At 43.7% G+C, this 1153433-nt stretch overlaps 3 protein-coding genes and 2 long non-coding RNA genes across 26 annotated transcripts in view; 3 read left to right on the plus strand and 2 right to left on the minus strand.

Moving 5' to 3' along the window:
* Positions 1-213629: 213629 nt before the first annotated feature.
* On the plus strand, positions 213630-240658 carry LOC135449571 (uncharacterized). The gene is made up of 3 exons (XR_010440767.1): positions 213630-213709; positions 237314-237405; positions 240556-240658. It is a non-coding gene; the product is annotated as an uncharacterized LOC135449571 (long non-coding RNA).
* A 7327-nt stretch (positions 240659-247985) lies between these two features.
* On the plus strand, positions 247986-250798 carry LOC135449570 (uncharacterized). Its single transcript, XR_010440766.1, has 3 exons — positions 247986-249205; positions 249357-249537; positions 249669-250798. It is a non-coding gene; the product is annotated as an uncharacterized LOC135449570 (long non-coding RNA).
* A 9582-nt stretch (positions 250799-260380) lies between these two features.
* On the plus strand, positions 260381-894965 carry PCDH15 (protocadherin related 15). 10 transcript variants are annotated; one of them, XM_064716157.1, is made up of 41 exons: positions 261684-261804; positions 372329-372571; positions 420495-420572; positions 520212-520259; positions 536257-536317; positions 627219-627337; positions 650027-650041; positions 650874-650939; positions 692333-692493; positions 695688-695843; positions 704067-704186; positions 705648-705758; positions 708110-708280; positions 726929-727037; positions 731836-731948; positions 745904-746110; positions 752181-752315; positions 754420-754569; positions 763918-764111; positions 768941-769073; positions 775764-775843; positions 776714-776807; positions 786976-787104; positions 799054-799359; positions 801193-801417; positions 809210-809326; positions 816166-816306; positions 818490-818602; positions 829653-829762; positions 830957-831100; positions 839107-839234; positions 849548-849763; positions 853436-853524; positions 863824-864000; positions 869915-870133; positions 873941-874051; positions 884720-884741; positions 886093-886131; positions 886831-886904; positions 888090-888222; positions 892461-894965. In XM_064716157.1, exons 6-41 carry the CDS (start codon positions 627247-627249, stop codon positions 893010-893012), a joined length of 5151 nt encoding a protein of 1716 aa, XP_064572227.1. In that variant the 5' UTR covers positions 261684-261804; positions 372329-372571; positions 420495-420572; positions 520212-520259; positions 536257-536317; positions 627219-627246; the 3' UTR covers positions 893013-894965. The 10 variants fall into 10 exon arrangements, 3 of the variants coding, with proteins under 3 accessions (XP_064572227.1, XP_064572229.1, XP_064572228.1); XM_064716159.1 differs by lacking the exon at positions 650027-650041 and adding an exon at positions 889268-890671; XR_010440719.1 differs by lacking the exons at positions 886831-886904; positions 888090-888222; positions 892461-894965 and adding exons at positions 605257-605457; positions 878532-880434 and having other exon boundaries at positions 886093-886114.
* Positions 894966-1008027: 113062 nt separating this feature from the next.
* On the minus strand, positions 1008028-1012284 carry DKK1 (dickkopf WNT signaling pathway inhibitor 1). 2 transcript variants are annotated; one of them, XR_010440747.1, is made up of 5 exons: positions 1012032-1012284; positions 1010618-1010774; positions 1010421-1010531; positions 1008772-1009468; positions 1008028-1008633 (listed from the first exon to the last, which is right to left on the minus strand). XR_010440747.1 is itself a non-coding variant. In XM_064716525.1 (4 exons), the coding sequence occupies exons 1-4, from the start codon at positions 1012236-1012238 to the stop codon at positions 1009218-1009220; spliced, it is 726 nt and encodes a 241-aa protein (XP_064572595.1). In that variant the 5' UTR covers positions 1012239-1012284; the 3' UTR covers positions 1008028-1009217. The 2 variants fall into 2 exon arrangements, 1 of the variants encoding a protein (XP_064572595.1); XM_064716525.1 differs by having other exon boundaries at positions 1008028-1009468.
* Positions 1012285-1014083: 1799 nt separating this feature from the next.
* PRKG1 (protein kinase cGMP-dependent 1) overlaps positions 1014084-1153433 on the minus strand; it is a 372326-nt gene continuing 232976 nt past the window's right edge. For 9 of the 12 annotated variants that reach the window (XM_064716167.1, XM_064716161.1, XM_064716163.1 and 6 more), the window contains 15 exons: positions 1149034-1149139; positions 1121199-1121262; positions 1102248-1102325; positions 1098293-1098387; positions 1078139-1078204; positions 1070840-1070914; positions 1040470-1040566; positions 1031501-1031640; positions 1027507-1027596; positions 1025229-1025370; positions 1023270-1023433; positions 1021702-1021824; positions 1021543-1021605; positions 1020862-1020928; positions 1014084-1017916 (listed from right to left, as the gene is read on the minus strand). In XM_064716167.1, coding sequence (XP_064572237.1) covers positions 1017818-1017916; positions 1020862-1020928; positions 1021543-1021605; positions 1021702-1021824; positions 1023270-1023433; positions 1025229-1025370; positions 1027507-1027596; positions 1031501-1031640; positions 1040470-1040566; positions 1070840-1070914; positions 1078139-1078204; positions 1098293-1098387; positions 1102248-1102325; positions 1121199-1121262; positions 1149034-1149139 — 1469 coding nt within the window. In that variant the 3' untranslated portion in view covers positions 1014084-1017817. Of the gene's footprint in view, positions 1017917-1020861; positions 1020929-1021542; positions 1021606-1021701; positions 1021825-1023269; positions 1023434-1025228; positions 1025371-1027506; positions 1027597-1031500; positions 1031641-1034322; positions 1034428-1037283; positions 1037338-1040469; positions 1040567-1070839; positions 1070915-1078138; positions 1078205-1098292; positions 1098388-1102247; positions 1102326-1121198; positions 1121263-1124072; positions 1124210-1149033; positions 1149140-1153433 lie in introns of those variants that run through there. The other 3 variants (XM_064716170.1, XM_064716171.1, XM_064716172.1) reach the window with 3 other exon arrangements.

Consider the following 1153433-nt stretch of genomic DNA (forward strand, 5'->3'; position numbering starts at 1 on the left):
TGGTTTGGGATGGATTTTCCAGCCCTGAAATAATGAAATCAGGACATTCCCTTGAATAAGGATCACTTTAGTATCTAATGGCATTTAACCCAGTTTCTGTGGATTACGTTGCTGTTCCTTGTTCTGTTCTTGAGTGTGAGAGGGCTGTTTATGTCCTCTGGAGCACTGCAAGCACTCGATGTCCTGCTTTCAAAGTTTTAATTTTCAAGATTAATTGAAAAAGTTCTTGGAATCTCTAATTATCTTGTCCGCTTTTCCCCTTCTTTTTCTTTGTAGGGTGAGGGAGAGGCCAGCAGTGTTACTGGAGATTAAGGACAGGGATGGGCTGGCTTTGTTTGAAGCAGAGGACTGCACATGATTGCTGCCATTGATGCAAAGGCATAAAGTCTGAGATCTTTGTCACAGTGTGGCTGCTTAATAGGTCTGACTCATACCCCTACTGAAGCAAAACCTTATTTTCAGGTCTTCTTTTTGCTGTGGCAGCTGGGTTCTGGTGGTGTGTTGAAGGAACCCAAACTCTTTTGTTATCGAGCTTAATCAGTGACATTCAATTTGTTGTCAGAATTGCCAGGATCAATTTTGAAGTGTTAAATCATAGGGCTAATGTTAGCATTGGAGACCCAGAGCTGTGATGTATTATATTGTAATACATGAAAGAATCTAGAGAATGCAAGTACAAGTGTTAACTCCTATTTCTTGTTTTAAATACCTAATTAACCTATAGTGCCTTCTTCTTTGTTCTTTTTTTCCTGCACTTCTTCAGGGAATTAAGTTGGAGAGTATCTATAAGTATTTTATTGATGATAAATGTTTAGCTTCTAATTTAACTTCTAAAATTATTATTGTCAACTGTCAGTACTGAACATTCATGCCATAGCTATGGAATTTTCATTTTATTTTTGTTTTCTGATTTTTTGAGCCTTCCAATTATCTTCTTGAACTTAAGAGAGTGCTAGAGTGAATATTCTTTACACAGAGCTTCCTGATTTCCCTTCCCTTAAAATGATGGAAACACTGATGGTTTTTAGAGGGATAGGTCACTCTGTGATGGCAGCAGTGCTTGCCTTAACTTGGCTCAGTGAATGCCTATATTGGCTTTTTCACCACTGTGTTTTCCAGTTGAACTGCTCAACTCAATTTGAACAGATAAATTGTGCATTTTAAAGTAAAATCATGGCATGGAACTTAGTGCCTTCCACTGGGGAGTACTTGCTCCCACATGGGAAAATCTGTGAAAATAAGCTGCCATGCTTCACAAAATCATTTTCAACCTTGCATACTGCGCAGAATTGTTTTCCTCAAGAATTTGCATTTTTAAATCTTTGGTTTAATCATAAATACTTTCTGAAAATATTATGAAAACCTTCTAGGTGGTTTGAAGCTACTTTGGTGTAGTAATTCCCCAGAGTACTTTCAGGATCTGTATCAGGGGAGATGGTTTTCAAGAATTAATATAAGCTGTATTGAGCTTATGTGATAAAAAAAGCCCCACTCAGAAGGGGCATTTTAGGCCAAAGGTAACCTCAGTGTGAGAAAAAATCCTCCTTTGGGTTGTGGAGAAGCAGAACATGCAGTAAATTGCTGTGGTACTCATCTCCTTGTAAGAAATAAATGCTACAAAATCTTACAGTAGCATCAGACTAAAATGCAGCTGGAGCAGGGGGCACATGTTCACAATTCAGTTAAACCAAAAAAAAGCTGAATCATTCTAAGGAACCTTTTCATGAGTTGTTCTTCTCTGTGTCTAAATATTTATGCATGAACTGGTAATATGCTGTTCCCTGGTACTTGGTGATTAGCAAGAGCTCCTTCAGGAACCTGATGTACTACTTGTGCACTTCTGCCAGGCACAGGCTACAGGTTTTAGCTTTCATATTTTTCATAGTTTTTCAGCTTCTGTGCTACTTTGGTGTGCATTTCTGAGATTCATATGAGGGCATGGTGAGCTCTTCACAGAGTAGGGAGACAAAACAATTCTTTCTCTAGCTGGGGACCAAGGACAACCAATCCAAATTTCAGTCTCAAGAGCATAAATAAAGTGGACTGCAGAGAGAAAAACAAGCAGGATGGGACTTCATAACTTAAAGCTGTAATTGGACAATTAACTCCAATATTCAAATGGAGCAGAACTGATCAAAGTGACAGACCCCATGACCGGGTGTCCATTTTGTGCCCATTTTGGTTCACCTTGGGTGCAGCCCTGGCTGGGCTCTTGTGCTGCCCAAGGTGGATCCATGGAGGAGATCCTGTTAATAAATCCCTGCTTTATTCTTTAACTGTCTAGCCTCTGTTCTAGGGCAGCCTTCTCAAAGTATCAGCAGCAGTCCCACAAAATGCTGTTCTCATTAGCTCTGCTGAACTCTTCTGTTGTATGCCACAGCTTTTATTTATCCTTAGTGAGTAGGTGATGGGCATTTAGTTTGTCCAACTGGATGAATAATTCTTTCTTAATAAGCAAATATTTCTGCTTGTTACCTTAAAGCATCATTTTTAGCAGAGCCATGAGGACTAGATCTGTAGTTTGATGTGATATTTTATACAATTATTTTATTAGCTCAAGAAGACAGAAGTTCATGCTTCTGTTTATGCATTTTCAAGTCTCTCATTAATTAAAAATACTAATTACTTTTTCCATTACAGTAATGGATTGCACAGTAGTTGAATCAAAGGGCATTTTATGTAACATAATTATGACTATGTGAGTCAAGGCTAGAGAGGTTAAAGATTAGCTTATAATGCACTAAAAATTTCTGTTGGTTTGGGAATTTTTTGTTAATGTTAAGGGGGTAAATACTAAAAGCAGTATGTTTAACATGATGGATTTTATTAGTTCTGTCATTTTAGACTTTGCCAAGTTCTTACTCAGCTGACACTATGAAATTGGAGTCTTGGTCCTTGGTTGCAGCTGGGCTGGCTGACAGTTGTAGAGGTCCACTGTTATTAATTATTTTAGTCAGGGGAAGACAGCCTCATTTCTTGCCCAAAAGCCCTGCAGAAGTGTGTTCCTGGTGAGGAAAATAATGAAGGCTAATGTTTCATAGCCTGTAATGTAGTACAGATGCCATATCACCTTTTTCCAGGGGAAAGAGGACAGCATTTGAATGGCCTCCTTCCTGTCAAGGTGGGAAAAACTTGGGAGGAGGAGGACTCCCAGGCCAGGAACACAGATAGGACTGACTGTGTCCATCCTGGCATGTGGGAAGGTGCCATAGGATTAGATCTGTTTTTGCAGAGGTTATTTTGGTCTACCACTGCTCTGGAATCTTGAACTGAATTGGCATCAGCAGCAGATGAAGCACCCCTGGTTTAAGTTTCTCCAAAATGTCCGTTCATGTGTTCTGAGACCTCTCCCTTGGGTGATCTAAGGGTAGTGAGGGGGGACTGAGGGGATTCTCCTCAAACCACAGTCCTGTATGAACTGAAATGGTCATACAGGATTGTACTCTAGATGTACTGTAATTATATATATATGGAGTGTGCATATATAGAGATAGATACATATATGTATGTTTATAAAAATGTATGTATATATGGGTATACATGTATGTGTGTATATATGTGTGTGTATTTAGCTCTCCAGGCAAGGAAGAACTTTTAAAATTCTCAGTTGCTAGCAGAAATTTTATGGCATAAAGATTGCTTCTGAACTGCTTCCAGTTCTCCCTTTAAAGTTGTCTGCATTGAAGCAGTTGTGCTTTTAGCTGAGCTGGATGGAAGCAAGTTAAGTGACCTAGTGGGAAAAGCAGAGCAGCACTGCAGCCTGGAACAGGGAGCAGAGGAAAACCTGCGTCAAGTGAGATGACAGAGTTACAGCTTCATTGCAACCTGGGTTTGGTGTACAACAGAGCTCAGAAACTGGACAAGAGAGAGATAAGAACAGATGAGTGTATCAACTGTAGATTCTGAAAACAGTGCTCTGTGCTTAATCAGAGCTTAAAGTCTCCCTTGAACCAAAGCCCAGTCAGGACATGGGTGGTGTCTAATGACTGCTGATTTCTTAAGAGTTGTCCTTTGCTATTGTCCCTTTAGTGTTTCTGTGGACATGGAATGTGGAAACTGAAAAGCAACGCTGCTTCCTGGTTTCCTGCCTTTCTGTGAACCCAAATACAGTAACATCAGAATGCAGGTTGCTGTAATTCCTCTGGGAAATACTGGAAAAGGGCTTTATTGTCTTCTGGCCCACAGCTTATTATTGAGACCAGTTACTACAACATTATAATTTATTTGGTGTGAGAAGGATGCCTTGGTATTCCTGCACTAAGCAGCAAAGCAGTTGCAGTAAGAGCCTTTGCTGTGTGAGTTTGGGTGTGTGACCTGCCCAGGTGCCACACCTGCCTCCTGCTCTGGTGCCTTGTTTACAAATTGTGTTTCACTCCACGTGATACAAATGGAGATTAATTAGAAGAGACATGTAGGAGATGTCAGTGGCTCTAGAAGAAGAAATGGAGTCAACCTGTGTATTAACTGGCCTTCCTAAAAATGAATTGACATGCTTGGTGTTGGCTCTTCCCTGGACTGGCACGCTGCTTTAGGGCTCCATAAAGTGAAAGCTTGTCTTTAGTGCCAGTCTTTAGTGACTGATGGGTGGGACTGGAGATGCAGAAACCATAGCCCTTCTTGGCCACAGACTCCTGCCTGGCTTGACTTGGTGTTGGAATGCATTCCATCCCAGTCAATGGTGATGGATCTCACTTAACCACAGCGGTGTTAAAAGTTGGCTCCCTGACCTGAACTGCCCATCTGGGTCCTCTTTGCAGTCGACAGGGAGAGATTGGTGCATGCACAGAGTGATGAATTGTACTTGAAGACAGAATTGTTTGGGATTGCGGAGGTCCCTGCAACCAACTTAGAGCAGACAAGTTTTAAATCACTGCAGTTAGGAGAGATGAATGTTTCCCATGGTCTTTCTGTGGACTTCAAAGTGGTTTAGAGCAGGGGCCTGCTCTCTTTTCTCTGTTTTGCCAAGTTTCTGTATCTGGGGAGATAAGGTTCCTCTTACCAGAGAAATATACTGATAATAAACTAAAAAAGCCACAAATTGTTCAGTTAGGCTTGTTTTGGTTTATAAAACAAATAGTAAATCAGGAAACATGGGAGACAGCCAGCTTTGCTGAAGTGATACAATGTATGTGAGAGCACAAGGAAGAGAGAAAACACAGCTGGTGAAGACTAAGAAATACAAGAACTTATAACAGACCTTACCAGGTTTCTTTTTGTACACAGCTTGCCCAAGACAGTCACGACACCTCAGAATCTATCCAATCTTTTTTTTTTTTTTTTTTTTTTCTCAGTTCAGTATCAGTTTTCAGCACCAGGCTAGGTTCCCCTGAGCTTGCATTTGAAACTGTAATAATTTCACTCCCAGGCCCCTTTTCGGGTGCAAAATGGATTAAAGTCTCTGTAGAGCTTAGCACTAGAACAGCAGCTCTGCTAGGAAATCTGCAGAGGATTCAAAAGCTGGTTTTCAGCTTAGTGGTTAATGGTTGCTCACTTTGGGATCATTTCTCACAAATTCACCCTCATTAAATAAAGCCTTGTTCTTGCTGCTGGCTTTTCCAACTTTTCCTCAAGTCAGTCATTCTATTATAAAGAACAAATGCTACCCAACTGTCAGTTCTGAAAATAATGGCTAAATTTGAAAGGAGAGACCATAATGAAACTTTTCCTTAACCTGCTTAGTGATGGTTGTATTCCACAGAGCACTGAGTTTAAGGGGTTTTTCTCTGAGTTTTAAAGAACTTGGTCCTGTTTCTTATTCTTGTCCTACTCTTATGCAGAACTGGCCTAGCTCAGAAGAGAATAATTCAAGTTTTTAATTATATTTTTAGACAAAAAGAGAGAATTTAATTAGATTAACATTCCAATGATACTTCTGTGATGGAGCACATCAAAATACAGAATTTTGCTGGCCCTACCTGGAAGGAAAGCAACATCTCTATCAAAGCACATATTAAACTGTAGTGCACAGAGAAAAGGCTGTGCTGAAATACTTCTACATGGATAAGACATAAATAAATAAGATATAAGACATAAATACTCCAAATTTTAATTTTTTTTTCCTGCAAATCCATAGTTGTATTTTATGTCAAATCTGTAGTCAGTAATGATTGAAATAGGAATGGTGGGGAGGGAAAGAAGTATTTTTGCTTATTAGCAATGGGGAAGAAGGGTGAAATAGATTGATTTGATCTTGGAATTGCTGTCCTGTCTGGGGTGTGCTGGAAATCCAGAGGGCTTTTTAAATGGAACAGTTTTGCAGTGGAGAAAACAAGAGCAGGAGGCAGATTGGACAATAAGGCATCACTCAAAGAAAACTCTGGGAAAACAGGGAGTTTGAAAACTCTAGTGGATTTCTTCATTTTTTTCCCCAAGTGAGATAGGAAATAAAGTAGATAGATTACTGGCTTACAGGCTGATAATAAAACAGCCAAAGCAGATGGTACGAATGATAAAGAAAAAGAGAAGTTTTATGCATAGCTCATTAACCACAGTTTGTAATTCGTTTGCAGATTTTTATGAGAAACTCTGCAACAAATAAAAGTTCAAGTTAAAAAATTAGGCAGAATTTAAGGAGGCTAAAATCAGCCCAATTAAGACAAATATATAATACACTGTTGACTCAGAAACTTAATTTTTTACAGTAAATGTAAATGTTTATCAGTTTCTTGCAAGTCTCAAAGGTAATAAAAAAATGTCAGTTGCTTACTCTTTGATAAATAAAATAAAACCTAGTGGTTTTTTTAGAAACTTTTAATGATTAAACTAAATGTGTGAACTTAAGGGAAAGTAATTTTATTTTACAGAATTTCCAAGCAGATTTATTTCCTTTGTTGTCATTTATTCTTACATCAGTGTAATTCCCTAACACTCACAAATACTTGAACATGTGTCCCCAAAGGTTTATCTGGGACTGTTTGTGAAATAGAGAGGAAGGGATGCTGGAGCAGTTCCTTCTTGTGTCTCTGGGGTTCTTCTGGACCGGGAAAAATGGTGTTTTATGTTTCTTTTGAGTCAGTAATTGATAGGGATTGGTGCTTTGCTTCAGGGATTGCTTCTGCAGAAATTCTGCAGTTGTCCCGCCTGAAGGAGCTGACACGAAAGATAGAGTGTTGGAGGTTAGGATTTTTCCTTTTTTAAAAAAATATTTCGCTCAGGGAATTTTCTCCCATCTGTTGCCTAAAAGATGGGAAGGACCATAATCAAGAGCAAAGATGTGGCTGAGAGGAAGAGGGGGCAGCGTGCAGCTGCTGCAGTCTCCCAGCTCGGGGGCCTTCTCTTGGGCAGTGTGGAGATAGCGCAGGATTTTGGCTGGGGCCGAGGGACTGGGCTCTCCTTCTTGCTCACTCTTGGATTGGAGGGAACATGGCCAGGCTGTGGTTGCTGCGGGAAGGATTTGCTGTTACTGTGGAGCTGTCTTTTACTGCTTCTCCTACTGTGGGTAAGAGCGGCTGTCGGACATTTTCAACACCCGATCTCTCTGAAAAGGACCCTCCCCGTCCACTCAGGTGCCTTCAGAGGAAAACCTTGGGACCCTTTCCCCTACTCCCTTCAAAGGGGAATCTGCCAGCTGGTTTTGTGAGCCTGGCTGCTGCTTTTTAGTGAAAAAATGCAAAACCAGCTCCTGTTCTTTTTGGGCTTTTTACTACAATTTAGCCCAACATCCTCTGTCCGCCAGGATCCCCCCAGTGCTTCTGCCGCTGCTTAGGGCTCAGTGCTACACTTAGCTTCACCGCCCCAAGGTGTGCTCCCAGGTCCCTGCTACAGCTCATTTCTCCATCCAGAGGGGCACCGGGACTGACGGACCCCAGTGAGTTCCCAAAGGAAGCCCCTCCTCCATCCCTCCCGCCCGGCCGCCATCCCCGCGTGAGGGGAGCGCGGCTGAGCTCGCGCCACAGCGCCCCCTGCAGGCGCGGGGGCCGTGCCCGGCCGGGAGCCAGCAGCGCCCCTGCTGGCCGTGCCCGGAACTGCAGCGCAGGGAAAGCGCCGCAGCCCAGAGAGGCCGGGGCTGGGTTTGTGCTCCGGCTGCTGCTGCTGCTGGGCTTTGTTTGCCTGGTTATACACACACACCAGCGAAGAACTGTCATTCCTTCTCCCACAGCTTTGCCTGACAGTCCTTTCAATTCAAAGTTACATTAATTCAAAGCTAAGGGGCGCATACTTCCCATTCCAAGGGAGGTTCCAGGCTTCCTTGGCACATACCTGTCCTTTAAACTAGGATGTGAAGATGTTTTGGAAGGGTCTGGTTTGCCAGGGCAAGAGGAATGGTTTCCTAGTGCCAGAGGGCAGGGTTAGATGGGATATTTGGAAGCAATGTGAGGGTGGGCAGGCCCTGCCATAGAGTGCCCAGAGCAGCTGTGGCTGCCCTTGGATCCCTGGCAGTGCCCAAGGCCAGGTTGGATGGGACTTGGAGCAGCCTGGGATGGTGGAAGGTGTCCGTGCCCATGGCAGGGGGTGGCACTGGATAGGCTGTAAGGTCCCTTCCAACCCAAACCATTCCACGATTCTGTGAATTTGTAGAGATGTACCAAAGAGGGTAAAATACTGAGATTCTTCCCTAAGGAGATGGTTTTCATCATGTATTATCTTCATCAAAACAATCCCCTTTCTATATCGTAAAATAATTCTCATTTCTTTGCCAGAGGACTCTGCCCAGGCTTCCCTGTTACAATGATCAGGTCTTCTGTTGAACAGTGAATTTTTGTCTGGATTCTGTTTGTCAGCTGCCTCACTTTGGAATTACTTCCCAGAGGTTACTGCAGCCTCTGTTATTGTTGGGTGTGTGTCTAAAGGCCAAGTCAAACACCGTGTGGTTTTCCTACATGCAGCTCACTCTGAAGCTGTGCAAACACCTGCCTTGGCAGCTCCCCTGCTGCAGAGAGCAGCCTGATAGAAGTGAACTGCTCTGTGCTCAGCTTGGCAGCTTTCCAGAGACACGGCTGGGTATTAATTAAACTTAAGTAAGAGGTGCTGGGAGCTGCTGATGTGTGGTGCTGGTTTGGAGCCCAGCGCTCCTTTCTGGTGTCTCTGCCTCCCACACAGCCCTGCAGCAGCTCCACAGTGGCCTGCACTGCCTCCACTGTTTATGTTTCTCTAAGGCCTCAAACAACTCACTCAAAAAGGTTTTTGAATGGGCTTGTGTTTGTTCATACACCCTGGGTTAGAACTCAGGAGAAATACCCAGAAGATATTCTCAAGAGGTCAAAACAACAGAAAGAACTTTACTGGCAACTTCAGAAAAATCAGAGAACTTTTCCGAAAAGTTTAGTACAGTATTTAACCAACATCAAATAGTTGTCAAAGCGTTAACTTGCCCCATCCAACTTAGCAAACTCTAAGCTCCCTCAGTCTTAACTTACTAAAATAATTCCGAGAAGATGGAATTAGAATAAAGAGGAAAAGACAGAAATGGATAAGAAAGGTTTCGATCTCAATTTAATGGCAGAATTCTACTTTTTTTCTTGTCTGATTAATACTGAGCTTAGAGCTACCTCCATGCAAATGTGTAAAGATATTAAAGTATTTATAGTGGTGCAAAAAAAAAAAGAAGAGCTTGTGATAAACTATCCAGACTTAATTTAGAAGAAAACATTGGGACAGAATGTGCAACATATGCAGGTTTTGTGGAGAAGGGTTAATTTATGTGTCAGTAAGGAACAAGAAGGTGATGGGGATATTTCTGGCTTGTATTTCCAGTGCTTCTAATTGCTCTCAGAGTACAGACTAAGGACTTATAAAAACTAATTTGAATCAAGTACTTGATTGAGATGGGGAAAAAAAAAGAGACATTTGGTTAAATAGCAATGTGTAGGAATTTGTGTCCAAATTGGTTGGTTTGAAGCTCTCAAACTCATAAGCAATGACACAAAAGTATTGTAAAAATTATGTAACTACCATACAGAACTCTGGGAGTAATAATTAAAATCTTCAACCCCCCAAAAGCCAAGAACATTTGTAGGTAGAATTAAAAAGACAAATTAAGCACTGCTTTTTTTTTTTTCCTTTTGGTGGAGACAAAGTTGTAATTCTCTTGTTATTTTCCTGTTGGTAACATCTCCCTTAGTAACGTTGGTTTTGGACAGGAGTGTATAAATTCCCAGTTTTCTGTGCCAAGGAATATCACAGGAGCTTGGAAATGGGGCAGTGCAGGGGAAACCATCTTTCAGCTGTCACCTGATAAACCTTTTTATATTTGCCATCAAAACTATAGACGATTTACTGCCCTAAGTATACACTGTTGGCAGTTTTAGCTGCTTTCATTGCTTCTTGAAAGCAGATCAGTGTAAAAGAGCTGCAGTATTTTGCATGAGAGGCTTTCTGATAAAGAAATCAAATATTGATATAATCCTTGATAAAATCAGTGAGGACTGATAATTCCCTCTAATGCTCTCTTAATTTTTCAGGAGAGAAAATATAATTTGCTCTTAATGAAAATTGTCAACAGCCTGTAAAATAGTTGTTTAATCAAGATGACACAAAATCACATTCACAATTACCTTGATTAGAAGAGGTATCATTGTTCTCCAGTAATTTATTTTTTCCTCAAAACTGCTTTTAAATATTGAGTACCTACAGGATTTGTATCATATAGCTTAAGTTCAGTGACATGTAGAGAGTCTGATCAGATCACTGGCTCTGTATTTCTTAAATAAGTACATCATTCTGCAGAGATTAAAATAAACCTGCTCTTATGAAATGATCCTTTCTAGGCTGCTGTAATGGCTTCTTTTGTTCTTGATCACACCTATGAATATCTTACCCTTTCTAATTGCCAGGAGGTTTAGGTTCTGTGAAGAGTCATTCTCTCTCACTTTTTTTTTTGTCTTCTTTTTTCCCCTGAAGATATATTAAGCCTCCAGCTCTTGAAGTTGACTTCAGTTTATACTTTGGTTCCTATAACAGTGTTTGATAAATCATTGTCCACAGATGTTGTCTGCATTAATTGCTTAATTTTCCAGCTAGTGGATTGAAATTTGAATAGCTGTACTGGTTTTTAACCAAAGTGGAAAAGGAGAAAAAGTAGGCAGGACTGAGAGCACTCACCTTTCCTTTCTAATCAGTCTCTGCAGGTCCCTGGGGACTGAGGCCTTGGGAAGTGTTTACAAAGGCAAAATGTGAGCAGCAAAACCTGAGGGATGGGAAAGGATGGAGCAGAAGATGCTTGGATCTAGAATAGGTGGAAGTTGTGTAATTGGAACTGATCAAACACCTGGAATCCTCGGTGAGCATGGCTGAAGCCCTCCTGCAGTGCCCTGGGTCACTAAAGGGGATCCAGGAGCCCCTCTCAAGACCCACAATGTTCGCACCTTTCTTTTCTGACTTTATTTGTTGTTTTGGTGAAGTACAAGGCTATATGGCCTGGTAGCTATATTTCCAGGCAGGAAATGCTCATTCAACTCCAAGTTATCTTAAAACTCATTGTCTCATATTACCTTGTCTTTCTGGGTATTCTTTATCACTTTTTTAGCTTTGTCTTCCTTTTCCCCCACATTTTATGAGGTTAGATCCACATGAAAAATTGATGCTTTAGCGAGTGCTTGTCTCTGTCCTCGCTCACCCTTGTGGTAATCCTTGCTCAGGTGATTGCCAATATTTTCTGAGCTTGCCAAAGCTGAAACATGAACCTCTGAGAGCTTTCATAGCTCATGGCTCCAGGAGAACTGAAGTCTATCACGTTGCCATCTGCTTTCCACTCGTCAATTCTCGTTGGAAGCCGTCGAGGCACATGTGTTTGCTTGCAGCTATTTTGAAGAGATTTGCATTTATCAGTGTAATCTAATTAGATCCTTTTATTAGGGTTGAACATTTAAATGCTTGCAGAAATGGGATTAACAGTTATCTTTTTTTTTTTTTTTGTTCTAATGCATTGTAATAGGTGTAATCTATTAGCAAAAACATTCCAGGTCATGTGTGTACTTCATCTCCTAAAGCAGCAAATGATGAAATTGCTGTTCTTTAATTTTTGTGATGAATGCAACTGATGGAGTTATTTGCTAGTAGCTTCTTTTTGCCTGTGTATTTTTCTTTTCTGGTCAGAATTTTTCCATGAACAATTCCATTTTATTGACTTTATCCATTACATAAAGTATTTCCCCAGTGATTTCTGCAAACAATGTTTAGCTTCTAATTATTTCCTACACAGCTGAGTGATTTCAGTAGCATGTTTTCCATGTGCTGCCAGAGTGTGCCAGCATGCCAAAGGGCTCAGGGTGCTCATCCTCTGCTCCAGCTAAAGTTAGCAGAGTCCAATTTCTATTGTGGTGTTACAGTCTCTGCAGTAAGACTGGAGAAAGGAGCCTTATTGCTCCTAAAATGAATTAATTTCTCAAAATCTTGGGATTTGGAAGTTTTTCCTGTCTAAATGGAAAAAGAAAAAAAAAGATATTATTATTTAAAACAAACACTCTTTAAAGCTTGCATTCCATAGCCAGGATGTGATCCTGGTTAAAAAGGCAAATTTTAAAAATTATTTTAGAAAACAGAAGAAACTGAGGAGATAAAGAACAACTGCTGCACTGGGTTAACTCTACTGTCCTCTTACTCCTAAATTATATTGAACTTCTGCATAATTTCAGTTCAGTGTGGCCATTTTTAACAAGGAAAAAATACCTTCAAATTAATTTTAACAGATTAGAGGAAAACCGTGTTTTTTCCTAATTACCCAAACTTTGTTCATATCCATAACCCATTGAGAGAACAACAGTACTTCTGATATTTCTGTGACAAAAGCTGCATTGAACAATACAAAAAAGATGTAAGTACTTCAGAATTACAGAATATTGTTCACCTGCTGAATATATTTGCAGTTACATTGCATCAGTCACAGAATAACACAACAGTTTTAAAATCATATTTGAAGCAAAAGAATTGGGTAATCAAAGTATCAAGAACACTGCAAGAGATCATTCCATTCAGTTTGTTTTTCAAAAAAGCCCTGTTGAGCATTTAGCTTACTTATAAAGGTTTGCATTATTTTCCAAGTATATCTGTACAATTTTATTTTCTGCATGAAGAATATTGCAGTGCCTGTGTGACCAGAGAGTTAAAATTAAAAGAATATCATAAAGTAGATTACTAGGAAGGCAGGGGAGCACTGGTGAGATTGGGTTCAACAGGGTGTGCTCTTTGTCCATAGGTAATGCTGTCAAACAGACCAAAATGACTGTTATCTTTGGGAGGAAATTAAATTATTCAAGGGCTGGATGAACAGTGGCTGAGATATAATATTACAATATTTCTGAAAGGATATGCCCTTAGCAATTTTGTTACTTTTTAAAATATGCATTATACTTAAACTGAGTGTTATGCAGAGCTCTGAGAAGGTTCAGTTCCCCATTACTTACTTTTTTTTTTTTGGTGCACATCTTTGAGAATATTTAACAGTGAATTTTCATTAACTGGAGGCAGTTGAAAATAAAGAAATATTTACAATAATTTTTTTAAAAACATCTTATTCCACTTCAGTGTTTGCAATTGATGAACTCTTATTTTTTCAAAATAATTTTCCTTTCTATGAAATTCTATAGTCCTAAGGAGCTGATTTTTTTCTAGGAGATGTCATCCTGTTTCCTTGTAACAGCAAAGATTTCCAGTACCTCCAAAATATTCCTTAGAATATTTTCTAAGGATGACCTCTGAGTTTGTGCCATATAGATTTAAGTAGCCTGCCTCTTACGCCATGAAAATAATTATGAGGAGAAATTTGAGGATTCAGTTCAAGGACTCAATTCAGCCTCTGGTTAGTTTCTATGCACATTTGTATGTACAGTTCCTAATTAAGGAGGAATTTTTTCTCTATAATTTTACCATGTTTTTATGTTCTTGTGTTACATCTGATCTTTTTATTTATAACAAAAATTCTGCAAGGCTCTGGGTAAGAAAATCTGTTTGGTTTTTAGTGAAATGCAACTGAATAGATGCTACTTAAAGTAATTTTGCATGTGTCTCTCTGACTATAAATATTTCCTTAAAAATTTCATCTTCCCTTCCTCACTCTGAGGGAATTGAAAGCCCCATGTCCTGCTTGATGGAAGTCCAAGGTGGTGAAGGCTTCCTGTGGGGCAGAGGCACTCAACATGGACTTCCAAAGCTGGAGTCCTGTCCCAGAGACAGGAGCAGATTCTGGGTGGGTTTACCTGCAAAGCTGGGATGACAGAGCAGGAGAAGCAGGCTTGTCCTCCAGAGAGCACTCCTGGTACACCCACCTGGGAAACTCATAGTTGTTGGAATCCAGTGCTCTGTCCTGATAATTTCTGTAGCTTCTCCAGGTGAGAACCCAGATCACAGCCAGTTATTTTGGAACAGAAGCTTTTCAGAGAGACTTCTGGGCTCTGGATCAGAACACATGGAGGTTCTTGTGCTGGGGCAGTGCCTGACATGGTGTTGGTGCCTTCTGTCTAGTGCTCAGGGGTTTTGGATCCTCCTTGTGAGAAAATGTTGCAGTCTGGCTCTTAGAGTCTGTTCTAAAAATGGGGCATCTCATTTTCGTTGGGTTTCACTCCTTTGATACAGTATGTGTTAAATCACTGAGCTCCTTTGCAGGTTGTTCAAAAGCTAAAGTGATTTCTTGGCCAGATATCCAAGGTAAGAAAAAAAAAATTTTTTTTTGTTTTTTTGTTTTTTGTTTTTTTTTTTTTTTTCCTTCAAAATGGGGACTGTTTTGAAAATAATCTTAGTTAAACATCAGTGTTCAGTTACAATACCTGACTGTCAACATGAGATCCTTGAACACTGGAAATAGCTTGCAGAAAGAGCAAGGGGGTATTGTTTTTGAGCCAGTGTTGGTGATGCTGTTGCTGAAATATCTTGTTTTATTTTAAAATACATAGTTTGAAAAGGCCTGTCTTTTTTTAAACATTTATTGCTCAGCTTCATCCCCAAATTTCCTGCCACAAGTCTTTCTCTTAGCAGTTCTTGGAAAGCTGGGTTTATTATGAATTGTTCTCTTCCCTCTCTGTGTATTGAGATAACACATATTTAACAGCTGGAGTTTTTATGAGAAATCATTTTTGAATCTCACTTCCTGAGAATCTGAATATAATTTTTCTTTTGTCAGCCTCTGGGTGATTAGAAGCCATTTTGCCAATGACTTTAACAGTAGGAAGGAGTAGGCTGAAATCACAAGGTATTCCTCCTTGCAGTCAGTGGTGCTTCACACAGCATTTGGTTGAGCAGCCATGTGGACTTTAGGGTATAATAAACTACTAACAATCACTATGTCACTGGAACAATCACTATGTTACTGGAGAAATCAAAGCAACTCAATTAAGAGAAAAATTAATGTCATATATGTATTTGGTGGAAAGATTATATATTTTTAGCAGATTTTTTTTTTGTGGGTTGTATTTTTTTCAGTTTTAAGTGAGCTCTGTGCCACTTCTACGCTGTAGGCTGGTGCAATATCTAACTAAGCCCATGATATCCTTAAACACTGGCAAATGCAAGGCAATACTTTACTTGCTCAAACAAACTACTCATTGTCAAATGTATCTTCTCTTGGTTTTGTTTTCATTTACTAGTTTTTGCTTCATTAAGCAGCATTATGCCTTGCTGACTTGCACTTCAGCATAGGAACCACTGTGTTAGATGTTATTATTTCCATGAATTGTCTCAACATCTGTAGCTTCAGAAACTTGTTCTAACAGGGCAGCAGCCCTTGCTACAACAGCATGGTTGTGTGTAAATGAAGAGTGTATCTTCTCAGAAGGTGGGAAGCTTTCCCTTTTCCCTCCAACCACCCTGCTGCAGTCCTGCTGAAAGGGAATTCTCTGTATTTAGTTAGGGAAGCTCCTCAAGTATTTCTGGGCAAACTACAGAGCAGATCAAATCTCCCAACAGGTGTATTTCTGTGTCAGCATTAACAAGTGGTACAGAGAAGCCTTTGTCCACAGCCAGTGTTAAAAGCAAAGCTGTTTCCTGGCTCAGGGAAGTATCCCCAGAGACTGGGATTCCTTATTTCTGGGTTCTCACCTCATGGAGGCTGCTGGGGGTGCTGCACAGGGCCTTTGTGAGCAGGTGGCAGCCACCCACCTGTCCTGTGGTGTGACACATACCTGTTACTGGTCCCTTGTCATGGACTCTGGGTGTGATCTTGTGAGGGATTGATGTCCAAATGCGCCCTGGGTGTGGGTGGGTGGCTCTGGAGGACCCTTCAGAGGTCAGCTGAGTACACACAACCATTTGTGTTGTGCTTCTGGGTACCAGCCTCCTTTGCATACTAAAGAAAGCAGCCAGATATAATTGCATAAATGACAGCAGCTTCCTGGAGTGCTTGAGGAAGTTGCTGCATCTGGCTGTGCCTGCTGAGAGGGAAGGCTGAATGGTAATGAAGGAAATGGATTTGAAATGCTTCCTGATAGGGAAGGTCTGTGAGCGAAATGCTGACAGCAGCCACGTGCATGGAGTCACTGCTGACACTAAGGAGAGCTGCAGGCAGCTGAGGCCAGAGTTGAGTCAATATTTCTCCTCGTGGTGTCTGTGTGAGCTTGTCACTGTTTATCCCCTTAACCCTTTGGCCAGATGATTGCAGAAATGCTGTGTCCTGTCACTACCTGACAGCAGGCAGGCTTTGAATCATGTATACACAGTCAGCTCCTGAACTGGTAGCCTCTCTGATTTATTTGCTGCCACCTCAAGAGTTTCTGTCTGTTTTAAAATCATGCCTGAGTTATATTGCTGTTGGGAGATATATCATGGCTTACCTGTTCTGTGGCTCCATGTTTTCTTTCACTTATCACTTACCTTAATCATTCAGCTTCACTAACATGCAAATCACCATTTTGGCTTCATTTTCATTAAACTTGTGCCCATGTTATAAAATAAGGTAGGAATTTTCTGCTAAGCCAGATGCTAGGCAGAGTCAGCTGTACTTGTTTAGAATGAAACTGCACCCTCATTAAATCACAGCATTCATTTTCTTGCTGCCAGCTATGACATGCAATGAGGAATCCATCATCTGCTTTTCAGCCACAGCCCTTGTATGGCTGATTTGTAAATGCTCAGATGAAGTTCCAGAGCAGATGAACATTGGTGAGCTCTTGCCAGAAATGTGAAATATATCTGTTCACTACTCAGGCTCCATGATGGGACCACAAGTCAAACACCTCCTGGTTTTCTTTTGCTGTGGGATAGACTGGGCACTGGAAGTATTTCAAACCTAATATATAAATAGATATAAATAGTCAAATAAAGGTAAATGAGGGAAGTAGTTTAGACAGAACCAGAAGTACCCAATCTCCTAACTGGAGCTGATATTTTTAGTGCAGAAAAGCACACAGTTAAGGAGCAGTGTCCATGAAATGCTTTCTGTGGAATGGTGCTGAAGTTCAGGACCTGATAATTGAGACATTCTGGTTTCATCCCACATCTTGAATGCTGGAAACATTGAGCCCTTTTTGTGATGCTTCTCTGTACTTTCCAAAGGAGAAGAGCCTTGGCTGACTGATTTCCTGGGCTTTGAGACATAGAAAACAACGACTGTCAGAATGGTTTATTTTAGCAGGAATAGATGAGGTCTAAGTAAGTATTTTTGTTTTTAACTGAGATCATGAGTGAGATCACAAATAGGTTTCTGTGGTGCTGAGATCCTTTGGGGACAGAATACACGAGGGACTTGTGCCTCCTCTGTACTGTGTTCCATAGGCACCTGAAAGCCCAAACTCTATTTCAAATGTTGGTTGTTCCCACATCTCTCGTGGCACAGCTTTACTGAATAGCTGCTGATTGTGTATGTGTGTATCAGTGATTGGAACTGATGTTTCACCTGTGGCAGTTTGATAGAAGGAGTCAATATCAGGCAAGTGTCACTCTACATTTCCCTGGGGTACTTGCAGTATTCTGGTCACTCAGGTCACCTGCTGCAGGCAGAAACAGGAAAAATGTAGTGAAGGTTAAGAAAAATATAACAGCTTCTGCAGAGGGGAAAAGCTAATGTGGATTGTCACCCTGGAAGAAACAGTGAGTAAGAGCAGAGAGGAAAATGGTCTAGAAACTCATGCGAGAGGAGTAGAAACTTAGGCGAGGGAGGAGATTATTTATTTGAAGATGGTTTCTCACTGTTGCTTGGAGTTAACATATGTGGGCAACCTGGTAAAATTATCAAGCATGAGGCTTAAAGCAAATGAAACTCCATCTTATTTTGATATGTCTTAGTTACATCCCATAATTCATGTCCATGGGATACTTTGAGGTCTAAATATAAACATAAAAGGAGGCCAAACATGCTCATGAGGTGCAGGTGAAAGAGATGTTTGTAGGGAACATGTGCAGTGGAATATTAAGCACGGTGTTCTGTCCTTTTTATGTTTTCAGCTTCAGAAACCCTGAGGCTGCAGATCTCAGGGAACAGTAATTCTGTCCCTGTAGTTGTGTTTGCCTTCCCAGGGTGGGCACTGCTGGCTGGTGGCACCATGGCTGGTGGGCACTGCAGAGGTGGCACCATGGCTTTACTGGGGGTGACAGGTCTCACTGCACCCATGTGGAAATGTCCTGCTGCTGTAGGATCTCCCACCCAAACAGACAAACCCCAAGGTGAGGGAATGGAGGGGGAAATTGTAACGGCTCTACAAGAAACAAGCTCCGTGTCTGTGGGTCTGTGAGACTGGTTTTGGCTTTGGGCACAGGAATCTGGTCTAACAGAAAGCAGGAATATCTTACAAACCCATGAGGTTTTATGTCTGCAGATGAAATGAGAATAATTTGGGGGAGTTTTGTTTTTCTTGTGAGAAATGACTTGATAAAGCCACTTTTTCTTTCAGTGATTAGTTTTCAGTTTAGATACATCCAAACAGTCATTTTGGCATTACAACTGATGCTCTTTAATAAAAGCAAGCCCCACTTCTCAAGCTGATTATTCTGCTTGGCTTTAGGATATGTCCCCTTTGAGTGGGTTAATTTTAATGTCATGCACCTCTCTGGGCTTGGGCCACTAAATCACAGTAATTTTGAATGGGGGTCTGGAGGGCTCTGCTGTGCTGTTTAATTTAAATTAAATGCAGTAAAAGAATTTTTCTTTCTTTTTAAAACGAGTAAAGTCTTGATTTCAATGAATTGAGAAAGTGAATTGCCCACAGCTGGTGATGAATTGTCATTGTAGAGATGATAGAAACATAATCATGGGAAGCACTGCAGACACCTCTCATCCTGCTGCAGTTTTCCCTTCAGTTTGATTACTTCTTAATCTTTGGTATGAAAAATTGTAATGACAATGGCAGTGAGACATAATTATGAGTAAGTAGGATTATTCATAACACTTCTGCTGCAGTTTTCTGCCTACCAAAGGCAGTGGATTATTCCTCAGGTATCACCAAACATAACTGAGCTACACTGGCCAGTGAGTGAATGTCCTCAGGTACAAAGCTGGACAAGTGTCTGTTGCATGTAGGAGCTTGCTGTAAGGTCTGCATTAGATGTTTTTATATGGCAAACTCTCTCCTTCCAGTAAATTCCCAGTAATCTTTTGATATAAGCAAGTACTGGAGCATGTAAAGGATAAAATAATGTTCTGTTGCACAAGCTGTTGGCTGTTTGTTAATTGCCTTGTCCTCTAAAATATTCAAGACTATGTCAGATGAAGTTTCTCAGAATAAAATCTAATTTTAGACCCAAGAATGAGTGCTAATGTTGTAATGGAAATGGCTTAATGACAAGTTCCTTGATTTTGTGTCTGGTTTCATTTGCTTGTTGTGTCCTGCCCTGCACATTTCCAGGGCAGGAAGGAGAAAACATCTGCTTCCAGGAAAAAGCACATTGTGCGTTCTTTTTTCTGTCCTTTTGGGGAAGGCAGGAATCTCATCTCTTCTGTTGTGAACTCTTTGAAATTAACTATTGAGTATAAGTTCTCCAAAGTATTACCAAATCAGTTTGGTGAGCTGAGGCACAAGCTTTGTGAGAGAGCATTTCAAATTTCTCATTTTCCATTTTTATTTTATATAAAGAATATGAAATATTTCTATTTGAATTTCCGTTTTGTTCAAATCAAAGGAAAAAAGAAAAATGTGCAATCCCTCAGCTTCTTATACAGCATGGAGGATTTACATGAAAGATACAAATGCTGTAAATAAAACTAAATATTCCACAGCAATCAATTTCTTAGTCAGAATTGAGAACATTTCACTATTTTTGGTTGAATGAAGGTGCAATTTAGTTAAAAAGTTCTGTGGAACTGTTTCTAGTGGTGACATCGTTTTCTCTTTTCAGCTAACTCTAGAGATAGTATAGATTCCTTTTTTCCTCCTTTTTCTTAGGAAATGGAAATGATTACTGTCCAGCCCCACTTTGACATCTCCAGTATAGGGAGGGTATTTAATATACTCTGGTTTTTAGTAACTTTTTACCTTGATGCTTAAGGGCAGGCAGGTTTGAAATCTCAAATGTGCCAAAGAGAAGTGCAGATTAAAACCCCACACTGCATCTTTGATGTCACAGGTTGGCATGAAATGCCTATTTTATGCATCAGGCTTTTGCGTTGTTTTAGAGGCTTTTTTGCATTGTTTAAGAGGATTTTGCCTCTTTAAAAGCAGGAATGTCCTTTCACCAATTCAGCTTTTATAAGGGGTGTGTGTGTGTATGGAATTTCAGCCATTTGGTTTATCAGTGTGGGTCTGGTCTGTCTTATACAGTGTTAAATAATGCTTTATTTCCCTTCTGTGGCAAGAGCACCACCCACTGCTCTGAAGGACCAGCAAGGCGAGTTTTTAAAGATGTGGATCTGGGCTCATTTTGTGCCAGGCATGCCAGGGTTTCCTTCCAGGAATTCTCAATAAAGAGCAAATTCACTGACATACAACTGAAGCATTTGCACAGTCCTCATAATGCTGTCAAGTACATTTGCCCGGTTGGGAAATCCTGTCTGGGAGAGACTGCAGGTCTTGATGGTGATTTTCATTCTGTTGTTGATTCATCCCTTTCCAAACTGTTCATCATCCTCAGTTATTTAATAGATCATCCTAAGTGTAGTTTAAATAATTGCCTTGTGGCTGTTGAAAGCTCACACTGAGACAACAACCACAGTGTGAGATTTTTATTGATCAGAGAGCATTGTTTGAAGCAGAAGGGCTTGAATTAAGAGGGTTCTTTGTAGTAGAACAAATTCTCAAGAGTTATCTCTCATATAAAGGGAGTACTTATTTTGGAATGTGGTTCAAAGCATTTTTCATGTTTTCAAGTGAAGAGTCTGTTGTGTGAATTAATGATTTTGATGATTTTAGCTTTCAGAAGACATCAGAAACCAAAATATTGGATTTGGGAGCTCTATGCTTGAAAGAAATAAGATATTTTGCTTTCATTTCCAGATCAATTGTATATTTCTCGGTTGTATCAGCTCTGGTACATGGTTATACTTAATATTTCTGAAAACTCCAGATTAAACTGGGATTCTGTATGTGAAATTGTGCCAGGTTATATCAGGTTTTTTGCTCTCCTTCCTCACACTAGGGCAGATTTAATTTGATGGTACTCTTCACATTTCTCATTTTTCATCCTGCTCTTTTAAGTACAACTGTTCTCACCTGCCTCCTTCAGTCCCATAAATGTCTTGTACTCCAGCCAGGACTTGTCTTGCCTTTTCCTTTAGAGGAAGCTCACACAAATCTGTAGCAAAGTTTTACTAGTGACAGATTTCAGAAACAGATAGCAGAGCTTCTTCAGGATGCTCTGGGGTGTCCTGTGTCCCAGGATTTTAATATGAAAGTCAGTGCAGAGCATCTTGGCCTTTGCCATTTCAGACAAGCAAGCAGGTGAACAGCTCTAGGAGAGAGGAGCTGTGCAATAGCATTGGCTGCCTGTCCTGTGTCAGCCCTGGCTGGTTAGGAAAAAAACCCCTGTACACTGCAGGCCTCTGCTTCTGTAGTTCTGAGTATTTTGCAGTGAGGTGGCCATTCCAGCAAAAATAACCCTGGAATGATTTGATTTCTTCCATTGCTGCTGTTTTCTGGAAGCAAAGGTCTGTTTCCCAGGGGTTTAGAGAGCCAGTGCCTTGTCTTGGATGAGTTAACCTAACTACTTGCATGAACCAACCACTAAAATACTACAACAATCCCTTTGAACTTGCCGTGTGTTTGTGGAGGGGCTGTATCTGCTGTCCTTTGTCCCATCCTGCCTGCTGTCCTCTTTACAGCCCCAGTGCTCAGCAGGCAGGCATGGCAACGCCTCTCCCATCACCAGGCTGTTGATGAGCCTGTTCTCAGTGTGCTCTTAGCTGTAGGCAGGGAGAAAGAACACCATAACAGCATCCTTGGCTTCCAGTTTAAAGCTGGAAAAATTGAGTTTCAGCTGCTCCTCACAAGCCTCATAACAAGCTGAACAGGGGACATGAGGGCTGCTTTGTATGCATAAGCCTAGAGGGTCTTGTTCACTGCAGCTGAAATTTGTGGTGAACAGATCTCTACAACACGAATTCTAATGTCAGAGCAGCTTTACGCTGAGTGGTTTAATTTCATGCCAGCTTTAGATAAGACATTTTTTTGTTTCGTTCCTGTGGTTATTCAATAGCCTGTTGTTAAAAGTCAGCACTCAGGTTTATGCCCATTGCAAGCCAGAAGCAGAAAACAATCTAGTAGTGCTACAGCAATGAGAAAGTTATCTTAATCTAAATTATACAAGAAATAAGCAAAATATTTGATGGGGACTCTGGTTATCTTTTCATGTCCTCTTAGCTTGTGCTCTTTGCTGTGACAGGAATTTATATATGAGGTTTAGAACTAAGAAATAAAGTTTAACTCTTCATGGTAATCCTTTCTAGAATCACACTTAGTAGAAAACATTGTTACTGTTTCCCTTTCCTTCATCCATGTTAATATCTCAAAATAGGAATTACCACGGAAGTTTCCATCCAGCTGTGGTAATACCTTTCTAGAACTTACACCTTTCTTTTTAATCACTCAGCCTTTATAAACTTAAGGAGTCCTGTAGTTGTAAATAAAGACTGTTTTGGAACCAGTCTACACATTATCAAACACAAATTTTGCTACCAAGGATACAAGCAGGTGAATATTTACATACATAATTTTCCATGCAAGGGTCTTGCATATCTTTCTTATGCATGCAAAGTTCATCCTTGTTCATTTTCTGAGGATTCCCACTGCAGCTTTTTCCTCCCTGTGCTTAGTGCACCTGCCTGGTGCCCCACAAAGTCTGGAATTACTCAGTATGCAGAGCAAGGAGGACATGTGGAGCTGTTTATCCACCAGCTGTTTGCATATCTATCAGCAAAGCAACAGGACTTGCTCTGAGCCACCTTTTGAGGCATGGTAGGGAATTAAGAAGTTTTTCCTCAGGATCTCTCCTTCCACTGTAAGAACCTGAGTTTATCTTAAGATTGGAGAGAGAGTCCTGGTGCAGGAGCAGGGAATTTGGAGGGGATCAGGCCCAGCTGACTGTGCTCAGCTCTCTGAGGGAGCAGTGGCTGACTCCTGCACTCCCCAGGGAGCTGGAGCACACCTTGTAGGGATGGAGGACTGGCTGCTGAGGAGGGACAGAGGGAAAGAGCTGGGAGTCCCTAGGCCATGGTCTAATATCCTTCTTCTATTTCCATCCCTGGTCACTGACGCCCTCCTGGAGCTCCTGGTGAACATCAGCACTCACTGTGTGTTTGTTGCTGCTCCAATAGGAGCTATCCTAAAACACAATCCTGTAGTTACCTGCCCATTGCACAGATGTTTCAAGACATTTCAGGGAGTGGGCTTGAAGGGTTTTTTCCACCTTGACTGGAAGTTCAGGGGCCAGAACCCTCAAAGGTGTGATTCATGTCTTGGATACCAAATCCCATTTGTAAGGCTTTGCTGCATGCTCCTGTTGAAAGGCTTGGGCCAGGAGCTTTGTCTAGCCTTAGTGACCATTTGGGAAATAGGTGCTTCAGGATTTAGCTGGCATTTAATCCCAGGAACCTTTGCCATGTAAGAAATAGCACGTTGGATTTATGGAGGGCCTTTTGGTTCCCAACAGTGTATTAGTATTTCCACTTAAGTAAGGTTTAATTGTGAATGTGAAGTTGCTCATTAACAGTAGACAGGATAAGTTCTCCAGCTGCATGAAATTGTCCTCCATTACTTGCTTTACTCTCTATTACTCCATTACTCCCTTAAAGGTTTTGGTTTATCTCTATAACCTTAATTATAACTTTTATGTCTTTGGAAGCAGTCCCTTCAAACAACAGTTACCTTTCCTTACATCATGATTTGGAGGTTAAAATCCAGTTCCTGCTGTAAGATGCTAAGTACAGAAAATGGGGATCACCAATCACTGCTCCTTGTTTCCTAATATGCCCCTACCCATTCATTTGATTTTTGCCCTTCTGAATTTTCCCAAGGTGTAAATCAAGTCAGCTTGCAACTGCTGCTGTTGATGCTGTCCATTTGATCTGATAATAAGGCACTTTAAGTGTTAAGAAATGGAAATGATGTTCCTTCACCCAGCTCAAAGCCAAGCTAAAACTCTCCAAGCCTTAAGCTGAGGTGCTGTGAAAAGTTGACCTTTAAAGCTTAAGCTGCAGCAAAACTCTGTTTCTAAGCAGGTCTTAAAGCAGATGGTGGGAGACCAGAGACTTGCAGTTAAGAATATTAATTTTCCTTCTGCCCCACAGAGAATTTTTTCCATGGTCGTGGGCCTCTGGAAGTGACATAACCCATAACACAGTTCTCTTTTCTCACTGTGTCCAGGGTAGAACAATTCCTGAAGAAGTTTGGGAATGAGGGCATTTTTGTGGCAGCTATTGTGGCATTTCCAGAAATTTTCTGTAGCTTTCTCTCTTTTGGAGCAAGCTGTATATCCCAAATCCTGCTGGAAGCTTAAGTTTCAGCAGATTTAGTAGTTTGATGAAAAACTATTTAACCATTTTTTTCCTGACCCTTAGGTGTTAGCTGCATCTTGGTGGGTGAGATGAACATGGAAAATGAGGAAGTCCTTTGGAGGCTGAGCTGCTGGGAATAGCCTGACTTCTGGGAGGAAATCTGATGCCAAAGGCTGGCTGTACCAGGTGGATGAAGGTAATTCCTGAGCATCCAGAATTGCTGGAGCTGCCACTTTTCCACTCTTGCCACTGACAGGACTTTGGGTGCTTAGATCTGAAAATCATTTGAGAGCTGAGCTTTGGGACAATTTTGATTACCATGCTGGAGGTAGGTAATCTACCACCAAACTGGTCAGATTTAAGAATTCAAAATTTTACATTACAGTCTGAAAAAGAAAGGTAAATTCCCAGGAATTTAGTTTATTTGCACACTCTGCTTGTTTTCTTTCTCCTTGGGTTAAATTCTTGTTAGAAGCAGGTGCCATTGCTTGGTTGCTGACAGATGACACCAGAGGTAAGGAATGACTGTTCTTAAGGACTGCTCAGTTCTGCAGGGCAATTTGCATTAAAGGAATTCAGGGATTTAAGCTGTGGATCTCACTGATTTAAATTTGGAGGTTAAATGGACACCTGCCATTCACTAACTCCTCCTGCTGGAGTTTTCACACAGCGTAGGCAGGAATGACAGCGACCCTTTTCCTCCAAAAGCCTCTGAATCACAAGAAAGAAGAGACAGTGAGAGCATTATTTGCTCTGCCCAACATGATTTTAGAGGCCTCTAACCTCTCCCACCTCGGTTTCTGTTTCCTGGCAGAAAGATGCTAATTCAGTCATCCCATGGCCTGACACAGTTTCTTATCTCTGATCATTCTGTCCCTTTCCATGCTTTTCCATTCTGCTCTACTCCCTCAAGGGAAGAGGGTCAGAACCAAAAGTATTGACTTATGGAAAATTTGTTCTTTTCTGAGTTTTAAAAACATTAGTTCATTTTGCATTTTTGACTCTTGAGGCTTGACTCATATTGAACAGGCAGTTTCCAACACATCTTAGTTATAATCTTAAGATCTTATTCTCTTTGTTTTAAAGAACACATTTTCAAAATAAATTCACCAGTTTTCTTGAAGAGTGGTTTGCTTTTAAGTTTTACTTTTTGGACTGTTCAATAGGATGCTAGTGCATTTCCTCCAGGTAGATGTTACCTGTGGCATCTTTAAAGCAATCTTAGGAGAGAACATTTACAGGAATTTCTCAAATAGGGATTTTTGATCTTTTGAATAATGTACCACAAAAGGACACAGAAGCCTGTTAGAGTTGTATGTGAAATTTGATGTGCTGTCATTCTGAAATAAATAATTGATGTTGGCTGAAGAAAACAACCCACACCTACAGGTTTCTTTTCCAGCTCCATTGCTATCTGTCTATGTTTTTGTCATGCCAGAAATATGATTACTTTTCTGCTTAGATTCCATTGAACACTTCTGCCCATACTCTTTTTCTCTGTGGATACCATTCTTTATTTCTCTGTACATTTCAACAAAAGCATGGGCTTCATAATTGACATTGTTGACTCAGGGAGCAGGTCCATTGCTGACAGGTGAGGTCTCATCTGAAGCACTTCTGTGGGGAGGGAAGAGGAGGAACAGAGAAGAAAGAGGTTGGATCTGATGCCTTAGGTTTTAGCTTTCCTGTTTTTCATATTCTGAGCTTCATATTAGGGATGGTGAGCTCTCTGCACAGAGCAGGGAGACAAAACAATTCCTTCTCTAGCTGGGGACCAAGGACAACCAATCCAAATTTTAGTCTCAAGAGCATAAATAAAGTGGACTGAAGAGAGAAAAACAAGCAGGATGGGACTTTAAAAACTAAAGCTGTAATTGGACAATTAACTCCAATATGCAGAACTGATCAAAGTGAGAGACCCTGTGACCACTTGTCCATTTTGTGCCCATTTTGGTTCACCTTGGGTGCAGCCCTGGCTGGGCTCTTGTGCTGCCCAAGGTGGATCCATGGAGGAGATCCTTTTAATAAATCCCTTTTAATAAATAAATGTAATAAATTAATTCTTTAGCTCTGTCTGGCCTCTCTTCTAGGTCAGCCTTCATAGGGCATCAGATCAGGTAAAAAATGAGCAGCAATGTTTTGTTGGCCATGTTCAGATGCTGTGAAGGTTCTGCAGTGCTGGTCCCAGGAGGGGAGGTGGTCCCAGAGCTGCTTTTGTGCTCTGTGTGCAGCCACCTGAACAGAGCCTGGCCATCCTGTTCTCTGTTCCTAGATTTGTAACAGGAACTCTGTGCCATCCCATTAAAGCCAGGGTGTTGAGAGAAACAAAAGAAGCACAAAACAAAGGCCAGGTGCAGTCAGATGAACTATTAGGATATGCTGGAGGAAATCAAAGCTGATGCCAGGCAATAAAATCTCAGTGAACAGCTCTCTGTCCATTATTCCCAAAAAGCGACTGGGGCAGAATTTGGAAGGGTTTGGTTGCAGACAGTGGTACAGACAACCTCGAGGTAATTGGATACTCTGCCTGTTAGGAAATGCAGATTGTGTTTTGCTCAGTGAAATGGTCCAGCCTGTGACCCTCGTGGGTTTGCTTTGCTTTTCCAACAGCAGAACTGGACCAGTGGGAGCTCAGCAGAAGGATACAGCCACAGAGAACAGTATTGCCCACGGCTTAAAATCTGTTCAAGGGAAATAATTTCCAAAGAAAACCAATCAAAGAACTTTATATTGCTTAGGTCCATTAGGGCTAATTAGCAGCACTGGATGATAAAGTTTTGAAAGCCATGTTAGCCCATAGCTAATACTTGACAGCTGGCACAGGGAATATGGCAGGAGCTGTTCTCCCTTTCTGTAAGGGGAGGGAGTCCATAAAGTTGAAGTGTTTAGTAAGCAGCTACATTAATTATTTGCTGCCTACTCTTGTAAGTAGAAAAATCTTGGGATTATCTGGTCTCTGAGGGAGAAGAGCATTGACAAATGAAGATTGTCTGGACAGTTGCAATTTTGTTTAAAGCTCCCTGCAATGAGCAGGTGTTTGGACAGCTGAGAAGTTTCATCTGAGCTTTCCTGAGGGGACTTTGTAGCCCAGTGTGTGCAGCAAGTCTGTGGGGACGTATTTGCAGCAGGGCTTGAGGTTTTTCACCTTCCTCTGTACATACCAAAAGGAAAACTAAGCTTGTGTTTAGTAACTAACTTGTGTTTTGTACCTAAACGAAGCTTGTGTTTAGTTTAAAACTAAAACTTCCCCTTTTCCATATTGTACGTTTGTTTTCTAGAAACAATATCACTGACTAGAATGACATTGTCTCTTCCTCTTCTCAAAAGAAAGGAGGGAAATGCTGAATTAGTTTAAACTTGCTATGAGCAACAAAAATTAGGGCAAGAAGGGCACATGAGTGGGGATTCTGTATGCTCCTTTGCATTCTGCACAGCCAGTGCCCAGAGAGAGTCAAGCCTTAGGGTGCTTACAAGGAAGGGCAGTGCTTCCACAGGAGGGAAAGAGCTTGAACTGCTGCTTGAAGGGGGACTGGGACTCCAAAATCTGTATTTAGTTGACCTTCCAGATACAGGTCTTCAGTCCCATGTGAGGCAGGAAAGACTTGTGTCTGTCATCCCTTCAGCTCCTCTGATACCAACACCAGCCAGGTTTCTTCATCTACTTGAAGCTCTCTTTGTGGGTAAAAATGAGATGAGCAGAAAGGGATGTTTTCTTAATGGTCAGACTAAAAGGGCAAATTATCTGCAGGAATTACTCCTGTCACACTCTGGAAGGACAGGTATTTTATGGGGTGGAGGCAGTGCTTAAGGGTGCGCTATTAATGCTCTGTGGATTAGACAGCAAGTGGAAGGGAAGTGCTCTGTCCTTGTAGATAAAACAAATAATTGGAAATATAAATAATACACAGAGAGAGAGGTATTTTTAAAGTCAGGTCCATCATGAACCACAAGAAGCACCTCTTTTTGTATATGACTGTGCTTCTTTTCACATGGTCACCCATTTACCTTTCACATCTTGTTCTAGATTTGTTTTCTGTATAATACTCTGTTTTCCCCAGCATATTTTGAAAGCCCAGCCTCTTAATTTAATGGACTTTAAAAGCTGCTTCCCTGAAGCAGCCTTTTTAGTTCCTGTTTACTGCAGGTTTTTTATGCCTCAGTTTACTTTAGCTCTTCCTGTTCCATCCCCCATACTCCCTATCTTTTTCTTTCCCAGCTTGCCATGTTTTATTTCATGGGAAATAAAGTATGTATCTGTTGTGATTGGTTCCATTCACGTGTTTCTAGACCATCTTAAGATAAATTTTAAGTTGTACTAAATAGAAAGTTCATGCAAAAATGTTCAGTTTGGGTGAATTTTGCCAGCACCTTTTCTTTCCTTCCTAAATTGTTTAAATCCATTAAATGTTCTAGAGGTTTAAAGATTAAAATATCTTAATATGGGCTAGAGATGTAAAAGCTTAAAGCAAATCCTCTCCAAGTTTATGAGCATAGCGAGAAGTTAATTAAAGTCAACCAAGAAAATACAAATGCTAGGGGAAAAAAAAAATCCACATTATGAAGCAATGCAAATTCAGGATTTGTAACTGTGAGTTTCCATGAGTGAGGCTGGGGCAGGTCCAAGGTAAAGCTTTTACCTTACCCTTCAAGGTGGGCATTTTGTGGTCACAGAAATGATGTGACATTGCAACCACCACAACCCCTCCTTGCCTGAGAGTCCTTTGAGTCTGAGCCCTTCAGAAGGTTTTACTGCCTCTCCAGTCCATGGTGCTGCAAAGGGCAGTTTGTGCCAGTTCAAGGCTTTTGTTCAAGCACAAGTGTTCTGGCACACCTATTTTGATGTTGCTTTATTTCTGTCTATTATGTCCGTTTTATGTGCTCTGCCCATCCAAGCAGTTTTATTTCACTCCTGATGCCTGCAGAAAGAGGGGTACTCTGAATTCCCAGAAAGATGGCTGAGAATGTGTAAAGCTGCTGTGATACATCCCCAGTGTGACATATACAGCTCTCTGTTTAATGAGGTTATGTACTGTAAATGCAGTTTTTAAGAGGAAAAAAACCTGGAAATTCTAACGGTAAATGTAAATATTCATTTTAATGTCCCTGTTTAATCATTCAGTGAAGTTATTAGTGCTAATTAACCATACCCACATAAGTAGGGAGTCATTTGAGGCCTCTTGGCAATCTCAAACTGAAGTCTGAGCAATTTGCAGAGTCAAAGCCTGGATGTTCAGCTGTGCAGAATGCAAGGTTTTCAGAGTTTGCTGTGAGCTGTGTGTGGATCCCAGGTGCTGGAACACTGCTGACTCTTTATATGCACCACAGGGAATCAAAATGGGAATAACTGCAAATGCACTGATGTCAGAATTTAGTACCTGGGAACTTGTGTGTGGTGATCTAGGAGCTGCTAATCTTCATGGTGAAACTCTTTCAGAGAGGTCTTTCATCACCAGTGCACAGAACCCCCATCCTAAATCGTGGAATCATGCAAATTTTTACTTGATAATTGGTTGGGATGAAATTGCTCTAGGGACAAGAATGTAATGTTCAGTTCTGAAACCTTCTCCCAAAGCTTACAATAGATCTCAAAGTACTGTTTCTCTGTTTTTATCATTTTTAGGAAAAGCACTTAGATATGTATCAAAAATAGGCTCACTCTGAAAAAGGCATTAAGTCCAGAAATACATGCAATGCAACTTCAAACCCATTGCAGCTTGTATTGAGAAACACTTGAGTGTGTGTGGGCTGGCCCAGCAGCTGGATTGCAGTGAATTGTCATCCCTGATGTTAAACAGGTTTGAAAGGGGGACAGGTCATATTTGCAATCTTCCCAAGCACAGGAAACTAAACTCTAACCTGTTTCTGAGCAGTTCCAGCCTGTATGAAAACTATTACACCACTTAAAGGCAAAGTCAGACTGGTGAATTCCAAATCCAGATCCCAGGTTTATGTTTGACTCTGCAGTGCAGCTGCCTTCAAACACAGCTGAGCAGTTGGAATCAGGAGGCTTTTAGGAAATTGCTCAATCACCTCTGACCTTGTGAATGACTCAAACCAAAATGGGCCAATGGCAAATAGGTGAGCTTGACATTGCTACTCTTTTTTTCCTCTTGTTTTACCCTGAAAGATCAGCAGGTCTGAAGTACCCAGGAGCTGCCAGAGGGAGGCTGGGACAGCACAGTCCCTTTGCTGCTAATTCCATCTCCCAGCTGAGACACCATGAAGGTGTTTGAGCATCCTCCTGCAAAATCTCAGACAGAAGAGTGTGAGTCACTCACACTGACCCTCCCAGGGCTGCAGCAGGCTCAGTTAGATCAGTTTGTCATGGGTTACATTATCTTCTGCACAATTGCTGCCTGCCCACTTGTTCTTGTCCCTGTATTTGCATTGTCCCGTATTCCTGTCCCAGGAGTAACCCTAACCCTTATCCTTACTGGAGTGATTTTCAGGATCTTTGAGTGATTCCTGGTTCAGATCATGTCAGGAACAGCAGTGGTCTGCTGAGCCACTGCCAGCATTGAATTAGATTTAATATGCAAATGCACATTATAATATACACTGATGCAGTGATACACAGATACTCGCCTCAGAATTTCTTCTTTTGGATAAAGTTGTAGAGGTTGTCCTCTAAATACTGTTTCAAAATCTTGGAGCTGTGCTAGACCAGCAACAATTAGGAGCTGTTGCATTATCCAGAAAGGCCTTTTCTCTGTTGCCAGGGTTTATCAGCTTACTGGGATTTTGTACAGAGCAGTGGGGAAAGAGGGAAGCTGCTGTGCCCATAATAACTGATAATAGAGAGCACCAATGCAGTGTTTTGGTTCTTTGAGGCTGACTGGCTTGGAAAGCACTAGACAATTCTCTTTTACCTCATGAAAGTTCTTCTCAATTAACTTTTAAAATAAGCAGTGGTTTATAAATGTCAATTGCCCATCTTTAGTTTGCTGTTAATAGTGGAAAGTTATTGCCTCTGATTAGGACTGGTTGTAATGAAAACAAGCCTGTGCTTAACTTCCTACCAAGTGACCAGTTTTACTGTCTTGAATGTTGTCATTTTACAGACCTCTAAAGATTCAGGTTCTGCACATGTGATTTTATAGGCCACAAAATCATCTTGCAATTGAGTTTAAAATTGATTGAAACAGAATTAGAAGAGCAGAAGGGAAAATAATGTCCAGAGTCTGTGTAAAAAGACAGGAAACTTTTGCTTTAGGAAGTATCAAATTGAAAATGATTTGGTATTTAAATAGAAAAAGATGGGAGGGTGTGTTTGTGTGTAAAAGAACTTAAAATCCTGGTACATGTTCTGTCTCAGAGAAGCATAGTTCAGGATGCAGAAACGTGAAAAACTTAGCAGGATATTTCTAATCCTAAATAAGAATGCAATCCTTCTCATTGTCCTTCTTAATAAAGAAAATGCTGAAACCTTCCAATAAAATCCCAAATTTTTTAATTGAACAGAATATAGGAGTAGATGACATGATTAGTCTTTCTCTCCTTTTCCAGTAAGATGTTGATTTTGAATATTTGAATCTATCTTTAAAGACAGGCTTCCTGGGACCCTAGAAAATGCCAGTCAGGGATGCCCTGTGTATATAAACCATAGATTATTGGGAAGGGATTAAATAACTTCCAGTGCAAAACATGAATCACTTGGCAGAAAGAAGCAGCTCTCAAGAAAAACCTTGAGACATATTAGAGACTAAATCCCTGGCATTTCAATCAAGTATGGCTGTAGTTTGGAATTTGATCTAAGGGGAGATTGATACCTGAGATGGTTCCAGTGCTGAGCCCAGCTTCAGGCAGCCCAGGACAAATACCTTCCCAAGGAGGAACACATTGTGCCAGGATTGCCAGGGGTTGGTGTGCTTGGTGTCAGATGTTGAGAGAGAACCTGTGCTAGAATTACTGGGGGGAGCAGGTACTCAGCTGAGCATTTATTTATTCCTGTAGAGCACCAAAGGCAGTGAGGGTTACCCTGTGGCTGATCCTGAGATTCCAGGCTGCATCCTGAGCCTCATGGCCCAGGCAAGCTGAGATTCTCAGATTCTCTCAGATTTCTGTGCAGTGTAAATGGATTTGATGGGCTGATCTCAGGTTGTTTCCTCTACCTCTGGTTCTATATAACTATAGGCTACTTTTTCAGGTTCTCTGATTGCTTGCAACAGCCTCAGGATTTCTCACCCTTGCCAGTGCTCTATTCCTGCCTCTCAAATTGTCAAACTGACTACACAGGCAGTCAAACCCCATCCATTCTTGACAAAGTTTTAAATTATTTATTGCTAACCTCTCTCTGCAAATTAGGCTCCTTGTGTCTGTGTGGAGGAGAATGAAAATTGACACTTTACTGATGGCTAAAGAAGGCTTTACATACAAACAGGAGTTGCTGTTATGGACATGATGCAATACAGACTTAATATTCCCTTTTCCCCTCCTAACCAGTGCCATTTCCCTGGCTACCATCCTCTTCTCCCCACTTTTCCATGGTCTCTGGTCTCTCTCAATCCTGCTTCACTGCTGCTACCAGTGTGCTGCTTTTAGGTGTTTCTATGTGAGAAATAGAATTAATTATACACAACATAAACATACTCCTCACGTACAGTCATGGTAATGGAAATTCTCTGCACAGAGGAGGTGGCAGTATGGGAAAAGGACTGTCCTGCATTTTAAAAGCCACAGAAGAAATTAGAAAGGAAAATTTTCCTGTAGTACTTCAGAAGGTATTTAAGAGTAAGGAAATTACTAAAAAAATATAATTTTAAATGATAGTATCTGTTCAATTGTTGGTATGAAGCAGATATGAAATAATAAATCCCAATTATAAATGTGTCAATTTTTTTAGCTGTAATAGCAGTCCACAGGTATGAAATGGTGGCCACACATGCCACAGGATGCTGAGGAAATTTGGGAAATTACTTTCTGTCTCAGTCCTGCTGTGAACAGATACTGTTTTATTCCTCTTTAGTCATGCAGGCACATATAGAAATGAAATGGCTGATTTGTGTAAGGGCTACACTACTAAGTATGTAAATTCACGTGCTTACCTGAGTGTAACTTCCTTAAAATCCCTAAGTCACACAATTTGTACATGATTGTACAGAAACTGTTAAATCAATAGGCAGAAAAATGTAGTCATAAAGGATGAATGGTTAATCTCTTAAAATTCTTCCATGTTATGGCTGTACCATAACATGTGGGTGGTGCACTGTGGGTAGTGCAGAGGCTGAGGGCTTTAATTAATGTTTATTCTGAAAGACAGACCCTGGGCTGATTCACTCTGGGATGGGACTGTTACCTGCATCCTGTTTGTGGCCCATCCACTACTCCTTTATTTCCAGGAATAAAGGAATTCAAGGAATTCCTTGGAATCAAAGAATTTACAACTGGAAGAAAATACTACAGGGTTCGGAATACTCCAAGGGTATCCCTAGAAGGTTGATTTTTTAATTTTTTGATGTTCATTAGTATTTTTAATTAAACAGTGGAATGTAAGAAAATACAGTCTGAAAACTGCACACCAGGACTTTGACAAGTCACATGAACTTTTTCTGTCTGTTGAGATTTCCTGGGAGCTGAGCCTGATCTCTCTCTGGCTTCTGCTGAGTGGAATCCTCCTGGTGCTCCCTGAGGCAGGAGGCCTTTGTGGGCAGCAGCTGAGGTGACAGAAATCCTTCTTCCAAGAGGTCACTGTGTCCCATGTGAGGTGTTCTTTTGAGAGAAATTCTGTCAGAAGTTCCTGTCAGATGGTCCTGCCTTGAGGCTGCCATGTCATCTGTCTTCCTTCAGGTTTCTGTCACAATCCCTATCCCTTGGAAGAGAGGGGCAGGGCACTGCCTGTGAGTTAAGGTTGTCCCCATGCACATCCTGGCTGCTGGTGTCAAGCAGAGCCATCTTGCAGGGTCAGCTCATTCCAGCTGATTCCTTCAGTGCTGATGAAGTACAGGGAGCCCTAAAGCCTCACTGTGGTGTTTCAGAGCCTGGATGCAAAGGCTGCATCACAGAACTGCATAATTTAACTTAATTGGGCCAATTTTCCTGGCCTCACCCTTGAGCTATTCCAATTTCCGAGAAGGAAATGCTGTCTCAGGTTTTAGCTTTCATTTTTTTTTCAGATTCTGTGCTGCTTTGGTGTGTAGTTCTGAGCTTCATGTTAGGGGATGGTGAGCTCTCTTCCCAGAGCAGGGAGAGAACAATTCCTTCCCTAGATGGGCACCAAGGACAAATGATCCAAATCTCAGGCCCAAGAGCACAAACAACGTGGGCTGAAGAGAGAAAAACAAGCAGGATGGGACTGCATGGGCTAAAGCTGTAACTGGACAATGAACTCCAATATGCAAATGGAGCAGAACTGATCACAGTGACAGACCCCATGCCCAGGTGTCCATTTTGTGCCCATTTTGGTTCACCTTGGGTGCAGCCCTGGCTGGGCTCTTGTGCTGCCCAAGGTGGATCCATGGAGGAGATCCTGTTAATAAATACCTACTTTGTTCTTTAGCTCTGTCCTGCCTCTGTTCTGGGTCAGCCTTCCCAAGGCATCAGTTCCAGAGGACCTAGGGGTGAGCTCAGAGTGGGGAGGGTTTTGTCCCAGGGCTGCCAGTGCAGGATTCACTGTGTGTGAAGGCTGCAAACCCCATAAAGGTGACATCTGCCAGGAATTCAGAATGTCAGATGGGGGATTGAGAGAAGTGGAGAGGCAGACTGCTGATTTTCTTCCCAAGATGTTAACTCTAGGGTATAGCTAGTTTTATATTTTCTACAAATGAATATTTCAGCCTCTTTTAAACTTCCTATTACAATAAATTATATAGACTTCCTTATTCTTTTCTTTATGGAATTCAAGATATTCTGACCTTGTCATAAGATCATTTCTTCTTTTAGAAGTCTCTCTGACAGAGAGAAAGTCATCTTCTAAATGACAAGGTCAATGAAAGTCCTGTTTAAGACATGTGGGAGAATGAATATTTCTCAAAGGGATGGCTTACAAAGAGATGTTTTAAATAAGTACAGTCAAAGGGCTGAAAAAAGCAGAGAAAGAAGAAAAATAATTGCAAATTATATTCTGTGTTAAGTATTTTTAAATTCATGTAATAAGTAGAAAGGAAAAGCACATTAATTAATCTCCTAATAGGTATTGTGTATCTTTTGTTGGAAGGTTAAAGTGATCTTCACCTGCAGCCTTGGGTCTGGGTCTGTAAGGGACAGACTGGCTTAACCCAGATTAGATTGGTGGCCTTTATGTGCTAGCCTGTCTGGAGGGTCATGGTTTATTCTTGTGCAAGAGCCTCCCTGTGAAGGGGCTCAAAGTGATTCCTCAGCAGCTCCTGGGGTCAGGAGCAGAGCAATGTACAGAAATCTCCAAAGGAAAGTATGGCAACCACAAACCTTCTCCAAAAATTCTCTTGTGACTGTGGGAGAATGAGAAGTGTGCAAACAGCTCTCGATTCTGCCTTAAAATGTAATAGCTTTAACAAAAACATTGGGAGTTGGTTTATTTTTCCTTCTTGAGTTAGTTTTTCTTATCTTTTAATAGTTTTCAGCTGACTGGGGGGGCAGCTCTGAAATGGTGTTGTAGTCTGGATCTAAGAAATACAGTATTCAAACTAGAAATGAAGCTGATCTTATTGGAAAGTACAATTAAAAAGATGAAAATATAGATATTGTCTGATCTAAGGCTGAGCAGACATTATTGCAATTTGTAATTGCTTGTGGAGGAGGACTTGGGAGCTTGCAGTTGACGTCAACAGCGAAACCCCAGAGAGTTTGGAAAGAATCACAATTAACCTTTTTCAAAGTAATTTGAATTTTGAAGGCAGAGGAAGTTATCTGGCCCAAACTGAAGTTAGAAGAATTTCAGAAGCTTTTTTTTGCCTCAGGTTCCTTTTCCTACAGGTCTTTGTTTTCTCTGTAGTATAGAGAACTATGTTTATTTTTTCCTTTCAATAAAAATGCCTGTTCCGGGAGCCAAGAAGAGCTAAATTATACTCAGACAATGTCACAAATATGTAGTTCATCAGATCCTTTTGCTCCCCTATGTTTGTGTGGGAGTGAACAGAGCTCAGCAATATTACCTGTAACCTCCTGCAATTCCTCAGAGAGATGATGGATCTGCAGTAGGTGATGGGACACAGTTGGAGGGCACACCTTTAATTCATCTGTGTTCCTGAGCACACTGAGACAAGGCTGTATTCCCTGGGTTTTAGCAGCAGGTGTCTGGAAGCTGCTTGATTTTTCTTTTCCTGAGCCACTTCATCCTGATTTGTGCTCCCAGGACAGGCTGCTGTAGTCCTGCACCCTGGAATTTACAGATGCTGTGGCCCAAAACCAGCTTTCCTGTGCAAACCTTCACTTTCTGTAGACTGATCTCTTCAATTAGTGTCATCTATGGGAATTTTAGAAGCTTCAGGATATTCACCCTCTGCCTTTACCCCTAAGGGAGAGCTGATTTTGTGTCTGAGCTGTAACAGGGACACAGGGTCACCAGTATTCCCACAGAAGTGGGATGGAACACAGCCTCTAAGAGGATTGGAAGTCCCAGGCAAAGAGCTTTACCACTGCCTCATTGTTTTATCTTCCAACTCTCCAGCAATTCTCAAAATCAGAGAATTTTGCTGTTGTTTAATGTGAAGTGTTAAATATCAAAAAGGATTTTTTTCTTCTAATTTTTCAAGATTTTTTTTTAAATCAAAAAATAATCAGGGGTCATCCAGGTCTATTGTAAATCCATACCAATACATTCAGTAGATTTTAAACAAGCTGTGCAGCATTTTTACAGGTCGTGACTTTGAGACAGTGTAATTCCCTTTCTATCTGAGCACAGTAATGCTGAAGCCAGACTTGCTTAATGACATGATTATATCACCAGCTCCATTAGCTTAAGTGAAAGGGGATCTACCATTATTCTTGCTATGCCTGGTATGTGTAATTACAAATATCGAATTGCATTTTCCAGAACCATTATAAAACTGGAGGGAGATTTGCAGGAATTTTATATTGCTTCATGGAGTGGCTTCAAGCCTGTGCTTTTTTAAAAAGCAAAGCCACATATGAAGTGCACAGGAACTTACCTGAGAGAGCATCATAAGCAGGCAAAATAAGGGTTTTTTTTTGGCTGCAGTTTGCCAAATACAGCATTTTGGAGACTCTTTGTCTATCTCCCTCCCCAGCTCCCCCATTCAGCAAGGCAAACTGAGATGAGGGAGTGTTCCCTGCTCCCATCCTTTAGATGGAGAGCACACTGCAGGGAGGCCAAGGAGTGATCCTCCTTTATCCCTCAAAGGGGCTGTGCATGTGTCTGGAGGAGTGAGGAAGAACTGCTGAGATTTACTGGGAAAGGAAAAGGCCATGGAGTAATGCTGTCCATTTTCTTCATGGTGGAAAAATCCCATTCTTTATTCACATAACTCCTTTTTATACAGTTTTGCAGACCTTGTGTATGACTCCAATTGGTCAGGAGCTTTCTTGCCAATTAGTTTATTGGTTATTAACAAGCTGTTATTCTGCATTGATTGGTCAATCAAACTCTCAGTGGGTATGTGCAGGAAAAGTTGCTTGTGAGAAATAGTTTAAATTTTTCTATCTAACTGTGTAAGAACAGTGAATACAGGTGCTGGTTGTTTTTTACCTAGGAATAGATTGGTATGTTAATGAACTCCTCACACCAGGATTGCTTTCACATGGGAACTTTGCAGAGTGCTGGCTTGACGAGGCCAGCCACTGATTTTAGGGGAGCAGGCTGATTTTATCAAGTGTTTCTCTGTGATTTTTCTACCTTACTGAAAAGTCCAGCATGAGATGTGAGCAGGGGGATGGTGCCATGCAGCAGTTGATCTCCAAGACCTGCTTTCCTGGGGAATAATCAAATTCTCCAGCCCTTTGACAAAGGTGGATGTGAGTGGAAAGAAAATTCCTGTATTTCAGTTTGTCTCTCTGTGCCAGAGCTATAAATGACAAACCAGTTCAGCTTTAGTGCTCTTAGTTTGGTTTGTTAAGATATCAAGTTATATTATAATTCTGTGCTCTTATTGCTGTGTATGCTCAGTAGTTATTTTCACAGATCATTTTGCCATAGAATTATTATATAAATATTTTTACTGGATTTAACCTTTTCTAGTCTTTTTGGGCAGATGGGAATCAGTTTCTATCTTATTGTTTATTATTGTATGTTATTAGAATACTGTCACTCACTGTTGAAAGCTATTTTCCAGCTATTCAAAATTAGGAACTAAAAAGAAAATTAATGAAGATAATAGGATATTTTAGCAGACTTCTGATTTTGTTTTAACTGTTTGTCTCTACTCCCCATTTGTCTAAACTCATATTTCCTATGCTTACTATTATCTCATTAAAATGAAAAGGAAAATGATGAGATTTTAGAGAAAGAAAATCTGTTTGTAATTCTGCTACACTGAATAATCTGTAATTTTCCTGCTGTGACTTTTTTCCTTCCTTGCCAGTCTATCACCTCTATGATTTAATGTTTTGAAAATGAAGGTTTAGCTCTGCTAAGCTATATCAAAAGACACTTCTTCCAGAATAGGTATGATGAAGAAATTTCAGCAATTATGTATTGTTGCTGGAATTTTGGATTTGGTTCTTATTTTTTCTTTCACTATAGGTCTGAAAAGCTGGCTTTGTTAGCAAAATGCAAATTCCTCTCATAAAACAGAAGCTTTTTCTGTGTTGTACTTTAATGTATTTAATAAATAGTCAAAAGTTAAGCAAATCCAGATGCTTACTGGGATTTTATGTGACAGTATAGCAGCAATTGATAGATACGTTCTGTTTTGTGAGAGCAGCCTTCTGCTTTCATGTACCATCCTCCTTGGTGATTTTTAGTTGAGTCTCAGCTGCATTTCACTGTAGGTGGAGCTGTATCACACATAAAACCAAACAAGGAGCCCTATTACATTTGTTGTTGGTAGTTAAGGGATCTAAATTGCAATGAAGAAAATTCTTTGATATTTGTCACCTTCCAGACAGAGCAGTGACAAAGGCAAGGCCAGGAACTGCTGTGAATGGCTCTTCTCTGGAGAATCTGCTCGTGTTGGGGAGCAGATATTGCAGTGCCAATGCCACTGAGTCTGCCTTCCCTGCTAGGGAACAAAGGGAATGGTGAAGTGTCCTCTCTCAGAAAAGAGGCTGTGTTACTGGGAGAGGTGCAAGTCACTGCAAATTGCAGGCTGCCATACCCTGTGTCATTGTAAAACCACTGCTAGATTTCCCTCTTTACCTTTTGGATAATGGGAGAGCTTGGGAGGCTGTAAGAGGACTGCATTTTCCTGTGCTTTATTCCTGTCAAGTTGGCCACTTACACTGGCACAAAGTAAGCACTGAGTTAAGCACTGACTCTTCTGATAATTTTATGTTGCATTTACACTCCCTTTGCAGCAGTGAAACACCCATTGGAGTTGGTGACACCAGAAAAGCTGGTTATGCCTCTAAGCAGTGAGGAGTGAGGTGCAAGCCCTGCATGGCTGGTTAGGTGTTCTCTGATGCCAACAGTGTGGAGTGATCCTCTCCCATTTATCACAAGAATGGAGGTGATTTCCTGCTTCTATGGTGTTTCTCATTCTGTCCCCTCTGAAACTCTGGGGATTTAAAAAACACACCCAACCCCTCCACAGAGATTTAGAGGAAGCAATTGTAACAAGAAATTCTGGCACTTGGCTTGGGCATTGAGGAGAGAAGGTCCAATACAGAGGAGATGCAGTGGGCTAAGAAACTCAGATTTAATGCTGCTGTGTCAATAGTGTTAGAGAGTTGAAAAGAAATATTTTGTGGGTGTAGATTGAAAACAGTAGAGAAACCCTCCTGCCCTGGGCTGAGCCTGTGCCCCTGGGCTCAGGTGAGACCCCACCTGCAGAGCTGCCCCAGCCCTGGGCCCAGCACAGGAGGGACCTGGAGCTGCTGCAGAGAGCCCAGGGGAGGCACCAGCATGGGCAGAGGGATGGAGCAGCTCTGCTGGGAGGAAAGGCTGGCACAGCTGGGGGGGCTCACCTGGACAGGAGAAGCTCTGGGGTGACCAAACTGTGGCCTTGCAGGGCCTGAAGGAGCTACAGGAAACATGGAGAGAGATTGTTTGGAAGGGTCTGGTGTGCTAGGATAAGGAGCATTGGCTTCCCACTGCCAGAATTAGATGAGATATTGGGCCGGAATTCCTCCCTGGCAGGGTGGGCAGGCCCTGGCACAGGGTGCCCAGAGCAGCTGTGGCTGCCCCTGGATCCCTGGCAGTGCCCAAGGCCAGGCTGGACACTGGGGCTTGGAGCAGCCTGGGACAGTGGAAGGTGTCCCTGCCATGGCAGAACAGAGGGACTGGATGGATTTGATGTCCCTTCCAACCCAAACCAATCTGTTATTTTATGATTACACACTGAGAGGTCAAATCACCAGGCTGTCATCCCAGCCCCTTGATCTATCTGTGTCTGTTTGCCCATTTTGGAGTCAGACAAGATTGATCAGCTTGATCCTCATTCTCCCATCTTATGCTTGGATTATATGATCATAAAAGATGTGTTCACTTTAAGTGAAGTTTAACATTATAAAAATTTCCTAGTTCACATTCACTTTTCAAAATCTTGTAGCTTAAATGGCTTAACTATCAGATGCTGAAAATTCCTCAGGTAGAAGAGTTGAGCTTTTGTTTGCAATTCTGGCAGAATGGGCCATCTGTCTCTCTCAACCATTTCCCTCTAAGAAAGTATGATATTAAAGCTCCTGCATCTACACTGGCACAGAAGGCGAAGAAGATTTTTTTCTGAGACTTAGGTTTTCTAAAAATACTGAAGGGGAGGGATAAAAGTAGAGAGTAGAAATGGCTTGAGAAGAAACATGTTCTAAATAGTTAAGCCTTGTGTTATTCAGAGTAGAAGCAGGGACTTTAATCCCCTCTTATGTTCAAACCATACGAAGGTCTCTGCTTGCTTAACACAATCCTGATACACAGTTGTTTAATAGCTGTAAAAAGGAAAATTCTCCTGGGTCTCTTAAGAACCAGGAGTGTTCACTGGCCCAAAAATCTTTGAGCTTCTTAATTTATATCTGGTCTTTTAAAAAAATTTTTTTGTTAATAAAAGGAAGTACAAGCCCAGGAAATGAACTACCCCATGGGTTTCCAGGTGTCCTTCTGCTATCAGCCACTTTCTTATTACAGAGGGTGTTCCACTGTAGTCAATTTATTCCTTGAAGGCTCAAATCTCTGGATTACTCCTTAAAAGTTTGTGTCAATGCCACAACCCTGTGAACTGGTGGCTAAGAAACTGTGTCCTAGGTTTTTTTCTGTTTATTTTACCTTGGAATCCTAGACCAGGCTGTTCCAAGCCCCACTGTCCAACCTGGCCTTGGGCACTTCCAGGATCCAGGGGCAGCCACAGCTGCTCTGGGCACCCTGTGCCAGGACCTGCCCACTTTCACAGCAAAGAATTTCTTCTAATAAAGGTGTTTGTCAAATCTGGTTTTAGAATCCTGCAGCAAAGGAAGTCTCACCACCTTTCTGGATTGAGAGATTCACCATTTGGGTTTAACAAGGTTTTCTTTCCTCATATTTAAGTTTTTCTCTGTCCTTAGCAGAGTCATCACAGAGGGCTGCTGATTGTCAGCATCCTTGTGATCTTCTAAGCATTTGAAGAATGTGGTAGTCATATAAATTTTCTTTCATTAGGCCTTTTTTAAATCATGCATCATGCTTCCTAATAATTTTGTTATTATAGATGGTTCCTTTGGAGCAGTTGGATTACAATTTTATGGCAGTGTAGTGCTTCAAAATGGCTTTTTCAAACCCTAATTGAGCAGGGGAAAGAGAATCCAGCTTTTCAGTGAGTGCATCATAGCCTGAGGATCGTCTTTATCAACATCATGCTGCCTTAATTTGCTTAGTGGTATAATTATTGTACCATGTTTTGAGATTCACCATCTAGTCCCTAGTTTATTTGAGCATCCCCCAAATGGGTTATTCTCATGAGAAAATTGGGAATTTGATTGTTTTGTTTTGTTTCACATTGAGTTTAGGTTCTTTTTCAGAGTGCTTCCCTCACCTGTGATTTTGAACTCTGTTCTTGTACCCCAGAGTGTTCACAGCCCATCCTAGGTTTAGGAATATATTCTGTATTCCAAAATTGAAGCCTTTGGCAAAGCTAAGAACTGAAATAGGGCCCTGTTTGAAATGGCTTTCCTCATTGAGGCAGCTTAGGTGGCATGGCATGGCATGGCTTGGAACAGAGGGAATTCCAGTGCAAGGCTGGAAAACCCTGATCTGTCCCTGAAGAAAATTGGACCAATGATGAACTTGACTGGTGATATTAGCTCTCTCTTATCCCTTTTTGCCCTTGTAAATGGAGAATAATTTGTTGTTTGCTGGTATTTGGCATTTTGGAGAGCAGTGAAAGTGGTCAGCACCAGCTGCACCAGAGGGATTTTCTCCAAGCTGAGTGAGCAGCCTTGCTGCCAGAGCAGTGCCAGCGCCAAACAGCCCTTGCCAGGCAGGACCTGACCCCTGAAGTCCCTTTGTCTGACATCTGCTGATGCTGCTGTTGAATCACACTGGTAGGAAGGGACATTTTCTTTTTAAAACATATCAGACTATAGCTAAGCTGTGACAAAGGGCACTGAGGTAATTTAAGTCAGCCCAAGTTCACTGTTAACATTTTTCCTTCTGCAGTGGTTCACAGAGTGGATTTCCCTCCACCAGATCAAGATTTCAACTTTTAATTCATGCACATGTAAGTTATGCTTGCAGGTTTTTTTGTAGCCTGGCTTTATTTGTGCCTTTGGATTTTGCTCTTTCCCACTCAAGCAGGCACTGGAATTATTTGGATGGCACAAATTTAGCACTGGAATGATTTAACAATTTAACAGCACAAACTCGGTGCTGCTGTGGTTGAGTGTGCAGGTGCTGCCTGCTGGTGCCTGAGCACGGGGAGGGATGTGTCCACTCCATGTCCTGCACAGGACACATCCATCCTGTGTGTCCTGCTCACTGAGGCTGAGGCACAGCAAGGAACTTGTTTTTGGCAAGTCAGAAGGTGGCTTTCTCCTGAAGTGCTATGAAATGACCAAATAGATTGTATTTGTGGGAGAAAAAATTACTTGAGAATATTGGACTTGTTCTTGCAGCTGCATATTTATGAAATTGCTGAATTAGTTTAAAACCTTATATAATGGTATAGTCCAAGATTTCCTGCAAACTTATATATTTACTTCTATTTCTTTTAGTCCTAATACCCTTAGGACACTGTTTCCTTCAACTGTCTCTTCACATAGATAGATTTTGGTCTTTAATTAAAATACCATCATATTTTGACAACAGTTCCAAGTAAGAACCCATCATTTTATTTTTACTTTTGTTTATACTGAGCAGTTGTGAAATACTTAATTATACATTTTGTATGGCTTCCCCAGCTCTAACAGAAAATCTCTTTTGTCCTGTCTCTTTCAATACACAAATGCAACTAAGATTATTCAAATAACCCTATTCAGTGGAATGACTATGATTAGCAATGTGATGAGAATCTAATTGTAAGAAATATGCTAATGTTTAATTTATTTTTTACTGAGCTACTTTGAGGGTTTAAAAGGCAATTTATATGCGTTAGTAATAGTAATGATGAATTATTAGATAAATTAATGATGAATTTGTGGATAGATAATATAGATAGATATATTAGAGATGTTTCCAGAAGTCCTCTTTGGCAGTGGAGGTGGATTGTGCTTTGAGCTGTGTCATAAGAAAACACAGACCATAAAGCTGGAGCCCAATTTAGGGTGCACAGTGGAAAGAAAGGCTGTGATGCTGGGGTTTGGGAAGGGAATGATGAAATACTCATCTTTGTAACCCCACTAACTCAGAAGGCACTTTAAACACTTGATCTTCATTATAAAATGTTACCAATATGAATTTGTTCTGTTGCTTAATTCATTCACAGACACCTCCTATGATAACTGGCAGAGGAGACAGAAATTTCTAATTTATCCAAACAAACAGCCACAGCATTTCAGGTGGTGTCAGCCATGTGCTTGGAAGGTCTGAACTTTTTGTCAGAAATAAACTCTGAGCTATAGGAGCCTCAGAGGGAGTTTGGGAGAAGCTGTTACCATCTTTGCTGATCTTGCTCAGGATGTGCACACACACAGACATACAGAAACACCTGTGCACACACCCCCGCTGCTGAAGCTGTTTGCATTCTGTTCCTAAAACTGTCCAGAAGTTCTGCTTGATGAAGTGCTCAATCTCTCCAGATTAACTCTTCAGAAAAGCTGTGCTGAGAGAGTCATTACATATGTGGATAGGAATTGTAAAATAGTTCAGAACAATTCCTAATTCCCAATATTCCATCCAGCCCTGCCCTCTGGCAGTGGGAGCCATTCCCTGTGTGCTGTCCCTCCATCCCTTGTCCCCAGTCCCTCTCCAGCTCTCCTGGGGCCCCTTTAGGCTCTGGAAGGGGCTCTGAGCTCTCCCTGAGCCTTCTCCAGGTGAACACCCCCAGCTCTCTCTGCCAATTTCTGTGTTCTTGGGACATTTGGATGCCTGTTGGTCTGGCCTGAGTCGAGTCTTTATTTTGTGTTTTGCTCTATGCTCCACCAGCATTAATCCTTGGAGAAAACCCAGCTTGTTTGTAAGAACTGAGGTTTCAATATATATCCAGGTAGAAATTTCTGTTAGCTCTGGGAGCAGGTCAGGTGTTACAGGCCTTGAGCAGAAGGAACAGAACAAGTATTTCACTGCTGGGATCATTCTCAGGATGGCTCAGGAGAAAAACAGCCATAAGCCTTCACACTGGGATTGTTGGCTCAATACCAGAAAGGAAGAGGCCAGAAGCAGACATAGGTATTCATCAGCATTTCAGTCATATTTCATTTGCCAAATTATTAAGTCTCATGAAATTCATCCTCATTTCCCCCATGTTTGCTGATTGATGATGGTGTAGCAGATTGGTAGCATTTTTCAGATATTTGTGTTAGCCAGCCTGAGTCCTGTCTGAAAACTTTGTGGGTTTTGTTATTTTGTTTTGTTTTATTGATAGTCAGAATCTCTTGAGAATTTTCTGGGATTTCTAATGCTTTCAGAACTGCTTCTGTCTCCTTGCTCTGGTTGCTGAGCCTGCCTTGCCTCTCAATTGCCTGACATGAGAGGCAGCTCAGGATTTTAATACCAGCTGTCAGCGAGAGGCTGGAGAGCAGCATGCTGGAGCACTGAGAAATGTGCATTCTTCAAATATCTTTTCATTACAGGTCCTTCAAATAGAGTCTCTGACCTTCAGGGAGAAAAGGGGAGAAAGAGTCACCTGCCAGCACAGGTATGGAAACTTTCGCAAGAACCAGTCAGAAATGACACTTGGGGAAAAGTGAATATGTAACTGGCAGAGATAATTATGGGCAGGACATGTCTGTGCACTGAAGGAGTAGGTTTAGAGTCAATCACATTTCCCAGTGCTTTCCTGTCTTTAAAGTCATGTTGAGACAGAAACACACAGAACAGAAAAATACAGATTTTTAAAATATGTCTAGAAGTGATATGTAAGCTGAGTTTTATCTGACTTAGTGCTCTCTTAGAGTTACTGAAGTGGCTGAATTTCAGCTTTTAAGATGCCTACATGTTGTGCTATCCCCAAATGGCAAAAAGCTGCTGTTTTCATTTATTTCTCTGACTAGTGCAGCTCTGGTGGCTGAACTTGACCATGGTTTGAGTCTTGTCTCTGAGGTGCTCCATTCCTGGCTTAGCGTCATACTTTTATTTTAAATTAAGGAAGCTTTACTTGATGAGGGATTGTAAAGTATTCAGTGTTCTTCAGCAAATTGGTACTAAATGAGTTCAATTACAACCTCTTCTAGAAGAAATTGCAGAGTTATGTGGTCTCACATACAAAGAGACAAAGCCCTTCTGCTGGTGTATTTAGAAAAACAGTCTGGAGGGAAGAGGGAAAGTTTAGGCTTTTAAAAGATAACACCAGACATTTGCATGATTGAAAATTACAAATCCTACATTCATCCAGAAAAATATAATTCTGTTTCAAGGGAAAAAACCTGTGAGTTTTAAAGTTCTACCCTACAGTTCTGTGGGTAAACTCTTCCTCTGTAGAACCCAATGCAGGGCTGCCACAGAGACAGTTTTTCAGTATGCTTTGCTGCTATGAATAATTTCATGGCTGATGTGCCCATGAATTCCTGAGAGCTGGGCTGGAGGCACTGGGATGGCTCTCTTCGAATGCTGGGTCTACTCTGGCAAAGCCCAAAATGGACAACTGAGAGTGAGATTGTCCAAAAGTTGCACAGGGGCTGTGAGAAGTGACTGAGAGCCACAGAAGTTGATTCAATATATTCTGGTTTTAGAACCACAACAGAAAAACCCAGCCTCTAATTTGTGATGCTGATTATCATGTGAGTATTCACATGTTTGTGGATGTTCCTCCTGCTGCTGAGGCTGGGAGAGCCCAGCACCAGGCAGGAAAGTCCCATCAGCTGGAGTTCCACAGGAATTCATCAGCAGAGTTCTGGAATTCTGCTGTCACACATGGCCCTAACACTCCCCGAGTGCTGCTGAGTAGAGGTTTGGGATTTAGTAGCCCTGGATATCATCACAACCAAGGCTTGGTAGCATGACTTCTGGCAGGAAAGGACAGAAGGGGTCTTTAAAGCAAGATGAGGTGAAAATGAGATTAAATGTCCTATAGATCTTCGCTTCAGTGAGTTATTCCTGGATAATGTGCATGGACATAGGATAAATTTTCCATAAACAAATTCTTCTGTTCTTGTGTGTGGCTTAAACTTCTTTTGTGCTTGGGTAGGAAATAAGGTGGTAACAAGCATGGTTTCTGTTACCATGAAAAGGGCCAAAAGAACATTTTTGGATGCCAGGAGAGCATGTTCGGTGGCTTAATTAGGGTTTCAGCCCAGGTCTTGGAGTGTCTCTGCAGAGGCCTCCCAGCACAGGGTAATACATCACTAACATAAAATCCTAAAAATAAAAGAAAGGAACAAAATCCCAATAACACCACCAACCTCTGAAATAATGAGGCTCAATTTTAGTGTCTCCAGAAGGTGTTTTGTTCTCCCTGTGTGCTGCTGCCCCTGATCCTCTCCCACAGTGCCACACATTGTCTCTGTGTCCCGGTTTCCAGCACACAAATGTGTGTTCCTGGAAGTCCCTGCATGGCATCCTCATCCAGCCTGGGAGCATGCTTGTACTTGGCATTCCCCTTCCCTGGCCCAACAGGGACAAGGTGGAATTTTGCCCCTCTCCCACAGAATGCTGCAGCAGAACACAGGAATGGGGCAGGAGATGGATGTGTAATCCTTGGAGGGGCACTGGGAGGGTTTGTGTGAGAGGAAGAGGATGAGGAGGACATATTTATCTGAACTGTTCTAAGTGGAGAGGCAGCTCCAGCACAGAAAGATCTTCATCTCTTTTGTGGAGCAGGAGATCAGTGAGGCACAGAGACCCCATTGAAAGTCAAGGAAAAGGTTTGACTCTCCCCAGAAGATCTTTTCCCTGTCATCCATGGTGATTTCAGCACCCTTTTGGGGCTGGCTCTGGGTATCATGAAGACTCTAAGACACATGTCACTGGAGTAGTACGTGCAGCTAGAGGAGCTTGATCCCATGCCTGCTGTTCATTTCATTTCCAAGTAAGAGCTGTGCCTGCTAGCAGCAAGGCTGTGCTGTGACAGGTCCTTTCCCCACCGCCTCACTCTTACCTCACCCACATAAAAAAGCAGGATTTGGGTCAAGTGTTCATGGAGTCAGTCATCCATATGGATTGGATGTCTGGGGGAACATGAATGTTTAATCAGACATTTGTTAGCAAGCTAAAGAGGTGTCGTGGTGCCAAGCACGGAGTGTTGGAACATTCCCTGCCTGCTGTCACTATGGCAACAGCCAACAAATGCCTGCTTGGGTTATGTCAGCACTGGAGATGAAGAAAAACCTCCAAATCATAAATTCTGCTCACCAGTGGCTGGCCTGGAACCAAAGAAGGTACTGCCATTTTCCAAACTTATTTGTCTGCCTGACTGATAGGTTTTTTAGAGGTGCTCTGTCAGTCATCAAGGAGCAGAAATGGATAGCACGTCCATCAACCACATGGACTGAATTTTAATTGCAGTTACTGGGCAAAAATATTCAGCTTTTCTCGAGTTGGCCCAAATATGTTCATTAAAAACTTAGTGAAGCATATATATATATATAATTCAAATAGCAAAATACTCTGAGCCAAGTTCTTCTTGTGAGAAATACATGGCTTGCAATGTTAATTTGGCTGGCTTTGCTGCTAGAGTGAATAACAGCCAGGCTAGCCTCTGTAAAATGTGTGTTTCTGCTGGGCTCCTTGAGAATTCCCTTAGGGAACAGGGACAGGCTTGTCTTAGGGATTCCTCTGGCACAGACCTAATGTTCCTTTCTCTAAGGGAGCCTTATTTCCCCATAACCCAGCTCCCAGTTTAAAATGACACAGGGGATCTTGCTCTGGTGCCTTTCCTGTCAATGTCTTTTTCTTTTCTCCCTCATCCTCTGAGTAATTGTTTAGAAGCAGCTCAGGCAGAGCCTTTCAGAGGAGGCATTAAACAAGGAAGATAATTCCCAGTGGCCTCCCTGCCCTCCTTCCTCACCAAATATCTGTGCTGGGTGAGAAGCTGAGGCTTGATGAATGTTCCCACCTCCCCCCAGATCTGCAATCTGCCTTCCCGCTTTGTTCTTGGGAACAATCTGGGAAAACACACAGCCTTTGGGAGCATTATCTCCCTGAGGTGAGGGGCAATGGAAGTATCAGAGCAGCTGGGTAAGCCCTGCTGGGTCTGGTGTGGCACTGGCAGGTGAAGCAGAGTCACCTGGGCCACCAGCAGATGTTGGGCTTTTGGACTCTGTCTCTGTCTCTCACTGTGACTTGTGAGATTCACATAATCTGCAGCACACACAGCTGCAAAAATTATCAGAGGAATCTTATTTTCAGATTTATATTGCCTATGGATTAATGAGACTGAGGAATCTGCCAGAGATACCCAAAGACTTTTAAATATTTTATCTTAACTCTGAAGGTTTATTCCTCTGCTCGTATCTTAGCACACAGAATTCTGTCTCTGGAAGGAAATTAATGGGAAGTGTTTTATTGCTAGATTATAGTGTTTCAGAAAATTCTCTGTCATAACCTGTCCTGGTAGGATTCTGAGGCTAAGTGGCTACTTTCTGCATTATGAGTAGGATATGTAGGCATGCATATCTTACTCTTGTAAGATCTTGGAGCCCTGCAGTGTCAGAGAACGACTGGTGCACTGGCAGGAAAGGTATTCAAGTGCCATACATATTTTATATCCTCTGTCTTGTGCAATTTGGGTTAATTGAATATTAGTTACATTCTTGGACAGTATGCAACCCTCATTCATTCAACAAAACCCCTGATTAGATTTGGACAGTGTCAAACTGTTGATAATCTGTTTGGAAAAGCAGAAGATGAGATTGGATGGATGTGGGGTTGTGCAGATAATTTATCAGCCTGGTTTGAATACTCCCTGCATGGTCTCTTACCAGGGTCCTGTGTGCCCCAGGTGACTGCAGGTTACATGCACTGCTGTAATCTTGTGGCTTTTAAATGGTCAAGAGGCAGCTGTGGTCCCTGCTTTATATTAGGCTGTTGAGTAGCACTTAACAATGGGCTTTTTAATTTTAATTTACTTAAAAGGGCAGTTTAGCCATTGAAAGTAAATTAAAATTAAAAAGCCCGCTGTTGAGTACTACTGATTGCATTGTTGACACGCTTTAAAATGACTGCATCCTCTTTAAAATGCCTGTTAAAAAAGAAAAACTTCTGGAAAATAAATTCAATAGTGCTTTAAGTACTATTTTTTTGCTGGGGGATAGCAATATTCAGCCACAGATAGCAATGCTAAAATGCAGGTAGTTAAATAAAGACCTGGTCTGTTTCCCATGGAACAGTAAACTGACTTTTTTTTTTTCATTGCAATGACTTTAAATTGCCACATTTTTGAGAAGTAACTTGAAAATGAGCTGTTGGTACATAGCCTTTTGAAAAATAAAGCTGATTACTTGATTGCCTACATTTTGGCACCCATATTGAACACCCCTGCTATATTATTCTAACCACTAAAGACAATCATTCCCAGAGGATGTGATTGAGACAGTACAAAGCAATTCAAAGCTGCATCTCAGGGGAAAACAATTTATTGTTATTTTCATGAAAACTTGATGATGAGAGTGAGTGGCTTGTGAAAAGTGGCTGTGGATAACACTCCACAGTGCTCTCATCAAAAATTTGAAACTTTCTGATCTATGGCCAGTGTAGCAAGTTCCAACCTCCTTTTGATATGGCAGTTTGAATGCTGAGGTGAGCAAAGAGGGCTTCTTTTTTTTGTGTGTACTTACTGTAACCTCTTCAGGAAAGGTGGGAAATAAAAGGGCTGTATTGTTAGTTTTGGAAGATATGACTGAAAATAATTTTGTGCTTTTCAGGGGGATAAGGCTCAAACCCTTGTGTTGTGTTGTTTAAATCAATATTGGTCTGTCTGTCTTGAGAGATTGGGAAATCCTTAGATTAACTTTTTCCATGCTGGTCAGACCAGTGCTGTGCTGGAGTTGCCCATCTGGGGTGCAGCCACTGTACTGTCCCTCTGAATTTGGGGTTAAAGGAACAAGGAACCCCCTCAACCATCACCTGATTTTTGAGGAAGTGCCTCTAGCTGTGGTTTGGCCATGCTGGCACCCAGAGGGTATTTCAGGAGGGAAGCAGAGTCCTGCCAAATCCGACTGAAGGTGTTCCATAGACCTGGTGGCCTTTAAACCCCTTGCAGAAGTTCAGGCAAGTTTGTTGTTGGCGCCACACAGGAGAGTGGTGATGACCATGTGCAAAACCCCTTGGTGCTGCATAACATCCTCATGAGAATTCCTGCACACAGAGGGAACACAGGGAGAAGAGAATAACTGTATGATTTGTGGACTTATATTTTTGAGAGACATGTAAGAGTTATATGGAAAATGCATTTGGATGTTGGTCTGGGAACACGAGATGTGTCTGTTCTACTTCACACAGCTCTTACATGATGGCTGTGTACTCTGATGGCCATGACAGCATTAAAATTGAAAGGTGAAGAAGGATCAGACGCATCTGTTTTTCACCCCAGTCCAAGCACTGAATAAACCAGAAATTGATGCACTACTGGGAAGTTCTGTTGTATTTCTCTTGGTTACTGTGCTGGTGCTGAGGTCCAGCCTGGCTTCCCTGCTGGCCATGATCCAGGGCTGAATTGGGGTTTTCTGACACTTGAGGACCCTCTGCCTTATCCCTAACCCTAGAAAATTGTGGTCACTGTGTCCTGGTCTGATGCTCAGTCTGAGACACAAAACTTGAGGTGTCAGAGAGAAAAGGGAGAGTAGACGAAGAGCAGAGGCAAGAGATGGAGAGGAAGCAAAGGGTTTTATTTTAGCACAATTACCAGGGAACTGGAAAGCTCTTGTCAAGAAATTCACCATCAAGAATGGTGAATTTCACCATTTTACCATCAATTCACCATCAAGAATGGTGAATTTCACCATTTCACCATCAATTCACCATCAAAGCATTGCCTCCACCTCCACAGACGGAGGCAACAGCTTAACAAACAACTTTGTTCAGGAATAAAACTTCCAAGAGCATGTGTCTTACATCCCTCAGATGTAAGAGATTTTGTCCTTTGTTCTGAGACAAATTGTAGCTGTAAATGGAAAAGAGGTTAATCAAGTAACTTTAATTGCTTTTTAGTTTTGGGGCCCTTTCCATGTCTAGTGAAAATTTTCACAGAATCCTGGTGTGATATCACTACTGTATTAGTTATTAGGCCTACTTCACACTGAAGTCACACATCACCAAAGGAGGGGGTTGAAGTGGACATTGAACATGTTTCTGACACTCTGTGTTTGTCATACTTCACAATTCTGGATTATTCATTGTAATATCTAGCGCAGAGTTTGTATTTTCATTAAGCTCCTGTTCCTGCCAGGGTGTTAGAGCTGCTTTTACATCTTGCAGCACAGTTCAGAGTGATGGCTGGGGAACACTTGCAGCCTTTTGCATTTCATCAAACTGTTAATGGATTCTGCTCAGATGGCTGTCCACTCCATCACAGGCAAATGATAGCATTCTCCAAAGCCTTTTTAAGTTAAATAGGATTGATTAGTGACAGGGCAAAATGTAAATGCCTGTTAGGATTTTTTTAATGTAGTACACTTAAACTTAGTGTCTGACTGGAATAAGAGCAAAAATTATAGATGTGACTTGAGCCACCATTAACTATTTCTATTAGTTATTAGATTAATTATTAAGCAGTACTCTATCATTTTGTGTAATAGACACCTCAGTCATTTGTTATGGTGCATCTTCTGTATTTTATGAAACCATTTCCCTACATTTACACGTCACTCACCAGTAAATGAGGCTTGTCCCTGGGAAACCTAAGGAGGAGGCTGAGAGATCATGGCTTGTTATTCCATTTTAAGGAGACAGTTGTGCTGGGGTGAATCAGCCTGGGGCAGGGGGAAGGTGTGTGAGAAACCCTGCTGGGTGGGGGTGAGGTGTTCCAGGTCCTCCCTCTTGGTTGCAGGTGTTTCATTGAGGGTGTTTGCAGGGCTGATTCCTTCAGGTGGAAACAGTAAAGTGCTTTTCTGCTGTGGCTTTTTTGTAGACACTGAATATTCTACTCATTCACTTCCCTAGTACTTTATACCCGTGTGAATCTGTTTTTATTAAGGTTCTTCTTTTCCTTTATACACCTGAACATTGTTTCATGTGCTCTGGCATTTCCTATCACTTCAGTTAAGCACTCTTTATTCAAGGAGCTTCCTTTGCAGTCCTCAAGCCTCCCTCTCCACGTGGGTACCTGTGGGTTTGGGGATTGCTCTGCATTTACACCACATAAAGAAAGGTACCCAGCTGATGATGTTTGGTTTGTTTTACTCTCCCTTTTGTACCACTTCCCAGGAAACCTCTCAAACCTGTACTTTTATCTGCTGTTGCCCTTGTATTCTGTGCTCAGATAGATTTGGATGCCTTCAGCTGAGAGGCAGAAAACCCCACCATGTGTGCCAGACACTGAGAGTGGGGCTTAGGAATCCTTTTGAAGCTGTTTCACTGACACTTTTTGTAGTGCTCAAAACAGACACATGGCCAGTGCTGCACAGACTTCCCAGGTCAGTCTTACTGGTGCCAGGTCTAGGGAGCTGAGAACAAAATTGTCTCCTTCATAGGATGCTGTTAAATGTCACTTTGTTTGCATGTTCTCTAAGTGCCTAAAAGACAGTGGAACAAAATGAAATGATCAAAAGATGTTTTTATTCCTGTAGTATCATGCACAGGGACACTGGGAAATGACCTGACTCAGAAATCCTAGGAAAGCTGCTTCTTTGGAGAGTTTTCTAATAACAAGGATGATTATTAGGTGTGATGCTGTAATCACATTTCCTGCTAGAAGCTGAAGTTCCCCTGCTTTTATTCTTCATCTAATATAAGGTCTGTTGGGAAAACCAGGCTGATCTTTCTCCTTCCCCCTCTTTCCTGTGACCACACACACCTCCATGTGTGCAGTATTGCCATACAGTCTATGGCACATCATAAATTTAAAAAGATGCTTTCAACTATTGAACCACACCAAAGTTTCTCTTAGCAGACTCTGCCTCTTGTCATACAGTGAAAACTGAGCTGAAGAGTTGCACAGCTGGGCAGAGAATGGGAAATGAATGTTGTGAGGGGACTCCAAGAACCCTAAACAAACTCAGTGTCACCTTGGGGACAGGCAGGAGCACCTTCTTTGGTGGAGGATCTATGTGGATTTATCCTGCCAGATCTGACTGCAAATAACACTGAACAGTGGTTTTAGGATCAGATTACTTTATTCCCTAATACATTTTAAAATGCTTAGACAGATTGAGCCCATTCTAAGTATCAGGATATAAGAATGGATCCCTGGGGCACAAGGAGATTAAGGGTTTCTTTTCCTGCCTAAGAGTCAAAATATGAATGCAACACAATGAAAACTTGTTTAGCTCACAAAAGGATTACAGGGTGTTCCAGAGATTTTAATCCATAGAGAATTCCTAATTACTATAATAATGATTTTTCTTGCAGTAGTTCATAAGTCTTTGCTGAACAAAAAGGGAAATTGTCTTGTATGCAAAGAAATTCAAAGGATTTAGTTTCAGGTTATTTCATAATTACCCTCTAAGTGATCACACAGTTGATAAAAGGCCTGCTCCATCTTGCAGATAAGTCAGCAACTGTAGGGAAGGAAATCTGTGGAACAGCCTTTCTGGAAGGTTTTGTTTTAGTGCAGACTCAGTGACTGAGGGTAAATTGTGACTTGTGTACAATGTGAGGTGGTGCAGGGGCTGCATCCTATAGACCAGCCCTTTCTTTTGTCCTATTAGTACAATTAAAAGGTTCAGTTTTTCGGTGAGTTTAAGTGGTAATGCTGCCAGGTTCTGCAGTTCCTGTCAATTAATGCAAAAACCCCAGAGAAGAGTTGGAATCAGCTTACAAGGGTGATATGCTCTATGTTGTTTTGTTTGGTTTTTAAAACAAACCAAACCAAACCACCTATAGCACTGACTGTACAGTGTCTCCAAAACACTGGTAGAGATGTAGACCCCCACACTGAGCTAATCTAACATCAGAAGAGGTGCAGACCACCATAAATTGCCTCTTTTGCCACTTTCCAGATTGAATCTCCCTTTTATTGCTTACAGCCTCTTCAGGTGTATCTTGTATTATAGTACAGATCTTCCCATATGCTTTTTGATACTACCTACTGAATGATGAAATCCTTTTGTTCTGAGAAAAAACAACTAAAGGAATAGAAATAAATACATAACATGATCAATTTTTACCCAGACTAAGTAGTGGGATGTAAGATGAGAAGTATTTCTTGTTTCTGCAGATTAGCCAGCCTCTAATTATCTGATTTGAAGAAGAAAGATCTTTAGGAAGTAGGCAATTTTAAAACTGCATGATATCCTGTGTCTTCAATACTGCCTGCATTTGGAGACAAGATATGTGAACTGCATTGAAAATTCCTATGTAACTTCTTTTTAAACAGTTTGTAACTTCAGGACATAATTTCAATTCAAGATTTAATCCATGCAGTTATTTGCATGAAGTATCTGTCCTATAATGGGTGAATTATTTTAATATTTAATTTTTTAGATAGAAATGGTTTTGATATGGGTTTAATATACACACCAGTATTTTTATTTATATTTTTGTGAACAAACTTAGAGGTAAGAGATTGTTGTAGGTCTGGGAATCAATGATAAAATTCAGTTTTGCACTTATTCCAGTAGATTTCCATATTTTTTGAGTGTTCAGGTATAAATAATAATCACATTTCTTAGGGGAGCCTGCAAGAAATATGGGGAGGGACTTGGGATAAAGGATGGAGGGACAGGACACAGGGAATGGCTTCCCAGAGCCAGAGGGCAGGGCTGGATGGGATATTGGGAATTGGGAATTGTTCCCTGGCAGGGTGGGCAGGCCCTGGCACAGGGTGCCCAGAGCAGCTGTGGCTGCCCCTGGATCCCTGGCAGTGCCCAAGGCCAGGCTGGAGCAGCCTGGGACAGTGGAAGGTGTCCCTGCCCATGGCAGGGGTGGAATGGGATGGTTTTTAACAGCCCTTCCAACCCAAACCCTCTGGGATTGTAGGACCATGATTCTATCATTTGATTTCTTATAGGGTTTTATTTATATTTTTATTTATATTTTATATATTTTTAGGTTCAAATGGAGTAGTGGAATATAATTTCAGAGTCATCGATTTTCTTCCTACCTCCATTTTTTTAACCTACCCAGCCCTGGTAACCTACCCAATCCTTTTGCCTGGTTTGTGCCCTTTCCCTCTGTTTTAGGGAGTTCCTGGAATTTGGATTCAGCAGCAGCTGTGGGAGAGCCTCAGGCAGCGGCTGTGACAAACAGAAAGTGAATTATAGCACACTGCTAAAAGAATTTATCGGGTACTTTGTAAACTTCTTTGTAAATGGCCACAAACAGTGAGTTTGCTCTCCCTCCCCTGTCTCAGGCAGGATCTGCACAGAGGGAGCTGCTCTGTCTGTCCGAAGGGAAGGGCTGGCAGACTCACCGGGATCTCAGGCCAGGCCACAAACACCATATAATCGTGCAGTAAGGAGATTTTTCATGGTGATTTTCTGTGTTTTGGCTGCCTTAGTAACAGATGCCATTATTTGTTGGCAGACCCTGATGTTTACATCAGTAATGAGATGTGTAGATTGACAGACTGACTCCTGCCTTGAATTCTTCTGCTTTCCAATGTGTATCTGGAGTTGGTGTTGCTGGTGCTCATCTTTAGTTTGTTTGTTCATGCTGGCTATTTCTTGCTAAGCTGGATGCCATTTCTTCTTTCATGTTTTAAGCTGTAACTTGGGAATCAACTCAAAGTGATGGAATATTTCTTATTTAATTTCCTCCCCAGCCAGGACCAAGGGCTTCCTGGCCCTTCTTGTGGTGGTCTCAGCAGCAGGACCCCCCCAAAATTGCTATTTTTTAAAAGTGAGGTCAGATCCAAGGATGGCATTGGTACATGTCACACTGAACAGTGTGTGAGCCTTTCTCTCCAGGCCCAACCATTTCAGGTGATTTTATTTGAGAAGCAGTGTCTCCTCAATGAGGAGATTTCATGTCACTGCTCTGACTTAAGAAACAAGATTTGTTTTGCCATGCTTCTTTTTTTTTTTTTTGGCAGTTGTTTTTCTTTTAGTAAGTGTGATCAGCCTTTGTGCTGAAGTCTCCCCACTGTCAGGCAGATGGAGGTGTAGGGAATTTTGTAAGTGGTCTTGGATGTTAGAAGAATGAGGTTTATTTGGTTTATTCTCTTTTTTGTACCATTTAGGATGGAAGTTATCTCTTTTGTGCTCTATGAATGCCAGTGTGGTAGCACTCACTGCTAATTGTGGAAAATGTATTTTCTACTTTTCCTTCTGACTCAAAAGACATCACATTATTGTTCTATATGAGTGGTAAATGCTTGTCTCCTTGTGTTACAGCTCAATTTTGATTTTCAATTTTTGCCACCTCCTAGATGCCTTTAATGTATTCCAAGGATTTTGAAGATTATGTTAATTCAGTTCACCCACGGGGTGTCTGTTGTTGGTTTATTCTGGAAAGCCTCTTACTCTGTCTCTTGGTGTGAGCAACAGCCTGGTCCTCTGGTGTCCTTGCTAAGGAGGTTTCCAAGTCACTTTTGTAACTTGCCTTTTTGAAAACAAGTTAGAAAGACACTGTCAGTGATAATTTACTGTCACCTTCCTCTGTCTGACTGCACACCATCATTTGGGTGATCTGCACGTGCCTTTTCCCCTTTGCTGTTGGTATTTTGCCTACACTCCCAAGCCCTCTTACAGCTCATCAAGGCCAACTCCTGCAGAAACAAACTTCAGTGAGGGCAGAAAGGTTCTGCCTTGTTCTGGTGCTGGAATGAAGAGAAAAAGTTGGGCTATGGGTTCAGTATCTCTGGTGCTCAGGGCTGGCAAGCTCCTCCTCAACCCTTGGCAGTGAAAGGCTGTGTCACACCAGAAATACAAGGATTAATGTAGCTTATAAATGTTAATGTTAATATAATGATGTCAGAAGAACCATGGAGGTTCTTAGTGCCTGGATGAATGGCTAATTCTCCTTTCAGGTCTGGCAAAGCTGCTGACCTCACTGATCCTTTAAGTCAGTGAGCAGCTCGGGCTAATTACAAGTAGTGTTAAAAACTCGCTTCCCTGAAGTTTCAATTTTCAGCTTTTGTCATTACTATCATGTACCTCTTCCTGTGTAAAATGTCTAGGAGGAGATAAACTGACCACAAGCACATTTGGTTTATAGACTGGAAAGTCCTTTATGTTTTTTTTGTTGGACTAAGAGCATTTATAGATTTTTGTACAAAAAAATCCCTTCAACTAGAAGTGAGAAAGTGAGGGAGTAAGGAAGATGCCACTAAACTAGTAAAATTGCCTTATTTGTCCTTTAGGATATCATTCAGGATTTTCCTGATAAAATAGATACAAAGCATTTTATTTCAGTGTCAACTTTGTATTTCTGGAAAATCTGGGGATTTCCAGAATTGCTGCTACATTGGTGGGCATTAAAAGTTCTGGGGTTCCACAGAAATTGCTGCAGCACATTTAGCAGGAGCTGAAGATGTGGCAGCCAGTCTGCAGCAACACAAGGGTGAGACCTGGGCCCCTCTTGGCTGATTGAAGACATTGAGTCTAGCTTGCAGCTCATTTAGTAGTTAAAATGTCCTTTTAACTGAGATTTGGATCAGTTGTGTTCTCAGGATCTCTCTTATCCTTTATTAGTGTTAGTGTTTCATTTTCTTCTGTGCAATCTTTACTGCCTGTTAGGAGATTGTCATTGATTTCACATAAAAACAATTGGTCATCTTTGCTGAGTCATTTGCAAGCAAGGAAAGAGCAGCAGCAGAATGCAGAGTGTTTGTCCCTCAGTCACTGGTTTACTTCATTCAGTGACCTTGTGTGTCTTGGCTAATGGGCACATGAGCAGGCCTTTATTGCAGTAACATTTCTTTCTGCTAGAGTGAGACAAAGAATTGGAGTAATCCACTGGAATTACATCAGCCCCAGAGCACAAAAACCAGCCAGATATTGAGAGACAAACTCATTTCCTAACCGTGGGCACTAGAGAGGAGGAGGAAACAGAGACAGGAGAAGATGTACAGACCTGATGGTGATTCAGGAAGGACCATTTTATTTGTCCTGAAAAATTAAGTTTGTTCCCTCCAACTCCACTTGCACTTGCAGCGCATAGAAAACACTGGGGACAGCCCTCCATCAGGAGCCCAAAGAATCTCAGGTCACAAAATCTGAGTGATCTCTGAAGATAATCAAGTTCAGTCCCTTTCTCAGAGCACAGCTAATTTCAAATGTAGATTGGCTTGCTGTGGGCTTTGTCCAGCTGAGTTTTGAGTATTTCCAGAGTTGGATACTCCTCTATGACCCTGTGCCTTTACTGGAGGGTTTTTTCCCCCTTATGCTCAAATCACAAATTCTTTTTCTACAATTAATCCCCTGCCCCACCCTGAGGGAAATCTTTCTCCATCTGCTCAACTGGGAGCTGAAAACAGCATTTAGAGCTCCTGTAGTTTTCTCCTCATAGTCCTTGACTTACTCCAGGCAGTTCAAGTCTCTATTAATCCCTCCCTGTCACCCAGCAGTTTTTGCTGTGTTGCTTTGGAAGGGCACTGAGTCCTCTGTGCTTGCCAGTGTGGGCTGCCCCCTTGGTGTGCTTGCACAAATGAACCCCAGAAAATATTCATGGGAGAGAGAGATTGAGCAGAGTATCAGGAGGGAGCTCCTGTCCCGTCAGAGCATGCAGCTTGGAACTGGCATGTATTTGTGCTTTTTTTTTTTTCCTTTCAATTCAGTGATATTGCTTTTATCACTTTATTTCTATATCATTCCCTGTTTTTGGGGGTTTTTTTTGTTCTGTTTTTTTGTTTAGTTGGTTGAATTTTTGTTTTTTTTTTAAGGTGTTTGGAAGGAGTGGGAGCTCACTAAGTGAAAGGGTGCCTGGATTTGATTTGGGAATAGTCAATCACCTCTATCTTCATGGAGTGTGATTTGATTAGGATAATGCAGAAATCATCACAGACATGTCTGGGTGGGGTTGAAAGGTAAATTTAGCTGGCATTTGAGGCCTATGGACAGGCTATGAGATGAACTTTCCCTGCAGAGGCTTTATGCAGTTGGGACCCATTCCTTCTGACCAGCAAAGAGGTGACAGTGATTCCATAACGTCAAGGAAGCTTCACAGTGAAGGTTTAAGTGTTTTTTCTTGGCAACTGTAAATAATAATGACATCAAGGCTTATTATATTGATGGAAGGGACAAAATGCATGTTCACTTAGGAAGCTCAGCTGCTCTGCCTGGAAAATCCTTTGTAGCTTTGGGAAATGTTCCTCCAGGCTCTTGGAGTATCAGAAGCTACCTGCAGTGGAGGAAATGGATTTTACAGGGATATTCTCCATGTGAAGCACCACTTGGAGCCTGGCTGGGGTGCTCTGTGTTTGGGACAGCCCACAACTCCAGATCCATTCTGTAGCTTGCTGCATGCATTTCTTGTGCTGAGATTTATTAGCCTGGGAAATCAACTCCTGTGACTCTTTAGCAATGGCAAAAGCAGAATATTTTTATAATTGTGAGTTCATGCTTTATGTGGGACCACTGCCTGTGCTTCAGCTTGCTTTCAGATATGGAAAAGCAACCCTGAAGCTTTACTGTGTTAAAAATTGGTGTCTGAAGAAGGCTGTTCAAATGTTCCTTTTTAAATACACACGTGTTAAGATAAACATTTCCATAACAGTGCTTTTCAAAAATATGTTTTCTTGGTGTCTTGAGTAATTACACCAAATGTCATGCAGTTTATTTCTGTTTATCTTCGAGTAAATTCACCAGATACTTCCAGCACCATCCCATGTCAGTATTTTGGGTCTAATGTTCTGTGGCTTCAGAATTATCACCCACATGCATATTCCAAAATTGCAATTCTACTATAAAGTCATCCTGCAGGGAGCTCTTGGGGCTTTCACAACCTCATTTACACAGCAATAAATTCCCAAATCTCATTCAGCCAGTGTTTTCTCTGTGACTAAGTATTTCAGTCACCCATCATAGAGGATAATTTTCTGAAGTTGAAGCAGTATGGGAATAACTGTTACAATTAAAGGTATAATCAGCTGTTAAAGTTGAACAAATGAACTGGTGCTTTGGTGAAAAAAGGCAGTAAGTTGTAAAACCCATTGTTCCTAATTACAGTAATGGGTGTTTCTCCTGCTTGGTCCATGACTGCTCTGTACCATCCTCAGTGCTGGGGCTAAGCTTGGCATGGCAGCTTCCTTTTAATTTATGGATTCCATTAAAGGCACCAAACCTTCAATTAAAAGGGGAATTCCATTGAAAACTCCTATTTCCAAAATAAGAGTCCTTGAATTATTTTATTCTATTTCCCCTGAATTACACTGAACACACATCACTGCATGTCTTTTAAAATGTGCATTGTGTGCAGGGGCAAGGTAATTTCTGAGAACTATCATGGCAGATTTTGGTTCTTTCATGAAAGAACCAGAAAATTCCCTGTTTGAAGAGGAAATGGCATTTGTGTGGTCACTGCTAACAGAAGCTCCTTGTTGGAATTGCTGCCAATGCAGACACTTGAATGTTAATTGATCAAAATTAAATAAAACACCCGTGAAAAAGTGATGAGGCTTTTTCTCTTGCTAAAATACATTAAGCCAATGTCATGGGAATGTCAGCTTCTAGAATAAACTCACCAAAACTAATGGAAACATAGCTCAGAGAGATGTGGTTGCTTCAATTGCAGAACCTGTCTCAATTGTTAGGTAGTAAGTTTTTTATTCAAGGCAGATAATTTATCATTGTCATGTTTGATCCCATCTTTCTTGGGTAATGGTTCAATGTGTCCTTGGACCCAAAGCTCTCTGAAATGTTCATACAGGAAGGAAATACCTGGATTGGAAAATGAAAAGGGTTTACTTCATTTTTGGGAATGGGACTTTGCTTTATCTTCACACAAACCTGAAGGAGCTGTGTGAGTTTGTGATTTTTAAAATTGAAGAGTATTTCACAAAATAAGTCTTAAATTCTTCCAGAAAATATGCCAAATATCTCAAATCCTTTATCATATATATTACTTTTTCTGTTGGTTGTTATTTTAATTATTTTCTTGTCCTCCTCAATACTGTTCTCTTGAGCTGGTTAACACCAAGACTGATGAGTATCATAGAATTGTTGAGGTTGGAAAAGACCTGTAAGATCACAGTGTGAACACTGAAAAAGGAGGAGGAGAGAATAATGATTAGTGCAAAATACAGTCTTCATGATGTATACATGAAATTTTGGTTAGATAATTAAGCTGAAGGTTAAAATTTAGTAAGTGTTCCTATTTCCACAGTTGCTGCACTGTGCCAACACAAGCTTTGACACAGAATTCATCTATTTTTAGAGCCAAGTCAACAGATCTTGGGCATGCTTTGCTCATCACAGTATTTTAGCAGTAGCTTTTTATAAAAAATTATTTAAGCACTTAGTAAAGTGCATTGTGTGAAAATTGTTCAGGCTTTGTTTGGTTTTTTTGGTAATGTAGGATGTTTGCAACCTGCCATGGTGGTTGAAGAGGTGAGGTAGCTGAGCAGGAAAACGACATCCTCTAGATTTAGCATTTGACTGGGAAATGACATAATAACCCATCAGCTCTTCAGGCATCAAAAATGGGCTGATGATTCCAGCACCCAAGTGTCTCTGAGGAGCTCCAGTTAACTGACAAGTTTTGGTTCTTTTATGTGAACAATTAAATATTAACTGAGTATTTTAAGAAACCCTGGCAACATGGTCTGCTTGAAAACAATTGGAATAACTATCACACTTATTAATAAATTCTGATTGTTTTATAATACACCTGTAATCTTGTATTCTTTAGAAAATAATGGTGTGTTTTATAGACCTGCAGGGTGCTGTTAATGCTTTGTGTTTGGTACAATCTGAAAAAGGTAAGATTTTTACAAAATGAATCCAGGAGGGGAGCAGAGCTGTCAGTATCTGATAAATGTGGTGTGCTTTGCTAAAGAAAAGAATGATGTCTGTGTTTTGTTCCTGACTAGTCAGGTTTGGTGTCAGGGCTGTGAGGGGCCTGGAAAAGAGGTTGGCTGGGATTTTTGTTGCAATGTCTCTAAGTGGAAAAGCTTCCCATGGCAGCAGATGTTCTCCAGTAAAATGTCAAAGCTCTGCTGTGGATATCCCCTTGGCACTGATCCCTGCACTGCCTGTCATTGCTTCAGTTCAAGGTTTGGAAAGGTGTTTTCTGTAGAGTTCACAAAAGCTGTGTTTATTATCAGCACCCAGCTTAAGATTTTTCCTGGAACTTGTTCTTTATCTTTTAAGAGAGTATTTAGCCAGGTTACTCTCTTCCATCTCCAGCATTGTCTCGGGCAGGGAATATGGAAACACTGAACCTCTGGGCTGAGCCTGGGGTCAATACCTGGGAGATGTCTCAGAGATGCCTTGAACAGGGGTTTAAGGCCATGAGTGCCCCATGGAGCCCTGTGAGGGACCTTTTCCCCAGCACTGACCAGTGAATGGTCACAGGGCACAGCCATGTCTCTGCCCTTCCATTTTCCAAGTGCTGGACCCAGCAGGTGAATTCAGGATTTGAGAATACAGAACTGATGGGGCCTGGGTTTGCTGCTCTTCATTCAAGGAGAGACCTTCAGAATTTGGATATTTCTGTGAGCAGGTTTTCCTTTTCCTCTCATTGCTAGAAGTGGGGAAAACCAATGCCTGGATCAGAACACTGATCCAGGAACCATGGTAGATCAGAATTCCTTTGGTCACCAGTAAAGCATTTTGCTGATCCAAGTGTTCTCAAGACCTTCAGCATCCACTAACCCTTCAGATCTCTTCAGTAGTGTTTTGCTCAATGATTTTTTCCAGGCTGTGCCAGTTTCTATGGTGTTTGGGATATTTTTTCCTGCCATCTCAAGCTGTAGTTTTATTGCTCACCAGCACTCAGCAATGAGTTGAATCTCCTGACTGTCACTGAGATGTTGTCACTTGGGTTTTGACTGGCATTGTACTAAGCCCCTAATAAATTTCCATGCTTGATTCTGTCAAAGCAGCATTGCCTGTGCACAGTGAGGCACAGTTTAAAATGTTATTAATACAACAGCACAAAGAAACTTAGCTTTCACTACAACACTTCACTTTGTTCCCTGTGCTTTAATCAAGACCTTCACACTGCTGTAAAACTTGTTTTGGTTTACAGAGAAAATGAGAAGATGACTTGCCTCTCTCATTCTCTCATATTATATTGGCTTTAATTTTTTAAATTTTTTTTTTTTTTTTTTTTTTTAGTGAGAGTTTAGGTTTCCATTTTCTCAAGTTATGTTAGTCCTTAAACTCATTTAATATTATATTTTACATTGCTGTATGTCTTGGAATGACTTCTTTCATTTTAAAAAGTCTTTGAGGCATGAGGTTATTTTGACATCTTTTCTCCCAAAGCTTTTCCCTGAGCAGTTTAGTCACCTGCAGGAGAGGGACAGGATGCTTGAAGACAGGGAACACAGTATTCCCTTTATCCTTGTTGCTAACTCCCTTCTCACAGTGCTGCCATTCCCACACTCTAGGAGTTTAAATAGCTTTCTGAGAGTTGGATAGGTTTGTCTCTCTGTCTTTTCTGGGAAAGAAATGGTAAAAAGAACCCCAACACCCCAAAACCACCACATTTTTCTTGTTTCCTTTACAAGTTATTTTTAAGCATTGTGATTTAAACCTGTTGCATTTAGTGATGCACATGCATCAGTGGGAATAATATTAATTGGTTTATAAATGTAAAATGTTCTAGTGGAAAGCAGTAATATCATAATTATATCATTTATAATAATATAATTTCTATAATATCATAATAATGTAATTTATAACAACAGCACCTTGCTCTGCTCTCCCTCTCTCTGGTATTCCTGAAGTCACCATAATGGAACAATGTAGGAAGAAATTGAGTTGATTTTTATGGATTATTTGTGGGAAGTTTGGCTTTTCCTGTGCTTAATGACTCTCCAGTCTTCTTTCAGAAGATGATATAAAGAAATATTTGGGCAGCTTCATCACAATCCTATGGCAAAGTTGGGATGCTCTCACACTCTGCTGCACTCTCTGGTTTGTAAGCAAACTCTGCATTTGGGAAAACAAATCTTCCTGGCAGAGAAGACACTGTTATCAGTGTGAGGTAATCCTAAATTTGGGGTTGACAAAGGTTTGGCTGTCAGGTTCTTTGGAACTTCACTTTCCTGAATAGTTCTCTGTGAACTCTCTGGCTGTGTTTGATTGCTGGGGGAAAGTTTTGAGGAAAAAGGGGAAAATTTTGATCAAAGCCACTTTTTCCCTGGAGCAATTCCTGCTGGGTTGGTGTGGCCCAGCTCAGCCCTTTGTGAATGCAGTGAGGGAATGGCTCCTGCCTGTGTGCCTGTGTTCTGTGGTGTTGTTAGTGGTCAGGAACACATAATCATGGAATAATTATATGCAGGGGCTTTTATTGAAGAGCTCTGGGTGCCAGGGGTACAGACCCAAATCTGACTCCAACATGGATTCAGGATGAACACGTTTTTATACCCTTATTGTTATATAACTACATATTAATTATTAAGCTTATACTGTTCTATTGTATACAATGATCTCATCCAAGCATGGATTCTTGTAATCTCCATCAAACTCCCCAAACATTGTTTCTCATGATTCCTGTTACAATTAAACAGTAATTATATTGTTAAATGTTAAATCATCACATTTAACAATCATATAATTTATCATAGTCATTAAATTATTTTACAGGTTCGGTTTCCCATGATCCAGTAAAGCCCAACATTTTCCCAGGGTCTACCAGGCCCAACCTTTCTTTCCAACTCCCCTGAATATCCCATGATTTTAGAAACATTTTATTCCTGTACTCTCAGTGTCACCTGGATGATCTGACAGGTAACCTGAGGCAGCACAGAGCAGTGGAATGCTCCAGTTGCGCGCTTAATATTAAACAGCAGCTGTGGGGGCTGCCAAAGGCACAGCAGGAACAGCTCTGCTCTGGGATGGGATTTTCTAGTGCTGCACGTGGCCCAAGAACTAGAGCTGATTAACAGCCCTGCTCTAACTGGGACTTGCCTGTGGTTTTGCTATGCTTGGGTCATGTTTAGTTCTTTGATAAAGCAAATTGTTAAATGTTTTATTACCAGTTGCATCACACTGAGAATTTGCTGATGACAGGTGGTGATCAGAAATCTTGGTGTTCTCTCATCCTTCCTCTGATACAGTGACACAGAACTCAAAATAATAAAGAATGTTCCCAATTGTATAAAGTGGCAGGGGTATCCTGCCTTTAAGTGTCAATACCAAAGAAACAAGAATTTTCCCCCCCTCTGTCATTCTCAAAGTTATCTTAAAATCTTGCATTGATTCATTTCATATTTGTGTGGTACTTGTTCTACTATCCCTCCACTGCTTTATTTTTATCAATCTCAGAAGAGCTCTTGTACAGATAACGCTGCGCACAGTTTCCCTAACAAGCTATGCAAGCCACCATGAAAGGATTTTGCAGAATCATGCTATAAATCCCTTGAATAGGTGCTATTGATTTCTGAAGAGGTCTTGCTGCAAAAGGAATGTGCTGCTCAGGTCTCCAGAGGTGTTACTAAAAGGACAATAGCACTGGAGAAGCAACAGCAGGAGAAAATCGATTCCCTGGCTATTTTTTGTTTGTTTGTTCTCAGTGAGATTATACAGAGGGAGAGGAGATGGATTGAGCTATATTCTTTCAGCTCGGCTGAAAGTTGCTTTCTTTTTTTGTGTTGAGCCATTTGATGTGCCTGAAATGTGTGAGAGCTGAGGTCTATTGCTGGGTATAAGTGGCAAACAGACTCAGCTTGTCAGGTTGTTTACCTGCAGTGTGTGAGCAGTGCTTCTTACACAGTGAGCGCACACTGCCTTCTCCAAAGGAGCTATCCAGCCATGTGCCAGACTTACTCCAGGGAGGAGGGAGTTTGTCTTATTCTGCCACTGCCTCTGTTTTAAGACCAGGCTTGTGTATTCTTTTGCAGTCAGACAGTGATTTTTTTTTTCTTTTAATGAAAACATAGGAAAGGAATTTTGTTCGTAAAAAGTAGCTGTACTATTCAGAGTTATCTTTTCATCAGGCCAGCCAAGTGGCTTGTATTCACACTTGAATGCTGACAAATGACAGGAGGAGAGGAAAAAGAAGAAATTGCTGGAAGAAGAACCCATGAAAACTAGGTTAGACACCATTACTTTGTTTAAAAACATCTCTGATGTTGACTGGAGCAGGTTTCCATTCTGTTGTTTTGAGAAGCAGTAAGTCCTCATTCCTCCATGCCAGAAACTGCAGTGGTTTTGGAATTATTTTAAAATGAAGCTGAAGCTTCCTGCTCTTTTCATTTACCTTTTTCCCAGTTGTCCTCGAGCTCAGTAGTTGTTGCACTTCATCTTTGGGAAGACAGTGTTATCCTCAAGGAATATGTTTTATCAAAGAGATGTGTTATAGCTATTTCCTTTGTATTGTGTTCTTTACATCATATATTTGGGCTTGTGTCTATAAAAGCAGATTTTTGAGTATATTTTAATTTATGGTGTTTAGGACTAGCAAGAAAATAGCACCTTTAAAGTACTTCCAGAAGATTGACAGGGTTTTGGAGCCCATTTTCCAACAATGGGGTGTTTAAAGTCTTGAGAACCCTTTTCTGCACTCAAAGGCACCTGATGATGTTTCTAGGCTGGTCCTTAGGCAGGCTACACTAAAAGAGCAATGTACCAATTCACACTGAGAATCCAGTTTAAGATGCTGGTGTTTCACGGATGATTTTGTCCATCTCTAATCCCTGGCTGTAGTACTCTAAGAGGAGGAATCATTTTTTTCTTGTACAAAAACTATCCAGAAAGCTTTTCTCTTTTGTTAACAGCTGTCCTCTAACAGCTTTCTTGAAAATATCAATCTGCTCTCAGATTTCTACCAGGTTTTCCCCCCAAGATATTTTCTTTCCTTTTCTGTCCTCTGAATTTAAGCAGTATTACTTCAATGCTAGCAACATACAGACTTTTTTCTGTTCCCTTTCTTCCCCTTCCATCCTCACAGTATTTTGAGTGGAAAGTAGTTTTTCAAATGATGCCATTTTGATTTTCTTCTTTTTCTTTTAGGTATTCTCTGTATTCTTTACACATTCTTTGTAGGTTTGTAGTTTTTTAACTTGTAACTTAGTCTCAGTATTTTCCAAGGCAGAAAGACAAAACAAGTACTAGGACCCCTACACTTGGCTGGTTCCTGTCTTGGTTCTCTCCTAGTTTTGGTTCTCTTTAAAAACCAAGGTTGAAACCAGCCCTTTGAGACATATTTTTTACAAACAGATCTTAGTCCTCTTCTGAGGGAGGAGGATTTAGAAGATGTTAGAGCTGGGGAGATTACTTCACTGGACATGCTTCTAATTGGGGACTCTGGCCAGATGTGCTAATTTGAGAAATTGATGAAAATCACACACATGTGTTTGGCACATCTTTGGCTTTTTCTGCCTGATGAATTGCTCACCTAAGGATCCTTATATAAAGGTAAAAACCCCTTCTTATCACCCTACATGTGTCTGGCTAGTGATTCTAGGGCCAGAGAAAAAGACATTCCAACTTGACTCAAACCTGTTCTGGAAGGAAGCAGTCCATTTCCATTGCCTAGCTTCAGGTGCATCTTGGGAATGGGGAGTCAAGGGCTCAATATGTTCTCTCTTACTAATTTTTCCCCCAACCCTATTAAAATTGTAGAACTGAAGAATAATTGAGGAGGGAAGAGACTTCTGGGGGCTCCTTGTCCAACTCCTTGCTTAGAGCATCCTCATACATCAGCTTGCTCAAGACCTTGTCCAGGTGAACTCGGAATGTCCAAGGATGGAGATTCCTCTGCTTCTCTGGAGCCCTGCTCCAATGTATGATGACTCTGAGGTGAAAAAAAGATTTTCTTGTTCTCCCTCATGTCTCTGAATCCCTGTCCTTTACCTGCACACTGAGAGGTGGCTCTGGCTCTTCCTTCTTCACCCTGTCCCAGAAGGCAGCTGGTTCAAACACAGAGACACAAGTTGTGTTATGCAAACAGTCATTTTGCTAAGTTTGGCTTCTTTAGAACTCAGTGCAGATTTTTCTTAAATTCCCCAGCATTTTTTATTTGTACATTTGTTTCCAATACTGTTATAAGCAGCAAACACCTCCTTGGTAATGAAAGGTGAGTCTCTTTAGAGGTAATGAAAATGCAGAGAAGCCCCTGCTGACACAGGGCACCTCCAGGCAAGCTGCTAAAGAGGATTCATCTTGAGGCACACATTTAATATTGCTCTGGAAAGCAGAGTCAGACTCCACCTACTTTTTAATGAACTTTCATATCTGCAAAGAAATACAAATAGAATTGTGTGGAAAACCTATTTTTTAATGTGTAAACATATACATGTGATAGAGATTTGGACTGAAACAGGTTTTAGTTTTATGGGCCGTGTAGCTTCAGAGAAACTAATGCTGTTAGTGAAAGTCCTTATATTACAACTTTTCTTTAAAGGATGGGCTTTAGTCCACTCAGAAATCTGACACAGCAGCTTAATTACAGAGGGTAAAAGAATAGATTTAGTTGTTTAAAAAAATCTGATTTCCATCTGTGGTGGAAGGTTTACATGTAACTCTTGAGAAACATTTATTAAAACCACCCTTACAGCACGCACAGAGCCAGACCAAAGCAACACCACTTTGGTGGACTGATTTTATGCTTTATATTCAGTTTTGAATTTATTCTTTCTTTTCTGGTTATTCCTCTACATGCAGCTTCCAGCATATGACACAGCCACACAGAAGCTGCTCCTGATGGCCTCTGATCTGCAAACACTGCAGCAGGAAATCTCCTCTGGAGACTTGTTTGACAGAACAAGGTGAGAAAGGATATCTCTTCTTCTGTGTTGGCCCCTGGCAGTAAATTTGTTACCCACGTTGTGCCTAAACTCTGAACTGGGTGAGGTCTGAAGGGTCAGTGTTGATCCCTGACCTGGCAATGTGAATGTGGAGGAAAGTCCTGTGGAATCACTGGAGTCGGAGAGAATGGCATCTTGGGGAATAGGCTTTGGCAGTCACTCCACATTATATCTCCTGCTTGCACTCAACATTTTTTCCCAGGCTAGGGATTAATTTAACTCTGCATGGCTTTATGCTATCCAGCTGCTGCAGTGCTTGTGGCTATGTGCTGTAATCATCCTGACTGGATCTCGCTCTGGATGAGTGCCACACTGCTGCCCCGTGGGTTTGCTTCCCAAAGCAAAAAACAGTAGCACAATAAACAGACATAAATAATGCAAATATTTAGAAATACGTTATTTATATTTATATAGGTGTTGCTTATAGCTGCTACCTTTACAGAAATTGTGGGAAAAAAAGGAGGTAATGGAATTAATAAGTAATTGTTGAACTGTTTTGGTTTGTACATACCCCTGATTTGATTTGTCCATACCTTTAATTTGATTTGTACATATTCTTCCAAACCTTCTCTCCAAACACTGCTTGCTTTCCTCAGCTATTTTTTTAAGTTTTAATGAATCTTTTGAAAACAGGTAAACCCCAGTGATCTGCAAACAGAGAGTTGAAATCCACATCTGTGAGTGTCAGAGCACAGTTGACTTTTTGTATGCCATAACCCCTTTCAGGGCTGCATTTGAACCAGAACTTTTCTTTAGACACTCCAAATCCTCCATCTGGTACCTTGTATTCAGAAGGGACAGAGGAAAGACTGAGTTTGATTTTCTGTATTTAATGGGCTTGATTGGGATTGTACATCTCTGTTGCTTCACTCACTTCAGTAAAAAGCAGCTCTCTGTATCTCTCTGATTTCAGAATTTGGATGGAAATTGATAGTGGTATCACAAAAAGGAAAATACTATTAGGAACTAACACTCAAGACAAATGACACAGCCTGGCTTTGAAAATGGAACTAATTTATTCACCCTCTCCCTCAGCAGCAGAGCAGAAATGAGTGGAAAGGATGAGAAGTGATAACAGTGATGGAAGCTGGGGCAGCCTCCTGTGGGCAGGCACTGAGGCTGTTCTAAAAATGTGCAGTCAGTTTTCTGACACACAGTCACCACCTTCTGAGAAAGGTCTGCATTTCTAACGTTAGGCTTAAGGCTCAAGGAAAAAAAAAAGTAAAATTACATCTCTTCTGCCCACTCCTCACTTGTGTTTTGTATTCTGCTGCTTGCCTGTGGCTGTCTGCATCAGAGTCACATTGGATGTGTGGGGATCCCTGTAAAATCCCTCATTCCAGCTCTCCAGCTGGAAAACAGCAAAACCCCAGTGGTGAGGGTGCTCTGGGAGCACTTGCACAGGTGGGCTTGGTGCTGGTGTGAGCTCAGCTTGTGCCTGGAAATCCAAGGAAAATGAGCCCCTCTGTCCCTGGCATGAGCTCATCTGCTGTGCTTGCATGCTCAAATGAGCTTGGCAAGAGGATTTACCCTGGAGGGCAGCAGTAGATTGTGCCGTGGCAGAGAGAGTGGCAGGCATTGCTGATCCCTTGCTACACACAGCACTTCCAGGCCACCTTCATCTGCTGAAGCCACTGTCAGAGCAGCTGCTTTCCTCCCTGACTCCAGCCTGGAATTGCTCAGGCTTGCCTGATTTAAGCTGGTTTTGTGAGGTTTTTTGTTTCATGACACCCACTGCTCCAGCTGACTGTCCCAGCCTGGCCAGCAGCTTTTCTGATTTTGGCTCTCAGCAAGAGGGCAGGTAACTCTGAGAGCTCACAGCATCTCCTGGCTCATCAGGGCCCTGGGAACAACTTCTGCCAGCTCACACCTGGGAACAGGTAAAGCTTCCCCTCAGGTTTCTGGGTTCTTGGCTTTTGGCCCTGATGCTGGAAGCTGTTGGCTGTGATTAGGAGGAGACTGCAGTCAGACATGTGCCTGATTTATGGTAAGTTTACACCTTATCAAGTTCTTTTCTACTATATGATATATTTGTGATTTTATCTGTAAAAAGTACATCTAGTTTAGAAGACTGATGAAAACAAGTGTGTTAGTGTCCATCAGCTTGTCCTTTCCCTTTATCATTCCTCCTGTTCACTAGATTTCAGCAGACCACTCCTCTATTTCTTGGCTCCTTTTGCCTCCTAAACTCTTCAGAATGAGAGGTGCTGAATGGATTTTGCCTTATGCACACAATAAATGTATTTAAATAAGCAAAACTTCAGCACAATGGGGAGGGACAGAGAAGCACAGATTATGTCAGATATGGAAACCTGAGTAATCTGCATCCGGAAGTCCTGGTAAGACTCTGGGCAGATCCTGTTTGTGCTGGGTGTGACTGCAGCAGCAGCAGCAGCTCCGTTGTCCTTGGTTGTATGTGCTCTGTAACATGTCAGTCTGGCTCAGAGCAGCGCCCTCTAGACCCTGATCTCCTGCTTCAAGAAGGGTATGGGGCTTTTTAGGGTGAGGATTTTTCTATGACTGGATAAAATCTGAACCCTTGGGAAACCAGTGAAGCTGCTACTGCAAACTGCAGCCAGGCCATGGTGACCCGTGCAAGCTTTAAAACAAATGTTGGGTTATCCTCAATCTTTGCAGTCATGTCCCCAGAAATCTGTGCTTTAGCTTCTCCCAGGAACATTGGGAAGAGAAAGCTTCTTTGCTTAGAAGCAAAGTTGGCAGAATGATGGAGCCTGTGTATGATGGTTTCAGTAGGGAGATCCACCTTCCCTCAGTTCCTCTGCTGGCATTGCTCCAGGTTAGTGGTGCAATTCTTTCCATCCTGTTCCTGTTTCTGTTCCATTTTGATGTCTTGCTGCATCTCCTTCCTGCTCCATTCAGCTTTGGGGATTTTCATCTTGTTCAGTGAATCCAGCAGCTCAGAACCATTGAACTCCTTCAATTTGAGTTGTAGCTTTTCCCATCTGTGCTGATGGGTCTCACTTTACCATTCCTCTACTTGTGTGCTCACTGTTTGTGCAGTGACTGTTGTCATTTTCTGTTTGTGCTGCTCTAACATCCAAAACCACTGTGTAGATAAAAGCCAAGTCAAGCCAGCACTTGCAAAACCTAAGGAAATGAGAAAATGTGGTTTGTATCCCAAAGAGCTTTAATTCCTATGCCATGGTTAGACTTTTTAAAGGACTTTTTTGAGGCCAGCAGAATGTGAGAATTGTCGAGTTTGACTGAAGAAAAGATGACAGTCTCCCCAGCTGTGGTTTGGGTCATGGCTGGAGTGAGCAGCCTCCTGCCTCTCTCCTCCTCTCGCAGTCAGCTTTAGCATCTGGAGCAAGCAAGGAGAAAGTTTCCTGTGACCTCAGAGCACCACCTATAAATCCAGACACTGTTACCTAAGAGTAGAGACAACTCCTGCATATAATTTAGAGGATCAGTGCACTGCAGGACTCCTCAGTAACAGTAGCCACAGATGTTTGTCACTGCTATTCTTTTTTTCTGTAATAGCTGTAGCATCTTGTTGAGTGCATAGCACAGGAGAAGAGACCAGCATGGGTCTAAACTGCCTGGTTTTAGCTCAAAGTGGGCCTTTATTAAAATACTCAAACCCCATTTGTATATTTAGAGATGATAGTACCATTTCTAGATGTTTGCAGATTGCTAAATCAGGATACCAAGCAATTATGAAATGGAAGTGCTTTATGAATTTCATTTTCTGATATGAAAAGCACAAGGGAAAATACCAATATTAATACTGTAGAGTCTGCAGGATAATTCTGCAGGAGAAAGTTGCTGGTAAATATTCTAAGTAAGTTCTGCAGGGACAGACTGGTTGTGCAGCAGCCCCCTTGCCCCATCAGGACCCACTGAGAGCTCTGTGGCCCTCTGTGAAAAATTTCATTTGTAAAAGGATCTCTGAGTTGTTCCTCCCTGTGCTCTTTTCATCATTCCACAGCTGCCTTCCCAGCAAGGCACCATTTCCTTCTTGGCCTCATCTCTCTCATGCAATACCCACCTGGAAGGAGCAGACAGGGTTTATACAGACAAACTCCAGGGCCATGTGGAGTAGACTTCTTTCAAAGCAGGATCTCTTTTGTGCCTTTGTAGAGGGCCTCAGAAAGACAAATAATAATTTTTAAAAATTAAAAATAGTTGCCTTAAGACCTTCCCGTTGCTCTGAGTCTAGTGTGTTATTGTGATATTTTATGAAAAATCCTTTTGCTAGGATTTCTTCAGCTGGGAAGCTTCAGCTTCTTCTTGTTTTGCTGCTTTGGAATGTGATTTGGAGAATTGTTTACCTAGCATGTGAACTGTTTTAATTTAATGACTATTCACAGCTAGCTGTGTCGAACTTTGAGTCTGTTATGGGTTTTTTTATTATCATTTTTGTTTTTGCCTTCTGATGTATTCTTTCTCTTTCTTTAGTATAGTTTTAGTATAGCATTTTTAATATAAAATAATATAATAATAAATCAGCCTTCTAAAAACTTAGAGTCAGATTCTCATCTCTCACCTCATCCTGGGGACCCAACACCACAACTCTAGTGCTCAGATTCCAGGATATTGCTAATGGCAGTTGAAGCTGTAACATTTTTCTCACCTATTTTGTTTCCTTCCCTCAAGGTTTACATTTTCATTTGCTTTCATGCAGCAAATAAATTCCATGAAAGGGAAATGCTTAATAAACAGCCTCTGGTAAAGAGTATGGCATAACTGGCATAACTCCTTTGCTTTTTAGAAGCATGAAGATTGCATCACTGAATATTGTGCCTGTCAGTAAATTAAATAAAAAACCCAAACCAAGTCCAGGAAATTAAATTCATTATAAAGATAATGGAAAATTCTCATTTTCCTTGCTGCTGTCGTCATGCACACTTTAATTGTTTCCTTGAAGAGTCAACACCTTGTAAAGAAAATAAACATCATCTTCTCTTAAGGCACAGCTCCGTTTCCTAGGGATGTGTGGTAGACTGTTTTAGTGCCAGCCTAGAGATGGAATCACTTAATGCCTAAGCTCTGGGGTTCAGGGGATGTCTCCCCCACGGGTGCCACTGGCCTGTTCTGCTGTGCTGCAGGTGTCCATAACCCTGCTGAGGCACAGGGAGGGTCCCTGTGCCATAGCCCCCTGAACTGGAGTGTTCCAGCTGTGTTTCAGCCTGGCCTGTCCCACAGTGCTGTCTCGGGGCTTTAGCTGGTCACAATGAACCCAAGATGAGTTAGAAAATCTCTTTTCCCAGCCTGGCGGTTGAAGAAGGAGTCAGAGCTCTTCAGTTCTTGGTCTCAAGGTTGTTTATTGTTTCTTATCTATAAAATTCTTTCTCTGGCCTGCTTAGGTCTGTTCAGCAGGTCAGACAGAGGCACACTGATGTTATCTTTTTATACTAAAAACTACATGTACATTATTTACCATAACTCCCCAATACCTATCACCTATGTTAGACAGTGAGCTTCTACTCTAAACCAATCTAAAAGTGTCAACGCCACAGCAGAAGATGGAGGCCAAGAGGAAGAAGGAGAAAGGCTGGACATGCCCGGATTCCTCCATCTTGCCTCCTGAACCCCCATTCTAAAAACCCTAAAAAATCTGTTTTTCACCCCGTTACAAACTAATTATTATTCTACTTAAACTTTTGTAGCTTGCAGATCCTCATATAAGGTTGGTAACTTGCTCCAGGGGTCATAAACAAAGTCAGAGGTGTCTTGGGGTCTCTGAGCCCCCTGGCAGGGGTCCTGGCAATCCAGGACAGCCAGAGGGATGTCCTGAATTCCTACAGTGCTGCATTCTGTCCATCTTTGCTGAGCAGGGGTGAGCACAGCTGGAATGTCTGCACTGGAGGGGGATTGGCTGTGCACCTCAGTGCTGGGGATGCCAGGCCTTGGTGGAACTGAGCAGGGAGCTAAGAACAGATTGCTTTGCCCCACTTCATGTATTAATCAGTTTGATTATTTTACTCTCTCCAGTTTTGCAAATCAGACATAATCAGGTTCCCTTAATAGCATGATAGGTCTGTGTGTTCAATTATACAGGGCAACATTATTCATAGATCCTTCTAATTTCCCCATATAGACTAATCTTATTAATATTTATCTTCTAATATATTTACAAATTCAGAGAGGGTAATCTCTGTCTAAATGAAGCTACTGCTCATGCAGAGTTCTCTTCTTTAAAGGAGTCATGGTAGAATTTGACATTATAAAAAGCTTAAAGCAGAAAAAATGCAATTAACCATGAAGCATCATTAACAATGATGGTGTCCAAAATGTTTGTGTGGCTGATTTTTAAAGTCCCTTCCAGCCCAAACCATCCTCTGTTGTCAAAACAAAAGGCAGGAGGGGTAACAGCAAACAGCAGGTGAAACTTCAAGTTCAGAAACCCAACCACATTAGTTCTTGACCTCAGTGTTTATGTTTGGCTACAGAAACTGCCTTGTTCAATGGTCAGGAAGCAAAGCTTGGATCCCCTGCCCTGTGTCTGCCTCCTTCCACCCATTTGTTTTAATCAATGTGGGATGAGGAGTGGGGGAGAAAAACAAGAAGGAATTTTGAAAAATGCAGGTTATGACCTAAGTATGACTGCAGCTTCTTCCAGTTCTGGGCCCTGGGTTTGGCTCCTGAAGCATAAGGAGCTGTGTCTGGAGAGCTGATCTGGAATACGTTGACTGTGTACTAGTTGGAAATGTCTAAGTGGGTATTTAAGGGACTTTGGACTCTTCAGTCCCTGTCAATGACAACAAGGGTTGTGTGAAGCATTTAGGCACACACAAACCTGTCCCTGCTCAGTAAAGCACTTCAGGGTGCTTTTAAGGCCCTTGATTTCTGCTCCAGGTTTTATCAGCAGGAGGCTTTTCAAAGGCAAGAGGCTGCCCTTATCTCACAAACAGGCTAAGCTGCCTTATGGCAAAATAGTGCTCAAAAACTCTTCATTCCTCAAAATGTTAATGTTGTTCTCCCTCCTCTGCTGCAGTACTCAGTGCAGGGGAGGGAGAACAACAATTCCTTTCTTACCTGTGCATTTGGGAAACAGTGTTTCTAATGATGTCATTCTGCTCTTTTTTCCCTCAAACAGTCATTGAAAATGCTCTGGATTTTCCTCAGAATGCTGCATTGCCAGGTTGATGCATCTCTGTCAGGCATTACCTCTCTCAGTGTTCATGTTTCTGTATCAGCTTGTTCAGGGCAGTTCTTCCAGGTGTGCACCAGTGCAGCAAAGAAAAATCAAACAGGTGTGAAAGCAGGAAAAAATGGTCACATTGCTTCATAAGATTCTGTACAGGAAGACACGACATTAAGATTGAAAAAGTCACTGGGTTTCTGGCAGCCAGGCAGAAAATTTTCTGCTTCTCTCCCCCTTTTCCTCTGAACAGCCAGGCAGATTTTGGGGTGCAGGAGAAGGATGCCATGTGCAGGTTTTCCTGCTGACTGCCTTAGATTTAGGATATGGCATAGATTTTTGACATTCAGGCATCATTAGAGCCATCTTTTCTGATGTTCTTTATAGCTCTGGCTAAAGGGTTTTTTCTGGTAATGCAGAACTAAATTATCTCTAAAAGTACCCATTTGTGAGGTGGAAACCAGAAAGCAAGAACACCCCTCTGTGTGCAGGGCAGGTGTCTGCTCTCAGAGTGTAAAATGGGCACCTCAAGTCATTGCACTTGGCTTTGGAGCTTATCATGGACCTTGTTCTGCCAGGTTAAAGCATGCTGAGCAGGGAGGGATAACAGGAAAGATGAGGGATGTGGGAAAACTTTTTGATGAAAGAGCAAGAGGATTGATGCTGTTCACTGTGGAGAAGCAACAAATAAGAACAGATCTGAAAATGTCTCTTACCGTTTGTGACTGTGAAGCCCAGGTAACAGGAGGTAGAGATATTCATTTTAAATGAGACACTTAACACCTGTTTAAAAGGAAATTGCTTATTCTTTCCATATTTTGGCCATATTTTAGCTGTTTCAAGTCTTCATGGAGACTAAGAGATTAGTATGGTTTTTCTTTTCATAGGAGTTTTTTTGAAAGACTCCTTATTTATAGGCAGAAAATCCTATTATATGTCAAATGTGACAAAACTACAAATTAATCAAAGCCAAAAACTTTGAAAGCCGAAAATGCTCCCCACATTTGACAGAATCTTAGTGCTTCAGTGCCATGGTTTGTAAGCAACATTGCTGTACTATCAGAGGTTTTCTTCACTTAGTATAAAACATGATCAGAGGGATCAAATGCACTTAATGGAAACACCATCTCTGAAAAAAAAATTATATATATACTTTATATATATATGCATAAAAATATATAAAATATATACATATAATATATAAAAATATATTTATATGCATATAATATATATAAACAGTTTATATATTTGCATAAACTGGATATAACATCCTGCAATCCCACACATGTCAGTTCAGCCTGGAAAAAAGTGACAATTGAGGCCATTTTCCCTTATCCTGTTATTTTGGTAATATCCAAGTTACAATTATTAAGCTGAGTCTAAGCAATCTATAATTTAGTTTAGTTTAACAGGTTGCCTACAAATATCTACAAAATGAAAAGTATTTGGACAAATATTTTTCACAAAAGATATTTATTAGGCAGAAGAGTGCTAGAATTGCAGGTTTGTTTTCATACATTTTGGTTTCATGAATCTGCTACAGACAAAGCATCCTATTTTTTTATTGCATAACTATACTAAAACCCACCAAAAATCATAAAGCTGGTGTATATAAAAAAATATCCTGTTCATTTCCTTATAAAATATCTCTGGGCAGTGTTTTATGTATATTTTAATACCATTGATAAGTTCCTGGTTTGTCTCTTGGATTAATTTGTAGCAAAATTTTATAGACATTGGCATCTTTCAGTTCCAAAGGCAGCTGATATTTTGAAGGATGTTCCCCTGGGAATGAGGCTGGTGTTTTAATCTGCCCACTTGCAGTTATTTTCACTTTTAATAACCTGCTACCTTGGAACCTTGACAACATTTAAACTGAGAGTTCCATGCCTTATGTTGATGATTAATTCTTGGTTCAGGTAAGCACACAATGAAACTAAAATGTCACTTGTGGTTTAAGATACACAAGACATAATAAATTAAGTGAACATCAGTCTCCTTTTCCTTTTGGAAGATACTGGTGAGAATATTGCTCTGGCTTTGATTTTACTTAGTGATTTTTTTACCTGCTTGTGGGATGAATACAAATATGGGGCATTCACAGATGTGTTTGATGTTTGTCATTGCTTCAGTAATTTCCTTCTGGGATAACTGAGAGCAATTTCTGCACCCAAAATCTGTTTCAAATGTGGAATTTCTTCTAAAAATTCCAGAGCAGTTGTCATTCAGGAGAAGAAAAGAGAGAACATGAGATAGAAGTCAGTGAAAATAGAAGAGAGCTGATCATGTGGGAGGGACCTGCAATGAGTCCCCAGTTCAACTGGGGGAAAATAAAATAAAAACCAAGTTCTAAACCCCATCCAGGTATTGACAGAAGAATGGAGGCTGTGTAAATTGGGCAGTGATGTTTGCTTACACTTCTCTAAGTGCTTGCAGAGCTGTTTGATTACACTTCTCCTTTCTTAAGCTTACTGAGACAGAACATTTTGTGCTCTGTACAATGAAAATGTCTGCATATTTCTGCACACAGAATGCTGGCATTATTAGGAAATTTCAAGGTACTATAACCAAAATTTTGCTGACAAAATTTCAAATTTGGTCCATCATTTGACTGTTTGATTTATTTCTTGAATTCTCATTTTGAGCAGGCTAAATATTTTTATTTCTGGAAAGAAAATTGCCAATCCTTTGAAATGCTGGAAATGCAGTCCAGAGGTTTTTTCCTAATCCTTGTGATACCCCATTGCTGTGAGGTTTCAAATGGGCCATGGAGAGTGACCAGGGCACTTGGGGCTGCCCCTGGGTCCCTTCTCTAATCCTGAGAGTCCAGCACATGTTGTTTTGTATCTGTTTAATGTCACCACTCCACCAAAACCAAGGAGAAAGCTGGTGATTAATGTAGGATTTGAAAGAAGGATTTACCATAATTTCCATTTAACCTGTCTAGCCTTAATCAGGTTATTTCTGTTTGTGGAAGGGAAACTGGGGAGAGGAATACTGAAGCTTGTCTGCCGTCACTCTTTGGACAAAGCACATAAACCTTGCCCACTGGATTGAGTTTTGGATCCTTGATTACAGGAGTATTTTTGGGATTCTTTCCACCTTGAAGGGCTTGGAAGGCTCTGATGGCAGAGCAATGTATCCTTCAATAACACAGATCAGTATTCAAAGATTTTTTTTTTAGGCTGCTGGTTGAAGGATTTTCTCATGGCCCTGCAAAACTGCAGCCTCTATCAGGAAAACAGATTTCTCCATGATGGACTCTTTTATCAGATAAATGTAAGAGTGTTTTGGCCTGGCTCTTTTAAAACATAATTCCAATCTTTCACTTCTGAGTCTGCAAAAGCCACAAACATTTCCTGTAATATTAATTTAGCAGCTTTTGTCTATCAGTGCTTTGTTACCAATGCTGAGCTCTCTGCAAAACCCCTCTCTCCTAATGCAGGGTGATTCCTACCTGGATCTGAGCTCCAGGGGTCCTGGAAAGAGGAGAACGGAGTCATCCCCTCGTGTGGAGCTGCAGTTCTGCCTCAGTGGCCTAAGGGAAAGTGGGATGGAGAAATGGAGCCATGCTTTGAGGGGAAAATGTCACAAATGAGCATTTTTCATAATGAAAGTGCAAACAGCTGCTCGTCACAGCAGGTTAAAAATCCCTAAATGGGATTAAAGTTTTGTGTTTTACTGAGCTCTGCTGGCCTGGTTTAGAGACAAATTTTAGGAGGAAAACACTCTGGAATGAGTGCTTTCTCTAAGGAGAAGGGCTTCAGCAGTCCCTTTGTTTTGCCAATGAGAAGTGAATCCAAATGGGTGAAAGTAAAAAAATCTCTGTTTATTAACAAAGCATGGTGCCTAAAAGGCACAGAAAAAAGGTTGAATAAATGCTAGATATTGAAATTTTGGAACTTTACCCCCCATAGCCCCACCTGGGTGCTTGGCCAGGAAGGCAAAAATGACACTGAAATTTTGTCTCGGGGAAGGGAAAAGTTCACACAGGAGCTCAGGCAAAACAGATGGGAACCTGGTGAACTTCTGGCATCAGTCTCCTCCTTACAGCAGATGAAACTGGTGGATTCTGGTGCCCTTTCCTGGTTAGGTCAGCTTTGGTTTTTTTTCCCCAAGGTCTTGGGCTTGAAGCAGTCCCCTGCAGGCTCCTGGTCCACAGTCCTGGTGATTTGGATCTCTGAGTGAAACCCAAGCTGAAACTGTTCCAGAAAAAACCCAAAATGCTGCTGAAAGGATTCCTGGTACAACCTCCAGGCCAGGGGAAGGAAAAAAGAAAACTTCTTGCTTAAGGTAGAAAAAACTAATCCACAGAAAAGAACAAAGTTACATTCAATCCCTACGCCTGACTGGCGAGTCTTAGGATAAATCCTGCCCCTACTCCAGACCCACCTCAAAGCTCCAGCAGCCATTTCTGGGCATAAAGCAGATGATGAGGGAATGGAATATCATCAGAAAATCACCCCAAGACAGCATTGAATACCAAAGCTGGACCACACCACTGTAGTGAAGATGCAGCTTTGTGGGACATGCACTGAAGTCCCATTGATTTGTAGATTGAATCAGGCAATCCCAGAATGGTTTGGGTTGGAATGGCCTTAAAGCCCATCCATTAAAACCCAGGGACACCTTCCACTGTCCCAGGCTGCTCCAAGCCACAGTGTCCAACATTGGGCACTGCCAGCGATGCAGGGGCAGCCACAGCTGCTCTGGGCACCCTGTGCCAGGGCCTGCCCACCCTGCCAGGGAACAATTCCTAATTCCCAATATCCCATCCAGCTCTGCCCTCTGGCACTGGGAACCCATTCCCTGTGCCTGTAACTCCATTCCCTGTCCCCAGTCCCTCTCCAGCTCTCCTGGAGCCCCTTTCAGCACTGGAAGTGGCTCTCAGGTCTCCCTGGACTCTTCTCCTGTCCAGGCTGAACAAGCCCTGCCCTCCCAGAACTCGTGTGAGGGTCCTGTTAGGCTCATGTCTGTAATATTCAATATCTGAACACCTGAGGAGCTCCTGACTCAAATCCTTCCTTTCACAGAACCTTTCTCTGTGTAAAGGAGGAGGAAAGGCCATGGCAGGGGATCCTGTGGCTGGGTCCTGCCTGCAGGAGTTGGGGATGAGTGCCCAGTGAGCAGCCCTGATGCTGGGAGCACACAGCCCAATTGTTGAGGAAAATTACTGGTAGATATTGTCTCTTCTGTAAAGGACATAGTTAATGTGTAAGTAAGTGATTTTTTAATGCATTATTTACATTCCTGAGGCAAGATGAAAAAACCCACAATGTATTTTGTACCTGCCTAGTTGGCTTCATGTCCCTGCAGCAAAACCCAGCACTGTTAGCTATGAAATATATTCAAAAGGAACTTTTCTTTGCTGATGATTCTTTCTTTGTAACTTTCCCAGTCTTTTCACTTCTTCAAGGCTGAACTGTTTTGGCCCCAGATCCCCTCTTTTTGCTGATGTTAATAGGTAATTACCTGTTCCACTTTATCACTTACATCAGACACGGGTAAAACTTTCAGGGTTTGCCCTTTTAGAATTTTTTCTTTGTCCCCTTTTCTTTTCAGCTGTAGCTGAGACTTAGATTTGCATTAACAGCAGGTATTTGAGACCATCCTTTATTGCCAGCCAGTTAAATGGAATTGTTGCATCCTCCTGCTCTTTGTTCCTGTTAAGAAAACCCTGCTTTCCCCAATGTGTCAGCCTTGTCCTTGGCATGGAAAGGATTGTGCCATCTGGGAGCAGAGCAGTGCTACAAGCCAGAACTGGAGGAGTAAAATAGCTAATAAAAAAGAAATTCAAGTCAAAATGGTGAAATTGCTCTCAAGGTTTCCTTTGAAAGTGTGCTGAGTGGCTGATAGAAAAATGGCATTTCTGCAGTGCTCAGCTGAGCCTGGGAGTGAGGGATCACCGAGGCTCTCTGCAGTGAGGAATGGTTATTAGGAGGGGAATTAAGGAATGCCTGTTATTCACAGGCTGGGAGATGTGATGAAGATATCACCTGTGTTTAAATCAATCTTCTGCAGCAATTTACCTCAATTCTTCCAACTTCAGTAGCAGTTGCCCCAAGAGGCTGTTCAGGAGGATAATGGAGATGAGAGAAGGGTGGATGGAGGAAGTTGCAATTAGGAACAGCAGAGGCTGTCAGGGTACAAAAAGCTGGGAGTGTCTGAGGCTACTTAAAGCTGATGGCCTGTAGAAAATGATAATCAGAGTTGTTCTTGGCTGGGGACAAGGTGGTGGAAGGTCAGAGGTGGCAGGGAGGCTCTGGGCCCTTTACAGCACAGGCCAGGCTAGAAAAGGGGACATCTGAGGAGCCCTGGGATGGAACCCACCAACCTCACTGGGCCTGAAGTCTTTAAGAAAGGAGATTGAAGGGGCACAGCAAAACCTTGTAAATTGTTTTTATTTTCTGCTGGAATTGGTTTCATGTGGAATTTTAGGCTGAATGCAATGATCTATTAAAACAAAACAGAAGGAAAGGAAATGTTGAAAAATGTAGGGTTTGTTACCTTTTTTCCCCCCTTTCTCTTTTCTTTTGGTGTTAAACTACTTGCAAAAGAGACAATCTGGGAGCTGTCAATTTAGCTGTGTTCTCATTATCCTGGCAGAAGCACAGAAAGAATGCAAAATCAGGCAGTGTCTATATTCTTCTAAGGCAGAACTCTTATTAAATGAGAGGTAGAGCATTTTAGCAACAAAGTAATTTCTTGAACATGATTAACAATTGGAATTTCTGTCCTAAGAGATTACAGCTGGAAGGCAGCACCTGGATGGGCTGCCCAGACCCCTGGTGAGATGCTGCAGGGAGCACTGGGACATTGTCACTCTGTCCTGTGCTGTGCCAGCTCCCTGCCAGGGTTTCATGGGTTTTCCTGCCCATCTCACCTGACCCTGGGCTAATGAGGTTCCTGCCAGAAGAAATCACACAAAACTTAAGGCCTTTAAAATCAACCACTATACAAAGAGCAGTTAAAGATATAAAAAGTTAAAAATCTTTACCAGTCTCTGTTTGATAAGGTACCTGCTCCAATGGATAGTGAGAACATTTCTGTGCAGCAGTGTTAGGGTTGTCTGCTTGTGTGTTAATACATGTAAAAAGAAAGGTGGTACTTAGGATTTTGAGGCACTGTGCTGTTTTACATGGTGTCTTGGAGGAGCTTGAGCTGTGTTTTTCCAGACTTATTTATTTGCCTTAACAGTTTCTATAAAAAGAATGTTTTGCAATGAACAGAGGAAACTCTACCAAGCAGTCCCAATACAATTCAGGCAAATGACAGAAGGCAGAGCTTTCTTCTGTGAAGATGTTATGAGTGCCTATATTTTTTTCTTATCTCTGGCATCCACTTTGCATTAGCTTTGGAGAGTGATTTTATCTTTAAATATGAATCAGACAATGTTGCCAAGACAACCTCTCCTCAAGCTTTTCATTTCACCCCCATTGTGTGCTGAACCTCTCCTCAGTCTCCCAGAGCAACTGGTCACTTGTTTGTCAAGTGGGGCTTGATTTGATGCAGCAGAGCATTCCAGGGGCAGGATTGTCTTGGCTGCTTTGCAGGTAACTCCAGCCAGTGGTCCTGGCTCTGTCTCCAGAGCTGGAGGAGGCCAACCACCCTGGCAGCTGGGAATGAAATGTTTGGATGAGGTGCTTGATTCCTGTTGATTCCTGTGCTTGATTTCTGTGCCTGATTCCTGTTGATTCCTGTGATGGATCCCTGTTTTCCCAGCCAAGGCATGGATATCCATGTGGGAATGCAGAGGCAGTGGCAGCCCCCTCCTCCCCAGGCTGTAGCCCAGGATTTCTGCTGGACTATTGACTGTCAGTGCAGCAGTGCTGTGTTTGAGGCTAGCAGAGCTGTGCTCACTTTTGCATTCCCCACAAATATCTCATTGCTTTTGTTGGAGCAGGATGATTTCTGTGGCTTGGCAGGTGCTCAGCTGGTCTGTCCTGCTGCTGGCAGGGTGGGGAGGAGGGTGTGGGGGTCAGTTACCTGTCATTGCTCCCTACCATGAGAACTTTGGATAGATCACAGAATGTCCTGAGCCAAAGGGACCCACTGGGATCATCCTGGAACTAACAATCCCACCCTGTTTATCCCTGAGAGCATTGTCCAAATACTCCTGGAGCTCTGGCAGCCTCAGGGCTGTGCCCATTCCCTGAGGAGCCTGTTCAGTGCCCAGCACCCTCTGGGGGAAGAACTTTTCCCTGATTCCAAACCTAAAACTTCCCAGGAAAGGCAGTGAGTTACTCAACTGTACATTTCTGAGCTTTGCTTCAGTGTAACAGAGTGGGAGATGACACAGGCTCTACAAAGCTGAAATTAAATATAACTCTGTCTTGTCAAAGGGGGAGTGACCAACTCAAATCAGATTTGAATAAATATAGGTTCAGTTTGTCATATGGTAATATTAAATTCCCTTTTCATTTCTTATCACCTCAGTGTATTTTATGCCCCTTTTGCTCCTGCTTCTCATGCCTTTGCCAGCAGACCCTCTTTTCCCAGACACCTCTCTGTGCTGTCACTCTTCCAGCTTTATTAAATAGTGGTTGTATTGTTCTGTCTTAAAGTTGCAAAGGAAGCTGTGGCAAAGGGATGTTTTAATTAAATATAACAGTGGAGATGGCTCTGCCTCTGTTAATAAAAAATGAAAGAGTTTGCTGGAAAGGTTTCTTTGCTCCTTTAGTGCCACAATAAATGTATTACCTCAGGGAACATGAGGGCTGTGTTGGTGACAAGGGGATGGCAGTGACAGCAAGGGGTGCCTTGACTTTGGTGGGGACACACCCTGGGCACAGTCCAGAGGGATGAGGGCTCTGCAGGGATCTGAGAGATGCCCTGATGCCTCCTGTTTGGGCCTGCAGGAGGTGGAATCTCAGATGGTTTCCCAAGAAGCAGCTGAAAGATGGACGAGACAGGAATTCATCATCCTGCCAGAGATGAGAGTTTATCCAGTGACAGGCTTATATGATCACTGGTGTCCTGAACAGTTTGTGTTTTTCACAGAGAGAAAAACAATTTCCCCTTGAAGGATTTATATTTATTTTTGTCAAATATTTCCAAAGTTTCAATTATTTTTTTTAGCTATTGCATCCATTCCTTCCAGCAGAGAGACACAGAGGTCAAAGTCTCTGCTGCATCTGTCTCCTAAAAGTCCTTCCCATTTCTGAAAGGCTGGCTGCAGCTGAGGGACTGCTTTTCCAGTTTGCAAGTTTAATGTGGCTTTTCTGTTACATTTATGAATGTGGAATCCATTGGTATTTAATATGATCTGTACTGAATCCACAGCAGAAGTATAAATATTTATTGCTAATTTTTTTCTTTGCAGCTGATGAACATTTTGCACGTGGGCTCTGCATCTCAGGGTTTTTTTGTGTCTGTTTGAGAGAGGGTTGTGGAAAATGCATCAAAGTTTACTGAATAAAGAAAATTCAGATGATATTGTGAGCTGCAGTGTAGTACAGAAAAGGGATTATTCTAAATGCAATACATTAAAAGTTATTTCATCCAGGACATAAACGACATTTCAGATTTTGAAAAGAATAATTATCTGAGCTGGCACATGAAAGAGCTCTTTATCTATTGGAGCTTTTTGTGTGTGTGTTTTAACCTGTTAAAGATAACTATGGGATTTATTTAGTGTGTGAATAAAATGGAGCGAGTGATAACCTTGGTCTGTCACACACAGCCACCAGGGTGTCTGTCCCAGGGGTGCTCTGCCCATACTTTTCCTGACATGCTAAATTCACCTCTTGCATTTCTGTGTTTTTTTGATTTGAGGCATCTCTGTGAGTTGCAAAATAGAGCCTAAGCAGCCCCCCTGATGCTGCTGCTGCTGGAGCCCCCTCCCAGGAGGGAGGCAGTGCTGTGACTCGCTGTCACATTGTCCCTGCTGTGGCACAGGACAGTGTTTGTGGCTGTGGCTGCCCAGGGGTGGCACAGGGCAGGGAATGCACAGCTGTGCAGCTGGGCTGTGGCTGAGGATGGAGTTGTCCAGTCTGGGTTTGAAATGCAGCACAACTGCTGGCTTGGGTCACACCTGAGGTGCTGACAGCTCTGGCCTCAGCCTGGCTGCTCTGTCCAAGCTTTGTCTGTCTGTACAAACCAGCTTCCATTCCCAGGGTAAGGGAGTTTTCTTCATTTTCCTTGAGAGCCACAAATCTCTGAGACTGACAAACAGAAATCAGCTTCCCCTTGGAGAATATGGAGAACAAAACCTGCACTGTGGGGAACTCGATTTTGCAGTGCTGCTGAGCTCTAAAGTCTTTACCTGCTCTCTCACTTTCTCTCCTCCACTTGTATTTTTTTTCTTTTAGTAGAAAAGTGGATTTGGAAACTCTTGGAAATGCAAACACTTGGAAACCAATTCTCTTGGTAAGCTGTTACTAGAAAGGGTTTAAACAATTCATTTTTTCACATACAATAGAGCTATTAAGTTCTTACCAAGAACTGCTACTAAGAATATTAACCTTTTAGTGAATTGATTTAGAGTAGAAGAGAAAAATACATCTAACTTGCATATCTTTTGACAGGCAATATAAAATATTTTGTTACACTATTTTAAGAGTAAATACATTTAAAAAAAATTAATGGCTATCTAAATCATAGAATCTAAAGGTTTGGATCTGGGGATGGTACAGAAAGAACTGAAGCTGTGTCTGAAACAGATAGAAGGTGTAAGAAAAACAAAAGTTTATTGCAATGGTCTATGACCACAAGAGATAAGATTTAGAGCTTTATATTTTATATTCTTTACTAACCAAACCACAAGGAAAAATTTACCACAGCTGTGACAGTGTTCACAGGGGTCTTAGGATGAGGGAAGAGATGAGGATCTGACTCCATGTTTCAGAAGGCTGATTTATTATTTTATGATATATATTATATTAAAACTACACTAAAAGAACAGAAGAAAGGATTTCATCAGAAGGCTAGCTAAGAATAGAATAGAAAGAATGAATAACAAAGGCTTGTGGCTCAGAGAGTCCCAGCCAGCTGACTGTGATTGGCCATTAATTAGAAACAACCACATGAGACCAATCACAGATGCACCTGTTGCATTCCACAGCAGCAGATAATCATTGTTTGCATTTTGTTCCTGAGGCCTCTCAGCTTCTCAGGAGAAAAAATCCTAAGGAAAGGATTTTTCATAAATGTGTCTGTGACACCACAGCCTCGTGCCTTTTCTGATTGCTTTCCAAAACTATGCCAACTGATTGCTTCAATTTTTTTTTCATATTTATAAAATACTTAGAGGATTAGTTTAGAAGCATAGTAGACAAATACAGTTTAGCTCAGGAATTCTCTCTAATCAGTGACTGTCTGGGCAAGTAGAAGACATAAGGTCATCTGAAATACTCCCCTAAATATTCTAAAGAGGAATGGCAACTAAGTTTATAAGAGTTTCTATAGGATTATGAGAGTTTTGTAGTTGGATTATACACAAAATAATGATCTTCAGTGATAATAATTGTTGCTTTATTCAGAGTTCCACTGCCTGGTTCCTGACATCCTGAAGATGTCCCAGCTCCAAGGATTGCCCCTCCCAGCAGAAAGCCCTTGAGGAGTGCTCCTTGCTCTTGAGGTGAGCCCTGGGAACTCCATGGCTTCCAGATTTGTTCTGATCACATAGTAATCATTGTTTAAATAAGCTTGTGCAGTGTGTGAGCTGGTTTGGAACCTTATTGGGCAGCAGAGACCGACGTGTCGGTCCTGCCATGCTCTTTATGCACATTTGAAAGTTTATTTTGTGTCAGTAGTTCCAGCCAGTGGAAGAAAGTGATGTTAGCTATCAGAAATCGTCAGAGCTCTTTTCCTCTGTGTTATCCAGGCACTGGAAATCCATGGCTCATATTTCTGTGAGCTTTACAACTCTCTGTGATCACAGAAGTAAGATCCCCTTGAAAGGTGAGAAAGGATGTTCTTCCTGGGGTTCCCTGGTTTGCAGAGGGGAAAGGAGATCTCACAGCTCATCACCAAAGGGATGTTGGGGACAGACAAAGGTGATACAGACACTCCATCCTCAGAAGGCACGAAAAGCCACTGTATTATTAGAAATCCACAGTTCTTATAGAAACAATGGTGGAACTAAGAAGTGATTGGCCTTTAAGAACCTTCTCTCACACTCTTGGTGAACTATGAATAGCACACTCTGGAGAACCATATCTATAAACAGTGGTTATAGAAAGAGAGAGAAGAATTGTTTGAATTCTTTCCTCTAAGTTTCCCACAGCTTCCCAGGATTTTCCTGGGAGAACCATGTGTCTCTCTGTTCCGAGGATATGAAATTACTACAATTGCTGAAGACAGCCATGTCACACTCAGTGTTCCCATTGGAAGGAGAATAAATCCAGAAGAAGCTGCTTGTTTTTGAGCTGTCTCCTGCGCTGGTTTTGGCTGGAGTAGGGCTCTTTATCTTCCCTGTGGCTGGTGTGGGCTGAGTTTGGGTTTGTGCTGAGCTCAGGGCTGACAGCACAGAGGTGTTTCTGCTCTTGCTGAGCTTGCACAGAGCCAAAGCCCTTCCTGCCCCTCATCCAGCCATGCAGGACAGGGGCTGGGAGGGGACGTGGCCAGGACAGGGGGCCCCTTCCCTTCCTAACCAACCATATAAATCAAATTAATTTTAGTCATCCTTTTGAAGGGAATCAAGAGAATTCTGTAGTATGGGGCCACAGGTCTGCATTGGTTATTGCAGTTGCATTTGGAACCTGCATTTAGTTTAACCTTCGGTTTGCTTTCCAGCCTTTCAGTTGTCCTTCCTCCTGCTCAGATGTTGGGCAGGGCAGGGAGTGAGCACTGTGGGTTTGTCCAGTACAAGGTGCCTTGTGACCCAGCAGCCCTGAAGCTACAGAAAACATTTTTTTTAAGTCTAGGAAAGAAACCTCATATTCTGTTGAGTCTCAATATTTACTGCCCACAGCAAAAATGTACTCTTAAAAAAAAAAAAAAAAACACTCTTGATATTTTGCTGTATTTTTACAGGGTTACTTCAGACTAAGTGAGTGAAGAGATAAATTCATGTGGTTTGCACAATAAAGTGCTTTATCCATTTTCACTTGCTAAAGCACACAGAAAGTTCATCTGTCAATATGAAATCCAAATGAAAATAGAGAAATTGGGTGTTATTGCTTGTTTTCTGCAAAAAAATCAATAAATTTTCAAGGCATTTTACAGCATTGATATTTTGTTAAGCAAACACATCTGTTTCCAGATGTGGGTTGCTCTGTTTGTCCAGGATGTCTCAGCATTTATTTAAGGCATGAACTCCCACACACAACCCTGTATTTATCCAATTTAGCAGGTTCTCTTCCTTTAGTGATCCTTTTTGCTTTTGTACTTGTCACCTACAGCTTCATCCACAAACTAAATTAAATTTATTTTCCTGGACCCCACACCACAGGCATAGCAAGTGTCTCTGAGCTGTCACGGGTCACAAGTAAAACAGCCTTTGAAAGATGTGTTTATGGCTGTTGTAAATCTCTCCATTCCCTCTCCAGCTGCAGAACAGAGTGTTTCAGAACAAGTCTTGTTTGGGGAACTCTTTGCAGGATGTTTGCAGCACTCAGGAGGATGCTGGGGTATGGTCCCTCTAATGAAGGCAAACTTGACAACTCACAGTTTTCTAGAATTTAATATAAATTGAATGTGTTTGGAAGCTGATGTGCTGCCCAGAGGTTGTGGTGGTGGTTGGTGTTCTGACTGGGTTGTGTAGAAGTTGATGAAGGGAAGTGAGGCACAAGAGAGAAACTAAAGGGCAACAGAAAAGCAGGAGAAAGGACAGTAAGGCAGAGGCAAAGAAACTGAGGAGTGGAAAACTCAGCTGCTGTGGGTTTACCTTGCTGGAGTTATTGAAAATTATCCTAATTTAAATAATTATTAGGAGCTAAAAATGACATCATTTACCCAGGCAAAATCTTCCTGAAATGCTGCTGCTTTCATCTCCCAGTAGCTGTCACTGCATGTGGCACTCACCAGCCTGTCCAGTCATTCTTACCTCTGTCCCAGTCATTATTTTATCACCTTTTTTTCTCTTCCACATGAGAGAATGCAGCAGCACAGTTGTTCTGGAATTGTCCTTGCTTCTTTCATCCAAACTCAGCTGGCTTCTCAGCTTCAACTTGTGCAGGACTCCTCTCTATGAACTTCATCATCTTGATGAAGTTGCTGCTCTATGAACTTCATCATCTTGACTCCAAACCCTGTACAGAATCCCAGAATGGTCTGGGTTGGGAGAGACATAAAAGAATATCTGTTTATGGTCCCTAAAAATGAACCATAGTAGAATATCCCTCTGCTATGAGCAGGGACACCTTCTCCTTCTACCCTTCTACATTGCTCCAGGCCCTGTCCCACCTGGCTTTTGTCTTGAGCTCTTCTTTCATTCCCCAGAGATAGATGTGAAGCTTTAGCAGTCATTTCCCCTTATACAAAGTTCTCTGTAGAGCCCACTTGCACTTGAGTTTTCCCCTTGTTGGCAGGATTTGATGCTCCTCAGCCACTTCACCCATACTTTTTTTTTTTTTTTTACTTTTTTCCTCATGAATCCTTGTGTATGAGGAAAAAATGATTCTAATAGAGCTGTCCACCTATTTCAGTGTCCCTTATGATTCCTTGTGACTCTCTGCCTGTGAGTCCCTGTTATGCCTGAGTGGAGATATCACATGCATTGCACTTCCCGGCTTTGCTGCTCCAACTATTCCTTTTCTCTTAACTTCCCATATTTCCACTATTTCTGATGGAAACTCACCCAGGTAGCTGAGCACTCAACATGTCCAACAGCATTACCTGTGCTTTTTGCCTTTCATCTCATGAATGGCCAAGAAATTTAGGGCTGGAACCTGTATTGAATGTGTTGCTGGAATAGTAGAAAATGTCCATAGCTCTGTGACTGTGATCACTGAAAGGGTATTTTCTCTCAATGTGATGAACTCCTAATCCTCTGGGAGGGATAGTGATCCAGGCTGGCTAACTGGGAATGCTTTTGTATTGGTTCTTTTGAAGAATAAAAGTGTTGACAGGAGTAGGATAATACTGTTTAAGTCTTTTATATTTGAGTAGCATAGAAACTAAATTCCATTACAATATTTGCATAAGTTATTCAGTACACAGAATTTTGTTTCAAACTTTTAAAGACATTACAATTACCTTAAGCTGCAAAGACCAATAAATCAGTAATGTATATTAATCCCAATTCCTAAGCAAATATGCACACTTAATTTAACTTTTTTCTCTTCAGGAACACTGGCATATTAAAGAGAGCTGTGCAGGCCCTCCCTGTCCAGCTCTGGTAGACTGGAACATGGTCAGGAGGCTGCCTTGAAAATAATTTTTATTCCAAAGACTTTGCTGCCAGTCCCTTCACTTCTCTGTAAAGAAACTAAACCTCCCTGTAAAGCTTGGCTGTGCCCATGGCCTAGCCTCTGGCCTCTCCTGGCTGCAGAAGGATTCACTTGGATTTTCATTGCTGTTCCTGCCTCTGTCTGGACATTAATTCTACTTCAGATCACTGTTTCTTTGGTGGTCATTCTGAATTATCCACCCACTACAGCATTCCAGTTGCAACTCCATATCCACCAAATTTTGATTACAACAGTACCACAGTCACTACTGTAAAGGTTTTTGGGTCTTCTGATGTACTGTTTTGTCTTCTTGTTTATTATCATGTTGTTTTCATGCTTGCATTTGTCAGGTGTGTGATTCTACTGTCACTCCAGAGAACTCACACAAAGAACCCTTGAGGTTATCCCTAATTAGGCATCACAAATCCTCTGCACTGTGTTTCACATCTTGATATTTCAGCAGTGATTTTCCATTATTATTTAAGTCTGAATGGGAATGAGAGAAAAGTCCCTTACTTGCAATTCAAAATTCTGGTGTTGGACACCACATCATGATATTTGGGACAAGTGGGATCAAGTGCTCTCAAGTCAAGTGAGCTGTTTTTCTGGTGTACAGAAAAATACAGTTCAGAAAAAAACCCTCAGTGTGTGAAATGTGCTTCATCAACATCCTTTTCTTTTTTCTAACAATTCTAGGAACTGTGCCTACTCCTGAAATAAAGATCCTGAAAGATTTTAAATTGGCAGCTGAGGTTCTTCTTGAATGCAGCAGTCCACCCACCACAGCTACCCATAGACCCTGTGAGGTACCTTGGAAATTCAATAGCAAACAACTAAACACCCAAGGCTTCAATTTGTGTTTTGAAATCTTAAGGTTGTCCCCTTAATTAATCTGGGTAGCTCTGGAAGGTGGAGACTGAGAAGCTGTGTTGCAGAAAATGGTGGACCACATGAAGCCAAGCTGGATATTGAATGTTCAGATGAGGGGTTGAAGGAACATTATTTGCCCACTGGAGGAGGTGGTAGCAAACTTGGAAAAACAAAAACAAAAAAAAAAAGGAAGGAATTTGATTTCTATCAGTCTGTGCTCTTCTCCTGATGCTTAATAATTTCCCAGGGCTTTCCAACCATGCACATGAGACCTGTAGAGAGTCAGTGGATTGTAATAACATTGCCTGGGAACTGGGGGGAAATCCATGGTTTTCCTTCTTCCTCAGATATTCCTGGCTGAGAGATGGGTGGGTGGCTCATGCAGACTGAAAGGTGTCTCAGTCTAACTCCTGTTGTTCCAAAGTAAATCTGTTTTCCATTCCTGTCTCTTTGTGTAGACTGCAGAAATCCATTCACATTTAGCAGTGAAATTTTCACTCAGGAGCATTTCACTGTCTCAGGCTGATAAGTGAGAAAGCTTTGCATCTTTCCTGCTGGAGTTGGACTTTCCAGGATGGTGCTGCTGAGGGATGGACCTGCCCAGATGGCCACCACTGGGAACTGGGAGCCTCTCAGGTGACTCTTCACTGCTGGCTGTGGCATTCACATTCTCTGATAAAATCCCTTCACCCAGGATTTTTCTCCTGGGAAGCTGAGAAGCCTCAGAGAAAAGGAAAACAAGTCTTGTCTCATTTGCTTCTCCTCTGTTTTGCTCATGTGGAATGTGTTTGGAGATTGTTTTCCCACAGGTGATTGTTCCATTGGATTCTGCTGTGAGTTGTTTTCCCTCTTTAATCAATCAGGGCCAAGCTGTGTTGGGACTCTGGAAAGAGTCACGAGTTTTCATTATTATCTTTTTAGCATTCAGGAAATATCCTTTCTGTATTCTTTAGTATAGTTTAGTTTAGCATAGTTTAGTATACTGTTCTTTAATATAATATAGTATTAAAAAGTAATAAATTAGCCTTCTGAGAACATGGAGTCAGATGCATCATTCCTGCCTTTGTTGGGGCATTCCCAGCAACTACAGTCGCTGGGAACTGTGCTCTGTGTGCCCACATTTGAGATTTGGTCCCTGGAGTTTTCACTGTCACAGTGGGAAGGAAGCAGGACATAAAACTGATCTCACTGAGGGACAGTGTACATGGTACTTTATTCTGGTGGTATTCTCTTCCTGTGAGATTCTGTAGACCTGCCTACATTTGGGGAAAGTCCCTGATTGATTCACTTTGATCTCAAAGGTGTAATTCAAACCTGGTTACTTATTTTATGTTTAATTCAGTTCATTTAGGATTCTGTACGTGGGTGTGTGGGTGTGCACAGCCATGCAGAAGCACATGAGTGATTGCACCTCTGGCCTTTTCTGGGCTTTTGATGGCAGCAGTGAAGAAAGAAATAAAATAATTTCTTCCCTCTGTAGTTTGTGTGTATCTTTAGGTGATGTGGCTTGGACTGATTGCTCTGTCCTTGAGGAAAAGCACTGCTGTCACCCTCTGGCCCTCTTCTCCTTTTGAAACCTTCATTTCTGCGCAATATAATTTGTCTAAATAGGAAAAGCTTTTACATTAGCAGCAGGAAATGTGAACCAGCATGTTTACCACCTGGGGTTATACATGTGTGTATAAAACATTCCTAAATGGAATGCATAATATACAAAATCTTTTTATTTGTCACCTGCCAGAATGTCCACGTGCCCTGTGATCAGTCCATTAGCATTGAAAGGGACAATCCTTTCCCTGGGCACCCTGCTCTGAAATAATTGATTGGAGTCACCACTTTGCTTAATTTCATTGCTGTTGGTTTGGCTTACAAAAATGTGGATGCATTTTCTTTTTAACAATACGCTTCAAGCAATGCTGTTTTTCTTGAAGCTAAAAATATTTCTGTATAAAATGTCACATCTAGAATATCACATTTGTTATTAACCTGCAAGGAAGCCTGAACTTTTGTACTAGAAGTGAACAGGGTCACCAGAACAATTTGTTCTTTGTCTAGCCTGTTACACATCAACTCTAAAGATTTCCAAAGACCCTGTGGACTGCTGTAGGTTAGAAACTCATTTCCAAAAGAACCAAGGCACTTTACCTCTCACTGGCTGCAGTCAGCCACTACCCAGATTCCATCCCAGTGGTTCTCCCATTGAGAAATTTGATTTTTCTGTGTGACTCATTTTCTGTAGACTCTGGGGTTTTTTTTCATTTTTGGTTTTTTGTTTTGTTTGTTTTGGTTGGTTGGTTGTATTTTTTTTTAATGGCTTGCTGTTTGATTGGCATTTCTCCATTAATTTTCATTTCTGTCCCTTGAGGTGAGGCTGACTGCTCTGTGGGTTTTTGTCCTCTTCTGGCTCCTCTGACAAGGCTATTTTTTTTCCCCTTGGTTTTGATAAGAGGAAGTAACAGTGGAAGAGCTAAAAATTGGTTTGGTTTAAAATAAGGCTGGAATTTCTTTCAAATTGAGCTTGACAGTAAGAGAATACATTCTCCTCATTAACATCACCTGGAGACCAAGAGGAGATTTGATGCTGCAGTATAAGCAGCAGAACACTTTGCATTTTATAACTTCATGATCATTAAAAGCAGGATTTTACTGCAGAAGAATATTTGTAGTCTCTTTAGTTGCTGGCTATTGTGTCATATTAGATTTTAGGACACTCTTTAATTAATTCTAATGTGGCAAATTGAAAACCTACCCTTCTTTCATGAGTTTGTGCTTCTGACTCAGAAACTTGGGTGCCTTATTTCATCAGTGGAAAATAATTTAATAATTTGTATTGTCCTTTGGTTTGCACATTGTTAGTTTAGGGTGCAGTTTTAGTTCATACTTTCCAGTTTGAATTTGGGCTCACTGGTTTTCATGGACCACTAGGCTCTGTAGATCTAACAAACTACAATTTCTGCAATCATGCATTGAAATTAGTTTGTAAGGCTTTCATGGGGATTCAGTCAAAAGGTGTGAGAGACTTTGCTGTGGTAGTGTGGTAACTAAGTGAAACAATTTTGAGTAGTTTTTGGTGTGTACAATGCACAGAACTGTGTTATTTCCAAATGCAGCAACTCAATATGAAACAAGACAAAAGTTTTCCCCTGCCCATTCTCAAAAGACAGATTGCTGTACTTTTTTTTTAATGTCATCTTTCTCCATGTAAAGCTTCATGGAGAAAGTCTGAGAGAACAAGGTCTAAAATACTCCCTGAGACTTGAGGTGTCACAGGGTTGTCCCCTGCAGAATAAAAATGCCTTTGCCTTGATTGCCATTGCTGTGGATTCAGTGGAGACTGTGGTTGTGCTTGAGCCCAGCTCAGGGTCTCATGGCAAGGTGAGTCTATTCTGAAGGCCATCCACTCTATTAATAAATAATTGTTCTGTGTACATTATCCACTGGCTCAGGAGGAAGCAAAAGTGGTGCCTTATCCCAGCTGTGTTTGGTCCTAAGGCAGGAAAACACAATTGGATGGATGAGGCTCTCTGGGAAGTCACAGGGCTGGATGTGAAAGCAAAAATAGCTGGGGTGAGAGAATGAGAGATACACAGAGTGGGAAACTTGTTTTCTTGTATTTCTTCCTTTCTGCCTTTCTCATGGGGGTTTGTGTTCAGAGCCTTGTGTTGTCTGGTTTTTTTCTTTCTCCTGAGGAGATCAGCAAGGATCTCCTGGCAATCAGATGAGAAAGACAGAGACTGAAAACTTCCTGATTGCACCCAGACCAAGTGGAGAAGCACAGGCAGAGTGATTATCCAGGGATTCCAGTATTTATGGTACTGATTTAGCTTTATTTTTAAAATAAATCATCTTTTCACTCCTTATTAAAAAAACCAAAAAGCCTAAGTTTCAATTAGGCAGATTTCTTTCACTATTAAAGCCAGTAAAGAGAAATATTTTATTTAACTCAGATGCATTCAAGTATTTTTGCCAGGTACTTATTCTTTGTGTTTTACAAATGTTCATATACTACAAGTAAGAGCAGATATTGCTGCTCCCCTCTACTCCTTCCTGCTATTAAGGAAGGGAAGATTTGTAGTTGTGCATGATTAATGTGTTTCTCTTTGTCCTGTGGGGTTTTTTTTCTATTTTACATTAGGTTTGAGAGGCATGTATTAACAAGATAATACAAACTGATCGATATGGTTTGACTACATATATATATATACTATTCCAATAATGAAAGAAGCCAATGATAACCTTGACATAAAAACATCTGTTGACAATATTTGAAGTTAAATTTAAAGTAGCTACTGCAAAAAAAATATTGCTGATTCTTTGTAATGATATCTTTAAGGTCCAGTCCTGTACAGGTTTCTTTGAATTGATCAGATTTATTTCTTTATTATGAAATAAAAATCTTACTTTCCCTCATACCCTGCCATACTTGGTAGTGTTTGTATGGACTTGCAGTAGTTCTCTTTTCCTTGGTTAGCCACCTGATTCTTCAGTTAGATATTTAAGCACAGAAGCCAAAGAATCAGTCATCCTTGTAATTAGCTTTCTTTGGTTTTTAAGAGCCAGCAAAGAAAGGTTTGTCATTATTTCAGGCAGATCACCAACTCTGCTGTGTTAAGGTTCTGAACTGTTCTCCCTTTAAAGGTTGACTGTGTTCTGCATGCTTTAATGTGCATGTTTTTATAAAGATGATCTCACAAATGAATGTGTCTCAGCTATGTTGAGAGTCATTAGAAACAGAGAATTTTTCTCATTCTTATTTTATTCTGGTTGAAAAGAATACTAAGGAAGTTGTTTCTGTTACAGAAGTAACATCCTATCATTTTCTCCCTGAAAGCCTCCAGTGCTTCACCACCTTTGGTCTCATTTCTGTCTGCAGAACTGGGCTGTTGGCACAGCTGGCATTGGGTGGATGTGTGTTTTTACTGGCAGGGAATACACATGAAAGGGCTTTGCTGCAGACAACATCCCAAAGGTCTTCTAAGTCTTCTTCTCAACTAGCTTGGAAATTGTGCATATTTTCCTTGGGGAGTCCAACTCTCTTCTCTGCCTGAGCAGAGTTGACCTAAAGAGCTTTTCTGGTGGGAATCCAGCATTGCTGCTTCTCCCTTGGAGGGGGAGGTTGTCCTGGGCTTCATTCACATACAGGCATTGGCTACTGGCATGAGGAAAAGGTAACAGGTTTATCTGAAATGCTGGAAAAGGAGCTGTACAGTTCAACTTCTGCTGGAAAAGCTGGGGCAGTTTCTTTCTTGCTGGAACTTGTTGTTAAGCAGTCACCTGCATTTAAGAATTTCATAAATTCTGGAGAAATGATTACTGAACTTAATCAAATCTTGGTGAATTGCCTGTCAAAAAAAATACAGTGAGAATTATCTCAGCCCTGTGAGAGCTGCCCCTGAACACAGACAAGCACTTCTGTTCTAAGCAGAACACTTTTCCTTTTGTGTGCAAGAGTTTTCTGTGGCAGAACACTTTTCCTTTTGTGTGCAAGAGGTTTCTGTGGCCTTTCTCCATAAAGCTGTTCCCATCCTTCTGTGACAGAAAAGCCCTGATTTCGTTCTCATGGTGTTCTTTATCCACAGATTAGTGTGTCTGAGGTCACTGGATTAATGCTTCACATCCACTGCTGTCCTCAGGGAATAGAAGTTGCATCCTCAAATCCGATTATTTACTGAACTGGCTGGGCTGGAGCCAGTGCTTTGGGAAAGGTACTTTCAGACCTCTTTGGTTTTTAAAATGGTTTGTTGATATGTGGGTTATTATCCCTTTTGACAACAAAACATGAAGTGCTCCAAGGTGATCAACTTTTTCCCAGTAACCAGTTTGTTTTTCCAAGTATCAGAATTCTGCAGGTACCTTTGCAGAATGTATTTACCTATATTTTTCTCCTTTTGACAGCTGAGTTTTGGTTACCCTGTGTCCTCTGCACCTGCATCAGCCAGCCCAGACAGCACATCCTGCAGCCCAGGAGGGCACTGGGGTTCCAGGGGCCTTATAAATCAGTCTGGTGTATTTCTAATGATGCTGATGAGATCACGGAGAAAATAATTTGGATTGGAGGGTAGGTATTTGCTAAAGAAACAGTTCATAACACACACAGTCTTCAAGTGTAATATTACTTCATGAAAAAAAGGCAGGAGAAGCCAAATCCTCTGAAGCAACTCAGTGGTAATAGAAGTAAAAACCCATGTGCACCTGTGGCTGTTGGAAACCTGTAGGTGATGCCTTGAGAAGGCTGAGCTAGAACAGAGGCCAGACAGAGCTAAAGAATAAAGCAGGGATTTATTAACAGGATCTCCTCCATGGATCCACCTTGGGCAGCACAAGAGCCCAGCCAGGGCTGCACCCAAGGTGAACCAAAATGGGCACAAAATGGACACCTGGTCATGGGGTCTGTCACTGTGATCAGTTCTGCTCCATTTGCATATTGGAGTGAATTACAGCTTCAGATTATTAAGTCCCATCCTTCTTGTTTTTCTCTCTTCAGCCCATGTTGTTTGTGCTCTTGGGCCTGAGATTTGGATCATTTGTCCTTGGTCCCCAGCTAGAGCAGGAATTGTTTTGTCTCCCTACCCTGAAGAGAGCTCCCCAATACTTAGCTCAGAACTACACACCCAGGCAGCACAGAATGTGAAAAATATGAAAGCTAAAACTTAAGGTATCATAGGAACCCCTGGAACGAGGACCATGCCACAGGGGTTTGGTGCCTTGTGGGCTGGGCGGGCTGGCACTGAGCTCTCAGCACTGAGCTCTCAAGGTGGAGCATTTTCCAACAAATTCAAAACCCACATCATTGCACATTGGCAACATGCTGGAAAGCAGATGTTCAGATATTCAGAAGATATTCAGAACTGTCTGCCAGCCCACCAGAATGACTTTATTTGAGGATTTATTCAGAAAAGTGATTAAAAAAGTAAGCTCTGCTGTTGCAGACAGGTAGAAAAAGATGTATTATATATATATTGAAATATATATATATATATATATAAAATAAAGAAAGGCCTCATACATCAGGCCTGCTCTGCTAAATTAATAGCTGGCCTGTCACTTCTAAATGCAGCTAAGTGGTTTGCAAGTTCCTATGTGGAAACAATCTTGGGAATGAGAGCTTGTTAACACAACAATCTATTCCTAGGGTGAAAGATAAGTGCATCTGTATAAACAATAAGCTCTGTCTCATGAGAATCAGTTCAAAAATTAAGTAAATTAAATTCAGAAATTTGATAGATATGCAAAATACCATGTACTGACCAATGAACTAAGTGTGAATGTATTGTCCACCAATAAGGTCTGACACAGTGCCTCCTGATAATCCTATAAAATATCACCTGTACAATAAAGAATTGGTTTTTTCTGCTTAAAGAAACTGATTCCCACCTGCTTTATTGCATATTAAATATGCAATATTCTGCCAGCCATGTAGGGCACATAGAGTCAGTTTGGGGTGATGAAGAAAACAAAAGCAAGCAACACAGAGATGTAATTTTCCCTCATTTGTACTAAGCCCTCACAGTTAGATCTGATTTCTCCTAAAAGAGACAAAAAAAAAGAATGCCCCTTGTACCCATCCTGCCTTTGTCTGTAATTGAATTATGATCACCCCCATTGCTCTTGTGGAGAAAGCTGGTGCTAAAATATTACTGCAGAGTGGTTTTGGCAACACAGAACTTTGCTTAAAGGTTATTAATGCTCCTACTGAAGTGTTCTAGAGGTGACTTTAGAAGTATTTTTGGGATATTCTAATATAACATACAAATAACAGTGAAAGGATGTTATTTATGCGTTTGGATTGCAAATTGATGGGGAGTTAAGTCCCTCCCAGCTATCACAGAAATGTTCTTTGGTTCAACTTTTCAGGGCAATGTAGGGCAAAGTGGACTGTTCCTAGCTCAGTTAAGCCTTGTCAAAATAAAAAATGGTCTTATTTTTGGCAGATTTGATAAAAAATTAATAGTTTTGCTGCTTCTTGTAATTAAAACAGAATCTATTGCTAATTTTCAACTTTTTAAAAAGACGTTTTTGCAGGTGCACCAGGGGATAAATGTGTGCTGAATAGAAATTTTAACTGTTGGTACTTGTTAGAGAAATGTATTCACAATAAAAACAGAGTTCACCAAAGAGCAGCTTGAGAGGTGATTTTCCATTTTTTGCAGCTAATTAAGCACAGAAATGAAGCAGTGGTGCTGGGTTTTCTACATGGCTGACAAACAGAGAAAAACTCAGCTGCTGAAATTAGAAATAAAGACAAATTCAATAATTAGCAAAGTGTGTTGGGCATAGGGAGATGTTTGGTTGGGGTTTTTTTAACTGTCAGGTTTTGCATATTTAGATTTTGCTGAAGCATTGATAATTTCCATTGAGCTGTTGGAAAACCCAGGATTTGGTGGACTGAAAAAATGAAGTGTTACAAAAGAATCTTCAGTAGTGGATAGAGAGCTGCAGGAATGTTTGGGAAGTGTAGGAACAGTGTGGAAAGACAGGAAATCCTCTGATGAACTCACTTGTTAACAAAGCTCTTGGTAATGACCAAAAAATGGAAGGGGTGAGAAATAAAACTCATATTCTCACCCCTCAGTCATAGAATTTGGATTTAATCTTATTAACTGAGTTTTCCACAAGCTAAGCATTAAAATGTAATAAGACATTAATTTTTTTCTTGATTTTCCATCAGAACAGAAAAAAAAAATCTTATTTTTTATAGTTTTATCCCATGTAAATTAGAGCATTTGCACAGAGATGGAATCTGGTATAAAATACTCCTAAGGAACCTTGTTTGTTCCCAAGGTGGACAGGCAGCACTGCCAATGTTATTTCACAGAATTCCATGGCTTTTCCAATAACATTTGAAGAATTTTCTCTGTGATTGGTAGAAGATGGGGTTTTTCCTCCCTCCTCATTAAGTTTATGAAATAATTCAATAGAATATACTGACTATATCTTCTATACGTGTGTATACATATATATATAACCAAGACTAATTACCCTCTCTATGTAGGCAGGTTCTGGTTAATAAATTTGAAGTGATCATATTAATTAGCTCATTGACACTTGAATTGTGGTCTGTTTTAAAATGATTCTACAATACTAGAAAGAAAAATCTTTTTTAGGAACTAATCATTCATAAATTTTGTTTCTGCAGAAGAGAGAATTGGAAGAACGTTCATCAGCTGTGAGTCATGGCATAATAGAATCATACCAGAGTCTGTGGAATCCTTCAGAAATTATTGAAAAATTGGTAAAGTGACTAATCTGCAGTTGTGGATTTGAGGTAAGTGTCAGCTACTATTGAATCTATTTTCATAAATTAGATACCACTTCTTTGAACTTGTCCTATTCAAATTATTTAACTAAAATTATGGTTCTATACCCAATAATATTTATTATTATATTTCAATTATTTGTATTTTAATATTTGCAAAATTTCTCTGTGTAATTTACATAAACAAATGGATTTTCCTTATTTTCTCTGTGCTTTGTGTAAAATACATTAGAGAAAGAATTTTCTTGTTAAACACTATACTTGAGCAAGTAAGTAAATGTTACACTTTAAATTCATGTATCCTGTGAAAAGAAAGGGAAGATATGTTTTTCTTACATGTCAAAAACCCCCAAATACAAAAGAATAGTCCTGCTTTAATTTGATCTAAATGAAATGGCAGCAAAAGAAGGAACAGTGGGGAGAAAAGATAAATTGTGCTACTAATGGATTGTGATGTGTGAAATGGAATTGGAGGTGACAGGGGAATATCAGAGACCAGACAAAGCTCTTAAAGACACATCAGGAATGGCTGGCAAATGATCACCTCACCCAAGATGGGAAGTTCTGGAGCCAGCTTGTTCCAGAACAATCTGTGGGATGGGGATGTGTTTTCATGGTGTCCTTGAGGCTCCAGACAACTGGAATAGAAACTGAAATGATATTTGTAATCCAGGTGAAATAAGCAGGGGAAAAGAAAGAATTGTAAAAGATTTTTCTCTGGAGTGAGACATGTTTGTAGAAGCAATTATTTGTAGAGGCAGGGATCACACTGGAATTTTTCCCTCCAGGAATGAAGGCCTTCAAGGCCTGTTCTGATGCCCATGGCAGCCAGCAGAAGGATGCTTGCCATGAAGCAGCAGAAGCAATCTCTGGAGGAGATTCCCACAACACCCAGCCTCACTTGAGTTGTCCTGCTTGCGCCAGGTTGAGCTCATTTTGCTTGAAACAGAGGATGAGGAGTGATGGACACTGGAGATGAGGAGTGGTGGACAATGGGGATGAGGAGTGGTGGACATTGAGGATTAAGAATGATGAATATTGAGGATGAGTAGTGATGGACACTGGGGATGAGGAATGATGGACACTGAGGATGAGGGGTGGTGGACACTGGGGATGAGGAGTGGTGGACACTGGAGATGAGGAGTGGTGGACAATGGGGATGAGGAGTGGTGGACATTGAGGATTAAGAATGATGAATATTGAGGATGAGGAGTGATGGACACTGGGGATGAGGAATGATGGACACTGAGGATGAGGAATGATGAATATTGAGGATGAGGAGTAGTGAACACTGAGGATGGGCAGTGGTGGACACTGAGGATGAGGAGTGATGGACATTGGGAACAAGCCAGTCAGCACTCAGCATGGAGCTCAGGCTCTTGGGATGGCTGTGAAAGCCATTGGCAGGAATGGAAAATGGGATTTATTTTTCTGGCATACATCAAACATGTGCCAAAATGAGTGATTCACTGGCTTACATTTGAAGTGAACATTGACAGATACATTTGAAGCATCTGAGCATTTTGGGAAGCAGCTTTCCCATCCTGTAGTTTTGTGACTCAGGGTTCTACAGTGTCCTCCAAGCTTTTGTGGTCCTGGGAAGTCCTGATGACAACACTAGAGAATGATAGAATTTATACACTAGAGTAGGCTGCCCTGTCCAGGCAGGGATAAAATCCTGATTTTTACAAGATATTCTTTGCCTAAATGATGTATTTTGTACAGTGAATCCTTTCCTTATTCTGCCTTTAGAAATTTACACTTGGGAATCAGGAAAAAGTCCAGCTCCATCTTTCTTTTTCAAGTGGTTGTTGATGAGAGTGTGGCAAGCTCCTCTTTCAGAGCATCACATGCACATTTCCTCTGTAACGTGGGAATGGCCTCATTTCCAGTTTGACTGAAAGAAATTTTGTCCATCCTCCAAGAAAATGGTCAAATACATTCCTTCCTTAAACAGGTGAACAATTCATCTTCGCACCTTGGGTGTTTGCAAAGTCCAGCCTGAAAACTCCAAACACTTTTATTCCGTGTACTTTCTCCTCATGTCCACTAGAATATGGAGTTTTGAACTCTTAATGTTGACTTATTTTCATACACTGCTTGGCTTTTGAAGGGTGTCTGTAGCAGATCACAGCTTTCTTTGCAAAGAGTGTTTGGTGCAATGTCTGGCTTTGAAGAATTAATATACCAACATGATTTCAAAGCATAACTGTTGATTGATGTGAAAGGATTGTTGCTCATTGTTGAACTGTTGTATTTTTCTCTGTGTACACAGCAGGGGAGAAGGCAAAAAAAAAAAGGCATGGCAGGTGGGGCTGGAGGACTGCTGTGTTTTGGGTTTACATTTGTTCAACTTTCTCAGCAACTTCAAAGACTTTCTGTTTCTTCTGAAGCACTGTTGCACTCTTATCTGTAACCAGTGCTTAATGTTCATCTTTTTTATCATTTCAGTCCACAACCAAGCTTTTGTACAAACAAAGCAGCACTGGCTGCAGTGATAGAGATGATGTATCACTGGCTGTGCTGAGATTTGTACATACATCATATAACAAGTGACACAGAAGGGATTTTGCAAAACAGTCTGTCAAAAAGTGATGAGGTTTCTAGATGCTCTTTGCTCTGAAAAGGGGTTATAAAAGTGTTTGTTTTCAAAGAAGGGTTCTTTAATCTATGCTAGAACTATCAGTAATGCCAGCTGCTGTTGTCCTCAGTTTCTCTGGAAGCCTGCTGAGCTGCTCTGAAGGTGTGCATTACCCTTCCTAATTAAATTGGGGTGATCAGCTTGATGGATGCCCAGCTAAAATGTGCTTTCTGTAAACACTGAGAGTTTTTATAGCTGTAAGAAAAAAAGTAAGGAGTTAAATTATGCACAGAAACAAAATGTTTCCCTGACTTCTTCCCATCCTTCATAATTGACTTTCTTTAATCTTCTGTGGTCATTTTACAAGCTTCATGACCTCTGTTATTCTGAGTGCTATCAAAGTACTGTGGTCTTAGTTTAGGGGTCAAAGTGTCTCTCACCTGCCTGTGATTGACCTGAATCCTGCAGGAATGTAACTGCTTTAAAGGTGTCGGTCTCTCTGGCATGTCTAGTGGAAAATCACCAGTGTGGTAGGAAGTTAGTGTGGGAAAAACAGGCTAAGGAGCTCTTCCTCCTCTCCCAGAAGTTGTGTGTCTGTAGGGAGCCAGCTGGGAGCTGGAGGGCACCAGGGCAGTTGATGCTTTTCCCCTGAGGGTCTGTGCACTGCAGTGACACCAACATTGATTCAGCTGCACTGAGGGACATCCCAGCCCCACTGGAACCCGTGTCTGTCCCAGCTGGGCATCTCTGGGATGGGGAATTCTGCCCTGTGCTCAGGTGAGACCCCACCTGCAGCACAGGAGGGACCTGGAGCTGCTGCAGAGAGCCCAGGGGAGGCACCAGCATGGGCAGAGGGATGGAGCAGCTCTGCTGGGAGGAAAGGCTGGCACAGCTGGGGGGGCTCACCTGGACAGGAGAAGCTCTGGGGTGACCAACTGTGCCTGAAGGAGCTACAGGAACATGGACAGAGATCCTTTAGAAGTGATGGAGTGACAAGGGGGATGGCATCCCAGTGCCAGAGGGCAGGGCGGGATGGGATATTGGGCATTAGGAATTGTTCCCTGGCAGGGTGGGCAGGCCCTGGCACAGGGTGCCCAGAGCAGCTGTGGCTGCCCCTGGATCCCTGGCAGTGCCCAAGGCCAGGCTGGAGCAGCCTGGGACAGTGGAAGGTGTCCCTGCCCATGGCAGAGGTGGCACTGGATGGCTTTAAGGTCCCTTGAACCCAAACCATTCCATGTTTGTGTGATTGCTCTTTCAGTTGCAGATGACAAGGAGCTCATGGCTATTTTCTCTCTCTCTATCTTTGTAATATTGTTGTGCCAGGAAATTGAGACTGCCTGAGGCTGCGGACATCAACGTGATCTGATTGTACTTGCAGCAGAAGCCACATTAAAATGAGCAGTTACATAAAATCAAAACAAACTTGGAAGAGCTAAAGGGTTTCTCTTTTCAGACAACTTTGTGAGGAAGGTAAGGCAGAGCTGTGAGCAGCAGTCAGCAATGTTTCCAATCTGGGCCTCAGTTCTTGGTAAACTCTTTCTGAGTGCTCCAGAAAGTGAACTAAAGCCCAGAGAACATTAATTTCCTTACAGGCTCTAATTAAACGTTTATTGTAGCTGCTATTTATTTCAAAATTCAAAAATTATCCCTGGGTATCTTTAGAGAATTAGAGCTGCTAGAGATCTTCTCTGGTACTACGCCTGAATTGGAGAAAGGCTTGCCAGTTACTGTAAAAATCAGCCAATTTCTAAATGAGAATACTTTAATTAAATTAATTTCCTTCACTTCTCAAGGCTGATTTTGACAAAGCATTGCTAAGAAAACAAATAGTGTAGAAAATGGTTTGGGGTTAGTTACTTAGGGGCTCCTAAAACCCCAGGTATCTTAGTGTATTAGAAAAGCACCAGATAACCTGAATGCCTTGGTGTGAACTTTGCAATATTTTGTACTCAAATCTGACTTTTGCTTAAGTACAAAATAGGTGAAATGTTGACTGTATTGTTCTTCCATGTGTAACCAAAATATTTTTTCTCCTGGTGGTGGCAGTGCTGGGTGAAAAATTCAGACTGAAAAGCAAGATCAGGAAAAACTTCCTAATTTATTTTCTAATTTAACTGACCCCCTCCATTAAATGGACACATTTTGGGTCCAAAATGGGGATCAGTTTTTCATAGCACACATTGGGGAGATGCTTTAAAATAAGAAATCAAATCAAGAATAAGTTTAGGACAAATGCATTTCTTCTGAGAACTCTGTTCTTTAGGCCTTTTGCCTGTAATAGAATTCATATTCTGCTTGATTTTCACCATATTGTGTAAAGGAAGCTAAGTAACATGTTTTTGTCAATGTCATTTGCACAGTTTTAAGCTTTTTGAAGTGTTGAGAAATAGGTCACTTCCCCTGAATTCAGCAGTCAGTTTTCATGTTTAGTGGAGCTGAAGGTTAGGAAAAGTTTCAAAGCCTCTTTTGTTTTTCTTTTTTAAGCCATTATTCAACCTTGAAATGAAAACTCACTCACTAAACTATGCTAAATAGCTCATTTCCCTCGTTTGCTGATGGGGCTAAATGGCCTTTTGGAGATATTTATGAAGATGACTTACCTTTTTCTTATGCACAACAGTCACACTTTCTCATCCGTGTAATGGAAACAAGAGAGACTGAGGACTTTGCCTCTCTGAAATGGTTTAGCTGTTTTCCCAATAAATTTACTCTTTCAATACAAGACTTCTACATTTTAGAAGGAATCAGAAGATAAACTTCAGAAGATAAACTTTTTTTTTTTTTTCCTAAGGATTTGGCTATGAAAATATTGAACTTCCTTGGAAAAGTTTGGATTCCTGAGAGCAGGAGGGTGTCAGCTGTGGTGGATGTGTGTCCCCTCTGTCAGGGTGCAGGTGAGGAAAGGGAGGAGAGGCTCAGATTCCATGGGATTCCACTGGGCTGGAGGGCAGGGAGTGGAGAGGAGCCTGCTGAGCGTGCTGCTTCTGAATGCTCTGGGAACAGGAACTGGCTGAGATGGACAGATAGGGGGGATTCTGCATTTAGAGAATTCAGTGATGTGCACCTTCCTCAGCTTTTCCCAGCTCCTGAAGGAGCAGGGAAGGGACACAAGTGGCATTGTGGCTGAATTCCTGCCATGCACAGGGACAGGGAACACCTACCAGTGCATCCTGCACACCTGGGGTTCCCCTGGTGCAGCCTTTGTGCACACGTTGTGACTCCTGGTGCTCCCCTGGTTGTCTCCTCCTGTTCCCCCGGTGCTCCCCTGATGTTCCCCTGGTTGTTCCCCTGATGCTCTCCTTGCTGTTCTCCTGATGCTCTCCCTGGTGCTCCCCTGGTTGTCTCCTGATGCTCCCTTGGTTGTCTACTGGTGCTCCTCTGATGTCCCCCTGGTTGTCCCCTGCTGTTTCCCGGTGCTCCCCTCTTTGTCCCCTGTTGTTCCCCTGGTTGTCCCCGGCTGTTCCCCTGATGATCTCCTGGTTGTCCCCCTGGTTGTCCCCGGCTGTTCCCCGGTGCTCTCCCAGCGCGGCCGCGGGCGCACCTGGACTGCGGCCGCGGGGCACCAGGGGGCGCTCCCGCACCGCCTCCGCACCGGCGGGGACGGGAATGCGAACCGGGAATGGGAACAAGGGATGGGAATGGGAGTGGGGAGAGGGAATGAGGATGAGGATGGGAATGGGGAGAGGAAACGGGAATGAGAACAGGGAATGGGAATGGGGAGAGGAAAAGGGACAGGGATGGTAGGGGAATGGGGACAGGCAAAGAGATGGGGATGGGAGGGGAACGGGGATGAGGGAAGGAGTGGGAATTGGAATGGGAATGGGGAGGGGAATGAGAGTGGGAAGATGGAAAGGAATATAGATAGGAATGGAGAAGGGTACAGGGATGGGGATGGGAATGGGAATGAGGATAGAAATAGGGAGGGCAATGGACATGGGAATGGAAAGGTGGACAGGGATGAGGACAGGCATGGAAATAGGGATGGAGCCAGGATGCACCCTCAGCAGGGCTTCCCCCACGGGGCACCCACAAAGGGCCTTTCCAGCCCCTGCCTTTGATCCCACTAAAGCACCTGCAAAGGAGCCAGGTGTTGGGAAGCAAACCCGGCAAGCCCTGCACAATCAGGGCTGTGTGCTCCTGGTGTTCCCATCTGTATGATGTTTATCCAAGGCCACAGCTTGGGCATCTCCCTCACTCACAGAGATAAGCTAAATGCATCACGTACCTAAAGTTTAACATCTAGGTAAGATTCCTATAGAAAATGTGTGGGGAAAAATGGCTTTTTCTAATTTTTTTTTCTTCCTGCAGAAAAAGACTATCTAATTTCTGCCCCGTGCTCAAACATTATTTTAGTCATGAAGAAAGCATTTGGAAAGCTTCCTTTAGTTTTGAGACAATGCCTTAACCCATTTAACATAATAATTTCTCCAAATCTGGAAACATTTCCCATCTCATGCAAAACTTTGGCTTATTCTATTCAAAGGTGGTATTCAGCAATAAAGCTTTAATTAAACTTTTTTTACTATTTCAAGTGTAGAGTGAGTGAACAAAACAAAGTCCACTTGGACTTTGAATGGTGAAGGGTGAAATTGAAGGGTTGTTTTAAGGCATTGCAAAATATGTGTTTATCTTTTATGTACAAAGGCAAAAAAAGTGATTTGCTGTTTCCAGAAGTCCTTTGGAAAATGGTTTGTAGGCACTTAGACCGAAAAGGAAGTTTATATCTGACATGTATATAATGTGTTTAAATGATGATGTTTCTTCAGCTCTGGGAGGATAGAAAATTCTTTTACTGAAATCTTTGTGATTTTGCTGGCTTTAGCAGCACTTGTAAATACTAAGGTGGCAAAGAATGTGGCTGTCTTTTGGGAATGTGCATGTTTTCCTTACTCCTAAACCTGCCTCTTTCCATTTTCATAGCTGTGTTAACAAGGGAAAACAAATACAAAAGAAGATTTCTTGAAGAAAACTAATAAAAAGTAGCCTTGAGCAAAAATCTGGAGGAGGAAATCTTCCTTGGAGGCTTGGGGTGGATTTGGCAGAAGCGGCTCGGAGTCACAGATGGGAATTATCCAGCAGAACCTGCCTTGCAGTCCTCAGGAAATCAAAGCAGCCTGACAAATGTCTGGCTGCACACCCCAGAACAACACTCAGGAATGTTCTACCAACATCTGCTCCTGCTTCTGCGGCTGCGGCAGGAGACAGGCAAACAGAACCTGTGCCAGGCAGCCAGCGAATCCCACTCGGAGCTCCCTCGTGTACGCAGGACAAGAGGAGGGAAGGGAGCCTGAGATGGAAACCAATTTCTAAAATCCTTCTTGGAAATGGAAATGATTACTGAAAATGCCCAAAGTGTCCTTCCTCAGCTCATGGTGTGGCTGGGCAGGAGGTCACTTTGTCCAGGAACCTTTTTCAGACCCTTTGGCCACTCAGAGAGAAGCAGAGGCTGAGTTTCCAAGCTGACATTGCCATTGGTGACAAGAGTGAGCTCCAGGTATCAGAGACCTCACAGCCATCTGAATCAACCAGAGAGAGACAAATCCTAACTAAAACATAGCCACGAAATCTACTTCTGAGCAAAAATAATTAATAATAAATGTTGTTCTAGGACACAAAATTAGATGACACTCACACTGGAACTTCCAAGGTAAAAAGAATGGAAGTGGAAGTTTATTTCCTGACTCCAACATTTATAGACTTTCAAAAGTGACAGTGGATTGGAAGATGAAAGTGCCACCTCTCCAATGGCACTGGACAAACCAACAGTTCAACAAATTTCTCCTCTTCCAGAAAAGAATGTGAAACAATAATTATTTACATAAAAGTGCATAAGAAAGTTCATTACAAAAATGTAAACATCAAAAGGCTTTGAAGAACTTAAAAGAACAGAGTGACAATTAAAGGCATATTTTCATTATTTGAAGGAAAAACCACACATAATATAAATTCTTCCTGATGAGTAAATGAGTAATTTTGATCAAGGAAGTGCAGACTGCATCTTTTAAAGGTAAGAAAAATGCTTTGAAGACATAATGTCAGTAAAAGAATATCTTTGGCAATCTTTTCAGGCTGCCATCATGTTTACACACCACTTGGCAGATTGTCACTTCCTTCTCTTTATTTTCAGCTCCATCCTCTGCCATGTGTGGAATAATTGTTGACTCCAGTTTGAAGAAGACGCCTGTGCTGTACTCTCAGCTCAGCCATGGAGATGCCATCCCTTGCATACCAAGCTCAGCATTGTTTATGCTCTGGCTTTTTTCTGTTGTAATGAGAACAATTATGGGTGACAGCATTTTGCTGCTGATGAAGTGGTAAGAGTGAGCATTTGGAATATTTGGTTCCAGCTCTGCCTCTTTTTAATTTAGGTTTCACGCCTGTCACAGAGGAGCTGAAGGAACAGCCTGGGTGTGAGCTGGGCTGGTACATGAGGCACGAAGCAGTTCCCACGTGTGTGTGCCAAACAAGGTGCTCAGAGCTCCCAGTTCTGACATTTGGGTGCAGAACCCAGTGCCCAGGGTGTCCCAGGCAGCCCAGAAAGGGCTTTGCAAAGCAGACAACTGGTTTGTAGAGGGGGATACAGTATGGGTAAATGAAGGTGGTATAGAATGTAATCTTATCCCCTAAAGAGTTGCAGCTGAACCAATTACTAAAGATTAGGAGCAGGCCTGATGTTAACAGGCCACAGCTGTAGCCAATAAGAAGAGTGTTATAAAAGAGTGGATTGGTGGGAACTGGAGTCAGTTGGCTGCTGTGAGGACAAGGAAGAGTCAGTGCCTAGAGGAGCTGCCCATGAGAAACATCCAGGAGGTGTGAAACTCTGGCAATATGGAACCCTTGCAATGTAATGACAACCGGTTAGAAATACTGAGACCAAATACTGAGAGCAAACTTGTCACTGTAGGACACAAAACCGCTGCTGCGCACACAGCCCTGCTCTCAAGGTGAGGAAAAAAGGGAAGTTTTTTTCTGACTCTAATATTTATAGTTTTCTAAAAGTGACAGTGGATTGGAGGGTGAAAGTAGCACCTCTCCAATCGCACTGAGCAAACTAACAGTCTATCAAATTTCTCTTCTTCCATAAAAGAATGCAAAACAATAAGTTATTTACAGAAAGTGTGTGTGAAAGTTTTCTACAAGAATGTAAACATTAGAAGGCTTAGAAAATCTTAAAAATTCAGGGTGACACAAACTCAGTGTTCTGTGCTCCAGGTATGAGCCTGCAGTGCTCCAAAGGACTGACAAAGGTCAGGTCTCATCTCACTGAGTTTTCCCTGTTCCCTGCAATCACCCCGTGGAGCTTCTCAGACCTTCAGGGCTTTGGAGGAGAGAAGGAGCAGTGTGTGTGCAGCTCCCAAACCCATGCAGCTGGGAAGAAATTCCCTGTTCCTGTGCAACAGGGAACTTTGATGTTAAGTTCACGAATGAAATCTCTTTCTCTCGTATGCCAATAATGGCAGTGTTGGAACACAGAGCAGGTCAGAAAAGTCTTTTGTAGCTTCAGCTGTTCACGTTCAGTTCTCTTACATTCTGGTTTGAGTTTGCTAAAGCCTGGGCCAGGGTTTGGGTTGAAAATCAAACTTCTTTATTCCCTTTATTACCAGAATCGTGGAATTCTGGTAATTAATTAATTAATGGAATTCTGGAATTGTGGTGGCTTTCTCTGAAGAAAGTTTTGGATGGCATAATAAGCCCAGGATGAAGAGGTTTGTGTGAAACACCTGGCAATGTATCATTTCTAATAATAACAGGAGGTGGACAAACCCTGGACAAACAGGGTGCCCAGAGCAGCTGTGGCTGCCTCTGGATCCCTGGCAGTGCCCAAGGCCAGGCTGGACTTTGGGGCTTGGAGCAGCCTGGGATGGTGGGAGGTGTCCCTGCCCATGGCAGGGGGTGGGATGAGATGATCTTCAAGGTCCCTTCCAACCCAAACCATTCTGTCATGCTATGATGATTCTTTTCTCTTTTTTTCTTATCTATTGTGATAACATCACCAGAAAACCTTCAACTTCTTCTAATTTTCCAAGGCTTTTGCAAGGCAGTTTGCCAGTTAGTATTTAGGAAAATTTGTCTTGTAAGCAGAATATTTTTGTGTAGTGTCTAAACTCTGGGCTGCAATAGGATGGGACAGAGCCTCAGAGGCAACTGTTCCAGTGCTGAGTGGTGTCTGGCTCTGCTGCTAAAATTGCCAAAAAGTTCATCGTGGATCCCTCCCAACTTGAGATAGCCTATGATTATATGAAAACATTCTGCTTTGTCAGCATGTTTTTTCACCTAAATTAGCCAAAAAGAAGTATTAAGAAAAAAGTAAATACTAAGAACAATTAAAGGAAATGAGAAGAGTCGATGGGTTGAGAGAAGAGTTGATGGGTTGAAAGGTTGGTAGATAAAAGATCAGATGCTGACTGATAAAAGCTTGTGTTTTTGGGAGGGAAAAATCAACTGAGGTGACACTTTTTTTTTAGCATATTGACTGTGAGTTTATGCTGTGTTCTGGATTTAAGCTCTGCTTAAGAGTCAGTCAGGCACAGAAGACTCTGAAGATTTGAGAGGTTCTTCCTTCAGAGAAGTGACGTGGTTTGTAGCAGAATGAATTTCCTGGTTTTACTCTGGCCCTGACCAGAAAGGCTTTTCATTTCCTGAGGATGATGAGTTCTATTGATTGGCAGGTGGGTAAGAACTTGTTATCTTCTTAATTGATATCTATAATGCTTAATTCATATCTATAATGTTAATGTAGCGCTGGTCTGTTTGAACATGCAGTATGAACTCCCAAGCCACACATGGGTTTTGAGCACTGATCTCAAACCCCACTCCCCTCCAGAATATTATTTTTAAGAAAGAAGTGTGTGAAAATGTGAGTAAATAAAAGATTTTCTGGAACATATGAAAAAAAAGAGGGAACAGAAATCTAAATGACAGGCCTGCTATGTGCCTTTCTCAAATATCTTTATCTGGGTAAATCCAGGGTTGTTTGTATTTTATGGCTGCCATTGAGGCTGTCTGCTTGGCTTTTTTTATTCCAGCCAGCAGTGCTGTTCCTCAGAATTTGTTGCTGTTGTCTTCTTGGACTCTTTAAGCCTCCTCAACTTAGAAATGCATTATTTAGTCTGGTGTTTTGCAGAGTGACAGTGTTCTCAGGAGGAGAGAGCATTAAGAGAAAGCAGGTATTCATCTTGATATTGCCAGCTGAGTAAAAATGCTTAAGAGAACAAATTGCTGAATCTGAAGGTACATCCTTGGCTGGAATTCATTCTTTTCTTGTGGCTTTCTCAATGTCTTGCTTGTGGCCTTTTTTTTTTTTTAATCTGAGATTTACTGTGTTTCTGAGAAGTGTGCAGACAGGATACACAGTTAGCCTGAAATGCCTTGGAACTTAGAAACAGAAGCATCTGGTTCCAGACTGCTTGGTAGAGGAAGAATTATCAGCAAAATAACAAATACAGTCAGGAAAAATCAAGACAGATAAGAATTACTTTGTTGAATGGATGATCTGTGATGGAGTGAAATCAGATTTCTCTGTATTAAATAAAAGTAATGCTCTCCAAAAGTACTTCAGAGACAGCTCTGTCTCAAGAATTTCCTCCACTTATGTTTTTCACTGTCCCCTTTTTTTTTTGTTCTTTTGCATTCACTTTCCCCCTGTGAGTGATTTCAGTCAACAAGTAAGAAAAAAGTTTATCAAACAGGAGAAAAGCAGTTTTTGCTTGATGTAGTATCACTAGTTCTTGTTTATTTCTAAGACAAAAGTATGAAGTACTTTGCCCTCTGGTAAAATTTCAATCTCAGTTTCTGGAGCTCTTTGAAGGCACCAAATCCTTATGGTTTTGATGGGGCAGAAGTTGAATTTCTTCATGACAGTCAATGCCTTTCTCATCTTCCATTTCTTCAGCTCCTATCCTTTCTCATGCCTTAGCAACAATTTTCCTTGCAGAACTGGGACAAGGTTGTAATGTACACGAGCAGACCTGAGTCACAGACAGTCTCTGGTGACCTTAATGTATCAAAATAAACAGATGTGGGGAGGGAAAAGGCAGCTCAGTGACAGCAACACCAATGCAAGACATAATGGGAAAATATTTCATTGTAGTCAAATTGTGCTGGGCACTGTGGAGGTGAAAGGAAAAACTGGATTCAGGGCAGACAGAGAAACCAGAGAGGAGAACACATCCAGGTGATTGCCAGAACATTTTATCTTTGGAGAATCCCCCTACGTAGTATCCTTGGGAGAAATATTGGTTTTGAGGAGAAATAATGCAGATTTATGGCATGTCAGCATTTAATAATTGTTATTTTGTTGTATTTGCTGAATTGTTCATACCAGAAGAATAAGAAACCTGGAAACAGTGATGCTACATTTGAATATTGTGAATTGAGCTACCTTTTGAGCTCATTTTTCACTTTACAAAACCATGAACAAGAAGATTAAAAGCTCATTATTCAGGTAGTTCTTCAAGTTTTCACTGCTGCCAGGAACTTCCAACCTGAGCAGCTCACACAGCCCCTCACCAAGCTCACACCTTTTCCTTGCTGGGAATTCTTTACACAGCAATCTCAGATTGGCAAGTCCTTCCCAATCAAGGAGCTTTAGAAAAAGAAAAAGAAGATAAAGAAGCAAAAGAAAAAGGAACTAACATTATGATTATTATGACCTCTGCAAATATTTTCCACTGGCTTTGGGGATTTGTGTTATTTCCCCCACCTGGCCCATGGCTCCTGTTGAAAGATCATCTGGAGAATCCAGGCTAGCCAGGGTGGAACTTGAGGTGCTGAGATTCTTTATGGCTTCAGCCACTGCTGTACAAACATCAAAACAAATAATCAAATCCATCCCATCTTTCAAAGCAGTGGTGGAACTTCCACTAAATCCCTGAGACAAGGATTTGGGTCAGGGCAGAGCTAAAGCTGGAGGCAATTTTTTCTTGTGTGAGAGCAGAGAAAAATCCATGGGATGGGCTACCCTGAAGGTAAAAGCTTGAAGAATTCCCTGAGCTTTTCAAGCTGTGCTGTTGGCAGGGATTCTGGGGGTGGGCCCTTTTAGCTGATGACAGCCTTTGCCAGCCCCCAGCCCTGAGGAGAGAACAGGGGCAGGAACAAAGCCCAGCAGCAGAATGGCACCAGGGCACATTGCCTTGGCATGCTGAGAGTGCCAGGGGTGCTGTGGGGAGCAGCTCAGTCCTGTTTGTGCCCCTGGGACATTGCCCACTCCACTTGTCCATTATTTTGTCCAGTCCCCCTTTTACTGCCCACTTCTGTGGCTCAGAAGTACCCACCCAGATTTGATTTTTCTGAGCCTGAGTTATTTGCAGCTGTGCTGAATGCCACGTGCTTCTAGCATTGGAAGGCGCAGTAAAAATCCTAAAGCAAAATGAAAAATCTCCACCCCATTCCCCCTTTCCATTCCCATTCCTTTCATAAAAGTATATAACAGGTCTTGGTTGTCTCTCCCTCAAACATCTCTCTCATCTTTGCCATCCCTCTCTCACCTTTCTGATTTTTAGCCATTGTTTGCACAGAAGCTGTTGCAGAATGTGATGATCTTTTCAGTCTCCAGGTAAAAAAACTTGAAAGTTTTTGTTCCCAGTCAGTTTATCTGTCTCTCCTTATCCATGAAGGACTTCTGTGTAAATTCCAGAGATTCCAGCTAGGAATTCTGCATGTCCTGTCCATTATTTCTTTGGGAATTAAGTTCCCATATTTTTTTTAACCACATTATTTTAAGCTTCACTGGATAGTATATTGAGCATATATCAAATATGCCCAGCATCTTCATTTTCTTTTAATGTTTGAGACAGGAATTTACTGAGACTATTCCGTGGATTCATGACACTGGAAATAGAGTTAAGGCATGTCTCCCTTGCTGTCTCCTTTACACTGCTTTAGAATGAATCACCCTGTGCCACAATAGCACATGACAGCTGTAAAGAATCACAGATCTTGCTCTGAGCCAGAATTTTTGGGGGAAGAAAAAAACAAACCCAAGCCAACACAACGTTATTTCAACAGCTTCCTTTGCTGGGCTTTCTTTTCTATCCCCCTATAGACTTAGAAATGCCCACACTGATTTATGATTTATCTGTATGTCTGCCATGGATGTGCGCATTTTATCCTGGGCAAGGCTTATTTAAAATTGAGGTATTTGGGGCTATAAAGCAAACAATTAATCTTAGGTGTGTGTTTGTCACTTAATGTCAGTGGAAGTTGTTTCTGAAGCCAAAGGTGGAACACCAGACAGCCTCGTTTCTCCTGCACTCAGCCCAGCAGAGGGAATGGGGAGCCCAAAAAAGAACAAAAAGTGGCAGAGAGAGGTCTGGAAGCACTGGGTGACCAAGATCACAAGGCAGTGAAATTTCTGCTGCTTTTTAAAGGGTCTCAGGTATAAACTGTGAACTGTGTTGCTGTTACACACTAAACAATGAGATAGAAGGTACATAAATAGCACAGACTCATTCTAAGGGTTAATTCTCTTGGCTTTTTGCCTTCCATGCCTGAAAGCCTCTCTTGACATTTGGAAATGGTTGTAAATTCCCCAAATGTGATTCTGGTCCCAAAGAGCCAATTCTTCAGCCTCTGTTTACTGTGTTTTACAAGTTTCAGAAATGTAATCCCTCTTGAGGGATGGGATGGAAATAGGAAATAATTAGAGATTCTTATGGGTTTGAGAGTTGGAGAGTTTTAAGGTCTTCAAGAGTTACTGGCTGGAAACAAGTATTGCCCAGCATTTGCAACTCTGTTAGATCCACTTAGTATAAATTAGTAATTTGGTCAGAGAATATGTAAAAACACAGAGGAAATTGCTGCTGAATTATGAAAGGGAGGAAATTGCTGGTGCCCTCCAACAGCACACATTCATTTTGGGGTTGTGGTGGACACTTTTGGTCAGCCCTGCACAAGTCACCAGCAGTTAAATTTTCATGCACAATTTTTTTGAGAAAGAAAAAGTGCTATTGCAAAACTTGTGCTTTCAGGTTGCAGCTTTAGAAAGCACCAAGACCCTCAGGAAATAGTCACCATCGCTGGAAGGTGTTCAGTCTTTGAAGATAACATTCCTCCAGAGCATCAACCCAAACCAAAATCCCCATCTGTTCAAACTGATTGTGTTCAGTACCTGAAAATATCCAAAATCACCCAGAGTAAAAGTGTGTGCAGCTTCTGGGCACCAGGATGGGAAACTCCTCTTGTTTGTGTCTGTGTTTGTTGGAGTGTTTGCTCTTAATCAGCACTTGAAAAAAGAGATTGATTTACAAAACAGAATCTCAGATGTGGTAATTAACCAAACAAAAAGCTGAAATAAGGGTAAACAAAAGCAGTGGCTCCTTTGAGGTACCAGTGGGATGATCAGGAAAATGAAAGAATACAATTATGAGTAACTAAAGTACTCGTCAGAGAAGGGTTTTTAGGATCAGCAAATATCGAAGAGGCACTTCATTAAAGCTAAAATCTGTTGATCTGTTTCTCTGGGATCACTGTACAAAGAATGAACAGCAGTGCTCATGAGTTAAACTTGATTTCATTACCTTGAAGCATTTCTTGCCATAATGTAAGATATATGCCCTAAATAGAAGTTATCTTCAGATGGGAAGAGGTCTACTTCCTTTCTTGGAAATTAAGTGATCCTCTCTCTTTTCAGGAGACACTTGAAACACTGGGAAATAGTTTAGGAATTTCCTGGAAAGGAAAAAGAGAGTCTTCAATGGAATTTAAATTTCTTCATGACAGCAGTCAGCCAAGAGATATCTGGGAAATACTCATCAGTATTTTTTTTAAAAACGAAAATCTGGAAAGATCACAAGGATGTTTTAGAACTTTTTATCAGTGATTTGTTCATGGAAATTGAGGAAGATGTTTGAACTAGCAACAAATACTGAAATATATATATATAACATTATATAACAATATACTGAAATATATATATAACAAATACTGAAATATCTATATATAATATATAATAGAAACAAATACTGAAATATCTAGATATAATATATAATAGAAACAAATACTGAAATAAATATTGAGTAATACTGATAAAGTATATTTTCTCTTGGAAGTATAATCCTGTTTACTCACTCCTTTGCTGAGCCTACTGCCTGTACCAAGTGGCACTGGATGGTTTCTCTTTCAATATACATTTTCAGGCCAAGATTAGAAAAATCTTTGCCGTCCTCTGTTTGTATAAATCTGTAGTTCTTTTAAAGTATCCCTTGCTGGGTCAGAGTAAATTGGTTTTTCAGGGGAGGAAGGTGATGTCAGCTCATCCTCTGCACCGCCCTGCCAGCTCCTGAGCAGGATGTGACTCCTGGAAGGTCCCTGCAAGGACTGAGCACACTGATGTCCATCTCAGAGACCCATTTCTGTCACCCTGCCCCCAGTGAGCTGCAGCAGCTCACACCCTGCTCCTGCTCTCCTTCCCCTCTCCCATATCTCATTCCCTGCTGCTTTCACATTTTGGAGCATCTTGAAATGGGGACTGTCCTTGAGGCTCCTGGAAGGAAAGTGGGACAGAGAGTGTGCATGGGAATTAAAGGAAAGGATTTGGGTTTGACCTGTTCCCAAAGAGGTGCCAAAGATTCAGTAATGGCAGGAGCCTCCTCAGTGCAGTAAATTGGCTTCAGCTGAACTCTTCTACTCAGCAGGTTTAAGAATATTCTGTAGTGAAATCAATAGTTCATAAAAGAGACAAGTCTGAGCTGAGGCAACTATTAAATTATTACTTACAGTCTTTTTCTGCTAAATTCCCTTGCATAGTTTGGTTGTGTTTTGTAAGGTCTGGGAGTGCATTGGGGTTTTTTCCATCTGGACAGAAGGAAAAGCTTTTTCCCAATCAGATCTTTATCAGTGGGACAGGTTGCTAAGAAAGGCAGTGTGAACTGAGCCCATGCAGCTGAGCCTGCCATGAGCAGGAGGCTGGAGCTGAAACCTTCTGAAGTCCTTTCTGAGCTCAATAATCCTGTGCTCCTATGGCTCCTACTGAGCTTATCCACTGAGAGGGTTTTTTCCTCTCTCTGATTATACAGAGATAAAATACACAACCTTCACTCCCCCCCCCCAGGTTTGTCAAAATGTGTTATTGCAGTTCTGTGTGCTCTGCTTACCAAACTGACACACAGCAACACGCATTTCAGCGTGCTCCACATCAGGAGAGGCATTTAGGATTAAATCATTGCTGAGAAGTGTTTGAGAGCAGAAAGAACGGGGCTGGAGGGCTTCACCTGTCCCTGCAAGGTTCCTCTCATGCCAGTTTACCCATCTGTCCTTTGCCAGCACAGTGCTTGGACTTCCTTCACCTCCCCTCTGCGTGCACTGAGCACAGCTGCAGCTGTTAGCAGCTGGCATTTTGCTGGGCTAAACAATAAATTCTTTTAGCCTGTTTTTATCTCTTCTTAGGGGAGAGCCTCTAATCACCCTCCTGCCTGCTCTGCTTCTGGTGCTCACTGAGATCTTTGCAGCTGTGGCACTTCCAGGTGCCCCCTCCCAGCACTTCACACCAGTTCCTGTAGTTAGGCAATGAATGCCTGACTTTTTTACATCATTCTCTCACTTTTCTCTCTCTTTTCTCTTGCCTATTTTACAGGTTTGCCTCATGCCCATATTACTAGGTGTTGTGGCACCAGGCACTCACCAAAGTCTGTCTCTCACTGCCCTCCACAGCAGCACATGGGAGAGAAAATGCCAGGAAGGGTTTATGGGTTGAGATCACCCATCAAATATCATCATGGCCAAAACAGGCTGGAATTAGGGATATTAATTGAATTTATTACTTGCAAAATCAGAGCAGGATCATGAGAAGTAAAATAAACCCTTAAAGACACCTGGGCTCTGGGGGATCTCTGCATCCTCATGGATCCCCAGGGGCTGTGGGGGATGGATCTCTGCATCCTCATGGATCTCTGCATCCTTTATGGATCTCCAGGGGCTCTGGGTGAGTCTCTACATCCCCAGGGATCCCCAGGGGCTATGGGGAATCTCTGCGTCCTTTATGGATGACGAGGAGCTGTGCGTGAATCTCTGCATCCTTTATGGATCTCCAGGGGTTGTAGGGGATCCCTGTGGATCTCCAGATGTTGTAGGAGGATCTCTGCATCACTCATGGATCTCCATGGGCTGTGTTGGATCTCTGCATCCTCATGGATCTCCAGGGGCTGTGGTGGATCTTTGCATCCCTGTGGATCTCCAGGGGCTGTGTTGGATCTCTGCATCCTCATGGATCTCCAGGGGCTGTGGTGGATCTTTGCATCCCTGTGGATCTCCAGGGGCTCTGGTTGGATCTCTGCATCCCCAGGGATCCCCATGGGCTGCAGGGACCCAGCTGCCTCCCCATGGTCTCACCACAGGCTGCAGAGGAATGTTGGTTCCAGTGCCTGGAGCACCTCCTGCTCCTCCTGCCCTGCCCTGGGTGTCAGCAGAGCTGTTCCTCTCAACCCACTCTCTTCTGGCTGCAATTATGACTGTGCAACAACATTTTTATTTCCTTTTTCCTTCGGTCTGTCATCCCAGAGGCAGCACCACCATTTCTTAGTGCCTATCCTTGGCCAGGCACACATCCGCCTTTGGAGCTCCAGGCATTGGCTCTGCTGGACATGGGAGAAGCTTCTGGCAGCCCCCCGGTACCAAAGCATGCAGACCCACACCCCAGGTCATGTTTTGCCCCTGGGCTGGGGGCTGTGCCAGGATTCCTCTGCTACCCCAGCCCTGTGTCCTTGCTCTGTTGGCTCCAGGGTTTCCACTGTGCTTTTCCCACTAAAGGTTTTCAAGAGCCTGGAGTGTCATTGGGATAAAACTCATGGAGCTGCTGCTGTTTTGGGTCCCCTCTTGCTCTGTCTCTGAAGTCTGAGTGTGGTTTCAGCTCCTCTGGTCAGGCAGTGCCTCACCCCCAGCTGGCAGAGGCCTCTCCTGTTTCACTGCTCTTCATCCCTCAGTGCTCTCACACCTTCCAGGATGGGCTCTCAGGTCCTTGCAGGGTAAGCACACTAAATCCTTTGATTTCTGGGGTTTTTGGCAGTGGCAGCCTTTTCAGTTCTTTGGTCCTTATAGACAGTGTGGTTTTGCCTTAGAATATTCACTTTTCCCCCTAGCCAAAGGAAAATGTTAATTCAAAATCAAATTTAAAAAAAATTAAATCCATTCCTGTAGCATCTTCATGTCTTGTCCTTTTAATATTCTATTTATAGGAATGAAGGCACTTGTCACTGTGTAGAAAACATTTGATTTAGGGTCATTCTCAAATTATTCTCACAGTTTTATCTCTAAAATGTTGCTTTCTTGTGCTGCTTATTTTCCCTCTAGAGTGTAGCTATTATCTCTTTAGGGCTGATTATCACCCACTTAGGGCTAGAAGCCTCCTAAAGAAGTTCTTTCTGCTTCTTTATAGAAAGATTTTAGAGGATTTTGAATTTCTGAGTTCATTTATATCCCGAGGTTTTAAGTTCATTTTGGATATTAGTGCTCCTAATTTTTCAGGAGTTTTGTTGTTTTGGGATTTGTTTGTTTGTGGTTGTTTTGCTATTTTGGTTTTTGTTTGTTTTGTTTTGATTAAAAAATCTTTATTTATAGCCTGGTTTTATTTCTTTTTTAAGCTGGAAGTGGAACTGCCTCATGAAATTATTAGTTATTCTCCATGTTGCGTGATAATAATAAAAAATTTAAGATTAATAAATTTAGATGTAATAATAATCTTAATAAAGATTATATACTATAATATCTTAATAATAATCTTAATAAATTAATGTTAATGATATATTAAGCCAATAATAGTAAATTAAAATTTATGTATTTCACTGTGTGTATGTACTGAGCATAATGTTTTGGTGAGTATATACATATATATATTCACATGTATAAATACATATATATACATATATATATAAAAATACATAAAAATATATGTACTAATATATACATGTATATACACATATAAATATATAAAATATATATACTAACATTACATGTGTATATATATACACATACATATATTTGCATATATATCTATATATAAATATATCTAAATATTTTTTTTTTAAATTTTTTTTTTTCTGTGAAATGCCTATTTTGTTGTCAAAACCTGGGGCCTTTACTAGCAACCCAGGAATAACCAGACCCTGCTGCTGTCACAGACTTATTTTTCCAGAATAAACCAGGGAAGCTCCTGCCTTGTCCTGCAGTGCCTGATCCTGGTGCCAGCATGATTCTGTCCTCACATTTCTGATTTCACAGGTAATTAGTTATAGAAGAGAAGGGCTGGGGAAGGGGCTGGAGCCCCAGGAGGGGCTGAGGGAGCTGTCAAGGGGCTCAGCCTGGAGCAAAGGAGGCTCAGGGGGCCCTTGTGGCTCTGCACAACTCCCTGCCAGGAGGGGACAGCCAGGGGGGGTCGGGCTGTGCTGCCAGGGAACAGGGACAGGACAAGGGGAAAGGGCCTCAGGCTGGGCCAGGGGAGGCTCAGCTGGGACAGCAGCAGCAATTCCTGCATGCAAAGGGTGCTCAGGCCTTGCCAGGGGCTGCCCAGGGAGCTTTGCAGTGCCCAGCCCTGCAGGTGTCCCAGGAAGGGCTGGAGGTGGCACTCAGTGCTCTGGGCTGGGCACAACGTAGGCACTGGGCACAGCTGGGACTTGGTGATCCTGGAGGGATTTTCCAGCCTCAGGGATTGTGGGATTCTGAAATGTTACAGCTCAGCACCTTCTGAATTTCTGCTCTTTCCCCCTGTCCTTGCATCCCCACCATGATTGCCATTATTTTCCTACTATCACTTTCCACAGCCTATCCATTGTTTGTAGCTCTCTGTTCTGTTCTTGCAGTGCACTGTGTTGCTTCACAAAAATTATGTATTCCTCCAGCCTTTTCCAATGCATTAAAGAAATCAAATCTAGACCCCAGAGTAATCTCATTGTCCATTCTCCTTTTACTTTGGTGTCTATTAATGCTTTCTCTCTCTTTTCCCTTGTCCTTTGGTGTTCATATTCTGCATATTCTTACATTATGCGAGTTTTTCTTCCTTTAAAAAGAATTTTTAAAAAATCACCCACATAATTTATAGATTATTGCCATGCTTTTCCACTCTGCCTGAGGGATGAGAGACAGGCTGCTGTTCAGAGCCTGCTAGCCAGGGTCCCTTCCCTTCCTGGACATCTGGGAAGGTTCCAGCAGGAACATCTCAGAGCTGTCTGTTGATCTGTGATAGCTTGAAACCAGCTTGTCCCTCTCAAGGGACTGCAGCAGTTCCACTGAAAGTCATCTGGATCCTTTTTCAGCCCATAAGATCATGTTTGCCCTTCAGTTTTCCTTGGTCAAAAGGTGTTTTTAATTCCTCAAGTGCTTGCTGTCTTCAAGACTCTTTTATAGCCGGTGTGTTTTGCCTTGAGCTGCATGTGAACTCCTCTGATCCTTTCTTCTGAGAGCCCTGTCAGGCAGCATCTCACACAGGGATCTGTGTGCACCTGCCTTCCCTCTCACAAAAACACTGCTAGGTGGGACAGCATTCAGAAAGCTACTCAGTATTAGTCTGTGTGGTTATGTGAAGGAGTTTTATCTACATTTCTCTGTGTTGCCCAGTAAATGTGAGGCCATCAAAGCAATAAAAGGGCATCAAACACTCAAAAAAGTAACCACCCCCTCCAGTAGCTGTTTTTCAGCTGTTGGGAAGCGTTGATGTTTTTTACAGCTATGTCCTAAAGCAGGATTTCACACAAGAGGTGTTTCTGTCCACTCTGCCTTAGTTTGCTTGGTGTTAGCTTATGCCACTTCAGATATTATTTAGCAAAATGTTGAATATTCTGCTCTTAAATGTTCTGCATGTGCTCAAATTCTTTGTGGCACTGAGTCCCTGAGGGACAGCTGCTTCTCTGAGCCCAGGCCCAAAGCTTATTCTTGTGGAGAATATTTTCACTCTGCAGGACATTGTGGCTTCCCAAGGAGGAGCAGGAATAAGGCTGGGAGATGCTAAACCCCTTTGATGGTTCCGCTTTACCTCAGGTTCAGCATCAAGTACCAGAAACCTGCCATCTTGGCACACACTGAATTTTGCAGGACCTGAACAACTACAGAAATTATCAGAATGAATCACACAAGACTCCATTTTCTTCATGCAGGAAAAAAGCCCATTCTTTATTTGCATAAATAATTTTTAGACAATTTTACAGACCTTGGGTGTGACTCCAGTTGGTCAGTAGCTTTCCTGTCAATTTATTGGTTAGTAAAAGGTATTTTACTTGTCCATCAAATCTCTCTGCTCTTAAATTGTTTACTTATTTTGTTCACTGATTCTCATGGGATGGATTTAATTTTTGTACCGGTGCTAGTTGATTTGCACCCAGGAATAGATTGTTATGTTGACAAACTGTTCATACCAGGATTAGTTTCACATGGGATCTTGCAAAGAGCTAGCTTGACAGGCTAGCCACTGATCTAACAGAGCAGGCCTGATTTTATAAGGCCTTTCTTTAAAATTTTTCTACCTTAATGCAACAAGAAATGTCTCTCTGGCACTTTGTAAGAAATTGCTCCCATCGGATGAATAAGAAGAGGGAGGACCTGATCCCCCAGGTTCCAGTGGGATTGCTGTGCACCCAGAAGGTTTGGGAGGAGGTGAAGGTGATCAGAGGTCAGGGAAGCTTCCAGACAAGGACCCAGCCACAGCAGGACTCTGCAGTGCTGGAAGGTGACTCTCCCTATTCACATCTTCTCCACTCCTTCCCAGGTTTGCATCTTCAGGTGTTCAAAGTGAGACTGGAATTCGAGTCTGTGGAGCTGTGTCCAGCACAGAATACCCAAAATATTCACATTTAGGGGAAAAGAATTCAAGTGAAGATGGACTTAAATAACTACTTGGGTACCAGGAAAGCTTCAGTGATGTGATTGCCTCGTTGCCCCCTGTGTCTGCAGGCACCCAGCACCAGGCAGGAATGCAGCTGAGTGCAGTGCTCACAGTGCAGGGGATGTTCTCTCTGCTCTGTCCCATTCTCTGTCTGCACTGCATCCATGCCACACTGACTCTGTCCTTGTGGGAGCACAGAGGAGCCCACAAATCAGCTGCAGAGCCTGGACAAGGATTTGGCACATAAGGAGCAATAAGTGTGCTGTATCTTCCCTTCCCCACTGAGACCTCACTGTGTTATTTCATCTTCAGTTCATTTCAGAGCACCACCAGTGCTCTGCAGAGTGGTTCCTTACACTCTCCCCATTACCACAGGCTCACATCCCTTCCAGGGGGGTGTTAGCATGACAAATTTGTCACATGTTGGCTCTTTGATCTCCTCTGCATGAGGAGGAGTGTCTGCAAGCGAGCAGCTCATTTGGGGTTTGTCTGGAGCCATAGCTACACTTTTTTCACTTGTTGAGCATTTGCTAAAGGAATGGAATCAGCTCTAACTCACCTATTATTTAGGTTGGGAACTGGTGATTCTTTGTATGATCTGCAGTTTCTGTGTGAGCTTGTTGTATATGTGGTGTTACTTCACAAGAAAGTTATGACAAAAACGATCAAAAATGAAACAAAAGTCTTTATGCCCTGCGTGCCCCATGGGGGACAGTAGCCAGGCTCACTGCTTTAACCTCTTCACAATTCTCTATTTTATTTTGTTGGCCATTTCATCACTTTTTCATCAGTTTTGAGAATATAGAAGGGAGAATAAGAAGGACCATTCAGTAAAATTATAGAACATTGAAAACATCAAAGGAATATTGTTTACTGTTATCTTTGAGAGAAAATACAGGGCTGTAAAACTGAAATGCCTCTTTGTTGTGACAAAGGCTGTTAGAAGGACAGGAAGGCTGGCATTAATCCAGCCTTTTGACAAGGACTACAAGAGTGGCAAACAGAACAATTGAATCCACTCTTGTACCAGCTTTTTGATTGTAATCAGCTGTTAACCCCCATAAACTTTTAGATTACTTTTAGTTTCCTTCAAGTGGCAAAACAGTTGTTTTGTGACTGTTTTGAGGCAAGCCACAAGTGAGAAAATGCAATGTTTTATTTATTTCACTCCAGCCAAGGGTCCAATGAATTCATCAAGTTGAGACTGCGGGATGCCTGAACTTGTCCAGGTCAGTTATTTGCTCCTAGCTCACAGGAGGAACATTTCCCATCCCTCATTTCCTCCAGCAGCTGAAGCTGTGTGATTATTTCAAGAGCCATCAAGCTCAGGCTATCCATTTTTATGGCCTCACCAGAAGCCATTCCTGGATTCCTCCCAGGCCATGCCAGCAGAGCCTTTGGTTATTGCTAGGGATGAGCATTAGCCTGCAGAATTCAAAATGAAAGCCCAGCTGGGAGGGTGTTTGTGCAAGTGCTGCCCAAGGAAACTGATGTTGATGAGTGTGGGGAATATGGGCACATTTGCTCTGACTTAGTGAGGCTGCTCTCAAGTGTGGATATTATCCTCCCTTCTCCATCTGACTGAGCTGTTTTAAATGTGTTCTCTTCAGGAGCTGTTTGGATTTCTGCTGTTTGTGCTGAATGCAAACAGGCACCTCAGCAAGGCCATGGCAGGTGTCTGGCAATCAGTCCCTGGGATTACACAGGAATCCTAACAAGGAGGTGCTTACCCTTCAGTTGCTAAATTTAGATGAGATGAGCACTGATACAAAAGCAGTGATTCATGTCCTGCTTCTTGTCTTTGTAAGGATTTCAGCAGCCCAGGTGGTGGAAGGTGTCCCTTGGCAGCGGCTGGGGTGAGATGGGTGTTAAGGTCCCTTCCAGCCCAAACCAGGCTGGGATTCTGGGATGAGTCCTGCTTGCTGTAAATTCCAAATTCACTTTGGACTAAATCAATTTTGTCTGATACTTAAATGAATGAATTTGAGGGCCCCCCTCTTTGTAAATCATAGAATCACAGAAAGATTTGGGTTGGAAGGGACCCTAAAGCTCATCCCATTCCTCCCCCTGCCATGGGCAAGAACATCTTCCACCATCCCAGGCTGCTCCAAGCCCTGCTCCAGCCTGGCCTTGGGCACTGCCAGGGATCCAGGGGCAGCCACAGCTGCTCTGGGCACCCTGTGCTGTAGGGGAATAGAGTATGGGTAAATGAAGGTGGTATAGAATGTAATCTTATCCCCTAAAGAGTTGCAGCTGAACCAATTACTAAAGATTGGGAGCAGGCCTGATGTTAACAGGCCACACCTGTAGCCAATAAGGAGAGTGTTATAAAAGAGTGGATTGGTGGGAACTGGAGTCAGCTGGCTGTTGTGAGGATGAGGAAGAGTCAGTGCCTAGAGGAGCTGGCCACGAGAAACATCAAGGAGGTGTGAAACTCTGACAATATGGAACCTTTGTAGTGTAATGACAATAGAACTCTTGCAATACAATGAAAACACTGTGCCAGGGCCTGCCCACCCTGCCAGGGAACAATTCCTTATTCCCAATATCCCATCCATCCCTGCCCTCTGGCACTGGGAAACCATTCCCCCTTATCCCTTCACTGCAGTTCCTGACAAAAAGTCCCTCTCTGGCTTCCCTGGAGGTGCCCTCAGATACTGAAGTCTCACTGACTGTAATGAGGAATACAACATAATTATTGTAATGCTTCATCTCTGAATCCTCAACTCTAAAATTTTAGGTTGATATGTAACAAGTCTGTAGAATTTCTTATTCAGTGGTGTAAGTAGCACAACAGGAGCCAGAACTCTGAATCTTATATGGAGATTTGTTTTAAAAATACCAATGTAAGTAATGACTTTTATTTCAGGGATTTTCAGAACCCAGATAAAGCTCTCAAATACAGACTGCAGGGTTTAGGAATGAGGTAATCACCTCTCTCCTGATCTTTCTGAATTGGTGTATCTCATACATTATTGTGCATATTAAATTTAATTTTTCACTGGCTTTTTTCAATGAGAATTTTTGAATTAAGTGTAGTTTTTTCCCCTGCTGCTTTGTTTTCCTAATCTTCTTCTAATTCTTGTTTGGCCTGAAAAGATATTTACATATCTAAAGTTATGTTATTCATAAAGCAAATCAAGTTTTAATTAAGATCTAATATAAAGTTGTTTTAGAAGGGGGGGTGAAATATTCTGAATTCTTATCTAAATCTTGTCTTTCAGATTTTTATAAATAGTAAATATTATGCATTTGATCAGTACATCCACATATTAGAAAAGTGAAAAAAAGCTTTTAAAATAACCATAAATATCTTTAGTATAATTCAGTTATTTGCCTAAGAAGTGAAAATCCAATAGCTGACAATATAATAAAAAGACTATACCATCTGTTAGCTGTATATAATTATATTAAAAACATCAGTCTGTACTTGATTCAACAATTTTCAAGAGCTTGTTAACCTTTCAAATTAGATTTGTACTATCAATTATACTTAACCAGGAACTTTTTATCCATGCTTTTATATTTCCTTAATTAGTTCCATAACTCATTTCAGGCATTTTTCTAATAATGTCACACAGTTATAGAGCCACAGCAGGACTTTCAGGGATGTCTGCTTCCATCTTTTCCTTTTTCTTTCCCCACTACCACACTGTAACTGTGTGGTGATGAATGTTCCCACCTCCAGTTCCACTCTCCCTTGAAATATTGCTATGGAATTCATCAAGGGCCAGACTTTGTGTCTGAGAGCAGTGGTGTGAATGGGCTCTGCAGGTCCCAGCCTCAGCCTGCCATCCTGAGAGAATGGACTGCAGGTATTCCATAATTATCCCTTGGATTATCCCTGCTGCTTTTCGGAGAGGTGTGAGAAAGTCTTTTTTGCCTCTGAAACTTTGAGAGGATTCTCTGCAGCCAGTTTGTGCTGGCCCTGACCCTTCTGAGGGCAGAGTTAAGCTCACACTGTGTTAAGGACAGCCCTGGCAAGGGGGTGATGCTCCAGCCTGCTCAGCAGCACAGCAGGATTCACTTTCACCCCAAGGAAAGCATTGTTCTTAAGGACACATCTCCATAAAATTGCTGCTTTAGCAGTGAGGTAAAAGCTCCTCTCAAGACACTCTTGTGGTTTGGAAAAAGAGGAAGATGGAACAGCAGCAGAAAATATTTTAAAAATCAACATGTCTGTCTAATAGAATAGAGAATGAAATTCAGACATAGTTCATCTGCATCCATATACTTAGGTAATAAAATTATTTTTCATGTTAGGAACATTCTTATCACTTTCCAGCCTCCTGGTTTCTTACACTTTATTATCTTATATTGATAGTTTTCATTATTATTTCCAAAATATGTGCTGGAATATACACAGTCTGTGTTAGAGTACTGCACTGCAACCCCAGAGCACCATTTTCACAGCCACACCCATGAAATTCATATCACCAGCCCTCAGTTAGGGGTGCCATTTATCACAGCCTACCTCTCTCTGTGGTTCAGAGCTGTAGGGTGGGCAAGGACAAAGAAGACAAGTTCCTAAAATAGTCCTGACAGCTGTTCCTCCAGCCTGTCATTAGAGCCTTCCCCATGGAGCACATGCTCAAGTCCAGCCTGAACCCAATTCCAGTCCATGAGCTCTTGTTTTATCAGCTATGAACAGGGAGAACAGATGATTTCTGTCTCCTTTATGGTCACCTGTAGGGGGATACAGTATGGGTAAATGAAGGTGGTATAGAATGTAATCTTATCCCCTAAAGAGTTGCAGCTGAACCAATTACTAAAGATTGGGAGCAGGCCTGATGTTAACAGGCCACAGCTGTAGCCAATAAGGAGAGTGTTATAAAAGAGTGGATTGGTGGGAACTGGAGTCAGCTGGCTGCTGTGAGGATGAGGAAGAGTCAGTGCCTAGAGGAGATGCCCATGAAAAACATCAAAGAGGTATAAAACTCTAGCAATATGGAATCCTTGCAATTTAAAGACAATGGAACTCTTGCACTATATATGACAACAGTTACCTCCCATATATTTGGAAATTGTGGTGCTGCTCTGTAGGCTTGCACTCCCCTTCCTTGCCACATTTTTGATCTGTCACGTTTTCTGTGCTTTGGTTCATCTCTCTATCAGACTGGATGTGTTCAGCCCACACTCTTGTTCCAGGTCTCTTCTGCATTTCCTGGGATTTTCTCATTTTGTGCCCCACAGGAATTCCCCACAGCCCACACCCTGACTGGTTATTCCTCAGGTAAAGCCAGGAGCCTGCTGCCTGCCCACAAAGCTTCAGAATTCTGATTTCTTGCTGCCTCTTTGCTCAAACCTGTTGTGCAAGGAATTAATCCAAGTATGGATTAGTGCTGGATCCTACAGAGCTCTGCCACAGTCCTCTCCACTTTGGTATGGATCTGTTGATAATGAACCCCTGTCTGCAGGGGTTTTGTGCAGGTTTCCCTTTTTAAGGAGGTTTTGGTTCTGTGTGTGCTCTTTTCATTCTCCTGGGAGCTCTCTAGGAAGACTGGGTTAGTCCAGCCAGCCTGGCAAGTGTGTAAGAAAAAGCTTCTCAACCTAGGGATGCTCTAGCCCATTTTTTCTTCACAGAGCCTCTAAGCTTCTCCTCATCTTCTTGGCTATCATTGTGTCCAGCTATCTCTACTGCTTCACAATTTTAAGAAAATAATAATAATAAAAAAATTTAAAAATGTTTTAAACACTCAAAATTATGGAGAGAGGTGATCCTTTGGCAATTCTGTGCAGTGGCCAGAGATTCCATTTCAGCATGTCAGGCTAGCTGGGGCAAGGCATGGAGAGCTGGTCCTGCCATTCCTGGTATTTTCCATTCTCCTCTTGCATACCTGTTCATGCAGGGAGATATTGGGGAAGCAGTCCCTGCTGCATCCTTCTGCATCACTGCCTGAACAGCTCTTACCTGGTGGCTGCACACTGAAATGAAATTTAGGAGAATATGCTCAGAGGAAGAGACACATGAAATATTAAATATTCCCAAGGACCCTTGAAAGGTCTACAGTGAAGTGGGGCAAAAATCCCCAAGAAATTCCCCTTTTCAATGGATCATGCCTCTCCCTCTAGTTGGTATTTCTCACACTATATTGCTTTTTTCCTTTTTTTTTTTTTTCCAGAAATGAATTAAGAGCTTGAAGATTGAATTTGTGGATGTGAAAAATCAGAAAAAGATGTAAATGCTGTTTTCCTGAGGCCAAGGGAGCTCTGCATCAAAGTGAAAAGCTACGGTACGAAAACCATGGATTTTACAAATGTATTGTTTCAGTGCAAATGGATTACATTTTAAATATAAAATAATGCTCTGAATTTTAGCAGCCCTAGAAATTGCACCATATTTTAACATTACAGAAATGGCACCATATTTTAATATTACAGAAATTCCTTGTTTTCTGATGCATATTTAATGAAGTATTTTAGAGCACTTAGTGAACAGAAACAGTCCTTGAAATTTGTCTGTCTTAACTCTTCATTTTTTTCAATGACTTATTCCTGTCATTGATTTTACACCAGTGCTACTTCCACAGGTATTAAACATAACTGTTCTTAAATTAACTTAAATATGACTTGTACTGAGCATGAAGATATTTAAGCACAATGGGAATATATAACAAAAACAATTAATAATTTTTATTAGTTTAATATTTGTTGCTCTGTAAGAAAGCTGAGGCTTCTGATCTAGATCTCTGTTTCTGAAACAAAGACCTAAGGCACAGGTTTTGGAAGTTGATATATTCACCCATGCCAAGTTCAAAAAGGAAGTGAGCATCCAGATTTATTTCCTATACTTAATTTTGTTAGCAAATGAGATGTACACCTTATAGGAGTGAAATCCGGAGCTGGATTATTCATAGAGACATTTAAAAGGCATCAAAATACAAATGGATTTTGATTTTTGGCAATTAAATTATTAGATAACTTTTATTCTATTAAGAACGTCATCAAGAGTAGGCAAAACACATGTGTGGGTGAATTGGTTGTAAATTACATGGAGTTTACTAGTTGTAAATGGAATTTTTCAGCTTGGATGTTTGTAGAGCAGTGTAAGTTCTACCAGAACTTGAGTAACAGTCTGTGATCCCTGCATCTCACCACCTGGCCAGTGTTACGTCTGAAATACAGGAAAAAATTCAGTAAAATTTCAACTGAAATGCATGAAATAAAAATTACAAACAGCTGCAGAGTGTTCTGGGCTGCCTGTGACCTCATGGCTGGGATTGCCCTTTGGATCTGATAGGTTTCCTTCTGAAACTGCTTAGTGCCAGATCTTAACTGAATTTACAGAGTGGAAGTTGTGAGCTCTCAGAACCTCAGTTGGAGTCTCCAGCTGGAGGGTTGGGATGAATAATCCCATTCCAGGACATTTGGAGAGCAATGTGAGTTCTGCCAGAACTTGAGTAATGTGGAGGGATAGAATGTAAGAAAATAAAGATAGTGTAGAAGGCAGTCTCACACCTGAGGAGTTGCAGCTGCACTCATCACCAGAGATTAGGAACAGACCTGCCCTTAACAGGCCACAGCTGTGTCCAATAAGAAGATAAGTGCTAAAAAAAAGAGTGGGTTAGCTGGGTGAGGAGAGAGGTGGGATTTGTTGGCTGTGCTGAGAAGGAGTCAGTGCTGTGAGGAGCTGACCGTGAGAAGTCACTGAGAAGGAATGGGGACCTTTGCAATAAGATGACAACAGAGTAACAACCTGTGATCCCTGCATCTCACCTTCTGGCCAGTGTTATATCTGAAATACAGGAAAAAATTCAGTAAAATTTTCACAGTACCTTCTTTCAGGGTGTGACCTTCAAGGACACTCCCTGGAGCACCTGGGGTCCCTCCTGGAGGCTCTGGATGAGCAAGGGGAGGTTGGGAGCTTAGCAAGCCCTTCCCTGATGGTCCTTGTGGAGCTCCTCATCTGCAGAGGGAGATCTGAGCTCGTGTTTGCTCCATGCCCTTCAGGTGCTGCCTCTGGACACAAAGAGGGACAAATTAAATGAGTAATAAACCCAGCTAATAATAAATAGAAGAAGTGGGGTGTAAAGGACAGGGTAGAATATTATTCAAAGTAGGTATCTCAACCTGTTTCCCTGAGTAACTGCGCAAATAAACTGTTATTCATTTTGAAGGTTAAGCTCTAATAATACCTTTAAAACACTCAAGTAAAGTTCAAATGCAATCTACTATTTATGATAAAGCGTTCCCAGTGTTGGAGGCAACTCTTTCCCAAATTGATTATATTCCCTTTTGAGCAGAAGTAGGTTTCAAGCATCTAATTCAGGAGGAGTCATCCATCTTCCTTTCTGTTAGTCAGACAGCTCGATATTCCAGTTCCTCCACAAAGTCTGACTTGCCAATAGAAAGGATATTTCTTTTTCTTCAGCAAAACAGCCTCTTTTGAGTCCTTCCAAGCCTGCTTAGCATTTGTGTTCTTTTTGACAGGCATTCATTTTTGGAACAAACTCGTATGTGCAGCAGAAAGAGAAAAGAAAATTGCCCAAAAGGGGCATTTTAAAGAGTTGTAAGGATTACTAAATAATTTCTTTTTAAGAGTCATGGATATTTCACAGGCAGACTACAGCTAAAAAGCAATTACTGTAACCTGGGAGCATACAGTATTAGTTTGTATAATTTTAATTTGTTGTTTGTGAGTTCTTTTCTTTATCAGTGATAAACAGATACAAATCCCAGTAAGGAATCTTGTTGGGAACACATCCAGCTATTTTTGTTATAATTGTTTAAAAAATGCTTTTATCTGGAGTTTTAAGAAATGTTCTTCTTTTTACATGACTCTGGGATAATGACACTTCATGCTCCAGAGCAAATCCAAGAGAAAAGTGAATAGGAGTTAACTAAGGAATTTCAAATCACAAAATTATTTGTCTTTCTGACTGAATCTATCCCTGATGTCAGTCCTAACCCTGTCAGGACTTGGGGTTTGTCATGAAGTTGTCAAGGGTTCATCTTTTTTTCTCCAAACCCAATGGCCAAACAAGAATTGTTGTTTTCAGATTCCAAAGTGATGTAGCTTTATTTTTCACAGCTAAAATTGTACATTTAAATTCTATGGCATTTAAATTCTTTGCTGTCACTGGGTATGAACAAAACACATTCTGGCTGAAAAACAAAACATGAAGCCTTTCTTTAAATGAACAATCCCCTTTATTGGTACATTTTTGTTGGTAGAATTTGCCAAAAGATAAATGAACTTGTCAACATCAAGTTGCTTCTATTTGTTCCAGGATGCCCTGAGTTGTGCTGTGATCAGTCTTTCCCCAGAGAAGCTGAAGAGATGACCTTTTAATTTTTGTTCAAGTACAGAATGCTTGAAGGAAAGTCCCAGCATTCTGTACTCACCGAGTCTGCTGCTCCCAAGGCTTGAAACATGGCTTGGTGACACGACCCAGCCAAGTGTGGCATCCAAGTAATGATGTTGTAATTAAGGCAGGGGTGGATCTTCCACTTTGGACATGAATTTTGGATTGACGATACCGTTCTTCCAAAATCTCCCTTCAGGCTGCAAATATCTCATGGTGTTCTGCCATTTCTAAGCCTGAGTAAAGCAAGAATTTCTGGCCCATCAGGGATTTGTAATTGCATTTGATTGCAACCTCAATCATCATCCAAGCCCTGCTGAGGAGGAGACTAAAAAACCTGAGATAAACAGAAACTGAGACAGAATTCAGCCTGGTGGAGAGAAGGGTGTGTGGAGACCTCACAGCACCTCCCTGATCTGAAGGGGTACAGGGAAGCTGGAGAAGGACTGTTCATTAGGAACTGGAATGGCAGGACACAGGGAATGGCTTCCCACTGTCAGATGGGATATTGGGAATTAGGAATTGTTCCCTGGCAGGGTGGGCAGGCCCTGGCACAGGGTGCCCAGAGCAGCTGTGGCTGCCCCTGGATCCCTGGCAGTGCCCAAGGCCAGGCTGGAGCAGCCTGGGACAGTGGAAGGTGTCCCTGCCCATGGCAGGGGTGGCACTGGGTGGGATTTAAGGCCATTCCAACTCAAATCATTCCGTGATCCTAAAATTCAGCACAGACTTCATTTCTGGCTGACCAACCTTGCATCACAATATTATGAACGACTGTAAAGGGCAGTCAGGGATTTCCTTTCATGTATTTCTATGCTTTTCTGAGAAGAAAATTGTTGAAATGGAATGAATTACTGGAATAATTGAAATAGGATGTAGTTCAGTAGTACACAATTCAAGGGTGCTCATTTAGGAAATAAAAACAATTTCAGGTGGAATCATGAGTGTTGGAAGGAGGAGGAGCAGAATTCAAATGAAGGAGTTGTATTGCATGATGACTGTGAATCACTCCTGATATCTAAACCTAAAAAATGCAAATGAATCCCAGGAGCTCTGTCAAACAGGACCAAAGATGTGAAGATGTGTGGTCAGACCTCATCAGCTTAATTGGTGATGTGATTGTAGGGTGAGAAAAGAGCCTTTTAAACAGAAAGATGGTGAAAATACCCAAATTTTCCAACTGGTATTGACTCCATTAGGGCTGGATGTCCTAGTAAACCTTGTGACCATTTCTCTACCTTGGGGCTCTGGGATTCCAGAACAGCCTTCTGAGGGATGTTTTAAAGGATTCCAACACTTCAGAGTTCCTGTCTTGCAAAACTTTTTTCCTAACCTTGGTTTTACAAATATCAGCTTAAATAAAATAGACCTAAAAAGTGTTGGTGTTTCTTGCTACACTTGCTAAGAGCAGATGTGCCTTTTCAGTTGTGCCACCTCCATTTGCTTGTGGCTGACAAATACCAGCACTCCACAACTGAAAAAAAAGTAATTAGAAGAACATGAAGTCCTTGTATCTGGCAGTGAAATAATTATGTGCAGCATGTTCAAAAAGATCTTTTTTTTTCCTAGCCAAGACTTGTTGCTCGATGATGGAAAGTGCTTCATGGTGCTTGAACCAGCAGAATTATCCCACCCTGCTCCCCTGCAGTCAGAAAAACAAAACAGACCTAAAATTAAGATGTCACCAACAGAATTGTCTCATTTGCTTTAGCAAACAACTTTTCATTTAATAGAGGAATAATGGTGCTGAAAACAAAATGAACTCTAAAGCTGCAGCCAGTTTAATGTTGCACTGAGCACAGGGATCCACTCAGTGACCCCATAGAGAAGGTTTAGATTTTCAGAAGCAAAAAATTACACTTCTTGTTGATGCAAGTGAATGCAGGAGGGCTTTGGGTACTCCAGAAGGTCAAGCTGACCTTGTTGGCTGATTAAAAAGTAGAGATTAAAGATGAGGTAGTTTTACTGTATTGGAACATTTAATGTTAATGATGTGGCAGCATAATTTGTGATCATAAGATATCCATGGTGATACAGAATGGAAAGTAGATCATAATAGCCTGTGAGACTGAGAAATGGCTGCAAACTGAATATGCAAAGGATATAGAACAAATGGTGAAAAGCACATTGGGGAAGTTGTTATTTGCAACTTCAATTGTGATAATTTGGGAGATTGTGGCACTTTGGGGGTTTTGTTGTTCTTGTTAAGGACGAAACTCTGCTCTTTGTTTTCTTTCTCTGTTTGTATAACCTAAAAATGTAATAACTATGGAATGATTGATTAGAGTAAATGGGATGAAAGAATGGGAAGGGCTATATCTAATTTCACATATACTGACTCATAGGTCATTAAATGAAATTTCTCCTGCCTCTTTCTATCTGAGGCCTTTGGAGGAAGTGATCTCTATTTAAAGGTAATTAAACCCAAACTTATTATTCTTTTTTCTGGTGGATCTTAATCCCAGTGACTTTTTGTATTTGCAAAATTCATCTGGAAGGATCTGTTTAGAAAATATCCGAGACCTTCCCAGAACTGACCACAAACCCTAATTTTGTTTAAGCTGAGCTAACAAAATATTAAGCTGAATATCAGCTGTCAATATCACAAATACTGTTAGTGGAATTTTCCTAATAAGCCCTGAAATGAGTATTATAATCCTGTTAAATTTGAATTAACTTTTGAAGGGATTTTGTGAAGTTAATGGGAGAGTTGACATTTCACTTCAAATAGAAGGTGCTGTAGGTTCTTGGAGTTATCCCTTCTTTCATTTTAGGAACAGAGCAGATATGTTTCCATTGATGTCTGCAGAGCAAAACTGGTCTATAAAAGCTGGTGATGTTGCCTGGTTCAATCAGCCTTTAAAAAAGAAATTCCAGACTATTATTCCTCTACTCTTTTCTGTAAAACCCTTCATGAGGCTACAAGAGCCATAGGATGGTACTAATTATGTCAGACCATAATTATGTTCTTTTGAAATATTTTTCTCTTTAGATTTGCATTTCACCTCTAAGCAAACACAGAAGACTGTTACATATAATGCATGGTCATTTAAGCAGAAAATTGTCTTAGAATGGTTAATTATTTAATTATTGCATATACTATATCCTTGAGGAAACACTGCTGAGGAGAAAAATCAGTGAAGCAAGCAGGAGCTTTTTTATTGAACTCCGTTCCTAAATAACACTGCTGACTGTTTTCCTTGAATTGAGAAATGGAAATGCTAGATGAAAAAAGCTTCAATTGAAGATAAGATTCACATTTTAGAAGTTGATACTTGCTTAGCTTGGTAACACAGGTAAATGAAACTATTTAGAACTGTAGAAAGAGGCTCCTCAAGATCTGCTGCTCTGTGCAGCAACCCAAAATCAAAGAGAGATGTTTGACTTTATTGACCTGTTCCTCCTGTGGAAGGGGACTCCAGAACCTCCCTTAGAACCTCTTCCAGGAAATTGTGGCTCTGATATTATTTGATTTATTTCCCTTCCAGTGGAGCTAATGCCCTGATCCCTGACAGCCAGCAGAACCAGCTCTGGGGTTTGACACCCTGGGCACTCCCTGCCATCTCCTTTTCTCCTTCCTTCCAGGTAAAACCCTCTGCAAGCTCCTCTGGACAGCAGCAGCACCCTCAGCACTGCTCAGCACCAGCTGAAAATGCTTAAATGTGGATTTTCATCTTGGTTGTGCACGCTGAAACCTGAGATGGTCATGGAGAATCCTGCCACGTGATTAATCAATTCAGAGAGAGAAAATTTGTGAAATAAACCCCAACAGTGCCATGTTCCTGTACTGGGTACCCTACAGGTTGGGAATCAAAAGATTTGACAGATTATGGGCTGGGATAATTGAGACAAGATCTCAAAACTGGGGACAGCCAGCGTGGCTTGGGAATTAAATCTGAAAGCAAACATGTATGACAATGAATTAATGCCTAATAAAATTATTTCTTCAATTACAGTGGGAGTGGATGATGGAGCCAAGGTAGATGCAACACCAGAGGAAGAGAGAAAAAACCCAACTCATCTGCCAAATATAGGCAAGACATCCCACAAAATGCATAGAAATGAGGATGATTTTCCTGTGCTTGATCAAAGGTAAAAAACACGTGTTAAAAAAGCCTGATGTAATTTAGAAATCTTTTTGATGTGAATTTGAAGCTGTGATTTGATAGCTTTTCCTCCACTCACCTGACACAGATGGCTATTTCATAGTAAATGGGGTGCAATTAGTGACTATCTACAGCTGAAGGTAGCAGTAAGCAGGAATCTGAGGCTTTTTGGATCTTAAATACATCTGGACCAATATTCTGCTGTTTGTTTTATTTTATATTATTTTAATCCTGTTTTCTTTTTTTTTTGCTGGTACCCAATTCTCCACAAATGAGGCAGGTCTTGCACTTGCTGTTGTGTTTTTTTATTTTATGTTATTTTATTCCTGTTTTATGTGATGTTATTATATATATTATATTTCTATTTTTATATGTTATATATAAATAGAAAATATATAAAAATATATGCTTATATTTATATATTATGTATATATATTTTTAATGTATTTATATATTTAATGTTTTTTTATTCCTGTTTTTTTTTTTAATTGCTCATACCCAACTCCCCTCAAAGGAAGCAGGTCCTGCACTTGCTATTGTGTTTTTTTATTTTATGTTATTTTATTCCTGTTTTTTTTTTTTTATTTGCTGATACCTAACTCCCCACAAACAAAGCAGGTCTTGCATTTGCTGTTGGTTTTTATATGTTATTTTATTCCTGATTTATGTCATGCTATTATATATATATAATATATAAAAAATCAAATATAGAAAAGATATGTTTATAATTTTATATGTTATATATATTTTACATATATAATTTTATATGTTATATGTATTTTAATATATATTTTATATTATATACATATATATTTTAATGTTATTTTATTCCTGTTTTTTTTTATTGCTGATACCAAACTTCCCCCAAAGGAAGCAGCTCTTGCACTTCCTCTTTTGTTTTTTTATTTTATATTATTTTATTCCTGGTTTTTTATAATTGCTGACACCCAGCTCCCTACAAAGGAAGCAGGTCTTGCAGTTGCTGTTGTTTTTTTTAATGTTATTTTATTCCTGTTTTATGTTATGTTATTTTATGTATATTTTATATATTTATATATATATATATTTATTTTATATGATTATATATTTTTATATTTTATATATATATAATATAATACATTTATTTAATATATTTTACTCCTGTTTTTTGAGTTGCTGACACCCAGCTCCCTACAAAGGAAGCAGGTCTATCACTGCCTGTTCTGTTTCTCTCACATTTCTTTGGCAATGACCACATGGGGTTTTCCCTTGACCTGTAGCTTGGGAAATGTTCTGTTTCCTAGGCCTATCAGGAAATTTCACCTGAAAATCTTTTCTTATGTCAGGGCCTTGGGACCTGCTGATGTCTGTGATCTTTTCTGGTTTCCCAAAGGAGACTTGGAGAACATTTTTCTCCCCATTGTAGGGATGTTTGAGGCCCATTCTGCAGATCTTTCTGCACTGAATGTCTGCTACATGGCTTTAATGGCTCTTACAACCATTTGCAGTCATAACCATTCAGTTTATCGTCAGCTGTGCTAATACTCACCATGATTTAATCTATATAAATCAAGTAAATATCGATTTATTAAATTTTCAGGGTTGTTCCTTGTATGGAAAAGCCATTATGCAGTTAATATGTTCTAAGACTGGCAATTTGGCTTTTATAAATTGCAGATTGTTTTTTGCCTCAGCTCAGAGCCATGTGAGACTCTACCACCCATCCCTGTATTGTTTTTTGCACACCTCACCAGCATGATTCATGGTTTGGGGCTCAGAGGTGCTGCTGGTTTGTCTGATAGCCACATTTTCTATGTTGTGGGGCTGATTCACAGCCTTGCACAATGCAGGACGCAGTGGTTTGTGCTGACTGACTCTCAGATAGCTGCCCTAACATATTTAGTTTGGACTTATCCATCTACCAGTCTGTGCAGGGTATGGCATCTGCTCCCTTGAATTTAGTTATTCTTTGTCTGATTTATAGCACAGGCCTGTAATAAATTATCTCAGCACAGTTGGAGTGCACTGAACTACAGATTAAGAGCTGGAATGAGTGGGGAAGGCAGGGACTTCATAAACCAGATTTATGGAATCAAAACTTTTTTGTTGTTGTTGTTTTGGTACTATAATAGAAGCTAAAAACTTAAGTGTTAACTTTATAACGTATTTCAGTAAACTCCTAACTCTGCTAATCTCATATAACTAATCTGTGGTTTTTAAAATAAACATACTGGAACTCCAACAACTGCTGCAGAAAGCAAAGACTGTTTCATTGTGTTGAAGTCCAGTGCATTAAATCTGTTCGTGTTTTCTTCACTGAGACTTTTGAAAAATGCTTTTTCCATGTTGATGTAAGTCACTCTCAGCACAGCTGGAGTGCACTGACCTACAGATTAAGAGCTGGAATGAGTGGGGAAGGCAGGGACTTCATAAACCAGATTTTTTTTTTTTTTGGTTTTGATACTACAACAGAAACTAACAAAAAGTTATCTTAAGTGTTAACTTTAACATATTTCAGCAGACTCTTTCCTAACTCTGCTGATCTCTCTGTAATTAATCTAATCTGTATTTTTTTAATAATCCTGCATCTCCAGCAACTGCTGCAAAAAGCAAAGATTGTTTCATTGTGTTGAAGTCCAGTGCATTGTTGTGTTTATTAAATCTGTTGGTGTTTTCTTCACTGAGACCTTTGTAAAATGCTTTGTTGTGTTGCTGTAAGTCACTCTCTAGGCACTGGTCAAGTATTGCTCTGCAGTGTCTGTTCAGCTCTTAATCTGCACTCGCAAACCAGGCACTGAGCTTCATCCTCTCCCTCAGTGAGCACAGTTACAGGCTTTGCATAGCCCTGGGGGCACAGAAAAAAGGAAAAAAAAATTTAAAAAAATCTATGGAGCTAAATGGGCTGTGATGGGAGGAGGTGTGCACCCATGCCACCCCTTGGAACCCCAAAACTGGGGACAAGGGTTCCCAGGTTACAAACCCAGGGGAAGCTGAAGAACAAAGAGCACTTAGAGACAAAACCAGATAAATTAAAAACAACCTCTTGTAAGCAAGACTCCTTTGCAACAAAAAAGAGTAGACTTAGATGAACAAGATTGATGGGACAAGAGATTCTTCATATTCCATTTCATCTCACAGGTTCCAGTGCAGTAATTTGGCAGTTTGTTATGGTGATGCATCTCTCTTGCTAATTATTAAAATTATTGTCAGAAGTAATTTCAAAATCTAGGTTTATAAAGAGGCTGTGGTGAGTTCAGGATGCTCAAGCTCTCAGAGTTGAATTAATTTGTTTTTATTTAACTTTCAGAGTTGAATTAATTTGTGTCAGAAGTTGGATTCCAGAAAGCACTTATTAAAAGTGAGTCAGAAATCAATTCTGTTTGTTTTCCTCAAATATACTTTACATAAAAGAAATTTAATTTTAGTGAATTTATTAGTGTCTCTTTGCAGAAAAGAAATGGATTGACAGTTGATCTAAATTGCTACAATTGTTTAAAAGGTCAAAAACTACAGCACTTAGAGACAAACCATTCTATTGCTCTAGAAAAGTTTTATTGACATGCCCACACATATTGTGTATAACCAGGGGAACTAAAAGCCTGGATTTCCCAAGTTTGAGAAGCTGCTCTGTGATTTTGACTGAGTTTTCTGTCAGCACTTCCAGGAGCTGCTGCTTAAGAGAAGCTGTTGCAATGGCCCTTGGCAGGGTGGTTTTTTCTCTGTCATATTTAACCCAGCCACGTCTAAGAGAGCCAAGAAAATAAAGTCCAGACAGTTCTGTGCAACACCTCAGTGCAGGCAGTGATCTTATTTAATGCAGGTCACAGCACCCATCCTCATGGTCACTGAAGGGCCAGAATAAATGTTGTTTCTCTGCCTGAAATTCTCTTTTTCTAGTGACTTGCCATTGTAGCACTTAGAGAAATAGACCTGAAGGTTAAAAAACAGAGTGAGAGGATGAGTTTTGGTGGTGCCTCACCCTAAAGCTGGCCTTGGATAGGCCCCATGAGGTGATGGAGTGTGGCCTGAGATAAAGCCCTAAATCCTGTGTTGGTATGCCCAGCACACAACAACCCCCCAGGAAATGCTGTTATGAGGTCTGAAACTGGCCAGGTGCTTTTCCCTTCCTTAAAAACTGGTAAATGCTCATTTTCCTGTTATCAGGTCCATTTGTGGTAGTGCTGGACCATGAGAGCTGTTTCAGTTGTGTTCCTGGGTTTGCATCTCCCTTGTTTGTAGTCCAGCAAAATTCCAAAATGGTGATGAATTAAAGGGCATTTCCTCCCAGCTCCTGCCTGCTTCATATTTAAATGTTACTGCTTCCTTGGCATCTACTTTGACATGAAATGCTATAGATTAATAAGTAATTATGGGGTTTTTTAAAATAGCTTAGGAAGAAAAATAACTTTTGAAGGTATTTTATTTAATCCACAAAAAAAAAAACCCTTTTGGTTTGAAATAAAAAATGTCTTGTTTACAGCCCATGTTCCAGATGTCTTCATCTGCTGTTCTTTGAAATGTTTACCAAAAAGCTTTGTTGGATAAAGAAAAGGCTGTGGGGATTTCAGTGACAAAAGGGGCACTGCAGTCTGTTCTGGGGTGGTACATTGAGGGACTGAGAGCCTGCAGAGGAATTGCTGGTGTAATGCAAGGAAAAAAGGAGGTGGTTTCAACAAATTAAAAATAAAGAGCAGAGTGGTGCAATAAAAAGGACAACAGCACCCGGAGCATGTCAGATTTTGTGGTTTGGACCTAGAGGCTCAAAGGGAAAAGAAAACACATAAAAGAGGCACCACTGGTTAGCAGTGCCCAAGTAAAGATTGGTGATTTGGGCAATTATATTTGACGTTATAGTCATTACAGCCTTTTTTTTACAACTGGCAAAACCCAGTTCAAATCCTCCAGAGTGTGTATGAGTTGATGCATTACTCTATGCTTTATTTTATTTTAAAACAGAAAAAAGCTTTACTTGACTTAAATGACTAATTTGTCCTGCACAAGTTGTTTTTTTCTAATTAAAACCTTTTCTTGGAGGGGAAAAAAGCACCACAAAATTTTTGAACCAGCACTATGACTTTAATATGAAAGAACTAAGTGGAAACTATAAACATAAAGATGAACAGTTTCTACCCAGCAGGATATCTAATGTGAGAAATGAAAACAGAGCTGCCAAGAAGTAATTGGTATTATGAGAAGTATAGAATTTCAGTCATATAAAGTTACAGAATCACAGAATCATGGAATGGTTTGGTTTGAAAGGACTTAAAAGGTCATCTCATCATGGCGGGGATGCCTTCCACCATCCCAGGCTGCTCCAGCCTGGCCTTGGGCACTGCCAGGGATCCAGGGGCAGCCACAGCTGTGCCAGGGCCTGCCCAACCTGCCAGGGAGCAATTCCCAATTCCCAATATCCCATCCAGCCCTGCCCTCTGGCAGGGTGAAAATCTGGATGAATTCTTTATGCCTTTTTTTGAGCCCTGTGGTGCTGCTGGAGGTGAACTCCCTCAGAACAGGTGCCTGGAATAACATAATTGGGTGTGTTCAGAGTAACTTTATTGTGTGCACAGCCCCATAAATCATGCTGAACTGGCTCTGAGCTGCCTTTTACCTGCCTTTCCTGGGATGAGCTGATGGAGATCTGTAGGAGCAGAGCACAGGTTTGGAATGGGATGGCAGGGAATAGGTGATTGGTAGAAAATGCTGTGGATGTTTGGATCTGTCACACATGGTTTTGGCAAAGTGCCCTGGTTTTTCTGCAGAGCTCTATGATCTCTTCAGGAATCGAGTTTCCCTTCGTTTCTGGATGTGGCTTTCTAGAGAGCACTGAAGTGCTTTTTTCAGTGAAAATACTCCAAGTGCTACTCTATGGTCTGAGTCATGGCATAGAGTTGTAGTTAATTCCATTTTTCCAGCTTGCATAACTTGCTTTCATGCAACTTTATTGCTTATAATGAATGTTCTGTAATTATAAATGGTGTTTAAGCAATGCTTCCAACAATATCCACTTTCCCTGCTTTGTATCAAACTTACATAGTCCCCTCTGGCCATTGGATTAACCACAGAATTCTGTGAGAATTCTCAGAAATATTTTCCAAGTTCTCATAGAAAGATTGACATGTTTTGCATATTTTAATTTAAACAGTTTTTAAACCCAGCATCATTTAATTGTTTTCCCTTTGCAGTTCCAATTAAAAAAGAGAACGGGGATTCCTAAAGTAAAGAAGCTAATTTCTTTTTGCCTTCTAAGCATTTAGCTATGAGGAATGAAAGAAACACAGATTTGAAGGGTTTTCTGTAAGAAAAAAAAAGAGCAGTGAAATGCAGCAGCAAGGCAATGATGCTAATTACAGAGGCAGTAGAGAAAGGAAATGTGTCAAATTAGTCTCAATTGCATGGATTTGATTTTGCTGTTTATGTGAAAGAGTGCAATGGTGGAAGAAGTATCCTGCAACAATATTCCCTTCAGCTGCCACTGGGGAACAAAGCTGGAGCTGTCCAGGAGTCCTGGGTCAGGACTTCCCTCTCAGACACCCCTGGGTGGGTTTTGTGTGTGACTGAAGGAGGACAGTGACACAGAAATGCCTCCCACCAGCCCTTGTGCCCTCTGCACTTTGCTGCAGTGCTCTGTGTGTGCACACCTGGGCAACCTGCAGGTACCACAGTCAGGTCCTGCCAGAGTGTGGGAACCCACAAAATCAGAGGGATTTGGGAAAGCTGCGAAAGGCAGGCCTCAGAGACAGCAGAACTGTGATTATAACTAAGCAGCAGCCATGAGATTGGTCAGCAGAAAAATTATTTAAAAAGTAAAAAAGAACAGACAAACAGAGCAATGGTCTGTGTATTAATGCTTGTATAGAATAACTCTGTAAGCTACAGAAAAGTTTATCTAGCAAGATATGAGGAAGTTTGAAGCTTAATAATGGAGTTCTGTGCATTGTGTTTTAAGGCTTACAAGCAGGTATTGCATTTGAGATAAACAAGCATTGTTTAACCAAAATAGGGTTGAGCTCCCACCGAAATATGGCCATGATGGATCAGGTCCAAAAGGCTCAAAATTAGCAGTTGTGTGGAAAAAAAATAAGTGTGGGCCATGTGTTTCAATGGACGACTGAATGATTCATGGTCCAGTAATGCTGGCAGCAAAATATGATTATTGAGGGGACATTGTGGGTTTAATTCTATGCTTATTAAGGTAGCAGCAACATGGCATTCGGTGCTTTATATGCCTGTAATTAACTTTTGGCTTGGTTTGGGTTAGTCATGTTGTAGCTTTCTGTAATTTGTGTGGGATGTGGATGGTTCTGTTCCTCTGGAGATGCTCTGATCAATGCAGGTAAAGCTGGTGGTGACTGAGGAGGTCAGGTAGCTCAGCCCCCTTCCCCAGCAGAAGCAATTAGACCTCAGCCATGCCTGACAGTTAATTAGCTTGCCTGTTCTTCAAACCCTCCTGTGGCAGAGATTCCACTCTTCCTTGGCAATTGATTTCTGTGCTGAGCCACCTTGACAGACAGAAAGATTTCACTAACATCTGAGCAAAATTTTCCTTGCTGCAGTTTAACCCTTCTTGTCCTATCTTGAGATGAATAGCTTTGTCTCCTTCCCCTGACAGCAATTTTCTGTAATGGAAAATTGTTGTCATGGAGGCTTCACAGCATTTTGAATTTAAAAAATCACAGAACCTTCAGTCTCCTCTCATGGGTCAAGTTTTTCAGCTCACTGAGTCATTCTGTTGCTTTTCTCTTGGTGTTTTACAATGACTGGAGTTCCTGGCCTGTGGGGAAGCCTTAGTGAAGCCACAGCAATTCACAGCTAATGGAATCCTGGACTGATGGAACAAATTGTTCTGGGCAGGACCTTAAAGCTCATCCAAATCCACCCCCTGCCATGGGCAGGGACACCTTCCACTGTCCCAGGCTGCTCCAAGCCCCAAAGTCCAGCCTGGCCTTGGGCACTGCCAGGGATCCAGGGGCAGCCACAGCTGCTCTGGGCACCCTGGGCCAGGGCCTGCCCACCCTCACAGGGAGGAGTTTCTCCCTGATACCGCACCTAAACCTGCCCAGCTCCAGGGTTTTCCCACTTGTCACTACTTGATCTTGTGAAAAGCTCCTCTCCAGCTCTCTCCAGCTTGGATGGAAGTCCAGGGGCTGGCAGGAGCAGGGACAGGCACCTGCCAGGTGGGTGCTGGCTCAGGGGGCTCTTGGCTGGCAGGGCAAGGCAGGGTGGGGAGGATAACAGAGGGTTATAAAAGGATCCAGATCCACTGGAGAGGGTCTGGAGGAGGGACACAGGGATGGGGAAGGGTCTGGAAGGGCCATACAAGGAGTGGCTGAGGGTGATGCCTCAGGTTTAGCTTTCATATTTTTCATATTCTGTGCTGCTTTAGTGTGTGAGTCTGATCTTCACATTAAGGGATGGTGAACTCTGTGCACAGAGCAGGGAGACAAAACAATTCCTTCTCTAGCTGGGGACCAAGGAGAGCCAATCCAAATCAAATCTCAGGCCCAAGAGCACAAACAATGTGAGTTGAAGAGAGAAAAACAAGCAGGATGGGACTGTATAAGCTGGAGCTGTACTTGGACAATTAACTCCAATATGCAAATGGAGTAGAACTGAGAGACCCCATGATCAGTTGTCCATTTTGTGCCCATTTTGGTTCACCTTGGGTGTAGCTGTCCAGCCATGGACAGCAGCCTCCCTTTGTGGGAAGGCCCCCCTACCCCCTCAGCCAAACCACTCTGCAGCCCAAGGATGAGATGTGATCTGAGAGGGGGGTAATTGTCTCTTAAAAAACCATGGCTCTGTCATTCCCATCAGTTCATGTGACAAGTATAAATCAATCACATACTCTATATTTTTAAAATGTTTCTGGTTTGTTATTTTCTGGAATTAAGGCGTATTTTAAAAGCATTAGTTAGGACTAAATATTGGCAGTTGGAAAATGCCTGTCCCAGACTTTTTCATGCACATGAAAAGCAGTAATAGGTCAGGATTATATCAGCAGAACCTTGATGCAGAGAGGCCCCTTAGTTCTGTAGCACTGGTTGGGTTGGTGCCTGCTCCTCCTGAGCTCCTGTGTTGAGAAGCCAGGACCTTTGTTCCTTTGCTTGCTGAGGTTTTCCAGTGTCCTGCAGGTCAGTGGTGATGAGTTCCAGTGGTTCTCTGTGCCCCATCCATTGCTCCTGCAGTGAGCCAGCTTCAGGCCATTGGTTTCATTTGCAGCTGAACAATCTCTGCACACAGCAGGAACAAATGAGTAGCCTTGACAATCCCTTTCTGATGCCTTTAGTGATTTCTTAACATTAAAAAGTAGATTAAAACAAATTCAGTGGCTGAAGGGAGGACTATCTTCTTTGCAGGGTTTATTTACAAAATGTATTTTTCTGACTTTGCTAACTGAAAGCAGGAGAAATTCAGATTGGGACCATTAGAGGCCACGTTACTGCTCAGCTGTTCTCAGAAATTTGCTGCAAACACAGCCACAGGCTGCTTGGCTCAGCAAGGGAAGGCCAGGGAAGGCAGAATTTTGATGAAAGATGTTGGGTTTTGTGTTTTGCAGAGCAATGCAGTTTTTCAAACAGGTCAGTCAGCATCTGAAGAGTCAATGTGCAGTCAAGTTCCTCTCAGCTTCCCCAAAACTTGTGCTGGCAGCTGTGGGCTTTGTTGTAGATATATTCTTCCTAGGGAAATTAATAAAAGGTGACCAGGACAGTGGTGGAAAGGGGAAAATCAGAGCCAAAATCCTAATCCTCAGTGAAATAATAGGGCTAAGTATAGTCTCACCATAGAAATAATTTAGATTTGCCCAAAGACAAGGTTTATATTTTTCATTTGAAATAGATCCCAGATTATCCTGCTTTATTCATCCATCTGACACTTAATAGTAGCAAATACATGAACAATCCATCTCTTCAATCCATCCTCACCTACCCACATTTTCCAGCCCCTCAGGATATTCCAGCACCCCAAATCTGTTTTTCTGGGTAAGTGCAGGAGCCCATGTGGCCCATTTCTGCAGGAACTGAGCTCTCCCCTGCTTTTATTGTTCTGTGTAGCAGCTTTAATGCTTTTTTAATGGAGTTTTCAGAGGGTGAGCACTGTCAGCCCTCGTCTGCTGGAATGGGAAGTGTCTGCTCTGTGGAAGCAGGGTAGAAAATTAAATGGGGACATTAATGTAGGGGAGGAAGCTTGTTGATGACACAATAATGGTTTCTGTTCTCAGGCATGACTGCTGCCAGTTTAGCAGTGATTGAAGCTGGAATTATTTTTTGTGGGGTGGTCTGCAGGAAGGACTTGGAGCAAAGTCATTGCAGGAAAGAAAACAAACTGTGAAGCAGTTTATAAATAACCAAAATCACTGCATAACTCATGAATCATTTGAATGATCCCTTTCATCTCACTGCATGTTTTCCCACTTGGTTTTCATTGATAAGAAAATCAATGTTTTTTCTGTGGACTTCTGATCTAGAATATTTCGCAGGAAGACCTTAGAGAACAAATCTGTTTTTAAATGAAATAATGCACGTGTTTTATTTGGCTCCCTGTCCAGAAAATCACTTAATGTCTTAACTTCATTTTGATGACTCAAATATTTAAAGTTCTGTGTGTTGCTGCTGTTGTATCTGGTTGTATAGATCTTTAATATGTAATCAGTTCCTTTGGTTTGCCTTTTTCCTTGCTTTTCTTTCCTCTCTCGGGCAGAAAGTCTTCTTCTTATTTTGGTTGTCTTGGTTTCCTGGCTGCAATACCTGAGCCCTTATGTTTGTAACAGAGTCCCAAAAACCCTAAAACTGCTTTACATTGGTTATATTTTGCACAGAGACAGGTGGAAGATGAATTTTCAGCAGCAGGTAAGGTTAGGATTTCAGGGCACAGCTGTCTGACAGAAGCAGAAAGTGTTACCTGTGCTACAAAGTGAGCATGAGGTGAGAGAGCAAACCAGACTGTTTGGAATGGTTCCATGTGGCAGTTCTGGATTACACCTTAGGAAAAGTCACTGCTCAAGCTGCCCTTCAAATCTGAAATCCTGGGTTAAGTCATCAAGGCCAACACACAGAGGTACAGATGTGTCCATAATTCTGATATGAGCCTGGACTGGCTTTGGTGAGTCTGACATGCCACTGAGGTGTGGGCAGCTGTTTGTAATGAGAGATCACGTCCCCTGAATCCAAAACTGACCTTCTCTCACTGTAAATAACTGAGAAAGACCTAGGGAGATTCAACACAATTATCTAAAATCTGCAGTAAAATTTAAGCAACCTTAAAAAGCTACACAGGCCTTCATTTATGTTGTTAACACTTATTAATTACACAGACAAAACAGGGCTAATCAATACTAATTTCTACTGCTGTTACTTAAATGTTAATTAGGTACCCTAGACCTGGTACTGTTATTTAATTAATGAGGAGAGAGAAGTTCTTTGATGAGGCACTTCTTTGTCTCCCAGAAGGAATCCTGAGAGAGGGGGACAATAAGTGAAGCAGCCCTGCAAGAGGAGAGGGGATCAAATGTTCTGCATGTGGTTTGTGGCCAGGACACAGTGTTTGGATGGACGGGACACTAATGAGAGTGGGATGTGACCCACAGGAAGGACCTGGCTGGAGAAGGCAGAGAGCAGGGAGAACACCTCCAGGCAGGGATGTTGACAAGGTCCACCACAAAAGGTGGCATCACTTTTCTGGCTTTTAGTGGCAATTCTGTGACTGAAGTGTTTCTGTTGTGACTGCTGTAGGACCTTTGCAGAGAATGAGCAGGTGTGTGTGTGCCCTTGTGTGGGAATGAAAATACAGGTGGGACAGACTTGGTGTTTAGAAATGAAATTCCAAATTGTGATTTGTTTCATTGTTCTAAGCCCACGGATATGGCAATTTTATATTCCTGTTCTTCTCTTGTGTTGGTGGTTACTGCAAAGAGACAAGTTCATCCTTCTCCCCCAGGATATTCTGTCATGAATGAAAAGTTCCTACTGTAACTTAATTATAGAATCATAGAAACCATGGAATCCCAAACTGGTTGGTGTCATTAAGCCCATCCAACCCACGCCTGCCCTGGGCAGAGACACCTTCCACTGCCCCAGGCTGCTCCAAGCACTGTCCAGCCTGGCCTTGGGCACTGCCAGGGATCCAGGGGCAGCCACAGCTGCTCTGGGCACCCTGTGCCAGGGCCTGCCCACCCTGCCAGGGAACAATTCTTAATTCCCAACATCTGATCTCAAGCTGCCCTCTGGCAGTGGGGAACCATTGACCCCTGTCCTGTTACTCTCTGCCCCTGTAAATAATCCCCCTGCCTCCTTTTTATCAGCCTTCAGCCCTCAGAGAATCTCCTCTGTAACAGGTCCTGTCTTGTGCAGGGACCCCAGAGCTGGAGGCAGCACTCAGGGTGAGATCTCAGCAGGGCAGGGATAAAGGGCAGAGTAGACCTTTATTTTGCAAGGCAAACAAAGTTCCACAAGTTGTGGTGGGACTTCATCTCCCAGCTGTTTCTCTGCTGCTTCTGGGGATCTGCTTTGCTCGTGTCTTCCTCCTCTTGATTCCCTGTCTGTAATGTTTTCATAGATTGTGTCTGCAAGCTGCTCATGCAGCTGAGTGTGGTGGTGTTCACAGGGGTCCCAGGATGAGGGAAGAGACGAGGATCTGACTCCATGTTTTAGAAGACTTGATTTATTATTTTATTATATATATTATATTAAAACCAAATGAATAGAAGAAAGGATTTCATCAGAAGGCTGGCTAAGAACAGAAAAGAAAGAATGATAACAAAGGCTTGTGGCTCGGACAGAGAGTCTAAGCCAGCTGACTGTGATTGGCCATTAATTAGAAACAACCACATGAGACCAATCACAGATGCACCTGTTGCATTCCACAGCAGCAGATAATCAATGTTTACATTTTGTTCCTGTGGCCTCTCAGCTTCTCAGGAGGAAAAATCCTAAGGAAAAGATTTTCCATAAATTATCATGGCTACAGCTGAGTACCAAAGTGACCTTTTTCCCTACCTCTGCAGGTGAATTGATCCCACTTTGCTGCAGGCAGGGAACAGCCAGGTGCTTGCTGTGCCCCAGCAGTCTGCATTCCCTGAACTCCAGCAGCAGAGCCACCACAGTGTCTGACCTCTGCTTTGAGCTGGAGAGCAAATGGTGCCACATTGATCTATGGTACCACATTGATCTCTGCTCTGACCTGGGGCTGTCTGCAAGCCTGCAGAGGAGAAGCTGGAGGCTGACCTAGCTGAGACCTTCCAGCACCTGAAGGAGCTACAAGACAAATGGAGAGAGATTCTCCACAAGGGATGGAGCAACAGGACACAGGGGAATGGCTGCCCACTGCCAGAGGGTGGCAATAAATGAGATATTAGGAAGAAGCATGGCCTAGTGGAACGAGATGGTCTTTAAGGTCCCTTCCAACCCAAACCACTCTGTGGCTCTGACACAGCCAGGGGGTTGAGGGTTGTGCCCTGTGTGTTCATCCTCCAGGAAGGGACCCTATGAAGCCTCTCCTCTCATGAGGAGAGCAGTGCAGAGCAGCAGCTGAGGAAAAAACTCCGTCTCTTCTCCTGTTCTCATCCCAGAGAACCCCAGGCTCCTGCCATGGACCTGCAGCCAGTGATGCTCAGGAGCTGCCAGCCTCAGGGGGGCTGCAGGAAAGGGGCACCAAACCAGCTTTGTTCCCTCTCCCTTACATTTCCTGATCTCCTCTTTGACGCAGCTCCCAGAACATTTGGGAAGGGACCTGCTCTCAGGGCTTCCTGTTGGAAAAGCTTCCTTGGTGCCCACAGGAGCTTGTCCAGCAGAACAGTGTCAATTGTTTCCAGTGACACCTTTGTGCTTTCAGTTGTGTTTTCGGCTGGACCACACTCCAAAGCCTGCTCAGATAATTTGCTTTCAACTCATATGATGGATAAAATATTGCTAGATGAGTTTTTCCTCACTCTGGGTTTTACAAACTGGGCATGCGCATGAAAGTCAGCCAAAAGAAGTGACATGGTCCCTGTGGTAGATTTTTATCATCAAATATTGCCAGGTCCCACAGCAATCAGCTCCTTCTGGTGTGTCTTGATGTATTGAAATTTGCCTGGGCCGAAATCATAACATCAGATTTCTAAATGCACATTGTTTCTATGTGCATTACCTTATAAATCAGTTTTATTTTGTTCTTGATGTCTTCCTGCTGAAAAAGACAAAGAAAGCACTCAATAAATGAAATTGCATCTGTCTGATTCCAAAAATCTGAGTAATACTAGAGATCTTCAGCTTGAATATATCTACTTCTGGTAGAAAGGTTTGTCAGGCTTCTTTCCCCAATAAATTCTGACTGTTATTTTAGCACAGATAATACTCTCAAAATAGGATTGCTAGAAAAATCCAGTAGATCAGGATGACAAACCCAATGTACTTCAAGAAATCATTTTTTTTACCTAGCAAAAACAAATATCCAGTGCAGTGCATGTCATCCAAAAGGCAAGAGGAAGGAATTGTGTCTCATGAAGGAAAAAAATCTACTCTCAGCAAGCCCATACATTCCTTACTGGCATCACTTGCCTTTGTAAATTTGGACTTGGAGGATCATAAAACCCTGATCTGTGTAGAGTGAATTTTGTAATGAGAACAGCATTCAAATTCTGAATATCTTCACCAGTGTGTGTAATAATATATCAGCTTGTAATGTTTAAATGTCTTAGTAAGAAATAAGAGAAGGAGGATTAGCTACTAAATTTGCCAGAAATGTATTCCAAGTAAATACCAGGAGAGAAAGGGGGAAAAAAATATTGAATTTGGTGTTTTCCCACAGCAAATGTGCAGTGAGCTCTATCAGATTTACAAGTTACTCTTCTGTTCTGGGAGCAGAACTGTTAATCTCATGAAGGCAGGAGATTAGGTGGCACAGAAGCGTTTTCTGAGCAACTTCAGGCACACATTTGGGGACATTCTGCAGTGCTGTGTTTCTTTTTTTCAGTAAATTTTTGTTCTGAAGTCACTTTATTTCATACTTCTCATCGTGTGAGTATATTAAGATCATAGTAAGCTGGGAATTCTTCCATCATAAAAGTTACAACTCCCTTTATTAGCATATTTTTCAGTCTGTTAGTTATTTGAAACTGTTTTTTGAAGGAAGAAAAATTCTGTGGCATCTCAAAATTTGTCCAAAATCCAGATTTTACAACCTTAATTTTCTTACAACATTTTTTTCTTAGTTTAGGAAGAAAATGGTCAGTGTCATATAAGTTCTGAGGTGTCATTAGACTAAATGACCTTCAAACTGAAGGCTAAATGTGAAAGAGGCAAACCAGAGTGCAGAATCCTAGTGTGCATGTTTCCCATTTCGAGATAAAGACGTTTTCTGGTGAAAATACACTCACTTCAGCTGGAATGGAAGGGCTCTGTTGTTCTGTTTTCCACTTATCTGCTCTCAGAGCACAATGAGGCTGTGCAAGGATGAGTGATTTAGCCTCAGTTGGAGATGATAAAGGCAAAAAGGGCTCTTGTTATTATCCTTTTAAATCATTTCTGTAACTGGGCTGGAGAGCTAATGCAGGACAGAAATTGATGGTAGGCAAAATTCATTACTTGCTGAGTGTGTTTTCTGAGAACTCTGTGGTCAGAGAGGGTAAACTGGGCCTGGGTTCCTCTTGAAGAATATAATGCACCTTCTGATCTCAGTGCTGATCATGGAATATAAGAGCAGTTTAATTTATAAAATTCTAACCCAGCAATTTTTGAGTCCAAATGTGAAATTTTGAGGAGCACCGAGAGAAGACCTATCTGTAAAAATATGTTAGTACTAAGTAGAGAAAAAAGGGGCAAAAAGAGGAACATGAGGCAATACTCAAGCCACTCTGCTTGAAGTTTACTGATTAAACATGTGATAAACCTAGAAATAATTATGTAGAATAATAATAAATAACCTAGAAAAAATTATCTCAAAAACTCCTCTTGCATCTCTTACACGGCTGGACCACAGATATTTGCTCATGGTTTTTCTCCCTGGGCAGTGGATTTCCTGTTTAGCTACAGCTTTGAATACAATCTTGAGATTGGTAAATCCTTTCTAAAATGTTGTATTTTCCAGAGTGGTCATTTTTCCTACCTTTTTTTCCTTTGCTACCTTTCCTTCATTTATACACTCCATGGACTGACAGACTCTTGGACAGCTCATGTGCTTTCAATGATTTTGGTACAACACCTCCTGTGTTTGGGGTTAAGATTTCAATATGCAGAGCAAGTAACCCACAAAAAATATTAATGTGTGTAATAAAAATGTAAAGAAAATACTTCAAATGCCTTGACATTTGTGGAGGTACAGAAAGACTCCATCATGGCTCTGATTCATTCTAGCAAAATTACCCCTTGTGCCAATTTCTGCCAGTCTAATAATTATTCTCTCCTGTGATGTTTTTTATTGGGTATTTTGCTAGTTTGAGGAACTGGGAAAGCCATTGGGTAAATTAGATTTGGACATGTGCTTCTAAAATCAAATTTTTGCTTTAAGGGGGGAAAAAACCCCAAACTGATACGTGCTCTGTTTCCCTGATTTCTGGCTGTTCCAAGACAAATCATGTGCTTGGAATATATTATTTCTTTATTTTTTTATACTTAAGATTGTAGTCAGACCAGCCTGTAAATTGCACTTGCTAGCTCTTCTTTACATACCTTGGTTTATACAAACTGCTCATTTCTGAGGAAGTTGCTGAAGTAGCTTTTCCAGAAGTGCTATACTGACAGAAAAGAGCAGATCTCACATGGACAATGGGCAGAGAGCATCTTGAAAAAAAAATAAATACCTTATTGAAATATTTTAAGAATGTTGTGCTTGCACAAGTGAAGCATGGGAAAATGTGGCTTTTAGCTTTTGAAAACATCCTCAGATTTTACTGCAAGTGCCATTTTTCAATTTAATAGCTATGTGACATGCATTTGACACATCTCTCCTGCAATATAGAATGTCTTCCCATCTTTATTTTCTGGGAAATGTGTCTCTGCACTGGAGTCATATTTAAGACAGATGCGACAGAACCTGTATTTTTGTATAGTTTTGCACAAATAAGGATTAAAAAAAAACTTCCTTAAATTCCTTCTGTTGAGCATCACTTGGTGTGAGCTATTCTCCTTAAGAATGAAAGAAGTTTCTTTTCCACAGGTGGAATTGAAAGCAGTTTCTCCTGCAGAGAGGGATTTGCACCCTTTGGAGGAAGCTCAGCAGCAGTGTCTGGGCTCAGTTTGGAGGAGAGCCTTGAATCCACAGCAGTGGGTTTGAATTTGGCTGTTCCTGTGTCTGTTTCTAGATGCCAGTGTTATATTTGGCTAAGTTGCCTGCAGGTCTGAGGGCTTCCACTGCAGTGAATTGGCTTGTTCACCCTGAAATTCCCCGTTTCCACTGCAGTGAATTGGCACAGCACAGGGATAAATCTGTCACTGTACCTAAAGAAACAACAAGTGGCTGTTGGCTGCATGATCATTTCCAGTGCTGTAATCTTAATATTGTCCACACAGTAATGGTTTTTTCACAGTAGAAAATGAGAGGATCACAGAATGGTTTGGGATGGGGGGGATCTTAAACCCATCCCGCCCCCAGCCATGGGTGGGGACACCTTCCCCTGTCCCAGGTTGCCCCAATATCCAACCTGGACACTTCCAGGGATCCAGGGGCAGCCCCAGCTGCTCTGGGGAATCTGTGCCAGGGTGTCACTATTCCAGAGTAATGGATGTACTCTCACTGAGTAGTGGGAACAGCAGCTGTAGCTGTGGGGAATCCAACCAAAAGCAGGAGCAGTTGTGCAGCAGCAGGACTCATCTGGGATGAGACCACCCCTGTTCTTTGAGGAAAATTCTGTATTTGTGTCTTAAGCTCAGCAAATTGTCATCTCATTAAATCTGTCTTCTTCTTTAGGCTCTGTAGTCTCTATTTCAGATGTTGCTTTGCAATATCTGCTGGATTAGACCAGAATCACAGAAATGTTAAGGCTGGAAAAGACCTTTATTGTCATCCAGTCCAGAACCACCCTGTTTACCACTAAACCATGTCCTCAGGTGACACATCCACTTGTTTTTTGAACAATTCCAACATCCTAGTGGTGAGATGGTTGAACACTCCTACCACTGCCCTGGGCATCCTGTTCCATTGCTTTACAACCATTTCCATTAAGAGAGATTTTTCTTAATATCTAATCTAAACCTCAGAACTCCCAATTTCCTTACAGCCAAGGCAGCCAATGTAAAATATCTCCTCACACATCACTGGGTGGGATGAGACCAGACAGGTTTTAACAGGAGTTGGGGTAACACCATCTGTTAGAGAAGCTCCTGTATGGCATTGTTTATAGAAAGTGTTCATTGGGTATGTGCAGGATCTACTGAGTCTGTTCACTAATATTTTTTTGTGTGTTTGAAGTTCTTGAGATCTTTTATTTTTAGCGAGGAATGAATGTGATTGCAATTTTTTTTAATGGCCTTTAAAAAAGTTGAGTAAACAACATATGTAATTACTCTGTAGGGAAATATGGCTTAATTAAATCATGAAGTCATTCTATTAGCATATGCACCTGCTGCTTATGTGGTTCATTTCTTCCAGAAATAACCAAATTAATGAATAGAAATTGTTCTGTAGTTCAGCTACCTGCAATGTGTGCTTCAGTGGTTTGTCTTGTCCTCCTGCAGGTGATTCATTGTTGGCCACTCACATGCAGGATGGAGCTCTGGGAAAGGACACAGGTTTGTCTTGGCTCTGTAAAATCCCCCAAAGCCAGCACAATTTTCACAGCCATTATCTGTGGGGGGAACCTTCTCACCAGGTGGGACACAAAGAATTTGCAGTTTGCTCATGCACTGTGCCATCACCAAAAAGAGCTTATGGGAAGAGCTTGCAAATGCTTGGAAAAGTTGTGGCTGTGTGTAGGATTAAGTTTTCTTATTATCTAGGGTATGCCATGTATTCTGATTAGCTTAATTATAATGTCTCAGGCAAAACACTCCTGGGAAAAAATTGGAATGTGATGGAATCACAGAATATTCTGAGTTGGAAGGACCTGCAAGGAAAATCAAGTCCAGCTCTTAAATGAATTATCCTTCCAGGGACTGAACCCACAGCCTTGGTGTAACCAATCTTGCTCTAAAATATCCCAGAATGAGCCCGAATTTATCTGAAAAAGAATTAGACATTGTAACATGATGGGATTTAATTCACATCACCTACTCTTGGATGTTTATTTTTTCCTTTGTAATTTTGAAGTGAATGTAAAATACACAGAAGGGAGGAGACAAGAGCAAATGGAGTTTTCCTTTCTTCCAAGCCATGCAGGGCTGGGCGTATTTGCTTTAACTGTGGCTCTGTATCCTCAGAAGAGCCTTAAATAAAGTGTAAGAGGTAGGGTCAGTATGAAGTGATCCCTCTGCAGTGCTTATTTCCAGTTTCTGGCCAGCAGAGCTGTGGAGGTTCTGGTGCATTTAGAGCCCTGGATTTAATAGCTGTCAGTATTTCATCCTTCTCCAGTTAAGTGCACAAACTTTTCACAGAAGGTCCTGCTCTTTATTTATTGCTTTATCTTTGTTTTTTATACCAAGGTGCTTGGAGGATTGTAGAGAGTTTGACTCAGTTGTTTCCTACAGATTTCTACAAGAAAACAGAGACAAAGCCTAGCATGTGTGAGGTCCTGGTTCTGGTAAATACTGTTCATATAGTGTTTATCAGGTTTGTGCATTTTCTAGGGATTTTATTTTGTATTTTCTAGGTTTGCCAAGCCACCAGTATTCCAAAGTCACCCTCAAAATTTACATTATCAATTTGCATTATTGCATTCCTTGTGTCACCTCTTCCATTTGGGAAATGGAGCTCTATGCTGTTGTGATTGCAGCAGTGACAGCCAGCAGTGAAGAATAAATTGTTTACCTTCTGTGGGGGGTGCAGTGTAGGTGTGTTGCAGACATCATTGGGGAATCTATCTAATGTAAAAGTGACTCATATCCCAGCAGCCACCCCAGAAGGAGATTAATTCTTTATTCCTGGCCTGCAGTAAAGGCCACAGAACATATTAGCTCCCTAATCATTTCAGGCTGTCTTTAACACGTCCTTGGTTTGTAAAACCCTACACAGCTTTGCTGTGGATTCTTCAAATATTGGCTCTTTCCAAGTGTTTTGTTAAAACAACTGAAATTTTCTGATACACTGAGGATTTCCTTTTGATACTGGTCATAGGGACTGAGGCATTTCTGTGGATTCTCCTCTAGAATTTGGCTTTCAGCACAGCTCAGGCAAAGCCACAGACCTGACCTTTTAATGAGTGTTCTGAATCCTGATTTTTTTTCCTCTGTTTCCTGGTGTTCCAAAGTATGTGGAGTAAAAGTTGGAATGCTGGCATGGATTATTTCTTTGCAGAGCATGCACTTTGCTGTTGGGGTTTGAGAAAATTCCAGAGTGTCTGGAGATGTTTGTAGCTTGTGCAGGGTCGGTGGGAGATATTAAAAAGGCAATCTATGGGTTTGTGAATTGTGTATTCAAATCAATCAATTCCAAGATACTGCTTAAGCTCTCTGAAAAGCTATTTCAGGTTAGATTTTCTTCATGAGCAGCACACCAATTCCGCTCAAATACATGTTAGCTGATAAAAAATTCAATCTGCAAGGGAGGAGAGAACATTGAAAATGCCCTTCCATTAAAAATGGAAGACTTAAGTTTTGAGAAAGTTAAGAAATATATGCACTTTAGAAAACGAAGGTCCTAATTTTCCAGTGCATGTATTTAACACAACCTCATCTATTTACCAGTCAATTTATTGTTGAGTGTTACAAAAGCCATATTAAATGACTTTAGTCACCCTTTACATGGCTCCATACTGCAAAATGTGTGAGCACAATCTTCCTTTAGAGTTGTCATTGGACATTGCATAACCCTCCTCATCTGTTTTTCAGAGCCCTTTCTTTTCTGCTCCACATTTCTGTATGAGAGGAAGAAATCTGGAAGAGCTGCTGAAATTACTGGAATTGGTTGCTGCCTGCAGTGAAACCCTCACATTCCAGGTAACCTCTAAAGTCCAGAAGGAAATAGGACATTACCCTGTGTCCGATCCTTCTTCCCCTGTCCCTCTTCAGCGCCTGAGTTATGTGGGAGGGAGGAAGCCATAACTTTCAGGAGAGGTGTTCTGGAGAGCAGGAGATGGCATTCCCTGGGGACTCCAACAAAACTGTCACATGTGCTGCCAAAATGGGTTAGAGCCTCTGAAAATGTGTCTGAAACTTGTGTCAGCTCAGGCTGCAGCCTGGACAAGAGGAAAAAGCAATGGGAAGGTGTGTAAATGAGATGATTGGGGGGAAACTTTTTCTTCTTCAGAATAGTTGCTGCTAGCACATGATTCAGATCTCCCCCATTACCTTGAGATGGACAAATAAATAGAGGAATACCTTACTCCAAAAATGCTGTCCAAACTGAACTTTTTCTAGTTAGGTGGCCTCACAGTGACTCAGCCTATAGTTTAGGAAAACAATGGATTCCCAGTGCCAGAGGGCAGGGCTGGATGGGATATTGGGAATCAGGAATTGTTCCCTGGCAGGGTGGGCAGGCCCTGGCACAGGGTGCCCAGAGCAGCTGTGGCTGCTCCTGGATCCCTGGCAGTGCCCAAGGCCAGGCTGGAGCAGCCTGGGACAGTGGAAGGTGTCCCTGCCATGGCAGGGGTGGCACTGGATGGGATTTAAGATCTCTTCCAACCCAAACCATTGCAGAATTCTGTGGTATTTAACAACTGTGTTTGCTTTACACTGAGGACCCTCTAAGTCCAAACTTAAGATGCACAAGTGAGTTAAATTATTCCCTTTTGAAAGGCTGAGGCATGTCATTGTTTCATTGTTGTGTGGCCTTAAGAAGGGCAATAAAGTTTCTAGAAAAAGGAGTGAAATAAAATTTATTATACAAATTTGTAGTATCCCAACACTGAAGAGGTGTCATGAACAAAAATAATTGAGGCAGCAAAGAGGGACAAGGAGGAATCTGTTTAGTGGGAAGAAAATAACTACTAAACTTTTTAATAGTACACTTTACTCATCAGCAAAGTGCAGCTGGAGATGATGCTTTGCTGCTGAAGTGGAATATGTCAGAAAAAGCTCTAACTTGATTTGAAACACCAATGCAGGAGCTTTCCTGTGCTTTGTGCTACTTTGTACGGGCCCTGGTGCCCAGTCTGGTGTGTCTGATGGGACCTGGGTGATCCCAAACAGGTTTGTGCTGTGCTCTCTGCTTTTCCATGAGCTCCATCCCCATTTCCAGGGCTTCCCATTGTTGGGCAGCATGGATGAGCAGGTGTGTGTGGGGTCTCCTTCCCCAGCTGACATCTCAGTGCTGGAATTGCCACAGGTAGGGAATGTCAGCATTCAGCATCCTGCCTGCTGCTGATGGCCAGGCTGACATTTACATGTTTGCTCACTGGCCAGGTCACTCATTTATCCAGAGGAAAAAGGGGAATTCTTTAAAGCTGCAAGTCATGCTGCAGCTTACCATTTTCTTTCTTATCTACAATTTTCTTTCTCGTCTACAATTTTCTTTCTTGTCTACAATTTTTCACCAAAAGGGCTGTAATGGAAAGTTTCACAAACTGGGTCCCTCTTTTTGCTGTACCCTCCATACATGCTGAACCCTTTCCTGGAGGATTTTATTCAGTCACAAGATTTTATTATCATTCCTTTCCTTTCCTTTCTAGCCTTCTGATGAAATCCTTTCTTCTATTCTTTAGTATAGTTTTAATATAGCATTTTCTTTTAATATAATATATATAATAAAATAATAAATCTGAAACGTGGAGTCAAGATTCTCATCTCTTCCCTCATCCTGAGACCCATGCGAACACAATCACAAATGTTCATTAATTTTTTCTGAGGTTCTCAGGTGTTATGACCATGGCAGCTTATAGAAATATTTTCTTTCAGCTCAGGTAACTTGATGAATGCCCTGTGATGGATACTCCCAAAAGAAAACACAGGGACAAGTATGGGTGTTCTGAAAGAACATGGCAACAGAAATGAGGTAAGAGATCATCACTTGTGATATGTGGTTATCATAAATGACTAAACAGCTCTGCACATGTTAAATTCTGTTAAATTTTTCCTGATGTTGTTACTGTGACCACACTGAAATAGCTGTGTGTCAAAGGAAGGAATGTTCAAGCAGACACTCAAATGGCAGAGATTGCTGTCCAGAGGGAGGAAGGAGGCATCCACTATGCAAACACTGGGCATCCACACAGGGAAAAGTCTCTCCCCCTACCCTTGGCTTTGGCAGCTGGGATGCTCTGAGACAGTGCAAGGTGCCTGTGCCAAGGTGCTGAACCTACTGAGTCAAGAAATGTATTCTGGTTTGTGTGATCTTATGTCCTCTAAATGCATCTTCTCCTCCACCAGGAGGAGGCTGAATCATCAGCCTGGAGCCAAGAATTCACCCCAAACACAGGGGATTTTGGTTATATTTGACATTTACTGCCTATTGTGAGGTCTATCTGGGTAGTCCTTGCCTTCAGCCTTTCAGCAGATTTGCCTAAGGGTCCTTGGCTGCATTAGATTTTATTCTTTGTCATTATGAAATTGTGGGTTCAATCTGAAATATTTTGGGTGGCACATTTATTCTTGTGTTACAGACCAGTTTTAATGTATTTTCTGCCTCATTGTATGGCTAGTCCTCACCTGTGACTTTAGACATCTGGGGGCATAGAGCAATTCTGCACAGCCCCTTTCATCTGCAGCATACCTGAACAATGTGAAAATGTGTTCTTTTTCTCCAGCCCCTGCTTCTTGTTTCATTTCACTTTGTAAAAAACAGGGGAAGAGCAGCTTTTCCCTCTCTTTGCTTAAGAAAGCTGCCCTAGGCAAGGCTTTAGTGCTGAAACTGACTGATACACAGGTTCAATGCTTTATAATTTTTGCAAGAATAAATTGTTACCATGCTCCAAATGGCATTAATTAGAGCTGTGCAATGCTGAAATGATTCTTTCTTCTTCCTCTCTGTGCTCTGGAAGTTACAGTAGAAGGAAAGTTAGCCTTAGCTCCTGTTTGGTGATGATGGTGCTTTCTCTCCAAAGCAGAGATTGGATGGTTTGTCCTGGTATTTTCATCCCCTTGTGTGCCTGTCTCAGGTTTGGTATGTGCTGAACTAAAAGCTGGGAGCCAGGCAGTTTCTGTCAGTGCTGTGACAGGTTTCATAACACTGGGGACAAACTTGGCTGTGAGTTTTTCTTTTCAAACCACACATCTCTATTAATTTGCCATGCAGGAAGCAGGGGGTATTTTATAGTCATTTATAGACTGAATTTCCCCATGCTGGAGACTGCTTTGTGGAATTTGCTGTTAAACTGCCTGCAATAGAAGGCCACTGCTGCTATTTGGGAAAGCTTTAAACTCCAGCCCACAGAGTTACAAAAGTGCAGGTTTCCCTGTGGCTCTGTCAGCCTCTCATCCAAAGAGGGAGCCCAGCACATCTTGCCCCAGTGCCACTGGAAGTGAAAAGCAATGTACAAGCAGTAAAAGCAGCAGGATGTTACTCCTGGAGCAGAGATCCAAGCTCACCTCTGGTAATTGGTTTAAGTTCCTTCCAGTTATTTCAGCTGAGCAAGAGGCTGCAGGGAAGTGTGTTCTCTGCATGCAGAGAACTTCAAAACCTGCAATGAGGCTGAGCATTCCATCTTAGTTGAGATCATTCACACAACCTGCTCACCTTTTTTACTCTAACATAAGTATTTCAAGCCTTCTGTCAATATTAGGTGACTCTGTACAGAATATGCTGTCAGATTTTCCCTCACTGTAGATATTCAAGGATCCCAGACATAGCTGGAATTATTTGAAGTTAACAGATAATGATGATTCACCCATTAAGCCTGCATTCCTCTGAAGTTAATTCACAGAAAAAATATTCTTTCTCTTTGAAAAGGGAGAGCTGTGGTAGTGATTTATGGCACATTGACTTTGCAGGTGTGTAGAGGCAGTGTTATCCTTTATTGAGGTAAATGTTGGATTAGGGATACGTTTCTTCTCGGTGCTGGGAATCCCTGATTTGTTTTATGGGCTGGGATGTCCTTGCATACCAAGTGCTCTCCAGAGGTGATGTGCTCTGTGTGACAATGCTGTGAAACTGCTTCCCACTCCTGGTCTTGGCTCTGCTTGCTCTCTCTCTTTCTCTCTTTCTCTCTTTCTCTCTTTTTCTCTTTTTCTCTCTCTCTTTCTCTCTTTCTCTCTTTCTTTCTCTCTTTTTCTCTCTCTCTCTTTCTCTCTCTCTTTTTCCCTTTCTCTCTTTCTCTCTTTCTCTCTCTCTTTTTCTCTCTCTTCTCTCTCCTTTCTCTCTTTCTCTCCTTCTTCCTCTTCTTCTTCTTGTCTGTCTGTCTTTCCTGGGTTTTCTGGCCATAAGAGTTTTTTGGAAGCAATCAATTATTTGATTCTTTGCATTTCTGAAAGCATCTGCTGGACAGGTTTTCTTCCATCCCCAGTTCTGGTATCTCAGCTGAATGTTGCTGTGTAAACAGGCCTGTTTTGAAGGCAAATACAGAAACTGATTTGGTTCCAGTTGGAAAAAATCCTCAGTGATGCCTTGGCTGGAGCACGTGGAGCCCTCTGATTACATTGGAGGGGTGTTTAGGATGATGCTGATTTTCCTGCTCTCTGCTGGGTGGGTTCTTTGGGGGCTGTGATCTAGAGGGTTCCATGGGGGAAAAGAGAAAGGCAGGACTGCCTTTCCTTCTTTGCATGGAGATCTTTGCTTCAGAGAGACACAAACACCTATGGGGCCACCTGCCCACTGTCCCTGGGGGAGAAAACTTGAAGCTCTTCAATCATCTGAAAATAATTGGACCCAATGGCTTTAATCACAGAGGAGCTCTTCAAGAGGTGAAGCAATCTCAGATCCATTAGGAAGTGTATCTGAAATCTGGGCTGAGGGGGAGCCAGTAAACATTGCTAATCTAGTGATTGACAAAAGAGGAGGGAATGGCTGAGCAGGAGAAAAATTCCTGGCCTAAATAAACTATTTTTTGAGCAGCTCCAAGATAATTAACCTCTGACAGGTGGTCAATAAGAGGCAGCATAGTTTTGTCAGAATTAAATTCAGATTAAATCACAGCAATCAGATTTCTGCAGTGCTAATGCCAAAAGTCTTCTTAGAGGGAAAGCAAAGAGCGTTCTAAGCTTGGGTTCCAGCAGAGAGGAAGCTTTTGGCAGCTCTGCTTTTGGCATTCCCATAAGGAGAATAGATAAATTAATATGAGCTGTCTGTGGCTGTCGTCTAAAATGCAAGGCCTCTCTATAATCCTGATTCCTCCAAGGCCTGGTCTAGGGACATTTTTTTGAATGCTAAAATAGCTAACAAGGTACACACTTGCAGATAATACTGGTTTAAAAGGGATACAAGATTAAAATTCTTGATTTTAGCAGAAAATACAGGTTTCAAAAGGAAGGTGGCAAGTTTGAAAAGCCATCTGGCCTTAAAGGAGAGCAGGATTCAGGGTGAAGTTAAGCTCTTACCCCTGGGTGGGAGCAATCTGCTCAGAGCCAGGCCAGGGGAAACCCAAGTGCTTCCCATTCTCAGTGCCCACAGCACATCAGATTCCTGCTCTAGGGTTTCAAACACACCAAATGGGATGCAGCCTGGACATGGGGAAGAATCTGTGAGTGGCAAGGAGGGGTGTCACACTGGAGCTTGCAAGGTAATTGGGGAGGTCTTAATTATTCACTGAGAAGAAAAGTTTCCAGCAGAATTTTTAGCAAGAGGAGAGACAACATCCCTCAGGAGTCGTTTTGATTGAGGTCAGCCAGGTTTCAGAGCAGGGAAAGAGGTCAAGGGGCTCTCCAGCTCCAAGGTTCCATCCCTTTCACATGCAGGGACACTAATTTCCAGCTGCATTATGTGTACGGGGAAAGAACTTTTTCCAAACTCCATGTGATTGTGCCCTTTTGCCTCTCTTTTGTAAAAGGATAAATGTGGCTGTTAGAGTGAACATTTTTGTTTCATTTTTTATGATACTGCCAGATGCATTATTCTTTTTTTTCTCTTTTACGCTCTTTGAGAAGTATTTTGCCAGTTTTTTGATGGTCTATTAAAATTTCTTAGTGTTCCTAAAAGCTGTGGGTTGTTTTAATCATTTTTCTTGGTTGCTTTATCTGTGAAAGTTTTCTTCTTCTCTGTTTACCTTATTTTTTTTTCCCTGTATCAACTTCTCTGTTCTTTTAGTGGCTGTGCATAGTGTTTTCACCTCCATGGGATTTCAGGAGAAGGAGGCAATACATGATATAGCTGAGCCATTTTCCTCCATCTTAACTTTTCAGAGAGGAAAGCCAGTACATGATGTAGCTAAGCCAGTTCCTCCATCTCTTTGTGACATGATGATTTCTCTTTCTTCATCTCCTTTTCCCTCATGAACTACTTTTTAAAGGTACCTTCTTTGATATATCTTAAAATTATTTTTAAATGAGTGATGACCATCATTAACTAAAGATCTTGCCCTCTTGGCTTGCCCAAGCTTTTCCTACACTTGAGTTGCAGTGGGGTTTCTGTCCTAAAGAACAAACACTGTGGAAATTTCTGGTGTGCTGATCAGGAAATGTGACAGATCCTTCCCACCAAGAGTGTTATTGTTCAAACCAGACCAGAATGGCAAGAACCAGGCCTTGGTGAGCACCAACCATGAAAGCAGATGTTCAGACAAGCTGCCAAGTGGGTACAAAATGCTGCTCACACACACATGCACTCTGAAATACTGTAAATATTATCCCAGAGAAAATGATGACAGATTTACATCTGCACAGCCTCACACTGCTACTGTAATGCTTTAATAACAAAAGACTGCAGTGCCCACGGTTTCCTTCCCACTGGAAATGGAGCAGACTGCAGCATATGCTGGCACTGAGAGGAATTAAAAGTGGGCTGACATTCATTATTAACATTTCATTCACAGTTTAAGTATTAAACACAAGAAATTTCCTATTGTTTCTCTGAGAAAGCTAACTGCTTTCTGAGGCTAATGGCAGGAAAATCAGCTTTTTGTGCTGCTGGGCCCTCCCAGGACCTCCAGGCCCTTTGTGGCTTCTGGGCTACCCTGCTGTGGGTTTCAGAGCAACTCAAACATCCTTATTTCACCAAAAAAAAAATGCTAACAGTGGTGGCTAGGCCAAGGATACAAAATGTCCTGCTTTTTGGACAAGTTTCAGATAGTCCTGGGGAATTTGGCAGATTTTGTTGCTGGGGTTTGAGCTGTGTGTGGGTTCTGTGTTTCACCTCTGTGGGTCTCATCACACGAGTGAGGAGGCTGCAGGGACAGACAGGATTTGGGTTATTTGGCTTGGAGTCCACAGACCATTGGTGTGCTGGGCTGAAACTGGGGGGTTTGGTAGTGAAACAACAGCACAGTCTGAAGGCACACTATTTCTGTGTAGATAAATAGAGATTCTGTGAAGGGAAGCCTCCTGATTCCGTACGTGGCTCAGACATCACACCAAAGATTTAGCATTTCAGAGCTCTGAAATCAGAGAATTTGGACAAGCAGGATTCTGCTGATAGCCAGTGACAGTGGGATAGCTAGTGCATCAGCATCCCAAAAATCAGTGTAGGATCATTAGCAAAATGCTCATTCACAATCAGTCAAAAAAGGAAAAGAAAACACAGCCTGGTTTTGCATTGCCACAAGAACGTACTCTGAGGGTCTGTAAAGAGTGGTTTCAGTTTCCAGCACTGCTTGCCTCCTTTGGAGATCAGGGTGAGCTGTAGCAGGGAAGTAAATGTTTGTGTTGGGATTGCTTTCAGGGCAAGCCTTCAGTGCTCAAATACTTTGTTTAGCACACCAAGTCATTCACTTACCCCTGCATTCATTCAGTCATTCATTCATGCTTTTCTGAAAGGGCTTTGCTGTTCTCTATGTACTGTGAGATCCCTTGGCTCACTTTCCAATTTAGGAAGGGCTCTCACAGAGATTTCAATGACAGCAAACACCACAAACTGCTCCTGCTGCTGCCCTACCTGCAGATTTTGGGAGAGTCAAGGACAGAAGCTGCTGAAGTATTATTCACAATGCACAAAACCCTAAAAAATGTTTTCCACATCCTCAGCAAATGACAGCTGTGTTGTGTTTTAGATGCCATTTTGTGTTCTAATCAAAGAAAGGAGGGTATTTCTGGAATTTTCAGTATCAGCACCTCATTTGGCTTGTTTTTTTTTCCCTCTATACTCAGCTAAAATCTGTTGAGCTTTATTATTCTTAAAGAATATTAGGTCTTGCAGCCCAGACTTACATGGGATATTTATATGTGTGGCTTGGATGGCTGCCTATAATCCATACACTTCAAAGTGAATTTCCCAGAACTGGAGACAGTCTATGGCCTGCAGCATTATGGAAATTTCCTTTTTTTTCTTTGCATATGAAGGGAGATTTTAGAGCCAGCATTCCTCCCATGGGCTCTTTGCCTGTGCCTCTATAAAGAGGATGTTTCCTTGGACAGTTCTGGAGGTCTCTTCTCACCTCTCTTGGACTGAAAAGTGTTACCTCTGGTAGTTTGTGTCAGAAGAACCCAAGAGATTGTCTGGGTTGGAGCTGGGAGAGCTTCTGTGGCCTGTCAGGTCAGGGGAGCTCACACAGATTTTTCTGCACTTCATGGCTCTGCTGTCTGAGTGTTCAGAGACACAGGAGAAGTGCAGAAGTGCATTTCCAACCCCCTGATAGCCACCTAAATGTATATCACATGTACTACTGTATGTATAAACATACCCTAGTATAATATACACTATTAAAATATACACTAGTAAAATATGCTCTATGTATAAAACATACACTCTACAAACAGCTGCTGCAGCAAGAGACAAAGAGCTTTAGAAAATCGCCATTAATGAGTTCCTGGTGCCTGGTTTTGTGTTTGGTGTGTGGAATAGAGCCCTGAATGAATCAGGGATCGATTCCATTTGCTCTGATTTAGTTAAATATATCAGGCTGAGCTATAAATACTGCCTGTGAATTCCCCCAGTAGCATTATTTCTCTCTTTGTTTACCATTGCTTTAACTATCCTGTTAAAGATTAGTCACTGCAATGGGGGCTCTAATCAAGGTACCAGGCTCCTAATTGGGTGTGCTGGCTGTCACACAGTGCACTCATTAGCACTCCTGTGCATCCCTGGGCTTCATCTTGGAGCACTTTAACAGGACAAATGGAGAGTCCTTCTCCAGATAAACCCCAGCCAGGGACATGGGACACTTGTCTGAGAGCAGAAATCCAATGTTGAAATCCTTGCTGCACAGCCTTGAGAGGGCCTTTGGAACAGGGCTTTCTTCATCACCCAGATGTCATTAGTCCTGTGGAGTTCCCATGTTCATCTGGCCTTTCCAAATTTTATTGCTGTTATTAAAATTCAAAGAATGGAAATAAATCAAGGCTTGGGGAGGATTGACTAATCTGCTCTTTTTAATGTGGGTTTTTTTATGTTAACCTGGAATTCTTAACTACAGGTGGACTTTAAAAATTATTCATACACATGGCAGGAGTTTGAAGGGATTCAAAGCACCTGCTTTCACATCACTTAAGGGGGGAATATTCTATCAGCCCAAGTTCATTGAAAACTTGCTGGAGGTTCATCTGGAACTGCTGGCTCCTTCACCTGGCTGCTCTGCCTTGGTTTTCAGTCTCAGCAGATTCTGGAATGCACTTGCAGCAGGTAAAAGAATGCCCTGGTGTATTATCAGTATTAATAAACTTCCTCTATAAATAAAAATGCTTGTAGGTGATCTCTAAATAGTCCAGCAGAGAATATTCATTAGGTGAAAAAATAGGAACCTAAAACCTGTGAGTGTTTGGAAGGCTTAAACACTTAGAGATATTTGCATAAAGCCCCTACACAAATCCTACCCTGCAGAGCATTATTCTGACACTATTCCAGTTGCAAATTCCATGTTGGATTTATTTAAGGCATTATCTGCACCATCAGAGGGAATGGAGGAGACAGCAGATACACAGGGGAAGCAAAGTGTGGCAGTGAGGGGGGCCAAGGTTGGGGACAGGGAACAGGTGAGAGGGAACAGGGACAGGGCTTGGGGAACAGGTGAGAGGGAACAGGGACTGGGGACAGGGCTGAGGAAACAGGGAACAGGAACAGGGCTCAAGGAACAGGAACCAGGAATGGGGAAAGGGAAGAGGGACAGGGCTCAGGGGACAGAAGCAGGGAACAGGGACAAGAGACAGGGGACAGGGACAGGGCTCAGGCAACAAGGACAGGGCTCAGCAAACAGGGACAGGGCTCAGGGAACAGGGACTAGGCTCAGGGAATAGGGACAGGGCTCAGGGGACAGGGACAGGACTTAGGTAACAGAAACAGGGAACAAGGACAGGGACAAGGCTCAGGGAACAGGGAAGAAGAACAGGGGACAGGGAACAGGGACAGGGCTGAGGGGACAGGGAACAGGAATAGGGACTGGGCTCAGGATCAAGGGACAGGGCTCAGGGGACAGGGATCGGGAACAGGGATAGGGCTTGGGACAGAACAGGACAGGGGAAAGAGAACAGAGACAAGGAACAGGGACAGGGCTCAGAGAACAGAACAGGGACAAGGGACAGGGCTCAGGGGACAGGGACTGGGCTCAGAGAACAGGGCTCAGGGAACAGCCCTGCAGGGGCTCACCCCCTGCCATCCTCTCTGTGCCCAACTTCAGAACCCAAACTGGGCAGAAATTTGGGCACACAGAGTAAAAGGCCAGTCAGGCCATGAACAGCACCCCAGTGTTCTGGTGTGAGCTGAAAGCAGTATCAGCAGAAGGCAGTGGAAGAAAAGGAGTCAGAAAGCCATAATGTGTGACAGAAACCATAGCCATGACTGTCTTTTATTCAGGTGTTATATCTGCCTGTAAACAATGGATTGCAGGCTTCTTTGTACAGAAAATTACCTTTTCTGCCTGAATAACTTGGGAAAAGATAACGCTCTCTCTGCTGCCCTTGATCTGTCCTTGTATCTTGTAGGTCTCACTTGCTGGAGGAGCTGGACCAGACTTGGAGCATTTTCTCAAAAAGCTATCAGGAGGCTGAAGCTGGGCTTATTCAGGGAAAGGGAGCACTGTAATTTACATTCTTTGATGAAGGTATTGCACAAAATAATATTCACCCTGATTCTTCATGTAAATTTGTCAAAGCTGCTTGATTTTGGTGTTTTGAATCTCTGAAATGGTTTTATTCTTCTAATCCAGAAATGGTAACACTGCAATTTAAAGGAGGACTGCAACTTTCCTGTACAAAAAAAGACAAACCTTTGTTTCAAAGAAGGCTTGTATCTCTAATGTGTATCAAGAGATAAATGCTGATCACTTTTATAAATGTCAAAATACACTCATTCAAGTCATTGTCAAATTCTAGTTTCACTCCTAAAAGAATTTCTGAAGGAATTATTTGGATTATTTCTTCATCACAGCAAAATGATATTTTTTTAAAGAGGTTTTGTCAAATAGCAGTCTTTTTAAATTTTTTAAATAAAGGTTTCTTTGCAGATGCTGAGTGCAGCAAATTCCAATGGGATGAGGGATTGGTTCCTGAGTCAGGAGCTGGTTTAGCTCTGTGCTGTGGAGGGGAAGAAGCCTCTGGAGCAAACTGTCCCTGTCCAGGCTGCACTGAATTCCACCCTGGCTCTCCCCTGCTGGTTCCAAGGTAATAATAATTATTATTTCAAGAGTTTCAGCTCAGTGTCTGTCACACTGCAAGGTACATGTTGAAGTTTTCACTGTTCTTACAGCAAAGTGCCAAGAGCCCTCTCTGCCTGCACAACTGGAGAACTGTGCAGGGCAGGAGGAGTTCAACCTCCCTCATTCCTGCCCATACCATCCTCTGGGAGTGATCTGTAGGTTTTATTTCACTTACTTTTATTTTACCCTGATTTGCCCAGGGGCTGTGGAAGGGTTACAGAATCAGCTGGGGTTGGAAGGGACCTCTGGAGATCATCCAGTTCAAACCCTCTTTGAGGGCAGAGTCACCTGGAGCAGGTGGCACAGGAATGTGTCCAGGAGGGATTGGGTTGTCCCCACAGAGGGACACTCCAGGACCTCCCTGGGCAGCTGTTACAGGGCTCTGCCACCCTCAACATAAAGAAGTTTTTCCTCATGAGGAAAACTTGGAAAAGTTGAGGTGGAACTTTTTGGTTTTAGTTTATGGACATTGCTCCTTGTCCAGTCTCTGGGGACCATTGAGCAGAGTCTGGAATCATCCTCTTAGGACCCAAAGGACAGATTGTTAAAATTGGCAGGGACAGGGACACTGAACTGCTGGCTCTGGACAGGACCCAATGGGCCCTGGCTGTGCCAGCCATGGGGTGGCCACAGGCCAGGGCAGGGCCTGTCCCCTGGGCTGGCCCTGCTGAGGAACCCCAGGGCTGTGTCCAGTTCTGGGCCCTCCTGGCCAGAGAGCCCTGGAGGGGCTGGAGCGTGTCCAGGGCAGGGAATGGAGCCCCAGGAGGGGCTGAGGGAGCTGGCAAGGGGCTCAGCCTGGAGCAAAGGAGGCTCAGGGGGCCCTTGTGGCTCTGCACAACTCCCTGCCAGGAGGGGACAGCCAGGGGGGGTCGGGCTGTGCTGCCAGGGAACAGGGACAGGACAAGGGGAAAGGGCCTCAGGCTGGGCCAGGGGAGGCTCAGCTTGGATATTAGGAAATATTTCCTCAGCAAATGAGTAACCAGGTGAGAGTCCCCACCTCTGGAAGTACTCAAAATATGTGTGGATGTGGCATTTGGGGACATTTTTAATAGTGAACATGACAGTGGTACTTGGTTGATGGTTGCAGTGTAGGATCTTAGAGGTGTTTTCCAGCCCCTGTAATTCCATAAATCAGTGAAGGGTGGAGGGCTGTGGTGTGCTGACATTTTCAGTGGCAGGGACACATCCACTACCACTGAGAAACAAAAGCTCTCCAGAAAGAGTTCTTTCAGACAGAATCATGACAACCTGCTAATGGCACTACACAAGTTGCTTTAATGTCATTGTCGCTTCCTGAACTTGGTGGGACATTTGGTTTTGGAGAGTGCTGGAGGTTTGAGGGAAGCTCAGCCCTGTCAGGGTGAAGCTCTGGCTCCTCACAGCTCTCACACACAAAGCCAAGTGGGCACACTGACTCTGAAACAAAAGCATTGGTGTCTGCACATCCCTTTTTGCATGTGCCAGCGCTGGAAACAAATCCAGAGGCATTTTTCAACAGTTTGGCCCATAAACCTCTCAGTTTGTGCAAACCACAGGGGATGGTGAGAGAGTCTAGATTAATTTTGAAGACTTGGCATATGAGATTCAGCTTGCATAAATTTGAAGGTAATATGTGCTTGCAACAACAATACAAACCTCTCATGCTGCTGAGCTTTAAACTTTCCCCTTCCTCTGAGAAAAAGAAATTCTCGTTGTTGCTGGTAAAGCCAGCAAAGTGAAAATCTCTCCAGATCACATCAACAGTAGGAAAAAAGCAAAAATTACATCTTCAACTCATTAGGGAATGGAAAGCAATGCAGAGAAAGTTAAGATTTTATTGTCAGTGACAGTCATGAGCCTTTGTTTGGAACGTGAATTATTTCACACAAAAAAAAAAAAAAACCAGAAATAATTCTGCAAAGATGCAGAGGACAGCAAGGCTAATGCCATGGTTTTGGATCACTCCTTTGCAAGATCTATCTTAAATGAGAAGAAACAAAGAAAAAAGTCCAGCCTGGATTCCAGGAATCTGTCATAATTCAGTGGAATTGATGGCAGGCAAAGAAAGTAAAATGGAAGGAATATTTCATTAGGGCACACACAGCCAACCTGTGAAGCTGGAAGCCAGTCAGGGGGAGAGCTGAACATCACAGCTGACTGTGGCTGCTGGTTGTTGGCTAAGGCTGGTGGGATTTTTGTGCCCAGCACTGATAGGCACAGTCATGTCTGTGTAGAGGGGATCAAATTGAGCATAGCTGGATGCAGGATGGAGTAGAATGAATTGAAGATAAGGTGCTTGCCAGAAGTATCAACAAATAAGTTTTCTCTACAGAAAGAAGGAAAAAAACCCCCACAAATTGTTGTTACCCCTGAATTATTGCAACAGCTCCCCACTTTTATCCTGTTGTCACTTTTTTTACATCTCCATCCCCCAAAAAGGAGTTTGTTTCTAAGAGAACCTCCAGATGAGTCATGTGGTTCCAAGTGTTTTGTCCTGTCCAAAATGCAGTTATTCCTTGAGCTGTGAGGAAACAATGACTGAGACAGTGTCATATTCATGGGGCTGCTGTATTTTGTTTAACTTTACAAATATCTAAGGGCAAAAAACAAAAACCATCTTTGTGAATGAATCTATGGAGGATGGGCTTTTGCTCCTGTAGGATTTATGTGCTAGTTGGACTTTGCTGTTACTGTTTTCCTAATTGGAGCAGATTGGCTTTTATACCAATCTTGGTACAAAAGTACAAATTGGTTTTTGAGGAGCATTTCTTTCAGTTCATTTGGGGAGATGATTTTTCCCTACTTCGCCTTACTTAATATTTCCATAGGAGCTGGGAATAAACAGCAGTGAATTCATTAGAAAACTTCACACTGACTCTGGATCACACATCAAGAGTAAACCCAAAAGAAAAAGGTGAACCCAACCTCTCTCCCCAAAATCCCAGGTGCTAACAGAGTAAAATATTCCACTGAACCAAGGTTGGTGAACCACCACTGACACTTATGGGTGATCAAGGGAAAAAATAAGTGTTTGTACAGGGGAAAACTGGACACTGCAGCTTGATTAAGCCAGAATTAGAGTTCTTGTTTTTTAGTAATCAATTGTCATAAAAATACTGAAAGTCATCTCCTTATGTTGTGATTTCTCCTAAATTTCTCCCACTGAAGCCATGGCAGAAGGAAACATTTCCACAAAAACTTGCTGTTTGACCCCTAGGTCTCTGTATGCTGCCCTGAGCAACTTTAATTCACTAAAAAAATTCAAACATAGCAAAATGTGTAAATAAATAATACTGCTGTATTTGCATGATAGCATTGAGTGGGAATAGTTGGGGAATATTCCCAATAAGCAGGGAATTACAGAGTCCATGAGGTTGGGAAGGACAAATCCAGTTCTTCCTGCACTGCCAAAGCCCCCACAAAATCAGGTACCCAAGTGCCACCTGTACAAGTCTTTAAAATCTCCACTGCAGCCTGTTCCAGTGATGGACAAACCTCTGGAGAAGGAGTTTTTCCTGACAGCCAAGAGGAATAATCATAGGATATAATAGAAACATGTGGGGGAAAAAAGGCAAAGGATTCTGTCGACCTTTATTCTAGATAACATTGTGGATTAATAGCTATCCTAAATTGTCCTTTAATTTTGGACTACAAAACTGAACATACAGAGAATAAATATTTCAAGGAGAGCAATGGGAAATAGAACTCAACTGATCTTGTGGCTGCACATGGAAACATGGAAAATAACATGAAACAAAATGAAGCGGTTTAGTTTTCAATACAACCCATTAAAATATTTCTGTATTTCCTTGGAGTTTAAATTTTACTTGTGGGATCCCAGGATTTGAGTCCTGGGATGCAGGGCCCCCGGGACCACCCTTGGGGGGCCCGGGAGTCCTGGAATGTTGCCAGAAGTGTCTGGTGGCAGGACTTTGACCCTACACGGGAGACGACACCTTTATGAAGATAAGAGGGCCTCACCGGGGTGAAGGGTGGAAAGATTAGCTAATTAGAGGGTGAGAAACAGGGTTTAGGATTTATGTACAGGGGGGTTTAGAGGAGTAAGATGGAGGAATTGGGGTGTGTCCTGTCCTCCTCCTTCTTCCTCCTCTCCTCCATCTTCTTTGGCCACGGTGGCACCTTTCTATTGGTTATTACTAAGAGTACACCGAGTTATAAGAATAGATGGTATTGGGGAAAAATGATAAATATTGTATACGTAGCAAAGGGTATAAAGATAGGTGCCTGCCCCGGAGGGAGACGGAGTGTGCCCATGGCTGACTGCTGTGCGGATCTTTGTTCGGCTGAGAGAACATCTTTTAGATAAACAATTAATAAACATAAAACCAGAAAGAAGAACTGAAGCCTCTTCTCGTCTTTCGATACCCGGGCTGTCCCAAGGCCACCCAGAGCCTTTCCAGGCCCCTCAAACAGCCGAGATAAAACGGACAAGTCTTTAAAATCTCCACTGCAGCCTGTTCCAGTGATGGACAAACCTCTGGAGAAGGAGTTTTTCCTGACAGCCAAGAGGAATAATCATAGGATATAATAGAAACATGTGGGGAAAAAAAGGCAAAGGATTTATTCTAGATAACATTGTGGATTAATAGCTATCCTAAATTGTCCTTTAATTTTGGACTACAAAACTGAACATACAGAGAATAAATATTTCAAGGAGAGCAATGGGAAATAGAACTCAACTGATCTTGTGGCTGCACATGGAAACATGGAAAATAACATGAAACAAAATGAAGCGGTTTAGTTTTCAGTAGAACCCATTAAAATATTTCTGTATTTCCTTGGAGTTTAAATTTTACTGAGCCATAATTACTGAGTAAATGCATATTTCAAATTAATTCAGTTCAGGGCAAGCTTTGGCTAACTTTTTAAGCTTGAGATAAAGTGAGCATCTGAGCGCTTACAGCAGTGCAAAGAAATTCATCATTTTGTTTGACTAAATGTCAATTCTTTTTATAGGATTGTAATGGTTTTAAATTGAAGTCACAAAATTACAAGAGAGTGATTAAAAGATTTGCTGTCATCAGACCAAAATTTAGAGAAATACTTTAAACTGAGGGATATATTTTCAGGTCAATGAACAGGGTAATGGTTGAACACTTTTCCATTCAAGTACAATTAGCATTTATGAATTATTAATTCAATCAATCCATTTGTTGCACATTCATTTGAAGAACTATGTGGAAACACATGTAATTCCTACTTCACATGATGTGAGGTCCACTGAGAAGTGGGCACTTGTCTAGGAAGATACTTCAGAAAGGAATGAAGCCCATGGAAAATGCTCTAGTTCAACCCCAAAATCAGAGAAACGGGGGAGCTGCAGGAGGAGCCTGGTGAATGCATGTCCCATCAAATAACACTAAATCTTTCTTTATCCCATTTTTCCCCTCCAGCAGAGCAATTCTGGCCTCAGGCCTCGTAGCTTGTGGGATTTCTCTGTTTGTACTGGGGAAAACTGGACACTGTGCAGCTTAATTAAGCCAGAATTAGAGTTCTTGTTTTGTAGTAATCAATTGTCATAAAAACACTGAAAGTCATCTCCTTATGTTCTGATTTCTCCTAAATTTCTCCCACTAAAGCCGTGGCAGAAGGAAACATTCTCACGGCCAAGGTCATTGAAGGAGGAATGAGGCAGCACCAAAAGTGGGGTGATGGCAGCAACCACTGCACATTCACATGCTCTGGGTGTCCTTCAGAGAGTTGGAGCACAGCTTTTTCAGACAGAAATATCCAGGTAGCTATTTCCATTTTTTTTGGTCTTTTACTTGGAATAGAGCATCGATGTCTCATTTGCTTTGGTAGAAAATGGTTTGGTGTCTTCTGTGTCACTCCAGGGAGTGGCAAACCCTCCCTGCACTCCTGTGGCCAAAAGGGGAGAGGGAATGGGCCCCAGGAGTCCAGGAAGAGAGGGAGGGAGGGATCTCTGTGTGTTGGGGCAGGCACATCAGCATCTTCTCCAGGCTGACATCAGGGATTCTTGCTCCTGCACCGAGCTGCCAGCCTGTTTCTATGGTGATCTCCAAGACACTGATGGATTTGCTGTGCTTATGTAACACACTCCAAAAATCCTCAACATAACCACTGGGCTCTTTGTCAGTGGTTTGGGGTGTAGCCTGGACGTGAGGACGGACCATGGGTGGGTGTTTGAAAACAGAAGCAGAGGAGGGCCATGGGTCTGAGGTCAGCTTCCCGCTCATCTGGGCACTGCTGACCAGCTGTGATGTGTCCTGCTGAAGGCTTTGCTGCTGGAGATCTTTGGGAGAGCACCAGCCACGCACATGTGCTCTCAGGGATGTGAGGCACCAAGTGCATGATCCCTGGGCACTCCACTTCCCCTGGCTGATTCCCTTTTTGCTTTCTGGATGCAGAGAGCTGCACCCTAATCAAACTGATTACTCTTAGTGTTCTCCCCATGCCTTTGTCAAAGTTTGCCTTTTTTCCCCGTTCCCTTTCCCCATTTCATTGTAGTTCAGGCTGTATTTGGGGCAGGTCCTTTTTTTAACCCACGCTCTCCTTTCCCCGCCTCCCTCCCTGCACACACACACACCATCTGCCATTCCTGGGTTTATTTGGTTCCATGGAAATGTCATCTCTCTCTCAGAGCAGATGGATTCAGGTGGCTCCTGCTGGAGTTAAATGCCAGAGAGGGGGGTGTGGCAGTGTCCTGACACGTGGCAATCCGTGCCACACACACCAGGGCTACCAAAGGGGACACTTTGCGATGTCCCCTTGTCTCCTGTTGGTAACAATCAATGACAGAGGAAAACCTCAGAGGATCCAAACCACCAGTAGCTGGGTTTGTGATCTGGCTCAATGCTTGGATGCTTGGCTGTCTTGAAGGTCCTTTGCCTCCAAAATGCTTGCTTGCTCTGCATGTTGCCCATGATAGAGAATCTCTATCAGAAATATTTCTAATATGTATTACACATACTTTAAAATAGATATTATTAAATTATGAATGAATCAGTGTTTTCATGGCACATGCTTGCCACACTAAATGAGCAGTGTGGCACATTACTGTGTTTAGCTCTGGTTAGAATATTCCACCATAGATCCACTGCTATCAAGCGACTGTTAAACACAGCAAAGTCCCACTGGCACCGCTGGGTTGTGGAAGGAGGTTGGGAATATGTCATGTCCTCTGGGCTGAGGAAAGCCAGTGCCAGACAGGGTGGGAATGCAGAAGAGCAGGGAGCTGTGAGAGGGTTCCCTCCCCTCATCTGCCAGGCAGGGATGGCTGCACCAAACGTGCTTTTCCCTGGACTCACTGCTGGATTTGCTGCTGCCTTTTCCCCCATACCCCACACCCTCTGCTTCTTGTGCATGGAAAAAAAAATCGGTTATCTCCATTTTCTTGGTTTTCTCTCAGCTTGTTTGTCTAACCAAAATGAGCACTGTTAGCAGAGGAAGATGATCATTTTCCATGGAAACCAATGGAAAAGGAAGCAGGTTCCAAAATAACCTCCCCACATAGACCTGAGGTGCCTTGGTGGCTGTTGTGTTCATTTTAGAGATGGGGACCCAGACACAGCATGACAAATGACACGCTTGGTGCCATCAGGCATTGAGAGCAGGAAGCTGAATCTCTGCCTGTTGTCTCAGTCACACCTCCTTCTTGGTGTTTTTTGTAGGTTTTGATTGAATTTTTGAAACATTTGGCTTTGTTCCTTGCAGTATATGCTCCAGTCTGTTTTTCTATATGAGTGATAAGCATTCACCCATGAAAAATAAAATTACTCATTGTTTCACAAGTAACTAATTCATGGATTGAAATGGAGGGATGGAGTAGGATTTAGAGACATCAGGAATTGTCTTGTTTTACCATAAAGCCAAGAATGAGATTTGTCAAACAGAGGCCCTGTCTGGACTGGAAAATACAACTGTGGGTGTCCCCAAAGTGGATGAGATTGTCCAGGGTGGCAACACCTCCAGGTATGAGCATCTCACCTGTGATCATAGAGCACAGCTTGATAGGTTCTTCATGTGAGTGCTGCTGTGTTGGTGCCAAAAGAGCTGTGCTCGTGTTCAGGCAGCCAAGAAATCCCCATGGAATCACGGAATGGTTTAGGTTGGAGAGGATTGTCTGATTCCATCCACTGCCATGGGCAGGCACAACCTCCCCTAGCCCAGGTTGATCAGGATCCCATCCAGCCTGGCCTTGGATGCTTCTAAGGAAGTCATCCCTCTTAACTCTCATGCTGTGCTGGAAAATGAACCCACTCCATGCAGACCAGGCCTTATTTTTACTCAGAGACTGTTTTGGAACAGCTTTCCCTAAATCCTACTCACTGCAGTGCTGCAGTCACTCATCTGGATGTTTTCAGCTTTTCTACTAATGCTAACCAGCAAATAAGCAGCCATTTTTCCTACAAACCAATGCTGAACTTTACATTGTCCAAGGTAATTATTATTAGAATGAATTTTTTTCACATGCCATACTTTTAACAGTGATGTAGGGGAAAAGAAAATGGGATTTAATTCATGTGGAATCTTTGTTGCTACTCTGGAGGATAAAAGCAATGATGCCATACAACCAACACTGTAAACAATGTTCAAAGCTTGTTAATTGCTAGAAAGAAGCTCAAGAGTTTAATCATTTAGAGAAGCTGTTGTTTTTATAGCAGATACAATATTTTCTGCTACAGAACGCACTGAAAATGCTCATTTTCACAACAGGCTTGTTCAGACACTGCTCTATCTTTCAGTGTTGTTACAACAGTGCTGAAATGTCACTGCTGACACAACCCTGTGTCACTAACCCAGTTCCTGACCACTGTTCCTGCCTTTTGTGGGATGTGGCGTTGCCTACCCTGTCATGGGGATAAGGTCTGAGTGTGTGCAAGGACTGCTGGGGGAAGAGGCAGGCTTTGACCCATGATTTTTTCTCAAACAGGAAAAGAAATATAAATAAAATAAATGAATGCTTGGTTTCAGCAGTGCAGATGACATAAACCCAAAGGGAGCTGTATTTAAACACTTTAAAATAAGTTCCATGATGTTTTTGCTGGGGCTCTTAACTCTGAGGTCTGAGGTAACAGTTGCAGTCACTGGAGGAGAAATCCATGAAAATGTGTGTGGGGAAATCTCCACTGACCAGACCCTGAGGTGGCAGGTGCTTTCATTCTTATTGGTAAAAATCCCACTAATTATCTTATAATTAGGAGGGGTCCAAGCTCATGCCACTGAAGCCTTCTGGCACTGCTGGGTTTCTAAGTGCTGTTGAACCTGGCAGAGTCTCTCTGTTTGAGCTGTTCCCTCTGATTCTGGCTGCTCAGATTTTGGGGCTGGGTTACTCTTCAGCCACGTTCTCTTTTTCCTCCAATTACATTGATTCCTTTATTTTCTTCCTCCCTTAGGGCTGATTACTTTGTCTCCTGCCCTTGTCACTGAACAGCTTTTCCAGTGTGTGATTGAATCTTGTTATTGATCCAACTCAAAGGAATATTTTTGATAGTCTCATCTGAATCTTTTGTTCAGTCTTGCCTTTGTTGAAGTTACTGAGTGCCAGTTCTGGGAGCTGTGCAGAGCTGCTTCCTGCAGATTCCTGTTTCCTGGCTGAGCTCCTCTCTCACTGATGAGCACTGATGACAGCTTCTCCTTCTACTTGACTCTCTCTCTTTGCAAAAAACTGATGCAAACCTGAATGCTCTTGAATCTCAACTTCTCTTTCAGCTTGCTTGGAATCAGAGGATAGATTGTGAGGTAATCAGGTAGGAAATGCCATGATAACAGCAGCCTTTTTAGCTGAGCTGAAACTGGGGGGTAACAAGACACAATTCCAGGTGTGAGGGTGTTGTTCCACTGGGAATGTGGCTCCTGCTGAAGCATGGCTGGCTGCAGTGTGGATGCTGTTCCCAGGAATTCCCAGCTAACTACAGCTCAGTTATGTGCTCACTGAGAGTTGGGATGAGGGGGGGGTTTATTGTTCAATATAATCCACCATCAGTGTAATTTGGCTTTTTTCTGCAAGTCATTAGCACAATAAATTGCCTAATATTCCATTTTATGGTGGACTAGTTCATCCTTTGAGGGGAAAAAAAAGGCAATCGCTGGTGTCAAATCCTAAATTAAAGTAAGCTTGGGAATGTGTTTGGCAAGATAATGCTGATGAAAGTGAGAATCTGAACTCCAACTAAACCAAAAATCATTAGCTGAGCTGCAGCACTTACAATAAATAAGCAAAGTGCTTACAAAGGGCCTGGTTTCACTACCCAAGAAACAAACAGGTTTGGTTTTCAGGTTCAATACCATGGCCCCTTGGCACTTGTTGGACTGTTTTTCTCATGAACCTTTGTCTTGTCAGCCTGCACAGACCTGATCTGAGAGGAGCTTTGCATGCAGACTCTGCTTTGCTGGGCACCCCTGTCATCTTTAGCAAATGTCCTCACACCTGGTAAAAAGTGAACCAATATTTGATCACCCTTACAATTAGCAGTTCATGCTTTTAATTAATAAGAAGTCTTTCGTTATCTGTTTATCTTGCCCCTTAAAAGCTCAGCTGAGCAGCACAGTCTAATGGAATACAAAATGACTCCATCACAGGGAGAGCTGCTTTGCAGCATTTTCCCCTACATTTGCTTCCTATTTGAAAATGTAAGAATACATTAGAAGTGGTTGAGACGTCTCATGAAAGAAATCATTGTGTGTAGTGCCATTAGAACTCGTAAATAGAAGTTTCTTCTAGAGTGCTCTTGTCCTGCAGGCCCTCTCAAAAAAGGGAATTAATGTGTCTGGAAAGGCCATTTTAGCTCTTCAGCTGAATACTTCTTCCTGAGAGGTTGTTCAGGAGTCCACAGCTACAAACACTCTCTCCCAGAAGAGGAAAAAAATAATATTGATCATAGAATGGTGTGGGTTGGAAGGGATCAGGAAGCTCATCCCATTCCACCCCTGCCATGGGCAGGGACACCTTCCACTGTCCTGTCCAGCCTGGCTTTGGGTGCTCCCAGGGATGTGGAGCCCACTAGAGAAAACTGAGAATTGCTCTTCATCCATTTTTATTTTGAAAATATTCTGCTCCAAATCTTGCTTTTCCCCTTAACTCCCAAGCAATAACCCTGGTCAGGACTCTCTTGTTGCTGCATCAGCACCCCAAACTCCCAGGAACCCCACGAGCTTTAGGCAGAAAGAGGCATGCCCTTCCTGCTGTGACTCCTTTTGGAAAGACACCCAGAGACCAGGAAAATCACCTGGAAATTTGGTTCTATCCAAAGACCTCTGCCCAGGAAAATCACTTGTGTCTCACCTGCTGGAGAAAGAATTTCTACACACAGACCTGCCTCAGGTACTTTTAGCACTGTGTGCATCCCAAATTCATCCTTCTCCAGATGTCCATGAGCCCTAAAATAATCAACCTTTTGTTTTTCTTGTCCTCCTAGAGGAAGAAAAGGGTTTTTGATTGATAACTTGTTTTTGAGTGACGCATCCTGTAAATCTGTTCCCTGCATAGACAACAATCTCTTGTTTGAAATACAAAACAAAAAGGTCTGCTTTCATTGTAATACTCCCTTCCAATTTTCCACAAAAGCAGCAGAAAGGGTTTCCAGGAGAATATAAACTTTTTTTTCCTGTGTTCCATCCAATATTTGGGGATTTGGGTGTGCAGAGGGTGCTGTTTGCTTCAATTCCAACCTGATTGTTTAGTGGTTAAGTAAATGTAAGCACTTTTTAGGAACTCCCAGCTGAGGGCCAGTCTGCAACATCACTCCTCACTTCAGTGCACTTAATGTCTCCTCCAGTTTTGCATTTTGGAGGAGAAAAGATCACTCTCCTCATCCATTTCCACTTAGTGACTCACCCAACTGTTACACTGCTCTGCACGGGATGAGGAGATGGGAAAGAAAAGCAAAGGCAAAATGCACCTGCAAGAGCTGTTTGCAAATGACACTGCTCAAAATGACCTTCACACAGAGAGAGAAGAAAAACAGTGTGCAAATGGTCATTAAAAGGCTTAATTAACAGGACTTTCCTTGCCTGCAATCCTCTTATCCCACTGCCCCACTGCCTTTTGCCCTCTCTTACTGTTTCCTGGGGGCAATTTTTCAAGGCATCTGCTCACCCAGCATGTCTGGCTCTGGCTCCTCCAGGTCCTCTCAGATTACTATTCCAGATGGGTGGGCTTTGATTTTTCTGTGTTTTTGTCAATGAAGCTGAAAGCTTCCAGGACAGGATTTTGTTTAACAGGACAATTTAACTCTGGTGTTTTGTTATATCTGCCCTGATGGCTTTATTTTTGTTCCTATATATCCTACAGTCACTTGAGCATTGTTATGCAAATAATTTCTTCAGCTGCTTTTGCAAATGCTTTACAATTACAAAATTTCATTTTTGTTGTATTTTGTTTTCCTCAGGTTTTTCCCTGAGAGACTATTCTTCAGCTCTTGTCCCATGCAAGATTTACATATATATATTTATATAAATATAGATCTATATTTACATATGTTTATATATTTATACATATATTTATAAATATAATTTTTATATAAAAATATATTGTAAACCACTTTTATAAATATATTTTTATATAAATATATATTTAGAAATATATAAATATGTAAATCTGTATACATACTGTACTATACCTACACATTTGTTAGCAACCTGCCAGACTAAGAGGACTAGAGATAATATAAGTACTTACTATAAGCCATAGAGATAATATAAGTGCTCTGGTCCCTGAATTTACAAAAAATACAAGCAAATTCAACTAACCTCAAAGTGAAAATAAGATTTGAAAAAAGGAAAAAGCTCCTGTAATACTCTAAATTATTTCCTTTATTCCCTTTCCATTGCCTGCAATGAAATTCATGTTGAGAGATTATCCTGTACATAAAGAAGTAATGTCAATTAAGTAGTGGTCACTCACCCATGAACTGTGTTTGGTTTTCTCTGTGTGAGAAAATTGGTTATATCAGCTTTTGTCCAACTAGAGAAAGGCAGGTATTGCAGCACTGACATGAGTGCACTCTTATCAAAAAATCTGCTCCTTTCTATACAGCATATGAGACCTTTTAATTAGTTATGCTCTCCTCAGACTCAATAGGTGTTTCTCACATTTCAGTGGAGAGCAGTGTGAACGTGTGCTGGGACTGGCTCTGTTACCCAGTTATTCACACTCTCTGCTGTGCTAGCACCTGGGAGATCCCAAAAGCTGTGGATTATTGACATCAAAATGCTCTGTCCAGGATGGGAAGTTTGGTTCTGCAGCAGTGTCTGAAATATTCATGGAATACCAGAAAGGTTTGGGTTGGAAGGCACCTTAAATCCCATCCAGTTCCACCCCTGCCATGGCAGGGACACCTTCCACTGCCCCAGGCTGCTCCAGCCTGGCCTTGGGCACTGCCAGGGATCCAGGGGCAGCCACAGCTGTGCCAGGGCCTGCCCACCCTGCCAGGGAACAATTCCTAATTCCCAATATCCCATCCATCCCCACCCTCTGGCACTGGGAAGCCATTCCCTGTGTCCTGTCCCTCCATCCCTTGTACAGAGTCTCTCTCCATCTTTCTTGGCAGCTCCTTCAAGTATTAGTTCTTTTCTCCAGGCTGAACAATCCCTTTATTTATTTGCAACAGGGGCTTTTGTAACGAGTCTGTGATTCCAGCAGGTTCCCAGAGAACCCGGAGGGGATTTTGTAGTTTGTGTCTCAACAAGGGAATGGATCTTCCATCTGTGTGGGGTGCTGAAGGTGGCTGTGGTACTACTGGTCTACAGCTTAGTTGATTTTAATATGTCAGCATAATTGCTGAAACAATGTTAAAATTATGTTTTAAATAAGAGTTGAAGTAAACTAAGGTATTTATCCCTGTCCTGTGGAAAATGATGGCAGTGAGATCAGATTTTGTTAAAAAAATTAATTGTTAGGAAAGGTTTTCATTGACAGGACATGGGAAGGAAAAGTCTCCATCCAGTATTTTGACTTAATTGAAAGGAAAGGTAATTCAGGGTTAGTTTTGCTGTCCAAGATAGCATTTAATCTGTTGTAGGCCAAACTGCCTGGGTGACAATAGCCAGTGTCACATTCCAGATCCTGGTTGCCTCCTGTGTGGCTGATTTCCAGCACTGATTTCCTGCTGGGGGACCTGCTGGGGGACTGGCTCATTTTCAGGACCATTGGATGCTTTCATTGGAGTGGGTTTCCAGCCTTTGAAAAATCTGAGGGTCACTTGTCACTGTCCATGATCACCTGATGCCTGCCTCAAACCCAAGGCCTGATTGACAACCCTCACATTGTAAAATGTGCTATTTAGACATCACAATTTGAATATTATAATGTTTATGGAGCAGCAGGTGTCCTTCAAAACCAAGGCCCAGGCTCCCAGTCAGGCACACTACACCAGTGGCTGTTTTCTGTCCTTGTTTCAGCGTGTTTCAGTTTGCACATGTTGAGAATGTGGTGACAATGCTCTGTAACAACTTGTCCACCTGCTTGCAAAGCAAGCTGCAAGCTTCCCAGCTCACTGCAGGGTTCATGCTCTGCTTTCTTTTGGCTGAGTGTTAACATTTCACAAAAGCTGAGCAAGTCTCAAGCAAAGCAGCTGTTTTATCCCAGCCCCATGCCCTAAGTACAGACACTTGTTCCTGCACTCTCCCAGCTGGAGGCTCTGCTCCTGTGTACCTGTCACACTCCCAGCCCTTTACAGAGACACATGATGGTGTCCTGGCTGGAGCTGGTGAGCTTGTTAGAGGGCTCAGTGCCACCCAGCCAAAACATGTGTCCTCCTGACACATCCTGTCACCTCCCAGGCACACTGTGCTGGCAGATGTCATTAATCTTTGAGAAGCCCTCACACAGTGAGTGCCAGAGAAAATCCTTTGAAAAAAAATGAATTATTCTGTCTTCAAAGCAGCACGCAGTAAATAAGTCATAGAGCAGCATTCTGGGGCTCTAGGAGGAGGAGAAAATAGGGAATGGCTGCTTGTTCAGGGAGCACTGACTGTTTGGAGAGGGAGAAGAATCACAGAATCATTGGTTTGGGTTGGAAGGGACTTTAAAGCTCACCCTGTTCCACCCCATCCCATGGACAGGGACACCTCCCACTGTCCCAGATTGCTCCAAGCCCCATCCAGCCTGGCCTTGGGCACTTCCAGGGATGAGGCTTCTCTGGGCACCCTGTGCCAGGGCCTCACCACACTCTGAATAAAGAATTTCTTCTTAACTTGTAATATAAAGCACCCCTCTCTCATTTTAAAACTGCTCCCCCTTGTCAATAGTCACTATCTGCCCATGTAGATGGTCCCTCTCCCTCCTTCTCATAAGCCTCTCTACGTATGGCAAGGATCCTGTAGGACAAAATAAATATTCCTGTCATGAAGACTCTTCTGGACAGCAGACTTGCAGATGGCAATGGCAAAGTCTCATCACAAAAACAAGCTGAATCCTGGGATTTCCTAACTTCTGCAGGGTTTGGATTCACAGCCTTAATAATGCTCTTTTGCCTGTGGGTTGTGTGCATTTGCTCCCCTTTGTGCTCTTCTGTTTCCATTATGGTGTAACCACCCAAGAGAGCCTTTCTCTCTCCTGTGAGCCCTGGCAGAGCCCCACCTATCATAAATGGATGTGGGTAATGAATTAAGTTCCTTTGGTTTGGATTTAAAATGTTTTCTTTGTTCTCAGATCAACTCCTGGCAGGGCTGAGGAGCAGTTTGGTGGGACAAAGCACCATTGCCATGCAAAGCTGTACCTGGGGCTGTCTGTCAGTCCACACACACACCTGGGATGGTACTGTCACTGTCATATTTTCTGAAAAATCCTCTTTGCCCAGGGTTTTCTCCTGGGAAGGTGAGAACCCTCAGCTTCTCCTGTGTTTGCCGTTCTGGAATGTGGTCTGGAGATTGTTTATCCAACATGTGAATTGTTTTAATTTAATGGTAAGTCACAGCCAGCTGTGTCGAGGCTCTGAGGAGTCACAAATTTTTATTATTCATTCTTGTTCAACCTTCTGTCTGTATCCTTTCTCTTTCTATAGTATAGTTTTAGTATTTAGTATTCTTTAATATAATGGAATATCAAAAAATAACAAATCAGCCCTCTGAGAACATGGAGTCAGATTCTCATCTCTCACCCCATCCTGGGCACCCCACAAACCCAACAAATGGTGACCTCAAGTGTGGCATTGATCAGCAGCACTTGGTACTTCAAGCCTTTATAACTGTGGCAGTTCTTTACATCCACTGGCTCAGATCCCCGTGGTTCAGGGACAAATGGGGAGATGCAGGGATGCAGAGTGCTGGCCAGCTGTGGGAAGAGCCAGGCCAGTGCAGAGCTCTGCTGCCTGCTGCCTCCTCTGGGAATCTGTAGCCACACATTTCTCTGCACAGAGAAAAGCAAGGCATCATTCTTCCCAAAAATATTCCTGGGTTTCTCATTCTCTGAACCTCAGAGAAAGGAAAAACGATTCTTATCATTTGCTGTACCTGCATTTGTGCAAAAGTAGAATGCAATATGGAGATTGTTTACCCAAAGTGATGGTGTTTTGTTTCCTTGGCCTGTCAGGTGTGTGTGTGAGATTGTTGGGTGACAGTCATGACGTTCAGAATGTTGTGTGCAGGGTTGAGTGCTTTGCAGGTTCAGTGTTAGATGTATAGAATAATGTAGTATAATAAAGTAATTAATTAGCCTTCTGATAAGATGGAGTCCTCCTCATCATTCCTCCTTTGTCGGGGCCTTCCCAACTCAGCCGTAGGAATCCTGCTCCTGCTGGAAGCAGCCTAAGAGGCTGGTGAGCAAAACATTGCCCTTGCAGTGCCCCCAAAGCTTGGGAGGTTGATTAGTACCCTGCAGCTGCAGCTCTGCCCTGTGCCAGAAGCACTCTGGAGATGGAGTTGCTGAGTACAAAGTGAACACACTCTGCACTCTGTGGTATTTTCAGGGTCCCCAGACGAGGGAAGGAATGATGAATTTGATTCTATGTTCTTAGAAGGTTAATTTATTATTTTATCATATTATATTCTATTAAAGAGTATTATGCTAAAACTATATTAAAGAATAGAGAAAGGATACAGATGGAAGGTTACTAAGAATGATAATGAAAAACTCGTGACTCTTTCCAGAGTCCTGACACAGTTTGACAGTGATTGGTCATTAAGTCAAAACAATTCACATGGTGGATGAACAATTTCTAACCACATTTTAAAGCAGCAAAACAAAGGAGAAGGAAATGAGATAATAAAAAAATGTTGTTTTGTTTTTTTCTCTGAAGCTTCTCAGCTTCCCAGGAGAAGAGTCCTGGGCAAAGAGAATTTTTCAGAAGATATGACAGTGACATAGCTCCCTCCCTGCATTGCAGGCGTGCTGCCGCTGCTGCACCCCAAGTTCAGGGATGGCTTCATCTTTCCCAGAGCCTCTCGATATCCCTGCCCTGGCTATGTGTCTTACATTTTGAATCCCATCATTAATTGCTCTTTCCTTGCCAGTGTAACAAATGAATGCTGATCTTCCCTGTCAGAAGCCATTTGTACCTGCTCTGGAACATTTCAGGCTGAAGAGTTTCTGCCCGCTGAGACCAGCCCAGGCTAATCACATTCCACGCAGAGGAATTTGGATTTGCATCAGAAAGCAGCACTCCTCCACCTGTTTCAAACACTAAGCCCCAAAGAAGAGGTTGAGATGTCTCTTCCAGAGAAGCAGATTCTGAAATATCTCCCGTGTAAATTTTGGCTTCGCTGAGCAGGCGCACAGGTAAAAGAGAGGTGAGTGAAATGTCAGGCGTGGCGCAGGTTTGTAAGTACTGACTCTTACACTGAGTGTACTTACTCAGTGCTGTTACACAGACCTGATGGTTCACTGGCATCACTCACTTGCAGCTGCACAACTCTCCAGTGCTTCAGGCATGTTTTAATAATTTAGAAACCATGGGGGTTTACTATGTTAAGGTAAATTTTAAGATTGATTGTCCTTCCCAGTGAGCAGCAGGCTAAAGTTTGCTCTAGTAACTCTTTGGCTTACACATATATTGATGTCCACCAAACTGAGAAATCAGTACATACATTTATTAATACTCTCACTGTGTGAAGTCACAAGCTTGGAGCTCTTCTGCTATGGGATTTTAGTAGTAAAATGGACTTTACCTAGTCTGAGATTCAGAAGAAAGTTACTCTTTGCCTTCTGAGATGCAATCAATATGTTTCCCTTGCTTTATCTGCAGGATCATTATGCATTTTTCCTTTTCAGTGACCTGACTAATTACAGCTCTGTTTCACCCTCTTGCATTGCTAATCTCTTTGGAACTGAAAGGAGGGCTGAAAAATATCTTGATTGTTTTTGGCCACCAGTGTGGCAGGACTTTGCTGCAGACAGAAACTCCTCCCATTTGCTCCCAGTTATATTTATTGACTGGAGAAGGAAAGCCAGAGCAGTAGGGTCACATCTCCTTTAAGCCAGGCATGCTCATCATGCAAAGAGAGAAAAAGTGACATTAATGTCATTTGGTTTGTCTCTGAAATGACTTGAACAATATTCACTGCTGTCTGCAGTCATTTAGACTGGCAGCACTACAAGGGTGATGTAATTTTTAGTATCTCTGAGACCCCTCTCTGGTGCCTGAAAATGCTGCAGAAAAACTGGACTTTAACACTTTAACACTCCTATTAACTTAAATTTTTAGTATCCTGTAAGCAAGACTTGAAAAGAGTGATCAGGAAAGGCCCCTCAGAAGGGGAGTGCAGAAAGTGGGAGCACTTGTTGCTGCTCTTAGGATTAAAGAACTCATTAAAAGCTGGCAGGGAAAAAGCAGATAGCTTTCCCAGTTTAAAAAGAAAAAAATCAAAAATCAAAATAACCAAAGAGGATTAGGAAATAAAGCTGGAGTGGTGTAATAAACAGATTTAAAAAGCATAAACGTTAATAAGATTATTTTAAGTGCTCTGTGTGAAAACACAAGGGTGGCCAGCAGAGGAGTGTTTATGTGTTGGGGAGGGAGTGGAGAGAGAGAGAAAGGAGAAATTAGGATCATCTTCTGTGTGCAGCTCTCTTTGCCTTTCATCTTTAACATCCAGCTTTTCCATAATGTATGACTAGCCACTGGATACTTTTAAAATAGACTGTATTATGTCCCTATTAGAAAAAGGATAAACTTGTACTATAAATCCACTGAAATAAAGGTAAAAACCCAAAACCACCACCACCAACCACAAAAACCATAGAAAAAGAGGGAGCTGCAGCCTTCTGTCTCACTGCAGTGACCAGCACTGGGCAGCACAAATGCAGTGATTCTGAATCCTCCTAGCTTGAAAATAACTCAATTCCATGTTAATGAAGGACATTTTCTGTGCTAGACAGTTATTATTTTCCTAAATTAGTAATCTTATAACAAAAGAGAATTAATAGAAGCATATCTTGTGTATCTCAGTGAGGTTGGGATGGGGCACCTGCCCCTGGCAGAGCACTCAGAGGTGATAGCTCTCAATGGGGAAGTGTCATTTCATGCTCCCTTTCTCCTCAAGCAGCCCCAGAGCAAAGGGAGAGCATCTCAAAGCCCTGGTGATTGCTCAGCTCCTAGGGAAGGTCACTGAGCCCTGTGCTCACTTTAATTGAGCTTTAATGCCGTGGTGGCTGAGCAAAGCTCAGCTGGTGTGCCAGGGCGCAGGGACAAATACAAGGAGATGCAGCTCAAGCTTTGGGGGTTCCTCCTTGGGGTAATTTGTCCTCACAATGGGCTGGGATAGCACAGGTTTCATTTTTGCCACCAATGCCATTCCTCTGCATTCACAGTTTCCTTCTGACTCTTGGTGTCTTCTTTAACTGAGTGGGGAAAAAATAGAGGAAAGGGGCTGGTAGGGTTCTGTGTGGAGATTTGGTGGTTTGTGTGCACTTTTATCTGTTCTTTAAGCATTAGGGACTCCAGTGAGTTAAAGCAGGAGAAGTGTGAAAATGTGCAGGGTTTCACAGGCATGTCCCTCTCTGGCCGTAAGGTCAGAGTTTGGTGAAATAGTTCTCCTCAGTTTTTTTAGAGCTGGATGGCAGAAAGGAGAATTGTGCAGAATGCAGTTTTTGGCCAAAGCCATATTGCCTGTAAGAGGGCAGCTGTCACCAAGACACTGCTTGTTCTTTTTCCTCGGTGTCTTCGCTTTGCTGGTAAAGGGCTGCTTCAGAGCAGCCAATTCCTGAACCTTTACTGTCAATAGAATTCTCCTTGTAGGAATTTAAGAAGAAATTGTGGCTGCCCTATCCCTGGAAGTGTCCCAGGCCAGACTGGATGGGGTTTGGAGCAACTTGGGATAGTGGAAGGTGTCCCTGCCCATGCCAGGGGCTGGAATTAGATGGTCCTTAATGTCCCTTCCTACCCAAACCCGTGATTCAATGATTCCATGAACTACAGTGATAACAGTAACATCCCAGTTTTTCTTCTCCTTCTTTCCCTTTGCACCTTTCTGCTGAGATATTTCACATTAAAAACCATTTAGCCATGCAAGAGGCTCTGCTGCCTTTCCAGCTTGACACCAGCCGTGCCTGGGCATCATTTAGCCTGTGCTCAGTGCTGCTGAAGCTACAGCTGGAATGAAATCTTTCACAAATTTCTTTAGTAACCCTTACAGAATGTTGGGGAAAGTGGCAGAGGGAAATTGGACAGGTTCAGAAGAGCTCCTTCAGCCCATATTATGTCTTTGTCCTTATGAAATAGCTATTAGAGCTGATGTGTTGACAGCTGTTGAGCTGAACTTGCTGGTAATTAGACATCTCTGCTCTAGTGGTGCCCCAAAACACACAAGGAGCTTCATTCCTTTTAGCAAATTATAGGAAAGGCAGCTTTTGGTGATTGCCAATTACCCTGGGCTCTTTGAGGTGTAATTATGTGACATTTCTGACTCATTGTCACATTTCATAGTACAGATCATGGATAAAAAGTGGAAGGAGAGAAAGTGCTTACTACAGACTGGTGGTAGCACAAGATCACCTGCAATTTTCACCTCTCAGGCTGCTGTCTGGGGCTGTAATACAGCTTTTCTTTCCCCCTTGAATCTGGGACTGCCTTTCCTATCTGCAGTGCCTTGCTCATTGATTTGAAAGCTGTCCTGAGTAACACCTGTGTGACCCTACTGAATTCAGTCCTCCACCACCAGAACCATCTGCACCCACTTTCTAGAGGCTCCCAAAAGTGCCTTTTACTGCTTTAAGCACCAGGTAAAGAGATTTTGTTAGATGTTACAGCATCTTACACAGCCAGCTAGTCCCACCCCTAGCTAACTCCCAGCCATTCTCATGCTTGGGGTTGCTCAGGAAAAAGCCAGCAGGATTTTCTCTCTCACCCATCCACCTTTCCAATGTGAGGGGTGTTCTTTCTCATGGCTCTGCTCCTGTGTTTTATACCTGAGAGGAGGTATATTGCTTTATTTCTACTCAAATTTGGTGGCTGGCAGTTAACTGCAGAGATTTTTACCAGATTAAAAACAGATTACAGCCAAGATCACTCAGCTAAATAGTCCTCAAATCAGTGTCAAGAAAGTGGCAAACTCACTCCAGCCCTCCCTGAGTGAATTCTTTGGAATCAAGTGTTGGTCCAGGCCTGGTAGACTGGTACCCAAATAATAAAGCAGAGCAAGAGATGTTACATATTTGGAGAGAAATAAAACTCAGGCTCCTGGACAGCAGTGGATTACCAGGACAGCAGAGTTTCTCTAGTGCAGCCCCTTGCAGCCTTAGCCATTAACTGAGGGGTGGTGGAGATGTCACAGACGTATTTTATGAAAAATCCTTTTGCCAGGATCTTTTCTCCTGAGAAGCTTCAGCTTCTCCATGTTTTGCTGCTTTGGAATGTGATTTAGAGAATTGTTCACCCAGCATGTGAAATTGTTTTTGCTTGATGACCAATGACAGCCACCTGTGTCGAGGCTGTGAGCAGTCACAAGATTTTATTATTCATTCCTTTTCTAGTCTTCTGTTGAAATCCTTTCTTCTATTCTTTTAGTGTAGTTTTAGTATATAATTTTCTTTTAATATAGTATATATCATAAAATCAGCCTTCTGAAACATGGAGTCAAGATTCTCATCTCTTCCCTCGTCCTGGGGACCTCAAACACCACCACAGTGGAGGCATGAGGGATTTTAGAACCACAGCAGGAAATCTTCTTTTTTGTCTCACTGAAATCATGTTGATACCAAATTGTTTTCTTCCACTTTGACACAGCGCAGTCTAAAAGAAGATTTTTGGAATGCTCTTACATGGGCAAACAGGCAGAAAATTTCTGAGGAAACAACCCATAGAGAAAGTAATTTCTGCTCAGGCAGTGTCTATAAAGTCATTGCATAATTAGCTGGATTACTCTCCCAGGTTTGTTTTATTTCCTTACAGGAAGATAAATTGTCTAGTTATGCCACAAGGAGCCCCTCATAACTCACATTAGCTGGGAAAGGCTTTAATTTCCCTCCTGGCTCCCTTAATGTTCTCTGTCCTGCTTCCTTCCCACGTTCCAGCGCCGTCATTAGTTCCCATAACTCTGCTCAGACTGGTGTCCTCACTCATTTGCTTGGCTCTTGGCTTCTTTTCTGTGGCAGCAGCCCCTGCAAAGGCTCAGCAATGCTCCAGCAGCCACCAGGGCTGGTGCATTCCCACCCTGGCAGGTGCCAGGGCTCGTCCATCAGAGGCAGCAATGAGAGCAGGGGGAAGTGTGCTGTGCAAATGCCTGGGCTGGGCTCCCCCCAGCTCTGCCCTGCTCATTAAATATCACAGTAAACAGATGGTGCTCATTTCATCAGCAGTGACAAAGGAGAGAGCTGTAATAGTCCAATATTTCCAAATCATTTGTGCCTTACATTCATTCTTCTTTTTAGCTTTTGTTAGTATTAGTGTCTAATTTCAACCAATTTGGTAGCTCCTCTCTTATGTTCCTTTTCCTGGCACTTTCTAACCCCTTCATTGTTTAGAAATTAAATATTAGTTCTCTTGGGGAGGTTATGAACTTTGGAACAGTGTCAAAAATCAATTATAATTTTTCATCCTTAGCATGACTTAAACACTGAAGATCAACCACAGCCTGTAGAGGTTTATCAGCCCCCTACATTCAAGGTGGCACCTGAGACACTGACTTCTACATTCAAATTAGAGGAGCCAGCACTTAAAGTTTGCTTCTTTAGATCCTTTTGAGGTTTAGAACTAGATAATCTTTTAAATCCCTCCCAACCCAAACAATTCTATGATTCTAAATCCCTCCCAGCCAATTCTAAACAATTCTATGACTCCATGGGTCTGTGTTAGGGTAAATAACTGAGAGAGGACCTGAGTTACTTGGTGTCCAGCCAGCATAAAATCTGGATTTCCAAAGTGCCAGCTCTAGGATGGGAAGGGTAAATGATATTTACCATTTTCCTAATAGCTGCCTTTTAGTGTTTCCCCACACTCATTCACAGCTCAGCATGCTCCAGTTAGTGCTGAGGGGAGTGTAATGACAAACTGGTTGTTATTAGATTCCTCCTTGATGATGCTTCCTTGGTATCAGTGCAGTAGCAACAGGGACAAATATGGCTCAGTGGGAGAGAGGAGGAAAATTGCCTTAGCCAGAGCATGTCTGTGGTGATGCACAATTCAAAGGTCTGGGGAAGTGTTTCTCTTCCTCCTTTTATTAAGGTAAAAATGTTTCTTTTTATTTGTGATGCTTCAGTTAAATCATGTGTGCATTAACATTTATCTCCTCCATTTATTCACACAAAACAGACTGCAGCTCTCGTTTAATACATTCAGGGTTTCTGTGTCACAACCTGAGCTCTTGCTGGGCTTTTGTCAGGGAGACATTTTACAGCATGTGGCAAAAACACAGATCCCACACAGCCAGAGCTTTTGTATCTCCTAAATTGCCCAGATTGTTTTGTGTCATTTCTTTGTCTGATGTGTTTGCCTTTAAGCAGCTAAAGACAGAACTTCTGTTCACTCTTCCCTCTAAAACCAGAGTCCAGGGGCAATAACACTCCCAAACCTGGGACCAAGCCTTCTTAGAAGGCTATTTCAGAACTTGTTTTGACACCTCACTATTGCATAAGGATACCAGGAAAACCTCTTCTCACTTTTCCAACATGAGGACTGGTTTTTTTAATCCATCAGAGGAAAAGTATGATTGACATCATAGAAGAGAAAGCCTTGTGTGTGCATCTCCAATGTGTGACAGCTCATCTATCTGACTTCAATTTGAATTGCTGTTCAGATTGCTCTGTGTTTTGTCTTCATTGAAAACAATCTTGCTGGTTAGAATAAAGCACATTTCTTTAAAACACCATTTAACTTTATTTTAGCAGAGGGAATAGCTGAAAATACATTCACTTTTTACCACGTTCAGGGTTTATTTCATGTCTTTTTTCTTGTGTAGGTGGTTAAGGGTGGGTTATATTCCTTTAATGGGGATATAATTATATAATTACATTCTGAAATTATGCACTTGCAGTCATTTCTGCTCCTTCACGTTCAGCAAAGAGCAGGGTCTGAGCTGAGCCACAGGGAGTCAAAAAAGGGACTTCTTTAGGGATTTAGGTTCTACAGAAAGAGACAACTGCTGGTGTATTTTAGCTGCTGCAGAAAGGTTTCCCTCCTTGTGAAAGGAAATGCTTTTTGTTGGTGTGAACTCTGGGGAGAACAGTTAAGGGAAAAGCTTGGTAACTGAGGAGAGGGAAGAAACAGTGAATAGAAATGAGGGGGGAAAATTGAGATAATAAGGGAAGGCACAGTCCCAAAGAGCATGGGTTGAGCAGGATCAGAGGCTGGGCTGCAGTGCAGCTGGGCCAGGCTTTGGGGACTGCCTGCTCAGTGCCCCAGCTCCCCTTGCCTGTGCTGAGCCAAGGATTTCACACAGACACCTCCAAGGAGCAGCAGCACAGCTACAGACCCAGCCCAAGGGGAGCAGGGGAGGCAATGAACCTCACCTTCCAAGCAGATCATGCACTGCAGGTATGGTTCACCCTGCTCCTGAGGGCTTGGCCTCTTTGAGCAGCCATCAAATGCACAAGATTTATTCTCTTTGTCATTTTCTGTGAGCAGCAAGATATTTTTGTGAAGGAAATGGAAAAGACCTCTCCACAAGCAAATTTGTTTTTTTAAATGTTGTGACATCACTTAAAAAAAAAAAACCGTTGTGTTCTCATGGTTTGTTTTCTACAAAAAACAAAAAATAGCAAGTCACAGCACTTGGCAACTCCTGGCTGTCAGGGTTTGGTGACGCCAGCAGGAGCTGCAGCAGATGGAGAGTTGCAAACATTCTGGAAGCTGGGACGGATGGATCTGCTGGAGCTTGAGAAAGCAGAGCTGCAAAAATGCTCCTACGTCCTCAAGTGTGAGCTTTCTTAATAAATAACACTTTCAGGGGAAAAGAAGTTGGGATGTGACAGGGCTTTTGGGAGCAAGCCAGCTCCCTCCCTAGCCAGCAAGCTGCTCTGTGGAATGGGGCTCTCTGTGAAGCAGATGCAGAGGCAGCAGAAAAAGTCAGCTTGTTCTCTTGCTTTGGGAATCATAATCATCACAGAAACGTGGAGTCTGGAGCTGGATAAGCATCAGGAAGGACAGACCTGAGGATATACCAGCAGAGGCACCAGCATAGTAAAGAAATGTGCGTTTTTTTCCCCTTTAATACCCCAGCCATGTGCTGGTGAATTCAGGGGTACCACAGAGGCCTCACTGCACCAACGCTTGTCAAGGTGTAACCACAGATGGATGGCACTGAAAGGTGACATGAATCTTGGTGAATTTCCATGTAAAAGCCTCAGAAGTCTGTAGAAACCTGCTTAAGGTGTTCCTCTAGTGCCATCCTGACTTGCTGGGAAGGTGGCTGTGAGATCTGAAGTACCATGAATGTGTCACGGAAAGCAGAATGAGGAGGTTGCTCTTACTTGACCAAAAGCACCCAAAATATTCAGGATTTACAAAGAGTTCTCTCTGGGAGAGCCTTGTCTGAGCACAGAATATGACCCTGCTCTGTAGACCCACAAAGAGCAAAACTCAAAATCCCGAATCAAGGTGGTTTTTGGAGCTGCTGAGGGTGACTTGCTGGTCTGGAATGGGACAAGATGCAGAACTAAGGGAGATGGAAAGGTCAGACCTGGATCTGCAGCATTCCATGGAGAGTCCTCCATCCCAAGGAAGCACAGAGGTCCCCCAGTCCTGGAGCTTGGTCATATAAACAATGAGCAGAAAGTGCTGAGATTCAACCAAGCTTCACCATGGGATCATCATGGGATTCACCATGGGATCCACACTGGACTCATCGTCAGTGACTGATGGCAAGAGAAATTCTCTCATATATGCATGGGTACTAGACTGGTTGTCTCCTGTGCTATGCAGCCTCCTGGTTCATCGTTTTCGGAACATAAATCAGTGAAAAGACAGAGTAAATATAGTAAATAAAAATAATTAGCTGAGAAATACTTAATTTTTCAGTAATGCCCTGATGGATGTGATGGAAGCCCTTAAAACTCCATCAATAATGAAGCTTTTCTCCTACATGCAGGCTCTTTGTTTCTCGGTGGCTGGAACAGGTGGTTTTCAAATGCAGCAAAATTTGTCTCCTCCTTTCCTCCATATCCTAATTTCCTCACCCAGCAGGGTTCTGCCTCCATGAGGAAAATGGAATTTCTTGTGCTGCTCACCCAGCCAGCAGCCACAGAGGCTGTGTGAGGATACACAGACTTAGCCAGTCAGTGCTTTCTCTTTCAGGGTCCAGTCATAGTAATTAATTTCTTTTTATGTGTAATTTTGCTGTTATTGCCTAAAACTTGGAGTGGAAATTCAGCTGTATAAAAGAAATATTTGCATCATCATTATTAATGGCAATTATTGCTGCTTATGCAAAGGTGTTGTTTGTTTTCTGATAGAAAATTTCTGCACAGTGTTGTCATAAAATAAGCCATGACCCCACGTGTGTTTGAGTGGAACCAGTGACAACAGGCAAAGCTCTGCTGCTTTGGTGCTCCTGGAGCCTCTCTGGAACTGAGAAGTTGCAGAGAGCCAAGGAGCCAGCCCCAGGACCTGTGGAGAGCCAGGAATAATCCTCTTTTTGTAAGGTTAGTTTTACCATGGGGCAGGGAAGGCCAGCCCTGCTGAGTCCATCCAGGGGGAATACGGACATTTGAGTGAGCACAGTGCTCATTTATTTTAATTTTCCCCAGGTGTATTGATGGGAGTCCTGTTACTGACCTGTTCCATCAATCTGTATTGCAGAAAAGCAGCAATAATTACATGCTTTAAAGCAGCCTGCATGTAGAACCAATGTCTATGTATATAATGTCCACATGCTGCCTTTTCATCCACTTGGAAAGATTAGTCCCTTTTTACTGGAGGAAATAGAGGGTTAGGCAGGATCTGTCAGGAGCTGCTGTGGGTGAACAGGATTGTGGTCCTCCTGTGGAGGAGCAGTGAAAGCCTTGACAGCTCATTATTACAGATTTGTGCTGAGCACTGGCCGGGCTGGGGAGGGCTTGATTGGATCTCGGAGCAGAAACGCTGCAGGTGAGCTGGCTGGATGTGTCAGAGCACAGTGAACGATGCTGCCATGACCTGGGGCTCTTCTGGGCCTTTCTCTGCTGCTCTGAGCTCATTAAAGGTGCCAGTGAAAGGCAGAGGGCTGGGGAGGCTGTGCTGGGGTTCACCATGAGAAACGCTGGGATCAGTGACCTGGGGGGCAGGAAGGGAATGTTGGGGGTGACACAAACTGGAGGGGTTTGCATTTGAAGGTGCTCAGGAGCTGAGTGCTAAAGCCCTGAGCAGCCTGGCCTTGCCTCAGAGGTGGCCTGTGGGAACCCAGCACATCCCTTTGGCTGTCCAGGACTGCCAGGACCCCTGCCAGGGGGCTCAGAGACCCTGGCACAGAGCCCAGAACACCTGTGGGTTTGATTATGACCTGTGGAGCAAATTACCAACCTCAGATGAAGATCTGCAAGCCATGACAAATTAAGTAGAATGATAGTGAATTTATCACAAGGTAAAAAATTAGATTTTGGGGTTTCTAGAATGGGGGTTCAGGGGACAAGATGGAGGGATCTGGGCATGTCCAGCCTTTCTTCTTCCTCTTGGCCTCCATCTTCTGCTGTGATGTTGGCATTTTTAGATTGGTTTAGAGTAGAAGCTCACTGTCTAACACAGGTGATAGGTATTGGGAAGTAATTGTAAATTGTGACAGTGTTCACAGGAGTCTTGGGTTGAGGGAAGAGATGAGGATCTGACTCCATGTTTCAGAAGGCTGATTTATTATTTTATAATAATATTGCATTAAAACTATACTAAAAGAATAGAAGAAAGGATTTCATCAGAAGGCTAGCTAAGAATAGAATAAGAAAGAATGAATAACAAAGGTTTGTGGCTCAGCTCTCTGTCCAAGCCAGCTGACTGTGATTGGCCATTAATTACAAACATCCAACATGGGCCAATCACAGATGCACCTGTTGCATTCCACAGTAGCAGATAATCAATGTTTACATTCTGTTCCTGAGGCTTCTCAGTTTGTCAGGAGGAAAAATCCTAAGGAAAGGATTTTTCATAAAAGATGTCTGTGACAGTAAATAATGCACAGGTAGTTTTTAGTATAAAGACATAACACCACCCCAGGGGCAGGCAGAGTGCCTGGAACTGTCCTGCTGAACAGACCTCAGCAGGGCAGGAGAAAGAATTTTATAGATAAGAAACAAAAAACAACCTTGAGACTGAGAAAGGAAGAGCCCTGACTCCTTCTTCAAGCTCTGGGCTGGGAAAAGAGACTCTTTAACATTTCTAAGGGTCACTGTGACCAGCAGAGATCCCAACAGTGGCCTTGCCTTGAGCAGAAGTTGGAGTGGCTCCAGTCCTCCTGTGACCTGTGTCTCCAGTGCAGAGCTCCTGCCTTCTTCAAAAGCCACCACAAATTTCAGCTGTTCTCCCAGGGGTTGGTGCTCTTGTAAGAAGAGCAGCAGAGTGGCCTTTGGTGCTGAAATCAGGAGTGAGTTGTAAAAAAGGAATACTGAAGGCTTTGCTTATCTGACATGGGGAGCCAAGGCACAGCATTTGGAAAGGAAGGGTTCCCAGGAGACTGGCTGAACACAAAATATGCCTGGGTCCTTGACAGGCACCTTTCACACTCTCATCCAAAGCTGACATAGCTAAGATGGCATTTTTTATTCTAGCCAGATTTATGTTGCCACAGTCAGAGGCTTTTCTTAGAGAAGTTTCTGCTTCCTGCCCTCTGGGGTCTGTAGCTGCATTTCTGATGTCCCCAAACCCTCTCATGGTGCAAGATTGTGAAGAGCTTTAGAGAAAGTTATTGCAGCCTTGCTCTTGAGGGTTTCAAAGACAGGGCTTGAGAAGCAGCAGGACCAAGGCAGCAGGAATCTGACAGAGAGTCAGATTCAGCACATCAATATTTGATAGAGAAAAATATGTTTGTTGTCCAGGGCAGGGAACGGAGCTGGGAAGGGGCTGAGGGAGCTGTCAAGGGGCTCAGCCTGGAGCAAAGGAGGCTCAGGGGGCCCTTGTGGCTCTGCACAACTCCCTGCCAGGAGGGGACAGCCAGGGGGGGTCGGGCTGTGCTGCCAGGGAACAGGGACAGGACAAGGGGAAAGGGCCTCAGGCTGGGCCAGGGGAGGCTCAGCTGGGACAGCAGCAGCAATTTCCTGCATGCAAAGGGTGCTCAGGCCTTGGCAGGGGCTGCCCAGGGAGCTTTGCAGTGCCCAGCCCTGCAGGTGTCCCAGGAAGGGCTGGAGGTGGCACTCAGGGCTCTGGGCTGGGCACAAGGTGGGCACTGGGCACAGCTGGGACTTGGTGATCCTGGAGGGCTTTGTCCAACCTCAGTGATCCTGGGATTCAACCTAAGACTTGGAAATCCATGGAGTATGAACCTTGCAAGTTGCTCAAAATTCTGTTCTTTAGTTTCTCTGGCTTTTTCTAAGGAGTTTTTCTAATTAAGATCCAGCCTGTGGCTGCTTTAACTTCTCTTCTAGTTTCTTGTTCAATTAGGTATTCTTGTTTTATTGGACGTTTTCTAAATGTGCAGGTGGTGTCTAGTGGTAGCAATGGGTTAGAGCAGCAGCAAGATCTCAATTGCTGGTTTAGGTCTAAAATACTCAGTTTATAGACATTCTTCTAGGACAGAGAAGAGCTGCACTGCCTTGGTTCTGACTAACAATCATCATCCACTCTGTCCTCAGAACTTCAGCTGATGTGAATCCCTGATATTTATCAGGTGTTTATGTTGCTCTCAAATGGATCTTTCCAAGACAAAGGAGTTGCAACCTGGACAAGGCCAGAGCTCCCCTGCCCTGCCCCAAATGGCAGCTGATGGTGGGGTCTGCAGGGGGCAATGGGGAAATCTCTGATCTGGGAAAATCTGCCTGGGGGCTGCTCACTTCTGCTCTGAAAGGGAGTGAATTATTGCCCTGCAGCAAAGAGAGCTTGTGAAAGATGGAATTGCAGAGTCATTAATCTGTAAAAGATCTCCAGGATCATAAATTCCAAGCAGCACCATCACCCTGTTCACCACTCACCCACGTCCCCAGGTGCCACATCACAAGGTTTTTGAACACTTCCAGAGATGGTGACACCACCACTGCCTTGGGCAGCCTGTGGCAAGGATTTACAACCCTTTCCAGGGAGAAATCCATCCTGATGTCCAACCTCACCCTCCTCTGGCATGGCTTGAGGCCATTTCCTTTTGTTAAACAGGTCTGGCCTGGGACTGAGCCTGGGGTCACCACTGCTGACCAGCTGGGAAATAGAACACAAAAAACCTCTCAAGGCTCAGGTATGTGTTCAGCTTTGTCTTCAGTCACTATAAAAGCTTTGAGTCCACTGATAGGAAGTTTAAAAATATTTTTCCTTTTTATTTTTATGTTTTATTCCTGGTAAATTTGCACTGAATGGACTCCATTGACAAAAGTGTGCTCCCTTTGCTGTTGCATTGCTTTTGGTGGATACAAACAAGTTGTCCCCTATGACTGGGTAGATTTTTATGTCACCTGAAGGATTTGCTCTCCATGACTTTTCTGTGCTGTTAAGGTGTCTGCACTGCCCTTGGGATGAGGGCACAGAGCATATATTCCAGAGAAACACTGAATCCTAGAGTGTTTTGGGTTTTCAGGACCTTAAGCTCATCTCCTTCCAATCCCCTTGCTCAGGACACCTTCCACTATCCCAGGTAACTTCAAACTGGCCTTGGCTTAATGGAGTTTTAAAGACTTTGAGTTCCTCGTTTATATGGAAATTTCATTTACATCTTAAAGAGCATCAGCACTGTGTGTTCTTGCATGGATGGAACTGACCAAGAGAACTTTTGGAAGATGCCCTCTTTATTTGTTTTGTATTCAACTTTAATGAGCAATTATCTGATTTTTCTCTTATTCAGTACTTTATCTGTCTCATATAGAGGATGGTGGCTGCTTTTAAAATGTAACAAATTCACAAGCAATTAGGGCAAAGACATATCAATCAAAACAATATTTTCCTGGAGTAAAAATGAGTTACAGTGCAACCCAAAAGCCACCAGAGAGTGGAAAGTGTTGAGAGCATGATTTTTGAATGCTCTTCTCCAAACTATTATAAAATCTGATTTATTTCTACTGCTGAGTGTGGCAGGACTGTCTGCAAGTAGCAGAACTGCAAGCAAAAGGAGCTTCTAAAAATGCTGATTTTAGTTGCAGGCAGTAATTAGGAGAACAGTGAACTCTTGGGCAGAAAACAAAGCCTGGCACATCCATCATTTCACACCTCTTTGGTGAGGTGCTAATGAGATTTGAACACTACACAGGTCTGGATGTGGCCTGTGCACTCAGTCAGACAAACACTTCAGGAGTGTTTATACAGTGGCTACTTTGATTGTCTGCAATATCAGTTACTCCTTTAATAATGCATTTTTATGTTTATTGTGCTGGAGAGCAGAGCTGCTTCTGCATGCAGAATCTTCCCTCTCCTGTCAGCAGGCCCAGCTTACCTGGAGCTGCTGCAGCACCACCCACCTGCTGCGGGCTCTGGAGCTGTTTCCTTAATTGCAACAAAATCATTTACGCCAAATAATGCCACGTTACAACAGCATAATTCAATTTGCTGCTGCTCATTCTATTTGCATTGCCCTTCAGCTCTGGCACCCTCCCAGGGAAGGACCCAGGAGGAGCAGGTGAGACATTTTCCTGGAGGGATAAAATTGCATTCCACAAAGCCCAGTGCCAGGTCTTTTCCTGTGGCAGAATTCTGGCATTATTACATTCTCTGCATTTCACTTGTATCACACTGAAAAATAATAATAGTGAGGGTTTTCTTCCTAGGCTTTCAAATCAAGATTACAGTCTCTTGCTATTTTAACTTAATCACGTCCTATTATCAAAAATAAGGGGGTTTTAAGAAGCATTATACATGTTGTTTATGTTTGAGCATTGGAGCTTTTATCTTAAAACCTGTACTGAATTGTGCACTGCATTAATAGATGCCAAGGCTAGGGGAAATTCAGGCTGCCTCACAATTATTGCCTAATGAACACAGTAATGAAACTTGTGAGCATTTGGCTTTTTGTAGTACTTTGAATTTAATGTATATGGTTTAAGGCATTTACTCCATTATGACCTAAGGTATTAGCAAGAAGAATGCAATTTATTAACCATTCTGCTGTTTGTCTGGAAGTATTTATAGTAAACTTTTACAATTAATCAAAAGCAGACATTGTAAAAACAAAAATCTGATTTATTGCCAAGCTCATAAATGTCAAGTGTACTGTTATGCAGGCTTTGTATTACTTCAGTTGCAACTTTAAAGAAGGTTTTAAGTGATTGGAAAAAAGGAAGTTTATTAAAGGCTCAGCAGGTCTTCCCTGCTCTCTGCTGTTATTAATGTAAATCATTGCATCGTGTGATAGAGGAACAACATGGCAGGAGAAGTTTTTAATCAGGTTTTCTCTGTGACTACCCAGCACCTCCAGGAAGAACTTAAAACACAGACCACTGTGTTTCCTCTGGCAAACAAAAGCAAGGAAGTCTCAGAAGAGAGAAAGGAGAGGGCAAACCAGCCAGGGTGGATTTAATTGCTGAAGTTTTCTCTGGGTCACAGCTTAGCAGCCTGTGATGTTTGTCAGGAAATTCAACTCTCTCACCTCTTTGCCAGTGTCTGTAGTTGGCTTTGTCTTCAGTGCTAGATGCTGTGCTTGAGGCAAAGCTGATTTGTGGGGCAGCACTGTTTAATCTCTGCTGGGAAAGTGGGATCATTTTGGGCAGGATCTGAACTCGGGTTCTGTTGGTACCCACTGCCATGGTGGGGGCACACCCGGGGGGACACAGCCACAGCAGGGAAGCCCCTGGTTCTGCCTCAGCTCCTCCCTGGCTCATTTTCATGTCTGAGCCATGTGGGTGAGGAGAGTGAACCTTGTTTTTCATATACAGCAGCTCCATGGCCTCACCTGGACGATGTGTGTGTGACAGAGCAAGCCTTGCCTCAACCAAGAGGCTCTCACCTTTCTGCTTACAAAGCAGCACTGCCTGAGACTCAAATCCAACCAGTCCTGTGGATCAGATCCATTCCTGGGACACCACTTGGTTGTTTCTGTAATTGGTGAATGCCCTTTGCAGAGTCGGACTTGCCTTGGAGTGATGTTAATCAACAGGCAGGGATTTGATTGTGGCTTTCAGCAGTGCCAGCCCACATCCACCTCACTGACCTGCACAGACTGGGGTTTGGTCTCAGAAATGGAGAGGTATGAACAGGTTTCTGGTTTCAGCCTGAAAAAAATAATGTCCTCAAAATTCTGCCTTTTAAAGGTGGTATTTGGAAGATTGAATTGCTTCTGTGAAATGAAATCATGGAATGGTTGAGGTTGGAAGGGACCTAGTTCCAAATTCCCCTGGCAAGGTCAGAGCTCCAGCCCTTCCCTCTCTGATTTCTGCTCCTAAAGGGACACACACCTCAGCTGAATTGTCCTTGTGGTGAGAGGGCTTGAAGTGGCTGACTGGACCCAAGTTGGGACAAAATTCGGCTTTCAGTCCCTCAGAAAGTCTGCAAGATTTCATTCAGCATCTGCTTTCATGAGAATTGACCTCAGCCTCTGCGTGGGTTGGACAGGGGATGTCACACCCAACCCAAGCTGGCTGCCAGGTCCCTCCTGCCTCTTCCCCACAGAGCTGCTCAGCACAGCCAAATTACCCCAAAACAGGGACACACAACGGAGAAAATGGCCCTGCTTGTCTGAGGTGCTCTGCAATATTTGTCATCTGTGCACAAGCAGCAATCAACAAAACTCACAATAAGCTGTAAGTGCTCTAAATGTCATAATGAGCTCAGGCACTGAAATCTGAATGCCATTTGTGTTGCCCTTTGATAATAATTTGTGATTGCCACTCAAGGAGGCAATCATGTATCCAGCACAGCTAAAAATGAGATGCATAACCCTGGCTTTGCATTCCAGCCTGAAGTGCACTAAAAGCATCTTTGACTGCATTTGTGTTCACATGTTTCACACCCATGGCATGCACTGCAAGAGAAAGGAACCTTAAACAACAATTTATTTGGGGGAAAGGGGTGTAGATTACAGGTATTCTTTGCAGAACAATGCACATGCTGTTCTAGCTCATAAAATACATGCTAGGATGCTCACAACATCTGGTCCCTTTCCTGCCCCTCCTAAAATCTTTGGAAAATCCTGCTAATCCAGCTTTTTTATGTTAAATACCTCTCTGGGAGTTGTTTTGTTCTTTTTTTATTTTTTTTCTTCTTCCTTTTTTACTTAGTTAATGCTGACTGTTGAAGTGTTTTGGCTTCATTTTCAGATTGTACCACCTTTTGTATACCTTCTGTCTCTAGACAGAAAATTTTTTAATATTTTCTTATCGTGAGAATTTTATGAAAGGATGCCCAGCTGTGAGACTCCTTCTCGTTGCTTTTTCTCCCTGTGTTTAAATGCCAGTTTAATCACAAATGTATTGTAAAAATGTGTTTAATGTATTGCAAGCCCCTTTTTGCCAGTTTCTCATTTTTAGCAGGACTGGGTTTGGGTATTTTAATGGCAGATTTTTTTTTTTTTTTTGCCTAAAAAGCAGTGACTGCACCACATGTTCAGCAAAAAAAGCAATTCTCTGTGAAAATAAGACACTAATCTTTGAGGCAGAAATTTCCACCCAGTTCCTGCACACAGCAAACATCACTTAACACTTCGTGGATTTTGCAAACAGCCTTAGAAAAACACCTGTGTTCAGCAAGGGTGTATAAAACATGCATCAAATCTTGTAATTATAAGTCATATACATCTGAATATTTGCTGTGGTTGCTCTTAAATATGTTGTATAAATTTCCTGAAATTTGAGACGTGGCTCAGCAAACCAGATAAATATAGAAAATACAGCTTGGGTGCTAAATATGATGATTTGCTAATGAACTTTGTGGGTTTTCAACCAGCAAATCTACAGAGAGAATCAGATTTTCAAATAATGTAGTTTTTATGGGAAAAAAAATTTAAAAAACCCCCAAACTTTGAAAGAGTTTCTAGGAATGAGGAATCACAGTATGAGAGATGTAGCCCCTAGCACACTTAGCACATCCCTGGGAATGGAAATACTGAAGGAGTTTTAGAGCAGAAACTCAAATATTTGCCTTTCATATGGCATACAAATGCACCTTTTATGTATTTTAAAGGGGTTATTAATATATTGTTTTAAAGAAAACGTGCTGTGAAGATTCAGGATTACAGGGAGCATCCATTGCAGAAGAAAACATTACTGAGGGAAAAAAATTAATATATTTTTAATAACAACAAGAAATACAGATTGCTAGAGCTCGTAGTTTGGAGGTTTTTACCCCAAAAGATTTAATTTATTCACCAAGCAAGTAATGCATGGCTAAGTAAAAAAGTAAAAACTTATGATTTTACAGTGCACTGTCCAATAGTCTCAATGATCTCAAGCTGCACCAGGAAAGGGTCAGTTTGGATATCAGGCAAAATTTCTTCACTGGAAAAATGAAAGAAAGAGTGAAACCCGCCCATCTAAAAGATAAAAGGCCAACAAACCAATAATCTCTCTTAATTTTCTATCAACCATCCTGTCATCAGCATTTAGTTTTTCACTGTGGAATCTTTTCCTTCTTCCCTGTTAGAATTTAAATTGATTTGTCTCTACACAGAGCAGCCCTATTTCACCTTCTTTTTTTCCTGTTAACATAAATACAGCAGTCATAGGAATTGTGTTTTATTTGGTTTGATGTCATTGTGCTGGAGGCTGGAGTTCTGAATTATCAAATACTTAGTCTGGATCAACAGAAGACTGAGATACATTAGGAAGGGTTAAATGTGTTTTCACTGTTGGACTCAAATCCAGGCCTCTGTCTGGGACACCCTGGGAATTGGTGCTCTAAAATATCTGGATGTCACAGAGATCCTTAATGTTTTACTTTCTTTTCCAGTTTTCTTGTTCTTTCCATTCTGAATTTGAATCTACAGCAAACACTGCAATGGGGTAATTGCAACAAACTATTGAAATGTCACTGTGTCTTCTCTTTATGGAAACTTTTACGTTTCTGTCCTTCTAAAAATGGTGAATGATGCTTTGGTACTGAGTTTTAAGATACAGAGCTCATTTTAGTGTGTCCTCCTCATCCTAGAAATCCATGTAAATCATTACAATCTTGGCATTTGTGTGTAAGGTCTGTGTCCTATAAACTATTAATGAAACATCTGAGGTCTGGAATATATAAACTGGAGATTTAACTGGACTTTAAGATCTTTTGATTAAAAATACATGTCAGGATGAAATATTAATAGATCTGTGTATGTCCTGGTGATCAGATTGCCTGAGTGTCCAGAGAAACTTTTGGGTTATGTTTGTGTGGTAGATGCTCAACACATCTGAAAATTAATCTGAAAATTAAAGCCCAGCATCAGCAAAATACACAAGAGCAATAACAGTGAAGTGCTAATGCAGGAGAATGGGGCAGTTTGCAGTATTATGGGATGTATTTCCACAAAATAATAACTAAACTTATTCTCTGGCTGTTCTTTCCAGGTTATCCCCCAAATGTTCTCCTTACTTGAATTTGTTATTTAATTCTTGCTCTGGTGGTGAAGGAACACCTGACAGTGCTACTGAGTGCACTGACCTGGGTGGTCCCTCATGCTGAGAACCCCTGGCTCAGTTTGAGTTTTATTTCTGTTTTCCCACAGCTCAAATTATGGTAGGAAGCTCAAAAATAGTGTAAAAGCAAAACCCCTGTGCTGGAAGACTCACAGATGAAACAGAAAAACCTCTGAGTCTGCTGTGGATATTTGAGAATAATTAAGCCTGACAGAGGAGGAAAAAGGGATGAGGGGAGAAAGTAACAGGGTGCAAGAGATCCAAATATTTTGGTCCATTTTATAAATATCTGTGTCTATAACATGCTTTTTTTTTTTGATAGTTTTTCTCCTCTATGTAGAATGTATTTTCCAGTGTAGAATGGGTTGTGTTTAAAACTGGGAAGGTGTGAAAATCTTTAGGACCTGAGGGAATGGCTGGAGCTGTATCAGATGAGGTTTAGGTTGGATTTTAGGGAAAGGCTCTTCCTCAGAGGATGCTGGCACTGCCCAGGCTCCCCAGGGAATGAGCCCTGAGGCTGCCAGAGCTCCAGAAGGGTTTGGACACTCCAGGAATGTCCAGGGTGGGGTTGTTGGGTTTTTGGGCAGGGACAAGAGCTGGATCCATGATCCTTGTGGGTCCCTCTCAGTTCAGGATATTCCATCATTCCCTAATTCCATGGGATTCATAACAAAGCACCCAACTCCCCCTTTTTCCTCTCCAAGTCATTTCCTTGGTACGAGTCTGCAGGGACTGTGGACCCTCCTTCATTCCTTCTTTCAGGATGCACCAGGAGGCAGAGCCAAGCTCACACCCACCCTTCCAAGCCTTCTCTGCACAACCAGCCTGGGGATGCTTTCCATCATTTCTTCTCTTCTCTCTCCCAGCATTTCCTGACAGAAAGTCCTGATGGTGAAACAAAAGTGAGAAATGCCCAGAGCTGGCAGGATGTGGAAGCTTGCAGGTACATGAGCACCTGGGATTTGTGAAGGACAGACCAACCACCTCCCCAATAACACAGGTACTGCCCTTTTCCCAAAGCTAGATTACAGCTTTTACACTGATTCAGCTATTACACTGGATATTTAATATATAAATTAAGGTTTTCTGTTCTTATGAGTCTTTTGAAAGCTCTGCTAACTTGCTGAGTTGAGGGTACAAAGGAATATTTCATTCTTGAATGAAATTTGGTCTTACTTACAGTAAGAAAAACATGGGAGTCAATGAAAAGAACTTAAAAGGATCTTAAAAAGTTCCTAAATAAAGAACTTAAAAAGTGTTCAACTGGAAGTTTAAGAACAGACAACCTTCCTTATATATTATATATTCAGTGTAACCTCACTGTATTTGTTTTATTGGGAAGATGGTGGGGGTCTGTCTGTAAAAATTTTTTAGAAGCAATTTAATCTTAGAGAAAATCTTCCTTCAGAAACAGCTGAAGCCATTAGATGTTTAAAGTGTAAATGATTCCATGGACTGAGGACTGGACAGTATGGCAGTGTGGAACTAACAGCCCAGAAAATGCTGAGCACTTTCTCTCTTTCCTTTTGCTCTGTGCAGGAAACAAAAAGATAGAATTGTTCTTATCTGTTAGAAGTGGAGGCAAATCCCTCTGCTTTTACTCCTGAATATCACATTGGCTGTGCTGTATATGTTTACAATAAATATTGCAGTTATCCTTTAAAAAAAAAAGATGAACCCCCCCCTATTTAATTTCTGTTTGTTTATAAGAGGACTGGCTTTGTGATCTCATTCTCCATAGGCATTAAGCAGAAATAAGTCCAGATAATGAGCAGCCATAAAATAATGCATAACTGGATGAAGACTGTGTCTGCCTGTCCTTAATCCAATCCAAATTTGCCTGCAGTGCTTTGCATTTGCAGTCAGAGGTTTGCTGGCATAGTCTGGGTAAGTAGCTATCTGTGGCCATCATTTATCTGTTCAGCACAAGCAGAACACTCCTGGAGAAGCAATGAGATGAAACTTCAGCTCAAAAGGCAGGCTCAGATTAGAGAACCTATAGAGAAATGCAAAAATAGCCCTGGTAAGGAAGAGTGAAAGAATTGAAGCCAGACAATGGCCTTGTAAGAGGATTTCCAAGATTGAGATAAGGACTCTGCTGAAGCAGTGGCAGGAGGGGAGGATTTTTACAGTCACCCCCAGAGTTGGGTGCAGGTTTTTGTCTACAGCCAAAAGGGCATCATGATACCGCAGAGCTAAATAATGGAGAAATTTCTTTTAGGGATGCCACTGTGGCTGCCCCTGGATCCCTGGAAGTGTCCACAGTCAGGTTGGATGGGGTTTGGAGGAGCCTGGGACAGTGGAAGTGTCCCTGCTCTGCAGGGGTGGCTCTGGATGGGCTTTAATGTCCCTCCCCACCCAAACCATCCTGGAATTCTGTCATTCCGAGAAAACCAGAGCTTAGTCTCTGTTCTTTATAAAACACAGAATTCAGAATGTGGTTACAGTGGCAGTACCTCTCTCTGAGGAAACTTGTTGAAACTTGTTTTTCTTCTGTATTTGCCTTTGTAAATCTTTAAAATACCCCAAGTTAACTGAATGCAAATGCATGACAAAAACTTTCCTCCATGGAAAGCTGGCTAAATAATTATATACAACAAATAGATTTTTTTTTTTTTTTTTTTTACTTTGGCTGCATTTACCTCTGTTCTGAGAACATTGAACCCTTCTGCTTGATACTCTGACAGGGTCAGACTGACAGAGTGCTTCTTTTCATCTTTGCAGCTCTTTGCAAAACATTCCAGAATGTACACAAACTTTCTTTTACTCCTGGCTGTTTATTTAAGTGTCAGAACTTGAAAAAGCAAAGGTTAATATTTGCAGGCACTCTGAGAAGTCCTAGCCTGGATTTCCATGTGAATCCCTGTCCCAGCAGCTCCCACAGGCTGGAGAGCAGCTTTTCCACCCTGTGTTTGCCCTGGGCTCTAGTGCTGAGCCCAGCACTAAGGAAGCTCCTTTAACTGCAGGTGTTCTTTCTTTTCTCCACTGTTTTAGCTCCCTGTGTAGCTGGTTTTGTCCACTGAGCCACATGTGTTCTTTGAAAAGCCTGATTTCCCAGCTGTTCTGCCAGTTTTAATGGCTCTGTTTTTGTTAAACGTGGCCCTGTTGCTCCAAATTTTGTCCTGAAACACAAATTTACCAAAGAACCTGGGGCTGCTGCAGGGCAGAGAATGTTCTTCTTCCAAAAACAAAAATATGTAAAAAAAAAGGAAGATCATATTCCTCGGTAAAATGGATATTTTGTTCCTCTTCTTTCTTTCTCAGCTATTTTTTCCATTCTCAGCTTTAGCTGTTTGTTCACAATTCCCAGTGCAAGGAAGGGTGGTTATTTCTGTGCACAGGCAGGTTCAGGTGCATGTTCTTGGTAAGCTGCTGTGGCAGCTCAGTAATGTATCCTAGCATCACTCTTTTCTTTAGGATACAACATTCCTGGCTTGCACTGTAGGCTAGGGAAAAGCAAGAAAAAACACTCAGATGTTTTGAATTATTGTGTGGGAAAATGAAATGTTGCCAGAGTGCTGCCCAAAAAATCAGTGTGAGAATTAAAAATTGTTACCTTTCCCTGGAGCTTGAGTGATGTTTAAATTCTTCTCCAGACTTATGTGCACTGCTGGTTCCTTTTGCTGGAGAAAGTGAGCAGAGATGGATTTTAATGAGATATTTCTCTTGGTATGAGTTTGGCAATTCCAGTCCTGGAAGAGGAGTCAAACATGTGTGTACAAATACATGTTCAAAAAGCGAATGCAAACCTAAATCTGTTGGGAAAAGGCTGCTGTGACATAAAAGATACATTGGTTAGTAGGATTTAAGTGAAATGGGCTCTTCCCAACTCACTGGAACCTAAGGGAGGGCTGGAAATGAAGCTGGGAGGGCAGTGTGAGGAGACAGAAGGAGGAATTTGTACCTGAGAGTGCAGGTGATGCCTCAGGTTGTAGCTTTTATATTTTTCAGATTCTGTGCTGCTTTGGTGTGTGGGTCTGAGCTTCACATTAAGGGATGGTGAGCTCTGTGCACAGAGCAGGGAGACAAAACAATTCCTGCTCCAGCTGGGGACCAAGGACAAATGATCCAAATCTCAGGCCCAAGAGCACAAACAACGTGGGCTGGAGAGAGAAAAACAAGCAGGATGGGAATTTGTAACCTAAACTGGAATTGGACAATGAACTCCAATATGCAAATGGAGCAGAACTGATCACAGTGACAGACCCCATGACCAGGTGTCCATTTTGTGCCCATTTTGGTTCACCTTGGGTGCAGCCCTGGCTGGGCTCTTGTGCTGCCCAAGGTGGATCCATGAAGGAGATGCTGTTAATAAATCCCTGCTTCTTTCTTTAACTCTGTCCAGCCTCTGTTCTAGGGCAGCCTTCCAAGGCATCACTGGGATATCTCTGAGAGGAGAGCTGAGGCAGCCTGACCTGTGTCCTGCTGGAGAAAGGTACTGACAACACAAACAGCCTTGGATGAGAGCACAGAGCTGAGGATGGGCTCTTGGTTTGGCCACTAAAATTGGCAAGGGGGTGTTGCCTTAGGAATGTGGCACAGAAGGTTTTTCTGTGTTTCCCTCATGCCCAGCAGAGGAATGGGAATTCTCAGGGGATGGAGGAGCTCACTGAAGGCTTTTGGGGTTTGCTTGGGTTGGGTGGCACCCTGGTCACTGTCCTGATTGTCCCTCAGGGATGGCGTGGGGCTGAAGGCTGGCCACTGGCTGAGTACCATGAGCACAGGAGAGCTGCCCAGAGGCAACCAGTGACACAGGATTTTGGAACCCTGGTTAATGAGAATTTCAGACTTTCTGTGCTGCCAGGCACTGACCCCCAAGAGAACACTGCATTTGACCTGAGGCTGTGGAGAAGGCCTCCAAAATGGAATAATAGAATTCAATTCTATCTGAATGAATGGTAGAATTCAATTCTTGCCATAATCTGGGATTGTGGGTGTGGAGTTTAAATAGAAATGTGTAATATCACATGGTGGAAAACTTAAAGGTTTTAGAATATAGCAATATATATAAACAAGATGGAGGTTTCAGGGCAGAGGCTGGTCCGTCTTCACCTTCTTCTTCACCTTCTTCCCCATGGGATTGGGTGATTTTGTGTAATTGGATTAAAAAGTCCACATTGCAGGCCATGGGTGGTTGGATATTGGGTTAAAAGTAAAAATAATTTAGGTGTCATTTCTTCATTGGACAGTTTATCCTTAAGAGACTTTGTAGAGACAGAGATGGAGCTGCATTTTTAGTTTGTTAGAGGGAAGTGCTGTAGAAGTGCTACAGTTTGTGAGACTGTAACATAGATAAGAGCTAACAAACATCTGAGTCCCAGCAAGAAATACCATCTCATGATTTTATCCTGACTTTAGCAGAAAAGAAGCAATGGAATCCACAACAGAAAATCTCCTCAGCAAGGAGAGGTAGCAGTGAAATCTTTTAAATACAAAGGCACTGATACCCAGCCCAAACAGTGAGTGCAGGGAAAACTGGTACTGAAAAAGTTAAATTTCGTAGACTGAAAGTTCACATGGAGTTACTTCCATTTTTTCAACAATATCCATTCTCACCACCTGCACATTCAGCAGAACATTGTCTCTAACAGAAAGAACTTTTCACACAGGGAAAAAAGAGTCTTTGAGAAAGCAAAAAGGTAGGGGCTGCTCTGGGTAAGGAGAAAAGCATGTTTCAGCATATTGGGAATCACTTAAAAAAGTGTCCCCTGGAGCAGAACTCCTCCTCCTCGCATGAGGGAGAGGCTGATTTCCTTTGGAGCATTGCCTTGTTGTTGCAGATTCATTGATTCCTGTCTGATGGATCCTGGGTTGGTTAGGTTTTGTTTGGTTTCCTTAATTTCTCCACAGCACAGTTTTTCAACTCAGGTTTTCTTTTAACCTGGCAAATGTGGCCAGTATTTTCAAGTGATTCTGCATCTCAGAGTTCACTTTGCAAAACTTTGAGGAGAAAATTTTGTGGGGTTTTTGTGCTTGTTTGCAAAGCTTTGAGGAGAAAATTTGGTGCTTTTTTTGTGCTTGTCAGAGCAGCTATGCCCTCTCTGCTCTTCCTGGGCACTGAGAGCAGAGCTTGAAACTCTTGCTAATATAATTCTCAGTAGATTATGGCCATCTATCATTATTCCATCTAGCAAACACTCTTCTCTGATAAAAGGGGATGTAGTAACATTTGTATTTATGGTCTTGTTCAAAGGAGTGATGTGAGGTTAATTGGAAGGTTAATTAGGAGAGGTTTAATCTAAAGGCAACAAGTCTAATCTCCACTCTCAGATTCATGAGAGCTCCTTTCACTCAGCTTTTCCAATAAATGCAACATTCCTTAGAGATAAGCATCTCTGACACAGCAGGAAACTCCATTTATTTCAAGGTGGTACCCAGGAATACTCACCTGGAAATAGAGTAAGGGGCTGTAGCTGCTCTGGCTGTGCTGTGCTGTGTCAGCCACACAAATTCTTCTTCCAAATCCAAAAATTGAGGCATGGCAGTCAAGTGAGGCTTCCTGGCAGGACAGCTGTGGGGATTGGGGCTTACCTTGCCCTTTTTGGCAAGCACAAAGCAATTCCCAAGGTCAGCATCAATGTCTCTGTCAGGGACTCTATATTTTGTTAATCAATAAGCATGAGAAAGATGAATTGCTTTTAAGATTAACAGCCAATCAGTGCTGTAAGTGGAACAGTCAATGCCTGAAAGAACTGTGTGCCCTTCTCCTGAGCTGAGCTTCACAGAGCCCAGCGCTGCCCTCAGCACCTGTGGCCATTTTTGCAGCCAGGGATTGGGTAATGGAATGGTTCCTTTTAGGCCAAATTCATAAATATCATATAAACAGACAGGGGAAATATAGAACCTCCTGAAAAGCTGCTCCCTTCTGCAGGGCTGAGTCCTGAAGCAGTAGGGATGGCCCAGGAGCAATAGGGATGCTGCAGGAGCAGCAGGGATGGTCCAGGGAGCAAGAAGGGATGAGTCCAGGAGCTCTTTCCTAAACTTCCTTATGGCCCTGTCACTTCACCAATGTAGAATGAACCTGGTGCTTTTCCCCCAGTCATCCTGTCCCTGCCTTACCTCCCCATCTCAGTATTTCCCTTCCCTGCTCTTTGTGAGCACAACAGTGGGGAGGGAAAGAGGTGGCTGGAAGGAGTGAGAAGGTCTTGGTTGATTTGTTTGTTGTGTAGAATTTGTAGAATTAAAAAGAATCAAACCCTCTGCCCCTTTGGGTGGTGAATCCCAGCAGTCCAATGCTGTGCCAGGAGGAGCCAGGAGTGCAGAGGAGGAGGAGGAGCAGGGAGATGACAGAAATGACATTTTAGTTCCAGCATGTGACTGCTGCAGATGCCTAAAGCCGGCAGAAGGGTAAGAAGATGAGAAAGTGCTACTGAGGGCTCTTAAGTCTTCAATAGGATTCTCTAAGAGTCCACTTAAAGGCAAATGGAGCACTCCAGGAAGGCAGCTGATGGAGGCAAGGAGAAGAGGTTGTTTTTGAAGTGTACCTTCTGTCTTCCACAATAGAGTATTAATTATCTTTTGATCTTTTAGTTTCAGAAAAAAAAAAGATTCTCAAAGTATCTGACTGTAGACACACGGTTCTACAGGCAAGAGCTTCCACTTCAATCTGGAAAATTTTCTTTATATTAAGTTTGTTTGAAAAATCCTTATCATGTTTTATGCTTCAGGATTCAACAGTTGCCCTTTCCACCCTTCTCTGTTTTTAAATATTTCCTTTCTTCATTTTTGCCTTAGCTTATATCAGCATTAAGGTTTTTCACACTTTTCCTTTTTGTGTTTGTACTTAGCAGCTGTATTTATAGCTTTAATTTCTATCTCCTCTTAAATTTCACCAAGATAAGATGTTTTAGAAGCTTGTTTCTCACAGAGGTCAGGAGGGAGGACACTGTATCTGGTATTGGTGCCTGACAGCTTTGGGAGGTGTTAATCTGTATTGATGTTTGCTCTGCAAAGGGAGAGAGCCTGTGGCCTGTCAGGTGAAGAACCATGGGAAGTGTCAAGTGTGTGAGCAAAGTGCTCCAAGATGCCTCTCCTCATTACAGCAGCAGGGCTGGCACTTGTCTCCTCTAATTAACCAGCAGCTGACTCCTGAAGGAGTGTCCTTCCTCCTCCTCTTCCTCCAGGTGAGACTGGAACCCCTCCAAAGTCCCAGCTCCTGCTCTGTGTTTGAGCCCAGGTGAGCTCCTGCCTGCTCCCACTGCCCGTGGCAGGCTTGGCTGCAGCCTCTGCCTCTGCCCAGCCTCTCCTGCAGCCCTGCTGGGGTGTGCTGGGGTTATCCCACACCTCTCCCTGCCCAGGGCAGAAACACAGTCTGCTTTCTGTCAAGGTAAAACTGGTGCCTTCCTCTTTCCTCACACTCTGCCTGGGATATCAGCAGCCTGCAGGAGCTGGAAGGTGAGTGGCACACTCCTGCCGTGCCATAAGGGCCATCTGGATGCTGTGGCAAGACTGAAATAGCACTTCAAGGCAGAGGCAACACCTCTAGGGGCTCTGGAGTAGCAGCCAGCTTGTTTGCATCAGTGAGAACAGTCCCGTGGCCTTTCTCAGACATGTGTGAGACCAGGAGCCCAGAAACCAGCGTGAAATCTCATCATGAATGCTTAGGTGGAAGAGTGTGGTCCTTCCCAGTAAGACTCTGCTGGTCTCAGCATGCCCATTGTTTCCCCTTGCCCTGGAGATGAGATTCTGGCCCAGCACCAGCACTGCCCGCAGAGTCAAACCCAGGGATGGTCCAGCCCTTTTAGCCATGAAAAATCTCCTGTTCTGGCTAGGGTTGGTCATCTAATTACTTGTTGCATCCCCACCCCTGCTTAGAGGAGTTGTCTCCATATTAAGTTAATAAGTAATGGCCTAAGACAACGTTTCTGGATGAAGCAGAAAATGTGATTTCCCCCCACACCCTTCTTTCCCAACTGCTCAGATATCCAGACAAAACCACAAAAAGCTGCTTGGTCAGCCCCAGGTTAAATGCAGGTGGAGATCCAATTAGGAATCCCTGGCTCTTTAGCTGGAACTGGTTTTGTCCTTTTCTGGTGGCTTCTTTTTCTTATTTGTGCAGGCCCAGAAGTTTCTCAGAGAGCAGGGCCCTCCCTCCTTTCATCTGACCTGTCAAATCCATGGGATGTGACATCCCCTGGGGCAGGGAGCTGCACAGCAGACTCAGAGGGAATGTTCAGCTGGGCCAAAATGCTTGAGCAGGGGTCAGCTCCAGGCGCTGGGATCACCACAGCTTTGGTGACGTGTGGCAATGGGAATTCCCACCTGGGACCTCTCCTTGGGCTGGGCCACAAACACCATCTGCGTCCAGCAGTAAAAACAAAAGGTCTGAGTATGAGAGGAATTGTTTCCAGCATGAGATGGCCACAGCAAAGAGCATTTGGGAATGTCCAGGCAGTGCCAGCAGCAGTGGCAGGGTGCAGCAAGGCTTGGAACGTGCTGATGTGCAGCTTGGAGCATCAGTGCTCCAGCACAGAGGGATGGGGAGCAGAGCACAGCCTGGAGGGGAGGAAGAAGAGTTCTGGAGAGAGCAGAAGCCCTGTCCCACAGGCTGGAGGTGTAAACAAGCTGTTTGTTATTCCTTTGTGACAAGGCACAGCACTCCACGTTTTTGCTTTTAATTTAGCTCCAATACTTGAAGTCTTAGGCAGAAGTTTGAGGTTGTTTTGGTTTTGAAGGTGAGGGTTTTGAGAAGCACTTGATCCTGAATATCCACATCTCTCTGTGCCCTCTCAGACATCATGGCATACTGAGGTTCCTAACTGCCTTTTTTTCTTGTACATTTAACTCAGCCATGAGTTTTGTTTCTGAGTAACAGTGAAAAATGACCCCACACCCAGAAATCTTTGTGGTGCCTCCGATGACAGTGAAAGAACAAATTTCAAGGATCAACAGCCTCTCCAAATTCTCCTTTTGTAACAGGCATAACAGCAAAGTAATCATCATTAGAACAGTAATTTTGTTCCAGCAACCCTTAAACTCCTGCTGTGCCACTGTATTGCACTGTACTCTGTGCTGGGCTGATGGAAGGAGGGGCTGATTCTCTTAACTAAGTTTCAGAATAATTGGAGGTCTTTTAAGAGAAAAACTTTGTTTTGATATAGGAATTTCAAAGGTGAATGGAAGCTTCAAAAGAGGCACAGGGAATGCAAAGATAATAGGATTGAATTCTTAGTGGTGGGTAGCTCTTGACTTTAGATTGTTTCCTGTGAAGATACCAGTTCCTTCTTTCCACACCAAAAATATGTCAAAACAAGAAATTTAATTTGTTCAGTTCTCTTGAATGCCATATGTAGCTGTCGTTTTCTTGATTTAATGTATAAACATGAGAAGGCATCTTTGCCGTGAAATTATATTAACAAAAACTGCCTTTCTTCCAAGTACTCCTCTGAAAACTGGCTGTATCTTTGGAAAACAGCACGACAGAGGCCGTGTCACAAACACACAGAGCCTCGTGAAACGCCTTTGGTCTTGTATAATTTTTATACTGAGCTGTGAGACGCTGTCCTGTAGAGGTGGAAAACTCTGAGGAATGAAAAGGAAGGGGTAGAAATGAAAAAAAAAAAAAAAACCTTCTGTGTTGCTATGGATCCTAGAAGCTTCGATCCCTGGCAGGCTGCTTGTCTTGCAAGCACTGCTCCTTCACACCCCTTTTGATGAAGACATTTGTGCAGTTGTAGAAGAGCAGAAAACCACCAAGAGGTTTTCTGAGTCATCTCCATGCCAGATCTGCTCAGCTGATTTTATTCCTGAGAGGAAGGCAGAAATCCCAAAGTCTCCCCAGCATACCTGGTTTAGGACTTTCTGGCTTTGTGGTTAAAAGTTTAATTCCAGGATGTGGGGGGATAGAATGTAAGAAAATAGTGCAGAAGTAATCTCATCTCAGAGGAGTTGCAGCTGCACTAATCACCAAAGATTAGGAACAGGCCTACTCTTAATAGGCCACAGCTGTGTCCTATAAGAAGTAGAGTGCTACAAAGGAGTAGGTGAGGAGAGAGATTGAGTTTGTTGGCTGTGCTAGGAAGAAAGAGTCAGTGCTGTGAGGAGCTGGCCATGAGAAATCATCAAGGAGGTATGGAACTTTTACAATAAGATGGCAACACCAGGTTTTTCTTTCTGTCTTTGTCGTTAAAGGTATGATTCCAGGATCTTTCTTTCTGTCTTTGTGGTTTAAAGTTTAATTCCAGGATCCTTCTTTCTGTCTTTGATGCTCTGTGCCCATTCCTGTTCTGTGCTCCTGTGAAGAATGTCACTGGAGATGTTTTTCTTAATTTTGATCTGCTGAATCTAACTCAACCCAAACACACCTACACTCAAGACAAGCTTTTGGAATGACATGTGTGTGCTTGGCTATTTGCATAAACCATGAGATAAATGTTTAAAAAAATGCTATAACAAGGACTCTGACAAAGATCCCACTGTCTGCTATTTAACATCTGCATTTTAATGATGTAGAAGTAGAAATCTTTTGCTTGATGAAAAATCAGCTGCCTGGTCACACATGAATATGGGGCACAGCCAACTATTTTGGCTCTAATTTGTACAGGTACATCAAAAAATATTGGCATACCTTGATATTTTTAGTATTCTACACAAAGCTTTTCACCATTGGTATTGATTTCAGATTTTTTGCTTGTCTAGGGAATGGGAAGATTAATGAATAAACTCTGTTCTTTCATATTACAGTTGAGTCTAATTAGGTGATGGGATTAACTAATGTCATGCAGCCACTGGAATTGTGTTGCTCTGTCTTTGACAAGGGTATTAAAAAAAATCCAACCAAAAGAAAGCCAATTTTCCTTCATGTCAAGGGAGAGTGTGTAGCAATGTGTTTTGCTGAGGACAAGAGGAAGATGGTGGTGGTGGGAAGAAGAGGAGGGGTGTGGGCAGTGAGAGGGGATGTGAGTGAAGGAAGAGGCGTTTGGCCATGAGCCACTGTAAACCAGCTGACTTTTCCTTCAACAATCCATGGGTGAGAGACTGGGAGGTTTTAGAAGCTCAGTAACAATCACACAAGTTGTTCAGTCAAGAGAATAATTATGCTTTTAGGGCTCAGGACTTCAAGATGCTTCTCTGTATACTTAAATACTGCAAACTTTAAAATTCATAAACATAGGAAAATGCATTTCTTAAAAGCCCAAGCAGACAATGGTATCAGAAATAACACAGACTGAGTATTTTCCCCTGGAGAGACAGACTTTTCTTCACTTTCAGCATGTTTCTTTCCTGAAATGTCAGCCTTTATGCAATACTCTGCTACTAGCCCACATATGATCTTTTTTCTCTTATGTTCTTGCAGTTTCAATAAAATGCCACAATGGATTACTCGTGCATTCAACCCAAATGTTTACTTTTTATTACTCTCTTTATTTTTCCTCAGAGTTCATTTTGGTGTATTTAACAAGCAACACAACAAGGGGAAGCAGCCTCAGGTTGTGCCAGGGGAAATTTAGATTGGATATTAGGAAAATTCCTTCATGGAAGGGGTTGCAAAGCACTGGAACTGAGTGCCTGAGGCAGTGGTGGAGTCACACTGGAAGTGTTCAAAAATATCATGATATGGGGACGTGGTTTGATGGTGAACAGGATGGTGCTGCTGAGTTTATGGTTGGTCGTGATGGTTTTAAAGGTACTGAACAGTCCTGTGAGTCTGTGGTTTGATGCCTGATCCAAATCCCCTGTGGGCAGCCTCAGGGGCCTTTGCTCTGCAGTGTGAGGAGCAGTTTGCTGGGATGTGTGCTCTGGTCCTGGGCCCTTGGGCATCCAGGGCTGGGGCTGCTCCAGCAGCTGCTCCTGCTCCAGCTCTGGCCACCGAGGAGCTGCTGCTCCTGGTCCTGTCATTCCTGCCCTGATCCTGCTGCCCTGACCCCAGCAAATCCACCCCTGGCTTTGTGTCAAGCTTGAGTAGTTTGAAACAATTGCTCTTCTCTTCTTCCAGTTAAAAATCAATGTTGGAGAACTTGAACTGTTTTCAAAAGGCCTTCAGGTTGTCTTGACCAACAACCCTGCTGTCATCAGGTGTGCTCCTGGCCAGTGTCAGACAGATGAAAGCCAAACCAGTGCCTTGCAGCATTCCCAAGTGTCTGCTGTTCCTGTGTCAGAAAGGAAATGGCCTTGAAAGAATTAAAGGCAAAATGTTGAGCTGGAGAGATGTTACAGCAGCAATGTCTGTCAGAGACTGCTCTGGCCATGGCAACTCATCACATGGGGGAACAAAAGCAGCACATTCCTTTGGATCTGCCTGCAGAGGTGTGGGTGTGGCAGGGAATTTAACTTCATCTTTTGTCAAATAGGTATTTTTTGAAAATATTTAATGCATTGATGGGGAAACCTGCATGAGTGACTCTACAACCTGTGTTCAGATAAGGTGTCATTATGATGGTTCTGCCCCTGCTGCTGAACCTCATGGATATTCCTGTTTCCACACAGGGAGCTCTGTCCCTGCTGCTGAACCTCACGGATATTCCTGTTTCCACACAGGGAACTCTGTCCCTGCTGCTGAACCTCGTGGATATTCCTGTTTCCACACAGGGAACTCTGTCCTGCTGCTGAACCTCGTGGATATTCTGTTTCACATAGGGAACTCTGTCCCTGCTGCTGAACCTCACGGATATTCCTGTTTCCACACAGGGAACTCTGTCCCTGCTGCTGAACCTCGTGGATATTCCTGTTTCCACACAGGGAACTCTGTCCCTTGTGCTCAGCCTCATGGATATTCCTGTTTCCACACAGGGAACTCTGTCCCTGGTGCTCAGCCTCATGGATATTCCTGTTTCCACACAGGGAACTCTGTCCCTGGTGCTGAACCTCGTGGATATTCCTGTTTCCACACAGGGAGCTCTGGTTTGGCATGCAGAACTCCACTGCTATAGCAGGGCTTCAGCTCACTGCTGGGACAGACAGCCAGGGTAGGAAGTACCAGCACTTTAATGCTGGAATTCTCCATTGAAACAGCAGGATAAATGATTAATACCAATCAAAAGCTTTGTGGGAAAAAACACTGTCAGAATTGGGGGTAAGTTTTCAGGTGATTACAGCACAGATGATAAAAGTGCTGTGTGTTTAAAAGCCTCTGTGTTCAGACTGCTCCAACACCTGTGGCTGAAGCACACATGACATCCCTTTAGGAGATCTGTTCCCTGGGCTGTGCTCTGTCTGTATTAATCCTTTTGCATAAAGCATGATGGCATTGCTAATAAATATGCAGATGGCAAAAGTGGAGTGCCTTTGAGAGCAGTTTATGCAGCCAGCTGCAGCTCCTGGAGTTTGATCCAGGTGATATTAAATCTGTATTCCTCTGAGGTGGAGCTCTTTGAGGAGAGCACACCCAGATTTTGTACCTGAGGCTGCACCTCCTGCATGAACAGGACAAAAATTGTAACTCTGCCAAGCAGTTAAAAAGTAGGAATTGTGCTTTGCGCCTGAAAATAACAAATAACGAGTTTTGGTAAGACACTGGCCATATGAAAGAAATTTCATGGTAGCTGGTTCTCTCTTTCAGATGGAAAAAACCCACAAAGCAGCAAACCTTTCAGTCTAGAAATGGAAGTCCTGAGACAAGTGCAGTATTGTAATGGTGAAGAAAATTAACTACTGCACTATTTTTCATTTTTGTCTGGGGTTAGATTCTCCAGAATTGCTGCTGTTCCTTCAGAATCAGTCAGAAAAATGCAGGATAGCTTATCCTGGCTGGAAAAATGAGTTAGATGTTGTTGCAAAGTCTCTCCCAACCCTACAGTTCTGTGATGCCACAGATCCTCCAACACTCAAGTGATACTGATGGCATTTTTAAACAGCAAATGCAGCTAATTTGATAAGCTAAAACCAGAAGAGAGCACTTAAAAAGTGGTGTTCAATAAGCCAAACCTTCAAGGCAGCATTTCAAAGACATTTATGATGCGCAGAAAATGCCTGAAACTCTTGCAGGATTTCTATTGACTGGCTATCATTGGACTTCTTGTGCTATTGACAGGATTTCCAGATGACAAACCTGAGTGTTTGTCCTGGAGCTGTGTGTCAGCAGTGGGCAAATCACAACAGTTTGAGGAGTTTAGAGACAAACTACCAAAAGAAATGAAAAATGGATACTTTCTGGCTGTGAATTCTTATTACCTTCAGATCTGACTTCTCCATATTTCTTGTAATTAAAAATTTAAAGCCTAATATTAAATTCCTAAAAAAATCATTAATAAAGCCTATTAAGCTGAGCTACAGTTTCCCATGAGATGTTGAGGCTGCCTTTAGTTGATTTTTCCAATTTCATCATTTTGTATCCTTTCCAGATTTGATGCTTTTTGAACTGAGGGGTTTTGGTTTAGTTTGGTTTGTTTGTGTCTGTCTGTGTAGGAGGGGGGATTAATACCACAGCTGAACTTGAGATTTCCAAATATGCCCAAAGAGTTGAAAGTAGCCCAGAGGGTTTCTTGGTATGGACCTTGTAACACCTCACAAAACAGATTTTGTTTTTTCCAACTCTTTGCAAAAAAACACTATGGTGAAAAGCAACCACTGAAAGCACCCCAGACTCATTTTGTCCTTGTTTCCAGCCAAGGGGTTATTTCAGCTCCTGGGCTTAGACGTTCTCTGGGTGTTTGTGCAGCCACATTCCAACTCCATTCAAGTCTCTGGATGCTTAAACAGAGTGGCCAACAGAATCACCAGGAAGCAATGAGTTTAATTGTTGATTTTGATTCAGATTGTGGTGATTCAGGCTTGTGACAGCTATGATTTGTTTGCTGTTGGTGAGACAAAATAACGGCTCTGAAGTTTTTTTTCTGCAGCAGAGCTGGAGAGAGTAAGAAAAAGAAAGGGTTTTCCTACCCCACATTCTGCTTCCAAGTTGCTACACATACCCTGAATTTCAAAATTTAGCTTTTTTCTCTTATTTTTCTGTAATTATGTGTGGGCAGCAATTTGAGGGAGGGGATTCTGCTCCTGTGCTCAGGTGAGACCCCACCTGCAGAGCTGCCCCAGCACAGGAGGGACCTGGAGCTGCTGCAGAGAGCCCAGGGGAGGCACCAGCATGGGCAGAGGGATGGAGCAGCTCTGCTGGGAGGAAAGGCTGGCACAGCTGGGGGGGCTCACCTGGACAGGAGAAGCTCTGGGGTGACCAAACTGTGCCCTGAAGGAGCTGCAGGAAACATGGAGAGAGATTTTGGACAAGGGATGGAGTGGCAGGACAAGGGGGAATGGCTCCTACTGACAAAGAGTGGGTTTGGATGGGACATTGGGAATTAGGAATTGTTCCCTGGCAGGGTGGGCAGGCCCTGGCACAGGGTGCCCAGAGCAGCTGTCCCTGGATCCCTGGCAGTGCCCAAGGCCAGGTTGGACTTTGGGGCTTGGAGCAGCCTGGGACAGTGGAAGGTGTCCCTGCCCATGAGCCTTAAAAAGTTCCTTCTAACTCTATGATTCTATGAATGCAACTTCATTAAATTATTTGGGTTCTACCAAGATTTGCTTCAGTCTGTCACCTCTGCTCTACCAGGCCCTCTCAGGCAGACTTGCTGCTCAAAATGCACCTTGCTTTTACTTCATCCTTGGCAACCTCCAGCCCAGGGACAGCAATCCTCAAGGAAGGATCTGAGGGGAGCTGGAGGAGGCTTTTGTGCAAACCTGTTATGTCTGCTGTTCCAGGTGAAGTGGCTCTGAGGAAGGAAGCAGCTTCCTTCTCTGCTCTCAAAGATTTTATCCTTTGTTCCTCTTTTCCTGGCAAAGCTGGGACTGATGCTTTCAATGCCTCATCTTCCTGCCTGCAGATTGTATTTCTCTTGCCATGAACCAGTGCCAGTTCATAAATGGATGAGAAAGAAACTTATTACTTCATGTGCCAGTAGTTGTGTTTCACTCATGAAAATCATCATTTTCTTCCCCTTTTCTCTTTGTGTATGATCCAGAAATGATGTGCTGGCTTAGAGGAATGAAAGGGCTGTCAGCATGCCTGAAATGTGAATCTCAGCTGTATCAAAACACCCTCTTGGTTATGAAGGCATCCAGAAGTCAAAAGATTGCTTGGCAGTTTTGCACTTTTGCCCTCTGGAGAGCACCAGTGAAGGTGGAGCCTGGCAGGAGAGCCAGAAGGGACATCCTGGTTCTGTCTGGGCTCTTTGATCCATCCTCCCTGTCAAGTGCAGGAGCCCTTAGGAAGGAAGGGGAGGTGAGTGAGGAAGAGGCAAATGAAGTGATTTGAGAGGGAAAAGAGCTTTGCAAGAAAGGAGGAGCAGTGTGACTGTTCACAGGGGTTCTTGAATGAGGGAAGAGACAAGAATGTTGACTCCATGTTTCAGAAGGCTGATTTATTATTTTATGGTATGTATTACATTGAAAATATACTAAAAGAGTAGAGGAAAGGATTTCCTCAGAAGCTAGCTAAGCTAAGAATAGAAAGCAATGATAACAAAGGTTTGTCTCTTGGACAGAGAGCCTGAGCCAGCTGGGCTGTGATTGGCCATTAATTAGAAACAACCACATGGGACCAATCACAGATGCACCTGTTGCATTCCACAGCAGCAGATAATCAATGTTTACCTTTTGTTCCTGAGGCTTCTCAGCTTCTCAGGAGGAAAAATCCTAAGGAAAGGATTTTTTGTAAAAAGGTGTCTGCAACAGAGCAGTGTGGAGCATCCTAAGGGAAGAACTGCATTGAAGAACAAGGAACAGCTCCATGGGGAAGAGAAAATACAATAATCCAGTAACAGAGCAGGTTCTGTGTGAAAGCAATGTGGGATGAGAGGAAAAAATGGTTCTGCTCATCTGGGAAATGGGACATGGAGAGATGGGAGAGCACAGCCAAGACCAAACCAAAGGAACAAGCAGAAGGAGACCTCAAGCCACCCTCAGCTCCTGTGTGATGAATTCAAGTGCAAGGGCAGAGATTGCTGTGTGTTCTTGAGCAGATGTGTGCTGGGGAGGGAGAAGAGCCCTCCTTAGCAGTTCTGGTACATTAATGCTGCTGTCTGCTCTTCGGAGACGTTTTATGAGGCTGCATCAGCTGCTCCTCCAGGATGAAGAGTCAATTCTGAAGGCTCTTTTCTACATCCTTGGCCTGTGTTTTGGTCCCCATATGCTCCCCTTCTTACTGATGAGCTAAGGGAATGAATAGCAGACAGTATTCTCCATCTGAGGACATTATTAATGGAATGGAGAGAGTTTAGGGCACTAAAACTCTGCAAACACAGGGTAAGTTTAGTGAATAGTGCAGGTGAAAAAGAGGTGACAGGACCAGGCTTAAGGCGGGGATTTCTTTTAAAAGGTAATTTGCATTTTGAGATCAACTTAATATTAAAAAAAAAAAATCAAGCAACCACAAAAACTGAAGAATCCAAAGGTAGATTGTGTTTAAATTAGTATTGAGTCCAGCTGAGCAAAGTTGCCTTTTCTTTTGGACTACCTATCTGAAAATAAATACACAAATCTTACACCCTTGCAATGATCTTCTCAGGGTGTTATCAAAGCTTCTTCAGATAAAATCCTCCTTTCTGGATGTCAGACCTTCTTTTTTGATCTTTGTTTGACTTAATATTTGCCTGCATCATTCTACTGCTGTTTCCTGTCCTCGGCTCACCAGGCCATGCAGGGCACCCTCTCCCAGCCACTGGTATTTGCTGTTCCGCCCCTGTGGGTGCCCTCCTCAAACTTTATCACTGTCCATTTGGTTTTCCAGCCCCAAGTCCCCGATGATAACACAGAAATGACAGCTGTGTGAAGTCAGACAGCAGCTCCAGCTCTGTGGAGTCTTGTGGTGCTTCCTCCTGATGGTCATCCAAACCATCTGCCTGATGGCCATGGGGATAATTTGTTGTTTAATGAGTCCAGTGACTGACTCTGAAAGAGTGTCCTTGTCTGTTTGTGATGGCACAAGAATGTTCTGTAAACATTCTTTATACTCTTCAGAGCTCACTTCAAAAAAAATGAACCCTGAGTGTCTAAAATTTGGAGAGGGCCTGTTTTCCATTTCCTGTCTCCATGCCAATCCAAAAACTTCTAAAATAAGTGCTTGTTGAATACCCCTAATCATTTTCTTTACTCAGCACTCTCATAATAGTGTAAAATATCAAATGTGAAGCTTCTTTCTCCCTTTTCTCTTTGTCTTTTTTTCTCCCCCATTTTGTACATGCTGTGTTCCTGCCACATGGATCATTCATGGAAAGAAGAACATGGAAATAACAATGAAAGGTGTTTATGGGCTTTGTTCCCATTTCCTGACAGGTTGTTCTGAATCAGGATGATAATGTATGAGTGATGCTCTGGATTAATGATGTAGGAAGAGGTTTTGCTACTCCTGAAGCCAAGGGAAGTGATTCCATTGACCTTTCAGTGCCAGGATTTCACTCTAAGGATTGCATTGAAACTGAGTCTGGGTGTAGACACTTGGGAATGGCTTTTAGGATAATGTCTGAGTGCCTGGAGTCTCTCCTCAATGCTGATAGTCAGGGGAAAGGTGTCCTTGGTGCCAGCAGCATTTTCCAGTGCACTGCCTCCAGTTTCCAGTGCTTTGTCCTCTAGAATCCATGTGGGTGTGTGTCCTATCACTCATTAAATAATTATATATATTTATGTCTCCTACAGAAGTGTTCTTCACGTGTATGCACATCCACCTTAGCAAATGCTGGAGCTTTTCAGCTCTCAAAGGTATTTTTCTGCCTGGTGAGCCGAGTTGTTGGAAGTAGGAGTTGCTGATGCGCCACTTAAAATATATTTAAACTTGTACAAAGAAGATTATATAAAAGATACTGCTGGAGATGAGAAGAAATTCTTTCTGAAGTAATTTTGAGCTAGTAATTGATGGAGAGCTGGCTTCAATAGCTCTCTTTTTGTGTTTTAGAGTTCAAAAGGAGATTGTGTCATCTCTTTAGAAGGTGTTGCAAGCAACTAAATACTTTGTTTAAATATTTTGTGTAGTTAAGCAAATAAATTTTGAACAGATAGCTTCCATTAACCAACTGATTAGAATATCAAACATGCACCCTGTTTCCAAGAGTCCTAAAATATCCCTAACCTAAATTTTGAAGATGTGAGTTTATGTAACTGAGATGAACCTGGAAGATTTGGCGCTGAGCTGGTGATCTGACCCTGAAAAAGGTGGAATTTCTCTGTGCTAATGCTAAAATTAGAATTAGAAGATTCCCTTCTCTTTTACTTTGTTACATTTGGTAATTTCTGCTTTATTGCATCTGTGCACATGGCAGTTGTGGTACTCCAGGACATCCCCAGGCATGTTTTATGCTGGGAAGATAAAAATGAAGCTTTTGGCCATTGCCTGAGACTTTAGAGTTGAGGTGTCTCAGTCTTGGCATTAGCAGGTTGAAGAGATTTGGAAAGAAAAGAGTGGGGGAGGATGCTCAACAATGAATATAAAGTATAAGGAAAATGTATTGACAACATTAGCAAATAAATCAAGCACTGATGTAGGAGTTTCTAAGTCTGCTCATTAAATATTTACATTTTACACTCTCGAAAATGGAAAATATGTTGACATCTCAATTTATCTTTTTTGAACAAACTGTCATACCTGGCATGGTATAAAATTGATAGCAAAGAATAAACTGGTCTGGGAAAGTCAATTAAGTTTCTTGAAAGAGTGAAAATGACACTGAAAAAAAAGTGTCTTTGGAGGCTGGTTTGGCTGGGCTTTATACCTTAACTGTTATGTTTATATAGGATGATGACAGTTTGTGGTAGAGCACAAAAAGCTTCCTGAACCTGTCTTCTGGAAAGTTCTTAGTTGGTATTTTCTGCCCTAACTCCAGTGGGCCAAAGGATGGGTGTGATGAACATCAGCCAGGAAAGCATGAAAGCCTGTGTTGTTTTCCTGTGCATATGGAGGTGAGCTGCAGGAGGTCTTGGTTTGGAATTAGAAAATGATATTTTCTTTTTTTTCCAACTGTTTATATCCTTAAATGCACATAAGGTCACATTAATAAATTGTTCTATATTTGAGAAGGGGAAAAAAAAAGAGAATTATTTAAACTGTTTTCATATTTTTAGAATCATTCCTCTTCGATGCTCGCAGTAACCAGACCTCTTCTTCAGGTGGGATCTCTGTGTCTGCCGTGGGATTTCTTTTCCATATGGGTTGGAGAAGAAAAAAAATAGTCATTGTGGAAAAAAATTTAGTCAGTATCACTGGAACTTTTGGTCTTGGGTGAAATTTGAGGGAATGTCGTCTCTGAAGGCAGCTCCTGTGTGTTGTTACTCCTCCCTTACCTGAGGCTGGAAGAGGGCTCTGGTTTTATTGCAGGGATTTTGGCACATGGCAAGTGCATCTATTCCAGCAGGATGGTGTTTCTAATCAGGTTGGTTCTGTATGTACAGTTTCTAAATGGCATTTCCTCTATTTCCCAGGCACAGTTTGTGTGAGCTGCCTTGAGGATGAGGAGGCAGCAGAGCACTTTTCCCCCTGTGAGTCTGTGCTGTTCCATCCCTCACAGGCTTTACAAAGCCCTGCATTCAGGAAGGAGACCAATCTGATCTTCATTCCATTTCCACGTGCCACTTGGCTCTTCCTGCCACAGTGTCACATTTGTATTGATTCCAGTATTGACTGACTGAACACCAGCACAGCCAGAGCTGCATCAGGCTCATGCAGGAGAACACAGAAACATATTCCCAAAAAATCGAAATTCTCACAGGGAAAATGTGTGCTGTGCTGTAGAGAAAATTTCTGGACACTTATGACCTAGTGATGGTCACAGGCTCTGCAAATCAGTGAGAAGAGGCAGATAATTAAAATTACTGCCTCTGCAGGGAAAAGCCACAGGCTCAGCTGTAAAAAACTTCATCCACAGACAGGGGCTCAGCTTGGTATTTTGAAGTGAAAGGGGTGGAAAAGGCATGGAAAAACAAGGAGAGAGGTGGAAAGCAACTGGAGCTCTCAGAAAACAGGAAGAGCAATGAGGATCCTGTGGTGAGGGCTGTGTGCTTGCTTTTTTCCCCTTTCCAGTCTGATTTGCTGTAATTAGGATGGCCTTTCATTAGGATGGTCTTTTTTTAGGATGGCCTTTCCTTAGGACACTCAGCTCTTGCTATTGCAAATGGAAATGGCTGGGTGGACACAGACTGAAGCACCTGAGATTTTTGAAACTCCAAGTCTTGCTTGTTGAGCTATGGAGGGTAAGAGTTTGAAAGAAAAGTGAGATGGACACCACAGGAAGGTTGGATAATATAAGGGCTGCAATGGAGGCTTTTTAAAACCTCCTGTAACAGAAAATTGGCTGCAAACAAGATGTAAATAGATAGTAATGTTGTTAACAAAAAGGGAAAATGCCTCTGGATGAGATTTTGAAGGGGAGGGTGAGAATTCACTAGAAATGTGTAAATGAAGAGCTGAGAACATTTCTCAAGCAAAAGGAAGTGTATTTTTGGGTCAATTTAGGATAGAGATGGTCTAGCTGGACATGCTACTCCAGCTAAAGATCAAAACCTGTGTTTAAAGCACTAAAAATACTCATAAAGCTGTGTAACAGAATTGTGGGTGGGATCCACTGGGCTGGGCTGCATCCTTTGGCCCTTGTGCTGAGTTAGACCAGTGTGAAGCATAGTATTAATGATTTCAGAAGATGCATGAATGATCAGAATCACTGCTTTTCCTCATGCCAGGCCTGGATGTGTAAGGGGAGAAGCAGAGTGGGCAGGTCCAGAGGGGTCAGCTCATTTTCTGAGCAGGCTTGAGGGGAAGGAGCCCATTGATGTCAGATTCTTGGCTTGTCCTGGGAGGGGAGAAGGATGTGGATTAACAGAGAATAGAATTAACACAGAATTAGCAAAATGGAGAATACTCCCCCCAGGTATTGATGTCCCTCAGCTCCTTACCCTGGGGCACAGAGCAGGGGGGGATGTGGGCAGTGAGCATGGATGTGTTTTGTGGAGATGGGATGAGCAAGGGGATAAACACTGCCTGCTGTGAGTGTTCTGAGGAAACCATGGCTTCCCACACGGGGCTCAGCACAGGCAGGAACGGGTGAGTCAGATTCCAAGTGTGCCTGCAGCAAATGCAAAGCCTAAGGATTCATGATCTGTCCTGCTGGTTCTGGCACAGATTTGGCTGGCTCGTTCAGCCCCTCTAATACAGACTTCACCTGTCCTCCCACACACCTGGGCAGGGTGTTTTGCTCGCTGAGTGCTGTCACTTGCTGGCCCAAAGCCCTGCTCTGGGGAGACAGGCCGTGTGTCACCTCTGAGAGGAACATCTTCAGTCAGTGACAGCTCTGGGTCACCTGGTTCTAAAGCTGTAATAACCACACAACTTCAGCTTGTGCAGGTCTGGAATGGCTCAGCCTGGCATCTGGCTGCTTTGTGTCTGCACAGAAATTACTGCTCAGAAGGAAAATATTAATTTATCAAGCACTGAAGAGTGTGCAAAAAGAATGAAATAAGCTCACCTCTCCTTGTTTTCAGGCTTAGACTTAATAATGACACTGAGATTCTTGACCTTCTAACTGTAAGCAGTTATAATAGGTACAGCAAATTAAAAATGGTAATGTTTAGATGAGTGAAAATGGGTATTTTCTTCATTAATTTGGGAGCTGCTCTAAGCAAATCTGTACTTTGTTGGCACTTTAGTGCTTGGGCTCACTTTCATTAATGAAAAAATATTTCCATCATGGTTTTAAAAAGGGTTTTGCCAGGTTTTAAAAAAGAAAATGGGATCTCAAGCCAGGATTACATGTTGCATCCTTACAGGAATTGATCACCCCCACAGCACCCATCCTTCTCTAATCCCAGGAAAGAGAAAAGCAGTGTAAAGAAGTGATTTGGAAATGCAAAATTCTTGCACCTTTTGGATAGATTAATTCCCATTTCAGCACAAGGGGGATTCTGCCTTGGTTCTGCTCATGATGAGAGTGGTTGGAATGGGGACCCTTGCATCTGAAACTGTGCCAAGGCAAAGAGGAGAACCTGAAATTCACAGATATCCATAAAACAGAGAGAAAATGGTGCCCCAGGGAGCAGGGCCTGGATTAGGACATTATTCCCCAAACTCTTTGTCCTAAGGAATATTTTGTTCTGTGTCATTGAGGAAGGGTATGGTGGAGGGAAAAATGCATTTCTTGGGGATTCTTTGTTTTTCTTTGCTTTGTTTTTCTTTAGTAGTAACTTAAAATCCTTGAAATTCATCCTAAGCCTGGCTGATTTACAAGCAGACTTTTCCAAAGGCTGTAAATTCTGCTGGTTTCATTGGAGCATCCAATCCAGGTCTTTGTTACAAGCAGAAGAATCTAACTAGACACAATTTTTTTTCCTCAGGAGAAGGAATTAGTTTAGTGACATTTTCCAGTCTTCATCTTTATCAGAGGGATGGATTGGATATTCCTCCTTCAGTAGATTTTCCTGGAGTGCATTTCCAGTCCTTGCTGTCCATTCCCTTGCCTCACCTGTGGCTGGTGGGTTCTAATGGGGGAGCTGAAAGGGTGAATGCAGAATTTTGAAAAGGTCACAACAACCCTACAGAGCCCTGTGGTTCAGGCACAAAGTGGGGATTAACATTCAGATCCCTTCCACTGCAGCAAAAACTGAAATATGGGATGAAAACAACCCTTCCACGTGACAAGGATTGCAAGTGGGGAAGGGGAATAAACTCTTGGCCTCTTCCTGTAGCTGTTTTCACATTTTAATAACTTTGTGCTTGTCTTATACGACAAGGTCCTGTGTAGTGGTAGTTAGCAACTTTTATTTTGCTACTTAATATCTGAATTCTACTCTCAGAGCCTGTGATCAAAAATCAAACTGCAAATTGAGATAATTGATTTGGGGTTTTTGTTGGCTATTTTTATTCAAATTGCTGACTGCACCAGAAAAATAAACTCTGAATTTTATATTCCTAACAACTTCCCAGCCTTTGTTTCTCTTCTCCTCCCCTTCTCCTACAGAAAAAACATGAAGAATTATTTTTGTGGGGTTGCTTTTGATATGACTAGACTTCAAAAATGAAATAAGTTTCCATTTCAAAATTTCTAACTGAAACTATTTTTTGGGGACATGCTTGAAATTGGAAAGCTAAAGTAGTTTGCTTATTTCAGTTTTCTGTTTTTTTGCAAAATATAAAATATTCCCAGATACTTTTGATCCATCTGAAACTGATTTTTTTGGGGCCTGAGAGGTTTGTTCTGGGCTATGTCTTTGTTTTTTGGGCCTGGGCTTTGTGATGTCCACAATGCTTAGGCAGGTGCTGTGCTTGTGTGCATCAGGTGTTTATTGTGTCCAGGTAGCCTTGGGAACATGGATTCCCTAGATGGCAAAACCCCCTCAGTGAAATGTTGAGTAGAATTAGAATAATTCCTCCATAGAATAATTCCTCTATTCCAGCTCATCCAAGTCATCCTTATCTCCTTAAGTCTGTAACAGTCACTGCTGTGGTTGATCCCGTATTTAATTTTAAAACCCCAAACTGTTTTACCAGGTCTGATTTAATCAGTGCAAGTTTAATTAAAACCTTCCACCAGGTGGAATCTTGTTCAGCCACGTGCCCCTCTTCCATTCATTGGCATTTCTCAGTTCAATCCCAGCAAGTGGGATGGAATTCCACAAGGTTTTGCTCTGTGGCAGGGTTTTCCACCAAGCTTTCCCTGCAAGTGAAGTGTTAATTTTCCCTGGAGGGTTCTGCAGAGCCTTGGGAGGTGCATCTTGGCTCATCTGCAGCTCTCTCAGATCCTTATTTTAAACCTCTCTGAGGCTGGGCTTTGTGCTAGTGACAGCTTGCAAAGCTGGAGAGCAGAATGAGCTGTTGTTTAGGATAAATAGGAAACATTATTTATATATAGGAAGGAATCAAGTTGACAACTAGAACAGCATGAAGAAACCCAAGAAAGGCACTTTTTATTAAAAAGCATTGGATTAAAACCTGTTCTAACTGAAAGAAGTAAAGCAGGAAACACCTTAGTGCTGCTTTTCTGTGGGAGCAAAAATTCTTCCCTTCCTCCTATGCCTGAACTCTTAAAACACAGCCAGGGTAGGTCACAAATCCCTGGATTTAGGCATTCTACACTGAGCAAATATGGCAGCCTGAGGCTTTCTGTGCATGCCAGGTCACTTTGCAGAGTACTTGTGCCTTGAGAATCAGCAGAATCCCAGGAGAGTTTAGGTTGGATGAGATCTTAAAAGCTCATTCCACTCCAACCCCCTGCCATGGGCAGGGACACAACTTTTCATTATTATCTTTTTAAGATTTAGTAAGTGTCTTTTTTCTATTCTTTAGTATAGTATAGTATTCTTTACTATAATATAGTATTATAAAGTAATAAATTAGCCTTCTGAGAACATGGAGTCAGAGTCATCATTCCTGCCTTTGTTTGGGGCATTTCCCAGCAAATACAATAGGAGGCTGACAGGGCAGTGCTTCCCTTTCTATCCTTTTTAGAGATATGGACGTTGTTTCCCTTTTTCCAGCTTCTGGGAAAATCCCAAGCAGAGGGGGACAAGGCTGACTTGGGTAAACATAAAAAGAGATTGTTTTCACCCAACCAGCCAGTCAGCAAAAGAGAAATAATCTGAACTGGGGCAATGGACAGTTTGAATGGATTTTTGCTTCTGCCCATGTAAGAAAATGCTCTTGTCTCACAGGAAAGTCTGCAAAGATAGCTGAAATAAAAGTGTCAATCTGAGGCTCATTACAAAGCCCCTTATCCCTGCAGCATCTTTTCAGTTAACAGTGTTTAGTGGTTTAAGGTCACCAAATTTAAATTACATCAGATATTCAGTTTGCATCTCTTAATTGGCTATCTTGATTGATGATCTTGGTGGAGAACCCTGACCTCCTTTTCACAGTATAATAATGAGACCTGTCCTAAAATATTGCCATTAAATTACCTTTTAGGTACTTACTGAAACCTGTCCAACTCAGGCATTACCCTTATAACAAAGCTTTAAATTGTTTTAAATACTGTAACAGTGAAAATTCTGAAGTAGCTGTAACAGCAATTTTTTCTTTCTTTATTGGAAAGTTCTCTGTTCTGTGCTATTATTAACTTATTTCTATGACGAAAATTATGCAAATTGGCTCTTTTAGTCAAGTTCTTCAATATGTTTGTGTCAAGGTTAAGATTTTATAAGCATTTAATTGATTTTGATTGATTTGCCAGTATAAAGAGGAGCAGAACTAAGAGGAGCTGGTGAGTGTGCCTGAGAGTGCAGAAAGGAAAAGGATTTTATGTGAAACTGTTTAATCTGAGACATCATTCACCTGTTCCTTGAAACCAATCCCAGGAAGGAGCACATGTGAATAGTTTTAGAGGATATGTGTTAATTAGAGATAAGACATCTGTTTGAGTTTGTGTCACTAATGAGTGGCTCACAATATTTATTCTGCTTCTGGAACATTTTGTTCTCTTTGAAAGAAATTACCTCAGAAATGTAAATTGCAGCTAATAGATCATCAGTTATCTCCCAATAAGAGTTATCAGCACCACCTGTCATTGGCTTCACCACCTCACCTGGTTTAAATCTCTCCTCTGACTTCATTCCCATAGAAAAACACAAGGGGGTTTTGGGGGCTTTTTTTGGTGTTTGTTTGGTTTTTAATTTTTTGTTTTTGTTTGGCTTTTCATGGTTTTTGGGGTTTTTTGGGGGTATTTTTCTTTTGTTTTTTTGGGTGGTTGTTGTTGTTGTTTGCCTGAGCCACTGGCATGAGGAATTCTGTAGTGTCCCACCCTGAGATCACTGTTGAGTTTTTACTGTGCCCATACTGTTTGCCTTAATCATCTGATCCCACCCCACACATTTCACACCATCACTTCCATGTCTTTTTTTGTAAGTAGCTGCTTTGGGAGTGTGAATTTCTGTGCTACAACATCCTTGTTCCATGTCATCCACTCTCTAGTTCATAGTCCCCCTTTAAAAGCTGTCTCTGATGTCTGCAATCCATTGTAATCCAGCCTTGACATTGGAAAAGATGGGGCCAATTTGAACATGGGGAGCACTAAAAATATTCATACTTATTGTCTCTTTGCTACATACCTCTCTTTCCTCCTTTAATTTGTTTACAGACTTGTCAGAACTATGGATTTTGTTTTCAAAATCCCCCCAGCCCGATTCTTTTTATTTGTTTTTACAGCACCTTCTGTTGCATTTTTTTGTGGCTATTAACTGGAACTCTGAATGGGATTCCATAACTGTTGGGATGACAAGTGTTGAATTTTGAGCCAGGTAAGCCAAATCTGCTGGGAGGAAGAGTGGAAAGGAAAACAAAGGTGCTGGGGGCTCAGACATGGTGTGGAATTGGATTTTCCCTTCACCCAACCAGTCCTTTCCAGGATGCTTGGGGGACTGTATCATTTACTGCTGTTTAATTCATCTCCACTGATTGGCTTCACCACCTCACCTGGTTTAAATCTCTCCTCTGACTCCCTTCCCATAGGAAAACACAAGGGAGGGTTTTAGTGGTTTTTTTTTTTTTTGTTTTTTTTTTTTTTTTTTTGTTTTGTTTTGTTTGTTTTTATCTTTCTGAATCATTGGCATGAGGAATTCTGTAGTGTCCCACCCTGTTGATGTGCTGGTACTGCTTCTGCTGAGTAAATGTAAGGAGTTCACAGTGCTCCCTGAGCACACCTGGAATCCTTCTTAAAAGGGAAAATGAAAAGAGAAAAGTGACATTTTGGAAGGAGCAGAAACAATGGCACACTGTCATTTGTCAGGCATCAATGTGAAAATGTGCTCTGGGACAGGAAGGCAGAGGTTGCTAAGCTGAAATAGTTGCAGTGAAGGGAGAAAAACTGGGATGCTGTAGGTGAAATGGAGAAAATGCTACAAACTGAGAGGAAAAACTAAAACCCAAGCAGACTGGAAAGCAGAGGAATGGCTGTCCCATTTTTCATTCACTTCTTCAGTGTTTAATCACTGCCTCTCATATTCTCAAACACTAATTTGTTACATTCACCTTCAAAATTCCCAACTCTTCCTTATGTTGTTATTGATAACACTCACATGCACTATGCTCTGTAGTAAAATGTAGTGTAAAAAAAAGCTAAAAAATGCAAAAGTACCATTTTTAACACCTTCTAAAAACACCTTTGAACACAGAATTTCTGCTTGCAAAAGCAGAGTTGACCTCTAGCAAAAACATGTAGGTATAGGAGTTTTTTTGTTTTTTACTATGAGCTCAAATTCTCAGGTTTCAATTCTCTTTTTCACTCTGAGAACAAAACAAGAGAAGAGTTTATGTTGATTGAATGAATTTCATTTATACTGGTTGAATAGTTTCCTTTATATTGATTGAATGGTTAAAAAAACCCCAAAACCACATTTACAGAAGTCATCCAGTGGTGGGTGAGGAAATAAAATGAAACAGTAGAGATATAAAATAGACTGGATAGGTGTGAAAAGCCAGGTTATGCATGATGCTGAGATGAAGGAATGATGTTTCATCCCAGAATGTGGCACAGCCAGGGCTCTGTTGGGATTTTCAGGATCTCCACCTGGGATGTTTTTAGGAGTGAGAGGGCTTTTAATGCCCAAACTGCATCACATTAGCAGGATCTGCTCCTAAATGGGCAGTGAAGACAAATTCTACCTGGATTAAGTAGCAGGAGCAGGAACAAGAAAGGAAAGAAAAGCAAGAAAGTCCAAGAAAGAGCAAGAAGGAGCTTTTTGGACTCAAGTCTTAACACCTGCATCAAGAGTGTCAGCCCTGAGGGAGCACAGCAGGAGCTGCTCAGCTACAGGAGGCCCTACATTTCCACACCCTCCTCAATCCCAAACGCATTTCTGCCTTAAATTTAATTAAGCAGAGTGGGTTTGGTTTCACTTACACCATTTAGGGCTCTGCCCATGCAATACATTCTGAGCAGCAGGAGTGATATAGATTTATTTCTGTGCTGTCACACCTTTTGGGCACTGTCTGGTGAGAACTGGGCTTTCTGACACATGTCACTGACAAACTAATTTGTCACATGTGCTGGGAGACAGCCAGCAAGGTAGGAATATCTTCCTGTAAAACTGGAATAATGCAGCAGTACAAAGCTGTGACACTTGATCAGTGCATAAATTCAGTATTCACGGGGCCTTCATTAATTAGCCAGAGACTTGATTATGGGCAACTGTTTATTTAGAGTAATGGTATTTAGACTTGGGTAACAGTTTTGCTTATATAATCAAGAAAAGTTTCTAGGTTTCTTTTGCTGAAAACACATTCCTTGTGGTTAACACAGAGGGAGGGAGTGTGGAACTCGCCAGCAAAACTTGTCTGCATTGAATCCACTGTGAGTGCCAAGGCTTCTGCTCTGTTGTTTTTCTTTTGGGAAGGTTGAGAAGTGTAAATACCTTTGCTGGGGCTCACTGAGGGTTTAGCTGTGCCTTGGACAGGTGGTGAATGTCCATCCCTTTTCCTGGCTGGAGCTCTGTGCAGCCCATCCTGTGTGTTCTGCCCTGGTTTCCTGTGAGTCACAGCATTTGGCTGAGATCAAAACTAGATCAAGGCAAACACAAGATGATCAAGTCTAAGTGTTGTGTCATGGCAACAGTTGAGAAGCTGTATTTAAACTGTGAGGCAGAAGGATATTTTAAGGTTTGAAGGTGACCAAGGAGTGTCAACCTGCTTGTTTATAAAGAAAAAAGCTCTGTGTCATCCACCCATCTTCTGATCAATGTAAGTTTAACACACTTCTCCCCAGCAGGGCTTGAGCAATGGCAAGGGGCTTCTTCCACCTTCCCCTGATTGAGAATTTCTTGCTTTCATCAGAACTTTTTTCCCATCCTGTGAGATGGGTGTGTGTGAAATGGCAGCTCCTGTGCTCTCAGCCATAACTCTACCCTGTGGCTGCTGCTACACTCAAAATGAAAGGCTTTTAAAATTGACTCTGGCTTATTATTTGCAGCTGCTAATGCAGTTGTCCTTAAATTTTATGTGTGACCTTAATCTCCAGGAGGAGATTCACAGACAATTTTCAAGGTTGCTCACGTGTTTCTTCTCTGTTCGCTGCATCCAGCTCAGTGAAACACCAATAAACTCCAGAGGAGTTCCACACTGATTACTCAAAGTTCTGCAGTACAGGTTTTCTCTTCTCAAAATTGCCTCTGTTCAGGTTTTAAGAAAAAATATAAAATCACTTTGAGCTGTTGCATATAATAAGATTAATAGTTGATGTATTTTATCTATCACCTAGTGAATTACAAAGTTTTAATTTTGCCACATGGGGATGCAGCTGATGCTTTTCCCAGGCTGTAGTACAGGAGTCCTGAATTCCTGACATTTACAAGCTGGAAAGGATTTACAGATTTAACAAAAGTTTTAGCAGTGTAAAAAGTGTTTGGCAGCACTGTACAAGTTAACCTGTGCCCTTTAACATTACTGCCTTGCAGGAATGCCAGTGCTGAGTGATTAAACAATAAATCATAACACACAGAGACAACAGCAATCCCTGGGACCAGCTGTAAGTGACAGACTTATGGAATGCTCTTTTATTCCCTAAAATTTGTTCTTTGGAATGGTTCATCAGCAAGGGCAGTGGACTTGGAGGCTTTCTGCCATTCCTAGTAAAATATCTTACCTCTAGTGAGGGAGGGTTTGTTTTGGGGAGGAAGGTTGGAATTTGGAAATTCATATTCCCACATGAACAGAAGAGCTGTAACTTCAATTTCCTTGAGGTTGATAGCACAGTTAAGGACAGAGATCCAACAAAAAGGAAGAAGCTGTCATGAATTCTGGAATGTGCTTCTCATTGACAGAAATTAACTTCCCACCTGGAAATGTCAGTTTTTAATATTTCTGTGTGATACAAGCATGTGCTGTTTACCTCTGGAGGAAATCTGTGTAAATTCCTTCTCTTTTGTGATTTTCTGGATTTTCAGCCAGAAATATAGAACTCTGTGAAATTAAAATTTGCAAGTTCTTTTAGGCATGAGGGTGTAAGGGTTATTGCAGGTTTTCAGAGGAAGTTATTTATTTGCACTAAGGGATTTAGAAAAACAAAATAAAAAGACCCCGGATGCCCTTAGCCAGGTTAGTGGGGGCACAGGGTTCCTTTGGAGTTAGTCCTGAAAGGCAAAGGAGTCCAGGAAGGCTGGATGTGCTTTAGAAAGGAATTGTTAAATATTCAGGAGCAGGCTGTCCCCATGTGTAGAACAAATTATCAGGGGGAAAATCCAGCCTGGTTAAACTTGGGCTGGAACTTAAGGAAAAAAGAGAATCTATTGACCCTGGAATGAGGGTCAGGCAACTTGGGAGGATCATAAGGATGTTGGAAGGTCATGTAGGGAGAAGATTAGAAGGGTCAAAACCCAACTAGAACTTGATTTGCAGTTAAAAACAACAAAAAAAGCTTCTATAAGAGCCTGGACAGCAAAAGCAGGGTCAGGGAGAGTCTGGCTCATTTGATGAATGCAGAGGGGAGTGCAGTGACAGGAGATGAGCAAAAGGCAGAGGGATTTAAAGCCTTATTTACCTCGGTCTCCAATATCAGGACCAGTTGTCCTCAGGTGTTACCAGTGAGTCAGAGATGACACAGAGACCTATCAGAAGGTACAAACACCATGGTGGTGTTTATTGAGAGTCTGCTTTTAGATCCTTGTTCGACACACATGAACCTGATTGGTCATTTAATCAACACATTTCACATGATTGGCTAATTAAGGAACCACCCTTTGGTAATCATATTTCCATAACGCATTCCACATGCTCACAAACACTAAGTGCAGCAACTTAAGACAAGAATTGTTTATAATTCTTTTCTCTGAGCTTCTCACAGCTTTTCCCAGAATGATGCCTGGGAAACTATCTGTTTATCTCTCTCAGCATCCACACTCAGGAACCCCAGCCTCTAGAGCTGGAGGTAAGTGATGGGGAGCTGAGTGTGTCCCAAAATCCAGGAGATGGTGGGTGACCTGCTCTGCCAACCACTCACAAATCTATGGGCCCTGATGGCCAACATCAGCTGGACATGAGCCAAGTGTGCCCAGGGGGCCAAGAAGGCCAAGAGCATCTTGAATATCAGGAGCAGTGTGGCCAGCAGGAGCAGGGCAGTGACTGTCCCCTGTACTGGGCACTGCTGAGGCCACACCTGGGATGCTGCATCCAGTTCTGGGCCCTTCACTTTAAAAAGGACATTGGGGGTCTGGAGTGTGTCCAGTGAAGCACAACAAAGCTCATGGAGGGTCTGGAAAACAGGTCTGGTGGATGGCTGAGGGAGCTGTGTGTCTGGAGGAGAGGAGGCTCAGGGGGCCCCTCATCACTCTCCAAACTCCCTGACAGGAGGGTGCACTGAGGTGGGGCTGTCTCTCCTCCAGTAGAGAATCAGCAGAGGAAATGGCCTCAGATGAGAGAGGACTGATTCAGATTAGATATAAAAAAACCCAATTTTGTCTGTTTGGGCTGTCAGGCATTGGAAGGGGCTGCCCAGGGAAGTGGTGGAGTCACCATTCCTGGAGGTGTCCAAGAGGTGTCTCCATCTGTCACTGGGTGAGGTGGTTTAGGGGCCCACTGGCAGTGCTGGGCTGAGAGTTGTACTGCATGATCTTCCAACCTTGATCATTGTATGATTCTGTGGCTGTAATGGCAATTAAAAACGTTTCTAGGATTTCTTTCTGGACAATAAACTGGGCTCTGGAGCATTCTCTTGTCTCTCTGAGCCTGCCCAGCATCCCCTCCTTGCAGTGTTCCACAGGACCCCTCCTGCGCCACAGTGTCCCCTGTTATCTCTCTGCCCACCAAACTCTTTCAGGAAAGGTTTTCTGGAAGATTTCCTGGATCCTTTTGCTGGAAATGTGTTTAGAAATTGCATGTGGCTATCTCTGCTCCACCACCACCACCCCTGCATGCTTCTGCTGTTTATAGTGAGGGATGTGGGTGGGTGGCAGGCAAAAGGAACACACAGGAAAATAATTTACTCTTGTTTGAAACACTGAATGTTTAACCTCACAAAAAGTGCCCAAATTCTGCCCGTGGGAGATGTTGTAGTCCCATCTGCCAAAATATGTTTGTTCTTTATCATTTCTCAAAGGAGGGTTTTGACTGCCAAAAACCCATCTGATCTAAGTTTTCTGATACTGGTTGACATTACTGTAATAAAAATTAACTTTGTCTAATTTTGCAGCTTGGGAAGCAAATTGCCAAACAAGCCTCAAATAAGGAAGTATAAATTTAGTAAATTATCCTTAAAATAATGAATTTTTATTGGAAGCGCCTTATTACTGATGCTGAAGAATACTTTATTGAACTGTTTCTATTCTCTGAGAATCAATATATGCTTGTTCATGATAATGCTACATGTGTACAGTCATTTAGAATTGTAGTCATTAGCTAGGTACTCCAGTGTTTCCATTACAGCAAATTGAAAAATTTTGCCTTTTAAAGGAAAAAATATAAGTATTATATGTTATGATAATGATTAGAATAAAAGATGTTTATCAGAATAATTCACTGCACAGTACAGGAACTATAACCATCAGCATAGTGCACTATTGTTAAGGCAACATTGACAAAATGATATTAAAGCCAACAGAAACAATTATTAGGTAGAGATTGATGTCACTCACCCAGACCTAGGAGTGTGGACACATCTCTTTGGTTCAGCCTGCAGGAGTAACCTTGAGGCATATCCTCACTCCAGGGAGGAATTCCACACGCATCCCAGGAAGGAGTTTATTAGAAGATCCTCCCAGGAAGGGGTTTATTAGAAGATTAAAAAATGGGTCTGGGTTTCTGCAGTCCAAAGAAACCTTCTGTCAGTCAGGGGTCTTCAGGCCAGCTGTGTCAGTGAGCAGATTTAGATAAGTTATCAGTGGGATCACTGCTTTGTTCCTTTATCAGCTCTGCCCCATCTTCTGCTCACTGTCAGGATGTGAATATTGTGGGGTGCCTTGATGAAGGGAGGAATGATGAATCTGACTCCATCTTCTCAGAAGGCTAATTTATTATTTTAAGATACTGTATTATATAAAGAATACTAAACTGTACTTAAGAATACAGAAAAGATACTTACAGAGGCTAAAAAGATAATAATGAAAAGTTGTGACTCTCTCCAGAGTCTTGACACAGCTTGATGCTGATTGGCCAAAGAGTCAAAACAACTCACAGCAGAATCCAATGAAACAATCTCCAAACATTCCAAAGGAGCAAAACACAGGGGAAGCAAATGAGATAAAATTGTTTTCATTTTTCTCTGAGACTTCTCAGCTTCCCAGCAGAAAAATCCTGGGCAGAGGGATTTTTCAGAAAATGTGAATGTGACAATTGAACGTGTGTTGTTTTTAGGCAGATTTCCTGTATTCTATGGGTGGCCAAGCCTTGCTCCTCCCAGGATAGCAATTCCTAGGCTGGGCATTGCAGGGGCTCTTGGCTGAGCCACTTCCACCAGCTGAGCTGGAGTTGTGGCACTGCTGGATAAGGGCACCAGTTTTGTAGAGGCAGAGGGAACTTCTGTGGCCAAAACTTGAGAAGGTGAATTGCAGAATGAGCAGATGTGCACTCCTTTTCCAGGTGTGCATTTGGCATCTCCAGTCTGACTGACCAGATCAAACCTGTGACAGCCCAGGTCTGCACCCAAGGCAGCTGTGCCTCTCAAGTTTCTTTTCTTTTTTTTTAATTCCAAAGTTAAAACAGAGTTGTTAGGAAGGAAACAAAGGAGATGCAGAAATGTTTAAAATGCAGTATATATCTGACAGACATTTTACTGTATTATTTGTTATTATTTCCCTGTTACTGAAAAAAAGGCTTCCTGATAGATGTTTCAGTAAGATCTATTGCAATAAGGAGAACAAAGATCATTTTTCAGGCAAATATCAGTAAAATATCTAGTGAGTATCAGCAGAGCTTGAATCAGGTTAATGGCACATTTGAATTTTGTGTATTTTTTCATATTTCATATCAAATTGCAAAATGAGCTTAAGATATTACAGCAATATCAGCTGGTTTACATTAGCCAAACTCACTGGGGGAAAAAAATTGAAGTTTGATTTGCTAAATTTAAAATGAGACTTCTAAAAACCGTGAAAGAACATATTAACAAATTCTGGAGGCGGAAAAAATCTAAAGTAATGCTTAGATTTTGTATATTTAAATCAAAATAAAGATTCCCAAGAGATTATGTGGACAGAAGAAATACAGCTCATGCTACATTTGAAAAAAAAATATTTTTGTGAGACTGATTTTTTAAAATTAACTTAAAATACTACATTATCTGACAAACCTGTCTTCATTTCAAGTGTACAGCAAATACAAATACACCTTAAAATCTTTGGTATTTTCCTATTCAGCTGTGTTTTTTCTGCTGGAATTGATCAGATTTGGGTACTTGGTACCCAGTGTGGGTCTCCACAGAGCTGGGGCAGCAAAATTGGGAGGAGCAGCTGCTCTGGGCACCCTGTGCCAGGGCCTGCCCACCCTCCCAGGGAACAATTCCTAATTCCCAATATCCCATCCATCCCCATGGCAGGGGTGGAACAGGATCAGCTTTAAGGTCCCTTCCTACCCAAATTATTCTGGGATTCTCCTTTTTTTTTGGAGGGAAATAACTCTGCACTAAACACAAACAGAATTCCCAGTCCCACGTGTCCCTGAAGTGTGTCCCAGTGGATGGTGTGACCTGCTGGTCCATAACCTGCTGGGAAGGGGGTGTTTTTCCTTCTCACAGTGTGCAGTTCAAACCAATGAACTGCCAGCAGTGTGCCTGAAAGCTCTCAGACAGAAATGGTCCCCAGGCACTGGAGGTCCTGCCTTGGAGGGACACCTTGGGGCTTCAGAGTCACTGGGTGTTCTTCTTGGGAGGCAAAACTTCACAGGGAAATGAGTCTGAAGGGAGCATTCTACTCCAAGTATTATTTGGAAGCTGAGGTCTGTTACTTGGTTAAATACCTAGTTCTAATTGCTCGTTAAGAACAGAGATTCATTTCTTAAGCACTGGAGGGTCCATGAGCATATTTCCCTGCAGCTGATCTGAAGCCAAAGTGGAGGCACTTCTTAGTGCTCCAGCCTCAAAAACGTTGATAACATTTTATATTTTGTAATATGTTGACTCACATGATTCACATCTTACCTTTTTTATTATATGGAATTGTAAATGTCAGATTTCTTGCTGTTTTTTTCTGGAAAACAGGATGGAAAGAGTAGGAGAGCTCTGTTGCCAAACCCAAAGCTCCACTTTAGTCCAGATTATCTCACCAAATGCTTTTCAGTGAAAGCAAAGTCTCCCTGTGCCCAACAGTGAAGCCTTATTGCTCTAGAAATCCTTACCAAAGGAAGAAGAGGGGTTCCACCAAGCACTTCAACACCCTCTGAGTGAGGGATGGTTTGGAATTTTGGGGAAGCACCTTGAAGGCCATTTCTGTCTTGTTTTCCAGGCATTGCTTCACATGCTCCCTGTTTCTCAGGTTTGCATAATCCCATAAAAGATGAGGAAATGATATATTTGTGTTTTCTGTGTTGCTGTTACCCAGGCTAAGTAATTGAGGAATATTAACCTCCTGATTTGGGTCTGATTCCACTTTTGGTAGCCACGCTGTACACTTCAATCTCCCTTGGCAATTCCAAAGGATCCTTCTTTCCCTCACTCCTTGTGGTATTTTCTGGCAGGAAGGAATGAATCTGACTCCATGTTCTTAGAGGGCTAATTTATTATTTTGTGATATTATATTAAAGAATGCTATACTAAAGAATAGAGAAAGGATACTTAGAGAAGGTTTAACAAGATAATAATGAAAAACTCATGACTTTCTCCAGAGCCTCAGCAAAACAATCCACATGAAACCAATAAAACATTGACCAGTTGATAAACAATGTCCAAACCCCATTCCAAAAGAGGCAAAACACAGGAGAAGCAAATCAGATAATTATTGTTTTCATTTTTCTCTGAGGCTTCTCAGCTTCCCAAGAGAAGAAATCCTGGCAAAGGGATTTTTCCAGAAAATATGACTGTGACAACTCCTCACTAACTCCTGCTTGTTGCTGTTGTGTGTAGTAAAGTTTCACTGTCTCTCTCCCCTGAGGAGCTGGAAATTATTCCTGTAAGGCAAGTACTTAGCAAATCCATTTGTAAAATACGTTTGGAAAACTTGGGAATGTGTCCTGGGGTTCCACATCAATGGAGGATTATTCATTCAGTGTGAATTTAGTTGCACATTTTTAAGGCAGTATAGATTCTCCTCCTGAAAATAACCCATCAGATTTTCTAGGCAGGGGGGAGGGAACCCAAAATTGGTGCCATTCTTTTTTTCATGCATTCATAGGAATATAGATTACAGAATGAATTAGCATAATTTTCCCACAGCATGCCATTTTTTGAGTGATGTTAATACCTTGATGATTGATAGTCAATGTAGAGGGAAGAACATTAATAGTAAATACAAGAGTTTTATTTCGCTGTCTATACATTTTTATTGTATTTTGCCAGAAACACACGTTGCTATAGCCTTGCTGCTTTTGAATGATATCACACTATACTGCATGTCCTGAATAATTTTTTTCTGAAAAAATGAGCTAAGTAATTTATAAACATAATTATACCTATATTTATGGCCTAATAAAATATGATAAATTTGGTTTAGGTTAGAATACAGCATTTTATGAGTAATCATATAGGTAGGTGCATACATTGTATTTGGAAATGGCAGTAATTTACTGCAATACCCATTGGAGTAGACAGCTTTAAAGTGTGCTAAGTTACTGCCTTGGACCTTCAGTCTTAAAAGCCTATGTGAATAAAAGATGGCTCTTAATAATTCCTGGGTTTCATGTTCACAGGCTTAGTCCTTTTTTTTTGTTACTCTCTCTTTTTCTGTTACAGACTTCACTTCTTCAGTCCATTTTCTGCTGCTTACAGGTCTTCCCTGTGAGCGTGATGTGTTAAAAATAAACCAACAGTGGCAGGTTTCCATTTCAAACCGATATTGCTCCTTTAGCACTGAAGTTCCCAGCACAGGAAGGACATGGACGGACCCCTTGGAGCAAGTCCAGATTATCAGAGGGATGGAGCAGCTCTGCTGGGAGGAAATGCTGGGAAAATTTGGATTGTTCAACCTGGAGAAGAGAAGCTTTGGGGTGACTTAATTGTGACCTTCCAGTGCCTGAAGGAATTGGGAAAGGTTTGGAGGGTTATCTCAGGGAATGCAGGGGAAAAGGCCTCAGGCTGGGCCAGGGGAGGCTCAGCTGGGACAGCAGCAGCAATTCCTGCATGCAAAGGGTGCTCAGGCCTTGGCAGGGGCTGCCCAGGGAGCTTTGCAGTGCCCAGCCCTGCAGGTGTCCCAGGAAGGGCTGGAGGTGGCACTCAGTGCTCTGGGCTGGGCACAAGGTGGGCACTGGGCACAGCTGGGACTCCAGCCAGTCCATGGGCTGGCAGGGATTTTCCAGCCTCAATATTTCTGTGGAAAGAAAGATGGAGAGGAACCTTGGACAGGGCATGGAGTGACAGCACAGGGAGAAGTGGATTCAAGCAGAGAGTAGGTTTAGATTGCACATTAGGAATAATTTATTCCCTGTGAGGGAAGGTGGGCAGGCCCTGGCACAGGGTGCCCAGAGCAGCTGTGACTTCACTTCCCTGAATCCCTGGAAGTGTTCAAGGGGACAGGCTGGACAGGGCTTGGAGCAGCCTGGGACAGTGGAAGGTGTCCCTGCCCATGACAGAGATGGCACTGCATGAGCTTTGAGGTAACCCAAACCATTCTGTGATTCTGTGACTCTTCATTAGCCAGTGTGAAATGAGATCTGCAAGAGCTGATCTAAAACTTGCACACCTTGACGTAACCCATGAACTTATTGTACAGACATTAACTTGATTTTTCAAGTGGGCATTTGCTGTTTCAGTGCTTTCCCAGGAAGAGATGGAAGTTACACTCCAGGACTGGGGCTGGAACCTGTGTTGTTTAAGAAAACTGTGCTGCTGTCTGTAGTTGTCTCTCCAGGTGTCCAGCTGCAGAGCAGAGATGTGACTGCACAGCTCAGCATGGACCCCAATTCTCTTCTAAATTAAACTATTCATATTTCTAGGCCAGAGAGTTTCCCTCACTACCTTTCCCTGCCTAGGTAAGTACAGCTGGCAGAGTGTCTGAACGTCCAAAATCATGTTCTGAATTAACTTCTTTAATGCCATTGATCAATATGAGGTTGATTATTGTAAGGGCTAATTAGAAAATACAGACTTTATTCAGAATATGTTATAACTTTGTTTATTTAGGGAAAAAGGAAAATTTCCCCAAATTTTCCCCATAATGGAAATTTCCACACTAAAGGTATACTGCCAAAGCCCAAATTGCTGGAAGACTTTGAAACTGCAAGGAAAAGGAGATCACAGGATGCCCTGGATGAATGGAAGCAGAAGAGCTGAGGGAATCCTGTCTGGAATAAGCCAAAGCAGTGTAAGATGAAGTCAGAGCTGTTAGGTGCTGATGTTGTGATGATGACAGCATTCTCCAAAATCAGGATATTTTGCCTCTTAGGGCAGCTGTGAGGCCATCAGAATTCAGGGGCTGTTTTTATTTTTTAACAGGATTTTCTGTTTCTGACTGCTCCTTCGTCCCTTCTGCAGCGAGTATAATCTGCAGCTGACAGACCATAGAGAACCCAGGGCACGAAGACACACATGGAAGGATCTGATCACTGAAAAGCTCAGCATGAGCAGGAAAATGCCTTCCTCAGGGGTTCCTCGTGTGCCTGGATCAGCCCTGGCCGTGCCCTGGGCTCTGCTGACCCCCAGCAGCCCAGCCAAGGCCTCCAGTGTCATTTTTGGATGGAATGCTGTGAAGCTCTGAGGGTGTGAGGGTTAATTCCAGCTTCTCACAGCCCAGTGGCAGCCTGGAGGAGGCCAAGCAGTGTTTGAGATTATGAAGGCTAAAATTAACCTCTCCCCCTGCAGAACAAGGGCAGAGCTTGCTCCCCTACCAGTCAGAAAAGTGAGAACAATTTGGAGAACAGCTGCAAGGAAGAAAACCAACAGCTCTAGTGGAAGGGATTTCTGTTCATGCAATGCAGAAAAAGAAATTATTAAGTAGCTGAATTTCTTACAGATTAGGTTGAGCTGGTACATTCTTTTGCTGATTTTCAGCCCTGCTTTACCCACTGGGGTTCAGAGGTAGTTGATAAAGGTGTTTGGCTTCAGACACTCACTCAATCCAAGGAGTTGCACTTCATGCCTTTGCATCTCATCACTCAGTTGCCATTCTTCATTAGACGAGAAAAATTTTATTTTGCCCTACACAAAGAGGCCCCAGTAAAAAAATTCCTTGAGGTGTGTCAACTTTCAGTCTGAGAAGAATGTAAATGGGTATTAGGAGCTTTATTTGGTCAAATGGGAGAGTTAATCAGAGCAGAAGGAGGTGGCCTGGAATCCTGGGAAGTACTGACTCCTGACCAGGATTTATTTTATAAAATATTCCAAAAGGTCTCATACTCAAACAATTGTTGATGGTCCCTGTGCCAGGGAGCAGCTCAGGTGTGCCAGAAACTGTTGGATCCATTGATACCTGATCATCATCAACTTCTCTGGGGATGTGAGAGAGATTTAAATGCTCACTGGGCCAAATGGGGATGAACAGCCTTAAAATGGGATAAAAATGACTTGACAATTGGAACATATATCCTGCCCAAGTCTGTTTCTTTTCTGTCTCCATGGACTTCAGAATGCTGCTGATTATTTTACTTAGTAATATTATTATTACTATTATTATTATTATTACATTTTATTATTATATTAATTTTATTTGTTATTATTATATAACTATATTCTATTATATATCTATTCTATATATTATTATAATATTCTATTATTTTACTTCTTCTTATATATTATCTTTTATTTAGATTTTTCTATATATGCTTTTAGTGGATAATAAATGCTTCTATTGATTTACCACACTCAATAAAGTAGATTTTGATAAATATTTATACATTATACTTTGTAAAGCATAATACTACCTTCATTTTCTGTGGGGGATTATTAATAATTGTTTAATGCTTACCCATAGTTATGGGAAGATTACATACCATACTTACCATATTTATGTGCCTAGTGCCACTGAAATTTATGAGTAGGTTGCTAAAAGTTGACAGGTTTTGCTCCTCCTAATAAAAGATCCCATTTCTGAATAGAAAAGTACTTCACACAGAGTGAAACAGTGAGCCCTACAAAATATCTGATGTTCTGGAGACAGAGCTGCCAAGCTGGGCTGAGAGCAGGAAATAAAGCAGTGTTAAATGACTGTAAGGTGAGTTAAATGCTCCAAACACAGAAGCTGTGGCTGTGATCTCTGTGGCCCCAGCAGGTTACAGGGATGTTGTACAGATATTTCCAGGGTGTAGAGCACGACTACAGTTTGTAGTGATTACAATAACTGAAATAATAAATCCAAAAATAGATGGTGACTGAAAGCAGTAAACACAATTCCAGCACCACAGACTGAAAAAAAATCTGTTCTGAGCTGAAATTTCCAACTCTTGAGAAACAGAACAGAATTTTAGCTGTGCAACCAGATTTATTGGCTACAACACCAGCCTTTAATGAACCTTAACAAAACAGTCAATTAACAAAGCGCTTACCAGGGCAGTAGAGCACTTTTGATGATAACATGTTTCTCTAAATTTTGAATCCCCATTGTGTTTTGGGTTTTTCAAATTGACTTTTCAGTTTGTTTTTTTGATTTTGACTGGTTCTTCCCAATTATCACTTAGTTTTGGGCCACGCTCATCCTTTAGCATTGCAGTGGAGGATATTTCATTGTAGTGTAAATGTTTTGATGATTTCAAAAAGAAATAGAATTTACCCATGAAGTATAATAACATGCATTGAGTTTAATAACATGCTTTACCCATGAAGTATAACAACATGGGAAGGGGAAGTTTCAAATTTCATCAAACACTTTGTGAATATACCTGCCTTTATATCATACTTCTCATTTTGGGTTTAACTTATCAAAAGTTTGGGAATTGTGATTACACCAAACTCCCACTTTTCCAGCAGCCTGTATCAGGCAGTTTGCTGGCTCAGATGCCTTTAAGAGTGATGCACAAAACCCTGCTCTGGGTGATTTGTCCATTTTCCACCAGGGTTATTCCATCCTGGAGCCTGCAGGAGTGTGTCCTCATGTTTGCAGTTTTATTATGAGCTTATGTGACTCCATTCCATGGAAAGGTAACCTGAGCAAAAGAACTGGCCAGCTTTTTATCAGGAATGTCTTTCAGCCGTGAGATCTTCATGTAGGGGGATAGAATATAAGAAAATAAAGACAGTGTAGAAAGTAATCACACCTTTAAGGAGTTGCAGCTGGGCCAATTATCAAAGATTAGGAGCAGGCCTGACTTTAACAGGCCACAGCTGTAACCAATGAGAAGAAGATGCTATAAAAGAGTGATGTGGCTGGGTGAGAAGGGAGCTGGAATCAGTTGGTTGCTTTGTGAAGAGGAAAGAGTCAGTGCTCTGAGGAGCTGCCCACAAGAAACACCAAGCAGGTATGGAACTTTTGTGATAAGGAGACAACAAGTATGGAACCCCTGCAATAAGATGACAGGGTTTTCAGGCTAATTTTGTTGTATAAAATGTTGTTTTCTCATCCCACTTTCGCATGAATTGCTTCCAGCCATCCCTTGCTACAAGAATGATGTCTTGTAATGACTCATTCTGTTTTCATGTCACTCATTATCTTGTGTGTCTTTGTTTTCCCTGTATCTGCCTCTTCTTTCAGCTAAATATTTCCCGCCTGCCATTCTTCCTTCATTATAGCTGTGATTAGTTTCACTTCTCCATCATTGCCTGCTCTTTCTATAATGGGGAGTGACCAGAAATCATGACAATAATTACAACACTGTGCTGAGTTTAATCAGTCATGTAATGCCTTACTAATGTAAAAATTCAAGGTATTCAGTCTGATTTCATTGCAAACACATTAAAAAAGAGCTCCCCTCCCCACCAACACATCTGGATGCAGATGATGCATGTAGGTGGATAAAGAGAGGACAGCTTGCACTGCACTTTTAGGCTCCCAAGCCCTGTGAGGCACAGAAGGCCCCGTGGTCTGTGTAAATATTTTTCTCTCTGTGCTAAACAGAGGCAGATTTTCCAGCTAATTTGTCCATAAAAGAAATGCATGGGAACAGCTGTTCCCTAACAGTTTCTGCCAGTCCAAGCTTACCTGAGACAGGATGAGCTGATGATTCAAATTGGGCTTGTCCAAACACTTCACTGGATTGGCAAGACACTAACACTTGAGTTAGTCAGGATTTGCTCAGTTCTTCTGGTCAGTGCAGCTTTGTAACCCATCAATACCTCATCTAAGTCTGCAAAGGTCAATCTCAGCATTGAAAATCCATCTTCTCCTGCTGCAAATACCCAAGTGACACAAATACACCTGCTAGGCCTTAAGGACAATGACAATGAGTTTAGTTTAAGAAGATTCCTGAGTAAAGGTCCTTCAGGGACACAGTCAGTTGTCAGTGGTGGTGATAAAAGTTTCTTCTGGCACTAAAAACTAGTTTCAAAAATTAAATCATTGTTTTAAATTGTTGTATCCACCTAAAATCCCATCTGTGTTCCTGTGATTAAGAAAAATAAATGGCCTGGTTAGGTTTTTGGTTTGGGCTCTTATCTCTGTGGTGCCCACATAAATCAAGTGTAACTTCAGTGAGACCATTGCTTGTTCAACACTGATGCAAAGACAGATTAGCACCAAACTGACCATCAGCCTCTAATGGGAAAATGCCATGGGTTGTGTTTCCAGTGTCAGGGGTGGTCAGCAGTTAATAACTGAGATGGAATTATGGAAATGGGTAAAGAATGGCTGGAGTGGGCTGGAGGAGCTGGCACATTTGGGAGGGATGTGATGAGCACCAGTGGCTGCTCTTCTCCCTCAGGCTGTGGGAAGGAGCCCCCAGAGGAGCAGCACTCACCATTTGGACCATTTAATGTTACACTTTGCTCAGAGTAAAGGTTATTAAGTGTACAGGGCTGGCAGGAGTCCATTTGCAATAATTGTATTGTGGTTCCTCTGCTGCTTCTGCCAGTGACTCAGGCAGTGTCCCTTCCTGTCCTAGAAGTTGTTGTGTGACATTTACAGCTACTGAAAAAGTGGCTTTGATGAGGTCTTTACTGGGATAGTTTTGGAAACCATTTCCACTTTAATGGGATGCCTATTTGTCCATCTCCAAGACTTGTCCTGTATCTGTTAGAACTTTTACAAGTCTTTGTCACCATTGAGTCAGAGATGACACAGAGCCATGTCAGAAGGCAAAAGCCTCATTTATTTGATCCTCTCCCCTTTTATATCTTAGTTTTGGTCATTTAATCAATAAATTTCACATGATTGGCTAATTAACAAGACACCCATTTGTAAACAACATTTGTTTTATTTGCAAGCAGATAATTTGAAAAGTTATTCAAAGGTGTTTGTAAAGCACAGATTCAGAAGAGTTCCTAACTGGGTGAAACATGCAGGGACACAACTTTTATTGGCTTTGGAGAATTCAGAGGAATTTGAATTGTTGCTGTGCTCCCCCTCCATTTGTGTTTTAGGTTTGTAATTTAGTTACTGCTGAGGTGTAATCACTCCTGATGGATGTGTTCACAACCAAGTTGTAACAAAAGCTGCTGAGTGTGTTCTGGGAGCTGCTAATCATCCTTAGCTCTTATTAGCTGTAGTGCCAGTCAGAAACATTCAGCTCCAGGATTTTCTGTGTATGAACAGAACCCTTATTAGTGTCAACTCTCCAAAAACCCACCTGAGTCTGAGAGCTGTCCCCAGGCTTACAGAAAAGCAGTGGCCAGTGGTTAAATGAGCCGTTTTCTGGGACAGGGATCAGAAGCTCTGAGTGAGGTACATCCCATGTGAGATGAGCTTTTCAAATCCTTCATCTTTCCAAACCCTCCATTGGAAAAGCTGAACTGTGTGCTGTGCTTGTTAAGAGTCATAAATATGTTCTTCTGGTACAAAAGGCTTTATGTTTGCTATTATCCAGTCTCATTTTCTGCTTCAAGCAGTGATGCTTTCTGAGCAGTGTGTTTATTTCAGATTATTAGGATTTACCCTGGGAAGAGACTCATAGCATGTTTTTCAGAGGCTGAAGCACCTACGTTGTTTTCCCTGAGTCTTTGGAACTTGGCAGGGAAAAACACCTCCAGAACCAGAGAAAAGCACTTCTTACTCTATGAAATTCTGTTCAGTTTTGGCTGAGATGTAAACTTGCTAATTTCCCTTTTTAGCACTCGATTTCTTAGTGAAATGCTGGCAGTTTGTCAAAACAGAAATGGTGTAGCCTGGCACACTGTGCCTCTGTGGGCCATGGCAGGTGGCACTGCCAGGGACATGAGCTCCTCAGGGAACATTCAGAAAGGATTTGGGCTGCACTGGGCTTGTAATGCAATGTTGTTTCATCAATTCTTGCAAGTGAACAAAAAATAACCTCAATACTCCACTTTCCAGTCAAGAGAAAAGTCTTCTCTCTTTGGCAGGGGGTGCAGTTTCTTGTGTGGCCTGAACACAGCTGGTGGAAGGTGACTGGGAGCTCCTGGGATTTCTCTTTCCCCTTGCTCTCACATGAGGAAAAGACTGGAATACAGCAGCCCTCTCCTCTTCATGGTGTTTTTCTTGTATTATGAGTTGCTTCAGTTGCAGTCAGGCACTCAGAAGTTGTGAAGAGCCAGCCATGGTGTCACCTTTTAATTCAGCATCTCTGGGCATGGGCGAGAGACCTCAAATCGTGTGTCAGTTCTGGGCCCTCCCAGCCAGAGAGCCCAGGAGGGGCTGAGGGAGCTGGCAAGGGGCTCAGCCTGGAGCAAAGGAGGCTCAGGGGGCCCTTGTGGCTCTGCACAACTCCCTGCCAGGAGGGGACAGCCAGGGGGGGTCGGGCTGTGCTGCCAGGGAACAGGGACAGGACAAGGGGAAAGGGCCTCAGGCTGGGCCAGGGGAGGCTCAGGGTGGGTATTTGAGAAAATTCCTTCACTAAAAGGATGGTGAGGCACTGGAAAGGCTGCTCAGGGAAGTGGTGGAGCCCCCACACCTGGATTGTTCAGAAAACATGTGGAAGTGGATTTGGTTTGGTGTTCTTGGCAGGCTTTTCACGATTCTGAGATTGGGGCATCACCTTTAACTCTCTGCCAGCTCTCTCACCTGCCTGGGCTGAGTGCACCTGAGAGTGGGTCAGGAGGATTCCCAGCTCCTGTGTGGAGTTCCCAAGGTGCCTGGAGAAGAGAACAGCACAGAGGATTGCTGAAGGAGAGAGGCTCACCTGTGCTGGGGGCAGGTGAACAGAAGGATTCTCCTCTCTCCCGGTTTTTGCTGTGTTGCTGAGCAAGCCCAGAACAGCTTTTGTGGCCATTCCCTGCCTCATCTCCTGCACCCTCAGGCTTAATGTGGAGAAGTGCTGAGCACTCAGAGCTGCAAATGAAATCCATGGGCAGTGTGGCCACTCAGCATTCCCCAAATTAATGAGGAGTGGGATGGATAGCTGGACATGGGGACAGCAGCAGGATCTGGCTTCTGCAAACGATCTGCAGCTTGGGTTGTTTGTGTCTCTGTTGTGAGCACAACTTGCAGTAAATGTAAATGAATTGAGACACTCCTGGCTATAATTTCCCCAATAACATGTGCAATTATAATATTTTCCATGTGCAGCAGGTTGTGAGTGGTATTGAGGTACAGATCTGGACTGCACACAGTGTACATTTTGTGGTGTTGTGAGGTCCACAGGACGAGGTGAGAGATGAGATTCTGACTCCATGTTCTCAGAAGGCTGATTTATTATTACATTATTTACCATGTTGTATTTACCATGTTGTATTTACCATGTTGTATTTACCATGTTATATTTTTATTTACTCTATTATATTTATTTACCATCTTATATTTACCATAAAGAAATTATATGCTAAAACTTTGCTAAAGAAAAGAAAAAGGATACCTCAGAAGGTTTCACAAGAATGATAATGAAAGCTCATGACTGACTCAGAGTCTGACACAGTTGGCTGTGATTGGTCATTAATTAAAAACCATTCACATGGAATGAGTCAAAGATGCACCTGTTGGTAAATGATCTCCAGACCACATTCCAAAGCAATCAGATTATTATTGTTTTCATTCTTTTCTGAGGCTTTTCAGCTTCCCAGGAGAAGAAATCCTGGCAAAGGGATATTTCAGGAAATATCATGGTGACAACACAACACACTTATAAAGGTACAGACAGCCTGAGATGGACCAGCACATGAAGGAGCTGCACTTGCTTCCCCCTGAAATCAATAAAATTTCCATCCATTTCAATACTCACAAGAGATGATGGATTAGGAGAACTTAATTTGGGGCTTTGGGGAATGGTATTCACAACTTTAATTGTATTCAGGTAAAATGCACATTGATCCTTGAACAAATTCTCAGTACAGCTGGCCATTGAGAAAGAAAAATCAGAACTTTGCAAATGCCTCTGCACATTCTTGCTGTGATTAACTGTTCTTTAAAAGAGAAGAGAAGGTAGGGATGTAATAGAAGTTATTACCCTGCTTGCAATTATTCTGAGTAGTAAAACAGATTAAGTAGAGGCTTAAGGCATGAGCTTAGTGAATGTAGCCATACCTAAACAAACAGTGGCAATTCTGCTCTTTCACTCTGAATTTTAAGATTAAGTAAATGGCAGAGTCATTTAAATTATATGTAAATATTTGATTAATGGAGTCTTGACACTTTGGCTTGTAATTCCTACTCTCTTATTAAAATCATCCACCAAATTTTGAAGTAGAAATTAATTTTTTCTCTAATTAAAAGCATTACTTTTCAAATACGATTGTGCACTGTGACAAACCCTAGTGAATTCTGCATTAGCGCAGGAGCTCCTGAGCTCTCAGATCTCCTGTCCAAGCAAGCAGGATTCTCTGCTGGGCTCTCTGTGCCTCATCCAGTGGTGGTGGGCAGGAATTCCTGGCCACTGAGGCACCTGGGATGCTGAGCAGCATTGCCCTCGTGCTTAACCTCCTTCTCCTTCCTCTAGGAGATAATTCTGTGATTATAATGAGCTAAAATCTCTCTTTGCAGTTTGTATGGGACTCTCCTCATGATGAGAAGCAATGATATTTTGGTTACCCTGAGGTAAATGCTCACTGGGTGGGTGAAAATACACATTTTAAGTTTGCATTTTTTATTGTTCACATGTCACAACTCAGAGAATTTGTGCTGCATTTAAAGGTGGGGGAGACATGAATGTGGGTTCCTTCCCCAACATCAACCTCCCTCCTCTTGGGTTTGCTAACAGAGAAATCAAAATAAATTTAAAATGACAGAAACACTGAATGGTTTTGGTTGAAAGGGACCTTAAAAATAATTTAATTTTAACCCTCTGCCATGAAAAATTTGGATTAAAGAAGCATGAGGGAAGGGAAGCAAAGGAAGAGGGGTTTTCACTCACCTGTGTGCTTACAGATGATGCTGAGGCATGAGCTGTGAGCTGATTTGCACAGTGCACATTGCCATTCAAATATTTACAGTGTACCTGTAAAGCATCTGGGTACCACAGGGGTTGAAATCCCTGCTCTCATCACTTTTGTATGGGAGAGGAGCACAAGGAGGCTCCGTCTGAATCAAAATGACTTTTGTTTTTTACCTTCAGAGAAGGTGAAGGAAGAAATTCCAGCCTCAGGTTCAGCTGGGGGATTTAATCTGGATTTACAGGGGTGAAATTGAGCAGAAGGGGTCACGATGTGGCTGAGCAAGTGTAAGAACAGTTGGCAGCTGAAGGGGATGGTCCTGCATCACCTGCAAGGTCTGCTCATCCCAGACCTGCTCAGCTTGGCTTTGCTGCTTATCTGACTCCTCAGTGATCCCCCTTGGCTTGTTAAAGATGAAGGAAATGCTGTCTTTGGCTGGAAGTCGAGTTTTCTGCTGATTTAGTGAGGTGAACTTGGTCAAGCAAAGTTGCTGCAAGGCCAAGAGGAACTTGGGGAACTTTTCTTGTGGTGGCAGGGCAGAAAATAAGCCCTGCTCCTGTCTTCATGTGAGCTGCTGTGGTGGGAACAGCAGCAGCAACAACGGGGCTGGGATTTGGGATCTCCAGCCAACCTCAGTCTTCTGGGGGTTTTATTGCTGAATAATTGCTCTTGCATCCTCTTCTGAGTGGAGGAATCTGGCCTGGGCTACTCCATTGATCTGGGCTTAAGTTTGTAAGCTTTGGGAGCGGAGGTAGGGGAAGTTTCAGCGTATGTGCAGTGCTGTTCATAAATATTGAAGTAAAACATGAATAATGGCTAAATCCCTGATCCCACAGGCTGCTGACCCTGCCTGTTTGAGATTTTTATTCAGGTAATTCACCAAAAATCTCCCATTAAGCCTGCAAAGCTCACATATTCAGGAAATGCCTGTATTTAAAGCAAATTAACAAGGAAGCTTGTGGGCCTTTATTGAAGTGCAGGAGGATCTTTACAAGTATCTCTTGTTTGTAAAGACAAATGTGCAAGGACAACTGCTGCAAGCCTCAACTCCACTTCTGCTAACGAGCTGACTCAATGCCAGCCCCGGGACACACCACATTCCCCTCCAGCCGCTGTAATTAACATTCATTTTTTACTTCACGGAGATCATCCCCGAGCTAATCCCGCTCTCGGAATCGGGTGCAGTTCCTCGCTGTTCCGGCCAAGTTTGCGGCTTTTTCCCTTCCCTAGCGAGTCAAAGCAGGGCGCGGAGGTGAGGAAGAGGAGGCGCTGATGGACGAGCCGGGGGTGCCGGGGCGGGAAAGAGGAGAGGGAAGGGAAAGGAAAAGGGGAAGGGAAGGGGTGCCGGTGCCTGCGGCTGCAGTTCGCCGTCCCTCCGAGCCGCGGCGGGGGCACACTCCGCCCGCGTTTGGCGAGCGCGGCTCCGAGCGGGGCAAGGCGGAGGCAGCCGCGGGCGGAGGTGAGGACCGGGAATACCGGGGGGTGGGATGGGATGGGGTGAGATATGGAATGGGATGGGGGACCCTCACCAGAACAGCGACTGAGCGAAGCCCCTCGCTCTAAACCCCTCGCCCGCAGCCCCTCGCCCCGGTGGCTCCTGGGGCCGCTGCTTGTGGCCACCAGCGCGGTGAGGGTGTCCGAGGGGTGGGAGATACGTGGGAGATGCTCTCGGATGCTAGTCGGCAGCATCCCGCTTGCCTCGGATGGAACTCTGCGCTCCTTGTCGGATTTCCGGAGTGTTAGAGCTCCTCGGGACTCCTGGAACCCAGTGCGAGTCCTGCAGAAGGCTGGGATTGGTTACTGGGATTCCAAAGGGATTAGCAGGGTCCTCTGAAAATATCTGGGGGAAGAACAGATTTTACTCAGCTTCCGTCCAGAAAATTTGTGGTTCCTGAGTCTGCGTTGACGTTTGGATTTGAGAGGATATTGAGACATTCGGGATTTACGTGGTCGTCTTCACGTGAAAGGTCAGGAGTGGTTATTTTCCTTTTTAAAAGGTTTTACAGACAGGTGCTGGTGGTTTTGCTGATGGAGTTGTCCTCAGAAGTGTGATGGAGGAGCACAGGTGAACCCAATAAAGGGGTTTGAAGGCAAGAGAGGAGAGAGGGGAGTTTGGTGTAATTAAACGGGCAAACTCGCGTTTTGTGTTCACTTAGCTAAGGAAGAACTCTCTTCCAAGAGAGAGAGAGCCTGTCCTGAATGGTCCGAGCTGAGTGGAGGGGGCAGGGTGAGGCGGCGAACATTTGCGTTTGAAACCAGCAGCGCTTTAGCTTGCCACTTCCCTTGTAAAGACCATAAATATCTGAATTGACGCGGAGTTTGTTCATTAGGAAGCGAAGGTTTGTGCTGCTTTAGGGGGTACCACGGGCGGGTTTCCCCCTCGGGGTCCAGCAGTGAGCGCGGGTTAGAGCGGGATGCTCCCGGGGAGCCGGCGCTGGGGCTGACCCGCCGCGCACCCAACAGGTCCCCGCGGTGTTGATTCGGTGCCTGAAACTTGGCACGCCGGGTTCGGGCGGGTGGCAGCAGCCGAGCCTCGGAGGAAGCAGGCCTGCCTACAGGTGGCATTTGGGGACCAGGCACCGGCGGGAGCCCAGCTCGCTCGGCGGTGGGTGCGCGCCGCTCCGGAGTTGGGCTCGGGGAGCGCCGAGCGCGGCTCTGCCGGGGGCTCCATCCCCGGGGCTGCTCCCGCTCGGGCAGCGCGGGGGGCGCGCTGGGAGCGCAGCGCAGCCGCGGAGGGATGGATGGATGGAGAGGGGAAGGAGCACGCCCGGAGCCCCCGGCCCCTCTGCCGTGCGCCGTGCCCGCGGGCGGCGGGGCTGCCCGCGAGTTGCTGCGCTATCCCGGAGGAGCGGCTGCCGCGGCGGCGATGCCCGGAGCCCTGGCGAACGCTTCCTGCCTTCTTTCTTTCTCCCCCCCCTCCCCGCTCCTCCCTCCCTCCTTCCCTTCCTTTTTTTCCCTCTCGCCGATGCGGGAGGCGGGCACGAGCGGCGGCTCCGCAGCTCCGCAGCGCTTTCCCGGGAGCCGGGGGGGCAGCGGCGGCCCCGCTCCCGCTCCCCCGCCCTGCGCAGGCAGCGCCGCAGCCGCGCTGGCCCCGGCGGGCGGAGCGGCGCCGCCGCTGCCCCCGAGCCCGCACGGAGCCCGCTCGGAGCCCGCGGGCCTCGCTGCCACAGGGCGGCGGCCCCCGGCCCGTCCCGCTGCCCGGCGCGGCCCAAAGTTTCCCGGCGGAACGGGGGTAAGTCGGGGGCGGCGGGGGATGCGCGGGCGCGGGGATGCTGGAGCTGCCCTGGCGCGGCTCCTCGGGCTGCCTCGGCTCCCACCCTGCCGCCACCCTCCCGGAGCCGGGAGAGCTCCTCCGGCGAGGACGGACACCCATCTCTTCCTCCCCTTCCCCATCGGTCCCTGTCGCGGAGCGGAGGAGAGACGGTGACCTCAACTAGTGTGGTGCCGCTTTGAGATGCGGGGTTAATTTGCGAGGGCCGGCATTGGCAGAAATGCAGCGCTCAGACTTTAATATCTGCATATGGTAATGGTAAAAGAAAGGAACCCGTTAGTATTCCGCTCCTGTGGTACTTGGCGCGGGAGAGCGGCTGCTCCATCTCATTTCCGAGCCTATCTGGGGGAGCGGAGCGGTGCTGGGTGCTTTCCCCGCTGCCTTCTCCTCCAGGCACCGGGGAGTCCTGCGGAGCGGAGACGGGAAGCTCCTCGCCTCGCAGCCGCAAAGCTGCGCAGAGACTCCTTCCCGGGCTCGGGGAGCTTTGGGAGCGGGATTACGGCAGGAAGCAGCAGGGTAACCCCGGTGCCCCGCTCCTGGTGGGTGATGTGGCTCTGCTGCCAACCTTTTACACAGCCCAGCGGTTTTACCAGCCCAGTGGCTGATGCGAGCCCTGTGTCGGAAATGTTGTGCGAACTTGAGGGATGCACGGTGAGGTCAGCCGTGGGGGCTGGAGCCCTGAGCGCTGGGATTACCTTGGGAAGAGCAGCACCGAGGTGTGGGTGGTGTCACGCCGGGAGAGGCAGGTGCCGCCTTCCCTTCCCATCCCCTCTGCGTGTTTCGGCAGTGGCCATTAATGACGATTGGATGCTAATTCGGAGGGAGGGGTGTGGTAGCCGGAGGGGTTTTTGGTAGCAAATCAATCCCCGTTGACTCATTGGGGCCCGCCGAGGTGCGGGGGGAAGCCCCTGTGCTCGCAAGGCGCTGCTCCCACTGCCAGCATCAAAAGTTGAGGTGGAAACATTTCCGTGTCTGTTGCCACCCACCCTCCGACGGGAGGAGGTTCGTGACATATAAATTTCTCAGACTGCTCTTTGGGCTGTCTGCGTGTTAAGCAAATACGTTTCTCACTTCGACTGAGAACAGTTTTGCTCTCTGATGAGTGGAAACTGGGGGAAAAAAAGGAGACATTTAAAAATAAAATCAGACCGTATAGCTGGAGTGGTAAAGCAAATGTTCTCGAGATCCCACGTAGCAAGCTGGGGATGAATGCAAACTGTTCCTGCCGTGTAACTTTTCCAAATGCAGCTCTCCCTGAGAGATGCGATCTCCTCCAGCCTGGCAGCAGAGCCGGGTGTGCATGGAGCACGGAATGGGTGCCAGGATGCTTTTCCTGTGCCCTGAAGGGACAGCGGGAGCGTGCTGGCAGGAGTGACAGCCTTGTCACCCACAGCAGCGGCACGGGAGCCCGCCCTGCTCACAACTTTCTGCCGTGTCAAAGCTTTGGGGAGTGGGAGGCTGATTTCTCCCAAACTGGGGACTGCTGGCTCTCCCCTCTTGCTTCAGCTGGACCCCCTATGTCACCCTCAGTGTCTGCAGGTGACACGGGCTTAATCTGCAAGGGAATGACCCTGGACAGGTAAAGGGACACTTTAATTAGTCTTGCTTTTGTTTTTATTCAAAGTTTCACGTGCAGCCTTTCCTGTCCTGCTTTTTCTGTAACTTTCCAATGACAACGTGTGCTAATATCTGGAAAAGTGTTAGAATATCTAATTCCTCTGGCAAAATGGGAAAGGTTGGTAGAGCAACCTGCTAAACACCTTCAAGAGTGAGTGCTGGCTTGGTGAGCATTTTATAGATGAAGAGGTTCAGTCAGCTTTGTGAGACCATGGTTATCACTCATTCCTCCACCAATGAAGCATCACATCAGCTGTGCAAATGAGCTTCTCAGATCTGGGCTCTGGTTTTCTGTGCAGAGATGGAAGCCTGAAGCACAAAGTGTCCATGGGGTACAAGTGTGGGATGGCTTGGGCTTGGTGGCTGTTTGGGCCAGCTCCGCTGCATTTGCTGTAGGCTGAAGCTTTGTGCTTCAGAAGCTGCCACAGGACTGATTCGGGGATACAGAGCTTTGCCAGGACATCAGACATGAGTTAGAAGTTGGCTTGAGTTATTTTCCCTCAATTTACAAACTAAACTTCCATAAGTTCCTTATTATTACTCCTGGATGCTTCAGGAACCACATTTTTACTTGGTGGGACACATCCTTAAAAAGTGGTCTCCCTCCTTTCCTTCTTCCCATGCCTTAGCAGTCTGAAATCCATGGAGATTTACCCCTGAACCCTGGGATTTAAGTGCTTTAACAGCTTCCAATGAGGGCCGTAAGTTGTTAAAACTTTGTTCCTGGTTAGCAAGCAGCTGAAGGCGATGAAACCAGTGGCTTTGTACTTTTTCTTTTCATGGCTCTGGTAAATTTCTGGTAGCAATTCAGCCTTAGTCCAAATGCTCTCAAACAGGAAGATAACCTGAACAGTAGCATTCCTTTTGTTGTTTTGTTTTGTTTTGTTTTTTCTTTATATTTGTGTCTGCATATGGGCCTCTTTCCAGCCAAGCAACATAATCTGAAAATAGGAGAGTAAAATCTGGTCTTAGTTCAGTTTTAGCAGCAAGTCTGATATAAAACCTTTGGTTTGGCAAAAAAAAAAAACAAAACAACCTTTTACCCATGAAGGTTCTTTTTGGATCTTCTTCATCCAGGCTTCAAGTAGATTTAACAGACTTCTGGCAAAATGAAGCACTGGGGTTTTTTGTGTGTGAACCAGCTGTTTTTGTCTTAAACTCAGAGTGCACAGATGAAAACTGATCTGTTAAGCCAATTATTATTTACTTCTTGGTACTTGAAATGTGCTGAGGGAAAACTGAATAGTGGAAGCTTGAAATCTGGATCAAGCCAAAACACTGCTTGAGAATTAAACCCAAGTTTGCTTGTGCTGTCCTATTAATAGTTTATAAATTCAGTGTCTGAACCACAGAAAACAGTAGTTAAAGTGGCAAGGATTATTGCTCAAAATCCTGCAATCAGAGCTTGCTGTTTTAATTAAAAATAACTAATCAACTGATTGATGAAGGGGAAAAAAATGCCTTGCAGGTATATATTAATTTTGCTGCTACCAGAGGATTCCATGTGATGCATTTGTTGACGTGAAGTCTTTTGGGGGAAGAGACACTGAGTGCCTAAAAACCTTGTGCAAGCACAGCAGAGCAGGAGAGGAGATGCTCCTGCAGCTTTTCATGCTTAGGTGATTTATTACAAGAGACTTGACAATCAGGACTAGCTCAGCAGTAGAGGGAAGTGGTTTGTTTCTGGCACTTGAGGCAGTGACTGTGATGCCCTGGCACTGGCATGGGGTGTTTCTGAGCTGGTAGGATGACAGGATGATGTTCTTGGGCTACTCATGTCTGGCTGGACTTTTATCAAGCTGTGGGTCCAAAGGAGGTGGAACAAGCAATTCTGATGGCTAGTGACTAACCTCTGAAGGAAGAGCTAAAATCACTTAAAAGATGTATGTTCTGTACATATAAATCTACCAATTTGGAGTCCTTATGTTCCCTCTATGCACCCAAAACACAGAGCTCTGTGTGGGACAGGGACAAGGGTGTTCTCCCTGGATTCACTTGGAAAAGGACAGCCAGTAGGGAGAGGGACAGAATTCCTCTGTTGGCAGGAATTCCACCTTGTCAGTGTGATTGCCCTCAATCCTTGTGTGATAGATGGGTAATGCCCTGATTGACTCTCACAATTAATGGAGAAATATCATGTATACAGGTTAAGAAAAGTTTTATAGATTTATAGTTATGTTGTGTCCCCTCACGTGGTTATCAAGGGACAGCTGGGGTTGGGACATCTGGGAGGGCTGGCTTGTCAGTATGGAACACTGACCTCCAATCAGGATTTGAGGAAGAGATCTCCATCACTGGACAGCAAAGAAGGTGTTGATGGACAGAGGGGTTAAAGGGTTAAAAAGGAAAAAACCTCCATTGTGAGGGGGCTGAGCACATGGCATGGAACATCTTTTGCTCCCAGTGCCGTAACCTTTTTTCTTTATTCAGCCTTCTATTGTATTTTTGATAAGGTTTAATAAACCTTCCTGAACTATGAAAAGTGAGTAGCCATTTCTCACACTTGGTTAATCCCAGAATCCCAAAATGGTCTGGAAGGGACCTTAAAGCCCATCCAGACCCACCCTGTGCTGTGGGCAGGGATATCTTCCACTATCCCAGGCTGCTCCAAGCTCCATCCAACCTGCCCTTGGACACTTCCAGGGATCATGGGACAGCCACAAAATGTTAAGGAGCTGCCTTGGAGATTCCAGGGTGCAGCAAACCCCAGCACTGCTGAACTGGGATGAGCAAGGGAACTGTGAGAAAGGCAGGGAAGGTGTTAATTGTTGTTTGTTTTTTTGTTTGTTTGTTGGGGCTGCATCAGAGGAACTTTGTCTCTGCTGGAAACCTCTTGCAGGGGCTTTGGGGAGCAATTAGGGGCCCAAACAGAGGAATGGCAAACCTCAATTAGGAAGCTGCAGGGACAGCAGGGCTGGGATGAGCCAGCCAGGATGAAAGCCTTGCCCAAGCTGTGCTGGCTCGTCCTGGGGATAACCTCTGGGAAATAATGCTCCAGTGGGAGTTTGTGCCAGTGGCACCAAGAGTGCAATCTCAGCCTAAAGGTGAACAGAGGAACGCTGGGCTTTCTCCCTATTTTCCTTGGAACTTCAAACAATCCAAGCTTGCCTGGATGATTGCCTGAGGAAGCGCCATGGAGTGCTGTCCTTGTCCAGCCTGTTTTGTCTGTCATCAAACAATGCCCTGCAACACAGAAAAAATCCAGTTCTGGTTCAAATAAATCCCCTGGAATAGTGCAGTCTGAAGGGCAAGGAAAAAAGAGCAACAGAGGGAGGTTCAAAGGGAAGAGCCACAAAGGCTGCAGCTGTTTTCTGCCACTGAAGTGCTCCCTTATTTTTTTTAATTTAGTTCATACGCTTCATTTTCTAACCCGAACAAACATTTGAGGTATTGGGAGAAGAAAGTGAGGTAAAAAGGCAAAGCTGACTGATTAAAGCTGGTGGAAAGATTTCTGGGAGCAGTTTGGGAAAGATGCAAGGAGAAAAATACTCCTGGTAAAGCATTTTGAGGAGCCATCTCAGTAAGAGTAGTGAGCCCTTTTTAAAGTAAAGATTACGCTTAAGAACTGAAATGCTGCTCTGCTTGAACTGATTTAATTAGTGGGAGACAAACATACAGCCAGTGCTTGTTATTAATTTGGTGGTTGGGCAATCAGATCTGGATGGGAATTTGTGCCTAAAATAGCCTTGTTTTTCCAGAAATACACATTAGCACACGTTTCTTCTTAAAACCAACCCAAATAATTCTGTGTTTAAAGGCTTAGGACCCAGGTTGTGAGAAAGAAGGTGTAAACAGCAGTGCCTGAGGATCTGGGAGGGCTGTGTGATAAGGGTTGGTGTTGTGATTTGTCCATTTTCCAGACTTCTTATTGTAACTGGGGAACTTTACTGCACAGCCAGGTTGTTGCAATCACTTCACCCATGTGCTGATTGCTGTATTTACCTCATTCACTTGGCTCCTTCTTGCATATTGTAAACAGATAAAAATACTCCTGTGTTTTTCATTCAAATTCTGGTTGTGTGCAGCCATTGGAAGGTTTTGGTGATTTTCTTTTTCCTTTTGGGTGAGAGATACAACTGCAATCTGTTCATTGCGTTTTGGGCTTTTGACAAAAACATGGATACTAATACCACTGAGAAGAGAAATTTGAATGGGTGGTTGCAATGTTTTAAATTCCCCCTCTGTTTCTGGAGAAGCAGGGCTGTCTCAGCAGGTGCTGTCCTCCACTGGGCATTCCATGGTTGATTTTGGCAAGAGGGAGGGAATCCCTGGGCTCTGATGGTCTGGGTGTGCTGGGAGCTCTCCCATGGCCGTGCTCCACCTGGATATTGTGAGCTGGGTGCCCTCTCCTAGCCCATGGGAGTGTGAAACTCCACATTTCTCTGATATCCATCATCCAGAGCCAGCAGTTCCACTGAGACATCAGGATGTTCCTTGGACTGGCAGCTCCAAACGTTGCTGGGATGACTTTGGGCAGCTTTGTGCTCCCTCCTTGCAGATCTTGTGTTCCCCCAGTCAAGCAAACACCCTGCACCCATCACAGGAGCTGGGCAAACCTCAGGGATGGATTTTCCAGCACTGGGCAGGTGGCACTTGGATTATGGGTTGGATTTGCAGCTGGATTCTGATCTTGGAGGTCTTTCCAACCAAGATTCTATGCTGATGATTATTATCATGATTGTGGAGAAAAGGAATCTTTTTCTTAAAAGAGAAATCCATGATGGCCTCTTGGGAGTAGGAGAAGAGGCAAATGTTGTTGATGTGGTTTTAATTGAGCTTTCATGAAACTGTTTTTTGAGTGTTTCCTCTAAACAACAAATATTTGAGTGTGGCTGCACTCCAAGGTTTTACCTTCTTGAGCCCCATGGCTGATCCTTATTCCCAAGATTCTCCCCTGAACAGAACTGTGCTTCACCAAGCAAACTCAATTTATGGATTATGAAGTTATTGGGTTTTTCCTTCCAGTTTTTACACTTGGGTAATATCCAAGCTTGAAATAACTTGGGAACCTTTGGTTTCTGGTGGTGTGTTCAACAACACAAAATAACTCTGGGCTTTCTTCTCTGCCCTTGTCTGCAAACAGAGATTGCAAGTTTGAGGAAACTGTTGGTGAGGCAGCACAGTGGAAGTAATTAGAGTATGGTGTGTTTAATGTTACTTGTTGCATCTAGAATTGAGTGCAAACTAGAAATGGAACCCACACTCTGATGGAATTAGGTTGTGACACTTCAGTGCCATGTGTATGACAGGGAAAAATGAACAACTTGATGCAGAAGTAGATTGTCATTGAATTTTTTTTTTTTTTTTTTTGGTTCCTGTCAAAGAAAGGGAGGGGAGATAGATGTGTGAGCACAAGTTAAATTCAAAGAAGCACTGACTGGTTTCTGAATCCATTTAGCTTATGGAGCTTCAAGTTATTTAACATTCACAAATAGGATCTTTAAATCTCTCAAGAGCAGTCTGAACTCTGTTACTCAGATGTCCACTAGAATGAATTTCTTCATAATAATGAAATTGCTGCAGTTTTGATAGTCAGGGAGCTTTCCGGGACTCTCATTTTACTTAAGTTGCTGGACTTTTTCCTTTTTAGGTGCCCAAATCAATCATAGAGCAGATAATAATCTTCTTCAGCAGCCTTCCTTTACTGCTTTTTCACTTTTTTTAAAAACTTTCTGAGAGCAATACCTTTCATTGGAATAAAACTTTCAGTTTAGAGAAAGATAAATGTTGTAACACTTAATGTGAAACAAGTTTATTTGCATAAATCCTTATACCTGAGGAAGATCTGGATAAATGCCCCCAGTGAGTTTCAGATGGGTTTGGTTTTTAAGGATATACAGCCTTGAATAAAATAGGATTCATGACTGGTGAACCCCTGGGCTTGTAAAATCCACTCTGTATTTTGAAAAGCTCCAGGGAATGAGATCCTGTGAGAACCCAGTGGAGTGGGAGAGGAGTGAATTCCCCAGGAATTCCCCAGCAGCCTCTGTGCTGTCCCTGTGCCTGGCAGCCCCCTCGGGGAACAGAGCAGAGAGGGGAAAGGCTCCTGCTGGAGGTGTTTGTCCTCTCTGCTGCTGCTCTGGATTTATCCAGAGGTTTCTGTGGATGAGGGAAGTGCAGCAATATGGCAGCTACAGCAGGAGAGGGAATCTGGCCACCAGTGTGGCCTTTTTTCATCTGGGAAGGAAGATCAGGGGCTGAAGCTACTGAGGATGAATTGAGCTGCTCATGAAATTCATAGTAGATGGAGGCTTTGTCCACTGGCACTGCAACTTTCAGCTTGATTCCTTCCTGATTATGGCTTCAAACAGCAGTGAGGCAGTAGAAGACAGTGCCTGCATTGCCTCATTGAAGGGAAAGGACAGAGGATTATTGAATTCCCTTAAAAACTCTGTTTTTATGAGGGGGTTACAATATCTCCCTTGGAGTCTTTGACAATGTTCTTATTCTAATATCTTTGAAGGCAGATTACCAAAAAAGAAAAAAATCCAGCTATGAAGGGAGTCTCAAACCAAAGGGATTCATCCATCAGAAATATGGATGTTATGTCCTCTTGCCCTCCCACAATTTTCAGGGTAGTGACAAGTTTATGGCTTGGGCTGCCAGCCACAGAGGATGTCATTGAGGGCATGAAATTCCAAGTTCTTTCCAAGGATATCCTTGTGTAACTCCTGTGGAAGAAGTGAGCAGGTTGCTTTGGCGGCACAACAGGTATCTGCGATGCCAAGGCTACTGCAAAATGAACTGAGTGTTTTGAACCATGCACATCTGATAAAAGTGGGGACTTTTTGGGTAGAAAGGGATCAGTTGAGTGCAGTTGTTGGACTGGTTTGAAAGTAATTCTGAACTGGAATAAGGCTGGCATTGGTTGTGCCACAGATAGCCCCTCAGTGCTGAGAGGAGGTGGTGGTTTGGTGGGGACATGTAAAGCTGGAGAGAAAGTCTCATGTAGCTGGATAATTTTTCTAATCCTAAATTTGCATTGAGCAACCTGAATGCTTTTATAGAATTGTTCAGTCTGTGTGGTTTAGAGCGAAGCAAGTTTTTAACTTGGTGTTAAAACCAGCAGCTACAGGAATCCCAGACTGGTTTGGGTTGGAAGAGATCTTAAATCCCATCCATTCCCACCCCCTGCCATGGCAGGGACACCTTCCACCATCCCAGGCTGATCCAAGCCCCAAAGTCCAGCCTGGCCTTGGGCACTGCCAGGGATCCAGGGGCAGCCCCAGCTGCTCTGGGCACCCTGTGCCAGGGCCTCATCACCAACAATTCCTTCTTAAAATCCAATCTAATGCTCTGTCTTTGTAGACAAATCTCTCTTTCCCTTGGCAGTAACGTTTTCACCTCTCTGCTGGAACGCTTGGAATGGTCTGGGAGGTGTCCAGGGTCCTGAATCGGCAGAACTGAGACAGGCACGTCTCCTTCCTGAGGTTCCCCAAGAAATGTGTCCAGTGGGACTGTGAAATCATGGAAAAAAACACTTCCTTTCCAAAACAAAAACTTTGGAGATAATTGCAATTAACCAATCTGTGTCCCTATAGTGTCTACTGGAATTCTGCTTTTTGGGATTTCGTGGGAAACCACCTTCTGTCTTCTGGTACAGGTGAATGAATGCACATTGCATTTGCACATGCTCCAGGTCTTTCTAAGTAGAGGGGGATTTATTTGTAATACAAAATAAATGATTTTTTTTTCCTGAATTGCAGTTGCAGAAAAGGCACACAAAAATTTTAATTTTAAGATGAATGTAGATGCATCTTGTCAGCCAACATTTGTTTGCAGTTCTTATATTGCTTTATATGATCTTTTAGTGAAATCAATTGCAGCTTAATGTTACATAGGAAATTAAGACTAATGAAATCCATCACTGAGGTCCCGTTGTGAGCAGACAGGCTGAAACTCTTGTTAATGTGCTGGTTTACTCACAGAAACTCTCTCTCCCTTTCACTCAGCCTCCTGATCAAATTTTAACAGGAGCTTTGACATTTACATGACATTCACATCTGTAGCAACAGTGTTTCCTTTTCCCCACTGCTCGGTTTTCTCGGAGTTAACATTCTGCTGGAAGCGGTGAGAGGCATTGCAGGAGGAAGCCAGCGAGAAACGAGCGCTGTAATAAATTGGTTGTGTTCTCCAGGCTGGTTACAACTATTTCAGCCTTCTGGAGGGGTTTAACCCACGATTTGGTGGCAGTTTCTGCGGCTTTATCCAACAGATCGCCTGGTCATGGGCTCCTTGTTGCTTTTAGAAGAAGGAATTGTGCAGGGTTAGGAATAATGTGCTGCTTGCTGGTGGTATGGATGTGGATGAGGTTTGGGGCTCAAGAATTTGAGAAGGAGCTGGAAATTTGGGATTAGGCTATAAACCCCTCTGGGAAGGATGAGGGGGATGATGCTCTGCCTTGCTGAGCTGTCTGGAGACCTTGGAAAAGGGGCAGGGATGAGCCAGGGGCAGTGTCCTGCTCACAGTGTGGAGGACCAACGGGATCTCCAACAGTACTTCCCATTTTACCTGTTTTTACAGCTATATCCACTTGTGAGTGCCTAAATTCTCTCCAGAGCCTCCTCAAAGCCATTGAGCCACTTTTAGCTTTGGCTCTGCTCAAATCAGGCCTGACAGAGGGCTGTGTGTTCCACAGGCATGCAAGAGTGGATTGGAAAATGGGGAAATCCTGCGCTGAAGATGTTTTGTTGCATGCAAAGGAGGAAGGACATGGAAACATGGAAGCTTGGATGTGAAATCTGAGGCAGGAAGGGCATGGAAACATGGAAGCTTGGATGTGAAATCTGAAGGAAGAAGAGCATGGAAACATGGAAGCTTGGATGTGAAATCTGAAGCAGGCACTGAAGGACTGCAGCTGCCCTGAGCATGATCACCACCAGGCTCAGAAGGATTAATACTCATTGCCATATAAAATAAAACTTATTTTTCAGGTGTTTCTATTTCCCCAGTCTGATGGCTACAGCCTTTCTGGGGAGCTGAATGCCAGCCCTGCCCTGCTCTATGTTTTTTAGTAACTGTGTGTACGATTAAATCTTGTTTTCAATTCCATCGTAACAATATCATGTGTGTCAGGTGGATTTAGAGGTTGAATTAGGAGCATCCCTACTTTAAAAAAATGCATCCAAGTGGAGCTACTTAAACCAAAAATCCATGTTTTCCAGATCACAGGGTCTAGAGTTGTTGGCAGTGGCTTTTCTCCTGTGGTTAGCATGGAACCATTTACACATTTTAGTTGACCCATCCTTATATAATTTCAGGCAGGCCATGGACTTGAAATTTTGTTAAGAACACAAAGTGAGCTTTGCTGGTCTCAAGATACACAATCAGTTCTTCCTTTCTTCTCCCTTTTTCAATCCCATTGCAGCACATAACAAGTGTGTTGCTCCATTGCTGCTATGTTTCCTTCCACAGAAAGTAAAAAAATAAAAATCACCTTTGTGTACTTGGGAGAAGCGTCAGAGCTCCAAGGAATTGGCTGGACTGTACAATGGTGCCAGCTGGGAGGTGGTGAAGCACAACTAATGAATTTTGGACTCTGAAATCAGCTATAATGAGGAGCTCAGAACCTGGAAAATTATTTTTGAGAGCTGTTAGAAACAACCCCAGCGCTTCTCACCTGCAAGGCTGGTGTTGGCTCCAAGGTAGGCAGGCATGTCTAATGGCAAAAGATTGGTCATTAGATTTTAATCTGCTGGGATGAATGGGCATCCTGGCTCCTTTGGAAATGAGTGGAATTAGGGAGCAGGAGGTAAAAACTGCATCTTCTCTCTTCAAATATGGTCCAAAATCTTGTTCCCCATTTTCTGTGCCATCCCTGCTTTTCCGTGTTGTTGTATCAGCTTTTTCAAAGAGTTGCATCGCTCTTTCAAATAACGCAGGCTTCAGCTTCTTGTTTTGTTTTAGTATAAAAACCTGATTTTTTTTTTCCTTGGGCTTAAAAAATGAAAAGAAATTAAAGAAAACCAAGACCTTCTGCTGTTTTTGCAACCAGATTATGAAAAAGAAAAATGTGGCACACTGGCCCAAGATAAAACAGAAGCCTTGGCAGGGTCTTTCAGGGAGATCCCTTGTGAGATGCCAGGAGCCAGCCTCCTGCCCTGGGTTCCCCAAAGCCATTTCTGGTGGCTCTGCTCACCTGTGCCCTGCTCCTTGGTGAGCTCTCTTTGCTTTCTGCCTCTCTCCAGTGGTCATTTAGAAAATCGTTTCCTTCAAGTGCTCAAGTAAACAAGTGGCTTTGTTAAAATTCTCATGGGAGTTCAGTGCTTGAGGGGACCATTGAGCCTGCCTGGCTGCACATTCCCTCTCACAAAACAAAGCATGTCATGGGTAATATTCCCTCTTCTCAGCCAAAGGCTGATTGCTCAAATTACTCTGCCCATCTCTTACAATTTGTGTTTATTTAAGACCCATATTTTTGTATTTGTTATTGTGCCAGCGTTGTCCTTTTGCTGAAGTAGTTTCCGGCCCTTTTTGGTGTCCCCTGCCTCCACAGCCTGTTCTGGAGAGAGGAATTATATTCCTTTTTTTTTGCCTGTAGTTTCCCAGAGGGAGCAACATTGTCAGGTTTATCTCGGCTGTTTGAGGGCCTGGAAAGCCCGGAGGTGGCCCGGAGATGGCCTTGGGGCACCCGCGTATCAAAAGACGAGAAGAGGCTTCAGTTCTTCTTTCTGGTTTTATGTTTATTAATTGTTTATCTAAAAGATGTTCTTTCAGCTCAACAGAGATCCGCACAGCAGTCAGCCATGGGCACACTGTGTCTCCCTCCGGGGCGGTCACCTATCTTTATACCCTTTGCTACGTATACAATATTTATCATTTTTCCCCAATACCATCTATTGTTATAACTCGGTGTACTCTTAGTAATAACCAATAGAAAGGTGCCACCGTGGCCAAAGAAGATGGAGGAGAGGAGGAAGAAGGAGGAGGACAGGACACACCCCAATTCCTCCATCTTACTCCTCTAAACCCCCCTGTACATAAATCCTAACCCTGTTTCTCACCCTCTAATTAGCTAATCCCTTCACCATTCACCCCGGTGAAGCCCTCATCCTTGTCGTCTCCTGTGCAGGGTTAAAGTCCAGTTACCAGACACTTCTGGCAACATTCCAGGACTCCCGAGACCCCTAAGCTGGTCTCAGAGGCTCAGAATCTCAGGGCTGAGATTTTGAGATCCGACACAACCTCTCTCTTGTTAGACCTGCTTTGCTCCCAGCATCATCAAGAGGTGTGAGCTGAGGTTTCATCTAGGATTTTCTGCACTTAAGGACTTGTTAAATCAAAAACCCCTTGGTGTTTTGGAGCAGTGTGGGCAGTATGCAAATGTACACTTCCCAAGGATAGACTCAAAACTATTTCCCTTTACATTTGTAGTGAGGAAAGTGTGGCTTCCAAGGGTTGGGGGAGAATTGCCAGAGGAGAGTTCAGCAGGAACTGCAGAGATGGGGCAGGGGAGAATGGGTTCCAAGTGAAAGAGAGTAGATCTAGATCAAATATCAGTAGGAAGTTCTTCCAGTTCCTCAGTACCCACACTGGGCACAGGTGCCCAGAGCAGCTGTGGCTGCCCCTGGATCCCTGGCAGTGCCCAAGGATCACTTGGAGCAGCCTGGGACAGTGGAAGGTGTCCCTGCACATGGCAGGGGTGATGCTGGATGGGATTTAAGGTCCCTTCCAACCCAAGCCATTCCATGACTCCAAAGTGCTGCTCAGGGAAATGCTGAGAAGAGCTGATATCCTCCTTTCCCTCTCTCTCCACACAGCCTGCACAGTGTAGGCACTTTAGGGAGAATGTGAGCAGCCCTTCTGTCCCCAGCCGCCCCAATCTGTGTGTCCCTCCTTGGATGAAAGAGGCAGGAGCAGTTTTGCTGCAGCCTTGCCTGGTTCAGGCAGCTCAGACGCTTTGGTGTGGAGCAGAGCCTGGGCTGGTGCTGTGACCTGTGCACCCAGCCCAGCTGTGCAAGTGTGTGAGCATCATCTTCTGGGATCTGTGGATGTGGGCATAGATCCATCCCTGCTGGGAGAGATTCCAGGGCACATCTGCCTCTGGGCAGGCTTGGTTGGGTGGTGCCACCCCATGGGCCAGCACTGGGGGTGTCTGACCTGCCAGGAAACCTTCACCTCCTTTGTGCTCACGTGCAGCATTATTTAGAAATGTTCTGAGCTCTCAGCTGGGTCCCTGCTGGTCAGGGCTAGAGCTCTGCTCCCATCAGAATCAGCCTTTATGGAGGCAGCGCCAGGCATGGTGCTTTTTTCCTGGTGCTCTCCTGCAGGATCCTGCTGGCTTCACCTGAGCACACAGAGCCAGCTGGGGTGGTGTGTGGGTCAGGAAATCTTCCAGAGGTTCCAACACCTGGAGGCAGGCACAGCTTGGAAGCTCCAGAGGAACAGGCTGGGGTAGAACATTTTATTTGGGTACCACACTGCCTGGGTGTTTCTGCAGGTTGGGAGAGCTGTGCTGGAGCACTCCCCCAGCCTTTTTCCTTTGCATTTCCATTCCCTTTCCCCTCACACCAGTCCTTCAAGGTCTGTTTTCTCAGGAATATGTCCCCCTTAGGATACTGTACCAAATAACATCGCTACAGTTCCAATGAGGGGACAAACATCACATCAGCTTGGTTTATTGCTGCCTCAGTAGGAATATTTTGAGAAGCTGTTCTATTTACTGGATGCCTGTGGGTCTTAGGCAGTGAACTCCTCTCATGTTTGACCTCTGCATCTTTTAGAGTGCTCTTTCTTTCCAAAACTGTGTGCACAGGGTTCAGATACACAAACGTAGCTGCTCTGAGTTTTTTTTCACCTTTTTTTTCCAAAAAAAAAATATATATATATATCATTATTGTGACTAATATATCCTTCATGTCTTAAATCATGTCCAATATAATTGTGACCAGTTATATCATTCATGTCTTGAAACACAAATGTCCTGCAGCAGCAGGATGTGCAATGGGAATGGTGGAGCCTTCTGAAAGCACAGCCAGTCTGGCTCTTCCACTTTCAGCACCTTGGAATTGTTCAGTTTTTCTGCCCGAGTGGTTGCCCTCTTTACCACCAGTGTACCCTGAATTTCTGGCCAAAATGTGCATCCTTCATAAGCTCCCCCAAATTTTTTTGGGAAATCTCTGTTTTTAAGTCTCTGCTTTTCCCTCATCTGCTACATGGCTCCTTTCCTCCTCTGGTTGGAATAAATGACAGAGTAAGGAGATGATCCCTCAGCTCTGTGCCTGCTGCTCCTCTGGCCCCAGGTTTAACAGCTCATTTTGCTCCAATTTCAGCCTTTTGCTGCAGGCCATGATGACATCTTTCCTTCCATACCAAGAGGAGGGGATGGAAGCAAATACCTCCAAGTGGTAACACCACAGAAGTGCAGGAGTGTTTTGGTACATGTTCCTCCCCCTAGACTATTGTATGGCTGTCATCACTAATTTTAATTTTGCTCCAGAGGATTGCATCCAATGACAGAGAAGTAATTGAAATTCTAAAAGCAGAGTACATGAAAATAACTTTCCCTTCCCCCATTGTACTGGGAGCTATCTATGGAGAACAATGCTGGTGGCTCAACAATTTTGGGGAAAATCTGAATTTACAAAGCTCTTCCCTGACAGCTGTGCTCAAATGCAGGCTTTCCTCTGCCCCATTACTGCTCCAGGATGGCAATTCCAGCCTGCAAACAGGACAGATTGAGGAATACAGGAACCAGAGTTCCTACATAACCAGTTAGCATCAGCGTTAGCTGCACCCTTCTCAGCTTTCCCTCACTTATTGCTTCCACGAGCTGAGCATTTTTACAGCCTTTTAATTTTCTCCATATTTTTAAAACCCTCCAGAAGGCCTGATCAGAAGGGCCATTTACATCAGCTCTGGACTAATGAGGAGCACAGCTCATGTGCTGCAGGTATCGATTTGCTGAGCTCCAGTTGTGTTTCTCCCTGGAATTCTTTGTGCTCTCCCTTCAGCTCTGCTGGCTGTTTACTCACACAGCAGCCCAGTGAGGAGAAGATGAACTGCTGGGATTCTGCTGCTCAGGCATTGATGCATTGCCTCTCCCTTTGTGTTCTTTAAATGCCAGAAATCCCCTGCTTTTATTTGGAACATCTTTTTAATCTCTTCTTTCAGCCATGAAGAAAATCAAGGACTGAGATCAACAGTTCTCCTTTTTTATTTTTTTCCCCCTCAGAAGGTGTTTCTTTCCCTTCAGGGGCACCTTTCTGGTATGTTCCATCTCTGAGAAGAGAAAACAGGCAGAATTTATCCCATATTTGTGTATGAGGATAAATTCCCTTCTTTTAGTTTCATGTGGGTACTTCATCAGGATTTTGAAACAGTCATGAATTTGTCCTGACCTTCATTTTATCTGTGTGTGACATTAGGAAAACAAAAGGATCTAAATTAACAGTAACAGTGAATAATGCTGTTTAAATTGAAGAATAAAATGGAAGAGGATAAACCATCAGTAAATGCACTGGTAAAATGCCCTGAAATAGGCTGCTTACCTTCTTTTTTTGATGTATTGCCTTTTCTGAGCTCAGACAAATACTTATTCCTTAAAAGCAATTTCAGATTCATTTATCCTTGCAGGATATAACTTTACCCTGTAACATCTCTTGTGACTAAACTATTGTTTTGGAGGAAAATATATATAAAAAAATAACCTTAAATTTCAACTTTTTGCTGCCGCATTGTAAGGAGTTTTTTTTGAGGTAGGAGTTGGAGCAAAATGATTTTATGATGTCTGTGCTAAAGCAGAACCAGCTGCTCCCCCTGACTCTGCTCCCAGTTTCAGCACTGGGTGGTTTTGATGCCTTTCTTACATTTTATGTGAAATCCAAATGGTGTTAAAGCCTCTCTTTCCACAAGCAAATTCTTGTCTTAATGCTGGGTTAGAGGGCAGATTCTGGAGAAACTCTGTAGAAAATAGTGTAAATCCTTTGTCAGTCATGTTTTCTACATCATTTGTTTAAAGGTGTGGTTTAAATACAGGCTTAATTTATTTTTTTTTTTAAATAAACTAGTTCTTAGGATTGCTTTTACTTTTTTCCCAAGTTGTGTTGGTGTAGTTTATATCAAACTGTGGGTCCTGGCAGAGTGCAGTGTTTTGCACTTCTCATCTTGGAACTTTAAACAAAAAAATTAAAAATCCTGATCTTTGCCTATGAAATAATTAGAAATGATCCAAAGTTGCTCAGGTTGGAGCAACCTGGTCTATAGAAGGTGTCCCTGGCCATGGTGAGGAGTGGGACTGGATGAGCTGCAAAGTTTTTTCCAACCCAAACCTTTTGAGGGTTCTAGGAAAAATAGGCTTTTAAAAGAAATGGCTTATTATTGAAGAGTTCTCCCCTTACTTACATCTCTATTTCAGGATGTTCCTTTGCCATATTTCTCCATGCTAGATGTGGAAAACTTCCACCTTCTTATGTGATTCAGAGAAAGAGAGAAAAATGCTGCTGCTAAGTGTTAGGAGGGACCACAGCTCAGGGAAAGGCAATGTAGCGACAAAGAAATTAAGTACAACTTCAGAAAGTCAAATGTCTTGTTAAGTCTGGGCAGAAATCAATAAGAGCTTTTGAGAATGGTGGTATTGAGCATTCTATTTTGAGAAATACTTGTGTCTCTTGGAAAACCAGAGCAAACGGCTACAGCAGTGATGCAGATGAATTTTGCAGTGATTTTTTCTGGCTGTGCACATTGGGAATTTAGGGATGTCTGTCCTGCTGTGCTGTGCTGGGCTTTCCAGGCACCTCCTGGCACCTTGGCTGGGTGGTTTTGGGGGGATGTGCTCCTGGTGATCTCTGCAACCCTGGATGGAGGTTGCGGTGAGGTGGAGTCAGGCTCTTCTGCCATGTTTGGTGAGAGGATGAGAGGAAATGGCTTCAGGTTGTACCAAGGATGTTCAGATCAGATACTAGGAAAAAAAATCCCTAAAGGAGTGGTCAGGCAGTGGAATGAGTTGCTCAGGGTGTTGAGATATGTGGATGTGGCCCTTGGGGATGATGATGGTGCTGCTGGGCAGAGGGTCTGTGACCTTACATGTCTCTTCCCCCCTTGGTGACTCTGCCCAGAGCCCTGTCAGTGAGCTGTGCTCACCCTGAGCCTCATGGGGACTTGTCCCCAGCTCCCAGGATGCTGGCTGCCCTCCCCCAGCCATTAGCAGTGCTCTCCTGTTTCAGAGAAGTAAATGATCCTGGTTTTTCCATTTTCATTAAGGCTCGGCTGTGACGTCGGCTTTGACGTGGCCCTGGTTGAGGAATGTTGGGTTTGAACCTCTGAAAGGGCTGATCCTGAGCTGCTCTCCAGCTCTCTCCTCTTCTGTCCCTGCTCACCCTGGAGCTGCTCTGTCTGGGGATTTGGCCAGTGCTGCTCTAAGTGGGGAACAGGAGAAAATCCTGGAAAGCAGCTGCGTTTTCCTGGTGCTGTGGTTCCCCACGGATGCTGGGTTTGCTGTTGGATGCAGTGGCAGCTCCTCTCTCTGTGGAGGCCCCATCTTCCTGCAAAGAAGTGCTCCAGGCTGCAGGAGGGCAAGTAGGTGAATTTTGAATTTTTGGGTCTGAGTGATGCTCTGTGCCCTTTGTGGGAGGAATATCTACATGTCTGCAGCAAGGGAACTTGGACTGGGAAATGAGAGCAAATTGTGCTGAAGTCAACTGAAACAGGAGCTGGACTTGGTGCCAAATTGCAAACTGTGGGTCTCTCAATCATTCCTGTGCAGAGAGCAGCCTCTAACAAAGATTGCTTTGCTGTGAGACCCACAGAAAAATATCTGTTCCCTTGCATTTCTATCAGTTAATGATACAAATCTGCTGATGGCTGGGAGCATTTATTTGCTGTGAAAAGAACCTGCTTATGTTGCACTGAGCGTCACGGTTGACTAGCAGGTACCAGGCTTGTGTGCTGGGGGTGGAAATGATCCTGGGCCATGCATTATTGACATGTCCCACTTCCAGGAGCACAGCAGCATTTCCTGAGGGCTTCCAGGTGAGCTGGGAGGAGTTTGAGCCTGAAGCTGGGGGTTTACATTGCCAGGCCAGGTCAGTGGAGGATCAGGATGCTGGAGAGCACTGGAGGAGCCTGGGGGCTCTGGCAGGATGACCAGCTTTACTCCAGGGCAAACCTCAGGGCTCAGGGGCGTTTGAAGATGAGGTTTCACTCAGCTTTCCCAGCTGTGGCAGCAGACCCTGTACCTGGCTGCCTTTTCAGTGTGGAGGGCAGAGCTGTTGCATTAGTTTTGCTTTTCTTGTTGTTTCCTCCCACTGGGGGGAAAGACATGTTTTCAAATGAGCAGGTGTATATTTTCATAAGCCCCAAGCACTCCTTTGTGGATGAAAGAGTTGTAAAACATCTGAAAGCTATTTTCTTTGACATGAGCTTCTCTGTTTAAAGAATGTGGGGAATAATTTCTTATTCAGGCTGAAGCAGATGAAATTGTTACAATGTTCTGATGTAATGGACTGTATGAAATGGATATTTGGGCCTTTCTAAATAAAATGCTTTTGGAACATGTTTGGAGCTGTGAACTGACTCAGATTGAGCTATAGGGAGACAAAACCACAGAAATACCTATGAGAAAGAAAGGAGAATTTCCTACAATATGCTGGCAAATGCTAGTGTTGAGCAGAGTGTGTTTAAAGGGAGCTGCCCTTTGATTTTGGGGTGAGGAATATGTTGTTTGGTGGTGGGATGTGAGAAGTGGCATTGAGTCCTCATCCCTGGAAGTGTTTAAAAAAATATGGAGGTGGCACTTGAGAACAGGGTTGATCTGAAAGGTTGGGCTTGATCATCCTAAAGGTCTTTTTAAACCTTAATGATTCAATGGCTGTGCAGTGTTGCTATTAAGAATTATGTAAATCAATAATGCTGATAAAAGGTTGAGCTGTTTGCAGGGAGAATTGCACTTCCCTTCACAGGGGAATGTTCTTAAAATTGGATTGATTGGAATCTGTGCAGAGTTTTGGTGGAGTGAGGCAGAACACATAACGTGTGATGTATTCTCGGCTGATTCAGTGTTTCAGATAAATCCTGGCTGTGATTTTTGTTAAATGATTGATCCACCAGGTGTAATGGTTGCCATGCCAGAAGCTGATACCATATTTAATTTTTTTCTCCTTGCTGTTGCTCCCTGCTGCCCCTGAAGTTTTCATCCCTGAGGGGATGCTGCTGCTAGGGTATGAATGTGAGAGAACTCAGGCATTCCGTGAAAAATTTGGGAAGCCTGAGAGCCTTAATTAGCACAGACACCATATGCTTCCAGTCTGGGGGTCCTGTCCAGAGAATGGGAAATGGCTGATTTGGAGCAGAAGAGGGGATCAGTGTGAGGAGCTGCCAGGGGGGTTGGATTTCACAGTTCCCAGGGTGTCACAGGCTCCTTTCCCCCACGGAAGGGGCATTTTTACTGGTGGTTTTGGTCCAAGGCATTGGTGCTTTTTGTCTGCCACGAAGAAGAGAGAGCAAAGGCGTGGTCAAGCAATTCTGTGTGATGCCATAAGTTCTAGCTTTCATATTTTTCAGATTCTGTGCTGCCTTGGTGTGTAACTCTGAGCTTCATAGTGTTAGCAAGTTCTCTTTACAGGGCAATTAAACAAAAAAATCCTTTTCCAGCTTGAGACCAAGGGCAGCCATTACAGCCTCAGGCCTAACACCATAAACAATGGTGAACTAAGAGAGCAAACAAGCAGGATGGGACCTCATAACCTGAAGCTGTAATTGGACAATTAACCCCAATATGTAAATGGAACAAAATTTATAAAAATGTGAGACCTTGTGACTGGTCATCCATTTTGTGGCCATTTTGGGTTCACCTGGCTGGGCTCTTGTGCAGCCCAAGGTGGATCCATGGAGGAGATCCTTTTAATAAATCCCTGCTTTATTCTTTAACTCTGTCTGGCCTCTGCTCTAGGTCAGCCTCTCTAGGCATGGTGTGTGTTCCCCAAGGTCAAGCCCTGGATTCTGGGGTCAGGCCAAATCACAGCTCTGCTGCTTGAGAGGCCAGAGGCCAGTGCTGTCCAGAAGGATGATTGCTGGGCTGTGCCAAAAGAAGAGTGAGCAGCAGCTCAAGGGAGTGAATTCTGCCCCTCTACTCTGCTCTTGATACCATACATGGAGTTCTGCATCCAGTTCTGGGGTTCCCAGCACAGAAAGGACATGGAACTACTGCAATATGTACTGAGGAGGCCACGGAGAGGCTCTGGGGCTAGAGACCCTCTGGAGCCAGGCTGGGAGAGCTGGGGGTGCTCACCTGGAGAGCAGAAGGCTCCAGAGAGAGCTCAGAGCCCTTTCAGGGCCTAAAGGGGCTCCAGGAGAGCTGGAGAGGGACTGGGGACAAGGGATGGAGGGACAGGACACAGGGAATGGCTTCCAGTGCCACAGGGCAGGGATGGATGGGGTATTGGGAATGAGGAATTGTTCCCTGGCAGGGTGGGCAGGCCCTGGAATGAATTTCCACCTGGCTGCCCCTGGATCCCTGGCAGTGCCCAAGGCCAGGCTGGACTTTGGGGCTTGGAGCAGCCTGGGACAGTGGAAGGTGTCCTTGCCATGGCAGGGGTGGCACTGGATGGGCTTTAAGGTCCCTTCCAACACAATCTGCCAGTCTGGGATTCTGTTCCTTTCTCCTGGCACAGAGTATTCCCATAGTGCTGGTGGCCTGACACTTGTGAGACACAGAATCAAGCCTCTGTGTGCACAGGAGGTTTGTCCTGCTGCACTGGCTGTTGCCCAGGGACAAGGAATAAATGAGTGAACTCCTCTGTGCAGGGCTGGCCCTTCAGCATTTGGAGGGAAGAGCTGCTCAAGGCCTTGCTGGGCCTCTGTTGTTCAGTATGGTTGTTGCAGAGCTTCATTGAAGGCAACTTTCCTTTCTGTAAAGGAAAAAGCCTGTATGGAAAGCAGTTCTGGTTGTGGTTTGGAACACCAGGCTTCTGTTGTTTCACTGTGTGCCCAATTTACATTTCTGTTTGAATTAGGGCAGGGAAGCAGTGCAGTACAGCTGTAGGTGAAGCCACTGTGCAGCACCAGGTGTTCTTCATACCTTGTTACTCCTTGACATGGGAGGGGCAGGCTCTGTTCTGATGGCTGAGCCTGCTAACAACCCCAAGTGCATCACTTCACTTCAATCCCTTACTAAAATCAGGCCAAAGGCAAGAGAACAGCAGTTAAATTTGCCTTCCAAGACAATGTGTGCCACAGCTCACCTGAGCAGTCACAGCTGTGCTCTGGTGCCTTGTTTGAGTAACCACAGGGATGGTCCTGCATGTGCAGCTTTGCTGTGGCAGTGCAAGGTGCAGCACTGCCCCATTTTATATCTTTTCCTTTTGCAACACCACTGAAACACAAGCTGGGACGACTAAAGAAGTAAATTAAGGTGTTTGTAACTGAGCTGGGGTTCATCAATGTCCTGGGAATGATGGGGGGCTGCCCTAAAGGAGGAGAGGTTTGGCTCAAGTGTTCAATCACTGTTGGAACAACTAAATGACAATTTAAGAAGGGAGCTGTGATGGTACCTCCCTCACTCAGGGTGGATGTAAGGAATCAGAGGGGCTGGCTGGGCTCCCACCAGCAGTTTCAAGCTGAGTGCAAAGTTTATCCAAATTCTTGCTTGACTCTTGTTCCAGATGTGATGTCATCTTATGTATGGCACAGATCCCTCCCTGCAAGATTGGAGCTGTAGGTTGCACTTCTTTCTGTGACGGCTCAGCACTTATTTTCTTTGTTTACTCCTATGTTGTGTCAGGGGCACTGATTTCATTGAATGGACTGACTGGGGTTGGAAGAGACCTTAAAAATCTCATTGCAACCTCTCTGCTGTGGGCAAGAACCAGGCTGCTCAGAGCCCCATCCAGCTTGGCAAATGTAATCCTGGAGGTCTGAAGGGTTGCAGTGTCTTCTTAGAGCATAGCTGGGTGTTTAAATCCTGGATGGTTTGGCTGCCTGCAAGACAAGAAATGTTGCAGTACCCTGGGTGCTCTGTGGCAGGGCAGGCAGTTGCAGCAGCAATGACCTGTCATTGGTTTGTATTTACCCCGTATCAGTATCATCCTGGAGGTCTGAAGGGTTGCACATTCTTCTTAGAGCATAAAAGGAGTTTAAAGCCTGGATGGTTTGGCTGCCTGGAAGTGCTGATGTGAGGAAGACAAGGAGTGGGGCAGTGCCCTGGGTGCTTTGTGGGAGGCCAGGTAGCTGCAGCAGCAATGACCTGTCAGTGGTTTATATCTACCCCATTTCAGTTGGGAATTGTGTTCCAAGACAGCATTACTCAGAATCCTCTCTAGAGGAGGCACAAAGTTCAGCCAACCAACAAAACCCCACCACAAAGCAGCACCCTTGAGCCCATGGGTGTTGGACACTTGGAGAACCCTGCACTGCTCAGGTTTGCCTGGCTGAGAGCTCTGCTGCTCTGTTTGTGTGTGTGTGTGAGGGGATGAGTTGGCAGAGACAATAAAATGAACTCTGCCAGGCTGGCAGATCTGGGGACATCCCATTCCATAATTCTGTCCAGCAGTTTGATTGTTCTGCCCACCACCTGCTTTCCTCCAAGGACAAGCATCTCTTCTGTTCTTGCTTGGTTTTATTCCCTTTGTCCCAAGTTTTATTCATCAGAAAGCTCTTTTGAAAGAGCTTTCTGCTCTCACCCCTGCAATGATTATGTAAATATCTGTATTTTATATCTCTATACAGATACATGCACTGTAATGCTGCATTTGGATGATACATGACTTTGCAACTTCATTTGGATATACGTGACCTTGCAACTTGAAAACTTGTTCACTTTCTTGTGAAGATTGTTTCAATTATGCAGTGATCTTAATTGTCTTAATTTGAAAGGAGATTTTTCTTCAACAGCGTAATATTTCACATACATGTTTATGTTCATGAGGGAAATATTTCTTACATTTGTACAGGTAATTTTTCTTTCTGTCTACAAATAATAGTGAGAACTACACTTTAAACCCTATTTTCTTTGTGTTTCTTATTGTTCTTGCAACTGCTTCTTTGCTTCAGTGTCTTTATGAATAAAGGTAACAATAATGTCAAAATATTGTTGGAAAACTCTCTGTTGTACCTTCTGTGATTCAAGATCTTTGTTGTGCTACAAGACAATCCCTTCCTCGCTATGGGAAACAGTTTTATGAGATTATGCAGTGTGGGGAATTTGATTTATCTGCTTTAGAATGTGCAGATAGAAGTAAAACCTGAGCTTAGAGCTCTTAAGAGTGAGAAAACTGAGATGTGTGTGCTGAGCTCAGCTCATGGTTTGCTGGTTTGAGCATCTTGGGGGGTGATCGCTCTCTCCATCTCTGTTCTCTCCTTGATAAACGATGGCTGCAGAGGTATCTTTGTGACACAGGTGCTGGTTTTAAATTATGGCTTGAAAGACACAGAAATTAACAGCATAAAGGTCTTAAGTCTGTTCTCTTGATGTCTTTCTGGTGTTGATTTGGTAATTGCAAACTGCAGATAAAATAACTGACCAACCTGACATGGAGGAAATCGATTCAGAACTTCAATCTTGTGCCTCCATGCACTGTTAACTTTGCTCTGCAGCTCCTGGGTGAGACAATCTCATCTCCAGGCTCCCAGCCAGACCTGCCCAGGAGGGGAAATGCACTGCACAGGAGATCCTCAGTGCAGCCAGAGCAGGAATGATCCTGCCAAAAGGCCACACTACAGGTGTGTATTGGCATCCAAATGATCCCTTCAGCCACGGGCATCTGGGTCTCTTCCCAAGAGAATTCCCATCTGTGTGAATACTTCATTTTTGGGAATCATAACCTGACTGGCAAGTGGCAAAAATTTTAGATTTCATGGGCTTTCTGGGGCTGGGGATGAACCAGTGGTTGTGGTTCATGTTTATGTTGGTGGTTTAGGGCCTGGGCTGTGGAGGAGGGGTCTCAACAAAGTGGGATTGGAGCCTCAGCAGTGGTGCCCACTGAAACACTTGTCTGTTCCACAGGACCAGAAAAGAGAAGAGCAGTGGCTGAAAAATTATATAAGGTGATGAGGAATGGGGAAAATATCTGAAACAGAGAGCACCTGCACAGCAGGTTTAGATGATTTTGTCAAAAGAGCAGTGGAACTGTGGCTGCCTTAGAAGAGATGAGAGTAAAGGGTAATTAAAAAGGAGAAATAGTGCAAAAGTGTCTGAAACTGTGTAACCCAAAGTCACAGAATCAGCAGGTTTGGAAAAACCCCTAAACCAAAATCCCAAAAGCCACATCCAGACACTTCTCACACACTCCCAGATATGGAGGTGAGAATGAGGTGGTTTAGCGACACACTAGGACATGAAATGAACAACACACACATGCTGAAATGTCCAAGGTAAAAAAGTGTTGTTTATTTCTGATTCTAATATTTATAGACTTTGAAAAGTGACCATGCATTGGAGGATGAAATTGCCACCTCTTCAGCTACACTGGTCAAACCAACAGTCCATCAAATTTCTCTTCCTCCAGAAAGGAATGCAAACCAATTATTATTTACATGAAAAATGTGTGAGAAACTCTAATACAAAAATGTAAACATCAGAAGGCTTAGAAGAACTTGGAAGAACAGGGTGACAGTTTAGAACTTTGTTCGGCCAAAGAAAATCTGGCAGATGTTGTGAAACTCAGAGGAAACACTGAGATTTGAACAGAATACTTGCTTGGTTGAAGAGGGTGTGATGGAATAGGGACAGGTGAGATTTGGTCTGAGAAATGAGTGAGGAAGCCTAAATTCTCCAGGAGTAGCTCTCTGGGGAGCATCCCAGCAGTCACAGCTCTGAGAAGGGCAGGAGTGTGATTCCTGCAGTTCCAGAGCCCTTGCATTGACAATCCTCTGCTTATTTGTAGGAATTAGAGCCAAGAATCCATGGCAGCTGGGCTTGGCATCCAAAAGGGGAGCAGGAAGAGACAATTGAGGAATGAAAAATGGCTCTTGGAGTAGTTCAGGGCTGTTGGATGAAAGCACAGAGCCAAAGGCCTCATGTCAATAGCAGACCAGCTGGGTAAAGCTAATAAGGCCTAGAGGTAGCTGATTGCATGGAAAAAGCAAAATAGGGAAGAGTCAATGTGACTTTTGCAGTGGGAAGCTGATGCTAATGCAATTATTGGAGCCTTTGAAAGGATCAGCTCAGAGGGTATGAAGGAACACAGGGGAATAGGAACAAAGGTGCTTGCAGTGACAAAAGGTGACTGTGAAAAGTAGGAAATGAGAGTCAGCTCTCACAGTGCAGGGGAGTTGGGAGCAGACCTGTGTTGTTCTGCTACTCCTTGTGCATTGGAATAAAGGAGTATTGGTGTGTTGATGATCACCAGTCAAGAAAGGGAGATGAGGGGAGCTGCAAAAGGGCCTTGGAGTATTGAGTGGTTGGATAATAAAAAGGCAGATGAGATTCACTCCAGATAAATGTGGAGTGATGTATATAGAGATTCTAATTTTCATATGAAGCCTGAGTTCTGAGCTGACTGTTATGAATCAGGAGTGAGATCTTTGTGTTAAAATTTTAGGGAATTGCTATGAAATGTCAGCTGGGTGCTTGGCAGCTGCCAAAAAGCTGGCTGAAGGGGTAGCAATGATTAGGAAAGGAATAGAAAACAGAAGGGAGCATTGTATGACCACATAAATCCATGTGTTGCCTGGATCTCTGCACAGCCATCATCCTCCCAGCCTGGAGAGCAGCAATGGAAGCGGCTCAGGGGCTGCTGAAAGGCAGCATCTGGACACAGAATGGAGGCAGTGGGAATATGTCCTTGTCAGTCTGGAAGGGAGCGGGAGGGGAAGGGCTCTGTGCTGGTTTCAGTGCTGTGGACAAGGGGAGTAGAGAATTGGGCTCTTTTCAGTGAGGGTCTGGGGGAGTGCAGAGGTTCCAGGAGCAGCACTTGGTTGTGCACACTCCCTGAGGGCTAGGAGAGAACAAAGGAGTGGAAACTTTTCCACTTTCCAAAAATTCCTTCTGAAAGTGGTCCAGAGCAGACATTCCCTGTGGTCAGAGCACTTCAGCTGCAGGGTTTGAAGCCTTGGGAGCCCTGGGAAGTCAGGAACACAGGCTCAGTCTGACCGAGGGACTTGTCCATCTGTTCTTGGGCACTGCTGCAGGCTGGAAGAAAAGGCTGCAGAGATCTCTGGTGTGACCTGATACCATTGCAAATATCCAGATTTAAATCAGTTTTAGCCGTGTTCAACCCCATGGAGTACCTGGGGTTTAGTGTTAGGTATAATTTCTGAAAGTAAGAGTAACTCACATAGGAGTTATTTAATTTCAACTCTTAACTCTGGTGCAACTGTGTCCAACTTGGCTTGTTTCTAGGCTGGAGCTTAAATCACCTAGAAATAATGGCAAAGGGCATCCATTTTTGCTGAGAACAAGTAATCCTGGACTGGAAGTTATTTGGAATCTTCAAAAGAAGAAAATAGATTTCAAAACAGTGTAATCCCCACTCTCCCCTTCTCCCAGCTGCACAGCATTATTTCATTTAGAAACAAACAAAGAAATAATAATAATGGTAAAAACTTGCTCTGCTTTGCCCACTTGCTTTTCACAGCTTTCCTGACTTGCTTTTTCCTTCTTACACTTGCTCTTAAACATGCTCCTTATTTTACTTTAAGATTTATCTATTGGCAAGAAGAACCTACAGCAGGAGGGAAGGACCCAACCTGTGAGTCCTTACTCTGGAATTGTGTGGAGACAAAGAATGCTTGATGTCTGTAGAGAACAGAAATTTATTCATGATTTGTGAAGAATAAAAAGAAAAAAAATTACCTTTTGAGCATGGGAGAACACTGTGCTGGAGCCATGTAAGTTAATAAAATAATCATGGGGATGAATTATGTATTTCCACTTGGAAGATGTCTTACAGGTTTTAGCAAGGCAGGACACAGCAGAGGTGAATGAGAACCTCTCCTGGGGAGTGAGAAGTTGCTCATATTGCTTCAGGCCAGGCAGGGGGAGATGACGAGATGACTTTTCACTGCACTGTGCTCCAGCACCAGAAGCAGGCAGCTTCCACTGCGAGTGTGCTGTGATGGCTTCAGCAGACACTGCAGGGAGCCTCTTCCTGCACCACAATTTATAGAATGGCCCTCTTGATTAGGAAAACAAACCAAAAAACACCAGCAAAAGACACAAAAAGATGGAAATGTGTATTCGTGGTGAGAAAAGTTGACCATGAAGCACCATCTCCTAAATTTTTCTTGTATGTTGCAGCTGTTATGTGACCACAGTAGAATTGTGTTATTTGAGATTCTCAGCTTGGCTGCAGGTTAAGAGTGGCTTTGCATTGATGGAAATAAAAGCTTGGCAGTATCTAAGGTTTCTACTGGAGATTCTGGCTTTAGATTCTAATGTTGTTAAAGGATTTTTATGGGTTTAACTATTTTAAAATATATTTGGTATTTTATATTATTTTATAAGTTTCATTTCTATGGGTCACATTAACCATGGCTTTTGTTTGACTCACAAGTGCCCTGGTATGGAAATGTGACTTGGCAGGTCTAAAATGTCAGAGATTTATTAAAAATAAGTTTTGCCTGGTTAGTTGTTAAATACACACGCTGCTTGAGTGCAAATGACAATAAGGTCTGAAAACCTGAGAAGAATTGAGAATGTAACTCAAATAACTAGCAGTAATATTTAGAATATCCTGCTAAGGAATGCCTTGCCTTTGGGGAGTTTTGCTGGGCTTCCTTTTTGGCATAGTTAATGTCCATGAACTGATGGCTGGAACAGGCAGCAAACAGTGGCTTTGCTTCCCAAAATCCCTTGGAATGTTGCAGAGCTGCTGCCTTGGCTAATTAATGAACTGTCCGTGGGATGTCCTCCAGGGATCCTTCACTCCACACCAACACTATCAAGTTATGTAGTTTTTTTATTTCAGACTCTCCTAATAAAAACATCAGGGATCTCATGAAAAACTCCTTTAAAATTTGTTCTTGTACATAACCTTCTATATTTGGATATTGTAAAAAAAACCAAAAAAAGAGGGCAAGATGCTTAAATGAATATTTTATTTCTGTTGCAAAGGAAGAACATGATTCTGCCATGGTTTCTGTGCCCAAATCATCATCAGCAGCTCTGCAGTGCTGCTCCCTTTCTCTGCAGCAAGGCACATTGCTGGGGGATTAAAAAATTTAATATAAAAATCCCAGTGTGCTGCTGGTGGAACATCACCTGCATGATAACAGCTGGCATCAGAGGACACCAAAGGCCATCTCCAGCCCTTTTTTCTTCCAGCCAAATCAGGGCTGGGCTGCCCAGCTGTGTGGGAAGAGCTCTGATTCCCTCAGTAAAGTGAAGTTTCTGCTATGAGTCTTTTAATGATAAAATACAAGGGGGAAATAAAAATTTTGGGTATGGCCACAAGGGTCAAGATGTGGCCAGGAATCACAGAGGGTTCTTACAGAAAAAGGTGGAGCAGTTCAGAAGGGGCTTTGTACCAGTGCACTCACCTGGACAACGGAGCTTCAAAGGGTTTGGAAATAAAAGATGAGGTGGGAGCCAGGGCAGATTACAGCATGAATAAGATTCTCCACTCTCTTTAGTGCTGACAGTGAAATCCCAATATGAGCTTCAGAACAGAAGGAAAGAATTTTCTAAAATTTTTTTCCTGCCCTTCTTCATTTTACTTTGCCTATCGTGGAAAATGAAAGTTGGACTGCAAGCTGCTGAGTGGTGCCCCTGAAAAGTGAAAGATTTAATTCTTGAGATGTCAAGTAAAATCTTCTGCATTCTTCAATTAAAACTGTTTATCTTATATGACCTAGCTTTGGAGCTGCCTACAGCCTGGGTGAATGAAATAAATAAACTGCTAAAAACAAACCAAAACCATCTCCTGTTACAACTTTTTTATTCAGTGGTTCCAGGCTGAATCAACAAGCTGTAATAAATATCTGTAACCAATTTCCCAGCGTGTGTTGGGCACAGACTATATCTTATCTTTATAGAATCACTGCACAAATGTCTTCTCTAGAAGCAAGTAACAATTAACTTGTCAGAAAACAAGATAGATGAAGCTGATTAGGAAGGCTGCTTTTATTGTGACACCATATAATTATGGAATTCCTCCAGCCCCTTCAAATTGAGATATAGATACATATCTGTGTGTTTGGAGTTAGCTTGGTGCTTAAAATTAGGGTGGCACTGACCAAAATAGGGCTTAGGGTTCCTGTTTTCTCTGGAACTTGCTCCCACTGAGAGTTATCTGCCTTTTTATCCCAAACTGGGACATTGTCCCAAACATTCCTGTTGTGTAGAACAGGGCTTGAGCCACTAGAGAGATATTTAGGTGACATTAAGTGACAGATACCTGGAATGAGAGACTTCTGTGGGCTACAGCTGGATGGAGAACAAGCAAATCAACAGTTCCTAACAAAACCCCTTCAGAATGGAAGGGTTTTGTCCTATTTTCAGGTTATCAGTTTAATTTCTTTCTTTTGTGTATGTGGAGCAGACATCAGTAAAAACCCATGTTTGGGTAGAAAGTTTAAATATTTTATAGCAACATGGTAACAATCTTGGGCTCTGGGCTGCACTCTGACTGGCTGGGTGATGGAAATTTAACCCCAGCCTTGAGCAGGTGTGGAAGATCAGCATAGCATCAAATTCATTTTACCTGGGGTCAAGGAAAGGGAAATGACAGCTCTTGCCATCAATGCAGATTTTGGCAGACAATAACAAAACTTTTGGTTCCAGTCTCAACACACTGAATTTGAGTTGTCAATTTGGACTTCAGGCTTTGGTTTTTACTCCTTAAATAGTAAAGGAGTAAAAAGTGAGTTTGGATAGTCAAAGCAAAACCAATTTTTTGTCCTTTTGGCTTTTTGTTTTGTTTTGTTTTGTTTTTCCTTCACTCAAGGTAGCAGTGCTCCTGCAGTCCAGTTCCTTTCTGTTTTAGGTAGGAACTGCTGCTCATTAAACTTTTGGTGGGAATGCAGTTTTGGCTTTGCGGCCCTGTGATATATGTTAATAAGAAATCTATATAATTTAATAAATGTATATATGGAATGAAGATTTTATTTTAGTCCCTCCCTCAGCTGCTTTGCAGGTCTTGGCAGAGCAGCACTTGCACATATTTAAGCTCAGTGGAAATGAATTTTTTCTCAAGTCCATGCTCCAGAAAATGCTTGTCTTCACCAAACTCTTGTGAAGATATTTAAATTTCTTAAAAAAAACCAAAAAGTACTGTTTGCAAGAATTAAATCAGATACTCATGGAGATCTTCCATTTGTACTCATTGTCTAGAGGTGAAAGCAAAGGCCAGTGATCTGGGGTCTTGTGACAACTGAAGTAATTCTTAAAATAAATTATTTTTTATTGAACTCACATATCTATTGAAGAGGCCCAAATCAATTTCCATAGATTTAGAAACTTGTATTTTCTATCACCTCTCTGTTCTCTCAGAAAACTGCTGTGCAGGAGAACCAAATTGGATAAGGCAGGTAAAATAATGCAGAACAGAACAGATAAAGGACCTTGAGCTTTGCCTCTGGCTGGCTATGAAGAGACAGAATGAATTAACCTTTCTCTTTTGTGCACTTTTGGGGTGCTTTAGGAGGATTGTTCAGGTTGGTTTTCCCCAGTTTCTGTACAATCCTTTATTTCTTTAAGAGGAGATTTCTGAAGGCTCCTTGCTCAGGCAGTGCCTGTGCTCTGCCCTGCTGCTCTTGGTGCTGGGGGCATCGTGGCCCTGGAGAACCTGAACACCCTAAAATCACACAATTGCATTTTCTTGAGGTGCTCCCTCCTCTAAAAATGATTGCTGAGGTTTGGTGGGATGAAGTTGCCCCAAATCAATGAGATCTGTTGGGAAATTGCTCTGGTGGTGTGGATAGCTCAGTATTGTCCCCTTCCTGGTAAAAGCATGTTCTGATGAGGTGGAGAAGTAATTTAGACATTTGCTGGCTCAATATAATGGATTTTTTTATCTTTGCATGGAGGAAATGTACAATGGAACATTTCTTTTTTTTTTTCCTTTGGAATAAAATTCTAGTTTGCATTTAAGTGGTCTGCTGTGTCCAACAAATCTGTTGGACTAATCTGGATTAAAGTAGCTGGCAATTCTGCTACAGGGACCTCCAAAGAACTGAGAGTTTGTAGAGGAAGGCATTTGCTAACTCCCCTGAGATGTTTCCACTGGATATTGTGTTCCTTGTGCTGAAGGGAGGGTAGGCACTCAGAGAACAAATCCATGTGGTCATTTTTGGTTTGATTTGGGGTCTGGCTGAGCAGCTTGGGGTGGGGATTTGGGCACAGCAAAGCTCTGCTGTGATCCAAAGCCTTCTGAAGTCATCATATACCAGCTGGTAGGGCCTTATTTCCCTTTAATGCCTCTACAAAATGATATGAAGCCTTGAAAACATCAACCCAGAATTAAAAATTAATCTGTTGGACTGATGAAAACCACTAGCTGGGTACTTCAGGACCCATTTCTGTGGTGTCAGTTCTTCTCATTGATCTCATTTCTTCTGTAAATGTATTTCAAGCCATGAGTTTATTTATTTTCTTCTCTCTAATCCCTTGAGCAGAATTTCTAAAGCTGAGTGGGTGCATGTTTCTGTATCCCGATCCTCCTGCATCCCAGGGCAGCTCTGCAGGGAGCTTTGGTGTGACCTCTCAGACAAGAGCAGACATTTCAAAGGACACCACTTGGAGCAGAAGCATAGGGCAGTGATGGTGTCTGAACAGCTTCTCTCGAGGTGCTGCAGCATTGCTACACCTTTAAAAAACCATCTACTAACTAGAAAAATATTGCCTTTGATAGCTGTCTTGTTGATTCTTTTCTAAATGCCTGTGAGGAAATTTTAATTGCATGAACTGCCAGTGTTCCCTTCTTACCTTCCATCTTACCTGATGGTGGATAAATCTTTATTATTTTAATGCCTGCTCTAAGGGCTTCAGTTGTGAAGAACTTCAGTTCTCGCTGTGGTAGTTTGATACCTGCTGAAGAGTCTGGCTGAAGTCACTGATTTGAATGTTGCTTTTGCTCCAATAATATCTTAGAAGAAATATCTGTTTCCTTGAGTGAAATGGCACACATTGCCTCTATAATGTGATTCATATAAAATGAACCAAAAACTGAATAAAACTCCAGTGATTGCAGTGACTGGGGCCATGTTCTAATCAAACACTGAAAGAACTCAAAACAGGAAAATGAAGTGTTGCTATTCTTCAGCTATCTGTGCAGAAAAGATTCACTTTCTGGTGTTAATCTTCCTTAGACTTTGGAGCTACAGTTCACACATACAATGGAAATAGAGATTGGGATATTATATGAATGGTTAGGATGAAAAGTGGTAGAAATTGAGGATTAATGATTTTTTAAATGACTTTAAAAATACTTGTGTTACTATTTGGGGTGTATTTGACAGCACTGAAGGGCTTAGATTTCAAATGCTGAAATTACTTGGAAAAGAATTAAAATCTCCCATAGAAATAAATGTAAGTACTTCCAGTTTGAAGTCCAAGCAAATCTGTAATTTTCACAGCCAAGAGCCAGACCAAAGCTGTGTATATGAAAAGAGAAACATAATTAAGAGATGTAAGCTCAATAGTAATCTTCTTGTCCAAAATGCATTTATAATCATACTGTACTTGGAATAAGGATGAAGTTATGGAAAGTTAAGCAATTAAACCAGAATTGTTCACTTTTGTCCTCAGATCAGAATTGTCTGCTTTAGCAGACAGTATCATGCTTGGGGTTTTTTAATGCATATTTAAAAAAAAAAACTCAAAGTGATCAGCATTTGTAAAAGAGGATCTGTGCTTGAGAAGCAGCTCCTTGAAAGTGCTGGTTGAGGTGAAGCCTGGCAGGGCCAGGGCTGTGGCACAGCCATGAAATGATGCCCAGGGAAAGATGTGACGCAGTGATCAGAATACTGCCCAGAGGATGTAGGGCTGCTCAGCTCTTCTGTGCTCTGATGGGGCTCTGAAAGGAAAATCCTTGTGTGAGAAGTGAACAGGGCTGGTAAAACAGATTAGTGTAAGACTTCCTTTGAGCCCAAATGCAAATGAAGGGGAGTAATGGTGGAGATAGAAAGGAAACAGGGATGTGCTGAAAAAACAGCCTGGGTGTGTGTGAATGCTGCTGGAATCAGTGCAGGGCAGACTTGAGCTGCTTGTGCATCACCTGCCCCGAGGTGACTGTTCTGATGTGTGACCTGGCTTGAGGCCATCCAGCAGCGACAGTGACTTAAGTTTGCTTCTCAAGCTTTAGAAAAGGAGGAGGTTTGGGATTGAATAAATTCCAGGGTGTGTGAGGCTGCAGGAGCTGAGTGGGCACCCGGTGTCCCCTCCCTGCCCCAGCAGGGCCATCCCAGAGCCCAGGGCACAGCATTGTGTGCAGCCAGCTGTGCCCCAGCCCCAGGGAGGAGAGCCCCCAGGCTGTGTGGGCAATGTGCTCAGGGCTGGGCACTGCCCAGGGCAGAAGTTGTGCCTCCTGTGCAGGGCAATTGCTGGGCTCAGGCCCTGCCCGTGGCTCTGGTGCCATTGCTGGGCCCCGGAGCAGAGCCTGGGCCCTGCTCTGCCCCTCCCTGCAGCCAGGCCTGAGGGCCCCTCTCAGCTGGGGCTCCTCTCCAGGCTGAGCAGCCCCAGCTCCCTCAGCCTGGCCTGGAAGGGCACCCACATGCTCCAGGCCCTTGCTCAGCTCCAGCAGCTCCTGGCCCTGCTGTGCTCAGCACCCAGAGCTGGACACAGCACTGCAGAGGCGCCTCCAGGGCTGCCCCAGGGCCGGCATCCCTCCCTGCCCTGCTGCCAATGCTCTGCTGCTGCCCCCGGCTCCATTGGCCTCCCTGGGCCAGGACACTCTGCAGCTTCAGGGACAGCTCAGTGCCCCAGGATACTGCTGGCTCAGGGACAGCTCGGTGTCCCCAGGACACTCTGCTGGTTCGGGGACAGCTCGGTGTCCCCAGGACACTCTGCTGGCTCAGGGACAGCTTGGTGTCCCCAGGACACTCTGCTGGCTCAGGGACAGCTCGGTGTCCCCCAGGTCCTTCCCCACAAAGCTGCTCCAGCAGGGACCCCCAGCCTGTGCTGGTGCCTGGTGTTGTTCCTGCCCAGGTGCAGAATCTGAAGATGAAAGTGGTAATGAGGGGATGCACAATGGCTGCTGCTGTTTGTCTGCATCCTGACTTGATCCTGCTGGCTGGTGGCATTGGAATTCAGCAGAAAATAAGCCTGGTTTTGTTCCAGCTGCTGCTCAGAGATCAGCAGGGCTGGGAGTGGCTGAATTTACGATGGAAGCTAATTCAGCACCATAATTCTGGCGGAGTTCAGAAGATGTTGCCTGAGCACAGATGTGCAAATTGTGCAGGTACCAGTGCACTCCTCTGGGTCTGCTGCCAGTCTATAATGGCCTTTCATGACCCAGATCCAGGTTTTTTGGAGTTCCAGGAAAGCAAGTTTGGATTGAACTAACCAACCTACAGAATGTGAATATGTGTCATGACAGAATTTGTAGTAAAAGAGATCTAAGAGCATTGCCTGTGTAAAGGGATATTCTGGTGTGCTCCAGGTCCAAACCTCCTCTTCAGGAGAGGACCAGAAGCACCATCCATTGAACAGTGCTGGGTGGGCAGAGATGTTCTCTTCCTCCAGAGGTATTTTCTTCCTCCAGCCGTTTCTGCCCTTATGCCTCTTTATGTTATCAATTTGGAGCAGAACAACCACAGAGTTTATAGCACTAAACAGAGGAGCTAAAAGCAAATATTTCTTTTGTCTTCTCTAAGAAAATATAAGAGTGAATTGGATTTTGGCCCTTTCTTTGAGCACATAAGCTTGATTTAATTTGGCAGCATAGCCATAATTGTGTTACCCCAATAGGCCAGCATCTCTGTCTGTGTTCTGTACTTTCATTTTTAATTTTTTTGCCCCCTTTGTTGCTATTGTAAAAGCTTTAAAGCTGGTTTGGGTTGTTCCTTAGCCAGCTGAATGCAAGGTGTCCCCCTTTGCCAGGGCCCATTCATTGCCCTGCTCTGATAAGGCTCTTGTTTGTGTCTCATCTGGGGCACAGGCAGGACTTGCTGGGAACAGAAATGCCCACAAGTTCCTGGCCATGCTGAGCTAGGAAGCAAGGAAGGAATTTCAAAGCCAGCTAATTTTCTCTCTCAGAGCTTTGTGGGTATCAGCACGCAAAAGGGAATTGGCAGTGACTGGAACTTCTTAACAAAGAGCAGCTATTTGCATTGAGCTTCTAAATCTAAATTTAAAGAGAGCTTTCCCCAAAATAAGGCCCCAAATTAGCTTTTATTACTGGAGGTAAATTTAGCAACTTTACAACATCTACATTTAGGCTTCCAAATAAGCTCTCACACTGAAGATATGGTTCCCAGACACCTGGGGGCTCATGAACTCCTGACTGGGTTTAATTTTGCCAAAATTATCAGTGTTTGGTTAAACTCATCCTGGGTTTGTATTTGCTATCATGTTTTCTCAGTAGATCATGGTTCAAGTGAAAAAACCCACAAATACCAAAATACCCCAAGGTTTATAACCTCTGATGCTGACATAGTTTATCTTTTTTTTAAATATATGCCAAAATTGGTGCTTGCATGGACAATCCTCTTTTAGCCCATTTAGTCCTATTCTATCAGGAACACTAGTGGCAAGAAAAACCACTGTGGTGAGGGTGTCTCTTGTTTTCCACATGTTGGATTTTTCTCCATTTTTGCTGTCTACTGTACCTATAATTTTACAAGTTTGAAGGCACTGTGGATAATCAGCACTTGGCAGGCCCAAGCAGCTTCAAGATTTATAAATTGAGATTACTCATGGTCTGTGGTAAATTTGGGAGCACTCCTCCAAGAAACATAAATAATTTTTTTTAATGGTTATGCTTCCAGTTAGTGCAAATGGGTCCATTAAAGTAACAGCTGAAACTTGTCATTATATCCAAAGCAGAATTGGGCAATGCAATTCTTACAGTACTACTACAGTTGGGATAAATCAGTGAAAAAATCAGCAGCACGAAATTAAATCAGAGACCTTTCCTACAAATGCTGACTTCTGGAAGTGCTGTGGAACAAGTTTTGCTCAGTGTCCTTTGGTTTTGTAGTTGGAATATGTCTTACCAGTTAAAACTCTCTGTCTCTCACTTCTGGGATACAATGGCTTGTTGGTTGTGTTTTTGTTTTTTTTTTTAATTTTGTTATTGCTGTTTTTACTGTAATTGCTCTTTTTTCCATCTCTGTGTGGGCAGTGATTTGAGACCTGGTTGGTTGGGTGTTTGATATCTGCATGCCACAGCTTAACTCATGGTCATGAAAAACAGGTTTACCTTAATAAAATGAAAAAGAAAAAAGAAGTTTGTGGAAGTTGTGAGTTACTGGAAGAAGCAGGGTGAGACCCAGCTTCAGAATGGGCTGGGGGTGCCCTCTCTGATTTGCACCCTGTGCTGCTGGACTCAGGTTTAGTCAAACAATCCAGCTCAGAGCTGTTGTCTGCTCCCAGCCTGGTGTCTGAGTTTGTGTCAGTGATATTCCTGAGCTGCTCCAGGACCTTCCCACCAAGTATTTTGCTTACTAACCATGTTTCCAGATGCTGTTGTCCACCTGGCTTTTGGGAGCAGATGGCAGGTGAGACATGAGCTGATTATTTCTGCACTGGGACTGCCACTGGGGGCACTTTGACACATCCTACCAAGATACTTCTCCTTTGAATAAAGCCCTTCTAACTCAGAAGAATGTCTGCAGTTTATGAAAGGTGTCCCAAATAGCTAAAGTCCAGTTTGCTTTTAGACCACTGAGTGAAAAACTTTATTGGTTCTAATGGGAGGTGAGAAACCCAGTCCTGGCATTTTTTTGAGAGCCCTCCACTGCTCTGTGCCCTGCTCAAGTTGGACACCTAATAAATTATTCTCTTAAGATCTATCCATGTAGAAAACTTAATGAAAGTGCTGCTGTTCCAAAATATAGTTTGGAGACCACAGGTGAGTTCTGCTCAAGACCAGGGGAGTGGAACTGTAGGTACAGAGTTTGTGATAATTAGGAGCGGGGCTGTGGCTGAGCCCCATCCCTAATTGGCTACACCTGTGAGAAGCAGGTGAATGATATTAAAGATAATGAGCCATTAATGAGCCGAGGGGCACTGACCAATCACACCGGGAGCAGAGGGCACACAGGTGCAGTGCATTAACCAGAGGGAATAAAAGGTTAGGCTGAAGAGCAAGATGAGCAGTTATTTGATGTTTTGTGAAGTGCGTTGATGTTGCTGTGTATGGGCAGATGCCTGAAGCCCTCTGATCAGGTATGGTGTTTTTCTGGTTGAGAAAATGCTTAAATCCTTCTGAAATTGTGTGGTGATACTTTGTGTATTGTGGTTGTCAGTGCTGTGATGTGGGACTGAGCTCTCTTGTGATCCTGAGGGAAAATTTACATCACTCTGCACCAAAACTGAAGGGGAGAAAATCCAATTGACTGTTCTCCTGAAATGGTGGGCTAACCTTTTGTATTAGGATGAATATAAACATTGTTTTGGGTACTGAGGAGAGTGTGTTTAGGGTCAAACTCTTGATATGCTAAATAGTGAAACACCCCTAATTTTTCAGTGTTGTCCCTGAGGTGGAGTGTGTTACTGGAGTCTGTGTGGAAGCTGGGCTGGGAGTGTGGGACTTGTGCAAATCCTTTTAGCTGGCCAGTGTGTGAGTTAAGCTTCTGACAGATTCTTTTAGGGGTAGAGGGTGTTTTAAAGCAAGTGAAAATTCCCTAACCAGCTGTCTTTGCTGTTGGCATGCTTGGGGATGGTGTGAGGGTGACATTTACAGGAGTCCTCTCAAGAGCTGGGATGTAATTAAGAGCAAGGCAGTGCCCTGCTTTGTCAATGCAACCTGAAGGAAGTCTGTAGTAGCAGAAAAGTGAACTCCTTCAGGCTGATGGTGTGGGGTTCTCTGTGCCTTTAAACTCCCCTAAACCCTCAGGGCGTCTTTCATATTTCTGACCTCTAAGGTCCCTTCCAGCCCAAACCCTTCCATGATTAAAGGATTTCCTGCTTTTTGCCCCAGACTTGTACTGCAGTTCAGGAAATATTTCTCATCACAGGTCCTGTTGGCATACACAGTGAATTGTCTTGAAATATTGTAATTTTGAACTTAATTTTGATGGAGAGGTTGTAAATAATAACAAAGTGCCAGGGATCCCTCTGCCTTGCAGGTGCTGAGGTGGTGGTGATTCACATTACAGTCTGAATTTCCTGAGCGTGTAGAGGGTGCTTATTTATAACATTGAGAGTATTTGAAGGGTTTGTGACTAAAAATCAACTTTCTATCAGTTTAAGTTGCAGTTATTGATGTTATTAAAGCTAAGCATATGCAATGTGTTGATGACTGGGGGGAGAAATTGGCTTCCTCTAAGGGAGTGAGCAGTCTGGCGCCTGTTTTATCAGGGAGTTCAGACCCTAGAAATTTTAACTAATGCCTGAGTGTTCCTACTTCTGTGTCTTCCAAAAGGCTGCTTATGCTGAAATTCCAGAAATGGATGAGAAATAGGGTACAATTGCTGTGTTGAACTGGAGAAAGAGCATAGGGACCTGCATGGATTTGGGGTGTAATGAAGATTTGAGGAGCTCTGCTGTTGTGGTGCTTTGTCTTATGCTGTAACAAATATTGAGTTTTGTTGCTTATTGTCACTATTATTTTATTTTTAATGTCTACCTACTCAACAAGAATATGGTACTTTGTGAAACCTCTTCACACTTCTGCTCTAAGACTGGGCTTTTAAAAGTCATCCACTCTAAATAACTTATGTTTGGATGTGAAATATTTTAACTGATAATTTATCAATTACATCAGAGGTGTTGTGGATTGAAGAAAAAAAAAAACAGGATTTCCCATGTTTCAGATGAAGGGAGGCTGCCTCAGTCCTTTATGGTGCTGGGCTTCCTCCCCTGAGAAAGCTCTTTCTGCCCACAAGCTTGGGAAAACTCTCCCCATAAATATCCACAGAGGTCTCTTGGTTTAGATTTCTCCTTTTAAACATTCTCCTTTAGTTTGCCACCAGCAGGAGGATTGGGCTATAAATAGCACAGGTAGTAACTCATTTGTTTTTCTTCTCACTTGGCTTATGAAATGCTGATTTGCTTGCACTTGCAATTTTGTGCTATTCTTTACCTTCCAAACCAGTGGCTTTCATCCAAATTTTCAATTAATGCTCTTTGTTCTGCCCATTCCTCTCACTTCTACAAATAGGACTTTTTTTCCTTTGGCACTTCACTCGTTGCTGTAGAAATTTCACAGAATTGCAAGGTGTGTTTCATTGCATGGGTGTTTAATGGGGGAAATTCTGTCTTAAACTAGGATTTGAGAGGTACTTTTAGATCTCATGTGGGTCAAATATAAACCTGTTTAACTTGAAAATACAACTGATTGTAGAACCCTTTCTTCTCCTCTGTAGTAGTTTGAAATTCAGTTTAAAGAAAAATTTAGATTTGAAACTTCCCTGATGTGACAATTATATATATTTCACTTGAATTCAGTGCCATTTCAGTGATCTGCCTACCTGGCCTCCTCAAAATAAACAGGTTTATTTTCCTTTGCTCCCCAAGTAGACAATGTTGTTTTGTCAGGTATCACCTGAAGGAAGCTCACAGGACAGGGGACTCAAACTGGATTCCAAGGCTGGTGATGAAGTACTGGCAGAAATACCAAAAGTAAAATAATTTTTTGGACTTCTTGTTCTAAACTTGGCAGTGATCATTAGAGTTAAAAGCTGTAACATCCTATTATCCTGACAAATTTTCTGAGAAAACCTGGGATTGGTACCATTGGGGTCAGCGAGTGAATTATCAAATGTCTGCCTTCCTCAGCTGCTGATGGATCTGCAGCATGTAGCCACAGCTCCATGAAGTATCTCAAGAGATATTTTATGCTCTTCTGCTCAATGTTTTTTATTATTTTATGAAAAGTTATTAATGAATAAAATCTCTTACATCTTGCTGAAAGACTGACAAATGACAGTAAAATGTAAAAGAGCCTGGTCCTTTGTGTTCTTTCAAAATGAAAGTGATTTTTATTGCACAAGGTTTGTCTTCTTTTCTTCTTTAATACAAATTATTATTGTGCCAGTAATCCATTGAAGAGGACTATGTGGGGCTCCCTGACTGCATGGATCTTTAATCTCGGTGAATTCAGTAAGCAAATCAATGAAATTTCAATGTGAAAGAGGACAGGGAAATAAAGAAAATGCTCTTCTCACATATGTTAGCGTGGTTCTGTTGTGTGCTGCTGGGGTTATTTGTGCTGGGTTGCCAAAATAAAGGCTCTCCTTCCAGCTGAACACCAGGGCTGTTAATGGAGCACAACACTTCTGGGTTTCAAGTGCCAGGAGATGAAGAAAATGAGAGAAAACAATGAAGTGCTTTATATTCCTCTATTTCATTTGAGTACCATTTTCTTTTGTGTAATTGCCTTGGCCTAGACATATGAAAATGACCATCTTGTGTTTATGCTCTCCTTAAAAATGTCATTCCCTTATGTTTATTTTGGGGAATTTTGGTTTTGGTTGTTTGTTTAGGGGTTTTTTTGCTTTTTGTTTTTAAAGGAGAACATTTGGCTTCTTAAAAGCTTGATTATTTGACATTCATTATTTCTACCATTTACTCCTGGAATAAATTAGACAAATTGCAGTAGTTCAAGAGAGATGGAAACTGCTTGTAATCAGGACACAGAAACAAAAAGTGTGTGGTGAAGGAGCAGTGCTAGCTCTGTCTTCTTATATCTGCTACCTCCTCTGTAGTTTTAATGTATTTATTTTATTTTCTTTCTTGTGGCAGTGGCCTGTGGTTTTTTTCCCTCTCTTAATTAATACCATTGGAGTAATGATGTCTTTATTGGTGGGAACTCTGAGCCAAGGACACAGGCAGAGGAGATCCTACAGAATTTTTCTGGCTTCTTTCCCAAATAAAAAAAGTGAAACAATGAAAAGAAATCCCCCAAACCCTTGGATTGGTTTTCATTGGCAACTTAAGGAACCATGTTTTGAGTGATTTGGGGTTTTTTTTGTTCCAAAACAAGCAACTCTCTGAAAAGGTACATAACTATCTAAAGAGTTTTTCTTGTTTGTCTGTGCCAAACCAGGTCACAGGTCCTGATGCAGAATTTTGAGATATTTCTATTAATTATTTCCCTCTCTTATGGCTTTGATTCTGGACTTTTCCATCTGGAATGATTGTCTCTGCTCTTGGCCTTTGAGCCCTGGTGGGATTCTTTCCCTGACACGACACAACTGGATGCTTGGTCTGGTCTGTGTCTTTTCATGCACTTGGCATCCAGTTTTGGTCAGGCCATTTAATTTGTCATTTATGTGGTCTCTGTTGTTGACCACAGGGAATAACAATAAATATGAGTCACAGGCCTCCTTGTGAACCTCAGGATCAGCTACCAGAGCACAAGAATTAATAATGCACTGAGAGAAGTTATCAGATTTTATACAGAATACAGAGATGGGTTTTGTTTTTAATTTTCAGAAGTAAGAATTTAATGCCATCTTAGAGCAGGCAGGATGATGTACAAACTGCCTTTTTCTTGGGAGAGAAGTCAGGACCTGCATGGCTTTCTAGCTTTTGTGTGTTGCTAGGTTTTGATTTTTGGGAGGGGTTTTTGGTTTTGTTGATTTGTTTTGGGGTTTTTTGTGGGTTTTTTTAAGTGGACTGATATTTTGAATCTCCCCTCTCTGACCAGCAGACACAATGTTAATATTTGGGGATTATTTTAATCTTCTAATGCATAAGTGAAGATGAAATCATATATCCCATCTGTTTTCTGTGGTGTTATCCTGCAAAGGAAATAGAAAACCACAAGTAATAATTTCCTTTTCTATGCTGGTGGATGCCACCTGCAGCCTTTCCAGCAGATCTCCTTTTGGGACAGAGGGAAGCTTCACCCCAAACCTTGTGTGCATTTCCCAGTCCTGAGCTGTTTTCAGACTGATCAGGGCTCTCACCTTCCCTTTGAAATGGAAAATTTGGAGGGATAGGCAGCAGGAAGCCTGAAGGGATGTCAGGGCAGGAGCACCCAGCGATAACTTTGTGCTGGAGGGATGTGAAGATCTCTTTGTGAGGGATGAAGGCTGCTGGGAGATTGACGGATGCTCTCAGGCAAGTCTAAGGTGATAGGACCACCAAACTCAGGGGTTGTTTTTCTTCAGCTGTCCCTGGAGCAGAAACTTGCAGACTTTCCTTCCCCCAGGTTGTTTTCACTGGAGTTCTTGTGGAAAAAATTCCAAGATTTGTCGGGTTTTGGCCTCTTTTTGGAAGGTGCCTTTGTGTTTCCTGTGTCTGCAGAAGCCCCAGGTTCCTCTCTGCCTCTTGTTTTCCTTGTGAGCAGAGAGGTGGAAGACTTTGCTCTCTTGGGGAAGGTGTGCTCAATTTTGGGGTGATTTTTATGTGTTTGAGACAGGGCAAGAATGTTCTGCTGCTTTCAGACTGCTCTAAAAGAGTGTCAACCTTTGTGGGAGAGGAACTGGAAGGAAAGAGTGAAAAATAATCTCAACTTTATTCATGTCTTTGGGTTCTTGATTTCCATACCCCTGTGCGTGAGGTAGGCTAATTCTTTTGGAAGGTTGTGGGGTGAACTGCAGTGTTTCTTGGAAGAACTGGGAAATGCCACATGCCTGTAGTGGTGTTGTGACAGAAATTTCAAGTTTCACACAGAGCAGCTCATTTGGATGGATTAGAGTCTAACAGTCCTCATGTCTCAGGTTTTTCCCTTTGGTTAGGGGTTTTTACCATCAGGGAAATTAAAGTGTGAAAGTTTCAGCAAGGACTTGTAATTGTGGCTTATCCCCAGTCTGGTCAGTGAGAAGTGACTTTCTGAAGACTTTGACATGCAAATTACTCATTCCCTCCTGGAAATATTGATAAATAAATATTTGTGGCTGTTGTGAGTTTGCTTCTCAGCAACTTCCTGAGTGTTTCCCATTTTCTGGCTGGGATCTGGCCTTCCTGTACATTTAACCTCCTGCAGCAAAGATGAGCTGGAATTTATTGAGGTGCAAAAGGCAGAGTGGTTACTCAAAAACATCCTTTGAGACATTGTGGGATTTCTTATAAGTGCTTAGAGTGGTCATTGTGGGTGGTGCTGGTGTTTTAAGGATGCTTGAGCAGACAAAGGCTCAAAGTTTGTTCTAAAAGTTTTTTAATGGCAAGATCTACATCCTGGAGATCCAAAAGATGATCAGCAGGAGTGTTGCTTAGATAAAAATGCAAGACCAGACTGTGTTACAGGTAAAAGCTCTGGTATCAATACTTTGTTCTTTAACTTAAGCTGTATTTTATTACAGTTTAAGTATTGGAGACATTGCTGCTCAATCTGTTTGGATGCTCAAGGTTCACTAATGGCAACTTTAAAAGCTTTGCTTTTATTTATTTATTGAACAAGTTATCATTGATAAAAAAAACCCAAAGCCCACAAAAACCCCAACTGAACACAAAAAATACACAATGGGTAAACAAGAGGTTCCAAAGCACTGTTAAATATGCTCTCAGTAGGAAATCTAACAGAGTAAGTGACAGGTATTGGTGAACATCAAGTGAAGGATTCTTTGGATGTACAAATACTAATTTCTAGTGCATGTCTAAATTCTTATACGCCTAAATTCCAAAGGAGTTGCATTTTAGTGAAGTTATCAGCAGCATGTGATGGAGAGAGTTTGTCTGAATAATTCTGAAGAAGGAGAACTTCAGCCCTGTAACTTGGAGATGGCAAAACAGTTTTTTTCTATACTGACTGAAGACTACTGTTTTGTCCTTGAATGGTTTGAAACTTTGTTTTGGTTTTTTCTTTTTTAAAGATGAAAAGAAATGATGATGTGGTCTTTGTTATTTTTCCCTATTTTCCTTGTGACCCACTTTTTACAGTGCAGCATTATCCTTTGTTTAGCCCAGGAAAGAAGGGAAGGAACAGTGGGAAATCAAGGTGGATTCAGTTGACACAGTAAGGGCACAGAACTGGGTAAATCAGCTCAACAAGGACAGAGGAACTGCTAAAACCAGGATGTGATCCCGATGGGAGGTGCTTTCCCTGGGATGGCACCTCCCCTTTTTAGGATCAAGCTTAGTCCCAGTGCAGTGCAGAAGTCTGAGCTTGGGGGGGAGATAAGGACAGGAATTCTCACCTGGAGAGGCTGCCCAGCCTTGGGAATTAAGAGCTGCTTTTCCCTAGGGATTTTTTCTCACCAGAGGCAAATCCAAATGTGAACTTGGACAGTAGGTTTTTTTCCCTCCTGGCTCACAGGAGCAGAAAGGAAAAACAGGGGGAGGAGAAAACAATCTTCTTTGGGAGGAATATACAGAATTTCTGCTTGCAAGTCATCCCTGCTCTGACAGATGCCACTTACACTGTCTGTGTACACAAGTGTGTGCTCTCTCAAGAAGCTTTCTGGAAATCTCTTCAAAATTAAGAATCCTGAAGTAATGCCTCTCGAGGCCCTGTGTGCCTAGGAATCTTTCAGGCAAAGTGAAATCTTGTTTTGTGCTTAGGTGAAGTTAAGTAGGACTAAAATAAATACCTGGAATACATGACAACATTTTTTCTCAGTATTCCCAAACACCTTTTTAGTTCAGCTTTTCTGCTGAGTAACATTAAATCCTGAGGATGGTGATTAAATCCCAGTCAATTTAATCCTTCTTTCAGATCAAATGGCAATAAATAAGCACTGATATAATGGTTGCTTAAAATTCTTTAGGATATTGTGGGATTTCCTCTAAGTGCTTAGACTGGGTGGGTGGTGCTGGTGTTTTAGGGATGCTTGAGCAGACAAAGGCTCAAAGTTTGTTCTTAAGGTTTTTTAATGGCAAGATCTACATCCTGGAGATCCAAAAGATGATCAGCAAAAGTGTGGAGCGCTCTTCTAGCAGAGAAAGAGAAGGCATGTGTGCTTTATTACAGGCTCCTTGGTCCTGTTCTCTCTCCAGCTGATGCTTCCAAGGTTTCCTGGGGGTGGACGTGGAGGGGCAGGTGCTGGAGCAGGCAACAGGCTCAAGGCAAAATGGAGAAGATGCTGCATTAATTCATTATCAAATTCATTATCTGTTTCTTAAAGAGCACTGTTTGCTTTCACAGCAGAACTCCTCCCAGCTGCATGCTCACCTTGCTGCCCCCAGAATTCCTATCAGATAGGGATATCAGCTCATGGCAGAGGAAGGAAATGGTTCTCTGCACATCAGTGCCATCTCTTCATCATCCTGCTGCAGGGAAGCACACAGTAATCAGAGATCCCTTTGCTCAGCTGCAGGAACAACACAGGCTCTGATTTCTGCTTGTTGAGTCTGCCTGCAGAGCTCAGAAATATCAAATGTTGTGGTTTTGAGGTGCCTAGAAATCAGAGACTGCTTCATAACAATTGATCAGTATTTTTGAAAAGACCCAACAAAAACCCAAACCCAAAACTTGCTATCTGCTACATTGTCACCCTTTACTTCAGTTCACAGAGATTTTAAGTGACCCTCCATGAATATCAAATTGTAATTATTGAATCCAGAAGCATAGCAGCAATTGCTGTATAGGCAGAAGGAAAACAGAAGGAACAACTGGAAGCAGCTGGAGTCAGTCAGCTCTTCCCAGTGCCTCTGGTGAACCTGACTTAACTGTGTCTGGAAACAAACCCCTGTGTGTATTTGTAGATATTATGGAATCATGGAATGGTTTGAGTTGAAAGGGACCTTAAAGCCCATCCCATTCCACCCCTGCCATGGGCAGGGACACCTTCCACTGTCCCAAGTTGCTCCAAGCCCCAAAGTCCAGCCTGGCCTTGGGCACTGCCAGGGATGCAGGGACAGCCACAGCTGCTCTGGGCACCCTGTGCCAGGGCCTGCCCACCCTCCCAGGGAGGATTATCTTTCTAGTACATGAAATTTCTACACCACCACCTGTAGAAATGGTGGTGCTGTAGAAATTTCATGTACTAGATTTGCCATGCTCTAGCCTTCCTGTCCTGAATTTGCCAAACCTGTGCATGTGGGCAGTGAGGACAGCGTGTCACACCAGAGCCACTGGGGTGCAGTGCAGGGGAATGGCCTCAGTCAGGCAGCAAATGTCCTTCCAGACTCCTGGAGCAGGAGCTGACTGACCCAGCAGTGCTTTGCACCAGCTTGTGCCAATCAATTTGCAGCTCAGTGGTTCCCTTCAGCTGCTCAGTTATTCTCATGCTGAATTAGAAGGCTGTTTTTGCCTTTATTGTCATTGAAGTGCTCCAGCTTTTGATTTAATTTAATCAGCCCCATCAGTTTCCTTCCAAAGCTATGCGAGAGCCCCAGTGCAGCAGCACTTACAGCCATGTTCAATCCATTTTTCATTGGACTCTATCATGCATAATTGCAGGTATGAGAAAGTTTGTGGTGTTATTGTTGTGTGCTAGTGTCATTTCTGTGGTCCTTTTTCTTCATTTCTTTCTCAGCTGGCTCTATTTCACATTAAGCACATGAAAGCAATAAATCCTGTTTTCTCTGAAATATTAGAGCTCTGCACTAAGAAGTTGTCTGTTGGCAGAAATTTTAATAGTCTTATTATAATCTAAAGTGGTTTAAGTTATCTTTGGTGGCTAAAAATCTAAAATTTTTTGCAGAAATTTTAGTTTTATTATAATCTAAAGTTGTTTACGTTATCCGTGATGGCTGCTTGTTGGTGCAATGGCCCAGTCCACCTCTCCATAGGTGTTGCATCTCTTTGGCACAAAAAAATGACATGTAACTATAAAAATACTGGCCCCTTGTCCAGGGGTACAAAAGATGCTGAAAAATTAAAGTGGAGCAAACATTGAATAAAAAAAAAATATATAAATGCAGATTTGAATGCTCAGATATCTTGTTCAAGTTTGGAAGTTCAATCTCTAATTAGTAATTAAAAAAACAGCCATGGCATTGGGGTTTTTGTCCCTGTTTTGCATAGTGGGAATTAGCTCTGTAGGAATAACTAACTCAGTCCAGCTGTCCCCAGTGGTGCTGCCTTGCACCACCATTAATTGAGAAGAAAACCTGTAGGAACAGCAGTTGTGGCACTAGATTTCAGCAGTCTTTGCTGAAAAGTATGATTGAAATACTTGTTCTACTTTCAATTCCTCAATTTCACTTTTATTTCCCTTTGTGCATCATTTGAGGTCTTAACTGATCTTCAGGACTCCACTGGAATATTTCTGTAGCAGACAAATTATTTGTCAGATAATGTTTTACAGGGACCTTTCTCTTACTGCTCTCAAGTGACTTTCCTGGAGGCTTTTTCTGTTCTTTTTAGACAATCCCAGGGACCACAAGTGTGCTTTGGGGTTGGGGCTGACTTCCTTACTGCTGCCTTTGCCTGGGCAGAATCTCTCTAGGAGAAGCCTAATCTTGTAAAGCAAAATCCCAACTGACTGGGGATGTGGTTCCCTCCAGTAATTAAAGTTGGAACTTCTCACCAAAAGGTGCAGGATGCACAGCCCTTGAGCTGGGTACCAGGTTGTTATTTGTGATTTAGTCCTTAGATCTTGCACTTACTGGGCTCATTGCAGCAAATCAAAGGATTTACTGAATGTGTGGGCAGGGAAAGGAGCCTTGGAGCAAAGACAAAATCCTGCTCCCTGCCTGGGAGGATTGGGAGGGGAGAGCTGGGAGTTGTGTCCCTGTCACCAACAGGGACATGGGGGTGTGGGCTGCATTGAGATGTGTGTTTAGATTTAGTCTGTGACAAGCCAGTGAGCAGGCAGCTCCCTCTCCAAAAGGTTTCCTGCTCTGTCAGGTACCAGAACAGGGCACTGGGGGATGTGGGAGGGAGGTGTTGTCTGGGCTGGGATTCAAGGAATTACAGCACCAGGCAGGAGTGGGGATGCTGGGAGGCCATTCACATCCTCAGCTAAAGGGCATTCCTTAAACCATTCCTAAAAGGAATGGTTTGGGTTCAAAGGGACCCTAAAGACCTCTCATTCCACCCCTGTCATGGACAGAGAGAACTTCCACTATCTCAGCCTGCTCCAAGCCCTGTCCAGCCTGGCCTTGGGCACTGCCAGGGATCCAGGGGCAGCCACAGCTTCTCTGTCTGGGCACCCTCTGCCAGGGCCTTACCACTGTGAGACAAGAATTCCCTCTCCATGTCCATCTAATCCTGCCCTCAGTCAGTTTGAAGCTGTTCTCCCTTGTCCTGTCCCTCCATCCCTTGTCCCCAGTCCCTCTCCAGCTCTCCTGGAGCCCCTTTAGGCCCTGGAAGGCTCTGAGCTCTCCCAGGTGAATCCCTCAGTTCTCCCAGCCTGGCTCCAGCCCTGGAGCATCTCTGTGGCCTCCTCTGGATTCTCTCCAACATCTCCACATCCTTCCTTTGTGGAGGGCTCTGGGTTTTGGCCATTTTGTACGTCTGAGATGTGACCAAATCATTTTAGACCAGCAGAGAACAGTGAAGTGGTAACTCACAGTGTTCATGGTGCACAATGGAATAGCAGGGGTGTTTTCAGTGGAAATGAGTTTCTCAGAGACCTTGGGGACAGCAAAGGGCTTGTCCTTTACCACTACCAGACTGCCCAGGGCTGATGGACTCTGAGGACAAGGAACAAACTATGGCTCAGACATTACAAATGTGGAGAAGTCCTTTCCCTGCCATACTGTCAGGATTGCTCTGAAGCTCTCCTTTGCAGTGTGAGAGATGACCCACAAATACTTGTTGTCTTTGCAAGGCAGGAAAAGGCAGCTCTGTGCTGCCTGTGAGGTGAACCTGTTCACCCTGGTGGAGAAAAGGTTATGTGTGGAGACACGGATTTGCTGCTGCTTCCCTTTCCTTTGATTTTTTCTCTCCCTTAGGCCAAGGAAGATCTTGTTTCTAGAAATTCCCATGTTGAAACCACTGCTGGGTGCTCCCTTTGCTGCCCCATTTGCACCTCTCCACCACTCTTACTTCCCAATTTGTTTTTGCCATCTGGTTTGTGCATATGTAGGGATTTCAGGATTGAGTTAAATCTGGGAATTGACTGCTGTACCAGGTGAGGCCAGGGCCCTCTTTTCTTTTTGAGCTGCCCATGTGTGAGCATTGCTGTCTGTTTTGTTTGCTACCTTTGATCATTTGGAGTTTTCTCTACTGCCTCGGCATAGTTGTGGGCAGAGGAGGATTTGGAGCAAGGTGGAAAACATTCCCTGGAGCAATATGTGCATTTTGTCTTCCTTTCCAGCTGCCTGTTGAGACCCATCACAGCTTTTAGTCCATTTATTATCTCATGGCAGTGCTTTTGTTTTCTAATGAAGATGGCCTGAGGCACCAAGTGCCCAAGTCTGAGATTCCCACTGAAAAACAGCACAATGATTTATTTTGACAAGATCTATTTACCATGAAATCGTGACCAGTGATGCTAATTTTACTGTCATTTTCAATTCATTATTAGATGAGCCCTTATTAGCTTTTCTAGCACTTTTTTTGCTAGGAATGCTCTGACAAGCCTAAAATTGCATGGCTTTCAGATTTTGGCACGTTGTGGGTTTTTTTTCCTTCTTGTCCCCTGGGACCATTCCCACTCAGAATTGTCACATGCAATGACACCAGATCAAATGAGCAGAACACTCTGTTGCTCAACACAGAGGGATGTTTAGGCACAGATGTACTCAAAGTCATTACATTATAAAAACAATTTTTTGAAGTAGTTTAGGATATTTCAAACTCAAATGAAGGTTTCTAGAGAGCATTCCAGCAGTTTCCTTGCCTGGTGCATTTGAGCTTTCCCTGCCATGGGCTGACATTGATCCTGACTGACAGGTTTGAGTGGTGAGGCTTGGTCTCTGCTGAAGATGAGTGCTAATATTTTGTAAACCAAATTATTTGAAAAGGCTTGTTCAGCACCTTCACCCCAGGAAAAGTTTTCCCTGCTTGACTTGGAGCAAAGCTTTGATTGCCACTGCTCTTTCTGGTGGTGTAATTCCTTTATCCCCTCTCCTCCCACAGGCATTAGCATAAAAGCAGTGTTACCACTAGATGGGTCTGTTTCTTTTATAAGCCATTGACTACCACTTGGAAAGAGAAATATTTCAGGACTGCTCTGGTTGATATCGCTTACGTGTTATCTAACTGCTCCTTGACTGCACTAACTTGTCAGCCCATTAAAAAATCAGGCTTGGTTTAATCCATCAGCCTGTGCTGTTCTACTGCTTGGGATGTACGGAATTAGGGAGATCTCTGTGAAAGGAAAATCTTTTGGCTTATTTAAATTCATTTTTTAATTAGAGGATCAGCACTAATAACACCTCACTCAAATTCCTATATGTGTATTTGAAAAATGTATCAGAATGTTTGCATTGTGTGACCTGTGACAAATGGAAATGTTCAGCCTCAGTAAATTTATTAGACATGGTCACTGGCTGTTTTTATTTAGGAAATAGTAATTTATTGCCTCATGAGTATTGAAAGCAATAAACATTACTTTGTGTTATTCAAAACCAGACACAGACCCATTCCTAAACAGTTTCAACAAAGGCAAACCTTGAATATGAGACACAAGGGGTATTTTTGGAAGCAGGTGCTTTATCAGGTCAAAGATGTGATGGTTGCAATTCACTGAAGCTTTCACTCACCAAAGAAAGAAAAGCAAATTGGTTTTTGATGCTTTGCCTTCTGTCTTGTGCCAGGAGGCACAAACCAGAGGTTGTCCCAGCCCAAAAATGAGGCAGAAAATTCAGGAAGAGCCAAGGAAAGGGGACTTGCTCAGAAAAAGGGGAAAATTGACCCAGTTTGGTGCTGCTGTGGTGGAAGTTGGTTTAGAGATGTTCCTTCCAACCAGTTCTGCTACAGTTGAATAAAGCCAAGTAGTGAAGGTGTTCATAAACATCTCTAATTCCACAGGAAGGGAAAAAGCCCAAAAATGAACCCTACTTTTTTTTTTGTACATAACATGGCACAAGAAAACTCTTAGGTCTTCCTTGCTTGTGTCAGGGTTTTCTTCCTATGGTAATAACTTTATTTATTGATTTAGTACTTGATTTAATACCTCTTCAAATTTTCTTTAAAACCCCAGCCTTGAAGGAGCAACCTTGCCCTGCCTGGCAATCTAGATTTCAGCTCAGCCTATCTGCAATACCTGTCTATAACTTGTTCCAATGTGATGATTCTAGTAATTCACCATAATATAATATGCGAAATTTGCAGTTTTAATCCACTTGCAACTGGAAATCTGACTTGTCAGTGTGTTTGAGCTTAGCATTCACTTGTTCAGAGGTGTTTCTCTGGAGCTGATTTGCCTCAGCAGTTCCACACTTGTACCACAGATGATGGTGACCTCCCTCCTGCAGATGTTCCAGCTGTGCCTGAGACATTCTCCTAAGGTCCTACAAGTGTTTCAAATACACGCAAAAATAAAATCAATACACGCAAAAATAAAACCAAGCATCTTTCCAGTCTCATTGGGCAGCTTTATTTCTTTGCTTCCACATCAACAGCAGTAAGAGCCTAATTCTTCCAGCCATCTTCTGTGGATAGATTTTAGGAAGTCCATTTCATACTGTGGTAACAAATAATAACTTTTCTGTCTTTTCTCAGTGCCTCTTTTTAATATCTGCTTGACTGTAGCACCTGGCAGACACAGAACTTGTGGGTCTGAATTTTCAGAAGACCCAGAGAAGTGGGATAACACAAGAGATGTCAGTGTGTGGTACAGTGTGACCTGACCTTGAATTATCAATCTCTTGGCTGAGTAAATCCTGTTCAATGTAGAAGTTGTGCAGGTGTGTTCACCCTGTGCTGGGATTAAGTGCAGTTGCAAGCCACAGACCTTTCATGTGCATTAAGTTGATTTTAAAGCTGTCAAACAGATGAAAAGCATCAATTGCATAAGCTGCTTTCTTAGTTTTTCAAACAAGCCCCAAAGTATTGGAGTTTGAGTTGCTGCTTCCTTCTGTAGCTAATTTGAAAATAATTATTACAAAGTTGTATTTAAATCTTCCTCTTGGTACTTAATTGATGATTTATGCCTAAGAGAGAGATTTTGGTCAGGGTTTATTAGCTTGAATTATTGTTTTATTGTAGAGCTTTTTGTTAAAAATTGCAAGCACTGTAATTATCAATATCTGAAATCACTTCAGTTCATTAATGATGAAAATCATAAAACAGAGTAGGATAATGATACCTAATTGCAACAAGCTGGATTACAATCTTTTATTTACAGATAGGCATCAATGAGCTGGGGGAGTAGAATTTGGGTAACACATATTCTTCCGGGGTTTAAGATGATTTTCTGGATTTTTTTTTCCTAAATAAATTATTCCTCAGCCATACACAGGCAGGTATTTAAATGCAGGGCACTGCACAAGCATGCTTTGTATTCTTAGTTTTGCTTTTAGATAAGACTCTATAAAGAGGTTGAAGTTTACTGCTGTGGTATTTCCAAGTTGTTTTGAAGGAAAGTGCTCCGTTTTTCCTCCCCATTAAATTATTTAAACTAGATGGATGTTTTTACCTTGCATTAGGTGCTAAAGCTGTAATTTTAGCTACTTTCACAGCAGACAATCTGGGTTTTCACAGTGACACTTGGCAATAGGTCTGCTCCATTATATGGCACATCAGGAATTTCCCTGGCTTTTGTGGAGCAACAGTTTAAGGAGGATGCAGGGGAGAGCTGTCATTAAAAATGTAAGCCCAGTGGTTGAGTAAAATGCAGGTTGCTGCTCAAACTGCAGACTGATTCCAGTCTTGTCTCAGTTCTGCCATGGATTTTACATAAAGTGAAAGCCAGAGGTTCCTTCCAAACAACCGTGCAGTGGCTGGAGTGGAACGTAACTGCTCATTTTCACCTCACAAGTGCTGAAGAAGAATAATAATTTTGTTTGCAAAAAACTGCTTTTAGTTTCTCAAAACTTCAGTGCTGTAGCTGAAAATACTGATCTCTCTGTAGCTATGGAGTTTGTTTCCATGCAGGCAGTCAGCTGTGAGCTAGGATAGGATTCCTAAGGGGTTGTTTCTTGGGATGCCCATCTCTCCTGTGTGTGTTTTTGCTTGTATTTGTACTTTTTGGTGATGAAGGAGACTCTGACACACCCAATTTCTCACTCCAGTGAGTGTCTGCTGCCCTTGTATCCTGGGAGAATCATTTAGGTCAGAAAAAACACTTAAGATCATGACGTCCCACATTTAAGTCAACATTGCTGAGCTCTCCACTAACCAAGTGCCACATTTATGTCTTTAAAACCCTTTCAGGGATGGGGACTCCTCCAAAGCTCCCTGGGCAGCCCCTGCCAAGGCCTGAGCACCCTTTGCATGCAGAAATTGCTGCTGCTGTCCCAGCTGAGCCTCCCCTGGCCCAGCCTGAGGCCCTTTCCCCTTGTCCTGTCCCTGTTCCCTGGCAGCACAGCCCGACCCCCCCTGGCTGTCCCCTCCTGGCAGGGAGTTGTGCAGAGCCACAAGGGCCCCCTGAGCCTCCTTTGCTCCAGGCTGAGCCCCTTGCCAGCTCCCTCAGCCCCTCCTGGGGCTCCATTCCCTGCCCTGGACACGCTCCAGCCCCTCCAGGGCTCTCTGGCCAGAAGGTGCTCAAGCCTGAACGGGTTTTGTTTAAACCAACCTCTGATCAAAGACCCCAGGCTTCTGCAGGTGACACCAAGCACACAGGCAGGCGTCAATCTGCTCTTCTTGAAGCTGCAATGATAGAGGAGAATATTGCTTCTGCTTCTGATCCCTTAACCAGCCATTCCAAGGCTCTGAAGTCTCTGGATTGCCCTCAGACCTCTGGTTACAACTTCACTGCTGCCCTTGGAGAAATCAATCACGGATAATAACCGGAGGGCTGTACTGGAGTAGGAACATTTTCTCTTCTCGCTCTTCTCATCTTCACCCCAAGCCCCAGGGAGGCAGGAGACTTCCCTAAGGATGGTCTCCTCTGCAGGTGAAGCCTTCTGCTCCCTTCAGAAGGAATTCATAATGGCTTTTTTCTTTATCAAGGCTGCCATGGGGGCTGGGACAGGCTTGGCCTCAGTGTATCAGCTGTTAATCCTCCAGGTTCCTGTGGGGAAAACCAGGGCAGCTGTAGGGTTCAGCAGGATTTAAAATCCCTGTGCCACTTTTAGGGTAAAAGCTCACGTGTCTCTGAAGGAGGTAATGAAGTTGCAAATTGCCTCATCATTCTAATGCATGCACATTGCCCTTCTGTTTGGCAAATCTGCAATCAAGCCATTGATTTGGCTTTGCTAATGCTGGCTAATCATGCAGAGATGGAATTGGAGCTGTGACTGATCAGCTCAGGGAGCAGCTCTTGGGGCTGACAGATTGGGAAGAGCAGGAAGCTGGGAGAACAGTGCTGAGCTCTCCTGCTTTCCATGGTGGTGTTATCCTTAAAGTGGATTTCAATGATCCCAGCTGGCTGCTCCCAGACATGTTGTCTGGGAGCCTGAGAGAGAATTCAGTGTGACCCAGGCTGGTTTCTGTTATGAACAAAAATTCGGTTAATATTTTTTTTGTGAGAAAAAGTTACAAAAAGGCAGCCAGATCACTGTCCCTGCCAAGGTTCTGCGTGTTTTGTCATGGTAATCACGGGTCGTTGTAGCTGATCGCTCCCTTTCTATTAGTAAAAGCCCTGGCTAGGGCGAGGTAATGGCCCTTCCCCGAGGCTAGGGTGTACTTTTCCCAGCATAGTGAAGACACCTGAGAGGGTTGGGGGGGTTATGCAAAGTGACTCCAGGACCAGCATGCTTTTTGGGATCCCGTCTCCAAACGCACAGAAAAAACCCCAAAAACAACGAGCCAAATAAGAGTTGAGAGACTGAAGTGATGTCTGGACGTGAGGAGCCGATTGCTGAGCCGGCAGAGACGCTGGAAACCTTCGTTGATCCTCACCCTGTGTTCGAGAGCCCCCGGGCCAGGTCTGGGAGGAAGCGAGACTGAGCCTAAATCAACATCTGACGGGAACACCACGTGCTGAAAGCTCCCAGGAGAACTGGATCCCCGAGCTCTGCTCCTGGTGGACGGAGCTGCGCATATTCTCCTCCTCTGAGTCGCCCTGGGAGACGCGACGGGGACTGCAGCCCTGCCAAGCCACCCAATCCTGAGCTGATCACTTTTAATAAAGGCATTAAAAAGGAGAAGAAGTCTCCTGGCGCTGTTTATTTCAGTTTCTGTCTCCCTCGGGAAAGAAATTTTGCCAGGTGGTGTTCCTTGGAATTCCCTGAGTCCCCCAGCCTCAGAGCTCCTTTAAACGGTTCCTTAACGTGTTCATCAGGCTTGTGTCTGTGGTTTTGTGCTGACCTAAATTTCCATTAAATGCACTGATTTTTATGCTTGAGAGAGAGAATATCAACATCCTGGAATCATCTGTTACTTGCAGTTTGAAGTTACTAACATTGGATTAGCATCACCCTTGACACACACACGCAAGTCCAGCTTCCAGTTCTATCACACTCCTCTTGGCTCCTTTGTGCCCAAGTTTTCCCCCAGAATTTCCACAAAAAGCTGATTTCTCATCCCCTTTCTTGTAGTTTAACTTATCTTACTTTTGGTTGTACAGTACCTGCAATCTTCAGTGCCCTGACTGATCCCAGCCCCATCAGGACATGCTAAGGAAGAGAGCTTTATCCCATCAATAGCTCTAGAGCAGGGTTGGTCAGCAGCTAAAACCTTTCTGGACATTGCTGGAAGTCAGGGAAAGCAGACCTAGCATAGTTTTGCACTGTGGTTTTTAGGAGGATACTGCTCTTTTCTGTTGACCTTCATTTGTGGCCAGCTTTAAGGCTTTGTGGCTGTCAGCAGAATTTCTAACCCTTATTGTTAATAAAAATTATTATTGAAAAAAAGTTGAAAAAAAATTACCACCCACCCCAAAAAAATGCCCAAAAACCAACATCATGGATATTTTAGGCCATGATATTCAGGTTTCTTTTCAGCTGAGAATATCTGGTGGCAGACGTCTGTGCCATGAAAAGATGACAGATAAAATGTGTGTTGTCCCAACGAGTCAAAGAAATCACTCACCTAATAACAGTAATTACACCGTGCATTTGTGATGTTCTGCATGCTTAAGACTGTAGAAATATTAGCTAATTAATCCTTTCAACACTGCTGTGCAGTTGCTCTAGCTGGTACTATTATCTTCCTACTGTAAGGGAAGGAAAAAACCAGAAAATTTGACTGATGTGCTTTGCAGTGAGCAGCGAACAAGCTCAAATTTCAGGAATTTATTCCACTGCAGTGCTTTGAAGGCAGGAGAAGGATGAAGGCCCACCTTGGCAGGCAGTTCAGGATGCTGGCTGCTCTTGCCCTTCATTTTTTTCTGGTTGAGGACTGCATTACCTACCAAGGCAGTTGTTAGGATGATGGTAGGACAGCTCTTGTGGCATGAGAGCTGCACAAACAGCTCCTGATGAACACAAATTCACCCCTCAGCAGTGCTTGGGACCTGTAACACAGAGGGGAATTATCACAGGGTACCTTTGGCGTGCCAGCTGCTGAGGGGAGAAATGCAGCTGCTGCTAAGTGCCAGCTGTGAAGATCTAGAATTAGATCTGGAGCTAATTTAGAGACTGAAAGAGCAATCAGTGCTGACACAGCATTTTCTCTGAAACAGGTGAGCTGTGGTTCTTGTGAGAAGTGGGCTGGACACAAAAATCAATGGCAGCTCAGCTGCAGGTGCTGTTGCTCAGTGGGTCTCAGCAAATGAGTTTCTTTCAGCACTTCAGGCAGTAAATATTTCACATTCATCTCCTGTTTGAACCTTGTAAAAAGCATGAATGAATTATAGATTAAATTAAAAGTGTGGATTAATGTTATTGCTGCCGTTGCAACTTGATGAACCCTTGTGTGGAGGTTCCAGTCCTCAGAACTAGTTTGTATTTCAGTTCTTAGCACCGTGGTGGCTTTGGAAGGTGCAAGCTGTCTGTAAACCCCAAAACACGAGTCAGGATGTGTTGCCTTCACACCATGACCTGTATTTCTGTCATGAAATACATTTCCCCCACTCAGGGCTGTGCTGTGCCCCAAAAGCTCCTGTGCAAAAGCTGATTTCCTCTCACCCTTCCAGCTCAGAGGTCTTGCAAAGCCACCTGTGTGTCCTTGTGGTGTCACAGTCAGAGGGATGAGGGGCAGTACATCTGAGAGTCTGTAGTTGTTGGAACAACTTCCTCAGTCTCTGAGAAACAAAGCTTTTCTCTGTACCCATCTGTAAGGGCTTGCTGAGGGCTCCAAATTTGTAAATGCTCCAATTCATGTTCTTGGGCTGCAAATAAAGACATCACTGGCATCTTTCAGAGTCTAGTTTTTGCTCCTTGGCAGCCAGCTCAGAACAGGCTGGTGCTGGCCAGTGCTGTGATGCCTCCCTCCCTACACCCAGTGAATGGCATGAAAGGGAAGAGCCTAGAAGAAGACAGATATTGGAGATTGCCAGGCTTAAAAACCTCAGCTGATTCCTCCCTGCTGTGCTGAATCAAGGACAAACTTGTTGGTCACGGCACAGACAATGTTTTTAGTTTCACTGCAGACTTAAATGCTTTTTTTATATTTCCTTTCTCATTTGTCAGCATCTCTGCAGTGGTTTTTGACCCTATCATATATTTCTGATCAGCCCTGACACAGGAGTAGAGCTCCCACAGCTTGTTTACTAAGTTTTGAAGGAAAACTGCAGCTGGCTATAGAAAATAAACTCAAATTATCTTCAGTGAGAGAGAAACTGGGCTGTGAGTTCCACAGTTGCTGGCTGCATTTCTTTCTTCTGACCGATTGGAATCAGCCCCACTTGATGCCACCTCTAACAAGGAGGAATTTCTGGATGTCAGATGGAGCTGAGAGTACTAGTTACACTGAGGCAGTTCAGGAGAGGGGAAGGTAGAAAAGAATATTGCATACATTCATGGGCAATGTGAGGGAAGTTGGTGATATTGCAGGGGGACAGCTGGAGCAGGTCCCTAAAGTCTGGTATCCTCATTTTTCCATCTCTTGGGAAACATTCACTGGTTTTTTCTGTTGAAGAGTGTGAAGGGAAATTGATTCTTGTCTGAACTGTCTCATGCTCATGAATGCCACTGGATGTACCTTAATAACAGCATAAGGATGAGATTTTAAGATTCTTTTCCTGCTGTGTGCACTAAACTGTCTGCTCCTGCTTTGATGCTCTGCTTTTGGATGCTGATGTGAACAGAGCTGCTTTGAAGTACTATTGAATGGCTTTGTGTTGGTAATAATTTTTTCTCCCTTCCTTGAGATACTTTATAAAATTCCTGTTCAGCTTTTTCTGGCAGTTTGAAGGTTGGCAGTCTATCTGTCAGTGGCCACAGGGGCTGCTGAAGGTGTGGTGGATTCTTCACTTGGAATTCCTTCTCCTCTTGGGCAGGACTTTGTCCCCCAGCCCACACTGGTGTGGTGGGGCACACCAGCTGCTGCTCTTTGTCTCTTTCCCTGGGTTATATTCCTGTGAACAGAACTTCTTTTGCTTGGATTTTGAACAGCCACTGCATGTGTATCTCACCTGTGTGATGCCCTCACTCTTTGATCCACCCTCAACAGCACTTGGGAAGCATTTTGCTGCATCTGACCACAAAATAGAGCTTTTCTCCTTTTTTTTCCTGCCAGAGCAGCCTTCTGCTCACTGCTGCAGAGCAGCCAAGCTCAGGGCACAGCCTGCACTCCCAAACTGCTGGGACTTTGGCTCTTGGTTGAAAATATCAATTAACATTTGTTCTACTAATGAGGAGCCAGTTTGCTGGGAAGCCACCTACAAAAGTGAGTATTCACAGCACTGCACCACTCATGGCTGTGAAATTCTGGGCAGAAAGGAGATGTGATATGTTTTCTGGGGGGTGGAAAGACCACCAAAACCACAACTGGGAAGATTTGGCTCTCACCAGTGATGGAGGATGTGCCACAGGGGGAACTCAGGGGAAAACTCATTTCAGAGAGAAAGAAAGCTGAGCCATGCTGCTCTGATCTGGTATTTTTTAAATTTAAGTTTCAGAAAGTTTCTGGATTCTAAAAGTTATAAAAGATTATAAAGGTTTCTGGATTCTGAAAAGAAATTGTGCTAAGATTTTATTCTTAGTATTAACTCCGCTACTTGTAGTGTTTGGCAGGTCTGGTGGGATACTCATTTTAGTGTGTCATTGAAGTACAAGATCCAATGTGTCAATTAATAATTAGGTTTTTCTGTTGGTCTTTATCTGCCTAGACAGCACTTTTTAATGTAATTGGGAAAATTATTTAATTTTGCAGCGCAATAAAAGCCAATGTATCTTTTTCAAATGTGGTAGAAGGTCAAAGGTTGGACTCCATGGTCTTGGCCAACTTCTTCAACCTCAGTGACTCTATGAAATTTGCCTTCACTCAGAATTTAAAGTGGTTTTTCTCATCTTACAGAAGTTTTTTCTCTCCCCCTCCCTCCCTTTCCACCCTTTTACTTATGTTGCCCATCCAATTTACATTGTGTAACACAAAAAGAGGCTCTGTGTTAAAACAGCTTGCATTTTGTTGCTGCTAATTAGTGTGAAACAGATAATGGGATATGTTGCTGCTGGGTTGAAAGTGGGAGTAAGAGGAGAAAAATCAAAAATTATTAATCTGAACACCTGACATGCTCTAGCACAGAGGAGGAATTCCCTGTGTACCAGCAGTATTAAATGAGAATTTTGAAGGTGTATTCAAGTGGAGTGATTATTTTAGGATTGGAGCTTTTATTACTGCATGAAAACTGTTCTCCCCTCATCCAACATAATTTTATGTTCTCAACTGTCAAACAAAATCCTGCTCTGATTGCATTATGGTGATGTACCCGGAGTGTGTTTTACCACTCCCATGAAGAGTTTTTTCTTTAAATAAAGATGTTTTGTGTGTGAAACCCATGAGGATGGATAATAATGGTTTATATCACCTAAAGCTTTTGCTGGGGGAGAGAAATGGAACTTGGAGTAAGCAGTGCTTAACTGGTTGTGGGAGGTGAGGAGTGAGCCATGCTCATTGATCCCCTGGTGCTGGAATCTCGCTGTGCCCAGGTGTCAGGGCTGCTCCTAAGTCAGAAAATCAAAAGCTGTGATTGTCTCTTGATTTCAGGAACCAAAGTTCCTTCCTTAGGGCAATGTCTCTGTTTCACCTGGCCAGTGTTGTTACAGCCAGAGCACTGTCACTGTCTTCCTTTGCTCTGCAGCCCCAAAGTCACTCTGAACCTCACTTCTGGAGACTGGTGGGTGGGAATTGAAACGTTTATAGACATGTGCACCCCTCTGAATCCTTTCTGTGTTCCATACATCTTTTATGAAAATCCTTTCCTTAGGATCTTTCCTCCTGAGAAGCCTCAGGAACAAAATGTAAATATTGATTATCTGATATAATGATAATGATAACAAAAGTTTGTGGCTCGGGCTCTCTGTCCAAGCCATCTGGGCTGTGATTGGCCATTAATTACAAGCATCCAAGATGGGCTAATCAAAGATCTACTTGTTGCATTCCACAGCAGCAGATAATAATTGTTTACATTTTGTTCTTGAGGCTTCCCAACTTCTCAGGAGCAAAAATCCTAAGGAAAGGATTTTTCATAAAAGATGTCTGGGATACACATCCTGATGCTTGTGCTGGACGCTTTGCAAGTTTCTGGCTCCATGCAGGGTTTTTTCCAGGTCCCAGGAAAGCAGGGAAGCAACTCTTTTTTTCCACAGGAGATGTATTTGACTGCAGTACAAGATGTTTAACATTCACATGTAAACCAAATGTTCTTGCTCCTCCGAGATCCCTCAGCTCCATGAGGAGCTTGTGATGGGCCGCTGGACCAAACCTCTTTCATTCCCCTTCTTTCCAAACCATCCAAACCCAGTTTCTCCTTTAATTTTAATTAGGCACAAGACAAGTATCCTGTAAATAAAACCTGTTTACAATGAACATATTTCTGCATCACTCTCACTTGCATATCAGACATGAAGGAGCTTGTGATGGGGGTAGAAATGCAAACCTCAGCTGCAGAGCTGTTGTTCTGTCAGCCACCTTTGCATCTTGTATATCAGAACCCTGTGCTTTGCTCAGAACTCACAGTTTTATCTCTGGAGCTGTTGCTGTGATGGGCCTGTGCTTTGGAGAGGTTTTCCTGCCAATTTTGTCTAATAGCACGTTCCACGAGGCCAAATGTTGTCTGCTAAGGGATGAGATGTACTGATGTATTTCATTGATCTGCTGCTAAAAGTTAGAGACTTTTTTTTTTCTTCGTCACTTGTGTTTTTCCCTGCAGGATCTTGTTGACAGGAGCTACAGAGCTTTGGAGGCTTCTTGAGGGTCTTTTTGATGAGCTGCTGCTTTGAATGATTGCCTTGGCTAACCCAAGCCGTGGTTCTGTGTAATGTAATGATGTCTGTGCTGCTGTGCCTTTGGACTCCACAGCAACATCTTCCTAAATTCCAGAGCTGCCCTTTGGCAGAATTACACCTTGTGTGCACACAGAAAGCTCAGAGGAATTCTGGGAATGTCACAGCATTTCTCTTGGCACATCATCTTTTATACCCAGCACCGGCTAAAATACTGATTTAGGTAACCTGCTTGCCAATTAGCAAAAAGAGAGACAGGATTTTTGTTGGTGTGAAGAACTGGGGCAGAGAGGGTGAGATGGAGAGTCCCTCCTTCAGAAAGATACAACAAATCCTTGTTATGGAAAAGGAGGATTTTGGGTGAGCAAAGTGTCCTTTGTCCTTGCTATCAAGGAAGCCATGTTGAGCCTCTCTGGGTTCTCTAATCACACTTTTGTTTCTTGCTATGCTTGCCCAGGCTTTTGCTCTTCTCAGCAAAAGAGCTGAGGAAACTCACAGAGACAATCTAAGACTATTCTTTTTGAGCAGAATACCCAAATTGTGTTAACTACTGAAAAGGACTATCATGTCTTCTAAACAGAATGTGATTTGGTTTTTTTCCCAGTTGTGACAATTCCATAGTAAACTGCTGTTAAAACTAAGAGCAAAAATGCAGGTGGGCTGACAGAGACAGTGATGCTGTGAGGTGTTCCCTGGTTACTGGCTTGGTCTGATCATTTCCCAAGCCCAATGGATCATTTCCCTGTATAATTTTGTTTTCCTCTGGCTCAGCCTGAGGTGCATTTGCCTGCTCTTTCAGCCTGCACAACATCACAAGGATGTGCAGTGGTGGTTTTAATGCCTCAGGTTTTAGCTTTTACATTTTTCACATTCTGTGCTGCTTTAGTGTGTGGGTCTGAGCTTCATGTTAGGGGATGGTGAGCTCTCTGCACAGAGCAGGGAGACAAAACAATTCCTTCTCTAGCTGAGGACCAAGGACAAATGATCCAAATCTCAGGCCCAAGAGTGTAAAGAATGTGGACTGAAGGGAGAAAACCAAGCAGGATTGGATTTCAAAACCTAAAGCTGGGATTGCACAAGTAACTCCAATATGCAAATGGAGCAGAACTGATAAAAGTGACAGACCCCATGACCGGGTGTCCATTTTGTGCCCATTTTGGTTCACCTTGGGTGCAGCCCTGGCTGGGCTCTTGTGCTGCCCAAGGTGCATCCATGGAGGCCTTTTAATAAATCCCTGCTTTATTCTTTAACTCTGTTCTAGGTCAGCCTTCCCAAGGCATAAGTTTGGGGCTCTTTTCAGTGGGTAACAATCTTCAGCACCTCCCAGGCCCTGAGGAGCTGAGCTGCAGCATGAGTGGTGTCTCTGCTTTAGTAACAGGATAAAAGGGAGGGTAAAATTGTACCTTTTTAACACCACCAGGATGCCTTTCCCATGCTCAGACATGGACTAGCATGGGTTTTATGTAAAAAAAGTGAACTGATAGACACTACCTCCTGTAATCTTTCTGAGTTCTGTGGCTGAGATCTGCCAGCAGAGCTGTTAAGCAAATCCTAGGTTTTTTTTCAGTACTTGAAATACATCAGAAAACTCTTCTTTTGTGATAAAGACTTTTCCCCTCCTTTATTTCTTTCTTGAGCTGTCAGTTTTTATCTTCCTAGGAAGACAACTGTCCTTACTTTGTTACTTTCAACAGAACTGGATTTTCTGGATTACATTGGTTTTTCATTATCTCTGTCATGTACTTACCAGCAAATCTCTCCATATTTCTTGCAAGCTCTCAATTTGTGATATAATTTCAAGTAATTTGAAAGCTTGAGCTCCTGGCAAAGCTGTGTTAGGGAATGATTTTTTTTAATGTATCTTCAGTGGAAGAATTCAGAAATTGCAACTGGCTAAGTTAAGCCATGGAGGCACTAAGTGAGTTTAGGATTTTCGTGTTTGAATTCCAAATCTCTCTTACTTAGCTGTTTACAGGGTTTTTAGGAACCTTTGTTACCTGGAGCACAGTTCTTTTGGCTGCCTTGAAAAGCAAGTAATGATGAAAGCATTGTGCCTGTGTCTCTAATGCTGTTATAAAGTAGCACCAGCAGCTCTTTGAGACAGATGGCAGAGATGTTTGCTGCCACCAAAATAAAAGAATTAATGCTTAATAAAAACACTTTTCCTTTCCTTATAGTATAGCACGTGAAGTTCTTTTAAATATCATATAAAATCAAAATGATGAGAAGACTAAAGAGTGCATGGGATGCTTGAAGTTGTTAAAATGACTATTTAGGCCATTAAAACATAATTATTCCTGGTTTATGTCTTTTGTTGTTTCAGGTGATTCAAGTACAATTTCATAGTTTTTTCTCTATCTGTAAATACTAGTTGGCTTTTTTGGAGGAGTTATTTGTTATTTGTTATTTTTTTAAGTTGGTAGAGTAGCATTTTTGAACACCAGCTTGCAATATGCTACCATTTTCTAAAAAAATGTATTGTGAAGTATTTTGTTCTGTGGTGCCCTTGGACCTTGCAATTCTAGGTCTTGTGGCTTTTTTCTTTTTTTTTTTTTTTCCACACTCCTCCAGTTAATGGCTTTTGCCCTGCTCCTGTGTTAATTTGATGGCTTAGCTGAATAAATTTCTGTGCTTCCCAGCTGCATCTGGCTGTTCCCACTGCTGCCATTGGTGGAATTGGGGTCCTCTCTGGCCAGGATTTAAGCAGGACCCAACTCCTCTTGCTGAGTGTTTCACTGCGTCATCTGTCTGACTGCTGGAGTCTCCTCCTGTGTGAGGAAGGCTCAGAGTGCTGCTCCAAGGCCTCTGAGGGCAGGGAATTGTCTCTGAGGTCCTCCTCTTGTCTTCCAGCAGGGAATAAGATGTTTACTCTCTAGAAAATCACTGCTTTGTGCTTCAAACCAGTTTGAGGTGTGCTGGTGGTTTCCTGGAGGAGCTCCTGATGTGTCCTATATACAAATCAGGAAATAATTTGTATTTGTGGGGTTGGAAAGGGCCTGAAGAACCGTCTTGTTCCACTGGCCTGCAGTGGGCAGGGACACCTTCCCCTAGGCCAGGTTTCTCCAAGCCTTGAACACAAACCCAGCCAGGCTGTGCATTTATTGACAGACACCCTAAATGTGATCACGTGGGAAAGGCATGGTCTAAATAGCCTTCCTTTGCTTTGATGATGATTTTTATTTATCTAAAATTTGGTTATTTTTCACCATGCTAAATAACCATTATTTGGTGATTATTTGGATATTATTCAACCATGTTTTCAACATGGAAAGTCTTGTAACTTGGGTTTGCTTTCAGAGAATCCCTTTGGCTGCCAGCTGTACCATCAGGTGTTGAAGGGAATGAGGGCTCCTGTTTTCCACAGAAAACACCAGAACTCCATCAGGGAGCATGGTGGCACTGCTGTGTCTGCTGGAGGCTCATTCAGGTCATCCATGGGAAAGCCCAAACCACAGCAATTTGCTGGTGTCTCACAGGGATAAAGAGTAAACACATGGAAGGAGACAGGAATTTTACCATTTTGTGGAGTTAAATCTATCTCAAGGCAAAAGAGAGAAAAGCCAGAGGCTGATTTCAGATGGGGGTCATCAAACAGTCTAGACAAGGTGCCTACACTGGAAAGGAGAAATACTGTGGGCAATTAAATATGTCAGCCAGGTGAACATGTCCCACCATCACACCTGGGAGGGGATGGATCTCTTCAGGAAGTGTGGGAGCATACCACTGTCTCCTCTCTGTTTATTCTCTTATTTTCTACATCCATTTTGTGGAGATGTGAAAATCAAGTCCAGTAAGGTTTTCCATTCACCTCCCAATCCCATACCAAGGAATATTATACCCTTGCTATTTCTGAGTTGATTTTGTTAGCTTGAAAATAGAGTTAGGAACTTAGGACTGAACTATTGTTCTGATTGAGGGAATGAATTGTGAAATAAATACAACTTGTGGTTATTAAGTTGTTGTTCTGTATATATTCCTTGTTTACCAATTATATCTTACCTCTAGGGTAATCAACTTTAAATATCTACCAATAATTTGAGCATCAAATGGCACTTACCCTGCAAGCACACCCCAGTAATCTATGCACATACATTAGGAGGGTGCCAAAGTGTTTATTTAGACCTTAATGTGATGTTCTGTATAATTTTCCCATAGATTAGCTTCAGCAGGAAGTTTGCATGTATTTTTTCCCCCCTAAAAGCTACATTCAGTAATAATGGGTCGTATTTATAGCAGTTGTGGTGAATTAGAAAACTGATTGGGTGAACTACTTGATTGCTGCTCATTTAGCAGTTACAGTGCTGCCAAATCTCTCTGAGAGGGTTTTGCAGGGAGGTTTGGGTGATGGAATGTGTCTGCCACAGCCAGGAGCGTCTGAGGACAGCCAGAATTGCCCAGGCAGAGCAGAAGTCAAAGCAGTGTTTGCAGCATGAGCAGGAGATGTTGGTTGGTTGTAGAAAAGACTCATCAGCCTCGTGTTTGAAATGGTGGCGTGCTGGTTTTCAGCAGAAATGACTCCTCTGCCACAGCCTCAGGAGCAGAGACTGCAGGAGCAGAGACGCAGCCCCATGGGCACCTCCTCAATCACAAAACTCAAATATTTCAGTGTCTACAAGCACTCCTCTCCTGCTCCTCTTGTGGTACCAGCACAGGATGAGTTTTCTGTATCATCCCAAAGTGTGGCAGAGCTCCTGTGTGATGCAAGGGGAGAATTTCTCAATAAAAATTGTCACTTTGTCACACATATGTTGGAGAGAAGGGGCCTTGAGATCCTAAAGGAAAGAAGCAGTAAACTCTCTTGATCCTTTTTCCAACATGAGGTATTTTGATACATTTCAGATCCATTGAGATCATCCATTTTGATCAGTTGAGACTGCTTTTGAAATTTCTCTACACAAGGAAAAAGTCATTAGAATTTGTTCCTGTCCCACAAGGGTTATACGATGTGTTTGGGGTATTTTTGAGCACCGTAAAATCAGAAGTGCAAAAAAAAATTTCCAGAAAAAACAAATGTTTTCATGTTCTCCTGGAGGGAGCATAACACTTACAAGGTGTAATACACAGTAGTATTTCTGTAATTTAAAATTGATTGGAACTGCATTTTCCCTGACAGGTCTTGCACAGTGCAGGGGAGTTCCTCTTACACACTGAAATCCATTCATATGCTCTCCTTTGTATCTGTTGAGGAAGAGCCCTCCTTGAATATTAAGCACATATTTGCTATTTTTTAAGAAGAAATTCCTATATTTTACCTCTCATAATCCTACTACAATACATCTTTCACAGATCTAATTGTGTAAAATACCTCATCTTTTTACAAAGCCATATTTTAAAACTTAGTTCTAGTTCAATCTCTCTCTCAGCAATATCATCTTTATTCCATGGCCTTCCTAAGTCAACACACCTTATCTCAGAGTTTGCATACAGATGTGCAAGACTGTGTAAATTTTCTAACAAGTTTTGAGAATCCATTACAAATCCATTTCTCACACTCCTTGTGAGGGTGGGCAGGCCCTGGCACAGGGTGCCCAGAGCAGCTGTGGCTGCCCCTGGATCCCTGGCAGTGCCCAAGGCCAGGTTGGACACTGGGACTTGGAGCAGCCTGGGACAGTGGAAGGTGTCCCTGCCATGGCAGGGGTGGCACTGGATGGGATTTAAGGTCCCTTCCCACCCAAACCCATCTGGATTTGTGTGAAGGACAAGTCTGTGACAGATCCCTTTAACCAGACCCAGGGCATTCACATATATTTTGAAAAGATTGAAGCATAGCCCTGACATTAAAATTTCTGCTGGGGCCAGAACTGAACCATTTCCTCACATAGAGAGTTTCATAATGGATGATGTGGTCTGAGGAATTCCAGAAGTTTCCAGATCAAATTTTTGCCAGTAGAATTCCTTTTAAGAAATGTGAAGGTTAGGAAAACAATTCCTATGTGTATAAGTAGGATTCTGCTTCACAGCTTTAGTTACAAAACTCAGGCCTAGTTTGGAGTTAAAAAGGGAGAAATATTGTAACAGATCTGTACAATTTCAGCTGCTGCAACCCCCAGCTCAACATCCTCTACACTTGGGCAATTATTAACCACAAAAATATTTCAGCTCAGGTAAAGCATCTTACAGGCTTTTCCATTGCTGCAGGTGGGGCACACAGCCTGCAGATGGATATGATGATGTAAAATCTGGGAAGAAGAAAAAGAGGGAAAAATGGTATTTTGCCCTGTTTTTGTTGTTCTAAACAGTGGTGTTTCTCAGTGAGATGTCTCTTTTTCATCTCACTACCTCTTAGGAGCAGGTCACTGGCTGCTTTTGTGCTTCACTGGTCACTTAGCAAGTTCATGACTGCTGGTCATGGGGTGTTCTTCCTCCTGCCTCTCCCTGTTCCCAGGGGAAGCCTGGTGTACATAACCTGCTGGCATGTGTCACTGTCCCATTTATGGCATGAGCTGTCACCTTGTCACGTTGTGCCACACTGGCACTGAGTCAGAGGAATTTTTGGGTTTGAGAGAGAGTGTGTTGAGGAGGGAAACAAAATAATGGTGCCCAGAAATTTGAGATTGAGAGGAGGAAAGGGTTGGGAAGTGTTGATTGTTTAGCCTGGAGCAAAGGAGGCTCAGGGGGCCCTTGTGGCTCTGCACAACTCCCTGCCAGGAGGGGACAGCCAGGGGGGGTCGGGCTGTGCTGCCAGGGAACAGGGACAGGACAAGGGGAAAGGGCCTCAGGCTGGGCCAGGGGAGGCTCAGCTGGGACAGCAGGATGTCCTTGTTCCCCTCATCTGCCTCAGCAGTTGATCCTGTGAGGTTCCTTGCTCTGATGTCGATCAGGAAGGCTGCAGAACATTGGGATTTTTGGTTGCCATCAGTGGCTGTAGCTCAACTGCTGCTTAATGTGCAACTCATGGTTTAGTGGGAAAGGTTATCCCAGGCTCCTGTGCAATTGTAGGATCTGATTCTTGATAGATCACTGAGCAATTCACAGTTCCCACCTATTTTTACTGTCCCAAGAAAAAGCAAAAGATTAAAAGTGAAGGTGACCCTTAGAAATGAGCAGATCCTGTTATTTCTTTGCTTTCTAGTAGCAAGGAGGTATAAAAACATCTTTTAGCAAAGATTTTTAGGATTCTGCCTAATTGATGTGATAATATTTTAATGGAAAACCAGCTATTAGTGAGGGTGTAGACTTGGAAAAAAAAGTGTAATGAAAGGACTAACGATTAATTTCTTGTCCATTTGCAAAATAGCATCAATATAATTTAAAGTAACAGATAAAGTGGGTCCAAGAGAAAAGTTATGCTCTTGTCCAGAAAGCTGCAAAAATAGCAGCTGCCAGCTCCTGTTATTAAGTCCTAGATTAGTGAAAAGGCCATGCAATAAAACCTGCAGGAAGGACACCAAATGTTAAGATTTATTGAGGGAAGAGTGTGCTTACAGGTATTAAGTGGGAATTGACTGCTTGTGGTTGCTGTTGGAGGAGTGAAGGGTGATAGCACTGACACAAACTGTCAGCTGGGGGAGAAAATTAAACAAAACAAGCATTTAAAAATCCTGTCAGCCTTCACAATGTGGCCCAGTGGGTAATAGATTTCTGACTATGATGAAGCTATAACATGATTTATGTCAGTAGCTGTATCTAGCTAATTGCAGGAATCACAATAAAATTTAAAAACTGGGGCTGCATCATAATTACTCTTATATATGGTGATGATATTTGTCTCCCAACACTCTTATAAGGTTTGATTTCTGGTTTTTTAATCTCAAAACCTTAATTTTTCTTGAATATGTATTCATATTTTCTTGAGTATTTAGTGAATTTGTGCAGGACACCTGAGGGATGCAGTGCTGCCTGTGTTGATCTGACTCTGTTACCATCAGATAATGGGGAGATAATGAGATTAAAATATCCTTTTTGTCCAGAAGTGGAGCCTGAATGAATGAACTCTATTGCATCATTCTGACAGGGACATGGTGATGTCAGGATATGATGCAATGATATGATGCTGAGTGACAGGGGACTCACACGAAGGGTTATTAAAGACAACTGTGGGAAACTTCCTGGCTTTATTGCATTTGACAAATAAATTTCCCTCAGAACTCTGTGCCCCCTAAAATAATTTCTTTCTGTAATGCAAATTTTCCAAGATGAAGCCTAGTGCTAGAATTTCAGAATTATATGGAGGCTTTTTCTCTGTAAATATATTTTCAAAGGAAGAGGATATAATGAAGGATAAACGACATAAATAATCCTCAGAATTTTGTGGACCTTCAGCCCACCTTGAGGGGACCTGCTACTGAATTTTAGGGCTTTCATGGCACCAAACCTTGACTGATGACTCAGATAAGTGAGATTCTTTTCAATTGTGCATACTCTTTCTGTTGGTTGATGGGTGGAACTGGAATGACAGCAGAATACCTGGAATGGTCTGAGTGGATTTTTGCTACAGGGAGCAAATCCTTCTGCTTATTTTATAAAACAAAATAAAAATGAAACAAACAGAACACCCTCCCCACCAAAATCCCCACACATGAGTGCTGGAGAGGGCATAAGCAAAGGTTTTTGTCTGCCAACACACATCAGGCTGCTTTTCCAGGCATGCCAGATGCCCATGATGGGGACAGTGTGTGAATGTCATTCTGAAGCACATAATCAAAATAAAACTTACTATTCTTTTAACTTGGAGCTGCCAAATAAATTTTTTTGTGTTTGTTTCATGAGAAGTCTGCCAAAAAAAACCCCAACGGCAGCTGTGTCCAGTAGCACACAGCAGTAATTTATGGGAAGAGATTTATTTACTTAAAATTTGCTTCAGAGTAAATTGAATGTGAGGTTTTACAGAATTGTATCCATTTTTATGCAGCCTCCTGCCTCTTTGGAAAGTATTATTTCAGATAGGGGTAGCTTCCCTTCTTACCCTGCCAGATTTGGGAAAAGGGAGCAGGAATTGTGTGGATTTTCAGGTAGAAGTGAACAGTGTTTCCAACCATCCCATGGAGTCTGAAGTTCTCTGTGCTTTCTGATGGAAGCCAGCACTGGTGGAACTGTGGGTTTGTGGTGATTCAGGGTTGGGGCTTTGAGGTTCATCTCCAATGGGTACAGCTGTGAAAAGAAGGTAAATAATATTGAAATTTATGAGCCATTAATGAGCTCAGGGGCACTGACCAATCACACAGGGAACAGACGGCACACAGGTGCAGTGCATCAATTTGAGGGTATAAAAGGTTGGGCTAAAGAACAAGAAAGAGCAGACATTGGAGCCTTCTGACCTGGCAAGGTGTTACAGTGTATGGGTTGAAGCTTTCTGAAATTTTTTGGTGACACTCTGTGTATTGTGGCCATCTCAAGTGCAACGTGTGCTGTGACAGGTGGATGCAGTTACGAGGACTGGAGGAAGAAGGTTAAATGATAAGTTACAATGATGAGTTTTTTCATCATTCTCCAAAAATGTCTGATCTGCTATCCACAAAATCTTAAGTACCCCCCTGGTGGTACCGGGCCTCTCCAGACCTTGCTGGCCTCAGCTTTGTTCTGTTTCCAGAGGGGATGAGTTTGGTTTGTGCCACTTTGCTGGAGAATTGTTCTAGGAGGATGTTGAGCTGAGGACTGGCCACCCTTGTTTCTGTTGTTTCTGTACCTAGCTCCCTGCTTTCTGGAGGCTCCCTCCCTCCTTCTCTCCCTCCCTCATGGTCTTCTTTCTTGTCTTAGAGTTTGTTGGGGTCATCTGGGGCAGAACTGCTGAGAGTCTCTGATGGAGACTAAAATGAATTAAATATGAGGCCCTGTGGCTTCATCCTTCTCCATCAGTGGTGGGGCTCTGTGCCCACAGGGCTGTGTGGCACAAAGGGCTCTGGCTGTCTGGGGGAAGGTGACAACCATGGGGACAACAAAAACCAGTGAGCTGCAGGCTGCTGTGGTGCTCTGGCTGACTGGGGGCAAGGTGACAACCATGGCCTTGTTCTTCTCCATCAGTGGTGGGGCTCTGTGCCCACGGGCCTGTGTGGCACAAAGGGCTCTGGCTGTTTGGGGCAAGGTGGCAACCATAGAGACAATGAAAACCAGTGAGCTTGAGGGTGCTGTGCTGCTTTGACTGTCTGGAAGAAGGTGACAATCATGGGGACAACAAAAGCCAGTGAGCTGGAGCCTGCTGTGTTGCTCTGGCTGTTTGAGGAAAGGCGATAACCATGGGCTGAGTTAAATAATGAGGCCCTGTGGCCTCGCTCTTCTCCATCAGTGGTGGGGCTCTGTGCCCACGGGCCTGTGTGGCACAAAGGGCTCTGGCTGTCTGGGGAAAGGTGACAACCATGGGGACAGCAAAACCCAATGGGCTGGAGGCTGCTGTGGTGTTCTGGCTGTCTAGGGGAAGGTGACAACCATGGGGACAACAAAAACCAGTGAGCTGGAGGCTGCTGTGGCACCCTGGCAGCACAGGGAGCGTGATGGGGATGACAGTGACTGAGTTCTCTCCCATCCTGTGGGAACAATTGAAAATCCCTGAGCAGCAGTTGTTCCCTGGTGCTCTGCTGTGTTTTTGGCTGAGTGTCCCTGCCCCTCTTTCTCCAGCAGGGCCACAGCTGGTGAGCTGCTGATGCTGTCATGTCCTGGCACTGTCCCCACAGTGCTGCTGGCTGGGACCCTGGCCAGCCTCCCCTGGACACAAATCTGGTACAGAGCACGTTGGGAGGAGATGCCCTGCTCCACCTGTTCTTTGTACTCACACCTTCCCGAAGCTCCACCTGCAGCAATTTAATCCATTTACTGCTTAAACTGACCCAGGAGACCAAGAGATGGTTCCTGGAGCTGAAGAGAAATGCTCTGATCCCTCATGTTTAGCTGGCTGATTTGGGGTGGGGTTGTTTAAATAATTCAAAACTTCCAGCTGTGCCTGTTCATTTTGCTTTGGTTGCAATACCATGTTCTGCTCAGGTTTGGCCTCCAGATGGAATTTAATGATGGGATTTAAGTGTCCAAGGAGGCTGCACTGCAAGGCAACTCTCCTAGCTGAAAATTAATGTGGTTAATGCTAATATTTTGAATACTAATAATGTATTTTAAGTTGCATAGCAATTAAACAAATAGAAGAAGGGCATTTACCTGGAATGAAACATCACCTGAAAGAACACAAATGGGGAATTTACCTTCTGGGACAAACTAGGGCTGTAGTTAAACTTGGATATTCACTTTCAGTGAGATCTCTGTAACATTTTCAGTTGAGAATACCTGCACCCATGTTCAAGAAAAATCCTTTACTGAAAGAAAAATCCTTCTTTACTGATAATGTAAAATGATCTGAATTTATGTAGTGTTGCTTAGACCTCAAATAATCAGCAGGCAAAAGTTGTGGCTGTTTCCTGGCTTGTACTGAAGGTGCTTCTCAGACCTTTTGCTGGTGAAAGGCACTGACTCAGTTCTGTTGTAGAATCCCAGAGTGGTTTGAGTTGGAAGGGACCTTAAAGCTCATCCCATCCCACCCCTGCCATGGGCAGGGACACCTTCCACTGTCCCAGGCTGCTCCAAGCCCCAAAGTCCAGCCTGGCCTTGGGCACTGCCAGGGATCCAGGGGCAGCCACAGCTGCTCTGGGAATTCCATTCCAGCCTCTCCCCACCCTGCCAGGGAACAATTCCTAATTCCCAATATCCCATCCAGCCCTGCCCTCTGGCACTGGGAAGCCATCCTACCTTATCACTCCATCTTCTAAAGGATCTCTCTCCATGTTTCTTGCTGCTCCTTCAGGCCACAGTTTGGTCACCCCAGAGCTTCTCCTGTCCAGGTGAGCCCCCCCAGCTGTGCCAGCCTTTCCTCCCAGCAGAGCTGCTCCATCCCTCTGCCCATGCTGGTGCCTCCCCTGGGCTCTCTGCAGCAGCTCCAGGTCCCTCCTGTGCTGGGCCCAGGGCTGGGGCAGCTCTGCAGGTGGGGTCTCACCTGAGCCCAGGGGCACAGGGGCAGAATCCCCCCCTGCCCTGCTGCCCACGCTGGGGCTCAGCCCAGGGCTCGGGGGGGTTCTGGCTCCCAGCTCTCACCCCCAGCACCCCCAGGGCTGCTCCAGCTGCTCATCCCCAGCCTGGACCCATCCCAGGGCTTGCCCCAAGCACCAGCACTTCTGTCACCAGCATGTCCCCTCTGGCATTTCCCCATCCCTTCCTTAGCCCAGAACCTCTGCTGAAGCTGTGCCTGCTGCCAGGTGTCTGTGCTTGCTGCCCTGAGGTGACTGGTGTCACTGTCACTCTGTGTCTCTAATGCTCACAGTGCAGTTTGCAGCAGTATCTTTCTGACAGGTAACACACAGCCTCCCAAAAGAGGTGGAAATTAATGATTGAGTTCCAGCAGTTGTATTTTTGTCTGCACATGCCACGCTGTGCCAGGTTTTGACATCCTTTAGTACTTTATAAGTCAATAGGACAGCTGTGCAAGGGAATGATTTTTAATGAGCAATGATGACAGGGCCTGGCAGAGAAATAATGCTGAGTTAATCAGGAAAGTTCTGTGTGTTAGTGGCAGTCTCTTCCGTGCTGCCTGAGTGACATGATTGGAAATACTGTTCAGAGCAAGGCCCTGGGAGCTCTGCATGTACATCCAGCCTTATTGCAAACAAAGAAGGCCCTAAAAATCTCTTTATGTTGCCTGTTCATGGCTGATCCTGTAGCATTATGTGCTTAAAAAGACATTTGGCAATAAGGGGCCTATTTCTATTTTTCCAGGCAGGGCTGTGGCTTCCCTTGAAGTGGTGGCACTTGGGGACATGGTTTAAGGGTGGTTATGGGTTCATAGTGGGACTCAATGATCTTGAAAGTCTCTTCCAACCTTAGTGATTATGGGATTAAACAGAGTGAGACACACTCTGTGAAATTAAATGGAATATATTAATTTTTTTAATCTTTAAACTGGTACTTTTGTTCTTTTACTCTCCACATCCTGTTACATTTTGCTGAGTTCATGTACGGAATTCTCATTGTGTGCATGGGATATTTTTAAAGTAGCCTAAAATTAGAAAAAAAAGTAAAAATGTGTTGGTGGGCGAGGCACAGCTGGGGAATGGGATGCCTTTCTTTTTTTCTGCTGTGCCCAAATACCTGCTTTACCTGAGAAATCCCTACACTGGAAGATTTGTGATCAGTACAGAGAGAAACTGTTTGCAGTGGCTTTTGATGTGAGTTTAAATTTTTTGTGAAAAGTTCAACTGTATCTTTTATGTTGAAAAAAGACCCATTTTGTACATGTCAAAATAACTGTATTAATCCTGCCACCGGTGTAGAAACAGATCTTCTGTTTTTCATTGGAATGTTAATTTTTCTGGCCCACTATCGTGTTGGGTGACTGAAATATTTTGTTTTAGCTTTCCTGGCCTTATTTCACCAGTTCCTCTTTGCCTAGAGATGCTGATGTTGAAAGGCACACTTATCTTATTTCTTGACAAAACACAGTAGGCAAAGTCGTTTTGGGATGTGTGAACTGGTCTGGAAGCTGATCCATCTCTTCCATCTGAAACTTCTCCTTCCAAAAGGCAATTTTCTTGGTGTTTCCCACATGTTCTCCTGCCTGTTTGCTTGGAGCGATTCCCTAAGTCCAACACAGCCCTCGCTGGATTTCAAAGAAATCTCTTAGTTCTTGGGACCTCTGAGGGTGGGGGAAGCCTTCCCAGGGGTTTGGAGCCAGGAGAAATTGAATGGCTGGAATGGAATTTTGAATTAAATGGAATTGAAAATTCAAAATCAGTGGAATTTGAATGGTGTTTTGTTAATCATTGTGCTGGGAGCCAAACTGGGTCAGTGCTTGTGTTGTACAGACAATTGTGACTGTGTTCACAGGGGTCTTAGGATGAGGGAAGAGACGAAGATCTGACTCCATGTTTCAGAAGGCTTGATTTATTATTTTATGATATATATTATATTAAAACTATACTAAAAGAATAGAAGAAAAGGTTTCATCAGAAGGCCAGCTAAGCTAAGAATAGAAAGGAATGAATAACAAAGGTTTGTGACTTGGGCCCTGTGTCCAAGCCAGCTGACTGTGATTGGCCATTAATTAGAAACAACCACATGAGACCAATCACAGATGCACCTGTTGCATTCCACAGCAGCAGATAATCAATGTTTACATTTTATTCCTGAGGCTTCTCAGCTTCTCAGGAGGTAAAATGCTAAGGAAATGGTTTTTCATGGAAAGATGTCTGCGACAGGCAATTTCTTCCTGGGATTAGGAGGAGCTCCTCATCCCTTTGGAAAGGAAGAACAGAAAAGTTGATACAAGCCTGTCTGTTTAAGCATTGTAGAGTTGAGCTAGGGATGAGAATAAAATGGAAATTTCCTACAATTGGGATTTCCAGCCTGGACAAGGAAAGTCTCCAGGGAGACCCTTAAGTCCCTTGTGGTGACTAAAGCACTCCAAGGAGAGGGATTTGGGACAAGGCCCTGCAGTGCCAGGACAGGGAGGAAGGACATTAAAAGCTGAATGAGGTGAGGGACAAAAACAGCTCAAACCCCCAGACCCTTGTTTTTTTTCTTACTTTTATTTTGTATTTAACATTTACTCATATTAGATGGCTCTAAAAGGAATTCATGCTGCAGCTACAACTCTTCAGCATTTAGAAAAGCAAAGATTAATGTGGAAACTATGAAAGTAGCCCTCAGAAAGAGTGTCCCTGTCAGACTACATTTGCATATAACCCAATAGATATTCTGCCCTCTATTTAGGCAGGAAAGGAGTTCCCTGTAAACATCCATGAGTAAGAAGTGGGGTGTTCAAAGCTCCTGTTCTGCACAAGATGTGTGCTCCCACCTGGAGATAAGAATAGCACTCAGCCAGACTGCATGTGGGTGCTAATAAGGGCTTAGAAATCAACCCAAACTTGCTGGGGCTGAGGAAAGAGCTGGTTAATGAAGTATTGAGACTTTGTTTTGTTTGTTTGGGTTTTTTTTTTTGATTGATGAGCTCCTCAAGATGTTGTCATTTATCAAAATGCAGCGTTTTCAATCTTTATTTTGAGATATTATTATTACTAAAAACCACCCAGTGCACTGTGAGAACATCATTGATTGTTTTCTTCCATTTTTTTTCCGAGAAAAAAGGAGGAAAGAAATGCTCTGTTGGAACAGCAGCAAGGCAAGTGAGTTCTTGCAGCTGGTGGAAATTACCTGAAACCTTGAACATATTCTAAATGATAACAGGAAGTTCACATCTTCTCTAAAACTTGTGTTTCTAGCACAGTTAGAGAATTTAAAAAAAAAAACAAAAAAAAAGGTTGTGGCTACTTCTACAATGTGTTCAGTGCATTTGTATTGCCCCATATAACACATATATATATATATAATATATATAATACATATAATATAGTTAAAATATATGTACACTATAATATATATTTATAATATATGTACTATATTATATTATGTTTATTTTATATTTTTATATATAAATACTATTATATATTATAATATATAATTATATATTATATTTTTATAATTATATATTTATAATATATAATTATATATCTTTATATATTTTATATATTTTAATTTTATATATTTTATATATAGTTATATATAAAATATATATAAATATATAGTATATTTTGTATATTTTATTTATATATTACATATTATTTATATATTTATTTATATATTATATATTTATACTATATTATATATAGTATATAATATATACTATATAATATTTTATATTATATATATAATATATTGTATATTTTATACTTTTTATATATATATATAAAGTAACATTTATGTTGTTAGAAGTTACAGAGCAAAAGCTTTAATCAAGACAGGCATTTCCATGCTGCTGATCCCTTTTTGTGTGTTTTTCCTTTGGGGATCAGCTCAGGAGTTGCTGTGCTTGGCGAGCTGGGGCTTGGCTGTCCTCTCCTGTCCCTGAAGATGTTCCCTGGTGTGGTTTCTCTTTCTTGGAACCAGCTCCTCCTGTACCATGGGGAGTTATCCAAGCTGGGGCTGGGAGGCTCCAGGGGAGTTCAGCATGGTTGGCCTCCCTGTCCCGAGGCAGGAACACAGGCACTGACAGATGTTTGCCTAAATTTGCTCTGCTGGAAGAGATTTGTGAACTCCCCAGGTGGCTGTGCTGGCCCCTGAGCACTGAAAGTTTTGCCTGGTCTCCACCCTCAATAACCTCTCCTGGTTTGATCAGAGTTTTGCATTTCTCTTCTAGTTTCCCAAGATAGCTCTGATAAACAAAATTTGAAGCTATTTTTACCCTTGTCATCATCATCCTCTGCATATTTTTGTAAATCTCCTCTAGAATTCATTCTCCAAATCATTAGTGAAGGTATTAGAGAACACAGGATGTGTCTCTTCAGAACTGTACTTGAAACACCCTTCAGGTTAAAAGAGAACATTTTAAAAACTGCTCTTGTGCCTTTTTTACCTAATTGAAGAACTTAACTCACATTTCCTAAGGAAAACTGGTAGAGGCCTCAGAGAAGTCCTTTCATATTAATGCCCTGGTTACTCTTTCAGAGATGGAAATGAGGTTGGCTTTATGTGATTTGCACTTGACAAATTCACGCTGGCTGTTTGCTGCCATTTATTATCCCCTAGGTACCTCTAAATTGATTAATCATGTGTTCTGATGTCTTTCTGGGGAGCAAAGCTAAGCTTACTGATCTCTAATTCCTTGAGTCCTCCTTCCTCTGATTTTTAAAGATAATCCTTCTGTAGCCCTTTGGGGCATCCTGAGTTCTCTCTCATTTTGGGGTTTGCTTTTGGTAGTTCCTAAGGTAACAAAAATAACTTTGACCTAACCCTGCTGATCTGAATAATTCTTCTAAGCCTAATATCCTGTAGCTGGGGTTTTCCCCCTCCCCACCCACTTTTGGGTTTTTTGAGCTTCTAAAGCTGGCCTGAATACTTTGTCATGTCTGTTATTTGTGACTAATGACATTAAAAAGGTGTGAGCATTTCAGGCTGGCAGATGGGATTACTTATCTTCCCTACTAAGCATTGCTTATTTTATTCTTTGGCTTGTTTCCAGTATCCCCAGAATTTTCTAATGTTCACAAACTCAAGAGTTTTCAACCACTGAAGCTTTATAATTGACAGAAAAGTTTTTTTCTCCTCCCATACTTTTATAGTGCAATAGGAAAATGGGGAGGACAGAGTGGATCTTGCCTGGTGGCAAGGAAGCGTGGAGTGGAAAACTGCTGGAGCATGGAAACTGCTCCTGGCTCTCCTCCAAACCTGCAGCTTTTGGAGGTGTTCAGAGCAGTTCACAGCTGAGGCACAGCCCAGATGGAGGGAAGGTTGTCTTTTTCTGATCCAGTCCAATCCAGCTCTTTAATTAATGCCTTTCCAAGTGGAATCTGCTTTTTTTTTGAACGCTGAGCGTTGAGGAAGGAAGAGATGGAAGAATCTGAGGATTCTCCTCAGTTAAGAGTAGCCTGGAATAAACAGGCTGGAAGGAAAGAGGGATCTGGCCAGGGTACTAAAGTTCAATCCACAAAATTCCACAACCTTTGGAGATACAGTGAATGAAAAGTCAATGGTCCAGCAGCTGCCAAAGCCAAATGGCAGCCAGGACTCTGAGAAATCTAGAAAATCTGGAAGAATTGTGTGTAATGAGAAGGGAGAGAGGAGAAATTAGAGATGTAAATCCTAATTTACAAAAAGCTGTCAGGAAGGCAGAGCTCTGTTGCTTTAGCAAAGAAAGAAACAGTAGGTGGAAGAGTAAGGGCTGAAGAAAAAGTGTTCTGGGTGTTGGCAGAGCTGAGCATGGAAGTGAAGGATCATGACTGTGGGACCTCTGCTATCAGTGTTTTCAAACAGTGTGGTGGACAAATATTTGTGAGTTGGTGTTTTGTTTTTGGTTTTTTGGGGGGTTTTTTTGGATATAACTTATTCTGCTTTTAAGGAGCAAGAAATAAATACCTCAAAGTCCCACATTGCTCTGCAGATCTCCTGTTTTTATTCTGTTCCTGCTTATATTTTGGCAAATATCTAGTGATTCTTAAATTCTATTTTCTTAGGCTACTTTTTCATTCAACACAAGGCTTTCTCTGAAGGTAGGGGATCCTAAAAGTGAAAATAAAGTCAGTCTACTGTTATGCATCTTTATACAGAAGTAAAGGAAAATGTCATAATAAATTTCTTGGCCAGTGGATTATGTGGCAAAATTGCAAGGAGGAAAGGGAAAGAAATGCACAGAAATAGAAGCATGGCAATCTGGTGTCTGAATGATTTGTAATGAGACACATAACTGCTTCTTGAAGTTAATTATTACATGATAATTGCTGAAGAAGGAATGAAATCCGCAGGAATGTTCTTTCAGTGCCTCCTGATTTTCTGAACAAAAGGGTGTTAACACTTGTGATTAGCATGTAATCCAGATTTAATTGAAGAAAGAGAGGGCAGGCAGAGTTTTGCAAGTGAAATGCTGTATAATGAACTTAAACTGTAGCTCTTAATTTCATTTGTACTGGAACATGTTTCAGCTGCAGAGAAATCTCTATTTTCCTCCATCAGCCCAGTCTAGGAAGTAGGAGCAGTAAATTTTGATATGTGCAATGAGGTATTGATTTATTAGCAAGCTGTATTACTTTATGAAGTCCCTACTTCAAGAGAAGGCTTTGATTTATATTTTAACACAAACATAGCTGGGGAATGTGAGGGGCTGAGGGCAGGCACGACCCAAACCAGCACCAGCTTCATTTCTAGAATCCCAGAATATCCTGAGCTGGGAGGAACCAGCCACGACCATCCAGTCCATCCCCAGGAACTGCCCAGATCCCCCAACAATCCCACCCTGGGCATTCCTGGGAATGTTGTCCAAGCTCTCCTGGAGCTCTGGCAGCCTCAGGGCTGTGCCCAGCACCCTCTGGGGAAGAACCTTTCCCTGCTATGTGTGCATTTATGTTCATATCATAGGATTTTCTTGGTCTGCTGATCATCTGGGTTTGCTTCCAAATGGCCAAATTATGCCTCTGGATTGGAAAGACTCAGATTTACTGCAGAAGGTTTATGTAAAGGCCTGTCTGAGGGAAAGGCTCACATGAAAATACCATTATTCAGTGTTCCCACATTTACAGGTGTGCAGCTTTATCCTCATCCTGCTTCTTTCCCAGTGAAACATTCCAGACTTTAAATAGTGTTGCCTTGGAACAAAATATTGGGTTGGGACATCAGATTTTGGGATGTTGGGTTGAACTGTGTTTCTTGTACTTATTAAGATTTTTCCCAGTGTTAAATCTTCCTGCTTAAAGCAGGATCTAAAAGGGTCAATACTGGGATTTGCATTATTCATTTTATACAGGTTGGGGTATTACCTCTGTGTTATCTTTGTGTTAGTTTAGTATAAATGAAAAAAAAAATCACGTTCTTTTCACCTTGATAAAGCTTAGACATTTGGTAAAGGTACAAATAAGGTTCACCTTTTCTTTTATTTTATAACAATAATGATTTATATTTATGTATTTTTAAATATGTTGCTATAAATCTGAATAACCATAGCATCCTATACTGTGATCAGCATTGAATAGTGGTTTTATTTTTTATTGCCTTTTAGTCTGGAAGGGCTTGGCATTAGGAAATTTGGGCACAAGGATTTTTTAGTGATATGGACTGCAGCAGGTTTTTTACAGAACTGGCTGTGAGCTTAGCATGGTTAAAAATTAAAAAAAAAATACTGCAATATATAAATGCTAATGTAATGCCATGATTTCAAGCTGGAGGAGTGCTTTTCCTGGAATGTGAGAAATACTTGGTTTGTTTTCTCATAAATCAGAGTCTCCAGGGAAAAGGGCAGGAAGAAGGGATGTCTTCAGGGGGAGTAGATCACAGAGCTTAGCTTGCTTTGGATGTAAGAAATCCTTTTCCTTTTCTGAGGCAAATGTGATGTGGAGGCTGCCAAGTTTGAACATTAGGGGGAAAAAAAAAATAATCCCTGAAAGACAAGTCAGGCATTGGAGTGAGTTTCCCAGTTCAGTGCTGGAGTCACTATCCCTGGGAGTGCTCAAGAGGTATCTGGATGTGGTTTAGGGGTGATGATGGTTGGGCTTGACTCCTTGAAGGTCTCTCCCAACCCTGATGTGATTCTGTGAAAGCTGCTGGCCAATCCCAAGGATTATGCTATTCTACCTCTCCTCGCTTCTCCTCGCTTCTCCTCGCTTCTCCTCGCTTCTCCTCGCTTCTCCTCGCTTCTCCTCGCTTCTCCTCGCTTCTCCTCGCTTCTCCTCGCTTCTCCTCGCTTCTCCTCGCTTTCTCGCTTCTCTCGCTTCTCCTCGCTTCTCCTCGCTTCTCCTCGCTTCTCCTCGCTTCTCCTCGCTTCTCCTCGCTTCTCCTCGCTTCTCCTCGCTTCTCCTCGCTTCTCCTCGCTTCTCCTCGCTTCTCCTCGCTTCTCCTCGCTTCTCCTCGCTTCTCCTCGCTTCTCCTCGCTTCTCCTCGCTTCTCCTCGCTTCTCCTCGCTTCTCCTCGCTTCTCCTCGCTTCTCCTCCCTTCTCCTCGCTTCTCCTCGCTTCTCCTCCCTTCTCCTCCCTTCTCCTCCCTTCTCCTCCCTTCTCCTCCCTTCTCCTCCCTTCTCCCCTCCTTCCTCTCCACAGCCTCCATTGGCACAGATCAGGAATATTCCTGCCCTCCACACATCTGTTCCTTGAAGGGACAAACCTCAGTGTGGCTTCCTAGCAAATAGTCTTTTCTTTTGGGATTGTCATTCTTTAAACCTTAAATTCTTTTAGGATTGTCATTCTAAAGAATCTAAAACTGCAAAATAAAGCCAACGGTATTCACAGGTTTTATTCTGGATTCTGGCAGCCAATATTCTGTGTCCCAGAGATATAGTGGGGAGCCTTAGCTTGAGGGGAGAATTTTGCTTTGAATTCACTGTAAGAGTAGAGGAAGAAAAATTGTGGCTGTCCCTGGATCCTTGGAAGTGCCCAAGGCCAGGCTGGACTTTGCGGCTTGGAGCAGCCTGGGATAGTGAAAGGTGTCCCGCCCATGGCAGGGGTGGGATGAGATTGGCTTTAAGGTCCTTTCCAGCTCAAACCAGTCCAGGATTCCATTAATAAAAGAAAATAAATAATTTATTTCAGTCTCTAAAACATATTTTGAGCCTTGTCAATTCAGTGTTAGCTTAGAACTTAAATTTGAAAGCTGCATGACAAACACTGCTGGATCTCAGGGCTGGCTTTGCCAGAGGCAAATCAACCCCATTGCAGCTTAAAAGCAAGGACAGCATCTTCCACCTGAGAAATGGCTGAGCACCCACAGATTTATTTTTTTTTAAATCCAAGGGTTTTTTTCTCTGTCATGTTATGAAGTGAATCATTCTCTCTATTGAGAGAGGCATTCACTGCAAGTTCTTTTTGAGTTTTCCTTCAAATAGGTTATTAAAGCCAAAAAGGAGCATCTATTTGGAGGTGAGTCCTGTCATTTGATTTGAAAAGATGTAATTTTTGCTCTTTTGCTGGGCTGGAGGTTGTTAATGCTGTTCTCCCTTAGAAAATGCAAACTGTTTTTCAGAGATCTTCCTTAGCCTTGTTCGAGTCACCCAGCCAAGTGTTCCTGCAGTTGGTTAGGGATGGATTTTAGGGCTCAGGAATGGCTGTCAGAGGGGAAAGCTGAAAGATTGTTTGAGAAAAATGGGTGGATTTTCTTCCACCCAGTGGGTGCTCCCCTGCCCTGCCATCATGCCAATGCCACTGGCAGCCTGTCACACCTATCCAACAGTTGTCCCCATTTCTCACGTCTCTGAGAGGTTGAGTAGAAACTTGGAAGGATTTTTTTGTGGTTCAGCTCCAACTGTGTGTAAACTCAAATGGTGTTTTGATGCAAAAATTGCCTTCTCATCATCCTATCCCCTTTCTGGGAGATCTTGGGAATGGTTGGATAACACAAACCTGAACACACACCCTGGCTTTCTTCTTGGACCTTTCATTTTGTGCTGTTTCAGCCTTTTTAAACCCCACACCAGTTTCCCTGTTTTTTTGGGAAAGCTGTCCAAGGCATTCAAGATTATAAGTAAGATAAGAATAATGTAATTGATCTTTCCAGTGATATTTGACTGATCATTTTGAGGGTATAACTCTTTTGAAACAAAGAATAGTCACTCCAAGCATTGTTTTGAAGGTGTCAAAATTTAGGAATGTGGGTACAATAATTAGATATCTGCATACTAAGAAAAACTATAGAAAAGCTGTTGGCAAGCTGAGAAAATGAACTCTGAGCAACAGCTTGTGCTGATTATTTGTAGAAGGAGGGCTTCAGCATTCTTAGTTTTAATATATGATATTATCTAGATGGAAATTTTGGGTTTTCCAGAGGTGTAACCTGGAAATAGTCAAACCAATGGCAGCAGGTCTGTGTTGCAGTGGCACTGGTGCTCGGGCAGCACAGGGAGCTGCTGCTCCTGTTTGTTCAGGTTTTTGTGAGTCTGACATGGACTTTAAAGAGCACATGGCAAGAGAAGGAATAATTCAAACCCAGAGATGCCATCTGCAATCTGAGCCTTTTGCTTTTTACACTGTCCCAGCAATGCTGAAACGTTGACATGTCTTTCACCATCAAATCTTTTTCCTACTACATCCTTGACTTAGGTGTTTGGAGGTTCTCTTCACAGTGCACAAGAACCAGAAAATTGATGAGTATGGTGAAAATAATGCTTTGTTGTTGTTGGTTGTTACTGAGGAAGTTGCTGTGAGGAAATTGTTGAATTTTTTTTTTATGCCATCGAGATCACCACTTGCCAACAGCTGTGGAAATGTAGACTCAAGTCCAGGGGCCTTCCTGATCTTTCTTGTCTCGTTTGAACAAAAGGAATTACAAAAGATGTACTGCTTCACAAGGCTGCTCCTTCTTACTAAAGAAGGGGAAAATAATGCAAGAAAATCTTGACTCAAAAGTAAAATCCCTTTCTTTACTCAGTTTAGCTGAGAATTGCAGCCCACAGGCACAACACCATCCATTTTTGATGGGTAAATTCTAACTGCAGCCCTGCAGTATAAAACAGCTTTAGACTGAGCATTCTTTCTCCCCAGCCTCATTCTTTACCCCTATTAGCAATCCTTGCACGGCATTTTCGGTCACATATTTATTGCCAATGATCTTTAAAGAATATATGATTTAAAAAGGAACAAAGAGGAGCATTCCCTGGGAAACTGGCTAAGAGTGGCTATTTCCTTAAAGAAAGTAAAATCTCAGTTTGGCAGGGTTAGGTTAATTGTTGGCCTTGATGACCTAAGAGGAATTTCCACACTAAATAATTCTGTGATCCAGTGCTGTCATAGCAAACACTTCGTCCTAAGTTAAAAAAGGGGAAGCTCTCAAAATTTATATCCAGACCTTAAAACAAATGAATTTATCAAGTTAACACCGAATGCCTCCTTTTCAACTTAAAGTATGGATAAAATCTGAGGAACCATGAATGAAAATATTATTGTAGCAGATGCTGGCACCTAAACTGAAACTGGGAGTGAGGTCTGTGCATCCCTGAAGCCCTAAAATGGTATGTGTGGAATGAGCAGGATGCACCAGAAAAGGAGATTTGTGCCTAAAAGGTTTGACCAAAATCCAGCTGGAGAGCAGATGAATCTCCTGAGTTCTGTTCTGATCCAAACTCCACCTTTCAAAGGTTGGACACTGCTGTTAGGGAAGGGATCTGCAGGCCTCAGGTGGATTTTGGTGGATTGGGCAGAAAGAAAACCAAAAAGGCATCTTGGAAATCATTGGGAGATGGTGGGGAAAGGAGTCTGCTGAGATTTTTGTGGTAGGAGTGAGGACTTGGGGTGGTTTGAAGGAGGAGTTGGGGCAGTGAGAGGCCTCAGCTTCAGGGGACACAAGGAGTGCCATGGAAATGGTGGCACTGAGGGCTGGCTGTTTGTGCACTGCCCTGTGGCCTGGCACCAGCTCAAAGGGGACATGGCAACGGGGTTTGGGCAGCTTGGGTGTGTGTGGGTGCTGGGATCCTCACCCCAAAATATCTCCTGGCAGAAGCCCATAGAAGGAAAGCACCTGGATCTCTTTTACAGCCATGACAGAACTCTCCCAAACTCAATTAATTCCTGTTTCTCATCAACATCACGGCTCATTTGGCAAGTTTCCTCCATCCTTCTCCAGTACAAGTAATTTTTCTCTGCTGTGTTGTTTCCCAGCCCTTATCCTCAGCCTTTTTCAGGCCCAGGACTGTTTGTGCTCCTTCCAGATTCCAGTCTGAAACAGCTTCAGGTCAGTGTGGAGACCCAGGCTCTTCCCTGTCCTTCCCTCAAGCCTTGAACAGGGCATGGAGTGGAGCAAGAGGAAAAAAATATTATCTAGAAAAAGTGTATTGCACATAATCATTCCTGTGCTCACTACACATATTTCTATCTTTGTTGTTTCTTTGGTAAAAAGCCTGAATGGCCACACAAAGGAGAAAAATACTAGGCTTTGGAAAGTTAAAAAGATCACAGGGCCAAAGCAAAGCCACGTTCTCTCTGCAGGGAAGGAGTGTGCACACAGACTCAACAGCACAGCTGAACCAAAGGGTTGTCTTGGATTGGGTTTGCAAAATTAGAAATCAGAATGGAATTAGGATCCAAGCAGGATGGTTTGGTTTCCTTGCAGAGGACACTAATTAAAAAAACCTGTAATAAAACAGAGCTGAATTGTGTAGAGGACCAGGTGGCATCAGAGGTGGCATCCCAGCAATTCTTTAATTAGGTTTAAAGACTCTTGGGCAGAGCTCTGCTTTGGGTGAATGTTTCCATTTTCGAGAACAGCAATTTAAACTGCTGAAGCACTTGGGCATAATATCTTGCAAACAAATCTGATTTTGCAGTGTTCTGAACCTGCCTTTGTTTTGGAAATTTGTGTATATTGTCCAGATGTTAGCAATGGGGCAGGTCAGAGGGAGAGACAGAAGGTTCTAACACCTGATGGAGGGTTTATTATCAGCTCTCTGGGAATGCCAACACAAACCCCTTCTGCCCTGGTGATGATTCACAGGTCACTGTGCTGGGTTTGGCTGGTCTGTCACTGTCATTTTTCCTCCTGTTTCACTGTGCCTTTAAATGACTTCAGCTCAATTTTGGCTGTTTTAGAATGATGGTCCCCATGAACACCCACATAACCTCCTGCCCCATTTCCTGTCACTTGTGTCATCCTAAGGATTGCAGCCTTTTCTTCATATAGCAACAAATGGCTGTGCTGCTTTCTGTTTGCTTTTTGTTAAATCTGCTCACAGGGCATTTATATAGAGACAAATATTAGCAATCATTTATTGTTTTGGTGGAAAAAAATTTAAAATGTGTGTTTGCTAAACTGCTAAACTTTCTTTTGTCAAAAAGAAAGTGCTGGGAGTGTGTTTGGTGTCTTTTGCAACCTGGTTTATTTATTCTCTTCAGGAGGCTGGGAAGCTTTTTTCATTATTTGTAGACAGGTTGAAAGAGTATTATTATTGCTGTTGTTATTATTACTATTATTATTGTGGTTATTTTTATTGCTGTTACTATAATTATTATTTATTTACTGTGTAGGATGAGTCATATTGGTAACTCCTGGAGGCCTTTTCTCTAAACTGTGCTTCTCTTTCTGTATGAAACATTGTCAAAATCAGTGAAACAGTAGTATAAAAATCTTCTGGAAACTCAGCATGTTTTATTGCTGTTTTTTGTGGTTTTTTAAATTTGGTTTTTTGCTCTGCTTTGTTTGGGATTTATTTTAGTTTTTTTGTTTTAGATTTTTTTTCTTTTTTTTACTAAAACAAGCTGTGTGCATGTTCTTGAGGAAGCATGGGGTGGGGGGGAGAAAATAACAGCAAAAAAACATTGCTACATTTCATGCTATTTCTCCCAAGATCTATGGATCCACAATTTAAAATTTGGGGTTTTCCCTTTGTTTTCTGTTTAGCTTTTCCTTCAGTCTGAAAGTCTGGAGGATTTTTTTTTTTTTTTTTTTGCTGTTGTTGTGGGGAAAAGAGAGATGTCTCAATTAAAAGAAAGAGAGCATTTGTTAGTTTTAGGATATCATAGTACTTTTTTAAAATTTTGGTTTATGCTTTCCAATAGTTTTTTCTTCTTTTTACCCACTGGAGCAGGAAGGTGAGGTGATGATGATAAAAGTTGATAATTTCCTTGAAGGCTTCAGCATGGGCGATCTGGCCTGAGGGTGACCATTAATTTCTGTGTGTGGCAGCAATGCTTTTGTTTTTCTTCTGAAAGGAGAGTTTGGCTTCCATTTGAGAGCTGAAAAAAGAGAGGATTTGCTTTGGCTGGGTTGGGAAAGTCTGATTCTGATCCTTGCTGCTGTACTGATGTGCTTGGCATAACACCAAGTCATGGAATTATTTCACCTTTTCTTTTGAATCCTCAGTTCCCTGTCATGGCTTATTTGATGTGAAAAATCTGGCCAATAAAGCTTCAGACAAAAAAATTCAGTTGAGCATTAATTGAGACCTAAAGAACTTATCTAATTTTGTCAAACTTCAGATGCATTTTTTCTTTTATAACTTGACAGTGCAGAGTATAAATTCATTGGGATCTGAAGCCAGAAAAATGTGATTACTTTAGACTGGCAAACCACAGCTTTCAAATTTACTCTTTCAGCAGTACAGGCTCAATTTCAGATAAGTCCATAGCATATGTCTCAGACTTCAACAGGCCTCAAGCTCACCCTGTTCATAACAAAACTGATTTAATAAGATGCTTTCTGTCCAGTCTATTCCCCTGTGGTCTTTCTGTTTTTTCCTCCCTCATGGTCTCCTGATTTTTATTTTATTTTATCTGTGGAAATACAACCTATGTGATCATGCAGCCTCCTGTGTGTCCTTATCTGTTTTCATTCCTCCCCCTCACACTGATAGGTTTTGAATACCTTGAACAGCTCCAACCACAACTGACAGAAAGGTAGAAATTTAAAAAATGGATTTACTGAGTTTTATGACAGCAAAGAGGATGCTGTTAGAGCCCCAGCTGATTTTCTCTGTTTTTCTCTCCTGCACATGCAGCTGGTTTAGTTCCATGGAAGCCAGTGTGAGATTTATGCTCAATGCTTTCTGAAAAATGCATTTCTCAGGGTGAGTGTCACTGCCTTGCTTTGGCAAGCCCTGACACCCTGCCCAGATCAAAGTCTGATGTCACCAATAATGTCAAAATCCTAATTAGGCCAAGAAAGGTCCTTATGGCAGTGCTGTGGGGGCTCATAGAGCGGCTCCCAGGAGAGAGGGATGTGTCTGGAATCTTCCAGATCTCCTTTCTGAGTGTGACCCTTGCCTGAGAATGCACAGCCAGCTTACCTGGGGGATTTCTGCAGCAGGAATACCTGTCTGGCAATCTTTTTGACCAACCTCATGGTCCAGACTCTGCTCAGGAAAAGGTTCCAAGAGGCACAGAAGCCCTGTGGCCCATCCTGGTCCTGCCACCCCTGGGAGGATGCTCTGCTTGGCAGGATGCTGCTTGGCTCTGCTTGGAAGTACAGACATTAAAGGGAATATTTCTGCTCTCTTTGCCCCTCAGAGCTGGTGATAACTCAGCAGTGGATTACAGCTCACTGTCCCTACCCTGCTGTGTTCTTGGTGTGGGAAGAGCCAGTTCCAGGGGGTGTTTGATCTCACACATCCCAAAGGCTGAGTTAACAAGGGTGATTTATCCTTCTGGCCAGTGTGAGTTCTGTGGTTTAACTGCTGTGTTAAACCAGGGAGGTTGGTGTCACAGATATCTTTTATGGAAAATCCTTTCCTTAGGATTTTTCCTCCTGAGAAGCTGAGAAGCCTCAGGAACAAAATGTAAACATTGATTATCTGCTGCTGTGGAAAGCAACAGGTGGATCTGTGATTGGCCCATGTTGGTTGTTTCTAATTAATGGCCAATCACAGCCCAGCTGGCTTGGACAGAGAGTCCGAACCACAAACCTTTGTTATCATTCTTTTTCTACTCTTAGCTAACCTGATGAAATCCTTTCTTCTATTCTTTTAGTATAGTTTTAATGTAATATATATCATAAAATAATAAATCAAGCCTTCTGAAACATGGAGTCAGATCCTTCATCTCTTCCCTCATTCAAGAACCCCTGTGAACACCATCACAGGTTGGCACAGATGTTCCCATAGGACATGGAGTTAATTCCAGAGTTAATTCTATGGAGTTAATTCTGCAGGTCATAAATGTGGATCCTTTGGTGCTCCACAGCTGTCCCTGCAGTGATGCCCCAGGGAAAATGTTGTGTTTGTCCTTGTCCCAGGCAGTGGGACATGGGGATGCAGAGAGGGAGGTGGATTTAACCCCCACCATTACCTAAACATCCCCTGGCACATTTGGGAAGGATCTTTCCTTGTGGAAATGCCTTTCCAAGCATTGGTGGCTTCAATGGCAGTAAAGTATGTCTGGTTTTTATGATCTGTTAAACATCTGTTAGTCCACAAAAATTCCATTGCTGCTTCTTTGAAATGAGCCATTTTGGTAGGCAAAAATCTCTTTCATACCTTTGCATGGAGGAATTAATACTCCACCACTTCTGTCATTAGATGTCTGGTTTTATTGGATGATTTTGCTTTTTATGCTGAGCGCATGCTGCTGAAAATTTCCATTTACTGCATCTGGGGATGTTGCAGCAAAGATAGGAAAATTGTTCTTGCCTGTCTGAAAAGTGAAGTTATTTTCTTATTATAAGTGACCAAAGCCCCCCATACTGTATCATTTTTATAGGAATTTTTAGCCAGGAAGAATTTCAGAGAGCTGAATATAACAAGTGACAAGTCTTCTTCTAGAACAGACTATAATTTTTTGTTTCATTTGAAGGATGACTTGGAGGACTTTGAGTCATGCTTTTCTATAAAAAGGAATACATTTTATTTTCTGATTTAACAGTGGGGGAATTTTTTCAGTAAATTTAGATGGTGTTGCTCTGTGTTCTTCTCTTCCTTGCTCCCAGTCTTGAGGAAGGAACAGGGACAGGAGAAGGGGAAAGGGCCTCAGGCTGGGCCAGGGGAGGCTCAGCTGGGACAGCAGCAGCAATTCCTGCATGCAAAGGGTGCTCAGGTCCTGGAGGGATTTTCCAGCCTCCGTGATTCTGGGATTCTCTCTTCTCTATTCTGTTTTCACTTATTTTAATGAAAATTTCCACTGTGGACAAAGCCAATGCTCAAATTGTCAGCATTTTTTCTCACCAATGACTTCTGAATCTGCAAGCAATGAAAGCAAACAGCAGATTTCCTTTTCTTCTGTGTTACTACCTGGTGTTCTGTGGCATTGTGTATCACAAACTGTTGTTTCTCACCAGTCGAGTCCTTGATAATTCCTTTTAGTCTGTTTGCAGAAAGAGAGGCAAGTTCAATATTTTCATGCTGTGTGCAATGTTTCAGATTTTTCAGCAGTGTCTGGAGTTATTGCCCAAGAGAAATTTTCCCCACAGGCTGCACTGAGTAACTGCCAGCATTGCTTGCTATTAATAATCACATGCAAAAATTCATCTTGGAGCTGTCCTAATTTGTTCCTCCCGTTGTGTGCAGTGGCTAAATTGTTTAGGCCTGGCACAGTTTGGGAGCATTCTTCATCCACAGGCTGTGGTACAGCAGCAGCAGGAGCCCCCCTGTGTGCTTTGAGGTGTCAGGAGAAGCTCTGCTCCATCCCTGTGGTGGGGAACAACCACTGCACAGGGGCCTGGAACCCCACAGTGTGTGGATGAAGGGATGCAGGAGCTTCAGCAGTGAAATGAAGATGATCTGACAGGTTCTGAGCTGCTGCCTGGCTGGTGGGTGGGTGTGACTGTGTTCACAGGGGTTTTCAGGTGAGGAAAGAGACGAGGATCTGACTCCATGTTTCAGAAGGCTTGATTTATTACTTTATGATATATATTACATTAAAACTATACTAAAAGAATAGAAGAAAAGGTTCTCATCAGAAGGCCAGCTCAGAATAGAAAGGAAGGAATGATAACAAAGGCAGCTGTCCCAGACTCTCTCTCCAAGCCAGCTGGGTTGTGATTGGCCATTAATTAGAAACCAACATGGGCCAATCACAGATGCACCTGTTGCATTCCACAGCAGCAGATAATCAATGTTTACATTTTGTTCCTGAGGCTTCTCGGCTTCTCAGGAGGAAAAATCCTAAGGAAAGGATTTTTCATAAAAGATGTCTGTGACATGTGGGAGCTGGGATCAACCCCAGGGGAACCTTTGCTCACCTCCATGGCAGAATTCCCTGCTGCTGGAATTCCCTGCTGCCTGGGACCTGCTGTGGCAACCAGAGGAATTATTTGTTTCAGGTCTTGAGTCTCAGATGTGGCATTGCTGTTGCTTGGTGTAACCTAAAAAAATCAGAGCTAAATTTGAAATGTGTTGCTTGAAGCATCCTAAAGAATTAGAGCTTAATTTAAATGTGTTAATTGCATCAATTGCATTGTTTTTAACACAGTCCTGAATCCTCTGTGGAACAACTGAGACCATTCCAGTTAGTGTGGAGAGGTCCCTGGCTAAAGAAGTTTTCCCTCCTAGTAATGAGAATTATAAAAAAAGCGTTTTGATTTGCTGGTCAGCAAGATGGGCCAAAGAGCTTTGTCCAGGCTTCTCACAATCAGGAAGACTTCAAACACCTTGTGAGGTGGGAATGGGCAATAATCAGGCTTTTTTCTAGTGGCAGGCTTTGCATGCATGTTTAATTTTCAATATGTGTCTGCTTTAGCAAATAGGAATAATGTTCAGGAATGAGAACCATGATGAGACCTGGAGCTGGTTTAGCTCGAAGCTCTTCCTCAAAGGCAGCAGTTGATGGCATTTGGAATTTCATTCTAAAATAGATGCACTTTCTGTCGTTGCTATCCCAGCTAAATTCAGATCAATTTGTGAAAATTGTTCATGCCAAAGAGTTTCTAGTGTCAGAAATTATAGAATCCATCAGATGGGGTCTTTGCTCTCCAAAAGTTTGAATCCCTGTGTGCCCATCCCAAGCCTAAAAAACCACAACCAACCAAAAATAAAAACCCCAAAACCATAAACCAACTGTAGTAAACCAACCCTATTGAAAAACTCACCCCCTCCACAAAACTAAGAAGTCTCTTGCTGAAAATATTTGGGAATGCCATGTCTCATTTGAGAATACTATGCTAAAGCTAATTCCTGCGGTACACATAATTTACTAATGGCTGATGGTGTAAAGCATTAGGTGGAGATTAACATTTTGTTAATGATCTTCTGGGGAAGGTTTTCCCAGCAAACATTAAATATTTGAGACTGCTTCCATTGGTTCATATATCCATGATGGAAGTTTGGGCTTATTTATTATTAGTGATAGGTATTATTGAGCCTTTCCAAGCCTCCAAAGAGGATTTGAAGTACCTGAAGGGGCTGCTGGAGAGGGACTTTTCACAAGAGCCTGAAGTACCAGAACAAGAGGAATGGCTTCCTGTTGCTAGAGAACAGATTTAGATGGGATATTGGGAATTAGGAATTGTTCCCTGGCAGGGTGGGCAGGCCCTGGCACAGGGTGCCCAGAGCAGCTGTGGCTGCCCCTGGATCCCTGGAAATGTCCAAAGTGTAGGGCTGGACAGGGCTTGGAATAGCCTGGGATAGTGGGAGGTGTCCCTGCCCTGGGACTGGATGGGATTTAAGATTGAAGACATCCTGGGAAATGCAGGATTTTAGCTAATAAACATTTTTTTAAGTAGACAATGCAATTTCTATGCATTCCTGTACTTCCACAAGCAGAAAGGGATGTGTGCTTTGTTCTTTGCTTCCTCTGGAATTAGTTGTTAATTATGCTATTTCTTAATTTCTGTTACATATTTTGATCACCTTTTCATGTTTGTTAGGAGTCTTGAGCTTATTTTGATTGCTGTGCAACATAAGCATCCTTCTTGGAGGGAAAAGAGCAGGGCACCGAAAAAATCCAACCCTTGAGATGCATCTCTGGGGTGTGGGAGCACGACCAGTGCTGCAGCCACATTTGGGCTGGCAAACAGAGCCTGCTGTTCAGAATTTGCTGCAGTGGATGTGTGTGTGTGTATAAATACATAAATACAATCACTGCCTGCTGTTTGTATTATAAATACAAGTCCACTGTGAAATTCTCTTCTTCAAACATTCCCTCTGATTTCTGTGACTTGAGGAAAATGAGAAATCTGTAACTTGAGAAACTTCCCAGGGATATATCCAGCACAAAGGGGCAAAGGAGTGAGAAGGAAGGGAACTTCTTTCCCTGTGAAGGAAGAGAAGCAACACTTTGTGTCACTGCAAGCAAACTTGACAGAAATTTTGATTTGTTCCTTGTCTCAGCTTGCTTGGGGCAGGGATGTTTTTGGTCTCCTCAATGATTGTTTGGCAGCAGAAGGAAGGAGTGAGGAGGGGCTGTCATGGGTGGAGTGGGAATTTCAAAGTTTGAGTCAAAATTTTGAGAGAAGCTCCTGGTGAGTCACAAGGCTCCAAAAGGACCCCTTGGCTTTCTAAACCCCTCCCTCAACAGGAGCCTGAGGGTGGCTGGATCAGTCCCAGACCCAGGCTTGGTCACTTTGTCCTGCAAGGTTAATGCTGGCAAATCAGATTTGTTTATATAAAATGATTACGACAAGTGATAAGATAAACTATTGTGATCAGAATTATTTACTGCACAGGATAAAAGATAAAATGATTAAGGTATAAGATGAGTAGTGTGCAACAGCAAAGCAATATTAAAGGAGTTAATTAAACCCAGCAAAAAGAACCAATTATCAGAGATGGATGTAACCCAGCCAGACGTAACCCATTTGCTCATGGGCAAATCTTTGACTCAGCCTCAAGGGGTATCCTTGGGGATTGTCCCCAAACTCAAGGGAGGAATCTCCACATGCCCCAAGGGGAGATTATGTTAAAGAACCCACCCTAGGGAAAATGGACTGCACTTTTCTAGGACTGACCCCTGTCACATGTGTGCAGGTCAGCTGGGTCACTTCAGCAATTTTAGAAAACACTTCACCACACCTGCCACACCTTTACCTCTCTGTCAGGACAAGCCAGACTGATTTTAGCACGATTTAACACCACAAGCAGCACACACTGCCCCTCTCAGCCCAGCACTGACAGCCCTGCACAGTGCTGGAGCTGTCTGACCACATTTCCAGGCACAGCATCCTGCTGCAGGGCCAGCTGGTGTTCCAAGGCCACCTGTGTCACCCAGCCAGGGTGGACAGTGTGATTTGAAGGTTGCTTTCTGCCCCAAGTTATCCAAGAATTCATATTATGCAAATCAAACCAGCTTCACGCTCCTTTTGTTGTTCCCCAGGACGATGTTAGTCAGGGGTGCTTGGCTGCTGGGTAAATTTGGGATGCATGGATTTGATCTCAGCATAGCCTGAACTGGAGCTGGAATGTGCCACTTTGTTGTACTAATTATTCCTGTCTGTTATTCCTTCCTATCCTGCCTGACTTCCCTGTCCCAGCCCTGCTGCATTACACATGCTGGTAATGCTCCTCCAAAAATAAATGGAGAAGAACAGAAATAGGCAAAGAAGAATCTGATTGCCACAAAATTCACAGGGAGGCTGTGTTTCAGACCATGGAAATCACCCTTGGCAAAGGGTAGCTGTGATTATTCCACATATTCCAGCCACAGCAGGACACACAGTGCTCATTTCTGAAAAGAGCAGTGGCTGAAACAGTTTTATCCTGGCCTCAGAGCTGGTCACTGAGCAGTGACATGATTTTTGGTGCCAGGGAGCCCTGACCCTGAAGTGACAGCATCTGTCCTGTCCCCCTGGCTGTCTCAGGGCACGTCACTGCCTTGAAAACATCTGCAAGGGTGAGACAGGGCTGAACTCTCAGGGCTGACACAGCACAGTCCATCAGCTGTGCTGCTTGCTGTGCATCTCACTGGGAATAATATCCTGGAAATAAAGTCATGTCTGGGCTTGAGCTGCCTGCTGGGTGAGATGGATGCTTCCAGAGCCCGGTGTCCTTCAGCTCCCTGGCTTTAAATGTGTCCCCAGGGTTGGAGGATCTGTGCCCTGTGCTCCCTTTGCTGGGGATGGGATCAGCAGGTATTCCTCTCAAAGTTCACATGATCAGCTGTGGAAACCCAGGGCATTGGGAATATTTCTCTGACCCTGACCCCCAGGGCAGCACTGACTCTGACCCTCATTCATGGAGAAAGTTTCCTAAACTCCAGAATAGATTGGAACCCACAAAAGTGTGCAATAGATTACAGAGAGCAGTGTAGGTGCATCACTTGGTGAGAAATTGAGGGTTTTGGATTTTTAGTGTGCTGTGGATGGAAGCAAGATGGAGGCCACAGGGTGTCACCTGGGTTTCTCCTTCATGCTCTTCTTCCTCCTTCTCCATGGGTTTGGGTGGCATTTTGTAATTGGGCAGAAAAGTCCCCATTGCAGCTCTGTGGGATCAGTTATTGGGTTAAAAGGGAAAATAATCCAGGTGTCAGCTCTTAACTGGACAGTTTAGTCTTAAAAGCCCTTGGAACAAAAGACTGTTGCTATTTTGTGCCTTCTAATGAAAAGCTGCTGAACTCACAGTAGTGAGGCTGTTTTACTGATAAGAAATAATAAACACCTGAGTCTGAACATGAAGCTATCATCTCAAGTGCCTTCAATCCAGACCCAGAGAAACTGATAATCAGCCAAATTTTCCATGTGTTCCTGAAACAATTTGGACATCCAGAGCAGGAGAAGGTGGATAAAGGGAGCACACAGGGTACTCTAGCAGCAATGACCCAGTTTGATTGTCCTGCTCCCTGCACTGATTTCTGGGCTGCCTGCAGGTGATGTCCCCTGTTGTGTCTACACTCCAGGTGCTTCATGCAGATGTTGCTTGGCCTGGTGGTTTATGAGCCTTTTCTTTCCAACTCTGCAGGGTAACACTGTAAAAACAAGTTTTCATCTCTTTTCTGCTTCAGGAATTGTCCTATGAATCCTGAGTCGCTTTCTAATTCTCCCTGGTACCTTATAATAAAAAGGGACATTTATTAACAATTTGATGTTTCAACTACAGTATATTTTTAGACTTTGTTGAGGAATTGTTTGGGGGTCATGTCCATGGTCTTGATGGACACAACACCTGCTTGTTCCTGTCTTGTGCTTTGCCAGCTGCATAATTCAGTGTGCTGAAGGATCCCAATGACTGTAAATAGTTGTTTTGCTTCTGTGAGAAAATCAGTGCTGTGATCCCTGAAAGTTAATGCCCTGTAGATCTCTGTGCAGAAACCAATTTGTTAGTTGAGCACTTGAATTTTTTTAAATTTGTTTTTTAATGTTTTCCATTTCTCTCTTGTCTTTGTACATCGATTCTTCTCCTTGTACAGGTGGAATGTTCTGTTATTGTTCATATTGTGGGTTTTAATTACCTTTTCTTTTCTATCTAGTGGATAGGAGAGATTAAGGGGGTGATTTGGGAAATTTGCCATCTTGGTATGAAGTCTTAATTTGAATGGCGCTGTGCATTTGTGCCAGTAGGGAAAATGTACGCTGAATAACACAGGTGCTACCATCATTCTGTGCATTTTACTGCAGCTCAGGTGTGAAAGGAGCTGCAGAAGCACTGAAATGTGAAGTGTTCAGGCTCTCTTAGCCTTGAGCAAATTAAAAATCTTGGCATTGAAACTGAGCTGGAAAGTCCATTGCAGCTGGGAGGCTGCTTTTTGTGTCTTTTCTTGCCATTTTATTTCAACATTTCTTCTGAATTTGAGCACAAATCATGAATTTTAAAGCTCTGTTCAAATAGGATTATGAATATCAGGATTTGGGTTGGGAAGGGTAAAGGAGAATTTCAGGGCTGTGGAATTCCTCACCAGGGCCATAACTGAGCTCTGAGATGCTGGTTCTGACTCTTAATTATAAATGTGATTAAACAATGAAACAAAACAGGGTTTTTACTTCAGCTTTTAAAATTTTTTTCTCCTTTCTTTGATCACCTTCTGTCTCTCCCCTGTGCTGCTCCCTCAGGTTGGTAAAGGGAGTTTTCTTCCAGTTCTCAACTGCTCCAGTGCTCTTCTTTATGAAGACTAAGAAACATAATGATCTGTTCATTCCCTTACTGCCCAAAATTTATCAGTCTAAAAGGCTGCAACCAGTCAAATTTGTCTGTAATTTCTCTAGTGGTGTGAGGAACAGGCCTTTATGGATATGTGTAATAATACTCAATAAATACAGGGCAACATCAGCCTGGGCTCACAAGTGGGGGTATTTCCATAGGAAGTAGTGGCAAGGTCATTCCTAGGCTGGAAAATCTGAATGGAGTTTCAACATTGTGCTGGAAAGAGACACAGAAGTGATTTGAGGGTGCTCGATTTGCTCTAAGACAAAAGTGAATTACCATTCCTTGTTGAAGGAAAAAGGCATGAAGTGATTTAATTCGACTTCTGTGGGCATGAGAGCTTAGGGATGATGTGAGGCTGAAGGACTCTTCAATATGGGAGATAAAGGCACAAGGAGGCCTGAGAGACTCTGATTGCAAATAAAGGCTGAATTTTTAATAGATATGCTGAAATAATCACTGCCAGAATTTACCAAATGATGATGATTTGTAAAAAATTAAGGCATTCACTGCCTCAGTCCTTCTCATTCCCAGTGGGTAATAGGAAGAAAATCTGTCCCAAGTGCTCTCAAAAATTAATCCAAGTTGGTCATAATGAGAAATTCTGCATTAACATATGGGTATCTCTGTGAGAAATACATATCTCTATTTTATATTACATATATATAAAATTTTATTATATGACATCTAATTATATGATACATATTATAGTATATATTATAATATAATGTTATATATTATCATAGGGATCTTATCTCTGTGAGAAATAGATATCTCTATTTTGTATTATATATATTATTAAATTATGTAATATCTAATTGTATTATACATATTATAGTATATATTATATTATAAATGTTATATTTTATAATAGAGATCTTATCTCTGTGAGAACTAAATATCTCTGTTTTATATTGTATATACTATTATATCATATAGTATCCAATTATATTATACATATAATTATAGTGTATATAATATAAATAATAGAGGTCTTATGTCTATGAGAAAAACTAATTTAACAATAACACCTAAGTAGATCCATTCATCAGCAGCTGGAGCAGGAGAAGTTTCCCAACATGCTCCATCCAGGTTATGATTCTTTTCAAACTGAGTGTGTTGATTTTGCTTGTGTCCTTACAACCAAGTAGTTAAGGCATTAATTTTTATGTATTTTGAACAACAACAGGACATAATATGAAGATCTTAAAGTACTTGTAATAGGGACAAGTGGGAAAGTTTTGTTTGTATGAAATTGGTCCTGTTTTCTCCCTGGCACCATGATGGGCAGCAATCTCCCCTTAGCACATGTGTTCCTTTTTTTGGAATCACAGAATTTCCTGAACTGGAAGGGACCCACAGGGATCATCAATGTCCAGATCCTGTAAATGTGATGTGACCATCAAATCATGCAGGAGCCAAGTTCTTTTTCATTTCTTGCAACCCAAGCCATGGGGTCAGTAAACCACAAAGTGGCTTGAGCGATGACAGTGTGTTAGTAGGACAGGCATAGAAATAGAAAATATGAGAGGAAAGCAGTGGGGTTTTTATGTTAATTAAAATGCAATGAATTTCAATTGCTATTTGCATTTGAGCCTTCATTGTCCTACACTTCAGAGTGGTTCTTCATCTCTGTTATCCATATGAGGTTATTGATAATATGACTTGGACACCCTCCTGTATTAGCCACAACTATGAAAAGCAGTGACTCCTTTTCTCTCCCTCTGTCAGTGCAGGGTGAGAAATAGGCCTGGCAATATCACAGAACCTCAGCGTGGTTTGGGTAGGGAGGAACCTTAAAGCTCATCTCATTGCACCCCCCTGCCATGGGCAGGGATAGCTTGCACTATCCCAGGCTGCTCAGGGAATGAACGGGATAAAATCTTTGTAGAACTGGTTAAAAAAAAAAAAAAGAAAAATTAATCCTTGGCGCATACTCGGTGCAGTAACAGGATGAACAGGCAATTGACAGAGGGGTGGTTTTATTTCAGAGAAATGAGTGCATGTTTTGTAGGGAATGCTTGCACTAATCATGAATTTAGGATAGGTAAATGCATAGATAGGAGCTGCGTGGGGCTTGTAATAATTTCCCCTCCATCAAGGCATTCCAACAAGAAGTCAGAAGGAAAAGAACAAGGGTAAGAAATGGCACAATTACCAGTTAATTTAAAGTAACTAAAGTGTATTAGGCCCAGTCAAATGAACCATTTAATTTTTGTTCCTTCTTGTTTGTAATCTCATAAGTATGAGTCATGGAAAAGCCAGTCTGGCTGGGTACAGTGCGTGCTGTTTTATAGTCCTTGCTCCTTGCCAGCATAAGCATTTCCTTGTTAATGTTTCACATCTGTTCTTTGTAATTCAGTGATTATGTGCAAGCCTCTGAGCCCTCCTTGTTTGTTTTAAAAGGACAGCGGGAAGCTTCGCTTGCGTGAGATTAAATCAACGCCTGTGATTTATCCAAGTTTGGGTGTACTGGGCTGCCTCTCTGCTGCTTTGGGGAAATGAATATTTTTAGCAGAAGATGAAAAAAGGGGGATGGTTGGAGAAAAGTCATAATCTGCAGTTGGAATCAGCTGAATGTTTCAGAATGAAGTTGGCAAGTGGCTGCTGGAGATTTATACAGCTCCCTTATCAGTCACGCTCAGGCTCCTTGCAAGCATTTCTGATGGGGCTTTTTTGTTTTATCCAGTATTCAGGGAACAAGGTTTCCTTCTGTGGGGATCTATATCTGCACAGACACAGGGTATTCATGTCCAAACAAGAGTATCAGTGTTCAATAGAAATCCTCCTTACAGCTGATGTTATTGGCCATTCAGGAATATAGAAAATGGGGGCATCCTGTAGTTTAGGTGACTGATTGCATATAATAATATGCAGTATGGGAGGGCAAATGATGTGAAAATAAATTAGTTGCCTGGTTTGTAAATGCTTTAATACCTTCTGTCTTTCTGAGGTGCTCAAATACACAAAAGGGCAAACATAATCAGATAACTTGAATAATTATGAACAGTTTTACTGAAGCACATAATAAGCTTTCAGGTGTTATAGAGGGAGGTTTATTATTTACAATGCAGTGGAACCAAGAAAAACAAATCTGTTTGTGCAAAGCTTTGCAATTAAAATCTTACATGAGACTGGAGTCTGGTTCAGAAATCTGGGTAACCTTGAGCAGATGAAACCTCTAGCCTGGAATTTAGAAGCTGAGCCATGAGGGGCAGGGATCCTGCAAGGGGAGATCCTCCAACCCCATCTAAGCTGTCTGTTTCACAGTGTTTGCTCATTCTCATGCGTCTGTGTGTTGAGCAACCTTTGGTGCTGACTCGGGTGAGGATGCTCTGGCCCAGCGGTTGCTGATGGGATCACAAAATTGTCTTGATTAACAAAAAAGAGTGAGGGGATGTGCCAGTCCTAAAGGAGTGCAGAGGGCACTTGGGTGAAGATTGGAGTAGGACTGGGGGCAGAGATCACAGAGGAGGGTCAGGGACAGGACCTGCTGGGTCCAGGGGGTGTCCAAGAGGGTCTTGGTGGGATTCACCAGTGCAGCCACAAACCAGTTCTTCAGTTCCCTCCAGTGATGGAACACTCCAGCTGCCTCTCAGCCACTCTGAGATCAAGATAAAGAATCCTCTCTTCTCTTTTCCTACTTTTCTGTCATTTTTAGGGTTCTTCCCTTGGTAAGCAGCATGACAATGTGAGTTTAGATCAAGTGTACAATAATAATTCTTCAGCAAGCTCTCTCAGACTCCACACACTGTGGCAACTGGGAAGCCAGAGGTATATCCATGAGGTTTGGCTTCCACATGGATCTTGAGAGTCCTTTTAGGCCCAGGGAACTCATGGAACTTGGAGCCAAGTTCCTCTGCCTATTTACAGGCCATGCAGGAAAGCCTCCAGCCTTTTGTTTGTCTGGAACTGCTGTGGGTGCTCTGATCCCAAGGCTGAGCTGTCACTCTCTGCTTTGATTGTGCCACACCTCTCTCATCCCTCTGAGAGGCATCAGGTTGCAGCTTTCTTTCCCATCCTTAAACCCTTTCTAAATCCCTGATCCACTTGTTGACGTGGGAAGAGTAAGAATTATGTGCGACAAGTTTGCACCGTGGGTTTTACAAACACTCGATTTTCTTTTTGGCTTTTTTCCTCTGTTTCCTAGTCTTCTATTTTGCTTTTTTAAGTGGCTGTCAAGGAGTCTGAACCAATTTCCTCCCAGCATTAATAGCTGCAGCCCCACGTTGCTGCTCCTGCAGATGAGCATGCAGCAGGTATCCATCATTTTGTGTGGAGAGCCAGGATGTGCCCCTCGGGTCCGTGGCTCCACATCTCCTCCTGCTGCCTCCCATCCATCACAGTGATTGCTCAGGCTCTGACACAGGCAAGGTCCATCTGCACATCCCTGCAGGTGGCTCTCAGCATCACTGTCTGCACTTGCTTTGTCTCATTCATGGAATGTCACCTTTCCAGCCTCTCTTTTCCCAGCCTTTCTGGCTTTTTGGGCAGGACAGCTCCTGGCTTGGCTGGCCCTGAGCACCCATCTCTCCATCCTACCTTCAGTCCTCACCTCCATAACCAGTTATTTATCCATGCAAACACCCCAACTTCCCTCCAATACTTTTTATAAATGGAGGCATTTATGACTTCTGTGGAGGATCTTGGATGGGGAGTTGACGATGAAAACAGATTTCTCCTACTACTGATGCAAGATAAATTTTGATTTAATGATTATGTCTTCCTTTAAACTATCCTGTGTGCCAGGGATAAAATAGTTTCTGGTTTATGGTATTTTGAACTCTAATATGGTATTTTAAACTCTAAACTTGCTTCATATCATCCATGGAATGTCACCTTCCCAGATCCTTTCTGGCTTTTTGGGCAGGACAGCTCCTGCCTTGTCTGGCCCCGAGCACTCACCTCTCCATCCTACCTTCACTCCCCACCTCTATAACCAATTATTTACCCATGCAAAGACCCCAAATTCCCTCCAGTATTTTTTATAAATGGAGGCATTGTTGACTTTTGTGGAGGATCTTGGATGGGGAGTTGATGATGAAAACATTTCTCCTATTACTGCTGCAAGATAAATTTTGATTTAGTGATCATGTCTTCCTTTAAATTATCCTGTATGCTAGGGATATAAGAGCTTCTGGTTTATGGTATTTTAAATTCTAATATGGCATTTTAAACTCTAAACTTCCTTTGTCTCATCCATGGAATGTCACCTTCCCAGATTTTTGGCTCTTTGGGCAGGGCAGTTCCTGCCTTGGCTGGCCCTTAGCACCCATCTCTCCATCCTACCTTCAGTCCCCACCTCCATAACCAATGTACACACCCCAACTTCCCTCTAATATTTTTTATAAATGTTGACTTTTGTGGAGGATCTTGGATGGGGAGTATGATGAAAACACATTTCTCCTATTACTGATGCAAGAAAAAATTTGATTTAGTGATCATGTCTTCCTTTAAACTATCCTGTATGCCAGGGATATAACAGCTTCTGGTTTATGGTATTTTAAACTCTAATATGGCTTTGATTCCATCATGTTTTTGAGGTTTTATGATAACAATAAAAAGAGTCTTGTAAAATTATTTATATCAGTAATATACATTTCCTTTTATGGAGGGGCTGTTGACATCCTCCGCTGTAAGGTTCAGTATTCTCACACAAAACAGATTTAATTTTGTTTCTTATCCAAGTCATCACATTAGACACACAGTGCACATTCTTCTTCTCTTCATGATATTTAGGGGTTTTTACACCTAAACTGACATTTAGATAGAAAGAACAAATTTACTTGGCTCTTTCTCAATATCCTATGAGAGGCTACATCAGGAATCACATTTAGAGCACTGACATTTCCAGCAACAATACCTGTATTGTAAACCCACTGGATATGTTGACAAAATCAAATTTGGTTAGGAAAACATGTCTGAAAATTGTTTGCAATAAATGCAGGCAGAGGGGAGGGCTCTGCCATCCCCACCCCCTGAGCAGCTCAGTCAAATTTGGCATTTTCCCTGCTGAATTGACTGAGTCAGAGTTAATGCTGGAGAAATGCCAGAACATCATTTGAAGTCTCTCTTTGAATTTGGGATGTGGAGGCACCAGGCAGAGGATTCCCTGCAGATGAGGAGCAGGAAAGCTGCCTGTGCAGCAGACAGAGGAATCAGCACTTTGAGAGCAGGGATAATTTTAGATTCTCTCCACCTGGTGAATAGACTCAATACAGAAGATATTAATTGCTGGTACAGTCAGAAGTATTGAGAAGGTCGAGGTTTGCAGCCATGATTCATGGGGATTTAAATAATCTGAATTTTGATCATTGCTTCCAGTAAGATTCAAGTTAAATGTCATGTTAGAGATAAACTCTGTGCCTTTGCGCCCAGCTGACTTTATGAAGTGTTTATGAGCTGAGTAAACGCCACAACCATAGGAGGAGACCCTTAATCTTTAATATTTGTTTACTTCAGAGCACTGACAGCTAAACTTACACCCTTAAAACTTAGCTCAGAATGAGGCGTGCTGGGAGTGTGTCTGCAGGAAATCCCCATGTTTATTTTGATTTAATTTGGATTTAAAGTTCCAATGAGAAAAGGTGTAATGGGGAGTTTTAGGTCAGTTTGCCAGGGGTTAAGTATTTTCAGGTGGGGGGTTTTATTTTGGTTTGGTTTTTATTTTAGTTTTTATCTTTGCTGGGGGATTTTTGGTTTTGTTGTTGTTTAGTTTGGGTTGTGTTTGTTTGTTTTTAATGTAATTCTGGCTCCAGGTTAAACTCTTTTGCTTGATAAATGTCAGAAGCAGGCAACATACTCAGAATGTTAAAATGCAATAAGAATCGTGGAGGCCAACTTTGAGATTTCCCTTAAAAGCTTTAACTTGCATAACTTTGGTGGTTTGTGTTCTGTGTGGAACACAGTACATTGAACAGAGGAAATGCTGAATATTCTTGTGGTGCATTTCATGCTGTTCTTGAAAAGTTAATTTTTCCTTGTCTTGCTGCTTTTCAGGTGCTCAGTCACAGAGCAAACAGAGTGTATCTATATTTATGTGCACAGCCATCCCATGGCCCTGCAGAAGCTCTGTCATTTATTGCTGTTTGTGAAGCAGAAAATTGCTGGGGTGTCTGAGGTGCAGCTCTTAACTCTGTTGAGGGGCATGAGGAGAAGTGAGCTGGTCGTGCCCCTTCAGGGTATGTGGCTGCACAGCTCTGGATTTCTCTGTAAAATGGGTTATGATTCAGCCTGCTTCAAAGTTTTTTATTTCAATATTCTATCTCGAAGTTTGTATTTCAATAGTCTTCAAGGGAAAGTCTGAAATTTCTAAGGATAAAACAGACGATGTGCAATGGATTTACATTAAAATACCAGCACATGTTCAGGTGTAGAAGGTATTTGAAACCAGGTACACCTGAAAATCCTTTGCTCCTGCTTTAAGTAACTTCATAGGCTGACTGGAATTGGTTTTTCCTAAATTGCACAGCACAGACTAGAGCAAAACCATTGCCATGAAATGGCAGGGGTGGCACTGGATGGGATTTAAGGTCCCTTCCAAACCAAACCATTCTGGGATTCTGTGAAGGACAATTCTGTGACAGATCCCTTTAACCAGACCCAGGGCATTCACATATATTGTGAAAAGACTCAAGTATAGCCCTGGCATTCAAATTTCTGCTAAGGCCAAAACTGAACCATTTTCTCACATCCAGAGTTTCATAGTGGATGATGTGCTCTGAGGAATTCCAGAGATTTCCAGATGAAGTTTTTGCCAGTAGGATTTCTTCTAAGAAGTGTGAAGATTAGGAAGATGATTCCTATGTGTATGAACAGGACTCTGCTTCACAGCTTTAGGTACAAAACTTGGCCTTGCTTGGAGTTAAAATGGGAGCAATATTGTAATGGATCTGTCTAATTTCAGCTGCTGCAACACCCAGCTCAACATCATCTCCATTTGGGCAGTTATTAACCAGATTACTTCAAATATACTAATCCAAGCAAACTGTTTTAGCTGTGCCAACTGAAAACAGAACTACTGCTGTGTTTAGTTGTAAAAAATGAAGTATTTCTGCAGTTGCACTGACTGGTGCTGTTAGTCAAGCATTAATGAAATAGATATATTCATTTTTCTGGGTTTGGGGAGGTTTGTGGTGGAGCAAAGAAAGAATGGAAGGTGTTAGGGAGAACCTGTAATCTGGAGTTGTTCTAGATGAAATCAGTTAAATAAGAAATCCAGTATGGAGGTTTGGTCACCTCTGAGGACAGCTAGATCATTTGGCATTTTTCTGCTGATGGATCTCTTTACATTAAGATGAAGAAAGCCTTGGCTTGAGGCAGATGTATCAGTGATGAGATGCCAGCAGCACTCTGGGAGGGAGAATTCCTGCCAGAAGACAGGCTTGGAGAGGAGAACAAAGAGGAGATGTAGGGACTGAGTCACAAAAGTGCTCCCGGAAAGGGCTTCTTCCTATGGAGCTGCCATTCTTTACTTGGATTTGGATCCATCACCAGGGTCTGCCCCTGGTCACGTCCACATCTCATTTCTGAGCAGGACAAGAATTGTTTGTTTAAATGGTTTGTGCTGATCTCAGGAAATCTCTTCACAAGGCTCTGTTCCCCTGGTCTGAAAACATCCCTGGGTTTCCCCCCCAAAATGAAGCATTGGCTTTGGGAAACTTTCCTTCCTTCTCACAGCTGGTAATGGCTGAGAAAACAAATTAATTAGAGGCTGCTGGATCACTGATTGGTGCAGTTCTGTTACAACTGAATCCTGGAATGTCAGCGGGCTTAATGAGATGATTTGTCTCTACCAGTTCTGGTAATTTATATCCATTAACCTTTTACTTTAAAATGACTCAAATTATTGTATGTCTTCTCATAGGAAACAACTTCATTAATACAGTCAGCTTTGTACAGGAAAAATATTCTGATATTACATATAAAATATTGAATATAAAATATTTATATATTGATATATAGATTGATATATTCTGATATATAGATTTATATAATCCAATATATGGATTTATATTATCTGATATATAGATTTATATATTCTGATGTTAAATTTAAAATATATTTAAAATATTCTGCTCTCTGTATTGGTTTATTTGGAACACTTTTAGCCAGTTGTTTTGGTACCCCTGCTCTTTGAACCTTGGCAACTCTCATCCTTAAATTTGAAGGTTTTAATGTGGTTTCAGTCGATTTTAAATGTATGCAGTGTTTTTGTACTGTGAGCAGAGTTAAGGATTGCTCTAATTAATATATTCATAAATGTTAATGAACAGGCATGTAGTGAAACAGTCTATGCTGTATTTACTGGGGTCCAAAGCACATCTATTTCCCATTTGGGAACCCAAGTCTGCAAAGTTTTAAGTGCAAAGTATTTTAAGTTAAGAATGGGCATCATTCAATTTTTTCCCCTCGAGTGCTGCAATGTGATTTTGTTAATTTTTTATGCTCCCTTTCAAGATGAATGACCCTACCTTTGAGGTTTTTTTTTTCTGATGCTTTACATGATTTCAACAATCCTTCTTAATTAACTGGAGCCCTTTATGTCCAGGACATGTACTTGATGGAAATAGGAGAGGATGGGGCATGCTGTACTTCGATTCTGAATCATAAAGCAATTGGATGGTTTAATTAAGGTCTCACCTCTGGATTTAGTTGAGCACCTGAGACTTCTGAACCTTTGCACTTTGCAGGCTGCTTAGTCTATTATCTCCTGCCCAAATTTCTTGCTCTGGGGTGAGCATTCAAGGATTTTCTTGACCACATCCTTGCTGAACCCAAACCCTTGAAGGAGAGGGAAAGATGGATCAGACAGGGAAGTCTGGCAGGTGAAAACAGGGAAGAAGAGAAGTTTTTGGAACAAATGCCTTAATATTAGAGCCTCTCTTTCTTCCCACACACATGAGGTACACACTTACAGCTCTGGAAAACTGAGGATATGTTCATGTGCAGATTTGGTAGAGAAAATGGCTGGAAATAGAATTAAATTTCTCTTTTTTTTTTTTCTTTTAATATGTTATTTGGATTCCTGGAGATTTTCAGATGCTTCAGTACTGCAGAGGTCTCTGCTTCTCCTAATTTCACCCCTCTCATTTATTTTTCTCCTTACACGCAATTTAATAAGGCAACCTGGTAGTCCTGCAGCGTGAGATTCATGGTTGGCTTGATCTTGTTTTTCATTTTTCTAATGGATTTTCCTCCCTGATGCTGCTTTTCTCCCCCAGTCCTTGACATATTCTGAGGAGCTCTTGCTCACCTCTGAATTCTTTATTAATGTGAGCACAGCGGAGCGGGGGAAGATTGCCAGCGACAGGAGGAACACTGGGCTAAATGTCACTTGTCTGCGAGCAGCTCCTGTGCAATTGCTGCTGCTTTCTCTTTGTCACCAGGGGAGGAGAGTGGGGAATATTTGTGATGGAGAGCCAGCCTTTGTTTTGGGGAGGAATCTTTCTCTTTGAGCTGCACGGCCTTTGCCACCGGGGTTATCCACATCTCTGCGTGCTGTAATCAAAGGGTTCTTTATGGAAGTCAGGAATCCAAGAATTCAGAAGTTCTGGCTGGACCATTTGCTTTATTCTTCCCCCTTTAGTGTTGAGCCTAAGGCAGGAGCAAAGGAGTGATTCCTGATGGTTTCATGGCAAATCTGTGCATCAGAGTTGAATTAATCCTGGCTCAGTAGCTCCAAAACTGATGTTTCCAACACCTTCACTCCCTACGCGTGAATTTTGTGGGTAACTTGTTTCAGAAACTTTAGAAAAGTTCTGGTTTGTGCTTTTCCTATATTGGAGCATTTCCTACTTTGGAGCAGCATTAGCTTTCTCCTGAAGTGTTGCTCAATTTAATGAGTATTATATAATAATAATTTGAAGCATGTGACCCATGGCTGAGGGATGTTTTGTGTTGTCAGTGGCTCCAGGTTCCTTCACATCCAAGGGGATTATTGTTCCTCAACATCAGCTCCTTACACAGCCATCTCTACTCATCCCTCTGGCAAAGAATTAGAGAACTTATTTCTGATAGGATTTATTTTTTAATAAATTAATAAGATTCTTATTAAGAAGAATTTGTATATGAATTAAGAATTCTTATAAAGAAGAATTCGTATAAGAATTAAGAATTCTTATAAAGAAGAATTCATTTAAGAATTAAGAATTCTTATAAAGAAGAATTCTTATATAGAATAATAGAAATCTTATTTATTAACTCCAGAATATTTATAGCAGTTTTAGAGTATTTTTTGCCCTAATTTGGAAGACAAAAATTTGTTTCAGTCACGATTTCCTGCTTGGTTAAAGTAACTCCACTGTTCTGCCCTGCTTCCTTCCCAGCCAAACTCATCCTATAGTTTGTGTTCCCAAGGCTTTCAGCCATGGCATTGTACAGGGTTTTTTCTCACAATTTGGACCAAAGTTTTATCTTATTTATATATAAAAAGTATTTCTAATTGATTTTTTTAATTAAGAAAAAGTGATTTTTTTTTTTTTTCCAAACAACAAGAGCTGTTGGTTCAGACCATCCTGTGCTTCCACCTTGGTTGATGCAGCAGCTCCAGCTCAGCTCGAGGCTCCTGTGCCTGCTGCAGCCCCCAGGCTGGTGCTGTGGCTCTGTGCCAATCATCATCTGCCCATTAACTGCATATTAAAAACTCATTTCACTGGTTTTTCACTTAGTTTTTCCTAGAACCTATTGCTGTTGAGAAATGCAAGCTTTTCTGATGTTTTAAAGAAGTTTTAGCTCGCAATTTTTATATCTTACTGGTCTTGTCAATTGAAAAATAAGCCTTGCACTTTATATTTTCCATAATATTTTGGAATATCTTCATAAAATGGTCTTTATTTAAGGTGACCCCTTGTTCTGATGAGAACAAACAAGAAACTTTCCTGTTGTGTTTTCTGCGTTCTGGTGACTGCCCCTGAACCTCTCTTTAAGATCACTTGGGGTTTGCTGAAGGCACATAAGGTTTTAAGCTGTAGTTAATACAGAGAAGTAAGAGTTTAGAGGCTTTTTTTCCCATCTGAGGAGCAGAGCAATGGGCAGGACTCTTTTTTTTTTCTAGGAAATATTGCTGGAGGGTTTGGAATAAGATGATCTTTAAGGTTCCTTCCAACCTAACCCATTCTGGGGATGGTTTAGGGGATTGTTTTGAACACAAACCATTCTGGGATTTTTGTAGCTGTTCATTGCCAGTCTGAAATACCTAGAAAGAGGCTGGGGGAGAAGAAGGGCCAAGTGATTTCTTTGGTTTTAAGAGCCACTGCTGGTTTGGAAGGCACCTCCCTTGGGATCATTCTCTGCTGTTCTGTCCCAGCTGTGTCACATTCCAGGTCTGGTTGTGTAGTAGAAACAGGCAACCCCTCAGCAGAGAATGATTGGCATCTGATTCCATGATTCAGAATGCTGAACGTTGGCTTTATTAAAACTGTGCTATATTACATTAATACTATATTATATTAACGAGATACTGTGCTACAAAGATTATTAAAGAATACTAAAGAAAATGCTGTGGCTGTCTCGAGACAGCCAGGACACAGCTTTGACCCACTATGCCAATTAATATTAATAAACAACCATCACCAGATTCCAATTAAGAACTCCGTTTCAGGTAAACAATCTTCCTAACACATTCCACATGTGCAAAAACAACAGGGGCAGGGAATAGAGATAATAAGAATTGTTTTCTCTTTCTCTGAGGTTCCTAGGAAATATCCTTGGGAAGTTGTGCCTGCCTGCTCTCTATGAATAGAGGTCTGTGGCTACATGGCTGTGACTTCTGAGCTTCCCTGGCTTTTTTCCTGATATCCTGGCTTTCTCTCCCACAGAGCATGGGCTTCTCCCTGCCTGCAGCACCAGGAGGAGCCTGCTGAGCCAGCACAGGGGGAGGACGAGTGAGCTGCTCTGGGATGATGCCCTGGGTGCTTCTGCATGGCCATGGAATAAGGAGCAGCTGACAAGCAAGGCTGGGGGAGCTGTGGAAGGAAAAAAGAGCCCAGAGGAGAAGGAGGAATACAGTGCAGTCAGCTGGAGCTTTCATTGGAAGCCACACACCAACCCAGGGATGAAAGGTGAGGGGCTTTCTTTAATTTCATTTTTTGGAGTAGCTGTTAGATGCAAAGAATGCACTTTTTTAATAATAAAGGAGAAAATCCCAGGGTCACTGAGGCTGGAGAATCCCTGCCAGCCCCTGGAGTCCCAGCTGTGCCCAGTGCCCACCTTGTGCCCAGCCCAGAGCACTGAGTGCCACCTCCAGCCCTTCCTGGGACACCTGCAGGGCTGGGCACTCCACAACTGTCCCCCTTCCAATTCCTGAGTGCCTTTTCCAGGGAAAAATTCCTCCTGATATCCAACCTTGTGATTTGTCTCTAATACATATCTTTAATAAAGTTTGCCGTGGAACCTCTTATGTTAATTTGCTTAAGTTTGGTAAATTTACCTAATGTTTCATTTCATGTTGGTTCTGGGGATCAAATATCATGGGAATAAAGTTTTCTAAGGAGCTGACAGGTTGGAGGTGCAGAGATTGAATGAAATGCTTGAATAGTGGAGGCAGATTGAAGTGACAGAAAGGAGCAGGTCAGGATCCTTGTAGGAGGCTGAAATCAGATAAATACAGAATGGAAATGGAGAGTAAGAATGAAGTTTTCAAAAATAGCTTGAAGATTGTATCAGCTATCACATTACTCAATGCTTTTAAATCACAACTCTGTAGAATTCAGGAAATGCCGCTGTGGGCTGGCTAAAACATTCTTAACTGGACTTTGCAGGGGATATCCAAACACATGAGAGTAATGTTCCCTTCCAGCCTTTTCTTCTCTGTTTGCAGCTGATGGAAAGCATCCTTTTCAGGGTTGAAATTGTGGATAAAATTGTAGCTGGCAATTAGTGGCAATTAGAAAGAGAGTGTGAATTGTCTTCCATGCATCAGAAACAGAGCTGCTCCCGTTGGGTTTTAAAAGGGAAACATCTGATGTGGGAGGCACAGGTTGGGTAATTTTCCAGGTGTGACATTTAAGTATTTGCTCATCACACAGCTGCCTGAAAGGGTTCCTGCCCTGTGGGGAATGGGGGGTTATTAAATGTTGCAATAGATTTGCAGTTTGTGTTCTTGATCATCTCAGCAGTACAACCTGACCTTTATTTGTGTCATCACCTAAAATTTGATGTAATTAATTCCAGCGCACAAGATTACTGTACTCACATCTGTTTCCTTTGTCAGCCAGCCTGGTTAATTAACGTTTGTGTTGGTGATTCTCAGTGAGATCTCCAAATATATTCAAAAAGCAACATTTAAATAGTTTATTTCTGTTTTTTTTTCTTTGTTTAGTTGTTTTTTAATATTATATGTTATATTTTAGCACATTCTCTCCTAGCTGATACTCCTTCTTGATTGAGTTAATAGAAAATTAAATTGCTGTGAGGTTTTTAGGGTTGTACCTGTGCTTTCAGTTCCAAGGGGCAGTCAGCAATAAACCCTCCTTTGTGTCAGGAGTGGAGCAGCAAATCCTTCCCAGCACCATCAGCTCATGGAAACTTGCACACAAAATTCCACAGGTTCATCCTGTGCTAGGTTAGGTGTTATCTAGGCAGAAAATTCCTTTATTTTTGTGGACACAACCGGTTTGCAATCGACCTAGACAGGAAGTTGTAAGCTACTTTTAATGTTGCTGTTTAAGAGCATGTCCCAAAATCACTGTCGTTTACAAAGTCAAATGATGACACAGAAAAACCCAGAAAATTCAAATGGAGCAGGCTGGTCATTATTTATAGTTTACATTTAACTTAATTTTGTAAGGCCTAACAAGGATTAAACTACATCCAGGTTGTATTTGTGCAAAATGGCAAACATGAAGGAATTCTGTTTATTGACATTTTTCTATTTAGCATTGCAGGTGTTGCTCTCTTATGAATGTAAATAGAAAGCAAAATGCTCAGAAACAGGAAAGTTTGAAAATATTTATTCTATTATAAAATGAGTCATGTCAACCAATTGGAGAAATTGTTAGCTCACAGTTGATCCAGAAAGGTCTTTCCCATGGGCCTGTTTTCAGTACTGCTCTTATTTAATGCAACCACTATAAGTAAAAATGCCTCAGAAACTCAGAGTTGCAGCAAACTTTTGGAATAATTTTGTGAAATAATGTTTTCCAGTGTAGCCTTCTATAATCTATACCACGCTGCAGGTGCTTTTGTTTTGCTAATTTGAGAGTTTTTATAATTTTGAGATTTATTTTTAAGATGAGATTATTGAGATGAGATTGAGATTGAGATGAGAAGATAGATTGAGATGAGATTGAGATTACTGACTGTAATTGTCAGCTACATAGAAGTTCACTTTTGTAGATACCTCCTATACAAAACTATCACACACACACACACACAAAAAAAGGTGAAAAGCAATTATGTTAAAATCAGTTTTCAATCATGGAAATAAAATGCTTATCTCATGCTGTTCTCAACCAAACTCTTTGAAAAGCTGGCTGGATTGTGGTGTTCCCTCAGCAGTAGCTGTGGTTTGCACTCCAGTCCTAGGGGAGGATTGGAGTAGGAGCTGTAGAAAACAAAAAACTTGTGTCATTATTTTTCATCCCTTCCCAAGTGTTCTTTTTCTCTCAGGTTAACTCAGGCAAATTGGTGAATTATTTCCAAAACTCGCAGTTGTTTTCTTCCATCCTCAAATGAAAAGCCTCACTTGTTCTGGAGGGCAGATAGAGTAGCCAAGTTATTCTTTCTATTTATTTAGTGTAGAATGATTGCATGGCTGCTCAGCTTCTACCTTCAACGAGATTCAGCTTCTAATTATAAAAGAAGAGGGAAAAAATCCCCAATCTTCGTGTAGAAGTGCCTTTTTGCTTTTCATCCCTAATTGAATTGACAGATTGTTGAAAGAGACAACACTGTTATGAATATTGGCCCTTTTGCAGGCTCAGGGCTGAAGTCTCATCTTGAGACTTGAAGTCTCATCTGGTTCTAAAATCAGAGTTGGAGAAAAAGCTCCTCAAGTGGTGCCTGACATGCCATGAGCCCAGCATTTACTGGCATGCAGATTACACAGCTCTTCCTCAGTTTTCCTCCCTTCCCCAAAGCTGGCAGTCACCTCAGATTTACGTGGAGATTTCCTGGAAACTTTTTATTTCTTAGCAGTGGCACCTCTGCTGATGGCTGGAAGCTTGATTGGAATCAATAAATGTAATGAGTAGCAAGATTAATTCTCCCAGCACTCCAAAATCTTTTGGCAGTTGCATTAAACTTTCAAACCCTGTATAAATTTCTTCAAGCAAATTTATTTAGTGAGCTCCAGTTATGGCTGTCTTGGACAATACATGGATGTAATAAAAGTGTGGTTCAGGAAGGGGAAGGGGGAAGGAGCAAGTGCTCAGTGCCCAAAGTCAGGGGAGCAGCAGAGTGCTGGCAATAACTTATATTAATATTTATATAATTTATAAATACTTATTTATTACTATATATTTATATATACTAGTATTGTTATATAATATATATAATATATTATATTATATAGTATATATACTATATTATATATTATATTCTATATAATAGTATATATACTATTATAGAAATATATATTTATATAATTATATACTAATTTATATATTATATATAATAAATATTATATAAATATATACTAATTTATATATATATTTTAATAGTAAGGTGATGATGATCTTATTCTGTTTATGCTAAATAATAAGTTTTACACCTTTAAAACTTATTCCAAAAAGTAAAAAAAAACCCACATAGTTTATTTTCACACTCCACTCACTCCTCCACATTCCTCCTATTAAACTATATTATCTACAAATAAACAACAAAACAAAACTCTCCTTTACTTTTGGTTAGTTTTAACTAACTAAAACAAAAATTTCCCTATATTTTTCCCCCTTTTCTTTAAAGCTGTTTAAACCTACTCTAAACTAAACACCCAAAAAACCACCTACTTATAACCTCCCAAAGCATGTCTGGGCTGCAGCATTTCCAACACAAAAAAACCTAATAAAAAAGTAAATAAGCGAAACTACAACCCCAAAGAAAGCTTTTCTAATTTTGTCATCTCTTTTAAAACAACAAAAAAATTATAGTTTAATATTGCTTAAGTTTTACTATTTTATTGTTTAATAAACAATTATTTTCCACTTTTCTCTAAAAAAATATTTTCTCCCTAAACCAAATAAAAAATCAAATCTTCTTTTCTAAATTAAAAAAACCCTTTACAATTTTTCTCCCAAACTTGCCCTAAACCAAAACAAATTCCTAGAAGGGTTTCAATTGGAAGGGACCTTAAACATAATCTAAACCCAGCCCCTAAATATAAAAGTATATATAAATTTATATATTTTTAAAATATATATTATATTATAAATATTATGTAAATATAATTTATATATTTATATAAATATATAAATATTTAAAGATATATATTCTTAAATATTTAAAATCAATGTATTTAATTATCAAAAGAAGACAGGGCTTTATTTGTGTACCTCAGACCTCTCTCGATGTATCAGATGGTTTAAATTCCAGCTTAAAGGAGCTCTCTTAAGTAGGAAGATTTCTTTTGTATTTCAATGCAAGCAGAATGTGAACAGAAAAAATAGCTTTTCTCACTTTGTGCAGGAATGGTGTAAATCCTGTGTGTCCTTGGGGCTCTCTTGGCATCTTGCTAAGAGAGGAGATGATTCCTGCAGGAGAAGATGTAACAAGGAGTGCATGAAATGTTTCACATATGCATCAATTAAGGCTTTGAGTGTTCAGGTCAGCCAGAGTGGGGCTGGAATAAGAAAAATGAGCTTTTTCTGAGAAGTTGTACTGGCAGACATTGTCTTACTGCTTTCCAGAGGACAATTATCCATGAAAGTAAATTCTGGATAAGAGCACCCGTGTCCAGGGTTCTGTGTCAGTGCAGCAATAATCCCTTGGAAGTGGCTGCTGGCTTGAAAAGCCTTTAAGGCTTTTCCAAGAGGCTGTGTCTGACTGGATGAGGATTGAACATCTAGTGGCTCTTCATTTATCTGTGCATAGTTTGTGTTCCCAGATCTCAGACAACCCCCTGGCTTTGAGAGCATCACCCTGGATCTATTTGGCATCGCAGTTTGGGGAGGAAAGAAAGGGCAAAAGGACAGAGTGAGCATCACCTGGGCTTTGTCACCAGGTTCTGTGCCAGCCTGTTTGCCACCACCCCACCCTAAACCCTGCTCAGGGGGCACCTCCAGCACTGCAGCCACTCACACCTCGGCAATCTCGAGTGATTTCTGGGGTTCTTTGAGTTCTGCCTGGAATTTTCTGTGGCTCAGAGTCATTGAGGTTGGAGAAGACCTCCAACGTCATTGAGTCCAGCCTTGGAGCCAACACCACCTTACTGGTAAAGGTTTAGGGCTTTACCAGGTGCACAGCACAGAGTCCCAAATGGGATGAGAAATGTGCTGGATTTCCTGGGTTTGAGACAGTTCCAGCCTTCCTGAGGGCATTGAAGATGGGAGCAGTCTGGGAGTCATAGAAATGACTATGCCCTTAGGATGGGATCTGGAATCCCAGAGTCCCAGACTGGTTTGGGTTGGAAGGGACCTTGAATCCCATCCATTCCCACCCCTGCCATGGCAGGGACACCTTCCACCATCCCAGGCTGCTCCAGCCTGGCCTTGGGCACTGCCAGGGATCCAGGGGCAGCCACAGCTGCTCTGGGCACCCTGTGCCAGGGCCTGCCCACCCTGCCAGGGAACAATTCCTCCCTAACAACCAATCTAAACCTCCTCTCTCTGGGTTTGAATCCATTCCTTGTGTTCTGTCACTACAGAAATCAGGCAGAAAAGCCCATGTGTTTTAAGCACCCAAATTTACAAGGATTGACGGCTTCCCTGCAATGTCATGTCCATTGGTGTCCATGGATGGCTTCTTCCCAAGTGTTTGAGACAAGTCAGATGAGGGTGTGGAAGTCTGATAAGTGGGCCTGAATTATCAACTCAACTTCTCAGCAGATGGACACAAAATATTCTTAAATCATATAAATTATATGGCGATAATTAGAGCTGCAGTGTTGATGTTGCCTTTTCTCAGTCCATGTTTCATAACCTTAGCATGTCCTAGAAATAAGATCAGAAAAAATACACTCCTTCCCCAGCCCAACCACAAATTTAACAGCCAAAGTTCTATTTTTGCAGGGAATACTGTATTTGTAGCCTTCAAATCCTTGGCTGTTTTAGTGTCTTGCCTTTACTTTTTGGGTGGGTTTTGTTTGCTTTATTACTATTATTATTGCTATTATTATTATTATGATTACTACTATTATTACTATTATTACTATTATTTACTATTATTACTACTATTATTTACTATTATTACTACTATTATTTACTATTATTTACTATTATTACTATTATTTACTATTATTGTTGCCTAATTGGTTTCTTTAGAAAGTTTCAAAGCAAAAGCAAACAAAGCATTTTTTCCCTTTCCATTTAGCAAATGTTACCTGCAAGGTTGCAGAGCTCTCATGGCTGGAAATAGCCCAAGTTTTCAAATTTGAAATTTATATCCAGGCAATTCTGAGGAAGAATGCTTGGGTATATGTGCTTAGATAATGAGTTTACAGAAACAGGTAAAGCAGCTTTTCTGAGCTGTTTTGGGGATTGCTGCTGCAGTGTTTACACTGGAATTGTTGCTTTGCTGTGATATCTGTAGATATCTGTATAAGGTTTAAATTGTAAAGGCCGAAAGATTCAGGCTAAGAAGGCACTTTCCTATGCAATACTTGCATTATAGCTGAGAGCTCAAAGAGGTTTTGTAGGAATTTGCTGCCTCTGTTTTCCTGTTTTTCCTTCTGTCTGGAACCCATGGCCAAGGAGAGGTGCAGGGACTGTCCCAAATACAAAAAGCTCTGGGGACAGAGCTCCTGCCATGGGAATCTCCAGTGCTTTGCTCTCCCAGGCTCTGCTCCATGAGCAAACAGGCCCAGAGTTTGCATTTTACTGAAATAAGTGACCTTTTCTGTCTGCAATCAATTCATCTTACAACCAGGAACTTGAAGGGTTACATTGATTTTTACAGGAAGGTGTTGTAGTAAGAACAGTGAAAATAGGGGCAGGGAAAAAATATTGTAAAAATGCCACTTATTTTTGTTGTGGAGACAGATCAGTCACTGCTGGGGATTTAATGTGCTTTGTGTTTTTAGAGGCAGAAATGTTGGATTTTCATTTTTACATGGGGACAGGAATCAAACTAAGACAGTTTTCCATGGAAAAGAAGCCAACCAAGACAGTTTTCCATGGAAAAGAGCAACAGCCTGGGTCAGAGAGGAGAGGAAGGTGTGCCCCTGAACAGCCTCGCAAAGCAAATGTGTCACCAGCAGAACCCCAAATATGAGCTGGGCTCTGAAAATCTCATTTAAATCTCATTTTTAGCAAGCCCAGGCCAAGCCATGCTACTGCTATGGGGTTAATATGAGTGAAATCCAATTTTCTTGATGGTTTCTTGTTGACTTGATGATTTCTTGTTGACTTTAGAGTTGATTTCCTTTTACCAGTGGCCCTGCTAATCCTCCCCTCAAAGTGCTGATTGCCAAGGTCGTGATTTTTATCAGGAGTCCAGCAGTAATGGGAATTTCATAGCAATTTTAATCACTTTTTTTTTGCTATGGAATGATTTTTTTTTTCCCTTTGATTTCTTTATTGCTGTCATCAAGAGAGGGTATATTCTGACATCCACTTCAGACCAAGTAAATGCCATCGTTATAATCATCAGAGGGAGTAATGGGCACATAAATTTTTCAGTGAGCAGGCAGTGGAGATGAAATGACATCCTGCAAGTATGCCAGATTTCTCCTGGTACCCAAGGGTTTGGAATGGTATTCACAATCCAAGCTTGGGATAAGTGGCATTCCCAAACATTCCTAAATAATGGAAATTATTGTGTTGCGCTGAGAATTGGCTTTGCCCTTTCTCCTAGGAGAAACTTCCTGCCAAAACTCAATTTTTCTGGGGAATACTGTATTTGTAGCTTTCAAATCCTTGGCTGTTTTCATGTCTTGCCTTTAGATTTTGAAGGAGATTTTTGTTTTCTACTACTACTATTATTATTATTATTATTGTTGTTGTTGTTATTATTATTATTATTTTTATTATTTTTATTATTATTATTATTATTATTTACCTGATTTGTTTCTTTAGAAAGTTTCAATGCAAAAGCAAACGAGGCAATTTTTTTTCTTTTTATTTAACCAATGTGATCTGCAGGAACAAGTTTGGGATAGCTTAAATTATCAAATTTGAAATTTATATCCAAGCATTTCTGAGGATGGATGTGCTTAGATAATTAGTTTGGGTTGAGGTAAATTATAATTAATGTAAACAAAACCACAAACTTCACAGTCCAGCAAAAACATCACTTTTTTTAAACGAAAAAAAGGGAAAGTATTTTGTATTTGAGGTCCTTTAGTTGGGGGTGTTGTTCTGGGGAGTAAACTGGTGTGGCTAATGAAAAATAAGGAGCAGACTGGGATTTCCAAGGGGGGAAAGGAACCATGGATTCTTTAAACAACAGATGTAGGAGCACCAGGGCATTATAAGATACTGTAAATCTGTTATTGTACCTAAGGGCTGTATTGCCTTGTAATGTGCATGGTTAACATCATACACGTGTTTTTTTACAAAAAAACCTATTCAAAATATTCAGTTTACTTCTTGAGAAGCCATTTTTCAAGAGACATGCCAGTTATTGTTTACTCCTAGCAGCTTGTCCGCTGTGACATAATTATTATTTTAATGACAAGGCATTAATTGAGCAGCTCTCTAATAGCTGTGCCTGGCTGAGTTTTGGTTTTTTCCAAACTGTGAGTTCCCCCAGAGCAGATGGACCTGTGTACCTGAGATGTGTCCTTGGTGACTCTGCTGGGAGTCACTCCCAGTATTCCTGCTGAGATTCCTGGAATCACAATATCCCAAACTGAATGGGAATCATCAAGTTCAGTTCCCTTCTCCTCACAGAATGACCTAAACTTCAATATTCTGTCTGAAAGGCTGTCCTCATTCCTTGGGAAGCCTGTTCAGTGCCTCATGACCTATGGGGGAAGAGCCTTTCCTGAAAATCCAGCCTAAATCCTCCCAGGAAGGGAAGGGAGCTGCTGTTTTGTAAATTCCTCAGCAGAACAGAGTGTGAGAAACCTTCTCTTTTATGTAGTCCTTCAGTGACTCTGAAAAATACATTAAAATATTTTGGGGTGCAGTGTAGGATTCTGTTGGAATTTTGGTCACTGAGAATTTTAGACTTTTTGTGCTGGTAGATACTGACTCCTAAGAGAATACTGTATTTGACCTGAGGTCATGGAAAAGGTTTCTAAAATTGAATGACAGAACTAGGTTTATAGGTGTGTAGTTTGAATAGAAGTGTGTAATATCACATGGTGGAAAACTTGGAGTTTAAAGTTTTAGAATATAGAAATATATATAAAGCACAATGGAGGGTTTAGGGTGGAGACTGGTCCTTCTTCACCATCTTCTCCATGGGTTTGGGTGGTTTTGTGTAACTGGATTAAAAAGTCCCCATTGCAGGCCATGGGTGGTTGGTTATTGGATTAAAATTAAAAATAATTCTGGTGTCATTTCTTAATTGGACAGTTTATCCTTAAAAGGCCTTGTAGAGAGAGAGAGATGGGGCTCCATTTTTAGTTTGGTAGAATAAAGTGCTATAGAGCTCACAGTTTGTGAGACTGTAATATAGATAACAACTAATAAACATCTGAGTCTAAACAAGAAATACCAACTCACACATTTAATCCCAATTCTGATTGAAAAAAGAAGTTAATGTTCTGCAGAATTCACATTGACATTCCCAAGTTGTCCTTTGGGGGGTGAAAGCTGCAGCTCCACACCTCAGAACACAGAGTTCCTGCTCATCCCATCCCATATTCTATGGCATCCAGATGTGTTCAGTGCTGCCTGCTGCCAGGGTGGCTTCAGAGCAAAACTGCAGCTGGAAGCTGTTTTGGATGTTTCTGCCCTTTTTACATGAGGCATTCCAATAATAAACACCCCCATGAACAACAGTTCTGGGATTCTTTGTGGCAGAAGGTAAAGGGAGCAGATTTCTAGCCCATTGAAAATTGGATTGGTAGTGCAAATGGGATAAAATAATATTGCAAAGATCACTGGGCAGGCCAGAAATGTATGTTGATAATCAGGTTTATTTTTCAGTTATGAAGAACTAAATATAATAGAGCTATAATTTGGGGGGAATCATAGAAGGAGTGTGTTCCCAGAAAGAGTTCTTTGGTAACCAGAGAAGCTGGAAATCTCCTTGTCTTCCGTGAGTAATGACCTGGAATGGACAGCTCTAATTCCCTCTTTAAAAAATGCATTGGGAACTTCACCAGTCCTCCTCGTGTGCCTGGTGGAGCATCTGCAATTCCATGAAATGCCTGTCAAAAGCTCTGCTCTGTAATCCTGCCAGTTGCCGTTGCTTATGCAGCTTCAATTATTGAACGCCCAAACTTTTTGTCCTTCCCTCAAGACCTGAGCTGCAAAATTGCTTTTACAGGGTTTAAATTTTGATTTTTTTAAAATTTTTTTTCAGTTTTGCAGAGCTTTTAGTGCTTGAATCAAAGCAGCCATGAAATAAGTGGGGTAATGTGTCAGGGAGGATTCTTGTTAGTCAGTGGAACATTAGCACCACACATTTTTTTTTGTCCAAGTACCTTCCAGAGGACTCAAAACCATTCCATTTCTCCTCCTTTCCATGCATGAATCCTTTGTGAAGCACTGCAGAAATGGCAAACATCAGGGTTGGATGTGGAAGCATGTCTGGGAAGAAGCCAGGATAATTTTTCCTCTCAAATTCCCATTTCTGGTCCCCTGTTCTGTAACCTGCTGTCCAACCCCTTCCTTCCCACAGGAAGGAATTCCCAAATCCCAAAGCCAGTGACCCTGGGGCCATGGAGCTGCCACTGTGTGTCCCCAAGGCCACAATCAGGATGGGTGAACCAATTATGTGATAATTAAAAATCCAGTAGGACTTTGCTGCCTTTCCCCTAAATAGGACAGGTTTTACACCTCAGGGATTGTTTTAATTAATATTAATTGGTGGTTCTAATTTAACATTCAGACTGAGCACTTCTGACCAGGTAACTGCTGAGTGCTGCAAATTTGAGCCTCCCCAGTGCCATTTTTTATTACTAAGTTTTAAATAAATAAGTGGAGTATAGAAAGCAAATTGGACATGAACTACTGTTGGAAGCAGATGCTTTTCAGAACCTTTTCCAGCTTTCCCAGAGATCTTTGTGCTAAACATAGTGGGGAAAGAATTCTTTTGTTTCCCATAGCATGAAAAAATTTCTGCAGCATTTAAAATTTTTATTTTAAATCATTTAATTTGATTTTCTTTAAAATTATCTGACAGGTTTTCAAAGAATCCTAGAATGGTTTGGATTGGAGGGACTTTAAAGATGATCCAATATAATCCCTGCCATGGGCAGGGACACCTTCGACTGTCCCAGGCTGCTCCAAGCCCAAGGTTAAATTCATTACTTACAGGATTTCCCTTATTGATTATCTCTGTGTTTATTTTTCTGAGACACTGAGACATTTGGAGGTTTTTTGGTTTGTTATTATCCTTATAAATACAACTTGCCACTTTACAGCTATATCTGAGCTCTCAGGCTTTGATCATTGTGAGCAATCTGTGCCCTCTCCCTTCTCAGGCCCTTTGTCCCCTCCTTCTGTCACCCTATCCCTCTCCTGCCACCTGCCACATCATTCCAGAGTCCATCATTCCAGAATGGTCCTAATATTTGGAGATTTCAGCTGAGCTTTGTGCTGGCTTTCCTGAGCACTTTTGGGGTGCTGAGTTGGTGTTTTGGGTTTGGGGCTTTTTGGGATTTGGGGCTTGTCACAGTCAGATTTTCATGAGGTTGGGAAGCTTATCTCCCAGATTTCCATTTTTCTTCAAGGTCTGTGTTTTGAGAGTGGGGGTAGAAGAACCTCTCAATGAAACAATATCTCTTGCAATTCTGATTGTCAAATATGGGCCCTCACAACCCCTGGGCATTTGGAACAAGACCAGGGAAGGAATTTGATCTGTTTGAAGTATTATTAACCTATTTTTAGTGCCCAGAAACCATGAATGCACATGTATCATCATTCCAGAATGGTCCTAAGATTTGGAGATTTCAGCTGAGCTTTGTGATGACTTTCCTGAGCATTTCTGGAGTGTTGAGTTGGTGGTTTGGGTTTGGGGCTTTTTCAGATCTGACAGCTAGTCACAGTCAGATTTTCATGAGATTGGGAAACTTATCTCCCAAATTTCCATTTTTCTTCAAGGTCTTTGAACAGTGGGGGTTGAAGAACCTCTCAATCAAACAATGTCTTGCAATTCTGATTGTCAAATATGGGCCCTCACAACTGCTGGGCAGTTGAAACAACGCCAGGCAAGGAATTTGATCTGTTTGAAGTTTTATTAACCTATTTTTAGTGCCCAGGAACCATGAATGCTCTTTCTCCTGAGTATAAAGGTAGGGAGGAGAACAAAAATTATGCTTATACAAATCATTTTGCCTTTTGTCTGCAAAAGGGGTCAACCTCCATTCCCAGAATTGTTCCAGCTGCTTGAACCTCTGCTCAAGTGGACGTTCAGGCCGTGGTAGAGCTGCTGGGCGCTGCCTGGTTTTGAAGGTTTGATCCCCAGCTGCCTATTGATTAAATTCTAATAAATTCTCTTTGGGAAAAGAGGCCATTTCAGCTTAAATGCCCAGCAGGAGCCTGGAGGTGATGGCAGGAGCTTTCCTCTTCCTGCCTGTGGCTTTCTGTTGTCCCCTGTGTTTCAAGGCAGCAAAGACACATTGTTCTATAGAAAACATAAAAATCAGCTTTGCAAATTGCTGAAACCTTTTCATTTAAACAATTAAGGCACGTAGAGCATTCTCTCCAATGCCTCTCTGAATAGTGATGATCCCCATTAAAGTGGTTATGGAGTTCTTCTGAGTTGCATAACCTACATATCCGTGGTGAAACCGCTATAATTAACTCCATTTTTATTGGCTTTAGAGGGATTTGTGCTGAATGTGGGGACACACAGCTCCAGGTTGGTGGTGCCTTCCATTCAAGTCCTGCAAATCTCAGCGTGGCTCAGAATTGGCCTCTCAGAGCCAAACTTTAAAGGCCATTGTGGAGCTGGGCTGGGAGATTAAATAAAGAGCAGCACAGAGCAGCACTGCCTTGGGTTTGGAGTGGGTTTTACAAAGCAACAGGAGATTTAGAGGCTGGCAGAAATATGGAGTTTTGCTGATTTGCATTTCTCTTCAGATCAGGAGGATTTCCATAATTTGCTTGGGAAAATATCTTTCAAAGTCATCCTTAGGGCTTTTTTATCACTATTTTACCTCCTAACCTAACAGATGTTTTCTAGCAGTTAACTTCTGATAAGCATATGACAAGTTTTGTTAAGGTCTAGAGGGGGAAAAAAATGAATCTGTGCCTCAGTCTTGTGGGAAAATTTTTATGGTAACTGGGTGAGAAGAGAGGAAACCTTTCTGAAATATGGAGAGTGTTTCCCTGATGGACATTGCACAAAGGGGTTTGTCTCAATGAACTGTGGAAGGAACTGGATTTCACAGTGGCCATCCCTTCACAGTATTTTCCAAAATCTCCCAAAAGAGAGAGCTGTTCACCACAAGCAGCTGTAGTTTGGCCAAACAGTTGATAATATATAATTATTTTATTTCTGTTGTTATTTTTGATGGTGAGATATAAAGTTCTGAGTAATCAGAGCTCTTTATGCACTCTTAGCTCTGAATTTGTCCTCCTCAGGTCAGGCCATTCCTAAGGTGCTGTTCAATGTAGAAATTGAAATAAACTCTACAAAACAAAACGCTGACCTGAGACCACAAAAAGTATTTTTCATTCCTCTCAGTACAAGATGAGATTGAAAAGAAAACATCCTTACCTTAATTTTCATCGTCATCATGAAGCTGTAATTTCCATTTTCATGAAAGAGGCTCATTTCTATTACAATGAAGCTGTCATTAAGTAGGAGCTGCTCTCCTGAGAGCTTTTCCTGTTGGTGTGGGCAAATCCTAATCCCACAGGACATTCCTGGGAGTGATTTTTGATTGCACAGATTTCTCCATGGAAGGGAATTGTGCACATGAAAGAAGCAGGAGACTGCAGGAATCCTTCAGACATTCCTGAACGTTCTCTGCATGTACAGGAGAGGCCTGGCTTAAGGCAAGGCTCAGCTCTAGAAAAGAGTTTGTCCATTCTCTATCCAAAACATGCTCACATAGTAGGAGTAAAAGGAGAGACTGGGAGGTGTTCAAGGCAAATGAAAAAAAAAAATGTAAAAAAGGAGAAAACAATGTTTTTAAATGTCTCCCACCCCCTCATTGGGAGTAGTCCCACCTACTGAAGTCAGATATGGAAATTATGGGGGTTTTTGTTTGAATTTCTTCTGTTCTGAGTCAGTAATAGGTTGGTGTAAAGTAAAAATGTCTGTCAGCTTCTCCCTGGGTCACTAAAATACATAATTCTGTAATTTTCCATGCAGTCCAACAGAAATGGGGCTGGAGGAAGTTCTGATCTCCTGTTTCCCCTCTTGAGGCGAGGAAGGTGCACAGAGATGTGCATTTGCTTTGGTAAATTCAGAACAACCACAGCTCTTTTTATCTGCATTCCTGACTTGCTTGCATGCCTGGTGAAGCATATCCTCAGCCACCATCACTTTTTGGATGAAAAAGTCAGCTGTAAGATGTTGGCAAGCTTGGTATTACCAAAACTGGGGCTTGGCAGAACACCTGGGGGACATTTGCAGATGGCCATGGGCATTGATCCTCTAGCCAGTGCCAGGGGTAATTGCCAGGGATAATTCTGGATTTCTCCACTTGTGGAGAATTTCTTCACTTGTTCCAGCCTGTTGGCATTCCAAGGTGAAGCTGCTGCTCCCTTGTTGGACAACACCCTTTTCTGACCCAGAGATGGGGCAACTGAGAGGTGTTTTAAAAGCTTTTACTCCATTTTCAGTCTCATGAGGAGGGTGAGACAATACAGATGTTATAATTCACACCATCACAATCAGAAGCCAGTTATTTCTTAATTACAATACATTATAAGTGTTTCTTAGCCTATCAGCTTTCTGCCTCACCATGCTGCAGATGCCTTGAAGCCAATCATCTAAAACTACCCTTCATGCATCTTTCATAGTTCTATTTCTCCAAAGTATCTAGTCTTATTTGCAAGGCCATCTTTTGAAGCTTTTTTCTAGCTCCATTTCTCTCTCAATGCCATTTCTAAGTCAGCATTTCTTATCTCAAAGCTTGCATACAGATGCACACTGTGTGGGCTTTCTATCAGGCTCTGAGAACTCTCTACAAATCCATTTCCCACATTTCCCCCTCTCTCTTGAACTGAAAAAACCTCTGAGACTCTCTTGAACTCCCACACTCTGACCCTGCTGTCCTGTCTAATGGAGTCTGAGTCCTCAGCCACCTGGGGACAGTGCCACAGGTGACATCTCTCAGGCATTCCTGTGCCCATGAAGAAAACAGCAGATAATAATCAATTTCTTGGTTGATTCCCTAAAACTTTCCATAAGAGGACTTTGATGGCATTGACCTTCAGTTTTGTTTTTCTGTGAAGCACCTTTATCCTCCCACATCATTCACACGGAACTATTAAGAAGTGCTTTCAACATCACAAAGTGCCCAGAGCAGCTGTGGCTGCCCCTGGATCCCTGGAAGTGTCCAAATCCAGGCTGGATGGGATTTGGAGCAACCTGGGACAGTGGAAGGTGTCCCTGCCCATGGAACTGAATGGATTTTAAGGTCCCTTCCCACCCAGACCATTCTGGAATCCTGGAATTCCTAATGAGCTGGGACTTCTTGAACCAGTAGAAGTAAGGCAGGGGATGGGGAGAAAAATTAAATCCAAGAGGTTTCAGAGAATTTTGGATCTCTAGAGTAAGGTTTGGTTAATGAACAACAAGCAAAGCTCTTCTGATTATATTGTGTGTATCAACATCCTCTCCTCAGACCCTCCCCAAATCCCACCTTGTTCAGATGATTCTGTGAAATATTGAAGCATAAAGGAAGTTTTACCCTTTTTTTTTGTGGTAGAGATCAGAACCAGGGTAAAAACCTGCCAGGATAAATAACACAAGTATTGTTCTATTGATTGTGAGTGCCTTTGCTCCAGTCTGCTTTCCAATGTCCTTTAGCAATTTTCCAGGGCAGAGAACTAATTCTGCTGAGATTCCCTCACTGAAATGACAATTCCAGAGCTTCCTCTGGGGACAGCCAGGAGTGTGATCAGATTTGCAATCTGTAAACTCCTATTGATTTGCTTTCTAAAAACTTCCTAAGAAATCCCACCTGGGTGTAGAATTCCTCTGAACTCCATCAGCCTCTCTAACAAGTTCTTCAAAAGAATTATTATCTTTTAAATAGGACTGCAGTAGTGTGTTCTTGAAAGAATATGAAATTAAATTACCTGAGCTGGAATGCAGTTATTAGAGGAGGTTTAGGATGAGGCATAAAAATAGATTATCTGTCTATATTTAGGATATATACGTGCATTAGATAATTAAAAATCATGTACATCTTCCTGGGTTGCTTGGGGGGCTTTGTTTAATGATTGCAAAGTCAATGGGATTTTTAGGGCTTTTATTCCCATATCAGTTCATACAGATACAGGTTGTATTGGAAAGCCATTTAACAACAAAGAAATGGGTATTGCTCCAAAAGTGCCATCATTTTTTTAGGTATTGAGTTCATATATACAAAATTTTATCTACTCCTCAGCCTTAATTCTGGCTGCAAGAGTTGGATGTTGTACTCCACAAGCCAAGAGGGGACTGCCTTTTCTACAGAGCACAGAAAAGTTGTTTTTTGTTTTTACTCAGTCTCTCTTGTTCTTTTTGTACACCAGAATACCCTACCATTAAACCCTACATATGTGGTTACATTAATGCTGATTGCATTCAGTAGGCACGAGGATGAAAATGGGATTTAAGGTTAGAATTGGGCTTTGCTCCTTCTCATAGAGTGCATGAAATACAGATTTTCTAAGCCATGAGCACCATCTCTACCCAACCCAGAGCAGAGAGGCTCAAAGGTTGCACTGGATCATCTTGGAGGTCTTTCCAACCTTATTGATTCTGGGAGGGTGAAACAACAGCTGTTTTTAGGGAGGTTTGGGTCTGTGGAGACGGGTTTGGTATTTTGATGTCAGAGTTCAAAGGGGATGCAGTTTTGGAGCAGTGTCCTTGTGCAGGGATTGCCTGCAGTGCCCAGGGGATACACCCAGCCCCAAAAGTGCCCTGGGGTTCCCAAAAGTGCACTGGGGTTTCACTAAAACCCTGCAAGAAGCCTTTGGGAGTTGCAAGAGAGAGTGAAGATGAGCCAGGCTTGGAATATTTTGCCCTGACTTTTTTTGTTTAACTTAGAGGAAGAAGGCTAAATTTGTATGCAAGCCTAAGTGGGAGGGACCTGGCAGCAAAGCTGAGCACATGAAATGTGGAATTCTCAGCTCACTGAGAGATGAGGCTGAAGAACTTTGATCAGGATGTGTCAGTGGGGGCAATTTGTGACTGTGGGAGGGTGGTGGAGTCACAGGTTTGTTTCAGTGTCAGCCCTGTCCGCCAGCATATGTCAAATAAGTCTGGTTTGAAACAGAGAGGGGAAGCAAAATGCTCTCATAATTCAAGTTTTCATCAGTTATCTTCACTGGCTGGTTCCTCAGCTGGTCCCATAGATATCCTTTGTATCCTGGGGCATACCAAAAGGTGAGTCAGAAGAGCTCTAAAAACTGAGGGGAAACAAATGTAGAGTTTGAAAAACTCTCAGCTTTGTGTGTTGTAGGGAGTGAAGTTTCGTAGGACTCTTTGCAGCATTAAAGAATTTGGTAATTAAAGAAAAATGCCTTTGTGTCAAAAAAACCCTTTTGTGCTTTTGAAGTGATGGGAAGATGCAATTCCAGAAATGCTGTGAGCAAAGTACATTTTCCTGCTTTGCTGAGATCTAGCCCAGAAGGCCACAGGTGACTGAAATAAATATTGTGTTTCAGAGTAGAGGAGTCCTTTGCAGGAGAAATGAGTATCAGGCAGAGGGCAGAGAGCAGGGGTTATTTATTCTGCACTGAAGAGTGTGTGACACTCAGAAATGGAACAAACTCTGTCTGAAATGATGTGAGGAAGAAGCTCATGGGTGAAAATGATACAAATGGAAGAGTTTTTGATCATTGCAACTGGATTTGAGTGTTAGACAATATCATTGCTGGAGTTAAAAGCTGAAATTCCTGCCTGCTTACCAGCACAAGGGTAGGGAGTGTGGGAAAGCAGCAGATCCCCAAAGCCAGCAGGAATGGGGAAATTGGAGGCCTGTCAGAAATGTGCTTTATTCTGATGTCAAGCAGCAGTCACAGGTGATGCCTTGTCACCATCATATTTTCTGGAAAAATCCCTTCTCCAGGATTTCTTCTCTGGGAAGCTGAGAAGCCTCTGGGAAAACGAAAACAATAATTACCTGATTTGCTTCTCCTGTGTTTGCTGCTTTGGAATGTGGTTTGGACATTGTTTACCAACTGGCCATTGTTTGGTTGGTTTCATGTGAATTGTTTTGACCTAATGATCAATCCCAGCCAGGCTGTGTCAGGACTCTGGAAGGAGCAATGAGTTTTTCATTATTATCTTTTAGCCTTGTGTAAGTATCCTCTCTCTATTCTTTAGTATAGTTAGTATAGCATTCTTTAACATAATATAATATAATAAAATAATAAATGAGCCTTCTAAGAACATGGAAGAAGATTCATAATTTCCTCCCCACAACAGGGGACCCCCCAAAATACCACAGAGCCTCTCATGGAAATGTGTGTGACACTCGTGGTTTCTGATGTGAGAAGAGCCCGTAAATCCTCTCACTGTCCCTCAGAAGTTATTAATTGTTGTGGCAAGTGTAATTACCACAGGATCTTTGTCCTTTCTAACTTGGAGAGCTATGGCACAATGGACCTTTTTAGGATCTGTTCACCTTGATTGTCTGGGTCAAGTTATCTTTCCTTGTCCTTTTTTGTTCGGGTTCAGATGTTTATTAGTTTTTATTTATATTACAATTTTATAAACTCTGAGCTTTATAGTACGTTTTTTAAATGACTTAAAACTGGAGTTTTCTCTTTTTTTTATATAAGGTTTTTTAAGGATAAACTGACTAATTAAGAAATGACACTTTAACTATTTTTATTTTTAACTTAATAACTACTTGTGTTTTGTAATGTGGACTTTTTTATTTAATTACATAATATTACTTAAAAATATGAAGAAGAATGTGAAGAAGGATTAGTTTCTATTTTAAAACTTTTGTTATATATATTATTATATTTTAAAACTTAAAAGTAGGTAGTATCACATAGTAAAAAACTTAATTTAAACTACATACTTACAATTTTAGTTCTATTATTTAATTACCTAATATTACTTGAGGTTATGAAGAAGAAGGTGAAGAAAAACGATTAGTTTCTGTTTTAAAACTTTCATTTTTTTAATATATATTATTCTATTTTAAAACTTTGTTTTTTACTCTGTGATATATTTTTTTATTTAAATGACATAGTTATTATTTTAATTCTATTATTTAATTACATAATATTACTTAAATTTATGAAGAAGGTTAAGAAGGATTAATTTCTATTCTAAAACTTTTGTTATATGTTATTATATTTTAAAACCTTAAACTTTAATTTTTTTACTATGTGATATATATTTTTATTTAAACAACATACTTATAATTTTAGTGCTATTATTTATTTACATAGTATTACTTAAGCATATGAAGGTGAAGAAAAAGGATTAGTTTCTATTTTACAACTTTTGTTATCTATGTTATTATATTTTAAAACTTTAAACTTTGAGTTTACTATGTCATACTACATAGTTTTGTTTAAACTAGATGTTTATTATTTTAGTTCTATTTTTAATTAAATAATATTACTTAGTCTTGTGAAGAAGGGGAAGAAGAAGGGTTAGTTTGTGTTTTAAAATTTTTATTTTGTTCTATATATATTATTATATTTTAAAACTTCAAGCTTTTTACTATGTGATACTACATACTTTTATTTAAACTACATACTTATTTTAGTTTTATTATTTAATTATGTCATGTTACTTAAGCTTATGAAGAAGGATTAGTTTCTGTTTTAAAACTTCTATTTTGTTATATATATTATTATATTTTAAAACTAAGCTTTTTACTATGTGATATTATACACTTTTATTTAAACTACATAATTATAATTTTAGTTCTATTATTTAATTACATAATATTATTTGAATTTATGAAGAAGGCTAAGAAGAAGGATTAGTTTCTATTTTACAACTTTCGTTATCTATATTATTATATTTTAAAGCTTTAAACTTTGAGTTTATGTGATACTACATACTTTTATTTAAACTACATATTTATTATTTTAGTTCTAATATTTAATTACATAATATTACTTAAACTTAGAAAGAAGGTGGAAGAAAAAGGATGTGTTTCTGTTTTAAAATTTTTATTTTGTTCTATCATTATATTTTAAAACTTTAAGTGTTTTACTATGTTATGGATATTATATACTTTAACCTAAACTACCTACTTATAATTTTAGTTCTATTATTTCATTTTGGATATTTTCTCTATGCTCTTAGGTTAAATGTAGTGGTCTTTTGGGGTTTAGTGTCTGATAGTACAGAAAGTTTAAAGTTTTCAGTAACTAGGGTTCTTGTAGGAAATGTTCTTGAATTCTTGGCTGTGAAGAAAGGGGAAAATCCCCAGATTTGGGGCTTTAAGGCTTTCCAGTGACTGCTCTGAGGGATGCACTGATGCAATATTCCTTCAGAGGAATAATTCTGTGCCTCCTTTCCCTGGGATGGATCAGCCAAATGTATTTCCAACCTTAAGATGGAATTTGAGTGCCAAGGTGAATATGTTGGCTAAGTAGCAAGTACAGAGTAGTTGAAAGAGGATGGAAAGGATGAAGTTTAAAGGCACCCAAAAAAGAGAGAGATCCTGATATTATCAGTGGTGTTGCTCATTATTTGTTTGAGGTAGTGTTGCATTTTTCACCCCTTTTGCTCCTTTCTGCCCTACCTTAGAGCTTCTTTCCTTCCAGGGCACTGTGCAGGTGCTGGATGTCCACAATTAAGGAGATTGTGGCTTTCAGTTCTCCCCTTTTCCCTTTTCTGCTTAAATACTTTTTGGATTTAATCTAGATTTTTATGGGAGCTGTAAACTCAGCGCTGTTTAGCAAAGGTTAAATGGATAAACCAGAGATTCTGATGGAGCCACTGCTGAAGGAACATTTGAGCAGTTTGAGCATTACTTGTACCCACTATTAAATTTAGGACTCTTCAGAACTCAGCAAGGTTTTTTCATTCATCTTGTCCTGTGCTTGAAAGCTTGTGCTGAACAGCAGCCCCCAGCTATGTTATTTCATTTAAAGCTGCTCACAAATATCCAGGTCCTGTTAGACTTTTGTATTTCTTGACTATTGAACAACACCTGCTCCTCTCTGTACAACCAGAGGTGAAGCAAACCTGTGTGGAAAGCATCAAAATCCCCTTTTAACACTTTAAAAAGTTTCTGATGCTGTCGCTGTGTTTAATCAGTGACTGCATCCTCTCCTGCCTGCCTGCCTTCAGCCCTGGGCTCTGCTCTGGATGTTCCACACACTGAAATCCCTGCCCTGCATCTTGAATTCCACCTCTGCATTTCCCCCCGGCTTTACAGGGGTAAGAACAGACTTTATTGATCAGCCCTTGCACTTGAGGAGTTTTATTTAATGTTTTATTTAATTTTCTAAGCTACACCTGGGGAGACTCAGTGAGTGTGTCTGGGTCTCACCACAGTCCTGCTTTAAGGATTTGTTTACCAATAAATACATAATTCAGTATTGCTTTAATATTTTATGAAATCAGCTCAGATTCAAATGAAAAGGAACATGTAAGTTTGATTAAAACAAAGTTTAGCTCACATCATGGCATGGGATGGGCATTTTTGAAAGAAGCAAATGCAATTTTGATACAATAAATAGGAGTAAATTCCTATTTTCTAACATAACTATTTCATTGTTTCAAATAAAATGAAATTATACACAGGATATAAAAAAACCTCCTAAAGATTCTCTAAACCCAAAGATGTTGGTATGTAAATAGAAGTTTGATAAATAATGCCCAGGCGTTCTCATCTGTGACACTTAGCCCTTCCTGCTGAAAAACATGGCCAAAAAAATCACTTATGAGTTTTCTGTGCATATTTTTTACCAAAAATAGTTACAAATAAAGGTGTTTGTGGCCATGTAGATCTGTTTTGTGTTTAATATATTCATTTTTACAGTTGAAGATGGCTTTTAAAAATGCTGATCTCAGTTCTTCCAAATGCAATAGGCAAGCCTGGCAGCTCTGTGCTTGTTTTGTTGTTCCTAAATCTAAGAGCAGCAAACATGATATGAAAAAGGATTTCATATCTTAAATACCAGCCATGCCAAACTCCCAAGGATTTTTGCCAATGGCTGGAAATCAGAGAATTAAAAATAGAATTGTTCATTAGGGATGAGGTGCTGTGATAAAACATGTGGTTTGTGCTTGTTTTTTTCCTAAGAGATTTATCATATGGAAGTTCTTAATTATGAGATCTGTACTTTTAATTGTGCTGTAATGTTGTGACCATAAGGACGTGGTTGTCACTTTGCCTCAAAGGCCCGGCTCCACTGGGTGACGTGGGGATTTATCTTGGTTTGCTAGGATAATAAAGTGCTATGATCTGCTCACACTGGTAAACAAGATCCAATTTCATTGCTGCTGACAAAGCCATGTGTCTTCAGAGCAAAGGAAAATTGGCCACAGGCACTGCACAAGCCACTACTGCATATTCTCCTCTCCTGGTTTGTGAATATTGTCAGCGTTGCTTCAATCTTCATTTGGGGCTTTCATTTGCTCTTCCTGTACTACAAACACTCCTCAGCTCCTTTTGTTAGGGCTGGAAGTTGCAGGGAACTCTGCAGAGAGCAGTTTTAAGGAAAACCTTCAGAGCACAGGATTTGGGATGTTTCCAGCTGGTAGGATGGGTGCTGGAGTGGGACAGACTGGGAGGGGACCTGGGGATGGCTCTGCTCCCCCTCCTGCCTCAGGTGATGCCTTGTGAAGGTTGATCTAAAACAGAGCAAGACAGAGCTAAAGAATAAAGCAGGGATTTATTAACAGGATCTCCTCCATGGATCCACCTTGGGCAGCACAAGAGCCCAGCCAGGGCTGCACCCAAGGTGAACCAAAATGGGCACAAAATGGACACCCGGTCATGGGGTCTGTCACTGTGATCAGTTCTGCTCCATTTGCATGTTGGAGTTCATTGTCCAATTCCAGCTTTAGGCCATGCAGTCCCATCCTGCTTGTTTTTCTCTCTCCAGCCCACATTGTCTGTGCTCTTGGGCCTGAGATTTGGATCATTTGTCCTTGGTCCCCAGCTAGAGAAGGAATTGTTTTGTGTCCCTGCTCTGTGCAGAGATCTCACCATCCCTAAGTGTGAAGCCCAGACCCACACACTAAAGCAGCACAGAATGTGAAAAATAGAAAACCTGAGGCATCAGGGGCAGACCATGCTCTGCAGGGCTCTACATGGAAAAAGCAGAGTGTGGAGATTGCAGGGCCTCCCCTCCAGGGCATCCTTCCCCAGCAATGCTGCTTGGATTCCAGCCTGGAAGGAACTCTCCCTTTCCAGTGACATTAAAAGCAAACTCTGACTCCAGCCACAGATTATTCCAGAGGCTCAGAGAGTGGAGAAGTGACATTCACTTGTTAAAAATACTCTCCAAAAGCCAGCACTGAATGTTTTGTTTCCCAGGATGTTTCAGATCAGGAAATGGTTATTTGCATTGAGGGTGTATAAATATTTCTTGATGTGTCACATTTATTTCAGCGCAAACCTTTGGAAGTGTTCAGTGTCTGGAAGGCTGGGACAGTATTTCAAACAGAACACCCAGCATTTCAGAGTAATCAATAAAAAGGTGGTGTTGTTAGCTATTTATTATTAACAGCTCTCAATGGGTGTTTAGAAAGATTTGGTTAATGGAAGAATCCTGCATGAGCTGATTTTCTTCAATTATTTCAACTCAGTTTCTGTTTCTACCCCCAAATCTGTTGCAGATTTTCTTTTGAAATTACTTGTAGTGAGGCAGGAAAAATCTGGGTGATGGTGTAAATATTCCCTAAGAGTATGAGTAACCCTGGAGGGGTAGAAATGGGAAATGATGTGGCAAATTTAAGCTTTTAGGTTTTTTTTACCAGCTTTTTGCTTGAGTCTGTGCTAGGTGAAGTTCAGGACTGTGCCTACCTCCAGCCTTAAAGATGGACAAAGCATAAAGCACCTTCTAGTTATTCCCTTAAGAGCTGCTGTAGAAAGCAGGACAAAAATTGATACTCTATGAGAAATCTAAGATATTGCCCCATTCTGGCAAAGGAGAATATGGGCTGCAGTGGGAGAAGGCAAGGTTTGGAGAAATTAATTTAAAATGAGAGTATTTAGCAGGCATCCAAGTGTCTATCCTAAAAATAGTACTGATAAAACAGTAACTGCTGTGAGATGCATTGGAAATACAATTACTGGTATAAATATCCTGTCAAGGCTCGATGTTGGAGAAGGAGGAGTATTTTATCTGAGCAATTATAAATAACACATAAAGATCTTCTGCACACTGTGCGTGATTATAAGTTTAATAGATCCAGTGGCAACACATCCCTGTGGAATCAGAAGCTGAGACAACAGAATCCAGCATGAAATAACTGCAGAGCAGCCTGAAAAGAACTCTGCTTCTCTTTTTGTTTGCTAATTGCTTCACTTAGGAATAAATACCATGATTCAGAGCAGGATTTATGGCATCCAGAACCTCCCAATGCCAACTTGTGTGTTTCATGTCCCAGTGGATTTCAGAGCAAATCTCTCTGGGTTTGTGCTGGGCACAGAATTGAATCTGCCACAATTGATGTGTCAAATGAGATGAGTCTCTTTGAATCCTGCATAATTTGGTTTTGCTCCATGTCATGCTCAGGGGCAGCCTGGCTTTTCTCCTTTGCTCATTTCTGAGCAAGAACAGCAAAACCAAACTCGTAGGAAGTGTTTTAATGTCCACTAAAATGTGCTGCTCTCAGGTCCTGATACCTGCTTATGTTTTGGCAGAGAGTCAGTGGACTGGCCACTGGGAGAACTGATTTTTGGGGACCTGAGGAAACTCAGCCATCCCTGGGTTATTTTTTAGGGCAGTTCTGTGTCAATTCTTTGTCTTTTTTTTTTGCCTTGGTCAGAATTGAAGCACTTGAGATGATATTTTGTGTTCAGACTCAGATGTTTATTAGTTCTTATCTGTGTTAGTCTCACAAACCCGAATTCTACAGCATTTCACTAACAAGCTACAAAATGGACCTTTCTCTCTCTCTACAAGGTCTTTTAAGAAAAAATCATCCAATTAAGACATGACACCTATTTTTTTTTTTTTTTAAGCCAATAACTAATCATTCAAGGTTTGCAGTGTGGACTTTTCTGTCCAATTACAAAATACCACTCAAACCCATGGAGAAGAAAGTGAAGAAGAAGGATCAGCCACTGCCCTAAAACCTCCATCTTGCTATATATATATATTAATATTACTATATTCTAAAACTTTAAACTCCAAGTTTCCCACCATGAGATATTACACACTTATTTTCAAACTCCACACCCACAATCCCAGTTCTATCATTCCATTTTGGAAGTCTTCTCCACAGCCTCAGGTCAATGCAGTGTTCTCTTAGGGATCAGCATTTGTCTAAAACCTTAAACTCTGAGTTTCCCACCATGTGATATTACACATTTCTATTCAAACTATACACCCATAATCCCAGATTATGGCACAAATTGAATTCTATCATTCATTCAGATAGAATTAAATTGTATTATTCAATTTTGGAAGCTTTTCCACAGCCTCAAATGCAGTGTCCTCTGGGGAGTCCACAGGTCAAATGCAGTGTCTTCTGGGGGGTTAGAGCCTGTCAGCACAGAAAGTCTGAAATTCTCAATATTCAAGGTTCCAACAGTTTTGTAGCTGAGCTCTCTGGTTTGCAAAGGTGCAAACAGGCAGCCCAGAGAACCACAGCGCAAACAGGGATATACTGGAAGGGAAACCTTGGGACATTTAGGAATAGCTTTTATCACATGGTTTATTTGTAGGTGAAAGAGTTACTGACATCTGCCACCCCTCTGAAGTAGTTTTCTCTTCTTGTTTTGTCAAGTTGAGGAATAAAACCCCCAAATTTTTCTCTGGTTTTACCTCTTTGTTTACAATACATCCATAGCTTCATTTGCTGATGAGTTCCTTCCTTCTAAATACTGATTTAAACACAACAGAGAAACACAGTTACATGAAGGAATTTCCTATAAGTCTGGAATAAAGGAGGGGAAGAAACTTTTCTCTCCAGCATGGTCTGGGAAAACACAGCTTAAACTCACTTTAAGAGGGACTGGGATGGCCCTAGGGGAGCATAAAGAGGGATTGGAGGGGGTTCAGGAGAGAATTTGGGGGACAGGAGAGGGGTCTGGGGGTTGGTTTGGGGTCATTTGAGGGGCTTTGGGGCACTTTTTGTTCATTTATGGCTCATTCAGTGATTAATTGTGGAGCTGAGGGGTCATTTGGCTAATTACAGCTATCAGACAAGCCCCAAGTTGATGGCTGGAGTGGTCTGAACACAGGAGAATAAAATAGAATAGAATAGAATAGAATAGAATAGAATAGAATAGAATAGAATAGAATAGAATAGAATAGAATAGAATAGAATAATATTCATTTAAAATTAATTATTTATAGTTCTATATAATATATATTTATATTATTAATGTATCATAATTATTTATATTTATGATATTTATATTTACATACAAATCAATTATATTATTATTTATATATCATTATATATATTAGAAATATAATAATTTATAATTATATCTATATAAATAATAATATGATATAATTTTGCTTGGGGCGCTCTGCATGGCACAAGTTGGGATTTGGTGTGCTTGGGCTGTCACTATTTTGTTTTCACTACTAATTTTATCAATGCTGATTTAAAGGTGTTTGGAAAATTCTGGGGTTCTGCTGCAAAGTTGGCATGGAGTTATTAAAAGGAGTCACCCACAATGTTTGTGGCTGTTTTAAAGTCTGTGGCATCAAGGAAATGTATTTTAGCTTTTTTTTTCACTTTTTGGAGGCATAAAGTAAAAAAGAGGATAAACTTCAATAGTAAAATTTACTTTTTTTCTGTGACCACAATGATCTCTGTTTTCTTGACTTGATGGCACTTGGATTTTCTGAAAAAAGTTCTGGTTCCTTGGTTCAAATGAATTCTGGTTAAAATTAATTTCAGCTGTGCAGCACTGTGGATCAGAACAAAGGTGTTGTGTCTTTCCTTTGCTGTTCTTCTGGAAGTTATAGGGAAACTGTAAAGCTCTGTATGGGATAAAAAGCATGGGCAGGGATTTCTGTATCCAGTATATCCATTTTCTGTACCCAGATTTCAGCAGCTTTAAAGAACAGCTCTCTGCTATTAAGGAAGCATCCATGGCAGTGTGGTGGCTTGTGACTCTCAGGAATGGTTGGGAATTTCCTTGGGCTGTCAGGTTGTATTGGTACAAAGAAAAATCTCCTTTCTTTTGCACTTTTGAATTAAAACTTTTGAATTAAAATCCCAGTTTTTCTTTCAAGCTGCAAGTTTGCCCTTTTTTTTTTTTTTTAATACCTCACATTATTTTGCGTTTCTTTTTTTCATTCTCCAGAAAAGTTTTAACTAGTTTTGTTTACATCCACAAGTAATGTTTTGGGGAAAAATGGCTTTCCATGATTATGGGGAAAGAAATTTTTTTTTAATTTTAATCTCTTAGCCAATTAGCAGAATTCTTTAAACACAGAACAGAAGAAAACAGAAACTTGCTACACAAAGGCTGTCCCTTCTGTTGAATTCCAAGGAGATGGAATGTCAGATATTATTGATAAGCAGTAAGATCAATTCATGATTTTATTACCTTGATCCTGTATTTAGCTGAAAATGAAAGGTGTTTGGAAAATGAGTGGAGTTCACATTTAAGGAATTGTGTGGCAGCAGGGTGAGTCATTCCTGTGGGATTTTTGGACATGGATCTCCAAAGCCTGAAGGGCTCAGGCTCTCTCTGAGCTCTGGTCTGCATGTCAGTGATGGGAAGAGGGATTTTAAGCAGAATTGTCTCATTAAAGGAGGATGCAGTGATAATTTATTCTCCATGAACAGCCTCAACTTTCACATTGTTTCCTGGTCCTGAAAATTGCTTTGGTGTGTTGGACCTGAGAAGTGTTTTTTGGAGGGGTCCTGGATGGTTTTGGCAGGATGGAGGAGGATGGGGAATTTGTACTTTTATTGGCCAGCTCCTCTCCACCCCACCAGCACACACTGGCTGCAGGAAATGGGAAAATAGAAACTGAAGGGTTTGATCTGCAGCCTTGGGAGATGCTTGGGTTGATGTAAAAATAAAAGTACACAGAGCTTAAGCAGAAAAATGATAAACTTGTGTTTCTATAGTTGGAGGTAAGAATATGCCTTAAGTAAGTGAGAAACTCTGTTGGGTAAGATGGTGAAGGGTTTTATAGTGTAGTAATGTAATTGTAAATGAAGAATTTAGTAGTAATGTAATTAGAATTACATTGCATAGTAATGTAATTGTAAACTAGCTAGTGATGGAGAAAACTAATAGTTTATAAGTAATAATAGAAGTATATGTGTGTATGCTTATTAGTAACCCATTGGATTAAAGTATCCACAGTGCAGCAGAATTAAGTGAAGGTGATAGGTTAGAAAAACAAAATAAACTTTGTGGTAACTTTCTGTTAGATTAGAAAGTTCTATATTGCCTTGTAACAAAGAAATCTGTGACTACTTTGAGCTATGGCCAACTGTTTAAATCTCACAGCCTTTGAGGCTGATGTTTATCTGGGCAATAAATCATTTTTAGCCCATGATCCCCTCCCTTCAATTAAAGCATCAATAATAATTGGTATCTCCAGGATAAAAACTGGCACTCAGTGTGATCCTGCCCCTCTGGCCTGGCTTGCCATGGCACAAAAGGATCAGCACTTGAGCAGCAAAGCCTCAAAGCCACATCCATGGGCATCCCAGGCCCTTTCATGCTTAATCCCTTCAGACTTAACCTCCCAGATAAGCCCTAAATGTCCCTTTCCTTCCCTTTCCACTGTGGCATGAGGAATAAACAGATGACCGGGGGCTGGCAGAGCAGCAGATCCATGACTTTTGGCTCTACAGACAAACAGTATTTGTCTGGGAATATTTTTAACCATAAAATGTGGAAGAAAATGAAGCTGCACTCTACCACAAGAGCCTGTAAGGAATAGTAATCCTTAATTTGGATTCTGCTGTTCCCAGGTGAATGAAGTCCTTCCATGCAAACTTGGTGACATTTCAGTAAATGAACTGTTTACCTGTTGATTGATTTTTATAATCCCTCTTGCATTTTATTTGATGTTTTCCCCTCATTTTGTTGATGTGGAAGTCACTTTAAATAAATGATTCTCAGGCCAAACATGAACACTGCTCCTTAAAGAAAAAACAGGGAAAATCAGGAGATGGTGCTGGAATATGAGGGGCACTTATGCACCCTCACTGTTATATTTCAGTGCCATTTTTGTTTGGGTTTTTTGGCCATCAGGGAAGTGTAATTTACCTCTTCAAGCAGTTGGCAAAATGGAACAAAAAGGCTTAAACCACCTGGAGGAGGGGTAGGGAGGGGATGGCCAAGGCTCTTTCCACCTGAGAACAGACGCAGGTTAGATAAGAAATTCCATGGAAAGTTTGTTTTTGTTTTCCCATTAATGTCCTGGTTTAGGGCAATTTTGGGAGAAAAACCTCTAAAGGGGTTTCATCAGAGAGTGATGAAACAATGGAAAAAGGACCAAGACAAGCTGAAGTAATTCCATCCTTGGAGATCTTCAAGCCTTAATTGGGGAAGGCTCTGAACAACCTCTCCAGGTTGAGCTGTGTGGAGAATCAGGCTGGATTATTGATGATTGTTAAGACAAAAAAGGAGGATTAATTCAGTTTGAGGTGCCTGAGAAGAATGGCACTGTGCACAGATTACAGGGGCAGGTTGTGTGTCTGCTCAATGTGTTTCCTTCTAAATATTGGCGCCAAACTGAAAAGGTTTCTCCCAAGGTAGAGGATCACGTGAAATGAGGGCGTGCAGGTTATTTGTTGTGTATGTTGCATTGATATCAAGGCCTGGAGATAATATTCCACCTATTTCCACCAGGAAAATTCCACCAAGTTTCCACCAGGACCTGCAGGTCCACTGAAAAAACCATTTATAACAGTTCAACATTCTAGGCTCAAGTAACAGTAAAAAGTTCTGTACCCTTCAATGGTATTTGAAACTTCCATTTTGAGGATGGCACGAGAAGCTGCACCCAAGTCCTCCTTTGGGCTGGAGTGCCATAAATTGTGTGCCCTGCATGGCCCCACAGGGCCTGGCAGGAGCAGCAGGCATTGGAGCAGGAGATTAAAGCCATGGTGTCGTCCTCAGCCAGAAATGGAGAAGGAGCACATGGTCAAAATGGGTCTGGAATTCTCAACTTTTTCTTGAGGGTGCATCACAGAGCCTTAGAGAACCACACAGGCTTTTTACACATTCCTTTCTGGAGGGAAAGCATTTCTGATAGATAAAAATACAGCTTTTGCTTTCCCTTTAGTGGGATGAGACAGGGTTTGTGCAAAAGAGAAAACTGAAAGAATGCTTTCAACCTGCACAAAAACTTCTGGAACTTCTGAGATTACTGAGGAATAAAATGAGTTTTATGTGTTTCCCTTTTCTGGAGAGCTGAAAAAGCCTCCCCACTGCTGGGTTCAGTAACATAAATAATGTTATTTTCTGTACAGCCAAGTATTGAACTTAAATACTGCGTGTGGCACAGCAATTACAGAGGGGCTGTTGCTGGTGGTTATTCCAGGTTAATTTTTTTTTTTTTTTGGTAGAATGATCTGATTCCAAGTGTTTCTAATGGAAACATAATTGGAATGGGAAAACTGTTTCAAGATGAAATGAATTCCTTTATCCTGGTGTGTGAATAGTGTTGGGTCAACTCCTGGATATCAGATTTGCAAGGGAGGTAAATTTTGTTAAGAAGGTGCAAATGCATTTTTAGTGTGCATTTTATAGTAAGGGTGAGTTTTGTCACTTGGCATAGATTTATTCCCATAAACAGAATACAGATAGGCCGTCTGGACTAATGTTTACATAGTTTAAGTGGAGATATTTCAATTTATTTTTCTATTTTCTTTTATGTTTATGTTGGCATTTCACTCATCTGTAAATAGAAAATCTTTCCCTCTGAAAGTCGTTTCCAACTCAGATTAACTGCCCATGAAATTTATAAATTAGAGTTCTGTGAATAACCTTTTTTTTTTTTAAACCATGTTCCACAAACTCCTCATATTTTCCATTTTTCGTTCATTAAATGGAAGGATGACTATAGGGACAAATACAAATAAGATGGGAACAGTTACTCATTTACTTGCATTAATTCTGCTGCACATTGCTTTGCTTCCCTTTTCAAGTTTTTCCTCTATTTCCCTAAAACCTTCCAGGGTGGAAGGAACATGCCCAGACCAGAGTAGGACACTTTCAAAGGGGATCCTTAAGGCAAAAGGGCCATTACCAAGTTCAACTTTTGTGTTTTGGATTATATTTCTTGCCTGTTTTTTCTTCTATATTTTTACAAGCATGGTTACTTTCAGATGACCTCACTAATTTCAAAATTCCTGGGGTAAATAAGCTGGGGAATCCTCCTCCTCCTCCTCCTTCTCCATTCTATCCTAAGCACAGTACTTTTCTCTGATTTATTGGAAAATATGAAATGTGCATGGCAAGAGAACCCTCTGAGGACCTCAGAAATTGCTGCTTCCAAGGCTCAGAATTGTCACACCCCAGATAATTTTATTTTCATTTTACTTTGATTCCAAAGTGCTTTGTGGGAGGGATTCAGCCATTGCAGGAAGTGCTTTATGAGGAGTTGCAGTGATAAAAGGGTTTGTGTATGGATATAAAGCCACAATTTTATATGTTTTCTTCTAAAATTAATTTCTAGCAAACTCTCCATTCCTCACTCTCCCAGGGGTCACCTTTGTTTATGAATTAATGAGACATATTTGCATTAATATCAGTATAAACACATAATCTCCACTTGGTTTTTGGAGAGATATTAAAAAGATCTTGTTTTAAAGTACTGGAATAAAATGAAAATCAGAGAACTCTCACTTCAAATGGCTGAAGCTCTGCCCTGGAGGATCTTTGTGATGTTAATTGGGACAGAGAGGGGCAGGGCTAAGGTGGGCTGGGCTTTTCTAGCTCAGAGATGGCTCAAATGGGAAGTGGTGGGTGAGGACCCAAACCTTTGGGTTGTAGATTTTGTTTTCGAGGTCAGAATTCAAGAAATCATCTGTGGCAGAAGAAGGATGGAACTTCCATAGCTTTTGCATTAGTTGGGCTGTTTAGTAATAGAAATAACCTGGAGGAAACATGCTGGGAATGTGCAGTTGTGGAATGACAGAATGGCTGAGGTTGGAAAAGACCTTCAAAACCAAGTCCAACCAGCACCACCCTGTTCCCCACTGGCAGTGTCCTCAAGTGCCACATCCACACATTTTTTGAAGACTTCTAGGGATGGAGACCCCACCCCTGTCCTGGACAGCTTCTCACAGTGCTTTAGAGCCTTTTGAGCAGAGAATTCTTTGCTGCTGTCCCAGCTGAGCCTCCCCTGGCCCAGCTTGAGGCCCTTTCCCCTTGTCCCATCCGTGATTTGACTCCATGTTTCAGAAGGCTTGATTTATTATTTTATGATATATATTACATTAAAACTGTACTAAAAGAATAGAAGAAAGGATTTTATCAGAAGGCTAGCTAAGAATAGAATAGGAAGGAATGATAACAAAGGTTTGTGGCTCGGACTCTCTGTCCAAGCCAGCTGACTGTGATTGGCCATTAATTACAAACATCCAACATGGACTAACCAAATATCCCCCTGTTGCATTCCACAGCAGCAGATAATCATTGTTTACATTTTGTTCCTGAGGCCTCTCAGTGTCTCGGGAGGAAAAATCCTAAGGAAAAGATTTTTCATAAAAGATGTCCGCAACAACAATCTTTCTGTGAACTTGTTTGCTTTTCCAGTTTTCACGCGGCATCACTAATTTTAGATCAGCATTTATTCTGGCATCTGTTTATTCAGATACGGAGACAGAGCAGAGATTGAAGTGAAATTTTCTCTTTTAAAAAATAAATCTTTCCAATCCAAGTGCCACAAAGAAAGGTTATGAGTGTTGGTGTTGGGTGCCTGGTACATGCTCTGCAGTGGGACCATCCAGGATAATGTCAGTGTGGTTCCACTTCCCAAACCTGATTCCTGGGGCAGCTGCAGGTGCTGTGGCAGGAGAACTTAGTGTATTCCAGAATGGGGAGTTCATGGCAGCCTGCCCTCTCTGCTTATTTTGTCTTTTTGCTAACTCGTAAAAGCACTGTAGAAGTACATTTGTTTGAAGTGTTTGCAAGGTTATTTTAACTGGAAAGTTAAAATATAGAGTATTACCTTTGAATGTGCAAGAGGTGTAAAACACTGGCCTTACTGTCATAAATACACAATGAAAAAATACCTGGGTTTTATGTTCTGTGACAGCACTTCCATAAAACACCCTTCTGTAATGAGTGAGGAACAAGTTTCCCAGAGCTGAACTTTATAACAAACTTTATTGCTGGAGCTGCTGCTGTTTTCCAGAATGAACCACGTTGTGAGAACTTCAATCTCTTCCCCACCTTTTGCTGTTTGTGAATTAATACTGTGGGTCTTTTTAATTCTTGCATAATTTTTGTACTTGTGTCTGCTTGGAAGCCAAATGGGATGAAAGGATGAATCATTAGTGCTCTCAGAAGCTGCTCAGAATTTAAATTTGAGCTCTCTAAATAATACAGGTAGTCAATCTCCTGGGAATGCTGGAAACTGAGGATTTTGATGCATTAATTGTACATCAAACAGCTTTTGCTTCCCTCAGTAAATGTCAGGTGACCCCAATGGAGCTGCAGCCTGGTTACCTTCAGAAAACAGAATACAGAGAGGCAGGCTGGACAAATGTTTCTGAGCACAGAAACAGGGAATTGGAGAGGAAATCTGCACTTCAGCACTAGGAGAAGAGAGAGGACTTTTGCCGCTGCTTTTCCTGAAGAGCTGAAACATTCCATGTTTTCTGGAGGCCCAGAGCCACGAGCACTTTGCCTGTGCTGGTGGCAATTGTCCTCACTGCAGCTCCATGAGTTCCATTGGAATGGAGGGACTTTCTGCTTCCCTGCCTGAGCCAAATCCTGGAGTCTCTCATTTTTGGGAGCTGCTGTCAGAAGCTGACATTGCTCCACTGTTTGTTTCAGGTGACAAGAGCTCAGGTGAATTGCTTTTGCAGGCAATTCACTTAATTCCCTTGATTTCCAAGCTGCAGGAAAACAAATCACTTTATTCTGCAGTCATGGCTGCAAATTCAGTGGAAGAAACTCTTCCTTGTGAGGATGGGGCCCTGGATCCCTGGAAGTGTCCAAGGCCAAGTTGGACAGGGCTTGGAGCCACCTGGAATAGTGGAAGGTGTCCCTGCCATGGCAGGGGTAGGAATGGATGGGCTTTAAGGTCCCTTCCAACCCAAACTGCTCCATGGCTCTCTAAATGAGCTTTCTTCACCTTGGTGTGGTTTTCTTTCAAGTATAAAAGGCATATTTGAAGGGAGCACTGGGGAAAACCAGCCTGTTGTGTTCAAAAATTGGGGATTTACTACAAAATGATGTTTGAGGCCTTGCTTTGAACAGCCTTGAAGAGAGTAGCGCTTTAGGACTGAGGAGGCAGGAGAAAGGACAATGACAAGGAGGGTGTGTTTGGCAGGAAAGGAAGGTTTCAACCCTGAGCCTCCTTAACTGGAGCCTGGAGATCTTCTGGCACCTCAGAGCAACTCTGCTGCCTGGGCTGTAAGAAATAAAATAATTCATTTCTTTCTATCCTCAATGTCGTGTCCACTGTTTAGCAGGATGGTGCCCAAGCTGGAGAAAACGTTGTTTTTCCTAAACTAAAAATGGTCCAAATTTGCAGAGGTTATTTAATGAACTTCTTTAAGACTGAATATTTTACAGCCCTCTGGAGTAAAAAGAACACCTGTGAAAGTAAAGGTGCAAGCAATGATCTGTTTGGGGTATATTCTCAATTCCAAAGTGAGAAATCTCAGGGAGTCAATTACAGTCTTGAAATTTTAGAACATGCAATCCACACTTGAGAAACAGGGTTTAATTTGAGTCTTTTCCTGCTGCAAGAGGCTGTAAATATCATGTGGAGCTGCTAACAAATGAGACATGATGATAATGGGAGGATGGATTTTAATCCTCTAAAAACCACTTGAAGTTTGGGTATTTCATATCCCAAGCTATTTTACATTGATTGCTTAGTAATGCAACAGGTGTTTGTCTTAGAAATTGAATGTGTATATAAAATGGAAGCTATTGGGGTTTTATTCTACATTTATGTAATTATTGTATGTCTCAGCGTTCTGGAGAAAATGAAGAAAAATATCAGAGTATTTTTGTTATATAGAAAAGCATTTCAGGATGGGAAGGAAGAATTCCAGAGGGTAAAACTGATTTTTCTGTCAGGTTCCCACACTGATCTCCTCCCACTGCCAAGACAGGGAGCAGTAAAGTTGCCCCACAAGGTCACTGCTGAGACCAGGAAAGTGCCAGAAACATCTGGCAGGAGAATAAATTCCAGATTTCTGCAGCTGCCTTCTTCCCTTGCCAAGCTGTGCCAAGCGAAGTCTGGAAATTTGCTTTAGGAAAATTCCTTCAGCTGCATTCCTTTGTGAAGGAGTGCAGGGAAAAAAGCCTCGTTTTTCTGCCATTTGATCCCTCTCTCTTCTAGGAATATCCAGGTTTGAGAGTTGGACCATGGATGTCAAACTTGGCTGCTGGGAATAACCCAGCATGACTGCAGGAAGAGGGGAAATCCAAGCAGGTTCCCTTGCTGAGGGGGCAAGTAATCATCAGATCCAAGGGATTGTGTGGGAATCCAAAATAACCTCTTCTCTGACTGATTAAAGTCTTTAATATCACAGAATCCCAGGATGGTTTGGGTGGGAAGGGACCTTAAATCTCATCTCATTCCTGGGATATCAGGGACACCTTCCACTATCCCAGGCTGCTCCAAACCCTGTCAAACTTGGTCTTGGACACTTCCAGTGGCAGCCACAGCTTCTCTGGGCACCCTGTGAGAGAGAGGGCATCTCTCAGAGGGAAGAATTCCTTCCCATTATCCCATCTCTCCCTGCCCTCCTTCATCCTGAGGCCATCCAGGTCATTCACCATTCTGCTGTTTGTGTGTGTGTGTTGGTACCTGGCCAGCCCAGATGTGCTGTGCCAAGCCTTTAATGGTTTTTCACTGCAGGTTCTCCTCTAACACGAGGCATTTAGGCTGGAGAGGCCACCAGGCACCTGCCCTCCCTGCAATCTGTGCTGGATAATCCTGCTGCACATTAATCAGGGTGCTGTGAGATGGAGCAGCTCATTTTGCTGCCGTGTCCCCTGCAGCGAGCCTGCTCTCAACATCCTGCCTCAAACTGCCCCTGGCTCTTTGATACATATTTATCCCGTGCCCACAGCCTTCATTTCACTGAGCTTAAAAAACAAAACCAGTTTGTGTTTGCCCTTGCACAGCTGGTGTGTGAAGAGAGCAGCAATCTTGTCTCCAGGCCTTGGTGTAGTCAGATTTAAGAAGTGAAGCGCATCCTGCCTTGTTTTGTTAAACTCTCCCGAGGTGTTTCTCCCCCCCTAAATCCTTCTCTCCACCTTCTCTGCACTCCAAAAAGATTAATTCCAAGTATACAGCCCAGACAAGAGGTGGTGTTGGAGATAAGGCCTCACGTTGCTCCCCAGGATCTCAGCAGGTCTCTGGCTCTACCTGAAGCCAGGAGAATGCACTTGGCAAAAAAGCAGCAGCAAAACTGAGGATTAAAAAAGCTTTTTTGAAATGTGAGCAGTCTGGGGAAGTGAAGCATGAAACTGTAAAATCACACACTTGGCATGTCCTGCTCTATGTGTGGAGTCACCTGTAGGTATTTATGGTATCAGAGGTTTGATTAAATATTTTGTGTTATAAAAAGTAAATATTTAGTTGTTGTGCAAGAGCCAGAACCAGCTGAAGTTGTTCTGCTTAGCTTCTACTTTATCAGCCATATCATTTGATTGTATAAATGGATTATTTTAAGTTTGAGGTTGTGTGATTTATTTTTTTTTTTATCAGTGGTAAATTTGTGACTTTTTGGTAATCTCAGGCATTAGGCCTGTTGTGGTCATTCAGAAGTATTTTCGTGTTCTCCCCTAAACTGATCCTGTGCTCTTCCACTGATAAATAATGAATTTAAGGAATCCACAATGTGGACAACTGGTCTGTAATGCACTTTATGATTGGATGTTTGAAGCTGCTGCTCCATCTGTGACACTGAGCCCCTGCTGATGGAACTGAGAAGGTTCAGGGTTTAATTCTGGAGTTATGGGTGTGTTTGTCCAGTGCCAGCTGGGAACAGAGCTCTCCAGAGCCCCAAGGAGATGTTTCCAGGCAAAACTCAGGATCAGGACCAAGCCCTCAGGTTCAGGTTTTCACTGGACAATGATCATCTCTCCAGGCTTCATCAGGTGTTTGAGATGCAGCAAGATGACACATTTTCATCAGCTCCTGATGTTCTCCACTTTCCCCTGGCACAATGACCATTAAACACACTATGGGAATGTTCACACCTGACATCCCACAGGAATGGTCACACCTGCCATCCTACAGGAATGGTCACACCTGACATTTTTGGCTGCTCCTGCAGATGATGATGATGATGTTCACTCTGTGGGGATTTGTCTGTCACTGGGGGCAGATCAGGCAGCAAGCTCAGCTCAGCAGCTTTTTTTTGGTTGTGCTAGAACAGATGCTTCTGCTGCTCCATGGATCTGGCTCCAACCTTGTGGGAAACCTCCATGCTCCATGTGCATGTCCTGGGCTGGAATTACTGCCAGGCTCTCCTGAGGTGTGCTTTGAACTGGGGAGCTTCTGCCTTGGTGTGAATTATCATGGAATCATGGAAGGGACTGAAAGCTCATCTCATCCCACCCCTGCCATGGGCAGGGACACCTTCCACCATCCCAGGCTGCTCCAAGCCCCAAAGTCCAGCCTGGCCTTGGGCACTGCCAGGGATCCAGGGGCAGCCACAGCTGCTCTGGGCACCCTGTGCCGGGGAACAATTCCTAATTCCCAGTATCCCATCTGATATTTTGGTGTCTGACTTTAATGCTGAACAATGGCTGCTCAAGCAGGTTTTATTGAGCCAGGCTTAGAGGTGGTGCTGTTTTGGGGACTCTCATTCCTAGGTTGGAACTCAAGTGTAGTCACAGGGCTGGGCTGAGTGACTTTTAAAGCATTCTAAAAGAATCTATCTGAATATGGAACTTTTATAGGATCTGGACTCCATTTTGCAGAACTCCTAAATGGCCTTATTTCTTATTCTATTCTGGTAGAGGTGATTAATTTGCTTCCATACCATTTTTTTTTTACATGTGTTACTTTGATTTTCATCTGGTTACAACCTAGTCCATAATGTTGTCTGTGACAAAAGTTCAGTATTTTACATGGCTTATTGGTTTTAATTTGTTGTATAGAATCTTTTCACATCTCTTGCTAATTATCACTAAAATCACTACATTAATGACTTTTGCTTAAATACACTTTCACTTCAATAATTTTCATCATGTGCTGATTGCTGTTCCAAGCTAAGATTTTTTGAACAGATATGTTTCCCTCAAGCAAATGTCTTAAAGTCCTCTTAGCAGCTGTTTATTCAGGTGTGGTTTTCCTGGTGTGTGTTATTCTGGGTTTTGTTTTTTATTTTCTTGCTCTTCAGCTCCTGAGTTGCCTTTATCTGAGTAACTGCAGCTGTTCTTACCACCAGCCCTTCCCCTCCTGTGAACCAAACCCCTCCTGGAGGAAGGATATGTGTTTTGACTTTTACATCTTGAGAGAGCAGATTTGGAACAAATTGGGAAGAATTTCGGACCTGCAGCTGCTCTGGGCTTAGGTGGAGTAGAAATGGAACCAGGAAAGCTGCTGTGTTTTCCATACCTTTTGTTGTAGTCTCAGAATCGTGTTTCAATCCATGTGTACGTGAATGGCTTAAAGTGAATTATCCTGAGAATTTTCTGTCTCTTTTGTCTCTCAAAGAGTTTATTCCCCCCAAAACTGAAGGTGCCCACACTCCCTTTGAGAACTTCCTTTTATTGTTGCTGTCTCCTTGGCTGAAATGAGCTCTGCTATATATTTTCTATTTCTCTATTGAACCGTGCTGCAGATGACAAAGCACAGCCTGCTCCTACCTCTCCAATTTCCTCCCAAGTGCCCAATTCAGTTTTCCTCCAGTTGTTCTTTTAATACCACTCTGTAATTCATTCTTTTCATCAATTCTCTGCGTTTGTGGTGATGTGCTGGCACCAGCTGCTGCCAGAGGTGCACAAGTGCCCTGATGAGGGCAACAGGGATGGTTTGGGATGAGTCCTCTCCTCCTGAGCTCAGCTGGGGAAATTATTTTTAGCACTGCTCTCCTCCAGGCCCTCTATTGTCTGCTGAGACAATGCAGCTGCACTGAAATATCTCAGCGCACTCTGGGCATTTTGCATTTCTTCAGCTGCACTCCCGAGGTAAAAAGGGAAGGATGAAATTCTTCACAGCTGAATTGAGGAATTCCTGAGGAAAATGCTTATTTCATCTCCTCCAGCCTTGCCTCTGTCTGCTAAAGGAAGGCACTGAGAGCACAGCAGCCTCTCTCAGCCCTTATTCAAAACAGCAAAGAAGAAATTGGAATTTTTAAAAGTGGAATCTGCCCTGCAACTTTTGGATTTTTTGTTTGTTTCGGGGTTTTGGTTTTCTTTTTTTTTAATTATTATTTGGGGTTTTTTGGTTTTTGTGGGGTTTATTTTTTGGTTTTGTTTTTTGGGGTTTTTTGGTTTTATGGGGTTTTTTTGGTTTTTTTTTTTACTTTTTTGGTTTTTTTGTTTTGTTTGGGTTTTTTTTTGTGTTTTTTTTGTTTTTGCTTTGTGGGTTTTTTTGGGGTTTTTTTTTGGCCTTTTAGGGGTTTTTTGGTTTTTCTTGTTTTATTTTTTGTTTTATGGGTTTTTTGGGGGTTTTTTTGCTTTTTGGGGGTTTTTTGATTGTTTTTTGGGTTTTTTGTTTTTTGGGGGATTGGGTTTTTTGGCTTTTTGGGTTTTTTTGGCTTTTTGGGGGGTTTATTTGTTTGGTTTTTTGGGGTTTTTTTGTTTGTTGGATTTTTGGTTTTTAGGGGTTTTGGGTGGTTTTTTTTGTTTTTTGGGGTTTTGGGGGGTTTTTTGTTTTGTTTTTTGGGTTTTTTGGTTCTATGGGGTTTTTGGGTTTTTTTGCTGTTTGGGAGATTTTTGGGGTGTTTTGGGGTTTTTGTTTTGTTTTTTTTTTTGTTTTTTTTTTTTCCTGGAGTAGCCACTAATTCTAAAATCAACACCCAGAAAAAAAAAAACTGATTAAGAAACTCTCTTACTCTTTGTGCTGTTATCAGCCAACATCATCTTTTAAAACCTGCTGTCTAATTTAGCACATTAAACCACAATATACTTATTCTCTTTCTTGTAAGGCATGGAAAGGAAATGAAAGATCTCTTGAAAGATTTTTTTTTTTGGGCCCTATTTCTACCAAGAGTTAAAAAACAATAACAATAAAGTTGCCAGAATGATACAGAGATCTTATCTCAGGCCTGACTGTTGCATTGGTTTTGATCAGCAATATTGGACACGGAGGGATTTGAGCTCTGTAATCATTTGGATTATGCCTGGGTTTTTGTGAAAGCAAAATTGCTCAGTTTTAGTCCACTTATGAATAACAAAAGACTGTGAAATCTCAGTCATGGTGTTTGGTTTTCTTTAATGTTTATGTTGAAAACTTAGGGAAATTGGTATCTAGAGCTTATAATTAAAAATCAAATAGGAAATTGAGTCTGCATCCTGCTGCAGGATTGATTCAAGTCATCCCTAATGATGGGGGAATGCTTCTGCCATGATTAGACAGCTTCAGGCTCAGAGGAAAACCCTTTAATTAGCTGGGAGAAGAGAAGCTGCTGTGGCTGAGCCTTTGCAAGGTGCTTAATTTGCCTGCTTGTCTTGGGCTGCAGGTGCCCCTAATGCTGAAAAAAAAACATGTTGTAGAAATTTTTCAGGGTTTGAGGAAAGGATATTAGAGAAAGACTAAGAAATTTCCTCAATTCCTATTTTTTGTGTTTTACACTGGGGTATTAATCTGTAAATACATTGATTTGTCTTTGAATATCATCATTATCTCTCTTTAGCAGGGATGGCTTAACTGATTTCCTTCATTTATCCTCAAAATAATTGTTCTGGTTATTGCCATGTTCTGATTGTTAACCATGGAACACACTGATTCCAGAGGTACTGCTGGCCATGGAGAGCAGATATCTGATAAATTTTTTATGTCAGGGTACATCTCTCAGGAATTTTGTTGTCTTCTAAGAAAATCTTTATCACCACATCAGTGATATTCCTCAGCTCTTGCCATCCTTTAAGAGTGGGACTCTGTTTGCAGAACTCAAGCAAACAGTGCCCTTTTTAGGGTGATTTTTCCTTTTAAATCAGTGCAAGAGCAATGCAGGAGCACTCATCAGTTTAGAGCTTCCTGTCAGGTTTTATACACACTGCCTGAAGCATAAATCACTGCAAAATTCATCTTTCAGAAATCATTGCCACTTAAAGGAATATTTATCCTTTCTATAGGCTGGACATGAAAAGCCCTGAAGGAAAGCAGATGCTTTTGGAAAGGCTTGATGAGATACCTGGGCTTGCAGTAGTTTTTAAAAATCAAACCTAATCCTTGATCTTTAGCATTTTTGAGATGCTCTGATAATGCAGACTGGACTCATTTCTTATCTGTGCTACATTTTTTTTTTGTCCACAGCTGTACTTTATTTTTCTGGCCATTTTGTACATCATCATTGATTGTGTCATGTCTGAACACAGGGAGATAAATGGAAGTTGTTCAAAGGATGAAGATGGTGGGGATGAGTTTTATGGCATTGCTGGACCAGAACTTAAAGGGAAATATGGGAGATTTGGGATCTTCCTTTCTGGGAATACACCTGGGGTCTGCCTTCCTGAGCATTTTGGGTACAGATCCCTCTGTTCACCCTATCCTCAAGGGATTCTTGGGTTTTCCAGCTGGCATCACTCTCTGTGGCCAGGCCTTGTCCTGGTGACAAAACCCCCTGATCATATGGACAGGTAACACCAGGAATGAGCAGAAAATCAGTCCCTGGCACCTCTCTGTGCTCTGGCTCTGTTAGTACCAGAGTGAGGTGCAAAAGTGATGGAAAGATCAGAGGAACCATGGAATTCCAGGCCAGGGAATCTTGTTTGGTCTGGGATCAGAGCCTGGTGTGGCAGTGCTGGTGGTGGGAGCTGATGGATGCACCTGGGGCTGAGCTGACCCTCAGTGGGACCTTGAGAGGCTGCAGAGAAACCTGGTGGGGTTTAACCAGGGAAATTCTGGTCCTGAACCTGGGCAGGAGCAGCACAGGCTTGGAGGAGCTGGAGCAGCCCTGCAGGGAAGGACCTGGGGGTGCTGTTGGGGACAAGGTGGCCATGAGTGGACAGAGAGGCCTGGAGGGCCAGTGGGGTCCTGGGGACATCAGGAAGGGTATGGCCAGCAGGTCAGGGAGCCACAAGGATAATTTGGGCTCTGGAGCATCTCTCTGATGAGGAGAGGCTGCAGGAGTAGGCCTTGGTCAGTCTGGAGATGGAAAGGGTGAGAGGGGATCCCATCAATCCACACAGGGGCTGTCAGGGGTGGTGCCAGTGACAGGATGAGGAGTAGTGGCCTTAAATCACAAATTCCATCTCAACATGAGGAAGAACTTTCCATAGTCCTGGGGACATCAGGAGGGGATGGCCAGCAGGTCATGGAGAGATCCAGCCCCTCTGCCCTGCCCAGTGAGGCACATCTGGGGTGCTGTGTCCAGCTGTGGGCTCTGCAGCTCAAGGAGATGCTGGAGAGGATCCAGGAGAGGCCACAAGGATGATTTTGGGTCTGGAACATCTCTCTGATGAGGAGAGGCTGCAGGAGCTGGGCCTGGTCAGTCTGGAGCAGAGAAGGCTGAGGGGGATCCCATCAATCCACACAGACATCTCCAGGGGCTGGCAGAGAAGGGTGTCAGTGACAGGATGAGGAGCAGTGGCCATACATCACAAAGTCCATCTCAACATGAGGAAGAACTTTCCATGGAGGGTGGCAGAGCCCTGGAACAGCTGCCTGGGGAGAGTGTCCCTCTCTGGAGACATCCCAGACCCAACTGGACATGTCCCTGTGCCACCTGCTCCAGGTGCCCCTGCCTGGCAGGGGGATTAGATGATGATCTCCAGAGGCTCTGCCAGTCCCAGCTGCTCTGGGGTTCTGGGAATATTTACTTCGGGGTCCTGTGTGTGATTCAGAGCTGCTGGTTCTGTCTGACACTGCCCTGCCTCACACAGGGTGGGAATTCCAGGTGATTTTTACCTGCCAGGAGCAACAGCATTAATCCTTGTCTGAGCAGGGACTGGAACACTTTCCTCAGGTGTGATGGTGTTTACAGGGGTCTTGGATTGGGGAAGAGACGAGGATCTGACTCCATGTTTCAGAAGGCTTGATTTATTATTTTATGATATATATTACATTAAAACTATACTAAAAGAATAGAAGAAAAGGTTTCATTAGAAGGCTGGCTAAGAATAGAATAGCAAAGAATGATAACAAAAGTCAAGTCTCAGACTCTCTGTCCAAGTCAGCTGACTGTGATTGGCCATTAATTACAAACATCCAACATGAGATCAATCACAGATGCACCTGTTGCATCCCACAGCAACAGATAATCATTGTTTACATTTTGTTCCTGAGGCCTCTCAGCTTCTCAGGAGGAAAAATCCTAAGGAAAGAATTTTCCATAAAAGATGTCTGCAACACTCAGGTGGTCTCAATGTGCTCTGGGAAATTGTCTTTACTCCCAAGAATTTCATGCTGAGGACAGTGGGAATTCTTTATAAAGCCCCCCTCATCATGGCCATGCTCCTCTCTTTAGGGCAGGGCTCATTTTCCAGTTTGCAGCAGGGTCAGAGGGAGCATCAGCACATCCTGGGGTCATCTCCGCATCCTCAGGGCTGGCAGCTCCTGCTGCCAACATCCTGTAATTAGTGTTTGGGAGCTGAATTATTTAGTGTTCTGTGTTTCATAGCTGCTGAAGGGATGGATTTCATTTGCTGCCTCAGGAGCTGGTTATTCTGTGTCTGAGTAGGTGGATATTCATGGAGAGAGCTCTTCGCTCACTGCCCTTGCACAACCCAGATTTGTTTCTCCTACCCAAGGAACAGATTCTCTCTCTTGAGGAAGGGAGAGCCATGCAAACTGTGTTTAAAGGATGTAAAAAGGGTTGAGTTTTTTTTATTGCCTCATCTCCTGGAGAGTGAAAACATTTTTATCATGAAATGCCACAGTGCCTTATCCCCTCTCACAGTTCCACCTCTCCTGGGCTGTTCTCAACAACAGGCTCTTCACAAGGCTGAGATCAATGAAAGAAAGGAGTCTGTGGGCCTTTAGTCTTTCACTGATTTAAAGTCTCTCACAGTCACATTAGTTTAAGTAGACACTACAGAAAAGTGAAAAGAAAACCTCTGTGTTAAACTCTGTATAGTCACTGAGTGACTCTGGAAAAAGCATGGGTTTTAATTCCAAATCTATTTTATTTCCTACAAGGCCTTAATGTTATTATTTGTAGCTATAAAAACATGGCTGACCTAGAATAGACTGTATTTTTAATCTCATTAAGAAAAAAAAGTCATTATTTATGGTCTTGAATTAATTGGGTGATTAGTTTTGTTTTCAACATGACTTAGGTGACTCTACAGTGACTTTACAAGTGAAAGGTAATCCTGCAGTGTGAGGTCTCAGAAAGATACAGCAAAAAAATGTTCATTAAAAGTCACTACAAATGTGAAAATTACATGAAACTTATCTAGATCTTGTTTGCTTTTAGTTTGAAACTGTTTTTTTTTTTTTTTTTAATGTAGCCTTAGTGTAGCACTGTTCTGGTGAGTTTTGGTTTGGTTTTGGTTGGCTTTTGTAGTCTGGTTTTTGTGCCCATGGTCAAAACCCCTTTCTTAAAGCACATTAAGGAGAAGCCATTTTAATAACTTTATTTTGGCTGTGAATCTCATCATGTGTATTCAGTAGGCTGACTCTTCCCTTTGTATTTGTTTTAGAAAAGAGCAGGGCAGATCTTTATTTTTTTTAGTTTTTCAAAACACAGCCATGTCTATTAAAATTAATTAGAGTTGAAGGTCAGGGTGTCAGTGCTGCTGGAGTTGTTATGACACATTTTTAGGAGCTGAATCTCAGCAGCATTTAGAATCACAATCAGCAAAATTCAGTGAGAGGAGCTGAGGGAGGATGCTGATTAAACTTCTGCTCATGCTCTTGCCCTTGCACTGATTTGAAAGACAAAATTACCCTAAAAAGGGCAATATTGCAGGGTCAGGAGTGCAACTGGATCCTCATGGGACCCTGGCAACCCAGGATTCTGTGATTCCAGACAGAAATTCTCCAACTCACCAAAATAAACAACCAAACAGTCCTTTCATTCACTTCCTTTGGCTTGGAATTAAATCCCTACTGCTCATTTATGTGCACAAATCAGGTCAGCAGATCATGAAGGGGCTGGAAGATTGAATTTGAATTTCTCTGATCTCTGAGAGCCCTTGCCTCACCTGAGACCACCCTGCTCCTTTCCTCGCCCAGAAAATCCTTCCTTTTTTCCCTCTGTCAAGGACACCAATGAAATTGGAAAATCTGAGTTGAGCTAATAATACATGAAAGAAGTTAAAGAATTTTGGCTAATCAAGACATTGTATTCTAATCTTTTATTGCTGAAAGCTAATCTGGTGAGCTTTTATAGGTTTTTGAGCTGGAATGGTGACTGAAAATGAATAATTTTGTATTACAGAGTGTTTCCATGTGGTTGGGAATGGCACAATGCTGCAGGAGCTGTACCGATTCCAGACTTGCTATTTATTTAACATTTGTTTAAAAAATTAGGTTTCTATCAGGAATTAAAAGGATTGCATTAAAATTAGAGATGATTAGGTGAACTGCTATGCCAGTTATGGGAAATTTAAAAATAGCTGCGGGTATAATGAGCAACTTCATTATATTAATGCAAAATATTTTCCTATCATTAAAAAATTAAAGAATGCTCCAAATGTTATTTTAGCTCCTAGGGAGAAAAAAACCCCAAAATCTTCCTTTTTTTTAAAGCTATTGCTTAGTTTTTAAATGAACTGTTACCTACAAAGTATTTTCAGAGCATTTCACTGAATCTCAGAGAAAATACTCTAAAAAATCATCATCCAGCTTGAAGAGAAAAAACCATTTGAGTTATTTTCAGTCTCTTCCCTCACCACATAATATTAATTTATTAATTGTCAGAAGCAGCTACAAAGCAGTGCTGCACTGCTCCTGCTAATTTTGATTTCCTCAGGAAATGCATTGTTGTTCTCACTTGGACAAAAACCAAAATACGCTTGCTGGAAATAGCTGTGAGATGCACAGATGAGAGGGATTGTCATGGGAACGTTTCATCAGCCATGGCCAGCAGCTCCTGATCCTGCTGGAGTTTCCCTGTGTGCTCTGAGAGAATTCCTTCCCTCCCTGCCCTTCCCAAAAACAGGAGAGTGAAGCTGTGTCTGACATGGGGACAACAAGGCCACACACAAAAATAAATGATAATTCTTTGGTGGGGTGAGATAGCTTTGTGTCCAAGCACAGACATGCTGAAATTTGCTTTTTGTTCTCATTTTCTGCCTCTAACATTTCATGGGGACTCCTCAGGAGCAAAGGGCCACCACCAAGTAGTCAGGAGGGATTTTTGGTGTCATCCAAACTCATTGATGAGTTTTTCCTCACAGCCAGGTCCCCACTGCTCTGGGGCAGAGCCTGACCTACAGGTTTATGAACTCATTTAAGGTTTGTGCAAAAGCAAAATAAACTTTGCTTCTTGTTCTTTCCTCAGCCTGGCTATAAATGCAGCCAGTGTCCTTCAGGGGGCAAGATAGAGAGAATATCAGGATATTCCTGCCTTTAAAACTAGGAAAAGCCTAGGAAAAGCCAAATTAATAAAGAGAAGTTTTTTGGCCCTGGAATTCCTCCTAATTCTCAGTTTTACAGAGCTTTAGTCACATACCTGCTTGTGCTGTGTGCTTTGCCTCATCCAAACTCAGTGCAGCATTAAATATTGTCTGTGTGCTTATGAATGTATAGAATAATGGGAGAAATAGAATTATGACAGTGATCCATGGATGTATTTTGGAAATCATACACAAGCACAGGGAACCATCAATCTAGTCCTGCAACAGTTTTCAAATTTATTGCGCCTGTGTAGTGAAAATTTGAAATGAACTCATGTATTTTAAATCACCGTGTTTGGCACAGCTGGGCTTGTTTTGTTGGTGGTGTGGTCAAATGACCTCAGAAAATACTTATTTTGAAGTATATTCCCTCTTGCTGAAATCAAGGCTGTTACTTGAAGGATAGGTGGGAGAATACACTCAAAGGCATTAGTTATAAATCAAACCAATCCTTTCTCTGCCAAGCCTTGATTTATGCACGTCAAATTAACTTTTCCAAACTTGCTGTAATTTATCTCAAACATTGGGCTTCTCAAAAAAAAAAAAAAAGGGGGAAATGAAATGTATTTGTGCTGTGCACTCAAGGTAAAATTTCTGAGTCAGTATTAATCAGGAGCAATGTGTTCCAGGATGAAGGGAACGTAATTCAGCACATTCCTTTGGAGCAGCAGTTGTTCTCCTGGCTGACAGAGTGACCAGAAAAAATGGTAAGAAAACTTCTTCTTTTAACTGGAAAGTGTGTCTTCAGTTGTCTCCCTCTCTCTTTTTTTCTTTTTTCTTTTTTATCTTTTTAATTCACTCCATTAATAATTTGAAAATGCATATTGGGAGTTGCGATGGCGAAGCGTTGAACAGATAAAACAGGTAAAGATTAAATTGTTTAACTGGAATTGTGCAACAGTAAAGAAAAGTGTGATGGTTTATTACCTCCACAGGTATAACTAATGTGTCATTTCTGCTGTTCTGCATGTACAAAAAATAGTTCTGGGGTCTGGGATAGATTTATTATCCTCCATTGATTGCCTCATTCTGTAGCAGGACGTTTCTGGCAGTAAAGCAGCAGAACTGTCACATCCATCATGATGTGTCGGAGATGTGTCAGGGCTGGGGCTCTTTTTTGAACTTTACTGCTCCTGAGAAATGTAGCTGAGCATTATAGGCACAAGTCTGACATTTCCAAGATGAAAATCAATCTTTTTTTATGTGGTGATTCTCAAAGCAGACTTGAGCTTTGATTGCACAAGAGGTGGTTTCACACGTTGGGGGATACAACAGGGACACCAAATAATTTGGGTAACAGATCTGGCAGGTGTTCTGTAATGAATATAAATTGGAGAAATGATCATAGAAAAGATACTTAAGTCAAGATGGCACAGCAAACATTGATCTGCTGCTGTCACAGCTGGGAACCTGAATGTGTTTCTTTTGGTTCGTGTATTTTCTTGTATTTCTCGTTAAAGCTGTGGGGATTAACCAGGTAAATACAGCCTACTGTGAATTTATATCTCATATTATACCATATTTAGTGAGGGGAAAAAAAAGAAAAATTGTTAAAATAATTGCTAAAAGCATGAGAAGCAATGAGAGGTCCTAATGTCCAGGAAGGTAGGGCAGATGAAACACTTTGAGCTTTAAAATGAATGCCAAAAAAAGAGATTCAAGCAATTTATGTAATTGTAAATACCTTGAAAAAAGAAAAATCATTGTATCAGAGTTCCAGGGGCTCAGCACCTGGGCACTATGGTGTTATTGTAGACAAAAAAGGGCATTTTTGTGCTGGTGGCTTTGTCTAGAGGCAGCAGAAACCTCAGGAGAAGGGCACCACAGAGCCACAAAGAGCCAGACAAGCAGAAATTTTTAGATGCTGGGAGTATGATGATAAAATATTTTGATGTTGGGTTGTTTCCCAGGGAAGATGTTTGGAAGTAATGAGCAGAGCAGTCTTGTTTTCTCATATTCTTTATTCAGGGAAATATCTAAAGAAATAAGATGATGGTGTGATACTCAGTTGTCCCCTTCCAAGAGGAAGGAGCATGGAAATTCCATGTAGTGGCCACTTCCAAAGATCAGTTCAAGATAATCAGTTGCTGTTGAAATCTGGAGGTTTCAGCTTGGTTGTTTGTCAATTTAGCCACTCAAGTGTGGGCTGATTTTCCCCACAAATAATGCCCTGTCAGCCACAAGCCACTGACTCAATTTTGTTAAGGAGTTTAGCAAGGCATGAAATGCATAATTAGGGGAGGAACGGTTTCATCCCTTTGAGTTCCTAACAATTATTTAATTTAGGACAAACAACCAAAGTCCCTGGAGCACATGAGTAGTCTGAAGTTTAAACAAGATGACAGCTTAGATGGATCAATAATTTCTCATCCCTACAGTTACTAATAATAAAGTGAAGAAAGAAATATTGGCTATTTCCAGGCTAAAGGCACAGAGAGGAGCAAATCCACTCCAGAGTGGACTCCATTAACACAGATTGCCTTCAGCCCATTAAGCCTCAGCACTGAGCTGCTTTAAGTTTTGTTTCTAGAAGTCTGGAAGCCAAGGAATTAAACCCACCTGAGTTCTAAAAGCATGTTTTCTGAGCCTTAATAGAATGACACTTTGTTCTTACTTTTGTGTCTCCAGTCATGCAGGAAATTAGAGGACTGGCTTCTTCCTGCAGACTTTGGGTTTCAGGCTTCAGGCTCAATTTGGCAGTTTATATTGCTCAAATTGGCTTGTAAATGAGATATTTGTTTCTAAAGTATGACTGATATCAACTTGCTTACAAATACTTACAACGTGGGCATGTCTCTCATTTGATTCTATAATTATATGATGGTTTTTCTTGTCAAGAGAGCTCAGAAACTTAATACTGATTTATGTTCCTGAGTTTCTGAAACTGCAATGTGTCATTGCTGAGCATAATTTAGAGTGGCCTTTTTTCTCCCCTCTAATCTTGTACGTGCCAAGCTTGAGCTCATTTGGGGCTGGAATGATCTCAAAAATCATTTAACCCTTGTGGGGGTGTGGTGACAGTGGCATGGATGAGGATGATGATGTCATTGAGGTGTCTGATTTCTTTATGGTTGTCTGAAATGGTTGAATAAATGAGAATTATTAATATTCCAATCATTTGGGTGTCCTGTGGGGCTTTATCTTCTCCTGACACAGCAGGAGGTGGGCATGGATGCTCTGCCTGCCTGTGTCCCAAAGTGCTGGGCTGACACCCCAAAGTCAGCCAGGCCTTGAAGGGATCTGTCAGTGCCTTCTCAGTAAAGTCAGTTCCTCAATGATGCCCAAAATGTTCTTAAAATTTAAAAATGGCAGGTTTTGATGGAATAGAAACTCAAATGATCAGTCTGTCTTGATGAACTTGGAAAAAAAAAAGTAAAAAATCAAGGGACTATCTTCCAACCCAATCCATTCTGGGACTCTATAATTCCATAATTAGTAGATTCTGTGTTGTAATAATACATTGAGGGGTAGCTAAATTTAAGGAACACAGTGGGATGTTTGTTTTCTGTCAGGTTTTCCCTTATATTTGCATTCCAGACCATCTGTAGAGCCCAGGCAAACTGCACTCTGTGGCCTAAAATCTCTGTTGAAACCACTGCATCACAATTCCCTAGTTCCAAGGAGGCTGCCATTGAGCTGATATATTTAACATGCAGATAAATAAATGCACAAATCGGTTTCATATTTTCAATTCATTTTCCCAGCAAAACTAAAATCATGATGGTGAGAATTGATTTCAGATTTTGCATTCATAAATCGATGGGAATATTCTGAACATTGAATTCTCAAGGAATTTCTTCTGAAGCATGATGGTTTGAAAGACAGTTTGTGGGATGTGGAAATGAATTTTTGACATATGTGGACATTATGATCTGTGCTCTCAGGTTCCCAGGATGAAATGAAAATGATGAGCTGATGTGGATCAGGTGGACTCTCTGTCACGGATACTTCCAGTCCCTGACCTGGGATCACAGAAGGAAACAAGGGATGTAGGAGTTTGGGCTATTTGATGTAGGACTTTTGGCTATTTGGGAGTGTGGGATGTAGGCAGGAGTTTGGGCTATTTGGTTTCATTTGTATTGGGAGAATTTTTTTGTTAGCTCGGTGTTAACCATTCACATTTATTTGGCTCAGTGTTGTGATGGTGTTCACAGGGGTTTTTGAATGAGGGGAGAGACGAGAATGTTGACTCCATATTTCAGAAGGCTTTATATAATAAAATTTATTATTTTATGATATATATTACATTAAAACTATACTAAAAGAATAGAAGAAAAAGTTCTCATCAGAAAAGAAAGAAATAACAATAAAGAATAAATAAAGAAATCTAAAGAAATAAAATGACTCTGTGATACTCAGTTGTCTCCTTCCAAGAGGAAGGAGCACGGAAATTCCATGTAGTGGCCACTTCCAAAGATCAACCCTGGGTCTCTCAACCCTGGGACTATTCATTTATTTGCTATTTCATGAATGGAGCAGCATTTTTGTGCCTTCACAGGCTGACTGGTGTCAGAGGGAGGTGTTATCATCAAGTTTTGTCCTTGTGGAAGGAGCCAAATTGTCGTATTGATGAGAGGGGCACGTAGCTGAGGGGAAGTGTTCTGCTGAGCAGCTTTGGTCAGATAAAACAGGCATCCTGCTGGAATGCCAGCCTTGTGCAATGTTCTTTCCTAGCTGCTCACAGGTGGGAAGTGCAGGATGTACACCAGCAGTGATATCTGTTCAGTTTTTCTACCTAAATCCCCCTCCCAGACATGCCTTTAATTCTGAACCGTTTCCATCTCTGGTAAAATTGCATTAATTACTCATATTCCTGTGTTCACTTTGCTCTGAAAAAGAATAAATTTTCTTTGTGTCATGGCACAGCATTCTGGAACAAACAGAAATCCAGGATCTGTAGTGTTTGTGTCATCGCAGGAGATCTTTGAAGCACAGGCTGAAGCAGCAGAAGTGTTCTGCACTCACCGGGGGTGCATTTGTGCCTTGAGGATTGCAAAGACAGGATGTTTTCCCATCCTGCACTGACAGATTTGCTGGCAGAAATATGTAGGGTGGGTCAGATGTCTGTTCAGTGGTGCTGTCACCATTTAAGTTCATTTAGGAGGCAGTGTGAGCCAGCAGGGGCCCCTTGCTACCTGCTGTAAACAAGGGGGAGTGTTGGGTTTTCCTTCAGCCGCTCAGAACAGCCTTTCTGGAACAGCACCATCCAAATCCCATTATATCTGTGTCCATTGAGTGATTTTGGAGCTGTTTTCACTCCAAACCACACTGTCAGAGGTGTGGAGGAAGGGAAGGGATTCTGTTTCCCCCAGTGCTGTTTTGGGACAGAAGGGGTGAATTAAGAACAACCAAAAGCTTCCATGGTGTTGTTTGCCTGATCTTGGAGAAAATGTGTGTGGGGCAGTTGATTGTGGACCTAGAAGGCCAATGGGGTGGCACTGGGGTGGCCACAGACCCAGAGAAGGGCCCTGCTGAGGGACTTCCAGGGCTGTGTCCAGTTCTGGGTCCCCAATGCAGGAAGGACATGGAGGGGCTGGAGCGTGTCCAGGGCAGGGCCTGGAGCCCCAGGAGGGGCTGAGGGAGCTGGCAAGGGGCTGAGCCTGGAGCAAAGGAGGCTCAGGGGGCCCTTGTGGCTCTGCACAACTCCCTGCCAGGAGGGGACAGCCAGGGGGGGTCGGGCTGTGCTGCCAGGGAACAGGGACAGGACAAGGGGAAAGGGCCTCAGGCTGGGCCAGGGGAGGCTCAGCTGGGACAGCAGCAGCAATTTCTGCATGCAAAGGGTGCTCAGGCCTTGGCAGGGGCTGCCCAGGGAGCTTTGCAGTGCCCAGCCCTGCAGGTGTCCCAGGAAGGGCTGGAGGTGGCACTCAGTGCTCTGGGCTGGGCACAAGGTGGGCATTGTGCCCACAGCGAGGGATTTTCCAGCCTCACTGATTTTTGACTCTCCAGCAGGGTTTCTGTGGCAATGAGGAGTTTGGTATTCACAACTGAAAACAAACAATGTGTTTTTAAAAGCCAAAAATAGTTCCAGACGTGGGATCAGTAGTCAAACCCTGAAATGTGTTTTTGTGTTCCTTCAATGCAGAGAGGCATCCACCTTTTGGGTTATTGGCATCTTTACATCTTAATAATTTCTGAATTTTACTTGATTTTTCTTTCAAGGTCAGGTTGGATGGGGCCCTGAGCAAGCTGTTCTAGACAGTGACATCCCTGCTCCTGGCAGGGGGGTTTAATAGAAGATTTTTCAGGGGCCTTCCAATGCATTCCAAGATTCTATGATTGTAGTCTAGTGTTCCATCTTACCAGAGAATAGCTGGTGAGTCAGAGGTAAATATTGCCAAGCATTCCATATGCCACAGTGGAATAATTTATGCTCAAAACAGGCTTGTGGATAAAGATCTCATTTTTGAAGTCACAGCTCCTTCTCTCTGTAAACTGGGGGGTGAAGTGGGGTGTAAATCCCCAGCTGGAGAAACAGGCTGTGCAATTTGCTTGGGTTTGAGGGGCATTGCTGCATAGACAGCTCTGCCCACACAGTCACAGACTGGTGCCATGGAGTAGCAGATACACTTTTCCATCTCTTTTTTTAATCCAACAGGTTTGTGTTATCAAACCTATTAAAAAAAATGTCTTGTTCCTAATGAATGTTTCTGATTTCTTCAGGTTACAAGGACATGGTTTCAAAGTATGAATCAGTCTGTTGAGGGTTGTCTCAAAATTGGATGCAGATTTTGTCTGTTTTGAAATTCAAAAATCTCTCAAGTTTGTCTAAATTTATATACTAAATATATATGTGTATATAGCATTCATGTTATTAAATATATTTGCCTAATATATTTTGCACAGAGAGTTTAAATATTGACTGACCATATACACCCTCAGACCCCCTGCCATGGTATCTTAGAGAAGACTAACTTAAAACTTCATTTAGTCCCAGTTTGTATAAAGGATAAAAACAAAAACAACTTTTTCTATGCCTGATGTGAAATTTCCTGCATTGCCTCAGCTTGAGGTTTACTGATTTCCACATCTGTGATGTCAGGGCTGGAGAAAGGCACCTCATCCCCAACAGTTCTGCAGCATTGTGACACCAGGGGAGGTTCAAATCAGATATTAGGGGGAAAAATATTGGAATCCAAAATGCAGGGAACTCTCAGAACTTTAGGCCTGTAAGCCAAAGCTTAGAATTAAACCCAGGATTTCATCTGAGACCTTGGAAAAGGCTCCAAAACTTAGGTGCTAGAAGTGAGAATGTGGATTTATAGTTTAAAGCAGAGACATGTTAAGCTAAGTAGAGGAAAGTTTAGAGTTTTAAAGATATAGGGAAAAATAATTTCAGAGGTAAACAAGGAGATTAGAATACAATACTGTAGGTTTGTGTGTTATATCATGATTGGCTGAGAAAGCTTACACTGTAACATGGGTCCATAGCATGAAATATTTAAGGATTGGGTCAAAAACATAAATATCCTTGTTAGCAGTGTTTTATTGGTCAATAAATCCTTGAAAGGTCTTGTAACTAAGGTCTTGTGACCTTCTAAACCATGCTGTAACAATGTGAGCCCAACTCACCCTTCCTGCCTATGTAGAAGATACGGAAAATAAATCACAGCATCAAAAACAATTCAGAGGCCCTGTATCAAATTCCATCTAAAATTCCCCACAAGTGAATGGTCACCAAAAAATTCACTGGAAGGGAGTGGTCAGGCACTGGAATAAATTGGACAGGGAGGTAAACAAGGAGTTTAGAATGCAGTACTGTAGATTTGTGTGTCATAACATGATTGGCTAAGAAAGCTTACCCTGTAGCATGAGTCCATAAGATGAAATATTTAAGGATTGGGTTAAGAACATAAATATCCTTGTTGGCAGTGTTTAATTGGTCAATAAATCCTTGAAATGTCTTGTAACCAAGGGTCTTGTGACCTTCTGAACTATGCTGTGACAATGTGAGCCCAACTCACCCTTCCTGCCTATGTAGAACATAAAGAAAATAAATAATATCATCAAAAACAATTCTGAGGTCCCATATTGAATTCCTTCTTAAATTCTCCACAAGTGAATTATCACCAAAATACTCACTGGAAGGGAGTGGTCAGGCACTGGAATGAGTTGCTCAGAAAGGTGGTGAAGTCACCATTTCTGCAAATATTTTGAAGTTTTCTGACTGTGGCCCTTGGGACGTGGTTTAGGGGTGATGCTGGTGGTGCTGGGGAGCAGCTGATGGTCCTGAAGGTCTCTCCCAGCCTGGATGATTCTGGAAGCCATGGCATGGACTTGTCAGGTTTAATTTGGGTTAATTTCTTCAGCTCCCAGGAGATCTCCTGTGTGTCTGGGTGACTCTGCTGGTGCCAGACTGATTTCCACATCCAGACAAGGCAAATTTAAAAATAAAAGTGTAAATCTTGAGCAGCTACTAAATCTATGCAGCTCCCAGATGATCCCAGTGATCAGGCCACTGGAAATATTGGGTGAGCAAGCTTTTCCTTCAGTTTCTCAGGCTGATTGTGCCAAGCAAAGCAATGTTTTTAGGAGCGTGATTTCTCAAGGGCTCTAATTGCTGTGTGCTGAGCAAGGGGGATATTGGATGTAATGCTAAAACTGCTTATTTATAAATTAATGTTATCTATTCAAAATTAGTGCTGAAGAGGGCTGATTGCCATTCCAGTCAGTGGTAATATGTTCCTTGAGAAGTCGTTAGTCATACTTTATTTTTCATTAAGTTGCTCATTTGGTGTTTTGTTTTTTTTTTTTCCCGTGTGACGAATTTTCTTCATTTTTCAAGTTCAACTTCCCCTGAGTTTAACCAATGACTCAATGTTTTATGTGTTAAGCATTGGAATGGGCTGCCCAGGGCAGTCCTGGAGTCACCATCCTGGAAATGTTAAAAAATGAGAGGACGGGGCTCTTTCTGGTGTGGTTTGGTGGGATTTGGTGGAAGGCTGGACTGGATGATCCTGGAGGTCTTTTCCAGCCTTATTGACTCAATGATTGCCTGACTGTGGCAGCACTTCAGGGGATTTTAGAGCTGTCATGTTTTCTGTTTGCATTTCTTTCCTCCCCTTGCACTGTAGACACAAAGCTGAGGCAAAGCCCAGCCTAAATGGATCACTCTCAATCTTCTTCCTAACAAAAGGGTGAGGAGAGCATAGCAGGAAAAAGACCTTTCTGCACTCATCTGAAGCTGCTGCTTCTCTTCAAACTGGAATATTTTCTATTTAAATATTTCTTTTCATTGCTCGTGGTCACTGCATCTGCCCTTACATGGGGGCATTCACCAGGATGAATCATGAAAGCTCAAACTACTTTAAAGTAGATTATTTACTTGTGCTGTGGAGGAGAAATATCCATCTTTAATCAAATTACACATTATCTTTTGTTGCAGGCAAGTAGCTCCTCAGAAAAGAGGTTGGAAAGATTATTAAAAAAAAAAAAAAATCAGCTGCAGTCCATGGTCATGTTTAAGACCAGGCTGTGGTTCAGTAAATCTTGACTCTCATCCTGTTAAACCTGGCAGCAATTGGATTTACACTTCCCAAGATCAGGAAAAAATTAATTCAGAGAGAAGTAATGGTGTACATCCATATATTATGTCACATATATTATATTATATCCTGTATATTATATTAAAAATGTGATAGCAGGGAGAAGAAGAACAAGCCTGTGATCGTGGTGTACGAGCACAGAGACTGAGGCAAGTATGAAATAATGGAAATAATGAAAACAGACAAACTCCATCCTAAAAAACAAAAAAGCAGTGCTGGAAATTAGGTTACCAGCATTGCCTTGATTCACTGAGTTGCCCATGGTCAAAACATTCAACTCCAATATTTAACCACCTAAAACTGGACATAAAGGCAAGAAATACCTGATACGCAGCTAGCAATTTTATTTTTCTCTAAGTGCAACTTAAAGTCTTTTAACCCCGAGGTGTTTTCTACTGAAACATGTGGGCAGGGATGTTCAAGTGCAAGTAACTTCCATCAGTGTGTCAGCAGAGAGAGTTCTTTACCAATTGCTCTTAACCAGGCAGGGGTTTAATACTCTATTAAGGGATGAAATGAAAGTGCAGGAGAACACCTGAAAAAACCACAGATGGCTGCCAGAGAGAAGCAGAAATATGTCTGAGTGTCAGCTATTTCCTGCAGGTTTGCAAGGGGTGAAATGGAGATGGACACATCTATAGCTCATGTGTGGCGTTTTGGGGCAGCATCAGGGCATTAAAAGCAGGGAACTCCTTCCTCCTGCTGCACAGTTTTCCTTAAAAAAACCCTCTAGACTGTGATCTGGTAGAGAAGAAATGGTAAAAAAAAGGGAATATGTTCATTTTTTGTATGAGTTTTCCCAAATTGTATTGATTAAAAAATCAAGGACTGTGTGTGAGTCAATTTTTAAAGAGAGAACTCATTGCCTCTTTGTGACAGAAAATCTGGGGTCAGGTGGAAAATGGAGTTCCTGTCACTGAGGATGGTTTGTTTCAGTGTAGACATTGAAAAATAAGAGACCAACTTAGTAACATAAAATTATCAGGTTAATGTGTTAATTAGACAAGTGGAGTGCCCATCCCTGGAGGTGTCCAAGGAAGGTGTGGACAGGGCACTCAGTGCTCTGGGCTGGTGACAAGGACTCCATTGGAGTCCTTTTTCAACCTAAATAATTCCATTATTCTAAATCCATTTGCTCTTCCTTCTCCTTTTTATTTATTTTTTTAATAATGTACTTTATTTCTGGAATATTTATTTTATAAAATCTGTACCCATTTTCTTTTATCATCTCCTGGCATTTAACAAATTATATGGGGTATAGACACCACTTAGCTCCTCACAAAATTGGAGCTATTTTAGGGTATTTTGTTTATTAAAGAGCTCTGGTTTGGAGGAAATACAATGATTACAGAAGCCTCTGAGGTTTCAAGGAAATGAAAGTACAATATGAGCAGTCTTTTCTGATAAAGCTGGAAAATGACTCAAAATGGTTTGAGCCAGAAATGTATAAAAATGACAAGATTTTCTGGGGCTTGTGATTTTGGCGGCCTGACTGTCTTTATCTGATGTTATTTGGTGTGACAGTTGGTGTGTCCCTGTGTCATGTTATCAACTTGTAGCATTTATTTATTCATTTGAAATAGAAGCATTTTTCAGGACTTATGATCTGTCATGTTTTAAATCCAATAATGCTCTTTATTTACCCCTGGGTTTCTATGTCTTCATGCCACTCAATTGCTGTCTCTGATTGCCTCATCACCTCAGATGTGTGAAGTTTTTGGTCTTGAAGAGAGAGAAGTTTTGTCCATGAGCTATAATTTACTGATGGACAAAAGTTCAGGGAAAAAAATCCAGGAATTTTAACATTCCTCCCATCCTCAATTCTGTAATCAAGGCCTGTATTTTACTAAATCACACACTCAAGTACAAACATGCAAAAATAACTGTGTGTAACAGATTGATGAGTGTGTTAAATGAAAGATTTTAGCTGTAATTGTGTCCAAAACACTTTTTGGTAATGAGTTCTTGGTTACCTGCTGAACTTTTAGGTATGTGGTAAGGTAGAGTTTATCACAATCAAAAATCCCAATCTGTTTTGAAATACCTGAGGGGTTTTTTTCTGAAAATTATAATGTAGTTGTGATCTATGACAGGAAATTTGAACACATGGAGTTAACAGGATGAGACCAAGGGAATATGAAAAGAAGGGGGACAGAGAACATAAAATCAGAATATGTGATGAAAATAACTGCAATTAGGCAAAAAGATAAAAGGGGAAATTGCATGTGATTATAGAAGAAAAATGGTTTAAAATCAAAATAAACTCTCTCCCAAGAAGTCCCTGATCTGCAAGCTTTTGGAAGCCAGGAGCTTGTTTGGGTGAAACAAAAGGAATTTTCTCACAGGAATTTTCCATTGAAAGGATTCTCACCTGATTTTATGTGTTCAAATCTGAATCACACAACCAGTGGAAGAAAATAAATGGAAAAATAAACGTAGCCCTTGATGTAGGGGTTGCTTAGGGGGAGATCTATATGCAAACCAAACTGGTAAATAAAGCAGAAGCTAAATAACAGAATAGATGGAGTAATAGAAAAAGTAATTTGCATTATGAAATCAAGAGTAAATTAGGAGTGTTTGTTTAAATGACAAATGCAGGCACTGGATCGAAGGGAAAAACCTGAAACAGAACATTCCTTGAAGGAAGCAATCAGTGTTGGGCTTAAGCACCCATGAATTGTTTTGGCTCCTGCAGTTTCATGCCTTGGGAAATCTTTTCCTTTTCAGATAATCAGGAGCAGCCATGGCTGTAGTGACACAGTGCAAGAGCACCTCCTGCATGTAGGAATTTCAGGGAGACCCATTCATATTTCCCTATAGAAGTTTCCAAAATCCCAACAAAAACCCCAGCTAAACTGGTGAACCAATGCCAATAATTTTTTCTTCATATCTTTTTTTTTCACTCTGATCTGAGACAAAGCTTTTCCCTCTCTGATTTAAGCTGGAATTGGATCCTTTAGGGAGGACCTTGGCTGCACAGATCAGTGTCGGGGTTTGAGGGCAGCTCCACAGTGGGAAGTACAAGGAAAAGGGAGTTAAAAGGACCAGCAGATCCCTGACCCTGTGGTTGATCGTGAGGGCAGGTGAACAGCTTTTTCTAGCACAGGTGGCTTTGAACTGAGATCCTGGGATTTATTTTCACAGGTCCAGAAGGGAGGAACATGCAGGGCCTGATGGCAAATCTCAATCATCTGTTCCTTCTTTTCCTTTTGGAAAGCAGAACATTTTCTCCTCTACCTGTCAGGTTCTGTGTGATTAATGCTGTTTTCCTGTTCTCTCAGCTCCCACATCTCTTCCTTCCCATGTCTCCATGACATTTCCTTTGCAAGTTGGAAGGAACTTATTATTCCACTTAAAAGCCAAAAAAAAACCCCTCAAACTGTTTTTCCTATGACAGCAGAAACATCAGCTGTGGCTTTGCTTGAAAACTAGTGCATCATTTCCTGAGGATGGATTTCAACTTTCCCATTCCAGATCTCTCTGGGAGCAAGGCCTGGTCTAGTGGAAGATGGCAGGAGGGTTGGACTGGAAGATCCATTGAAATCTTTACAATTTACATACTGGACTTGTTAGACTGGAAGGTCTTTACAATTTACTCACAGGATTTGTTGGTGTCTCAGGATTATTGGTAGATGGCATTCCTGGGTCACACTTCCCAAAGATTTACAGCTGACTGTGTGTAAATAATGGGAGGTTGGTGGGCATGCTGACTGCAGCATATATTTTCTAAAATACACATCAGTGTGGGGTTTTTCCAGCTTAATATGTGGTTCTGTTTCTTTGCTCTTCCCAAAATTTGATTAATCTGATAGCTTGGTACCTTTAAACCATTCTAGGACTCAAACAGGTCCCCATTCCAGCTGTCCTTGTCCTCTCCTCAGAGGCCACAGGAGGCACCACTGGAATCAGAGGTCTCTGTCAAGAAATCTTTGGAAATAGCAGAGCACTTGGAAGTGTTTTGAGTTGTCAAACACCAGCTGCAGACCTGTGGTGGGACCACTGCTTGATCCATAACAATGATATGTTTGCAGTGCTGCTGAGTTTGGACATTGTGTGCAGGATCTGGGAAACCATTTAGGACTTTAAACCATTCTAGGCCTCAAACAGGTCCCCATCCCAGCCGTCGTTGTCCTCTCCTCAGAGGCCACTTTGCTGCCTCAGGAGGCACCACTGGAATCAGAGGTGTCTGTCAAGAAGTTTTTGGAAATCAGTGGAGCACTTGGAAGTGTTTTGAGTTGTCAAACACCAGCTGCAGACCTGTGGTGGGACCACTGCTTGATCCATAACAATGATATGTTTGCAGTGCTGCTGAGTTTGGACATTGTGTGCAGGATCTGGGGAAGCTGCTGGATGGATTCTGCACTTCCATTCCCCAGCTGAGGGGTTAGGAGCAGCTAACCCTGTTCAAAGGCTTCAGTGGGTGTGCCATGGCAGCAGTGGATTTTTGCAGGAAACCCTCTTAGAATCGGGGCTTGAATTGGTGTGGTTTTATAGACAAGTGACAGACACCAAAATTTCATAGCAGACAGTGCTCCTCTGGTACAGGAGCAGCAGTGAACCCCCTGCTGCTGTGAGGATTTACTGAGAATGTGTGATTAGAAGGGTTTCACATGTGCAAGAACCCTGAGTTTGAATCTCCCACTTGAGGCAGGGGCTGTCTCCACCTGCTTGCTCACATGTCAGAAGAATTCTGGTGTGTTATAGAAAGAGCTGTAGTTGCAATAACAGAAGGATTTTTGCCTGTGGACAGAATAGGAATGTCAGTGAAATGGACTTGGTTCTCCAGCCAGATCTCTGTTCTCTTCCTTTGCACACTGTGTTTTAGGCCTCAGGGGCCACATTTTCAGAGAATATATATTCATATCCTTCCCTTGGGGCTTTGATGAGTTACAAAGATCATGAACTGTTTTATGAACTTAGCTGAGTATTTTTGGTCTTTTCAGGGTTGTGTCACAGCCGTATCATTTCTTGCCATCATGTTTTGTATGAGTTCTGTTTCTCAGAGAAGCTTATGTGACACTTGGGGACATGGTTTGGTCATGGCCTTGGCAGTGCTGGATAACAACTGGACTCAGTGATGTTGGAGTTTTCCACCCTAAATAAATAACTCCAGGTGGAAGCACACCAGTTTAAACTCAGATTCTCATTCTCAGACTGTCTTACTTTGATGTGTGCTGCAATTTACTCACAGGCTTTGTTGATGTCTCAGGATTATTGGTAGATGGCATTCCTGGGTCACACTTCCCAAAGATTTACAGCTGACTGTGTGTAAATAATGGGAGGTTACTGGGCATGCTGACTGCAGCATATATTTTCTAAAATACACATCAGTGTGGGGGGCTTTTTTTCAGCTTAATATGCAGTTTTGTTTCTTTTCTCTTCTCAAAATTTGATTAACCTGATAGCTCGGTACCTTTAAACTATCCCAGCAGCTCAGACAGATTGCAGATGCTAAACCTTATGTTCACCTCATAAAAATATTACTGAAAATTATTGGCAACATCTGACTTGAATGTAGCTGTATCTTGGTCTGTTTATATTCTGTGAAACTCAGTGGGATCTAGAAAAGCAAAATCTAGGAAATGCATAATCAGTAGTTTTTGAAGTTAAGAGCACCAGCATGGGCATCTCCCCTTATGCTTGGCTTTTACTTTTTTTTAAATTCTTTTTTCATAAGTTACTGCTGAGTGGGAAGAATTTCCAACCCCTTTCAGATAGGGCCCAAAATATCATTTATTTGTTTTGCAACCCAAATATCTTCTGATTTGCCTTCCCTTGGCGTGGTTTTTATCCATTGCTACGCAGCCTGCTCACCCTTAGGGTCATATTGGTTATATTCTTAGGGATATATTGGTCTATATCCACTCAGTTCAATTGGAATCACTTCCCACGTATCAGGAAACTTCCTGTGTGCTGATCCCACCCCAAACTAGCTCCATCCTTCTGTATTTTTACCTCTAGCCATTGTATAGGAACAGGTGATGTTGAAAGAGGAAAAAAAGAAACTCTCTTGGACAGATCTTCCCACATAAAACATGGGGCTGTTCTGTGGTGGTGTTTGTCCATGTCTTGTGGTCCAAAGAATTGGGTGAATTCAGGAATTGGGTGAATTTCTGTCTATTTGTGTTTCTGCAGACCTTTGTAGTGTGATCCCCGTCCCTGGAGGTTTCTAAAGGACATGGAGAGGTGGCTCTTGGGGACAGGAGTGGCAGTGCTGAGGGGAAGGATTTGCTGATCCTGGAGGGCTTTCCCAATCCAGACCATTCTGTGATTCCATGATTAATGATCTCTAACAAGTCAACTGCTTTATTTCTGAGCCCACAACATGGTGCTCGTAAAACTTTATAGAGGTGTCAGTAGCTTTGCTGGCTTGGGGAAGGTTTTTTTTTTTTTTTTGCAACAGTGGCCACACTGTTAATATGGGTAATTTAAAGGTTCATTAAATCTGCCTTGATAGCACAGTGCTGGCAGGGAAGAACAACAACTATGATTGCCTACAGTTGTCTTGAATAACACGTTCCTATGGTATTTGCTGGAAAGTTGGGTTGCCAAAATGGAGGGAAGTACCCTCAGAGAGCTGGGGTGTGTCTGTAGCTCTTGAAAATAAATCCCTCCACCTCCTGCCCCTCTACAACATAACTGAAGTGATAATGGCTATCACTTATTTAAAGAAACCTGGTATGAAAAAGCTGATCTGTTGGGAGCTTGGAGAATTCTAATTGACAAAATCAATAAGCTCCCAGCTAGAATAGCACCTCTCTTTTTTTCATTTCCCACAATTGCATAGCAGGGAGTGATTTATCACCTGGCTTCCTGTTTTTAACAGTTTTTCCAATACTCCTTTCTCATTGCTATCCCCAAAAATGTGCCCAGCTGCTCCGAGACAGAGAATACATGAGAGCTATAAATACTTTTAAAGTCTTTTGTTGCTTTATTATTTCAGGAGTAGCAATTTGAGACTGCAGGTCAAATAGATGCTGTTGTAACCTCTGTCTGCTGGCTGCTCCCTGGGGCTGCTGTGACAGGCTGGACCCTCCTCCCTTTCACTGAGCTCAGTGGAGTGTGTGGCGCCCACACTGCAATTGGAATGGACAGGGCAGCATTTCACACCTCCTGCCTCTCAGCCTGAGGGACTCTCTCTTCCTAATCAAGTTCTCCTGCAGAGTCAATAAAAATGTGGTTGTAGGAAGCACTTGACAAATCACAGGTGAATGTTAATCCTGAGAGGTGAACTTTCATAGAGCTCGGTGGTGATTTCAAATTGGGGAATAATGAACATTTAGACAAGTCTGACATTCACATGGCATAAAGATGGGCTGGAGACCCTCACCAAGGGTTGCTGAGTAGTTATTAAAGTCCAAAGCAGCTGTTTCCAGAGGTCAGGCCTGTGAGGCCACTGTTTATTCACAACTATGATGTGCAAACAATGAGAAGTCACATGAATCGATCCTTAATCACTGCAAAACCCAGGAAAGCAGATTGAGTGATCTCTGAAAGCATTTTTGTTTGAAAGAGAGTTAAATATGCTGCTAGATTTGTTTGTCTTGTCTTAGGAAGTCTTGATTAGATAGAGAAGATAGACTGTCCATCATAATGGGTTTCCCTACTTAGCCAGTTACAGGCAGTGCAGACCATGGAAGAAATCAAAGCAGCATGATGAGATATAGCACTGAAGATGACATTTTTAATAAATGCCCATGCTTTCAATTATTTTGTTATTTATAGTCAACTGATTTGGAAATTATTCAATAACCTCCTCCCCAAAAAAAAACCCCCAAATCATACAAAGCAATCTCTATCTAGAATGTCTTATGTCTGGAACTAGTTTTGTCTGCCATTCTGTCTCCACTGGATATTGTGCTTAGGGCAAGTCTGTGCCTTTGTTCTCCTTTTAGCCCCAGGCTGCATCATTCCCTGAACTGGATCTAGAAACTCTCTGGTCCCCAAGGATTGAAGAGAGTCCCATCTTGCAGAGGGCATGCAATGATTGGGGTTGAGTCCCACCACAGGGTTCCTCAGCTGTCAGGAGCTGTCTCCTAGCCCTGCTTGGCCCCACACAGCTGTAGAATTCTTTCCTCTTCCATCAGCAGAGGGGATCAGCACTCAGGACTGCTCCCAGCTGGAGAATAACCCTCGTGCATTGGGCTCCTGCAGAAATTAGCAAAACTGCAGATATTCTCAGAGGGAATCAGTTTGGTGCTGCTATATTTGTCCCAGAAGCACGGTCTTAATTTAATGGGACTTCAGGGAACTGAATTCAGGAAGGATTATATAGGATTATATTATATATTATATGTTATATATTATATGTTATATATTATATAGCAGGGGTTGAACTGTAATCAAAACAAATGGAAAAAAAAATAACAAAAGGAACATGAAAAATTACTCTGGTCATTATCTAAGGGGTGGACATCTTCCCAGTGCAACAGCTGATGCCATGGGCAGAGGTACAGGACAAATTATGCAAATTATGGATTATCCAGCACTGGCCTGGCTACCAGAGTTTATTGCTGTCCTGGTGCCAGTCTTGGGAAACTCCTGCAGGATGTTTTCCCTCACTGTGCTGGAAGTTAGACCTCCTGTGCCTCTTGGTAAGGTTTGGTGATGGTTTCCTCATTCAGTGCTGGAGTATGTGTGTGCTCTGGCATGGAATTCCAGCCCTAGCCACTTAGAATCATTTAGATGACAAAAGATCTCGAAGATCAGCCAAGTCCAGCACTGCCAAGGCCACCCATTCCCCAAGTGCCATGTGCACGTGACTTTTAAATCTCTACAGGGATGGGAACTCCACCATTGCTCTGGGCAGCCCCTGCCAAGGCCTGAGCACCCTTTGCATGCAGAAATTGCTGCTGCTGTCCCAGCTGAGCCTCCCCTGGCCCAGCCTGAGGCCCTTTCCCCTTGTCCTGTCCCTGTTCCCTGGCAGCACAGCCCGACCCCCCCTGGCTGTCCCCTCCTGGCAGGGAGTTGTGCAGAGCCACAAGGGCCCCCTGAGCCTCCTTTGCTCCAGGCTCAGCCCCTTGCCAGCTCCCTCAGCCCCTCCTGGGGCTCCAGGCCCTGCCCTGGACACGCTCCAGCCCCTCCAGGGCTCTCTGGCCAGGAGGGCCCAGAACTGGACACAGCCCTGGGGTTCCTCAGCAGGGCCAGCCCAGGGGACAGGCCCTGCCCTGGGCTGGCACAGCCAGGGCCCATTGGCCTCGTGCCCCCTGGGCTCCTGCCCAGCCCTGGCACAGCCCCCAGGGCCTTTCCCCAGGGCCCTTTCCAGCCCCTGTGCCCAGCCTGGAGCTGCAGGGCCTGGGCTGAGCCAGGGCAGGACCCAACAGTTCCATATTAAATTCCTCTCTAATGCATTCTGGTGTGGAATCCTCCTTCCTGTAAGCATCAGGGAATGATGATTTCGTTCATGGGAAATTATGATGTCTTGGCATGGTATTTTGCTGTTCCATAAATGTGTAAACTCTTGTTAAATCTTCAAAATCTAAGCCCCAGACAGGCAGTGGGTTGACAACATTATTCTCTTAGAGCTGCTGTGCTGTCAGCAGCCCTTTCCTGGGTGTTGTCTCCTGTCAAGCACCTGAGAAAAAGCTCTTGGAATGGGCTTAAGGTGTGATGTTCCTACAAATATGATTTTCATGGTGTGCTGCAGGTATTTCTCAGCTGTTTCCCAGTGTCTGTTTTCTGTTTTCTTGGCTTCTCCTTATCTCCCATTCCTGCTGTGGTTTCCCATAGCATGAGGTACCTCCTCTGACAACCTGCAGCAGCTCTGAAGCCCTGGGCTGCTGGCCAGGTTTTTATTGTTGTTCTTATGAACTGTTAACTCTCCTTTTTCAAAGGTGCATGAAGGAGGCAGACCTGGAGGCTTTTACTTGTACAGCTCTTCTGTCTTTGGTTTCTCCTGGCAACGCTTTGTTCTCAACATATCGTGTTTGTGTGAAAAGGGGTTTTTATTCCCTTTTTATTCCCTTGGTGCTGGTCACAATTCTGAGCAGAGTCTTTCACCCTCCCACCCCTCACTGTGCTCAAATGCCTGTTTCTGAAATGTGAACAACAAATACTTGGTAAAATTTAAAGATGACACATTCAAAGAACTCAGGAGTAAATTAGAAGTATAATTCTCTGTTATTTTAAAATGTTATATTGTATTTCCATAAGTGTCATCCTAATATACTTCAAGAACTTTTTTGTTCAAGGTGTTTCCAAACAATGGAATTTAAAAATTATTGTAAACACAGGATAGTACCCTTAGTATTCTCAATTTCAGTTAGCAAGGAAAAAATACAGGTTTTCCATTGCTATTGCCAGAGATGCTGTGGTTGCCCCTTAATCCCTGGAAGTGTCCAAGGCCAGGCTGGATGGGGCTTGTATCACCCTGGGATAGTGGAAGGTGTCCCTGCCCATGGCAGGGAGAGGCACTGGATGGTTTTAAGGTCCTTTCCAACCCAAACCAGTCTGGGATTCTATTATTATATTCCTGCTGAAATATTTGATAGTTGTTTCATCCTAATGCTTTGTCACTCTGGTGTGGAATTGGATTTCCTGTGTTCATTTTGTGGTCATAATCTGCAGTATTTCAAATGCTGTTGCCTTATTCCATGTGCAGGTGACTTCTGTGGCTATTTGGGCATAGAACACTTTGTTCTGCTACAAAGTGTAGTTGACTCCCTTTTTTCCTTGGGGATAATGGATAATCACATCAATACACAATGAGAAATAGGTCGAAGCTGGTGGGTTTTGGTGCCCTTTCTCTTGCTGGTTCAGCTTTTCCTGAGGTCTAGGGCTGGGCAGAGTGGTTCCTGTGGCTCCCCACAGATCCCAGCCATGGAGACCATGTGGTGTTGTGAGGTCCCCAGGATGAGGTAAGAGATGAGAATTTGACTCCATGGTCTCAGAAGTTTTTATATTTATTATTTATTTATTATATTTTTATTTATTATTTATTCTAATATAAAAATAATTTATATTATATTCTAAAACTATATTAAAGAAAGAGAAAGGATGCATCAGAAGGCATAACAAGAATGATAATGAAAGCTCGTAACTCAGAGAGTCCGACACAGCTGGCTGTGATTGGCCATTCATTAAAAACAATTCACATGTTTGGATAAACAATCTCCAAACCAGATTCCAGAGCAGCAAAACATGGAGAAGCTGAGGCTTCTCCTTTTGCCAGGAGAAGAAATTATGGCAGAGGGATTTTTCAGAAAATGTCATGGTGACAGTCTTCCAGCGATTGTCTGACCTCGGACCAAAACCAAGCCAAGCGGTTAATGAAAAACCAAAAGCCACTGAAGGATTGCTGCTGCATGTCTCCAGGCCTGAAAAAGGGAAAAAAGAAACTTCTTGCTTAAGCTAACAAAAAACCCAATCTGGCTAAGCAACAAAGTATGTGCTGATCTTCGTCACACCGGGAACGCAGCTTTGAACAAAACCCGCACAGGAAATCCAAGGAGGAGCACCAAGGTTCCCACCCCTACTCCAGACCCACCTCAAAGCTCCAGCAGCCACTTCTGGCCATAAAGCAGAAGATTGGGGAATAGAATATCATCATAAAATCACCTGAACACCACAGGGGGGTTTTGAAGCACATGTTGAGTCACTCCAGTTGGAGTCATGCAAGGAGAAGAAAGGGATTCTCTGCTTCAAGACAAAAAGCACAAAAAAAGTAAGAGCCCAGTCCTCCTTTTGTACAAATGAACAGCCTGCAAACTCCAAGAAATGCTTTTCCAGCATTGTTGCCTACCAGCATTTCTTCTGAATGATGCAGCACAATAGGAAGTAACCAGATGCAATTTTTTTCCCCTCTGCAGTCCTGCAAACTCCTCTCCGTGTGCCCATCGTCAAAGGCAGCAGGAGTTTCACTGTGAGAAACTTCTCCAAGCTACAAATTCAATCCCCTGGGAGGAAGTTCAGCACTTATCAGCATCTTCCTCCTTTTTTATTAGAAATGAAGGCACAATCCTGAAGTAAAAGGAAACATATCGGCAACTGTCAGCTCTTGGGAAAACATCACCAATAATTTTGTCATGAAAATAAGAGTACAGCCCATAGCAGTGCTCTTATTTAAGTCTGTTAACACCCTTGGAGTGATATCTCTCAATTATTAAACCCCAGTCCCTAGGAACTGCTGCTTTCAGGTAATTCAGAATATAAGGAGTTAGCAAAATGTTCATGCAGTCGATGTTTTCTGCTTTAGAGAAGAAAATAAATTGAATTTTAGTTGTTTTCTCATAATATGCCAATCTCTGGCCCTGAAAGTGAGCAGTCCATGTTATAGACTTTTAGTCATTTTCTTTATTAAAAATAACTGGAATACAAACACCTGCAGCCACATAAGATCTGTGATATTTTAATAACATTTGCTAATCGTTTTCTTGTCCTTTGTAACTCCTTTGAAGCTCAGTTTCTTACAGCAGCATCCTAATACATATCTTCCTTTAATATCACTGTTTTCAAAATGTCAAATTAATTCTTTAACAATCTTGTTGACACCCAAAATCTTTTGAGCTTCCATCAGATAAAACAAAGCTCTCTTAGCCCAGCATCAATCTCCAAATGTTATTAACTTTGCTTTTTGTGTTTTGTGCAGACACCTGAAATATTACATGCAATTAAGAGCCTTTTGATCTTCAAAGGCTGATGTGCAGGGGCTGAAACCATCCCTGGGTGCCAGAGTCACAGGGACATCTGTTCTTGGATTAATTTTCCAAGCCCCAGACAATTTCCACTGATTTCACAATATATCCTGCATTAAATACGTCTGGACTTTTTACCAAAGAGATGAAAGAAGACAGTAAAGCTTCTTTGTCTCTCCTGACTGGTTTAAAAATCTTCTGTAGAGTATTTTTAAACTAATATTCAACCTAATGTTTTAAATAACAGGAACTATTTAGCAGTACAAAATCATGGCAATTAATACAAGGTCCGACGGCCAATAAATACTGAATTTTCCAAACACAAGACCCCTTTTGCAGGTGCTGTTGTTGATCCTTTAGACAAGGCTCATTGAAGGCTGAGTGGCAACATGTTTCAGGGTGGCAAAATTGGGGCTTTTTTCACTCCAAAAGTTGACCCAATCACTTGAACAGATGAATCAGAGTTGGGATGTATTCTGACCATCCCAAGTTAATCAGAGATGGGATGGTGGAAAATCCAGAATCTTCTGTATGGGATTGAAAACTGAGTGACCCCCATACACTGTGACCCCAAATCTGTGGGGTTTGGCAGGACTGGGACTTGTGAATTCCTTTGTCATTCACTACTTACCCAATTGCTTTGCTGCCAATTGAAGACATGGTTTAAATCCCATATCCAACAATCAAAGAGCCCAAGGCACAAAAATCATCCTAAATTAAAGTGTTCAATATCTGAAGACCCTTTATAGCTGTGAGCTCTTCACTGAGTGTGGACAAAACAAATGAGAACAGAGCAACAACAGTTATAATGATCAAAAATTCTAATTTATCATTTCACCATCTGCTTATCGTGGGAAACACATGGAAAATTATTTCCCTCAATGAATCTAGAGTGAAATTCAAAATTAGATCTTCACTCATCAGAGGAACATGCTTCAGGAAAAAAAATTTCTAAAAAGCAACAACTGGCTAAAAGCACAAGCCACCACTCAGCTGGAGCTTGATTTCCTGCAAGGAAATGCACAGTGGGATTGCTTGGAGTGAAGGCAGGGGGAAATTCCTGGTCCTCAGTCTTTTTGAAGGGAGAAAAAACCCCAAATGGGTAAGAAATATTCAAGTACTTCTGAAATAGAAGAGCCCTGCCAAGGGAGTGGAGATCTCCATCACAAAATGAAGATTTCATTTCAGTGGGAGAAAAAAAAAATTCATTGGGAAGATAAATCCTGGGAAGATAAATCCTGTGACATATGAAGAACAGCGCAGTAGTTGAAAGAGAAGGAAAAGGAATATAAAGGCATCCTAATTCCATTTAAAAGCACAATATAGAATTTTGTATAGCCTGGAAAACTCCTGATAATTCACAAACAGCCAAAGAAGGAACACACTTCATATGTCAGCTATAGATAACTCCTATATTGAGCTGCTTCCCTGCTGCTTCCCTGGTTATTGTATTGCTCTTCCAAGCCTCCCAAAGTCCTTGCCTCATAAACCGGGGAGATAATTCCAATATATTATATCCCCATCATCATCTTTTCACAGACCTTTATGATCCTTGCTCATTCCAAACCAGTTTTCCCACTTGCCTCTGTTGACATGAATTTTGCCCCAGGGCCAGGCTGGCTCAGCCTTTGCTCTCTGCGGGGATCTTTAGGTGCAGCCTGAATTAATAAAAATGAACACAGGGCCCTGAGGAGTTTCCAAACAACTGAAATAAAAAAAATTCTGTGTATTCTCTCATGTGGATATGGTACTAGACTCACAGAAGTTTGTAGATAAGACAGACCTTAGAAATGCTGCAAATATCCTAATTTTTCTCTTATTTCAGAAAAAAAAACAAATTAGCATCTTCAATTTTTATCTTGTAAGTCTCATTACAGAGGGCTGTGTCCTCTTACTTTTCCTTCCATGTATAACCACCTACTTCCATACCCATGGAAACATTCCAGCTGCAAAGAAACATCTCCTGACATAATTGTGAAAAATTACACCAGGAGATTTTTTCCTCATGTTCTCTTCTGCTTCTATTTTAAAAAATGAAATTATATTTGATCCAATTTCTTGATTTCCAGATGAATAAGCTGGTCTTGGTTCACAGGGCTGGGAATTGCTATTAACTGATAATAGAAATGAACAGACCAAAAGTATTTTTAAAAATATCATGTTAAATTTTGGTTTTAGTTTTAAAAGCTAGATTTGATTAAGTAATCAAATACTTTTTTATCTTCATATTAACCAAAGGAAATTTGAGAACATTTAGTATTAGCATCTATTAAATGAAAATTGCAGGTATGAAAAGTCCCAGTTTTCATTTCAGGATTGGCCTGCATGTTTAAAATAGATTGGATAATGCTCCAAAGATGTGAAACATTGGACCTGGGAATAAACCATAGCTTGTGAGTTGAAGCAAAAACTTTTCAAGACCATTTTTGGGAAATATCTTCTGCATTTAAGTGGAGATGGGAAGATTTCAGCAGAGTTTTTCCTGCTGTTTGTAAAGAAACACTTTGATCCTGTGTCCTTTAGCCAGCCTTAGGAAAATTAAGAAAAAAAAAAGAAAAAACCCCAGATTTTTCTCCAGAGTGGTTTGAGTTGGAAGGGAACTCAAATCCCATCCAAATCCGTGGGCAGGGACACCTTCCACTGTCCCAGGCTGCTCCAAGCCCCAAAGTCCAGCCTGGCCTTGGGCACTGCCAGGGATGCAGGGGCAGCCACAGCTGCTCTGGGCACCCTGTGCCAGGGCCTGCCCACCCTCCTGTCACAGGTGTATTTTATGGAAAATCCTTCTGCCAGGATCTTTTCTCCTGAGAAGCTGAGAAGCTTCAGCTTCTCCACGTTTTGCTGCTTTGGAATGTGATTTGGAGAATTGTTCACCCAACATGTGAAATTGTTTTTACTTGACGGCCAATGACAGCCACCTGTGTCGAGGCTGTGAGTAGTCACAAGATTTTATTATCATTCCATTCTTTTCTTTTCTGGCCTTCTGATGAAATCCTTTCTTCTATTCTTTTAGTGTAGTTTTAATATATGAATACAATACTATATGATATATGACATGATATATGATATGATATTGTATAATGTAATATAATGTACAATATAATATAATATAATATAATAATCAGCCTTTGAAACATGGAGTCAAGATTCTCATCTCTTCCCTCATCCTGGCACCCCTGCAAACACCACCACACCCTGCCAGGGAACAATTCCTAATTCCCAATATCCCATCCATCCCTGCCCTCTGGCACTGGGAATCCATTCCCCCTTTTCCAGTCACTTCCACCCTTGCCCAAAATCCATTTCCACCCCTCCTGCTTTTCTTCCTCCTGCCATTTTCCTGCTCATGAGAAGCTCCACTTCTTTTCCTGTTCTCCACTGTTAATTTCTCCTGCCTGTAGCAGAAAATACTCAGTCTCTTGATTTTCATGAACAGCTGGTGCATAGCCAGGACTTCTTGCCAGGCTTAAAAAAAAAAAGAGAAATTTTTATCTCAGTGATATTTGTTTTCTTGCTGGTGACTCAGAGGAACAGTCCCTGCTTAGGCCTTTTTCTCTCACACATTTGATAATTCCTCTAAATCAGTGTAAGAGGAAATCAAGAGATTCCCTTCCCCACCTTGCTGCACCTTGAACTACAATCTTAATCATCCATGTAAGCAGTGTGAAACTAAATATGATTAAACACTGATATTTGTGGAAATATTTGTATTTCTGAAAGTAAAAATCTGATTTTGCACTAATGAAGTCCTCAGTCTCTTCAGCATCAGCTGTTTAAAGAGGAGCTGAAGCTATCCAAGCAATAATTCCTAAGGAATGGAAATAATTTCTGTTGAAACTGTATATTGTTTTAATCTGACAGAGTTCTTAGGAATTATTAATGCTCCTCAGTCTTTTCTAAGCTTGCATTAGGAGCAATCCAGGATATTGCAGGAGGATGTGCCTCTATTGAAAATATAGATTTCTCCTTTCATGATTTTTACAGGCATTTATTTTCTTGTTGTTATAACTAAATGGAGGGAGCAGGGTTTGAAGGGTAAGGTTTTTTTAGCTTTCTGCATTCCCTGATGTTTCCAGGTATTCCAAAACCCTGGAACCACATTTTCCATGCACTTATAGGGGCAGTGGCTCAGTGACTGCCTCAGTTATCATGTAAGCTAAAGCTGATTTAATCAATGCACCTTATTCCTTCCTGAGCTCTGGGCCTGCATGATTTGACTTGACAAGTTCTTCATCTTTTTTTATGGTTTTTTTTTTTTGTGATTTTACATCCCCTTCAGGATGCAGTTCCCCAGTTCCATGTGGGAATTGTCAGGTAGGATCTGGTGAAACGAAGCTGACAAGTGTATTCTGTCAGGTTTAGTGAATGAACATGTGAAGGAATCAGGCTTTGGGATGGGTGATAGCATCTACAGTTTTCTATTTTCTGTCTTAGACAGCCAGAAAAGAAGCCCAGCCTGTCTCTGGCACAGCGTCAGGCTTGAGGTGACAGATTTTATATTTTCTATAGATTTATTTTTTTATATGTTGTGCTTAAAACTTGATGGAATCAAAGGGAATGTCTTGGTCATCCCAGCCATTATATAAAAAGAGTGAATTTTATTATTGTGCTCCAAAAATGCAAATTGTTCTGTGAAAAAAAATCCTATTTTGGTGCTGATTTATTGGGTATCACATGTAAAATCTTCACATCTGGGTATTCTGAGGAAGAATTTCAATAGAGTGTTTTTACAACAAAAAGCCTGCCTGTGTTTACATTTTAAGGATTTTTGTGGCCCTCTCAGGACTATCTGTGCACTGAAACCAATAAAAATCATGTTGCTGCTGGAGCTTGACCTCCTTTTACATCAGAGTACCTTGTGCAGAGCAACTTTATGTCCTTCCCTGATAGAGATTTTTTAAAAAGCTGCATAAAAACACCCCCAAAGCTCTCTTTGGATGTCCAGGAGTTGAAAATGCTTTCAATTTGTAGCCATGAGACTGAAAAAAATAAAAATATTCACCAAGATTGATTTGGAGTTGGCATTTCTGGCTGTTTTTTTTTTTTTTTTTGCTACAAAAACACTCTAAATCCAAACTATTCCATGTTTTTTGGGGAACAGCCTGGATGTAACATCATGCTGCTCATAACCAGGGCATTTTTAGCCTGTTTAATGCATTAAATCCATTAAAGGCAAGTTCTGTGAGGGCACTGTTTGATCTCTCCGTGGGATTCTGTACCCCAGCCTGCTTTTAAATGTGTTCAGTGCTATACAAGGTGTTTTAAGAATGTGAAAAAAAGGGCATTAACATCTGAAATCACCTGGGAAATGGACAGCACAAGGGTGAAATTCTGCTTTTTAGCTTTTGCATGTGTGCTTGCAGGTGAGTCCTGTCACCTCTTGGTGCTGTGGGGAGCCAGCAGTGAACATTTGTGAATGCACTTTGCAGCCACCTGGAGGGAGCAGAGGTTGTTTTTCCCTTCTAGAGGGATCAGAGATTGTTTTTCCCTTCTTTTCCCTGGCATTAGGCATGCTCAGCTGGCACTGGTGCAGTTTGGCATTTCCAGAATTTTCTTTGTAGCCCTGTCCCAGGTCTGAGCAGAGACACCACAGCTGAACCCACCCTTGGCACACACATTTAAGGACTTTACACCCAGGTAAGATGAGAATTATTGATATCAGCCTGAATCTGAGCTGCTGTTCCTCACATTTTATCAAAACCATCGATTTCAATGATTTTCAAATAATTTCTTTGTGGAGCTTTACAAACATTGCATGGCTCTGATGCTGACAGATGTAATAATTTCAAACCAGGGTGATCAGTCTTTGCTTCAACCCTTTTCAGTGCAATCCACAGGAAAATGGTGCTGGGAAAAGGCATTTTTGGTGCTATTTGGCAGAGGTTTGGGGTGGTTCAGTGTGCTGTCAAAACCAAGCTTGCTTGGGCATGTGGTGTGTGGAAGAAGCCCTCTGACAGCTTCATGAAGTGTCAGAAGTGAAAATGTTTGTTAGCACCAGGGCAGCACAGCAGGAGATGCAGTTTTTGTATTTACTGCCTGCACAGGGCAGAAATCCATCAAAGGTTTTTCCTTGCTGCTCTTAAGAATTTAAAAATATTTATAGAGCCAGGGCCTGTGTGATCTCTGCTTGCTCTTCTAGAGCAGGCAATGACCTCCTAATGCCATAAAATCAGGAAAATTATGCACATCTTATGAGGAATGGTTTTCCTGTTTGTTTTGTTTCTTATTATAGCTAAGAACGTATTTTTATTTTTGCTTTCCAGTCTTTCCAAACCTTCCCTCTCTAGTCCAGATTTTGGGATGAATATACATAATTTTGCTTTCAGCAGGGGAAGGGAAAGGAAAGGGGAAAGGAAAGGGGAAAGGGGAAAGGAAAGGGGAAAGGGGAAAGGGGAAAGGGGAAAGGAAAGGGGAAGGGAAGGGAAGGGAAGGGAAGGGAAGGGAAGGGAAGGGAAGGGAAGGGAAGGGAAGGGAAGGGAAGGGAAGGGAAGGGAAGGGAAGGGAAGGGAAGGGAAGGGAAGGGAAGGGAAGGGAAGGGAAGGGAAGGGAAGGGAAGGGAAGGGAAGGGAAGGGAGACTGATTCCTTCTTGGGATGACAGTCACAACTGAAATGGGCACAGTGCACTGACAGCTGTGAGTTAATCCAGAGAGAGTGGTTTTAGCTTAGGAAAGATGATTTGGTCTTCATTTCAAGCTCAGATGTTCACATTGTACAGAGCACACAGAACTGATGCTTATTTTTTGTTAAATTTCTCTAATTCAGAATGCTCAGCCATAGCCTGGGTTTGTAGCTGACCTAAGAACAATTTCCTATGAACTCAACAATTCAAGAGCTCTCTTAAGCTTAACAAGGGAAATTGGGAATCTTGAGCCACCCAAAATGATGTGTAAAATAGTGCTTGGAATTGATGAGTAAAATGATGATTGGAATTGATGAGTAAAATAATGCTTGGAATATTCCTTTGATGAGTTCCTATAACCTGGATCACTTAAGGTGTGCACTCCACTTATTGAGAAAAGTGCTGCACACCAGAGCTGCAGAGCAGGAGCAAAGCCTACACCTTCAAAAAATGATGGTATTAATCAAATTACTGCTTCAGAAAGCAAGCCTATGTCTGTCAGAGGGGTTTGCCACCTCACTGCTACCATGGATGCTGACCTGTTCCAGCACAGTGCCACTGCATAGCCCTCAAGGCTGAAGTGTTTAGGGACATCTGTTTTGTATTTTAGCACCCTCAGAAAGAGCAGAAAGTGTTAATTTGTGAATTGGTTGGAGCAGAAAAACTCAAAATTCCACGTCCTGTTCCTCCATGTTTATATAATTTTATCTCATGTTGGTTTGGCTGCATGTTGGAAATGTGGAACTAAAAACAGAACCCTGGAATCCCTGAGGCTGGAAAATCCCTGCCAGCCCCTGGAGTCCCAGCTGTGCCCAGTGCCCACCTTGTGCCCAGCCCAGAGCACTGAGTGCCACCTCCAGCCCTTCCTGGGACACCTGCAGGGCTGGGCACTGCAAAGCTCCCTGGGCAGCCCCTGCCAAGGCCTGAGCACCCTTTGCATGCAGGAATTGCTGCTGCTGTCCCAGCTGAGCCTCCCCTGGCCCAGCCTGAGGCCCTTTCCCCTTGTCCTGTCCCTGTTCCCTGGCAGCACAGCCCGACCCCCCCTGGCTGTCCCCTCCTGGCAGGGAGTTGTGCAGAGCCACAAGGGCCCCCTGAGCCTCCTTTGCTCCAGGCTCAGCCCCTTGCCAGCTCCCTGAGCTGCTTCTCTCAGAACTGACTCTCTAGAATTATCCTACATTCCATAATGTGCAACTCCCCTCCTGCTTTACACAAGCTGCTTTCACATTACAGCACATATGCTTGTGCAAGTCTCATTTTTATTATGTAGGCCAGGTATAAATTGATGTAAATGTATAGAAAATAAGAGTTAGTAAGTCTGATTGTGCATATTTTATGGGCCTGCCAGCATCAACAGATCAAACCAGTGTAAACCAGTTTCTTACTTTGGTTTTTGTGACTGTAAAAGGTTTAAGTACATCTTCATCTTCCAGCATCTGACAGCAGCACTCCCTGAACATGTAACTTCTTTGCATTTGTTTCCTGTGGCCTGCTTAAGGTCAGTAATGGATGAGGTGTAGGCAGGGCTTTGTGGGCACTCAGTGCCCAGGATCAGTGAGATTTTCGTCCCTGGGACTGAACTTATCACTGTCATGTTATCCAGGAGTTCCATTGGGTTCACAGAGATGGCTTTTGGCAGGAGGTGCTGCTTGCTTTGGAAGGAGTCTGGGCAGAGCAGGTTCCTCTGTAACTGCTCTGGGTGAGGCTTTGGACAGGGCAGTGCCTGCTCAGCAGCACTGGCTTTGTAGGCAGGGTGGGTCTGCTGTTGTTAAACCTAGGATGCTCATTTGATGTTATTTGGGGTTGTTTTGGGGAGTGTTGTGTAAAGCCTCAGACAATTCTCAGATGTTCTATTAAAATGGGCACAGATTTCTCACTTTTAATGGCTGTGCATGGAACTCAGACATGAAGAGGTGATCAGAGGGATGGAGCAGCTCTGCTGGGAGGAAAGGCTGGGACAGCTGGGATTGCTCACCTGGACAGGAGAAGCTCTGGGGTGACCAAACTGTGGCCTTGCAGAACCTGGAGTAGCTACAGGAAACATGGAGAGAGATTTTGGACAAGGGAATGGCTTCCCACTGCCAGAGGGCAGGGATGGATGGGATATTGGGAATGAGGAATTGTTCCCTGGCAGGGTGGGCAGGCCCTGGCACAGCTGTGGCTGCCCCTGGATCCCTGGCAGTGCCCAAGGCCAGGCTGGAGCAGCCTGGGACAGTGGAAGGTGTCCCTGCCCATGGCAGGGGTGGAATGGGATGAACTTTAAAGATGCTCCCTTCCAGCCAAAACCACTCTGTGATTCTGTGAAGAGTCTCTCTGTCCATCTAAATTTGAATTTCTGGCATTAAAGCAGAAATTGTTTTCCTCCCATTTGGAAATGACGTGACAGTGTCCTCTGGTGGCCTGACAGCTGGAGCTCTGCTGCATCTGCTGCTTGCTCACTTTTTTTTTTTTTTTTCTTTTTTCTTTTCCATTTTAATTAGAAGGAATTGTGGCATAATTGCAAACAAAAGGACTGGACTTTAATCACAATCTGGAATTTATGAAATAATGTTATAGTGTGTGTACATATCTTCTATAGTAACCTAATGACTGATATGAGGGACAGGGACAAGTTTCTTTAAGATATTTCATAAATTTATATTATATTATATATTTATATTTATTATATTTATATTTATTTATATTTATATTTATTTATATTATATTTATTTATATTTATATTTATTCACTGTGGTACACCTGCACAGGTGAAGCTTCAAGGAAATCCCTGAGATTGAAGCCAGGAATTATTGACAAACTTATTACATTATAGAGCATTAAAGGATTAAGGCAAAACCTAAAACCTTCTGGCACTATTAATCTATTAAGTGGAGTGGAGATTTATTAGTTTTTCCCCTAAATTTGTCTCTGTAGACAGAACTTCAAGCCAGAGTCTGCTCTCCAAGAGCCCTTGACCTGTAGTGCTCAGCTTTAGTTCCAAAATTTAATGTATTTTAACCCAAGCATGTCTTCATCTCTCAGGATCAAGGACCATGAACTGCTTCCCTGCATCAGAGTATAGATGTCTGCTTCCAGAAAAGAATGCCAGTTGGAATATTAATAGCAGAATTCAGTTAATCCAGAAACCAAGGAAGACAGAAAGTCAGTTTAAAGCTCCTCACCAGGCAGATTTTGAGCCTTTCACTGTGAAATTCAAATTCTGAGGGAAAAGGTTTGTGGGGTTTTTGTTTGCCTTGAGACTGTGTTTTTGGAAGCTAAAAAACTGAAGAAAAATTTCAGCAGATGCTCCAGATGTTTGAGGCTTCTGCAAATCAAAACTGACCTTGAATAGACAAAAAAGAAAACCACAAAAAAAAATTCCCAAAAAAATCTGGGTGAGTTCCTATGGAATCCCAGAATGGTTTTAATCCTGGCCTTGGACACTTCACTTTTAATCCCCTGAATGCTGAGCTGGTTTTCAACTTTTAGGGAAATCCTCCAAGCTGAAGTGTTGGAATTGAGGAAACCCTCATAGTTTTGGTCTAGGATATTTTCTGGCCTTGCAGTTGTCAGTGACTTCCTAAATCCTGTAAGGGAATTTTCAGAAATGGACAGAGAAATGGATTTCTGACAGAGAAATTATTTGAGGGCTTGACTCCCATTTCTACCTTAGAAAATGTTGGTTTGGTTCCAAAGTGAAATTGTTCAGGAATATCGTGTTAGTGATGGCATTTCTGATCTGAGCGCAGTCAGACCCAGACCTGGGTGAGTGCAGTTGCAGTTTGGGTATTTCAACAGCTTGATTTTTGTCCAAAAATAGAAAATATCTGCTATGAAGACTTTGCTTACAAACATAGTTTGATTTATGAGCCTTGTGAAGATCTATTTACTTGGCTAAGGAAACGTGCCAATTAGCTGGGGTGGCACAAAGTAGTTCAAAGCCATAATTAACAAAACAAATCACACACTCTGGTGGTTCTCATCTTTCTTCTAAATAATTACCACACTTTCCCTGTGGTTAGAAAGGTCAGCTCTGGATCCACATTCCCTATTTGGCCATTTAAAATATAGTGAAATGCTGGAAGGTGATGCCAAGTATCAGGAAACTGAGAATCTTCATGGAATTTTGTTTGCTTCTCAGTCTTCAAGGCAGTGATTCTTCCACCTTTTCCTCCTTGATTTTTGTTGTTAGTTCATCCTTTCACTTTGGCAGAGACAGGGAATGAAACTTTTGCAGGAGCACTGATTTCTCCGTACTAATTCACCCTTTTCTCTTCTTGCATCACATCACTTTGTTCTCACCAGTTCCACAACTCTGGATTCCTATTCAACACCTTGGTTGTGAGTATCCAGATGTGGGGAAAAGACCTGTGAGGTTTTGTCCAGGTGTGGTCCCAGCTCTGGGACAGAGGACAGGATCCCTTGTGTGCCATCTTCTCCTTCCTTTGCCAGCTGGACAAACAACTTCCCACCTGCTCTGTGCCACCAAATTGCACTTTGGAACCCAAAATTCAAGGCAACATGTTCTGTGGTAGGAATGGGAGTCAGGCCTTGCCCTGTGGATGAAAATAATTTCTCTGTGAGAAAATAATTTCTCTGTCCATTTTTGAAAGTGCCATGCAAAACAAGAGGGTGGGAGACAGAGCCTTGCTGATGTCAGAATTACAGGGAAAGCACAGCAGCATGGATGGATTGGAAGCAAAGGAAGGGTTAATCAAAGTAATAAACTTCCCAAATTCCAGGATAAAGGCAGCATAGTTCAGATAGCAGATTATGGATTTGTAATGAGCAGAGAATAATCAGGATCCCAGAAGGGTTTGGGTTGGAAAGGACATTAAAACTCATCCAGGGACACCTTCCACTGTCCCAGGCTGCTCCAAACCCAAATGTCCAACCATTCCTTGGGCACTGCCAGGGATGCAGGGGCAGCCACAGCTGCTCTGGGCACCCTGTGCCAGGGCCTGCCCATCCTGCCAGGGAACAATTCCTCATTCCCAATACCCCATCCAGCCCTGCCCTCTGGCACTGGGAAGCCATTCCCTGTGTCCTGTCCCTCCATCCTTTGGAAACAATCTGTCTCCATCATGTATTGCTTCATTTATTGGAAATTCATCTGGGAAAGTTTTCTGGGTCTCAGCACTAATAATGGGAGAAATTTTGCATTTCCTGTGTAAACAGCACAGCAATATTTGCTTATTACTGTGAAGTGGTTCAAAACACAGCCTGCAGGTACCAAGGTGAAAATTAATTTGGTGAATAACACTACATTACTACAGACCCAAAGTTAATCATGGTTAGCAAAGAACCTAAACATTCATGCTGTCACCTGACTAATTGGCTTTTGACATTGAGGTATTTTAGAAGATGAATTGTTCTGTCCAGCCAACATAAAGATTCTGTGCCAAAAATAGCCTGCACTTCAAATGGAAAATAATTAAACAATCTATGTGTGGTCCAGAAATTTCTCATGTTTTATTTTTAGTCTTGCAAATGATTCATAGGAAGAGCAGAAATGCTTCAAGAGACATTCTGTGGTGTGAACTCCACGATTCAAGGCAGTGACTGCAAAAGTGGAGGGAGAAATCCACTGAGAAATCAGCTGCACTTGTTCAGGGGTGTAAAAAGATAAACCTGCAAGATAAATTAATGTACAAAATAGAATCAGCAGTGGTTTTGAGGTTGCAGCTACATCAAACTGAGCTAAATTCTTTCATGAGTGTTGGAACTTGGATTGAACACACCGGCACAGCCATTCAAAAGTTTGATTTTTATTAGTGAATGTTTTGGTATTTAATTAATTAGCCCTGTTTTCAAATGTTTGTGTGTTTTTGTTTTTTTTTTTCTTAGAGTGGTAATAGTTGAGCAAAACACAGTTTAGGAGTCTTTTATTTATTTAAAATTCTTGAGGGAGACCCCTGAGTGGACAATTTACTCCCTATTAGGGAAAACCTTGTGAAGTTTCAGACTTGTGAGTGTCAGTTTGGGGGATCTTTTTTGGTATTTATCTCCCCTGTTTTGGCTGTGTTCTTCATTGCTGCTTCTTTTCAAAGAAATGTAGCATTGCTTTCTTCATGGAAAATGTACCATTAAATTGCAGATGTCATGGATGAGAGCACTGTAACGGCAAGAAAAGAGATTTGACATGCAAATATGTCAGGATCTAATTCCATTCTTGCTGAAGTCAATGGGAATTGTAAAATTGACTTCAAATGGGGATGGGAGCAAACACAAGATGCCAAGGTTAAAAATGAGAAGGCTTTGCTGCTTAATTCTTATTGTCCTGGCCCCACTCAGATCTGCAAAGCAGCACTGCCTAAGAGTGCCTGGGTTTAATTATTTGTTTAATGATGTTAATGCAGCCTTGCAGGGCAGTCTGGTCCTGATGAGCTCTGAGTGCTCTTCATGGGCAACATCAGGCTGGGAATGGGGCTCCCAGTCCTTTGTTTGGCCCCTTGGGACCTTTGGTCAGCTCCTGAAGGAGCAAAACACAGGAATGGATCAATGGATTCCTTGGGAATCTTCAGGTGCTTCCTGACAATCCTTATGGCTCCATCAAGCAAAGTGGTGGCATCTTTTTTTATGGTTGACTTTTTTTTTCCCTTGTTTTCCAAAAAGTGCTTGGATCACTACAGTGTGTGAAGACAGAGGGGTTTCTTTCCTGTGTTGTAGCTTGGTTGGTTCATTTAGAATGTTAAAATGAACATTTAAAGTGTTCCAGTGTGGTATTTTCAGGCTCCCCCATGGCAGGAAGGAAATGATGAATCTGACTCCATGTTCTTAGAAGGCTAATTTACTATTTTATGATATTATATTATATTATAGAATGCTATACTAAAACTATACTAAAGAATAGAGAAAGGATACAGACAGAAGGCTTAACAAGATAATAATGGAAACCTCGTGACTCCTTCCAGAGTCTGACACAGCTGGACTGTGATTGGTCATTAAGTTAAAACAATTCACATGAAACCAATCAAACAATGACCAGTTGGTAAACAATGTCCAAACCACATTCCAAAGCAGCAAAACCCAGGGGAAGCAATCAGATAATTATTGTTTTCATTTTTCTCTGAGGCTTCTCAGCTTCTCAGGAGAAGGAATCCTGGTGAAGGGATTTTTCCAGAAAATATGACAGTGACATTCCAGCTTCCAACTTGCACATCTTGGTTTCACCTTTTCATTGGAAGCTGGAACATTCTGGATGCAGAATGCCCTGCTTGGGAAAAGGGTGCTATAAAAGCTTAAGAAGCAGCAACAATAAAAAAATAAATAAATTGAGCTTTTCATTGGCAAGTGGAGAGTTTTAGGGAAGCTTTGTGCAGGTTTAGCGTGGTGTTGGTCTTGGGATTTCTGCTTGTCAGGATGACCCTCAGATGTGTCAGAAAATCTCTTTTCCCAGCCTGGCAGTTGAAGAAGGAGTCAGAGCTCTTCAGTTCTCATTCTCAAGGTTGTTCATTGTATCTTATCTATAAAATTCTTTCTCCTGTCCCGCTGAGGTCCATTCAGCAGGACAGACAGAGGCAGACTGGTGTTATCTTTTTATACTAACAGCTACATGTACATTATTTACCATAACTTCCCAATACCTATCACCTATGTTAGACAGTGAGCTTCTACTCTAAACCAATCCAAAAGTGCCAACATCACCCAGAACATGGAGGTCAAGAAGAAGAAAAGCTGGACACGCCCAGATCCCTCCATCTTGCCTCCTGAACCTCCACTCTAAAAACCCCAAAAAATCTACTTTTCACTCCATGACAAGCTAGTTATTATTCTACTTAGACGTTCATGGCTTGCAGATCTCCAAATAAGGTTGGTATTTTTTTCCATGGGTCATAATCAAAGTCACAGGTGTCTTGGAGTCTCTGAGCCCCCTGGCAGGGGTCCTGGCAATCCAGGACAGCCAGAGGGATGTCCTGAATTCCAACATATTGGGATTGTAGATCTTGGTGATGGTGCAAAACACCTTCCCTCATGCTGGGCTCTGGGGTGGAGTGAGGGAAGAGGATTTGGGGTGAATCCTCCTCTCCAAGCAATGCCATAGCTCCTTTACAGCTGCTCAGGGGTCAGTGAAGCTTTTTACTGCTGGAACCCTCCCTTGGACATACCCCCAGTTACAGCCCCAAAACTGCAGTGTATTTACAGCCAGGAAAGTGCCCCTAAAGCCCTGAGAGAAGGGGCAGCCTGCTTTGGGAAGAGCTGAGATTCAGGCTCTGAGAGCCAAGATTTACACCCTGCTTTCAACCTCCTTTGCTCCTTAACAGTCTTTTCATTAAAGTCTCAACAGCCCCATATATCCTCTGCTTTTCTGGGAAGACACAGAGACTCCTGAAGCTCTCTGCTCTTAAGGATGCACTGTTGGGAGCCGCAGTTCCCTTGGAATTGCATTTGTGAGACACATGGTGGGGTTAAGTTTCTCTAACTTTTGTCTGTAATTCCATTAAGTAAGAAGCATATTCTAATTTGCTTTCAGAAATTATTTCTCTAAGCGTAGGGTTTTTTTTTTTACTGCCTCAGAAAATGAGGAGGAGGGAGGAATATTAATATAGGGTTAGTTACAAGCTGAAAAATGAGGATTTGTTGAGTTACACCTTTACCAGATCTTGTTTCAAGTGCTTTTGATAAATTACAGTTGCCTGAGGGAGGAGATAAATAAGATTTCCTTCATAAACTCTTTATGGACACTTGAAATTATCCCCAAAGTGTGTTTGGACTTCCTATTTCACAATGTTTGCTAAAACAGATTCAATTTTCAGATTCAGATTGTTGCCACCGCATGCTAAAACACACTCTTGAAAGAATGGAGGAGAAAGAAACTTTTGATGGGATCTCAAACAGCATTTTTGAATGTCACTGATGATCAAGAACATGATAACAGTGAGTTTTTCATTTTGACATTATGAGAATTTCTCCGGGTTTTTTTATACCAAAGTGAAAAGAGATTTGAGTGAGCCTTGAAATATGTCACATACAATTCAGTGATATTTTTGTACTTGTCCCTTCAAATTGCTTCCCTCCTTTGTTCTTGTCTGAAGGAGGGAGGCACATCTGCAACAGGTTCCCTGTGTGAGGAGCAGCCTCTGTTTTCTCTTCCCAGCCCTGTGAAGTGTCCGTGGGTTCAGGGTTGGCTCTGTGGCTGCTCAAAACTGAGTTTTTACAGCACAAATCGTCCCATTCTTCTCCCAAGAAGTCACTCACAAAAGTTCATTTTTGTCTAATTTTTGGCTGTTGCTGTCAATAATAAATGCTTTGGGGGAAGAGTGAAGTAAAAGATTAAAATTTCTAGCAAACCAACAGGAAGGATCTTTTTTAACCCTCCCACAGTGCTTAATTTCCTCTCCAGACTCAAGTAAGGAGCTCTGGCTCTTCTATTCCCTGGGGATATCCCCTTAGGGCATCACCTCTTGGTGTTCCTGGGAACATCTTGGCTCCCAGGAGCTGTGCCAGACCCCTCCATGATCATTCCATGCAGCTCCAACATTTCTAGGGCTCCCTTCCCTCTCCAGTAGTTGAAGCCAATAAGAAGAAATACTTTGTGGTGATTTTTTTCTTCTTTTTGTTCTTTTTTCTTCTTTGCTATGATAGCAACCTGATATTTCCAGCTGTTTAGGGTCTTCTTTTTTAACTTGTTGTTGTTGTTTGGTTGGTTTTTGGTTTTGGGTTTTTTTTTCTTTTTGCTTGAATATTTGTCAGATTTGGTTTATATTTTTTTCCTCCCCATAAAACCTTTCTGTGCCTGTGTGCAGGAAAATGGGAATTGTGAGGGGATACCAAAATACAAAGGGATTTCCAGAATCCCAGAATGGTTTGGATTGGAAGGGACCTCAAAACCTATCCAGTGTCACCCCTGCCATGTCAGGGACATCTTCCACCATTCCAGAGTCTCCAAGCCCTGTCCAGCCTGGCCTTGGGCACTGCCAGGGATCCAGGGGCAGCCACAGCTGCTCTGGGCATCCTGTGCCAGGGCCTGCCCACCCTGCCAGGAGGAATTTTTCCATATATCTCCCCAAATTTCCCCTCTGGCCGTGGGAAGCCATTCCCTTTTTCAGTAACTCCATTTTTGTAAATTGTCCTCTCCATCAGCCAGGCTCTCCAGGCACTGCAAGGCCACAGTTTGGTCCCCCCAAACCTTCTCCTCTCCAGGCTGCACAAACAGGAATATTTACAATTCAGGCTGTTTACTGAGGAGCTGTGGAGCCCACACCAGTTTTTATTTAAAGCCCAGGAAATCATTCCACCAAGAGAGGAGTGATGGTGTTCACAGGGGTCCCAGGATGAGGGAAGAGACAAGGATCTGACTCCATGTTTCAGAAGGCTTGATTTATTATTTTATGATATATATTATATTAAAACGATACTAAAAGAATAGAATAAAGGATTTCATCAGAAGGCTAGCTAAGAACAGAAAAAGAATGATAACAAAGGCTTGTGACTGACTGAGACAGTCTGGACAGCTGGGCTGTGATTGGCTATTCATTAGAAACAACTACATGAGACCAATCACAGATGCACCAGTTGCATTCCACAGCAGCAGATAATCAATGTTTACATTTTGTTCCTGAGGCTGTTCAGCTTCTCAGGAGAAAAAACCCTAAGGAAAGCATTTTTCAGAAAATATCATGGCTACAGGGGAGGATCTGGAGGGCTTTGTGGGCTGCTGCCCATGCTGGAGCTGCACATGCAGGGATGTCTCCCAGTATGCTGCTCACAGAAGAAATCAGCCTCATTACTTTCCAAAATGCACTCAAGGATGTTTGAAGCATCTCCTGGTTTGACATCCATGACGAGTTTTGAGAGACAGGATTGCAGATAATGTCAAGGACAAAAACAAAACCAAATCATGTATTAATTTCTCTCTGCACATCTCTCCCTGTGGGGTGCATCGTTCCCTAGAGTCCTGTCACTGATATTTAATTAATGTACAGAGTCTGACGACTCCCTTGGTGTTGTATCCATGGCTGTGGATGGCTCCAGGGAGGAGCTCACCTCAGTTATCACTGACAACACAACACCTGTGGGGTTGTTCTACCTCTTCTCACCTTGCTGGCCACACAAATCTTTAATCTCCATGAGGATTTGGGGTTTTTTGTGGCATCCTGCTCTGGTTATTAGGCACTGTCATCATAAAAGAAAATAAAATTATATTAAAATATCTTTTTTAATACAAAAGCCACAGATAGGTCCAGCCACAAAGATGGAGCACTGTCCTACAAAGACGGAGAGCTGGGGGTGTTCACATGGAGAGGAGAAAACCTGGGGAGACCACAGAGACCCTTCCAGTGCCTGAAGGGGGCTTGGAGGGATTTTTATGGGCACACAGTGACAGCACAGGGGACAATGGTTTTAAATTTGCAGAGGTCTGGGCTGGATGGGATATTGGGAATGAGGAATTGTTCCCTGGCAGGGTGGGCAGGCCCTGGCACAGCTGTGGCTGCCCCTGGATCCCTGGCAGTGCCCAAGGCCAGGCTGGAGCAGCCTGGGACAGTGGAAGGTGTCCCTGCCCATGGCAGGGGTGGGAATGGATGGGATTTAAGGCCATTCCAACCCAAACCAGTCTGGGATTCTATAATTTGAATAAAAGTTATGTTCCCATTGATCAGGAGGTTGCTGTTGGACTGGCAGAGTAAAGTACTCTGAAGAAAATACAGGGAGGAATTTTCACAAAAATGTCACTTGTAAGTGAATTATTGGGTGCTCACCAAGACACAGTGACAACAAAATTGAATTCAGGTGCCCTTCATAATTCTTGAGTGAAATTAACTTCGTTTTATACTTTTTGCATGTATCTAACAGTTCCTCCACACATCTTAGAGGTGGTCCTTGTGATTGAAGTGGTGGACTTGGTGATGTTAGAGAACTTTTCCAACCTTAAGGTTTCTATTCTGTGATTTGGAGGTGCTCTGCTTCAGTTTTAGTAGAGTCTGTGTTTTGTGTGTTTGTTTTGACACCATGGGGAAGCCACAGCTTTTCTGGGCAAGGCCTGTGCCAGGCCCTCACAGGGAACAATTTCACCTTAATATCCAATGTAACCCCACTCCCTATCAGTTTGGGACCATCCTCCCCTGTCCTGTCACTGTTAATAGCCCCTCTCCATCCTTGTAGGGTCCCATCCCATCCTGGCCCTACAGAGCTCCTTTTGGAGCTGGTGAGGGCTCCAAAATTCCCATTTCTTACACAGATTTGGCTGATGGACACAGATGGACAGGGAGAGAGATTTGGGAGGGCAGGTGGGGGCCTGAACTGATGTCAGCAGGAGCCTGGTCCTTCTGTCCCTGGGGCTCAGAGTGCTCTTGTTTGGCCCCAGGGACATCAAACTGAGCTGGTTTCAGCTTTCACCTTGTCCTGCAGGTCTCAGGTGTCTTTTCCTCACAGGAAGGGTGGTCAGGCATTGGAAGGGTGGTCACCATTACTAAGGGCCATATTGGGAGATGTGGGGCTCTTCAAAATGCAGTTTATTGTCTCCAAGGTGTAACAGCAGTCCAGGGTCATAGGTCACAGAGCCTGTGCCCACAGCTGTCAGCTCCAGCTGCAGACAGGCCTGGAGACCCTTTAATTTTGGTTACATTGCATTATGTACTTTTCTTTTGGTTACAATGCATTATATATTTTTATTTTGCATTACATACTTATTTATTTTCTTTACTTTACAATGCATTATATACTTATATTTAACAAGAAGAAGAAGTTAAAAAAGAAAGGTATATAATGCCTTGTAACCAAAAGAAAAGTATATAATGCACTGTAACCAAAACCAAAGGGTCTCCAGGCCTGCCTGGAGTAAAGAAAAGAAAAAAGTATATAATGCAAAAGAAAAGTATATAATGCACTGTAACTAAAAGAAAGGTATATATATTTTCTTTGCTGAGCATCTTAATACATAAGAACCAATCTGTACCTTAACTTTTATCTCTAGCCTCTCATAACTACTGTAATTACCATATTCATGTTACTATCATCCAATCACTAAAGTTAGTACATTATTGTTTAAGCTAGGAGTTGTTTTTCAGTTTTCTTGCAGTGGAAAATTCTGAGACCTTTTTTCTACTTGCAACATTTGCTGCCTTGTTTGCCTGTGCTGTCATTCTGCTTGGTAAAAACATCTTGTTTGGGGTGGGTTTATCCTTTGCTCTAAGTCATAAAAACCCTTCTAACTAACACTTCTTTTGTGTTTTGGTTATCTAATAAGATTGGCTCAGCAATTCTTTTCTTCTATATCAAAACTTGTTTTCATTTCTATTCCCTCTTCAGATTCTACATTCAGAAATCTTTCTGCTAAGCATACATATCTGTGAGACTTTCTCGTCAAATTTTTGTCCTTCCCAAGAACCCTCTGCATGTGGCACCTCATGCCATGGTCTGTGTGGCAGGGTGGTGCTGCCTGTCAGGGTGGATGGTCTGGAAGTTGATTCTGTGGTTCTGGAGCAGCAGCTGTGCATGGCCTTTCCTGGTGGATCTCAGGACAGCTTCAATGCCACTTTCAGGGGGGTTGTCACAAGTACAAATCACCCAGGGAGGGAAAACATCATTTTTCCAACCTCTTCCCAAATTGTTGGGATTGCAGGCAGTGCAGCTCCCCTTCAGGCAGTGATATTGATGTTCAGGGAGCTGTGCTCCCTCCAGAAGCCCCTTGTGTGTGTGCTCTGCGTGCTTTCAGCAATGGCAAATAGAGCAAGACTTTTTTTTTATAAAGCACATTTGTCTTCCAGCCCTTGACCTGGGCTCAGCAAATGGAAACGTAGCAGAACTGAATCCCCACAGGATCAGGAGAGGGGCAGTGCAAGCAAGAGGGAAAATAAAGAAAAATGTACTGGCACTTGTGCTAAAGGACAGCAGAGCAGGAGCCACTTTGTGCCTGTAAAAGTCACATTTCTTATCAATAATTCCTTATCCCTGGTGGGCAGAGGGTGCTGCCCATCCTGTTGTGCCTGAGACGCCACATTTCCCTGAGTTTTTCCAGCTTTGGGTATTCACATGCCCTAGGAACAATTTCTGCATCATTTCCTTTGCTGTGAACCCTCCTAAGGTTATGTTTTGCCTCTGCAGAGAGGGAGCAATAATCCTGCTTTCCCTTTCCTTCATGAGAAACCTCCTGTGGAAACAGCTTTAAGGAGAGCTCATAAAAGGCTCCCTGTCCTTCAGTGGCTCCCTCCAGGAATCTCCCATCGATTATTCTGTAGACAAAAGAGGGAACTAAAGAGTTGCTCTGCAGGAATATTGTACAGCATGAGGCAACTAAAGGGAGATCCTGACTGCAGATTTATTGGGGTGGGAGTGGGGCTTGGTTCTTCAGATACTTCAGATCAAAAAATTGATAAATTCAGGGGTAGCCATGCAAAAATGGAAAATCAGCTGCCAATCTGAAACCCAGCGATTCTTTCATTGCTGACATTGATGTTGTTTCAAATTTTTCAAGTGGTTTAATAGCAGAAGGTTTTTTTCTGGAGAATAATTCATGAAACACTGCCAGTGTTTGATAAAATCGTGTTGGTTTTGCTGGAAAGAGCAGTCCAGTGTTTCTGACAGAGAGGAATCTGTTCTGTGCACAACACCATGTTCAGGCCAGAATTATGGGAAAAGAATGGGAATATTTGAGATCCTTGTTTGCTTTCCTGCTTCAAAACAGGCACTGGCTGGTTAAAATGCAGTGATAGCAGAAAGGCTATTGAAAACCTTGGGGTTCTTGTCAGCTGTTGACCGTTTGCCCCCTTTTTGCTTGGTTCTCTGTGAGATACATGCATTTATTAGCACCTTTGCTTTTGGAAAGCTGCAATCTCTGAAACACGAACAGTTTGCACCTTGGAGGTTCTCACACCCACTTTAGGACTCATGGAGAAGTTCAGGATGCATCCAGCCTCTTTCCCTGCCAGAATAGGAAAAATCAGTCTCGTTTCCTTCATCATAAGTCTTGTCAATAAATGAAAACTCTTGGCTGTTGGGGAATTGTGAGTCTCCATCTTAACTTTGACTGTTACCCTTTGAGTGACTAATTCTTAAAGGTTCTGATTTTTATTAAACAGAACATTTAGGTATTTTCCAAAGTTTTTAATGCACAGCAAACCAGAATAGATGGTGGAATACCTGGCCCCATGAAACCCACCCATGGCCACACTGAGGAAGGAGGTTTCTGCATTTCCTTTAAATCCCCTTCCATTCCCTTTTGCTTTCCTGAGCAGATTTTGCTTTTTAGTCATCATCACATTGGAGATGGCTTTCCTGACAAAGGACTGGGAGTTATTTCTTTGAACCCCTTCAAGGAAAACAGGGAACTGAGCCCTTCTTGCACTTTGTGGCTGGGAGCTCTGATATTCTGATCTCTTAGCTGTGGCTTAGGAGGAAATATCAAACTCCTGTCTTCTTCCTGGAAAGCCCGACTTGAGCTCCACAGAAAATCTTCTAAAGGAGCATTGACCATCTCAAGGACCCACAGGGGTCTCAGTTTTTGCTTTTCCAGGGGCTGTGTGTGAGTGCTGAGCTGTTTTGTTTGTGTGCCCAGGCAGGGGAAGAAGTCAGGAATCAAATCAAGTCCTTATGAAACACAGATGTGAGCTCTGCCTGGCTCTGAAATGGGAATTCAGGTTTTCCTCCCTCCTCCTGCTGCTGCTGGGCATCTGAGCCTTAATAGGGTGGTTTACAAGTGTCCTACAAACAGGAGCATTTTCATTCCTTGCTCCTGGCAAGCTGCAGTGTTTTGCAATTGAGGACATCTCTGGACAAGGCCTTCAGGTGACTTTAAATGTCCCTGGCTGGGGAGAATAAGCACTTTATCAGGTATAACTGAGGCTGGCTCATTTTTACAGTGGGCAGGCAGGGGGGAGATCAGGGCTGCCTGAAGCCTCCCTGCCAGGGTTAAGCACAGAATGCACAGATCTTGTTTTTTCATTTAGCTCAGCTTTGACTCTTGCAGCTTTAAGTGTACCTGAATTGGATATACCTCAATGAACTCATATTTGTCCTTTTTGTTATAGAAGAAAAAACGCTTGTAAGCACAAACATTTGAGATATTTTATGCTATTCCTAAATTTAATCACAGGTGGCTTGAGAGTATTTAGTGATCTCCTTGCAAACAGGAATGGTGTAATTTAGGGACTCTCTGTTGAGAATGAAATGAACCATGGAGTACAAACTCTGAAGAAACAGCAATCCCTCCTGTTTTCAGGGTGTGGAGATGCTGAATTCAGTCCCTTCAGTGCAGCAGTGACTGCAGGAGAGTGCTGGCACTTCATTCTCTGAACAGGCTTCCCTGGAAAGCTAATGGAGGAGGAGAAGGGCTGCTTGCACCATTTGTTCCTTTCCAGGCAATTTTTCTTTGGCTTGGTTTAGTGTCAGACTTTAGCAGCTTTGGTAAAGGCTGTGTTTAGTTGTATACTGATACTAATCAGCTCTAGGAAAACTCCTTTCCTGGCCTTATCTTTCTCATGGCATCAGAAATCAGCTGCACAACACCTGTATTTCCCCAAGGTGAGCCTTATTCCAATTTATTCCAGTTATTCCAATTTATTCCAGTTATTCCAACTTATTCCAGGTATTCCAACTTCTGATTTGCTTGGCTTCAAAATGGAGAGAGGCTCTTAAGAGAGTCCTGAGCATTGGTTTGTGCCTGGTGCTCCTGCAGCTGGGTGCATCCATTTGAAGCTCTTTAAGGTGAATTGACACCTTAAAGAGGAGAGGCAGCTTGAAGTGCATTTGTGACCACAGAACCCCAGAATGTTTTGGGTTGGAAGGGATCTTAAATCCATCCCATTCCAACCCCTACCATGAAGTTGAATCCCCTGGATAGCCAGTCCAGCTTTGCTTTAGTTGTTTATATCTATATTTTTGTTAAGGATAAATCAGCCACAAAAATACGTTCCCCCAAACAAACCCAAGTGGGACTTTGTGCACTGGCAGCTTTCCATCTACTTTATATTGATGATTTGAAAGCAGGGCTGAAACCAGGTGTTAAATTGACCCTGCCTGAAAAAAAAACAGCTGCACATTATTCTGTTCAAGTGGCCAAACTGTGCTGATGCAACAGATCCCAGCATCGACCCCACGAGCAGCTGGCATTAAGAGCACACTCCCTGCATCCCATATTTGAAAGTTCAGCAGGTCATCGTGGAAATTTGAGGTGGTGAAGCTGAGTCACTCTTAAAAAAAAGGATCTGTGTAATTCCAGCCATGCTTCAAACAGAAATTACTGCAGCTTTAGAATTAGGTGATTATTATTTCAACTTAGACAGCTCAATTTGTTTATGGCCACTCTGTTATTGAGACAGCATTGCTTCAAATTAATTCTGTGAATACATTTTAAAAATTAGACCTGGGGAGTATTGAAGTAAAAATTCTCACCCTGATGACCTTGGGAGTTTGTTGGTGTCTCGTGGCCTCTTTCATTATCACTATGTAGGAACATCCAGCCTCCAGCCCTGGTTAATACTAAAGAAAGTTTAATTCATTGAATTTCTTCATTTTACTTGAAAAATCAGGATTTTCCAGAGTCACAGCTTGCTCTCAAGGTAGTATTCTATCCACCAAGCTCACAGGGGAAATCCAGGTGTTTTGATACGTTTGTGTGATTCTCTGACAAAATCAGAGTAGGAAAAATGAAGATTCAATTATTTAATTGTCTGCTTTTAGAAGGGGTTCTCATTGTCAGCAGGGCTGAGAGACCACAGGGAGATTCCATTATTTGGGAATAATACAAATATTACAGGAGTCAGTTTATCAGCAAACCAGTCAGCTCTTGATAAAATATATCTTTCATGTTCATATTTCACAAGCCATTGCTTTTATACCCTCTAATTTATGGTAGGAGTTGGTAAGATTGAGATTTCACATAATAGTTTTGGGGTTTTTTTAAAAAAAAACAGCATTCAAAGAAAATGTCATTCCTGGAGGCTCTAAAAGCTGCAGAAGGGATGGGTGCCTCAATCCTCACTGCCAAGAGCAGAACAGAATTGTCTGCATTTTGTTCAATTCTGGATGTGAACATTTTGGGAAGTGACCACTTGGGTGGGTGGAGGTGATGTGGATATGTGGAGTTTCACCTGATGATTTTTAGTCCTTTGAGAAGATGGTGATCCTTAGGTTGATGTTGCATTCTTGATGAGGATAAAACTAGCAGAAAACAAGACTTTTTCATGATTTTGCATTCTCTTAGATTATTTCTTGTAGGGTGGTGGCTCAGCCAGAGCTTTACTGGTGTCTCTGGCACAATCTCTGCTTCTTTCCTCATCAACCTTTACTTCAGCCTCCTCTTTATCTTCCTTTACTAATAGCTTGAGCCACAAAAAGGAAAATAAGAGAGATTTTGGCAGCTTTAGCCTTGCCATGAGCAGAACAGAATTGTTTGCATTTTGTTCAATTCTGGAAGTGAACATTTTGGGAAGTGACCACTTGGGTGGGTGGAGGTGATGTGGATATGTGGAGTTTCTCTCACCTGATGATTTTTAGTCCTTTGAGAAGATGGTGATCCTTAAGTTGATGTTGTATTCTTGAGGAGAAGAAAACTAGGAAAAACAGGACTTTTTCATGATTTTTGATTCTGTGAGGTTATTTCTTGTGGGATGGTGGCTCAGCCAGATCTTTACTGGGATCTCTGACACCATCTCTGCTTCTTTCCTCATCAACCTTTACTTCAGCCTCCTCTTTATGTATCTTCCTTTACATTAGTAAAAAAATGGAAAACAAGAGAGATTTTTGGCAGCTTTAGGCCTGCTGAATGTGTCCTGCTCTGAGTTTTGAAGAAGGGTGGCCTTGGTGGGAGGAGAAAAGCAGCAAAGCAAAGAGTCCTCCAGTGGTACTGCCACCTTGTTTTGTGGCCCTGGTTTCAGCTTGTCCAAACCCTCTGGGTGGTGTTCAGTGGAGAGTTAAATCATATCCCAACTCTAAATTCAGGTGGAGAGGGCAGGAACAGCTCCTCCAGAGGAAAAGCCCTGGAATGGGTGCTTGGAGGGGTAACACACAACTGGGGCTTTGTCGCACACAAGGAGAAAGATCCACAGCAAGTGTGTGGTGTGGAGGAAATAAGGGAGGCTTTAGCATGATAAAAGGCAATTGGAGTCATGTTGGAAGTGATTAGAATTCCATGAATAAGCTGGTGTGCTGCGAGAAGTGGTAAATAAGTGAAATCTCCAAATGCAAACTGCTGCGCAAACACGGAGAGGCAGCTGTTGCTCCAGATGCCAGGAGCAGCTTAACAGGGAACAGCTTCTCACCACCTGATCACTGCTATTGTCTGCAGAGTTCTCAGCAGCACCCAGAGCACTGAATCCAGAGCCAGGATGCTCTGGGAACAGGTGATTGGCTTTTCAGGCCAGCAGGACCCAAGGAGCAGAACACTAATTAGAGAATCCAACGAGTTTTTCCACAGAAACCTTCAAAAACAATTCCAAAACTCTTCAGGGAGCAGCCAGGTTTGGAGCACCCCTTTGTGGGACTGATTGAAGGAAGCTGGTGAGAGCTGTAGATCTCAAGACTACAGGAATTACACTCCCAGCTTTTGGGAAGCACAATTAGCAAGAGCTTTTTGGGTTCACTCCTTCCAGTGAGGTCGTTGTACCCCTGGGCTCTGCCCACTCCAGATTGGAGACAATCAGGGAAAAATATGTGGATTTAAGGCTGAAATGAAAGTTGTATAGAAGGAAAAGCCATAGGAGGTGAAAAGACCTTGTTCACCCTAGTGGGAGCCAGAAGAGATCACTTCTGGATTCTTTTTAAAGGTGGCTGCTTGGATCTGCTTCCAAGGTTTTGGCTACTTGAGGTCATCTCAGCATGGAAAAGGTTGGATTACTTCTGGTAGCTTCTATAATCCAGTGCAGAGATGGGTAAAAAATGTAATTTAGCTGTAGTATAATTTTAAATTTCCATGTAAGATTTCTTTTTCTTTTCAATGCTTTCAGTTCCAGCTGTGCTGCAGGATAGATACCCTGCATTCCTCCTCTGCTTGCCAGCCCCATACCCAGGTCTGCCTTTGCTTGCAAAGCAACTCCTGGAGAAAAAATGTTTAGAGCAAATGTTTTACTAGAATATCCTAAACACATCATTATGCCAGGGGAACTGTGGGAAAACTAGGATGGAAGAGAAATAATACTGTCATTAATTGGAGAAGAGCATAAACCTTAATTTTTCTTGTTAAACAATCTCAGTGTTTGAAAGTTTCTCCCACACATGTTGGTAAAATGGGAGAATGACAATGAGTGTTACAATAGCACAGTCATTAAGTTTTAAAAGTGTATTTAATTTCATTTTAGATGCCTGAAACCAAGGAGAGAAACTCCAGGTTTCTATCAGAAAATAGCTTCAATGAAGGAGAAGCTGCATTTGGCACAGTGTGTTTTCCTTGTTTTGTTTCCCTCAGAAAGAGGAGATTAAAAACATTTTGAATTTTTGAAAATGAACAAAAGTAGACTTCAGTTTAATGAAGGAGATGTATTATAGCAGATCCTAATCAGCAAACAGCTCACATATGATTAATCATGTTACACTTGTTTGTGGTTAACAATTGCACTAATTGAGTTTTAATTTAAATGGTGAAATTGAGATTTGACATTTCAGATAGGCAAGTTTGGGAGACTGAGGCTAACACTAATTTTTGTTTGATTGCAGTCAGGAATTGACTGAGAAGATTCATTTCTGTCTTTTGATATTTCCTCAATGACTGGGGAAGTCCATAACCGCTCCGTTTGCATTTCATTGTCTGTGCAATAAAGATGCCAAAGTTTGGATGAGTTTTTGAGTCTCCTGGTCTAGGGAGGTCCTTCAAGGCACCACTGTGGCTGATAAAACAGGAATTGTGGTGTCCCATTCATGTGCCATCAATGTTATTTTTTCATGGAATTTCTTTTAGATTTCTGTTGGTTTGAGTTCATCAAGTCTCTTTCCTCATAGGATTTTTCATCCCCAGCCACAGCACATTCAGCCCTGGGCACTCAGTGCTGTGGCTGGGAATTGTTTCCTTTCTTTTGGGCCAGCAAACTCTACCCTGATTTATTTCTCAGCTCTTCTCCCATTTTCTCTGGGAAATTTGGTTCTGCTTTGGCATGGGGGCTCCTAAAATTTCTGATATCAAGTATTTGCTCTTAAGCCTTATATTTCATGTATTTATACTTGGAATCATTATTGATTTGCTTCCTTTTTATCTATTTTGCTGCATTGAGAGCATTATATGGAGCAAATTTCCTTGACACAGTGTGTCCATACTTAATCACTTTGCTTGAATTAAAAGGATACACTGAAGGAGCAAATTCTTTTGAACAAAATTTTCTAAAGCTGTTTCTCCCAAATCCCAGCCTCCAGTAGTTCATGCCTGGAACTCCTCAGCTTCTGTTGGAGCAGAAAAAGCAAAGCATAAAGATGGGAAGCCATGAACAAAGTGCTCCCGGGTTCTTCTTTGGTTTTGTTGTGGTTTGTTTTGCTTTCATCTAAAAATAGAAGTGCTTTCCTTTTCTGTGGGCTGCCTTCACAGCACCCAAGGACAGGAGAGAATTCAGATTTGTGCCAAAGGGATCAAATCAAGCTGGATGTGGGAGGGACAAGAGTTTCTTTAGGTCACAGATGAAAATCTGTTTCTGACTTGCAGTCTGAGGAGAGGAAGGGAAGTTTCCAGGCATCTGCAAGGACAGGCACCCCAAAAGCCCAGTCAGTGCAAGGAAAGCCTACAGGAAATTGAAGAGGAATTTTATCCATGTTTTTTTCTGGATGTTGGGAAATATTGATCTCCACAGCAAATATAAAAGAGATTTCACGCCTGTGCATTCAGAGATAGCAATGGGAGCAGTTCAGGATTCAGGAGTGGATGGAGGTAAATGTGAGTGGAAGTGTCCCAAATAACACAGTTCACAGACACTTCTGTCCATCCATGCATCTGCTGCAATTCAAAAATAACATTCTTATGTGAAGAATTATTGATAAAACCACTTGGGGATGCTCCTCCTCAGGAACCAGAGTGATGGGGCAAGGAGCAATGGACACAGGCAGAAAGAGGGGAAATTCAGGTGAGATATTGGGAACAACCCTTCCTGAGAGGTCCATTGCAGTCCTTTTTTCCCTGCCTGTTCACTTTGAGGTGATGCATTTGCTGCTCTTGCTTACAGGCACTTGGCAGTCTGTCATATCCAAGGGTTTAACAGAATAAACCCTCAAAAAGAGCAGGAAAATGGGGAGGCAATGTCTCTTATCTTTGCTGATAATCAGATCTGGATATTGCAGGAATGAATTCATTACTAAGGCATGGTAGGAGCAAAGCTGATGCTCTTGTTAAGCTGAGCTGAAGGTAGATTTAAAAGGTGAAAAATCTTTTGATTTAATAAAAAATAAATAAGAAAAAAGAGTATTGCATTTAGAATACTCTTTTCCATGTATACCAAAAAGGCTTTTATTCATTTCAGAAGCAATTTGAGTCAGAGAACACAGAATCTCCAAAACCAAGAAGGCAACTCAATTTCCATGGAAGTTAATGGAAAAATTTCTGGGAATGTTGTGACAGGTCCTAGAATGGTGAGAATGATAAGTAGGGCAATTCAATAATCCCACAGGGAGAGGATCATCATCTCTGTTAAGACAAAGGTGTTCATTTTCACTTGGATTTGTTTTATCAAGTGCACTGAATACGCCTCTGACTTGATGGCACAAGTGAGAGTCAAATATAAACCTGAGACTGGGCTGCTGGGGAAGAGAGGCAGTTCCTGGAGTTCAGGAAACCCATATGTGTTCTGCTTTAAAAGGAATTGTAGATTCTTTTTTTTCTCCCCTTATAAATGCCACAGAGAACAGGAAATATTTTGTGTTCATCCCAAACCATTTCTTTAAGATGCAATTAAAAAACAATATGAAGGTTTTTCCTTCCCAATGGGTCCTGTGCCAGTGTCATTGTTCACCTCCAGAGGTGGGAGATGGAGCTCAGGGCAGAGAGGATGGAGCAGCTTTTGTTGTCCCCCAGCACAGCTTCCTGCTCTTCCTGAGGAGCTTTCTGCAGCCATTCCAGTGGAAAACGTGGAATTGCTTGCGGGTTGGAGCATTTCAGAACCCAGAACATGACCTCTTTTGCTTTTGCTGAAGGCATTCCCATGAATGTGGCCCTTCCCCTCCATGGTTTGGGTCATGTCAGTACCATTCCCATTTGATTTCCTGGGATTTTTTGCCTTGCTAGGAGCCAATCCTTTGTTCTGTGGCTCAGTCTACAGCCCCTGACTACTTGTGCTTGTCCTTTGCTGCACCACTGAAGCCTTTGCAAAGTCCTTTTTGATCATTGGAGGGTTTAGTAGGCTAAAATATTACATTATTGACACATATTCTCCTGCTGGGAGAAGTCAAATGTGCCACTTATTTGGGAAAACTAGAGACTCCAATTAGGGATCCACAGCAAGGCACAGTTTTCTCTCAATTTATCTTCTCCACTTGCCACTAAAGTCATAATGGAGATTTTATTCCAGCTTCTCCTATTTAACTGCAGTTAAATTGGAGGATTTTCTCTTGTCTTTCATATGTTAACAGCTCTAAGAGGATTTAAAGGGAAGTTTTCCCTCACACAGTTGATCCCATTCATGCCTTTTGCTCTGGTTTTCCACTTTACACCTCTCCTTTGCTCTTTGGTGTGATCTCCATCCCACTCCCTGCAAGGATCCTTGTTTTTAACTGCTCAGGGGATTCTCATAGGAGCAGGGATGTGTGAGCTGCCTCATTATCTCATCCTCATCTGCACTCACATCTAGTATTGCAGTCAGAAAAGATTCAGTTTGGGTTATATTCTGTCTTTTGCTTCTTCATTATAGAAGAAATAAGTACATTATTATTAATAATAATTTCTATTATTTTATATATTATTAATAATAATTAATTATTAATAGTTAATGAATTATAATCATAATTAAAAATGGATTAGGGTACCTTGTTCCAGGTGCTCGGTGAGTTCTTATTTAAGAATTGAGGAATGGTTTGGATTGAAAGGGACCTTAAAAGGCTGTGAAATGCAACTCCCAAAACTGAGCAGGGACCCCTTCCACAGTCCCAGGCTGCTCCAAGCCCTTTCCAATCTGATCTTGGACATTTCCAGGGATCCAGGGGCAGCCACAGCTGCTCTTCCCACCATCCCAGGGAACAATTCTATGGAAACCCAGGGCACTGGGAATATTTCTCTGTCTGCTCTGGGGTGCCCTGACCCCCAGGGCAGCACTGACTCTGACCCTCATTCATGGAGAAAGTTTCCTAAGCTCCAGAATAGATTGGAACCCACAAAAGTGTGCAATAGATTATATAGAGCAGTGCAGGTGCATCACTTGGTGAGAAATTGAGGGTTTGGGATTTTTAGTGTGTTGTGGATGGAAGCAAGATGGAGGGCACAGGGTGTCATCCTGGGTTTCTTCTTCATGTTGCTTCCTCCTTCTCCATGGGTTTGGGTGGCATTTTGTAATTGGGCAGAAAAGTCTCCATTGCAGCTCTGTGGGATCAGTTATTGGGTTAAAAGGGAAAATAATTCAGGTGTCAGTGCTTAACGGGATAGTTTAGTCTTAAAAGCCCTTGGAACAAGAGGGTTTTGGCGATTTTGTGCCTTGCTGCAGAACTCACAGTAGTGAGACTGTTTCACTGATAAGAAATACTAAACACCTGAGTCTGAACATGAATTACTGTCTCAAGTGCCTTCAATGCAGACCCAGAGACACCAATACAATTCCTAATTCCCAATATCCCATCCATCCCTGCCCTCTGGCAGTGGGAGCCATTCCCTGTGTCCTGTCCCTCCATCCCTTGTCCCCAGTCCCTCTCCAGCTCTCCTGGAGCCCCTTTAGGCCCTGGCAGGGGCTCTGAGCTCTCCCTGGAGCCTTCTCCTCCCCAGGTGAGCACCCCCAGCTCTCCCAGCCTGGCTCCAGCCCTGGAGCATCCATCAGATCCATGTGTTTAATGTGTGCCAAGCTTGCAGTGATGTCAGAGATGTGATTATCCAGCTCCCTGTGCATCCTCCCCTCCCCTGCTCGTGTCTCAGTTAATCACAGACTTTTGGGGGCTGGCTGTCACTGGAAGGCAGCAGCTGTAAAAAACCTCCTCAGCTCCTTTTTGTCAGCCATGGGAGTTACCTTGTCTCCTTCTTGTCTGCTGTCTGCAATTAAATCCTGGGCTGGGATTTGCAGGGCAGACAAATGAGCTGCCTCTCCTGGGAACGCAGGTTTTGGTTGGATAGTAACAGCTCTGGAGGTTAGTAAAGAGGAGAGCTTTGGTGTGACTGGATTGTGTTGCTTAATCACAACACAAACGCCAGCACTGGGTTGTGCCTGAGCTGCTGAATTGCAGGCAGTTTGTTTAATTCCTTATGTCAGAAGTTTATCAAGGTTGTTACTTTAAAAAAGTAACATACCTATACTAGAAAAACAGAAAAAGGAAAATGAACTTGACTGTTGGTTAGCTTTTTCCAGGACTTTTCTCTTGACCATGAGCTTGGCATTTTAGCGCTGGTTAAACAGAAATGTTCCTCTGTACTGCATCCATGTCCTCACTCCATGTGCCCTCTCTGGCTGTTCCCTTGTGGCAAAATGCCAAGGCCAAAGATGTTCTGCCTTTTCCAGAGTGAATGCTTTCATGTAACATAGAAAACGAGGCTGAGATGTGTTTGGGGGTTATTGTCTAAGAAAAGGTGAGTGAACAGGCAGTTTTCAGTATCACAATTCACTGCTATGGAAGAGAGAAGCCCAAGTGATCAGAGATTTATTGCAGAAAGGACATTTGAGCTGGATCCTCTGGATAAACCCCAGCTACATGAAAGGCTGTGTTTCACAGCAGTTGATGCAGAAGCTCCAGAATCCTTTTGAAAGACCCCTGTGAGGAGTATTCATGCAAAGCTCTGTAATAAATCAGAGACAAAAATATTTAGATTGGTTTCACAAAGCTGCTCTTCACAGAAAGCAAGTTCTCTGAAGGAATCTGTTCTATTATGCATTTAAGTAGCTGTGACATTAATCATTATGTCATTAATAATTTGACATCAGTAATTTCTCCCATCATTTAATCCCTTTTAGTCTCTCTGCTACAAGATGCAGGCATTAAAAACAATCAGACTCAGGGTTTTTCCCTCTGTCCTCAGAGCTGGTTCATTTTTAGGTGATGTGGAGAAGTCAGATTGGTCAATTCTTTAATGCCAGATTTGTGGGCAAGTTCAGTTGTCTTGTGGGTCTCCATTTATCCCAGTTCATGTTGCAGTTCTGTTTCATTTACTCCTTCTCCTGCTCTATCCAGCATTCTCAGAAGAAAATTCATTGTGATTCTCCTATTGTTGGCTGGACAGGGTGAAATTTTTATTTCCAGCTTTTTTCGTTGTGTTGGTTGGGTTGAATTACCCTGGGATTAGCTGTGGTTTCCTTATGGAGCTGTAGCTTTGGAAAGCACAAAGAGGAGGGTAAAATAACTGCAAACAAGGCCTGGATCTTCTCCCAGCTGACAGGAAGGAAGTGGCAGGTGGATTTGTCAGTGGGCTTAGAGATGGTTAAATAAAAGCAAAGTGTTAAAGGGGTGATGTTATCCAGCACAAAGAGTTTATAAAATTCAACAGAGGTGGCTTTAATTGTGTGGCAGCAGCTCAGAGCTGCACTGGAGGACATTCCTAGATAACACCAAGGCAGAGGAGTGTGTGCATTGCAGGGCTGTGGGGGCAGAGATAAGGCTCCATTTGCATATTGCTTTCATTTGGTTCCCCTGTTTCCAGAAGTTGCAGTTGAGGACAGTGCTGTTCTTACATGGCTGAGTTACTGTTGTTTGGTTTTAGAGGATTTTTGTGGAAATATGAAAGCAGTTTGAGGGCTACTCAGGGCACTACCATTGCAGTGATGGTTTCCAGGAGAGATGGGACTGTGGTTGAGGGGAAAATCCTCTCCAAGTGTGGCTGCTTCCTTTTGCAGAGCCCCATTCCCTGAGGCAGGGTGCATTGTCTGCATATTGCATTCTCCATCCAGTTCCATTCATTTATTCAATTTGTGATTTTCCTATTGTTGGCTGGACAGGGTGAAATTTTTATTTCCAGCTGCATTTGGAGTTCTCCTCCTCTTTTGGATGCTAAAATTGGCTGCCAATTCCCTGCTTCCCGTGGAGTCCTTGGCTGCTGGGTGCCAAGAGAGTGAAATCACTGCCCTGGGCTGTGGAGTGACCAAGAGTCCAACACTTTCTGTGCCCTCCCCATCAAACCAGAGCATTTCCAGCACAAACCTCTTCCTTTGCCCTTTTTATTGACTATTGCTCCATATTTCTTGTCCTTTTATTTACCTTCACTTTTATCACTTACCTTTGACTTCTCTCTTACTCACTATTCATCTCTCTTTACCATCAGCCCTTTTCTTCAGGAGCTTGCACATATTTTAGTCTATTTTGCACCTATTTTAGTCTATTTTGCGCCTATTTTAGTCTGTTTGCTTCCTGGCCATCCAGGAGGAAAAGGGATTTATTATTTTTTTCATGGAAATCAGTGCACACCATGTCTGGGATAAAGGGACAAGGTGACAGATCAGTGTCACAACCCCAAGGGCAGGAAAGATGAAGACCATGCAGAGTAAAGCTGCTGAGGAGTGAAGCTGTCAGGAAGCTCAGGAGATGGACACAGACAGAGCCTCTGGTTGAGAAGCAGTTTTTTAGCAGATGCAAATAAAAAAGGGAGAAGAAAAAAAAATACAGGAATGTGCTGGATGGCATGAAAGGCATCATTGTCCTTGGCACTGGTGCCATTGAGAGGAGACAAAAGCAAGATGCTGACAAAGGTGAGCCCCAGGAATGTGAAGGAAGAGTGTGAAATGAAGCTGTAACTGAGAGCTTCATCTCTCAGAGTCCAAAATCCCATTTCAAGGGAAGAAGCATTTAGGAGTATGTATAAAAAAGGGGGAAAAAAACTAAAAATAAAAAGGAATCCATACCATGTAGCTGATGGATACACTGATGTGCCATTTTCCTTGCTCTTCTGAGGGGACAGGGATCTACAAAAGCTCCCAGAGTGCTCCAGGAGAAGAGGGAGATTTACTACCAATTTCCTATGACATATGGCCACCCATCCCTCCTCTGAAAATGTGGGCATTAGTTAATGGATAAAACTGTCATACTTGGCTCTTAACATTAAAAGCAGGGTCTTTTGGAAAGGAGAATGCTCTCCCAAATTGGAGTCTGAGAACAAGATCTCAAGATTTTATGTGATTTGGCACCTGTAGTAAGTTGAGTTGTCTAATAAATGGCAGCAATTCATCATCTGCTTTGGGAGTCTGAAGTTTAGTAGGCAGTCATATAGTGTGACTTTTGGTGCCTACACTACCTCAGGAAAAAAAAAATCATGGATTTTGGAGGGGCAAGGGGATTATGGCTTGATTTATTTGGCAACAAAATTGACTATAAAACTACTTTTACTATGCTCAAGGGAGCAAGGCATAGAGATGTCATATTGAGTAATAACGTCAGGATAATATCAAGGTCTTTGGTCATCTCACTGATTTCACACAGGCAAAGCCACAGATATAAAACACTTGATACCAGTGGAATAGGACATTTCATGTGGATAATAAACACCTGGGAAAATTAATGACCTGTCTGGCTAAAGAGATAAACCCTGAGTCACAATAAGTGAGAGCACTGGAGGGAGAGCCAGCGTTTAACTGTTTTAGTGCTGCATGAAGTGGCACTTACCAGGGGAAAAGTGGTTTGTACATCAAATATTCCTACAGCAGAGCCAGTGCTGCATCAAAGGAGTGCCCTGAGGTCTGCTGAGCACTGCCTAATTGCAGGAATTGATGAATGAAGTGCATTTGTAGGGTTTCTTTTCCCTGGGACACATTTTAGTGGCAAATGTGATGGTGTTTACAGGGGTCTTAGGTTGAGGGAAGAGACGAGGATCTGACTCCATGTTTCAGAAGGCTTGATTTATTATTTCATGATATATATTACATTAAAACTATACTAAAACAATAGAAGAAAAGGTTTCATCTCAGAAGACTAAGTATAGAAAGGAATGATAACAAAGGCTTGTGGCTCGGACAGAGAGTCTGAGCCAGCTGGACTTTAATTGGCCATTTATTAAAAACATCTACATGAGACCAATCACAGATCCACCTGCATTCCACAGCAGCAGATAATCAATGATTACATTTTGTTCCTAAGGCCTCTCAACCTCTCAGGAGGAAAAATCCTAAGGAAAGGACTTTCATGAAAAGATGTCTGCAACAGGCAAAGGGTTCAGAGTTGGCAGTAGCCAGGTGCCCATACCCAGTGTCAGTGAAACACTGGGAGTCTCCTCACACAGGGATTGAGCTTCTCTGATTTTTGCCTGCCTCTATGGTGAGGTGCCCAGGATTACACAGCAATGTCCAGGAGGGGTGAGCTCATATGCAGCTCTGGGCACTCAGAGCCCAGCAGGTCCAGCCCTGTGACGGTGTTCACAGGGGTCTCAGGTTGAGGGAAGAGATGAGGATCTGACTCCATGTTTCGGAAGGCTTGATTTATTACTTTATGATATATATTATATTAAAACCATACTAAAAGAATAGAAGAAAGGATTTCATCAGAAGGCTAGCTAAGAATAGAAAAGGAAAGAATGATAACAAAGGTTTGTGGCTCAGATGGAGAGCCCAAGCCAGCTGACTGTGACTGGCCATTAATTAGAAACAACCAACATGAGACCAATCACAGATCCACCTGCATTCCACAGCAGCAGATAATCAATGATTACATTTTGTTCCTAAGGCCTCTCAACCTCTCAGGAGGAAAAATCCTAAGGAAAGGACTTTCCATAAAAGATGTCTGTGACACAGCCCCTGTCAACCCCTCAGGGGCTGCACTGGCAATGTGAAGCACATGGAAGCAGCAGCACTTAGGACCTTGTGGCAGCAGATCCCAGTGCTTTTCCACCTATGGACATGGCTGGACAGGAGCCCAGAGGTGCCCAGGGGGGCATGAGGAGAATGGGGACCAGCCATGGTTGTGCTGAGGGACCTCCAGGGCTGTGTCCAGTTCTGGGTCCCCAATCCAGGAAGGACATGGAGGGGCTGGAGCGTGTCCAGGGCAGGGAATGGAGCCCCAGGAGGGGCTGAGGGAGCTGGCAAGGGGCTCAGCCTGGAGCAAAGGAGGCTCAGGGGGCCCTTGTGGCTCTGCACAACTCCCTGCCAGGAGGGGACAGCCAGGGGGGGTCGGGCTGTGCTGCCAGGGAACAGGGACAGGACAAGGGGAAAGGGCCTCAGGCTGGGCCAGGGGAGGCTCAGCTGGGACAGCAGCAGCAATTTCTGCATGCAAAGGGTGCTCAGGCCTTGGCAGGGGCTGCCCAGGGAGCTTTGCAGTGCCCAGCCCTGCAGGTGTCCAAAAACCACGTGGATGTGGCACTTGGGGACATGGTTTCATGGTGAGCAGGGTGGTGGCTCTGTTTGGCAGCTGGGCTTGGTGATCTCAGAGGCCTTTTCCAACTTCACTGGTTCTGCAGTTCCATTGCAAACAGATGAAATGAATCTATCCTAAAGGACAGTTCAATTCAGGTTGGGGTTTCCCTCTGCTGGGCTTGTTTCTGTTTAATTTTTTGTTTGCTGTTTAGCTTTGACCTCCTCTGGTGGTTTTTATGGGGACTGTCCCCACATGCAGAGGGATTGATTTCAGCAGAGAGTTCAAATGTGCCCTTCCCTGCAAGCCTGGGACGGTGCTGAAGGCAAAGCTGAATGAAAAGCTGCACTCAGTGCAGTGAGAAGGACGTTCAGGACGTGCCCTGAGCTCTGCTGGGTTCCTGCTTAATAATCTGCTCACCTGACAGGGTGTTTGACAGGACAAACTGAATTAAGCAGAGGTGAGGAAAGGGCAGTTTGGAACTCTTGCCAGAAAATCTCTCCATTTTTCTCCCTCACAAAGATGATATTCACAGTAAAAGGGGAAGAAAACAGATCAAACTCCTCTGTGGGTACAAAGCACATGCAACAATTGATCTGCTGTAGCAGTGCCATTTTCCCCTGTTCCTTAAGGTGACCAAAATTGAGACTTTAAATGGCCTTGTAGAAGATATATTTATGTCTTCCCCAGTAAATAGATTCATTTTAAAAGAAAGAAAAATCTGTGTGCAGTTCAAAAGGACCTCCTGAGCCTTGGGATGAATCAGTGAGCGATGAATCAATCCTAGGGAGGTAAAGCAAAATAGGGACAAAATCTGGCAAAAAGTAGGGAAGGCAGAATGGTGTGCAGGCATGAAATGAGCCCAGACCCTGCCCTCGTTGGAACTAAAAATGCTTGAACCAAACTTTGATCTTATGTGGGTGGAGGAAATGCCATAAACAGAGAGTTTTCAGATCCAAACACGATTTTAGCTGAGGAGTTGGGAAATTTTGGAAGGAAAAATAGGGAAAGATGGCAAGAGTTGGTTTAGAAATGCAGAAATTTAACCTGAGATCACTGTCAGTTGTGCTCTGATTTATTCTGTATACTTTCTAAAAAATATGTGAATTTAGATTTTTAGACATGTTTCCATGAGCTTTGACCATTGTGATGCTCCTTACGCTGAATTCTGCAGCAGGTCAAGTTATAAACTGCTCCAATATTTGCATTTTTAATACCTCATTACATTTTATGAGTTACAGTTGATGCTTTCCCATTTATTATCATTTTATTTGGTCTGTACATGCAGAGCCCTCGCAGCAAAATTGCAATTTACAGCTGTTCTCTCACAGAGAAACTTTTTAAGAATAGCCAGGAACTGTTATCCCAAACCTCTAATTGCAAATTTTATCTCAAATCACTAACAAATATGTGTGCCATATAAATGATAGATTGTGCTGGGGCCTGAATACAAATAAGTGATAAAAAAACCAACACATGTTGTCAATGGATGGGTTAAAAAGGAAATGTTTATAATCAAGCACAAATAAATAGGATATTTTTCACAAAATTTAGTGGCACAGAAGTGTCCCTTTCTCCAGGGGCCAGGGAAATTGGAAATTCCCAGAGGAAGTGTGCGCTGCTATGTGTGCACAACCTGAGAATGCATTGCAGTGTTGGATTAAAAAATAGGAAAAAAAACCCCCAAAATCCATTACCTTAACACATGGTTTTGAAGAGGTTTTGGTAAATAAAAGCTTGATCTGAACTCTCAAAGGCTGAGACAGAAAAGACAAGGCTGGGTGAGTCAGGATGTGTAGGAAGCAGGGAGGAAAAGGCAATTTATGATCCAGAGACCTCAGCTGGTAGGAGAAAAAAGAAAAACACAGGGGGAGATCTGGCAAATTTCCATACTGGGGACAGCAAATGAGGTGTCTTTGGGACAAGAGAAGAGAAATAGGATCATCTCACCTCCCAAATCAAGCAACCTAGTGCTCTTCTCCCTTGGCTTTGTTAACAAAGCAGCAAACTCAGAACCAAAGGGAGCCAACCAAAAGTTCAAGGGCTCCCAGTCATCCCATCATGGGTACATCCAGCTCCTGGGCTGACTCTTGAGGCAAATAACCTCATTTAGCCAATTTTTAATTTATTTTATAAGTTCCAGATCATGGCAAGTCATTTTTCACCACTGAGGTCTGCTTGCAAAAAGAGGTGTAAATGCTAATTGGCCTTTGAGCTCCCTAAAGTACTTGAAGATGGATTATTGGGATTGATTTACCATATTTGCTTGAATAATTCAAATTCCAGCCATGTTCTTCAAAAGTTGCCATAATACTGTTGTTTCATTTATTTGTATTCTTGGAGAAAGCCACTGATGCTTTGGAGATCATTTAATTCCTTTGTTTGTTAAGAAGGAAAAAACAGCTTTTGCCATTAGCATGAGATTAATTTCACAGAGATGTAGAAGGTGAAAGAGAAGGGAAGGACACAATTGTGCAGAGTTCTAATTGGCCATTTCTTCTGTAGCTTTGTGTGGAGCATGAGGAAAGGGTTGAATATTTAAAAAAAAGAAAAAGCAAAAAACAAAACCAGAAATACATTTTCTTATTTATTGATTTGACTGTGACTCCTGGAAGAGTATTTTCACAAGTGACCTTGTCTCTGTAGAGGTTGAGAGATCTAAGATTAAGTGATGGAATCAAGACCTCATTTCCCTGCAATGATAATTAAATATACTAAAAGTATAGCTCACATTTTGGTCGTGTCCTGAGGCTCTGATCTTCAGTGCTTTTAATGCCAACAGGATTTTTGTTCTCCCCGTGCTGAGGTGAAATGGCTGAAGGATGAAGCTGGTCCTTGTAATTCTTTCACACTCTGGACTTTTCCTAAAAAACACTGAGATTGCCCTTGCAAACTTCTTGTCCTCACAGTCCCAGTGGGTGGGGAGTAATTGCTTGCAAAAAAAAAAAGAAAAAGAGATGGTGTGTTGTTCAGGTTGCTTTAAAAGTGAAATGAGATGCATTCATTATGTTATGCTTCACAAATTTAAGAACTAAACCCATATTCTCTTCAAACTCATCCTTTTTATTGTGCTAGGTCTATATTACCTGGTGTATCTATGAACTCAATTTGCATCCAGTTTTCTGCTTTTAAAAAATGGTAAAAAATATTAAGAGTCACTAGAAATTACATCCAGATAAATGAACTGTAAATCTTTGCTATTATAGTCAATTAAGAATATTACCAATTGGTCATCTTAGACATTTTTATGCTGCTCTATTTATGTGGTTGTTGCAGAGACTGGAACTGCCAGTGGAAGAGAAGGATTTTTTAAATGCTCATTTGTTTCTTTAGACTGGAAGTAATGCTTTGCAGAGGATGGTTGAGTTCTCCAAGAAATTCCTGCAGTTAACAAGGTCGTTGAGATCTGTCCAGTGGAGAAAAGCAGGAATCTTTGGTGGATGTGAAGTACATTCAGAGAATCACACTGGTTTGTGTTGGAGGGACCTTAAATCCCATCCATTCCACCCCTGCCATGGCAGGGACACCTTCCACTGTCCCAGGCTGCTCCAGCCTGGCCTTGGGCACTGCCAGGGATCCAGGGGCAGCCACAGCTGCTCTGGGCACCTGTGCCAGGGCCTGCCCACCCTGCCAGGGAACAATTCCTAATTCCCAATATCCCATCCAGCCCTGCCCGCCTTCCCCTTAAAGCCTTTGTCCCTTGTGCTGTCACTATTCCCTTGGGAAAAGTCCCTCTCCAGCCTTCTTGTGAGCTCCCTTTTAGGTGCTGGAAAGGGGGAAATGCAGAAATTTGGGAAAATGCAGATCCTTTTTCTTAAAATCTGATTCTAAACTGCTCTGGGTCTGAAAGGGAGCAGCTACACCTTCAGCAGGTTTTAATCACAGAGCAGGCAGATGATTTCAATTAGCTATCCTTTATAATTCCTTATAATCAAGTGCTTAAGTTCTGGGGGAAAAGCAGATTTTAAACAGACAAGGTAGAGAATAATCAATTCCTCACTAGAGTGCCTTGAGCTCACTGTTGAAGAGAGTAGGGATAACCTTGTGGGACATGAAATAGTGGAGGTTATCCAATGTTTTCTGCTGTTTATTTTCCATTGGCACTAACAGGTTGGGGTCAGGAGTGTACAAACACAGAGCTGAGAAACTCAGAAGAGTTTTCAGAGAGAGAAAACTCTGTCTAAGGCTGCTGATCAGAAGGGAATTAAAGAAATTCCAGGCTGAATCTCGCTGCTGTGACAGGAGCAGACTCACTGACAATGGAGATTTTTTTGGAGGGTTTTGATCTCTCAGAGTCAATATTAAATGTCAGCGTGAAGAAGCTGATACTGCCAAATTGTTCATGATATATTTACTTTCAAGTGTCTTCAGCTTTTAGGTCTGGCAGAAGCTTTCATGAAAGTTAAGTTAATTTCCAGGACGTTGTTTCTAATTTGGTACCACGGAGTCAGCATTAATCCTTCATGTGTTCCATGATAAAGGCCATGCTTTGAGTGATGGCAGAGATGCAGAGGGAGAATAACTCCCTGCTTCTCAGAGACTCTATTAATTTTCAGGAGGTGGTATTTTCAATATTGATGTCTCTGCAGAAATAAATCAGAGCTTTGTTCAGCAGAACCCTGGAGTGGAGTCAGTCTCGCCAAGAGCAGCAGCCAAACAAATCTGTCCCCCCTGAAACAGGGGGACAGCAGCAGAACTACCCAGAATTGGGCAGATTTTGGGCAGAACCGCCCCGATTTGGGCACAACTACCCAGAATTAGGCATAATTGGGCCTAACTATACAGAATTGGGCAGAACCAGCCTGGAGATGCAGTGAGTTTGTGTCATGTAAATGTTGCCCTGTATATTTGGTAGTCTAAGTTGAGTCCTTGGGAATTTTCATGCCTTCCATCATTTCTTTAGAAGCTCCTGTTCCAATTTTGTTTCCCTCAGGGAGTGTTCCAGACAGAAGTGGTTTGTTTGGGTGTGTCAGACTTGCATCCAGGATTTAGGATGGTAAATATGAAAATGGATCATTGAAGTCTGAAGGCTCCTGTTTCTTTGTACCCTGGGAAAATCCCCTTGTTTGAAAGAACAGCAAGAAGTTGTGTGTGTGATCAAGCACAGCTCCCACTTCAGGTTTATTAAATTGGATTTACAATGCTGTCATCCTGAGGAATGGCTCCTGATCTGGATCACGCCCTCATTGCTGATCAGAGATTGCACACACCAAGGTTTGCTCTGCTCACACACCAACATGCAGCTGCAAGCTGCATATTCCAGCAGGGCATCATCATTTTTAGGGATTGGTGAGGTTCACACTGACTAAAATTTTCCCTCTTAGCTGGGAACTTGTGGGACTTGCTGTGCATGAGGTGTCCAAGCACATCACTGAGTTTCCCCATGGATCCCCCCCAGGTTTCCCAGGCTTTTCCCAATGGAAATTAGATCCTTCAGGGCTTTTCCCAGTGGGTCTGGCTTACAGCAAGGTGGTCATGGCCAAAGCAGGGGAGAGTGTGGTATTTTTGGGGTCGTGGGGAGGAAAGATGAATCTGACTCCATGTTCTTAGAAGGTTAATTTATTATTTTATGATACTATATTATATTAAAGAGTGCTATACTAAACTACACTAAAAATAGAGAAAGGATACTTACAAAAAGCTTAATAAGATACTAATGAAAAACTGGTGACTCTTTCCATAGTCCTGACACAGCTGGACTGTGATTGGTCATTAAGTTAAAACAATTCACATGTTGGATAAAAAAAATCTCCAAACCACACTCCAAAGCAGCAAAACACAGGAGAAGCAATCAGATAATTATTGTTTTCATTTTTCTCTGAGGCTTCTCAGCTTCCCAGGAGAAATCCTGGTGAAGGGATTTTTCCAGAAAAGATGGCAGTAACAGAGAAGGATGGTTTAGATGGAGGGTTGTGTTTTATTGGGTTCTCCAACTTATTTTTATTGTAGGGGTTGGGAGTGGTAATTCCTCTTGCTCTGTTGGACATGAAATTTCTGGGATTCCTGAAGTGGAGTTTCCCTCTCTTGTGAAATCTGGTTCATCTCAAAAGGCGTATTCAGGACTTTCTGTGTGCTGGGGTTGGAATCCCAATCTTTCCAATTGCATGAAGTGCAGGGAAAAAACCCCAAACCATCTCTGACTTAGGGAATTACAATTTAAATTTGCAGCACTCAAGGAATCAAATCTTGAAGTGCAAAACTCAGGTAAGAAGTTAAAAGCAGAGTTGAAATTACAGAAGGTCAGAAACAGCACAGCCTTTTCTACACATCATTTACTCCTCCTGATGCATCATCCACGCTTCCAAATGAATGTTCCCCATGCTGGATTTTAGGGACAGAAGTTTATTTTCTCATCATGAAATGAAGTTTTGAAGCATTATCTCCCTCCTAATGAGGTGAAACTTGTTTTCCCTTTCCCTCCTGGTGAGTGCAGGTAGCCAGAGACCTTGCTAAGTGCTCCTAAATTTGGGTTTAATTTCAGCAAGTTCCAAATTCAAGAGTTTCTGAACGGGGATATGCTGAGGTAAGAGACTTTGCTAAATTATGAGGAAATTAATTGTGTTAAGTTCTCACCTCATTAGATAAGTTGGAGCATTTGCCAGAAGTAAATGCTGTTGTGGTGGTTTCACAGTTATTTAGTGGTTAGCTTGGTGTAAGTGTTTTAACACTGCAATTAGAACACAGATACATTTTTATTCTTTTGTAGTAAAATGAATTAGTATGTGTAATTAATCTAGTATGTATAATTACTCAGGCCTGTTCTAGGTTTCTCTATGCATTCTTAGCTTTATGGCAGGGCTGTGTGAAAAAAAAATATTATAGGCACTGGTATTAATTTTTATCTGTAATGCATGTTCCTGTTAAAGGAGAGAGCATAAACTCTACTTCCAAGGGTAGCTTTCCTCTCACTGTTGGAAGCTGAAAATACAAAAAACATTTGTTATTTCAAGGAAAAACATGGAATAGAGGCTCTAATGTTGCTTCTGGTTTTCCCCTGATGTTTTCTGACTGCATCCTTCTTCCCTTGGGAGACAAACGCAAAGTTCTAAATCCATCCACAGAGTTCTCTGTCTCTCTCTTCTCAGAGTGTTCAAGCCTTTGACAGAATTCCTGTTCTTGCTCACTTGTTTTGGAGTGTTAGTGATGCATGGGTGGATCAGGGGGTTATTTTCCCTAATGGCTTTCTTGGCTGTTTTCCTGGTAGGAGAAGTGAGAAATAAGGACATGAGCTTTGTAGTAGGGCATGAGCTGTGGCTGGTTCTTGGCAGATGTGTCAGCACAAGCAGAAATCCTCCTGCCTTTCCTGAGAGCCCAGCCCCTGGAGGTTCATGAATTCCCTGCTTGATTTCACAGCTTCCTTTAATGAGTCTTATCAAAACCAGGATAAAATTCAAGACTTCTTGGGGTTGTTGCCCTCTTTCCCCTGGCTGGGAGATTTTGCTTTTTCCTTCTTAAAATCTCCTGCCTGCACTGCTGAACTGAATACTGTGCAGGAAGGGCAGAGTCTTGCATCCTCTGGAATGCAAAATGGGAATAACACCCAGCTCACAGCTTCAAGGCTGTAATAAATCTGATACCAAACTGAATGAAAGGATAATCTGATCCCAGGATTTCCAGGATCCCTATATCCCCAAAAGGCTGCTCACTGCCCTGCAGGTGATGCTCTCCTGATATGATTTATGTGTGACAGATTGGACTTTGGGGCTTGGAGCAGCCTGGGACAGTGCAAGGTGTCCCTGGGGTTTAAGGTCTCTCCCAGCCCAGGCTGTTCTGTAATTCTGTGGCACTGCCTTAGTTCCAATGAGCTGGAGGGAGGAGAAATTTCTAGAAGGAAAGAAAGGCAACCCTATTTTCTCTCCTTAATTTTCTCGACTTCTTTTCTGTCTTTCTTGGACACTTGTCCAGAGTTGATGGTGTGGAGTGCTTTATGCAAGGTAAAAGATCATCTTTTCCAAAAGCAATCTCCTGCTGTGTGCTGTCTGAAAATTCCCTGTCTCATTTGATGGATAATTACATATTTGATTTCAAACAAATGAGAATTGCTTTTTGTTCTGTGGCAAGGAGTGTAAAGGAGGATTTTAAGACTTGAAATCCCCATTGGGCCTGCTTAAAATTCCTGCTGTTGCAATAGCACAGGAGAGAAGTGCTACTTTCTAGTGTTTAAAAAGAAAAGCAGGAAAGTAGAACCCTCTAAATAAAACCCTTGTCCATAGTGGGCAATTCCAGGGAATGCTGGCACAAGTGACAGATCCTGCCAATCTGAGGGACTCTCCAACTTACTGTCTTCTATGTGAGAAATCAATCTCCTGTGAGCTGTCACACCATGGAATAGAAAGTTTTAACTTAATTGAGATTGAGTTAAAGGTCACAGGAGTGTTGGATGGATGGGGGTCCTGCCTGTACAATTCCTGGCTTTCCCCTGTCCCAGACAACCAGAGGGAGCTGTCCATAAATCAGAGTGTGCTTTGGGAAAGGGAGCATTTTTCCAAGCTGATAACATGGATAAATAACACTGTGAACTCCTGGTTAAGGTTGAGCCAGGCTTTTTCTCAGAGGGTATTTTCTGTACAAGAACAATTATTACTCAGTCACGTTCCTTTGAGCCACCCTGGATGTTTATTAAGCCTCTTATTCCTTTTCTCAGATTGTTGAAATAATAACTTTTCCCTGCTTTATGGTGAAGATTTATAGTTTGATAGAACCATGGAAGGGTCCCACAAGGATCACTGATAGAGCTCCCAGACCCCCAAAATCCCACCCTGGGCATCCCTAGAGCAGTGTCCAAACCCTCCTGGAGCTCTGTGGGAAGAACCTTTCCTGATCTCCAGCCTGCCCCTGCCCTGGAGCAGCTCCAGCCCTTCCCTGGGTCATGTCCCTGTCACAGAGCAGGGAATGGTGCCCAATGCTGCTGCAGATTGTCTTTTAATATTTTATAGAAGTAACAAAAACCCAGCACTGGATTTTCGGGGATTTTCAACAGCAGATTTGTTGAATGGTTATAGCATAAAACAGGAATAGTCCCTGTCTAGGCTGCACCTAATAAATATCTATATATTGGTGTCATTTGCTATGCTCTGCTTTCTTTGAGGAAGACATGGCAGTTGTAATTAATTTGGAAACCAAGCCAAGCCTGAATTCCACATTACATGGCTGAGAGTTTTTCTCATTTTTGTTAGAAGAATCCAATTTAGCTGCGATTGACCTTTGTTCCTTCCTTATAGCAGAAGTTATTTGAGGAGCAGGTTTTATCTGAAGCTAATGTATTTGATGTGTTTAGGGAGAAATTTATAAGGAAGCTCTGAAAAGGCTGCATAAAAGTTATGGATCTGAAAATATTTGAGGAATTTGGTGCATTCTGGTGTGGGTATTTTAAGGCTGTGACAGCATTGGATTCAATCTGTTTTCCTTAGCTGAAATGAACACCCAGATTTAGCACCAAGCCCCACTTGGATTGCTTTGGGTTGTTTATTTTTCCTTGCTTTTCATCTCACCTCATATAGAAGAATGAGGAGCTGGTGCCATGCTGGCAATATTGCCCCATGTTACTTTGTTATTTTTATTATTAAAAATGACATTGTGCCACGAGTTTATGTGGGGCTTTTTCATAGAAATAAAATATGTTTGTCTCTCTGAAGGGATCAAACAATTGACATATTTGCAATGTGTGCAGGTGTGGTATTTAGTAGGCATGGCACATCCCTGCCTGGAATAGAAGTGTGTGAGGCTGCTTCTGGAAAGTTCTTGAAGCTTTAGAAACTTCCTTTCATCCTGCTGAATGCTTCAAACTTGGCCAGAAATCCAGAACTCAGAGATGTGGATATTTTCCAGAACCCAGAGATGTGGATATTTTCCAGAACCCAGAGATGTGGATATTTCCCAGAACCCAGAGATGTGGATATTTTCCAGAACCCAGATATGTGGATGTTTTCCTGTCCTTCCCTTCCTTTTCTATCAGTAGGCTGGAGGGTTTTTTTCAAACATAACTAAATTTATGATGAGGGTCTTGTTCCAACCTGTGATGCATTTCAGGTACTTCAAGCTGTATTTATACCTGATGGACAGAAATTTGACAAGTGTTCTTTATGCTGTGAAAATGAGAGATGCTCAGTCCGTGCCTCATCTAATCTTTGTCTCCCTGCAGAAGAAGAGTTGCCAAAGGCAGGCACAGCTCCTCCCTGGCACAGGGAATTATTTTCCTGTGTGGAATTAGTGGTTTGACAGCAGAAATGCTCCTAAAGCACATGGGAGAATTCCTGTCCTTGGGTCTTCCCATTGGATTTGGGAATTAGGAATTGTTCCCTGGCAGGGTGGGCAGGCCCTGGAATGGATTTCCCAGAGCAGCTGTGGCTGCCCCTGGATCCCTGGCAGTGCCCAAGGCCAGGCTGGACATTGGAGCAGCCTGGGACAGTGGAAGGTGTCCCTGCCATGGCAGGGGTGGCCCTGGATGGGATTTAAGGTCCCTCTCAACCCAACCCCATCCATGGTTCTGTGAATCTATGACATCACCTCAAGCTCATATTCTGCCTTCATTTCATACAGAAATACAGAAAGGGTTGATTTTGATCAAATTTTGAATAGGCTTCTGGACAGGGATCATAAATGAATCATTTCCCTAAATGTTTTATCTCACCTGTGTCTGGAACTTTTATCCAGACATGCTATTTTTGCAGCTAACAGCAAGCACTGAGCTTAGGAGATTTTAAAACCACTAATTTTTCTATAAATCATCCTCCTCTACGTTTACCTTTTTTTTTTTTTTTTTAATCCCACTCCATCCAGCAGATCAGATGTGAGAATTATTTTGGAGGGGAATTGGATATAGTGTTGGTCTAGTGGCTGCTGAAGATGAATAGTCTCTAAATAAGTAATAAAGCTGAAGTGGCTGTAACTCGCTCTGAGGAGTTTGTTTATTGATACTTTCTGCCACTTGAACTTAGATTTTGCTGCCATCAAGTTGAAATGGGCACTGCCATTGGTTTTTTTTATTTTTTCTCATCTTTGTTTCTAGGGGGGAGAGATGGGGGTTAATTGTGGGATTTGGGGTTTTTTGATTGGTTCTTTAGAAGCTGCATGAGCATTATCCTGACAGGGCAGTTATTTCTTATTACAATGTACTCCAAAGCAAGGGTTGAAATTACAATGTAAGGGAGGTTATTATACTTTACTGCATCATCTAGAAGTTTGCTAAGCAAAATATTTGTTTATGAAGAATTCCATTCGGGTTTCTGTAGAGCTGAACCCATGACAAATCATAATTGGTCTTTTGTGTGCAGAAATATTTTTCATGCCTTCAGTCTTTTATTAAATTTATTCCTATTTATCCCCATCTCCAGATACTAATAACAATTATTTTTAAAGCTTTATATGAAACTGAATAGAGCCATGACTTCCATTTTTAATCCATTTCCCAAACAGTGCCCTCTTTTCTAATGAGTTGGAAAAAAAAAAAAGTGTGAATGTATCTATGAAAACTCATAGTTTATCTATGAAACCTCAAACTTCAGAGAAGTTGTGGCTGCCCCTGGATCCCTGGAAGTGTCCAAGGCCAGATGATTGCTCCCTTCTTTCCAAACCCCAAAACCTCTGGGTTCTCCATTTCCAGGCTCTCTCTGCATTTTGAGCATAATTTCTCCAGCCAGGATGATTGTTCCTTTATTTCCAAGCCCCAAAATCCCTGGGTTCCCCATTTACAGGCTCTCCCTGCACTTCCAGCCTCTCTCCTCCAGCCAAGATGATTTCTCCCTTATTTTCAGGTCCCAAAACCTCCGGGTTCCTCATATCCATGCTCTCCCTGCACTGCCAGCATCTTTTCTCCAGCCAGGATGATTGTTCCCTTATTTCCAGGACCCCAAACTCCTGGGTTCTCCATTTCCAGGCTCTCCCTGCATTGCAAGCATAATTTCTCCAGCCAGGATGATTGTTCCTTTATTTCCAGGCCCCAAAACCCCTGGGTTCCCCAGCTTGGCCAGGGAAAGTGCAAAGCACATCCTTGATTTGTGTTTCCACCTCACCTCTCTTTATTAATAGAAGGTATTCAAGATGTGGCAATTTTGTTTAATCCAGCGTTATGAAAATTTTGTGATAATAAGTCAAAGGCTTCTGTGGGGAGTTTAGGAGTTCGCTTTCAGAGCTTCATGCACAATTGTGTGTAACCATCACAAACACACCTCAGGCTTGTGAGATATCTGGGAAGTTCTGGTAAATAATGTACATGTAATTTTTAGAGTAAAAAGGTCTCACCTGCCTGTGAGATATCTGGATCCTGGGATCTGCAGGCATCTCATGGCACTGGTTTTTTTCCTTGTGCTCACTCTACAGAGCCCATTCTGCAGGTGGCCATGACTGATGAGCTCGGGATGATCCTTCTCGCACCAGTGCTTTTCCAGCCATACAACAAATTGTCCCTTTTAGAGTCTCATGGTTCCTCTGCATTAGCAGACCCATTCCAGGCTGATTGCAGCCAGCTTAATGGAGCAAGGGAACACCTCTGCAAGTGCTTGGCTGACAAAAGGGGAAGATGGATGGTGGTGGCAGGAGCCACTGCTGCTGCAAGAGAAGCTCAGCGTGTTCTTCCTGCTCTTTCTCCTGCTGCTCCTCTCATCTAGAGCAGCAGGAAGCTGTTCCTCAGTGCTGGAGCACTTGAGTGTGCTCTGGGCTGAGCATTAGAATCCATGTGGATTTTTGTCGCTAAATCTGAGAATTTTGGAGTCACTGCCTTCCCTTTTCAACTCCAGCTTTATGTGCTTGCTGTGGTTTCCAGCTGTTGGTTTCTGTGGTTTCCAGCTGTTGATGGTTTCAGGCCCTGCAAGGGCCAGGACTGACAAGGAGCAGTGCAGCTCAAGGCATGAGAATATCCTTCTTTTTCCTTGGAATTCCTTCTTTTTCCAGCTCAGGCCTTGGCAGGGGCTGCCCAGGGAGCTTTGCAGTGCCCAGCCCTGCAGGTGTCCCAGGAAGGGCTGGAGGTGGCACTCAGTGCTCTGGGCTGGGCACAAGGTGGGCACTGGGCACAGCTGGGACTCCATGGGCTGGCTGGGATTTTCCTGCCTCAGTGATTCTGGAATTCTGTAATTAAACACTAATGAGATTCTCCTTGGTGCTCTGGAGTTCTAAAAGGAGTTAGATTGGGCAGAGAGCTGAATGCAGCTCTGTGCAGGGTGGGCCTCAGGGCTACCTTTGTCTCTTCCTCCCTCCAGGTTTAGCTCTTGGTAAAAGTAATATTGTGAAAATACTCTGGAACTGAAACAAAGCTCATGTTTCATGTGGCACTTGTGGAAAACTTGGAAATCTGAGACTACCAAAAAAATCTGCTGTAGGTGACAACTCAGCAGTGGTAGAGGATCAGTCTCTCTGTGCTCTGCTGCTGTGTACTATAAAAAGTTAAATATGGATTCTTGGTTGCTATTCCAGCTGTCCAGGAATTATTTTACCAATGGGCAGGGCAGATTTTGCTTGTGGTCTCCCACCCAGCTAGGAATGACACATTGCCCATGGTAATCACACATGATGGGATTGTTTGCTGTGAGTTTTGCTGAAGAGCATAATTTTGGGCACATTTTACAGCAGTCAGGATAGTTGAGGTCTAATGGCTATGTTGGAAATGTCAGAATTCAGCAGTCAAACAGTCAAATTCCAAAAGCCTTTAGGCACCACTAAATTCTGATCATGCAGAAGGGACATCATCACCTGAAACAATAATTTTAAAGACACTGCCTCACTCTGCAGGCACTGGGGTTGAAATGCACACAGAAATACAGAAGGGTCACTATTTTTATGTTCTGTGCTGGCCAAGGGATGTCTGTGCACATCCAGGGCAAAACCAGATGGGCAAAGGGTGCAACATTTTCTTTTGGGGTTTTCCCACTGTCTCAGAGGTGAGGGTGAGCTCCAGCTCCCATCAAACCTCAATTAGTGATTCTCTGATTATTAAATGAGGAGCAACCAACAAGGAATGGAAGAAGAGACCTTGAGGCTTTTCCACAGAATAGAGGAAAATTGATGATGCTCAGTGACTGCAGGCCCTTCAGAGAACAACTCCCAGCTAAGCAGACCTTAAAAGACAGGATCAAGTGGTACTTTTATTTAAATGCTTTCACACAGTGTAGTATTACTTTCATTAGACTATTCCATAAAAAGTTCTCTGCCATATAATCACAGTAAAATAAAATATGAGGGCTTAAAAGATTCTGCCAGATTGTGCTGGCTGTGAGTTGTCTCTCACCAGATCATTGGTGTTCAACCCTCAGTTTTGTACATTGAAACAATAAAATCTTAAAATATGGCTTCATTTTGGAGAGAATATAATAATTTTGTGAGAATTACTCTGGTGAAAAAGATGTTCTGCCATTAAAGATGGATGGTTTCTAGAATTAATCCTACTCCCAGAGTATTCACTGATATATTTACATGGGTGATATGTTCTCATTCCCCAAATGAGAATCCATAGAGGCTCCCTACAGGCCATGTGCTGAAGCTTTCTCCACAGCCACAAGCCAGGTTCCCTGTGTGATTCCAAGATCACCTGCAGGAGTTTTCCAGGCCTGGAAAGTGAGGAAAAGGTTCTGCAGACCTGCTTTAACAAACTCAGTCACTTAAATCACCGTGCATTTAACGTAATTGTTCCTGAAGGCTGTGAAAACCTGGAATTATTTCACATCAAGTTGCCTCATTATGGAGGTTATTGGTAGTGTCACGTTTAATTTGCTGGAAATGGAAGTGCTGTGAGAAGAGATGCAATTTTCACAGCCATGGAATTTTGTTTTGCAGCATGGATATATAAACACACTTTTAAAACTGGGGTGCATTTATTGATTAATAAAATACTCCCAGAAATTTCCAGATCCAGTGGAAACATCTTGTGGGAGCTCAGTGGTGGTTTTCAATTCAGAGTGCATGCTTTTAGTTCTAATTAAAGAGATTTTCAATATCTTACCTAAAAATACATAAATGAAAACAGAAATTGGAGCCCTGTTCCTTGGTGATCTAAAAGCTTTTGTAAGCTGCTTGTGACACCCTGGGAGTGTGAGCAGGATATGAACATGAAGTTGTAAAGACACCTCCAAATGTGAAATTGTTGAAGGATGGAAACCATTAAATGGTTGGAAACCCCTTCCTTCACACCTTTGAAGTTGGAATCGTTGAATATATTCAGTGTTTTTACTGGCTGTAAAACATCTGCTGTCCAAGGAGGTTTGTCCCTCACACAGATCCCATCTGACCTCAAGTTCAGCAGCTCAGTGGGAAAATTTAGGGTGGATATATGGAAAAAATTCTTTCCTTTGAGGGTGGGCAGGCCCTGGCACAGCTGTGGCTGTCCCTGGATCCCTGGCAGTGCCCAAGGCCAGGCTGGACTTTGGGGCTTGGAGCAGCCTGGGATAGTGGAAGGTGTCCCTGACATGACAGGGGTGGAATGAGATGAGCTTTGAGGTTCTTTCCAACCCCAAAATCATTCCATGTACAATTTTCCAGCTGGGACAGGCACAGTTGTGTGGCAGGTGATTAAGTATCCCCAGGAAGGTTGCTGAGGGTTCACATGCACCATAATTCCACACTATCTTTGCCATGCAGATGTTTGCCCTGCGAGATACCGACAATTTTACGGCGTTTCCTGCAACCCCTGGGAGTGAGTTATGGGTTCATTTCTGCAGGGGAGAATGAACAACATTAATGGGACTTTGGAGAGCAGTTTGAGTTGCAGAATGATGTATCCTTATCTTTTGAAGTTCTCCTGTACCAATCTTTGGAGCAGATATGAAATCATTCAAATGGTGCTTTATGATCTCCCTTTAGGAAAACAAATGTCCGTAAACATCGCTCTCTTTTGGTGCCCTAAGAAGTAGCTCCTACCTTTATACACTGATTATAGCCACTGTACTTACAGATCCTGCTGTCTTCCCCTTTTATCTTCTTATTTTTACCCCAGATCTTGTACATTATTTTGGTTCAGATTGGTAAAAGCTTTTGTTTTGGGATTTCTGCTGGTCAGAGTGACTTTGAGATGTGTTAGAAAATCTCTTTTCTTAGCTTGGCTGTCGAAGGAGTCAGAACTCTTCAGTTCTCAGTCTCAAGGTTGTTTATTGTTTCTTATCTATAAAATTCTTTTTCTGGCCTGCTGAGGTTCATTCAGCAGGTCAGACAAAGGCACACTGGTGTCATCTTTTTATACTAAAAACTACCTGTACATTATTTACCATAACTTCCCAATACCTATCACCTATGTTAGACAGTGAGCTTCTACTCTAAACCAATCCAAAAGTGCCACCATCACCCAGAACATGGAGGTTAAGAAGAAGAAGGAAAAAGGACAAGGCACACTCAAATTCTTCCATCTTGGGACCCTGAGCCCCTATTCTATAAAACCCAAAAATCTATTTTTCACCCTCTGAATAACTATTATTCTACTTAAACTCTCTTGACTTGTAATTCTTCATATAAAGGTTGGTAATTGTTTTTTTATGGGTCAAGATCAAAGGCACAGGGGTCCTGAGTTCTGTGCCAAGGTCTCTGAGCCCCCTGGGCAGGGGCTCGAGTCCTCCAGGGCAGCCAGAAGAATTTCCTGGGGTTTTTTGCACTTTTGCATTCAGGGGAAGTTGGGTGTGGAAAAATACATCCCAAAGGAAACACAGGGATCTTTGAGTAGGTAGGTGCTGATAGGAATTATTTCCACCTGTAGGCCACTGATGAGAATTAAATTGAGGTCAATCCTGGGCACAAAGGTTTATTTGAGAGTGCTGGCGTTGAGATGAGGTACAATTAATGTGTGACCTTGGGGTGGTGGAGCTGAGCACATCCTATTGTTCAGCAGTGAAAGCTCCAGAGGGAGAGGATAATGGCTTCAGAGGATGTTGTCAGTGGTGCCACCAGGGTGGTGGCACACTGCTGGGGCCTGGCATCCAAAAAATGACTGTAGGACACCTTAAACTTGTTTGTTTTCTCCTCTGGGTTCCATTTTCTAGAATCTTTCCCCTGGGATGTGTAAATGTGAAACCACCTAAGTGGTTTCCTGTCTCGTTGCCAGCTTGCTGGGGTCATTAGGAATGGAATGGAATGGAATGGAATGGAATGGAATGGAATGGAATGGAATGGAATGGAATGGAATGGAATGGAATGGAAAGGAAAGGAAAGGAAAGGAAAGGAAAGGAAAGGAAAGGAAAGGAAAGGAAAGGAAAGGAAAGGAAAGGAAAGGAAAGGAAAGGAAAGGAAAGGAAAGGAAAGGAAAGGAAAGGAAAGGGAAAAGGGAAAAGGGAAAAGGGAAAAGGGAAAAGAAGTAATCCTCTCCTGAGTCTTTCTGGGGTTCTCTCTGCCTTTCCCCACACCTCACAGTAGGTGTTTTTTCATGTTCATCTGGGATAGACTCATTAACCCAGACTTTCCTCACATGAAGCATCAATCACCACAATAAACACTGAAATTCATTCATTCTAAACCACATCCTTACACTTAGGGCCTCTTTCACACTCTTTTGTTAGTCATGGATACTTTTGTAGGTGTGTTATTCTCATGGATTGTGAAAGAGAATGTCCAAAACATTCTAAGGAACACCTGGCAGGTTTCTGGGTTCCATCATGTGTTTGCCAACTGTGGGTCACTTCTCAGCAGAAATTAAAACATCTCTTTTTGTCTTCATATACAAATTGTTTAGTGCAAATCACGTTATTACAGTTATTAACAGTGCAGTGTTAACCCTCGTGGATGGGTCAAGCTTCTTCCCACACAAACTGCGTTAAATCCATAGAGGAATGACTTGGAATGCCACAGGCTATGCACCCAAATGTTATATTCTCCAAATCCTAGTATTTAGTAATCAGTTGGTGTTCCTTGCCTCCCACATATTGCTTGGAAAATGTTCTCATGAATTCAATCTGAAGCAAATTGAGCTATTGAGGCTTTAAAAACCAGGCTGGATTTGGGATAGTAGAAGGCTGGTAGGTGTCATCAGGCTCACACTCCTATAGTAGAGTTTGGGGGTCTTTTTCCCCAAAATTCACAGTATTTCTCTGTTAGACCTTTGTAAGAAACACATTTTGCCAACTGGAATAATTTTCATGGCAGTTTTTTCCCATTTCACTGCTCCTGCTGTTTATGCAGAGATGTAATTTCAGTTGTAATTTGACACAGGCTCGTTTTTCTGTCACTGTGAAGATTTTGGTGAGGGGAGGTTTGCTCTCCATCTCCACTTGATGAACAATACAATATTCAGATGCTCTGTGGACCCTGCATTTCAATTTGGCTCATCATTGGATGAAATATGGAAAATGTTCAGTGCTGTGTAATCAAATGATTCAAACCCTGCCAAGGCCAGGAGGTGAGGGGTGGGACTGCTGGGTTTAAAAAAAGCAAACCCAAAAAGCAAACTACCTTCTTCTAAAGTAGTTTTAGGAAAAGACTGAGGAAATTCAGGCCTGTCTTGAAGAGGGAACCTGGAGAATTTAGAGAACCAAGATAAATAGAGTAGTCCTTGGTTTGGGTGCATGAAGAAGCTGGAATGCTCTCAGGAGGAATAACTCAGTAAAAATAACTCCTTGAAATAACTCAGTTTTTCCTTGAAATAACTCAGTCCCAGCCAAAGCCAGGGCTTCTGGGAGAGCAGGAATTTGCTTTGCTTTCTTCAGAGGGTTGGAAAAGGATCAGGCATGGAGGAGACACCAGGAAAATTCATGGGAGCACGTTGGATTGGGATACTTGGATGTGGCCATCATCAAAGGGATGCAGAAGCTGAGAGGGAACAGTTGAATAATGTAATTTTTGGCCAGGAAACACTCTTGTAACAGTCACATTTTTCAGAGCCTCCCCAGTTTTCTTCAGTTCTGGGATTTGTGCCCCTAGCACTTGGCACTCTCATGGCATCAGTGGTCTATCACTTGCTTAGTTTTTCTCCTTGTTGTATATGGGATTCTGAAGTTTCTTCATCATTTCATGGGCTCTACAGAACATTATTGTTATGCAGAAGAGAAAACACCTAAGTTTTATTCAAGGGTTTTTCACTCATTTGAGATTTGTGTTTTAAAAAAAAAAAAACAAAGTGGGTTTGGATTTTTTGATTTTCTTAGTGCAGCCCCTTCCAATTAAGAACTTCTTGATAAGAAACAGATTAATGGAAGAGCTCTTATGATATAAGAATGAAATGAGTTGTTTGTTTTAGGCTTGCAATTATTCTCAGCAATAGTTTTAGAATTGTAACTGGTTTGTAAGCTTTAATAATCATAATGCACCATCACACCTTGCAGCATTCCATGGATAAATCCATCTCTGCCTTCAGCCCGGAGTATCAGCACATTTAACATGCTTGTGTTTCCCATGGTTTAATTAAGACTTTTAATTAGCACCATTTCAAATTGCCCATTCTGGCAGCCTGTGGATGGATGGAATGGGGATCAAATTGTTGCCTTGGGAGAACGTTGGAATTTAAAGTGGAATTTGTGCAGCCACGCACAGCTCAGGTGGTTTTTGGGCATTTGAAAGCCAGTGTGTGCCTTCCCTCTCCATCAGTTACAGGCGTTTTCGTGAGATTGCTTCCTCTGGCACGTGGGCAATGAGAATTCTGTGTCCCTGACAAATAAAATGAGTATTTTTCCCCGAGAATTAGTGAGGGGAGGCAGCCGGAATGACTCCCTGTCTATAACGCATTCATTCGGAGCAGAACAAATGGTGTGAGATCCCTGCTGTCTGCTCGGGTTCCAATTGCACTACATGATGACTTAAAAGGGGAAAAAAAATAATCATGGAATGTTATTTTGCTCTGTTTGAGATGTGGAAGGAATTTTAAGTTCTTTCATGTCGAGACCACTTTGGCTTAGTAAATACGAAGCTGAATATTCAGCTTCAAGCAGGGACAAGAATAATATATTTTGTCATGTAATATAAAATAATAATATTACCACAAAATTCTGTGATATAACATAGCAAAATAACATCATTCAGCTGAGAGGCTGCAGGGGCTAAGGGTGAAACTGAAATCCTGGAGTGCATTTCAAAACCATCAAGAAAAGATGCCCCTTATTGAAGGAAACAAATATATTTAACTGTGGTCTTGGGACTTACTTAAAACACCAAAATTATCCAGAATTTAAAGTCATTTTGGTCATTTTAATTAAAATGCTTATGACACTCAAATGTCCACAGAAATTAATGCTATTACAAAACCTCAGTAGCTTTAAATTTAATTATTCCTCACCAGGAGCAGAGGCTTAGAGTCACCTGTGATGTGGTAAAAGGGACACTTGAGAGGAAAATTGTCCCCTTTTTTTGGCTTTTCTACTTATTGTGGCTTTAGTCATGGCCATGTCTTTTACATTATAGTCAAAAGTCTTTAAATCATCAACCTTCAGCCTGCTGAAAGAGGTGGGGTTGTTCATTGGGCAATGCTGTCAAAAGAATTTAATAAAAAAAAAAAAAGAAGTTAAGATTGGCCATTTTAATTCTGGATTTTTTAACAATTTCCTGTGGGGTTTAACCAGAGCTTCTGGATATTGGAGTTTTCTTCTTTTTGTCCTTATAGCTGAGGCAGGTGGACAATGTGGAGCTAGCAAAGGGGTGAATTTTAATTTTCTTCTTCTTTTTGTCCTGCAGAGACTATTCCAAGGCTTTACCAATGGGAAATTCCACAGTTATGTTACCAATACCTAATTCCTTTTTTTCTGGGAAGACTCTGTGATTCAGCTGATGAAATATTTTTCTCTGTATTTGATTTCACTGCTTGTTTTGTACAGTATGGGGGAAAAGGTCTGCACAAGGGTCGTGGAACTCCATTGTTTAATTTAGGGAGGGATGGGATCAGAGGGTCTGGTTTTCAGAGGAGAAATGTGAAAAAAATTCTGTGCACTATATGCTGGATATAAAATACTGGCTGTAAAATTGTAGATATATTTTACAGAGAGTATTTAACTTTTAAGTAGTAAGAGCCTGATGTTTGGCAGCAATAAAGCATTCATTGGAAGGTAATAGGGTACCAACAGCTGGAACATAAAACAGTTTCCCCCAGTGTGGCATGAGAAGAAATTACTCTGCTCATGGATGGCAGAGAAATCCTGCTGCACACAGTTAAGGGGGAATGCATGAAAGGAATCAAATTAGGATGGGAATATGCTTTGCTGAACATCTAATTGCTACATTAAAAAAAAAAAACCCAGAAAACCAAAAAAAACACCCCACAACAACATTTATTCTGAGCATCTTCTGACTCCAGATGCAGTCAGAGCCAAGAAGGGGAAACTGCAGCCTTGGAATTCCTCCTCTGAGCTGGTTCTGCCTTGGTTTGTCAGGGAATCCCAGGATGGTTTGGGTTGGAAGGGACCTTAAATCCAATCCTATTCCATCCTGCCATGGCAGGGACACCTTCCACTGTCCCAGGCTGCTCCAGCCTGGCCTTGGGCACTGCCAGGGATCCAGGGGCAGCCACAGCTGCTCTGGGCACCCTGTGCCAGGGCCTGCCCACCCTGCCAGGGAACAATTCCTGATTCCCAATATCCCATCCCTCCCTGCCCTCTGGCTTCCCTGTGTCCTGGCACTCCATCCCTTGTACAGAGTCTCTCTCCATCTTTCTTGCTGGTCCCTCACATACTAGAAGGTCAAAATGAAGTCAGCCTGAAGTTTCACCTCTCCAGGCTGAAGAATCCCAGTTTTCTCAGCCTTTTCTCAAGTGCTCCACCTTTGACATGCTTTATTCTTGAATTTCAAGAAAAAATTCAAATTTTCTCATACAGTTTTCTTGTTAAAATTGCTTTTGTTCATCTCTTTGTCCACTGGGTCTTGCTATTTCCTTTCCTGGATGGCTTTCTGCCTTTATTACTTAATCAGAAAATAAATGGAATTTTATTTAGAGAGTTTCAGGTATATTAACAATGAAGGGAATCACAAATCCTGTAAAGGAGTGCCCATCCCTGGAGGTGTCCCAGGAAGGGCTGGAGGTGGCACTCAGTGCTCTGGGCTGGGGACAAGGTGGGCACTGGGCACAGCTGGGACTCCATGGGCTGGCAGGGATTCTCCTGCCTCAGTGGTCCTATAATTCTATAATGAATGGGCAGAAAGACTGGGAAAATCTATCTAAGGGCTTCTTGTGGACCTTTTTTGTCATATGCCATAGACTGAGGCAGGTTTCTCTTCCTAGGGATGAAGTACAAGCACCTCTAACAAAAATATTTCTATTTTAAGGATGTTGTTGGCAGCAGCAAGAACATCAAAACTGCCTCATTACATGGCGCACACCAGACTCAATGGGAAAAGTTGTTTCTTCCCCTGATTAGCAGGGGGAAAAAATTAGCATTCTCCAAAGGGAAGATCTGAGAATTCAACACTAAGATTGGATACCCAGCAAAATGGTGACGTTCCTGAGATTCATGCAGGTATTAGGGATCATTCTAGAATTCTGAATCCTCAAGAGAAGTATCCCTGGAGTGGTGCAGAGGCACTGGGATCTGTCTGAGTGCATCCATCTGTCCCTCTGGCTTGGGGATAGGTGGACACCAGACCTCTGATGCCAAGTGCTTTGTGTTGCTTCCCTGCTTGCCAGGCAAATGTGGCAAATGGAAAAGGAGCAAAAAAAAAAAAAAAACTGCCTGGAAACAAACCCATTTCCTTTGTACAATTTGCTCTGTAGAGCACAAGCAAAGAAGCAGAAAAACACAGTAATTACAATCCTTGTCTTGTAATGGATATTACAATTATGAACGGATAATTTCCCCGATTTTTCTCTTCCCCACTAGCTTGGAATTGTGCGTGAGCAGACCCAAGTGCTTTGTGTTTCTGTGGATCCCCTTCCTGATTCACTGTTTGAGGCTGAGTTTTCTGTTCAGAGGTGAGGACAGCACGAGGGACCTCTGAGAGGGGCAGGGATGGAGAGCTGAGTGGAAAAATCTGGTTCTTCAGCTTGGTGGGGATGCAGGAGCTCCACATCCATCTTCCTGCTGTCAGGACCTCCAGGCACACTCCAGCAGCGGTTCCTCCTTTCTGTGCTGTCCTCTGGGTGACTCTGGGCTGTCTGTCTGATTTTCAGACTCTCTGCAGACATGGCAAGATGCTCGTTCAGCCATCAGCAGCGCCCTGAGTGGTTTTCAGTTCATCCGGCTTGGCAAGAGGCTGTTCTTGGGTCTCTTGAACCCCTGGAAATGACAGCAAAAGGAGATTGAGAGGTGAACATGTCTGCAGAAGGTTTTGTGCAGCAGGACAGGATTTTTTTGCAGGCACTTGACCTTTTCCCGCCTTCTTCCCAGGAGTTTTTGTGAGTGGGAGTTTTGCCTGCTGTGTGTGTAAGAATTGTTGTGTTTGTTCTTTTAGGATGGCTGGATTTGTGCATTTTATGGATAGATGGAACTGCTGGGAGGCTGCCTTTGATTTTGTTTAACCAAGTGAACCCTGTATTTTTTGGCCAGCTGATATGTACAATCACAGAAGCTTTAAGGCTGGAAAAGACCTCTAAGGTCATAAACCCGAACATAAACCCAGTTCACCCCTAAACCATGTCCCCATGTGACACATCCATGTGGTTTTTGGACACCTGCAGGGATGGGAACTCTACCACTGCTCTGGGCAGCCCCTGCCAAGGCCTGAGCACCCTTTGCATGCAGGAATTGCTGCTGCTGTCCCAGCTGAGCCTCCCCTGGCCCAGCCTGAGGCCCTTTCCCCTTGTCCTGTCCCTGTTCCCTGGCAGCACAGCCCGACCCCCCCTGGCTGTCCCCTCCTGGCAGGGAGTTGTGCAGAGCCACAAGGGCCCCCTGAGCCTCCTTTGCTCCAGGCTGAGCCCCTTGCCAGCTCCCTCAGCCCCTCCTGGGGCTGCTGGATGTGTACACATGAAGATAATCACACAGATATGACATTACACAACATTGGTTCAGCTCTTTCTCTCTAATTCTCTACTTCATATTTTTGCATTGCAGTACATGTGTGGGCACAGAGTTTGTGGTCATTGGGAGTGGGGCTGGGGCTGAGCCTCATCCCCAATGGGCTGCAGCTGTGCAGGACAGGTGAGTGATATTAAAGATAATGAGCCATTAATGAGCCCAGGGGCACTGACCAATCACCCAGGAGCAGAGGGCACACAGGTGCAGTGCATCAACATGAGGGGATAAAAGGTTGGGCTGAAGCACAGGAAGGGCAGTTGTTTGCAGCCTTCTGAGGTGTTGGGGTGTAACTCTGTGTGAGCAGATACCTGAAACCTTCTGACCTGGTAAGGTGTTGCTCTGGTTGGGGTGAAGCTTTCTGAAATTGTTTGGTGATATTCTGTGTATTGTGGCCATTTCAACTGTGACATGTGCTGTGACACGTTCTTTAGTCAGGGAATGTGGACAGGGAATATCCTTCCCTCCTGGCATGCAGATGTGAATCCACAAGCAAATGAAGTGATGGAAAGGAGTTTGGGTTGCTTTTACTTTTAGTGACTTATTTAGTACTGCTCTCATTAATTATGCAATGTTACAACCTTTAAGTCTTTAGTTCTCCTTGTTTTTAAATGATGTTAAAGCCCTTGATGCAGAAATAAGTCCCTGAAATCCATATCCCACTGGTGGGCCCAGGACCTCCCTGCTCCCTCTGGAGTTGCTGCCTCTGTGAAGATCAATGCCCCAAAGCTGCCAGCAGCTCTGGATGAGCAATGCTCTGACTTCTGCTTTGTGCCCCTGGGCTTTGAAGGTGTCCCCAGCTTGAGGAGGGGTCACAGAGCCCCACATAAACCCTTCTCTTCTGAAGAGCTCTGCTTTGTGTGATCCCTGTTCAAACACAGCCTCCTGGCCTTTCCCTGGCAGGATTTTCACTCTCCTGGGATAAAGTGGTGCAGATTTGTCTGAGCCAGGAGAGGCTGGACCACATGACAGCAAGGGATTAAATGGTTCTGTCGATGCCAAGGGTATTCCTTGTGGACAGCACCAGGATCAATTGATCCTCGAGCATGCAATGATTCTTTGTTTTATTTTCAAGGCTAAGATTTAAATCCTTCCAGCTCTGTTCCTTCCCATAAAATGCAGTAGAAAAAAATGTTAATTAGCAGCGTGACACAAAGCAATCATGACTGTGAACCCAAAAATGCCATCAGATTTCAGTTTGTCAGTGAATTAACAACCAGATCTAGTGATGTTAAATACCATTTAGGGATTGTTTAGCCCCATCCACAAGGGCCTGAGGGGCAGTAGGAGAAAGAAAGGTGATGCTGGATGTGCTGTACTTTTGTAAGCGATGTGAAATTTAAGAGATTAAGCAGAGCAAAGACTTTGTCTCAGCAGGAGGTGCTCCCAAAGGGTGGGATAACAGATAATCCCCTCATGCTACAAGAGCAATCAAAGCAAAGCCAGGACAGCCTGCAAAAACCTGCCTGAAAGGCTCTCCTGGTGCTACAGAGGCACTTTCAAAGTTGATAGAACAAGATCAATTCCCTCTTTATCTAAACACTGCGTGTTGGATGTTGGGGCTCCTCTGATGCTGCCAGCAGCTCTGTCTCAGGTGGAAATATCTGAGATGTCACCTTCTTTAGCAGCTGTGTTTAAACCCAAATGGATTAATAAAACCCCTGTCTCAATGGGGTTGGTGTGTTTAAGGAATGTGAGGTTTTTTAATTATTATTTTATTTTTTGCCAGTAGCAGAATTATTTTATTTTTAGCCAGATGGCAGCTCTGGTGAATATTTTGTGGGCACAAGTATCTGCAGACCTGCTGGAAATTGAGAGAAAAGGGAAAATAAAAGTGAATTGGAAGTTGCAAAAGAGGGTGCTAGTCTGAACTGCCTTTTAGCCATTGTCATCAGGAAATCAGCAAAATCAGCAAAAATGTCTGTGAGGGGTTTGATTTGTAGCCTTTCTCCTGGGGCTCCCTGAGAGAGCCCCTGCCTGGGGCTGCAGCTCCATGGAAGCTGACACTGTTGGACATGAGGATGTGAGGGAGATTTAGGACTTTTGGGATAACCAATTAACGTGATTAAGCAGCAGCTATGTTATTTTTTACTTCATGCTCTATTTATACATTCTAACACTATTGCACACATGAATATGCATTTCTTGATTGGTGCCTCTCTCTTGTCCGTGTGTTCTGCACACAATTTTCAGGGAATGGAATTGGTTACAGGTGCTTCACCACCCCTCTTTATCTGGTTCTTGTGGTCTTGGTATTTTGTTTCTCAGCCCCTTCTTTCTTAATTTAGCACAATTTATGTCTTAGTAACCCTGATGAATTCCAGAGGACTCTGATAGAAATAACTAAAAGTGGTTTGGCTGGAGCACGCGGTGGCTCAAGCTGTGCAAATACCTTGCTACAAGGCTGGGGCAGCATTTCCCATTGGATCCTTTTGGCCATGGAAGGCAGCAGTGATGACTTTGGAGCTGGCAGAGCCATTTCCTCACTCACAGAGGTGTTTCCCAGACTCTTCCCCCTTTTTCTTTGGTGTGAGGATGCCTTCAGGCATACATTCTAACACTACTGCACATGTGATCATACATTTCTTGATTGGTGCCTCTCTCTGGTCCACATTTCTGCACACAATTTTTGGGGTTGGTTACAGTCCAGGTGCTTTGCCACCCCTCTTTACCCCATTCTTGTGGTCTTGGTATTTGTTTCTCAGCCTTTTCTTTCATAATTTAGAACAATTTATGTCTTAGTAACCCTGATGAATTCCAGAGGGCTCTGATAAGAATAACTAAAAGTGGGTCTGATAAGAATAACTAAGAGTGGCTCTGATGAGAATAATTAAAAGTGGTTTTGGAGCACACTGTGGCCCAAGCTGTGCAAACACCTTGCTACAAGGCTGGGGCAGCATTTCCCACTGGCTAGTGAAGGAAGCGCCAGCTGTGGGGCTGTGGCATCAGTGATGGCTTTGGAGCTGGCACAGCCATTTCCACGCTCACAGAGGCGTTTCCCAGACTCTTCCCCCTTTTTCTGTGGTGCGAGGATGCCTTCAGGCTGTTTGGATCTGGTTTTCTGGGATTTCTCCTGGCAATGAAGCCCCTGCCTTGCCAGAGCCTCCTGTGGTGTGCATCGGGCTGTGTGGGTGGCTGTGCTCCTGTGATAGCTCGGAGTGCTTCAGCACAACGATGCAATTTCAGAAAGGAAAGATTAGGGAAAGATTTTCTCTTGCCTTTCAGTTGTGAGGGCTCCTCCTGACAGCCAGGAGCCCTTTGCAGACATTACCCTGTTATCTTCCTTGAGCTGTGACTTTTATTTTTCCGGTGATATGCAGCCATGACGTGATGAAATGCAGAACCATCATCTCTTTTACACAGACAGATCTTTGAAGCTCAAAACACTTCCAAGCTCATTTTTAAGATTTGCCTTCACCAGTGAACTGTCACAGCACAAAAATGACTAATTTTGTACTAAATAAGGGACAGGAGAGGTACAGTTCTATTGGAGTGCTGCTGTACATCCCAAATTTAAATAGCTGATGGTGATGATGGCAAGTTCTAAAATGTTCCTAAATGATTGCCACGCTGGGGATGAGTGATCCAGCACTGGGTGGCCACATGTGAGGGTAGTGTCAGGTTATTCTTTGGAAACCACCTACTGTGTGGTGCCTTCCTCCCCAGCATCTGCTGTGCTCCTCATGTGTCATGGATCTCTCTGCATTCCCTTGTTGGATTTCCTTGCTTCTCTCTTCTTTTCTCAGCCTCTAAAGCCCTGCATTGTCTCTGGAGTCTTTGTTTAGGATTTTGGAGGCCATGCTGAGAAAGGTGTGGAAGCACCTTGTGCCCAGTTCACTGAGTTGTGTGGTTTGGGCACAGCATGGGATGGAGAATCCTGGGGGGGCTCATCAAATACTGCAGAATAGAAAGGGAATGTTAGAAAAGGACCAAAAAAAAAAAAACCACCAAGCTCTTAATGCCCAGGCTATGCTTTGTAACTTTTAAATGCTATATAATCACCAGGAAAGCACTGAAACATTTCATAACGACCAAGTGAGGACAATGATGCAAACATGGAATCACAGGATGCCAGGCTGATTTGGGTTGTGAGGGAGACCTTGAAGCTCATCCCAATCCATAGGCAGGGACATGTTCCACTAAACCAGGTTCCTCCAAGCCTCATCCCTCCTGCCTTGGGCACTTCCAGGGATGTGGAGGTGTTTGAACATAGTTCTGTACAATGAATATGGATGAGAGGACAGCAGTGCTGAGTATTGGCTGAGCATTACCTGTCATGGACATATTTTATGGAAAATCCTTTCATTGGGATCTTTTCTCCTGAGAAGCTTCAGCTTGTCCATGTTTTGCTGCTTTGGAATGTGATTTGGAGAATTGTTTACTCAGCATGTGAAGTTTTGTTTACTTGATAATTTTTTAAATTTTTTAAATTTTTTTACTTGAGTCTGTGAGCAGTCACAAGATTTTATTATCATTCCATTCTTTTCATTGCTAGCCTTCTGATGAAATCCTTTCTTCTATTATTTTAGCATATAATTTTCTTTTAATATAATATATATAATAAAATAAAAAATCAGTCTTCTGAAACGTGGAGTCAAGATTCTCATCTCTTCACTTGTCAGGGTTGCTGGCAAATTCAACAATTACCTGCTGCAGAAATAAAAATCCCCAAGAGAGGAAAGATGTGCCTGTAGCAGCCTTGCTATTTAATCTTTAGTTAAAATATCACACCAGTTTGTGGGCAGTGATCTTGGAGCAATTAAAGGGTTTGCTTTGATGCTGAGGGTTTTTAATGGTGGGTCTGTGCTTGAGCCCCTGGAAGGTGTCTGTGAGGTCAGAGCTGAGCTCCCAAATCCATGTGTGTGTGTGTCCCTGAGCGCATGAAGCTGCTTGGGGGAACTTTATTTGAAGAGCTTGTTTTTTCTCACCTGGGTGTGCTTGCCTCAGCCATGTGGGGAGCTTTATTTCCGCACCACTGAGTGACACCAGGGACATTTCTGGGGTTCCATTCTGCTGGCTTTGCTGTTGTGCAGCATTAGGCATTCCCCCTCCTTCTCCCCTGCTTCAAAGGCAGTGGAACCCAGCCCAGAGCCCAGCTGTGCTCCTTCCTCTCAATCAGCAGCCACAAGGCACCCTTGGTGACACCTTGCTGTTTCCCAGCAGAGGTGTTTTACCCCTGCCATGTGGGACATGCTCTCATGGAAAATCAACAGCCAGGAAATTAAATGTTGTTTTTAAGGCTGTAGATGGAGATTTGCCAAAAAAAGGCACAGATGAAGCTTAGACTTTCCTCCAGGAGAACCCCAGTGCACTATGGTGCCATTTTCATATAATTACATTCCTTGGTGTCCTTTGGTAGCCTTGGTGTCCTTCTTGCCCTCTCACAGAATTATTGAGGCTGGAAAATCCCTGCCAGCCCCTGGAGTCCCAGCTGTGCCCAGTGCCCACCTTGTGCCCAGCCCAGAGCACTGAGTGCCACCTCCAGCCCTTCCTGGGACACCTGCAGGGCTGGGCACTGCAAAGCTCCCTGGGCAGCCCCTGCCAAGGCCTGAGCACCCTTTGCATGCAGGAATTGCTGCTGCTGTCCCAGCTGAGCCTCCCCTGGCCCAGCCTGAGGCCCTTTCCCCTTGTCCTGTCCCTGTTCCCTGGCAGCACAGCCCGACCCCCCCTGGCTGTCCCCTCCTGGCAGGGAGTTGTGCAGAGCCACAAGGGCCCCCTGAGCCTCCTTTGCTCCAGGCTGAGCCCCTTGCCAGCTCCCCCAGCCCCTTCCCTGGACACGCTCCAGCTCCTCCATGTCCCTTCCTGGACTGGGGACCCAGAACTGGACACAGCCCTGGGGGTCCCTCAGCAGGGCCAGCACATTTCTGCTACAAGCCAGAGTGCTTTTTGATTTTGAAGCAAAACTTCATTCATTCCTCCTTCTACAGAAAACACTATAAACCCCAAAGACTGTTGGTTTAAGAGGAGGAAGAGTCCTGGGGAAAAAAGTCAGCACTGTAATGCCTTAAGTATGAAACTCACTGTAATGGGAGATGTGAAAGGTTGCAATTTAGAGGCCTCCAGTTAAAGTCAGTCTCAGCCTTGGTTTTGGTAAGTGATCAGCAACAAAAAGGGCTCTGGAAAGCTTTTGCTTTGAAGAATTAGTGTGTGGATTCTCTTAAGGCATCGCTGCAGTAAAGCTCTGGGAAGTGCAGGAGCAGGTAGCAAGTAAAGGGACAAATTGTACTGAGGTGCTTCTGTTGAGGCACAAAACTTTATCTCTGCAAACACATGGTGGAGAGGGAAAAATCTGGAATGAGGATCAGCACCAAGGTATCACCCTATCACCTCTTAAATGTGGGAGATGCTGCTGGGAAGTCATATCAGCTCAGGCACCTCAAAATCCTTCTGTGAGCCTTTAGAGCTCAACAGTTCCTCTTTCCTCCAAAAAACTGTGGCACTTGTGTCTCTCTGTCTGCCAGAACACACACTCATCCTTTTATCAGAAAACAATCAGAGTCAGATGAAGCAGCCTTTGGGGCTTTGGAGTGTGAATGTTGCCCTACTCTGTTTAGTAAAATATTTATCTTCAGGCATTTTTGAAGTTTAGTTTTGCTCCTAGGTAAGTGTAAAATGCATGGCACTGCTTTTCCAAAGGGTGAGGTGCTGAATAGTATAGTTTATAAATATTTTATTAAATACTTCCCTTCAGCATGAGGAGCATTGGAAATACAGCCAGAGTTTCTTCACTAATTTCAGGGCAAAATGCAAAGGTCCAAGGAGGAATAGATAAAGTTAGAAAAATAATTAAGAGATTATTGCTATTCAAGTCACCAGACTCAAGACATTCACTCTGAAGCATCTGCAGAAATGTCCAGAAGAGTGTGAACTGTTACCTGTGACCTACCCTGAGTGCAGGAGAGGTTCCAGAGGACTGATAAGTGAAATTCTCTTGCATAAATCATTGGTTTAGAAGATTTGTAAATTTTTCCCAATTCAGTTGTTCTTTTAAAAATTCAAAAGTGAACATCAGAATTACAATGTGGGATAAGTCTCCAGAAATGTAACCGTGGCTGAGTGTGAGCCCACTGTCTTCCATGCCTGCTGCCACAAAGGGAGGTGTTTTTGAGCCTGTGCTGAGCTTGTGACAAACATTAAGCCATAATTGTCATGTTTAGTTTTTATTTTTCTTTATTGAATTATGAGAAGTCATAGATTATAACCAGAAAGTCACAGACAGAACAGGTTCAGAAAGGTCTGGGGACATTTCAACAAGGACAGGCTACGATTCTAAATGATGTTGACACAGGAAGAAATGATCTGAAATAATTAAGATTTATTTTAGTCACCGTGAGTGCTTGGCAATGCCAAACAGAGAAGAAATGGCTGTGCATAACTAACAGGTCTGAGAAAGCTTCAGGAGGGGTCACTGGGTGAGTGGAATCATGCAAGGAGTCACAGGGTGGATTTGGGGTGCTCAGCTTGAGAGGTGCAAATGAGACCTGGGACCTGTGGAGGGACAGAAGCTCCAAAGTGGGGGAAAAGGATTTATGGACAATCTGTGAATTATTTCTCCTAAAACAGGGGGTAGGATTGGCATATTGGCTATGGAATGATCCAGGAGCAGATTTCAAGTGAGAGTGATGGCATGGGCAGTGCTCAGGGCTCACTGCCTTGGAGGGTGAGGAGATGGAGAGACCTTGGAGCCCCTTCGGTGCCCAGAGAGCTTGGGTCAAGGGATGAAGACAGGACAAGGGGGGGAATGGCTTTAAACTGAAAAAAGGTCTGGAATGGGTATTGGTAAGGAATTGTTTCCTGTCAGGGTGGGCAGGCCCTGGCACAGGGTGCCCAGAGCAGCTGTGGCTGCCCCTGGATCCCTGGCAGTGCCCAAGGCCAGGCTGGACTTTGGGACTTGGAGCAGCCTGGGACAGTGGAAGGTGTCCCTGCCATGACAGGGGTGGGATGGATGGGATTTAATGTCCCTTCCAACCCAAACCATGCTGGGATTCTGTAGGAAAACCTTAGGTGGGTTCAAGATGCAGTTTGGCAGCTCCATGCAGGAGAAGCTTTCCCATGACCTCATCAGGCCAGGGCAGAAGATTTTGGCTGCTCTCAGTAGCACCTCCTTGGCTGGGGAGGTTCCCCTGGAGCTGAGGGTGCTGCTCCTCTGCTCCAGCACTGCTTCCCAAACCAGTCTGCTCCAGCACCAAGTTTCTGTGCCTGCAGCTTTGGAGACAGCTCTGAGCTTTGTGCTGATCTGCAGAAAACACTGAAATTAGGAACAGTTTTTCTCTGTAGCTAAAGTAGAAAAAGAATATCTGTAAAATCTTTTTTAGGCTACTTGCCATGAAAATGATTTCACAACTTGCTTTTATCGTGCAATAAATTACCCACAAAAGTGGATAACAGATTAATTTAGCCAATTTAACTTAATCCCAAATAGTGTGGTGTTTTATTAAGCAATGCTGTGGTGTAATTAAGAGTTGTAACTGATTAAACACCTTGTAAAGACAAGGCTGTTAATTAATACTAAATTACAATAAAATTAACAAAGTAACATAAACAAGCCATGTAAATGTTTTTAAATGACAGGGATAATTCATCAGCTGAAAGCTGCTTATGTGAACCATTTCCTAAAGAGTTTGCTTCAATTAATATGTATATAATAATTGGAATAATGGAAATGGGGCAAGAAGAGCTTTCCTTAAGATTTTTCACTTCAATAACTCTTTGATAAGAAACATGGGAATTTTTTAAGCTGTTTTTTCTCTAATAATGTTGAAGAAAATGCCTTGAACCCCAACTTATGGTATGCAGGGAAAAATCTAAAATTAAACCTCAATGACACCTTGAAGACCACCCCTGCAGCTGACACTTGTTTGTCTCACTGGAATATGAATATGAACAATTCCAGGCTAGCTAAGCTTTAATGTCAGTATTATGTATTAATGCTACAGCTCCAATTCAGATCTCATTTGCAGGAATGTCAGGAAATAGCTGAAACTTCTTTGCATACTTAAAAGGTTTGCTGGATTGGCTGGTTCATAAGCACTGGAAATCCCACAGGTATTCCTTTGTCTTTGTGAATTAAGTAGAGAAACACAAAATCCAGGATCTCAAAGTGCAGGCCTACAGGGACCTGTGGCTGCAGGAGACACAGAAATAGTCCTGAAATTTTCCAGACTTGGGATCAAATCTGATTAAGACGAAACAAGTTGAAGCAGGCTTTAGCAGTGTCTGAGAACCCCCAGCAGCAAGAGTGCCAAGGTGTAAAATAGCACTCAGGTCTTGGGATTTCATTCTGTGTGACACAATGTACAAACTCTTCAAAATATCTCTTGGTTTTAATGGAATTTTGGAACTTAGTAAAAAATTAAAATTGACTTTTTCTATTATCTCACAACCAGAAGCCCTAGAAATAGACTGTGGTTTTTCCTCAGGAAGTTATTCATATTTAAAGGCTAAAATTATTATGCTTGTATCATGCTGTTGAATAATGCTGCAAGTGTTGAAATTATGCAAAATAGACTTGGTGTGGGTAGGGATTGGAGCCCCGATTTCTAAACCAGGAGGAACTGACACAGGATTGTGTGTACCCAGGGAGGAGAGCCCCCAGGCTGTGTGGGCAATGTGCTCAGGGCTGGGCACTGCCCAGGGCAGAAGCTGTGCCTCCTGTGCAGGGCAATTGCTGGGCTCAGGCCCTGCCCGTGGCTCTGGTGCCATTGCTGGGCCCCGGAGCAGAGCCTGGGCCCTGCTCTGCCCCTGCCTGCAGCCAGGCCCAGCCAGGCCTGAGGGCCCCTCTCAGCTGGGGCTCCTCTCCAGGCTGAGCAGCCCCAGCTCCCTCAGCCTGGCCTGGAAGGGCACCCACATGCTCCAGGCCCTTGCTCAGCTCCAGCAGCTCCTGGCCCTGCTGTGCTCAGCACCCAGAGCTGGACACAGCACTGCAGAGGCGCCTCCAGGGCTGCCCCAGGGCCGGCATCCCTCCCTGCCCTGCTGCCAATGCTCTGCTGCTGCCCCCGGCTCCATTGGCCTCCCTGGGCCAGGACACTCTGCTGGTTTGGGGACAGCTCGGTGTCCCCAGGACACTCTGCTGGGTCAGGGACAGCTCGATGTCCCACAGAGCTGTTCCAGCAGGTCCCTGCTGTGCTGGATCCTGACACTGTTCCTCTACAACCATTGGTGAACAATTTAAACAATCCTGGGCCCACCAGAACTAAACCCTGGTGACAGCACTAGTGACAGGTTTGTAGGTATTTTAAGGTGCAGCTCTGGAAAGATTTCTGGGCATTCATACCCATAAAATCACTTCTTGGTGTGATCCTTAACAGGAATGGCTTTGTAGATATCTCCTCTCTTTCAGGTGCCAAAGTTCTTGCAGATGTGGGTGTTGTCTTGAGTATTGAAGGCCATGAGTTTATGATTTTGTCTTTAGTTTTGTTTTTCAGTGGATAGACTGCTGATGGAGGAAAAATAGGTGGGAATGCCTGTGTCTGGAGACATAAATCTATACATTGATGAAGGTTTCCTTGAATAGTTCTGTGGAAGTGGGAAAAATATTAACCAAGCCAAACACAGCCTAAAATGGGCTTACATAAATATTACACAGAAAACATTACACACACTGGGGGATGAAAGACTGTGGGAGCCTTTACACCTCAACAGGCTGTTCAGGCATTCCTGAGCCTTATTATGCTGGAGAGTAGGAGGGAAATTTCAGGAGGATAGGGATGAGTAAAATGTGGATGAGCATCCCTTTGTTTAAAAAGCACGGTGTAATTATGTTGTGAAAGTTCATGGCAGTCCTATTTCAAAACTCCTTGTGAGCTGTGGGAACACCCAGAGTGTAAATGAGGGATTGTGTCTGTAACATCCAAGCTCTGGTTTTGAGCCCAGGTTGGGGTTGAAACCACAACGTTGTGTTTATGGCCCAGGAGCAGCTGCAGCTCCATGTTTGCACAGATAAATCCCAAATCCTTTCCTGTCCTGTGTGGGTTTTTCATTTGGTGCCTCTTGCAGTCAGTTTGTAACTGCAGAAATGTGGATTTGATTGAACCCTGAATCTGGTGCAGACCTAAATTCCCCTGAGGACTGAGGTTTGAAATGCACATTGAGGGGTAGGTACCCCATCTTTTCAGAGTGCAAAGGCTATTCTAAATTTCTCCCTGTCTGTTCTGAGAAGGACAATATGCAGCTCCCCACCACTGTCTCTGCATTCCCACCTCCCCAAAACCCACAACTGTGGAGCTTCCAGGGTTTCTTCCCAGATGAACCCATCCCTTCCACTCATTTGGCTGTGGTGGAAGCAGATTTGGAGCAGTGCGTGGTCTGTGCTCCCAGCAGGGCTGGGGGCGTGGGAGCCTGGCCAGAACAGAGTGAGGAGCAGCTGGACGTGGGCAGGGACACACATGGGCACTGCCAGCTTGGCACTTGGCGGAGCTGGAGCTGCTGAGGACAGACCCACGAGTTCTGCCTCTCCATGGGTTTCTCTCCAGCTTCCTGATGAATACAAGATTGCAGAGCAAAGGGCTCTCACTGTGTTTTCTGCTTTCAGAAAGAAGTCAGGATTAGGAGAGCTAAAGCCATTACAGCCTGAATTAGCTAGAGAAAATGTATTTTTGGTGTTTCTCCTCATGTCAAACCATTGGGGTGCTCTGTGGCATTCACATTCTCTGAAAAAACTCTTCACCCAGGATTTTTCTATTGAGAAGCCTCAGAGAAAAGGAGAACAATTCTTGTCTCATTTGCTTCTCCTGTGTTTTGCTCATGTGGAATGTGTTTGGAGATTGTTTACCCACAGGTGATTGTTTAATTGGATTCTGCTGTGAGTTGTTTTCACTCTGTGGCCAATTGAGGCCAAGCTGTGTCAAGACTCTTTTCAGAGTCACAAGTTTTCATTATTATCTTTTTAGCATTTAGTAAGTATCCTTTCTGTATTGTTATATATAGTTCAGTATAGTATTCTTTAATATAATATAGTATTATAAAGCAATAAATTAGCCTTCTGAGAACATGGAGTCAGATGCATCATTCCTGCCTTTGTTGGGGCATTTCCCAGCAAATACAATAGTGTTCCTTGTTGGAGGACACGTTTCTTTTGTGGTTTAAGATATCTTCCAAAAGGAATATGATGGGGAGGAGCAAGGCAGTGCCCCTGCGCTGCCTGCACACCACATTCCAGGGATGGGAGTGATCACCTGGAGAAGAGAAGGTTCGGGGGAGAATTCAGAGCCCCTTCCAGAGCCTAAAGGGACTCCAGGAGAGCTGGAGAAGGATCTGGGACAAAGGGATGGAGGGACAGGACACAGGGAATGGCTTCCCAGTGCCAGAGGGCAGGGCTGGATGGGATATTGGGAATTAGGAATTGTTCCCTGGCAGGGTGGGCAGGCCCTGGCACAGGGTGCCCAGAGCAGCTGTGGCTGCCCCTGGATCCCTGGCAGTGCCCAAGGCCAGGCTGGGGTAGAACTGGGTGGTCTTTAAGGTCCCTTCCAACCCAAACCAATGTGTGCTTCTACAAAAGCAGTTCAAATCCTCACTTCTTGGAATTCTTAACTCCTGGCCAGGCTGTCACACTCGACATCTTGCAGCAGAGCATCCCTGTCATCTGTTGGGTGGGTTATGAACCTCCCACATATCAAGTTTTCAAAAATCTGGAAAGTTCAGTGCCTTATTGAATTCCTTTTTCTGATCTAATTTATCAGAATGTCACACTGGACTCTGAGGTTCCACCTTGAGCAGCTTGAAATCCCTAAAACCAAACATTTTCCACAATGCTGTGGAATTTTGAACAAACTGCCTTTAGGAAAAAAATCCTTACATCTTTTTAAAACTGCTTTGGAGGTTTAATTTTATCATAAGCAGTAAATTCTTTAAATACACTTGAGATGCAGTTGTGAGTTTGTGTGGCAAAGAGCACAGAAAAGAAAACTTAGATTTTCATTTTGGAATTCAATCACTGCTCCCATGTGCAGCCAAGCAAGTTCCACCAGCTGGGTGAGAGAAGCATTTCCATGCAGTAGAAACAGAGGCAGACATAAATATATATGAAATGTATTCAGAAAACATGAAATAATGCTAAAACAAATCTTACTTTGACTCAAGCTTACTTCCCATTGCCAAGAAAAACATGACTGGGTTGATTTTTCCACAAAAAAGTTGGCAGTAAATCAGATTTTCATGGCTTCGATTTGACAAGAAAACTTTTAATAAAAATGCCAGGGTAGTACCCTTTACATATTTGTAGTGTTTGATGGAGCCTTTTTGGAAGCTGGTTGTTTTCCAAGAGATGCTAGGAACAAAACCTGTATTTATTTCTTTTTAACCAGTAAATTTGTGTAGATTTGAGTGTATCTTTACCAGTAAATTTGTAATATATGAGTATATATTTACAACTGAAACCTGGAGCAGATGAGTATTTAGTTGTATTATTTCTAGAGGATATAGTTGCATTTGTGTTTTTTTCGGCTGAAAACTTTTAACACAATTTTCAGGGAAAACCAAACCCTGGTTTTTGCTGCAGGCAAGGAGAAAAAAAGGGAAAGCAAAGGAATTCTGCTGCCCCCACCCCAACCAATTTTGGTTCATGAATGTGCCTTGCAAGCAGCAAAAATGAGAGAGATTTGTCCTTGCAGAAAGCAGATTCTGCGAATATTTCAAGGCCTGATCAGTATTCTTTAAGTTCTTGAGTTAGGGATAAAAATTTCTAAAATTCTGCATCAAAATGCCAGGTGAGCAACTGAGAGAATACAGAGATGGATTTTGCTAGGGGTGATAGAGGAAAATGTACGCACTGCAAGCATCATTACAGGTAACACTGGCCTAATTAAAATGAAGAGGGTAATTTTCAGAGCTGCAGGAGAGATTTAGGAGTCTTGCTTCATGAAAAATGTCAATTTGCTTTCCTTAGCTGAGGTAATACTGGTCTTCATGCTGGTTTTTTACATTTCTGAGTGCTTGCATGAGTTACTTCTCTGGGCAGAGAAGAGGCCAAGTGGAAATGTCATGCTGGGGAGAAAAAAGTAAACTTCAGGTGGGAACAAATAGGGCAGGGCCAAGAAATGAACAAAGTGATCTTTTTCTAAATTCCCAACTAATGGTGCCTGTGGAGGGCAGGAGGGTTCAGGTAGGGTCAGACTGGCAGGGAGCTTTGAGGCCTTTTTGGAAAGGTGCAAGCACCAAAACCCCAGAGCCCTGACTTTAAACCTAAACCTTTCCCCACCTCTCACCCCATTTCCATAAAATCCAATTCCCAACTCCACTATTTAATCAGAGAATCATGGAAAGGTTGAGGTTGGAAGGGACATCAAAGCTCATCCAGTTCCATAGGCAGGGACACCTTCCACTGTCCAAGGCTGCTCCAGCCTGGCCTTGGGCACTGCCAGGGATCCAGGGGCAGCCACAGCTGCTCTGGGCACCCTGTGCCAGGGCCTGCCCACCCTGCCAGGGAACAATTCCTAATTCCAATATCCCATCCAGCCCTGCCCTCCGGCACTGGGAAGCCATTCCCTCTGTCCTGTCCCTCCATCCCTTTGCCCCAGTTCCTCTCTAGCCCTCCTGGAGCCCCTTTTGGCTCTGGAATGGACTTGGAGGTCCCTCTGGAGCCTTCTCTTCTCCAGGTGAATGCTTCCACATCTCCCAGCCTTTCCATCCCTTTAATCATCTCCCTGGCCCTTAAAAAGGAGAAGGCTGCCCTCAAAAATCTTAGGAATGCACCAAAGTAATGCATCAGATTTAATGATGGGAGGTTTTTTTTCAGGCAGTTCCTAATTAGAAATTAAGTTATTCTTTAATTTCGTCCTGGAATATGCAGATAGTGAACACAATATTGCACAATTATTCTAATGCCATTGGTGCTTATTCTTGTTTATTGAATTTTGGGTCAATTCTGTGTGGTTTTGTGCCTGTGAATGAGAGCGCTATAGCAGATTTGGTGTCCAGTGGATACCAAATGCTCTGCTCCCCCTAACAGGGGTGTGAGAGGCCAAAGGGGTGACAGATCCTTCCCAGGGAGGGTGTAACATCAAAGTGAACCCCAAAATTATAGATAGTTTGGATGAAATGGATCCAGCAGTTCTTGCTTTCACCTGCTCCTGTCACACCAAAGCCCAAAGTTCTGTCATCACCTTCCAGGGAAAGTCAGAATTGAAGACTCTGGCTCTATTTCCAGCATTAAAATACAAACCAATTGCCATCCCAACAGCATTTTTTTTTTCTGCAACACAATCTCCAGAACTCCAAGCCCTTGCTGATTAGAGGAGAAGTGTTCTGCAGTGTGTGAACAACACACAGCATGATGCATCTTCATTACCAAAATTCACAATGACGATCATTTATCATAAAAGCTGCTGACAATGGGCATTAATCTCTGAGTAAAGCAAGGAGGAAACACTGTTGTCATGGCAGTGGAATTCATTTAGTACCTCTCATCCATGCCTGAGGGACTGGGAATTCTCTGGGCAAAGCAATTGCAGCCTTAGCAGTGTGGATTTTTTGGGGGTGGAATCCAGAGGTGACCATGCTGCTGGCAGAAAGTGCCTGTGTTTCACACAGCCCAGAGCAGCTTCCCTCCCATCCTCAATTTTGGAATGGACCTTAAAGACCTCCCATCCCACCCCTGCCATGGGCAGGGACACCTTCCACTGTCCCAGGCTGCTCCAAGCCCCAAATCCAGCCTGGCCTTGGGCACTGCCAGGGATCCAGGGGCAGCCACAGCTGCTCTGGGCACCCTGTGCCAGGGCCTGCCCACCCTGCCAGGGAACAATTCCTCATTCCCAGTACCCCGTCCAGCCCTGCCCTCTGGCAGTGGAAGCCATTCCCTGTGTGCTGTCCCTCCATCCCTTGTCCCCAGTCCCTCTCCAACTTCCTGAAGCCCCTTTAGGCCCTGGAATGGACTTGGAGGTCTCTCTGGAGCCTTCTCTTCTCCACCTCTATTTAAAGCAGAGAATAGGAATTCTTTCAGGTGGAAGTTTCAGCAAAATATTTCTGTGCTGGAAACACTTATTTTTCTTTTTTTTTTAAATACATTTGAACTGTTGGGTGTCTTCAGAAATACAAACAAATATCTGCTGTAATGAACTGCGTGCTGTCTGTGCCTTATTTTTGTCTGGATGTAGTTCTTCTTTTTGTGTATATATATGTAATTATATTTAGAAGAGATAAATGATTTGGTCAAGCAGACCTGGGAAGAGTGATGCACTCCCACACACATCTGGTGTCTTGATAATGAAGCCTTACCCATTTATACTCAGTTACATTCTGAAGGCTATGAAAATACCGTGTTGTTTCCCTTTATGGAATATTTTCTTGGAAGTCCACACAACCTGAACGTATTTCCCCGGATTTCCATCAGCCTTCAAAGCTGGGATTTATCTCCTAAATCTCACTGCCCAATGTGGTGTGGATTTATTCCACCTCAGAATAAGGCAGCAGGTTTTGTTGGGTTATTGCAAAGCAAACTATGTGTGCCTAATATTCCCTGTTTCTGCTTGGAGAGCATGGAGGGCTGGCAAATTCCAATGGAATATTCTGTGCTGAGCAGCCTGGAGAGGAGAAGGCTGCAGGGAGAGCTCAGACCCCCTTCCAGAGCCTAAAGGGCCTATAAAAGATCTGGAGAGGAACTAGGGACAAGGGATGGAGGGACAGGACACAAGGAATGGCTTCCCAGTGCCAGAGGGCAGGGATGGATGGGAGATTGGGAAGGAATTATATGTATTATATGGATTTTCCCAAAAGAAAAAGGTGAAATGAGCCCAGCACCTGGGTAATTTGATTTTCAAGCCCCTCAATAACAAGTTTCAAGGCACTTCCCACTATTCTGGGTCTCCCTCCCTGTTTAGGGCCCTGGGATCTCTGCCCTATATTTCCTTTGGTGCTGGGAGAAAGGGGAAATGTCCAACCCAGTCCATGCCTGGAGGTTGAAATGCTTCCTGAATTTTCCTGAATTCCTCCATGGCACAGTCTCAGTTGGATAAACACTGGAGAAGCAGCCCCAAAATACCCCTGCCCCCCCAGTTGTGTTCTCTATCCCTGGGATAACTCACAGGCACATGGCAAAAAGGAGCTGGAAAGAGCCAGTCAGAGATTTTCCTGTTCAATATTTCATCTTGGGGAAGGGCAGAGAATATATTTGATTCAAAAGAAATTACAGATAAGTGCCTGATGTGTTTTAGGGTGGGTATTTTAGGAGGATAAAACTTGTTATGAATTTCTCCCTGGTTTCCAGGTTGACAGCCTTCATGAAAATATGTAAACTACTTTAATGAAAACCTCAGGCATTGTTTTCTTGTTATTTTTCTTATTGAAGCTGCCTTTATCAGGAATAAAACAGCTGATATTGAAAGCTGTGTGTTTAGCTCTTCTCTGTTTGTTTGGGAAGTGAAAACTATTTAAATAAAGGAAAATGTGTCAGATTAGTTGCTCTTCTTAAACAGTAATTAAGATATGAACAGTATCATTAATCTTCTATTTTTCATTTTCCAGGTGATCAACATATAATCTCCACAGCTATGGCTGAGAAGTGCAGTTAAGGTACTGTGATATTTTCCTTTTAATATGAATATGTTTTTGCTGGAAATTGTTCCCAAAATTCTGTCTTGAATATTTGTAATAATCTGTGTTCCTTGAGGCTGAGCTCATCTCTGGATTTTTTTTTTTTTTTGCCAATTTGTCCACTGCACTTCCTGAAAACGACATTATTTCTTGTTTCTTTGTATTCCTTAACTTTTGACTTCCTGATGTTACATTCAGGAATGTTTTAGGATGTCTGTACAGACAAACAATGAGAACCATGTTTCCATGATTCATGGTGAAGGTCATGCCTTTGAAATTACTAACTCTGAAAATGTGGTGGGGAAAGGAGGGAAAATGTGTCCCTCTGGAATGCTGGCTGCTGCACACTCGGTGACGCTGAGAATTTGTTGATTGGAATCACAGGATGGAAATGGGCTCAGCAGCTCTGCTGGGCCACAGGGAACAGAGGCTTGGTTTTGTTGGGAATGCACATCTCATGACCAGGATTATCTCCCCTCAAGTTGTGTTTGAATTCTGGCTGGGATTTTGAACACAGAGTGGCAGGAGGGGAGGAGTAGGAGGAGGAAATGTGGAAGGTTCTTTTTTCTGGGTGGTGAACTTGGGTGCCAATAGAGACTTCAATGCAAAAGAAATTTTTTTTTTCCTAGGAAAAATTCAGATAAAGATTCAAAACTTGATGAGCAATATGAAACAGTTGTTCTCGAATGGCAGGAACTAATTCTTGACAAAGAAATTGTCAGGGCAGGATTTCCATTCCCCTTCTACATCCACATCAGTTTAATGTTGCTGTCAGGGGAAGAAGGTGGAAAATCATCCTTCAATTCCAATTGTCCTTTTAGTTGGGATTTTTTGTTGCTGAGTCTGTGTGATTTATTTGACTAAAGCATAGCAAAGCTCTTGGCTTTGTTAGCAACTTCCTTTGGAGAAAGCGAATCCATCACTTTTTCAATTGCTATCTCTGCTCCCTAGCAAAAACCGTTAATGTTTATTTCCATCTGGGAATAGAATGCATTCTGATGTGAGAACACTGGGCTAAAGGAGATCCTGGAAAGTCCATGCAGATCAGCAGATTTGAGGCCAGGTTTGGAACAAAGAGTAATCCAGAAGGTCCTGAGTGAAAAGTGGGATAAAAAGGAAAATTCTGCTCAGCAGGTGATTTGATCTGAGCACCAGGCTGGTTCTTTTTGCTGAGCCAGTGAACATCTCACACTACAGAGTTGTAGGGGGTTTAATTTCCCTGGATTTATAGGCAGCATTTATTCAGTGCAGATCCCAGAGGAAATTATTATTGAAAGTGGAGATGGCGCAGATTAATACAGGAATTATAAGGAGCTGGCTAAGGCAGATAAGGAGCTTGGAAAAGAGGGGACTGGGACAAGATGGAGTGAGTTCCAGGTGCAGGGGAGGAACCAGAAGCATTCCTGAGGGACAGGTCTCATGAAGAACCCTCCCTAATACTCCTTAAGTGACCTTGGCACAAGGTCTTTGATGCAGGTTTTGAAATTGCTGTAATGCCGTGAAGGACACAAGAATTACACAAAAGAATTTTGTTGACTTTATGGATTAGTAGAATAAATGCAGCATAAAATTTATTAATCAAAAGCTATTGTGTTAGGGACTAAGAGCAGAGGACTGCTGTAAACAAGAGTTTCAGCATATGGAAGTTCAACTTATTTTTCAAGGCAAGTGTTTGGTTGTAGCACGTAGCTGAAGCTTTCACAACTCCAGAATTTGCCAGGACACCTGTTCCTCCAAGAGCTGCCATTTCCTCAAAATAGTTCAGAACCTAGGTACGTTATAAAGTCAGAATAAATAAAATTTTAGATCTAAAATATCAAGTTCTGAACCTGATTCCATCAAGTGTGAATTGGTGCAGGTGTGAAGCCAACCTTGCCTGGAGAGTAGGAGGAAGGTGCCAGACTAGCAAGAAGTGGGTTATTGTAGCAGCCTTGGAACTGATTTTCGTGGAACCAGCCCATCTGCCTCCTCCTCTCCAAAAATCCCCAAACAAACCAAGAAATGGAACCAAGCCAGGGTGGATCTCAGGCTCTAAGTGAGCAGTCCTGTTCCTTGAGGGAGGAAACCTGCGTTAGGGTAGGGGAACTGCAGCAGCTCAGTCACTGGGACAGAGCTGGGGCAGAGCCCTCCCAAGGGGAGATCCAGAGGGAGCTCTTCTAGTTCCATGCTCCTGCCATGGGCAGGGACACCTTCCACTGTCCCAAGCCGCTCCAAGCCCTGTCCAAACCTGGCCTTGGACACTCCCAGGGATGGGAGATCTTAGCACAACACCACCTGCAGAGTAGCATGCCCAGACTGATACCAAATGATCGTTAGAAGGAGCAAATGAGCCCCAAAATGGGTCTGCATCAGTGGAACAGGAGTAGATCATCACGAGTGTGCTGTGCTGTGTCCAACTCTCTGAGGATTTGGGATTAAAGCCAAAAGGATGAGAAAGAAAAGGAATGCTCTACAAATCAGTGGAAAAAATTGGTCAAAAAGATAGGAAACAGAAGGTTGGAGTAACTGAGCAGTTTCCTGAGTGAGAGGATGACAGCAGCACAGTCTCCAAGGAATCTGCACAAACCTGTGATACTCAACTGATAAATGAGCTGCGAAAGACACGGGGTGTGCTGCCAGTGCTTCCTCCAGAGCACAGCAGCTGAGTGCTGACTGTGGCAAACTGCAGCAGGATTGAGGCAGAATTAACTGCTGGGCAAGGCAGTGGCAGGTGAAATCCTCCAGAGGTGGAGGCAAAGGGAAAAAGACAAAAATACCACCCATGTGTGCTGAGCTGGGCATTGCTACTCACCAGGCAAGAGTTGTAAAATACAAAAGATGCCTCTCCCAGAATCATCATCAAGGAATCATCCCAGAATGGCTTGGGTTGAAAAGGCCCCCTGCCATGGGCTGGGACACCTTCCAATATCCCAGGTTGCTCCAAGCCCTGTCCAGCCTGGCCTGGAACACTTCCATGGATCTAGGAGCAGCCACAGCTTCTCTGGGCAACCTGTTCCATGTTAGGAACAATCCTGTTCCATGAACTTTAGTTGTGGAAGTTTCACAGCAGGACCTGAAAAAGAGAAATCCTTTTTGTTAAGGAATCAAGTGAGCTGCAAGTCTTTGGGGTCAGTTGGAAGTTTAAGGAAATTGTCCCATGGGATGAATATCTCTGCTCTTCCTTTGGGGCTGCTCCTGTCAGGGAGGAATTTTTGGGTTTGTTGGACTCCCCTGTGGAGGGGCTTAAAAGGGAAGGAGCAAGAAACCACTGTTGATGGAGCTCCTAAAAAATCCCAACTCTTGTCAAAGAGTTGGATGAAAGAATGAAAGAAGCAGATTAAAAGAATGGAATTTACAGGAGACCCTTAGTGATATAAGCCAACACATTTTCATTAACTTGGATTTAATAATTTAATAAACTAAGCAAGGTAAAATATTTCCCTACACTGAGGTGTCTATTGCAAACCCAGTGTTGATATGTTTGTTGGGAATCAAAAACTCATCAGGACTCGAAACTAATGTTTTTTTTCTTTTGTTGTTGTTGCTGTTTCAAAATGAAAGGAAGCTGTAATATTGTGGAGATTTAAAAAACAAACAGAAAACTGTGTGCATGTAATAAGATGTAAAATGGTGTCACTGTTACATCTAACAGGGCCCATTAAGGACAGATGTTCCCAGAGAACAGATATCCATTAGAACACGATGGAAAGTGGGAGATTTTGAAAGGGAGCCAGAACCTACAGATGGAAACTTTAAATAAATAAAAATCAACTTGTAAGTAGCCAGTATAAATAATGCAGGGGATGTGTAACATGTTCTGGATTACTCAGAGCAGCAGACAGACAGTCCCTGCATTCCCAGAGGGTTGGAAGGGATGGAGTGGGATCAGCTGAGAGGGAGTCAGAGCCTCTGGGACAAAAGGAATGTCAGGACTTCAGGAAAGAGCAAAGACTTTGCAGAACTGGTTGTTTGAACAGTGATTTTTCTGTCCCTGGTACTGTTCAAGAGTCAATTTGGAGATGCTCCATCCCACAGGAATTCTTTGGCCTGTGTTGAAGGCCAAACGAGAGGATGTAGAAGGACATTGTATGTTTGGGTATATAAAGTGATAAAAGATGGGTAAAAAGAGTCCTCCCAGTTGGTCCAACCTTTTCATTTGTTTCTTAACCAAGGAAGATTTTGGTCAGAGTAGCATGAACAAAGACAGAGTGTCCTTTAGGGAGTGGCCCCTACAGTGTCCCACCAAGCCCCAGGTGACCTCAGTGGCAACAGAGGGCAAGTGCTTTGCTAACCACACATCAAAAGTGTTCAGGGATTGCTGATTTTAAGAAGCCTGCCACAAGACTCTGAACAATTGTAATGTCCAAGCAACAACGAAGACACTGTTCCCTTGGAAAGACCCTCTACACTGACAGGGAGACTGTGCTGGTTGGGAAACAGGATAACTGTGAGAAGGAGATGGTGAAGCTCTGTGTGTCCCGGTTTTGAGGAGATGGTGAAGCTCTGTGTGTCCCAGTTTTGAGGAGATGGTAAAGCTCTGTGTGTCCCAACTGGCTGCTGTCCTGCTCTGAGGAGAGAAATAATTTAGCTTTGGACACAAAACCAGAAGCCTTGGGTGAGGAGAGATAAAATTGTGTTTTTTGCAGCAAATGTGGTGACCTCTCTTTTGAATGGGAATGCAACTTCTCAGTCTCTCCAAAAAAGAAAAAAATCCCTAATTGTGCTGCTTGCAGAGCTGTCCATCTCCTCATTTCATCCCAAGGACCTGCCTGTTGCCACCATGAGCTGTAAATGCAGTCCTGTAGTCCCTTCCACATGAAATCCATGGGAGATCAAAAGCACCTTCAGAAGCTGAGAAGAGACACCAAGCTGAGGATGCAGGGACACAGCTCAAGGACAGGGCCATCCAGAGGGCCTCAGGAAGTGGCCCATGGGAATCTCATGAGGTTTAACAAGGCCAAGTGCTGGTGCTGCCCCTGGGTCTGGACAATCCCAGATAAGAGAACAGTCTGGGGGAATCCTTGCCTGGGAGTGGGGGCAGGCCCTGGCACAGGGTGCCCAGAGCAGCTGTGGCTGCCCCTGGATCCCTGGCAGTGCCCAAGGCCAGGCTGGACAGGGCTTGGAGCAGCCTGGGACAGTGGAAGGTGTCCCTGCCATGACAGGGGTTTGACTGAATAAGCTTTAAGGTGCTTTCCAACCCAAAACATGAGTGATTCTGTGATTTCTGCCCTATTTTCCATTCCCTTAATTTCTCACTTGTTTTTTGCATCCCAGCTCTCCAGTTACACATTACCAAGAAAATATCTGTGTATGTTGTGTTCCAGCTCTCACACACCATGGGTAAAGTACTGTCATTAAAGGAAGCCATTTAGAACCCCATGTTATTAAATAAATGCTTCCTGATAAACATCCTGATAGGGGCTTGAGGCAAGAGGGAAGTTGCTGGCAAAAGTGTGTCATAAACCAGCAACTTCACATTAATTAACAGAGAAGGGAGAATCCTCTGCATTTCCTTATGCTAAAAACCAGTATGAAGAAATTATTTTAAACAACTTCGGCTTGTTAGTGAAACCTTGTGTCTGGTGAATTCCCCTGACGTGGTTAAAAAAAAGGGTTCTTTGAAATCTCTGATGCATCACTGAAGTGATTTGATTTTATAAGAGGCTGTGACTTCTTGATCTCTGTTTTCTGCCAATTTGGGTGATCTGGGAATCAGATATTTGCACTCTGCACAACTCCCTGCCAGGAGGGGACAGCCAGGGGGGGTCGGGCTGTGCTGCCAGGGAACAGGGACAGGACAAGGGGAAAGGGCCTCAGGCTGGGCCAGGGGAGGCTCAGCTGGGACAGCAGCAGCAATTCCTGCATGCAAAGGGTGCTCAGGCCTTGGCAGGGGCTGCCCAGGGAGCTTTGCAGTGCCCAGCCCTGCAGGTGTCCAAAGCCATGTGGATGTGGCACTTGGGGACATGGTGTAGTGATGAACATTATGGTGGTTCTGGTTGATGGTTGGACCTGATGATTTTAAAGATCTTTTCCAATCTTAGTGATTCTAAGATACTCTCTGACTTCCCTTATGCTGATGTGTTAGAAGCCAGACCAATTTGTTCCAGGAAGCTTAAGGGGAAGACTGTCCTATGTTACAACAATAATGGCTTTATTCTTCAGAAATTAGGATTATTTTGATGCATTTTGCTGCAGGAGCTGCATTGCTGCTGTGTCTCCCTTCAAAGCAGTGGTTCTGGCACATAAAAAATGGTGTTTTAATGCAGTGCTGTTTTCTTATTTCATCTGTCTCCCCAACCAACCTTGGAGCTTGACTTCTCCAGCCACAAATTTTCCTTATTTTCACCATCCCATCTCAATTCTCTGCACTGAAACAGTGCCATAAGGACCAAAATGTTGGGTTGCACTGTTGATCATGGCAGTGGGGTTGCCTTTGCCATAATGTCACTTCATTATAAAATAAGTGGATTTCCGGGTTTCCAAGAGGAGGAGTGAAACAGAGGAACGAAAGTTTGTGTTGTGGCTTAACTCTTTTCCAGCCAAAACCAGGACAGGATGGTTTTTAAGGGCATTTAAAATTGGTGGAAAAGAGGTGCCAGTAAGAGACATTCCCATGTGGAAGTCAGAGTGGATTTGGCAGTTTTGACTCCCTCAAGAGGAATATAATCCAAACCTGAGCTTATGCATGATCACTCCTTGGAGGAAAATGCTCTTCCATTCCTGATTTTATTCTCTGGATATATTTCTGTCTGTATGTTAAAGAAATGAATAATTTTGAAGAATCTTTATTTAGGCTGGGCCTGGTCTTTCCTTGGTTAAAGCATTCCTTTATTATTTCTGTGGATAGTGTAAAAGCCTTCCCTGACTTAAGAGTAGAATCTTTCCCCAGGAAGAATAAATAACATGCACACTGACCTTTCAGTCCCAAGGAGAGTGTCTGCTTAAGAACTTCACACCTCCTTGCCTCAGTGCAGGTTGCCATTTGCCAGGTTGATAAGTTGGTTATTTGGATGTAAATTGACAGGAAAGGAAAGCCACTTTCAATAGTTGTGATAAGAGTACATTTTTTCTCAGTTTAATTTAAAACAATGGACAGTACATCATAGATACTAACCATCATCACCTAATTTAAATTGTAGCCACTGTTATGTGTCAGTCTGGAAGTCTGAAAAGGAAAAGAATTAAAATTTATTTGAATAAAGAGGACAAAAATTCCTATCAGGGACTTTGCCTTAGAGCTCACTATGCCTTAGAGCATCTTTGCAAGCAGCTCTGTGTGGTGGTAGTATTTTAGGGATTAGAAGGGCCATGGAGTGTGAGTCATCCTGAATTCTAATCAAGATGTGCAAGCATCTGATACAGAGAAGTGAGAAAAATTAAGGTTTAGGGGTTTTTTTTCTCTTTATTTCTTCCTTTGAAGACCCTGGATTTCATCCATGATTCTGAGTGGTTGGGTCTGGCCACAACAGCAATGCCTGCTCACACTTTGTTTTTGGTTTAGTCAAAGATTCTTCCAAAATCTTTAGGAATTTGGTCTGGGCGTGACGGTGTTCACAGGGGTTCTTGGATGAGGGAAGGGACGAGGATCTGACTCCATGTTTCAGAAGGCTGATTTATTATTTCATTATATATATTACATTAAAACCATACTAAAGGAATAGAAGAAAAGGTTTCACCAGAAGGCCAGCTAAGAATAGAACAGAAAGGAATGATAACAAAGGCTTGTGGCTCAGACACAAGCCAGCTGACTGTGATTGGCCATTAATTACAAACAACCACATGAGACCAATCACAGATGCACCTGTTGCATTCCACAGCAGCAGATAATCAATGTTTACATTTTGTTCCTGAGGCTTCTCAGCTTCTCAGGAGGAAAAATTCTAAGGAAAGGATTTTTCATGAAAAGCTGTCTGTGACAGTCTGGGCAGAAGCAGGTTCATGTATTATCATGGAATATCCTGAATTGGAAGGGATCCACAGGGATCATCCAGTCCAACTCCTGGTCCTGCCCAGACACCTCAACAATCCCATCCCATGCCTAAGAACTTTGTCCAACTCTCCTGGAGCTCTGGCAGCCTCAGGGCTGTGCCCATTCCCTGGGGAGCCTGGGCAGTGCCAGCACCCTCTGGGGAAGAACCTTGCCCTGAAATCCAACCTAAACCTCCCCTGGCACAGCTCCAGCCATTCCCTGCTCCCAGAGCAGAGATGGGAGCTGTCCCTCAGGAGAAGATGTAGGATGATGATGTGGAACAACTTTGTGCTCTATAATTCTCCATCTTCCCATGAGCAGATCTTCTTTTTGGAGATATGGGCAAAGTGTTACTCCCACACTGATATTCTGGGAAGATGAACAAGCTTTGTTTAGAACTCTTTGTTTAGAGGCTCCCCAGGTTATTCTGTGCTTCTGGCCCTCAAGGACCAGTGGCTGATTCAGTGTGGCTTTAAACATGACTGTTTATAAACTGGTGCTGACTGGGTAAGACTCTGCTTCTGAATCCTCCATGGTCACTGCAAACTTTGGGTCCTTACAAAAACATTCCTTGGACTCTCTTGTTCTTAAACACACCCAGGCTGCTCTGTGCTGGATCTGTTCCAACTCAATCTGGAGCTGAGGTAGAACATCCTGTTCTCTTGGCATCCCAGCAGACTTTGAATGGGATATTCTGAAATTGTACACTTTGGGAGGCAGAAGTGGGAGCATTACACCTCTCTGGGCAGTGCCTGTGCAAGGCTCCAGGTTTGCTGCTCTGTTGGAGAACCCTTCCCTCTGCTCTGCTCATGGCTTGTGTGTGTGAGAGTGCTGCCTTTGCTGCCTGTCCCTCTGCAGGATTTACCTGTCATGGCCTGGCCTGGGACACAGACTTTTCTGGGATGAAGCCTTCACACTCAGCTCCCTCTTCAAACCCTTCTGGAGCATTGTCTTGGACTGGTTTTGTGTTATTTGGGGTGTGTTCTGGGCTTTGTCCCTTCACCAAGTGAGTGATACCAGGCTCTGCATTATTCCTGTCATTCTGTAAGTCAGGGATTGAGATCATACCCGAAATTAATTCCAAAGGTGGCTTGGAATTCATGCCAGGACTGATCCACCACCTCCTAGCCCTTGCCTTGAAACTGCTGTTAGTCAGAAAAGAAGAGCTGTAATGCATAGAACATTTGCTAGACACAAATTAGGCCCTCCTGGGACATTCCTACACTTTTATTTATCCAAACTTCCCCCTGTTCTCACCTCAACCTCTGAAACTCGTTATTAAATTTGTAGAAAAAGAGCCTTCCAGAACACATGTTTATTCATCTGGTTCAAAATTATTGGCAAGCCTCCTTCCTGAACATCAAGGCAAAGCCAACCCCATCTCCTGCAGCCTCTGAGAGCTGCAAGTCAGCAGAGTGAAACAGCCCAGTGCCTTTTATGAGATGTTGTGTACTTGACAGCCAAGTCAAATGCCAAGCCTGGGAGAGCAGTAATTCAATTCCTGCCTGAGTAATACACTGAGTGTGTCACTGCTGTCCTCCAGAGAAACCTGTGACCTCTGCAGCCAGGACCAGCTGAAAACAAAGAGGTTCCTCCTTGGAGATGGGTTTTTCAGGGTAATATCAGCAGGGTCTGAGCCAACCCCCTCCACAACTCAGCGTCACCTTCCAGGGGCTTTGGAACTGGGGAATAAATGAGAGGCCATAGCTGGTCTAGCTACAGAAAGACAGGAGAACTATAGTTGTTATGACAACAGAAAGTAAAGAGAAAACTGCAAAAAGGTCATTTTGGAGCAAATCCAGAGGAGGCACCAAGATGATCGGAAGGATAGAGCTGAGAGATTTGCTTGGGATAATTTCCATGCACAGTTTTGTTTCACTCCAAGGAAAATTTGCAAGCTAAATTACTTTTTTCACATCAGCATTTTTCACTTAAACGTGCTTTTCATATCATAATGGCTTCTACTCTATTTAATAAATTAGCTTATTTCTAGCAGGAATGTTTTATAAATTGAATTTTATTATGCTGTAGATGAAGAGTTGGGGTCCAAGAGTTAGGCAATTTATTCCATGAAGATTCCCACTCTGCTTTTTTGGGATCAATGCAAGATTTCACAAAGGACACTAAAATCTCCTAAGAGTGAGAGGAAAAGAGTTTCGCTTCTTTCATTGAAGGAGTAAATGAACACAACCAAATGCCCTAAGATGGTGATGATGAAACTATTTTAAGGAAAAACTTCTAAGAATAAACTGAGTGATTGCCCAAGAGACAAAGAGGTCATGGGATGAAGTGAGATCAATTCATAGCCATATTTGTGAGTTTGTTATTTACTTATTGCATCAAGTAGAATGAAACTGTGATTATTCAGCTTCTATCCATATGGAAATTTCTCAAAAACTGATGCTTTGGGTGTTAATAATGTAGTTGGAACCTGATGTTAGATGGGTTTACAGATCCATCAGATTTCAAGTGCTGCTCATATAAAATGGATTTAAAATATCCTGGGTATTCTACAGGTTGTAGAATATCTATCCAAGGGGTAACTCCCATCCTCCAGCTTCCAAGAGGTGAAAAACTGCTCAAGCTACAAATCCAGCCAATCCATCTGTGTTCTGTATTTCCAGCCTCAGGAATCTCCTACACCATGTGCATCTGATCATTGGAAGGATATTTCACAGCTGAAATGGTGACTGGCAGTGGGAAACGTTGATGTGCAGGGCCTTAAATTCATATCTCATTCAACAGGCCCTCTGTCCTCTTACCTTTCAGGCTTCCCAGGAGCTTTTCAAATGTTAAAAGGCAGAGAAGACCAAAACAAAACACAAGCAGATACCACTTGAAAAATACAATAGGTAAAGACATCATTCCTGCTGAGGATGACAAAGAGCCATTGGAAAAATATCTTTTCCATGTGTTTGTCAGCCCTGTTGAGAGACTGCTGTGATGCCTGGCACTGGTTTTAGGATAAATCTTCATTTAATCTGAACAGATGTAACTGATCTGCTGCTATTCCAATTCCTGCCTTGGGTGTTTGGGATAAAGGAAGGCAGGATCACTCCTCAGCTGAATAGGATAAAGGGTCTTTGGGATGAAACTGGTCTCACCCATCAGATTCTCTGGGATATAGATTGAAGGTTCTTTTTTTTTTTAGAGCCAGCAATGCTTCTTGTCATCAACTTAACCCTTCTTGCCTTTTTCCTCCCTGACTGTCCCTTTTGTCCCTGTCACCACTTCAGCAGGACCTCAGAGAAAACTTACACCAGAAAATTTGGATGGTGAAAGGGGGAGACCTTAAAAAGGAAAGCAAATTCTCCTATGATAGGGTTTAAAATAAATTCATTTACTGTTGGATACTGACATTGGATACTGACATTTTCTCAGTTTCATCTAAATCAACAGTTCTTCAAAAACTGAGTGGACATGGTGGTATTCAGTCAAATATTAGAACTGATAACCTTGGAGATGTTGTTCATCCTGAATGATTCTATTATTGCATTGAATCCTAATTTCAGTCTGAATTTATATTTCTTGCTCCCTTTTGTTGTTTTTTTTTGGTGTGTTTTTTTTTTTTTTTGTCTTTTTTTTTGTCAGAGTCATTGTTTTATTCGGAAAAGTGCAAAAGGTGGGTTGGGCTTTCTTGCCCCTCCTTGATTGTGAATATCCTGCTGCTCCTGAAAATGTGGTTGGGCTGCCTCTCTCCCATGCCTGGGAAGGGCAGGAGGAGCTGCTTGTGCTGGAGTCATGGAAAACAACAACTATGTGCACAGAGTTTCTGGTTCAGGCAAAAATCTGCCATTTTAATGCAAAATAAGAACAGGAATCTGAATGTAACTGAGTTAAATTCTTGTAGTTTGAAATTGTGAAATGCCTTCATTTAGGTACAAGGTTTGTTCTTCTTTTATTTTTATTTTTCTTGTTGATTTATGGCAATGTTTTCTTAATTATCCTCTGTTTTCTAGTTGATGAAAAGTAGACTAAGAATGAGCACTGATTGAAAAAGAAAATATCTCTTGAGCAGAATTGATTTAAAGCCACCATAGCACTGTTAAAGCTCCTAAGAGCCACTTCATGGCACAGGCAGCTTCTTAGGGACATTGGGCCTGTTTGGAGAGAGAAGGAAAATTCCACTTCTGTCTGAAGTCAGGGAAAATTCAGCTGAGCTGAGTCCAAAGTCAGGCAATGATCAAATTTCCCTTGTTTTTCTTCTGAAGAAAAAAACATATAGAATATCCCAAATAGTGGATAGACTTAAGTATCTCTCCAATGATTTTAAACAAACATGGATCAGGAAGGAAAGGTCTGGTGGTGTCTTGGAGGAGGAAATGCATGACATGGCTGGGCAGTGCCCAGGCAGAAAGGGACCTGGGGGTGCCGGTGACAGCTGGCTGAACATGAGCCAGCAGTGTGTCCTGGTGGCCAGGAAGGCCAAGGGCTCCTGGCCTGGATCAGGAATGGTGTGGCCAGCAGGAGCAGGGAGGTCATTGTGCCCCTGTGCCTGGCCCTGGTGAGGCCACACCTGCAGTGCTGTGTCCAGCTCTGGCCCCTCAGCTTGGGAAGGACAGTTGGACGCTGGAGCGCGTCCAGAGGGGGCAGCGAGGGTGGAGAGGGGCTGGGAACACAAAGCCTGTGAGGAACCCTGAGGGAGCTGGGGGTGCTCAGCCTGGAGAAAAGGAGACTCAGGGTGCCCTCATCACTCTGTACAGCTCCTGAAAGGTGCCTGTGCTCAGCTGGGGCTGGGCTCTTTCTCCAGAATGAGAGAACACAGTCTCAAGCTGCACCAAGGGAAATATAGGTTGGATATTAGGAAAAAGTTTTTTACAGAAAGGGTGAAAAAGAACTGCAATGGTCTGCTTGGAGGAGGGGTGGAGTCACCATCCCTGGATGTGTTTAAAACAAGACTGGATGTGGCACTGGGTGACAGGGTTAGTTGAGGTATTGGGGCTGGTTTGGACTCAATGATCTTGGACATCTCTTGCAACCCAGCGATTCTGAGAATTCTGTGACTCTGTTGAGGTTCCAAGCACCTGAACTCCTGATTTTGTCTTTTATGAGGAAAGGCTGAGGGAGCTGGGGCTGAGAGGGGCCCTCAGGCCTGGCTGGGCCTGGCTGCAGGGAGGGGCAGAGCAGGGCCCAGGCTCTGCTCCGGGGCCCAGCAATGGCACCTGAGCCCAGCAATTGCCCTGCACAGGAGGCACAGCTTCTGCCCTGGGCAGTGCCCAGCCCTGAGCACATTGCCCACACAGCCTGGGTGCTCTCCTCCCTGGGGCTGGGGCACAGCTGGCTGCACACAATGCTGTGCCCTGGGCTCTGGGATGGCCCTGCTGGAGCAGTAATTCAATTCCTGCACACCAGGTGCCCTCTGAGCTCCTGCAGCCTGGGCCAGTCTGTGACAAACACACCTAAACCAGCACCAAGCAGAGACACCAAAATGAGGCTGAGAATTAAATCAGCTGATGCTGCCCAAAAGCACAGCTGAAGCAGGAGGTGGGTGGGCACCACCAGGCCTTGTTTGGATAATTTGAGGTACTCCTGATGCTTTATCCCTGCAGAGGACTTTGCCGTGTACCCAATTTCAAACATGGGATTTTGCTTTCCCCCTGTAAATTGTAGTGTACGAAGACCCAATTTCATTTTGCTCTAATTAAAGTTGGAGATCGGCAGTGCTAATGGTGAGGACTGAAGCTTTCCCCTGTTCCCATTAAGTTAGCTTGGATATTCCAGGTTTTTTATTTCAATTTTTAATGAGCTATTATAATGAGCTAAAACAAATGGCAATGCTTGCCAGGAGCTTTGCAGTATACTTGCTAATGGGAGAATGAAAATATATTTGGAATTGTTTGTAGAAATCTTTGGATTAAATGTGTTTATTTTTGAGTGACTTACCTCCCTGTCTGAATATTAACAGTACGTTCACAAAACCCTGTCTCATTTGCCAATGGCCTTAGGAGCCAAATGATTTCCTGCTGCTGAGCAATTTTGTTGCTAGAGTATTGATATTACCAAGTTTTCTACATAACCATATGGTCAAGAAATTTGGAGGTGTGAGGCCATGAAACGGAACAAATACCTCTGAGGTTTCAGGGTTTGTTCTTCGCTGTTATAAACCCCATCTTACATAATTTAAAATAATTATTTTTATGAGCAGATAGAAATGATAAATCATAGCAAATACTCATATTTAGTAGCAGAGACCTTCCATTTTCCCCAAACAGTGCTTTCACAAGGTCACATCCAGAGCAGGAGTGTCCAGAAGGGACCAGGCAGGGAAGCAAAGCCTGAGAGCTCCCAGTGCCCTCAGCTGCAGCACCTCCACTGAGAATGTTTTGTGCAGCCTGGGTTTGAGGCTTTGAACAAACTGGAATTTTTGTGTGAGACCTGTCTTTTTTATATTGACTCTGAAAGGAATGAGGGACTTGTCTTTACAAACAAACTGTGGGTCTGCTGGTGAATAAAGCTAGATACTGAGAGATAAAAGAAGCAGTGGGAAGGATTCCACTGATTGATAAATGGGGTGAGAGATGTGTCTTTGCAAACTGTAGGTCTGCTGATAAATAAAATTGGATTCTGAGAGATGAAAGAAGCAATGAGAAGAACCATAAATTCCATAAAGAATTCCACTGAATGACACAAGGAAAAGACAAAGGGGGAGTTATACATTATAAAGGGGTCTTAGATACTAGATTTTTCACGGAATTTGTACCTCTCAAGTACCTCAGCCAATGGGGAATGAGAGAGGGACATGAAGCCAGGAAATTAGGATAAAAAGGAGGTTGTGTCCTCCAAAAATTTGAGACCGAAGGTGAAATGCGCTGTGGCCTCTTCCTTTATTCAGATAAATTTCAGGGCTCCTCTGTCTCCTTTTTGGACATAAACCTCTGGTGTTTGTGGATTAATTTTCTGACAAGTCCTTTGGTTAAAATGACAACCTCTGTCACAGAGTGCTGGAGAGATGTTCAGCACTGCATTTGGATCCCTCCCAGAGGAGCAAACCATAAGCAAATGGTTTCTTTAAAGAATCCAGCTTCTCTTCATTTGTATTCAATTCCATGGTCATTTTCCTTTGATAGAGACAGGAAAATCAGGGTTATCTCAGCTGCTGGGCTGGCTGCTTGTAGAGCAGGCTTTAAATCTGTCTGGGTTTAGCTGGAGCCTCTCTAACTGGGCCAGGGAGCCACTGGCTCACCCCTGAGCAGGAGATTTGCTCTTTGAGATGATGCACCTGAGGACCCATTTTTCATCATGGAAAGATCCAACCTCTCATTGTGGTTGGGAGAATCTCCCAAGCAGCTGGACTTGGCTGTGCTCTGGTTGGAGAGCACTTAGGTGTGACAATCTGGAATAAAGGCTGCATGGAAAGAGAGGAACAACCTCCTGCCAGATGGGAGCACGATGCTGCCAGGCTGTGACCTGGTCTGTGTGAGAGTTAAAGCACCACTAGCAGTGTTTTTTCGCCCAAAACAGGAGTTCCTTCCTTTGTGCTGTGGGCTGGCACTCAGCAGGTGGCTGTGGCTGTGCATGTGGGCACCTTCCATTGCTGATGAAATCAGAACAATATTTCTGATCTCCCAGTGCCATTTCCACCCAAAAGTGCTACTCCAAGACCTTGCCACCCATCTGTTTTTATTTGTCTGTTGTCTTTTTGAATCATGATATCACAGAACCATTAATGTTGGAGAAGACCTCCAGGGTCATCCAGTCCAACCTTGGACTGATTCATGTCCGTGATCCATCCTTAGTGCTCTTTCTTGCTCACACCTGCCTTTTATTTTCACTTTGGACTTTTTCCTCTTTTTTTTAACATTTCTTTCTCCTTTCTGGAGAAGAAAGAGTGCCATCACCAAAAACAAATTTCTCTCAGGGGAAGATTCCTCCAGTCTCTGCAAACCCCCTCCAAAATGAGTCCCACATTATACAGAGAACTGCATGTCAGGTGATAGCAGAGAGCTGTATAACAGATGATAGCAAAATGATTTTATTTCATTCCATTCTGAGCATGAATAGCATTGTCCCAATTTTTCATTCCTGCAGGCTCTCACTCTGGGACTCTTCAGCAGCTCTGCCAGAGTATGAGGAAGGCTCAGAAGTCCATGTGAGTGTTTACCTTCACAAACGTGGGTTACAAAAGCAGCCATTAGCTCTCCATCCCTTTTTAAATCCGAGGGAAGCGATACAATAGGGAACACTGATGGCAAAGACAGGAAAACCATGGCAGGGGGAGGAAAAAAAATAAAAACATCAGAAAGGAGATGAAAAAGCACAGCAGGTAAGAGTGAATTGTCAGTGTCTGACTCCTCGGGAGCAGGAGCAATTTATAAGGCGGTGACTCAGCCGGAGTCTGGAAGGAGGAGAGTGCAGCGCTGCCTCCCGGCTTTGATCCCTGCATCCCGGAGGGCTGGGATGCAGCCGGGACCGCTGAGTCACCGCGGGGCCGGGCACATCCCAGTTCTGCACCCCAGCAGCTCCACACCACCGAGCCTTTCCCTATTTACCCCTGGCATCACCTAACACACACATTTCCCAGCCCTATTTCACTGCCTTCTCCGTGGTTTTGCAGGTTGAATCTGCATTCCAGAGATAAACGGGGCATTAAGGGAGGTGTGGAGAGCTCTGTCTGTGGTAATTGCAGAGCCAGTTTTGGGATTGCACGAGGTTTACAAAGCTGGGAGAAGTTCCTACAGCAGGGCTGAAATGAGGTGATCATAAGCAGCCGTGCTGTATTGATTAATGCTCTCATGTGCAAGATAAGGCCAAGGATCCTGTACCTGCTGTACTGCTTTTATCTGCTGTGCCTAATTGGAGTTTTACCCTGGATTTTACGTATTCCATCAGTAATGAGTTAATTGTATATGCCAAATGGATAATGAAGTTATTAGCAGTGTGCCTGAAAACCACAGAGGAATTATCCAGGAGGCTGCTTTCTGCTCTGGGTCCTGGCTGGTTTGATGTTAAATTGATATTAATTTGAACACTGATGTCACTCTGTTGTGTGTTGTGTAAACACTCAGCTTTGCTCAGCTGTATTTTCCCTGTTCCTTGGTTTAATGTGGCTTTCTGAGGAGGAAGGAAAAGTCTTGCTTGCCCATGGCAGTGGAAGGGCCAGTTGCACATTTTAGCTTAGGTGCAAGATTCCTGATGGGGGTAAAAAAAAGAAAAGGTAAATCCCAAGGGAAGAGCTCTGCTGTAAAGCCTGTCAGTGCAATCTGCCAGAGAGCCTGGGATTTGGGCTTGGAAAAATCCCATTGCTGTAATCCATTAATCCATGGAATTACCTGTAAGCTTTTCAATATGAGGAAGTCCTTCGATGAGATGCCAATTTTTATTTTTTTTAATTTGTATTTAACATTTATGGCTCCTCCTGGTGCTTGATTTTCTTTTATCCACTGCCCTCTACAGGTCTCATGGATAGAGTTAGACTGAAGGAGATGAGGCTGCAGCAGTGGCTTTATAAGAACTGCAGAGATGCTCTCAGAGCTGTTTTCTATGCTGTCTGGGAAGGGAAAAAATATTCACAGTGGGAGAAGTTTGGGTTTTAATACAGTGATGGGAAATTCCAGCTTTTATGAGTACAAAAGCAGGATACAGCATTCCTTCCCAAAAGCCTCCCTCCTTTATTCTAGGTGGTAAAAGCTATGCCACAACACTATCAGTGCATCAAATGTTTATCTGTTTATCCCTTCCTAACAGTGTATTCCTGTTAAAAACCATTTCCAGGGAGAGATCATGTTTGAGAAATGCTGATGAACCTAAAATTCTTGCTCTGAGTAAAAGGAGGGGTGAATTCCAGGCTCCTTGTGCTTCCCATCTCCTCACTGGGGGCCTTTCCCTCTCCTGGAGACTGAGAAAAACTGGTTTTCCATGGATTTTCCTTACATTTAGTGCACAGGAAGTGAAACTGCAGCACGTTCCCTCATAGGGATGTTTGGGAATTGCTCTCCTCTTTCTTGGCTGCAGCTTTCCAGAAGTGATTTGCATCTTAATAGCTTTGATGCTGCTATCAAAGGATTTTGGGGGAAGGACAAAAAGGCAGCAGCGTGGAATGATTATGTGAACCTCTCTTCCCAGAGAAACTCGGCAGAAAATAGAAATATTGGCTTTAAATCATGCCAAGGCTTCAGTTCAGGCTTTGCTGTGCCCGCTGGTGCTTGGCATCACTCTGAGAAATGGATATAAATTCAGATTTAGCTCTTTAGTGGGCACCACTCAGCAGAACTGCTGCAATCCCAGGGCTTGGGCAGTCAGGGCAAAGGCAACATGTTGGTGTTGAGTTAGGAAAACTATCCCAGACTTCTCTGAGCACCCTTCGGGGAGGTGTTTTTAAGACATTGTGGTTTATCTTTGAGGTTAAATCCAGCGAGGAGCCTGCTGGGGGAATTTTTGGATGGACTAAAGTGTGGTGTAGGTAGGAGCAGTTCCTGGTGGGGATCCCACTGTCTGCAGCCTGGGGCTGGAGTGGCTGCTGGAACAGCCACTCCATTCCTGGATTTGGTGGTTCCATCCTCCAGGAATAGTTTCCATGCTCCCAGAGCTCTCTGCAGTGCAGGGGACAACAGGGATTGTCCTTCAGGAGTGACCTGAACTGGAGCACTCTCCCATATCAGTATCTCCATGCTCACCAGGAGAACAGGATTAATCCCAGATCTCTGGTGCACTAATTAGGTACCTTTGTAGATTTATATATGATCCTTATCTCTGTGATTTGTCTCTCCCATGCACACCCTTTAATTTATTTTCCCTGTGCAAAAGATAGAGTTATAGATAATTTTAAAGGCTCTGTGGTTGGAGCTTTGGTTGAATTGTATCTCAGCACTGGGGCACTCCTCCCCAAAGTGGATTTGTTCCTAAATCATCCTCCCTAAAGGACTCTGCCTAAAGTTCCTTCAGCTGTGCAGTGATACAAGAAAAGGCTCAGAGGTAACTGGAGCTGGCTCTGCTCACCACGGAACCCAGAATTTTTCAGCTGCATTTGAAACTTAGCTGGGCATGATGAAGAGGGAAAAGAAATTTTCATTGCTTTGTATTCTCCTTAATTTCCCAGTTGATTGGGGATTTGGGGTGTCACAGAAGAATTTGCCTGGTATCAAAATCTTGAAGCACAAATAAGCCACTGCAAGTTGTCACTTACAGCAAAATGTCCTATTTTGGTGAGGTCTGTGGGATTTACTCAGAAAGGAGGGTGGAAATGTTGTTGACCACTTTGCAGGAGTTGTGAGCACAGAAATGAGGGTAAGAAAATGGGAAAATACTCAGGGAGAATTAATCCAAATAACCTCAGATCCCAGTAGAACAGAAAAGGCTGGGTGGGTACATTTAGAATGCAGGCAGGTACAGGACAGAGGTTTGTGCTCATGAGTTACAGACCCTCTGAGAAAATGGGAAAAGAATTTTCCTTCCTTGGACTCCAGGAGGAATTTCTGCGTGGAAAAAGGTGCTCAAGCCTTGGCAGGGAGCTTTGTAGTGCCCATCCCTGGAGGTGTCCAAGGAAGGGCTGGAGGTGGCACTCAGTGCTCTGGGCTGAGGACAAGGTGGGCATCAAGCACAGGGCTGAGAGGGCTTTTCCCAGATGAAGGATTCTATAATTCCATGATTTTTTTTCTCTAATATTTTCCCAGACAGCAGCTCTTGTCCTCAGCAGGTGCTGCTGGAAGCTCCTGATTGGCTTTGTCCTCTCCTTGGCTGCTTCTCTGTCTGTCCCTGTGCACTGGGATGTGCCAGGGAGGATCAGCTCTGAAATTCTGGTGGTGCTTTACACTGGCCTCAAGCCCAATTTGTATTCCCGGGCTTCCCACTGGCCCTTGGGATTTCACTGCCTTCCCCCAGATCATGCCCATCCCAATATCTGGGGAGAAGTGTCCGGGGGTTTTATTGCTGCTCTAACAGAGCCAAGTTTTCTGAGGGCAGATGTTGAGAGGATGATAATTTAGGTGTCAGCATCAGCCTGAAAACTCTGCCAAGAACACATCAGCTTTAAGCCAGAGCAGGATAAAATGTGTAGAATCTGTTAATTGCAGGCTGTTGGATTTCTGGATCAGAACTGACTTTTCCAGGGAAGAGAGTCGGGTCTAATTTTGCTCTCGTTTTCCCCAGGTAATTGTGTCATTCAGGATACACTTCCCACAAATACATTGCTCTTCCCATTAATTCTGCCCACAGATGGCTTTGCTGTGTAACTCCCTCCTTGCACGCCTTTGTGTGGTGACAGGCTGGTATAAATCCTAATGTTCTCCTTCTAAGATACAACAGAGGTGGATTAAAAGCAGTTCCTCTTGGCTGAGCACTCAGCTCATGGAGTTCTTCTGCTTTCACATGAGTAGAACGTACCCAGAAACACAGAAAAGGACATTGCTGCCCACCCAGACAGGCACTAACAGATCCCTCAGGATGCTGTCAAGTGTCTGCACCTTCATTTATCACTTCCTTGGCATACCCTTGAACAGGATTTACAACTGGCAGAGCCCTAGGTTCACATAAATGTATTTATGAAATAAAATGCAGCAGAGAAACACAGTTCTCCTTAATTCCTGATCCCTTGGCACTGTGATTCCTTGCTGAGGCTCTGTTCAGGACGAAAACAGAGAGCTGCCCAGCTCCAGCAGTGCCTGGCTCGCTTGGCCATTGCTGCATAATTTTGTTTGGGTTTGTAATTGCTGCTTAAGGCGGTAATTAATTCAAAAATATGCAATTTGCCACATCTCAGCTGAGGCTATTCAGGCTGGGGAGCAGAGGATCTGGTGAGCAGGAATAGGATCTGAGCTGGGTGGGGAAGGTGGCTTCAGGGACATTGGCTTGGGGTCTTTGTTCTCAGCAGCACAGTCAGAAATAAAAACCTCCCAGTCTGGAGCTGACCCATAATGGGCTCAGATCTGAATCACCTCTTTCTCTTTCATCACCATTTGAAAGCTCTGTGATCTCTGCTTAAAAAGGCTCCTGGGTTGTTTACCTTGATGGAGACCAAGATAATCCTCAGGCTACTCCAACCACTCAGGTACCCTCAGAGCCCAGTGTTGGCTGAATTGATTTATTTGGAATCAAATAGAATTTTTAGTTTTGGGGGTTGTTTTGTTTTGGTGGATTTTTTGTTGTTGTTGTTTCGTTTGTTTTGTTTATGGGATTTTTGGGGATTTTTTTATCTAATGGGAGCAGAATTGTGGTGAGGTTGATTTTTCTCCCAAATTAGCTTTTCTGCTCCCTGGTTTAATCTCTTGTTCACATGGCTCCCATGAGGGCAGCACTCCCTGGTGTCTCTTTCCCCCAAATCAGAGCCTTGGCTGTGATTCCCAAAGGAAACTGCCCCTCTGCACTTGCAGCAGTGGAAACTTTTAAGGTCACAAACCATTCAGGGATTTCCCAACTGGAATGCAGTATTTCCTAAAATTTGGCAATCTTGAAATGTTCTCTCCTTTGGGAACAATTATATTAAATCCAGGCAAAAGAAACTATTATTAACTAGAGACTGATGTAATTCACCCAGACCAATGCTCGTGGACAGATCTTTTCCTTTTGGCCTCGATGTCCCTGGGGGACATCCCCAAAACCCAGGGGAAGAACCTCCACATACTCCAAGGGGAATAATCTGCTGTTTGAAAGGGAGAATGGAATTTGCTGCCAGTCCTGTATCTCCAGGTCAGTTTAGCAGCTTCTCTGCCAAGTCCTGGCTTCACTCTCTGGATGTTAAGTCAGGTTTAGTCACCAGACTGGATTTGGCACAATTCACACCAAAACCAGCACATGGCCCCCACTGGCAGCTTGCAAATAGAACATTCTCCCAGTTCCTTGGCCACATTCCTAGGGCAGAGAGGAGTCTCCTGCCCCACTGGCCTTAGCCCAGCTGTATCCAGAGCCCCTGGAGCTGTTGGACACCTGCACCCAGCAGAGCCCAGGCCAGCACAGCACCAGAGCTGCCTTCTGCAGAGGCCCTGTGCCCATCAGCAAGGTGACATTCCAGCTCCTGAGGAGCTTGGAAATAATTCCAGCTGGATTTTGGCCAGGCTGGGGACTGCACAGAGACTTGTGCCTTGCTCCTATTCCTTGTTCCAGCAGCAGCTCTGGAGGGGCTGGGCAGGGAATGAAGGACAGTGGGATGAAATGGTTGAGGTGGTTTTGGATTATTTAATCTCTAGGATGAAAATGCCACAGATGTTCCCAGATCCATAATTTACTTGGGCAATTCATTCTGCAACCCATTTTTTCAGGTTCAGGCCAGCATTAGATGGGAAAGTGCTGAAATCCCAGGCTGTGCTGAGCTCAGGAGCTCTGCATTTCAGTTTGGGGCTGGATATTTTTTATTTGGCTGTGAGGTGGAGCAGGTAGCTCAGGAGGGACACAGGGATCTGCTGATGTGCTTCTGTCCCTTGATTTGGAAGTGCCAGGGTGTCCTGCCCCAAGATCACCTGGATACACACTGATAACTCCAGGTCATCCCCAGGGGGCAACATAACCTTGGAAGTGTCATGTGGCAGAAATTGGTGCTCTCCACTAGTAAGTTGGGTTGGTTTTTTAATGTTCTAGAAACAACCCAGATCATTCAGAAATTTCAGCATGCAGTTTCAAGGTATAAATCAGATATAATAATTTCCTTACATGACCTGAAAGAGATTCTGAGCAATTCCTTATTAAATGGTATTGAAATGAAAGGTGTTGTCAGTGACATTCTCTGGGTGCTGGAGTAGCAGAGAACTGGGCTGAAAAGGACAAATGTTTCTCCAGCACTGTTCTGCTGCTGCTGGAAGGGACCTTAAAGCCCATCCCATTCCCACCCCTGCCATGGACAGGGACACCTTCCATTATCCCAGGCTGCTCCAAGCCCATCCAACCTGACCTGGAACACTTCCAGGGCTGGGGAATCCTCAGGTCTCTGGGCAAGTTTCCCAACCTTCCCTAGTTTCCCAGCAGCACAAAGAGAATTCTGCACTCAGCCTTTCAGGCTCTGAGTGAAATTCAGGAAAAAATTCTTGCTATTGCAGAAGTTTAGCAGGAAAGTCAGACTCCCCCGGAAGCTTCTGATTTGGGGAACCAAGAGCGCTGAGACCCTGCTGGAAATGCCCTCAGTGTGGCCAGGGAGGTGAGCTGGAGGATCTCACTTGCAGAGGAGCCTCAGCAGGAACAGAGAGTGAACACTCACCCAGCTGAGGGCAGGATAGACAAGAGGACAGATTGCTGGAATCAGAAGAAGAGTAAAGTGGAATTAAGGCTCTGTCTGGGTGGAAATGAGAGCAGTGAGAGCATCTCTGCCTCGTTCTGCAGGGACGGATGGCTGGGGGTGTGTGCAGCCCAGGGTGAGGCACTAACAGGAGACACTGAGATGTCTCCTCTGTCCAGAGTGGGGCGACTCCAGCACTGCCTCACATCCAGATAATTCCAGAAGTGTGACCAAATGGGCATAGACAGGATGGACAATGTGACAGGATGGACAATGGACAGGAACAGGGACTGGCAAGGGGAGTACTTGCAGCCTGAGCTCTTCTCAGGTCAGGTCTGGTTCTGCCTGTGGGTCTTCTGCAGCCAAGATCCTCCATCTCACCTCCCTGCCCAGTCCTGGGTACACTTCCAGCAGCACATCAAGGGCTGGTTTTTGCCCCAAAATAATTCCAGGGCTGTTGTTACCCCAAAATCTTTGTACAGAAGCCTCTGGGACAGTCCATTTGACTTTCCTGCTACACTTCTGCAATATCAAGAATAATATTCTCCCCAGCCTGCAGTGCTTTGAGTTCCCCTCAGAGCCTGGAAGGCTGAGTGAAGAATTCTCTTTGTGCTGCTGGGAACTGGGAATTCCCCAACCCTGGAAATATTCCAGGTCAGGCTGGATGGGGCTTGGAGCACCTGGGACAGTGGAAGGTGTCCCTGCCCATGGCAGGGGTGGCGCTGGATGGGCTTTAAGGTCCCTTCCAACCCTAATCATTTTGAGATTCTGTGATTCTATGAAGAGAAGGTGTTCAGGGAATTGGAATAAAAGCAAAAGGCTTTTCCTGCATTTGGTTTTGCTGTCCAAGAGGAATGGTGCTGAAATGCACACAGCACTGTTTGCTGCAAATTGAGGGTTAGGGACCAAAGCACAGGACACTTTTTCTCTGTCCCTTGCTGTGTGATTTGGCAGCTGAAGCACAAAATATTCCTTCACTGGCATCTTTTGTCCCCCCCTCTGAGTTTTGGAATCTTGAGTTTAAGCAAAGAAATAGCAAAAAGAGGTTTTTAAGGAGAAGTTTGAAAAGTGAATGGACGAAATTCAGAGCTCCATGGAGGTTATCACCCTTCCCATTCTATTTTGTGGTGCTGCTTAGATTTTATAAACTCAGTGTGAATAAACAGGAGAGTCCCTGCAGGTGGATGAGCCAGGGAAGATGGGATTAGGGATAAAAGAGCTGAGCCAGCTCGCTGTTCCCTGTCCCTTATGCCACCTCTTGTTCTCCAGCTCTCCTGTGGAGTCCTGCCATTATAGCTATCCCAACTTTTTATTTCTCCAGCAAATTCAAAAGGAATTTAAACCTGAATATACTTGGGAGTGAATCTTAAAGGAGTCTTAAAGCATTTAGATTTTGCAGGCAGAAGTATCTGAAAGAAGTTTAAGTGTCCTTGGCTTAGCCTGTCATCAAATCAGAGTCTGGGAGGTTTTCTTTGGACGAAGCTGGAAAAGCCATTGCTGTGAGGGGGGATCAAAGGCAGCAGCATGAGCAGGGGAGTTTGGCTGTTGGCTTCGTGTTTACTGCTGGGTTTGGATGTGTTTAGCTGCTTTAATTACCAGGGTAAACAAAGCCATGGCATAATGAACCCATCCTTAGATGCTGATTAAGGAATAATCTTTGTCAGAATTTGCAGTGCAACAAGGCAGTGACATTGTGACATTGTAAGTGGTCTGTTCAGCATTTGAAAAAATCTTTCTAGAACAGGGCTGGGAGGTGGCATCAGACACCAACCCTGGGATGGGGCCAGCTGCTTGAGCAGAGAATTGATTTTAAACCATGGAATTCTGGAATGATTTGGGTTGGAAGGGATTTCAAAGCTCATCCCATTCCACCCCTGCCATGGGCAGGGACACCTTCCACCTTCCAGAACCTTCCACTGTCCCAGGCTGCTCTAAGCCCTGTCCAACCTGGCCTTGGGCACTACCAGGGATCCAGGGGCAGCCACAGCTGCCAGGGCCTGCCCACCCTCCCAGGGAAGGATTTCTGCCCCATATCTCACCTAAATTTCCTCTCTTTCAGTTGCATCCCGTTCCTCCTTGTCCTGTCCCTGCAGTTCTTCATGATGATTTAACTTTAAAAAACTTTGATCCCCACAATTTTTAACTTTAAAAAGTTAAATAATTGAATTTGTGCACTAGCATGGAGGACTTGGCCAAAAAAAGAAAGAAAAATAAGAGAGCTTGTAGTAGTTCTGCAAACAAATAGATACATTCAGAACAGTGCTTGGAGTGAAACTTCTGCCTCCCTCAATTTAATAAAGAACTCAAAAAGCTGTGACTGTGGTGCTGTACTGCACAATTCACTGGCAGGAGAATTTAATATGTATTCAGTCTATTCATTTTTGCACCTGTGAGCCACCAAAGTGTGTGGTTTGTGACGGCTACGAAAGCACCTCTCCATTTCTCCCCAGGAGAACATTTGTCTCAGTAATTATTACAAGGCAGGCAGGAGTTTCAGAGGGCAACTTTCAATTTATTTCTTTTTTCTTAGTTGCTTTTCTGCATTGTTTGCATTCCTTTAAAACAAGGAGTGGTAGAGGGAAACTGCTGAGTGCAGCAAAATCGGGTTATGAGAGATGTAGTAGAAGATTTTTGTGCCTGTGGAATAATTTTTCCAAATATTTTTCTCAGGGTTAGATGGAATATGGGCTATATTTTAACAAATTAAAATATTTTAATTTGTTAAAATATAGCCCATATTTTTTGGGCTATATTTTCTCCCCCAGCCCTCCATGCTCTAAAAGCCTGGCTATTTAAATCCATCCAGTGGAAGTTATGTAAGAAAATGAAAATAAAATTTAGTGGTTTCTCTTTTAGGTGTAGACATGGGGATTTCTCCCTAATCTTAGCTTTGAAATTGTACTGTGGTGCCAGGAACCTTTCACAGTCAAACACTTCACTGCTTCATTTTCCATTGTCTGCCTCTTGCTGAGACCAAAGTTTGAGCCTGCACCAAGTGAGGTTCTTATTCTGAAGCTCAGTATGAATGAAAAAAGTGCCAAGAGTCAGAGCTACCAAACCCTTCCACTAAGTAAACCCAAGAGTGCTTTCTTGGATATTTAATTTGATAAGTAAAACCCAAGGCTTACCCACTGTCATGCTCAATGCAGCTCCAAAATTGCTCATAAACTCTTTTCTTTTGGAAAATAAGTCACTGCTGTTCTGATATTAGTTAATCTTGCCCCTATAAAGTTGGTTTTTAGGGATTTTTTGGTTTTGGTTTTTTTTTTTTTTTTTTTAAAGTTATGAAACAAGACATCAAAGAGGCACGAATCAGAGTTTCCCTTCCTTGCAAAATAAATACCAAATTTCTCTTTGAAGTGGAATCAAAGCCAGGGAGTCTGCAGCTGATTTGAGAACCAAGACAGGTATCCTGTGAGAGAGGCAAATCCCAGGTTTGGTGGTGACAGAGACATCTTTTTTAAATACTTGTGTTTCTTGTGATTTTCCCCTGACTTAAGGCAGTTTTACTCACCAAGAGTCTGCAGCTCATGAATTTCTGAGTTTACATTGCAAAAGAAAATGCAAGCAGAGCAAGGAAAGATTGGATCTGCTCTACCATATCATCTTTAAGACATAAAGGAAAAAACAATGTAAATAATAGAACCACAGGCTTCTAAAAATACCTTGACAAGTGTTTGAGTGACCCAGAGCTTCCCCTTGGATTTGAAGGGAAAGGAGGCATCAGGAAAATCCATCTTATTTCCTTGCTCTCCCTCCTTTTAGCCCTAATTTTGGCTGTCAGTCGTTGAATGAAGATAAAATCTAACTGCAGGTTTTCTTGGAGAATTCCAGTAATTTTTTTGGCTTGTTATGGCCATGTTTTGCCTTTCTTAGGGTTAAGAGTCATTGTCACCTCTTCTCTATGTCTTCCAAAAAGCAGAGATTTCATAAAACCCTTTCAGAAGTGGGATCCAGGCAGGGAACAGCACGGTGGGGGATGCAGATTCCCCTCACTTCTCATCTTCCCATGAGTCCCTGACCTGTGACAACAGATAGAAAGAGGCAGCAATTAGTGGGAGTTGTGCCAAAAAATGGGTGGATTTATGGCAGCAGAGCAAGTCAAGGTAATCAGGAGCACCCCACAACCTCTATTCACCCCCCAAGTGTGTGTCTTGTTCTAGGGCTGGTTAAGGGTGGGTAATTTCTATTTTAAGGGAAAGAGTCACAATTTTAAAAACACTTTTTCTATCTTATTTAAGTGCTATTTTATTTATTTGGAGTGAGATTTAAGTTCCTTTCCAACCAATTGATATCTGATGTATGAATAATTATTTTGGAGAAAGACAAAAATACGAATGAGGCACAGACAGATGTCCCGACAAATGGGGAAAGTGTAGCAGAGAAAACAGGAAAGAGTGGAAGGAAAAAATACATTCAGAAGCAGTTAATTAAAATCTGGCTCCAAGGCAGTAGCAGGGTGATGGATCACGATGATCAGCAGAGCAGATCCAACCTATGAATATTCATTGGGAGAGCTCTCTCCTGCTGATCTCTTGGCTCCAGAGAAGGTCAGGCCCTCGTTGCTTTTCTCAAGGAAATTGAGAAAACAGGTGTGGGCAAAGGAGCTGGAGCAGGATTTGAGATGGAAAACATTTTGTGATGAAAGGTGGCTGAACCCTTGGACCAAGAACAGGCAGATGTTCCAGGGATAATGGGATGCAGGCTGGCACTGGCACAGCACAGGCTGAGTGTCCAGCTGCAGGATTGGAATGGAGCTGCCTTTAGCTGGGCTTTAATTAACAAAACAGAGCAAAGTTAGGCACGAACAGAAGTTGTTTGCACTGACAAGGGGATGCTTTGGGAAGCAATGCTCACAGCCACTGGAGAAAGGAGCTCAAGATCTGGAAATTTCAGAGCAGTGCTCTGCTGCTGTGACCTGCAGGGAGGGGACAGCGGGGACATGGGGCACCAGGGGACACAAAACAGCTGTTCAAAGGCAGAAATGGAGAGCTGGAATAGCAGTTCTCAGTTCCCTGTGGATTCCCATGGGAGCTCATGCTCCTCAGGAGTTTGTTGTTGATGAGGGTTTGAGTTTTGCTGGGTGATGCCTGCTAGGCTTCAATCCACAAAAAGAAGATTCCCAGTCTCTGAGAGTTTAACATCTCCAGGTTGGGAGTAGCAGAAAGATACAGAAGAAATAAATGGACCATAACTGAACTAAGACTGGGATTAATCTTTTAGGGTAGGGATTGAAGGAGATGTTTTTGGTCCTGGATGACTCTGTGAGGAAACACTGCATGCTGTGGTGCTCAGTGCAGGTCAAACAGTGAAGCACTGCCACCCTGAAATAACCTGAGGATTAAGATGGGTCTTTTGTTCTAGTTAAAAATTATGGCTAAATGTCCTTTGATAGTCAAGAAAGTAAAATTAAAAAAGGGAGCCATTGGGAACAGCACAGACTTTGAAATGGAAAGTACAATGTCAGTCAGAGGTGCAGGTGGGTTGCTCAAAGTGGGGACCTTGGTGACCTGCTGAAGGTGGAGAGCTGGGACAACAAAGATGGTCAGAGGGGTGGAAGGGCTTACAAGGAATGACAGCAGAGGCTGGACAAGGGAAAAATGAACTCTGTATGACACAAAAGAATAAAATCCTGAATATAGGAGGAGAGGGAGAGGTCATCCCTTCTAGCTGTGTGTGGCTACTTTGCAGAGCTCCTTGCCTTTCAATCCACAAAAAGAAGATTTCCAGACTCTGAGAGTTTAACATCTCCAAGTTGGGAGTAGCAAGAAGACACAGAAGAGATAAATGGACATAAACAGACTTCACCCCCTGGTCTGGGTAAAGATTCATAAGAGAAGAAAAGAATCAGGACCAAATTAGCATTGAAGACGAAGGGATCAATAACCAACAGGAAATCAGATGCTAAGAATTTTGCAATGTAGAACCAATGAATGAGAATTTCTTTGTGTTTTTTTATGTACAAATATGGGAAAAGTCTGGTAGAGAATGATGTGTGATGGAATAATTTCTACTGCTCACCCTGGCTGTGTGGATGGGATGATTTCCATGGCATATCCTGGCCAGAACGAAGTAATGCCTGATTCTCTAACACTTAAAAGATGGTGTGGAGAGTTTCTCTTATTCCTGCAGTTTTGGTGACAGGGTCAAACTGGAGAGAAGCTGCTGGGGAGTGAGAAGTGGATTGATGAGAATTAGCTGCCTGCACTTGACATGTGGAGGTGACAAGGAATGGGCTAAGATGAGGAGCAGAGACTCTGCTGATGTGTTTTGGGCATGAAAACCAATTAGCAGCACGGGTGAGGAGATGAGCCGGAGTCAGGGTGTGAAGGAAATACAGATAATCAGCTTGGGAGAGAGATCTTCACGTGTCACACTTGAGTCTGCAGGAGATGGGGATTAATGTGCTGCTCAGGTGGTGATTTGTGCTGCTTGACTCCTTAAGGACATGTCTTTATGGAATTTTCTGTGCTTGTCATTTCTCACCCGCCTGGGCCACACTTCTGAGCTTTGGCTCTTCCAGCACTCTTATTAAGAAACACCTCTGGTTGTTCTAGGAGCTATGGATGAGAATAGATGAGCAGCTTAATCAGGAAGCTGATTTTTTATCAGCTTTATCACTGGGCTGGTACATTCTCCCTCCCACTCCCACCCTTTTTCCATATAGTCTGGAAGTTCCTTCCTTGGGTAGAGACCAACTGGCAGAGAACAGGACAAATCTATGCATCAAAATACTCCACCACTTAATTAGTGAAGTGCATTTAATTAGTCCTAGAGACTAGCAAACAGAATAAAACTATCAAAATATAAAAAAAATAGGCTTTTGCTGCTTTGATACACTCCACCAGGAAAGTACAGAACAGCAAAATATTATTTTATTCAAATATCCAATAGCACAGGAGTATTCCTTGTTATTTTGAATAATTTCACTTTTATGTCTCCAACAGAACTATCCAGGTATCGATGGGACCTTAATTTAAAAGTACAATAAAAATAAAACAACTTTCTGAATAGTAGTAACATGCATCCTGGAGCTAAAAGTTTTCTAGCTAAATATTAGAGTTTCTTACAAAAAGTAGTGTAATCTTGGTTAAAATTTGAAATACCACTACTAGGAATGTTTAAATAAGCACAGGACTCCTCACTCCTCTGTCCAGGGCTTCCCGCATCTTCTGTTGCTTTGGCAACTTTGCCTGGCCAAATTTGCGTTTCAGCTGATAGCAACAGTGGCTGTATCCTTGGCAGAGCTGTTGGGCAGGATTTATAGAGAGCAAGGCATTCCTTGGCAGAATGAAAAAGGGAAAAATAAAAGGCAGATTTTGCGGGGAGGATGGCTCTGCTCAGGAGCTGTGTCAGTGACATCCATTCCAAACAAGTAAAAGCAGAAGAATTTTCAGGAGAAATGTCTGTATCAACAGCTACAAAACCATTTCTTATTACTTAGTCCTGGATTTTTAAGGCTTAGAGATATTGAAAAGACAGAATTCTTTGTCTTTTCACATTCCAAGTATTTTAATTAATTTTTGAAGACTTATTTAATGATGCTGAGATTTGGCTCCTGTGGATGGTGCTGATCATTTTCAATAAGGTACAAGATGGTTCTATTTTTCAATATTGTCTTGGACTAATTAATGCCTCATTTAAATTCTAAGGCAATGAAGCCCTGATATTATTTTAGCTATTTCCCTTAATTGCCTTGGTATTGCAATTTGACTTTAATTTATAATTATAAAAAAAAAAAAAAGCTGTAAAACCTCTGTATCTAAAAAGTTTGTTAATGTTAATTTTGCTTTATGAAAACAATTGAACGTGGAATTTCTAAGTCACTGCTTTCAGTCATGGAGTTTTTTATCAGTTTGGGGATGGAAATGAAGGATTGTGGCTGGGTGAGAGAGCAAAACACCTTTTCTCAGTGAGTTGGTTCTCATCAACAGCTACAAGGGGTTGTAGGCTACCAATTTCAGTAGGTATTTTGGAAATGTCCTGTAGTTGTACCTGTTACCCAATTTCTGTGGACAAATAGAAATGGGAACATGCTGGAAATGGGAGATCCCAAGAAAGAGAGGGTCTTCTATATAAACCCTACCCCTTGGTTGAGATTTTAGTCTTGGTTGCTTAAATTCGGTTGTGTGAATCTCAGGCACTGCCAGCAGGGTGAAAAGAAGCTTTAAATCCATGTTTATTTCTTATTTGTGCTCATGCACTGTCCATCAAAAACCAGGAATTGATTTCTAAGGGAAAACATTCTGTAAATGCACAAAAGTTTCTTACACTCTGGAATTTAGAGCTCTTGACCTAAATGTAGGGGTTTTATGTTCTCCATGATGTTCTGGAATAGAAACCTTAGACTGGACAGTAAGAACTTGGAAAGGGTTCCCCATTAAAATCCCCTAAAACCAGGAATGCTGGGTCCTTCCTGGAGCTGGAAGGGGCTGCCCAGGGAATTGGTGGAGTCTCCACCTCTGGAAATGTTCAAAAGTCCTATGGATGTGTCACCTGGGGACATGGGTTAGTGGTACTGGTTGACAGCTGGACTTGTCAATCTTAGAAGGCTTTTCCCACCTTAACCTTTATGAAATTCCATAAAGAAAACAATTTTGTCTTTAACTGAGTTAGGACGACTCTCAATTTGAATACTTGCAGATGGCAGCGATACAGTTTGTCCTGTGGGGTGTTCTGGACATGCTGAGTATCAAAACAAAGAGCAGAGAATCCAGAAGGAACCTTCCCTGACTAGAAGCAGGGAATTGATGGTTGCTACAAATAAAAGAGGTCTGCAGAAAGCTGAGTCTGTGTCCAAGAGAAGAAAATGGGAAAGAACAATATGTGGAAGATTAAACAGTAAGGTGCCAGGAGAACAATTTGAGCAGGGCAGGAGAATGAAGGAATTCTTTCACAAGCACACCAGGTGCAAAAATCTGGCCACAGAGTTTGGCAGATGACTAATAGAGACACAAAAGGAACAGCCAGAGGAAATAAGGCTGGAATAGGAAAGCAGGATGAATATTTTGCATCTGTATCACCACAGAGAAGTTGGAGCAGGATGCCAAGCTCCAGTTTGGAAGGTGAGTCCTTCCTTACAGCCATGCCTTGCTTCCTTGGAGCTATCACCAAGTGTGGGGGCAGAGAAATGCCTTTCCAAAAGCCCTGGCTGGGGATGCTGACCAAAGGCTCCCAGGGAATCTCAGCTGCCATGGGATGGAAAGTGAGGTGTCCCCATGGGGAGACGATGGATAAAGGAGAGGAATTTGGCAGCTGTTGCCTCTGTCAAACACCTTCTGGGAAATGAGCCTGTCTAAGTGGACTTGTACCATTGATTGCTCTGCTGAGCACCACACTTTGCTGCTCTTTGCCTTCCAGCTGCCTTGGAGCTGAACCCATGGGGTTCTGCTTTCCAGCTAAGGAAAGGCTAGAGAGGAATGCTTTGGAATTCTGTTTTGGAATGCTGTTTTGGAATTCTCTCTCCTTTGCACACTTAGCAATGAGTTCCCTGCAAGCCGTTTGTAAATCCAGCAGCATTGGGGGTTTTTACTGCTCACAAAGATGACACAAATGTAGCACTGCACAACCTGCTTGCCAATTGTTCTTATGTTTCTGTCACTGAGTCTTAAATACTTCATGCAAAATGGGGAAAAAATTGTGTGATGTGTTGCATGTAAGGAGAAAAAGCATTTTTTGTTGTTGTTGTTGTTTTAGTTTACTTGCAGTGTAGTGTTTGCTTTGGAATCCCAGGAAGCATTTTGAAAAGTGGAGTGACGGGCAGTGTAGCACAGCTGATAATTTTAAAACATTGAGAAAATTTGGGGGAATTTCTTTATATTAACTCTTTTTGTTAACTCTACTTTATGCTAACTCTTGCATAGCTCTTGCCACAGAATCATGGAGTAGTGTTGAAAGGGACCTTAAAGCCCATCCAGTCCCACCCCTGCCATGGGCAGAGACACCTTGTGCTATCCCAGGCTGCTCTCCAAGCCCTGTCCAACCTGGCTTGGACACTTCCAGGGATCCAGGGGCAGCCACAGCTGCTCTGGGAAGCCTGTACATTCTGTGCTGTTACATGCACAGATGTGCAAGCACAGAGCTCTTTACCTCTCCTTAAACTCCCCGTGTGCCTTGAAACCCTTTGCTAGCTCCGGGGGGAAACAGCTGAACACTAAGAGTCAGGTTTTCCACACCTCCCATAAATCACCAGAAACACCTTTTATCATAATAAATGTAAAGCACAGCATTGGCCTCCAGATCTCCAGCTACAGTAGGAATGGGAATATTTTCACCTGGAGGCCTGGCAGGGTGAGGCTGGCTGGGTTTTAGCCTCCCCTGTTAGCACATGATGGAGGAGCCGGCGTCGCGCACCTCCGAGCACGATGCCAATTATTTTCCTTGGCAAGCTGTCACCTGGCAGGCTGGCTCTGCTTCTGCAATTTCCCCTGAAGTATCTGAGACTAAACCATGCACAAACAAGGCAGGCCATGATTTATTTGGAATGATTGGTTTAGGTGCTGATTCTTTGGGGGAAGGGTGCCATAGGCGCTACATATTTAAATATGCAGAGGAAATTCTGGTTTGGGATGGAGTAAGTGTTCAAGTCAAATTGTTGTGTTATCTTGGCTTTCCTGTGCTGCCTAATTTCCAAGGTGATGCTTTCTGTATTTCCTGCGTGTTCCTTGTCACCTCTGTAGTTTTCTAAGTGGCAAAAAATGTGTTACAAAGAACTATTTGGATTTAACCCTCTGGCAGCAGATATTGTCTCCCAGGAAAAACTGATATGAGTCATGGAAATATTCTATTCCTAACTCATTCCATTGCAAAGCTCATTCTTCTTTTCTGATCATTCTACAGTGATGTGGCACCCTCCAATTTCATTTGCTTTTATAAATATGTGTAAATACATTTTCCATCATCTGCTGCTTTAAGGTGAAGTTTGGATTCAGAGCTATGGAAGGAACTGATTTACAAAGATTGCATTCAGTGCCAACACCTTCATGGTAGGCTAATACACAGTCATCTCCTGGTTCTCCTGCTCTTTGGAATTTCCTAATAATTCACCCGTGGGCTCTTAATTCCAGCAAGTTTAATTTCCCCCACTGGAAAACAAGGAATGATCCATGTTTGTGTCTTGTGAAATGGCATTTACTAGGAAAGGGAAGGAAAGGAAGGGAAGGAAAGGAAAGGAAAGGAAAGGAAAGGAAAGGAAAGGAAAGGAAAGGAAAGGAAAGGAAAGGAAAGGAAGAGGAGACATTTCAAGGAAAGGTGAGGTGAGATGGAAATGCTCCTATGGTATTTTCTCTGACCACGATTTATTAATTTCTTTGCCATACCATGAGTTTATAATTTAAAGGAGAACTTTATCAGTGTGTGAGACCCATTTTTGCAGTTTATCATGTCTTGTTCCAAGATTTTTTTTGCATTTTGAATTATTTGTGAGGCAGCCTCAGCTGTACAAATCCACCCAACACCAATCTGTTGTAATGGCTGTAGTAAAAAAATTAAAACCAAGTTTCTTGTTTTGTAAATATATCTGCAAGTTGGTTTAAACAGCAATAAACCATCAGTATTTAAAGTGTGGAATTGGGAAATGTGGCTGCAGCAGGAAAGGAGTGTGGAGACCAATAGGACATCAAAAGCATTGGACACAGATGATCTGAATTTGAATATGGACATGAGAAAAGTTGAGACAGATTGGAAAGTGTAATGTTTTTATACTTGTTCTTATATAAATCCTCCCTTTTGTGGGATACCAGGGGCTCTTTAGAAATTATTTGTGGGAAAAGAGTAATGATCCTTCCCCTCAGGAGCTTTCAGCAATCTGAAACATATTAAAAACTCAGAAGCAGTAAGATCCAGCCAGCCCTAGCCCAGATTTAAAGTTTAATTGTTGATGTTTGTCATTCACAATGTAATCTACAAGCAGCAGGCATTAGTATATTTAGAAAATCTGTTTTTCTGTTGAAAAAAAGTATTTTAAAGTGAAAAGAATGCCTTACTGAAGGATTGCTTGTGGAAGAGTTCCTTATTTTCTCATTTGCCTTAATTTAATTAAGACAATTATGAAAGTAGAGGATTGGTAACTTTCTGGAAGAGAAGTGGAGAAAAAGTAAACCTACATTAACACTGCATTGTTTTCTTCTCTCTTTAGAGAAGATCTCTTTAGATCTCAAAACACCTGCATTCATAGAGATTTTCAAATGATTTGTCATTTTGTTGGGATGTGAATCACCCTTTCCCTAAATTAGTCAGGCTGCATAATGAATATGAGAGGAAAATCCAGCTGAAATCCCAGGTGTGCATGGAACCAGTTTATCTGAGGGACACAGGCTGAACTTTAAGCACCTAATCCATTTACGTACATATCAATTACCCTGTAATGGTTAATTATCCATGATCCCGTTAGGAGAGCAATCAAGCAATCGCACATGTTACCCTTTTCTACAATCATCACACATTGGAGGCCACCTTGTAGGAAATATTTGACCTAAATTTTCAGTAATTACTAAAAAAAATATTCAGATTATTTGCAGATTTATGAGAACAAGGCAGGAAATTTGCATTCATTTTCCGGGATAGGAGTTCAGGAGTTTGGGAGCATTTTCAGAGTTTGTTTTTGTGGTGTTTTAAAGGTAGGGGTTCAAGTTCTCAGGCTTATCTCAGCTTCTTGAGGTGTCTCTGAACAAAGTGCAGGAGCCTTCTCTGTGCCCAGCACCATCCCTGAGGTGGGCACAGCAGCAGAATGTGCCTCTGCAGGGATGGACTGCTGGGAAATTCCAAATTCTGGAACATTTGAACTGGACTAAGGTGAGAGCACCCACTGCATCACGTAAAGGACCACACAAAGGTGCTCCTGTTGCACATTGGTTCTTAAGCTGGTGCCAAAATCCCACCCTAACTCAATCCAGGGAACCATCCTGGGGCTTCAAATAAAATTACAGCAGTTAACATTCAGTTTGCTGAGTGTAAAGATTAAATTATAGCACTACTGTTTGGTTAATTTTAATTTTTTTTTTAATGTAGATGGTTTAATGTAGTTGTTCCTCAAGCACACACTTAAGGGAGGAAATCCCTGAGCATCACAAGGTTTTTCCCCCACTGTGAATTTGTTTTCCATAGGATGATTCCCTTGGGGAGCCTGTGGAATTAAAGGCTCTGTTTTGTTTTGTTTCCTTTGGACAGGTACTAAGAGCTAATAATAGCAGTTAAAGTATCCTCCTCCTTCTCTTTCATTAAGAGAAGATTGAGGCCAGGCTTAGATCACTTAACAGGGGACATTAGCAGATGACAAGGTGCAGAAGGGCCACGTTAAAGGGTTTTGCTACTGTGATGTCCTGCAGCAATTTTGGGATTGAGCTGGGCAAAGGGAACACAACATTCTAAAAGGCAGATGAAGTTTCTTTTTTCAAGAAACTCCTCAGTAATCCTGTGTTCCTGGGGGTTTGGGTGTGTTTAGGAATCAGTGCTGAGGCTTCTAAAGCAAACATAAAAGCAAGGGAAGAAATCGGCCCTGCTGGAGTCTGTAACCCCTGAGCTTGGGTGGGACATTGATGCTCTCTGCTTTGGGTACGGAGGGAAGTGAGGAACATGAAACTCTGGCCTCCAAAATGCAGAGCCCTAAATACCTCCACATCCTTCTCATTCTGCTTAGACTTCAGAACAAAGAAGTGTCACCTGTGTGCTAAGTGACCAAAGAAACACATGTGGGGTGAAGTAGGAGCACCCTTGAGTGCTGTCAGTAATTGTGAGAGGCCCTGGGGTTGCCTCAGGTGTTGGATCTGCTCTGGGCTGGAGGCTATAAAAGCTGCGGAATTCTAGGATTGTGGTAGAGGTTGCTGCCCTAAATGTGAGGGTCAAAAATCACTTTGGGTCACCTGTTGCTGAGTTGAGTTTTGGCCAGAGCTGAAGAAGGCAGCAGCATATTCAGCTCTGCACGTGGAAATATCTGTGTGCTATTTTTGGGTCTGCTCCAAGTACAAGGAATGTCTGATTTTGTCAGTAAAGAAGTGACATAAACAGCTTCTTAGTGCATGAGGCTTTGCAAGGTCTTCAAAGCTGTAGCATTTCAAGAAAGAAGCAGTAATTATAAATCACAAAAACTTTCTTGTATGCTGTTATTTCATGGTAAAAGGTACCTTGGAGTCTGTGCTCCGCATGAACATTTTTGGCATTGACTGCTCAGCTGTTTGTTCAAAGGGGATTTTCCCTATGATCTAGGGGCTGGAAACCCCCATTTAACTCATCCTTGGGTGACTATAGCTTGGTGCTGAAGGTGCTCCCAAAAGCTCAAGCACATCTGATTTTCTGCTGAAATGGTCCCAAAAGCTGAGGCACACTTAATTCTCTGCTGAAGATGGTCCCAAAAGCTCAAGCACATCTGGTTCTCTGCTGAAGATGGTCCCAAAAGCTGAGGCACACTCAACTCTTTTATGGCCTCCTGGCAGGTGAAGCTAATCCAGCTCTGAAATGGAGAAACTTCAGGAAATTTTCAGTGCCATATGGATTTTCTCAAAAAAGTGAGCATTCAGTAGCTGAAGGGAAATAAAATTGCCAAGTGAACACAGTCTCCTGGCAAACCTCAGTAGCCATGGAGCCACTCCTGTCCCTTTCTCAAATCCTCAAGAGGGTTATCAGGGTGCCTTGCTCTCATGGGTGCACCATCTGATCAAAGCTCTCCTTGTCTGTCCTGTGCTTAAGCACCTTCATTTCTCATTGCTTTATTTAATCCCAGAATAGAGGCTCCACTGTTACTTGCTGGGTGTTTGCCATGGTCTCCTGAAAAGCACCTGCCCCCAAATTCCTTCTCTGCCAGCTGACATGGAACTCCACCCTAGAGCTCATTGCAAGACAAGACAGTGACTCATTCTTCCCTCTCAGAAATAGCATCCAGAAAGCTCAACAGAGGAAGCCAACAATGAACACAAGGATTACAAAAATGCTCCCATTCTCCACGAGTTAATTTTAGAGTAAAATCAACATTTGTTCATGGTTTAGAAAGATCTCCATCCTCATTATTAGCGTTGTTATTGTCACTGTGACTATTTTTGCACAGCCTCTTCAATTTGCAAGGGGGTGTTTTTGACCAAATGGGAAGTTGGGTGTTCATGGTAATGAACAGAGGATTGGGTCAAAATCCCTACACTGGAGGGGTGAATTTCTTTACAAACACAAAGGATTTCTGGGAGGTTTGGTTTCTTTGTTTTTCTTTTGGAGCAGATGGCAGTGAGAGTGACTTCATCATCCAATTCCTGTTGGCTGTTAGAACCTAAAAAATAGTTCATACATAGAGATGCTGGGGAGAAACAGGAGATTTCATTTCTGCAGCATCTCCAATGTGAGAGTCATGGTCAGGTCTGGGGGGATTCCCACCAACCCAATCTCACTGTAACTTACCCTTTCCAAGTTTTTTTGTCCTGGTTTTGATCTCATTTGACTTTGCTGGACATAATTTCTGCCTGTTTTGATCCACTGGTATTTTGTGTTGTGAAGACAGTAGTTTTGAATCTTCCCAAAGACAACTTGTTATTTTGTAGGGAGGAAAAAAAGTTGGCTTTCATCCTTTATTTTGACTGTCTTTGATTTGTGAAATGGAGTATTCCAGGCAACAGCCCTGTGGAGGAAAATCTGCTAGGTTTCTGTACTGAACAGCAAAGCTATGAGCAAGCTAAGTGATGATAGGGAATATAAATCATGCACACAAAACAGCCAGAGGTTTTGGTGGAGGCAGGAAGGCAACAGATCACCACTTGGCAAAGCTGATGGCTCTTGCAAAGGAAAGAAAACACTTTTTTCCTTTTTTTTTTTAATAGGGATAAAAATCTTAATGATGGTAATTGTCCAAAGATTCATAGCTGTGTGTGGGAGAGGGAAGTTCCCTGTTAAAAGTGCTGCTCTGACCAGGGTAATGCCTGGGGGAAGGGGAGAGGATGGAAAATCAGCCTTTGCCATGTTGTATTCTACGGAAGAAATGAGGATTGTCACAGTAAAGTTTAAAAGCTTGAAGCAAGACAAGATGTAATGGGAGTTCAGTTCTAGTAAAAATGAGATGCTGGTCTTTGGTGGAGTGTCTTGAGGGCTTATTGTCCTAAAAGTTCCCTTTCCCATTGAAATTTTTTCATTACTCAGCCTAAAAGTGAATTTCAGTGGAGAGGTTGTTGTAGTGTTTATTGAATTACCAGAATACTTTCTCTCCCCAGTATAAACAAATGTCCCTAAGCAAAGCCAGGTGTTGCTTGGCAAAGAAAATGCTAATGTGTAACTTACCACTGTAAGAGTTTCCTGCTGCTTTTAAATAAATGAAATATTTCCTCGCTTTCCCCAAGAATGTGTGGCTATTTAGAAATAGAGGCTTCTAAAATGAATGGATGTATGTTTACACTGCCTTTATATTTCTTATTTCTATCTTGTTCTACTCAGCAGGATGTTCACTTCCTAATATTATTCAGATTTAGAATTAATGCAGTTCAGTTGTACTGAGTATAAATGTATAAATCACAAAATGAAACGCTGTTCTCCCTTGAACATAATAATTGGGTATAGATCTAATGCTCCCACTTCACAACTAAATTTCCCTTGAGGGGTCAAAAAGGTGACGTGACATTTTAGCCCACGGGTTGAGAGGGAAGATTTGCAGTTTAAGATGTAAATTTTGCTTCTGAATGTGGAACAATAGAGGATGCATTATTTATTAATTATTAATCATAGAGCCTTGACAGCTTGCAGAGATGGGTAGAGAAGAACTGTTTGAAACTCAACAAGGGAAATCGAAACTCAACAAGGGAAATGCAGGTCCTGAACCTGGGCAGGGACAGCCATGGGCACCAGCACAGGCTGGGGGACCCTGCTGGAGCAGCTTTGTGGAGATGGACTTGGGGGACACCGAGCTGTCCCCAAACCCAGCAGAGTGTCCTGGGGACACCGAGCTGTCCCCAAACCAGCTGAGTGTCCTGGCCCAGGGAGGCCAATGGAGCTGGGGGCAGCAGCAGAGCATTGGCAGCAGGGCAGGGAGGGAGGCCGGCCCTGGGGCAGCCCCGGAGGCGCCTCTGCAGTGCTGTGTCCAGCTCTGGGTGCTGAGCACAGCAGGGCCAGGAGCTGCTGGAGCTGAGCAAGGGCCTGGAGCATGTGGGTGCCCTTCCAGGCCAGGCTGAGGGAGCTGGGGCTGCTCAGCCTGGAGAGGAGCCCCAGCTGAGAGGGGCCCTCAGGCCTGGCTGGGCCTGGCTGCAGGGAGGGGCAGAGCAGGGCCCAGGCTCTGCTCCGGGGCCCAGCAATGGCACCAGAGCCACGGGCAGGGCCTGAGCCCAGCAATTGCCCTGCACAGGAGGCACAACTTGTGCCCTGGGCAGTGCCCAGCCCTGAGCACATTGCCCACACAGCCTGGGGGCTCTCCTCCCTGGGGCTGGGGCACAGCTGGCTGCACACAATGCTGTGCCCTGGGCTCTGGGATGGCCCTGCTGGGGCAGGGAGGGGACACCGGGTGCCCACTCAGCTCCTGCAGCCTCACACACCCTGGCATCCTGTGATAATCCATGATAAAACACGAACAAAATCCCAGTATTTGTCCATTAATAAGCTGCTGTTTCATTACACAAAGATTGGTACCAACCTGATACTTGAGATCTGTTACAATTGTCATCGAGAATGCAAAACAGTCCCAGTGATTCCCACTTGGAGCTTATTGAATACCATTTATTGTCAATCTTCTGCCAGACAGGACAGAACAGCCCAAGAATGGGCAGGATCATCAGTATTCCTGTGCTGTGAGCTGCTTTTGCTGTTCTGTGTTTGATGTTGGCCTGCTCATGTCATGGCCATTGTGGTGTCCTACTTAGATAAATTCCCTTTGTTTGAGCTGCTTTTTGAGGGCATTACAGTGATCACCATTTAGCCCCAGGCTGACTTTACTCCAAGGTTACTCTTAGGTTTAGCTGGGCCAAATACTCAGGAGTGGTTTTTTATAGGTACTAGGGACTGCCACTCTTCTGACTACTATTCATTAGGATTTCTACTTTTCAGCCTCAGTTCACCTTGTGCTCAAGTGGGTTACTCCTTATTCTCCCTGTTATTTCTTTTAATTTGGAGACAAAGGAGGTGGGACAGGAGGAATCCAGGATCAGCCAGACTGTGAGCATGACTTCTTTTATTCCAGCATCCCATCTGATCCAGGCTGGCTCAGTAGAGGGGAATGAAGTGTGAAGTAAATCTGGGTCTCCTACCAGCAGCCAAAGCTCTCTGTGACAAAACACCTGGATTCAGTACTGGAAAAAGGGATGTGGGATCCTTGATCTCCCTCAGTCAAATCCATGGCTGCTTCTAGATGCTGGCACACCCAGGAATTCAGTCTCCATGGATTCTTCTGCTCAGTGAATGTAAATCCCAAGAGGTAGAATTGTACCAGCAGTGAAATAGGTGAGAACAGCATGCCTTGAAGGATAGGGGATATCTGCCTGTGAAAAAACATGGAAGTAGGAAAACTAACATCCAGCTGAGGGTTAAGTTTGGGAATTCTGAAAGTTTTGGGGAAAGCTGAATATTGCAGATCATATTGGGGAGTACTGGTGGAGAGGCAAGGAGATATATGCCACAGGGTAGGAGTGGGTTCCATGGAATTCAGGATGTGGCCACTGTGACCTTGGCAGATGGAAGAATCCCCCAGGAGCCCCTCAAAACAGCCCCCTGAGGGGAGGTGGGGACAGCCAAGAAGATAACAGAGAAAAGAAGGTGGGAGCAGAAGAAGTGGATCATCCAAGTGCATGAGGAGGAAACAGCACAGACGAAAAGGGAGAGGTCCCAAGGAGGTCCTGCAGAGGCAGGCAGAGGAAAAGGGAGTGGTAGGAACTGAGGCAGCCATGGAAGGGAATAAAGGCAGGAGCTGGGAAGCTGAGGAAAGGCAAGGAAGGATGAACACAGATACACCATTGAATTTTGGAACTAGCTGAAGGTTTAGTGAAGATATACAAAGGATGGAGAATGAAGAGTTTACAAAATGGGAACGTACCAGGAGAGTTGGGAAGAAAGGGGAGAATAGGGATAAGAAGAGATTAAGCTTAAAGCAAGGGAGCTGTTTTGATCAAGACAATGTACACAGGCATAATTAACATTTAGCAGGGAGAGAGAAAAGGCATTTTGTGATCTGGACTATGTTTTGAGTTTATTTTCACAACAAAATATAAATATGAGTCAAAGGAAGGTATTACAAAAATGTTCTCTGCGTATCCACTTGGATCTGGCAATTAGAGCAGAAGAGTGCAGGAGAGATTTCAAGAGGGCTCTCTAGTGGTTCTGCAAGTAGAAGTGGCTTCATATGTGTGATGATATGAGAGAGAGCAAAAATAAGGCATAGGGATGATGGAAAGTGCCAGGGGAGCCCAGGTTTCTTCCTTGTTTTTGGTGTCCCACCCAGAAGAGCCGGGCAAGGATAATTCTGAGCAGTTACTCTGTTGGCACAATCTGTGTAAGGGTTGCAGGTATAGAGGTTTCAGGTAGAAAATGGCCAAAGTATGAGAAGAACCCACCTTGCTCTTACTCCAGCAAATACATGGAGGCCTGGATACCTGGAGATGGCCTAACTCTTGCTTGGTTCAGCCAAACACCGGTGGGGCTTGCAGCTGTGCTTTTCTCTGGGAGCATTTCATCCGGCTCTGGAATATTTCAGTATAAAAATTAGAAATGTGGGAGAGAGAAAGTGAGATGGAAAAGGGATAAGGGGGGTTATCTGCAGAAGATTTTAAACTGGAATGTTAATGACTTTAGTCTCTTCTGTACAATTCTCAAAGCCCCCTCAGGTCCGTCTGAAGTATTTTATTGTATTTCCTGTAAGACTGGAATCAACATAAAGATGAATTTGGGGAATACTTAAAGGTATTTTTAACCCACCTTTGTTCTTTTCAATATGCTTTAAACATGTTTCCATTAGCTTTCCCAATACTGCACAGTGTTCCTACTTCTGAGAGCTGCTTGACCCTTGCTCAAAATCTATCACATAATAACACATTAATGTAGAATGACTCCACAAGGCGAAGGTGAAGGCATCGAGTGTTTCCAATCTTCCCTCCTCAGGTGGATAAGAAATGGGAGGGAAAATATGTTAAATACACATTGTACATTTTCCCTGCTGCCCCGTGTTCATCCAATCAAGAATTTTCCAGCAGTGAATAAGCACAAGATATGCAGAGCATTTTTAAGTAAAACCTGCCAGATTTAGGAAGGAGGCAGGGAAGCTGGAAATTCAGTGCTCTGGGATTTGCCATGGGCACTGTGGGGAAGCAAGGATCCTTCCTGCTCTTCCTGACTCCAGGCAATCCACTCCAGCCACGTGTCAAATAAGCTCCTTGGCACTGGAAAGGTGATTATTGGCTCCCTGCTCACCTGTGTACAAGACTCAGTGTCAGGAGAATCAGCAGCATTGCCATCGTGTTGGACTGATGGCAAAGTCTCCATTGGAATTGAATCACTGAGTGTCTCGGGAGAAGCTCAGAACTGCACAACTGTGAACTCCTGGTCATATTTTAAGACTCTCATCCTAAATATTCCCATTCACTCAGAGAATAAAAGGGAAATAATGGAATCATGGGATTGTTAAGGTTGGAAAAAACTTGTAAGGTCTTCAAGTCCAACCATCAACTGCTGTGTTCACCATGTCCTCAAGTGCCACATCCACATGTTCCTTGGACACTTCCAGGGATAGGGAGCTCATCCCGGCCCAGGGCAGCCTATTCCTGTGATCCAAAGGCCTCCACCTTTGATCCCAAGGAGCTCCAAAAGAGCAGCCTCAGAGCTGGGCCAGTTGGTGCTTTTTTGATGAAAGTCCATTGAAACTCACTTTTATCCAGAACTGAGGAAAAGAGGGTTTGGAGCACAGAGGGGAATTCTCCTCTCCTGCAGGTTCCCCTGTGAGGCTGTGGCTGATCCATCCCTGGAAGTGTCCAAGGCCAGGTTGGATGGGGCTTGGAGCAGCCTGGGACAGTGGAAGCTGTCCCTGCCCGTACCAGGGGTGGCACTGGATGGGATTTAAGGTCCCTTCCAACCCAAAGCATCCTGGGATTCCATGATTCCCTGGCAGCTGTGTCTGATGGGCTGTTTGCAGGTGCTGTGTGGGATTTGAGTTGAACAACAAAGCTCTTCTTTGCCACCAATTTTAACTTGGAAGCTCTCAGTGATAGGACTTCTGTCTCCAGAGAGAGAAAGAGACTTGGAGAGGAGGAAGAACTGGACAATGCACACAGGGTGGGATTGCTGAGGTGTCTGTGCAGGGCCAGGGCTTGGGCTGAATGATCCCTGTGGGTCCCTTCCAGCTCAGAATATTCTGTGATTCCATGAACTGGAAAAGGAGAAAGTCTAAAAGAGCTCAGTTCAAATAAGAGAAAGGATCTCCCACAATGAGATACCCACAGCCCTCAACTAGAGGCACCAAGGAATCAGGAGGGCAAATGCTCCTCTGAATCCAGGGAAAGTCTTGAATTTGTGGTGAAAGACAACAGAATGAGCTCAGTTTTCTGTCTGTCCTCCACAGTGATTCAAACCCTCCTATTCAGAGTAACAGTGCTCAGCACTCCTCAGAGACCAGTTGTCTGCGGACACCAGGGAAGCAGAGGGGAGGGATTTGTGGTTGTGGGGTTGTTGCTGACAACAATAACTGCGGGATCGTGATGTTATTTGGGGTGAACGTGCTCGGTGCCGGGAGTGGGTGATCTGGGAACTGACACACAGCCAGGGATTGGTGCTCTTGGTTCATCTCCTCTGATACTTTGGGTGCAGATAGCAATGATTCATGGGCATTTTTTTATTTTTTTTTTTTCATCCCAAAAGATGACTTGGGAAGGAAAAAAATTCTCTTCTCTTAGCGGTAGTGTTTAGGACCTGGGGAACTGTACGGATTTCCTTCTCTAATCTGTGGGAATTAGCCCTGACTGACAGGGAGCCAGCATGCAGTTGACTTACAGTCCTCAGCTAACTTGCAGCTTGTAGAATTCCAGGAATAAAAGGCTTCTTGTCCAAAGTGGAATTCCTATGAGGATCCAACCAGGAGGGTCAATGCCGGAACGGAGGCTGCCATTGTGTCCTGGGGGAGAATCCATGCAGGTTGGAGAGCAAAAAGTTCTTTTTTAGGGGTAAATTTTCAGTGTGTGGTAACTCCTGATGGGGGCTGTGGGGTGTGAAAAGAATAATAATATAAACTATAATAATGTAATATAAACCATAGGAGTTCTGCTAAAAGGAAATTCAGTGGATTGTTGTACTGTGTAGGACTGCATGTGTTATGCTGTGGTGCTTTAGAGCTGCAACTCCAAAGAGAGCCTTTTACCTTTCCAAAAATTTAATTGTGAGCAATAAACCATTAAAGAATTGCCATTTGAAGACTAAAATTCCAGGTAGTGAAAAGCAGATAATCAAATGAATGCCTTGAATGTTCTGGTGGAAAGTGAGCAGAGTGTAAGAGAAGGTACCACAGAGAGAAACAAAAATATTGAAAAGCCCTGGTGCAGTGTTTGCTTTATTGCTGGAGCAGTTAGGGAAATCTCCCAGACAGGATTACAGCTTTTCCAAAATTATTGGATGAGGACATATCAAATCTCTCATAAGAATATTTGGATTTAAAATACCCCTTTGCTCCAAAGAGCATTTCATTTTGTGTGGTGCCTTTCTCTGCCCTTTTATTGCTGAAGGATGAGCAAATAATTGAAGTGGGGTTTGTGTATTTCCCCTGCTGCCTCTGCCAGCTCACCTGGGGAGAAGGAGGCGGGCTACAACTCCAAACGAGCTGGGTTCAAGCAGGGCAGGAATAAAATGTTCTTTATCCACAGCTCAGCCTGTGACGTCCTCGTTGCTGTAGTAGGGAGTGAAGCCAGGCCATGGCCGTGGAGCTGTTGGGTTCCTGCCTTGCTGAGCAGTTCTGCACAGAAAAAAACCTCTTTTTAAGGCTGATTTTTTTACCTGCTTGTGGACAGTGCCTGCAGGACAGATGCACCTGAACTCTGTCTCTAGGACCAGGCTGTGGCATTTGGATGTGGCAGTGGGGTGGCACTGCCCTGGTACCCAGGACAGCTCTCACAGCCTCTGCATCCAGAGGGGGAAAGGACAGGGAAAACGACAATTCCTGTGTTTTGTGTGATTGTGACTTCAGTTTCTTATGCTTGAAGTGCTTGTTTAGGGTTCCAGCCTTGGGTGGGTTTAAAATGGTGGAATGGGGTTAGGAGCTGCTGAACTTTTAGAGCACCAAGAGTAAAATGTACCCATTTACCAGGCACTTTTTAAGTGTGTATATATATATATATATATATATATATATATAAAAAAGTGTTTTTATATTTGTATTTATGTGTGCACGTGCATTTGCTCTATGTGCTACATTCCTCTGCCACTTTCCAAACACGGAGTGAACTTTCACAACCCTGCTGCATCTTTTGGGATCCCTGGATCCCCACCCAGTGCCTCTCACTGGGACATGCAGATTTTACAAGAACCAGGCAGCCTCAGTATCCCCACCAGGCTTCCCTGGGCACCCTGCTCAGCTCCAGAGCCTGTGCCATGCCCTGCACTGTAAACATGACACGTGCCACACACCCTGGTGAGGCTTTAGAGGTGGATTTTTATCCTCTTCCAAAGAAGAAAAGCTCATGTTTTCTCTGTCCAGCATGGCACAGAAGGGGGATTCTATCCCAGGACTGACTTTCTCTGCATTTTTTATGGACCAGCCTAGCGAGGAATTATCTCTTAATCTGGCTTTGCAGCCCAGTATAACCTGCTTTGCTGGCAGGGATTCAGCAGCCAGGTGAGGAATCCCAAAACTCTCTGTCCTGATGCTAGAATTGTTTTCCTGCTGAACAGAAGTGCTGTGGGCTCTTTCTGGTCCTGAGGGGCTGGAGCTTGGATTCATTTCCCATGTGGAGGATGAGGAAATCCTGCTCAATCCTGGAAATCTCCATGCCTTCTCCAGCTGAGTGAGTGTTTGTAGAAAGCTGGAGTAGTAATTCCCTGCAGGGCTTGGGATGTGGGAGTGAGGCCACAGGAGGTGAAGCATGAGGAAGCCTATTTGTACATCTTAGCCTCTGGATTTCACCTGGCTTAAGGTGTGAAATGTGGTTCTCAGCCTCTGCAGCACCAAGTTCTGCACGTGCACAGAGTCACGGCTGGGAAATGAGGAGGGAAAACTGCAGCAGCACCCGTGATCTGCCAGCAGCACACGGCTCCCCTGTGGGAGAGGAGCATTTCCAGCCTGGCCTCTGATTTGGGCATGGAAAATTCCATGTATTTCCCTGAAATCGTGGCTCAGCTCAGGGCTGGCAGGCTGGCTGTGCTCCACAACATTGCACTGAGGGCTTTTCCTCCTGCTCTGCTCCAAAGCCTCCCAGCTGGGATAGAGTCCTGTCATCCCTGGGAGCATCCCTTGTCCAAATCCCAGTCTGTGCAAAGCCCCCTCACCATGCTTGGAGTCCTTGCCCTGCTGGTTTTGTGCAGGTATTTTCAGGACCTGCCCCAGAATTGCTCCTGGCACATCCAGCATCATTTCCAAGGCAGGATTGGACCCAAAGTGTTGTGTTTGCAGTGAGAATTCCAGGTTACACCACCATGAGCTGCCCTGTGCTTTAGATGTGAAGTTACTGTGTGGGTTCCATCCACTTAAACCTCCTGCTTCTTTAAATAGGTGTCCTTGGCCAGCTTTTCTCACTCTGTTAATCCCAGCACAGATGAACTGGCATGAATAGAAATGTTTATGGCAGCTGCATATGGAATATATCTGATTGTTGCACATAGGCAGAGCTCTGGGCTTGTCATTTGCTGCTCTATAAAGAGTCTTGGATAATCTTTCTGAAAGGAGCTGTGTAAATGCAGATATAATTAGCTTTTTTTTTTTCTTTTTTCTCTTTTTTTTTTTTGGAAATAGATATCTCTTAATAAAGCACTGGAGCACAGAATAGCCATTTCCTGTGATTTTCATTCACATAATATTTATAGTGCTGCAGAACAAATGAGCCATAGGAAAGGCAGAGAAATGAATGCCGTGGATGAACTTGCCTTGAGAGGAGTTTGTGATCAAATTATGAATCTAACAAACTACAGTAAGCCAATTACTGCTCCTCCTGGATTTGTCAGCATGCAGGCTCAGTGGGATTTGGTGTAATCCCTCCCTGTGAACAGATGGGCAGATTGCAGGGCTCTGCCCAGACTTCCAGAGGGAAGATTGTCTTTCCTTACCCCCTTTTGCCTCTCAGTGACAAAAATACTCACAAAAGGATGCACAGAATCAGTGAGGACATTTCTGACGTGTTCCTGTGCAAATTGTCTTTAAATTTTGACCATTTTCTCCTCCCCAGAAGGTTTTTTTTGCCTGCTCAGGGGCACATTGTGACATCGGGCTGTAGATAGAAGGTGGTCAGCATTTTACTGGGAGCTCTTGTTTGCAGGGAATTACAGAACACCCCAACCTTCTCCTCCAAGGTCAAACCAACTGAAATGACAGGAAATAAATAGGAATCATTATTAGTCCTCCCTGAAATCATTTTCATCACAGTCACTGAGTTGCCATCTGCATCTTTGGCCTTCTAGAGCTGCAAACTTTCTGCTTTACAGGAAGAAAATAAAAATGTTGCATCATCAGGCGGGAGATGAAAAGATCCTGTATTTGTCTGCTGCAATTCCAGGAGCTTCCTTGGGCTCCTTGTGTTGCTCCTTACACAAACCAGACACCTATACAGCAGAAAGCTGTCAGTACTGTCTTTGCCTCAACTAAACTACAGAAAATGTCGAATTCTTTAAGATTTTTGACTTTATTGCACAGCTGTAGTCCTGCTTTTAACTGGAAATACATGCTGGTAACTTCTAGACTCGATCCAATATTTATTTCCTAAGCAGAAGCTTCAACTTCCCAAGTCTATTTAGCAACTACTCAGTAAGAAAAGAAATTGCTGTAAAATGTCATGAAATAAAATCATTGGTCCCACCAATGCTGAGCAGGGCCAGTTTGGGTTCAGACCAGGTTCTCCAGGGCTTTGTCTAGAAAAAAACATAAAGATGGAGACTCCAAAGCCCCTGCTGCACCTCTTACCTGTCCTTGAGAGGAAATGTTATACCTCATTATCCTTATTGATTGCTTCAGCTTATGAATCATGGGACATCCTGAGCTGGGAGGGACCCACAGGGATCATCCAGTCCCACTCCTGGTTTGCCCAGGACAGCCCAACAATCCCACCCTGGAGCTCTGGCAGCCTTGGGGCTGTTCCCATTCCCTGGGGAGCCTGTTCAGTGCCCCAGCACTTTTTTCCTAAAAGAAAAAGCTCTCCTGTTATGTCTCCTCTGCCACATCTGAGCCCTGTCCTTTAACAAGGTTTTGAGTTCATCCATTTTTCACTTGTCCACCCCTTCAGACCACACTGTCCTCACTTGGATACAAAAATATCGTGGGAGACAGTGCTGAAAGTCTGGGAAAGTCAATGGAAATTATAACTGCTGTGTCCTCATCCACGTTCCATCCCTTTATTATTTCTGTCACTGTATCCTAGACAGGTTGGTCAGGCATGATTTAGCTTTGGTAAATCCAGACTGACTGATCCCAGTCACCTTCTTCTCCTCTGCATGCCCAGAGACGTGTTTTGGGAGGACAAGCTCCATAATTACCCAAGATCTCAGTGTCATCTGAGGCGTTTAAAAGAGTTGGAAGATGAGAAGGGACTTTATGCAAGTTTTAAAACCTGTTGTACTGAGATATAAGAGAATCAAAGCTCTGTATTGGGATGTAAGAGAACTAGAGCTCTGTATTAGGGCAGCTCTGTCTGTCTGGGACAGCTGGGTTACTTTCCTAGGACAGGTTGGAATTGGCAGATGGGGATAATATTGAAGAACACGCAAGCCTCTAACAGAACTTTGGCTCCTGCTTTTTACAAAACCAGAATTTATTTCCAGATCATCCTCTCCCTGAGTGCAGAGAAATGCACCTGAGTCTGGCTGAAGTGGAATTTAGCCTTTCCTGTGCAAATGCATCCCAAGGAGAGTGCAGCTCATCCAGGAAAACCCTCAGTGAGAGGCTGGCCCTGGCTGTGCTTGGGTCAGAGTGTTGGGGAGAGGCAGGATGCTCACAGAGGAGAGGGAACCTTTCCTGAGCACCTTTGCTGCCAATCATCATTATTCCTGTCAGATCCTCCAGAAGAACTCCCTGCTGCCAAGCACTCCCAGATCACCACAAGGTGAATTACTTCCTTTTGATGATGTTCTGAGGGAACGGGAAGCTACCAACAATAACATTCTTGGAGCATATCAAATATTGAATGCACATGTCTGGGAGCAAGGAGCCTTTTCTCTCCTTCAGAGGCAGCTTCTCCTGGGTTGTCCTTTCTGCCTGGAGGAATTCTTCATTCCAGCGGGACAAATCCTGCCTTGAAAATCTCATACTGATGATTTCATGGGAGCTGGCTTTAGTGTTTTGGGAACATGTGAGGAGTGAACACTGTAACAGAAATACAGGTCTGTGTGAGGGACAGGTGGATCTCACAGCACAGATAAATCTTAATAATAAATGGTAGAAAAAACTAAATATAGCACACAGCTACTGTATATATATATATAAATATGTGTGTGTGTGTATGTGCGTGTATGTATATATATATATATATATATATATATAATCTAGCACAGGAAAGAGGAGTTCCTAGGTATTACTATGGATATTATATTTTTAATTTTATTTTCATTGTTTTTGGTGCTCAGGTATAAATAATATTCCAGGTCTTATAACACAGTGCTCATTCTGATTTTTTTTTAGATTTTATGAGGTTTTTGGAAAGAAATTAAGGTTTTAAGTCATAATGGTAGTTGGGGCTTGTGGGTAGGAAGCAGTAGCATTAGGTAAGTTTGCAACAACCTTGTGCACTTATTTTTTGGAAGGACTGAGGAGTAATTTTAGTCCCAGTAGAGGTTTTCAAGAACTGGAGTGCTCTGGTGTTACAGTGGTTACATGACCATATAAACCTTGTGTTAGGAGCTCCCCTTTAATAATAAATAAATTAAAAAAAGCAAATACAAACTGAAAGAGGGGGAATTTTGCTGGGATATTGGGAAGAAGTTTTACCCTGTGAGGGTGGGCAGGCCCTGGCACAGGGTGCCCAGAGCAGCTGTGGCTGCCCCTGGATCCCTGACAGTGCCCAAGGCCAGGCTGGATGGGCTTGGAGCAGCCTGGGACAGTGGAAGGTGTGGAAGGGGGTGGAACTGGCTGGGCTTTAAATTAAATGGGATGCAGTAATCACTAAAATTCCCCTTTTTAAAAAAAATCATAAGTAGTGGCAGCATGGCAATCAACACCAGGCAAGGAAAATGTGAGATTCCATGAACAGTAATTACTAAAGTAACACCAAATTACCAGACAGCCCAAACCACGACTCTCTGATTTAAATAAGCTCCATCAGATGCCCGGGTGGTCTCCCATGAGTTGCACGGCGGGTCCGTGAAGTTCCCAGGAATTGCAAAGGGGATTTTCAGGGAATGCTGTTTCAATTCCTCGAAGGTGAGTAACAGCTTGCTTTAGGCACCTGTATCCCGGGGGATGAGAGCATCAACCAGCAGCAGCATCGCTCTGTCCAGCAGCATCTCTCTGTCCAGCCGGGCTCCAGCGGCATTCCTGCTGTCCTGGCAAACGATGCCGGGAGCTGCTGCCTTCCCCGGCACCGAGCTGCGGGCAGACGGACAGAGACACGGACTCGGAGCCGGGGAGCGGCTGCTGGGGAGCTTCGGGGGGTTCGGTACCCAGCGCTCCGAGCCAGGGGAAACCGAGAGAGGAAGAGAAGGGGAGAGACAGCCAGGGGAGCTGGGAGCGGGGGAGTGCCCGGAGCCAGGAGGGGCAGGAAGCGGGAAAGAACCAAGGGGAGGTGGGAAACCGGGCTGGGTTAGGGGCAGTGCCCGGAGCCAGGAGGGGCTGGGAAGTCGGGCAGGGAGGGGGGCAGTGCCCGGGAAGCCAGGCTGGGAGCGGGGGAGTGCCCGGGGAGCCGGCAAGGGGCAGGCGCATCCCTGCCCATCGCAGCAGCGGGAGCCGGCGGGATGCGGAGCCGCCGGTGGGGAATGGCCGGGCGCGTCCTGCTCTGACATGCCGAGGTATTTTTGTGTCGGGTTGTTGGATGCTGGGCTCGCTGCTGCTCTGTCACAGCGCTGGGGTTGCTCGGGAAGAGGAGAGAAGGGTGCAGGTGTGTTCTTGCTGTTCTTGCTCCCGGGGGAACTTGCTGCATCAGCCAACACCGCAAACTTTGAGCTGCCAATTCAGACTGGGGGGTCTTGGGTTTGATTTCCCTTGGAATTCAGGTAAAAGTAAGCCCAGGACTGATATTTTATTCACCTCTTTAGAAGAATCATGTCTCGTGATAGATTTGCAATGGGGGGAATCAGTAAAAACCACCGGGCTTTAATTTAATGTCCTTAGTCAAACTGAGGTCTGTGTCTTTCCACCAGAGTGGTTTCCCTGCAGTGAGGCAGGAAAGACCTGAGCACTCGCTTTCCCCTTGTTCGGGATGGAAATTCGTGCTGGTGGCACAGTGGAGGTCCCACAGCTCCGCTCCTCTTCCTCAGAGGAATTCCTTTGCAGCTCTCCCATGCCCAGCAGCATTCTGCCTGGGCTTTGCAGTTTGTAGAGGTGAGGATTAGGAAACTTAAGGGCTTGTACTTGCCTAATTTATTGATTACCCTCTATATTCAGTAGTTAGTGCTCTGTTAGTACTTTCTGTAAGCTTCTCTCTTAGTTAACCTTAATTAAAAAAAAAACACAACCACTTCTTTTGGTCATTCCTTGAATTCCTTCATAATTAACTCTTCTCACTGCATACTTTTGTTTCGTTATTTTGTTGTTTTGGGTTGTTGTTGGCTTTTTGTTGGTTGCTTGGTTGTTTTTTGAGTTTTGGGGTTTTTATTACTTGTTCCTTATCTGTTAATTTGGTATTACTTTATTAATTACTGTTCATGGAATCCTGCATTTTGCTTGCCTGGTGTTGATTGCCATGTTGCCACTACTTATGATTTCTTTTTTAAACAGGGGGATTTTAGTGATTACTCATCCCATTTAATCTGGAGAACTGTAAACAAGTGCAAATGAGTAAACAAGTAAACTTGATGTAGCATTTGAAGGCAGAGGGGAGGTGTGTGCTTGTATTTCTCCACACCAAGGGAGGTGGTGTTTAAGGTGCTGTGTTGTCACAAGAGCACAACATTCCCTGTGGAAGGGTAACCCCAAGTCCACATTTCCTTCCTTCTTATAAAGCCAGCTGATTGGTGGAGCTGGCAAGCTGATATTACAGTAGATATGGTAAATAATTAATGATATTAATGGCCTGGACTTTCACATGGTAGAGTTTTGCTTTGCAGGCTTTACCTGTGAATTCTCAGTTGCTCTTATCAGAATTTCAGGGTGGCTTTGGGGTTTTCTTTGCCAGGGGAGGCAGCAGAACGGTGAGCCAGGGGTTATTTGATGCAGTTTATCTGCCTGTGGCAGCACTCAGGTTTCAGGAACATGATCCCTGTGGCTTGGCAGGTGCACCCCTAAGAAATAAGAGTGGAATTTAAGCAGAGGACAGCTCTGCTCAAGGATGACGCCTCCACTCCCAGCCCTTGTCTGGAGCTGCTGAGGCAAGAAAGTTCCTCCCAGGTGCTGTGTTTCACACCTTACCCTTGGAGAGGCAATGTGCAGCCTGTGGAGAAGTTTGGGGCTCGATATCTTCTTTATGGTGTTCTACTCGTGCTAAATCACTGCTTGGAATAATTGTATTGTCACCTTGTGTCATATTTGCTCAGGTGTAATGGCTCTGCCACAAAGGCAGTCGCCTGGAAAATTGTGCTGCAAAATTTTTTAATGTTCCTTGGAAAGGTGGGAAGGCTTTAGAGCCTTTTTTCCCCTTCTGCTTTAAAAGTGGGGGTTTAGAATTTTTTTCTTTTTCTGTCATTTTTCTTTTTATGAGCATCCTGTTGTCTGGGATTGTCTGGTAATTTCTTCTTTTAGGAATAGGAGATGAGTCTTTATACTGAAGAAAATTTTCCTCACAACTACTTTCAAATAATATGAAATTAACTAAATTTAAGCTCTTTAGATGAAAAATAAAACTAAGTGGCCATGCTGTATTCTGTCACAGCTTGCTGTACAGCTAAATTGTTGTAAGGGTTAAAGGTATAATGTGAAAATTAATTCCTTTTGTGCTGCAGGCTATGGTTTGAGATGGCCAGTTTTAACTAGCTTTTTAAATTGTGGATTAGTATTTTTTGTGTCTTTATGAAAGGCTCTTATTCACAATAATTAGTTTTATTTAAAAAAAAAGAAAGAAAAATTTTCATAAAGAGTGGACTTGTGAAGGGCATTGGTGTAGTTTAATAGCACCAGTGAACTTTTGGGGCTGAGAGGTGGCAATGCTGATATTTGGAGGCAGTTTTAGCACCACTGGTTCTGAGTTCATCATTCTAAATGTGCATTAGGAGCCTCAGACAGGGAAAGACCATCTGCATCTGCAGCTGTGGGGCTGCTACTGCTGCCTTAATGCCAGATCCCTCCTGGTGTCATCACTGAGCCCTTCCAAAAACGAGGATGGGGTTGGGCTGCTGCTCTTTAGAATGCCAGAAGGGTTTGGGTTGGAGGAAACCTTAAAGCCCACCCAGTGCCACCCCTGCCATGGGCAAGGACACCTTCCACTGTTCCAGGGTGCTCCAGCCTGGCCTTGGGAACTTTCAGGGATCCAGGGCCTGCCCACCCTGCCAGGGAACAATTCCTGATTCCCAGTATCCCATCTGATCTTCCCCTCTGGCCATGGTAATCTGTTCCCTCTTGTCACTCCATGGCAAAAAAATGGAAGTTTTATCATTCCACTGGAATTAACTCACACTCCTGCTCCTCCTCTGTGGTTTCCACTGGGCTCTTCAGAGCCCTCCAGGAAATGTCTTGCACTCCCTGTGTACCTGACCCTGAGCTGAGTCTTTCTGGATTTATTCTGTTTCTTCTCCTTCAGAGCCTCCAGTTATTTCTGGGTGCTGTCCATGGCCTCCCCTCCATGTCCTGTGTCCCCACTGTGTCACACAGGACCAACCTGTTCCTGCCACCAGCGACACAGCTACTGCTGAAGAGTTTAATGGGATCAGTTCCAAGTCTGAATTTTAAGACCCTCTAATAATCACTTAAGTTTTCAGGGGTTCTGCTGTTGTCTCCCCATGAGCCAGATGCTCACCTACCCCTAAATGCCTCTGCTGGTGGCAGCTTAACTCCCATTTTCCCACGTGACACTGCTGAATACTCAGCTAAACCCCAGATTAATGGGATCTCCAGCGTTTGGGGAATGTTATCTGGTGAATAATCTCTTAGTCTCTCAGGAGCTACCTTGTGCTGAATAATAAGAAATTTGGTCATGTTTCTCAGTGCTTTCATCTCTTTGGAAAGAAATTTGAAGGGAAGAGCACTTGGGTCTCTGTGCCACTAAAGGAAGTGATGTAGGCTTGGAGAGAATTCTTCTCTTAAGCATGAATAATTAATTCCCTGCTCTTTAATTGTCTGCAGTATCCCACTTAAAGGAAATGTTGGAGTGGTGTTCAATTTTGTGTGCAGTTTGTTTCCAAACTCTGCCTTTGACTTTAATGGCCCCTACAGCTTTTATTCCCTTTATGATGATTTCTTCTTTTGTACCCTTGTGTTTCTTTATATTTTATTTCATTTCTTTTTTCATTTTCACTTCTTCACCACTCTTCCCCTCCCTCTCCTCCCATGGTAAATATGAACACCCTTACTGAAAACAAGGTCAGAAATTTCCTTTGTAGTTAAGACTCACTGGATTTGATGACCTTGGAGGTCTTTTCCAACCTTAATGATTTGGTGATTAGCCTTCCCAAAGTACCCATTTTGCTGCAGAGAAACCCACATTGTTCTTTTCCTGACCTCTGCCTTCATAGAGCACCCAAAAAATCTTCATAAAGTTCTCAAAACCAGGAAAACACTGCATTCTTGGAGATCTTCCTGACATTCTGTTACACCAATTCTCCGTAGATTTTCTTTTAACTTCTTCATTGTGTCTGGTTTTAGGGTTTTTAAAACTCCATAGGTTTCTATGAAAAGCCTTCTAATGTTGGAGGTAGATCCCTGTTAGCTGTGCACCCATACAGAGTCCTTCATCTTGAGAATCTTTCCCTCTCTCTTTTATCTTTGGAATATTTGGCACCTGGCATTTAAAGATTTCTGGACCTCCTTCATTTTCAGATACCTGAGATTCTCATTTCAGTTGATTTTTCTAGTTACTTCCCTTAATTTCTTCTCTTTTTTTTCCCCAAATAAATGCTGATAATCCTTAATTACAACCCCTTTTTCTTTTGTTTTTCCATCTTGTTTAATCAACTGATTATCATTCAAATCCAGTTTATTTTCTGTCAGTGAATCCTCTCCAAACTGAGAATGAATTAACCTTATTTCTCCCAGATACAAAGGTTTCCTGCTGGATCAATCCTCTATGAGAGCAAACAAATTAAGCTGCTATTTGTAATTTTTGTTCTTTGTATCTGGAAAATGAGATTCCCCAACAGTGGCCCAATTTCTGGAGAGTTCTTAATTCTCTTAAGGACACCACAGGCACCCATGTGTTGCTTCCAGTTTAAGGCATTACTGCCCCCCAATGCAATTTACCTGGATCAGCCCTTCCCAGAGGGATTTTGATCTCAGCCAATATTGAAATTTAACATATGGCTCTTTTCTGGCTCCCTGTCTCCATCTCCCAGGGAAAATCCTTTGGAGAATCTTGTCTGGAGAAGCAGTAAGATCAAGTTTATTGGTTGCTCCAATGGTTTTGCCTTTCTGGCAGCTCTTGGAGAGAACCAAAATGGAAAATTTCTGTCCCAGGTTAGGACAGAGGTGGGAACAGCATTGATGTTTCCACCCTGCCATTAACTGTGGCCCCCACAAAACTGAATAATCAGAGTTTATTTCATCTGGGGAGCACAAGGGATGTGGGATTTGTTTGCTCTGTCCTGATGGAGCACAGACATTCCTCAGAACACATCCCTTCAAATGCTGCTGCTTTGGTCCCTCTGTGGAGAAGATATTTTAGATTTTATTTCCTCCAATGTAAGGTGGTCCCAAGTTCATGCACACATAGATCCAAACTGTGGGTTTGATGGAGGGAGGGAGAGCTGCAAGGTTCCAGTACAAAAATCCAGGCTTTTAAGAAGAAAAATTTTGCATCACAATATCCAAAAGAATTGTGAGCTCTCTTAAAGCACAAAATGTCTGCTGAAATTTTAGAAAGGTTTTTATTATCAAAATTCGTCAGTGACTTTTCCTCTTGGAACTGTTCAATCTCTGGGATATCACCAGAGCTTTGAATTTGAAATTCCATAGTGGCTTTTCCTCCTGGAACTGTTCTGTCTCTGGGATATCACTAGAGTTTTGGATTTGAAATTCTGCAGTGGCTTTTCCTCTTGGAACTTTTCAATCTCTGGGATATCACCAGAGCTTTGGATTTGAAATTCTGTAGTGGCTTTTCCTCTTGGAACTTTTCAATCTCTGGGATATCACCAGAGCTTTGGATTTGAAATTCTGTAGTGGCTTTTCCTCTTGGAACTTTTCAATCTCTGGGATATCACCAGAGCTTTGGTTTTGAAGCCATGGCAGCTGAATCTACTTCCTCTGTGGCACTCAAGGTGCTGCAACACCTTTTGCATTTCCAAAAATTACCATTTCTTGAGGTGCTCTTTTCCCTCTCAGCACACAAGCACACATTGGGTTCTGAGTTAAACAAATGTTATAATTTTTAAGCACTTCCACTATCTTAGCTCAAATTGAGGCCTGAATAAAGCAGGATTGTGACAATCCATGAGCAATTGGAGCTGTAATTTTGGGTGATTCACTGGGACAAAAATGGTTTGGTAGACTGAGTGTGCTGAGACCAAGATGCTTCTGGGATGTGGAGGAATTTTGGCCCCTTCATTTGGAGTTTCTGATTCTGCCATGATCTGCAGGTCCTGTGCATTCCCTGATCCCACCTGTGGGATTTGTAGAATCCTGGTTTGTCCTCTGGCAGAAGTGCTTGGCAGGGGAAAGGTTTAGGGAGGGGAGTTGCCTGGTTTTAGTCCCCTCCTGGTGTCAGTGTAAAGTTCTGAGCTGTGGGAGTGAGCTCTGGACCTGCTGCACTGCTGGTCCCAGGGAAATGGGCTCTGAATCCATGTCAAAAACTGGAGAAATCCCTGTAATCCCACTTTGGGCACAGCCAGCAGCTGAGCTCTCCCAGCCCAGGGAGCAGCCAAATCCAACAGCTGCTGTCTGACACAAAGGTTGGGAGCTTGGTTCTTGGTGCATAAATTTACATCCCTGGTTCATAAATAACCCACACTTAATTTTAATTTGGTGAGGCATTTGCACACTGTATCCTTCCTTTAAAAGCTTTGTAATGAGTTTACCCCACACTTGGTGCTTTGGGGGTTCTGTTTCAGAAGTACCCTGTGTATTGCAAATAATTGTATTATAATACTATTATATTTTTTATGTATAATATATAATATTATAATGCTCTGTGTTCAGCACTACTTATGTGGCTCAGCTTTTGTTTCTCCTGGCTTTGGTGCAGCCTGGGCAGGGATGAAATCACTGTGAACCACATAAGGTCATCACAGTATTCTTTGGAACCAGTTAATGAACTGGTCAGGGCTGTTGTTGCTGGGTGAACGCTGTTGGAAACTTTATTTAAGCTATTTAAGAATTATTAAAATCCACATTTATCACACAACCTTCACTTAAAACAACAAAAACAACCAAACAAGCAAATTCCCACCACCAAACCCAACACAACACAGAACAAAAATGAACAATTTACACAAAGTCCACCCTTCATCACAATTACAACAAAAATTCCCCACCATCATTCTACTCTAACACTTAACACTGTTCAGAACTTGATTCTCCAGTCCCAAAAAGAGTAGGATTAAAGGAGTAGGATTACAGCATACCTGATTTACCTCTGAATTTATGGATGTTGTAGGAAACAAGCTACACAAAAACCTCTGTTTCCCTACTTCTGGCATGAACATGCAGTGAAGCTGGTGCTGGTGGTGGGGCTGACTCTTCCCTGGAGAAAAACTGTGTTAATTCATCCTTGCCAGGGCATTGGAGTGTGGATATAAAAGATTTCCCTTCTCCAGAGCTGCTGCTTGCCCAAATGATGGACATTGTGAGGCCCTGGCAGGGGAGATGCTGTGTGTGATGTACTCCCAGCAATGTGACACTTGGGGGGGTGAGGGAGGCTGGAGGGGTGCCATGGAATGCTGTGGGGTCTGCATCAAGGATGGATGGGGCTCTGAGTTGGTTAGAGCATGGTGCTAATGTCACTGAGCTTGTGGGTTCAATCGCTGTATGGACCTTTCATTTAAGAGTTGGGCTTGATGATCCTTGTGGGTCCCTTCCAGCTAAGAATATTCTGAGGTGTCCCTGCCTATGGGAGAGGGTTTGGGACTGGATGATCTTTAATGTCCCTCCCAACACAAACCGTTCCATGATTCTTTGATGGACAGCTCTCTCTTTGGCAGATCTAGAGGAGTTTGAGCTGGCTGGACACCCAGTGCTGTGCCTGGTGGGAGCGGGACGTGGATGGCCCTGTCTGCTTCTGCTGCACCATTAAAACCTGGTTTAATTTTAGACCCATGTAGCGTCCTGTTTGTTTTCCAAAGAGCTGAGATGGGCCTTGGTGTTGCTTTTGCAGTCTTTGTGCTCCATGAACTGCTTGAAATGCAGCCAAAAGTCTCGAGCAGACTGTGCTTGTCCCAGGTGTGCCAGGAAACGAGCAGCGAGGACGTGCTTCTCCCTTAACCTTGACTCCTGTCCTCTGCTCCCGGGTGGATCTGATTTACTTGCATGTTGAACACACCATGGGCAAAGCTCTCCTTTAATGCAGGGAGCAGGATGAGAAGTTATGGCCCTGTAACTTCCAGTTTAATAGCTTGGAATTGCCCTGATTTCCCAGCCTCAGCTGGAGAGTGGAGCCCACATCACTGCAATTTATGAGCCGTGGGAGAGCGCAGGAATTGCTGCAATTGTCTCAGCTGACACCAGGCACAGCTGAGGGCTGCTGCCACTGCTTTCAGAGCTTTCCAGGGCTTGATCCAAGGCCTAGCACAATCTTGGCCTCAGCTCAGTGCCAGGCACCTGAGAAGCAGCACAGACCATCGTGTGGGTGGAACCTGTTGCTTCTCTTTGGGGAGAATGTCTTTGTTTTTCCCTACTCACAAGGACTTAGCTCAGTGCCAGAGTGTTACAAGGCTTGCAAGGGTTTTTCAGGGTGAAGAGAGAGACGAGAATGTTGACCTCATGTTCAGAAGGCTTGATTTATTATTTTATGATATATATTACATTATAACTATACTAAAAAGAAATAGAAAGTTCTCAGAATGCTAGCTAAGCTAAGAATAGAAAAGGAAGGAATAAACAAAGTTCTGTGTCCAGGCAGAAAGCAAGAACAGCTCTGCCGTGAGTGGTCAGTAAATCCAAACATCCACCTGAGACCAATCACAGGTGCACCCGTAGAACTCCACAGCAGCAGATAACCATTGTTTACATTTTGTTGCTGAGGCCACAGCTTCTCAGAAGGGGGAAAAATCCTAAAGAAAGGATTTTTCACAAAAGATGTCTGTGACACCAGAGAATTCTGTGAGGGATAGTTTGAAGATGTCTCTGTGAACAGAGATAGGTGAACCCTCCCAGTTCCTGTCCTTGCTGCTCTTCTTCCTCTCCTAAAAGTGGGAGAAAACCCTCATGTTCTTTTCCCTGTGGCCTTTTCTTGGAAAGTTTTTTGAGCTGGTCCTTCTCACTTGTGGGTATCGGCAGTGTCTGCTGCTCTTCCTTGTGCTGAGGGACACATGGAGCTGCTTGTTCTTCCCACCAAGGTGTCTCCCGGCCTTTCCAAGAGCCATTCTCCCTGGCAGGGATGCTCACCCTCTTTGAGTGGGACTGCTCCTCATCCCAGGGTGTTGGCAGCTCTCCCTGCACCCTCTTGAGCCCAACACTGTCTCTTTTAGACCCTGCTCTCGGTCCTTCCCTGCTGAGGGAAACTGGCTTTTCCTCCCTGGGTTGGGAGTGGCAGCTCTTTGATGTCCATGTGGGAACACTGGGAGTTTTGAGCCCTGGCTTGGCCCTATGCCTGTAGCAGACCCAAAGGGAATTTCATTGAATCCCAAACTGGTTTGGGCTGGACAGGGCTTTTGCCCATCCCATCCCATGGCAGGGACACCTTACACTGTCCCAGGCTGCTCCAAGCCCCAAAGTCCAGCCTGGTCTTGGGCACTGCCAGGGATCCAGGGGCAGCCACAGCTGCTCTGGGCACCCTGTGCCAGGGCCTGCCCACCCTGCCAGGGAACAATTCCTAATGCCCAATATCCCATCCAGCCCTGCCCTCTGGCAGTGGAAGCCATTCCCTGTGTCCTGTTCCTCCATCCTTTATCCCCAGTCCTTCTCCAGCTCTCCTGGAGCCCCTTTGGGCCCTGGCAGGGGCTCTGAGCTCTCCTTGGGGCCTTCTCCCCTCCAGGTGAACAATCCCAACTCAGTTTGTCTCCAGAGCAGAGAGGCTTCAGCCCTTTAAGCATTAATGCAACTGAACTTCTCTGTGTGGGTGCGAGGTTTGTAGGATTATTTTTGCCTTTGGTGTCCCTGCTCAGGTCTGCCTTCAATGTGCCTTGCTCCTGGCCTTGTTCTTTCTCTCAGACCTTATAAAAATATATATAAATATTGCATCTAATCCCTGAAAACTGTGCTTTTCCTTGTGTGAATATCAACCCAGTGAGCAGTGGCAGTGCAGATCCATCCTTTAGATCCCAATCTGAGAGTGTGGTGGGGGATGAAGAGAGGCTTCTGTGCTCGCCATCTCCGCACCCCACCCACACGGCTGGGATGAAATGAGCTGATGAGAGGGATGACTTCTCCCCCCATCATTAGGATGCAAGTGTTTGCTGAATGTGCCAGATGTTTGGCTTTCATTTATCTGGAGGTTTTTTTCCTTTCCAGCTCTAGTGAAAGGGAAGCCTGAGCAGGTCCAGCAGAATTCTAAACAGTTTCCTGTGTGAACAGAGAAAGCAGCATCCTTAATGAACTGCACAGGGTGACAGTGAGTCCAGCTAATGAATGCTGTGTCCCTGCTATTTTAGAGAGATGGCCAAGTGATATTTTTTTTATTTAGGATAGATGAATCTGTATGGATTATCCAAATCAGAAAGACTTTCTTGTATTTTCATAGTTTATTTTAAATATCTCCTGCTTTACAGTCATACTTCTGAGCTATGCAGAACATCCTACAGTTCTCTGTGTGTTAACAGTTGAAGGAAGTGTCTTTACAAACAATTCTTGTAATAACTCTGGAGAAATCCAGTGAACACCTTCTCATAGCACTGGAACTCCAGAATCTTTTAGGCTGGAAAATCCCTGCCAGCCCATGGATTGGCTGGAGTCCCAGCTGTGCCCAGTGCCCACCTTGTGCCCAGCCCAGAGCACTGAGTGCCACCTGCAGCCCTTCCTGGGACACCTGCAGGGCTGGGCACTGCAAAGCTCCCTGGGCAGCCCCTGCCAAGGCCTGAGCACCCTTTGCATGCAGGAATTGCTGCTGCTGTCCCAGCTGAGCCTCCCCTGGCCCAGCCTGAGGCCCTTTCCCCTTGTCCTGTCCCTGTTCCCTGGCAGCACAGCCCGACCCCCCCTGGCTGTCCCCTCCTGGCAGGGAGTTGTGCAGAGCCACAAGGGCCCCCTGAGCCTCCTTTGCTCCAGGCTGAGCCCCTTGACAGCTCCCTCAGCCCCTCCTGGGGCTCCATTCCCTGCCCTGGACACGCTCCAGCCCCTCCAGAGCTCTCTGACCATGAGAACTGGACACAGGACACGGGTGTGATCTCACCAGTGCCCAATACAGAAGGACAATCACTTCCCTCTGGTAATGTTTCATTAAAAGCTTTGGTTTGTGTAGAAGGAGGAGTTGCTGAACTCAGTTGTAACCATTTAGGACTTGCATGTTCAGCGGATTGTGTGAGGAGTTACTGTGTCACCCATGCCTGGAGCCCAGAACCTACTGGAAGTAGGAATGACTGGAGTTGATTGCCTCGATTGAAATACAAGTTGCATCTTGCAAGAGATGAACCTTTAGAGCTGTCCTGTTGTTTTTCAGGATTCTGCTCTTCCAGGCTCGAGCTGAGAGCGTGGCCAAAGCTTCTCCCTGGTGCTGGAAGCAAGGAAATTATCATTAGTGAGGCTATGGAATGGTTTCATTTGGAAGGGATCTTACAGCCTGTCCTGTCCCACCCCCTGCCATGGGCAGGAACACCTTCCACTATCCCAGCTTCCTCCAAGCCCATCCAGCCTGGCCTTGGACACTTTCAAGCATCCAGGGACAGCCACAGCTTCTTTGCCACAGCCTCCCCTCCTCACAGGGAGGAATTTTTTCCATCCATCTGCTTCACACAAGCTTGGTGAAGAGCGAGACACCGCGTGTATTCCTTGAACAGGATGCAGTGCCTTTCCAACAGGAGGAAAGCTTGGCACTTGAAATTCTCTTTAAAAGCATTTTTCCCCTGTTGTACCAGCATGGCTTTGTCTGTGTGGGTCTTTAGAGAGCTGCTCTCCCTCAGGAGCAGGGAAAACTGGGATATTTTTGTGTTGGCTTTACAGGGGAGAAATCACCACCTGTGATTTCTCTCCGTGCGTTCCACAGCGACAAAGGGAACTCAGTGGTGGCAGATTCATCCCTCAGCAAGCAAACTCCAGGGGATCAGTGTTCCCGTTCAGTGCATCCTTTAGGGAGGGCTGCCTGGAATCACTGCAGTGCGGCACCATTTCTCCCCAAATAACTGGAGGAAATTAAGAGTGCTTTGAAATATAACGTGTCAGAAAATGATGAGGCCTCCAGCAGTGTGAGTGCAGGAATCTTATCTGTGCCTGTCTCATAAGTCAGAGCTCCTGGAACAGCTCTCTGCAGTGTCCAGCTCAGCTCCTCAGTCTCCCAGACCAGCTTCATTAGGAACATGACATTTTAATGCACTCCAGTGGGTTTCCATAACTCGGATGAGATTGGGTACGAAATAGCAAATCAATGACGGTCGCTCCAGTGTGGAGGTGACATTGTCAGACCTGTGTGTCCCACGGCCTCACTGTGCCTGCTCCTCAGGAGCTCCTTAGTTTGGGCTAGTTAGGACCTCCAATCCTTTTTATCGGGAAGCTGCAACTTCAGGACAGGTTGGACTTGATAATTTCAGAGGTGTTTCCCAACCTGTGGTTCCATGAAGAGAATTTGGTCCTTCAGATTTTCTCCAAGACAGGTGAGCAAGTGTTTGGATTGAACAAAAGCAGGAGGACACAAAGAGAAGGGCAATAAATATGACAAGAATAGCAAGAAAGGTAAATCTTGGAGGATATGAGGGGAGAAAGAGAAGTCTAACCTATGAATAAACACAAAAGCAGACTGGGCTGTATAGATGAATTTTATTCCTCCACAGAAATGTTGTGAGGTGCAGAGCATGTGGCTGCTGGAAGCTAGATGGGAATTGACTGGAATTGGAATGATTTTGTTCCATCATCTGTTTTGGAAATGACAGGAAAGCCATGGAGTTCACCCCATGTTCACAGCAATCCATTAGCCTTTTAATGCCATGTTTTGGAGTGAGTTGACTGTGTCCAGATAAGAAGTGGAAAGAAAATTCAGTGTTTAGTGTCCAATATATGTAATGAATGCTGGAGTATTTACTCTTGTCCGAGGGCAACTGAAAGAGGGTTTATTTAATGCTTTGAAATCCATCTCTGCTATTGACCCAAATCAGCTGACTTGGAGTCCTCAAGTGGTTTTTAAGTGTTAGAGTTAAAGTATCAGATAGAAAACCTTTCAGGAACAGCAAATGTTTTGTAAAATATGATAATTTTATATATATAATCTTTATTGCCATGTGAGATGCTTCTAACTTTGAGCAGCTTCTTCATGTGGTGCTCACCCCTCTCTCAAAAATAATTTGGGAACTGGAGGGTTCTTTTTGTTTGGTGGAAAGAGAACTTTATTACTGATATTGGTTTCATGTCCCAGCTGCAAACACCAGGAAATCAGAGTTCATGTGTTCTCACAGGAATGTGGGAAAAAGGAGGATGGGATTCTGAATTTTGGAACTAATTAGTCCTATAAAATTAATGGAAAACTGTGTTTCTTGAAAAATGTGTATTATAGGAAGCACCATAACATCTGTTGCTCTCCATAAGAGGCTTTTGGAGCAATTACTGCCATTTCTTTAAAAAATTATTCCCCTTCTGCTCAATTACTAACAGTGAAGTATCATTAAATAGACAAATTCCTTGAAATACAACTCAATGATTTTTAGTGATATTGAGGGTTTGAGAATATATAAGAATAAGGATGAGCTTAAGGGAAAGAAAAAGCCAATAAAACTGCAGTTTATTCTTACATGCCTCACACTTGTTATAAATTTCTGGCTTGCAGTTAATTCATCATATTCAGTGATCAATATTTTATAAAATAAACGGAGAAAAGCTGGAGCTCTGGCAACTTTTGGAGAGGCCAACTAAATTTAAGGACAGAAGCTGAGCGTTTATTGCAGGAATAGTTGCAGTATTTCAGAGCTCACTGTCAAGAAGGGACGTAGAGCTTTTTTTTCTGAGGTGTTTTACATTAATAGAAGCCATGAGTAGATTTAAATTATTGATTTCATATTACATCCTATGTACCTTGAAATGGAGTTATTTCTGTGATGAGTGCTGTTCATTCTTGCTGCATGGATTATTCCCAAGGTGTTGGTGGGTTTTGGGCAGGGAGGGAAGGGCTGGGGGCTCCTGTTGTTGTTTAAAGGGGAGGTCTGGGGTAAATGCTGGCCCCAGGAGCATTTCAGAGCTGTGAATCATCCCACTTACTGCTCTCCAAGGCTTTGCTTTGCTCCCAAAGGTTTTATTATTGCAGCTGTTGGTGTTTTGTGCCATCCAGGCAGGAGAACTACAGGGTAACCCTCCTCCAGGGAGTGCAGGTGGCTCCATGTTTTGTGCAATTGTTTTCAATGACAATACATTAAAAATTCCCAGAGAAATGAGGAACTCCAGGCTGCTGGGCCCAAGGTTTTGTAGAGCCTCTGCCCTCTTTATAGGAGTAGCAGTCCTTCACCTTGAAAACATTTCCCTTCTCAGCCTTTCAAGGCATTAGGCACTGATGGATTTTGTGCCCCAGCATTCCTATTGTCTCATCCAAACCCGGAGTAGTGCTGATGGAGCTCCTGGTGTGAATTTTCCTCTTGCATCTCAGCATCTTTCAGCCATTACATTTATTTCTCTTGTGACTCTTAAAGAGTTTTGAAATAAAAGTAAATACTGCATCCTCCAGAGGAATGGGAATGTTTCCTTGCTTCTTTCCTGCTTATTGTTAGCTTCCATCCAGAGAGCCCAGGAGGGGCTGAGGGAGCTGTCAAGGGGCTCAGCCTGGAGCAAAGGAGGCTCAGGGGGCCCTTGTGGCTCTGCACAACTCCCTGCCAGGAGGGGACAGCCAGGGGGGGTCGGGCTGTGCTGCCAGGGAACAGGGACAGGACAAGGGGAAAGGGCCTCAGGCTGGGCCAGGGGAGGCTCAGCTGGGACAGCAGCAGCAATTTCTGCATGCAAAGGGTGCTCAGGCCTTGGCAGGGGCTGCCCAGGGAGCTTTGGAGGTGTCCCAGGAAGGGCTGGAGGGGGCACTGTAGGGACAGCGTTTGTGGTCATTGGGAGTGGGGCTGGGGCTGAGCCTCATCCCCAATGAGCTGCAGCTGTGCAGGACAGGTGAGTGATATTGAAATTAATGAGCCATGGAGTGCCCAGGGGCACTGACCAATCACCCAGGGAGCAGAGGGCACACAGGTGCAGTGCATCAACATGAGGGGATAAAAGGTTGGGCTGAAGAACAACCAAGTGCTGATGCTTGAAACCTTCCTCTGTGTAAGTCATGCTTTTGCTGTCAGTGGTGAGTTTTGTTTCCCAAGGAAAAGGGCTGGAGTTCATGTCCAGGGCCCTGTGGCCCTGCTGGGCTGCTGCCTCCTGCAATCCCAGATGGTGCAGGATGTGTCCCCAAGCTGCCACCACCTACAGCTCGTGCTGCCCTGGCAGTGCCCAGCACCTCCTGCAAACTGGGCTGGTGTGTGGGCACAGAGTCTGTGGGGCTGGGGCTGAGCCTCATCCCCAATGGGCTGCAGCTGTGCAGGACAGGTGAGTGATATTAAAGATAATGAGCCATTAATGAGCCCAGGGGCACTGACCAATCACCCAGGAGCAGAGGGCACACAGGTGCAGTGCATCAGCATGAGGGGATAAAAGGTTGGGCTGAGCACAGGAAGGGCAGTTGTTTGCAGCCTTCTGAGGTGTTGGGGTGTTGCTCTGTGTGAGCAGATACCTGAAGCCTTCTGACCTGGTAAGGTGTTGCTCTGGTTGGGGTGAAGCTTTCTGAAATTGTTTGGTGATATTCTGCGTGTCATGGCTGTCTCAAGTTGGCCAGCACTCAGTGCTCTGGCCTGGGAGCAAGGTGGGCATTGGGCACAGGTTGCAGTCAATGGGCTGGGAGGGATTTTCCACCCTAAAAGATTCTGGGATTCTGGGGTTGGTACGTGAAGTTTCAACTGGAAGGATGATTGTAGACATCTGCAATGTCAGTGGGGATCTCACAGATGACTTAGTCTGAGCTTATCCAAAATTCCCACCCCCTGCCATGGGCAGGGACACCTTGCACTGTCCCAGGCTGCTCCAGCCTGGCCTTGGGCACTGCCAGGGATCCAGGGGCAGCCACAGCTGTGCCAGGGCCTGCCCACCCTGCCAGGGAACAATTCCCAATATCCCATCCAGCCCTGCCCTCTGGCAGGAAGAGGTTTTTTTTAAATGTAGGGGTAATAAATCATTGCTTTGCAAAAACATCTTTTCAGGCCAATTTCAAGGACTTTAAGCCAGCCCTGTGTTAAAAGTGCACCTCCCATTGGTTTCTTTGCTTTGACTGATGGAGCTTTCCCAATGGAAGGAAGTTCTAGTGGAGCATTCTTGTTACAAAAAAGAGGAATGTGGGCCCTTGCTGTAAATGACAAGCTTCATCAATCTGTGTATGCAATTTATCTAATTACAACTGCAGCTTATTAGGTTTTTTAGGTAATCCTTTAAATTAGGTCAGAAATAGTTTTGGTGATGTCTTTCAAATGGAATTTTGTTTCTTTGCCTGGAAAAATGAGGGGTTCAGTAGTCCCATGAGCAGCTCTCAGATATTCCTGTTGCATTTCCATGTGTTGAAGCTCCTGAGAAAATTTGATATGTTTATTTTTAAGGCAATATGTGTTGTTTCAAGAACTACACCCTGTATTTACATGAAGTTAGGGTGCAAATCTTCTATCTGGACGTTGCCAGGTGGCTTTGAGGCTCACAGTGGAGGCAGGTGGTTAAATCCTTGTTCTATATCTGTACACAGCAATCTGAGAAGCTCATTTGGTAATCCTTCTGTTCCTGAACTCACTCTTTTGTTGTTCTTCCTTCCAAGGGGTTTCTACTTTTGTAGGCTAATTATTTTGATGAATTTAGTAGGGTCTCATCCAAGGGAGGGGAGTGAGGAGGGTACAGCAAGGACGGCAGCAGGTGTGGTACCTTCACCCTCTCTTCCTTTTGCACACCCAAATTCTCTCCCTGAAGTGGTTTTAGGCTCCAACAACAGCATTTGCTTCCTTCCAGGATCTCAGTGCAGTTCATGCAATAGCAGACTCCTATTTATAGCCATGCTATTTTTCCTGGCTGGATCTGAGTGCAGATTTCCCATTTCAGCACTTTGGATCCCCTGCTCCCTTTCTGCCTCTCTAGGAGCTGATTTTGGTGTTGCTGAGTTCTGGGAACTGGCTGCAATCATGGGAACACAACATTTAAACCCCACTGCAGAGGCTCCTTCCTTTGCTAACTTTCAGTCATATTTGTGTTTAGCCCAATTTATTTGGGGTTTTTTACCCAATTATTTGGGTTTTTCCCCCCCAAAGTGAGTCTGCAGATGTTAATCACAACATCCTTCAGTAGTAAATCCTCCCCTGGGATACAGACACTCTCATCCTCCCCCTAATTGGTTCTGGAATTCAAATAATGGTGCAAGAAACCATGGCTGGGGTTAGCACAAGCTCACTTTTCTCTGTGTGTTACTCAGACAGTGGGGTTTGCATTTCAAGGAGAGGAAAAAAAAGAAAGGGAAATGAAATAAACCCTATGGATGCTGCTACTACAGCATCTTGTCTGTGAAATGATGATGGTTGCACATCTTTTGGTTCTTATCCAACCTGTTGGTAAGAAATGGAACATTTTTATCTGTCCTGTCACTTGTTTAATTTAGAAATTCTGGCTTTTTTTTTGGTCAGGTGTTGATGTCACATAGGAAACAGGTGTTTCAGTAAATCCTGCTTTGCATTTCGGTAAATCCTGTTTTGGCAGGAATTTCTCTTGAAGATCCAGCCGTGTGGAATCGTGTTTATTTTGGTGTTTCTGAGACCACTGAGCACTTATCTACCAACTGATTTTGGGGTGGCTGCTCAAAGATCTCTTCTCAGAGAGATGGCTGCACATTCCCTGGAGTTTTTGCAGTAGGTAATCTATAAATTCTGGAATTTCCTTGTTGTTTTGTAGCCTGGGATTAGCACAAGACCTGGGTCATCTCAGCTTCCTCTGCTGGGCTGTTTAGGTTTGGAGTTCTGTATATTCTTTGTGAAAATCAATTTCCACAGATAGGTATGGGGTATTAATTGCAGCCTGAGCCTCAGGTGCTGCCCAGCTCTTCCCAGTTTGATGGTTGGAGTTGTTGCTGGGAAGAGCTTTGGAGCTGGGAGTGAACCAAACCTTTGTGGTGCTATTCATGTGAAAATATCAGGGTTTTTGTACTGCCTGCCCCATCAGGACTAATACAAATTACACTTTGCAATCCATTGGTTTAGGAACTGTCAATCTTCCTCACAAAACGTCACCTGCCATTTTTCCAGCCCTCATCTCCTGTGGGTCACTCCCCAGTAGGTGGTGATGGAATTGCAAACTGAGTTAATCCTAAATTTTTCAAAGGTTACCACTTTGAAGGGGTATTTATAAATGGGAGTTATTTAACAGCCTGTTAAATGTTAGTTTTAGTCTGCAGAGCAGCAATATTGCTTAATCAGTTGCTCTATAAATTAATAAAGGCTTGATCTTTTCCCATTCTTGATATGTTGCTTTTAGTAATCCCATTAATTCCCAAAGGCTGGGAAGAAACAAATTACAGCTTTTCAGGATTTATGGGTTTGACATTTTGCAAATCCTACTTTGTGTTCTGGTATTTTTGGACAGAAGTTTTAACTTGTGGGAAACTCAATGATTCACTGACAAATTCCAAATAAACCCCAAGTTGCCCTGGGGTTGTGGTGAGGACTCTTTTGGTGTTTTTCTCTGGTTTCTGAGCTCTTCAGGTGCTCAGCAGCTTCTAATAATTGGTTAGTGAGAGTAAAGCAAATATCAGCATTTTCATTGAAGTCCAAATTTCCAGAACTCTTTTCTTTTAGGGACTGGGCCTGACTCCCATGCAGGCAGCTAAAAAAATGAGAAGCTGCTGCATGGATATTATGAAGGAAAATCCAGGTTAAATTGCTTTGTGCACATTCCCCACTGGAACAAATATGAGCCTTACTGGGAGAATTCACCTGCTGAACTCCAGGAATGTTTTGCAGCATGAATTAGGTCAGGAACACACCACAGAGTCAAGCAGGGAATGCTTGGGGGGTTTTATAGGGGAAATGTGACAGAGAAAATTGCTCCCTCAGCCTTTTGCCAGGGTGAGGCAGGAGCTGAATACAAAGGTTTAACAAGGCTCACTTAAATCCCAGCTCTTTAAGGCCTCAGACTTGGTTGTGGGAGTGAAGTGGCAGACAGGTGATGTGCTCAGAAGTGAATTAATGTCCCAAATGTAAATGTTGCCATTCGTCAGAGTGATTATCTTGTCTTCTGCTTGTAAAACCAACAAGATGCTTTAAAAGGCTTTGGGGACAAGCCCAGAGGGGGAATCTAAAGGCAAACTTGCCATCCATGCTTTTCAGTGCTGTCAAAGCAGCATCTGAGCTTCACATCCACTCTTCAGGGTTCTTTTTGGGGCAGCTCATTTCTCTGGTTTTGTCTGCTGAGAGTTGATTCTTCTGGCTCCTAATTTTCCTGGTCAGTTCCTGCAGGTTTTAAAATGTATTTTAAAGGAAAGGGACTGAGCAGGGAATAAAATGAGTGATTGTGGAGGGCAGGTTTGTGTCCTTGGAGAGAAACCTGCTGGGCCAGGTGAGAATGGAATGACAGAAACCTGTGGCAGCTTCACTCTCCTCCTCTCCCCAAAAACCCCCAACCAGCTGGAATCTGCTGGAAATTGTGGTAGGGTTCTGTCTGTTCAACTGTGGGAGAAGGGAGGAGAGAGTCTGATGCCTTAATATTAAGAAAAAGATGCTTAAAGCATGAGTTGGAGACCTGAATTACTTCTGCTGGAAGGAATTTTCAAAAACTCTGGAAGTTTGGGTTCCTGCTGAAGTGTGGGGTTTGCTCTAATGGGCAAGAGAAAGAAGTGGTAGCCTTTTAAGAGATTTTGCCTCTTGATTTTATTGTGCATGAGAAAATTGGGGAATGTGAAGTGTTTAAGTGATGTTTGAAACACTGCTGTGCTATCTGAGTTGAGATTTTAAGGGAAGAGTAAAATTTTTTTACTTGGAGTAATTCCTACTCTTGTGGAAAGTGATAAGTTACCAGTTTCTGTATTCAAACCTTCTTGGGGCTTTTAATTTTTGTGTGTGTGATGGTGTGAACAGAATCTAATTTAAGTCTTAGAAATATAGGTCTGTGTTATCTGCTGTTTTCCTAAGATCTCCTGTGTTATTTGTTACTCTAGCATGTGGCAATCAGCCTTTGGAATACAAATGCAGAATTAAGCCCAGCTTAATTTGCATTTAGAATTGATAAACGTTGTTCAAGATGCTGCTTAAAAAATAAAAAGGAAACAGGAAACCATTTTCAGTCTTTCCCCTCCCATCCTGAAATTGTAGAGCTCAGACTTCAAAGCAGTTTGGACTCAATTTCTAATGAGCAAAATGAGATTGTTTTTTCCTTCAGTTGCAAGCATGTGTTTGTTTAGAGGTTTTTTTTTTGGTTTGTTTTTTTTTTTAATTGTAGAATTGCAGAAGCAATTAATCATTACCTTTTCTCTGGTTTTTGATGTTCCTATCTCATGCAGCTGAAATTTGGGTCTCAGAGAAGGTTTGTTGTGGATGTAACTTAACAGAGAGCTTGTACAAACTATTTAGGAAAAAAGAAAAAAATTGAAGTGAGTCTCCTAGTTAGTGCTTTTTCTGCTTGCAGTTTAATTAATTAAAAAATTGGTTTAAAGCCAAATCACTGCATCCTGTGAAAAGTATTTTCTCCAGTCTCAGTGGATTTAAAAATAGTTTTTCCCCACACACACACATTTGAGGGGGACAGATGTGGCTTTGATGGGTTTTCAATGGCATTAATTGCAATGTTTTTATTTGGGATGGGTGAAATTTCCCTCTTGCTGGGCTGGAGCAGCCCTGGTCCTCAAGCTTCACTTGTGTGCAGGTGAGGAGTGTGGAGATGTTGCTGGAAGCATCAACAGTGTGTAGGTGAGTTTTAGTGGCATTTCATGTGGATCTGAAATATTGGGGAAGCCCAACTGTGATTGGGGTCACTGTGACTGCAGATGGAATCAACAGCAGAGACGTGGAGTGCAGTGACTTGGAGATTTTTAGAGCTTGCAGGGGCACCATGGTTGCTTCAAGCCCTCGAAAAGAAGAACTTGAGCTGGCCGAGGTGGGAATATGGGGGAAGAGAGGAAGAGAAACTTCCAGCACTTTTGCAGACTCCAGCATTCCCAGAGAAGTTGAATAGCAGCATGCAGAGCTCTGTAGAACCCTCATGTGTATAAATCACCCCAAAGCACAGCAGGGCAGTTCAGCAGTGTTGAGTTTGCTCAGAGAACACCATGAGACTGTTAGAAATGTGTGTTCATGAGAGTAGAGAGCTGCAGGAATGTCTCTAGGTAATTAGGTGAGTCTAAGACAACACACACATGGACTCACACCAAAATGTGTTCTGGGAGTGCTTTTCAGACCTGCAACTCTCAGACAACAGCACCAGATGGTGAGGTAATAGGAGAAAATCTGGCCTTGTGTTCCTTGTGTGCCTGGAAGGCTGGCTTGTGTCCTGATGGAAATGCAGTCTGCTCAGTGCAGCATATGTGTGTTTATAAACATCACCCAGGCTGTGCCTGATGGCAGGGCTCATTCCCAAGCTCCAGCCTCCTCTGGGAAGGGTTCAGGCAGCTCAAGGTTTCCTTTAAAAATTAAAAAAAAAAATCTTTGGTTACTTTGGCATTGTGCTGTCTGCTGGCTTATCATCATTCACCAAAGGGTTAATTTGTGTTCTAAGTCTTGAGTGGGTGATGCACCTGCTTTCCTCCTCAAGTGCCATAAATATGAGCCTAAATCTGTTGAGCACATTAAAAGAAACAGCAATGAATTAATCCAGAATTAATATTCTTGTTGTGAACAGAGTTTTATTTTGCTCTTGTGGGCTTCTTAAGTGTGTGCACCCTGATTTCTCCAAACAATAACTGCATTTATACTCCTCATTTTTCATGCACAGGTTATTGCTTTGTTGTAGCCAAACTTTATTAGTCATATTAATAAGAGAACAGTTTTGAAAAGGACATGAAACTTATTGAACCGATTTGTTTGTTCTGGGGGATGTTTTTTGGATTGTATTTTAAGGTATTGACTTGCAGTTATACTGTATTTTTATTTGTTTGCCCTTTACTTAATAGTTTGGCATTAGCATCAGCATTGCCAAAGTCAGCAGCTGGGTGAATTTAACCCTTGGCTTCAGGCTTTTGGGGTTTTCACCTTGTTGGCCTCCTGTTTTATTTTTATTCTTTAAAAATAAAACCCTAAACCCCTGGTGGCCCCTTCTTTTGCATCTGCTTTCAGCAGCTGGGTTGTGATTTGCATTATCACATAACCTTTTGAGGTCAGCTAAGAGTTTCTCATCCCTTTCTGGAGGCAAGGCGCAGGTCTGGGACCTTTTCACAGAGGTGAGGGGGCTGCTCTGCTGATCCACACCACCAGAGGTGTGTGCTTGCCTCCTGGATCTTGCTGATTCCCTCAGGTTTCTCCAGGTGTTTGGGTTTTGGTGGTTTTTTTTTCCTTCCCCACTTTCTGTTTCTCCATTGCTTCCTGTAAGTAGATTTGGGTTTTCCTCTTCTTCTGTCAAATTTCTCTGAAGCCAAAACTCACATTAAGGTCTGGCAGGTGCTGTTCTCAAACCCAATTTTTGCAGGATTTTTTGTTTTTGGCAGTTTTGAGAACTTTGCCAGTCCTTGCTCTTCTCAGGCTGAGTCTGTGGACTGGACATGTTGGTCTGAAATGTGAAAATTCAGGAGCATAAAGATTTCTGGGCAAACTCAGGAATTCTACCACACACATCCATGATTTTTTGGGTGGAAGGTGGTTAGAGTTTGTCCTGCTCTTGCAGAGTTTTCCAAGCTAATTCAGGTTTGGAGCATCTGCAGACTCAGCCATCAATGCTTGAGGTGGGGTGGCTTCTGTCTCTTGCTTTGCTTACAATAATTGTCACCCTGGGATACCCCTGCCACTGAAGGGTTCCCTGTTTTCCCCAAAAATTCCCACCACTGGTTTGGAGCTGGAGCTTCCAATGTCCTGGCTTTGGTTTATAGCTAAAAGAGAGAGACAGAAATATTGTTCTCTAATGAGATAAATTGGGATTTGGCTGAGGTTGGAAATGAACTGTGAAATCCGTGTAGATTGGATGGGTTCATCCATCCCCCTCCAGCATTCCACAGAAACCTAATTAGTGCCTTTAAAAAGGAATATAATTTCCTCTGTTACTTTAATCAGGGGGTTGGGTTTTTTTGCTTTTACTGGGAATAACAGGTTGTGAAAAGGAAATACCCATACCAGTGTTGTCTTGGATTTTATTTTGCACAAACCTAATTGAATCTGCTAATTTAAATCTCATGCAAGGAGGCTGGGGTAATAATAGTCCTCCTGCAAACTGGGTGGCAGAGCCAGCTAGGATTTGTGGATTTGTTGTTTGGATCTTCGTCCTTGTGGAAATAAGGTGCTGTTCCAGGAAAGGCAGAACCAAAAAAACATTTTTTTTTCCCAGCTCCCATCTGTTGGTTTTTAACATGGTTTTAGTGATGCACTTCTTCAAATAGCATCTTGTGTTTGCAGTATAAAGTTGAGTCACCATCTCTGCAGGGATTAAAAGCAGTGCGGATGTGGCCTTGGCAGTGCTGGGGGAAAGGTTGGACATGATGGTCTTTGAGGGCTTCTTCAAACTGAGCCATTCTGGGATGTGATGCTGTAAGAATGCTGAAAACTCATGGTTATTTGAAATAAAGGATCATTTCAGGGGAAACCTTTGGACTGGCTGTTCCTCCCACCTGTAGAAATGGGTGCCATGCTTCCTTCTCATCACAGATCCCGCTTTTCAGGAGTTTTGTTGCAGTTGTTCAGGTTGTTGTTACTTTCTTATTATTATTTTGTAGTTCTCAAACCCAGCTTCTGTTTCCTTACAGTATTTTTTCCATCTACCTTAATCTTCCTGTAAATATTGGTTCTTCAAGTTGCATCTCTTCTTGAATTCTGGTCCTTTTCTCTTTTTTGTGGAGAGTGTCTGCCTAATGCACATTTGGGTTACTGCACTTCTGGATATGTCCTCGTGTCTCTGGGAGCTCTCAGCCATGGTGACGTTACTTGCTTCAGATTTTGGGTTGATGTGGTTTTGGGTCTGTCTGCCCTGACTAGATAGTTTCTCTTGTTTTAAGGCTTTTATAACTTTCCCAGTAAGGCGACTTTTAAAAGAAGGGAGGGGAGGAAAATACAGGGATTATTTTTAGCAATATGCCATCCCTTGGAAAAGCAGCTGTCCACCAATGTACAATCACTGCATTAATCTCAGATGCATCCAGATTTGTTTCCCATGGACTCACCACCCCTAGCAGTGGCCCAGGCCAGGCTGGATGGGGCTTGGAGCAACCTGGGGTAGTGGAAAGTGTCCCTGGGGTAGAACTGGATGAGTTTTAAGGTCCCTCCAACCCAAACCAATCTGTTTTTCCATAATATGTATGTGAGACAAGAGGAACAACTGTGTTTTTGAGTGGAGCTGATGTTCCCTGCACAAAGAGCAGAGGCAGATGGCAAGTCCAAACTTTTCAGTATTTTCAGGAAAGGAAATGCAAATGCCACACTCGGAGCTATCTCTGAGGGCTCATTTGCTGGTTCTGTAGATAATGCTCAAATTATCTACAGAAATCTAATGAGCATTCTTAACACAAGCAAATACATATCCCAGCCACTGCAGTGCAGGAGAATTTGGCAGGAGGGTTTTTTTTGTGTTCATCAAAAGCACATCTCTTCCAGAAGGACAATAGTTTGTGGATGAAATGGGTTGGTGCTTGTTGGAGGGGTGCAAGATCTGTTCCTCCCTGCTATGTCTGCTCTTGGCTTGGTGTGAGTGTACAGAGCAGATCTGAACCTTGCATTTAATCAGAAAACCCAACCATCAGCTGCTTTATAGCTCTCATTTCCAGTTAATGTTTTGGGATAGACGTATCACCTGGTAAATCTGCAAATAAAGCAAAGCTGCTCCTTGTGCAGATGGGGGAAGTTCAACTAAACCTAAACACAGTGTTTCAGATTATTGTGTTAAAAGAACCCTTTGGGTGATGATCCACATCCCTAAAATCCACTAACATTTGCTGCCAAGAGAAAGGTTCATCTTGGAAATTTTGCTGGTTGAAAATGCTGCGTCTCCTCTCTCAATAATTCTTGTGACTGTAAGATTGATAAATACAATAGTGCATATTAGAGGAGAACTGGTGGAAACTAGAGATGAAACGGAAGGGATTATCCTTTAACATGGTCTGTGTGTAATTTATACATGTAGTTCTTTTGGGGAGGGAGAGAGATTCCCAGCAACAAAGATATTTATTAATTTCAGTGGTTGGTTTATTCCTTCCAGCCTTTGGAGGTTTGATTTGGTGCAGTGGTGACAGTGTTGTGTTGTTCATATTCACGAGCTGCCTCACTGGGAACATGTTCAGACAGCCTGAATTATCTTCTTTCTGAAGGTTGTGTTGTGGTGGGGCTTTCTCTAAAGCCCTCACTCCTTAGTGCTCACCAGGAGAGTTGTGTTCCTTCCTCACAGGATCCCAGGATCACTGAGGGAGCTGAGTGGGCACCCGGTGTCCCCTCCCTGCTCCAGCAGGGCCATCCCAGAGCCCAGGGCACAGCATTGTGTGCAGCCAGCTGTGCCCCAGCCCCAGGGAGGAGAGCCCCCAGGCTGTGTGGGCAATGTGCTCAGGGCTGGGCACTGCCCAGGGCAGAAGCTGTGCCTCCTGTGCAGGGCAATTGCTGGGCTCAGGCCCTGCCCGTGGCTCTGGTGCCATTGCTGGGCCCCGGAGCAGAGCCTGGGCCCTGCTCTGCCCCTCCCTGCAGCCAGGCCCAGCCAGGCCTGAGGGCCCCTCTCAGCTGGGGCTCCTCTCCAGGCTGAGCAGCCCCAGCTCCCTCAGCCTGGCCTGGAAGGGCACCCACATGCTCCAGGCCCTTGCTCAGCTCCAGCAGCTCCTGGCCCTGCTGTGCTCAGCACCCAGAGCTGGACACAGCACTGCAGAGGCGCCTCCAGGGCTGCCCCAGGGCCGGCATCCCTCCCTGCCCTGCTGCCAATGCTCTGCTGCTGCCCCCGGCTCCATTGGCCTCCCTGGGCCAGGACACTCTGCTGGTTTGGGGGCAGCTCGGTGTCCCCAGGACACTCTGCTGGGTTTGGGGACAGCTTGGTGTCCCCCAGGTCCTTCCCCACAGAGCTGCTCCAGCAGCTCCTCCCCACTCTGTGCTAGTGCCCAGCGTTGTCCCTGCCCATCTCCAGGACTTTTCCTTCTGCTCCTTCTCTTCCTCAAGCCTTCTGCTCCCTCATGGAATAACCCCTTAATGGGAATGCAGGCTGCAAGATCCACATCTGATGGCAAAGCAACAACAAACCAATGAAGAAAACACAACCTTATGATACCCCTCATCTTCATCTCTGTTGCCCTGTACCTACATTTTGGATTTCTTAGTGTCATATTTTATCTGTGGAAACCCAGAAAATAACTCCCTTTCTCTGAATATTTAGAATATTCTCTTTTCCTGAGAAAGCTCTTTTGGTTTGTTCTTCCTTCATGCATCCAGCATTGGGATTTATACTGAATCTGAATGTGCTGTGTTTTTCTTTTTTTCCCTTTAGTGTTTTGCTATGAGATGCAGAACTAAAATCACCTGGGATATTTCCCTCTCTGAGGCTTTCCCCCCACAGTGTGTTTTGCTATCTCTGTAAATCTGGCAAAAACTGGATTGTTGTAGTAGAGTCCTGTAGTTCATACAACTTTGGCTGGGACAGTTTCAGTGAAAATGCTTCTTGACACAAATATTTACTGCTGCAGGAGTTGGAGCTGTAGGTTGATGTGGGTTTATGAAGCAAAGTTGTATGTGCCTGTGGTTAGTAAATAAAGAGTTAGTAAATAAAGAGTAGCAGTGTATTGGGTGGAATACATAAAGAAAAGCTGGAATTTTGGGCACTGGGTTACAGCTGCTGAGAGGATTTTCCCATTTCTTTTCTCTCTAGCTGTGTCAAAGGTTTGTGTGATTTTAGGGTTTTTTTGGTGTTTGGGTTTTTTGCTCCCTTCCTGCTGGTTTGTTGTTTATCATCCTGTTTTATTATTACATTATTATAGCATCCCTTTTTATTATTACATTTATCTGATGGACATGATTTTTTTAATACTTTTTGGGGGGTTTTTTGGTGAATTTTAGGGGGCTTTTTGTTGACTTTGGTGCCAGAAGAAACAGCAAAATCTTTTCAAGGCTTTCCCTGCAGAACCCTGTATTAATGCATAATAGAGGCAGCAATTTGTTGGTAGTTTTTATTACCAACAGAGAAGTTCTGCTCCAAACTGGGCCTTGGTTTTCTATCCTTTAGCCCTCCTAGAGATGAACCTTCAGCACATTATTCCTGGACTGTAATCAAGGAAGAGCAGAATCCTGGTGGTTGTTCCAGGCTTCCTCATGCCTTCTTTTAGTGCTAACCAGGCTTTTATTCCTGGTTGGAATCACTGATTGTCTGTCATCTATCTGCCTCCAGCAGCTCTGGTGGCAATTCTTGGCTATTTCACGATTCCCTAAATGTCCTTCAGGTCAGGTAAACTTCCAATAATTGAGAAGATGGAGTGGGTTTGCTGCAGTCCTTGTTTGCCAGGCTCATGTGGGCTGTTGAGGTGAGGAGGAACTGGAAATTGGGCTGCCTAAATTAGAGGGTTGATGGATATGAAAAGGGTGAAGAACCAGGTGGAACAGGCAAATGGGAATATTGGAAGCCCCTTGTGAACACCTGGGTATTTCACATCATTATTGCTCTTATTCAGAGCTAAAATGATATGTTAATAATAAAGCTTTAACAAGAAGAGCTGTGGAGCTCCAGCACACTTTACACAAGCAGAAAAAGTAATTAGCAGGATGATCTTTTTGGTGCTGGTTGATTTTTTTAAATTTTTTTTTTGTGCTTGAGGGCCTCATTCTTGCAGTCAAATGTGGAGCAAAATCAAATAACTCCAAGTCAAAATTGTTGATGTTGAAATTGTAAACAAGCTGTAAATATTTGATTGAAGGTAATCAACTGTTGACAAAAATTAACAAGGGATGTTTTCAATTTTCCCTTGCTTTGAAACTATTTTTAACCATAAATCTTTGTCAAACGTCTTGCGCTTGGGCCACAGGAGTTACTGTGGGCATTGCTTCAACAATAGATTTGGGATTTGTATTTTTTAAGTTGTTTTTGTGGTGGTTTTTTTGTTGGTTGGTTTTTTTGTGTTGATGGGTGGATCATATTTTGATGAGATGAGGAAAACAAAGATTTAGATGAGGTATTAAATTATCAGGGTGCTGTGAGGGCTGAGAAGCTAGAGGGTAAATAAGGTTTGTAGGGCTGTGCATGATAAATCAAATATGATAATGAATTCTAGATTCAGAAGGGAAAAATAAAACACAGTTTGCATGATAATGCAGGTCACAAGCAGTACTTTTACTTTCAAATGTTGATTAGTTAAGCAGTTTTTAAAAATGATGTTGCATCCGTGTTTGGGAACAGCTTGTCAGCATCTGTTTAGGGTTTGTTTCATAATTTCTCCAAAGGGATGTCAAATGGAGGAATTCTGTTGACTAAATTTCTGCAGGCTATTAGTTATGCTCTTGAAATATATTATTACAAATGTAAATAATAGTCATCAGCTACAAGTGGATTGCTCCTCTTACAGGCTGGCTTATTAAAAAAAATAAAAGATTGTGGAACTGCTCTGAATTTTCAGCAGAAAAATTGAGCTGGTTTTGTGTTTTCTATGGGGAGGTGGGACATGGTCAATGATTGTGGTGGAAGACAGAGGAGGGAGCTGCATTTTTCCCTTCATGGTTCTAATTGTTCTTTCCTTTTTGTCTACTGAAGCAGCATTCCCCTCATGAAACCATCCAACCTTCTCCAGTCTGAGTTCAGCCACTTTTCCTGCTGTTTTCTGGCAGGCTGAGGGGGGAGGCTGTTCTGGTAGTGAAATTTGAGGAGTGAACATGGAATAAGATGGGTTTTGTCCTGCCATGGACCAGTCTGGCTTAGGAAATCACCTGAGCTTTGTTGGGCTTCATCTTCACTCACAGCTGGTCTGGCAAGGGTGAGGTCCCCATGAGCAGAGCCAGGTGGCACTGGGTTAACTGGCTGGAGTGGTGTCCCTGTGGTCCCTGCTGCTGGCAGGCACAGGACAGCTCTCTCCAGCTCTAATTCTTCCTTCCTTTTCCTCCACTGAAGCAATATTCTGAATATGAAACCTTCCAACCTTCTCCATTTTCTGAGTTTGTCCCCTTTGACCACACTTTGTTTTGGACTGAGCTTTCCGTGGCTGTTTTCCTTCCTGAAGCATGCCCAGGAGAAGGGATGGGTTTGGACACCCTGTCCTGCATTTTCCCTCACACTGGACACCTTGGTGTGTAGGGGATGTGCAGAGCAGGGCCAGGGAGGGGGATGAGATCCATTGATGGGAAAGGTCCTGCTCTTACAGCTGTGATTGTCACCAAGCTCCTTGATGAAAATAAGCCAAGCCACATTTGCTGACTCTCCAGCCTTTCCAGCCAGTTCTTTCTGAATCATCAGCTTTTGAAAGGAGCAATGGAAATTGTGCAAAATTCTGGCTTTCACAAATAATCATCTTCAAGTGGGACAGTTGTCATCTCTGTTCCCTCACAGAATCACAGAGCACTTGGCAGTTGAAGGGACTTTGAATTCCATCCCATCCCACCCTGTGCCATGGGCAGGGACACCTTCCACTATCCAGGTTGCTCCAAGAACCTTATTTTTGAGGATAGCTAAAGATGTGTCTACATTGTTGGCTTTTCCACTGTTCTTGAGAGGATTTCTGGCCAGAATTGGAAGTGGGTTATTTTGTGAGTTGTTTGTTGTGGAAATTGTACATTACAACTTCTTGGCCTGTAGTTTGTTCCACAGGAAGATGTTAGAGCAATCTGGACCATGGAGTTGGACCCAACTTCTTGGGAGTCAGATGTGGGAAGGATCATCTCAGTGTGGTTCTTTCACACACTCTTGTGCCACTGTGAGTGGAAAACCAAGAGGTTTTTTCCTACTGCTCAGTGGAACCTGCTCTGTGGAGAAAATCTTCCTTATGGTGCCTGTTTAAGAAAATCAGACAATGTAGTATTCCATGTCTGCTCAGAAGAAACTGATGTGTCTCATCTCTGCCTCTCTGCAGGGTTTTCAAAGAATCATGACTCACCAGCATCATCCAAGTCCAGCTCCTGGGCCTTACTGCCTTTAAGTTTCTAGACTTTTTTTTTAAATATCCAGTGTGAAACAACTGAATGCAGAAGAGGGATTTTTTTTGTTGCTGTTGTTTCACTTTCTTTCAGATCTGTCATTCAGTGCTTGCTCACCTCCAAGACAGATTTAACACTAAAGAAATCCAGAGGAGTGTTCACCTTCAGGTTGCTTTGGGAACGCCTGGATGGTTTTTACTTAAGCCTGAAAATCCTCTTTTTGAATTCCTAGAAATTGCAAACACTAAAAATGTGTTTCCAACTTAGAGTAATATTGCTTTGAATTATTTGATTACTAGACTAAAAAAATGAATTGTGGCACTCATCTGAATCTTCAGTAGAATAATTGTGCTGGTTTTGTATTTTTTGTGTGAGGGCAAGCTGGAGGTGGTGCCTGGTCAGTGAATCTGATGGAGGACAGAGGAGGGACCTACATTTTTCTCCTCATGTGTCTCATTCTTTATTCCTTTTCCTTCACTAAAGCAACATATTCCCCTCATGGAACCCTCTGGATTTTGCTTCATAACCATAAATTGCAAAATACACTAAACTCTCTTTTTTTCTCTGCCCTCACTTGGTGGAACAAGGTGATTCCACTCTTAAACTCTCAGTATTTTACCAAACCATGGCATTGGGGATATTCTTGTGTTTGGGGAGACAGGGGGGGGAGTCACTCATTTTTGGAGCACTGAACACTTGTCCTTCTCAGTGTCTGCAGGGACTCAGGGCAAGATCTTTTCATCAGGTGGTGGGTGGTACTTCAGACAAAGTCAGGGAGTTACATTTTCTTAATTGCTTCTGATGATTCAGCCTGGAACATGAATCACCCTGGACAGAGAGCTGGATGTTTCCAGGCTAGTAAGAGCCAAGTAATTTTAGTTTGCCCCAGAGGCTAAATTGATGTCCAGATCAAGTTCAATTTTTAATTTTTTTTTTTTCACACTCCCAACTGTTCATTTTTCTTGTTCTGACAGTTTTATTTACTGGGAGCCTAAAAGGTCTGTCAGCATGGACTGCCTGGGCATCCTGTCAGAGCCTGGGGGCTGCACCTCCTCAACACGTGCTCTGTGTGAAAATGTCTGCCTGGGTCATTGGTTTTTTGATTTACTTAAATGAGAAGATGGTTCTGGTGTCCCCAGGAAGCTGCTTAGCCCCAAACATGAGATCTGAACTTGGTGGCTTTTCAGGGAGAGATTTCTCACCATGTCACAGCTTCTGCCTGCATTGGTTTGTGTCTATTGGCGCAAAGCTGGGCAAGGTGCCTCAGAAATAAAATGTTTTTGAGGTTTTTTTAAAATCATCTTGATGGTTAAAATTGTCAGGAAGAATTTCTGCATGGAAAGGGTGCTCAGGCCTTGGCAGGGGCTGCCCAGGGAGCTTTGCAGTGCCCAGCCCTGCAGGTGTCCCAGGAAGGGCTGGAGGTGGCACTCAGTGCTCTGGGCTGGGCACAAGGTGGGCGCTGGGCACAGACTCCATGGGCTGGGAAGGCTTTTCAAACCTAATAATTCTGTGGTTAAAAACCTAATTTTTAGAATTTTCTGTGTTCATTTCAGTAGGAAAGCTTGCTGCAGAGAATTCTCACTGTTGGAGGTTTCAGTTCTTGTTTAACCTGCTGATGGTTGAACTGTGTGGGAAGGTCTACTGCAGGATTTCTTGTTTTGTTTTCACACCTGAAATTTCTGCCAGGGTGGAGATGTTCACTTGGTCCTCTGAAGCTCTGAGGGTGGGCAGGTCCTGGCACAGATTCCTAGAGAAGCTGTGGCTTCCCCTGGATCCCTGGCAGTGCCCAAGGCCAGACTGGGATGGGACTTGGAGCAACCTGGGATAGTGGAAGGTGTCTCCTTTTCCATCATCAGTTGGGGATTTTGTAATTTCTGATGTTATTTCACATTATTTTTCTATTTTTCTAATCAAGTGTGTTTGAAGTGAGACCAAGTTTGGAGATTTTCCCTCAGCTCTCACTATTCAAAGCTTTGTTTGACCTGTTGTTCTCGTGTTAGTTAAAATTCAGGACCTGTTTTTTTTGTTTTATTTTCAAGTGAGGTGTAGAGTTTAGTTGAGCCTTCCATTGCACCCTTCCAAATGCGAGTGCGTGCTCTGGAGATTAAAATGCACTATTAGGGACTGATTAAAACATAAAATTAAATTGTGTATCATAATTTTAGCTCCAAGTTTAGATTAATTAAAAACTAAATTGCTTATAACACCTTCCACTTTGATACTTCTGTGCCTTCCCATATGATCAGGTGGAACTGGGAAGTTTAAATAGTGAACTGAACACACTTTTCCATGAACAATGAGAATTAAATAGCCAGGTTTGGTACTGCACCATTAGGATTACAAGAGACACTGGTTATGAGAAATATGGTCATGTTTTAAAAGTTTAAATTTTAAAAGCTAATTTAACTAAAAGGTAATTTAAAGGGGAAAGAAGCAGAATGAAGAAAGAAGGAATTTTAAGGAATTATGTCTTGACCAGAAAAATTTTGTGTAAAAAACTCTTTTAGAAGTGGTTCTATGTAGTTTTAGAGATTCAAAATCAAAATGTCATTTTAATACTTCATTGTCTTTTTTTCTTTCCAGTAAGCTTAAAGTTCTACTCCAAATTTTAAAATTTCAGTTATTAGAGATTATTAGAGGGATTATTAAAGAGTTTTCAAGATGCTGAGTGCTGTTGAAAAGGAGCATTAAGCTAATTTTGCTGGGGCCAAGGTGTGTATGCACATAAAAAATGTTGTATATGCAGCCAGAAATACACTGAACATGTTTTCCTCACTTGTGCTGTATTCTTATTTATTTGGTGCTTTATTTCATCTCATTAAAGACTTCAGGTAAAATCTGGATGAATCTGGAGCTTTGTGTCAGGTGGTTTTTCCAATGCTGGCCTTTATTGTAATAATTCAGTCTGCAGGGAGGAGGACACTGTCCCTTGTGGCTCTTTGCTTCAGATCTATTAATTTTAACATAATTAATCTGTTTACTGAAATTTGTCCCTCTCATGCCCTGATTTTCTTCCTCCTTAGAATATGCACCTGGCAAGCTGTTCTGCAGATTTATCACATGTGCTTCAAATGGGCTGAGGAACAAAATGAAGACATTTTTCCTTAAATGCCTGACTGTCCTTGAAGCCTGGGGCTTTGCGGCAGACAGCCCTGAGTGGAAATGGATGAGGAGTTTTTCCTCTGCTCTGGCTTTCAGCAAACTTCCATTTTCTTGCCCTTCAGGTAGGAAATGGGGTGTATCCTACTATGAGGTGGAAAAGACTAGCAGAACCAGAGCAGAGAGTGCTGAAAAGCATTTGAGGAGGATATTTTTTTTTTTTAGCTACTCAAGTATTCCAAATACTGTATTTTGTTTTCTGTTTTTTTGGAAATAGGCCTGCTCCCAGAAATGCTGGAATTGTGAAATGCTGCTGCTTCTCTTTGTCCCTAGGGAAGAAACTGCTTTTGTATTGCAAACTCAGTGGAGCAGAAATTTATGAGCAGCCTGATTTATGCCCTTCTGTTGGGGAGGAGGGATTCAAATAATTGGGAACCTCTGGATGTAGAAACACTCATTTTGTTTCTTCTGTACATTGTGTGAGATGACTGTGAAATGATCCCCCAAACATCCAGGGGGACTTGGACAAGCTCCAGAAGTGGCCCATGGGGATTTCAGGGGTTTAATCAGACCAGGTGCTGGTGCTGTCCCTGAGTCAGAAAAACATCCAGGATGGGTCCAGGCTGGGGATGAGCAGCTGGAGCAGCCCTGGGGGTGCTGGGGGTGAGAGCTGGGAGCCAGAACCCCCCCGTGCCCTGGGCTGAGCCCCAGCGTGGGCAGCAGGGCAGGGGGGGATTCTGCCCCTGTGCCCCTGGGCTCAGGTGAGACCCCACCTGCAGAGCTGCCCCAGCCCTGGGCCCAGCACAGGAGGGACCTGGAGCTGCTGCAGAGAGCCCAGGGGAGGCACCAGCATGGGCAGAGGGATGGAGCAGCTCTGCTGGGAGGAAAGGCTGGCACAGCTGGGGGGGCTCACCTGGACAGGAGAAGCTCTGGGGTGACCAAACTGTGCCCTGAAGGAGCTACAGGAAACATGGAGAGACATTTTGGACAAGGGATGGAGGGACAGGACCCAGGGAATGGCTCCCACTGCTGGAGGATCCCCGGGATCCCTGGCAGTGTCCAAGGCCAGGATGAATTAGAAACCAGTTTGTAACAAACAATAATGATTCTTCCTCCTGACGTACCAGACGTTTCCTTTACTGGTGCCATAAATTCCCTTCTGCTGTTCCTTTAGGAAGTGTGGCCTGACAGTAATTAAGCAGTAATTGGTGTATGAAGGCAGGAGCTGTTCCCAGTAGCTAAGTATTGTTAGAAAATAATTTCATTTATCCAATGGTATTTCAGCAGTTCTAACCAATTTCGGGTTTATTATGTGCCATATGTCTGCCCAGCAGGACTTGGGATTGGGTTTAGCAAATGCAGTTGTTGTGCTTTATTGAATGCTGGTTTTAAAAACACTCTTTTTTGGCATGCCAGGGTATATAAATATTTTCTTTCCCTCCCATGTATGTTGCTATCTCCCAGACTTCTGCATAGCTTTTGGTTCATCATCTCTTGTGAAATCATGGAATTTTTGAGGAAAGGGCAGGCTGAGGTTGCTGGGTTTTGGTTTTTTGTTTTTTTCCCTGAAGACTGGGTTTTGGTCAGAACTCAGACCTAAGGAGTCCCAGCAATGGCAGAGCTTAGCTGAGCATGGTTTTGCAATATTTTGATTTTCCTTTATTTTTTGTGTTTTCTGCCTCTTTTTCCTGTGGTTTAATTTATGGAAGCCAGTCTTGATGATGTTTGCACACAACCCTGACCATGAGCTTCACCTAAATGGGGAATCCAGGGGTTCTGCTCTTGTTTGGGAGCACAGATGTGGAAATGACTCCTCTGTGGAAAGACAAATAATTTGCGTTCATTGAAGAATATCCTGATAGCCTTTAACTGTTAAAAGCTGACTTAGAAAACCTCTTTCTACCCAAGAAACTTTTGCTCTTGTTGCATCCCAGTGATGAATGAGGCTGATGGAGAGATTTAGTGTTGAAGTGAGGGAGCGACCACCTTTGTTGATTTCGCATCTGACTCCGGTTTATTCATCAATCAGTCACTTTTAATAACAGTGTTAATTCACTTCATGCATATTGCAAAATCTGAGCTCCTGACAGGCTGTAGAGAAAACTTCAGCCCCTCCTTTTGTTTACAATACCTGAAGTTAGTTTACTGAAACCAAGATCAGTGTTCCCACCATGATATGAAAGGTTCTCAAAACCTTCATATCTATTCCCAGACTGGCTGTCTGTTCCCAGTAGCAGCCAAGGACAGAACGGTCTGAGAATCTTGTTGTTTATATAAAAGGTGGCTGAGAACCTAATTATTTACAGGATCAAGCCTGGGAAAGGCTGCTTCACAGCAGGCTTCTATATTTCCCTCAGCTGAATACCTTCATGGCCTCTTTCTTTAAGCCATGCTTAAACCAGGCTCTCCACAATTTAGCTCTTGTAGCTGTTAGACAGGGACATGATCCATTGTGGTTGGTTTGTCCTCAGCGTTCCTGCTGGGATTCATGTCCTCTCCTGGTGGGTGGTGAGGAGAAAAACTGCTTTTCCCATCTCTGAAAGGTGCAGGGCACTACCTGTGCTGTAGCAAGATGAGAGGAAATGCAGGAATCATTTCCCAGGGAAAGCTCACAGAGTGAGTTCATGAAGAGATGAACCTGGAGCAGTGATGAAATGTTGGGAGTTTCTCTTTTCCTTAAACATTTGGACTGCATTAAAAGACTTTTGTATTTCTCCACAGAAACACAGGAAGTGGAAAAACCTTTTGTTCCTTTTTCCTGGGAATTAGTCCCACACTTTCCACCATTAAGATTTCATGAAATCCAGGTGAAATTCAGCAGAGATTTAATTACAGAACTGTAAATAATTCCTCTCTGAAGAATAACTAATGGATTTCAGGACTCTGAGCATGGAAAAGGAAGGACAGAAGAAGGATGTCATGGAGCTGTGTAGTGACTGAAGAGAAAGGGGAACAAGGGTAGATAATTCCCACCTTTTCCAATGCAAGCACTGGGGTATCAATACATTAAACAAGTTGTTTCTGGGGTTTTTTTTTGTATTTTTTTTCAACTTTGTTTTGCAGTCCTAATGATCTCTTTGTTTAGATGCTTGATCAGCCATAGCTTTGTCTTGACTGATGACCTTTTGTCTTTATAAGGATGAAAAAATATTTCATGGGTAATTTCATTCTTAGAAGGTGGCTTTCTTTTTTCTTCTTTTTCATACACCTAGATTAGAAACTTCCCTTACAGATCTTAGAACAAGGCTATTGCTGCCTGTCCTATTTTAGGATCAGTAGTGGAGTGTGGAAACTAAAATCTGAGAGTTTTCTGCCTCTTCCCTATTCTTATTTCTAACACAGGTGAAGCCAACAAATTTTTGGAAATAAAGCCAAATTTTTTCTGTCTTGCATTTCTTTTTTCAAATGTAAGAGGCTCTTATGTATGAAGGAAGTTCATAGTAGCCAACTGATTCTAGAATCTTTATTTTTCTTTGCCTCCTCTGAAGTGGGAATGAAGTTTCAATTGTTTTTCAGAGATCCCACCTTCTGTTTTGCAATTCATCCATTTGTTAGGCTTTTTAAAATGGTGAAGAGAATTTAGTTTTAATACCAGATTTATGGTCAGATTGGCCATTTAATTAACTTTAGACAAAACTTTGATATGAAATAGGAATGGGTTTGGTGTCCTGCCACAAACCAGAATTACTCTGTGTTTTGGGACACTCTGAATTGGATTTTAGCAATGTTGTGCTGAATTATGCCATGGAATGAGGGGAAGTGGCAGTGTAACATGATTTTTAAACAGCAGTGGCACGAGTGATTGGAATGATGAGTGTTAAGGTATTTATGTCAAGTTTTTTTGCATAATGAGAAGGGAGTGAGTTATTGGGGGAGAGATAGCAATGATCCAGCTCATAACAGCTGTGCTCAGGAGAATAATTTCATTAAATACTCCAGCAGATCAGTAAATCCTTCAGCTGCCTTTTGCAGAGCAGTCAGAGAGTTGATGTTCTTCTGGGAGGAATTCACCTCCTGTTTCTTGCCTCCTCCCTCCGCCCTGCCATTTTGCTAAATCAATTTATTGCCTGGCAGAGCCTGCAAACAAAGCCTTCCAAGGCAGTGAAGATCCCATCCACTTAGAGGCCTTTTCTGTTGGTATCCTAAAAATGCTGTCACTGATCCTTGGATTGGATCCTGCCCAATCTCCTGTGGTCAGCCCAGCTCCCCTGTCCTGCTATTCCCTTTACCTTAACACGGATTTTTTGTGCTCTGCTTCCCATTGTCACCATCAGTCCACTGACCTGACATGGACTTTGTGCCAGGTCTCCATGACTTGGGGCTCTTTGGTATCAGAAGCCTTCTGTGTCATCTCCAAGAAGGGGGAAAAAATCCTTTTATAAATACCCATTTCTATAGAATTCAGCATGAGGAAAGGGTGGAACGAATATTAATTGATTCCAGTTTATACAGGTAGGGCGAAGATTTGGTGTTCTGGTGAAAAATAGAAGGAAGATGTGATGAATTCAGCAGTGTTGGAAACTTTGGTGCTCCTCAACTCCTTTTGGATTATCCAGGAAAGCTTTAATTCTCAAAATTTTGTACCCCATAAATATTCTTGGAGAGTGATTCTGGTCATTCCTTACATGAGCCCAATTCTCAAGTGGCTGAAAACCTGAAAAGCTGGTGCTGGGATTAGATGATATAAAAGATTTTTCCCAATCCATTGCATGATTTTATAATTCCCATTAAGAAAGCAAGATCTCAACCCCAAAATCTTTGAGCCCTACTTCCTCCTTTCAAGAATTTAGAAGGAGAATTTATTAATTTAGAGGGATAATTATTAATTTGAGTTGGACAGAAATCTAGGGCATATGCTAAGAAATAGAGCAGTTGGGTCATTTTGTGCTCTTAATGAATTTGAAAATTCCAAATCTTGTTAGTCTTCCAGTTTGGAGCGGAGCTGGTACAATATCCTGAGCAGAATACTTTGTTTAAAGTATTGATTAACATTTTTGGCTGATATTTTCCATATTGGGCAGCCTGCTTTTCAGGAGGGTTTGGAGAATATTTATGTTTGGGAGGGAACTTGGGACAAAAAAAGACAAATGTTTAAATGTGTCTTTTAAAAATCCTTCAATCTCAAATTCTTTAGGCAATTCCAGTGCTGCTGGAAGTGGAGCACAGTTCCAAAGAGCAGCTGTGTGACATTGATGGATTTCCTGGTTTTCTGTTATAAACTAGTGGGGTTTGGGATGAGCTTCACTCTTCTGTAGAACACTTAACATGTCTTGTGATTAAAAGTCATAAATGTGATAAAAATTGCAGTGCTCAGCTGGGAAAAAGCTTTCCCTGTGAGAGTCTGTTTAAAAACAAGACTTAAATTGAAGGGCCCGAAACAGAAACACCAGGATTTTATTCCTAAAAGGGGATTTGAGCACAGAAACCCAACATTCACTTCCATAACTCCCCAGTGCCCTGAGGGTTTCCTGGTGGGACATCTGCTGAGCCAGATTTTGCAATCTGCCTGCATCAGCTGTGTTTGCAGCCACGTGGGGTGTTATGATTGCACTCTAAGTGATAACTAAAGATGTGGGCTTGTGTCTCTGCATCTCTGCATTTGTTCTGGAAAGGTGTAAATGATGATTAAAGCATCAGGAAAATGGTTCATGCATAAAAGATTTGAGGAGGAACTCAACAGTACTTGGAAAATGCTTTCAATTCCAAGAGTGGAGAAGGCTCTTGTGAGAATGCATCCAGAGATTAATTTCAATACAAGGGTAATGTTGTTTAGAGCAATGATTGAGGTCTCCTGTGCTGAGGTGATTTATGGCCAGCTTGTTAACAGGCAGTGGAAGTTGTTCCAGGGTAAATCCAGGTCTTGTTCCAGGGTAAATCTGCCTCTTGAGGGGGATTTGGAAGAGCTGCTGCCCTCCCATCCATCCAAGTGGCCTCTGAGGTTTATCTAAAGCTGCCTTGTCATGAACTTTTTTCATTTTTTTCACAGCCTTGCTCTCATTCTTACTTTGATTTCTTCCTTTCCCCCTTGACCTCTCAAAGTGGTGTAACAGATCCCAAACTCCTGGCATGGGGTGCTGTAGGTCTTAAAGAAATCTGCTCCTACCATGTTTAAAACCATCTGATTCCCTCAAGATACAATTAATGAGAAAGCTCTGAGAATTTAAACTTCAGAATCAGGGTAAGGCATTGATGTCATTACTGTGATGTTCTCTATTTCTTTGTGTCTCCTCAGACTGTGTCCTCAGGTCAAGTGGCACTGCTTCTGTCTGGATCCTATTTTGGATAATTTCCCAAAGGTCTCTTTACAGATTTTGTCTTGATTTTGATGGTTTCCCTCCAAGGCTAAACATCTTATTGTTATCAGGATATTTTGTCTTGAAAGATTTTTTTTTTTCTCCCCAGTTTTTCCCGCTTGGAGAGGAATGCCTCACATCAGTTGTGTGAATCAGGAGCGAGCTCCAGGAAAAAGCTCTTTTCACTTCTGTAACATATCCCAGGATCCCTGAGGCTGAAAAATCCCAGCCAGCCCATGGAGTCCCAGCTGTGCCCAGTGCCCACCTTGTGCCCAGCCCAGAGCACTGAGTGCCACCTCCAGCCCTTCCTGGGACACCTGCAGGGCTGGGCACTGCAAAGCTCCCTGGGCAGCCCCTGCCAAGGCCTGGAATGGAATTCCAAATGGAATGATAAAACTGGGATTGTGGGGCTGGAGTTTGAATAGAAGTGGAATACCAAATGGTGGGAAACTCAGAGTTTAAGGTTTTAGAATACAGTAATTATATAAACAAGATGGAGGTTTTAAGGTGAAGGCTGGTCCTCCTTCTTCACCTTCTTCTCCATGGGTTTGGGTGGTTTTGTGTAACTGGATAAGAAAGTCCACATTGCAGGCCATGGGTGGTTGGTTATTGGGTTAAAAGTAAAAATAATTCAGGTGTCATTTCTTAATTGGACAGTTTATCCTTAAAAGGCCTTGTAGAGAGAGAGATGGAGCTCCATTTTTAGTTTGTGAGTTCTACAGCACTTCACTCTAACAATTTGTGATATGGTAATATATTACAGATAATTCACCCTTTGCATGCAGGAATTGCTCCTGCTGTCCCAGCTGAGCCTCCCCTGGCCCAGCCTGAGGCCCTTTCCCCTTGTCCTGTCCCTGTTCCCTGGCAGCACAGCCCGACCCCCCCTGGCTGTCCCCTCCTGGCAGGGAGTTGTGCAGAGCCACAAGGGCCCTCCTGGGATGTGTTGTCACTTTTGGAATCAGGGCATTGTTGAAACAGCTGGATTGAAGCCCAAATTTCCCAAAACCTGACTGTCTTATGCTCAGGGGTAGAACTTTCCCTCTTCTCAGTTGTGTGCTGAGGAACAAAGTGATGGCAAAGGAGTAAAATTCAGATTAGGTGAAGTAAATTTTTTACTCCAGACAGTTTCTTTAGCTTGGAAAAAGTGTAGAGAGAATTGTGTGCAAACTCACACTTCATTTATGGGCTTTTATATGTTTTACTCAGTTTCTATCACACAGCTGGGGGGCAAAATAGAACATATCAATTAGCAACTGAATTAAGCCATTAATCTGTTCTGTTCAGCAGACATTGCTCTGATTCACTGCATGTTTTGGAGAGAGGAAATGTGTCCCTGAACCCTCTACCTGAGGTGAGGTGCACAGCACTACCTGGGGGCTCCCTGGTGGCTCCTGCAGGCAGTTTGCAAAAAGCCCTGAGGCATGGGATGTCCTTGTTTTAATCTGCATAATTAAACCTATTGTTGTTTGGAGAGGAAACAACTGGGACTAGAGTGTTTTCTCTGTTCTGATGATTTCCTGAACAAGCCCGAGTGTTTAGCTGGCATGAGAGAGATTTCTTTGTGTGTGTTCTTGCTTTTATTCCTGTCTGTATTCCTCTAGGACAGAAATATTACAGTGTCATGGGAAAAATTTTTTGCTACAGCAGCTTTGCTGATCAAGATTTCACTTGATGTCTGTAATGTCTCTTTCTTGCAGCAAGGAATCATTGGGAATTTGTCTTTTCTGTGTTTTAAACTGCTGGAGGGCAGGGATGGATGCGATATTGGGAATTGGGAGTTGTTCCCTGGCAGGGTGGGCAGGCCCTGGAAGTGTCCAAGGCCAGGCTGGATTATGGGGCTTGGAGCACCTGGGACAGTGGAAAGTGGAACTGGATGGGTTTTGATATCCCTTCCAGTCCAAACCAGTCTGATTTCTGTGGTTGGGTTGGATTTTTTTGGGTTTCTAGCATTTGAGAAAGGAGTGCAAGGTCACCCAGTGTCCTTCCTGAGCCCTTGTCCTTCTCTGGTGTCTCTTTTTTGAAATGACGGCAGCAAACCCTTTGTTTAATGCTCCAGGGGTTTCCTATTGTCCTATATAATGTCATTCTAATTTAGTCCCTCTTTCTCTCCCTCCTAATGCTCCCCAGCATTTTGTTTACTTCAGCTCTGTAGCCACAGCCTCTCCCTGTGCCTCCTCCTCAGAGGGGAAAATAGCTGAAAAGCTGACAAATTCCCAATCCCTCTCTGCATACATGAATATCTGATTTGTCCCAGCGTGCCTTTTTAGCCAGATGAAGATTCCTCTCCTGAGCTGCCCAGGTATTCAGTGCATTTAGATCCTCACAGAGCTGCTGACAACCCTCTGTTTGTAGCCAGGGCTGAACTCTGGAGCTGGCAGACTTTCACCTGGCATTTAATTCCACACTCTGACACCTTCCCCTCCTCACCCAGCAGTAGGAAAGTGCGTGGGCCAGCTCATCTGGCCTCTTAGCTCGTAGTTTGCTCTTGTTTTTACAACTGAATTGCACTAAAATGGTGTTTCCTGCAGTTCAGCCTTTTATTTTGGACAGCCAACCTCACACCCACAGGGCTTTCCTTTCTCTCCCGTCTCTCTTAGCACATTTCGGGAGAAAAGCCACAAAAATTGAGGGAACAGATTCAAAGTACCCCAAATCTCTGACCTGCTGCCCATCTCATGGAATATGTGCCTGGGTTGAAAGGCATCTCTTCTGACACTGAATGAAAACTAATTTTATCTTCTCATTTTTTCTTTAGAATGAATGTTTCTTGTAATTTTGTCATTGTGTTCTTGCTGCCAGGGCCTTTTTTGTCCCTCCCTGTGATGGTGTTCACAGGGGTCTTAGGATGAGGGAAGAGACGAGAATGACTCCATGTTTCAGAAGGCTTGATTTATTATTTTATGATATATATTATATTAAAACTATACTAAAATAATGGAAGAAGGGATTTCATCGGAAGGCCAGCTAGGAATAGAAAAAGAATGATAACAAAGGTTTGTGGCTCGAACTCTCTGTCTGAGCCAATTGACTGTGACTGGCCATTAATTAGAAACAACCAACATGGGCCAATCACAGATGCCCCTGTGGCATTGCACAGCAGCAGATAATCAATGTTTACATTTTGTTCATGAGGCCTCTCAGCTTCTCAGGAGGAAAAATCCTAAAGAGAGAATTTTTCATAAAAGATGTCTGTGACAACTCCCCATCCTGGCAGCCTCAGGGCGCTGTGGACACAGCCCCAGGAGGGGACACATGACTGAGCACTGCTTACCTGTAGTTACCTTTCTGTTCCAAACCACAGGAAAGCCTCTCCCCCTTTCTTCAAAGGAGCTGTCTCAGGATCATGTCCACAACTCCAGCCTCTCTCCTGTAGGAATATCATGACTTCCAAGTCTGTTCCCCTTCCCTGACTTCAGCAGTGAGCAGGAATCTGTGCTGGGTGTCACTTGTTTGGTGACATTAACAGCCACACTGGCTCCTCTCAGGTTCACCGCTGTGCTAAAATTCCTTCTTGAAGTGTGGACAGAGCAGCTTCCAGGATGGATTGGCATTGCTCACTCTTCTGTGGAAAAGGAAAGCCATGAGAAGGCTGCCCTAGAACAGAGCTAAAGAATAAAGCAGGGATTTATTAAAAGGATCTCCTCCATGGATCCACCTTGGGCAGCACAAGAGCCCAGCCAGGGCTGCACCCAAGGTGAACCAAAATGGGCACAAAATGGACACCCGGTCACGGGGTCTGTCACTTTGATCAGTTCTCCTCCATTTGCATTTTGGAGTTGATTGTCCAATTACAGCTTTAGGTTATGAAGTCCCATCCTGCTTGTTTTTCTCTCTTCACCATTGTTTATACTTCTTGGGCATGGAGCTTGTAACAGTTATCCTTGGTCCCCAGCTAGAGAAGGAATTATTTTGTCTCCCTGCTCTGTGCAGAGACCTCACCATCCCTTAATGTGAAGCTCAGATCCACACACTAAAGCAGCACAGAATCTGAAAAACATGAAAGCTGAAACTGATGGTATCATGGCTCAGCTGCCCATCATGAACTTTGTCTTCTGTGTTTTCCTTCCCCCTGAGTGCCTTGGGAACCCTCCCCTCTCCTATGTTCTTGTCTGATGGTGAGGAATTTTTATCCTCATGTCTCTGCTGCTGAACCCTGGGACAGTTTATATTGCTGTAGGTAAAAGAGGTCTCTTCCCTCCTCTGTGAAACTTTGTTTATTATCAGAATGGTTTGGGTGGGAAGGGACCTTAAATCCCATCCATTCCTACCCCTGCCATGGGCAGGGACACCTTCCACTGTCCCAGGCTGCTCCAGCCCCAAAGTCCAGCCTGGCCTTGGGCACTGCCAGGGATCCAGGGGCAGCCACAGCTGCTCTGGGCACCCTGTGGGAACAATTCCTAATTCCCAATATCCCATCCAGCCCTGCCCTCTGGCAGTTTAAAGCTATTCTGCCTCATCCTGGCATTCCAGGCCTTTATCCGAACTTCTTCTCCAGTCTCAGAGGTTCAGATCTTGTGAACCTCTGAACTTGTGACAATGCCCTGGCAGGAATTGATACCTCACCGATGTGCCATGCAGAGGTCCCTGTGTGTCCATGCTGTGCCGGCTGTTCCCAGCCTGTTCAACTTCACCAGCTCAACTTAATGTCTTCTAAAAACCAGGGTATTTAATAGAATTCATGGAAATGTCAGCTCAGTGCCAATGAAAATATCAAGTAGGGTTATGAAAAGTCAGTGGAAGAGGGGGGGAATGGTATCAGGAACCTGTGGATGTGTGCAGGCTGTCCATTCCTGGAGTGATCTCTGCATTTTAGAGTGCATTTCCTTGTTTGCTTTTCTCCATTCTCCCACGTCTGGCCTCAATCAGAGACAAACTTGTGACCTTGTGTGAGTGTAAGGGTGCTGTTCATTTAAGGACTGTCAGAAAACAATGTTCTTTTTTTTCCTTTATGAGATGTTACAGGAAATTGGTGAAACAATCTTATTTACTTTGACAGCTTTTGAGATTTGAGAATAGCCCACTTTTAAAACATTCCTTTGAGTGATGTGTTATTGCTGGTTGTTAAACTCTGGTTTAGGTGGTATTCCTGGATTTCCTTATGATCTGACTGTTACTTGGATATCTTAATGGTTTCCTAAATACAAACATTTGTGAACCCATTTTGGCCGATCTTTTAGAAATAACCACCAGCACAAGCCCTATGAGTCAAATATCTAAATAAACAATGAAATGTTTCATGTCTAACAAAACTGCTTAACCCATTCCAAGGGATGTGCTGCATTTACACTTAAGAAATTTGCTGGAGCCATTTGAAATGTAGGATTGAGGTTCTTTTTGTGCATCATTTCCCTGTGGCTGTTCCCTCTAGCTCAAAGTTTGCTGGCGCTAATGTGGAATTGTCTCTGTTGCACAGCATTGGGGTGGGGTGCAGTGCTTTTCCCTGGATTTCCCTGTTTCTTAACCCAGTCCTGGGCTGAGCCCCAGCGTGGGCAGCAGGGCAGGGGGGGATTCTGCCCCTGTGCCCCTGGGCTCAGGTGAGACCCCACCTGCAGAGCTGCCCCAGCCCTGGGCCCAGCACAGGAGGGACCTGGGGCTGCTGCAGAGAGCCCAGGGGAGGCACCAGCATGGGCAGAGGGATGGAGCAGCTCTGCTGGGAGGAAAGGCTGGCACAGCTGGGGGGGCTCACCTGGACAGGAGAAGCTCTGGGGTGACCAAACTGTGGCCTGAAGGAGCTACAGGAAACATGGAGAGGACTTTGGACAAGGGATGGAGTGCCAGGACACAGGGAATGGCTTCCCAGTGCCAGAGGGGAAATTTGTGGGATATTGGAAGGGAATTGTCCCTGGGAGTGGGCAGGCCCTGGCACAGGGTGCCCAGAGCAGCTGTGGCTGCCCCTGGATCCCTGGCAGTGCCCAAGGCCAGGCTGGACTTTGGGGCTTGGAGCAGCCTGGGACAGTGGAAGTTGTCTCTGCCCATGGCAAAGGTGGCACTGGATGGGATTTAAGGTCCCTTCTGACCAAAACCATTCTGGGATTCACACCTGGGGCTGAGTTGGTTCAGCTCTGCAGGACCTGAGCAGGGAGGAACAGTTGTTCCTGCCCATGGATGGGGGGGATGGATGAGAGGATCTACAAGGTCTCTGCCAACCCAAACCATTTCTATACTGGTAATCCCTGGCATGTGTACCTACCTCCAGCCTGAAAACAGTTCCTCTAGCAGCCAGGAACCATCTGAAAATCCCTGTGTTTGCACTTCTCCCAAAGTCATCTCCATTATTTTCCTGTCTCCACCATGTCTTGCAAGATCCTATCTTTACCTCTCTTCTGTTCCTCAGAAGCCATTTCTTGCTGGACATTTCACCAAGGAGACACTTGAGCAGATCAAACACCACCTGTGGGAGTTTAAATCCATCCCCAGCAGCTCTGGTGGGCACTCAGTGCCAGCTGTCCCTGGATGAGTGCCCTGTGCCCATCCCAGTGTCCCAACATGTGGGCACACCCCAGCTGAACACGTGAATCACCCACAGATCCAGCAGAACAGAAAACCTGGAAATGTCACATTCGTGCATTCAGCAGTGGGCAGGAGCATTTCTGAGAGTCTGGAAGGGTGGAAGAGAAGGATTTGCTTGGGAGATGTGCAAGCCAAGTGTCTTGGAATAGCCAGCCTGGGTGGATGAGAGCCCTGAGTTGTGTTGTGTTTTTTAAGGAAAGCAGGGATCCACAAAATCCAGAGTGTGTCAGAGAGATTTTACCCCTTGGATTCTCTCCTTTGTGTTATGTAATCTCAGGGAAGGATCCTTGGAGAGAAAATGCTCTGGCAAGGGAGAAATGGGGAAGTTTTTGGGATGGAATCCAATACCTGTCTTGCAGTAAAAGCAATGAAACAAATCTTTGGACTTTTCTATCGAATTATATTTTCATTATTAGCACTTTAATGTGTAATTTTAGCTGTGTGGGCATATTTTGTGAAGGCAAAGGTTATTGAAGAATGGACTGAGCTGCTCCTGCCTAATATGGGTTGTATTTCTTTTAATCTTTTTATGTTAATGTTATTTTTCAGCTGAAGTCTCCTGGCTCTGATATCAGGTTTAGGATATCTTTGCTCTCTCTTTTCTGGAGGTTCTATCTGCACAGCAGGAATTTCAAATGAACAGTGTCACAGCCAAACAGCTTTTGTGACTCAAAACCTTCTGTGGAAACAACATTTTATAGGTGAAATCATACAGGGGGGCTGGAAACAAGAATAAATAAATTGACAATGCATGGAAAAAAGGGTTTTGTGGACAGGAATGAGTGATGAGAAGCTGTAATCCTGTTAATCCATCCAATAGCTGCACTGCTTGTTAAAAAGACAGGAAATAAATCACTGCTATTGATGAAAGCAGGAAACAAAAGTGCTTCTCTCTCCCTTCCTCAGTTATCCCATAAAACTTTTAAATTTCTGTGAGTTTAGTTGAGTTTTCTCTGTGCAAACCTTCCATCTATTTATCAGTCTTCTTTGTTCACTGACAATCAGCAACATTAAATAGTTTTAATCCTTTCAAATCAGCATCTGAAGGATGTTCTGCTTGCAGGAGGGTGGAAAAGTGCCCTTGGAGGGTCTCGAAGGTTTCCCTGCCCACAGCAGGGGTGGAATGAGATGAGATTTAAGGTCCCTTCCAGCCCAAACCATTCTGGGATTCTCTGGCCACCATTGGTACCAAGAGATGGAAAATAAAGAACTTTATAATTGATTATGATTACAATTATAATTGTAATCAATTTACAGTTGTGCAATATAATTGATTATGATTACAATTATAATTGTAGGAAAATAGCTGTTTTGGAGTTTTTGGGGGTGCAAAATGGAAACAAGCATAAAGATTTCCACATTGAAGTAAAAATGTCTTGTTAGTTGACTTTTACATTGCAGGGCTCAGGGACAGGTGTTCTCATTAAGTTTGAAATTAATTTTGAGCTTTTTTGAGGCTTTACTTTGGCCTTGCAGTGGCATCTCATCGACTCTTAAAGAGTCATTTCTGCCAGAAAGACACAGAAAATAACAGCATTAAAGAGTGGGGCAAGAAAAGGAATAAACTCAGTAGTCCTTAGAAGAATGGGGGCAAGCAGGAATATTTGAAGATTAATTATTTGAGTGTAGATACAGAGAAAACACAGAGGATTTTCAAGTTGCTGGTGAAATTTTACTTCACATCCTCATATAAATTGTAATTTTTTTCCTTGTTTCTGTGTTTTTGCTTTCTAAAAATGCTGCCTCCAAGTGAGGGTAAAAATTCAAGAGCTTGGTAACACAAGAAAAAGGGACAGATGCAGCATCAATATTCCACCTTTTTAATGTCTTTATTTATGTGGAACAGATCCTGCAGCTGGGAGAAGGGAATTGAGGTGGGAGCAGGTTTGATCTTGTAATTTAATCTCAAAAATCTTCACATTCCTGAAAGGTCTCATCCAAGGAGATGAGGATGATAAAATCCAACTCAACTGTGCCAGTCCCAGAGCATGAGAGCACTTTAACAAGATTGAGTAAATCCAAGAGTCCATAGGCTGAAATGCTCATGTGTTAATTGCTCAAGGAGTGTGTCAGTGAAATAAAACCTTGAGTAGTGTTTGGATTTTGGGAACCTCCAAAGCTGGAGAAAAGGGCTGGATTTGCACTGTAAATTATTCACTGTAGCACCAGCACAGCCAAATATTTGCTTATGCTTGAATAATTCTTCAGGAAAGCATTTAAGCAGATATTTGACTTCAGCAAACAGAGTTAGTCACACTTGCAGCTGAATCAGAGCCAGAACTGGTTTTAACTCAGAGGTGAAATCTTCCTTCCCTGGCTTTTCTCCTGCTTGGAGAGGGCTGTGAGATGGGATCTGGGACTGGGCATGGGAGGGGGCTGTGGGATGATATCCACCCTTCCAGGCTGCTCCAAGTTACCAGAGGTGATTGCTGAGCTCCTGAGCTGGAATTTGGGTTTGGTTTTGTGGTTAAGCCTCAGATGAGGGTGTTTTCCAGCCCCAGTGAGAGGGGCTCAGTCTCTGGGTGTGGGAGGGACCTTGTGGGATGAGATTCACCTTTCCAGGATGTCCTGAACTACCAGAGGTGATTCCTGAGCTGGAATTTGGGTTTGGTTTTGTGGTTAAGCCCAGCTAAGGTTGTTCTCCAGCCTGGCAGGTGTTCTCTGGATGTGCCCCACCAGTGAGAAGGGCTCAGGGCATGGTAGAATGGCTGTGAGCTGATCTTCAGCCTTCCAGGGTGCTCCAAGCTACCAGAGGTGATCCCTGAGCTGGAATTTGGGTTTGGTTTTGTGGTTAAGCCTCAGGTGAGGGTGTTTTCCAGCCCCAGTGAGAGGGGCTCATTCCCTGGGTATGGGAGGGACCTTGTGGGATGAGATTCACCTTTCCAGTATGTCCTGAACTACCAGAGGTGATCCCTGAGCTGGAATTTGGATTTGGTTTTGTGGTGAAGCCCAGCTGAGGGTGTTTTCCAGCCTGGCAGATGTGCTCTGGATATGCCCCACCAGTGAGAAGGGCTCAGGGCATGGTAGAAGGGCTGTGAGCTGATCTTCAGCCTTCCAGGATGTCCCAAGATGCCAGAGGGGTTCCCTGAGCTGGATTTAGGGTTTATTTTTGTGGTTAAGCCTGAGGTGAGGGTGTTTTCCCGCCCCAGTGAGAGGTGCTCAGTCCATGGGTATGGGCATGACCTTGTGGAATGAGATTCACCTTTCCAGAATGTCCTGAGCTGGAATTAGGGTTTGGTTTTGTGGTTAAGCCTCAGGTGAGGATCTTTTCCAGCCCCAGTGAGAGGGGCTCAGGAGCTGCTCATCAGAAGGAACCCCCCTGAGATATTCCATGGAATTCATGGAGATGAATTCCATACCAGGTGAGGTGACTATCAGCACTATGAGGCAAAACAGATTTTGGAGTGTTTTTTTTTTGGTGTGTGTCTGTTTTGTGGTTAAATAATGTTCTGGCAGCTTTTTCTCATGCTGGCACTTCAACAGAATTGTTTGGGTGGCAAAAATCAAACATTTGGGACACAGAGTTTTTAGTGAACTGTAGCTTTAACCCAGGAGCACTGTCAGACTCTAAAGCAAGTTCCTCTCCTTTCTGGCTTCTGTAAGAGGCTTTTTCCTGCTGTTTTACTGGCATTTCTGATTTATTATGGCACCAGTTCTCCAGAATAAGCAGTTGCACTCCCTGTTTTATGTCTACAAACTTTAAGAGCGTTCAGCTGATCAGTAATAATGATGAATCTTATAAAAAATCCATCCCTCTATAATTTTTTTGTTGTGTTAAAGCAACTCAGTCGCGTCAACCTTTAAAAAATAAATACTTTTAAAGATTTATCACAATTGTAGGGTGCAAAGAGCATCCCCACTAAGCAAAGTGGGTCACTCCTGATGCTTGAAGTAGTTCAGGCTTGTTGAGTAAATAATAGCTGTATTTATTTTATTTGTATTTTATTTATATAACAGATATAAATGGGTGTTTAATTCCTTTTTAAATGCTGAGTTACTCATCCAGCCACAGCAGTGTCTCAGGAACCACTGTTTTTGACAAATACATTAAATAGCAAATATTTGTTGACGTGTCTAATGAATTAATAATGCTCACTTAGTGATTTCTGTTGAAGTTTGTCAGGGCTTTGAACCCACTGTAGGAGCAAGAACTGCAAAGTGTTTGCCTCCAAATTGTTTTCAGATTTCCTGCTTGTGGAGAACACTCAGAAGTTGTTGCTGGTGGCAGTTTGGGTGGTGTGGGCACTCCCACAGTCCATGTTTCCTATGGAATTGGGTGTGGATGTTGCAGTTCTGGGGTGAGGGAGCCAGTGGCAAATCTGGCCAAAAATTTAGATTTTCCTTTTTTTATTTCCCCCACTGATTCATTTCAAGTAGTCAAGAAAGATGGAGCTGTTGGAATGAGCCCAGAGGAGGTCATGGAGCTGCTCCAGGGCTGGAGCCAGGCTGGGAAGGTTCACCTGGAGAGAAGGCTCCAGAAGAGCTCAGAGCCCTTCCAGGGCCTAAAGGGGCTCCAGGAGAGCTGGAGAGGGACTGGGGACAGGGAATGGAGGGACAGGACACAGGGAATGGCACCCACTGCCAGAGGGCAGGGAGGGATGGGATATTGGGAAGGAATTGGGAGTGTGGGGAGGCCCTGGCACAAGGTGCTCAGAAAATGGTTCTTTATTTCAACCAATGCCATGTTCCTCCCTGTTCCAGCTTCTAATGAAAGCAAAGTTTTGAAACCTGTAGTAACACCAGATCTAAAAGGAAATAATTATTGGATGTTACTTATTATTATTCATCTACTATATGTCATATTCTTGCTCCTCTAAATACATTCAAAGTGCTTAGAAGTCATAACTCAGATTAATTTCCTTCATCTCTTAAAACTTAAAATGAGAATTTTTTTTCAGGAAAATACTGAGTCTTGTAGACATTTTGTGTGTCTTTACAGATCCTCCTTCTCTCATCAACTCGTAGTTTTTCCTTGCCCTGGCTGGAGTTCAACCTTATTTCTTAGAGGTTGTCAACCTTTTGGCACTTTGTGGTAAATTGTGATTTGTTCTGAGCTATTTCCAAGTTAACAGAATCATTTGAACTTAATAGTGTCATTTTCTGTACTTTATAGTCCTGGCTTTTGGGAGTTTTATTTGTTTTGGGTTTTTTTGTAATTTGGTTGTTTTTTTCTGGTATTGAATTGAAGGAAAAAACCAGGATTTTTCTTGTGTTGTAGTCCAGTTGCATAGAGAGTTACTTATTCTGGGAGCAGCAGTGTTGCTATCCTTGTGGTTTAACTTGACATTTCATCAAAATCAAAAATAAATCTGTCAAGATTCCATCCTAAAAATCTCTCAGGAGCAGACTCCGCTCAAGGGTGTCAGCTGAGCTCTGAATAACTTTCTAAAATAGAACATCGTGATTGGCGAGCTGGATTTATTTTGTTTTTCAAGGTTGTAAAATCAAATATCAGAAGCCTCAGAAGTGAGTTTGTGCGCTTCTTTTTAGGTGCGATAAAACCTAAAATCTCTATTTGGATGGGATTTTTTACTTAGGCTGACCTGAAGACACCATGAGTCTCCTGAGTTTCTGTATTCTGAGATTTGAGGTGTAAAAGGCTGGAGTCAACAGCACCTAATGGAATTGCACTGCTTCAAGTGGAAAAGCAGCTGAGCCCACTTCCTTCAGGAAATTCTGTTAACAGGGGAGCAAACAGTAGTGAAACACTGAGAAATTCCTATCCCTAAAATTCCCAGGAGGTTTCATAATGATGATTAACTGGAATCTGTTTGGGTGATGTGCAAACAGCCTTGATTTCCAAGTAGTCAGCAGGAATGTATAATGAGAAAAGTAATTTTGGTGGTTTTTGGGAAGGTGCTGTTGCAAATTCTAGAATGACTTTGGAATGTGCTAAGTTTGCATGACAGTAACCAAATGAACATTTTGGGAAGGAGAAGGGAGGGAAAAGGCCCTTTTAAGCAGTTCTGGTCTCCTCTCACATGGGAATAATAAATAGTTCCTTTGGGAATAGTCTGGAATCCTCCTTTGAGCTGCCTCTAACTTCCCATTTGAGCTGTCAGGGTTGCTGCCTTCTCTCTGAGGTTGTTCCCTACAATTCCCTGAGAGAAGCTGATAGTGAGGAGAGGGGAGCTGGGTCTCTTCTCCCAGGGAAAGGTGAGAGGAAACGGCCCCAAGTTGTGCTGGGGGAGGTTTAGATGGAATATTGGGGGAAGGTTCTTCATGGAAAGGGTTGTAAAGCACTTGATGGAAAGGCATGGAAAGGTTCTTCATGGAAAGGGTTGTAAAGCACTTCATGGAAAGGTTCTCCATGGAGAGGGATGGAAAGGTTCTTCATGGAGAGGGTTGTAGAGCCCTGGATGGAAAGGGTCTTCATGGAAAAGGTTGTAAAGCTCTTCATGGAAAGGTTCTTCATGGAAAGGTTCGTAAAGCACTTTATGGAAAGGTTCTCCATGGAGAGGGATGGAAAGGTTCTTCATGGAAAGAGTTGTAGAGCCCTTTATGGAAAGGGATGGAAAGATTCTTCATGGAAAGGGTTGTAGAGCCCTTCATGGAAAGGGATGGGAAGGTTCTTTATGGAAAGGGATGGGAAGGTTCTTTATGGAAAGGGATGGGAAGGTTCTTTATGGAAAGGGATGGGAAGGTTCTTTATGGAAAGGGATGGAAAGGTTCTTCATGGAAAGAGTTGTAAAGCACTGGAAAGGTATTGGAATATGTATCCCAATATAACCAGTTAGATGGTGCCTAGGCCAGTTCTGACCTTCGCTGCTTGGCCAGAGGCAGCACTGTGGTGTTTAACCCCAGAGGTACCTTGGCTGGCGGCAGAGTGCAGCGGGGCACAAGACAGGACTCCGTTCTCCTCAGGAGAGAGCTTCTGGCGATGGTGGAGAGAAAGGGAATGGGTTCTGCTAGAAGGTAGCCAGATGTTTATTCCATGAGTACAGATACGTCTGCACTGGGCCACTGCTGGTAACAGAATGAAGCCGCATGGTCTCATTCACATTTTAAGCTCAGGACAGGGGAAGGGGAGGGGACAGGTGAGTCACCAACCAGGTGAAGGGGCAGGGTCTCAAGGTACTAGGGACACCTATCACACGACGCCTTGCTGGTATGTTAGCCTGATTGACAGGGACACTCAGCGAGGGGCGAGGGGGAAGGGAGAAGGTAAAACAGGATATTGCAACACACCACAACAGAAAGGGCTGCCCTGGGGCAGTGGTGGAATCTCATCCTTGGAGTTGTTCAAGGCACGTGTAGATATGGCGTTTGAGGACAGTGGTGACCATGGTGGTGGTGCTGCTTGGATTTCACGACCTGAATGGTCTTTGCCAACCTGAAGAATTCTGTCACTCCACAATTCTCTGCTGGAATTTGGTCAGAAGCCGCTGTAGAAGGGCAAGGGTAGAGAAGGAGGAAGGAGGGTGCTTGGCATGGCTTGAATTCCTGGGTTCTGTGACCTGGAGCTGCACTGTCAAGACAAACATTGGTCTGAAATGGGAACCAACAGTCCCATGAGATCTGTGCTGGGGCTTCCTTCTTTCATGGCCAATATTGAAGTTCTTTCTGTGCCAACTACCTGATGCTGGAGACAGGTTGGGAAGAGTCCAACATGAGGGGAGATGGAGTTTGGAAAGGCCTCTCTGCATCCTTAACCCCTGGATGAGGAGTGGAGCAATGTGTTCAGTGTAGAATTTGAGATGGTTTTGCTGCTGCCCTTTATTTCTCCAGCATGTTCGTTAAAATCCAGTAAAGTCACCTGCAATCCATGGCTTTGACAAAGGGAAAGGGGGCTGTGCTTACTGTGAGTGTGCCTCATAAATCACAGGATAAAATCATTGCATTTGGGGAAGAACCTCTGACATCCTGGAAATCCCACCCATGTGAGGTGTCCTGCAAGCAAACTCAAGATATATATATTTTATTTATATTATCAACCACCTAGAAACTATAAATACTTGAGTAAATATGGGCCACTCAGTCTGGTTTATTACAATTCCCTACTTGCTGTCCTTCTCCTGTGGAAAAATCCCCACAGGTTTTCCTCAAACTCTTGGCACACAGTTGTTTTGTAGGTTTGTTTCATTTTTAATAAATGCAGCTATTTTTTTTACAATAACTTGGTTTATATTGCTAAAAACATTTTCATTCCATGCTCCTGTCATTGTATTTATCCCAAACTTTTTTATTTTGAATGAGTATTTTTAAATAACTCAGTTCTGGGCTGCAGAATTGTAATAATTCTTTTTATTGGAACCATGAACCAGAGGTTTTTTAACTGTATAATGTTTGCACTCCAGGTAGACTCTGGAGTTCAGCCAGACTTGTCTTGGGGATTTTGGTGGGGCATTTTTTGTTTATTTGGGTGGTTTTTGTTTGTTTTGGGGCTTGAGGGTGGGGTGGGGGGGAAGGGAGAAGGTTGTGGGGTTTTGTTTTGGGTTTTTATTTCCCCTGGGGGGGCTTCTTTGTTTTGTTGGTGGTTTTATTTTTTTTGTTGTTTTCTTGCTTTTTGTTTTTTTGTTGATTTCTTTTGTATTTTTTTATGTTTGTTTGCTTTTCTTTGTTTTTAATTTTAATTTGTTGATTGTTTTTTCTGGTGTGGTGTTAGTGGTGTTTTTTTCTTTTTTTTATTTTCCTGGACACAACCCAACAGCCTGTGTCCTTAAAGAAGGCCACCCTCAGGGATCATTCCCATTTTTCCCAAGCAATGCCTTTGAATCCTGGGTCCCTCTGGCTTTTTGCAGTGAACCCTCATTATAATCAGTGTGATTTCTCTGCTACAGTTGCTCCTCCAAAGTGCCTGAAAGCAGGAAGGATACCATGAATACTTTATTGCAGGAAAATTATGGAAATCAGACCTGATTTAAGCCAGAACCTTGCATTTTCATGACTTGGAGGGCTGTGAATGCACAGCTATTGAGTTAATGAGTACACACTTTAATGCTGATTAGGGGTTCTCCTTCCTTATTTTATTTATTTTTGTGGCTGAAACAAGGCCATGCTCTTAGTATCCCCTGTGAAAAACTTTGCAGTGGCTCAGCTTTGTGCAGGTTGAGTAATAAATGTGTCAAATCCCTCTCTTGCAGCTCTGCCTTGAGTGAAGTTTGACAGAAAATGGTCCAGCAGCTTTGTCTCTGGAAATGGTTCACAGTGGGGACGGCACTCGCTGCTGTCCTGGCATGGGCTCTGGCCCAGAATGATGAAGGTAAGGGTTTGCCTGAGGGGTGGAGCTCTGGGAGGGCTGGGATGCCTCTGGAATTTCATTGGAATGGGTTTTTTCCCCCAAAAAAATTAATATTTGATGAAGTAGTTCGACAGGAAAAGAGGTTCCAAGAAAGGAAGGTCTGGGTGTGTTTTGTGTTTCATGGCTGCAGCATCCAGTGATGATTGCATTTCCTGAAGCTGTTGATTTAGCAGGCAAGATAAAATCTTCAGTTATGCTTACTCAGTGTTGGACTCGAGCATCAAAATTGGTTTTGTCGTATTCATTGTGCAAGCTTTAACAGTACACTTTACTTTGTTCATAAATCAGCAGTTACGGTTGGAACAGCAGATTGAGAGAATGGTTAATGACCAAAAATTTTGGAAAAAAATCCACAGTGAGAAACAATTCTTCAGGAACCCTGAAACATGGCACCAGTTGCTTGTGTTCCTCCTCAGAGCATCTTGGCTGAATTTGAATTAAAAGACAGCAGAAATGTGTCCTGCCAGTGATCTCTGGTAATTAAAAATTACAGGCCTGGATAACTGATTAGGGTTTATTCTTTTGAACAATTTAGCAGCATTGAAGGGCAAATTCTGTCAGAGTTGTTCCTGAATACTCCTGGGAATAATGAGTGGGATAAGTGAAAACTGAGTGTGGCTTCAGAATGTCTGTAATGAAGTTGCTCATTATCCATGGCACTCCATGTGGGTAGAGCTGTAATTGTACAAATTTATGACTTTGGCATCTGGGTTTTGGTTTAAAAACCTCTATTTTGTCAGCTAGGAAGGAAAGTAATTTTGCTTCCATGTGAAGTCTTCAGTCCTGCTTGAATTATGCTTTTTTCTTTGCTCTCCAGTTGAAAGTCTCTGTTTCTTGTTTGACTAATTGCTCTCCAAATGTCCTTTTATTCCTTTCCATCCCCCAGCCCAACCCTCCCCATAACCTACAAGAAAGCTAATTTAATTTTCTCCATTTTTACACCCTGTCATAATCACTGTCACTCCCGACACTGAAGTGGACGAGCTGCTCACATTTCACATATTTGCTCTGTGCTGGGCTACAATCAACTGGGTTTTACTCATTTATTGCAGTGGAGGAGTGGGGCCATCAGGCTGGTAGAGGTTGACCTTGGGGGTGGTTTGAGGAGGAAGATGCTGGTTTGGGTGGAGGAGAAAAGGCAGGGTGGCCTCTGGCATGTCCAGCAGCACAGGAGGACATGGGAGAGCAGTGGGAATAATGGTGGGAAGCAAAGCAGGATCATGGGGGTGTGGAGAACCCTCAGGGCAGGCTGAGGAAAACAAAAAACAGCAACACTTTTAAGTGGGATTTTTATTTGTGTTCATGCTGGCAGCATCACATCTCTCCAAAAAGGCATCTTTGAGGAGGATGAAATGAGGATTTTTGGTCTTGTGTGATGGTGGAGTGTGCAAAACACAGATGTCCCAGACAGGACAGGAGCAATTTGATCTCCTGGAGGGGAAAAAGGGATCCCTCAGGGTTCCATTTCCTTTGTACTCATATGACAATTTCTCACTTCTGTGTCCTTATCCCAAGATTGTTGAGAATCCTTTTTCTTCCAGGTGATTTAGAGGAAGGGAAGAGCCACCACTCTTTAATGGCAGTGTCCTGTGACTCAGTAAATACAGCAACTCCCTTACTTCAAAGGGGTCTGAACATAATTTTGGGGTGGATTTTTTTAGCCTGGCACGTGCCAATATATTTATCACAGAAACCATGCTTGATTTTATCTTTGGTAATGGTCTCTTACACGGCCTGAGCAGGACAGCTTTGTTATAATGAGTATAAATTTGCTGGCTGTAGCCAAAATTCCTGCTGCTTTTTTCAGGGTGACAGTTCAGAAAAGCTGTTTCTTGAGGAATATGCAGCACCCTGATACAAACTGAACTGATTTCTTCCCCCATACTGTGTTCAGGGAAGGGTAAATGGAGCTAAAAGCACTTTGGATAAATTTCACAGGGGTGTAATAGAGGAAAAATGAGCTGGAAATGGATTTAAGCCAAGGTGGGGGACTGGTGACTCAGCAAATGGCACCCAGCTAATGAGGCAATGCTTACAGGCATAATTACTTGGAAATATGTTTCTTACAGCTAAATAGAAAACTCTGTTCAGGGCTGGGCCTGGAGGAGTTCTGATGTGCAGGAACAGAATTTGTAACCTGAAATGTAACATAGAAAAGATGTGTTCTTCTGGCAATTGCCGTTTCCTACCAGGGCAGTTCTCTTAACAGCAGAATAATAACTATAAATAAATAAAAAAATCAACTTTGGCAGGAATTATGGGCTATTTCTTTGCAACCAGCATGCCAGTCCTCCATTTTCCTGGTGGGAGCTGTGGATGTTGACTCAGTTTCTTGCCCCTCTTGCTGCATTTTGCTTCATTAGCTCATAATTTCTCTGTTTCACATGTTGTACTTGACCTCCCGTGTCACCAAACCCTCCCCAGCCACAGCAATTAATGATGTCCCCAAGTCACTTCATCCAGGAGTGCCTTGGTCAGGCTGCTTTTTTCCCTAAACTTCAGTAGGAAGTTTCTCCAGGATCCCATCTGCTCCTGGTGAAATTCAAGTACCTCCCATCTACTGTAGTCCTTTTGTATTCAAACCCACCCCTCTAATTATTAAAAACCCCCAAGACTTTTGTTACCAAGCCATGTCATCAGTCCTAATTTACTGTTGATGAGCCCATTCAGTGTTTAATTTCAATGCTTTCATGCTGTAATCCTTTTGTTCAATCCTGTGGTGCACCAGAATAAAAGTTAGGCTTGAGTGTGGATGGGGAATATTGTGAGTATTTTTGGTTTTGTTTTCTGAAAGGAAGAGATCTGGTTTTACAGTTCCTGCTGTTGTCTCTCTTCCAAACAGCAGAAATACTGCAAAGGTTGGATTTTTTTTCCATAATATTTTAACTTAAGTAAAAGTAGAAATGTCACTTGTAGCTGTGCAATATGTGAAATTAGGTCAGCTGAAGTCTCTTTTATTTTTCCAGTGCTGCGTTATTGAATTCAGAGGCAAACTCTGAGGCTAAAGGAATCAGGAAGGACGAAGGTGGAAACACAGGACCAAATTTCTCCTTTTTTTTTTCCTTCTCTAATCCAATCTCTATGGCTCAAAGAAGAAAATTTAGCAGGAATTTTTGGCCACCAAAGAAGGCTCCTGAATTCAAAACTTTCTGCCCTTTTATGCCAGATGAAACCAATCCAGCAGCAATTATTTGCCAATTAACATATTTAATTATGTTGAGTCCATATCATTCATGAAAATACAAATGTGAGCTGGGGTGGGACACAAATAATTTATTCTTTACTCTTAAAAGATTAAGAGAAGGCAAAAATCATTCTGGTCCCTTTTAAAAACCAAAAGCAAATGTGGAGATCCACCCACAAAATTTGCAAAGGATCAGTTCTTGGGGTTTTCACAAGTAGTGAAATGGGGCTGTGACTTGTGGGGATCTGCTTCATACCATGCAATCTTTGAAGGGCTTTTGGAAGATTTTTGTGGGGCTGCTTTTAACCTAAAGTGGTTTTGCACTTTTTTTAATACGTGACTGAAAAGAACACTTAAAGGTCCTTATATTTTTCCTGAAGATTTATAGCTTTAAAAGAAGAATAGTAACAAAAATCCTGAATTCATCTGCTCAGAGATGAGCCCATCCTGGTCCTTTTGTTACCTTGTAAATTTGGGTTGTGCTTGAGGGGGTTGGTGTCACCTGTCCCTCACATTCCCCTGACCCAGGGGCCTGTCACACCCCAAAAATGTCAATACTCAAGTCCTGGAGCCAGTGGAACCACAGGATCATTTTGTTTGGAAAAGACCTTGAAGAGCAGCAAGTCCAATAATGCTGGGGATGAGGATTTCTAGAAGAGTCTCCATTGCAGAAATCTCCTGGAGCTGTTCATGAAATCATCCCTTCTGACTCACTTGAGGAATAATACTTGTTTATCCCAGAGGAGATGCAAACAGGATGTTGGATGTATTTCTCTGGGCATGTATGGCTAAGAAGGAATGCTCTCTTGATTATTTAATGTTGGTTTTTCAACTCTATTTGGACTTATCACTGTAGTTCTTCCAATCTTTTGGTTTCAGGCTCATTTCCTTCCTTTTCCTTCCTTTCTGCTTGACTGTGGAACAAGAGATGAGCCATGGACACCTGCACTGTGGGGTATGGATCTCACTGCTGGCTCAGTGGTTTTGTTTCATTCTGAAACAAAATTTCACAAAATAAAACTGAGGCTAATCAGAAGATTTGCTCATCCAAATATGGATTTCCTTTCCTAAGTGTTCAGCAGATGGGTATTTTTTTATCAGAAAGTAACAAAGAAACCCCATTTAAATGGTTTTTGCCACTTCCCTGAGTGGGGGTGACTTTTTAAGTAAGTTTTTTTTCTGTGAAAAACACAACTGTTCACTTTTGCACCAGGACTGTTCACCCCAAACCTCTTGACCTGGTTTTCAAGGCCCCCTCTATTAGTTAATGTCTTTATTCAGTCTAACAATCTTCTGCTACAAAAATTAAATCACTGAGGGCCCTTACAAATCACCTGAAGAGGCTATTTTAGAAAGAAAATAGTTTCACATCTTGATCTATTACTGTTGGGCAGGAAATTAACTGGGGAAAATGCATATTTGAGTACCTGGAGCTCATGGATCATTCCCTGAGCCCTGCACTGTACAGATGCAGGGAGAGGAGAGAAATGCCACCAGGTCCTTGCCTGAGGGAACGTGTCTGTTCTTGGGAACAGGAGTCATTTGTGTGTTTTATGGGCTCTTGGTGCTTTTGGTTGGGAGCTGTGCCCTTGTTCCTACAGGGAAAAGAGCTCTACTTGATGTTGGGGAGTTGTAGCAGAGCCATTAAGTTCCTCTGAAGGGTTTAGTTCTTCAAAGTGTCTTTGAGTGCCACCAGCAGCACTTTGAGGCGACAGAAGATGAATTTCCCTGCGGTGAGAAGTGAGTTATTCATAAAATAGGGGCACTGAACGGAGGTTCATCTCAGTTAATGTACAGATTTTAGCCTTGGTATAAAAGGGACTGAGTATCCTGGGATCTCCCTGTGGCTGTGCTGGGAGGGATGAGGCAGGAAACTGCTTCTGGAGAAGTTGGAAATTCCAAATCCCAACAGCCTTGGAATCACCAGACTGTGGGATCTGGCTGGGAATGAGCCTCTCCCAGGCACTGGACTCACAAGGGTTTTTTTCTGCTACCAAGTTGAGCATCTGGGTGCCCAGGAAGGGCTGAGGGAGCTGGGAGGTGCCACTAGGTGCCCACTGAGCTCCTTCAACCTCAACCACCTTGGGATCCTGTGTTTCTTCTGCCCACGTGTTGTATTATTTGGGTTTCAGGCTATCCAACATCAATGCTCTTTAATTCTTTAAAATTGAACTGTCCTGAGCCATCCCTTGGTGAGGGAAGGCTGTGAGAACTGAGCTGGTTCCTTTCTTTTCTTGGGACTGGTTCTTTTCCTCCAAGGGCTGGGGTCCTCAAGGTGCTGCTCCCACCTGGGAAGGGAACTCCTGGTGCAGGAAAAGCAGAAACCCCCCTAAAAGTGCCCTGGAACACTTTGTGTCCCTTCCAGAAGAGTTGTTCACACTTTGGGACTTGCAGCTTTAACTCCAGCGATGTTTCTAGGGCTGAACTCCTAAAAAATCATCAACCATTGTGTCTGTGCACTCATATGTTGGTTTGTAGCCCTGTGTGTGAGCAGAGCCACTGCAGCTCCTCAGTCATGAACTTTCTGGGTTATTCTTCACTCCTGAAGACATTTTGTGTCTGTTCCTGAAGACTTGGAAGGCCAAAACGTTTCCTTTCTGGTTTTTCTCTTCAGCAGAAACACATTTACAGCTTAGTCAGGCCACTGGATTTTAGTACTAAGGCAGCTCATATAAATGGAATCTGTTTCTTTACTAGGAAGCCTAAAATGTACATATTTTAACTTTGGAAGGAAATCAGGCTTTGAAACTCTGTTTGAAGGGCAATAATTTAATTAGTTTGACTTTCAAAGAACTAAGTGTGACACTATGACTGGCAGCATTTAAAATCTGCCTCAGTGTCATGTCTTTCATTTCATATTCCACCAGTAATTTCTGTTGCCTGTTCAGTTTTAGATTTTATTGGCAAAATTGTATTTGTAACAACAGTCTGGAAGCACAGAATTCCTGTCTCTTGGTGACATGGAAGGTCAGGAATCCTTTTCTTACCTGGTGCCCCATCATGTTTCTTTCCAAACCTCCTTCTCATTTCTCTTTAAGAATTATTTTCTGAATCCTTATATGTGCCTGTCACATGTGGACAGAAAACTGTGATAGAAATTACAGAAACCCTCTTACTGTGGTTTAATATTGTTTTTTCTCTCTTTTTTTTTTTTTATGAGAAGTAGCTGTTTAAAACAAGGCACAGGAACTTGAGCTTGATCAAAACTGGTTTTTGTAGGATTTGATTTTCACATAACAAGAACACAATCAGGACTGTATCCCTCAGGGCAAGGGTTTGTGTGTTCTGAATCACTTCCAGTGCCCAAAAACTTCCTTGTGGATGGTGATTATGGACTCTTCCTTCAGAAGGCTTTTTCTGACTGAAGCTCGTGGAAACTCTGGGATTTTACATGGAATGCCCATGGTGAGGAAATATCTGGGGATTTGAACCAAAAATCCTAAAATACCCTCAAGAACCCCAAACCAAACTCTCTTCCCCACACCTTTGCCACAGACATTGCTGGAATTTTTTGAATGCCCAGGTGTGATCACTCCCATCCAAACACTTTCATCTCTTCTGGAGAATCTCTGTTGGAAGACAATAATTTTCCTTTTTCTTTTTTTCCCTCCTTTTTTAACATGCTGAAAAGACAACTTTTGGATTAGTTTGGGAAAAAATAGTAAGAACAAAAAAGAACTTCTGTGCTTTGCAGTATTTATTAGACAGTGTATTGAGGCATGGCGAGTTTTAAATTGGCAGGGAGATGAACAGCTGAATATGTAGGCAGAAATCAAATGTTTAAATAATGCCAAATTATCCTGCTGCACATTGTTTAACAGGACTGCAGTGGGGAGGGCCAAGGAGGTGGGGAAGGAAGCAAGGAGAGAAAATGTGGTTTTCAATTGGATTAGACAGAAATAGGATTTCTCTGCAATTGAAGGTTTAGTTCTAGTCTGAATTATCCTGGAAAGCTGATTTGCACAGGAAGAGGGTTGTGGTGTTTGTGTTTGCCTTCAATATTGTTTCAGTTCCTTTTTGTGAATTTAATGGTGCTCCTTGATCACTTCTCATTTCAGAAACATTTGAATGGGGTTTAACTTCAAGGAATTGCAACCTCTTGGCCCTCTTTAAATGTTCAGAGCAGGAGACCACGGAATCCCAGAATTATTTAGGCTGGAAAGGACCTCTAAACCTGGGACTGATCCCCACCTTGTCCCCAGAGCACTGAGTGCCACCTCCATCCCTTCCTTGGACACCTCCAGGATGGGGACTCCAAACCTCCCTGGGCAGCCCATGGCATCTGAGACATTTTTTGGTTCTGTACCAGAATATCTTCATTTTTAGTCTCTGATTTATAATCTGCTGATTTTGCTAGCAATGTTGATACAGCATGAAATATTTGATTTATTTGTCCCTTTTGAGTTGACTTACTGAGCAAGTCTGCCATGGGATAATTGCACACCTTATTTCTATGCAGAATTTTTGAATTGTGAATTATTTGGCCCTAGAGGGGAACACACAGGGTTAAATATCTTAGGGCTCCCTCATTTAAACATTTAATTTGATCTCCCAGCTGGTCTTAACTTAAACCAAGGTTTCTGGTGTTGCCTGGTGTCACTTTTCTCTGTGACCAGTTGGCCAGTGCAGCCTAATTGTGTTTCTTGAGAAGTGGCCAGGCTTTTGATTTAATTCTAAATAACACAGCACAAGATTTGATTACTGCAAAATCATAGGAAATTTTGAAAAAACTTAGAGGAAAAAAATAAAAGAAAAGAAAACAGAGTGGAGTAGGTTTTTTATTCCACACATTGGTGCTGGATGAAAGTTTCTGGTGTTGAAATTCTATTTTCCCACCTTCTAGCATAAAACCCAATGGATTTTACTATTGTTTTATTTTACTACTGCTAAGAGATTTTACTCTATGCAAAAATTTCTTGACTCCTCAGACTTTTTGTTTGATAAAATGGTTGGGATCTTGCTGCCTGAATTATTATAAAGCTTAGTGTGCTGCTGTTTTGTTTAGAAGGTGAAGTTTCACATCCACAAGTCAGAAACTTCAGCTCTGCTCCTTCTTCAATGGTTTGGGGTTTTTTTTAAGCTTTCCAAGTTTTCCCTTACTGTTTTTTATTGCAAATATAATTGCACAAATCTCGGCAGTGTTCTTTGTGACTTTGACATTTTTGAAGGGTTTTCTATAAAAGACAAGAGACATTTTGTAGAAAGAGACTTTTCATGAGGATGTAGAGTGACAGGAGAAGGGGGAATGGATTTAAACTGGATGAGGGCAGGGAGGGATGGGATATTGGGAATTAATTGTTCACTGGAAGGGTGGGCAGGCCCTGGATCCCTGGCAGTGCCCAAGGCCAGGCTGGACTTGGGGCTTGGAGCAGCCTGGGATGGTGGAAGGTGTCCCTGCCCATGGCAGGGGATGGAACTAAAAATAGCCCTCAAAAAGTCCCTTTTCACTCAAAATATTCTATGATTCTGAACAGTTACTCTGCTATTACAGAAACACAAAGGATACAGGTTCTTCAGTGCTTTGGGGCGTTTTTAAAATTTATTTTGGATTTTTTTTTTTATTCTTGTTGTTGTATTTATAGAAAATATACAGAGAACTCCGCGTTAATGCTCCTAATCCATCTATCAAACAAAAGTCTCTTCTCACTCTGCAGTGCTGTGCTCCACAGGATTCACTGCTGCCCCATTTAATTGGGATAGATTTCCTACCAGGACAAAGGTATTTTGTGAGTTTATCCTAAGAATCACATCTTATAGAATATGGTGTTTCAGTGAAGGGGGAACTATAAACAAAATCTCTATCAACAAAGCCAGCAAAATAACATCTCTGAGTGATTGATGGCTGCTGTGGAAATAAATTCAAGGCTGTGAAAACTTCCTACAGTTGCATATGTTAGAAAAGATAAGATATATGGGATGTTCAAATACAAATGATGTGCAAGTGCATTTTTTGTATCATTTACAGAAGGAAAGGGGGAAAATAAAACTAGAAAAGGTGAAACTGTAACTTAGAGAATGGGCTACATCCAGCCTGGCCTTGGGCGCTGCCAGGGATCCAGGGGCAGCCACAGCTGCTCTGGGCACCCTGTGCCAGGGAACAATGCCTAATTCCCAATATCCCATCTGGAATATTCAGGGAATCTTCCCCCTCTGTTTTCAGTTAATGATCTCAGGCACAGGAGCAATTAAGAAGTTGTAATCAAATGGAGCTAATCAGGATGACACAGCCTCGTCTGCTCCAGTCAACTGCTCCTCATATCTCCAATTTGATCAGTTTAGATAAGAAAATCAGGAGGAGAGTGGCACAGCAGTGCTTTTCCAGCTCCAGGGGGCTGAGCACTTTGGTTTCCAAGGCTTGGTGTTTTAATTCTGCTCAGGAGATTGTGATTAACAGGTGAGGAGAGGCTCTGCTAGTGCAAGAAGCCTGATGGAACCAGAGTATTTTAAATATCATTGAACTGCTCAGTATCCAAACTCACTCCACATAATCACTGACCCCACTCTTGTCTGCTAATTGAAATAGTTACAAACAAACTGCCAGGGAATGCAAACTGTGAATGGCTTCAGATAAACGTCTGATTTCTTCTTTATCCAGAACTAAACCCATCATGAACCAGAATCTTGCCGCCAAACAAAAACAACACTTAATTTTAAACTTAAAGAACATGAACAATCACACATGGAAAATAATAAAGAGCTCCCAGAGCTGTGCTCAGTTGTTTTCTCACCGACCCTGTGGATAGAACCTTTGTATAATTAAATACTGGAGGTCTGCAAAGAAAATACCTTATCTGCTTGTTCTTCCCTTGTAATCAATGGCTTGGGATTTATTGTGCAGCTGGCTAATACAAAATTAATCAAGCTCTCCATTTCAGCCAGCCTGGAGCTGGAGCAGAGGCTGAGCAGCTCCGTGTCAGGTGTGCTGCCTCTTTATCAGTGGCTGTAGGTGAGATAAAATCAAAAAATAGGGCTTCAAAAACTGAAGGGAATTAGGAGGGGAAGAATTTGGGCATTACTGAACGCTAAGAAGACTTTAAATCCTACAGAAATACCCATGCAATTGCTGTCTCATCTGCAGGATTATTTCCTGTGCTATCTCTGAGGGGAAAACCTTACAGGAAGGATTTGAAAGCTGCCCTGAATCCTTTTATTTCCAGCTATTAGAAATTAAACTGAGTCCAGCTTTAGGCATCACTTTGTCCTCCTGCTGGTGGCCTCTGTGTAGCCTGTGGGCCCAAATTACTCATGTGTTTTTTATGAATTATAATTTGTACAGCTAAGAAAAAACACTTTTTTTTTTTTTTTCTGCTGCTCATCCTTGCTGATGGAAAACTTTTCTGGATGTGCACCTGGATTGGGCTGATTTAGCAAGGATAGCTCCTAATTCTGTCCTTTCCAGGCAGGTGATGTTTGGGGAAGGTTTTCATGTGTCCTTAGGTCTATGGAAACATCACTGATGGGCAGAGGCTGAGATTCCTTTGGCATTTCCCATTTTCCATAGGAGCCAAAACACTGAGCACAGTTGTATCCTTCCAAGGAGAGATGATCAGTCTTAACTTCTGCCAGCAAATATCCTCCTTATTTACTATAATTATTTTTGTTAATTGACTGTCTTTGCAACGAGGAGCTGAGTTGCACTTTATGCTAATTTGCATGTGTAAATTAAAATAAAATTAATGTACATAGGTAAACAAACACAAAATGCAAGTTCAGCTTCTTTCCAGCACCAGGAGCAGAATTTGATTTTTTTTTCCTACCATTTCATGGAGTCCTTGAGGTTGAAAAAGCCCTCCAAGAAAAGGGAATCCAACCTGTACCCAAGCCCAGAGCACTGAGTGCCACCTCCAGCCCTTCCTTGGACACCTCTGCTGCTGCCTTTTAGGGAATGATATTTTTTCTGTGCCTCCAACTCTCCTGAGAGTGGAGCCAGACAGAGAGATTTTGATGGTAATCAGGTTGTCCTGTAAGGTGTTTATTTTTGAAAGTGTTTTCTAAGGAGGTAAAAATGGAGAAGTAAATATTTCCAGCCTCTGGAGTCAATATTGCAAGGGATATGAAATGTCTTTTCCAATGTAGCAGAAACCCAGCAACTCTCTCCTTGCAATTTATCAGTTGGTTGATGTTAAAGGTTTCAGACAGCAGGTGCACCATGCTTACATTTTATTTTCACCACATTATTAAAGAAAAAATAAGCCACAAAAAATCATCCTGACTCAAGTTTCTGGAAGGAGTCTTTTGGTGTTTAGAGGGTGGAAGGTGTCCCTGCCCTGGATGGGCTTTAAGGTCCCTTCCAACCCAAACCATTCTGGGACTCCATAATTCCATTATTCCTCTCTGATTTTAGCATCACTTTTTGGGAATCCTCCCCAGGTGGATGCTTGGCAGCCCTGTGAGCTGACAGGTGCCAAGTCCAACAGTCCTTTGTCCCATCCTGTAATTCCTCCCTCACAGAGTTCATTTACCGAGGAAATATCTGTAAACCTTCCATTCATTAAAACAAATCTTAAATTGGTTCAAAGGCAAACAAAAGCTCTCACAATTTTGCCATTTCCAGACAGTTTTGGATTAATAGGGCCCAAACTTTCCAAAGATTATGATAAGGAGATTGTGGCAGGAGTAAGAGAAGATGGCAGAGATCTGTCCTTCCATCTCAGGATGTGGTTTTCTTATTAAACAGGCACTTAAGGAGAAAAAAAAAAAAAAGGTTTAAGTTTCCCCTTCATGCTTTTCACCAAAAGGTTTTTCTAGCATTAAATGTGAAGAAAGTACTTTGCATTCCCTCTTTCTCCTCCTGCTGTTTTCTGGGTTGGGTTGTTTTTCCTTTTTTGTTTGTTTGTATTTTGAGTTTTATTTGCAAATTTGGAGATATTTTGTGAATTTACCTCAAAACATGAATGATAAACTATGGGACAGGAAGCCAAAGCACACCTCCTCTAACACATTGTGGACTGGGAACAATTTTAATTTTAAAACCAAGATAACCTTGGTTTTTACTCAACAAATTAGATCTCCAAAGTGTGCAGCTCACCAGGAGAGCCACAAATAACTCTCTGTGGCTCTCCAGCCCTGCAGTCCTCATTGCTTTCCTAATTAACTCAGGCTGTTTGAACAGAGGCTGGCTCTAGGAGGGTCAGAAATCAGCTCAGGCTTCAACTATTGAACCCATTGGACCATAATTCATTAAGAGACACTTCCAAAGGTGGCACTTCTTGGGAAGTCTCCTTATTCCATGTTATTCCTGGATGGGGGACATGCCAATGCCTGGGACTCAGGGGCTGCACAATCTCTTAGGTGCCTTCAGCACCAAGGCCCAGCACTTTCCATGTCCTTGGCTGGGCAATTTTTCCATCCCTGACTCTTTGTCAGAATTCTCTGTGCAAAATGAGGTAACTTTATGAATCCTCCATTGTAAGTAGAAAGTTCATTCTCTGCCATTTCCTGGGTTCTGTCACTGTCTGCCTGGAAATGAGCTTAAAACCAACATTTTTGGCCCTGTTGGGCCTTGTTTTGGTTGTTAATTTTGGATACTTAAAATCTATAAGCCTTTCCAAAGCACAGCACCCTGTCTTAGCTCATGGCAGTGTTCAGTGGGAATTAAAGCATGGTTTAGTTAAGCCACAGTACCAAGGTCCAGCACTTTGCATGTCCTTGGCTGGGCAATTTTTCCATCCCTGACTTTGTGTCAGAATTCTCTGTGCAAAATGAGGTAACTTTATGAAGCCTCCAGTGTAAGTCGAAAGTTCATTCCCTGCCATTTCCCAGGTTTTGCCACTGCTTGCCTGCGTGGAAATGGGCTTAAAACCAACATTTTTGGCCCTGTTGGTGCATTTTTTGGTTGCTAATTTTGGATACTTAAAATCTATACTCTTTCCAAAGATTAGAGATTCCAAAATCTAAAATCTTTCCAAAGCACTGCATCCTGCCTTAACTTCAGTGGGAATTAAATCGTGGTTTAGTTAAGCCAACAGTACCAAGGTCCAGCCTTTAAACATCCAGGTGAGTCCTCAGTGGTGCAGATGGTTGTTCCTGCAGGAATAGAATGAAGAAATTCTAGGCTTCCCTGCTTTCAGGTGGATATCAGGACAGTCCCACAACTGTAGGATGTGTTCTTACAGAGCAGGGTTGCATTTTTGGGGAAAAAAATGGAGAAAATGGCATTGTTTTAATTAAGATGTACTTGTGGCAATCTGTTTTTTGGGGTGTTTTTAGCAATTTTTAAGGGAGAGTTTGAAGAGCTGAGGGAATTGAGGGCCTTTTAAGACAAGGGGATGTCTTGGGATGGCAAAGCCATGTCCTCACCTTCTGCCGGTGCTGCTTGAGGTCCTGATTAAATTACAGGGAGGTGTTGATCAACATTGCCTTCATTAGAGATGTCAGGAGAGAGCTATTTCTAGGCACAATATGTAAATCTCCCCAAATAGGTGGTTAATTCTCTGCAACACAAACAATCCTAGGAGTGGCAGCTTAATTAGCACCCGTTTTCCTGGGTTACCTGCTGAAGACTGGCACCAAGGGGAAGGTTCTGGAATTATTGGAATATTTATAGGTGACTTTAGTGGAGCAAAATTGTTCTAGCAGACAATTGATTCATTTTTTTGAATAACATGTGGATGTTGCTAATTTTTTAGGTTGAGGGGAGGGGTTTAGAATTTTAAAACTCCAAAGTTGGAGGTTTCATGTCTGTGTAATTCTTTCTTACCCCAGTTTATAAAGTGCTGCTTTTTAAAGGAAGCCACTGAAATCACAGCCCCAAAAATGCATTCAGTGGTATTGATACATTCAGTGGTAAAAATACATTCAGTGGTTCATGTGGTATTGAAATATTCTAAAATTTGACATCTGTTTATACAGAGAATCATATTCCTGTGTACATATCAAAATTCCATGGAGGTTTTTTCCCCCTAAAATTACTTTAAAAATTAATGCTTCTTTCTCTCAGCTCATCGCCATCAGTTCTGTAGAATACAAACTGAGGGGTTTTTGTGCCTGTTTTAGACATATAAAAATCTGGACTGAAATAGGAGAAATTCTTCAGGGCAAGATGAGAAGCCTGGTTATTAAATATGATTTTCAAGCTCAATATTTAACCTAAGATGTAAACCTGACAAATTTACCCTTTAGGAATATGGCAAGAATAAATGATATTGACTCACGTCATGTTTCTGTTAATAAATGCCAATTTAGTTGATTTCAAAGAAATTCCAATAATATGAAATGTTAGGAGTATCTCCAAATGCTTTTCCCAAGTTGCTTTTATTACTGCTACCACAGCAGTCAAAATTTACTTTAAAAGTTGCTTATAGTCCCAAGAATGAGTTGAAGTTCCAATATTATAAATTTTTTCACCCTCCTCTATGAGAGCTCTGTCTTAAATGCATTACAGGCATAATAGGGAAAATGCAATCTCAACAAATATTAAAAATAAGATGAAATTTGAATGCTAGGGGCATAGGAATGGTTAAAAGCAGGTTTAATCAATTTTTGAAAGCACTTCTGAAGATATTGCAGCTTCTCTCGACTCATCCAGTGCTTTTTAATGGTCTTAAAAATGCCTTTTGGTAATGGTAATTTTAGCTGCTGCTTGGCATAGTATCATGTTTTTATGTGCTTTACAGTGTTTTCAGGCACAAGTATGATTTTTAAAGACTCCTGTCAACTCCAAAACTGCTTGTAAAATGAGGAGTTATTTCAATCTAAAAGCACAATGTCTGAAAGAGGGATGGCTCTGCGTTCATCTCAAGCTGTAAAAATGAAATAGCAAAGCACAGCACTGGCAGGGCAATTTGCAGGTCCCAAACCTTTAGAGATACTGTATCTGTAAATAAAATAAAAGAATGGCAGAATAAAGCCATGAGATAAATTAGCTGATCAGGTTCTGTGTCCTGAAATGGAACAGGAGCTTTTCAGAATGGTCTTTATTTGCTTTTTGTCCTTTTTTTTTGCACTGGATTGTCACCCAGCCTCACTTTTTGTCCAGTTCAAACCAAACCCAGCCACAAATTCACCTCTCTCTTGAGCCTTGGAATGCCTGAGCTCCAAATTTTAGGGCAGGGCTTAACTCTGATCAAAGCACACAAACTCAGGAGGTTTAAGCAGGATCTCAGATGGGTCTGAATCAAGCTCAGGTTTGCTGGGGTGCCTTCCCAGACTCTGCAATTAGGGATTTCTCTCAGGAAGAGCTGCAAATAGCCCGTGAAAGCCCTTCTTATGCCATTCTCAATGCAGAGCCATGGCAGCACAAGCCAGCTAATGTAAAAGGTTATGCCAAGCTCCTCTGAAGCTGCCCAGCTGTGGAGCTGAATGGCCACACAGGAAACGAGGCGGGGCATTTTCCCCTGCTCTGGGGTTGCTTGGTTACCCACTTTAAATGTATGGCTCTATGTGGCTCTTTATGAGCACCCTCAGTGTGTAAATGGAGTTTTAGAGACTCTTTCATGGCTGTGTTTTTTCCCCCCTGAGTGCTCCCTGCTGAGTGGAAGTGGAGGTGAGGACAAAGCACTGCTTCCTTCGGGAGCAGCTGGGGTGTTTTGGGGAATCAAGTGCAGCTGGGAACAGAAATACCTGTTCAGGCAGAGAGAAATGTGAGGTGCTTTAAATCAGCCTGCAGGAATTTCACTGCTGGCCTCTCCAGGTTGGAAAAGCTGCTCTTGCTTTCCCAGGCATCGCCAGCTCCCAGGAGCTTTGCTGGGGGTTTCAATCCAGAAGAGACCCCAGGCTGGGGTTGTGAAAGATGGAGATGCCTTGAATTATGCTCTCTCAGCAGCTTGTCCCATCACCAGCCACCTCAGGGGCATAGCTGCCCTCGTGGTACTGGCGCTGGCAGTGTTTTAGTCAATCACTGGCCTTTAGTACTGGGCTTGTGAGTGCCACACACACAAACTCTTAATTTCCAGCTGGTGGTCAGGCAGAAATCAAGTGTCTATTCCCTCATTAATAATTCTCTCCTTAAAATTTTGCTCATTAAGTCCTTATTTTAAATGGCCACAGTATTATTGGCGACTCAGGCTTGAGGATGGGACTTGGTGATTTTCACTTCACATCTCAAGGCTTCTCTAAGTGTTTGATGGGCTTAACCATGTAGAGGAAATGGGGAGAAAAGCCTTTAAATACTTTAAAATTGGAGAATGTTTGGGTTGGAGAGGACATTAAAGATCCCAAATTCCATCCCCTGCAATGTCAATGTCACCTTCCACTGTCCCAGGCTGCTCCAAGCCCCAAAGTCCAGCCTGGCCTTGGGCACTGCCAGGGATCCAGGGGCAGCCACAGCTGCTCTGGGCACCCTGTGCCAGGGCCTGCCCACCCTGCCAGGGAACAATTCCTTCCTGATATCCATCCAAATTTCCCCTGTGTCAGTCTGAACCCATTCCCTGTGTCCTGTCACTCCAGTTCCTGTTGCAGGTCCCTCTCCAGCTCCCCTGTGTCCCTTCAGGCCCTGAGGTCTCCACACACCCTTTTCTTCTCCAGGCTGAGCATTCCCAGTTTTCTCAGCCCCTCTTCATCTCTGACTCTCCAAACTCTGTTTCACAAGCTCTATTATTCTTCCTCTCTCCACAATGGAAAGAGTCATGGTTGAAGAAAAGAGTGTCCATGAAACTAAAACTGGTGGATGTTGAGAGTTGGCTTTGTTTAATTCTCTCTAGAGCTAAATTAAAATGCTTATAAACACAGAGGGAAAGAAACAACATAACAAATCCAACCTTTTAGCTCCTCTCTAGGTCCTAGAAAAGTCTCCTCTGCCACTTTGTGGGAGATAATTTGGACTTGCTTGCTCGGTTAGGCTTTTTGTAGTATCCAAGTTGTCATTGCCTCCTTCCCACAGAAATTTTCTCTGTATTGGATGTTGTGCCATTCAAGGTGTTTTCTTTCACATGCATATCAAAGAAAGTGGCTTTTAGTGTCTCCTTGAAGAATTTTCCATTTTGCCATTTGTCTTATTGACAGCACACAGTCACTGAAGCGGATCAGAGCCCTGAACTCACCATAAATTCTTGTTTGCTGCAGTGTTTGGGGATGATAAAGTGGTTTATTGGAGCCATGGAGGGAATAGAAGGTTGGCAGAGAATGACTGGATGCTGCTTCTTCCTGCACTGGGATGGGGTGGTACCATGTGAATAAGCCATGATTTGGAGCAATCTTAATTTGAACAAGATGTTCTGGATGCTGCACACTCTTATGGGTTCAGGAAGAGTTTGGGAAGATTAACAAAAAAGCAAATTTTAGAGTTAATACTTTGTTCTTTCCTGTCTTGTGGGCATCCCTAGGAAGTAAGGGATTGATGCTGAGGAGCCTTCCACAATTACTGACAAGGTTTAGAGTCTGATCCTCATTTCAGTTAAAAATAAAAAATAAACTTTTTTCCTGCCAACAAATAAAATAATTTCCTTCAACAGTTAGTGGGTAGAACTTTATTAAATGGAAAATCTTTTCAATTGGGCTGAGTATCTGCTAGGAACTGAGTCAGGAGCTTGAAATTGCCCATTGCACTCCCTGTGACTGTTTAAATAAAAACAAATGGAATAATTTATCTGACTAAATAAAAGCAAACTTGAATATAAGACAAATAATGAAATAACTCAGAGTAATGATTGAGTGTTTCTGCAGCAGCTGGAAGAAGAGTTGGTGATTAGCATAAGGAAGTGGATTTTTTTCCCCAGTTTTATTTCAGGAGTGCTCAGGAGGAGGTTGCGGTTACTTCCAGAATTGTGTCCCAGGAAGGTTCAGGTTGGCTTTTGTTTCCCAGATGATGATTGTGCTGCTCTCCCTGAAGAGCTCCTCACTAATTTTTTGTGTCAAGGTGAAACTCCTTTTGTCCTTGGAGGGGTAGGACTAGGTTAGGGAACTTTTTTCTTACAGCTGTGCTCTGTTAATGCAAATACAAATCCACTCTCAAGTCTTGTGGGAGACTTTTTGTGCTTGAAGCCACTTACATTTTTAGGGCTTTGTGGGCTAAGCTATTTTTCTTAATAAACTTTGAAGCCATGTGATGCAAAGACCAGAATAACCCTTTCCTGATACTGCTCCCACCTCATAAATGTTTTATTGAGCTGGAATTTAGAGGTATAAGAAGTATGAGTGGTTATTTGGGGTTTCCAAGGGATTGTGTTTGGTAGGGGGAGTATAAATGTAATTTTGGGTGGCTGTGACTCCTGTACCTGGATGCCTGCATTGTCAGGCTCAGTGTGTGTGAGGTTCAGCTGTCCCTGTGAGGAGGGGTGAGTATGGGGCCTCTCACAAAAGTTTCTGAGGAGAAATGTGTAAAATGTGCTGCAGCCTGGCAACCTCCACACACAGAGAGTGGTGTAGGAGCTCAGGTGTCTCCAGCTGCTCCTCAACCTGTTGTTCACAGAGGAAGGTGTCCCTGTCCACGGCAGGGGTTAGAACAGGAGGATCCCAAAGGTTCTTTCCAGCCCAAACCATCCTGAGAGTCCCTGCAGTGACTGGGAGCAGGAGACCAGTGTGGAAAACCCTGTGAAAGCCCTGTGAGGATGCTGATGGCCTTTGGGATGGTGGGAATGAAGAGAGAACGGGAGCTGCTGGAAACTGCAAACCCCCATGGTTTGTGGGACACAGGGGTGGTTGGAGGGGACATTTGGCTGTCAGGCAAACCCCAGCTTGTGTGACCACAGAGTCACAGGGTGCTCTGGGCTGGAAGGAACCTCCAAGACCATTCAGGTTTTTCCATCTCCCACTGGAGGCTCTCTCCTCTTGGGTGTCTTCAAACCTCTGGGTGTTGCCTGTTGGTTCCCCACACTGGGAGTTTGTTATTAGCTGGTTCGTTAACCATTGTTTTATTTTTTATGGATTATTTTCTGTGTTTTTAGCTGTAAAACAGAGAGAAGTCCCCTAGGGATTAGAAAAGCTGGATGGGAAGGAGATTTGAAGGGGTTTCAGAGGTGAAAGGAAGATGATCCAGGAGGTGTCTGCTGGGAAAATACCTGATTATTCAAGTTGTTGTGTTTCTACTCAGACTGTTTGACCTTGCTGAGTGTCTCACCTAGGACAGTGATTGAGGGTTTCCTCTGAGCCACCTCATTAAAAATAATTAGAAATTAAAATAATGAAAATTAGCCAGCAGAAACCAAATCGAGCTGAGCCTTGACACTGTTACATGGAGAGTTTGCTAAAGAGGTTCTCACTTTGCTCCCAAGGAGAGAGGCCCTTTTGTTTATCCCCTTCTCCTGATTAAAGAAGGGTAAAGCAGAAGCACTGTTAGGAAAAACAGTGAAGTTAACAACAGGAACAGAAATGATTTGCTGCAAGGTCTTAGGAAAGCCTTCAGAGCTTGTTGTTTTATTTAGCAAGTTCTATTTGCCTTTCCTGTAAGGAGTTTGGGGCAGGGGCACTGCTGCCTCAGGATCCCATTTACCAGCATTGCTGCCTAAACATAAAATGCATCATGAAAACTGTAGGGAGGGAAGCTCATTTATGGAATGCTTTTCCTTTTTAAAGTGTGTTTGATTTATCATGATTTGACTTCAAAAACAACTCCATTATGCCCAGGAATTTCAAGGACAACTTGTTTTTTTGTTGAGAAAATTGGAACAGAGGCATGTTCTGGTAATACATTCTGGTAATAAACTGCAGTGTAAAATTGGAAGAGGTAAAATAATGGCTAAAAGAGTTCTACCAAGGCCCATACAGTGACATGGGGCACCCTTCTGCTCTTTGTGTTTAAAGTCTTGTGGAAATATTTCCTTCCTAAGTCACCTTTGGGGCTGCAGCTATTCTGTGCATTTTTGGGTTGAATAAAGCAGACTTAGTGCTGAAATAATTTCTGTTGAGGATCATATCAACAAAATACTGGAGAAAAAATTGAGAGAAGTGGAGTGAGTCCTGAGGAGGCCTTGGAGATGCTCTGAGGGCTGGCGCCCCTCTGCTCTGGAGCCCTAAGGGACACTGCTCATTGGTGTTGCTCTTTAGCTTAAGGAACTTATTTTCTCCTCCTTGCTCATTTACCCAAGTGTATTTCCAGAGAGTTTCCATTATCCTTGATTAAATAAATTCCAACTTCTGTCATCTTTATAAGACAGACTCTTCATCCTCCTGATAACTTTTCTCTGCACCTGGCTCAGTCCAAAGATGTTTTTTGATGTCCCCAGGAATTCCCACCATCTCTGCCTGGTGCCTGGTTGTACAACACAGTGCTTGAGCTTAGGGTTTTTTGACCCCATATTGCTGCTTATTGATTATATTTTGTGAAGAAAAAAAACAAGGAGCTCCATATATTTACAACATACCACTTGTCTTCAAGTTTTTTAATTAAAAATATTGTCTCTGAATTGGAAATTTGTGTCACACTGCAGTTTTAGATTTATCTGTTCAGGGTGTGGTGATGGATGTGGAACTGAGTCTGTGGCTCTGTCAGGTTTGTTCCTGCAGAAGGGAAGGGTGAGGTGGCAACGACTGAAAAAGGAGGTTTGGGTAGTGCTGGCATGGTGAAATGATGTGAAATAATTTGTAAACTTTTATCTATGCAATAAAACTTCTTCACAAATCTGTTGTTGGTGCCATGGGTTAATCCAGAAGCTTCCTACTCCCATTCTGCTTGGGTTTTTTTCCCCTCCCATAGTTCTGGCTCTTCCTCTAATCTCTTCTTTTCACTGAAATTTATCTCATGATAAATTTTCTTGCTTCACCTGCTCACACTTGCAATAAATCCTCTGTAAATTGCTGAATTTCACTGACCAGCCCTGCCTTTTCTCTGAGATTCTCAAGATCCACATTGAATTGGTGGACATTCCTTTTAAATGCTGAATATTCCTTTTAAATGCACTGTACAATGTTTGGTTAATCATTTTGGAAATTAAGGTGTGTTTGATGGAAAAGTGAATGTGGACATGTGATTTGGCTTGTAATTTTGATATTTTTTCATTGAATATAAACTACAAGTTGGTCTGATTTGGCTGAAACTTTCACTGGTACACCCAGCAGGGAGAAAATATGGAAACAGAGAAGATGGGGGAATGCTCCATGGAGTTTTAAAAAAAAATGTTGATTATTCTTTCATTAAGATATAGGCATTTTTTAGACTTAAAAATGGTCCTTGCTTTGGATTTTTATTTGGATATTTAGTTTGGTTTTTATTTTTCCAATTGCTGTTGTACGGGGTATAGCAGGGCTATTCCTGAAAACAAAGTGGCAGTAAATTTTTTGTTGTTGAGCTTCTTTGCCCTAATTAAGAATTTGTTGGAGGGTCCTTCAGTTCCCCAAATCCTGAACCTCTTTTAAATGAAAACATACATCTCTAGAAAAAAAGTTAAAGTTGGTTTTGTTAGGGCCCTGGAAGGTTTATTGTATCCAGTGAAAAAAATGAGAGCAGGAAAAAAAAAAATAAAAGGCCATATTTCATATAGATAATGCAAACATTTCTTATCTGCCCACACAGTGTGCTGGTAGGAAACTACAGTGGTATGAAAGATGTGGTTTTCCAGGTGATTTATTTGCTCTGTTAAATCCTGCAAAACAAAAAAGCTTTAAAATAATACTTAAATTCTTAAACCCCAAACAAACTGAAAATTTTCAATTGTTATGTATCAAAGTACGCCATATCAGAATGAAAGGAGTAGGGAGGGGGAGAGTTCATGCATTAGTGATTTTATTTATGCTTTGAAGTGGTGAAGTGGGCACGGAGGTGTTTGGTCACAGGTTGTGCTTGGTGGTCTTGGAGGTCTTTTCTCAGGGGCAACACAAAGCTGCTGCTGCTGGAGGGAAACCCAGTGTTGTAGAGGTGTCCTAGGGGCTTCACCCAAACTGAGATCTGAGCTTCACTGTTCTCACCTCCCTTTGTAGGTCTTGTTTATACTGGGGTAATTAGAGGCTGTAACGAGCTGTAGTTTGGGTCCTTTGAAGTCCACAAATGTGTAATTTTTACCATAACATGAGAAACAGAATTTACCTCAGCTTGTTCTTCTGTTTAATTTACAGATTATTTTCTGTTGGGATTTGTGTGTAAAAAATACACCTCAAAAAACCAAACCAGTAATACCTGAGTATTTCTTTCCTATTTTGAGCTCAGAGTTTGATTAGAAGGTATAATTTCACATAAATATAGTTTGGGTTAGCTATGCCTCAGAGGAGCCTCTTAAGGTCTATAAAACCATGGGCAATCTCACATAGTCCTGAGTGGTGAATTGGGAAGGAGAATGGTTGTCTCTTTTCTCACTGAGTCAATGATGCTCTTGGAAAATTAAAAGCTCTTCCTAATGAACTTTTATTTCCATGTGCTTTAAAAGGGGATATTGGTTTTCTGCTGTTTAATGTAGAAAACCTGATTGGTGCTAAAAGAGCCATCACATGTGGTGATCATGCTTTTATGTATTTTAAAGCTACACTTATGTGTTTGCTAGCTCTGCATGTACTGCTTGATATCTTTGAACCTCTCTTTTGAGTAAACCAACAAACTCTTACTTATTTTCTTTCGTTATTCTGCTCTGCTTCCATTGATGACTCTAAACTTTTGACTCCAGACTGGCAATATGAGGGTAAGATGGCAAAATATGACTTCCTGAACATTGCTCGTCTGCTTTTCATTTGTGTTCTCCTTAGAGTTATTAAAATTCCGTTCACTAAGTAGATCCTTTTTGTTGCAGTTAAATACAAATTATGTTTGTTTCTTTGTGAAGCCTAAATTATGATTTATACCTTTTAATCATTCCTTTGCTGTTTCTTTGGGTTAAATTTCCATCGTATTCCCTGTGTCCTGACTCACATTGAGATTCCTGGTGGGATCTCTGGAGAAAAACACAGATTCATTAGTGTAGCTATCCAACTGGATCATGGTGGAATGTGACAACAATCCTTCCCTGGCACAGGGTGCCCAGAGCAGCTGTGGCTGCCCCTGGATCCCTGGCAGTGCCCAAGGCCAGGCTGGACTTTGGGGCTTGGAGCAGCCTGGGACAGGGGAAGGTGTCCCTGCCCATGACAGGTTGGGTTTTGAGGTCCTTCCAACCCAAACCATTCCATGATTCTATGATTTAAGGGATGTTGTTCATGACATGCAAAGGAAGAGGGAAAACCATATAATATTTTTGCAGTTTAGGTGTTTTAAATATGGATCATTCCTGAGATCGTTTTTGATCACATCCTCCCTTGCTTTACAAATTTTCTCTGAGTTAGGGATAAGCAAACAGCTCTGTTTTGAACATTTATGATTATAACTTTACTACCAGTTGTAGCTCATACCTGCATCACATTTAAGGGAATACTTGCCTTCAGCATGCCAAATATGCTGACTTAAAAAAAATACCCCAACAACAAAACCCCAGAGATCCTACTTTTGGAATGAGAAATAACTCTTTTTTTTCATCTTTATAGATTGCAAGTTGGCCAGAGCAGGTCCTCCAGCCACAATAGTTCCCATTGACGAGGAGAGTCGCAACGGTGAGTGCCCGCAGTTATTTATAACACAAATTATTTATAACCACTCTTTAAGGCCCTTGTGGCAAACAGACCTTCTTAATTTTTCTGAAGTCAGTGGGACGGTGCCAGAGGACAAAGTTCTGGTCAGTATTTGATTTTGTTTGAATAAAGCTGAAGTTTTACTCTGCAGCATGAAAGGACTGTTCACAAAGTGGTCTTCTGGGTTTCCCATGAGGATTTTGGAAGGTTGCTTGTTGCTTCCCTCTAAGTTTAGGATCATGAGTTGATGGACACTTCTGAAATGGAAGAACTTGGTTGTAGTCATAGAAATTTCAAAAGAAAATGAATGTCCCTTTTTTCAGTATTTTAATTCTCCTGACAAATCAGAGAGTTCTCAGATTGTTAATCTGTGGTCTGAGCATTGCATTTATGCAGTGTACTTTGATGGGATGAAGTGCTTTACCCTGTTACAATCAGCTGTTACTCCTGAGAGTAAGTTACTGCTCTTTCCTGCTTTTTATTCTGTGTGGTTAGGTTTTTTTTTTTATTTTAACCTTGCAAGCTAGGTCTGTTTTTGTGCTTTGTGTGGCTGTGGTCTATCAGATATGGTTACTTGAGATGGTGAATGAAGCCAGGTGATGCTGGTGGAACCTCTCTGCTGTTATTCTGGGAGGAATTCCTTGTTGGAATTGCTCAAAGTCAGATGGATAAATGCATTTATGGGTAAAACTCCTCAATAAACCAATTTTTAGTACACCTGTGTGCTGAAAAGCTCTGGTAGTGGGGTGGCTGTTAAAACCAGGGTATTTTCCCTCCTCCTGGGATGGTTTCCCTGCAGTCAGGGGAGTCCAGAGGAGGGCTCTGAAGATGGATGTGCTCTTTGAATTGGATGTGTTGGTTCTTGGCAATCTGCTGTTGAATCCTGATGTGTTCCACTTGTGGCCTGCTCAGTTTTGGTGGAATAACCCCTCAGCTGAAATGGTTTGGGTGCCATAGCTCATCTCTCGTAGCCTTTCATCCTTCCTTCTCATTAGAAATAAATCTGTGCTAACAGCAAGGGGTTACAAATAAATCCAAACCAGCTTTGCCATCAAAAAAACTTTGTGGAAACCTTTAGAAAGAGAGGTTGAAGTTGTGAACTCCTCATCCCTGCAAGTGTCCAAGGCCAGGCTTGGCAGGGCTTGGAGCCACCTGGTCTAGTGGGAGGTGTCCCTGCCCACAGCAAGGGAGTTGGAATGAGATGAGCTTGGAGGCATCTTCCAACCCAACTCAGTCTGAGATACAAAATTTAATAAGGAATGCATGGTGTTCTACATTTCTAGTGACCAAACTTTATATTGGGATTTCCAAGAGATGCAGGAATAAAAATCCACCTAATTTTGTTCTTGCCTATACCAACTAGTCTCTAGGCTCCCTTAAAATGTGAAATCTCATCCTTATTTTAGTTCTTCCATGGCACTGTTGCTTCCAAGGGTCTGTTGTTGGGGTTGCAATGGCTTGCAATGTAACGATGGAGATTGTAAAATAGTGGCTGGGACATTTTATTCCATCAGTGCATGTGGCCATTGTGTTCTGGCAATAAACAGAAAATCCTGCTTTTTAGGAATAGATATTTAGTTCCATTGTGCCATGGCAAATTGAGCTCAATCATTCCTAATTCACAGGAAGTCAGAGACCAGCAAATCTCACAGAATAAAAACATTTTCCCAAATAACTCTTGCTTGTTTTCACAGTCAGGCGCACAGGTACCGTGCCTGACCTTTAAAGGTGTTCTTGAAATCAGCAGAGATGTTAAGATTTGACAGTTTCCTGCCATGGGATGGATATCTCTTTATATCAAGTAATTTAGGTACAATAGTAAATTACATTATAATTGTGCTCATGTGAGCAATCCGGAAGGAGTGAACTTGACCTTTCTGAAGGAATAAATGAATTATTGTATGATTTTTCCTGTGTTGAACTGAATTGGGTGATGGTATTTCAGATCATATTAAGAACAAAACTGAATTTTTCTGGATGGTTTTTATAGGCAGAGAGTTATTTTCGCCCATGGATTTCTTTTTATTCAATTACTGGATTTGAGACTTGGTTTTAACTTGATTTAAAGCCTGAATGAGTCTTATTCCTAGGTCAGACTTTCTCATTGCCAGTGTACCCCAAGTGTTTGGAGGCCTCCATGTGGAGCAGCCTGAAATTCTCAAGGACTTTGAATCTTTGGGCAGGGTTTTTGATGGAAAGTATACTCTTGGGAAAAGATTTCTACAGGGCAAGATTTAAAGATTTAGAGATTAAATTAGAATTTGGAAGAGAAAGCAGAAGTTGGGGTAGAGGAAACAAGGAGACCAAAGTGAATTCCCCTAATGTGAGGACAAATAGGAACTGGCATCTTGGTGCTCTATCCAGAACAAAAAATTCCACAGTTAGGAATGGTTTGTGTTCTTTCCCACCCCGGAAAAATCAGTCAGTGTTGGTGTGGTTTGATTTTATTTTGGTGGGGTTTTTTCCCTGCTTACCTTATGATGAGTGAGTGCTCTAATGAATAATGGGAGCAAATCCCAAACCTCCTGCTCTCTTCCATGTTCCTTGGGGATGTCTGACACATGGAAGTGCAGCTTTCATGGCTATAGGTGAGCCAAGTGTTATTTTTCCACCTTTTCATCTTCCTGCTCTCTCAGCAGCAACCTTTCTTCAGCCTGACTTCCAGGGGAGGCAGAGGATGTGTGACCCTGCTACAAATCCCCTTCCATAACCCCTTGTGGGGAGGCACTCATGGGAAATAGGACACTGTCGGATCTCAAGATCTCAGTCCTGAGATGCTGAGCCTCCGAGACCCCCTTGGGGCCTCGGGACTCCTGGAATGTTGCCAGAAGTGTCTGGTAGCTGGACTTTAACCCTACACAGGAGACGACAAGGATGAGGACTTCACAGGGTGAATGGTGAAGGGATTAGCTAATTAGAGGGTGAGACACAAGGTTTAAGATTTATGTACAGGGGGGTTTAGAGGAGTAAGATGGAGGAATTGGGGTGTGTCCTGTCCTTCTTCTTCTTCCTCTTCTCCTCCATCTTCTTTGGCCACGGTGGCATTTTTGGATTGGTTATTACTGAGAGTTCACCGAGTTATAAGAATAAATGGTATTGGGGAAAAATGATAAATATTGTACACGTAACAATGGGTATAAAGATACGTGGCTGCCCGGGAGGGCAGACAGTGTGCCCATGGCTGACTGCTGAGCAGATCTCTGTTCGGCTGAAAGAACATCTTTTAGATAAACAATTAATAAACATAAAAACCGAAAGAAGAACTGAAGCCTCTTCTCGTCCTTTGATACGCGGGCTGCCCCAAGGCCACCCCGGGCCTTTCCAGGCCCCTCAAACAGCCGAGATAACCGGACAGGACACAAAAAGGCAGGAAACAAAGCTGTGGGGTTTCTTCCCCCTAATCCTCTTGCACCAATTTATTTTCAGGTTTATTATATTGTAATGCTGGAAGAATGGATGTGATTACATTGATGTTTTCCATGCTGGTCCAAACTGGCTTAATTTGATTTTCAGGGACAATCCACAGGGAAAATGTCCCCAGAGGCACAAAATCTGTAGCCTCCCTCCAGAGATGGGCTTAGGTGTGCTGATGAGGACTGGGAGTGATGCCTCTGAATATTCATTACTCAATTAAATGTTCAGTGACCACCAGGGTGGGGCTGGAATTGAACTAATTAGCCATAAAGAAGGAAGAGTCCTGTTATCCCAGGAAAAGTTATTTAGTAAAATCAATTTGGAAGGTTGCTGTGGCTGAGCACAGGTGTATCAAGAAATGCATTCCTTAAGAGCTGTGGCTGAATGTTCATTTCCTGCTTTTCCCTCCTGTTTCATTAATGACTTGAAGGTGCTTCAATCTTGGAGGGCTTTTCCAGCCTAAATGATTCCATTATATTCTTGTATTGCCTTCATGAGCATCTCACACTTTAATTTTAAACAAAAATACTTTCACCTATTGCTTCCTATCTTTCAAAAATCAGCTTTATGAAGGAAAGTCATCTTAGTTTTACCATTTCCAGGGATTCTGAGAACAGCATTTCCCAAGTTTGCAGTGTATGTGTAGATGTGGAAAGGCATCAAACTGTGATTTTTTTATCTTGATTTTTCTTATTTTTCCCATAAAGGCACTTTGAGGGCTCTGCAATTTGCTTTTACTTGGTGCACTATTTTTTGTAGTGTTTCTATAATGGAAAAAATTCAAGTTATTAGTTTACATGTTGTCATCATTCCTGTGAAATGTTTCCAGGGAGAAAGTGCTTCAGTTGATGTTTAATCTAGCTCATGCCATTGTCTTTATGCCTCCCTGCCCACACAGAGCTTTTTCCCACATCTTTAGACAATCTTACAGCTCCCTAATGTGTTTATGAATATTTTGGACCATCCTTCAGTTTTTGACCATCCTTTTCAAATTTATCTTCACCAACCTGGAATCTGGTTTGTCTGGCAATGGAGATGTGGTGTGCAGATCTAAGTTAAGGTATTGCAGCCAAAAAATAAAGTTTGGAATTAAATCTGGCCATTTTTAGGCTGGGTGTTTAGGTCCAGTTTGGCCATTTTTAGGCTGAGTGTCTAGGCCCAGTCTGGCCATTTTTAGGCTGAGTGTCTAGTCTCAGTCTGGCCATTTTTAGGCTGAGTGTCTAGGCCCAGTCTGGCCATTTTTAGGCTGAGTGCCTAGGCCCAGTCTGGCCATTTTTAAGCTGTCTAGGCCCAGTCTGGCCATTCCAGCTCAGGGTGCAGTCGAGGTGGATGATGAGATTTTGATGATGAGTCTCAGCAGTGTTTTGCTGATTCTCTGGGTGCTGATGCTGTTCTGGTGGTCATTAATCCCAGGTCTAAGACATTAGATTAGCCAGCAGTACAAATCTGAGCTGGATCAGGCCCAGGCACATGTAATGACATCTGCTCAAATTAGACCTCGCTCTGAGGAGTTTATTCCAAATTTGTGTTTTCATATGAGAAGAGAGGTGATCCATTAGATCCAATAGCTGCCAGATTGAGGAACTTCTGTCAGAAGTTGTTACCCTTGTGGAATGTTCTGCACAAATTCTAACAGGAGGAGTGGATTTGTATTGATTCCTGTGCCCACGTGGCTGAACACTGACTGTGTCACAGAACAAGGCTGGACACCCCTGCTCTGTCTGCTTATCCCTGGGCTCATTTGGGGCCTGGAGGTTTACTGTGGATGCTGCTCAAAAGGGACAAGGCCCTGGGGGTGCTGGGGGTGAGAGCTGGGAGCCAGAACCCCCCCGTGCCCTGGGCTGAGCCCCAGCGTGGGCAGCAGGGCAGGGGGGGATTCTGCCCCTGTGCCCCTGGGCTCAGGTGAGACCCCACCTGCAGAGCTGCCCCAGCCCTGGGCCCAGCACAGGAGGGACCTGGAGCTGCTGCAGAGAGCCCAGGGGAGGCACCAGCATGGGCAGAGGGATGGAGCAGCTCTGCTGGGAGGAAAGGCTGGCACAGCTGGGGGGGCTCACCTGGACAGGAGAAGCTCTGGGGTGACCAAACTGTGCCCTGAAGGAGCTGCAGGAAACATGGAGAGAGATCCTTTAGAAGTGATGGAGTGACAAGGGGGATGGCATCCCAGTGCCAGAGGGCAGGGCTGGATGGGATATTGGGAATTAGGAATTGTTCCCTGGCAGGGTGGGCAGGCCCTGGCACAGCTGTGGCTGTCCCTGGATCCCTGGCAGTGCCCAAGGCCAGGCTGGACTTTGGGGCTTGGAGCAGCCTGGGACAGTGGAAGGTGTCCCTGACGTGGCAGGGGTGGCACTGGGTGGGCTTTAAGAATCTCTCCCAACCCAGACTCTGTGCAGCTGTGAGAAGTACTGGCTCTAGTTCTGGGTTGTTCAAAGCATTCCTGGGCTGTTTAGGAGTGTGCTGATTATTAGACTTGGAAAAAGGGGTCAAACTGGGCCATAGAAATCCCCTGGCAAAAATGAACATTCCAGGAAAACTTCTGCAGAAGGACTTCCTGCTGCTGCCTCCCTGGCTGGGGGTGGGAAGGCTGTGACAGGACCAGGGAATCAACAGACACCCAATTGTAGCTGACTTGGTTTATTTTTTAAATACTCTGGTGCAAGAACTGCCCAAAATTTCCTCCATAATTTACTCAGCTAATAAATTACTTCAGTGAGATGAAATATGGAGTATTTTTAATTTTTTATAGCTTATATTTATGTTTTTTCCCCATTTTTCATGTCAGCAGTTGGCTCATAGGTGTTGCTTCTCAACTCTGCCTGCAGGTTGCTTCAATCAAAATGTTCACCAGGAAATATCACTTCTTTCCTGACAATTTGATTTAGTTTATAAATTCATGAGATGGGAAAAGAGGATGAAATTTATGGAAATTATTTTTGTTTCATTCCATCCTGTTTGTTCATTTCTGTTCTGAAATGATGTGTTCTCCAGATTTGGGTATTAAGGATTTCATTGGGAAGTAATGAATCAATTTGGTGTCTAATGCTGGTTTTATGCCATGGATTTAAATTCTCATGTTTTTCTTGTAGGACAAATGTGTAAAGACTGAGGAAGCTGTAAAATGGATCAGTTTATTATTCTACTTCTGTTTATCAGCACATCAGCAGTGGTTGGGACTTAAACAGAGCTGTTGTTAAAGATCTTTGCAATTCTCCTTTTTCAGTTATTTTTTTTAATTATGTATTTAAAAAAATTAAAAATTCAGGAAAACAGGAGATAATTTAGGGTGGAAGTAATAGAGAAAAGTTGTCCTTTAAGAAACTGATTAATTCTTAAGGGTAGAAAACAGGGATAGAGTTGGAAATATTTATTTTCATCTGTCAGCTGTCTGGACAAGTATCCTAAACTGGTGTTGATGTTCTTGGTAGAGGTGGAACAGAGGTCCTTGAATTACCTTCAGGGATGAGAAGTGATGTTTCAATGGCAAAAAATAGGAATTTAATTCCATTTTGAGGTGGGAGTAATTGTTGTGGATCACGGTTGTGCTCTGTAATGCCGAGGCCTTTTCAAAATGTGTTTGGGATTTCCTTTTTTGCTAGAAATTCTCCTCAGAGTGATTTTTTCTGGATTTTTTCTGAACAGCTCATCTATGACAGTTTGAGTAGTCAGAATAAATTATTCAAATTATGATACGTGATCCATTCATATTCCCAGGGTGTCTACCTTTGCCTATGAAGAACTGCATATTTCCCCTAATTATTTCTTCCATATAATTTTGCAACAGCAAATGTTGTTTCAGTAGCAATATTCTTTGATTGTCTTCTCCTGATTGATTGTCACAGTCCCAGTAAAGCAGTGCAAGATTTGATACATTTTGAGGCTTTTTAAAATCAGTTTTGCCTCAGGGAGTGGGAGGTGATACTTGGGGATTGGTGTCCAGAACTGCAATGTGCTTTCCAAGTGTTTCGGTGTCTCTTTAATTTTGGAGTGTAAAACAGAGCCCAGAGCAGGGTAAATTCAGTTCAATTCATGGTAAATCTGGGGGAGGCTGCTCCAAGCAGCTCCCAGGGAAGGTCATCCTGGCTCTGTTGTCCCATGGAGCTGTCCCAGTCCTGAGAGCTCAGCTTTCCTCTCGTGCCACCAGCAAAGGTGTGACACTGATGTCAGAGAAAATGGATCTTCTGCTTTCTGAGGAGTGGGATTTTATGTGAGTTCTTTGTCAAATGATGGAGTTCCTGCCCTGCAGCTCAGAATCCATTTGTCCTTCTGCCCTCAGCCCTGGTGAGCTCCCTGGGCAGGTGCTCCCTTTCCAAAACCCCCAGCTCTGCTGGTTCTTGGGTGCTGGAGCTGCTCAGTCTGGAATCAGCTTTTTGGACCTGCTGAGCCAACTCAGCTCTCAAAATTCACCTTTGTTCAGCTGAATCTGTGTAGGAATCCCAGACTGGTTTGGTTTGAAGGGACCTTAAAGCCCATCCAGTGCCACCACCCCTGCCATGGCAGGGACACCTTCCACTGTCCCAGGCTGCTCCAAGCCCCAGTGTCCAGCCTGGCCTTGGGCACTGCCAGGGATCCAGGGGCAGCCACAGCTGCTCTGGGCACCCTGTGCCAGGGCCTCTCCACCCTCCCAGGGAGGATTTTCATTCCAATATCCCCCCTGAATGGTTGGATCCATGCCAGTTCTTTTCCAAGTCCAGTGAACACCACGAGAGATGTTCAGCAGTGTGATGGGCCCACAGACAGGCCTCCTTCTGTTTCTTCTGTGGCAAAAAATTCCTCACCTTACCTTGCTGGGAAATGAAATGTTTGATTAAAATGGACAAAACTGCACTAAAAATGAGAGCTCACGGTGCCCAGGGGCTGTGGAAGTGCTGGAGGAGGGAAGGTTTGCACACAAATCCCATTGCAGTATCCAGTGAGCAGGATGTACAGGGTGGTGTCCAGGCACAGGGCCCTCCCTGCTGCCAGGTGTAACTGTGTAGTAGGGCTTGGTGGAAGGTGTCCCTACCTATGGCAGTGGGGTGGAAAGAGAGGGTCTTTGAGGTGCCTTCCAGCCCAAACCATTCTGGGATTCTGGGATTTGAACATCTCTAAAATATTTGTCTGTATCGTTTCTCTCTTATCAAATGTGGTGTTGTAGTTGAGGAGAGAAAAAAAAAAAACAATTCCTAGAAAGTAACCCATGAGCTTTGTTCTGATAGTCCTTGATCAAGAGCAGGAAAGAGAGAACTTAATTTTGGAGACTGTAACGTGTTTCTTAAAGAAATGCAGTTATGCTGTTGCTGGGCTTTGCAGTTGACTCATCCAAATCAGGGAGCAAATCTCGAGTGGGACAGATGTCCTGTTGGTGTTTCCTTTGTGTGCTGCTGCTGTCCTGCTCTGCTGCCCAGTTACACATCCATAATCAAAGAAAACCACTAATAAATCCTTACTGGGAAAGCATCTTCCCTAGCTTTTGTCTGATTTGCTAATTTGCTTAGATTTAAATGCATAACAAAATAAATCTCCCTCTATTTAGAGCCACACATGACTCTAACACATTTTTTCTCTCTGACTTCCCAGCCTGGTCTGCCTTGTGTCTCCCTGATTTTGAAACTGTTTGAAAGTAGCTTTTTCTGGTTAAATGAAGCTAAAGCAAAACATATTGCCAGCTGGGAAACAAAAAGTCCAGGTGGAACTTCCTGGGCATCAGTTCCTGCCTGTTCCTCTGGTGCTGGTCAGAGCAGAGCCTGGTCCATGCCCAAGAGGCTGTGGGGTCTCCTCCCTGGGCATATTCCAGATCCATCTGCCCTGGGCTCTGGGATGGCCCTGCTGGAGCAGGGAGGGGACACCAGGTGCCCACTGAGCTCCTTTCAGCTTTGACCCATCCTGGAATTCTGTGTCTCTTCAGGAGGCACCTGAGAATCTTGGGAAGTCTGTCCCCCAGGACAAAATTCCCATTACTTCTCTGAGATGCTTTCTGTAAGCCAGGCATGCTTTTGAAAAATGACTTCCTTCCAAGGAAACCTCACCTAAATTTCCATTTAAAGTGATGATATAACCCCAGTCCCTTTTCACACCTGGCTGAGCAGGTATGGCTTTGCATTTCCCATTCTTCAAGGTGTGTCTGGATGTGGCACTGAGAGCATGGATCTGGACCAGATGAATAATGAGCTGTCCTCAATGTTTTCATAACCCTTCAAACCCTTGCCCAAAAAAGGGAGAGGGGAAGCAGAAAACATGACTTTATAATGGTCATTTCCAGCTTCCTTTATTTGTACTAATTTTATTTTGATCTTAAAATGGTGGATCTTAAAATGGTAATTCATGGAGCGTATGTTTCTCCTTCATATTCCCTGTGTTTGTAAGCAGATTGCTCCAAAACATCAGAATTTTTCTCTTTATTCCAACTTTGAATCACTAATAAGGATCACACTTATGTTATTGCTTGTTTTGAACAGCAGAGTGCTTGGAACACCAAATGATTCAATAGATGATGGATTTCAAAGCCCTGCTTAGCTCAAACATAAATTTCATTTGTTGGTTTATTTTGTTACACAGTCTCATGTGAAAGCTCCTTGTATCCTTTCAGATTTTCAAAGTCATGCTAATCAAGCCAAATGTTCTGCTCCATGACTCTGAGAGATTTTTCCTCCTTTATTCAAGCATCATTTTTCATCATTACTCTGCCTTTGCACATTTTTATCCTATTGACACAATTGTTTAGGAACACAGGGCCTGATTAAAATAAATCATTAAGTCTGGACCTCCTGGCTGTCTCTAAGTTATACCATTACCCCAATCCTAGGGATCATTTTCTCCTTCTGATAAGCCCTTTTTTTTTTTTTCTTGAGGTGTTTATGGGAGTTGTTGGAGGGGCAAGAATCTCAGGGGGTTTAACCAGGCCAGTGCTAAGTTTTTGCCCAAATATATCTCATTTCTGTTCAGAAGAATAATTATACGTTGCTGCTACCAGGCATAAAATTTTATTTCTCAGGATGGTTTATGAACCCAATGAAAAGCCTGGCACATGTTGCCTCTGAAATGCACTGCTGAGCATTCGTGTTGGGCCTATTATTTTGTCACTTTCACAACAGGGTGAAGTTTAAAAGAGCAGTTCTGTGACAAATTATCTTCCATGCAAGGAATTAATAGTTTTTAGAAAGGCCATCCCAGAGGAAAGCAGCAGCAGGGAGAACCACCTCACTTTTCAAGTGTGGCTGTTTGTTTTGAGAGTTTTTATTTATTTTCCTTTTATTTTTCTTTTTTCTTTCTTTTTGGTTGCTGATCCTGTTTCCCCTCACATGCAGCTCCACACCCTGTGCTTGATGCATCCAATTCTTCCCAGCATACAAAGGGCTGGGAGAGAGGATGCAGTGCTGGCCTGAGATGGGGCCCATGGCCTGGTTCTTCCCCTTTCTGGGTTTTTGGTGGATAATCCTCAAGTCTGATGAGGAGAAGAAAGCTCAGGGTGGCTCTTCTGTTTCTCCTCAACTTCCTGAATGAGGAGGCAGCTGAGGGGGGAACAGGGATAGGACAAAGAGAAACAGCTTCATGCTGTGCCAGTGCTGAGCTTGGATTTGGCAAAATTCCTCCCTGAAAGGGTTGTTCAGGCCTGGCACAGCTGCCCAGGGCAGTGGCAAATCCACCCATCCCTGGAGGAATGTCACAGCAAGGTTCATGTGACACTTGGGGACATTGGCTAATGGTGGCCTTGGCAGTGCTGAGTTAACAGATGAACTCAAGGGTCCCACAGGTCTCTTCCAGCATTAATGATCTGTGATTTGCTGTTGTTCCCTCTGTTAACACCTTTGTCTCATTCCTTTTACAAACAAAAATCTTACTGAGTCCCTTAGGGGACTCTTTTGGGAATGATGGTTCCACACTGTAATTAACTGTTGAATGTCCTAATTTCTTTCTAAATTTTGTGGCCTGTGAGTTTCTCTTCCTATCTGCCAAAGGTCACTTTTTATCGATTTCCCTTTCCAGAATTAGCTCTGCTTGCCCCACAGATCAGAGATCCCTGGGGAATTCCTTTCTGGCTTTGTCTTGGTCTCCTGTGTGGTTCCCTAGCTCTGGAAATGTCCAAGGCCAGGTTGGATGGGGCTTGGAGCAACCTGGGATAGTGGAAGGTGTCCATGGAAGGGGCTGGGAACAAGAGGGGGATCCTTTCCAACCCAAATCACTCCATGATGGGGTTGCTGTATCAGAACAAGAGGCATACCCCTTCTTCCAGATCCTTCAGGAACTAATTTGAGGCAAAACTTGAATTGTCTGTCTTTTAAGTTTAGATTCTTTTCTGTAAACTATATCTCACCATATAGTAAAAGGTTTCGCAGTGAAGGAAGGAGAGTCACCAAATGGTTGATATTTATGGTGTAATTTTCTACACACTCATGTTCTCCCCCTTGGCTTTCTGTGGGAAAGAAAAGGTTTAGTTTTTTGTTTGGCTTTCTAAATCGGATAAGTGAAAGCCCATTTGTTGTTCTTATTTACTAAAGGAATTTTCTTTAAATTCATTTAGTAAAAATAAAGGTGTTTTATTTTTACCCTTGACATTTTCAGAATGTTTTTAGAATGTACATTAAGCCTGATGTGAAAAAAAAAATATATTATATATATATATATACACATATATGTATATATGTGTATATATATGTATATATAGTGACCTTTTTAGAATATTTAACATTGAACATTGAGCCTGTTTGAACAAGTTAATATTGAATATTAAACCCGTTTCTCTGTGGGACCCCACACCCCCAATGGGCTGTCAGCATCCATCTCTCCAAGAAGAATGTCCTTGGAACCATTCCTTCCCTTCCCTTTACCTTGCCTTCCCTTGGCCATGAAGGATTGCAGTTCATTTCTCCCACTCCTCTTGTAAAAGCAAAGCTCTGGACAAAAAAAATCTTGTGGTTTCAGCTGTGTTCCACTGGGTTTTTCCAGCCTGGGCATAGCAGGATGTGCATTTCCCTCTAAGCTGTGTGTGCAGCAGGACAGAGGAGTTCTTTGCTGTTGATCCACAGGCTGGGCTCATCCCCCCAGGATTTTGGGAGGGATTTCCTGCTTCACCTCCACCTGCCACGAGATGCTGAGGGGCTGCCCTGGGTTATTAGAACCCCTTAAAACCCCATCAGTATCAACTCATAATGTTTTAAGGTGTTAAATTTGTCAAGTGACCATCTGGGGTTTGTTTCATGCTTTTGTTCAGCATTAATGCTCCCTGCTGAAGCTCCTCCAGGCTCTTAATTAATCTCAGCAGTGAGGAACCATTTCTCCTAAAGGTGAGTTGTCACCATGGCTGTTCATTCCTCCCACCTTTCCCACAGGAGGCTCTGGTTTTTTAAGGATCTCTGGCTGAGAGGAGCTGAAAGGGAAGGATATGCTGCTTTTCTTTGGTGGTGTAGCTTGAGGGTGGGCTTGAAGGATTAAAAAAAAAGGACCAAAAAAAGAAGAAAGGACAAAAAATTAAATACAAAAGCTTGGTAACAGTGGAATTTTAATAAGAAGAATAACTAGAATCATTAAGATGGGGGAATACCTCCTTGTTTAATCAGTGTTCTCACAGAGCTCTCAGGTTATTGAGATATTACTTTTCCCCCTTGGAATGTCATGTGAGACCAGTTCAAACAGCTTCTACTATTCCATTTATTTTATTAACAACATCTCAGGCAAACCACGGGTTTTGATCTGTGGAACTCTGTGAAAGGCACTTGTAAAGCACCTTTCTTTGCCCAGGCTCTGCCCCTGGAGCACTGGCTTTTTGTTCAGGTCCCTGGGGACCAGGGCTGGTTGGATATTAAGTGTTAAAGATCTGGCAGTGCTATTTCTTGCCTGTTGTTAAGCTCTCTCATGCATTATTTATCAAACAGCAGGTGAAGACTTCAACCTTTTTATGATAATTGATAGTGGTTAGAATACAAGATTACAAACAGCTCCTGAGCACCAGTAAATGCCAGCACGGGAGGTGGATTGGCAGGACGTGTTTTTCATCGTTAATTCAAAATATATGAACTTGGTTGGGCCTCACTGGGTCAGTGTGGAGGGGGAGAGGAGAAATAGGTGATAAAATTGGGGATAAATAGCTTTGTGTGGGGTTCTGCCTGCTTGGGTTGTGCAGTGCTTGTGCAAGCTTCAGTGTGGGGTGATGGGATTAAAGACATCTAAAGACATCTCCTGTGGGCTCACAGCCTGTTCTGGATGATTGTTGTGCTTCCCTGGAACCCAGCATCTTCAGCAAACTGGTCCCTCCATCACCTGGGGGGGTTTAGGTTGTTTCAACTTGGGGTACAAGTAGAATTATCCCTATAATTAGAATTAATTTTAATAAGCCAGCTGCTCTGGGCACTTCCTTTGCTTGTGCCATGTTTTTCCCAAGTCCTTGGCATGGTTGATGCCTGCTTGGTGTTCAGGTGTCAAAAAAATGTGCTGGAAAGTTCTACTCCTGGTTTAGTAAGGTTAAGCCACACTTAAGTTAGTAAATTTTACCTGTTATAACCAGACAAGGAATTGGGTGGCTGAGAAGTGTGAAATTTAGGATTTTTGCCTTTTAGTATCAACTGGGTTAAAAAAACCAGAAGGAGACAGAGGCAAGAAATAAAAAATAAACCATGAGTTGTTAATTCAGTTTGATAGAGCTGAAGCAGCTCCATATTGATGGCTCATTATTTTTAAATTGACTAAGGGTTTCCTTTCATTAATTCTTTATTCTGCAGACAGATGGGAAACGGTGGCTGCTTTTTTTCAAGGGCAATTTCACCCAACTGACAGCACATTGGAGCTTTGGGTTGGGATTTTTTTTACTGTTGAAATATGACATGGCATAGATTAAAAAAAAAACAACAAAAGGGAAGATTCTTTAATTAAAATGTGCTGCCTCAGTTTTGTTTAATTGTTTTTATAATTAGTGCCATGATCTCTGTTAATTTTCAGCTATCTGAAAACATGCCTGGTGGGTGTCAGATGTCTCTGCTGGGTTAGTAAACATTAAAATACATTAAAACCACACATTTGCTCTCCCTTCAGTACTGATTTGCACCATCCTTCTCGTTCAGCAGCCAGGCAGAGCCCTGAACATTTTGATATTATTTTTATTAGCTCTAATTAGCCTTTAAGCATAACGAGCATCCATGGAGTAGCTCTGTGTATTCTGAGTTTCAGATGTTGGGCTAATTTTGGGTTGTGAGTGCTGTCTGTGAGGTTAAACCCAGAAATGGAGAAGGAGGGAAAAGCTTAAGCCTCTCACCCTTCCCTGCCTCATCCCATCAAAGCCATCAGGGACTCAGGGAAGCAGAACACGCTTCCAGCTCCAGCCAAAATACAAACCTTGCTGTTAGGTGGGTGCAGGGATGAGCCTGGGAAGTGCTGAATAAATGATCAAGTGGCTGAAACCTCACAGTGTTTATTTTCCCAGTCATCACCAGCATTATTAATGAACAGTCCCACCCCATTGTTGATACAGCACTTGAAAAGTTAAATATCCCACCTCAAAAAGAATATATTCTATGGGGATTTTTGAAGGAATTTGAGGCAAGACCTCTGAGTGGTTTTAGGTGATATAATTTATTTTTCTTATCTTCTATGTAGACAGGAAGGGTGAGTTTGGCTCACCTCTTCACCACATGGCTCAGAAGGTCAGAAGACCTCTAGTTAAAAGACCTTTTAAGGATTTATTGAGCAATAAAACACTGCCAACAAGGATATTTATGGTTTTGACCCAATCCTTAAATATTTCATCTTATGGACCCATGCTACAGTGAAAGCTTTCTTAGCCAATCGTGTTATGATACACAAACCTACAGTACTGCATTCTAAATTCCTTGTTTACCCTTGTAACTGCTTATATTTTTCTATATATTTAACTCTAAAACTCTAAACTTTCCTCCTCTTAGCTCAACGTGCTTCTGCTTTAAACTACAAATCCACATTCTCACTTCTAGCACCTAAGTCTGGAAGCCTTTTCCAAGGTTTCAGATCAAATCCTGTGTTTAATGCTAAGCTTTGGGTTACAAGCCCAAAGTTGAGAGTTCCCTGCATTTTGGATTCCAACAATATTTGACTTGTAAAGGAAGTATCCTGCTTTTAAAGGAAAGTATTCCCTTTCTGAAAGAAAACTCGCCTTCCTTCTCCTCATGGTGGGAATCAAGGTTTGCTGGGCTGCTGTTCTCCACAGTGAAAGCAGATTTTCCCTGGGACCTTAAGGCAGCACAAGTCTGGACATCTCATTTCTCAGTCTCTGCTTGATGATACAGAAAAAGGGAATTTCAGAGCATTTCTGATGAAATCAAAGCTATAGGATGTAGTCATTGGGCTGGGCTCCTCTGCAGAACTTGGATTAATTTGATTTTCTGAGTTTTGGCTCACAGCACCACACTGGGCCCCCATTGCTCTGCTAACGCCAGGCACACCCTTGTTATCCCATGGTTACACAGCTACACCCTGTGTCCGTGCTCCTGGACAATGTCCCACCTCCAGCAGGGATGCAGGGAGGTGCTGGAGGAAAACTGGACCTGCCATGAGCCCCTGTATTTGCCCTGAGTACACTCAAAGCCTGCAAAGCTTTTCCTCTCTAAAGCAAAGAGGGGCTCTGCAGCATCTAGGTGGTATAATAATGTATAATTTGTATAATCTAGGTGGTGTCCAGCCCCTTCCCAGTCAGGACACTGCATTTCCAGCACATTCCCAGGCCTGGATCTGTGTGTTTACACGTGGCTGATGCAGGGATTTCTTCTTGGTTGCATTTTGAGACCTCAGCTCACTCGCTCTTAATCCATTTAATGTTCATCCAGCTTATTTTCATAGTTTCATAATCAGCTTATGTGATACGAGGCCATGGATATTTAAACTTAGGAAGTTGCATTCCCTCTGCTCTCCAGGCTTGTAATTTCATTACAAATAACCAATTTCATGTACTTTTTCCCCCATTGTCCCACGTTAATAGGTGCATTATACTCCTGTAGCATGCATTTGGTCTCCTGTGTCTGCCTGCATTGTTTAGCCTGGGATCAGCCTCCAGCTGATGTGTGTATTTACTGGGATTAAAGAATGGCACAGTGTTTGCTTTCCCTGTTTCAGGACTGTTGCCAAGGGATCTGAGCACTCTTGGCTCCTCCAGGAGACATCCACGTGCTGGGAGCAGAGGCACAGAACTGTCAACTCTGCTTTGGCTTGTCCTCTGTTGCAGTGCCAGTAACCAGGGTTTCAGCAGCATCTTGTGGCTTAAATCACCTTTTCCTGCTGGAAAATGGATGTTTTTATAATCAGTGCTTCTGACCTTTCTATCCTTTGGACAGAGATGTTCTGCTACACCAGCTCTGATTTTTGGCTGTCTGTGAAACATAACAATGGAAGATCTTAGAGGTGCTTCCAGGGGCTTGACTTGCTCAGCCACAGGTTTCTCCTCAGGTCTTTTGTTTCTCTGGTGTTATCAGCTTTCCCTCTGTCTCACTTTTGGGAGACCCCACCTGCAGACTGCCCCAGCACAGGAGGGACCTGGAACTGCTGCAGAGAGCCCAGGGGAGGCACCAGCATGGGCAGAGGGATGGAGCAGCTCTGCTGGGAGGAAAGGCTGGCACAGCTGGGGGGGCTCACCTGGACAGGAGAAGCTCTGGGGTGACCAAACTGTGGCTTTGCAGGGCCTGAAGGAGCTACAGGAACATGGAGAGAGACTGGGGACAAGGGGGGACGGCTTCCCACTGCCAGAGGATGGGATATTGGGAAGGAATGGGTTCCCTGTGATGAGGATGGTGAGGCACTGGCACAGGGTGCCCAGAGCAGCTGTGGCTGCCCCTGGATCCCTGGCAGTGCCCAAGGCCAGGCTGAACTTTGGGGCTTGGAGCAGCCTGGGACAGTGGAAGGTGTCTCTGCCCATGGCAGGGATTGGCACTGGATGGGCTTTAAGGTTCTTTCCAACCCAAAGTTATGATTTCTCTCTCTGTTATGTTCAATGGCTTCTCCTTTCTGGAACATTTGTTTTCTTTTGCCTGATCAAATTATTTTGTTTTGAGTTTTTGTTTTTTGTTTTTTTTTTTTTTTGATTGATATCTCCCTTGAGAATTACGTACTGTGTAACCTTACAATTAACAGAAAATATATCTTAGTCTTTTGATGAAACTTAATTACCCCCCTATAACCCTTTGGTTTTGTTTTGGTTTTTTTCTGTGAAGAACATCATGACAACCCTAGCAGGTGTCATCATTCCCCTGTGGCGAGGCCTTGCTTCATCTCATTTTCCCCCAGAAACCACTAATTGCAGCCAGTGTGTTACAGTGGTGTTACAGCTGGTGGGAAAGAGGAACCCAACAGCCCCAGGGTCTGATCCAGCGTCTGTGTGTGGGTATCCTGGCCAGGAGTTGGAAAATCCAGAGGGAGCAGTCAGGACAGTCAGTGGGTGTGATGGAGCTGCAACAGCGGCACAGATTTTGTATCATGGGAAAACCTTTGAGGTGTGGAATTGGTGTTTTTTTTGTTTTGTTTTTTTTTTCTTAATGGTTTCCACTGGGGTTCTGTTCTGGTCTGGTCTGGTTTGGTTTTGGGTTTTTTGTAAAAATTTTAAATGCTGGACTGGTGCTTTCATAGAATGTGATGGCAGTTCCAAGTGGGAATGGCTTTCTGGAGCCCAGCATATTTCCATGATGGTCGAGCTGCCTACCCTAGGAGGTGTCTGTATTTTATGTGCTGACCTTGCAGAAGACTCTTCTCCCTTTTCTTCCCTTAGCTGGGAAGTGGCATCCCTTGGCACTGCTTCAGCCAGAGTGACAAAGGTTTGGGGTTCTGTCAAATTTGGGGTTCTTCCAAAGGCAGGAGTGGATTTTCCTGTCTCTGACGGAGTAACCTTTCAAACACTTTGTAGTGCATTAATGTTTTTGTGATTCCCCCTGTTAATCAGCCTTGTTAGGAGTCTTCCATAGAGTTTATTTTGAGCAGAGGTGGACTCACATCTATTAGCAAACAGCAAAGTGAAGGATTGCTGGAGCTTGTTCTGCTCAGGAAGCAGCATGGGGTGGTGCTCCTTCCCAAGGATTTGCTTCATTCCTTTATCCTTTGGGCTATTCTCAAAGCCTCAATTTGAGAGGCTCCTTTGAGATGCTCTTCCTCACCCTGAGGAGCAATCCAGGCTGTGCTGAAGGTCAGATGAGGTTTGAGGGTGCATCTTCTTTGGGTGCTTAAGGAGGACCTTCCCAGTCATCAGGGAAGGGACAACCAACACAGTCAAGTGTGTTGGTTCCTGACAAAACATTGCCCCATCTCCAGCCATGTTCTTGCAGGTAATTTCCAGCTGGAGACAAGGAAAAACTCCTGGTTTTGGTCAGCAAACCCTCAGTTGTGGTCATTCAATTATCAATTAACTCTGAATACCCAAAAGCGAAAAAAAAAGAAAAAGGGGGGAAAAAAAAGCTGTGCACACTTTTTGATGTTAAATTAATAATCATGATGGGGGAAACAAACTAAATGGTGAACTTCCACTTTGAATTCTAAGCAAGAGCACGAATACAGAAATGGACATTTTGCAGCTGAAATCAAGAGCTGTGCCTGGAACTCAAAGTTGACAGGTCATTAGTATGGCAGTAGGAAGTTGGTGATGTTCCAGCCTTTAAATCCCTGCTGTGCTAAGTGGGTCTTTCTGCCCTCTTGGAAAAACTCCTTTTCCTTTCTGATTTATACATACTTAAAGGCTGAGAGACCTTTGGTGTTGTTTCATGCTTGCAAGGACAAAGTTAATTCCCAGCTGCTTGTAACACAGTTCACTTTCTGTCTATTAATCTAAATCAATCAATTATCCTAACTTCCTTTATGAGAAATATTTATGCCTACTCAGAGCAGAATCAGTTAAAATTGATTGCATCGTAATTGGATCCAGCATGAAATATTTTGTTTCTTCCTGGTAAGAGCATGGGGGAAAATGTTGTCTGTTGTGGCAGTATTTAAATATAATTTCAGGTAGAGAAGAACAATTTTGGAGCTGCTGTCTGTACTGGTTGTCTGAGCCCCTGTTCTTAGAGAAATGGGGTGGTTTGGCACAGAGGACTTGGGTTCAAGCCTGAAATTTCTGCCTTTGTGTGACCTACCCACTATTTCAGCAGAGAACTGGGAATTACAGCTTGGAAGCTGTTTAGCCCAAGATTTGTCTGGTTGGAAATATTCTCCTGGTGAATTGTGAGGGGTGTTGGGTGTGGGACACACTGGAATGAGAGTTACCTGTGGGATCTTCAAATGAGCTCCCAAAAATCAGTGAGGCTGCTGAGGGGACAGCCAGCTTGTTGACTGAGGAGAGAAAACTTACTGCTCTTTAACTCTCTGAAAGGAAAGGGGAACCAGATGGGGTCAATCTCTTCCCTTAAGAAACTGGAGATAGGATGAGGGGAAATGGCCTCAGCTTGTGGGAGGCTCAGATTGGATATCAAAGAAAATTTCTGCATGGAGAGAGTGGTCAAGCATTGGAATGGGCTTTTCAGGGAAGTGGTTGAGTCCCCATGCCTGGAAGTGTTCAAAAAACTTGTGGATGTGGCGCATGTGGAGATGGGCTAGCGGGGGCAATGGTGGTGCTGGTTCTTGGTTGGATTTCAGTTTATTAAAAGTTTTTTTCAAGCCTATTTTTATTTTTTCCCTTTTTCAGCTCTGTAAAGTTGCCAGGCAAATTATTGGCCAGTTTGATGTAGCTTGTTGTGTGATAAGAGACACCTTATTGCTCTTTAACACTCTGAACGGAAGGGGGAACCAGATGGGGTTGATCTCTTCCCTTAAGAAACTGGAGATAGGATGAGAGGAAATGGCCTCAACTTGTGGGAGGCTCAGATTGGATATCAAGGAAAATTTCTGCATGGAGAGAGTGGTCAAGCATTGCAATGGGCTATTCAGGGAGGTGGTTGAGTCCCCATCCCTGGAAGTGTTCAAAAAACTTGTGGATGTGGCACTGTGGACATGGACTAATGGTGACAGTGGTGGTGCTGGTTCTTGGTTGGATTTCAGTTTATTAAAAGTCTTTTCCAACCCTATTTTTTTTTCCCTTTTTCATCTCTGTAAAGTTGCCAGGCAAATTATTGGCCAGCTTGATGTAGCTTAAAGATTACATGTGGTATGTTCCCACTGAAGTCTGTTTTCCCTGATAAAACAGGGTGAGAAGCAGAAGGTGAATAACCTGCTCAGCAGTGCCTCCAAGGTTTTTATGGAGTTTCATGTCTCCTTTTAATAGCTGCTGGTTCAGATGAATTTCACTTCAGCCAAAATGGCATTTATGGTTAGAAGTCTGGAGGGAACCTGAGGAATGAACGGTTTCGACAAATGAGCAATTTGAGGGAATTCATCTTTTGTGGAGGAAACACAGGGATAGGGTAGGATTTGATTAACTTCAGGTAGAAAACAAGGAAGAAGTGCCGTGGGATGTAAGATTTTATTCCAATTAGACCAGCCAAGCAACCAGACCAAGACCAAATATGCAGATTTTTGTACTAATGCTTGAAATCTTGAAAACCACGGCAGCGTGGTGAGATCCATGTGCTGCGGACATCTGGAGCTCTTGTTGGAACAGATGCATCACAGATGTGCTGGAAGGCAGGGAACCAGTGGGAGCTGTACAGCAGCAGCAAATGAGAGTAACAAGGGCTGTTTGCACCAAAGCCCTGAAGGAAGCACAGATTTATAAAAGGAAAGGAATCGCAGAAACCCAGTCTGGTTTGGGTTGGAAGGGATCTTAAAAGCAATCTTGTTTCGCCTCCTGCCATGGGCAGGGACACCTTCCATTATCCCAGGCTGCTCCAAGCCTTGTCCAGCCTGGGCTTTGACACTTCCAGGGCAAAAAAGACAACAAGGTCTCTGGCATCTCCATAGGCAGAAGGGTCCTGTCTGAAAGGGACAAGTTGAATATTTGAGCCCTCCCTGCCATATGTGCAGCCAAGGCTTGGTGTCCAATTCAGGTGGAAGTGATTGATATGCCACATTTTAATACTGATTTTACTGAACTCTTTCATGGTGTCCTTGCAGAAGCAAATACTCTATGAGGTCTGCATGGTAATACGTGGGAGGAAAAGCTCTGGGTTTTAGGGTGACCTTATTGTGGCCATTCAGGACTTGAAGGAGCCAACAAGAGACATGGAGAAGGGACTATTTCCAAGGGTCTGGAGTGCCAGGACACAGAGGATGGCTTCCCACTGCTAGAGGGCAGGGATGGATGGGATATTGGGAATTAGGAATTGTTCCCTGGCAGGGTGGGCAGGCCCTGGCACAGGGTGCCCAGAGCAGCTGTGGCTGCCCCTGGATCCCTGGAAGTGTCCCAAAGCCTGGCAGGACAGGATTGGAACCTCCCAGTAAAGAGGGAAAGCTTGGAGCTGATGGGAAGCTGATGGCTCCCTTAGAGCTGTTAAACACACCACACAAAAAATATCTGCAGCCTCCTTGGAAAGAGTTAGAGAAGGAAGAAAGCTGGAAGGAATAGAGGGAGAATCTACTCAGCTTGGAAAATAGAACCAACCCATGTTTGAGTTTGATGCTGCTGGGTTGGATTTCAAAAATATTTTTCAAGAAGAAGGCTCCAAACTCTCAGAGGATGCAAATGTACTGAAATAAAACCATAAGCAGGAGCAGTTGTAGTGCATGGGAGTATCTATGAGAAATTCCTGCTGGGATTGAGCACAGTGTCACAGGAATTTTGTAGTAATAACAAGATAAAGCCAAATAATCATAGGTGCCATAGCCAGGCCTGAGGATTACACCAATAAATGTATAAATCCAGGATAATTGTGCCCCAGAACCACCTGCCAGTCCCTTCCTTATGGTGAAATCCATGCTTCTGGCAAGCTTCCTTCTTCCTTTCTGCCTGCCATGAAAATGAACTGGCTGTTGGATCAAAACAACCACCCTGCTGTCTTTGGGGACAATGTGGGGAGCTGCCACAGCTGGTACTCAGTTTTTAGCTCTGAAAAAACAACAAGCAATTGGCTGTTAAATATATAAAATATATATACAGTGTCTTTTAACTTGACAAAGAGTGTGGAGTTGGAATCACAGCTGAGCCTCTCTGGTGGAATAATGGAATTTGTGTTAGGGTTTGATATTCTTTGCTGTCTGTGCATTGTACAGTGGGTAAAATAACTGCATTTATGGGGCATTGGTGCATTCATGAATAGGAGAGCAAAGGTGCTCTGCACACTTTACAGCTCCTTATTTCCCGGGATTTCCCTGCAGTGAGCACTGGCCACAGTGTTCTGGGTGGATTCCAGACCCAAGGTGGGGCAGATTTTGTGTTTTGCAAGAGGAGCACCCCTGTACTTGAGCAAAAATAAGGTGGTGGGAATTCAAGGCCAGGTTGGAGCAAGCTTGGATTGTGGAAGGTGCTCTTGACCATGGCAGGGGGTGGAACTGGGTGGAATTTAAGGTTCCTTCCAATCCAAATGCTTCTGGGAATAAAGTGAAATGTATTAATAGTAATAAAAATGGAAAAGGAAAAGGAAAAGTGAGAGAGGAATAAACCTCAAGTCTTGTTAATATATTTTAATTCCCATGTTTCATAATGATTGCAAAACTCAAATTGCTCTTTAGAGATATAATCTCCCAGCAAGCCTGGTAGAATTCCCCTGGATAACAGAGTTGGCCATTTCAGCAAACTCCAGAGTGCCACTGCCACCAAATCCCCCCCTTTTCTGTGCCTTTATTTTCATTATTTGTTATAAATGGTCTGAACTTGGAGTAGCTCTGCTTCAGCCCAGTTTGCAGGAGCTGTGGAATTTCAGCAGTTCATTATTTCAATTAACATATTCAGGCACTACTTCCTTCAGTTTACTCTAGCAGAGGTCTCAGATCATGAGATTACCAGTCATAAACTGTATTATAACTTCCTCATGTGCCATTCAGTCAAACCATGGAACTTTATTTTCCTAAACATTGATTATTTTCCTTATTCTGAATGTGTTTTTCAGGTCAGTTCTAAATTGAACAAATCCTTTCAGCTTTGCAGAGCTGATTGAGAGTTTCTCTGTCCAACATCTGCATGTGGAAGCAACTTTGTGCCCAAATCCCCAAATGTCCATTAGGAAAATAGCTTTTCATGGCACATTACGAATGCTGCTCAACCACCAGGCTGTTTTCATTATTCGATATTTATATGAATTTGTGTTTGAAGTGTTGTATCCAGTGCACTGAAAAGTCAGCTTGGGAGTTTTTGGCCACTTCTTATCACATCCCATCCTTCTTTTCTGAAAATCAAGCTGGCTGTGTTGTTCTAAATGGTGATGTCTTCCCAAGCTGGAGGCATGATTGCCTTCCATTACTAGGAAAATGTTTGGGAGTGAAGACACTGATTTATCTTAGAAGGAATCAAGCTTGTTCCTAGCTCCATTTGGGATATGACAGGTATCTGTCACCAGCAGCAGGGCTTGTGAATGCTTCAGCTAAAACCCATTTTTTACTTGCACTTCCCACCATCCAGCTGCTCCCTTGTGCCCCGAGCTGGAATTGCTGTCGTTAAGAGTTCATTAAAGGCTCCTCGCAGCTGAATTGTTTGGGGGTGTGCAAAGATCAGTGTGACTGCTGCGGTTCACTTCTTTTAAATCAGACTTCAGGAGGAAAAATGGCCAGGTCACAAGGGAAGTGTGGGTTGGGAGGATGTCAGAACAGCAGTGATGGGAGAGGATGAGGGTGGAGAGCAGCAGAGCATCAGCAGGAGTTGGCACCAAGAGCTCCAAGGTTGATGGGCACAATGGGAGCCCAGGAGCAGTCAGGGAGACCCTGAGTAGCCCAGGCAAGGACCTCAGTGGTGTTTCCATTGCAGACTCACCCCTGATGGCCTCTGCCTGTCCCAAACCCCACAGATGCAACCATCCAGGAATGGCAAAGTTGAAAGCTTCAAGTTAGGTAAGAGAGATCCACAATATCTGTGGAAGGGAATGTAAAGAAGCAAGTTTGATGTGCTCGTATAGGGGAGCAGCAGCAAGACCAGGAATGACACAACCAAATTGTCTTTGTACCCTCAGTATAGGGACAGAAGAGTCAAAATCTTGAGCCTAAGAAATTTTTTTGCTTCTAAATCCTTTTGCTAATAATTTGTGTAGAGAATAATTGATTTCCACTGCCAGGTCCCACCATGGCCCAGCCTTGGTGGATTGTGTGGGAAATAGCCTGGAGAAAAGGAGGAAATTGGGAATTAGCCTGGAGCAAAGGAGGCTCAGGGGGCCCTTGTGGCTCTGCACAACTCCCTGCCAGGAGGGGACAGCCAGGGGGGGTCGGGCTGTGCTGCCAGGGAACAGGGACAGGACAAGGGGAAAGGGCCTCAGGCTGGGCCAGGGGAGGCTCAGCTGGGACAGCAGCAGCAATTCCTGCATGCAAAGGGTGCTCAGGCCTTGGCAGGGGCTGCCCAGGGAGCTTTGCAGTGCCCAGCCCTGCAGGTGTCCCAGGAAGGGCTGGAGGTGGCACTCAGTGCTCTGGGCTGGGCACAAGGTGGGCACTGGGCACAGCTGGGACTCTGTGATCCTGGAGGGACTTTACAGCCTCAGGGATTCTGGGAATTTGTGTAAACAGCCCCTTCCTCTCTGTGTCCATGCTGACCATCCCTGCAGTGCCTGGAGCAGAAGCTGAAATGGAACAGGATCAAACCAGATTTTAATGTATAATTTGTCTCACAAGCTAAACAAGAGGGATGGAACAAAGTTAACACTCAATATTGACTGTGGCTCATGTCTGGTCCCTGAGGTCAGCTCTTAATTTCCAGTAATGGAGTGGGTTTTTCCACAGTCAGATGCATCTCAACAAATCACCAGTTAGTTTTTCAGCCTTTCTATTTTATTGCAAGAATGTACTGGAAATGACAGGACTCTTTATAACAGAAAGATAAAATGAAAAGGGAAAGGGTTTGAATGTCCAAGAGGAATTGCTTCCAACATTGTTTATTGGCCTGTGTAATGGGCTGTTATTGTGCCTCTCAAATGACACCAGATTTCCCTTGGGACACTCTGACCTCTTCAAGGAGAGTCTTATGCAAACTGAGAAAAAAAATTAAACCCTGTGTTTGGCAGCAACCTGTCAAAATGGAAACCGGCTCTGAGTGTTCAGCTGTGACTGCCAGGGGTCAGCAAACTCATTTAGATGATGTGATGCAGCAGGAAAGAAAAACTGGGGAGCAGGGCAGCTTTGGGGCTGCCTCAGAGGATTAAAATTTTGGGGTGAGTGCTTTTCTCACAGAATCCTGGAATGGTTTGTCTTAGAAGGGACCGTAAATCTCCCATTCCACCCCTGCCATGGGCAGGGATGGTTTCCACTGTTCCAGGATGCTCCAGCCTGGCCTTGGGCAGTGCCAGGGATCCAGGGGCAGCCACAGCTGCTCTGGGCCTGCCCACCCTGCCAGGGAACAATTCCTGCCCAATATCCAACCTAACCCTGCCCTCTGGCAGTGGAAGCCATTCCCTGAGTCCTGGCACTCCAGGCCCTTCTAAAGAGTTTCTCTTCATGTTTCTTGTAGCCATTTGAGGTCCTGGAAGGTCACAATCAGGTCACCCTCAGCTTGGTGTCAACCCTCCTGAGTGTGCCCTCCATCCCTTTGTCTGTGTCATTAATGAATGATATGATCAACATTAATGAATCATCATTAATGAATGATCAACAGGTGTTGATATTAATCAACACCTGTCCTCCAAAGGACACCATTGTCACCCTCAGCCACTGGCCACTGTTTTCTTCACAGAAAAAATAAGACTTCATTTTGTAAATTAGTTCCTTTTCTTGGTGTTTATTTTATGTGCTTGGGAGGCAAGCAAGAGGGAAGGAGTGCAGTTTATTAAGAGCCAGTTTAATACACTGTACACCAGTGGAGTTTATGGAGAGAAACATTATAGATTTATGATTCTGTTCCTGCAGTAAAGCCATCACAGAAGTGCTCCATCAGTGCATCTTTCTTAGCAGAGAAACTGCTCTGGCCTGGTGCCAGCTCCTTCCCAGGGTTTCCTTTAGATTCCTGCATTTCCCAGGGCTGGTTTTGGGAACAGTCACTACCCCCCTGCAAAAAAAAGCCATAAACAAGGAGGTGAATTTATCAGGCTACTTAGAAATTTTAGGTCTTCTTTTGACACTGTAACAGCATTTAAAAATAAAATTATTAATAGACTTTTACAAGGCAAACAAACAGCTCCTGTGGTATTAAATCTTACAAGAATATATTTCCTATGTAAAGTTTTACCTCTGCTCATCTTCAGATATAAAACATCTGATTTTATTCCAACTCCAGCCTATTAAGCCCCATACATTCCAATAATACATTTTTGGTGTTTCCTCACCATGGGATGGAGAAGTAGTAATAGATTAGATTAGAGAGGTGTTTTTAAACAGTAAATTCTCTGAGCAGCTCCTAACTCGTGTCTGGAAGAATCCAAATATTAAGCTTGCAAATTTTTCACAGGAAGCAGCCCCTGAGGACTCAAAGGCTTCTTGATACAAGTGGAAATGATCTCAAACAATGAGAGATGGAGGCTGAAATTACAAAAGGAAATGTTCTTTGGAGTGTGTTGCTTCTGAAATATATTCACAAATCACTGTGGACAAGCTCCTCTGCCTGTCCTGTCCAACAGTAAATCAAACTCCCTATCCTTAGGCACTTTGCCAGGAGAAAGGACAGGAGGAACAGGGATGTCACACCCATGTGACACTGCTCCACCTCAGAGTGCAAAATGGAGGGTGGTTCTCACCCCTGCGTGCTGAAAAACTGGGAAATGGGAAAGGATCCAGTGAAGGAAAAAGGAAATGTGAGTGTAAAACTAACACTGCACAGGATTGTGGTGAGTGATCTGAATTGGGCTCAGTGTGGAAAAGCCCAGCAGGAACTCACCTGATCCCTCTGGCTGAGTAGGGGGTGTGGAAGGCAGAGTTGGAATCACAAGGTATGAATAGAATAATGGAATCACAGAATGGTTGGGTTGGAAAGGACCTTAAAACCATCCAGTGCTACCCCATCCCATGGGCAGGGACACCTTCCACTGTCCCAGGCTGCTCCAGCCTGGCCTTGGGCACTGCCAGGGATCCAGGGGCAGCCACAGCTGCTCTGGGCACCCTGTGCCAGGGCCTGCCCACCCTGCCAGGGAAGAATACAATCCTTCATTTAAAACCTTGAACCATCCTGGTCCCATGGAGAATATTCCAGCAGGTGATTCCAGGCACTGACCTCAGCCACCAGTGACTGAATGCTGAGACCTAGAAGCAATTTGCCTGCTGAAGCCAGCGTTTGAATTGTAGAATCCCAGAAATGTTTGGGCTGGAAGGCAACAAGATAATTTCATTCCAACCCATAGGAAGGAAATTCCTATTTTCCACTGGATTGTTGTTAGCTCTGAGCCCCCATGGACAGATCTGTACTGTGAATTAAGCAGCACCAGGGTCTTTTCTCTGTTTCTGAAGCCAACTGGTGTGGGCTGAGCGTGTCTGTTCAATTAACACCCTTGGCCTCTATTAAGAGTTGATTAGTGAGAGATGCCTCTGCCTGAATTAAGGTGCAAACGAGTTCATGTGCTGAAGTCAATAATATGGGATTTATGTAGCAATGAATGTGAAGTGGAGAGATAGGAAAGACTGGAAAAGAGAGGAGAGAGAGACAGATCCAGCAGAAGATTGTCACCATCCCTGGATCCAGCAATGTCCTGCTGGTGTTTCTGCATCCTGGGTTTCTCAGGGGTGGAGGCTCCCAAAGTCCTCTGGAATTTTTCCCTATTTTTACACTTTAGCAAGCAAGGAATTAATGCTCATGGGCATCCCAGGTCTCTTACACTACTGATTAAATTACTCCCTTGTTTCTAATGCTAATTAGTGCCAGCTAAGAGTTTCCTTTCTTTTGAGTTGGTGATTTCTGGGATGATGGTTACAATCTGTCCCTGCCAGAATGAATTCCCTTTGTCCCATTTGGATTGGCTTTCCTTGTGTCTCATAAATTCTGCTCTTTTTTTTGTGTTCATCCTCAGCAATCCCTTCTCCCTGGGTTTGTTAACCTCCCCCTAAGCCTGGGATAACGCCCAGACAATTGTTTCACCTTGATTTTATCTCAAATTCCTGCTGTGGGGGTTCTCTGCAGTTCAGGTTCCAGGTGTCCACAGAGGAATGAATATTCTGAGGGGCTTTGGTGGTCTCTGGTGGTGGCAGCTGCCATCTGTCCCTAACCTGGGGTGGGCTTTGGGTGATGTGTGTTTGGCAGTTCCTTCTCTACACAATTTGCCACATCTGGAATTTTTCTGGGGATGGATTTCCCAGGATGTGCTGACTGGATCTTTCCTCCACCAAGCCTGGAGCTGACTCCATCCTGTTGCTCTTTTCTGTCCTTCTTCAAGGATTTTACAGTGCTTGAGACAGGGAACTGTTCTCTTTAATCCTCTAAAACCAGTGCTGGCACCCAAACATGGGTGGTGGCACCTCCCAAGCTGTTCCCAGCTGTTTTTTGGGAAATAACCAACTTGCCAGGACCACAAGTGCCCTGAAGTCTGTAAAGCAGGGCAAGTCTTCCTGCCTTTCCTCCCTTTTGCTGTTGTCAGAGTAATTTGCCTTCCAGTAATTTCCTTGGCAAATAAACACAATGCTTCATTAGCATCTGAGATTCTTATTTTCATCCTTATTAGATACCAGACACTTACAAAGCAGCTTGACGTGTATTTTATTTTTTTTTCTATGCAAACAGGGAACTTGTACAACAAAATAAAGGAGATGCAAATGATCTGTTGCTAAACTTGACAGGGTTTTCCATTTAATATCGTTAGGCTCCATGTTCCTATTTACAATTAGCTCTGAAATCTGCTTACACACTCTGCTGTTTCCTATTCCTGTAGAAAGCAAGGGAGTACAGGGTGTGTTCAGGAGAGACACAGCCAGGAAATACTGAGAGAAAGAAACAACAGCACAAATAATTTGCTGCTTACAGTGTCTTGATGGAATTGCTCAGTGTGAAGATAAAAGCCTTGGCCTTGAGAGAGCACTTGAAAACTTCATTCAGTTCCTGATGTTGTTTTGATCTCCTATTGGAAGGTCTTGTTTTGGATGGAGTAAGAATCTTGTTTTGGATGATGTTTGTGTAAGAAACTTTTCAAAAAATGTAAATTATTTGTTTTCATGGTTCAGAAGGAGGGATCTTGGCCCTGTGGGCACCTCTGGATGCTGAGCACAGCAGGGCCAGGAGCTGCTGGAACAGCCCTGAGCAGATTGCCCAGAGAGCCTGCAGGCTCTCCCTGTGAAAGTTTATAACACAATTAAAGGCAGAACAAAACATTTAGTAGAAATAATAGTTGTCAGTTACTCCCAGTTTTCTGTGTGACTTTTAGGTTGGTTCTACTTTTAAGGATTGTTAATTCTTTTTTTTCTTGTCTCTTCTTTTTATAGGTTTTTGTGAAAAGTCATATTAAATGTACTTCCCTCTCCAAGAGACCTGAAGAGGGACTGGGCACAAGGGATGGAGGGAGAGAACACAGGGAATGGCTTCCACTGCCAGAGGGCAGGGCAGGATGGGATATTGGGAACTGGGAATTGTTCCCTGGCAGGGTGGGCAGGCTGTCCAGAGAAGCTGGTTTTTAAGTCATTAAGACATCAGCCCAGCACCACCATGTTCACCTCTATCCCAGGTCCTCAAGTTTTTTGAATGCTTCCAGAGATGGTGAATTCCCTGGGCAGTCCATTGCAGTGCTTGGGAACACTTTTGTGTAGGAATTTTCCCTTATATCCAATCTAAACCTCCCCTGGTGCAACCTGAGGCCATTTCCTTCCACCCTGTCCTTTGTTACCTGGGGAAACAGCCTGCCACTCACTTTCAAGTACATTTTCATTTCCACAGGGCAGTAGAACAGCACAAATTTAGTTAATCGCATCCAATATTCTTTCTAATTCAGATTTTAGTCTTTAGAAGAGCTTTCAGATCACAGGTGTAGTGAAACGCTGTGAGTTCTCAGCAACCTCCTCCAAATGTTTGGTTGCAGTTCCCTCAACTTTGTCTTTATGCTGAGAAGTGCTCAAGGAACTTTTGGTGAGGGTGATTTCCCTGTGGAAAAGGAGCAGGTCTGGCTGAAAGGGAAAATTAAATCAATCATAGTTTGCAGGTCAGGTGGTGAAAAGTTTAAAAGCCTGCTCCTCAGGTAACACTTTGATGCTGGTTATGTCCTTGCTGCCTCCCTGACAGCCAGGTCAGGGAAGGGTGAAATAATTGACTGGCTCTGGGGAGCAGTGTGGCTTTTACAGGTTTGCTTTTTCCCCTGATAACTGCAAAACTGCTGCTTAAAATTGGTTTTTGATGATAGCACTTTAGTGGCATTAGGGACTTGGGATTTGAGTGAGGAGGAATCACATAATCATGGAGTGGTTTGGATTGGAAAGGACCTTAAAGGTCATCCTTGTTCCACCCCCTGACATGGGCAGGGCCACCTTCCACTTGTCCCAACCTGCTTTTGAACACTTCCAGAGACAGGTAAGTGTGGAGAAGAAGGCAATGCTTGATTGCAAAAGCAACAAAACTGCTTAGGAAAAGCTTTTCTTAATGGAAAATAAAGTTTTTCCAGGCAGGCTGTAGTGCCAGGTATTCCAGGTTTTCCTGTGTTTCTAGTGGGATTTCTGCAAACACAACCAGGAACTGGGGCAGATTTATTGACAATAAATCCGGGGGGAAAATCTGATAGAAGGATGTCAGACTTGTGTTTGTACCAGTTCTGGCCACTCTTATCCATCCCTCTGTCGGCTCCCAAAATCTCCTAATCCAGGATTCTGCTCCTAAACCTGGTGTGATCCTCCCTCAGCCACTTTCTTGTCAATTGTTTGGAATTCTGACTCCTTGACAGCAGTGTGATCAGAGGCTGATGCTCAGCTGTAGGTTATAAAGGACGCTGTAGAATTCATGGATAACAAAGGCCTTTTTTACACTTTTTAGTTCTGTGAAAAGCAGTTTTCAGGAAAAGAAAGGATTTACTCTCTCCCATGAATGAGGATGCTTCCCGGTTCTCATAGAAGGTGAAATAGATAAGGAATTGTGCATGTTCCTCAATCTGTTACAAAATCCAGCCTGCTCTTCCTCTGTAGTGCTTCTCTCCTCACCTCAAAGATTCCTTTGGCCTCTGGGCAAAAATAGGAGGAATCTCACAGCAGGAATATTGTGAGGTTGAATTATTGCTTAACAAGACTTGGATCCAAATTTAGTTGAAGATGGAAATTTTGGTTTGTGATAGTTTTTTCTGTTTGATGAATCCAGGGGTGGCACCAGGATGGGCAGAGGGATGGAGCAGCTCTGCTGGGAGGAAAGGTTGGGATTGTTCACCTGGAGAGGAGAAGCTTTGGGGTGACCAAATTGTGGCCTTGCAGAGCATGAAGAAACCAAGAGAAAACATGGGGAGAGACAATTTCCAAGAGCCTGGAGTGCCAGGACAAGAGGGAATGACTCCCACTGCCAGAGGGCAGGGCTGGATGGGATATTGGGAATTAGGAATTGTTCCCTGGCAGGGTGGGCAGGCCCTGGCACAGGGTGCCCAGAGCAGCTGTGGCTGCCCCTGGATCCCTGGCAGTGCCCAAGGCCAGGCTGGAGCAGCCTGGGACAGTGGAAGGTGTCCCTTCCATGGCAGGAGTAAAAGATGAACTTTAAAGATGTTTCCTTCCAACCCAGACCATTCTGTGTGTCCAGGATTCTGTGGTTACTGGGGGTCCATCCCTACATTTTCCCCAAACTCTCCTTTTCATTCCCTTTTTCAGAGCCTCAGGTTACAGGGTCTTTCACCTTTCCACATCTGGAAACAACTGGGAGACTGGAGCCAACCTCAGACTAAACACATAGGAGCACACATTTAGAAAATAAGTTTTAATGCCTCTGCTCTGGGGTGCACGAAGAAAATCCAGGTCTGCTGGCAATGCTCATTTTTTTCCCCAGGGATGCTTTCCTACAGGAAGACCAGTGTGAACAGACAAAGACAACAGAAAAGCATCAGTAAATTGTCCTTCTTTTGCCTCCTTTATAAAAGAAAACAGCTGCATGTGGTGCACAGAAGATGTCAAGGAAATATTAAGAAAAATTATGCAAACCCATGAGCAATGTTTAGACAGGCTCTGATAATTTTAATAATTCAGGGTTAGAGCAGAGCAGTGCAGGCTCCTGCTGCTCCTCTCCAAATGGTTTGCAAACAGACCCCAGGATGGCTCCAAATTAAGGTGAAAACATTCAAGTCATTTAATTCACACCTTCAGCAGCCACTGCTGATCACGGGGCTCCCAAAGAACTGCTCTGATTCATTATTTAGGAGTCCTTGTGTGTTTAAAGTGTAAATGAGGCTTTTATAAACAGAGAGCAAATAAAACTCGTTGTTGATGGGCTTGAGAAGTGGCTCAAGGAATTGGAAAGCGAACAGGATTTACAAAACCAGTTTTAAGTATTTATTTGAGACCTGGCACAGCCCCAGACTGTGCCCAGGACCTCCAAAAGGGATTACCTTTGGAAGTAATGGGATATGTGGAGTGTGATGGAAGTGTGATGGATCTTCGTCTCTCTGGGTTTTGTGCAGAAATATTCATTTGGATGAAAGTTTCCATCAGAATTTCCTTGGCCAAAGCCATGCCTCACTCACAATTCCTGCCTCCTCATTACCAATTTATTGAGAGAGGAGTCTCCCCCACTCCTCAATCCCAGAGATGGATTTAAAGGTTAATTCTGAAAGATGGGTTCCTATTTTTGAGAAACAAACCCAGCAAAGCTTGGCATCTCATCAGTGGCATAAAAGATATAAAGATAAAAAATATGTATTTCCAAAGATATCATATTCTTAGAATCAGAATGAAAATTAGATATTTTTCCGTTTTCTGTTGAATGGGAATGGAAGTATGGCACCCTCAGGAAAATGTAAATGAAACAGAACAACCAGGGGCTCCAGTTCATGGGGATCTTGTGCATAAACGACCATCAAGGAAGAGGCACCAAAGGCCCTTTGTCTCACATCCAAACCTTCAAAAATCCTGGGTTTATGTGTGGGAAAAGAGCTAAGACAGCCTCATTGCTCCAACTTTCTCTTTCTTCCCACACTGAGTTCTGGGGATTTGCAGGTTTTCCCATTCAGCAGGAGGACCCTACAAGCCTGCAGCCCTTCCCTGGTCTCCTTGTTACAGAGCAAAAATCCTGGGGGATTTTTGGGTCACATTTGGCATAGTTGAAGGTGACACCAACACCAGTGTCAGCTTGGGCTGCTCCCTGGTCTTGGGGTGGTGGGCACCCAAAGCGTGGCCTTGTCTTCCCAGCAACCACTAAAGCACCAAAGAGGCAGATCTCTGATGAAAACCAGTTTGTTCTGATGAACATTTGTCAAACCTGACAGGGAATATCCCCAGGGACTTAAAACCGTCACTATTGGAAAATGATCCATCAGGGATTTCAGGAGGGAATGGAAGGACTGCAAACCCCAATAATGTCACACACGGTCTGCAGTTGCCTCCAAAATAAATCACTGCAGTGGGCACTGAATTAATTCTAATTTTCAACAGCAATGTTTTTGGGAGCTGTGTTTTTTGAGCTCTAAGTGTGAATTTCTGTCCCATTTAAGGACTGGTCATTGTACATTTTGCAGGTTGCAGTTTCTGGTTTAAATCTGCCCCATTTGGCCTCAATAGGACAAGATGGAACAACGGTTTCAGTGCATTCAACCCATGAAGTTGAGGAAAAGCTTATCAAAAGAAATTCCAAAGTTAGCAAAGATGAACATACATTTTAAAGAAAGTGCTTGGGCTTTTGACTTGAGCAGACTTGAGTTAGGTGAACAAAAATAAACTGGATAAAATTTGGTTTGCTTTGACTTGGGACCTATTGAGCAGACAAAGAATAAATACAACATTTATTAACATAGTCTCAATAAAATAATCCAGGTCTGAAATAGAACTAAGATTGGGTTTGTGATAATATATTCAAATGGGAAAACTTGGATATCCCTGGGAGCACGGCTCCTTTTAAGTGCAAATCATTCTGGTTGCAGGTACCAAACTCCATAATCAATGTACATAATCAGAGGATTTGTGTTCCCAGGAGCTCATTCCTTCCTGGGAATATGCACAAACTTTGTTAATATACATATTTTTTCCCCAAAGTAGCAAAATAATCTCTGGAGCTTTCATCAGGGGAAGGTGTAAGGAACTTGTTCTCAGGAATGGGAGAACTCTCAGGGTGAAAAGTGGTTGTAGAATTGAGTGCTGTGGCAAGAACTCATCCTTTGTTTTGGGAATGTCATCCCATAAATTAGAATTGTGTAAAGTTTAGTGATCCCAAGCTCCTTTGTGCTCCAAGGTTTCCCTGTACTGGTTCCCCATCCTCTCTGAATGTTTCCTTCCTCATATATTCCATATATTTCCATATTTATGGTTTCCTTCCCCATATATTGGTTGAAGGCTTGACTTGATGATCTCACTCATCAGGATTAGTGATTCCATGTGGATGGAAGTGAAACTTGCTGAGCTTTCTGCTCTGTCTCAAAATATCAGGACCACAGAATAAAGACCCATCAGTCCATCCAGCTGGATCCACGGAGAAGATGTTTTCCTCAGGAGGTTTTGTCTGACGACATCCAGTGCTGAAGGTCCCCTCTTTATTTATAGAATCTCATGGTTTTTTCCTGGATTTTCATGAGGATCTGGATGTTTGTGCCTGGATCCAGTCTCTGGCCAGTTTGGGTGTTTATTTGCATTGCTTTGAGGTGAGAACAACAAACCTGGGTTTAATCCTGGTTTTGCTGCACCAGCAGCGTTTTTCTTCTTCACTTGGACTTGAGTCATTCTGAAAGCATTTTCCCTCATTTTCTGCCCTTGATGGAATGCAGGGATGACTCCTGGGATCATTCCCTAGGATCATTCAGAGATGATGCTGGTTTTTATTATTTCCCACTGAGGAGTTTGCCTGTGTGCAGGAGAACATCCATAGGAAGCTTGCTGGTGCTAATAGACTCATGGAATCTCCTGATTTGCAAGATTCCCACAAGGATCATCCAGTCCCACACTTGGCTCTGCCCAGGACACCCCAATAATCCCACCTGGAGCATTGTCCAAGCTCTCCTGGAGCTCTGGCAGCCTTGGTGCCATGTCCATTCCCTTTTCAGTGTCCCAGCACCCTCTGGGTGGTCAAGCTCCTTGGGCCAAAGGCTGTGGCACTGGAGGAAATTTCCATAATTTCCTGAAACTCCCTCCCTGGAAAACCTGCAGAGTGGTTGTGTTGAGCCTGTTTATTCAGAATGTTGTTGTTGTTGTGTCCTAAAAATTCTAAATCACCTTCAAAGTTGCCAAAGTCTTCTGGGAAGGGGGGCAAGAGACAAAGGGAAGGCTGGAATAGCCTGGAGAGGTTTTATCTCACCACTGGCTGTGGGATGTGCATTTTTATTACTTATCTGCTGTCTGGTACAAAGAGGAATATTTTCTTCTTCAAATGCTCCCAGAAATTTTAGCCTGTAGTTTGTTTTGTTGTTGTTTTGTTTGCAGGGTTTTTTGTTATTTTTATTTTTTTGTTTGTTTATTTGATTTTTTTTTTTGTTTTTTGTTGAAAACCTTTTCATTGTGTATAGGGTGTTTTTTAAAGTACCAGTTTTGTTCATGGCCATTTTTTGTGTCTGGTATGAGAGCACCAACCTGGGAATGTTTTTTATCAAGAACCAGCAGGCTAAAATTTCTGGGAGCATTGTTCTTTTGTACAGAGTAATGGACAATCTTATGTCAACCTTATCAATCTGTTTCTGGTCCCACTGGCTAAACTAAAAACCAGAAAAGAAACCTTTTTTCAGAATTTCATTTCAGGGGATATTTTACCCTTGTGGGGTTGCCAGGGACTCAACCAGTCGATACCAATATTGAGCATCTTCAACTGATCAATTTTTATCCATTTAGTTTTTGTCATCTCTTGCACCTTGTTGTACCAAGAGGTCTGTAAGGCTTTATCACCAGCCCCCTGGGCAGATGAGCAGGGTTAATGCTGCTGCCATTTCAGTGTGTGAGCTTTTAAAACCCCTTAAAGAAGAATTTGTGTGGTTTGCAAATACCTCAAACATTTTTGTTTCACCTGCAAAGCCAGTAAGAGCATGGACAAAGTTATTCTGCAGCCAAGGAGCTTGTGGAAGAGGGAGCTGGAATTCAATTTCAGATCCAGATCTGTCCTAAGCACCCAGGCCACCAGGTTAGGTGGGTCTTTGGGCTGATCTTGGTATTAGCACATTCAATAGATACTTTTTATTTCAATTATGAAGCAGGATGCAGGTTTCTTTCATCCTAAAAGCAGTCCTTTGTCAATTCTGTTTTACAGAGCTTGGATTTTGAGTAGCAATTGAGTGTGAAGAGGTTTTGGAGAGAAGGGTTGCATTTGCCTTCTGTGTCATTCAGAGTTAGAGCACGTTCAAAAGAGTTTGGAAATGTTAAGGAAAATAGAAAAATATTCCCAGAAGGAGATGTTTTTGAAGACTGAAATGTAGAAAATGATCCCCTGGAGGGGGGAACCTCAGTTCTCCAATCTTCTGCAGATTCATTTTGATTTTCCACTTGGGATGCAGAGTATTGCTGGACATTTAAATACTTTGCAGGCCACAGCCCAATCCCATAAGTACATTCCTGTGTTGCAAAAATAGATCTAAATGCAGAGAAAAGCCTTGTTTGATGTTCAGAGACTTTTCAACCACATTGGTGCCTTCCAGCCCAAACCACTTCATGATTCAATTAGGTTTATTCCCAGACCAGTGATAAATCCCTCACACTTTACAAAAGGGTTCTGCCAAAACATTCAAATAAAATAATCCCAGGATATGTCAGAATCATTCAGAAATGGACTCCTAACAGGGCACTGCCAGGCTCCTGTCTTTAGCAGAGCATAATCAGCAGATCCCACATTTCATGGCTTTTTGCACCTGAGTCCAATGCCCTTCCCACAGAATGTTCACCTGAGATTGGGCTGTAAAACCAAAACCTTCCCTTTTATTTCAGCCTAGTGAAGATTTTCAGCTCCTGGATTCCAAAATTATTAAAATACTTACAGCACTAGATAGTTTTTCATCTTGATGTCCTGTTTTGCAGGCATTTTTGAATAATTGCAACAAGCTCAGAGAAATGATGTTCCCTCTGGCAATAAAACATCTTTCCTCTCTTGTCCAGCCTGTTGGGCTCTGGCTGTTTTTGTTGCTTTTTTAGCCAACAGCTTCCTTGACATTGATTCCTTGAAGCTTATCCTGTAGTAATCCCTTGGAAATCTGTGTGGCCACTCCACAAGGTGCCTCAGTCATCAAGCAGGGAAAAGCAGCCAGATTGTGTGGTCTCCATGGAAGATGGAAAGCTGGTCTTAAAATCTGCTTGCGGTGATGGGCAATCCAAATTTCAAAATGGGCAATCAATTTTTTTTCTTTGTTTCTTAATTAGCCAGGAAAAATATCCCTAATGATAGTCCTGGGTGTCCTTTCCAGTGGCTTGTGCACAAAGGACAGAAGAGCAGGCCCAGGGCAGAGCCTGTCCCCTGGGCTGGCCCTGCTGAGGGACCTCCAGGGCTGTGTCCAGTTCTGGGTCCCCAATCCAGGAGGGACATGGAGGGGCTGGAGCGTGTCCAGGGCAGGGAATGGAGCCCCAGGAGGGGCTGAGGGAGCTGGCAAGGGGCTCAGCCTGGAGCAAAGGAGGCTCAGGGGGCCCTTGTGGCTCTGCACAACTCCCTGCCAGGAGGGGACAGCCAGGGGGGGTCGGGCTGTGCTGCCAGGGAACAGGGACAGGACAAGGGGAAAGGGCCTCAGGCTGGGCCAGGGGAGGCTCAGCTGGGACAGCAGCAGCAATTCCTGCATGCAAAGGGTGCTCAGGCCTTGGCAGGGGCTGCCCAGGGAGCTTTGCAGTGCCCAGCCCTGCAGGTGTCCCAGGAAGGGCTGGAGGTGGCACTCAGTGCTCTGGGCTGGGCACAAGGTGGGCACTGGGCACAGCTGGGACTCCAGGGGCTGGCAGGGATTCTCCAGCCTCAGGGATTCTGTGATTGTTTGAGTTTTTGCTTGTGCAGTAAAAATTCAAAGCAGATTTTCTGTAATCTCATTGTATCAGTGAGTTACAAATACCACCAGACTGGTTTGCTTTAGTGCTGGCATTTATGGAAAAACTGGTGGTGCAGACACATCAGATTTATCATTAGGAGGTTCCCTCCCTGGCATTTTAGGCAGGATGTAAGGAAAACCTTAGAGATGTCTAAGGGGGAATGGGAAAGGCCTCTGAAATATCAGAGACTTCATAAAGTAGAAAAATAAAACTTTAAGGATGGCTATTAAAAGGCTGATTTACCAACTGCTGTCTCTCAGAGAGAGAGTACAGGTGCTTCATGAATATCTGAGGAAAATCCAGCCCATTTTTAAGAAGAAAAGAATCCTTGGATCAAACCAAAGCAAACACAAGTGCTTTGTGAAACCAAGCAGAGAGTGAAGCAGAGCAGAGTCCAACGAGATGCAGAATCAAGGCAGTGAGTTCAGTGAAGTGATGGTGGTTGACTGCAGACTATGAAACTCATCATCACAGATTTTAAGTTGCTTAGATGTTTTTATAAGTGAATTTGGATTACCAAATCATCTTTGCATCGTCATTGAGGCACACTAATGAGGGCAGTGCACAAACTGGTGGATTTTATAGATTTGACAGGATTTGTTGAGTAGACATCAACACTTGACAGGGTCACAGGGTTGGAAGTGAGCTGGATTTTCCTGGTGAAATCCTCTTTTTGTTAAAAGTAGTGCTTGTCTCCCAAAATGTGCCATGCCAAGCTCCTGGAGCAGAGTAGAGCTGTACAGATGTTATTGAACAGGAAATTGTGCCAAGAGCCATAAAACACCTGGGTAAAACCAATGTTTCTCAAATGGGTAAAAAGCTGTTGCTCCTTGAACTTGAAACCAGTCTTTGGTGCAAAGTTTTGCAGTTCTATTCCCAAATATTTGGCAATTTTCTTCCTGTCATCTCTACTGTGTCAGGAAAAAAGTAGTTTCAAAATAAATGATTGAAAAGACCTTATTGTGGTGTTTTCCCCCACAGGACTGCAAACCAGTTTGCTGGGGTTAATATCAGTGATTATTTTGCTGTTTTAGCAAAAAAAAGTCAGCCCATCTTATATTTTTATACAGAGTTGCTGTTATAAAGTGAAGGTGTAAAGAAACTTCATGCTACACTTTGGAATAAATTATTTGGGCCCTTAATAACAGGAGGTTACATGGTAAATATTTTAACCTCATTTAAATCTTCTACAGCTACTGACATTCACAGATTTTTTTCATGACTGCTGGTGAACTTCCACAAAGATAATTCCTGTTAATATTTTGGTGTGAAGCAAACTGGGGAGTGCTGATTTTGCAGAAAAATGACATTTTTTCAGAGGAGTGGTTATAAATAGTGGTTATAAATGCAGTGTGTGCAAATCTGTGGCACCGGAGGGCAACACTTGGGGTGGTTTGTAATGGTTGATGTTTGGGAAGTGAGCTGGGAGTGTTTTCCACAGGAAATTTTGTATATTGTGAGGGCTGACTGCTGAAAGGGAGCAGGATGGGACAAGGTGGTCTCTTGTGAGATCCCATCTGGAATTCTGTGCATTGCTCTGCAGAGGAGGGACATGGAACTGTTGGAGCAGGTCCAGAGGAGGGCATGGAGTTGCTGAGGGGTCTGGAGCATCTTCCCTGTGGAGCCAGGCTGGGAGAGCTGGGAATGCTCAGCCTGGAGAAGGGAAGGGTGTGTGGAGACCTCACAGCTCCTTCCAGGGCCTGAAGGGACACAGGGGAGCTGGAGAGGGACCCTGCAACAGCAACTGGAGGGACAGCACACAGAGAATGGGTTCTTATTGAAGATGAAGGGAGAGACCCAACTTCCTTGTTCAGCATCTGACTCCGGTTTATTCATCAATCAGTCACTTTTTATAACTGTGTTAATTACGTTCATGCATATTGCAAAATCTGAGCTCTTGACAGGCTGTAGAGAAAACTTCAGCTCCTCCTTTTGTTTACAATACCTGAAGTTAGTTTACTGAAACCAAGATCAGTGTTCCCACCATGATATGAAGAGTTCTCAAAACCTTCATATCTATTCCCAGACTGGCTGTCTGCTCCCAGTAGCAGCCAAGGACAGAACGGTCTGAGAATCTTGTTGTTTATATAGAAGGTAGCTGAGAACCTAATTATTTACAGGATCAAGCCTGGGAAAGGCTGCTTTTACAGCAGGCTTCTATATTTCTTTAAGGCACCTATCTTTCTTGAACCAGGCTCTCCACAGGTTCAGACTGACAGAAGGAAAATTTAGGTTCCATTTAAGGAATTCTTTGCTGTGAAGTGCCAAGAGCAGCTATGACTGCTCCTGGATCCCTGGAAGTGTCCATGGCCAGGCTGGATATTGGGGCTTGGAGCAGCCTGGGACAGTGGAAGGTGTCCCTGCCCATGGCACTGGGTGGAATTTCGGATCTTTAGGATCCCTCCCAACCCAAACCATTCTGGGTTGCTGTGATTCCATGGAAAGACCCACGTTGAGAGCTGGCTGCTCCTCTCAGTACCACCTTTGTCTTGTGGCTGTAGTCTCCACATCCTTGTGCTGCAGTTCAGTTTGTGTTGCAGAGCAGCTCCAGGTACAAACCCTCTTTTTTCCTGGAGAGCTTTATGTAACTGTGCTTTTTTCCTCCCCTCATCACCTTGATGTGTCGTTCTCGCTGCAGAAAATTTATTCCGAGTTTGGTTGTTATTTCCATGCTTTCATTTGTTGGAGGTGAGATTGGGGGATGATTGCTCAATGAAGAAAAAGCTCATCTTGTTAAGTAGATAGCTGGATGTGACAGGTCTCATTGTCAATTTAAATCATTGTGCATTGCAAGTGCTTCTCCTGGCATTGTCTGATACAGCTGCAGTGTCACAGGCAGTTTTTTATTACAGATAATAAGGTTCAGACTCTTTAAACATCACTCAAAACATAAAACAGCACAAAGCTGAGGTAGAAAACAGCATTTTCAGTGTCGCAGTGCTTGCAGAAATACACAGGAATGTGGATTCCCTATCAATTCCCCCCTGGGCTGTTCACTGTCGTTGCAGGCACTATCCTGGTTGACAACATGCTGATCAAAGGCACAGCAGGAGGGCCTGACCCCACCATCGAGCTCTCCCTGAAGGACAACGTGGATTACTGGGTGATCCTGGACCCCATCAAGCAGACCTTGTACCTGAACAGCACCGGCCGCGTGCTGGACAGAGACGTGAGTCCGGCCTTGCTTTCCTCCTCCACAAACACCTTCACCTCCAATTATCCATGCACACAAGGCCTGCTGGAATATAATCCCTGCATCTGTCTCGTCCCCAGATGGATGGGAACAGAGTTCATCTGATCCTTTCTTTAGGATTTATTGGGAGCAGGCAGGAACTTGACCTTGTGTGCAAATATTATTGTGAACAAACACAACAACGAAGACCAAAAAAAACTGATGTTAAGAGTTTTATATCTGACCAAACTTGACTCATTTGTTGAATTAAATTTTTATTCTGGCTCGCTGGCTGCTTACCCTGTGCCCTGTGACATTTATTAGCAGCCTGCTTTCCCTGTGTACACTGAATTATGAGCTGTGAGAAGTGACGAGTCGTGGCTGCCACAATTCACTCACAAAGCTTGACATGTTCCATTGAGAACGTGCTGCTTCACATTCTTTTTTTGTTAAGGCACCCTAAAATATATTTGCTGTGCTCATTCCTGTTGGTGTTAAGGAAATATTGCCAGGGTAGGTTTGATTTTCATAAAAAGAAAGATGAAAAGCGCAAAATAAATAAGGGTGTTCTCATCTAGGCTAATTTCATTGAGGAGAAAACACTCTAAAAATAGAGACATTTCCTCACAGTGTTGCAACCTTGTGACAGAACCTGAAAGTAAAATTGACTTGCAAGTGCTTTAATCAATATGGCAAGAATGCTGTGAAACTCAGGAGTTCTCCTTGGAGTGCAGGGAAGTTTGTTTTGTATTAGCTTGATTGATTAATTTGTCTTCTCCGTGTGTTTTGAGATAAATTCATAAGTACCAAAAACAACATGCAAATTTCTCCTAATTTCCATTTGCTGGTGAAAGGCACTAATTGAATTCAGCTGTTCTTAATTTTGTTTTAATTCACAAACTGTTTTCCCATGCAAAGCACAAAGTGTGGCAGAGTGGTCATGGTGGCAGAAGACTTTCTGGGAGAGCTGGCTCTTCTTCAAGTGCCAGCCAGCAGCTGCTGGAGCAGCTTTGGCCTCTCAGATTTAATTTTAAGCCAGAGCAAAAAATGAGAGCCTGGAATGGAAGGTAAGGCTGGAGAATCACTCTAGGAAATGTAGGGTCAATTCTTATCACCCCACACCCATCCATAGGGAGTTAGGAACCAAGATCCATATTGGATCACTGCTAATTCTTCTTTTCAAGGCTATTTAGTGACACTTTTTTGTCACCTTAACATGAATCAAAGTCGATGCTTTACCCAAAGAACCTCATCAGATTATTTGAGTTTCAATATTAGTCACGGTCTGAACCAATCCCCATTATTGTGAGTTCCCAGACACTTCACAGGGATTTTCTTTGCCAGAAATAGACTCAAGTCCCCTGGAAACAAGTGAAGTGTGTGCATTTCTTAATTAAATTCAGGTAATAATGTGTTTACATTGGTATTTAAGGTATTAATTCCTCATTTTTTACTATGAACTGGAGCACTTCTTACCTCTAATACTGTGTCCAGTCATTCATCTGTGGCTATTTAAGCTTGGTGGGTTGTGAGAAGGAAATCTGGGCTTTAGGGTGGTTCAGATTTTGGGTGTGATGCCCCCTGTGCCTCTCTTGCATGGTCTTAGGGTAGTGCAGTCACTCACAACACAAAGAAAAGGAGAGAAACCTTGAGTAAAAATACGAAATGTGTGTCATGGGCTTTATAAATGGAGCTCTTTTGGGAACATGGGTTAGTGCTGGGTCAACAGCTGCACTCCATGGTCTGGGAAGTCTTTTCCAGCCTTATGGATTCTCCTAAAGGACATTTCCAGCCTTCAGAACCAGGGCTGTGCTACCCCATCACCACAGAACCATTCAGTGTGGGATGGACGATCTCTTTTTGTTAACAAAACCCCCAACCTGTTATTCCCATCCTTCCACTCAAATCCACTTGACACTTTGCAGTACCAATGAAACTGGGAGTTTTATTATGTTGAACATTTAGATTAAACTTTTTTTATTACAGATCAAAAATTGGAGTCTCTGATTCACAAATGATCACATTCCATGTATTTGGATGCTCTTCCCATTTTTCTCTCCCTGCTGATTCAGACAGCCTGATCCTGTCCTTTTTTTATTTCTTGCCTTTCTTGACAGCAAATCTTCCTACATTCCATTGATTGTTACTAAGAATGGCAGTGTGTTTTCCAAATAAAATCAGATAAAAAGAAAATTCCACACTTTTCTTCCAAAAGTTTAAGAAGAATGACCAGTGATAAATCAGAACTGAATCTGCTGAAAAGTGCTGGGATGATTTGTCCCTGGTTTCATAAACAAATTTTGCCATTGTGCCATTGTTTATTTTACATGTTTTTGTAATCTCAGAATATCAAATATTTATCAAATATCTGTAATTTCAAATAATTATATTATTCTTGGGCTTGGCTAATTAATCCAAATATATTTAGTAGTGACGGCAGCTTATTAAAGGCAGCCTAAAAACTCTTGGATCTTACTAAAATGAGTAGTAAAAGCCATTCCAGCCTAAATTTCTTTGTCCATTCATCAATTTGGGAGTTTTAGAGCACTGCTGTGTTCACTGCAGTGAGAAAAACAGGATTGTCCATACTGAAAGCTGTTTCTGAATTATTTGCGAATGTAAGTGATAGCAAATGTGATTAATTTCAGACCTGACCTTTCAATTCAAGACAGGAAAGAAATAAGAAAGACTTTCCGGAGTGTCCAGAGGAGACCACAGATGCTCCAAGGGCTGGAGCCCCTCTGGAGCCAGGCTGGGAGAGCTGGGGAGAGGAGAAGCTCTGGGGTGACCAAATTGTGGCCTGAAGGAGCTAACTGGAAAGATGGAGAGGGACTTGGGGCAAGGGATGGAGGGACAGGACACAGGGAATGGCTCCCAGTGCCAGAGAGCAGAGATGGATGGGATATTGGGAATTAGGAATATCCTGTCATGAGGATGGTGGGGCACTGGCACAGATTTCCCAGAGCAGCTGTGGCTGCCCCTGGACCCCTGGAAGTGCCCAAGGCCAGGTTGGACAGGGCTTGGATCAGCCTGGGACAGTGGAAGGTGTAGGGAGGGAACGAGATGATCTTGAAGGTCCCTTCCCACCCCAGCTCTCCTGGCATCCATTGAATTCCAATAACAATAAACCAAAAGCTCAAACAGCTGCCATTTTCCAGGTCCTTTACCACATCCTCTCTTCTCCCTTGCAGCCCCCCATGTCCATCCAGTCCATCGTGGTGCAGGTGCAGTGTGTGAACAAGAAGGTGGGCACCATCATCAACCACGAGGTGCGCATCGTGGTGCGCGACCGCAACGACAACTCCCCGCAGTTCCAGCAGGAGCACTACTACGTGGCCGTCAACGAGGTCAGAGCTTCCTCCTCCTCCTCCTCCTCCCCCTTTGGGTGGGGTCACTGCTAAATCCCAGCTTTCACTGCCTCCTCCTTGAAAACCAAAAAAATGCGGTTGTTTTCTGTTGTACTCATCGCTTCGGTAGGCTTCATCTAACATCTTATCCTGCGTCTTTTCCTTAAGGAATACAAAGGCCAGCACAGTTTTCACCAGGAATATTGCAGAAGGCACCCAAATTTAAAGCAGTGTCTTCATGAATGAAGCGTTGTTTTCTGTTAAATTAAAGCACTTTTAACAACAAACCTATGGTTGAGGAAAAGAAAGTAAAAAAAACAGTTTAAGTTTTATTAACAATGTTGAAGCTTGGCAAAGTGCAGATGTGGTTTATTGCTGTTGCTCTGGTGCCTGTGAAATGAATTATTTTATTTTCTATTATTTATTATGTTATGGTTTGTTTGGTTGTGGTTTGTTTTTTGTTTTTTTTTTTTTTAATAGAGAACTGTGAATTGGACCACTCTGTCATTTGAAGGAAAAAAAATATTTTCTTCTATTTTCTTCTTGAGCTGGTACAACTTCATTTCACTTTCCAATGAAGTTTTTCATTTTGTTAGGGACTGAATAATCTGCCAATAAGCAGTGCAAAAAAATCTGTGTTTTCAGGGTTAACGTGTCAGGGCTTTAGTAATGAGTAGAAACAGGGACTTACATGAAGTAATGAAATTATGTGGAAAATGGAAAGATGGGTCAGTTTTGTGCTGATGAAGACTGAAAGAAGTAGAGTTACATTTATGAAATAAATTATATTAAATATGCAGCCTAGTGGGGTTTGGTTTGTGAGGTGGGACTCTGTGAAAGAGCATGGCTGCTTTGATTTTAATAGACTTGATTTGGAGAAATTTCCTATTTTGTTGTGTTTTGAGGATTCAGCTTTTCAACCTGTCCTTGTGTTGTCTCTGGTCTCCAGGACCACACATGTGCCTTGGGAAAAGAGTGGGCCATTAACCCAAAAGCGTGGAGGAAAACCCTCCCAAATCCACACATTATATTGGACCTGCAACTGAGATAAGGATGAACAAGGTTTTTCAAACTTTCTGGTTTTAAATTAAATGAAATTTAAATTAAATTAACACATTTTTGGCACTCCAGCTGCCCATGTGACTTCCCACTGGAATCTGGGAGCAGTGGGAAGGTCCTCCATGGCCTTGTCCATGGTTTTCACATTGGCTTTCACGTGGCCATGGAATTTCTCTGTTTCTACAGACCCAGTGCAGGAACATTTCTGGTCCTGAGTAAAGGAACATCAGTATGAGCCTGAAGTGCCAGTGTGGGTTGTGCTGCATGGCCCAGATCACTTCCAAAACCTGCGTCATTTCTGCAGTGAAACCAAAAGGCAGGCAGTATGGCTATGCTGAGAAAACAAGGATTTCCCATAATTAGGGAGAAGTCCAAAAGGCAGAGTGCAAAATGCACCATTCCCAATTATTGCTGTTCAGAAACTGAGCAACGTTCTGAGGACACCAAGCATTTATTGGAATTATTGCTGGGCAAAATGCACTGTTGCTCTTTCCACCAGCTGCACCCTGATTTAATTAATTCCTTCTTTTCATTTTATCTCTGTTCCATGGATAACATCTGACATGGCACCACTGTGCCCTTGAGCAGCACCCTGTGAGTTCATGCTCTCATTAATTAATTAACAAAAAAATAATTCACAAAGCATCTCAGACTCTCTCAAAGGTTTTAATGAGTGATTAAATGTTTTAATGCTCATTTATTCTGCTCATAATTGGTGCTGCCTCTGGTGAATTTAGCAACAGGAATGCACTGGGACGAAAGGTTTGTGGTTAATTTTTGCTTCTGTTTTCTGATTACTTGTAAACCAAAAAGTACAGAAATTTCTCTTGCATATGGAACATAAAACAACTCAAATGAGCAGTAGATTTTATTGTGTTTTGGAGAAATTGAATGGTTTTTATGTACCTAAAGAAGACCTATGAGTAAAGGTGATCCTGAATTAAAATATGCAGAGAAATTAATGTCAGTGGTTTGAAAACGTGGCTTTTGCAGCTAAGAATCAAAATCTTCATTACCTGTTTATTAAGGAATACTTTTTTGGTCAGGATTTTAATTTCTTCTGTTAGAAGTATGGAGGTGGGCTTGTCCTTGTCAGTGTTGAAGGAGGCTGGAATGTTTGTTGGATGAGGTGGTTTAGCTGGGAATGGCAGTGCAGGGATCCACATTAAGTTACAAATAAAATTAATTTCTTTATAGTCTTAGTTGAGAACAGATTTTCTGTTTCCCCACCATTTTGGAGCCAGTTTTCATTTTCCCTTCCTGATGCTTTTACAAGTCCAAGTATCTCAGCCAACTCCAACTGCTCTCCCAAGCATTAGGAATCTCCACATGGAAGCAAATAGAAGTGGAGGTTGATGTCAGCATTTTTATGATAATGAGAAATCCTCTGCAGACCAGTTTTGTCTTTCCCAGTTTCATGTGGACATGGATATGGTGGCCCCTCCTTTCCTTCTTTACTCCAGGTGCTTTGTAGCCTTTTTTCCAGCATGTTTTGTCTTCTGTCATAATTCCTCACTCTGCTGCTTTAGACAACTTCATCTGGACCCTCAGAACCCTGACACATCTCAAGACTTAAAGAGTGTTTCTGGAATATTCTGCCTGTTGTCCAACAATCCTTAGGGATTTATGTGTTTCCTTCCATCATTCCCACACTTGTACCTGTAGAAGACCTATGGGTAAAGGTGATCCCAAATTAAAATGTGCAGAGGAATTAATGTGAGTGGTTTGAAAACGTGGCTTTTTGCAGCTAAGAATCAAAATCTTCATTGTCTGTTTGATGAGGAATACTTTTTTGGTCAGGATTTTAGTTCTGTTAAAAGTATGGAGGTGGGCTTGTCCTTGTCAGTGTTGAAGGAGGCTGGAATGTTTGTTGGATGAGGTGGTTTAGCTGGGAATGGCAGTGCTGGGATCCACATTAAGTTACAAATAAAATTAATTTCTTTATAGTCTTTGTTGAGAACAGATTTTCTGTTTCCCCACCATTTTGGAGCCAGTTTCCTTTTCCCTTTTTTATGCCTTTACAAGTCCAAGTATCTCAGCCAACTCCAACTGCTCTCCCAAGCATTAGGAATCTCCACATGGAAGCAAAAACAAGTGAAGGTTGATGTCAGCATTTTTATGATAATGAGAAATCCTCTGCAGAGTTATTCCCTTGGTTTTTTGCGTGACATATTTTTATTTATATGAAAATATCCCATTGTTATTCAGTTAGGAAAAACTCCTGACAATGACAGCCTGGGGCTAAATTTGACCGTATTGGTGACTTGAAGATTTGAGTTATTACCATATTAAACCCAAGTTCTGCAGCTAAGTTAAAATTCAGAAGAATTATGCAGCTCAGTTAATATTCCACAGGCAAATATATGGCATTGCCACAAGGGGTTTAAATTTATGGAGCTTAATACAGGGATTAGGAAGTAAAATCTTGTACTGCTGAGGCCCAGTGGTGGTGTCTGTGTTTTGTGTTCTACACAACTTATCTGATCATTTTTATCTGAGTTAAATACAGCTCCAGTTTTGCATTCCCTGGGTTTTATAAAGCTGACTTTCTTTGCTCTTGGTTTTTCACTTTCCTGAGTCCTACAGAGCAAGTCAGGAGCTTTAATAGCAGGTTCTGTTTGGAAGTAGAGGTGGAGCCCCTAGAACACCGTGGAAGGCAGTATTTATTAATGCATGTAACCTTAGAGCTGCTTGTAACCCAACATTTGGGGGTTGGTTCATTTGTTTAGTTCAGGACTTTTTTTTTTTTTTCCTCCTTTAATTTAGCAGAGATAAGAATTATTGGCAAAATAAGACCATTTCTTGAACTTCAGTCATATCAAAACTTTGGGTTTGGACAGTTGAGAATTAGAACTTGTGCTGAATTTTCATTTCTGGTGGTGTAATTATTCCTTTTTCCTTGTGGTATCGAAATAATTAATCTCTGCAGGTAGACATCATCAAAAGAGTGTTAGCTCAGAATGATTAACTGTAAATCTGGCTTTGCTCTGCTCTTTGGGGCCACTCTGAAAAATTATTCATTTTTAACTTTGTAAATAGGCAATAATAGGGAAATTCATTTTCCAAATGTTTTATGGAAGGGCTGAATGCTTCTGTCTGCATCTCTACTTCTAATAGCCATTAATCACGCTGAAGGAAGGTTTTAAGTGCTACAGCTGTAGACTGTGCAAGAGGAAGATTTATTGTGTGCTTCTCCTCTCTGTTTGTTTAATTGCATTCTTTTTGGAATCTTCCTTGTTTTGTGTCACCATGATTCTTTTCCACTGGATTGAGTTCCCACAGAGATGATTATCCTCAGGCTGTCGCTGACACTCCTGGAATTGTCTCTCTGCAATCCCTAAAGTTTTTGTTTTCATAAGGTAAAACACTTTGATGGTTAAACCCTTTGATGCACAACTTCAAGCCCTTTCCCTGGGATATACCAAAGGTTCCAATGGAGAAACAAAATTTCATTCTTTAGTGGAGGAATTTTTCCGAATATCCAAGCTGAGCCTCCCCTGGCCCAGTTTGAGGCCATTTCTCCTTTTTCTGTCCCTGTTCCCTGGCAGCACAGCCTGACCCCCCCTGAGCCTCCTTTTCTCCAGGCTAAAATTATATTTTGTTAGGGGAACTGAGTTCCTCCTTGTTGTTTCAACAAGGAGGTGACAGCAGTCTCTCAGAAATCCCTCACAAATTGTAGGAAAATGTATTATGGCTGGCTAATGGTAAATATCATAGTAAAAATCAGCACAATGCTGAGATCTCTGTATAAAAAGTTTGTGATATTTGGAGTGCTGAGGGCCTCTCCCAGATGATTGCAAGTGGATTTGAAGTATCAAGTTAAGAGCTCATCTAAATTTTTCTAAAGGCTGCAGGAATCTCTAATGTGAGATCTTGAGCAGGCTGGAAATCCCAGAATCATGGAATATCCTGAGCTGGGAGGGACCCACCAGGATCATCCACTCCAGCCCCTGGCCCTGCACAGACACCCCAACAATCCCACCCTGTGCATCCCTGAGAGCATTGTCCAAATGCTGCTGGAGCTCTGTCATGGAGGAGTGGAAAGGATTTATTTTCCCAGTGTTCTTTCCTAGTATCATTTGTGTTGCAGGAAAGAAAACTTTGATGAAATGGAAACGTGTGTGTCCTGAAGGTCTGCACATCTGCAGTCAGTTATTCTGGGTGCAATAGATCAAATGCAAGGCTTTAGCTTTTGACTTTTACTGTTAGAGCATGGAATTGGAGTTCTGGTGTTTACTGATGTGTCATTTTTGCAACTGTCTTCTTTTGTTATCACTTATTAATGTGCTTTACAGCGCTGGAGCCTTTTTATGTTGGCCACTATTTATCTGCACGCTGTCAGAAAGGGCTGGTGGGAGCTGTGCCAGCAGCTCCAGGGTGTCTGTCATCTCCTGGGCTGCTTGGATGTGACAGCATTTTTACAATATTTAATAGTATTAAATATATGGTTTTGGTTTTTTAAATATGGGGCACCATCTGCAGTACAGTGTCCAGCAGTGGGATCTGTTGGGATGAGTCCAAAGGAGCCATGGAGGGGCTGGAGCCCCTTTGCTCTGGAGGGAGCTGGGGGTGCTCACCTGAGGAGGAGGAGGCTCCAGGGAGAGCTCAGAGCCCCTTCCAGGGCCTGAAGGGGCTCCAGGAGAGCTGGAGAGGGACTGGGGACAAGGGATGGAGGGACAGGACACAGGGAATGGCTTCAGAGTGACAGAGTGGAAATTTAGATGGGATATTGGGAATTGGGAATTGTTCCCTGGCAGGGTGGGCAGGCCCTGGCACAGCTGTGGCTGCCCCTGGATCCCTGGCAGTGCCCAAGGCCAGGCTGGACACTGGGACTTGGAGCAGCCTGGGACAGTGGAAGGTGTCCCTGCCCATGGCAGGGATTGGGATTAGATGATCTTTAATGTCTTTTCCAACCCAAACCATTCTGGCATTCTACATGTCTGATGTCTGCAGAGCTGCTCCACTCAGATCCATCTGGGAGCACCAGGACTTTGTCCTATTTGGCCAGCAGAAACCTGGGAGATTTCCATCCCATGCCATGCCATGACCAGCCAGCACCATGCCTGGCTCTTCCCACTAATGGAACCATTGCTTAAACAGGGATTAATTGGATAAACTCTCTTTTTTGGAGTTACAGGGTGTCAGTGCTCAGGTAGGGCCTGAGGAATCTCTGTGAGAAGAGGTGGGAACTGCTCTGGAGTGAGGGATCCACTGACCCTCAGCCAGCCCCATGGTACTCAGGAAAACTGGGTTAAGAGAGGGGAAAAGGGCATTAAGAGAGGGGGAAATGGGTTAAGAGAGGAGAAAAGGCATTTAAGAGAGGAGAAGACGGGTTAAGAGAGGGGAAAAGGGGGTTAAAAGAGGGGGAAGGGGTTTAAGAGGTGGCAAAATGGGTTAAGAGAGGGGAAAATGGGTTTATGACAGGGGAAAATGGGTTTAAGAGAAGGGAAAATGGGTTTATGACAGGGGAAAATGGGTTTAAGAGAAGGGAAAATGGGTTAAGAGAGGGGAAAATGGGGTTAAGAGAGGGGAAAAGGGGGTTAAGAGAGGGGGAAAATGGGTTTAAAAGAGGGGAAAAGGGGTTAAGAGAGGGGAAAAGGGGTATAAGCGAGGGGAAACTGCCATGTGGCAGCAAGGAGTGGGGAGAAAATGATGAAGAGGAGCTGGGAGTTAGGGAGTGATGCTGAGCCTGGGATAGGGGACAGTGCTGGTTTGTGTCCCTCTGTCCCCATCCCAGGGTATTTTTCCTGGCAGGATGTTGAATCAATGTTCCCCACAGCCTCAGGGCAGAGGTGACAGAGGCCACCCAGGCAATGGGTGCTTGGTCTCCCTCTTTTCCCTCAAGAATATGGGATTTTCCTCTCCTGAGCTGTTGAGGAGGCAGCAAGGGGGTTCCTGAGTGGATGACAAGGAGCAGCAGCCCATCCCCATTGGTGGGAAAACCCCCTGCAAACCATCCTGGAACTTTTCCCAGCTGATTTTCAGGTTACTTTGGTCTTGTGTCCCCTTCTCCCACACACATCCCAACCCATTAGGGCGCATTCAACTTCCTGCACCCACGTGTGACACTTCTGCTGCCTGTTCCAGGAGTAAATAAGCCAAGTTAGTAGCAAAACATGAACATAAAGAGTTGTGGTGTAAGTGTGTATTATAAATTAAGCCCCACTTGTTTTACCACAAAAAGGCTTCGAATTGGTGACTTTTATTTCAAAGATTCAGTATTGTCAGCCCTGAAAATGTTTCCCAGAGAACTCTGCCAACCATTACACCCTTAATTAGCAGCTTTATAAATAAAACAGGAACTATGAGTGCAGGAGGAAATGGGGAGTTAAGTCTTTGCTGCATTGTGAGCACCACAAAACAGGAACGTGAAATAACATCCACATCTGCACCAAGTGCTGGAGCGACTCTGTCCTTTGCCTCCTGCTCTCCTTCCAACATTTCAGGGCTTTTTAGGCCCTCTAGGTTTAAATATGTGCAGCAGCTTTGTGTAAGTTCTGGAGGAAAGAAGAGGGACTCTGGGAATTGAAGGGCCACAAATCTGGGGAGCACCAGGGAGCAAGGGCTGTGCTGAACCCACAAGTGTTTGTTCATTTGTTCCTCCCTCTCAGGTTGATGACTTGCAAAGTTTCCTGAATATTTAAATTCAGAAACGATGACTCCCAAGAAATCTTCTGTCTCTGCTCTCAATGGGCCTTGATTTTGTGCTATTTATCCGCGTGAGGATAATTATAAATTGATTCATTTTCAAAACATCATTTAATGGGTATTCAATTGCTGCCAACGCAATATTGGAGCAACAGCTTCACTCCTGTGTTTGCTCAAAGCCATGGAGCTCTCTGGGTGTTTGTGTTTGCATGTAACAATATTAATCTGGCTCTGTTCACGTTGCTATGAAGATGCTGTCAAATAAGCTCTGTTTACATTTGCTGCTCATCCTTGTTTTCCTTCCTGAGTCTGAAAAAGGAGCTTTTATTGGATTTAATCTATATTTATTTCATGGGTTCTTTCAGGTTTAAAGAGTGTTTTTCTCATTTTTGTCTTTTCTTTTTTTTTAAAAAGATGAAGTTTTGTCATGATGTTTATAGACCAGAGCTAGGGGGAAAAATAAGGTTAAAATTAAAACCTTATGGTTTTAATGGGGATCTCTTGCTGTTCTTGCAGTTAACTCCAGTTGGAACAACCATCTTCACAGGATTTTCTGGAGACAATGGTGCTATTGACATTGATGATGGTCCCAATGGCCAGATAGAATATGTCATCCAGTATAATCCCGATGACAAGGTACAGCCATTCAGGCTTTCCCCCTATGTTCATATTTATGTTTATATTTATGTTTATGTTTATATTTATAGGTATAATTTATATTTCTATATTATTTCTATAGCATGAAGTAGTAAATGAACAAGAGGCTGCTGTTGGATATAAAGAAATGTTTTCCTTCCTATCAAGTGTTTTCTCTGCCCATGAGCTCTGTAACCACACATGAATTTATCTTCCCTCTCATTGCTTCGCTGTCAGCAGCTGGATCATTTCACTTTCAATAATGCCCAGAGAAATTGTGTCCTTCCCATTCCTGGAAGTGTCCAAGCCCAGGTTGGACTTTGGGGCTTGGAGGAACCTGGAATAGTGGAAGGTGTCTCTGGATGGGCTTTAAGAGCTTTTCCAACCCAAATCATTCTGGGATTCCATGATTTCTGTTTTGCCTCAATATAAATCCCCTTGTTGATTTTTCCCCCTTTGGTGGGCACTAGGAATATATTATCCTAAAATGTGAGTGCCAAACTCAGACTATCTCCAGTTATTTATCAGTCTGGGATGCCCATCCCAATCCTTTTTTCCTGCCCACCCTGGATTCCCCATGCAGCATAGAGAATTTAACACTCATTCTCATTTATTTGCTGAGAACAACCCTTCATTTTTAGCAGTTATTTAGGCTCTTCAAGGAAAAAGGCAGTAAAAATGTGATGTAAAGAAACAACATTCCCGTGGGCCTCTGCTGTGTTTGGAATCTTGTTTTGCTGTTGCCTGTTCAAAAAATACTTAAATATTAACTATCTTCAGCACTGAGAGATTGAAGCATGGAAAGATGGGAGGTGTTTTTAATTAGATTAATTTTATAATGAAATTGCAATTGGATCTCAGGTCAGAAATGAGTCCCCTCCTGCCAGTTTTTGCCCCAGCTTTGTCACCTGAGTCAGTGGAAGCAAATACACGGAACAAATTGTATTTCACTCCATTTAACATCTGCATTTACCCTGAAATGTGAATTTCCTCGGATAGGAACGTATGCATGAACTGGCACCTAAATGTTGATGTTCTCTGCTTGTTTAGCACTTCATTGCCCTCATGAAAGGCAGAATAAAGAGCAGATAAGTACAATGATGTGGATTTCTTATCTCTGCTGCTTGAGCACTTGATTTGAATGCACCACTGCAAATTCAGGATGGCAAAGGGGAAAGAAGCAGATTCAGTCAGACTCTGGTGGTTGGAAGTAGTAACAGATAGGTAAAGAATTCTGTTCTGTACAGATTCATTACTAGGGGGTTCTTCAGGAGGGAATTGGGTGGGGAGAAAACATAGCAAGCTTTACAATCTCTGATTTGAAGGGCAGATGCAGCCTTGGAATACCAGCCAAAGGATCCATTTCCCACGAAATAAGAAATCCCATTGTGGCCCAGCTTTGTGGCTTCATCTGAACTTTGAGGCATGTTCAATGTTATTGTGTTGTTTTCTCATTTGCAGACTTCCAACAGGACCTTTGATATTCCTCTCACTTTGTCCGGAGCAGTAGTTCTGAGGGAAAGACTAAATTATGAAGAAAAGACTCGTTATTTTGTCATTGTTCAAGCAAATGTGAGTATAAATCTCTCGAAGGCCATTTGTGCCCCTGATTTAGGTGTGAGTTTAGTTTCCTTCCCAAGGAAAGGCAGAGCCTTGCTGAAATACCAGCTCTGATAAATCCTCTTCTGCTGAAGATCTAATTTAAGATTTATCCAGGCTGTTGAAAGCTCAGGCATATTATTACTGCTTAAAAAAGCTTGCTCAGTGTGTGACAAGTCAACTTTTTTGGCACAAGGAGCAGCTTGCAAATGTGCAGTGCAGCCCATGCAGAAAAGTGCAGTCTTATGGCACAAAATGTCCCATTTTCCAACAAATCTGGCAAGGCTAATTGTCACTCAGATGAGTTTAATGGACACAATTTCATTGTATTCTTCAGGTTGGAAATGCATTTTGTTATAAGGAGGTGATTTTTCCTTCAAGTCATAGTGCAAGTGTACAGAGAGGTTTTTCCAGAGTGGCTGGCAGTGGATAACTGAAAAGAAAAGTGATGTATAAACTGTATCTCAGATATCTGTCGTCAGAGTGGGATTTTGATGCCCTTGAGGGCTGTGAAAGGGTTTTTTTTTCCCTTTTTGTCCTTCTGATAACAACTGAAATGAAAACTTCTCTTCTGTTGTTCACGGCTGTTGTGATACATCTTTGTTCGTGGGAAATGATATTTGCTCTGAAGCAACAGGAGATCCTGAATCCACACCTCCACACTCCTGTCATCTCTCTAGCACAGAAGTGCAGATACATTTTGCAGTCTCTTTTCTTATTTATTTTGTGGCATGTTCAGCATTCTGACAGCAGAAGCCAGGGCCCCAAGGGTGGCTCAATGCTCCTTGTCCCTGTGCTCAGGTGAGACCCCACCTGCAGGGCTGGCCCAGCACAGGAGGGACCTGGAGCTGCTGCAGAGAGCCCAGGGGAGGCACCAGCATGGGCAGAGGGATGGAGCAGCTCTGCTGGGAGGAAAGGCTGGCACAGCTGGGGGGGCTCACCTGGACAGGAGAAGCTCTGGGGTGACCAAACTGAGGCCTGAAGGAGCTGACAAGAAAGATGGAGAGGGACTTTTCCGAGGGATGGAGTGCCAGGACAAGGGGGAATGGCTTCAAACTGACAGAAAGCAGGGTTATATGGAATATTGGGAATTAGGAATTCCTTCCTGCGAGCATAGGCAGGCCCTGGCACAGGGTGCCCAGAGCAGCTGTGGCTGCCCCTGCATCCCTGGCAGTGCCCAAGGCCAGGCTGGACACTGGGACTTGGAGCAGCCTGGGACAGTGGAAGGTGTCCCTGCCCATGGCAGGGGTGGCACTGGATGGGCTTTGAGGTCCCTCCCAACCCAAATCATTCTGGGATTCTGTAACCCCACAGGCTGCAGTGAATTTTCTCTGGTGTGTACTGTGCAATCACATTCCTCTGATTACACTGTCAGTGCTTTGTTGTCCTTGCATCCTGAAGATACTGCTGGAAATTAATTACTCTCTATCTGCTTTGATCCAGAATTACTCAGAGGCACTTACTGGAGGAATGGAGAAATGGTTTAGTTGATGATGAAAGCTGCTCCTTGTAGCTGGGATTGTTTTTCATCACTGACCGTGAAGAAAGCTGAATGCAGAAATTCCCATATTTACTCTAAATGTGAAGCTGGTGTAAGAACTGAGTGAACTGCAAAATAGGAAAAAAACAATATGCATTTCCATATCCAATCCAGTTTAGAGCAATGGGCTCTTCATCTCACATAGATGATATTATTCAACAGCATAAATTAAAAAAACAAATTTAAAAATTGCTTTTTTTTCTTTCAGTGTTACATTACAATAGGAAGGCAAGATGTAATTCATGGCACATATTCCCTCCCAAAGTTTTAGCTCTGCAAAGGAAAGCTCATGCAGCAGTTCCTCTGTGAAAATGGGAATATTTTTGAGTATTTTAAACAAAATATTAGCTAGTCACGATGTTTCTTCACTAAAGAAAGAAGGAAGACTTGAACTGTTGCTAATGTGTACTTTGGGTATAACCACAACAATTTCTGATTATAAATAAGGCACAGGGCCTTGTTATGTTCTCCAAACATGCTGCATTATTGTAGCTTTTAGTCCTGTAGTTTTCCCAAGCTGTATTATTTCTGAGCTTTAGTTGTCTTGCAGCATTGCTTCAATTTTTCCCCTAATTTTACTTGTGAGCCTTTCAGGCTGCAGCTCTGAGGCTGAAATTCCTGTAATTACTCCTGGAACATGGATAATTCTGACACTTACATGTTTTATCCTCAGCCTTGCTTAAAACCTTTGGGGTGGCTCTTTTTAGGAGGTTTCTAGGAGGTTTTTTTCCAGGAGATTGTGAGCTCAGGAAGTCTCACCAGCTGGACCTGGTTTGCTCCACAGGACCGAGCCCAGAACCTGAACGAGCGGAGGACGAGCACGACCACCCTGACCGTGGATGTGCTGGATGGGGACGATCTGGGGCCAATGTTCCTGCCCTGTGTGCTGGTGAGCAACACCCGGGACTGCAGGCCCCTCACCTACCAAGCCAGCCTGCCAGAGCTCACAGACCCTGTAAGTCCTCTGGGATCTTTCCAGGTTTTATCTGTTTTGCCTGTTGTCTTCTCCTGTGAGCTAGAAGGTGCTTGATGCCGTGTTCTGTGTCCCAAACCAAGAGGAAGCCAAAGTGAGATGCCTGTGAGGATGATGGTGAAATTCCAGCTTGGATCCAGTGCCAAACTGCCCATTGGCTGCAAGGGCTGAATCTTAGAGAAATTGGGTACATTTTGGAATTGCTGTTCCTTATCTGTCCGTGTTTTGCTCTCAAATTATCCCCAAGAAACACTTTTGGGAGGGGACTTGATGTTGCTCCCATTGAGGGTTGTTATAAACCGTAGGAGAAAGATTTTTGGGAAGAGGAAGCATTAGCCACTGACCCCTGAAAGGATTTTTGTTGCAATTAATAGGTTCTGATCCAGAGGCAGTGATGATCAATGGGGGTTTATCCCATGTAGGCCCTTGTGCTAAGTCTCTCAGTTAATCCATCCATGGGGTCGGGTAAAGGTGAGTATAAGGCTCATTTCACACTCCATGCACACATGAATCCCAAAATGAGGTGATAACTTTTTCATTTCTTCTTGCAACTTGGTGCCAAGTGCCATTCCTTACAGCAGAGCTGCTGCTTGGAGATCTGCACCTCTGGTGGGAGGAACAGAAACAGGAATTGCTGAATTAATACTGATATGTGACCTTTGACTCATACAATTAAGAATTAAAAAAGGCAGAACCAATCAAATCACCAGGTATTGCCCCACCTGATTTAACTCTGAGATTAAGATGACATTAAAATAATGCTAAGCTTTGGAATTAAGGTTTTTAACTTTGGTTTGTGGTCACACACACACTCTGTGTCCTGCTGCCTCCAGCCAAGGGCAGGTTGAGGTTGGAAGTTGTCTTGGTTTGAAATGGTTTGCTAAGGAAGGCAGCAGCTTCCCCTGAAATGGGAAATGTAAACCACTCCCTCCGAATTATTATAATTTTGAAATTAAAGTGCAGCCCTCCTGCAGTGCCAGCTGTGGCTCTGCTGCAGAGGGATCCTGCACAAGGGGGGAGTTTTCCTCTGCAGCTCCAGGGCTGCTGCAGATGGGCCTGGGCTCCCTCTGGCCATGCAGGGCAGCACAAAGCTGCTCCTCTGGCAGTGCAGGGGGCAAAGGCTGCTGGGGGGTCCCAAAGCTCAGATTGGATCCAGGTAGGAATGCTTGGCTCCTCCCCTGGGCGGAGCATCTCCCCATGGGATGATGGGATTGGATCAGCCATGCAGGGACATTCACTGGCCATGGATAGAAGATAATTAATAATTAATGGCCCATGAACAGAAGAGGTCTCCTGGACGGAGGATTGGTTGTGGAAGAGATAAAGAAAATTGCCCAATGAACAGAAGATAACTGCCCCACCTCTAACAGATGGCAATAGAATCCACACCTCCCTTTCCAACCTAAGCCAGAAGTGTGGAGATTCCTGCTCTTCCCTGCCTTATCTCCCTTCCTGTCCTGTGTCTCCCACGCTTTTCCCATCCCACACATTTCAGTGTCTTGCTTGGTGTGGCCTCAGGACTCCTGCTGCAGTTATGGGTCAAGGGAAGGGAGAGATGATCCCTATTTAACCTTGGAGTGTTGATTTCCACATTTTCCCCACACACACTTTTGCACGTTGATGTGCTTAAAAACCCTTTGTAGCTGTGTTGTGCTTGGGATTTGGGGAAGAACTGCCTTCACTTTAAATTTTACTTCATTTGCTTTGGGCTTGGTGGCACTTTGAGGAAAGGGGCAGCTCCCTGTTCCAGCTGAGTGTGGGATCTCCTCAGGGCGAGCACCCAGACTGTGCAGGATGAGGGATGTGACCCCATTTCGCCTGCACAGATCTGTTACAGTCACCAGTGTGGGAGCAGATGAGGCAGGAATTACAAATAACTGGTGTTTTTATGGGTTTTTATCTGCTTATCTGAAGGTATAACACACACCAGGCAGTTTTTGTGGTGCTGCCTCTCAGTCAGAGGATTCCAGCTCTGCTCCCGCCCTTGTCCAGGCACGTTCCCCACTGGAAGACAAAGCACTGTCTGCCAGGGAGAGAGGCTGGGCCAGGAACTGTCTGACCTGGGATTTAGGTACTGAGCTGAAAACTCATTTATTCAAACCTCCTGAGCTGCAGCGTGCTCAGGGCCAGCTGCTTTTGTTTGTTTTTTAGCTTTTCTTGTGTCAAACTGCCCCTGATCGATGAAATGAGCCCTGGGTTCTGTTGATGAACCACGAACTCTTCGCTGTTTATCTTTTTGCAGCACTTTTGATAAACCTGAGTGGAAGAAGTTATACCTTGAACCTCAAATATTTACTTGGCTTTTAAGAGATAATTCCTTTAGAAGATATGAATGATACCTGGATTCAGCTGGGAAATATGTATATTGCATTTATCCTTTACATTTTCATGTATTATATTTATTCTTTACTAAGCTACTCCACAGCTACCATCACCCTACTCCCAAGGCTAAAGGACTATTTTTAGTTAAACATCACCTTTTTTTAAATTACTTTTAATTTGCTTTTTAATTTTTCAATGAAGATGAGAAGGAATATTAATGAATGAGGAACAAAGTTGAAGTATGAATTATTCAGAGGCAGTAGCTGGAAAGAGAAGTCCTCCTTTGCTGGGCAAGATATCCACTCAGCTGACCCCTAAAAAAAAGCATTTAATGTCACTGGTAAGAGTAATATTTTGGTCCAGTATAGTTGGAATCTACCCATGAATTTACTGAGGTAAAAAGTTCTGAATTAATTACTTGTTGTTAGCTGAATTTCAATTTCCAAGAAAACCTGTGTTGGTTGTTGATTAGAGTTGGGGTTTTTTGTTGTTGTTTTTACATTGCTTTATATCATATTTTAGTGTTTCTGTGTCTGATCAGCTCTGGTAATTAATTTTTCCCCCTCTTGTGTCAGGAAGACTTGAATAAGTTAGCATTTATTATCAGATGTGTGAGTCATCACACGGAGTTAAAAAGTACAACCTCATGAATATCTCATAACATGGGCAAGATAATTTCTCCTCCTTTTTTCCCCCCTTCAGTCCATTCCTGTCAAACTCACAATGTGAAGGTTTCCTCCACTTCTACACTCTGTATTTTCCATCACCATGCAAAGAAGAAAATCCTCTTAGGCGGCAAAATATAGATTAGATTTATTTAATTAATTACTGGGCCAGATTTGCAACCATGGGATTTATTATGGGGTACCATGGGATTTATTATGGGGTTCCATGGGGTTATTTTGGGGTTCCATGGAGTTATTATGAAGTTACATTGGGTAATTATGGCATTCCATGGGGTTATTTTGGGGTTCCATGGGGTAATTTTGGGGCTCCATGGAGTTATTATGGGGTTCCATGGGGTTATTTTGGGGTTCCATGGAGTTATTATAAAGTTCCATTGGATTATAATGGGGTTCCATAAGATTAATAGGGGATTCCATGGGGTAATTATGGGGTTCCATGGGGTTATTTTGGGGTTCCATGGAGTTATTATGGAGTTACATTGGGTAATTATGGCATTCCATGGGGTTATTTTGGGGTTCCATGGGGCAATTTTGGGGTTCCATGGAGTTATTATGGGGTTCCATTGGGTAATTATGGGGTTCCATGGGGTAATTTTGGGGTTCCATAGGGTAATTATGGGGTTCCATGGGGTTATTTTGAAGTTCCATTGGATATATGGGTTCATAAGGTTAATAGGGATTCCATGGGTAATTAGGGGTTCCATGGGGTATTATGGGGTTCCATGGGGTTATTATGGGGTTCCATGGGGTTATTTTGGGGTTCCATGGAATTATTATGGGGTTCCATTGGGTAATTATGGGGTTCCGTGGGGTAATTATTGGGTTCCATTGGGTGATTATGGGGTTCCATGGAGTTTTTATGGGGTTCCATTGGGTAAATATGGCATTCCATGGGGTTATTATGGGGTTCCCTGGGGTAATTATGAGTCCCCATGGGCACTAAGACACTCCGTGACACCAAAGATTTTCTACTCAGTCCAGATTGGACCTCACTCTTCTACAAGTTCCTTGTTCTTGCACCTCTGATGGATCCTCCTGCATGGAAAGGGTTTAGGTTTGTACTGATTGTGCTCAGAATCCTCAGGAATTTTGTCTGAAGGGACCTCACATGGTTTGTGGGGCTCAGGTGCCCTCATGGAGCTGAGCCTGTGCAGAGCATGGAGAGGTGAAAGGCTAAAAGATAATAAATAAAACCTTCTCAAACAACAGTGAAGTTCAGAGGGGTGAAAAAATACATTTTTAAAGGGTTTTTAAGGGAGAGCAGGAGGTATCCCTGGAAGTCTTTTATTAGTGAGAAGGACCTCTTCAGTTCCATCAGTTTGGATTCAGGGAGAGAAATCATTTTTCTGAGTTGGTGTAATCCCAATGAATGAGTTGGGATTGGGTGCACAGGACATTTCCAGAGGGTGTTAATCAGCTCTGGACAAATCAATTTTATGCTGATTATTGGTAATTAATTAGCACTGTACAGGATGTGCTAATTAATTACCAGTAATCAGCATAAAATTGGACTTGAATTGGTTTTGGACTTGATTGCCTCAAAAGTCTTCTCCAGCCTAGTTAATTCTGTGATTAATTCTGGTTTTGGGTACCTTTGGGCTTGAGGATGACAAACACCTGACAGTTCATTCCAACTGAATTCCCTTGCAGTCCCTTCCTTTGGCCCTGCAAATCCCAATTCCTCCCAAACACAAAACCTCCTGGAATTTTCTCCCAGAGACACCTTAATATAAAACTTAGAGCAGCAGCAGCACAAGTGAAAATTCTGGAAACAGCATCTTCCCATCTTGGTTATACTAATCAAAAGGAAAAGTTCATCAGAATGTTCTGGACTTCCTCCAGTGGTCATTAAATAAATAAATTAATTATTATCTTATTTTGCTGTGGGAAGTGCTGGTACAAAAGACATTTGATCCAGGGATCTGCCATGGAATGAACACCAGGTAACCACCCCTGAAGTGGGAGAGATTTCCTGGTTCACCTGGAACTCCCATGCAGCTGCCAAGGAAGATTTTTGGGGCACTGAAAGACACAGCCTTCAGATTTTGGCCTGTTAGGCTGAGTTGAAATGGCTGATTGTGGCTGAATCCACTTTCATAGAAGCTTTCAGCAGATGAGGAGTGCCTCTCCAAGCTGTGTGAGTGGTAAAATCCCACAGAATAATTGGGTTTTTTTTCTTGATGACTTCTAAACCTGATTGCTTAAAGACAATTCACAGGGAGGGAATCACCCCTAATAACAATCAAACTGCATAAAACTAAAAAATCATCTTCAGTTGCCATTTTGTCTTGTCTTTTTTGGGTTTTTTTGTTTGTTTGTCAGATATGAGACATTTTAAACTGCAAATGTTCACGGTTGATTTGGGGAGTTGTTGGTTTCTGGAGCAGTTCAATCTCAATCTGCCTTTATTTTCTTTGCCTTATTTGTACCAAGATTTGCCTTTTTAAATTCAAACATGATAGAAGAGCTTTGCCAGGCTTTGGCCTGCCGAGACTTACGAGCTGCATTTGTGTTCAGTGGCATCAAGCCTCAGGAAATTATTTGGGATTTGATTTGTTTCTAATTATTCCTTTCCCAGCTGGACAGGCTCTGTCCAGTTTTGGGATTGCTGCTAAATGCTTTGTAGGGGGTGGAATTTACACTTCCTGCTGGAATTAGCCCATGACTGACTGCAGTTGTGTCTGCTGGCAAAACGAAATGTTCAAAGTCTGCCTTCCAGAGAAAACAGAGTTTTCATCATTAGGAGAATTGTTTCTCTTTCTACAAATCATTTTGGGCAAGAAAAAAGTGATTTTATATTTTGAATAAGCAGCATCCAGCCCTGCTGTTAATTAGACTAAAATCTTTGGTGCAAGATAATTAGTTCTGGGCTGAGATGAATGGGAGTTCCTGGGTACTTTAATTCCAAAAATTATTTGATGGACAGGGCATTGGTGTTACTTCAGGAAATAACGAGAGAAATATTTTAAAAACTACTGTGTCTCTACATTCTTGTTCTTAATTGGACAAGAACTTCATGACTGAGGCTCTGAACAATCCCTGTACCACTGAAAGATGAGCAAATTGTCCCATTTTTTTGCAGGGATTAATTTTTCAGTAGCAATTTAGGTAAATGCTGCGACTCGGATGAGTGTAGGGGAAATGCAGATTGACTTCCCTGACACCTCTGCAGTGCTGTTTGTGGAAGAAGGCAGAGTTGTGCCCAAGCTGCTTGCCATTGGAGACAGATAGCAATTTTTCTAATTAAATTTCAGCAGAGATGCAAGATGAACAGATAGGTGATTATGAAGTGCTTTGCAAGGGGGAAAGCAAGGCAAAAACAATGATAAAATCCTCTGGTGGCTGCAGCCACCCTGTTTATTCCAGGCAGACCTTTCATTTTTGTTGCTGAAATGGTTTTTGAGGTATTAAAAATCCTTTTTTCTTAGCTTTGAGACTGAAGAAGAAGTCGAGATTTTTTGGTTTGGTTTTCAAGGTTGTTCATTTTTTTTTATTTAATACATTTTTTTTTACTTGCTGAGGTTTGTTTAGCAGGTTGGGTTGAGGAACATTGACTGCCCTCGGGGCAGTGTTATTTTTTTATACTAAAAACTGTCTGTACTTTATTCACAATAATTTTTTAATTCTTTTCACTTATGTTAGGCAGTCTGTCTCTACTTTAAACTAATTTAGAAGTGTCACTATTAAGCAGAAGATGGAGGACAAGAAGAAGAAGAAAAAAGACAGGACACACTTAGATTCTTTCATCTTGCTTCTGGAACTTCTATTTTAAATCTTTAATATTTGACTTTTTCACGTTGTGATCAATTCGCTAACATTTTACTTAAACTTTTGTGGCTTGTAAATCTTTACACAAAGTTGGTAACTTTTTTTTTTTTATGGGTTAAGATGGAAGGCACAAGTGTTTTTGACTTTGTGTTAAGGTCTTTGAGCTTTTTGCTAGGGTCTTGAGTCTTGGAGGAATATCTTGGGTTCTGACAATTTGCATTTTCCCCCTATTTTCATTCTAATTGCAGCCCTACAGAGATCACCAGATTGATGTGAACTTCAAGGTAATGGATCAAGTTCACAATATTGGAGGTTTTTAACCTGGTGTGGTGATTTTGAATGAATAACTCAGCAAAGTCATAGTGGACAGCTTTGATAAGCTATTGATTATCTGCTAGTACCTGATAGGGAGCTATAAAAGGTGTTTGAAGTCTGCTGATGTGATTTTCCCTTTTCTTCCCTTTTTTAGGATTGCTTGTCTGTCCCCCACATGCCATCCCTTGGTAGGTAGGGTCTTTTTTTTTAAGGAAAATGTCACTGAAAAGTAGCGAAGCATGAAAAGGTTAAAATCACCAAGATGTGATGTTACAGATAATTAAATTTTATGTATTTGGGAGGATACCAGGATGGCTAATTAAAAAGAATTGTCACTAAAATTGTCAGGAACTTTAATATGTGAATGCATAAACCTGAGAATAATCTCCCTTAGCAGCCAGGCAAGCTCTTCCCTTTGCTGATGTATTGATCAGGCAGGACAGTCTCTGTTAATCTAAGATTAACCTGTATCTTTAAATATAGATATTTTTCAGATAGAGGAAAAGTTCATTTGCCTGATGTGCCCCTCAAAATCAAACAAAACCATGATTTTAATTTCCAAAATGTAATGGTTGTCTAAAGAACCAGATGTTTCAAACAACAGCGTGGTTGAGAAAATTATAACAAGGCTGCGGAATAAGGGAATAAAGTTTGAAAGACACTCTATCTCAGGGGATTTTAACCCAGTTGTGGTTCAGAAGTTGAGTTGCTGTCTGTGGGTAAAAAAAAATAATATATATATATATATATATATATATATATAGTAGTTCTAATCCTTAAAAGTGGAGGTTTTAAGGGGAAAAGGATCAAGCTTGCCTGGAAAGTGAGAAGATTTTGGTTAAAGAAATGAAACAAGGAAAGAAAAATATCCCTGCAGGTCATCTTTGAAGCTGGTTTTGGGTTGAGAGAAGCATATTTTGCGTATTTCTGTGGGACACAGAGGCCCTGGGTGGCACAGGAGCAGCTCTGGGAGCTCTGCAGAGGCTCAGGCTGGAATGGAAATTTGGCTGCTGTTGAAAACAGGGGCATTTTCTAGCTACTCATCAAGCTGTAAAGTTAAATTTTAAATCTGATTTGTTATCAGGGTGGGAATAAACTGGTAAAAATGACTGATTTTATAATTTAAAATTAAGGAATTTGTTTTGATAATAAAATCTGGGAATGTTTCATCAATTGCCTGTTATTTCTCATCATGGTTAGGAACTTAGAAGTGAGAATATGTTCAGTTCTTGTGGCTTTGCCAGGAGTTGAGAAGGAAAAGGGTCCTGAGCTTGTTTGGAAGGAGTAGCAGTGGTTCTGAAATGAGAAGGAATTTCCTTTAGGAAGGAAGAGGAGCTGCTTTGATTCCACTTTGGTCACAGCCACAGCAATCCAACCCATCCAAGGATGGAGAGGGATCACCAGGGCTTTGGTGTGGGCAGGAGCACAAACCAGCTTTTTGTGCAGCAAAACTGAGGCTAAAAATCCAATTAATGAATTAATCAACACCCAAGTGTAGATTGAGGAGCTCCTGTAAGATTCAATTCTGTTTTCTCTCCCATAGATCTGTGTTTGTTACAGCACCAAGAGGAGTGCTGTCACAAAGGAAACATATGTAGCAATTTATTTGATCCTTAAATGTCACTTGGAAGCATTTGAAGGCTTTAAATGTTGACATTTAAACAAAATATTCTTGCAGTGATGCTTTATTAGCCAACTTCACTCCAGAAAAAATTCTCCTCTCTGTCACATCCCTGGGCCTTGCAGAGTGAATTATTTCAGTGCCTGGGTTGTCCCATTGAGCTGCAGCTGATCATTAGGGGTCAGGAGGAATTATTTCTCTTTTCAGCTTGTTGTCACAATTCAGAGGGTGCAGATTAATTCTTCAATTAATCAAACATAGGCTGCAAAAACCTTAATTGGTGAATATTTGTGAGTATATGTTAAAATGAAGTTACCCTTGGAAATGAAATGAAAGGGAAATCCCCCTTCCCAGGACAGTCATGTTTGCTCTGCTCCATGCTGTTGAAAATGGTTTTGTGGAAAACATTCCTTGAATCCTAAAGGTCTTTCCTGTGGAGAACATGGAAATTCCTGGTGAGTGGAACTTCCTCTCCTGAGAGGAGAAAATGGGATTAATCTCTATTTGGCTCTGGATCTATACCCTGGGCACCACAGCAATACTGGAGAGGAGGGAGTGTGCTTGGTAAATAATTCCTGCTTTTTGTCCTGGGATTGGAAAGAAATACATTTAATAAAATGCAAAATTTTCCTGCTTCACCCTAAAAAGATGTTAGGATGAGCTTAAGGATGAAGGATGTGAGCGTTACAGGTAAGGTGTGTACACACACACACACACATGTAAATTTGCACAAATTTATTGAAAATGCATCCAAAATTTAGCTGGCAAAACCCATTTTTTCCTTCAATCTAAAAGTGCCACTTTTAAAATGGATTTAATAATGGTGAGGCAGAATTTGTAGCTGGCTCTGGCCACAAAATTTCTCCCTAAAATTCTTTTTCTGATAGGGTGGCAAACTTTAATGAGGAGAGGACAGTGGTGGATACAGCTGGATTTTAGTAGTGAGGTACTTCCAGATGACATTGCCACTCCTGGACTGGAGAAGTTGAGTACCCAAAAGAGAGGAAAATCAGTGCAAAAAGAGAGTCAGCCAAGAGACAAAGGGCCTGGGTGAAATACTGACCTGTTCATCTTGATATTTATCTTTATTATTTTTTTTTATTTCAAAATAATTACTCTCGTTGGGTTTTTTTTGTCTAGTTCCATACAGATGAAATTAAGATTTCACCATTGGTACCGGTTATATCTTCTCATCAAATCTTTCTCCTCTTTTATCATTTGCTTGCAACTTCTTGTGCATTTTGTGATGATATTATTGTGTGGCTGATTTTTCCAAAGGCATAGAGAAGCCATCAGCCTGTTTTCTTTAGGAAGAGAAATATAAATATCAATATCTATCTATTTATATCTATCTATATTTTTATATATAGATATATATAATATAGATATAGATATTTATAGATATACGATAGAGAGAATTTCCCTCTGTGAGAAATAGCATTTATAAGGAAAGAAAATTGAGTTAATATTACATTTTTTTAATTTCAAAAAAATTACTCTTAGAAATTGAAGTAAAAATAATCTGGAAGTCATCGTGGTGGTGCTACATGTTTGTTGAATATTTTCTGATTTTTGGGGAGATGTAGGTGCCTGTCTTTGGCTTCACAGTTTGCTCCCCTGCACAGAAATCAGGATAATAAGAAACCCACATCAAGAGTTTGAGGGATAATCAAGGAAATAGACTTCATAGTTATATGGGAAAAAAGCCAAATGTCAAAAAAGAAATGTTTATTGTTCTTTAGTGCCAGTCATCACCTTGGAAGGAGGAGAAGCTCTGGCCTGAATTGTGGTTGTGCTGAGGCAGGAAGCTCATTGCATAATGCATTTCATTTAGTCCCCTGCTGGGGACACTTCTTATCAAGCATGTCAGATACAGAAAAAGCAATTTAGTAAGCACTGTGATCAGATCCTGATGAAATTCAATTCTTTTTTGGCCCTGCTGTTCCTGGGAGACATCATTGATAAAAATAGTCTCTGTTTTCCTCCGCGCTCGGGTTCATTATGCTCTCTTGCTGCTCCTTCAAAATGTTGGGTTTTTTTCCTCTCAAAGGTTGGGTTTTTTTTTTACAAATGAATGGAAGGAATTGTGTTCTCTGACAGCTTACTCTGTTAACAACCCAAGCTGCCAGGATATTTGAATTTTACAGTTTTCATTTCAAGAAATTGCATAAACATGGGGCATGACAGAAACCCAGGGACACAGCAGCCATGGGTTGTATTGAGCAGCTAAATCAGGTGCTAAAAGCTGTTTGATAATTGAGTGCTGAGTTTAGAAAGGAGGTGAATTGAACAATTAATCCTGTGTCTTAATTTTTCCCATTGGTCAATAAAACACTTTTTTACCCCCAGAGAAGACAGGAGAGGCCAGGTCACCATCAGCATAAATTACCCACTGTGGCTTTTTAGCTCTGGCTCTGGGAATGAAGGGGAAAATAAATAAAGAGAAAAGTTAGTTTAGTTTTAAATTTGCAGATCAGTTCTGGGGCCCAACACAGGAAGGACCTGGAGCTGCTGCAGAGAGCCCAGGGGAGGCACCAGCATGGGCAGAGGGATGGAGCAGCTCTGCTGGGAGGAAAGGCTGGCACAGCTGGGGGGGCTCACCTGGACAGGAGAAGCTCTGGGGTGACCAAACTGTGGCCTTGCAGGGCCTGAAGGAGCTGGCAGGAAAGATGGAGAGAGACTTTTGCAAGGGATGGAGTGCCAGGACTCAGGAGAATGGCTTCCCAGTGCCAGAGGGAGGTTTAGATTGGATATTAGGAGAACATTCCTCCCTGGCAGGGTGGGCAGGCCCTGGCACAGTTTTGCCCAGAGAAGCTGTGGCTGCCCCATCATTTCCCTGGAGGGGTTAAATAAAAGGTGTGGATTTGGCACTTGAGGATGTGGATTAGTGGTGATGGATTGATGGTTGGACTGGATGATGTAAAGCTCTTTTTCAACCTTACTGATTCTGTAATTCTAAGTATAAATGGGGTGAATTAGATCTAAATCTCTGGGGCTTAGCAATGTAGATTTGGTTTCCTCAAGTTGTTGTGCCCTGTTTTGGGAAGTGTTTCCAGGCCCAGAACTTTTGCTGAGTAAACCTTTTTTTATCTCCTGCGACAACTTGATCTAACAATTTTCTTCAGAGAACTTATTCTCTTTCAGTTTCAGAGTGTATTTTAAATTGTGCTTGGGGTTTGCTTCCAAATTCTCCAAAGCACTCAGGTTTTGTCCCACGGTTTGGGTTCCTGTGTTGTGGCAATGTGAAGGGTCAGAAGATCCCGTTCCCCCTGGGTTCCTGTACATCTGTGTGTCACATCAGCCTTCAGAGAGCAGCACAGGAATTCCTGCAGGCTCCTGATGTGAGGCTCTGATCAAAGGCAGGAACGTGTAGCTGCCAGTGGGAAGGCAAGGAAAGAGGGAGAACAGTGAGACCCTACAAACAGGAGATTTGATGTGACATGGTTTGACTAACAATGAGATTTTGGTGGCACCTCCTACATTTGTAGCACGATTCCTGCTTTTTGGATTGACTTCTTTTGTGGTTGGATAGCTCCACTGAAACGTTGCCCACGTTTTGCTGACATGCAAGTGCTCTGTGATGGATTTCTGCTCATTAGTGTTTTGTCACAGCCCTTGTTGTGCTGGCAGAGCAGCTGAGGCAGCAGCAAGGAGTGATGTTGGAATGGTTCTGCAGCTCTCCCTGCTGTTTTAGTGCCGAGTGTTGGCAAAGTCACAGGCAGTTCTGCACAGCATGGAGAGAACTCAGCTCATTTCCCACTTACAGCTCGTATCCCAACCTCAGGAAAGCACAAGGAGAACCTGTGTCACCATAATGATTCATCAATTCATCAAGGACTTTGTTGGTTTAATAGTGCAGGGCTCCCTGGGAAGGGGTTCTGGATGGCACCAGGGGCAACGTGTGTTGCTTTAGTGACATTTTCCATCTGGAGAAAAGCTCCTCAGCCTTGTTTTCCGCAGGATGAGAGTTCAGCAGCAAATTCCTCAGCTGAGCTGTGAGAATGATGCAGGGGGAAGGTCCTGAGACTTTATCTGAAGTGCACTGGCCACAGTTAGAGCTGCCTGTAAAAATAATAATTTTCAGGGTATCAAATTGGTGTGAGATGTCCAGTGGGAGCTGATTGTGCTAATACAGAATCCCAGGGTGGCTCAGGCTGAAATCCCAGATGGCCCCACTCCAGGAGCTCCCTCTGGTTTAGGTTTCTGGCCACCTTAGTGCCTTAACAACTCAGTTTTCAGTGGGACTTGTGGGTAGAAAATGTCTTGCTGTGTTTGGCCCAATAATAAATTGACAGTGAAGATTTTTGTGCCTTCTCTCAGCGGATTTCTTGAGCTGCAATCCAAACAAAACTTTAGGAACTCTTGCTTTCCATACAGTTTTATCCTTTGCAGTATTTTCCACCTGTGTGATGGCCCTGGTCCCTGAGCCCCAGGGATGTCTCTGGTGGGAGCTCAAGTGGTTGTGAATCATCAGTGCAGCATCACCAGAGTGAAACCTGGGGCTGGTTCATGGTCTGGTGTCTTCAATTGTGCAGAAAACACCTCTCAGGAATGTATTATCTGCTTAGAAAAGAACCTTCCTAGCTGAGGGATGTTGGCTTCAGTTGGCTTTCAGTTTTGTAGAATGCAATGATTTTTATGGTAATAAGCAAAAAACCCCCAAAATACACCACAAACCCCCCCAAAATACACCACAAACCTCCCCACAAATGGAAAAAGCAGCTCTGAGCAGAAAATTGGGTTATTCCAACTCCCAAAATGTGCCATTTCCTCTCTTCTCCTCCTCATTGTGCCCAAAGGAAGTTTTCCCTAAGTATCTATGGTTGGCAAATTCAGCTTTGCTTCTCAGGTAGATGGAAGAGATAGAAAATCTGACTTTTAAAATCCTTTTTATCAGCTGTGCAACAATTATTGTTGTACCCTAACCTTAAAAATAATTCCACACTGTCCACATCTTCTTATTGGAACCTGTCATTCCTAGACATCTTAAAATAATTTTAAAAAATTATATATATATATATATATATGAATATATATGAATATTGAAAAATATATTACTTTTATTTTAAATTCATGTTGATTTTGGGATGTTTTTTCTTTTGTTCTTGAAAGCTCCAAATGCATATTCTGCATCTCAGTTTTAAATTCCTTCATAATCATTCCCTGGGATCATGGGATGGTGAAATCAATACATAGGCAGGTGCCCAAAAATCCTGCTTGGATTTTTGAATGCAACTGCACTCCTGAATTATTAAGCACCATTTTAATGCATTAATTAAAAATATCAGCACTTTCTTTTATTCACAGTCCTCAGTAGGTGCCTAAAACCCCCTGGCACAAATGGGACTCTTAAATTTGCCTTGTTCCATCCATAACATCTCTGAAGGCCATGGATTTTTGCAGGTCCTGCTGGACATCCCTCATGGAGAAGGTGCTGCTGTCCTTCCATGCCGAACACAAAAATAAGGAGAGGAAAATGAGGTTTTTGCTGCTACCTTATTCTCTCTGAGCTTTTTTTTAAGTATTTTTCTGCCTTGATCATCTCGTGGCCCTGCAGACTCCCTGGCAGGCTCCCCATCACAGCTCTGTTTGAAGGAGGATTTTTTAAAAATTTATTAATATTTGTGCTAAAAGTTGCAAGGTGGGGTTGGGGTTCTGCTTTTTGGCCTACCCAGTTCTCCTGTACTGAATACCTGGAAGTCAATTAATCACCCCACCAATAACTAAGAGAGCTTTTCCCTAATGAGGAAAATAAATGACTGCGTTTTCCACCCTCAGATGGGCAAGATCTGTTTGTTTTTTAATCACCTGCCAGAGCTTGGGCAGCTTTTCATGTTCCCCATGGCAGAGGCTGGGATTTGAAGGCCAGCTGTTTATTCTGAGTGATCTCCCTGCCCTGCTGTGGCTCCGTGCTGACTTTCCTGGCACTTTCTCCATCCTTTCCCTGCCAAACCCCTTGGTGCTCTTGCTTTGCCTCCAGTTGGCACCCATGGGCACCTCAGACACTTCACTCCTTCATTAATTTGTCCTCCCTTCCTTTTAATGAGCTTCCATCTCCTCATGAAGCTCCTGAGAAGGAGCCTGGTAGGGGATTTTTCAGCCTCTTTCAGGGATGCTGGATGCCTATGGAAGACTCCTACTTTGACTCCTCATTTTTAAAACAATTATTTCTGATTTAAAGCATATACACAATTTCTTAAGCTCCCTATGTGTGCTTTGATTAATTTCTTAACATGCCATTACCCATTTATTAATCTAATGGCTGCTTTATTGTTTTATGGTTTTTTAGTTCTAAAATTTCTAAATTTGAGTGAAAAAGATGCTGCATTGTCTGTGGATTATTAAAACAATATGAGAGCACCTTGAGTTTTGCTTCAAGGCACATCAGCCAATTTAATTCAAAACAGCTTTAAATTATTAAAGTTGGAGCTGTTCAGCCTGGAGAAGAGAAAGTTGTGGGGAGGCCCCACAGTCACATCCAGGGTCTGAAGGGATCCAGGGAAGCTGGAGAGGGACCCTGCAGCAGGAACTGCAGTGACAGGACACAGGGAATGGGTTCAGACTGACAGGGGGGAGATTTAGATGGGTTTGGATTGGAAGGGACCTTAAAGCCCATCCAGTGCCACCCCCTGTGCCATGGGCAGGGACACCTTCCACTGTCCCAGGCTGCTCCAAGCTCTGTCCAGCCTGGCCTTGGACATTTCCAGGGATCCAGGGGCAGCCACAGCTGCTCTGGGCATTAATACTGAATTTAAACCCAGATTAACAGATGGGATTGGTTTTGTTGTGGACTTTTGTGGATTGGTTTCTAACTCAAACGTGGAGTTTTCTGAGAGGGCTCCAACTGATCTGTGAATTTAAAAATACCATTTTAGTCTTGGTCAGTTTTCTGCATAATCTTCTCTCTTCCCATGCAACTTCTATGCCATCCTAAAGCCATTTAAAAATTTAAGCAGATGTCAAATATATCTTCTTCTCTCTTTCTTTCTGCCTATTTTGAGCTCGTCTCCCTCATTATACTTTTAAGAATTTAATTTTTCAGAGAATCACAAATGGAATTGGGTGATGACAAAGGACCTGGCCAGTGGGACAGGGACAGGAACAACAGCCATGAGCAGGAGTGGAGTGAGGAGCTTCCCAGCCCCAATTTGGGAGGCCAAGAGCATCCACCCTCACTTTTTAATGTGCCTATCCCTGACATGTCTGTATCTTAAATTACTCTGGTGTGGAAAAGGCTGGAAGAGCCTCTGGATTTGAGAAACCTGCAGGAAATGCCTGGGGAGACACACCTTGGGGTGTGGTGGCAGTGACCATGGGACTGCCCACAAGGGGTCAATAAATTGCCTTTCCTCCATCCCTGGCTCTTTCTTCTCCTCCTGGCTCATCCCTTTTCCCTCTAAGATTCCCCTCAGCAGTGCCAAAGCTCTCCCAGCTCCCTTCCAGCTTCTCAGCAGGATGATTTCTGACAGCTCTGCCAAAACTTGGCCGAGCGTGGGCTTGTCTCATTCCTATTCCCACGCTAAATTTCAAGTCTCCTCTTGCAGAACACAGAGCTTTGCAAAGGAAAGGCTGCCAGGACCAGTTGTATGTGGGGGAAAGAAAAGGGTGTCTGGCTTTTCACAGAGCTCATTAAGGGTTTTTGTCATGCAGGGAAGTGTTCCAAGGGGAGGGGAAAGCCTGGTGTGCAGACATCCATGTGTGGTACATTTGTGGTTGGTTGAGCAGCCAAGGTCACTGAAAATGTGGGACTTGGGAATGGCAGCTCTGGAGCTGCCACTGGAGGCTGGATTGACAAAGATGAAGCTGGCACCAGTTTTGGGGTGACCTCATTGAGGCCTTCCAGGACCTGAAGGAGCTAAAAGAAAGAAAGAGAGAGACTCTGTACAGGGGATGGAGTGACAGGACACAGGGAATGGCTTCCCATTGCCAGAGGGCAGGGATGGATGGGATATTGGGAATTAGGAATTGTTCCCTGGCAGGGTGGGCAGGCCCTGTGAGATTCCCAGAGCAGCTGTGGCTGCCCCTGGATCCCTGGCAGTGCCCAAGGCCAGGCTGGACAGGGCTTGGAGCAGCCTGGGACAGTGGAAGGTGTCCCTGCCCATGGCAGGGGTGGCATTTTGTATCCTTAAGGTCCCTTCCAACCCAAACCATTCCATGATTCTACAATTCTATCTCAATGTTAAACATTTGAATTCGCTTCCAAATAATGGTGAATTGTTCCCACACCCATCCACACTTGTCCTATGTAGCTTTCCCTGCCATGTCTGTGTAGGCACAGAGTTTGTGGTCATTGGGAGTGGGGCTGGGGCTGAGCCTCATCCCCAATGGGCTGCAGCTGTGCAGGACAGGTGAGTGATATTAAAGATAATGAGCCATTAATGAGCCCAGGGGCACTGACCAATCACCCAGGAGCAGAGGGCACACAGGTGCAGTGCATCAACATGAGGGGATAAAAGGTTGGGCTGAAGAACAACCAAGTGTTGATGCTTGAAGCCTTTCTTTGTGTAAGTCACACCTTTGCTGTCAGAGGTGAGTTTTGTTTCCCAAGGAAAAGGGCTGGAGTTCATGTCCAGGGCCCTGTGGCCCTGCTGGGCTGCTGCCTCCTGCAATCCCAGATGGTGCAGGATGTGTCCCCAAGCTGCCACCACCTACAGCTCGGGCTGCCCTGGCAGTGCCCAGCACCTCCTGCAAGCTGGGCTGGTGTGTGGATGCAGGGTTTGTGGGGCTGGGGCTGAGCCTCATCCCCAATGGGCTGCAGCTGTGCAGGACAGGTGAGTGATATTAAAGATAATGAGCCATTAATGAGCCCAGGGGCACTGACCAATCACCCAGGAGCAGAGGGCACACAGGTGCAGTGCATCAACATGAGGGGATAAAAGGTTGGGCTAAGCACAGGAAGGGCAGTTGTTTGCAGCCTTCTGGGGTGTTGGGGTGTTACTCTGTGTGAGCAGATGCCTGAAGCCTTCTGACCTGGTGAGGTGTTGCTTTGGTTGGGGTGAAGCTTTCTGAAATTGTTTGATGATATTCTGTGTATTGTGGTCCTCTCAACTGTGGTATGGCTGTACTTTAAATTTCTTTGCAGTGTGTATTTGTGGTCACAGCCATCCCAGCTCCTGATGATGCTCCAGTTCAACGTGCTGTTTTCCTATTTTCAGGCATTTGCTGTGTTTCACTGTGTGATGGCTGAAATCCCCGATTAGAGGGACTATTTATAGAAATGCAGTCAAACATTTGTGAGCTTCCTTTATCAAGTGTTTACTATCAGCTTCTAAGCTGATGAGGGGGCTGGAGCACTTTCCCTGTGGAGCTGGGCTGGAGAAGAGAAGGTTATGTGGAGACCTCACAGCTCATTCCAGAGTCTGAAGGGGCACTGGGGAAGGTAGAGGGGGACTTTTCATCAGGAACTGGAGTGACAGGACAGGCTGGAATGTGTTCAGACTGATAGAGGTGAAATTTAGGTGATATATAAGGAAGGAATTGTTCCCTGGCAGGGTGGGCAGGCCCTGGCACAGGGTGCCCAGAGCAGCTGTGGCTGCCCCTGCATCCCTGGCAGTGCCCAAGGCCAGGCTGGACTTTGGGGCTTGGAGCAGCCTGGGACAGTGGAAGGTGTCCCTGCCTATGGCAGGGGTGGCACTGGCTGGTTTTGAGGTCCCTTCCATACAAGCCATCTGGAATTTTTGTGGTTGTTTTCCTCTAGGATCTGTCTTAAGGCTGTACCTCAGAAAGGAGGCTGTTATAGAAATGTTTATATTTCTCTGTTTATTTGGATTTAAAGGGGCCATGAGCTGTAAATACTTCTCATTCTGAAGGCTTTTCTTCCTCCAATACTCTTCCCTGTGAAATGTTGTTGTGCTAAACCTCCAGCTCTCTCTGCTGGCTTTCTGACTGCTCTGTTTCCAATGTGTGTTTTCATTTCAGGTCCATGTGAATCCCATCAGTGTCACTCCACCCATCCAAGCCATAGACCAGGACAGGAACATCCAGCCTCCTTCAGATCGACCTGGCATCCTCTACTCCATCCTAGTTGGTTGGTGTCTGCTACTTTTCCTATCCTTCCAATCTGCTTATTATCAGCCAGGAAAAGATTGCCTGGGAGAGTGGAACCCTCATTAAAAATTATTCTTGTGGTCAGTGGGATGCTTGGAATTGTTTTTCTGCCTGTTGGTGTTTTATTGCCACATGGAGGTTGATTTCTTGTGTTTATTTATTAGTGTTTATTTAGATTAAATCCAGCATTGTTGTCTGGTTTAGTGAATGGAACAACACAGGGAGGGAAAGGAGATCTCTGCTGGGATGTGTGTTCCATTGACCAAAAAAAAAAGAGGCTAAAAAAAGGCAGCTAAAGCAAATTTCATCCCAAAAATCACGTGGCACAGGGCAGCTCCAAGGGTCTTAGCACATCCACCTCCAGTTTTGCTGCCTGTGAGCTTTCCTTTGTAATTTAAAGTTGGTTTAGTTGGTTATGCTGCTCTCTTCTTTTTCCTTTTGCTTCCCTGTGTTTGCCATTTGTTTCTGGGTTTGTAGGATGTGACCAATAGTTGGCAGTTTCAGGGTTCCACCTGGTCCCAAAATCCACCCAGGGACCTTTCTGTGGGGTTTGGAAAGGGGGAATTTTGTAGAATCCCTTCTTTCCCTGTCTTCCCTGTGTTGAACTCCATGGTTTTCCCAGCCAAGGAGAGAGGCAAGTGAGGATTTTGTGGAGGTTTAGCTCTGCAAATTTAGCTTATTTATAAAAGTCATAAATTGATTTTATTCCTGAGTTCTGGAGGAACAACTCCACCCCTAGAGCCACTTTTAGGCCAATTTCTTAAGGTTTTTTGCATAATTTACAGTGTTCTTCAGGAGTGAAATTATAAAAGATTGCGTGTCACTAACTTGGGATGTTGGGAATATTGGAGTGGCTGTTCTGACCTCCAAGAAATAATTCAGAAAGGTGTGGTGCAGCAAATTGGGTTGGTTTGGGGACTTCATTTTCTTGCTTTTTTTCCCCCTTTCTTTTCTTTTTCCTTCTTTCCTTTTTTTTTCTTTTTGTCCTTTTTTCTTTACTTGTTTTTTTCTTTCCTCCTCTATTTCTTATTTTTTCTTTTTTGCTTTTGTTTTTCCATTTCATCCTTCATTCTTCCTTTGGTTTTTTCCTTTATTTTTTCTTCTATTTTCTCTTACTTTTCTTATTCTTCTTTCCCCCTTATGTTCCCCTTCTTTTTCTCTCGCTCTTTTTTCTTTTTTTTCCTCTTTTCCCATTCTTCCCTTACCTGTTGATATTTCTTTTTTTGTTCTTCACACATCTGTTCTTCTTTTCCTCCTTCCTTTTTCTGTTTTTTCTTAATTTTTTCCTAGTTTTCTATTTTCCTTCTTTTTAACTTCATTTGCCCTTAATATTTTCCTTTCTACTTATTTTTCTTTTTCCTTTCCTTTCTTTTTTTGCCTTCTTTTTGCCTTTTTTTTTCTCCTTCCTATTTTCCTTTTCTTTTATTCCTTCTTTTCCCCTTATATTTTCCTGGTTTTGGGTTTTTTTCATTCCTCTGATGTTTTTTTTCTTCCTTCCTCTGTTTGTTTTTTTGTTTCTTCCTCTGTTTTTTTTTCTTAATCTGTTTCCTTCTCCTATGTTTTCCTTTTTTCATCTTTTTTCTTTTCTTCCTCTTTTCTTCTTTCTTAATTTTTCCATCTTTTTCTTCATTTCTTTTTCCTGGCTTATTTTTCTACCATCTTTATTTTTACATTAGTTTTTTTCCTTTTTTTCCCTGTTTGCTTCTTTGTACTTTGTTTTTTTTCCTTCTCTTTCCCCTCCCTTTGCTCTTTTTTTTTCCCTCTCATGTCTGGTTTTCTCTTTGTATTTTCTTTATTTTCCCTCCCCCGTGCTCTTCCTAAGGATTTCTTTTTGGATTTTAAATCTGCCTTCATCTCTTCCAGGATTTGCTATTTCTGTTTTAGCCTCAGAAAATATTAAGCAGTTGCACAGAAAATGGCCCTTACAGATATTTCTCATTATGTGGATTTTCTCCCTCCCTTTTCTTTAGATCTAAACCTCCTTCTCCTTTATATCTTTGGGAATGTCCTTTTTTAAACACAGGGAGGTTTGAACCTGTGGAATGAGGGAATAAGTTACTTATTAGAATTATTTAAATTTTATTTAATTTGACTCAGTTTTATTTGGGTTTTTTTTGCTCACCTGTGCAAGCCACATGATCTGGGCACTGTGGATATTTGATATATTAAAGATTTGGGAATGGGATATTTGTTTTTTTGGGGTTTTGGAGTTTTTTTTGTAATACATTAATTTTTCCAATCCTTGGCCTTTGGAAACATTAATTTCTTTGGGTCTTTGCAATACACCCACATTCCCTGGATTTATCCAGATATGAAGCAAGGCCCTTCCCTTTATTTCCTTTTTCTGTTTATTAGCATGTTATTGATTCTACCAGTAAATGTTTTTATTTTGACTCAAATTTTATTATTTTTAATAGTAAAATGTATTATGTTTAATAGTAAATTACTAGTAAAATCTTTTTGGAAATAACTTGAAGCCTTTATTTTCTCTGGGGCCAATCCTTGAGAAAAGCTCAATTTTTCCTTTCAATCATCAGCCTTTTTTTGCCTTTGGAACTGGCTCTGTGATTTCTGCTGCCACCTTTGGGCACTTTTGGTTGATATTTTAAAGAAAGAGCCAAAAATGCCCAATAACTTTTAGGAAAGGAGGGATCCTCTGCAGTCCTGTATCCATATCAAGCCCCACAAAACCTCTCCTCTGGCTCTGGAAAAAGCAAATTGAGGAGTCCTTTCCTTCTCCCCTTGCTGGCCCCCCATGTTTTGATCCCTCAGCCTCTCCAAACCCATGGAATTTCTGGAGCCAGGAGACTCAGAGCTCATCCCTGGATTTCAGCACAGGTAGAGATGGACTGAGGGCTGCTCTGTGCTGTCAAAATGGAAATGATTTTGTGTGTGCCGAAGCAGATATCCCTGTTCCTGGAAAAGCTGGCTCCCAGAGTTTAAAAATCCAGGAATTTCTTCCTGAGGTGAGCAGGAGCTGAGAAGGAATCCCCAGTCAGGATTTTGGGCGTCCACCTGTCATCCCTAATTTTTTAAAATTTTTCTATCATCCACCTTGCTGGCTTTTCCTCCTTTACCTGCTGAGGTTGGTTTGGTTGTTGGTGGAGTTTTTTGGGTTGGTTTTTTCCCATTTTTTTCCCCCCGGATCCTTTCCTGACATCCTTACACAATATCAACCTCATTTTCCCTTCTCTAGACCCCTTTGTGACTTTTACCCTCCTCCCCTACATATTTCTTCTCCTTTGGGCACTTTTTTTTCCTCCTGTCTTAGAGTTTTTTGCATTTTCTTCCCTAATTTTGTGACATTTTTTAGCTTCAGCAGCAGCCCTGCTGTTGAAGCTGACTCTAGAACCAACAACCTGTTACCTGCTAAAATTTTGGAGCTCCTGCTGGGTGCCTTGAGCTCTTCAAGAATTAAATCAATTAATGAGAACGTGAAATTTAAAGGCAGGGCAAGGGGATACAGGACCTGGAACTTGAAGCTCTGCATTTGTGCTGGTGGTATAAGAGAAAAAATAATGCATGGTGATTATTTTGCTGCTTTTTGGGTCAATGATAGATATCAGTGTAGATTAAGAGAATCACAGAAAAATATGTGGAGATATATATTAATATATATAATACAGATAACATATAATATCTTATATATTAAAGATTATATATATTAATTATACGTACTATAATATCTTATATATTATAGATTATATATTATATGTAGTGTTATTTATTGTGTATTATTTTTTATATATTATCTATTAAATTATGTGTATAATTTATCTAGCAGATGGTTGTCATTGGAGGATTGCAAATTAAATTATTGCAGTAATTTATCTCCTGGCTTTCTGAGAGTACTTTCTAACCATTGCACTTGTAAAGGGAACAAAAACCAGCAGCATTTATTAGGAAAATTATCTTCCTTTGTGTTCAATTGATGTCTCAGCCCTGGCTGGATGCAGGGTTGGGTTTGTGTTGCTCCCAGGGCAGCTTTAGGGGCTCAGGGATCAGGGATTTTTTTGGGGGGGTTCTTATCCCTTGAGCCAGGAGTGCCTTCTGCCCTCAGAGATTTTGTGATTATAATCAGAATTTTGGCTCCTTGGGATGTGTTGCTGAGCTGGGAGTGCTGAAGTTCACGCTGTATGGGACACTTGGGATTTCTAGGCCCTTCTGCACCATTTCTTTGAGAATCCCAGGGCTCAGCATTGCTTTAGCTGGGATTTTTCCCTCCTCCTGTGCCACGCTGTGGTGCTGGAACCTTTTGGCTTTAGGCACAGGTGCGTTTTTGGGCTGCAGCTGCCAGGCACAGCCCTTCCTCCATCTCCATGGCCTCCTAAATCCATTCAGGCTCTGAATGGAGAATATCCTGGAAATCCACAGCCATGAAAACACCGCTTACAGCTAACAATAATTTGAAATTTCATCTTAATGCTTCCTCCCTGAGGAGAAACGTTTCCCAGAAGGATTTCTAAAACAACCTATCTGTTGTTACCATGTTGTTATTACTTATATCTATTATTTATGTGCTGTTAATAATATTCCTGCTGTTGTCAAGTACTTAGGGAGTCCCAGTTGAGAGGAATCTTTGTGGTTTTGGAGAGTAAGGAACTAATAATATTAAACACATAACTTCATAGTATCCTTAAGCTCTGTGTACACATAAGGAAATATTTTATCCTTCCAATAACAGAATGAGGCTTTGTTCCTTTGATTAATGAGTAAAATAAACACATTGCTGGACTAAACCTTTCAGAGCTGTTCAAACCTCATGTCTTTTTTTGCAGGTACTCCTGAGGATTATCCCCAGTATTTCCATATGAATCTCACAACAGCTGAACTGACACTCCTCAAGCCAATAAATAGGGATTTACATCAGAAGTTTGACTTGGTTATTAAGGTAATTTGGGCTGAAGTTTTTCAGTGTTTTGATATTCTTTGGAAAACAAAAAGCTCTGTAGAAAATGTAGTGTGGGCCTGGTGTCTCTTCTGTGGTTTTCTCTTCCTTTTTAGCCTTTTCTTCCTTGACCTGATGAGGTTGGTTTGGTTGTTAGTGGGGGTTTTCAGGTTGGTGTTTTTCTGTTTTTTTTTTTTTTTTTTTCCTGGCTTCTTTCCTGACATCCTTGCAAAATATTAGCTTCATCTTCCCTTCTCTAGATCCTGTTGTGTGTCTTAGCCTGTCAGGCATCACTTAGCTCCATGGGGAGAAGAAGGGTGTGAAGCATTTGTGGAAACAGAATGAACCCTGGCAGAGTTGTAACATTTCACTTTACATTGTGTGAACAAGCTCAGCATCCCTTGTCCCCTTGCTTTTTATGAGCCCTGTTGTCCTAAGAATGCAGCTGGTTTCTGTTTTATGTGTTCAGTTCACAGCCCATTTTGAAACATAGTGATACAGATCATTGTGTGAGTGTTTCAAGAATCCCAGTGATGTCTTGTGAAGGCTGCCCTACAAAAGAGGCTGGATAGAGTTGAAGAATAAAGCAGGGATTTATTAAAAGGCCTCAATGGATCCACCTTGGGCAGCACAAGAGCCCAACCAGGGCTGCACCCAAGGGGAACCAAAATGGGCACAAAACGGACACCTGGTCATGGAGTCTGTCACTTTTATAATTTCTGCTCCATTTGCATATTGGAGTTTATTGCGCACTTCCAGCTTTAGGTTATGAAGTCCTATCCTTGTTTTCCTCTCCCCAGTCCACATTGTTTGTGCTCTTGGGCCTGAAATCTGGATCATTTGTCCTTGGTCCCCAGCTAGAGCAGGAATTGTTTTGTCTCCCTGCTCTGTGCACAGAGCTCACCATCCCTTAATGTGAAGCTCAGACCCACACACCAAAGCAGCACAGAATCTGAAAAATATAAAAGCTAAACCTGAGGTATGATTAGCATGGATCACGTTGGGGTAGTGGTGAATAATTCATATCTGAGTAGTGAATATTCACAGGATGCCAGGGTGTGTGAGGCTGCAGGAGCTGAGTGGGCACCTGGTGTCCCCTCCCTGCTCCAGCAGGGCCATCCCAGAGCCCAGGGCACAGCATTGTGTGCAGCCAGCTGTGCCCCAGCCCCAGGGAGGAGAGCCCCCAGGCTGTGTGGGCAATGTGCTCAGGGCTGGGCACTGCCCAGGGCAGAAGCTGTGCCTCCTGTGCAGGGCAATTGCTGGGCTCAGGCCCTGCCCGTGGCTCTGGTGCCATTGCTGGGCCCCGGAGCAGAGCCTGGGCCCTGCTCTGCCCCTCCCTGCAGCCAGGCCCAGCCAGGCCTGAGGGCCCCTCTCAGCTGGGGCTCCTCTCCAGGCTGAGCAGCCCCAGCTCCCTCAGCCTGGCCTGGAAGGGCACCCACATGCTCCAGGCCTTTGCTCAGCTCCAGCAGCTCCTGGCCCTGCTGTGCTCAGCACCCAGAGCTGGACACAGCACTGCAGAGGTGCCTCCAGGGCCGGCATCCCTCCCTGCCCTGCTGCCCATTCAGCTCCTAGCACTGGGAAAAGCCCTAAAGCACAGCCCATCCCTGGAAGTGCCCAAAACCAAGTTGGGACAGGGCTTGGAGCAGCCTGGGACAGCTTGGTGTCCCTCCCCATGCCAGGGGTCCACTGGATGGGCTTTGAGGTCCCTTCCAACCCAAACCATTCCATGACTCTCCATATCCTTAAGGAGTTACAGCTTAAAGCCCTGTAGCTCTTTCTTCCCAAACCTTGACTGCACAAAATGTCAATTAAAAAATCAATTAATGGTGGGAGAGGGTATTTTCTGTGCCTAAATAGCAACTCCAATCATTAATGGCCATGTTTATAGGGTTTAGTAGGTTCCTGTTGCTGTGGTAAATGTGCAGTCAGGGGAAATAAGGAAACAGTAAGGAAAAGGATCACTCTGTAAGAATGATTATGCGCCACTTGCAAAAACAATAAAAGTTTTTATGCTGTGTCCTTCAGGGACTATTGGAATAATGGCTCTGGCTTGTACCAAATCAAACCTTCAGCTTCTTGTGTTGCACATTTCTCATTTCTTGCAGTTGTAGGATCCGATTCTGTTTTATCTGGAGGGGTGCAACGTGTGATGTTTCCCTTCAAACAGAAAATATGCTATTTTTGCGGCATGTGCTCAGTTTAGTCTTTAAAATATTCCCTCTGATATGAGAAGATTGATTTTTTTTTTTTTTTTCCTTCTGTTAAGATATTATGGAAAACTGTAAAATGGAAAAGGTGGTTAAGTCAATACAGGAATATTTGAATGCAGGAAGGAAGGTGGGCAGGAAATGGGGGCACTCACCTGCATTGCTGATAAATGTTGAATTCTCAAAGAGAGAGACAATGACAAAAACCTAAACATCCTAATCAGAAATGCTGGGTTTCAGCTGTTCTTTACCTCTGGAATATATTAGATGAGAAGCAAGGAGAAAACCAGTTTTGCCCTCCTATGGAAGTTCTTAGCAGTTCCATTCCCTGCCAAGCAACCATGGGCATTATTACAGCTTCCTTACAAAAAAAAGTGAATTTTTGGGGGTGTTCCCATTGAGATTTCCATGTGGCAACAGCAAGGCTGCCACAATATGTGGATTAAACCTTTAAACTGAAAGAGCTTAATTAAAATTAGTGACATGACCACTGCGCTGTAGTCATGAGATTGGCACTTTTTAGAGCTGATAACAAGAACAGACACATTTTATTTTATATTTTTTTTAAAGCATGAAGCAAATGGGAGAATTAATCAAATTGATGCACTTTGCTCCTTTCCTGTTTGAGCAGGGGTTATTTATCAATCAGCCAGAATCTAAAGTGGCACTTCCATTGTGATCCATTTGCAAAGAGGATGGGCTGTGGGAGGCTGGGTGTGCTGGCACAGGCTGGGAAGTGTTCATGGATGGAATTCCTGTGCTTTGGAGAATTCACCACACCTGGGGAAGAGCCAATTTTGATCAACTTGCTGGAGTTTCTCCTCAGTGTTTGCAGTGGGTTGATATCCAGGAATTAAGGAAAAATCATGACATTTGTCTATTCAAAGCTGCTATAAAACCTGTGGGACTTGCAACAGCAAAGAAAAAAAAAAAGGCAATATTTTGATGCTAATGAAGGGCAGAGAATCCCAGAGTGGTTTAAATTGGAAGGGACCTTAAATCCCATCCAGTGCCACCCCTGCCAGGGCAGGGACACCTTCCACTGTCCCAGGCTGCTCCAAGCCCCAATGTCCAGCCTGGCCTTGGGCACTGCCAGGGATCCAGGGGCAGCCACATTCTCTGAGAATCTGTGCCAGGACCTCCCCACCCTCACAGACCTTTTCCATTTCTGATTGTACCACTCTGGTCTATGTTAGTTATCCAGGACTACATCAGATTTTCTCCCCTTTAATGAAAATGCATCTTTGTCAGATTCAAAATCAGGGAAAGCATTTTATTTCTCCTGCAAAAATTGATTTTCCTTTACTGATGGCATTGTATTAGTGACTAAAAATGCTTGGATTTCTATATCATCAGGTGGAAAAATAGAGGAGTGTTTTGGTGATCTCATGTGGGCACCTGTGTAGTGGTAGAATTAAATTGCTTTAGAGTAGTTTAGATAATTAACTAAATCAATTTATCTCTCAATTTAACTAAATTGGTACTTCTAGAGTGGATTTTCATCCAGCCTGGCTGGTCAATTCATAAACCACTGTTGTGTTTGATTGTATTTTTGAAATTAGGGAGGATTTATGTGACTTGGGCATCTCCATAAAAAGTGAATTAAATTATTAAAATAAAAGGGGGGGGGAGAAGAGGGAAAAGATAAGACTCCCAGCTTCAAATAACATTTGCAGCCTGACTTTTATTAATAAAAGACTTTTCCTTGAATGTAAGAGCTTTATGGTTCATAGTGAATAGTCTTATAACCTGGGCTAGTGGAACTGGATGAGCTTTAAGGCCCTTCCAACCCAAACCAGTCTGGAATTCTGTGAAAAAGAATTCCTTTGTGTCCCTCGGGTTGTTTTGGTGCCTTTCCCACAGAGATGGTGACAGAAGTGTGCTTCAACACCATGCCAGAGCAACACAGAGGATTTTGAAGAATATTCTTGCATGGCATTTTCTGGATCTTTTAGATGTATCCCTGTAGTCCCAGGAGGGCTTTCAGCCAAGGCTGTCACTAACCCAGTGACAGACAATTCCTCAGAAACAGCTCTACAATGGGGCTGTGTTTCCCTGGTGTTTAGAAGGTCAGAGTGGAGCAGAGTGTTTGCAATTCCAGTGTTAGAGGGGAATTGGTTTGGGATCCCATTGTGCAAGAGGCAATGGAGACCATTTCTGCTGTAGTTATCCACTATGGAATTTCTCCTGGCTGGAATTTTTGAGCTGAGTGGGATTTCCAGCCAAACTGGGCAGCACAGGCAGCTCCAATCTCTGCTCCCAGGGAATGGCTGCCCAGTGCTTGAGTGCCAGGAGAGGTTTAGGTTGGATTTTAGGGAAAGGTTCTTCCCCCAGAGGGTGCTGGGCACAGCCCTGAGGCTGCCAGAGCTCCAGGAGGGTTTGGAAACCTCTCGAGGAATACCCAGGGTGGGATTGTTGGGGTGTCTGTGCGGGGCCAGGGGTTGGCTCTATAATTCTTGTGGGTCCTTCCAGCTCAGGATATTTTGTGGCTCTCGGATTCCTTTCTCAGGGAGGTTCTTTGGTTCAGGGAGTTGCCCCCAGCAGTCCCAGTGTAGTTCAAAATCAGAACTCCATTTTCTTCATGCAGGAAAAAAGCCATTCTTTATTCACATAACTCCTTGTTATACAGTTTTACAGACCTCATGTGTGACTCCAATTGGTCAGGAGCTTTCTTGCCAATTACTCTATTGGTTAGTAAAAATTTTTTACTTGTCCATCAAATCTCTCTAAATCTATCCCATGAGAATCAGTGAAGAAAATATGTGAACAATTTAACATTAATGTTTATACAGGCGCTGGTTGTTTTTCACAAACTCTTTACACCAGGATTGTTCTCACTTGGGAACTTGCAAAGTGCCTTTTTTTGGAAGAAGTGACAGGCCAGCCATCCACCTAACAGAGCAAGCCTGATTTTATGAGGCCTTTATCTTATTTTTCTACTTGACTGCAACAGTTCAACTCTTCCCAATGTCCATGACTCTCCTGATATGGATCTCAGCAGAAACAACAGGAAGTGATGCTCTCCTGCTCCTCACTCTGGAATTTGTTTGGTTTCTCTCATCCCAATGGGAGTTTCATTGATCCCTCCTGTCTCTTGGTCTCAGAGCTGTCAAAAAATTCTTGCATTACAGGGGAAAAAGGCATGGCTTCAGAAACAGCCTCAGGATCCAACTGTGGGCAGGCCTTGGAGGCAGGAAATAGGAATATTCAGGTGCCATTTTTGGTGTGATTGCACAGGGCTGTTTCCTGTTCCGAGTGGAAATACAAGGAGGCTGGGAGAGGATGTTTGCCAGCCACTGGAAAGGGCAAAAACTATTCAGGTTTAAAACACAGGGAGGTTGAGGAGGAGAGCTCTAGGCTGGAGAATCTTGGGAATTACCTCAGTGGTTGAATTCCTGAAGTAAGAGCTAATTCTGATCCTGAGAATTACAGAATTGTAGTGTATATATGTATATATAATATATGTAAAATATTCTGGTTGTAGAGACAAAGATGTAATCACAGAATTATTTAGGTTGGAAAAACCCTCTGAAATCATCAATTCCATCCATTAACCCAGCCAATCCCACCACCACTCCATGTCCTCATATCTTCCAAACACTTCCTGGGATGGAGCTCCCAGGGATTGAGTGCAGAATTCCAGAAGAGGACTTTGCAAGACCAACTTGAGTTGGTGATTAAATGGCTGATAAAATTAGGCATGGCTGAAAAATAAAGTGAAGCATGTCAGAAAGGATCACCCTGAACTTTTATATAAAAATGATGGGTTCTGGCCTCACTTGAGAATGAGATCTTGGTGTTGGAAGTGGGAACAGAGTGTGAAGGTTGGCTTGGTGATCCGAAAAAAAAAAAAATAGAATATGAAATGGAATATTAGAAATCATGAGGGAAAATAGAGAAAAGAACAGGGAGCAAAGCACTGCAGCTCTGAACAGATCCAGGTGTCCTGATCACAGAGTCCCAAAAAGGACAGGGCAGGACAGAGTCTTCTCCAGGTGGGGAAGGAAGAAGCTGGGACAGACACTTGAAAAATCCAGTGCTGGTGGGAGTGAGGAGGAAGCAGCAGTTCAGCCTCTCCTGCAGTGCCAGGGTGAGGAGTTCTTAACTGAGACAAGGAGCTGGCAGGGTACAAACACACAAAATGGGTTTTCTCTAGAAAAGAAGGTTGTGTGGAGACCTCACAGCACCTTTCAGGAACTCAGGGAAGCTGCAGAAGGACCCTGCAACAGGAATTGGAGACACAGAACAAGGGAAAATGGGTTCAGACTGACAGAGGGGAGATCAAGATGGGATGTTGGGATGGAATCATTCCCTGTGGGGTGGGGAGTGGTGGGATGGAATTCCCAGAGAGGCTGTGTCTTTCCCTGGATCCCTGGCAGTGCCCAAGGCCAGGCTGGATGGGGCTTGGAGCAACCTGGAACAGTGGAAGGTGTCCCTGCCATGGCAGGGGTGGAGTGGGATGGTTTTCCAAGTCCCTTCCCACCCAAACTGTGATTCCTGCTAGGGCTCAAATTTGACAGGCAGTGCTGTGGGGCTGAATGCTGACCTGGGCTCCAGGGGAAACCAGGCTGGCTCATGGAAGACAAATTTAGAAATAAATAGAGAAATCCGGGGAGATCTGAATTGCTTCTCCTGTGTTTGGCTGCAGCTTCAAGCAAGATTTTGGAGTTGTTCTTATCATGTTCACCAGGGGAGGTTCAGATTAGGCATCAAAAAAAATTCCTTTTTCCCTGAAAAAGTGGTCAGGATTTGGAAAAAGTTGCCCAGGGTAGTGTTGGAGTCACCCTCTCTGGAAATGTTCAGGAGACATCAGGATGTGGCTCTTGGGGACACAGTTTAGGGTGATGCTGGGTTGGACTTGACCTTGAAGGACTCTCCTACCCTTGGTGATTCTGTGGCTGTTTTATTCTGAATTTCAGACAGCACAATTCCAGCAGGCAATGAGGAGATATCCATCAGTTGAGGCTCACTGGACTGGAAGTTCTTGGATTAGAGAAATGCTCCATAGGTTTTAAGACTTAAAAAGTTCTGAATTATCTAATTTTTTTATTATTATTTTTACCCTTTCAGAAACTTTGTGTCTGCAAGGTTTGGTTGATTTTTGCAAGAATTTCAGCCTTTATCTCTTCCCAGCCTGTTCTGATCTCTTGGCTCCATCATCTTTCACCTTTGCTACCTTTGTTTGGGTAGCTCTAAATTTCCCCTCTTCCCATGTCTTAATTTTCTTGCGTTTCAGAGGATTTGTGCTTATTTTTTGCTCCTCTAAATTCTGGGGTTTGTACTCAGGGTGACAGATTAGGAAAAGAATGAAAGAAGTTCATTTTCATTAAGTGTTGCTCCATCGTCTTGCTGTCAAGGCTGAGATTTTCCAAATCATTCGTTTGGCTGTGCATCTCCTGTAGGTGCTAAGGACAATAAGTTTTTAAATTAGTTTTTCAAAGGTTCAGCCCTTAGGTGAACTCAGAATTCAATTAATTCTCTTTGAGACAGCTTTTTTTTTTTCTTGTGTTTAATACAGTGCTGGGATTTGATGTAGAATTAAAAATCTGAGTGCAGGGACAGGGTTTGTCTTTGTGATGAAGGAAAAAAATGGTCCAGGGCACCCAAACTTTTCCTTTAAATAATTACAATATTTCTTCAGATCAGTAAGGTTGACCCTAAATTTTGTGTCAGAACTCTCAGAGTAATGAAATCATTTAAGTCAATAATTGGGATGTCCTGTAATGCTTTTATTGTCGGAAGTTTCCTTTCTGCAAGAAAAAAAAGTCTCTTTCTGTGTAAAATTTAACATTCAGCAATTAAAAATTTCCCTAATGGCTTTATATATTGTGGGGTTTTTTTAAGGGAAGAAGGAAGAGCTGTAATATTTGGAAAACAATCTAATTAGTTATTATTAACAGTAATTACTGTTCACTGCCCTGCAGCATTGTGAGTCTTGCTGGTACTGAAGTCACCCTTTACCCATGGCCCTAAAATGGATGTTTTGGGATTTTTTTTTTTAGTTGTTTTTGGTTTTTTTTAAGCCCAGTGTCCAGACACACTTTGTGCTGATTTAATTTCCCTGCCACAGTGACACCAGTCTCCTTTCTTCTGTGTTCTAAAGACATTCTGTGCTCCTTGTCCTTAAGCCAAGTTTTAATCCAGTTCAGTGTTTCTTTCCTTGTGCTGTACAAACTGACCTTGGGAATTATTCCCCAATCCTAAGGTTTAGCCTAAATCTGGATAAATGCTGTTCTTCTTTTCACCCTGCCCTCCCTCTTCAGTTTTACTGAGTGATCTCCCCTTCCAAAGGAGCCCCTTGGTCCCCCTGCCTTTCCTTCCCTCTCTCCCTGCCCCTGATTTTCATCCCATCCATTTCAATAATAGATCACAGAATCCCAGGATGGTTTGGCTTGGAAGGGATGTTAAAGCCCATCTGGTTCCACCCTTTGCCACCTCATTTTGCTTTCCTTAAATCTGAGATCTTCTTGGAGTTCAGTTTGCAGCTCCTCCTGCTATTGTCCCACGTGGATTTGTGCATAGCCCCTCACCAGGAATAAATTCTGACATCCCAAATTTTTGGGGATATGTGAAGCTCCCATTTGTCCCCATGCACCATTCTCCCCTCAGCTCCACTTGCTCATCTTCCTGTTGGGATTGGAGGGGACAGAGAACTTTTTTGAATTTTATTTTTTTGTTCATTTGTTTGGGGTTTATTATCAATTTGCTTTGGGTTTGTATTTTTGGGGGGGGGGGGGTTGAGTTTTTCTTTGCTTCCAGGGGTGTACCTTCCATTTTTATTCAAATAAAAGATCTGGCATTGAGACAAACCCCTCCATTTGTTTGGGGTTTCTTTGTTTAAGTATTTTGTTTTGTTTGGGGTTGTTTGTTGGTTTGGTTTTTTGTTTGGTTTTGTTTGGGTTTTATTGGGTTTTTGCTGGTTTTGTTTTGGTTTTTTAAAATTTATTCATAATTAGCCTGTTTTGCACTTCAGATAACACTGGAGTCCTGGAGAAGTGGAGCAGCATGGACGTAGTGTCTTAGCTAAAACAATTCCGTTTCCTTGCACCTTCTTAGGACAGTTTTTTTGGATGGAGGATTTTTGAAGTGGATTCTGGGAATCCATGGAGAAATGGAAACATTTACTGCTGAAGTGGATTCTGGGATTCCATGTAGAAATGAGAACTCTGAGTTTTATCAAACACATTTTGCTCTCTTTAAGATGTTTCTCCAGGACAGGACCTGCTGCTTTGGCAGTGAGAGGGGACACTGGGAACTGACTGGAGAAGATTCCAGCTCTGGATTGTGCTGAGGGCCTGGAGCTGGGCTTGATGATCCCTGTGGGTCCTTTCCAGCTTGGAATTCCACTTGATGATCCTTGTGGGTTCTTTCTAGCTTTGAATTCTCTGTGATTCCATGAGGGAGCCTTTTGCATTGTTCTAATTTCTCATTTTTGGGGGAGCTGTTTCATCTGCTGCTTTGAAGGAATGAATTTCTGTTGGTCCTGTTAATTCCCACACCCTCCCATTAACTCCTTGCATCCCTCCTGGAACTGCTTTTCTGCCATCTCCCATCAGGATAAAATTATGGACACTATAGATACAAGCAGATTCAGCACAGATGATCTAATAAAAACATTTAAATATCTGTGAGAATTAACACATTTCCCCTTTTTTTTTTTTCTTTACCTGCTCTTAACTACCAGAATCTAATCCTGTGCTGCTTCTTTTGTATCTTGGTAGAAGTGTGAAGAGTTATTTGAAAGATCCTCCATTATTTTGACACTAAAGCATTTTCTTTGAAGGACTGGAACTCAAATATTTTGTGGCTTAGATACCAGTGGCTTTCTGGGTGAAGAAAATGTAAATTGTTTGCTGTTTGTGCTCCAAAATATGTGTTATTAAACAACCTTTGGCCAGCAAGGCCAGGCAAGTGTTTAACAGGGCAATGTGAAGGGAGAAGGATTTGCACTCTAAATAGAGAATTCAGTGTTTGGAACAACTCTCATGAGGTATAACTCCATCTCTTAAAAAAAATGCAACAAAACCAAAAACAGCAGAAAAATCACCCCCAAACCACCACAAAACAAAGAAGATAAAAAACCCCAACCCCCACACTAAGAAAAACCCCAAGAAATGGGGCACTGGAGCAAAAATTGCCAATGTTACAGCTTTTTTATGGTTTTGGAGCATTATGAGGGGGGCTGTGTTGTGCTCTGCTCATAATCAGGTTTTGCTTCTAGGACTGATTTCATGGAACATTTGAAAGCAAATCAATTCCTCACATTGTAATACGAAATTCCTTGTTTCAAACAAAAGGCAAAAAAGTGCTTGTTGGCAAAGCTTCCCTTTTTTGCTTAAATAGTGGTGTCTTTGGAAACAAAAAAATAAAATGAATCCATCATTTTGACTGGTGAACACGAAGGAAAGCTGAAGTGATTTTGAGTGGAAGTGCTCAGTGAGGAAGAACTCCTTTGCTTTGTTATTTTGGGCTTCAGGGTTTCAAATTTGAAGTCCAATTTTGGGAGCAAACAACTCTTTTTGTGTTTGGCCGTGTGTAATTCCCAGCACTTCAACAAAGCCTGCAACACCTTCCTGGGTGAATATTCCTGCTTTTATCCCAGAATGAGCTCTGGGTTCACTTGGACATTAAAGCAAGGCCATTATTGTGCTGTTTCAAGCTGTTCAGAAGATTGAGACACTGTTGTTTGCATTTTTCTTTTTTTAGGATCTTTTTCTAGCAAGAAACATTAAGTGTTCTTATAGAGTAACTCACAGGGGTTGTATGGAAACTTTGGGTCATGAAGGGACCGATTTTACTTGGGGAAGCAGAAGAAAAGAGAATTTAATGATGGACAATCATTGTTAGTTTTGTGGGGAGAAGCACCTAAGGAGAGCCCTGGAGGGGCTGGAGCCCCAGGAGGGGCTGAGGGAGCTGGCAAGGGGCTCAGCCTGGAGCAAAGGAGGCTCAGGGGGCCCTTGTGGCTCTGCACAACTCCCTGCCAGGAGGGGACAGCCAGGGGGGGTCGGGCTGTGCTGCCAGGGAACAGGGACAGGACAAGGGGAAAGGGCCTCAGGCTGGGCCAGGGGAGGCTCAGCTGGGACAGCAGCAGCAATTCCTGCATGCAAAGGGTGCTCAGGCCTTGGCAGGGGCTGCCCAGGGAGCTTTGCAGTGCCCAGCCCTGCAGGTGTCCCAGGAAGGGCTGGAGGTGGCACTCAGTGCTCTGGGCTGGGCACAAGGTGGGCACTGGGCACAGCTGGGACTCTGTGACCCTGGAAGTCTTCCCATCATAAAATATTCCAGGATTCTCTGATACCATGATGGATCTGCTTATAAAACAGAATCACAGCAGTGTGTTGCTTCAGGAGCAGACTTCTCCTGGGATTTTCTCTCATGCTTTCAGTACTTTGGGGCAAAAAATGTATCTCCAGATGTTTTTGGGGTTTCACCTTCCTGTGTCAGGAGCCAGAGTCCTGCCGGGTAATTTTGGTGATGTTGATTTTGACATATGTTGTTTATTTACATTCAGAGGCACATCAACTGGACTGGGCATTTTTCCCTGTTGTTCAAGAGTAATCCAGTTTTATTTTAAAAAGAAAAATCCATTTTTTCTTAAAAACTGACAGTGAGTTTTTTTATGGATTACTTAAGTTGTCATCACTTCCTTTGAAGAAAATAACAATTACTATGCTTATATTTCTTGTTATTTGAAATAGAAGGTTTTAATACTGCTTTTTCTTTAATAAAGTTTTTATCATAAAATTATTGCTGTTTTATAAGCAAAGAGAATTAACATTTTTCAGACCAAGAAAATATTTAAATAGTCTAAATAAGAAATATTTTCTTTAAAATAATAGTTTAAATAAGAAAAGTTTAAATAAGTTTTTTACAGCTATTGTCCGGTTTATCTTCCCCCGAAAGGTTGTGATGATTCTGGTCCGTCCAGGGACGCCAAGTGTCCGGTTTATCTCGGCTGTTTGAGGGGCCTGGAAAGGCCCTGGGTGACCTTGGGGCAGCCCGCGTGTCGAAGGACGAGAAGAGGCTTCAGTTCTTCTTTCTGGTTTTATGTTTATTAATTGTTTATCTAAAAGATGTTCTTTCAGCCAAACAGAGATCTGCTCAGCAGTCAGCCATGGGCACACTGTGTCTGCCCTCCGGGGCAGGCACCTATCTTTATACCCTTTGCTACGTGTACAATATTTATCATTTTTCCCCAATACCATCTATTCTTATAACTCGGTGTACTCTTAGTAATAACCAATAGAAAGGTGCCACCGTGGCCAAAGAAGATGGAGGAGAGGAGGAAGAAGGAGGAGGACAGGACACACCCCAATTCCTCCATCTTACTCCTCTAAACCCCCCTGTACATAAATCCTAAACCTTGTGTCTCACCCTCTAATTAACTAATCTTTCCACCCTTCACCCCGGTGAGGCCCTCATCCTTGTCGTCTCCTGTGTAGGGTTAAAGTCCAGCTACCAGACACTTCTGGCAACATTCCAGGACTCCCGAGACCCCCAAGCTGGTCTCGGAGGCTCAGATCTCAGGACTGAGATCTTGAGATCCGACAAGCTATGATAAAGTCAAATGGATTTTTTCAGGCTGAGATTCCTTGGACTCTCAATTTGAAAAATGAGCAATTATCTGTTTGAAAAGGGGGAAATACCAGATTAGAAAACAGACAATCTTTGCAAACAGTCTTGTTAACAACAGAAATTTAGGAATCTCTCTGTTGTGATCCAGGGTCTGTGTGCATCCAGATTTTGGCAATACAAATTTTTGCTATAGGAACGGGAAACTCTTTCAATGCCCTGTTGTCTTGCTGCAGTGTCATGTGCAGAACTGTAATTAAAGCTGGTTTGCTTTTTATAAACTGGAGACCAAATTACTTTTTATCTCCTAATTCCCTTGTTTCTTTGCTTTAATTAGTTGTTGGTTGGGAGGTTACAGGAAAAGAAAGTAGGTTGTAGGTTTTTATAGGATTAGCACTCTGGAATGGGCAATTACTGTTTTTATCTTTAGGAAGTTTGAGAATAAGAATAAATTAGGTGAAAAATACCAGCGAGCAGGACTCCTGGGTGGTGCAGGGCTGCCATTGAGATGTGGGGGTTATTCATGGAAGTAAAGAATTTTGCTTGACACGTCCACAATTTCCCTGGAACAGGGTGCCCAGAGAAGCTGTGGCTGCCCCTGGATTCCTGGAAGTGTCCAAGGACAGGTTGGATGGGACTTGGAGCACCCTGGAATAGTGGAAGGTGTCCCTGCCTATGCAGGGGGTGGAATGGGATGAGTTTTAAGGTCCATTCCAACCCAAACTAGTCTGGAATTAAAAACAGGCAAAATCCTAATTAAAATCCCACTCATGTAACACTGAAGAGGTGGATTTGAGGAAAGAGGAAGCAAATGTGTCCATGTGTGCTGTTCCCACCTTTTGGGTTTAACTCTCTTGCTGCTGCTGTGAGTTCTGCTGTGCAATCACAATCCCCAGTTTTCTTTCATCCCTCAGAGATTTTTCCAAAAGTCTCAATCCTGAGAGTTTAAGGAGCTGTGTTTGCACAAGGTTTGGGTTTCTTGTGGCTGTGATGGAAGGTGATCCTGTTCTTGTCTCCTTGCTAATTTTTAGTTGGTGTTTCTATTTTCCATTATGAGTTCCACAGTAGGGGCACCTGAGAAAAAAGTTTATTTTTTAACTGAATTACAACTCCTAAATAGAACCATCCCCAGTCACTGTTCATGACTGGGAACCTTTGACAAATGAGGTCATTTTGTTTTAGGCTGAACAAGACAACGGCCACCCTCTCCCTGCCTTTGCCAATCTCCACATCGAGATCCTGGATGAGAACAACCAGAAGCCTTATTTCACAAGGTCTACCTACGAGGGCTTCATCCTGGAATCCTCCCCAGTGGGAACGACCATCTCGGATAACCGGAACCTGACCTCCCCCCTGCAGCTCGTGGTGCTGGACAACGACGTGGAGGAGGTACAGCTGCTTCTTTTGGGGGGCTCGCAGCTTTAGTATTTTCAGGATTCTTTTTTTGTTTGTTTTTTTATTGAGACAAACCTATTTAGATCAATGAACACCAAAAAATTAATTTCATTGTGGTTTTCTGTTTGTTTCTGTTGAGTTAGGATAGATTTGGAAGTGGTTTTTTTCTGATTTGTTTTGCTCGCCTCTCTGGAAGTCTCTGTTGAAGGTGATAAATGCTCAGAGCACAGAGGAATCAAAATGCGTTTTGTGACAGGGATCAGCCTGCCCCACCCCATGGAAATGCGAGAGGGGAGCTCAGAGAGAAAGGAATTCCTCATTTGAGCCAAAAAGGAGTAGGAGGAATAGTAGGAGGCTGAAAGTTCATTGAATTCTTTGCTCTGCCAGATTTTGATGTAACATTACTAAGAGTGGAAGTCAGGCATCTCCAGAGGAAAAGTAACTAAGTAGTAACATCTATTTTGGGGTTTTCTTCTTGTTGTGGAGCTCTGCTGTCACTGGGAGAGATAAAGAAATCCAGGATGGTTAACATCTAAATGAATGGGGAGGGGCTTTTCCAAGGGTGTGCAGTGATACAAGGGAATGGCTTCCCAGTGCCAGAGGGCAGGGCTGGATGGGATATTGGGAATTAGGAATTGTTCCCTGGCAGGGTGGGCAGGCCCTGGCACAGGGTTCCCAGAGCAGCTGTGGCTGCCCCTGGATCCCTGGCAGTGCCCAAGGCCAGGCTGGAGCAGCCTGGGACAGTGGGAGGTATCCCTGCCCATGGCAGGGGTGGAATGGGATGGGATTTAAGGTCCCTTCCAAATCAGACCATTCTGGAATCCTCTGACACAGCCAGAGGGGATGAGCTTCTTCCTTGGGTGGAAATATTCCATGTTTCTGTTCCTTTGGCATCACCTGGTTCATACACAGTCCTTTCAAAGCTGTGGCATGCTGCAGGTGTAACATGGATGTGAGAGAACCAGATGGAAGTGCCTGTTTTTCAATTCATGTGCCAGGGATTCACAGAGTCCTAACCTACTGTGGACAGGAGAATTCCCAGAATTCCCAGAATACCAGCTGGGAGTGCAGCAATTGCATAGAGCTCCCATATAAAATGGCCAAACACTAAAATTGCTCCCCATGGAGCTGGATGGGAGCTCAGAGTGGGATTGTTGGCAGAGGGAATGATCCTTAACTTCTGCAGGTTTCAGTGTCCTGATGGTTTCATTGTACCTCAGTAAATTAATATATTTAGAAATACATTTAAATTTAAAGGTTGCTGATGAGACACTGAGAGAAGCCCCCTCTGTGCTGGTGCATCCCAGTTCCCAGTGGTGACCCTGGTCAAACATAATGAATTCTGCCTGTTAATTGAAATATTAAAATGACTCCATGTCCTCAGGTAAATGCTGAAAGAGAGTGCTCACTTAACTGGGTGTCTGAGGAAAAAAATGAACAAAACCCACTCTAAATTGAAACCCTGTGGGAATATAACAGAGTCCTGCTATAAACCTTGCAGAAATTAATTTATAGATGGGACATTGCAAACAGACCTTTCAGTAGAGCAGCCCTGCCAAGTGCTGATATAATTAAGTGCTCTGTTTAAATGGCATAAATTAAATTAAGCTACAGGAGTACCTTAAGACCTGAGCAAACTAAAGCTGAGATGAGGAACTTCAACTGTGCGAGCTGAGAGCTCTTTACACAAGCTTTCCCAAGCCTCTTTTTTCCTTCCTCTTTGGTTTTCATGGAGAGGATTAATTATCCAGTGGTTAGGGATGGTGGTAAAGCTGCACTGAGTAACAATCATGGAATGGGTTGGGACCTTAAAGCCCATCCAGTGTCACCCCTGCCATGGCAGGGACACCTTCCACTGTCCCAGGCTGCTCCAAGCCCTGTCCAGCCTGGCCTTGGCATTCCTGGGTTATCTCACGCAGGACCAGGAGTTGGACCCAATGATCTTTGTGGGTCCCTTCCACCTCAGGGCATTCTGTGATTCTCTGGATTTTTAATTTTTTTTTCCAGAGAACTCGAGGGAAATTTGAAAGCATTTTACTTAAGGATGTCTTGGCAGCAATGTGAGCAGACAGAGCAAGTAATGGATAAAATAGGTTTTAAATGCAGCTACAAGTGCAGGTTATGAATTTTCAATACTATAACTACAGAAGGAAGAAGAATAGATTTTTTTTTTATCTTTTATCCAGGACAACTGCCTGATTGCTTCTTTCATTCCCAGTTTTTGTTTGAAATTGTTCTGCAGTCAGTGCTGTCTCAAGGGGACAGTTCTGCTGCCCCTGGGCAGTCCTGCTGTGACACTCCAACAGTTGTAATAACTCAAGAAATATCCTTCCCACAACTAAACAGCCCATTAATATCATTATTAAAACAAACAGAAGATCAAGGCAAAGACAAAAAGCTGCTTTCATTCCTTTAGGATTTATAAAGATAGGGGTTAAATTTTTTTTGATATTTACACTTAAGGAAAACTAGAAATACTAACACTGAATTGCTCCTGTAGCATTGTGTGTCTTCATTGATTATTTTAGGATTAATATCTCATGGTTTCTGCCTCCTGACACTCCCAGGGAACAATTCCTAATTCCCAATATCCCATCCAGCCCTGCCCTGTGGCAGTGGGAGCCATTCCCTGTGTCCTGTCCCTCCATCCCTTGTCCCCAGTCCCTCTCCAGCTCTCCTGGAGCCCCTTTAGGCCCTGGAAGGGCTCTGAGCTTTCCCTGGAGCCTTTCCCTCTCCAGGCTGAACAATTCCAGCTCTCCCAGGCTGATTCCAGAGCAGAGGAGCCCCTCCATGGTCTCCTCTGGGCTCATTCCAACAAATCCACATCTTTTTGTGTTGGGGACACAGAATTCCCCCTGCTTCACCTTTGCAAGGCTCTGGATCTCACATTTTCCAGGTGAACAAGGGAAAGATTTTCTCCTTTCACCCAGAAACTAGGAGGACACATGCTGGAAATACCCTTCCAACAAAACAAATTTTTCATGGGAATTTTAGTGCTGATCATTCTCCACATGAATATGTTGGAAAACTCAGCTGTGTCATCCAAGTGTCTTTGTTGTCACTGCAGCTTTTAGGGGATGGGTCTGTGCTGTAAATTGGGAAGTCTGAGCAGTTTGGATACTCTTGGAACTTGTTCTGGCTGCTCTGGAGAACTTCACAACCAAATTGATCCTGTCCAAAAACTTTTGGGATTGTTGAAACACACAGAACAAATACTCTTGTCTCATAATTATCCAATAATTTTGGTTTCATCCTCATCAGTTTTAGAAAGCTGTTTGCTTTGGGCAGAGTTGTAACCCCTGGTGGGATTTGAGGAGCAGCAGGGGTGGAACATCCACATCCATGCAGGAATTTCTCCAGAGGTTTTTCAAGCAGAACACACTTGGGCCCGGGCATTGTTTATGGGGTGCAGCATTTTGTGTGTCTCATTTTGTTGGGGTTTTTTTTGTCTGTAACTATGAATCCCCCAAATGTTCTGCTGTCCCTCAGTCCCAGGTTTGTGCTTTCTCAAGTGGTCTTTTTGTGTTTTCCTTTGTAGGTCCCACCAGGTGCCTCCCCTGTAGGTATTGGGTGTTATGTGTGCAAAACACCTTTTTTGGGTTTAATTGTGTGATTTTTTCCTTTCTCTCATCCCTCATTTCTCCCTGCCCTGGTGATGTTTGAAGCTGGGACTGTCTCTTGGTTTGTGAAGCCTGCAAAGAGCCTTTTAAACACATTGGACCCAATTTAGGACATAAAGTCATACATTGTGGTTGCTTAATGTTCATTAAATTATTACAAATCTTCAAAGACATCCTGAGTATTACAAAAGTGCTTTTTTAATTCAAAAGTACCTCAGGTTTGAGCTGTGTGCTTGAAATGCTCTTTGCAGGTTGCATGTGAACTCTTTTGTGTGGATTGTGATAATTTTCTACTTAAAATTCCACATTAAACAATTTATCAGAGACCAGCCTTGTCTCCATGACCCAGTAATGTCACCAGAAATCACAATGCTGAATTCACACTGCAAAATAAAATTATTTTAAAAAATAAATTATTGAAAATTGTGTTGGCAGTGTAGCTGGGGCTGTTCTCTCTCACATGCAATGTTCAGTTAAGCCAAACTGGCTTTTCAGGCAGCATAAAATGGGATAATAATGTCCCAGATCCCTGACAATAATGTCAAATATCCCTGGCAATAATGTCCAAGCATAACAATGCTTTTCCAGATGAAGGGAATAAATTGCTCTGTGGCTCTGACATGCCTGGGAGGTGGTAAAACAGGCATTGATTGCTGTAAAGGCAATTACCTTCCATATTAGGAGAACATTTCTAAGAAAAAGATAGCAAAGGAATAGGACACATTACTCCAGGAGTGTTTGGGATCTCCATCATTGGTTTTTCTCAGGAATTAATTAGGAAAGAAGTGCTGTTTATTAGTGTTCAAAAGGACATGAAAGCAAGAACTGCAACACTAACTAGGGGTTTTGTAAATTAAATTCTTAACGGACTTTATGATGTCTACAAAGTGAGCAATTATGGGCAATTACCTTCCCTAAGTTTTCCTGGAATGAAGTGGTTGCTGTTTGCATTGCTGGCTGTAAACTGAATTTTCATTTTCCTGGGGGCTGCAGTTGCAGCTTTAGGCACTGAGGAGCCACTGGTGTGGAACACTTGGATAATTCTTTCCCATGGCTTCCTGGAATGTTTTCCGATTTAAATAGTGGGATATTTGCTGTTTGGGGGCTTTATTTGGGTTCATTTAAAGCAGTTTCTGTCTGTCCTGGTGTTGTGCTGCTCTGTCCTGGTGCCACCTGGTGCAGGTCAGGGTTGGTTGGGGGCCTTTCCTGTGCTCCCAAAGAATTTAATCCTCAAGGAATGGCACGAATGGGACCCTTCCAGAAGAGCTTTGGATTCAGCAGGGGTTCAGAGAAATAATGCTACTTTTGGGTGTTTTTTTCTGAATTCAGCTTTTCTCCTTTTGGGATTGTTTCTGGGATTCAGCTGGTTCTCCCCATGGCCTCCTCTGTAGGGGTGGGATTTGTGGAATGACCTTGGAAAGCAGCTGGTAAAATCCTGGATTTTCTGTCATTGCTGGTACCACTCCTGTGGTTCCTCACCTCCACATCCCTGGGGCAGTTTGAAGCAGTTTTTATAGGACTTCTCTCCCAGCATTTTGCGTTTTCCTGGAATTTGCATTCCCCTACCAACAGAAATAAATTCTGTAACTCATGAGCAAGAGCAGCAGGAAGTCGGGTTAAATCAACCAGATCATGGAAAAATAATTGTCCGTATAATTCCTACAGGAAAGTTGTTGGAATACTGTGGGCACCAAAAAGAAATGTAGTTTGTTTGAAAATTTAACTCATGTAGAATCAAATCAGTTAAATAACACAAAAAACACCTCAAAAGAGGTGGAAAGTAGGAGTGACCCAAGTCCTCAAGAATCCATGTGTTAATTTTCAAGGCTTTTTACCTTAAAATATTGCTTTCAGTTAATTTAGGATGTTTTCTCTCCATCAGCTGAGAGATTCCTAATTCTCCATAAATATATTTTTTATTCTTTCTGGCACCTAAAGAGAGTCCCTGAGCTGCCTCTATTTCCTCAAATACTTCACCACATGTCATTATCTTTGTTCAGTGCGCTAACCCAGCTGTTTTATTGCTCTGTTAATCACATTCAGCTTCTTTTGGTTTTTAATATGAAGATAAATGCTTGAATCTGGTTTCTTATATTAAGTTGTGTCTGGCTTAAAAAGTATTGTTTAATGGGGAGGAAAACGACACTTACTTAAAACAATATACCAAACAGGTATTTGTTTACAATTAGATTTTCTTACTCTAGTGGTTTTTTAATACATTTTTCATCAAGAAGATTAGATTTATAGGCCAGCAGTGAGGGTTTTTTAACCTTATTTTTTTATTTTACAGTTTTTTAGATTTTTAGTCACATCATTTGTGCTTATTTAGGTTTCGACTAAAACAAGCACTTGCCGCGAGCTGGAGACTTAATTAGAGATTTAGTCTCCCTCTGAATTAATAACAAAATGCTCTTTTTTTTTTTTCCCCTTGATGTTGTTGAAAGACCAAGGATCCACAGCTCCATCTCTTCCTGAACGACTACACCACGTTTTTCACTGTGACCCCGAGTGGCATCACCCGCTACCTCACCCTGCTGCAGCCCGTGGACAGGGAGGTCCAGCAGCTCTACACCTTCTCTGTAAGTTCAAAGAACACAGCTCTCTCACATCCAAAAGCTGTTTATCTCCGAGTTTCAGAGCAAAATTGAAAGGTCTGCTCATTACAGTGGCAGTTGTTATCTGTAGGGTGTAAAAAAAAAAATTTACATCGGACATCAGCGCCGTATCTTTTATTTTTTTGCAAATGGAAAAATGATGTGACACAAAAATCTTGCTCAGACATAAAACAGCAAGGTCGGAGATTAATAGAAACACAAATGGAAGGAGAATACAAGAAAACAATGCATAATTTCTGTCACTTTGACTGGTATCCAGAGGTTTAGGTTGGATATTAGGAAAAATGTCTTCACTGAAAGGGTTGGACTCAATCTTGGAGATCTTCCCCAACCTAAAGGAATTTATGATTCTCTGCTGATCAACTCAAGGCTCTTCTTTACAGTATAACTGCTGCAAAACATTAGAATTTATTACAATAACCACATTATAGATAATATAATTCATTATTTATCATTAATTAACCATTAATTATAGTTAATAATAATATAAGGAATTCTCATTAATGAATATTAATAAGTAATTTATTATTCATTGCTTATTATTATCATTATATAGATATTACAATATTATAATAAAATATAGTTTGCTACAAAACAAATTCTGCATCTATAGAGCTACAAGTAAATAAAATCTCTTCTGCTTTGTTAACAAAATACTACCATGCCTTAAGGATGCTTTCTGGGGTTTTGCCCCCACAAAAATCTAATTTTTGCCTAATCTTTCCTATCCAGTCAGCACAGTGCTTATCACCCAGAAAAGGGAGAGCAGTGAAGGATGAGTTGGTTGAGAGCAGCATTTTAGATTCCCCTGCCAGCACTTTCTCCATGGTCCCAGGATTGGCACCTGCCCCTCATCCCACAGCAGGATCTGAGCCCTCTTTTTTATTCCCAGCCTTGTTTTTCTCATTCCATTTTCCCCCTCATCCCTGGAGCCAGGAACTTGAGCCTTGTCTTAGGCTTTTTGCTTTATTTTTGGCCCAAATTTAAAAAAAAAAAAAAAAGTAAAAATAGGTGAACAGAACGCACAGCCAGCAGTATTAAAAAAATAAATGGGGAATAAAAAAGCTTAAATGGATTTAGTATTCCCTCAGGTTGTGGGTGAACCCCTTAACAGCCCCACAGTGATTTGGAAATGGGCTGTGGGTAAACCCAGTTCTTCTGCAGGGGTTTCCAGTCTGTGCCTCCCTATTTTCTGACCATTTTCACTGGACAGAGAAGAGCTCAGATTCCTCTGTGGAATAAGAAAAGCCCCCAGCTCTGTAATTCCCACCTCAAAGCATTGTCTGGGGGACTTGATGCCTTGAGAAGGCTGCCCTAGAACAGAGTTAAAGAATAAAGCAGGGATTTATTAACAGGATCTCCTCCATGGATCCACCTTGGGCAGCACAAGAGCCCAGCCAGGGCTGCACCCAAGGTGAACCAAAATGGGCACAAAATGGACACCCGGTCATGGGGTCTGTCACTGTGATCAGTTCTGCTGCATTTGCATGTTGGAGTTCATTGTCCAGTTACAGCTTTAGCCCATGCAGTCCCATCCTGCTTGTTTTTGTCTCCTCAGCCCATGTTGTTTGTGCTCTTGGGCCTGAGATTTGGATCATTTGTCCTTGGTCCCCAGCTGGAGCAGGAATTGTTTTGTCTCCCTGCTCTGTGCACAGAGCTCACCATCCCTTAATGTAAAGCTCAGACCCACACACCAAAGCAGCACAGAGTCTGAAAAATGTAAATGCTAAAATCTGAGGCATCAGGTTTAACAGAACTCCTGGGTGTGATGATACCCAGGTGAAACCCCATGAACTCAACAGCTTCAATCCCAGCCCCATCCCTGGGAAATTCCAAGTTATTCCCTCTCACTTCTGTGCTGGAAAGGTTTGGATGTGTTTGCTTTGCATTTGCCCTGAGTCTTGCACATGCTGAATCCTCCTGTAACTGTAAATGCAGAGAGAAACAAAAATCTGATTTTGGCTTGTCAGGCTGTATTTTCCCCGTTGGGGTTGGATTGTTCTTGGAATTGTACTGAGAATACACCATTAAAATACATTCCTGTCCTGCTTTTTCTGTCCCTTTGAAGATGGCAGCTTCTGATGGAGTCCAGGAGAGTGTCCCAGTGACTGTCAACATCGTGGTGATCGATGCAAATGATAATACCCCAACCTTCTCCAACATTTCCTACAGTGTCAAGATCTATACGGATATGCAGCCTGGGGAAGGTGTTATAAAGGTAATTTCAGGGCTTTTATTGCCTTTGTTAACGCGCTTTTTGTTAGCAGTACATGGCTTTGTTCATCTCAATCGGAAATCCTCTGAAACAAGGTTGAAATGAAGTTTGGGCGTCTGCATCCACTTCCGTAATTAAATATTTATTCAAAATTGCTAATACTAAATGTCAGGCCTGTTCTAGCTGTAGAGCTGCGGCTCAGCAGCTTCCTCTGAGGTTCCACAAAAAAATTTTCAGCTGAAAAATCTCAAAAAGAAAAAGAAAATCCTCCTTTATTGGCAGGACATTGAGATAAAACATTTTGGGGAACAGGTAAGCAGTGGAGTGGGATATAACCAGGAATGTTTTCCCATGCCAGAAAACCTGCTGGTTTTTTGCAAGTTTGCTTGTAGAGTAAATGAGCAATGGAAAATGGGATGAACACAGGCCCAGAGAGAAGCAGTTTCAATTAAATTTTGCCAGCACTGATTTATGTTTTAGTGCAGGACTGGAGGTGACTCCTGGTGCCACTGAAATTTAAGGAAAAAGTCTCTTATTGTGTAATTCTTCCAAGATCTCGGCCCTGCTCTGAGTGCTGCCAGTCCAGATGGATGAGAAGACAAGATGCCATTGGTGGCTTTCCAGAGTGGTTGAAGGCAGTGGCAATATTGGGAAAATAAAATTAATCGGCTGACTTAAGTATAAAATACCATTTTCTGAACAATAATCAGGAATTAATTTGAGTGTACCAGTGATGAGGAGATGATTTAGAAAATGGCATTTTCTGAAATGAAAATTGAGCTGTACTTGTGCCTTTGCGTCTTCAACTCTTCTTTTGTGGTGTTTTGTCCCCTCATCAATTTGGGCCATGAGTGCTTACAAACTCATGGGGCATTTCCAGAAAGATTTGAAGGAAAGAGAAAAATTTGAAGCATAGTTAAATTCCTTAAAATGCTGCACAAGGCTGGGTGGGAACACAACAGCAAATACTGTTGTCCTGAAGGAGCCAGGGAGCATGAGGCAGAAAATGTTGCTAAATGAGATTTCTGCTGGTGAAAAAGAATTTTTTTTCTGCTCAAAGTTGGCCTTGAGGATGCTCTGAGCTGCCTGAGGTGTGTTAATGGTGCCTGGGATGAAGCAGAGCAGCTCCTGGGGTTGTTGGAAGTGTTTCTGTGCTCAGAGGGAAGGTGCTGCTCTCCAGCTCCTCAAACACATCCTGGCCTTGCAGCTGCAGACATATTCCAAGCCTGGAGGCTTTCAAAGAGCAGGAGGACACTTAGGATCTCTTAGGAAAATCGAGCCAGGACAGGTTATTTGGGAAAGGAAAAATGGGGAAGTTGGGCCTTTAACTCACCTCTGCTAAAAATGTAAATTCCAAGGGTGAAGTTTTCCCAAATCCATGCTTCTGTCTGCAGAGTCAGCACATGACTACTTGCAGATTTTGTGAGTTTATAATCTGATCAGATGGGGAAGGTAGAAAATTCCAGCTGGTTTGGGAGAGGAGTTGTTTTTCAATTCATCCCACGTTGCCAGATGATCTGAGTTTCTCAATTACTCAGCTTAAAAAAAAAAAATACAAAAATACCCAAAAAAACCAAAAACCTAAGGGTCAGGACTTAGGATTTCAGAAGACTGGTGATGATGCCAGAAATAAAGAGGGCCCAGCACAGGAGGGACCTGGAGCTGCTGCAGAGAGCCCAGGGGAGGCACCAGCATGGGCAGAGGGATGGAGCAGCTCTGCTGGGAGGAAAGGCTGGCACAGCTGGGGGGGCTCACCTGGACAGGAGAAGCTCTGGGGTGACCAAACTGTGGCCTTGCAGGGCCTGGAGGAGCTACAGGAGAGATGGAGAGGGGCTTGGGACAAGGGATGAAGGGACAGGACACAGGGAATGGCTCCCACTGCCAGAGGGCAGGGATGGATGGGGTATTGGGGATTAGGAGTTGTTCCCTGAGAGGGTGAGGAGGGGCTGGAATGGAATTCCCAGAGCAACTGTGGCTGTCCCTGGATCCCAAGGCCAGGCTGGACTTTGGGGCTTGGAGCAGCCCTGGACAGTGGAAGGTGTCCCTGGCATGACAGGGACACCTGTCATGGATGGGCTTTAAGGTCCTTTCCAACTCAAACCGTTCCATGATTCCCTGATGAAGATTTTGAGCAGCTGCACTCTTTGGTAGGTTGCTCAATCTTTAGGTATAAAACACCTACAAATATATATATACACACTTCATATATTTAAAGGCTTTATAGAGACTTTCTCAAAGGCCAGACTGACTTTTCTTTCCCATTTTTGAACCCTGACACAATGATTTTGAGGGGTGCTCATCTTATTGTCTCCACAAGGACCAAAGTCACCTTTTACCCCACCCTCCCTCCTGGGTCAGGATCCTCTGCTGGGAGAGGATTCTCATCTCTGACAGCTCCCAGGGGAAAATGAGTTCATAAAACCACTTTGTCTGATCAGAGAAAAGCAGGTTAGAAAAAGAACACTGGCCTCAGAGTGTCTGGACAGTCTCATAACCATCTGTAATAATCAGAATGATTTTCAGCCACTTGGTTTTATTATCCTTAGGGTGATATTCTTACATCTCTTATATTTTTTTTCCAGAGTGCAGTTGCAGGACAATGTACAAATAAAATGGACAAATAACCCCAGTTTGTGCTTTCTTGCTGCCTCATTTTGTGGGACGCTGTTTTGATTTTATTCTTGAAAATAGCCCCAAAACATAATAGCTTTTAAGTTACTTTGTTTGCTCTCTGGTACACTCTTAAAAAATAAAGAAAATTTAGAAATTCTTATGTTCTGCTTGAAAATAACGGCAAATAACAGACAAATATATTCATTACAAGAGGAATTCAATTTTTCCCCTATTTTTTCCTTTCTGCCTGGATGGTTAGACAAAGGACTTTTCCTTCTTTCCCTTTCAGAGAAGTGACAAAAACAGGTTTTATTTTTATTTCAGTTGTCTCCTCTCAGTACTTGTGAAATTGTTTCAGGCCTTGGTTGAGAAGAGTTAAGTTTAAATCTATGTGGTTTTCTCCTTTCAGCCTGAAAATTTCTCATTTTTCCTTCTCCTTTCATAGGTGTTTTATTGTGCTCCCTGAGAGTTTCTCAATTGAGAAATCTGTACTTTAAAACAGTTAAATGTGGTAAATTATAACTGTCAGTAGAAAGATTGTTAACAGTAAACCTAGTAAAGTACCTAATTCCATCTTTTTAATGTTATTATTTTTTTTTCTGGCCAGTTTCCCATTTTTTCACTGCTGTGACTCAGATATTGAAATGAGTTGCACATTGATGGGGTGGAGTTTGCAGCAGCGGTGCAACAAAATTTCATCTCAATAATTTAAATCCACTGTTTTTCTTTAGCCATCTCTCATTTTTGTATTCAGGATGCAGGGAATAGGGAGTATTGAGCAGGAAAATAAGAGAGCTGGGAAGAGACAGAGGGGGGTAAAAAGTATTATTCACCTAAATCTTGGCCCATGAGGAGATTTTTTGTATTTTGTCTTTATAGGAAAGCTTGTGGACTGGCCATAAATGTAATTCATGGAATCATAGAATGGTTTCGGTGGGAAGGGACCTTAAATCCCATCCAGTGCCTCCTTTGCCATGGGCAGGGACACCTTCCAGCATCCCAGGCTGATCCAGCCTGGCCTTGGGCACTGCCAGGGATCCAGGGGCAGCCCCAGCTGTGCCAGGGCCTGCCCACCCTGCCAGGGAACAATTCCTAATTCCCAATATCCCATCCAGCCCTGCCCTCTGGCACTGGGAGCCATTCCCTGTGTGCTGTCCCTCCATCCCTTGTACAGTCCCTCTCCATGTTTCCTGTAGCTCCTTCAGGTCCTGGAAGGTCACAATTTGGTCACCCTGAAGCTTCTCCTCCCCAGGCTGAACAATCCCAGTTTTGCTCTTCTTACGTGCTGCCTCAAATTATCCACATATCTTAATTTCTCCCTCATTTCCTAGTACAGTGGCATGACTCAGGTTCAAGGGCTCTCTTCCAAGAACAATTAAATCATTCCCTGATGGAAAATGGAGAATAAAATACACAGGGGATCAGTGCCCTGTTCCCCACTGAAACAATTTTGTCTGATAGCACCAGTGCAAACTAATTTTTAAGGTCCTCCCGTAGCTTAGCCCAAGTTCTTGATTTACAGCTCCTAAATGTGCATTGTGCCATAAAAGAGCAGGACAATTTAGTTATAGATATTCCAAAGATATTCCAAATCTTATCATCATGGAATATCCTCAGCTGGAAGGGACCCCCATGGATCCATCTTGGAGATTGATCTCCTCTCCCATAAGGAGATTTTTTGTGTTTTGTCTTTACAGGAAAACTTGTGGACTGGCCTTAAATGTAATTAATGGAATTACATTTGCATTGCAGGGGATCCAAGCCCTGGCCCTGCCCAGGCACCCCAACAATCCCACCCTGTGCACCCCTGGGAATGTTGTCCAAACTCCTTGAGCATCCTTGGGGCTGTGCCCTGTTCCATGCCTGACAACTCCTGAACGTTTCCCTAAAACAGTCCTCACAGAAGTCATCTCCAAACCTCACCTCATCTTTTATTTATGTGTTTATTTGCAACCTTTTGCCTTCTGCCCATCAGGTAATTAATTCCCATCTCCAAAGCAAACCTGATTAGCAGAGAGAGAAAACAAAACTGGGCTTTGTTTCCATTGCTCAGCCAACATCCCTGCGGAGTCAAGGGAAAAATAATGGATTGAGGCTTGATGGAATGCCTGGAGGAGATAATGAAGAAAGTATTTTAACCTACTCAGAGATCATTATGTGGGGTTGACTCAAGCTCAGGAGTATCTCCATAACAATCCTGGAATTTTTTCCATCACACTGAATCTGGTGAAAGCTGCAGGGAATGTTGGTCACCGTTTTATCTGTCCAGGGCCAGGTGACCCCAAATGTGGGTCTGAGAAGGTTCAAAGTCAAACACTGAAGCCCAGTTTCCTCCAGTAATGAACTGAGTCTGAGCAGGTTTTATATCATGACCAATATATCTTTGTGAGCTTAAGCCTACCCTTATAAATCTCCTTTTCCTCCCAAGAAAACCATTCCCAAACCTCCTTCTCCTCCCAACAAAACCACTCCTAAATCTCCTTTCTCTCCCAAGAAAACCACTCCTAATTTTCTTTTATTCCCCCAAGAAAATTATTCCCCAACCTCCTTTTCCTCCCAAGAAAACCACTCCTAATTTTCTTTTATTCCCCCAAGAAAATTATTCCCCAACCTCCTTTTCCTCCCAAGAAAACCACTCCTAAGTCTCCTTTTTTCCCCCAAGAAAATTATTCCCAAACCTCCTTTTCCTTCTCAGATAACCACTCCTAAATCTCCTTTACCTCCCAAGAATACCACTCCTAAACCTCCTTTACCTCCCAAGAAAACCACTCCTAAACCTCCTTTCCCTCCTAAGAAAACCACTCCTAAACCTCCTTTCCCTCCTAAGAAAACCACTCCTAAACCTCCTTTCCCCCCCAAGAAAATTATTCTCAAACGTCCTTTTTCTCCTAAGAAAACCACTCCTAAATCTCTTTTTCCTCCCAAGAAAACCACTCCTAAACCTCCTTTTCCTCCCAAGGAAATCACTCCCGGATCTCCTTTTTCCTTCCAAGAAAACCATTCCCAAACCTCCTTTTCCTCCCAAGAAATCCACTCCTAAATCTCCTTTTTTCCCCCCAAGAAAATTATTCCCAAACCTCCTTTTCCTTCTCAGATAACCACTCCTATATCTCCTTTTCCCCCCAACAAAACCAGTTCTTGTTGCAGCAGAATCCACACCTATTTTGCCAAACTTTTAGTACATTAAATCTTGATGCAATGGAGCTGATCCTGCTGGATGAAAATTTCTCAGCAGAGTAAATGAAACCTTGTTTTGTTCTTCTCCCTTTACATTTTAGCCCCTGTTTCTTAAATCTTGTTAACTATGGAGCTCTATCGGGCTGGGACAGCTGGAGATGGGATTTCTGGAATCATATATTATGGCAGCAGCTAAACCTTAATTCTGTTTAATCCCAGGTTTGATTCTTGGTTTTGCCCCCAAAATGTATTTCAAATTACTTATCTTTCCAAGCATTTGTAGGTTTAATTAACCTCCTAAATCTCTGTGCTTGTGTAGTCAATTAATTTTCTTTTTTCATGTTGTCCCAGTAAAAACTGGCCAGGTTCCAAATCCTGCCATTAAATCCTCAGGACCCTGTATTTTGCATAAAGGCTTTATTTGTCTTTTTTTTTTTTTTATGAGAATGTGTTACTTTTGAAGTTCAGCAGACAAGGTTTTTACAGCTCTGTCAGTTGGGTGGATAATTATTCTCTGCAAGGTTAATTAACACACCCAGGTACGTATAGAAGCTATAGAAGGAGCGATTAAATTGCAGTTTTCATAGCATGGCTCCTTCAGAATTCCTAAAGAAATAAGAAAATGAGGTAGATAAAAATACCCCCACAAAAATATTAATTTGTTTTTTAAATTTTTAAGAGGAGATGACCTCTGTTCCATGACTTTTGGGGCATTTCAAGCATTTATCCTATGTTCACTATACAGTGTGTCCCAAAATGCTGTAGGAGATACATTAAGATTTGTTTTTAAAGCTATTGTGGGCTTAGTTCTTGGTTTGCAGGATATTTATGACTTCCTTAATGAAATTTTGTATTTCATTGAGTCTTTGTGCATGAAGGATCAAGATTATCTTGGAAACCAGTAGAAACCCTGAGTTTTTCCCTGGAGGTGTCCAAGGCCAGGCTGGATGGGCCTCTGAGCAGCCTGGTCTAGTGGAGAGTGTTCCTGCCCATGGAACTGGATGAGCTTTTCCAACCCAAACCATTCCGTGATTCCATGAATTCACCTCCTCCCCTTGGTGCTCAGTGTTGTGTGCAAATGGGATTTACTCAGATACTGCAGCTTTGGGGTTTATTCTTGCTTTACTGGCAAGGTTTGGTTTCTGCTCTTCTGAATCTTCAGCCATCCTTGGGCAAAGGAGTTTTGATGATTTCAGGTGGTGGTTTGGCAGTTTTGGGTGGTGGTTTGGCAGTTTTGGGTGGTGGTTTGGCAGTTTTGGGTGGTGGTTTGGCAGTTTTGGGTGGTGGTTTGGCAGTTTTGGGTGATGGTTTGGCAGTTTTGGGTGGTGGTTTGGCAGTTTTGGGTGGTGGTTTGGCAGTTTTGGGTGGTGGTTTGGCAGTTTTGGGTGGTGGTTTGGCAGTTTTGGGTGGTGGTTGGCAACTGTAGGTGGTTATTTGGCAGTTTTGAGTGGTGGTTTGCAGCTGTAGGTTGTATTTTGGCACCTTTAGGTGTTCTTTGGCAGTTCTGGGTGGTGGTTGGCAGCTTTAGGTGGTGACTTGGTAGTTTGGGGTGCTGGTTTGGCAGTTGTAGGTGGTGATTTGGCAGTTGTGGGTGCTGGTTTGGCAGCTTTGGTTGATTTGGCAGTTTTGGGTGCTGGTTTGGCAGTTGTAGGTGGGGATTTGGCAGTTTTGGGTGCTGGTTTGGCAGTTGTAGGTGGGGATTTGGCAGTTTTGGGTGGTGCTGTGGGAGGCTGTGAGCTGCTGATGTTGATGTGATGCTGCTCTGTTCAGTAGATGATTTTCCATCATGGCATGGCAGGGCCACCAGGGAGTTCCTGTCCCTGACTCCAGGTGCCACAAGGTGACAAGAGCAAGGTGACAAGTGACAGGGGCCCAGAGGCAGAAGCTGAGGCTGCTGTTTGGCTGGCCTTGCCTCAGGAAGTGGTTTTTGATCCCATCCTTGGCCTCGCAGTCGATGCTGAGGTTTTCCCTTGCTGTTGACATCCAGCATTCCCCTCCTCCATCCCTGCTGCCCCAGGGCAGGAATGTTTGTGTCAGGAAAGCCAAGGCAGAGACCTTTGAATTTTCATCCTCACACTGGGATCCCTGCAGGGATCCTTCCTGAGGCTGGGATTATTTTGGACATCCCAGGAAAGCTCTGCTGTCACCCCTGCTGGTGCCCTTTTCCATTCCTCACCTCCTACTGCTCGCCTGGAGTTGGGAGCAGCAGAGGACCCCATGGTGCCATCATTCCCTGTAAGTTCCACTGCCAGCTGGATGCACAGCTGGATGCTGTGACCTCCTGGATGTTCCAGTGCTGCTCAGGCCACTTTATGTCATTCCTCGTGCTGTTTGAGGGAGTGTTTTCCTACAGAATGAAAAGGCAGGTGAGGAACCTGTGTATCAGCAAAACAACTCCTAAAGGAGGAAGAGACAACAAGGCCAGGTTGGACAGGGCTTGGAACAACCTAGGTCAGTGGAAGGTGTCCCCCTCCATGGCAAGGGGTGGAATGGGATGAGCTCTAAGGTCCCTTTCAACCAAAACCACAGGGATTTTCTTCCATGATTCACTAAAAGCAAATATATTCCCTGGGCTCTAATTCCTGGCTGAGTGTGTATTTGTTTAGTGTGGCTCACTACAGAAATGGGATAAACCCACTGCCTTTCTTGGGGGAAGAGAAGAACCCCCTCATTTCATTATGTTCACCATTGAAATTTGGATTTAATACCAGGATTTAGATTTTTCTCAAGGGTTTTAAAGACAACATGGCACTTTGGAACATGGTGGCATTGGCAGTGCTGGGTTAACAGTTGGATTTGTCCATCTTAGAGGGCTTTTCCCACCTGATTCCATGATTCCAGGTGTGTATCCATATGGGAACAGCTGCCATTTCCCTTCCCCTTGACTGCCACAGCAATAGGTGCATATGAATACAAACATTGCTCTCCAGCTCTGCACAAGGAGGACTTGGAATGCCAGGCCTGGAGGTTAGACTTCCTGGCACTACCAGGGCTGTCACCTGGAAAAGTGGAGAAAAGGATGGGAAAAAAATAAATACAAACCTCTCGTTACTATTGAAAGACAAAAAGTTGTCAAAAAAGACAAAAAATATAATCTTCTCACATGAGAATGTCTTATATATTCCAACCCACAGAGAATAAACTCAGTCTAAATAAGTTTCTTAATTTATATCCTAAAAAAATTCGCTTGCAGTCTTTAGCAAGCAGTTTTTCTCTGTTTCATCATGCTTTTACACCTGTTACTGTTCATTTCAGCTGTATCTTTGTTAAAAATTCCTGTGTGCGTTCCAGATGTCCGAGCTCCCCTCTCCTCTTCTGGAATCACCTTCCCAGAGCCTGCGGAATTGTTAGCTGTCTCTGTTAGAAATTAGAATTGTTAGAAATTAGAATTGTTTGTTGTATCCTTGTTAGAAACACTTATTACTGTTCATTTCAGCTGTATCTTTGTTGGAAATTCCTGTGTGCGTCCCAGATGTCCGAGCTCCCCTCTCCTCCTCCGGAATCACCTTCCCAGAGCCTCTGGAGGTGTTTCCCTGCTGACCCTGTGGTTTTGCCTTGCAGCTGACAGCCGTGGATGCAGATGAGGGAGCCAATGGGCAGATAGTGTACGAAATCCTGGCTGGGGCTCAGGGGGACTTCGTCATCAACAAGCACACGGGCCTGATCACCATCGCTCCTGGGGTGCTGCTGGTCGTGGGGCGCACCTACGCCCTCACCGTCAGAGCGTCTGACTGTGCCCCCCCTGCCCAGAGAAGGTAATTAACGCACCCCCTAATTACTCCAGCAGCTCAGCCATAACGCCTTGGCCACACCCCCATGTCTTTAGTCCATGCCTCTGTTCTGGAAAAGTGGCACATGTAGTAGAATTCTTGCCCTTTGTGTGCAGGGTTCGCATTCTCTGAACCTGGGAGAAGCAGAGAAAAGAATGATCAAAACAATTCTTGTCTCATTTGCTGGGCCTGTGTTTTGCCAAACTAGAATGGAGATTGTCCCCAAATATGGAGATTTTTTACTCAAAGTGTTGGTGTTTGGTTTTCTTGGCCTATCAGGGCCAACTATGTGTGTTGGGACTGTTGGCTGACAGTCATGAGATGTTGTGTGTGGCATTTGTGAGGTCCCCAGGATGAGGAGAGAGATGATAATTTAACTCCATGTTCTCAGATGGCTGATTTATTATTTTATGTACTTATATTATAAAAATGAATAATAAACTAAAACGATACTAAAGAAAGAGAAAGGATACATTAGAAGGTTTCACAAGAATGAATAATAAAAACTCGTGACTGACTCGGAGAGTCTGACACAGTTGGCTGTGATTGGTCATTAATTAAAAACAATTCACATGAAACCAATCAAAGATGCACCTGTTGGTAAACAATGTCCAGACCACATTCCAAAGCAATCAGATAATTATTGTTTTCATTCTTTTCTGAGGCTTCTCAGCTTCCCAGAAGAAGAAATCCTGGTGAAGGGATTTTTCAGAAAATATCATGGTGACATGATGCAGTTGAGTGCCTGACAGATTCAGTTTAGATGTAATGTAATATAGTACAATAAAGTAATTAATTAGCCTCCTGATATCAATGGAGTCCTCCTCATCATTCCTCCTGGACATTGGGCAAAATATCACTGATATTTGTGGTCCTTAATGATATTTCCCTTACAGCACTGGGTTTTCATGATTTCATTTGCTTGCCATGGTCTGTTGTTTAAAATTTCCCAGTTGTGCTGTTGCTGTGCATGTCCCTTCATTCATTGAGGTGGAGGGGTGGAAAAAAGATAGCAAGTGAAAAGGGAGATGCTTTTTGTTCAGAAAATGCAAAAAGGATCCCAAAGAATGGGGTGGCTGAGCTGGAGAACCTCTCCAGGTGTAGGGTGTGCAGTGCCCCACTAAGACTTAAATTCCTAAGGGCAAAATTGTCTCTGTTGTACCCCATCTGAAAAAGAGCAGACTGCAAATTTAGGATTTAGACAAGGAGGGGAACATCATCATCTTTAAGAGCCCTTTTTATCCAAACATTTCTATGGTGTATGTGTTCAAAAACCAGCAAAGTATCAAGCCCTGCTTACCTATTTCTGTGGAATTTGTGTTCTAAAAGTGCCAAAATGTCATTTCATGAAGGTGTGGAGGGAACAAAAAATATCTCTTGTGTTCTGGGCCTGTCATTGATAATGTGCAACCTCCTTGTCCAAAGAGCATGAAGGGAGGAACAGGAGGTTCCAGCATTTACACCTCCCACAGCTGTAAAGTGAAAACCTCTTTTTCAAATGGGAAATGTAAGAAGGAAATAAAATACAAAACTAGGATTTCAGTAATTGGATTTTCCTCAGGACCTGCTGCTTCTGTCATGTCTCCAAGAAAGCAGCTCATGCTGGTGTGCACATATTTTATAATTACTGTCCATTCAACTTGTTAAGTTGTTCATAAAATTAACATCTGGTAGCAGTCCCTTGGTTGAATTTCACTCTCTTTTTCCTCCTGCTTGCTTTTTTGATAAACCCTCTCGAGCTGGTAGCAGGCTGCTGGTACTGCTGAGGAGAATACTGAGGACAATTATGCATTTATTTTGTGTAGTGCTTCAGAGAGAAGGCCAAAAATCAGTAATTCCCCTTCAGAGAGTCTGAGATCCCCATGGTGTGGCTCCACACTACAGCTCTGATTGCCATCAGCTCCTTTTGTGCTGGAGAAATCTTTGTGTTGCCTAAACACATCTATTTCTGAGGATGGATGTTGGGAGCCTGGGCTTTCTCCTCTGAAAATGCCTTCAAGGCAAATAAGAAATGGAAAGCTCTGCCAGGATAAGCAAAGTCACCTGGAAAGTGGCTGAATTTCAGTCTCCCCCCTTGCTTATGCACAAAGCAAAACCCGGCCACTGAACCTGTAGCTCTGCTGCCTTTGTGAGCACAAATTTAAACTGGAATTTGGAATTCTGTGTATGTTTGTTGGGGGTTTTTTGCATGGAATGACATTTTAAAATGTTGGTGAGTGGCTGTGTCCCAGCTGAGATTTGAGGTTTGAGTATTATTAATTATAATTATTCATGTAAGTTATTGAGATATATTGGAATTGTTAAGGTGGGAAAAGACCTCCAAGATCAAGTTCAACCTTGTCAACTAAACCACAGCAAGTGCCACATCCAGTTGTTTCTTGAAACCTTCTAGGGCTGGAGAATTCATCCCTTCTCAGCACGGTCCACTTCTATATTGAAACACAACAATTTCTGGTTTTGGAAAAAAAAACCACAACATTTGTAAAATCAAACAATTTCAGGTCAGACTTTTAGCTTTTCACAATCCCTCAGATTCCTGCATGTGGGATTCATATCACTTGGTGATACAGAGTTCTACTGGATCAAGTCAAGATACGTTGGCCCACATGGATGGACCATCAAGATAATCCTATCTTGATCCACCAATGAAAATCCATTCATCCTGGATTTTATAATTGCCCAGAGCAGCTGTGACTGCCCCTGGATCCCTGGCAGTGCCCAAGACCAGGTTGACAGGGCTTGGAGCACCCTAAAACAGTGAGAGCTGTCCCTGCTCATGGAAGGGGTGGCACTGGATGAGTTTAAGGTCCTTTCCAACCCAAACCATTCCATGATTCCATGTGGAGATGATTTAAGCAGAGATGGGGATGCAGTTGACTTTCAATCAGCTGGTGGAGCACAAAAGCTGTGTTTCCATGCTGGAGTGACTCTGGGAGCTCTCTGCAGTTCCCAAATGCTGTGCTGGTCTCTGTGTATTCACCTGCAAACACCAGCTGCAGTGCTTGGCTCAGCTCCATCCCCTTCCCATGCCAAAGGAGAATTTGCCAGCTCCTTAACAGGGCTGTAACCCAGACAAAAGACACAGGGGAAAAATGCAAGGTGTTAATAAAAAAATGGATTGGAATTGCAAAAAAAGCCATTTCATATTAGAGTGCTTTTAGTTTGCAGACCTTTAGTGCTTTCCTTCTGTGATTTTGCCTTAAATATTTGAAGAAAATTTGCTCACTATTCCTAGAATTCCAGAATGGTTTGGGATGGGAGAGACCTTAAAGCTCATCCAGTCCCAGGGCAGGGACACCTTCCACCATCCCAGGCTGCTCCAGCCTGGCCTTGGGCACTGCCAGGGATCCAGGGGCAGCCACAGCTGCTCTGGGCACCCTGTGCCAGGGCCTGCCCACCCTGCCAGGGAACAATTCCTAATTCCCAATATCCCATCCATCCCAACAATAAATGTCAGGTAATTTTGGGTAGGACCCTCTAAAAAAGCTCTGGAGTTTGCTAGCTCTGCAAGAAGCAGCTTTTTGGACTCATGATTTTATTCTCTCTCCCTCTTCCTGCCCCACCTCAAAAAAAGCTGGGATAAATCCCTTTGTTTTCTTTCCTGTGGCTCTAAAACCTGAGATTTATCAACATAAATCCAAGGATTTATGAGGGGAAACGTTACACCTGCAGCACAGCACTTGCTCTTTTCAAGGGTTTGTTCTGGGGTGAGGATGCTGTGCTGACATCCAGGAGGGGAGACAGGTGGGATAATGGAGCAGAGGCAAGAGAAAGCTCCTTTAAAGTCAGATTTTTTTTCTCCCATCTCCTGGGGGACTCCTGGCTCCCTTTCTCAAGTTGAGGCTGTTGGATATCAAGTGTGTCTACAGGATGGTCTGTGCAGGGTCCTCAGTGTCAGTGTCCCAAAGAACCTTCAATACTCCACCTGGAATGCTGTTTGCAGTCTGTTTGGGACAGGGATTCAGTGCAGCTCAGGGGTTTGCAGTCTCCTGCATTGCCACTGCTCTGAAATGGGATTTATTGCTCTGAAATGGGGATTACTGACCCACAGCATTGCAGCAGAGTTGTGTGCTTATCTTCTCCCAGCATTTCCCTCTTTTCCAAGCTGGCTGCCAGCAGGGATGCTCCAGGGGTGGCTGTTGTGCATGGCAAAATTTCCAACCTGGAATTTGAGCTGAGCCTGCAGAGGGCACAGCACATCAGGAGCTGTTTGTTTGTGGAGCGTGCACTGATATCTCACTGCTCTGTTTTTGAAATTGCACCACTTTGAGCTGCTTTGGGGAAAATTATTGAGCTTTTCTTCCTGTTCAGAGTTCCTCTACAGCTCCCTGAAAGGTGGCTGTGCTCAGGTGGGGTTGGGCTCTTTCTCCAGAACCAGAGTACACAGTCTCAAGCTGCACCAAGGGAAATATAGGTTGGATATTAGGAAAAAGTTTTTCACAGCAAGGGTGATAAAGTACAAGAATGTTCTGCCCAGGGAGGTGGTGGAGTCACCATCCCTGGATGTGTTTAAAACCAGCCTGGATGTGGCACTGGGTGCCAGGGTTTAGTTGAGGTGTTGGAGCTGGGTTGGACTCAATGATCCTCAAGGTCTCTTCCAACCCAGTGGTTCTGTGATTCTGTGAATGTGGCAGCCTGCTTTCCTTTTGATGCAGAAGGAAAAATATGTTCTGAAGCTTTTAGAGGAGCAAAGGGGAGGCTGTTAGAACTTAAGAACACACAGTGTGTAAATCAACCACTATGGGTTGCCTTGTGGATTGGATTTATTGATTGACTGGTTTTGACTGTTTTTATTTTTTTCCCTTGCACTGCAGGAGCTCCATCACCACTGTTTACATCGAGGTGCTGCCTCCCAACAACCAGAGCCCCCCACGCTTCCCACAGCAGATGTACAGCCTGGAGGTCAGCGAGGCCATGAGGATCGGCGCTGTGCTCCTGAACCTGCAGGTACACAGGGGGCTGCCCTGGCTGAGGGTCCATGTACAAATCACAAACTCCAGGTACACAGGCTGCCCTGGGATCACTGGCTGGGGGGCTCTGTCACAGACATCTTTTATGAAAAATCCTTTCCTTAGGAATTTTCCTCCTGAGAGGAATTTTCCTTCCTGAGAGGAAGCTGAGAGGCCTCAGGAAAAAAGTGTAAACATTGATTATCTGCTGCTGTGGAATGCAACAGGTGCATCTGTGATTGGCCCATGTTGGATGTTTGTAATTAATGGCCAATCACAGTCAGCTGGCTCAGACTCTCTCTGAGCCACAAACCTTTATCATTCTTTCTTTTTCTATTCTTAGCTAGCCCTCTGATGAAATCCTTTCTTCTATTCTTTTGGTATAGTTTTAATGTAATATATATCATAAAATAATAAATCAAGTCTTCTAAAACATGGAGTCAGATCCTCGTCTCTTCCCTCATCCTAAGGCCCCTATGAACACGGTCACAGGGCTTTGTACAAATCACAAACTCCAGGCACACAGGGGGGCTTCCCTGGGATCTCTGGCTGAGGGGCTCTGTACAAATCACAAACAGGACAGGGCTGCTGTGGAACGTGCCTTGAGCTGTTTGATTTTCCAGCATCAGTCTCATTCCATGGTTATGACAATGGGAAGATGCCACCAGCTCACATCCCAGGCAGCAGACCAAGAACTCAATGTTACAACTCACTTTATAAGTTTTTTGACCAATCACACAAAGCAAAACCACATTGGCAGTAGTTCTATCCAACCACTGTAGGCACAGGTACCTTTGGTTAAAACAATGCTTGCTTATTTGGAATATAATACCTGCGTGTAAGCCTTAAAACACAATGCACAGAGCTCCATTATTAAGTTTAAAACTTCCTAATATTTTGCTAGATCAACTTTTCTGCAGCTTAGGGAGTTATTCTAGACAAGCATTAATACACAGACCATTGTTCTATTTGTCCTTGCTTTTCTACATTTTACATAATTTTTCTGCTGGCCAATCTCATGGCTACTGCTTAGCTCTGATCACAGTTCTGCTGTCTCTGAGGCCTGCATTTGGCAGCTTTCCCAAAACCCTCTCATTTTGTGGATTCCCACACCCTGGCACTCCCTGAAGCCCTCTCCACCTTCCTGCCCTCTGTGTCATGCCTTACACAAGCCAGTCCTTGCATCCAGGGGAAAAAAGGGGCACTTCAAAAGGATTGAAAATTGTTTCATTTTGATCAGCAGCCCCTTTTACATGGACTGCAGAGAAAAAGGGCTCACTTGGCTGTTTCTGTTACTTTTTTGTTTGATTTAAATATTGCAAAAGATGCTGTAGGCTGCAAATGGCACTGCCCAGAGCAGCTGTGGCTGCCCCTGCATCCCTGGAAGTTTCCAAGACCAGGCTGGATGGGGCTTGGAGCAGCCTGGGATGGTGGAAACTGTCCCTGCCCATGGCAGAGGGTGGAATGAGTTGATTTTTAAAGTCCATTCCAGTCCAAACCATTCTGGGATTCTATGATAGTTATATTTGAAAAAAAAATTCTGAGTGGCTGGAAACTTAAAAGGACTGTGACTTATTGTGTTAGAATGTCTCTGTATTTGCCAGCAGATCAGAGGAGCTTCAGCACCTCATTCATGGGGAATTTCAGTAAGATTTTGGGCAATTTCCCTTCCCTAGCCTGTAATATTTGAAAAATGCCTGAAGATATTTCTACTCCTTGGTGTGTGTAACAACAGGCTGAGAGGCAGCAGAGATCCCAGTGCTGCCAGGCCCAGGATTAGTGGGACCTTGTGCCCTGGGATCAGGGATCATGCAACAGCTTCTGGCCAGATCCAGGAGCAGGAGCATCTCTCATCCTCATGCACCAGGACCAGACCTCCCCTTGCTGCACTAATAGCTAAGAAATCAGCTCTCTCTTCACTTATTTACTGCTCCTTATCTACTGCATTGTTTTCTGCCTCAAAATCAGCTGTGCAAAATCAGGAAATAGATAGCAACTCTTCATTGAGGTTTTTTGAGGGATCAGAAACTTATCCTTAAAGCTGTGTTTAGCAGCAGTGAAATAAAGGAGCTCTAATTAACTCACTGAAGCAGGTGGATGGGAAAACTCCTGCTAAAATGGTTTCCTGCTGAAAGGCTGGGATTATTCTGGCTGGTTAAGCTCAGACAGTCACCTGTGCTGAGGGAGGATGACTAATTTAGCTCAGTGCTGCCAATTAACTCCTGGCACATCTGTGGTGCCTGCAGGGAGGGAGGAGTGGAAGGGCCAGGCTGTTCAGGAGCCTTCTCCTCCCCGGTGAGAGACATTTGGGGTTGGAAGCCCCAAAGAGGAACAGGAGCCAGGAACTTGCTGAGAAACAGAAACATTTGTGTTTCCTTGACAGGTGCTGGAATCTGTGGCCTGAGGGATCTTTGGAGGCAGAAAAAACCTCTTGGCAGGTTTTAGTATTGAAGGATTTGATGGGATTTAAATGTGGCTGGAAAGTGAAGCTCCAATGGAATAATCTGCTTTAATGTTTCACTAAACCCCAAGCAGCCCATTCTGTGCTGGCCCTGCTCAGGGACCCCAAGGGCTGTGTCCAGTTCTGGTCCCCAATCCAGGAGGGACATGGAGGGGCTGGAGCGTGTCCAGGGCAGGGAATGGAGCCCCAGGAGGGGCTGAGGGAGCTGGCAAGGGGCTCAGCCTGGAGCAAAGGAGGCTCAGGGGGCCCTTGTGGCTCTGCACAACTCCCTGCCAGGAGGGGACAGCCAGGGGGGGTCGGGCTGTGCTGCCAGGGAACAGGGACAGGACAAGGGGAAAGGGCCTCAGGCTGGGCCAGGGGAGGCTCAGCTGGGACAGCAGCAGCAATTTCTGCATGCAAAGGGTGCTCAGGCCTTGGCAGGGGCTGCCCAGGGAGCTTTGCAGTGCCCAGCCCTGCAGGTGTCCCAGGAAGGGCTGGAGGTGGCACTCAGTGCTCTGGGCTGGGCACAAGGTGGGCACTGGGCACAGCTGGGACTCCAGGGGCTGGCAGGGATTCTCCAGCCTCAGTGATGCTGCATTTTATGAAAAATACTTGATTAGTAAATCCCAAATATGCTTGGCTTTTGCTTTGGTGGTTAGTCCAGGTGTGTCTCTCTTGTAGGTCTGGTAGTCCTCAACTTGACATGTGGAAGATGGAGAGGAACTTTTTACAAGGGTCTGGAGTGGCAGGACACAGGGAATGGCTTCCTACTGCCAGAGGGCAGGGACGGATGGGATATTGGGAATTAGGAATTGTTCCCTGGCAGGGTGGGCAGGCCCTGGCACAGCTGTGGCTGCCCCTGGATCCCTGGCAGTGCCCAAGGCCAGGCTGGAGCAGCCTGGGACAGTGGAAGGTGTCCCTGCCCATGGCAGGGGTGGCACTGGGTGGGCTCTAAGAATCTCTCCCAACCCAGTTCCAAGTCCAGCTCCCTTGTCCTGCATTAAAACCTCAATCTGGATTAAAGTTATTCTCCTGTGGGCAGCATATTTCTGTTTTTCATCTTCCTTTATTCCCTCCTGTGCAAAATCCACCAGGATATTTTAAACATTCATTAACTGAATATTTAAACTTCTGAAATCCTGTGCTGCTTTTTCCAGGCGACACAAAATTCCCTGTTAGGCAGATTGGTTTGGGTTTTATTGCCTGTGTTCCATCAGTGATATGGAATATCATCAGGCCTCAGATACTGCACAAGTGTTTTCATGTGTAAATTTTCACACTGATGTTTCTTTTCCTGTGTCTTATCAATCCAATCAGTGTTTGGGCTGGTGCAGGTTTAGAAATTATGCTTTAATTGCTCTCTCTTAGAAATAATTTGGTAGTTGTGCATACAGCAGGAGGTTTACAAAATCCTGTAGAGAGCCAGCAAAACTTTTAAACTATTCCCAAATTATAAAATTTGAAGGTCTGCAAAACATTAGAGTGAGTAACAATGCAAATGTAGCTGCTTTAAATTTGCCCTTTAGACTTTGGAAAAATAAAATTCATTTTTTTCTTGTCCATTAAAATTTCTTATGCTGATGATGGAGAGCTTTATTTCTTTCTTATCCCCTTATTTATTTTCTAATGCACCCGGCTGGTCTTGACTGGTGTTTTAATTAACAACATTTGAGATTAATGCAATATTAAATGATCTCCACTGCATTAATTTGTAAATAAACCTCAGAGTTTATTGCATGCCTGGGAGGCGTTTATGGCTTCATGTTCTGCCAGCCATTATTAATTAAAATATGCAAATGCTGTCATTTTTCTGGGAGCCTGCAGAACAAATGGGGCTGTTAGCAGGGTCCAGTTATGTGCTGAACAAGGAGCTAACATGGAATTGTTGTGTCCAATTTATGGAATCACTCTGTGCCATTGATCTGGAAAAAATCAGGAATAAGTTGCTCTTCTCCCTTGCCTAGGGGGAGTTTCTTCTGTACACAAGAACTTTGTGTTCTTTGCTTTTACAGGAGTTTTTAAAAGCAATGATTAAAAGCAGGAGTTTTTAAAAGCAACTTTTCTCCTTTTTTAAAAAAGATTTTCTGTGGGGATAAGGAGAAAATCAAATCAATGACAGCCAGTCTGATTTTCTGGCTTTCTGAGAGCCCCTGACTTGAGAATGCAGACCATAATGATACCCCTGAGACAACTGAATGTGAAGGGAGGGCGGGCTGCCCTGCAGGGAAGGTAAAAGGAGGACAAATGGCTGGAGACAGGAGCAGCCATGGGGTTCTGGTCATTCGGGACCAAGGACAGTCCCCAGAGATGCCAGCTCCTCCCATGCTCTGCCTCCTGTGCTCGCGGCGTTTTGTGTTCCTGGCTCACGTCCTGACTGTTCATATCCTCAGGCCAAGGAGATCCAAATTCCACCCACACCTCCTGTCGCTCAGTGCCACCCATGGAATTTATGAACAATTTTCCCAGTCTGTCATCGATGTTGTGGATGGGAATATTGATCAGTGCTGGGAGAGCTGTACACATCCATGCAGAACTGAGTCAGTACTAGCGCCACCCACTACTGCCTGGCCTTCAGGTTGATAATGGGTTTAATTCTTGCTTAATCCCACCCTCCACTTGGAGACTGTTGTTGGGAATCCTTGGGAAAACATCCCACCAAGCAATAGGAAAAGCTTGCACCATGGCTCAGCTACTTTAAGGAGCCACAGTTTGTGCCCTGTTCAGGAGACTTGTCCTGTTGGAAAATCAGATCAAATTTTGCTTCAGCATCCTTGTGTGCTGGAGAAATTCAGTTCTGTGTCATCCATTTTACAAATAATTTGGGTATTTGTGGGTTTCTGGGAATTGCACTCCACCTGCCTGCCTGCCTGGTGTGATTTCCTGGCTTATTCCTCCATGAAGGATAAACCTTGGGTTTGCCCTCCAGCATTTTAGTTCTCTGGGAGAGCCCCCAAAAAAAAAAATCTCTGATGGCTTTGAGATTGCTCCAGCCCTTGTATACACCAGGATGGACTTCACCAGGCTTGAATTCCAGCAGCTGACTCAATGTCAGAAAAGATGCTCTGTTTATGTATTTCATCTCTTCCTGACTCTTGCCCAGCTCTCAGCTCAAGTTTTGCCCCAATTAATTTATTTTGGAGCTGGAACAGGGGCAATTTTACGTGTCTGCCCTTCTCAACATCATCCCTTCTGCTTTTCAAACCACTTCTCAGGTCCTTCTGTAACTTAAACCTTTCTTTGTTGTCCTTTGTGTTCTCTCCTGTTTCTGTTCCTGTTTTGCCTTGACTTCTGGCTGTGTCCCCATCCAGTTTTTCTTGCTCTTTCTTTGTGCTGATCCCTTCCATCTGACTTAGCCCCTCTTTTTTATTTGGCTAAGCCAAGTTGTTTTCTTACTGCATTTCCTGCTCTGCCTGCACATTTAAATGGTTTGTGCTTCTGTTCTTAATTTTGGGCGGTGTTTAAGTTGGTTTTTTTTTATTTTTCTTGGGTTTTTACCTCAAAAACTGGTGGTTTGCTCAAAGCTGTGCAGCCTTTGATTGTGGTCCACAGAAACAACTTGACAGGAGCAAGGGGATGTTGGCTTCTTCTCATCTAGACCAGAGGAAGTGGCCTCAGGTGGCACCAGGAGAGGCATCAAAAGTAGTTTATTTAACTTTTCAAAACTTTTTTTAAACTAATGGGTGGAATATCCTCATTTTGGTGTTGTTAATGTCGGTTCTTAAAGGCCTTACCCTGATCTTCAACCCCCAAAAAGCAAATTATTGGGGAGGGTGAGTGCTGCAGTTGGAACTCACTGGAGCATCAGCCAAAGATTGGGGTTCTAATAAAATAACAAAAAGAGGTATTTTGATAAGAAATGGAAATGAAGAATGGGAAGAAAGGAAACTGAAAGTTCAGTTTAATCAGTATGAAGCTGCAGAAAAATAGAAGTAAATTATTAAAGCCTGAATTTCATACTCATGCTGCTGGATGTAGCTGTAATTTGATAATTAGATAATTACTAATAATTAATAGCAATTATTATCCTACATTCAGGATATTGTCATTTTTGTGTGGCATAGGAATTCTGATGTGCTCCAGCTTTATCTTGAGTAGCCCATCAATAACCAGAGTTTCTTTAGAAACAGGGATTGGTGTCATCCCTGTGGGAAACTTTCCTAAAACCTAATTCCCCAGTTTCTGCATAGAAGGGAAGAGAGGAAACCTTTGCCACTGACTGAATTTTATCCTCATTTTTCCTTCCCTAAGGCTTTCGATAGAGAGGGCGACCCCATCAAATACCTCATTCAGAATGGAGATCCTCAGCAAGTTTTTAATCTCTCTCAGAGGTAAGTGGGAAACCCTTGGAAAACAGGCTTGGAACTTGTCAGCCCAGGGAATGAGGAGCTGAGAGAAAAGGGTTGTGCTCAGACACCTTCAGCTGCTCCTTCCAGGGGCTGTCAGCCATTAATGAGAGCTCTGTGAGCCAAAATCCACTCTGGGCTTTGTCACTGGCCACTGTTTATTTATTTTAAAGACTTTGGGTAAGAGAAGCTCACTGAGGTGGAAAGATTCCATTTAAAAGAGTGGCCAGGGATTAATTAAAACCCTTTTACCTGTCAGCTCCTGACTAATGGCAGGGACAATTTTTGCTTTAATTTCCTGACTTGTTATGGTTTAGCCTGTAGTGAAAAGCCTTTTGAGCATTGTTTAAGAGCTGTATTTTCCTTAAATTGAATTCCAACTTAAATAGAGTGAAAAGAGAGGGTTTATTATGAAGTGTAAGCACCAGATTGGTCTGTGCCTGGCCCACCACCCTTTATTTTACCTGTTATTAGCTATTAATTATTATTTGCAATCCAAAGTATCCTTTTCCTTGCAGGAGGAAGGGAGGGTGGTGAGCTGACTTCCCACAATAAATGATGGGACAGAAGTAACCTGGGACTTATTAATTCCTGTCGCAAAATAATTCTAATTTGGTGTGAGGGAAAGATTGTGAACCTAAATACCCAAACCTCCTGAGACAGGTTGATGTTTTAATCCAGGATTATTCCTGTATCTGAATGGAGAGCATTAGGAATTGGCTCATGGCTTTTCTTGGCTTTCACTCACAGAAAGCCTGAAAAATCCTACAAAGAGGAGGTGGGGGTGGAGCTCAGGTGCTCATAGACCTCTCCCGGGTGTCCTGCTAACGTGTCCTGCTGTTGTTTCATTGCCAGCTCTGGCCTGCTGGCCTTGGGAAAGCCGCTGGACAGAGAGAGCACTGACCGCTACATCCTCATCGTCACGGCCTCGGACGGCAGACCCGACGGGGTGAGTGTCCTGCTGGGGCCTTGGGCAGGCTGACCTAGAGCAGAATTAAAGAATAAAGCAGGGATTTATCAACAGGATCTCCTCCATGCATCCACCTTGGGCAGCACAAGAGCCCAGCCAGGGCTGCACCCAAGGTGAACCAAAATGGGCACAAAATGGACACCCGGTCATGGTGTGTCTCACTTTGATCAGTTCTGCTCCATTTGCATATTGGAGTTCATTGTCCAGTTACAGCTTTGGGTTATGCAGTCCCATCCTTCTTATTTTCTCTCTTGGGTTGTTTGTGCTCTTGGGTCTGAGATTTGGATCATTTGTCCTTGGTCCCCAGCTGGAGCAGGAATTGTTTTGTCTCCCTGCTCTGTGCACAGAGCTCACCATCCCTTAATGTGAAGCCCAGACCCACACATTAAAGCAGCACAGAATCTGAAAAATACAACAGCTAAAACCTGAGGCATCACTGAAGGGCTGGACAGCACTGGCCACCTCCATGTGGTCTGACTGTGTGTTTTCCATGGATCTTGACCAAACCTATCTGAAATCTGGGAGTTTTCCTTTGGTTGGTGTGGGTGAAGCCTGTGTGTCTCTGCCCTAATCATGGACAAAGGGATTTTGCTGCTGCTTTGTGTTATTCTTTAACAGCCAAGGGTTTGTGTATTCACAGATGTTCATCTTCTGTTTCTTCTCTGTGCTATTCGATACCTGATCCTCTTCTTCCCTTCTCCCAGATGTGGAAGTTTTATTGGTGATTTGTACTTTATCCAGCCCTTTTCCACAACTGACTGTCCATCTCTTCAGAAAAATCTGGAAAAATCCCACTTCTCTTTCAAAAATAGCAATTTTTTTGTCAAGAGCTATCTCCAGGTCTTCTGTGTTTGCACCCATATGTGACCCCACAACCAGCCCCACCAACTGCTGCTCACACTTGTGTTTTATATAACAAAACGGTGATTTTTTCAATTTTCATGTTATAAAATGTTGGACTATTTAAGGATATGTGTTTATTGATCAGGCAGAGGCAATGGAATTATTTTTCCTGAAAGTTTGCAGCTGGATTGTGCTGCTGTGAATGCAGCAGTTCTGCCATGGAATAATAGCACAGGTGGGGGAGAAATCTCTGTACATCTGACCTTCTGTATAAGGGCAGATCTAAAATAATATCAATAATAATTAATAAATAACAAGAATGGGCTGTTCTAGAAGGATTTGAGATTGAAACAGAGCTATGTCTGACACATTGCTGCAGAGTGATCATGAAAATTCTGAAATTTGGAGCTGTGCTCATCATGGCAGAAGAAAATTTCATTTATTTTTTCTTTCTCGTGCTCTTTTTACCTTCTTCACCTTACAATCTAAGCCTTCTTACCTAGGATTTACTCAGAATTTCCACACACACCCAAAAATATCAAGGAAGCCTTTATACAATTTAGTGGCAACATGGAGTAATTATAACAGACTCCACCTTTTCCATGAAAAATCTGGTTCCAGCTTTTGTGGGTTTGTTCTTGGTGAACTGCTCTCACAGCTGTGAGTTTGGTGGTTTTGATCTCAAACTCCCAGCTGGGAAATCTGAAGATGTAAATTAAAGACTTGCAAGTTGGTTCAGGCTGTGTTACGCTCCTGAAATACTCTCTGGGGTGTAAAAAGAAGAGGACTGAAAAGCTCATTCCTTTTCCTTTCATCTAGAGAGAGATTCATTCGCTTTGCCCCGGGATTAAGTGGCCAGCAGATTAATTCTAACATTCTGAAGGTGATAGTTGGGGTTTTGAAAGGAAATCCTGTTAATCATGGCACAGTGCTTAGCAGAAAATAGTTGTATGTGAGCTGAGATATGGTGTTTGAAGCTCAGCTCTGGAAAAAACACCCAAAATAAACCGTGGAGGGCTCCTTTAGAGCTGTCCCTGGACTGTGCTGTTGGACACCTCTTGAAGTTCTTGTTACTGGTTGTAACAACAAAATCCACTTTAAGAACTCTGCTATCTCATCTCTTCTCCTCCCTCAATCCCATTAGCAGGGGATGCCCAGGGAGCTTTGGAATCCCCATCCCTGGAGGTGTCCAGGGAAGGGCTGGAGGTGGCACTCAGTGCTATGAGGATCAGTCACAGAGCAGATTTGATAATCTTGGAGATTTTTTCCAGCCTTGTTGATTCCACGGCTCTGTGACTTCATGCCAGATGTTTTGCCCTGGAATTCTGCAGCTGCAGGTGTGTGTGTGTGTGCATTGATCTCAGGGTGAAAGGTGGGCACACTGTAGCTTGAGCATGTTCCCTCTGCTTGGTTTGGGGTTTTTGTCACTGTCCCTTCCCTGCCTGTAGCCGCTTTCTGCAGTTCATATTTTCTATCAGTGGTGGGGCACATTTCTTCTCCAGACTGTCCAGCAATAGGACTCAGTTGACCAAAGTTGGAAAGGGTTAAGAGCTGGGCTTGCCAGGATTACAAAAAAGGCTGGATAAGCTCCTTGGCTTTCATTTTACAAACAAATGGATGAAACAAGGCAGCTCAAGCAGGCCATTTAATCTCCAGGCCTTTTCCATGCCAGGAAACAGTGGGTGTGACTGATTTGCCAGGCTTCCTTGTGTCTTTACAATTCCCTCGATTTGCAGCTCCTCTGGATGTGCTCCTGCTGTTTGACAGGCTTCTCCTGGAGGAGGGTCAGGACTCACTCCAAGTTCCTGGTTGATACCGTGCCAAAACCTTCTGAGGACACAAATCCTTGGTCCAAGTGGTGCCATTTCATGGAGCAATTTTGCTTTTCAACTAGTTTTTAGCACTGTTTTAGCAACAGTGTCTTTCTAGGAAAAGAAAATATTTCTGCAATTACAAAACCACCGTTCCCCAAGCTCATTCACCTGCTGCTTGTCATCCAGCTCTGCTTTTTGTGAACAGTTCCATCAGTGCCTACAGAAAACTGGTGATGTCACCAGATTTCTTGTTGCAGCTTGCCTAAAATCCCAAAATTAATTCCCCAGGCAGGTAAAATGTCATTTAAATCCCATTAACATATTTTAGCTGGCAACATATCCAACCTGATCCCTTTCCATCCAACATGAAACCAGCTATTAGAGTCAAACCTACTTAAAGTCAGCTTTTGGATTTTATTTCCTGTATTTGCTTGGGGTTTTTTAAATTTGAAAGGCATTCAAAAGAAAAATACTTTACTGGCGTGGGGGGAGTTTTGTTTTAATTGTTGTGGCTTTTTTTCAGTGAAATGTGGTGGCTTCACCTTGTTCTACCCCTGCCCTCCTCAGCTGGACAGGGAAGAAAAATATAAGCAAAGACTCAGGAGTCTTATAAACCCCACTATCAGAACCTTGACACACAAACCCAGGCCAGGAGAACTTTCCTCCTCAATTGCACCATGAATAATTGGCATTTGTACATTTTTGCAGCTTGGTTTTGTAAACAACAGTCATGGGATCCCCAGATGGATTCCAGTTGCACAGGGGGTGTCAGGAGCTGATGTTCCTCAGGACTGACAATTTAAATGTGGTTATTTAATCCATACCTTTCAAACATTAATATGCCCAAAAAGCCCTCAGACAGTGGAGAAAAGGGAACATTTGTATTGGTCTTTCATACTCACCTGAGTAAGTTCAGCATTTGCAGCTTCACCCAGTGATATTGGTTCAGAAATTGAGGCCAACACTCTAGAATTTCAATATCCACAATATTTCCCAGCCAAACTCTGTGTAAACAAAGATTTTTAGCCATTATGACATGAAAGCAAAGGGGCAAAACTTCTGCTCATGAGTTTTTAAATATTAGCGTATAAAATCCTGGAATACCTCAGCTGGGAAAGGTTGCAATGCTTGAAAATTGTTGATGCTTTCAGGAAGAAATGTATCCCAGACTGCTTTGGAAGCTTTCTGTCTCAACATGATGACTTTCTTGTTCTCAGAAAACCAGGGATGTTTTTCTCCATGGAGCTGAGCAAGGCTCAGACATCCCCAGCTCTGACAGCCTCTTCCTTGGCCCAGGGAGACCCATTAAAATGGATTTTTCTTCCCGTTCTGGTATCTCCAGGAGTTTGGAGATACATGAGCTTGTGGGTCCATCAGCCCCAGCCTCACACTTGTGGGGAGCAGCATTTCCTCTGGATATGCCATTCCCATGGTAATGAATGTCCCAGAATCCTTAAAGTTGGAAAAAACCTCTGAGATCATCAAAGCCAACCATCAACCAACTCCGTCACTACCATGTCCTCAAGTGCCACATCCACACATGTCTTGAACACTTCCAGGGATGAGGACTCCACCACTTCATGAGAAGCTGTTCCAGTATTTCCCAATGCTTTTGGTGGAGATATTTTCTTTAATATCTAAACTAAACATCCCCTGGCACAACTCCAGGTCATTTCCTCTCATACTGGAGAAGACATCTCACACTTTCCAGTTCCTGGATTCTTCATCTTGGACCTCCTTCCTCCACAGTTGTCACCAGGGCAGGCCAATGCTTTGTTCCTGCCCTAAAATGCACTGGAATTTAGGATAGAATACCATGTGGTATTGGCTTTCCTGTTGATCCCTGATATTCTTTAGAGAAACCCCTATCATCATCATCATCAATGAAGTCTTTTGAGCTCATTTTTGCATTTGGAAAGTCTCTGGTCCCATACACCTGAATTTTTGGGGTTTTTTTAAGGTTTTTGGATTTTCTTGCCCGTTTTTCTATGTCATTGCTATTTAAGGTTTTTGGATTTTTTTTCTTGCTCGTTTTTCTGTGTCATTACCAAAAGACCTTAGAGAGCTTTGACAAGAGTGCTGTGGCATGGAGCAATTGAGGTTTCTTTTTTCTAAGCTCCAAGGCTGATTTAACTGATTTATGTGGTGTGGTGACAAAGTCATGGTGACACCACTTGACTTTGGGGGACTGCTAATTCCATCAAAATTAATCCAGAGCCACTTATGCCCTCACCCAGCACCTTGGCTTTCCATGGAATGGGGTGGCCTGGCTGCCACCTTTCCATTACTTTTCCCTGGAATGCTCCTGATGGTTTAAAATGCTCAGCTGTGCTTCCCAGATTATTGTTGTTCTTGAGTTATGACCTGGAGCATTAACAGGCTCGTGGGTTTTCCCTGGAAAACATAACCTGTCACCGTTAACAATCCGACACAACAAACAATTAAGGATGCATTAATTTAGCAGGCAGGAAAATGCTTTTATTTCCCAAGTAATGAGCATTTAGTTGTAGATGGGTAAAGTGGCATGTGAAGGAAAAACCACATTCCAAGCTCAATTTGTGTTCACAAATTGGGATGTGTTTGGATGCAATTCAAAGGCAAGAATTCCTGTTGACACCTTTCAGAGGGAGAAGTTTTTGGCTTTTGTCAGAAGAGACAAAAATCTATCTGTTTGTCAAGAATGTTCCTTAAATGTCCATGATTTTCTCTTCTTTCTGCATGCAGTGCTCATATTTTCTGTTCTCTTTTGTGATGTATGAGGTTTTCATTTTGGGAGCTTTCCCTTTGGGCTTTATTTTGGAGTTTTGACAGTTTTTCTCTTTGTCTGGTCTCCAGCTTATTGGGATTTTTTTCTCATTAGTGTAATTATTGACAAGCTACAGAATTACACTTCCCTTCCCCTCAGGGTCTTCTCTCCAAAATTTCGTTGCAGTCCAGCTGGCAATTTCCTCTTTATAGATTGGAGAGGGTTGGGAGATACTTCTTTTAAACTTCTCATGGAAGGAAAGGAGGTCTGAAAATGGAATCATAGAATTGTTAATTCTGTCCCCACTCAAATATGGATTTCTTGAGATGAATATCAATAAATCCTGATATGGAGATAAGCAGAATTATTTACTATTTCTTTTTTGATCAAATAAAGGCTGTGCCTCCATTTGTATTATTTGTAAACTGCTTATCTCTGAACTTGACAGGTTTGTCTAAGAGTTTGTCCAAATTAATAAACTTGCTCGACATCAGAGCCAAGAATGTTTCCTCTCCAAGGCATAGAATGCTCTCATCAATTCCCAATTTCAATTTAAATGACAGAATACAAATAAAATAAAAACAAAGTGGAATTTCCTTCAGATTTATCATCCATAACATTCATCAGGGCCTGGCATCCTTAGGACTTGTGCAGACAATGTAAATTTTACAATTATTGCTTAGGGAAGAATTATCTATGTAAGAAATATTTGAGGGCCCCTAAGAAAGATATAAACTGCTGCTCTGGATCTTTTATTTATGTTCATTATAAAAGAGAAGTTAGCAGGGTTTCTCCAGTAATGAATAGGAAATGCCTGATATGAGGCTGAGATGGCTTTTTCCCTGGTTAAATTTCCAGGAGTAGCTTTAGGATTCCTTCCCAAACTGTGCTTGATGATTCTGTTGTAGAAAAGCCTCATTTTTAACCAGGTGCAGTAGTTTTCAAACTTTCCTGTGCTGAATTTGCATGAAGAGTAGCCTTGGAAAACCAGTTGCGAATTAGGTGTATCTCATTATTTTAGGGAACCAATTCTTTAAAGATTTATAGAGGTATTTAAATATTTGTGAAGACCTTTTTATGTTGTTCCTGTGCCTCTTTTAGCAACCTCTAAAAACCTCTGAGACTTTTTATAATTGTTTAGGAAATTTGTGGATTCACTTTCCAGGAAAGATGGAGATAGAGTATGGACAAGGGCTTGGACACAGGGAATGGCTTCCCAGTGCCAGAGGGCAGGGCTGGATGGGATATTGGGAATTAGGAATTGTTCCCTGGCAGGGTGGGCAGGCCCTGGCACAGCTGGGGCTGCCCCTGGATCCCTGGCAGTGCCCAAGGCCAGGCTGGAGCAGCCTGGGACAGTGGAAGGTGTCCCTGTGCCAGGGTCTCCACATTTTTCCCTATGTTGTGATCCAGTGTCAGGCTGTAAAGAGACTCTGGTTTATCCCTGAACACAGGCAGTGATTATTTAGTCTGGGATTTTAGTGTCTGGTGACTTTTCCACAATTCCCAGCAAGGTTGATGAAGTTGTTCCCAATCCTGCTCCGTGCTGCAGTTCTGGAGAAGCCCCTGTAATTCATTCTGGTTGTCAAATAAGGGCTTTTTTCAGAACAGCACATCAGTCTGAGGTTGGAGCTTCAACAAATCTTTGGAGCCATCTAATGGGGATCTAAAAACGTTGGTTTTGGTCAATTATCTTTGATCACGACGCTTTCTGCTGTTAATGAGAGAAGTGCTGCCCTCAAAGGCACCCAGGTGAGTCCCACTTCATGGTAAAGGTGGGCATTGCTGAGACAGCAGTGAGACAACAAATGTTTCCTGTATTTGGGTGAAATAGGGAGATTTTGAAGTCTCCTTCAAAATCCTTTCTCAGTTTCTGGGTTACTGATTTTAAGGAAGAGAGCCCAGGGGGTTGCTGCTAACCCAGAGTCTGCTTTGAATGCTCTTTGTGATTTCACCCACTGTTGGTCATTTGCTAAATTGTGATTCATAAATAAGGAAGATTATTTGAAATATTGGTCTTATTACAGTGATTTCTGAATTCATTCACATCTGATAATTTTCTGAGTTATGACTCCTATAAAAACAGGGATTACTTGAAATGTTGGTCTTATTACAGAATCTAATTTTAACAAACACAAGTTTAGGGAGAGGAGCATTTGATAGAATTTCCTGAACTAATTCTAGTATTTGGCATCTCAGTAAGGTGTTTTTTTCTCTTGCAAAATATTATTTCTTTGCAAAAATCTTGCCTTTTAAATTCAGAAGTGAAAATTTAAATATGACAAGTGGAGCACTGACCTGCATGTGTTGGCTGACAGGGAGAGTGCTTAAGATGAGTAAAGAAAGGCCAGGAATGTGAAAAATACTGAAAATCTTTAGGCAAGAGTTGGGGAAAAATCCCAAGCATTTCTTTTCCTTCCTCCGTTTTTCCTTATAAAATCCTCTCAAAGAGACAAAATGCTGCAGATGATCAACCACAGACCATGAAAATTGTCTGGAATAAAAAGAAATCTTTTCCTAATGGGAATTTCTGCCTTAAGCCATTGTTATTTAACACCATGTTGCCTCAGTTTATTAAATGTGAGGGTGTTTATTTCCCTGAATTTCATGGAGCTGAGTTACCTTTGGAAAAGCTGATTTACATTCAGTGTGCATCACAGCAGAGCAAACATTCTGGAGTGGCTTTTGCCTGGACAAAAAGGCAGAAAGTTCATTTTCCTTTTAGAAATGGGATGTGGGAATGGCAGTTTCAGGAACAATTAGCAAATAACTGGGGCTCAGTAAACAGAAGGCGCCAGCCTGGGAGCACCTTGTGGTGGCTTGGCTCTGGATTTTTGGATTTTTTAAGTGGTGAGGAGTTATTTTATGCAGATGTTGGGAGCTCTTGGGACACTGAAAGCACATCAGCTGGATCTGGGAAGGGCTGATTCCAACACCAACAGAGCGCCAGAAGATGCAGGTCTCCATTCAGACTTTTTGACTGGGGTTTTGTTTGGTTTTGTTTTTTGATTTGTTTCTCTATTTTGCTGGGTTTGGGTTTTTGTTTAGGGAAGATGGTTGTAGGTTTCCCTATGAAGCCTGTGAGGTGCCACTTTCAAACAGGTTTGTTCTTCCTAAAGCAAAGGGATTTCTTCTGGGGTGACATCTGCACAGTGTAATTCGTGTGAGTCCTATCATAAACATTTCATGGAATCATGGAAATAATTTTATGATTGGAAACAACCTCCATGGTCATCAAGTCCAACCAGTAACCAGGCACCACCTTGTAACTAAACCACAGCTGCTAAGTCCCACATTGTCTCACTTTTTAAACGCTTCCAGGCATGGGGGCTCCAAACCTCCCTTTTTAAACCTATCCCAAGGCCTGAGCACCCTTTGCATGCAGAAATCGCTGCTGCTGTCCCAGCTGAGCCTCCCCTGGCCCAGCCTGAGGCCCTTTCCCCTTGTCCTGTCCCTGTTCCCTGGCAGCACAGCCCGACCCCCCCTGGCTGTCCCCTCCTGGCAGGGAGTTGTGCAGAGCCACAAGGGCCCCCTGAGCCTCCTTTGCTCCAGGCTGAGCCCCTTGCCAGCTCCCTCAGCCCCTCCTGGGGCTCCAGACCCTTCCCCAGCTCCATTCCCTTCCCTGGACATGCTCCAGGCCTCCCAAGAAGGCCCAAATTTCCCTCAGAGGAGTTTGATGCAAAGCAGCAGAACATACAAAATTTAAGCTTTTAAGACACTGAGTTGGATGAATTTATTTAAAATTCAATATATTAAACACAATAATTTATTAAGTACAACAAAGCGGGGTTTTGATCTGGAGGTCTCAGTCTATGGGAGCAGAGAAAAGGGATGTGACTCAAGTCCAGCGCCTCTCCACCTTTTGGATTGGGAGAGAAAATTTCCACAGGTAGCACAGACATATTTTGTTGACATTTTATGTAGGGGAATAGAATATAGGTAAATAAATGTAGTATAGAAAGTAATCTTACCCCCTAAAGAGTTGCAGCTGGGTTAATCATTAAAGATTAGGAGCAGGCCTGACGTTAGCACACCACAGCTGAAGCCAATCAGAAGAGTGTTATAAAAGAGTGATTGGTTGGTAAAAAGGGGAACTGGAGTCAGTTGGCTGCTGTGAGGACAAGGAAGAGTCAGTGCTTAGAGGATTGCCCACGAGAAACATCAGGGTGGTACAAAACTCTGGCAATATGGAACCCTTGCAATATTATGACAATAGAACTCTTGCCATATAATGACAACAATTTTCTATGAAATACAGTTAATTCTGCTCTTCCCACCTCCTGGGATGTTAAAATTGGGTTGCAAAATAGAACATCAGGGTCGAGTGGGGGGAGGATGATGCAGGAGGATAATACAAGATGATTGTGCCACTTAATCAGCTTAGTTAATCATCACTATGGTGTATTTTGATTGATAAATCACTAATTTCCTTTTCACATTCTGGCAAATTTTGGTATTTCCAGATTTTTCCCTCCACTCATAACAAATACTCCTTAAATCCTTAAAGTACTACTAAAAGATAACTGATCTTTTTCATGCATCTCTAATGTATGAGTCAGTCTGGAGCTTGTTTTGTCTTCCAAAAATTCAAAACCTACTCTTGAAACGCTTCTCTTTTCACAAAAACGTGTTTAAAAAATTGATTATCTGCTTACCTGTGATTCTGCCCAATAAGTAACAGCAGGGTTCTCACCTGGGAAGCTGTAAAATAAAGAGAATTTCTTCAAAATGTTCTTTTTCTGCCTAGACTTCGACTGCTACTGTCAATATAGTGGTGACAGATGTCAATGACAACGGACCAGTTTTTGACATGTTTCTCCCCAGAAACCTCTCTGTGCAGGAAGAGGAAGCCAATGCTTTTGTTGGTCAAGTAAGGGTAAGTCAATAAAATTGTGTATTTTATTATCTAAGCTGTCCAGATGATGAGGAAAGGGCACAAAATAATTGTGTCTCAGATAAAAATCCATCCAAATATTTTCAGCTGAAATGCAAACTCTCCATTTGTGGCTGCAAAGTCACATTTGAGGGCTTTAAAATATTGGAATTGTTTTCTTCCCTGTGCTAAATACTGAAAACACTTTGTAACTTAAAAATAGCACATTCAAAAGCTTGTTTTTAAAAAAGATTCCACTGTAAAAACTTGCTGGTAACAGATTTACAGGGTCAAAACAGTGTTGCCACATTTTAAAATGATTTGTTTTGAGATAGAATTTAAACGTGCTGAGCAAGTGACACCGGGTGTAGGAAATTGTCACACCTAGAGGAAATTTTGAGGCCATTAAGGGGAAAATCAGTTAAACCCTTGAGTGAAATAATTGCTGACCTGGTATAAAAATAGGGGATAGTGTAAATTTGAGGGTTTGAAGCTGTGAATTTTTATAACACATGGGGGTCTTCTGGATGAGGATTCAGTCTCTTGAAGTAAACCTCACTTTTTTTTTGGTAGTGTTTGTTTCTCCTGACTCAAGGGAAAGAAGGAAACAGTAATTAGAGGGGTTTTCAATCCAGAAGTTGAATATAATGTCTCGTATCTGCTGCACTAAGGTTGGATCCAGCAGGAGCTGTAGGTAAAAGAGGACTTGGGGAGCATTTTTCAGGAATTTAGGTGGAAAAAGAGCCTTTTTTATTCCCAGCAGAAACCATATCAAAAGAAAATGGGAGCTCCTTAAGTAGAAGCTTCAGAAATCAGGACATTTTGGGTACCATGGGAACCCAAATACCCATAATAATCATGTTCCTTCCCATCCTTATTTTATTTCGTAAGAAATCAGAGCTGGTCTTGGACAAAGTTTGGATCCCTTAGTGCAATTAAGTCAGTTTTGAAAAATGGTTAAATTATTGCTCTGCTTTTTGTCATTGCCTTCCTGTGTGGTTGTTTTTCATTTTGCATCCTAAAAGGCACAGGTGGAACATTCCAAATCAGTCCCAAATATCCTTCAAATCCATTTTGTGCTTTGCTGGGGCCCTCAAGGCTCAATCATCTTCTCAAACACGAGCCTGCCTCTATTTTTAGCTGTGACAGAACTGTAAAATACAACAAATAATTGCCACAAGAAGCTCCCTGGCTTCTAAATGAGTGCAATTTCTAAGTTGTGTGGAAATGAAAATATTTATTGTGGTCTTGGGATAGTTTATTCCTACTTGGAGTGACAGAAACTGCTTCTGTCATTTCCTGTCCTATTTATCCCTGGATGGAGAAAGCTTTTTCTTTATAGCCTAAATATTGGGTGTATTTCTCCTCTTTCATGTTCACAACTGCAAATTGATGTAGGGATACCCATTGGAAATGCCATTCTGGGGTATAGGAAAGATAAATTGGGGCATTTAGATTTTTTTTCTGGCTCCAGTGAGGTTATTGAAATAATGGTGATGAGAGTTTGGGTGTAGCTGTGTTGTTTGAGGATATTCCTTAAAAACTGAAATAGCTTTTGCTGTGTTGTGCTTCAGATAAAACCACAGCAGGTATGGGAGAGGTGTTAATGGGAATAAATTTTGTATGGAAGCTTTAATGTGGATAAAATGTACATAAAGAGATATCTGAGGTGGGAATAGCCCGGTAAAAGAAGAAATCCTTATAGTGCTGTGTGTTTTCCCTACCAAGAATTAGCCCACTGATTAACAAAGCTGCTTTTTACTAATTTCAAACAGAAACCCAAAATCTGCTGGAGCAAGCAGTCATACAGAGGATTTTAAATAAAAAGACAGATTTTGTGGTGTCCCTTTCCCTTTGGAATGCCACCTTCCATTTTTACCGGGGGTGGGGGGGGAATTAGCAAGAGATTTTTACTTTAAAACCCAAGATCTGTCCCTGCTGCTCATGGGAGCAGAGAAACTGGTGAGGAAGGCCTTGGAAAAGGTGCTCAACCACTTTGATCCCTCAGGATTTTTGACTCAGGAGGGTTGGTGTCAGGATTGGGTGCCTGGGCTCATTGTCAGAGTGGTTTGGGTTGGGAAGGATCTTAAATCTCATCCTATTCCAGCTCTGACATAGGCAGGGAAACCTTCCACCATCCCAGCTTGCTCTGAGCACTGTCCAGGCTGGCCCTGGACACTTCCAGGGATGGGGATTTTAAGCAGTTTGGGGTATAAATCAATCTGAACACTCCCAGGAATAACTCCTGCCACAGCCCAGAGATTTCCATGCTCTGCTTTGTTTTCAGTGGGAAAGCTGGACTTTCAAATGGATTCCCACAAGGACTTTGATAATATTTGGGGCTGGTTTCCCGAGGAGATGTAGCAGGAAGGCAGGGAGAGGTTTCCTGTGTTTGGTATTGTATGTATTCCCTTTGCTGGGAATGTCCCAACAAAGGCAGGAATGATGCATCTGACTCCATGTTCTCAGAAGGATAATGTATTAATTTATGATACTATATTATAGTAAAGAATACTATACTAAACTATATTAAAGAATACAGAAGGGATACAGACAGAAGGTTAAAAAGATTATAATGAAAACTCGTGACTCTCTCCAGAGTCCTGACACAGCTTGGCCCTGATTGGCCAGAGAGTGAAAACAACTCACAGCAGAATCCAATGACACAATCACCTGTGGGTAAACAATCTCCAAACACATTCCATATGTGAGCACAACACAGGAGAAGCAAATGAGACAAGAATTGTTTTCCTTTTTCTCTGAGGCTTCTCAGCTTCCCAGGAGAAAAATCCTGGGTGAAGGGATTTTATCAGAGAATGTGAAGGCCACATTTGGAGCATTTATTCCATGCAGGCAGAGAATATCCACCCTTGGAAGTGCTCTCCCTCTCCAGCTGCTCTGCTGCCAGCTGGAGCTGCAGGAGGCCCTGGCACAGGACTGCTGCCTGTGGGCCCTCCAGGAGCCTCCTGAAGATGAAAAGAACAAAAGCCAGACAGGATAATGCTGCCAGCGTGTTTCCAATCCTTTTATTTCACACTGTGTTCTCTAAATTGGGGCAGTCAGAGGTGGGTTGGATTCCCTGCTGCTGCTGCTTCCCCTCTGATCCTGGGCATCCATCCCCCAGCAAGGCAGGAGCACAGCTGCTGCTGTGTGCGAGTCTCCACAAAGGGCACCCAGGAACCCAAAAAGCTCCAGCTGGGAGCTCCACAGTGAAATTCAGGCACTTTGTTGTGGTCTAAACCAGCTGGAGATGGGGCATCAGGATGTTCTGCATTGTACATTGCACTTTAATCGATCCCAGGGGCATGGGAGGTAAAAAAGATGCAATGACACTTAGGAAAGGGATCAATATATTGATCTGCAAGCATGTTCACAGCCTTGGGCAGGGGGAGACAGTCCCCAGCAGTTTGTTGCAGACTCTAAAAAAGCAGCCTGGGGTTAAATAAAAAGCTGTTGAGCTGATGGGGCCCTGGAGAGGAAAGACATCCCTTGACAGAAGTTTTTATTCATTTGGGGTTTTATTTATATCCAGATTCTTTCACCCAAGCCTATAAGTCATTTATTCTTGGATATTTTGGTGTCATTGATTAGCACTGTGTGAAAACTCCAGCATGAATGTGTTGCTATCAAAGAGAAATAAGGAAGGAAATGAGATGGAAAATAGGGATAAGAATTATGTGCTCAAGTATTTCTGGCCCTTGGATCTTCCCTAAAATGGAAACAGAATAAATTAATTCCAGTAATGAGAACAGTTTGCAGGGTGTGTGATACCTCTGTCACCTGTTTGGTTTTAAGTTACAACGTAAATGCTTTAAGAAAGTTGGTTTTTAGGCTGGACCTATTCTTCCTCCTGGAAAAGTTTGGGAGAATTTATTTGGTTGTACTGTACTAGCCCTCCTGAATGCTGATGAAATATAATGATTTCCCAACAAAGCTTTCTGTCCATGGGTATCAGTGAATTCTTACAGGCTCCTGTTTTTATTTAATAAATTCATAAGGTGATAAACCCTGGATCTAAAGCCTGATTTAAATTTCACGGCTGTTGGGTAATGCTTGTTGTGTTGGACTAAATGACCTCTGGAGATCTCCCACAAGCAGCTCCTCCTGTGTTTCTACAAGCAGGAAAAACTCCTTAAAATGCTGGTGAGGAATTATTGCCCATGCACATGGCGTGGTTGGGATGAGATGAGCTTTAGGGTCCTTTCCATCCCAAAGCATCTGTGATTCTATGATTTTATTACATTACAGTGTCTTGTGGAAAAGTCTAGACAGTAATCTGAGTTTTCTTAAATCCCCACTGCTTTGTTTTTGGTGTGAAGGGTGTGATTTTCCAAAACCTGCTCTGCAGATTACACATTGTGTTAAAAATACAGGCTCCTGACATTAAATTCCCAAATTTCCTGGACTTTAAGACAACTTGAAGGAATATTAGAGGTGGAGGAAACAGGAGAAGACCAGGAAAAATGGGAGATTTATTGGCAGAGAGGACAATCCAGGAGGAAAAGGAATTAAAATTAGAGGTGGAAGAGATAGGAAAAATCCAGGAAAAAAGGGGATTTAATGACAGGAGAGGACAATCCAGAAAGAAAAGGACTTAAGCCTTTGGGAAAGAGTAAAATCACAGGCTCTGAAGTAAATCTCAAATACACAGAGTAAGTCCAAGACTCCTGCTCACTGCATGACCCAGTGGCTAACAATGCAGCTTGAATTCATCTCGTAGATGTAAAACCAACAGGAGCAGCTGGGATTTGAGTCAGAATCCATAAAAAAACCAAATCAGACCCCAAAATCAGAGAATCAGAATGTGGCAGGTGAACTCCAAGCAGAGAAAGTTCAGACTTCATTTCTTGTACGTGGTTGGATGATCATAAGATCATTGGGAGGGAGCCTTGGTGGTATAATTTCCTTCAGTTTATTAAGGAATTTGTCCCCAGGGAGGATAGAAAGGACTTTAATAACGCTTTCAGCACTGTCTCTCTCAAAATCCTCATGGAGATGTTGGTCACAAAAGAATTTCATGTGCTTCTAGCTGGATTTTCATGTTTGTTAACTGGCAAATTCCCCTTACAAGATTGATGTCTCAAGTCCAAAGCTGTGGCATCAGGAGAAAGAGGTGTGGTTATGAATTTGGGCTGTTTATTTCCATTCCAGACCATCAGTGCTGGACAGAATTACCTCTTCCTGCTGGCACCAGGGAATTCCTGGAGGATATTTGGCAGCAGTGGCTGCAGCCACAGTTCCTCATCTTTTTCCACTGTTCCTTGAATTTAGGTCAGCTTGGTCACAGATCGGAGGTTGAAAAAGCTCCTTGACACCCATAACGTGGCCTCTTAAGCAAAAGGGATTTCAAAAGCTGTGCTCTTGTCTTCCCTGCTGCCAAAATTCATTATATTTGTGCATTCATCTGCATCTTTGCCCTCCAGATAATATTTGTGCTTTAGTGCACTGGGAATATTGATATTTATTATCAGCATGTTCATGGCAGTTGATTGTTGAGAGTCCAAGGATTTTCCAGGAAAGGAATTCTTGGTTTTGTCTGCTGGCACTTGACATTTTGGGATGCCTTTAAGCCCTGTTATCTCTTTTGGCTTGACACCAAACTAAATCTTCTGAATCAGTGATTTCATGTCTCTGGTTTATGCTTTTTAGGATTTTGATGCCTGATTCCCATCTCTGGCAGTGCCCAAGGCCAGGTTGGATGGGGCTTGGAGCAGCCTGGGACAATGGAAGGTGTCCATGACATGGCAGGGGTGGCACTGGATGGGCTTTAAAGTTGCTTCTACATGAAAGTCAAGGGAAATTTAAAAAAAAAAAAATCACTTCAGAGAAATATTTGGGAGCCCAGCTAAATGTGCAGAGTTGAAACAATGTATTCCATCTGTGATTTAGAAATTTTCTGTTTTGGGAGGGCTTTTTGGTGTTTTGGTTTTTTCTAGTGTGCAAATGCATTGGTTTAATCCCTTGATCATATCATTGCCAAAGAACACACTCATCAAAACCCCAAAATTTTAATCATCCTTCAAGGACTACCAAGTCTCCAAGGTCAGGATTTTGTTGTGTGCCAGCCTGAAGAAAGCTGGGCTGGTTGAAGCTATGAAGCATTAAAATGTGATTAACTCATGTAGGAGGTTCACCAACCCATCCAGTGATGGGTTTGCAGCCATGAGCTTTTGGAATTTCATTTATTTTCATTTATATTTGCTCTTAGGGTTTGACTACTCTTAATGTGCAGTTTTGTTTGGAAGCACATTTAATTGGTTTTGGAATTAACCCTCCAGGTGCACTGGAATTGGCAGAGACCATGGAAGCAATCATCCAAGGTTCTTCTGGCTTGTGTAATGCCTAAAAATAGGGCAGTGTTTGAAAATTATGCCAGTATTTGAAAATGTACAGGGTGTTTCCTTTATCCTGCTCTGAGTGGAGTGAAGGATAAGCTGCCATGACCTGGGAATTCAGTAGGATGCAGAAGTTCATAAAACCTGCAGGATTTTTCCAAAGGATGTGTGTGCACTTGGGTGTCAAAGAAGTAGAATTTGCCTTGAAATAGCAAGACAGCCAAAATCGAAGAATTGCAGACTAGTTTGGGTGGGAAGGGACCTCAAAGCCCATCCAGTGCCACCCCTGCCATGGGCAGGGACACCTTCCACTGTCCCAGGCTGCTCCAAGCCCCAAAGTCCAGCCTGGCCTTGGGCCTTTCCTCCCAGCTGAGCTGCTCCATTCACAGAAAATTTAAAAAATGAAAGGCTGTGTAAAAGCTGGCAAGAAGCAACAAAAGAGAGGAAAAGCCTTTCTGAACTTTAGGAAAGAAGGAAAGTCCAAACTTTTATGGATGACTGATGTTCCCTCCCTAAAATAATTACAGATATTTGGCTTATGACAAAGAGGTCAGGCACATTTCAGATATTTGTGGCCTCTGACTGCATCTGGGAGATGTTAATTTTGTCCTGTGGGCACAAACTGTAATCTCCCTGCAAAACAAGTCCAAAATACAATCTAACACTCCCACCCACACTTGATTTGCTGTTTGAAACAAATGAGGGGCTTGGGAATACTTCCAAGCCAGAGTAATAAACCCATTAAATCCTCAATAATAAACCTATTAAACCCCTGGTATAAAGGAATCGTGTTATCTGCCACGAGAACTATAATTCTCACCAACAGCATCACTTGGATCCTCCAGCACAATTCCTGCCTTGAGCTGTGGAATGCTGGGGAAGCTGTCCAAAATCAGGAGTTTGGTTGGCTTGGGTGGGGATTGTGGGGAACTTTTGCTCCTGAAGAAGGGAAATTTAAACTGAAGGAAGCTGGTTTTGTGGCAGAGTGGTCCCTAAGAAATGTTTCAGCCTTCAGGAAAGGGGGATACCAGAAATAGTAAATTGCTCAAGTGAGACTTTTTGGTTCCTGTTTCTTAGATTTGAAGTGAAGTTCCCCAAGCCTATGAAATGCCTTTTTCACCTAATCAAAGAAAAAACTTCTGAACTCATTTCCTTTTTAAAAAGACAAAAAATGATTTTGTAATTCCACGAACAAAAATCACATTCCTACAGATACTCACCATACTTGTCTCTGATTTGGAGTAGTAACCAAGTAGTAACCTTGTTTTGCTGTTTTCCAGCTCCAAAATTTCAGTCACAAATCCTCAATTAACCTGCCTAAATCCTGTCACCATCATGTGCAAGAGTTGAGGGTATAATAAGAGGTTTTTTTGCAAAGGGTGATAATGATATAATGAATATTGTTGACATTCAAGCCCTTGTCATTACATTTCAGAGTTAATGATCCCTCAGAGGTGTCTTAGTCATTCCCATCTCCCAGGACTGTGTTTTCCTGCTGTTTGAGATGGAGGGAGATGATTTGTTACTCTGGAACACTGTTGGTTTATATTCCTGAGCATTTCCTGGTGATGTGGAAGCAGAGCTGGTAACACAAATCTGAATTTACCACATCAGGTAAAGGCAGGCACCTTGTAGGTGATGGTATCTCTAATAAATATGGGATGGATTTTCTGGGAAATAAAATAGGGTGTAATTTATATTCCCAGGTTTCCATGTTTGTTTTATCATGCAGTACTTAAATGAATTATAGATAGAAATAAAAGTCATCCTGGAGATCTGAGGAGTCACCAGAATATCAGCAGTACTTGCTCTGTCTCTTTGCATGGATACATTTTTCCTGATTCTGGATAAACAGCAGATGTATCCTGGGCTCATCCCAGTGTGGAGGGAGGGGATGCTCCTCTTTTCTTCTGCTCAGGTGAGGGCCCACCTGGAATTCTGTGCACAGTTCTGGTGTCCCCAACATCAGGAGGGACATGGAACTGTTGGAGCAGGTCCAGAGGAGGTCATGGAGATGCTGAGGGGTCTGGATCCAGGCTGGGAGAGCTGGGAATGCTCAGCCTGGAGAAGGGAAGGGTGTGTGGAGACCTCACAGCTCCTTCCAGGGCCTGAAGGGACACAGGGGAGCTGGAGAGGGACCCTGCAACAGGAACTGGAGGGACAGGACACAGGGAATGGGTTCAGAGTGCCAGAGGGCAGGGCTGGATGGGATATTGGGAATTAGGAATTGTTCCCTGGCAGGGTGGGCAGGCCCTGGCACAGGGTGCCCAGAGCAGCTGTGGCTGCCCCTGGATCCCTGGCAGTGCCCAAGGCCAGGCTGGATGGGGTTTGGAGCAGCCTGGGACAGTGGAAGGTGTCTCTGCCCATGGCACTAGGTGGGACTGGATGGGATTTAAGGTTCTTCCAACCCAAACAAGTCTGGGATTCTGTGATTCAGTGAGATGGACAAGGTAGAAATGGGCCAACATTTGATATGCAATGACACTGTGTCCCTGTCCTGGCATCTCTTCTATTCCTTTTGTAATTTACCTCTTTTTGTTAGTTCTCTCCTGTTGTTTGGGAATTTTTTATTCTGGTTTGAGTTTTTTTGGTCTCAGTTTCCATTGTCCCTGTGTCCCCAGTGGCCTTTGAGGGCTGTTTTGCCTCCAGCAATCACAGCTGCTGCTTCTGCTGTCTCATGTCAGGTAGGAGCAACCTCTGCAAGGCTGTGCAGAGCCTTCTGCATGGAAATACATCTGCAGCTCCTTTTTGGTCTGCTGTCATCTGGTGGCCCTTTACCTACCAAAACTTGAGAACTCTCACTGTATTTTTGTGCAAATTTGTGTATTTTTGGGGCTGAGTTGTGGTGGAAGGCCTCAAATAGCACAGGAATGTGCTATCACCTCTTTTTAGTCCTGCTGTTTTCTCCTTGGCTTTGGGACTTTGTTGAGGATTCAGGTGATACAGGAATGAACTGTTTCCTGGCTTCCCCCCACTTCTGTACCTGTTCACTCAGGGAATTCAGCCCAGTGTTGGTAATGACCAAATGGGATTAAATTTATTGGGATGTCACTGGATCCTGTTGTCAGAGCTGGGGTAAATTCAACCAGGGCTGTTTTTTTTGAAGCAGAACTTCCTGAAATGTCCCCATCTTCCACACCTCCTGTTCTTTCAGTTCCTGGCAAGTCTTGCACCAGAAGTACCACCAAGTCTTGTTTGTGACAGATCTAGGGCTGGAATTTGGGGTTAAAATTGTCTATTTTGTACAAAGTGATGACTGCAAAGAGGGACAGAGTGTGTCCTCACCAACACCAAATTCTTGTCCAAGGAGCTGCTTCCCACAGACTCTGGGAAATTATTTCCATGTGGGAACAGTTGTGCACCCTTGAGACAGGATTCTTTTAGGAAACAGATTAAACTCTTTTTCTTTCTTATCCATAGAGAGAACATTATCTCTTTCAAGTTCAGAGTGATAAAAATGTTAATTCTTCACCAGTGTTTTGGTGATATAATCCCAATTAGATAATTGGATTATATTGAATTATCCATTTCTGCATGCAAAGGGTGCTCAGGCCTTGGCAGGGGCTGCCCAGGGAGCTTTGCAGTGCCCAGCCCTGCAGGTGTCCCAGGAAGGGCTGGAGGTGGCACTCAGTGCTCTGGGCTGGGCACAAGGTGGGCACTGGGCACAGCTGGGACTCCAGGGGCTGGCTGGGATTCTCCAGCCTCAATCATTCTGGAATTCAGTGAACCAAATCAGTCCTGCAGAATGTGGCAAAGGTGTTTCTGCCTAAGGATGTGCACAAATTCTGGAATTCTGTGAACCAAATCAGTCCTGCAGAATGTGGCAAAGGTGTTTCTGCCTAAGGATGTGCACAAATTCTGGAATTCTGTGAACCAAATCAGTCCTGCAGAATGTGGCAAAGGTGTTTCTGCCTAAGGATGTGCACAAATGAGTTCACAACATTCACAGTCATGTTTGATGGAACCCAGTTGCAAAGCCTGCCATATATTTGAAGGTAATTTTAATTTCCTTTCCTAAACAAGAAGTTTATCTATTCTCAAACATGCTTCCAAACTAACCTGATGCAAAACTGTTGTCTCATGAGAATTTTTTTGTCACGGTTTCCAATTATAGGCGTAATTCTGATTACTCTTGGAGATTCCTATGGGGCTTTTTGGTTTGTTTGTTTGGGTTTTTTTTAGATCTGTTATTTCTACAGAGGAAATGGAATTGATTGGAAATTAAGCAAATCCAGCTGACAGATGTGGATTAGAAGGATGCTATGTACCAATGGACCAGTCAGAATGAAGTTGTAGCAAACCCTCCCTAGCACGTGGGCACGATGCAGGGAAGAAACACAGTGATTGTTTTCCTTATTAGCAATTTTAATTAACTTTTAATTGATTTCTAGCAAGATAAATGGTTTCATTACCAAGCCTTACAATGAACACCATCACCAGAATTAAGCATTCCCGGTGACTGTTCTGAAAACAAAATGTGCAAATCTCTTATGATCTTCACAGATGTCATTCATAAAGGCAAATAAATGAGAAAAGAGTAGGGCAGAGTGCTGTTTGTATAATTTACATAACCTTGTTCATCACACCCTAATTTAATTAAGAGGAGGCAAAATAACAGGTCAGCATTTCAACCTGAGAGCTCTATGAAAACCTATTAATTTTGTCCATCCTTATAATTATGTGATAACAAGAATTATTTGGCTGACACTGAAATCTGAGGCTTGCTTCAGTGTGTGAGAACAAAGATGCCAACTAAAGAAATCGAGGTTGTTTTCTGTGGCAATCATCAGCCTGTTGTGAGCACAGAAGAATAAGGATGAAATGTGATAATGTTTGGGTTTGAAGAACAGGAACAGGAGCAAAACAGAAATTTAAGTAGTTCTTCATAGAGTAGCAATGAAAATATCACTGAGTGTGACAAATGTGTTAAGTGGAAAGAAAATTTCTAACTCACGTGTCCCTTCTGTCTGTCTGCATTCATCCTTCATCTAAATTCATATTCCATGAGGATTTGAGCAGCAATGAAACACTATTTCAATGTTAAATAAAAATTCCTCTCAGACACCACCCAGTCCTGAGGATCCTTCAACATTAGAATTATCTGAGGGCTTGGCTTCACAAGCATCAAATTCATCCTCTGTTGAAGCTCAGAGAAACATAGGATAGAATCCCAGAGTCATTTAGAAATCAAAATTACTTTCAAATTCATTTAGGATAGGAGAACTACCAGGATTGGGTCCAGCCTGTGCCTGATCCCAGCCCAGAGCACTGAGTGCCACCTCCAGCCCTTCCTGGGACACCTGCAGGGCTGGGCACTGCAAAGCTCCCTGGGCAGCCCCTGCCAAGGCCTGAGCACCCTTTGCATGCAGGAATTGCTGCTGCTGTCCCAGCTGAGCCTCCCCTGACACAACTTCAGGCTGTGTCCTCTTGTCCTGTCAAAAGTTTCCAAGGCTGAGCAGCTAAATGTGCCTTTTTTTCCTGAAGGGCTCCGGTTAGCCTGGCTTCTGTCACTGGGAATGGAGCCATTTGTTTCTGTGGGATGTGAGAACCTGGTTTCTGTCCTGTGGGTGTCTCCCTCGGAGGTCATTAACCCATGGTTTTCCTGCTGTCTCTTCAGGCTACAGATGCAGATGCTGGGGTTAATGGGCAGGTCCACTACAGCCTGGCCAACTTCAAAAACCTGTTCAGGATCACATCCAATGGCAGCATTTACACGGCAGTGAAGCTGAACAGGGAGGTGAGGGATCACTACGAGCTCATCGTGGAGGCGACCGACGGCGCCGTGGACCCGCGGCGCTCCACGCTCACCCTGGCCATCAAGGTGCTGGACATTGATGACAACAGCCCCGTGTTCACCAACGCCTCCTACACTGTCTGTGTGCCAGAGAATCTCCCACCAGGAACTGTCTTCCTGCAGCTGGAGGTGAGGAGGGGGTGAGTGAAGGTGGCGCGTGGTTGTTCTGTGATATTCAGGGTTCTTGTTTAACTCGGCAGTGAGACTGCAGTGCAAGATTGTGAATTGCAGCATGGGGGTAAGTTCTTTTGCCCAGAGAATCTGTGGCTACTCCTGGATCCCTGGAAGTGTCCAAAGCCAGGTTGGATTTGGGGCTTGGAGCAGCCTCAGATAGTGGAAGTTGTCCCTGCCAGTGGCAGGGGTGGCACTGGTTGGGATTTGATGTCCCTTTCAACCCAAACCATTCTGGGATTCTGTGATTCTGAGAAATGCTTGGCCTTTAGCCAGGTACCAAAAAAACCCTTTAAAGATAAGGTTATTTAGGAAATAACAGCAAACCTACACTGCCACCATCTACATAGGCAGGCAGCTATGGGCCAAGGGGAAGAGTTTCAAACTAAAAGAGGAGAGATACAAATCAGATGTTAGAAAGGAATTGTTCCCTGGGAGGGTGGGGAGGCACAGGGTGCCCAGAGCAGCTGTGGCTGCCCCTGCATCCCTGGAAGTGTCCAAGGCCAGGTTGGACTTTGGGGCTTGGAACAGCCTGGGACAGTGGAAGGTGTCCCTGCCATGGCAGGGGTGGCACTGGATGGGATTTAAGGTGCCTTCTAACCCAAACCATCCTGGAATTCTGTGATCCTGGCAGTGGCCAAAAGCAGGTGCTCAGGCTGGAGAGCTAAAAGCAGCTTCAGTTTCCACTGCCATTTTCCCAGAGCACTGTGCTCATTTCCCACAGCTTAAACCTTCAGTGAATTCTTCATTACTTGTGTCTGTGCACATTGAATACGATTACAGCAACACAACTAAACTCAAGATGTCCTCAACAGTTTGCCCTTAAATTTCAGAGGGATATTTTGTGAGGATGTGTGGGGGTTCCAGTTGCTGGGTATTGGTCTTCAGTTTCTCTGGGTCTGGATTGAAGGCACTTGAGACAGTAGCTCATGTTCAGACTCAGGTGTTTATTATTTCTTATCAGTAAAACAGCCTCACTACTGTGAGTTCAGCAGCTTTTCATTAGAAGGCACAAAATGGCAACAATCTCTTGTTCCAAGGGCTTTTAAGACTAAACTATCCAATTAAGAACTGACACCTGGATTATTTCCCCTTTTAACCCAATAACTGATCCCAAAGAGCTGCAATGGGGACTTTTCTGCCCAATTACAAAGTGCCACCCAAACCCATGAAGAAGAAGGAAGAAGAAGCCCAGGATGACACCCTGTGCCCTCCATCTTGCTTCCATCCACAACACACTAAAAATCCCAAAACCTCAATTTCTCACCCAGTGATGCACCTGCACTGCTCTATATAATCTATTGCACACTTTTGTGGGTTCATGTCATTATAGAGCACAACACAGCACAAAGTACCACAACTCCATCAGAAGGGTGCAAGAGAGATTGATTACAGCAACAGGTTGCTTTTGTACTTTTTCAAGATATTTGCATTCACTTAACAGACACATTCACTGCTCATTGGTTATAAGAAAGAAACAAAGTTCTCAGTAGGTGATGAAGGAGCCAGCTAGCGTCCATGTAACTTAACTTTCTCTTCATCACGTCACCATGGTGACAACCTTGGTGTCTTCCTCAGGAAGACCCTTTGCTGGCTCCCAAGAACACCACAGAATGTCTTTCCTACAGATTCCAGTTTATCTTGAAGTCCAGGATACTTTCTCCATGAATGAGGGTCAGAGTCAGTGCTGCCCTGGGGGTCAGGGCACCCCAGAGCAGACAGAGAAATATTCCTGGTGCCCTGGGTTTCCACAAGGACGGATTTTGTGTGATGTCCCTCTGTTCCCTGCAGGCCAAGGACGCGGACCTGGGAGCAGATGTGAACTATCGGATCCGCACTGAGGAAGCCCGGGAGCATTTTGCCCTGGACAAGCACACGGGAGAGCTGTCACTGCGGAAATCCTTGGATTATGAATCCTTCCACGACACAGAGGCAACCTTCACCTTCCTCGTGGAAGCCTTCGACAGCAAGGGCACCATGCCACCTGGGCTGGCCACTGTCACCGTCAGAGTCAAGGTAAAGGGGGCACTCCTCAGCCAGCAGCATCTTCTCCCCGAATATTCCACCACCATGCAGGTGGAACACCAGCACTCTCTGCTCTCCTGCACCTCCCTTATATGAGTCTTATTCTGTTCACACTTTGTAACAGCTGTAATTGTTCTCCTCATGTGCAATTATGTAGTTAAATCCTGGATTTATGAAATCAATGAACACCGGCCACAAATACAAACGTTTTGTCCTCTAGAATCTCTAAAATAATCTATATTCTGAAATAAACACCTCATGGAATTGTTTGCTGTGGTGGTGTTCACAGGGGTCTTAGGATGAGGGAAGAGATGAGAATGTTGACTTCATGTTTCAGAAGGCTTGATTTATTATTTTATGCTATATATTATATTAAAACTATACTAAAAGAATAGAAGAAAGGATTTCTTCAGAAGGCTGGCTAAGAATAGAATAGGAAGAAATTATAACAAAGGCTTGTGGCTCGGCTCTCTGTCTGAGCCAGCCGGGCTGTGATTGGCCATTAATTACAAACATCCAAGATAGGCCAATCACAGATCCACCTGTTGCATTCCACAGCAGCAGATAATCAGTGTTTACATTTTGTTCCTGAGGTCTCTTGGCTTCTCAGGAGAAAAAATCCTAAGGAAAGGATTTTTCAGAAAATATTATGGCTGCAGTTTGCAAAAGTGACATGATCACTTTTCAGCCCACAAATTGTGATTTTAAGACCCACCGGGGTGTGTTGAGTGCTGGTGTGGCACAGCACGCCCTGGATTCCAGATTCTGCTGCTGGAAAATCCAGCTCTGCAAAGGAACAGCCTGATTTAGCATCTTGCACCATGAGCTGCAGTGAGCTACAGCCTCACCTCAGGGTTTCAGGGGCATCCCCAGGGGTGCTGGTGTCTGTTTGGGAATGATCCACAAATGGAAAATGTTTTATCTGTGACTAAAACACTTCCCCATCTTCATTTCCCTGTGTCCAAGAGGAGAGGAGAGCTCAGATGCCTTAATCCTACCCATGGCATTCCCAAAGGTGCAGCTCTGTCAGTCATTCTGTCCTTTTGAGCAGTTGCTTGAGTTTTTGAGAGCTGTGGCAGAACAGAGACTTTAATTGCTCCGATTTTAGAGAAGGAGCAAAAATTGTAGCAGGACTAAAAGCACCGCACACAAATGTTCAGTTTAAATGTGTCTGTGAAAAGCATTTGCCAGTCATAAGGGTTCAGCCTGTTCTGTATCTGCAGGTGCCTGAATTGCCACTTGGTTTTGAGTAATTCTGTTTGTCAGTCTCTACTGAGCTCACAGTTCTTTTAGGACAGTAAATGTCTCCCATTAGTAGCTCTGGTGACAATGCCAGAAGGCTTCTGTGATGCCTCTCTGTCTGCAGAATGTCTCAGTGTGAGGTGCAGGTCACCTGTTCCTGACTAATCTGTGCTTTTCCCCAGCACATTCCACGTCATTGGCAGCAAACAGCTTTTCCATCATTCCCTGAGCTGCTTCTGTTGGATTTCTACGGAGCAAGCTGCTCAAACCTCAGGTTTTTTTCATAAAAGAAACCTTTTCCCAGCACGCTAAATTTTTGAAAGAATGGTTTGGGTTGGTTTGGGTGGGTTTTTTTAAAGGTTTTCATGTAGGATTGTGTTCAGAGAAAAGCTGTTTGATTGTGTGGTTGATTGTATTAATTAATGTCAGGGAAAATTGCAGTTCAGCTCAGTGGCCTCAGTACCAGCAGCTTGTGCACATTCAAAGGAGGGAATAAAGAATTTAAGGAGGGGATTAACAGGATCGAAAAATCAGTTTATGCTCTCTTGGAAACTCTTCCCACACACGAGCAACAAAATGGGAGCATGATGATGCTATGGAGAGGCTGGAATACCAGGCTGGAGCCAGAAGTAAAAATTTGGGAGTAAAAGATGTTTGGCTGAGAGCAGAACAGGACCTGGGAAGGAGGACAAGCAGGGGATACTTTAAGTGAGAAAGAAAATAAATCCAATTTAAGGTGAGTGTTTTCATACTCAGTGGCAGGCTGAGTTTTACAACAGATCAGGGGACATAATCGAATATAATTTAAATGCTTGAGATGAGGATGGTGCTGGAGTGAGAGGTAGGACAGGGGAATTTTGAGTGGCACTTGAGAGAATGGGGGAGGACTTGTGGAAAAGCCAGATTTAATATCCCAATGTGTTGGGCAGATGTCATTAGCAGGCTTTATGTCAGGTGACAGATATTTTGAACATTGGTCACAAGAGGTGCATGGATGGTTTAAATTTAGCTTAAATATGAACTTCCCAGATACAGAATTCACAGGGGTGAGGGTGGAGGGTGAAGGCAGGATCCTCAAGACACCTCAGAAGGCTGATCCAAGAGTCAGAGCAGCAGGAGCAGGGTGCAGAGTCCTGAAACCAAGTGAGAACAAGAACAGGGCACCCTTTCCCTCCCACTCAGCATCTTCTGCTCCTGCTGCAGGAACTGGGTATGTTTCCTCTGAGTAGTTCCTCAGCTTTCCCTTTATTTACAGGCTGGGCTTTGAGTAATTACTTTAATACAGGGTTTGAGAGCCCAAATAGGAACTCAACCAAGTGCAGATGCCCCACAGCCCCCAACATAAGAGCACAAAATTGGGCTAGAGGGAAGCAGAGGCAGTGCTGGGGCCAAGCTCATGTCACCATCACAGATTCAGCCCCTCCAACCCTGAGGACTTTATTTGTGTTATTACTGAGTTCTCCAGCCCTCTGGGGCTCCCACTGCTCTGCTCACATTTGTCATTTCTCCCAGCCCAGCTCTTCACTGCAAGCACTGTAATTTTTCCTGGGTAATGGAATTGTGTTAAGCAGCTATGGATGTCTGATGGTGTCGTCCATCATTTGTGAGCTATCCAATGGAATGAGCACACCCAAAGCTCCCTGTGGCTGCAGGAGGGGGATGCACACTGGGCTGTTCTTTGGACTCTCAGCCCTGGGCATGACAAGTTACAAATAGTTTGTATTAACCTGCCCTGAACTAGGTCGAGGCACAGATTGCAGAGCGGGGCTTTCACTGCAGGAGGAATAACTTCATCTGTACCCTCACGTGGGGATGGAGCAAGTCATTGGCCTCTGCTGCAGCCAAAAGGCTCCTTGCATTGTGAGGATGTCCTGGGGCTCCTTTGGCAGAGAAAGCCAGAGGTGAATCCATGAATTCATGGAATCATTTAATTGGAAATGGCCTCTGAGATCACTGAGTGAAACCAATAATGCCGCACCACTAAACCATGTCCTCATGTGCCACTTCCACACTTGTTCTGAGCACTTCAAGGGATTGTAACACCTCCTCTGCTCTGGGCAGCCCCTTCCAATATCTGGCCACCCTTTGGGTGAAGAAACCTTTCCCAGTATCCAATCTGAACCTCCCCTGGCACAGCCTGAAGTTGTTTCCTTCCATCCTGTCATTGTTTTCTGGGAGAAGAAACCGATCCCCACCTGACCCAACTCCTCTCAGGGAGTCATAGAACAATAATCATTGCACCCATTCAAGTATTTCCAAGGAGGAATAGTCTAAGTGGCCTTGATTTCTTCCCACCACCTCAAACACACCAAGATTTTTCTCTTTTCCCCATTCTCAGGTTCATTTGACTGCTTTCTTAATGTTTCCCCTGAAGCTGGAAGAAGCCACGGGGTGTCTGGGAGGGCTGAGTTGGTTTTGCTTCTTGTTGTACACACAAGCATCCCCTCCCAATCCAGATGATTCCCAGTACTGGAAAAAGCAAAATCCTTGCAGTTCAAATTATTAGGATTTAGCATTTGGAAGGAACTGTTATGGTAATAGGGTTTGATAAGAGAAACAGTTGCTCTTAAGTGAGTATTGCATTCCTAAACGTAAATAATTTCTGTATCATGGGGCTTGTAAAACCTCAGCATATTTTATGTTGTGTCCTCCTTATTACCAACAATTTTTTTTTTTTGGCTTTTTCTTGTTTGTAAAAGTGCTTTTCTTCTCTTTGTGGTTTGGGGATTGGTTTGCTTTGGAGTTTTTCAAGGACATTGTGTGGTGGAATGAAGCCATTGTCACAGGTGAAGGATCCAAAGTGAGAGAGCAACAAGAATGAATAAAAACCAGAGGGTTTCAGTTCTAACAATGCCAAAGAAACGAGGATGAGGAGGCAGTGAGGTGATTGAGAACTGGCTGATCACAGGGGTCATGATCAGTGGCACAGGATGTGGTTGGTGGTGTCACTGCAGGTGTCCCCAGGGCTCAGTGCTGATCCCAGGATTGGTTAAATTGTTCCTCAATGATTGTGGAGGAGCAGCCCCAGGCACCAGCCCAGGCTGGGGAAGCAGCTCTGTGGGGAAGGACCTGGGGGACACCGAGCTGTCCCTGAGCCAGCAGAGTGTCCTGGGCCCAAGGAGGCCAATGGGACCCTGGGGGCAGCAGGAAGAGCCACACAATGAAGATCTTTCCCCATTTAAAGAGCAGCCTCATAAAACTTACAGGAAGGTTAAAAAAAAAATCAGCTGGATTGCCTCCAAAATATTTCTCATTTCTGGTGACACTAATGGAATAACGAGCCTGGGGTTGGGTTACACTGATGGTAAACAGATTTATTTCTTTCCTTCCATCTCAACTGATCAGTTCAATCATTTGCCAGTCATTTATTGCCTCGTGTATTCCATCATGAGTATTATCCCTTAATTTATAGGATGAGCTACTTTAGGGCCTGCTGAGCACTAAATGGGAAAGAGATGCAGTTGTGCCCTGTTCTGTGCAGCTTCAGACAAAGCCCTGTGTAAAGCAGCTTGCACCCACTCACAGACAAAATTCAAGGAGCCACTTTGGCCATATCAGCATCACCACAAGGGTTTGAACTTGGTGTTAATTAAGGTGTGATCATTGTGAGAGGCCAAGAGGATGGGAAGGGACTTGAAGTTCTTGATACTCCAGTATCTGGTGAAATCAGGTATTTCTTGGAATCCCAGAGTGGTTTGGGCTGGAAAGACCTTAAAAGTCATCTCATTCCACCCCCTGCTATGGCAGGGACACCTTCCACTGTCCCAGGCTGCTCCAGCCTGGCCTTGGGCACTGCCAGGGATCCAGGGGCAGCCACAGCTGTGCCAGGGCCTGCCCACCCTGCCAGGGAACAATTCCTAATTCCCAATATCCCATCCAGCCCTGCCCTCTGGCACTGGAAGCCATTCCCTGTGTCCTCACCCTCCAGGCCCTTGTAAATTCTTTCTCTCCAAGGCCCTCAATCCAATCATTGCTATCAAAGAGAATTTAATGCTGGACAGATGCAGAGGTGGAGTTTTCAGGTTTTCAGCACAGAGAGACTTTGGACAACAAATATTTGGAGCAAGTCCTGGGCTTTGTTCTGAGCAGAGCCCAAAGCCCCAGATGTGTTTTGCTTGTAAACAGGTAAATAATTGAAGATTACATCTGATGGCTTCTTAAAACACCTCTAACCCTTGCACAGAAGTGGGTGCAGAACATGAGTGCAATCCCCAAGCACTGGTTCAGGAATGGGGCAGTAAACCTCCCCCAAAGAGGTTGCAAGAAGTCGTGAAATCACCTTTTAAATGTGAGGCACAATCCCACAAATGGGGCCAAACTGCAGCATCTTTAAACCTTCCCCAGTTCACTGCTCCAGCCACATAAATCCAGGATGGATTAACTCAAATCCAGACTCCTATTAATGATCAGACATGCTCCAAAATATGGAAATGGGAAATCTGGGAAATGGGTTCTCCATATTTCTCACTTTGAAATACCTGGGCTGCCTGTTTTGACAGTAAGGCAATAACAAATTTACGTATATAATACCTAATAACATATTTACAGATAACTACAAAGCAGCCTTTGTGTGACTGCTTCTCTGGCTGCAGATTTATTCTATTTTTATACAGCTTTATTTACAAAACAGAGCAAAAGGCAAAGCATAACACCCCCAAAGCTGTCTCCCTACCAGAGATACTCTTTATCTACCACTTTTTGTTGGTTTTGTTCCTCCTTGCTCCAGTGGGGCAGCACAAAAGCACTGCAGGATCCTGACATCCTTCCCCTGGACAAAGATCAAGGATGAAGTGCAGAAAAAACACAATTTGGGAGGGATCCCACTTCCCCAGCACATTCCTCCTTCTCTGAGCAGGACACAGCTCATTCCCAAGGCCGGTATTTATAGGAAAAAAAGATTGGTAGGAAACAAACCCTGCCCTGCCTGCAAGGAGTATGAAAATGCTGAACAAAAATGTTGGGAAGTGTGACTATCACCTGGGAATGGCAAAGAGGAGAAACAAAGCAGGAAGGGAGGGAAGGCACTAAGGAGCAATCAATATGTAATTTAAAACTCATTAAGGCAGTCTCTTGCTGTAATGCACTGGTACTAACCCAGGTGCTCCCAGACAGGCCAAACACAGAAAACTCCCTGAGGTGCAGCATTCCCAGCATAAAATAGCCTTGGGAATGTCACTGTACATGGGATATTTATGGTTCTTTGGTTTATGGGGACACCAAGGGATCTTTCATACTTGTGCCCCACTAGGTTGGAAATGGAAATATTGCATACCTGGGTGTTAAACCCCCTCTTCCTCCTCCTTCAGTGCTTTGGGAAAAGCTCTCCTTGGATTCCAATCTTTGCCTCCAGGTTCCCATGGAATCATGGAATGGTTGGTGTTGGAAGGCACATTAAAGCCCATCTCCTTTCATGGACAGGGGCACCTTTCTGTCACTGGACCAAGTGACATCACCCAATTAATAACACACTACATTAAATGAGTGACACACTGGTCTGATTTGAATATACCACAAACCTAAAGACTTTCTACAGGAGAATAAACTTTTATTGGAAAAAGTGTTTTGGTAGACATCATCTTTTATTTTATAAAAGGAAAAATAAAAACCAGAATTTATTTTTAATATCCGCACAAAGAGAAGCAGCTCTGGATGACCCTGCAAAATATTTGAGATATGTTTAGGTGTATACAAATATAGACATATATTTATGTATCCTTGCCTACTTCAGGCACAAGAATTTGTGCAAGTGTCCTTTTATCTTTCAAAGGACATCTTATTTCCCCTTAATTTATTGGATATTAGAGGTAACAAACACCACTAAGCCAGAGCAGCTCATTCTTTTTGGAAAATGAGCCAAGCCTGCTGCCACGAGGGAGCAGGTGGTGTGGAATTCTCTGCTCTGTTCTCTTGTGGGGCTGTGTTTTCCTGCAGAATTTCCTTCAGCTGAGCAGTTCCACATCCGTTCTTCTGTGAATCTTTGGCACCTTCCCCCCTCCCTTTGTGCAGGGTTAATGGAATTGGGAGAGCCTGGGAATGGCAATCCCAGTGGAGGGAGGGAGAGACTCAACAAAAACGCTTGGGAATGCATCTGGAATTTTGCTGGAACTCCAGGACCAAACTCTATCATGTATAAATACACATTGAATCTTTCGGCATCCCTGTGGCAGGACTAGAACGGGATCCTGGGCCCAGAGCAGGTGCTGTGGTCTGGGTGAGGCTCCTCTGGGTTTTTCACAGCTGTGGATGTCCTTAGGGCTGTGATATCTTGTAGCCTTATAGAGGTTGCATTCTGGTTTTTTTAGCAATAAAATAGCTTGGATTTTTGGTTTTGGAATCGGGTGTTGAGTGAGAGCTTTCTGTGGTTAAAGGTTTTACCAGAGGAATAGGAATTTTCCAGTCCATTGATAGCAAACCACCCCACTGCTTTCCCTAGAAAGGAGTTTCACAATTATAGAAATGTTAAATGTGCCCCTGCAAGTCCCCAGACAGCAGGGAACTGTTAAACACTCCAGAGCTAAACTGTGACTTGTGTTTTTTGCAGGATATGAATGATTACTCTCCAGAGTTCAGCCAGAAGCTCTACAGGGGAATGGTTGCTCCTGATGCCGTCAAGGGCACCGTTATCACCACGGTCTCGGCTGAGGATCGGGATCCCCCGGTAAGGAAAAGCTTCTCTCAACATTCCACACCCAAAAGGGAGCAAAATCCAACCCTCTGAAGTGCCCCTGCTCTCTCATCAACTCAGAGCATGAGGAGCTTCACAGAGGAGTAATTCCTACCTTTGTTTCATGTCAGCCTGGCTTTGCTGCTCAGGACAGGCTGCATTTCCAAGCTGCCTGCTGGAGCTGGAAAATCAATGCTGCAGCTCCTGGCTGTCAGGGAGGCTTTAGGAAAGCTCTTTATCCAGCCTCAGAGAGTGAGAGGAACAGGCAGAAGGGGAGCTGTGCCTGTCTTTGGGCTGGTTCAAGAGGAGAGAACCCACAGTTTGGTGAGGGTGGCACTGTTTGATGTCACAGTCCCAGCTGAGCCATCCCACGTTGGTGTGGGACTGCAGAGCTCCCCAGCTGCACATTCCACAGGCAATATTTGAGCCCAGGGCATTTAGTTGGGGATAAAGTTTATTTTTGTCCCTGTTTTTTGCTGCTGCTCCCTGGTGAAGCCCTCAGGTGACACAACTGGACACACACCTCTGACTCATGGCCTGTTCTGAAGTTTGATGTCAATTTTTGTCATCAGAGCCTGATGAACATCAGTGGCCAGATGATCCTCTGAGGACAGGAAAATCCAGAGCTGCTCTACCAGCCAGGTTTAATTTTTAATTGCCAGTGTTTGGCATAAGAAGGAGAATAATCCTCAGGGGGAATGTGGCCTGCACATTAAAAGCTGATGAAGTGCTTGGACACAAATCAGGTACAGCTTAGCTAAATGTGGTATGATTGAGGCTTGGGCAGCTTCTATTTAACATTAAATAAATGTTGTTGCCTTAAAATGAGATATTTTGGGCTGTCTTTGCCCATTCTGATAAAAGCTCCATTTTATAATTGCTGTGTCTTAAGTTTTGAAGACTAAGAGATCACTGAGGGGAAAGAAAATAGTTCTGATTAAGGGCATTTATAATCCTCAGTCCTGTGCAATCAGCATTTCCAGTGCAAAGTTATTTCATTTTTCATTTAACAACCCCAAACCCTACTGAACATTTTGTACCTTTTTTTGTCACTATCACATGAACACCTGTTGATGTTTATGAAGATTTTAAAATGAAGTTACCCTGAAGCCTCTAATAAATGCAAGGGCCATAAAAGTCAGCCAGCTGTGGAGGAAAGCTTTTAAAGGAGGTTTGGAAAGGGGTTTGTTATTTTAAAATAATGGCTGGTAGTTTTGTCCCTCATCTTTTTTTATTTTAAAAGTAAAATTACCAGGCATAAATGGCTCTTTTTCTGCCTGAGCCAGCCTGTGCTACTATAAAAATCTCTATTTATTTGAAGCTGGCTTTGACATTAAATGATGTCACAAAGTATTTGATGTGAATTCACTGGAAATTTGGTTTAAAAGCACACAGCCTTTTCTCTGCTCAGCAAGGGGACCTTGCTCTAAACCTGCCTTAAGGGATGGAATATTCTTAGTTATCATCAATACTTTACTTGTGTGGTTTGGGGGATTTAAACCTGTTGGAATCTTATTTGCAGGGTACTAATACATTTATTTTATCAGTTCAGGGAAAGAAATAAGTATCTATTAGAAAAATAATTGTAGCTTTAAAATATGCCTGTTTATAAGAGCCCAACTAATTTGAAGTCTCCAAGCCTGACTTTTCCTGTTGTTATTTTGCAAGTAATATATGTAATTCCCATACCCAGAATAAAAGCCCAGCCAGATTTTTCCATCATCTGCAATAAAAGCTTTTCAGACCTAATCAGCTCCTCAGAGACAAGCATTGTTTTCAGCAAATCCCGACGTTGTCAAATGAATATGGATGCGGTGAGAATCCAGCTGGAAAGGCCCAGAACCTGTGTGGGATTTCTCTTTGCAGATAAGGCAAATTTGAATTTTTCCAGGAGCAGAAGAGCAGCTCTGGGGGAAGGAGGAGGAGCTGGGAATGGAGGCAGTGGAGGTGGGCTCTCCATTTCAATAAACAAGGATTAATTTAGGTGAAGCACAAGACGGTGAAAGACACCTAGGATGTCGTTTTCTGTGGGTATTTCCTAAATTAATTAGGAATTTAGAGCTTATAGGGGTAAAAGTGAGCTTTTACTGTTAAATTAATCCAACAGAACTTCATTTATTGGAGATGGAGATGAAAGCATCTCTTGGTTGTATTTTAAAAAATCCTCCCATCAATCCTTCACACACTGAGCTATTTACAACTATGTGTATCTTCCATTTGTATCCATATGAACAAATCTGAGGGTGAAAATGCGGGATTTTCTTAATTTAACTGGTGCCTAAAACCTTAGGCTATCGTGAGAATGTGCTGTTGATAAGAGGATGGGTTTTGCAGCAAAAACCCTGCAAATTTCTGATTATAATAAAGAGTTGCTCAGTTAAAACAAATAATTTGTGCCAGAGTCAAGCACTTCCTCAGAGATACTTTGTAATGTTTTTATTTCGACCTGTGGATTTCAAAGTGGTCAAAACCTCTTGGCCTGAAGGCATCAGAGACCTCTGATAGTTATTCTTCAGGTCCTTGGTGAAATGTCAATTAAAACATAAAACCCAGAGCTTTTCTCTAAAGGCCACAGCATGATTTGCAGGGCTGTTTTGAGTAAATGTCACTTTAAATTCTTACCAGTTGCTCCTTTCTTTTCTAGTTTAAATTCTCTTTTTATTTGCAGCAGCTGAGAATGTAAATTATGTTTTAATAGCTACTTTTACATGTGTTATAAACTTGAAACATCCTTCTGGTCATTGAAATTTGGGAAGTTTTGCCTGAAAACTTTGTTTCCATGAAATCTGGTGAACCAACATTTTGTGCTTTGGTTGTTTGGAACAACCAACACTGGATTTTTTTTTTTTTTAAATTTTTAAAGGAGTAACAATTTATATAAATACATAAATAATTTTTCAAATTACTTGGTGCATCCTCAAGTTGCTCACACTGCCTTTCCCAGAGGAGATTCTAGGTAATTCTACCTAATTCCAGGTATAAGCATGAAATATTGAGCAAAAAGCAATGAAATTTGGCCAGAGGGAATGATGAGGATAAAGTAGAGCCATGGCTGCCAAGGGAAAGCTTGGAAACAGCTTCAGTTCTTTCTAAATAACAGGTAAACCTTACAAGAATAAAAAGCCTTGATTTTAAGCACATTGCAACGGGAATTGTTGAGGCAGCCAAGCATCTTTCCATGTGAACAATCCTGGTGCCTCTCTCCAACAATTCCATGACCTTCCTATGTGGGAGGTATCAGAATTCCAGGTGGGGTCTCACCTGAACAGAGTAAAGCGGGAGAAGCACCTCTATGAAAACATTTCAAGTCCTGCTTGGCTTTAGTTAACACAAATGTGCTCAGATTTGGGTTCTCTTAGATATTTCCCAGCCTTTTCAGGGAAAGATTCCAAACCCTGGGCAAAGGCAGCACCTGGCTCAGTCACCTGCACTTCTGGATGTTGCTGGCACAGGCTCCAGTGTCCCAGCCAGCACCTACTGCCAACCATCTCCTTTTTGGGCATTTAGATCATCCTTAGTAGCTGAAGAAATCAGCCTGGATTAGTGTTGGATAAATCCCTTGGAGACAAGGAGAGTTTTCCTCCTGCTGAACATTATATCCTCACTGAAGTGGCCTGGTAATGAGAGATGAAAAAATGGTTCTGAGTGGTCTCAAAGCTCTTAATCCTCCAAAAATGTGGGCAGGAGAGCACCAGGAGCTGTTTGATAAATGCTCAGTTTATTTATCAGAGGGGATTCCCAAGACTGACATAAAAAGGAGTGTTTGTTTCTCCTGTATATCCCTTTTTTGATATGGGTTATCACTGTAAAAGCTTTTATCCGTTTCTGCCATGGGCAATTCCCTTCGATATCCTGCCTTTTTTTTTGATTGGAAATGTTAATAGAAACAGATGCAGAGCACTAATTTTAATGAGCAGCCAGCTTCCAGAGCTCCAGAACATCCCATTTAATGCTTTATCCATTCTCCCAACACCTCCTGAGGCTTTCCTTCAGTGGAGCTCTTTTGTCAAATTGGGAGTAATTGTCCTTTTTGTCTTCCATGCACTCACTAAAAGTAACAGGCTATGAGATATTCAATTAAAGATTTCACTGCATTTTAATTGGAGGTAAAACCATTTTCAGGCTGGCCAGACCTTGATCTTATAAAAGCTCTTCCTGTGGAATTTCAGTGATATGGGACACAAGCTGCAAATTCCAGGAGTTCCTCAAGTCATTTTATCTCAAGGCTTTAAAAGTTGGTGGGTTTTTTTGTGAGAGTTTAAAATTCAGACTTTCCAGCTTTAGCAATTCAGAATTTCAAGCCTTCTGGTTGAGTTACCTACTATAAAGAGTAAAATCCTTCAAATTTTAGGGTTTATATAAATGAAATTAAGGTGAATTTACATGAATGCACCATTCCCAACCCTGAACTGATGTAAGACCCACCAAACTCATCCACCTGCTCTGGGCTGCCTCATCTTCCATGGTTGCTTTGAGTAAGTTACAAAAACCAGTAAAAAGTAAGTTACAAAAACTTGTAAATTTGGAGGGTTTAGCGCCACTTTCTAATTTTTTTCCATGGAACTAGCTTTACAAAACTTTCCTTATTGAACTCCTTATTATACAAATTGCTCAGATTTGAGTTGAAATCTACATATAGAGGTAATATATGGATATTTACATGGAAATTAACTCTGTGTTCATGATGCTGCCATTCCATGCTGATCCTTAGGAGTGAAATCCAGGCACATTTGGGATCTTCACCTGTCAACTTCAAATGAAAACAAAATCCATTTTTCCCCATTCTTATCTGGGCCAAGAAATGTTGTGTCTGTAACCAGTTTGAGTCCCAGAATGGTTTGGGTTGGGAGGGACCTTAATTTCTGTGTCAGAAATAAATGGCATTTTCCCCGAGAAAATGGAATTTTAAGGAATTATGCAGCCATGGAAGAAATAATTGGAGCTGGATGAGCTTTTTTTAAAGGTTTATGTTAGTCCTGAATCTCAGGGAAACTTTGTTTGGAGAGAATGAATGTGGTTCCTGCCAAGCACAATCCTTGCTCTGTGGTTTATTTGGGAATATTATCAGCTAGATTCAAGTTTTGCTGCAGACATAATAATGCATCTAAATTAATTTAGAACAGAGGCAAAAGATGATTAATATTTCAGATAATTAAAACTCGCTTCTAAATAGATTTCCCTGGGAAATCTCTCTGGAGATTTTTCTAATTACATCAGTGCCAAAATGCCATAAATAAAAAATAAATCCTGGTTTTGTTATTTTTCTGAAGTGACAGGAGCAAAGTGTACTTGATAATCACATCAGGAACAACAATAACCTGATGAGATTTTTGTTTATTTAATCACAAATTACCTGGTGTGAGGAGCTTTAATGATGATGAGGATTCTTAGTCTTCCAAGCAAGTTTAAGGCCATTTCTCCGAGCCCAAATAGGCTGGATTTCAGCAGGTAATTTGCTCTTAATTATAACATTGAAGAAAAATGACTGAAGCAGGGAATGCCAGAGGGAAAGTTGATAATGAACTCTGCTATGCCGTGATCCCAGAAATTTCTCACTTTTTCCAGGATTTGCCCTCTGCCGCATGTGTGAAGTGCTTTTAACTATGAACACAACCATTTATTAATTTGCTAACCACTGGAACATGCCTGGCAGACCCCATTTGGGATGATTAAAGTTGCTGATGGCCTCATAAACCCTGCCCAGGCTGGAATTCCTTGGAGAGCTCCAAGAGGCAATGCTCAAATGACTTGTGTTGGATCAGCAAAACATTGATAGCATTTAGTGAGCTCAAATCACTTCTGTAGCCATTTCCATTGCTTTTTACAAAAGGAAATGTTCTGTCTCCATGTAGTTTGTGGCTGGCATGGGACATAGAATATATTCCCAATCCCAACAAAGCACATCATTGAATACAGGTAAAAATCAGCCATCTACCATTAATGATGTTTTGGCTGTTTAAACACAAGGTAAAGGTCAAAGCCTGATCTGAGCTTGAGACTCAGAGGCAAACAGAAAAATCAAATCATGATGTTGTAAGACAGAAGTAAATCTGAATCTACTCCCAAATATATTTGGGAAATAATTTCATTGGAATTTTGTAAAATGTCCTAAATCTCTGCATAACCAGACTTTGGCATGCTGGAAAACCATTATTCAGATATTAGTGTACAAATATAATCAGAGGGAATTTGTCCTAGAACCCCTAGCATGGATGAAGAGGCAGATGAGACATCCTACAAGTAGCTGGGAGAAGTTTTCCCATTCCAAACTCTGGTTCTCATGAGGGACTTCACCGTACCAGGTGTCTGCTGGAAATGAAACCCTGCAGAGACAAAACCCTACAGGAGACAAAGAGAGCAGATCCAGTTCCCCTGGAGTCTATGGAAAGAAAAGGTTTCCTTATGGAACTAAGTCTATGGGGAGGGTTCCTTATGGAACTGCTTAAAATCCATCTGCAAAACAGCATTTTCTTCAACCACTGCTAAGTTCCTTAAACGAGTTTTATATCAAGTCAAAATATTTTTGAAACGTATTTTAACCAGCCTTAAGCCATGCCCATCTTGTCTTTAAAAATTTCATTTTTTATAAAACACTTCTGGGTTTAAGTAGGTGGGGATTCAGCCCTTTTCTTTCCAAACCTCTGGTGATTTTTCCTCCTGGACCTCTCAGGTGTCATGGAAGGTGTTTGGGGGGGGAATTGAAGGGTTGCTCAGATTTGAGGAAGACAAACAGCAAGTTTTGCTTGTGATGGCCTTACCAATGTTACATTTTAATCCTTCAGGAGGTGTACAAAAGCCCAGAAATCTCCAATTTGCCTCTTTTTGCCTTCCAGGGCACCCCAGCGAGTCTGGTTCGCTACAAGGTGGATGTTGTCCAGTTTCCCTACAGTGCCAGCATTTTTGATGTGGAGGAAAACTCTGGACGTGTCGTCACCCGAGTGAACCTCAATGAAGAGCCCAGCACAGTGTTCAAGGTACAAATTCAGCTGCAGTGCCACAAAATTCCCTGGATTTGCTGGGATTCCTTTCACCATCATGACTCTCCTTTGTTTTTTCTGTTGCATAGAAATATTCCAGTATCATTAAGGTTGGAAAAGACCTCCAAGATCAAATCCAGCCTTTCATTTGATTTCCATGCAAAATTTCAATTCTGTTTGTTCCTTTGTTTCCACCTTTTTCTCCTGGCATGTGTTTTGTGCCTTTGTGATTTCAGGATTGTCTTGAAGGGATTTGGTTGCTCCTGTTGGGAGGGTGGGGAAAACAGGGAGGCACCTTGGGGAACCTTCATTTTTCCCAAGTTCACTTTCAATAGGGCTTTTGGAGAGAATTTGGGGAGAACTTTATAAGAACAGCAAGATGTCTTGTAAATAAAGTTACTGCACCGCTGGGTAGTTCAGAAATTCCTGTTCAGGGGTGTAAAAACATTGGTTTTAAGGAAAACTAAATTCCCGTTTTGTTGTCACTGGTCCTGAAGAGTCTGGAGTGAATGAGTGTGGATAAAAGTGTGATTTTAACCTAAAGCAGTAGAGCATCTGCCCTTTAAGATCCATGGGGTAGTAAAAAATGAAGATAGAAGTGGCTCACTAGGGAAAAAAATAATCTCCATAATATCTTGGGTTTGATGTAATTTCCCAACTTGGAAGCTTCCTTACACTCATTAAAGTGTTTTCTTCCTCTTTCAGTTACTTATTTCTTAAATGAGGGTTAAAGAGAGGTTTATTTGCTTACCTTCCATTATGAGGAATAAAGCTGTCCACTGCTTTCCACTCCTGAGTGTCCCATCAAGGGCTGCTTGAGCTGGAGCAGTCCTTGGTTTAGGACAGTGCTAATTTAAGTCCTTTTAAATTTCTTATTAATATAATAAAACCTAAGGGAAGAGAGGATTTTTTTCTTGGTTACCATCACCAGGAGTGGAACTTTTCTGTTGCTGCACTTGTTTTTGCTTCTTAGTACTTATTTTACTTCTAGTACTTATTTCCAAAACTGGGATCTCTCCCACACTGTTTCATATCAGGCCAGTAAATGAGACATTCAGCAGGGAATTATTTTTCAGAAAATGTGGATTCTTAGGGAAAAAACACAGAGAAGACTCCAGAAATCAGTGATGGGAACACTTGGAGTTGGTATTTGCTTCAAGACCACTGGGCTTATGTCTGCTGCTGAACCCTCAGGGAATTTTTCCAGTCACTATTTAACATCTGGATAATTACTGCAATTACATGTTGAGCTGGTGACTTTCCTGATATACTGGCTGGAAAAAAAAGGGTTATTGTGGAATAGCTTGGACTGGCAGAAATGAGTTGAAAATGTTCTGCTAGAAGGAGGTGCGGACCTGTCTCATGTAGCAACCTCCAGAAATGAGGAAAAAATTGAGGGAGAAAACTGGAAAAATGCCCATTGCTCCTTCTTCAGTGGACTGGAGTTCGCACACAAGCACATTTCATGGGAAGCTAAAAACAAATTAACCTGCCTGTGCCAACACAAAATCATGAATTAAATCATCAAATAGACAAGAGAAAAGGTTTTTAAAAATCAAAATATTTATAACAGGCCTCATTTAAGTAAAGGTAATTTGGTCTTGTCCATGTTTGAGCTTAGAGCATCTCTTTTCTGCAGAGGACTTTTTGGAGGTGGATGGGAAGTAATGTTAATTTTTTTTATTCTGACATGAGCCCTTGGTTCTAGATATTAATGTCAGCAACAGATAATTGTCACACAGGCCTTTTCCTGTTTGTTTTATTGGGAGTTACAGGATGCTGGAATCACTGAGGTTGGAAAAGCCTTCCAGGATCACCAAGTCCAACCTGTGACCAATCCTCACCCGAGCCCTGAGTGCCACATCCAGGGGTTTCTTGGACACCTCCAGGGATGGGGACTCCACACCTCCCTGAGCAGCCCATTCCAATGTTTAACAGCCCTTTCCAGGAATAAAACTGCTCCTGTTTACTGTGTTTCTGTAAATTTTCCAGCAGAGGTTCAACCTGAGGATGGCTGTCACCTTTTCCCTCCATGCTTTGTTCTTACGCCGCGTGTGACTTGCAGCAAAACAAAATCACATCTGATTTTTTAGCCCCTGCAAGTACCAGAATTGCTGGAAGTCAGGATGAAGAATGTTCTTCTGTGTAGTCAGAGCCTGGTTTTCTTGTGTTGTTTGTAGCTGGTGGTCATTGCCTACGATGATGGGGACCCAGTGAAGTTCAACACCACCATGGTGGAAATTGTGGTGCTGCAGCCCTCAGTCATCCCACGCTTCACACAGGATGAATACAGGTAAGGAGTTCATTCTTTCACCCTAAAACTGGTGTTTTTGAAGCCAAAATGAAGTCCTGCTTGAAGGCTAGTCTGAAAGAGACCTACAAAAATACTCTGTTGTGGTGGAATTTTACTGTCTGAGCAGGTTGTCACCAGCTGGAAATATCTGGGGTGATGGTGATGGTGAGGGAAGGTTTGCTTGAAATTTTGCCCTCAGAAGTTGTTGAAAAAATAAGTCATTTGGACAAAGAAATTTCATGTGCTGGAATTGGGACTAGGATCACCAGGGCTCTAGGTTAAGTTTCCTGGAGTGTGTTTTGACCCTCTACACCATTTTTGTGGGGCACTTTTTGATCCTCTACACCATTTGTGTGAGGCTTGGGAGGACTCAGACCCAAACTCTTCAATGTTAGAAGTGCAGGTGATTATTATCACCACAGAGACATAATTTCACAAATTTACCCTCTGACAATTCATTATCATCGACCTCAGTGTCTTAAAATTGATCAAAAGCAAACCAAAAAAAAGTGGGCTGATTATTTGATAATTTTGTAGCAGAGAATGTGTTCATGAATTTGACATCTGTACAATAATAGGAAGGGATAAGATCAGGGCAAGCAGCTTCAAGATATCAAGAAATTGCAATGTGTTCTCCCTATGCCACTGTAGTGACATAATCAGCAGCAGAATGTAGTGGGGTTTGTACAGATATTTCCAAATCCAAGGACTGCAGGGAATCAGAATCAGAAATTGAATATAAATTGTCATCAGTAAGCCCTAAAGGATGGGCTTGTTCAGCTATTTAAACAAGTTTAGACAAAAAATCATTATCTGTGCTGTATTTGTCCTCGTGATTTGAGTATTAGCATATTTCCCACTTAAAGAAATGAAAAACAGCAAAAACATGCCTCTCTTCTCCTAATTTTATATTTAACTTGGAACAAATATGAAATCTGAAGGACCAGTGCAAAATGACAATCTTTGCATTTGATAATAATCCTTTGCTGAAGGATTTTTCAAGAGAGAGAAATTGTTCCTGCTGCTCCCTGCAGTTCCTTAGGTATCTTCCAGAGGTGTGCAGTGTATAAAAATAATAAAAGCAAATAAAAACATTTGGTACTGGAATTTCAGATCAGGGCAGGCAGGTGTCTGTTGGGGCAAACTTGCTGTGGAGCAAGTCCAGAGAGGGCTCAGAAATTTCTGAGGGCTCTGGAGCATCTTCCCTGTGGAGCCAGGCTGGGAGAGCTGGGAATGCTCAGCCTGGAGAAGGGAAGGGTGTGTGGAGACCTCACAGCTCCTTCCAGGGCCTGAAGGGACACAGGGGAGCTGGAGAGGGACCCTGCAACAGCAACTGGAGGGACAGGACACAGGGAATGGGTTCCCAGTGCCAGAGGGCAGGGATAGATGGGATATTGGGGATTAGGAATTGTTCCCTGGCAGTGCCCAAGGCCAGGCTGGACTTTGGGGCTTGGAGCAGCCTGGGACAGTGGAAGGTGTCCCTGCCATGGCAGGGGTGGCACTGGATGGGATTTAAGGTCCCTCCCAACCCAAACCACTCAGGGATTATGAGATTTCTGAGCCTGCCTTGATCTCCAGTTCTATCCCAGGAGCTGGGAATGTTTTTTCACTGCAGTGAAGAGCTCTTGCAGTACAAAGTGACTCGCAGCCCATAATACCTTTTGATGACAACACCTGAATAAGCCAGGTTATCTTTGTGTCCCTGTGAACTCTTCAGGATTATCTGGACAGCCTGATTTCCCTTTCCAAAGCACAGCTCCATTCCTGGGAAGTTCTTTGCACAGTGCTAAGAAGCTCTTAAAACCTTTTGAGGACAGCAAAGGCACTTATTCATTTTCCTCCATGTCAAAAATGGAATTAAAACAACCCCAGAAGTTTCTGATTCATCTCTGAGACTCTCAGATATTTGGGAGTAGGACTAATGGTGATTCCTAAGGTTTTCAGGGACTGTCACACTCTGCAGGCTGTGCTTTGTGTTTGGTTTGTTGGCAGTGATGCAAGCTGGAGCTGGCAGGTGTCACAGGACCTCATTTTCCAGTGACATGGGATATCTTGAGGGTGAAAGGCAGCACAGAGCAATGGTTCCCCTTGCAAAATGGAAAGCTGCTGGATGTGGGTGCTTGAAAGTCAGATGGATTGAGAATTAGTGGCTTTAGAGTGGATTAGTATTGATCTTTGTTTGTCTAATTATCATAATCTGGGTGATTCCAGCACTGTTCTCGAGCTGGTTTACAAACTTCCTCCCTGTGTATTTTAGGGAAAGGGCAGAGTTGGACAGTTTTACCAAATAAATCTGCAGCCTGTGCTACAAAATCAAAAACAAATACAAAAGAGAGAGGGAGCAGATGGCATGAGCAGAAAGGGAGATGAAAGTGCCACTCTGCCTTGAGCTGACCTGCAGAGCCTGGCAGCTCTGCCAAAGGAACACCAGCCCTGCTTGGAGCCCTCTGCACACCCAGGGAGACTTGGATTGATCATTATCTGTGTCCAGAGTGACTTCCAGAGGAGACACCAGTCAAGTGCAGGAAGGCAGAGTGGTGTTTATTCACTTTCTCTCCCTCTGCGTAATTGCATCATTTAGGGCAAATTAATTGGTCCCTTTTGCCTCCCCACCTTCTTTGTTTGGATTGTAAATTATTCTGGAGACTTCTAAACACTGCTGTGCTCTTCATATTGAACAGCAAAGGGCAGCTGAGGGCTCTGAGATCCAGAAAATACAGAATGGAGCAGTTGATTTATGATAAGTGGGGGATAAAATATAGTTCCTTTGTGAGGAACTGTGAGAGATCACCCCTGAAGTCCATCAGAGGGGATCTTCTGCATCCTTGGCTCCTCTGGAGGGGGCTGGCAAGAGAAAGCCTGTCACAGACACATTTTATGAAAAATCCTTTCCTTAGGATTTTTCCTCCTGAGAAGCTGAGAAGCCTCAGGAACAAAATGTAAACATTGATTATCTGCTGCTGTGGAATGCAACAGGTGCATCTGGGATTGGTCTCATGGTTGTTTCTAATTAATGGCCAATCACAGTCAGCTGGCTCAGACTCTCTGTCCAAGACAGAAGCTTTTGTTATCATTCTTTTCTTTGCTATTCTTAGCCAGCCTTCTGATGAAATCCTTTCTTCTATTCTTTTAGTATATTTTTAATATAATATATAACATAAAACAATAAATCAAGCCTTCTGAAACATGGAGTCAGATCCTTGTCTCTTCCCTCATCCTAAGACCCCTGTGAACACCGTCACAAAAGCCAGGTGGGATTTGGGATGTTTCTCACCCCCTCCCTCTGAGATGCTTCAGTCCCTCTGAGAATCAGAGCAGCAGCAAGACAATCTCCTCCCTCTCTTCAAGTGCCTGGAAAAAGGTTGGAGCCAGGATGGGGTCGGGCTGTGCTGCCAGGGAACAGGGACAGGACAAGGGGAAAGGGCCTCAGGCTGGGCCAGGGGAGGCTCAGCTGGGACAGCAGCAGCAATTCCTGCATGCAAAGGGTGCTCAGGGCAACGATGGAGTCCCCATCCTTGGAAGACCTCACACAGGTGTGGATGTGGCACTTGGGGACGTGGTTGGTAGGGGTTGGCTGAGGATGACTTAGAGAGAGCTGATGGTAGCCATGCCTGACAAACAAAGTGATTTCCAAGACAGGCATTGTTCCATAAAAACACAGTGGGGAGAAAGGAGGCAAAAATCCCAAAGAATCAAAGTGCTGGGGCATGTGGACATTTAGATGGAGGTGTCTGGGCTCAGCAGACCTTTGGAGCCAGAGAAGGACACAGCTGATGCTGCTTTTGTCACCACATCTCCCTCAGGGTGTTGGCTGTCAGATTCCAGGGGTTTTCTACAGCACTGGTGGAAGGCATGGACACGAGCAGTGTCTCCAGCCTTGGGTTGGTGGGGACAGGGAGATTTTCTACATCCCTGCCCCAGGCAGGGTGAGACAATTCACACAGTTTATTAAATGTTTTTAATGCTGGCTTTGATCTCTGTTTTGTGCCAGCAAAATGGTGTCTGGATAAAAAACTGTGGAATTCCAGAGTGGATTGGGTTGGGAGGGACCTTAAAGTTCATCTCGTTCCACCCCTGCCATGGGCAGGGCCACCTTCCACTATCCCAGGCTGCTCCAAGCCCTTCCAGCATCCTTTGGATACTTCCAGCCACACCTCCTCTGGGCAACCAAAAAAAAAGAAAAATAAGGTTAAAACCAAATAAACCAAATAATTTAATTTTTTGAGAAAAAAATTTTCCCTTTCCCAAGCTCTTCTTTCTTTTGTCCTGACTTCACCCAGATCACCTCTGGATCGAGGATTTCAGCCAAAAGTTTCCATTACTTCACAACAACTTGTGGCAGCACTTTCATTTCTTAATTAACAGATATTAATTAGTAGCGCTATGAAACAGTGGAGACCAGATGTGACTGGAACCTCAGATGAATATAAAGAGGTATTTTTAGCAAGCCTGTCCTCTTTATGAGCACGTCCTCCATTTAAAACAGTAAAAGTTGAAAGGGATTTGGGGTCTTTTTGGTGTTGTGTTAATTAATAAATTCCACATCCTCTGCAAGGGGAAGGTCATTGCTCGTAGCTGGAGCAGGGAATGGGATGGGAACCAGGAGCAGCATCATTGCTTCCTAATTAGTGCCTGTGGGCACATAAACCAGGTGTTCAGTCATTCCAGAACAGGAAAAATGGGGAATTTTGCAAACTTACAGCTTCTGTTAGTGTTGCATTACAGCTCCCCAGCCTGTCAGCAAAGATGTGTCCAGTTGCCCAGCAATCTGAGGTTTTATGGGGAAATATGGGAAGCTGTGAATTCCAGGCTGTAACTCAATCTATGTGTAGTGTGGCGTTTTATTTAATTTTATTTCTCTCCCAGCACCAGCACTGCTGTGGAAATGTGTTCTGCCTAAAAAGGGAGATCTGGGGACACGTGGAGCTCACTTTCCCTCGGTGGAAGAGGTGTCATAATGTTTTCCAACCAGTTAAATCCTTTATATTGGACTCAAACACCATCCAAGCAAAAGGATTTCACAAAAAAAATCATGGAGCTGTATCAGGAAGAGATTTTCCCCAGTTCTCTGGTTTCCTGCTGTTTACTCAGACAGTTTTCCTCGTTGGGAAAAGGGAATGGGGAGCCCTACACAGTAGCAGTGAGGGTAGGGAGTGGAATTGCATGGTTGGAATCTCTGTAATTTGGTGCTTCCTTCAGAAAGGTGGAAAAAGCATCCACAGTGCTCTGGGTTGGAGCTCAGGAGTTAGAAAGAGTGGTCCTTTCCAATTTGGGGTATTCCATGGTTCTCAATATCTGAGAATCTCAGTTCTCACTTTCATGGTTCTCAATATCTGTGAATGGCTGAGGCCCTGATGAATCAGAGAATTCCAGAATGGTTTCAGCTGGAAGGGACCTTAAATCCCATCCAGTGCCACCCCTGCCATGGCAGGGACACCTTCCACTGTCCCAGGGTGCTCCAAACCCATCCAACCTGGCCTTGGGCACTTCCAGGTTATCAATTCCACCTTAGATGCTTTTCTTTAAACCTCTGGAAGTTTCCCTTTTCTCCTCCTAGCAGATCTCCCTGGGATTTTCCCCTATTAGGGATCATTCTTCCCCTCAGGAATCATTTTCCCTTTCTTGTCAGAGTCCACAGGGGGTTATTTTTGTCCCTCAAAAGTGTTTTGTCCCTCAAAATATTTTGTGTAATGCTGGTGGATTCCATTTGGATCATCCTTTTCCCACCATATCCAGGTCCTTCCACTGCTTTTCCCACCTTTCCTAGGATGGAATTTACATTTTATTCAGGGAATACCACAGGCAGCCTTCTAGTTGCAGCATTTTTGAGATGTGGGGGTAAATGCAGTTGATGTTTTCCTCACACTTAAGCCGGAGCTTCCAACATACATTTGGAATTTGCATCTCACATCAGTGGCAGCTTGGACCCAGGAAAATGTGTGTGATTTTCCCTTTGGAATCACTGCTTTAGAGTGATTTTCTGCTGGTAGTTTATTTGGTTTGTAATAAAAATTAGCAAATGTGGTTATAAAGTTAAATTATTTCTGCAGCAGGAACTGAAGCAGGATTTACCATGGAAAAATTAGGGAGTGAGTTACCAGGTGATTACAGGAAAAAGATCCTTTTTCCCCTACTTTTCCTTGTGTTAGTAGTGCTGATTGCATTTTATTAAAACCCTATACTTCTTTATACCGAATGAAAAGGAAACTAGAATTTTAGGAATTATTTTTCAATAAAAATAGTTCTGATGTGATGTTTCCTGGGGAGGAGGAAAGCACAGAGAGCCAGATCCCAGCAAGGAATCTGCTTGGAAAAGCTGAGGGCCAAATTTCCAACACCACATTAATGAAATGTAACAATAAATCACGCTGGGGGTGTGGAACTGAAATTATCAATAATTTTAGTATTAACCCCATTGGCATCCAGCAATGTGTTTTCCTTCCAGCCATGTTATGCTTGGAATTTATCCCATCAGTCTGACCAATCCAAGTGTGTGACTTTGCCCTACTTTGGGCTTGATGGGCATTTTTCCTCCTTTTTTTCTCTGTTTCTGCAGAATCCTTCCAGTAATATTCCTGCCTTTGTGGCCTCAGGTTTAATTTGGGAAGATTGGAGGGATAACATGAGCACAGAGAGGTCAGCAGAGCAAAACCTGACATTTGGGTTAAAATACAATAGGTTAAGACAGGATCACTGGAGCAATGTCCAGACTCCCTTGCCATTTGTCTTGGAGATAAATACCATGGGAAGGTCAGAGTGCCTCCAACCAATCTGGGAATTGAGACAGAAAGGCAGGGAATCAAGTCCAGGAAGGAATATGTGACACTCTGAAGATAAAACTGCTTGATAAATACATCTAATTAAGACTAAAATATTATTTTCCAGGAAAAAAAAAATCATTGCCTGGGGCAAGCTGTTCAAGCAGTTACTAGGAAAGCAAAAACTTGATAAATTGATGAATTATTGCTCTGAAACATGTATAAAAGTTGATAAAATGCTGGTTTATTGCTCTAAAATATACCCAGGTCTGTCTTTTATTGAGCAAGCACAGGAAGCCAAGGTAGTTTTTATGTGCTGGTGAAAGGGTTAAAAGAGCTGCCATGGAGATCATGGAATTCCAGACTGGTTTGGGTTGGAAGAGACACTAAAACCCATCCCATCCCACCCCTGCCATGGCAGGGACACCTTCCACTGTCCCAGGCTGCTCCAAAGCCCCAAAATCCTGGCCTTGGGCACTGCCAGGGATCCAGGGGCAGCCACAGCTGCTCTGGCCTTCTAACCACCCTAAAAATAAAAATAGCCTCCATGCTAATCAAGTTGAGGCCAGAAATTTAATTAAACAGCACCAAAACTTAATTTCCAAGGGGTTTTTATGGACCTCCATAAATTAAAATATAAATATATAAAAATATTTTGGATTATAATATTTAATATAAATAGATATAAAATATAAAGTCCACAAAGTAGAGGCAACTGAAGTTGCTCATATGGAGTCCATTCACATCCCACTATTAAGCTTCAGCTCTAAACCAATTTTCCAAATTATTATTGGGTTTGCTGGCTTGAAATTTAATTTTTTATTAAATCTCGCATTCATGCTTTTGGAGATAGACAAGTTTCATGGTGAATTTAAAGCATATTGGCTATCAGGCAAATTGAAACAGGGCTGGGAGTGATGTGTTTAGCAGAGGGAAAAAGAAGAAGCAGAAAAGTAGAGAGGAAAAGTTAAAATTTCACTTGGACACTTCCAGTAGTTGTGCCCTGCAAAGTAATGGAGACGTGCTCAGTCTTCCTTTCCCACTCTGATCAAGACACAAATAATTAAGATATAGCAAATTCAGTGGTTTTTTTAAAAAAAATTGTGTTTATTTTCAGTATTTTTGTGCACAAATAATGTCTTTATTTTAATCCTGCTCTTCTTTGTGGTTTCTTTGTTTATTTTCTGAGGGACAAACACATTTTGTGGTTTCATACTCAAAGAAATCAGCAAGATCTCTTCTGGTCTCCATCCCACCCTGGATGCTCCCAAGATATCATTTATTATTCCTGTGGAAAAGTTAAAGTGAATCAAAGGGCCTAAATGCCACAGAAATTCCCTTCCACTCCCATGGGTGTTTTCTCATACTTTTCTGAGTGGTTTGTTCTGGATTCTCCTGCTTTCCTCTTCCCACAAAAATTTCAGCTTTTATCATGCAGCGATGCAAAATTATGGCATTAAAACACTTTTGCCTGTGCCCTGAAACACCTTCAAATAATATGTCAGGGGAAAAAAGCACTATTATTCATCTTAGCCATTAAAACATTGGAAAATAAGGAATTTATTCCCTTAGGTTATTAGAGCTGGAAGCACAGGATAAAGGAAGTTGGATGCTCATTTTTTGCTGTTTTGCTTCTCCACAGTCCAGAGGAATGCTGTGAAGGGATGAGCTGGGTTTTACTGCAGCTGATGCATTGCTCCTGTTGTTCCCAATCCCTGGAATTAAAGGAAAGGAATGAAATCAGTGCAATTATCATGGGAGGGAGTGGGGGCTGCTGTTCTTCCCCTTCCCTCCAGAGCAAACACAAAACCTCTCACTAATTATTATTGATTTGTCAATCCATTGGATTCAGCACTGGCAGAGGGAGCTATCAGGTCATTCCCACTGCAGAAATATGCTGGAATTGTGCTGGGAATGAAATGCAGGGCTTTTGTAACACTCCCACACTTTTAGAAGACAAAGCAAACAAAATCATCTATAATGCAACATAAAAAGGGCATTTTCCTCTCTGACCTCATCAAAAGAACTCCAGCTTTAAATGCTTCCAGCTTTGAAAGGTTTTGCTCCTGTCTTTTCCTGCCTTTTGGCATGTTTTTAATCCCTAAGATTAGCATTTGCATTGGTTAAATGCACCTTAAAAAGCTTTTCATAGCAATGGTTTAAGAGCTTAATAAATTAAGGAATTTTATTCCAACCACTGACACAGAACAGTGGGAGCAAAGGGATCTGCTCCAGGCATGTGGGTTTGGGTAAAAGGGGATTTTTCCATCAGTGAAAAAAAGAGGAGATCACTGTCATATTGCATGATCCAAAACTTAATTCCATATATTGATTATCCCTAAATTTTTCTAGGAAGTTCAAAGCAATATTGATTCCAAAGGAAATGTTTGTAAGGCAGACTTCAAGGGAAGTTCGGCCACTTCTTGGTGGGAGAAGTTTGGGTTCAATAGTTGGGATTGTATCCTGGGGTTCCAACTTTGATATAACCATGGAATATCCTGAGTTGTAAGGGACAGAAAAAGATTATTTATGCCAGCTCCTGGCCCTGCCCAGACATCCCAACAATCCCACCCTGTCCCTGAGAGCGTTGTCCCATCACTCCTGGAGCTCTGACAGCATTGGGGCTGTGCCCATTCCCTACCCTTAGAATGGGAAAATGTGCTCTGGGGTGGGGGATTTGAAAACCACCTGAAAGATGAAAGGGAAAAGTGGTAAAATATTAATGGAACCACAGAATTATTTAGGCTGAAAAGACCCCTGGGATCACCCAATCAAACTGTTCCCCCAGCACTGCCAGGGCCATGATATTGGAGCAGCTGTAGATTCTGTCCAGAATTTTGAAGATCAGTGCACAACTGATCTTCAGATTCAGGAGCCTCTCTGAGCAGATCCTCATCTGGTGTTTATTTTGTTATCTACAGAATGAGTGTCATTTTTAAAAATCTGCATTATACATTAAAAAACCCCATCTACATTCAGAGATGAGTGTCAAAACTTCCTTCTAAATTGATTTTGAAGAGTTTGAAGCATGAATTCAACCACTGCTTGCCATGAGGAAAATCTGAGGAAGAGGATTTCAAATGAGCTCAAGCCTCTCACTTATCCTTGTTGAAATTGTTTGGATTTCTGATTTAAAGACATCAGCACAGAGTCATGGAATGGTTTGGGTTCAAAGGGCCTCAAAGCCCATCCAGTGCCACCCCTGCCATGGGCAGGGACACCTTCCACTGTCCCAGGCTGCTCCAGCCTGGCCTTGGGCACTGCCAGGGATCCAGGGGCAGCCACAGCTGTGCCAGGGCCTGCCCACCCTTACAGAGGTTGGGTAGCCTTGGGTTGCAGTTCATAACCTGAAAAGCATCCTGGGTTTTGGTACCAAAATGTGTTAGCAGGAAAATTTTTTGATATTTATGAAGAGGGGAAATTCCCATAGAGGTGGCCCCAAAGTGATTCTTGTTTAAGGCATGGAATTTTACCCATCAATGAGTTTTCCTGAGTGGTTTTCTGACAGATTACTGAGTTTTCTTAGTAGACTTGAATATATTCAAGATCTATTATAAAAGAGATCTCTATATATAAAAAGTATATATAGAGAAGATCTATTTTGTCTTTTACTTCCCATTTATCAGGCTATGGTGGTGGGACGGTGTTCACAGGGGTTCTGGGATTGGGGAAGAGACGAGGATCTGACTCCCTATTTCGGAAGGCTTGTTTTATTATTTTATGATATATATTGTATTAAAACTATACTAAAGGAATAGAAGATAGGATTTCATCAGAAGGCTGGCTAAGAATAGAATCAGAAAGAATAAGAAAAGCTTCTGTCTCTGTCTTCTCTCAGAGAGTCTGAGCCAGCTGACTGTGATTGGCCATTAATTAGAAACAACCACATGAGACCAATCACAGATGCCCCTGTTGAATTCCACTGCAGCAGGTAATCAATGTTTACATTTTGTTCCTGAGGCTTCTCAGCTTCTCAGGAGGAAAAATCCTAAGGAAAGGACTTTCCATAAAAGATATCTGTGACATGGTGCTTCTTGTTTCTCATTATTCCCTGCTTTCCCACTTCTCAGATCCAAGAATCATTACATCTTTACATTGCCACCTCTTGTCTCTTGGACTTCTCAGTGACTTTTACATTCTCAAAGGTTAAACATTTTCCTTTTTAATATGATTTTCCCTCATAACAGATCCTTTGGCAGACGAATAGGTGGAGGTCATACTAACCTGAGTGATAAGTGTCAATGATCTGCTGCTCAGGAATGTAACACAAATCCTTCTGTCCCACTCTGCAGGCCTCCCCCAGTGAGTGAGAGTGCCCCGAAGGGAACCGTGGTCACCGTTGTCACCGCGGCCGCCTTGAACCAGACAGTGGTGTACTCCATTGTCTCAGGCAATGAGGAGGGTAAGTGTAATCAAATTCATTTAAATATTAATATTTCAGTCTTGTGGTTATGGGGAGATCTGCAAGAAATTGTGGAGAAGTAATGCTGCTGAGGTGAATCACAGAATCGTTGAGGTTGGAGAAGAACTCTCAGGTCATCAAAGTGAAATCCCACCTGGACAAGCAGGAGGGAATTCCAGGGCTGGAAGGGAGCAACAGGAAACCTGGAGAGGGATTTTTTGTAAAGAACAGGATAAGGGGGAATGGCTTCAGGCTGGAACAGAGAAGTTTAGATGGGATATTGGGAAGGAATTGTTCCCTGGCAGGGTGGGCAGGCCCTGGCACAGGGTGCCCAGAGCAGCTGGGGCTGCCCCTGGATCCCTGGCAGTGCCCAAGGCCAGGTTGGACAGGGCTTGGAGACCCTGGAATGCTGGAACATGTCCCTGCCCATGGCAGGGGTGGCACTAGATGGGCTTTGAGGTCCCTTCTCACCCAAACCATTCTATGATTCTGTAACTACCATTAGCATGCCTTTGGAGATAAGCTAAAGATCAGATTAATTAGCAAAATTACAAGAAAATCTTTCTCACTGATGTGAAAATTCCTGTGGATGCCACATAGTGTGAGTCCATGGCACATCAAAATAAAAACATAAATAGCTTTGATGGAATTGACTTGCTTAAAAATCTGATTTAAGCGATTATGGACTCGGCCATGCTGCAACAAATATTGGATTAGAGCCTGATATCTAAACAAAACATCCTTCTGGGATACTCTCTGTGTTCCACCTGGAAATCTTGCCAAAATAACACAGAATTACTGGGAGGGATGTAAAGAATTCCCCATCCCATCCTCCTTTTTTGTGAGATTGGGCTCTTTGTCTTGTCCCATCTTTCCATTTGTACTCAAAACACATCTGTGATGGGAGTTTTGCTCTCTGATCCTTTGGGTCCCTCCCAGCTCAGGATATTCCACGATTCTGTGATGCTGGGTTGGTTATTCCAGTAGCAGGGCAGATCAAGCCACTCTGCTGCTTAAAAATATCTTCAAAGATGAGCTAGGTGGGGTTTTCCAAACCTGAGGGAAGGAGGCAGGGAGGGAATGACTTGCTTGGCAGTGTCAGAGAATTGTGTCATCCCCAAAATAAAACCTTTGGGCATTGAAAATCCCTGTCTGTGCATCTCATAAAATTCCTGTGTTTTTGCTGGCTTCCAGATGTGTTTGCCATTCACAACAGAACAGGAGTGATCACTGTGAAAAAGCCTCTGGACTATGAACGTGTCCAAAGTTACGAGCTCCGGGTGCAGGCGGACTCCCTGCAGGTGGTGAAGTCCAACAACCTGCGGGTTCCCTCCAAAAGTAAGTGTCAGAAACATTTCCTTTGCCATCTTTTTCACACAGATATTGCTGGTGTTTGCTGAGAAGGCTGAAACTGCTCTCCAGTGACCTTGCTGTGTTTTAGGGGGGTGATGGTGATGATGGGATCACAGCTCATGGTGCATTTTTGGATCTGTCAGCCTCACTTGCCCAGAGAAGCTGTGGCTGCAGTGTCCAAGGCCAGGCTGGACATTGGGGCTTGGAGCAGCCTGGGACAGTGGGAGCTGTCCCTGCCCATGGCAGGGGTGGCACTGGATGGGTTTGTAGATCCCCTGCAACCCAAACCACTCTGGGATTCTGTGTTATTTAAAGGTGCTCAAATATTTGGGAACATGCAATAAATCTTGGGGATGGCCTGAGACACTGTACAGGGGTGGCACTTCCAACACCTTCACCTTTCCAATGCTACCCACAGAACCAGCAGGAGATTTTGGGGTTTTGAGCCAGGATTTTCCTGGGTATTTCTTTTTCCTTGAGTAAGAATTGTGTGTGTGGAGTGTGTGACACATCAGGGTTAATCAGTGGTCAGGAGCTTGGTTTTGTTATGAGCAGGGTGAGAGCCTGTGCAGGTTTAGCCACCAGCAAGGATGAACCTGCCAGAGCTGCCTGTTTTTGCTTGAGCCTGGGAGAAATCCAGGTAAGGTTATGTCCATAAAAATACAGCCAAGGGATACCCAGCAAGCAGATCAGGCTCCCATGCAGCACACAGCTTTCTCCAAGCCTTCGTGACATGGCTGAAGACACAAGGCAGTCAGCAGGTCCTTCCCTCCATTCCCTCTTCTGACTCACACTCTGCACAAGGGCAGCTCTCCCAAGTGAGCAACTGTTACAGAGAAATGAGGCCTTTGTCGGGGTCGAGCCATTTGTCGGTGAGGGGAGACTCAGACACTCAATATGAGTGATAAACAAGTTCCGTCTATTGAAAAGAGCATCAGACACTTATACAGCGAGTAATAAGCTTATGAATATTCTGTAAGCCAAGCAATCTATTGGTTAAACTATAGCATTAACTCATCCTCATTCCTTAGGTATTACATCTCTCTTTTCTCATGTCTCTTTCACTGTTTGTTATTATACCACAGCTAGGCCCAAGGTCGCTGTTATCTGTGCAGGTGCAGGACTTGGAATTAGCCATGGTTTTGTACTTTTCCATTTTCTAGCAGCTAAATTCCCAACAAGCAGCACTTCCAAAAAAGTGATGGCTGAATTGCTTTGTTCAGGAATGCTTGATAATGACTGAGGTTTGACTTCAGGCCAGCTTAAAGGAGCACAAGCTGGGTGCCTTTGGATAAGTATACAACACATCTATTCTTTAGAATATGCACTGCTGCAGGGATGGCTAAAGAATTTGATAAATATATATATATTTAAAACACTTTAGTAGTGTCTGGCCAGCTGAATCACTTGTGACTTCGTGATGGAGATCCCTTGATCTCTGGGTTTGATTCCTGCATTTATACAATTAAATCCTTTCCATTTTCTTGGCACTTTGTTTATTTTTGAGGAGTTCTAATCAGGTTAAACACTACTTCTGAGTTTCAGGGCACTGAACTGATGAGCTGCAGTGGGAGGAGACGGGGCACAATTAACACATCACTGTGGGCTTTGCTGAGGTTGAACTGATGAATCATCTGGAGCTGAGTGACTTGGAGTGCATGGTCCCAGGATTGTACAACACTGAATTAATACAGAGCTATGACACCCGCTGGCAGTGACCTGCTGCCAGTTTTGGTCTTGGATACCCCTGAATCTGTGGAATTTGTTCTGAAATTTATTCTGAAATTTGTTGGTGACCTGCTCTGGAGCTGCAGGGATTTCTGGGCTCTTCACTTTGAGATATATATTGAGTGTGTCCAGGGCAGGGAACGGAGCTGGGGAAGGGCCTGGAGCCCCAGGAGGGGCTGAGGGAGCTGGCAAGGGGCTGAGCCTGGAGCAAAGGAGGCTCAGGGGGCCCTTGTGGCTCTGCACAACTCCCTGCCAGGAGGGGACAGCCAGGGGGGGTCGGGCTGTGCTGCCAGGGAACAGGGACAGGACAAGGGGAAAGGGCCTCAGGCTGGGCCAGGGGAGGCTCAGCTGGGACAGCAGCAGCAATTCCTGCATGCAAAGGGTGCTCAGGCCTTGGCAGGGGCTGTCCAGGGAGCTTTGCAGTGCCCAGCCCTGCAGGTGTCCCAGGAAGGGCTGGAGGTGGCACTCAGGGCTCTGGGCTGGGCACAAGGTGGGCACTGGGCACAGCTGGGACTCCATGGGCTGGCAGGGATTTTCCAGCCTCAGGAACCCTGGGATTCTGTAAATAACACAGCCCTGACAAACTGCTCAGCCACCACACAGGCCTGAATGTCACAAAGCTCAGAAGATGGGTACTAAATTGTTTTCAGTCACGGTATTCTAGGAAATAATTATGGAGAAGTAGGATCTGGAGTTTCCATCTGAGCAGGGGAAGAGTGAAAGTGCGTTAAGTGTAACTGAGCTTGTAATTCAGTGATGGTGCCAGGTGATAGTGTGGCAATAATTGAATAAATATGTGAGGAGAGGAAGTAAATTGAGATGTCCTTTGAAGTATGAGAACATGAAATTGGTGACTTAAACTGGGGGTTTCATAGATGATGCTAAATCATGCAAAGTCACATTCTTGTTTTTAGCACAGCCAAACTCATTAAAGGAGTTACTTTAACTGAAACTTCATGATATGAAATTGCTGTGTTGTTTCACTTCATTTGAGTGGAAGATGAGCTGGGTTGAGTGATGAGGATGATTCAAAAAACTTGGAGTTCTTCTTGAGGATTTTGATGATGCTGAGCCCTGAAGGGCCTTGAATATTAATGGAGTTTGGACAGTGCTCTCAGGCACAGGGTGGGGTTTTTGGGGCTGTCCTGTGCAGGGCCAGGAGTTGAACTTGATGCTCCTTGAAGTAAGAATGTAAAGGGTAGGAGGAGCAGAAGGATTTGTGTGGAAGCAGAGGGAGCAGCAAAGAGAAAGCACTGCCTAAATACAGGGACAAAGAGCATTGGAGCAGGATGGGCAAGGAGGGGCAAAGAGAGGCTTTCACCTCCCAATTCTACCTGGTCCCAGGTGTAGAACTGCAGAACGTGTTGGTGGGCATGTCCAGAGCAGCTGTGGCTGCCCCTGGATCCCTAGAATTGTCCAAGACCAGGTTGGACAGGGCTTGGAGCAGCCTGGGACAGTGGAAGGTGTCCCTGCCCATGGCAGGGGTGACATTGGTTGGGCTTTAAGGTCCCTTCCAACCCAAACCATTCTGGGACTCTGTGATTTCACATCCCTAGAGATGCAAAGATAATGACAGAACCCCGTGGTGGCTTTTCCTATATTTAAGAGGAATTAATTGACTGGGTGACAAGGTGGAGATTGGTCACAGGTCATGCTCCATGATCTTGGAGATCCTTTCCAGCCTGGATGATTCTATGACAGGACCATGTTAGACATGGTTTTTATCTTTTCTGTCAGAAGATTAGAAAACAAAATCACCCTTCCACTGATTATTTCCATGTTTTATCCAGTCAGGTAGAACTGTTTGTCACCTTTGTCACCCCCAGGGCTGGTACAAAGGCACTGTCCTGGCTCTGCTGAACCCAGCTGTGAGCAGAGCTTTGCTCTGGGGCCTGGGGGTGAGGCAACAGTCCTGTCTCCTCCTGTTTTTGCTTTTTTAAACCCCAAACCCTTTGGGAATAAAGTGGAAATGGGAGTTTTACAGCTAAAATTCTGCAGCTGCTCCATAGTCATTGGGAATGATGATTCCACTCCATTAAATATGAGCATGAATTCTGTGTCCCCGTGGTGTTGATGTAACAGTAAAGCAGCCTTATGCTTTTAGTTGCAAAAGTTGGTGCTGGCAGTGCTTTCCAAGCTGGCTGCTCTGGCAGTTCCCAAATCCAGGAGTTGTGACAGATGGACTCCATGCAAGCAGAGCCTGGAGAGCTGATCCTGCTGCCTCACAGCTCTGGGGGAGCTTGGGACAAACTTCCAATTTCTTTGGGCAGCAGAGCAATGCATTTTAGAGAGGCTGCACAAAACCTGAGCTCCCACTCAGGTCATTATTTGTGAGGAAAAGAGGTTTTATATGGATTTAAATCAGACCTCGGGTCTGTGCTGCTCCAAACACGTCACTGTTTGCTTCTTTTTGCACTCTCTTGAGCAGTGACAGAACATGATGATCTTCTTCAGGCTTTATGGGCTCATTTAGATCTAAGTGCCACTGAAAAATATTCAGTGCTGATTCCTGCTTGGTGCTGCCAAATGCAGGAATGTGGGCTGGAGCCCAGCTGCAGCTCAGCACAGCTCACCTGCCAAAGCACAGAGCGCTGCCTGCTCCACGCACTTGTAAGGCAGGAGTAAAGCAAAGTGCTCCTAAACCCTGGCAAATCACAATTCTCCCTCCCAGCTGGATTCTGATGAGCTTTGGAAGGGTTCTTTGAAAATCTGCTCCTACAGAATTGCTTTTTGGAGATGCAGGGATTTGTGTGAGAATTATCCATGCCTGAAGAGCAGCTGTACCCACGGCTGGGTTGGAATGTTGCAGAAGGCAAGTGCAGTGCTGCTGGTGAAAGCACTGAGAAACACTCACCTGGGAACACTCACAAACATCCTTGATGCTGTCCCAGTGTCCAAAAATCATTGCTTTTCAGTTCAGCTTCATTTCTGCAGCCTGGCAAGAAAGCACAGGCTCACATGGACCTGGCACACAAACTGGAAAAGAACTTTCAACAAGGATGTTTGGGAAAAACTTGTGGGAATGAAATGCTAGTACACCCTGGTGATCCAGGAGTTTTTGTTGGGCTTGTTTTCTGTGTTACTTATTCATGGTCTGCTCATTTTAGGTGTTTCAGAGGTTCCTCAGCTTTGCTTTAGTGCAGCTTTCAAGGTGTTTTCACTCCCCTTAAGCGAACCACAGAAGCCGAAAGATCCAAAACTCTTGGCAGTGATTATTTAGCTGGTTCCTATAAGCTGAGGATGACTTAGAAACAGCTGCAGCTCTGTATTTTCTGTGCACTGCAGCTCATCTCCAGGGGGCTGGAGAACAGGAGGAAAAAGGAACCTTGTAGGAGACTGAGGTACCACAGAAATCAATTTTCTTGGCTCCTTTTGGCCACCTTGGCAGCTTTGTCCAGAGAAAGATGCTTTTTGTTCTGCTCTGTAAGCAGCACAGTTGTAAATTACAAGATTTTATACCTGGATTCTGGGAGGTCTCACAAGAAATGCCACCAAGGAGTAAATCCTGCTTTCAACCCCTGGAATCCATGAAGAAAAAAAGTAACTGGAGCTGGATTCCAGACTTAGAACTCCAAAGATGGGAGGTTTTACATACATGAGGGTACAAATTTCCCCTCTGGAAGGTGAATGTGGATAGTGGCAGCCTGTGATGATCACTGTCCTCACAAAGAGGGTTTGAGCCACACCCAGCATTTAGAAAAGCAGGCAAAAATTTGGAATATGAAGGAAAAATGAGTCTAAGACAGAGTCTGGACCAGACTCTCTAAGAGTGCACTTCATTGGTGGCCTTTTCCATGAGGCTGGGGGATGCAGGAGTGATGGATTTGGGAGCACCAGTGCCCCTGTGCAGGGAATATTCCTGAATCAAGCAGAGAAACTGGAAAAACCCCCATGGGGAAGGGTCTGGCATGACATTCCCTCATGGCAGAGCTGCTGCTGCTGAGGGATTTTTGTGGGAATTCCACTGTAAGGGTAAGACAACTTGTGTAGCTGGTGGAGAGCCCTTTGCTGCAGCCAGCTGTGGATTTGGATCCAAAGGTGGGATGGGGAGGAGCTCATGGATGCCACATTCCACTCCACCTGCTGGAATGAAGGACTGTGGCCAGAAATCAGGCAGGAAGCTGAAATGCAGGTAGATATTCCATGGTGACAGTCCTAATGTTGGCCTCTGAATACAGACGGTATTTAATTTACTTTGTGCTTAATGTAATAACTTCCATTTCTCCATTCTCAAAGCATTCACCCTTTGCTAAACAAATCAGCCTTTTGGCAGCTCAGAGGACTGCCAGCAAATTAAACAAATGGGGAGTTGAGCAAATTGCAAGGCAAACTTTGCACAAGGCTCAGCCACCTCACCCAAACTGGCCTGACACGACAAAAGTGAGCAATGTGCAAATGATGTTTAATTTGAATTAGGGAGAACCAGGGCAGGTGAGCCAGCACCTAATCCCACTTGCATGGATAAAATCAGGATCTGCTAAAATCCAGCAGCAAACTGGTGGCAGCCAGTGATAGAACTGGCTATAGGCTCAGCAGGGCAAGGTTGCTTCCACACATAATCCTGCTTTTGATGCCACCTTCTTCCCTAAAGGGTGAAGCTGCAGAGGGAAAGTCTGCCTGGGAAGCTCATTTTCCTGCCATATAGTTTGGTATTGCAGCCAGAGACATTAAGGATCTAATTTAAGAAGAGAGAATTCGACAATCAGTGTAATTTCCTTTCCTTTCTTTATTTTCTTTTTCCCCCCTTCTCTCCACGCTGAAGAACCCCACAGGAGTTTTTTTCACATTTCACTTCCATTTATGAGGCCATCATTTGTTTCCCATCGGCCGGACCATCAGATAGGCAGAATATCACTTTGGCCATGTCAGAAATACTCTGAAATATCAACATTTTCCTCCCCTAAACATGCAGCTCCTAAACCTTTTCTTAAGAGCCTGCATTGTACAAGTAACTCAGATCAGTGGCACCTGTGCAACACTGAAATGATCCTGGCACTGAAAGGAGCTGGGAAGACCAGCTCAGAAAGCAAGCAATTTATCACTTGCAAATGTGGTTTTAATGAACTGGATATCATCATTTCCAGCAATCTTTCTGGATGATACAATTCTGAAAGAGGGAAGCAGATGTTGGTGGAGATTGCTGCACAGTGGAATCTGTTTGGCACCAGCTCCGTGGTTTTTGCTGGATGTTTTTCCCCTTGCAGAAGGATGGAGATGTTTATTGCTCAATGGGCTGGAGCAGGAACTCTTTAATAAAACCAAATTAACAGTGGTGTTTTGTGTTGAACCTCTGGTGTTTTGTGTTGAAGCTCTGGTGTTTTGTGTTGAAGCTCTGGTGTTTTGTGTTGAACCTCTGGTGTTTTGTGTTGAAGCTCTGGTGTTTTGTGTTGAGTGCTGGTGGAGTTCCCCAGGGCCAGGCCAGGTTTGGGAGGAGAACAGGCTTGGGGGTGCTTTCAATTAACACAGGAAATTAATTAAGTGTTGAGGCTGCTGAGCCAGGATTGTGTGACCATTTATGAGTTTACAGACCCCAGGACTGAATCAGCCATTAAATATTTGCATGTAGGAATAATGAAAATAGATAAAGCAAGGTGTCGAGCTGCTGTTAATGAGCTCTTTCTGACACCCGTGGGTATTTGATGGGATCAAAAGCCTTGGAACTAAGGTGTGATAGGGATCCCTAAATGGAGCTGGGGCAGGGCCTGGAGCCCCAGGAGGGGCTGAGGGAGCTGTCAAGGGGCTCAGCCTGGAGCAAAGGAGGCTCAGGGGGCCCTTGTGGCTCTGCACAACTCCCTGCCAGGAGGGGACAGCCAGGGGGGGTCGGGCTGTGCTGCCAGGGAACAGGGACAGGACAAGGGGAAAGGGCCTCAGGCTGGGCCAGGGGAGGCTCAGCTGGGACAGCAGCAGCAATTCCTGCATGCAAAGGGTGCTCAGGCCTTGGCAGGGGCTGCCCAGGGAGCTTTGCAGTGCCCAGCCCTGCAGGTGTCCCAGGAAGGGCTGGAGGTGGCACTCAGTGCTCTGGGCTGGGCACAAGGTGGGCACTGGGCACAGCTGGGACTCCAGGGGCTGCCAGGGATTCTCCAACCTCAAATATTCTGGGATTATCCAACTTTAGCATTCTATGCTGTCTCAGAGATTTATTTTTATTTTATTATGCCTATACTCATTTTACATGATCTCCCTGAGCTGTAAATTCATGAATATCGGAGTTGTTACTAAGTATTGCAAAATTTCCTATTTTCCCTTTTCCTTCCCTCTTTTAGGTAATACAGCCAAGGTATTTGTTGAGGTGAAGGATGAAAATGACCATGCACCTGTGTTTACCAAAAAACTGTACATTGGAGGGGTGTCTGAAGATGCCAGAATGTTTTCTTCTGTGCTTAAAGTGAAGGTAAGGCTGAAGCTTTTTGTTATAAACTTTGCTTAAAGAGGGAAAATTTGTACTCACTGATTTGATTTTTTTACAGAAAATTCTGAAATTTGCATCTTCTAAAGCTGCTTGATGGTTGATGTTGGCACAAGGACGATTTTGAGTTAAAACCCAGGTTTTGTTTGTAGTCAATTTTGGTGCTTGTGTCTCATACCAGTTTGTAGCTCTCATTTTAGATCTGTTATTATTTAAAAATTTGGTTTATGTTGAATGCCAGTGTTCACCCAAAGTTTTGTTTTTTTTTTTTTAATTTGGCTGGTTTTTGTATTTAGGTTTGAAAGGGGAAATCCAGCAACTTTAGGTCTGCAATGAGAGGAAAGTGGGCATAAAATTAACCATCCATAGGGTTGGTTTTTTGGTGGTTTTTTTTTTTAAAGCGAGAGAAAATTAATGGAAATAGAATATACAGACTACAATTCACCTCAGATATTAATAGCCAAAAGTAAAAACTCATTTTTTTCCAATAAAATGAATAAATGATGTGTTTAGAACACCAGGAATGATGAAAGGGTCAGAGCTTAATAAAGTTGTTCCTAGCTGGGATTTTTTTTTGTCTGTTTCATGAGACTCCTTCCCAAAAAAAGCCCAGAAATGCCAGAGAAGGGGGGAATTTGGAAGCTTCTACTTCATCAAAACTAGGAATCCAAAAATGGTGGCAAATCCAAGAATCGTGTCAAAACTTCAGAACTGCTGAAGAATCACAGAATTGTTAAGGTTGAAAGAGACTTTTAAGACCATCAAGTCCAACCATCCACCAGCACCACTGTGGTCACCACCAAAAATGTCCCCAGGCACCACTTCCACACATTTTGGGACAATTCCAGGGATGGTGACTCCACCACTGACCTGGTCAATGCTTAACCACCCCTTCTGTGAATAAATTATTCCAATTATTCCATCCAAACCTCCTCTGGAACAACTTGAGGCCATTTCCTCTCCTCCTGTCCCTTGAGTCATCCCCACCCGGCTCCATCCTCCTTCCAGGGAATTGTGGAGGGAGATAAGAGGACAAAGGCACTGGAGTAGATAAAAGACTCTGGAAGGCAAAGTAATTTAGGGAAAGGAACGTTTTGCTCCTTGTATGAAAGCAAATGAATCATGAGGCACAATGTCGAAACACATTTGGAGTCGTCTGACGAGATGTGGACAGGCTGTGAAATCCTTCCTGGTTTTCCAAGAGGATTTCTTCGGCACAGGTATTTTTGTGTCAATCAGGGGGATAAGAAATAGGTGGAGAAAAGGGAAATTTGGAGGTAATGAGGGGAATCTGCTTTTTCCCTTCAGAAATATTTGACTCAAAACGTGTGATCAGTCTACAAAGAAGGAGCAAAAGAAATGTCAATTTTGTGTCTTTAAGCTTTTTCTTTTCCAATCCTCTCTGGTTTTGCTGGCACAAAATGGAATGAGGCCTAAGCCAGGAGTTAGTATTAGTGGATGGCATTAAACATAATTGTGTGTTTAGTGAAAGTAAAATTAGAAATAATTAAGAAGTTGCAGAGGATCAGGCTGGAATTTATTGTTGTAGCATGGAGCATTTGCAGCAGTCAGTGCTCGTTACCTTTTTTCCTGGCCTTTAGAAAGCAAAAGTAATTGCTCTGTTAGTTAAACACAATCCCCATTCCAGCCTGGTTTAAGAATAATTAATCGAATGAATGTCTGTTCTTGAGGAGTAGAATGAAATGAGCAGCTTTCCAAGCTGAAATTTAGGAGAACATTAATAAAGTACACGCAGAGCTTGCACCGCAGAAATTATTCAGGTTTGGATTCCAGGGGGAAATTCAGGTTCTTAGGAGGTGTTTTTCATGCATTTGCTTTCATCTTCTGCATTCATTTACAGTTGCTCAGTGTCTTTCACATCATCTGAGTGATTTTGAGAAGAAAGTGATTTTCTCAGTATCTTCTTGTTATTGCTGGCACTGACAACAACCTTGATGAGCCCCAAACGTGGGATATTGGAATGAGGTGGGAAGGGACATTAAAACTCATCCAGTGCCACCCCTGCCATGGCAGGGACACCTTCCACTGTCCCAGGCTGCTCCAGCCTGGCCTTGGGCACTGCCAGGGATACAGCTGCTCTGGGCACCCTGTATCCCAATATCCCATCCAGCCCTGCCCTCTGGCAATGGGAAACCATTCCCTGTGTCCTGTCCCTCCATCCCTTTCCCAAATTCTGTCTCCATCCCTCCTGGAGCCCCTTTAGACTCTGGAAGGAGCTCCAAAGTCTTCCCAGGGCTGCTCTTGTCCAGGCTGGCCAATCCCAACTCTCCCAGCATTTCAAATGACAAGATGCAAAGCTACAACTTTCAAAACCAGCCCAAAAATCCCATAATTTATTCTTCTTTAACTTATGGGAATAATTAAAGACTGCAGTCTTTAATTATTAATAGAGTAGTTGATGTAGATCAGTTTTGTATCAATTGATGACAAATACACCACTGAACATTCAGATGCTTGCCTTTGGTTGCTTCAGTCATGCTCTACTCTGCCTTGAACAAAATTTCACCAGTAATAAAAATACTCAAACACCAAAAAAATTAAAATAAAAAAAAAGGTGGGAAGAAGACTAATTCTGAGTCCATAATCTTCCACACAAATTGAATTTAGAAACAAACAGACCAATAAAATGTTGGATAAGAACTTCCCTCATCATCCAGTTGATATGTACCAAGGCCAATCCTATGGAGTTTCTCCCAACTCTCTAAGGTCATTGGGTTTGCTGCCAGCAGCATCCTCTTAAATACATTAATTTGAGTATAAAAACCTTTTAGAGGAGGATAATGAGCTGCTTTGCTCCAGATTCATAGTACGATTCCTCTAAGCAGATAAAAAGGATGCTTAAGCTCAGCAGAATACCACAAATCATTCTGCAAAAGTCATTTTTAATCAGAATTAATTTGGGGAGTGATAAACCACATGAATTATTCTCTATGGATCTGATTGGATTACGAGCAGTGGCCTCTGAAAGATGGGAGGTACTGATGCTCCAAGATTAAAAAAAGGGACATATTTGAATAAAGTGGCAATTTTTAGCAAAGGATTTGCTCCTTGCTGCTTCAATTCCCCTTTTTTGCAATTCCTATTTTTTACCCAGAATTTCCAATGTATTTGAGAGCCCATTTCCTTAATTAAAGACCTTTTTGTGCTTTTCATTAGGAATATACTAATTAAAACCAGATGTAACATGCATAGCCTCTAATTATGAATTCTGTGCCTTGATCTTTGCTTTGTGTTTCCTTGTGCTAGAATTATTTTGCTTTTCACTGGTATTTTCATGGAACTCCTGTTGCTCCCCCTCAGAATTCCAACCAGGCTTCCTTGAGCCCCAAACACAATATTTCCAATCTGCTTCAGGAAATAAACCCACAAAAGAATCTTTAGGGAAATTACCAGCAGGAATTGGCTTTTCCCTACAATGGAATGTTATTAGCCTTTGCTTTTTAAATATTAACAGTATTAACCTTTTCTTTTCTTCATTTATTTATTAAATTATTGAATTATTACAGATTTAAATGAGGGAAATATCAGAGGTCTTGATTCTAGTGAAGAAAGAGAATTATCTGAATTGCTGCTCAGTTTATAAAGGTGGTTTTGTCCTGAAAATGTTTGCAGGAAAGAAATCTTCCCTACATAATGCCAGTGAATCCAAGTCTCTGGAATTGGCTATATTTTATGGAAATGCTTTGATTCCTATAATATTTTCATTCCAGCCTTTTCCTGTGCTCTTTGCCCCCTTTCTGATCAGATTTTTCATGGAGCTTTATCCTTTATTTCCTTTGAATGTCGAATATCCTTGGAATATCTCAACAGAAGAGAGCAAAATAAACCAAAGCCATTTTAGGCTGCAGGTTCTGGCCCTGAGGACACACACAGGGGAGCAGGAATTCCTCTTTTCTTCACCTCAAAAGCATCTTAGAGATTCCATAATGAGCTAAAACAATGGATAAAAGAAACAGTTAAAATTCCTGGGTAGGGAGAGAATACCAAAATTGCCTTTTTTTTTTTTTTTCACAGATCTGTTACTAAATCTCCATTTTTTTTTTCCTATCTGTGCCTATAACCTGTAGATTTCTTTTTATATTTCCTTTTCCTTGGGATGACAAGGCGATCTTCAGAGTGGCAAGTTCTGGAATTCCTGAGATTCCACCTTGGGCACCCAGGGGAGCTTTCAGGGCAACACTTGGCTCATCCCTCCTTTGGCTGCTGCACGACTCATGCACAAAACTGAACTGCTTTGCCAGTCACAACCTTTCCTTCCTTAAAATGTGATTTATGGATCCCAGAGCAGGGAGACAACATGCTTGGTAGGAGTAAAAATCTCCTCGGAAAGCTCATTGCAGTGACAACAGCGCAGCCTCCAGCTGCTGGAACATCTGGCCCCCAAAAAAGCTGTGTGCCCTGCTGAGACAAATATTACAGGAATGCCAGGCATTTTTCCTTCAAAAATCATATTCCTGCTTTTTGTTGGCTTTCTGAACTTTTTACTCTGAGCTCTCTTACTTTCCTGTTATTTTCCTCTGGCACAATCAGAGAATTCCCCACCCTTTGGGATTTTTTCCCATGAAATTGAAGATTATTGAAATTTCTTTGTTGTTTGAGGGCATTTTGCAGACTGGTGGTCCTGAATGTGCCTTCCTGAGTAAAGGTTCCTGGAGGGGCTGGGAGTGGGGAATGTGCCTGCATCATTCCCATCCCATGGAGGAAATCCATGTGTGTGGCCTTTACTTCCTCACACACACACAAAATTTATTCTCTAAAGCATTAACTTGAAGAAAAATAACAATAAAATCAATTTTTCCCAATTATTTGCTTCAAAATTCAATTTTGGGAACCCCTCTTGTTCAAAACCTTTTCCCATGAGACAGCCTGCCAAAAGGAATCCCTGTTTCCTTTGGCACCTGGGAGGTTTATAGCCACCGCTGGAGGACAAAGTGAGCAATTCCCATTCACCTGATTTCTTCCTACCTGTGTTTCTCAGAAAATTCCTGGTACTGGGAGTACTAGGAGTGAGCTGGGCAGTGATCAGTATCAGTGATGTAGTGAAGAAATATAAATTGATATATACATTTATCTATAAATTGATATATAAATGCAAAGCAATATGAATATTAAAGAATATATGGAAATAACCATCAATATACTATAATACAGCTATATTGATATATTATATATTGATGTATTAAATATGGAATATTTTATGTTAAATATAAGTTTAATATGAATATAATTTTTTTAAAAATCAAAGCTACAAATTCCTGATGCAGCCAGTGGCAAACCAAGATGAGGAGCAGGAGTTCCAAAGGGCTTGAGCCAGATGAGTGTGCAGCAGAGCATGGAAGTGAAGAAATAAAGGAAATAAAGGAAAATTGCAATGGCTACCCCAAATTTCCAGGCTTAGGTGTCTGTACAGCACCCAGAAACCTCCCCTAAAACAGCCCAGTGACAGCTGTGCTGTCAGAACTGGAAATCTGCAACAATCTGGAAATTCCTACCCGCAAAAACAGTCTGGTTCTAAAAACTGCTTTATGTGCCAGCCACTAATTGGGAACATTGGAGCTGCCATCTGCTAGGAAGGAAGGAAAAAATCCCCTCAGCAGCCCAATCTCCATCCCAATCCTGCCATTTTCCATGCCCCCTTGGCAGCCTGGGGCTTGTGGGTAAGGGTGACCCTGGGAGGGAGGTGGGAAACATTTCAAATTAACAACTGTGTTTCACTCTGAGCAGCAAATCTGGATTTTGATCAGATAAAAAGTGGGATCATCAGTGATTATGCAGCTTCAGGAGTTAGTGATAATTTTTATGCTCATCCCAAGCATGCCACTGGTGATTTTTGGTGACAGGGTCAGTGTGCTGCTGTCGCAGCAAGTGGGGTTTGCCCGCCTGCCTGGGTGTTTGGCCCTCAAACTGTGCTTGTGCAGTCACATGGAGCCAGAGATTAATTAATTTATGCTTTAAAGGCTTCATTTGTTGGGCCTTCTTGCAAAGGAGAGAAAAAGGAGGGGTTGATCACTGAGACAACAGAATGGTTTGGGTTGGAAAGGAACTTTAGGCCCATCCATGGGCAGGAACACCTTCCACTGTTCCAGGCTGCTCCAAGCCCCAAAATCCAACCTGGCCAACACTTCTGGGGATCCAGGGGCAGCCACAGCTGCTCTGGGCACCCTGAGCCAGGGCCTCACATCCCTCTGAGTAAAAATATCCTCACGCCTTTTGTGCTGGGATTAGGGAGCACCCCAAGATTTGTGCCTCATCCTCCTCTGTGAGAGGGGATGGGAAAGGGCTGGAAGCAGCAGCAGCAATCCTGACCCAGCTCCCTGTGTGTGGGCACACCTCCACTCAATCACAGGAGGCTGGAATTTGTCCTGGTAATTCCTGAGATCATCCATATTTATCAGCCCTCAATCACAGCAGGATTTAGGAGACATCTGTATTTCTTGTGCAGAACAAAAGGCAGATATGCTGCTGGAATATTAAGATTAAGTGCAGCTCTTTCTCTTCTTTGACAGTCATAATGCAACTCTTGAGATGTCATAGATCTCTTGCTAATGAAGTGTCAAAAATATTTACCTTCAGGACAAATTACAGGAATAGCAAACATCCTTTCTAGGATTAGAGAAGTTTGGGAGGTTCCTGGGAGCAGCTCACAAGCTCTCTCTGCTGGTCCTGCCAAGCCCAGTGTCCTTAGGTTTGAGCCAAAGAGCAGAAAAAGGGGGGAATGCAAACAACAAAGTTAAATATTTGAAGCTGGAATCTGATCATTTTCCCAGCCTGTTTGGCACCTGTTTGCTCATCTCTGGGTGCATGTGGAAAGAGCTTGAGCTGTGATGATGCTGGGGCTGCTGATGGCTCTGGGGTGGCACTGAGCTCTCAGAACTGGTGACAATTAACTCAGCCTGTCCACCAGCTCGAGGCACCTGAACTCTGCAGGACTGTACAAGCTGTGAGCTTCAAATGTCAAAGGCCTCTTTCACTGGAGTTTAATGCCTTAAACTCAGCTGCAAGACTTGAACATGTCATTAGTGCTGAGCTCCAGTGCCCTGAGCTTTGTGCACAAGGCCTGACTTCATTTAATGCCTGTGCCTGCAGCATCAATACCTTAATTTGGATCCAAATTCTGTTTGTTTTTAGTCACACACGTCTCCAGGCGTGAAATGCTGAAGGTGAAATTGATTTCTGGTGTCATTGAAAGCAGCGACTATTAAAAGCTGTAGATTTTATTGAGAGACAATTTGCCAATATTAAAAATATGATGGGCTTCTGACCCAGCTGAACCAACCTCATAAATCCATTTTAACAAAGAAATTGGCTTTTTATTGGAAGGCCGTCCTGCTGCTCTCCAGGGCACCTCTAGGGAGCCTTTGGACTTCACTGGGTACTCAGTGGGAAACTTGGCTTGCTCACGGATGTCCCCAAAGGAGCTGGATCAGACATTGCTCCTGTGGCTGCTGCTGGGCCCCTCATGTGCCATGTGGGGTTACAGGAATTCTGTTTTTCTTTCCCCCCAGCTCCATTACCAACATGCAAAGCTGAGTGTGGATAAACCAGAGGGTTTGGCCAGGCAGGACTTTTCTGGATTGCTCATGGCTTCATCCTGAGCTGTGTTGTATGAGCTGAACTTACCCTGGAGTCCCAGAATGGTTTGGGGTGGAAGGAACATCAAATCCCATCCAGTGCCACCCCTGCCATGGCAGGGACACCTTCCACTGTCCCAGGCTGCTCCAGCCTGGCCTTGGGCACTGCCAGGGATCCAGGGGCAGCCACAGCTGTGCCAGGGCCTGCCCACCCTGCCAGGGAACAATTCCTAATTCCCAATATCCCATCCAGCCCTGCCCTGTGTCAGTCTGAACCCATTCCCTGTGTCCTGGCGCTCCAGGCACAGCTGAGGTGCTGCTTTAATTTTTGTCGTTGTTCCTCACCATCCAAACATAAGTCTGGTGTTTCTCTCCAGCCATTTCCTTGAGTTCAGGTTGGATTTTAGAAATGTTTCCTCGTGAAGGGGTGGCAGAGCATTGCAAGGGGGCTGCCCAGCGAATGGTGGAGCCACCAGGCCTGGAAGTGTCCAGGGAATGAGTGGATGTGGCACTGCACAATGTGGTTTGATGGTCAAGGTGACAATCAAAGGTTGGCTGGTGTGATCTTGGAGATGTTTTCCAACCTTAAAAATTCCATGATTCTGTGACATAGTGTGTTTTCACATTCATTTCTTCCTTCAGCAATTTATTTATGTGGAAAGCCAACAATTTTCCTGACTCTCCACCTGTCAAGCTCCCATTTGCTGGCTCTGGGATGTTGTGGGGTTGTATTTCCCTGTGCCAGTTGGAAAGCTGGAATGCTCTGGAAAAGCCCACTGATATCTTTACTTTTTTGACTCACAGAACAGAGAAAATTTCAGAAAGCTTTTTAACCTTCCCATCTTTCTTAAAATCACTAATAAAGGAGTTTGAGCTCACCCTGGAGGCAGCATTCTCTGTTTTAAAAGCCTTAAAAAAAACCTGTGGAGCTGGAGAACAAAACCAACTTAACACATTTTATATTTATGCTTTTGGTAGTCGAGCCAGATGAAGCTTTGTGAATTTAGAGGAAAGCAAAATATTGAGAGAGAGTGGAAATTTAACCAGTTGTGTGTCCGTGATGAGTGACAGCCAGTGTCATTCCAGGAGTTAATCTTTTGGGCTGTTCTGAGTGAAACTTGGCTATTATCCTTTAAGTGCTGGGTGGTTCTGTCTGGGAATCTGGTCTGATAGGAGTTGGAGTACCATGGAGCATACACAGCTTTGAGCACCTGGATTGCTTATCTGGTGCTGGTATTCCCTGAAAAATTATCTGAGAATGAATAAAAAGCCAGAAGGGACGATTTCCACCATATAGAATTTGTTCAGTGCTGGTGAGGAAACAATTAATGATGATTAATGGCCCCCTGTTGAAGGCTTAACGACCTTGCACAGATAATTCTCTTTTAGTAGCTGTGGTGTCTCATAAACAGCTCTGCTCTCTGTGAGCAGGGACAGGACCCCAGGGAATGGCTGGAGCTGGGTCAGGATGGATTTCAGGGCAAGGTTCTTCCCCCAGAGGTGCTGGCACTGCCCAGGCTCCCCAGGGAATGGGCACAGCCCCGAGGCTGCCAGAGATCCAGGAGGGTTTGGATAACATTCCCAGGAATGCCCAGGGTGGGATTGTTGGGGTGTCTGTGCAGGGATTCCTGTGAATCCCTTCCAGCTCAGGATATTCCATGATTCTACAAACTCTTCATGTTGACACAAACCCTTATTGTTTTTCATTCCTAAGTCATGGCACTGTATGGATTTTCCATGGATTTTACGTGCACCTTTTCAAAGTTAAGGCTGGTTTTCATTCCAGCATTAGCTCAAGCGACAGGCCTCAGGAGCAGTGCCAATATTTCCATAAAAACCTGCTGATAGATCCTGAAGTATCCCAGATGCTGAGGCCGTGACCAAGACTAATGAGTGCTCAGGCATTAATTAGCTCCCACCTCGCTGATCCCTGGAAGGAGCACAGGAAAGCTCAGTCAAGGTCCTTGAAACACTTCCCTCTGGATACAGATTGAACAGGAGCATAAGGAATGGGGCTGGAGAGGCCAGGATGGGGCTACACAGGGCTGTCAGGAGCAGGGAAGGTGGAATAACAATTCCTGGGGCTGCCTGGTTGATGCCAGCTCTGCATCCTGATCCAATTCAGCAACAGTGCCAGGGCAGCTCTGTGTCCTGAACTGGGACACCCAGCAGGTCCCTGTGCACCACTGCAGGAATGCCACTCAATCCTTCCTTATTTTAATAAAAAGTTTCTTGATTGCACCACAAATACCTGTGCTCCATGAGCGTATCTCTAATATGAAGGACATTGTTGTGCAAATCTGTGCAGGGGTTGCTGAGATGGTTTTTTCTTTGATAATTCCTTTTCAATGAGAATTTGGCAGTGGAGGTTTCTCATAATTAAGCAGTTCTTAGGTATTGTTGCAGACTTGAAAGTCAACTTATATTTTTCTACTTTTTAATATTTTTTTTGTTTCTTTCTTCTGGAGCAGTTTAATGCCAACAGAGGAAGAAGAAATTGCTGGAAAAGCAAAACTGAGTGCAGCAAAGTTAAATGAAGCATTTAAAGTAGCAGCCATATCTGTGCTCTGGGATCTAATGTTTTAAATGTCAGAGTGGCAGAAATTTGCTGGGCCAAGATGTAACTTTATTTAAAGGACAAGGTTAATGACTCCTTCCATGCATATTTACCTTGTTTGCCTGTGCTTGTTTCCTTTTCCCCATTAGGCTGATGATAAGGACACTGGCAATTACAGTGCCATGCACTACAGGCTCATCATTCCCCCCATCAAGGATGGCAAGGAGGGCTTTGTGATCGAGGCTTACACGGGGCTGATCAAAACCGCCATGCTCTTCAAAAACATGAGGAGATCCTATTTCAAGTTCCAGGTCATTGCCACCGACGATTACGGCAAAGGACTGAGCAGCAAAGCAGACGTGCTCGTAAGTATCAGCCAGGGATTACTGGGATGGAATAATTCCTGAGGAAATTCAAACACTGCAGAAAGTTTCATCCCAGGCAGAATTAGAGAAAAGCCATCAAGTGCTTGTGCTTAATGTTTTGAAGGCACTGGAATAAAGCTTTTCATTTCTTAAATCAAAAGATTTTGTGACCTGTTAGGAGTGAGTTCAGAGGAGGCACCAGTTTGGGAGGAAAGGTTGGGAGAGTTGGGAATGTTCAGCCTGGAGAGGAGAAGCTTTGGGATGACCAAATTGTGGCCTTCCAGGACCCAAAGAAGCTACAAGAAAGATGGAAAGAGATTTTGGAGAAGGGCCTCGAGTGGCAGGACAATGGGAATGGCTTCCAGTGCCAGAGGGCAGGGCTGGATGGGATATTGGGAAGGAATTGTTCCCTGGCAGGGTGGGCAGGCCCTGGATCCCTGGCAGTGCCCAAGGCCAGGCTGGACTTTGGGGCTTGGAGCAGCCTGGGACAGTGGAAGGTGTCCCTGCCCATGGCATGGGGTTGGCACTGGATGAGCTTTAAGGTCCTTCCAGCCCAAATCATTCCATGATTCTGTGTCCCTTGGTCATGTCCAGGTTGTCTTAGTTGCTTATGTTAGCAAATAATTTTGGGCTAAGAATGAACTTTTCAGTCCCTGAGAAAGCAGCATTCCAGAACTGGCACCATCTTTAGGTGTCAGGTTTGTGGTTTTGTGCTGTTCAAAGAACATTGACTTAGTCCAGACACTGAAACCATCCAAGCTAAATTTCCTTAAAACCTATAAACTTGATGGATTGGCTCAATATTAGCATAATGTGAAAGGGATGGAGTGCATTATCCACTTCATGGGAACACTGTCAGAGGATACAGATGAGAGCCAGAATCCTTGGTGTGGTGAATTCTGCAGGAGTTCTCCAAGTAAACATAAAAGATGACACCCTCATGCTTGACCTCCCAAAATGATGGGGAATTCTCAGGTAATTTAGACGCTAATAGGATATTAAAACATAGCCAGAAGGAATCGACATGAACATTAGAAAGTGAAGGATGTCTCATTAATTTATAGAGGTTTCTTTCTGATGGCTGGCTGAGTGATGAGCAGTGCACCCAGCTGCTTTGAGCAAGGCCTGGAAACTTGGAGGAGCTGGAAATACAATTCCAGACCAACACCATCTGCCTACAACACTGGCACATGGACCTGCTGGAATGAGCCCAGGAGAGGCACCAGCATGGGCAGAGGGATGGAGCAGCTCTGCTGGGAGGAAAGGCTGGCACAGCTGGGGGGGCTCACCTGGACAGGAGAAGCTCTGGGGTGACCAAATTGTGGCCTGAAGGAGCTGCAGGAAACATGGAGAGAGATCCTTTAGAAGTGATGGAGTGACAAGGGCGAATGGCTTCCCACTGCCAGAGGGCAGGGCTGGATGGGATATTGGGCATTAGGAATTGTTCCCTGGCACAGGGTGCCCAGAGCAGCTGTGGCTGCCCCTGGATCCCTGGCAGTGCCCAAGGCCAGGCTGGACGGGGCTTGGAGCAGCCTGGGACAGTGGAAAGTGTCCCTGACATGGCTGGGGTGGAATGGATGGGATTTAAGGTCCCTTTCCCCCAGGCCATTCTGGGATTCTCTGATTTTATGCTCCATACACTGAGATTCTTTCCCATGATTTTAACAGGATTTTCCTGCTGTGGGGTCAGGGGCTCAGGCTCTCAGATGTTATTTCTTTCAAAACCAGCTCTAAAAGTGAACAGAGAAATTAATTTAATTATTCCCATGCAAAAGAACAAGATGTGGGGGAAGAATATAGGACTGCACTGGGACCAGGATTATTTCCCCAGAGCCTGGCACTGCTCTGGGAGCAGCAGGATCTGCCAAATGCCCTGATCAAAGGTTGTCACACTGGTGGGGACAATCCATGGGAAGGACACCAGGATGGCTCAGGTCAGACAGCTGTGGCTTGACAGTTTGCTTCCATGTGATGGAGTTTTCCTTCTCAGCATCTGTGAGATGAAAGAAATACAAGAATTACATTTTAAAATGAGTTTGCTGCAAGGAAGCACCTAAAGGTGCTGAGGAAGGGTAGGTGGTGGATATTCACTATCATGATTTGAAATCCTGGATATCATCTTTATGATGTCATAGATAACATCTTTAATCAAATGTTTATTGGGGTTCAAGGCCTCTCCTCATTCGGGTCACAGCTACTCCCAGGAGTCCAATGGTGCCATATCACAATCAAGAGTCTTTGTAGGCTCTGCCTTGCTGAATTTAAAACTTGGGAAGTGCCTAATGAGAGAAGCTTGGGATCAAAGGGGTATCACTCGTGGGCTAGAGGTTACCAGCAATTTTCTGCTTTGCCTGCCTTTACAAATGGGGATAACAAGCAAGTTAATGTTACCATGGAAACCTCAAATGTCGCTTGATTTTTGTCCAACACCCTTGGTTTCCTATAACTTGTCACGAATGTGTGTTTATCCCTGGTTTTGTACATGAACAAGCGATGATAATTGTGATTTCTTCCATATTTAAAGAATCACTGCCTTTGTTTTTGGTGTTGCCTTGATGCTGCTTTCAGTTCCTGGGTGCACAGTGGTTGCTTGAATTGGCTAATGTAATTAATTCTATTAAATTAATCATTGCTTTCCAGTTCCGTTGCATGATTTTTATTTGGAGCTCATTATAATTCTGTGTTTCTTACACAGAAGCCTGTACGTGCTGATCAGGGCATCTGATGACATTTCAAGAACATTTAAATATTTAAAGTTGAATTAAGCTTCAAAGCTGGTGAATCAGTGTTTGATGTGGAAGCACATTTAGGTTTTTCTGCTGCTGTGCTTCCAGGGCTCCTCTTTGGAAAATCAGGGCTTGTTTATTTCTTTTAGAATCGACTAACCCTTGATTTTTAAATTTATCAGCTTTAACATTGGCCTAGTTTTCCAAATTTTCCTCCAGAATCCTCAACAGATTGGAGTGTTGTTGAGTTCATAGTAAAAAACAATAATTGCCAGATATTTGCTCCGAGGTTACTTCATACCTCGGTGGAAAACTGAAATTTAATTTTATTCCAACAAAGCACACAAGTATTGAGTGGATTAGAAGCATTTTTCCTCCTTTGTTTTTCTTTTTTTTTTTTTTAAGGAAAAAGCTCAGTTATAAAATGTGCAGTTTTAGGATAGAGGGAGAAGCTAAAACAATTGGAGATTAAAATAAAACCTCTCACTGATCACTTCAATGTAAATGGACAATTTCCTTCCTGATTTTCTAACAAAGTAGCATTGATTTTGTGGAATTAATCCTGTATTTCCATTTCCCTTGGTGCACATTGCATGGCTCCAAGAGAGGATTTTCCTGGCATCCAAACCACCCAAATGCTCACAAGTAATTTTGAATACAGCACGTGGGAGATCTGGGATTCACTAAGTCAAATCTAAACTAAGAGCAGCTTTTCCTGTCCCCACCTAAAAATCCGTAATTCTGATGCAGACCTGGAATTACAATTCCAGTTAAATCTTTGAGGGCTTTGCTGCTAGATTTCCCAGCTCTGCTATTCGGAATTAAAAGGGGAGATGTGGATATGAGGGCATGGTGTGGAGGCAGGAGAGGAATTTTCCCATTGCTGTTGGATGGGGAGGGGGCTGTGCCTGGCAGTGCCAATTGAATTTCCCTCTTTTCTTTCCAGGTCTCTGTGGTCAATCAGTTGGACATGCAAGTGATTGTCTCCAACGTTCCTCCCACCCTCGTGGAGCAAAACAAAGACCAGCTCATTGGGTAATCAATTTATTTCATCTCCAAATATCTGACAATTCCCTGGCTTTGGGATTGGATGGATCAGGGAGTGAGGGAGGTTTTTATCTGGTCAATAAGAGCCCTCAGACAAAACATGTTTGCACTTCTGGCTTCTTTTTGGTGACAGTTTTCTCTACTTGCTGTCATGGAATTAACCAATATGGGATAGAAAATGCTGTAGGAAATAGTCTATAACCAATCTTTGTCCTTTTTTTTGTCATTTCAATCAGGGATGAGTGGCACTTCCCACAGGTCTGGTCCATCCTGCTTGTGGTTGTGCATAGAATTTGAAATACTTTGGGGTTGGTGGTCATTGGAAAAGTCTCTGAGTGCCTCGCATCTTCACTGGGCTAGGAAAAATTCCTGATGGATTTGCTCCTGGAGATTTGGGACATGTTCCCCTTTTCTCCCTCTGTTTTGGGCCAGGTGTGCGTTGACTCTGAGAGATTTGAACATCAGAACCACCAATGAAGTTGCTCAGGCTGAACTCACGGAGACTGCACTTCCTGGAACCAGGAATAAATTCCTGAAGGGAGTGATTGCCTACAAATAGGAATAATTTCCTAAAATTTTCCTAAAATTTGCCTACAAATAGGAATTATTTCCTAGTACCAGGAATAACTTCCTGAAAGGAAGGATTGCCTAGAAATACAAATATCTTCCTGAAGGAAGGTGTTGCCTATAAATTGGAATAATTTCCTAAATGGAGGTATTGTCTAGAACCAGGAATAAGTTCCTGAAGGAGGAATTGTCTAGAACCAGGAATAATTTCTTAAATGATGTAATGCCCTTAAATAGGAATAATTTCCCAAAAAGTGGTGTTTCCTAGAACAAGGAATAACTTCCTAAATTTTGTATTGCCTATAAATAGGAATAACTTCCTAAAAGGAGGCTTTGCTGGCGTGGGGTCAAGCTCTTTTCTCAGGTAACAAGTGACACAAGGAGAGGAAACAGCCTCAGGCTGCACCATGAGAGGTTTAGATTGGAATTTAGGGAGAATTTCTTCATGGACAGGGTGGTTTCAGCATTGGAAGGGGCTGCCCAAGTGTTGAGTCCCCATGCCTGCAAGTGTTCAAAACCAAGCGGAATTGGCACATGAGGACGTGGGTTAGTGGTGAGCAGCGTGGTGATGGTTGATGGTTGGGCTTGGTGGCCTTGGAGGTCACTTATAACCCAAACTTTTCTGTAATTCTGTATTTCACAGTGAAAAAAGCTTTGGAACAAGCACAAAGTTTAAAAAAATCAGGTTTTGAGTTCTCCAAGTAATCTTGAGAAGTCTTTACCTTCACAAACACCATGGGCAGATCAGTGTAGCTGGAGAATTTCTTTTCTAAGAATAAGTTTTTAAGAACAGCCTTTGCCAGAAGAATTACATCAACTTGTTTTCAAACAGGTCCATTCAGTCCTGAAAATATTTGTAGAGAACAAATATCTCAAAAATAATTTTGTAGCTGTGTATAGAGATCTATTTCACAGTGAAATCTATTTATTTCAGGGCTCTCTTCAAATTTCTCATGTTTTCCTCCTAAATTTAAAAGATCACCCTCTCCCTGTTTTTATACAGGTTTAATAATTCGTGCAGCCCATAAAAAGAAAATAAGAATTTGTGATTTTTTTTTTCTGTGTGTGCAACCACAGGCAAAAGGAAAACAAGTTATTTGGAATCTCAGACAAAAGTAGTTTTGCTACTTCAAATAATGCAGTAATTTATAAAAATTTAATGTGTAATTAATTAACAGATAAAAAGACTATCATCAGCTCTGTCTAGTGGGAAGTGTCCCTGCCTGTGGCAGGGGAGTTGGAATAAGATGATCCTTAAGATCCCTTCCCAACATAAACCATTCTGTGATCTGTAAATTAAATTAGTCACAACACAAGTTACTCAGCTCTTTCTCCTCTCATTTTGGCAAAAATTAATCCCTGAAAATAGAACATTTAGCCAACAGTTGGTGATGGGGAATGTTAGGGAGGGGGGTACATGAGTCATCTGTGGAATTACAGTGATTTCTCACGATAAAATAAATAGTGGTTTAAACAACTTTGGAGGAGAAGTTATACCAGGTCCTGTCATTTTCACGAGGAGTTATAAGGTATTAAGAATTACATAATTCAGTTTTTCCACACTCAGCACAGCCAGAGATGGGTGGAAGCTAATGGTCCATATAAAAGGAGCGACGCAGGGAAGAGGAGATTTAAAGCATCAATATTTGGATTAGGAGTTTTTTGAGGAATACAATAGACTTGTCTTTGCTGGCACTTCCAATAGGATCTTTTGCAGTCATTTAGTGTTTTCCTCCAACTGCTTTAATTTCACCAAGCTTTTCATAGTCTCATCAATGTCCCATTTGCCTTTTTCCTTCCCACTTTAATTATGGCTGTGCAGAGAGACCCTTTTGTGTCTGGTTCAGGATAGGCAGAGAAAATAGGCTGAGGCTTCTTAGAAAATTCAGTGTGTGCTCCTCTCCTTCAGAAAACTTGGTGGAGACAGATGATGGAGTGTTCTTGAAATATGGAAATTTAGGGGAGTGGTGGTTTGTTGGGCAAGGAACAGCATTTCATGAAATCACAGCATATCCTCTGTTGGAAACAACCCAGAGGTATCATCAAATCTCACTCCTGAAATAAACCAGCCAAAGTGGTTCTCAGAGCATTTAATTCCTTGGTTTTCACATGGTGGCCACTTAAAGCTCTGCCTAAAGTCAGATAAGCCAGACTACCAAGAGAGCTCTGAGCTTCTCCCATCCTGCAGGGAATAGAACTATCTTGGGAAGTAAATTCCTCTGTACACTGCTGTAGAGATGAGATATCACATCAATTCCTCTGAACTGGAATAGTAGAGTGGCTTAAAATGAGAGTTTGGATCAAAGATAGAGAGTCAGAGAGTCACAGACAGGCTGAGGCTGCAGGAGCTGAGTGGGCACCTGGTGTCCCCTCCCTGCTCCAGCAGAGCCATCCCAGAGCCCAGGGCACAGCATTGTGTGCAGCCAGCTGTGCCCCAGCCCCAGGGAGGAGAGCCCCCAGGCTGTGTGGGCAATGTGCTCAGGGCTGGGCACTGCCCAGGGCAGAAGTTGTGCCTCCTGTGCAGGGCAATTGCTGGGCTCAGGCCCTGCCCGTGGCTCTGGTGCCATTGCTGGGCCCTGGAGCAGAGCCTGGGCCCTGCTCTGCCCCTCCCTGCAGCCAGGCCCAGCCAGGCCTGAGGGCTCCTCTCAGCTGGGGCTCCTCTCCAGGCTGAGCAGCCCCAGCTCCCTCAGCCTGGCCTGGAAGGGCACCCACATGCTCCAGGCCCTTGCTCAGCTCCAGCAGCTCCTGGCCCTGCTGTGCTCAGCACCCAGAGCTGGACACAGCACTGCAGAGGCGCCTCCAGGGCTGCCCCAGGGCCGGCATCCCTCCCTGCCCTGCTGCCAATGCTCTGCTGCTGCCCCTGGGATATCAAGATCCCCAGGTCTTCCTTGTGCAGCTCTCCAGGGTCTCTCCCTGTCTTGGTTTAGAAAGATAGAAGGCAGGAGCCTCCCCTGAAATGGAGAATGTAAACCCTCCCCACCCCTCTGAATTGCTATAAATTTTAAATTAAGGGGCTCTCAGGCAAAAATATGGGAGCAGGATATAACAGTTCTTTAATAGGGAAAAGGGAAAAATAAAAGGATAAAATAAACAATGCAGTAGAACAGCACTGACAGTCAGAACCCAGCCTGACACCCTGTGGGGTGCTGGTGGCAGTCCAATTGGAAATGTGGCTCAGCCCTCCTGCAGTGTCAGGGGTGGTTCTGCTGGAGCAAGGGGGATCTGTAGAGAAGGATGTGTTCTTCCTCTGAAGATCCAGTGGAAGGAGAGGCAGCTGCTGTTCCTCTGGGGAATCCCGTGGAGAAAGCCGTGCTGGTGTCTCAAAAACCTCTGGATTGTATCTGGGTAGCAATGCTTGGCTCCTCCCTCTGGGCTCACATCTCACAATGGGATGCTGCAGTTCTTATCAGTCATGCAGTGACATTCAATAGTCTGTTATCAGCAATGTCCCCTGCCAGGGAGGTGTGATTGTGGTCACTCAAAGAGAGAGATAAGGCAAACTGCCCACTTGACAAAGGTAATCTGCCATACAGATGGTAATAGAAAACATCTTGCATTGCAATTTTCAACCCTCCCCTCACTTCAACCATGTTTTTCTTAGTCAGTTTTATGCTCTGAAAAGAATGGGGCAGTTCCCCAGGTAAACAAGATCCATGCTGAACCCTCTAACACAATGCAGAAGTGGCCAGGCAGGCTTTTCCCTGAAAATCCAAATGCAGAATCAAGTGCTGATTCTTGGAGTTATTGCTGAAGGAGTTTTTAAGGAATATGAATGCTGAACCTTCCAACTTAATGGTTTGCATATCTAAAGCTGACTGCCATCATTCTTCAAAGGAACTCTACTTAATGCACAGAAACTGTGCTGCACTTAAAAGAGATGTTATAAAATACTACAGCAGTAAATACTGCTGTAAATTATAGATCATAATGTACAGCACATGTACATTGTGCATCACATAAGATTTTATGTCTAATCATAGTATATGAGACAATAAATTTTATATCTGGGAGCTGGAACACACAGTTCAGGGAAGTGTTTCAGACGTGGATGATTTCCCTGCAGTTGTGTGGTTTTTTTCTCCTCAGTCCCTGAACGGGTAAAAAATCAGCTCATCTCAGCTGCAGGGTATAAATCACTCAGTCTTGTTACTTTTCCCACATGAGAAGTCACATTCCCATGCTCACTGTATGATTTTTGCCAGATAATTACTGAATTAAGTCTAATTACAGCTGACTGTGCTTTGTGCCTGTTGGGGTGGTGGCAGTGACCTTGCCCTTGAGCCCTCTCCACAGGTGGCACTTGGTTTCCTGCCCTTTATGAAAGGTTCCTGAGTCACAGGTCTAGCTGTAGCTGCTTTGTCCTTTACCCTTTACTCTATGACAGGAACATTTTGGGGTCACTTCACTCCTGTCCCTCCACTCCACCTCCCCTCCCTTTTTGCTCATCACTTCTTCCCACTGTAATGTTTCATTCCAAATTAAATTGCAAGCTTAGAATAGGAATAGATTAGATAATAACAGAATTGATTGAGTTAGATAAAATCTGATGAAATAAATAGATTAGGGGGACATTTGTCACTAACTGGCTGTCTCCTGTTTCATGTCCAGCCGGTCTGGCTTTGCTGGGAAAATGTGTACACTACTACTGGGTGTAGTGTTCACAGAGCCTGTTCCACTCTCTCTCCTGAGCAATCAGGATGATTAATAACTGCAGGCCACCTTTATTAAGTTGGGTAATAGAGACCCAAGCTTCTACAAGTCCAGCTTTTCAGCTTGCTGCTGGCCCTAGCAACTGGTTCAGCGAGCTCCTGCTCTCCGTAACTCCGGGGTTGTTGTGCTAATGGATCTCTCCAAAGCTCTCTAATGCAGTGGATAGAGCTGTAAACTCCTGCTTTCTCTCCTCAGGAATTGCTGACAATTGCAGGAAAAGCCCTTTTGTGCTGAGATCTGGAGATTGTCCTGGGGGTCAGAGGGGAGATGTCTCTGGGTATTATTTTTTGGATGAGCGCAATGCTCCTTCTGTAACCGGGACAAATGAGGCTGAAATAAAAAAGTTGGAGTGTGTGTAGGGGTTTTGGAGGGCAGGATTTTACAGGATGAGCACAAAGAGAAGGAAAGCAACTTCAGCAGTGTGTAAGAAAGCAAATTTCCTTACTGGTGTGCAAACCAACCTGCTTGTAGTGGTGCTGGGGTGACAGTGGGACTTGAATCTTCAAGGCCTTTTCCAGCCTTAATTCTCTGCTTTTATGGGATTAGGATAAGTGGGTAAAAAGGCATTGGCTCTGGGTTGTTTTCTAAATACTATTAATAATATTATTATGAAATATTATATGTGTTATTCTATTATATATGTTATTATGAAATATTATATATGTTATTATATTCTATGCATAGGGAATTGTCTCTGTGTTGCTGAACATATGTGTGATAGAAAAATAAAGTTTGTGAAAGGCTGTTTTATAAAAAAGTGATGTTTTTAGGCTTGGAATAAACCCTAGGCACCACAGGATGAGCAGACCCTTCCCTGAGCTCTATTTATGTTGTAATAAAGAGTCTGGGAGCTGGGGCTCCAGTGTATCCCCCCCAAATCTATCACTGACTGCACCAGAGGGGCTGGAATTGGTCCTTGGCTCTTTGGGGAAGTCCAGTTGAAAATCCAGTGGTTTCATTGTCAATTATTAATCCCACAAAAACTCCACACAGGCAGAATTTGGCTGAAGTGGAGCAGAATTGAGGAGTTAATTAAAGCACTTGAAAAGTCTGCACTGATGCTGATGGTGGGGGCTGGATGCTCTCAGCTCTGCATGGTTGCCAAATTTGTGTTTTCTAATACCCAGAATACAAATTGATCATTATTATTGCACCAGGTTATTTTTGGGAAATAGAATTTTGGCCAAAAATTATGCCGGATATTGAATTTTCAACATTACTCACTCCAAGTCTTCGGTAATCTGAGTCCTGAAAGAAAGAATATTTGGGGTTAGTATTTTTTCTATTTCTTAAAATATTTTATGTGCTCCAAAAACACAATAGGTTTTTTAATTCCTCAAGAACTTCTTGCTGTGATGCCAGGGTGAACCCCTAAATTTAATCCTGTGTTCTCCGGGATCTTGTCTGGAAAGGGATACAGCAACCTCAGGTGTGGATATAAACACATGGACATGGCACTGAGAACAGGCTGGGAATGTGGTGCTTTTTTCCAGATTTTGGGGTTTGACCTGCTGCTTTCAGGGATGTTCCAGGAAGTACCAGTTCAGAAATGTTCTGAAATCCCCTTTCCAGTATGTACAGGGGAAGTGCAAGAAGACTGGAAATGAGATTTTCACCAAAGTGGGAAGTGCCAGGACACATGGAATGGCTTCCCACTGCCAGAGGGCAAGGCTGGATGGGATATTGGGAATATTGGGAATAAATCCTTCCCTGGGAGGGGGGGCAGGCCCTGGCACAGGGTGCCCAGAGCAGCTGTGGCTGCCCCTGGATCCCTGGCAGTGCCCAAGACCAGGTTGGACACTGGGGCTTGGAGCAGCCTGGGACAGTGGAAGGTGTCCCTGCCCATGGCATGGGATGACAGTGGATGGGATTTAAGGTCCTTTCCGGCCCAAACCATTGTGAGACTTCATGTGGCAGAATTCCCCATCCAAGGGACAGCTCAGCAGATCAACACCCCTGTATTATTTTGCCCTTCCATTTATTTTGCATCTAAAGATGAAAAAAAAAATCACCTCAGGATTTTCAGGGACCTTTGGGCCTTAGGATCCCTCGATGACAGAGCAATTCCTCTTGTCCAGTGTCACTGCAGGGAATTGTGAGAGCTGTGCTCATGGGGATGCATTGGGAGGCATTTCCCTCACTGCTGAGCAGCTCCTGTGGACTTGGAGCAGTTGGAAAGGCTCTTTTGCCTGTTCTGCTCCTGCTTCCACCTCTTACACACCACTTGGGACGATGGGGATAACCCTCGTGGGACTAACAAGTGGCAGACTAATTTTAAATTGAATTCTGCTGATCAGCACAGCAGAGCTGCGGATGCTGCTGTTACTTGAAAGCAGGAATCTAAAAAAACTTGTCTTTTGTGAGTACCACTGCAAGTAAGTGGCCATTTCCAGAGTTCTAAAACACTACAGTGTTTTCAGCAGCACAAGTTCAGCTAAAAGATTTTTCAAACAGCTCTAGAGGGAACTGCCCTATTTTTAAGTGAATTCTTTAGCTGCAGCTTTTCAGTCTTCAGTGTGATTTTATTCTCTGTTTTAACCTCAACATGCAATTTGTGTGTTTCAAAATGAACACTGCTGCCATTCTGCTGGACTTTGTGGGGTTTCCTGCAATGTCAGTACAGCCAATGGCTGCAATGTACCCATTTCTCAGGAAGTGATACCACAGAATTCCAGACTGGTTTGGATGGGAAGGGACCTTAAAGTCCATCCAGGGCCACCCCTGCCATGGGCAGGGACACCTTCCACTGTCCCAGGCTGCTCCAGCCTGGCCTTGGGCACTGCCAGGGATCCAGGGGCAGCCACAGCTGCTCTGGGCACCCTGTGCCAGGGCCTGCCCACCCTGCCAGGGAACAATTCCTAATTCCCAATATCCCATCCAGCCCTGCCCTCTGGCACTGGGAAGCCATTCCCTGGGTCCTGTCACTCCATCCCTTTCCCAAATATTCTGTTTGTTCTTCAGTTTTAATGTTTTAGGCAAAGATATTCTCAAAGGCAATGAATTCCAGCAGGATGCCAGGAATTACTGAGGAAAGGGAATCTTGTTACTGATTCTGGCAGAAGTGACCCCACATTATAACTTTCCACCCTGATGGAACATTTCTGTCTTGAGTGTAATAAGAGTTCTGTATAAGGAAACAGGGACAGGACAAGGGGAAAGGGCCTCAGGCTGGGCCAGGGGAGGCTCAGCTGGGACAGCAGCAGCAATTCCTGCATGCAAAGGGTGCTCAGGCCTTGGCAGGGGCTGCCCAGGGAGCTTTGCAGTGCCCAGCCCTGCAGGTGTCCCAGGAAGGGCTGGAGGTGGCACTCAGTGCTCTGGGCTGGGCACAAGGTGGGCACTGGGGGGATTCTGGCATTCTGTGATTCCATGAAAATCATCTCCTCCTGCAGCAAGAGAAGATGATTAAATGCTAATTATGGAGGCAAGTCCTTTACACATTTGTTCTGTCTGTGCCAGACACCCTTCTGAGAATGGTTGTGGTTTCATTTTAGCCATTTACACTCCCATCATGTTTGGCAGGGTTTTATAGTAATCTCCATATCCCAGATTGGTCCTGGCAGGTTTTCCCTGGGGGAATTATTGTTGCTGAGGTGTCTGTGACAGGTGCTCACCTTGGCTGCCAGTGCAGAGCATGCCAGAAGCAGAGATAAGCAGAGTTTTCCATATCTGCAAACAACAGGAGAGCGTGTTCAGGGGCCACCACTCCACAAGCACTGTGTCAACCAATCTGTATCCCTATTTTCTCTGCAGTAATTCCATATATTCACTCCTCAGGTATGACCTGCCTCTGACATACTTGAATTTTTCAAGATCTTATAAAAAAGCTTAAAAGCTTACAACGAGTTTTGAGGGCACACTAAATTTCCACACAAAGAGAAGAGATTTTCCTTGGATAAATGCGAATCAGGAGTCTTAAAAAATCAGGAAACCTTGTGTCAGAAGAAAAAACACAACAGCAGAAATGTAACCTCAGCAACTGCAGAAGGTTTTGTGTTGAACAAGTGGTACCTTAAAGTCATTTTTTTGTGGGAGATGTGTCTTCCTCCACACCCTGCTGCATCCTTGATGGATCAGGCAACACATTCCCTGTAGTTCCCTTGCTTTTGCCTCCCAACTCAGCTATTGCTTTTTGATTTTCTGATCATATCAACTACCCCAGGAAATTCTGTATTTTCTTAAGTTTAGATAGAACTTCTACGCTTCCAAATGCTCTGGTTTATTTCTCCCTCCTTTTTTTGCACAGAGTTGATGATATTTGCATTTATGCCTTTGTTTATAAAACTCTCTGTGGGCTTTGAGTGAACCTCTCTTGGTCTCACATTGGAAATCTCATCAACCATTGGCAAGTCTGGTTGTTGCTGGTTGTTTTGCTGATATTGTTGTTACCTCTAAATTCTATCAGCCTTTTTTTTTTTTTTCCTTGCTTGTGGAATCCTGCTGCAGTTTATTTGATTTTATTTCCTGTGGTAAAAGTGTCAGCCCAATATTCCAATTTCCTCCTGCCTGTAAAACCTGGTGCCTTTTGGAGCAGCAGGTGTTGCAGCCCCCCCAGAAATGTTGTGTGATATCGGAGGCCTGGATGAAATATCCCACCAAAAATCGCTCAAGTGGTTGTTTCTCTGGGTGAAAATTTATGGAATGCACCCTGTGGAAGGCTGGGATGGGAGTGCTGGAATCATATAACTTAATAAAAGGCTGACAGGGGGATTTTGTGTGAAATATAGGTGGTGATTCCCATGAGCCATTTAAAACTCAACTGGGGTCATAAATACAAAGAGCTGGACTTAAGGACACAATTTCTGGAGACCTCTCCAAGCACTGCTGAGCTTTTCTCGGGAGTTCAGCACTTCAGAGGTTATGTGGAGCAGCAATTCCTTTTCAAAAGTGCTCTGAAGGTCAAAATCCTCCTCACCCTATGGGTTTTTCCTATCAGTACCTCATTTGGCCTGGGGTCAGTGGTGAGCGGCCCAAATCCATCACTGCAGCTTTCCAGCTCCCTCTTCCCTTTAGGATTTTGGAACGCTACGTGCAAGACCAGATCCCGGGGGCGACGGTCGTGGTGGAATCCATCGGAGCCCGGAGGTTTGGGGATGGATATTCTGAGGAGGATTACACCAAGTCCGACCTCATGGTCTACGCCATCGACCCACAGACCAACAGAGCCATCATGAGGAACGAACTCTTTAAGTGAGTGTTGGTTTTGTTGATCTCCCTCTGTTTCCATGGATTGTTTGGGAATCTGTTGGTCATTGACCCACAGACCAACAGAGCCATCATGAGGAACGAACTCTTTAAGTGAGTGTTGGTTTTGTTGATCTCCCTCTGTTTCCATGGATTGTTTGGAAAGCTCTTGGTCTGTTAGAAACTGGTTCAGCATAACAGGAGCAGAAAAATCCATTGAAACAGCTGCTGCATGAATATCTCCTTGGGAATTTGCCACTTCCTACCTCAGTCCAGTGCCTTGGGCTAGATTGTCCCAATCCACATGATTCAGACATTGTCACCATGACATTGTCACCATGACAGCTTGTAATGGGTTTTGTCCACCCTGTGGAGGAGCTTCCAACTGAAATTCCTGCGAGGAATTTCCTTCCTACATGCACAAAGTCCTGTGTGGTCTTCAGGCTTTGGTGCTGCAGAGTTGACCTTCAGGCTTCCCACAGTTTCTGTTTGGAACTTGAGTCCATTTCTCTTCATTTTTTCTTTCTTTCTTTTTCTTTCTTTTTCTTCTTTCTTCTTTTCTTGCTTGCTTTGCTTGCTGCTTTGCTTTGCTTGCTTGCTTTCTTTGCTTTGCTTCCTTCGCTCCTTCCTTCGCTCGCTTCGCTTTGCTTCGCTTCGCTACTTTTTTCTTTTCTCTTTTCTCTTTTCTTTCCGGGGGAAGGGAAGGGAAGGGAAGGGAAGGGAAGGGAAGGGAAGGGAAGGGAAGGGAAGGGAAGGGAAGGGAAGGGAAGGGAAGGGAAGGGAAGGGAAGGGAAGGGAAGGGAAGGGAAGGGAAGGGAAGGGAAGGGAAGGGAAGGGAAGGATTGCATCTCATGTAAAACAAAGACTAGGACATGGGCCAGTGCACAACTCCACACAGGAGATCAGGCTCTTCAAAATGCAAATCAGGTTCTTCTTCTAAAGAAAAAACACCCCCTTTTTGTTTTTTGGGGGGATTTTTGTGGGTTTTTTGGGGGTTTTTTTTGCACATGTTCCACCTTGGTGTTGGTTTTTCTCTTGGTGAGAACCCCACCAGGCTCTTCCTGCACTGAGCATGTCCTCAGCAGCCTGGCAGGAAAAGGCTGCAAACCAGAGCAGGGAAATGAGGAAAAGGCAACTTCTCCTGAGCTCCTGGTGGAGTGTAGGTGAACGGCAGCATAGGAGAGTTCTGCAGATATTCAGATTTTGTAGGCTGGGAAAGATCATGGGGATCAGTCTGAGCAAGTTTGGGAACCAAACTAATTCTGCTTGGAACAGAAATTAATTCCCCAAATTAATTCTGCTTGGAACATATCTGTCAGCAAAGCAATTGCACCAGACAATCCAATCAACTACAGCTTGGGGGCTGTTACTGCAGGTTAGTTCCCTGTCAAAAATTAGGCCTTTTGTCTTTTTTTTTTTTTTTTTAATTTTTCCAGGACCAGTTTTATTTTAACTTTGGGTGCTAAATTAAAGCATCCATTGTTGCTTTTAATTTCTGGGTCTCAGCAAGGTCTAGGCTCCTCTTCACATCATCTTCTGTGTTTTTATTCTTGATAAGTTCTGCTCTGGGCTATGTTTTAATTCTTTTAATCACTTGAAGTTTTCTCTGAACTCACTCTAGTCTTCCAGCATCATTTTACTGAAGTAGGAATATAAAAAAATGAATATTTATATTTAAAAATTATATTAAATATAATTAATAGCAATAACAGCTTTCAGGGGGGTGACAACACAGCCTCCTTCCTTCTCCTTGCATTTGTTTTTAGGTATCCCCATCGTCATTCCGTCTTTTCAGGCCTCACTGATGCTCTGGGTGTTTGTCTGGTCATTTGTCCAGTATTGGTCATTCCCAGAATGGTGTCATTGTGATCTTTTCCCAGTTTTATTCAAGATTCTGGCACCTTTTCCTCCTCCCTTTGGAAAACTCTCAGTAAATCCACTACTATCAGAATATGAAAATCAGCTTTTATCTGAACAGGGAGGGAGTTGGCTCTTTGAATTTCAGGAAAAATAAACTTTTCTCTTTGCAGACTCTCTTCATGGTCAGAAAAAAAAAAGTCCCTTTTCATTTTGGCACCCTTTGAAAATATTGCAGTGTCATTTTAGTGATATTCAGGTGTCCAGTGAAGTACCCAGAGCGGAATAGAGTTAAGATGGGTTAAAAATCAGATTTTACAAGAAGAAGGGAAGGGGGATTCATCTGAGAAACAACTTCATTAAAATGCTCCCTGTGCCTGCACACTCAGCTTTTTAAGGGCTTTTTTTTCTTCTCTTCAAAAGCTTTTAAATATTTAAATCAGCAAAATCCCAGGGAATGCTTCCCTGACTTTAGGGTAGAGGTGAGTGGCTGTCAGCTCACTGGAGTGAGGAGAGTTTTGCAGCTGGAGTTCCCAAGTTTTCATGGAAAAGTGGGAGAAACTCGGGAGATTTGGGATGTACCGAAATCCACGAAGATTTTAGCATCCTAAAAAGATAAAGGTCCCTCCTGTGAGTTTGATTTCAGGGGGATGGCTCAGGGTTCTTCCTGCCATGGTCAGAGGACACTTTACAGTGGTTGTCCCCTCACTGGAAAGCCAAGAGTCCCAACAACCATTCTGCCAGCCAAGTCTGCTCTGGATCTGACAGAAAAGGGATCAGGGGGAGAAAGGATCATTTCATAACCTGGATATGATGGGAGAAATGTGAACAAGTCCAAAAGAAACAGAACATCCTGTTTTTCTAAAACCTAAATTTTAAAAAAATCCTATTTAATTAAAAATTAAATGTTTTACCTAAACATTTAAGTACCGATAAGGAAGATAAATTCCCACAGGTGGTTTTCCAAGTGTTTAACAATTCCATGATGTATCCAGGACCAGCAGCAGAGAATTAGTGACTCCTGCCAGCTTGGATTTTTATACAGCTCACCAAGTGATTGTGTATTGGAAGATTCCTGTGGCTTTTCCAGAATGGGCTTTTTCGGGAACACCTGCTGTGCTCCTGCTTCTAAAGCAGAGTGGAGGCTCTGATTTAAGAGAATTTCTTGTGAACCTGTCACTGTTTGAAAACAATTATTTGTGAAGGTCGGATGCGAGGGGAATTGAGGATGAAGTGGAACAGCAGGGGGAGAGCTGCAGGGATGCAGGCAGGAGCCAGGGATCCAAACCCAGAGCAGCCGGAGCTGGGACAAGGGGGTGGACACAGCAGCTGAACAGTCACAGTTGGCACCATGAGAAGCAAACCCCACTGAACCAAAGCATGAGGCCCCTGGAATGCCTAGTATTAATCCCACAATAATTCCAGGGAAATGTTTGCCTGGAAAACAAAGGCATGATTCAGAAGTCGTGGATGTAGCAGCCAGTGGCAGGGGGTAAAACTCATGTGTCTCTCAAGATATGCAGAATTTTCCCTGTCCTGTACTTTGTAAAACACAATGAGAGATCTGTATTTTTCCTTCAGATTGTTATGATTGATTACCTGAAGATTTTATTAATCAGGGAGAGAGTCATTCAGGTTGGGAAGAACCTCTGAGCTCATCAGGTCCAGCACTTAACCCAGCATTTCCAAGCCCACCATTAAACCATGTCCTCACATTCACACATTTATGGAAGATCTGCAGGGCTGGGCACTGCAAAGCTCCCTGGGCAGCCCCTGCCAAGGCCTGAGCACCCTTTCCATGCAGAAATTCCTGCTGCTGTCCCAGCTGTCCCCCTGAGCCTCCTTTGCTCAGCCCCTTGCCACCTCCCTCAGCCATTCCTCCTCTGATTTTTGCTCCAAATCTGTTGGATTACACCCCAAAAATGGCTCTGTACTTCACTATGTCCTCCCTCTGCCACAAACCCTAAAAGACTCCGAAGGCACTCAGATAATTTCCCAGACTGAAACGTTCAGCCTCCTTTCCTATCTTATAAAGGGAAGAGGCTTTGATTTATTGGAGCATAAAAACCAGTTGAATGCAGCAAATTCCTCCTGCATAAATTAAGTGGAAAATGTCCCCTGTTAAAAAGAGAACTGTGTGAAGCTCCTGCACAACGTGTCAGGTTCCATCACGGAGTAAACGCTCACGGCTGAGTTACAGACCTGTTAAAAAGGCTCTGTCGGGAAAATGCCAGCAGAATTTCAAGGGAGAGGTGCTTAAAATCATCCAGGGATTTAATGTGTCCTGCTGGGAAGGCTTTTGCCAGCTCCAAGGACGTGGGACATGCACCAGTGACATCTAGTGAGCAGCAAGAGAATGTTTCTATCCACTTTATGCCGTTATTTAGGTTGGAAAAGGGATTTTTTTTCTCAAGTATCAAGGAAATGGTTTGTGGAACATCAGGAATGGGAATTATTCTTCCAGACACCTTTGTGAGGATGGGGGTGAGCAGCCCCTTTTCCCTCAGTATCATGAAACCAGCCCAAATTCATCATTCAGGACGAGCTGTTCTGCCTCTGTCAAGATCCAGTTCATCCATTACACACCCAGAGCAGAGTGGATTCTCCCTAAAATTCCAAAATAAAAAAAATAGGGACAAGAAATACTATGAGGATTTATCAGGGAATTAATCTGAGGAGAAGTCAATTATTAGAAATTACTGCCCTTAAAGAAAAGGTCTTTGAGGAGTCGAATTTCTATCAGTAATCAGAGTAAGGAAATCAAAACTACCTCAGGCTTTCTTTGAGCATTCAGAGTTTATACACAAAAATACTTATGGAAGTTTTTTTGTTGTTTTTTATTTGACATTTTCTGGAGGTTTTCAGTCCCCTTGTCTTTTTCCAGGAAAACTACTGTATGGGTAAGGATCTGGAATTCTGCTATAGTTCCCACCCTTTCGGATCCTCCATCCTAACACATCTCCTACTTTGGTCTTTGGAGCTGGGCAGCTTGTGAGACACTCAATCCTCACTTCTGGAGTGATCCAAGGATTTTTATTTTCCTTCAGAAGTTGACGCCTTGGACGATGTATTTTTTGTCCAGCCAGCCAAAGAATTTCCCTAAGGAGCTGAGCAAATCATCTAAAAATTGCCTGATTTTAGGGTAACAGCAACCATGGAATCATTAAGGGTGGAAAAGGCATCTGAGGTTATCAAATCCAACATCCTCAGCACTGCCAAGGCCACCACTGTCCCATGTTCCCAAGTGCCACATGCACAGGTTCTTTGAACACTTCTAGGGGTGGTGACTCCACCATTGCCTTGGTGGTATTTTGGGCAGAGTGGTCCTTAGGGATGTGTCCAGTGTGGTGTTTGTCAGGGTCCCCAGGATGAGGTGAGAGATGAGAATCTGACTCCATGTTGTCAGAAGGCTGATTTATTATTTTATGATATATTGTATTTTAAAATGTTATAATAAAACTATACTAAAGAAAGAGAAAGGATACAGACAGAAGGTTTAACAAGAATGATAATGAAAACTCGTGACTGACTCCTCAGAGTCTGACAAAGCTGATGGTGATTGGTCATTAAATAAAACCAATTCACATGAAGCCAATCAAAAATTGACCAGTTGGTAAACAATATCTAGACCACATTCCAAACAGGGAGAAGGAGAAACAATCAGATAAATATTGTTTTCATTCTTTTCTGAGACTTCTCAGCTTCCCAGGAGAAGAAATCCTGGTGAAGGGATTTTTCAGAAAATATGACAGTGACGGTCCAGGAAGGATTGGTTGATCCTTGGGATCAAAGCAGAGAAGGAAAAGCACAAAGCAAGGCCTTTGTGATGCCAGCAAGAACTTTGTGCCCCTGGAAATCAGGATAAGCTCATCTTAGCCCTCCTTTTCAGTGTCTAAACTGTGTCCTGGTCTTAAGTACATTGGAATTGGGATTACAGGGAATTGCCACTATTCCAAAGCCCACAGAGATGACATATGTGCTTTATTGGGCTATTAACCTGCCCTAATTAAAACTCTCTTCATGACCTTGGCCCTAATAGCGGGGTGTTTTTGTGCCCTTGAAGGTTCCTGGATGGCAAACTGCTGGATATCAACAAGGAGTTCCAGCCCTACCTGGGCCAGGGCGGGCGAATCCTGGAGATCCGCACGCCGGACGTGGTGGCCAACGTGAAGAAGCAGGCGCAGGCCGTGGGCTTCACGGAGGGGGCACTGCTGGCCCTGGCTGTCATCATCTTCCTGTGCTGCATGCCCGCCATCCTCATCGTCATGGTCAGCTACCGCCAGTGAGTACCCTCCTCCTCCTCCTCCTCCTTTCCCAGTTGAGTGGTTTTGGGATCCCCTGTGGCAGGAAGGAAATGAGGAATCTGACTCCATGTTCTTAGAAGGCTAATTTATTATTTTATGATACTATATTATACAAAAGAATGCTATAGTAAACTCTAAGAGCCTGAATGAGGGATGTGGGACTCCAGGCTGCTCTCCAAAATGCAGTTTATTCCATCCAAGAGGTTACAGCAGTCCAGGGTTGTGGGTGACAGAGCTGTGCCTACAGCTGCAGGCAGGCCTGGAGACCCTTAGTTTAGGTTACAATGCATTATGTACTTTTCTTTTGGTTACAATGCACTATATACTTTTCTTTGCTTAGCATCTTAATGCATAAGAACCAATCTATACCTTAACTTTTATCTATAGCCTATCATGACTACTATAATTACCATATTCGTGTTACTGTTCTCCAATCACTAAAAGTCATTACATTACAGTTTAAGCCAGAAGTTGTTATTCAGTTTTCTCGCAGTGGAAAATTCTGAGACCTTTTTTCTACTTGCCACATCAGCAGGCTTGTTTGCCTGTGCTTATCTTCTTGCTTGGTAAAAGCATCTTCTTGTTTGAGGTGGGTTTATCCTTTGCTCTTGTTCTAACTAACACACCCTTTGCCTTTTTGGTTATCCAGTAAGACTGGCTCAGCAATTCTTTTCTTCTATATCAAAACTTGCTTCCATCTCTATTCCTTCTTCAGACTCTACATTTAAAAATCTTTCTGCTAAGCATACATATCTGTGAGACTTTCTTGTCAAACTTTCATCCTTCCCAACACTAAACTATACTAAAGAATAGAGAAAGGATACTTACAGAAGGTTTAACAAGATACTGATGAAAAACTCATGACTTCTTCCAGAGTCCTGACACAGCCTGACCGTGATTGGTCATTAAGTCAAAACAATTCACACGTTGGATAAACAATCTCCAAACCACATTGCAAAGCAGCAAAACACAGGAGAAGCAAATGAGATGATATTGTTTTCCTTTTTCTCTGAGGCCTCTCAGCTTCCCAGGAGAAGAATCCTGGGCAAAGAGGATTTTTCAGAAAATATGACAGTGACACCCTAGGGTCATAATGTCGTAGTAGAGGTGCAGCAGTTCCCTCAGCGATTATTCATATTTTCTAGATTAATTTCTATTTATTATTGCCCATTTCTATAATATTTTGTATGTATTATCTAGATTTCTACTATATAAAGTAATTTCTGGGTTTAGTCCCCTTCTCACCACAAGGGTTGCTCAATGCTTGGTGTGATGAACATGGGAAGTGCATCCTTGGTTTCCTAACACGGTGCAGGATTTTTGTGCCCAAACACCAGCTCAAAACTCAGGTGTTGGACACAGAAGTGAAGATTCAGAGCTGAATTCCATTCCAAAAATAAAAAGTATTTGGGAAAAAGGTGCTTTTTCAAGAAATGAATCAAATCAAATTAGAGGATTCCAGTGTTTTTGCTTAAATCCTAAAATATTTTTTCTCAGCTTCTTAATTGCAAATGTTTCCTAGAGAGCTGGTTTTCTGCCGTTATAGGGCAACATCAGAGATACTTTTTGATATTTCCTCTTGCCTGTTATACACTGAAGAGATTCCAGTAATTGGCTGAAAAATTAATTCAAATCAACATCTGCAACAAGTTCATTCAGCTAAAATTTTCAGGTCTACTCATATTTAAGATTGCTGCATTTGGACTTAAAGGCTCCATATCTATTCATTTTTTAATTTATATATATTTTCATAGATTTATTCTCTAATTAAAAATTATATTCATAAATTTACCTATACATCATATTCCAGTTCATACATTTATAAATACATTTATTCACTGATTTATTTTTAAATTAGTGATTATATTCACATCCCCTTTTCCCCATTTTGGGTGAAGAGAAAAAGACTTTTAAAGGAGTTTGGAAGAGCTTGACCAACTTCTGCACCATTGGGATGGCAGGTCATTCCCAAACTGCTCTTCTTCTCCCAGAATTCTGTGGAAAAATTGCTTCCATGAGCCAGTTCATCTTGCAATTCATTGGTGGCTATTATCTGAATTGCAGATTCCTTAAAGAAATGAAGCAGCCTCATTTTTCCTTGGCATCTGTTATATTATCTAAACATCATCAATCTCTTTTAGGAGCTCTTAGGAATCTGCTTAAATTCATTTCATCCAAAAATCCCATTTTTCCAATCTAGAGATCTGACTTGGAGTTGGATTTATAGCAGCCCATTGCAAATAAATTGTATTTTTATGGAGAGTGCCAAGGAAAATGAAAGGAATTTTAGACTTAAATTAAAATCCCAAGCCTCGTGGTTTGTTTTTGCATTCCAGCCTTTTTCACTCTTTTTCCAAAGGAATCTTGATATTTTTCCTAAAGTATTTCTTTAGTAATAAATCTAAATATGAATCCTTTGAAATCCAGTATCCAGCACAAGCCTGTAAGGTACTTATAAATTATTTATTATTTAATAGTCACAAAAGAATGGCATCTTCTAAATAATAACCAAAAATTATGCTCCTGCATTATTAAAAGTATTTTTATACATTTTTGAAATATGCTAAAATAAGAAAATATAAATAAAATAATGATTATATTATTTATATTGTTATATAAAAATAATTAAATATAAAGAAACAAGTCTAAAAATGTGCCTGCTTAAGAAAAAACAGGAGAAATATTCATGTTTTCATGTCTTGTTTTCATTCCCTGCTGTAACTTGTATTTCTGCTGACTACAGAATTGTTTCCAGAGGATCAAAAATAGCAGCCAAATGCTGTTCAGCTCTGGAAGTTCAGATTCTTTAAACAAGTCATTAATTCTGAAATTTGATGTGTGGAATAATTAAGTAGCCTGTGGTTTATTACTCCTGTTAGAGTCACTGTTATGGGCAGCTGTTGGGAGCAGAATTTATTTAACCTTCCTTTTTATCTCTTTTTTTTGCAACCAAACAGATTCAAAGAGTAAGTATTAATTTCCAGCTTTGCTTCTTCCAGCTTGCACAGGAATACTGACAAATCTTGTTCTCAACATTTATTAAATATAACGGGGTTTTAAAATTGTTATACTCAACTTGCTCCTGAACTCCTGGTGTGATGAGTTTAAAAGTGATTTATTTTTATGGCTACTCAGTGTCATTGGGGTGTATCAGCCACATCACCCTGGTGGTGCTCCCCACACAAGGAGCTTTGTTTTCTAGACAGGGAACTGAATTTTTTTTCCACTGTGATTTTACCCCATGGAAAAAAAATAAATTAAAAAAATTAATTTTAAAAAAGGGGTTTTTTTGGGACAAACCATTCATTGAACAGAAATTTCTCAGCCAGTTCTATTAAGAAAAAACAAGTTGTGAGTGGGCAAGTGGGAGTGGCATCGAACTGAAAGAAATAGATTTAGGTGGGATATTGGGAATTAGGAATTGCTCCCTGGCAGGGTGGGCAGGCCCTGGCACAGCTGTGGCTGCCCCTGGATCCCTGGCAGTGCCCAAGGCCAGGCTGGATGGGGCTGGGACAGTGTAAGGGGGTAGAACTGGATGGACTTTAAGGTCCCTCCCACCCCAAACCATTCTGAGATCTGGGAAGCTCTGGGATTCCACCAAAACAGAACAACCAGGAGCTGATAAATCCAGGAGAAGATAATCACGCTGTTACTTTGATGAAGACAAAATCCAGGGGATGTTTATTAGATAAAAACGTAGAAAACCTCCCATTCTGGCTTTCTTTGGGGTGTGTTTTGGGGTGTTCCTGATGAGTGTTTCTCCCTCCCCCCGTGGCTCTCCAAAGGCGACAGGCTGAGTGTGCCAAGACTGCGAGGATGCAGATGGCTCTGCCAGCAGGAAAACCGTCCGGAGCCGCCGCCAACAACCTCTATGAGGAGCTTGGAGATAGCACCATGTGAGTATTCCTTGAGATCCACCCAGATCCAGAAAATCACTGCCCTGGGCCACCTGGGATAGTGGGAAGTGTCCCTGCTCATGGAATGGGATGGGTTTTAAGGTTCCTCCCAATCAAAACTATTCTGGGGTTCTATAAAATCGCTTCATGCCGTCTCTGTACAAAGGGTTTCCTTCATTCCCCAGCTGCTTGGGGTTCTCCAATGTCCAGAAAAGAAATAGGCTGGCTCTGGAAGGAGGGAAAAAGCCAATTTAATCTTCTTGTAATGGAAGGGGGAACCTTAATCAGACTTTAACTGGGCAAAAAGGTATCACCAGATGGTTTTCCCAAGAGCAAGATCCTGCAGCAGGTCACTGCTGCCAGGATTGGATTCCTTGGCACATCCAGGCCAGCACTCCACGTTCTCCAAAGCTGTTGACTAAACACATCCAATAAAATTCATTCTTATCCATTGCACTTGTCTGAAATGATAATTCCCTGAAAATTGCTGCCCCAAAGTCTTCATTTCCTGTAGTAACGTGTTCGGTTTGTTGGGGGTTTTTGTTCTAAATTTAAACCTGTTTAAATATTGAAATTAAAGGAACTATCAAAGCAGAGAAACCCCTGGTAGCTCAATAAACTCATCTTTTACCTCTTACATGCTCATAAAATAATAATCTTGCAAGGCTGCCTCTCTTTTCATGCCTCTGTAAACCTGAAGTTGATGGACTCCAATAACAATTTAACTCTCAGTAGGAAAATATTCCAGCCAATTATTATTTGTGTGATACTGGTGGGGTTGTTTGATAAGCTTTGCCACACTTCTTCATCTCTGTTTATACTTGAAAACCAAGGAGTGCTGAAGAGCCCAGCTTGAATAATATTTGGTAGGTAGGGAGTGAGTGGATGGTGGAAATGAAGATTGCTCCGTTTTCAATCATGATTTGTTTTGCCCAGAAAGTTGAAATTTTCCAGCTGATGTGATGGAGTTTATAAAATATTACAGGACCATGACAGAGCTTTAACTCTTGGACAACTGGGTGCAGTCTCTGCATGTGGAATAATTCCAGGGCTTGAGCTTTTCTGGGTAAATAGGAGACTAAAAAATGCTGGGAGTAGGAATAGTTTCTCCTCAGGGCAGAATTTTTGCCTTTTGCCTTTGTCAAGTTATGCTTGGGCAGGAAGGGAGGAAAAACATGTGAAATAAACTTTTTTTTGAATGGGAGCACTTCAGTTTGTGAGTCACATCTGTACCCTTATGCAGGGAGGCGCCATCTGGATAAAATTCATCTTTTTTTACATTAAACCAAATTTCTGCTGAAGTTAGTTATGTCATGCTAAACCCAGAAAAGGCCTCATTGTGCTTTGTTTTATCTGCAAAGGTTTTTTTTAGGGGTTTAGTACTGCCCCAAAGAGGTGCCAGTTCCCAGATCTGCAGTATTGACTTTGAGGCTTAGCTTTATGATAATTTGGACAAAAAATAGTCCTCATTGCACCAAAAAGGTGCTGTAGTTGGAATATTTTCTCTCAGATGTCTTTGCATACAACCAAGGCTTATCTGTCATGCCGAGGAACTGATTAAACACAAAAATCCTTCAAAGATAAATCAAAATCCATAGGATTTGCAAGAAAATAACAGGCTTCAATAAATATAATTACAAATTAACTTTTTCTTTGCCATAAATATTTTACTTCAGGGCACAGGTGTACCTTAGGAAATTCTTATTTGGGAAAAAATCTTTTATCACCATTTTTCATGAGTTTTAGTGCATTGTTCCCTGTTTTAGTTGTCCTAAGTCTGTCATCTTTCATTTGCAGTGTCTTGTTTGCTTTCTTTGGTGTTTATAGCAAATGAAATGGAACAAAGCTCTTTAGTTTTAAATCTGCCTTGTCTCACCATTTTCATTTTTCCCTGTCTCTGGATCCTTAGGCATCAGTAAGTAAGCTTATTTCATTTCCTTAATATTTGTAGCTGGTAGAAATTAGTTAATTTTCCTTCCAGCAATTCCCATCCAACCTTGCAAGGTGAAGTTCATATTTTATTTGTCCATTGAGCAGAAAAGACATTTACTGGGAAGTTGCAATACTTCTGTGCTTCTTTATCCCTCTTCTTGGAAGAAGAGAGAGGAGGGGTGCTTGCTGAACTTGAAGGGCGTTATTTCTAAAGCCAAAAGGTCAAAAAAAGCCAAACCAACACTGAGTGTATGAACAGAGAGGTTTGCTGGGAGTTCATGGATTTATGGCTGGGTTTAAACCTTCCTTGACTGTTAATTCCAATCCCATGCAAGGCCTGTGGAGCCTTTGAGCTGACAGAACCTGAACTCTCTGGTTCTCAGCGATGGAAACAGCTCCACACAAACAGAAAAACATGGTGGGGTCACCTCAGCTCTCAGAGGCCTCGTGTGGAGTGAGGAGGAGGCTGAGGAGCTTTTGAAATAATCTGCTCCAGGGGCAGAAAGGTGGTGGCACCTTGCATGAGCCTTCTGCTGGAGGGGCTCCTTCAAGTTCAGTCGCTGCTTCTCTCACCTCTCAGTAGATGCAGTGCTTGGCTGACCTCAAAGCTGGCTGCTTCAGGGTTCAGAGCTCCTTTATAGAGGACCTGGGGCTGCTGCAGAGAGCCCAGGGGAGGCACCAGCATGGGCAGAGGGATGGAGCAGCTCTGCTGGGAGGAAAGGCTGGCACAGCTGGGGGGGCTCACCTGGACAGGAGAAGCTCTGGGGTGACCAAACTGTGCCCTGAAGGGGCCAACAAGAAAGATGGAGAGAGATTGTGCAAGGGATGGAGGGACAGGACAAGGGGGAATGCTTTCCCAGTGCCAGAGGGGAAATTTAGATGGGATATTGGGAATTAGGAATTGTTCCCTGGCAGGGTGGGCAGGCCCTGGCACAGCTGTGGCTGCCCCTGGATCCCTGGCAGTGCCCAGGGCCAGGCTGGACTTTGGGACTTGGAGCAGCCTGGGACAGTGGAAGGTGTCCCTGCCATGGCAGGGGGTTGCAGCTAGGTCATTTTCAAGGTCCTTTCCAATCCAAACCCTTCTGGGATTCTCTAATTAACGTGAAGTTAATTATTTTTATCCATTCAGCCCAGAGGAAGCCTTAGGCACACTCAGCTCTGGCAAACTGCAGTGCCTGGGGAGAGTTTATTCACTTTGTGGAGATTTGCTGGGCATGTTTTGCAAAACAAAAATGAGAGAATGATCCCTGGGAGAATGATCCCAGGGTTCTGTGTGGGAATTCCAGTCCTGCTGGCTCACTGGAACATTGGGAAGCTGAGGATTCCCTGGCTGGGTGGTCCCCTGATCAAAACAGGAAACAAAAGTCAGGAAACAAAAGTGTTTTGTTATTAAATACAACCCTCAGGGGACTTTTACATCTTAAATAACTTAGAGGAAAAAGAAGATATCTTAATTAAGTCCTTCTAGGTATTTAAATTTCCCTTCCAATTTTTCTAGGGACTATTTGACCACCAGAGATTACTTTAATTTGGATTTGGTTATGTTTTCTGAGATGTGAAACAACACCACCAAAACCCACAGAACAATGTGACCAAGAGATCCAAAACTTCATCTTCCAACATTCACAGAATCATGGAAAACTCCATTTTTTTCTCCCAATCCTTTACCAAAATTCAAATTTTGGTAGAGACAAGGTTTAGAATTTTTAATTCAGAAGTTGTGTGAAAATACTGGACATCTCTAAGCCACTAAAACCAATCTTAAATTATATTTTAATTTGTGCAAGTAGATAAGATTGCTACTCATGTTGTACTTTAGGTCTGCCTGACGTGGGCCCAAATCTTAAATTTCTCACAGTTTGAGAGAAAAATGAATCTCATTTCAGCCTGCAGTGAGCATTATTTAAAATAGGCCTCAAAGGGCATTTTTCTAGTAGGCACTTTGGAGCTATTCCTTTTAAAATACTGTTTATTTTCAAATCTGCTCAAAAGGTTGTGGTATTTAAAATATTTGAGGGAGGAAGTTAATGAGGGACTGGGAGGTGATAGATGCAGTCCAGAAAGTGGTGAGACCTCCCACTTTTGGTGTAGAAATTCCATGTCACCCAACCACAGGGGCATTTTATTGGATTCACCCTGATGAAGAGATGAAATTCATGCACACAAGAGATGAAATTCATTCACATATTCATACTTCTGTGATGTTTCGTGCTTCTAGGTGGATAGGCCACAGTATTAACTGATAATTTTGAAATCTAAGAGGTTTTTTTAACAAGAAGTGAATTTATTTTTGAACTCACCAAGTAGCTACACAGCTTCAAATTAAAGCAAGCAGCAGCTTGTTTTAATTTTTCTTCCTTCCCCCTTAAAGAAGATGCAAAAGTAAATGTCTTGCCAGTAGTAGGTGTGCTCCTGCTGTTGGGTTGTAGTTTGCTAGAAGTGGTTTAATGGCTCTGATTCATGTCATAAGTTCTTTATTTTCTCTCTCTCATAAGTACCTATGTCCATGCATGTTTCCTCACATGTGGTTATCTTCTTTTCTTTCAAGTCTTTTTCTTCTCTACCATTTCCAACAAAGCAGGGGAAAAAAGTCAGTCTTAGAAGAAGGAGACCGACAGAGAGTTATAAGCAGCTTTGCTTCCCGTGCTATAGAGGCTCACAAGCAATCCAATATCAATGGATCCCTGAACAATAACCTCCCCAAATCCTCGAGTAACATCACTTTTTTGTCCGATGAGAACCCGCTAACGACCCGAAACCCGTTGTACGTGGAAGGTCTCCCTCAAAGCCCCGCTGCCTCTGGGTTCCTACGGAAAAGGAACGATACTTTAGATACTCTTTCTCCTTCAAGACTGGCCTGGAGAGAGGCCTCTTTTGGGGGCGGCCACCGGGCGTGGACGGTGCCCACTCACCTGACCAGGAGACACATGCCGGGCTCCCTGGGTAGGCCGGTTATCATGGACCCCATCCAGTGGCAGCAGCAGAGACTCACGGGCAAGGAGGAAGGAGCTGAAAACGCCGATAGCAGTGACGATGTCAGCAGTCCACTCTTCCAAAAGATCAGTGGCCCCAAGCTGACTGTGAAGGAGAAGGCGAGGCAGTTTGAGGCGCTGCAGGAGATGAAGCAAGTGAGGTCTCCCGAGGTGAAATCCGCGCGGTCGCCCACGCACAGCGCCAGCGTCCAGGAGGGAGAGAGTGCTCCAGAGCAGTCTCCCAAAAGTGTGGTGGCTTCTCCCCACCTTCGCTCCTCCCCTCTGTCCTCTCCAACGCCCGGTGCTGAAGGAGTTGAGGCAGAGGCCGCCGTGGTCCCCGCTGTAATCGTCACTCACCACGATGACCCTCAGGAACATTCTCCTCCACCGACTCGCAAACCAACTCCTCCGTCTTCTAGGACAAAGAAACCACTTTGCCAAAGTTTTCTAGCTCCTCAGACCAAAGAAAATGTAGAAAGCATTCCAGATCCACCTAAAATGCCCCCACCCCCCCCTCCACAGCTGCCACCTCCACTGCCACCACCACCTCCATCCCCTCCCATGTTGCCACCACATCCTCCGCCTCCACCCACAATTTCTCTTCCTTCTTCTTCTTCCTCTTCTTCCTCTCCATCTCCTCTTAGCACGCAGCTCCTGTCCCCTGCCAAGCATTCCAAATCCCCTGCCAAACAGCCAGCTGTCCCCGCCCCGGCCGCAGTGCCAGAGCCTCCTCCCCGCAGGGAGCTCAAAGGAATTCTTAAAAACATTCAGAATTTGGCCGCCATCGAGAAGTCGGTGGCCAACATGTACAGCCAAATAGACAAGAACCACCTGCTGCCCAAGCACGTCCCCAAGCTCAAGCCAGCCCCGAGCCCGGAGCTCCCGACTCCAGAAGCCGCAGCCGAGCACAACCAGCAGAATGGGAACTTGAGCTGTGTCGTGGAGGAGCTGGAGAAACGCTTCCCCTCCCAGTCGACAGCTCTGTAATGCTCACAGGTGGATTTCCCTGCTTTGTTTTTGAGTGGGAGGACTCTAATGCAGCACACAGTATCTGCCTCAGACTCTCCAGAAGTCCTGACTTTCCCTCTTTTCTCTGCTGTACACGATTTTACCCACTCCCGATCCCAAATGGAGAGACGCTGTCCTTCCCGTTCACTCGGAAATTTGTGATATAAAATACAATTCTCCAAGTTGTTTTCTCAGAACTGCATCTTGCTGGTTCTTAGTCTGTTTCCTGGAAATTCTTGGGGGAAACTGTCCATTTTTACCCAAGGATGTGGCATAGATGGCAGCAGGCTCTGTACTTCTTTAAGCAGCCTTCACTGTAGGTAACAGTCAGTCAGATTTTCCTGCAGCTGTGATTGGAATCTCTTGCTTTGCCCATCAAAAGGAAGGAATTTTTCCCCACCTGGAAGGAATCTTCTGGCACACATTGGGCATCAAAGCAAGGAAGGCCTGGGAGTAGCAGGCTCAGCTTTGGTGAGCCGGGTTATTGGATGGGCCTTGAGCAGCCTGGGATGGTGGCCCTGCCCATGGGATGAGCTTTCAGGTGCCTTCCAGCCCAGGCATTCCATAATTCCATACTGCATCTCCCTGCTCCATGGGCTCTGCTCTGCTGACATTTTCTGGCAGCTCAATTCCAGTCTGCAGTCAGAAGAAGGGTTTGCTCTTGGTGTCTCAGCTAATACGGCTGTGTCCCCACTCCTGTTCTCCATCTTCTGCCTTCCATTGCATTTTTTTTATATTGTAACTGCATGTGAAAAGTTTATATTTTCTAAATTCCTTTCATGTACAAAGCATTTGTTGTTTGTTTTTTATGATTTTGCATGTGCATGTTGTTGCTGTCTCTCTTTAATTTCCATGCTGGTCTGTCACGAGCTGAAACATCTCACTTAAATTGTAATAAAGTCACTTTGATTAGTATCACCAGGTGAAGGGTTTCCAAGTACTTGTAAAAATCCACATAATGTGGATTTACTTACCAGCTTTTTTGCTCACAGTGGTCTAAATCAGATCTTTACATTTATATAAATATTTCAGTTATAAATGTAAATCTAAAGTAAATTAGCTTGTCCTTTGGAAATATGGTAAGTAAAAGCAGTTTGGGCATTTAAATGTTTGGTTAAACTTGCAAGTTTTCTTTCAGTCCTTTGCCAAAATCTAAAAAGTTTAATATGACAACCTTTGAAAAACCATCTTGGGAAAGGCAGATATTACCTAATGAAGCAAAACTAAAACTCCAGTTCAGTATCAACGTTGTAATTCTGAGCAAAAAAGTAATTAATTCTTTATCAGACTGTTTATCAGAACTCAACATTTTCATGGTGCTTGGCTTTTTCTCCTTTCTCCTGTTTGTTTTTTTGGGTTGTTTTTTTGTTTTGTTTTTGAAGTCTGCAGTTAGGACATGTGTGGATGCTTCAGTCAAAATCTGCTCAAGGTAGTTTCTCTTTGTTTGTCCCAGTGCCAAACTCCATGAACTCCATCCCACAAGTTCTGCTGATCCATTAGAATTTTCCTTTACTTAAAACCCTTGTAGGGATAGGTTGTAAGATGAGGGTAGTGTAGGAGTAGCTAAATATGTGAGGGGAGGGATTAATCTGTTGTCCTATTTTTGCTGTAACAGAATTTGCGTCATTTATGAGATGTGCACATTTTTGATGCTCAGTTCTCCAAAGGTGGCACAACTGCAATGCTTTAATCATATCCTCAAAGCTCAGCATCTATTAGGTAGAAAATTTTTAGGATTGAAGAGCCAGAGTGGGAATATGATTTAAATGTTCCCTTCTGTGTCCCATCCATGCTCCTGGTGAGGGGACAGTAGGAAGAGAGCAGAGATGGGCATGAAAAATTATTGGGCAGCTCATGTTCAGACTGGATGAAGCCCAAAGACAGAAACTTAAATTTAAGTACACAAGTCCCATGTTAGAGCTTGTAAACAGCTGCTGTCGTGCAGATCTTTACATCCCCAGTGAGATATGATGCAAACAGGACCTGATTTTGGGGTGTGTAAGGTCACACAGCAAAAGTGGACGTGTTCAGTCATTCACAGCATAAACTCCAATGGTTCAGTTTGGCTACAGTTAATTGGGATGTTCCCTAAACAGAAGGAGTGGACATCACACAGAAGTTCCAATTTAAATATTTGATTTCATCATTTCATAACAGTCTGGGAGGGGGTTATGGCAATCAGCTCTTCTCTGATGAGGGGCATTTACTTTCTCATTCTGGAAATCTTTATGAAATTTAAAACTTTACAGAACTGGATTCATTTTGTCTGGATATAATGCAATCTTTGTTCTCCTGCTGGCTTTTTTTTTTCATAGCCTTTGTTTAAAAAATTACTCTGTTAGACTGGGAAAGAAGCTGTACCAGGGAAATTCTGTCCCATTGAGGTGTCTGGGTGGTGCAGGGGAAATTGTTTTAAACAAAAAGAGGAGATATTTAGATGGGATATTGGGAAGGAATTGTTCCTGGCAGGGTGGGCAGGCCCTGGCACAGGGTACCCAGAGAAGCTGGAGCTGCCCCTGGATCCCTGGAAGTGTCCAAGGCCAGATTGGACAGGGCTTGGAGCAGCCTGGGATAGTGGGAAGTGGGTGGAGGTGGAAGAGAATGAGCATAAATTCCAACCCAAACCATTCAGGAATTCCATGGTGCTGCAGTTCTGCAGTGCTACAAAGGATTAGATCCAGTATAGAAGTTGGTAGAAAGTTGAACATCTGTAACAATTTATATTTATATATAATTTAGCCCTCCCAGGTTGTCTGATTTGGTCAGTTGGGGTCCTCTGTGACCCTGGATGTATCTCTCATCCTTTCATCATCACCTTGATGGGGCCAAGTCCTGAGCAGGAGCAGAGATGGCATCAGTGGAGAGCTGGAATTGAACCAACCACGGTGTTATCATTACTCACCTTCCTTTCCAACTTGTCCTCAGTTCCAGCTCTGAACTGCAGGAAAAATCTTCATTTTAGGAGCCAGGGCAAACTGATAAGTAGTTGTTCCCTCTGAGGAGTATCTGTAGTATTTGGGATTTGTGATGATCTTGCTTTTGATATGAAAAGAGATTTACGTTATGGAAGAGCAAACGCCTGCTGGGGCACCAGGAAAATCTGGTTTAGGCAAATCCCCGTTCCTCTAACCTCTTTTAGCAGGGAAAGGTTGGCACACCTTGTCCATGTGAGTTCCTTCTGGCTTTGTCTCTCCCCTTGAGTACCAGCTCCGTGTTCTGGCTGTCCTGTTACCCCACATCCTCACAGGCTCCATGGCCTCGCTTCCCTTTCCACACAGAAGATTCCCAGACTGCACTGAAGTCTGGCTGAGAGCATTTCCCAGAAGCAATCCCTCCCTCTGTGGAGAGCTTTCATTCCTTCCTGGAAACAAATGATGTTGTCCTGCCCTTTGTCTTTGTGCCAGAATAGATCCTCGTGCTATAGTGAATGAATGGGTATTTTATGTCTTTTGGGGACTTTTTGTTCCTTCTAATCATGACCACAAAAAACTATTCAAGAAATATCAGCAAAACTCAGCATGGTGCTATTTTTATGAAAGTTGAATTCCAAATTTAATTAGAATTACTCATATTATGCCTTTAATCTGCAATATAGTGCAATTAAGAGTAATAGACTTCCTTCTCCTCAGACCTCCTTTATCTGAAGATTGTTGTAAGCGATATGGAAACTAAATCCAGCACCCCTCAAGTGGGCTTTGAAGAGTCACAGATCATCTTTGGATGATAAATCTTCATTTCAGCTGGCCATGAGGTTTATATTATATAGGCGACAGCATTAATTCAATGCTGATAATCAATTCCATCTGCTGAATATTAATAGGAAGATTTAGAGATGGGGATATTAAAGAATTAAAAGGATTTCTCTGGTCTTTATTATTTATTCAGTGTAATTAAAGACTTCCCCATGACTGCTGGCTGTGTCCTAGGTTAAGCCTAACATAATTTTGAGCATTTACCCTTTCCTTCTTAAAAACCATAATAAAAATAATCCAGACTTATCCTTAAGAAAAATTCCAAGGCCTAAATTTTTTGTTCTCTAGTTTTGCCAAAACCATTTCAACTTTCAGGCACAAAACGTGAAAATAGAGAACTTGATAGACATAAACGCATTGGTCATGCCCAGGAATGGCTCCAAGAAAATTAATTAAACCAACAATAAATTCCCCATAAGACCAGAAGCACAAAGTCTGTGGTAAAATAGCAGCAGATAGCAAAAAAAAAAAAAGGGGGATCTACCTCCCCACCAGTGGGTAAGTGTTAGGAAAGGTGTAATTGGAATGATAATGTCGGTACAAGAAATTAGTAATACAAGCTCCAGGGTAATTTCTGATGGATACAGAAAGTCCAGGAGAAGGAGAAGTTGTTTCACTGTTTGGGCAGACGTGTGAGGGAACAGGGTCCCCCTGTGGATGTGGCACAGCAGGGAGGGGATGGGACAGGGCCTCTCCCAATCCCCTTTTCCCTGTGCTGAGTCTCTCTGGATGCTCTGGCTCCTGGGGATTGGGGATTTCTCCTCATCCATTCACAATCTAAAGCAAGAAAAGATCCCAAACTTCTCCAACCTTTCCCATGCAACAATCCAGAGCAAACCCAAAGAAAAACATATTTGGTATTAGAGATATGTATTTCTTTCCATGCTAATTCTATTTCTAATTACATTCTCTTTCACCCCTCTCCAGCAAGAGCACTAATGGGCATCTTTGTGCAGGCTCACAGCATTATACTAATTTATTTCTTGTCTTTTTCTGACTTCTAGGCGAGGATATGCACAGCAAGAGGTAAGGCCAGAGCCCAATTACCTTTCAAATATTGATTATACCAATGTGCTTTTCCCATGCAGCCCAAGAGTGTGGGCAGCAGGGGAGTGAGGGAGTCTCCCCTTCTACTCTGCTCTTGTGAGAGCCCAGCTGGAATTCTGTGCCCAGTTCTCCAGAAATAAGAAGGACATGGAACTGTTGGAGCAGGTCCAGAGGAGGCCATGGAGTTGCTGAGGGGTCTGGAGCATCTTCCCTGTGGAGCCAGGCTGGGAGAGCTGGGAATGCTCAGCCTGGAGAAGGGAAGGGTGTGTGGAGACCTCACAGCTCCTTCCAGGGCCTGAAGGGACACAGGGGAGCTGGAGAGGGACCCTGCATTGGGAACTGGAGGGACAGGACACAGGGAATGGGTTCAGACTGACACAGGGGAAATTTAGATGGGATACTGGGAAGGAATTGTTCCCTGGCAGGGTGGGCAGGCCCTGGCACAGGGTGCCCAGAGCAGCTGTGGCTGCCCCTGGATCCCTGGCAGTGCCCAAGGCCAGGTTTGGATCACCCTGGGACAGTGGAAGGTGTCCCTGCCCATGGCAGGGGTGGGATTAGCTGAGTTTAAAATTCCCTCCCAACCCAAACCAGTCTGGGATTGTGTGTGGGGAACTCCCGGGTAGTGACTGCTTTAGAGACCAGAAATTGAAAGTGCTTCAAGAAGTTTATGAGCCGTAGATCCCTGGGGGCTGAGATCCACTGTGGCAGGAGTGTGACCTCCAGGCTCGGGGATTGCTGCTTAAGGAGCTGCCAGAAGGAGCTTCCCAGGGAATTCCCTCCATGCCTGATGTGTTTTCCAATGTCACACCCAATCACCTGCCAGGCAGGAATGGGGCTCCACGGACCTCCCTGCAGCTCTGTGAGGTCTGCTGCTCCTGCAGTGTCATTTTCTCCAGAAATGAATAGCAGGGAGAAGAGTTTCCTTCAGTACAATCTCATTTAATCATTGGAAGGTTCTCCAAAATACATTTCTATCATAAAGGTTGATATTTGCTGATTTTTTTTCCCTTTCTTTGCACAGCTGGTTTTTGTTTCTTAATTTAAATACAGAACTTAGTTCTCTTGTCCTCTGATAGAAGTTCTTGAGTTAAATATGTCAGGCAATCACCACAAAAACTGGGAAGTTGATTTTGTATTTAGGCAAAAGAAATGGTGTATTGTGAAAGGATTTTGCTGTGTGTTCTCACAGGGGATGGAAGTCTCCAGCTGACTGCCATAAAAAAGTTCCAAAGCACCTATGGTTTCAGAATTTATTACTGATCTTAGACACCAATCACCTGCCCTTTAATTGTTGCTGCCTAATTAACCACTTTCTCATTTTCTTTTGTAGCAACAGCAGTTGCTGAGACCTTCTCTTCTCAGACCAGAGGTACAACCCTTTTTCATTTCTTAATTGTTCTGTAAGTTTTGAAATGGTTTTTACATCATTTTCTAATAAGGACTTGTCTGTCTCAGGTAATTTCCCCCCCTGGCTCTTAGATAAAAAGCAAAGTTCTGGCATTGTGAGCCCAGTTATGTTATTTTAATTAAATTCCTTATATTTACTGCACTTTGGTTCTTCCAAGGCCAGGTTGGGTGGGGCTTGGAGCAGCCTGGGATAGTGGAAGGTGGGAATGGATGAGCCTTAAGGTCTGTTCCAAACCACTCTGGGATCTGTGATTTTCCCCATGAGCATCTTTCAGTAGCTCCCACTGGCTTCATCCCACAGTTTCAGATTTCCCAACAGAATCATTCCATTGCTCTCCAACTGCTGATTTTTTCCTGGTGTCAGTCAGCTGCTGATGGATTATTGCAGCTGGAGCTGAGCTGAGCAGTGGGTGCTGGAAGCTTTAGCACCTTGCTGTGCAGTGCAATTGCAAATCTTTCCATTTCCAATCTTTTAGACCCAAAATTGTTTCCAGAATAAGCAATGAGAGCAAATGTGAGACGTTGGTATTTTTGTGCTACAGGATGGGGATCATTTCTGCAGTCAGAAGAAGTAATTACATAATAAAGAATAATAAAATCAGTAATTACATTTGGGCCTTTTTCACACTGTTTGCATTCAATCAGTGTTTCTCTTTTCCAGGAGTTGAGTATGGAGTCTGGAATTGATCCAGGGCAGGAATACTATGGCCAGGATTACTACAGTTATGAGCACGGGTATAGTTCCATTTTTCCTCTTTATTTCTGAAAGTGCTGCTTTTCCAGGCTGGTGATGTTTATTATTCCAGCAGTTAATCGTGGGACTTCCCTTCACCTAAGGATTACTTTAATCTTTGTGTCCACAAAGGCGTGAACCAACAACAGAACTCTTTTCAGAGGTTAAGGGGTGTGATAACTCCCTGCTTCTTCAAGGATGTCATTATTCACTTACAGAATGCACATCTTGTCCCTCATGCTGGGTTTATACCCTTAGTGTGTGTATTTCTGCTCCTGGGAGATTAATTTCCATCACCTCCTCCCCTCCTGTGTTCAGGGATTAATCCTTTCTTCTTCCAGTTTCCAGGCAGCTGCTGACCTTTTAAATTTCCCTCAAAAAACCCATCCTGCCTGGTGGCCTTTTGAATTTCCTTCAAGAATCCCCATCCTGCTTTGTAGCCTTTTAAATTTTCCCTCAAAAAAACCCAATCCTGCCTTGTGGCCTTCTGAATTTCCCTCAGAAAACCCCATCCTGCCTGATGACCTTTTAAATTTCCTTCCAAAAGAAACCCACACTTCCTTGTGTCCTTTTAAATTTTCCTCAAAAAACCCATCCTGACTTGGGGCCTTTTAAATTTCCCTCAAAAAAACCCCGAATCCTGCCTTGTAGCCTTTTAAATTTCCCTCAAATAAACCTATCCTGCCTTGTGGCATTTAAATTTCCCTCAAAAAACCCTCATCCCCTGCCTTGTGTGCATTTAAATTCCCTCAAAAAACCCCATCCTGCCTTGTGGCTTTTAAATTTCCCTCAAGAAACCCCATCCTGCCTTGTTCTGATAAATCCCATTGGACTGCATCTCTTCAGGAATTCCTGCTGGTGTTCCCCAGAACTGATCCCAGGGAAGCTGCTCTTTCATGCCATCGTTATTAAGAAAGATCCCCCAAAAAATCAGGTGGATTGAAGGAAGGTTGATGTCCTTAGAGAGGTTTTGACTGATCCAGCAGACCCCAAAATTCAGGTTACCCTGAGGGGCTGTTGGAGCAGAAGGATATCTGGGATTTGGTTGCCGCTAAGGGAAAAAAGGAGGGAATAAAACAGGGAAAGCTGTTCCCTTTGCTCTGGACGTGAACAAGCGCAGTGCTGGCAGTGTGGTGAGAGGTGTGAGCACATTTGGGCTGTCCTGAGGAGCTGTGTGTCCCTGGCAGGTACGAGCTGCCGCAGTACGGGAGCCGCCGGCGCCTGCTGTCCCCGTCGGGAATGTACGACGAGTACGGCGAGGTGGTGGTGGAGAGCGACGGTGGCTACTACTACAGTCCCCACGGGCCAGCAGCTGAGGAGGTAAGGAACCAGCTCTGGAGGGATCATTCTGTCTCTTTAACAGCTTGAAGGGCCACCAAACCTCATCAGTTGTGATTGGAATTAGGTTTTGTATAGATCAGCGTTAAACGTTCTTGGCCCCGTAAAGTTTGTCAGCATTAAATTCCTTTTGTTTTCCAGGCACAAAAAAGAATTGCTGAGCTTCTGTTAGTGTCCACATCTGGTTTTAGTTCTAAGAAAAATCCACTTAGGTGTTTCCATTTTGTATCATTACCAAATAAAGAAACCTTCCAGTATTTGTAAGGGCCTACAAGGAAGCTGGAGGAGGACTTTTCAGCAGGAACTGCGGTGACAGGACAAGAAGAATGGCTAAAGACTTAAAAAGGGAACTTTTAGGTTGGATATTAGGAAAAAATTCCTCCTTGTGAGGGTGGGCAGGCTCTGGCACAGGGTGCCCAGAGAAGCTGGGGCTGCCCCTGGATCCCTGGAGTGTCCAAGGACAGGTTGGGGTTGGATGGGTCTTGGAGGAACCTGGGATATTGGAAAGTGTCCCTGTCCATGGCAAGGGGTGGCACTGGATAGGCTTCAAGGTCCCTCCTCCTGGACTCTAGAAGTCTATTACTAATATTCTTTCTACAACTTATGACTTTGCACTGAGAAAAGCAGTACCTAAACTCATCTGTCATAGAGTTCACAGTGAAATCTAAAAAAATTTTAACATCAGTGGCAATCAGAAGAAAGTCAATGTAAACATTTCTTTTGAGAAAGAAGTCCAATTGTCCTGAGTGCCAGATCTCAATCCATTATTAAGTGACAAGACAGAACATTTCAGTGTAACATTGCAGAGTAAGGTAGTTGTGCATTTCCAGCCTATTCTAGAACTTTCTAAAACTCTAAAATTCCCAACCATTTCCCATAACTTTGGTAAGAAAACTGTTCCAAAACAGGTAAGTTCATTTTGATGCTGGGAAATAAATGTTGCATCTTCTCCTACCCTATTTTAAGGTACAGGTTTTCACAATAACTCTCTTTCAAGTGGTAATCAATTAATTTTCATAATTTCCAGGGCATGATTCCAGTCAGAGGCCCTCCCAGCAGAGGTATAAGCCAGGCAGCAGGGCCTCAAATGGAAGGGAGACCTGTAGGTGTTGGGATGGACCTCAGCCATGGTCCTGGAAGAGGATTTAGGAGCAGCCAGGGAAAAAGGAGGCTAAAGGGAGCGATGCATATAAGTCGTGTGGCAGTCAGTGCCCACAAACCAGGACGAGCTGAGTCTGCCCATTCCCGGTGGAAGAAAGCAAAGATATTCCCAATGATCCTGCAGAAAGTGAAAGGTAGGAAGGATTCCAGCTATGCCAAGCTGCTGTCAGCTCGCCAAGCGGAAGGGGACAAACCCATGATGATCAGGGGAAGCTACTTCCAGAAAGCCACGGATGCCAGGCCCTCCATGAGAAAACTAAACCACGTGTTGAAGCGCATCAGCGTCTCCAAGAAATTCCAGGAGGGCCTCGGCAAGGATTTGGCACGTGGAGAGGAAGGGTCTGAAAGGGATGAAGCCAAGTCGGGAGTTTCAATCAGCATCACGGCAGAGAGCGAGCAGGAGGAGAGTGACCATGAGAAGAGGAGGAAGAGGAGGAGGAGGCGTGCCTCAGATGAGTCCTCTGAGAAGAGCAGCAGCTCTGAGTCAGAAGACAAAGACTACTTGAAAATAACCCTGGATCAGGATGAGGCCACGGAAAGCACCGTGGACTCAGATGAGGAAACTGGGGATGTGGGGGATTCTGATGAGGAGTCTGAATCCAGCTCCAGCAGCGGGTCGGAGGAGGAGTCATCAGAAGAGGATGATGATGAGGAAGAGTCTGAGAGTGATGAGGATGGCAGCCTGTCCAAGAGCTCATCCACACGGAGCTCCTACAGCAGGTCAGGGACCAGCGAGTCTGGCAGCAGGAGAAGCACGGAAATGTCCAGTGTGAAAAGCAGGGCAGGCAGCTCCCGTGGCAAACGCTCCAGCCAGAAATCCGTGAGCTCCACTGCCTCGGGTAGCGACAGGGACACGAGCTACAAGAAAACCTCGGGATCCAGCTACAAGAGCAAAACCTCCTCTGCCAGTGTGGAAATAGAGGACACCATAGAAGAGGTGTCAGAAGAAGAGGAAGAGGCAGAGGAGACAGCAGGTAGCTCAAACAAGGCAGTTTCTAAAAGTGCCACAGCAAAAGCTGCTGCTGCTGGAGGGGGCAAGGGAGGACAGTCAGCTGCTCCTGGTGAGGACAGCGAGGAGGAAAGTGAAGAAGAGGCTGATCCAGAGGACAGTGACAGGGAGGACACTGCCAGTAAGAATGAATCTTCTTGCCTAGACAGTGAAATCAGTGCGACTTCCAAAGGTACCACAGGGACAAAAAGCTCAGCTAGCGCCACGTCCGGGAAAACTGCCACGTCCCCTGAGACTCAGAGCTCTGACACCAACAAGAAAGCAATGAAAACAAGGAAAAAGGTGTCCCAGGAAAGCAGCCAGACCCAGTCAGATGAGGCCCTGGGTACTGGAGTTACAGAGTCGGAGGCCACGGGTGATTCCACCTCCTTTTAAAGAGGAGTGACAGTAGGTGATGGTTTGCAGTGAGGAGTGGCTTTGATTGCTGTGCCTTCTGTGTGGTCTTTCCTAAGCAATGCTGACAGGCTGGAGACAGCCAGAAGGAAAGGGCAAAGTGTATTGATCCAGCTTTTCACTATTCTTGGGAGAGAACTGTGGAAAACCAAACTAGTTCCAGCCCTGTGGATATATATCTATAAATATACATACATATATATACCCACACTATAGATATACTCAGTCATAAATACAGAAAGTTTTATTTTCATGGAGCAATGAAACATGGGATTTAGGGAAGAATGCAAATGATGAGGAGGACGATGTAAAGAGCTAAAAATCATCCATGTTTTCATCCTATATATTAATATTGTATTAATACATTTGCTAATCTTCAGGGGAGTTCTCTGCTGTGAAGGTCAGCTCTGTTTGCAGGGAGGACAAGTGGAATTGCAGCAAAACAAACATTCCCAAAACTGCAGGGGATAACTGGGAGAGCTGGCACTGGGCTGTTACTGCATCACAGGATTCAGGTTGCAAACACCAGTGATGCACAAGCCAGGAATGCTGAGGCAGGAGGACCAAGTGAGCTGGGTCAAGAAAGGAAATGGATTACATTTCCCAGCTTCTGCCTTTTCTGCCTATCACAGTACAGTGGTTTTATATATATATACATATATATTTTTTTTTTTTAGCATCTCTTTAAACTCAATCCATGGTCACTTATCTGCCCTTTTGTGTCCCCACACAACACGTCATAGCTGCACACAATGTTTTGATGTAAATCTCACTTAAACTAAGCAGGAATAGATCCACTGGATCTATATATCCATGTGAAGAACATTGTCTGTCTTTTCCAGGAACAATAAAACAGGCATCCAAGTAATTTTTGGCAAGTTTAACTTCTCAAAAGCTGAAGAGTAATCACCTTTTTGTACCTTGCATGTTTTTTTCTCTAAAAACTGGCTTTTCTCATCTTCCTGTGTGTGTTTTGCAGTGGGGGTTAACTGTGATGGCATCTTAGTGTTTGAATTATTCATTCAAGAAGGGTAATAGCTGTTTTCAGTGTGGTGCAAGGAGGCATTTATTTTTAAAAGATCAATTATAAATCATAATAACTAGTGGGGGTTGTGTGCTCACTACAGAGCAATCACTGCTACTACAGAGCCAGAGCAGCGTGGAAATTGTTTGCATTATTTCTTTGAAAAAATATTTAAGTTATATAAACCTAAAGCCTGGTTTCTCCACCATCTTCCTGAGTATTTCCACTGATCCCACCTGTCTGGAGCAGCCACAAAGCCTTACATGGAGCTGCTCTTTTTTGTAACCAGTCAGTTTTGCCAGCACTGTGCCTGAGATTTTCCCTGGTGTATGTCCTGGGATTTTCTCTGCTGGATGTGTGATGCACACAAAGCAGAGCTGGCCAGTGTACAGAATTCACAATGCAAGGGAAGAAAACTTCCAAGGCCTTTCTAGAATTTACACCTTGGAGTATTTTCTTAAAGGTATCTCTCACACAGCAGCTTCCTCCTCAGGGCCCTCCCGTTTCTGCCCACATCCAAGGGAGAAAGGCACAAAATTAATAGAAACTGATGAGAGTCATTAATAAACAAACAGAAGGGGCTGGGAAATGAACTGCTGGGTTGCCCTGACATTTCTTTGTGTCGTCCAACAGTGGGCCAAGAAGAAGAGGATCAAGTTGGTGGTGGACCCGGAGTACGAGACCAGCTCCACGGGCGAGGAGAGCGCTCCCGACTCCAGCCAGAGGAACCGGCTGAGCAACCCCGGCTTCCAGGCCAACGGCAGCAGCAACATCTACGTGGCCCAGAACGGCTCCGTGGTGCGCACCCGCCGCGCCTGCCTGGGCAACAATTTAAAAGTCACCTCCCCAGTGAGGCTGGGGAAGCAGTTCAAGAAACTGGACAAGCTGGCGGTGACGCACGAGGAGAGCGTCCCGCTGAACACGTTGTCCAAGGGACCGTCCCCCGGTGACAAAATGAACTCCAGGCCGTGCAGTGTGTCCTTTTCCTCTACTATAGGGGCTGAAAATGTAGTGACAAAGGCCGGGGCGGCCAAACTGAAAAGCACAGACGAGCAGGAATCGGTTGTTGATCACGAGGAAGTCAAGGAGCCCTTGGAGTCGCACAGTGAACACACACAGTCCGACGAGGAGGAGCTCTGGATGGGCCCTTGGAACAACCTCCACATACCAATGACAAAACTGTGATTTTAGTTGATTTTTTTTTTTTTAATTTTGGTTTTTACTTCGGTTTATAATAAACTGCGCTTTTTACTGTCACCCAGGGGCAGACGTACGGAGTTTGTATGGTGCACATCCGTTGTCCATGACAAACGGCACGCTTTAAAATTCCCAGACAAAATTTGCACTCACATTTGGACCGATCCATTGTCCCCCCTCCCAGTTTTGACAGGCTCCCATTTCACTAAACACTACTTGGTTTCAATTAATGAGTTCTTTTTGGATCTGGAGTTCTTGTTTAATAAACAGTAAACTACTAATAAATGCACAGCCCCCATTGGTTTAACCCTCCAGACAGTTCTACACCTGCCTGGCTTTGTTTTTCTGTATGGTACTTGTGGCTCTACTGTCTAGATTTGGGAATTGTCTATTTATGTTCAAGATTTATATCCAGAGCTCTGCCTTCTGACCTCAGAGTAATAAATTAAAAATAAACCCATCCAAGTCAATGGAGCAAATCCTCGGCTGCTGCTGGAATTTGAGTCCCAGTTCCAAAGTCAGAGCAATTTATGCAAACAACGCCCAGCTGGCAAAGTTATGGAATCAAAGTTCCCGAGATTACAGCACTGCCACTTAGAAAAGTGCAAGAGAAGCTGAAGTAAGATAAAAATTGCAAAAGAGGAAGGCAATGTGTAGCAATTAATCTTATTCAGAGCTACCTGGCCATGGTTTGTTCATTTTCTTTTGTAAATTAGCTTGTTCCAATTTTCTTCTCCGGTCAATTTTTCATCTTTTCATCTCTTCCCCCATCAGTTCTGTTTGCTTCTTTCCATGGTCTTTAGCTCCAGCCTCTGTGCTCTATCAGTAATTGTCATCCTATGGCTGTATTCCTCTGGAATAAAGCAGGATGATCCATGAGCCTGTGACAGTGGGAGGCACTAAAGAGGAGATAATGGGAAGAGGATGGATCCATTCCCAAGCCCAGCTGGCTGGTGGGTTAAGCGGTGCCATCACCATTGCACTTTGCTAACTGAACACAAACGTGCTGAAAAGACAAATGGATCCCACAGGGAAGAGGAGAAAAAGGGAATATTTTATGAGGTGAACGTGCACAGACAGATCTGGGAAGGGCAAAGGGTCTCGGGACACACACACAGAGTTATTTCCAAAACTTTTAGCACCCATTACCTGTGAAATACACAACATAAATTCAGGCACCTGGTTACAATTTCTGGCTTTACTTTGAGTGTGTTGTCACAGTTTGGGCAGGGAGCTCAGAATTTTCACTGTTTGAAAAAGACCAAGTGGTTTTCTCCAGTATGAAGCAGCAAAAGAAAAAAAAAGCAGAACCACGTTCACATGACAAAAGCGTCCTGTTGTGTTGTACAAACTTTTTGGGGGTAAAACCAAACCAGTTGTGAGAACAACCTGGATTCCTCTGGAAAGATTGGAAGAGCCAGCAGATAAATGTGTGTAATTAGCGAGGAAGAGATTGGCACCACCATTCTCTTCCCTTTCAGCTGCTGAGGCCTCACCACCAGGTCTGGGTGGGGATGGATCTGCTCTGGCAGCAAAAGGACTTTGTGCTGCTGTGGCTGTGTTGGGTTTCCCTTTGCCCAGGTTCTCCCCCAGCAGATCCCTGGGAATGTTTGTCTTTGGGAGCTGTCTGCATGTGGTGTCGATGTGACTTCTCTGTCCAATACCTCCTTCTCAAGCTGAGGTTTCTGACCAAATATTTTGAGCAATGGTGCTTGTTTTCAGGCAAGAGAAATGCACTGTAGCCTCTCACACGTGGGGAAAACAAACCCACCAGATGTTTCTTTGCCCTAATTCCTTTTTCTTGGCATATTTGCACTTGGGACCGGCGCTAAAACAGCTGTTTGGAGTTAAGCTGGAGGCTGGACATACAGATAAGACTGATGGAAGAAAGAAAAAAAAAAATCTATTCTTTGAAATAATGAGTAAAATGTTATATTTTAATCCTGTTTAAGACACTGTTATTATTTCACTGCCTCACTTTTTATTGCAAAGTCTGTCAGTTCTGTTCCTGATATTCATTTTCTCCCAATTTTCTGAGGGAAAACAGAAGTTGTTTCTTTATTTCTAAACGAACTACAGCATCTCTAGCTTTGGGAAGGATCCTGGGGCTGGACACTGGTGGTCAGTAGTGATGTCCCTGCTTATTATCCAAGGGAAATTCCATCCCCACCTACTCCTTTGTGCTGTCCAGGTGCTCAGAGCTTCTCCCACAATGCAGAGATCAGAATTACCACTTTTTTTCAGCAATGGGGGCCTGTCTTATCTAAAATTAACTCATTTTAGCTAAACTTTTAAAATTGGGAATGCTGTGGGAAAATCTTTCTTAGGTGTACAAGATCTGGGGGTGTGGGTTTTTTTTTTTCGCCTTTTAATTTTCTGGGGGTGTCATCCTGTCAATTAATACAGAATTCCAAATTTTGCCTTTTGGGGATGCCATGCCACGAATAAATCTGGATTTTAGGCTGTGAGCAGGCATTGGCAGCCAAAACCAACAGCAGGAAGCTCACAGATTGAGCCAGTAAAAAAAAAAAAATCCCTTTTATTTCCCTTTGGGAAGGGAGGCATTAACCCAGCTTTGGATAGAGGGAGTAGAATTCCAGATCTGTGCCTTGGGATGTAATTTACAGCTGTTTAAGCACCGAAATTTGTCGGGCTGAGGCAAGGCACGAGCAGCTTCCCCTGAGTGGCAGAAACACTCGCTGGTGGATCAAGGTGATAATCACCCCTCCTGCCACTCATTTAATTCCTGCACTCCTCCAAGCAGGATTTTGTGGCTTAGCACAGCGTCTGGTACAGTTTCAGATCAGGGAAGATCCAAATGAGAAATTCTGGGGTTTTGGTAGGGCAGTGTAATTCCCACTGGGAGGGGAAAAGGAAAGCAAGGTGGAAAATAGAACTATTTCTATTTTCTCCCTTGTTTAAGTATTTACTCCTTAAGACTATAAAAAAAGAGCCATAGATCTGTCAGGGATCTGTTGGGAAATCAAATATTAATATTAAATATGTTTGTATTAATGGTGGGGAGTCCCTGCACCCAGGATTTGGAGCAAGGGAAAGGACAGTGTGGTTGTGGTGGATTACAAGTGTCAGCTGGCAGAAATGCCCCAGCACAGTCACTCAGCATCCTCCCATCACAGGGCTGTTTTCCAGGACCTAGAAAACAATCAGCAAAATGGAAAAGGGATTGGAAAACTAAAAAAAGTTATTTTTTAGCAAATGCTGGGCAAACACCCAGTGGGAATGGGTTGGTTTGGCCATGGAAATGCTTCCTGGGAACTTTCACACATTCCAAGGGAATACTGCTTGATGTTTACAGGATCTCCAGTGCACGACAACCACAATGGTTGTCCCCAAGTTCCTTCTGTGTGGTGCTCTCAGTGGCTGGGAAGTGGCTTCTCCATTTTCCAGCAGTTTACTCCAGTAAACACCAGCTGTAACTGGAAAGGTTAAAATTAGGGATAATTTCCACCTGGGGGTAAATGGTTCTCACCTTGTTTTCCTGCACACATTTGGTCACCCCTCAAATGCTGCTGCAGAAATGGTGACTTTAAAACCCTCCTGAAGGACAGAGCCACCCAGGGGGACCTGGACAAGCTCCAGAAGTGGGCCATGGGAATCTCAGGGGCCAGCTGCTGGTGCTGCCCCTGGGTCAGGGTAACCCCTGGGATGGGTCCAGGCTGGGGATGAGCAGCTGGAGCAGCCCTGGGGGTGCTGGGGGTGAGAGCTGGGAGCCAGAACCCCCCCAATGCCCTGGGCTGAGCCCCAGCGTGGGCAGCAGGGCAGGGGGGGATTCTGCCCCTGTGCCCCTGGGCTCAGGTGAGACCCCACCTGCAGAGCTGCCCCAGCCCTGGGCCCAGCACAGGAGGGACCTGGAGCTGCTGCAGAGAGCCCAGGGGAGGCACCAGCATGGGCAGAGGGATGGAGCAGCTCTGCTGGGAGGAAAGGCTGGCACAGCTGGGGGGGCTCACCTGGACAGGAGAAGCTCTGGGGTGACCAAACTGTGGCCTGAAGGAGCTGCAGGAAACGTGGAGAGAGACTTTGGACAAGGGCCTGGAGTGCCAGGACAAGGGGGAATGGCTTCCCAGTGCCAGAGGGGAAATTTAGATGGGATATTGGGAAGGAATTGTTCCTGGCAGGGTGGGCAGGCCCTGGCACAGGGTGCCCAGAGCAGCTGTGGCTGCCCCTGGATCCCTGGCAGTGCCCAAGGCCAGGCTGGAGCAGCCTGGGACAGTGGAAGGTGTCCCTGCCCATGACAGTGGTGAGGTGAGATGAACTTTAGGTCCCTTCCAAGGGAAACCATTTCATGGTTCCATGTTGCTGAGTTACCATTTTTTGCAGCCTGAGGAAGACTTGCATTTATTACAAAGCACTGTTAAACATCAAGCTTTGATTAGCCCAGAGAGCAGTGCAGTTCATCAGGTGAATTTTGGAGGCAGCTGGCTCTCAGAAGCCCATCAGATGAGAAGTGAGGAGTTTTGCCTTTTTTCCTTATTTCTGGAAGAAGGGAGTGTCAGTGATTTTCCCATCTGCACTGAGCCCAGCTGATCCCAGGCTAAAGCTGGAGCTGCATCCAAGCTGTACCAACAACAGGAGCAGAATCAGGTAATTCACACATGGCTTTTGAGGTGGCACCAGCCAGGACAGCTGGAATGTCGTTTCTCTTTCTGGCAAGCATGGTTGCTCTTTACAGGATAAAATTTACTTAATCTTCTCAGGAGTCACCCAAGACCAACCACCTTGCAAAAGTGGTTCCAACCTGGCCTTGGGCACTGCCAGGGATCCAGAGGCAGCCACAGCTGTGCCAGGGCCTGCCCACCCTGCCAGGGAACAATTCCTAATTCCCAATATCCCATCCAGCCCTGCTCTCTGGCTTTGGGATTCCTGTGGAGATGCTGTGCTTTGCACAGACCTGTGGGGTTTAGCCAATATTTGGCTTCCAGAATTTTCTGGAAGCTTTGCTTGGAGTGGAAAACAGCAAGGAAGTTGTTTGTGCTGGATTCCCATGTGGATTTGGGGAAGTGTCTTTGCAGTGGCTCTTCAAAGAGAAAGGACAAAATCTTGATTCAAACTGTTGAAAACCTTTCTCTTTGCCTTCAAAGCTCTGTTGAAATACTTAGAGAATAGGAAACATCATCTTTTTAGGGGAGCAAAGCCAAAATTAACCTTTTTTAGTGCTTACCACTCCAGATCATGATTTCTGCTCCCAGAAGATTGTGAGCATTGTACCCAACTAAGTGGAATGTGAGAGCAGGGCAGGTGTTGCTACAAAAATCCAGGGCATATTTTTGGGGTTCCAGGGATAGGATGCTTCTAGAGAATGGTGCAGAACTGAATGTCGTAATGCTGGGGGGAGGTTTAGATTTGTTTCAAAGAGTTTAGAGAGAATGACAACACCAAAGTTTAGAGAAACTCTGCTTTGTCGTGGTTATTTTTAGTATCTCGGGAAGAATTTCTTCTTTCCTCAATAAAGGTCACCAGGGAAATTGTATTAGGGCCATTATTTAATCTGATGAATTTTGCACAGGTAGAAAGATGATTATTTTTTAATGTGTTACGTTTCAGACATCAGACCTAGACAGCGTCGCTCTCCCAGCATTCACAAAGAGCTACTTTATTCCAAGTTGTTATCTCAGAAATGCGGGTGAGAGGCTCTTTTAATGAAAAAATGAAAGTGCAGGTTTTAAATATATCAAATATTGAGCAGGATTTAGCATTACACAGAGCTAGTCCTACAGAGAGGAGGGGAAACAAATTGCTCACTGCTGATTAATCACCACGGTTTAAATGAGGAACACGAAGGATAAACTCAAAACTTTACCCCATCACCAAGCCAAGAATAATAAATTTTTGTCTCTCCCAGCCGTTTAATTTACTGCTGCACATTTTTGCCTTGCAGGCTGGAAATGCATAAATAACTGGGGGCTGAGGGTGGGAATTCTGAGGAGACATCAAGGCACAGACCTTGAACATGGAAGGGGGTGTGGGAGGGATTATTAAAGGCAGGAGAAGCACAGGGAGGGGAGTGGGGATCCCAGGGCTCTCATTCTTGGCTCCACCACTGCCTCCTCCTTCCTTTCCTCCCAAAAGGTGAGGGAGGGCAGGACTGTGCCCAGGGATGGAGACACACACAGGTGCCACACTGGGCATTATGCTGTCCAGGCTAATGAATTAATTATACTGCCAGGATGACGCAAATTTCAGCCCAAGCTCATGGAATAGCCCTGTCCTGGTGTGTTGGAGGGGATTTGCTCCCTTGCTGCCCTTACAGAGACATCCACTACCATGGTTCTCCTGCTGGGAACGTGCAAACACATCTTCCTGGGAAATAAAAGTTAGAAAAGCTGGTGAAAATTTTGGATCTGTCCCCAAAAGGGCATGAGGAAGGAGAAGCCCACAGGCATGAGGTGCAGCTTCCACCAAACCCAAAGCACCATTCCCAGGGGAAGGCATTCTCTTTAGGAGGGGAAGGCAGATGAAGGGCTCCAAAGTTTAGGAGGGATGTTGAGATGCTTGAGCGTGCCCAAAGGAGAGCAACGAGGCTGGTGAGGAGCACCAAGCCGTACGAAGAACCCCTGAGGGAGCTGGGGTTGTTCAGCCTGGAGAAAAGGAGACTCAGAGGTGACCTTATCACCCTCTTCCACTTCCTGAAGGGTGGCTGTGGTGAGCTGGGGGTTGGTCTCTTTCTCCAAGCAACAACAGACAGAACAAGAGGACACAGTCTCAAGCTGCGCCAAGGGAGATACGGGCTAGAATTAGGGAGGAAGTTTTTCACAGAAAGAGTGGTCAAATACTGGAATCATCTACCCAGGGAGGTGGTGGAGTCACCATCCCTCAATGTGTTTAAAAAAAGACTGGATGTGGCACTTGGTGCCATGATCTAGTTGAGGTGTTAGATCTTAAAGGTCTCTTCCAACCTAGAAATTCTGTGATTCTGTGATTCTGTGAAATGTGTTTGGGGCAAAGTGCTCCACAAACTGGGAGCTCACAATGATTTCAGCAGCTGCTCTGCTCCTGACACAGCTTCCCAGCCTTCCCAATAACGTGGGAGTCCTCAAATTAACACAGGATTGTTAAAGGAACAGACAGCAAAGCTGTTGGGTTTTAGGCAGTGAAATCACCCCACCTGCTGCTGCTGCACAACGTGTCAGCTTGATTCCTGTGTTTCCTTCCCAGCATGATTTGCTTTTTAGGGATTTAGAGGGAAATTCTTTACTCCTGGATTGTGACATGCATTCATCTGACTGCTGCTGGTTCAGCCTCCATGGAAATAACACAGGATCACAGAATGGTTTGGGTTGGAAGGCAAGAATATTTGTCCCTAGGAAAAGGAAAAACCAAAGTTAGCAGGGAAAGTGGGTGGGATGGTAGGAAAAGCTGGGAAGGATGGGAATCAAGGATTCCCAACATCCTGGTAAACTCTACCCCTCTCCCAAAGGAATCAGTGCATCCCCAGGGATCTGCAGGGAAACCTGGCCAAGGCTCAGCAGCTGAGTTGTGCTTGGGCTATCAGCTGAGCCAGCTGCAGGTGACAGGCTTGGCTTCAGCTGCTACAGCACAAATCCAGCCCAGGATAAACATATCCCATGCCAGTTTATGGAATTCTGGGAGGTGGATGGATTTTAATTGGCCGATTCACACCCTTTTCCTTTATGCCAAAGAAAGAAGTTTCCTCAGGAAGGATTTGAGGCCAATCTATCACTTCAGGGCCATCTGTACCATTCATGAGTATCACGATAGCTCAAATATCCTGCCCCTTTTTTGACAAATTCTTACAAATAATCAGCAAAAGAAGGTCAGGAATTTGGAAAACTGCTCCCACCTAGCCATAGTAGCTGCACCTTTGCACTTGCCTGTGCCCATATGATTTATTAGATTTTATTGCACCAAACTGTAAAAATAGAGCATATTTAGAAGTGTCCAAGGCCAGGTTGGATGGGACTTGGAGCAACCTGGGATAGTGGAAGGTGTCCCTGCCCATGGCAGGGTGGAATGAGATGGGTTTTGAGGTCTTTTCCAATCTGAACCATGCTGGGACTCTGGGATTCCAGACCTCCCCTGGCACATCTGCATGCTATTGCAAACAGCAGCAATGTGAATTTAGCTGGTGTTTAATCCATCTCCATCTTTCTATAAAAGGTTTGGTTTTTATAGAAATGATAAATAAAAGGTCTGGTCAGGTAGGAGGTCTTGGGGAGATTTTATTTACAGCTGAGTACAGCTCTGTGTGGGAGAACTGAAGAGGAAAATACAACCCTAAACTGAACACAGGTCTCTTTCCTACTCTAGATTATTATAAATGCTGCAGAATTCTCTTTTGAAGGTTTAGGAAAGAAGGGTTTGTTTCACAGTCTTGGTTAATAACGTTTCCAGTTTCCAGTCATGTTTCCAGACTCTTCCTGGCTGGATCCAGGGAAAGGAGTGTTAGTGTAGATCTCACAGGATCACTAAAATCCCCAAAAACTACCAAGCAAAATGATTTCTTCATAGGCCCTGAGTTGGAAGGAAGCCGCAAGGATCACTCAGACACCCCCAAAAAACTCAGAGTAGCATTTCTCATTAATTTTAAATCCCAAAAGCAGCCTGAAAAAAACCCAAGAAATTCAAGTTGTTTTTTGAGTGCTTTATTTACAGGTTGGACTGCGCTTGTTGCACTTGGCAGGGAGCCTTGTGATCCACAGCCATGGATCCTGTAGGAAGCACTCCTGCCCTGCAGCACCACAGCCCCACTGTGCTTCCATCACCAGCACTTCCCAGGTGCCTGGTCAAAATTAGCCCATCAGTAATTAGCTCTCCAGCAGGTGTGAGGCACTAATTAACTCCCCTAAGACTGGAGGACCTCTTTTTTTTTAATAATAGTGCTCTCCTTACATTCCTGCTTTCAAATTTATTTCCTATGGAAATAACAATGATGTGGGTGCAGTGCCCACCCACCTGTCAGGATAATTCAGAATCATTTCTGAACCAAATAGCCAATTTCATCCAGATTTGAAGGAAGATTCACAGTCTACAAATTAATTAATTTTCCATAAACTTCAGGAAAATTGACAGCTGGATAGAGGGAAGTGGGAAGTAAAGAGATGCTTCTGTGGCCTCTGTGGAAGAGGAGAATGCTTGTGGCCAACTGGAGGGGCAAGAGCTGAAGATGGGCATCCAGATTATTCCATGATTCCTGGAGTGTCCTAGGGATGCCTGATGTCACTGAGGAGTGCGTGGCAGAGAGATGGATGAGGGAAATCTCATCCAGGGTGTCCCAGGGGACACCAAGCTGTCCCCAAACCAGCAGAGTGTCCTGGGGACACCCAGCTGTCCCTGAGCCAGCAGAGTGTCCTGGGGACACCGAGCTGTCCCTGAGCCAGCAGAGTGTCCTGGCCCAGGGAGGCCAATGGAGCCGGGGGCAGCAGCAGAGCATTGGCAGCAGGGCAGGGAGGGATGCCAGCCCTGGGGCAGCCCTGGAGGCGCCTCTGCAGTGCTGTGTCCAGCTCTGGGTGCTGAGCACAGCAGGGCCAGGAGCTGCTGGAGCTGAGCAAGGGCCTGGAGCATGTGGGTGCCCTTCCAGGCCAGGCTGAGGGAGCTGGGGCTGCTCAGCCTGGAGAGGAGCCCCAGCTGAGAGGGGCCCTCAGGCCTGGCTGGGCCTGGCTGCAGGGAGGGGCAGAGCAGGGCCCAGGCTCTGCTCCGGGGCCCAGCAATGGCACCAGAGCCACGGGCAGGGCCTGAGCCCAGCAATTGCCCTGCACAGGAGGCACAGCTTCTGCCCTGGGCAGTGCCCAGCCCTGAGCACATTGCCCACACAGCCTGGGGGCTCTCCTCCCTGGGGCTGGGGCACAGCTGGCTGCACACAATGCTGTGCCCTGGGCTCTGGGATGGCCCTGCTGGAGCAGGGAGGGGACACCAGGTGCCCACTGAGCTCCTGCAGCCTCACACACCCTGGCATCCTGTGAATTCCAAATATTTCCTTTGCTCCCAATACTAATTCCTTTCTTTCTGTGCTGTCACACACAGCTGGGACCTCAAAAAGGATCATTAAAGGAGGTGAGGATCAGTCTCTGTTGTCTGATACATACATCTGCCATGAGATGTGATGTGCCTATCACTGTTGCACTTTTCCCGGCAGAACAATTCAAGCACTGGCCTCCAGCATAAAAAAAAAACCAAAAAAACCTCCTTTGACTTTTGGGTTTAGATAATGTTTTGAAGATATAAAAGGAATTTAATGTGTCAAGTAGGAACAATTATTTGCTCACTTATAATGAGAATTATGGCAGCAGTGCAATACAAATTTTCTCCCCACTAAAAGGAAGCCCTAATTAGAATGATAATGTCTCCTCTTTGGAGCAGCCTTTAAAGGAACTACGAGGTCACCTCCACTTTTGTGGGAATTGGCAGCTCATTCTCAGCTCCATTTTAGTCGTGACTCTCACCACAAACCCACGGCCTCCCACTAAATGAAATAGCACAATAGCTGAGTTTCAATTAGAAATACTCAGGTTTTCTTCTGCATTTCAGCAGAGAGGAACTGCACAGGGAATTCAGGGTGATACTTACTGGCTATTATATTAACTCCCTAGAAATTGAGAGTTATTGTGCCTTTTATATTCACTTCCTACCAGTTAAAGGGAACAAGGCTTGTGTTTTAACTCTTGATTTTCTGGGTCACGTCTGAGAACTCCAAATGTTTTCAGTGTGTGCTGTGGCTGGGGGTCGAGAGTGATGTTTGTATTGAGATTTCAAGGCAGCCAGGTGTTAGTAGAAAGTGCTGAAAAGCACAATAAAATATGGCCATGTTAATAAAAACCTCAAATTGTGCTTTTGTTCTTATTCTGGCCATTTTTAATGCATTACTCTAAGGCAGATGTGACCCCCTGGGTGGCTGAAGTTGACCAGCACTGGCCATGCACCTCTTCCCTCCCTCACAGCACTTTACCACGTCTTTTTCCTTTTTTCCTGCCCTGCTGCCCAAATCGCAACCTGTCTTGTGACCCTCTGCCCTTTCCACCATTGCCAACATCTGGCTCCAGGGCTTGGAGCCAGGTCCTGCCAGCCCTGGAATCTAGTCAGAGTGGGTTTTAGAACATCTATGAGCTGTCACGAAGTTGGTTGGTAATTTTTATTTAAACTGGATCAAGCAAGTCTCTTCAATTCATTAATAAAAATTAACAGGATATTTGCAACATACAATTTGCAGCATTGAACCAGAAGCTGAAAGAAGCCAGAGCAGCAGCTGGGCATGAAGGCAAACTGATACCTCTTAATGAATTTTACAGATTAAAAGATTAAAAACTTAAAGCCTAAAATGGGCTTTGCATATTCAGATATAGAACTGATTTATTCCTCTTCTCCGTTGAAATCCTCTTCCCCTCATAAAGCTGTAGGAGAGTCCCCCTTGTGGCCCTGGCCAGGAAAGCATCGCTGTGATTTTTTACCTGCTTTAATTTCCCCACCTGTTCTGCAAGTTAAATCATAGATTCTTCCCCGATTGGGTTGGAAAGGACCTTAAAACTCATCCAAATGCCATGGGCAGGGACACCTTCCACTGTCCCAGGCTGCTCCAAACCCTGTCCAGCCTGGCCTTGGGCACTGCCAGGGATCCAGGGGCAGCCACAGCTGCTCTGGGCACCCTATGCCAGGGCCTTGTCAGCTGTGAAATGTGCTACTGAGGGGGGAGAAAAGGGGTTTTGCAGGATTTTCATCCATTCTGGAAAGCTGAGGGAAAAAGTCGGTGAGCCATGGAATGATAAAATCACAGAGGCTGGAAAAGCCCTCTGAGATCACCACATCCAACCATTCCCCCAGTACTGCCGTGTTCCCCACTAACCCCTGTGCCCCAGAGCCACATCCACAGGGATTTTGAATACTTCCAGGGATGATGAGTCCCCCATTCCCCTAGGCAGCCTGTCCTGAGCCCTGACTATCCTTCCAGTGAAGAAATTCTCCCTAATATCCAAACAGTCCTCAAAGCCCCACAGCCATGTCAGCCCTCACAGTCCCCGCTATCATTAAAGCTTTCACACCCCAGAAAGACCTCACAGCCCCCAGACCCATCCCAGCCTTCACAGACCCTATTGCCCTCACAAACTCCATAGACCTCACAGACCCCTCAAAGGCCTCAGGCCCATCCCAGCATTCACAGACCCTACTGCCCTCACAAACTCCATAGACCTCACAGACCCCTCAAAGGCCTCAGGCCTATAGCCCTCAGAGACATAGCTCCCAGGCTCATCCCAGCCTTCACAGCCCCCATAGTCCTCACTTTGAGACCTCATAGCCCTCAAATCCCCCATAGCCCTTAGAGACCCCATAACTCTCCCACCCCCTATAGACCTCAGAGGACTAAAAAACCTCCCAGACCCTACAGTCCTTAAAGCACCTACAGACCTTACAGCCCCCAGATCCCACACAGGTCCTACAGCCCTCACAGACCCCATAACCCTCACAGTCTCCCTTCCTGGGACACCTGCAGGGCTGGGCACTGCAAAGCTCCCTGGGCAGCCCCTGCCAAGGCCTGAGCACCCTTTCCATGCAGAAATTGCTGCTGCTGTCCCAGCTGAGCCTCCCCTGGCCCAGCCTGAGGCCCTTTCCCCTTGTCCTGTCCCCTGGCAGCACAGCCCGACCCCCCCTGGCTGTCCCCTGCTGGCAGGGAGTTGTGCAGAACCACAAGACATGCCATACAGGGCAGCCTGGATCAGTTGTAGGTGGTGGCAGGTTGGGTCTGGGAGACATCCCGCACCACCCAGAATTTTAGGAGACAGCAGCCCAGTGAGGCCACAGGGCCCTGGGTGGGGCACAAGCCCCTGGACATGAACACTGACCCTTTTCCATTGGAAATCAAACTCATCACTTGATTGTACTTCAGCCCAACCTTTTATCCCCTCACGTTGATGCACTGCACCTGTGTGCTCTCTGCTCCTGGGTGATTGGTCAGTGCCCCTGGGCTCATTAATGGCTCATTATCTTTAATATCACTCACCTGTCCTGCACAGCTGCAGCCCATTGGGGATGAGGCTCAGCCCCAGCCCCACAGACTCTGTGCCCACACACCAGCCCAGTTTTCAGGAGGTGCTGGGCACTGCCAGGGCAGCCTGAGCTGTAGGTGGTGGCAGCTTGGGGACACATCCTGCACCATTTGGGATTGCAGGAGGCAGCAGCCCAGCAGGGCCACAGGGCCCTGGACATGAACTCCAGCCCTTTTCCTTGGAAAACAAAACTCACCTCTGACAGCAAAGATGCAACTTACTCAGAGAAAAGTTTTAGGCACCATCACTTAATTGTTCTTCAGCCCAACCTTTTATCCCCTCATGTTGATGCACTGCTCCTGTGTGCCCTCTGCTCCCTGGGTGATTGGTCAATGCCCCTGGGCACTCCATGGCTCATTAATTTCAATATCATTCACCTGCTTTTCACAGCTGTATCTTGTTAGGGATGAGGCTCAGCCACAGCCCCACTCCCAATTACCACAAAATCTGTAGCTACACACCACGCCATGGTGTGTGTCAGGATTTTTCCTGATGTCAGTTTGCAGGAGATGCTTGGCACTGCCAGGATAGCTCAAATTGTAGCTGGTGGCAGGCTGGGGCTGGCAGACATCCTGCTCCGTTGGGAATTTTAGGAGGCGGTCCCACCCCAGGGTCACCGGGAGGGGTTTGTGCAGTCTCAGCAAGACCCAGCAGATGTCAGCAAAGGACAGGAAAAAAAACAGGAAAGAGCCTCAAATCATCTTAAACATCTCTGTAATAAGCACCTCAGGCCATCCCGGGGATTTATATTTAGAAAACTGTTGCATTATTTATTTTATTTAACATTTACACGATTATGCTAAGAAAAAAGCCCAAAATGTTATGGGAGTTGCAACAGTAATTTTTTTCTGGGGAGGATTTTTTGGTAAAGCTATGCATTCTGCCACAGATATTTATAATTGACTTGCAAGGCAAAAGTGAAGCCTATTTTTGAACAGTCCCAAAAGAAGCCATGGGAAAAACCTTGGATTTCTCCATAAAAGGAGTGGTCAGATGGTCAAATGAGTGGGTTCATTAAAAACAAGCAGCGTCCTGCTCTGCTTTTTGCCTTTCCTGTTCCTTCCATTTCCTCTGAAGCACCAGAACTTTAAGGAGTTTCTCTTTTTTTACCACAAAGCTTAAAAATGTCATTTTTTACAACGCAACAGTGATGAGCAAATAAACAAAATTACTTTTTCTTTTGCAAAGTCAGAAAAAAAATGCTGCAAAGGACTCTATCCTTGGTGTGTCAGAGGAATCCACTTGGGAATAACACTGGCCTCCACAGAAGCTTTATGGGATCGGCAGCTGGATGTTCTGAAGTATTTTGGCTGCTGTTCCTTAACTCCTGAGTCTCCAGTTTCCATCTCCCCACAGGGGTTTTATACTCCATAGGGAATATAAAAGAGTGCAGAGAGAAAAGAAGTAGAAAATATAAAAGAGAGCAGCTTTGCTCTCTTTTTCCTGTAGAAAATCCCAGTGTCTGCAACATTTCCCAATTATCTGACAGGAGTAGGAAGATTTTGAGTGGTGCTAAATATGTCTAAATATTTCATTTTTAAAGTTCATTTGAAATTAGAAATATTTGTTGGGTTTTTTTTAAAGAAAGGGTCTCAGAAAAAAAAATAATGAAAAGGCTTTGTCCCTAAATCCTGCTATTTTATCAAGATCTTGACAATGTTTGAATGTTTATTCCATGGAAGTTTTGCTCCTGACTTTAAGAAATTACAGCCCAGCCCCAAATCTTCCCATCTTGGCTCTGCTGCTACTAAATCCTGCTGTATTTTCTTATTTATGGGGTATTACTTACAGTCAATGCAGGGATTAAGGGTTATTTATAGAACTGGGAGCTATAAAAACAATAAAAAAATAAAACAATAAAAACAATAAAAACAATAATGTAAATTATTACCACTGACCTATTATTGCCCCTTGGCTGTGGTCTGGCTGGGTATTTTTAGTATTCCCTGTTTTATCAATAAATAGATTTTTGGCAGGATAGTTTTTGCATTATTTAGAGAAAACACTGTAAAGGAGCAACATGTTTAGTCTGTATCTCCTTGGGTTGTACAATTGCTGCAAATTTAAAGGAATATTAAATCATACAATTGTTAAGGTTGGGGAAAATCTCCAAGATCAGCCAGCAATGCCAGGGCCACCACTAAACCATGTCCCCAAGGGCCATATCTGCACATTCTTGAACACCTCCAGGGATGGGGACTCTAATTCCTTTAGCAGCCTTTTTCCAGGGCTGGACAAACCTTCCAGTGAAGAGATTTTCCTTTATATTCCCCTGGCACAACTCACTCAGAGTGGTTTCTGTTCAATTTTACCCCACTGAAGCAGTTTTGGAGGAATAAATGGAAATGAGTGTTTATGAAAGCTGAGCAGGCCACTCTGGGCTGGGGATTGGAAGGATCTGGGCAGATGCAATCAGTGAGAGATTGAAGACACCATAATTAACACCAATCAAAGGCATCTTGTGAGAAATAATCCCTGCAAAGCAAATATCAAATTTGTCCTGACAGGGTCAGGAGTTTAATCAAGACAATCAACTTTTAGGAGGTGGGCTGAGAAATCATTTGCTGCACTTCATTAAAGGCAGGGGAAAGGGAATTTCATGGGGTGCTAAATGCAGAGTAGAGCACTCAGGGGAGAGAAAGAAAAAAGGAGTTCAAAGAGGAGACAGCTCTAATTTGGGGAGTGAAGATTCCCACATTGGGCTCTGCCCTTCAGCTCTCAGACAGGAGCTGGGGTGAGTTTATCCAAAGCTCCTTGAAGCAGCAGTGGAGACACAGATGAATAAAAGCCTTGCCCAAGGTGGATCATGGAACCAGAGAATGCCAGGATGGTTTGGATTGGCAGGGACCTTAAAGATCTTCTCATTCCAGCCTCTGCCATGGGCAGGATGGCATCCACCTGATCCCACCTGGGATTCTGCCAGGGAGAGCTGGGAATGCTCAGCCTGGAGAAGGGAAGGGTGTGTGGAGACCTCACAGCTCCTTCCAGGGCCTGAAGGGACACAGGGGAGCTGGAGAGGGACCCTGCAACAGGAACTGGAGGGACAGGACACAGGGAATGGGTTCAGACTGACACAGGGGAAATTTAGATGGGATACTGGGAAGGAATTGTTCCCTGGGAGAGTGGGCAGACTCTGGCACAGTGTCATGGTTTGATGCTGGCACAATGCCAGTGCCAATATGAAAATTTATTTTCTTTCATGTCTGCTGTGAGATGCGACCAGAAGTAGAGCAAAGCAAGCTCTAACTTAGGAATACAGGGTAAAAACTTTATTAACTTACAATATGTAAAGCACACACACAGAACTCAAAATGAAAACCTTCCAAAAACATTCCTCCTCCTCCCACTAAATTTTCTAACAGAGCACAGTGAGACAAAATTAGATTCTCAATCAAGTTACTGCTCTTTAGATAATCAACTCTCAATTCTTCACTACCTTTCAGATAATCAATTCTCAGTTCATCAAGAAGAGAGGAGTCCTTTCTGTATTATAGGCTTCTTCAGGAAACACAGTTGAAACTTTTTGTTTCCATATCACACTTGACACTGCCTGGAGAACATTTGCCATCGTGACATCTCCCATGCCCAGTGCTCTCCCCACTGCACATGGACTAGGGTTGCTTCTAGGGTTCCCCTTTTAAGGATGCTTTGCTTAGTTCCAAAAAAGAAAGTCTCTCACTTTTGGGAAACCTGTCCCCCCCCCCAAATTCACCCCCTGGTGAATTCTCTCTTTAGAACAAAGATCTTTTTCTTCACTGAAGGTCGAGGGCTCTACCACCTTCCTCATCCATCATCTCTGGTCATGGTGAGGTCTTAATTATCAAGCAGGGTAGAATGGAACCTATCAAAACCTTCCCTTTCTCTCTTTTTTTATTCATTTATTTTTTAATAAAGTGCAATTACTCAGTCACTTCCTGTTGGAAAAAAGGATTCAACACAAACTCTCTTGCTTTTCATCACTTTTGTCTTCTGGGCCAAGCATGGGGAGTTACAAAATCTCTTGTTTTGGGGAACAGGGAGGCAAGAAATAAAGTAAAAAATATTTTGTGCTATTTTCGAATATGAAAAGCAAAAGTGCTGTAGTGACAGGACAAGGGGGAATGGGTTAAAACCAAAAGAGAGAAGGATTAGATGGGATATTGGGAATTAGGAATTGTTCCCTGGCAGGGTGGGCAGGCCCTGGCACAGCTGTGGCTGCCCCTGGATCCCTGGAAATGCCCAAGTCCAGGTTGGACAGGGCTTGGATCACCCTGGGACAGTGGAAGATGTCCCTGCCCATGGTAGGTGTGGAATGAGATCATCTTAAAGACCCCTTCAAACCCAAACCATTCAGGAATTCCATGATTTTTACCTCACTGCACACATTAATCAGCATAATTGCACTGCACTGGAGTTATACTGATGAATGTGTATAATTGTATAATGTGTGTTTTGGTAAAAAAAGCACGCAGAAAATCTACATTATAAAAACACTCGGCCTAAATTGTTTGGTGCTGTTTTCAGGACAGCATCTGGATGGAAAATCCAGGATTGGAGAGCAAGCAGAGGATCCTACCTAGGTGATGTGCAAAGGGGAAATCTCTCCTCTTGCAGCTTCCCTGTAGGGGAGAAGGGGAGGAGGAACCCTCCAGGTGCTCAGGGCAGGTAAGGAGAGGCTTTTTTGGAGTCTTGCTATCCCACAGGACAGATTCCACTGGGAACACACACGAGGATTTGTTCAGAGAGTCAGAGACACAACCAGGCTGTGAGGGTGTGAAAGGTCCGGCCTCCACCTGCATGGTGCTGCTGGACGTTCTCCTGCCACAACATCCACTGGTTTTCCTGCTGAGGAAATCCTGTGGGGCTGAGCCCTCTGCCTCATCTTCACAGCTCCTCCATGAAAGGGAGAATCTCCCTTGATCTCAGGGAAAAGGTGGCAACTACTCCCTGATAAGGGCAGCTTCTTATCAGGGGTGTGGGTGTGATCAGCCCTTGATCAGTGGGATGGCTGAAGCCTCTGGAGGGTGGTTCCACCTTCCCAGAGAGGCACTTTCCCATTCCTGCACTGGGAGTTAAATCCTCACTTTTATGATCCAGCAATTATTTAACCCTGGGGTTTCTGCCTTTTTACCTGGCAATTACACACCCTTGATCACAAAGGTGTGGGCCCAAGTCGTTTAAAAAGTCATTTAAAAGAGTTAATTCCAAAAGGCACTCCAAGAAAGTGATGGAACACTTTGGAAAGCACTCCAGATCTTTGGGATAAGGGAGAAGATTAAGGTGCTCTCCCTTTCTGTTGTGGCATCGAACCAGCGGATTCACTTTATTCATCCTATTCTTCAGTATCTGCTGCAAAATGGGGTTGGAACCTCTTTCCTAACTGATTTTTAGGGTAATTCTCCCTGGATTTCATCACTTGAAGCAACCTTGGGATAATGGAAAGTGTCTTCATTGGAATGACAAGAGCTTTAAGGTCCCTTCCAACCCAAACCAATCTGGGATTCTGTGACCCTGTTGCAGAATTCCCTATTTTCATCTGACTGGAAGTCATCCCAGATATTCCATGTCCTAACTGCATTTCAGTTATTTCTTCTGGCTCTTCTCTGATTTGGTGCTAAACTTTATGATGAATTATTTGTTATTTTGGAACCACAGCTCATCCCCCAAAAATTTGACAGATTCTGTTGTAATTTGCGCCATTTAAAAATGGAACAACTTTTCCAACCCAAACCAATCTGGGATTCTGTCACCTGGCAGCACCTTTGCCAGGAATGGATGTGGCAGAATTCCCTATATTCATCTGGCTGGAAATCATCTCAGATATTCCATGTCCTAACTGTATTTCATGGTAATTTCATGTATTTCATGGTTATTTCATGTATGTCATGGTTATTTCATGTGTTTCATGATTATTCCTTCTGGCTCTTCTAAGGTTTGGTGCTAAAGTTTATAATGAATTATTTGTTATTTTGGAATCGCATCTCATCCCAAAATAAATTGACAGATTCTGTTATAATTTGCACCATTTTAAAAATGGAACATCAGGTATGAAAGACACAAAGGAGGCAGTAAATTAGAATTGAAAATACATTTGGAAGGAACTAACACAATCAAGGCAGAATTGCTTTTTCTTCCCAAAAGAGAATCACTCCATCAGTTCCTCTGTGAAATTATTTGAGCCAGAAGCAAGGTAAATTTCCCATCTCTGAGATGGAATTGATCATTTACAAAATCCAGTGATTGCAGGGACAGGGAATGAAAGGGTTTAGCAAGAGCTAAATAGATTGAGGAATGCTATGGAATAAATTTAGCCTGGTCAAAAAGGGAAATTTGTGCCAGTGAAACCAGGTCTAATTAAGATTGTGCAGGATAGCCTGGAACTGAGTGCCCCAAATGCTGCAGTGAGGGATAATTTACCTTCCCTGTCCTGTGTCAGGGGACTGGAATAAATCCACAACACAGTCAGAGTGAAATGGGGGAAAAATGGAGCAGTTCTGTCACTTAAAACATCAGCACGAGCAAAAACCAGAGAGGAACGACTTGCACAGGATAAAACCAGAGCAGGGGGAATGGAGGTGGAAGGAAAATGTCTGGAAAAATGAGATGGAATGAAAAATGAGAAGGAAAAATTTCTGGAAAAAAACCAGAGCCTTCTGTGCAGGGATTTAGAGAGTCTGGGAAGAGATGCGATGGGATGGGATGGGATGGGATGGGATGGGATGGGATGGGATGGGATGGACAGGGTGGGATGGGATGGAATGGAATGGAATGGAATGGAATGGAATGGAATGGAATGGAATGGAATGGAATGGAATGGAATGGAATGGACAGGATGGGATGGGATGGGATGGGATGGGATGGGATGGGATGGGATGGGATGGGATGGGATGGGATGGGATGGGATGGGATGGGATGGGATGGGATGGGATGGGATGGGATGGGATGGGATGGGATGGAATGGGATGGAATGGGATGGAATGGGATGGAATGGGATGGAATGGGATGGACAGGGTGGGATGGGATGGGATGGGATGGGATGGATGGGATGGGATGGGATGGGATGGGATGGAGGAATGGATGGAATGGGATGGAATGGATAGACAGGGTGGGATGGGATGGGATGGGATGGGATGGGATGGGATGGGATGGGATGGGATGGGATGGGATGGGATGGAATGGGATGGAATGGAATGGAATGGAATGGAATGGAATGGAATGGAATGGAAGGGAATGGAATGGATGGAATGGAATGGAATGGACAGGGTGGGATGGGATGGGATGGGATGGGATGAACCTGAAAGATGCCCCCCAGGCTGCACCTCTCTGTGCAATCCCCTTTTAGCTGCTCTGGCACCTGGGATGAACCAAATCAGCTCCAGGCCAGGCTGGATGGGGCTTGGAACACCCCGGGCTAGAAGAATGTGTCCCTGCCCATGAGCTCTTTCCAACCCACACCATTCCCTGATACTGGAGCCCTGGGGGTTTCATGGTCCCCTCTGGTGACCTCAGATGTTCCATGTGAGCTCTGGGATTTCTTTCTTGCAGGCATTGGGTTGTCAAGACCTTTGCTTTGGGGCTAGGATTCCAATTCAGCAGCCCTGAAATGCCCCAGCTGATCCCAGGAATTTATGCTGGAGTTGGGAAGGTCAGAAAAGGCTGTGCTCCCTGAAAATGTTCCTTGGAAAAGTCACTAAATCCTTAACATCCCAAAGATCATAGCAAGCAATAGCTGCTCCATTCCAGAGAAACTGCACGCTGGGATTTGAGAATTTCAGGGCATTTTCCAGTCAGATCTGGCCACCAGGATAACCCAACCAGTATCTGAGATTTTAAAAATAATTAAATTTTGCAAGGCCATTGGATTGATGGAGATTTGAACTCAACAGTTCATTCCTTCACTGTGGAGTTGGGAATATCCAGTGCAGGCTCCTGGTCTCAGGTGTCACCTCTCAAAAATGCACTTAGGAATATTTTAATGTGAGGAATGATGCTTTCTTAGACATTTCTAGGTGGTTTTTCCTTGTGGAAATATTATCCCATAGGAATCTTTCTTGCCCTATGCACCATTTCCACTGTGAGGAATTTTGTCATCTGAATAAAACTGAGGTCAGTGGACCTAAAGCCACTTGGTGAATTTAAAACCTGGCAAAAAAATTTAAAAAAAAATTAATCTTAATAATTAGAATAAAATTCTCCAAAGCAGTGTGATATTAACTCTGATTTGGGTTTTTTTGGGAGGGGTTATATCCAAATTCATCCATGCTGAGGTTATTTCTGGAGTCAGGACATACAGATATTGTATTTATGAATCCTCCTGGGTCAAGTTCTCTGTCCTGAGGAAATGCAGAGCGGGAAGTTTCACACCTGATCCTCCTGCTCAGAACAAGGTCCTCCTTCCCCCAGGAAAACCAGCTGGAAGGTGACCTGTGAAATCAGGGCAGGGGAAGTGTGTCGCTGAGTTATGTAACCCCAGAAGGTGATTGTCAAGGCCAAGGAAAATGTGTTCAAGGGGAAAAGGAGCAGGAATTCAGAACCAAACCCTGATGGGGAACACTTGGGATGAGCTGCTCTTAACTAGGAGGAACAAACTTTCCACTTGGTGAATCCTTCTCTGTAGAAAATAATTTTAATTTCCTTTGGAAAATATCCTTGGGTTTTGTACATATTTTAAAAGAGGAGTGAATTTCCAAGGTCTGGTTGTGCGTCCTGTTTTATCCATGGTGATATTCCCATAAAACGTCACTAGAGGGGGATCATGAAATGCACAAACTTTGCTGTGCGTTAAAATCCCGAATTTCCTCCGTGTCCTGCTGCTGCCTGTGGAAGGAGGAGGGTGCTGAACTCTTTTTCCACCCCTGTGGATTGGAAGCTGAGGATAATTTTGAAAGGATGCCAAATGAAAAAGCCTCAGGGGAAGTGAACTCTGAGTTTTGTGTGGGTTTGGGTTTAATGTATGGATATTTGGGGTTAATGTATAGATATTTGGGTTTAAGGTATGGATATGTGGAGCATGGAGTGACTTCAGTTCCTTCACTGTGGTCCCGAGCCACCAGAATGAGATTTTCCCAAGGTTTTTTGGAAGGACTTTTCCTGTTTTATCCATCGCAAAAATGTTATTCCACTTTAGAATAATCCCAAATTGTGTCAGCATCTCTCTACAGAGAGATGGGATCAAATATTGGATTTCTTAGGATAATGACCTGTCCTTAAATGTGACTGGAATGTAGAAGGAGTGGCAAAGGGGAACCAACAATGAGCAAGAGGCAGATGGGCAAAATAACTCAGGAAGGAGAAGGAGAAATGGTTTTAGGCTACAAAAAGAGATTTAGATGGGATATTGGGAAGGAATTGTTCCCTGGCAGGGTGGGCAGGCCCTGGCACAGGGTGCCCAGAGCAGCTGTGGCTGCCCCTGGATCCCTGGCAGTGCCCAAGGCCAGGATGAACATTTGGATCACTCTGGGATAATGGGAGATGTCCCTGCCATGGCTGGCGTGGGATTTAAATCCCCTCCCACCCAAATAATTCCATGACTCTGCACTTCCATGACCATGATACACCATAAACCACCCACAGAGACAAATTCTTTGACTGAGAAGTTATTTCTTATTTAATTATATCTTAGATATTTTTCTATGTTTTGAAACTGCTTCATCTATTTCTTTTTTTGGTTTTTTTGAGATTAATATTTGCTGTTGATAGAAAAATTATGCTGAATATCAGGACCAGAAAAACCCCCAGAGTTCTAACTATTACAGGTATGGCAGCATTTTATTCTTTCCCACTTGTATTTTAAGACCCTAAAAGAGATGCTCCAAAACCCCACCAGTGCTTGGTGTGCCAGCATATTTTATACAATAATTTATCCCAAGATTTTCAGTGGCAGGAATATCCTATTGACTCCAACAGAACTGAAACAGCAGGACACAACACAACAAGGAATAAATATGTGTTTCACTGCTCCTCAGTTAAAAAATAATTAAGATTTTAAAAATAAATAAAGAAAAAAGAAAAAAGAATAAAAAAACCCTGCTCAGCTGCTGGGTTTTAACCAAAGCTGAGCAGGGCTTTTTTATTTTTCTTTTTTTTCTTTTACATTTTTTCCTTTTTAAGGCTTTTCTCTCTGGATTTGCTGCTCCAGCCCCTTCTGTGACTTCCCTGTGCATGGGAATGACCTTGGATTTGCTGTCAGGGCCATCCTATTGACCTGTGGTCGATATTCCAGCAGTGGAAGTGGTGTGGGGTGTGTTAATTCCACATTTCCCTCCCATAAAACAAGGGCACAACAAGCAGAGCAATCGGAGCCTACCGGGGCTGTTTCCAGGTAATTGAATCCATCTGGATTTTGGCCTCATGTCCTGGAGGAAACCACAAGTACAAGGTGCTGAAAAATCCCCTGTGAAGCTGGGGAAGGACAGTGGACCTTGCCAGAGCTGGAATGTTGGAAAGTTGGTTTGCAAATGTTGGTTCTAAATGTTTTTTGAGTAATAGCTGGAAAAAAAAGCCAATAAATGAGGAAATGGACAAATGAGGGGCTTTTTAAATTTTTTTCCATGTAAAAACAAACATATTCCAGCCTGTTGTGTGTAAGTGTGTCTGGTGCAGAGAAATATTCCCTTGGGATCATGGAAATGCATCAAACCCTATAAAAGCCTGATAACCCATCCTGATTACATTTTTGGTCTAAAATACTGTGTTGGTAACATATCAGGTTAAAGATCCTCCTTTTTGAATCTTCAGAACCCAAATGCTGTAAAATATAAATGGCATTCCCAAGTCCTTGACAGCAAATTTGAGCTGGAATAAGAGGATTTTTATTGCAAAATAAATGGGAGGGGCTCAATCCTGACCCAAAAACTGCACCAGATCAGGCAGTCTTTTTATGAACCTGAGCAATATCAGGGATTTTCTGCTTTTGGACTTATTGATGGATGTTCCCTTCCTGTTTCTTTAATTTCCTGGGAATATTGGCTGTGACTGGGACTGATCTGGGGTTGGGCTTTGTGTGTTCCTGGCAGAAGGATGCAACCAGAGCAGCTGAGGTCAGGCAGGAGCAGATGCTGCCAAGAAAAGCAGCTTCCAGCACCTGTCCTGCTCTCTGCCTCTCACAGTTCATGCTTTTTATGGTTTTTTTTCCATTTTCTTTCCATTTTACCCATTTTTTTCACAGTCCAGGTCCTGTATGTCCAGCACCCTCTAGCCACAGCCTCACCTGTAATTGTTTTCCTTCTGAGATAGCAGATGCCAAAGATGTGATCCATCTCCTCCCACCTTTCCTTAACCTGCCAGAGCAGGAATTGACCTCAGGAACCATTTTATTCAGGCTGATTTCAGCCCTGTCTCCTCCCAGAGCTGACCCTGAGCCAAAAACTGGGATTAGGGACCTTTTGATCTTCATTGCATCCTGGCTGGAGATGAGAAGTCCCAAAGGGAGAACGCCCACAATCCCAAGTCTACTTTATTCCCTGAAATCTGACCCGAGTTTTGCCACCTCACAGCTCCTGCTGCCCTGTGTGGATGCACTTCCTTCATCCCTCCAGCTCCTGGTGCAGAATCTAAGGGAAGGAAGAGCAACTCCTCACTGGTTTTTTTGGCAGCTTTAAAGCAAATTAGGTTTACCTTGAAGTTGTAAAGAAATAGTTCCATTTGTTCCCTATACTTTGATCTTGTGGGGCTGGAGAGGGAGGTAGCTGGGAGAGGAGGAGGAGGAGGAGGAGGTGTTTTACAGGCAGCAAAAATCCTCCAGGAGCTGCCTCAGCAAATTCAGGTCTAGGGCAGGGCTGCCAAATCTGATGTGTGATCCTAAATTGTAGCAAACTTCAAGTCCTTCAGACCTCTGAGGTCTTAATTATCAAGCAGGGTAGAATGGAACCTATCAAAACCTTCCCTTTCTCTCCTTTTTTTATTCATTTATTTTTTAATAAAGTGCAATTACTCAGTCACTTCCTGTTGGAAAAAAGGATTCAACACAAACTCTCTTGCTTTTCATCACTTTTGTCTTCTGGGCCAAGCATGGGGAGTTACAAAATCTCTTGTTTTGGGGAACAGGGAGGCAAGAAATAAAGTAAAAAATATTTTGTGCTATTTTTGAATATGAAAAGCAAAAGTGCTGTAGTGACAGGACAAGGGGGAATGGGTTAAAACCAAAAGAGAGAAGGATTAGATGGGATATTGGGAATTAGGAATTGTTCCCTGGCAGGGTGGGCAGGCCCTGGCACAGCTGTGGCTGCCCCTGGATCCCTGGCAGTGCCCAAGGCCAGGCTGGAGCAGCCTGGGATGCTGGAAGGTGTCCCTGCCCATGGCAGGGGTGACACTGGATGGTTCCTTTTTTCATTTCCCCCCTGGTAAATACAGAACTCTGCTCTGAAGTGCACCCACCACATCCCCTCTGAAAGAAACCAGCCCAGATTTTCATAACCACAGCAAGATTGAGCTTTGGGGTGCACTGGTTTAGGTCCTGGCAGCATCTGGAAGTGATACAGAAAATGCCTGTCCTACACTAAGTGGATTGTGTGGACTAAACAACTCCAGTTTAGTTGAGCAATAAATATCACCAATTTAAGCATGTCCCTTAAATAAAGGCCTCAATTTCTGAATGAAAACCCTCTCCTACCCCAAATCACTCTGATTTATGGGGAGAGATAAATAAAAGGACTTGAACTGCATAGCTAGAAAGAAAAACTCTCTCTCCTTTTCTTCCTACAAAAATGAAGAAGCTGAAAGCATCAGCCTGAGTTTTGCTAAACTCTGGGTTCCTGGAAGCAGCTGAGTGCTGGGACAAGCTGGAGTTGGATTGAGGAGCAACAAATATCACCAATTTAAGCATGTCCCTTAAATAAAGGCCTCAATTTCTGAATGAAAACCCTCTCCTACCCCAAATCACTCTGATTTATGAGGAGAGATAAATAAAAAGACTTGAACTGAGTAACTGTAGTGAGAAAGAAAAATCTCTCCCCTCTTCTTTCTAGAAAAATGAAGCCCAAAGCATCAGCCTGAGTCTTGCTAAACTCTGGGTTCCTGGAAGCAGCTGGGTGCTGGACAAGCTGGACCTGGATTAATAAGCAATAAATATCCCAAATTTAAGCATCTCCCTTAAATAAAGGCCTCAATTTCTGAATGAAAATCCTTACCTACCCCAAATCACTCTGATTTATGGGGAGAGGTGTATGGGGAGAGATTAAAAGGAGTTGAACTGAGTAACTGTAGAAAGAAAATATCTCTCCCCTCTTCTTTCTAGAAAAATGAAGAAGCCCAAAGCAGCAGCTCTAGTCTTGCCAAACTCTGGTTCCTGGAAGCAGCTGGGTGCTGGGACAAGCTGGAGCTGGACTGATGAGCAGGGTGCAGGAAGGTTTCTGGGTGCAGAGGTCCAGATCCATGTGAATCAGCAGGAAAAACTTCCTGCAGTCCTTGACATCAGCTTCTCATGTCGAGCTGCTTCCAGTTAAGTGCTCATTAACAGTGCATCTCTTGCATCACCACATTCCCTCGGGAGCTGGCTTCAACTCCCCCTCATCCCTGCTGGCTGATGCACTCCTAAATCCTTGGCATGTGTCCCCCTGCATGCAAGGGGTGGGAATAAAATCTCTGTGCGTCTGGACAGCTCCTTTTCCAAGAGGATTTCCAAGAGCTGCTTGTGTTGTTGTTAATAAAGCACCTCTGTTTATCCAAGGAACTGCAAGGATCAGGCACAGAAACTTAAGTGAGTCAAATTCCAGCTGCCTGGTCCGCAATCAGATGTTGGAAAACAAATTTTTCCTTTCGTTTTTTTATAATGCAAAGACAGCAAATGTTCCAGGTTCTCCACAGTGTAAATGCCTTTAGTTAATATTAATTAAAATTCATTACTAGCTGCAAGCTGCACTTCAGGATGTGCTTCTCAAGGGCAGCCCAGAGCCAAAGGGGAGTCAGGAATTCTGTCCCACCAGCAGCAGTGTGGGTTCAGGCTGGGATCTCATCCTGGGACAGGTTTCTGCCTGAAGGAACCCACAGAAAACATAGAGAGGGATTATTTCCAATGGCCAGGAGTGACAGGACACAGGGAATGGCTTCCCAGTGCCAGAGGGCAGGGCTGGATGGGATATTGGGAATGAGGAATTGTTCCCTGGCAGGGTGGGCAGGCCCTGGCACAGGGTGCCCAGAGCAGCTGTGGCTGCCCCTGGATCCCTGGCAGTGCCCAAGGCCAGGCTGGACTTTGGGGCTTGGAGCAGCCTGGGACAGTGGAAGGTGTCCCTGCCATGGCACTGGATGGGCTTTAAGATTCCTTCCCACCCAAACCATCCTGGGATCCTTTCCACAGATCCCCAAACTTTGAGGGTTTCTTGCAAGACTGTTAAAGCTCAGTCACAAACTGCTCCCCATTTTCCACATCCTTTGGGAATGCCCTCCTACCTACTCCACAGTGGCACTGCTGGCTGCCACCAACAGTTTTCTGAGTTGTTTTAAGGTAGCAAAGCTGGAATTGCTGCAGAATGCTTCTGATTTAATCACAGGACGGTTACAGAGGTGTTTGTGAGTTCACGGCTGTTGATTTTAGACCTTCCACTCATTTCCTTGGGTCCACAATCCCTGGGAGATTGGGGCTGCTGCTGCTGGATCCCCTTGGATCCCCAGTTTGTCCCCATGCTCCCAGCTTCCAGAGTTCTTTTCCAGGCAGTGCACACACAGGGAGCCTGTCTCTGCTCCTTGGCAGGGAGCTGCTGACCACTGCCTTCTGCTTTCTTTGGGTTTTACTCATTCCCTTCCTTCAGCCTCTGTGGCTTTTAATCCATCCCAAATAAATTCCTGCTTGGATGAGATCCTTCTCAATATTTGGCCTCTTTCTGCCCAGCCAGCTGAGGCCTGGTTTGCTTTTATCCCTTCAGTCTTATGCATGATTAAGCAAAATTTCATTGAATTCACTGCAGAATTATGATTAGAAACAGTCTTCTGTTGATATTTGCTGTGTGAAACCCACAGAGAGGGTTTCACTCCACCTTCCACTGTCCCAGGCTGCTCCAAGCCCCAAAGTCCAGCCTGGCCTTGGGCACTGCCAGGGATCCAGGGGCAGCCACAGCTGCTCTGGGCACCCTGTGCCAGGGCCTGCCCACCCTGCCAGGGAGCAATTCCTAATACCCAATATCCCATCCAGCCCTGCCCTCTGGCACTGGGAAGCCATTCCCTGGGTCCTGTCCCTCCATCCCTTGTCCAAAAACCAGATTACAGAAACCCAGATTGGTTTGGAAGAGAAGCAGGTTCCTGCACCAAATGACAAATTTGCTCTGTGTTCACCAGGTTAAACATGATGTAGGTTCATTTCAAAGCCTCATTTGATTCCTTTGGTTTAATTTGGCATCAGTCCTTAATAAAACCACAGGATAGGCAGAAGTTTGGGTCTGCATTGGTGTTTGGAGTGCTCCAGGCCAGGTTGGACAGGGTTTGGAGCACCCTGGGACAGTGAAAGGTGTCCCATGGCAGGGGTGGGAATGAGATGAACCTTAAGATCCCTTCCAACCCAAACCATTCCATGATTCTTTCCACTTTTCTCTGCAGTTCCTGCTCTTTTATATTATCAAATAAGGAGTTTGGCAATGGTTGTGCAATATTCCCTGGGCAGAAACTCCATGTGGAGCCAGGTGAGTGTTCCTGCATCACCTGGGCAGCAGATGTTGGACAGCTGGGCAGAGGGACAGGTGATCCTCTTGGTCATCCACACGTCCCAAGCCCTGCTCATGGGAATGTCCCCTGGAATCCTGGTATGGACACAACACCCTGTGGAAAAGCTGATGGGTGCCAGTGAATCTGGATGAGGATGATGATGATTAGCAACAAAGAGGTTTTAAACTGTGGCTACATCTCTAAGACATCACAAACTTTGGTTGAGATGATCTCAAGCTATCTTTCCTTCAAGCCAGTTCCAAAAATCACACTTTTTTCTACTTTTGGGATACTTTTTCTACCTTTTTCTCCAAAAATCCCACTGCCAGCAAGAGGAGCTGGAGACCAGGCAAGGGTGAAGTGCAGTGAGCTCAGCACCTAAATCCTGGCAGCTGTGTCAGCAACATGTCTGCAGTCAAAGCTTTGGCTGTGGATTTCAGTTCTTCCAGGGATGAGCTTCCATTATTCTGCTGAAAGTGAAGAGGAACAACTCAAACCCTGGAATTCATTGGGAGCAGGTTCAGCTCATTCATGTGCTGCAGAATCCTATTTTTAAAAGTCACCTCTGGGTGCCTCCAACTCCCAAGGCTTTGGAACATCTCCGAGGTGCTCCCAGCTGCTGGAATGGTTTTGACTGACAGCTCCACTTCCATGGAACTCCTCTGTGCTTCCTTTTGGATCATTTCCAATTACAGCAGCTTTGACAGAGCTGTCCTCAGGCAGGGAGGATGGAAATTGGATGCAGAAAGATGCAATGATTCAATGAAGGCTAAGAACAGCACTGTCATATTCTTTCTTTTGTTTCTGGGGGAATAAAGATTTCTCCACACCAGCCCTGCATCCTGAGTTGAAGTGGCAGACAGGAAATGTCTTTTTTTTTTTTCTTTCTTTCTTTAGGTCCCAAAGGATGTTCCTTTGTTAGAAAGCCAAACCTCCATTTCCTCTGTTTCTTGTAGCAAACCTGGTGAACACAGAGTTGACTTGGCACCGACTGCCTGAACTTGTAGCCTATTTCTTTTACAAACCCATTTGGTTGGAGTGCTGGAAATCTGCCTTTGTTTGCTGCTGGATAACTTGGTAGGCAACTAATTGATGTTCTTGTGGCCAGATGCTGCAGCCTGCCCTGATGTTAATGAGCCTCCACTTCCAAAAAAAGTCCCACTGGGGATAGCAGCAGCCCATGTGTGCCTGCAAGTCCCCAAAGCAGCTGTTTTATGCTGAGGAGTGGCCTGGTCTCAATCCCCACTCTGACCTGGGACAAATTCCCCCTTTCTCACCCCAAATTCTGTGTCTTGAATATGGCAGGACTCAGGAGAGAGGTTTCCAAGCTGGGTTTGGGAACAGGAACAACAGCTGTGGACAGCCACAAACCTGATTTTGGGAGGGCTGGGCATAGTTTGGGTGGGATGGCGTTTACAGGGGTTTTCAGATGAGGGAAGGGACGAGGATCTGACTCCATGTTTCAGAAGGCTTGATTTATTATTTTATGATAAATATTACATTAAAACTATACTAAAAGAATAGAAGAAAAGGTTTCATCAGAAGGCCAGCTAAGCTAAGAACAGAAAGGAATGAATAACAAAGGTTTGTGGCTTGGACAGAGTCTGAGCCAGCTGAGTGTGATTGGCTATTAATTAGAAACAACCACATGAGACCAATCACAGATGCACCTGCTGCATTCCACAGCAGCAGATAATCAATGTTTACATTTTGTTCCTGAGGCCTCTGGGCTTCTCAGGAGGAAAAATCCTAAGGAAAGGATTTCTTATGTCTGCAACAGTTTGGGGGGGCAGCTAACAGGTGGAATGGCAGGATGGAAATTCCAGGAGCATTCAAAATACATCAGTCTTGGAGCAATCCCAGTGCTGTGGACACAGCCCAGGGGATGGGAAAACTGGGAATGAGGGATGCTGCAGGAGTGTGCAGTGAGGGTTTGGAGCAGGTACTGCATGGCTGGGAGAAGGACTGCAAGGGTCTAGAGAAGCACCAGCTTAAACAGCACAGAAGTTTGGGGTGGTCCTGTGCAGGGGCAGGAGCTGGAATTTTTGTGGGTCCCTTCCAAGGCAGGGCTTTCCATGATGCTGTGAAAACTGTGGCAGAAATAGCTCTGGAATCATAGAATTATGGAATGGTTTGGGTTGGAAGGAATCTTAAATCCCATCCATTCCCACCCCTGCCGTGGGCAGGGGCACCTTCCACTGTCCCAGGCTGCTCCAGCCTGGCCTTGGGCACTGCCAGGGATCCAGGGGCAGCCACAGCTGTGCCAGGGCCTGCCCACCCTGCCAGGGAACAATTCCTAATGCCCAATATCCCATCCAGCCCTGCCCTCTGGCACTGGGAAGCCATTCCCTGTGTCCTGTCCCTCCATCCCTTGTCCAAAATCTCTCTCCATATTTCCTGTAGCTCCTTCAGGCCCTGCAAAGCACAATTTGGTCACTCCAGAACTTTTCTTCTCCAGGCTGAACAATCCCAGCTCTTTCCTCAGCACCTCCATGGCCTCCCCTGGACTCTTTCCAACAGCTCCATGTCCTTCCCATGCTGGGGACCCCAGGATTATATTTATATATTTAAATATATTTATATATTTAAATACATAAATATTTATATATTTAGGCTGCAGGATCACCACGTGGCTCAAGCTGCCCCCACTCCCATTGATGCAGGACCCTAAAGGCACCAACTGTGCTTTTCCCCCATGCAGGTGATGATGCCTTAGGGGTGAATTAGCCACACACTCCATGCTTAAAAATTGCAGAATATTCCCATAAAATGTTTGTCTTTGATACACGAATCACAGGTAGAATGGCAAATTTAGGAAGGCCCTGAACAACAAGCCTACAGAAAAAAATTTAAGAATTTATAATGGATTTATTTACAGGCTGGAATTATTATAGTTGGATATCTTAATTTAAAAAAATATGATTGTTCTGCCTGCAAACCAACTGCAGAAACCTTATATAGGATTATCAGTGAAGACAATATTTTTGGAGATTAATTCCTGTCCTTATAGGAAACTTTAGTGCTAAAGGAGCACAGGCAAAAAAGGAAAACATGGAAGAAATCTGTTCTGTTGCCTGACTTGAGTTGTGCCCTTTACTTCTCCTGAGATGAAATTTGATCTTGACAGTCAGCTCTGGGATGGAGGAATTTGCTGCCCTGCCATGCAATGAAAGCAGAGAAGAGTTCTGACTGCTGCAGTCCAGTTTTTATAAAATGGGAAGCCAAAATTGCAGCTTGATCCAAGCCAGCAGTAAAATTCAACTGCTTTACCTGGCAAGAAAAATAATATCCATTATAATGAACAATAAAAAACATTTTATGGCAGAAGATGAGTGATCAGCCTCAAAACACACATGTGGGTGACTACAGATCACTGAAGTCAATACTTATTATGAAAAAAATCCACTGTTAATAATTTAATTATCAGTCTAACTTTGATAAAATACAGCCATCAGCACCTCCCTATTTTACTTAAGGTTTGTATTGGTCCTGTTCCCAACAAGAGTTTATTTTCTCTCCAACTTTTACTTTTTCTTTATAAAATCTTAATATCAGGATGTTTTTAGAACATCAAAGAGCTGTTAACAACAAGGCTTTCTCAGGATAGAATTGTTTAGGTTGGAAAAATCCTTAAGATGATCAAGTCTGACCATTAATTGTCATCTGTTTGCAAATTCATTGTTCCTATATGGCTGGATTTGCCACTGAATTACTTTTAAATGGGATCTGTTGGAAATGAAATTCTCTCTCCTCATTTCCTCCTCATTCTGTGGGCATTATGCAGGTCAGTGGTTCCCCAAGATAAAGATGCCTTGGGCAGGGAGGATAAATAAGAGTCAAGTTTTGCCCACAGGTCTCACAAATCCCCCTGGCTCTCCTGAGGGTTGGCTTCATCTCTTTCCAATTCTTTTTTGGGAAAAAAAAAAGGCCCAACAAATTTTGTTTCAAATGGAGAAATACCAGGGGAATGCCATCAGCTCACACAGCTGAGTCTGTGAGGGTGAAACCAGGAATTTCCTGGGATTCATATGCCAGTTTTATAATCTAAAATCTTCTCAATGAAGAAATTTAGCAAAATCAAAAGGACATGGAGCTGTGCCAGGCAAGGAAATTCCTCATTCTAGTATTGTTATCACCCCCTGGAACATATAAATCTCCAATTTGGTTCTCCCCCTTCCTGCCCATCAGCTGAGCTGTGGACTTCAGCAGCAAGTGCAGAGTTTGTGGTTCCAGCAGAATTCAGAGGTGTGTGTTCACTTTGCCCAGCTGCCACGGCAAAATCTCTGTGGTTTCTTGATCCGCTTTGGTACCAATCACCCCTTTAATACTCAGTGATGTGTCATGGGGAGAAATCAGCCTCTGCAAAGGGCTTTTGAGGCCAAAAAAGCCTGTTCTGCATGGGGTTCATTAGGAAGGTGGGCTGACAACCCCTGCAATCTGACACATCCCCTAACCACCCCTCACCTAACCTCAAACTGCACAAACTTAGCCCAAACTCCCTGTGCTGCCTCTCCAGAGCTGTTAATCAGTGCCATGCCTTGCTCCTTGTTTTTTTTCCAACACAATCATGGTGCATCCTGTGCTTGCTTGATCCACTTGGGGACAGGGGTGGTGCTGAAACCCTCAGTTGCTCCTTTTGAAGTCATTTTTATCCTTTCTGCCCCATGTGTGGTTTTTCCTGTGCTGTAAGGGCTGGATTTCCAAACAGACACTGCGGAGCCTGCCTTGTCCAACAACATTTTTAACGAGGCTTTCCAAATGTTTCAGGCAGGAAGACCTAAATATTAATGCTCCTAGGAAAACAAGGAGCTTGAAGCACTGCTGCTGATCAGTTCATGATTTCCAGAGGTGCTGCAGCTCCTCAGATAAAGCTTTTTGTGTGTGCTTTTTGTTCAGCACTAATTCAAGTTTATCTTAGTGTGCAACACTAAGACTGTGAGAAAGTGTCTTTGTTGGTGTCATGTCTAAAGATGGGTGTGAACACCCCATGGAATAATTTATTCCTGTTGTTTGGGCAAAGTGTGTGACAGGGAAAAGAGATGAAGCCCAGGAAGAGAAATTTGGGGTGTTTGTGTAAAGGTTGAGAGAGCTGGGAGAGCTTTTCCAGCCTCAGTGATCCTGGGATTCTGTGGTGTGAAATGGGAACAGCAAAACAAGTGGGTTGGCAGCTGCCAGAAGCAATTTACCTTGCTGAGCAGTATCCCCATATCTGCATTTCCATGCTCATTCAGCAGCCTGCACACTTCTGATCTTCCCAGTCTCCAGCTCTGCCCTGCATTTGCTTCTGTTGGTGCCTAAAATCTGGCTTGGCACAACCATTTGTGACTGCTGAAGGTAATGGCAGCTCCATCCTGGCTCCCAGATCTGTGGGAATGCACAATCTCCTGGGGGATCTCAGATTTGGGATTTTCCCGGACCACTCTGGCTGGGACAGGTATCAGATAAATATCAAACCTTGAGAGGACACTGTGAGCCTGGAGCTCAGGACACACAACAGGTGAGAGCCCTCAGTCTGATCCAGAGGTCACAGATGAAGCCCAGATGTGGCCACATCTGCCAGGCAGGAGGCCACCTCTGCATTCTCTATTTTGGGAGCCCTACTGGAAGGACATGGAGGGGCTGGAGCGTGTCAAAGGAAGGGGAAGGGGCTGGAGCCCCAGGAGGGGCTGAGGGAGCTGTCAAGGGGCTCAGCCTGGAGCAAAGGAGGCTCAGGGGGCCCTTGTGGCTCTGCACAACTCCCTGCCAGCAGGGGACAGCCAGAGGGGGTCGGGCTGTGCTGCCAGGGAACAGGGACAGGACAAGGGGAAAGGGCCTCAGGCTGGGCCAGGGGAGGCTCAGCTGGGACAGCAGCAGCAATTCCTGCATGCAAAGGGTGCTCAGGCCTTGGCAGGGGCTGCCCAGGGAGCTTTGCAGTGCCCAGCCCTGCAGGTGTCCCAGGAAGGGCTGGAGGTGGCACTCAGTGCTCTGGGCTGGGCACAAGGTGGGCACTGGGCACAGCTGGGACTCCAGGGGCTGGCAGGGATTCTCCAGCCCCAATGACCCTGAAATTTCATGATTAAGTAGAAAACCAGACAGCACAAACTTATGGGTATGATGATCACTTAAATACAATCCATGAGGTAGAAGGAGGTACTGGAGGAAACAAAGAAAAAGGGAAGAGGAGGGTGTTTCAAGCTGCTAAAACCCAGCTCCTGCTCTGCACTGCAAAATTAAGAAAGAAAGAAAAAAATTAACCTTTGTAGGTTGAAGGGAATGAGCTCCTTGCTACCATTCAGGAAGAAGCTTTTTGTTTCCATTTAACACCAGAATTCATTGATTGTTTCCTAGGAAGCATTTCTGTGGACTACATGGTTTTGTATGCCTCAAGGATCAGATGTCCTAAACCCTGAGCATTCCAGAGCTGCACATCTGCTCTCCAGCTGTGAGCAGGTGCATTTTGAGGTGATTAGTCTGCAACCCACCTGGGACCTGCCAGATGAAATGCAAAAGGGCTGTTAGCATTCTGAAAGATTTAGCTGCATTTTCCCACTCTTTTAGAAGGGCACAGTTTTCATTATCTCCCCTTGCAAATACTCAAAAATTATTGTCTTACATATATTTTTATTTTCTGAGGCCTGTTTTCTTCTCCTGGATTTTTCCTGGCTGAGGACTCATTTCTAAACCCACTGCTTTAATTCTGGCTTTCCATATTGCAGTGACAAAAGACAGAGTCTGCCCCAAGGCCAGATTTGGGAATTATCAGTACCTTGATTCTGGTATCATTCTGTAAATCCCAGTCAAATTCCATCAGAAATTCTTCCCACAGTTGGGATGTGGTAAGATGTTCAATGTGTGGGTGATTCAGAGCAAACCCTTTGCTGGAGCTGTGTGATTGGAAGGACGTGTGTGGCGTGAGCAGCTTGGGAACACACCTTTGGAATCATCCCTCAAAGGCACCTTGCTGCATGTTCTCTGCTTGGGAAGGAGGAAGTCGTGGTTAATCCCATGGGAATGTCACTCCTCTTCACACCTGTGCTTCTCCTCTTCCCAGCACACCTGGATTTTGCTGCTCCTCAGAGACAACCTTTGGAGTTCTTTGCCAGGGGAAATCATCCCTAGGGATGGTGGGGAGGAGAACAGAGGGTTATAAAAGGATCCAAATCCACTGAGAGGGTCTGGAGGAGGGACACAGGGATGGGGAAGGGTCTGGAAGGGCCATACAAGGAGTGGCTGAGGGTGATGCCTCAGGTTTTATCTTTTGTGTTTTTCACATTCTGTGCTGCTTTGGTGTGTGGGTCTGAGCTTCACATTAAGGGATGGTGAGCTCTGTGCACAGAGCAGGGAGACAAAACAATTCCTGCTCTAGCTGGGGACCAAGGACAAATGATCCAAATCTCAGGCCCAAGAGCACAAACAATGTGGGCTGGAGAGAGAAAAACAAGCAGGATGGGACTTCATAACATAAAGCTGTAACTGGACAATGAACTCCAATACGCAAATGGAGCAGAACTGATCACAGTGACAGACCCCATGACCAGGTGTCCATTTTGTGCCCATTTTGGTTCACCTTGGGTGCAGCCCTGGCTGGGCTCTTGTGCTGCCCAAGGTGGATCCATGGAGGAGATCCTGTTAAAAAATCCCTGCTTTATTCTTTAGCTCTGTCTGGCCTCTGTTCTAGGTCAGCCTTCTCAAGGCATCAAGGGCACTGGGACTACTCACTGGGGGAGACTGAGGGCAGAGCTCACCAAGGGCTGCAGCTCCAAACTCTGCTCTCTGTGATAGGAACAGGATCGAGGAAGGGCTGGAGCTGTGCCAGGGGAGGTTTAGGTTGGATTTCAGGGCAAGGTTCTTCCCTCAGAGGACGCTGGCACTGCCCAGGTTCCCCAGGGAATGGGCGCAGCCCTGAGTCTGCCAGAGCTCCAGGAGGGTTTGGACACTCCAGGGATGCCCAGGGTGGGATTGTTAAGGGATCTGGGCAGGAACAAGAACTAATAATCATTATGGATCCCTCCCAGCTCAGGATATTCCATGATTGTGTTGTGATTTCATGATCTGCTTGTGGTTGAAGCTCTGAGCTGGCTGCTCCCAGGGCAGGCTGAGCTGTTCATGCTTCCCTCTTGTGTTACAGGCCTGTGCTTGAAGGAGAACTGATTCACCAGAAACCTCTGCTCCCAGGGCCCTGCTTCCCAAGCAGCTGTGCCTTGTGGGGTGCCCCACATTCAGGAATTCAGATTACAAGGAGGTAAATGAAGGTTAAACAGGTGAGTCATGGTGGGCTGGAGAATCAAAGAATAATCTCCTCCGAGTCGTAGGTGGGGGAAATTCTTGCAACATCTGAGTTGCAGAGGGCTGGAGACTTTCCTGGACCTGTCCCAACATTCACCTCTCTATTAAAAACTTCCTGTTCCTCCTTATCCTGCTCCTGCAGAGTGAGGGATCTGTGGTTTTTAGGGTGAATGAGGGTTCCTGGTGGTTTATGATTTTGAGGGTGGTTTTCATGTGTGTCCTCTGTCCAGCCCTACTCCAAGTAACCTGGAATGGATGAATCCATGGTATGGATCCAATGTTATTCCAGGTGGAGCAGCTCTCTGGACTCTCTCCAGGTGGTTCTTATCTCCAGGAAATGTGTTGTGCAATGCAGGATCCTGCACTCTGGATGAGATCTCCTGGATACAAATCAAAAGTACCTGGAAGAGCACCACCTTTTCCAGCTGAAAGGTGAGCTGTTCTGCTCAAAAATTATAAAAAAGAGCTACTTGTATCACATTTTTTAAAAAGAAATTAGAAAAAAAAGTGTTTGAGGTGGGTTATTGTCATTTTTATTTCAAACAGCTTCACATAAAAAATCTCTTTCTCTTTTCTAAGGAGGTTTTTCATTGTACCAATTCTGATGGTATCTGAGTAATTCCTTAGGTGTAGAATCACAGGATAGGGAATAGGTTGAAAAGGAGCTTCAAGCTCCTTCAGTTCCCATCCTGTACCACCTTCCACTATCCCAGGATGTCCTGATGTCCCTGCCCATGGCAGGGTTGGAACAAGATGAGCTTTAAGATCTTTTCCAACCCAAACCTTTTGGTATTCCATCATCTTACAGTGAATTTATAAACATCCAAGAACAAACCTGCTGTTATATTTCTTTCCAATAACAAAACATTAATTTAGTAATATTGTTTAATGAAAAAGAAAGCAATTTAGAGGCTTTTATTAAAATAACTTTCAGCAGCACAGTGGAAACTCTTCCTGCCTGGTCCTGGGCGTGTGCATGGGTGCTGATGATTCAGGTGAAGGCTTATAAAAATGGACAAATAATTGCTCAATTTACTTAATATTGAGATTTATGGGACAGTGAATGAATCTCTTGGGAGGAAAAAAGCCCAAGCTGTGGTTTTGATGGCCCTCAGGCCATCATTTCTCAATTGGAAAATTGAGGCACATCCAGAAAGCCTTGGGATGAAAAAACAAGGAGCGGCCTGAGGAAGGTTTGGAAAGGGAAACTGAGCTGTGAAATTGCTGTGGTTGGGAAAATGAGCCATGAGCTCCATGGAAAAGGCTGCACTGCTTCAGGCATGAGGATCTCAGCCTCACAAATGCCCTGGGGAGAGGAGGAAGGTGAAACTGGCAAGTGGGAAGGAGGAGTTTGTTGTGTCGTGTTTTGGGATTAGTGGGTTGGGATTAATGGAGCAATCCCATCCCCGCTGCCTTTCATCCAACAGCTGCCTCCAGGCAGGTGAGGTGTCCCAACTGCAGGGAATGACTGAGGGAGGAGGAAATTTGGGAGTAGGGAAGGGATCCCTTGCCTATGGAAGCCCCTAGAGAGAATGGAGTCTGCCTCCTTATTATTCTCCTGAATTCCCACCCCACCGCTGCCCTTCCCAAGGCAGGGAGGATGTTCCTGAGCCCTCATCCCCAGAGCAGCAAAAATCAGTTTCTGTGAAAGCTCAGGACTGGTTCTGCTGAAAAAAACCCTCACATTTACCTGTCGCTGATCAGCTGTGGTGATATTGTGGGAGATTCTGGATCTCTTCCAGCTCCCTGAACCATCAGGAGAGCAGTCGGGGAATTTGATCTGAATTTGACTTCTCCCTTTAGCTCTAGGAAATAAATAAATAAAATGAAAAAATATTTAAAAAATTAGTAGAAAGACAGCAGATATAGATGGGATATTGGGAATTAGGAATTGTTCTCTGGGAGGGTGGGCAGGCCCTGGCACAGGGTGCCCAGAGCAGCTGGGGCCTGAAAATGTCCAAGTCCAGCTTGAACAGGGCTTGGATCATCCTGGGGTAGTGGAAGGTGCCCCTGCCCATGTCAGGGAGTGGAATTTTGGAGCTTTCCAACCCAAATAATTCCATTATTCTATGGAATACGATGGGAATAGTTTATTGAAGCAGCAGCCTGAAGATATAGAACACACAAAATCTTCCTGTAATTTTACACATGGATTCGAGAGAGGATTGTTAAGGGATTTGACAGGCATTTTCTGATTTTTGCAGGATTTCTTTCACTCCAAATAAGCTACAGTCAATATTTCAGTCAGGTTTTAGACAAACCCAGGGTTTAGTGAGGCAGCTGCTCTGTAATTGTTTGTAAATGTGGCAGTAAATGAAGGCAATCAACAGCCAACCCATGGCTCCATGCCATTGGAAAAAGAGCGAGTTGGTGATGTAGCAATAAAAATGTCATTCTTGGGACTAATTATGTATATAAAATTGTTTGAGCCTTCATCAAATATGTGCCCATAGTGGACATTGGCAGTATTATCTTACAAGAAAAATATGTCTCCAAATTGTACTGGAAAATGAGATTTTTTTTTTACAAGCAGCCTTAAAAGAGAACTTGGGATATTTCTACTGCTGAATTTCATCTATTTTCTTCATGTTGATCATAAAGTTTTGATTTCTTGCCTCCAGATATCCAGGTTTTACCACCAGACAAAAAACTCAACTCATCAAAAATGGCTTGAGTCATCAAAAACTCAAAACTCAAGTCATCAAAAATATCCTTTGTTGCAACCTCTGTGTTTTCTCCTCATCTCCAACCTGTTGTAACTGTGCATTAATGTGCAAATAGGTGCATTCCTACTGCTGTCCCAGTGACCCCAGGAAAAGGGGATGGAGCTCTCCAACCTCTTATCTCTTTTTCCAAGCCAGCTTCTCCTCAGTGAGCACATTCATAGCAAGGGAAATGTGTGAGCTCTCCCTGCTTTTGAGTTTGAATTGTATCAGGAACCCAAAAAATACAGTAGCAATTCATCTGAAATAATTAAAAGAATCATTTCTATGTCTTGTTGAAAGATACCAGGAAATCTAATTTAAATCCAGTTCCAGGATAATGCCTGCTTTTTGTACCCTGCTTTTCTGGTGCAGAAGCTGGGGAAAATCTGAATTTCTGCTTGCATTCCCCTCTTTCTATTTTTTTTTATTTTTTTTTTTGGCCCTGTGCAGAGAACCCCATGAAAATCCTATTGATTCTGGTGAAACCCTTGAATTATCCCAGAACTGGCACTTTTATTGGTAAAAGATAAATTCTAATAGATAAAGCTGGAGCTCAGGAGTGCTCAAGACAGAAGGAGGCCCCTGAACACGCAATATTGTGCCCTGTAGGGCCGTGTTTCATCTTTGCAGAGCAGATTAGAGCTGCTGAGTTGTGTCCTGAGATCCTCATGGGACTGTCAAGTGAATTTTTTATGTCTTTACATCACTCCTGTGGAAAAAAATATCCAATTAAGAGGTAGAGAAGGGAGGAGTTGCCTCCTTCTAAAGTTATCTCCAGCAAAAATGGAATTTGGTGGGGGTTTGGGGAAAAATGCCAATGGGTATGAGAGTAGGGAATGGTGGGAAAGGTGACAGCAGGACATTGTACCCTGCCCAAAGTGGGACAACTGGGAGTGGCAGGCACTGGGGAGGGAGATTAAATAACTGAAAATTTACCAAATCATTGAACTCTTCAATTATTTATTCATAATAAAGCCAGCTTGATCGAGGGCTGGTGTAATCCAATTATCTCACTGGGAAGTTTGGCCATGCTGGAACCAAGGCAAACTTTCCTGGAGCTGCTTCCCAGCTTCCAGAGGTCACTTCCAGCATGGTGGGGCTGTGAAATTTCAGCTGGAGAGGGTGGGGAAAGTAATTTCTTCTCAATATTTTTCTCTTTTTTTCTCAAAACTGGAGTTTGTTTGTGGAAACCCAAACTCTGTGAGGAAACAGCCACTCCTGGGGTGTCAATCTCTGCGCATTCCCAATTAAGCTACCAACCTCAGCATGGTGGGTTTAGGAGGCAATCATGGAATATCCTGAGTTGGGATCCATCAGAATCATGGATCCAGCTCCTGGCCCTGCACAGACACCCCAATAATCCCACCCTGTGCATCCTTGGGAATTTACCCAAATAATTCTGGATCTCTGGCAGCCTCAGGCCCATGAGGCAGAGCCCTCTGGGGGAAGAACCTTTCCCTGATCTCCAACCCTTTGCTACACATGCACAAATATTGGGGAAACAGGGCCAAAATTCAAGTGCTGAGGGGTTTTGAGTGTTTTCAGTCTGTGGATAGAAAGCAAAGCTTGCTGTTGGAAAAATCTACCTGCTGAGGGAAGTGGTTTTAGTCCAGCAGTGCAGTCTCCTCATGGCAAACAAAATAAAAGCTCTGGGACAAGCTGGTGTTCAATAATTCCTGGGTACAGAGCCACTACTCCAAAATGAGCACCTGATACAGTTTTGAGATGTAGAACCAGAGAATGAGAAGCCTTCTAGCAAATTGGTGCCTTTTTTGGTTGTTTGTAGCTTTTGTTGGTTGAGGAGGGGATCGGCAGGACTGACAGAGCAACACAGCTCCCCACCTCAAAAAATGAATTATTTTAGCCCTCTAAATGTGCTGATTTAAAGGATTTGGGAGGATGGAGTTGCATGTTTTGATCCTCCTTCTCACCTCTTCCTGAGCTGCTTCTGATCTCAGCTAAAAGTCTGGATGGGGAGTGTGAAGCAGTTCATCAGAGGGGGATGAAAAGGCTGGCTCTGGAGAGATGGACAAGCAGCAGGACAGACAGATGAGAGTGAGGGGTAATCAAAGGGAAAAAGATGTGAGAGACAGGCGAGTGGGGTGGGAAGGGCAGATAAAATGGGCACAACCAACAGGGGCTACTGAGAGAAAAGCTGAGCCAGGTAGAAATACTTGTGGGAGAAGTTGTTTTGGCTTCCAGCTGTGGTCACCCAGAGTAGGCAGAGAAATGAAACAAATCCTCCATTGGCTGTGGATTCTCCTGCAAATGTGAGCACCTCTGGGGAGAGGGTTCTGTTGGATGTGTGTGACAAATGGGACAGAATCCCAGAGTGCTTTGGGTGGGAAGGGACCTTAAATCCCACCCAGTCCCACCCCTGCCATGGCAGGGACACCTTCCACTGTCCCAGGCTGCTCCCAGCCCCAAAGTCCAGCCTGGCCTTGGGCACTGCCAGGGATCCAGGGGCAGCCACAGCTGCTCTGGGCACCCTGTGCCAGGGCCTGCCCACCCTGCCAGGGAACAATTCCTAATGCCCAATATCCCATCCAGCCCTGCCCTCTGGCATTCCCCTTGTCCCAAGTCGCTCTCCATGTTTCCTGCAGCTCCTTCAGGCCCTGCAAGGCCACAGTTTGGTCACCCCAGAGCTTCTCCTGTCCAGGTGAGCCCCCCCAGCTGTGCCAGCCTTTCCTCCCAGCAGAGCTGCTCCATCCCTCTGCCCATGCTGGTGCCTCCCCTGGGCTCTCTGCAGCAGCTCCAGGTCCCTCCTGTGCTGGGCCCAGGGCTGGGGCAGCTCTGCAGGTGGGGTCTCACCTGTGACAGAGAACACATCTCAATTTGCTACTCAGACCTGCTCCTGTTTCCCACCTTTATTTGTGTGATAAAGCAGTGGGATGCTCATGGAAGCATCAGAGGCTGCTCTGGAAAACTCTGCAGTCCTGGACATGCAACAACAAAACTGACAGAGGCTCCTAGATAACAATCCAGTCCTCCTAGATATATTTTTTTATATCTCCCATAGTTTCTGACTTGGCAAAGCTGGCTGTCCAGGGAAGGCTCCTTGGAAGGGGCAGATCAGAGCATCAAAGGAGTCAAAATGTGGACTTGGAGCTTGCCAGGACAGTGAGATTTGGGAGAGAGGAATTTGTTTGCATCCAGGTCCCCTTTGAGTGCTTGCAGGCTCTAGGATTGATCTAGCAGCTTTCGAGAGCCCTGCATTAATGGAAATTTATTTCTGAACACAGATCAGAGCACTCAGGATTCAATAGCTACACCTGGAGCTTGCCAGGCCAGTGAGATTTGGGAGCCAGGACCTTGTTTGCACCCTTTTGGGCACTGTCAGGATTGATCCAGCACCTGTATTAACAGAAACTCATTTTTGAACACAAACACCAACTTAATGTAATAATCCTTCATTTCTAAGACTAGTATCTCTGCCTCAACACCTTTGACAGCAGAAAACTGAGGGTTTGTTATTTTTTCCTTTTTTTTTTTTTGTTTTGTTTTTTGGAGGGTTTTGTTGGGTTTTTGGTTGTTGTTGTTGTTTCTCTGCTGTGTTTTTGACTAGACCTCCACTAATTAAGCAGCAATTTAGCTGCTTACACTTTGAAGTTTCATTCACTACCTGTCCTGTGTTAAGTCAACAAAAGGCTACATCTAAAGCAGCAAGGCTCAGGCCATCACTTTATTTTTTTTTTTTTTTTGGCTGCCTAATTAAGCGTAATTACTTTATTTTGTGCAGGGCTTCATACTTGTAATAATTGCAGCTGCCTGGATGCTGTGGGGGGACTGTTTGACGCCAGAGAGGAGACGTTCCTGCTGTCCTTCCTTGGAATAGCCTGCAAGCCCCAAGCACAGAGCCAGCATTTCCCTACCCACTCATTAGCTGCCCTAGAGGAGAAGCAGCACAGAAGGCGCTGCTTTTATAGGGCCAGGATGTGTAAAGGGGGCTCTCTTGTTGTGCCTAAAAATAGCCTGTGCTGTTGGGGACAAGCTGGGATTAGCCACAGAGGGAATCCTGCATGTTTAAAGGAGTGACCTTCCCGTGGCACAGCAGCTTTGCATCCGCTCCTTTTTTTCTTTTTTTTTTTTTTTTTTTTTTTTTTTTATTTCTGTAATTATGACAGATCAAAAGCAGCGCGCTGCCACTCATTATCTCTCGAGGGGGATTTGAAGAATTACTGTCCTCTTGACAAGCAAAATACTCCTGCTGCTTCTAGTTGGGAGAGATCAAGCAGGAAGCCCCAACCCTCCCCAAGCAAAAAAAAAAAAAAACCAACAAAAAAATCACCTGCATTTCATTTTTTCCCTCCTCATGCTTTAGGAAAATGTTGTTGGAGGAGAAGTAAATGAGTGCCCAGCCTGGTTAATGAGCTCAGGGAGAGCTCCCTGACCCATAGAACAGCCTGAATTTGGAGCCAGGCTTTAATGATTAATCATATGGGAAATGTAGGCTCAGTAGCACTAATAACAGGGGTGGCTTTGGCTCTGTGCTGGCCGGGGACATGGGAGCATCCTCGGAGCCCTCCCTCTCCTCAGTGGTGCCAGCAGGTCTACACAGAGCAGTTAAAACTAATGGCAGATCTAAACTCCAGCTCAAAGAGGAAGGGGAGGGAAAGAGAACAAAAAAAAACAACAAAAAGCTCAACAACTTCTGGTTTCTACAGGCCAGATAATTTGTGGAGTGTTTGGAGGAACATCACAAAGAATAGGAATGGAAAAACAATTAATCAAATTAATGGAAAAGAGGGATGAGGCTGGGTCTTTGCAGGAGCAATGTCATAGCAGCATTTGGGTCCTGACAGGAAGCAGGAGCTCAGTCAGAGCTGGTTTGATATCAAATGGCTTTGGGTGGGAGGGAAGGCTGAATTTTTATGGCAGTTTTGTGAGGGGCAGCAAGACAAAAATCAGGTATTTGCTGCAAGGGGTTTTGGTTTGGTTGTGGTGTTGTTTTTTGGGGGGATTTAAACACTTAAGAAAATCTGATTGCTGCTACATATTGTTCTGATTTAAACACCTTTGGCTGGCTATGCCTGAATTACAAAGATAATTCTTTGTCTGTGCTTGGCATCCAGCCCTCTAAGTTTGTCCTATCAGTGACAGAGTGCACATGTCACTGGCAGGGAGCAGGGAGACAGTGGGAAAATGTTTGCTTTTTCCTATGGAACAGGATTTAAGGCTGCTCAGGGAATGACTGTACATTCAGCTGGCTCACCTTGTGTTTAGGACCCCATGAGGAGAGTGTTTAATCAGGGCTGAGAATGAAAATGTTCATCTCCACCATGAAAAGCATCTCAGTTTTACCCCAGCACCTAAGGTAAACCACATAAATAAATAATTCCTAAATTATTCATAAATAATTCATAAATACATAAATTCCTTTTTTTTACTTTTATCCTACATTTCCACCCTCTTAGAGCCCTGTTTGCCATCTCAGGATGGCACAAGCTTGGCAAGCAGAGAGCCTGTGGGTCTGTGCTTGATTTTAGGCACAGGGGCACCGTTAATTATTAAGTTCCCTCACTGAATATCAATTTAAATCAGGTCCATTTAGAGGTTTGCAAGCACAGAGCCCTCAGAGTCAGGCTCACATCACCAGATTCATTTAGGGATGAGCTGAACATGGTTGTGGTGGCAGAGCTTCAGGGGGATGCTCTGCAGCATCCTTTGGAGAGCCATCTAAATTTATAATTATATGAAAATATAAACATTTACAATATTTTACAGAGAGAGAGAGACTCTGGACAGGAGCATGGAGCCAAGGGGGAATGGCTCCCATGGATAGAGGGCAGGGTTAGGTCGGATATTAAGAAGAAATTCTCTCCTGTGAGAGTGCTGAGGTGGTTGGAATTTTGTTTCCCTTACACTTTTTTTTTTTTTCCATGGATCAATGTTGAACTTGATCTGACACTTCACTGCCCAGGTTTTCCACCTCAGAGAGACCTTCAACAATTCTCAAGGAGGTGAGAAGGTTGGCAGGCCTGGTCAGGAGAAAGGAAGGGTCTGTGGAGACCTCAGAGCTCCTTGGGAAGATGCCATCAGCTCATATCTTAGGCAGCAGACCAAGAACTTAATGTTACAACTCACTTTAAAAGTTTTTTGACCAATCACACAAAGCAAAAGCACATTGAAGGTAGTTCCATCCAACCACTATAAGCACACACCTTTGTTAAAACAATGCTTGTTTATTTCAGATTCAATACCTGCATGTGAGCCTTAAAACACAGTGCACAGAGCTCCATTACTGAGCTTCAAACTCCCTAATATCTCGCTAGATAAACTTTTCTTCAGCTTAGAGAGTTATTCTAGACAAGTGTTAATACACAGACCATTGTTCTATTTGTCCTTGCTTTTCTACATTTTACATAATTTTTCTGCTGTCCTATCTCATGCTTAGCTCTAATCACAGCTCTGCTGTCTCTGAGGCCTGCCTTTTGCACCTTTTCCAAAACCCTCAGATTTTATGGATTCCCACAGGACTTGTTTGCCCCCCACACACATAACTTGGTTTATCTCCTACCTCTACATTTGAAGCAGCTGCTTGCACCCAGTGTGACACCTGTGAGGCCCTAAGAAATGTCCCCAGCAGCTCTTACCCCATGGCTCCCAAACAGATCCCAATGGATCTGGGAGAAGAATTCCCATCCCCTTCCTCTGTGGATTTCTCTGTGTGGACAAGACCCATCTGTGTCCACCAAACCCAACAGGGCTCAGCTTGGACATCAAAAATGCATCCCCCAAATGCTCCCAGCCCCTGTGTCCTGTTCTCAGCAGCTGGGATTGACGGGCTGCTCCCCAGGAAAACAACAAAGGGCTGAGCTGGGCCTTTAACAAATTGCCAGGGGCAGGAGGGGAGGGAGGATAAAGGAAGGAGAAGGATGGTGCTTTTAAATGAGGAGGGGAAAAGGAAAAGACAATGCTGGAAGGATTTTAATTGCACGAGTGCTGGGGCCAGCAAGAAAAAGGGTTCCATCCTATTGGAGCCCCACAAGTGGCGGAAGAGCACGGAATTGCAATTTGGAATCATTTCCAGAAAACCTGAACAGTATCAAAGGGATACCAGCCCCTCAGAGCAAGGGTGATTTGGGTTCTTTCAGTCTTCTTGTAGTGCAGCAAATGTCCCCAGGTCAGTCACCTCAGTTTACAAAGGGGAACTACATGTTCTGGAAAATGGTGATTTAAAAGTAGATTTTCTTTCTGCAGCTCCAAAGCGAGCTCTAGGCAAGGTCTCCCTATCAAATAAACCCTAGTCCAGGCTTAGCTGAGGCTTTGATAAACTCAGCTCTCTGGATGAGTCTGTGGGGGCAAGTTAAGTCTCACATTTTTTCAGTTCTTTCAGGGAAGCCCCATGTGTGTCCAAATCCCAGATCATGCAGGTTTCAAATAAGATTTTTGGCAACTAAAAGGGCTGTGGGGTGAGAGGGAAGGCATTCACATGGGGAGCAATTAATTAAGGACTTGAAAAACTGAGCAGGAGTGAGTGTGTAGCCTTTGGAAAGGAGAGATGTCACCAAAATGTTGTTAAAGGGTTGAGAAAGGATTCAATACACTGAGAAATAAGTGGGAGATCCACAGGGTGGAAAAGACATCAAGTTTATTCCCCCAAATTTTTTAAGGGGATACAGCTGAGGGGTAGCTACCCTTGGGTGCAAATGGACATTGAGAGTGAAGGACTCCTGTGAGGAGACACAAAAATCAGCAAAAAGTGGAGGTGCAGGAGAGGGTGGGGTAAAGTAATGCCAGATCTTAGCCTGGCAAAACACTCAGGAGGATCCAATAGATCTGTGTGAAAAAAGGAGTGGTTGGTAGGGTCAGATGGGATATTGGGAATTAGGAATTGTTCCCTGGCAGCTGTGGCTGCCCCTGGATCTCTGGCAGTGCCCAAGGCCAGGCTGGACTTTGGGGCTTGGAGCAGCCTGGGATGGTGGAAGGTGTCCCATGGCACAGGATGAGCTTCAGGGTCCCTTCCCACCCAAACGATTCTGGGATTCTCTGACCACAGACCAATTCTTCAACACCATTACAATTTTATTTTTCCCTTTCCCCTTTTTGACCAGTTGTTCAAGCTGTGATCCAGGTCTCCACATCTGCTTGTGCTGTGTCTGCCAACATCTCTGCTGGCACTGCAGAGTGGAAGGGCTCCCAAGCCAACAGCTGGAAGGTCTGCAAGTGTTTTAAGGTTCTGTGCACACTTAAAAAACCCATTAGCTGAATGGTTATTTGCTGCAGAATATCAATTTTGGAGCAGTTGCAGGAGAAAGTGCTTAATATTGACTTTGCTTGCCTTTAAATTTGACTTAGAAGGATGTACTGCTGTGGCTTTGTGTTTTCGAATGCTGCTCCAAAAATATCACACAGATTCTTTCAGATACTTCCCTTATAATTGTAATGTCTCTCTTGGCAACTGGGCTGCATTATAAAGATATATTGTGGCTGTGCTGCAGGTACTTGTTCCACCAAAAAAAATCCTCATTAAAGATATATTTGATATTAATAACTGTGTGTTCTTGTGGAAAAGTGAAATTGCTCTTGTTGGAAAAGCTGAAGTAAATGAAGTTATATATATATATAATATAATATACATTTTTTAATATATGTATTTTTGAGGGCTGTATATTCCATCCTCCTTCTCTATAGGGGAAAGAAACAGCCCAAACAGGAGAGGGATTCCAGCTGTCAGGCTGCTTCTCTTTTCTTGAAGCTTTTAAATAATTAAATGTTGCTCTCCATGCAAAGGGTGCTCAGGCCTTGGCAGGGGCTGCCCAGGGAGCTTTGCAGTGCCCAGCCCTGCAGGTGTCCCAGGAAGGGCTGGAGGTGGCACTCAGTGCTCTGGGCTGGGCACAAGGTGGGCACTGGGCACAGCTGGGACTCCAGGGGCTGGCAGGGATTTTCCAGCCTCAGTGAGCCTCTGATGTAAAAAACTGAGACAATCCTTTCAAATCCAGGGAAAGGACAATGGGGGTTGCTGTAAAAGTGGGGTGAGAACAGGCCAGGTTTCCTCTTGGGCAAACACTTCATTGCCAGTGTGAATATTCCACATGGGAACAAACCCAGTGTCTTCATGAGCTGCCATCAGTCCCTGGCTCGCTCTGTCCCTCCATGGAGCTGATCCAGTGTGGAACACATGTGGATTCTCCTTGTTCACACCCATTCCATGGTCTGTGCTCCTCTGGATTCATCCCTTTTTGCTGAACCGTCACCCTCACACTGCTGATTCCTCTCTCTTGGATTGCACTTTCTTGGGTTATCCTACAACATTTTTTTTGTTCTCGCGGTGTTTCCTGAGCTTTCTGACCTCCTCTGTGCCTCAGACACACCCATGTGTAATTTAATTGCCCAAATTCTTCATCCACCCCTGTTTTCCAGTGCAATCTTTGAGGGTTTTGATGGGTTTGCACTTTGTCTGTGACACAAGGATTCATGTGAATCCTGCATTCCCAATCCCTTCTCCCCTGTTGTCATGGAACTGTGCAATCCCAGAATGGTTTGCGTTGGAAGGGACCCTAAATCTCAGCCAGTGCCACCCCTGCCGTGGGCAGGGACACCTTCCACTGTCCCAGGCTGCTCCAAGCCCTGTCCAACCTGGCCTTGGACACCTCCAGGGATGGGAACAACAAAGCTGTGCTGGTGGCTGGCCCAGCCTCGGTGATTTATCGCAGAATATTTCTAAAATATGCTCCATTTTATGAATAATGGAGGAGGGACAGAGAAAACCTTCTGTAAACTGAGTCAGAACAGAAGGAAGGTCCTTCACTGCTCCATGGTTTTGCTGTTGGCTTCTCATTCCTGTTCATCGCTGGAAAACCAAGGTGTGTGGATGGCCAATATCTCTGTCATAGATAACACGGCCGATTAACCATGGCTGATTAACCACGGCTAATTAAGCACAGCTAATGAAGCTTGGCCATGCTTTGGTGCCTGGGCAGCCTCTGGGGACACTCAGCAGTGCCATTGCTGGGCTGGGAGGGAGGCAGGAGCGGGACTGTCCCTGTCCCTGTCCCTGTCCCTGCCCTGCCGTTGGAGCTCCCTGCACCTCTCCAGACACTCAGACTCCTCGGAGCACTTTCACAATCATCTCTTGGCTCCTCAATTACCACTTCCTCCTCCTCCTCCCCCGCCTCTCCCTCCTGTTTGACCTTCTGGTCATTCCTCCGGCGCTGGATGCGGAGCAGGAGCTCCCCCAGCCCTCCAATTAAAGGTAGCAGAGTGTGGCACACCAGAGTTACCTAACGAGAATCTGAACCCCCTCCACCTCCCCTTGATCTCGATTTGGACCCATTTTTGCATCCCACTTTTCTGTGAGCTCCCTGACACAGCAATTCCTTTGCTTTTTGGCTGCCTTAGGCACAGACTGAATCCCCAGGTTTGCATCTTGCACTGGGATATTTTTGTTTTTTCCTTTTTCCCAAAGACCACTGGATGGAACGATCAGCAATCAAAGAATAGGCAGTTATCACTCTTGCAAACTTTCCTGGGCCTCAGTAATTAACCCAACAAATTAGTTAAAGGCTCCAATGCGGAAGGAGATTGCTAGACTGTGGTCAAGACACACATTTAAGGATTTTTCCCTTAAGCTGCTTTTCTGGGGGAAGCTTTGATAAAGGCCATATGATCTCAATTATCATTAGCTCCGTGTGGTTTCACTGCGTTTGGAGCTCTCAGACGTCAGCAGACAGGAGCCCTGTGTTCAGGCTTTAATGTAGGACTGGTATTTATGTAATTCCCCTTTGCATTTGTCAGCTGACAGCTGAAAGGGAAGATTTCAGACAATTTATAGGCTCAGCCTGTGGCCCGTTGTGCTGAGTGACACTTCCTCCACGGAGCTGATGTGACAGAGAGCTGCTCCAACATATTTTAAATGCCAGCTTCAAAAAACTCCAAACATTTCCATTTTCCCTCAATGTGCACCCCTGAAAAAAATTCAAGGGTGAATTTGAAGGTGCCGCCTCGGAGTGATACAATAAACTGATTTAAATCCTCTTTTCAAAGGATTCCTACCCTCCTCAAGTCCCTAAAACATCAAAGTGTCTCTTGCCTTGAGCTCTGCTCCCTCAGCCCGAGCCTTCCTCCCAGGAATTCGGCAAACAGGGAGTTTGTGATTCACTCTTAAGATCTTCCAGTGTGCGGATGAGTCACTGATAAGGACATGGAAGTTGTGCTGGCCAGATTGAGAATCTTTGGGAATCACAGGATGTAGCTGGGAACAGATGAGGGGAGAGCCTGAAAAATCCTATAATTGAGGAAGCACAGATGAAAATCCCCAGCCTGGGGAGCTCGTTCCACTGCAAGGGGGAAAAGCTCAGTTTAGGTTTAGGTTTAGGACTGTTCATGACTCATGAAACTTTGGGGTTCTCAATCTGGAGAGAAAAAAAACCCCAAAAACAAAGCTAAAACCAAAACACAAAATTAACCCTGAAGTATCTTTATTCTATTTTATAATATGGAGTATCTTTATTCTGTCTTTATAATATTTTAGTTGCATGTGACTGGAATTAGCTGAGCTTTGTATCCAGATGCTGTGGATATCCAGTAGGCACAAACACCTTAAGGAATTTTATCTCTACTATATTTTGAATTTTTGTCATTTTTTCCCCTAGCCACAGGAAGAGTTAGGCCATAAAAGCTGAGGAAAGCTTGAAAAACTTCTCTATTTCTCATTTTATTTTATTTTATTTTATTTTATTTTATTTTATTTTATGGAGCAGAACCCAGGGCTGGCTGCTTTACTTAATTCACCAGAATTTTGAGGATAAGGAGTGGGGAATTCTGTTTGAACACACCATGTGCTCTCAGGAATTTTATACCCATTTAGGAAAAGAAATCAACTTTTTTTATAATATGGAGTATCTTTTACATGGAGTAACTTTTTTATAATATGGAGAAATCAACTTTTTTATAATATGGAGTATCTTTATTCTATCTTTATAATATTTTAGTTGCATGTGACTGGAAATGTATTTCCTGTGTTATTTGAGCTTTGTGTCCACGTCTGACCTGGAAGCTGTGGATAACCAAGAGGCACAAACACCTTAGAGAATTTTATTTCCACTATATTTTGAATTTTTTGTAATTTTTTCCCTTAGCCACCAGAAGAGTTAGGTCATAAAAGCTGAGGAAAGCTTGAAAAACTTTTCTTGGTTTGGTGGGGTTTTTTTGGGGCTTTTTTTTTCAGGTTTGGTTTTGTTTGGTTTTGGTTTTTGGGGTTTTTTTTTTGGTTGGTTGGTTGGTTTTTGTTTTTTAAATGGAGCAGAACCCAGGGCTGGCTGCTTTACTTAATTCACCAGAATTTTGAGGACAAGGAGTGGGGAATTCTGTTTGAACACACCATGTGCTCTCAGGAATTTTATACCCATTTAGGAAAAGAAATCAACTTTTGTCTCCCAGGATTTTGGATGCCATTTCCATAGGTTCCCTTAGTGGCACTGACAGAGCAGGAAATGTTCACCTTGGTCTCTCTGAAACATTTGGGGACAGTTTCATTCAAGCCTGCCTCATCCCATGATTTTTTCCCTGGTTTCCTGCTCATCTAAACCATTCCTGGCTTTTTTGGAGGGGCTGGAGTAGCACAGGTGATGTTTTCCAGTGTCCCAAGTAAATGTTTTGCTCCTAAATATGCCGAATATGGGAAGCAGCCAAATCCCTGCTTGGTGTCACCCACAAACTCCTCCTGCACAGCAGGCCTGGACTCGGCCCTGGGATTCCTCCTGCTGATTCATCCAGAGGTTATTTTTCTGGGAGATTGCCAGAATCGTGGCAGAGCTGGAAAATCTGATGCTGTTTCATCACCTTTAACCATCTACTCCTCTAAAATCTTCAAGCACAGCATGCCAGGGATAAAGTCTCCCTGGGGCTATTAGGAAGGTTTAAGAGATTTCCATTTTTTCTCGGGAAGTTTCAGAGCTTTTGGGTTGTTAGATGCTCCAATCAAAAATATCAACTCAACAGCTTCGAGAAACACCTTTAAATGCCTTAGAATATTTTCAAAATGCTTTCATATTTTCTATTTTTCAATATATTCAGTGGTTTTTGTCCTTATGATATTCTGAACAACTCAGTGTTTAAATTTTAAATTCCCGTGGCTAATAGCTCCTGTTTCATTGATTAGAAATTCTCTGATATTTCTAATTTCTGAGATTTTTCTCAACCAAGTGTTGTGGAAGCACAGACAGGCCCATTTTGTCTGCTCTTCCCAGGCTTTCCACAATGAGTTACACTCTTCATTCCATGGAAATTCCCTGTTTCTCCTATGAAACTCTAATATTTGCAGTGCCCCCTGCCCCAGAAAGGGCCTAAACCCAGGACACACAGAGTAAAGCACACGGATTAGAGGTTTCTGTGGTGACGTCTGGTGCTGCTGGACAGCCCAGACCAGGTTTTTTATTTGCTTTATTGCTGATTCCTTCATTAAACTCCACAATCTGCATCTAAAGGCCTGGTTTAGGAGAAGACTTCCATCCCTCCACGAGGGTGACATTCCAGAAGGATCATGGAGTTGGGAGGGACCCACAGGGATCACTGATCCAAGCCCTGGCCCTACACAGACACCCAACAATCCCACCCTGAGCATCCGTGGGTGGGAGTGTTGTCCAAACACTCCTGGAGCTCTAAATTCAGGATGAGAGTGAGCTGAGGGGCTGATCCCTGCTTTGCTCTCCCAGAGGAGGTCTCAGAAGGAGCCAGAGGCTGAGAGTGGCACTGTCTGGTAAGGTGATCCATGTTTGGGTGGGACCTGTCCCTGCTAACACCAGCAGAAGAAATGGAGAGGTTTGGGATAACCTTCAGCAGCCACTTGAAAACTGCTCCAGAAAACCATGGAATGCTTCAGGTTGGAACAGACCTTAAATCCCATCTTGCTTCCACCCCCTGCCATGGGCAGGGACACCTTCCACTGTTCCAGGGTGCTCCAAGCTCCATCCAGCATGGCCTTGGGCACTGCCAGGGATCCAGGGGCAGCCACAGCTCCTCAAGAATTTCTCCTACCTGCTCATTTCTCACAGCTTCCTCCTGCAGCACATCCCAGCCTGCACATGCCCAAAGATGTCACAGGATTCTCCCCTGGCTCCCCTGTTTTCTTTCTGGGGCAATGATTCCATCATGGGGACTCCTGATGCTGGTGGTGCCCTTGGAAAGTTCTTGTGGAGGGCTTGGGAATGAGAAGAGGCTGAAAAATCAGAGAATCCCAGGATGGTTTGGGTGGGAAGGGCCCATCCAGTGCCACCCCTGCCATCGGTAGGGACACCTTCCACCATTCCAGAGTCTCCAAGCACCATCCAATCCAGCCTTGGGCACTGCCAGGGATCCAGGGGCAGCCACAGCTCCTCAGGAAGTTCTTCTACCTGCTCATTTCTCACAGCTTCCTGGGCTTTGCACAGGGCTGGGAATCAGAAGAGGCTGAAAAATCAGAGAATTCCAGACTGATTTGGGTGGGAAGGGCTCATCCAGTTCCACCCCTGCCATGGGCAGGGACACCCTCCACCATTCCAGAGTCTCCAAGCCCCAGTGTCCAACCTGGCCTTGGGCTCTTCCAGGGAAGTGCCCTTGGAAAGTTCTTGTGGAGAGCTTGGGAATGAAAAGAGGATAATAAATCACAGAATCCCAGAATGGTGTGGATTGGAAGGGACCTCAAAGCCCATCCAGTGCCACCCCTGCCATGGGCAGGGACACCTTCCACTGTCCCAGGTGGTTCCAAGCCCTGTCCAGCCTGGCCTTGGACACTGCCAGGGATCCAGGGGCAGCCACAGCTGCTCAGGAACTTCTCCTACCTGCTCACTTCTCACAGTTTCCTCCTGCAGCACATATCTGCTTGACCATGCCCAAAAATGTCACAGGAGACTCCCCTGAACTCATCTGTTTTCTTTCTGGGGCAATGATTCCACCACAGGGATTCCTAAGGCTGGAAATGCCCTCGGAAAGTTCTTGTGGAGGGCTTGGAAATGAGAAGAGGCTGAAAAATCAGAGAATCTCAGGATGGTTTTTGTTGGAAGGGACCTTAAATCCCATCCCATTCCCACCCCCTGCCATGGGCAGGGACACCTTCCACTGTCCCAGGCTGCTCCAAGCCCCAAAGTCCAGCCTGGCCTTGGACACTGCCAGGGATCCAGGGGCAGCCACAGCTGCTCTGGGCACCTGTGCCAGGGCCTGCCCACCCTGCCAGGGAATATTTTACCCAAATCTCTAACCTCCATCTTAAAGAAGGTGCCAGGCCCCTCAGCAGCAGAGGCAGCCAGGGAAGATGTGTGGGCAATTCCCACTGGGAACGTGCAAACCTCAGGCTGGGAATGCCCGGCCTTGTCAAACAGGGGCTGGGCCCAGCCTTAAACACAGGCCTGGCTTAACCAAAGCCAGCTAAGAAAAGCCTGTGGTGCTGGGGACCTGCAATTGCTGAGCTGGGCTGAGGTTGGAGGCAGAGGAAGAGGAATTTCAGCACAGCCCAACAGCACCATGGATTTGCTTTGCTTATCTCAAGGGTTTGGGTTGGTGGGACTAAAATTTTCCCCATCAAACCTTTTTGTGACATCCCCCAGTCTTTCCATTTGAATTGCAGGGAAAATTCCTGCTTCAGTCTCACCCTTCTTAACATACTGAAGGATGTTAAGAATTAATTCTAATGGGCTTTTTATTGCTGTGTTTTATTAATCCTCCTCAGCTGAGCATGCTGGAATCACATTTACTTACCCTTTTCCAGCCTTCTCCCATTTACACAAAGCCACCTCCAAAATAAATATTAGGGAAGTGCTGAAAGGCCTTCCAGGCAATGCTTGGATCTGCTGGGTTTAGGCACTGGATGTGGGATAGGTTCCTGAAATCCACAATGATCCCATCACCTCTGCTCCTTAAGCTCCAGCCTTGCTGAGATAAATCCTGCAGTGCCCTTTTCTCCATTTCCAGGTGGAGGGGAGAGTTTGCTTTCAAAATCGATGTAGTAAATTGAATTAACATCCTGACAGCCCCAGAGTGGCCACTGGGAAGCTAAAAACAAGGATGCTGTAGGGAAAAATGCCCCCAAACTCCATGGAATCCTCCTGGCCCATCTTTCCCTGCTGCCCTGAGTGTGTATCCCAACAGATTTTCATCACATGGACAGCCCTACACTCTGGAAGCAACCAAAAAACTGGGTTAAATGCAGTTAATTTTAAAATAAATGGTTAAAAACCCCACAGTGTGAAGCCTGATTAATCAGTTGTTAATGAGATCACCATCTGCATAAGGCCAAAGCAAAAAACCTCCAGTAGAGGGAGTGACCAAATTAAAAATCCCACCTAAAGCGCCTCTGGAGAAGTTTTTATTCCTGAAATGTTTGGTGCCTTGGCAAGCAGGGAATTCTCTTAGCCAGAGCCTGTGTGTGGGGCTGACACATGCCACACGTGGGGCAGTGGCACTCAAAAAGTGACATTAAAAATGGGAGCAGATCCAGCAAATTCCTTCTTCCTGCAGCTGTGGCTGCTGTCACTGTGCCCTCCATGAGGATATTTGGGATGTCACGGGCATGTGTGACACCAATCACCCTGGCTGGAGGTTCAAAAGGATCCCAAAAGTCCCAGCTTTGATCCTCCAGACCCTCCCTAAGCTGAAGGCCAAACAGGAGCTGTGTTTTCTTCCCCTGCTGGAGAAAAGTCCTGATTTATCCAGAGGATTAAAAGGTTTTGGTGGCTTTTAGGGAGCCCTAAAACAACAGCTTTGAGGTACCTGGGATGAAGGGGCTCATCTGGCCCTGTCTGCTTTCCAATCCATCTTTATCAGTCTTCCACTGGCACCTAAAAAAAGACTTTTTTCTTCAAAGCAACTTGAAAAAACTATTCCCAACCAGGGTGATGATGAAAGAAAAAGCCTCTTTTTTCAGTTGACTTTAAATTCCTATTTTTTCCATCACCTCTCAGCTCAATCTTCTTTTTCTGCATTGTTGTTTTTTTTTTTTTTCTGAACTCTGAACTGGGATCTCTCTGTTGCAAGGCATCAGAGTTGCAGTTTTAAAGCCTGAAATTTGGCATCTCCTCACTCAAAACCTGTCCTAAGGTAAAAAAACAGCATTTATTCAATTTAAAAATATGATAAGAAAAGCAGTGTTTGGGAAATGAAGAAAAAAACCTGGGGGCAATAGAGGGGAAGAGAGACAACCCCACCTAAAAATGAACTGATTTTAAATATGGGGGTTGATAAACAATTAAATTGCTGATAATCCCTTATCCTTGTCCTTTCTTACAGCTTTCCAATGTGTTTTTTCCCCCTTTCTGTACCCAGGCTGACCTGGCTGCTCAGTCCCATGTCAGGTGAATTTTTGAAGCTCTATAAACCTCACAACTGCAGCACGCAAACACTTTTTTTTAATATAATTTTTTTTCCTTTTTCCCCAAGACAAACAACATAATCTCCCTTGGGGAAAACAAGAGGGCTCCAAGTTTAGCAAACAGGCTGCAGTGATCATTAGTGAAGCACAATTTCATGGCAGGAAGTCGCCTTGGATCCCGTCTCTGCATCCCAGACATTTTATGGGCTGGATGCAGAAAGCTCAGATGGGGAATGTTGGGGTTTTTAACAGCCATATTTTGGGCCCATAAAATAACCAACTACAATGGTTCATTTTCACCCACACACCCAAATTGCTGGTTGGGATCACAATTTCAGGCCCCTGACACCCCTTACACAAACAGACAGCGTTCACCAGCAAAAAAAAAAAAAAAAAAAAAAAAAAAAATAAAAAAAAAAAGTCAAGGCAGGAGGGGAGGCTCGGGGGATTGGGATGAGAGTTAAAAAAACACCCAGCAAATGAGCAGCAGATGCCTGATTATACCCTGCAGCCAGGCTCACCAGGAAGCTCTTCCCAGGATGTGTTGTCTCTCAGTTCTCCCATCCCTCCATCACCTTCACCTTCCTGGGCTCCCCCACCCTCCTCCCATCAGCTGCTCCAGCTCAGAGCAGCTTCCAACAGCACCAGCAGCTTTAAATTTGTTTTAATCCTTCCCCATGTTCCTTCCATGGGTGTTTTGGATTGGAAGAAGATGGCAGCAGGAGGCAAAGTTGTCATCTCCTCACCCTAACAAAGTCTTAGTCCTGCTTAAAATACAAATACACAGCATGGCCAAGCCAGGCTGTGAAATACTTTAAGGTTTGTTGGTTATTCTGATGCCTCAGGTTTAGCTTTTATATTTTTCAGACTCTGTGCTGCTTTGGTGTGTGGGTCTGAGCTTCACATTAAGGGATGGTGAGCTCTGTGCACAGAGCAGGGAGACAAAACAATTCCTGCTCTAGCTGGGGACCAAGGACAAATGATCCAAATCTCAGGCCCAAGAGCACAAACAATGTGGGCTGGAGAGAGAAAAACAAAGAGGATGGGACTGCATAACCTAAAGCTGTAATTGGACAATTAACTGCAATATGCAAATGGAGCAGAACTTGTAAAATTGGAAGATTTCGTGACCCCTCATCCATTTTGTGCCCATTTTGGTTCACCTTGGGTGCAGCCCTGGCTGGGCTCTTGTGCTGCCCAAGGTGGATCCATGGAGGAGATCCTGTTAATAAATCCCTGCTTTATTCTTTAACTCTGTCCAGCCTCTGTTCTAGGGCAGCCTTCTCAAGGCATCAATTCAGTGCAAGAGAAATGGGGATAAAAGAAATAAATACTTATTAGGATGATGATTTGGTGGAGTGAGTGGCATCCCAGCCCATGGTAGGGGGTGGAATAGAGGATCCTTCAGGTCCTTTCCTACCCAAACCAATCCATGACTCTGTGATACACCAAATAATGCCTCTCTGCCTAAAAACTTGACACCTCTAATCACCCTCATCTTCCAAACATGAGGGTCTTAATCCAACACTGATATTTACACAGGACGTCTGTGCTGGAAATAAACTCCCACTAAATATTTTTAAAAGCAAAACTTCTAACAGTTTCTAGTGGGAATTGGGAGCCAAATCCTTCCAAGAGCTTAAGAAAAAAAAAAAAAACCATAAAAAACCCATAATCCCAGACTGGTTTGGGTGGGAAGGGACCTTAAAGCTCATCCAGCCATGGGCAGGGACACCTTCCACTGTCCCAGGCTGCTCCAGCCTGGCCTTGGGCACTGCCAGGGATCCAGTGGCAGCCACAGCTGCCTTGAGTAGTGACAAATTACTGAGTTGTAACTACCAAATATCAGCTACTCAGTAATGTAAACAGGAGTAGAATTAATTGATTTTTTCTGGGATCTTCCTGAACTGGAAGACCAGGTTAAGCACCCCAAGCTGCTGCCTAAAACAAGGAAAAGGGGAAGAAAAGTGCAGATTTCTGGAGCAATCCTGCATTTCCAGAGGAATTATGTGGTGGGTGATTTAGGAGGAACTTTCTTTTACATTTTAAAGTCTTGCTTTCAGTGAGAAAATCCCACCAAGAATAGAAAGAGTTTTTAAATTTTTAAGGTAAAGCTGGCTATGAAAGAGAGATTTAAAGGTCACCAAGGCCCCCTGGCCAGACCTTTCTGCCTGGTGTGATCATCCTGGCCTAGAAAAGCAGCTCCACCCTGGAGGCAGCACATTGCATCTCCTTTTTCTGTGGATTCCCACTCCTCTGAGCCAGAGGGGAGCTCAGCTTGTAACACAAATCCTTTGGAGTCTGCCTGGGCCAGGTGATGTTTTTCCTGAAGCCATATCCCAGGAACTTCGCTCCTCAAATTGCTTCATTTCAGAGTTACTCATAAAAAAAGGCAAAAAGCAGCAGATTCATTCTCGCTTTCCTGGGCAGAGGAGATGGGAGAAGCTGAAATCCTCTGCCCTGCCCTGCCAGGAGGGGTTTTATCCTCCAGCCCCATTTCCTGGGAGGAACCTGTGCTCTCTCCTGGTGCTTGCATCCTTCATCTCTCACCCAGCCTCTACCCAGGACTAATTCCCAGTTTCCAGTCCCCAAATCTCTTCCTTTGGATCCATCTTCAACATTCCAGCCTCAATCCTTGTCTCCAACAAGGGTCTGGATGAAGCCCTGAAACTTTGTTCCTCTCATAGGATGCCCTGATAAAATTCTCAAAAGTTTTAGAGGCTTTTTTTAAGTAAAATTTTAAGTTTTACAGGTGCTGTTGCTGCTGGTGAGCCAGGGATGGGAGAGTCCCAGATGTCTGTTGTTTTCATTTTTAATTTTTAAAAATAATAAAAAATAATAATAAATAAATCATAAAAGGAAATTTAAATTTTATTTTAAAATTTTTAATTTTTAAATTTTTAAAATGCAGGGAATTTAAGCAGCAAAAAGAGAGAGAAGAGGTGAAATGGTGAGGTATGACATGTTTCTTCATTTTAAATGTGAAATAGATCTATCTATTTATCTAAATAAATATATAAACATATTTATGTATTAATATATATAACACATATAAATATATATAAATAATGTAATATATTTAATATATATTATATTATATTATATTATATTATATTATATTATATTATATGGTTATATATTATTTACATATGTTTATATATTATATAATACATATAAATATAATAAATAAATATATATAAATATATATATATATATATATATAAATATATATAAATAAAAATTCAAGCTACCCTTGAACTGTTTACACCACTGTGCAGAACCAGAAGATTTCTGTTATTTCTCACTCAGCTTCAATCAACGCTTTTACACTTCAGACTCTTGGTTTGGGGCGAATTTTTCTGACTTTAATTTTCCAAGATTTTACTTTATTTCTGATCAAAGCCACACACCATGAGCTGAGCCAACACAGAACCACCAGAATTAGTTTCCAGATAGCTCATTTTCTGCAAATCACACTACAATGGCTCCACTTACTGTGTGGTTTCCGTGATTGGAAGGGAATTTAAAAGCAAATTTCAGCACTCAGCAAATCCACAGAGGTCCCATGACAAATTCAGGGAGCTGAAGGCAGAGAGGGAATGCTGAGCATGGGGTGCTGCAGGCTCAGGGAGCTCAGCCTGGGTTTAGTGATTCATCCTAATATTTGCCATGGAAAATGAAAAGATTTAATCTGCCTTCCCAGCACTGGATGGTCTCTCCTAAATCAGGATCTGTTAACACAAGGGGGTGAAATCTGAGCCACGGAGTTGGGAAAGGCTCTGGAGCTGCTGATGTTGGGTGGGATTGAGTTTGTTTGGGTTTTCTGAAGAATTGCTCCTCTGTGGAGCACTGATCTAAACCTGGGCCGTGATTTCCACCACCCGGAGCTCTCTCCAAGGTCTCAGGGAGGAGAATGGGGAAAATCCCAGACTGGGTTGGGATGGAAGGGATTTAAAGCCTATCCAGTTCCATGGGCAGGAGCACCTTCCACTATCCCAGGCTGCTCCAGCTTGGCCTGGGACACTTCCAGGGATGGGCAGCTCAAAAGCTTTTCCAAACCTAGGAAGATGCTGAGCTGTGGAGCCCAAAGACAGGGGGAGCAGCCCAGGGAAAAGCTGGAGCAGGAATTGCTGCTTGGATTTATTGTGGCTCTCAGTGCTGGAGCAGCTGATCCCAGAGGGCTGTCTGGGCTTGGCTGTTCCTGACTTTTCTCAGGTGGGACCTTCCCATGCTCCCCTGTTTGTGTGAGTTTTCCCAGAGGAACATCTCCTCCCCCGGACACATTTATTCCTGTGTGGGGTTTTAGCTGCACAGTGCCACAATCCTGGGGCACATTTTCCATACTGATGTGCAGATCCCCTTTTTTTAATTTTTTTTTTTGTGGTATTGGTGGGAAAAGTCATGATTCCATGAGTTGAACCAGGCAGCAGCTTTTCCTTGACTCCCTGACTCTCTCCCATCCTGTTGTTCCTAAAATCCACCACGGGGAGCAACCTAACCTGCAGCTGGATCCTTTTGCAGTGCAAAGCTCAATCCTAAAGTTTTAAAACTGATATTCTTAGCACAATTCCTGGATTAAGTAGGTTCTACTACCTGCTTCTCCCCTCTTCCTCACAGCTTCCTCCTGAAGCACATCCCTGCCTGACTGTGCCCAAAAATGTCCCAGGAGACCTTCCTGAAAAATCATCTGTTTTCTTTCCCGGATAATTGTTCCACCACAGGAGTTCCTGAGGCTGGAAGTGCCCTTGGGAAGTGCTTGTGGAGAGCTTTGCACAGGGCTGGGAATGAGAAGAAGCTGAAAAATCAAGAAATGGTTTGGGTTGGAACAGCCTTAAAGCCCATCCAGTGCCATTCCTGCCATGGCAGGGACACCTTCCACTGTCCCAGGCTGCTCCAAGCCCCAAAGTCCAACCTGGACACTTCCAGGGATGGAAGCCACAGCTTTCCTGTGTCACCACCCTTCCCAATATCTCATCTAAATCTCCAGTTCTCTAACATTTTTTGAATATTTTAGCCCAGTCTAAGCATGACCTGGTCAACCTACAAGCACAGGGCTGTCTGCCCAGCGTCTCTCGTGTGTGAGAGAAGATCTGTGGAGCAGCAAGGAGCACATTTTTTGAGCTCTCCCCAGTGTGCAGCCTGTGCCACTTCAGAACACTCAGAAGTAAAAACACTAAAGGGAAAAAAACCCTCCCTTTTTATAGCCTACTGTCTCGTTGAAAGTGATTTATGAAATGAAGCATCCTGCCCACCCAGTGCACAGAACAAATACAGACAGAGCTTTGAAATAGCTACGGCACTGTGCTATTTTCAGTAATATTTAGCTCAGACTTAGCCAAGAAAGCCCACTAAGCCCAGCAGACAGACATAAAAAGAAACGCTCTTTCTGCATTTTTGTGTGTGCGTGCGTCTATTTTGGGTTTTGCTCCTCTTTTCTCTGCTTCCATGGCTGACTATCAGGGCAGTCCCAGCTCAGGACAGCAGCCTAAGCCAAATGCTCAGCACAAGCAGCAACACCTAATTTTAAGTGCTTTAATAACCAGCAGCATGTACTTAAATTGAGCTCTTTTATTTCTTGTAGCACAACTGATCTCTGCTCCCTGTTACAGGGACAGGACCCAGGGAATGGATATGCTAGAGGTGGGCCAGGTGGATATTGGGGAAAAGGGGTCCTGCCCAGGGAATGGGCACAGCCCTGAGGCTGCCAGAGCTCCAGGAGGGTTTGGACACCACTCCAAGGATGCCCAGGGTGGTATTTTTGGGGGGTGTGTGCAGGGCCAGGGGTTGGACTGCACGATCCCAATGCGTCCCTGCCGGCTCAGGAGGTTCCATGATTCTTGTTCCATGATAACTTGTTGAACATCAGCAGCAGTGGGAAATGTTGCTCAAGTGGATGGTATTTTGTGTGTGTGTTTAGGAAGCCCCATTTTCCTCTTTTGTAACTGCAAGGTTTGATCTCTGCACAAGATGTCCCCTGTCCCAGCTGGTATTGGGGTGGCAGTGGGAGGACACTGGCTGGGCCATCAGCAACTGATTTTTCTTTCACCCTAACTTGCAAAATCTGAGCTGTGTCTTGTTTTCACAGTTATGCTGAGAAGAAAAGATAAAACCAAGCCTAAACCCAGGTCCTTCAGGTCTGCCAAATCCTGCCCTCATTACATAAATCCAGACTGAGCACACACTGAGACTTCACCAAGCTGCTCTTCCCTTTTCCCTGCTGATTTGGAGGTGGGATGTGATTTTTCCACGAGGTGGATTTGTATTTGAAACAGCCTGATGCTTTTGAATTCCTGCAGAGCTCCAGCACCCTCTTCCAGCCTGGAGATTTTTGGGATGGGATGTAGCAAAGCATCTCCTTGGCTTGTTTTAACCTTCCTGCTCTTGGTTCTGTGTCTCATGCCTGGCATGGACAGCAGATTCCAGCCCCATTCCTCTTCTCCATGCCAAGCTGTCCCAGAGCACTCTGTCACCTCCTGCCCCTCTGGGAATTTATTTTCCTTGTCAGGAGTCCTCATTCCTGCAGGAAACTCTCGCTTGAGTAGCTCTGGCATGAGTGGATGCTGGCAGGATCACAGCATTGCTCCAGACCAAGTTCTTTGGGTGCTGTTTCCATCTGGATGTGTGGATCCTGAATGAAATCCAGTGTTTGTCCTGCAACTTTGGGTTTCTCCTTGGAAACCTGTGGGATTCATCAGCACTTCAATCTCACAACCTGTGAAATATCTGCAGAGCTTCCCACTTCACATACACTCCACACCCTCTCATTTTCCTGCTTCCAGTGGCTTTTGTTATCCCCAAAAAGCTCTGGGATTCGTCTCCCTGATGGAAGAGACGTCAGTGGGGCAAAAACCATCCCAAAATCTCCTCATGTTCCAAAGGCAGCCAGAAAGGTCCCTCTCCCTGCTGTTCCCACGCTGTTAACACGTGGTTTGCTTCTTGTGGTTGGCTTTGGAGATCAAATCCATCTGCTGGGGTAGGAAATGCTGGGGAAGGTCCATTTCTCAGGATGCTTTATCAGACAGGATTCTTTAGAACCTCCATTAAAAGTACATCAAACAAAACCATTATTATGGTTCCCCTGCTCGTTCTGCAAACACCAACGAGGCCTTGGGATTTGTGTTGGTGTTGCCTTGAAATTAAATAATCCCCCTACCCAAATAAAAAAACCTCAGAAAGACCTTGTAAAATTATTTTTTAAAATTAAAATCACCTTGTTATTTTAGTTTAATGATGTATTATCCAGCTGTAGAGTCCAATTTTAATAAATGAGACTCCATTAGACAGAAAAATAAGTCATAATATTTAATTTACATCCTGCCCACAACAGGACAGGTCACTTTACTTTTTATTACTTCTTTACTTATTTTTAATTTTTTTAAAATTTTATTTTTTATTATTTATTCTTCTCACTTTATTTTTTCAACTAAGGCAAACTTTTTGCTGTGTTTTCCCTCATTTGGGATGTGTTCATCTTACTGCTCTAAGACAGAATATGACCTTAAGAAAGAGGATAAGAATTTCAAAGAAGCAGCTCCAGAGCCTGGGTATAATGGGAAGAGCTCGAGAATAATGGGATGAACCCAAGATATTTGGTTCTCAACCCCACAATGACCAGAAATAGCCCCTCATCACAGACTAAAATCCTGATTCCCAGCCTTTCTCCTGCATTCCTCAGTGGGACACATTGCTCCTTCCACATGGCTGCTTTCCTTTCTCCTCCTAGTCCAGGAAAAGCTTCGATCCAGCCTTTCTGTCATGCATTAGGAACTCCACAAACATGTTTACTTAAGTATCAAACCACATGAGCTCAGCATTATTCTATGGCTCCAGCACACATAAATTACAATGGATTGTGGGGGAGCAACTTTGATCCAGGAAAGCCCACACTGAATTCCCTTGGAGGAGGCTCAGAACACTAAACGCTCCTTGTCTCCCTTTCCTCTCGTCCCTGTTTTTGGATGGCTTGCTCTGTCTGCCCTGCAGGCTACAAGAAAAGCAAGCACGAAGAGTAGCTCTAAGAAAATCAAGCTATTCCATGGATCCAACCTCTTTCCCTGGCGCTCATTTCCATGTGCAGAATCTCAGGTGACACCCACAGAAAATCCCTTGTCCCCAACAAGTGGTGGAGAAGCAGCATTAGGGAGGAGAAATATTATGAAGACTCAAGTCTCCAAATAAAACCCTTGTAGCCAAGATTTTTTCCCCATCAGAGGGCATGTCCTGGGATTTTGGCCTCATCAGTACTGCAGGAATCTTGTACAGAGACAAATATTTCACTGGGGCAGTGAGGGAGGTGCTGTTGCTGGTGGAGGAGCTGAGAGACAAACCCAGAGCATTTCCTCTTTGCCAGCTCCCTACATTTGGCCCAGTGGGACATTCCTGGCAGGTCACCCCATCCAGGATGTCCTGACCCCACACCTGGCAGCTCTTTCGTCCCTTTTGCAGAACCCTTCAGCTGCTGCTCTCTGGTTGATTCCACTGCCATCCACACAGAAAATACACAAGAACCACGGCGGCGGTGCTGAGCTGATGGTTGGACTTGAGGATCTCGAAGGTCTTTTCCAATCTTAATGATTCCATCAAATCATCCTGTGAAATTATTCCATTAAATCATTCTATTGAATGATTCCATCAAATCATTCTGTGACATCATACTGTGAGATCATTCCATTAAATCATTCCATTAAATCATTCTATGACAACATTCTGTGAAATGATTCCATGAAATCATACTGTGACATCATTCCATGAAATCATTCAATAAAAATCATTCTACGACATCACTCAAATCATTCTGTAACATCATTCCATGAAATCATTCTGTGATATCATTCTGTGAAATGAACCCATGAAATGATTCCATGAAATCATACTGTGACATCATACTGTGACATCATTCTGTGAAACTATTCCATGAAATAATTTCATTAAATCATTCTGTGACATCATTCCATGAAATTATTCTAAGAAATGAATCCATGAAATCATTCTGTAACATCATTCCATGAAATCATTTTGTGATATCATTTTGTGACATCATTCTGTGAAATGATTCCATGAAATCATTCCATTAAATCATTCTATTACATCATTCTGTGAAATGATTACATGAAATAATTTCGTGAAATCATTCTGTGACACCACTCCATGAAATGTTTCTAAGAAATGATTCCCTGAAATCATTTTGTAACATCATTCCATGAGGTCATTCTGTGATATCATTCTGTGAAATGATTCCATGGAACCAATCTCTGAACTCCTTCTTCCTCAGTGTGAGGAGCCATCGTGGCTTCCATGGAAGCTGGGAGAAAGAGGAACGTTGCTCCCCATGCAAATGGCAGCAGGGATCAGTCTGTGCTTGCCTTTGAAGAGTTAATTGGCTTTTGTTGATTAAGCAGCATGAAGCATTGCTCCTCAGCCACTGAGGAAAAGCCCTGTGCCAAGTGTTTGATTTTTCACTCTTTGTTTGTACGTGTGGAAATCTAAAGCCACGAAGCTGGGGAAACTCTACCCTCAAAGGGAGGGCTTGCTGGTGTGTTTGTACAAACAGGAGTTTACAGAGCCCTGCAGGACAGTTTGACTTGGATCCCATTTTTTCTCCTCTGGTTTTGGCAAGCTGGGACACCCTCACAGCCCCAGGCTGAACGTGGGTAAAGCCATGTGCACTGAGAAACTGATCCTGCTGTTGTAGGAAACTTCTCCTTTTTAAAGAGTTTTGGATTCTGCAAGGTGTCCAAAAGTCCACCCTCGTTACAATAATCCTGGAAAAAATCTTTACTTCTATTTAGTTGGGGGTTATTACTAAAAAGTACCATACAAAACAGTGAAAGCAGAGTGGAAGGATTGATAATTATAATTTTTCATTAATAATTAGGGTTCATAAGCTAATTCTTCATTAATAATTAGGGCTCACAGCTGTTCTAGCTGCCATTCCTTTTATATGTATATTACATTTATATATATATATAAGCTGTATAATGGGTTATATATGGCTGATAAGGGCCTTAAAATGTTGCTTTGTGTTAAGCTGATGCCTCATGTCTGTATTCTGTTATTGTGCTCACATCATGAATAAAAAACAAACAATTAGAGGATTTAAGGAGGAAATCCTTCTCCAAACTCAGGGAATTTGAAGCACACAAGGAAACTCCCATTTTAAATTTTTTTTTCAGAAGCATTATCTGGTTAATCTTTTTTGTGATCAAAAAAAGAGAAATTAATTGATTTTTTTAATTTTAAAAATAATTTTTGGGGGAGGGGATGCTCTTCATGGCCAGAACAGGAGCCTGGCCATGTTTGAGGTCCATTCCTGGCATCCAGGGTGATCACTCCATCCCAAATGCTTTTTTTCCCTTCTTGGACCTGCTGGTGCTGCTCTACTTGAATCCATTGCTGAGGTTTCTTCACACTGAGCCTCCCCTCCCTCCATTTTACCCTGTCACTCACCAGTGCAAACCTTCATCCCAAACTGGTGCAAAAAGCCTCTGCTTTAGGGAGATTCCACCCTTTTATTCTCTCCTGAGCCAGAGGAAATCCCTTAATCCATGCAGGACGATGGCACAGCCTTTGCCCAGCTCCTAATGGAATACCCAAATTAGAATTTGGAACAGCAAATTTCACCTGGCTCTTGCAAAGTCCCATCTGCTCCCCCTGACTCCAGATTTCAGTCAGAGGCAGCCATGGACCAGCAGAATTCGCCTGATTCCTGCTGGATCCTGAGGGTTCCTCCAGATGCATGCTGCCACATGGCAATAAAACCATATTTCTTCCCATCTTTTAATAAATGTACAGCCAAACCAGAGCCCCCAACCTAGATTTATCACAGCAGAAGAGGTGACCATGAGTTTTAGGGTGCCTGTGCAGGTCCCACAACTCCAGAGCATTTCTAGGAATGAAGGATACACAGAGTCACACCCATCCCTGTATTCCCTGACACATCCATCTCCCATCCCATGGCTTTCAGATCCTCTCAAAAAGAGCTACAGGAGTTGTCAGACACTTGCCTGGCTGATAATTCACAATGCCCTGGGCTAATCAACACAGACACAGGTGCTCATCCCCACCTTTTCCCTGGGTTTCCTTGCCTGGGAACTGGCAGGATTTCTGCAGGCTCCATATCCAATATTAGGATGAGTGTCAGGACTGCAAACACCTGCTTGACACCTGCTCAGGGGGACAGATCAGAGCCTGAAAGCAAGAAAAACAAAAGATGTGGTGCTTAAAAGAAATAAAGATCAAATAAAAGGTGCAATCAAAATTCCCTCTCGGTTAAGATCCACCTGCCTCAGCCTCTTTTTTCCCATGGGGAATTTTCCCTGTGGAAATACAGCTGCTGTGGTTGTGTTTACCCATGGGACAGTTTAGGGACTGCTGGGAGTTGCACAGGTTGGATGGACATGGATGGTTTATCCCAAATATTTACAGCCAAGGCGGAGATTTGTGCAGCTACATGTGTTGGGCAGAGGGATTGGGGCAACAGGAGAAGCTGGAATTTTTTTTCTTGCTCTCTCTGGTGCTCACTGGAGCTTTCCCATCCCCACTCCAACCTCTAACTCATCCTAGGGATCCATTGCAGCAGAACCAGCAGGGCCAGTGTGCCTGGGGACAGTCCTGGGGACATCTGTGGGGACAGAGTGTGGCACAGGGGCCAGCTGGCATTGACCCTGGCCAGTGACCAACCACCCTCCTCTCCACTCACCCCCAGGAAATGGGGAGGAGGATGGAAGGGGGAAAGGTCCTGCATGCAGGCAGAGCAAGAGAAGGAATTCTTTCCCTCTTTCCATCCACAGAGGCTTTTTAGGCACTTGCAGATCCTCAGCATGACCAGTGGTTTCTCAGAAAGCCAAATTACACAAGCATGGATGTGTCCCACCTCCTTTCTCCTTCCTTCCATGAGCTTTTACCACTCAGTGATGCCATGACCTCAATGATCAGGTCTGTCCCTTGGTCATGAGCCCACCTGAATTTTTCCAGTCTCTCTCTGCCTGCTCTGGCAGCTTGGATTTGATTTCCACTTTCTGTGGTTTCCTAGAACAAATAGGGTCTGTCAATGAAGAGGGAAAAGGGCTTTTCTCCTTTTGATAACTTTGTGAGCCTCTTGGGTACAAATCCATTGTGAGCCTCTTGGGCACAAATCAGCTCCTCTAGGGACTCTGAGATCCCTGCCTTTTGGCCATTCCATGATCTGTTTCTTCCACAATTCCTGGGAAGTTGGGGCTTCCACCTGGAACCCGTGGTGGGACTGACACTGCTCCTTCACTCCAGGGTGCTGTGGCTCCCTGAGGTGCAGGGAATACCAAGGACACCCAGGGCAGCATCCTGGCTTGGCCAGAGCAGTGACAACCCCCTGTGCTGGCCCTGCTGAGGGACCTCCAGGGCTGTGTCCAGTTCTGTGTCCCCAATCCAGGAAGGACATGGAGGGGCTGGAGCGTGTCCAGGGCAGGGCCTGGAGCCCCAGGAGGGGCTGAGGGAGCTGTCAAGGGGCTCAGCCTGGAGCAAAGGAGGCTCAGGGGGCCCTTGTGGCTCTGCACAACTCCCTGCCAGGAGGGGACAGCCAGGGGGGGTCGGGCTGTGCTGCCAGGGAACAGGGACAGGACAAGGGGAAAGGGCCTCAGGCTGGGCCAGGGGAGGCTCAGCTGGGACAGCAGCAGCAATTCCTGCATGCAAAGGGTGCTCAGGCCTTGGCAGGGGCTGCCCAGGGAGCTTTGCAGTGCCCAGCCCTGCAGGTGTCCCAGGAAGGGCTGGAGGTGGCACTCAGTGCTCTGGGCTGGGCACAAGGTGGGCACTGGGCACAGCTGGGACTCCATGGGCTGGCAGGGATTCTCCAGCCTCAGTGACCCTTGGATTCCACGATCATGGTGCCACATTCTGCTTTTCCACCAGCACCTCCTGAAGTGTCTCAAGCCCATCTCACAGGAACACTCACTGGGCTGTTGGTTGATTTTCCTCTAAACCAGTTGCTTGGAATCATGGAATATCCTGAGCTGAAAGAGACCCCCCAAGGTTCTTCAATTTCAACTCCTGGCCCTGCTCAGACACCCCAACAATCCCATCCTGTCCCTGAGAGCATTGTCCAAACACTCCTGGAGCTCTGGCAGCCTTGGAGCCGTGACCATTCCCTGGGGAGCCTGTGGCTCAATGTAAGAAAGAACAGATGGAATTGAGAGGAACATCAGGTGTATTAAGTATAATTTTATTGTCTTTATTTCATCAAATTTTTGTGAGTTTGGTTAGTATTTTGCAACATGCAAAGATAAGAAATATCTATCTGAAAGTATCTAATGATACTTTGAACTAAAGCCAGAGGTCAAATGACGATCCTTGTGGAATCCCCATCCCTGGAAATGGCAGAAAAACGTGGAATTGTGGTGCCTGTGGACATGGGTTAGTGGTTGTACTCAATCATGTTGGAGGCCTTTCCTAATCTAAATGATTCTGTATTTCTGGATGCCCTCATTTAGCCCAGATTCCCCTCCAGTATCACCAGCAAAAGAAACCAGTGGGTTAAGGCAGCACCAAAATCTCACCCCTCGTCCTGCCTTCAAACCAGCCTGTCCTGTCACAGCTCAGCCCCAGCCCTGCCATGGAGAAATTCCATGGAGAAATTCCTCCTGCTGTCCAACCTGAGCCTGCCCTGGTGCAGCTCCAGGCTAAAATAAAGCACAGAGTTGTGGCTTTGGGGTTTGCATTTAACCCTAGCAAATTCAGGATGAAGAATCAGCACAGAATAGCCATAATTACTTAATTAATTAATGATTTTTTCATGGTCAGAGCAGCACCTGGCAGCTTCATAAGTGTGAGACTCAATTTCCCTGGTTTAATAAACTTTTATGAAGGACTTCCTGATGATGTCCGGCTGCTCACATGGAAATTTTCCTGATTTTTTCCCTTTTGCTCTGGGTGTTGTGAGCAGAATAAATGTGTGAGTGCTGTGATGCTCAGTAACCTGCAGAGTTTTGGGAATTTCTGTGTTCAGTAGTCCCCTGCATCTCCGGATGTCATTTATCAAAACCAGCTGCTCTTTATATCACTAAGTCTTGTATCAATGTCTATTTAAAGTTAAACTGAGAGCCAAAGAAGCCTGCTTTGATTTAAATAAATCAAAGCACATCACAGTCACAGCAATTAATAATCCAAGGCTGGGGCAAACATGAAGAGTAGGAGAAATCCACTTAGGCAGGGTTGTTTTTGTTTCTTGCTGTTTTTTCTAAAGCTTATTAGAAGCAGCAATCCTTTGATTAGACTTCCACAAAAATCCCTTGGCATCAATAGGAATTAAGGGGCTTGATCCTGGCAGTCTGGAAATCCAGGCTGGGGGAGGGATTGTAAGGCTCCCTTATTTATGACAGGTCATGGAAAGAGAGCCTTCACCTGGATCATTCTCAGCCTGAAATGCAAAAACTCCTGCTGGGATTGCAGGCTGAGGTCTCAGGCTGTAATTGTGCTGCTATCAGGTATTAATGAACCATGATTTAGGTAATTACAGCTTCAGGAGGGGAGCCTTGGATTATAGGACAAACTTTAAATTCTGCTGAAGCAGCAAAATCAGTGTCTGAGTCAGGTCAGAATTTGTGTGCCTTCCCCTGGAGAGTTTTGTGCCTCCCTCCCATCTCCTCCAGCACCAGTTCTGTGTCACTGGAAGAGTCAAAAGTTCAGGAATACTTTTGAGAAATGGCTAAAGAGTGTTCTGGTGAGAGGGCCCCCTCTGAGGAGGAGGTAAGGGAACCACTGGAATTCACCTTTATGTTCAGAGAAAGCCTCACCCAGACTTTTCTCTCTTCCTACTGGGAAATTTGGTGGAATCCCAGGGTGTGTGAGGCTGCAGGAGCTGAGTGGGCACCTGGTGTCCCCTCCCTGCTCCAGCAGGGCCATCCCAGAGCCCAGGGCACAGCATTGTGTGCAGCCAGCTGTGCCCCAGCCCCAGGGAGGAGAGCCCCTAGGCTGTGTGGGCAATGTGCTCAGGGCTGGGCACTGCCCAGGGCACAAGTTGTGCCTCCTGTGCAGGGCAATTGCTGGGCTCAGGCCCTGCCTGAAATGTTCCACTGAACATTTCTAAGGAGAAAAGATATTTTCTTATCACAAGGCTGAAATGGGTGCTCATTCCATGGAGCTCTCCTGTGATAATTCCATTTTCTTGTAGGAATAACAATTTTGCAGCTTGGATTATATTTTAGATGCCTGTAGACTTTCCCCACTGATTTTAATGACTCCACAGACATTTTATCACTACACTTTTAGGCTGGCTCAAGAAAGATGCCATATTCAGAGGCCAAATCCCTGCCTTCAGTTGCAGGCAGGAAAGAAAGGCTGAATGGGATGCTGGAAGAAGCATCATAAAGCTTAAAAGAAATAATACTGTGGTGGGAACCTTTTATCCCATCAAAAATATATATATTAGTTTATCTATACAATTTATGGTCATTGAATAGGACAGGAAATGCAGGATATCTCCCAGATTTTCCCTTTTATTTAATGCTTCACTTTTTATTTCAAAATGGGTTTTCTGCCAAATGCCAGCTCCAAGGGCAAGTTATAATAGACATTGAGGGAGCTACAAAAAAGATGGAGAGAGACTCTGTACAAGGAATGGAGGGACAGGACACAGGGACTGGCTTCCCAGTACCAGAGGGCAGAGCTGGATGGGATATTGGGAATTAGGAATTGTTCCCTGGCAGGGTGGGCAGAGGCTGGGATGGAATTCCCAGAGCAGCTGTGGCTGCCCCTGGATCCCTGGCAGTGCCCAAGCCCAGGCTGGACTTTGGGACTTGGAGCAGCCTGGGACAGTGGAAGGTGTCCCTGCCCATGGCAGGGGTGGGATGAGATGATCTTGAAGGTTTCTGTCAATCCAAACCATTCCATGATTAAAATAACATTAAACAGTGACCCCTGGGCTAGAATTTCCATTCCCATAAATTTATTTTCAACCAACCCAATCCCAGCCTCTCATTCATTTCAAATCATCAAATCCAGCTCCTTCAGCCATGCAAAACTGCAGAGGAATCCGTCTGGGATGAGCAAATTTTTCCAGTCCTTTTGGATATAAAGGGAGAAATAAAAATCTGGATTGACTTCCAGCAATGAATTCACAGAATATCAAGAAGTATTTCCCTGTGCCATGGGAAAAGCAGTAAGGAAAAAATGCTGGGAGGGAGAGGAAATTGGGATTTACTCTCGCTTGCATGAAGTGTGACTGGACCCTCACCAAATATGAGAGGAGAAGCTTCAAAGTTACAACAACTTGGAATTACTACCGCTAGTTACAACTATTATATCTTCACAGTTATAATGATTTGCAGTGTCTGCAGTTTTCTGTCATTTTGGTTCAGGGCTTGGTGGGTTCAGGGTTTGGGTTTCTGTTAATTTGGTTCAAGGCTTGGTGGGTTAAGGTTTTGGTTTTCTGTCAGTTTGGTTCAGGGCTTGGTGGGTTCAGGGCTTGGATTTCTGCCAGTTTGGTTCAGGGTTTGGTTTTCTGTCAGTTTGGTTAAGGTGGTTTTACAGATGTCCTGCTAAGGCTGGGATTTGCTTAAGCCTGAGCTAGATGTTTATAGGTCTAAACCTACACTCTGTTCCTAAGGGCCTTCTAGGATTTTCACACTTCCAGAGCCAGCAAGCTCAGCCAAAACTCTGTCAACAACCCAGTGCTCTGCTGGGCTCTCTGTGGAACTTCATAGTTAATGGAGAACACCAAAAATTTCCACTGATTCTCTCCCCCTGATATATTCAATAAAAATTCCCTTTTCTAATACCCTCCCAGGCTTAGGCTGCAGCATCAAAGAGCCCCTTCAGTGGTCCTGCAGCTCAGGTCTGAGGTGTTTGAGGTTTTGTGACTTTGGCAAAGCCTGCTTTGGGTTCACAGAGTTTGCCTGCTAATTTAGGGCAGAAAAGTGGATTTCACCACCATTTCAGATCATATTGTTTTTGTCCAAGGGGTCACACAAAAACCAACATATTTTGCTGCCCTGGGGAGCTCAGGACACCTCTGACAGAGCCCAAACAGGAGCTCTATTTATTGACCTCTGTATATATAGTTCCCCCACACCTTCTCAAGGGCATGTTTTTCACTCCATCCTCTCTGCAGGTTTATTCCTCACATTCCCTCCCTCTTGTTTGTCAGAAGTTAAGTGAAACTCCAAGTGATCTGTGTTTTGATTTCTGTAATTAAGTAAAACTGAGCAGATGGAGTGCATCCACTATCCTGTTTAAATTCCAACTACATTAAATGGAGCTCAGGTACCTGGAAGTTGCATCTTACAAAGAAAATTGGAAAAAAGAAATATGTATAATCCATTAGGAGTATTTTTTATTTAGTTCATCCACTGATAGCAGCTGCCCCTGGATCCCTGGCAGAGCCCAAGGCCAGGCTGGACTTTGGGGCTTGGAGCAGCCTGGGACAGTGGAAGGTGTCCCTGCCCATGGATGGGGTGGCACTGGATGAGATTTAACGTCCCTTCCAACCCAAACCATCCTGGAATTCTGTGATTCCATGATTCCACTGAAGATTCAAAGCACATCAGGTTCCCCTGGTACAATCAGGGCTCCCTCAGGTACCCTTAGGGCTTTTCCTTCAGGGATTTCTTTTTTTTTCACAAGCCCTGGATACAACTAGAGTGACTCTAAAACCTGTCCCTGGTCACTGCACTGGCATCAATCAAGGTAAATGTGACAGAATCCCAGGATTCCAGAATCTCAGTATGGTTTGAGGTGGAAGGGACCTTAAAGCCCATCCAGTGCCACCCCTGCCATGTCAGGGACACCTTCCACTGTCCCAGGCTGCTCCAAGCCCTGTCCAACCTGGCCGTGGACACTTCCATGGATCCAGGCATCTATCTACTATCAGTGGATGCCCTAAGTAAAAAAATATCCCTAATGGCTTATACATATTTCATTTTCCTTGCCATGGGACACCTCCCACTATCCCAAGTTTCTCCAAGCCCTGTCCAGCCTGGATTTTATTTTTTTTCAATTTTTTCCCTGCTCAGGAAAATATCTGTGATTTCAGGATCTGGGAGGCAGCAGAACTGGAGCAAGGATCAAGCCATTTTTTCACAGGAATTCAACAGTGGAGATGGTCCCAGCCTGCCCCACTGCAAGGAGCAGCCACCCCGGCAGGGTGGGAGACACATCCCCACTCCCAGCCTGTCCCAGGAGCTGCCAGCACTGACACATTTCTTCGCAGCGCCTCCAATCAAAGGAATTGCCACGTTTTTCCAGAGGGGAAGCCAGTGCAGTGGAAGCAGAGTGAGACAGGGGGATGATTCACAGCTTTCCCCAGGCGCCGCTGTTTTCCCAGCCGGCTCTGCAAGCCATTCATCATCGCCGCTCCCTGGGGACGCGCATCCTCTCCGGGGAGCGGCTCCCTTCCCTCCTGCCCTGCCTGCCAAACCCCGGCCATGGCACGGGAAAATCATTAACCCACGGCTCGTTCTCCTCTCCCGGACACCTCGTCCTGCCGAGCTGGGCAGGGACATTGGCTCCAGGTGTATCTCTGGATGAGGGCTATGTAAAATCACAAACTGCTGAGGAACGTGCCTTGAGCTGTTTGATTTTCCAGCATCACTCTCATTCCATGGTTATGACAATGGGAAGATGCCACCAGCTCACAACCCAGACAAAGATATCAATGTTACAACTCATTTTAAAAGTTTTTTGACCAATAACACAAAGCAAAAGCACATTGACAGTAGTTCTCTCCAATCACCATAAGCACACACCTTTGGTTAAACAATGCCTGCTTATCTCAAATAAAATACATGCTTGTAAGGCTTAAAACACAATGCACAGAGCTCTATTATTGAGCTTAGAACTCCCTAATATCTTGCTAGATAAACTTTTCTGCAGCTTAGGGAGTTATTCTAGACAAGCATTAATACACAGACCATTGTTCTATTTATCTTTGTTTTTCTACTTTTTACATAATTTTTCTGCTGACCAATCTCATGGCTACTGCTTAGCTCCAATCACAGTTCTGCTGTCTCTGAAGCCTGCCTTTCGCAGCTTTCCCAAAACCCTCTCATTTTATGGATTCCCACAGAGGTGCTCCAGAAACTTGTGCCCTTCATTCAGGGGATGAACAGGAGCAAACCTTCTGCTGGGAAGAGATGGAAAACTCCTCAGGATCCCCTTTGGGAGCAGCCACACTACATTGTGAGGGAGATGCGACATCACTGTGGCTCCCTAATTAATTAATTAATTAATTAAATTCCTGCATGAGCAGCCATGGTCAAACCACACCATCTCCTCACCCAAGCTCGCATTCCCTAGGCTTTCAGTGCTGGCTCTGCAGATGAGCCAAGAGCTGCTGGGAAGGGGAATGGCAGGAAATCCTACTTGGCAGTCAGGATTATCATGGGATCATGGATTGGTTTGAGTCTGGAGAGGCCTTAAAGCCCATTTTGTTCCACCCTGCTGCCATGGCAGGGACACCTTCCACTGTCCCAGGCTGCTCCAAACCCCAAAGTCCAACCTGGCGTTGGACATTTCCAGGGATCCAGGGGCAGCCACACTGCTCTGGGCACCCTGTGCCAGGGAACAATTCCTAATTCCCAATCTCCCATCCATCCCTGCCCTGTGGCACTGGGAATCCATCCCTCCATCCCTTGCAAGGAATCTCTCTCCATGTTTCTTGCAGCTCCTTCAGGCCCTGGAAGGCCTCAATGAGGTCATCCCAAATCTTCTCTTCCCCAGATTGAACAACCCCAATTCTCGATCCCAAGAGAGAAGAGCACTGAAATCCCTTCCTGCAGCACATCTGGCTGTAGCCAGACCTCTCTCTATTACATGAGAGTGGTGTTGCAGAATTCTGTTCTTTCCCATATGTTGGGGAGGTGGAATGAGAGGCAAACAAGCAAAATAAAATCCAATCACACAAAATTCCCCTCTTTCCTAATTTCTCACCAAAGCTTGGGGATGGTGTAGGCAGGAGATAATTAAAAGCATGAGGTCATGATGCTGTGCAACTTCTTCCCATGGCCTAGGACTAATTAAAGAGGAGTTATTTATTTATAATTGTTATTTACAGGACAAATTGTGCTTATTCTACAAGTGACACCTTTACATGAAAAGCCAGGAAAAAAAAATGCTGCTTTCAACTCTTCTTTCCAACTCTTTTCCTCAACAAAGGAGTCTTTTCCAACTCTTTCATGATTTGGCAGGCTGGCCATTGCTTTGCTTCCTTCCCCTGTAGGGTTTTCAACAAAATATCACTGACCAGGAGCAGCAGCATCTCCTGCAAACCCTCTGCAGTGCTTCCATCCAGATTTTCCCTTGCCACCCAGCTCCAGCATAACGAAGCTGACGTGGTTTTAATTAGTTTCAAACTCCCTATTGGAAAATCCAGCCATGTAAAATCCAGTTCCATGTAAAATCCAAGCTGGAGCCATGTTCTCAGCCATAGGTTTGGGTTTGGTTTGTTCTGTATAAATCATTTCCTGTCCTCCCACCACTCTGTCCTGGTGTTCCCTGAAGAACAACGTTGGTCCAGCATTCCAGGAGAAGTGGGATGTTTGCTCACTGTTTCCTTGAGCTTCTTAGTGTGTTTTAGAGGATGTCCAGGAGAATTCTTGCCTTGAAAATCACTGTTGCTTCCCTTCTAATGAACTCTCTCAAATTTCCATTTCCCAGATTTGCTTTTCCCTCCTCCAAATGGTGATGAAGGGGAATAGGACATGGAAGGGAAGCTGTTAGATCACAGCTTCTCTAATGGCTGTGGGAAGATTTGTAGATGCTCCATGGTTGAAAAAGCACAGCAAAAGCCAAGAAAGAGAAGTCACAAAGTTTTATCAACAGACTGCACTCTCAGCATGGAAATTGATGTCATTTTTGTCCATATTTTCTGAAAATAAGCAGGACAAAAGAGTAAAAGAAAAGCAGGAAGATCCCCTGGATCCCTGGAAGTGCCCAAGGCCAGGTTGGACAGGCTTGGAGCACGCTGGGACAGTGGAAGGTGTCCCTGCCCATGGAAGGGGTGGAATGAGATGGGATTTAAGGTCCCTTCCAACCCAGACCATTCTGGGATTCTGGGATTAACTCCTTACTGCCCAGGTTTCTACAAATGTCTCCATGGATCCCATCACTCAACCTTCAGCTTGGAGATCCTTCAGGAGTTTTCATGGCTGCCACAGGAATGGACATTTACACAGGATGGGTCTGGCAGCTCCCAGGCACCAACCAGAGGAACTCCAGTGTGGAAACCCAGGGCACCAGGAATATTTCTCTGTCTGCTCTGGGGTGCCCTGACCCCCAGGGGAGCACTGACTCTGACCCTCATTCATGGAGAAAGTTTCCTAAACTCCAGAATAGATTGGAACCCACAAAAGTGTGCAGTAGATTATACAGAGCAGTGCAGGTGTATCACTTGGTGAGAAATTGAGGTTTTGGGATTTTTAGTGTGTTGTGGATGGAAGCAAGATGGAGAGCACAGGGTGTCATCCTGGGTTTCTTCTTCTTGGGTTTGTGTGGCATTTTGTAATTGGGTAGAAAAGTCCCCATTGCAGCTCTTTGGGACCAGTTATTGGGTTAAAAGGGAAGATAATCCAGATGTCAGTGCTTAACTGGATAGTTTAGTCTTAAAAGACCTTTTACCAAGAGATTGTTGGCCATTTTGTGCCTTGCTGCCAAACTCATGGTAGTGAGGCTGTTTTACTGATAAGAAATGATAAACACCTGAATCTGAACATGAACTACTGTCGAAAGTCTCCAGGGTTTTCCCAGATCTTTTTGGGGGACATAAGCCCCCATCCCCCCTGCAGGGCTGTGCTCTGCCTCTCCTCATCCCACACCAATGGTGAGATGTGACAGTCCCCACAGAGATGCCCCCACATTGTGACAAAGAGCCCAAAGCCCAACCCTGCAGCGTGCTGGCCACTCCTGGAGCACCCGCAGCATTTCACCCCCATCCCTGAACCAAAAATGCCTCAAACATCCCTCCCTCGTCACGGATCAAATCCATGCTGGCCACTGAAGGGAAAGGGAGAGGGATAACAATGTTGGTGATCCCACAGGCTCCTTCCCTGTCTGAGCAAGGCAATCCTGCCTTTAAATCAGGCTCCAAGCGAGCTCCCCACTGGATGCTGCAAGGCAGAGCCCCTTAATGAGGCTGACAAGCATTTTTAATGTGGTGATTGCTGGGCCTGGCAGTGGCACAGACACTGAGACTACAAAAGAGTCACTTCAATGCAAGGAGCTGCCACTGAGCCCCACGTCACCAAGCCCCTCTGCCACAGGGACGAGGACACTGCAAATAAACACTCTCTCTCCTTAAAGAACCAACATCCAGATGTTGGTTTAGCACTTAACGAGTGTGGGAGAAAACAAAGCATGGAGGGCTGTGGTTGGATTGGGTTGGGGGTTATTTTCTCTCCTTGATCTCTTTTATTGAGTGTGTACAAACAGAGTTGACTAAAAATTGTTGAGGAAATCCATGGATTTTTCTTTGTGCCAAATAGGACTGGTCTGAGGGGACTGATGGGATGAAGGTGGGGGTAGGAGGATGACTTCCATCCCTGACACTTTGGGACAGTCTTACCCAATTTATTTACAATTTATTTATTTCTTGGTTGCAAGAGGCACAAGGAGGGGGTGGAGAGAACAACTCTCCAAACCTTGGTGCCAGAGATCCTAAAATTACATCTGAAAATTGAGTTTGAGAACTTTAAACAGGGTTTTTTAACCAGCGCTTCATGCTCACCTGGCCCTTCAGGGACGCATTTGAGACTGAGGTGTCCCAGAGGGTCAGGGACCATTTGTGAATTGAGAGTGTGGACTCACCTCTACACTCCTAGGGCTTTACCAGGCATGGGAGAGGGCAGGGATAATTCTGTAGCACCTCCATCCAGAACATCCTAGGAGCATTTTGGAGAAGCCCCTTATGATCCCAGGAAACTGCTCGGAGTGAGAGCGGTGTTGGGGAGACAGAACTTGTGTTTTAATGAGATTTATGGAAAGGAAATCTGGCTCCTTAAGCTATATTTCCTCCTGGAATAACTCATTTTTTGTTCTCCTCACTTCCTCTGTTCCTGGGGAGGGGGGAACCCTGATCATCCCACCCAACTCTGCCATGGGAGAAGCAGGAACAGTTCCAGTTGGAGCTGCTGGTGCTGCTTTCCTCTCGAGGGCAGCTTCACCTTCCTGGCAATTTCCTGCTTCCCAAACCTCCCTTCCTGCTTTTATGGGATCCTGCAATCGCCCCAAAGCATCTGCAAGGGTGAGCAGAGGTTATTTCTGTGTGGGGAGAAGAGAGAAAACAAACAGTGGATGCATTTGCAAATCCATTTTTGGGCATCCCCAGCCCAAGGAGTCTGCAGGAGTTCTGGACATTCCCAGCCAGCGGGAAGTCATTAAACTGCTTTTAATTCCCATTGCTGCTGGGATGTTTTGTAGGATTCTTGAAAACACTGGCAACCACAAACCGAGATTAATACAACCCCACTGATATGGGAGATGCTGAACTCTTCCAGATTGAAACACAGCCAGAAAACGCAGCCCACAGACACTGGTGTGCTCAAGGGGAGACAGCACTGGGCACTTCCAAAGGAAAAAATGGGTTTTGAGGCTGCACTGCTGCCTCTGCCACCACTTGCCCAAGTTTTGTCTCCCACCATATAAAACCTACTTTGCAGATGAGAGTGGAAAACAAGTCAAGTGCTTGGCTAAATTTGGCAATTCTGGGTGAGTTCTGGGAGACAGGATCATCCCAGTCCCTTCCTTGGGGCTCCTGGAATGTTTGCCATCAGTTTCTGGATGAAATACAGACCCTGAACCTAAGCCCCAGTGTCTGGAGGGATTTCAGACCACAGCCAAGGTGCCTGGAAGATTTAGATCCCACTAGATCAGGCAGGAGGCTTGGGATTTTCCGCATCAGTGTTTGGGGTTCAACTTTAGGCATTTTTGAGGTGGTTTGAACTTTTTGCAGCCAGTGCTAAATCCCTTGGCTTCCCTGGGGTGAGGGAACCATGGGACACATCAGCTCATCCACACAAAGTTGGATGAAAAAAGAACCTGAAACTCAAACAAGGATTTGAAAATCTTTGGTTTTGCAAAGCTGCATTTGGGGGTAAAATCACAGTTCCAATCTCTTCCCAGGAAGCCATCCTATCCTAAAGCCCAGGAAATGATGGCTGAGCCTTGACCCATTCCAGCCTGACTTTTGGGATGCTGCCAGGCACTCCCAATCCCTGCAAGGCTGTGCTGGATCAATGGCTTTGAGATTTGGGTTTTTCTTCTTCACTCTCTCAAATTTCCTTCTCTCCTAGTCCCAAAACATCCAGTTAGAAGTCGTGGCTGGGTGTCCAGACATGGGCAGTGTGTAGAGATGGAGCAGAGGTTGAATTCTTGGCTTTGGGTTTGGATGGGGGTGGCCATTCTCGGGCGGAGATGGATTCACACAAGTCAGAGCTTTGCTTCTCCCTCCACAGGCAGCACCAGCACCACCCACTGAGCCACAGCTTTCCCAAATCCCATCCTCTGGAGCCTCATTCCTCATCTTCCCAGCTGTCCCTGCCGTGGCTCTGGGTCTGAGGGCACCACTCCCACCCTACACTGGTCACTCTCAGCCCCTCACCCTGTGCCTCTCTCTACTTCATCCTGAAGCTGTGCACATTTGGAAAGTTTAACCTGTGCCTTTTGCCTTTTTTTGTGTGTAAGATACATTTCCTGGCCTGAGGAATTGACTAATTCCTGAATTTTCCAGCTCTCAGTTGTGCTATGTCAGAATCACAGAATCATGGCACAGTTTGGATTTGAGGGGACCTTAAAGCTCATCCCATTCCAGCCCCTTCCACTATCCCAGGCTGCTCCAAGTCCCATCCAGCCTGGCCTTGAGCTCTTCCAGGGAATGGGGCAGCCACAGCTTCTCTGGGCACCCTTAATTTGCCATCTGACAGGCTGGATCTCCTCCAAATCAGGTTGTTTGCTCTCCTTGAATCCTCATCCTTCAAAGAAACCCAAGGCAGGATGCTTATTTCAAAGTCTGCCTTAAATGTCAGAGGGATTTAAGGAAATCCTTCTTGCAAAACCTTCCTGGAAAACACCCCTGCACTTGGGCTTTAAAAAATAATACAGAGTTTATTTCTGGGCTCAGTCCCCATGCAACATTCCCAACACCAAATTCAGAAGATAGGCTCCTTCTCCCTCTTTTTTTTTCCTCCCATTTTCTTGTAGGAAGCTATTATATCCTCACTGTAAAATCTGCCCTGGAGTCCCAAAGTGGGATGAGGAGCCATCGCTCCAAATCAATTAGTATTAAAAATATTATTAAAATTTATAGAGTTTATTTCTGGAGACACTCCCCATGCAACAACCCCAACATCTAATCCAGCAGATAGGTTCCGTGTCCCTTTTTTTAACCCCTCTGTTCTTGTATGAAGCTATTATATTCTCACTGCAAAATCTGCCCTGGAGTCCCAGAGTGGGACAAGGAGCCGTCACTTCCAAATCAATTCATATTAAAAATATGATAAAAATAATACTGAGTTTATTCTTGGGGACACACGCCATGCAACATCCCCAACATCTAATCCAGTAGATAGGCTCTTTTTCCCTCTTTTTCCCCCCCTTATCTTGTAGGAAGCTATTATATCCTCGCTGCAAAATCTGCCCTGGAGTCTGGCAGAGCAGGACAAGGAGCTGTCGCTTCCGAATCGATTCATATTAAAAATATGATAAAAATAATACTGAGTTTACTTCTGGGGACACTCCCCATGCAACATCTCCAACACCAAATTCAGCAGACAGGCTCTGTGTCCCTCTTTTATTTCCCCCCTTATCTTGTAGGAAGCTATTATATCCTCGCTGCAAAATCTGCCCTGGAGTCTGGCAGAGCGGGACGAGGAGCCGTCGCTTCCAAATCAATTCATGGTGGTCTCGAGCTCTGTTTTTGTTCTGGCACATTAAACAGAATGAAGACATATGTCTGAATTTAAGACATCCTTTGGCTTCCCTGTACACATGAGCCAGCCGAGAAATTCGAACTATTTCAAAGCGCTACGAAAAAGAATTGTAGACACATCCTTTTGTTTAGGCATCTATTTTTAATTATCCTGCCTTTTAATATTCCTCTCCATTTGAGGATAATCAGGGAAAATAGATCCTGCTGGGCATTGTCATGCTTAATAAAAGTAAGGCTGAACATCTGCAAATTTGGCGACAGCGTGGCGCATCTGATGCACCAGCGGCCGAGCTGCATTCCCGGGTAATTATAACCCCACGTGCAGCTGGAAGGGTGTAATTCCCTGTTTACATCCATTCTAGCACTTATCCCAAACTCCTCTGGCTTGGGGTGTTAAAAATTTGGGAATGGGGGTGTTGTTTTCCCCCCAGTCCATGAGGGAAAGGTGGAAGGGCAGCAGAGCACAGCGTTGTCTGCCACTCTGTGAGGGTGAGGAACTTGTGCAAGGCAGGGCTGCCGTTCCCAAAATTAGCACCATTGGAATTAAATCAGTGAAAGTGAGAGCAGGCTGCAGGCTTTCCCTCCTCCTATTTATTATTTAATTTTTCTTGGCAGAGCAAACCCCACATCCTGCAGTGGCTGCCGCGCAGGCTTAGCTGTGCTCTGCAAAATTTCCCCCCTGCTCCCAGGGAAAAAGTGGCTTTTTCCCCAGGGAAAACACAGCTTTGCCCCCATGGAAAACATGGATGAGTTCCACTTGTCCCTTGGCAGGGTGCAGAGCCAGAGGTGATGTTTTCCCCATCACCCCCAAGCTGGGCCATGCTGGCCCTGTGCAGGGTTGGAGGTTAGGTGTAAATTCTGGGGAATGCCTGATGATCGTGGGCACACATGGGAGGAAAACAGGGAATTTCTGTTCACCTCCTGCTCCACTTCCCACACTAGGTTGTGTCCTTCCAGGGCTGGGGAAGAGGGAAAGCAGGAGGCAGGGGAAAATGGCCAAGGAAAGGGGAAAATTCACATTAATATGTTCCCAGCTCCGCTAAGCATACAAAGCTCAAACCTCAGCAAATCCAAACCTCCCTCTAAGCACACCTTGCTTTTCCACCAGAATTCCCCACTCCAGAGGTTCTCCCGGAGGAAGAATTTAATTTGTGCCTGGTGGGAGGGAGTGAATGGAGAATGTGACACATCTCTGGATGCTGTTTTGGGGAACAGGGGTGGCCTCCTGCCCTAAATCAGGAAGAGATAGGAAAAGATCATTTTTATGCTGCATCATAATTCCATCTGCAGAAAGATCTGAACTTTTCTTTGGGACCAAATTCTTTATGTGCCAAAAAAATGTCCCAATTTGTAAGGAGAAAATTTAGGGGGTGAAGGAATAAAAATATTGTGCCCAGCCAGCAAATGGAGGTTCACTTGTGCAGGTATCCCAACTGACAGCAAACTGTCAGAAACTTCAGGGTTACTTCCTAGGAGGCTGAGTGTGGAATCTCTGCTAGGAAAGTTCAGCCCTGACATTTTGCAGGCATTCAAAGCATTTTTGCAGCTTTTCAATACCTGAGGGAGGCCTGGAAGAGACATAGAGAGGGACTTTTTATATGGGAATATAGTGACAGGATAAGGGGAAATGGATTCAGACTGACAGAGCGCAGGGTTAGATGGGATATTGGGAAGGAATTGTTCCCTGTGAGGGTGGGCAGGCCCTGGACAGGGTACCCAGAGAAGCTGGAATTGTCCAAGGCCAGGTTGGACAGGGCCTGGAGCAGCCTGGGACAATGGCAGGGGTGGCACTGGATGAGCACTTCCAACTCAAACCATTCTTAGACTCTGTGATGCTTGAACTCCTTGGCTCACAACTCCCATATCTAAACACCCCCATCTCTTTCAGTGACTTTTAAAGAGAATACAGCTCTTGGGAGAGTTGTATTGAGAGTTCACCCTCAGCCTGGGAGCTGACTCCTCTCCTCTCCCTGAACTTGCAGCTCCCAGAGGCTCCAGGAAGCCGCCCCAGCCAGGAGGGAGCTGCTGAGTCTTCATCAGAGCATCCCTGGAAGCAAGAGCAGCTCCTTCCCTGCTGCCATGTGCTCGGCAGCTGCCTGGCTGTGCTCCTCAAAGGACGCCAGGAGCTGCAGCTCCAGATGCCGGCGCTCCCACAGAGGCCCGGCCGTGGACGCCGCTCCGCCTTGGCCTCGGCTGCTGCGCCAGAAAGGAAAAGGGTAATAAAGGAGCAGCTCCCTCCCCGCGGCTGGGGCTGCAGCCCGGGGGCTCACAGCAGCCCAGAGAGAGGCAGGGAAGGGATGCTGGAGGTGCAAGCATGGTTGTTGCAGCTTCCAGCAAGATGGGGCCTTTGGTTGCTCCGAGCTCGTCAGTGCATGGCACTGAGGGAAATCCGTGGGCTCTCCTCAGCAAGGATGGGGCACACTGGGGATTTTCAGTGGGGATTTTCAGCTTCCAAGTGAAAATCTGGTGCTCCAGGCTCCCATCCCACTGGAAACTTCACCTCCTGTGACCAGGAATGGTCCAAGCACTCTACCAGGACTTGTTGCTGTCATCCCCATGCTGATGACAGCAGCAAGCCCTGGTAGGGAGCTTGGATCATTGCTGGTCAGAGGAGCTGCAGTTTCTCTGATGCCTTGAGAAGGCTGACCTAGAACAGAGTTAAAGAACAAAGTAGGGATTTATTAAAAGGATCTCCTCAATGGATCCACCTTGGGCAGCACAAGAGCCCAGCCAAGGCTGCACCCAAGGTGAACCAAAATAGGCACAAAATGGACACCTGGTCACGGGGTCTGTCAATTTTATAAGTTCTGCTCCATTTGCATATAGGAGTTAATTGTGCAATTACAGCTTCAGGTTATGAAGTCCCATCTTGCTTGTTTTTCTCTCTTCAGCCCATGGTGTTTGTGTTCTTGGGCCTGAGATTTGGATCATTTGTCCTTGGTCCCCATCTAGAGAAGGAATTGTTTTGTCTCCCTGCTCTGTGCACAGAGCTCACCATCCCTTAATGTGAAGCTCAGAAGTACAAACAAAAGCAGCACAGAATCTGAAAAATATAAAAGCTAAAAATTAAGGCATCATCTCCATGTGGATGCTCTGTGGGTTTGGGGATAAAACAGGCTGGGGTGGGAAGAGGGAAGTCAAGGTTTTAGGTCTATTTTATGCAAACTGTAGCTGTGTCCTATGGAGGGTAAAAGAACTTCCTGTCAGTAACCGACCTTTAGAAACCTGCCCTAAACTGGTGTGCATCTGTGTGGGAAAAACATTTTCACACAACGTTTAGTGTTGGAAAAGGCCCGCGAGATTATCGAGTCCAGCTGCTCACTCAGCACCACTGAACCGTGTCCCCAGTTCCACACCCACTCCCTTTTGGACACTTCCAGGGATGGTGACACCATGAGCAGCCCATTCCAGTGCTTGACAATCCTTTTGGTGAGGAAATTTTCCCTAACATCTAATCTGAACCTTCTCTGGCACTACTTGAGGCTGTTTCCTTCTCAGTTTGTTCCCTGGGAAAAGAGACTGATCCCTGCCTTACTGCAGCTCCCGGCAGGGAGTTGTGCAGAACCACAAGATCCTCTCTGAGCCTCCTTTTCTCCAGGCTAAGCCCCTTGTCCAGCTCCCTCAGCCCCTCCTGGGGCTCCAGCCCCTTCCCCAGCTCCATTACCCATCTCAGGACATATTTCAGCAAATTTTATTCCAGTTCAAAGTGCTTGTGCACTCCAATCCCCACACAGCATGTTTCCAATGCGTTTTCATGACTCTCCATCATGGCTCTTTGCATCAGAGCTGTACCAGGAACACTTTGGAGGTGGTTCCCAGTCCAGTCATGCAAGCCCTGCCTCCCCACTGGTGTGTCCAAGGGGTTTGAGGTGTATCAAGGCCAGAGCATCTGGGCAGAGAGGGCAGCATGACCAACAAGGCTGCTGTTGCTCCTCCTGCTGAAATTCCAGGTGTAGGATTCCACCCTGGGTGTATTCCCCCACTAACCAACAACAACCACACAGAAAGCTTCCACCAACTCCAGCAGACCCTAGAAACACCCTCGGGCAATATCCCAGCTCTGACACATCCTTAAACCAAGCCATTATCCACTCTCCATGCTGGTATGGGGGCAAGGGACACAACCTAACTGTGCTCCACACGGGAGGGAGGGACTGGTCCCCTGGGACAGCTCAAAAAGAAGGTTTGATTATTGCTGATCACACCTCAGATGTCTGGAAACAGATATGGGCTGAGCCCAGATGTTCTCATCCTTTGCTCTTGGTTGCCTGGGCTTTGCCTTCCTCTGTAGCAACAGTGAGAGATGGGAAGGACCCTTCCTGCTCACACTAATTTGAGATCAAACCACCAAAAAAGCCATGGACAAAAGCCATGGATCAAAGGACCAAAATGCCATGACCTATGGTCCTTTGAGTTAAGAGCCTTGAACTGACCAGCAGGGAGCAGCTGGCACATGGAAGGAGGGTGTTCCCAGGACCAATTTCTTTCCCTGAGGGCTGCTTGTGCCATGGTTATCCCATTCCCTGCTTCTGGCCCAGGAGCTTTGTGCAGCATCTCTCCAGACAAAGCACCTGATCCTGCTCCAGGTGTGACCCCACAGCCACATCCAGGGCTGTCTTCCACAAAATCTTCCCTGGCACACTGGGAACAAGCCCAGGGAGCCAGTCCCAAGCCTTCCACAGAGCGATATCCCTTGGGAAGAGCCCAGCAGGGATGCGACCATGTTGGATGTGTTTAAAAAAAGACTGAACATGGCCCTTGGTGCTATAGTCTAGTAAAGGTGTTAGGACATAGGTTGGATTTGATGATCTTAGAGGTCTCTTCCAACCTCATGATTCTGTGATTCTGTGATTCTATGCTGCAGGGACATTCCTTATATTCCCCGTGCATTATTAAAGGCTCCTCGATCATCTCCTGCACCCACCCACACCATTCCAAATTTATTCCTCATTAAACAAATACAATCAGCCCCCACATTCCAGGCTTGCAGCTAATTAAAACCACCATGGGCTTCGTTATCCCAGCTCTTCCTTGGCTCCACTCTCCACAGCCCAAAAGAAATGAAAAGGAGTCGATCTGGCTCAGGGCTCTTCCTCCTCTGGCTCCGCATTCCTTGGGGTCTCATGGGAATTGCTGGAATTCTCAGATGCTGTTAAACAATCAGAGAGCAAATATTCCATCCCCAACCCGATTTTCCTGGGATGGCTGTGGTGGCAGGGAGCAGCTTCTGTCCAGGAGCCCAGCAGGACTCACGCAGTGGTTGTTGGATGGCCACAAATTAGAGGCAGCCAGAAAAATAAAAGAAGGAAGCCTGGACCACAAGTGAGAGCGAGATGATGATGAGCCAAAGGGAAGGATGATCCAAAGGGTAGGGATGTGCTGGTTTAGAGGAGCTTCCAAATTGCCCCAAACCCCCTTTTTAGAATCCCCCCTGATAAAGGCAGCGAGCCCCAAGCTCTGCTGAGGTTCAGTGCCCAGGTTTGGAGCTGCACCATCTCATTTCCACATCTTTGTAGCTTCTGTCCTCCCCAAACCACCTCTAGGGGTGGTTTTGAATGGCCAGGGGGGTTGAAACCCTTGTGGAGGCCACATCAGGCTGTGCTGCCCCAGGAGAGGGCAGAGGTGCTCCTTCCCAGCCCAGGTGGCACTGGGAGCCACCAGCACCCCGGACCTTATCTGTGACACCTTTGGGAGGCGTCACATTCACCGTGCTGCTTCTCCCACTCCCAGCCTGTCGCAATCCAGTGGTGTGGGATGGGGGTAAAATGGTTGGTGATGAAGGAAAACAAAAATAATCAGGGTTCAGCTGGAGAAATCTTTGGGTTTCAAGAGATTTTGTGCATTATGGGTGTTTCCATAAGCAGCAAAATGTGGATGTCGGGTCTTTAGTGGTGGCTTCTTCAAAATAGTTACTGAGGGATTTCCTCCTCAGTATTTATTATTTGGATATTGTTTGAGTGAAAATGTGCAACCAGCAGTGATTCTGTTGGTTCTTACAATATCCAAATAATAAATATTGCTGGATTTCCTCCTCAATATTTATTATTTGGATATTGTTTGATTGAAAATGTGGAACCAGCAGAGATTCTGTTGGTTCCTACATTTGTCCTTAATGATTGGTGCTGAAGGAAAACAAAATCGGAATTCAGCTGGAGAAATCTTTGGGTTTCAAGAGATTTTGTGCCTTATGGGTATTTCCATAAGCAACGAAATGGCCAGGTCAGGTCTTTAGTGGTGATTTCTTCAAAATACTTACTTAGGGATTTCCTCCTCAGTATTTATTATTTGTATATTGTTTGATTGAAAATGTGCAACAGCAGTGATTCTGTTGGTTCTTACATTTGTCCTCAACACAAGAAAGGTGAAATATGGGTTATGCTGATTTTTAAAAGATATTCAAGTGATCTTTTTTCTTTAATTGAAGATCTGTTGCTTTAAACCACTTCAGGGAGACAAACCATAAGGTGTTAAGCTCACAGATTCCAATATTAATCCTGCCCTCAGGGACCAGCATTTTCCTTCATTGTGAAAATGACATCCCACAACCTCTTAAACAAACAGGGCATTTGTTTAAAAGTGAAATTCTTGGATGCAGTTTTTATCTAGTGGCATTTTCAAGGTTTGGTAGTGGTGGATGCAACCACAGAGGTCCTCAAGGGTAGAAGGAGTCAGGTGTGGAGGAGAGGGAACAGCATCTATTGGAGAATCTGGGATTTGGATAAATAGATTTTGGGAAAATCACATCTACTTCTCTTATTTTTCTTTTCCTTCCCTTGCTGCCACCCTTTGGGAATAAACTCTGTATTTTATCCCCCAGCACAGCCCCAAGGGCCCATCCCCGGTGTTTGCCCGAGCAGCAGGTGATTTCTCCCAACCCCAAATCCGCTTTTTCCTCCTGTTTTTTCCAACCCCCGTTGCTTTCAGGAGAGCCGCCGAGATGAAAGTCCCCATTAAAACCAGTGCTCGCTTTAAGGGACGGCCACCTCTTGGTGGCACTTTCATGTGGCAGCTGCCCTGTTTGTCCCGGCAGAGCTTGTTTGTCCTCAGCCTAACTAATCCCGGCCCTGATAAACCCGCGGGATGTGCTGCCCCCGGCTTCCTAACAGCTCCCAAATCTCCCAAATTAACACCTGGCCCAGATCAAAGCTCTGGCGTTCCTTTCTTCGTGCCCTCACCTTAGGCACCGAGCCTTAAGCTCGGCTTAATGGTTAAACTACCGCCCTGGGAGGCTCCGTGTGCTGCCCCCGGGCACCTCCCAAAAAACCATCCCCGAGAGGGAATGTGTGCTCGGACAGGATGGAGATGACACGCAGCAATTTGATTGGTTTTTTTCTTTCTTTCTTTTTTCCCCATTGCCTGAGTTTCTAATAAAAGCAGGAAAATCATCCCAAGGCTTGTGAGTACATGCATTCATCATTTTAAAGAATATTTAATTTTGAGCTATAATATCGACCATGATGGAAGGGATATTTCTTGGGTTTCCCCAAAAATGCCCTCCAAAGCCATGGGGGTTTCTTTTGTAGAACACACCAAGGCAGGTCTGTGTGCAGTGATCATTTACACGATCAAATTAAATAATTTTTAATTAAAATAGTGTTTTAATTTCTCCTTCATTTAATTTATCCTTTTATTCTCCTTTAATTTCACCTTAATTTCTCCACATGCAGCGGAGCACATCCCCGTGAGCAGCAGCACTGTGTCACACACAGCAGCTTCAGATAATACAAAGTGACATCGAAAATCACTCACAGAATGTGACATATTATAAATATTTCTAGATATTTGATACATTTATTTGTATTTATATATTAAATGAGATGATCATAGAATCCCAGGGTGGTTTGGGATGGAAGGGAGCTTAAATCCCATCACATCCCATCCCCTGCCATGGGCAGGGACACTTTCTATTATCCCAGAGTCCTCCAAGCCCCATCCAACATGGCCTTGGGAATTCCAGGGATATTTGGAGAGTTGGATCTTCCTTGACCACACAGCCAGGTCCAAAGCAGGGGATGTGGAGAGGAATAGATGAAGTCAGAAAGTTTTGCAAGTCCAGGGAAATCAAGTTGTCTTTTCAGGCAGTTTCATCACCTGGAGGGCTCAGGAGGTCTTGAAACCGCTGCTAAAGAAAAGCAAAATAAAAGGTTCTATCTTCACTCTCCCTCCCTCTCCTTATGCAGCATCCCAGTGATTAAAGCATCCCTTTAGGATGTGGGAGATGCACGTTGAAGTTCCTCCTTGCCTGGAGGGGTTGGAATCTAATCTCCAATATCAGGAGAGCATCCAGGGAAAAAGCAGGAACAAGAGGAGAGGAAGGAGAGATCTCATCCCACCCATCCTTACATCATCTCTCCTGGAGGGCTGGGAAGCATAAAATAAAATTTAAAATTTTAAAAATAAAAAAAATGAAATTAAATTAAATTAAATTAAAATGAAAATAATAATAAATAAAATAAAATTAAAGAAAAAATAAAATAAAATAAAATAAAATAAAATAAAATAAAATAAAATAAAATAAAATAAAATCCCTCTCTTTTAAAATGACAAATGAAAGCAAGTGTCCTTGTAGGTGGTATAGAAGAGAGGCTGTCATCTTCCTTTTTACCTATGGAAGTAATACAAAATAATATCCTGGTAGAACCAGGAAATTTCATTACATTTTAATGAATTTTAACAAAACTTTCACTTTAATGAAGGTTTTCCCATGGAAGAGAAGCTGAGGACTTTCCCAGGACAAGTGAAAGGCTCTGGATGTGGAAGGGAAAATTTTACATTTGTGGTTTGAAGAAATTATTTGGGAAGCAAACATTTGGAGCTCGAGGAGCAAACCCTGCCCAGGAAAAACAATGCTGGGTTTGCTTTGGCAGTGGTGGCTCCAAGGTGCCTTTAACCACAAGGAATTCTTCACTCATGGCCTTCTCCTGCTTCCCTCCTTGCAGCAATTCCTGTCCTGGATGTGTGGCAGCAGGAAAAAAATGTAATTAATGAAGAATAAATTGTTTTAACAATGTTTTCCTCCCTCCTACAATAATAAGGGGGTTAAGCATTTCCAACATGCCAAATTGTTCCTGAAGCAAGTCTGGTTGATTTTCTGATTCTGATTTGTTCCTCCAGCAAATCTGGTGGAATTTTGGATTCAGATCGTTCAAAAGGCTGGATAACGGATGCAGGAATGACTGCACACTAAACTGGAGGAGCTGATGTCTTTGTGCTTGGTGGACCTTCCCCTTTGAGGTCCTGGCAGGTCTGCAGTGAGCTTGAGCTTTCTCTGCAGCCATGAATTCAGTGGTGGGCTCTGGAGCCACCAGGACAATTTGGAGCAAGGTTCATTGTCTTTAGCTCAAAAATGAGCTGGACGGATCCTTGGAAGTACCCACTAGGGTACTTGGGATGGGGTTTGGTCACCTCATGTAATTCCAAGAGGTGTGGAACATCTTCAGGTCTTGTTCCACACCTCCAGGAACTACATGAGGAACTACTTCCCCTTTGCCTGGAGGTGCAAATGAGGGGTGAAATGAATTCCTGAAGGGTTTTGGGGGATGCTGGTGAGGTCAGGCAGTGCAGGGGGATCCTAGACCAGGCTTTTATCTGGAGGCAGCCCCGGCAAAGCAGCAAGTGGAAGAGCAGATGTGAGATCTTCCTCCTGCACCTCCTGCCTGCCCTTTTGAAGTGGGAGATTAATGACCAAATCAGATTGTTGACTTTACAGGGGCTGGAGCTGGGCTGATGTCAGAGCAGGGGGACGCTCCTGGAGTCTGCCAAAAGCAGCTAATAAACAAAGATAAATGGAATGTACTTCCAGGTTATTAATGACTTCCCAGCACGGTAATCCCCAGAAACAATAGGGAAATGTTTACCCAGCGGGTTATAGTTTGACTTGGGTTAATGCTGCTCAATTAACCCGTGTGTGCTCCCAGCAGCATCCTGCAGGGATGCATCAAATGGGATGGATTGCCTTGGGAAGGGGGGAAGGACAGCTCAGCAGTGACCTGGGCTTCCTCCAATGTGTGAAGACACTGGGAAAAATAGTTGGGAGCACTCTGGGCACGGTGCTGCTCGGAGATGAAGCCTGTGTTTATCTGGCCCAGTTTGTCCAGGCTGCTCCTTCATCTTCAAAGCACTCAGCAGCGTTACCCCATTAACGTCCGAGCAGGAAAGGCCAGCATGGCACTGGGGGGCACATACACACCAAATGTGCCAATTCCCCATGTCCAGGACAAGGGAAAAGCCCAGCCCAGTTAGGTGCTGCCTATGGGATAAGGATGCTGGACAGGTGTTGCCTGGAAAGGAACTTCCTAGGAAAATTCAGAGGAACATATCTGCTCAATTAACCCGTGTGTGCTCCCAGCAGCATCCTACAGGGATGCATCAAATGGGATGGATTGCCTTGGGAAGGGGAGAAGGAGAGGTGGGCTTCGTCCAATATGTGGAGACACTGGGAAAAATAGTTGGGAGCACTCTGGGCATGGTTCCTCTCAGAGATGAAGCCTGTGTTTACCTGGCCCTGTTTGTCCAGGCTGCTCCTTCATCTTCAAAGCCCTCAGCAGCGTTATCCCATTAACATCCAAGTGGGAAAGGCCAGCATGGCACTGGGGGGGACATCCACCCCAAATGTGCCAATTCCCTGTGCCCAGGACAAGGGAAAAGCCCAGCCCAGTTAGGTGCTGCCTATGGGATAAGGATGCTGGACAGGTGTTGCCTGGAAAGGAACTTCCTAGGAAAATTCAGAGGAACATATCTGCTCAATTAACCCGTGTGTGCTCCCAGCAGCATCCTGCAGGGATGCATCAAATGGGATGGATTGCCTTGGGAAGGGGAGAAGGAGAGGTGGGCTTCGTCCAATATGTGGAGACACTGGGAAAAATAGTTGGGAGCACTCTGGGCATGGTTCCTCTCAGAGATGAAGCCTGTGTTTACCTGGCCCTGTTTGTCCAGGCTGCTCCTTCATCTTCAAAGCCCTCGGCAGCGTTATCCCATTAACATCCAAGTGGGAAAGGCCAGCATGGCACTGGGGGGGGACATCCACCCCAAATGTGCCAATTCCCTGTGCCCAGGACAAGGAAAAGCCCACCCCACTCAGGTGCTGCCTGGACAGGAACTTCCTGGGAAAATTGAGAGGAACATACCTGCTCAATTAACCCGTGTGTGCTCCCAGCAGCATCCTGCAGGGACTCATCAAATGGGATGGATTGCCTTGGGAAGAGGGGAAGGAGAGCTCAGTGGTGACCTGAGAGACCCTGGGAAAAATAGTTGGGAGCACTCTGGGCATGGTTCCTCTCAGAGATGAAGCCTGTGTTTATCTGGCCCTGTTTGTCCAGGCTGCTCCTTCATCTTCAATGCCCTCAGCAGCGTTATCCCTTTACCGCCATGCAGGAAAAGCCAGCATGGCACTGTGGGGGCACATCCACCCCAAATGTGCCAATTCCCCATGCTCAGGATGAAGAAAAGCCCACCCCAACTCAGGTGCTGCCTATGGGATAAGGACGCTGGACAGCTGCTGCCTGGAAAGCAACTTCAGAGGAACATACCTGGCCTTGAGAAACTATTCCCAAGAAATAAAGGGGATTCTCCTCCAGGACTTTTGCTGCAAATGGGAGCTGAGTGTCCACATGTTCACCCACACCCCAGAAGTGTTTTCTGCCCACTGCTGGTTTTAAACACAGGATTTTTCTCACTTGGAAAAAAAAAAAAAAAAGATTTTTTTCACCCATAGCTGCCCAGTGGAAGCACAGCCAAAGCTTAAACAGAGCCAGCAAGAAACTGAGGTTTGTTTTTCTATCACTTTTCTGAACAATTTGAACAATGTAATTTCAGCCTGTGGTTCAGCTGAAAGCAACCCCAGGACACAGAGCAGCTTTTCCACAGGGAATGGCTCTATGGGGAAGAATTTCCTAATTTTTTCTCCTTCTCCTGCTTTCTTTCCAGACTAAAATTGCTGGCAAAGAGCTCACAAATTTGGGTGCCAGGGATGAGGGATGTGGGGGCTGCAGCAGGGGGAAAGCAACATGGTTTTAAAAGGGAAAGAAGTAAAATTTATAGTAAAATTATAGTAAAATTTAATATTTGGAGTATCCACATAACCCCAGCATTGCTCCCAGCCTTGCCCATCATCAAGTGCTGCTCTCAAGGAATTCTCCAGCTGCTGCCAGCTGGAGGATGCAAAAATCAGTGTGAATTCCAGCTGCAGGAGCGGGGAATATGAAATCAAAACCTTGAGAATAATGAGATTTAATTAGAATAATACAAAATTCCATAATCATAGAATCACACAGGACTTTATAAATACAGAATCACAGAATGATTTGGGCTGGAAGGGACCTTATAACTCTCCTCCCATTCCAACCCCATGCCATGGGCAGATATTCCCAATGCTCTTTTCTTCCCCTGGCAAGGACACCATGAAGGAAAGTGTCTCATTTTTTGTCTGGGACATCCTGAATGTCATGTTTTGGGGTCAGGTCCTTAAATCCCAGCTCCCTGGGGAGCTGCTGAGCTGAGCTATCACTCACACCCCACATCTTCCTGCGTGCTGCTCGTGTCAGGAGGTCACACAGGGAGGGGAGATTTAAGGGCTGATTTAGGGCCTAACTTAGGGACTGGTTTAGGGGCTCATTTAGGGCTGATTTAGATGTTGATTTAGGGCCCAATTTAGGGGCTGATATAGATGTTGATTTAGAAATTGATTTAGGGCCTAATTTAAGGCCTGATTTAGGGCTGATTTAGAAGCTGATTTAGGGCCTGATTTAGAGACTAATTTAGGGCCTGATTTAGAGGATGGTTTAGGTCTGATTTAGATGTTGATTTAGGGCCCAATTTAGGGGCTGATTTAGGGCCTAATTTAGGGCTTGATTTAGGCCTGATTTAGGGCATGATATAGGGCCAAATGTAGGGCTGATTTAGATGTGGATTTAGGATCTGATTTAGGGCTTGATTTAGAGCTAATTTAGGGCCAGATTTAGGGCTTGATTCATGCCTGATTTAGGGCCTGATTTAGGGCCTAATTTAGGGCCTGATATAGGGCCAGATTTAGGGTTGATTTAGATGTTGATTTAGGGGCGGATTTAGGAGTTGATTTAGAAGCTGATTTAGGGCCTGATTTAAGGGTTTATTTAGATGTTGATTTAGGGGCTGATTTAGGGGCCTAATTTAGGGCCTGATTTAGGGCTGATTTAGAGGTTGATTTAAGGCCTGACTTAGGGAATTATTTAGAGGCTGATTTAGAGTGTGGTTTAGGGGTTGATTTAGAGGCTGAATTAGGACTGATTTAGAGGCTGTTTTAGGGCTGATTAAGAGTTTGATTTAGAACCCGATTTAGGGACTGATTTAGGGGCTGATTTAGACACTGACATAGGGCCTGATTTAGAGGTTGATTTAGGGCCTGATTTAGGGCTGATTTAGAGGCTGATTTAGGGGTTGATTTAGGGGCTGATTTAGGGCCTCCATCTCTGGGCTCTCTGGAGCACACAAAGGCTCTCCAAGGAAGCTGAAGCTCTCCTGCCATTCCCTTTTCAGGATGAGGACTTGGGAAGGAGCTGCTGCTCACAGGTGCTCAGGAATGGCTGCTGGCTCTGGGGGAGTTTAACCAAAGACAAGGAAAACCAATTTTAAAATATTTTAGAAATCAATATATAAGCAATATTTTTTTAAAAAATCAGCATTTAAAACATTGGATCCATCACCTACAGCATCCATTGATTTGTAATTTAAGAGTGACTGCTCTCCAGTGATGCCTCTCCCAGTTGCTCATCAATTGTGGGAGAAATGGATCTCAAGAGAAACCCTGTCCATGTTTTTATCCCAGGTTTTCCCTTGGCATTTTTGCTTCTCATCTTCTCCCTTGCGTTTTTCCTGCCCATCATCTCTGTTGCATTTTTTTCTGCCCATTTTCACCTTGGAATTTTTCTTTCCCATCTTCTTCTTTTTTAGCTTCTCTTGGAATATTCACTGCCTGGCATCTCATGGACTTTTAGAATTAGCAAGCCGCCTGAAGTCTCATAGATTTCTAGAATTTAACAAAAGCAAAATAAACACAACAGTCCTCACGAGTGTTTTATTTGTGAGCATTTTTTGCCTAAAGAGCAGTGCAACATTAACCCAAACAAAACTGTTCCTTTTTCCCTTTTCTGTTACTATGGGGAAAAAGATTTCTAAAGTGATTGGGTAATTTTTCAAAGATTTTGTCTGATTTTTTGTGCTTCTACTCATCTCTTCCACAGTGTGAGCTCAGCTACACCTCACATCAGTGTCTGCTTGTGTGACAGTGGCTGTGCTGATTTATTACACTAATCTATATTAAAAAAGGTTAAATTCTTGTTTTACAGCCTTGTTTTTAGTTTTTTTTTTAATTCTTGTTTTGCAGCCTTGTTTTTTTTAATTCTATCCCTTTTTGATGGAAAGTTTCCATGCAGTTTATGTAAAGAATGTGAAGCTCCCTCCTTTAGATGAACACACAGAGGGAAAGCAGTTCCATTTCTGCCTTGATACCATAATAATGGCCATAATAATTGTAAAGCTTTTATTAAAATGTAATTTTAGAAAGCAGAAAGTGTGTTTATTTCATGGCTGGGTTAGCCCCAGCAATGGGTGTAAAAACAATGCTATATTTAGATTTTATGTTGATAAATATAGACCACCAGCATGTGTGTAAATGTTTTATTTTTCCCTTGGGAATGGAGGAAAGGGGAGGGGAGGGTGGAAAAAACCCTAACAACTTCTCTGGCCCCAAAAATGAAGGAAAAATTCCACTTCAAAGTGCCTGAGAGTGGCTTGAGAGGGGAATCACAGCACAGTAGTTTCTCTTGCACTGGCTCATCACGGCGCTGGATGCAGTTGAAGGAAAACTTTGCATGAGCAAAGTCTCCCCCAGCAAATCAAACTGGCTGAGTGTGAGGGAGCAGCTTTGAAGGGACCACCTACTACAAACATTATTCCAAAAGCCGGAATTCTTACCACGAGCATCCAGGGAGTCAATGATAAACAGATGAGGCAGCCAGCAGAAATTTCACAGAGTTGTAACTTTAACTTTCTGCATGTGTTGGAGAAATAAGTTCTTTAAAAGAGCAGAGGAGCTGTTTATTATTAACATCATTTTATTCCTACTCACAGCACCCAGCACTGTCCTGACCCACTGCATGTTCCCCCTTCCAGCTTTCTTTACTCAAATATTACTTTTATTTTTGCTGTAATTTGCTAAATTACAGCCAGGAGACTGCCTGTGTTATTTTAATGTTTTATTCTCTACACAGAAATTTCCAGGTGCTTTTTGCTCTACGAACAAACAAATTGCAGCAGCTGTGATGGGAATTTGGGCATTAAAAAGTCCTGGATTGGTTTTTCTCCTGGTCTTCCTCAAGGCCGTCCATCATTTTCTGACTCCTCCAGTTTTAGAAATTGGTGACAAAATTATAAATGAGCTCAGCAGCTCAAGCAGCAGTTGAGTGATGCTTAAGAGCAGAGCTCAGCTCATCCCCATGATCTGTTTGGGGTCAGATTGAAGCAGGAATCTGGAGCGTGACTTTGGAAATGCCAACGAGCTTCACATCCATCACTTCATCACATCAGGAGCCATGCACAGAGGATATTTATGGGAAGAACAAAAAAAAAAACAAAACCCAAACCCAACCATATTTTGCTGGCTGTTGGGTCTCAGGAAAAATCCTGGAATGGTCAGAAAAAAAAAAGGCACCACCTGAAATATGAGGGCAGTGAATGTCTCAGGCCACATTACACAATAAAATATTAATAAATAAACAAGTGGGCATCTTGTGGGGAATGAGGTTTTGGTGGTTGTGGTGGGACATTTAAGCTCCTCTCCATAAATATTGGGAGCTTGGGACTGATCTGAGGGTTTAACATCTCCTTTGGGAATTTAATTTGTGTTTCTGACAGCAGATCATGGATTTTCTGTACCTGAGGCAGCATCCCACCTTCACTGTTCAATATCAGAAAACCTGCATTTTGAGTTGGGAGTTTGATCAAATCCATGGGGTTCATTGTCCAAGGATACTTGGGGTGCCTGTGCCCCACTCTCCTCCTGTAGAATCTTCTTTAAAAAGCCTTTCCCCCCTATCCCTAATTTGGAAAGTGCATGAACACCACAGATCCATGGGCATGGCTGGATAACCCCAAACCCCATCTTGGAATGGCCAACCCTTTCCCCACCTCCATGTGTCCCAAACTAAAATGAGCTTGGATGGTGTCTCTTCAGGAAAATTACCTGTGCCAGGTAGTGGTGCGGCATGGGAGAAATTTGGGGGGGGGGGGGAAGTCAATAAGCCTAAATCCAGATAATTTCATAGCTGAAACCCCAACAATCATTGCCCAGAGCAGCTGTGGCTGCCCCTGCATCCCTGGCAGTGCCCAAGGCCAGGTTGGACTTTGGGGCTTGGAGCGTCCTGGAATGGTGGAAGGTGTCCCTGCCCATGGCACAGGGGGTGGAATGTGATGATGTTTAAGGTCCCTTCCCACCTAAACCACTCCCTTATACTGGGATTCACTCTGGGCAGCCCAAATCTCCTCCTTACACCTCCAAACTCACCTGGGAAAGCACAAGGAGCCAACATAGGATGAGTTTTTGGGATGCTCCATGACCCCTCCAGGAAGGACTGAAATATTTTGGGGTGGTGGCCAAGTCTTTCCCCACTGGGATCCCCAGTAACAGGGTCGGGACCTGGATACCTCAAATTCCATGATGGGATTCAGTTTGGGTGCCCATCCAGGCTTTAATAAAAGGATTCTGGGGGAGAATCTGTTCATCCATAACCTCTCATTTCCATGCATCCCTAAATATTCCATGTGCACCCTGCAGAACTGGGAACCTACTACCAGGGAGCTGATCCTGAAAAATGTTGAGCAATTCCCAGGATCTGCTGGGCACACACATAGCCCAGAAATCCTTTCATAATTCCCAAATAAACAAGGAAGGTTATTCCAAACCAAAATAGGGATCAACTCAAGCCAGCTCCCACCCTGTGTTATTTGTCTCCTGCTGTGTTTAACTCCAGATCCCAGTTTTCAGTAAATTGGGATTGAGAATGATTGGAGAGGGCTGGAGCTTGGCTGGCCAACTTGAGTAGGGATTTTCCTGTATCCAGCCACTTTGGGGTTTGTCAGAGGAGTTAATGCAGCAGGATTTCAGCAGGAGACACTTTTTGGACTGGAAATTCTGCAGAACAGGATGAGGATCCATGCTGCGCCCTGCTGCTGGGAACACCAGGAGAATGATGGATGGGCTCGTGCTGGTGCTCAGGATTGGGATGGGAGCTTTCCAGTCCGTCCCTTGGGCATCCAATCCATATTAGATGGAGCAAAAGCTTTGTTTTCCAAGATTTCCACCCCAAAATATGAATGTTTGTCTATATTTCTGGACATCAATCTCAGTCCTGTTGTGTGCAACAAAATAATTTGCATTTTTTCCCAACTAAGGCTATCAACTTTAATAAGGGTATCAACCTTACTATAGCCTTGCAAAAAAGACTAGATACTTAAAAAAAAAAATAAAACTATGAGAAAAGCATTGTAGTAATACCCACAAAGAATAATTTTAGATGATTAGCTTTAAGACATCTACAACATAGTGTAGCAAAAAGCTGATAGGCCAAGCAACACTTAGAGTGCTTTGTAATTAAGAAATAGTTGGCTTCTAATTGTGATGGTGTGAATTATAACATCTGTATTGTCTCACCCTTCACATGAGACTGAAAACAGAATAAAAGATTTTAAAACACGTATCAGTTACCCCATCTCTAAGTCAGAAAAAGGTGTAATCCAACAATCAGGGACTCATGGAGTCACTAAGGTTGGAAAAGAACTCCACGATCATCAATCCAAGCTCTGATCAACCACCCACAGGGCCACTAAACCATGAAGGGCCACATCTACTCATTTCTGGAACACTTCCAAGGATAATGAATCCACCTCTTCCCTGGGCAGCCCAGTTCCATTGTTTGACCTCTCTTTCCATGGAGAAATTTTTCCTGAATGTTGGGCAGTGATGCAGGAATGGATTGGTGGAGCAAGAGGGCATTTTTTTCCTGAAATTCCAGGAGCTGGAGACAAACCAACAAGCCCAGACATGCAAGACTGGGCTAGAATAGGATTTCAGACTGGGCAAGAACAGGATTTGCCTTGGGAGGCTCCCGAGGTGTCGGCCCTGCTGCTTGATGATGCCACAGTCTCACCTTTGGGAATCAAAGCATTCCTTGGCTGCTCATCAAGGTGGGCTTAATGCAATCATCATTTCACTTCTATGCTTGAGTTCAGTTTTCTGCTCAAAGGGCAGGAGAAACCCTATTTCACCAAAAAAAACCCCAAAAAACAAAACAAAACAAAACAAAACAAAAACAACAAAAAAACCCAAAACACAACTTCTAATTTTGGCAGCAGGATTTTTAAAAATTAATTGTGATGGAACACCTGATGCAGTAAATGAAGAGAGAGCAGGCCTAGGAGTGAAAAAATACACACTCCATGCTATTAGAAATGGGAGTTTATTGGGAATAAATATATTATATAAATATATTTATATTAATAAATATATTATATTAAATAAAATTGAGGCTGTTCAGCCTGGAGAAGAAAAGGCTGGGAGGAGACCTCACAGCACCTTCCAGGGTCTGAAGGGGTGACAGGGAAAATGGAGAGGGACAAATCATTAGGAACAAGGAGTGACACAACAAAGGCGAATGGCTGCAGACTGACAGAGGGGGAATTTAGGTTGGATATTGGGAAGGAATTGTTCCCTGGCAGGGTGGGCAGGCCCTGGCACAGGGTGCCCAGAGCAGCTGTGGCTGCCCCTGGAAGTGTCCAAGGCCAGGCTGGACAGGGTTTGGAGCACCCTGGGACAGTGGAGAAAACCAGGAAAGGAGGTTGGAATGAGCTTTAAGACCCCTTCCAACTCAAAACATTCCATGATTTTATGAATCTTTGGCCATCTTCCTCCTCCTCACCCAGAGCTGCCAGAGGTGTGAGCTGTGCCTCACAGGAGGATTCTCTGTCCTCTTCTTCCCACCAGCATGCAGTTTGGGAGCAGTCCTTGACTAAATTCCAAACCCTTTCCTCTCCGCCAGCCACAGGGCAAAGTTTCACTTTCGGTGTTCAGATATTGCCAGAACCCCGTGGCTGTCACTGTGGGAGCGCCTTGGGCAAGTGGACATGGCTGGCAAGGAGGCAGATGATTACAGGAGCCAATTCCACTGAAAAATTCAGGATTGAAGCCATCCAGGCCACGGCGGTTTCTGGGACACTCCTGGAGGGAAACGAGGAAGGGCTGGCTGCTGGGACATGGCTTTGGGAAGAAGGGCTGGATTCCATTTCAGCCTCAGCACACCAAACACTCTGCAGTTTGTGTGGTCTCTTCCTTAGTGCAAGGATGGAAAAGCTTCCCTAGACAACTCCTGAGGTGAAGAAATTGGGAAAAAACACCTGCAACAATGGGAAACAATTGGGAACAATTGGGAAAAGCCAATTCCAACAATGCATGGATTATACTGGAATACACTCGCTACTTTCACTTAAAAATATTGAGGGTTTTTTTTCCCTCTAAATTGCTATGTTCTCCTCCAGTTAAGCCACAGTCACATGTACAAGACCAAGCTTGGTGATCATGCAGGTGTTTCCTGGGGGTCTTGAGCTGGGAGGGAAAAGGTGGCTTGGAAATAAGGGCAGGATTCTCATATTCCCATATCCTGGGGAGAAAAAAATCCCCAGTGGATGCAGACAGAGGAAAAGGCTCCTGGGAATCTACTACCAGGGAGCTGATCCTGAAAAATGTTGAGCAATTCCCAGGAGCTGCCAGGCACACACAACCCCCAGAAATCCTTCCAGAATTCCCAAGCAAACAGGAAAAGTTACTCCAAACCCAAACAGGGATCAACCCAAGTCAGCTCCCACCCTGTGTTATTTGCCTCCTGCTAACTCCACATCCCAGATCTTCTTCTTCCAGACCTTCTTGCTACACAGCTCTGTAAATGTTTGTGCTTGAAATCCACCTTTCTATCCCAGCAAAATCTTGGCAAAGCTTTGGCTGCCCAGTGCCAGAGCAGAGATGGGTTGGGAGCCTGGAATGGCGAGTGGGCAGTGGCTGGGGCTTGGTGTTCTCCCAAAAACTGAGCCCCTGTTCCCACCCTCCTCCTGCTCCACAGCCAGCTTCAGGGAATGGGAGATCATTCCAGCAGGAACAGTTAAATGCAGGGAAAATTAAGGAATGACAATGGGAAAGGCTTGCTGGGAGCTGGAAAGAAAACAGAGTTTGCACTGGAGCTGAGGGTGGAAATTAAGGAGTTCTTGGGATGCCCCTGACTGCTCCTCCTGCAGTTCTGTACCATGAGCTGAATCAGGAACCAAATCCAACCCAAGAAACCTCGTGGGGCCACCAAACTGGGGTTGAGGAGAGGACATGGAGCTGAACCCACCTGTGAAAACCCCGAGGTGAGGCCTCACCCCTGAGCTGAAGGCAAATGTCACACAAACACACGAGTTCCTCGACATGCGACACCCAGGCCTCTTTTTTTGGTCAAAAAATACCCCATTTGAGTGGCTGTTTTGCCAGACCTCGAATCCTTTCAGCACTCCAGGGCTGGTTCCTCGTTGGGGGATAACCACAAGCCAATTAGAAGTTAAATTGTTGAGCACTCTGCATCTAATTGAAGTCTCTCCCTTCTGCCCACTATTTTTAGTGCTTGGCCCGAGCTGCAGCTCCACGTAGGGTATAATCATGTTTATTTAAGAGCCATGTGTACCTCAGTGAGAAAAATAAAATACAGCAGGCAGAGCTGTTTTTTCATACCAAATATACATGGGTGGGTGGTAGAGGTCAGGTCTAGACTGCTCTGTGTCTCTTGCTGTCCCCCTCTCCCATCAGGACACATCCTTTTCACCCCAAAAACATACTTAAAATGTGTTCATGCATTTCCCCTGATCTTTTATTGTCATTTATTGTCATTTATCGTCGTTTTCTTCATCCTCTGCTGCATACAGAGCAGTGACACGAGATTCTGGTTGTGCTGGAGCAAATAAAGGGGTAACAGAAAATAATAAAAAAAACTGAAAAAGGTGTTGTGGGTCAGCCCTGAGCAGCCTCCCTTCTTCCCAGGGCAGTTTGGGGGTGGGAAAGAAGGTTGGGAATGATCCCAGGAATTGAATAAATTATTCCAAAATCATCAGGTTGGAGCTTCTGGGAGGCTTCCAGCAAGGAGGAAGAATGGTTATTTGTCAGGAGTTTTCAATGTCTGGGCTGAGGCAACCTCAGAATCCTAAAAGTGAAGAAATTTTTGTCTGTGCTTGACGGGCCAAGAAGGGTGGAAGGCAAAAGAAGGACAAGGAACAAAATTCCATCATAAACAGAAGAAAAGGACTTTTCCAGCAGCTTTTCAAGCTTGGTTTGTTCAGCCTGGAGGAGAGGAGGCTGAGGGGAAACCTCTTTGGGGTCTTCAACATCCTCCCATGGGCAGCTCCAAGCTCTGGTCTCTGGGACAGGGACAGACCCAGGGAAGGGTTGGAGCTAGGCCAGGGGAGGTTCAGGTTGGATTTTAGGGAAAGTTTCTTCCCCAGAAGGTGCTGGACACTGCCCAGGGAATGGGCACAGCCTGAGGCTGCCAGAGCTCCAGGAGAGCTTGGACACTGCTCCAGGGTGGGATGGTTGGGGTATCTGCAGACTGGATGATCCCTGTGGGTCCCTGCCATGGTTTTATGGCCATACAAGGGCTAAGAGAGGTGTTTGGGGCAGAGCAGGGAATGTCCCAATCCCAGGGATGCGTGCTGGGATCCGGAGAGGAGCAGATTGCAAACGTGAGGCTCAGCCTGAAGGGTGAGGGAGGGAGGGAGAGCCCAAAGGCTCAGAGGTTGCAACAGAAGCTCTGGCTCTGACTAAACCCCACCCCAGCCATCCTAGTAAAGATAAGAAGGGAGATAAGGGGGCCAACTTGTGCCTTAAAAAGCTCTGTCTGTACCAGCACTGCTTCCAGTGACCTCATCATCTCCTTTCCCTCAAACACCCCAAGGAAGTAAACAAAAACAAAGGCCCAGCAGGATCCCCTGCTCTCCTTGTTCTTGGCAAAATCTGATTTTTCTTACTCATCTCTGTTTTATCTCAACCTGGGGAACAGCTCATGTGCACACCAAGTCACGCAGGGAGGAAAATAGTGGGGTTTTTATTTCTCTTCGGGAATTTTGCTTATATTCCAGTTTCTCACCCCAGAAAGGATTTGAGTTTGTGTCAGTGAGAAGCCATAAATTTTATTTTAAAAATTCCCACACTTGGAATTAAAAATTAATTTTTTTTAAATTTAAAATTTCCCACTATTTCATCAGCCCTGCAAAACATAAAGTCAGTTCTAAACCAAGCCCAGAGCCCTTCCTAAAATACAGACCTGGAAAAATCCACCTCAGAACTTCTCCTGAGTGGAGAAACACATGGTTCTTATCTTGTTACACAGGATTAAATGTGAAGTGCCCAGTGTTGATTTCAAAGTGATTAAAACTGTAGTGACAAGGAGGAAATTAAAACTGAAATAAGTGCAAAAGTGATGGTCTGAGGCTCAACAGGATTTATGGGATAAACTAAAAAATTGAGGTTGAGTTATTCCTGGAAAATATATTCTCCAAGAATAAGCTGATGTGGGCTGCAGTCTTCTTCATTTTGGTGACAGTGAGGGTTCTGAATTAGGCTGGAAAAGGTGCTCAGGTCTAAGGGTTTGTGGCAACACTGAAAACTTTGAGCTTTGAAAGGTATTTATATATAAAATAATTTAATTTCATTTAATCACACCCACAACTTAAGAGAGAGGCAGATCTAAGTAAAAGGATTGAGATGCCCAGGTAAGAAGGGCCTGGTTTTCTCAGCCAAGAAGTTGAAATTCAGCATCAGGAGCACGATCCCATCTCCAGGGGGTACCAAAACCCTCCTGGGAGCTGGGGGATGCAGCAGGGCACCTCAGCACCCCCAGGCCACGTGAGCAGCACTTTGTGCTCCATCAGGAGCAGAACTTGGCCTTTTCCCAAGGCCTGGAAGTTCAGCAGTGCAGAGACGTGATCTGCAGGCAGCAAAAAATGGGAAAAAATCCCAGCCAGTACCTGGGGTTGCTCAAGAGCACAAAATCCAGCACCAGGCAGCTCCAGAGTTTGGGGTGGTCACCAAACACTTGGTGGCTGCCACTTGGGTCACAAACAGTGACCCCCAGAGCAGCACCCAGCTGCATATTTCACATGGAAATCAGATTTAAGGAGCAGGGAAGCCTGGGAGAAGGTCGGCAGAGGGAACTGGTGTTCTTCAGTGCAGCTCAGCGCTCTTGCGGCATTTTAAAATAAAAATAAATACTCACAAACCAAACAGGGTATAAACAAATCCATGGAGGGGGCAGTGGGATGATAGGAACCCTGCTAGAATTCCTTCCCTGGATCCCTGGCAGTGCCCAGGGCCAGGCTGGATGGGGTTTGGAGCAATCTAGGACAGTGGAAGGTGTCCCTGCCTATGGTAGGGGTGGCACTGGGTGGGATTTAAGGTCCCTTCCAACCCAAACCCTTCCATGATGTTTCCTTGCTCCCAGTTGTCAACTCCACCCCAAAAACTGAACCCAGAACAACCTTGATGGATTTTCAAAGGGATCCAAACAGGTCAGCTGGAAGCCTCTTTACCCAATGCAATGCTTTGGCCAACAATTAAATGTTTGTTGTTTTTAAGAACACACAATCTCTAAACAAAAATTATTACAAGAGAAAATGTTAAATGCATGGGACATGAACTGAAAAAAGGGATTTCCCTCCCTGTTGATCACTCTGGCTGGTTTTGGTTTCAAACAAAAAACCAGGGAATTGCTGAATGGGTTTTTCCAGGAACCCATCCCACCTCTCCATGCCAGTGTCTCCTCTCATTGTGGTGGGACCCCTGCAGCTCCTGCCAGCTTTCAGTGATGTGGAATTGTCACTGTCCCCAGCTCCTGAGCTCCTGGGACAGCAGGAAATCCTTCAGCAGGGGTTAAAAATACAGCAATAATTTGGGCACAAAGCTTCCCTTTGGCATTGCTGCTGCTTCCTGGTGGCTCTGACAGGCCAGCTCCTGCCAGTGGGCACTGCCAGCCTTCTGATGGAATCAACATTTGCTTGGGCAAAGATCCAGCTCTGGAATGGCATTGCCTGGGAGGAGAGGAGATTGCTGGCATGGGGACAGGTTTCATGGTGTCCCAAGTCCCTTCTTCCTCACCAAGGAGCAGCTGGGAGATAACACAAGGGGACAAAATACCTCAATATTGCCCATAGTAGTGCCTGGCCTTGGCAGGGGAATTCCATCTTGTGTGAATAAACCTCCTCTAAAGCCCCACAAATGCTCTGGGACAATGCTGTGGTTGAGCAGCAGCACTGAGGGAATGAAATGTTGGTCCCATCAAGCCTGGGGACAGAGAGGTTGGGCTCAGCCAGCATCATTAAAATCAGGTTGGAAAAGACGTCCAGGATCAGAGTCCCAGCTGTGCCCCGTGCCCACCTTGTGCCCAGCCCAGAGCACTGAGTGCCACCTCCAGCCCTTCCTGGGACACCTGCAGGGCTGGGCATTGCACCACATCCCTCCCAAGGAGTCACCACCCTTTCCAGGGAGGAATTCTTCCTGCACAAAAGCTGGGAACACCCCAAAAACCCCAACAGGCAAAAAAGCAGCTTCCTGCAGCAAGGATCTGTGGCTTAAGCTGAAAACTCCAAGTCCATGATCTCCCTGTGGATGGGGTGGAACAAAGCCCAGGCAGGAGCAGCTCCAGGCTCTTCCCTCACCTCCTCCCTGAGGAGGGTTGTGGTGTGCATGGAGCAGGGCTCCAAATAGGGGCAGGAGCAGGGCTGGCACTGCCGTGGCCATCACTCAACCCTGCGGGGCTCCTGCGTTCCTGGCATGGTCATTTATGGGCAGGCAGAGCTGCTGGCACGGCCCCAAACCCACTGGGAGAGAGAGCTGGGATGGCCCAGACACTGAGAGAGGGAAGAGGGGCTCAGCCTTGGGGGGCAAGGGTGGCCTGGGGACACCCCACACCTGCACGGACCTGCTCACACACCTGGGGGACACCCCAAACCACCAGGGACAGACTCACACAGCTTGGGGTGCCCCAAACCTGCCGAGATGGCCTCGCATATCTTGGGGTCACCCCAAAGCACCAGGGACCTGCTCACACAGCTTGGGGTGCTCCAAAACATCAGGGACATCCTCACACACACCTGGGGTCACCCCAAAGAAACAGGGTCCTGCTCACATACTTTGAGGTGCCCCAAATCACCAGGGACTTCTTCACACATCTTGGGGTGTCCTAAACCTGCAGACTGCCTCACACAGCTTGGGGTGCTCCAAATCACCAGGGACATCCTCACACACACCTGGGGGACACCTCAAAGAAACAGAGACCTGCTCACAAACCCTGGGGACACCCCAAACCAGCAAAGACCTGCTCACACAGCTTGGGGGGCTCCAAACCACCAGGGACAGCCTCACACATCTTGGGGCTACCCCAAACCAGCAGAGACCTTCTCACACACCTTGGGGTGGCCCAAACCTGCATAGGCAGCTTCACACAGCTTGGGGTCACCTCAAAACACCAGGGACCTCATCACACATCTGGGGGCCACCCCAAAGAAACAGGGAACAAATCTTGGGGCGCCCCAAACCAGCAAGGACCTGCTTACACACTTTGGGGTTCTCCAAACCACCAAGGACACCCTCACACACCTGGGGGGCATCCTCACACAGCTTGGGTGCCCCAAAACATTAGGGACATCCTCACACACACTTGGGGAAGACCTCAAAGAAACAGGAACCTGCTCACACATCTTGAGGTCACTCCAAAACACCAGGGACCTCTTTACACACACCTGTGGGACACCCCAAAGAAACAGGGACCTGCTCTCATGCCTTGGGGTCACCCCAAGCCACCATGGACAGCCTCACACAGCCTGGGGTGCCCCAAATTGGCAGGGACCTCCTCACATATTTTGGGGCCACCCCAAACTCTCAGGGACCTGCTCCCACACCTTGAGGACACCCCAAACCACCAGGGACATCCTCACACACCTTGGGGTGTCCCAAACCTACAGAGAGCACCTCACACACTTTAGGGACACCCCAAAACTGCTCACACACCTTAGGGCCACCCCAAACTTTGAAACCATCCTCATTCAATGGAGAGATGCTGAAATAAATTAAACAAAAATCATTATGGTTTGGATTTATTGTTCTTTGTGTGAATCTAGGTGTTCAGAAATAGAAGGGTGAGGTCTGAGACTTCCAGGATTGTCCAACTTCTCCCCAAATTGGAAGTTGGCAATTTCAAGGGTCAACTGCACTGGTGGTGAAGCTAGAAACCCCCTCCCATAAATCAATGGAAAATAGAGAATTAAAGGAAGATCAATGCAGTATAGAAATACTTTCATCTGTGGATGTCAGGATTAATTTTCAAAAAAATAGAGAAAGGGAAACAATTATGGACTGTGTCCTTCAACACTTTGCCCTTCTGTTCATGCCATAAAAATCCATACCTAAGGATGGAAAAAACTATAAAAACCATCTAATTCTTTACTGATTTATGGTGGCATTGGTGTATTTTAAACCCAGTTCCATAAGCCCCAGAAATATTTCAATTTTTGAAACATTTAATCAAATATTTTTATTACAATGTTTTTGATCAAATATTTGATATCAATAATTGATGTCAAATATCAAAGACAAGAACCTGTCCTGCTACAGGAAGATGGACCTGAGAGATCATCTCAATCTCTGCCATGGGCAGGGACACTTTCCACCAGAAAAATCCCTTTTTCCTCTCAAAATCAACATCTTTGACCAATGACATGTTTCAGAGGAGGATTTAGTCTAAAATGATATATAAATAATGCAGATAAATAAATAAAAGACATAGAAATAGTATTAAAAATATAGATAAAATATTAAAATTATAGATAAATAAGTAAGGACCAACACTTCCCTGTGGATCTGACAGCAGCCCTACAACAAGGCCTTAAGGAGCCAGCATCCATGAAAAACTAAATTGATAATTAAACAAACCCTCCCCCAGCTCCAGACACTTCCAGAATGATCCTTTCCTGTGGCCATAACCAGCATTTAGAGATTTCCTAGCCAGCAATTCCCCCCCAAATTTCTGCCTTCCATGAATTCCCCTTGTCCCCAAGTGACTCCAGCCAGGAGATTTATTTGTGGCCCCCAGCTGCCCAGCCTGGGTTTGCTCTGAGCTGGGCACTCCAGCTCCTCCTTGCATTGGGAAGGACAAAAATAACCCTCAGTCGTGTCCTGAGCATTGTTTACAGCCTCCCAGACCTCTCCTGCCCTCCCTTTGGCACCTGGCAGCTGCCACATTTTCCTGGGAACACGCTCCCACCTCCTCATCCCATGTTTTCCACTGTTCTGTGCTGCTGGAATTGCAATATCTTCTGAGTTGCAATATTTTCTGAGTTGTCTGCCTGGATTTTGGTTGGATTGGATGCTCTTACAGGTATTTCCAGCCTTAACAACTCCGTGATTATTTTTTTTCCACCCAGATTTATCTATCCTGACTCTGTGTCACCTATGGATTTAATTTTAAAAAGCAAAATAAAAGGTGATTGAAGCTGCAAAGTCCAAACTCCACCCTTGTAGGATGCATCACTCTCTCCTTCCACCACAGCAACAACCCTTTGTTCCCAATCATGGAAAAAATTGAATGGAATACTTTTGGGGTTTTGTAGCAGCTTCACCCCTTTTCTTGTGCCATCTTCAAACCCTTCCTGGACTGGCACAGGGCCACTTCCTCATGGAAAACCCACAGGGCTACTTGCTCACCCCACAACATCCATCCATCATCCATGATTCCATCCATCCATCCATCCATCCATCCATCCATCCATCCATCTTTCTATTATCTCTCCATCATCCATCCACCCACCCTTCCATCCTTCTATCATCCATCCATCCATCCATGCTTCCATCCATCCCTCCCTCCATTCATCCATCCCTCTGTCCATCCATCATCCATCATCCATCCATCCATCATCCATCCATCCCTCCATCACCATCCATCCATCCTCATCATCCATCCATCCATCCATGCTTCCATCATCCCTCCTCCATAATCCTCATCATCCATCCATCCATCCATGATTCCATCCATCCATCCATCCATCCATCCATCCTTCTTTCCTTCTATCATCCATCCATCCATCCATGCTTCCATCCATCCATGCTTCCATCCATCCCTCCCTCCATCATCCATCCATCATCCATCCATCCATCCGTCCGTCTGTCCGTCCGTCCGTCCCCCCACAGTCGTTTCCCTTTCCTCACCCCACACCTGGGATTTGGGGAAATCCCTCCCGGAGCTCTCAGCTCCCCGGCAGCCAAGCCAAGCCTTTCATCAGGCCGTGCCCATTTAAATGCTGATGATCCCAATTCTCCCAAAAATCACCTGCTAATGGATCCCCTCCCTCCGCCGCGCTGGATTAGGAGCTCTGCCCACAAGCGCCCTCCTAAATATCCCGGTTATCCTCACCCCCTCTTAAGGTGTTAATTAGGGACACAAGTCCCGCACTGAGGGAGGGGAAACAAAGCCGCTTGAGAGAGGAGGGGAAAAAAAGAAGGGAAAAAAAAAGGAATAAACATCCCTTTGGATTAGCGGGGATGCGTTTGAAGGAGCGCAGGGCATGGGGATCCCACACCTGGACCACCTGGATGCTCCGCTTCCCCTCCCGAGCGAGATCAAGGTTTGCCCGCAGTTGAAAGGCTCGGGACAAAGAGCAGCTCCAGCCGGTGGGGGAGCTCCCCCCTCCCAAAAACAAGGCGGCCCCAAATAAAGGGGAAAACAAACCCCAAACCACCCCAAAGCTTTGCGTGTTGCCTTACAGCCACAAAGGTTTCCACCTGCTGCCTGCGTTTCATCTTCCCGAGCCGAGAGGGGCAGGATTCTGCTCTGTGTCAGGAGAGGAGGGGATAAAACAACAGGGATTTTTCCCTTTTAATGCCTGCGGGGAGATTTAAGGGGTTTTGTAACCCTTTTTTGCTCCGTGTGAGGTTTTGTTCCTCACACGTGCGTTTTTAGTTTTAAATGCCACCTAAAGATCAGCGGGAGAGAGGAGGGTGTGAGCATCGGCTCTAAACAATTATTAAAAAATAAAAGGGAGTTTCTCGAGTTTCTCTGCAACAGCTTGGGGTGGAAGTGGTTCCTGAAAGAACTTAGGAAGAAAATGAGAAGGAAATGGGATTTGCTTCCCTGAAATCTTCCCAAATCACAGCAATCATTGTCCCAGCCTCCCTCCTTGGATGTTTAATTCCTTTGTGCCAGACTGGCCCCGAGTGCAGCAGAGCGGGGATTTCTGCTGATCCACCTCCATGGAATCTGCATCCAGAGCACAGGAAAATCAGCTCAGGAAAACCTTGGAGGGATTCCTGAACCCCTCAGGTTCAGGTTCAGGAAAATCAGTTCAGGAAAACCATAGAGAGATCCAATTTCCCCTCCAAACCATTCCTGTTAAGGCAGCCCCTGGAATCCTGGGATGCTTTAGGATTTTTAGCTGAGAGATGCAGAGGAAGAGTCCAGAAAGGGCTGAAAGACCCCAGAGATGCTTCTAGCACCTAAAGGGGCTCCAGGAGAGCTGGAGAGGGATTTTGGAGTGACAGCACGAGTGGGAATGGCTTCAAACTGAGAGCTGGCAGGGCTGGATGGGATATTGGGAAGAAATCGTTCTCTGCACAGCTGTGGCTGCCCCTGGATCCCTGGAGGTGCCCAAGGCCAGGCTGGAGCACCCTGGGACAGTCAAAGGTGTCCCTGTCCAGCAGAAACTGTTGTAATATTGCCTTGCCTTGACTGAGGAAAATCACCTTGCATGAATAAACCTCCTCTAAAATCCCCACAAATGCTCTGGGACAATGCTGGGGTTGAGCAGGAGCATTGAGGGAATGAAAGTGTTGGTCCCACCAAGCCTGGGGACAGAGAGGTTGGGCTCAGCCAGCATCATTAAGCTCCTTTACAGATTTCTATGATTATAAATATTAATATTGGACCTCACAGAGCTTTGTTGAAGCTCTTCCAGCCCTGAAAGCAGGAGCAGGGAGTACACCAGAGGTGCCAAAGCTCTCCATCCACCAAAACCTGCTGCTTTTATGGACTCTCCTCTTGCTTAGGAACAAAGGGGGCTTTCCTATATTTTTGGTGGGAAAAAAATTAAATTGGACTGGTGTGGAAGTGCAGCCTGAGATGCCTTTCCCAGCTGGGGTCACTGCTTTGTGTGTCAGGAGCTGAAGGCTGGGGTTTCTCACTCCTTCCCTGTGGATCAGAGCAGGAGACCCAGACAGCTCACACCAACCAGGCCAGACTCAGAGGCTCCACACATTCCATTTTTTCCCCAAGTTTTATATTTTCTACTTCCCACAGGCCTTTTTTTTTAATTATTGTTGTTGTTGTTGGGTTGGGTTGGGGCTGGCAAGGAATTTGCTCAGGCATTTTTGATAAGGAGAATCTGTCACTGTGGGGAAGGATCCAGGGGGGACCTTGGTGATGTCACCTGCCCATTCCCCAGGGAATGCCACTGCCACCCACCCATGTTTCCATGGGAAAGGGGACACAGCAGCCTTTGCTTCTCCCTACGACCACATCTCCAGGGCTCAGGGGCTGTTCATCCCCATCCCTCAGCTGCTGGAGCAGTGTTTGACCTCCCAACATGATGCAGACCTCGAGTGGGTTCAGGTTTTGGGGACAGAAGAATGCTCAGGGCCAAGGGAAGGCTGAAATCCTTCCCTTCAAGAACAGCTTTTGTTTAATCTTAACAGGCACAGGGTCATATTCTCATTATTTTTTTTTCCTAAGGGATGTTACTAAATCAAATTTCTTGGATTTACCTAAAGAACAAACCCTGAAAGTCCAAAAGGGGCAGAAATGGGAAGAGATCCTGACTGCAGACGTGGTGAGGGGGGAAAGGAGGGAATAAAACCCATCAAAACCATTGTTTTTGTGGAATCTATCCATGAAATAAATGGTTCTGGAGAGGTTTGTGGTAGCATCCATCCTGCTGGGCACAGACCATGGGACACAGATGCAATCAGGGCTGACCTGAGCTCCTCTTGCCTCAGAATGACTGCTAAAAATGCTCTTTTTTCCTTCCCCATGCTGGGAAATTAGGAATATCAAAACACAAGAAGCAAGGACAGGTGTGGAGATGGCCAACCTGAACAAAACAAAAGAGGGCAGAGGACAAAGATGTACCCAAGAGGGCAAGAAATGGTGTTTAATGCCCCACAAGAATATTTTTCCCTGCCTGCAGAGGTGTCAAAACTGTGCTGGTCCCTCTCACTCTCTGGAGAAAAAGCCCTGACCCTAATGACAGTGGTTTAAATGTCCTAGGGATAAAATGTGAACACATAAAATGTGTTCATGGCAGATTTGAACCCATCTGAACAGCTCCTGGTGCTTTTCTTAGCCAGGCCCCTTCAGTTTTTCACAGCCAGGTCCCTTCAGTGCCACTGACTCTTAGTGGGCATAACACTATTAAGATAATGAAATAATTATATTATTATGCATGTTGGGCAATCTTTTCTAAGCATGATTTTAAAAAGTACTTTAAACCACTTTTATTTATTTATTTATTTTATTTATTAATTTTCACATCCTGGGATGGTGACTCAAGCACTAAACTCCAGCCTGTGAGTCAGGAACTCTTTCAGGGGCTGCTTCAACCCCCAGTTCGTGCTGTGACTCCATTAAAAGCTGCTCCAGAGAGACTTTAGGAGTGGTTTCAGGTGGTTGAAGGACCATCAGTGTTTCACCCTCCAGTTTGGGGCAGTTTGGGCTGTTCTCAGCCACTTCCAGAGCTGGAAGGAAGCTGGGAATGATCTTTCCCTGGGACTCTTCTCCCTCCTTTACATTTCCTTGGTTCAGCACTGCCAGAGCTGCAGTGGGGCTGCTATTCCACAACCCCACGTTCTCCAGGGAATTCAATGCCCTAAAGAAGCAGCACCAACCCCAAAGGCACCAAATACCCACGAGCAGGCAGCATTTGGGGGATGCTCCCCTACACCTTACTGTGCTGGGTTTGGGATTGGGTGCAAAGCGCTTTTGGGGTGTCCAGGGAAAGTTTTGTACCCCAAACCCCTTAACCAGGTTGCAGGGATGCAGCTGCAGCCCCAGGCTCCCCACTCACCTGAAACAGGGGTGGGGAAAAACGTGTGCTCGCAGCTTTCCCTCCCTCCAAGCCACCCCAAAAATGCTGAAGAGCCGCAGGAACAACCACAAAATGAAGGGAAAAATAAATCTTTATTGTGCATGGAGCAAGGTCGAGATGGGCAGCACCAGTGGTCGGTCCGAGAGTGATCCCTCGCTCCCTCTTCCCTCCCAAAATCAGGGACAGGGATTCTGCTGCCAGGAGCCCTTCCCAGAGCCCCGACCGCGCTCCCTCTCCTCCAGAGGGCACCAGTGGAATCCCTAAAAAGGAATTCCAACCATTCCAGTGCCAACCCATCCCATTCCCGTGGGATGCTGAGGATGGACCCCCCCGCCCCATCTCTCCTCCCCGGGCAGGACTGGAGGCATCTCGGGGTGAATTTACAGAGTTTATTCGCTCGCTCGCACGCACTCGGGGGCGTCCCAGAAAAACCCAGTGCGCCCAAAGCCGCGGCCGGAGCGCGGGGAGAGCTCGGGATAACAGCTGGCTAGAAGGCAGTCCCTGGGAGCCCCGGCGCCGCGTACAGCTAAGTGCCAGCTCGAGTATTCACAACACAGTAACGTACTGCAAGGAGTCGCTGAGGAGAAGTTCCCTTGAGAAACAACCTTCGCTCCGGCCGCGCCGGAGCCTGTCCGTGTCTGTCTGTCCCGTCCGTGTGCCGCCTCTGTGCCGCCGACACCTGTCCGTCTGTCTGTCCCGTCCGTGCGTCGCTCAGTGCCACCGGCACGTGCGCAGGCGAGACGGGGACGCGTCCACCTGTCCCGTTCGTGTGTCTGTGTGTCGCTCCTGTCCATCTGTCTGTCTGTGCGTCTCTCAGTGCCGCCGGTACCTGTCCGTCTGTCACTCAATGCTGCCAGCACCTGTCCGTCTGTCTGTCCACGTGTTGTCGCTCAGCACCGCCGGCACGCGTCCGTCCGTCTCTCCGCGTCTCCGTGTATGGCTCAGAGCCGCCGGCACCTGTCCGTCTGTCTGTCCGCGTGTCCATCTGTCCGTCCGTATGTGGCTCAGCGTGTCTGTCCGTCTGTCCGCGTGTGGCTCAGCGCCGCTGGCACCTGTCTGTCTATCCGTGCGCGTCCCTGTCCATGTGTCTGTGTGTCTGTCAGTGGCGCTGGCAGGTGTCCGTCTGTCTGTCCATGTGCGGCTCAGCGCCACCGGCACCTGTCCGTGTGTCGGTCAGTGGCGCTGGCAGGTGTCCATCTGTCTGTCCGCGTGTCCGTGTGTCGGTCAGTGGCGCAGGCAGGTGTCCGTCTGTCCGTCCGCGTGTCCGTGTGTCCGTCAGTGGCGCTGGCAGGTGTGCAGGCGGGAGGCGTCGGCCGGGCCGTGCTCCCGCTGCCCGCGGCACGCCAGCCCCTCGGCGCACTGGCAGCGCTGGAAGATCTCGAGGCCGTGCGAGCCTTTCCGGCGGTGCCGGGTGCACACCTGGCCCTCCCGCAGCACCGGCTTGCAGATCTTGGACCAGAAGTGGCGGGCGCAGCACAGCCCGGCCGCGCAGTCCGACGAGCGCAGGCAGAAGTCGCCCTCCTCTCCTGCGGGGGGACACGGAGGGGACGCTCAGCCGGGCCCAGGGGACACCGGGGGGCATCATTCATGTGGCAGGGTGGGCATGCCGGATTTGGCTTCTGGAGTTAGTGGGCATGGGGGCATCCCAGAGTGATCCCACAGGGGACAGGAGCCATCCCAGAGTGATCCCACGGGGCACAAAGGTGCAGAATAGGCATCCCCAGAGCCATCCCAAAGGGGGCAGGAGGGAAAGGAGGCATCCAGGAGTGATCCCAAAGGGGACAGAAGGGAAGGATGGCTCCGAGCGATCCCAAGGAGCGACCAGCCAAAGGGACAGGAGGAAGAGCATCCAATGCCCCAAAGGGGATAGGAGGGAAAGGAGGCATCCTGGAGTAACCCCAAAGGGGACAAAAGGGAAAGGGAAGCACCCAGGAGTGATCCCAAAGGGGGCAGGAGGAAAACAAGGCATGCAGGAGTGAGCCCAAGGGGGACAAGAGGGAAAGGAGAAAGCCAGGAGTGATCTCCAAGGGGGACAGGAGGGAAAGATGGGCATCCCAGGTTTGGCTTCTGGAGTTAGTGGGGATGGGGGCATCCCGGAGCAATCCCAAAGGGGACAGGAGGGAAAGGGAAGCATCCAGGAGTGATCCCAAGGGGAAACAGGAGAAGGAGGGCATCTGAGTGATCAAAGGGATAGGGAAGGACATCCCGGGTTTGGCTTCTAGAGTTAGTGGGGATGGGGGCATCCCAGAGTGATCCCAAAGGGGATAGAAGGGAAGGGAGAAATCCCAGAGCAATCCGAAGGGGACAGGAGGGAAAGGGAAGCATCCCAGAGCAAATCCCACGGGGGACAGAGATGCAGGATGGGCATCCCGGACAGATCTCAGGGCAGGGGTCAGCCCGGACCGGTGCCCAGGGTACAGCAGGGCAGGACGGCAGCCTCAGGGGTGACAGGGGGTGCCAGCAGCCGGGACACCTCACCTTTGGCCGTGGGCAGCCAGGCGGGAGCGGGCGTCCGTCGGGGCAGCGCCTCGGTGCCCGTCTCGTCCAGCTCGGCCGCTCCGTGCGGCGGCTCCAGGGGCGTGCAGAGCCCTGCGGGGACATCGGGGCTGTCAGCCACGCCTGGGACCCTCCCCAGCCCCATCCCCAGCCCCTGCCCGGGGGTGCCGAGCCCTCACCGTTGCTGCAGCTCATGCCGGGGCAGCACATGGCATCGCGCAGGCAGCGCTTGCGGCGCCGCCGGCAGCCCAGGCACAGCGGGGCTCCCCCGCCGCGGGCCGCGCTCCCGCAGAACTCCTCGGGGCCGCACTCCTCGTCCTCGGTGCACGGGAAAGGCTGGGGGACACAGCGGGGGCGGGGGATCAGCGGGGCGATGGCATCCCCGAGTGTCCCCCCGCTCCATCGCCGGGGTGTTCCCTTTCCAATGCCCGGCGCCACCGCTCCATCCATCCCCCGTGTGTCGCTCACAGCCTCCGACCCCGGTGTCCCCTCCATGCCCCAGGTGTCCCCGTTCCATCCGGTGTGTCTGTGTCCCCATCACCCGGAGCGTGCCTCTCCTCCATCGCTGGTGTCCCCCTCTCCATCCCCAGAGTGTCCCCCCATCCATCCATCCATCCATCCATCCATCCATCCATCCATCCATCCATCCATCCATCCATCCTGTGTCCCCCCCTGGACACCTTCCACCCCCGGTGTCCCCTCCATCGCTTGTGTCCGTCCCCTTCTCCATCTCCCGGTGTGGGTGTGCTCATCCCCGACGTCCCACCCTTCATCCCAAATGTGTCCCTCAACTCCATCCCCGACGGGTCCCATCCCATCCCCGCTGTGTGTCCCTCTATTCCCAGTCTATGTCCCCCTCCATCTCCACTGTGTGTCCCCATCTCCACTCCCGGTGCGCGTTCCACTATTCCCGATCTGTGTCCCCCTTCAGCCCCCGGTGTCTGTCCCTCTATTCCCAGTCTATGTCCCCATCCATCCCCGGTGTCCCGCCGCTCCATCCCCGGTGTGTGTCCCTCTCCATTCCCTGTCTATGTCCCCCTCCATCCCTGGTCTGCATCCCTTTATTCCCAGTCTCTGTCCCCCTCCATGCCCGCTGCGTGTCCCCATCTCCACTCCCGGTGTGTCCCCCTCCACTGTAGGTGTGTGTCCCTCTCCATCCCCGCTGTGTCTCCCCCTCCATCCCCCGGTGTCTGTCCCTCTATTCCCAGTCTGTGTCCCACTCTCCATCCCCGCTGTCTGTTCCCCTCCATCCCCAGTGTCCCGCCGCTCCATCCCGGTGTGTGTCCCATCTCCACTCCCGAGGTGTGTCCCTCTCCATCCCCCGTGTGTGTCCCTCTATTCCCAGTCGGTGTCCCTCTCCTTTCCACTCCCAGTGTGTGTCCCCCTCCATCCCCGTTATCTGTCCCCATCCATCCCCCTTGTCCCGCCGCTCCATCCCCACTGTGTGTCCCATCTCCACTCCCGGTGTGTCCCTCTCCACTGAAGGCGTGTGTCCATCTCCATCCCCGCTGTCTGTCCCGCCGCTCCATCCCCGCTGTGTGTCCCCTCCATCCCCGCTGTCTATCCCGCCGCTCCATCCCCGCTCTCTCTCACCTGTCGGGTGGCGGCCGGCGGTGCTTTATTGCTGCCGTCGAACGGGGGTGCGGGGGCGGCGCTGGTCTCCGCCGCCCCTCCCGGGGGGGGTCCCTTGATGGCGTTGGAGCTCAGGGCAGCCCCAGGCGCCGCCGCCCGCCCCGCCGGGGCCGCGCAGCTCAGCGCCGCCAGCAGCGCCACCAGCCCCCGCATCGTGGTGCCCTCCATGCCCGCAGAGTCCCCGAGGAAGAGCAGCAGGAGCAGCAGCGAGCCGCCAGCAGCGGCTCCTGCGCTCCTGCGCCGCCTTTATACCCCCGGGGCTGCCTCCTGCCCGCCCCCTCGGGGCGGGGGGCCCGCCGGCTGCGATTTCAAAGCGTTCCCGGGGGGGGAGAGGCTGTGCCCGTGAGCCCCCAAAGCCGCCCCCACCCCGCCCCGAGGGCTCCCGCATTGGTCGGAGGGGGTTTCGCAAGGGCGAGGGCAGAACCCCCCCCCCATCCCATCCCATCCCATCCAGCATCATCCCTCCTCCCCCGGGTCCCGGCCAGATGCTCCGCACTCCCCGACGCCGCCGCTGTCTCCAGCCGGGCGCGCCCGACGGAGGGGACGGGCAGGAGGGACGGGGGGGACGCTCCCCTTGTGCAAGCCCCCATCCGTGGTGGGTGGGAGCCGCTGTGGGTGCGCAGAGCCCCCCGCCCGCCCTCCCCCGATGGCAGAGTCGGTCCTTTGGTCTCCTCTGAGTCTCTCCCCCTCTCCGCGCCGCCTCCCCCGCGTCCTTCCTGGCGCCAGCGCAGCCTTGCAGGAAAGGAGAGGGGCAGGAAAAGAAAGGAAAGGAAAGGAGAGGGGCTGCTCCGCATCCATCCCCCCGCGCCGGGCGCTGTGCGGGGACACGGGGATGGAGCGGGGGGGGACACACGGCGGGACTCTCGCTGTCCTCCCCCTGCTCCCCTGACCCCAGCCGGGGCCGTGGGGGGGAGCTGCGGGCCCTTTGATGCGGGGACATCAAAGGCGTCGCCCCCCCCTCCTTTCCCAATTTCCCCCCCCATTCCCATTTTTCCCTCCCCATTCCCTCCATCCCCCCCCCCACCGGGGCAGAGCGGCCCCAGGGCGCCCCCTGGCGGCCCCGCCGCGCCATCGCGCCCCCACTCCCCGCTTCGGTAATTAACTCAAATTAATTAACCCCCGTTAATTAACCCGGCTTTTCTCGGCTCCCGGTTATTTCTTTTCTCTGCTTGGTTTAAATGGGAATACGAAGAGTCGGAGCAGCGCCACTCAAATCCCCGGGGTGGAGGATCCCGGACGCGGCAACTCCTGCAGTGAACGGCCCTCCCTCTCCCGGTATCGCTGTCCCGGTATCCACGATCAGCTGTTCCAGCCCCGGATGGCTCAAGCCGGGCTAATAATTGCCTGGGAAGGTTTCGGGAGCACGGCGGGCAGGTGCCGTCAGCAGCGGCTGAGTCACGGCCGGGCGACATCCCCGGCACAGCCCGGCCACCCCTCCTGCCTTCCCTATTTTTAGCCTGGAATAACGAGAGCCACGCCTCGCCCCGAAATCTCGGTGCTCCCCTGGCGGTTTCAGGTGAGGGCCACGTCACCCTGAGGTTTTTATTGCATTATTAACTTCGAGCTGTGATTGCTGCATCCCGCAGAGCGATTGGTGATGATTGCCAGCTCCTCCTTGGGCTGTTGCCACATTTATTCCCCTCCTGAGAGGATGTTTTGTCGCTCCTTTCTCCCAGCTTTTGCTCACCTGTGTGTCATCATCAAATCACAGAATGATTTGGAGTTGGAAGGGACATCAAAGCCCATCCAGTGCCACCCACTGCCATGGGCAGGGACACCTTCCACTATCCCAGGGTGTTCCAAGCCCTGTCCAACCTGGCCTTGGGCACTTCCAGGGATCCAGCCACAGCTGCTCTGTGTGGGAATTGTGGGAGCAGAACCCTTGTAACCCCACATTTCACCACCATCCACAAGATCTCTCCCAATCTCAGCTCCTGCTCTGGAAGAAACCCACTGACAGCCATTCAAAAGTAATTATTTTTATTTCAACTCTATAAAGTATACAACAGGCACTCGGCAATTACAGCTGCAGGGGGAGTACAGAGCGAAACAAAAGCCATGGAAGTTTATGAAAAACAAAACAAAATAAACCCAAAAAGTTCCTCAGTCAACATCCAAAGAGTGCAAGCGGCCGATGGCCGACATCGGCCCGACAAACAAAACCTCTGCCATGGAAGGAGAGAAAATCAGAGTATAAAACAAAGGGCTGGGGTAAAACAAGCATAAATCGGGACTTGGGGGGAGAGGCAACTCCAAATGGGAATTTCCCCTTTTTCTGAGAAAGCCCTAAAAGCACCCAAGTCTCGGTGTCAGGGCTGGGGAGCTGTGGAGGAGCTTCCAGGGCTCATCCCCGTGGATGCAGGGAAAAGCACAGATCCTGTTTGGCTGAGTGGTGCAAAGGAGCCTCGTCTTTGCACCAGGGTTCTAGGTCAGGAAAATGCTGCCAGGGTGGATTTTTCCCATGTGGGAGATTCCCCAGGGAGGGCTGTGTGGGACAGCACGGATGGGTGGGATCTGCAGAGCTTAGCAAAACAGGAATACCTGTCTACGGACTGCTAGGATGTCAGAGATTAATTTGACCCGCACATCACATTTATACATTTCACAGAAATGACTCTGTATCTCATTAACAGATACACAGCTCTGGTACATTGAACAGAAATCAGAGAACGACGTCATCATTTCTGGAATTCATCGAGATCAGATAATAAAGGCTTAGAAATCGGTAGCAGAAAGAACTGTAAAACGCAGCAAGCTAAGAAAGGACGACGGTTTGAGGTGTGTTTGTCTTTGTCATGCAGCATAACACCAAATTTGTCTCTTTTTTTTCTTTTTCTCAATAAGATGCCATGGATTTAAGGCACTTGCAACAATGCCAGATAGCCAGTGACGTTCTAGAACTATGGGACGGGTGGGTGAACAGGACAGCTGACAGAAAGTTTAATCATACTGACAAATATGACATTGATTCAAGTCTACCTCGACCTAAAAACATTACATTACAAATAAGGAAATGAAGGAATAATGCCATGGAACTGGAAAAGAACAGAAAGTCCTGTGTGACCCACAAAACATCGACACGAAAATACCTATTTACAGAAATATCTGCTCGTGGTCCTGTTGTTGGAGAAGAAGAGTTTGCTGTGGGCAGTGCAGCTCCAGGAGAAGCCACAAAACCACTCAAAGCCCCCTCTGGAAACATGGGAGCCGATTCCCCCTTCCCTAAAAACGCTGTCGTCCCATAGATCAGGAAAGGAGACAAACAAATAAGGACAGGAGGTGGAAACACAGAGGCAATCCCTTGTTGTGGATATACAGAGATATATATAAAGCAACTTAAATATATTATCATAACTGAAGGCTTATCATATACATATGCAAAGTGTTAATGCTCAGGAGAGGGAGGCCATGGAAGTCGAGTGAGGTGTTTGATATCAAAATAAACTCAGATTCAGCACAGTGCACGCTGCAGGTGTCAATTCCCATGCCTGGCACAAGGAAAAAAAGGGACAGGAAAAAGAAACCCCAACTGCTCAGCCCATTCCAGACCCTCCCTCCTGTCACTTTTTCAGGCTGATCCCCAAATCCTTGCGGTGCTTTGCCCTCCTTGCCTGCCAATTGCATCGGGTGCCACCATCCTGGGACACACTCCTAGAGGAAGCTGTCCCCATGGAGGGAAAGTCCAGGGGGATGTGAGGAGGGAAGCCTTTGGCTTTTGGGCCTATTTAAGATGCCTGGTGAATGTTTTAGCCCTCGTGCTCAGCCTTGGCTCTCAGTGCTGTCCATCCCTTGGGGAAAGGTGGAAAAGCCAGCAGGCGCTGCCTTTTCCCTGGGATTTTGAAGGCAAACAAAGTTTTAATGGTTAAAGAACAGCAGAAGTGACTGTGCCAGAGGTGTGGCCTCACCCTTTGGGAAACACAGGGAATTCCAGAGCCACAGTTTCAAAGGTGTCACACAGCCCAGCTCATGCTGAAGAGCAGACACACTGTCAAAATACCCTTCTGATTACATCCTTTAATGAAAAACATGCAAAAGAGTTGGGACTCAGCATCAGGGAAGGAATTTTTCACTGCTCAAACAGATCTTTTCCATGTAATATGAGGGAAAAGTCCTTGTCAGCAAGACTTGATCTTTCCACGGTCAGCTCTTGGCAGCTGGGATTGAAAGGAGGCAGCACCTGCTCACCCATGGGGCTGGGATGAGAGGACCTTTAAGGTCCCTTCCAACCCAAACCATCCCATCATTCCATGACTGTGATTTTTTGGGGGCCAGGTTTCTCAGAGAGACCCAAAAGCTGATGTTTCCTGTTGGATAATGGGATAAACTTTCAGTCCTGTGTGTATGCAACAAATGGGCACCCAGGACAGGATCCCTCTGCTGCATCCTATAAACCAGAGGAGGCAATTCAAGAAAAAGGAAAAGCAGTAGAAGTGAGGGAAAAGCATGTCCTGATAATATTGTTTTCCCTAGTTCTTTTTCCATATGGATTTGGTCATCCCTGTGTTAAACACAGTCATGTGGACCTGGCATGCTGGAGAGCTCAAAGGGATCTTCCAACATCCACTTCCCATGGAATTCCACTGACTCTCCTGTGGAGCTCCTTAGCCTGGAGAGGCATCAGGATTACTGGCAGTGTTCCACCAGAGCCAGGATTTCTATTTTAATGAGATTTTTTAAACATGGAAGAGATGCAGACATGGAACCACCAAAAGGGAGAAAGGAGCCTCTGCTACATATTCCTGACAGGAAGGGACAGGCTTCTACCCAGGTGAGGGATGGATGTAGCACCTCGAGAGGACATCACAGGTCTCCTGTTTTTCCCTTTGAGCCCCAAAAGATCCAATTTATCCTTAATTTTTCCAATTTATCCTTAATTTTATACCCGATCACACTGGTGGGCTGATGTCGCTTTGTTCAGGACCGTGATTGGAGCGCTGTGAAATGGATCAATGGATGTGAAATGGATCAATGGATGCACAGTGGATCAATAGATGTAGAACAGATCAGTGGATGTACAATGGATTCAATCCATGATTTTCTCTTTCCGTGCATGTGTTGGTACCAAGGGAAAGGAGAACTGAAGCCCAAAGGCGGTGCTGCCACGTGAGGGAAGCGACCCAACCTCTGCCTCGACAGCATCTGCAGCAGTTGTGCTTTTGTTTGACCAGGCTGAGCTAAAATGTTTCCAAAACAAGGAGGAAAGGGAACATTCAGTCTCGTCAGGAATACTGCTAGGGAAGGAAAAGGACACATTCCCCACTGCTTTGACGGGAGCGCTTTGCCCGTGCTCCTCCTGGGCTCCAGCGCTGCCCTGTGGAGCTCAGAGGGTGGGAATAGCCCAAATCCTGCACTGGAGGAGCTGCAGCACTTCATAAGTTACTACTGATCCTAGGGAAAAAAGCAGCTGGAATTTAAGTGCCTCTTACTCTACGGATCTGTCACTCTGCAAATCAAGAGTGGGCCAGGATCTCTGTGGCCACAGAAGAGGAGTTCTGTGCCGGAGCAAGGCTCTGTGCCAGGACCACCGTGCCCAAGCCAGGTCACGTTCCAACAGAAAACATGGAGAGCACTATTGTCACTAAGCAAGAAGTCCTAATGCCACTGGAGTTACTGGAGCAGCATCAATCAAGGCATCGTGGTGACCCCGAGCACGAATCCTCCCCCGTTCCGGTCTTCCCGTTCCGCTGGCAGCCACGTCCCAGGAAAAGCTGTCCTCAGCAAGGCAGAAGCAGGTAAGAGAAAGAACATTAAAAATCTATGTCCCATCCTGAGTTGTCGTCAGGGGGTGGCTCGTCACTGTCCTCTGGGAAGCTGTCAAAGTTGCTCGTGTCCGTGGGAGACGCGACCTGCGGGGGGAAGAGCAAGGAGAAGGGGATGTTCATCCCAGGGTTGGCATTCCCTCTGCATCCCACAGCCATGGGCATCCCAGAGAATCCCCAGCAAGGCAGGGAAGTGCTGCCTTCCCAGTGATTTCCCCCAGCTCCCCTGCTCTTCTGAGTTTTCCTACCCATTGCCACAAGGCTATCACACCAGGTTGGGAAAAGAGCCCAGGATTTCCCATCCATGGATCCAGGATGCTGCCTTGGAGTTTCCTGACATTGGATCCTTCCAGAGAAACCCATCTTCCCAGGATGAAGGCCAAGCCCATTTCTTTTTGGAAACCATGACATTTGAAATCTACCCTGGCTACAGAATTTATGGTTTTCCTGCTTTGTGACAGCAAAGGAAACTTTCTTACAGTGAGGACTTGATAAAGTCAAGACAATAAAAAAAAATAAACAATTAAAGAGGAAACCAGCAACTCTCCAGCCCAAAAGAATGAGAGACTTACTAGAAATTTAATACTTTAAGCTTTACCCAGAGCAGGAAAACACTTGTTGCTGTTCTCAGACATTTCATTTGGGAAGAGCCTGAGCCAGGGGGCAACGGACAGTCATTAAATCCCAGAATTATGGAATGGTTTGGTTTAGGTAGGAAGGGACCTTAAAGTCCCTTAAAGTCCCACACATTCCACTGTCCCAGGTTTCTACAAGCCCCAAAGTCCAACCTTGGGCATTTCCAGGGATCCAGGGGCAGCCACAGCTGCTCTGGGCACCCTGTGCCAGGGCCTGCCCACCCTCACAGGAATATTTTTTTTCCCAGTATCCAGCCTGGATTGATCTCAGGGGTTGCCCCAACCCACCTGGCCTTGTTAACCCTCCTGAGATTCCCATTTGATGTTGGATGCTGCTGCAAGCCTTGGGAAAAGACAGGAGCTCCAACTCCAGCCCTACATTTAATGTGCTGCCCAACTGCATCAGCACTTTCCTGCTGCTGAACACTTTTTGGGGCAAATCAGGATTATGGAACTCATTTTGGAAAAAAAACCCACCCTACAAAATCTTCATTTGTTTTGGATTATCTGGATCTGTTGACTTTGTTGGGGCTCCTTAACCCCTTGCTTCCTCAGCTCATCTTTGGCAGAGTCCTGAGCTTTCAAGGAGAGGTAAAATCACAGATTCCAGCTGTGATATCAAGGCTCAGCAGTGTCCTAGCAGCAGGTTGTAAATTGGGATCTTTCCAAAAATCCCATGGAACAAGAGCTCTTTGATTGCCTCACTGGCAGAGCCACGTAAGAAATGAGAGTTAAAGGGCTGGAAAAAGCCTTTTTTTTCAAAGAAAAAGGAACTGATCTGTATGTTTGGTCCTGCTGGCTCTTTCCCAGCTAACAAGGAGAGGTGGATTGAAGGAAAAGTGGATGTCTGCCACCAGAGCTGTATTTTGGGTCCCTTTTCAGAGTGGCAGCTGAGACTTTGCCAAAAGAACTTGCGGAAAACGAGCTGGAGTAGGATTGAGAAAAATTCACAGTTGATGGGTTTGGAGAGGATCTCAGGAGTAGGTCTGGAGGAGCTGCTACTCCCAAGAGCTCCGGGAAAGGATGAGCTGGGTTGAACCAGGATTAGGGCCAGCCTGGAAGAGGGAAGGATGCTCCCATCTATTCCAGTCAGCCTTGCTAGGTGGGGTAAGAGCAGGATTGGAAATTCTACTAAATTAAAAATCCATAACCAGTTAGGAAGATATCTTGGGGTTTTTCCAGGCTATATGGACATCCTGCATTCCTAAAGCAGGAAATGTGAAGGAGCAAACTTGACTTTATTGCCTGACTTGCAATGTGATCCTGCTGATGAATGAATAGGCATTAAAAATAGGTCAAGGCCGGGCTTGGAGCAACCTGGGATAATGGAATATGCCATTGAAGGTGATGGAACTGGATGATCTCAAAGGTCCCTTCCAACCCAAACCAGGCTCATAGCTTGAGCTTAAAAGAAAAAAAACCCAACCAAACCCAGCTTTGATCTCTAAAACATTTCTGAGTTGTTACGGGAGAGATTTGCCAAGTCCTGCTTTCCCCACTGGCTCCAGCAGCTCCTGCATCCCACAGGGTTAAAAGGGGGGGATGGAAACCCTCCTGCTCTTTCCCTAAGCAAACTTTGGGATGGCAGACTCAGCCCCTGGAGCTGGGCCTGCCCCTTCTGCAGGAGCTGCAGGATGGAGCAATGGGGTGCAATTAAACCCCCATTAATGGCATTCTCCCGGTGATCCCGAGGGATTAGGCTGGAACAAGGAGGGGAGGCTGCAGGACAGAAGGGGCCGAGGTAATTTCTGTCAGCTAATCCTGTTTGGTTTCCCTTTGCAGCGGGGCTTTGAGGGCTGGGAGCTCACAAAGACATCAAAGGAAGGGCTTTGGTGCAAAGGAAAACGAGCGGAGCTGTCCCTCCGCGCCCGCTCCCGGTTAAACATCAACAGCTTTTCATGTCGGACATGGATGCAGAGCACAGAGGGCCACGGGCACAAAAGGCAGCACAGAAGGGAAGGTTAATGTGAAAGAAAAGGAAGATGGCATCCAAATCCCGCTTGCCTTTGCAAAGGAAATGAGAATAAAGGAGAAGGGAAGGGGACGCAGCTGAGAGAAGGGGTGGAAGGGGCAGCTCTCCATGGAAAGGGGGAAAGGAGATGCAGGAACAAGTGGAGCAGGTGAGAGAAAGGAAAATGAGCTGGAGTGGGTGATCCTGCTTCAATCCCCTGCTGCAAAGGGGGTTTCTCCATGGCTGTGCCCTCCTCACACTGCATTCCCAGGGAAGAGCCTGCCTGGAGAGCAAGATCAGCTGGGAATGTACCTAAATAGAATTTTCAAGCACCTCCAGAAAAAATAAAGCACATTATTCCCACTTAACCCAGTGTACCACTGCCCAAAGCTCACAGAATCACAGGAATTGCCCATGGAGGAAAAAACAACGATAGGAAAACTTACACTTGGGATTATGGGAGGTGTCAGTGTCCCTTTCCGTAACCCTTCCCAGTTAAAGCCTTCAAACCATCTGAAAGGGAGGGAAGAATCCAGCAGTTAGACAGGTGTAGCACAAAAAGAACAGAAAATTTCTTGAACAACAGGTTTCATCTCCCACAGACTTTGCCTTCAAATCCCTTTGGAATTTTTCCTGTCATCTCTTTTGGGGACCAAGAAGGAAGAGTGTGCAGTGACACTGCCCAAGTGGAAATTGCCAACGCTCAGATGGGAACCATTCCTTGCTGCAGGTGTCCTGGAAGCTGCTCCTTCCCTTCCAGAGCATGGATCCATCCCACAGGAGACCTTTTATCCCTGTAGAATTGGGTTAACTCCCAACTTCATGCTCAAGGACACCCCACTCGTGGCTTTCCTCAGGTTTGCTCGAGGTGGTGGATGAACCCTGAGCCTTCCCACAAAAATATCCACCCAATCCATTCCTGCTGCTTTGGGAATGGGAGAGATTCTTCCTGGAATGGTTCTCTCACCTGTTCTTATCCCAATAAACTCCTAAAACTTCATATAACCCCTACCACGGGACCAAAAGGGAGGATGAATTTACATTATGGATAGGAAGTGGCTTTTAGGGGAAAATTGAGGTGTTTGAAATGCCTCTTTCTGGAGTTGGCTGCTGGAGAAGACACTTACTTGTGCTTTTGGATATCTTTCACTCCATTTTTCAAGTTCCCTAATCTTTCTGATGGATTGTCCCTGTAAAAGGAAGAACAAATCCTAAATCCCTCTGCCCAGCTCATTGCTTTGCAAACATCATCAAGGCTTTTTTGGTTTATTCTTACATCCACTTACCTGCATAGTTTTTTAATTAAGTTAGCAGCATTTTTGGCAATCTTCTTTGGAAATTCAATCATGTCTATTCCCCTTAATATGATGTTATAGGTCTTCATGGGGTCTGGGCCTGAGAAAGGGGGACTTCAGGGGCACAGGGAAGGAAAAAAAAGATTAAAAACTTGTCTTTCATAAAAAATTGACTTTAAAACAGCATTAAAGTTTAATAAAATACACCCAGATGAGAAAAGGTAGATGTCAACCAGGAATGCTTTGCTTCCCATGATCCTAACCACTTCTCAAGGAGCTCTGGAATTCTGGGAACACCAAAAAGAAGTTTTCCATGCTAAAGCTCTTCTTCCCCTCACAGCCCAAGGCAGGAGGCTCTGAGCAGCATTCCCTGGCTTATCTTTGTGTGATTCCTGCTTCCAGTGGGGATTAATTGGCTTTCCATGGATGGGGGGCTGTATGTGAAGGATGGGCAGGTGGAGGGGATGGATCTCCTGGGGGTGAGGTGAGGGAGCTCCAGGAAGCCAAGAGCAGCAGTGATATCCCAAATTAAATATGGGACGGGATGGATGGTGCCCAATCTGCCTCCTCCTTCCCGAGTGTAAACTTCCCTTTTCCACCATTTAGACCCTTTAGGCAACCTTCTCTTTTCCTATCATTCAGGCAAACCCTTCCCCTTTTCCCACCATTTCCAGACCCTTCAGGGCCAAACCCTTCCCCTTTTCCCATCATTCAGGGCCAAACCCTTCCTTTCCTTCTTCACTTTCAGCCAACCTTCTTTCCCACCATTTCCAGACCCTTCAGGGACAAAACTTTCCCCTTTTCCCATCATTCACGGCCAAACCCTTCCCCATTTCCCATCATTTCCAAACCCTTCAGGGCTAAACCTTTCCTCTTTTTCCATAATTTCCAGACCATTCAGGGTCAAACTCTTCCTCTTTTTCCCATGATTTCCAGACCCTTCAGGGCCAAATCCTTCCTCTTTTCCCATAATTTCCAAACCCTTCAGGGCCAAACTCTTCCTCTTTTTCCACCACTTCCAGACCATTCAGGGCCAAACTCTTCCCCTTTTCCCTCTATTTCCAGACCCTTTAGGATCAAACCTCCAGAGCTGATTGCAAACCCTTCCCCTTTTCCATCATTTCCAGACCCTTCAGGACCAAAACCTTCCCTTTTCCCCAGCATTTCCAGACCATTCAGAATCAAACCTCCAGAGCTGAGCACAAACTCTTCCCCTTTTTCCACCATTTCCAAATCCTTCAGGGCCAAACTCTTCACCTCTTCCCATTGTGTTCAGTCTACTCAGAGCCAAAACCTCTCCCTTTTCTGATACTTCAGGGCCAAACCCTTCCCCTTTCCCCATCATTCAGGGCCAAACCCTTCCCCTTTTCCCACCATTTCCAGACCCTTCAGGACCAAACCCTTCCTCTTTTCCCATTATGTTCAGCCCACTTAGAGCCAAAAAAAGATGATTTGAGTGGAAAAGCCACCGTGGAGCTCCCTGTCCCAGCCCTGCCCCTGCCCTGGCCTCATCAGGGTGAGAAGGGCAGAACTCTTGGGATGAATTTCGATGCCCATACCTGCCAGTCAGGAGCTCATACATCAGGATTCCCAGGGACCAGTAGTCTGCTGAAATGTCATGACCTTTGTTCAGGATGATCTCGGGGGCTACGTACTCCGGGGTGCCACAAAAAGTCCATGTTTTCTTTCCAAATCCTATTTTCTTTGCAAAGCCAAAATCGACCTGGGGGAAGGGGCAGGAGAGAGTCAGGGCAGGGCATCAGAGGGAATGTCAGCCCTGGGCTCTGCTCCTCTTGAAGTGAAGCAAGGCAGAAAGGAGGATTCCTCATGGGAATTTTCTCTCAATTAAAGCACTGAGGGTCGTTCCAGGACCAGGGAACCACAGTGACCTTTTTTGCTGATTTATCCTTGGGAAAATTCCCATCAGGGAAGCAAACGCCAGCACCAAGGGTTTTCTGGGGGTTGCAATTGATGTCACTCACAGCACAGATTGATTTATTTTGCTTTTTTTTTCTTTTAAATTTAAATTAACATGGAAAAGGAATGGTTTTAAGGTGTGAGAGGGCAGGGCTGGATGGGATATTGGGAATTGGGAATTGTTCCCTGGCAGGGTGGGCAGGCCCTGGCACAGGGTGCCCAGAGCAGCTGTGGCTGCCCCTGGATCCCTGGCAGTGCCCAAGGCCAGGCTGGAGCAGCCTGGGACAGTGGAAGGTGTCCCTGCCCATGGCAGGGGTGGAATTTTGGAGCTTTAAGGTCCATTCCAACCCAAACCATCCTGGGATTCTGGGATTTTAGGAGAAGATGGAAAGAAAAATAACGGAGTAAAAGTGAAGTCTACAAGACACACTGTAGGCTGAATTTTGAAGGATGAATCCTTCAAAATGAATTCCAAGTGGGCAGCAGGGTGGAAACTGTCCATGACATGACCTTTTTTTTTTAATGGGATGGGTTTTAAGGTCCCTTCCCACTCAAACCATTCAGGATGAGTACTCTGGGGCTGGTCAGGAACCCACAGGGTCACAGGGCTCTGGGACACTCAGGGACATGCCTGAGGAGCTGGGGGCTGCTGAGGGACCAGCACAAACCCAGGTCCAGATGCTCCTGGGGTGGGAGAAGGACAGTGCTGCACCTCATCCTCCTCTACCTCCTAGGAACCCCAATTTCAGGGAAATGCCCCAGAGGGTAAATCCTGATGTCACTCAGGAGGTGACACATGGAGGCTGCCACCAGGCTGTGATGATGGGCTGAGTTACTGTCCCCAAAGAGCCCCCAAACCAAGACACAGAGCCCTTGGCCCCCATGGGCCATCAGCCCCTCCTGGACCAGCTCCTTTTAGAGCTCCTGTCCTTCACTGGGGGCTTCCCAAGGGCCCACATCCTTCAGCACCTCCCACCAAGGGAACTATTCCTTCTCCAAGCTCTCACCAGGCCATTTGGGGTACCCCTAAAAAGCAGAGTGCCTTTCCTGAGTTCTGGGGTTATTTTTTGGCCAAGACAGCCAGGTGGCTTTCTCCTGATGCTCTTGTCTCATCATTCCAGGAGCATGGACCTGAATCCCAAGAATCACAGAAGTCAGAGAATTCAGAGAATTCATAGAATCACTGAGTTGGGTTGCAAGAGACCTCCAAGATCGAGTCCAACCCAGCCCCAACACCTCAGCTAAACCCTGGCACCCAGTGCCACATCCAGTCTGGTTTTAAACACATCCAGGGATGGTGACTCCACCACCTCCCTGGGCAGCCATTCCAGAACTTTATCACCTTTTCTGTAAAAATCCTTTTCCAAATATCCAACCTATATTTCCCTTGCTGCAGCTTGAGACTGTGACCTTACAGCCAGCATTTCTCAGCTCAGCCATGCCCTGAGCCCTGCTGGAAGTCAGGAAAACATCCCAGATGATGATGATGATGACACCACCCTGCCCCGATCTCCTCTCAGCATCCCCTGATGGACCCTGTGGGGGGATTTTGCTCCTCACCCTTTCTGGTCAAAGCTGGGGGGATTTTTTGGGGCACTCACCAGCTTGGCATAACCTCGGTGATCCAGGATGAGGTTCTCTGGCTTGAGGTCCCTATAAATGATCCCTTTGGAATGCAAGTAGGCAAAGGCTTCCACCACGCACGCCGTGTAGAACCTGGTGGTGGAATCCTCGAATGAACCCCTGTGGGATGAAGGAGGGAGGGAAAAGGGGATAAAGCCATTAGATGAATCCTTGGGAAGTGGTTTCCTTCCCCATGGAATTAATTCTGCTGTTAAAACTTTTATTGCTGCAGTAAAATCACTTTTTAACACCAGGAAAGCTCCTGGTGCTAAACTCACTTTTATATCTCTCTATATAAAATATATCTCACTTTTATATCTCTCTCTATATATTCAATTATTCTATCTCTATATTTCTATAATCTAGTTAAATTTACACTTTTGAAGAAGCCTCTTTGCTATCTATATATATAAAATATATATATCTATATAAAATATATCTATCAGTATATATATAATCTCTATATATAAAATATATCTCGCTTTTTTATCTGTCTCTATATATATTCATTTTTATATTCCTATATATAAAATATATCTCACTTTATATCTCTCTCTATATATATTCACTTTTGTATCTCTATAATCTAGTTAAATTTCCATTTTTGAACAAGGGTCTTTGCTATCTCTATATATAAAATATATCTCTATATATATCTATATATAAAATCTCTCTGTATAAAATATATCTCACTTTTATATCTCTCTCTAAATATATATTCAATTTTATATCTCTATATTTCTATAATCTAGTTAAATTTCCATTTTTGAACAAGCCTCTTTGCTTCCAATATCTGAAACTATTTTAAGATTTATTCTATAATTTAGAAATAAAACTTTGAAATCCTTGTTCTGTAAGCAAAAGGGTATCTTTTGGTAATTACAACTTTGGGGTTTGTGCTAAAACTCTTTTGAGGAGTGCAGATAAATTCTGTATTAATGTTCATAACTGAGACAAAAGGCAGAAAAATCACAGCTGCTGGGCCTTGAGAGTTAATGCAAATCCCAAACTGCACCTTTGGCTCCTTGTTTCTGAAGTTTTCCAAAGAAAAACACATCCTATGCCTGCTGGGGGCTGGCTGAGACCAGAGGGTGTCTAAGCTAGATGGCAGCAGAACCTCAGTTTAAATCCCAGAGAATTAAAGATGGAATTATCTGGCTCTGACAAAAAATCAGGAAAAATCTCACCCAGCACCTTCTAACTTTGCTCCAGTTCCCCTTTCAGTGAAAAAAATGCTGTTGGGAAAAGGAAGAACTAGAGAAAAAATAGTTCTGGGGAATTAAAAGACAATTTAATCTTCCTGATCAATCTTCCCAAATTTAATGGAATTCTGCTCCAGTGATGAGGCTATTCCAGAGTTACAATTCCCCGTATCTTTTCCTGCTCTGTGGGCCCATCCCACATGCACCCAGGAGCCCCAAACACTCCAAGCTGACCCCTCCAAGGCAGGGACTCTGGGGTTTTGGACATGAATGTTTCCTAACTCATTTTTTTCCATGTCACTGCTGCATCCTGATGGACCAGTGCTCCTGGCAGGGTGTGGATTCTGATTCCCACTTGAATCAGCAGCCCTGGTGTAAAGTGGGATTTCTGGGCCAACTGACCCTGCACAGCTCTCAGTTTCCTCCTGCTCATTGCTCTCAGTCCTGGCTGGAATTATCCATAAATCCCAGGAAATATTTATGGATATTACTGAGCAGCGTCCATGTGGCAGAGCTGAGAGTTGAGAATCACACTCACAAAGGAAGGGCTGCAAACACAGAAAAAGCTCTGAGATGGGAAATTGTGATTTAAAAACTGACATCAAAAGGACCTGGAGCTGCTGGAGCAAATCCAGAGGAGGCCATGGAGCTGCTCCAGGCCTGGAACCAGGCTGGGAGAGCTGGGGAGGAGAAGGCTCCAGGGAGAGCTCAGAGCTCCATGCAGGGCCTAAAGGGGCCCCAGGAGAGCTGGAGAGCAACTGGGGACAAGGGATGGAGGGACAGGACACAGGGAATGGCTTCAAAATGACAGAGGCCAGGGATGGATGGGATATTGGGAACTAGGAGTTGTTCCCTGTGAGGGTGGGCAGGCCCTGGCACAGCTGTGGCTGCCCCTGGATCCCTGGCAGTGCCCAAGGCCAGGCTGGACAGGGCTTGGAGCAGCCTGGGATGGTGGAAGGGGTGGCACAGGATGGGCTTTGAGGCCCTTCCAAGCCTTCCAGCTGGAATTGTGACATTTAGAACATCTCACAGTGCAGGACAAGCCCCAGCTCACCTGTCCCTGAGAATTGTCCAGAGCTCTCCCCCCAGGCAGGCCTCCATCAGCATGTACAGGTACTTGCTGTCCTTGAACGTCCTGTAGAGCCTGAGGGTGCCAACCAGAAAATCACAAATAAATCCATTATCTGAGCACTAAACTGGCTGGTTTGACAGAGTTTAGAGAAGCTGAAGTGCTGTTCTTCTTCCTCCCAGGAAGGAATGTGGAGGGAAAACTGCCCCAAGGGATGGGCCGGGCTTTGTGAACCCATCCTCGAGTTCTGAACTGTGCTCCAATATCCATGCTCTGTGCTCAACAGGATTTTCTAATGATAGTACATTAATTGGATTTATAGATGTGTTTAATAGTATTAAATAATTATGGTGAAAAAAACCAAATTCCTTTTTTTCCTTTATTTTAATGTTCAGCTGCTTTTGTACTTCCTATTCCACAAGTGGCTTTATCCACCCAGGCTTCCAGCAGGGTGTGGATACAGGGAAGGTTTCCTTGCAGATAGTTTGCACAGTAATTTTAATTTTTGTAAATTTTTTTGGTCATTAACTAAGTAATTAATTTTTGTAATTAATTTGTAATTTTTTGATAATAATTTTAACAATTCCTGCAGCAGAAAGGAATGCTGAGGGCGGCTCCTGGTCCAATTCCTGCATTCCTGGCAGTTTCCAAGAGTTAAAAATTCAGGAGTTAAAAATTCCAGGAGTTACAAATTCAACAGCTGCCACAACATGATGGAAATGAAACCAGGTGAGTTTTGCAGTTTCCAGCACTTCCCTGCTAATCCCAGTTATTATTTTGACAGAGCTGTGGGATGGATCAGCAGGAGAACACTGCAGGATTTGGTTCCTTTGGAAGACATCCATTTCTATTTATATAACACCAATGGTCATTTATAACTAACCATTAAATAATGGTAAAATTGATGGTTTCAACAAAAATCCCCCCACTTATTTCTTGCCACTTGGACAAAATATCATTTATCTTAATACACATTTAATCATTATTAAAGTTTACAGAAAACTTCAACAATCCAGAATGTAATTTCATGTTTTTAATTGCTTGGTAATTTAAATTACCAAGTACCAAAATACTTTCCCCAATTAAGGGAGCCCTGCTGAAATTTTTATGGGCATTAAATCTGGCCTAAAATGCACAGATTAAAATAATATCAAATATTATTTATCAGCTATCATGGAAGCATAAAGTTTAGACACATGAAAGGACATTATTTCCTAAGTTTAAATGACACAATATTTGAATAACTTCTTTACTTATTTCCTTATTCCTTGAAATATTTGTACTTGTTTGGCCCCTGATCCAAGCCAGAGGATTTTGTTCTGTTTGAGTTTCAGTTTATATAAAAGACAGTTTTATTTAGTGCCACTTGGCCTCTCCTGCTCCTTTTGCCTGGTTTAATTCACTTTAATAACCAAACCAAATTATTCTTCAAAGACTTTTAAACAAACACAATGAATTAAGAAAACAACCAAGTTCTTCAGGAATTTGGTCTTTCCCATTGTGTCCTTGCTCTGAGATTATTTTAAACCCACCTTTCATCTATCAGCTCAAAACTGAATCAATCTACCGAAATATTCAAATTTCTGCCCATTTCACCCCCCCAAAAAAAATTATCCCAGCTGGTCCAAGAAATGGAATAAACAAGTTCTTAACTAAACAATAAATAAGTTGAATAATTTTAGGATAGATACTATAGGAAAACTTCAAATCACTGTGGATGGGCAAGAGTTTGATAAATCAAAATTTTTCTAGCAATAGCAAAAGGTTGGACTTTTTGATTTGGAAACCTTCCCAGAGCAGGGTTTCCATGGGATATTAAATTTAATTTCATGGGATACTGAATGCAATTCAGGGATGGTTGTTGCTGCAAAAGGTGGGAAACACTGCAGGATATGGAAGAAGAAGACGAACAGGAATAATATCCTTGTTGTGCTTCCCTGCTGAAGGATGGAGAGTGGGAATTTCATTGATCAGCCATGAATGTCACTGGCTCCATTAAGAAATGTTTGGAGGCTCAGGTTCTATTTAGGAGTGGGTATTTCTGGGAATGGTGGCTTGGCTGGCCCTGCACTTCCCCTCTCATCCCTAAACAGCTCAGCCCTCCAAAAATCCCGAGGCTGGAATGGCCCACAGGGAATAATTGGCTCTGGGCTGGGTTACAGGGAATGTTTCAGGATCCAGGAGCACATCCTGAAGGGAATGGCAGCCGGGCAGTGTCGGGCTCCAGTTGTCACCCATGAATCACAGGAGAAGCCATGGGGAATCCCAGGGATGAGCCTGGGAAGGAAACACCCCCTGAGTGCCCCAGCCTGGCCACGTGCTTCCCTCTGGATTCATCCCAGGGGTTTGGTTTCACCCTGGGTTTGTTTGCATCTCCTGAGCAATTTCTGGGAGCAGGGCTGATCTCCTAAGGCAGAGGAGTTTTCCAGGTGTCTCTGAGGGTGGGATGAGGCAGCCTTGGCTTGGATGCTCTTCAAGGTGGCTCCAGGGATCCTCAGCACCCGCTGTTCCATCCTGACCTACAGCATTGAAAGAACTCCCTCACTTGTCCTCAAAAAATAAAAAAGTCCTTGAAAAGCCAGGGAATTTACAGAATCACTGGGTTGGAAGAAACCTCCAAGATCATCGAGTCCAACCCAGCACCAACACCTCAGCTAAACCCTGGCACCCAGTGCCACATCCAGGCTGTTTTTAAACACATCCAGGGATGGTGACTCCACACCTCCCCAGGCAGACAATTCCAGAACTTTATCACTCTTTCTGTAAAAAACTTTTTCCTAATATCCAACCTGCATTTCCCTTGGCACAGCTTACGACTGAATGTTATTATTAGGGTGGAAACAACCAAAAATGCCCCTTTAATTCCCTGGAGATGTGCTAAGGTTAGGTGAGTTGTCAAATATTTCCTAAAGAGAAAAGCTGGACACAGCTGCTCATTGTCATGGCACTGTGTCATTTCAAAGGATCAAGCCCTGCCTTCCACCTTCCCTTAGTGGGAAAGGAAACTCAGAAATTGGGAAGGAAAAGGAAAACTAATCTTGAGGAGGGGCAAAGCCAAGTCATTATAAATACATACATACATACATACATACATACATACATATATATATATATGTATGTATAAGTAAATATAAATTCTTGATGGTGAGTGCAGTGCCTTGTCACTGCCATATTTTCTGAAAAATCCCTTTGCCAGGATTTCTTCTCCTGGGAAGCTGGAAGCCACAGAGAAAAAGGAAACCAATTCTTATCTCATTTGCTTCTCCTGCGTTGTGCTCACATGTGGAATGTGTTTGGAGATTGTTTATCCAACTGGTGGTTGTTTCATTGGTTTCATGTGAATTGTTTTGACTCTGGCCAATCAGGGCCAAGCTGTGTCGGGAATCTGGAAAGAGTCATGAGTTTTCATTATCAGCTTTTGAGCATTTAGTAGGTATCCTTTCTGTATTCTTTAGTATAGTTTAGTGTCACAGACATCTTTTATGAAAAATCCTTTCCTTAGGATTTTTTCCTCCTGAGAAGCTGGGAGACCTCAGGAACAAAATGTAAACATTGATTATCTGCTGCTGTGGAATTCAACAGGGGCATCTGTGATTGGTCTCATGTGGTCAATTCTAATTAATGGCCAATCACAGTCAGCTGGCTCGGACTCTCTGTCCAAGCCACAAACCTTTGTTATCATTCTTTCTTTTTCTATTATTAGCTAGCCTTCTGATGAAATCCTTTCTTCTATTCTTTTAGTAGAGTTTTAATATAATAAATATCATAAAATAATAAATCAAGCCTTCTGAAACATGGAGTCAGATCCTCGTCTCTTCCCTCATCCTAAGACCCCTGTGAACACGGTCACCGTTTAGTACAGTGTTCCTTAATATAATGTAGTATCTTAAAATAATAAATCAGCCTTCTGAGAACATGAAGTCAGATTGATCATTCCTGCCTCATGTGGGGAACCCCACAGATCCAGCAGGGCAGGTACCTGACGATGAAGTCGGAGTGGGCGCTCTGCATGATCTGCTTCTCGGAGCGGATGTGCTCCTGCTGCCGCGTGTCCACGATGTGCCGCTTCTTCAGGATCTTCATGGCAAACGTCTTGGCCTCCTCGCTCTTCAGCTGCACCTGGGAGGACAGGACAAGGTCACACACAGGCCATGGCCTGGATGGAGGCCCACCTCCCTGCCAGCAATCCCACTCCCTGCCTCCCAGGAGCTCCTCACACCTCTCCAGTCACAATCCAGGTTTGTAACTGCATGGCTTACTGCTAAAAAACCCATTTCTAAACATCACAATTTTTAAGAAAAAGCTAAATGTGGGTGTTGCTCTGGTGTTTGTGGAAACCAAAAGCACTGGGAATATTTCTCTGACCCTGACCCCCAGGGCAGCACTGACTCTGACCCTCATTCATGGAGAAAGTTTCCTAAACTCCAGAATAGACCGGAACCCACAAAAGTGTGCAATAGATTATATAGAGCAGTGTAGGTGCATCACTTGGTGAGAAATTTAGGGTTTGGGATTTTTAGTGTGTTGTGGATGGAAGCAAGATGGAGGGCACAGGGTGTCATCCTGGGTTTTTTCTTCATGCTGCTTCTTCCTCCTTCTCCATGGGTTTGGGTGGCATTTTGTAATTGGGCAGAAAAGTCCCCATGGCAGCTCTGTGGGATCAGTTATTGGGTTAAAAGGGAAAATAATCCAGGTGTCAGTTCTTAACTGGATAGTTTAGTCTTAAAAGCCCTTGGAACAAGAGATTGTTGGCCATTTTGTGCCTTGCTGCCAAACTCATGGTAGTGAGGCTGTTTTACTGATAAGAAATAATAAACACCTGAGTCTGAACATGAATTACTGTCTCACGTGCCTTCAATCCAGACCCAGAGAAACCAACAAGTGGAACCCCAGCAACTGGGACCACCACAGGGCCATGAGATATTGCAAGTTATCATCTGGCTTCTCCAACCCCTTTTCCTCCAGGTCACCCCACCTGTGCTGGCTCTGGCTGGGAATTGCAGGACTGGGATGGCAATTCCAGGATGAGCAGATCTGCCTTCCCAGCAGCACTGGGCAGGAATTGCAGGACTGGGATGGCAATTCCAGGATGAGCAGACCTGCCTTCCCAGCAGCACTGGGCAGGAATTGCAGGGCTGGGATGGCAATTCCAGGATGAGCAGACCTGCCTTCCCAGCAGCACTCCCTCCTCATGGCTTGGCTTCCCACCTTAAGCCTCTGCCCCCTATTTTTAGCCTGGTTCCCCAAGCTGGGGCTGACAGGATTTGTTTGCTTGCTCCCAGGGTAGCCCTGGCAACTTCTGAACCCTGAGCCACCCCAAGGGGCAGGTCCCTATTCCAAATCCAGCTGGAAGGCAGCCAGCCTTCCCATCCTGGCCAACCCTCTCAAAGAAACCCCGCTGTTGACCTCCCAGGCCTCCAAGTCCGCTCAATTCCCCCAGCAGCTGCTCACAACAATATCCCAGTGAGGTGCTTTCCCACTGTGGAGCATGAGGTGCCATCTGGCAACTTCTGTTTGGGTGTCCTAGTAGGAATTTGGCTTCTGCCAGAGGGAAGCAGCGTGGCTGTCACTGAGCCCTGCCACAAACCCAGGCTGCCTTTAGGGTTAGGAGGCAACACTCACACAATCAGAATTGATTTAATGCCAGATCTGGGTTTGTATTGTTTTCCTGACAGGAATGTGGGTGGATATGAGACATGGCACCTTTGTAGGACCATGGAATGTTCTGAGTTGGAAGAGCCCCTCAAGGATTATTCAACTCCAGGCCCTCAGATGCCTCAATAATCCCACCATGCTCCTGGCAGTGTCATCCAAACTTTACCCTGGGCTTTTCCCAGGCCACACACCCTGAACTTGAACAGTTTCTTGTCCACCTGCTTTGTTCTGGTGTGGTTCAGGGATCAGGGAAACACCAGAAGGGATGGGTTATCCATGGAAACACCAGGAGGAATGGTGGAATGGGATGGGTTTTAAGGTCCCTTCCACCAATTCAATGGAATTTTTGAATTCCAAATTCAATTTTTTGAATTTGGAATTCAAAAAAAGGCAGGGAAAAAGGAGAGATGCAGCCTCTCTGGCTTTTCCATATCTTTGTTTCATAGGATCACAGCTGGCTCCTCCTGTTGGAACCACCCCAAAATCCTTCCTTTGCTTTATGGTTTTCAACTTCTGCAGTTCCCAGGACACACACAGAACACCATGCCTGAATTTTGTCTGGTTTTTAACACTTACACAGAAATAAATACAGTTTTACACCTTGGTGCTTTCTCAGGGTGCCTGGGAAAATGGGTATTGAGGAGATGAAACCCAGAGCTCAATGGAAAAGAGGAAACAAGAGTTATGTGTTTCTTACCTTTCCTCCTTCCCTGCCTGTATTCCCTATAAATCATCCCTATGTGTGTGATATACAGTCTGCAACTCCAGCAATTCCTGTGCTGATCCAATCCCAGCTGACCTTGGGAAAGTGGAAACTTTCATAAATATTTCCCAGGAGGCAGACAAAGCCCTCAGAAAGGATTTATTTCCCTCACTGAACATTCCAGGATATTTCCAAGGGATGGAGTGACAGGACACAGGGAATGGGTTCCCAGTGCCAGAGGGCAGGGCTGGATGGGATATGGGGAATTAGGGATTGTTCCCTGGCAGGGTGGGCAGAGGCTGGGATGGAATTCCCAGAGCAGCTGTGGCTGCCCCTGGATCCCTGGCAGTGCCCAAGGCCAGGTTGGAGCAGCCTGGGACAGTGGAAGGTGTCCCTGCCATGGGATGAGGTGGCCCTGGATGAGCTTTGAGCTCCCCACTCACCACAGTTTCCCTCTGTGTCCCTCTGAATCTCCAAAACAAAGATGTTCATCCAAGGGAATTTTGCTTCCTGTGGAACTCTTCCAATAGAAAGGAGCCAGAAATCCCTGCTTTGCTGACACGTGGCTCTTTCCCCTACACATTAAATAAGAACTGACTCAACAGCAGCACTTTAGGAGCTGAATTCCAAGTGCTCCTGCTTGCTGGCCATTGCCAAGGTCCTGCATTTTCCTGTTTCCCAGCTTGATCTGGTGGAACCAACAAAAATAGCAGCAGCTGTTGCTGAGAGCAGCATTTGCAAGCTGAGCTTTCCTGATCCTGGCAGCTGCACACACAGAGTGGCTGCTCCTGTCCCAGCAAGAGGGGACAGCCTGCTCTACCTGCTGAAGGGATTCCTCTTCTCCCAGGATGGAAGAGAATTCCCCAAAATCAGCCAGAGGGGTGGTCAGGGTCTGCTGCCAGGGAACAGGGACAGGACAAGGGGAAAGGGCCTCAGGCTGGGCCAGGGGAGGCTCAGCTGGGACAGCAGCAGCAATTTCTGCATGCAAAGGGTGCTCAGGCCTTGGCAGGGGCTGCCCAGGGAGCTTTGCAGTGCCCAGCCCTGCAGGTGTCCCAGGAAGGGCTGGAGGTGGCACTCAGTGCTCTGGGCTGGGCACAAGGTGGGCACTGGGCACAGCTGGGACTCCGTGGGCTGGCAAGGATCTTTCAGCCCAAATGATCCATAAGGATTTTTAGGGCCCTTTCCACATTTCCCTTAGGCCAGATTCAGCCTCTCTCCTCACCTAAGTTTAGAGATAAATGATAATTTGCATATCCAAATCAGATTCCCACTCCCTACCTCAAGACAACATTAATTTAGGGCTGGCTACAGAACACACTGTGCTGGGTTAGGCTGGAAAATAAGTCAAGACTTAAATAAACCCCACCTAAGACACAGCTCAGAGGGCTTTTGGCTGCCCCTGGATCCCTGGCAGTGCCCAAGGCCAGACTGGATGGGGCTTGGAGCAGCCTGGGACAGTGGAAGGTGTCCCTGCCCATGGCAGGGGTGGAATTTTGGAACATTAAAGTCCATTTCAACCCAAACCATTCTTGGATTTTAGGAGAAGATGGGAAGAAAAATAATGGAGTCAAAGCGAATTCTACAAGACATATTGTAGGCTGAATTTTGAAGGATGAATCCTTCAAATTTAATTCCAAGTGAGCAGCAGGGTGGTAAGTGTCTCTGAGAGTGACTTTATTTTTTTTTTCAAGTAATTCAGATTCCACTGGTTGGGAAAGCCCTGAATTTCCTATCCCAATTAGAGCACTATGGGACTCTATAGAAAAATAATCTGCAAAATTACACACTAAGAAGACACTCAAAAAAGCAAATTTAACAATTGTTACAAAAATTCCCAACTGTGCTAAACCCCTTTAACTCCACATCCCGATCTCTGCACTGAAAACTGATTTTTGTTGCTTAACAACAAACACAGCCAAGTGTTTTATGAGCAAAGGGCAAGTATTGGGCAAATATATTAAATTATATTAAAATTTTTGTCTCTCTATAAAGCCCAGAGGTAAAAATGATTTTTGCAGAAATGTCTGGAAGCAAAAGGCTGAAAAGCAGTGAGGAATGTCAAGGGTTTCATGCAAAAGATTCATTCCAAGTAAAAGTAAATAGAGGAAGGAGGATTCTATGGCTAAGATATGTGGGAAATGGAAAAACTCACTGCTGTGGGGTCTTGGAAATATCAAATGGAGCTAAACTCCAACAATCCCATACATGATCCTGTTCTGCTTCCCAGTTTGGATTTGTCTGAAATAAAAACCCTACTTTTATGTTTAATTCCTGCCTCCAGCCAGAGCTGAAATCTCTGGCTCAGCTCACATCCTGATCCATCCTCTGCCCAGATTTGATGGGCTCCCAACACATCCCATCTTCCCAAACGTTGCCAAGACCCTTTCCATGAGCAGACAAGCCCAAGGATGTGTTTCCATCTACAAAGGATGCCTTTAGTTTCAACAGGAATTCAAAATCCAGGGAAAATTAAAACATGGCCCTGCAGTGGTGGGATAAAAGTAAATATCCTGCACATGCTGGAGAAGGGAATATGCTGCAAATGTTGGGAAAAGATGGAAAAGAAAGGGTTAGATCATCCCCAGGATTTTGCTGAGCTAAGAAAGAGTGATGTCATGTTGCAGACATCTTTTCATGAAAAATCTTTTCCTTAGGATTTTTCTTCCTGAGAAGCTGGGAGGCCTCAGGAACAAAATGTAAACATTGATTATCTGCTGCTGTGGAATGCAACAGGTGCATCTGTGATTGTGATTTGCCATTAATTAGAAACAACCATATGAGACCAGTCAGCTGGCTCAGACTCTGTCCCAGACAGAAGCTTTTGTTATCATTCTTTTCTTTGCTATTCTTAGCTGGCCTTCTGGTGAAACCTTTTCTTCTATTCTTTTAGTATAGTTTTAATGTAATATATATCATAAAATAATAAATCAAGCCTTCTGAAACATGGAGTCAGATCTACGTCTCTTCCCTCATCCAAGAACCCCTGTGAACACCGTCACATTGTCAGATGTGTTTGGGATTTCCTTGGGTATTTGGTCTCAAACTCCTCACTGAAATCCCCGAATCTGCTCCCCTTCATAGCAACCAAAAGATCCATTCTTTCAAAAGCCAAAAAATTCACAGAATCCTGGGATAACTAAGGCTGGAAAATCCCTCTCAGCCAAGCTGTGCCCAGTGCCCACCTTGTGCCCAGCCCAGAGCACTGAGTGCCACCTCCAGCCCTTCCTGGGACACCTGCAGGGCTGGGCACTGCAAAGCTCCCTGGGCAGCCCCTGCCAAGGCCTGAGCACCCTTTGCATGCAGGAATTGCTGCTGCTGTCCCAGCTGAGCCTCCCCTGGCCCAGCCTGAGGCAATTCCTGACAATTAAACCCAAAAATTAGGAGATTTCCAAGAGAAAAATTACCTTTCCAATAAAAAACTTTGCGTTACCTAGGAAAAGCAGCTGCCTTGGGAATTGGAAATTGGGCACAATTGGAAATTTCCACCAATAAATATCTGGGTTCTGCATCTGTCAGCCTATCAGAAGACAATTGCAGTTGGTTTTTCCTCATTATCTAATTAATTCACTAATGGCTTTGTTTACAACACGGGCTGGAGGCTGGAGGAGTTTTAATTGCACTTCAGAAGCTGGGGCCAGATTTCTCTTAAAAAACAAAGCTGAAAAATTCCATTGTGTCCACTTTGTACAAAGCCCATAAAACATGTCTGTGATGTTTTATGTGCATGTTTTTATTTGTGCCTTTAGAAATCCCCATATTGCAAAGGAATTTTGCTTTTTGGGGCCACCACGAGGCCAGAAGGAGTGCAGAAGGCAAGGATGTGATTTTTAGTCTCCCTGTGCTCAGCCATCACCTACAGGCACCAATTCCATGGAAAAATGACTCCAATCCTGGATATTCAGCTACTCCAATGTATTTATTTCAGAGCTGTCAAAAATAATCTTGATTTAAACCCAGAAGAACTGACCTGGAGCAGATGCTCAGGAGCACAGGACTTGAGTGAAAAGGAAATTAAAGAACAAAGCCAAGAGCAATAAAGGTGAGCAGAGATGATTTCTGAGGGCTGGGGACACCTGCCCTCCATCCCTGTCACATGAGGTGACATTCCCTATCCCAGTGGCACTTGAAATTCCCATTTTCCTGATGTTAATCCTGGATCCCACCTCAGAAGATGCTCAGTTGACATAAAGCAGGGAGGCTGAACTGTAAAAAGGAGTGGATGCATCCCAAAAATTCCTCCCCTGCCTTTTACTGTGGTTCCTCCAACCCTGGATGATTTACCCCTCAAGAAAAACCTAGATAAAAGCCAATTGCATAGCCCAGTTTGGGATGAACAGGAGCATCCAGAAGGATGTTGGAAGAGCCACCAAAAAACTGAGCAAAAACCACTCATTCCAAAGCTTTGGAATTTTTTTCCCTGAGATACAGGAAACAAATCAGCCTGGAAAATCAAGACAAAAGGGGATTTCCATGTGTAATACCCATGGAATTGAAAATAATTTTTATTTTGAAAATAATTTCTATTTTAGGCTGTCTGACCTAAAAGCCATATCCTTGTGCATGGAGGCATGGAAAGGGCGACCTCTCCAAGGCACCAGCATTCCCAGAGGAGTCTGGAAAACCACATCCATGGAATGTTATTCCTTCTTGGACAATCCCAGTCCCAGATATTCCAGTTTCCCCCAGTTGCCTTCTCCAGTGGTGACATTCTGAGACTTTGTGCCCAAAGCTATAAAATCCCTTTTCCTTGCCACATCCTTCACTTTTTGGATCCATTTTACTCCTGGAAAGCAGAAAAAGTGGGAATGTTTTCCAGAAACATTCCTGCACTTCCATTTTCAGGCAATAAAAGAGCTGATTTCTCCGATATATTTCACATTTTTAGCCCGAAGCAATAAACCATATTTTTAATGGAGGAGGTGGAAGCATGAGGCAGCAATTCCAGGCTCAGTTTTGACAAAAGGAATATTTCCTTGGCTTTCTAACAAAATTTCCTTCTGTGGTCAAGAAAAACCAACAAAATCTGGTGTGCTGAGCTACACTTTTAAATATGTTTTATCTGTGTGCAGTTCAGAGCTACAAAAAATGAGTTTATCCAGCATTTTCCTGCTCAGGAGAGGGGCACCCATCCTGGACGAAAACCTCTGGGAATGTTTTTCCCACCTCAGGTGTCTCCAGGGTTTCTTAGAGGCTTTTGAGGGGTGAATATCTGCTCAGAATGGAATATTTCTGCTCGAGCTGACACCTTGAAGGGACAGAGCACTTCCTGCTCTTCCCCTCACCTGGACCAGGGTCCCACATCACCAGGGTGGAGTTTTTGTCACTTTAAGGCTGTCCATGTCACCTGGCCATGGCCACTGGTGTGGGTCCCACCAGCAACCTCTCATGGACACAAACTTTGCACCTCCCAAGTTTTTGAGGTTGGCAAAACCCCTTAAAAATGAACCCAAAACCTTCCCACGGCTCAAACCAAGCCCCAGACTGGTGAGTCCCTCACTACAGGGTGGAGAAGGCAGATGTTAATTTAGGGGCAAATCCCTGGTGCCAGGAGATGAGGGAGGGACTTCAAAAGAGAGCTTGAGTGCAACCTCCTGCTCCAAAGCATCCTCAGCAGGTGACTCCTTCAAAGTACTCATAAATTAAATATTCATAAACAAAATAATCATAGATTAAACTCCAAACCCCAGGAAGGAACCAGTGGTCCCACAGATGTTCTTTCCTCCACAGGATTTCATATCTAGTCAGAAAAAGTCAGAGAAGAGAAAGCTGAGCTTTGCACACCAAATCTCCTCCTTACGTCACAAATAACCACCAAAACCACCTGGTTTTGCCCATTTTACTATGGTTCAGCTCCCACAGGGTTATGGAGTGGAGGCTTCCCTGAGGTTTTGTGGTGGCAACAGTGACTCTGTTCCCCCTGTGCCCGGGCTTGCAGGAGTTCCTGACATTCTGCACGAGTGTCCGGTGTCCGGAGCTCCTCCTGGTGTAACCCAACTCCCTCTTCCTACTCCAAGGTTTTGTGTTGCCTTGGTGCTGCAAACAGCTCCCCTCTGGCTCTGCTTTAAAGGAGACCACAGAGCTCCAAAGCTCCAAGCAGAGCAAAAAGCAGGCTTGGATTTTGTCTTTTTGGCACCCTGTTTGGGGTGTGTTGTCATGGGTCGGGTGCTGAGTGTTCAGCTTTGAGGATAACCAAGTGCAACCACTCTAGAACTGAATAAAAAATGTGAGGGAGAGGCTTTCTACTGTTACTCTGAATCTGGTTAAATAAGATTTTAAGTTGCTCTTCCAATCCCAGCACTCACCCAATCCTCCAGGTTGTTTTTAAAAGGCCATAAATCAATGCCATAAACCACTTAAGAGAGAGAGGAGATGTGTGTTCCTCTCCCAGCCTAGGACATAAATCCTCCTTGCCTACTGCAAAGCATTTATTGGTACATTTTTTATGTCTCAGGAAATGTAAGTCAGCTTTCTTCACTAGACAATCCCAGCAGATCATTTTTCTCGGGGTTATTGGGGCATGATAACAAAGAAAATTAAGCTTTTAACACAGCAGTTGCATGAGGATGCCACACAAAGAAGAGGTCACCTACCAGCTCCACTCTCCCGAAGCCTCCGACTCCCAGGGTGTCGATGATGTTGAAATCAGACAGTTTCAGGTTGGCAAAGAAGGCAGCTTCGGCTTCGTATCTGGAGGTTTTGAGGCGAAAAAATGGAAATTTCTTAGAGGTGCAAACCTGAGCGGCGCGCGCTGCCACCGTCCCCGAGCTGTGAGAGCCTGGGCCAGCCTTTACCTGCTGCACTTCCATCTCAGCTCTCAAAATTCACTTTTTTGCTGCTCCCAATCGCAGCATGGCTCCGGAGGGCACAGTTTTCCAAATTTTCCAATTTAATGGGGTTTTTTTTCCGTAGCAAACATCCCTACTGAGGGTGCAAAGCCAACGCCTGGCACCGCAATGCAGCTCCCAAGGCTGGGCATTTTCTAGCCATCTTCTCCTGGGTGAGATTTGCTTGTAAATATTTTGGTGTCTTTAAGGATTTTTTGGAAGATAGAAGTCTCTCCTAGGAGTTTCTCATATCCACAGGCTGGCAGCAGTTTCTATAAATGTTTATTGGAAGTGGCAGGATCACTAAAGGTCCCCGGAGAGAAATCCCAGCCAGGTTGTATGAAATCAGATCTGATAAAGCCGCAAATGCCTGAAATGAATGACTTCAGGCACAAATCAACATTCCTATAAGGATATCTTCACTTGTTCTCCTCCTCTAAACCCACTCAGAGCAGCCATCCCAAGCCAGGAGGTCCCAAAATCCTGATGCTCTCTGTTTATCCCCACAGCACCACGCGCCCGAGTAAGGAACACGCAACTCCAACCCGAGCAAGCCTGCCAGAATCAGCTTCCCATGCCTGTCCATGACCATAATTCCCCCAAAATAGCTCCTTGTTAAGGTTTAGGGTATTTTTAGAAAGGCTTGGAGGGGAAATGGACGAGAAGGATCCGCCCCCTCCATAAAATGTGACATTTGTCTGCTGGAGAGTCCCTGGGTGTGTCCGACCTTTGGCTGTGGGTGACTTTATGGGATAAGAGTTGGCTGGATTATGGAGGGAGGCTTGGAAGGTTCAAGGCTTAATTTTAGCTGGAATAGTTTAGAATTAACAGTAGGGCATAATCACTGGAGGCTTTGCTCATGCAGGGTGACAGCAGTGGGAAGATGAGCCACCATCCCACTCCCGTGGCCAGCTTTGGGACATTCCCACCCTGATTATTTCATTAACAGATGCCCTTCAAACCACCTCCTCTGCTCTATTTAAAACCTCAATGCCAATGGGGGATTGAGATCAAAACTCCATCATTTTCCAAGTGAAAAGGGAAACCTACAAATAGGAGTCCCAACAATGCGAAAGGTCACATCACAAAGCCCCAAATCTGAGGCAATAAAACACAATTTTCTCCCAGGGGCTGCTGTCAACAAATGACTTCAGCTCTGCTTTGTTTTTTTGTGCTGTCACCAGATCCTGTTGGTGACCTTGCTCCTGATGCATCTGACTTTGGAGGCCAATCAGCTCGGAGCCTGCTGTGAACTTGGGATAACCTTGTGTGCCACAGCTGCTCATTGATCCCTCCGTGCTCATCACGAGGCGAACGCTGAGCTGGCACTAAAAAAGGATTGAAATGTCCCCTCTCAAAGCACAGCACAGCCACCATTTCAGGGCTGACAGAGCAGCGAGGGCCTCTCCTTTCCATGATGAATGGACAGAGCAGTTGAACACCTTTAATGATTTCTAATTGCCAGGAAGATGAAATCCCAGCTTGGAAAATTTCCTGCCAATGCACAAATAGAGGTAAAATTGCAGGGTCACACCACGGTTTGGGTTGGAAGGGACCTTCAAGACCATCTGATTTCAACCTCCCTGTCATGACCAGGGACACCTTCCTGGGCAAGGAAGCTGAAATCTTCTGGATTTGCATTGGAACATGTAAAAAAAACTGTATTATTTTGCTTAGAAAAATACTTGCTGCATTCTTGGCATTGCTTTGGGAAATCCTTTGGCTAATTCCCTCTGCCACACTCCTTGGATGTAGTGAGCACACACAAGTGAAGCAAAGCAGATGAGGCAAATTGGATTCCTTTTTTTTTCTAAATACTGTGCAACAAACCTCCAAACCCCAAAAGAAATGCCAAAAAAGTGCAGTGAAACCAAAGCACAGGTAAAATCAAGCAAACAAGCCCTTCCCATGCCCACAAACAACAGGCCCATTGGAATTCTGTTTTATTCCCAGCTACGAAAGTCCAAGTCCACTTAAACACTAAATTCCTATAAATTAAGTCATCGTGCATTCCAAACCTGCTAAGCTGGAGGAGAAATATCTTCAATAAAAAGATGAAAATACAAATATTCCCAAGCTAAATCAGAACCCAGGGGTATGATCCTCATCATGGAGTCTAGAATTCCTTCCAAATTTCTGAAGCTGAGCATGTTGCTCCCTGAACAGAAGCTCCCCAGGTTCTGCAGTGTGAGCTCCTTGCTCAACAGAACAATGGTAAAAAACATCTGTGGTGTTTGATTCTACCTCCCAAAGTAAAGAGGCACTGGGAGGGAAGTGCTAAGGAATACAGAAGGCAGCTTCTGTATATTAATTAATAATAACAATAACTATTATTTTTTAATATAATGATTTTTTCTGTAGGAAAATGCTCAGTTCTGGATCAGCATAAAGAATCTGCAAGTCAGGAATGTTTGGGATGTTCACAGGGTGGCTCAGGCTGGGAGGGACCACACCTGGTGTCCCCTCCCTGCTCCAGCAGGGCCATCCCAGAGCCCAGGGCACAGCATTGTGTGCAGCCAGCTGTGCCCCAGCCCCAGAACAGAGGTGGGATGAGAGTAGGGACAGTTTGACCCCACTTGTGCAGGATGAGGTGGGAATAACTCACCCCTTTGTGGAACAAATCCACCTCTGCTTAGGCAGGGGGCTTTTCTCCACCTTGGAGATGCCAAAACCTCATGCAATTGCTCTTTAATCAAGCAGTTTTATTGTAAATCCCAGCCTTATGCCATGCTTGGAGACTTCCCAAATAATCAAATGCTTTTGTGACTCTGGAAGAGTTTAAATTCCTGAATGAATTGATGGGAGGAGTGCTGGGAAGACACCTTGGAGGCACAAGTGGCACCACAGGCACACACTAGAGCTGTGCACACACCAGGCCTGAGCTTCCTGCACTGGGATTTCTGGGCTTGTTTGTCTCCAGTGGAATTAGCTGTAATTAAAAAAGAGCCTTTCCCTGGATATTTTGGTAATTGTGCTGCTCATCCCAGGTCAAAATGCCAGGAAAATTCCAGCTGGAAGTGCACAAGAAGAAAAGATACAGGGAAGGTGTGATCCAAAAGCAACGAACAGTCTTTAATAAAGAGCTTTTAAAATGAAGGTTGAGCTTTTCACAGGAGCTGGTGGGACACCAGGAATCAACTCCCAGTGTGCTCCTCATGGAATTTTTTGCTTATTGAAGCAGGTTTTCGTCACCTACTGAGACTGGCCCACCCTTGGCAGGGCTCACAGCCCACCCCTGAAGGTGACAGCAGAGTGACACCTCAGAGAGCAGCACAGGAGATGTTGGAGCATCCTGCAGAGCCTCCAAGCTCTTCTCCCAGATTTCCTGTGAATCTGAATGGCAAAAAACCTCCTCTGGAAGAGCTGGGGCTTGGGAACACCACTGCTTTCCCTGCCTCCAGATAAAATACCTGTTCCCGAGGAGGTGCCTGGCCTCAGCCTCCTCTTGGGCATGGACAGGCACCACATACAAGACATCAGAGCAATCAGGAGGAAATTCCACCTTCCAATATCCCAATCCTTTGAAATGGCAGTGCAGGAGCCACAGCCCAAATGTCTGGGCAATGCTGTGCCCAAGGGGAGAGGAAATCCTGTGGTTCCTCATGCTCCTGGAGGTTTCCCAGCATTTAAATGAGCCACTGCCTCCTAGGATGGTGATTGCTCTGAGAGATATTTCAAGCTTTGCCTCCTAAAACAATGAACAACAACAAAAATAATGAAATAATCTTGTTACCCAGGCAGCTGATGAACTAGAAGATGTGAGAAGCAAAGGTTTGCAATTACCCAACTGCTGAAGTAGCTCCTGATTCCCATCCTAACCGTGTTGGGAAACACCAGACATCTGTTAGCAAACTGTCATCTCCAGAGAAAACTTGGCTCCTCTCCACCTGCAGGCTGCCAGCCAGCCAGGAACTGCAACCAAATGAGAACCAAACACCCTGATCTGAGCAAATGCCACCAGTCTGGGGGATAAACCCCGAATCTGGGAGCCTTCCCCACTGCCAGACACCAGCTTTGTTTAACAAGCAGCCTTTTATTTGGTTTTTTGGTCAGCCTGATCACTACCTCACCCATCACTGAGGAAATGCATTTCTGAAGATGGAAATTATGGAATCTCTGCAAAAACTGGGAAAAGTGGAGCTGCAGCACCTGGATGGTGATGATCAGAGCCAGCCTGCAAGGAGACAGGTGAAATGAGCCTGAGATCCACAGGTGGGGTGAGGAGGGAAATACATCCCAAAACTAAACCTTATTTCTGTGCCCACTAAAAGTCTTCTCCTTATTTTAAGATACAGTGAGATTCTAAAGGGGTCAGAGAATCATGGAATAGTTTGGCATGCAAAGGACCTTCATAATCTTGCTGTTTAAACACCTTCCACTAGACCAGGCTGCTCCCAATCTATTCTTGAACACTTCCAAGATGGGGCAGCCACAATTTATTTCTTACTAAATTCTGCTTCAGCTGATGAGACACTTTAAAAAAAATCTGTGCAAAAGAAAGCAAAATTTCCCCCAAATCTTCAGTTCTGTGACTATTCTAACTCCTGCCCAACCCTTTCTTGAACACTTCCAAGATGGGGCAGCCACAATTTATTTCTTAATAAATGCTGCTCCACCTGATGGAGAATTTTTTAAAAAAATCTGTGTAAAAGAAAGCAAAAATTCCCCCAAATATTCAGTTCTGTGACTATTCTAACTCTCCATCTGACTGCCCATATTTTAGCTGGGGTGAAATGACCCACCTGGGTCTGGTCCATCCATGGGACCCTGCCTGCCTGGTACCCTGAAATCATGTAAAGCTCCCTAGACTGGATTTGTGCTGTGTCAAATTTGAGTGAAGTTGAATAATGGCAAGTGGCAGGGACATGGCTGCAATTCCTGTCACCAGGAGGTGATGTCCTTGGAAGTGCTGTAAGGAGGAGCAGATGCAGCAAATGGTGGCAGGGCTGCCACAGCTTCCCTTCCCTTCCCTTCCCTTCCCTTCCCTTCCCTTCCCTTCCCTTCCCTTCCCTTCCCTTCCCTTCCCTTCCCTTCCCTTCCCTTCCCTTCCCTTCCCTTCCCTTCCCTTCCCTTCCCTTCCCTTCCCTTCCCTTCCCTTCCCTTCCCTTCCCTTCCGTCTCCAATGGCTCTGAAAAGCTCAGGATCATGTCTTTCCAAGGGATTTGGGGCAATGGGGAACCCAGGAAGAGGCGACAGTGAAAACAAAAGCACCTTGTGTCCTCATGATGAGATGCTGAGCTTCAGCTGTGCCCTGTTTGAGGGACACAGGGGAGCAGGGACAACCACAGGGCACTGACACAACCAGCAGGATCCAGAGCCTGGGAATGCCTGGAAGCAAATTCCTGGGAGGCACTGAGAGCAAATCCCTATTTCTTTGTGGTGTGGTGGCACTCATCCTCTCAGAGGTCCCACCCCACGTGCAAACCCTTCTCATCCAGCATTGCATCTGGATATCAATCCATGGGGTCAGGATTTCTGCGGGGAGGTGTTCCTTGACAAATTTTGCAGCAGGAAAAAAGCAACCAGGGCATGAACCCAACCTCTGTTGGGAAAGGCCAAACTTCCCTAGGATCTGAGCACTCCCAGATCTCCATGGATTAGCTGGAAGGAGGTTCTGGCCCCAAAATGCCCCTCGGGCAGAGCAGGCAGTGAGAGCAGGGAATAACAATGTTCTGAATGTAGGAGTGATGTCTAGAGAAGGCTGCCCTAGAACAGGGGCCAGACAGAGCTAAAGAATAAAGCAGGGATTTATTAAAAGTATTTCCTCCGTGGATCCACCTTGGGCAGCACAAGAGCCCAGCCAGGGCTGCACCCAAGGTGAACCAAAATGGGCACAAAATGGACACCTGGTCATGGGGTCTGTCACTGTGATCAGTTCTGCTCCATTTGCATATTGGAGTTCATTGTCCAATTCCAGCTTTAGGTTATGAAGTCCCATCCTGCTTGTTTTTCTCTCTCCAGCCCACGTTGTTTGTGCTCTTGGGCCTGAGATTTGGATCATTTGTCCTTGGTCCCCAGCTAGAGCAGGAATTGTTTTGTCTCCCTGCTCTGTGCACAGAGCTCACCATCCCTTAATGTGAAGCTCAGACCCACACACTAAAGCAGCACAGAATCTAAAAAATATAAAAGCTAAAACCTGAAATAACACGTGAACGGCCTCTGTGCTCCTTCCGCTGCACACCACATGTCCATCTCCTCATGATGCACAAATGCACCTGGGAACTTCCCAAAGCTCCTTTCAGGGAAATCTGCCATTCCAAGGAAAAACTGCCATTCCAAGGAAAAGCCCAGCTCTTTGCCTGTTTCCTTGTCCATCACAAGCTCCTTTTAGGAAAATCTGCAATTCCAAGGAAAAGCCCAGCTCTTTGCCTGTTTTCCTGTTCATCACAAACATTACAGAACAGCTGAATTCATTCCCAGCTCTGTCACATTATTGCCATTTATGAGCTCGCTCACAAATTCAGATCCCAAAATTATTCCAGGATGTCTCCATCAATAATTCCTGCCTGGGATCAGCTACCCTATAATGCCAATCCAGGTGCTCTCAGGAGAGCACAAAGAGGGTTTTTAGGGATTTTTCTGATTTTCTCTGGAAGTCACAGGGAGATCCCCATGGAAATGTGTTTTTGTTTTTCAGATGCACATGTTCATCCCGAGCTCCTAAAAAACAGCTCCATGCTTCCAACAGGACTCTCCCCACCTCCTGCTAAAATGTCCTGAAATAGTTCAAACAAGACACCCTACAGGATAGTCTGATTAAACCCCCCAAGATTTTAATCCATTTTAATTAAAAGGGGAGGAGGGAGGATGTGGAGTATTCCTTCCTCTGGTGGAGTTTCCTGTTCTGTGCAGTATTAGAGGATATTGCTTAAGGATGGGGGTTGTTCCTTCTCTTTTCCCTCCCTTTTTTCTGGTCTCTTGTTTTAATTCTGGGTGATTTTAGCTGGAGGCCAAAGAAATGCTTCACATCACATTCTATCCTGGCCCAGGGAACAAAATCCTAAGGAAAACCAGAAGATTTCTCACAGCACCTCAAATGCTGCACTCAGACCTCTCACAACCTCATTTCATTCCATTGGGGATTTCTTTTCTATTTTTGGGGATATTTTTGCCATTTTTTGGAAATATTTGGGGCATTTTTGGGCACTTTATGGGGCATTTTGGGACATTTTTTGGGCACTCACCTGTCCCTCTGTGCTGCCCCTTGGTCAATGGCAGCGCCACCAGGAGCCAAATTCAGGGGAGTTTTGGGGAAAATTTTGGATTTTTTGGGATTTTTAAAGAAGTTTTAATAAATTTTTTGGGATTTTTCAGAACTTTTAATAAATTTTTGAGGAATTTTTGTGGAATTTTCTTGATTTTTTAAAAATTTTCTTGGATTTTGGAGGAAATTTTGGGGGATTTTTTATTTTTAGCAATTTTGGGGTATTTTTTTGGGAACTTTTGCAGAATTTTGGGGAGATTTTGTGGGTTTTTTTTAAATTTATGGGGAATAATTTGGGAATTTGGGAATATTTGGTATAAAATGGAAAAGCAGAAAAATGTTATTTATCAACAGCCAAATAAATTCATGGATTCCTGGGGCAGATTGGGGTTTAAACCCCCAGATTCAGCAGATTCAGATTTCTGTGAGAACACCCACCCAACTCCTAAAGGAATAACACAAAGGCTGTGGAAAACAAACTTCCCACAGTGACCTTTAATGCCCTTGAATATTTTAGAAGGGGAAAAATGAGTATTTCGGTGAAAAAGGAGACAATTCCCTGAATTCCCTCTTTTGTCCTCATTAGTTTCAGATTCAACAGTTTGGATCTATAGACAATAAAATCTCTTTGGAAAAGAAGGAATCAAGGGTGTTTCCTTTCACTTTTCTGACTGAATTCAGAAGCAATACCTACAGATCCCTTGGGGATTTTTTTTCTTTTGGAAAACACCAAGGGGAACTTGGAAAACAACTTAGGAAAACAAGAATTTTGCACTAAAATTCCAAATGAACTCTGCAAGGCCAATAAATCCCAAACTGGATTCCAAGGTACCATTGAACAACACCAAAGGTATTTTAGGGAAAATTGTTGGGATTCATTGGGAAAGAGCCTCAGTTCCACCTTTGGAAAGCCAGACATGATCTCAAGGAAAGCTCAGCCTAATTACACCTTGAAATTGCTCTAATCACAGTAGTGGAAGATGGAATCTCCCCAGCTAATTACAAAGTGCTAATTAGATCCCAAGAACCCCAAAAATGGAGTCAACTCCAAGGAGCCCTTTTGCCTCCAGGCAGGACCTGCATGGGAAAGGTCACCATGGCAACTTGGTTGCAGCTTTCTCTTCTTAAATTTTTTAAGGAATGTGGGGATCAGATCAATAAATTGATGATGTCAGACACATTTATTTGTCCAGCTCGCTGTGTTCACCACTTACTGTGCATTTGTTCAAGTCCCAGGGGTTTCAGGCAGCTCTGCCAGTGTTTTGCCCTCAGTTCTTTTTTCCCAATGGGAACTTTTCTCCCTGTGGGAGTAAATCCCTTGCAAGAGAGATTCCAGCTTGGCTAAGAGGCAGACCTCTACCTTGAGAGAACCTGTGTTCCTTCTCCAAGGGCTGGGAGGGGCATTGCATGGAATCATGGAATGGTTTGGAATGGAAGGGACCCCAAATCCCATCCAGTGCCACCTCTGCCATGGGCAGGGACACTTTCCAGCATCCCAGGCTGCTCCAACCTCATATTGAGCACTTCCAGGGATCCAGGGGCTTCTCTGGGCACCTGTGCCAGGGCCTGCCCACCCTCCCAGGGAACAATTCCTAATTCCCAATGTCCCATCCAGCCCTGCCCTCTGGAAGTGGGAAGCCATTCCCTGTGTCCTGGCATTCCATTTTTATCCCTCTGGCCAATGTTCCAGCCATGCTGCCACTGCTGGTGGAAGCTGTTCAATTTTCCATCCTAATTTACTTGGGAAAAAAGAGGTGACATGGAAGAGGAAGGCAGGAAGGAGGGGAATATCACAGAAAATCCTACGGGAAAAGTGGGAGCAGGCAGGAAACAGATTTTCCCTCACAAAGAGGGGTTTGGTGCTTCCCTTGCAGACAGATGAAAATATGGAAAGAGCTCATTGAACCAACCCCATCCTGGGATCTCCCTGCTCCAAACCCACTTCTAATTGGAGTTACCTGCTGAGATTTTGCTTTTTTGTGTGAGCATTGCTTTGGAAAGCAAAATCAACATCTTGGGCCATGCAGGTCCTTTTGGCTCCACATGGGATGGACTCTGCAGAGGCAGGAAGAGTTCAACACCTCCACACAAACAACCTTTACCTGGCAAAAGGCAGGGAAAGGCAGAAGAATGAAGGGTTCATTTGGAGAAAATGTGGAGAAGCAGGAAAGCCAAAGCACCTGTGCATGCACAAACATCCAGGAAAGGTCTAAGGGTGAAGAAGAGGAGAATTAGAAGGTCTCAGCTGTCAGGAAGGTTATTTTGGCACAGGGGAATGGCAGGACCATCTCTGGGATGATAGAATTACACCCCCAGAAGATGCTGCAGACAAGAAGGCTACACCAAACAGCCTATCCTAAAAAAAGAGTAATTTATTGTGCTAAATCAGCTTAACAAAACAAATTATAAAATCAACTAGCTTGAAATTCCAGTGTAAACAAGGAAGGATGAGATTTCTGGGCACTCAAAGGATGGGCAGGGGTGGCTGTGGTCTGGTTTGAGTTGTAAAGGACCTTAAAATCATCATGTGATGGGCAGGGACAACTTCCACTTGCTCCAAGCCCTGTCCAACCTGGCCTTGAAAACTTTCAGGGATTGGGCAGCCACAAGAACATGATAGATAAGAAAAGATAAGCCAGGCCCAACTCAAAGTCCTACCCTTGGGAGAACCTCCTTGTAAGAGAAAAATCATGATCTAACATTGCTGGAGAGAGGTTTCATATAAAAGCACCACTTGAAAAGTCACAAAAGGGAATTCAAAGAGCAGCTGAAGGAGCTGATGAGGAGAATGAAATCTCAGCAGTGGCATGTGGGGATCTGGACACAGCTAACGCACCCAGCATAGTTCTAGGAGAGGCCAGCAGGAATTTGGAGGGCCTGAGTGGCAGCAAGAGCCAGGATATTAAAAGCAAGAGCACCCTTCAAATATGAAGTCATTTCAAACAAATCAAGAAAGAGGAAAGAAAAAAGAGCCAAACCATGTCCAGTTGAAAGGAAAAACACGATAAGACAGAATAAAAAAAAAGGCAAATAACAACTTCAAAAGGCTTCAAACCAAATAATAAACCCTTCCTGACCACAGCAGCAGCACGAGCCTGACCATGGGCTGTGGAGACCCTACAGAGACCCTGTGGAAAGAGCCCACCAAGGAGAACAAAGCCACGTGGGAGAAGCTCAGTGCACTTTTTACCCCTGGGCTCAACGTGGAAGCTCTTGGGGAGAACCTCCCAGCACATCTTCCTTCTCAGGGAAGCTCCAGGGGAACCCCACTGAAGTGTCAGGAGAGGACCCAAGCCCACCAAGGGACCAGATGGGCCTCCCCCAGCACTTCTGTGTGACCTCCAGGATGGAAGTGGCTTTTTGATGGGATCCAGAGCCCTCTGGTCCCCTCAACCCAACATCTGTCCCAACAGAAGCACTTGACACATGGATAAATCAGAGTTCTTTGGGGAAGTGCCAAGGAGCTTCCCAAGCCTACTGGAGCTCTTTGAAGGAGTCCCCAGGCACGTGGGAAGGAGAGATCTGCTGGATACAGTTGGCTTGGATTTCCTAACAGCTTCTGACGATGTTTGAAAGGCTCTAACAGAAAGGATATAAGAAGAAAGGTCTGTGCATTGATTAAAACAAAAAAAAAAGTTCAAAATGGGAAATGCATGGCTCATTTTCCTAATGGAGGGAAGCCAGCAGTGCTCAGATGCTTCCTGTTGAACATCTTTAGGGATGAAATGGAAAAAAAGGTGAAGAAGTGAAGTGACAGCATTGGTCAAAGATATGAAATCACCAAAAGGCCGAGGTGAAAAACTGAACAGGGAAATAAAAACTGAGAGACAAGGTAATACCTACACTTGAAATGAAGTGGAATGAAGTGAGGGGGAAAAAAAATCCTGCACAAGGAGGTGGTGATGGGCATTCATCCACCTTTACTGCCCTCAGCTCAAAAGCTAAGGAGTAAATTTGGAAAAGGTACTGGAAAGTGATGGTGAGAAGCAGAGATCTGGAGTGGATTCTGTGCTAGGGCAAAAGACAACTGGCAGGAGATGGTCAAAGTTGAAAAGGTCAGGCTGTGCCATGGAGAGCAGCTGTGCAGATTCAGGGAAGAGAAACCCACCAAGGAATGCTCAAATCTATCGACAGCAGGAAGTGCCCGAGTCCCAAACCACTGGAGAGCAGAGGAGGCCAATTAATAAATCAATAATCACCTCTTTGCTCTTCTCCCCCTTCTGGGCAGCTGCTGGAGGGCATGGGCAGAGACAGGACCCAGCTGGATGCACTGAGGCACTCCCAGCAGACCTGCACAGAACTGGAATAAACTGGGAAACTCAAGAGCCCTCCTTGGAGTGTCTGAGAGCACCAAAACCCAGAGCTGTGTCTCTCAGCCTGCCCTGGAAGCTGTGTCTGACATGGTGAGACAGGAGCTGCTCAGTCTTACAGCTTGTCTTGACCAGATTAAAGGAAGTTCTTATCAGGCATTTATTTATTTCTTTAACACATGGCAGCCAGGCAGAAACAGAGTTCTCACTGCTCTGCTGCTGCTGTGCTGAAATCCACCACAGGAGAAACTCCCAAGTGCTCTGACAACATTGGATTATTAATTATCCTGTGCTAATCAGGAAGGGAATAGGAAAACAAAACCAAACAAACCACCTGAACCCCCAGTTTTTTGTTGTTTTTTTTTTTTACCTCGGGTAACTCTTTGGCTGGGAAAGGGATTCAAGCTGGCTCATTTAGGGAATCCAGCCACCAAATCCTGCACATCCCAGCAGTTCAATATCATTCCTGCTTTTCTGATGGAGCACATTTCCTAAAACACCTCCCATACATTCAGCTGGGTTTGGAAAAGGGCTTGTGCCAGCCCAGGAGCTGAATTTGCACGGGTGAGAGTTCCCCCAAAACCCCTCCAAGCCACGTTCCCAACACTGGAATCTTACCCCAGCTCTGGAAAATTCAATGGGATACAGGCACAGCAGCAGCTCTGGGGTGGGGACACAGAGGGGACCAAGGGCTCTGGTGCACCACACCAGGGGCAGCTCAGAGGAGTCAAAATTCAGATGAATAAAGGCTCCTAAAAAGTTTCTGTGAATACTCAGTCCCTCAGAGCAGCAGAAAAGAAACAGAATGAACCAAAATGAGCTGCAGAAGGACTTTGGGAATAGCCTGGCAGAAGCACCTCAGTGCTTTCCCCAAAAAGATGAAATCAAACAGAGATAGAAAAAAAATAACCCAAACTTCCAATGCAAAAATCAGCACGGGCACAGCAGCAGCAGCTCTGGGGTGGGGACAGAGAGGAGACCAAGGGGTCTGGTTCACCACACCAAGGGCAGCTCAGAGGACAGAGGATCAAAAGCAAGGAGCTTCCTGAGGGTTTCTCTGCATCCCTTTGAAGGTTCCCAGCCCTTCTCCAGCACTTTCCCATACTTCCACTGGAGGGCAGGAATATCCCACGTTTCTAGGGATGATCCTCCATCCCATTGCTTCACACCCTTAAACAGCCCTAGGAAAGTCCGACTTTGGGGACATTTGTGTGCTCCTCCATACCCTCATTTGGTTTCTGTGCTGCGTTTATGGAGCAGGATAATTAGCAGGATGTTTTTTTTCCAAAACATCCTAATTATTTTCATCACAGTTTTGTCCCCACAGCCATGCCTGCCCTCCCAGTGCCCTCCCCTAATTTCCTGACACAATTTTTCTGTAGGAAGCACAGATATACTGGAATTCCATACACCTGCATTGATTTACACCCTCACTGCTTCCTCAGGAGACAAGAAAATGATGTAAAATATTTCTGGCTGGAGTGTGGCTGTGCTGGAGGGATCTGCAGAGGGATCAGGACAGGTGGGATCCATGGGCTGAGGTTCAGCAAGGCCAAGTGCTGGGTCCTGCCCTGGCTCAGCCCAGGCCCTGCAGCTCCAGCCTGGGCACAGGGGCTGGAAAGGGCCCTGGGGAAAGGCCCTGGGGGCTGTGCCAGGGCTGGGCAGGAGCCCAGGGGTGCCCAGGGGGCACGAGGCCAATGGGCCCTGGCTGTGCCAGCCATGGGGTGGCCACAGGCCAGGGCAGGGCCTGTCCCCTGGGCTGGGCCTGCTGAGGAACCCCAGGGCTGAGCCCAGTTCTGGGCCCTCCTGGCCAGAGAGCCCTGGAGGGGCTGGAGCGTGTCCAGGGCAGGGAATGGAGCCCCAGGAGGGGCTGAGGGAGCTGGCAAGGGGCTCAGCCTGGAGCAAAGGAGGCTCAGGGGGCCCTTGTGGCTCTGCACAACTCCCTGCCAGGAGGGGACAGCCAGGGGGGGTCGGGCTGTGCTGCCAGGGAACAGGGACAGGACAAGGGGAAAGGGCCTCAGGCTGGGCCAGGGGAGGCTCAGCTGGGACAGCAGCAGCAATTCCTGCATGCAAAGGGTGAATTAGTTCTTATCTATGTCACAGCCTCACAAACCCTGAGTTCTACAGCACTTCACTCTAACAAACTAAAAATGGAGCTCCATCTCTCTGTGTCTACAAGGGCTTTTAAGGATAAACTGTCCAATTAAGAAATGGCACCTGAATTATTTTTACTTTTAACCCAATAATCAACCATCCATGGCCTGCAATGTGGACTTTCTTATCCAGTTACACAAAACCACCCAAACCCATGGAGAAGGTGAAGAAGAAGGACCATCCTCCACCCTTAAACCTCCATCTTGTTTATATTACTATATATTACTTGTATATATTACTATATTCTAAAATCTTAAACTTTTAAGTTTCCCACTATGTTACATTACACACTTCTATTCAAACTCCACACCCACAATCCCAGTTCCATCATTCCATTTTGGAATTCCATTCCAGGCCTTGGCAGGGGCTGCCCAGGGAGCTTTGCAGTGCCCAGCCCTGCAGGTGTCCCAGGAAGGGCTGGAGGTGGCACTCAGTGCTCTGGGCTGGGCACAAGGTGGGCACTGGGCACAGCTGGGACTCCATGGGCTGGCAGGGATTCTCCAGCCTCAGTGACCCTGGGATTCTGTGACAATCTTGCAGAGATGACCTGGGGACCTCTGGCTTGTATTCCTGTATCTTTTTTTGTGAAAACTCTCACCAAGAGTAGAATAAAATTGATTTACTGTCTCCCACAATGGGACTTATGGAGGTTCCTGAAAGGGTCACACTTAAGGTTGGTCTGCTCAACAGATTTTATATGGTTTCCAAAAGTTCTCTCAGAATGTTCCCCAGCAAAGGCCATTGAAGACACAAAGCTGCCAGGAGACAAAAGGAGAGGTTTTTTCGTGGAGAAAGAACTGCTCTGGTGAGCAGGAGGCCACCACCTGTGACCCTGAGGTGGAGGCTGCTGCTGCTTGATGGAGTCAAAATTCAGATGAATAAAGGTTCCTAAAAGCTTCTGTGAACACTCAGCCACTCAGAGCAGCAGAAAAGAAACAGAGTGAACCAAAATGAGCTGCAGAAGGACCTTGGGAAGAGCCTGGCAGAAGCACCTCAGTGCTTTTTCAATAAAGATGAAATCAAACAGAGATAGAAAAAAAATAACCCAAACTTCCAATGCCAAAACCAGGCTCTGGGATGACAATTCCTCTCAAAATAACCACAGGAAAGCATCAGCTCCATGCTGATGGACTAGAAGAAGGATGGAATGTCAGGGATCACCAGGAAAGCAGCAGGAAAACAAAATTTAGCTTCATACAAACTACAGCACCACAGGAGTCATGGCTGAGCAAGCTGGGACTCTCCAGCCTGAAAATTGCCCACAATTCAGCATTTTCAAGACGTATTTAGTAAAGGGAGACATCATTTCACTAAAATCCAGGGGGTTTTGGACTATCTGACTGTTTAATATCCGGGATCATGCTGAACATGCCCTGCTCTAGGAACTCTTCTCCACATTTAATACCTGATTTTCCAGCCTAATTCTATGCTATAAAGACCCAGTGCTAGCTCCTTACAGGGGAAATAATTCTGCAGGTGAAGCTTTTCCCACTTGGGCTCCTTCTGTGCCAGTTGCTCCCAGAAGATGGGAGAGGGCAGGATGATATCAGACCTGTTTTTTTAGGAATTTTGGTTAATTAATTTAATCTCTTCAGATCGCTTTCCTGATGTGGAAAATGGAGATACACTGGAGATGTGCCCTGGGGCAGATCACCTCTGGGATGTCTGGCATCAGGTCAAAGCCTCATTTTTCTCCTCAGGAGAACAGGAAGAATGTGAAAAAGCACAGCAAAAGTGGTGATATTCCCTGGAATATTCTGGTGGGTTCACAGGAGCTCCTGGAAAGGCTTTACAAGAAGGAGCAGAATGCTGCACACCAAACTCACCCTCCTTGTGCTTTCCCAGCAGGAATCTCAGCCCTTCCAAGGGGATGATCCCTTTGTGTGAGCATTCTAGGCAAAACCCAGATCACAGCAAGGATTTGAGCTGTTGGAGCAAGTCCAGAGGAGGCACCAGGATGAGCAGAGGGATGGAGCAGCTCTGCTGGGAGGAAAGGCTGGGACAGTTTGGATTACTCAGCCTGAGAGAAGCTCTAATTGTGGCTTTCCAGTGCCTGAAGATATTCCCAAGAAAAATTGAGACTTTTTATAAAGGCCTTCACTTCTGCAGTGACTTCTCCAGTTTAAACAAAACCTTCGTTTAGACTTCTCCAGTCTAAACAAAACCTTTCCAAAAGCCCATTTCTATTTTCAAAGGGGATCATCTTTTCCTTTACAAGTAGGTTTTACTCTGTCAGCATCTTCAGTGAGCACCCAAACTCTACCTGCTTGCTGAGAGGATGAGAGACCCAGAAACATTTCTTTTTAAATGTAATAAAACAATCCTTAACCAAGGGGTAAACAGTGATTGCTGGGGTTGAGCTCTACAGCCAAATATGTGGTTTCTGATAAAGATCATCTTCCTGCACTTCCCCTCTGCTAATGGCTCTGCTGTCACTTGAAACTCCCAGGAGAGCCTTAATGCCTTCTTCCTTTCCTGGAATTAGCAGTGGAGCTTTCAGATGAGCTTCCCTTTGACTGAAAATGAATCAGGAGAGGCCTGAACTCAGCTCTGTGCCAAACAAACTTAATTCTGTGAGATTTTCCTGTCAGGCACCTCAGCCTGATTAACACCAGGCAAGGCGGGGGGGGCAGAGCTCCTTTGTAAGCTATACATGGGGATTAGGAGTGTCTGCATCCCTCAGGACTAAATCAAAACTGCCTTTTTAAGTAGGTGCCAATGTTTTAGCTTATTAAGGCACAAAACATGTGGTTCTCTATTTATTTTTAAGCAGAGTGGATTTTGAGGCTTCAGCTGTGGTATTTCCAAAGCTGCCAGGGCTCCAAACCCCTCCCCTGGATTCAGGGATGGGAGGATGAGCCAATTTCAGCCCAAGGGCTGTGGAAAACAGGAGCCTCCAACATCAGAGGCTCTGCTGCTATTGAGCAAGTGACTCTGCTGAAATCTTAGAATCATGGAATGGGTTGGAAGACACTTTAAAGCCCATCCAGTGCCACCCCTGCCATGGACAGGGACACCTTCCACTACCCCAAGCTGCTCCAACCTGGCCTTGGGCACTTCCAGGGATCCAGGGGCAGCCACAGCTGCTCTGGGCCAACTGTTTCAAAAGCCTTTTTGCTGTTTATATCCTCACCAAATCTGCTGGATTTTAAACACAGACCTCTTGGAAGATGTAAAATTCATCTTCACCTTGTTGACACTCTACATTCAGAGCGCTGCACTCACATCCTTCCCAGTCAGGCTGAAGTGCAAACACAGAATCATTTATGTTGGAAAAGACTTGTCAGATCATTGAGCCCAGCATCTTGTCCAGAATTCCCATCATGGTGCTGCAAGCAATGTCCTTAAGGGGATTTTCCTAATTATTTCCTGCTCATTATTTCAGCCCATCTGCATTAACCACTGAGAGAAGCAGCAGATCCTGAAGGATCCCCTGGAATGGGTGATCTGCAGTGTGCTTCTCATGTACAAAATTTTCAGCTGTAATAAACTGCACCAAAAAGAGAGGGCTTTGATAAAATTTGCAGTTGCACTGGAGCACTCTGCACTGAAATAGCCATAAAGTCAAGCACCACAACCTGTTATCCCCTCCTCAATCCCAGCTTTTCAGCATCACACCTGGATTTTCCAAGCAGAAAATGTTTCAGCAAGGAGGGACTTGATGATTATCAACTCTCCTGCCTTGATTGCTCCTTTCCCAGTTTATTTGGATCTAAGCTGAGTGTTTGTGCCTGCCAATTCAGAGGAGAAACAGAGTTGTGTTTTCCAAGACTTCTCCTCATCTCTTTATTCCCCACTGCTGTAACAGCCCAGGTTCCCATAGAAACTGAGAGTAAAGAGCAGAAGTGTAAAATACAAATGAACAGGTCCAAGCTGGCAATGTTGTGTTTTATTAGACAAATAAATATCACTAATGGGCACTGGGCTTTTCTAAGGGCAGAGCCAGATAAGGCTGCACCTTATCAAATAAAGAGATGGCACACAAATGATAATGCCCAGACTCACTGGGAAGGGTCCCACTTCTGGAAACTGAGCTGTTTTCTGGATTATTCAGTTTTGGAGGCAGCAAAATCCCAGCTCCTCATTCACAGGTCTGATTCTGACTCCTCCAATCACCCTAGCTTGAAGAGGTTGATCCCACTTTTGGAAACTAAGCTATTTTCTGGATTATTCCGTTTTGGAGGCAGCAAAACCCCAGCTCCTCATTCACAGGTCTCATCCTGACTCCCCCAATCATCCCAGTTTGAAGAGATTCATCCTACTTGCTGAAGTTGAGATGTTTTCTGCATTATTCAGTTTTGGAGGTAGCAAAACCCCAGTTCCTCATTCACAAGTCTGATCCTGACTCCCCCAATCACCCCAGTTTGAAGAGGTTGATCCCACTGCTGGAAACTGAGTTATTTTCTGCATTATTCACTTTTGGAGGCAGCAAAACCCCAGCTCCTCATTCATAAGTCTGATCCTAACTCCCCAAATCACCCCAGTTTGAAGAGGTTGATCCCATTTGCTGAAGCTGAGCTGTTTTCTGGATTATTCAGTTTTGGAGGCAGCAAAACACGAGCTCCTCATTCACAGGTCTGATCCTGACTCCCCCAAATCACCCCAAGTCACTCTGGATTCTCATCCCTCAACACTGGAGCCTTGCAATGTGGGAATAGGGCAACAAACACTAATTTAGACCTTCTCAGGTGGAGTTCATAATTGTAAATGAGTATTGGCACAAGGATTGAAGTCCTGTGTACAAAGAACTGTAAAAATGGGTTTCTGAGGAAAGAGCAGGTTGGATGCTTTTGGATGTATCTTGAAAGTTGTCCTGGATAATTTCATTTTTTAACAGTGAAAGGGTTTTTTTAAATTGAAGGACTTCAGGAAAATTATCAAGTTGATTGAAAATTATCACTTTGAAATTATCAATTAGAGTCCAACATGACAGTAGGACTCTTCCCAACAGGAACACTGGAAATGGGAGAGAGATACTGCTGGGACTTTAATCTATTCCAAGCCCTGGAGAGTTTTTAGAAGGCCATAATAAAATATGATTGAGTCATTTTTTTTCTAGAGACACTTTCAATGCCATTTGCAAATCCTTTGGCATCCCTGTTGTGCCTTATCCAAAGGGGTGGCACAGATCACCCTCTGCTGAGCCCCTGCAGCAGAAGGAGTGATGCCCTCTGCTAGAAATGTTCTTTTTCTAAGCAATGCCATCCACTGAAACTTGGGGAAAATTAGGAAAACTTTCAAACAGCTGAGTTGTTTGCAATTATTTTCATTTCCAAGCCAGGCTGTGCCATCCAACCCTCACTGACTCAAAAGGAGAATTCACTGAAGCAGCTCCTGTTGAGTTTTTGAGCAATGCAGCCCCTGGCACCCCCCAAGCTCAGCTCTCTTATGCTCCCCTCCTCTGTATAACAGCACAGGAGATGCTGCAGGTCAAACAAATATTTGAATTTCTTTCCCCCAGCTGTGTTTAAAACAATTGGCAAAATGCTTGAAGCGATGCAAAGAGATTCACATAAAAGACACTTGAGTGGAGAGACTCCCACCTCAAACCATGAGCAACCCACCAGGAAAGGGAAGGAACAGCACTACTTGTTCCCAGCCTTTACCCTCTCCTGCCTCTCCTGAGAAGTCTGAGTGGTTTCTCCATTTCCAAGGAGTTGGATAACAAGGCACTGATAAAAACCTGCCTGCCTGGGAAACAATGGAGAGGTTGAAACACAAATAGAAACAGGAGGAAATATTCTTCATTTTGCTGCTGCATTTCTCAAACTCAGTGAAAGGAAGTTCAAATGACCATTTTTAGCTGGTTGCAAGAAAAACCAGCTAAAACCAGCTAAATTTTATTATTTAATATTCATGTTTAATATGAATATATTTAATTCTCAGGGGACTTTAGAAAGTGCTGAGTGTGATCTGTGACCGGTGCAAGGCTCATTCCTGCAGGACTTTACCCTTTGCAACCATAAAACATGAGAGCAAATCCTTTTTCCTCTAAATGTCAGCTTCAATACTTAGCAAGGGCACGTGTGAGCAGCAGGGAGCAAAAGCCTTGGAGCAGCATTTTCTCCTGGATCTGCTCTTTTCCCAAGCAGGAGGTCACGTCCTCACTAAGCACTTGCTCAACTCTTAAATATTTTCATGTCTGAATCTGACCCAGATTCAAAATATGACAACTCAGCTCCTGCATCCTTATTAAAAGGATGATTTGGAGCAGTGGGGTTGGTAAAACAGCTTTCAAAGCTGAACTGCAGCTTTGGAAGTGGGAAGCTGGAAGTGGGGGAATTTAAGGGCACAGCTGATATTTCAAAGTGGAGATTTTTAGTTTTGTGCCAAGCCAGCGTCTGCAGGGACTTCCTGGCAATTTCCCTGTGTGTTCCAAGAGTCCCTGGCCGGGGCTGCTGCCAGCCCTGCTCCCATTTGGGGCTCCTCAAAGAGTTCTGAGCCATGGGGATTCCATGCTGCCCTCCAAGGGGAATGAGATCACTCCTGCACAGGAGCCCTGGGTTTCCACAATAAGGATCCCTGTGTGAGGAATGCACCTTGCTAAGGAAGCGTCTTGGGATGGAAATGCACCCAGCTCTGAGATTTAATCCAAGACTAATACTGTAATAAGTTAGCCAAAACTCCATTATTTTCATGAAGGAAAAGCCAGATTGTTATTGTGTGGCTCATATTTTATAGGATTATCAGAAGGCATTGTGTCAAATCTTATTTGTTGATAATACATCCACATTGGCTCGTGCATGGTATTTTGCATATCTATCAAACTTCTGTATTTCTGATTAGTTTACATATTTTCTCTACTGATTCTCATGAGACAGATCTTATTGTTTATACAGATGCACTTATTTTACACCCTAGGAATAGATTGTTGTGTTAACAAGCTCTCATTCCTCAGATTGTTTTTACACGAGAACTTGCAAACTACTTAGAAGTGACAGGCCAGCTATTAATTTAGCTTAATTTTATGAGCCTTTTCTTTGATAATTTCTCTACCTGTCTGTGACAGACTCAGATCAGGACCTGGAGCTCTGAAGGGCTTGGGGGAGCTAAGGCACAGTTGTTTAACACAGATCATCAACAGCTGAGCAGATTCCAATTGCACACTTTGATGCTCATGGTATCACTCTAATCCCTCGCTCTGTGATCAATAAATGATGTTATTTGATGTTTTCTACAGAGCAACCCAACAATTGTACAGGAAATGACAGGAAACCAAGAGATAGCAAAGAAAGGGCTCAAACACATCTCCCTGTGCTGCTTTGCTGAGCAGACAGAGCCAGAAACACCTCACTGCCATCACTAAAATGAATTTTAAATACATCCACGAATGAGGGGCTTTTAACTCGCATCAGAAATTTAATAACAAAAGCCCCATTAAAAACCTCCAGGCAGTTTTACATTAATGTCCAACATAATGGGCCAGATCAGGCTTTCATCTCCTCTTTCAAGGTTTACAGGCACTGAGCTCTCACACATATTCACAATGTCATCTTATCTATATTTCTGATGTTTCATCTTGTTATACCTCTGCAGAAACTGTGGGATCAGCTAAATCATGACAACTGTCTTTCCTTTCTTTTTTCTTCACTTTTTTTTTTTTTTCAGATGATTTAAAGATTTAGAGCTCAACACTTCTCAAATCATTTCATGGAGCGTTCAGTGAGACACTGAGAAAATGGAGCAAATGCAACTGAGGGCAAATCAATGTAAGTGGAACAGAGCATAGCCAGTGAAACCAAGTTCATTGACTAGTGTGGGGTTTGGGATGCCCTAAATCTACTCCAAGGCCAGGCTGGATGCACTTGGAGCAACCTGGGATTAGTGGAAAGTGTCCTAGCCCATGGAACTGGATGGGTTTTAAGGTCCCTTCCAACCTAAATCATTCTGGCATCACAAGTGATGCAAAGAAGCACATGAGAAAAAAATAATAATAGTAATAGTAATAAATAATAATAATAGTAATAATAATAGTAATAATAGTCATAATAGCAATAGTAATAATAATAAAATAACATAATAATAACATAAATAAACCTCCATTACTCAATATATATATTACTGTAATGGGAAGCTGGCACCTTCCTGGTGATCCCAAAACCAGGAGCATCACATCCTGTGGGTCCCACAGCTGGGAGCAGGAAAGGCACAGATCTATCCTGGAATCTTTTCCTAGAATCCCAGAATGGTTTGGAATGGATGTTAAGGATTATCCAGTGCCGTCCTTGCCAAAAGCAGGGACACCTTCCACTGTCCCAGGTTTCTTCAGCCTGGCCTTGGGCACTGCCAGGGATCCAGGGGCAGCCACAGCTGCTCTGGGCACCCTGTGCCAGGGCCTGCCCACCCTGCCAGGGAACAATTCCTAATTCCCAATATCCCATCTGAATTTCCACTCTGTCATTTTGAAGCCATTCCCTGTGTCCTGTCCCTCCATCCCTTGTCCCCAGTCCCTCTCCAGCTCTCCTGGAGCTCCTTTACCTCTGGAAGGGGCTCCCAGGTAAGGATGAGATGAGGGTAGAAATCCTGAGTGGAATAGGGACTACATTTACACTGGAAGCTGTGTATGGACAGCAATTTGAGCCCTCAGGAAGAGTGATTGTTTTCTACAAAGAAGATGAAAAAGGGCGGCTCAGCTGTTTTGGTGAGATGGAGATGTCTGCAGCAGCTTTGGAGTTAAAGCTACACTGTGTTTTTCACTTAAAGTGGGATTAAATTCTTCCATTTCACAGTTGGGTGATTGAATTTCATCTCCCAGTGTGACACAATTTCTGTCCTGGGGTCAGCTGAATTTGCTGGGCAGTTTTTGGGTACCACACTCACTGATGTTAGCAGGGAGAACAATGAATATTCACTCATTTTGAAACAGGAACCTCCACTCTCTACTCCTTCCCCTCTCCCTGAGTTAAAACAACCAGCATTCCCAAACCTTGGAGCTACTCCCATAAATCCTGGCCTGGGAAGTTTTTTGGGTGAAGGGGAAGAAACTTCTTTATCTGGCAATGCCTTTGACATCAGGGAGACAACGCTGTCCCACCTCCTGCCCTAGTGCTTCCCTCTGGGTCCCAAATTTTTTCCTGCCAGACCTTCCCTGGGTACCAGCACCAGCAAAATTTCTGCCCTTCATCTCTCACTGGCTCTACATCTCCTTCTTTCCTTCCTCTTACAAATTCTTGGATATAAAAGTGAGGTCTGAGCTCCTAGGAGCTGCTCCAAGCAGAGCTGGACTAACACAGAACTGCAGCTCTGGGAAAGGCACAAATGATCTCACACCTGTTCCCAGCAGTTCCAAAATCACTGTTTCCCTGTAGCAGCAGAATCACTCACTTTTATTTGGATTACATATTTTGTTCAAGTGCCTCCCTGTTATTTAAGTCAGCAGATAACAGCAGGACAGAAATATCCCAACTTACAGTGGTGTAATCCTTAAAAGCTGCTTCGATAAACCCTCAGGACAGCTCCAAAATGTGCTGGACAACCAATTTACACCACCAGGGGTGCATGGAAATGTTTTAATGCTGCCTTTGCCTGGATCCCCCCAAAACTGGCCAAGGTTTCTGGTTAAAGCACCAAACCAGCACAGCACAGAGCTCTGGGATTAGCAGAATATTCCCAGCAGCTCCTGGGAGAAGGATTCCCATCCATGCCACAGGAATGGTTGATATTTCCAAGGCCCAGAACATCAAATGTTTCCACCACATGCAGCTGGTATGGAGGTGTCCACATTGCATTTCTGCTCCCTCTGGAATTTGTTATCCTAGGGATAGGATTGATCCTAGGGATGATTGATTTCTGCTGCAGCTTTCCTTCCTCAGGACAGCTCTAATTCCATAAAACAAAGAGGACAACCCCAATTCCATAAAGAAATGCAGCCAGCTGTTGGAAGAGCAGCACATTTTAGAGGCACTGACTTTTCCACACCATCTGACATGCCATTATCACATCCAAAGGTCAGCAGAGCAAGGGGAGAGCACAGAGATTATTACCTAAATAAAACAACCTGGCTTTCAAAAGGTCATCCACAAATCCCTGGTGGGTGACAGAGCATTCCCAGTGCTCTTTCTCCAGAGGGAAGCAGCCACCAAGTCTGCCTGATGTGGTCTCTATGTGAATAATTCAAGTCTGCAAACAAACAGCAAGTCCCCCTCAATAAACAAAGTCATATTTAGCATTTACCTTCACTTAGGGACATCACCCTGCGTGCTCTCTTGCTGGGCTCTCACATTTTCAAATGATTTCTGAGATGTTTTCTAATTCCAGCCCTATTTATTACAGCAATCAGGAAAATGTGACAGAGCTGGATACAAACTGAAATCCTGAAGCAGTGGCTTCAGGATGGAATGACAAATTATTTAAGGCTGAATGCTGGGAAAAGCAAAACTCTCCAGCAGGAAGAGAAAAAGCTCTTCCATATTAGAGGCCAGATAATGCCACCTAAAATCTCAGTTTTTCTGAATATTAAATGTTGCAGCTCACACAAACTGAGCAGGTATCAATGATCAGTTGTTGCTTCCACACAGCCCTCACCAGAGAGGAGAAAGGGTTTCAATTATTTACACAGCTTAAAAGAAATTACTGCAACCTCTGCTTTTTATAGCCCTGAGGAGCTTTTTGCCAGCTTTTTGCACATCCCACAGGATTTCTCCCCAGTCTGGCACCACGGATAGCCGAGGCAAAAGCTGCTTCCCAGATGGTCCCTAATTCAGGGAACAAGGGACACAGAGGGGGATGGAGCCCCTCAGCACAGCTCCCTGATGCTGCAAAGCCAGCAAATATTGTCTCTTGGAGGAAAAATGACTTTCCATGCTTTGGTGGATTATTTCAGCCAAAGTTTTCCAGCCCAGCACCAAGTCAGACCCTCATTAAATCATCCTCATTAACTGGCAGCTCCCATTTTGGAATGCTAACTCTGCCCATTTCCCTTCTGGCAGGGGTTAAAATCTATCTCAGTTGTATTTATAAACAAAATAAAACCATTCTTCTCTAACACCCAGGGCTGTTTTAGCCACACAACCCCAGGGCTGGCTGGATGTCCAACCCAGCAGGCTGGACAGAGCCCTGCACAGGCAGCATCTGCAGGCAAAGCTTTCCCAAGGTTTTCCATCACACCAAAACAGGAGTTTCCATGAAGATAAACTGGTTTCTGCTCCTTTTTATGGAGCTAAATGGCCAATCCAGCCTCAGTGTGTTTCCTCATCCTCAGTGGATAAGACTGTGGCCATCACTTGGACCCACAGATATCAAAATTGCAACAACCAAGTCTCATTTCTGGATGGTGGGATCTTTCCTCTACTGTCTCTCCTCTTACCCTTTATTTCTTTTCCTTAGATATCTTTATACTTTTATATTGATTCATTATCTTTATACTTTTATATTGATTCATTTCCATAGGTATATAAAAGGGGCAAAAATTATAACCACCGTCTGCAGCAAAATTAAGTCAATGAACTTCTGGGATGCTTTTTTATGAATAAATGGAGTGAGAGAGGGGGTGTAAGGTGAAAGAAAGGACATCTCAGGGACTGAAAAAGAGGACTGGGAAAGGGGATTGAAACAAAAGGGTTTGGATAGAATCATTCAGGTTGGAAAAGAGCTCTCAGACCTCTGAGTCCAGCTGTTAATGAAGCTCTTCATTAAAACACAGCTCCAGAAAGATGAAGGGCTCTGGAGCTGCAAGGACATGGAAAGGCATCATACACTAAATAAAGGTCCCTGTCCCCTCAAGCTCTGGGAAAAGCAGCTGATTTTGGCTGTGAGTATCCAGACATTCCCCCAGGGCTGCCATACAGCTGGGATGGGAAATAAAACAAGGGAGACGTGCAGTCAGAACAACCTGCAGAGAGCTTGGAGCAACGGCATGAAGGCACCAGAGTCCAGGCTGATGCCTTAAGTCTTAGTTTTGATATTTTTTAGATTCTGTGCTGCTTTAGTGTGTAACTCTGAGCTTCATATGGAGTGTCAGCAAGTTCTCTTCACAGGCTAGTTAGACAAAACAATCCTTTTCCAACTTGAGACCAAAGAAAACTGTTACAAGCTCCAGGCCAAAAAGTATAAACAATGGTGAAGACAGAAATATGAGAAGGGTGGGACTTCATAACCTAAAGCTGTAATTGCACAATGAACTCCAATATGCAAATGGAGCAGAACTGATCAAAGTGACAGACCCCACAACCAGGTGTCCATTTTGTGCCCATTTTGGTTCACCTTGGGTGCAGCCCTGGCTGGGCTCTTGTGCTGCCCAAGGTGGATCCATTTGCTTTAACTCTTCCCCAAGCTCCTTCCATGGGTGTTTTGGATTGGAAGAAAATGACAGCAGGAGGCAAAGCTGTCATCTCCTCACCCTAACAAACTCTTTGTCCTGCTTAAAATACAATTACACAGCATGGCCAAGCCAAGCTGTGAAATACTTTAAGGTTTGTTGGTTATTCTGATGCCTCAGGTTTTAGCTTTTATATTTTTCAGACTCTGTGCTGCTTTGGTGTGTGGGTCTGAGCTACACATTAAGGGATGGTGAGCTCTGTGCACAGAGCAGGGAGACAAAACAATTCCTGCTCCAGCTGGGCACCAAGGACAAATGATCCAAATCTCAGGCCCAAGAGCACAAACAACGTGGGCTGGAGAGAGAAAAACAAGCAGGATGGGACTTCATAACCTAAAGCTGTAATGGACAATGAACTCCAATATGCAAATGGAGCAGAACTGATCAACAGTGACAGACCCTGTGCCCTGGTGAGCCATTTTGTGCCCATTTTGGTTCACCTCGGGTGCAGCCCTGGCTGGGCTCTTGTGCTGCCCAAGGTGGATCCATGGAGGAGATCCTGTTAATAAATCCCTGCTTTATTCTTTAGCTCTGTTCTAGGTCAGCCTTCTCAAGAGACCAAGGCTTCAGCTGGGGATCAATCCCAAGCCCTGCTGCCACAGGAGATGGGCACTGGAGCCAGCTGGGAATGTGATGGGAGCACTGGGACAGTGCCTCTGGGGGCTGTGCTTGGCTGGGCACAGCCAGGCAGTGCCAGCTGTCCCAGCTGGGTGACAAGGGACACCTCAGTGGTGTGGCTGTACCACCAGATAGAGAGGAACCTCTGCAGCCTTGGTAAGGGTCCAATAATTGCACGGGATCAATGCCAAGAGTTCCCAGGTTGGGATGAGCCCAGCAGGAGGGATTGGTGTGCCCTGAGCAAAGGGGGTCACTGAACCTCGCCCCACTTGGCACCACCAGCTGCAGCAGAAGCCACCCTCCTGCGTCCTCCTGGATTTATGGAAGCTGCTGGAGTGGCTCCATCTGGAAGCAACCTGCACTGAGATAATCCTGATGATTTGGTCATCTCCTTCATGCCCTAAATGCCACCGTGGCTGGCCCTGGCGCTGGCACACTGGGAGTCTTCTAGACTCCCATTTCCTCAGAGCACGAAGCAAATTTTCCTCTCTCCTTCCCTTTTTAGGAGGCAACTATAATATCCATTAGTTAATTAATTCATTAAGTCATTTGAATACATTCAAGGAGTAGAATATTATAATTCATATTATAGCCTGCACAATCCTATAATTAAAATCATAGCCTACAATTAAAATCTTGGTCTCACAGATGACGTGTCTGCAATTGCTGATTTAAGAGAGGGAACACCAAGGATGGACATTCAAGGGAACTGCCAACCCCAAGCTGACAAAAAGCAGGAAAATGCCTCTAAAATAAGAATAAACAATAAATAGCTCAGCTCTTCCAGGCCTGGAGGACAGATGGATACATGGAAAGATATTCCAAGCCTGTAACTTCTGCCTAACATCCTCTCAGCCATGCCCTGAGCTCTGTGACTGCAGGGATGTGCTCCAGCATGGAAATGGGAAAAAAACCCCAGTGCCACTAGTTTTGTAGGCATTTACAGTCCTAAAATTTTTTGGGTTGGAAGAGACCTCAAAGCCCAACCTCTTCCACCTCCTATTACACCAATCCTGCCCAAGCTGGCCTTGGTCATCCTGATCCATGTGTTCCCCAAGAGGCATCCCAAGGCCTTTTCCCAGCTGGCAGTGAGCTCTGAAAAGGAGACAGGAGCTAAAAAAAGACGAGCAAAAACATTCCATGGGATTTGCATAAAGCCTCACAAACCTGCCCACGTTTTATGTTCCCAGTTCTTCCCTATCACAAACCTCCCCTTGGAAAAAAATAGGCCTTGAAGGACAATTAGCTGGAGCTAATTAACTGCTGCTTGCAAAGGAATCCAGGTTAAACTTGCTGCCAAGGAGACTTTTCTCCCAAGGAGTTTTGCCTCTGGAACACTAAAACTTTCTGGAAGGGCTCACAATTCTTCTGGGGTCTCTCCTCAAAGAACTTTACAATTTTTCCTGCCTCTATCCATCTTTCTGCTGGTTTTCAAGGAGCCCAGCAAACAGGAATATGGAATTTAATTGCTCAATACTCTATTTTTCAATAGGACATTCCTTTTTTTGGATGTTTTTCCAGGCAGACAACACTGATCACTCCTGCTCTGTCTGAGGCAAAATGTCAAGATGTGACAATAATGTCACTGTCACCCCCACTCTGCAGTGACAGGGCTCCAGCACGGGCCTCTGATTTTAAAGATAAAAAAGTTGCTATGAAAATTAATTGGTTCAGCCTTTTAGGGAACAATTCCTCCATCAGCAGAGCCCTGCCCTTCCATTGGGATGAAACACTTGGCATTAGAAGGAAAGGACTGGAGAAGATGAAAGCTCCAAAATGTGAAGGTCAAAACCCGGTGGCTTCCAAAAGGAAGAGTTTCTTCCAAAGAGGTCCCAAACTGCAGCTCCTCCCACATTGTACAGCAGATCCTAAAATTCCATTAACTACCCTCAAAATCTCCTCAACCTGCAACCCCAACGTCTCTGGGATAATAAATACTCAATAATAGAGCTTAAAATTAGAGATGTGGGGAGGGCACATTTTTCTTGGTGCTAATGGGTTGTGGTGGCACCTTCAAAAACCTTCTGTGACCATGACATTGTTTATGACCCAACCCAAAATTCCCCAGTGTTATTCCCAATGTTTTCTTCCCTTCTGCTCCAATGGAAATCAACATAACCCAAATAGAAAAACTCAAAAATTAATATAAAATAATAACTGAATGACCCTGGGATATTTGGGATCATCTGTGTGAAGCATTCCATGCCCCAAATCCCCTTTTTTAGGGGGATGATAAAGGAAGGTGATAGTCTCCCACCTTTTTAATTGGGTCAACAAGAATTTAGAGAATTTAATCTTTTTAATGGAACTCTTTATAAGAAGGAAGGTCACGTTTGATCTGAGGCAGGGAAATATAATTCCAATCTAAAATGCAACTCTTTTAACACCTTAAAATTAATTAAATATAATATTTGAAACATCACTTAAACATAAGAAAAGAGAAATAATCTATGGGTATTTTGCAGGATTAACAAGTTTTGCTAATGAACTGAAGACTTTTGAGATGGATCTTAGTTTCTGAAACAGACCAAGAGTTATTTTTAATCAATACTTAATTGGGAATTCTCACTTTCCCTCCACAGAGGTGCCCAATACCTTCAGCAGACACCATTCCAACCCCTGTGGTTTAATGAGAAGTTTCTATGTATAACCCCATTGGAATCTGCAATTTAAGCAGTCACTCGGAGCATTTGACTTTGAGAAAACACTTCCCCCCTTCATTAATGTGCTATGAAAAAAATCCCCATAAAAGCAAAATAATTGAGAGGGAGCAAAAGTAAAGAAATTTTGTATAGAGCAAATTTAATTTTCTTTTCAACAACTTCTGCCTTTCAATTGTGTTTGGTTGATATTGAGCATCTCCCAAAGAAGAACAGGATCCTCTTGAAAAGCTTTAATCATTGGGATAGAATCAGAGCTCAAAGATTACAGATTAAAATCAAATTGCAGCTCAAGAATTAATAAAAAGTGGGGGGTTTAAAAATATTTTAATCTAATACTCTACAGCTCCCTTTTGAAAGGAATGAATATTTATTGTGGACTTCAGATGAATGTACTACTTCACATCAAGGCAGCTCTAGTTTTTATCCTCAAATGACAAATTCCACTGCCCATCCTTTGTCTCAGAACATGTTTGACTTTGGAAGGTATTTGAGAAAGGTCAGAGCTCTCTAAAGAAATGAAATGCCTTCAACAACAATTCCCTCAACGACAATTCCCTCAAGTGCAATTCCAAGATCTGGAGTTTCTCACCTCACAATGTATTTCTCATCTCAGTATTTCAAGAGGATTTCTGGATTCAAATACTGTGATTGAGCAGGACCTTGGGACCACCTGGCTTTGGAGAAGACCCATCTCCATATTCATGGGGAGAACCAGGGAGACACGAGGAGGAAAATTCCTCCATCCACAGGAGGAATCTCTCCTTTTTAAGCAGTTTGGTATTATTGCATGGAGAACAAGGAGGGTTTTTTTGGGAATTCCAGTGGTGCACATCAACAAACAGAAGTTTGAGACTTGATGCTGAGCACTTACTTTGCTTTTGCTTCTGCATCCTCATAGGCTTTGTTGGAGACGTCATCCAGGCCCCCGATCAGGTGCTTGAAGGAGCTGTAAAGACAAAAGGACACTTTGAGAGGAAAATCTCAGAATCACCAAGATTGGAAAATACCCTGAAGATCATCCAGTCCCAGCAGGTCCACCACTGAAACTGAAGAGATTCCACCTGGGAGCCAAGAAATCCAGTGTGGCTTTTTGGCAGCAATCTGGGCTGGATCTCCATGCTGGTGACCCACCAGGCCCAGGCCTCAGGAATGCTAGAGATGCAGAAACCAACGCCAAAAAGATCCAAAATTATTTATCCAGCCCACTGAAAGGGCTGCTGAAGGTTTTCACCCTCCAGTAGAAGTTTCAGAGCAAATGTGGCTGGCGGGGGCACCTCAACCATCACATCCCTGTCCTCCAACCAGGAACCCTGTAAATCCCTCTGCTTCCAAAGTGAAATGTTCACTTTGGATCCCAGCTTTCTCACCTTCAGAGAAAAAGCATCCAAAAACACATCAAAGGGGGTTCAAACTGAACGAGAGGGAATTCAGGTTGGATATTGGGATGGAATTGTTCCCTGGCAGGGTGGGCAGGCCCTGGCATAGAATTCCCAGAGCAGCTGTGGCTGCCCCTGGATCCCTGGAAGTACCCCAGGCCAGGCTGGACTTTGGGGCTTGGAGCAGCCTGGGACAGTGGAAGGTGTCCCTGCCATGGCAGGGGTGGCACTGAATGATCCTTAATATCCCTTCCATCTCAAACCATCCTGGGATTCCATGAAAAACCAGAAATTACTAACTGAAATCAGTGAATGCCTTGAAACAAAAATATTCCAGGTGAAAAGCTACTTTCTACTATCCAATTCCAGTATTCCCAGTGGGTCTGTCCCATGCAGGTTTTCTTTTTTTCAAGGAAGAAGAGTTTGAAAAGATGAACTGCTGCAAACCAGAGTCTCTTGACTGATCTCTGCCTTAATGTCACAGCCTCATAAATGAAAATCCTGCAATTCTTCTGTGCTCCTGACACTCCTGAGGCATGAAACACGGTGCTCGAGAAAAGAAATTGCTCTTAGTTGACAAAAAATGAACTGAAACACTGAAAAAAATAAAAGAAAAAGCCACATTTCTGACATAAGGAATAAGAAGGGGATGTTTAACATGGCCCTTTCTCAAGGAGGATTTGTAGGATCAAAGAGAATGAATGGCACTGAGCAGGTGAGGGAAATCCAGGGCAGCTGGGGAAATGCAGTGTCCTGCCAGGCAAGCAAATTAATTAATTCATTAATGAGGAAGAGAAGGCACAAACCCTTTGCTCTCATATAAACACGTGTTAGTGGGTTTTACCCAATCTAATAACTAATATTTTTATTATTAGGACATGTTAATAATGGGAGTAACTTTTCAACCCCCAAATTCCTTGCTCAGCAATGAAAACAGGAACAACTCAGCTCCTTCAGCACCTCAAGTTTTATCTTCCTGTTGCTGGGAATGTGCCACAGGATGAAACCAAACCTTGAAGGTGAGAGTGAGACAAAAGCAGGATTGGGGTGTTAATGCCTAATTGCACCCCAAACAGGTATTTAGGCAATTAATTAACACAGCAACACCATCCTGGAAGGCCATAAGGCAAAACCTAAGGCCTAAATTGTGATTTAGGCTTGATCTGCTTAGGAAAATGTGGCAGGGTTAAAAACCCCCTTTTTTGGCAATGCAAATACATCTTTTCCAGTGAAACAGCAAAGAAGAAAAAATCACCAAAAGGAGCAACAACATTTTATCTAAACCCTTTAATTTTTATTAAAAATTTTAAGCCAGATTTAGCACTGGGCAAGCTATCAAAGTTCACTTGAGTCCCTTTTTTATTGCTCATCTCAACGTTGTTGAAGTCTCAGCTCAGTCCCAGAATTCAATCAGAAACTGCTCGGGTTTTTTTCTCCCCGTGGCCTTTTCTCTTCGTTTTTTCTATTCTCTCCTCATAACCAATTTTCTCCATGGATAAACTTTGCTCTGACTGGGAGAAACAGCAGAGCAGCAAACCCTAAAATCTCCACTGAAAGAGCTCGGCTCAGCTTATATGGGGTCAGTCATGCCAGGATAATACTTTTTTATTTCATTTTTCTCCAATTTCCCTTGCCAGGAGGGCCGATCCAATAAACTTTGTTGACACCTCACAGCTCTCCCTGAAAAAAAAAAACCAAACCAAATCTTTGAAACACAGACAAAAATGGGAAATGCAAAGTGGAAAACAAAAAATAGTTGAAATATTTAAAATGTTGCCTTAAAAAATTATGCATCCTATTGATATGTGCAGCTGAAGAAGACAAGAAGCTGGAGAAACAGCATTTGGAGTAAATTCCAGGTAATTCTGTAACTCTCTGTCAGCAGCAGCTGGGCTTTGAGTTGTTCTGGCTCTGATCCATCAGCTCCTCTCTCTCTCCATTTGCATGAGGCAATTTTGTCCTCCCAACACCCACAGTGTTGCTAAATCTCCGAGCTCCAGGAAAACGTTGTTGGCACCATAAATAAATTATATGGAGGGGAAAAAAAATCCCATATAAATAAAAGATGAACCCGAATCAACCTCGGTGTAAATATTCCGACAGTTCAGGAGCAGCCACAAACACTTTCAAACACTTTCTCAGTTTCAAGAGGTAGGTGTGAAAAAAAAAAAAAAAGAATTATAGAGTGGCACCAACTCGTCCCTGAGGGTGCCAGTGATGATCCAAACGTCAGGAATGAGTTTGGAACCCTTCCCTCCTGTTTTCTCTCCATACAAAGGGGCTGCAAGTGAAGTCTGTCTGTGCATCTTTATTCCAACTGATCCACAGAACAGATGCTCAAGGCGTGTCTGCACCATTTTTATCAGAAGACCTTTTACAGACAAGTTCCTAAAGGACCAATCCATCAAATCCAGCACATATTTGTTAACTTTTCCCCAAACTGACTTCTGGAACAAATCTAATAACGCCTCCAAGGAGCCTGGAAATTCACCAGGATGAGCTCTGACAAGGCCAAGCTCAGAACAATTTGGAGGCAGCACCATCGAGCAGCTCCCAGAGTAACTTTTTTCCCAGAGGATGAATTCCTGCAGTGCCACCACAGGAAAAACTTCATTAACAACAGCCTTGATCTTGTAGGGTCAAGGCAAGTCCTAAAGACAGAAAGTCCGTGAATTGTAAATAAATTTTAAAAAAAAAGCACTTGGAAACAAAAATGCCTTAAAGCCATCTGAGAGGTGCTGTAAAATATTAATGTGTGTTCCCAGAGTGGAGGTTTGAGCAGCAGGAAATGCTGGGGCTGCAATGAGCTCTGTGGCTCCTCAAGTACCCAAAAGCTTCTCCAAATTCCCTCAGATGGTCAGATATCCAGCTGGCCTTTTTTGTCACAATTCCCATGAAGGCTGTGTGGATTTTGTTGAAGCTTCCAAGCCAATTCCATAAGCCCATGCTTGGGTCTGTGCTCCATGGCAGGAAAAACATTGGATAAATCAATCCCAGCTCACGAGAGAGCTTGGAGCCTTACTGTGGTCCCTCACAGGGCTGTCACTTCATTTCCTCACCCTTGTCACCCTCTGACTTAATTTTCCCTACTGGATTACCGTACCTCCCCTTCTGTGTTGAAATTTTGATGATAATGGGAAATTCCTTGGAATATTTCCTTGTCTGAATTCCAAATTCTTTCTTTCGAATACACCTGACCAGGTAGGACTACACAATTTTTTGGCTTTCTTCCTTGGGGGACCAAAATGAATGGTGCTCCCAATGGGAACCATAGAATTTCTAGAAAAGTTTGAGTTTTTGGAAGGGAATTGAAATCCTATCCAGTGCCATGGGCAGGGACACCTTCCATTATCCCAGAGTGCTCCAAGCCCCATCCAGCCTGGTCTTGGACACTTCCAGAGATCCAGAGGCATCCACAGCTTCTCTGGAAATCTGTGCCAGGGCCTCCCCACCCTCACAGGGAAGGATTAAGAGGATTAAGGACCAAATCCCACTGAAATTCATTATTCCAGTAAAGGAAGGGACTCAAAAACACAACTGCAAGATGGGAAAAGTACCAATACTTTTTGTAACAAATATTTTCAAGACAAGGACAAGTGGGAACAAAGCCCATGGGATGCAACAAATGCTTTCTGCAGGTTGTTTTCATTGTTGGATCATGATTTTGCTCATTCCTAGACCAGAAAAGGATGCTGGAAATGCACTTTGCAAAGCACATCTTCCTAGATCGGCAAAAATAGCTGTACTACTTTTTGGGAGTCTTTGGGGTGTTTTTGAGACTGGAAGAGCCCTCTTGTTTCACAAGGAAATTAAAAAGCAAGGCAGCACCAACATCATTTGGTAATTAAAGACCCATCATGAGCTCCAGTTTGACTTCTCTCGTGGTATTTCCCACTCCTGCTGCTTCAGCCCTGTAGCCATTTTATACATATTTTATAAATTCCAGACATCCTTTTAGGCAAAGCATTCCCCCTTGTCATGCTTAAACAATTCTCTTCTCAAACTCAACTTAAGCATTTCCCTTCTCCAACCCAACTTAAGCAATTCCCTTCTCTAACCCAACTTAAGCAAATCCCTTCTCCAACCCAACTTGCCCAGAGATCCTGGCTCATCCCTGTAATGAAAATTTCCCCTATTATTCACCCCCCAAACAACAAACCCTGCAGCAGCTAAATCAGCCCTAAAATTGCTGGAAAAATTGGCAACTCCAGAGCCAACCCAACTTAAGCAATTCCCTTCTCCAACCCAACTTAAACAATTCTCTTCTCAAACCCAACTTCAGCAATTCCCTTCTCAAATTCAACTTAAGCAATTCCCTTCTCCAACCCAACTTGCCCAGAGCTCCTGGCTCATCCCTGGGATGAAAGTTTCCAATATTTTTCACCCCCAAACTACAAACACTGCAGCAGCTAAATCAGCCCTAAAATTGCTGGAAAAATTGGCAAATCCAGAGCCAGGCTCATGCCTCCCTTAGGAATAACTTCCTGTGGCACCAAGGTGTGACTTTGTTAATGAGATGTGGCAACTGGAACAATTTTTGGATGCCTTGGGAAGCCTTCCACAAGGAATTTGGAAGAGTTATCCTGCTGCAGATAATTCCAATGGGTGATGCTGGTCAGTGAGGCTGGAATTCTCCAGGAATTCCATGTGTTAAGGTCTTTTCCCATCACTTGTTTTTTTTGAAACTGCAACGCCAGTTTTGCTGAGCTGCTTCAGATGGGGACACCCACAGAGCATGGAAATTGCTGCTTCAGTGGTTCCATCTGATGAGGCAAAGAGCTTGTCTGGGAAAAGGAAAATATTTGGCAGCCTCAGTGACTTGTGTCACCCCTCCTGCTGCAGGGAACGAATTCCAGCTGCAGGGAACACCCACTCCCTGCTCCCACTGCCGCCTCCTGTGTCACTAAGCCTTCTCATCCACCACCACAATTCAAAAGATGTAAAAATTTGCTCTGTCTGGATATAAAAAATTGGTTCTTTTTTCCTCAACCAATTTCCCAAATTGCCACAAGTCCTGGGAGTTTATCTCCACATGAAATGATGCTCCTGCTGTTGTCATTCCTATAAAATAACAGCCTAAGGAAGAGCTGGGACATGAAATTCAGCCCTGGCCAGGACACAGGACAGCCTGCTCTGAGCTATAAATAGGGCCATCAATAGGGTCACTTTTCTTGCCCTATAAATAAGGATTTTTTAAATAGTGTTACTCTGCTAATTGCACAGTGTTAATAGAATCTCTGAGGTAGATTAACCACAGCTTCATCAGTTTAAATTTAACTTGTACTTCCTCACTATTTCAAGGGCACTGACTGCTGAGGACAAGGCACAGGAGACAAGGAAAGGAACAGTCTGGGAAATTATCAGGAATGGGTCACTTGAATTATTTGGGGTTTTTAATTCTCACAGTGCAAACCAAAAGTACCTGCTGCAAAAGTGTAAAAATAAAAAGTGTAAATTATTCATTGCTTTTGTTTCTCTGAATTAATGATTGCTAAATTATCTAATTATTAAAAACACAAAAATATAAAAATATTATCCTGCTAAATAATCAAATTCTCCTTCCTCTCTTAGCCCCACAGCATGAGAAGGGAGGCTGGAGGTTTTACCTATCAGACTGAGGAAGGAGCCTCAGGTGTCCCCCATTTGTGTTCAATGGACAGACCATGGGTTTTGCAATTAATAATGAATTAACATAAATCAGAACTTATCAGGATTACTGAAGATTTTCCCCAGCTCAGCCTGTGCAGAACGCTGGATTTCCAGAAATGGAGGCCTGTGAGATAACATAAACCACAGGATTGAGGGGATGGAGATGAGCCCTAAAGGATCACAGAATCCCATCTCTCACCAGAACACAAGAAGGGCTCCAGAATTTCTTCCAGGGATCCACAAGGATCATGGATCCAGCTCCTGGACCTGCCCAGACACCCAACTATCCACACTGCTCTCCAGGCCCACAGGTGGGTCCCACATACTTCAAAAATACAATGGATTTATTTTCCTTTCCAACATCAGCAATTTTTCATTGTTATTCCACAATTTCTGGCTCCCTCCTGCAGGTTTTTTGGGGCTCCTGCATGGGGAAGGCAGTGAAATTCTATTCACCCTCTCTGTGGGTTTCATAGATCCATAGCACATTCCCATGGAAAGGTTCCCATCATCTTGGGAGTGTCCATGCCTTGTTCTAATCTGTGCCAGTGCTGCACAACAGGAAAACCAGCCCAGGAATCATGTTCCATTTTTATGTTATTTTTTAAATCCCACTACCAGTAACTTCAGAGAGCAGCTGGACTTGCAGCACTGGAGCATCCAGGCACAGTTTTTTTCTGGATTAACTCCCCTTAATTCTCTCAAGCTTCCTGTATAAACTATTATTTTACTCTTCTGATCTCCTGCATCTCCTCTGAGTGACAGAGCTCCCAGCAGGGCTGTGGCCTTCTCCCAAGGACTCTCCATCCCCACGTGGACTGGGATAACACCTTGCTCCAACATTTGCCAGGAGAAAATACTGTGGAACTTCCACAGTAATTCCAGCTCCTCCTCTATTTCCATTTGGACTTTCTGTGATTTTAACAGTCACTATTGAGCTTTGTAATTATCACTGATGATTTTTCTAATTGTCACTATTGAGTTTTGTCTCGATAATTTAGGGGCACCTTCCCTCCATTCATCAATTCTGTGACTTTATCACCCCAAATTAAGAAGCCACTCTGAAGAAGATGATCCAAGGCTCTCATTAAGCTCTGGAAAAGGTTTAAATTGCAGTTTTCCCCCAGGCAGAAGGAGGAACTTACTCTCTGTCTATGACCAGACAAGTGACCGCTTCAGCTGCGATGACGTTGGCTGTCCTGACATCCTCCCTGCAAGAAAAAAACACATTTCTCCAGTTATTTCCATGACAATCTTCTGATTTCCAACACACAGGGCTCTTCAAGCACTTTGAGGACAAATTTCTGGCTTTCACAGCTTTTCCTTGCTGTTTTCATCATCCATTTAGGCTAATAAAAGACTAGAATTCCAAGACTAATAAAAATATTCAATTTAATTCATTTTAATCAGGTTGTTTTGGTGTTCCAGTGTTTAAGAGTCAGTGCTGCATTTTCTGGGTTCGCTTTATCCCAATTTCCTCCAACCTTTCCATGTTCCAAAGGTTAAGTGGAGTACAGTCACTTACACCCCTCTTTTCCCTAAAATCAGATTTACAGGTGCTGTTAGGAATAGAAATTCCCATTTAAAGACTGGACTTATTAAAGCAGGAATATGGTTAAAAAAGGGTGATGCCCATGCACTGCCCCTTTGAGGTCATCATTAATTAACTTTAATTTCTTCATGTTCATACTTTTAGAGCAGAGCAAGCAAAAATACATTAATACTCCAGCCTGTGCTGTAATGCTGACTCTGAGTCTATTTGGACTGGAATTAAGTGTGTATTTCTGCTAATTAACCCCAATGATAAATCACATTGTGCTAATTTAAAGCAATGAGAAAGAAGTAGTGGAATAGCAGTGGATAATTATCCCTATTAACTCCTAAAACTTGGGTAAATACAGAGAGGATAAGGAAGGATAAAATTGAATTCCTCATTAAGTTGCTGTAGCCAGCTTTTGACAATATATTGATCCATTAAAATGAGAATTCAAACTTGTTGTTGTCCACTAATTCCCATTAAAACTCAACACATTTGTCCCATTATCCCAGATGCCACAAAAAGACATTTATCCCTGTAAATTTATGGATCACAGAAATGATTTGCTTACTGTCTTATACTTAGATGATTACAGACCAGGAAAATACAATAAAATTGGGGGCCTCAGCTCCAACATTTTCGATAAAACTGAAAATGAGGTATTCGGATGCACAAGGGACTGTTGTAATTTCTGTTATTTTCTATTAATCCATCCCTTTCTAGAAGGTGACTTTGGCCAGCAGCTGCAGCACAGGCAGGTACAGAAATCCATGGCATTAAAGGCCAATGAAACCTTGGAAGTGCAAGGCATTAATTGGGAAAGAAATTACTAAGAGGGGATTAAAGGCAAGAGCAACCACCAGCAAGTGCCCAGCACTTAATGAGAGAGCAACTACTCCAAGTAGGTGGCATTAAACACAAAAATAATTACTACAAGTGCACAGAACTCAGTGCAGAAGTTGCTATTGCAGGTGCATGCTATTAAGTGCAACAAGTAATTACTACAAGTCCAGGAGTAATTCCTACCAGTGCACAGCATTCAGTGGAAAATGAACCACTAGGAAGTGCACAGCTTTAAATGCAGAAGGAATTACTACAGGTGCATGGCATTAATTGCAAGAAGTAATTACTACACATGAGCTGCACCAAATGCAAGAGTAATTACTATAAGGGCACAGCACTAAATGTAATAATTACTACAAGTGCAAAGCATTAAACACAGAAGTTACTACTGGTAAATGCACAGAATTGAAGGGAAAAGTAACCACTAAAAGTGCAAGACATTAAATACAGAAGTTACTACAAGTGCAAGGCATTAAATGCAACAAATAATCATGGTATTAACTGAAACAATAACTACTACAAATGCAGAGCATTAAAACCAAAGGTAATTACTCCCAGTGCACAGCATTAAATGAAAAACTAATTACTAGTAAATACATGAAAAAACTAATTAGTACCAGTGCAAAATATTAAATGCAGAGGTTACTCCCAGTAAATGCACAGCTCTAAAGGCAAAAGTAACTACTACTAGTGCAATGACAAGTGAAAATACTGTATTAAATGGTAAAAAAAAGGTTAAAAAATAGTAAAAATGGTTAAAAAATGGTAAAAAACCCAGGTAGTTTAATTACTACAAGTGCATTAAATACAAGTAATTATTTTAACAGCACAGCACTAAGGAGATATTAGAATTGTGATGTGTAAAACAGAACATATTGACAATTAATTAATGAATTAATTCCTGGCAGTGCCCCACCATCCCCCGCAGCCCAAGGGATGAGAGCACTGACTCGGACACTGCCTGGCCTTCATCCCCTTCCTCCTCCTCCTCCTCGGAGCTGCTCCCCGAAAATCCGCGTTCCTCATCCGTGGAGCCTCCCTCGCTCCCCGAGCGCTCCATGGCCCCGGCTGCTCCCTCATTCCCCCGGGACGCTGCTGATGCCCTGCAGCTCCGTGCCACCCCCTGGCACGTGCCAGCTCCCCCAGCCCAGGGCCGGGCACCTGCACAGGGGGCACAGCTGCTGCGGGGGAAACCCAAGACGGGAGCATTTGGGAGCCCTCAGGACATCCTTGGCTGTGGAAAAGGGCCAGAAATGCCAGCAGGAGACCTTCTGCGCCCTTTTCAGCTCCCTAGCTCAGCACTGGAATTAGGTGGCAACAAAATTCCACGTTCCTAAATGTTCCCAGGGCTATAGGACACGAAATCACACAGCGCAGACACGCAAGGTAAAAGAGAGTTTTTAAATTTCTGACTCTAACATTTATAGTTCTCCAAAAGTGACGGTGGATTGGAGGGGGACAGTGCCACCTCTCCAATGACACTGGACAAACCAAAAGCCTATCAAATTTCCTCTATAAAAGAATGCAAAACAATAACTTATTTACATAAAGTGTGTGAGAAAGTTGGTTACAAGAACGTGAACATCAGAAGGGTTGGAAAATCTTAAAAAAATCAGGGTGACATGCCACCACACCAGTGGAAACATGAGGATGTTATTTAAGGGATGAAATGCACGGATCCGTTTTCCTCCTTGGAATTTACAGCCAACTTCACCGCATTGGGAAGTTACAACAATTTTGCTTCTGACAAAGTGTCAACAACTCAATTTAGGAAGAGATCAGTTTATACTTCAGCCTCTGTCTCGTGGTTTTACCATAGGCTGCCATAATTTGCTCTCAATGTAAAAATGTTTGAGGTAATTCCCAATTATTTTGCTTTTTTTTTTGCCTTCCTACATCCCCAAATTGCTTGAAGTCCTGCTCCAATACCTTCTCCCACAGTTCCCACTGCTCCCAACCCTTTGGATAGGGACTCCACTTCTGCCCTGGGCGGTCAATCCAATGTTTGACACCCCTCTCTGTAGAGGAATTTTTCCCAATATCCAGCCTAAACCTCTTCTGGGACAATTTGAGGCTGTTTCCCTTTGTCCTGTCCCTGTTCCTTGGGAGCAGAGCCTGACATCCCCTGGCTGTCCCCTCCTGGCAGGGAGTTGTGCAGAGCCACAAGGGCCCCCTGAGCCTCCTTTGCTCCAGGCTGGTGGAATCCCAGCAGCATCTCCCGGGAGTTTTTTACTTTCAGTGCCATAAAGACAGAGCAGAATTTCCTTGACCAACAGAGCCTTGAAAGACCTGAGGCCTCAGCTTCATAAATATTCCAGTCAATTATCACAAACGGCTCCTCTTGCTTTGTAAATCTTGTTGTACAACCCTTGGCAGGGCTTAAACCTTTCAGCTGGAGCCACTGGGAGTAAAAATATATTTTAGGAGCTAACAAGATGCTCACAAGGCATAAAACAAAGTATTAGAGGGAGCTGGTACATTTTCTATTTGAAGAGTTGTACATTTGGCTTATATTGAGTAAAAAAATGTATTTTTGAAGCTCAACAAGCTGAACTGCTGTTCTCTAAGAAATGTTTTGTTTTCCCAATACCCATGAAGCTTAAATCACATGGGGTTTTTGCTACATGTCCTCAAACTGGGGTACCTTGGAGTCAAATCCTTCCTGTTGTATTTCATTCCCTTTTAGGAAGTGAGATTTTAATGCCTTAAGGAATTTTTACAAGATTTTTTATGAAATGGCTTTTCAAGTGCAGCTTTTTCTAATGGCACCTTTTATTAGTTTCACGTTAAAATCTATAAAAGTTTAGTAGAGCATGCTGTGTTTATTAATCCCAGCGATGTACTTTTACATCAAAGCCAATGGCAAATGGATGTTGGGCTCTCAGGAAGATGAAAGGTTGGAAAGCCAAACTTTGGCCTGTGTGGGGTGGATTTCCCCCATGGAAATCAGGCAGATCCAGGTGATTGATGCAGACATGGATCACAGAGTTTATTAAATTTGGAGAAGAACTCCAAAGTCATCAAGCTCAGTCTTTGACAAGGCTTGGAGCAGCCTGGGACAGTGGAAGGTTTCCCTGCCCATGGCAGAGGTGACACTGGATGAACTTTGAGGTCCCTTCAAACCCAAACCATTGTGTGACCCCATGGACACAGCCACATCCAGTTCTTTCCTGATGTTCACCATTTCCTTCCCTAAAAAAATGAGGATAAAACCTCATTTCTTAGCTCAAGAAACTGGAGAACGTCGAAGCACCACCCAGAGCAGGTGGGTCAGTGCCTGGTTCTTGGTGGCTGCCCTGCAGAACCTGCCTGGGAGAGTGAAACCTCCCATCCTGTGGGACCTCAGGTGGTGAGTGCTGAGATCAGCTCAGAATGCTGTTAATGAAGCTTTTCAGAAATAAAAAATGAGGTCTTCCCTGGAGGGTTTTAAATTATGCCACAGGACTATCCAGAGGTTCCTACTTTGCTGCTATTTGAGTTCTTTAATGCATTTTCCCACCTGCCAGCACCGTGCACTTGACCTTGTTACAATGTTCTTAATGAGGTTGATTTAAAGCATTTAGGACAAGACATGTCAGATAGGGGGAAAAATGGGAAAAATCAATTATTAGCTTAAATTTAGCAATAAGAGCTCAAAGCCCAGCATCTCTATCTTCCCTTCTATTTTACTGGGTATTTTCTGATTACACCATGACTTTCAGGTGGGAGATAAGAATCAGTTCTATTGGGTATTCTGAGGAGTGGTACCCAAATTTGGCGATATCCCATCCTTTAAAAAGAGAGATTTGCCTACCTGGAGACTTAAAAATGTGTTTTTAAAGCTTTGATTACCTTCTATTTCTATAAAAAAAATGAAATAAAATTTTAGAAATAATAATAATAAATAAATAATTTCTACTACTTCACCTGCATCTTGACCTATAGTTTCAGCAGGGGGAGATGCAACAACCACCTGCCTATTTTTGATTTAGTAAAAATAATTAAATAATCAAGGTTTTATGTGCCAAAACCAAACTAAATCCAACTGGCATGGAAAGAAATGAATTCCTGGCCCCGATGGAGGTGACCTGGCACTGGGAGTGTAACAGCAATGTTAGGAGAGCAATTTAGGGTTGTTATCCAGCAGATTCCTGGGAGAAAATGGATGGGTCTCCATTCCCAGGCTCATCTCCCAGGATTTCAGTGCTCTGAGAACACCTTTAAGGTGATTTTATAGGGGTTTTATATGGCAGGTGCTGCTGAACACCCAAATATGAGGGTGGAAGATTCAGCACTCAGCACTGGCAAGGCACAATCAAAACTTCAGAAATTATTACACTCATCATTTCAAGCCATGATGACCCTTCAGGAAACGTGGCCATCCTTTTATCATTTTTATGAGGTGAGCAGGTATTTAAGAACAAATTGGGATGAATTCCAACATGGTGTTTGAATCTGAGGCCATTCAGCACAGGAAAGACTCACAGCACTAAAAATCAGGAGGAAAAGTGCTGCTCCTCCATGCGAGGGTCTGCACTAAACCACCTCCAGTGTTAAAACAGGCAAGAATTTATGGAAATTTCATTATGGAATAAAAGGGTTTTTATAAAATAAAATGTCTGTCAAAAGAAGAAATAAACCTCAAAGCTTAAATAAAATATCTATGGGAAAAAAGCCCAGACACGAGGCTGAATTATAGCCCTGGATTTTGTAAAACAGCACTGGAATAGTGTGGGAAAGTCACCTGGAAATTAAGAATTACATTTTCTTAATAAATGTTCTGATATTAATATTCCCACAGGCCTTTCAGGCTTGGCAGAAAGTAGCACTGGGTGTCCTTGGGATGTCAGTGTGTCCATGGGAATCAAATTCCTCCTCAATTAGCTTTCTAAAAAAGGGGAATTTGGGTGCATGCAGGACAAAGTGAAGTTTTAGATAAAAGTTTGTGTCTTCTGGGAGTATTCGCATTCCAAATGTGTGTTTGAAGGAAGGATTCCACTGTTTAAATGTCCAAGGAGAGGTTGGTTTGGAGCAGCCTGGGATAGGGGAAGGTGTTCCTGCCCATGGCAGGGGTGGGAATGGATGGGATTTAAGGTCCCTTCCAGCCCAAACAGTTTAAGGATTGATATTTGGGTTTGATATTCCCTAGATATACGATATATAAAAAAAGCAATAACTATTTATTTCCTGACAAATAGCACTTTCCAGATCCACAACTCACAGGTTTTTCAAACCCCAGGGAACACAATTCCCTATGGCTCTCTCTTTGCTGGAGCCAAAGTTGGACTGGAACTTCCGAAAGCTGTAGTGCCAAGGGAAGGTGCCAGATGGATTTGGGATGTTTGCCTGCACACCTGTGCAAAGTGGCACCCTCAGCTCAGTTTCCACCCAGGTGTCCACACTTCCCAGTGCCAAACAGCCTTTCCTGAAACACCTGCCTGCAGCCAGGAGGGTCCATTTCACAAATCCCATTTCAGCCAAACAAAAATTCCACGTCCTGTTAATTCCACTGTTAATTCTGCGTCCTTCAGGCAAACAGAGGGATGGATTATTGGCAGTGCTGGGGTGGGATACTGGGAAGACAGAGAATCATGGAATGGTTTGGGCTGGGAGGGCCATTAAGGATCATCCCATCCCACCCCTGCCATGTCAAGGACACCTTCCACTGTCCCAGGCTGCTCCAAGCCCCAAAGTCCAGCCTGGCCTTGGGCACTGCCAGGGATCCAGGGGCAGCCCCAGCTGCTCTGGGCACCCTGTGGGAACAATTCCTAATTCCCAATATCCCATCCATCCCTGCCCTCTGGCACTGGGAGCCATTCCCTGTGTCCTGTCCCTCCATCCCTTGTCCCCAGTCCCTCTCCAGCTCTCCTGGAGCCCCTTTAGGCCCTGGAAGGGGCTCTGAGCTCTCCTGGAGCCTTCTCCAGTGTCTGTGGGCCGCCATCTGTCACAGCCCCTGCTCTGCCTTTTCTCTGGGCACAGAACCTCCATTTGTGCCACCCCTTGGGCAATCCACCTGCCTGGGAAGGGAATTCCAATTAAACCCAAGGGCTGCCACAACACAGTGAGGATCTACACTGCAAGCATTCCCATGTCCAGCTGAAATCCTTATTGTGGCTGACCTCCAAGGCTGAAAGAGATGAGCACCTCATCCCTAACCCTTTCCTTCCAAATCCTGCATGGAATCTGTTTTTAACCCCTGTAACTTGCACCCATCCCACCATGGCTGGATCTGCTGGCATCAGGACAAGCAAGGAATCACAGAATTGTTGGAAAAGGAGGATTGATTCCAACCAGCCACCCAACAGTGCCCAGTCCTCCCCTAAACCCTGACCCCAAGTGCCACATGCACAGTTTTAGTCCCTGCAGGGATCCACTGTGTTCCACTGGTGTTTCCCACTGCTGAGGTGGGAACAATGCTCAGAAATCCCTCTCTGCTGATGGTAAAACCATTTCCAGGGGTTTTTCCATTCCCACTGCTCCCAGGAAATCCTCAATGCTACTGATATCACTGTTTAATCAGTGTTTCCAGCAGCTCAGAAAGGCAGGGAAGAGCAAACACAGCTAGAGGAATATTCTATAGGAATTAAAACTGGTATTTATAGATAAACTGTGGCTTAAGTTTACTCTGTGACAGACAAACCCAAATCTGAGTGACACAACGCTGACACTGGGATGGCAGAACCTCCTTGCCTGCCAAACCCACTAATGATTCAACCCAATTACTTGTGCAATTTATTCAGAATTATTGTAATGAACCAGAGCCTCACTAGGCTGTAATTAATTACATTCCCCAAGTGAAACAACCCAGGGGCATGAAATGGCCACTTTTTCATTAAAGTGAAATAAAACCCAACCACACCCCATCCATTGCTGTTTTAATCAGCCAGTGGGCGAAAAGAGCATCTTTAAGACATATTAAATGTTAATTATCCCATTCAAGGACAAATCAATTAAACCTTGAACAAATCAGAAGAGTTTCTAGAAACTGGTGCCTTGCAGACCTACCCTGCATAAAAAACTTATCTGCCAGCCTTGATCAGATCATTCAAAGCCAGGCAAACCAAAAACCCAGGAAATGCCAAAAACCCAGGAAACTGGCACAGATAAAGAAGAAACCATTGATTTGCATTATTTTCCTTAAAAAAGAAGAGCAGCAACAACAGAATTCAGCAGCCAGAGCCACATGAAATGGTCCTTGACACATTTTGCTCATGAATGACTCGGCAGCTGCACTTTAAAATTATTAAATAAGAGACAAACACAAAGAGGGAATAAGAAGACCTCCAAGACAATTGATAAACTGATCCCCACCTTTTCAACTCCTTCCCAAAGAGGGTGGGCAGGCCCTGGTACAGATTCCCAGATGGGGCTTGGAGCAGCCTGGGATGGTGGAAGGTGTCCCTGCCATGGCAGGGGTGGGATGAGCAGATTCTTTATGCCCCTTCCAATCCAAGCTGTTCTGGGATTCAAAGAAATCCAAGTCCCTTTTCCCATGGCTGCCTCATCCCTCTCCAAGCCCTGGATACCAACAACAGCTTGGGCCTGGGTGGAAAATGTGGATTCCCCAAATTGAGAAGTGATCCAGTGCTTCTCCTGGGCTCCAGCAGGGTCACAGGGTCACTGTCCCATTATGACTTCAGAGCTCCTGACAATTAAAATCCTTCCCTTCCCCTCTCTCCCCATCCTTAATCTGGAATCTCCACATGGGAAAAGTACCTTCTGTAGCCATAAAAGGAGAAATAAGGCTACAAGGTTAACTCCAATACTTCATTACAGGCCTTTCATCAAGAGATTCCAAATGATAAAACATTTCCTAAATGAGCCTGCATTCCTCGGAGATGTCCTGCTTAGGGAGCTTTATCCACAAAATATCTGATATTGCTCAAGGACATACTTGGGGGCGAGTTAAAAATCTGCATTTTTCCTCTTTTCTTTTTTTTTTCAGCAGCAGGACAATAAACCAACAGTGCAAAAGGCTCTGACTTTTCCAGCATTCCAAAGAGTTTCCTAAGTAGAGGGATCTCTCCTAAACCTCCAAATTATTATTTACTTATTATTTCTCCAAGTCTCTAAGAGCCTGTCCAGAGAGGACACATGATGAAAGATTTAAAAAATTAGATATGATATATAATAATATAATATAATATAATATAATATAATATAATATAATATAATATAATATAATATAATATAATATAATATAATATAATATAATATAATATAATATAATATAATATAATCTCCATGCCTATAAATTCTGTGTTCTTGTGGACACCCCCAAATCCATGGAGATTAGAGATATTCCCATTTTCCTGACAATTAAGACCAGGCTCAAGAGCTTTTCCAAGCAAACAGTGGCAATAATCTCTGTTAAATACCAGATTCCTTAGTTTAAATTACTTCTCTTGGGATTTATTCCCCCAGGAATTTTTTTAAAGCAGCTCCAAGTTGTCATTTGAGAGATTTAGCTTGGACATGATGGAAAACTTCAGGAAAACTTGGAGCAGTGCAATAGGTGATGTTTGGAGAGTTGCCCCAGAATGGTGCAAAAGTCCTATTTTAACACAATTTTTTGGGGGTGAGGTTCCCAAATATTTAAATCCAAAATTATACTACGGGATGAGAAAATAAACCAGCACCTAGGATAAATGCTGAGTAACCTCCTGTAATAGTAATTTTCAACTTTAAAAGATCATGTTCTATATAAAACTCTAAAACCTTCCCATTTCTTCTCAATTCCACAACTGCCAACCTTCCATTTAATTACAGCCTGACTGTGGACATAATGAAATTTAGCAGGTGCCTTAAGGATGTGTAATTTACAGCCTTAGACTTCAGGAATCAAGAACTGGATTTTACAAACCCAGGGGCTGAGGGGGGAAAAAGAAATTAAATATAAAAAATTTTGATGAGTTTAAACCTCTGCCAGCCCCTTCAGCAGCCAGAGTGAAATTGCTTCGTTAGAGAAGTTCTGCCACATAACCCTAAACCACTTTTTCAGCCTGAACAAACCCAAGATTAAATTGGGATGAAGGCTGCCCACAGCTTTAGTACTTTTAAATGAACTTTTCCCTTTTTTTATTGAATATAAACACAGCTAAACCTCTGAAAATGTCTGTACATCCAAGGCATGCAGCTTTTAAATCCTCCAGGATCCCATCACTGCCATGGATGCCTGTCCCAGTGCTTGACAACATTTTGGTGGAGAAATTTTCCTTGATATCCAACGTAAATCTCCCCTGGTGCAACCTGAGGCTGTTTCTTTTGGTCCCTTTGTGTTTAAATTACAGCAAGCAAAATGCAAGGCATGAGCTGATATTATTCTGTATTTTAGAGGTGGAATTATTTTAATATGGCTGTAATAGAGAACATTTGATTATTTAAAAAGCACAGGCCCGAACATTTAATTACAATGGTGCCTCATAATGAGTGGGCCCTGCATCCCAATTCTGGGTTACTGAGCAGAAAACTCCCTCAATTTTCTAAAATTGATAAATTACAGGAATTTTAAATGGAGCTGCAAAGCCTGACACACAAACCCAAATCCATCCTAGGTATAAAAAAGGATTTGAACAGGAGCCACATCACGAGGTGCTGTAGTAAATTTAGCTATACATTTAAGCTGATATCTCATTTTTTTGTTCTTTTCCCCTCTTCAATTCCATCTTGTTGTAACCTGCTCTGAGGGTTTGCTGACATGGATTATCCTGTCTACATCCCATGAATTAATTCCTACTCCTGCATCCCCCATAGGCATCTTCACTTGTTTGGGTGGTTGTTTTTTAAAGGAAGTTAAGAGAATTCAAATTCACTGCTGCATTCTTCAGTTCCACTTAATGCTTACAAACTTGAACAGAGCTGGGGGGAGTATTTTGATGGAAGCATTTTCCCAGGGAAAATGTGAGATTTCCTCACTGGAACTCTTATACAGGGGTTTTTGTCTCCTCTCATTAAAAATACATTTATTTCAGAGCATGCATTTTTTCCCCAACTAGAATCATTTGTCCTAAACCATCATTTTGACACAAACATCCTCATTTTGAAATTCTAGGATAAAACATCTGGATCTAACAGTTGATGGTTATTATTGACAGCAAGGACAAAAATCAGATAGGAATTTTTCCCTCCACCATTGTTTCCTTTTTTTCTTTTGCACAAAACAGGAATTGACTGCAAAAAATCATGAAAAGAGGGAAAAGGGAAGAGTTTGGAGCCTTCAGCTGTTTCACACCCTCCAGATGGGAAAACCAAAGTGCAATCCCAGGGTTTTGCTCTTTCCAGGAAGCAAGAACCAGATCTGACCCCTGAAATCCCTTCCATCAGCACCCATTCCACTCATCCCACTTCAGACAGGAAAACAAATCCTCCAAATTGTGCTATTTAAAATTTTTTATAAATTAAAACCATATTCTTTTGATGTGAATGGTGCTCCAGCAGCTTTCTTAGCTAATAAATAGCAATAATAAATATTATTTCCTATGCATTCCTTAGTGCAGCAATTTTTTTTTTTCAGGCTCTGAAGGAATATAGAGGAAAAAAGATATTGGAAACATTTTTGGAGATGTTCACTGCAGCTAAAGGAAATATAAGGTTAACTACAAACCTTCTGTAGTGCTGCTTTGCCCCAAACCCCTGGAATTCTGCCTTCCTTCTTCCATCTGGCACACTCTGTTTGCCCAATATTAATTTTTTTTTTTTTGATTTTTGATTTTTTTTAACTCAGCAGGAAGAATACTGTCTCTGGTCTTTACATAACATCTTCAAAAGAAAAAAACAAACAAATAAAAAAACAAAAAACCAAGAACATTTTGAGTTCCTGGGCTATGACTCAGTTGGAGAAAAGCAAGAACAATTCGTAACCTGTGATTTTCTAAACCAACAAGACTCCAAACCACTTGATTATTTACTAACTACATTTGAGTCATCAAGTTGGGTCTGAGTGTAACTTCCCCACACAAATTAATGTTTTTTATGCCCTTTTGGATTTTTTAGACTCTTAGAAATGTTTGGGATTGGAAGGAACCTTCTCTTCTAATGGCTCTTTTTCCCTGAGGGAGATTTTGGGTTGATAAGAATATTTTAAACACAGACATTAAAAGGCTGAGAGAATTGGGATTGTTTAACCTAGAGCAATTTAAAACAATTTAAAATTTCATTTAAATCTTTAAGGTTCCTTCTCACTTAAACTACTCCATGATTCTGATATTTGGTTTCTTTTTTTTTTTTTTCCTAGAAAATAAATGAACAAACAAGGTGAATTTCTGTCCACCAGCCTTTCATTCCTGGCCATCCCCATCCCTTCAGAACCAGAAGTGTTTCCATGAGGATCTATTTGACCAGCCTAAGGTGGTACCAGCTCTCTGCACAAAAATTAGGAAAAACCCTGAGATTATAAACTTAGCTGTTTGTCAGAACACAGAATTGCACTGCAGGGTGCTGAGTTCCAGCTCCGAACCTTGATATAAATATAATATTTTATGTACATGATATTTATGTAGAAATATATTACAACAGTTTTAAGACACAGCATTTTCTTTTCTATAAAAATTGTGGTTCTTGTTAACAAAAAAGTTGGGCTGAGTTCAGAATATCCCAGAATGGTTTGAGATGGAAGGGATTTTACAGATCATGTACTTCCAGCTGCCTAGCCATGGGCAGGGACACCTTCCAGAGATCTTCACAAGTCACTGAATGTGCCAGAAAATGTAAAGACAGTTGAGGAAAATTGGCTTCACCTGGCTTGTTGCCACATGTATAATCTCAGGCAACAGATTCTAAAAATCAACAAGTCAACTGCACATCTGAGAACTCAGAGGAATGGCCTCAAGCAGCAGATGGCTCATCCAAAAAGGGAAAAATACCCAAACAAGCACCATTAAAAGCCCCAAACCTACTGTGGCAATTAGTGCCACACTTTAAAGTGTGCAGGAGGAGAAGGAAGATTTAAAAACTGCCTGAGGATATTCAACCCAGCAAGGATCAGGAATGATTAAAGCTGCAGCTCTGGTTCAGGATGTTGGTCAGCAATTAATTCTGGGTGCTGGAAATGCCATGTTTATGGAGCTTTGGGAGAATCCATTCTGTGCTGTGATTTTAGATAGGAAAAGACAATAATATCAATTCATTCCTGCTGGAAAAGCAGAAATAAACTGCTCCTCAGGAGTGCCAGTGCAGTGCTCCCAAGCAGGATGCTGTGAGAGCCACCACACCTTGCTCTGCCCTCTGGGAAATGTCCTTTCCAGCTCATTCCTTCATACATTGGCAAATTAGGCCCAGAATCATGGAAATCAGCCCAGAATTCTGGAATGGCTTGTACAGGGACCTTAAAGCTCATCTTTTTCCAACCTTCTGACACATCCCAGGGTGCTCTAAGCCTTGGACACTTCAGGCCAGGATTCTGCTTTTTGGGGATCCTACCACTTCCCTAGGCACTCTGTTCCAATGCCTTACAACCCTTTTGGTGAAGAAATTTTTCCTGATGCTCAGCCTGAACCTCCCCTGGCCATTTCCTCTTCTCCTGTTGCTTGGTACCTGGGAGAGGGGCCTGACTTGGATGGAGACAGGGAAGCAAACCCATCACACTTGTAACACTGGAATTAAACCACAAAGGGCCTGATGGAAATTCCACCATTTTGCAATCATAAACCTCCTCCATCTGTTCTGGAGTTGAGGGTGTTGTGACCAGGCCACGTTTTCCACCATTAAATTGAAATTTTTGCCATGGGGTGTCCTCAGGAAATCAATCAGCACCAAGGCCCAGCTGCCACAAGAGTTGCTCCAGCCCTGAGGGGACCAGATGGTGACACCATCCTCGTGTCACTTTGCTTCTCCACTTGCAGCTGTCCATCTTTGGAGCTCTCACCCTCCAAAGCCTCTTGGGAGGGTTTTGTTTCAGGGAATTGCCAACAGCTTGCCCAAAACCTGGAAAAGCTTCCTGCGCCTCAGGGTGATGGACCTAAATCCATCAGGGATGGATCTAAATCCATCAGGGCTCCCACCTCCCTGGCAGGGAAAGGGAAATAAAGGCTGAAAGATCTTCTGAGATCACCCAGTGCTTGCAAGAAGTGTAAAAAGCATCTGAGATAATGGATGACAAAAATTCCAGTTGGTCGTTGGAGACCATGTGTCGGATCCACAGTCCATGAGATACACACAGAGCACAGGGGCTGGGAAATAGGGGAAAAACACCCTGCATTTTCAGAAAAAAAACCCCATTATTTAGCAACAGGAGTGGCAAAAATGCTTCTAAACTTGCCAGAGTTGGGTTTATTATTCTTTTGGTGTTGTTTTTATTCATTCTCCTGCACATCAACACTTGAAGCACTGCTTCCATTTTATAGCGGCCTCTACATATTTACATCTCCATGGAGCTCCTGGCTGGAAAACTGCATTATCCTGGACTGCATTCCTACCCCATGGATGCTTTTAATTCCCTTTTCTACTCTTCCAAACTGGAAACAGGGATTGTCTCAGCATTGTGGCCAAGGAAAGGCTTCATGCCAAGAGGAATCACTCCAGGAAGGAATTTTCCCTCATTCTACATCCCAGCCCATTTTTCCAGGCCTTTCTCATCACAAATTCCATCTGCCTTCCTACACCTGAATTTTGCTGCTTCTCAAGCCTCTTCCCAACACTTTTTGGTGGTTGGATGCCTTTTCACAAAAACACATAGATTGTAACAGAAGGAGCTCTGGTTCTCCCTGAAGAAATAGGAATTACAATATTTTCCTATTTTTATGCTATAGGATAAATCTATATTTTATTCGTATATATACCTCTGGAAATGTCACTCTGAGATGAAATTCCTGCCACATTTACACTTGTGTCCCAGCGAGATAAATATTTGCAATTCTCCATTCCACTCTATTTTCACTGGAAAATTCAGGGCATTGGGGTTCATAGGGCAGCAGATGGGAAGGTTTTAGTGGGAGCAGGGGATGGCAAGGAAGGTGTCCCAAGAAAATGGAATATAACTCTCATTATTCCTGGGAATTTCAGTTCAAGGACATTGGAAAAGGATTCAGCCCATAAAAGCTACAGAGAGGAAAGGGAAAGGAAAAGGGAAAAGAGAAGAGGAGGAAGAGAAAAGGGGAAAGAGAAAAGCGGAAAGGGAAAACAAGGGAAAAGGGGAACGGGAAAAAGGGAAAGGGGGGAAAAAGGGGGAAGGAAAAACAAGGAAGAATGCGGAAAAGGGAAAAAGGGAGAAGGGGAAGCAAACAAGGGGAAACAAGGGAAAACAAGGGGGAAACAAGGAGGAAACAATGGGAAACAAAGGAAAAAGGAAAAACAAGGGAAAAACCAGGGGGAAAAACCAGGGGGAAAAACCAGGGGGGGAAAACAAGGCGGGGAAAACAAGGCGGGGAAAACAAGGCGGGGAAAACAAGGCGGGGAAAACAAGGCGGGGAAAACAAGGCGGGGAAAACAAGGCGGGGAAAACAAGGGGGGAAAAACAAGGGGGGAAAAACAAGGGGGGAAAAACAAGGGGGGAAAAGGGCTCCTTTCTAGGATAGCCAAGAAACCTGAAAAAAGCTGGAGAGGACAAGGAAGGAGAGAGCAGGGCATCAAGGTGGGGCATCCCAAAGGCTTCTAGGTTTGGGTTATGAAGTTTTTAAAGAAACCATGAGTTTTTCAGTTATTCCCTGGGAAAAGAAGCAATGGAAAGGTCAGATTAATCCATGGAAAGTGGGAATTTAGAGCAGGGAGCAGAGGAGCAGGAGTGGGGTGATCCCAGCACCACTTGCAGGGTTAATAGAGATTTAATAAAAAACAATTTATTTTGGATTATGACTCAAGAAAAAACCCTCTATAAGAGAAGGAACAAAGTCCTACTTCTATTGATGTCTCGTCTTCAGCCTTTTAAAAAGCTTTTGGCATTAAATTCAGCTCCAACATTAACTTCTGAATAAACAGAACTCTGACATCATCAGCTGCAATCCTGATTGGATTATTCCTGATTTGATATTTCCCATGGGCATTCCCATGCTTTTCTGGTCACTGATGTCAACATCCATCAGAGCAACTCCCACTATTCCAGGTGGGAAATATGAGGTATCAGGTTCTGCAATGGTCAGCACAGAAATTGTCCTGTTGATATCCTACCCATATCCCTGGATATTGTTTTACTGTTCCAGGAAATTATCAGGGCACAAATCATGCCCCAGGGATTTGGGGCAGGTAGAGGAGAGCTGATTTCTGTAACTTGGGGAAAATAACCACCAGACACGGAGATGTAAATGGGAAATAGCATAAATTTCCTTGGAAGCGGATGTGTTGTCCCATGAGGAACAGCTACCACCATTCTCATTTTCAGATCATCAAGAATGTAACAAAAAACCAGATATAAATCAGTCCCAACAGCTCAGTTATCACTGCTGGGGTCACCAGGGCACAACACCTTCTGCACAACCCAAAGACCACAATTTGTTCTTCTCCCTACACACTACAAACATATTTTGCAAAGAATCAATCAAAAAAATGTGTACTCTGCTGGCCCAGGCACAGCTTGGTGTTCCCCAAGTCCTTCCCCACAGAGCAAATATCTTCCTTATTTTCCAGGACAGCCCACAGGGCAAATGAACAAACTCAGCAGTTTTCAGAACAAACCAGCATTAAAAATCTCCTCCTAGATGTGCAATAGAACAGCCTTAAAACCAGCTGGCGTTCTCATGCTAAAACATGAAATATGCTTGTTATAACTTTGTGCTATTCCTGTAGGTTTAAATCATCCATATTCCCATTACTTTTCTCAGTAGGATACACCCTCATATTTATATTTATACATAAATATATCCAATGAACACACACATGTTATGGAGGCCCTGTCTCAGCTTCAGCTTGGGCTACTCACCCATATTCTTCCTGTTTTGCCACTGCCCAGGAGTGTTTAGGGCCCCCTTTTTTAAAAAGCAAAGCACCCACCTTAAAATCCCAGCTGGACCTCAACACTTGGCCAGTTTGGTCAAAGCCTTATGGACCAAACTGTGAATATTTCTATCAAACCCCTCCCTCTCCTGCTCCCTCACCAGCTCTCCAAACATCAGCCCCCTGCCCTTGTCCACTGCTCCAGGTCCAGAACTTCTCCTGAATCCCAAAACCAGATGTAATCCACGCCACCCAAACTCCCTAGCCCTGTGTAAATGCAATATATGATGGAATATGCAGCAGGAAAGAGGCTTTTATGGAATCCCAGACTGGTTTGAGTTGGAAGGGACCTTAAATTCCTCACCCTTCCACCCCCTGCCTTGAGCAGGGATCTTCCACTATCCCAGGGTGCTCAGAACCCTCATTTTCCTAAAGATCTGCTCTCTGTCCTCATTTCTTCCCCATCATTTTCTGCCTCAAGACTCCTGCCACAGGCTTAAACCATATTTTCCATCCAATGGGATGGATGGCTGCTCCCAAAACATCCCTCTGGAAGGGGCTGTGCTGTGCTCCAGATGTTTCTGGAGCAAGATCCAGCTGTGTGAGGCCAGCAAGGCAGCACCCCCTAATTTATCAGCCAGTTTCAGTACCTGAGCCACTCTGAGTTATTCCCATTGAGTTATTACTGAGTTCAGCACCCGAGAGGATTTGAAGGAACTTTATTATCACACCATGATATTTTCTGAAAAATCCCTTTGCCAGGATTTTTCTCCTGAGGAGATGAGAAGCCTCAACTTCTCCATGTTTTGCTGCTCTGGAATGGGGCCTGGAGATTGTTTATCCAAACATGTGAATTGTTTTAATTAATGACCAATCACAGGTAGCTGTGTCGGACTCTCTGAGTCTGTCACGAGTTTTTATTATTCATTCTTGTTAAGTCTTCTGATGTATCCTTCTCTTTTTTTAGTATAGTTTTAATATAGCTTTAGTATAGTAATATAATATAATATAATATAATATAATATAATATAATATAATATAATATAATATAATTAATATATATCAGCCTTCTAAAAACTTGGAGTCAGATTCTCATCTCTCACCTCGTCCTTGGGACCCCCAACACCACAACACTATTTCCATGCTGATACAAATAATTATTGCTTCATAATAAATCTTTATATTATGTTTCTATAAATGTTGTTACATAATAAATGTTTTTACTGCAATGAAGAAAACAACACCTGACTGTGGAGCACCCTAAATTATGTCATGCTAGACTGCAAATGATCCATCTGCTGCCTCCAATTAGCCAGGAAGGTACGAGGGGCCTGGGAGAGGATGTGGATCATCATTTCATGCCTTGCTCTGCCAGTGTGCAATGGGATACTGGGAACTAATGGGTGCCATCTGCTGTGAGCATGGAAAATGGGATAATGCACATCAGTCCCTGATGGCTCTGTCAGGGACATATTGCTGGGAGGGATTTGTTATCCCAGCTCCTGCTAGGCTGCATTTCTGCAGTAGTTTCTATCTTAATGAAGAAATGATTTGTAGCTCTTGGTTTATTCTATGCACACAAAATATATCAGGTTTTAATAAAGTGTCCATTAGTCTGTAAGGTCCATTCCAACCCAAACCACTCTGGGATTTCAAGCGTTGCTAAGGCTCTGGTAAAGTTTTAAAAAAATTAATCAAATATAAAAAAGGAAAGAAAATAGAGTAAAAATCCAGTTTTATGTCAAGATCTCAGCCACAGCTGTATTTTACAGCAGTGGAATCATCCTAAAGGTTTCCCAAGTGGCCAAACAGGGATGTCTCACACAATCCTCAAAGAAACTCATTAATTAGCAATTTATTTGAGATACCAAATGTTTACATTGCAATATTTTCACATTATTCCATTTAAATCTCCCTGTAAGACTCCTGTGATTATCAGAAAACTGGAGGGATGGTTCTGGAGGAATTCTCTAGCAACAAAAACAAAAGATCCCAGAATGGTTTGGGTTGGAAGGGCTCATCCAGTGCCACCCCTGCCATGACAGGGACACTTTCCACTGTCCCAGGCTGCTCCAAGCCCCATCCAACCTGGCCTTGGGATGGCAGGACTATGCTTTCCCTGCATGCTGAGAACGTCCTCTCAATAATTAAGTTTCTATTTCTATATTGAATATTCAAATTTATGCAGCCAAGTATTGTAAATTAACCGATCTCAAACTACTCTATGTGAAATGCCAAGGAATTCCCACCCATGGGGATGCTCTGTGTCATCAGGGCTGTGCAGGGATGGCATCAAAATCAGGATATTTGTTCAATAACCACAATATTTTGTAATTAAAGAAGAGATTCATAAACTTGTGCTTGATACATCTCTCACTGGCAAGAAGTGCCAGGAAATTCTGCCTTCAAATATTCTGCCACCTTTTACTGGGGAGAAGGGTGGTAGAGGAGGGATTGACCATGTTACCACAGCATCCCAAAAAAAAGCCCAAGAGCTCTGGCACCCAGATAAACCCCTAGGAAAAGATGTTTATCCATGAAGATGAATGAGTGTCCCAAATTCCTGCCTTAATGAAGCCTATTTTTATAGCCTGAATATGAATTTGCAGTTTCTCTTCTTTTCCAAAGGAAAATGTTTATATAAAAGTGCTCACTCATATCCAATTTCCACCTCCAAAATCCCAAATACAGCATGGCGATTTAAAATCCCCAAACTGCCTTTTTTTTCAGCCATCCACTCCATCAGGATGACCACAATTATCCTTTTCCATACAGGAATAACACTCCAGAGTTACAAAAATCAAACTCTTTGAACTTCCAATGGATGTTTAGGGAAGGAAACACAAAGATAAACTAATTTTTGATGTCCACAAGCAAGGGACTGTCTACATTTGGCTGCTCAAGTGCAGAACAAACCCATTCCCCACTGAGGTGGGGCGTCCTTCTAGCACAAATCCAGTGACTCCAAAAGAATAAATCCGCTCCCAATCTCTTCCCAAACAGCCAGAACCACTTGAAAACTGCAAAAATCCCGGAGAAAATATCAAAATTCAATATTTAATTCTTAAGGAGCACTTACCCTTGGAGGGCTTTTTCTCCAAACCAGTCCCCCTTGCCCAGAGTGCGGAGGAAGACGGGATCTTCACTGGGAGAGTCCTCCCTGGTGACATTCACCTGTGGGAAAGCCAAAACCCCACAGGATTCAGGGAACTTTTAATTAACACCTAAAACCTCAGAGGGGAATTTTTTTTTTATCTCCTGGATCTCTCAGGAAAAGCTCCTTTAGGAACCATGGAATTCCTGAATCCTGCATTCTTCTCTTGGCACCCGCAACCAACCATCCAAGAACATGAGCGGTGATTTTTTCCTACTACTCCCACAAAAACACACAGCTTTGGATTTTTGGGAATGTTTTTAATTCTAAACATGGAGTTGGCTGCACAAGCATAGTCACAGGAGAATAACATTCCAAAACTTTGCTATGTATCTATCATTTATGGCCTAAAGCTTCCATTAGCTTTGTTCCACATGGCTCCCAGCATTCCCAAGTTCCCTGAAAGGACAGGAAGAACACAAATCACCACCATTGGGGCACAACTGAAGCATCCAGTTTGGGGCATTGTAGGATGGAGTGTGGCTCTGCTCTCTCTCCAGTTCAGGCAGGGGGCAATTCCAGCTGGAGCAGAAATCAAATATTTCCATCATTTCAACCAGAGCTTTTGTATGTGGAAATTGCGAAAGCTAAAATGTGAGATGTCAGGCATATCCTTTTGGACTCAGTGATATCCTGGTGTAAATTCCCTATTAAATTAAAGTTGTGGCCTCCACCGTGTCCCAGCTCTTTAAGGGATGGCAGAACCAGTGGGTTTGAGAGGTTAATGGGCAGCACACGGTGCTGAACACCTGGAACTCATGGAAGGGCAGGGAGTGTGGGATGGACGAGCCAGGAACAGCCCTGGAAAAACAGAGGGAACTTCAATGAGATTTCTGCCCTTTTTCCATGACTTCCAATGATCCCAAGCAAAGAGTGCTTAGAGATTAGGACAGAGTGACTTCTACAAGGTTCAAAGCTCTGAGCCAGCCTCCAGTGGGGAACCTGCATTAAATTGGTGCCACATTGTGAGTTTTAAAGGGAAAAGGGTGGGAAATGACACAGCAAGGCCCATGCTGCCTTTGGATGTGCAAGCAGCACTTCCCAAGCAGAAGGGAATGAGCCATTTCCATCCATTATTATCCCACAGATTCCTGCACACAGCATGGTTGGAAATCACTTTGATTTCTGCTTGGTAGGACTTGAGGAAACAAGATAAAATAAATGCACTAAAGGAGCTCAGGAGTGGGGTCAAGTAGGGGTGGGTGGAGCTGACAGGGAAGAAAGGAAAAAGGAATTTGGTCCTAAAAGAATTATCAATGCAGGATGGGCTGGAAGAAAACAGAAGAGAAGAAGAATAGAAATCAATGGAGGATGGGCTGGAAGAGCAGAAGTTTTCTCAGTATTTCTGAGAGGAGTAATGGGCTCAGAAATGTAAAAAAATATCTCTGCTTCAGCCTGGAGAAGAGAAGGCTCCAGGGAGACCTTAGAGCAGAATTCCAGGGTGTAAAGGTACAGGAGAGCTGGAGAGGGGCTGGGGACAAGGGATGGAGGGACAGGACACAGGGAATGGCTTCCACTGCCAGAGGGCAGGGCTGGATGGGATATTGGGAATTAGGAATTGTTCCCTCCAGGGTGGGCAGGCCCTGGCACAGCTGTAGCTGTCCCTGGATCCCTGGCAGTGCCCAAGGCCAGGCTGAAGCAGCCTGGGACAGTGGGAGGTGTCCCTGCCATGGCCAGGGTGGCACTGGATGGGCTTTAATGTCCTTTCAATCCACACCATTCCAGGATTCTGTGTGACTCCAGACACTGTGACGTGACAGGCATGGCAGACACTCCCTGAGGAGCTCTCCCTGATCCTGCTCACGCTGCCTGCAGACACTGCAGGTGTGCTCCCAGGAGCTGCTGCCAGCATTTTCCTGCCTTGCTGAGCTGCCCGAGTCAAGTTTTACCACAGGACATGGGAAGTGATGTGCTCCAGCTTCTGCAGGTGCCAGGCAGCACACACTGACTCTAAAATCCTGTATTTTGTTGTCATTTATTCCCTGTTTCACTGCTGAGCCACTATCCAAGGCTTAGCATGGATTAATTATTACATCCATCCTAAGCCAGGCATTAAAATTAAACTCTCTCCAGCTCCATCCACCCATCAGCCACTGGTGTCTCTTTTCCAAAGCAATAAGCTTGGAAGAGAAAACTGGGCAGGATTTAACTATCCCTGTGGGAATTTCTGTCAAGCCATCAGGCTCCAGCTGAGAGTCTGGGAATTTTTTAGCAAGTCCCAGTGCCTTGTTTTATTTTAGCTCCCTTTTTCTGGCCTGCAGCTGTCACAGCAAGATAAAGGAGCAGAGGCCAGGGACAAAGCCAAGGAGCTGCTCCAGGAGGAGTCCAGGGCTCTGGAGCAGTGGCCAAGGCCATGGGAGGTCTCCTCCATCCTCTGGGGGAGGGTTAAGGGCTGCAGGCCAACAACTGGGATTTGGTTTTTACATTTCTTTGTAGATTGGGGAATGTTGGAATGAGTCCGGAGGAACCATGGAGTTGTTCCCAGGGCTGGAGCCCCTCAGGAGCCAGGCTGGGAGAGCTGGGGAGGAGAAGGCTCCAGGGAGAGCTCAGAGCCCCTTCCAGGGCCTAAAGGGGCTCCAGGAGAGCTGGAGAGGGACTGGGGACAAGGGATGGAGGGACAGCACACAGGGAATGGCTCCCAGTGCCAGAGGGCAGGGCTGGATGGGATATTGGGAATTAGGAATTGTTCCCTGGCAGGGTGGGCAGGCCCTGGCACAGGGTGCCCAGAGCAGCTGTGGCTGCCCCTGGATCCCTGGCAGTGCCCAATGTTGGACATTGGGGCTTGGAGCAGCCTGGGACAGTGGAAGGTGTCCCTGCCCATGGCAGGGGTGACACTGGATGGGCTTTAAGGTCCCTTCCACCCAGGCCATTCCAGGATTCTGTGCCTGCTGGGAAGGGATGGGATCCACCAAGTGACCAAGTGAGGCAAAAGCCTCTGTGGCCAACACAGCTCCAAACACTCATTGTGGGGAGGAGATGTAGATGTGGAAGGGAGATGCACCATCCCAATATTTTTCCCCATGAAAAAAACAGCAAAAGAAAAAGAATTTGAAGCTTGGCTCATGACTGTCCATACCCCGAGAAAAGAGGGAATATTATTTCTGATTGAAGGCAAGTGAAAGGGCATCAAACCAACTAACTTGGATTTCTGCAGGCTATGATTAACTTCATTTCAAAAACTTCTCCAAGACACTCTTATTGATCTGAAAAAGACCATTTTTTTGCTTTACAATAAAAACTGGCTCCCAGAAAGTGGAAGATGATGGTGGAAAATGAGTTGGCAGCTGGAAATCACTGTGTATTCCCTCCAAAATCTCCATCCTGCTATGTGGAAAGAAGCCAAGTGTCTCTCAAGTGTATTAGGCTGGCTAAAAAAAATTATAAATAATTGTTGAATAGAAGGAAGAAACTCAGTCTATAAAATCCCATCAGTGTTTTATCAGAAATGAGGTCAAAAATATTTTCCCTGTGAGCAGTGGAAGAGAAACTTAGACCTTTTTTTCCCCTATGGACAGAGCTCAGAGATCCCTGCATTACTATTATTTGGACAAGCTGGGAAGAGGAAGCCATGGGAATGGAGCCTGGAAGCCAGCCTTAGAAGGGGGATGCTAAGCAGAGAAATCATGGAGTATTGTAGGATTTATTTCAAAGAAATTGAGTTTCATGGTCATTTACCCAGAGATTCCACAACAGTTTCCACCCCAAAATGTTGCCTGGGAGGACAGGGATTTCATTTTCAGCCCTTCAGGCCACTCTTCCTGACCCAGCCAAGGAGCTCCATTAAATGTCAAGTTCTGGCACATTTGTGCCTTGAAAGGGGGGAGAGAGAGGCTGGAGCAGGATTTTGGGAGCCCCTTGGCCTGGCAAGGTGTGAACTCACCTTTCCTTTGCTGATGATAAAGAAGGTGTCCCCTCGAGCCCCTTGGCGGATGATGTACTCTCCGCTCTCGTAGTGAGTCTGCAAGAGGCAAAGGAACCAAATGAAGATGAACAAATAAAAGCAGAGCCTGTTCCCCAGCCCATATTTTGGCAGCTTTGCAAGAACATCACCCTGGACCCCTTTTATCCCAGCTTGACATTGGCTGTGACTTAAAGATTGTCCTGTGGTAAGGAATGGAATAATTAAACTGGAAGCATTTGTGGCTTGCCCATTTTTCTTCTGGCTGTGCTGGTGCCAGCCTGTGCCCAGATGAATTATCCTCACAGCCTGAATCCATTTTTAGCACATCAACGAGACAGAGGAATTTCCAACAGGGAATAAGCTACATGAACTAAACTGTTATAAGAAGTCTGGTAAAAATTTTTTTTCTCCTTTTTTTTTGGTTGGTTTTGGTGGTTTTCCAGCTTTGCTAGCAAGGGTTTTATTCAGCAAGTAAGTTTTGCTTTTCTCCTGTTATTACAGTAGTTTAATCTGTCCATTTTTGCCTTATTTTGTGGAACAGCTCTTGCTAAATTCATGTCACAGCTTATCAATGCTGGCATCTAAACTTGTTAGGACACTTTCATCCCTTGTGTCACCCCATCAAAAGCAATGTGCATTTACACATCACCAAAAAAACAAAATATTTTCTAAATCAAGACTTTCAATTCAATTTAGACACCCCCAAACCTTGTAATTTTTTATCCCAGATGCTCTACCCTTGCAAATTCAATCAACAGCAGGCTGGGGGATGCCAAGAGTTTCCCATCCAACCTCTCCTGCATCTCCCTTGGGATAAATGTCTCTTGGATTCTTCAACCATGACCAGGAGAGCTGGAGGTATTGAGTATTCTATCCCAGCCCAAATCTGGGACAAAATCACCCCAAAAATGCCCTGCACTCACCATCAGATCTTCTTATCCCAAAGTAAGTATAAACAAGCAAAGACTGGAGCTAAAACAGGGGAGTTAACCCAAATCCTCAAATTTGGTTAAGCTTGAGATTTTTTTTCAAAAGTATTGTGTTGACCGGAGTTTGTTTATTTATCTTTATACCCAACTTTTTATCATTTACAGACTGATAACAGAACCCCCAGCTTTTCCCATTTTCATGTGCCAGAGTGGGAAGAGAGAGGGAAAAAATGTCTGGAGGAGACCTGGACACAAACTTGTAAAGTTTTACTGCTTATATTGGGTGTTTCTGGAGAGCAGATTTAAAGTGCACATTTTTGACCATCCAGGCTGAAATTCCTTGGAAGGGCCTGATTTTAGGAGGTGTTGGGATCAGGCCACCCTCAAGTGGAATCTTGTAGGCACCCAAAAATCTAATTAATGAAAATACTGGGCTAATGGCTTCTAAATTTACAACAGGTAATTCATATTCATTAGATACATCAGTGGTACTTTTATATGATTTCTGGGCAATTTAACATGCGAAATCTGCTCCCTAAAAGGCCATTTCTTGGTCCTGCTCACCAACTACCACCAGCACCAACAACAACTGCAGAACTGAGTCTCAGTCCTGCTGCTGTAACCAATTCCCACCCACAAGTTCTCCCAACCTTCTAACCCATAAATTCCATTCCACCCCTAAATCTTCCCAATCATTCCCACACATGGCTCTTCCCAAACTTCCCACCCAGAACTCTTCCAAAGGAATGGGAGGAACACAAACTTGAGCTTCAAAGCACCTAAAGTTGCCACTCTTCTTTTTTAAACTGAGCTCTAATCTCATCCAAGTCCTTCCAACATTCCAATCACATTCCTCTAGTCCCTCCTTGAGTGCCCAGAGCTTTCATTTCACTTGACCTGTTCCTCACTGGTGCCTCTTTCCATGCCCTCCCTGCCACCCACATCCTCATGTTTATGTATTCCAAGCCATTTCTTTCACAGCTAATTCCACACACAATTTTTTGTGCTTGAATCAACCCATCCTTCCCATCCTTTAGCAGAGCTCCTGCTCTTAAATCCTTGTTTTCTAACACAAATCAGCTTATCTGTGTGCTTCACCCTTCTAATGGAATTCTTGCTACCTGCCCAGTGTCAGTGCATCATCCTGGGCAGGCAACGTTTCCAAGAGCTCATTTAGAGCACATGGAAGTGGAAATAAAAACAAGGCTCTTGCTTTTAGCCCTGCTTGAGAGGCAGCAATACCTCCTCAGGTACCTCTGGTACCATCAAAGATCTCTGAAGAAGCGTTTTGGCAAAAGTTCATAGAATCCCAGAATGACTGAGGTTGGAAAATACCTCCCAAGAGCAAGGAGTCCACCTGGTGACTCACTCCCACTTTCTCCCCAGCCCAGAGCACTGAGTGCCACCTCCAGCCCTTCCTTGGACACCTCCAAACCTCCCCTGCCAAGGCCTGAGCACCCTTTGCATGCAGAAATTCCTGCTGCTGTCCCAGCTGAGCCTCCCCTGGCTCAGCCTGAGGCTGTTTCCTCCCATCCTGTCCCTCAGCACACAGAGAAGCTGGAATCTTCCACAAAATAGCATTTCCAACCTAAATGAGCAAAAATGAAGCTCTTCCTCTCTTTGAAGCCCTCCACCAAGTGCCTCCCATGGAGATTGCTGTTTATCCAGTAAGAACAGCTTCTATAAAAATACCAGGGCTTTTTATTCCCTTTACTTCTATTTTCAGTTTTACTTAAAGTGAGCAAAAAAATCCCTTTACCAAGGGGAAGAATGCTCACACAGCAGGTTTGAGAGGATAAGACATGGATAGGTCACCATGACCTGCTCCAGGTTCCCTACAGGAGAAGTACCAATCTCCTGATCAAGTCAGATTTGCTCTAAAAAAGGTAACTATCCCATTTTATGAAATCCCCCATCCTGTGCAGAATGCCAAGGAGTGGACATAGACATTTCTTTGAGTGGAGAAATACCAAATGCAAGCTTTCTTCAGGAGTGACTGGTTATTTATGAGACCAACTTATCTTGAAAATGGACAAAATTAGAAACAGTGGGGCCCAACAGCACCAAATTTTGTCAATAAACTCCTTTTTTGAGTCCCAGTGCTCCCCAGGATGAAAATCTCCCACAGACACAGGACCCAAAGCAATGTACAAACCATATGTCAGTGACCACCCCAATCCATCCATCTCAGAACAGTTAAATGTGTGATTAATTTCTTTGTCCCCAACACACCAGGGCACATCTCAGCCACCACACAAAAAACCATCACCTTTGCTACTTCAAACCTTCACATCTGGCTGAGGACTTTGCCCACTGAACTTGACTGATCAGTCACAAACTTCAACTGGAGCTTCTGCTCCTAAATACCACCAAAAATAAGATGTCTGAGAGTCTGACCAGGCCACATGGAGAAACCACGACTAAAAATGAGATGTTTGAGAGCTCAACCAGGCTTCATGGACTAAATCTCAACTAGGTCTCATGGAGAAACCTCAACTAAAAACAAGATGTTTGAGATCCCACCCAGGCTCATGGAGAAACCTCAACCAGGCCTCAAGAAAAAACTTTCATTAAAAACAAGATGTTAAAGTTCCCACCAAGGCCTCACAGAGAAACTCTGACTAAAAATGAGACATTTGATATCCCACACAGGCCTTGTGGAGAAACCTCAACTAAAAATGAGATGTTTGAGACCTGACCAGGTTGTGTGGAGAAACCCTGATCAGGCCCCATAGAAAAACCTCAATCAGGCCTCATGGAGAAACCTTGACTAAAATTGAGATGTTTGAGAGCCTGGCCTGGTCTTGTGAGGAATTCTTGACTAAAAACAAGATGTTTAAGCAGGACCAGGCTTCACGGAGAAACCTTCACTCTGGAGCCCAACCCAAGAGTTAAACTTGAGAAAAAGTTCATTTTTCCTCCCCCTGGATGCCCCTGACTGCCGTGTTTATGCTGAGAATGTTTGGGAAAAGGTGGGAAACAGAGAGTTTGGAATGCTCCATGACCCACGGCGCCAAAGGTCTCCTCAGGGGAGCAGAGGCACAAAGGTGGCTTTGAAATGAGGACTTCAAAGCTGGAGCTGAGTTTGGACCACAAAAACCAGTGACAGCAACACAGGTTGATGACAGTTCTCCATGTCCCACCCACTGCATCCAGGGTGTTTTTAAAATAAAATAAAAATAACCTAAATATGGTTATTTTGCTGGCGCTTTAAAAAATATTCACAGAACTGCCAGCAAAACTCCAAACAGAAGCAGCTTTTAGAAGATCTATTTTTCCTGTTCAGGATTTGCTGCCTTAAACATCCTAAAATGACAACAGGTATGCAAACAAAATAAAATGGAAAAATATATTTATTTGCTGAAAATGCTAAAAAACCAAGCAGGTAAATATCAGTCTTCTGTACTGAACTTAAAAATCACACAGATTTGTTTCCCTGGTTTTACCATGTGTAAAACTCCCAGGGATTATCTAAAAATGCTACTGCTTGAAATAGCCAGAGGGGAGGATTATGCTTTTCTAGTCCTCTCCTCATTTATCCCTAATTTTTGACATTTAAGACATCTCAAGACCCAAGCAGCAGCTTAACTAGAGGGCAACAAGTGGGAAGTGAGGAGGGGGAGAGAGGGTTAACTCATGCCCTTAATTCCATGATAATTATGGAGCACAGAATTGAGAAAGGAGATGAGGAAGGGGAACCTCACTGTGACCTTCTAGGACCAGAAGGGAACCTGCAAAAAGATGGAGAGAGACTATTTCCAAGGGATGGAGAGACAGGACACAGGGAATGGCTTCCCAATTCCAGAGGGCAGGGCTGGATGGGATATTGGGAATTAGGAATTGTTCCCTGGCAGGGTGGGCAGGCCCTGGATCCCTGGCAGTGCCCAAGGCCAGGCTGGACTTTGGGGCTTGGAGCAGCCTGGGACAGTGGAAGGTGTGGAACAGGATGGGCTTTAAGTCCCTTCCTACCCAAATTGTTCCATGCTCCTGTCATTTTCACTCAGCTGGCTCTAACTGAGCTGCAATGTCCTGCAGCAATTTTTTTGTTTAGTTTTTCATACTGATGGCACTACAAACTTACTCTTCCTCCTTAAAGATAGAGCTCTTTGATATCCCACCAGCACTGAGTATGTCTTTTACAGCAAAAGCTGTGCTGTGACAATGACAGGAGCCTGTCTCCCTGTCCAATCCATTTGGGAGACATTTCCTCTGCACTGATTCACTGTGGCTCCTTAATGGGCTGTGACAGCACTGAGGAAAACACTTCTGGGAATGAGCTGGACACCCTGGCTGTCTTGTCCAATTGTGGGGCCTTCTGCCTTTATGGATTCCTTCCAGTTCCTGCAAAACCATTCCTGAGCAAGGCTCTTAATATACCTCCTAAGGGGCTGGTTGTGCATGGACACAGCTCAGCTTCTGGAATAATACAAATCCTGGAATTCTAGGGTTGGAAATAGTTGGGACACATGAGGATTACTGATCCAACTCCCTGGTCCAAGAGTACCTGCTTAAAATTAAACTGTGATTTAAGAGATGACTCCCCACAAAGAGTTCATCTGTCCTCAACAAGATAAAACCTGTATTATATCAAGATATAATCTGTGCTGCTGAGGAACAGGGATTGCTCCAGGGAAAAGGAATCGAAAAGGATGTATGAGAATAGTAAAAAAAGGATATGCAACAACTATTTCATTGAAGCAAAAGGAAGCACAGCCTCTACCTAATCCATGGGATACACACTGAAATTGATAAACCAAAGGGGATAAACAACAGGGCCCTGCTGTTCCTGAAGTGCAAAGATGTGAGAAATGTCCCTAATTTGAAGCTCTTTGGATAAATTATTGATTTAATTTCGGTTGGTTTTGTTTGTGTTTGGCACTGCTGTTCCCTGTGGTGTGCTTAGAGTGAGCAGGAGGGAAGGAGATCGGAAGAGCAGGATGGTGCCAGCCCTTTCTCTCAAAACCTCCTCCCATTTCAGTGTCTCAAAGGCAAAAAAAATCTCCACAAACTGAGCTGGACCCAGCCCTCCTGGGACAAAACAGGAGATGAGAATAATGCTATACAAATAGGAACTGTGGAAGAGAGAAAGTCAACACATTCCAATTTAGAGCAAAAAGCCATCTCCAAACTGTGACTTTTCCAACTCTGACCAAAGCTCTGACAACTCCTCTGGTGAAACTGCTGGTTCTGAAACCCAGGCTGAATTTCCACCAGGAACTCAAGCTTTTTGCATTGAGGTGTAAATAAGACACTACTGTTGTGGTAATTCAGAAGCTGCCTGAAGGTTGAATTCTCTCATGGAAAGAAGCAGCAGCTCCACATCTCTGGCACTTCCATGACTCAGAACACACAGCTGAGCAGTTTCGATTCCTTTTACGCCACCAAAGTCAAGGTCTTTACACCTGAAAACCCAACATTCACAAAACTCTCCTCGTGGCAATTAACAGTGGATAATTAGGAGCATTTGTGAGCTACCAAAGAGGATTTATGAGGTTTGCCATAGAACAAACACAGCTCACCTCAGAATCCCCCTAAATCAGGCAGTACTAAGGAGAAGGACACAAACTGGGGATAAACTTCAATGGTTTCATCTCCTAGTCATGAAAAACATGACATTGTCCTTTTGGCTGCGCTTTCATCTCCTTTTTTTTACATTCTACTGGACTTCAACCCAACTCTTGCTGAAGCACAATTTTCAGGGATAATTAAAAGGCAACAAGGTGGATAAGGGACCATGTTTGGTAAAAGCTGGCCAGGATTCCTGCTTCCCAAAGGGAAGGTCCATGAGATGGGAGGAGCTCCTGGCCCCTTCCTTCTGCCATTCCTGGAATGCCCTTGGGCTGGCTGGAGAGCAGGAGCTGGCTTGTGTGGGTGAGGATTTGTTGTGCTTCAAACTCTGCTGTTTTTTAAGGACTGCCTGCTGAGGAGAAACAGGAATTTGAGGACGTTGAGGATGCTGAGAAAGCTGGGAAGTTCAGAGATACAGAGGGAGGTGATGAAGGCAAAAGGTCAAGACCAACCTCAAAGATCAAGATGAAACCTCAATGGTTTCATCTCCTAGTCATGAAAAACACGACATTGTCCACTTGGCTGTGCTTTTATCTCCTTTTTTTTTACATTCTACTGGACTTCAACCCAACTCTTGCTGAAGCACAATTTTCAGGGATAATTAAAAGGCAACAAGGTGGATAAGGGACCATGTTTGGTAAAAGCTGGCCAGGATTCCTGCTTCCCAAAGGGAAGGTCCACGAGATGGGAGGAGCTCCTGGCCCCTTCCTTCTGCCATTCCTGGAATGCCCTTGGGCTGGCTGGAGAGCAGGAGCTGGCCTGTGTGGGTGAGGATTTGTTGTGCTTCAAACTCTCTTTTTTAAGGACTGCCTGCTGAGAAGAAACAGGAATGTGGGGAGGTTGAGGATGCTGAAGTTCAGAGATAGAGAGGGAGGTGAAGAAGGCAAAAGGTCAAGACCAACCTCAAAGATCAAGAGGGAGAACTCAAAGAGTTCAAGGACTAAGAGAGCAGAGAGATGACAGAGGGGTGAGAGCAGCACAGGGTCAGGAGAAATCGGAGAGGAGTGTAGCAAACAAGATTTTCCAGGAAAACAAGATGAACTGATATGGGAAAAATTAGGATTCATTCCCAGAGGAGATAACAGATAAACTAGTTGGGTAAAAGGAAGTAGTGGGATTAGGCTACAGATCAAGCCACAAATTGGGGTCAAAACCCCCAAAAAGCTTTGCTTAGGAATTTAAATAATACCAGATTCACAGATAATGACTGTGAAATGTGGAGAATTAGCTGAGAATCAGTAATTAGAAAAAGGATCCCCAGGCAACAGAGTGGAATCAATTCATCAGTCACCCTGAGTAAAAATTAGCAAACAGTAAAATTCATCAAAAATAAAAACACAATTTAAAAAATTAAGACTTTGTGCACCTTGGGCCAATCACATTAATGTAATTTTATGCTTTCGTAGGATTGAAATCTCTATAGTTCCGTTACATTCCCAGCCTCCTTGGGACATTACACACAGGAACTTTGAGGAAATCCAACCAGAAACAGAACCCAATGATGGGACTGCACCACAAAACCAATCACCAGCAGCTCAAGTCCATGGGGGTTTAATTAAATTTCATTGAAATGCAAGAAGAGCTGCTCTTCAATCCTTTCCCAAACAGCTCTGATTTTGTTTCCCTGATCATAATGGAAGAAGGTGTGTAGAAATCCCATTGCCCTCCCTAAATCCACAGGTCTATTCCACAGTTATTAGAGTGGGAATCAATTCCTTGCCAAAATGAAACTGGAAGTAAACAACTTAAATCAACACATTTGTTTCATTTCTTTTCCTTCATTTCCTCCAAATTTCACATGCTTATTCACCCCAGGTATTTGCATTGCCACCAGGATCCAAACTCATTTCAGAATCGATCAGGAGGAATAAAAAAATGCACATTAATTCAATATATTCAGCCACTTTTCCAGTCACCTGCTATGAAATGTATTTTCTTTTTGTGGTCTAGACTCAAGAGGAGACTCTACATCTCCATATGAAAATGCAATTCAAATTATCACTGGAAACCAACTTTACTGGAAGGGAAATCACAGAAAGCATTGGATTTATTCATCCTCAACAGACTTTACTGCAACAGGTAATTTTCCCACTTTAAACCCCTGAATTCACCAATTGCTTCCACTTTGAGGGTTCTGTGCAGGTGACAACCAGCCCTGAGTTTGGCAGGTGAATTAAACACTCAATTCATATTCCCTGTTATATCTTCATGGATTTTGGCTGTTGCTGGAAAATATCCTCCTTTTCCCTTGATTTCTCTCATCAACTCCCCAAAAGGTACAAAAAATGCAAAATTTTATCAACCCACATGACACAACCTCAGCCTCCATTCCCAGTCTGCTCAACAAGGAATTCTTGTGAATCACACTTCCATAAGATCAAATGTTTTCTCCAAATATATTTATTAAAGCAGCAAGTGAACTTTCACTCTGTGCATAAACTGGGAAAAGGTAAAATCTCCATTTTTGAAACATCAATGAAAACTTTTCCCAAACGAAAAAGAAGCTGCCTTGAGCCACTCACCTGGGTTGCCACTGTCTCCTTGACAACAGAATTTGGAAAATTGGGATAAAACCTGTATTTTACAATAGGAATGCAAAATATCTGCTGCCTGAGTGCAGAAATCAGTATTTTTTTACTGTTTAATAGAATCTCTGCTGCTAAAATTGACGTGGCTGGAGCTGCATGAGCCTATTTCAGCTTTGCCTGGAGGAAAATTTTACAGGACCTTTCCACTGCCTCCAACTTATTCCAGGATTTTGGACAACTGGTGACTAAAGAGGAAGGTGTGAGGAATAAAAATAAATCAATCCTGAATTCAGAAGATGTTAAAAGTTGAGATTTCTGAAGGAAGAAGCAGATCAAGAACTGCCCTTGCAGCAGCAACACTTCCATCAATCTCTCGTGCAATGACCCCACTCAGAAATATTGGATTTTTCCCAGCTAGTTTGTAATTCAGGGTGGGTTTTTTGGGAGCATCTTTTATATCAGTCCTAAAAAAAAAACAAACCAAAACAAAAACAAACAAAACCAGGGCAAGGCTGGGAAATGTAATCTAGGTCAGATTTTTAGCACAAGGCACAGCTGACCCTTTCCTTACCAGGCAAGGACACAATGATCCCAAAATTCCTCCATCAGGGCTTTTTTAACCTCTGAATTCTACTTTGCATGGCTTTTTCTGCAGGAATTGGGAAAATGGCCATTTGGATTTACAAACAGAGCAGTCTGACCCCAATGGAGATGGGATCCCATCCCACACAGGGAAAATCCTGGGACAGCAGCAGCTTAAAGCTGGCAACATCCCATTCCATGGATTAAGAAATAGCTTTTTCCATCTTGAGGACACTTTTCAATTCCCATTGTTACAACCCAAACACTGCAAATGCCAACCTGAGAATGGGGAACTTCAAATCCATCCCCAAGACCTCTGAGGGGATGTTTAAAACCAGAGAGGCACAAACCCTCAAGTGTGAGCAACCCCATTTCCCAAGGGAAATAAATTCCCTGGAAAAGGACCCAGCCATGCTTTGAGGAGGTCTGGGGATGGGAAGAGGATCTCCCCATCTTCATGTCCGATCTTTGCTTTAAAGCTGGGTTTGAACCATTGATCCCATGGATAGAGGATCTCCAGCTGATATTCCCAGCATTCCAAACCTGATGGCCGTTCCTTGGGTGGCTGTAGGTGTCTCCATCACCTCATAAAGTGCTCCCTTCATTTTTTTTTTCCTAATTAATCCCCGGCAGGACTCACTCAGGAGGACCTGCAAGCCAACCCTGTCCCAGATGCCAGCAGGTGTCACTGTGGGCAACACTATGGGAAAATCCAGCAGGGAAAATGTTAGACTCAAAGGGAAAACACTCATCAGGGTAATTAATATTTAGGTTTTCCACAATATATTTGCTGATTGTATTTTTTCCTGTTTTTACAGATAAAAAGGCATTGTTTGTGTTAACTTCTTCAGGACTGAAGGGTGGAAGTCGTGGATATTTTTGAGTAGGCACCAGGCTGGATTTTCATTCTGGGATTCATTCCCACCAAAATTAGCCCATAAATGTCTGTAAGTAGGGATTTGTGGGTGAGAATTAGGGAATTTTGGAAATAGCTGGACGAATTCCCAAGAGAAGATGCCCAAAAGACCAAAGAGCCACATGCTCTCCTTCCAAGCTTCTCCCAAAGAATCCAGCACTGAATCAGCACAAAACAGGAACCTCATCCATGGGGAGATCCATCCCAAAAATCACTTGGCTTGGGCTGTCAGCAGCACAGCTTGGGAAGAGGAGCTTGAGCTGAGCCACCTCCACCACAGTAAAACCCCTCCAATGCCCAAATTTTAATTAAATTTCAGTCAGAATTAATTGATTGCATTTTCTCCACCTAAGAAGTGAAGGACAACCACCAACCCATTAGCCCCAAGCTAAGAAAATGCCTGGAAAAGCAGATTCCATGGATTCCTTGCCCCAGGGTGGCCGTAGAGCCTCTGGAAAGCGGGAACAGTAAACAAACAGATATTGGGAAATCAGGAACAAGGCTGGATCAGGGAAGAGACAACTTGGAGCTCCTCAGTTCTCCCTGTGACCTCTCTGTTGTCCCAGGTGCCATAAAAAAAATCCACATCCATCCTGCACGTCTCTAATAAAGCCTGCAAATCCACCAGGGCAAATAATCAATTATGGATTTGCTTAAATCCTTCCTTTTCATATCTGTGAAACCCTGGAAAATATCTAAGATCACAGCAAAAAATGTTTTTTTCTTTTTTCCTTTCTTTCATAACTGTGACGGATCAGCTGGAGAATCCGCTTAGAGAGCATAAAAAAAATTAAAATATCTCATAGATAGGTTTAATCCAACTGGAAATAGGAAATATTTAAATCCCAACACCTGCATAACCTGAGAGGGGCAGCTTTAGAAATTAACATTTTATCAGTGAGTCCTGAAAACCTGATCACCCACTCAATGCACCGATGCCAAAAATAATAACAATAAATTAAAGACAGAAAATCTTGGGATGAAACAAATTTGGGGAAGTTTGTTTTTGTTCAAAGCTGCCTTTGCCACATGTCCTGCTGGTGGTCATAGCACTGCTGGAGTGGCTTTTCCCACCACTGGGAGCTTGATTGAGGAGAAAAAGGTGCCCAAAGAATGGGGAAAAGCTGGAAAAGTGCTGGAAAGGCAGCTGGAAAACAGGGAACTACAGAATTCTCTTGGGGGAAGCATGGTTTGGGTTGGAAGGGACATTAAGGATCATCCCATGGGCAGGGACACCTTCCACTGTCCCAGGCTGCTCCAAGTCCCAATGTCCAGCCTGGCCTTGGGCACTGCCAGGGATCCAGGGGCAGCCACAGCTGCTCTGGGAATTCCATTCCAGGGCCTGTCCACCCTCCCAGTGAAGAATTTCTTCTCTGACAGCTGAAAATATCTTAAAACTCCCAACTCCCACTCTTTTTGAGTGCCCTTGGGATTCTAGTGGAGATTTCCATGCATCCAAGTGCATTGGACAGGTGGAGGAGATGCAATTCCCTAGCTGGGGTGCTCTGGTCTAACTCCAGTGGATTTTACAACACACACTTGAAAGAAATCCAACAACCCAGCTCCTCTGCTTGGGGTTTAGCAAAGGAGCCCAGAGACAAGGGCAGGGGGACTTCTGACAGTAAATGAGATGTTAATAAACTCCCCCTGTCTCCAGAGGAATCCAGCTTTGCATGGAAAGCTCTGGGAAAAGATCCCTCTGATACCACTGAGATTTTCAGCCTGAACAAAAGCTGCTTCTTGAGAGGTTTCTAAATTCATTTCATAAATCTCAATTAAAGAGAGAACACCCTTCCCTGCCTGAAAAGTGCATCTGGCAGAGGCCAAAAGCTGCTCCTTGCACCTAACACCCAGCAGGTCCTACCACAAGACATGAAGTTCCCACATGTGCCAAGAGCACGGAACTCCAGGAAATCTCTTCCCATGAGTTCAGAGCAAGGATTTTACTGGGGAAAAACAGGAGGGATTTGATGCTAAATCAAATAGGAAGAAATGGCAACAGATTTTCTAACCCAACTGCAGTGAGGTGTCTGATCTGGGATGTGGAGCTGCTGGAGCAAGTCCAGAGGAGGTCATGGAAATGCTCTGAGGGCTGGAACCCCTCTGGAGCCAGGCTGGGAGAGCTGGGGGTGCTCACCTGGAGAAGAAAAGGCTCCAGGGAGAGCTCAGAGGCCTTTCCAGGGCCTAAAGGGGCTCCAGGATGTGGAAACCCAGGGCACTGGGAATATTTCTCTGTCTGCTCTGGGGTGCCCTGACCCTCATTCATGGAGAAAGTTTCCTAAACTCCAGAATAGATTGGAACCCACAAAAGTGTGCAATAGATTATAGAGAGCAGTGTAGGTGCATCACTTGGTGAGAAATTGAGGGTTTGGGATTTTTAGTGTGTTGTGGATGGAAGCAAGATGGAGGGCACAGGGTGTCATCCTGGGTTTCTCCTTCATGCTGCTTCTTCCTCCTTCTCCATGGGTTTGGGTGGCATTTTGTAATTGGGCAGAAAAGTCCCCATTGCAGCTCTGTGGGATCAGTTATTGGGTTAAAAGGGAAAATAATCCAGGTGTCAGTTCTTAACTGGATAGTTTAGTCTTAAAAGCCCTTGGAACAAGAGATTGTTGCCATTTTGTGCCTTCTAATGAAAAGCTGCTGAACTCACAGTAGTGAGGCTGTTTTACTGATAAGAAATGATAAACACCTGAGTCCAAAACATGAAATACCATTTCAGACCCAGAGACAACAATACAGGAGAGCTGGAGAGGGACTAGGGACAAGGGATGGAGGGACAGGACATGGGAATGGCTTCAGAGTGCCAGAGGGCAGGGATGGATGGGATATTGGGACATTAGGAAGTAATCAAAGTCCCAAAGGTTTTCTCCACTGCCATCACCTTCTAACAATAAGTTAGAACTTATTATAACAATAAGTTTTGCAGAACTGGGGAAGAAAAACCCCAAGTCCTGCCCCATTTCTACCCCTTCAGGACAGCAGAGGATGAGCAATGAACACACACAGGGATGACCACATTCCTGACAAGAATCCACAAAAACCAGGGAATACTGAACTCCCTTCCTGTGCTAACACAAGCAGGAGATTATTTTTAATTCCCTTCACGTGGTCCGTGCCCACATTAAAGAAAATCAAAAGGAAAATTTAACTCCAGACAACACATTTTATCCCGCTCCAAAGCTAGAGCAGCTCCTGCCACTGACTCCATTGCATTCCTTCACTCCAGTTTCTCCAGCTGCATTTTATTTTCTGATCCTTTTTTTCCCCAAAAAGCTTTTATTTCCTGGTGCACCTGCAAACCCAAAGCTGTGTGCTCATGAGCACCATTTGAAAAATTAATGGAAATACAACTTGAATCTGAATTTTGTCCATTTGTGATGGAGTCAGGTGGGACAGAAGCTGATTTGATGCCCCCACAGGCAGCATTATCCTATCCCACAGTTCCTCCAGTGACCGCTCCCCCGAGTGCTTCCTTTGATAAAAAAAATAAATAACAACATTAACATATTTTTTTCTTAACCAAAATCTTTTACTCTTCCCTGCTTATTTTGAATTCTCCCTCAAATCTGATTTCTGGCTCTGTTTCACATCAATACCTGCCTTGGTGCTGGCAGAGGCTGCAGGACAGACCAGGGACCTGATTCCCTTTACCCAAGAGCCATCCTCACTCCTAAACAAGCCTAAAAAACACAGATTCTATGGAAAGCTAATTAATTTTGCACATTTTCCCTCTCCTATTCAGCATTGCCACACAATCCCACAAAGGCAGGACTGTGTTCAGCCTCTGTTAATTAACCAGAGGCATCCCAAGGCCACCTGATCCATACTAATTGGGCAGTGTGGAGCAGGAAGGATGCTTAAAGGCCCAGGACAGCTCTGAAGGATGAATTAAGCCATGAAATCTCCTCCAAGATCCCACTCTCCACCAAGAGCCACAACAGGAGCTCCACGAGCAGCAGGGAAGAATTTTGGGTTGTGTTTTGTTTTTGTTAATATTTGTGCCTTTTGAAACTCAGTCTTTCATTGGAATTAAAATGAGAAAATTAAAATGAAAGGAAGGAACAAGACAAAGGCTGGCAAGTGACACTCAGCACACAAACTGAGCTGCTGAAGTGGCTGCAGACAGGAGCTGGAATCCCAGATTTCAGCACCCAGAGTTGCAGGAAGAGTTTTCATCCCTGGCAGCCTCTGCCTGTGGGGTTCAGCACATTTCTCTGCCTCTCCCCTCAGTCTGGCTCTGCTGTTTGTCCAGGGATTCACTGGGAGCCAAGGCCAGGCTGCAGGAAACACATCACTGGCAGTTGGATCTCAGTAGTGCATTCAAATAAATTAAAATTCTGAATATTAATGCTTCCAGTGAAAGAATTCCCAAAACACACACTGGGAGATGTGGGAACAGCATTCCCTGTCACCATCATATTTTCTGAGAAAACCCTTGGCCAGGAATTCTTCTCCTGGGAAGCTGAGAAGCCTCAGAGAGGAATGAAAACAATAATTATCTGATCTGCTTCTCCTGTGTTTTGGTGCTTTGGAATGTGGTTTGTACATTGTTACCAACTGGTCATTTTTTGATTGGTTTCATGTGAACTGTTTTGACTTAATGACCAATCACAACCAGCTGTGTCAGACTCTGAGGCAAGTCACAAGTTTTTCATTAGTATCTTGTAAAGCATTCTGTCTGTATCCTTTCTCTACTCTTTAGTGTAGTTTAGTATAGCATTCTTTAATATGATATAATATCATAAAATAATAAATTAGCCTTCTAAGAACATGGAGTCAGATTCATCTATCCCCCCCACAACGGGGGACCCCGAAATTACCACAATTCCCAGCACTTCCAAGCTGTGGCTGCTCTGCTGTTAACCCAAGATGAGTTAATCTTGGCAATTAGCCATATTTATATTTAAATATCTATTTGTACCACAATTATGATAGATAAATATTATATATTTCAATGTGTTATAAAGTATTGTCAGAGAATCATGGAATGCTTTGGCTTGGAAGGGACTTTAAAGTCCATCCCTGTGCCATGGGCAGGACACCTTCCACTATCCCAGGCTGCTCCAAGCCCTGTCCAGCCTGGCCTGGAGCACTTTAAATTCCTATACATCCAACAATAATCCATAAATATACAAACATGTGGTGTTTGTGAGGTCCCCAGGATGAGGTGAGAGATGAGAATCTGACTTCCAAGTTCTCAAAAGGCTGATTTATTATTTTATGATATTATATTAAAGAATGATATACTAAACTATACTAAAGAATAGAAAAAGGATACTTACAGAAGGCTTAAGAATGAATAATAAAAACTCGTGACTGACTCAGAGTCCAACACAGCTGGCTGTGATTGGTCATTAATTAAAAACAATTCACATGTTTGGATAAACAATCTCCAGACCACATTCCAAAGCAGCAAGACAGGGAGAAGCTGAAGCTTCCCAGGAAAAGAAATCCTGGTGAGGGGATTTTTCAGAAAATATCATGGTCACATACGCACATAAATATCAAAGCTGTCTCAAGCTCTGGATACACAACAAAGGAGGCAAATCCACGTGACGTGGTTTACACCTGACATTATCTGCACAAGAAACTGATCTGCAGGGTTTTGTAAGCAAATCTCAGTGCTTTTGTCACTGTCTCTGCTGCTCCAGCTGCTCAGATTCCTACACACAGCATCTCCCATGGATTACCAGGCTAAATCCCAAACAGCCAAGGAACAGGATTAGGAAATGCAGATGAAGAGGCCTGGGTTGAAAATGCCAACGAGACCTTAATTCCATCTCCTCCTGTGCATCTGCAGCCACAGAACTTTAAATTCTGTCTGGGGCACCAACAGCACCTGGAGTGAATCCAGGGGAGGCCACAGAGATGCTCCAGGGCTGGAGCCAGGCTGGGAGGGGAGAAGGCTCCAGGGAGAGCTCAGAGCCCCTTCCAGGGCCTAAAGGGGCTCCAGGAGAGCTGGAGAGGGACTGGGGACAAGGGATGGAGGGACAGCACACAGGGAATGGCTCCCAGTGCCAGAGGGCAGGGCTGGATGGGATATTGGAATTAGGAATTGTTCCCTGGCAGGGTGGGCAGGCCCTGGCACAGCTGTGGCTGCCCCTGGATCCCTGGCAGTGCCCAAGGCCAGGCTGGAGCAGCCTGGGACAGTGGAAGGTGTCCCTGCCCATGGCAGGGATGGAATGGGATGATCCTTATTGTCCCTTCCACCCCAAATCAGTGTGGGATTAGTTATTCCAGCTCTCTGAGTTCCTGCCTCTTTCCCTTTCCCTGAAAAACCCCAATTCTGTGGAGCTGGGACAGATGTTCAGGCAGGTAACAGCTCCATCCCTGACATCCAGGCAAAGGGATCCTTCCTTTAAACAGGAGTAGGAATTTGGAAGTGGGGAACAAAATTGAGAAGAATCAGCTGTACGCACAATGCAGAATGTGAGATCAAATGGAAAATTACAAAATCATGAATACCTGGAAGTGGCTTCAGAGGAGAATAGGTCAAGGAACCTTAATTACAACTATCAGTACCTTAACACCTGATTTGAGATGCAAATCCTACAAGTTTTACATTTGAATGGCACAGCAAATATCCTTAACAACGAAAAGCACTGCCAGAATGTGAAGCAACTTAAGGATGGGAAAGAAATCCTGATTTTGTGCCACAAAACCCAAATGAAAACGAAGGGGAGAAAAGAAGAAGAGGAGGAAATGCCAGCCCAGATCTCTGAGCACTGCCCAGGCCCACCAAAAGCTCATCCCATTCCTCAGCCATGCCAGGAACAGACTCCCCATCCTGCTCCCTTCAGCATTTTAATTCCATTTGCTAAATGCAATTATCCATAAAGACTGAAATTATTGGCAGTGTTGGTGCCACCCAGATAATCCCTGTGTGAGTCACCAGACATGTTTTTCCATGGAATATTAACAATTCCCTGATCCAGAGGGGTTTTCCAATACTTCACAGGTGTAACCTATGGAAAGGGGGCTGTAGCCAGGTGGAAGATTATATCTAAATACACAGATTTGAGAGGGACTTTTTATTTTTATTTATACAAAGCACAGCCTATTCAGTCCTAGACAAACCCAGAGAAAATAACACTCATTCCAAACAGAAAACTGGGAGCATCCACCCTAACAATCCAGATTTATTCCCCATAAATGCTGCTTTTGTGCCTCATTTCTTCACTGATATTTATTAAGAATTTTTTTCCCCAGCTGCCACGAAACTTGAAGTGTTTCTGGAAAAGTTTCATAGATTTTATTCTCCTCCTTAACTCTTGATAAGGAGCTTAATGCTGGTGATGTGATCCAAGCAAATTCTGGTTGGGAGTGGGGTTTTGAGATAGGCAGATGGAATTTACAGCACAGGGAATTCATATCCTTTTTTTTTTTTCCTTAAATCAGAGCATTCCCTGGCAGTAAAAAGAATAAAGCTTATCTGTGAATATGCAATTATTCAGGGTGACAAACAGCTGATTTGTTGGAGCCACAGAATTTATCCGGGCACTAAATAAAAAGGCAGAGAAGGAACAACACCCCAGCAAAGCTCAGAAAAAAAAAGGAATTCAAATCAACTCCGATGTCAGCAGCGCTTTTCCTCCAAATCCACAGGAACATCTTCCCTGATGGAGAGGCGGGGATGAAGAAAAGCCAGCAGGAATGAAATAAATTACTGCCACACACTCATTCCCTGCACTTAAATCACCTTTTGGAAGGGTTTATTAACGACTCTCTGGGATATTGGATTCCTCAGGCTCAGAAGGGAGTGTTGGGGGAATAAAATATGGGGGGAGACTGATATGAGCCAAGTATTTTACATCTATTTTATATCTGCTTATATGGCAAGGTTGAGGTTTTTTTGGTAGGGTGCAGGTTAGGGTTTTTTGTGTTTTGGGGGGCTTGTAGGGGTTTTTGTGGGTTTTTTTTTTTCAGAGGTTTGTTTAGGCTGGTGTTTCGTGGGTGATTTCTTTGTTGTTTTAAATAGACTTATTAAAAGCCTGACCCTAATGAGACCCCAGTTAAAGGCAGGCAGGCAAAGCCCAACATCTCAACACTGCTGCAATTCTTCCCAGAGCACCTTTTCCACAACACTTTTAAAACACCCTCCAACATAACCTGGTCTCATTTCAGATTTGATGGGGACACTTTTCACATTCCCCTCCTCCCCACCACTCACCCAGAGGCTGGAGAAGCTCATTCCCTTCTGGACACCACAGGAAATGATTGATTGGATAAAAATCCAATTAAAAATATATAAACCCTATTCAAACTGGATTCATTTTCCCCACAACTCCTCTCGTGGCCTTGAAGGCTGCCAAACTGGGGAGCTGCTCTTTGGGGGGAAAAAGAAGAGGCTGGATATTGCCAGCAGAAGGTTCTGAGCTTGTGAAATCTCAATATTCAAAGCTCTTACCTCTTCCAGGACATCTGCAAGCTTGCTGAGGATCTCCTCGGGAAGGCTCTGGAATGTGGGAACGCTGCAATAGAAAAGAAACCTCCATTAATGGATCCCTTTACACAGGGCACACATCCAGCTGCTTTCCTCCCCTCTGTCTTCCTGAGATTCCTTCTTCATGCTCTGGGGCTGAATTGGGAAAAAATATCATGGAAAGCTGCTCCTTTTCTAGCAGCTAGGATGGATGTGGTGATGATGGGAGACCACTGGGATAAATCTCTGCAGCGCAATCCCTAAAGTCGGTAATCAACTAAGGATCTACAGGAATAAATCACATGGACTCCATTTTCTCCATGGTAGAAAAAGACCCATCTTTAGTCACATAACTCCTTTTATCCTTTTTTTTGTGTGGGACTCTAATTGGTTAGTAGCTTTCTTACCAATTATTTTATTAGTTATTAACAAGTTGTTATCTTGTATTGATTGGTCACTCAAACCCCCAGTGTGTACATGCAGGAAAAGTAATTTGTGAGAGACAGAAAAATGAAAACTATCTAATGGTGCAAAACCAGTTTATATAGGTGCTAGCTGTTTTTTACCCAGGAATAGATTGTTATGCTAACAAACTGCTCACACCAGGATTGCTTTCACATGGGAACTCAAAGTGCTAGCCTGACAAGGCCAGCCACTGATTTTAGCAGTAGGCCTGATTTTATGAGGCCTTTATGATTTTTCTACCTTACTGCAACAGGATCCATTCAGGATCCACTGGAATTCCTGTGTGCCACAAGCCTGCTCAGTCATATTCCTTCCTGCTCTGCTTCAGCCCCCCAGAAGTAAAATGCAACCCAAAAAAGGGACAGGGAAGATCAGCTCCAAGCAGCCCCTGATAAAACCACACCTGGATGGACAAAGCACAGAGCTCTGCAGCAATGAGCCCCCATCCAAGCCTTCAGGGAGTTTCTGAACACTTTCCTGGTGGTTTCACAGCCAAATTTGTGGCTTCTCTTCAGTCAAAAAGGTGACTTTGTCACTTGTTTGGCAGCAATTCCCTCTGCAAAGGCTGCCCAGGCCAGGCTGGGATGGGAAGGTGATGGAGCCATAAAGAGCCCCCTGAGCCAGGGTCCACAGGACTGCACCTAAACCAGCCTGGAGCAGGATGGGGGACACGAGTTTGGGTCTCCAAAGCTGCAGGGAGTATCCTGACTTGGAAGCTGTATCTCCACTGCCTTACAGCCCAGAAGGCTGTGCAATTGTCCTCCTTGTGCAATTGTCCTCCTTGGAAAGGCCCAAAAGCCATCAGGACATGCTCCATGGCAACCTGAACCAGAGGACCTCCAGATGTCTCTCCTATCCTCTCAACCAGCCTGCAACTTGCAATACTCTGGTTCCTCATCCTCTCTTTTCCATAAAAACTTAAGATCCATCAATATCCCCAGGTGATGCTGAAGGAAACACACAGATAAAACAAAAATTTAACCCAAAATACACCATGGCCCAGAGAAGCTGTGGCTGCCCCTGGAAGTGCCCGTGGCCAGGCTAAATTATTTAGGCCAACCCTTCCATTTAATTAAAAAAAATAATTTCAATTGAATCTATTTAATGATAAGAGAAATCTGAGCTGATAAATGCAGAAAATATCACCTTTCATGCTCTCAACAACAGCTTTTTTTCCTTAGGAAGAATATTTTTATTACCAGGAGCATGTGGGCCCACATTGTAACAGGAGCAAGCAAACAACTGGACAGGAATTCTGTGACAGCCAGGCCTAAGCATAAAATGAAAATTCATTACATCAATTCCAGCATTCCCAAATGAGGAATGAACTTATGGGAGAAGATAACAGCCTTGGACAAGTGGTCAGATCTTTGCACCCTTAAACTCCCAAACTGGGGGGAATCCACCACAGGGTATATTTTATGGATAATTATGCCTGTCAAATCCAAGGAAAGGTAGTGAAAGGCATCTATTATAGATAAAATCCATTAAAAAATAGGGAATTAGGCCCTAAGTTCTTAAATTCCAACTCTTACCACGAGAAAAACCTAAAACATCAACTTGGCAATAGAGCAAATAAGAAAAGAAATTTGTTGACAAAACAAATTCCAAACACATCAAGGAATTACACCATCAATATCCCAGATTTAGGGGGTTTTATGGCAGGCCAGAAGTCCCCTGAACAGCCAGAAGTGTCAAAACAGCCAAATATTTGACTTTCTTTGAAAAGAAGAGAGCAAGATTTGATTCTTGAGGTCAATAAAAACCCCCCTCTGCTCTCCACAGGACAATATTAAATGGATTTACAAAACAATCTTGATTCCCTCCAAGAATTGCCTGAATTTTTGAGGGACTTGTGTGCAAAATAAGTGTTTCCATGATGATTTCCAGGTGGGTACTCGCCCTGAAAGGCAAATGGAGCCTCAGCTCTCCAGGGAGAGCCTTGAGCATAACAGCCGAGCTGCAAATTGCTGCAAGTGGGAAAACACATGGGAGGGAGGCAAATGGGAGCAGAAAACCTCACAGGGAATCTTTGATCACCACAGCAAGAGGCAGGAAAATTGTATTTCCCTGTCTACAACTGTGTGAAAAAGGTATAGAAGGGCAAACATTCAGCCCTTGAGCTGGGATGTGTTTAGGGTGAAAAAAAAATCACAGTAAACACTGCTCCAGCTGTTCAAAAAACAATTGTTCTGTCCAACAAAGCAGGGTCAAACAAACCCAGACTTTCTCCACCAAGTTTGCCTCCCAGTGCTCCTTAAATCTCATCAATAATGAAGATTTTTAACCACCCACTCCAGACAGTAACAGTGCTACAGCTGGCAAAACAGATATTCTGGTATGCAACACTGAAAGTCTGCAGCAAAGATTGAAACTTGTGACTTTTCTCCCTACCTGCAGCACAAGGACTTCACTTGTCCTTCTTGCCCCACAACCATGTCTCACTTTGCCCAGGAAGAGCTAGATTTGATGATCCGGGAAGTTTTTTCCAGTTTAATGACTGGAATTTGATTATAGAAGAAACAAGAGCAACTCACCAACCTCTCCCAGGACAATGGGGCTCCTTCTACCCTTATAAGTCCCCTTATAAGGGATTTTCTCCAGCTGCTTCTTATTCCACCTAATGAGGAGTAATTTCTGCACCTGCCCTGAATCCACTCCCTGGGTGAGGCTATGGAATCCAGCTGGGGATGGAATGGATATTCACAACTGACCTCCTGCCCACCTGCAGTCCTCAAAGCTCTTGAAGGCATAAAAAAGTATGGAGAGCAAACTATTTATGCATATTTGATAGGCAAAGTACAGCCCAGGATCCTCAGGAGGATCCAGGCCACTCTACAGAGGCAGCAAACAAGGAGGCAAAGCAGACCCCTAGCTGCTCCAGGATTTGAGTTTTAACAGAAAATGCAATAAACTGGCTGATTTTAATCCATCCACGAGCAGCATTTTATCAGGAGCGCACGACTGCCATGGCAGGGAATGGGATGAGGAACCCTCTCCTCATCCCCGTCCCTACACCCTGGACAGTGAGCAGGGGCAGGAGGAGAGGTGACATTCTCCTGGCTGCATTCCCCACTGCTCAGCCATGGAGCATTGTGCAGGGATGATGGCAGTGTCTGGAGCCAGGAGAATTTCCCGTGGGGAATTGCTCCCTGTCTGGAGTTGGCTCCAAACGTGACACATTTTCCCAGAGACCACCAGCTGCCAAACTCAGGGAAAGCAGCTGTGCTGAAACATCCCTGGACTGACTCCCTGTCCCCATGGAGGAGCAGGGACATGCACAACCCAAAGGTCATAGCTCCATCCCTGGGGATGCAGCCACCAAGCTGCTCCCAACTTCCAGGGAGAAGCAACGTCCCCATGAGCCACGCTTGGATTCATGCCTGTGATCCATCCTGGATTCATGCCTGTGGTCCATCCCATGGGATGGCTCCTGAGGAAGCAGCAAGGATTTCCAGGCAGTGCTGGCTGTGGCCCAAGGTGTTGTTTGCAGCCTCAGTCCCTGCCAGCTCTGACAGGACATTTATCTTCTGACACACACCACAGCCCGCAGGGCTCCTGGCTCTGCTCTGCCTCCAGGATACAAAAGCAGCCATTCACTCTCTAAATCCCTTTCAAGACTCATTCCCAAAGTTGTGAAGGGTGTTCAGTGAGGGTGCTCATCCAGCTCGGTGGCAGATGTTTCTCCTGCGTTAAGCCTGGAACAAAACCTCTCTCTTTTATTGCTGCTTGGCACCATCACAATTGCTGTTGTTGTCACTGCTTTGTGCCTTGAGTAAGCAGAGCTCCAGACTCCAACACTACAGTAAAAGGAAATTACCGCTGTCTGAGTTCCCTGAAACTTTTTGTTTGGCACCCCACTGGAATGAAGGCTGAAAAATGCAAATGTCCCTCTTTAGCACACTTGGGATGCCCTACTACTCTGTCTCAGCTCCAAAAGAACTGAGGCTACAATCTGATCAGCACCAGCTGATCCTTGATTTGAGATATCACAAAAAAATGGTGCTTTGGACAACTGAAGCTGTACAGGCAGCCTCCCACTGTTGTGTCAGGGAGGGAATGCTGGATCCATTAGGATCATGGCATCACTTCATAAAATGAGAGTGGCTGGGATTGGAAAGGACCTTAAAGCCCACCCAGTGCCACCCTTGCCTGACCTTCCACTGTCCCAGGCTGCTCCAGCCTGGCCTTTGGCACTGCCAGGGATCCAGGGGCAGCCACAGCTGCTCTGGGCACCCTGTGCCAGGGCCTGCCCACCCTGCCAGGTACAATTCCTTTTGTGTTGCAAACTGCTGCATCAAAAAGATAATTCCTCTTTTCTGTCAGATTAATAAATACTACTTTAAAGATCAGCTGGTGGATATTTTCATTCATAGTACCCACAAGAGAAGTAGCAGAAATTAATTTTAGAAAAGGTGTATCTATTTCTCCAAAAACCTCAGTCCTTCCCCAGTCACACAGGTCATTGCTTAGTCAAGGCGGGTTTTTGCTTGGATTCATGGAATTACTGAGGCTGGAAAATCCCTGCCAGCCCATGGAGTCCCAGCTGTGCCCAGTGCCCACCTTGTGCCCAGCCCAGAGCACTGAGTGCCACCTCCAGCCCTTCCTGGGACACCTGCAGGGCTGGGCACTGCAAAGCTCCCTGGGCAGCCCCTGCCAAGGCCTGAGCACCCTTTGCATGCAGAAATTGCTGCTGCTGTCCCAGCTGAACCCTTCCCCAGCTCCATGCTCTTCCCTGGACCTGCTCCAGCCCCTCCAGGCTGTGAGGGCCCAGAACAGAACCCAACTCAAAGAATATTATAGAATCAAGAGGAAGGGACAGGGAGGGTGACAGCCACTCACATTCCCATTAATTTCACTTTGTGTTGGCCTTGGAAGCACCTCATGGAGCAGAAGTCTCAGGAAGAGAGCAGAGATTGGCTCAGCAGGGGCTACAGATGATTTGTCTGCTGTGCTATAGCCACACAGGCAGTAAACAATTCACAATTACTCATTTTGGAGAAGGTGAAAATGGAACAGCCACAGTTTGAACACTCTGCCACTCATTACACATCCCTTATCAGAGAAATAAAATCCTGAAAGGAGGTTGTGGGACATTTGTTTTCAGGGATCTGTTTATATCCTAAGCCCTGCTACAAACAGGAAAACAGGAGAGAAGCAGAACTGATCTTAGCCCTGATGAGCAAATCCTGAAGCAAATCAAATTCCAATATTTGCATTTTTCCCTCTTGTGCTGAAAGGATACCAAGGGATCTGCTGACAACATGAGACCAGAACTCTCTGGTCCCTGAGGGGAACCTGAAATTATCTCAAAAGGCTCAGAAAGGCTGGAAAGACCTCCAAGAGCAGAGTCCAACTCTGCCATGTGTGACAATGTTCACAGGGGTTTTCGGACTGGGGAAGAGATGAGGATCTGGCTCCATGTTTCAGAAGGCTTGATTTATTATTTTATGATATATATTACATTAAAACTATACTAAAAGAATAGAAGAAAAGGTTTCATCAGAAGGCTGGCTAAGAATAGAATAGCAAAGAATGATAACAAAGGCTTGTGGCTCGGACTCTCTGTCCAAGCCAGCTGGGCTGTGATTGGCCATTAATTAGAAACAACCACATGAGATCAATCACAGATGCACCTGTTGCATTCCACAGCAGCAGATAATCAATGTTTACATTTGTTGTTTACATTTACATTGGTTCCTGAGGCCTCCCAGCTTCTCAGGAGGAAAAACCCTAAGGAAAGGATTTTTCATAAAAGATGTCTGCGACAGCCATGTCCATCATTAACCATTCCTACCCACCACATCTGAGTGGTTTTGAACACTTGCAGGCACCCCCTTTCAGCCCAGGCTCTGTTTGTGTTCAATAAGCAGAGCAGGAACTCTGGAGGAGTGTTTTGCCTTGCTCTGTCAATCCCTGCCTCTCCCTGACAGAGGTTCATTATCACACAGAGCCCTCCTACTGCATCTCCTGTGGCAGTCACTGGGGAGATGGGACTGACTTAAAAGAAAAAAATCCATTGTTGATGTCAGAATGAGAGGGAGGGAGAGTCATCAGCAGGTATGTGAACCCCCTCCTCCCATTGCACATGAATTTACCCAAGATGATTCATCTTGAAAAGGACAATTGCTCCCTGAGAGCCACCAGGGCTCAGCAGAAGCAGCAGCCAGTCTGGGAACCTCAGTGAAGTTTGGGCAGGCACAGCTCTGGTTGCTCATCTCAAGGCACAGAGTTCACTGTGCTACTCCTGAGCCACCTCACAGAGGGAACCTGCTCCTGCTGGAATCCTTGGAGGACGGGATGGGATGATTTTGGGTCTAGCAGGTGGCATTTCTTCATATTTGCTAATCAAATTCAACCTGCAGTCCCAAAGTAGAGCTTTTCTACCTTCCAACTCTCCCAGCTTTTCCAACACTTGTATCACAGAATCCCAGGATCCCTGAGGCTGGAGAATCCCTGCCAGCCCCTGGAGTCCCAGCTGTGCCCAGTGCCCACCTTGTGCCCAGCCCAGAGCACTGAGTGCCACCTCCAGCCCTTCCTGGGACACCTGCAGGGCTGGGCACTGCAAAGCTCCCTGGGCAGCCCCTGCCAAGGCCTGAGCACCCTTTGCATGCAGAAATCGCTGCTGCTGTCCCAGCTGAGCCTCCCCTGGCCCAGCCTGAGGCCCTTTCCCCTTGTCCTGTCCCTGTTCCCTGGCAGCACAGCCCGACCCCCCCTGGCTGTCCCCTCCTGGCAGGGAGTTGTGCAGAGCCACAAGGGCCCCCTGAGCCTCCTTTGCTCCAGGCTGAGCCTCTTGCCAGCCCCCTCAGCCCCTCCTGGGGCTCCTTTCCCTGCCCTGGACACGCTCCAGCCCCTCCATGTCCCTCCTGGATTGGGGACCCAGAATTGGAGACAACCGTGGAGGTCCCTCAGCAGGGCCAGCCCAGAGGGACAATGACTGCCCTGGTCCATCTGGCCATATTGTGTTTGATATAAATACACTGGTGATTAAAGATAAAAGCTGTCATGCAAAGCCTCATAGCCCTGAACACTGATTTTTATGATCCTGCATTTGCAATACAGCTGAAATTAAATTGTCTTTGGCTTGCTCTGCAATTACCTCTTCAAAACAGTTTGCTGTCAAGGAGTTTCTCTCCTCCATTTTTTCCCCTTTGTCTAGGACATTTTATGGGAAACGAAACTTCACCCTTCAACCTCTAGACAGACCCAAAGTGGGTGCATGAAAGGAATTTTCTGCTTCTTGATTGAACCACAGAATCCAGGATGGTTTGGGTTGGGAGGGACATTAAAACAATCCAGTGCCACCCTCTGCCATGGGCAGGGACACCTTCCACTGTCCCAGATTGCTCCAAGCCCCAAAGTCCAACCTGGCCTTGCAACCCTGAAGCTCCAGAATGAAGTCCAACAAAGACCAGGTAGAAAACAGAAAATTTTTGGGACTCATTATCATAGTGTGCCTCAAAAGAGATCCTTAACAGTGGTCAATGTGTCAAAATCAGTGAGTGTAAATAAAGGACAAGTGGCATTTGCATGCACGGTCTGTTGTCTCTCTTTCCTCCAAATTGGGTATTTACAACATATCCAAGACCAAATGAAGGCAGGAATCTTGTGTCTAAGAGATCTCTGCTGCACTTGACAGCATCATAATCATCTCTTTTTCATGGAGCCACTGACGCCCTCTCCAAGCACAGCCCTGTTTGTTGCTGGAACGCTCCGTCCTCCTTTTAACCACCCCCATTAAATGAACATATCACAGAGATCACCATCATTTGCTGCCTTCAGAATTACATGTACACAACAGAAAGCTAAGCTGTAAATGTTTTTTAACGTCCTCTGAATCACCAGCTTTTCACATTCTCCTGGGCAACCTCCCCAAAGCGAAGGGGCCTGAAAGGGCCAGGAGCTGCTGGAGCTGAGCAAGGGCCTGGAGCATGTGGGTGCCCTTCCAGGCCAGGCTGAGGGAGCTGGGGCTGCTCAGCCTGGAGAGGAGCCCCAGCTGAGAGGGGCCCTCAGGCCTGGCTGGGCCTGGCTGCAGGCAGGGGCAGAGCAGGGCCCAGGCTCTGCTCCGGGGCCCAGCAATGGCACCAGAGCCACGGGCAGGGCCTGAGCCCAGCAATTGCCCTGCACAGGAGGCACAGCTTCTGCCCTGGGCAGTGCCCAGCCCTGAGCACATTGCCCACACAGCCTGGGGGCTCTCCTCCCTGGGGCTGGGGCACAGCTGGCTGCACACAGTGCTGTGCCCTGGGCTCTGGGATGGCCCTGCTGGAGCAGGGAGGGGACACCAGGTGCCCACTGAGCTCCTGCAGCCTCACACACCCTGGGGTCCTGTGTAATATTTAATTACTTTTTTTTAATTGCTCCCTTACACAGGTGTTGAGTGAATCTCAGAATTCACAAAGCATTAGAACACCTAAATATTTACCTTTTTTTGTTGTTACTTACTATGAAAAGAATTTAAAAACATGGATGTCCTGCCCAACACTTTCCTAGGTTGGGAGCTAGCAGGGGTGACCCCGTGGTTGGCAGCATCATCAAATCCCAGACACTGGGTTTGGGAGCAGCCTTGAGCTCCTCACTCTGGCTGATACATCTGAGATGATTTATGGAGGGGCAACTCCAAAGAAAATCTCCTCTGAGTGATCACCAGAGGATCATTCTGAGCTCACCAATGAGAACAGACTTCCAAGAAAGATTTAGTTACCCCCCAGAGAAATAAGCCACAAAACATGGTACCAAAATCCAAAGAATTTTGTTCCTTTTATGGCAAGAACCCATCACAACCATGCCAGGATGAAATCCTGGGATTGGCCCCATGAAAATCCACCTCAGAGGCATTTGAGACCTTCCCACAAACTAGCAGTGCTGTGCCAAACCCAGGGATCCCCAGCAAGACCCCCAGAACATCCAAACCAGCCCAGCTCTATGATCTCAATCCATAAATGGGCAAAACCCCCTTCCTCGTGATTTATTACCTGCACAGAATCCCAAATATTTTTAAAGTACCTCTAAAGCCATGGGTGGGACATCCCTTTCTCCAGAATATGAATCCTTTATTGAATTAAAGAAAGGAGAAGAATTATTTAATTCCAGACTTTACAACTCTGTTGATTCTCCCTTTTCATCTTGGAGACCAAAATTTCCTATGCACAGCAAAGCCTCTGCAGCTGGAAATGAATTAAAGGTCGAGGATTTTCAAGGGGCCTGGGCTCCATTGGAGAAATAATCAAATAAAGCCTGACAGATTCCACACACGGCTTGAAAACACAATTGTTTATGAAAACATAATATTGGGAATATTAGAGACAGGCGAGCAGCATAATGGGCAATAAAAAACCCAAAACAAACAAAAAAAAACCTCTGTGCTGAGAAGCCAATTGCAGTAATTCCGTATAATTCTGTTCTGCTGCTGTCAAACCCTCTCAGCTTCTCTCAGGCTGGTGATTCCAAATCCAACCCTCAATTCTTGATCCTACACCCAGGCTCATCCCAGTCCTGGCTTTGTCTCCCAGCACAGAACATTTGGGGTCAGTGATCCCAAATCCAACCTTCAATTCTTGATCCTACACCCAGGCTTATCCCAGTCTTTTTGGGAGCAGGACACCCAAGCTTCCAACTGGAGCATCTCTAGATGATCCATGAGGGGAAAATGCAACACTCCAGGTCCAAAGCAGTTTGGCAAAGGGGAGGAACGTTCTGGTCAGTGGTCACCAGTGAGACTGACCAGCCATGGGTCACTTGATCCATGGAACAGCTCCTGTCCTGCCATCAGAGAGAAATTATTCCTGGGGACATTTCCTTTGGATCCAACAGGCATTGAATCCATCCCCACTTGAATCCCAACAGATGTTTCAATTTGCTCTCTCCAGCATTTTCTATTTTCCATTATTTTCTCTACTGCAACACGAAAGCTTCACTAAATTCCACCAATTTGTTTAATTAATTGCTGTTCAACAGATGACAAAAGGTCAGCACATGACAGGGTTATCCCAGGAAGGGAATTCCACTGGCACCCTCCTCTGTCATTCCCTAGGCCCATGGCTGAACCTCCAAACTTTTCCTCCTGTCCTGTTCCAAAAGTGATGAAGACAATCCTGGAACTGGAGTGGTTGGGAATATCTGTGGGCTCCCTGGTTGATATCTGGACAGAGAAATAATAAAAGGCAGGAGAGAATTCCAGGATTTCTATGGCAGACATGAAGCAAACAGAAGGGAAACCTGACCCCACTTTAGCCCATGAGGAGATCGGGGAAGGGAAAGGACAGGGAAGATGATTCCAAAAGGAAGAACCTGGTTCTGGTGCTGAGTTTGTGCCCTGAGCCCTGCAATCCAGGATATCCTACCCAGCCTCTTTTCCCAGAGCAGATCCAAGAGCCTGGACACTCCCAGAGCCCATCCTCATCCAACAGTGACTCCACCAGCCCATCAAATCTGATTTTAAAGTATAATTTATGCCAGTCAGCTCTATTTTATTTCATTTTTTTCATTGAAAGAAGGTCATCATGATACGATTATGACTGTCTTGCAGATCTTATTTTCTGTACATTGATTTATGCAAGGCCACATTTCATCTTGATTAAAACCACCATTCAATGTGTTTTAGAAGGAAACACTTCAGATTAAAATCTGACTCATTGACAGACATCAAAATACTGTTAAAAGGAGCCAGCAACAGGTGTTGAAAGCACTTCCATAAATCCATTCCTGGTTCCCTGTCATTCCTGATTTATTGATGATCATTCCACATGTTTGCAGATGACTCAGTTTACTCCTCTGGGGTGATTAATGTCTAACAAAATTCCTTTTAATGGCCCACACATGCTCAACAGCTCAGTTGTGGACCAGGCACAGAGATCAGGGCAGCAGCACCAGGGTGGGCACGCAAGGATTGATTTAAAATTGGTTGTTCCCAATAACATCCCCCCAAAATCCCATTAAGTGATATTGGAATAACACATTAGTCACTTAACATGGATTCAGAGTGGTTATAACCCACATGGGAGGAAGATCAGGTGGCAAAGATCTTATATAGGTGAAGGAAGGCAAAGCCCAGTGGATTTAGAAACCCCATAAACTGAGGTTTTTTGTCTCATTCCCCCATTCCCAGCAATAGGGAAAGGACTGGAACAGCACCATATGGGGCAGAGCTCTGTCCATGAGGGAGACAAGGACACAAGGCTGGATATTTTCTTATTAAGAGGTGCTTTTACCTTTCTCCAGTCAAAATCCAGTAGGGGCTGCAGCAGAGCTCAGAGGCTCAGGGACATTGTCCCTTATCCACTGTCCCTTAGATCTGGAACCTCATGGAGGAAGTGCTGGGAACACTTTGCCAAGGATTGGGATTTAATGAAACATCAGTTTAACCCGGAACACAGGGCAACAGAAGGTCCTGGATTCCTGGTGTTGTTTGGAAGGGTAAATCCCATTAGCCTGGACAGAAAAATCCAGATTGCAATCCTGGTTTCCTCAGGATCCAGGAGCTGCTGACATCTCCCATCCTCGAGCTGCAGAGGAGTAGAGGCTGTGTTGGACAGGGCATCTGCTCCCTCCAGATTCTTCTGGGATGGTGGTGGTGGGATCAGCTCAAGCTCAGCTGTTTTAAAAGAAGGTTTGGAGCAGATAATCCCTGCCAACATGAACTATTCCATTATTCCATGCCCTAGAAGCAAATGCTGATTCCTCCTGCATTTACCTCCTCTGGATAAGGACTTACACTCTAATTACTTGTTTCAAGTGACACTGTTTTATTTCCAACACCACCTTTTATCTCCCCACAAAGCACTCCAAATCCCATGCCTACAGACGTGTGTGCCTGCACCCACAGATCCCGATTTGCTTTGAGTTTTATCTTCCCAGTTTTCCAGTGGTTTGGATTTTCTTGTTAAACCAGATTCTGATTGATTCCTGGTGTGCTCTGGCCAGCTGGTTCTGCTCCCCCTCCTTGTCAGCAGCTTAACAGAACAGTGATTCACGGCAGGTCATCTGGAATTTGCTCAATTATTAACAACTTCAGGATTTTTACCATCCCTCTGAGGACACTTCAGCCTAAGCCTGATTTGTCTTCATCTCCAGCTCAATTCCACAGCAGAAATCCTGTGAGTTCTTTGAGCTGGTGTTCAGTGCATGGAATGCCCTTTTCTGACTTCCCCTACCCTTTAAAACACTGATTTCTAATTGCATATCGAGCTGCTGGGGCACCCAGTGAGTTTTTGTCTCCATTGAGCTGCACAAACTCTTTTCATCTCCTTCCAGAAATAATTATGCTGCTTTATCAGTGTCTATATGAAGCTTAAATTATTCCTCCTAATATGCATTAACCTGTATTTTTTTTTGAGTGACAAAAATTGGCCCAGTGAAGTTACTCCAGTGATTACTGTCCCCGTTAGTTTCCAGTAATCCACGAGATGTATTTATTGGCAAGTCACTTGTGTGGTATTTCCAGAGACAGTACATAATTGAATTTAAAATGCATTCCTGATGCCCGTAAAAGCAATAAAAATGTCACCCTCTGCCTGCACATTAAAAATTCATCCCATGCAAGGAGAGGACAAATGCATAAAATGATCATTATGATGTGCAAATGGACTCGGTGCAGGAAAACCAGTCCCGTCCCTGCCTGGACATAAAAACATTAAGATATCAGAGCACAAATGGCACCATTTAGAGAACTTTTAAAGGTGCTGAAGAGAAAATGCTCCCATTAGTAGCATGACTAAGGCTTGCTAAAATGGGATTTGTACCAGTATTAACAACAGTGTGGCTCCAGTGTGAAAGCAGAATTAAGTCCCTGAAATAAAAACAAACCAAAACCACCATTCCACGTTGGTGATCCTACCCAGGCAGCCACATTATCCGTGTAACTCCTTTTCTCATGAGCATTTATGAGTGTTTTAAATCTGTTCCCACTCAGGACAGAACTTCCACACTTATTTATGGCCCAGAAACTCATCCCTGACTTCACCATGCACACAGGTGTCCTTGGAAAGCCCAGCCCAGGGAGGTACTGCCCTTATCCTTTACCTTCTAAAGGCTTCCCAGTGCCAGAGGGCAGGGCTGGATGGGATATTGGGAATTAGGAATTGTTCCCACAGGGTGCCCAGAGCAGCTGTGGCTGCCCCTGGATCCCTGGCAGTGCCCAAGGCCAGGCTGGACTTTGGGGCTTGGAGCAGCCTGGGATGGTGGAAGGTGTCCCTGCCATGGCAGGGGTGGAACTGGATGGGATTTAAGGCCATTCTAACTAAATTCTTTCTGAGATTCTATGATTCTATACAAATCTACTTTTGTTCTGGTCTTCTCATTGACACCTGCTTCTTCTCCTCCTCTTTTATTTTTGTCTTGGCTAAAGAACTTTCATCACTCTCTGCCCAACTCTTACTTTCTGTCTGCTCAGCACAAAGTAATTTACAGGTAATTAAGCACATTGTGAGTCATTAATTCCTCTCCAGATTCCCAGGAGGAGTCTCCAAACTGAGTCCAGATGCAGAAATTAAAACCCATCTTTTTGCTCACACAGATTAATTTTTCATAGGAGGGGGCTATTAGAAATTCCTCCTCTTCCCACCTCAGAATTAACTGACTTTGGTTACCACAGTCCTGGGGTCCAGCCTTGGTCATGGAATCAGAAATCCATGGAATGGTTTGGGTTGGGAAGGACCTAAAACCCATCCAGTGCCACCCCTGCCATGGGCAGGGACACCTTCCACTGTCCCAGGCTGCTCCAAGCCTTGTCCAGCCTGGTCTTCAGCATTTCCAGGGATTCCAACCATTCCGCCCTGAGCAGCAAGTTCAGGGCAGCTCAACAGTGAGGAAATAACTTGATTTTGAACTCTCAGACACGAATCCCTAACTTTTGGCTCAAAAGAAGTGGAAAAAAGGGCAGAGCTCCACTGCTCTCCACTGCAGTGCAGGTCCCTGCACTTCCTCCCAGTTTGAGTTCAGTTGGAAGCTCCCAAAGAGGAACCCCATTCTCTGTTTTCCTCAAATCAACACAAATTTAACTCTTCCCATTCAACAAAGGGGAAGATGCCAATAGTTAAAATCCTTTCCCTGGTCCTGCTCAGCTCCTGAACCGAACTCCTGCCCCAAGCTCCCATCACTGAGAATTCTCTGTGACACAACAAGAGCCACTGGGAGTTAGGGGCACAAAAGAGTAAATAATCAATTTACCAAATTTATAATCTGTGGGCATTTAGTGATCAAATCAGTTCATTTTACTCAGCAGTGATTTCATGCTCAACAACAACTTCTGAACAAGATCCCCTCTCAACAGAGCCAGGGGCTATTTCCTGTAAGATCATCTTTTGTGCTAATTATTGCCTATCTTTAGATCAATATTTCTGTATCTTTGTGAGGGGAGAGCACTGCTTGTGTGGGGAAGGCAGCCTGCCAGGCCTCCAGACACTCCACATAATGAGATGCACATTTAACAGCTCTCTGTAATCACATTAAAGCCTTTGTGCCTCATCTTTCCTGGGCTCTGCTGAGACAAAACACGACAATTACCAGGTAAAGGATGTGAACTTCACTCAGGAGAGATGATTGGAGATGTGCACATACAGAATCATTGCTAATCTTCAAGCACAGAAACAAGAATTTATCCAATTTGTACATCTTCCAAACAAATCCACCTGGCAAACTGTGAGAGCACCCAAGTTTTGGAATGGTCAAAACTGCTTGATTCTGTTGTAACAAATATTGAAACAAATATTCCTGGCTTTCCTGAGCAGCTTTAGATGAGCTTTAATTCAAATATGGGTTGGTTTTGGTTTGGAAATGACAGCTTTTGAATGAAACAGATGTAAATCTCACTTTTATTACATTCCCTGTGGAGTTTCTTCCTGGTAAAGGTTACTGCTTCATGCCAGAACAAACTGCAACCTGGGGGGTTTGCACCTCTTAAAATCCAAGCCCAATTTCACGCCCTGGGTTATTTAAGGAAGAAAATAAACCCCATCACCTTCACTTAATGCTCACCTTGTCCCAAATTCCAGAGGACAGGTGGAATATTGGGAATGATGCGAATCACAGAGGGATGCAAAGGAGCTAACAGCAAGCCTGTTGGCTAAAAGAGCAAGAAGAAGCTAAGAAACAAGAAGAAGCTGATACAGAGTTCTCTCCAAAGCTGTAACCAAAAAGACCAAGAGAAGGGAAAAACTGAGAAAAAATAAGAAAACTTTACAGCTAGACAAAGTATATTTAAAAAATTAGTTGAAGTCACTGTAACTTTTCACCAATAGTATTATGTTAACTTTTTGTAGCCAATAATTAAAATTAAAAAAACATAAACAATTAAAAAGTATATTAAAAAATCAACCATGTTCAAGAATAAAAAGTTGCCATCTAAAACTGCTTGTAATCTCTGCTTTAAATCATAACCACCTCAACAGCAACAGAGGACAAGCTGGAGGAGCCAGCACCATTTCCACCATCCCCTAAAAACACATCCACCACGTCCTCACTGCTCTCACCCACCTGGGTGCAACCCTGACACCACACAGAGATAACCCCAGGGAGATTAAGAGAGAGCAGATAACTAAAAACACTGATAATTCAACTCTGAGAGAGAAACAACTCAGTAAGGAATGATCTGACACCCTCCCTTTGCTCCACCAGTAATTACAGAGGTTGTTGAGGCTTTTTCCAGGAAAGAACCTGCCACTCTGAGCAAAGATATAGAAAAACCTCCCTAAACCACCTTAGGAATCATTTAAAATACTCATTTAAGCCAAATTTCTTGCTTTACCTGCCAGATTTGCCATTGATGGGCTCACCAAGCTGCAGGCTAAATGTGAAACAAATAACTGCAAGGCAGCAACACACAGGATATAAATTGTATAGACACCAACTCACTGCATTAATCCCATATTTATACATCCTCCAGCCTCCAGTTCTGCAGAGATTCAACCTAAACACAGGAATTATCCCATTTCCTCATGAATCATGGCTGTTATCCATGAATGGAAGGAAATATTGCCACAATATTTCTCTCACACTTCATATTATATCCAAACAGCAAAGCAGGGGCTTTTCCTGAGCCAGGGCTTCATCTCCAGCAGCATCATTCTGTAATGTCAAGGCCAAAATTAGCTCCCAATTCCCTGCCAAGGAGCATCCAGGGCTGTCCTCATGCACATCCCAGAGGTCAGGGCAACACAGAGCTGGAGTTAATGAGCTTTTAGTTTGGAATTGTGCCCAGATCTTTACTTAGCTTGGCCTTCAGACTCCTCTCACACACTTCACAGTGCAGATATGCCCCTGAGTCATGTGCTACAACAAGGTGGATCCAAAGATTGTCCCTATTTTTCCTCTTGATTTGGGGTTTTTGGGGTTTTTTGGTGGTGCTTGGTTTTGTTTTTTTTTGGGGGGGTTTGTGTATAGGACATGATTTGGCTGCACTCAGCAACTGCTTCACCCAGATCACTGACAAACATTAAAATCCCTCTGTCAGAAGGGTCTGGATGAACTCATTCATTTTACACTCCCTCTACAGGGGAAGTAATAATTCCCTTTATTTCAAAGCTCCTCAGAGCCAGTCTGTGCTATTTTGGTTTTGCCTGAACAAACACAGGCTTGGCCACATCTCCCTCCCCAGAGAATTCCAACCATCACACCAGGATCACGCCAAGCTCATCCCAACAGACATCTCAAGGGCTCTGTGTTGGTTAAGAGTTAACTAAGTGACAGCTCACCAGACTCCTGATGAAATTTTTGTTCTTATTGAAATGCATTTTTTCACAATGCTTTGTCACAAGAAAATAAAAATTTAAAATAAATAAATAAAGTCCCAGCCTTTTCCACTAGAGAGAAAAATCCACTTAGATTAGGAAGAGGTTGGGTTAAGTGACAGCACCAAATCTGCACTGGAGCTTTCTGATTTCCAGCCAATTACCACCAATCAGACCATGTGAAGGACTAACACCTTGCTTTGGCTTTTGCCATGGTGTTTTTTACTGAGCCCATGCCAGGGAGGTGGCCATGGTCAGTGAATTTCTCTTATCTCAGGGTCACTTATTTCTTAAAAGAAAGAAGAAAGCACTCCATTACTCTGTGGGCACAATTCCACTTATCCTGAGTTTCCCCCTCTTCCCCAGCCATGGCAATTGAACTTCCACTGATGTTTCAGGCCAGAGAATTCATTTCAGAGCTGTGTTTCTACATCCCCCTTTCTAACAGAACCCAAAGTGTGTCTTTATCCACCACCACGTTACTGAATTCCTGGGAATTGGTGCCAGGAGAAAGCAGCCATGGCAGAGGCTGTTCTCAACAAGGCTGAAATCCTGGATGTGCAAAATGCTGGGTCTTTGTGCTAAAAACCCACTTAGGAAACCCTAAAGAGCTTCACAGCAAAATGCTGGGTCTTTGTGCTAAAAAACCACTTAGGAAACCTTAAAGAGCTCCACAGCAAATTGAAACTTCAACGAATCCTTCATGAAAATAGGAGGAACTCCAAGTTACCTACAAAGTATTGATGGACACTGCAATTCCTGCTGGGATCTGAGGTTTTCTCTACCTCCACTCCAACCTGAGGCTTGGAGACTTTGGGAATGCTGTCATGATGGGCAGGAATTCAGGGACCAGCTAGAAGGGACAGCTGAGGAACTCATCAAACATTAAACATTCGCCATGAGACCTGTCAGCACTGTGAGTTTTCAAGTGCATCCCTTGGAAGTTTAATTTTGGGTTCCTCATGACAAAGGGCTGTCAGGGAAGGGAGCAGAGCTGGGGAAGGGGCTGGAGCCCCAGGAGGGAGCTGGGGGAGCCCAGAAGTGGACAGAGCCCTCGAGGTGTGGCCTTGAGCAGTGTGAGAGGAGATGTGGAGCATCTGCCTCACATCAACCCCACCACCCTCTGCGTTTCCCTGGCACCAATTAAACATCAAAACCATTAATTACCCTTCTCCAGGCCTGCCAGCCCTGCCAAATTCCAGCCCATTTAATCGTCCATCCATCATCCATCCTCAGGCAACAGTGTCCCCAGCCTGTCTGACCCCAAACCAACCCCACCCTCTGCTCTGCCCTCTTCCTCAGAGCCTCTTCATGCTGGGAGGAATCCAGCACCCAGAGAGATGAAATTGTTCATTTCTGAAGCAGCCTGTCGATGATTTATTCAGCCCCAAAGCTGCATTTTCCATCAAATTAATGCTCCTCCAGAAGGCTTTGCTTGGCATTGTGGATTTGCAAGCAGGCTCCAGTTTTCATTAGGCTCCAAAGGCAGTTTAGAGACAGAGTTTTCAAACATGAAGCCTGAGACATCCTCCTTGTAATTAGGCTGTGCTCAAACTTTTCCACCAGCTGTGGAGAAAAAGGCCCTTTTTTTCTTTACTTTCTCTCCCTAACATTCCATAGATTCTAACATATTTTAGCCCAGTTTCCTTTGGAATTTTCTAAAATATTACACCAGAGACATTCTAGCTGGTTTTCCATCATAAACCCAAGACAAGGAACAGTTTTGCAAGGAGAAGAAATCCCAGCAAAGAAGAAATCCCACCACTCATCACTCTGACCCTGGCTGACTCAACATTCCCACAGGAGCACTTCTCCTCCCATGGACTTCCATGGCTAATCAGATGCAATCCAGGACACTGCAGGGAAATTCAGGCATTTCTTCTTAAAAGAGATAGAAAAACACAACAGAGAAGCTAAACTTCACCCTCTAACCTGTCAAGAATTGCTCAGGTTCCTCCCTCATTTGAAAAACAATCCTAACAATAAAGACAATAATCCTCTTATCACACAGGAGCCAATGTGGTCATGAGCCAGGCAAAAGGAAAAAGAGTTTGGAAGCCTCCAGCTGCATTTCTGTCCCTTTATGAAGAGTTCCTTACTTGGTCTGACCAAAAAAGCAAAATATTTCCAAGCAGACTCCTGGCCCTGCTGAAATCCTTCTCCTCTGAGGAGAGCAGACTGTCAGCTGCTTTGGGAGGGATCTATTTGTTATCTGAGCAGGAAAATGGACACAAGAATGGGCACTGTCTGGGTGATAACAGGCTGGATAGGGGAATAAATGGCTCTTTATGAGAAGTGTCAGGCACGAGGATGAGCTCTGAAATATCTGTGATAATCAAATGGCTGCACGCTGTCCAAGGGCTCCCAAAACACATCTGGAGGCCAGAGGAAGGGGAGTTTAATGGGTCAGGGGAAGATTCAAAAAGAAGGTTAAGAAACACACCCAAATTATGTGGTTCCTGCTTAAGGTAAGCATCATTGGCTGAGGCTGAGGGAGTCAATAAGTCCTAAACCTGTGTTTATACTTTTGCCTTGATTTCCAATCCATTGATGATTAATCCAATACTGATCACTAATCAGGAGCTGAAGGTCTCCAGCTCTTCAGGCACCCTGGTGACACCCTGAGGGACACTCTTTGTGTGTGGGGGGGACACGAGGGGAGCGCCACAATCTGGGGACATCTGCAGTCATACCAGAGAGGGACAGGGGTGAACATCAAACCACTTGATACTTTCCAACAGTTCCAGGATTAGTTTATAAATTAGGTGGTAAAACCTGTTGTATTCTACTTCCAGATGTCTCATCCTTTACAATTTACCAAAATTAATAATTTTTAATACTCAAATACCAAGCATGGCTGTTCCTCTCTCCTCCGCCCCAGCAAGGGAGTGAACAACTGCCCTGAGCGTTTCTTAGAGCTGATAGTTCACAGCTCCAGAGATTCTCAGCAAAATAACACCCAAACAAGTCTTGCCCCACTATTTTGGGGCAATGAGGTCTCAGGTTTAGCTTTCATAATTTTCAGACTCTGTGCTGCTTTAGTCTGTGGGTCTGAGCTTCACATTGAGGGATGGTGAGAGCGGGGATGGTGAGAGCAGGGAGACAAAACAATTCCTTCTCTAGCTGGGGACCAAGGACAAATGATCCAAATCTCAGGCCCAAGAGCACAAACACCGTGGGCTGAAGAGAGAAAAGAAAGAAGGATGGGACTCCATAACCTAAAGCTGTAATTGGACAATGAACTCCAATATGCAAATGGAGCAGAACTTGTAAAAGTGGAAGATTTGGTGACCACTCATCCATTTTGTGCCCATTTTGGTTCACCTTGGGTGCAGCCCTGGCTGGGCTCTTGTGCTGCCCAAGGTGGATCCATGGAGGAGATCCTTGTAATAAATCCCTGCTTTATTCTTTAGCTCTGTCTGGCCTCTGTTCTAGCTCAGCCTTCTCAAGGCATCACCTCTTGAAGGAAAGCTCAAGAAAGCCATGCAGAGTGTAGCTGCAGATCCCCACTCAGACATCACACCACCTTTCAGAGCCCTGTGTTTCGAGTCACTCTAGAATGTGATCAAAATATTTAATAATTGACTCTCATTTTAATACTGGCAGCGAAAAGCCCCAATCACTCCAATCCCTCCCATCACTCCACTCTTCTCCACATTTTAGTAAGCAACACAAAACAATTCCCTTGCTATGCACAGCCATCAATATTTCAATCCCAAATGATCATTTGGAAAGGATGAGTGACTTCAAACAAACCCTAACACCTCAATAAATCTCCAGTTGTGCCTAATGTTCTGCACTGAGCTGTGAAGAGCTGGAGCTGCAGAAAGCACAATCTGAAGGATTTGAAGTCCTGTCACAGTCTGCTTTGCCCTGGAGCTCAAAATTCCTGGGCCACAAGCCAGGATTGGGCTTGACTTGATGCAAAATTCCTGACAAGAGGAGTTTTCTTTCCCTGAACAGGCAGGATGTGGGATGGAACCACCCCTGAAGGCTCTGAAGCACCACTGAGGGTTGGATTCTGGGCCTGCTTGCATCAGGACAAAACTTCAGAACATTTGTTTTATCAATTATTTCACCCTGTTGATCCATCTGTACCTGAGATCCCACTCTGCAGGTGCTGAAAAATAAAATGTGATTCTCATTGTGGGCAAAATGAATGACTGATGGCAAAAAAAAACCCAAAAAAGCCAGCACTCATTCTTCAAAAAACAAAAAAAAAAAGGTATTTGGAAAACAAAAATACCAAGTAAAAATAAACACCATTATTTTTAAAGGATAAAAACCAGAGGAAAAAAAAGTCCAAGATTTAATTCCTGGCATCATCTTTTCAAATTCTCAGTAGAAGCACAACAATAGAATAATCTATAAATAGAAGGCAGCAAGTTAAACCCAAACCAGGCCTTGTGCCTCTGGAGATCACAAGTGGGTCTCTGAGGGTGTTTTTTCCTCACTGACAGAATCAAAAAGGGGGAAAACGACATTGTGGTTTTGTTCTCCTTGGAAATGTAAAGACAGGATCTCACAGAGCACTGCAACCTTGTCAGTAAATTAGAGTTTATCTCATCAAGTAAACTCTGAGGTGAATGGAAGGAAAAAAATAAAAACAGAAAACCAAAAACTCCAATAGTGGAAGGTGTCCCTGCCCATGGCAGGGGTGGGATGTGTTGATCTTCCACGTCCCTTCCAACCCAACCCATTCTTTAATTCTATGAATCAGCAATATTAAAATGAGATATTGACTTATTGCAATGTATATTAACCAACATTTCAAACCCAGCTAACACCAGAACTGAAGGAATTAATCCTCCCCTTTCATCATGCCCTGAATCAACAGGAACCTGATCCTTCTGCCTCCTTTTCCTTTCTCCTCCCTTTTCCCTGTGGTGCATTGCCTCCAATAAGGATTTCCTTAGTTTAAAATGTGAATTGTCAATATTTAACCTCTCTCTGTGAGCAGTACCTGCCCCAGCCCCCTCCTGCCCATTCCCAGCATTCACAAGGGGTTACAGAGACTAAACTGCGGCTATCAAAAAAACTCAACACAAAAAAGCATTTCAAGAAAAACCTGAGCCTGGCTTTTTCCCCAAGACAAGAAAGACAATTTTCCCTGTTAAAGGGCAGCAGGAATGGACAGTTTGATCCCATGGAGCATCCTTTCAGTTCTGCTCCAGCGCCTGCCCGTGCACCGTGGAACAGCAAATCCAACTCCTCCTGCTCAGCTGCTTCCCTGGCCATGCCCTCAGTGTCCCCAGCACAGCCTGGATTTCAAATCACACAGTAAAAACCAAACACACCAGGCAGACAAGAGGTGGGGCTGTTCCCAGAGCTGCTTTTCCATGCAGGGGATTGAAATCCCACAAAGCTGGAAGGCAGGCTGGGCTCACGCTGCAGCTTCTCTCATCCAGCCTCCTCTGGAACCCTTTCCCTGCCTCCCCAAGGAATTTTTTTCCTTCCTGGGATTCAAGGCTGTATGTTTAAGTAGGAACTTCTCCCCAGTATCCACACCTAAAGCTCGACCCTGCCTCCAAGGTGACACTAAACATCCCTCATCCTCTCCTGACTGCTTCCAGGGCCTTGGTGGAATTGGAATTTACACCACAGACCAAAACCCGCAGACTCTTTTAACTGAAGGAAGCTTTTTTCATTTATGAAGCCTTTTTGGGAAGAAAAAATTGCAATATTTACTCTTTCAAGGCATTCTGATCTTATTATGTTTAGCAGGAAATTCTTGCCACAGGACAAGGTTTACCCCCCCCCCCCACTTTTATTTCCTGCGCAAATTAATTTAACAAATAGTTGTTTCCTTAACTGAAATATTCTGATTTTAATTAAATGGAATTATTTTAAGGACTGGCTTGAGAAAGAAATCATTGTAAGCCTGGAACAGTGAATATTGCAGTGAGAAGTACAGAGGCATTTAGCACAGCTGTGACCTCGCTGCACTTGCATAAGGACAAATATATGCAATTAATACAAAAAGCACAATTTGGGCTGAAAACTAGAAATTAATTCAACAAAACGCCCCCTGTACCATCAGGAGTTACAAAACCCACAACACAAAATTACATTTCACTTTTCACTGCTGGTTGCTCTATGATCTACCTTGACCTAACATTGATTTAGTCACATATTGAGCTACAAAAATCTGAGTTTCCAAGGGAGTCACTGCTCTGATTCACCTTGCAGGCTGTCTTAAGTAGCAGTGCAAGATGTAACCAAAAGTATATATTCTGTTACCAGGTGGGGGACTGTTCTTTATCTTTTCCATGACTCATCCCTCATAACTCCGGGGGGATATCTCTGTTCATGGGCCAGCTGTTAAAACCAGGTGGAGCAGTTTTCTTTATCTCTCCCACACCCAATCCTCCCTCCAGGAGATCTCTTCTGTTAATGGGCAATTAATTATTAATTATCTTCTGTCCATGGCCACTGAGTGTCCCTGCATGGCTGATCCAATCCCACCATCCCATGGGGAGATGCTCCGCCCAGGGGAGGAGCCAAGCATTCCTGCCTGGATCCAATCTGAGCTTTGGGACCCCACAGCAGCCTTTGCCCCCTGCACTGCCAGAGGAGCAGCTTTGTGCTGCCCTGCATGGCCAGAGGGAGCCCAGGCCCATCTGCAGCAGCCCTGGAGCTGCAGAGGAAAACTCCCCCCTTGTGCAGGATCCCTCTGCAGCAGAGCCACAGCTGGCACTGCAGGAGGGCTGAGCCCCCATGGATGGGGCTGGGACACCCCCTGGCACACAGGGGGCAGGGCATGGTCTGGCTCTGTTTATCTTTTTGTACTATTGCATTTGCATTTTAATTTTCCTAGAAGAGAAAATTAATTTAATTTTCCTATTCCCATATCTTTGCCTGAGAGGCCCTTAATCTCAAAATTATAATAATTCAGAGAGAGGGAGTTTACATTTTCCATTTCAAGAGAGGCTCCTGCCTTCCTTAGCAGAGACCTGTCTTTCAAACCAAGCCAGAGGTACCCACAGGGATAAAAAACCAGCTGGCTTTTCCAGCCCCTCCTTAGAGCAGGCACTGCCACGGAATTAGGGCAGCTTTTGATCCCATCAAGGATCATCTGATGATTTTGGGAAGGGAGTATTGGATTGGTTCCTCAGAAAAATTATATTCCTCAGAAAAAGGACATTCACTCGCTGCTTGCTCCAGAAGAGTTGCTTTATGTCAGTCAGGGGAGTTATCCCAAATTTTCTTAGTGCACAACTCCCTGGAGCAAGGTGGGATTCAGCACTCCTGCCCAGGGCATGTTGGGAAGGCACTCCTGGATTTCTCAGCCAGAAAACTGATTTTCCTGGTTTTATGTTTTTCTCCTGGCTTTCAGAAGAATGGATTGACACCTAAGGGTGGCCCTAAGGAGCAGCAGCTGCCCTGTGCCAGTGGGATGTTCCTGCTGGGGAAAACTCCAACAAATCCACAATGCCATTGGGGTGATATTCCCAGAGAGCCCTGGAAATCCAGCTGTACTTATTTTCAGCGGGATAAATAAGATTAAAACAAAATAACTAATGAACAGCCTCAGTTCACCCCCAGAAGTTTAATTTCTGCTGTGCTTTGCTCCCATGTGAAAATCTGTTGTTGGAGAGGTGATAATTCTGTTATTGTGATAATGGCACAATTAGAGAGGGACTTTTTAGATTAATATCAGCAGGAAAAAATCCTCTCTGACCCCACTTACTTTTCTGTGGGCAGGCACCATTCAAATCTTTGTTTTATTCAATTTAATTTTTAACAAGAATATTTGCATTCATGCACTAATACAAAAAAGGAAAAAAATTCCCAAATCCCCCAAAAGCAAAGAATAAAGTCAACAATCAACAAGCTTCTTTTTTTCAGGATTTATCCTGGTGTTCATTAGAAACATTTTGAAGGAAAGCATCTTTAAAAATGAGCATTTAGTGTAGCAAATGAGATTTTAAAATGAACACTTAATGTAGCAAATAGGATCTAAAAATGAGTTTTTCATGTTCCATATGGGATTGAAACTGAGCTTGAGACAGCTAAAAATGCCCAGAGCACAAGTGGAAGACCCAATGGGAAGTAACATTTTTTAAGTATCTTCTTACAGCTGCCTCAAATGGAAGAAATACTCTTCCTAAATTGGAACTGTAAGATTTTATAAAATAAATATTTATTTCCTTGCCTTAGGCCTTTCTAATGAGCCACAGGTTGTGTTCAAGCAGCACAGCCACGGCGTGAGGAAACACTCCTTGATTTCCTCCTCACATCATTTGCTTTAAAATTAAAGCTGGGCAGGCTCTGCAGGACCTGAATCCAAATTAATCTTGACAACCTTCTGGAAAATCTCTATTAAAGCTCAGAGCTTCAAAGCTTAATGTGAGCATGGCGCCTGCTCCAGCAGCTCCCACCCCAGAGCTGATCCCACACCCATTCCCAGGTTTGTTGAAAAGCTTTTTAATGCTGGAATGGATGGGTTTTAAACCCCTAAAACACAGCAGCAGGTTCTGTTTCCTCTCCTGAGCTGGGGGGTTAATAATCATCAACAGAGATGCCTGGAAAAAGCTCAGCCATGCTTTTCCAGCTGTGGGACATCCCTGTGGAGCTCCTGGCCCTCTCCAGGGAATCCCTCACCTCACCAAGTACCCGAGTTTCATTCTTTTCCCAGGAGTATTTCCATCCCAGTGGAATTCCAGCCCACGAGGAGAGGATGGGATCAGCCAAGGAGTGGCTTGGGCAGGACTCTGCTCCCAGATCAAATCCTACTTGCATTAAATCCCTGTTCTACCGCCACCCCTCACCCCAGAGCATCAACCCCATGGGATCACCTTCCTGGTTCCTCTGGAGATCACTGTGTTCACCCCCTGCTCCCAGGGAATAAGGGCAAGAGGAACAGCCTCAGGGGGAGGTTTAGATGGGATTTTGGGGAAAATTCCTCCTGGAAAGGGTGGTCACAGCTGCCCAGTCCCAATCACTGCAGGGATTTAAAGCCATGTGGATGTGGCTCTTGGTGACATGGTCAGTGGTGGCCTTGGCAGTGGTGGGGAAATGGCTGGACTCAATGGTCTTAGAGGGTTTTTCCAACCTAAAAGATCCTATGAATCACGTAGATGTTATATTTTATATGGTAATATATATTATATTTTATATAATATATAAATATATTAATATATATAATTATATATATTAATATATATATTATATATATATTAATATATATATTTTATATGGTTATATTTTATACATGGTATATAATACACATTTTAAATAATATCTACTTGTATGAACTAATAATTCTATTAATAACTTTACAATCTAATTATAAATTTATATAATTTAATAATTATAGAAGTATTAAATTTTAAATATATCAATTATATAACTATAGGATTATCACATTATAATTATATAAAATTATGACATTTAATAATTAAAAATTTATTTAAAATGGCATTGTTAATATTTATTATTAATAATGTTACTGCTGTTATTATCTCCCTGAGTCCCTTTCTTCCCCAATACTAACTGGGACAAGCCTGGTGTAGTAACAGCTTAGTAATGTCTGAGTAGCACTGGGATGGCTGAAAGCCTCACAGCGGCCTGGGCCTCCCCTTCCCTACAATTCCTGACATTTCCTTCCCTTTGGGATCATTATGGTGACATGAAACACTATCTGTCTGTAAGGAACCACCTGTTCCTTACACTGTGGCACTGGATTTCATGAAATCATGGAATGGCTTGGGTGGGAAGGGGCCTCAAAGCCCATCCAGTGCCACCCCTGTAAAATACATGTAAAAAATATATGTCAAAATATAGTAATTTTTCATAGAATCATAGGATGGTTTGGATTGGAAAGAACCTGAAATTGTTTTCCCTCGCCATGCCAGGGACACCTTCCACTGTCCCAGGCTGCTCCAGGCCCTTCCCAATATCCCATCTAAATTTCCACTCTGTCATTCTGAAGCCATTCCCTGTGTCCTGTCCCTCCATTCCTTGTCCCCAGTCCCCAGCTCTCCTGGAAGGGCTCTGAGCTTTCCCTGGAGCCTTCACCTCTCCAGGTGAACATCCCCAGCTCCTCAAATAACCAGGATTATTCATTATTGATCCTATCCAGCTTAAATCTCTGAAGGAACCTTTGGGAAAATTAAAATGGAATGAGTGAAAATTTTGTTTTGCTGTCTTTATGTTTATGTTACTCATCCAACCTGCATTTTACAGCAACCTAAAGCTCTGCTTTCCTAAAATCTGCCATTTTACTTCCAGAAGCACAAGAACACACCCCCAGTGGATCTGAACCAGTTTAAACCCCAGATTTTTCCCTTGAAAGGGTGTTTTTTTTGTAAAATTGTGTCTTTTCTGACACACTTTGAATGACTCATATGAGAGCTTGTCTCTCACCCCTCAGCTCTGGGACTCTTTGCCAATGAATAACTCACAACAGGAATGAAACTCCCCCACAGCAAAGCTCCCCCTCCTCTCAGGAGGATGGGCAAACAGCAAATAATAATCATCAGAATCATAATAATAATAATAATAATAATAAAAACTGAAAGAGATGAGAAGGAAACAAAGCAAATACTTCACTCACAAGAAAAAAAAATAAAAAAAGGCAAGAGAGGACGGCAATTTCATGGGATTTTTGGATAAATAAACAAATGCCATACCTTTTCAAAAATTCCATATACTCAGTATGCTTGATGAGGCCAGTCCTCATCATTATTGTTTGAAAACATTGCCGATCAATAGCCCAAAGTTTCACATTTACGAGAGCTGGAAAAAAAACAAGACAAGGGGAAAACGTGATTAGCAAAAAAATGTCCAAATTCCTGTTGTGAACTGCAGAGGAAAACGATGTCATTGGGAATGGGGAGCAATGCAAACCAGGAAATTCAGGTGCTGGACATGAAGCATGCACTGAGAGGATTGGGAAGGTCCTGATGTAGGCGGTGGATATGGGGTTTTGGAGAAGATGGCCTGGAAGCAGCTGTGAGAGGAGCAGAAATCTAGGAAGGCCAAAGGTGAGCAAGGATTTGGGGTCAGTTCATCACACCCTGAGTGATTTTGGGACACTTTTAGTGCATTATCCAGAAAAATCCATTGAGGTTTCGTCCTGGTCCCAAGGAAACTTCCAGACCCAAGCCCTGATTATGAACCAGTCTGATAATGAAACACCTCCCAGCTGGGGAGGTTTTGAGCCATTCTTTTCCAACTTTACTTTTTGGGTCCCTGCCGATTTCTAAGATTTCTGAGTCACTCACCAAACACCACATCCTATTCTTCCAAAGGCAAAACTCCATGGTTAAAAAAAAAGGGAAAACCAGTGCACAGAGAGCAGAACCCCAAAAGGTCCAGTTTTCTTTTCAGCTGTGGCTTAGAATTTGCATTAGCCATAAATGCTTGAGTATATACAGTTTATAATAGGGCTTCTCCTTAGAGAAACAATTTGATTAAAACTATTCCCAAGACCTCTACACTTGTATTAATTTCTTTTTATTTTTTCAGACAGTGAATGCAATAAATTCCATCCTCGTGCCCCCATTTGACTGTAGGAAACAGCACGAAGCAGAGAGACTTTCAGCAAAATATTTACAAATATTCTCACTGATAAAATCCATGAAATGAATGGGCTTTGATTTGCTGCTCCTTCAGCTCCCAAACCTCCTCCTTAATGAGTTTTTATCCCTAACTGCATTTGCAAGATAGAAAAACCTTCAAAGTGCAAACTCAAAGATTTCTTCCTGACTTGCACGGCAGAACAGCCCTTAAAGCTTCTTCTGGTTTTCAATACAGAAACTTCTTTTGGAGAAGAATTTTTAGTTTTAAAATCAAAGCAACACCTGCAGGGCTGGGCACTGCAAAGCTCCCTGGGCAGCCCCTGCCAAGGCCTGAGCACCCTTTGCATGCAGGAATTGCTGCTGCTGTCCCAGCTGAGCCTCCCCTGGCCCAGCCTGAGGCCCTTTCCCCTTGTCCTGTCCCTGTTCCCTGGCAGCACAGCCCAATATCCCCTGTCAGGAATTGTGGAGAAGTGTTACTCTCTCATTTTACAGCCACAACACACTGTTCTATCCTATATATTTTAATAAAATCCTATATATTTGGGATATTCTACATATAGGATACATATGTTCTATATGTTTATTTACATATATTTATATATAATATTTATAAATTGTATCTATTTATATGTAATACATAAATTTGATATTTATATATAATATATAAAATTATATATTATGTATTTATATATAAAATCTATAAATAATATTATATATTACATATTATATATTATAAATAAAAACCTATTATATATAATACATAAAAATATATATAAAAATTAATATAATATAATTAATATAATAACATAAAATATTAATATATAATATAAAAATATAATGTAATTATAATATTGAACTATAAATATATTAATTATATACAGATTATATATATATTATATTTTTATCTATAATATGTATATATATTTGTGTGTATATATATGTATATGCATATATATAAATATATATATGTACATACACAACCTCTGTGTGATATCCTCCATATTCTAATAAATTCACATACCAGCCCCACACAAGGTCCAAGCAGCCCAGGAAGTTGCTGAAGTGCAGACAATGCACTTGTGTATTAATTAAAGCACTAATCACACCTTATATTCTCATTTCTCCTGCCTTAATGACAAACAGCTGCTTTACTAAAGGCTAATCAGGGTAGAGATTTAAATGTCAGCAGGACCCTTATAATCAGCATGAGCAGCATCTCCTGTTGTGCTGGAACCCCCTGTCAGGGCTGAAGAAACAGGAGGAATTATGTGGGATTTGATGCCTTTAAAGATTTCAAAGTTATCTGTTTACGAGTGCCCTGTGATGAAAAATATATTTTTGGGATGTGTCCCACAAATTCAACATCTACTGGGAATTAGAACAGACACAGAGATTTCCTTGCCCATCCCTCTCCACAGAGCCTATGCTGGAAGTAAAATATAAAATATCCCATTCCCTGACTGCAGGAGGCACAGCCAGAAAGGAAAATGAGAAAGAAAATTATGGAAGAAGATGTGTCTGCAACAGGAGTTTCCCTTCTCAATAATCTGAAACATCATCCTGCAATCTGAGCTGTGATGCTACAATTTAAGTTTATTGCCTCTTTTTACACTTTTTTTCTCAGCAAAATGCCATAGCTGGGGCTCTGATCTTTGGACACACAACAAAATCACTGCTCATCCTAAAACCCCCAGGAGTTTTGGGCAGGGACACCCAAACCTGTGATTTCTATAGGGCTGCAGCTGTAGGAGCTCTCCAGGTGAAGGGATTGGGCACTGCAGAATATTTGAATTGCACATTGAAGCAAAAAATTGATGGGAATTTCTTCATTTGGCTTCATTTCTTCTCATGGACACAGTGGCTGAAAATCATCAGCTCCTTTTTCCCTTTCTCACATGCAAAGGCAGTGAAATGAGGGAGAGAATGCAAAGTTTTAAGTTAAATATTTACAGAAGAGCAAGAGATTGATGGGAATTTCTCATTTCTGACAGATTTCTGCTGTGGTTCTAGGGCTGAAGTAAAAGGAAATGCTGCTGGAGAAACAGAGAAGAGCTGAGGCAAAGTGTCAGGATTTACTGGGTCAGAACTGGATGGAGGTGGAGATGTTTTCATTAAAGTTTAAATTGAAATGCTTGCCATGGTTAAGCCCTAATTTGTGATTGAAGCTGACTGAAATTATCTAAATCAATGATTTCAGTAAATGAATCAAACCCTTCTCTCCATCAACACGCCTGATTAAGGCAAATTTAAAAACTCAATAACCAATTTCAAACTTCTTTTCCAAAAAGAGCTATTTCCACACTTTTCTTCCTATTTATTTACGTGGGAACCCATGAAATTATATCCTGATTGAAAGGGGTGAACATATCCCAAAATCTGGGATATGTCCCAGCCTGTTCATCCATATCCAGAGCCTTTTCTTCTCCAGGCTGAACAGCCCTGAATCTCTAAATAACAGGGATTATTCATTACTGAACCTCTCCAGGCCTTAATTCTCTTTATTTTCAACACTTCCATCACACTCCCAGCCTGCCAAAGGACAAAATTTGGACTGGTTTGCTTCATTTCTTCTCATGGACCCAGTGGCTGAAGATCATCAACTCCTTCGCATGCAAAGGCAGTGAAATAAGGGGGGAAATGCAAAGTTTTAAATTAAATATTTACAGAAGAGCAACCTAAACACTGCTGATGTTTTTTAATCTGATATATTTTCTGTTAGATAGGTGGGGAAGTCCTGAATATTAAAAAATCCTTGAAATCAGGGCAGCCAGCAGGGGCATTATTTCCCAAATGAAATGCAATATTCACAAGGCCCTGCATTCTTTGAGCATCTTCCCAAGTTTTTTATGTGCTCATTGAAGCCTTCCCAAGTTTTTTCAAGGATCATCAGGTGAATCATCCCCAGCCCAAGTGCTGCTGGCAGCGTTACCAGAACTGAAAATTATTATTCCTTTGCAACCCAAGCTGGAATTCATCAGCTCACTTTGCCTTTTGGGCTATTTTATCCCAAAAATTGTTTGTTTATCTGCCCTCAGGCAAAGGAACTGCCACAACTTTGTGTCCTCAAGGCTTTTTTTGGCAGACAGAACATCAAATTTCCACTCCTATTTAACCCTCCTCTCACCTGGGCTGGGTTTTGCAGGAAATATTGTGGAAATTAGGGAAACACAGCCATTTCCAGGTGTTTCTGGTGCCTCCTGTTTCAGGTATGAAATGATGATAAAAGCATATTTAACTGAACAGGAGGAATGGAATTGATTTATCCCACCAAACACTCTGGGAATGATGAGGGAGGCTCCAGAATACAGCAGGGAGTGATGCAGAGGATGCATCCAAGGGCTGGAGCAGGAATAAATTCCTTTATTCCCACACGTTTCTGTCCCAAATTTCTAACAGCACTGGCACAAAGATGGCTCCATCCTGACATCCCATTTTCCAGGAGTTCCTTTCCCATTATTCCCCAGGGAGGTTCTGGCAGTAGGGAAGGAGTCAATTAAATTAGGCTGAGG

The sequence above is a fragment of the Zonotrichia leucophrys genome, chromosome 6 (genome assembly GCF_028769735.1).
Source record: "Zonotrichia leucophrys gambelii isolate GWCS_2022_RI chromosome 6, RI_Zleu_2.0, whole genome shotgun sequence".
NCBI classification, from domain to species: Eukaryota; Metazoa; Chordata; class Aves; order Passeriformes; family Passerellidae; genus Zonotrichia; species Zonotrichia leucophrys.

Bases quoted from the DNA above. Each gene is read 5' to 3' on its own strand.
- PCDH15 (XM_064716159.1), top strand. From the start codon at position 627,247: ATGGTCCAGCAGCTTTGTCTCTGGAAATGGTTCACAGTGGGGACGGCA. The intron at 752,316-754,419 runs GTAAGTTCAAAG...GTCCCTTTGAAG, and splicing joins AGCAGCTCTACACCTTCTCT to ATGGCAGCTTCTGATGGAGT. The intron at 776,808-786,975 runs GTGAGTGTCCTG...TTTTCTGCCTAG, and splicing joins CGGACGGCAGACCCGACGGG to ACTTCGACTGCTACTGTCAA.
- DKK1 (XM_064716525.1), bottom strand. From the start codon at position 1,012,238: ATGGAGGGCACCACGATGCGGGGGCTGGTGGCGCTGCTGGCGGCGCTG. The intron at 1,010,532-1,010,617 runs GTGAGGGCTCGG...ATGTCCCCGCAG, and splicing joins CGGCATGAGCTGCAGCAACG to GGCTCTGCACGCCCCTGGAG. The intron at 1,009,469-1,010,420 runs GTGAGGTGTCCC...GTCCCCCCGCAG, and splicing joins CTGGCTGCCCACGGCCAAAG to GAGAGGAGGGCGACTTCTGC.